This window comes from Pleurodeles waltl, chromosome 6 (assembly GCF_031143425.1).
Source record: "Pleurodeles waltl isolate 20211129_DDA chromosome 6, aPleWal1.hap1.20221129, whole genome shotgun sequence".
NCBI lineage: Eukaryota > Metazoa > Chordata > Amphibia > Caudata > Salamandridae > Pleurodeles > Pleurodeles waltl.
Window position 1 is genome coordinate 210,339,376 of NC_090445.1, and position 1,153,433 is coordinate 211,492,808.

The 1,153,433-nt window shown below is 45.7% G+C and overlaps 1 protein-coding gene across 9 annotated transcripts; it reads right to left on the reverse strand.

Annotated features, from left to right (window-relative positions):
• Positions 1-2,507: 2,507 nt before the first annotated feature.
• On the reverse strand, positions 2,508-964,874 carry HDAC5 (histone deacetylase 5). Of its 9 annotated transcripts, none has more exons than XM_069237853.1 (28): positions 964,711-964,874; positions 857,663-857,754; positions 761,116-761,311; positions 655,115-655,186; positions 562,129-562,388; positions 541,368-541,512; positions 539,836-539,950; positions 470,448-470,578; positions 444,495-444,626; positions 440,050-440,162; positions 377,266-377,400; positions 357,356-357,578; positions 325,413-325,630; positions 312,037-312,330; positions 277,285-277,453; positions 276,752-276,885; positions 182,260-182,380; positions 181,429-181,478; positions 181,239-181,346; positions 180,412-180,467; positions 166,258-166,345; positions 141,635-141,754; positions 110,687-110,784; positions 109,016-109,134; positions 94,225-94,358; positions 68,292-68,376; positions 67,465-67,618; positions 2,508-7,924 (listed from the first exon to the last, which is right to left on the reverse strand). In XM_069237853.1, exons 3-28 carry the CDS (start codon positions 761,135-761,137, stop codon positions 7,885-7,887), a joined length of 3,336 nt encoding a protein of 1,111 aa, XP_069093954.1. In that variant the 5' UTR covers positions 761,138-761,311; positions 857,663-857,754; positions 964,711-964,874; the 3' UTR covers positions 2,508-7,884. The 9 variants fall into 9 exon arrangements, with proteins under 9 accessions (XP_069093954.1, XP_069093956.1, XP_069093955.1 ...); XM_069237855.1 differs by having other exon boundaries at positions 541,368-541,506; positions 964,711-964,844; XM_069237854.1 differs by having other exon boundaries at positions 541,368-541,509; positions 964,711-964,844.
• Positions 964,875-1,153,433: the final 188,559 nt, after the last annotated feature.

The window sequence follows — 1,153,433 nt, forward strand, 5'->3', positions numbered from 1 at the left end:
GCTATAGTGAGTTAGATTTGAATCTGCTTGACTTCAGGCTGGAGCTAGACGTCAGTTGCCAGTCTCCCGTTTGGGTAGAAAATCTCTTTCTCGCAGTTGACTGGAGTCATCAACTTGCAGACCCCAGAAAGATGAAGCTGAGTTTGGGCCCTACCGCCTTGCCCATCCGGTGATGAATTTTGACTTTTATGCTTTGCAGGTATGTTATATTATAATCACCTATTTTGCTGTGTACATTGCAACTGAGAAGTACTTTGATATATCTTGCTTTCATTGCTGCGACTACTTTTAAACGTGTGCTTCCAATCTACTAATTTCGTCTCTCAAGAACTTGTGGGTGGGGAATTAATAACAATAAATGTCTTCTTTGAACTCAGAAGTGCATTCCAGAGAAGTTCTGTAAGCACAGGAGATAAGTGGGAAAGTAGAACAGACCATTACTATGTAAAAAATCTCAGATAGGACAACCCAGTGCAGTAACCAGATAAGCACACTACCATATGAAATACCTGCAGAGCTGTTCAAAGCTACCATTATGCTGAAAACCATAAATCTGTGTGTCTGACTATTACACTTCATCATTCAACACAATGCTTTGCACTGTGCCCCATAATACGTTAACTGCACTTCGGTGGTCATGACGTACAACATGGAAACACATTCTACATAGGATCAAAACAAATAAACTTCCTTCCAACCACACACATTATACATTATGCTGCCCATGTAGGCAACGGCCAAAAAAGGGGTGATAAGTGCTACAGTACAATACAACGACAGTAATCCCTACCACCATGCACACATATGCATAAAGAATTAACCTGAGGAGCTATCAGCTGATGTTTTGGAATGCTATTGTCTGAAAAGTGAACAGAGAACTATCTTATGGGTAAACATTTTTGAAGTTCAAACCAGGCGATCTACTATGGCAATATGTACTAGTAAGTATACTACAAACGAGTATGTCTGAGGGCAAGTCTTCTTTATGATTGCTGGATTACTTTTTAGAAACGCCCACCCCTTTACCTTTGGTTTCTGATAAACCTCTATATGTACATAAAGTCTCTAGACAGTTTTAACGAAGTTAATAAAGATTGTTATTGCAGACACTGTGTGCTAGAACACAGCTCATCAAGATACTTTATCTCACTCCACCATCACTCACCATGCAACACCCTGCCTATTTACACTTCTTTCGTTTGGCAACTCCAAACCACTGATTTATACTAAAAAAGAGTTAGTGCCGCCAAAAGGTGGGATTCCAGGACAGTGCTACACAAATGTACCCACATTATGATAGATTTATAGGATATTCTTCTTCATATGCAGATTACAAGCAAATGGTCTTCTTAGGTATTCTACCCCCTTTTAACTCTCATGGTCATCTCCATCTTGTGAAATCTGTGCTGTATCTGGAAAGTATTGAGGCTCAGTCTGCAGGATGTGGCATTCCTCTTGCCCTTATTCAGGTATTCCTGCAATGATGGAGCATATTTTTTTTATCTCTCTTTCGGTCTGAACTGAAAAGTTTTAACCTCTTAAGAGCTTAGACTTGGAAATATAACTGACGTGTACCTTGGTGTCTGTGATTTATGAGGTAGGAATGGAAATGTCTTACACCAGTCCTTAGATGATACCTTTTATTTTTGTAACCACTCTTCTGGTGCATGTGGAACAGATGTTCTTTGCATTGTTGTAGACAAAGGTACACAACATTGCTTCTATTTAGACCACCTTTTTCTCTTTCTTATGGTCAAAGGCATTTCCTGAAGCCTCTTCCACAGGGGACACGTTTCTTCAAAATGATTTCACTCTCAAACAGTGAGCCAGATGTATGGTTTGTGACATGAATGGAGTGTCCTCCTACGTAGTACTGTCCTCTTGGTCTTGAGTACTTTTAGGGTCCTTAGTAACTCATGTTTCTGTGCTTCAGATTCACAATTGATCTTCCAAATTCCCTGCCTCATTGACCTTTCTAGGATTCAGTGATGGTTACACGGCTTCACACCTTAGCGTGTATAACCCACCCACTTAGTCTTTTCATTTGTAATGTTTTATATAGAGATCACCCAGTGAAGATACGTGGCATTGTATTTTTATCAGTCAAAGGGAATCACCTATTGCACCGTAAGCGCCTTCCTGGGATCTGCCAATCAATCTGAAACCAAAAACCTTAACCTGTTAACGCTCTTATTAGGACCTGAATTGCAGACACCACTTGGATAAACCCTTTTTGTTTAATATAGTATTTTTAGTGATGGTGGAAAAAAACACAAGATATGGGTATGACAGGGATGTAGCAATGGTGATTCCCTTAACTCCATGTGGTCAATGCCCAAAATGTTAAACCTTTATAGGAACATGCACACAATATTGGCCTCAACCACTAGCTACAAGCTCAAGGCACAGTTGTGTTTACAAACAATTCAAGCTACATAAACGTTTCTTAGTTGGAGAAAACGTACATTATTCAACAATGCATTAGAGCAAATAAATCAGACCTTAGCTTGATGTACTCCCAGAAACAGGTTTATTTACACAAGGACAAACATTTGAACAAATTACAAAATACTCACTGAAAACCATATTCAGAGAGAGCGAGAAACACGCAGAAAGCAGAGAGGGGAAACAGACTAGAATTGGACATAACAGACCACATCTCACCCCATTGGTGGGCTGGGTAGGAAGGGTGGAGGAGAAGGACACAAATTAGCAAACACCTACAATGAATTAATACTGTTCAAAAATTGTCATCTTTAAATTAGAAAACAATATGGAAAAGCTACTGTGACGTCAATGAGCACATACACAGCAATGGCGGCAGTGGATGGGCCAATGACTTCGGGACAACAGAACTGAAAAAGACAGTTTTGGATCCCCCGAATCGACTTGACCACCCCAACCCACAAAAAATAGAAAATAAACAAAACAATTATTTAACATTCCCATTTTGAGAAATAATAAATATGTAAACAACCCTTGCGGATTGGTTTAAGACGGGAGTTTAGGGTGCTGGAGGCTTTCGTCTCCTCCCTGCTCTGATCCATCAGACTTCCCTCTATCCCTTCTGCAAGCTCTATAGGTGCCAGCGTTTGAAATGGAGTAATGTTGTGCAGACACTGTCTTCCCCATCTCAGAGTACCTGCTTTCTTTTGGAAAATTTCAATACCATTCATTAAAGTACTGCAGTCCTGATATGCCCCAAGTAAAAGTATTGCAGACCTGCTGAGAAGCGCTGGAACTGTCCAATCATGTAAGACAGGTCTGATTTGAAATGCTTGTAATGTCCCTATAATAAATGCAGGTCTGTTGAGGTCCCTGTGCTATGATTTAAAATAAATCCCTACACTTAAACATAATGCGTACGTACGCAGTGAAAGCACCAACAGATGCACACATTTTATATGCAGATAGTCAGTCATAGGACACACTATGTAGGCAGTGGGGCTCACAGACAAACCATCTCACAGATGGTTTAAATTCATGGCGAGGCGACCAGTGTTTTTGGTTCCAGGCATTTTATTAGGTTATGAGAACCCCAGCAGCTCAGAACCTACAAAACCACTGCCCATTTTAACATGAAGTGAGGTTTTAAATTGTTAAAGATCACTCCAATTCTTTTACGTTCAACCTGGAGCATCACGCTCCAGCTACCTTAAAAATAGGCAAGGAACCAAGGGAACAAAATGCTATGCTTCATCTAGAAAGTAACTATGTGAACAGCTACTTTTGTTTCGTGTTATCATATTCTGAAAATGGACAGGTTCTAATAGTAGGAACTGACAAGCTTAGTCCAAGAAAAACGGGTTGAACTTCTGCTCAAAGGCCACAAGGAACAAGACCATGTCTAAGAGAAGAGCCTTTCTTATGACACAGGTGTAGGTAATATGGAAAGATAAGTCATTCAAGAATACAACTCATATGAATGCAATGTTTACCCTGGTACTTTCTAATGGCATGCATGAACCACAGAAAGCGGCACATTGCTTTTTGCTTCCTTCAATCTTCACTGCCAAATAAGTGACCCAGGGACTGCACACTTTTGACAAAACCACTCAGACAAATAAGCACTGATACCACATACCTTTTGTTTTCGTGATACCCAACTCTTTCTGACCAACTGAGTCACTATTGCTACCACTTGAATCACCATCCGGAGCCCCTTCTCCGGCATCTTTGTGGGTCACCGGACCTAGATGTCTCCATTTGAGAATTACTTAGATGCCGCTGTAACCTGAACAGACTAATAAGGCAAGTTTTGCTTAAGGTAAACTGAGGTTACACCATAGGTACACTTACAATAAACTGTAATGTGCCATCACTAAGAACCAACAAGTGATTCATGGAGTTTAAGACGTGTGTGCAATTTTCAATTCTTAGCTTCAAAAAGAAGGTTTCCAATATGTGTTCTACCATGTGTTACGAAATGGTGACAAACTCCTCTAAGAAGCTTGTATTCACATGGCAAGGAGCACCCAGCCGGATAGAAACCAGAAGTGATGTACACTGGCAAAGGTATGGTGACTACCAGTACAGGGACAGCATGGGGCCACAAGTACTAGAAGAGCATTTCAAATCACAACTGAGGTGCATTTCATAAGCCAACAGGACAAAGTTCATGTCCAGATGGACGTTGAGCAATACAGAAGACTGGTGAAATAGGTGGCTCAAACCAAAAAAAGTATATTTATAAAGCGGTTATTACAGAATCAATAGTTAAGTGCCTGCTCACTCCTCGAGCAGCAGCACCAAGGCAGCAGTTTCCAGAAGGCTCCAGTCTGACAAGACAGGAGACTACTTTAAGGGAAAACATATGTATAAAGACTCTCTAGGTAGGGTATGAACAACAGGGTAGTGTTCTAGAAAGGGTGTTAGACTAACCTGTTTTACAGGATGCCCCTGCTGCTAATGTTCCTGAAAGGACATCTTAGGACCTGAGTTCAAAAGCTGAGTTGAGGCTGACCTCTGGGGGCACCCAGGACGTGACACACAAAAGGTGGAGTGTTTAACTGAGTTTGACAGGTCTGGTGACCTTTATCAATCCGAACGAAATACAAAAGAAATGATTTGTGCCTAGTTTGGCAGGATACATACAAAGTACCAAGTATTGTGTATGCAGGAAGCAAAGGTAAGCGACCTAACTAATGTAGTACACAGGCAATGATCTAGGCACCCTAAGAATCGACAGCTGCAGCACATACCCTTGCTTACGAGTCCAGAACTAAAGACAGAGCAAATGATTTGAAAGATTAATTTTGAAGAACCACGTAGCTGAGAGAAGAATGAAAAAAAAGTGAAGAGTCCAAGAAAGGGGAATGGATGTCGCGAATAGCAAACAAAAGACACATTTAACAGGCGGTAAAAGGATCCCTCGCAGCAGGCACTGTAGTTCTGACCTGCTGCGGGACCTAGGATGTGCAAAGTGTGCGACGGAATGTGTGCATAAGAGTGTACTCAAGTGATTGGGGAACAGGCAAGCTAATGTGTGTTCTTGGTCAGAACATGAGAAGTGCTATCGGAATATGGCCTCTGGGAGCCAAGGAAGGGGTGTATCCTTCTGCCTGCAGAGCACAGAAACAGGTAATTTCCCCTGCCACTGCAGACTCACAAAAATGTATATACACACACACACACATATATATATATATATATATATATTTTACACACAATAAAAGACAGTAAAATTGTCCTTATACATTTGTAAGAAAATACAACAACATTACATCTTTGAATCATGGTGGTTTTGTGCTCTCATGAGTATGCAAACAGGGATTCCACTTTGTAGGTGACCACTTTTTGGACAAAGAAACAAGCAACCACAGTCGTCACACGAACATAACCAAAGGCAGATCAAACAGCCCTCCTTAAGAGAAGAGCTGGATGAGATTTATGACGATCTTTCCATAACCATCTCCTCCCAATCCATGTCAATGACCTAGGAAGTAGTGCTTTGCTGGTATAAGCTGAAAAGAAACTAGAACTGAAGAATAATGATATTTTTCAGTAATCGCTGGAGTTGGACCATTATTGCTCGAAAGTAGTTTCCTTAAACGTGGTTACTTTCAGTCACACTATTTGTTCAGGCACATCTGAGGCCAGTAACCACATGAGATGCAGGCAGTTCTACCACATGTTCCAGCACATTTGCCATTCTCTTGGATTCTCCTCTGTGGAGTAAATACCACATATTGGACAGAGATATATAGAACCGACATCAAGTGAAGATCTAAACAACTGATACTTGCTGCTGTGCAGATGTAAAGGCAGCAGCTTCAGACTGGGACTGACAACTAGACTCTCTCGGTTCTATCTTCTGGAGGAAGGACTCTTTGCCTACCTGTGACTGCTTTGGATCATTGAGCTCTAATATGTTTGAAGCAGTCAGCAAGGTTAAAAAGTGGTCTTGTGCAGCAAAGATGAAAACATAACTTAACCTGAAACCTAGCTAACAGCATCTACAATGAAACAGATTATTAAAGGGATGCTAGAAAGTACAGTAGCTAGAAAGCGAAGAGTGAACCATAAAAGAAAGTAACTCTAGGCTGCCAGGTTGTGTGGTTATGAAGCAGAAAATGTGTACAGTTTCCTTTATTGCCAGATGGAATTCTTGCTGTACAAACACTCGACACCAGCTCCATAATTACTATATGGTTCTAAGCGGTAGGGCTGCTCTACAAGAGTTATAATACCCAAATGAACATCCAGAACATAAAAAAAGAACAAATTAAAAAAAAAAAGAACAAATTAAAAAAAAAAAAGAACAAAGATGCCCAACTGTTGTTCTTTTACAGCAACCTTGTACCTCAGGGGGGTTCAAAAAATGGAGGTCTAGAAAAAAACGAACTGACTGTACCATGTCAACATATACGGATGGCTGACATCATCGACACTGGTTAAGGGGACAGATGTATAAACAGCCAAAGGCACAGCGGAGGAAGGAAAGGTGGCTTGTGTCAGTGGCATAACAAAGGCCCCTGCAGCCCCCCGGAGGGAGAGGGGGTGTTGGGGGCTGGGGGTTGCCATCACCACAGTACTCTGTACTGAGAGTTCCTGCGTGAGTATGGGAGAAGGGGAGCTTCTTGTACTGTGCAGGGCCCCCCCCCCCCCTCAAGTTTCGTTTCGCCACTGCTGGGGGCAGAGATAAAGCAGCCCGGGTGTGCCTACGGAGGGTGATCTACAGTAGGGAAGCCAGTGTGGTCATGTGACTGGTCCCTGCGTTTCCTACAAAAACTTGTCTTTCTCCTTCCCGCCCACTCACCGAAACTGACGTACAGAAAACAGAAAACAAAGCATTAAAAATTGAACCTAAGAAAATAATGATTTAAAGGCACCAAATGTTGCTTTCTCTCCTGCTATCAAGGATCAACAATCGAAAATGCATTTACAACCAGTTAGAAAGTCACGACATTCATACATGGTAAGAGCCTTTGGGTGAAAAGGTGACCCAGGGAGTGTGATGGAAAACTCTTGAGAGGTGACAGTCACGGGGACAGATAGAAAGAGAGAGAGAACGAGCAAGCGAGAAGAGACAAAAGAGTGTTTGGAGTAGTTTTTCCTTTTTTATTTGGTGTCCGCTCTCAGTGTCTCGTGGAGTGCAAGGTGTCGGAACCAGTCCTTTCACGGCTGCTAGGATGTCTTTGGAGAGATGGAGAACACAGATCACAAAACGCAAGAAACACCAGGAGGGGATGCCATGGAGAGTGCAAACGACATGAAGATGCTGGTCGGATCAGGTGTTGGAGGGGCGAAGAACAGCAGCGCACTTCAAGTGGCACTTTTTTTGGTTTGAGATTTTTTTTGTTTGTTTGTTTTTTAATAGAAAAAATAAACAAATCACAATAACAAAAACCCCACGAGGTGACGGTTACTGGACATCTTGGCACTTTACAACACCGGTTCCTCCTCCATGGGTTCATCAGAAGGCCTGAAATAAATGACAAGAGAGAAAATAGGCCAAGTTTAGTTTGTGCTATTCAAACACTGTTTACGAGGTTCAAAAGTACACATTCAAGTACAGCAATTGCCAAGTGAGGGTGAAGCATGGAACTATAGTTTAAATATTAATCTACAGTAATATCGTAGCAATATAACAATGACCAAAATATCGACCAGTTAAATATATGTAGATGGCCATAGGGTTCCTAAACCTATGGACCTTGTCAATGTATACATCTGCAAAGTCGACTTTGTGTCCAGAACAGTAAACCTTTGGTTTAATCAATATATACTTTGCTCCACAATATTTTGGATGTGAACATTACGACATAGAAACCAAAGGAGAGAAAGACCTACTTTAATAGAAACAAAATGGTAAGGGTACACAATACCTCATTTGACAAATATGGTATGAGACTGTTCGTAACAAAAAAACATCGAAAGACCAAGTTTGTAAGCTACGGCGACTCTCCAAATAGTGCCAACACTGCTTGAATTACACCTCATGAGAAACAATGAAACTTTCACAGCAAAAAAAAAAAAAAGAGGACTATGCTCTGCTCTTCAATCTACATCAAATTCATGCTGCAAAATCCACATTTTCTTTTGTATTAAGAAATACCTCAATAAAAAAAAAATGTAAGTCCTAAGATAGTTTAGTATCTCAATCCCCGCTACTAGAAACCGCCTGTGTTAACTGTGTGGGCTTCCCACTGTCACTGGCGTTCTTTGGCATATATCTGCAGCCTTCGGCATAGGTCGCCACATATTCTCCACATATGGCTGCGAGACGAAATGAAACAGTGGCTCAAGTTATAATTGTGAGTGTCATATATTTTACTGGATGGAGAGGGTCCTTTACCTAAATGGTACAAAAAACAAATCTTTGAAGTAAACATTTGTTAGTAGACTCTCCTTTTTCAGTGACCTCAAAGTGTGAGTAACACCAGCACTAACTAGCACAGCAAACCAAAACCTAGGGTAGGGCTCACACCACACTACTGCTGTCACAGACCAATCAAACTGCCAACACATGATGCTTAGATTGAACACCCACTTCTACAAACGAACCACTACATTTAATTAACCAGGGATAGGGGTTCTTTCCTGGCTGATTTACTGCAACTTAATTTACCCTTGGATCCCTGAAGAAGATATTCAGTAATTTAAGAGATTGCAAAACAGCTGGAGTCCATCTGAATCTAAATAAATAAATGTCACTTCAACAATAAAACAACTGTACTCGCACCTCATGGAATATGATTAAGTTAAAAATGCTATATACGGTCTACAATGCCTTTGGGGGTAAAGGGATCAAGGGCCAGATGTAGGAAGCCTTTTGCGCCTCGCAAACTGCGATAAACGCAGTTTGCGAGGCGCAAAAGGCTTAACGCGATGCACAACCTCAAATTGCGAGTCGGTACCGACTCGCAATTTGAGGCTGCGACTCGCAAATAGGAAGGGGGGTTCCCTTCCTATTTGCGACCGCATCGCCATGCTGAGTTGGTTTGTGACCGCGAATGCGGTCGCAAACCAACTCGCAGTTACCATCCACTTGAAGTGGATGGTAACACATTCGCAAAAGGGAAGGGGTCCCCATGGGACCCCTTCCCCTTTGTGAATGCCACCAAAAATATTTTTTCAGAGCAGGCAGTGGTCCTATGGACCACTGCCTACTCTGAAAAAAACGAAACAAAATGGTTTCGGAATTTTTTCGTTTTGCAGCTCGTTTTCCTTTAAGGAAACGGGCTGCAAAAAGAAAAAAAACTGCTTTATTTAAAAGAAGTCACAGACATGGTGGTCTGCTGTCTCCAGCACGCCACCATCCCTTTTGGGGGCATGGACTCGCTATGGGGTCGCAAACTGCGACCCACCTCATTAATATTCATGAGGTGCGTCTTTGCGACCCCATAGCGAGTCGCAGAAGGTGTCTGAGACACCTTTCTGCATTTTGTATTGCGAGTTGCAATTTGATACCTACCTACATCTGGCCCCAAATGCCTGTGAAATTTTCCCATATGACCATATGCATCAAACGCAGGTCAAACAAGGCATTGCTCATTAGTCAAACCAGATTATCCCAAAAAAAGAGGACAGTAATAATCAGAGTAGTTTTGTCCCGACTACAGAACTCCTTAAACCAACACATCGGATGGTCAAGCTAACCCAATCATCACACTACAGCTCTTTAAGGATGTGTCTTTAGAGTGCTCATAATTCACATGCTCAGCCAATAACAGAATCATGCCTGCTTTCATCTTTGTAAAAACGGACTGGATCCCTACAATATAGTGTCTCACTTCACACACAAGAAAATAAGTTACTTACCTGTAACTGTGGTTCTCCAGTATTGGTATCTTTCACAGATTCACAGGTTCAAATGCTTGAATCATTCCCTGTCGTTGAAGTGGGAGTCCCACAGGACATAGAAAGCAGTAAATTAAAATTTTACATTGAAGTTAATGGAAAAATACATTCAGTTTAACAGCTTATCAGTGTTAATAGAAATGACCCAAAGTCCAGCCTATTGGCCAATCAGGCAACAGCACCCTTTAGAACCCTCACCACAGAGGCTCCAGTCTCTCAGATTTTCTAGTACAAGTAATGTATAAAAGAATAACACGTGAGGTGAGCCTCTATGGGGAGGAGGATGGTTCGCATATGAATCTATGAAAGATACCAATACTGTAGAACCACACTTACAGGTAAGTAACTTATTTTCTTCTCTAGTATTGGGGTATCTTTCATAGATTCACATGCTTGAATCAGAATAATTAGCAGTAAACATAATATATATCTATATATAAATATATAAATATCTGTTTGATTTATATGAAATGGTGATACAACCTTTGGAAGATATTTTGGGTTTGTTCTTAGTACAACTTTATACTTGTGTACATGGAAGAATGGTTCTTCAAGAGTAAAGGCTTGGATTTCACTTACTCTTCTTAAAGAAGTAATTGCCATTAGGAAGGCAACCTTCCATGTTAAGAATTGCATTTGGCAGGAGTGCATGGGCTCAAATGGTGGTCCCATAAGGCACGTAAGCACTATATTTAAATTCTAAGAAGGGACTGGTGGTGTCCTGGGTGGAATGATGAGTTTTAAAACTTCCATGAAAGCTTTAATGACAGGAACTCTAAATAAAGAGCTGTGCTGTACATTTTGTAAGTATGCTGAAATTGCAGTAAGATGAATTTTTATTGAAGAGAATGCTAAATTTTATTTTAGTAAATAGCACACAATGTCTTGTATTGATGCTGTAAGAGAGTCAATATGTTTAGATTGACAGTAATATACAAATATTTTCCATTTGTTTGCATAGCACTGTCTAGTAGTGTTTTTTTTTTGCTTGTTTAATAACTTCCATACATTCTGATGGCAGTTGTAAATATCCAAACTCTATGACCTCAAGAGCCAAATTGCTAGATTGAGTGATTTGGGTGCCTGATTTGGCCTCTGCTTTGTGTCAACAGATCTGGTCTGGCTGGGAGTTTGGAGTGCGGTACTGCTGACAGGTCTAGTAATGTTGTGTACCACGGTTGATGTGCCCATGTTGGTGCTATGAGTTTCATGTTGAGTGAAGTTTGTCGCAACTTGTTGACTAGAAACGGAAGGAGTGGGAGAATGGGAAAAGCATAAGCAAGTATCCCTGACCAACTGATCCACAGAGCATTGCCCTTGGATAGGGGATGTGGGTGTCTGGATGCGAAGTCTTGGCATTTTGTGCTTTCACTTGTGGCGAACAGATCTATGTTTGGCGTCCACCGCTGTTGAAAGTATTTTTGAAGTATATGAGGATGAATCTCCCATTTGTGTGTTTGTTGGTGATTTCTCTGAGGATATCCGCTAATTGATTGTCTATCCCTGGAATGTATTGTGCTAACAGGTGAATTTGGTTGTGGATTGCCCATTTCAAAATTTTCTGGGCTAGAAGGGAGAGTTGGGATAAATGTGTCCCTCCCTGTTTGTTTAGGTAATACATGGTTGTCATGTTGTCTGTTTTGATAAGGACATTCTTCTGTGTGAGAAGAGGTTGAAAAGCTTTGAGTGCTAGGAAGACAGCTAACAACTCCAAGTGATTTACAGGGAGTGCAGAATTATTAGGCAAGTTGTATTTTTGAGGATTAATTTTATTATTGAACAACAACCATGTTCTCAATGAACCCAAAAAACTCATTAATATCAAAGCTGAATATTTTTGGAAGTAGTTTTTAGTTTGTTTTTAGTTTTAGCTATGTTAGGGGGATATCTGTGTGTGCAGGTGACTATTACTGTGCATAATTATTAGGCAACTTAACAAAAATAAATATATACCCATTTCAATTATTTATCATTACCAGTGAAACCAATATAACATCTCAACATTCACAAATATACATTTCTGACATTCAAAAACAAAACAAAAACAAATCAGTGACCAATATAGCCACCTTTCTTTGCAAGGACACTCAAAAGCCTGCCATCCATGGATTCTGTCAGTGTTTTGATCTGTTCACCATCAACATTGCGTGCAGCAGCAACCACAGCCTCCCAGACACTGTTCAGAGAGGTGTACTGTTTTCCCTCCTTGTAAATCTCACATTTGATGATGGACCACAGGTTCTCAATGGGGTTCAGATCAGGTGAACAAGGAGGCCATGTCATTAGATTTCCTTCTTTTATACCCTTTCTTGCCAGCCACGCTGTGGAGTACTTGGACGCGTGTGATGGAGCATTGTCCTGCATGAAAATCATGTTTTTCTTGAAGGATGCAGACTTCTTCCTGTACCACTGCTTGAAGAAGGTGTCTTCCAGGAACTGGCAGTAGGACTGGGAGTTGAGCTTGACTCCATCCTCAACCCGAAAAGGCCCCACAAGCTCATCTTTGATGATACCAGCCCAAACCAGTACTCCACCTCCACCTTGCTGGCGTCTGAGTCGGACTGGAGCTCTCTGCCCTTTACCAATCCAGCCACGGGCCCATCCATCTGGCCCATCAAGACTCACTCTCATTTCATCAGTCCATAAAACCTTAGAAAAATCAGTCTTGAGATATTTCTTGGCCCAGTCTTGACGTTTCAGCTTGTGTGTCTTGTTCAGTGGTGGTCGTCTTTCAGCCTTTCTTACCTTGGCCATGTCTCTGAGTATTGCACACCTTGTGCTTTTGGGCAATCCAGTGATGTTGCAGCTCTGAAATATGGCCAAACTGGTGGCAAGTGGCATCGTGGCAGCTGCACGCTTGACTTTTCTCAGTTCATGGGCAGTTATTTTGCCCTGTTGACTATTTTGAATGAAACGCTTGATTGTTCGATGATCACGCTTCAGAAGCTTTGCAATTTTAAGAGTGCTGCATCCCTCTGCAAGATATCTCACTATTTTTTACTTTTCTGAGCCGGTCAAGTCCTTCTTTTGACCCATTTTGCCAAAGGAAAGGAAGTTGCCTAATAATTATGCACACCTGATATAGGGTGTTGATGTCATTAGACCACACCCCTTCTCATTACAGAGATGCACATCACCTAATATGCTTAATTGGTAGAAGGCTTTCGAGCCCATACAGCTTGGAGTAAGACAACATGCATAAAGAGGATGATGTGGTCAAAATACTCATTTGCCTAATAATTCTGCACTCCCTGTATATGTAGCTGTTTGTGTTTGGTATCCCATTGCACTTGAATGTTGTGATTGTTTAGGTGAGCTCCCCAACCAATCACTGATGCATCTGTTGTAATTATGGTCTGAGGCACAGGGTTTTGAAATGGCCGCCCTTTACTTAGATTTGTGGAATTCCACCACTGAACGGACATGCATGTTTGGCAGTCTATCAACACTAGATCCTGAAGTTGACCGTGTGCCTGTTACCATTGTTGTGCAAGGCACTGTTGTAAGGGCCGCATGTTTAGTCTTGCGTGTGGAACAACTGCAATACATGATGCCATCATCCCTAAAATCTTCATGACAAATCTGACAGTGTATCGCTGATTTTTTTGTATTTGTGTGATTACTTTTTGGAATGCTTGTATCCTTTGTGTATTTGGACATGCTTTTAGTATTGCACCCAAATACTGTTGTATTTGTGCAGGTTGTAGATGTGATTTTTGGTAGTTTGTTGAGAACCCTAGTGTGTGCAAGGTTTGTTTAAAATTATGCATATGATTTTGTCATTGCGTATGACTGTTTGATTTTATTAGCCAATCGTCTAGATATGGAAAGACATGTATATGTTGTCTTCTTAGGTAGGCTGCGACTACCGCTAAGCACTTGATGAATACCCTTGGAGCTGTTGTTATTCCGAAGGGCAACTCTTTGAACTGATTGTGCTTTCCTTGAATGACAAACCTGAGATATTTTCTGTGTGCACGATGGATGGGTATATGAAAATACGCATCTTTGAGGTCTAATGCTGTCATGAAATCGTGTTTTTGAAGTAGTGGGATAACATCCTGTAGAGTTACCATGTGAAAATGTTTTGACAGAATGTAAAGATTGAGGTTCCTAAAATCTAATATTGGCCTGAGGGTTCCATCTTTTTTGGGAATTAGGAAATATAGGGGGTCATTCCGACCCTGGCGGTCAAAGACCGCCAGAGCCGCGAATGGAGGAAGCACCGCCAACAGGCTGGCGGTGCTTCCCTGCCCATTCTGACCGCGGCGGTAAAGCCGCGGTCAGAAAACCGGGTCCGGCGGTTTCCTGCCGGATTTCCCCTGTCTGGGCAAATCCGCCAAGGCAACGCTGCAAGCAGCGCTGCCCAGGGGATTCTGACCCCCTTCCCGCCAGCCTGTTTCTGGCGGTTTACACCGCCAGGAAGAGGCTGGCAGGAACGGGTGTCCTGGGGCCCCTGGGGGCCCCTGCACTGCCCATGCCACTGCCATGGGCAGTGCAGGGGCCCCCTAACAGGGCCCCAGCCTGCTTTTCACTGTCTGCCTAGCAGACAGTGAAAAGCGCGACGGGTGCAACTGCACCCGTCGCACACCTGCAACACCGCCGGCTCCATTCGGAGCCGGCTTCAGTGTTGCAGGCCCCCTTCCCGCTGGGCCGGCGGGCGCTAACATTGTTAGCGCCCGCCGGCCCAGCGGGAAGGTCGGAATGGCACTAGCGGTCTTTTGACCGCGGTGCGGCCAAATGCCGGTTCCCGCCAGGCGGGCGGCAACCGCCGCCCGCCGGGGTCAGAATGACCCCCATAGTGAGTAAACTCCTGTCCCTATTTGAGATTGTGGTTCCAATTCTATTGCTTGTTTGAGTAGTAGAGATTGGACTTCTTGTAACAGATTGATGTGTTCTGGGGATAGTTTGTGTGACCTTGGTGGTATATTTGGAGGAGTTTGTATCAATTCTAGGCAATAGACATTGAGGATAATTGATTGTACCCAATTGTCTGTGGTAATGTTTTGCCAATTTGTGTGAAACTGTTGTATTCTACCCCCCATAGGAGAGGTGTGGAGTGGAAGGGAATTAGAAAAGTCACTGTTTTGGGTGCTGTGGAGGTTGCTTAGAGGTTTAAAATTTCCCTCATTTCTGGGGTACTGACCTCTATATGTGCCCCTAAAACCACCTCGTTGGTATTGTGGTTGGTAGGTTGGTTTTGCCTGTGATGTGGATGCCTCTGTTGTCTGTGGTCTGAACCCACCTTGAAACTGAGGTTTCCGAAAGGATCCCCTGTATGGTGTTGAATATAGTGCGCCCATTGCTTTTGCAGTGTCTGAATCCTTTCTTAATTTTTCTATGGCTGTGTCAACTTCTGGCCCAAAACGATGCATTTTATCAAATGGCATATTTAACACAGCCTGCTGTATTTCTGGTTAAAAACCAGAAGATCTGAGCCATGCATGCCTGCGTATTGTGACTGCAGTATTGACACTTCTAGCAGCGGTGTCTGCTGCATCTAGGGCAGATCAAATTTGATTGTTAGTAATGGCTTGCCCTTCTTCCACTACTTGTTGTGCCCTCTTTTGGTGTTCTTTGGGGAGATGTTGGATTATGTCTTGCATCTCGTCCCAATGGGCTGTTATAGCGAGCTAACAGTGCTTGGGAGTTGGCTATTCTCCACTGATTTGCTGCCTGGTATGCAACTCGTTTCCATGCAGCATCAAATTTCCTGCTCTCCTGATCAGGTGGGGGCGCATGTCCTGATGACTGACTGTTTGCTCTTTTTCTGGCACCGCTAACGACCACTGAATCTGGAGGTACCTGATGGGTGATGTAATCAGGATCAGAGGGTGGAGGATTATATATTTTTTTTATCCTGGGCGTTATTATACATGCCTTAACAGGTTCACTAAATATCTGATCTGCGTGTTTTAACATGCCTGGGAGCATGGGAAGGCATTGATATTTAGAGTGTGTTGAGGATAGGGTTTTAAACAAGAAATCCTCTTCTAGGGGTTCTGTATGCATGGTGACCCGATGGTGTGCTGCAGACCTAGCTATAACTTGATTGTAGACAGTACTATCCTCAGGTGGCGAAGGTTTAGAGGGATAGCTGTCTGGGTCATTACTAGGAATGGGATCTGGATCTTAAAGGTCCCATGGATCCACATTGTCCTGTTGTGAGTCAAAAGAGTAAGTGGGTGACTGCACTGGTGTAAGACTAGTAGGGGGAGAGGTAGGTAGGTGTGGAGATTGAGGAGGAGAATGAGGAGGAGAAGATTGAGGAGGTGGAGGTTTCTCCTTCTGCTTTGGCACTTTTGCTGGAGGCTGCATAGTGTCCAATTCCTCCTGAAAGCTTTCCTTTTGGTTTTAGAGGAGGTGCTGTCTGCATTCTGCCTGTTTCCTTCTGGATGTGGATCCTGGACTGCCTTTCATCCATAACCTCAAGTATTGGTTGTACTTGATACTCCTCTTCAGAGGTCTTGTGGCTTTCTTTAAGTCTTTTTGAAAGTCCATGTTCCTCTGTGTATGTGGGCCTTTTCGGCTCCGAAGCAGGCTTTTTCGGGATCGAAAAAGATGATGCTGTCGATGCTCTCGGCTCCAAAAGTGATTTTCTAATTTTCGACTCCAAAAAATGATGTTTGCTGGAGGCGGACGCGGAGCTCTTTGTTGCCTCCGATGTTTTGGGAGGAATGGCCTTTTTCGGTGCCGAACTGGTAAGTTGGTCACCAGCAGTCTTTTTTCGGGCCGAGCCATGGCCTTCCGGCAGTGGTGTACCCACGGCTTTAGGTTTTTGCTTTTGTGAGGGTACAGGGGCAGGCGAACTCACATGCTGTCCTGCTGTGACCGGTCTGTGTTCTTCTGATTTCTGTTCGGATTCAGAATCTCAAACCGAGACCGCTGTTTGCATAATTTCTTCCTCCTCCACGTAAAGATGTTCGCTGCTTCTCTACGCCATTTCGAGTCTTCGTGCCCTCCTGTCTCGAAGAGTCTTTTTTGATCGGAAGGTTCGACAGGCCTCACAATTTTCTTCCCAATGATCCGGGGAAAGGCAAAGATCGCAAAACAGATGCTGGTCTATATACGGGTATTTTGTGTGGCACAGAGGACAGAACCGGAATGGAGTCCGATCCATGAGGCTTCCACGTGGTCGGCCCGAATAGGCCGGAGTTGGGTGCACGCGCCCCGAAGGGCAAGTAAAGTTGTTTTCTCCGATGGTACCGCTGTTGAAATGGAAGATATAAACCCGATCAATACAATACCGACAAAAAGAACGTTTTTAAAAGTTTTCCCGAATCGAAATCTCAGAGTGAAAGGAAACACGTCCGAACCCGACGGCAGAAAGAAAACAATCTAACAATGGAGTCGATGCCCATACGCAATGGAACCGAAGAGGAAGAGTCACTCGATCTTGTGACTCGAAAACACTTCTTCGAAGAAAAACAACTTGTAACACTCCGAGCCCAACACTAAATGGCAGAATAATGCACAGCATGTGTGTCTGCAGCTACACATGCCATCGAACATATACATGGAAAATGTCACTTACCCAGTGTACATCTGTTTGTGGCATGTTTCCGCTGCAGATTCACACGCTATGCACAGGTCCTGCCATCTAGTGTTGGGCTAGGAGTGTTACAAGTTGTTTTTCTTTGAAGAAGTCTTTTCAAGTCACAGGAACGAGTGACTCCTCCTTTTCGGCTCCATTGCGCATGGCATCGACTCCATCTTAGATTGTTTTCCCGCAGAGGGTAAGGTAGGAGTGATAGAGTGTAAAGAAAGAGATGTCCATGCAATGGAGATGTATATACAGAGTTTGAATAAAGAGGTGTCCACGCAATGGAGTAGAAATGTATATACATATGTAAACATTTTAAATGTAACTTAAACGACTAAAGGCTCCCAGGGAGGAGGGAGGGCGCATGTGAATCTGCAGCGGAACATGCCACGAACAGATGTACACTGGGTAAGTGACATTTTCCGTTCAATGGCATGTGCAGCTGCAGATACACATGCTATGCATAGACTACAAACCAGTAATCCTCCCCTAAGTGGTGGTCAGCCTGTAGGAGTTGAAGTTGTCTGAAATAATGTTCTTAGTACAGCCTGTCCTACTGTGACCTGTTGTGTTGCTAACACATCTACACAGTAATGCTTGGTAAATGTATGAGGTGTAGACCACGTGGCTGTTTTACAAATTTATTTCATTGGTATGTTTCCTAGAAATGCCATTGTTGCTCCTTTTTTCCTAGTGGAATGTGCCTTTGGCGTAATTAGCAGTTGTCTTTTAGCCTTTAGGTAACAAGTTTGGATGCATTTCACTATCCACCTGGCTATGCCTTGTTTTGATATAGGATTACCAGTATGTGGTTTTTGGAATGCGACAAACAATTGTTTAGTTTTACGAAATTATTTTGTTCTGTCATGTAATACATTAGAGCTCTCTTAATATCTTATGTGTGTAGTGCTCTTTCTGCCACTGAGTCTGGCTGTGGGAAGAAGACTGGGAGTTCCACTGTTTGGTTTAAATGAAACGGTGAGATGACTTTAGGTAGAAATTTAGGGTTTGTGCGAAGTACAACCTTATGTTTGTGTACTTGTATACAGGGTTGTTCAATAGTGAATGTTTGTATTTCACTAACTCTTCGTAATGAAGTGATTGCCACTAGAAATGCTACTTTCCAAGTTAGGAATTGAATCTGACAAGAGTGCATGGGTTCAAACGGTGGACCCATGAGTTGTGTAAGTACAATGTTCAGATTCCATGAGGGTACTGGTGGCGTTCTTGGAGGTATGATTCGTTTTAGACCCTCCATGAAAGCTTTAATGACTGGCACTCTAAATAGAGATTTGGTTTGTTTATTTTGCAAATAAGTAGAAATTGCTGTGAGATGTATTTTGCTGGATGAAAAAGCTAAATTTGCTTTTTGTAGGTGAAGTAAATAACCTATTATGTCTTGTATGGATGCATCTAAGGGTGTTATGTGTTTTGCTTGACAGTAGAAAACAAATCTTTTCCATTTGAATAAGGGTATAAAAATAGGAGTATTGGAGATTGAAGGCCGTCATGTGATCCCCTTGATTAAGCAACTGTAATACATCCTGGAGAGTGACTATACGAAAAGATTGTTTTTTCAGGAATTTGTTCAGCTGTAGAAGATCTAAGATGGGGCGCCAGTCTCCTGTCTTTTTCTGAATGAGGAAGAAGCGAGAGTAGACGCTAGTTCCCCTCTGAGACTTTTGTCCGATCTCTATTGCTCCATTGTCCATCATTGTGTTCATTTGTAAAGGAGCTATTTCAAGTGGACAGGTGGGGGGTCCTTGCTGTGGTACATCTGGAGGAGTTTGTTGAAATTCCAGGGAATGCCCTCTGGTGATAATAATGAGAACCCATCCATCGGAGGTAATCTAGGACCACTGGTGGGAGAAGCTGGAAATTCTGCCACCTATCTGAGTATCGGAATAGGGGTTGGAGGCAGGCACCTAGTGGGGGTCAGTGTTTTCTGGATGTGTGCTGGCCCCTATAGGTAGACTTTCATCTGGTGGTATGTCTGTAGGCTGCAGATTGTGGCTGCCTTTAGGGTTGTAGGTGCTGTTGCTGTGTGGTGGCTGAACGAAACTGGCTCTGATAAGGTTGGTACTGTCTCCAATTTGGTGGAGGCCGCCTCTGTAGGAGTAAAGTCCTCTACCTCTTGCCCCTCGAGAGGGATGCCTTCTGAATTGTAGGGTACCCAAAGATCTAGTCATGTCCGTTTTTATCGATTGTAGTGCGTCATTGACATGCGTGCCAAACAGTAGTTTTCCATCATATGGCATGTCCAGAACTCTCATCTCAACCTCCGGGTGGAAGGAAGTGGCCATTAGTAATGCCAGACATCTTAGTACTGCAGCTCTGGATAGCTGGGGAAAGCCTGTGGACGACACACCTATTGCATAATCTATGATCTCAGCGGAGATCTTTTCTCCCTCCTGTAGGATCTTCCGCGCTTCAGCTCTAGCATCCCCGGGAAGGAGATCAATGTATTGGGAGATGTCGGACCACATCTGGCAGTCATATCATCCTAGGATCGCTAATAAGTTTACTGCCCTGACCGTTGTAGCCGCCATTGTGGAGAATTTCTTTCCTACTGGGTCCAAGCGCCATCCTTCCTTATCCGGGTGTGCAGAAAGCGGAGATGATGGGTTTTTGGACCTGCGTTGGGCTGCCTGAGTTATCACGGAGTCAGGTTGGGGTTGACCAATCAAACAAGCTGGTGAGCTTTCCAGCGCCTTGTACTTTTTGTCTAATCTGGGAAGTACCACTGGTATGGTGGATGGGGTCTGCATCACGGTTAGGCCCTCTTCCCAGATGAAATCGGGATTGCACAAACTGACTTTCTGATGTCTTCTTTAAAGTCATAAAGAAAGCAATCCGATTGTTTTGTGACAATGGGAAGCTGGAATCTCTTGGCTGCTCTTTCCATAATACTATGGAACCCTCCTATATCTTGTGGCGGAGAATCTACTGGTGGTGGAGTAGAGGGGGATGGTGTTTGCGTGTGGTAGTCATCCCATTCATTGGGGAGTGAGGCAGTGTCCTGGATTTCCCCTTCTTCTTGGTCCTCTTCCGAGGAAGGCAGATCATTTTCAGGAGGTGGAGATGGAGGTGGTAACAGTGTTGCAGGTACTTTAAACTCTGAGGATTGGTCTCTGGTAGAGGGACTTAACGGCAGTGCTCGATGCAGTAGTGTCGTTGTTGATCCCAATGGTGGGAATCTATTGTAGTAATCCTGCATCATATGCTGCAAATTGGCAATCAGTGACACTGGCATCTGCACTGTTGGCTCGTGTTGTTGTGCACATCTGCATTGTTGGTCACCAAACGATTCTTGAACATACAACTGTTCATACTGCTGGTCTTCATCATCATCTTCCTGGCATTTAGGTCTGAAGGACTACGAGCCACTCTAAACAAACTATCAAAATAATAATCTCTTTATTGTTCTTCATCCTCATCAAGAAGATGTTTTGGAGGTACAGGCGACACCTTGCTGGGTGACGTATGTGACGGTAGTAATGTCTCTTGAGCGGATGTACGTCTGACTGTTATTAACCTTAGGGGTAAAAAGGAAGGTTCTGCTGAATCAACTGCCGTCTACTTTGTAGGCATTGTCAGTGTGTCTGGAGGAAAGAAATGTGCCATCGGCGGTGTTGTCGTCATCGAGGTTGCAGTCGTTGACAGAGCTCGCATCGACGGAGCCGTCGCCGTCGGTATGCATGTTGATGCAGATGGAGCCGTCGACAGCATCAGCATCAATGATTTAGAAGCCTTTGTGGTAGCTGATTTCTTAACCAACGTCGATAGAGTCGATGTTGAGGAGTGAAACCTCTTCATCAATGGCTCTATAATGGATGATTTCTTCGACGCTTTCTTTAGCTGGGTGTTGTCGATGGTAAAGAAGGCCCATGCTTTATGCTCACCGATGTTATTGTTGTCGATGATAATGGCAACAACATTATTATCATGGGCGAAGGCAGTGCTGTAAACGTTGCCGTCGCTGTGGTAGCAGTGGGGATCAAAGATGTCGTTGACGATGTGCTCGTCAACAAGACTGACATTTTTTAAGTCGATGGTGGCAGAGAATTGGATGGCTTTTTAATTTTTATTGTACTGGCAGGTGGTGTGGAAGGTTCAGAATGACCCTTCTTGTGTTTCTTTGAAGTGGAAGGAACTTCCTGCATTGTCTCCCCTCACAGGATGCATTTTCTTGGCTGTCTTACTTTGTTTTGGAGAGAAAATCTCCACAGATCTTTTTCTCTTTCTCGATGCCACTGAGGTGTCGTTGTCATCAGCAGAGAGGGGGTATCCTTGGATTTAAGCTCTTGAAGCCAAAGCAGGAGCCTGGCCTCTCTGTCTCTCAAGGTCTTGTGAGAAAAGGTGCGACAAACTTTACAATCTTTCACCTTGTGTCTGGGTGAAAACAGTAAATGTAGTCCTTGTGAGGGTCCTCACAGTAAAGCCTTAGCTTTCCAAGGTCGAAATAAACCTTTCTTTGCTGTAGATATGATGTCACAGTTACAGAAGCAAAAAAACAGTATTCAGAAGACTTCCTGTCAGGAAAACGTAAACTGAGCAGAGCTTAGAGAGTCTCCCTTCACACGACGTGCGGTAGAAAATCTGAGAGACTGGAGCCTCTGTGGTGAGGGTCCTAAATGGAGCTTTGGGTCACTTCTAATAACACTGATAAGCTATTAAAGTGAATGTATTTTTTCATTAGCTTCAATGTAAAATTTTAATTTACTGCTTTCTATGTGCTGCGGGACTCCAACTTCGACGACAGGGAATGATTCAAGCATGTGAATCTATGAAAGATACCCCAATACTGGAGAACCATAGTTTTCCCATCCCATATAACACACCGCACATTAAGTATTTGGACAACTCATGTTCGTGACAGAGAAAACACAATGACCGCTGGAGATTTTAAATTGTGAGTTGTATGAAATTGGACTATTATTTGGAGGGGACAAGGGTTACTATCCACCTCAATCACAATCACAACATTTGTCAGGGTGAACCCTCAAAGTCACTAAATTAACCTGAATCAATACTCTGGTAGCTAGGGCACAGAAGAGGCAGGCATAACTTAGGGCAATGTGTACAGTATTTATCCAGTACCAAAACAGTAATAAATTGAAAAGGCAAACCAATACAAATCCCACAATGAATTAGGACATTAGAGTAAAATGTAAGAAACATAATGATACCAACAAGACACAAAACCAATAAGGGGAACTGGAGATAAGTTAAGTAGGAATAGCGCCAAGAAGCCCAAAGAGTGAATGATAGTCAAGCAATTTAAAGCTGAGGGCAATGGAGCGCGGGTAGGGTACACCAAACAGGTTCAACCTTATAGGTCTTGTCTTCTGACTTGGGGACTGATTTAGAAGTTGGTGGATGAGTTACTATGTCACAAAGGTGACGGATATCACGTCTGCCATAATCTACATCCCATTATAATCTGTGAGATTTGGATTTCAGGGGACAAAGTTCTAAATCATGCCACTGTTCTTTTAAGTCCCAATTCCACCCCAGGCGTGCACGTCTAAAGCCCTCAGGACATTGGGGGAGGCACTTCAAGACTTACAGGGGGTTAGGCAGAAGCATACAGCAGAGTCCAGAGCAGGGCTAGTTGCATGAATGACCTCTTGTTGTCTCCATGTAGCCACACAGGAGGTCAGCCAATTGACCCTTGGGATCCACTTCTTTATCCTGGGTGAAAGAATGAGATCTTCCAGACTTTCAGGGCTCCTCTCAGGTCACAGGCAGCAGGCCCAGTGCTCTTCAGTTCTTCCTCAAGTTCAGCAGTGTTCTGAAGTGGGGGCCTGGAGGTGACACATTTATGCCAGGCACAGGCAAGTGGGTGGGAAAGACTCCTGGGCAGATCTTACCATTGGGGTAAAAGTTCCTGGGGCTAACCCTACCCACTTTTGCATTTTTAAGATGGTGAAAGTCTTCAGCCACACTAAATGTGGGGTTAGAGGGCAGGAGGTGTGTGGGGAGTGTACTAGCGTAATCCTGATGTCCTACAACATCTGCCACTAAAATACCAATTTGGGCTGCCACTGTACCCACAATATACCAAGAGACAAACGTTTGGTAGAACAAAAGTAGGGGTTTTCAGCAACCAGACAGTGGATACACAATAACTGTGTTGGCATCCTCTGTATTTTTTTACTAGCATAGCCAGTATTTTAATGTCCTGGCCGGTATAAAATGTAGAAAAATCACCTAGACCAGACATTTTTTCCTCTTACCAATAAACACTTAAAATAGAAAATAATCATAAAGCACTTTAAAAACTGTTCTGGAGGCGCCTTAACAATCCAGGACCCATAGTTAAAGTAAAAAAATACAGCAACACCATGTTAAAAATGAATACGGACAATTTTATATTACATCCTATTTAAGTATCACTTCTAGGCCTGTCTTAATCTTACAACTTTGAACAAATGGCTGGTATTTTTCTCTGGGAAATGGGACAACCCAATCTCTCTATGCAAAAGTATTGGGAAACTGTTCACTTTTATTATTCATTAAAAAATTATAAAAAACATTTTAATAAAAAATATCAATGTAAAATAACTACGAACAAACGTCATATAAAATAATACACCACATTAACTCACTACATAGATGTATATGGAATAATTATTTTTAAAATAGTAATTTAATTTATGAATAATAAGAACTACTATGAATCTGCACTGGGCATGCTCGTGCACAGCTGGATCCATGGCCCACATGATGCATTGCATGCCTACATTGAGTGTGATATCTCACCCCTGCGCACATTGCCCCAGCAATTGTTCTCTCTCCTGAGGAGGCGTTACCGCATTCTAGATCCTTTGAACACAGCAACACATGCATGGCACAAACTCATGGCCCAGCACGCGCTTCCGTTATTTTGCTCCCCCCAGGTGAAAGTGGAGTGGTGTGTATGGTTCCCACTAAGCCAAGATAAGGGTGCGATTGCAGCATATGTTAGGCTTGGAATAAATGTTGTGGGTGATTTTTTTCATGTGGTAGAATGCACCCCTGGGTGGCTTACACTGCTCATACTAGTGCAAAGACATCACTGATGGAATATCAATATTACAGGGCCCGGCATACGTTATCCTTGATCTCCCTGAGCAGCTGGCCCTCTCATGGTTGATCCAAGAAACAGCGCAGGAGAAATTAGTGACTAGAATATATGCTTTTGCACAGGAGGCACGATGACCTGGGTTACTAAACGCCAGACTAGACTGGCAGAGGGACATGGGCACTACCTCGACTGATGACCAATGGAATACTGTTGCTCAAAGACATGATTTATATCCTTAAATGGGAGACACAGGTTGATCCACTTTAAATATCCTAATTGCGTTTATTTCACCTCTGCTAGGCTTCAGAGATACGGGCTTTGTGCCTCAGCCGATTGCCCGAGATGTGGGACGGAAGATGCTGATTTCCTTCTCCTGGCATGAACCTGTCCAGGTATACATGAGTTTTGGAAGTATTTGATGAGTTGGGGCAGATAATGGGTATTGTGTTGAAGGCCACACCATTGTTAACATTACTGAGATACAATAAAAATGCAGGGAAGGAGACTAGGAAGTTGGGGGCATGGGCCTGCTTTTGGAAAAGTGCTGAGTGGCGATGAGACAGGACCAGGGACCATTGCCTACATTAAGTGACTTGCACACCGGCACGATTTACTGCAACACCCAGACTGATGCATATAATGAGCTGACCCCTCCACAAATTCGTCCAAATAATTACTGGGGCCCATGTCAAACTTATTTGATTGGTAAGGAGACTGGGGAGGCAGAGGAAGAAGGTCCTGGATCGCAGGCGCTGGCAGCTACCCCTGTTATCACTGACGCATAATATGGAGGCCTGGGGGGAAGATGAAGGGTTGTGGATGTCGACTGCGATGCAGATTAAGGGGGGTGGGGGGGGGGGCATTGTGATTTGTGAAACAGAGGTTATGAATATGTCTTACTACATGTTGTTCCCAACTTCTATAATATTTGAATTCCTTGAATGTGACGCTTTGCCAAATGTATTGTAACCAATGTACCTAATACTGACACATAAGCCATATGTGGGAGGTTGCTTGTTGCACCTTCTGTTTGGAGGTTTAATGCTGGAAATAAAAAAAATATATAATAAAAAACTATTTTGAATAATACTTCTCAAAGAGTAATTTAAAAAAATCCATCCACTGTAACATTTTTGTTTTTAGTTAATATGTATTAAATTTGGAAAACGTTACATGATGAATTAAGTTAAATGATATATATATAATTTTACATTGACTTTATTATTACATTTTAACATTATTGTTTAATAATTATATAAAAACGTTCAAAAAGGCAAACTAATTTTATTTAACATCATTTCCCACTGGGAATTATTTTAAATCCCTTCCTTCATTCATTTCTATAGGAGTTTGCTGCAGTATCTGTGATAAACCATGTGTGGAGCTGGAGCTCAACTTGCTCTAACATTCACTACTGTGTTGTCATTGTTAGGGCTAAACTGACATCAGAAATGTAGTTTGTGAATAACAATGTGCTTATCCTTTCCTAGGTGGATATTTGTTGTAGTTTGCCCCCTTTACTTCCCCTACATTTCCCTAAATATCTCCCATTTTGTAGCATAGGTTCTGCTGGCTCTCTTCGGACAACCCTTTTGTGATCCTCACACACACTTAGATTCAATTTAACCAGTTTTCAATCACCTACGTTCAAGCATGGCATTCATCTCCCTCCTGCTCTCTACCAGTCTGCACACTGCACTGCCGGCCCTCAAGTACTCAACTTTGCCAGCTTTCACTTGCTGCTGTCTTCTGTGACTCGAACCTTCCTGCTCCTCAAGAGCCCATGCTCTCTTTAGTAGCCCTCATAAACCACTGGAAGCTTCTGTTAACTCTCAAAGATCAAAAACTCATACAATGGCTCTCCCCTCCTCAAAATTGTCTTCAGACTACCTTCTTTAGCATTCAGATTCCTTAGATTGGCACTAAGGCCCTCATTACAACCCTGGCGGTCAAAGACCTCCAGGGCTGTTTCGTCGGAAGCACCGCCAACAGGCTGGCGGTGCTTCCCATGGAATTACGACCGCAGTGGAAGCGCTGTAGTCGCACCGCCGGGACCGGCGGTTTCCGGCCACTTTGGTCCCAGCGGTTTCCCGCCACTTTGGTCCCGGTGGTTGTAATCCCCCAGGGCAGCGCTGCCCAGGGGATTACGAGTCCCCCTCCCGCCAGCCTTTTCATGGCGGTATGAACTGCCATGAAAAGGCTGGCGGAAAGGGGAGTCGCGGGGCCCCCTGCCACAGCCCTATGGAGCTTTTCACTGTCTGCTGAAAAGGGCGACAGGTGCAACTGCATCCGTCGCACCGCCGCAACATCGCAGGCTCCATTTGGGGCATTGGCGGCCGCACGTCGGATACAACTTGGCAGGTGGCGCTTGCCGCCCGCCAAAGTTGTAATGAGGGCCTAAGTGTCCATCTGTCAGTCCCTGAGACAACTTCTACATGCTCTCATCTGGCCTTCCGCTTTAGAAAGCCTATATCCATCTTACATTCATCTGTTAGCGAAGTGGTCCAAAGACTACACTACCAATATTTTGTTAACAACTCCTTTTCTGGTGTTCCAAACACATAATCTCCACACACACACACCTCCACCATCCCTTCACCTTATCTGCAGAGCTTCACAGACCACTCTTCTGATACTAAGTAAACCACTGCTGTCCTCTGTTCTCAGTGCCAAACCTGCTGGTAATCAAAAACCCTTGCAGGCCATCTGAACCCATCTATCTGTGGCTTCCCTGTCAGAACATTTTTCAGATCCTGAGCTGCCCCTTTGATAAGTCTCAATGACCCTTAATCACTGTTAGCAATTAGCCATTTTAGCTAACTTCAACCCTGTGAGTTACTCTACCCCTTTCTGCCACCCTTCACTGATCATCTCATTCTATCCACCTTTTGACCCTCTGCCAAGTTTCAGTTTCCCTGTCACGTATCTACACTTAGAAACAATTCCACCATCATGCTGTCCCTCAGTGCACCTTTGCTATTCCCCATCTACCCCATGCTGACCCTCAGAGCTTCTCTGTTGGCCCTTAGCACAGTTGCTAGGTGGCCCGTGTCATGTCTGACAGTCCTAGATTCTTAGTTAACAGCACTTGGCATACCATGATTTTTAGCCCTAATTTACTATCAGTATTTTAACTGCAATGAAAAGGACACTTAGCCTTAACTGTTTAGGTCGCAACAAAGGGAATCATTGAAGACATATGACTTACAAGCATAAAGGCTGACGTTGCCTCTTCCTCCACGTTTATAAAAAATAATTCCATCATAGTTGTTCTACTATACGAATAAGAGAAGTAGGAAGAGAAAAAAGAGAGCTGGGCCTCCCTGAGGTGCTACTCCCAGTCCTCCTGTTCAAGGTCGTTATGGTCCTCCTGGTCTGCCTCCTGTCCTGGTCCCTCTATTGATACCTAAAGTCCTGACTTTGGAACTCCTGGTTTTGCCCTTTCCTTGCTGGTTCTGGCCCTTCATGGGCCTCCTAGCCTTGCTCTTCTTTGCCCTAGTCATTCTGATCCTCCTCATCCGTGTTGTGCTAGTAAGCTAGGTCTTGGGCCTCCTTGGCTTAGCCTTCCTTAATCTGGGTCACCCTAAACCTCCTGTTCCTTTTCTTCTTGGTCCTCCTGGCACTGTGTCCACTGGTCCTGGTTCTTCTTTTTCTGGTCCTCTTAGTCAATTTGTTCCTGGTCCTAGACCCATAGTTTGACCACCCTCGCCCTGGCACCCTTTGACAAAGTCCTCCTTTTTATTTATCAAGCTGGTTCTCCTGGTCATGGTATGCCAAGCCTTGGGCCTCCCAGACTTTTGTGTTTGTATCTTCCTGGTGCCTTGGTCCTGGCCCCTCTCGTCACCAAATCCCAGTTCTTGCCCTTGTGGCTCTAATACACCTGACTCCTGGTCCCGATCCTCCCAGTTCCTCTGACTATGGTTTTGGTCCTCCTAATCCTCCTATTATTAGCCCTCACAGTCCTTGTTTTCTTTCTGTCTGTTTTGCCTAATGGACATGATCCTCTTACTTATGGCCCTTATGGAGTCATCCCATGCAAAGCACTCTTGGTCCTGATTCTTTAGGTCTTGGTCTTCCCAGTCTTCCTGGTACCACTAATTCTGTCCTCTTCTGATCCTGTTCCATTCCGGTCCCCTTGTTGTAGTCCTTCTGATGCTACTCACGCTGTTCCTTTTTGTCCCAATACCTCAGAACCTGGTCCTGCTGGTTCCCATGGTCCTGGTTCACCAGGCCTCTTTTGCATCCGTTAGGCTGGCCCGTCAAGATCATGTCTCCTGGTTTGGATTGTCCTGATCCTTCTGGCCCTTTTCTTTGTCTTCTAAATTCTCCTAGTAGTGTGCCCACTGAACATGGTTTATGTGGTCCTGGCTCTCCTTGCTTGAGTCCGCCTTACCCTCATCCTTATCTTCCAAGTCCTCCTCAATTTGGTCCTTATCTTCCTGGACTTTCTCCTTGTGGCTCTAAACCTACTGGTCTGCGTCTCATATCCAGGACCTGGCCATTCTGGTCCAGCTGCCCCAGCCTGGTTTTGGTTATACTGGTTCCCTTTGTCCTGGTTCTCATTCACCTCCTTACCCTGGTCCTCCAAATCATGGTACTACAGGATCTGATCCTCCAAGACATGGTCCCCAGTTGTGATCACCCTGGTCTTCCTTGATTTAATTCTCCTGGACCTTATCTTTCTCTTTGGGCTCTGGTTGCCTGGGCACATGTCCTAACCAGCTAGGTCCATTAGGCTTATGTCCGTCTGTTCTGTATTCTAACTCTTCTCACCTTGATTCTGGTACTTCTGACCCTGCATCTCTTTATCCTGGCCTTCATATTCCTTCTCTTCCTCCTGATTCTGAGCCCCCTGGACTTCGCACCCCAGTTTCTGGTCCCACTGGTACAGGTGCTTCTCATCCACCTAGTTCTCCTTGCTCTTGTCCTGGTCTTTCTGGTCTTGATCCTACTAGTGCCTTGGGTCCTGGTCTACATGTTTTGCTAGTCCTTATCCATGATGTTCTGTTACCCTGGTCCTACTGACACCTAGTCCACCCGCCAGGTTCTCTTTGATCTGGTGTGATGTTCCTGGTGCTGATCTTGTTCCTGGAGTACTCAGTTCTGTACCAGTCCAAATCCTAGGATTGACACTTGACCTGCCCTTAGGCCAGGCACAACTCTTCACAACGAGCAGATCCCCCATTCTGCCCTCGTGTCCCTGACCCCGCCTTTGCTGCCCTTGCCGCCTCATCCCTGATGCCAGTTGTAGGAGTATCTAGCGTGTTCTACAATTGTATTGTATTTCGTTTTTTTCAAATCAAATTTCATTCTCTGCTGTGTTTTTAACTGTATTTGTGCCCTTTTTCTGCCCCACTTTGTTTTTCCCGCTGTGTTTGCTGCCCAGTTCTCTTTCTGGCTCTTGCCGGTTTTCCCCGTCCCTGCAGCTGCGTCCCCTGCGGCCCGCCCCCCTCGCCTTCCCATTGGCCACCACCTCCCGCCTCCCAGCTGCTCCTCCCTCCCACCTCCCCTTCTTAATGGCGGCCGCTGCGCGGCTCGAAGAGTGACCCCCTAACCTGCCCTTAGGCCAGGCACGACTCTTCACGAGGAGCAGATTCCCCCATTCTGCCCTCGAGTCCCTGACCCCGCCTTTCCTGCCCTTGCCGCCTCATCCCTGGTGCCAGTGGTAGGAGTATCTAGCGTGTTCTACAATTGTATAGTATTTCGTTTTTTTTCATATCGAATTTCGTTCTCTGCTGTGTTTTTAAACTGTATTTGTGCCCTTTTTCTGCCCCACTTTGTTTTTGCCACTGTGTTTGCTGCCCAGTTCTCTTTCCGGCTCTTGGCGGTTTTCCCCATGCCTGCTGCTGCGTCCCCGCCCCCCTCGCGCCCCCATTGGCCACCAGCTCCCACCTCCCGCCTCCCGCCTCCCAGCTGCTCCTTCCTCCCACCTCCCCTTCTTAATGGCGGCCGCGCACAGCGGGCACGCCACAGGCAAGCCCGTCTGAGCCTGTCCGCGCCTGGACTGCGCCCAGCGCCCGTCCACCTGGTCCACGCCTCTCCGACCCCCCAAAGCAGCACTACTCCTCCACAGAACTCCATGCCCTCAACCCAGGCCAGCACCCCGCCTGCACACAGGCCAACCCCAAGCACACACACGGACCTTTCACATGCCACTCATGCCGTTTTTCCTGCACTCACACAAACACCAACAGCACCAACACGCACCACAACAATACTAATATGCACCACAACAACACCAACACACACCACAACTACAACAGCCCCCTCAACCACCTTAACTGCATACTCCTAAACACCCGCTCCATCCACAAACACTCCATCGAGCCCAGGGACTTGATCACAACACACTCCCCTGACATCGCCTTCCTCACGGAAACTTGGATGAACCCCTCATCAGAACCCAACATAGCCATAGCCGTCCCAGAAGGCTACAAAATCTCTCGCAGAGACCGCATAAACAAACCAGGAGGAGGCATCGCCATCATACACAAAAGCACCATCAAGATCATCACCAACACCCTCAACACCCTAGACAATGCAGAACACCTACACTTCCTAATTCACATAAACGCCAACACCACCCTCAGAGGAACCCTCATTTACCGGCCACCAGGCCCCCGCCCCCCCTTTCTGTGACGCCATCGATGATACCATCAGCTCCCACACCCTCACCTTCACAGACTATATTCTCCTTGGTGACCTCAACTTTCACCTGGAAAACACCCACGACAACAACTCCACAACCCTGCTAGACAACTTCACAAACCTAGGACTCAAACAACTGGTCACCGCACCCACTCACTCAGCAGGACACACGCTGGACGCAATCTTCACCTCCAGCAACCACATCACATTCACACACACCACCGAACTCCACTGGACCGACCACCACTGCGTCCACTTCTCCTTCATGAAACCCACCACTGACAACACACCACACCCTACCGAATGTGGGACAAGATCACCATGGAACACCTGAACGCCAAGCTCACACAAACTCCACCACCCTTCACCAACGACCCCAACATCGCTGCTCACAACCTCACGCACTGGCTAAATACCGGCACAGACTCCCTCGCCGCACTGAAAAGTAACAACAACACCCGCAACATCAAGACCGCCCCCTGGTTCACCACTGAACTCCAAACCTCCAAGCGTGAATGCCGCAAAACTGAGAAAGCATGGCACCAAGAGCCCTCCATGAACAACTTCTCCACCCTCAAAACTACCATACGCAAACACCACCAACTCATCCGGACCACCAAACAGACTTACTACAAAGAACGCATAGACAGAAACTCACCTAACAGCAAGGAACTCTTCACCATCATCAAAGAGCTCACCAAACCCAAATCCTGCGCCATCGACCTCCCCTCACACACAAAACCTCTGCAGCTCCCTCTCCAACTACTTCCACCTCAAAATCGTAGACATACACAACAGTTTCACACCACCCGCACCCACCATCACCACCACTGACACCACCGACATGACTAACAACACAACACCCCCCCACCCCAACCAACTTCACACCTGGACCCCTATCAACGACGAAGAAACCAAAAAACCCATGAACTCCATCCACTCAAGCTCCCCCACAGACCCTGCCCCCACCACATCTTCAATAAGGCCAGCCCAATCATAGCTCCCCAGCTCCACGCCGTAATCAACAGCTCCTTCGACGCCGCTACCTTCCTAGACACCTGGAAGCACACCAAAGTCACTCAACTCCTCAAAAAACCCAAAGCAGACCCGGAAGACCTCACCAACTACCGCCCAATCTCTCTTCTCCACTTCCCCGCCAAGGTCGCTGAGAAGATAGTGAACGCCCATCTGTCTCACTTCCTAGAGGAAAACAACGCACTCAACGCCTCCCAGTCTGGATTTCGCAAGAACCACAGCACTGAGACTGCCCTCATCGCCTGCACTGACGACATCAGGACCAGAGTCGACAAGGGCGAGACCGTCGCACTCATCCTCCTAGACCTCTCTGCAGCCTTCGACACTGTTTGCCACCAAACCCTCCATGCACACCTTTTCAACGCAGGAATCTGGCACAAGGCCCTAGACTGGCTCACCTCCTTCCTCGCCGAAAGAACCCAGAAAGTCCGCCTCCCTCCCTTCCAGTCCCCAGCAACCAAGATCATCTGTGGGGACCCCCAGAGGTCCTCCCTCAGCCCTACCCTGTTCAACATTTACATGGCCCGCTTGCCAACAGCCTCCACCCCCAAGGAATCACCGTCATCTCGTACGCAAAGGACACCCAGCTCGTCATCTCCCTCACCAGGAACCCTTCCACCACCAAGACAAACCTCCACGCCGGACTCCTCGACACCGTCAAATGAATGACTGCAAGCCACCTCAAACTCAACTCCAACAAAACAGAAATCATCATCTTCGACCCCAACAAGACAGTATGGGACAACTCCTGGTGGCCCATCGCCCTCGGACCACCCCCAACACCCTCCACCCAAGCACGCAACCTCGGCATCATCTTAGACTCATCCCTCTCTATGGCCCAGCAAATCAACACCATATCATCCTCCTGTTTCAACACCCTTTGCACGCTACGGAAGACCTTAAAATGGATTCCCATAGAAACCAGAAAAACTGTCACCCATGCACTCTTCAGCAGCAGATTAGACTACGGAAACGCCCTCTACGCTGGTACCACAGCCAAGCTTCAGCAGAAATTCCAGCACATCCAGAACGCAGCTGCACGCCTCATCAGCAACCTCCCTCAACCTCCCACGCCACAAGCACATCTCCGCTCACCTCAGAACCCTTCACTGGCTGCCCATCAGAAAAAGGATCGTCTTCAAAATCCTCATCCACGCCCACAAATCCCTCCACAACACTGGACCAGCCTACCTAAACGAACGAGTGAACTTCCACGCACCCACTCGACTCCTCCGCTCTGCTCACCTCGCTCTCGCCACAGTCCCCCGCATCCAACACACCACCTCCGGAGGCAGAACCATCTCCTACCTCACCCCCAAGACCTGGAACTCCCCCCCCCCCCCCCCCCCAACAACCTGCGCAAGACCCAGGACCTCCTGACTTTCAGAAAGCACCTAAAGACACGGCTTTTTGAGCAGTAAAACGGTATCCCCGCTCCCTCCCCCCTCACCCCCCCACAGTGCCTTGAGACCCTTCCGGGTGAGTAGCGCGCGTAATAAATTTTTTGATTGATTGATTGATAGTCCTCCTGGGACTGGCATCCTACTCCTCATTCTTGTAGCGATCCTGGTCTAATGCTCCAGCCTGACCTGCCTATCTCTGGTTATCCTGTAACTACTCCCAATGGCTCTGGTTATCTATTTCCTCCCAACTCTGCTTCTCCAGGTACTGGTCCTCCATATCTCGGTCCCCTTAATCACCCTATTCTTTCTTATAATGATCCTATTAAACCTTATGCTTCTGTCTCTTATTGTCGTGGTCCCTGTTCTGTTCTTCTGGTTCCCTCAGGTACTCTGTAAAAACTTTATGCGACCACAAGCAGCAACAAAGAATCTGTAGCCATTTGAAGTTCCCCAGTGTTCTAACACCTTGCAACAAACCGTGGTGTTCACAATCATGTTAATGAACAAATGCAATTTAACTGAGCAACAACAGGATTATTGAGATGATAAATGTTGGCAGAGTAAAGGTTTCTGGGATATGTCTTTCTAGCACAAATAAATATGGTATCTTATCCTTGGGGAGGAAAAGATAAGAAATAACGTTAACTTCTAAAACGTTCTGTGTGTAACAGGGTTTAAGCCACACTCCAGTGAGTTCTGATATTTCAAAAATTATGTGAAATCTTGTTATTGTATCAGAAGTCTCATCCGCTAAGATGTTTTACAAGTATATAGGGATGCCGCACCCTAAATGCCCAGCTAGTGGATGAAGCAGTTTCAGGGTGGCAATACATTTTTACACAGAGGTGCGGTTGGAGTTGAGAAAGATACTAATTTGAACAATCTGTGACCAAAGAAAGGGGGAGTACTTTATAAAAGAACAAAGAAGAAAATAAGTTACTTACCTGTAACTGTATATCTCCAGTACTGGCGTGTCTGTGAGTGGATGTGTAAGGGTCTGGCTGGGTGTGCGAGTGGGTGAAAGATTGAAAAAAAAAATTGCGAGCGAGAGAAAGAGTGAGATGGAGAGAGACAGAGTTTTTTAGACTTTGGTGAACAATATACTTAGAATGAGATATTTCTGGACAAATGTAAAAAAAAATGTATTTGTCAATTGAAAAGAATGAGATCACCTTTCATTGTGAGCCTTAAACTTAGAAGTTAAAAACAAACTAAAGTAGAGAAATGATCACAGACACGCCTGGAGTAGAACCCTCAACTCTCAGTGCGAGGGTCGGTGACCTTAACCTTTAGGCCATAGGTGACTCCTTACTATGATGCTTTCAGACATACCTATGACAGTCAACCCATGCATGTGATTGGAAAAAAACGTGAATGTTCCATCACTAGGAAGGTTTAACAGTCAAAACACCTGTAAATAAACAAACACACTGCTAAGCAATACTAGGATTTGAACCTTCAGCCTTCTGAGTGACAGCACAAGACCGTGACCATAAGGCTAGAAGTGACTGTTCCTCTCTGCATCCAAACGTAGCTATAACATTTATACCAAGCATCTTGCTAGTCTTACTCTTTGAAATCATTGCAATGACAATCTTTCTCTCTCTCTCTCTCTCTCTCTCTCCCATCCCATTGAGAGAGAGACAGTGTGTGTGTGTGTTTTTTTCCCCTGCCGGACTTAGCATTGCTCCCCCAAGCAAGAAGCTGCTTTAAATAGCAACTCCCTGCTTGTGGAAGCAATGTTTTCATCTGTCTTCCCCGCTCACATACTTACGTGCAGGTAAAACAGATAAAAAATCCCCTTTCTTACAGCAGGAGCTGTTTGACAGCTCCAGCTGTCAGAAAGCGGACTCTGTTTGCTTTTGCTTGGTGGGGGTTGCCAGCAGAAGCAAACAGCTATGTCTCGGAGGTGTGCACCCTGGGACATAGCAGGAGCCGGCTCTTGGGGTCATGGTCCCCTGGGCCATCTGTAGCCCCATGCACCATTCTATTAGCCCCAGGGAGGAGGCAGTCCCTGGGGCAGCGGGAGTGCTGCGTGGCCCCCCCACTTTGAACTTGGTTTAAGCCCCGGGGAAGTGGTCGTACCCAGGGCTGTATTCGCTGCAAATTGCGGCAAAAGTTTTAAAAAAAAATGCTTTTTAGCTCTGGAGATGTCCCTCTGGGACCCTATCACCAGAGCTAAAGGGTCAGGGTGACCCTACCCTTGTCTTTCTTTCTTTCTTTAAAGCTTTTTTTTCTGGGACTCAGCTGAAATCGAGTCCCAAGATGACTGCCAACACTTCCTTGTAGTGAATTCCTTTCAGTGAATTCTTATGTTTTCTAAAGCAAAGTAATACAGAATTAGGATGCATTAATGCAACCACCACCGCAGGGCCTTTGGCCAATCTCCCCTGCATGCACCCAATCCCACGCCCGCATAGCCAAAAGCCATGCACGTGTGAGTTTAGTGTGTGAGTGGGTGTGTTTTTTCAATTAAGCTTCAGATCTGCGGATCCTTTGTGAAGTTACATGGGGGCTGCACTGAGTGCCACGGAGGATCCGCGGATAAGCCCAAAAAAGAAATATTTATGCAATTTCTTGTCCTTGATGGGTCCCTCAGGGACCCCTCCATGTTTCCAATGGGGTCTGGATATCTGTATCCCGACCCCTTATATGTTTTCACGCTTTAATCTTTTCTCAGCCCCTGGTCAAGCGACAAAGAAAATGGCAGCTGCAACTTTCCTGTCAGGTTTTGGCCAGCCAATCAGGGCCGTGCTTTTCACGTGGTCCCCTGCAAGTGGATCCCTGGCAGATCTGCGTCCCTTGATAGCTATTTTTTTTTCCTCTAGTAACCCCCCCAACTACTGACCAAATCACAAAAAGCACGATATGCAGACCAAGATAAAGCTTCCTGCCAAATTTGGTGTAATTCCATTCAGGGGTTCGGGTTGTAGCCGTGTCTAAAGATTGCAAAATCCCCGTAGACATATAAGGGGGAAAAAGTGTTTTAGGACCCCCCTTTCTTGCCCTCCCCACCAATGAATCACCCAGAAACTTTCCAGACAGCAGCTGAACTAACTCGTGTTTTCAAAATTTCATGAAGATTCGTCAAACTTTGCCAAAGTTATTAGCAAAACAGGAAATTAATTTCGTAGAAGCTCTATGGATTGGCTCAAATGGCTACTTTATAAGTTGCATGATAACTTCCAGGAGTGAGGAGGAGGCCTGAATCGTGGAAAAACTCTGACCTTAATCAACCTAGAGGACCATTACGAAGGTGAAGAGTCTGACCATATATAAGATGCAATTGCCGCCAGGTGAACCTTTATGGAGGAATTTGCAAGCCCTGAGTGCGCTAAATGGAGCAAATAAGGCAAAATCTGTTCCGGTGATGAAGGAAGTGGATCAATTTATTGTTGATGACACCACAAACAAAATCTTTTCCACTTACATGAGTAAGTCTTGTTGGTGCTAATTGCTCTGGCTTTGGACAGTATATCTCTACACTCCTGTGGAATGTTTAGGTGTGCAAACTCAATGTGCTCAGAAGACATTCTGATAACTGCATTGATTGAGGATTCGGATGTAAGATTTGTTTGTTGTTCATTGTTAGCAGATGCAGAGATATTCTCAGTGAGATAGGAGGCTTCACTGACAGGAGAAGAAACTCCGTGAACCAATGTTGACGAGGCCAGTATGGGGCTATTAATATTAGCGTGCATGGATCCCTCTTCATCTTTGTTTGGACTCTCTGGATCAAGGGACTTGGTGGAAAAGAGTATGCAAAGATTTCTGACCATGCTATGGAAAACGCATTCCCCTATGACCCCCTCCGGTGATGCCAGCTTGCGTAGTATTGGCTTTTGGTGTCTGACCAGCTGGCAAAGAGGTCGAAGTTGGGTGATCCCCACTGAGAAAAAATGTGGTTGACCGTGGACTGGTCTAGTTCCCATTTGTGACATATTGATTTTTGCCTGCTGAGCGAGTCTGCTATCCTGTTCTGGTTGCCTGGAAGGTGAAATGCTGTGAGGAATATGCTATGTTGTACAGCCCAGATCCAAATCTCCTGAGCTTCCCTGGAGAGAGGAAGAGATCTTGTGCCTCCCTGTTTGTTGAGGTAATGCATTGTAGTGGTGTTGTCTGTCTTATTACCACTTCTGAATCGGCAATCTTTGGGAGGAAAGCCTGTAAAGCTAGGCGGACTGCTTTCAGCTCTAGCAGATTGATGTGCATTGTTTGCAACTTCGGTGGCTATTTGCCACTTATTTGTAGGGCTTGTAAACCCACTCCCCAAGCCTCCAGAGAGACATCTGTGGTGACTTTCCATGGGGCTGGGCGATGAAGAAAAGATAGACCGATAGAAAGATGATGTTCCTGAGAACACCACACCAGAGCCTTGGTGATTGCTGGAGTAATTGTTATCTTATCTTCGAAGCTTCATGAAACCTGGAGCCATTGCAGATTGATCTGCTCTTGCAGGGAGCGCATTTTCAGTCTGCAGAGAGGAACTAGAGGTATGCATGAAGACATCATCCCCAATAAGTACTTGTAAAGGTGTACTGTAATGTATTCTTTTCTTTGTATTGACTTTGACAGAGACAGTAGTTTCTGTTGTCTTTCTACAGTGGGGAAAACCATGGTGGATTGAGTGTCCAGGTTTGCCCCTAGGAAAGTGATTGTGCGTGATGGTTGAGGTTTGGGTTTCTTCCAGTTGATATTCAGGCCTAAGCTGTTGAGTAAGGCAATGCACTTTCTTGTTGACCTGCGTGCTGCCTAATAGGTGTTTCCTTGTATCAGCCAGTCATCTAAGTTTGGGAATAATTTATGTTTTCTTCTCCTGAGAAAGGCTGCAATAGGAGCTAGGCATGTCGGGAATATTCTGGGAGCTGATTTTAGACCGAATGGAAGGACTTGAAATTGAAAATGGCTTCTGGCTACCATGAATATCATGTACTGCCTGTAGGCTGGGTGAATTGGGATGTGGAAATACACATCCTTTAGGTCTAGGGTACACATAAAGTCTCCCTGGTTCAACCGAAGAAGGATGTGCATGCGGAACAACTGCTTTCTCAAGTAGGTGTTTAATTCTTTGAGATCTAGGATCGGTCTCCAGTCGTTCCACTTTTTGGGAATGAGGAAGAATCTGGAGTATAAACCTTTTTCTCACTGTGATGGAGGCACCCTTTCGATTGCGCCCTTGAGGAACATTTTGTTGATCTGTCTCTTGAGTTTTTCTGGATACTTTGGGGAAGTTCTGCAAGGAGGATTGGGAGGAGGCATTTGGACAAACCACTGTGTGTCCACACTTTATCAGCTGTAAGACCCACTTGTCTGATGTTATGGTTTTCTATTGCTGGAGAAAGGAAGATATTTTTCAGCCTAAAATTGGGGGCACATGGTTGGGAGTAGCCGGAGCCCTGGACACATCATGGTGGCTGTCTTTGGGTGTAATGTTGACAAAATCGCTGAGGGGAGGAAGCAAATGACAGATATCTGAATTTCTGGTAGCCTCCCCTATATGAAGGCATTCCACGCCCACTCGTGGCTCAAAAGGAAGGCTTCCGAAACTGGAGGGTACACAAAGATTTTGCTGTGTCTGTGTCGGATTTAATCGACTGCAATGCCTCATCAATATGCTTGCCAAACAGCGCTTGACCATCAAAAGGAAGATCTAGTATCTAATTCTGCAATTCCGGACAGAATGATATGGCCTTCAGCCAACCTTGTCTTCAGAGAACAGCAGCACATGCAAGCTGACGAAACACAGTAGTGGCTATGTCCATCGCACAATCTGTTATCTCAGCCGATGTGTGTTCTACCTCATGCAATGTATTTCTAGCCTCCGATTTAATGTCCTCCGGCAACTAATCAAGATATGGGGCAATGTCAGACCATTATTGCCTATAATATCTAACACTGCCAGGGAGATAGCCGCTCTTATAGTGAGACTAGACATTGATGATTTTTTTTTTACTGATGTTGTTAAATCGTTTCCCCTCTTTGTCTGGAGGTGCGTAAATTGGAGCAGAGGGATTTTTGGATCTTCTCTGGGCCGCTTGTGTTACCACCAAATCTGGATAGGGTGACCAGTCAAGCATGCTGGGGCATCTTCAGGTGCTTTGTACTTCTTAACCAAGCGAGGAAGTACTGCTGTGGCTGTATCAGGGTTTTGCATAACCTTCAGACCCTCCTCCCATATGTAACTGACCAGTGACATGGAGCGTACTGACTTCTGAAATGGTGCTTTAAATCATATAGAAAACAATCAGTTTGCTTGGATGGCACTGGAAGTGCAAAACGCTTAACTGCTCTTTCCATATGATTATGGAATCCTTCGATGTCAGCTGGAGGTAAATCTACTTTTGGATGTGAAGGAGAAGGAGGAGAAGCTGGAATAATATACTCATACCACTCCGAGTGGTTGTCGAGGAGCTCACCTTCCTCTTGTTCTCCCTCCGATATGTCACTCTCATCTGGTACGGTCATATCCAGTGTGGCCACATTCGACAGCGGTAGAGTGGCTGGCCTCTGACGTGGGGTGGCTACTCTTGAATCAGGTGATGGAGGTTGAGGTTGTACATGTCCTGTAGGAGGAAAGCGCCTACTGTAGTCGGCTAGCATCACTTTGAGTTTCAGATAATGAGCTTCGCATATATAAATCCTCCTGACATCAGTTGCGTAGTACTGTGGATCATAAGTTTCGCTGTACTCCTCATCGTCATCCTGATAATTTACATTCAACTGTGAGGGGTTGTGTGCAGTCCTAAATGGACCCTCATCATCTGAGTCGTCATCCCATCCAGAAGATGGACTGGAATTAGAGGGGTTATCTTACTAGGAGAAGTATGCTCCGGAGTAATTCTTGCTGTTTCCTGACTTCTGCAGATTTTTTCCCTCGTCAACGGAGTCGTAGACGTCTTTGTGGACGTGTAGTCTGAGCAGTCGTCGATGTTGTCAGCATGGAAATCTTAACCGTTGACGGCTTCGAGGTGGAAGCTACCGTCCACGGGGTCGTCGACGATGAAGACGGCAATAAGGGGACCGTGGTTACTGTCATAGACGATGACGACGTGTAGGTCTTCATCAACATAGACGTTGTCCTCGTCATTGATGATGTTGTCGTCGACGGTATTAATCTAGAAAGCATCGTTGACGGTGGAATGGCACTCATCGATGCCCTCGTCGATGAGGATGCCGTAGACGGTATAGTTTTGGCCAATGGCCTGTCAACTGTAGGAGCAGAGGAAGGCCTTTTAAATGGTTCAGCAGACTTAGATGGAGGCACAGATGATAATCTTCTAGGCCTTTCAGAACTGCTAACATGTCCTCTTTCCCCTTTTGTGGAGAATTTGTGAGGTGATGAAGAAGGGCTGCGGCCTTTGTAAGATCCTGAAGTGGTCTTTTTGTAGGCCTTTCATGGCTGCCATGAGGAAGACCTTGAATGAGATCTAGGTCTCTTAGATGACTTTCTGGAAGATGTGGAAGAATCATCGCTGTCTGAATCAGAGACTGGGTTGTCTCTAAATATTAGTTTCTGCAGCCATATTAATAATCTGCCCTCTCTATTTTTCAGGGTTTTAGAAGAGAAGGTGCAACATACCTTGCAGTCCTTGGCAGAGTAGTCTGAGTAAAGGCAGTATATGGAGTCCTGATGAGGGTCTTCATAGTGTAATTTATTTTTCCCACAGGTATTGCAGGATATGAACAAACCCTTCTTTTCCTTGTCAGGCATGTTGTAGGCTTTATCAGCAATCAGTCAGAATACGTTTTGAAGAGTATAACCTTGAAGTTATGTCAAAAGATGTGAAGAATAGAGCAGAGATCTGAAGAGACTCCCTAGCATGACGTGCGGTAGAAAATCTGAGGTTCTTGAGCTTCTCTCAGGAAGGTTCTAGAGGGTGAGGTCGCCTGATTGGTGGACCCAGAAGTTTGGTCCTTTTTCTTAAAATGACTCTGATAGAGTGCTAAACTGAGAGGCCTAAGGGCCTTTGGGTTTAAACCTATGTTAATACTACTTCATTAAATATACTGAGGGCTCCCATCTCAACGACGGGGAATGATTCAAGCATGGTAATCTGTGAAAGTTCCAATACTGGAGTAATAGCCGCTTTTGGGTGTAGAAAGTTTGAGACAATTTTAAGTATCTACCTTTGGCATATTATCAGCCCCAGTCACTTTTGATAGGATAACAACTGCTCTGAGCGAGTTTTATATCCCTATGGTATTCCTTTAGTGCATCCTTATAACTCATCGGAATGTGCAGCCTATTATCTTTAGCAGAGCATTAGAAGATTCCAAGGTACTCTCAGTAACATCATGGGTGACTGGCCATGATATACTTTGGACCAGTATGCTGAAAGGCTCTAAAAGCTGGAACTAACGTTTTGAACAGGATACGTTTTTGCAAAGGCAACCACTGCAGCTGCCTCAGGTGGCCAGCGATGGAATCCCTGCGGGGTAACTTAAGCATCAGTCTGACAACCACATTTTGCTTTACCAGTAGCTTATTAATACGTTTTTTAGGTAGAATTAAATAGAGACTGTTGCTGTAGTCCAGCCTTGAAGTGATCAGTGCATGGACCACTGTTTGTCTAGCCTCCAGGGGCAGAAAATCTAGAAACGTCTTCAATGATTTTATGAGAGAAACAAGTAACTGACACCGCCAGGATCTGAGGACGGAAAGACAGGTCAATGTCAAACTTGACACTCAAAATCCTCATCATAAAGGTAGGAGTTGGTTTTTTTAAAAATCCTTTCAGGTCACTAATCTGTAGTGGAAAAGGTATTATTTCTACTGAACAGCAGGATTCACGATTTATCTGTATTGCATTTTAATTACTTCCTATTTATCCAGTCAAAAACTATGGTAAGACATCAATTCAAGTTCATGTCTTACCCTAGCAGGTTTTTATCTAAGGATATTTATCTGTTGAGTATCAAACACATAAGAAATTGAATAAGATTCAATGAGGGAGACAAACGGAGTCATGTAGATATTGAAAAGGTTTGGGCTTAAAGATGAGCCCTGAGGGAGTCTGCATTTAGGTGAATTGTTTGACCGTGACTGTCTGTTTCCTGTGGGCAAGAAAGGATTGGAGCCATCTCAAAATACAACCACAAATTCCCAGATTGGCCAGGTGCTTAGCAGCAAAACATGCAACACAGTGTTGAATGCTGCCAACAAAATTAAGATGGCATTCAAACCCTTGTCTAAAGTTATTTTAATAAGCTCTGAAACTTCCAGAAAGGCAGACTCAGAGCAGTGTTGAGGTCTGAAACTCGACTTGGAGGAGAAATTTGAACTGATCAAGATATTTTGTAGGTTGTGTTTTCACCAAATTTTAAAGCATTTTAGCAAGGGCAGAAACAGAAAGGTGGGCCTAAACATGGGTAAGTTCTTAGAATTAGCTGAAGGTTTCATCAACAAAGGTTTGACTCTAGCCTGCTTCCATACTTCTGGAACCTAAGCAAGAGTCAGTGAAGTGTCAAAAACAGAGTTAAAAATAGGATTAAGTATATTAAGAGCTTTACCTAGAATTGCCAGAGGGCACGTATCCAAGAGGGACTCTGATTTACAGCTTCTGTTGATACGTTCCTGTTTCTTAGTGTAAAGTGATGTGAATGCAGTAATGAAAATGTCACTTACCCAGTGTACATCTGTTCGTGGCATCAGTCGCAGTAGATTCGCATGTTCTGCAATAGCTCGCCATCTGGTACGGGACCGAGTGACTCCTCCTTTTGTCTCCATTGCGCATGGGCGTCGACTCCATCTTCGATTGTTTTTCCCCGCAGAGGGTGAGGTAGGAGTTGAATTGTAGTAATAGTGCCCATGCAATGGAGTGACTAAGTATGCACCTATTTAAGGTTGAGATGATACATATATAAATAATTGAAGGTAACTTCCAAACTGCTACAGGCTCCCGGGGAGGCGGGTGGGCACATGCGAATCTACTGCGACTGATGCCACGAACAGATGTACACTGGGTAAGTGACATTTTCAGTTCGATGGCATCTGTCGCTGTAGATACGCATGTTCTGCATAGACTAGTAAGCAGTTATTTCCCCAAAAAGCGGTGGATCAGCGTGTAGGAGTGGAAGTAGTCTGAAATAATGTCCTTAATACGGCTTGACCTACTGTGGCTTGTTGTGCGGATAACACGTCTACACAGTAGTGCTTGGTGAATGTGTGAGGCGTAGACCATGTGGCTGCCTTACATATTTCTTGCATTGGGATGTTTCCTAGAAAGGCCATGGTAGCACCTTTCTTTCTGGTTGAGTGTGCCCTTGGTGTAATGGGCAGCTGTCGTTTAGCTTTAAGGTAGCAGATTTGGATGCATTTAACTATCCATCTGGCTATACCTTGTTTTGAAATTGGGTTTCCTGCGTGAGGTTTTTGAAAGGCAATAAAGAGTTGTTTAGTCTTTCTGATGTTTTTTGTTCTGTCAATGTAATACATCAATGCTCTTTTGACATCTAATGTATATAGTGCCCTTTCAGCTACGGTATCTGGCTGTGGAAAGAACACTGGAAGTTCCACTGTTTGATTTAGATGGAACGGTGAAATAACCTTTGGCAAAAATTTAGGATTGGTCCTTAGGACGACTTTATTTTTGTGTAGTTGTATAAAAGGTTCCTGTATTGTAAACGCCTGAATCTCGCTTACTCTTCTTAGGGAAGTAATGGCGATGAGAAATGCCACCTTCCAGGTTAGGAACTGTATTTCGCAGGAGTGCATGGGTTCAAAAGGTGGACCCATAAGTCTAGTTAGGACAACATTTAGGTTCCATGAAGGAACAGGTAGTGTTCTTGGTGGTATAATTCTCCTAAGGCCCTCCATGAATGCTTTAATGACTGGTATCTTATATAGGGAAGTTGAATAGGTAGTCTGCAGGTATGCAGATATTGCTGCAAGGTGAATCTTAATGGAAGAGAAAGCTAGGTTAGATTTTTGTAAGTGAAGCAAGTAACCCACTACATGTTCTGGAGTTGTGTGTAATGGTTGTATTTGATTAATATGGCAGTAGCAAACAAACCTCTTCCATTTACTTGCATAGCAGTGCCTGGTGGATGGCCTTCTGGCTTGTTTTATGACTTCCATACATTCTTGGGTAAGTTGTAAGTGCCCGAATTCTAGGATTTCAGGAGCCAGATTGCTAGATTCAGCGATGCTGGATCTGGGTGTCTGATCTTTTGGTTGTGCTGTGTCAACAGATCTGGCCTGTTGGGCAATTTGATGCAGGGTACCACTGATAGGTCTAGCAGCGTTGTGTACCAGGGTTGCCTTGCCCAAGTTGGTGCTATCAATATGAGTTTGAGTTTGCTTTGACTGAGTTTGTTTACCAGGTAAGGAAGGAGAGGGAGAGGAGGAAAAGCGTAAGCAAATATCCCTGACCAGTTCATCCATAGGGCATTGCCTTGGGATTGTTTGTGTGGGTATCTGGATGCGAAGTTTTGGCATTTTGCGTTCTCCCTTGTCGCAAACAAGTCTATCTGAGGTGTTCCCCAGAGTTTGAAATAAGTGTTCAGAATTTGGGGGTGAATTTCCCATTCGTGGACCTGTTGGTGATCTCGAGAGAGATTGTCTGCGAGTTGATTTTGGATCCCTGGTATAAACTGTGCAATTAGGCGAATTTGGTTGTGAATTGCCCAATGCCAAATTTTCTGTGCTAGCAGGCTTAACTGCGTGGAGTGCGTCCCTCCCTGCTTGTTTAGATAATACATTGTTGTCATGTTGTCTGTTTTGACGAGAATGTATTTGTGAACTATTATTGGTTGGAAAGCTTTTAGTGCTTGAAAAACTGCTAGAAGTTCTAGGTGATTGATATGCAGTTTTGTTTGATGTACGTTCCATTGTCCTTGTATGCTGTGTTGATCGAGGTGTGCTCCCCACCCTGTCATGGAAGCATCTGTTGTTATTACGTATTGTGGCACTGGGTCTTGGAAAGGCCGCCCCTTGTTTAAATTTATGTTGTTCCACCACAGAAGCGAGAGGTAAGTTTGGCGGTCTATTAACACCAGATCTAGAAGGTGACCCTGTGCTTGAGACCACTGTGATGCTAGGCATTGTTGTAAGGGCCTCATGTGCAGTCTTGCGTTTGGGACAATGGCTATGCATGATGACATCATGCCTAGGAGTTGCAATACCATCTTTGCCTGTATCTTTTGTGTTGGATACATGCGTTGTATGATGGTGTTGAAATTTAGAATTCTTTGTGGACTTGGAGTGGCAACTCCCTTTGATGTGTCTATTATGGCTCCTAGGTATTGTTGTACCTTGCGCGGCAGAATGTTGGATTTTGTAAAGTTGACGGTGAACCCGAGTTTGAAGAGGGTTTGTATGATCTGATTTGTGTGATTTGAGCACTGTATGAACGAATGGGCCTTGATTAGCCAGTCGTCCAAATATGGGAACACATGTATTTGCTGCCTTCTTATGTGTGCAGCGACTACCGCTAGACATTTGGTAAAGACTCTTGGTGCTGTTGTTAATCCGAAAGGCAGTACCTTGAATTGGTAATGTATTCCTTTGAATACAAACCTTAGGTATTTCCTGTGCGATGGGTGTATTGGTATATGGAAATAAGCATCCTTGAGGTCTAAAGTTGCCGTGTAGTTTTAGCAATGGCAACACTTCTTGTAGTGTGACCATGTGGAAGTGGTCTGATTTGATGAAAGTGTTCACTACTCTGAGGTCTAGGATTGGTCTCAGCGTTTTGTCCTTCTTTGGTATCAGAAAGTACAGTGAGTAAACTCCTGTGTTTATTTGTGTGTTTGGCACTAATTCGATTGCATTCTTTTGCAATAGTGCCTGCACTTCTATCTCCAGGAGATTGGAATGGTGTGTTGTTAAATTTTGTGCTTTTGGTGGTATGTTTGGAGGGAATTGTAGAAATTCTATGCAATAACCATGTTGGATAATTGCTAGAACCCAAGTGTCTGTAGTGATTTCCTCCCATGCTTTGTAATAATGACCTATTCTTCCCCCCACTGGTGTTGTGTGGAGGGGGTGAGTGACATGTGAGTCATTGTTTAGTAGTAGGGGTTTTGGGGCTTTGAAATCTCCCTCTATTTCTAGGGAATTGCCCTCCTCTATATTGTCCCCGAAAACCTCCTCTATACTGTCCCTGGTAAGTGGACGGTGTTGCTTGTGAGGTGCTGGCTTGTGTGCTTTGACCCCGAAACCCCCCTCGAAAGGGCGTTTTACGGAATGTGCTGTAATTCCCTCTGCTCTGCGGGGAGTAGAGTGCGCCCATGGCTTTGGCAGTGTCTGTATCTTTTTTGAGTTTCTCAATCGCTGTGTCCACTTCTGGACCGAACAGTTCTTTTTCATTAAAAGGCATATTGAGAACTGCTTGTTGAATCTCTGGTTTAAATCCAGACGTTCGGAGCCATGCATGCCTTCTGATAGTTACAGATGTATTAATTGTCCGTGCAGCTGTAGCGTCCATGGAGGAACGTATCTGGTTGTTGGAGATGGTCTGTCCCTCCTCAACCACTTGTTTTGCCCTATTTTGGAAGTCCTTGGGCAGATGTTCAATGAGATGTTGCATCTCGTCCCAGTGGGCTCTGTCATAGCGCGCAAGTAGTGCCTGGGAGTTCGCGATGCGCCACTGGTTTGCAGCTTGTGCTGCGACTCTTTTACCAGCTGCATCGAACTTGCGGCTTTATCTGGGGGTGGTGCATCTCCAGATGTGTGAGAGTTGGCCCTTTTCCTAGCTGCTCCTACAACAACAGAGTCTGGTGGCAGCTGTGTAGTGATGAAAACCGGGTCCGTAGGAGGCGGCTTATACTTTTTTTCCACCCTTGGTGTGATTGCCCTACTTTTGACCGGCTCCTTAAATATGTCTTTTGCGTGCCGGAGCATACCAGGGAGCATAGGCAGGCTTTGGTATGAGCTGTGGGTGGAGGAGAGTGTGTTGAACAAGAAATCATCCTCGACCTGTTCTGAGTGGAGGCTTACGTTGTGAAATTGTGCTGCTCTAGCCACCACCTGAGAGTACGCGGTGCTGTCTTCTGGTGGAGATGGCTTTGTAGGGTATGCCTCCGGGCTGTTATCTGACACTGGGGCGTCGTATAGGTCCCACGCGTCCTGATCTTGGTCACCCTGGCTCATGGTGGTGTGAGCTGGGGAGTGTGATGGAGTTTGTGCTGGTGAAACGTTAATCACGGGCGGAGGAGAGGGTGGTGGTGTAACTCTTTTCACCACTTTTGGTTGTGGTGCTTGTTCCGTCTGGAACTCCAACCTTCTCTTTCTCCTAATGGGGGGAAGGGTGCTTATTTTTCCTGTCCCCTGCTGAATGAAGATACGCTTTTGCGTATGGTCCACATCAGTTGCTTGTAGCTCTTCCTCAAACCTATGCTTTTGCATTTGGGAGGTTAGCGAGTGCTCTTCTGTATAAGAGCCTGAAGCTGGGTCGCTTGCAGTTTGTTTCGGCATCGAAACTTTGTCTGCGTGTTTTTTCGGCTCCGAGGTGACTTTTTTCCTTTTCGGGGCCGAAACCTCTCGGCGTCGATCTGTTTCGGTGCCGCTGTCTCGGCGTCGAGCCGTGTCCACACCGGCATCTCGGTGTCGAGGCTTATCTCCAGCACTTTCTCGGTCCCGAGAAGGCTGCGTGCCGGTGTCTCGACCGGAGTCTGACGATCTCGGCACTGTTTGGGCCTTTTTCGGTGCCGACGGTCGGTCACCGAATTTATGGGTCGAGCCATGGCCTGGTGGCAGTGGCGTCCCCTGGGCCTTGTAAATGTTTCTTTGTGTGGTTTTCGACGTCTTACTCACGGTTTGTGTATCGTCGAATCCTTCGGAGTCTGAGTCTTGGATCGAGAAGGTACCTTCTTCTTCCTGTTCCTCGAACTCCCGTTGGGCTGTCGGTGCGGACGCCATTTGAAGTCTTCTGGCTCGACGGTCTCGGAGTGTTTTTCGGGACCGGAACGCACGACAGGCCTCGCAGGTGTCTTCGCTGTGCTCAGGTGACAGGCACAGGTTGCAGACCAAGTGTTGGTCTGTGTAGGGGTATTTATTGTGGCATTTGGGGCAGAAACGGAACGGGGTCCGTTCCATCGGCGTTCTTCAGCACGCGGTCGGGCCGACCAGGCCCCGACGGAGGATCGAAAAACTACCCCGAAGGGCACCGGAGCTCTTCGATCTTCGATGCGGTGTGGAATCTAAGTACGCCGATCCCGAACGCAACAATACCGACGAAAATCTTCCGAAATTAGCTAATTTTCCGTTCCGAAACTCGGAGCGACAGGAACACGTCCGAACCCGATGGCGGAAAAAAAACAATCGAAGATGGAGTCGACGCCCATGCGCAATGGAGACAAAAGGAGGAGTCACTCGGTCCCATACCAGATGGCGAGCTATTGCAGAACATGCGTATCTACAGCGACAGATGCCATCGAACATGTGCTTTTGATTCTTAAGGAGGTTCGTACTGGCAGTACATTATTCTTTGACTCCTCCACCTTACTGATAGTAAGGGCTGCTTGAATAACTTCAATCTTCTGCTCAAAAAAGTTGAATGCAAAAACAACATATGATGGACGGAATGCAGAGCAAATCAAGCATTCACCCCAGTCACAGATCTGGGTTTAATCCATCAGTTTTTTTGCTTGCCATGCCATTCCAGTTTGGACCCAGCCATATGCAAATCAGTCTTGACCCTGTTCCCCAGGGGGACAGTCCAGCCCGAACTGCCAGGCCAGGTCTTTGCTGGACCAGAAACAAGCATCCTGGGACCGTTTCATGGTATCACCCTTCATCAGCCAGGCTAGCTTGAATCTGGTGGCATAGCAAGCACGAGACCTACGTCTGGGCATACCCTTCCCACTTGGGAGTGGGAACAGCATATCACACAACTCTTGTGAAGGTGTGGCCTCTATAGTACATGCTACGAGATGAAGAAACTCCTTTGCAGCTCAAAAAATAGTGCACGGGGCATGCTTTACCATGCCTATTTTAATAACTAAGAAATTCCTCTTGGCTTCTTTGATGGATTTATGATACTTCTTTATGACTGGTTTATAAATAGCCTTATCCTCAGGGAGATAGGGAGTTCACCATCTTTTTTACAGGTTAATTTCTTAGCAAACAACGCCGGAGAGAACCAGGGGGAAGAAACACCCTTGTGTTTGGAGCAGCCTGATTTCAGAGGGGCTAGTATGTCAACAGCAGTATTAAGCCACCTATTGACTTTCTCTACACCCCCGTCCAACTCCCCTGTAATTATCACCTTGGGTGCTGTGGAGGAGCTGGTTACGTCCTTGGCCACGGAGCTCCAGAGCCGAGGATGTAACCAGCTCGTTCTGCACTTGGCCCGCGGGGGGAGCACTAGCGCTCCCCCTGTGGGCCTCCCACCCCCGACGATGGATTCCTCCCACTCCCGAACCCCCCAAGTGACGTCTGATGACATCATTGCACGATCGCTCGCTGACCTCATCAGAGGTCGCCCCCATTGAGCTTCCAGTGCGATCGGAAGAGATATGCTTTCATTTCTCTTCCGATTGTTGGGTTGGGGGAGATCGGGAGGCATGAAAGGAAAGGCTTTTCCTTTCCTTTCATGGCTCTCTGTGCATTTCTGCAGCATGATCGCAAAGCGATCGTGCTGCAGAAATGCCCACTAGACTCCAGGGAGTTTTTTTTTTTTATCAATAAGGGGAGCGACCCCTTGGGCAAGGGTCGCTCCCCAGGGAGGCAATTATGTTTTAGGACATTTCTGCCCCCTTGGGGACAGATCGGCCTATTTTTTATTAAAATCTGCCATAGATGGAAAAAGTTATAGAAGAAAATGTGGACAGAAATGGCTCTTTTTATTTTATCTGTTACTTTCTGTAGGAAAACCTTGAAGGATCTACACAAATGACCACTTGCTGAATTCAGAATTTTGTCTACTTTTCAGAAATGTTTAGCTGTCCGGGATCCAGCACTGGCTTCACACCTATTTCTGTCAATAACTGGAAGGAGGCTGAAAGCACAAAAAATAGTAAAAATGGAGAATGTCCCAGGGAAATGCCAAAATTGTGTTGAAAAATGTGGTTTTCTGATTTAAGTCTGCCAGTTCCTGAAAGCTGGAAAGTTGGTGATTTTAGCACCGCAAACCCTTTGTTGATGCCATTTTCAGGGGGGAAAAAACATGCTTTCTTCTGCAGCCCTTTTTTCCCATTTGAAAAAAGCAAAAAAAAGTAAACCGAAATTTTAGCTGTATTTTGGCTAATTTCTTGATCTCCTCCAGTGGAACCCACAAACCCTGGGTACCTCTAGAATTTATAGGATGCTGGAAAAAAGGATGAAAATTGGCGTGTGTAGCTTATGTGGATAAAACGTTAGGAGGGCCTAAGCGCCAACTACCCCAAATAGTCAAAATAAAAAGGCTTGGCACCCGAGGGAAAAAGGCCTGGCCGCAAAGGGGTTAAGGAAATTGGCCAGGAATTCTATTATTATTCCTTTGACAAAACCCTTTTCCACCATTACTATCATGTCTATTTTCGATTTTGTTTAAGTACTCAGACAGCCTCATGGGAATGAAAATACGGTCACACCAGACCTGCTGTTCAGATTTATATGCATGATCATTAATAAAAAAATAAGGTCCAGAGTATGACCCACAGTGTTCGTGGGCTTGTAACCTGTTGGGGAAGATTGAGTATACAGAGGTTGTCAACCAAATTTTGGGCTGCCGAATTATTTTCTTCATCAACATGACAGCTGCAGTCACATATCACCGTGTAATTAGCAGATTGCATTCAGTAGGGAATGAGTGCCTCTCCTATTGAGTCAGTAAACTTTGCACTCGGTCCCGGCAAGCTCGGGAAACAGAGCATTGTTGTGAGATTTTCCAACAGAACCAGAGTCTATCAGCTCCCTCAAGGTTAACTATATTGTAGGTGGAGCACTGAAATATACTGTGATAGATAATCGCAAGACCTCCTCCAATTACGTCCGTTCTGTTTAGATGCTGCATCAAGTATTTTCTAGGAATTGCAGTGGCAATAAATGGCTTGGAATGTTCCTTTGAGCCACATTTCCGGCAATGAATATAAAATCCAACTCTTAGTCAATTAGTAAATTGTGGATTTCTATTGCATGCGTAGGGAGAAAATGTACATATGTACATTCACAAGGCCTCCCTGATATCTGATGGTTTTGTCCTTCTCTGGGTCCATTCTCAAAAGCAGTGATCTCCATCTCTTAAACTGAGGAAATGTTTGCATTTAATGGAAAATAGGAGACCAATAACTTTTTTATATTCGAATTTTGCATTACATTGAGATATCTCACCTAACTCACTTAGTGGTGTAGAGGAGTAGATTAAGGGTTGTGTAGGGGAAAGGTTGAAACCAGCAGCATGGCTGGCAACGGCCGCAGCATGGGTGCAGACAGGTTTTCTGTTAGTGCTCTTTTGGAACGCCTATTGCATGCACCCACTATGCATCCACAGGTCTGCTTAGATGCATCTTCCACCCCTTTGACCCTCCATTTCTGATCTATGTTGACAAGGATTTTTTTCGAAATTGATTTACCCCTATGTTAGACCTGACAGCCTTAGGGTGGTCACCCCTAACTTTTTGCCTGCCTCCCTCCACTTTTTGGGCACTGTTTTTGGTGGTTTTAAGACTCTGTGCACTTTACCACTGCTAACCAGTGCTAAAGTGCATATGCTCTCTCCCTTTAAACATGGTAACATTGGATCATACCCAATTGGACTGTTTAATTTACTTATAAGTCCCTAGTAGAGTGCACTATGTGTGCCCAGGGCCTGTAGATTAAATGCTACTAGGGGGCCTGCTGCACTGACTGTGCCACCCACTTCAGTAGCCCCTTAACCTTGTCTCAGGCCTGCCATTGCAAGGCATGTGTGTGCAGTTTCACTGCCAATACGACGTGGCAATTAAAAGGACTTGCCAAGCCTAAAACTCACCTTTTTCTACATATAAGACACCCCTATGGAATACTCTAGGTAACCCATGGGGCAGGGGCTGTATAGGCAATGTACCTGTGTAGTTTACATGTCCTGGTAGTGTAAAACTCCTAAATTAGGTTTTACACTGCTGTGAGGCCTGCTCCCTTCATAGGCTAACATTGGGGTCTGCCCTCATACATTGTTTGAGTGGTAGCTGCTGATCTGAAAGGAGTACGAAGGTCATATTTAGTATGGCCAGAATGATGACATTAAATCCTGCTGACTGGTGAATTTGGATTTAATATTACTATTTTAGAAATGCCACTTTTAGAAAGTAAGCATTTCTCTGCACTTCTTTCTGTGCACAATCTGTCTATGCCTTACAATCCACGTCTGGCTGGGTTTAGTTGACAGCTCCTTGTGCATTCACTCAGACACACCCCAAACACAGGATATTCAGCCTCACTTGCATACATCTGCATTTTGAATGGGTCTTCCTGGGCTGGGAGGGTGGAGGGCCTGCTCTCACACAAAGGACTGCCACACACCCTACTGGCAAACAGAATTGAACTGAAAGGGGACCTGGTGCACTTCTAAGCCACTCTTTGAAGTCTCCCCCACTTCAAAGGCACATTTGGGTATATAAACAGGGCCTCTGCCCCTACCAACTCAGACACTTCCTGGAGAAGAAACTTGTAAACAGAACCTGCATCCTGCCAAGAAGAACTGCCTGGCTGCCCAAAGGACTCACCTGACTGCTTTCTGTGAAGGACTGCTGCCTTGCTGTTGCCCTGCTGCCTTGCTGCTCTCTGGCTGAGGTGAAGAAGTGCTCTCGAGGGGACTGGAAAGAGCTTGCCTCCTGTTCCCTGAAGTATCAGGACCATAAAGACTTCATCCCTTCTAGAAGGACTCCTTGTATGGCGAAATTCGACACACAGCCTGCCAGAAACTACACACAGTCTGCACCGCGGTGAAAATCTCACCGCACGCCGAACCAGAACAACGCAGTCCGACTTGGCAACAAGAAGATCGATGCAGCGCCAGCGTAGCGATTCGAAATTCGCCGCACGGCCCACTGGATCGACGCATAGCTGAGTTGGAACGACGCAGCCCGACTTCCAGAGAGGAATCGACACAGCTCCTGCCGTGTGGTAGAAAATTTGACACAGCGCCCACTGGATTGACGCAGCTCCTGTGACTTCGTCCTGCCAGCACAGGAAATCCAGGCATCGTCCCGGGGCGTCTGAAAACCCGCAACCCGAAGAGGATCCACGACTGAGCGCCGCAAATTGACGCACAGTCGTCCCTGCGTGGAAACTAAATGACGCATCGCTGTGTGCTGTCCGAGAAATAGACGCACACCCCTTTGTTTCCACGCTCAACTCTTCTGCGGCCCCTTTGCGGTGATTTTTCACGCAAACCAGGTACTTTGTGCTTGAAAGAGACAGTTTGCTTTTAAAAGACTGAAGACACTTTAATATAACTTTTTGGTGATATCTCTACATTTACTTATTGCATCGTTGATCGTTTTGATCTGCATTTATCGAGATAAATATTATATATTTTTCTAAACACTGTTTGGTGTATTTTTGTGGTGCTATATGGTGGTATTGTATGACTTATTGCACAAATACTTTACAAATTGCCTTCTAAGTTAAGTCTGACTGCTCAGTGCCAAGCTACCAGAGGGTGGGCACAGGATAATTTGGATTGTGCGTGACTTACCCTGACTAGAGTGAGAGTCCTTGCTTGGACAGTGGGTAACCTGACTGCCAACCAAATACCCCATGTCTAACACCCTATTTTTTGAGCCAGAGTCTATAAACAATTGGTCTGTTTGATGGAAGTATTTGGTGTGATAAAGGTAGAATTTAATTTTAATCTCCAATAAGTGGAGCGTTTTCTCTGTGGCTGTAGTTAGATTAGGAAAACATGTTGGCACTGAAACCTTTTGATTTATATGAAATGAAGTAGATACTTTTGGAATAAACTGAGGGTTAGTCAAGGTGACCGTCTCTTGAAAAAAGTCGGAAAGGGCTTACAGTTAATTAACTAACTCTTTTTGTGTAAGACACTGCCAGCAGGTAAACAGTTTTCCATGAAAGATGTTTTATGTCAGACTTATGAATAGGTTAGAAAAGGGTGCACATCAATGCCGCTAACATGGTATTGAGCGCCCATTCTGGTGCCAATTTTGTCTTGAAACTCTGAAAATCCCATTCATGAACTCCCTAATTTTCCTCTTTTAATTAATTGAATCATTGTTTCGGGGAACTTAGAAATCAAGAGAAGTTTAGAAAGTTCAGAAAGTTGCCCTTGATAGAGGTAAATGCCAAACTTGATTTTGCCAGCTCTAATATGTATGGCAAAACGTGATGCTGTGACATATGTAAAGGGTTTAGGTTTTCTTTTTCTGCCCACAAAATTAATCTTTTCCAATTCAAACTGTATGTTTTGATGGTCAAAGTTGCTCTTGCTGCTCCTACTTTTTCAATCAGCAGTAATACTTAAATGTCCAATCTCTTTAGGAGCCAGGCTGTCATCTGTAGGGACTGGAGATCAAAGATGGAGTACTTTTCCATTGTTCCTTGTCAGCAAGTGAGATCCACTTTGAAATGAATTGGTGTTTGGATAGACATGTTCCAGAGCTCTGTGGACAGTGTTGCCATGCACAAGTTGGCGCCATTAGGATTAACTTGCAATTTTCCCTTTTGATTTTCTGCAAAACCCTGGTTTTTCAAAGGGAATGGAAGGAAGCTATAAAAATGACCTCTTGCGTTTCTTGTTTTCCTCTGTTGGGAGCATATCCCATACTGGGCACAAATGTTATCCCTTTTAGTTTTCTTACATAAAATATGATAGTGGAGTTGTCACATGTGTTTGAATCAACACATGTATTCCCGCCCTGCCTGGAGAAAAACTTTTAGCCTCACTGCTCTGACTTCTAGAGGGTTATTGTGCACTTACATTCTGTCTTTGAGCCAAACCTGTGGGAATTTAAAATCAGCATGTGAGCTCCCAATCCTGCGCACAAATGGTCTGTAGTCAGAAATTTTTGAGGCTTTGAAGGAACTACAGGTGACCTTTAAGAATATTCTTCTCCATTTGCAACCATTGAAGGGCTTGTTTTACCGACTGTGTGATTTGTATTACATTGTCCCACTCTCCCATTAATGGAAGCAACTAAGCATTCAACTGCTCTCGGATTACCTTCATCCTCAAGTGGTGCTGAGATACTGGTATGATACATGACAACGTGGTCCCTAAAACTCACTTGACCATGCATACCTATGCCCTGTGTCTTGATGCTAGTCTAGTTGCTTGCTGCACAAGCTCCTTTCTCCTCTCTTGAGATGGAAAAAACGTTTCCCTTGCATGTCTGGATTCTGGCACCTAAGAAAACAACCTCCACAAATGAATAGACTTGATTTTATGAGTTGATCACCAGACCCAGAGTTGATACTTTTGTTTCTTGGCAAGTCCAGAAAAATTGCATTCTTATTAGTCAATCATCTAAGTAGGGTTAGACTGTGCAGCTGTTCCTTCTTAGATATACCGCAATGAAGGCCATACTTTGACAAGGATACACTCTTAGTAGGCTCTGTGACTGGAGCTGTTATCAGGGAGTTGGGCGATTCAGTTGTGGATGAGGAATTGGTGGCTGTGGTATTGAAAGGGATTTTGACGAAGCATGTGGAAAGGACAGTGAAGTCAGTCACTGAATTATGTCCTTCACCGTGTCCTGTAAGGAGTTCAGCATATCTAGTGGTATTTCCACCACTGGAACCTGCGGCAAATGCCTAGATTTTGTTCTGTATCAGAGACTCACAGGCAGGTGTGTTCCAATGACAATACTCATCATCGCCTTCTCACAGTCTACATACTGGATATTCAAATTTCTTGGGTTTGTAGCATACAGTTAATCTGAATGCATTTCTTCTTCACTAAAAAGGCCTTGATCTGGATCTTCTTCTCCACATTCCTGGCCAGATGAAGCATATACAAGTATCTTCTTGGGGAGGTGCTGAAGAATAGGTGATACCACTGAAGAATGTAATGGTAAAACCATAAGCAAAGATGAGATTGCTGATGCCGAGGGAACCCCTGGTGTAGTCATTGATGTTGAATGTGTGGTAGATGTACAAGCAGATTGTTCTGAATGCATCAACAATGCTATAGTTATCGAGGGTGAAGGTCTTGACAACAGATGTATCCTCGATGAAGGCATAGTCGATGACAAGTATCAAGTTGATTCCTGGTGTGATGATTTTTATATTTTTATGGCGATGAGCTAGTCGATGGTTGTGCTAGTCAGTGATAAGCTTGAAGTTGTTGTTGGTTAGCTTGACTTCCGTTGTCGTTCCCTCGTCGACAACAATTTTGTCAATGGCGCAGTAGTCTTTGAAGGGGGCATAAACTGTGCCCTCCTTAAAGGGTGAAGGAGAAAGATTTCTGGGCTGTGTGTTTTGTCTTTAGATTTTCTGGGGGTTTTCAGGGGAGCATCTGAGGGTCTGTGACAGCTCGAGTTTGAGTCATTTATAACGAAGTGAACAGTATGCAAAACTGTTCGTAATTTTCACTGTTACTGAGTGTAAAGGTACACTGCTATGTTAACATTGTTCCAAGCCTGAAGTTAGAAAATAATTCAAGCACGTGAATCTCTGTTGGAGAACCTGTTGTTACTGGTCCTCCTGATTCTACTTACTCAGTTCCCTTGTCAAATGTGAAAAGTCCTGGCCTTGCTGGACTTCTTATTCCTAGTAAACCTAGCCTCTTGTGTCATGATCCTTGTAGATCTGGGCCATCCAGGAATCATCCAGGTCCTGGCAATGGTCCTTGCCATCCTGATACTACTGGTATTGTGCCAACTGGTCCTGGCCCTTTTGGCCATTGTTCTACTGGCATAGTCAAAATGTTATGTTACTCCTGGCCATCCTGATCTGGTCCCACTGATCCTCCTGGCTCTAGTTGTCTTGGTTCTCATCTTGTTCACTGTGCAACTCCACTTGGTACTCTTACCCCTTGGCCATCCTACATCAGTTCCAATCCCTCTAGTTCACTTAATCCTCACTGCTCTGGTCCTCGAGTTTGATCCCCTTTGTCCTAGGCCAACTGATCCTGCTAGTCCTCACCCTGCTCTGCTGGTCCAGGATTCCTGATTGTAGTGGTCCTCGTACATATTCCTAGTCCTTCTGGCCTCGAACCTCCTACGCTGCACATCCTAGTCATTCTTCCCTCTCCTTGCCCTTAGGGTTCTGCACCAACTGATCCTGGTCCTCAAAGGCTTGGTCATCCGGTTCCCCATCATCCTCCTGACCACCCAGGTCGTAGACCCTCGGGTCTGGTCCACCTTGTTCTGGTCCTCATTTACCAACTCATCCTGGTCCTTCATGTGCTAGTCCCTGGACTTCGTCCTTGGTGCCATGATAATCCTGGTCCCACTTGATGCTGGTGCTTGTTGTTAGGGTTCTTATGGAACCAGCTGTTCTATGTCTGGTTTTCCTAGTCCTGACATCCCTTGTCTCCATCCTACTCTGCTAATCATGCCTAATCTGGTCCCTACTCTTACTGACCTGGTCTTCCTAGTCCCAGTTTCTTGGCTCTGTTTGCCTACGCCTGCTTGTGCTTCACGCCTTAGTCATCCTAGTCTTAGGCACTGTCCTCCTTGTTCTGATCCTCACGTTCTCGGCCATTCCATTTCTATTCCTGCTGGACACGTTTTTAATCCTCCTCACCCTGCTTTTGTTCTAGCCTACTCCGTCCCACCTGTTTCTGGTCTGCCTAATACCTGACATTCTGATTCTGTCTTTTCTGGTCCTGATCCTCTTGTTCCTAGTGGTCCTCGGGGCTTTCTGGGTCTTGCTTCTCTGGACCTGGTCCTCCTAGCCTTGATTCTTTCATCCTAGTCCTCATGCTCCTACTCTTCCTTGTTCTTGTCACTGGGGCTGGTCACCCTGGTCCTGTTTGCCATCCTCATCCTGGTTGTCCTGTCCTGGTCACTCGAAGCATTACTTAAAATTAATACGTGAAACTACAAGTCTTGGGATGAATGACACACCTTGGCTGTGATGCAGCTGGGGGATATGCATCCCACTCTCCTCATGCAATCTTCTGTTGGGTGCACATCTCTGTGAGTCTGTCAACATTCCACAGAATGCCCAGCCTACTGCACTCACGGTGCAGTCAGGTGTATTATTGTGCACCTCCTGTCTGAAGCCACCACTGTCACCTGTTCAATTTTGAGCAGAAGGCTAGTTCAGGCTGCAATAAACCTCCAAATGGACCCATACTAATCACTCCCTTGCTCTCTTACCTCTACCCTGAGTCTTACTACCTCGCACCCCCAAAATGATACTTCTCCATGCCTCCAATATAAGTTGACTTTATTTAAGTCCTCCCTTCATATCGGGCCAGATTACCTCATGTGCTCTGTGCTCCCTATTTGCAGCTGCTAATCTGTTGCTCCTCTTTTGTCAGGCCTGAAACCCAAGCAGGCCTAATAAATCTTGAAAAGAAGTCCAGAACCACGACACATCCTAGCATAAGATGCTCAAAATGAACTCAAACCTCAACAATTAGGAAAAAGCTTTAAAGGAGGCCAATAAACATTAAAAGGAGTATGTTACTTACCTTGTAGGCATCTATTCATAGCATGCAGAGCTGCAGATTCACATGCTATGTACTCTCTTGCCAACTAGTGTTAGGCTTGGACTCTACAACTTGTTTTTTCTCGAATAAGTCTTTTATTACTGACGTGACATTGAGTCTTACTCTTTGAGAGGATGTGCATGTTTAACGGCTCCAAAGTTAAATTGTTCATTTTTTTCCTGCCACAATGGCGAGTGAGGTGGGATCTACTAAAGATACTATAAACAATGAATATATGTGTGATAAACTAACAGTATGTATATATTTGCATATATAATGTATAATACATCTGACACCAATGTATGCCTGCTGGGAAGGCGGAATGGAGCATGTGAATCTACAGCAGTATATGCTACAACTAGATGCTTACAAGGCAAGTAACATATTCCTTTCGCAGAAATGCTGGCTGCAGATACATATGCTATGCGAAGACTGTAAAGCAGTACTCCTCTTGTGGTAGCTCTAGGCATCAGGTGGTGCAGAGGTTTGAAATAGCATCTGTAGGACTGTTTGTCCCACAGTAGACTGCTCCCTTGCCTGGACATCCATGCATCAGTGGTTAGTGACAGTGTGTGGATTTGACCAGGTAGCTGCTTTACAAATACCAGATAAAGGGATGCTGCCTAAGTAAGAAAGTAAAGCACATTTCTTTTGGAAGAATGTGCATGTGGAGTTGTTGGTAAAGTTTGTTTGGCTTTTATGTAGCACATTTGAATACCTTTCACAATACACCGTCCAATACGTGCTTGAGAAATAGCGTTACCCTTACTTGGATTTGAGAAAGCCACAAAAAGCTGTTGTGTATTCCTAAAAGGTCCAGTCCTCTCAAAGTAGTACATTAATGCCCTTTTAATCTCAAATGTATGAAGTACACTCTTTGTCATGGTCTCAGGCATAGGAAAGAAAACAGGTCAATTTTGTTTAAATGGAATGAAGAAAAGGCCTTCTGAAAAACAATTGTGATTTTTCTTCAGATGTACTTTATCTTCAAAAACCTGAAAATAAGGTTCTTCTATGGTAAGAGCATGAATTTTGCAAACTCTTCTTAGGGAGGTGATGGAATTATTCTCTTAAATCCTTACCAAGCCTTAATGACTGATATTCTAAAAAAATGACTGATTCTTGTGGTTGTGCAGGTAAGCCGCAATTGCCACAAGGTGCAATCGTATGGACGTGTATGCTCAATGTGACTTTTGTAGGTGTAACAAATAGCATACTATCTATTGTGCAGTAGGCACACAAGGGTCTATGTGCTGGGCTAATAGTGTACAAAGCATTTCCTCTTAGCTGTGTAACAAGCTCTTGCGGTTGGACATCTTGCCTACCTCAGAATGGTCATACACTCTGGAGGTAATTGCAAATTGCAAGTATCCCAACTCTACAACTTCAGGAGCCAGACTGCTAAGTTGAGGTTTTGGGGTTTGGATGCTGACCTTGCAATGAGTGAGAAGGCTTGGCATGCTGGGAAGCTTCCTGTCAGGTACCAGGGACAACTCAAAGAGTATTGTAACCCAAGGTTGTCACGCCCAGGTGCGAGCTACTAGAACCACCTTGAGATATGTCTGTCTGAGTTTCCTGACAAGAAAGGGAACAAGTGGAAGAGACGGAAAAGCATATGCAAACATCCCTGACCAATTCATCTGGAGAGCATTGCCCATAGGCTGTGGAAGTGGTACCTGGAGGCAAGGTTTTGGTATTTTGCTATTTCTACAGTGGCGAACAGATCCACAGCAGGTGTCCCCTACTGCTGGAAGTAGTAGTGCAGGTCTCTAGGTGGAGTTTCCACTCATGGACCTGTTGCTGTATTCTGCTTAGCAGGCCAGCTACCAAATTGTCCACTCCCAGGAGATACTCTTACAAGAGGTGGATGTGTTGGCTGATAGCCTATTTCCAAATGTCCTGCTATACCTGAGAGAACTGTATCAAGTGTGTTCCTCCTTGTTTTTTTAATGCAACACATTGCCATCATGCTATCTGTTCGCAGAAGAACAGTCTTCCCAGTTATATTTGGGAGGAAGGCTGTTAGGGCCATCTGAACTGCTATGAGCTCCAGCAAACTGATGTGAAGCATTTGCTGATGAGCAAGTCCAAAAACCCTGAACCATCATGTCCTCCATATGCACACCCCACCCTAGGAGAGATACATCTGTGGTGATAGTCACTTGCAGAATTGGGTCCAAAAAAGATCTGACTTTGAGGAGACTCTCTGTGCCCAACAAGTGCCATGATTGATGGACCCTGGGCAGAACCAAAACTAGGAACTATTGTACACAGGAGGCCATCATGCCCAGAAGGCGCATTAATGTTCTGACTGCCAGGCAACGATGTAGCTGAAAAAGACCCAGTTGGCTCTTGAGATTAAGAACCCTCTGGGCATTGGCTTATGCTGTGGCTGAGGCCGAACTGAGGATTGCTCCCAGATAGGGCTGTATCTGTAGAGGCTGTAAATGTGATCTGGTGGCATTTATTGTGAACCCAAATTTTGTAACAGATTGATGGTGGCCTGTGTAGCCTGCAGGCACCTCAGTCTCATTTAACTCTTAATCAGCCAATCATCGAGGTACAGGAAGACATGAATGTTGTTTTTTTCTCAGATGGGCCGTCACCACTGCTAGGCATTTGGTAAACACTCTTGGCGATGTCGTCACCCCAGATGGCAGAACTTTGAATTAGTAATGATGTCCACTTACCACAAATCTGAAGTACCGACAGTGTGCAGGGTGAATCGCTATATGAAACTATGTGTCCTTCAGATCAAGCACCGCCATGAAGTCACCTTCTTGCAGCAGTGGTATTACAGCCTGCAGTGTCATAATGTGAAAGTGTTCTGATAGAATATAAGTATTTAGAGGGCTTTTATCCAGTATCGACCTGCACGTCCCATCTATAAGGGTATTAATAAGTATAGGAAGCATACTCCCTTGCCGTGATGCCTGTGTGGAACAGGCTCTATGGCACCTTTTAATAAGAGAGCTTTTACTTCCTCTTTAAAAAGTTGAACGGGCTGAGGGTCTGTCTGCGTGGAGCAATGTTCGGAGTGGTGGAGTGGTGGAGGTAAGTTCTACACAGTATCCGAGGGGTATGATGGATAGTACCCACTGGCCTGATGTTACCTCTAGCCAGAGTTGTGTGTCCAGGGGCAATGTGTGGTGAGTCACTGTTTGGGAAGTGGAGGTTCCCTTCCCGGCAGTTCCCCACCTCTGCCTTTCTGATCCCCCCCACACCCCCTCCACGAAGCCTCCTATGCAGTAACTTTTACCACCTTGCTGGTGATATGTTTGCTGCTGCTTTTGATAGGTCTGTATGTCAGAGGTGGTGGTGTTGGAGGCCCCGTTGGCCTGATATATCAACATCATGTCTGCTTTATAATATTACCCGTGTCCAAATACCTCTGCTGTTTCACTACTCGATTTTGGTATTGCCTTTCACTGTATGTTCCGATCGTTCATACCTTTTAACTGCCCCAAGATGGCCGCTGCCATAGTCCTTCTTTTATTTTATTTGGCTTTGTACGTGACCCGGATTTCCTGGTCCCGTCTATTCTATTTAAGATATCCACTACCTGGGCATCCGTCCGTTTTACTTTTTAAGACCGACACAATACTCGTGCTGGCCACGCTCATACCGTTACGGTCGCTCGGACTGTGTTATCCTACATTCTAGACATGTTCACCGTGGCTAATAGCTTCACCGGTAACATGGTTTCTTTCTTTTGTTCTTTTCCACTTTTGTTTTACTCTGTATCACGGCGATTTCACTCCATGCTTTGGAGCGTTCACAATTTAACTTTATACTGGATTCTTTGCACTCAGCTTTTTATCCACATATTCCTTGGTTATAGACTCACGTCTTTTGCACACAGTTTTATTTTACTTCGGTTTATATTCTCCCTTGATGGGGACACTTAATTTTATGACTCTTTGGCCGCCCTCATAATAATATTTCTCTGTGTTTCTATTCTTTTCGTTTCCCTGGTTCCAGGTGTGGACATTGGGCTTTTTTGTAGCCCTTTTCTTTTTTTTCCCTTTGAATACACTCATTACGTACTTTGTTTAGAGTATGGCCATTATATACTTTCCCCTTTCCTCCTCACCTTTGGTCCTTCTATATTTGTGCGTATTTTGACTTATGAGTGTCTTTTTTGCTAGGCACTAAAAACGTACTGTCAACCTCTGCCCTTGTGACTGACTGGATTCCATTACGGTATGCTTCACTTCATATGCACTATCTCTTACACTCATTTGGATTCTGGTTTCTTAACACACGAGGATCCTTTGTATTCACTTGTTTCTTGAAATATGGGAACATCTCTTTTTCTTCTCATTAATTTTTCTCCTTACAAGCTCATTTCTTTGACGACTGCATTTTCTTGGACTTTGTTTCATCACTTGGGGTTTTGTCCATATATGTACATTGCCCAAAGCCCGAGATTATATATATAATTGCATACTTTTAACATTTGTAACTTGTGCTTGTCTTGGGTGCATTTATGATATATGCATATTTTTATCCGGTCTCACTGTGCTTTGCATATGTGTTGGTACGCAGTATTCTCTTTAGTTGACTTTTTCATTCTGAATCATATTTTTTCTTTATGCAACTGGGCTCTTGTTATCTAGTGTATATTGTATATATTGTTTTCATGTTACTTTACAGCCCTGAAGAAGCCACGACAGTGGGCGAAACGCGTTGGCTGTCCATCCATTGTCTTACATACCTCATTTACGGAGTTTGAAAATACAAAGCACTGGACTTGTAAAGAAATATTAAAAAGAAAGAAATAATTTTCTGCATCATTGGTGCATTGGACTTTTCTTGCATTTTACACTATATGTGCATTTGTGTGGCGGTGCACCGCCTTTTTTGTTTTCTGATTAGGGCTAGTTTTAGTCTTTGAGGCTTCTCTTGCAGCAGGAGCCTTGGTTGATTTGCACGCCCATGCTGATGATAAATTAATATATATATACTTTGTCTTTGTGAATTATCAGGTACTTATAGGGACAGGTGTGTTGTCTATGAGCTTGTTGCAAACTGTCTTTGTGTTAGCGTAATTATCCATAATCTCTGTTATTTAGTAAGCAGTTGGATGGATAGTCGTGTTTTCAGCCATTTATCTGGCCATCGGTAAAGTATAAGAAACTGTAACCTATTTGGACGGCGGCTAGAGAAATAACAGAATTCTGTCACTACTTGACCGGTGGCTGGATAACTCTCATACCCCACTAAAAAGGTCTCTTCTGGTGAAAGTAAGATTTGTGTTATGATGAATGGTGCAAGTAGATATCCTAAACACACTTATGAAAGCATGTGTCCTGAAATACTCCTTTATTATAAGCCCTACCGTTATCAAAGATTATCTTGTGCATTTTATAGTCAGCAATGGAACCAAGTGCGGTTTTGCCTGCTAATGGCAGTTTCATAATTTTGTACTGAGCATGTCTTTAGTCTTGTGAGTCTGTGCCATGATGAGATACATCAACAGCACAGGAATACAGGTATGCCTGCCACCTCAATAGAGATAATTATTCATACTGGTTTGAAACAAGCATCCCCTCCTTAACAACCACCATGAAATCATGTTTCTTGTCTTGAAAGTATTTCACAAGTTTCTGTACCATCATTTGACAGAGAATAATCACAACTTCCCAACTTGGGTGAAGTCTTGGTTGCTTTTGTTGTTATGGCCTTAGTGCCACGGATCTTCCTGTCTGCTTTTTCAATCTCTTCCTGTACGATGACAACAATGTCAGGCAGGGCTTTACCCGGTGCCAAAATGTTCAGAAAACCGTGTCCTGAGTCTTACACAGAGAGACCTTGATATTTTTCTAGTTGTCAGTATTTTTCAGTCTAAGTGCCTTAGGTCACAGAGTCAATGACACTGGGTCTCTTGCAGATGTCATGTGTTGTACCACTTTAAAAAAAGCCTTTGAGAAACTTTAAATGGGATGCTTATTTTCAAAACACTTAAAATATCTCATCTAATATATGACATCTTTGAGGAAGATGTCTTTGGAGATATGGGCTTATCTGACCCCTGTGGCACCTTCAATTTGGTATCTTTTCTTGGCATCAAATATTATATTGAGAGTGTTTACGAACACAAGAATACCTGTGCACTAATTGCAAAAACAGGTTTCATGGAATAAGTCCACCTCTTTCCCTAGCCGATTAATGTAGGAACTGTAGGTGCACATGTTCTTCTTGGCCTCCCTCCCTACGAAGATGTTGAGTTCTACTCCACTGTTGGTAGCCACTACAAGTTAATGGCTCTTCTATTTAACACACAGAGGTAATCGAGAAAATCAACTTGATGTTGATATCCTTAATGATATGACATCATGTTATTCAATAATAATGATGGTCAGGAACCTGTGTGCTATGCCACTAAAGCTATTATCAGAATATGCCTCAACAACTAGGATCTTCAAAGGGGTGGATGGTATTCTATTGAATGATTCCATGATGACCTTGACGATGAACAGAAAGAGCAACTTTTTATTTTTCAATACTGACACCTTCAACATCAAGTCTGAGAATTTCAGTGTCAAATGGGGATGATGGAATCTATACTCCTTATGCTGGCAACTGGATCTCTACAGGGTAGGGTCCAAAAGGTCTCAGAAGGTACTGAGGTGATGGCAACATCATTTCTCAAAGCTTCTTTGTGTTGAGACTTCTAAAATGTTCCTTACATCTTTGCTGTGTCCCTTCCTGATCTGTCAGTGCCCCCAAAGGCTACATAAATCTTGCTTTCTTTTTAAAAAAATGTTCTTGCAACATGAAAGATATTTAAGAGGAGCTTAAAGTGCAGCTTTCCAGTTCAGCCAACTTCAAAGGCTGTTGCCCCATTTATTCAAATTACACGTTCTATAGGCTGTGTTAGAAATGTGGCTGCAGATAAGTACATAGCTATCAAAAATAAGTTCCTCAAAAATTAGTTCAGGTATCCCACATTTAGATGGAGGTATGGTCCCTTTTAAGAGACGTACGTCCATGCAACGATAGTTTGGTTAAATAGTAATATAGGTTATTTTATCTGTTAAGCTATCTTGCACATATTTTACTCAAATGAATGGGTGTAAGAGTACATTCATTAAGAAGCAGTGCCTAATTCACAGGGTCTTAAAAACATCTTGAATGCACTGTGGTCCCTTGGTAGAAGAAAAAGGTTAAAAAAAAAACCACTAAAATGGTCAGTTTATCTCTGGAGTAACTGATAAAATAACATGGATGTCGCCATAAAATATAGTAACGAATCTCCGCAGGTATTTTAATAACTGCTCAATCCTGCCCATGTCCCAAGATCTCATGACAACGCAACAATGTTGAAGATGTTTTTCAGTACAGCCCACAAAACAAACAAATTACACTAACAACTAGCACCTCATGTCTACTGTGAACATTCATCATTCAAATAAATTATAGACTAATGAACACAAATAGAAAAAGTATCATCATTGAAAGCACTGGGAATAAAAATTCAACATATATGCCCTATCTTACTTTGCATGTTCATGTTCATCCATGTCAGCTAATTCACTATTTCACCCTATTTCAAGAACCTAAAAAACTTATTGGTTAGTCTGAGATACAAAGATTATACCATATTTTACATGACAAGGTTCTTATTACCCAAGATAGATAAATAATTGGCCATACTGAATTACATGACTGGAGTCTAGCCTACAAATCTGTAGGCCTTTGCAGAAGCTTAGTATCAAAAATAATCTTAAATGTGCAAGGATCATTTTTTACTAGGGCGCAAAATGGTGCAAACAAAATAATAGAAAGCGTGGTGCACTTTACTCTGCCTTTGAGTCACAGCTATAATGAACAGATCAATTATGATTAACGCTACTCTGCAAATTAGTAATATAGCAGCTTATACAAGTAGAACCCAATCACCTTATTTGTAAAGCTCTCTTAGGTGACACTATTTACCTGGGAGTACATACTGTGCTTCCCTGCTCTGCATCCACCGACAGCAATGCCATGGCACTGACAGTCTCTGCTTCTTCGGCTTCTCCCTTCTGGGCTTCCAACAAGGAGTGGCTTACTATACAGGAGGAACGCTTCAGCATACTCCAGTGTTTGCCTGCGGACAACAAGATTACTTTCAAAGGGTAGCTTTGTGAAACAATGCATTATTATTTTTGTCCCTTACCTTCACAAGACATGATGGGTGAATTGTCAGTAAGCATCCACCAACACCGAAAGAGCAATTCTTGCCCCCAAAAGCTCACAGTAGTCTCCGTCATTGTACTTCATAAATTAAAGTTGTTCAGAAGTGCTCTTAGACTAGCAGGTCACTAGAATACCTGCATACTGCAATACATGCACATTGAGAAACCAACTGGCTGGTTTATCAAGTGCACCTCAGTCATTCTGTTGACACAGTCTACCTAATCGCCATACGGGCACTCCTGTTCATATAATCTACTGACATATGACACAGTTTAGCTCAGTAACTCTAGACCGAATCCTGCCAATACATGGATACCAAGGGGGCTAATTTATCTTGGTCACAGAGGTATATGTCTGTAAGGCATACCGAGGACACATGGACATGAATTCAGAGTAGCTTTAATCCAAGCAGCCTAGGGACTGCCTTTGTAAAGTTATCCTGCTGGAACAGTACATCAAGCCCAGCTATTGAACAGTGGCATGTGCCCCATCTCGCACCCCTTTAGAAACAACTGCGTACTTGAAGTAATGTAATTATTACATGTGTTATGCAAAAATCCATAAAGATTTGGCACACTACTTACTCTGGATCTCAATGACCTTCTCCAGTGTGGCCACAGCATTGACATTAGGCTTCTGGTGTAGGACTGTTGGATCAATAGGATCCAGCTGCAAATAGTAAAAAACCATTAGTGTTTTATGTTGGAGGCTGGATGAGGAAGTAAAACTAGTCACTTCAAACCTGTATAAACTGAAAGATGTTCAATAAATAAAATAAGTTAACAAAAAAGATGACAAAAGGCAAACATTGGCTACAAACGCCCAGCAACTACAGTGCCTGTATTAAGCTTTGCAGAAGAGGTGCTTGCAATACTGAAACTCTGGATGAAGCTGTATTCGATGATTGCGGGATCAGACTGTACTAAAACTTTAGTGCAGTCGTACAATATGGGTGTTCTGGTTGTCTGTATGCGGTGCTGTATTACTGTTGGAAGCACTTTTAGATACCATAGTCCTGGAGCAGCATTGTATCATACTGTAGCTCTGTGGAAGAGCCGTGGTGGAGATGAAAATAAGTTACTTACCTGTAACAGTAGTTCTCCAGTATTGGAATCTTTCATAGAGTCACATGCTTGAATCATTCCGTCGTTGGAGTGGAAGTCCCAAGTATCATAACAAGTAGTATACATTAAAATAATAGGCTTTTAAAGGAATGCAAAGCTTAACTTAACATCCTATCTATGTCCTTTCTCAAAAAGGGCAAACTTATCCATTGACCAATTAGGCAACAGCACCCTCTACAACCCTCACCACATAAGCTCCAGTTCCTCAGATCTTCGTGCACAAAGGTGAGTTATTACTGTATGCAAAATAAAGGGGAGCCTCTGTGGGGAGGAGGATGTGTCGCATGTGAATCTATGAAATATTCCAATACTGGAGAACTACAGTTACAGGTAAGTAACTTAGGGGGTCATTCTGACCCTGGCGGTCGGCGGTGAAGCGGCGGTAAGACCGCCAACAGGCTGGCGGTCTTTTTTCATGTATTCTGACCATGGCGGTTACCGCCATGGTCAGCCGCCGCTTCACCGTTCCGACCGCCACGGCGGTAACAACCGCCGGGCTGGAGACCTCGGTCTCCAGCCCGGCGGTCGTCACATACCGCCGGCGGTATTCCAACCCGCCTGACCCCGGCTTACCGCCATGGATTTCATGCGGTTGGGGACCGCCATGCAATCCATGGCGGTAAGCACTATCAGTGCCAGGGAATCCCTTCCCTGGCACTGATAGGGGTCTCCCCCACCCCCAACCCCCACCCAGACTCCCTCCCCTACCCCCCCACCACCCCTGCCACCCCCAAAAGGTTGCAGGACCCCCGTCCCCCACCCCGATCCCCAACATATACACACACATACAGGCACGCATTCATGCACATACACACACCCCCCCGCATTCATGCACATACACCCCCCCGCATTCATGCACATACACCCCCCCGCATTCATGCACATACACACACCCCCCGCATTCATGCACGCATTCATGCACATACACACACCCCCCCGCATTCATGCACATACACACACCCCCCGCATTCATGCACGCATTCATGCACATACACACACACCCCCGCATTCATGCACGCATTCACACGCCCCCTCAATATACACACACGCACACCCCCATGCACGCACACAACTCAACACCCCCCCACCCCCCTTCCCTAGCAGACGATCACCTTACCTGTTCCTGGTGATCCTCCGGGAGGGAACGGGCAGCTCCGCCGACACCGACACGCCAACAGAACACCGCCACAGCGAATCACAGGTCGTGATTCGCTGGGCGGTGTTCTGTTGGCGTGGCGGTGGAGCTACCTCCACTTCCCCGCCTGCCGCCAGTATGGCTGTTGGCGGCTCTTCGTCCGGAAACGGGCGGAGCGCTACCAACAGTCAGAATGGCCCATGCGGAAGACCGCCAGCACTGGCGGTCTTCCGTACGGCGGTCCCTCGGCGGTCTATTGAAAAGACCGCCAAGGTCGTAATGACCCCCTTAGTTTCTTCTCCAGTATTGGATCTTTCATAGATTCACATGCTTGAATCAGAATAGTCAGCAGTTTGTAATTACAAACAACATGCATATACAGAACAAGCGGATGGTGGACAGAGAAATTATAGTATGGCTCACCTTATTGGAATAGATTGCGTAAAACTGCTTGCCCCCACTGCTGCACCCGACTTATAAGCCTCATCCACGCAATAGTGCTGCATGAAGGTGTGTCTGCTGGACTGTGTTGCTGCTCTGCAGATCTGCTGGATAGATCCACCAGCATATAGAGCTGCTGATGTAGATACAGCTCTCGTAGAGTGAGCTTTTACTTTGTTCATCAATGGTTTCCCTGCCCTTGCATGGCACAATTGAATGTGGCTGATTGTGGCCTTGGATACTGGAAGAACAAGTTACTTATCTCTGGTAACACAGTATCTGTTAGAGACTATCTAGCTGCAGATTCCTTACCTTTGAATTCTCTGGCATCCGCTTCCAATCTGGAATCTTTTTGCTGAGCAATACCCTGCGTGTGCCGTCAGGTGGCATCGTTCGGATCTGCGTGCATCGTCTGGCTCAGTGTGACTTTTCCGGTGTTGTTCAGGCTGTCTGTGATGTCACGGTCGCCTATAAAGGCGCCACCCCGGTGAGAGTACGTCTGTTCTTTTATCCACAAAACATCCACGCCAGAAGCGCAGAGTCATGGATGGAAACAACATTTGTCTTTGCAAAACTAGGTCCCTGAAAAGTGTAAACCCTAACCCTACTAGACATATCCGCAGAGCAGGGGATGCATTGGTGGGTGTAAGGAATCTGCAGCTAGATAGTCTCTCTACCAGATAATGCATTACTGAAGGTAAGTAACTTGTTTATTTGATAAAGACTTCTAGCTGCAGATTGCTTACCTTTGAATAGATACCCAAGCCATAACCTCCTAGCAGTGGGCTGCGGATACTACTCCTTACACTAAGAAGTCCTGTAGGACTGGACGGACAAACTGCCCATCTCTGTACCGGACTGTCCAGGCAGTAATGTTTTGCAAAGGTGTGCAGAGATGCCCACGTTGCCGCCTGACAGATCTCCAGGACTGGCATGCCTCAACCTAGTGCAGCTTTGCCCCTGGCAGAATGAGCCCACAAGCCCTCAGGAGACTGCTTCCTGGCCAATGTGTAGCATATCTTGATGCAGAGAATGACCCAGCGCGAAATGGTTCGCTTCTGCACTGCCCGACCCTTCTTTGCTCGACCCGGAACTCATTTGTGCGGTGAAGGTAGAACGACAATGCTCTTTTGGGTCCAGTCGATTGAGTCGCTCCTCTTCTTTAGGGGGATGCAGTGGAGCAAAGAAGGTGAGCAGGGTGATGTTCTGACCCAGATGAAATGGGGTCACCGCCTTGGGGAGGAAAGAAGCACGAGTTCTGAGAACCACTTTATCTGGATGGATAGTGACACACAGTGGGTTTGATGACAGGGCTTGTATTTCACTCACTCTCCTGGCAAATGTTATTGCCACTACAAAGGCTGTCTTGATGGTGAGCAGCCCGAAGGGACAGTGCAAAGGCTTGAAAGAAGCACACATCTGAAATGTGAGGACAGGATTTAAGTCCCATTGAGGAATAATAAAGGGTGTAGAGGGACACATATGTAAAATCCCTTTGAGGAATGTATGTACAATGGGAGATTTGAACAGAGAAGGCTGATCAAGCAGCCAAAGAAATGCCGATAAGGCAGAAAGATGGCCCTTGAGAGCCCCCAAGGCAGAACCCTGCTGGGGTAGGGAAAGAATGAAGAGAAGAATATCAGAAAGAGAAGCAGAAAGAGGGTCAATAGACTTTTCTGTACAATAATCTACAAAGCGTTATCAACAGCAGGTGTATACCATTTTAGTGGAGGGACGCCTGGCTGCTAAAATAACTTTACAGACCTCAGGAGGAAGATCAAAAGCCATCAACTGCCGCTGTTCAATCTCCACGCATGAAGGCGCAGAGTTGACAGGAATGGGTAGAGAACCCTCCCCTGCTGCTGCGTCAGAAGATCCTCCCAACGGGGCAGCCCGATTGGAGGACTGATGCTCATTTTGAGAAGCTCGGGGTACCAGATTCTCCATGCCCAATCCAGAGCCACTAAGATGACTTGGGCTCGATCGTTCTTGATTTTCTTGAGAACTCTGGGCAGAAGTGGTATTGGCAGAAAAGCGTAGAGGAGGCCTGAACTCCACTCGCAACGAAAAGCATTGCCGAGAGATTGCAGCCTTGGAAACTCCAACGCGCAATACTGCTGACATTGTGTGCTCTCTGCAGAGGCGAACAGATCTAACCAAGGCTTTCCCTGCTGCTGAGAGTCCTTGCCCCATCCACGATGGAGATACCACTCACTAGGCATCGATGGCTGAGTTCGTCCGCCCTGGCGTTCAGTGAACCTGCCAGGTGGAGAACCACCAGGGTTATGCCCTGGTGTTCCAGCCATGTCAAGAGACAGAGTCTCTTGACAAAGGGTCCACGACCCCATACCACCCTGCTTGTTGCAGTACCACATTGCGGTGGTGTTGTCTATGAACACCTGCATTTCCCTTTCACGACAGGAAGAAATGCTTTTAATGCTAGCCGGATCACTCAGAGCTCCAACAAGTTGATGTGGAGCCCGGATTCTGCTGGAGACCAGAGGCTCCCCGTCTCCGCCTCTCCAAGATGGCCGCCCCATCCCAGAAGTGGTGCATCTGTCACTACTGTGAGATCTGGCTGGGGAAGGGAGAGGAGTATGCCTTCGTCCCAATCGCAGTTCACAAACCACCACTGCAGGTCTTTTGCAGTTCCCTCAGATCTGAACAGTGTCAGTAAGATTTCCCTGATGCTGTGCCACTGGAACTTCAGGTCCCATTGCAGAGCCCTCCTATGCCACCTGGCACATTTGACTAACAGGATGCAGGAAACCATGAGTCCCAACAGCCTCAGAGTCTGTCTCACCAAAATCCAGGATAGAGGCCAAAACATCGGTATCATAACATGAATATCCGGGACTCGCTGCTCAGGAGGATAAACCCGAAACTGCACTGTGTCCAGAAAAGCCCAGATGAAAGGGAGCTTCTGAGAGGGAGTCAGGTGTGACTTTGGCACATTTATAGTGAACCCCAGCGAATGCAGGAGGTCCGCTGTAGTCTGAAGGTGGGTGACGAGAGCCTGGGGTGTAGAAGCCAGTTGTTGAGGTAAGGGAAGACTGAAATCCCTAACCTGCGCAGATCAGCTGCCACCATCGCCATCACCTTAGTGAACATCCGAGGGGCACTGGTGAGACCAAAGGGGAGCACGGTAAACTGAAAGTGCTCGTGGCCCAGCTTGAACCGCAAGTAATGCCTGTGGGCGGACAGAATGGGGATGTGAGAATACGCATCCTGCAAGTCCAACGCTACCATATAGTCTCCTTGGTCTAGAGCAGACGAGACCTGAGCAAGAGTGAACATAGTGAATTTCTCCTTTTTGAGGAAAAGATTGACGTCCCTTAAATCCAAGATAGGGCGAAGACCCTTGTTCTGTTTTTGGGATCAGAAAGTAGTGGGAGTAACAACCACTGTCTACTTCTGACATCGGGTCCCTTTCTATGGCTCCCTTGGCCAAGAGAGCAGTAACTTCCTTGCGGAGCAAGATTAAATGATCCTCCATCAGCCGTTCTTTCACTGGAGGGATAGAGGGAGGGAAAGACAGGAAGGGGAGAGAATCAGCAAAAGCCATTTGTCTGATGTTATGGACCACCAGTAAGGGAGATGAAATCGAAGCCTCCCTCCAACTGGACGAGCATGGTCTTGCAGAACCATACTAGGAGGGCTTGGGTGCTGCGGAAGAGGGGGGGCTGGGTGGAGGCCGACCTTTGACTAGACCCTCTGGGTCTCAAGGTCCCACGACCTCATCCTCGCACTGCATGCTGTGAAGTTGGAGGACGGTGGCTAACCTGTGGTTGGCGTGGTACCCTGCCCCTCCCGTAGCCTTGAAATGGTCGATAGGCAGACTGCTTGCAACAGGCGCTGAGAGGCCCAAAGATCTTGACGTGGCTCAAGAGTCCTTGAACCTCTCAAGCGCCAAGTCTGCATTTTCACCAGAAAGGCATGAGCCATCGAAAGGCAAGTCCATCAGATTTGCCTGGACATCCCCCGAAAAGCCAGTGGTATGCAGCCAGGCATGGCGGAGGGCTACTGTCAAAGAAATTGCCCTGCCCGGCGAGTCGGTCGTGTCCAAGCCACACCGGATGGTAAACTTGGCTGCATCTCTACCATCCTTGACAGTTTGGGTGAGAGTGTCCCGTACACCCTCCGAGACCTGGGGCAGCACCTGTGCCACCGTATCCCATAAAGTATGGGAAAAACTGCCTAAAAGACAAGAGGTGTTTACGGACCTCAATGCCAGGCTGGAGGAAGAAAACTTCGTCCCAAGTTGGTCCAGCCTCTTGAATTACCTATCCGGGAGAGCGGTAGAAAAGGCACCACGGGAAGTGGAGGCTTGGACTACCAAGCTCTCCGGGGTCAGGTGTTGGGTGAGGAAACTAGGGTCGTTGGAGCTGGTCGATGGCAGTGGCCGATTGTACTATCCACAGGAGCCCCTGTGCTGGGTTTGGACCACGTCTCCATTAGGACATCTGTAAGGGCTTCATTGAAGGGTAACATCGGCTCCGATGTAACAAACCCTGGCTGAAGCACCTTTGTCAGGAGATTAGTCCTGACCGGCACTGTGGGCAATTCTAGGTTCAAGACTTCAGCTGCCCTTCGCACCACCATGGCATACGATACCCCTCCTCCGTAGCCACAGAAGGAGGTGAGAGCATACCAGCATCTGGAGAAGTATCCAGTCCACTGGCTTCCCCTAGATCCTCATACCAGTCCTGCTCCAAACCATGCTCTAAAGGGTCCTTAGACCCCTCCCACTCCTCACCTGTGCCTGGCTGATCAAAATAAGCCTCAGGCACTGATCTGGGCCTTGTCTGCGCCGTAGAAGTCGGAATCTGCGTTGTACGACGTTGTTCCGGATCATCAGGAATGAAGATGGCGCTACCACCACCAGTGGGAGCCGGTGGTGGGGTGAGTGTCAACGTCGGGACCTGGTACTGGAGGAGGCAGACTGTGAGAAACTGGCGCTAGTCCAGACCCCATATCGGATCCTGGGGTCACCAACAGCGACAAGGCTGAAGCCGCTGGCGTCGAACCCAATGGGGCCCCTGCTGACCCCACGGGGTCCGAAGACCCTCCCGTGGGGGCAGCCCACTCAAGAACATGGCACATGGCTTTGAAAAAGTCTCATTAGATAGGGGATCACTCCGGCTTCCGGATAAGGGGGGAGACGCAAAATCAGCCCTGGCAACGACTCTGAAGAACCATGCTTGGAACATTGATGTTCTCGAGACGCCTCGTCAGCCGATGGGCGTGGCAAAGTTGAAGTCCACTTGGACTTCTTCTTCTTCTTGTGCCACTTACCCGAGTGCCCTGAGGACGTCGAGTGGGACAAAGGCGACGTGGGGCTCCTGGAGAGGTCCAGTGACCTCCTCCTTGAACGGGACCGTGACCTCTTGGGCCATGGGCCGGCAGTCAGAGCACAACTTCGAGTCGTGGTCTCTGTCGAGGCATCAGAGACATACCTGGTGGGGGTCCATCACCGACATGGCGCAATGACAGGGGCCACACGGCTTGAACCCCGTCTTCCTAGATTGTCAACATCAGGACAGTGCGCGCTCTACGGGCGACTAAAATGCACACAAAAAAACAGTCTTTATGCAAAGGAATAATTCATGCATTATGTTTATATTCAGTTTGTTAACCTTTTGCATTGCAGAGTTTAACCTTGAAAACCACTATTAATGATGTTTGCAATAACTGTTCATTTGCAAGGTATTGCTGCAGGCTTACAGAGTGTGTCAGGGTGTGGTCCCTTTCTAGGACCTTCTAGAAGCTTTCCTTGCCCCATGACTGGGAGTGGTTTGTGGGCTGGGCTTGACTCTATATAAGGGAGTCAAGCCCAGCTCCACGTGGTCACTATTCAGAGGTCCTGGTGCAGAGCAGCAGCAAATTCCTAAGCTCCGGTCCCAGAGGTCTACAATGATATTTCCAGGCCTGCCCTCATTATATTGACGATCCTTTAGCAGGGCAGTAAGGCGGAGGTCGGGCTGGGCCCCGTTTTCAAAGACATTCAAGTTTTTGGGCCTAGTTGTGAAACTCCTTGTGTGCGTGATTGTGTTTTCAAGACATTTACATATTCTTGTTTGAATCGGCAAGGTGCACGATTCAATTTTGGCATATGATTCTTGACATTCAGATCGGCAACAGTGTGCGCGATCATTTCATGATATTTGCATTGTGTATTTCGAATCAGCAAGGCGCGCAATTCATTTCCTGGCATTTAACCTTGACATTTAGATCGGCAACAGTGTGCGTGATTCATTCCTGACATAAGAACTTTTAGCATTCAGATCAGCAGTGTGCGCGATCATTTCATGACATTACCATTGTGAAACTTCGAATCAGCAGCAAGGTGCGCAATTCTTTTCTGGCAGCAAACTCTTGATTTTCAGATCGGCTTTGCGCGCGATCTTTTCATGGCATTGAATACTTTGGTGTGCAGTGTTTGTTGAGATGCACACATTTATCCTGAGCTTTTGTTTTTTTCTAAACGCTTAATTCAAAGTGCGGCATTCTTTGTGCTAATTAAGCTCCTAGTACATTTCCTGTTGTTTTTTCATGGAATGTTCAGATAGCCTTTGTCCTCCTGTAAAAATGCAATGTTCATTCTGAAACTATTTTGAAGAAGGTTCTTGTATCCTAGACAGTATATGATATTTCCTGAAAAGCTCAAATGAAACATTGTATTAACCCATTCTTGATTTTTCCAGGTACCTAGATTTCTTGAGGCCTAGTTATAGTCATGTCTTAGGTTATCCATGATTACAGTATAAGAATTCTTAGAACCATAGTCTATTGAAAGTCAATGTGGTTATATCTTGACATTGTGTTGTTTAACCTCTTGCTTCCTACAGGTCTCCTTCCCAGCTGTTACCTATCTAATCCCCTTTTCCCCCACTTGGACTCTCTCAGGCTCTGTGATATATCTATTGGAGTTTTGGAGCTGTCTAGCGGTGGACATGTTGGGAACATGCGCAGGCCCCAAGGATCTGGTCTCCCTGACATAGATGACATCTTCCTTGCACAGACAAAAAGATTCTCTGACAAAATGTCGGAAAAAGGCTTGCCAAAAAAGGTAAAGGGTAGCGCGATCCCGGACCTGCGCTTAACCGTTGCAGAAGGAAAAGAAATGACGTACGCGTGCCGGGGTGGTGCCTTTATAGGCGACCGTGACATCACAGACGGCTCCAACGATGCTGACTAAGCTAAACGGAGCCGGATAACGCACACAGATCCGAACTATGCCATCCGACTGCGAGCGCAGGGTATTGCTCGGCAAAAAGATTCTGGATTCGAAGCTGACACCAGGGAATTCAAAGGTAAGGAATCAGCAGTTAGGAGTCTCTATCAGATAGCCTCTTTTGAAGTTACCATATGTGACAAATAACTGGTTTGACTTACAAAATTGTTGTGTTCAATGTAAACAGAACTTGATGCACCTTTTAACATGTAAGGTGTGAAGTGTCTATTCGGCTCTTGTCTTAGAATGATGGGTTCATTTAAATGAAAATTGTCGGAAGTTGGCTCTGTATATACTATCTCAAAGTGAGAGAGAGTGTGTCCAGAGTCCAAGGGTTCCCCTTAGAGGTTGATAGTGGCAAAATTAGATAATACTAATACTCTATTTTGTGGTAGTGTGGTCGAGCAGTAGGCTTATCAGAGGGTAGTGTTAAGCATTTGTTGTACACACACAGGCAATAAATGAGGAACACACACTCAAAGACTTGACTCCAGGCCAATAGTATATATATAGAAAAATATATTTTCTTAATTTATTTTAAAACCACAAGATTCAAGATTAGAGGTAAGTACATAAAATGCAAAGTACTTCACATAGGTAAGTATAGAACTTTGATTTAAAACAGTAGTTCACACAGTTTTGGTTAAAATGGCAATAAGCTATTTTAAAAGTGGACACAGTACAAAAATCAACAGTTCCTGGGGGAGGTAAGTTTGGTTAGGTTTCTCAGGTAAGTAAAGCACTTACACAGTCAGTCTCCAGGGCATAGGCAGCCCACCGTTGGGGGTTCAAGGCAACCCCAAAGCCACAGCACCCGCAACACAGGGCCGGTCAGGTGCAGAGGTCAAAGGAGGGCCCAAAACACATAGGCGCCTATGAAGAACAGGGGGGCTCCGGTCCTTGTATGCTTACAGGTAAGTACCTGTGTCCTCGGGGAGCAGACCAGGGGGGGGTTTTTAGAGCACTGGGGGGGTGGGGTGGACACACACAAGCCCACAAAACACACTCTCAGCGGCACAGGGGCGGCTGGGTGCCGTTGGACAAATTAGGCGTTGGGTTTGCTGTTGAAAGCAATGGAGGGACCCAGGGATCACTTAGGCGATGCAGGCAGGGCACAGGGGGGCTTCTCGGGCCAGCCACCGACTGGGCTAGGATGAGGGCCGCCTGCTGGTCACTCCTGCACTGGTAGGTGGTTCCTCTCGGTCCTGGGGGCTGCGGGTGCAGTGCTTGGTCCAGGCATCGGGTTCCTTTGTTACCAGGCAATCGCGGTCAGGGGGAGTGCCTCTGGATCCTCTCTGCAGGTGTCGCTGTGGTGGTGCGGGGGCGACTCAGGGTGTCCACATCATTGCAGTCGCCTGGGAGTCCTCTCTGCAGTGTTGGTTCTCCTGAACTCGAGCCAGAGACGTCGGGTGCAGAGTGTGAAGTTTCATGCTTCCGGCAGAAAGGGAGAGTTTCTTTGAAAGTTGTTTCTTTGTTGCAAAGCTGTTGCAGGTTCTGAACAGTGCCGCTGTTCTCAGGAGGTTCTTGGTCCTTTAGGTTCAGGGCAGTCCTCAGAGGTCGCTGGTCCCCATCGTATGCGTCGCTGTGCAGATTCTTGGAATATGGAGACATGCCGGTAGGGCTGGGGCCAAGTTAGTTGGTGTCTCTGTCGTCTCTGCAGGGCTTTCAGGTCGGCAGTCCTTCTTCTTTCTTCAGGTTGCAGGAATCTGATTTCCTGGGTTCAGGGTCGCCCCTAAATACTAAATTTAGGGGTGTGTTTAGGTCTTGGGGTGTAGGAAGGTAGCCTCTCTCTAGCCTTGTTACCCCCACTTTTGGCCTGTTTGTGAGTATATGTCAGGGTGTTTTTACTGTCTCACTGGGATCCTGATAGCCAGGACCCCAGTGCTCATAGTGAAAACCCTATTTGTCAGTGTGTTTTATATGTCTCACTGGGACCCTGCTAGCCAGGGCCCCAGTGCTCATAGGTTGTGGCCTAAATGTGTTCCATGTGTGGTGCCTAACTGTCACTGAGGCCCTGCTAACCAGAACTTCAGTGCTTATGCTCTCTCTGCCTTTAAAATTGTCACTGCAGGCTAGTGACCATTTTTAACAATTCTGATTGGCACAATGAACACCCTTATAAGTCCCTAGTATATGGTACCTAGGTACCCAGGGTATTGGGTTCCAGGAGATCCCTATGGGCTGCAGCATTTCTTTTGCCACCCATAGGGAGCTCAGACAATTCTTACACAGGACTGCCACTGCAGCCTGAGTGAAATAACGTCCACGTTATTTCACAACCATTTTACACTGCACTTAGGTAACTTATAAGTCACCTATATGTCTAAACCTCACTTAGTGAAGGTTAGGTGCAAAGTTCCTAAGTGTGAGGGCACCCTGGCACTAGCCAAGGTGCCCCCACATAGTTCAGGGCAATTTCCCCAAACTTTGTGAGTGCGGGGACACCATTACATGTGTGCACTACATATAGGTCAATACCTATATGTAGCTTCACAATGCTAACTCGAAGATGGGCATGTAACATGTCTAAGATTATGGCATTGTCCCCCCATGCCAAATCTGGTATTGGGGTGCCAATCCCATGCATCCCCGGGGCTCCAGCATGGACCACGGGTATTGCCAAACTAGCTCTCTGGGGTTTTCACTGCAGCTACCGCTGCTGCCAACCCACAGACAGGCTTCTGCCCTCCTGGGGTCTGGGCAGCCCAGTCCCAGGAAGGCAGAACAAAGAATTTCATCTGAGAGAGGGTGTTACACCCACTCCCTTTGGTAATAGGTGTTATGTGCTGGGGAGGAGTAGCCTCCCCCAGCCTCTGGAAATGCTTTGAAGGGCACAGATGGTGCCCTCCTTGCATATGCCAGTCTACACCGGTTCAGGGATCCCCCAGCCCCTGCTCTGGCGCGAAACTGGACAACGGAAAGGGGAGTGACCACTCCCCTGTCCATCACCACCCCAGGGGTGGTGCCCAGAGCTCCTCCAGTGTGTCCCAGACCTCTGCCATCTTGAATGCAGAGGTGTGAGGGCACAATGGAGGGCCTTTGAGTGGCCAGTGCCAGCAGGTGACGTCAGAGACCCCTCCTGATAGGTGCTTACCTGACTAGGTGGCCAATCCTCCTCTGAGGGCTATTTAGGGTCTCTCCTGTGGGCTTCTCTTCAGATAACGAATGCAAGAGCTCACCAGAGTTCCTCTGCATCTCCCTCTTCGACTTCTGCCAAGGATCGCCCACTGACTGCTCCAGGATGCCTGCAAAACTGCAACAAAGTTGCAAGAAGACTACCAGCAACATTGTAGCGCCTAATCCTGCTGACTTTCTCGACTGTTTCCTGGTGGTGCATGCTCTGAGGGCTGCCTGCCTTCACCCTGCACTGGAAGCCAAGAAGAAATCCCCAGTGGGTCGACAGAATCTTCCCCCTGCTACCACAGGCACCAAACCTCTGCTTCACCACTCCTCTGGGTCCCCGCTCATCTTGACGAGCGTGGTCCCCGGAACAGAGGAGCTGGATCCAAGTGACCCCGACAGTCCAGTGGTCCATCTGCCCAAATTTGGTGGAGGTAAGTCCTTGCATCCCCACTCCAGACAGTAATCCTGTGTACTGCGTGAACTGCAGCTGCTAGGGCTTCTGTGCCTTTTGCAAGGAATCCTTCGTGCACAGCACAGCCTAGGTCCCCAGCACTCCATCCTGCATTGCTCAACTTGCTGAGTTGACCACCAGCTTCGTGGGACCCTCCTTTGTAGTGTTGAGAGGACCGCCGTGCTCAGTTTTCTTGAGCCTGTGTTCAAGTTCTTCTGCGGGTGCTGGCTGCTTCTGCGTGGCTCTCTGTGCTGCTGAGTGCCCCCTCTGTCTCCTCCTCCAAGGGGCAAACTCCTGGTCCTTCCTGGGCCCGGGCAGCACCCATTTTCTTCAACCACGACCTTTGCAGCTCAGCTAGGAAGGCTTGTTTGCGGTCTTTCTGCGTGAAACAACTCTGCATCCTCCAGCACACCGTGGGACATCTTCTGTGCAAAGGAGAAGTTCCTGGCACCTTCCGTTGTTGCAGAATCTTCAGCTTCTTTCACCCGGAGGCGGCCATTTTGCACCTTCATCCGGGGTTTAGTGGGCTCCTGCCCCCCCTGGACACTTTTGTGACTCTTGGACTTGGTCCCCTTCCTTTACAGGTCCAGGAATCCGTCTTCAGTGCTTTGCAGTCTGTTGTGGTCTTTGCAGAATCTCCTATCACGACTTTAGTGTGTTTCTGGGGAAGTAGGGTAACTTTACTCCTACTTTTCAGGGTCTTGGGTTGGGGTATCTTGGACACCCTTAGTGTTTTCTTACTCTCCCAGCGACCCTCTACACACTACACTAGGCCTGAGGTACCCAAGTGGTTCGCATTCCACTTTCTTAGTATATGGTTTGTGTGGCCCCTAGGCCTATTGCATCCTATTGTATTCTACAGTGTTTGCACTACTTTTCTAACTGTTTACTTACCTGATTTTGGTTTGTGTGTATATTTTGTGTTTTTTTACTTACCTCCTAAGGGAGTATATCCTCGGATATTTTTGTCATATTGTCACTAAAATAAAGTACCTTTATTTTTAGTACCTCGGAGTATTGTGATTCTTATGATATAGTGCTATATGATATAAGTGGTATAGTAGGAGCTTTGCACGTCTCCTAGTTCAGCCTAAGCTGCTCTGCTATAGCTACCTCTATCAGCCTAAGCTGCTAGAACACTACTAATCTACTAATAAGGGATAACTGGACCTGGCACAAGGTGTAAGTACCATCAGGTACCCACTATAAGCCAGACCAGCCTCCTACATGGGGGCAGTAGTGAATAGCTACTGTCCTTGAGGGTGGCTACACCCTCTTTGTGCCTCCTCCCTCTGGGGGGAGGGGTTTGGGGGGGGGCACACATCCCTATTCCTATTGGGGGAATCCTCCAAACTCAAGATGGAGGATTTCTAAAGGCAGGGGTCACCTCAGCTCAGGGCACCTTAGGGGCTGTCCTGACTGGTGGGTGACTCCTCCTTGTTTTTCTCATTATCTCCTCTGGACTTGCCGCCAAACGTGGGGGCTGTGTCCAGTGGACGGGCATCTCCACTAGCAGGAGTGCCCTGGGGCATTGTAACATGAAGCCTGAGCCTTTGAGGCTCACTGCTAAGTGTTACAGTTCCTGCAGGGAGGAGGTGTTAAGCACCTCCACCCAGAGCAGGTTTTGTTTCTGGCTTCAGACAGCAAAAAGGCTCTCACCCCATGGGGTCAGAAACTTGTCTCATTGGCAGGCTGGCACAGACCAGTCAGTCGTGCACTGAAGGATTGGGTAAAATACAGGGGGTATCTCCAAGATGCCCTCTGATGCCAGTGATGGATTTATTAAAAAAATGCACACAGAGTGGGTTTATTATTCTGAGAAGTTTGATACGAAACTTCCCAGTATTCAGTGTAACCATTATGGAGCTGTGGAGTTCGTTTTGACAAACTCCCAGACCATACACTTAATATGGCCACCCTGTACTTACAATGTCTAAGAATTGATTTAGACACTGTAGGGGCATATTGCTCATGCAGCTATGCCCTCACCTGTGGTATAGTGCACCCTGCCTTAGCGCTGTAAGGCCTGCTAGAGGGGTGACTTACCTATGCCACAGGCAGTATTTTGTGTGCATAACATCCTGAAGGGGGTGCCATGTCGATTTTGCCTTTTTCTCCCCACCAACACACACAATCTGCAATGACAGTGTGCATGTGTAAGGTGAGGGGTCCCTTAGGGTTGCACAACACATGCTGTGGCCCTTAGGGACCTTCCCTGGTCACAGGGCCCTTGGTACCACTGGTGCCTTTTACAAGGGACTTATCTGTGGCCCAGGGGTGTGCCAATTGAGGAAACAATGGCACATGTTTAGTGAAAGAACACTGGTGCTGGGGCCTGGTTAGCAGGGTCCTAGCACCCTTCTTATTCATGTCAGCATTCAGCATCAATATCAGGCAAAATGTGGGGGGTAACTGCAACAGGGAGCCATTTTCCTACAAAAATCCAACTAAATGTTACGTACAAATTTAGAGTTTGCCCCAAGGCGAATACTGTCCTTTTTGAACTGCATGAAGGTTTTGTTTTATAGAAAAGGATTGTATCTCACCAAGCCTTCTAGCAGATGTAAGTGCTAGCAGCAGTGCAGTTTTCCCAGTAAGATATTTTAGGTCTGCCTTGTGTATAGGTTGAAATGGGGCTTTCATCAGCTGGCTTAAGACAATATTAAGATGTCACGTAAGAGGTGTTTTTCTTACTTGGGAAAAAATTTGGAAAACCCCTTTAATGAATTGTTGATAACTCTTGATGACCAGAGAGAAGGTGTTTTGTCTGCTCTCCTAAATCGGGATACCGCTGCCAAGTGAACCTTTATGGATGAATGTTTAAGTCCAGATTTTGCTAGCCGTAAAAGATATGGTAAAATCTGTTCAGGTTTCAAAGAAAACGGGTTCAAGTTCCTTTGCTGGCACCAAATACAAAAACATTTCGGGGGCGGAGCTAGCCTGCCAGCAAGGTGGCCGTCACTGCGTGAGGCTCTGCCGGACCTAGGGCTATTACTTTAAATTATCCTGATGGAGCGGCGTTAGAAGCGCTCCCCCCGGCTGGGAGAATTGCGGATTGGGACGGTGCTTTCGCCCACCCCAAAAATCCAGATGCCTGCCGTCTTGCAGGCCGGTGACGCGGAGGAGGGGCAGGCCGGCGCCGGGCTTGCTGGAGGAAGGCGCGCTCGGCTCGGGTGGGCCGCGCGCGCTGCTGTGGGCGCCTAGGAGAGGGCACCCTGTGCTCCCGCTGGAGCAATGTGAGAGGGTGCGCTGCTGGGGGGGCCGCGGCCCCCATGACTTTATGAGCCCGGGCCTCAGGCAGTCTGTGACCTCGCGGCGCGCAGCTGCCTGGCAGCGCGGCCTGCAGGAGTGAGGCCTGTCCCACCTTGGAGGTGGCGGGATCGGCTGCCGTTGGGAGTGCGGGGGCCCCCGGGAATTGGTGGCTGGGAGGCCCTCCTACATGGCGAGGGGCCTGACCTCGGGTCCTGTGGTCGGGTGGACTCACCCTGGGCCTCCTGGCGGCAGGCCCCTGCTGAGGGGGCCCAATGGTATTTGTCGCCGGCTGGGTCGGGCCGGGGGGAGCCTTTTGGGTCTTTAGGAGCAACTAGGCCCTTTTCGGACCGTTACTGCAACTTGTTGGTCTGCTGGAGGCGATAGAAGAAATGTTGGCGCTGGCGTAGGGCTGAGGGAGACTTTGGTTTTCCCTTTGCGTCTCTTGGGAGACGACTGACCGGCCCCTGCTGCTGTCTAGTACTTACCTGTGGGAGAGTGCGGTCGCCAGCTGGTGCGATTCGACCAGTGGCTGGGAATCCTTTTGGAAGCCGCCGCCTGGGTCCTATACTCTCTGAGTGGCCTGCCTGCCTTTTGCTGCTTGGTGGTGCGTCCACAGCTGAGACTATAGCGGAAGAAGCTATGGGCAAGGCAGAGCAGCAGCAGGCCAAGCTTTCCTTTGATGGCGGCAAACGGAATGGGGCACCCCGCGCTGCAGCCTGGAGAGGTGCAGATGGATGATGGGCCCTCTGATGTCTCCGTTAAGTCCATGTTTATGGATCTCAAGAGTAGCTTGGCCGGCATAGATGCCAAGCTGGACCATTTGACGGAGCAGATGGACCGCATCAGGGCCCGGGTGGATGAGCACGATGCTCGTTTTGAGCAGCTGGAGTCACGCACCTCGGAGATGGAGGATCAGCGGCGTGGTGAGAGCGTTTGCTGCAGATGGAGCGGGTGCTGGAGGTAATAAGGAATAAAAATGAAGATCTGGAGGCGCGGTCCCGGCGCAACAATGTTAGGATGATTGGTCTTCCCGAGTCCACGGACATGGGCAGGATGAAAGACTTCATGGAGAAAATGCTTGCCGACCTGTTTCCTGGTGAGCTTTCTCGAATGCTGGTGGTGTAGAGGGCTCATAGGTCGCTGGGCCTAGGCCTCCTCCCGGGACCCCGCCGCGACCTGTTCTTTTTCGCCTCTTGAATTATCGTGACCGCGATGCTGTGCTGCGACTGGCTCGAGAACGCCGTCCGGTGATCTACAGGAACACAGAGTTGCATTTTTTACCGGACTATACTCCGAGTGTGCAGGCAGCGCGCAGGGCTTCCCTGCCGATCAAGCGCTCTCGGAGTCTGACTGCGGCTCGTTTTTCGCTTGTATATCCGGCAAAGCTTTGGATACAGCATGGCGGCACATTGCATTTCTTTACGGATCCGAAGCTGGTGGCCAAATCTGTTAAGACACTTCCGCAGCGCTCCTTGGCTGAGCAATCGGGAGATCCTGGCTCAGAGTAGGTGAACCTCAGTGACACTGATTGACTGTCTTTGGAGTTGCGTTGCTGTTTGGCCCTGATTCCTGCCGGGCATTACTGTTGTTATGCCTTTGATTTCCTATATAAGCGCTGCTGTGTCGGTATACCTGTTTCCCTAGCCCTCTGTTCTTTCCAGCCGGTCTGCTTTGCGGATGGGCTGGATGGCTAGGCCTACGACCCCTGGATGAGTCCCTTTACTATGCTGTGGGTTTCAGATCTCCTCTGTTGGGGGATGGAGGGGGATTTCTGCTCTGACCCGTTTGGGTGGTCTGCGTGGGTGGGGGTGAGTCTGTGTTTTGGTTTGTTGTTTCTGTGATGTTTGGACTTCTTATTACTGTCCTTTTGTGACGAATGGGACTGGTAGGCGGCGGCGGGTGGCTCTGTGGCGGGACGAATGGAAGTGCTGTTGCGATGAGGCTGGGGATGATGACGGCGGTTAGCTGCCTTACCTGGAATGTGCGTGGCTTGAATGATCAGCGTAGGGTGCGACTCATGTCTGCTTATATCCAGCGCCATCACATAGATGTGTGTATGCTTCAGGAGACTCATTTGGAAGCGTCCATGTTGAATCGGCTGAAGGCTGGGTGGATTGGTGAGTGTCATGGAGCGGTGTTCTCGAGGTACGCTAGAGGGGTGGCGATCTTGTTGCATAAGGGGCTGCAATGGCAAACGCACTGTGTGATAGTGGATCCGAATGGGCGCTACGTGCTGTTGAGTGGGACACTGCTGGACAGGCCCTGTCGGCTGGTTTCGGTTTACGGCCCTAATGTTGATGATCCTGGGTTCTTTTGTGAGGTGTGGCGCCTGGTTGACTCAATGGGGAGTGGGGCGGTGATTTGGTGGGAGACTTCAATGTGGTTTTGGATCCGGAGAGGGACCAGGAGAGCACGACTAGGCCTCGACACTCTGCTGCTGCTTTAATGACTGTAATGAGCGATGGCGCCTTGGTTGACCTATGGAGGACAAAGCATGGAGATCAGAGAAAGGGCTCGTGCGTCAACTATGTTCATAATAGCTGGTCTCGCATAGACCAATGGCTGGGAACTAGGGACGTGGAGATGGGTACGCAATCGGTGGAGCATCTGGCCCGGACCCTCTCGGACCACTCCCTGGTTAAACTGCAGCTATCGATACATGGGACCCTGGGTGCCGCGTTTGCTTGGCATTTGCCGCAGGGAGCTCTTCGGGATGCGGTGTTTCGCTAGGAGATTCGGGAGGCCATCTTGCATTTCTTTGCTGAGAATCGCAGGTCGGTTGGTTAGGCCGGAACGCTCTGGGAGGCCTTCAAGGTGGTTATTCGAGGGGTGTGCCTCTCTAAGCAGCACGGTGTGCTTCGCTCCTTGCGTCGAGAGTTAACTGAGCTGGAGTCGGAGATAGTGGAGCTGGAGGCGAAATTGGTGGCGGGCTGGGCTGGTGACACGATGGCTGTTTCCGAGTTGTCATTGTTGGGGGACTGGTTTGTGAACGAGCGCTTGCTTTCACCGGAGGCGCTGAGTGCTGGGGCTGATAATGTGCTGCATAGGCTATATTTGTTGCGTGTATATGCGATGCTCCGTGCGCGATTTACTGGCCTCCCCATAATGCCTCAGACCTGTCAGGCGCTTGAGTTGCTGTGGCACGCGCAGTCGCCGCATAGGCTTATTACAAGACTGTACAGGTGTTTGCAGGAGCAGCGGAAGGCGGTGGTGGAGGCTGCTAGGGCTAAATAGGAGGTGGATGTTGGGGAAGATATTACTGAGGCTATGTGGAGAAGCTGCTGCGCACACATGAGAACACTGTCGCCTAACTACAGACTGCGGCTCATACACTTTACATTTTTACATCGCTTATCTTATACCCCTCGCGGTTTGTGCGCTAAGGGGTTGCATGATGATGCACGCTGCGAACGCTGCCATGAGCTGGACGCTGATTTTCTGCATCTGGCTTGGAATTGTGGAGAGGTGCGCGCTTTTTGGAGAGAGGTGATGCATTCAATGGCTGTAATGACTGGCTTGGATCTGCCTTTCTCCCCTGTGCTGGCGTTGCTTGGGCTGTTGGATGGGGTGCCGTCGGAGTGGAGACGGCTGGTGGGTATGTTGCTTGTGCTGGCAAAGAGAAGAGTGGCGATGTGCTGAGGGCGGGGCAGTGCTCCGCGGAGGTCTGATTGGTTATGTGAGGCTGCATTCTGCCAGGAGCAGCTGTCAATCTTTTGGGAGCTGGCCCCCGCGTGCTCTCGCCCTAGAGACATTTGGGCACCTCTCCGCTCTTTTTTGGAGTGTCATGGTTGAATTGAGAGGGCCTCGGCTACATATGAGCGGCCATGCATATGACTGACTGGATTGGATATTGTTCCCCCTAAGTGTGGAATATGCTGTTCGGTGGATGACCCTGCTACATGAGTCTGGTCTGACGCCTCCATTCTTATATTGTTGTGGCTGTTGTTGAGTTTATACTCTGGAGAGCTATAGCATTCAGATTTTCCCCTTGGGGTGTGCTTCATGTTGTTGCTCTTGCTCAGTGTATGGGATGTCGCTTGAACTTGTTGATCGGGACATGCTGGGAACCTTGGTTTCATTGGACTATGCTCTCGGTTGTCCCTAGCGATACTGTGTGCACACTTATGGACTCGTGCTGCATTCTTTGGCTCCTGGGGCTGTTGTTGTTGATTTTATGTAAAATTTGTATAAATAAATTAATTAAAAAAAATAAAAAAATACAAAAACATTTCCTTGTCAGTTTATACGATTTGTTGGTAGAATCTGTTCTGGCTAGAATTTCTCTACAATCCGATGTAATGTCTAGGTTTTCAAATTCATGGTGTTCAGGAGCCAAACCGCTAAAATGCAGATACGTTGGATTGGGATGTGAGATCTGGCCCCTGTTTATTGTTATCATTGCTCAACTAGGCATTAATTGTATGTGTGGTTTTTCTGAAAGCAGGAGAAGTTCTGTGAACCAGAATTGTCGGGCCGTTTGGGAGCTATAAGGATGGTTCTGCATGGTTCTCTCTTTATTTTGCAAAGTATCCGTAGGATTAGAGGAATCAGGGGAAAAGAGTAAGCAAATATTTTCGACCAGCTTATCAAAAATGCATCTCCATACGATCCTTTTTGATGACGCCAACTTGTGTGATACTGGCATTTGCGGTTGTTCTTGGTCACAAATCAGGTCCAGTTTCGGCATGCCCCAGCAGAGGAATATGTTCGGTATTATTTGATGGTCGAGTTCCCACTAGTGGTAAGTTGAAGTCAATCTGCTCAGTGTGTCTGCTAGCACATTTGATGCCCCTGGCAAATGTTCCGCTCTCAGAGATATTTTGTTTTGTATAGCCCACTTCCAAATATCCTGCGCTTGTTGTGACAGGGCTGCTGATCTCGTTCCTCCCTGTTTGATTGGGTAGTGCATGCACGTGGTGCTGTCCGTTCTGATGAGCACAGATGATTTCGCAATTCTGGGAAGGAACAAATGGAGTGCTAGGGCTACGGGCTTTTAGTTCCAAAAAACTGATGTACTTGTTCTTGTCAGAACTGCACCATTTTCCACTGATGGAGAGATCCTGCAGGTGAGGGACCCCATCCTTGTAGGGAAGCATTTGTCGTTATTACAAAATCCGTTACTGGGGATAGAAATGTTAGACCTTCTGCAGCGTTCTTCATCCGTGTTCACCACTGTATGGAAGATATCATCACATGAGTTATTTGAATGATGTCATTGAAGGAGCTCTGAGATTGCTTCCACTGCTTGCCTATCTCTTCTTGCAGTGGTCTCATGTGAAGTCTGCAGTTCGGAATTAGAGGAATGCAGGAAGATAGCATTCCTAGGAACGATTTGTGTATCCGAACTGAAACAGACTTTTTTTTTATAAGTTTGTGGGACAATTGCTGTATTTTTGTCTGTCTGTCCAATAAGGCGGTTGCTTTGTCTGTACTGGTGTTGATAACTGCACTGAGGAAGGTTATTTCTGTTTACGGAATGAGGGATGACTTTTAAAGATTCGTTGTGAGAGACAACTTCTTGAACAATGTGAGACATAAGTTTGTATGCTCTGTGACTGTTTGAACTGACAGTGCCTTGATCAACCAATCGCCCACGTATGGGAATACTTGAACTCCTTTTTGTCTTAGATGTGCCGCCATCGGGGCTAGCATTTTCGAGGGGCTGATTTTAACCAAAGGGGAGATCTTTGAACTGGAAGTGAGCGCTGGCTACTTGGAATTGCAAGTATGCAATGTGGAAATATGCATCCTTGAGATCGATGACGTAATATGGTCTCCATGGTTTAGAAAGTGCAAAATGTCTTGTAATGTGGCTATCCGGAATGACTGTTTTTTTTAGCTACTGTTCATGTTGCGAAGGACTAATATCAGACACCAACCTCTTGATTTTTTCCTGATCAGAAAAAACAGGAATAAAAGCCAATTCCCTTTTGAAGCTTCGGAACGCTTTTTATTACTCACTTCCTTATCATGAAAGAAATTTATTTCAGCATCTGTTTTAGAATCTGGGTGGGAGATTTGGTGGTTTGTTGATAAATTCAAGTTTGTGCCCTCGGGTTATGACATCTAGGAACCATTTGCCCGTTGTTATACCAGCCCATTGGAAAATTCAACCTCCTAAAATTTGTCTTGATTGGGAATGTAGGGTAGCCTGTGCTGGTGTAAGGTCATTGTTTTCTTGTAGTACCCCGACCATTGGTGGGTTGTTTCCCCCTAGTTGTTTCTTTGTAGGCTGCAGCAGGCAGTTGTCTGTACTGCTGGCTGTAGTGAGAATGGTATTGTCCTTGGTAGGGCTCATATTGCTGCATATAAGGCTTAAACCTTCCCCAGTAGAAAAAGGTGATCCTGCCTCTGGCTCCTCAAAAGGGCTGCCTCTTCGTTTGCAATGTACCCAGTTTCAGTATCAGTTTCAATGGCTTGCGAAGCATCATCAATATGTTTTCCAAATAATGACTCACCGTCATAGGGCATGTCCAAGATTTTGCTTTGTACCTCTGGTCTAAAGGTTGTGGCTTTCAGCTAGGCTTGTCTTCTGAGTACAACTGCTCCTGCCAACTGCCTAAATGCTGTCGAGAAGATGTCAATAGCACAGTCTATTACCTCTGCAAACGCTCTTTCCCCTTCTTGGAGAATTTTTCTGACCTCTTCTTTAGAATCATCCGGAAGGAGATTTATGTATTGTGATATATCTGACCACATCTGTCTGTCGAACCTTGCAAGAATTGCCAATGAATTAGCTGCCCGAACTGTAAGTCCTGCCATACTCAAGAATCGCTTCCCAATAGAATCAAGACAGCGCCTGTCCCTATCTGGTGGTGTCGTAATGGGCACTGATGGATTTTTGGTGCGCCTCTGGGCCACTTGACTAATAACAGTCTGGCATTGGATGGCCTATTAAACATTCTGGCGCATTGTCTGGCTTTTTATATTTTTTATCCAGTCTTGCCATGACTGCTGATATAGTGCCTGGATTTCTCATAGTAGGAATGCTCTATTATGCAATGAAAACCACCAATTTCAGCTGGTGGAGAGTCTACAGAAGGTGGTGGCAGTTGTGATTGTGGCTGTATGACATCTGAAGTCGTGGAGGCTTGGTCTCTTATTTCACCCTCTTCTTGTTCCTCTTCTGATGTATCACTGATAAAGATAGTTTAGTAAGGCGAGTGGGAGGCATTTGAGGAGGTGAGCACGCTGGAGTTTGAAACTGTGATAGAGATGTTGATTGCACAGGTTCAGGAAATCGTCTATAATAATCTTGGAGCATTGCTTGCAGATTAAATATTAAGTCCTGTGTATGACATGTAGACTTGTTTGGTCTTGCTGATCATGTGGTGAGCCAAGCTGGTAACTCTGTAGCACTTTTTGATACATGTAAGTATTGTCCTGATCAAACTGGTCATCATCTTAATCATCATCCTGTTATTTAATGTGTAATTCAGAGGGGCTATGAGCTACCCCAAACGGCCCTTCATTGTCCGAATCATCATCTAGCAGATGATGCGGTGGAAATGGGGTGACCTTACTTGGCGATGTGGGTTCCAGACGTAGTAGATCTTCTGCGGATAGTGTAGACAGTGACATGTCTGTCACAGGTATTAAGGGAGTCAGTGGCGTGCTGGTAGAAAGTTTAGATGATGAACTCTGTAGACGATATGACTGTCGTCGGTACCCTCATTGACGGTGATGTCGTCAACAGTACTCTCGTTGACTATGGCTACGCCGACGGTGGCTTCGGCGATGATGGGCTCGTCTACGGTATTCTCGCCGACGGTGGTGTCTTCTTAGTAACCATTGTCGACGGTACTGGCATCAACAGCAATAGTGTCTGCATTGTTATACTGCTGGTTGATGAGCCCGTCGACAATAGCGTTTTTTCCTCCATTGTTCTTTTCTTCATCAAAAGAGCCTTAGACACAATTCAGCAGGATACAATGATCGTCGACACCAAAGGAGAGTAAGATATTTTCATCGGCGATCCCGCCGTTGTGAATGTCGACGTTATGGTGGTAGATGTTGTTGATGATATTGTTGACGAGATTGTCGTCAATGGGGATTACATTTTTGTCAGAAATAACTTCTGATGTTGAAGGAATCAATTTTGACGCTTTTCTGACAAAAACTTCCTTTTTAGCTGGTCATGAAGGCTCAGAAGAGACCTCTGAGGAAGACTTCTTTTTATGTGGTACAATGTATTTTCCAAGAGATTTTTTAGGTGCTTTTCTTAGGGGCTCCGAAAGCTCCCCCTTTCAGAGATATTTCTCTCTTGTGGAATTTTACAGTCTGTGAAGAGTCATCACTCTGTTCCTCAGAGACTTGTTCTTTTGATTTCATTCTTTGTAACCACAGAGTGTCCCAGACTGTAATAAAATGAAATTCAAAGCTGACCTAAGAAGTATTCTGTTGAAATTGGTTGTTCTGAAGAGAAAACTGAGCAGAGCTCAGAGAGACTCCCATCACCTGAAGTGTGGTAGAAAATCTGAGGAATTGGAGCCTCTGTGAGAGGGTTCTAGAGGGTGCTGTCGCCTGATTGGTCAATAGATAACTTTGGTCCTCTTTGAGAAAGGGCATAGGTAAGCTGTTAAATTTTGCATTCCTTTAAAAGCCTATAATTTTAATGTATACTACTTATGATACCGGGGACTACCACTCCGACGATGGGGAATGATTCAAGCATGTGAATCTAGGAAAGATCCAATACTGGAGAACTTAGGGAGTAATGTTCATCACAGATCTCTGGAGGAAGTCGTGTGTCACAGTGGAAGACTGAAAGAACAACATTATAATACAGAGGTGCCTGCAATTCTCATATAGGAGCCTGTCTTTAATTTCCATAGTAGAGTCCAGTTATGATGCTTCTTGTCACATTTAATAACAAAATTATGTAACTATTCAACGGTAATACAATATTGCAGTTGAGTTGTGATATCATAACGCTTGATGACATCCACCAAGTTGAAATGCAGGTCACAGATCATAATCCAAGCTGCAGTTCAAATAATGAAAACACATACTGACTTTTCATTCTTCTTATCTTTTTTTCTAAAATGAACAATGGCCAGCAGAAAGGACATACTTATGCAAACATCTTTATTTGTTTTTCCACACTATTTGTCATTACAGGAGAGAAATCGTCTCTCTGCATGTTACTACATGTTCTAGACTACAGTAAGTTTTTAATATGAATTGAATTAAACTGATTACAAAATCTTTTTGCAACAAATTACCAACTGCTTTAAGGCAAGTTTAATTTCACACTGGAATCTGCACTCTTATTCTTCACGTCTGCAACCATACTATCTCTTTCACATGAACGACCAACTCTTAGTGTTTTCAGTGGTTTGTGAGAACAGCGATGGTGGGACAATATATCATAAAAAAATTAAATGCCCTCTGCGGTACTATGAAGCATATTGGAAGTCACTTTGGACTTCCTGTACCTTATTAAGGAACCTGACCTTCAACCTCATTCCTCTACATGGTCACGGAACTCCTCTGTGACTTGCAGTATCATTACAGTAGACATCAGGGGAAACCTTTTATCATACATAGTAGTGAGGCTCTGACTGAGGTGGGAGGGGTGGGTGTTGTGCATTGTTGGAGCTCAAGAGAAAAGAAAATGCTTCCTAGATGATGTCTGAAATGTGAGTGGCACATCTGAAGTGAAATGCATTACAAAGGCAATGGTAACAGTGGCAAATGTTGGTATGAGACTTCAATAAGAAGAGTAGAATATGTATTTTGCTTTTCACATTTGTACCTCAAGACCAAGTAGGGCAGATACACAGGCTTCAGATGCATCACAGATGGCTGTCAAATCGTGACCTCCCTCAAGTGCCAGCACCACACGGCCTCCAGCCAATTTCATAAGTTGCTTGGTAAGGTGACCAAAACCTAAGAAGAAAACCAGAGAAAATTCCATTGAAAGAAATTTCAGAGGACTCCAAAAGTTCGATAAAAGTTGTGTGTACGTAAAAGCTTGTCAGGCGAGAAATGGTTTGGTTTTAACATCATCTCCCAAAGGACACGTTTGTGCATGGAGCACCATTCAGGCAAAATACTAAGGGCCTGATTTAGAACTCAGTGGACATGTTACTGTGTCACAATGGTGATGGCTATTGCGGCTGCTGAAATCTAAATCCCACTGAAGATAATGGGATTTAGATTTCAGCAGACGGGATATCCGTAACCATTGTGATGGAGTAATCTGTCCATCGAGTTCTAAACCAGGACCTAAATCTGAACTGTTTCAAGGACTTAGGGTTTTTCAACAGACAAAGAGTTTCTGTTATAAACTAGTTGGGTTTCCTTAACCTGTGCCTCATCTTGCAGGCTCAATATTACATCATGCCAGACCAAATACACTGGCACTTGATACCAAGCTTTATTGAGGGCCTGGTGAGCCTTAGAAGTGTTCCAGGGAAATCAGGTCATAGTTTCAATGCTTATAAAAAGTGCTAGATAGGAAGCACTGAGATGGACATCCTACAAGCAGTGCACTCTTCGAATACTGACAGCTAGAGTGCATCAATCCTGCACAGGTATCCAGGCAGTCAGCATAGGCTGTTGGAGCAATTCTAACCATGAGATCTCCACAGTGTCTGTCAACAGACATCAGTGCAAGTCTATATGATGCATAAAGGTATCAGACATATTTACTATACTAAAAGGGCCTGCTAAACACACTCAGTAAAATATTTTTTTATTTACAGACTAATTTACAGTGCATGCAGTGACAGAACACAATACATCTTATGAAGAAGATCAGATGCCATACTGCTGACATTCAAAAAGGAGTATGGTGTGTTTTTTTCATCAGCGATGACAGCTCCTCAAAAGTGAAGTCACAATTGTATTTCATGATTCGCAGTACAGGTGGGGGCCCTTCCACTTACGTCAAGGAATACCAAGGGAGAAAGGATGACCACTGCCAAGAGTTGATTTTCAGCTAAGTAAAATGCAATGGGGAATAGAGAGGAAGTACTAAGGAACTATGATGAGTGACCCAGTATGTGTTCCTGTTGTCTGACATGTCCAGAGTTCCAGAGGACCTGTTGAAGTTTTTGGAACAAGGAGTTCACTCCAAAAGTAAATATCCTTTCTGTTTTGGCTATATCCTTCCTGATGATCAGATCAGGAACCCATGTCAGGGAATGCTGCCTACCGGCCATCCCTGACATATCTCCAAGGAGAGACTGACTTAAAATGTCAAATAGTTAAGAAACATGCATTGAAGCTGAGCATTGATAGCACCCAGACTTCGTTTTGAGATACTGTCTCTGCTTCGTGGAGGTGAACATGGTCACTCTTGCTGTAGTTGGCAAGAGTTGAGCGCCAAACATGGCAAGGCCATTTCAAGCCCCAGTTTGAGAGAGCACCCTGATGAGCTAAAGGCATCAAGTCACCATCAGGCTGCCCTGTCAAACTAAGAAGTAAACTGATCACACTTGGAGTTCCAATGGACTGCAAAAGCATCTAAAGAATGGAAAATCCCAAGTCTCTAGGATGAGGGTCAGAGGTTCCTGGGGAACTTGACAATCATGTAGCAACTGGACACAACTGGTCAGACTGCTTTACTCTGGTGTTATTACCCTGTACAATAAGGAAGAGCAGCAGGAATATGCCTTCCAGCAACAACCACTCTGACTGTCAGCTAGCACAACTTTAGGGAGTCTACAGACCCACTTCATGATGTTAAAAAGGCCTGTGGTGCAGTCACCAACATCTAGGATCTCAGCCCGGGTTAGGCAACTTTCTTTCTCCTATAGGTCATTGATAAAAGAAATTTCTGCTGCATGCCCACACTTTTACACTCAAGAGTTGAGATGATGTAGGTGGAAAGTGCTTCCTACCAATAAGTTGGAAGTCTGTGTCTACTACAAGAAGGTTCGGCCCATGGATGGATGGACTAGGGTGATCATTCAAAAGCTGGTCACAGTATACTAACAGATGAGTTGCAGATAACTGTGGACCTTGGCATTGAATTTCACTCCTATGCAGTTTTTGTCTGTAGATCCAGAAGCAGCAGGAACCACAGACTCAGTCTCATCGGCCCAAAATTGAGTATCTATCTGACTGTTGATACCATCTCCTTTTTCCACTTTGGTTAAACACAAAATGAAAATACAAGTACCAGAGTTATAAACCTACAGTAGGATTTTTATCATTTTATTTTTGGTAATTCTGAGCCACCTGCAACAGGACTACCTAAATTACTGATGACTGACTCTCACCTTACTCCAATGCACTCATGAATCATTGCCAAGACAAGGAATAGTTCGAATAGTACAGCAACAGTGGTAACCGTTTGCCCCACATAGGCAACAACAATCAAAATGTTGAGGGATTAGGTAGCCTACCCCATAATAAATCACTATCAAGCAGCATACATCTTAATATAAGCGTACCCTCACTCACCCTTCAAATGCCACTCATTGGTGGCAACTTATCGATCACCAGGAAACATAGGTACCTTCTTCGATGACTTTCTGAAATTGCCGTACCATCTCTCAACTCTTCATTTGTGGTGACCTTAACCTTAATCCAAACAATATTCAACAATATCCTACTTATCCAATTTCTCTTTGACCACTCAATTAAACATTATCTCTACACACTAACATGGAAACTCACTCGGTCTGATCATGATTTCTAAAACGTCCTTTATTTGTTCATGGCACCTATGTAAAAGTAAAAACAACAGATGATGGATGGAATGCAGAACAAATCAAACATTCACGCCCAGTCACAGATCTGGGTTTAATCCATCAGTTTATTGCCTGCCATGCCATTCCAGTTCAGACCCAGCCATATGCAAATCAGTATTGACCCTGTTCCCCATGGGAACAGTGGAGCCCGAACTGCCAGGCCAGGTCCTCCCTGGACCAGAAACAAGCATCCTGGGACTGGTTTCAGGGTGTCACCCTCCATCAGCCAGGCGGCTTGAATCTGGTGGCATAGCAAGCACGGGACCCATGTCTGGGCAAACCCTTCCCACTTGGGGCGACCTATGTAAAAGTAAGCATCCTGAAGACCTATTATGCACTGCTTGCATTTGGCAGCTGTCAACACTGGAGCCAGAGTCAGCCTTTAGAAACTGTGCAGGTGAGGGATTGCAACAGATCATAAAGGTCTAAGATACAGTAAGTCCCCTGTCTTGTTCCTAACAGAGAAGTAGAAGGATGAATATTCCACACTACCTTCACAAGAAGGAAGGTCAGCTCGCTTGCTATTAGAGAGAAATGCCTTTTTGCCTCCTTCAAAGGTCTTGGGATGCTAAGGACTGAGGCAGAGGCAGTCTGGATGGGCTAAGTGAGCTGTGGAGCACAGCTATTCTTAAGCCATGAAAATATCCAAGCATCTTTGGTTATTTGGGCCATTTATTGGTAATGGATGTAAAGCTTGGAGTGTCATGAAGCTCTTGAGATGCTATTGAGGATAACAACTTGTCTACTGGGATGCCACTTGGACTTCGTGACTCTGGTTGAGTCTGGGTGACCACCTTTGTCTTATGATCATTTATGCTGCCAGCTCCCTGAGGAAAAGGGTACTTGTAGGAAGCTGGACTGGTGTGTGGTTGGTACCTATGGCAGTTACACATTATACCAGGTCCAGGTATCCCCTCTTAGTGAAGTGTAGGCAGTTTCTAGAAGCCAGGCTCTTTGGAGGTAGCTGTGGATGAGCAGCCAAGGCTTATCTAGGAGACATGCAATACCACTGTAGTCACACAGCACTTACACAATTGAAAGAAAACCCTCAGTTGCACAGAAATAAAGGTACTTTATTTTGGAACAAGTCACCACAAAATACTAGACACAAAATACTAGACAGGTATCCTTAGGAGGTAAGTAATACACTAAATTAAATATATACACTAGCAATCAGAAATAGGCATTGAAAAGGTTAGAAAACAGTTCAAATGGTAATAACCGATAGTGACCCTAGAGGGAGCACAAACCATATACTAAAAAATGGAATGCGAACAAGGTACCCCCACCTATGTAAGTTAAATGTGTAGAGGGGAGCTGGGAGTACTAGAAAACCCCAGAAGTAAGTAAACGTACCCACCCGTGACCAGGAATACAGGATTAAAAAAATGGATTTTCCCCAAACCACTCAAAAGGAGGAAAAGAAGAAATAGAAGACACCCAGAGAAGACTGCAAGAAAACCAGTGGTGGATTCCTGAAGCAAGAAGTCTTGTGGAGAGAGGGAACCAAGTCCAAGAGTCACAGTGGAGTCCAGGAAGAGTAGGAGCTACTAACCACCCAACTGTGGATGTAGGAGTTGGTCGACGGTGACGAAGAACAGGTCAGCACTGCAGCCCTGTACCCAGTGAAGAGTTCCTAATGGATGCAGATGGAGTCCCACGTTGGAAGGAAGATTGCAGACGGGTGTCGGTGCAGGATTTCCACCAAAAAGCCTTGGCAAAGGCAAACTCGCGGTTAGTGGAAAAGAGGTGCTGCCGGGGGCCCGCAAGGCCCTGGAGGATTCAACCCAGGAGGGGGAGTCACAGGGGACCATCAGCGTCGCAGGGAGTCCACAGGAGCAGAGGCAGCACCCACAGGACTGGGACACAGGAGCCGCAGAAGAAGCCCACGCTGCACTACAAGAGAGGATCCCACGCCACAGGAGAACCACGCATGAGACTGTGCTTTGCAGGATGGAGTGCTGGGGGGCCGGAGCTACACATCGCCTGAAGATCCCTTGGAGGAGATGCAACATGCCTTGGCAGCTGCAAGTGATGCGGTGCACGGGGTACTGTCCTGCGTGGGAAGGCAAAGGCTTACCTCCACCAAAGTAGGGCAGCTGGCAGAGAGGACTACTCCGGACCACCACCTGTGATGCACGATCCACACAGCTCAGCAGGAGAGGGGATACAAGCAGCCGGTCATCGCTTGTTGTAGGTGCCTGCGGGTTGCAGCGGAGTGACTCCTGCACTCCAAGTGAGATTTCTTCTTTTTCTTGTGCAGGCTGAAGAGTTGCAGTATTCTGAGGATGCCTGGCCGGGGAAATGTTGCAAAGCTGGTAGGATACGTAGAAAAAATGTTGCAGAAGAGTCTTCTTCGATGTAGCAGCGTTGGTTGGTTCCTGGATGATCCAGTTGCGGTTCCAGTGGCCAGAAGTCGAAGTGGAGGTTGCAGAGGAATCCTGCTGGAACCTTGCAAGCCGAATCCGAGGACCCACCCCAGAGCGAGACCCTAAATAGCCCTGAAAGGGGGATTGGTCACCTAAACAGGTAAGCGCCTATCAGGAGGGGGATTTGACATCACCTGTCTGGCCACTCAGATGCTCCCAGAGTTCCATGCCAACCTTGGAAACAAGATGGCAGAACCCAGGGCCCCTCTGGAGGAGCTCTGTGCACCACCCATGGGGTGGTGATTGCCAGGGATTGGTCACTCCCCTTTCCATTGCCCAGTTTCGTGCCAGAGCAGGGACTGGGGTGGTGATTGCCAGGGATTGGTCACTCCCCTTTCCATTGCCCAGTTTCGCGCCAGAGCAGGGACTGGGGGTCCCTGACCCGGTGTGGACTGGTTTATGCACGGTGGTCACCAAATGTGCTCTTCAAAGCAAACCAGCAGCTTGGGGAGGCTACACCTTCCAAGCCAGTCACACCTATTTCCAAAGCGAGAGGGTGTTACCTCCCTCTCTCAAAGGAAATCCTTTGTTCTGCCTTCCTGGGCTTGATCAGATCAAGCAGCAGGAGGGCAGAAACCTGTGTGAAGGGTGGTAGCAGCTGGGCTGCCCGGAAAACCCTGTAAGACTGGTGGTAGCAATGCTGGGGGTCCTCAACAGCATTGGGGTATGATTCTGACATGTTTGATACCAAAAATGCCCAAGTTCGGAGTTACCATTATGTAGCTGGACATAGGCAGTGACCTATGTCCAGTACACGTGTAAAATGGGGTTGTGCACTTTCAAAGTCCTGGGAAAATGGATCGGGAGTTAGTGGGGGTACCTCTGCTAGTGCAGGGGTGCCCTCACACACAGGTACCTTCACCCTTCCCTCTGGGCTGAGAGGGCCTGCCATAGGGGTGACTTATAGTGATCCAGTGTAGTGACCTGTAGTGAAAACAGGTGTATGCACCCATTTCTTGCAGGGTGCAAATGCAGGCCTGTGGAACCCTCTGCATGGGCTCCCTATGGGTGGCAGAGTAACTGCTGCAGCCCATAGTGATCCCCTGAAACCCCAATGCCCTGGGTACCTAGGTACCATATACTAGGGACTTACATGGGGGAACCAGTATGGCAATTGTGGAAAGAAAAAGGTACAATTTAGAGGAGAGAGCAAAACTACTGTGGTCATGTTTAGCAGGAACCCAGTAGACACAGTCAAACATACTGACAACACGCAGAAAATGGAAGTAACCATGCCAAGAAAGATGGTACTTTCCTACAGTACTCTTAAAGCAAAAAGGCTTTCTAGCCTTCAAAAACTGGAAAACCTTCACCAACTTCAAAACACGAAAATCTGGGAAGTACTGCTTGGATGGCACTCACCGATTTGACTGTGACACTGCTCCTATTGCACTGTTGAAAGACCACATAATTTCAGTTTCATGCACCTAAATTGATGTCAACAACTTTCCTGGGTCTCCAGATTAAGGACTAAGCTTTGAGCCATGAATGCTAATGTAAGGACAGATCCCTGTTCATGGTGTTGGCTATTATGTAAATTAAGACATAGAATAACACCAGTTAGAGTGACTGTAGCTGACCATGTTAGTGTATGCTTGCAGCAGGAGACAACACAGCAGGAAGATCTTCCTGTGAGTCTCTAGACAAACAAGTTACCTATCCTTTGGTAATAATTTTTCTGGTGGATACCTGATCTAACTGCAGATTCCTCAACTTTAGTATATTTTCCAGGCATCAGACTGGATCAGGAAACATTTAAAACAGTACTCCTGTGGTAAGCGGTGTTGAGCAGCTCTGCAGACATCATTCCTCTCAGGAAGTGACAAGTGGAACTGCATATATGCACCACCAATGCTTTCTTAAGCTGTCCAGGTCTTCAAGCGCAGAGCCTATTGGCAGATTGTCATGTCCAGTATGAAGAGTTGTTAACTGGGGTTTTGCCAGACAGAAAAAGAGCCCAGTTCACAGATGGGAAGGTCAGTGAGGAATCTGAAGTTAGATAGGAATGTCCACTAGAAATAACATAGGTAAGTAACTTGTTCTTCTGATGAATACTTATAACCACAGATTCCTCACCTAGTGAGTAGATGCCACAGCAGTACCTCCCGAAGTGGGGGGTCTGTGAAATGGCTCAGACCAAAAAAGTCCTGCAGACTCAAGCAGGTGAAATGCCCCTCTTAATGGATCTGACTGTCGCAGCAGTAGTGCTTTGTGAACTTGTTTACAGAAGCATAAGAAGCCACCTGGTAAACGTGCAGGACAGACACTCAGCATGCCAACACAGTATTAGCAGTTTTGACCCTAGTGGAATGAGCCTGTAAGCCTTCAGAAGGCTGCCTCTTATCGCATGTGTGTGCGTGTAGCAGATCTTTATGCAGAGTCCAATCCATTGAAAGATGGTCTGTTTTTACTCAAGAAACCCTTACGAAATCCAATAAAAGCTTAGTGCCCTCTTTGGGTTCAAGCGATGGAGTCTCTCTTCCTCCTTTGAGGGATAAGGTGGAGAAAAGAATGCCAGAAGGGTGATAACCAGCCTGACATGAAATGGAGTCACCACTTTTGGTAGAAAGGAAGGTTGGGACCTCATACCAACTTATCTGGAAAGGATGTTGTACAAGGTGTGTTCACAGAAAGAGCCTGCAGCCCGCTCATGCATCTAGACGATGTTATGGCAATGAGAAAGACTGTCTCCAACATAAGAAGCCTCAATGGACAATTGTACAATGGCACAAACACGCTGCACATCAAAAAAGTGAGGACTATGTTCAAGTTTCACTGTGACATCACAAAGTATTTTGGCGGAAATAAATTCTGAAAACCTTTAAAAAAAAAATCTCAGCATAACAGGTAATTAAAAGGCAGAAATAGCTGATAAGTAGCTTTTAAAAGTGTTCAAGTAAGTTATTGCTGGGCCAGAGAGAGAACAAAACTTCAGACAACTTGGCTTGCAATGGGTCAATTTGTCAGGTGCTGCATCAATCAAAATATTTGCCCGAATGACTGGTTCACACTGATTTTCTGGAAGACAATGAAGTCAGAAAGGCCTTCAGTGCCAAGCAAATCGCCTTTAACTCTAACAAACTGATGTGAAGTTGAGACCAAAGGCCTCAGATTTCCACCCCACTAGGATGGCCTCCCAACTCTGTGGCGATGCATCTGTGAGCACAGTCAGCTCTGGGTGGGGTAAGGAGATGGATCTGCCACTGACTCAATCGCAATCGAGGCGCCACCACTTCATGTCTTTTGCAGTCTCCTCCGAAAACTGGATGCAATCCGACAATCTGCGCCCAATGGGATCAGACCAGATCATGTCTTTGTTTCGGCTTTTAAAACCATAAAAGAATGCACAGCATGAAATCGAGCAATATGTACTTACTATGACATAGCAGTTATAACCAAGGCTTGACAGCAAATACTTAAAAAAAAATAAAAAGACTTAAATAATTAAGACAATAATAAATATTTCACACAGAAGATTGGACCATAAAGTGACTCATCCATCTACATAACTTCACTACCCCAGCATCCCTAGTTGCCTGCTTAAGAGCAAGAATACAATTTCTATGCACCTACCAGCAGGTGCCATTGAACCACTTCTGGGTGGAAGACTCCCTATGGTTTTCACAAACATTAGCAGTTCAGTTACAGTATTATAAATCTCATTATACACCCCCAGGATACAAGAGGGGTCCATTTCAAATTCTAGGCATACCATCAACTGTTCCCCCTTTTTGGCTGCAAATTCAGGTAACAGGTGCTTGGAATCCACCATTATCTATTTGCGGAGGAAACCCTTATTAGGATAGGCCTCAACTGGTAGAATGGTATACGCAGCAGAAGATTGAACGTTGCCAACAGAGAGAAAGCCATAGGGTTGAGATCACTTAGGAAATTATCTAATATCGACAAGTTAGAGACCTTATGTCTATACTTCTCTGAAAAGACAATAAAATCAATTAAACTTACTTTGCCAGTAAACGTAATTTGTTTGCTGGTTGAGAGAACAGTGATATCTAAGGCAGGGGTTATGCTCAAAGTGGGAATAATCCTCGTGGTCACATTCCAGCACACCACAGGCAGAGGTTTTGGAAACTGGGCAAAGCCTACACTTAAAATCCTCCACTCCAGATTACCATAAAATCAGAATTAAACTACCCAGTCTAGAATAGGTGGCTGGCATTGATACTGAAACAAACCCATCCATATGTACCATCTTACATGCACATGTCTCTTTTAGACAGATCATTCCAATCAGTTTTGTTCAATTTGTTGGAAAGACCAGACATATTTCAAAATAGACAGTCAAAGTCTGGCACCAGTGCTATGTTCTGTGGGGTAACGTTTGCTGAAGTCCCAGCTTGTGTTGACAAGTCGACAGGTACAATAAAGTTAATTAATAGAGTCACTCATCTCCTTGATAATGGGGAAGGGGAGACCTGCATCATGATGAGGAGACAATGGTGGGGCTGCCTCCCTACCTGTCTGCCTAGGGAGTAGGTAAACCCTGCTTACAAGCAACTGCCCCTCATTTCCTAACTAAGACTGCTGTCACATAGCTTGATTTGGATTAGATCTTATACCCATCAAGAGCATTATACCATAGAATCAATCTACCTGCTCAAGAGGAGTAAAGTGATTGTGGGTCGGGATAGTGAACGGATTAGCCATAGAAGCTAGATACAAGATGGGTCTGGGGGGCACAATGTTAAGTGGCTTGTAAAAATAGCCCAGGAGGCCTGCCTTGATGTTACTGTGAGTAATGTTTCTCTAGGATAGCCTACTTAGAAGGGAATAAACCATCTGTGCATCCCTATAGTAGATTACCACACAGCCCCCAGCTTCCCTTCTGGGACTGCTTCCCACCCAACTGACTTTTTGCACATTGACAATGTTATTAAATAAAATATCGCAGCTGAAGGATGCCAATGTTCTGCCCAATCAGTTTACAGCTTTATTCTTCAATAGGATATCATCCTGAGCTTGATTATTATGTAGCATGGGGACATTCTTGAGCACCATCACAAGAGAAGTGGCTTCTGTTGGTAGCTTCAAAACCTTATTGTATGACCAGGGGACCCAGCACTCCCTAATATGAACAGCTGATCTTGTCCCTTTTCTGCCTGGTACACATGAACAGGGAACTGTCCCCAGATGTCAAGAGTGTACAGCGGAGCTCTGTATAGAAGGAGAATCACTGGAAGACAGGTTAACACCTGCAGATTTAGTAATTACATTTAGCAGTGGGCAATTGTTCCCCTTACTTGCGTAATTCCCAGCAGAGCTAAGCCCTGGTCTGGGCTTGTCAATATTACATAAGGTGCCCGGGGCTGCCAGGCCTCCGTACTCAGTCTTGTGAGTCCCTTGATCAATTAATAACTTTAGTGAGGAACCTATGTTCTTAAGTACATCAAGAACAGGATCAAGGATTTTGGCCTGGATTTCCTCAACCGCCTTGATGGGAACAGGTTGCGTTGATTCTTCATCATAGCTCAAATTTGTGACATTTGTTGCAAAAGCTTCTTCTCTACTACTCCTACATGGAAGGGCTACATTAGTGTTGGGTAAGGATGATACTTAAGAGGTTTCTGGTGGCTCTCTACTTTGTGAACTAACCAACCGGCTAGTGCTTTTTATGGGGGAGCGCAAATCGCTCTGTCCATTCTGTAATCTCTCTTTGGGCTTCAAACCACGCCATGTCACGTCAGTCACTTACATTGGTTCATGGGCTTGCCTTTTAAAATTAGCTTTCTTTCATTTGTGAAAGGCATGCATACGTCATGCCTTTTCTGGTGTTTTTCCCACCTACACAGCACCAGTAAACTACTAAAAACATACGAGGCTCGATGTTTTCAGACTCGGTTCCGGACTACTTTATCTGTTTATTTTCCACACAGCGCAATCGCGCTGCATTTTACATAGTGCGATCTCGCTGCGTTTTTATTTTTTTTTAAACGCTAATAGCTCTAACTCGAGCAAATGCGAGACCCGTTGCACTGAAAATGCTTGTTTTCTTAAGTGAGGGAGATTCCATAGTCTTGGTACTATCAATAAGAATGTTGCAAGTATTAATTGCAAAGTCCCCATTATAAACATATGGGTTAAAGAAGATCTCTCTTAGTGAGTCTTTGCTTAAGACATGACGTGGGGAGATAGGGCCCATAGTAGTACAAGTCTGGGCCCCTTTAATGTACTTTCCTAGTTATCCCTGGCCTTTCTTCCACACTTTCAATCTCTGTGTTAAGGGCACCCACAACATTTGCAAGAAATCTGGTTATAGTGGTGGTTAAAGGATGGTCCTCAGAAGATAGTGGAGTGTGTAACAGATTTCCTCTTTCCCATGGTGAGGTGGCCTTCCAATGCCAGACAGACTCAGCAAGAAAAGACATGAAAATGAGGGGCCAGTAGGGATGGCACAGACCATCCTAGATTAGCCACAGACAAGCGTAGAAGGACCCAGCTGCGCATGTGGGTGTCCCGTGTATGTACCGCATATGGGAGGCCGACACATGCTAAACAGAGCTTCCCCACCACCGTTCCTTCTATCGGGGGCAAGTAGTTATGGTTCTTGTGGACCTAGCAGTGAAATCAGGTCTAAAATGCGTCCTGCGTGTGGGAGGCTCATGCAAGCTAAATAGCGCTCTCCTTGAGGCCCCTCCTCTCTGGGCAAGGGGTTATAGTTCTTGTGGTCCCGGTAGGGAGATCAGGCCAAAAATGCATCCCCAGTGGGATTTGGGGTCCCACTGCAGAGTGCCACCTGATATGTTTAACCAACAGGATGTAGGAGGCCAATAATTCCAGGAGCCTCAGAGTCATCCACACTGAGATCCAGGGCTGAGGCTGAAGCATCAGGGTCATAGCCTGAATGTCCAGGCCTATTTGTTTCGTGGGAAAGGCACGAAACAGTATCATTTCTAGAGCAGCACTGAAGAATGTAAGAGTCTGCAAAGAAGATGGATTCAATCACTTGATGCAGTAGGCATGCATGGGCAGGAGGACAGATAATCACCATTTTAGCACAATGGTTACTTTAAGCCCGAGTCCTAGGCAAGCAGCTGGGCATTACAATAAAGTCTCTGGAATAAGCAACATTGCCCCCGGGGATCCTCTGCTTCTGGTCGTTTCACACCCTTTTCCTAGAAAATGGAAAGAGGGTGCAGCTGAAATAAGGCACCAGTTACTAGTGATGAACTTTGACCTTCCCGGGAATTACTGGCATCACACACATCATTCCAGTGAGTGTCTGAACTCCACATGGAAGGAGGATTGGTGAGGTCTTATCACTGGCAAAAATAGTACTTGGTAGAAATCTCAGAGATCTTGAACTTACCTCCCGACTTATTCACTCATTGATGAAACCTAACATTCCTTTTGGGATCTTCCTTTATATGAATGCCAGACTCTTTGTTTGGTGAACTCATACTGATGGTACCAAAGAGAGCAATAGACAACTGTTTCATAGCCATGCGATGCAGAGGTCATATAGGTCTGCTGCTCTAAACTGCCAGTGACCTGATTGGCTTGGTGTGGGAGAATCAGGTTCTAAACCGACAAGCAGAAGAAGGGGAAATGGTAAGTATATGCATGTATCCTAGGGACAGGTGTAGTACAGATGATGTACGCATGAGTATAAGTGGGACCTGTACACCAAAGGTTTATAGTAAACCGCTAAAAAAGTAGTATACAGTCTATTCTGTAGGTTCACAATGGGTAAGAGCCAGTGAGTAATAGTACAATGGTTATCCTGGAATAACATCAGCAGATGGTGTCATTTTTACATGTCCTGTTTGGTATTCACATAACACAAAATAAAAAAAGTTACTTAACAGTATACACATCATTCATCAATGTAATAATGCACTGCATGGCAAATAGACTTTTTTTCATCACTTTATGTATCTTTGCACAAGAGTCAACCTAACACAAACAAAATGTGATGTTGGCATTTGAATACTGGTATAACAGATTTAAAATGTGCTCCTCGTTATTTCAATCACAACTGCAGGCACTGCAAATCAGAGGCACCTGTACTCTCCAAAAACGCTAGTAGGGAATCACAATTATTCTAAGGGAAAAAACCTTATGATCCTCCAAACTTGTACTTGTTTTCTACGGTTGCCATTTTTATTATGTGTTTAGGATTCTTGGTCATGCTTCATCTGAGGTGTTTCAGGCAGAGAGAGTAATCATTCGGAGATCCAGAACTAGGCAGACGCATTCTTTTCAGACATTTTGAAAGAGTTAGACAGTGATCAATGGGTGATTAAAAGGGGATATTAATGGCATTGTTTTGGTATGAGAAAAGGCATATGTTGTCAATCCAGGCTGTCTTTCCTACACTACCAAGTTGTTAAGAAAAAGCTAAAAAGAGAACTCACATTCTTCAGGCTGTTAGGATGTGTAGGACAAACATATCGCAGCTTGTCATGGTCCTACGTGTGGAGCATAAAGTCAAAGTTTATTTTCATTTTCTCTAGTGGAAATGAGTAACAGTTGGGCATTGAACATTTTGGGTTCTAAAGAGACCGAAAGTGCAGGTAGTAAATAAAGTATTCACTTAATTTTGAAACCAATAAAGCACCTTCTAGACAACTTGATAGTGCAGGATTACAAGATGTTTTCTGCCCCTGCAGAGTTTGCACATAAGTTGCCCAAAAGGCCACATGCTAATAACGTGGACCATACTGAAGAGGACAATCTCCTGGGCACTTCTTTCTCGACAGACAATTGACAGAACTGACAGTAAATAGATCAATAACAAGGAGTAAATATATGCAGGGTAATAATCCTCTAAATGTGTCATCTTGTCTCTACCATTAGACTGGCTGTCCCATCTTGAGTGAGGCAAACCCTACTGCCAGGGGCAAGGTTTTAATAAAGAACTTGACAAAATAACTGAAGGAGCCAACCAACGGACCAGGGAAAAAAAAAAAAAACAGCAGAGCTATTAGTTTACAATATTAATAAGAGCCCTTCCTTTAGCAGGTTTTGCAGCTCCCTTAAAGAGAATAGTGAGGAGATAGAGAAGGCTCAGGGATTTAAATGCGATAAAATTGTCAGTTTTAGCCAGTCCAAGATTTTAGTTAACACTGCAAACTCAGACAAGCATCTCGATAAGTCTAAGGTCTCAAACTGCTGTTTATTGAAAATGTGATGCTAATGACTTGGGGGCCTATAGTTTAAGCACGTCTATGAGATTATATTCTTGGCTGCTAGGGCAGACAGCTGTTATAAATACTGTGTGGAATAAAGTATTCCCCAATCCTCCTAGTTAAGTAGAATAACTCACAAGCATATTAATGTGTGAATATTCTTATGCTGCAGATAAAACACTGAAACTGAACTGCGTAAACTCCAGTATTCTTCACAACTTTGCAACAGCGACAACTACTTCCACGAATCTAGAATGTGCACTTACATTTTGCTGTAACAGAATATCCACCCAGAGGAGACTGGTGACCTTCAACAGCATCAAATCCAGCAGAGACTAGCACAACATCTGGTGAGAACTCGTTGGCTATTGGAATCACCACAGTCCTGGAAAAGTAGATACAAGGAAGAAGGAGAGAAAGGAGGGAGACACTGATTTAATCATATACATTAAAATATAACACAGGTATTTACAACAGAAATACTTTGTGGGTTGTCTAACAAATAACATCATAGTGAAACATTTTATGAGGGAAACTATCATGCCTTTGCTACTTTATGGGCAAGAAAAGCAGTGGTACCCCCTCTAGCTCCCCTCATTGTCTCCCTGTCCAGAATCATTCAAGCACCCCAAAGTAAAATCTCATTCCTTCTAACACCCAGTGTGTGTTTGTCTTTCTGACACCTGGTGGGCTATTTCAAGTCCCCTTTCTACTTCCTCTCTTTGAAATGGAAAACAGATGCGCTTTTTCCTTGACTCAAAGGAGATCCAGCTTGCCTTTGCTGTATTGCTTCTCTGTGATGCTGCAGGCAGCATTGACACTTTGTCCAAATGCATACTGTCTCCTTATTCTTTTAAATGTTATGATAGATGCCCATTACTTTGGGTTGTCACCTTCTTTCCCCGTCACAAAAAATAACTTCACACAATACTACAATAGTTATCCAAAGTCCAAAGGAAACAAAGTCCAAAGGATCAAAAGTACAGCAATAGAAGAACATCAATTTAAAATAACTCCACCATGGAATATTGTGTCAGAAGAGACTGTACCTGGATCCTGATGTGTTATCAGTCTGATGTGTATACTTGACGTGCCAGCTGTGTCAGCGCATAATGTAGTGTGTGCTCATCCCCAACTGCACTAACTGAAAGTAGTGCTGCTGGGAACATAGCCACAAGATACCTTTCAGCCAATGGAACTGAACTATGGTTGAGACAAAACGTAGGTCCACTGCCACGTTTACCAAAAGTACGTTATTCTGAAAGACCATAAAACAGACTGTAACTGAATACATTCACAGTTCAGACCTAGCCCCTGGAAACTGTCCCAACTAAGTGTCTGTGCTTATATATCCAGGTGCACTAGCAGAAACAAGGTATACTGCATTAGTACTCAAGAATTACCCCTGTCCTGATTTACTACTTGAACAAACTATACTGTACCAGGTTTCCAAAACCCTAAGCATTCTGCATTGTTGTGTTCTCTTGCACACTAATGGAATTCAAATACTGTCCACGGGCACCATTTCAACCAGGCAACCTTCTAACAAGCACTTACTCACTGGCCGTTGTTTCATTACTGACAGCCAGATAAAAACCTCATTGATATACACAAAGGTGAGCACTACTAATACATCTAGAACGTTCCAGTTAGCGTAAACTAGGACTGAAGGTTACATCAACAAACTTCATCAAGGCTGATTGCTCTATCACAACAACTGAATAATTGGCCACAAGGCAGTATCACAGTATATTATGGGCTGATGTCTGCTGCAAGTTCTAAAGCCAGCATTCAAAGATACACACAAGTCACTCTTAAATATGCAACATTTAATTTTTTTTGAGTCTCAGGCAGTGTTGGGGTATAACCTAGGGGGAAAGAAATCCTGCCCACATTCCTTCTCCTCTATGCTACTTGTCCATTTGCCTTACACCTACCTGAATGCAGTCAGATATTCAACATCTCCAATCGGAGGGTCCACTCCACCGGTCCAGGCTACATTCACATTGTAACCTATTCCCATACCAGCACCAACCTGAAAATGAAAGGCACTTGGAGGTAAAGATTTTCTTGCACTTTATTGCAGTCCAGAACAAAATATGGTAACATTAACTATCCATGAAGTGATACTGCATAAAGGAATTTAAGGAAAAGAAAAGCCATGTTAGTTTTGCTAGATACTTGCAACTGATGCAGATTCCTCAACTTGTACTGTGTCTATTGGTCTGTGGACTGACTGTGAACTAAAACCAAAAAGAACTGTGAACTGACAATAAGAGAGAGGAGGCAAAATATCCCGGTCAACAGACCAGAGTATTAAGGCAGTACTGCTTTGTGAACATTTGTACTGGAGCCCACATAGCCCCCTGAAAAATGTCTAGGACAGGTACTCTGCATGCTAACACATTTTAGTTGCCTTTGCTCTAGTGGAACAAGCCTGCAAGCCAGTGCATAGTATATCTTTATGAAGAGATGGATCAATCAATCGGGAGATGGCCCACTTTTGAAACTGCCTTCCTCTTCTTTGCCCAGGAGAAACCCACGAAGAATTGATTGTCCACCCAATGGTCTTTTTTGCAATCAATATAAAAGTGTAGTTTTCTCTTGGGGTCCAAATGATTAAGTCTCTCTTTCTCTTTAGAGGGCTGAGGTGGGGCAAAGAATGCCAGGAGGGTGAAAGCTTGCCTGACATTAAATGTAGTGACCACTTTCAGCAGATAGGAAGCTTGTGTCCTCAACACCAACTTATCTGGGAAGAATGCAGTATGAGGTGGGTTGGAAGTGAGAGCCTGAAGCTCGCTCACATACCTCAACTATGTTAAAATAATGAGAAAGACCGTTTTAAACATCAGAAGTCTTAATGGACAACTGGCCAGTGGCTCAAAAGGGGTGAACATTTAAAAGGGAGAACTAAGTTTAAGTCACACTATGTCATCACAAAGGGTGTTGGTGGGAATAAGTGTTGCAAACCATTAAAAAATGTAATCACAACATCACTTAAATAAAAAAGGCTCATCAGGCAACTGAACAAAAAAAAATCAGAAAAAAATAAATCTGAAAGAGCTTTAAAATAGTTTTGACACAATGTCCAAGGCAAGTCCTTGTTGGGCCAAGGACAAAACAAACAACAAAACTTGGGACAACTTAACTTGTAGTAGGTGAATTTGTCGGGTGACGCGCCAGGTCACAAATCAAATTTATCCCAAAGACTGGTTTACATGAACTTCAATGGGGGGGGGGGGAACGCCTTGCCACTAAGATGACCGTAGGAAGAAATTCCGAAGAGGTCAACTGCCACCATTCAATCTCCAAGCATGGAGATGCAAACTGTAGCGGCCTGGGTGAAGTACTGTGCCCTGCGACTGCAACAGAAGATCCTCCTGAAGTGGCTACTTGATTGGAGGACAGATGTTCATGACCAGAGTTCCGGGAAGCACACTCTCTGGTCCCCAATCCAGTGCCACTAGTATGAATTGGGCCCAGGGCTGGGGACCCAGGACAGGAAGGTATCCAGGAGTCCTGAGTTCCATTCTACACTGAAGACGTCTCCGAGAGCAATTCCTTGAAAACTTCAATGTGCCAAAGTGCTGACACTGCACGTTCTTGATAGTGGCAACAAGTTTAAGCTGGGGGTCTGCCCATTGATGGAATATGCTCTGCACCATCCCCAGGTGCAACTGCCATTTGTGATCTGCTAAGCATTGGTGGCTGAGCTTGTCTACCCTGGTGTTTAAAGATCCTGTCAGGTGGTATAACATCAGAGAAGTTCAGTGAAACCGCCATTCGTGGCACACTAAGCATTGGCGACAGAGTTTGTCTTTATAAGGTCCCCTCAGGTGGTGTACCACCCATGAAATTCCTTGACAATCCAGACACTTACGGAGAGACAGACCCTTCTGACACAGGGCCCAAGAACCCACCCACCCTGCTTACTGCAATACCACATGGCAGTGGTGTTGTCCATGAGCACCTCCACAGATCTTCCTCTGATGGAAAGCAGGAAGGCATTCAGCACCAAGTTAACATCCCTCAGCTCCAACAAACTGATGTGGGTTGAGTCACCACCGAATAACAGAGTCTTCAGATCTCCACCTTTTCCAAACTGCCTCCCCAACCCAGAAGCAATGCATATTATGTCACCTCTGTCAAATTTAGGGGGCAGAGAGAAGAGTCTGCCACTCACCCAACTGTGGTCCAGTAGCCACCAATGCAGATCTTTCGCAGTTTCCCCTGACTTTGACAAGCTGATAGTGAATCTCAACTTTGTTAGGAGGTTTGTCTTTGTCCAGAGGTGGTTGACAAATGCCTGGGGAGAGCCCACCTTCAGCAGTCTTTTGTTGGGACAGTGGAAGACTGGTACCACTTGCTTCTGTGAAAAGGTGTGCTGCGACCACCGTCAGCACTTTCATTAACATTTAAGGGGCACTGGTGAGGCCAGAAAGGAGCACTGAAACGGTCCTGGTCCACTGTGAAATGCCACCATAGAGTTTCCTGCGTCACGGGAAGACAGGACCTAGACTAATATGTATGCTGAATTTGTCCTTCTGCAGGAAGGTTTTGAGAAAAGGGACAAAGATCTATAATAGGATGATGGCCTCAGTCATTCGTAGACACAAGGAAGTAACACCTAATTCTAAGGTCACAGTCCTCTTTATGGCCCTTTTGGTAAAAAAGGCCAGCACTTCCCGCTGCAAGACAGTTGGCTGGTCCTCTGTCAGCCGCCCCCAGTCGGAGAGGTGGTGGGATGGCAAAAATAGAAGGGTGTAGCCCTAATGTACAATTTGGAGAGCCCACTTGTCTGAAGTGATGGCTTCCAACTTCTGCAGGAATTATCAGATCCTTCCTGACAGGATGGCACAAATGGTTTTGCAGCTGCAGATGTCAGTAACAATTGGGCTCCCATGGCTCAGAGCATGCAAGCAGCTGCCTAGAAGATAGCTACTGTTTACCGAGTGCATAACAATGGTCATGGAGGAAAAATGTATTTGCCAAATGTTTCTATTCTCTTTGACTCATAATCAGGTGGAGGGTAGGAAAGGCGTCGGGATTAACTTTACTAGTGGATGCTAGTACCAACAAGCTCTCTGGTGTAGGATGTTGGGTAAGAAAGGCTGGGTCACCTAGTGATATGGAGCCTATTTACTGGGGGTGCTGAACACATTTTTGCATAAGTGTTCAAAAAGGGATCTGCGAGGGCCTCATTAAATGGCAACAGAGGTGCTGTAGGGGTTTCACCAGGTTGGGGTAACTTTTCCAGAAAATGAATCCTCACTTCCATAGTTGGAAGTCTAATACTTCTGCTGACCTTCGCATACAGTTGGCGAAGGAGGCACTTTCCTCAGTAGCAGAACCAGAAAGAGATAGAAGGCCAGCACCAGGATATGTAGCCAAGCTGCTGGCATCTTTAAGTTCTGCATACTAGTTTTACTCATCATACTGGGGAAATTAATCATTCCCTGAATCAAAACTGTCATTGTTTGAGTTAGTGTCGAAAAGGCTGTGCAAAGATTGGGCCCTACTGTGTGGTAAAAGCAAAGTGTCAGAATCAGAAGGACTGCCTGTTCTGGCCCTCCGGTGGGAGACGAACGCATCCGTTGCAGTGTAAGCACTGGCTTCTATACAAAGAGAAGAAGCGTAGAAGGTAGTGTCCTGGAACTGAAGCAGGCACCAGAGTCAGTACTGAACCCAAGGTGGGCTCAAGGGACAGCTAGGGAGTACCCACAGGCAGAAGACCAACTGGAGGCCCCTGTGGATCCTTGGGGCTCAAAGGCACGCCAGAGGGAACCAGTCAAGTGCCCAGCACAGCCTCCCTTTTAGGTCTGTAATTGCTGCAACACTGCAGACAGGCCAGGAAATTTGGGGTGCATCAGCACCAGACTCAGAATCTGCAGTGATGGAGATAAGGAGCCAGATGAGGTGTTATCTTGACACCATCTCTGGATTTTGAGAGTGGCAGTAAGGGGCAGATTCCCAACTGGAGTTTTTGTGCTTCTTCTTCGACTTGCTTGAAGACTGCAGCAGAAACAACCTTGGGAGCAGAAATGGACCTTCCTTTCAAACGATCACCGTTTGGAGTATTCAATGTTTAGCGAACTACAACTTTGCCTTGCGGTCCCATATAGCCTTCGGATTAATCTGAGCTCAATCATCGCAGGCCCTGGAATCATGCTCTGACCTCAGGCACCATAACCATACTGTAGGAAGCTGGCTCTTTATATGGTATATCAAAATGAGATCTCCCGTACAAAGAGTCTAGGGGTTCCCTTCCTAGTGAACAGGGGCTTTCTCTAGCAATCCCAAGGTGCTCTTTTAGGGAGTAATGTGGTCAAACTGCCTTAGCCTTATCAGAGAGGAGTGTGAGACATCTGCAAATAGACACACAGTCAATAAAGGAGACACACAACTCACTCAAGAGGGAGATCCACACCAGTTATAAAAAAATAACCAGTATATTTATGTAGGTTTTGGTACCAGAATCAATATGCTCAGGTAAGCACGTTTTTAAAGAGAAATCTTTACAGTTTTGAAAAGTCAACAGTGCAATTTTTGGAAGCTGCCACGTTATACTAGGGAAGAAAAAACAAATACAGCAAACAAGTACAGTACAGCGACTTACTGGACCAATCTCCTAAACTTAAGGTGAGTACCGGACAAGGGTCAGGACCACACAAACCGGTCACACCGGGCGGCACTGATGCGGCTGGGTGCAGAGGTGTCGTATGGCGTCGGGTGTCCAATGTTAGTCACACGGGATCGGTACGGTTGCAAAGGGGCTGAAGGTTTGGACAAAGAGTCCAGTTGAGGGGGAACCAACAGGTGTGTTTAAGTCTTGAGCTGCTTGGAGGCACCTTAGGTCCTCTTCTCCATAGGCCAGGGCGAAGGATGCAGAGGTGCTTTGAGGAGTTGGGTTTCCTCCACTGGAGCACTCGCGGTTGAGGGGGCCTTCGTGCAGAGGCTGCAAGCGGCACTGGTGAGTCCACAGTGGGCAAGTCCAAGGTGGGCTTTGACTGTGGGGGGCAGGGGGACCATTTGGCACCATTGGTCCACTTCAACTCAGGCTGGGGGCACAGGTGCAGTGGTGTTTTCAGGTGTTGGGTTTGCAGTGGTCCAGAGTGCTCTCAGTTCTTCTTGGGGTGCCTGCAAGATGCAGGGAAGAAACTCTGCTGCTCCATGGGAGTTCCTGGGTCTTTAATGAAGGCAGAAAGTCCTCGCAGGGTTTTTGCGGCACAGCAGCTTGCAGGACAGGTTGATTTTGGAGCAAATCAGCAGTAACAGCAGAGATGCTGGCAAGGCTGAGGCCAAGTCAGGTGCTTCTTCCTCAGTCTTTACGCTTGCTGCCCTTGAGAGACCTTCTTCATAGGTCAGCAGGAATCTGATTTCCTGGTGCCAGAGGCTCCCCTAAATCCTAAATTTAGGGGCATTTAAGGGAGCGTAGAGTAGTAGCCAATGTGTTACTTACCCCTAGGATCACTACACGCTCTATATGACCACTTCCTGTGGGAAGTGGCATAACCTTGTTCCAGAGTTCCTACTTCTGCCAAAACCAAGATGGAAGATTTCTAAATGTGGTGTCCACATCAGGCAGCTCACCTCAGATGTGGCACTGACCTGAGGGGTGGACACACCTCTCTAAATACTAAATTTTCCACCTGTCCCGGTGCCAATTGTACCCTGAGGTGTGAGGCATCTTGACTTTGAGTGAAGGCATCTCTGCATGCCAAGGGTGGTGGGCTTCTTTGAAGCCCCCCGCCTTGGAAGGCAAATTTGCAGGACATCCTTTTGGGTGGAGTGTGTAAACACCTTGCTCAGAGCAGGCTTTGTTTCTGGCCGCCCAAGAGCAAATCCTCTCACCCTAGAGGGCTAGAATCTTATCTAAAACCTGGTAAAAACTAGTTAGTCCCCACACTGGTAGTTGGTAGATTTTCAGGGGGCACCTCTAAGGTGCCCTCTGGGCGCATGTATTAAAACATCCATCAATGGTATCAGTGAGGGTTTATTAAGAGGAGATGTTTGATACCAAACATCCCTATTTTCAGTGAAAACATCATGTAGCTGGGGAACTTGTAATGACCAGTGTCCAACACATGTACTTAAAATGGCTTCCCTGTTTACTCACTATGTCTAAGAATCGACAAAGACAAGGCAAGGGCATAGCTGCTCTTGCAGATATGTCCTCACATGTAATATGATGCACCATATCTTAGCGCTGTAAATCCCTGCTGTAGGGTGACGTACATATATTGCATGCAGTGTTAGGGGACATGACACATAGGATGTGTGCCATGTAGTGTTTTCACTTTTAGCTGCAACAAGACACAGAGTCTGCATGTGGCAGTCTGCATGTGTTAGGTTAGGGGTCCCTGAGGGTGGTACAAGACATGCTGCAGCCCTTGGAAACCCTCTTTGGTACCCATGCAGTAGGTACCAATGATACCATTTACTAGATACTTACAGGGAGACCAAAGGTACTGGCAATTGGGGAACAACTGCACAGTTTAAGGGAAAGAGATCCAGCACTGGGGACCTGGTTAGCAGGAACCCAGTGCACTTTCAGTCAAAATCGCATCATGTACCAGGGATTACCATGTCAAAAGGGGCACTTTCCTACACAACCTGCCCCCCCAAGCCTCCTAAATGAAAGATAATGAGACAAACCTTTCCCAAGAGAGTCTTTGTTGTCTAAGTGGAGGAACCTGGAAAGGCCATCTGCACTAGCGTGGTCAGTCCCAGGTCAGTGTTCCACTGTATAGTCAATTCCCTGAAGAGAGATGGCCCACCTCAACAGTTTGGGGTTTTCACCTTCCATCTGCATCAGGCATCTGAGAGTTCCTGTGGTCAGTTTGAACAAGGAAGTGAAAACCAAACAGGTATGGTCTCAACTTCGTCGGGGACCATACCACAGCAAAGGCTTCCCTCTCAATGACACTCCAGCAATGCTCTCTGGGGAGTAAATTATTGTGAATGAAAGCAACAGGTTGGTCAAGGCCGCCATCATCACTGGTCTGGGATAGGACTGCGTCTATCCCATGTTCAGAGGGATCTGTCTGCACTATGAACTGCTGATAATAATCTGGAGCTTTTAGAGTGGGAGCTGACCACATTGCTTCCTTCAGAATGTCAAAAGCCTTCTGACAGCTTACTGACCAGTTTACTTTCTTTGGCATCATTTTACAGGGTAATTCTGTGAGGGGTGCCACAATGGTACAACACCCCTTTACAAACTTCCTGTGGTACCTAGTCAACCCAAGGAAGGCCCTGACTTGGGCCTGGGTGGCTGGTGCTTTCCAGTCCAGAATTGTATGGTTGTGGTGGTTGAACTTGGGCTCCACCTACCAGGTGCCCCTAGTATACAACCGTGCCCTGCTCTATTTGGCACTTGTTTGTCTTGAAAGTGAGGCCTACACTTTTCAGAGCATCAAGGACCTTGTCAAGGTGGACCAGGTGGTCCTGCCAAGGGGAGATAAAGACAGCAATATCATCAAGACATATCACACTAAAGGCTTCCAACCCAGCAAGGACTTTATTCACCAACCTTTGGAAGGTGGCAAGGGCCTTCCTTAGACCAAATGTCCTAACAGTGAACTGGTAATGTCCATCTGGGGTCGAGAATGCTGATCTTTCTTTTGCTCCAGCGGTCAGGCCAATCTGCCAGTACCCTGATGCCATTACTGAGAAACATTGCTGCTCCTAACCAATCAGTTCATCTGCTCTTGAAATAGGGTATGCATCTGTCTTAGTGACAGCATTAAGACCTCTATAGTCCACACAAAACCTCAGCTCTGGTATACTGCCCTATGATCAATGGGTTGGCCCAGGGACTATCAGAGGGCTCAATTACCCCCAAATCCAGTATCTTGCTGACTTCAGCTCTGATGCTATCCTTCATGTGGTCAGACTGTCTGTATATTTTGCTTTTGACAGGCATATGGTCCCCAGTGTCCACATCATGGGCACACCAGTTAGTCTAACCAGGGGTGAGGGAAAAGAGCTCAGCATACTGCTGTAGGGCGTGCCTGTAGTCTGCTTGCTGCTGGGCACTGAGAGTGTCTGAAAAGACCACTCCATCACCCGACCCATATTTGGGGCTGTGGGAGTGGAGGTCAGGGAGAGACTCACTTTCTTCTTCCTGATCCTCATCAGTGACCATCAGCATGGCCACATTGGCTCGGTCATAGAAGAGCTTTAGACGGTTCACTTGGATCACCCTGTGAGGGTTCTTCGGAGTGCCTAGGTCAACCAGATAGGTGACCTCACCCTTCTTTTCAAGGGTAGGGTAAGGGTGGTTTCATTTCTCCTGAAGTGCCATAGGAGCAACAGGCTCAAATACCCACGCCTTCTGGCCTGGTTGGAACTCCATCATGGCAGCCTTTTGGTCATACCAGTGCTTCTGGAGGTCTTGACTAGTCTCGAGGTTTTTGGATGCTTTTGCCATACACTCAACCATACTTGAATGTAGGCCAAGTACATAGTCCAAAATATCTTGTCTGGGGTATTTAAGAGGTCTTGCCCAGACTTCCCTCACTAGACACAGTGATCCCCTTACAGGATGACTAAACCGAAGTTCAAAGGCAGAAAAACCTACTCCCTTCGGTGACACTTCTCTGTAGGCGAAAAGCAGGCAAGGTAACAAGATATCCCATCTCTTTTTGAGTTTTTCAGAGAGATCTGCAATCATGTTTTCCATGGTTTTGTTGAACCTCTCAACTAAACCATTTCCTTGTGGGTGATATGGGATAGTGAACGTATAAGTCACTCCACATTCATTCCACATGGCCTTGAGGTATGCAGACATGAAGTTACTACCTCTGCCTGTTATCACCTCCTTAAGGAAGCCCACCCTAGTAAAGCTACTTAGTAGGGCCCTAGCAACTGCAGAAGCAGTGGTAGTCCTAAGGCGTATAGCTTCAGGATACCTGGTGGTATGATCCACTACCACCAATATAAACCTGTTCCCTGATGCTGTTGGGAGGTCTAGGGGGCCAACAACGTCAAACTCTACCCTTTCAAAAGGAACTCCAACCACCAGAACTGGAAACAAGGGGGCGTGAGGTACCAAACTACTCCAAGTTTTGGTCTGGCCAAGATGCCCATGAGCCAAAGTGGCTAGGAACTCTATACATCTGAGGCACGACCACTTTCCTAGTGCCACTGGGTTTGGGGTCTCTCCTGCATTAGTATACAGGAGTCCCTCCTCCCAATAGGTACTGTGGGAGCCACTGACAGCTCCCTTTTCCTGGTCAGCAGCTTGCTGTCTCAGGCTTCTAAGAATGGGTCAGGTCCTCTGTCCATGGCACAGCTCTTTCCTAGAGGGACCCCCCTGGGCCTAGGGGCTCTTCTGTGTAAGGCCCAAGTTCCTGGGGTTATGGTTCCCTCTAGGTCTGACAGATCTTCTCCCTAAGGAGAGGGGACCTGAGCTTGGGGCTGCTCTGAATCTGGCTTACCAGACTTCCTGCCTTTTCTCTTGGATGGCTGGGCCATTATTCCAGGCTCCAGCACCTCTTTTTCACCCTGTACTTTGCATTGTGCTCTGGTTACACACTCACCGCTTTAGGTATACCCAGCATAGCTGCATGGGTCATTCTTTTGGCCTCATGCAATGCTGAGGACTCCAGATCATTTCCTAGCAGGCAGGCTACAAAAACTGCAGAGAATACCACCCACCTTTTTCTGGCCAGTAACACTTCCTCACTCAAAGGACACCATTGCCATGGGATGAACCTTAGCTTGGTTGTCAGCACTGATGACTGTGAAAGTTTCACCAGTCAGACACTGCTCTGGGGATATCATATTTTCAATCATCATGGTGACACTTGCACCTGTATGCCTCAGTGCTTCAACTCTGATCCCATTAATACAAAGCTGTTGTCTGTACTACCCAAGATTACTACGCCAGACAGCAAGGGTAGCTAAATCCACTCCACCCTCTGAGACTAAATTTGCTTCTGTGAGCTCTCTGACATGATCAGAGCCCACCTGGGATCCCATCTGGAGATATACCACTGCAGAAAGAGCTGCAGGTGCACTAGGGGGATTATTTGTGGGACAAGCAGTGTCTCCAGTGTGGTGCTCATTGGCTCTGCAATTAATGCACCAAGCCTTTTTAGGGTCCCAGTTCTTACCCTAGGGCCCACCCTGGCCTGTGTTTTGTCTTCGGGCTTACCCTCCTCAACATGTTTTTGGGGGCCTTTAGAAGTCTATTTGTTTTTATCTTTAGACTGGTCACCATCTTTCCTTTTTTGGGGGGATAGAGGTTAGCAACCACTTTCTTTTGGTCACCCCCACCATGAGTTGTCCTTGATACCCGAGACTTGACTCACTGGTCTGCCTTCTTTTCCAATTCTTGAGGCGAAAATGGACCTAGGTCTAACAAGTACTGACACAGTTTTTCAGAAACACAATTATTTAACAGATGCTCTTTCATAATGAGATTATAAAGCCCATCATAGTCCTGCACCTGGTTCCCCTTCAACCACCCGCCAATTGAACATGGAAATAACAATTGATTCACGTTTTGAAACTAGCATGTGCCAAGCACTGTGTTCTTTATCATAGGCAATGACTGGTATCACAAAAATGCTACATAAACCTCAACTATAACAACCATGTACATATTACATATACCATTTTTTCGGCCGTGTTTTGAGTTTTGTTGGTTAACGGCATGCTTTTTGCTGTGAATAAATGGGCATAAAATTACTTTGCGAAGCAATAAATCAAGACTATAGTGATTTTTGCCCATGAGCAATATTTAAGAGAAATGCAAATAATACTTGCCTCAATGTAAAAAGTAAGCAACTTCGCATAGCACAAAAAATTCCAATGCTGCCATTGTCAGTCTAGTGTAATCCGGTGGGTTGACATGGAAGACATGTTTGGTGCACTCCAACAGACCAGAGAAGCTTTGATCTGGGTCTCAAATCCCAACTACAGTGGTCCTCTGTGTACAAGCATATAGCATATTTATTTATCCTATGTGTTGTGGCCAAACCAAAAAATGACAAAAAACACCAGACATTTAACAGGTGGGTAAATTCAAGAGAGGAGTGCCCATTGGCAAAACCACACATGGTAGCATCCCTTTCCAACTGATTCCAAAGAGATATGTGTAACATAAAAAGTAGCTCTGCTGTCTGCGCCTGTACACGCTCTTTAACAAGAGAGAGAGCTCAGAGTCCTTAGAACAGACTGCTGCCACAGCCTTCAACATTTGGCTAACCTATGCTATGGAAATCCTACATAAAGCTGTTTCAATATTAAATGTGAGTGACTCTGACGTCTAAGCCTCCACCATCTGAGTTGGTACGTAACATTCAGAATATAAAAAGATGAGTAAGAACAAGAGATTTGTGGAATTCATCCCACTACTTTATTTTCCACTGTTACGGACTGTCCAACTGCATGACACATCTGCTCTGCGTAAACAGCACTATAGTAGCTGTATTATAATATTTGCTCTATGCATTTTTAAATCCCCACTCTACAAACCAAATCAATCAATCATGAATAGCCTTAACATATTACTGTAACCAAGAGGCTTCCTCTGCTGTAATGCTGTAAACCAATTTCGTTCTCCTGTGCTTGTACATAAAGAAAAAACTTTTGTGAACATTTTTCGGACTCTCATTTGATATAATACCAATTAAACAAAACTCCTAATGTCATGACATTGTAGCCATTATTCTGTGTATTTATGTATTTGTCTGTCTACTAAGTCTGTCTTATTTCAAGCACTTAAGTTTAACTGGTCTGCCTGAGGGACTCCACAAATAATTGAGCATAAGCACCCCTAGAATCTTTAAATATGCTCTGGTTGGACAGGTTTAAGTAATACATGGGGCAAGTGAGAATACAGCAGACATCGAGGTGGTTGCGGTTTGAGAGTGGAGATGGATGCAAGTAAATACAATTAGCCAAGTCAAGCTTTGCAGCAATTCAATAGGTTGTTTCTATGTTCTGAGGTTTTCCTGCATTCAGAGCTTAATCCATATCTAGAGGTGGGTAGCATTTCTCTTGAAGGCCTGGAAGGTATGTATGACCCACGGCTGTGGACTGTGGAAAAAGATGTGAATCTGAGGACCTCCCTGAATCACTGCTGGAATCCAGGAACCCCCAAGCAATTTGTAAGAAATAAATTTCAAGCATGGGGGCATGGCTAAGCTGATGAGAAGCTGGCCACCAACTAAAGGAGCTCCAGGGCTCCAAAATGAATCATCCGGTCATTCGGAAAAATACGTCAGCCCTCCATGCTGCAAATAAAGGGAAGGGAACGTGGTGATCCGCTGAGTGCAGGGAGATATTAATCGATCGGACGGTGGTCGCGAGGGCTGCGGGCCGCCATCTTCAAGTAGAAGGCCGTGCACAGAGAATCAAACAGCCGGGCGGTCGACAGTGGAGTGGAGCTTCCGGTGAGATTGGTGGGGTCGGGCCACGACAAGAGACCCCTGCTGGATGAGCAGAGGTGAGAAGCAGGATCAGAGGGCTTGGGGCCCACGATGTGACCCAGCAGAAACAGATGAAGAGGACTGAGGGGAGCAGGCCGATCTATCCACCCAACCAGGAGTGAGAAGAGGTCGGCTACACCCATGGAAGGACTTGGGCGAGGGCTTGCCTGAGGCTGGGAGGCAGGCTGTCTTCTGCCCGCCCAGTCGGGCTCCTGCGGTGGCAGAGTAAAACCTCAGCTGAGATTGGTGCAGTCGGGGCGCAACAAGAGACCCCTGCTGGATGAGCCGGAGAGAGAAACGGAACCGGAGGGCCTGAGGCCCGCTACATGACCCGTCGGAAGCAGACGGAGCGGACTGAAGGGGGGGGGGGGGGGGAGGCTGACCGATTCCCCCGGCCGGGAGTGAGAGGAGGTGAAGAGACAGACTATGCCAGAGGGATGACTTGAGTGAGGGCTTACCTGAGGAGGCGGGGTAGTTGCCTTTTGCCCACTCGGGCGGGCTCAGAGGTGGAGGGGGCCCCCTGATGGGGTGGGGTGCCTCTCTCAGCTGCGCAGCCCTTGTCCTCGTGGCTGCGGGGGAGGGGGCCCGGACTTGCCTCTAGGACCTGGGAGACACAACCCTGCATAAGGCTCCACATCGAATTAAGGTGAGTGGAGTGGCCGGGTGGAACCTGAGAAGAGGGGCCCATTAGAGAGTGAGGTGGAGAGCCTTTAGGAACCACAGGGGAGCGCCGGCTACGAGCAGGGGAGGTTGCAGGGCCTCCTGTCCCCCTGCTAAGACCAAGACGTTCGCTTGTGTGTCAAGATGAAACCAAAAGGCCTGGCCCCAATGCAATCCAATAAAATGGACAAATATGCAGTACAAAAACAGCATTCTCCATCCAATGAGCCAGAAGCGGCTACGTCAGAGGTAGGGGAGGCTTCACAGAGCCCCATAATTGCAGAGATATCGAACTTGAAAAGTCCGCTAGAGCCTAAATTAGATTTCGTGACGGCAGATGTCTCCTTTCTGCGAGCGGACCTCCAAACAATGTCTGACAAGTTGACGATGGCAGAGACCGATATTCGGGCGCTGCAGGCCACCTCTTAAAAACTGGAAGAGCAAGTACAATACCTCATGAAGCAGAATGTGGTGATTGCTGCCAGACTGGAAAACCAAGAAGGTAGGGCGCGGAGAAATAATATCAGAGTAGTCAAGGTCCCAGAAGGGGCAGAGGGGCCTAGCGTGGATCTCTTTGTGGAGGACCTCATCGTCAACACCCTCCCTCCAAAGCGCATAGCAAAGCTTTTGTGTTCAGTAGAGAGGGCGCACAGGGCGCAGATTCCACCACCGAAGTCAGGGCCCCCCCCAGGAACCATTATAGCAAGAATTTTCAATCATAGAGATCGCAACGCTATACTACAAGCTGCCCAGGCACACGGGGATCTGCATCTGGACAATATAATTGTGCGGTTTTACTCTGACTTTAACCTCCCAAAACAGCGACATAGCTTTGATGAAGTTAAGAAAGCCCTAAAAGCAAAAGAACTGAAATATATGATGCTTTTTCCTGCAAAGCTTTGTGTACTGGTAGAGGGCAAATCCTGGTTCTTCTCATCGCCGGAAGAGGCCTCTGAATGGATAGAGGGCTGGCACCCAGTGGGACAGCGTGACAGGAAAGGAGAGGCAAGAGGGCGCTCAAAGGCGCAACAATGGGACAATCACCCTGAAAGTGACTGGGCCATTCTGTCAATAGTGCAAAGGACGTGAAGTGATCCTAGAAGGACCGGACTTGAATTTCAGGGTCGGGGACTTGTTCGTCCACTGACGATGGGTGTCATAAGACAGTGCAAAGGGATTAGAGGGACCAGAGAAAAAAAGGGGGACTTGAAGTGCCATGTATTATGCAAAATGGTGTGCAGAAACTGCACCCTCCCCTTGGGAAGGGCAGAGGTGATCGACTAACTTTATAAGTGTTAAGAACGAGTTACTTACCTTCGGTAACGACTTTTCTGGTGGATACATTAGCTACCTGTGGATTCCTCACCTAATGAATACTCCCATGGCGCCAGCATTCGACGGAAATCTTCTTACTAGTCTCTGCACGTCGACGAGGACGTCACTCTTGCCCACGCGACGCCGTCTGACGTCATAGAGGCAATAAGAGGTCCTCGCCGACGTGCCGATGACAGTACCAACATTTTTTACGTGCATGAGAATAATAATAACCCAATGTAATGAAAGAGCAAAGCAACATCTCTTAATATTGTAAATCACACAACATTGCAATAAAATAGCTGTAGATTTAATATAACCTTCTTTTTTTTTTTTTTTTTTAAACAAATAAATATATTTATACATACGAATCATGTATATACACAATATATATAGATTTATATATAAATATACACATATATACAAATATCATATATGCAAAATGTATTGCAACTTTGAAGACCAAAAGGAGCACACTCAAGGATTGCTTGGAGAGACCAAAAAGGCAACGGGGAGGCGGGTGGGACCGTGAGGAATCCACAGGTAGCTAATGTATCCACCAGAAAAGTCGTTACCGAAGGTAAGTAACTCGTTCTTCTGATGGATACAACTACCTGTGGATTCCTCACCTAATGAATAGAGTCCCAAAGCAGTACCACGCCCGGCGGTGGGTGCCTAAATGGTCAAACCAAGAAATCCTGCAGCACTGACCGTGCAAAATGACCGTCCCTTCTGACCTCAGAGTCCAAACAGTAATGTTTCACAAAAGTGTGAAGGGACGACCAAGTTGCGGCCTTGCAGATGTCGACCACAGGAACACCCCTGGCCAAGGCCGAAGAGGCCGACTTAGCTCTGGTGGAATGAGCTCTAATGCCCTCAGGCGGATCCTTCTTTGCCAAAGAGTAACAGATTTTAATGCAAAGAACAACCCACCTGGAGAGTGTTCTCTTGTGGACTGCCTTTCCTCTCCTCTTGCCCACGTATCCGACAAACAGCTGATCCTCCAGCCTGATATCCTTCATTCTGTCGATATAGAAGCTCAACGCCCTTTTTGGGTCCAGGCGATGTAGTCTTTCTTCCTCCTTTGAAGGATGAGGCGGAGGATAAAACGTGGACAAAGTGATTGTCTGAGCCAAATGGAAGGGTGAAACAACCTTCGGAAGGAAAGCAGCCTTGGTCCTCAACACCACCTTATCCCCATAAAACGTTATATAAGGGGGTTTAACCGATAAGGCCTGCAACTCACTCACTCTCCTTGCAGATGTTATAGCTACCAGGAATACTGTTTTAATAACCAAATACCTTAAAGGGCAAGAATGCATAGGCTCAAAAGGGGACCCCATAAGGAAAGTCAGGACCAAGGACAAATCCCATTGAGGCATAACGAATGGTTTTGGAGGATATTGATTCAGAAGACCTTTCAAGAATCTGAGAACAATAGGGGATTTAAATAACGACGGTTGGTCTGGAAGACAAATGAAGGCTGACAAGGCCGACAAATAACCCTTAATGGTAGCCACTGCACAACCTTTCTGCGCTAGAGACAGTGCAAAAGACAAAACATGTGACAGATGAGCATGTAAGGGATCAATCTGTCTCTCTCCACACCACATAACAAATTTAGACCACCTATTAGCGTAGATAGATTTAGTGGAGTGTCGCCTGGCCGCTAAGATAACATCCACTACATCAGGCGGGAGAGAGAAGGAACTCAGGTTGCCCCGTTCAATCTCCAAGCATGTAGGTGCAGACTCTGGAGGTTGGGGTGTAAAACCTGCCCCTGCGACTGCGAGAGGAGGTCTGCCCTGAGAGGGAGACGGAGCGGAGGGCACAGTGAGAGTTGGAGAAGGTCGGAGTACCATACCCTCCTTGGCCAATCCGGAGCTATTAAGATGACTTGGGCCCGGTCTTGGCGAATTTTCCTCAACACTCGAGGAATCAAGGGTATGGGGGGAAACGCGTAAAGCAACTGGTCGCACCAGGTTATCTGAAACGCGTCCCCCAACGCTCCCTGCATCGGATACTGGAGGCTGCAGAATAACGGGCAATGCGCGTTCTCCCGAGTGGCAAACAGATCTATCCGAGGAAACCCCCACATCTGGAAGATTAAACAGACTTGATCTGGATGGAGACGCCACTCGTGGTCTGTCGAGAATTGGCGACTGAGACTGTCCGCACGTACATTCAAGACCCCGGCCAGATGATTTGCCACCAAGCAAATCTGATGGTCCTTTGCCCAGGACCATAGCCGAAGAGCTTTCTCTGCAGAGAAGGTACGACCCTACTCCTCCCTGCCTGTTTATGTACCACATCGTGGTAGTATTGTCCGTCAGGACCTGTACCGACTGACCACGAAGGGATGGGAGGAAGGCCTTGAGAGCCAGACGTACAGCCCGTAACTCCAACAGATTGATATGAAACACCTGTTCCTCTGGAGACCAAAGCCCTTTGATCTCCAGATCCCCCAGATGAGCTCCCCATCCTAGGGTGGAAGCATCCGTTATTACCGTGGCCACTGGTGGCGACTGCGCGAACGGCTTTCCCTGTGAAAGATTGTTGCCCGCAATCCACCACTTCAATTCCACAGCAGCATCTCTGGAGATCTTGACAGTACCTTCTAAATCTCCCTTGTGTTGAGACCACTGCCTTCGGAGGCACCACTGAAGAGCCCTCATGTGCCAGCGAGCATGCGTGACCAACAGAATGCAGGAGGCGAACAGACCGAGCAGACGAAGGACCTTGAGGACTGGAACTACCGCTCCATTTCGAAACATTGGAACCAATTCCTGAATATCTTGAATCCGCTGAGGCGGAGGAAAGGCTCGACTCAATGTTGTATCCAGTACTGCCCCTATGAACAGGAGGCGCTGAGAGGGCTCCAGGTGAGATTTGGGCACGTTCACCGAAAAGCCCAGGTCGAACAACAACTGGGTTGTTGACTGCAGATGATGCAACACAAGCTCCGGGGACTTGGCTTTGATCAACCAGTCGTCCAAGTAAGGGAATACTGCTATCCCCTTCCTTCTGAGCTCCGCCGCAACCACTGACATCACCTTTGTGAAGACTCGAGGTGCTGAAGTAAGACCAAACGGGAGGACCGCAAACTGATAGTGCTGCGACCCTACCACAAACCGGAGATACTTCCTGTGCGACTTGAGTATCGGGATATGAAAGTAAGCATCCTGCAAGTCGACAGACACCATCCAATCTTCCTTGTTCAACGCCAAAAGCACCTGTGCTAGGGTCAACATCTTGAACTTTTCCTGTTTGAGGAACCAATTCAAGATCCTCAGATCCAGGATTGGTCTCAACTGACCATCCTTTTTGGGAATCAGGAAGTATCTTGAGTAACAACCTCGACCCTTTTCCTGCTCTGGGACCAACTCTACCGCGCCCTTTGAAAGGAGGACTTGAACCTCCTGTTCTAGCAACAGGAGGTGTTCTTCTGAACAATAAGATGGGCGGGGCGGGAACTCCCGAAAGGGAAGGGCGTAGCCTTTTCCCACAATGCCGAGAACCCAAGTGTCCGTTGTGATAGACTTCCACTTGTGGAGAAAATGCTGTAATCTTCCCCCTACAGGAGAGGAGTGAGTGGGAAACGGTGGAAGCCTAAGGCTGCTTCCCCTGCTGCACCCCTCCAGAGGACGAGGAAGAGGCAGAGTGCTGTTGAGAGGCTCCTCTGGTACGGACCCCACCCCTCCCCCTCCCTCTAAATGACCTATAGGGGAGGGAAGAGGCGGGTTGCTGGAACCTCCCCCGAAAGGAAGAGGAATAAGAGCCACGCCCAAATCCCCGAAACCTCCTGAAAAATCTAGAAGAGGCAGAGGAAGAAGGAGCTTGCAGTCCTAACGATTTGGCTGTGGCTCTGCTCTCCTTAAATCGTTCCAAGGCCGAATCTGCCTTGGCTCCAAACAGTCTGTCCCCATCAAACGGGAGGTCCAGCAGGGTCGACTGCACATCCGCAGAGAACCCTGAGTTTCGGAGCCAGGCCTGTCTTCTTGCCACCACAGCCGTGCCCATCGCCCTGGCCACCGAGTCGGTCGTGCCCAGCCCAGACTGGATAATCTGGGTCGCGGCAGCCTGGGCGTCCGAGACCACATCCAAGAGACCCTGGGGGAGCTCCGTAAATGAAGACGAAATATCATCCATCAGAGCATGGATGTACCTCCCCAGAATGCACGTTGCGTTGGTGGCCTTCAACGCCAAACTGCATGACGAAAATATTTTCTTGGACTACGCATCCAGTTTCTTGGAGTCTCTGTCTCCAGGCACCGTCGGGAAGGAACCAGGCGCTGACTTTGAGGAACAGGAGGCTTGCACCACCAAGCTCTCCGGCGTAGGGTGTCTAGAGAGAAAGCCAGGGTCAGATGGTGCAGCTCGATACCTCCTGGCCACAGCCCTATGAACGGCCGAGGAAGACACCGGCTTCTTCCACACCTCCAACACCGGATCCAGCAAAGCCTCATTAAATGGCAAGAGAGGCTCAGCTGCAGCAGAGGCCAGATGCAATACCTCTGTCAGCAAATTCTGCTTCGCCTCTGCCACCGGCAAAGGCAGGTCCAAAAAGCTCGCTGCCTTCCTCACCACAGCATGAAAGGAAGCAGCCTCCTCCGTATATTCCCCTGGAGATGAAAGGTCCCACTCAGGGGAAGTGTCCAGCCCACTGGCTGTATCCAGACCATGCAGTACGTCTCCAGAGTCCTCAATCTCTCCCTCCTCTAGGACTCGCTGGTACTCCTGATCTTCTAAAAGACGGAGAGCACGCCTCCTCGAATTAAGTCTCTCCTCGATACGCGGAGTCGACATGGCCTCCGCCGACGTCGAAGAACGGCGCCGATCTCCAGAAGCATCTGACGCCGCGTCCGGCGCCACAGGCAGCTTCGGCGCCGAGGCAGGAGCCGGAGGACGAGGTCTTGGAGCCGATGGACCAACCGGAGTCACAGGGCAAAATCCTGACTTCGACGGAAGGGCAACCTCCGGGGCCGAAACATCCGAAGCCACCGGAGCGGCCACCGACGCCGGCACCGGCGCCGAGCCCACATTCCCAAAAGGGAGAAAGGGCATAAAGGGTGCCGGCCGAAGAGGCGCAGGATCACCCAACGAAAAGGCCAAGGGCCCCGAAGGACCAGCCGGAGCAGCTCCTGGAGCCATCTGCTGAAAGATGGTATACATCGCATTAAGAAACGCGGTACTATCGGCTCCAGGAGTGGGAAAAGCCGGATACTGGGGTGCCTGGATCGAGGGCGACCCCGACGCCGGCCTCGACGTCTGCGACGCCGGAGAAAACACAAGAGGCTGCACCACCTCAATCACCGACGCCTGACCAGGCGAAGTCGGTGACGCCGGAGAGGGCAACGGCGTCGAAGGATGCGGCGTGACCGTGGGGCTGACCTCCCAAGTCTTCTGACGCCGAGCCGAAGGCGACCTCGTACGAGACTCCTTGCTGGAATGACGTTGTGAGTCTCTACGGCGCCGGGAGTCTCGATGACGCCGGTGAGACCTTGGCGAAGAAGACTTCTTATGATGTTTCTCCTTCTTCTTTGACTTTGCCATGAATAACTTGGCCTCACGCTCTTTGAGGGCCTTCGGATTCATGTGTTGACATGAATCGCAAGTCGAGACGTCGTGGTCGGAGCTCAAACACCATAGACAGTCGGAGTGAGGATCTGTAACTGACATCTTGCCCCCACACTCTCGACAGGGCTTGAAACCCGACTTCCTCTGAGACATTATTACCGCAGAGAAGACTACGCAGCAGACAATACACTGTAACCACGAAGGTAACAGTAGCTCCCTCGAAGATAACCGTTTCGAATGCACGGAAAAAAGGGAACTGTCATCGGCACGTCGGCGAGGACCTCTTATTGCCTGTATGACGTCAGACGGCATCGCGTGGGCAAGAGTGACGTCCTCGTCGACGTGCAGAGACTAGTAAGAAGATTTCCGTTGAATGCTGGCGCCATGGGAGTATTCATTAGGTGAGGAATCCACAGGTAGTTGTATCCATCAGAAGTAGGATGCTTTATGTACTACAATTTTAAGAAAGGCATGAATATATTCATGACATCATGTGACCCATCTGGTCAAAATGAGCCAGGCCGTACCGCATTTACTGTTACAGTTTAGGCGATGGGCACTCTGCAAGTTGGGAGTGGGCAGTTTTAGGCCTACTGCGCAGGGTAGCAGGGAGAGAGGGGTGTTGTTTGGGAGTTCAAGGGCATGTTGTTTGAGGCCCATTAATAAGCCTTTTAAGTTCTGCTTACGACACTTAACACAAAGAAAGGTAGGGAGGACCCCAGAGAGGATAGTGGAGAGGATGGATGGTACATGGGGTCGGGCACTTGCGGGCTCCACAGCATGAACAGGTCCATTATGATGATAGTTAGGCCCCAGTCCTTGAAGGTCATGACGTGGAACATCAATGGCCTGGGCAATAACATTAAATGGACACTGGCCTTACAATTCCTCCGCAGGCAAGCACCGGACGTGGCCCTCATACAAGAAACGCATTTACAGGGCAACCAATGCAGGGCATTAGATCGAATGGGCTATAGTCTGGTGGCACATGCTGGGTTCACCTCTAATTCCAGGGAAGTGTGTATCTTACTTAAAAAATCTGCACCTTTTGTTCCGGGTCTGGTAAAGGTGGACTCATTAGGCTGGTTTGTGACACAGACAGGCACCTGGAAAGGCCAGACTCTAAATCTCTGCTCCATTAATGTGCCTCTGAAGCTACATACAGATACTGTGTCGTCGCTTGGGGCATGCTGCTAGACTTACCCCCCTGGCACCTTTATACTTAGGGGAGACATGAATTATACTATGGACCTGGCTCTGGGCACGATGTCTAGCGCTAGAGAAGAGGGGGTTCTTGCAGTTTGAGGGCCTTTGCAGACTCGTCTGGCCTGATGGACCTATGGAGGGCACATGACCCACATGAGACAATTTAAATTCTTATCTGCGGCCCATAGGAGCTTCTCATGAATTGACTACATTTCACACATCACTCGGGGGCGGGCGCTTCAGGAGGTGACACATCTAGCGCAGGGCATATCAGATCATTCCCAGGTGGTAGCCACACTGCTTAGTACAGTTAGCGACGCAGGACTGCAACCCAGAATAGACCCCTGGTACTTAAAGGAGAAAGATTTTCCCGAAAAGATACGAGAGGGGGCTAAGCGGTACTTTGCTGACAACCTAGGAAGTGTGACCTCGGCAGGTCTACTCTGGGAGGCCTTTAAGAAAATCATTAGAGGACAAGCGCGGGCGTGGGCAGTGAAATGTGCGACAGGTGCTACTGCACCCGCTGCACATCAGCATTGCCGCCGGCTCTATTACGAGCCGGCAGCAATGTTGATGTGACTTTTCCGCCAGGATGGCCCACACATATGCAGACTGCATGGAACTCCTTGGAAACTTCCACTGGTGGAGCTCCATGCAGAGGACACAGAAGCGCTGGACCAGGACATAACAGTGGAGGAGGTACAAGGGGCAATCATGGAGACGCGGTCAGGGAAAGTGGTGGGCCCTAATGGTCTGCCGATAGAGCTTTACAAGTGCATGGCGAATATTGAACCGCTGCATATGTTGGCGATGTTTCGGGCAGCTAGAGTGGAGGGTACATTGCCAATGGATCATAGAACAGCAACCACTGTATTAAATAAGGATGCCAAGCCACGCACTGAATGTGGCTCATACCGACCCATATCACTGTTAAACCTTGAGATTAAGGTGTTAGCTAAAATACTGGTGAATAGGCTTCGGCCGGTAATGAGCTACTTGATCCATGGTGACCAAACAGGTTTCATGCCGGATATGAACACCAGACTGAATCTGAGGCACCTGTATGGGATCTTGCATATAACAGGTGCCCGGGGTCGGAGGAAGCGGCATTGCTAGCACTTCATGCGAAAATGGCCTTGGATAGTGTCGAATGGACATATCTTCGTGCTATTCTAACTAGATTGGGCTTTGGCCCTCAATTATGAGCATGAGTCCAACTGCTGTACAGCGGCCCACGAGGGTGTGTGAGGGTCAATGGGGTGACATCCTGCTCCTTTGCCTTACACAGGGGCACAAGACAGGGCTGTCCTCTGTCCCCGTGGTTGTTTGCCCTGGTGCTGGAGCCGTGGGCCGCCTGGGTGCGACAGGACCCTCTCGTGTGGGGTATTCCAGAAGGGGGATGGTGGAAGGCTAGAATATCCCTGTATGCCGACGATGTCCTCCTATACGTCACTAAACCCCATCGCTTAATAGATAGATTGCTGCACATCTTTCATCTCTTTGGAGCATACTAATGATATCAAATAAACTGGGAGAAATCCAGAGTTTACCCACTAACTGGAGGTAAATTGAGCATGCAGGAGTGATGCGTAGCTGCACTGGTGTTGAAGGGTTTTCCCTATTTGGGAATATATGTAACAAGAAATCCGGAGGAATTTCTCAGGCAGAACCTATATCCACAACTAGATCGCCTCCGCGAAGATGTGTCACACTGGCGGAGGCTACCACTTTCGCTGATGGGCCGAGTTGCCCTTTTTAAAATGATGTCCCTACCTCGACTTCTATATGTGCTCCAGAATACAAAGTTTGAAGTACAACTGACCTTCTTTGCTCATGTCAATAGAGAATTAAGTACTCTTCTGTGGGATGGGGGTAGCCCCCACATAGCTCTGGATAAGCTACAGAAAGGAGTGTTCGAGAGGTGGTCTAGCGGTGCCCAATATCCAAGCATACTACTGGGCACCTCAGCTGGTCCCGGTGAACTAATTGGTATTTGCTGACCGGGAGGAACCTACCTACAGTGTGGACCGAGCTGCCATGAGAGAAGGAGGGCACATCTCTGTACTTTATACCCCCCAAAAAAAGGGAAGGCCTGCTTCCGTGCCACACGCAGACAGTGTTGAGAGCATGGAGGGAGGCCACCAAATTCCTAGGATGGGAGGGTAGGTTAACAGGTGTGATCCCTCTCTGGACTAGCGACCAACACAGCAAACTCCGTAGTCTCAAGGGACTCCGCCAGTGGGGCATAATAGGCATTGACCATCTGGGGGACATTTGGACGAATCAGGCGCTAATTTCTCTTGAGGACCTGCAGAGGGACTACACAATGGGGATGTCTGTTGGTTTTCAATACCTTAAACTGGGACACGTGCTAAAGAAGCATATACAGCTAGGCGACCAGGTTCTGGAGTCATCTCCGCTGGAGGATCGTCTACTACTGAAGCCAATGTTGGAGAAGGCAATCTCCCTGACTGATGTAAAAAAGAAAAGAAAAAAGAAAAAAAAACGTATGAATAACTCCCCTGACCCTTGCCGTTCTCTGCGGGAGGTTTGGGAGGGCAACCTAGGAGCAACAAGGAATGACGACTGTCAGAAGGCCCTCCAGAGTCCGAGGGAGGTGTCAATCCAAGCTCGGTTTCACCTAACACAACTTGGAATTCTGCACAGATCATATTACTGGAGGTCTCTACTGCATACCATTGGCCACAGTGAGACTGCCTTGTGTAAGAGGGGATATGGCACGGTGGGCTCATTTTGTCATATCCTGTGGAGCTGCCTGGCCATACAGGAGTTCTGGCACAGAGTGGTCTGCATTAGATCCCGGCTGACGGGCCTTGCGGTTTCCCTGGAGGCCTGATGGCTAATACTTCACATAGCTGGGGAAGAACAGTGGCCGCGATATCAGAGGTTGTGGCTAAAGCAAGTGGCAGGGGTGGCCAGAGGAGATCTAGAGAGAGCATTGGAGGGCGGGGGGGGGCGAGCCTCAAGAGATTCAGGTCTGGGAAAATAACTTGGATGGTTGCCAGCGTGCAAAGCAGGTGATCTATTTGAGCAGTGGCTGCCCCCGGAAGTATACAAAAATCTGGTATAAATGGGAAGAGTATAGAAGCAGGTAATGGAATGGGGCTGAAGGGGAGGACTAAGTGGGCAGTAGAATGAACCTACCATTGTAGGAAAGTGCCCTCTTTCTTGGCATGGTTACCCCCATTTTCTGCCTGTTGTCAGTGTGCTTGACTGTGTTCACAGGGATCCTGCTAACCAGGACTCCAGTGATTATGCTCTCTCCTCTAAATTTGGTTGCTAGTGACCTTTTCTTCCCACAATTGGCATACTGGGCCCCCCATATAAGTCCCTAGTATACAGGGAGTGCAGAATTATTAGGCAAGTTGTATTTTTGAGGATTAATTTTATTATTGAACAACAACCATGTTCTCAATGAACCCAAAAAACTCATTAATATCAAAGCTGAATATTTTTTAAAGTAGTTTTTAGTTTGTTTTTAGTTTTAGCTATGTTAGGGGGATATCTGTGTGTGCAGGTGACTATTACTGTGCATAATTATTAGGCAACTTAACAAAAAAAAATATATACCCATTTCAATTATTTATTATTACCAGTGAAACCAATATAACATCTCAACATTCACAAATATACATTTCTGACATTCAAAAACAAAACAAAAACAAATCAGTGACCAATATAGCCACCTGTCTTTGCAAGGACACTCAAAAGCCTGCCATCCATGGATTCTGTCAGTGTTTTGATCTGTTCACCATCAACATTGCGTGCAGCAGCAACCACAGCCTCCCAGACACTGTTCAGAGAGGTGTACTGTTTTCCCTCCTTGTAAATCTCACATTTGATGATGGACCACAGGTTCTCAATGGGGTTCAGATCAGGTGAACAAGGAGGCCATGTCATTAGATTTCCTTCTTTTATACCCTTTCTTGCCAGCCACGCTGTGGAGTACTTGGACGCGTGTGATGGAGCATTGTCCTGCATGAAAATCATGTTTTTCTTGAAGGATGCAGACTTCTTCCTGTACCACTGCTTGAAGAAGGTGTCTTCCAGGAACTGGCAGTAGGACTGGGAGTTGAGCTTGACTCCATCCTCAACCCGAAAAGGCCCCACAAGCTCATCTTTGATGATACCAGCCCAAACCAGTACTCCACCTCCACCTTGCTGGCGTCTGAGTCGGATTGGAGCTCTCTGCCCTTTACCAATCCAGCCACGGGCCCATCCATCTGGCCCATCAAGACTCACTCTCATTTCATCAGTCCATAAAACCTTAGAAAAATCAGTCTTGAGATATTTCTTGGCCCAGTCTTGACGTTTCAGCTTGTGTGTCTTGTTCAGTGGTGGTCGTCTTTCAGCCTTTCTTACCTTGGCCATGTCTCTGAGTATTGCACACCTTGTGCTTTTGGGCACTCCAGTGATGTTGCAGCTCTGAAATATGGCCAAACTGGTGGCAAGTGGCATCGTGGCAGCTGCACGCTTGACTTTTCTCAGTTCATGGGCAGTTATTTTGCACCTTGGTTTTTCCACACGCTTCTTGCGACCCTGTTGACTATTTTGAATGAAACGCTTGATTGTTCGATGATCACGCTTCAGAAGCTTTGCAATTTTAAGAGTGCTGCATCCCTCTGCAAGATATCTCACTATTTTTGACTTTTCTGAGCCTGTCAAGTCCTTCTTTTGACCCATTTTGCCAAAGGAAAGGAAGTTGCCTAATAATTATGCACACCTGCTATAGGGTGTTGATGTCATTAGACCACACCCCTTCTCATTACAGAGATGCACATCACCTAATATGCTTAATTGGTAGTAGGCTTTCGAGCCTATACAGCTTGGAGTAAGACAACATGCATAAAGAGGATGATGTGGTCAAAATACTCATTTGCCTAATAATTCTGCACTCCCTGTATGGTACCTGGGTACCCAGGGCATTAGAGTTCCAGGGGATCCCTATGGGCTGCAGCACTTCAGAGGGAGCCCATGCAAAGGATTCTGCAGGCCTGCCATTGCAGTCTGCGTGAACCAGGTGCATGCACCCGATTTCACTACAGGTCACTGCACCAGGTCACTGTAAGTTACCCCTATGATAGGCCCTCTCAGCCCAGAGGGCAGGGTGCCGGTACCTGTGTGTGAGTGCACCCCTACTGTTGCAAGTATTGGAAGTATGATTCCATGCACTTTGGGGGGCTCCTTAAAGGACCCCCAGCATTGCTACCACCAGTCTTACAGGGTTTTACTTGCAGCCCAGATGCTGCCACCCCTCAGACAGGTTTCGGCCCTCCGGCTGTTTGTTCTGATCACGCACAGGAAGGCAGACCAAAGGATTTCCTCTGGGAGAGGGAGGTAACACCTTTGGAAATAGGTGTGACTGGCTTTGGAGGGGTAGCCTTACCAAGCCACAGGCTCCCTTTGAAGGGTGCATTTGGTGCCCTCCGTGCATAAACCAGTCCACACTGGTTCAGGGACACCCAGTCCCTGCTCTGGTGCGAAACTGGACAATGTAAAGGGGAGTGACCACTCCCCTGTGCATCACCACCCCAGGGGTGATACCCAGAGCTCCTCCTGCCACCCCAGGGGTGATACCCAAAGCTGCTCCTGCCATCTTGATTCCAAGGTTGGCAGGGAACTCTGGGAGCATCTGAGTGGCCAGGGCTGGCAGGTGGCGTCCGAGGTACCATCTGATAGGAAGTCACCTGGTTAGTTGACCAAGCCCCCTCTTTGGGCTATACAGGGTCTTCATCTGGGGTGGGTTCTCAGATTCGGCTTTCAAGATTCCAGCAGGACTCCTCTGCAACCTCTGCTTCCACTTCTGGCCTCTGGAACCATGACTGGACCCTCCAGGAACCTACAAGCTGCAGATCTACGAGAAGACTCTTCTGCAACATTGAATCCAGAATTCCTGCCAGCTTTGCAACATTTCCCCGGCCGTACATCCTCAGAAGACTGCAACTCTTCAGCCTGCACAAGAAGAAGAAGGAATCTTCCTTGGGGTGAAGGCATCAGTCCCCTGCATTCGCAGGTACCTGGCTGCAACGACAACTGGCTGCGCCGATCTCCCCTCATCCTGAGTGGTGTAGGTCCTGCATCACAAGTGGTGGTCCGAAGAGTTCCCCTTGGTCCTCTCTACCAGCTGTCGCACTTTGGTGGTGGTAAGTCCTTTCCACTCCACGCAAGACAGCACCCCGTGCACCATGCCCTTTGCAGCTGCCAAGGCTTGTTTGCTTCACCTCCAAGGGGAACTTCAGACAACCTGTAGCTCCAGCCCTCCCTCCTGCAACTCCTGGGCCTCTGCATGGTCCTCCAGCGACGTGGGAGCAACCTCTGTGGTGCTGCATGAGATGCTTCAGCAACTTCTGTGTCCCTGTCCTGTGGGACACCTGTGGGTGCTGCCTCTGCTCCTGTGGGCCTTATCCAACGTGGAGGTTCCCCTGTGACTCCCCCTCCTGGACCTTGCTGGTCCCCAGCAGCACCACTTTTCCTCCAATCGTGAATTTGCCTTTGCCAAGGCTTGTTGGTGGAAATCCTTCACAGACATTCATCTGCAATCCAACCTCCGGCTTGGGACAACTTTTTCATGCACCAGGAACTCTTCTACAGCTTCTGTGCTGCAGTGCTGACCTGTCTTCCTTCGTCATCGACCAACTCCAAAAGGTACCTCTGGAAGGGTAGTATCTCCTACTCTCCCTGGACTCCACAGACACTTCTGGACCTGGTTCCCTCTCTCCACGGGTCTCCATCTTCGGTAATCCATTGCTGCTTTCTTGCGGGCTGTTCTGGGTATCTTCCTTTTCTTCCTTTCATCCTTTGGGGTGGTTTTGGGGTCAGTGTTTTACTCCTGCATTCCTGGTGGCTGGGGGGTACTGCATTACTTACCTGTGTGGTTTACTCCCAGCTCCCCTCTACACGATTTACTTCCCTTAGTGGGGGCCCTGTGTTTGCATTCCACTTTCTTAGTATATGGCTTGGGCTCCCCCAAGGGCCACTATTGTTTATTGCCATTTTACACTGTTTTCTAACCTTTTTATGCCTCTTACTGTTTATTAGTGTTTGTGTGTGTGTATTCACTTACCTCCTATTGGAGGGTTGCTTCTCTAGTATTTCCTGATACTGTTTTCCAAAAATAAAGTACCTTTATTAGTGTACAACCAAGTGTTTTCTTCTTTGTGAGAAGTACTGTGTGACTGTAGTGGTATTGCATGAGCTTTTCATGTCTCCTAGATCCACAGCTACCTCTAGAAAGCCTGGCTTCTAGGCACTTCCTACACTTCACTAAGAGGGGATACCCGGAATATGGTGTAAGTACCATAGGTACCCACCACACACCAGGCCAGCTTCCTACAACCATCTTTAACTGCAATTGGGAGGTAATTAATGTTTTGTGCATTGTAGACTGGTGGGACTGACTACATCCCGATTGATGATCCTGTACTGATGATGCACTGATAATTGTTGTATGGATAAAAGGGCCAAGAATGATCCTCTGCAAAAAATGTGGCATTAATTGCTATGTGGTGAGCAACGGTTTATAACAATAAAAAGAAATAAAAAAAGAAAAAGAAACAAAAAAAAACATAAAAACAGTAATTCACAAAAAATACACAACTGAGTACACACCAGATACTCTAATGACTAAAGGTATAATTATTTTATATTGAAAAAATATGCAAAAATTGAAGCATTTTAATGGGAAGGTTGGTGCGCGTTCTTGGTGACTAACTTTTCAATGTTTGGTGTTATTTAGAAAATTTGAATACACAGGTCAGATTCTACATTTCCTAAGCGATTTCTGTTTTTATTTTCTAGGTACATAAGATCTGAGAAAGCTTTTACACATAAATATGTGGTGGGGAAAGGAAGTAAAACCATAAGGGCCTCTGATCTCTCCATAGCATTTCTGTCACACATAATTCATTTGTTTTAGAGCACCTCTCATACCAGTGTAGGGTGTCGTAACACTTTAAAAAGACCTACAAGGTGTAGGATTCAGATGTCATGTAGACTGGTAGGCATTTTTAAAGAATGTTTGGCTTGGAGAAGCAAAAACTCAGGATTCATAACACAACACAGTGGTTAGCGTTGACTTAAATAATAAGAATGTATTTCAACACAAGCAAACCTTCTTTAGCAGCAGAAGGAAAATGAAAGGCTGGGGTAAAAACAACTGTCTAATTTGAGCCATGCAGTTGGCATGCAGCTCTTTAATGGAAGTTCACAGCTCACTTTGCTAGATTACGATTATGAACTGCACAGTAACAAAAGAAACTGTGACAAAAGCAGTGATCCACTGTGCTATGCACATAAAATACTGTTCTTTGCATGATGCAGGTTCTTTTCAGCAGGCATATTAACCATATGTGCTACCTTTGAGTCAAAACTGCCACTAGACAAAACTCCCATCACACTCTCCAGCGGGTATATTAATCACGAGAGTTATCTCAACGCTTTTATTTTTGCTGGAAAACTGCTGGATGTACAAGGAACTTTGCAGGACCTTTTTAAACGGCTGCACAAAGGAAGTAATAAATATAATAAAAACATGCATGTTTGTCAGAGGCCCCACTTGAAGAAGTGCCTCCCTCCCGGCCCAGGCCTGCGGATCCCATGGGAATGTATCATGGGCACCTGGGGGTCCGCGAACCACAGGTTGGGAACCATTGGTTTAGGGGTAACAGGGTGGGGCAATAATTGGGGAAATGAATAAATTATAAGGTCCAGTAGCTTCCCATGAGAATGAGCGTGCTGCGTGTGCCTCTTAAGATTGTGAGTTGCCAGACAAGAACTAGGGTGTGTGTGGTGTGGGGGAGAGCCATGAAGTCATATCTACATTGAAGACACCAACAACAATGAAAGGGGAGAGAGTATAGCCTAGTATCATAGACTGCATCTAAGTGTTTAGAGGAGGTTTCAATGATGCTAGGGTATAATGACCCCAAGCCTGTCAAACACAACAAGTGTGTGTGTTTTCTGGGTCAGGGTGTACATGGATAGCAATCGTTCAGCGTGTAGTTTTCAGCTTGAAGTAGGTCAATGCACACAATTTATGGATTCAGAGAATGCGGAGGAGCACTACTCACTAAATAGCCAGATCACTTGTGCCATGAAAAAAAGGCCAATAATGACGGGAGGGTCCATATTTTCCAGTACATGTTCCAGCTGTTTTACATGGGGACTATTCACGCACGGCCAAGAAGACTAAAGCAGTCAAATAGCAGTGTAGTTAGTACACTGCTCTGCATCTGCAGGCTGCTCAGTGATTGTATTTGAACTGCATGGACCCCCATCCGAATCTGGGGTGGCCACCAGAAGGACCAGGTAAAGGAAGTAAAGGAGTGGATGGAGGGAACAATAGAGTGACTTCCTCCAGGAGATAATACACCACTCTGCAGTTCACGGGGATGCTGTAAGTTATTTGAGCAGTGAGCTGGAAAACTGCAGATATTCCTTGTCTATAGTGAGATGTCAGAATGGATACTGTGTTTGGCTACATAAAGTTTCCTTTTTCAAGTATAAACATATAAGAAGAATATCTAGAACCATTATGTGGGGCAATAATATATGCAGCATACCTGAAGACATGGATTTCAGAAAATCTGACAAAAGACAAGAATACCTCCAAGGATATCAATGAAAGAAATCATTTAAATTATGGAAATCCCTAGAAGTAGGACTCACCTCTTCTGGTGCTCCGCTGCCTGGGAAGAAGTTGCCATTGTCATAGCGATGTAGTGAGATGTACAGCACATTGGGATTGCTGTAAAAGGCTTGTTGGGTGCCATTACCATGATGAATGTCCTGTAGAGAAACAAGAGACAGATCTAATTACTGCGGCTGATGGGATATCCCCACCACAGAATACATTACAGAGCTTAACAGACTCCTTATACTAAAACAGATACATGTAGAATAGTGAAAAAGAGTAAGTCAAAAATATTCTGATGAAAACTGTTTGGAACATTGATTAAAAAAAAGATAACTGTTAGTCTATTTAGAATCGCTAGAAACCCTCAATGACTATAGAGGATACCAAAAAAAAAATGAAGTGTGAACTCATCTCATTGCACTGACAACATGTGGGAATGAGAAACGTCAAGGAAATACAGTTTGAATTACAGTTAGTACGTATGGTGTTCTGCATTCGCAGTTCATACTCAGAGGACTGCAATTTAAGGATCAAAAGCTTTTGTTTATTTTTAAAGCACAACCAATTACCTAAAATGCTCTAGAAAAGAAACCCAAAACAATCCTTTGATAACAATCTGTTCTGCCAATATGCTTAAACAACTGTTTTTGTAATCTACCATTACTTCTACCATTACTTAAGCAATAAATATGCAATAAATATGCAATCAACGTCTATGATAGTCCCCTTATATTTTAAGGAAGCTGATGTTATCACTCTGCTAGAAAAATACAAAAGACGAATATAACGACCATGGCAATTATAAGTGAATTACGAAATTGCGCTATTCTTCAAAACTCTTTTCTTGAAAGGCAACAATGGTAAACCTTTGTTGAGAAAAATAACATCTCAAGGGATTACCAGGCATGCGTTCTATCCTAATTACTGAATCAGTTATTATACTACTGCTGTGTGATCGTCCGCACTACTAGAGTCAGAGCCCTAATTTTGTTAGACTTTTCCCTCATAAGACTTAATTAAAAGGCTGTGGGAGTGTGGAGTTAACAACACTGCTCTAGTCTGGTCAGACTTGGTCGAAGACGATGATACAGTGCTTAAAAAAGGAAAGGCCTCAATACAGAAATAAAATAAATTCTGACTTTTCAAACTTCAGTTATACCAAATGGAGAGACAAAAGAAAAGTGAAAACAACTCGCAAGTTGATTACTTAAGGTAACTATGGGAGACAAATAGGCTCATTCTAGAGAACGGAAGGTACAGTAGCTGATTTTCCTTGTAAGTGGAAGAGATAAATTGGTGTGCCAGAAGAGCCTGTGGGTGGTAAATAAGGTGTGTTGCAGAAGGGTACAAGAGTAATTTTTGATGCAGACAGCTATATCAGAAGTGGGTGTTTTTAGAGAATATGAAGCCCGGGTCCTGTCTGATTACAGAGGGAAAACCATGGCATGTTTGGGGATAAAGTGTGAAAAGGATCGGTTAATGGTAGAAGTTGTGTTGCCTTTACTGTATTCAGTTATAGATGGGTGATGCTGACCAAGATTCTCCACCTACCTGACAGCATTAGTTTGTTTTTTTACATAATTGAGAACGTTCCGTTTCAGATCTTCATAACACAATGCAGGCAGATCTTTAAGTACAAGGAACGAGAAACGGGAGCCACTCGAGTTAAACAAGTGAGATATGGCCAAATGTTCCTGTATCTGTGACCAATCGGCAGCTGCATGAAAGACAGCTTTTAGTCTTGCCATCTGGATACTAGCGATGCAACTGAGGATGGATGTATCACATTCTAGTCTTGAGAATACTGGTGTTTGTACTTATATTATTCAAATCTGGTGTTGAATTTTTTATGTAGGTATCTAGGTGTAGAATTATTTAGTATAAAGCATAGGGACACGGCATTCCGTTTCATTTTGTAGAATAAACACACTTCTACTTGTCGATCAGAACACAGGACACTTACACAATGGAACTTCATCAGCTGAAGGGCCCCCAAAATTTACACCTCAAGACATTCATTTTCATAACTATGCTGATAAATTTAAACTCATCAGTAATATCCACTTCCATAAAGAGAACAGGACTTTTGCTGATCACCAAATGGAAATTGATTCCAGGATGTGTGTAGGAAATCTGCTTTTCTGTATGGTGACGCCTGATTTATCACCTTTCACTGGACCCCATGCTTTGGAACTCAGTGCACTTTAACCCTGTAAAATAGGGGTAAATTGCCTGTGCTACCCATTTTATCACGGGTGAATTGGCATATTCCTAACTTGTATATTTAAGTTACCTGTAAGTCCAAAGCATATGGTACAAAATGTACCCAAGTGCCTGTCAGTTATATATCACTAGTGGGCTGTTGTATCTACTGTGCCACCAACTACAGAGACAGTGTAAAACATGGCTTCAGGCCCACCAGTGTAGCAGGACTGTAGCACTGTAAAAACTTTGACCTATAAAAATAAAACCTTTTGACTGGTCATAACCTCCCTTTTAAATATTATTAAGTCATCTAATTGAAGGCCTTGCCACCCACAAGGCAGGGTGCATGGTATTTAAAAGTTGGACATGTAGAAATGTAATGTTAACATGTCCTTACATAGATTAGCTCCCCAAAGCTATTTTCTACTGTGGCAGGAGGGTTGTCCTATGCAGGAAACCAGTACAGATTAAAAATCCTATTACAGTATCTCAGGAATAGCATTAACTAGAGAAACAGCTATTTTTTTAATAGTTACTAAAAATCAAATCAATGGCGAAGTCAGATATTTAATAAACACTAAAGAACAGTACTTCTTAGAAAGTTACCTTTTTCCTGCCTGAAATTCCTGGAGGTTAAATTTGCATTTACCCTCCCACTTCTGTCATCCAGTAATTAGCCTTTGAATAGTTGTGAAAAATATGCGAAGTGCTTTCCAGGAGCAAACAATAGGCTGACCTGAATGGGCAAAGATGACTCATCTGAACCTAACAGAATAAGCAGAATGAGGATGTGAGCAACCTTTTTGATATTGCAGTGTCAAGTCCTTCTTGAATGTCAAATCCTGCGTGGCAGATCTGCTGTGTTTTACATATAACACTAGGAGCACACTTGAAAAGAAGGAAAACAGGAAGCTGAATTAATTCTTGTGCATCCACTGTCGTACTGCTGAAAACCCTACTTTTGTCCTGCCAGTCTTCTGTCTCTGGGTTTTACATATAACACTGGGGGAGTACTTGAAAGGAAGGGAATCCGGATATCAAAACAGTTCTTGTATATCTACTGTCTGCAGTTGAACAACTCGACTTTTGTTCTACCGGAGTGACCGCTGCAAACAGGATTTAAGTGCTAGATGTGGGGTGACACTTGGATTACCATTGATACATTCTTGACACACACACACACCCAACGCTCAAAGTCCAAGTTTAGAGTGTCTGGAGACTTTTGCCATCTTGAAAATGCCCAAAATGTTTAGGGTTGACTCCAGGAACTTCCTACCCCATTAGTTAGGGCATGCCCAGGAGTCGTTCACACCCAGTAACTCATGCCAGGCATAAATGTGGCACCTCTAGGTACCAACTTAAGAACACTCCTGCACCTGAGGAAAATCAAAAGTATTGAAGCTGCTGTCTGTGGCCTAAGAAGAGCACTGAAGGATTGGACCCCATTTTGCTTCTCTTGCACCAAGGACAAAGAAGAGGACTCCAAGGGTCATAGGGCTGACCTTCTGTCAAAGCTACAAGGATACAACAAGCTAAAGGAGTTATTTTCCAGTGACTGCACAGCAGTATAGTGGCTACTAACCCTGGACTGGACCATGCTGTCTGGCCACTGCCTGACACCCTGTGATTCTCCAGGTGCCTCTCTCAAGGTCCTGAAGGGCTTTAAAAGTGTACTCCTGTGGTGGATTGGGACTTAATGGATTGAAGTCAGAAGGTAAAATCTTTGACCTGGTGGGTTATCACACCTATGCTCTATCGAGGTCAGGGTCAAATTGTGCCTAGCTCACGGTCTACGGCGACCATTGACTATCATTGGCACTTTATGCTTTTTGGTGCTATTTCTTCTTTAAAAATTGATCTCTCCGGTTCCCCTTATTGGATTTTTTCCATTTTACTTTTTAAATTTTACTCTATTTTTCTAATTTGGCTTGGGATTTTTATTGTGTTGCATTTCAACTTCATATAGGCCTGGGAGAAATGTTAATTATGCAGAGTAATTTCAGTAATTACGCATTATTTTGTGATGCAAAATTAGGCAACTTCACCAGTTGAGTCATTCAGAGTAATTTGGGGCAAAACTCCTACCTCAGGAGCACAGGAACAATGAACTAAGAGAGACAGTGAGCAGCTGCTGGGTACTACTGGTCATGTCCTGTAGCATTCAGTGCTATTTTCTCAGCACAAAATGCATCGTCGGGCCCATTTTGGACATGAGTTTACATTTTGCATCACAAAAATAGTGCTAAATAATAGATTATGGTTCTCACAGAAATATGTATAATTTCAAGTAATTTTGTGGTAAATACGCCAGATATAATTATGCCAGTTACGTCCCCCTCTACTTTAACACTGTTTTGGTACTGCATTAATACTTTACACATTGCCCTTTATTAAGACGGTATGTTCTGTGCCATAGGTACCAGGAGGTTGAGCTCAGGTTAATTTAGTGACTTTGTGGGTTCACACTGACAAGGGTTGTGATTGTTCCTTGCATGGGTAGTCACCCACTCCAAAAAATAATTAAATTTCTTGCAATATGTATTAATCATTTGCAGCGTAATTTAAGCAAACGGATTATGTTGGAGTGGAACATCTTTAACAAAGCAATCTAAAGAATTCTAGCCTATAATCTTTGGTCTCAGAACACCACCAGCCTAACAAATAAGCATTTGGAAATTTAGACAGTGAACTCACAATGGAAGATCAGATAAATAATGTTGCAAGCATATGTTTCTACTAAAACTGATTAAGAAAAATCTTTTCCTGCCTCTCATACTTACAAATAGTGCACCCATATCTTGCAAAATGTTTGTACTTCATTCTAAAGAAGACTTTAAAAAAGAAGACAACTGCTTCAAAATGCAAAAGTGAGGACTTTAGTTCATATTAAACGGAAAGATCAAGTCACTACATCCATACATGCACCCTACTGGCTTTCTTTTGAGAAGCATTTTAATTGCGATGTATTATGCATAATTTATAATCATAAGCCCTATTTTATATTTCCGCTCCAGAAATGACGTGCAGAGCATATATAGGTGCCACTGATATCAGCTGCCTTTGAGCTGCCTGCGCCTCCAGGTGCAGAGCCCTCACAGCAAAATGACTGTGACCAGTGCGCAGATTCCTAGACTTCAGGTCTTATTAATGGATATAGTCCAATCACAGAACAGGGAGGATGAGAGGGTGAGTGAGTAAATCTGCAGTTAAGAGTCTCTATCATAAACAGCATTGTTAAAGGGAAGGAACTTGTTTTTTTCTTAGAGAGATATGTAACAGCAGACTCTTTACTTTTTGAATATGTACCAAAGCAGTATCTATTTGGTGGTGGGACTGTGAATGGACTAAAACTAGAAAGTCCTGCAGGACTGGACAGGGCAAATGCCACCCTTGGAGAACCTGACTGTCCAGATGATAGTGCTTGTGAACCTATTATGCGACACCCACGTAGCATTCACGCCAGTGCCCAGGACAGGGACTTCATATGCCAATACAGTGGTAGGAGCTTTGGCCCCAGTAGAAGCAGCATGCAGTCCTACCAGAGGCTGCTTCTTGGCAATTGCATAGCAGATCTTAATGTAAAGCACAATCTAGTGGGGGATGCTTCTCTGCTGCACAGCCTTTTTCACTCCAGAGAAGTCCACAAACAGCTGATTGGCAACCTGGTGTTCTTTGGGATGATCAATATAAAAGTAGGGAGTTCTCGAAGTCTAAAATGTGGGGTCCCTCCTCATCCATAGAGGGGTGAGCGGGAGCATAGAATGCCAGTAAGGTGATGTTTTGACCATCAACTTTGGTGGTGGTGTATGATGTGTTGACACAAAGCGTTTGGCGCTCACTCACATGCCGTGCCGCTGTTATGGTGTCAAGGGACATTGTCTTCATGGTGAGAAGCCGCAAGGAACAGATGCGAAGCAGCTCGAGGGGAAGGCATATCAGAAGCGTGAGGACCAAGTTAACATCCCACTGGTATGTATATATATCTATCTATATATATATATATATGGAAAATGTCACTTACCCAGTGTACATCTGTTTGTGGCATGAGACGCTGCAGATTCACATGCTGAGCATTATCCTGCCATCTAGTGTTGGGCTCGGAGTGTTACAAGTTGTTTTTCTTTGAAGAAGTCTTTTCGAGTCACGAGACCGAGTGACTCCTCCCTTTCGGCTCCATTGCGCATGGGCGTCGACTCCATCTTAGATTGTTTTCCCCGCAGAGGGTGAGGTAGGAGTTGTGAGTATACTAGATGTGCCCATGCAATGGAGTAGGTATGTAGGTACTTAATGTGTATCAAAAGAATATTTATTTCCAAATTTACAATTTTCATTCAACTAAGAACGGCTACAGGCTACCGGGGAGGTGGGAGGGCGCATTTGAATCTGCAGCGTCTCATGCCACGAACAGATGTACACTGATTAGTGACATTTTCCGTTCGGTGGCATGTGTAGTTGCAGATACACATGCTGTGCATAGACTAACAAGCAGTAATCTCCCCAAAAAGCGGTGGTTTAGCCTGTAGGAGTTGAAGTTGTCTGAAATAATGTTCTTAATACAGCCTGTCCTACTGTGGCTTGTTGCGTTGCTAACACATCTAGACAGTAATGCTTAGTGAATGTATGAGGCGTAGACCAGGTGGCTGCCTTACAAATTTCTGTCATAGGTATATTCCCAAGAAAAGCCATTGTGGCGCCTTTCTTCCTAGTGGAATGTGCTCTTGGTGTAATAGGTAAATCTCTTTTTGCTTTAATATAGCAAGTTTGAATACATTTAACTATCCATCTGGCGATGCCTTATTTGGATATAGGATTACCTGCATGAGGTTTTTGGAAGGCTACAAACAATTGTTTTGTTTTACGAAATTGTTTTGTTCTGTCAATGTATTACATTAGTGCTCTTTTTATGTCTAATGTATGTAAGGCTCTTTCGGCTACTGAGTCTGGTTGCGGAAAAAAGACTGGGAGTTCCAGTTTGGTTTAGGTGGAACGGTGATATGACCTTTGGTAAGAATTTCGGATTTGTACGGAGAACCACTTTATGTTTATGTATTTGTATAAAGGGTTCTTGAATAGTAAATGCTTGTATCTCACTTACTCTTCTAAGTGATGTGATAGCTATTAGAAAGGCTACTTTCCAAGTCAGATATTGCATTTCACAAGAATGCATGGGTTCGAATGGTGGGCCCATGAGTCGTGTTAATATAATATTAAGGTTCCACGAAGGTACTGGTGGTGTCCTTGGGGGTATGATTCTTTTTAGTCCCTCCATAAATGCTTTAATGACTGGGATTCTAAAAATTGATGTTGTATGTGTAATCTGCAGATAGGCAGATATTGCAGTGAGATGTATTTTAATGGAAGAGAATGCTAGATTAGACTTTTGTGAGTGTAATAAGTAGCTTACAATGTCCTTTGTGGAGGCTTGTAGTGGTTGAATCTGATTAGTGTGGCAGTAGCAAACAAATCTTTTCCATTTGTTTGCGTAACAATGTCTTGTTGTAGGTTTTCTAGCTTGTTTAATGACCTCCATAAACTCTTGTGTAAGATTTAAATGTCCGAATTCCAAGACTTCAGGAGCCAGATTGGTAGATTGAGCAATGCTGGATTCGGGTGTCTGATCTGTTGTTTGTGTTGTGTTAACAGATCTAGTATGTTTGGTAATTTGATGTGAGGTACTACTGATAAGTCCAACAGTGTTGTGTACCACGGTTGGCGAGCCCAGGTTGGTGCTATGAGTATTAGTTTGAGTTTGTTTTGACTTAGTTTGTTGACCAGATAAGGAATGAGTGGGAGAGGGGGAAAAGCGTAAGCAAATATCCCTGACCAACTGATCCACAGTGCATTGCCCTTGGATTGAGGGTGTGGGTACCTGGATGAGAAGTTTTGGCATTTTGCGTTTTCTTTTGTTGCGAATAGGTCTATGTTTGGTGTTCCCCAGCGGAGGAAGTGATCATGTAGGATCTGGGGATGAATTTCCCATTCGTGAGTTTGCTGGTGATCTCGACTGAGATTGTCGGCTAACTGATTCTGAATGCCTGGTATGTATTGTGCTATCAGGCGAATGTGATTGTGAATTGCCCAATGCCAAATCTTTTGTGCTAAGAGACACAGTTGTGACGAGTGTGTCCCCCTTGTTTGTTGCGATAATACATTGTTGTCATGTTGTCGGTTTTGACAAGAATGTGTTTGTGGGCTACCAGTGGCTGAAATGCTTTTAATGCTAGAAACACTGCCAGCAGTTCCAAATGATTTATGTGAAGTTGTTTTTGTTGATTGGCCCATTGACCCTTTATGCTGTGCTTGTTGAGGTGTGCTCCCCACCCCATCATGGAAGCATATGTTGTGATGACAGCTTGAGGCACTGGGTCTTGGAATGGCCGCCCTTTGTTTAATAGGGTTCCACCATTGAAGCGAGAAGTGAGTTTGGCGGTCTATCAACACTAGATCTTGAAGTTGACCCTGTGCTTGAGTCCATTGTTTTACTAGGCACTGTTGTAAGGGCCGCATGTGTAATCTTGCATTTGGGACAATGGCTATGCATGAAGACATCATGCCTAGAAGTTTCATTACAAACCTTACTGGGTAGTGTTGGTTTGACTGTATGCTTGATGTTACAGTTGGAACGTTTGGACCCTTTGTGGACTTGGAGTGGCAACTGCCCTTTGTGTGTTGAGTGTTGCTCCCAAGTATTGTTGTATTTGGGATGGTTGCAGATGTGATTTCTGATAATTTATAGAGAACCCTAGTTTGTGTAGAGTTTCTATGACGTATTGCGTGTGAAGCAGACACTGTTGTTGAGTGTTGGTTTTTATTAGCCAGTCGTCTAAATATGGGAATACGTGCATGTGCTGTCTCCTTATGTGAGCGGCTACTACTGCTAGGCATTTTGTGAATACCCTTTGGGCCGTTGTTATCCGAAACGATAGCACTTTGAATTGATAGTGTATGCCGTGCATTACAAACCTTAAGTATTTTCTGTGAGAAGGATGGATGGGTATGTAGAAATACGCATCCTTGAGATCCAATGTTGTCATGCATTCCTCCTTTTTTAGTAAGGGAACCACGTCTTGAAGTGTTGACATGTGGAAGTGGTCTGATTTGATGAAGAGAGGTCTTAACGTTTGGTCCTTTTTTGGAATTAGGAAATATAGTGAGTAGACGCCTGTTCCTTTCGGATGATTGGGTACGAGCTCTATTGCTTGTTTTTGTAGTAGTGCTTGGACCTCTATTTGTAATAGGTCTAAGTGTTGTTTGGACAGATTGCGTGTTTTTGGTGGCACATCTAGCGGGAATTTTGTGAATTCTATGCAATAACCATGTTGGATAATTGATAGTACCCATGCGTCTGTGGTAATATGTGTTCAGTTTTGATAATATGCGGTTAAACCTCACCCCCCACTGGTGAAAAGTGTTGGGGTTTTGTGACACTGAGGTCACTGTTTGGTCTGGCTTGGTTTGGTTGCTTGGAACTTTCCACTTCCTCTTGGGAATTGTCCTCTATAGGGACCACAAAAACCTCCCGTTTGATATTATGCCTGATAGGTGAGTCTAGTTTGAGAGGTGGAAGGCTCTGATGTTTGTTGCCAAAAACCTCTTCTGAATTGAGGTTTCCTAAAGGTGCCTCTGACTTGTGGAGAATAGAGCGCGCCCATGGCTTTGGCCGTGTACGTGTCTTTTTTTACCTTCTCAATTGCTGTGTCAACTTCCGGCCCAATCAACTGTTCCTGATTAAATGGCATATTCAACACCGCTTGTTGGATCTCTGGCTTGAATCCAGAACTTTTTAACCATGCATGCCTGCGAATGGCTACTGCCGTGTTGACCGTTCGTGCTGCTGTGTCTGCCGAGTGTAGTGCGGACCTTATCTGGTTGTTAGATATGGCCTGTCCTCCTTCCACAACCTGTTGAGCACGTTTCTGGTGTTCCTTGGGCAAGTGCTGTATGATGTGTTGCATCTCGTCCCAATGTGCCCTGTCGTAGCGAGAAAGTAGGGCTTGAGAATTTGCAATCCGCAATTGATTGGCTGCTTGTGCTGCTACTCGTTTGCCTGCTGCGTCAAACTTTCTGCTTTCTTTGTCAGGCGGTGGAGCGTCTCCTGACGATTGAGAGTTTGCTCTCTTTCTTGCTGCTCCTACAACCACCGAGTCCGGTGTAAGTTGTTGTGTTATGAACACAGGATCTGTTGGGGGAGGTTTGTACTTCTTCTCAACCCTAGGCGTGATAGCCCTTCCCTTAACCGGCTCCTGGAAGACCTGTTTCGCGTGTTTGAGCATGCCCAGGAGCATTGGCAGACTCTGATAGGAAGTGTGGGTGGATGCCAAGGTGTTAAACAGGAAATCATCCTCCACTGGCTCTGTGTGCATTGCTACGTTGTGGAACGTAGCTGCCCTGGATAGTACCTGCGTACATGCAGTACTGTCTTCTGGAGGCGACGGCTTTGTTGGAGAACAATCCGGACTGTTATCCGATACTGGTGCATTATATAAGTCCCATGCATCAGCATCATCCTGTGTCATCCCAGTATGTGTGGGTGACTGCATTGGAGGTGTTCCCACTGGCGACAGTTGTGGTGAGTGCGGTGGGGACGTTGTGGTGATACCCTTGGTGGTGGGGATTTCTCTCTAATCACCTTTGCCTTTGGCTGCATTTCTGTCTCCTGAAATGCAAGTTTCTTTTTAGATTTGATTGGAGGTAAAGTTTGTATTTTCCCAGTCTCTTTCTGGATATGTAACCTCCTTTGTGTATGGTCCAGTTCTTCCATACTTAATTCCTGCTCAAATCTAGGTCTTTCCTTCATTTGGCTGGAAAGTCCTTGCTCTTCTGTATAAGAGCTTCTTTTTGGCTCCGAAGCCGCTTTTTTCGGTACCGAGGTTTCAGATATAGTCTTTTTCGGTTCCGAAGATATTTTTCTCACTTTGGGTGACTCGAACTCTTGGTGTTGAGATCGTTCGGTGCCGGAATCGCGACCGGAGTCGGAAGTCTTCGGCAATTCGCTGGCCTTTTTCGGTGCCGATGTTTGGTCACCTTCTTTTCCGTGGGTTAAGCCATGGCCTGTTGGCGGTGGCGTCACCATGGCCTTAAATGTCTTTGTGTGAGTTTTGGACGGGGCAGGTTTACTCACTGTTGGCTGCACCGTCTAGGTTCGGTCACTTTCGGATTCGTCAGAGTCCGTCCCCTGGATGGAAATGCTTTCCTCCTCTCCGACGTCGAGTTGCTCTTTCGGTGTCGGCGCCATTTGCAGTCTTCTTGCTCGCTGATCTCTTAGGGTTTATTTTCGAGTGAAACGCTTGACAAGCCTCACAAGTCTCCTCCCTGTGTTCAGGTGATAAACACAGATTATAGACCCGGTGCTGGTCTGTATAAGGATACTTCGAATGACACTTAGGACAGAAGCAGAAGGGGGTCCAGTCCATAAGTCTGGGACGATGGGTATGGTCAGGCTGTCCAGGCCTCCGTGGAGAACGGAAGCCCCGAAGGGCCGCCTGAGCGCTCTTGATGTCGGTGCCGATACACTAACACTAACCCGGTACCGAACGATAACAATACCGTCGAATTTTTGATAATTTAGCTAACTTTCCCGATTCAAAATACGGAGCGAAGAGGAACACGTCCGAATCCGATGGCGGAAAGAAAACAATCTAAGATGGAGTCGACGCCCATGCGCAATGGAGCCAAAAGGGAGGAGTCACTAGGCCTTGTGGCTCGAAAAGACTTCTTCGAAGAAAAACAACTTGTAACACTCCGAGCCCAACACTAGATGGCAGGATAATGCACAGCATGTGTATCTGCAGCTACATATGCCACCCAACATATATATGGAAAATGTCACTTACCCAGTGTACATCTGTTCGTGGCATTAGTCGCTGCAGATTCACATGCTGTGCACATCCCGCCATCTGGTGTTGGGCTCGGAGTGTTACAAGTTGTTTTTCTTCGAAGAAGTCTTTTCGAGTCACGAGACCGAGGGACTCCTCCCATTTCGACTCCATTGCGCATGGGCGTCGACTCCATCTTAGATTGTTTTCCCCGCAGAGGGTGAGGTAGGAGTTGTGTATGCTAGTAATAGTGCCCATGCAATGGAGTGAATGCGTATGTACATAATGAAGTTTCAAGTAATATATTTACAAATGTACAAATGTGTAAGATCTACTTCTAAACGGCTACAGGCTCCCGGGGAGGCAGGTGGGCGCATGTGAATCTGCGACTAATGCCACGAACAGATGTACACTGGGTAAGTGACATTTTCCGTTCGATGGCATGTGTAGCTGCAGATACACATGCTGTGCATAGACTAATAAGCAGTTATCTCCCCAAAAAGCAGTGGTTCAGCCTGTAGGAGTTGAAGTAGTTTGAAATAATGTTCTTAGTACAGCTTGACCTACTGTTGCTTGTTGTGCAGTTAACACATCTACACAGTAGTGCTTGGTAAATGTATGAGGCGTAGACCATGTTGCTGCCTTACATATTTCGTTCATTGGAATATTTCCCAGAAAGGCCATGGTAGCACCTTTCTTTCTGGTTGAGTGTGCCTTTGGTGTAATAGGCAGTTCTCTTTCAGCTTTAAGATACCAGGTTTGAATGCACTTAACTATCCATCTAGCAATGCCTTGTTTTGAAATAGGATTTCCTGTATGAGGTTTTTGAAAGGCGATAAATAGTTGTTTTGTCTTTCGAATTAGTTTTGTTCTGTCAATGTAGTACATTAGTGCTCTTTTGATGTCTAATGTATGTAGTGCTCTTTCAGCTACAGAATCTGGCTGTGGGAAGAACACTGGTAATTCTACCGTTTGATTCAATATTACTTTTGGTAAAAATTTAGGATTGGTCCACAGAACAACTTTATTTTTGTGTATTTGAATAAATGGTTCTTGAATGGTAAATGCTTGAATCTCACTCACTCTTCTTAGAGATGTGATGGCAATTAAAAATGCAACTTTCCACGTTAAGTATTGCATTTCACAAGAGTGCATAGGCTCAAAAGGTGGACCCATGAGTCGTGTTAAGACAATGTTGAGGTTCCATGAAGGAACTGGTGGTGTTCTTGGTGGTATAATTCTCTTTAGGCCTTCCATAAACGCTTTTATGACTGGTATCCTAAATAATGAAGTTGAGTGCGTAATTTGCAGGTAAGCTGAAATTGCCGTAAGATGTATTTTAATGGAAGAGAAAGCTAGTTTAGATTTCTGCAAATGTAGTAAGTATCCTACTATCTCTTTTGCAGATGTGTGTAAAGGTTGAATTTGATTATTATGGCAGTAATAAACAAATCTTTTCCACCTATTTGCATAACAGTGTCTAGTGGTAGGTTTTCTAGCCTGTTTTATGACTTCCATACATTCCTGTGTGAGGTCTAAGTGCCCGAATTCTAGGATTTCAGGAGCCAAATTGCTAGATTCAGCGATGCTGGATTTGGATGTCTGATCTGTTGTTTGTGTTGTGTTAACAGATCTGGTCTGTTTGGCAGTTTGATATGAGGTACTACTGAAAGGTCTAGTAGTGTTGTGTACCAAGGTTGCCTTGCCCATGTTGGTGCTATTAGTATGAGTTTGAGTTTGTTTTGACTCAACTTGTTTACTAGATATGGAAGAAGTGGGAGAGGGGGAAAAGCGTACGCAAATATCCCTGACCAGTTCATCCATAGTGCATTGCCCTGAGACTGATGTTGTGGGTACCTGGATGCGAAGTTTTGGCATTTTGAGTTTTCTTTTGTTGCAAATAGATCTATTTGTGGCGTTCCCCACATTTTGAAGTAAGTGTTCAGTATTTGGGGGTGAATTTCCCATTTGTGGATCTGTTGGTGATCCCGAGAGAGATTGTCTGCTAACTGATTCTGAATCCCTGGAATAAATTGTGCTATTAGGCGAATGTGGTTGTGAATCGCCCAATGCCATATTTTTTGTGTTAGGAGACACAACTGTGTCGAGTGTGTTCCTCCCTGTTTGTTTAGGTAATACATTGTTGTCATGTTGTCTGTTTTGACAAGAGTGTATTTGTGGGTTATTATGGGTTGAAATGCTTTCAGAGCTAGAAACACCGCTAACAGTTCTAAGTGGTTTATATGAAACTGTTTTTGCTGAATGTCCAATTGTCCTTGGATGCTGTGCTGATTGAGGTGTGCTCCCCACCCTGTCATGGATGCATCTGTCGTTATTACGCATTGTGGCACTGGGTCTTGAAAAGGCCGCCCTTGGTTTAAATTTATACTGTTCCACCATTGAAGCGAGATGTATGTTTGGCTGTCTATCAACACCAGATCTAGAAGTTGACCCTGTGCTTGTAACCACTGTGATGCTAGGCACTGTTGTAAGGGCCGCATGTGCAACCTTGCGTTTGGGACAATGGCTATGCATGAGGACATCATGCCTAGGAGTTTCATTACTAATTTGACCTGTATCTTCTGGTTTGGATACATGGCTTGTATTACATTTTGGAATGTTTGGACTCTTTGTGGACTTGGAGTGGCAATCCCTTTTACTGTGTTGATTGTTGCTCCTAGGTATTGCTGTGTTTGACACGGCAGAAGGTGTGACTTTGAGTAATTGATTGAGAAACCTAGTTTGTGTAGGGTTTCTATGACGTAATTTGTGTGTCGTGAACACTGTTTTTGCGTGTTGGTTTTGATTAACCAATCGTCTAGGTACGGGAACACATGTATTTGCTGCCTTCTGATATGTGCAGCTACTACTCCTAGACATTTTGTAAAAACTCTTGGCGCAGTTGTTATTCCGATTGGCAACACTTTGAATTGGTAATGTATCCCTTGGAATACAAACCTTAGGTACTTTCTGTGTGAAGGATGTATTGGTATATGGAAATATGCATCCTTTAGATCCAGTGTTGTCATGTAGTCTTGTTGTTTGAGCAGTGGGATTACTTCTTGTAATGTAACCATGTGAAAGTGGTCTGATTTGATGTATGTATTTAATATTCTGAGATCTAGTATAGGTCTTAGAGTTTTGTCTTTTTTGGGTATTAGAAAGTACAGTGAGTAAACTCCTGTGTTTAGTTCTTGTTTTGGTACTAATTCTATTGCCTCTTTTTGGAGCAATGCTTGAACTTCTAATCCTAGAAGATTTATATGTTGTTTCGACATACTGTGTGTTTTCGGTGGGACTGTTGGAGGGAATTCTCGAAATTCTATGCAATAACCATACTGGATAATTGCTAGTACCCAAGTACCTGTTGTTATCTCCTCCCAATGTTTGTAAAATGGGCTTAATCTTCCCCCCACAGGTGTTATGTGATGGGGATGGGTGACTTGTGAGTCACTGCTTATTTTGAGGACTTTTGGGGCTTTGGAATTTTCCTCTACCTCTTTGGAATTGTCCCCCTCTATATTGCCCCCGAAAACTTCCCCGCTGATATTGGCTTTGGTAAGTGGGCCTTGTTTGTGATGTTGTGGTTTCTGTAGGTTGTCCTCGAAACCCTCCCCTAAAAGGTGTTTTGCGAAAGGTGCCTCTGCTCTGCGGGGAGTAGAGTGCGCCCATGGCTTTTGCCGTATCAGTGTCCTTCTTGAGTTTCTCAATAGCAGTGTCGACTTCGGGCCCAAACAACTGCTGTTCATTAAATGGCATATTTAGCACGGCTTGTTGAATTTCTGGCTTGAAACCTGATGTGCGGAGCCATGCGTGCCTTCTTATTGTTAGTGCAGTATTTACTGTCCTTGCAGCCGTATCTGCTGCATCCATTTAAGACCGTATCTGATTATTAGAGATACTCTGTCCTTCTTCCACCACTTGTTGTGCTCTTTTTTGGAACTCCTTGGGTAAGTGTTCTATCAAATGTTGCATCTCATCCCAGTGAGCTCTGTCATATCTTGCAAAAAGCGCTTGTGAATTGGCAATGCGCCATTGGTTTGCTGTTTGTGCTGCAACCCTTTTGCCCGCAGCATCAAATTTGCGACTCTCTTTGTTTGGAGGTGGTGTGTCTCCCGAGGTATGAGAGTTTGCTCTCTTACGAGCTGCCCCGACAACTACTGAGTCTGGAGTTAACTGCGTTGTAATATAAACAGGATCTGTTGGCGGTGGCTTGTATTTTTTCTCCACTCTTGGAGTTTATGGCTCGGCCTTTAACAGGATCTTGAAAGATTTGATTTGAATGTTTTAGCATTCCTGGGAGCATAGGTAGTCTTTGGTACTGGCTATGAGTGGAGGTTAGCGTGTTAAACAAGAAGTCATCCTCAATTGGTTCTGAATGCAAGGTGACGTTATGGAAAGCAGCTGCCCTTGCGATCACCTGTGTGTAAGATGTACTGTCCTCAGGAGGGGACGGCCTGGTAGGGTACGAGTCTGGGCTGTTGTCCGATATTGGAGCATCGTAAAGGTCCCATGCATCGGGATCATCTTGACTCATGGCAGTATGAGTCGGGGAGTGCATCAGTGGAGGAGTTGCTACTGGTGATGTGTGCACTGATGGTGGTGGAGAATGTGGTGGAGTTGTTTTCTTTGCCACCTTTGCCTGTGGCTCCTTGTCCTTTTCGTGAAAGGCAAGTTTTCTTTTTATTTTAATTGGAGGAAGAGTGGTTATCTTCCCTGTGTCTTGATGAATGTGGAGCCTCCTTTGAGTATAGTCTGGCTCTACAGCTTGAAGTTCCTCTCCAAATCTATGTTTTTTCATTTGGGAGGCCAATCCTTGTTCCTCTGTATAGGAACCTGTTTTCAGCTCCGAGGCTGGATGTTTCGGAACAGAAACTTTTTCGGAGGTCTTTTTAGGCTCCGAAGAAACCTTTGTAATTTTCGGCGTGGTGGTGTCTCGATGCCGAATTTGTTCGGTGCGCTGTGACGGTGCCGAAATTTCTCAGAGCCGATGTCTCAGGTCCGAGATTGCTGTGTGGCGGTATCTCGACCGGAGTCGGATGACTTCGACACCAGCGTGCCCTTTTTCGGTGCCTTGGCTCGGTCACCGCTTGTTTGGGTTAAGCCATGGCCTGTTGGCGGTGGCGTCCCCTGGGCTTTTGTTGACTTCTCGTGAGTCTTATGTTTCGACGTCTTACTCACGGTTTTCGGCGTTTCTTCGGCCTCGAGCTCTTCAGAGTCCGACTCTTGGATAGAGAAAGCTTCCTCTTCTTCCTCGAAACGCTCTTGTTCTGTGGGCGTCGACGCCATCTGCAGTCTTCTGGCTCTTCGGTCTCTTAACGTCTTTCTGGACCGAAACGCTCGACAGGCCTCACAAGTATCTTCCTTGTGCTCTGGGGACAAGCACAAGTTACAGACCAGATGCTGATCCGTATACGGATACTTATTATGGCATTTTGGACAGAAGCGTAATGGGGTCCGTTCCATCAGCCTTGAATTCACACGTGGCCGGGCCGACCAGGCCCCGACGGGGGATCGAAAAAACCCAGAAGGGCCACCGGAACTCTTCTAAATTCGGTGTCGATCTGTTGTAACTAACCCGATACCGAACGCAAACAATACCAACGTTTTTTTCCGAGATTCTAACTAACTTTCCGACCCGAAACACGGAGCGAAAAGGAACACGTCCGAACCCGATGGCGGAAAAAAAACAATCTAAGATGGAGTCGACGCCCATGCGCAATGGAGTCGAAATGGGAGGAGTCCCTCGGTCTCGTGACTCGAAAAGACTTCTTCGAAGAAAAACATCTTGTAACACTCCGAGCCCAACACCAGATGGCGGGATGTGCACAGCATGTGTATCTGCAGCTACACATGCCATCGAACATATAGATAGATAGATAGATATACATACATACATACCAAAGAGAGGAGGAGGAAATATATATTGTGCACCTCTCAAAAAGGGCATAACTACTGGAGACAAACAATGAGGGCGGATCCGGCAATTGCAAAAAAGCCAAAGTACGCTTTATCTGTGCCCAAAGTCTTGTCATACTTGGGTCAAAACAAACAAAACATTAGATACCTTTGTCTGCCTGCATAGTACCTCACCAACCCACAACACTGTCCCAACGACAGGCATAAGTTTCCATTGAGGGACGACTGGCTGGCAGGATTAAATAAGCCACCTCCAGAGGAAGTTTGATGGTGTTCAGCCGTCACCTCTCAATCTCCAAGCAAGAAGGTGGAGATTACAAAGGCCCGGGTGCGGAACCCTGCCCTGTTGCTGCCACAGTAGATCCTCCCAGAGAAGCAGCCTGATTGGAGGACAGATGCTCAAGTCCAGGACTGCTGTTCTTGTTCCCAATCTGGAGCCACAAGGATACTGGACAGGAGTGGTATTGGCTGGAAGGCATACTGGAGTCCTGACTTCCACTCAATGTGGAACGTGTCTCAGAATGAGAGACACCTTAGAAACTCCATTGCAGACTAGTGCTTCCAGTGCATGTTCTCTGCAGTGGTAAACAGATCGATTGAAGGTTCTGAGCACATCTGCCCTGGCACTCTGCAAATCCTGCCGTGCATTTCACCAGCAAGAAAATTCCCAGGTAATCCAGCTATCACGCCCGGTTTGCTGCAGTTCCATATGGCGGTGGTACTGTCCGTGAGCACCTGCACTATTCTCACCTTAATGGGCAGAAGAAGGAGGGCCTTTACGGCTACCTCCCACAGATGGCCACCACTGTCAACTTGGGGTAGGGAAGGGAGCGGGGTCTGTTGCTGACACAATCGCAGTCCAGCAACAACTTCTGCAGATATTTTGCAATCTTCTACAAAATCTGAAAAGTGGTTAGAGAGGTTCCTTTGGTGCTGGGCCCACTGAGACTTCAGTTCCTGCTGCAGAGCCCACATATGGCCTGCTTCAGAACCTGCTACCTGCTGTGCTTAATCAGTAGGATGCAGGAGGCCATCAGTCCCAGCAGCTTTAGGTCGACTTCAATGAAATCCAGGACTGAGGCTGAAAGCTCGGGATCATAGCCTGAATGTTCTGGACTACCTTTGCCAGGAAAAATACATGAAACAGAAGCGTGTCCAAAATGGCTCTGATGAAGAGGAGAATCTGAGAAGGATTCAGGTGCGATTTCAGCATGCTGATAGTGAGCCCCAAAGATGACAGTAGGTGTGTCATCTTCTGGAGGTGGTTGACAACTGCTTTGTGTGAGCCCGCCTTCAACTGCGGGCCATAGAGTTAGGTGAAGACTAGAACTCCTGACCTCCAATGTTGCGCTGCAACTTCTGGCACAGCAGCCTCTCAATATCCACTTCCTGCGGTAAGATGGACAGATGGCATTCCGTCAGTCGTTTTGGGGATGGTGGAAGGTGCGGCAGAGTGGAAATGCAGGGTAAGATGTACCCACCTTTCAGGCTAACTATAATACCTAGCTGTCTGATGTTATGGCCTGTCAGCAAGAATCGTCGGATCCTGTCTCCCACTGCGTAGGTAGAGTTGCTGGGCCTTAGTGGACTGGGTGGCCCATTGACCTTGATTGCGAGGGTGGTGTGTACCACAACCTGGAATGAAAATCTGCTGGGCACCTTGTTGAGGTTGGACTGGCAGGAGGTATGGGGCACCTCTGCCGAAGCTGAGAAAGTAGTGGTAGGGCTGATTGGGTTGGCGAGGTGTGGCCGATCAGCGCAGGAAGCATGCAGTGGCTGTACTCTCCTTGAACTGTTCGAGAGAAGTCTGCCTTGTTCCAACAGGCAAGTACTGTCAAAAGGCATGTCCATGAGCAACAACTGGACATCACCAGAAAAGCCAGAGGACTACTGGTGCTGCATAAAGAAAGGAACTAATGTCAGCAGCTCGTATACGCTCTGCAAGCCATTTTCAGAGTGGAACGGTGTCAATGCACAGATGTACTGCTAAAAAGTTTCTGGATTCAATCTGACGTCTGGGGAATATTCAAAATGTAAAGACTCTGTAGTTGTAAGTCTCTATCTGAAAATTCCTTGCTACTGTTCAGACCCAACCACAGCATGGAAAATACCCTCACCGCAGCCATTCGCAAGTCTCTGGACGGAGGAAACACTGCAACCCTCATCTTCCTGGACCTCTTCCCAGCATTAGACAATTGTCTCCCATCACATTGGCTCCTTCCTGACTAGAAGAACCTTGTCAGTCAGCCTGGCACAGTGCACCTCGTATGCCTGCGACCTCATGTGAGAGTTCAGCAAGGAAAACCCTTAAGCCTGACCCTCTTCAACACATACATGACTTAACTAGCCAGAATAATCTGCCCTCAAAACATCAACATCCTCTCCTATGTGGACGATATGCAACTCATTCTCTCCCTCCCAGACAAGATGCCCAGTACCCAGATCAATTTCAGCACCTGCATGACTGAAATCACCAACTGGACGAAGACCAACTGTCAGAAACTGAACACCGATAAGACCGAAATCATGATGTTCGGAAAGACGGCTAGTTTAATGTGAGTATGTTTGGAACTCTTAACTATTGAGACAGATCAGAAAGAAACAGATGTTACTTTCTGAACAAGTAGTGATTCATGTAGATGACTATTAAAACATTCAGAGAAGGCAATGATAAGCTTCACAGTGGTTTTATTTGACAATAATAATCATAAATCCTAATAATTCTAAAAAGGTACAGCTATTTTCAGGGATACTTGTTCCTTGAACCGGAAAATTGTGTCGCTATATATTCTAAAAGAGCTGAGCTTCTTAACTTAAAATTGTGTCAAAATTCTATTTAAAGAATGATAGCACACTCTATGCGTTTTGTGAGAGAATTAAAGTGGAATCTTCAGCCAATGGTGCCTTGCAGTGTGAATAGGCTTTATTTGAAATGAAAATAATATACTAAATATTCTGTTTCAGAAGAACAAGTTATTTATCTTCTCTAATGCGTTATCTGTAGAGACTATCTAGCTGAAGATTCCTTACTTTAGAATTTCCTGGCGTCAGCTTGGAATCTGGAATTTTTGCTGAGCAGTACCCTGAGCAAGCCATCAGGTGGTGCTGTTCGGATCTGAGTGGCGTCGTTGGAACTGTCTGTGACGTCACGGTTGCCTATAAAGGCGCGTAGGTCAGTTCTTTTTCCCACAAACGTCCACGCCCGAAACACAGAGCCATAGATAGAACAGTTCGCTCGTGCAAAAAAACTAGGGCCCTGAACAGGACAATTCTGACCCTAATAAATCAGTGGGGAGGCACGGGTTGGTGTAAAGAATCTGCAGCCTAACAGAGTCTGTATCAGATAATGCATTACTGAATGTAAGTGACTTGTTGATCCGATAGGGACTTCTAGCCGCAGATTCCTTACCTTAAAATAGATACCCAAGCCATGACCTCCTGGTGGTGGGTTGCTGATAGATCTTCTCAAATGAGAAAGTCCTATAGGACCGAACAGGCGCAGTGTCAGTCTCCCTGGTCCTAATTGTCCAGGCAATAGTGTTTTGCAAATGTGTGCAAGGACGCCCATTGTGCTGCCTGACAAATATCTAGGACTGGAACACCCCATGCTAATGCAGTGGTAGCAGTTTTGCCCCTCGGAGAATGAGCCCTCAAGCACTCAGGAGGCTGCTTCTTGGCCAGTGCATAGTAGATCTTAATGCAGAGGCCCAGGGCAAAATGGTTGGTTTTTGCACTGCCCGACCCTTCTTTGCTTCCATGCACCCCACAAAGAGTTGGCCATCCACCCAGAACTCTTTTGTGTGGTCAAGGTAGAACAACATCACTCTTTTTGGGTACAGTCGGTGAAGTCACTCCTCTTCCCTAGATGGATGCGCTGGAGCAAAGAAGGTGGGCATGGTGACAGTCTGACCCAGATGAAATGGGGTCACCACCTTGGGAAAGAAAGAGGCACGTGTTCTGAGAACACAGAGAGATACAGTGGCTTAGATGAAAGAGCTTGCATCTCACTCACCCTCCTGGCAGATATTATCACCACTAAGAAGGCCGTCTTGATGGTGAGCAGCCAGAAGGGACAGTTGTGTAAGGGCTTGAAAGGAGCAGACATGAGAAAAGTGAGGATCAGATTGAAGTCTCATAGAGGCATAACAAAGGGTGTAGGGTAGTGGTTCCCAACCTTTTGACTTCTGTGGAACCTCCACTTTATCATTACTGGACTACAGGGACCCCCACTGAATCATTATTGGAATCTGGGGACCGACCTTCCCCTTCCACCCATGAGTCATTACTGAAAGTTTGTTACCTAATCTGTTAATATTTTTTTATTTTCTAAGCAGTCGCGGACCCCCTGAGATGCTTCGCGGACCCCCAGGGGAACCTGGACCACAGGTTGGGAACCACTGGTGTAGGGAGAAACATATGTACAAGCTCTTTAAGAAATCTACGTGCAATAGGAGACTTGAAGGCTGATCAGACAGCCGAAGGAACGCCGATAAGGCTCTGAAAGGACCCAAGGCAGAACCCTACTGGGCAAGAGATAGGACAAAAAGAAGGATATCAGAAAGAGAAGCAGAAGGAGGATCAATAGATCTTTCTGCACAATAATGTACAAGGAGTTTCCAATGGCAGGCATATACCATATACCGTTTTATTGGATAGATGCCTGGTTGCCCAAATAACTTTACAGACTTTGGGAGGAAGGTCAAAGGCCGTCAACTGTTGCCACTCAATCTCCACACATTAAGGTGCAGAGTTGACAGGATCGGGTGGAGAACCTTCTCCCTGCTGTTGCGAAGAAGATCCTCCTGAAGGGGCGGCCTGATTGGAGGATCAATGCTAATTTTCGGAAGCTCGGACATCGTACTAGGACGACTTGGGGGCTGCAGTGGAGGGGGTGCTGTGTGGTGGACGACTTCTGGCCAGACCCTTTGGATCTGAAGGTACCACTACCTCGTCCTCGCACAGGATGTTGACCTGCTGGAGGACGGTGGCTGGTTTGTCGATGGCATTGTACCCTGCCCCTTCCGAAGCCTTGAAAGGGGCGAAAGGCAGACTGATAGCGAGGTGGCGCTGAAAGGCCAGAGGACCTGGCTGTAGCCGAAGAATCCTTGAAGCGCTCTAGCGCCGGATCTGCATTTTCACCAAATAGGTGCGAGCCATCGAAGATCAAGTCAATAAGGTTTGCCTGGACATCCCTGAAAAGCCAGATGTACGCAGCCAAGCGTGCCAACGATGGGCCACTGTCGATGAAATCGCCCTACCCAGCGAGTCCGTTGTGCCCAAACCACACCTTATTGTAAACTTTGCTGCATCTCTCCCATCTTTAACAGCTTGTGTGAGAGTGTCCCGCATGCCCTCGGGACCTGGGGCAGCACCTGTGCCACCGTATCCCATAAAAACGGCCCAATAGGCATTAGGTGTTTACAGACCTCAATGCCACATTTTCTTCCCAAGCTGCTCCAGCCTCTTGGATTTCCTATACGGTGGAGCAGAAGGAAAAGCACCATGGGAAGTGGAGGCCTGGACCACCAAGCTCTCTGGGGTGTTGGGCAAGGAAACTAGGATCATTTGGAGCTGGATGATGGCAGCGGCCAATTGTCTTATTTACAGGAGCCCCTGTGCTGGGTTTGGACCACATCCCTAGCAGGACATCAGTGAGGGCTTCTTTAAAGGGTAACACTGGTTCCGAAGTGGAAACTCCCGCCTGAACCACCGCAGTGAGGAGGTAAGTCCTGACTGGCACCGTAGCTCGAAGTCAGCCCTGGCATCGGTTCGCACCTGGAAATTCGATGTTCCCGAGTAGTCTTGTCGGACTTCTTCTTGTGCCTCTTCCCCGAGTGCCAGGAGAACCTTGAGTACGAAGAAGAGGACTTGGGGCTCCTGGAGCGGTCCTGCATCCTCCTGCTTGAGCAGGACCATGACTTCCTAGGAGTCGTGCCAACCGGCGTCAACTGCTGGGCAGCGATGAGCTTCAGGGACAGCTCTCTCAAAGCTTTCGGGGCCACTGCCGAGCAGTTGGAACACGACTTCGAGTCGTGGTCTCGGTTAAAACACCAGAGACATACCTAGTGGGGGTCCGTCACTGACACGGCGCAATGGCAGGTGCCAAACGGCTTAAACACCATCTTCACCAATGTCATCCTGCAAAAACTTCAAAAAGAGTTAACATAAAGGTAAAAAAAAGGCCTGTCAAAAAAAGACAGAGGGTAGTTCGATTCCAGATCTGACCTTAACTGGCATGGAAGGAAAAGAACTGGCGTACATGCGCTGGGGTAGTGCCTTTATAGGTGACCGTGAAGTCACAGATGGCCCCAATGACGCCAAGCGGATCCGAATGATGCCATCCAACGGTGCACAGGGTACTGCTCAGCAAAAATTCCGGATTCAAAGCGGACGCTAAGAAATTCTAAAGTAAGGAATTCACAGTTAGAAGTCTTTATCTGATATTAAAATACTATCTGTGGAAATGTTTTCCAGGATGCCGCATAAGGGTAGATATCCCTCCAATGTTCACAAACCTCAAAGGATATACGTTTCTCCATAAATCTGTTTTGTCTGCATTTCAAAGCATGTAAACTACATACATTTAGCTGCATGCCATTCAGCTCTCTGAAAACAAAGATCTTTTACCACTTCAGGTAAATGCCTACACTCATTTGAAAGCTAAATATTCCTGCATACAAAAATTGTCCACCCACTGGCATCTTCACAGATCTTACCCAATCAACAATGAGTATTTTGCTGACATTCAGCTTCTGCTGGAGGAGTTTGGCGGTGATTGCAACAGAGTTAAAGAAACAGAAGCCCCTGAAATAAGAAAAAAAAACTGTATTAGGCACTGAAGCAAAAAAGGTTGCAACTGCCCCTCTCCCATCCAAGGTAGCTCATCCAAGAAAGAGATACCTTTGGATTCTCTATCTTATGGCAAGTGTGCACATATCCCTCCTGTCGGAGGGTAAGAAAAATGTTTTCTTTCTTGCTTACTGTAGTTTGTGATATTTAGTCTTCACTAAAAAGGAAACTTTTACTTACCCTGTAAGCACTTGCCATCTATTGTTGGGCTTGGATGTGTACAACTTGTTTTTCTTTGAAGACGTCTTTAGAGTCACAAGTTATAGGGACTCCTCCTATGACTGGTTATGTGCTTGTGTAAAAAAAATAAAAAAAATAAGGCGCAACCTGATAAACCTGGAGATCTGGGTAATTAATCAAAAGCACACAACAATGATCCCCTTGGAGGGAGAAATAAACCTAACCTCCCTTGACCAACGATAACTGTACAATTAGATATTGGTCACATGCAAATATCCGATGAACAAATATTGTATCAATATGGCAAAGTTATGATCAACATTTCATATTGTAGGTGCTCTGAAAGACCAGCAACATAAGTGAATAAAGTGTGCATATTTACAACATCTACAATCTAGGGACTGATTTTTAGTACAACGTCAACAGCTGAACTCAAAGTTAGAGCACATTGTGTAGAATTATTTTATCAATATCAGTCCACTAGTAATAAGTTGATGCTTCAAACCCACAGTTGGTTATTTCGGGGTCATCATCAGGACCAACATAGTAGTAACCAACTCAGGTCAACTGCTGTATTCACCCAGATTCATGGGTGAAAAACAATAATGGGAAGAAATCCAAACTTGATGTAGTCACCACCATACAGAGATCGGTGGTGCAGGCCCAAACATATATAGAGCTGTGGCTGAGGCACTGATGAACGATTTAACAAATGCCTTGTGTGGTTCAGAGTAGGCGACAATTAACTGTTTACTTTTACAAAAGGATTTTGTCCTGTCAATGTATTTCAATAGGGCCCACTTTACATCTAGTGTGTGAAGTGCTCTTTCTGGTACTCAGTCTGGGCGTGGGAAGAAAAATGGGAGTTCAATAGTCTGGTTGTGGTGGAAAGTAGAGGTCACCTTGGGTAGAAACTTTGGGTTAGTTCTAAGAACTACCATGTGAACCTGAACCTTAAATAAAGGCTCTTCCAACATGAGAGCCTGGATATCGCTGCTGACACATGACTAGAAACACCACTTTCCCAGACAAAAATTGGAAAGGGCAAGAATAAAGGGGCTCGAAAAGGTGATCATATGAGCCTAGTGAGGACTGCATTGAGGCTCCAGGACGTGACCGGGGGTATCCTAGGAGGGATAACCCTCTTAACACCTTACATGAATGATTTAATGACAGGAACCCTGAACAGAGAAGGGTGTCCCCTGTTCTTCAAGTATGCTGTCATTGCCGTCAAATGTAAACAAATAGATGTGTAAAGCCAGGCCTGAGCATTGCAAGTGAAACTGGTAACAAACTATGTCCTGCACTGCTGGGTTTAGTGGGTCAATGTGTTTGAGTAGGCAGCAGTGGCTGAACCTCTTCCACCTTGCCATATAGCAGGCTTGAGCAGTGGGTCGGCAAGCATCTTTGAGAATGGATAAATGGCCCTCTGATGAGTTCAAAGGACAAATTGAGATAACCAAACTCTAGGATCTCCGGAACCAAATAGCCAGGTTGAGCTGCCGGGGATGTGAAGCCTAGGTATGCCGTGGTGTTAAGTGAGAAAGTCCAGCCTGTTGGGGAGCTTCTCATGAGGGACTACAGATAACTCGAGGGAGTTGTGAACCACAGTGTCTGGCCCATGTGGGAGCAACCAGGGCAAGGGTGAGGGAGATCTGCCAGTGTTTCCGTATGATGAATGGAAGGAGTGGGAGATGGAGGAAAACATAGGCCACTATCTTGACCAGTTCATCCATAGTGCATTGCCCTTGGACTGTGGGTATGGAAACCTGGAGACAAAGCATGGGCATTTGGAGTATTTGGCAGGTGCAAATAAATCTATGTCTGAAAACCCCAAGAGTTGGAAATAGGGGAGCAGGACTTTAGGGTGGAGTTCCCCCTGGTGTAGTTGTTGCTGCATCCTGGACCCTCTGGTCTGCAAAGTCGTTGCCCGTTCCGAGAAGGTATTCTGCTAGCAGGCGTACTTCGTAGGGGATTACCCAACACCATAAATCCGGCAGTAATGACAAAAGTCGGGAGTAGTGTGTGTGCCCCTCCTCTTTTTCCAGGTAGTACATGGCAGTCATTTTGGCTGTTTTGATCAGGACTGTCTTGTGGTGTGCTGTTGGACCTCTGGCTTGAAGCCAGAGAAATGGAGTCAAGCATGCCTGTGGATTAGGATGCTGGAATTTATGCCTCTGGTAGCGGTGGCAGGTACATTGAAAGCATACCTGATGTTGGTGTTGGAGATTGTTTGCCCTTCTCAGTGACCAGTGTTGGATTGGGTCCCCCATATTGTCCTACTGGGCACAGTCACAGCTCAACAACAATTCTAAGGAGTTGACAATACACCAATGAGTTGCAGATTGTGAGGCAACATTTTTCCCACCACAATATTTTTACTCCCTGTAGGAAAGTACCACCTTTTTGGCATGGTTACCCCCACTTTTTGCCTGCTGTCAGTGTGTTTTGACGGTGTTCACTGGTATCCTGCTAACCAGGACCCCAGTGACTGTGCTCTTGCCCCCTAAATGTGGTTGCTTAGGACTTAGCACATCCCACAATCGGCATACTGGTGCCCCCATGTAAGTTCCTAGTACATGGTACTTAGGCAGTGCTTAATTTGTAAATAAAAAGGTGCTGGTGCCCATAGCCCTGCTCTTAAACATGCGGCTGCTGCAATTAAATGTGTGAACACGGAATACTGAGGCGGCGTAATCCTGAAGCCATCTCGGGCCTCTTCAATCCACATCAAGCCACTCCCTGCCCCTTCAGGTTACTCTTGCAGCTTTCTACTTTCTCCCTTTATGACGCTTTTTGTGTCTTTCGCTCGCAGCACATGCTTCAGGCAGAAGAATAAGGCCCGGCCCAAAGAAATAAGTGCTGGTGCTCAGCACCGGAAACAACAAGCACAAATTAAGCACTGTACTTAGGTACCCAGGGCATTGGGGCACTTGGGTTCCCCATGGGCTGCAGCATGTACTGTGCCACCCATGGGAGCCCATGCAAAATGTGTCTGCAGGCCTGCCACTGCAGCCTGCGTGAAAAGGTGCATGCACCCTTTCATCATAGGTCACTGCACCAGGTCAATTTAAGTCACCCCTATGGTAGGCCCTCTCAGCCCAAAGGGCAGGGTGCAGGTAGCCGAGTGTGAGGGCAACCCTGCACTAGCAGAGGTTCCCCGACGAACTCCAGATCCATTTTCCTGGACTTTGTGAGTGTGGGGACACCATTTTACAGTCACAGATCACCACCTGTTTCCAGCTACATAATGGTAACTCTGAACCTAGGCATGTTTGGTATCAAACATGTCGGAATCAGACCCCAGTACTGTAGCCAAAATTGGCTGTATGATTTCAGGCACTCTGGGGGCTTCTTAGAGGACTCCCAGCACTGCTCCTACTAGTCTTCTGGGGTTTTCTGGGCAGCCCACGTTGCTGCCACCCCACAGACAGGTTTCTGCCCTCCTGCTGCTTAGCCAGCTCAAGCAGAGAAAGAATGAAAAAAAGGATTTCCTTTGGGAAAGGTAGGCAACACCCTCTCCCTCTGGAAATAGGTGTTACATGGCTTGGGAGGGGTAGCCTCCCCAAGCCACAGGTATACTTTGAAGGATGTGCCCTCCTTGCAAAAACCAGTTTGCACCAGTACAGGGACCCCGATCCCTGCTATGGCACGAAACTGGACAGTGGAAAGGGGAGTAACCACTCCCCTGTCCGTCACCACCCCAGGGGTGGTGCCCAGAGCTTCTCCAGGTGGCAACTTGATTCTGCCATCTTAAATCCAAGGTGGGCAGAGGCCTCTGGGAGCATCTGAGTGGCAAGGTCAGGCAGGTGACGTCACAGCCCCGTCCTGATAGCTGGTCACCCTTCTAGGTGCCCAATCCTCCTTCCTGGGCTATTTAGGGTCTCCCTACAGGGTGGGTCTTCAGATTCGACGTGCAAGAGTCCAGCATGACTCCTCTGCATCATTTACTTCATCTTCTGCACACCAGGACTGCAACTGGACTCCCAGGAACCGACAATCTGCAACTCCAGAAACGATTCCGCTCTGCAACACTGTTTCTCAGGCTCCTTCCAGCAACTGCAATATTTCCCTGGCTGTGCATCCTCTGAGAGCGACGAGTTTGCAGCCTGCACAAGAAGCAAGAAGTAATCTCCCTTGGAGTGAAGGAGTCACTCCCCAGCATCTGCAGGCACCAATTGCAACAACGATCGGCTGCATGGATCCTCTGTCCTACGAAACTGCGTGGATCCTGCCTCACAGGTGGTGGTCTGGAGTGGTCCCCTTGGTCCTCTCTACCAGCTGTCCAACTTGGGAGACGGTAAGCCGTTGACTCTCCTTGCAGGACAGTACCCCGGTGCACCGTGATTCTTGCAAGTACCAAGGCTTGTCTCTTCCTCCTCCAAGGGATCTTCAGGCTCCGTGTAGCGCCCCATCCTACAGCACTCTTCCCTGCAAACCACGGTCCCCTGACCGCTGCTCCAGCGACGTGGGATTCCTCTCCAGGTACGCTAAGTGTACCTCACTGCAACTTCTGTGCCTGCTGCCTTTGAGTTGCCTGTGGGTGCTGCATCCTCCTCTTCTGACTCACCTCATTGCTGAGGGTCACCTGGGACTCCCCTCCGCAGGTTGAGTTCCCCTGGACCTTGCTGGTCCCCGGCAGCTCTGAAACTCTTCATCTGCGACTCTTGCCTTTGCCAAGGCTTGTTGGTGGTATTCCAACACCAATGACTGACTGACACTCTTTTTCTGTCATAGGACATTGCCAGCATCACTTCTGGAACTCTTCGCCTGCTACAGTGCTGCACAGCTGACTCCCTGGCTCCACCGTCGACCTGCTCCTGCATCGCCAGAAGGGTGGGTAGTTGCTCCTGCCCCAAGTGAACACTCCACCTTGAACTGGACTTGGTCCCCTTCATTTGTAGGTCCTCTTCTGTAGGGATCCAGCTTTGGTTTCCTCCCGTCTTGCTTGGGTCTTGCACAGTCCTTTTCCAGAGTTTACCTGTGGGTTTGGGGAAGAACCTGGTACTTACCTCTTCTCTCCTGGTCGTTGGGGGGGCACCCTGGTACTTACCATTTGGGGTTCCTAGTTCCTCCAGCTCCCCTCTACAGATTCCACTTCCTTGGGTGGGGGGGCTGCCTTTCACATTCCACTTACTTAGTATATGGTTTGGTCTCACCCTAGGGCCTTCACTATGTTCTATGGTTTTTACTATTTGCTATTGCTTTCTATGCTAATCACGGATTTCTAATGTGTATATAATAGTGTGTTTACTCACCTCCTAGTGGAGTATTGTCTATTCAGTATTTAGTATTTGTGTTACCATAATAAAGCACCTTTATTTTTGTAACACTGTGTGGTTCTTTCATGTATGTAAGTGCTATTTGGCTGTAGTGGTATTGTATAAGCTTTGCATTATATCCTAGATAGGTCTTGGCTGCTCATCCACAGCTACCTATGACAGCCCTGGCTTCCTAGACACTGTCTACACTACACTAATAGGGGATACCTGGACCTGGTATAAGATGTACCACAAATGTGTCTGGTGGGAGCTGGGCTGTAGTGTAGGGTGGGTCAGATGGTGAGGGCTTGTACTTCATCAACCCTCGGGTGATAACTCTGGTCTTGAAGGGATCTTTGAATACCTCTTGCATAGCTTAGACATTCCCTTATGCATAGGCAAAAACTGGGTGTGGGCGAGCATTTCCCCCAGAAGTCCTCCTCTTCTGGAATTTTATGTAAGTCCACCTTGTGAAAGGTGACCACCCTGTGAACTACCCTGTGGTAAGAGGTGGTACTGCTGGGAGAGGAAAGTTACAGGTTGGGGTCTTTGTCACCTGGAGAGACAACCCCATAATCATCCCATGGGTCATCCTGGGTCAAATGGAGCATCTTAAGGATCTAAGGGCTCCACTTCCCGTAGGAAGACGGTGTAGACCTTACCCGGGAAGGAGGCTATGATCCCTGTGCTGGTGAAGGGGAAGGAGGAGGTAGTGGAAGAGAATTAGAAGGATGGGGAGAAGGAGGAGAATGATGAGGAAGAAGGTCAGGCCTTGGGGCAGTTGACTGGTATCCCTATCTTCATGCTTCTTCAGATTTGGAGCTGGAGGGAGTTCCATGCTGGCTGTGTACCTGACCGTGGGCTTGACGCCCGGCCACTAGAGGGGTGGTGAGTGGCTTGGTATGAACTAGTGCTCACAAAAGTCATCTTGTGACGCTGGCTCGGCATGGGATGCAGTGCTTGGATTTCAGAGTCCGAGGGGAAATCAGGTTCTGGGCTGAAGGACGCAATCTGTTCAACCTCTCCTTCCACTTCAACATCTACCATGAAGGTATCAGGAGCATTGTTGCCTCGGTGTTGCTCCATGGTGTGTCGAGCAAGTCAACGATCACAAAAGTTACGGATGGTCTTTTTGGAGAGGAAGGTGAGCCAAGCGGAGCAGAAGGCCTTGTTATTGTCCAGGAACAGGCAGAGGTTGCAAACTGAGTGTTGATCTGCCCACGAGTATTTGGGATTACACTGTGGACAGCAGAGAAAGAGCGTATTTCCCATTACAGTACTTGAATTCTCAAGCACGAGACTCGAGGAAAGAGGCCAAAGAGAAGTGAAGCCCAGAGTGGTGTGTCGACAAACTTTAACACACAGATCCGATGGAGGGACCACAACAAAACGGAAAAAACACTTGACACTGAATGACTGTTTGAAGGCTACCAGGAACGGGGAACTCAAGGGGCCCCAACGATAAGTCCCACGCAGCACACCCGACCCGACAGTGGTTGAAAACAATCCAATTATGGAGTTGATGCCCACGCACATTACCATTCATTTGAGTCACTATACCTTGTGACTCAAAAGACTTCTTTGAAGCAAAACAAGTTGTAGACATCCGAGCCCAACACAAGATGGCAGGAGCATGCAGAACTTATTTATTTGTATCGACAGCTACACATACCACGAACTTTAAGTTACATGCAGTTAAGTTTAAGTTAGATGCAAGTTGCAAACAATTAATCTTTCAATCATATTAAATAGCTTATCACAGTGTGACAATTCAGCTCCCAAACAAGTGTGCACTTTAATATGTTTCTTCGATTTCTTGGCACTCTGCTTACTCTGGCACAGACAGGTCTGCGTTCTGTAGTTTCATCAACAGTCTATGTGGGTTAGGTAGGGGTGTGTGTGCACTTCGGTTATCCTCCATTGTCCTAGCCCAGTTAATGTGAAGTGATATATGGAGTGAGGAATTTCCTTAATGCAGCGTTCAATAGGACGATGAAGACAGTGTTAACTATACCGTTGTTTTTGCTTTGAGAATTTTATAGTAGGGTTCCGTTTACCATACCTGAATCAACTGCAGCTTACAGGTGTATGCCTATCTTGCATTTCATGCTGCTTAGAAAGAATGGCTTGGTTTCAAGAGACACTACAGTGGTTATATAAACAGCAGCAGTGAACAGTGGTGCTGGAAAATATTAATGGTATGGTGCCTTAAACACCTGCTGCAATTCGTACCTGGTACTGCATACCAATGAAGCACTGAAAAAGAGGGCTAATGTATGACATATGATGTGGAACACTGATAAGTACTATACATGCTGAAACTTAACGTTTTGGAAAATTCATTACAATATGATGGAAAAAGAGCTTTGTGTAAACTTTAGAGCAATTATAACATTATTCAGTGCTCCCCCCCCTGACTGTGCACTGAGGGACTGGCCCATTGCCCGGAATCAGCAGACTTGGTGTTGTACAAGTGCACCTTTGGACAGAAGACAAACCTTGGCAGCACGTCTTGGCTTTAGGACTTAAAAAGTGGTTACGTTGAATGGTGTGCAAACTAGGAATTTGTATCTTTAGGTTAGCTAGTTCTTACATCAGGGTCAAATAAGTTCTACCTTGTTCATGCTATCCATCTTGCTATCCATGCTATCATGGATCACGCTTTTCATCTTTATGAATATTGTTTTCCCTCGAATGAGGGTGTAAAATGCTCTCGGTGCCAAATGGATTGCTGTCAACTGAAGGTAGTTGATAGCACAACCCTGCTGATCCTGCATTCAGGTACCCTGGATCATTGTGTGGTTGAAGTAAGCACCTAAAGCCATGAGAGAGTCTGTGGTAAAGGTTACCTGCGGTTGAGTGTTGCAAAATGATCTGCCCGGCAACAAGTTCTTCTGGTTCCATCTCATTAGACTGTGCTTAACACTGGGCTCCAACATCGGATCTTCGTCTTGAAACTCTGCTTGTGACCACTGCCTTGCTACATACTCCTGTAGTGGAAGCATGTGTAATTTTACATGAGGCACAACTGCTAGGCATGAAGCCATCATCCCCAACAGTTTCATTACCATCCCAACAGTCATGGGATGTGATGCCTGAAAAAGAGTCAGCAACCTATAAAATGCCATCTGTCTCTTCTTGGGTAGGCTTTCCCTGCCACACCATTTACCACCTTCCCTAGAAAGGGCTAGGTTTGGAGGGGGTGGAAATGGGACTTTTTCGAGTTGGCCTTGAACTGTAGTGTACACAACAGAGATGCTGCATGTTAAGTATGTGCCAGGCACTGCTGCTTCTCTTGATCAGCCAGTCACCCAGAAGTGGAAATACATGAATAATGTTGCAAATTAAGAGTGCAGCCACAACCCCCAAGCTCTTGGTGAATACTCTTGAAGATGCCATGATCACAAGTAGAAGAACTTATACCTGGCAGTGTTGTCCACTTACAACAAATTGCAGGTAGCAGTGATGGACTGATGGCTAAAGTACGCATCATTGCAGTTGAGAGTTTCCATGTAATCTCCCATAGAGCAGCGGTATGATGTCATGCAGTGTGGTCATCCTGAGTCGTTCTGACAGGATGTACTGGTTTAACAGTCTGAGGTCTAAGAGAGACCGCAGATATCCATTCTTTCACAGGACGTTAAAGGACAGGAAGTGGACTCCTTAGTCCCAAAGGCGCAGAGGGATCTCAGTGACACTTCTGGTGAGAAGCGCTTGTACTTTCTCCTGCAATAGACATAGGTGATCTTGACTCATTGTGTCATGGCAAGTTGGTATGTTTGGTGGTCTGGATGGCATTTGAGAGGCTGCCTTGGTGCTGGACCCACTGGAACTTCAAATCCCATAATGCAGAGCCAGCATAAGCAATTTGGCATAATCGATAACCAGGACCCTGGAGCTTAACAGGCCAAGTAATCTCAGAGCTACTCTCGCTGAGATCCAGGACTGAGGCGTAAATGCTGGGACAATAGCCCAAATACTCTGGGCTGGCAAAGGAGGGATGATTCTGAACTACACAGTGTCCAAAACAGCTCTTACAAAAAGAAGCCTTTGCAAAAGAGTCAGTGCGACTTCAGCTCGCTGATCAAAACCATAATGTCAGGAGGTTCTCCATTGTCTGGAAGTGGGCCCGACTGACTGTGTCAAGTCCTCCTTCAACAGTCAGTTGTCGAGGGAAGGGAAAACTGGCACCTCCAACCTCCGAAGATGGGCAGCAATCCCCAAAATCACTTTTGTGGAGACCGCGAGAGGCACTCATGAAGCCTTAGGAAAACACAGCAAACTGAAAATGCTCTTGGTCTACTTTGAATCTCAGTTAATATTTTTAGACTGCAGGACAAGTATACATGTCACGCTTCCATCCAGATGCTCTGATCCAGAGCAGACATAACCTGGGCCAGGGTGAGCATTTTGAAATTGTCCTTCCGTAGGGTAGTATTTAAAGAGTGAAGATTTAAGACAGACTGAAGCTCTCTGTCCTTCGGCATGAGACAATAGCAAGAGAAACTACCTATCCCTATTTTAGTCCTGAACCCTCTCAAAGGCTCCTTTGGGGAATAAAGAGCACAACTCTTGCCTTAGAATGAACAGGTGCTCCTCTGAGAGCCATTTCGATGAGGGAGGAAGGTGTGGTGGGGCAGAAGGAAAAGGTAGGGAATAGCAATACTGCAAGATTTGGAGGATTCATCTATCAAATGTGATGGAAAGTTATCCTGGAGAAAGTAATGGATCTTGCTTCCAACAAGGTGTTCGTACGCCATTAATGGCAAGCTACCACAGTTTCGAGGCAGTTACCGCAGGGAAGGGAGACTGGGAGAATTAATGCCTGTGGTGACCTGCATGTTGCCTGCCAGATCCATATTAGAAGCCTTGAAAAGACTGGAGTGACTACAGAGTGGGCTGGAGAAACTGGAATGGCTTGTACACCAGATGTGGTGAGGAAACTGTTTGGCAGGGGCCGGAGGTACCAGAGAGAATACTGTGGCACTACTCTGCCTAAAGTGTTCAAAGGCAGAATCAGCTTTTATGCTGAATAGACGTTAGGAAGCTGTAGGTCTCCAAACTAGAGCCAGCTGCTGTCCCCTGTCAATCGGTAGGCCCAATAAACAAAACACTGAATGCCCTCTTTGCTAAGCTAAGCTAAGCAAAACGAACATTCAATTTTTGAATGCCTCAATCCTCTTTGACTCCCTTTTCAGAGGGTGTGGGGGCATGGGAGTCTAATGAACTGGGGTTCACCTTGCTGGCAGAAGCCTGGACAACCAAACTCTCTGAAGTGAGATGGTGTGCAAGCAAATCAAGGATGCCATTACCCAGAATATGGGGTCTGGTCACCAAGTTACTTACTGGTGGGCAACATCAGGGCTTAGACCAAGTGCCCATTAAGGTATCAATATAGGCTTCATATAACGGAAGCAAGGGCTAAGATAAGGCTGGCCCTTATGTAAGAACATTTGTCTTGACTGCAACAGAAGGCAGTTATAGGTACAGGGCCTCAGCTGCTTGTTGAATTACCACAGAAAAGAAAGCTTTATCCTTCGTTGGAGGCCCAAGAGGCAAATTTAACCCTGTATCAAGAGATGTACCAAGCCTACTGGCCTCCTATAGATCCATGTAAAGACAGTCATCATCATAATGGGGAACGGGGTAAATGATCCCCATCCCAACTATCTTCATCTCTCGAGGGTGGCAAGCTCTGGTCAGATTCGGAGCCAAAAGACAATGGAGCATCAATGGGAGCATCTGAGGTAGTGGAAGCATAGGATCGAACTGTATGGTTGCATAGGGACGTTTGCTCTGTAGCAGATTTGGAACAGGACCTTGGTTGGGACTGAGTTGAAGCTGGTTCAAGGTCGATACCAGATTCTCCTCCAGTGTTGGCATAGATGAAGGAGGAACTGACATTGGTCTTGGAGCCAGGGTGAAGTCTGTATCGGAGTTGGTGCTGAACCCATAGCAGTGCTGATGAAATCCAACTGAGGGCCCAAAATCGCGCCAGGGGGAGGAGGAAGAGTGTTAATGATACGCGGTACGGTCTCTCTTAAAGGCCTCAACCTGCTGCAGTGTTGCTGATGGCCTGTGGTACTCTGGACACAGTGGGATCAACTATGGACTCAGATCCTCAATCAGTGATCTGGAGTCAGATGGATTGGCACCTTTATGCGCCCTCACAACTTCTCCTTTGAAGGAGAGCAGCGGGATGGGGTTGAGTCCCACTTTCTTATGTTTCCACTTGGACTTTGACTCACTGGAGGACTTGTCCTAGGAACAGCCTCGAAAACATGTCCACATCCTTGACTTGGCATAAGAGCGGGTGTTGCAGAAGCCTGTGACCTCTTCCTGAGTTTGGTGACATACAGCTTCACTGTCCTTGATCACTTTGGGTGCATGATGGATTACTCACTGCACGAAATGAGAGACGTGACCTGAGCACGAACAGTAAAGGTACACCTTGTGCGGGTCCATGACCAGCATCTATTCTGCAGTTATGCCATGGTTTGAAGCCTGTAGTTTTAGGAGGGAACATCATTTCTTTGCACACTGGATTTCATTTTGAGAGTAATTGAAAGACCAATTAAAGTGGAATTCCGGGTCTGTGTTTCAAGGCACGTAAAGAAAGAAACAGACGTCGATGCGCAGGGTGGCATTTATATGGAGGTCTGCTCTGTCACTCGCGGGGCAGAACGAAGCCCAAACAGAGTCGCACAGCATGACTTAATAGTGCACAGGAGCACTGCTATGAAAAGTTTCCAAATTCAGTCTGGTGGTTGGAGAATATTCCATAGGAAAAGAATCTGTAGTATCAATCAGAAATATATTTCAATTTCATAACGCTGACTATTCCTATTTCAATTTTTATTTTATTGCCACAGATGATAAAAGCATAAACCTAGTCCCAAATAGGAGCAGAGCCCTGAAGATCACACAACACTCGGATGTGGACTCAAGCACTAAAACTAAACCAATGCAGCACTTTCAAAGTAGGGGAGATGTTTCTGAACATTTTTTAGTTGTGATTATCTGTGGGTCACAATGGAGACTCTGAGATCACAGAGTAGTACATTGCAGCTGACAGGTTGTCACAGCTTTATTTTGCTCAATAATGTAAGCTAATACGATGCTTACTACTTGTAATGAACGAGGCTAGGTTGTGGAAGTATTTTCCAATTTTATTGTTAAGATCCTCGTACAAGATATAGAAGTGCACCCAGCCAGAACGGTCTCCACTCTGTACCAACTTCTCGTATATTCTATATTACATGGTTACGTTCCTATTACATAAGAAGATTCCAAATGATCCAACACCACACTATTTTATCCTTGACAAGGTCCTTGATGAGTGTGATCAGTAAGAAAGTCCAGGTATTAAGCAGAGGATCAAAAATGGTGAAGAAGATTAAACAAGCAGATTTATTCTGTCAGCCATGGCCTACCTCTAAATATGCACTGCACATACTTATGTTGTGCTGTACACAAGTTTATTTACCAAGTGGGTTGCATACGACTGTAACCACTCAAACTTGCAGAAAGTTTGCAAATGATGGTTACATGAAGCTTGAAAGGACCATTGTTTTTTTAGAAAACATACGCTAGTCTACCAGGGCTCCGTTAATAAAAGAAAATAAAACACCAAAAACCCTTTTTTCTGGAAAAGTGCAGGCCTGGACTGACGGGGAGGTGAGTTGGATACGTTTCTCTAAAATTCTCAGCCTGGGACTACTTGGACACAATACAGTGAAGACGTGTGTTCAACTGAATTTATATATTCCATTAAAACAATCTATTGACTGAACAAAAAGGACATTATGATTCTGACACATCACTCCAAAATGGAGTATTGCTGAGGATTGCAAGCACCTTAATGATCACCTTAGGTTAGATGATAAAGACCCTGAACAAAATGAAAAACCCAGATTATATTGTACATTACAACTGCAGATTCACTGAGCAAAGCCAATCTCAAAATTGCATACTACTAGCATCAGTGCCATTTTCTGTATAATGGACCTGGGGGGAGAGAGGAGAATAAAGATTCACCCTCCGGACTTCTGCTGAGTTCTTACCTACAGTCAGAACAGGAAATACAAGAGGAAGCAGAGATGGTACAGACAGTTACAGTGATGTATTATTTTTTTTAAATACCACAACTTTGAGAAGCAATGCACAGTTTACCTGCATAGTGAAGGCAGGATTTCAAAATGCGGAAACATGAGAAAACTGGATACAAGTCTTTGTTTGCTTTGCCAATGCCTCTGTGAATACTATCTGTATGTGCAAGTGGCAATAAATTGTGTGCAAGGATAAAAAGATGTTGTAAAGTCAGACATTTTTAAGGAGAGAGCTCTTTCAAGCATTCAAGATACACCACACAGTGTTAGAAACTCCCATCTTTACTAACAGCAGAAGGACCAGCCAGAGCACTGTCTGCTATGTCCTGGGCAGTGCTATAACTATCCCTATTATTCACTTTCCTTTTACTCTCCACTAGCTTTCAAATTCGTTTTTTGCTAGTCCACCTATTCCACCAAACCTGTCAGTGGACCAATGTGTAAACAAAAAGGAGAGAACTTTTGTACTCACATGGCTGAAGATTCCTCAGCGTGATGACCAGGTGGACGAATGACTGCAAAACCGTTCTGGGATGTTTTAGATTAAGGCAAAGGAAAAGAGAGAGAAAAGAGATAACCTGTTTGCATGTGTACTCTGCACTGCCAAATCAAAGTAGCAGAAAATAAAGGCCGACCTAGGAAGTTAAGGCAACTATGTGGGAGTGCGGAAAAGACAATCTCAGTCACTCAGACAATACAGCACTTTACTATAATGACATTGTGTCCTTAGAAATTATAATGCAAATGAACTTCTTGTCACAATGTCTATGGCAGAGTCAGTCAAATGAACCAGCCGTGGACCCAGGTGCCAACACTGTATTTGACAACACGAGTCAGTTTTTCCAACTGCTTCCCATCAAGAAAACTATCAACTAAAATGTTTTCTTTATTCTACATGAGAAAAACCATAAACCATATTAATTGATTCCTTTGAAAATATATTCAAACCTTTTCATTTGATTTGCTTATTCAGCCTTTTTTATTACTGGCAAATGCAGAACCAACGGAATGAGACTCGGGAGGCAAAGTAGAGACACAATGAGCAGTAAGGTAGCCTTCAGGTGAATGATGTCACACTAGAATTAAAAAGTGCAGCAGACACCATAGAAAAAAAAAATTTCTACAATGCATATAGTGTGATTGTCTGACAGAGATGCAGAACTGGGCGAAGAGAACCATTTTTCTCTGCATTGGATACCCCTTTATGGATACATTTATGGATTATCAATTCACATGAGCCAGGAGAAAGCTGTAGAAATACTATATTTAGGCTACAAAGGAGCGGAATAACAGCCTTACCTTGAGCTCGCCTGATGCCACCTTGAATGCCAACTCCACCAAGCAGCCAACAGCCATACGTACAGCACTGGAGGAATGCATTTCGTTCCAAACAGTGTCACTGTCAACCTGCCAAAAAATAAGCAACCGTTTAGACTAAGATCCATGCTTCATAGTGCACCTGTTATCCAAGCATGGTATTAAAACTCACCCCAAATCCACCGCATGGTAACACTGCATACATCTTCTGGGTCATGGGACCTGGAGAAAGCAAATCACCAATGGCTATAAGAGTGAGTGATAGCCAAGGTCCATAAAGAGATTTCTCAAATTGACAGAACACAGCTGCATCTACTGGGTAACAATATCTTATGTAGGATGGTTTATTATGGATTTTGGATATAGTCTTTTTCCACCCCGTATACCTTTACATAAATAGAAAAAAGGGACATGGGGGTGCTTTGAGAAGGTAAACAGAAGGGTCTCTCTGGCAATGCAGTTAAAGACATACTGTAAAACGTGATATATTTAAATTTTAATACACCAAACTATGAAAAAATCAAGACCATAACTGATTTAAATACATTTGAACTGCTTATGTTTTCACAATTCAATCTATCATATTTTCACCATAAAAACATAAATAGTTTTGTTCAGTAGGTCAATTAATTGGTATTCTGAAATCAGGAGCACTACAGGCACATTCCAGCATTTCTAGCTCCAGCATGTCCTCTTCTGCAAGGAAGTGAATCAGCTGCGGGAGTGAACGTAGGAGTGAGCTAAGCTGACATAACAGCATTAAAATGCAAGGTAAACAAACCCTGAATGGCAGTGGGGTTTGACAGCTCTGAATTAAAAGATTATTGTTTTTTTGGAGTGGGAAGCGTCACATCCCTTTCATATACATTATTCTTACAGCTGTGTTTTAAATCTAGATTCAACAAATAGAAGCTTACAAGTCAAAAATAATACAAAGAATCGAAAGGGGTGGGATGTGAATATCTTTCTTAGATGGATTACACGTGCCTTGGAAGGTACATACCCAGCAGTTTCTTGCTGTCAAGTTTCTGTCGGTTTAGAGGACTAGTTCCATATAGTAAGGCATGATGCTCTGAATGGACCATCTGAATTTCATCAAGTGTAGCTTTCCTACCTCTGATCCTCTGTAAATTAAAGGAGAGATGCTGAAATATTTGCATCAAACACTATCCTATAAATCTAAGGTTAGGCAGCAGGTATTCAGATACATTTGCAATTATTTGTCAGACTGGGCTAATTCACCAATGTGGTTCACTACTGAGACATTATATCAACATAGACTCCATCCAGACTTCTAGGAACCCTGATCAACAAATAAGGGGAGAGGAACAGGCCAAAACAGTATTAAATGAAAGAAAACCTGCCTCCCCTAGAAACAATCAAATGTAGCCTTCCTGTTGTTTTAAATATATAGCTTATTTCATATTACCCACATATTTAATTTGGAATCAGCTGTTCTTATAAAATCATTTTTATTAAATCAAATGTCATATCTTTCGGCAATGTGTAGTGCCCAAATCATTTATTATTTATCAATGTATTCATCGACAATTCCCCCTGCATTTCATACAGTCATCCCCCTAAGAAAACACACCTTCATTCATACTCCACCCATCTGTATTTTGCAGGTTTCTCCCAGCTTTTTGCCCCATTTTTTGACTACTAGCTGCTGGTTTTTGACTGGTGGAGTGCACTGTGGCATGCTGTCCAAACCTCAGTGACAGCGTCCTTTCCTCTTTCAAAATGTTATATTGAACTGTGTACCCCGAACTGGCATGTGCTGACTTACTTATAAGTCCCTAGTATAAGATACCCAGGTATCAAGGGTATGAAAGGATGGCTATTCACACAGGAGCTGCAGTGCTAGTTGTGCCACTGTGTGTGTGTGACAAAGTGAAAATATGACTTTCAGCTGCCATTGCAGACTGAAGAGGCTGTGCATGTGCTGCACACTTGACTTTGCCATTACCATTAATGTCAAAGTCTGCTAGTTCATTAACTATATATGTAAGTCTCCTCTCAGGCAGGCCTATGAAGCCCTATGGCACAGATCTGTATATTGTTAAGATAGAAATTTATTTCAGATATGTCTATACAGCAAATCCCTAAAGTTTTGGCGTTTGCTCAGGACAGTTAAGTAGCTTTATACAGTAATTGCACAGTTAACAGTTGGCACTCTCATGCATCTAACTTATGACAAAGGGTGACTTAACCCTGTCACATAAGGTATCAAATTAAAGGGAACATGAAATGCAACTCAATGTGTCGATATTTATGTCCAACTTAATGCTGGCCAATTGTGCCATAGGTGCGATACTTTGACCCAGCTAGTCCAGTGAATCTACAGAAGCGCAGGGACAGGGAGAATTCTGCCCACCTGGGAAGACGTGTGAACGACCACCAGGTTGAGAAGAAAGGTGCTGCGCTGGAGGATTGGCTGCAAAGGTTGTTAGCCCAAAAATAAAGCTTCAAAGGGTGATGCTGCCTTTGAGGCGTCGTCGTGACAACACTCCTGTGCAGAAAGCCCTTTGTTTCCCCTATACAGGGTTGAGCCTGGGCCAAGGAAGGGAAAACCAGTTTCAGAACACTAACAGCACTCCATCACCAGGTAAGCGGGATGGTAATATCTGAATCTAGAAGAGCTTCACTCTAGAAACTATTGTCATAGGTAGTAACTAGTTTTGTTTAGAGATTCTTCTTACATTTACATGCTGTGCACTTATTATCTAGTGGTAGTGTCCCTCTGTGGAGAAGGGGTTTAAGGCTGAGCAGTGCCAATTAAATGTCTTAATATAGCTGACATACTTAAGCATCCCTCTGTGACTGAATCTGTACAAACCTTTTTTGGGAAAGTATGTTTTGAAGACCTTGTAGCAGCTGTATCTAATGAATTAAGAGAAATGTTTCCAGTGATTGTCAGTGTTGCTGCTTCTTTTTTGTGAGTGGAGCGTGTGGAGTGAGCCCATGGTTTAGCGTCTATGGAGTAACTGGTTAATGAACAGCATGACTGAACAGTCACTTTGCTCTGGTTCTTTTAGTTACTGTGAAGGGTACGGCCTCTGGTGCATAGGGAACAAACACGGTTGGGATTTTCTTATTGTCTATATTTCCTGTATTTTGCACATAATTTCTCATAATGCATCTAATGTGTATAGAGCTCTCCATGCTGAGTTAGTTGGCTATGGAAGAAAGTGGTTAATTGCATGGTCTGATTAACAAGAAACTGAAAGTACATTAGGTATACAGTGAGGACTGCAACACTCCGTATTCTGTGTACAGTCAAGTGAGATTCCTGAATAAGTAGAGAACTGAACTGAGCTGTTTTTAAGGTTAAATTCTTTAATAGCAATATGCTTTGGCACAAAACAGTGCTTTCATGAGACCTGCTAGAACCAGCTTTAAACTCTACTTAGGTGATGAAACCATGTGTGAAGAATACAGTCTTTTCACCCATTCAAGAAACTATTTAATACAAATTTAAAAAAATCTTTGTGACTTAATCCCTTAGTATATGCTGTTTTAGCTCATAAGTGTAACCTAAATGTGCACAAAGGTAAATACACCAAGTATTGGACAATTGCTTTGTCTTCAGTATGAATGGCCTGGAATGTATGTTTTCAACAACTTGTAATGAACGCTGTCCTCTTGGCTGCATAACAGTCTAGCTGATGGTGTCCTTGCCTCATGTTACAACTGACACACTTTTTTGGGAAATTTTAAACTTTGAAAGTTTAAGAAAATGGGAGCCATGCCGCCATCGGTTTCTTGTTAGATCTGGTGGTAAGCTGGCCTCTTTCTTCTGCAGTTTTACTGTTCTTACTTTGGATAGCCTTGACTGGTGTGATGACCAAGTTTGCAGTAAAGATCTTTGTCATGTTGGACCATTGCAGCTGGTCAACACTAACAGAATAACTTGAGGGAAAAGCACATGCAAATATCCTGTACCAACTTATTGAAAGTGCAATGCCCAAAGCTTGTGGGTACTGATGCCTAGATACGAATTTTTCATTTATTTTTGTGGGAAACAGATCCTTGGTACACCCCACAGTTCCTACTTGTGTGACCTGCCTAGCTTAAGTAGCTTCCTTTAATGTTTTCTTCTCCTGGCATGTGATGCACTACAAGTGCAATATTTCTAAGTATTAACACCAGGGTCAAATGTCTTGCACTAACCGTGTTAGTGGGCACGATTGTGCTCCTCTGTTCGTTTAGTAAAAGATAGCCATTGTGGTATCTGTATTCATTTGTAACAAATAACCTACATTTGACTCTGAAATAACTAGAAAGTCAGTTTGTAATTCCAGAACACACTGATAGATTTTACTTCATTTTTTGGTGGCCCCTATCCTCTGAAGCCTAAATGTTCAAGGTACGCTCTCCAGTCTGATTTTTATTCATTGTGATTTTGATTGTGGGGACTGGAGGTCTGAACTGTATCCATGGAAATTCTGTTTGTATTTTGACTGCAACAATCAGTAGATTTGCTGAATCCCGATTGATTTGACTGTCAAATCACTCCTGTATAAGTTTCATATGAAGATGTGCTTACAGGATCAGAAAGATGCAGGATAAATCTTAATTTGTAATGACAGCATTCTCTTTGGGTTGGAACTGGAAATGCTAGTCAGTATTCAGGTTTGCTTCCAGAAAAATTACCTTTCTCGCTGGAATTGTGAATGATTTATTCACCTTGACACTAAAATTTAAAGGATACAAAAGAATCACAACCTTTTAAATGCTTCTCTAGCACTGTAAAGAGAAATTTCCCTGTATCAGTCTTATATCTAGGTGAGAGCTTCTGAGGCTAAGTGAATGATCTTGTGCTTTGGATACACTGTCACCACTGGCAGACATCATGTTTACATTGTTGGAGCAGATTTTATTACAAAAGGTAACCACAAACATTATTTGCTTTCTGTCCGCCAAATGTACCAGCATGTAGTGCTGTAGATTCACATGCTGTGCATAAGCTCGCCATCTAGTAGTGTTGGCTTCTGAGTAGTACAACTTGTTTTTTTGTTCGAAGAAAGTTTTTGAGTCACTGGATCGCGTGGCTCCTCCTCTCAGTAATACTGCACATGGGCATCGAGTCCTTTGTTAGATTGTTTCTCTGACAGGCGGGAGAGTGAAGTAGTGAAATATGTATAGAGTCGGATAGAAAAGATGTCCATGCAGTGTATGTACATATGTAAATGTGTGTGTGTGTGTGTATATATATATATATATATATATATATATACATACATATACATACATTCATATATTTATAAAATTGCAACATCTACACACTTACGGGGAGGAGGGAGGGCGCATGTGAATCTACAGCACTACATGCCACAAACAGATGTCTACTGGTAACTATCATTATCTGTTTGATAGCATGTGTAGCTGTAGATACACATGCTGTGCATGGACTGTAAAGCAGTCCCTCCGCGGTGGCTAGTGTGCAGGGGTTGCAATTGTTAGAAAAAGTGTTTTAAGTATAGCTTGTCCAACATTAACTTGTTGTCTCGCAAAGACGTCTACACAATAATGTTTTGTAAACATGTGTGGTGTAGACCATGTTGCTGCTTTACAAATGTCTGATATAGGTATGTTACCCAGAAATGCCACAGCTGCACCTTTTTCCTAGTGGAATGTGCTTCTGGTGGTACAGGTAATTGTCTCTTAGCTTTAGTAAAGCAAGTCTGAATGCATTTGACTAACCAGCTTGCTATAGTTGTTTTAGATATAGGATCTCCTTTGTGTAGTAAGGAGAAAGCCACAAAGAGTTGTTTTGTTTTCCTAAAATGTTTTGTTCTATCGATATATTACATAAGAGCTCTTTTAACATTTAGGGTATGTACTGATTCTGGTTTTGGGAAGAAAACTGGTAATTCTATTGTTTGATTAATATGAAATTGCAAAATTACTTTTGGAAGGGATTTTGGATTTGCTCTTAATACAACTTTTTCTTAATGAACTTGAAAGAAATGTACTTCTAAAGTTAATGCCTGAATCTCATGGACACACCTAAGGGAGGTGATAGCTATTAAAAAGGCTACTTTCCATGAAAAGAATTGTAGAGGGCAGGAGTGAAGTGGCTCAAATGGTGGAGCCATGAGCCTTGTGAGCACAATGTTAAGGTTCCCAGATGGAGCTGGAGGGATCCTTGGTGGAATTATTCTTTTTAGTCCTTCCATAAATGCTTTGAGAACTGGAATTTTAAACAAAGAAATATGCTTTCTGTTTTGACAATATGCAGCTATGGCAGCTAAATGTAAATGAATAGATGAGTAGGCTAAATTAGCTTTTTGTAAGTGCAATAAATATTGTGCAATGTCTTGTACTGTTGGTTTAAGAGGGTCAGCGTTTTTTGTTTGGGAGTAATAAAACATTTCAATTTTTCGACATAGGATTGTCTAGTGGTAGGTTTGCGTGCTTGTTTAAGAATATCCATACATTCTTGTGGTAAATGTAAATATCCAAATTCTATGACTTCAGCAGCCATATTGTTAGGTTGAGTGATTTGGGTGTCTTATCTGTCTCTGTGTTAGAAGATCTGGTCTGTTGGAAAGTTTTTGATGAGGAACAACAGAGTTCCAAAAGTGTTGTGTACCATGGCTGACGTGCCTATGTAGGGGGCCATTAAGATCATGTTCAAGGAAGATTGTTTTATCTTCCGGATTAGAACTGGTAAGAGTGGGAGGGGGGGAAAAGCGTAAGCAATTATCCCTGACCAACTCATCCATAGAGCATTGCCCTTGGACTGAGGGTGTGGGTACCTGGAATATACAGAAAATAGAGGGAGTAAACTCCTGTTCCTTGGTATTGTAATGGTACTGGTTCAATAGCTCCTTTTAGAAGGAGGGAGTGTACTTCCTCTTTGAGAAGAGTGAGCTGATGTGGTGAGAGTCTGTGAGTAAATGGGGATATATTAGGTGGAGTGGAAATGAGCTCCAGACAATAACCATTTTGGATAATTTGAAGTACCCATTGATCTGTAGTAATCTGAGACCATTGGGGGTAGAAAAGTTGTAACCTTCCCCCTACAGGAGTGGTGTGTGCAAGTATTAGATGTAGATGGTTTTCCTCTTCCCTTATTATTGTTTCGTCTATATGATCCTCTAAAGTAACCTCTGGTGTATAGAGAGGTGGGTTTAGTTTGATTTGTGGACTGTTCTTGAAATGATGATCTAAATCCCCTGGTAAACCGTGCACGATGAAAATGACCCCTATGTGTGCTGTTTGATTAAATTTTTCAAGTGTGGTATCCACTTGTGGACCAAATAAATTCTCTTTATCAAAAGGTATGTGTAGGAAGCTTGCTCTGTATATACTATATCAAAATGAGATATAGTGTGCACAGAGTCCAGGGGTTCCCCAAAAGGCTTGATAGAGGCAATAATAGATAATACTAATGCTCAATTAATGATAGTGTGGTCGAGCAGTTAGGCTTATCAGAGGGTAGTGTTAAGCATTTGCTGTAAACACACGAGCAATAAGTGAAAAACACACCCAATGACTTAACATCAGGCCAATAGGTTTTTATATAGAAATATATTCTTTTGTTAATTTATTTCTAGAACCACAAGATTCATTTAGCAGTTAAGTACATTAAATGAAAGATACTTCGCATAGTAATACTTAGGACTTTAAATAGAATCAATATTGTACACAGTTTTCTTTGAAATGGCAAAAAGCTATTTTAAAAGTGGACACTGTGCAATTTTCAACAGTTCAGTTCCTGGGGGAGGTAAGTAAGGAAAATGTCACTTACCCAGTGTACATCTGTTCGTGGCATTAGTCGCTGCAGATTCACATGCTGTGCATAGTCCGCCATCTGGTGTTGGGTCGGAGTGTTACAAGTTGTTTTTCTTCGAAGAAGTCTTTTCGAGTCACAAGACCGAGGGACTCCTCCTACTTTGGTTCCATTGCGCATGGGCGTCGACTCCATGTTAGATTGTTTTCCCCGCAGAGGGTGAGGTAGGAGTTGTGTATGTTAGTAATAGTGCCCATGCAATGGAATGAATAAGTATGTACAAAATGAAGGTTAAAGTAATATATTTACAAATGTACAAATGTTGAAGATTACTTCCAAACGGCTACAGGCTCCCGGGGAAGCGGGTGGGTGCATGTGAATCTGCAGCGAATAATTCCACGAACAGATGTACACTGGGTAAGTGACATTTTCCGTTCGGTGGCATGTGTAGCTGCAGATACACATGCTGTGCATAGACTAGTAAGCAGTTATCTCCCCAAAAGCGGTGGTTCAGCCTGTAGGAGTGGAAGTAGTTTGAAATAAAGTTCTTAGTACAGCTTGACCTACTGTGGCTTGTTGTGCAGATAACACGTCTACACAGTAGTGCTTAGTAAATGTGTGAGGCGTGGACCATGTTGCTGCCTTACATATTTCGTTCATTGGAATATTTCCTAGAAAGGCCATGGTAGCACCTTTCTTTCTGGTTGAGTGTGCCTTTGGTGTAATAGGCAGCTGTCTCTTTGCTTTAAGATAGCAGGTTTGGATGCACCTAACTATCCATCTAGCTATACCTTGTTTTGATATTGGATTTCCTGTATGAGGTTTTTGAAATGCAATAAATAGTTGTTTTGTTTTCCTAATTAGTTTTGTTCTGTCAATGTAGTACATTAGTGCTCTTTTGATGTCTAATGTATGTAGTGCTCTTTCAGCTATTGAGTCTGGCTGTGGAAAGAACACTGGCAATTCTACTGTTTGATTTAAGTGGAACGGTGAGATGACCTTTGGTAAGAATTTTGGGTTGGTTCTTAGAACTACTTTATTTTTGTGTATTGGAATAAATGGTTCTTGTATAGTAAATGCCTGAATTTCACTTACTCTTCTTAGAGATGTAATGGCAATGAGAAATGCAACTTTCCACGTTAGATATTGCATTTCGCAAGAATGCATGGGTTCGAAAGGTGGACCCATGAGTCTTGTTAAGACAATATTGAGGTTCCATGAAGGAACAGGTGGTGTCCTTGGTGGTATAATTCTTTTTAGGCCTTCCATGAATGCTTTAATGACAGGTATTCTAAATAGGGAAGTTGAATGAGTAATTTGCAGGTATGCAGATATTGCTGCGAGATGTATCTTTATGGAAGAGAAAGCTAGATTTGACTTTTGCAAATGTAGTAAATACCCTACAACATCTTTTGGAGATGCATGCAATGGTTGAACTTGATTATTATGGCAGTAGCAAACAAATCTTTTCCATTTACTTGCATAGCAGTGTCTAGTGGATGGCCTTCTAGCTTGTCTTATGACCTCCATACATTCCTGTGTGAGGTTTAAGTGTCCAAATTCTAGGATTTCAGGAGCCAAATTGCTAGATTCAGCGATGCTGGGTTTGGATGCCTGATTTGTTGCTTGTGATGTGTTAACAGATCTGGCCTGTTGGGTAGTTTGACATGAGGTACTACTGACAGGTCTAGTAGTGTTGTATACCAAGGTTGTCTTGCCCATGTTGGTGCTATTAGAATGAGTTTTGACTCAATCTGTTTACTAGATATGGAAGGAGAGGGAGAGGGGGGAAAAGCGTATGCAAATATCCCTGACCAATTCATCCATAGAGCATTGCCTTGAGATTGCCGGTGTGGGTACCTGGATGCGAAGTTTTGGCATTTTGCGTTTTCTTTTGTTGCAAATAGATCTATTTGAGGGTTTCCCAAATTTGGAAGTAAGTGTTCAGGATTTGGGTGTGAATCTCCCATTCGTGGACCTGTTGGTGATCCCGAGAGAGACTGTCTGCTAGCTGGTTCTGGATCCCTGGAATAAACTGTGCTATTAGGCGAATGTGGTTGTGAATTGCCCAATGCCATATTTTTTGTGTTAGGAGACACAACTGTGTTGAGTGTGTCCCCCCCTGTTTGTTTAAATAATACATTGTTGTCATGTTGTCTGTTTTGACCAGAATGTATTTGTGGGTTATTATGGGTTGGAATGCTTTCAAAGCTAGAAATACTGCTAACAATTCGAGGTGATTGATATGAAACTTTCTTTGATGTACGTCCCATTGTCCTTGTATGCTTCGTTGATTGAGGTGTGCCCCCCACCCTGTCATGGAAGCATCTGTTGTTATCACGTATTGTGGCACTGGGTCTTGGAAAGGCCGCCCTTTGTTTAAATTTGTACTGTTCCACCATAGAAGCGAGATATATGTTTGGCGGTCTATCAACACCAGATCTAGAAGTTGACCCTGTGCGTGTGACCATTGTGATGCTAGGCACTGTTGTAAAGGCCTCATGTGCAATCTTGCATTTGGGACAATGGCTATGCATGAGGACATCATGCCTAGGAGTTTTAATACCATCTTTGCATGTACTTTTTGTGTTGGATACATAGCTTGTATCACCTTGTGAAAATTGTGAACCCTTTGTGGACTTGGAGTGGCTATCCCCTTTGTTGTGTTGATTGTCGCTCCTAAGTATTGCTGTGTTTGACACGGCAGAATGTGTGACTTTGCATAGTTGATGGAAAAACCCAGTTTGCAAAGGGTTTGTATAACATAATCTGTGTGGTGTGAACACTTTGTTAGCGAGTTGGTTTTTATTAACCAATCGTCTAGGTACGGGAACACGTGTATTTGCTGCCTTCTGATATGTGCAGTGTAAGGAAATGCCTCCTTGGCATGGTTGCCCCCTGACTTTTTGCCTTTGCTGATGCTATGTTTACAATTGAAAGTGTGCTGAGGCCTGCTAACCAGGCCCCAGCACCAGTGTTCTTTCCCTAACCTGTACTTTTGTATCCACAATTGGCAGACCCTGGCATCCAGATAAGTCCCTTGTAACTGGTACTTCTAGTACCAAGGGCCCTGATGCCAAGGAAGGTCTCTAAGGGCTGCAGCATGTCTTATGCCACCCTGGAGACCTCTCACTCAGCACAGACACACTGCTTGCCAGCTTGTGTGTGCTAGTGAGAACAAAACGAGTAAGTCGACATGGCACTCCCCTCAGGGTGCCATGCCAGCCTCTCACTGCCTATGCAGTATAGGTAAGACACCCCTCTAGCAGGCCTTACAGCCCTAAGGCAGGGTGCACTATACCATAGGTGAGGGTACCAGTGCATGAGCATGGTACCCCTACAGTGTCTAAACAAAACCTTAGACATTGTAAGTGCAGGGTGGCCATAAGAGTATATGGTCTGGGAGTCTGTCAAACACGAACTCCCCAGCACCATAATGGCTACACTGAAAGCTGGGAAGTTTGGTATCAAACTTCTCAGCACAATAAATGCACACTGATGCCAGTGTACATTTTATTGTAAAATACACCACAGAGGGCACCTTAGAGGTGCCCCCTGAAACTTAACCGACTATCTGTGTAGGCTGACTAGTTTTAGCAGCCTGCCACAAACCGAGACATGTTGCTGGCCCCATGGGGAGAGTGCCTTTGTCACTCTGAGGCCAGTAACAAAGCCTGCACTGGGTGGAGATGCTAACACCTCCCCCAGGCAGGAATTGTCACACCTGGCGGTGAGCCTCAAAGGCTCACCTCCTTTGTGCCAACCCAGCAGGACACTCCAGCTAGTGGAGTTGCCCGCCCCCTCCGGCCAGGCCCCACTTTTTGGCGGCAAGGCCGGAGAAGATAATGAGAAAAACAAGGAGGAGTCACTGACCAGTCAGGACAGCCCCTAAGGTGTCCTGAGCTGAGGTGACTCTAACTTTTAGAAATCCTCCATCTTGCAGATGGAGGATTCCCCCAATAGGGTTAGGAATGTGACCCCCTCCCCTTGGGAGGAGGCACAAAGAGGGTGTACCCACCCTCAGGGCTAGTAGCCATTGGCTACTAACCCCCCAGACCTAAACACGCCCTTAAATTTAGTATTTAAGGGCTTCCCTGAACCTAAGAATTTAGATTCCTGCAACTACAAGAAGAAGGACTGCCCAGCTGAAAACCCCTGCAGCGGAAGACCAGAAGACGACAACTGCCTTGGCTCCAGAAACTCACCGGCCTGTCTCCTGCCTTCCAAAGATCCTGCTCCAGCGACGCCTTCCAAAGGGACCAGCGACCTCGACATCCTCTGAGGACTGCCCCTGCTTCGAAAAGACAAGAAACTCCCGAGGACAGCGGACCTGCTCCAAGAAAAGCTGCAACTTTGTTTCCAGCAGCTTTAAAGAACCCTGCAAGCTCCCCGCAAGAAGCGTGAGACTTGCCACACTGCACCCGGCGACCCCGACTCGGCTGGTGGCGATCCAACACCTCAGGAGGGACCCCAGGACTACTCTGATACTGTGAGTACCAAAACCTGTCCCCCCTGAGCCCCCACAGCGCCGCCTGCAGAGGGAATCCCGAGGCTTCCCCTGACCGCGACTCTTTGAACCTAAAGTCCCGACGCCTGGGAGAGACCCTGCACCCGCAGCCCCCAGGACCTGAAGGACCGGACTTTCACTGGAGGAGTGACCCCCAGGAGTCCCTCTCCCTCGCCCAAGTGGAGGTTTCCCCGAGGAATCCCCCCCTTGCCTGCCTGCAGCGCTGAAGAGATCCCGAGATCTCTCATAGACTAACATTGAAAACCCGACGCTTGTTTCTACACTGCACCCGGCCGCCCCCGCGCTGCTGAGGGTGAAATTTCTGTGTGGACTTGTGTCCCCCCCGGTGCCCTACAAAACCCCCCTGGTCTGCCCTCCGAAGACGCGGGTACTTACCTGCAAGCAGACCGGAACCGGGGCACCCCCTTCTCTCCATTCTAGCCTATGTGTTTTGGGCACCACTTTGAACTCTGCACCTGACCGGCCCTGAGCTGCTGGTGTGGTGACTTTGGGGTTGCTCTGAACCCCCAACGGTGGGCTACCTTGGACCAAGAACTGAACCCTGTAAGTGTCCTACTTACCTGGTAAAACTAACAAAAACTTACCTCCCCCAGGAACTGTGAAAATTGCACTAAGTGTCCACTTTTAAAACAGCTATTTGTCAATAACTTGAAAAGTATACATGCAATTTTGATGATTTGAAGTTCCTAAAGTACTTACCTGCAATACCTTTCGAATGAGATATTACATGTAGAATTTGAACCTGTGGTTCTTAAAATAAACTAAGAAAAGATATTTTTCTATATAAAAACCTATTGGCTGGATTTGTCTCTGAGTGTGTGTACCTCATTTATTGTCTTGTGTATGTACAACAAATGCTTAACACTACTCCTTGGATAAGCCTACTGCTCGACCACACTACCACAAAATAGAGCATTAGTATTATCTATTTTTACCACTATTTTACCTCTAAGGGGAACCCTTGGACTCTGTGCATGCTATTCCTTACTTTGAAATAGCACATACAGAGCCAACTTCCTACATTGGTGGATCAGCGGTGGGGTACAAGACTTTGCATTTGCTGGACTACTCAGCCAATACCTGATCACACGACAAATTCCAAAATTGTCATTAGAAATTGATTTTTGCAATTTGAAAAGTTTTCTAAATTCTTAAAAGACCTGCTAGGGCCTTGTGTTAGATCCTGTTTAGCATTTCTTTTAGAGTTTAAAAGTTTGTAAAAGTTTGAATTAGATTCTAGAACCAGTTGTAGATTCTTAAAAAGTATTCCAACTTTTAGAAGCAAAATGTCTAGCACAGATGTGACTGTGGTGGAACTCGACACCACACCTTACCTCCATCTTAAGATGAGGGAGCTAAGGTCACTCTGTAAAATAAAGAAAATAACAATGGGCCCCAAACCTACCAAAATACAGCTCCAGGAGCTTTTGGCAGAGTTTGAAAAGGCCAACCCCTCTGAGGGTGGCAACTCAGAGGAAGAGGATAGTGACTTGGAGGACAATTCCCCCCTACCAGTCCTATCTAGGGAGAACAGGGTCCCTCAAACCCTGACTCCAAAAATAATAGTCAGAGATGCTGGTTCCCTCACAGGAGAGACCAACACCTCTGAAATCACTGAGGATAACCCCAGTGAAGAGGACATCCAGTTAGCCAGGATGGCCAAAAGATTGGCTTTGGAAAGACAGATCCTAGCCATAGAGAGGGAAAGACAAGAGATGGGCCTAGGACCCATCAATGGTGGCAGCAACATAAATAGGGTCAGAGATTCTCCTGACATGTTGAAAATCCCTAAAGGGATTGTAACTAAATATGAAGATGGTGATGACATCACCAAATGGTTCACAGCTTTTGAGAGGGCTTGTGTAACCAGAAAAGTGAACAGATCTCACTGGGGTGCTCTCCTTTGGGAAATGTTCACAGGAAAGTGTAGGGATAGACTCCTCACACTCTCTGGACAAGATGCAGAATCTTATGACCTCATGAAGGGTACCCTGATTGAGGGCTTTGGATTCTCCACTGAGGAGTACAGGATTAGGTTCAGGGGGGCTCAAAAATCCTCGAGCCAGACCTGGGTTGACTTTGTTGACTACTCAGTGAAAACACTAGATGGTTGGATTCAAGGCAGTGGTGTAAGTAATTATGATGGGCTGTACAATTTATTTGTGAAAGAACACCTGTTAAGTAATTGTTTCAATGATAAACTGCATCAGCATCTGGTAGACCTAGGACCAATTTCTCCCCAAGAATTGGGAAAGAAGGCGGACCATTGGGTCAAGACAAGGGTGTCCAAGACTTCAACAGGGGGTGACCAAAAGAAAGGGGTCACAAAGACTCCCCAGGGGAAGGGTGATGAGACAACCAAAACTAAAAATAGTAAAGAGTCTTCTACAGGCCCCCAAAAACCTGCACAGGAGGGTGGGCCCAGAGCCTCTTCACAAAACAATGGGTACAAGGGTAAAAACTTTGATCCCAAAAAGGCCTGGTGTCATAGCTGTAAACAGCATGGACACCAAACTGGAGACAAGGCCTGTCCCAAGAAAGGTTCCACTCCAAACTCCCATCCAGGTAACACTGGTATGGCTAGTCTCCAAGTGGGATCAACAGTGTGCCCAGAGCAAATCAGGGTCCACACTGAAGCTATTCTAGTTTCTGAGGGTGGGGTGGATTTAGCCACACTAGCTGTCTGGCCGCCTAACATGCAAAAATACAGACAGCAACTCTTAATTAATGGGACTAGAATAGAGGGCCTGAGGGATACAGGTGCCAGTGTCACCATGGTGACAGAGAAACTGGTTTCCCCTGGCCAATACCTGACTGGAAAAACTTACACAGTCACCAACGCTGACAATCAGAGAAAAGTACATCCCATGGCAATGGTTACTTTAGAATGGGGAGGGGTCAATGGCCTGAAACAGGTGGTGGTCTCCTCAAATATCCCAGTGGACTGTCTGCTTGGAAATGACCTGGAGTCCTCAGCATGGGCTGAGGTAGAACTAAAAACCCATGCAGCAATGCTGGGTATCCCTGAACTGGTGTGTGTGAAAACAAGAGCACAATGCAAGGCACAGGGTGAAAAAGTAGAGCTGGAGTCTGGAAAAATGGCCCAGCCTACCAAGAGAACAGGAAAGTCAGTTGGGAAACCCACTGCAACACAGCAAAAGAAAGGGAACCTCTCTTCTCAGGAAGAAGTTCTGCCCTCTGAGGGAACTGAGCCTTTGGAGCTTGAACCTTATCAGGTTGAGCTCTTGGGCCCAGGGGGACCCTCAAGGGAGGAGCTGTGTAAGGGACAAGAAACCTGTCCCTCTCTTGAAGGCCTTAGGCAGCAAGCTGCTGAAGAGTCCAAAGGCAAGAAAAATGGAACACATAGGGTCTATTGGGAAGATGGACTCCTGTACACTGAGGCCAGAGACCCCAAACCTGGTGCCACTAGGAGAGTGGTAGTGCCTCAGCTGTTCAGGAAGTTCATCCTAACATTGGCCCATGACATTCCCCTTGCTGGACATTTGGGACAAACCAAGACGTGGGAGAGGTTAGTCAACCACTTCTACTGGCCCAATATGTCCAACATGGTTAAGGAGTTTTGCCTCTCCTGCCCCACCTGTCAAGCCAGTGGTAAGACAGGTGGGCATCCAAAGGCCCCCCTCATTCCACTTCCAGTGGTGGGGGTTCCCTTTGAAAGAGTGGGTGTGGACATAGTTGGTCCACTAGAACCTCCCACAGCCTCAGGAAATATGTATATCCTGGTAGTAGTGGATCATGCTACCAGGTATCCTGAAGCTATTCCCCTTAGGTCGACTACTGCCCCTGCAGTAGCCAAGGCCCTCATTGGTATCTTTACCAGAGTGGGTTTCCCTAAGGAGGTGGTGTCTGACAGAGGTACCAACTTCATGTCAGCATACCTAAAGCACATGTGGAATGAGTGTGGGGTGACTTATAAATTCACTACACCATACCATCCACAAACTAATGGCTTAGTTGAGAGATTCAACAAGACATTAAAGGGCATGATCATGGGGCTCCCAGAAAAACTCAAAAGGAGATGGGATGTCCTCTTGCCATGCCTGCTTTTCGCTTACAGAGAGGTGCCACAGAAGGGAGTAGGATTCTCACCCTTTGAACTTCTGTTTGGTCATCCTGTAAGAGGACCACTTGCCCTTGTTAAAGAAGGCTGGGAGAGACCTCTCCATGAGCCTAAACAGGACATAGTGGACTATGTACTTGGCCTTCGCTCTAGAATGGCAGAGTACATGGAAAAGGCAACCAAAAACCTTGAGGCCAGCCAACAGCTCCAGAAGTTTTGGTATGACCAAAAGGCTGCACTGGTTGAGTTCCAACCAGGGCAGAAAGTCTGGGTTCTGGAGCCTGTGGCTCCCAGGGCACTCCAGGACAAATGGAGTGGCCCTTACCCAGTACTAGAGAGGAAGAGTCAGGTCACCTACTTGGTGGACCTGGGCACAAGCAGGAGCCCCAAGAGGGTGATCCATGTAAACCGCCTTAAGCTCTTCCACGACAGGGCTGATGTCAATCTGTTGATGGTAACAGATGAGGATCAGGAGGCAGAGAGTGAACCTCTCCCTGATCTTCTGTCATCAGACCCAAAAGATGGCACAGTAGATGGAGTGATCTACTCAGACACCCTCTCTGGCCAACAGCAAGCTGATTGTAGGAGAGTCCTACAACAGTTTCCTGAACTCTTCTCCTTAACCCCTGGTCAGACACACCTGTGTACCCATGATGTGGACACAGGAGACAGCATGCCTGTCAAGAACAAAATCTTTAGACAGTCTGACCATGTTAAGGAAAGCATCAAGGTGGAAGTCCACAAGATGCTGGAATTGGGAGTAATTGAGCGCTCTGACAGCCCCTGGGCTAGCCCAGTGGTCTTAGTCCCCAAACCTCACACCAAAGATGGAAAGAAAGAGATGAGGTTTTGTGTGGACTACAGAGGGCTCAATTCTGTCACCAAGACAGATGCCCATCCAATTCCAAGAGCTGATGAGCTCATTGATAAATTAGGTGCTGCCAAATTTCTAAGTACCTTTGACTTGACAGCAGGGTACTGGCAAATAAAAATGGCACCTGGAGCAAAAGAAAAGACAGCATTCTCCACACCTGATGGGCATTATCAGTTTACTGTTATGCCCTTTGGTTTAAAGAATGCCCCTGCCACCTTCCAAAGGTTGGTGAATCAAGTCCTTGCTGGCTTGGAGTCCTTTAGCACAGCTTATCTTGATGATATTGCTGTCTTTAGCTCCACCTGGCAGGATCACCTGGTCCACCTGAGGAAGGTTTTGAAGGCTCTGCAATCTGCAGGCCTCTCTATCAAGGCATCCAAATGCCAGATAGGGCAGGGAACTGTGGTTTACTTGGGACACCTTGTAGGTGGAGGCCAAGTTCAGCCACTCCAACCCAAGATCCAGACTATTCTGGACTGGGTAGCTCCAAAAACCCAGACTCAAGTCAGGGCATTCCTTGGCTTGACTGGGTATTACAGGAGGTTTGTGAAGGGATATGGATCCATTGTGACAGCCCTCACTGAACTCACCTCCAAGAAAATGCCCAAGAAAGTAAACTGGACTGTGGAATGCCAACAGGCCTTTGACACCCTGAAACAGGCAATGTGCTCAGCACCAGTTCTCAAAGCTCCAGATTATTCTAAGCAGTTCATTGTGCAGACTGATGCCTCTGAACATGGGATAGGGGCAGTTTTGTCCCAAACAAATGATGATGGCCTTGACCAGCCTGTTGCTTTCATTAGCAGGAGGTTACTCCCCAGGGAGCAGCGTTGGAGTGCCATTGAGAGGGAGGCCTTTGCTGTGGTTTGGTCCCTGAAGAAGCTGAGACCATACCTCTTTGGGACTCACTTCCTAGTTCAAACTGACCACAGACCTCTCAAATGGCTGATGCAAATGAAAGGTGAAAATCCTAAACTGTTGAGGTGGTCCATCTCCCTACAGGGAATGGACTTTATAGTGGAACACAGACCTGGGACTGCCCATGCCAATGCAGATGGCCTTTCCAGGTTCTTCCACTTAGAAAATGAAGACTCTCTTGGGAAAGGTTAGTCTCATCCTCTTTCGTTTGGGGGGGGGTTGTGTAAGGAAATGCCTCCTTGGCATGGTTGCCCCCTGACTTTTTGCCTTTGCTGATGCTATGTTTACAATTGAAAGTGTGCTGAGGCCTGCTAACCAGGCCCCAGCACCAGTGTTCTTTCCCTAACCTGTACTTTTGTATCCACAATTGGCAGACCCTGGCATCCAGATAAGTCCCTTGTAACTGGTACTTCTAGTACCAAGGGCCCTGATGCCAAGGAAGGTCTCTAAGGGCTGCAGCATGTCTTATGCCACCCTGGAGACCTCTCACTCAGCACAGACACACTGCTTGCCAGCTTGTGTGTGCTAGTGAGAACAAAACGAGTAAGTCGACATGGCACTCCCCTCAGGGTGCCATGCCAGCCTCTCACTGCCTATGCAGTATAGGTAAGACACCCCTCTAGCAGGCCTTACAGCCCTAAGGCAGGGTGCACTATACCATAGGTGAGGGTACCAGTGCATGAGCATGGTACCCCTACAGTGTCTAAACAAAACCTTAGACATTGTAAGTGCAGGGTGGCCATAAGAGTATATGGTCTGGGAGTCTGTCAAACACGAACTCCCCAGCACCATAATGGCTACACTGAAAGCTGGGAAGTTTGGTATCAAACTTCTCAGCACAATAAATGCACACTGATGCCAGTGTACATTTTATTGTAAAATACACCACAGAGGGCACCTTAGAGGTGCCCCCTGAAACTTAACCGACTATCTGTGTAGGCTGACTAGTTTTAGCAGCCTGCCACAAACCGAGACATGTTGCTGGCCCCATGGGGAGAGTGCCTTTGTCACTCTGAGGCCAGTAACAAAGCCTGCACTGGGTGGAGATGCTAACACCTCCCCCAGGCAGGAATTGTCACACCTGGCGGTGAGCCTCAAAGGCTCACCTCCTTTGTGCCAACCCAGCAGGACACTCCAGCTAGTGGAGTTGCCCGCCCCCTCCGGCCAGGCCCCACTTTTTGGCGGCAAGGCCGGAGAAGATAATGAGAAAAACAAGGAGGAGTCACTGACCAGTCAGGACAGCCCCTAAGGTGTCCTGAGCTGAGGTGACTCTAACTTTTAGAAATCCTCCATCTTGCAGATGGAGGATTCCCCCAATAGGGTTAGGAATGTGACCCCCTCCCCTTGGGAGGAGGCACAAAGAGGGTGTACCCACCCTCAGGGCTAGTAGCCATTGGCTACTAACCCCCCAGACCTAAACACGCCCTTAAATTTAGTATTTAAGGGCTTCCCTGAACCTAAGAATTTAGATTCCTGCAACTACAAGAAGAAGGACTGCCCAGCTGAAAACCCCTGCAGCGGAAGACCAGAAGACGACAACTGCCTTGGCTCCAGAAACTCACCGGCCTGTCTCCTGCCTTCCAAAGATCCTGCTCCAGCGACGCCTTCCAAAGGGACCAGCGACCTCGACATCCTCTGAGGACTGCCCCTGCTTCGAAAAGACAAGAAACTCCCGAGGACAGCGGACCTGCTCCAAGAAAAGCTGCAACTTTGTTTCCAGCAGCTTTAAAGAACCCTGCAAGCTCCCCGCAAGAAGCGTGAGACTTGCCACACTGCACCCGGCGACCCCGACTCGGCTGGTGGCGATCCAACACCTCAGGAGGGACCCCAGGACTACTCTGATACTGTGAGTACCAAAACCTGTCCCCCCTGAGCCCCCACAGCGCCGCCTGCAGAGGGAATCCCGAGGCTTCCCCTGACCGCGACTCTTTGAACCTAAAGTCCCGACGCCTGGGAGAGACCCTGCACCCGCAGCCCCCAGGACCTGAAGGACCGGACTTTCACTGGAGGAGTGACCCCCAGGAGTCCCTCTCCCTCGCCCAAGTGGAGGTTTCCCCGAGGAATCCCCCCCTTGCCTGCCTGCAGCGCTGAAGAGATCCCGAGATCTCTCATAGACTAACATTGAAAACCCGACGCTTGTTTCTACACTGCACCCGGCCGCCCCCGCGCTGCTGAGGGTGAAATTTCTGTGTGGACTTGTGTCCCCCCCGGTGCCCTACAAAACCCCCCTGGTCTGCCCTCCGAAGACGCGGGTACTTACCTGCAAGCAGACCGGAACCGGGGCACCCCCTTCTCTCCATTCTAGCCTATGTGTTTTGGGCACCACTTTGAACTCTGCACCTGACCGGCCCTGAGCTGCTGGTGTGGTGACTTTGGGGTTGCTCTGAACCCCCAACGGTGGGCTACCTTGGACCAAGAACTGAACCCTGTAAGTGTCCTACTTACCTGGTAAAACTAACAAAAACTTACCTCCCCCAGGAACTGTGAAAATTGCACTAAGTGTCCACTTTTAAAACAGCTATTTGTCAATAACTTGAAAAGTATACATGCAATTTTGATGATTTGAAGTTCCTAAAGTACTTACCTGCAATACCTTTCGAATGAGATATTACATGTAGAATTTGAACCTGTGGTTCTTAAAATAAACTAAGAAAAGATATTTTTCTATATAAAAACCTATTGGCTGGATTTGTCTCTGAGTGTGTGTACCTCATTTATTGTCTTGTGTATGTACAACAAATGCTTAACACTACTCCTTGGATAAGCCTACTGCTCGACCACACTACCACAAAATAGAGCATTAGTATTATCTATTTTTACCACTATTTTACCTCTAAGGGGAACCCTTGGACTCTGTGCATGCTATTCCTTACTTTGAAATAGCACATACAGAGCCAACTTCCTACATGCAGCTACTACTGCTAGACATTTCGTAAAGACTCTTGGCGCGGTTGTTATTCCGAATGGCAACACTTTGAATTGGTAGTGTATTCCTTTGAATACGAACCGTAGGTATTTCCTGTGCGAGGGATGTATCGGTATATGGAAATACGCGTCTTTTAGATCTAAGGTTGTCATGTAGTCCTGCTGTTTCAGTAGTGGTATTACGTCTTGTAACGTGACCATGTGAAAGTGTTCTGATTTGATGAAGGTGTTTAATGTTCTGAGATCTAATATCGGTCTCAGAGTTTTGTCCTTTTTTGGTATTAGAAAGTACAGTGAGTAAACTCCTGTGTTCTTTTGTGGACCTGGTACTAATTCTATTGCGTCTTTTTGCAGTAATGCTTGAACTTCTAGTTGTAGAAGGTCTAAATGCTGTTTTGACATATTTTGTGTTTTCGGTGGGACGTTTGGAGGGAGTTGGAAAAATTCTATGCAATAACCATGTTGGATAATTGCTAAGACCCAAGTGTCTGTTGTTATCTCCTCCCAAGATTTGTAGAACTGGCTTAGTCTTCCCCCCCACTGGTGTTGTGTGAAGGGGTTGAGTGACTTGTGAGTCACTGCTTGTTTTGAGGGGTTTTGGGCCCTTGAAATTTTCCCCGGTTTCTTGGGAATTGGCCCCCTCTGTATTGGCCCCGAAAGCCTCCCCTTTGATACTGTCCCTGATAGGTAGACGGTGTTGTTTGTGAGGTGCTGGCTTGTGTGGCTTGACCTCGAAACCCTCCTCTGAAAGTAGTTTTCCGAAATGTGCCAAATGTGCCTCTGCCCTGCGGGGAATAGAGTGCGCCCATGGCTTTAGCTGTGTCAGTGTCTGTCTTTAATTTTTCAATTGCAGTGTCCACTTCTGGTCCAAACAATTGCTGTTCATTGAACGGCATATTGAGCACTGCCTGTTGTATCTCAGGTTTGAAGCCGGATGTGCGCAGCCATGCGTGCCTCCTTATCGTTACAGCAGTATTTATAGTTCTTGCAGCTGTATCTGCTGCATCCATAGAAGAACGGATTTGGTTGTTGGATATGTTTTGTCCCTCTTCAACCACTTGTTTTGCCCGTTTTTGGAATTCTTTGGGGAGGTGCTCGATGAGATGCTGCATCTCGTCCCAATGGGTTCTGTCATATCGCGCTAGGAGTGCCTGCGAGTTGGCGATGCGCCACTGATTTGCAGCTTGTACTGCAACCCTTTTCCCGGCTGCATCAAACTTTCGGCTCTCCTTGTCTGGAGGTGGTGCGTCGCCTGATGTGTGCGAGTTAGCTCTTTTACGAGCTGCTCCTACGACAACTGAATCTGGTGTCAGTTGTGATGTAATAAAAGCAGGGTCTGTGGGTGGTGCCTTGTATTTCTTTTCCACCCTTGGGGTTATTGCTCTGCTTTTAACTGGCTCCTTAAATATTTGTTTAGCGTGCCTTAGCATTCCCGGGAGCATAGGAAGGCTTTGATAATTGCTATGGGTGGAGGACAGGGTGTTAAAAAGGAAGTCATCCTCGATAGGCTCTGAATGTAGCGATACGTTATGAAACTCTGCTGCCCTAGCTACCACCTGAGCATACGCTGTACTGTCCTCAGGTGTGAGGGCTTAGTGGGGTACGACTCAGGGCTATTGTCCGATACTGGGGCGTCATAGAGATCCCATGCGTCCTGGTCATCTTGGCTCATGGTGGTATGAGCTGGTGATTGTGACGGAGTCTGTGCCGGTGATATATGAGTTGCCGGTGGTGGAGAGGGTGGTGGAGTTACCTTCTTTACCACTTTTGCTTGTGGTGTTTTTTCTTGTTGTTGGAAATCTAGTTTCCTTTTTCTTCTGATTGGGGGAAGGGTGCTGATCTTCCCTGTACCACTTTGTGTAAAGATCCGCTTTTGCGTGTGATCTACAGCTGTTGTTTGTAATTCCTCCTCAAATCTGTGTTTTTGAAGTTGGGAGGACAGTGATTGTTCCTCTGAGTAGGAACTGGCTTTCGGTTCGGTTGCTGGGCGTTTTGGCACTGAAACCGTGTCTTTTGTTGTTTTCGGCTCCGAAGAGATTTTCCTCTTTTTCGGTGTCGGACCTTCTTGGCGTCGACCATCTTCGGTGCCGCTATCTCTGTGCCGAGCAGCTTCGGTGCCGCTGTCTCGGTGTCGACCCTTTTCTGCGGCAGTTTCTCGGTCCCGAGATCGCTGCGTGCCTGTGTCTCGACCTGAGTCGGACGATCTCGGCATCAGCTCGCCCTTTTTCGGTGCCGATGGACGGTCACCTACTTTATGGGTTGAGCCATGGCCTGTCGGCAGTGGCGTCCCTTGGGCTTTGTCTGTTTTTTTGTGTGATGCTTGTTTCGACGTCTTACTCACGGTTTCTTCGACGTCGAATTCTTCGGAATCCGATTCGTGGATGGAGAATGTTTCTTCTTCTCCCTCTTCCTCGAACCGTTGTTGTCCTGTCGGCGTGGACGCCATCTGCAACCTTCTGGCTCTTCGGTCTCGGAGCGTTTTTCTCGACCGAAACGCTCGACAGGCCTCACACGTTTCTTCTTTGTGCTCGGGTGACAGGCACAAGTTACAGACCAAATGTTGGTCTGTATAGGGATATTTACTGTGGCATTTAGGACAGAATCGGAACGGGGTCCGTTCCATCAGTCTCGATGTTGCACGCGGTCGGGCCGACCAGGCCCCGACGGGGGATCGAAATTACCCCGAAGGGCTACCGGAGCTCTTCAAGATTCGGTGTCGATTCTAATCTAACCCGATACCGAACGAAACAATACCGACGAATTTTCCGTTGATTCTGACTAACTTTCCGACCCGAAACACGGAGCGAAAAGGAACACGTCCGAACCCGATGGCGGAAAAAAAACAATCTAACATGGAGTCGACGCCCATGCGCAATGGAACCAAAGTAGGAGGAGTCCCTCGGTCTCGTGACTCGAAAAGACTTCTTCGAAGAAAAACAACTTGTAACACTCCGACCCAACACCAGACGGCGGACTATGCACAGCATGTGTATCTGCAGCTACACATGCCACCGAACAGTACAGTTTCTGAGGTAAGTACCACACTTACGGGTTCAGTCTCCGGGGCATAGGTAGCCAACTGTTGGAGGTTCAAGGTAACCCCAAACACCCAGCACCATCAACACTGGGCCGGTGAGGTGCAGAGGTCAAACAGAAGCCAAAATCACGTGGGCCCCTATGGAGACAGGGGGTACTCCGGTAAGTACACAATCCAAAAAGGGAGCACCCTGTCTTACATTTTTGCTCTCCGCTGATGACGGGCGAAAGCCAGAAACACGTGTCCGGAGATACGGCATTCGGCGCACCAACTTATGGTGAAAAACTTTCTACAACATTACAGCACTTGCTGCACCCACTTATGGTGAAAGACTTTTTGAAGTATTATTGAAATTCATTCTAATGACTGCATTTATCATGATGCTTTGGGGCTATTCGATCTGAAATGTAAGACAGGGTGCTCCCTTTTTGGATTGTGTATTTAACGGCTCCCGTGAGCCTTTGAGCTGACGAGTTCTGGTGAAGCACCTGTGCGCCTACTGAGTGGTACAAAATCCTGAGAATACGTTTAGGTGGCATTTCAAGCAACCCCGTCTGCCACACTTTGCTCTCCGCTGATGACGGCCGAAAGCCAGAAACACGTGTCCGGAGATACAGCATTCGCCGAACCAACTTATGGTGAAAAACTTTCTACAACGCTACAGCACTTGCTGCACCCATTTATGGTGAAAGACTTTTTGAAATATTATTTGAATTCATTCCAATGACTGCATTTATCATGATGCTTTGGGGCCATTCGAGCTGAGATATAAGACAGGGTGCTCCCTTTTTGGATTGGGTACTCCGGTAAGTATCTGTGCTGTCGGAGGGCAGACCAGGGGGGTTTGGAGGAGTACTGGAGGGGCCCCAAGTAGGCACAAAAACCACACCCTCAGAGGCACGGAGCAGTTGGGTGCAGTGTGCAAACAGGGCTTCTGGTTCTCAATAGAACTCTATGGAGGGACCTGGGGGTCACTTATGTGCTGTAGGCAGGGAACAGGGGGGCCTCTTCGGCAAGCCACCGACTGGACAAGGGTGAAGGCTGCCTGCTAGTCGTTGCTGCACCGGTGGCCGGCTTCTCCCGGGCCTGGGCGCTGCGGGTGCAATGCTTCTTCAGGTGTCAGATATCTTCGTCCCGGGCAGTCGGGGTCAGGGGGGTCCTCGGGATTCCCATTGCAGGCTTTGTCATGGGGGTGCAGAGAGGTCAGCCCAGGGTAGACACATTGTCTGAGTCGCCTGGGGGGTCGTCTCTGGATAGTTGGTTTCTCTAGATATGAACCAGGGGCGTCGGGTGCAGAGTAGTTGGACTCACGCTTCTGGAGTGAGCTGAGAGTCCCTTTTAAGTTAGTTTCTTGGTCTTCTTTTTAGACAGGTCCACTGTCCACGGGGGTTTCTTGGTCCTCAGTGATGCAGACAGTCCCCTGGAGGCTTTTCATGGGTCGCTGGTACTGCAGGACGTGTTTCATCTTTTCTTGCTGCTTTTGGAATCACGAGACAGGCCGGTAGGGCTGTGGCCAAATCAGTTGTTGTCTCCTTCTCTTCTCTGTAGGGTTTTCATCTCAGCAGTCCTTCTTTCTTGAGGTTATCAGGAATCTGAAGAGCTTTGTTCAGGGTCACCCCTAAATACTATATTTAGGGGTGTGTTAGGGTCAGAGGGCAGTAGCCAAAGGCTACTGTCCCTGAGGGTGGCTGCACCCTATTGTGCCCACCCCCTCTGGGGAGGGGGGGCACATCCCTATCCCTTTTGATTCTAAATCTCCAAAGCAAGATGGGGGATTTCTCAAGGAGGGGGTCACTTCAGCTCTGGACACCTTAGGGGTGGTCCTGGCTGTGGGGGTGACTCCCTTGTTTTTCTCATTATCCCTCTCTAAGATGCCCTCTGTGTGCATTTTTCAATAAATCACACATTGGCATCAGTGTGGGTTTGTTGTGCTGAGAAGGCTGATACCAAACTTTCCAGTATTCAGTGTAGCCATTATGGTGCTGTGGAGTTCGTAATGACAGACTCCCAGACCCAGTATTGCTACCCTGCACTTACATTGTCTAAGAATTGACTTAGACACTGTAGGGGCATAGTGCTCATGCAGCTATGCCCTCACCTGTGGTATAGTGCACCCTGCCTTAGGGCTGTAAGGCCTGCTAGAGGGGTGACTTACCTATGCCACAGGCAGTGGTTTGTGGGCATGGCACTCTGAGGGGAGTGTCATGTCGACTGTTTTTTCTCCCCACTAGCACACACAAGCTGGTAAGCAGTATGCATGTACTGTGTGAGGGGTCCCTGAGGCTGGCATAAAACATGCTGCAGCCCTTAGGGACCTTCCCTGGCCACTGGGCCCTTGGTACCAGGGGTACATTTTACAAGGGACTTAACTGTGTGCCAAGGCTGTGCCAATTGTGGAAAAAAGGTACAGTTTTAGGGAAAGAACACTAGTGCTGTGGCATAGTTAGCAGGGTCCCAGCACACTTCCAATCAAAGCTGGCATCAATACTAGGTAAAAAGTGGGAGGTGACCATGCCAACAGTGGCATTGTCTAACAGCATGTTTAAAACTGCCTCCTGTACCTCTTGTTTAATCGCTAAGCATCTGAGCCAGGCATGGCACCTTATGATCACACTCTTGTCAATACTGCGTGCTGCTGTATCAGCAGCATCAATCGCACATCAAATAGAGTCATTGTAAATTGTTTGTCCTTCATTTACAATTTCTACACCTCTTTTACGATGTTGTTCTGGTAGGTATTGTAAAAGTTGTTCCATAGCATCCCAGTGAGCTCTGTCATATTGGATAGGAAAGCTTGAGCATTAGCAATTCTCCAGTGATTGGCTTCTTGAACTGCCACTCTTTTCCCTGCTGCATCTCATTTTTTACCTTCTTTATCAGGAGGAGGTGTGTCTCCTGCTGACTGGCTATTAACCCTTTTGCATGCAGTAGATGCAATAATAGAGTATGGAGGAATTTGTGTTTTTATATATAAAAGATCAGTGGGTGCAGCCTTGTACTTTTTATCAACTCTAGGAGTGATAAACCTTGCTCTAACAGGCTCTTTAAATATTTTTTCTGCATGTCTGAGCATACCTGGAAGCACTGAAAGGAATTGATTTTCCTTATGTGTTACACCAAGGGTGTCAAATAAAAAGTCGCCCTCTATTGGCTCATTGTACATGTGCACATTATGAAATGCTGCTGCTCTAGCTATAACCTGTTGGTATAATGTGGAATCCTCAGGTGGTGAAGGTCTAGCTGGGTAAAGATCTGGATCATTTGGTTTAATAGGATCTGGATCGTACTCATCCCATGGGCCCTGTTCGTCTAATGTATTCCCTTTATCTTGAGAGCCACCAGGTGGTGAACTAGGTGGTATGAACCCTGAATGAGGGGGAGATGTTGGGGGCGGGGGGTATGTTGTGGAGAAGTGGGTAAAGGTGGAGATGTAGGAGTATCAAAATAAGTCTTTTTTGGATGTGTAGAGGAATCAAGACTCTCTTGAAAAGTTAATTTCCTCTATAAAAGGTGGCGGTGGTGATGTCATAATCCTTCCTGTTCCTTGTTGAATTTGAAGTTGGCGCTGCCTAGCGTCCATAACTTCTAAAATTGGTTCCACCTGTAATGTAGGGGTCGTTATAGACTGTCCAGAGTCACTGAAGGTCTTTTGTGATGTTTTCGGTTGACACGGTTTTTTCAGATGGAAAATGTTCAGTGCCGAAATATTAACTGACTGTTGTGTCTTTTTCAGTGCCAAAGTGGTAGGCACTGACGCACCATGTAGTTTTTGTTTTGTCAGTGCTGAAATGGAGGTACTGGTGGTTGATGCCGAAGATCTGTATTTGCCGTTTTTCGGTGCCAAGCTGATGTGAGAGGCATCCAAATACGTTTCTTGGGTCCGACTATGGCTGGGATGGAGTGGCGGACCGGTGACCTCGTTTGTGGTTGTTTTTTCCAATGGCAAAGGGGACTTTTTACGTACAGTTTGTGCTGGTTGTAATGGTTGACACTCTATGTCAACTGCACATCAGGGTCTGAATCCTGAACGGAGAAGACCCTCTCTTGGTACAAGTCTTCTTGCAAGTGCTCGTAGCCGAAGAAGTCTGGTGTATCATCTGGGTGTCGAGACGCCATTTCCATTCGACGAGCTCTTCGATCTCTAAGTGTCTTCTTGGACCGAAAAGAATGGCATGCTTCGCAAGTCTGGTTGTTGTGGGCTGGTGAAAGACACAAATTACACACCTGATGATGGTCGGTGTGCGAAAACTTTGAATGGCATCGAGGGCAAAATCAAAATGGAGTACGTTCCATTAGGGCTGCATTCTTCGATACCATGTGGAAGAGATAGGCCCTCAGAGGGCCAGAGAGTGCCTTTCTGTTCTGGAAATTCGATTCAGAGTATGGAAAAAGAACTGAAATTTGAATGAATAAAGAATACGCATTCTGAAACAATACCGGCGATGAACGTAAAACTGAGAGAATACTGTTTTAGACTGTCTGGAACCGAGAACTCAGAGTTAGAGGAACACATGTCCGAACCCAATGGCGGAGAAAAACAACCTAACCAAGGACTCGATGCCCATGCGCAGTATTACCGAGAGGAGGAGTCACTCGATCCTGTGACTCGAAACCTTTCTTTGATCAAAAACAAGTTGTATTACTCCAAACCCAACACTAGATGGCGAGCTTATGCACAGCATGTGTATCTACAGCTACACATGCCATCGAACGTATATACATCCTGTAGCCAGAAAACCATTCTTTCTAAGTAATGGAATGTTCTCATGAAGACCTGTCATTTGGAATCTTCATCTTCATAAATTAGTTTAGGAATCACAAGTCTAATTTTGATCTTAGGAATAGTTCTTATTTCGGAATTAGAAAGTACACCGAATAATGAGGGACTCCACAAAAAATAAGTTTGTGAAAAAATAACTCGCTTAGAAGCAAGACACACTGGGAGAGGGGTAGGTGACTACCAAAATCAACCACTGGCAGGAGGGAATACGTATGAGGTTCCAGAACTACAGTGTGCAATGCAGGAGAAGGAACACAAACATTGATATAAGATCTTGATGTTACAATAATAAAAAAATAACCAGCCTGATTTGATTTTTGCGAACATATACGAATTTGAAAATGTGTATGCCAGTCTGATTTTTTGTTTTTATTGGCATTTTAGAACAAAAAACAGAAACAGCATTGCATGTGCAACCACGGGCGCTATCCGAAAGGATACATTCTTCATTTGTTACAGTAATTCTTCATCAACCTTGTGGCATTTATAACATTTATAAACCCATCTCTATCAATTGGCTATGCAATGCCCTACATCTGTGCCCTCAGGGAGGCCTGTTATTCTGGGGGGAAGCAAATGTTTTGCAAGCATCTCTCCCCACACCGCTAATACCAGTCTCTGTTTGAAGAAGATATTTTACTTCCTCTAATAGAAGCCTAATGTGATCCATCTTGTAATTCTGATTTGTTTTTTAAACAGATTTTTATTACCATTTTACATGATACCAACGCAAACTGGCTGGGAGCAATCACATACAGTACTGTAATAGCTGCCCAAGGTTGCAGTATGTTCCACAATTAAGAAAGTATCAACCGATATATACAGGTATTATGCTATTTGTATGATGCAAAAGACTCCAGTCTGATTTAAACATTAACTCCCTCCACCCCAGAGCCTGCCCACCCTCCCCGACCTCACCATTTATCATGTCAAAGATGCCAGTTGAGCTTCAGCCCCAACAGCAGTAATCCTACAAACACACTGTCCCTTCCCCATTGTGCATAGCAAGAGAATGTGTCTATACCCTTTCCTCAGATGGATCCACTGGCGGTGTACTAAGTGTCCCTATGCTCTAGTGCTAACAACTGTGCCATGGCCCCTTCCTAGATCCCTGTGTAAGACTGCATCCTCATATCCCACCCATCAAAGTAGTTCCTCCTTCCATTTCCTATGTCTAGGTCCCCCAGTGGCCTTCTAGTTCATGGTGATCTCATGTTTAGCTAGTACCAGTGCTAAATCTATAAACCGGGAAGGATAAATTGCTTACCTGTAATCCTAGTTCTCTTTCAGGGGAATACTCTACAAAGTCATAAGGAGTGAATGCCCATGCGTGGGGACCCTGAAGCACATATTATTTAAATATATAAATGCGTTGTATAAGTCAGCCATCTAGTGTTGAGCTTGGAGTGTTACAAGTTGTTTTTCTTCGAAAAAGGTTTTCGAGTCACAAGATCGAGTGACTCCTCCTCTTGGTGATACTGCACATGGGCATCAAGTCCTTTGTTAGATTGTTTTCCCACAGGAGTTTGAAGTAAAGAGTGTACAGGTGTATTTGTAGATATATAGTGAACAAAAGAGATGTACATGCAATGTATATACATATTTACAATATATAGTACTACAACGGCCACAGGATTCCGGGGAGGAGCGAGGGCGCATGTGAATCTGCAGCACTACATGCCATGAGCAGATGTCTACTGGGTAAGTAGCATTTTCCATTCGATGGATGCACTGCTTGTCCAACATTTGCTTGCTGGCGAGATAATACATCCACACAATAGTATTTAGTAAATGTGTGTGGTGTAGACCATGTGGCTGCTTTACATATGTCTGCTATTGCTATGTTTCCTAAGAATGCCAATGAAGCTCCTTTTTTCCTAGTGGAATCAGCTTTAGGAGTTACTGGCAATTGCCTTTTAGCTTTAAGATAGCAGGTTTGTATACACTTAACTATCCATCTTGCTAATCAGTTTTTTTGAAATGGGATTACCTTTGTGAGGTTGTTGAAATGTCACAAAAAGTTGCTTGGATTTTCTGAAGTCTTTTGTTCTGTCTATATAGTACATGAGAGCTCTTTTAACATCAAGGGTGTGAAGAGCTCTTTCAGCAACTGAATCTGGCTGCAGAAATAAGACAGGCAATTCCACTGACTGATTGATATGAAAAGGTGAAACCACTTTTGGTAGGAATTTTGGATTTGTCCTAAGAACTATTTTGTTTTTGTGAATTTGAAAGAAAGGTTCTTCTAAAGTGAATGCTTGAAGTTCACTAACTCTTCTTAAAGAAGTGATTGCTACTAAAAGAAAAAATGAAATCTTCCATGATAAAAACTGAAGAGGGCAAGAATGCATGGGTTCAAAAGGTGTCCCCATGAGTCTTGTGAGTACTATATTAAGATTCCACACAGGGTCTGGTGGAGCTCAAGGTGGAATAATCCTTTTAAGACCCTCCATAAAGTCTTTAATAACAGGAATCCTAAACAGGGAAGTATGTTGTCTGCTTTGGAGGTAAGCAGCTATTGCTGTTAAACAGATTCTCATAGAGGAACATACAAGGTTTGCTTTTTGTAAATTAGGCAAATAGCAAACAATATCTTGTATTGATGCCTTAAGTCTGGGGTGGGCTCTGTCGACATGGACTTGACGCGCCCTTCGGTCCCGAAGAGACATTTTGGATCTAAATGATCTACAAGCAGCAGTTTTCTTCTCCGTGTTCTAGAGGCAGGCAGAGATTACACACCAAGTTATAGTGGAGAAGTGTGGCTCAATGGTTAGAGCGGCAGACCCTGAAGCAGAGATCTGGCTCAAGACCAGGGTTCAAGTCCCGCTTCAGCAGGTCTTGGGCTCAATTCCCCTTGACCAGATAATTCTCGCCTCGGTGCCTAATCTAATTCATGGGTCCCACTCTGCAACTCTGGGCAATAGCTTGCTTAATCTCCACAACGGCCCCAACAGCGCTTGGATGCCTGGCTTCACCCTGGAGGTGCTCAGGAGTGGGTGCCTCACAGGGAAAAGCCAGGAGGGGTTCCATAGCGGTATGAGTACAGCGCCTTGAGACCCTAACGGGTGAGTAGTGCACTATACAAGTGCTAATTTACATTTTTATAGAAAGTTAGAGGAAAGTTCAGAAGATACCGGCCCGAGATGTACTGGAGCGAGAGGGAACACATCCGAACACGATGGCGGAAAGAAAACAGTCTAACAAAGGACTTAATGCCCATGTGTACTATCATCAAGAGGAGGAGTCACTCAATCTTGTGACTCAAACTTTCTTTAAAGAAAAACAACTTGTAACACCCTGAGCCCAACACTAGATGGCAGACTTATGCAAAGCACGTGTATCTACAGCTACACATGCCATCGAACATATATATATCTAAACACACACACACACAGCCTATAGAAATAGAGCCTAAAAATGCACAAATTAAATTGAGTTTGTCACTTAAAAAGTTCCACAACCATTCAAAATTTCTGCATTACAAAAAATGAAACTTTAAAATGTAAAATATAGCCATTAGTTGAAAGGAAAATCAAGGGAATGGAAGGCATTGTCAGTCAATAGGATGCATTGAAAGCCATAACAGAGAAAACTGGCATTGTGCCTTTAAGGCCTCCAGGACCTCCTGAATCCCATCATGCCCTACAGGTGACAGTTGGGTCAGGTCTTTTTATGATGACATGAACATTCAGAGGATAAACCATATAACAACTGCTTTCTTGTGAGGAGGACTTCATTGCTGCATTTAGAGGCTGGCCTTGCAACTACTGGTGAGCAAATAATCTCATCTCATGCTCAATGTTTTGAGAATATTGCGGCGCACTTCATAGCAGGTATTGACTATGGTGGTGGAAGAACTAAAGGGAAACATCACTGGTTCAACAAGGAATGTCAAGCTTCAAATAAACTCTCGATCCAGGCCATCAAATTCAAGGATGCAATTGCTATCCCTACAGCTAGGAAGTCCTATAAGTCCGCTATTTGTAAAGCCAAACACAAGCAAGACAATAAGTGGAGAGACTGCACTAAATGACGCTTCGCGTGAGAATAACTGTACTAAATTCTGGTCTTTGGTTGCGCTTGGCCCTGATAATAGTGTATTGAATGTTACAACGAACATTGCTGCACCTGAGTGGGTAGACCACTTTAGCTGAATGTATTCGGATGATCATCTCAGTATGCTATGTGACTCTGATAAGGTCTCAAGTACCACTACTGACCAAACTCCTAGCCCTTTACTGCTTAAATTGTTTACTCTTTCGGACGTAGTGCACTCACTAGGTACTTTAAAGCCCGGCAGGGCGTCTGGGCCCAGATGGTGTTCCAGCGGATTTGTTTCTAATTGATTTTGAAATCTGGTCAAGATACATTACTATCATATCCGATGCAATAGCGGCGGGGTCACCAATTCCTGAGTCGTGGAAGGGTGCTGCTGTAGTTCCTGTTTTCAAAAAGGGTGATAGAGCTACAGACCAATTAACCTACTGGACTGTGTCCAAAAAGTCTTCTGCCACTGCCTTCTGGGGAAGATTCATGACTGTATGTCAGAGCGTGATATACTTAGCCCATTGCAAGCTGGCTTTCACAAGAAAACTTCAACTATTGATCAAGCTTTTAGGTTTTTGCTTCTATATTGGAAAGCCTTTTTTTATTGGTAAGGGGAATCTGTATGTTGCCTTTGTTGATTTGAAATCCACGTTTGACTTAGTGCCTCGCAATAAGATGTGGGAAGTTCCCTCCAGGATGGCAATCCCCGCCCACATTCTTTCCTTGCTAGTACGGCTCCATGAGGGCAACTATGCACGTGTCAGTCAGGTGGGGCAATATGGGGCAGCTTACTGATAAAATTCCAATGTCAAGGGGCGTGCACCAACTCCTGTGTCCTTGCTCCAACTCTGTTCTCTTTATAAATTAATGACTTTGTTTCTTCTTTACTCAAGGTGGAGGCAGATGCACTATTCTTAGGGACACAAAGTTCTGGTCTTGCTATTTGCAGATGACACCCTTTTGTTATCAAAGCCCTCGAGTGGTTTACGGAAACTTCTTATGTGCTGTGAGGAATTCTGTTCTGCTCGGGGATTGGAAATCAACACCTCTAAAACCAAAATCATGACGTTCAATCCCCATAGATTTTTTAAAGGGAAGGTTACACTTGGAGGTACTCCAATTGAGAAGGTGAAATTGTTTAGCTTTCTTGGCCTAATGCTATCGGAGAACATGTCTTGGAAGCCACACACTGCTAAGCAGGTGATGAAGCAAAAGCTAATTTTGGGGGTTCTAATCAAGGATTTTGGCTTTTCTTATACTACGCCAATACATCCAGTACTTCAGATCTATGAAGCCAAGGCTATGAGCTCTGATCTCTATGGTGCAGAACTATGGGGCCATGCCAAATCCCAAGAAATATCAACTGTTGAGAATACCTTCCTAAGAAAGCTTGTCTCTCTCTTCCTTTGAGCACTCCATTGCTTCCTCTTTTCAAGGACTTGGGCATTAATAGCATAGGTTATAAGGCCCGCTTACGCCCTCTTTTGTACTGGAGGCGGCTTTGGACTACACCAGAGCTTGCCCTCTACACTGTAGCCCTGCAGGCCGTAATGGTAGCTGATCGCTCCCTTGGCATTCTTTGGCTCAGATATATTAAACAGTCACTATACAGGCTTAGGCTTTGGGATTTTACAAGTATTGCTCCCTTTCCGTCGAAACTTGATCTTAAAAAACAGTACTGGAGGGCGGTAGACTCTGAGGAGCTGGGGGCAGCACTCCACTCCAAATTATCACAAGACTTTATTGATCTGAAAGATATGTGTAAATATGAGGCTTTTAGGGAAGCAATTTTGGTTCCCAAAGACAGGAAGTTGTACTTCCAGTTTAGTGTAGGAGCCTTACCATTAAGATCATTTACTAGTCATTGGTCTATTGAGGGGTGACCACTTGTCCAGCTTGCAATGCTCCTATCGAAAATCTGCCTCATGTTTTATTTGTTTGCCCTGCTTATACAACCCCTGGCAGGAAATGGCTTGCTCCTGTCTATAGGTTGTTGGGAGTTTGTAGGTCCCCTGTTGCTCTTTGACTCCTTAGATCAGATACTCATTTGGCTTTGGTTACTACCAAGTTTCTTGGAGCAATGTGGATTCTTAAGGCAAACATTTTATCTACACTAACATGATGCATTTGTATAGATAATTATGTACTGAAGAATGCTTATGAGGGGTATTCAGGTCTTCTGTTTTTTTCCTCTTTTTAAAAATGTATTGTAAAAATGTTATTCTTAAATATATTTATTTTTTGTATTGTTATGCGCTTACGTGGCCCTTGTGGCCGAAATGAACAAGTTACTTACCTTCGGTAACGCTTTTTCTGGTGGATACACTAACTACCTGTGGATTCCTCACCTTATGAATTCGATCTTTGCGCCAGCATCCGACGGAAAGTCTTCTTTCTAGCTGTCTACGTCGACGAGGACATCATAATGGCACAGCTCTACGTGACTATCTGACGTCAACGTGCCAATAATAGGTCCTCGTCGGCGTACTGACGTCAGTTTCACCTCATTTTTTTCGTGCCTTTACGGCTAGCAGGTGTAAACCGACCATGAAAATTGTTATGTATAAATATATACGAACACAAAAATCTTGTCAATTGAAACCATATATTTACATTATCACCTTAATACATGAATATACAAAAATATATAGATATATCTATACAAATATATAAATATAATAAGAAATATTAATCCAAAAACTGCAAGATAAGAGTGTAACCAGGCAGGCAACGGGGAGGCGGGAGGGACCGTGAGGAATCCACAGGTAGTTAGTGTATCCACCAGAAAAAGCGTTACCGAAGGTAAGTAACTTGTTCTTCTGATAGATAAAACTACCTGTGGATTCCTCACCTTATGAATAGAGTCCCAAGCAGTACCGCACTCGGTGGTGGGTGCCCGCCTGATTACACTAAGAAATCTTGCAATACTGAGCGAGCAAAATGACCACCCCTCCTCATCTCAGAGTCTAAACAATAATGTTTCACGAAAGTATGGAGGGACGCCCAAGTTGCCGCTTTACATATGTCTAGTAACGGAACTCCTCTCGCTAGGGCAGAGGATGCAGACTTAGCCCTAGTAGAGTGGGCCCTGATACCTTCAGGAGGGACTTTTTTCACCAGAGAGTAACAAATCTTAATACACAAGATGACCCACCTGGAGAGTGTTCTTTTCTGGACCGCTCTGCCCTTTCGCTGTCCAGCATACCCAACAAACAGTTGATCATCTAAGCGAAAGTCCTTAGTCCTCTCTAGGTAAAAACTCAGGGCCCTCTTAGGGTCCAACCTATGGAGCCTCTCTTCCTCTTTAGACGGGTTGGGAGGAGGGTAAAACGCAGGTAGAGTGATAGTTTGCCCTATATGAAAAGGGGTGACAACTTTCGGCAGAAAAGCAGCCCTGGTTTTTAGAACCACTTTATCGGGGAAAAACATGGTAAAAGGAGGCTTAACAGAAAGTGCCTGAAGGTCTCCAATCCTCCTCGCAGAAGTGATAGCTATTAAGAAAACGGTCTTAAAGGCAAAAAATCTCAAAGGACATGAATGCATGGGCTCGAAAGGCGAACCCATTAAGAATGTCAAAACAAGATTTAAGTCCCACTGAGGCATGTGAAAGGGAGTAGGAGGAAATCTATTCATCAAACCCTTAAGGAACCTGTTTACAACTGGAGACTTAAATAAAGATGGCTGGTCCGGAAGGCAAAGAAACGCCGACAGAGCCGCCAAATAACCCTTAACTGTAGCTATTGCACAGCCTTTCTTAGCTAGACTAAGAGCAAACAAAAGTACATCTGAAAGGTGGGCTTTTAAGGGATCTTTTTGGTTCTCTCCACACCAAAGCACAAATTTTTCCCATCTACCGGCATAAATCGATTTAGTGGAGTGTTACCTGGACGATAGTATAACATCCACTACATCCGGTGGGAGAGAAAAGGAACTCAGGTTGCTCCGTTCAATCTCCAGGCATGAAGGTGCAGGCTCTGGAGGTGGGGGTGTAGAACCCGCCCCTGCGTCTGCAAGAGGAGGTCTGCCCTGAGCGGGAGACGGAGCGGAGGGCACTGAGAGAGTTGAAGCAAGTCTGTATACCATACCCTTCTCGGCCAGTCCGGAGCCACCAAGATGACTTGGGCCCAGTCTTGACGAACCTTCCTCAAAACCCGAGGAATCAAGGGTATGGGGGGAAACGCGTAAAGCAACTGGCTGCTCCAGGACATCTGAAATGCGTCCCCCAACGCCCCTTGCATCGGATACTGAAGGCTGCAGAATAACAGGCAAAGCGCGTTCTCCCGAGTGGCGAATAAATCCACCTGAGGAGTACTCCACATCCCGAAGATGTGGAGGACTAGATCCGGATGGAGACGCCACTCGTGATCTACTGAGAAGTGACGACTGAGGCCGTCCACTCGTACATTCAGCACCCCGGCCAAATAACCAAGCAAATCTGATGATCCTGAGCCCAGTACCAGAGTCGCAGAGCTTCTCTGCAGAGAAAGAACGACCCTACTCCTCCCTGCTTGTTTATATACCACATCGCGGTAGTGTTGTCTGTTAAGATCTGAACGGACCGACCGCGAAGGGAAGGGAGGAAGGCCTTGAGCGCCAAACGTACCGCGCGCAATTCCAACAGATTAATATGCAACATGTGTACCGCTGGAGACCAATGACCCTTGATCTCCAGGTCCCCCAGATGAGCTCCCCACCCTAGAGTGGAAGCATCCGAAATCACTGTGGTCACTGGAGGAGGCAGTGAAAACGGTTTCCCTTGGGAAAGGTTGCCGTCCTCTGCCCACCAAAGAAGATCCGCTACAGCGTCCTTGGAGATCTTTATTGAATCCCTGAGATCCCCCTTGTGCTGGAACCACTGCCTGCGGAGGCACCACTGAAGAGCCCTCATATGCCAGCGAGCATGAGTGACCAACAGAATGCAAGAAGCAAACAGACCTAGCAGGCGTAAGACCTTGAGGACTGGAACTGCCGCTCCAATTTGAAACAACGGAATCAGCGCCTGAATGTTCTGAACCCGCTGAGGCGGGGTGTAGGCCCGAAACTTTGTTGTGTCCAGTACTGTCCCTATGAACAGGAGGCGTTGAGAGGGCTCTAGGTGAGATTTGGGCACATTTACAGAAAAACCCAGATCGAACAACAACTGGGTTGTCATTCGCAGATGAGACAACACAAGCTCTGGAGACTTGGCTTTGATCAATCAATCGTCCAGGTAGGGAAAAACTGCTACCTCCCTCCTTCTGAGATGTGCTGCAACAACTGACATCACCTTCGTGAAAACCCAAGGTGCTGAAGTAAGTCCAAAAGGAAGGACAGCAAACTGGTAGTGTTGCGATCTGACCACAAAACGGAGATACTTCCTGTGCGACTTGATTATGGGAACATGAAAGTACGCGTCCTGCAAGACGACAGACACCATCCAGTCTCCTTCGTTCAACGCCAATAGCACCTGCGCTAGGGACAGCATTTTGAATTTTTCCTGCTTGAGGGACAAATTCAAAATCCTCAAGTCTAGGATCGGCCGCAAACGACCGTCCACTTTGGGAATCCGGAAATATCTTGAATAACACCCCTGACCCCTTTCCTGCAACGGCACCAACTCTATAGCGCCCTTTGCCAACATGGTTACAACCTCCTGTTGCAACAACAGAAGTTGGTCTTCTGAACAAAAGGAGGGACGGGGGGAAAGGGAGGAGGGAACTCCTGGAAGGGAAGAGCATAGCCCTTTTCTACAATTCCTAGCACCCACGAGTCCGTTGTAATTGACCTCCATTTCTGCAGAAAAAGACTCAATCTTCCCCCTACAGGAGAAGTATGGACGATAAAGTGGGGAAAACTAGGGCTGCTTCTGCTGTTGTCCACCAGAGGAGGATGAAGAAGAAGAGAGCTGTTGGGCTGGACCTCTAGCCCAACCCCGCCCTCTAAAGGCACGATAGGGCGGATTGGCAGGTTGCTGGGCATAAGACTGTGACCTTCAAAAGGCAGAACCTCGAATGAACCCTCAAAACCTACGAAAAGGTCTATAAAGGCGTTGTAGTAGAGGCCTGTAACCCCAGGGACTTAGCTGTAGCCCGACAGACCTTAAACCGTTCAAGGGCAGAGTCTGCCTTGTCCCCAAACAGCTTTTCCCCGTCAAAAGGGAGGTCCATCAAGGTGGATTGTACATCTGATGAGAAACCAGAGGATCTTAACCAGGCATGCCTCCTTGTAGCCACCGATGTTCCCATGGCCCTGGCAATGGAATCTGAGGTATCCAGACCAGATTGTATAATCTGCTGTGCAGCAGCTTGAGCATCCAAGAAAAGGGACACAAACGAATTCTGCATCTCCTGAGGCAGATCCCTCGCCATTTCCTTTGCAGAGTCCATGAGGGCATGGATGTATCTGCCTAGCACACAGGTGGAATTAGTCGCTTTAAGGGCCATGCTGCAAGAAGAAAAAATCTTCTTTGAAGATTGTTCCATTCTCTTGGATTCCCTATCAGTCGGAACTCCAGGGAATGTTCCAGGGGCAGTCTTTGCAGAACATGACACCTGAACTACCAAGCTCTCCGGAGTCTGGTGACGAGATAGAAAAAACGGATCTCCTGGGGTACTTCTATGTCTCCTCGCCACTGCTCTATTTACAGCAGGAGATGACCCTGGCCTTTTCCACAAGTCCAAAATAGGCTTAGTCAAAGCCTCATTGAAGGGCAGCAAAGGGTCAGCACTGGACGAAGAGGGATGAAGTACCTCTGTGAGCAGGTTAGTTTTTACTTCTGCCACGGACAAAGGCAAATCCAGATACTCAGCTGCCTTTCTCACCACTGCATGGAAGGAAGCAGCCTCTCCAGTAAACTCCCCCGGAGACGCAATGTCCCACTCCGCGGAAGTATCCAAACCACTTGCAGTGGCAAGACCCTGGAAGTCATCAGAAGGCTCGATCTCGCCTTCCTCAAGCTGCCTGTATTGCTCCTCCTCCAGAAGTCTCAATGCCTTCCTCCGAGATCTAAGATGGGTTTCCAAGGCCGGCGTCGACATAGAATCCATCGACGCCGACGATCTCGAACCCTGAACAGGGCCAGGAAGGCTCCTAGGTTCCACCGGCGCCGGTGCTGGCGCCGACACGAAGTCGGCTGATGACCTTCTCGAAGTCGAATGGCCGGAAGGTGATGGAGCCGGTCTGGATGGAGACAACAACGACGCCGGATGGCGCGGAGAAGGAGTCGGTTGACGTGCAGGCGGATCCACAGTCACAGGTGGAGGACTCCTGCCAGGGGAGACCCTAGGCGCCGAACCGCCAGTCTCTGTAGGGCAGAAGGGCATGAATGGAGCAGCCCTGTACGACGCCGGTGAGCCCAAACCGAATGCCAATGGCCCCGTGGGACCCGCCGGTGCACCAGCAGGGGCCATGGACTGAAAGACAGAATACATCGCATTCAAAAATGCGGCCGGATCCGTCCCTGGCGTCGGGAGACCCGGGTACTGTTGTGCAGAAGTCTGCTGAACATCAGGATCCCTCGGCGCCGGCGAAAAGTGAGGGCTACATTGAGTGACCTCAAAAACTGAAGGCGCCGGTGACAACTCCGGACTCTCCTGCTGAGGCGTGACAGTAGGACTCATCTCCCATGTCTTCTGGCGTCGTGAAGAACGAGACCTCGACCTCGATCCGCTCCAAACGGCACAGAGAGTCATGACAGCGCCGAGAATCATGATGACGCCGCTTCTTATGCTTTTTGGGAGAAGCATGGGAGGAATCCTTTTTATGGCCCTTCTTCTTTGCTTTAGCTAAGAAGAGCTTCGCCTCGCGCTCCTTCAGATCTTTTGGATTCATGCTCTGACACGAAGAGCAACCTTCTACATCATGTTCTGAACTAAGGCACCAAATACAGTCCGAGTGGGGGTCGGTCACTGACATCCGACCCCAGCATTCTCTACACGGCTTGAAACCGGACTTCTTCGGAGGCGACATTGTAACCTTCAAAAATCGTTACAGTTATCAACGAGCCAGGAAGAAAAACCGTTGGCGTCGAAGGCATGGAAAAAGGAAAAACTGACGTCAGTACGCCGACGAGGACCTCTTATTGGCACGTTGACGTCAGACGGAGTCACGTGGAGCTGTGCCATTATGACGTCGACGTAGACAGCTAGGAAGAAGACTTTCCGTTGGATGCTGGCACAAGGATCGAATTCATAAGGTGAGGAATCCACAGGTAGTTGTATCCATCAGAAAAAGTCTTTTGAGGACGATGATGCTTTCTTAAATATTTGTCGGGGGCGATTGGGGTTGGGGGGTGAGTCTACTTATGATTTTGATGAGTATTCTCCTGGAAGGGAACTAGGACTGCAGGTAAGCAATCTTTCTCTTCCAGGGGACACTCAACAATAGTCATAAGCACTGAATAGAATAACTAGCCCATCCCACACCCCTGCAGACGAATAGAACCATTGAATAGCAGCTTAAAACATATTATCTAAAGAGATTTCTTAAAGGAGCCTGCCCTACTTGAGCATCTGCCTGAGCATCTGAGTTAAGACACTAATGCTTAGTAAGGAAAATGTCACTTACCCAGTGTACATCTGTTCCTGGCATGTTCCGCTGCAGATTCACATGCTATGCATAGTCTACCATCTAGTGTTGGGCTTGGAGTTTTACAAGTTGTTTTTCTTCGAAGAAGTGTTTTTGAGTCACGGGATCGAGTGACTCTTCCTCTTCGGCTCCAATGCGCATGGGCATCGACCATGTTAGATTGTTTTCCGCAGAGGGTAAGGTAGGAGTGATAGAGTATAAAGAAAAGAGATGTCCATGCAAATGGAATATATATATATATATATATATATATATATATATATATATATATATATATATATATGGAAAATGTCACTTACCCAGTGTACATCTATTTGTGGCATGAGACGCTGCAGATTCACATGCTGTGCACATCCCGCCATCTAGTGTTGGGCTCGGAGTGTTACAAGTTGTTCTTCTTCGAAGAAGTCTTTTTCGAGTCACGAGATCGAGGGACTCCTCCCCTTTCGGCTCCATTGCGCATGGGCGTCGACTCCATCTTAGACTGTTTTCCCCGCAGAGGGTGAGGTAGGAGTTGTGTATATAGTAATAGTGCCCATGCAATGGAGTAAGTATGTATGTACATAATGTGTTTAAAAGTGATATATTTACAAATTTACAAGTCTAATTTTTCTCAACTTAAAACGGTTACAGGCTCCCGGGGAGGTGGGAGGGCGCATGTGAATCTGCAGCGTCTCATGCCACGAACAGATGTACACTGGGTAAGTGACATTTTGCGTTCGATGGCATGTGTAGCTGCAGATACACATGCTGTGCATAGACTAGTAAGCAGTTATCTCCCCTAAAAGCGGTGGTTCAGCCTGTAGGAGTTGAAGTTGTTTGAAATAAAGTCCGTAATACTGCTTGTCCTACTGTGGCTTGCTGTGTTGTTAACACATCCACGCAGTAATGCTTGGTAAATGTATGAGGCGTAGACCATGTGGCTGCCTTACATATTTCAATCATTGGTATGTTTCCTAGAAAGGCCATGGTAGCACCTTTCTTTCTAGTTGAGTGTGCCTTTGGTGTAATAGGCAGTTCTCTTTTTGCTTTTATATAACAGGTTTGAATACACTTAACTATCCATCTGGCAATGCCCTGTTTGGATATTGGATTCCCTGTATGAGGTTTTTGGAATGCAACAAACAATTGTTTTGTTTTGCGAATTTGTTTCGTTCTATCTATGTAGTACATTAGTGCCCTTTTAATAGGCGCAACCATGGCCTTTCTAGGAAATATACCAATGACAGGAATCTGTAAGGCAGCCACATGGTCTACGCCTCATACATTCACTAAACATTACTGTGTGGATGGGTTAACAACACAACAACAACAGTAGGACAGGCAGTATTACGAACATTATTCAAACAACTTCAACTCCTACAGGCTAAACCACCGCTTTTGTGGAGATAACTGCTTACTAGTCTATGCACAGCATGTGTATCTGCAGCTACACATGCCATCGAACGGAAAATGTCACTTACACAGTGTACATCTGTTCGTGGCATGAGACGCTGCAGATTCACATGCGCCCTCCCACCTCCCCGGGAGCCTGTAGCCGTTATAAGTTGATAAAAATAAAACTTGTACATTTGTAAATTTGTAAATAGATCCCTTTTAGTCACATTATGTACATACATACTTACTCCATTTCATGGGCACTATTACTATATACAGAACTCCTACCTCACCCTCTGCGCGGAAAACAATCTAAGATGGAGTCGACGCCCATGCGCAATGGAGCCGAAAGGGGAGGAGTCCCTCGATCTCGTGACTCGAAAAGACTTCTTCGAAGAAAAACAACTTGTAACACTCCGAGCCCAACACTATATGGCGGGATATGCACAGCATGTGAATCTGCAGCGTCTCATGCCACGAACAGATGTACACTGGGTAAGTGACATTTTCCATATATATATATATATGTATATATATATATATTTAATCTCATTAATATACGTAGTACTCCAAAAACATATGGATATATATACTTGCAGAGTATAGGAATAGAGGATAAAAATGCCCGAATTACATTGCGTTTTTCATTTAAAATGCACCACAATCATTCAGCATTTCTGCAATACAGAAAATGAAACTTTAAAATGTAAAACAACCTTTATTTGAAAGGAAAACGCATGGGAATGGAAGGCATTGTTAGCCAGTAGGCTGCATTGAAAACTATGACACAGGAAACTGGCACCGTGCCTTTAGGACCCCCGGGACCTCCTGAATCCCATCATGCCCCACAGGTAACGGGTCAGTTTTTTTCCGACTCCTTCTGTGAGGATCCTGAAGCATTGAACACTACAGTTTTGTTTATGTTTTTTTGGTCAGAAAGTTACCTTCAAAAACAGAAGATTCTGTATTCACACAATGGTTTTAAGTACCTTTTGTACTTTCAACTACTTTTCTGACTCAAAAATATTTTTTCTCAGTCACAAAATGCTTTCTCTTTTCAACAAGTGCCCTTCATGTGCCAAAAAGATGACACAATCTGACCCACACTGTGTCTGCCTTGTGTGTTTGCTTTCTTCTCATTGTCTAGAGACATGCTATCACTGTCAAAAGTTATCTAAGAGGACTTTGATACATAGGGAGAAGATCTGACTACATGCCGTTCAAGAGAGAGGAAAGGTATGACCTTCAAGTGACCTTAGGGAGGCCTCAAGCCTCCTTCAGGGAGCCCTCCTCTCAAGAAAAATCGGCACACAGAGGAAGAGCAGAAAAACCTCATGAAAAACGCTGTTCACCATCAGTCAGCAGGTAAGAGAGCAACATTAAGGGAAATACCTGTCTTCTTGCTGTCTGCATTAGAATCAAGTGCCCACGAAGCATCCATTGACAAAGAGGCTGACATCGGAAGAATCGCTGTCGAGGCGCTCTTCGAGAGTCCCATTGATTCATAGAAAGTCAGCGTTGAGGCACCATACATCAACTTCAAGGCATTCGCAATTGAGCCAAACGGTGTCATACACAAGATACATGTCAAAGCAGGCCTCGAGATCCAAGGCTCTCTCTCGCTATCGCACCACCAGTCGACATGCCCACCGGCACCAGGGACCTCTATTCCACCATCAAGGTAAGTTCGGCGTCCATTGATGTTGAGACAATTATCGATGTCGAGAAATGTGCAACATACCACGGAGAGGTCTAGATCGACGTCGAAGGCAAGAAGATTAATGTCAAGAAGCCGGCCTCTCTGTTCAGAAGTTGGGATTTAGCTTTTATGGGATACTGTGTCACTAGTTGCAGAAATGTTTCCAGCTGGCCCACCTATCAATCTGTCACCGTGTTGGCTTCAAGGCCTTAGTAAATGGCTGTGACCCTCATCAGAGCGCAGGGTCCCATTATTCTCAGACCTGCTTGCCATCCAATGTCTCTGAACGTACACCCATGGTAAAATGTACTCTCATACATTTTCTCATGAAGCTCAAGCCTCAATTCCTCAAGTACAAAGATGACCTCCCCGAAGATCTAAGAGTCTGCAGAGACGAAGATCACCGTCCAGGGCCCCACGGAGGCAGAAATCAAGATCTAGGACACCATATAGAGGTACACCATGTAGACCTCGACGATCTCACTGATCTAGATCTCGCCAAGACAGGCACAGGACTCCTTCCTGGTCCGCGACCTCTCGCTCATCGGTGAGAGATTACTCACCAACATTATCAAACTCACCCCCGACAAAGGTCTCTCTGGTGGATGCTGTCACCACTTTCAATTACATACTCATCAGGGGGACCCCAAATTTGAATATTGGCATTTCCACACCTGTCACATCAGTCATATTGAACCCTATCCATCATAGAACGGCTTCCAGATTACTTCTACCTCTGGTTCCAGGTCTATTGGAATCTGCTATGCAAATTGTTTTTACTCCGTCATCTCTGTAGTCTGCACCATCATGTATACTTAAATATAAGGCTCCCGACCAAGACCCACTTTTCCTGCGATCTGATCCTCCTCCAGATTCGGTGATCGTAGGTGCTGCAAGAAAAACGCATACTGCTGTGACATCATCTACAGTGCCTCGGAATAAGGGCAGCAAACAAATAGATTCTGTAGGCAAAAAGATGTGCAGCATCTCCTCATCTTTTATGAAGGTTGCCAGCGCCTCTGCATTACTGGTAAGATTTGACAGATCACCCTAGGACTCGCTGTCCAGATTTATGGAAAAGTTGCCAAAAGAGAATAGACAAGACTTTCAGGATATTCTTCAAGATGGAGGCCTGGTTGCAAATCAGGTCGTCAGTGCTGCTTCTCACCTTGCAGCTCGTGGATATTCTCACAGGATTTGTGCAAGAAGCTCCTGGCTCTGCCTTACAGGCCTGAATCCTGAGGCCCAGCAAAGTATACTAAGTCTACCTTTCACAGAAAATTCTTTGTTTGAAACACACATGGATGATGAAATGGTGAAAATTAAATAAAAACTAGATACGCTCAAGGCAGTGGGCCTCTTGAAACGTAAAGAAATCCGCTGCAGGTTCCGACCCTTGGTGACCTTACCAACAGAGGGTACAAACGTCTCACTGGGTACTGCAGCAACATCATCAAGCCTGATCACACTACCGTTCGCGACAACAGAACGTGGAAAAGGAGCCCCTAGTCTGTCAGCATCCTCTTCCAATGGATCTTGAATATTGTTTTAAATAGTTACTTTCTCAGGTTCAAGTCCCCAACTCCTTCTATACCACAGAGGATTACATCCTGTCATCAACAAGTCTTATTACAAAACAAAGTAAATATGCTGCTCCAAAGAGAAGCCATAGAAGAGGTTCCTTTCTCTCAAACAGGACTGGGAATCTACTTGCGCTACTTTCTGGTCCAGAAAAAAGGCCTGAAACAAGAGTACAGGCCAATTCTAGACTTAAGGCTTCTGAACAAGATAATTTGTAATGAGAAATTCAGGATGCTTGCCCTTCACCAGATCTACACCCAGCTCCATCATGTGTGCCATCGCTCTTCTGGGAGGACAAAGTAGTCTGTTATTAAGGTGTTAGACAGTCACTTGTGGTAGATGAAGAGTCAACAACATGGATGCTTCTCTCTGGGGTTGGGCTGTCTATAAACTCAAGGCTTGTGGTTGTACAAGGAGTAGCTGTATCACTTCAACATGCTGGAGCTGAGGGCAGTCCATTTCGCCCTGAAGTCCTTTTAGCCATCCATAAATACAGACTCTCTCCAGATACAAACAGACAGCATGACCACACTGCATTATTTGAACAAGCAAGAAGGAATTTGCCCTCATCCTCTATCGCTGGAAGCACAAGCCTTCTGGAAGTGGCTTTTGCCAGGGGCCTGACAGTCTCCGCCATTCACCTGCCACGGCACTAAACACCCAAGCAGACTCTTTCTGTTGCAACTTCGCAGAAGCTCATGACTGGATTCTAATTGAAGACGTTGCTCAAAACATCTTTTGGGAATCGTGGCAACCACCTATCAACCTGTTTGTGTATGAAAACCACAAAAAATGCCAAGACTATGCATCCAGGTTCTCCCGACCAGGATCGAAGGGGAATGCCCTTTTGGTAAACTGGTCCAGATTTTTCTATGCGCTTCCTCCCTGTTCCTTTGATTTCTGCAGTAATCAACAAACTCTACAGGTCCTAGACCAGAATGATTCTTATAGTACCGGAATGGTCTCACCAGTGGTGGTTCCCGGACCTGCTACACCTATCAGAAAGGCCACACAGGAGGTTGTCATGCAGACAGGATCTCCTTCACAAGTTTGGGGGCAGATTTTCCATCCCAATCTGCCTTTTCTGAGATTGTCCAGCATGGCTCCTGAATTTCTCCAGTATGGACACTTGGGACTCTCACAGGACGGTATAGACAATTTGAAAGAGTCGAAGTGGCCCTCAACCGGAAAATTCTATGCATTTAAATGGAAACTTTTCTACTTCTTGTGTGCTCAAAATGGTCATCATCCAATTTTGGGCCAAGAAAGTGTAACCTTACCTCATCTACTGTATTTAGCGAGGTCTGGTCTGCACTTTTCATCCATAAAGGTACACCTTGCAACTATTACTGCATATAGAAAATCTCCCACAAGGATTTCTTTCTTTGAAATGCCTGTGGTCAAAGATTTTCTAGAGTGTCTAAAGAAGGTATACTCCTCGGTAACGTCAACTTTTCATCCGTGGGAACTCAGTGTGGTGCTGTCAAAACTAATGGGCTCCCCATTCAAACCGATACACAATGCCTCCTTGCAGCACCTTGTTTGGAAAACATCTTATTCAGCACTTAGAGTCAGTGAAATCCAGACTTTATGTGCTAAAGAACCCTATCTGTTATTTCAGGCGAACAGAGTGGTCATGAGGACACATCTGAGTTTTCTTCCAAAGGTGATTTCTGATTTCCACATTAATCAAACCATTTCTCTTCCAACGTTCTTCCCTAACCCTTTCACGCTGACGGAAAGGGCTTTACACTCATTAGATCTTAAGTGAGTCCGTAGGTTCTACCTAGACAAAACAAAAGATATCAGACAATCTGATCATCTATTTGTTAACTATGGTCCAATGAGAACTGGTATAGCTTCTTCCCAGCAAACCGTTTCTAGGTGGCATGTCTCCTGTATAGTGCTTGCATACCAGTTAGCCAACAGGCACTTACCTTCTAGACCAGTGGTTCCCTAACTTTTTTGACTAGCGACTCCCTTGACCTATTGGCCATTGGCCATGGCTCCCCATTATGTTACTTTTTTGGGTAGGTGGAGGGATGTAAGCGTTACTAGGTGGTGGTAAGGACTCACTTTAACAGTAAATCTTTTCAAGCATCCAATTGCAGGTTGTAGAAGTGTTAATAAAAGGAGACTACGGAAATCCATTCAAGATTTATTGTTGGGTGCTCAATAGTTTCAAATGAAGGTCCACAGAACTGTATCACAACATAAAGCAAAAGCTCAGCCAACACGTGTTTTGCCCCTCATGGCGTGTATGCCAAGGCTTTTTCAAGGCTGTGAAGAAGAATCGAGAGAGAGATAAATATTGAGCTCATTGGCGCGAGATAAGGAAAAAAGGATCACCGAAAAAGTGAAGACCTCAAATAAGTGAGAAAGAACAATGCACCAAATGCAGTTGGCTTAGTTGCCAAGGAAGGCATAATATCAGATAAATGGTGATATTAGTAATATCCAAAGGTGCAAAAAAGATCCGTACAATTTTAGTGCTTCGTATTTAAGAAAAAGTTCACTAAAAATTAAATGAACTGTGAGTAAATTTTAGACAATCTACTCCATGCTTAAGAAAACATAGACCTACCGTTGTATGAGGTTGCTATTGAGTCGAGAAAGTAAGTAATGGTATATTCAAAAGAGAAAAAGAGAAGAAGAGAAATTATGAGTAAAATGCGTGAATTGTTAAGTTAGCGGTGCCGGCGCTGGATGACAGAATTTACGTGCGAAGAATATAAGGTACGTTAGTTAGAATTGTGCTGGAAGATAAGTAACTGTTTGTGAAGAGATAGGTCACAGTCGTGGCAGATTAGTACTACATACCATGTTATTTCAGATAAACTTCCTGAGGCAAATTGCCGTGATTTGAGCAGAAAATCTGTATATAGAATAGGGATAATACATTATGTGTAAAACAAATTAGTACCGTTTCAGACAGACAACATGAAAAAAGTGGTAAATATCCAACTCTTATTCAAGTTGATGGTAAATAAACATATTATATATTACTACACAGATATATAGCATCTTATAAAGTTGTCTTAGAATAATGCCATAGAGAAAATGGTTAAGTAAAAATCCCTACGGGAGAGTCTAGGCAAAGTGATAATATAAGTGAGCCTTGGGAAACAAATGGTGTTCAAAGAGGCCCGTACTATTGTCGTGCAAGTAAACAGAACACTTCTCTAAGTGCACTAATAGCTGACCGTAATCAAGGACTGGCTGGGTTCTCACCTAAAGTACGAGAGTCAGTAAGGTTGGGCTGTGTTCAACGTCCGCCGCCTCTATTTTGGGGGGGCGCGCTGAGTTTAGCGAAGGTCTTTTATCCTCCTCAGTCTCCTCCTCACTCTCCTCACTTGCTTATCTCTCCCCCTACTACTCCCACACCTGTGCAGTCTCCTGTACATTAATTTGATTCACAGCAAGACAATGTGGATCCATGGGATCTGTATGATCCAGATCCTATTCCAGATAACAACCCAGACTGCTATCCCTCTAAGCCATCGCCACCAGAGGACAGTACAGGCTATACTCAGGTCATAGCTAGGACGGCATCTTATCACAATGTCGCCATGCACACTGAGCCCTTAGAAGATTACTTCCTTTTTAACACACTCTCCTCTACACATACCACTTATCAGTCGCTTCCCATGCTCCCAGGCATGTTAAAGTATGCACACCAAATATTCCAAGACCCAGTGAAGGCTAGGATAATTACTCCTAGGGTGGAGAAGAAGTATAAGCCACCTCCCTCTGATCCTGCCTTTATAACACAACAATTGCCTCCCGACTCTGTAGTCGCAATCGCAGCCAGAAAAAGAGCAAACATGCAGTCATCAGGGGATGCCCTCCCCCCCCACTAGACAAGGAGAGCAGAAAGTCTGATGCTGTGGGTAAAAGGGTGGCATTGCAGGCAGCCAACCAGTGGAGGATAGCCAACTCCCAAGCATTGTTGGCTAGATATGATAGGGCCCACTGGGACGAGATGAAGGATATATTACAACATCTCCCCAAAGACCAACAGAAAAGGGCGTAACAAATAGTTGAGGAAGGGCAGGCTATTACAAACAACCAAATCAGGTCAGCCCTAGACTCTGCAGACACAGCAGCTAGAACAATCAACACTGCTGTCACCATACGAAGACACGCATGGCTTAGGTCTTCAGGATTTAAGCCCGAAATTCAACAGGCGGTCCTTAATATGCCGTTTAACCAAAAACAGCTTTTTGGCTCGAGGTAGGCACGGCTATTGAGATAATGAAAAAAGATTCGGACACCGCTAAATCCATGGGTGCTATGTATACAACGCAATACAGGGGATCCTTTTGTAAGCCCCAGTACAGAGGTGGATTTAGAACCCAAACACCTGAGGCATCCACCTCACAAACAAAGTCAACCTACCAACCTCAATATCAAAGAGGTGGGTTCAAAAGCACTTACAGAGGCCAGTACCTCAGAGGCAGAGTGAAATATCAATCAACCAAACAAGCCTCACAACAGCCAAAGCAGTGACTTAATCCATCCTGTTGGAAAATGGGTTATTGGTAGGGCAGGTAGGTACCTACACCTAGCAACAAGCCACAAACCTCCACAAAAGTACAGTTAGGTCTCAGTAAATTAATCCCAGCTCTACCCTTGGTAGCTTGGCATCGAGCGTCAAGGCTTAACTTAGGAGACAAAGTGTAAAGCATTCAAATATCACACAACAGTAATTAAATAAAACACAGGAAACAGTTTAAAAATCCAAAACCAATTTATAAAAATAGCTTATATTTTTATCTTTAAAATGACACAAAAACGATTAAAATCGGTTCAGGGGAACCGGAGATATGAATTTTTAAAGTATTATTATTTTCTAGCGCATAGAAACAAAAAGCGCCAATCGGGTCATCTGGTTGCACCAGGACCGGGACAAAGTCAAACTTTCAGGCCGACCGCGATGGAGCCCTGCTCGGCTACAGGTCGCGGGAGGCCTCGGTTAAAAAGTTACCTTCCGACTTAGTCTTTATTTTGAAGTTTTTCTTCACCGGGACGAACCTGCCAGTTGGATCCGACCTCCTGGAGCCCTTGTCCGGATACGCGAAGTCGGTTTCCTCGGTGGTGATTTCTACCTTCGGACTTAGTCGTTTTTTTCGAGATGAAAATCCTTCGACCGGGGTAAACCTGGATCTTGATCCGACGTCCGTGGAGCCCTTCTCGGATACGATGGCTGGAAGGTCCCGGTCAACTTTTTACGTTCGGACTTAGTCTTTTTTTCAGATGTTTTTCTTGACCGGGACGAACCACGAAGTCAGGCCGGGTCGCGGTTGAGGCAAGCCGGCTAGAATTTCCGCGTCGAGTCGGTCACTTTATGGAGCTTTTTTCTAAAATTTCTCCAATCTTTTCCAAACTTCTGGGGCTTCACCCAGATGTTTTTTTAAGGTTCTTTTGGGGTCCACAGCTCACCCCAAGGGTCCAGTAGTTCTGTGATGGTCCTTGGGAAGTGCGGACTTCAACTCCCAGAGTGCACCTGGCGCAAACTCCTTTTTGGCCACTGGGCAGTGGTCAGCTGGTCACTTTTTCAGGAGTTGGTGCAGGGGACTCTGGTTAGCAATTTTTCACCTGTAGCAAACAGGGAGTCCCTCCTTGAACCAGTGGAAGCCAGGCAAAGTCCTTCTTGTGGTGAAGCCCAAGTGTGCAGCTGGTGCAGTCTTTCTGAGTGCAGGGTCCAGGTGCAGGCCAGGGGTCCAGCAGGGCAGTCCTTCTTCTCCTTGTAGTTCTTTCTTCTTGAAATTTGGTGGGGATCTGAGGCGTGGGTGCAGGTCTGCCAGTTTTATCCTTGCTCCTGGGTGAAAAGCAGGGGGGCCCTGGTCCTCCAATCAGGGACAGGGTCGTCCCCCTGTGATGACCACTTCCTGGGAAGTGTGGCAAAAATCCATCCCAGAAGGCAACAGTCTCTAAAAATCCAAAATGGATGAATCTGATTTTTAGAGGAGAGATCTGGCTGAGCCCACCCACTGGTGTGGCTAAAAATCATAAACACACCCCTCTCCTGCCCTCTCCTAATCTAATCAAGGGGGCACCTAGCTGTCTGGGGTTGCAGGATGTGGGGGTGTTGCTGGGTGCTCCAGATGTCCTTCTCTGCCTTTGAAGACCAGTTTGGCAGCCCTCCCCCTTCCTGCTTCCCCATCTGCTGAGGGGAGATTCTCTCCCCCAAGCACATTCCTTTGTGTGAAGTCAGGCCACTTCACACCTCATTAAAGTAGCCTGGCAGAAGCTGCTGCAGGCTGGCCAATCAGAGCACAGCAGCAAAAACAATGCAGAGCTGAAATTGGCAACTTTTTAGGTAAAGTCTAAACTTTTTACCTGCACTAGTTATATTAAATCCAACAACTGGAAGTTGTGGGATTTATTATAACAATCAATTTGATACCAAATTCTTGGTATGTAACACTTAAGGAGACTTTAAAATTTTAAATAAAGTCTGCCCATTCTAGCCTATGAAGGCCATTTACTTCAATGAGGGAAAAACGAATTTGGCTGTTTTTACCTCACCAGGGCTTATAAATCTATTTTTATAAAGTCCCTGCTTATAGTTACATGGCACCCAGCCCTAGGGGCACATAGGGCACACCTTAGGGGTGACTTATATGTAAAAATAAGGTAGTTTAAGACTTTGGAAGTACCTTTAATTCCAAAGTCGAATTTGCATATAACTTTAATTTAAAAGCAGCCAGCAAGGCAGGCTTGCTTTTAAAATGACACTGGGCACCTCAGCAATGCACCTAGGTGTGCACCACCTATGCTGTGGTCCCTAAACCTACATGCCCTACCATATACTAGGGACTTATAGGTAGGTTTACTTAGCCAATTATAATTAGCCTAATTTGCATATCCATTTTACACAGAGCACAGGCCCTGGGACTGGTTAGCAGTACCCAGGGCACCATCAGAGTCAGGAAAACACCAGCATAAAGTGGAAAATGGGGGCAAAAAGTTATGGGGCCTCTGCAATCAGCCACAGTTTCTCACACAACCCCCCCCCAGCCCACACGCCCAGGAGACTCAGCCCAACCCTGGGAGAGTCTTCCTGGCTTGTTAGGCGAGGAAGACAGTGAAGAAAACTGGCTGTCCCTTTTGCAGGGCCTACTCTGCCTTATATCCCCCTGTCAGGGTCACTCCCTCTGGGTAGTGAAGCCATCCCAACAGTAAAAGGACCCAACTCAAACTGAAACTTCCCTCTAGGGGGGTCTTCCTCCTCTCTCTCTGCCAACTTGGGTAGTGAGGTGCCCACCTCCCCTACTCCTAACTTTGCTAGGGCAAGACCTAGCTTACCCAAAGAGGTCACCCAACACTTGAGCAACCCCACCATGACCAACAGGGTCAGGGGGCCTACTTTGCTATTGGCCTTGGGGTCTGCCTCCCAGGCCAAGTACAGTGCTGCCAGGAAGGCTAGCACCCAGCAGAGGCTACTGACAGCTGTCAGTACCCAGAACCACACCCTAAGCTCTCCACTGACAGGTGGCTGAGCTGCTTTAGGGGCATCTTTGGGGTCCTGGCACCCCTCTTGCTGTCTAGAGTGGGGGGCTACCACCTCCTGTGGCAGACACCCTCCTTCCACTCTCCCTTCTGTCAGTGCAGGGGCCACACCCTGCATCTGGACAGCTGCCTGACTACTCAGGACTTCCTTGGGGTCAGGTGAGGCCTCACCAGTGCCAACTCTGGGCTCCCCCCCTACTGGGGCAGAAGGCCTTTGGCTCCCTGGAACTCTCTTTAAGAGTGGCCTACCCTTCCTTTTCTTCTTTCCTTTTCTTGGGGACCCCTGTCTCCTAACTGTAGGGACTGACTCCCCAGGACTTTGGGTTGGGGGGGCGCCCTGGGCGACCACCCCATCTGTGACCAGACTCACCTCTGGGAGGTCATTGCCCAGGATACAATCTAGGGGAAGGTCAGCACTGACTACCACCCTAATCCAGTCAAGGATACCCTCCCTCTCTAGGGGCACTATGGCTACAGGTTTGGAGGTGACCTCCCCTGTGGCTATCCTGACTTTCTTTGTCTTTCCTGGGACATACATGTCTGGGGTCACTAACCGGTCACTCACTACAGTGTGACTGGCACAGGTGTCTCTCAGGCCAGTGGTAGGGATCCCATTCACTTGAATGTGGTGGAAGTGCCTACTCCCACCCTCAGGGATCACCAGCTTACCATCTGGTCCTGTCTCCCAGCACAATGCTAGGAGGACTTCATCATCTGAGGAATCCTCCTCTATGGCTACACTGGACAGCCCAGTGCTAACCACCTTCTTTGGACAGGCTGCATCTCCTCTGAAGTGACCTGTCTGCTGACAGTCAAAGCAAGCCCTACTGTCCAAGAGCTTTTTTAACCCTGGGTCTCCCTGTCTCTGCATGTCAGAGTGGGAGTGGGATTTACTCTCCTCCTTCTTAGGGTTCTGGGGTACAGAGGGAGTCTCTGTGGTGGGCTTACCACCTCCCTCCTTAGGTTTTTGGGGACCTGTCCCCCCCTTCTTGGAGTCTCCCCCCTGGGACTTGACAACCACCCTGGTTCTCAACCACTCATCAGCTGCCTCCCCTAGCTCTCTAGGGTTGGTCAGCTTAGAGTCCACTAGATGCTGGCGTAACCTTTCTTGGATACAATTGGTCAAGATGTGCTCTCTCATGATCAGATTGTATAACCCCTCATAAGTATTTACTTTGTTGCCAATAATCCAGCCCTCTAGTGCCTTTAGTGAGGTGTCCACAAAGTCAACCCAAGACTGGGTACTGACCTTCTGGGTGTCCCTGAACTTCATTCTATATTGCTCTGGGGTCAGACCAAACTTCTTGACTAAGCACCTCTTCATACTAGGGTATGAATCTGCCTCCTCCCCCCTTAAGGTCAGAAGCCTATCCCTCCCTGAGTTGGGGACCAACTCCCACAAAAGGGAACCCCAGTATTGAGGCTTAACCCTTCTCATTTGGAGTGCCCTCTCAAAGGCCCCTAGCCACTTATCTATGTCATCCCCCTCTATATAAGCAGGAACTACCCCCTTGGGTAATCTGGGGCAAACTCCCCCACCCATGGACACCTCAGCTTCTTTATCGCTGCTTCCATCTCTTTTTTCTTTGTATGCCCACTTTTTCTTCTCTAGGGCCAGCTTCTCTGCTTCCAAAGCTATGTAGGCTAGCTGGGCTTCCAGCTCTCTTTCCCTGATGGATGGGTTCTCTCCTCCTGAAAGGACCCTCTTCCTACCACTAGCTTTGGGTCTGCCCCTAGTGACTGTGTCCAGTGAGGACCGTTCCTCCTCTTCCTCACTTGGGGTCTGATGCCTTTCCTCCCCTGAGTGGTTAGAGTTAGCATCATCCTCTTTTGGTTCCTCCTCTGGAGCTTCCTCTGTCTCTACCTCTTGGGCCTCAGCCCATGCTGTCAGGGATTTAATCAGGATTTCCTTCCTGAGATTAGCGGTTGCAGGCAACCCCCTCTCAATACAAAACCCCCTAAGCTGGACTACTGTCAGTGTGGGTAGGCTAGCCAGATCAAGCTCCATGGTTCCCTAGTTTTGTGTCAACAAAAACTTTTTGCAAAAATTGGAAACAAGAATTTAGAAAAATTACAAAAATTCAATAATTGAAATTAATCCAAATTAATTACAACAAAAAAAAAAAATTAAAATTAAAAATTAATAACAATTTTTGCACTAGGACAATTTAAAGGATTTTTAATTTGTTTTATCTAAAACTGTAACGTGATATTGAACACAAGTACAGGATCCCGTCGCTGCTTCCAATTATGTTGGAAAATGGGTTATTGGTAGGGCAGGTAGGTACCTACACCTAGCAACAAGCCACAAACCTCCACAAAAGTACAGTTAGGTCTCAGTAAATTAATCCCAGCTCTACCCTTGGTAGCTTGGCATCGAGCGTCAAGGCTTAACTTAGGAGACAAAGTGTAAAGCATTCAAATATCACACAACAGTAATTAAATAAAACACAGGAAACAGTTTAAAAATCCAAAACCAATTTATAAAAATAGCTTATATTTTTATCTTTAAAATGACACAAAAACGATTAAAATCGGTTCAGGGGAACCGGAGATATGAATTTTTAAAGTATTATTATTTTCTAGCGCATAGAAACAAAAAGCGCCAATCGGGTCATCTGGTTGCACCAGGACCGGGACAAAGTCAAACTTTCAGGCCGACCGCGATGGAGCCCTGCTCGGCTACAGGTCGCGGGAGGCCTCGGTTAAAAAGTTACCTTCCGACTTAGTCTTTATTTTGAAGTTTTTCTTCACCGGGACGAACCTGCCAGTTGGATCCGACCTCCTGGAGCCCTTGTCCGGATACGCGAAGTCGGTTTCCTCGGTGGTGATTTCTACCTTCGGACTTAGTCGTTTTTTTCGAGATGAAAATCCTTCGACCGGGGTAAACCTGGATCTTGATCCGACGTCCGTGGAGCCCTTCTCGGATACGATGGCTGGAAGGTCCCGGTCAACTTTTTACGTTCGGACTTAGTCTTTTTTTCAGATGTTTTTCTTGACCGGGACGAACCACGAAGTCAGGCCGGGTCGCGGTTGAGGCAAGCCGGCTAGAATTTCCGCGTCGAGTCGGTCACTTTATGGAGCTTTTTTCTAAAATTTCTCCAATCTTTTCCAAACTTCTGGGGCTTCACCCAGATGTTTTTTTAAGGTTCTTTTGGGGTCCACAGCTCACCCCAAGGGTCCAGTAGTTCTGTGATGGTCCTTGGTAAGTGCGGACTTCAACTCCCAGAGTGCACCTGGCGCAAACTCCTTTTTGGCCACTGGGCAGTGGTCAGCTGGTCACTTTTTCAGGAGTTGGTGCAGGGGACTCTGGTTAGCAATTTTTCACCTGTAGCAAACAGGGAGTCCCTCCTTGAACCAGTGGAAGCCAGGCAAAGTCCTTCTTGTGGTGAAGCCCAAGTGTGCAGCTGGTGCAGTCTTTCTGAGTGCAGGGTCCAGGTGCAGGCCAGGGGTCCAGCAGGGCAGTCCTTCTTCTCCTTGTAGTTCTTTCTTCTTGAAATTTGGTGGGGATCTGAGGCGTGGGTGCAGGTCTGCCAGTTTTATCCTTGCTCCTGGGTGAAAAGCAGGGGGGCCCTGGTCCTCCAATCAGGGACAGGGTCGTCCCCCTGTGATGACCACTTCCTGGGAAGTGTGGCAAAAATCCATCCCAGAAGGCAACAGTCTCTAAAAATCCAAAATGGATGAATCTGATTTTTAGAGGAGAGATCTGGCTGAGCCCACCCACTGGTGTGGCTAAAAATCATAAACACACCCCTCTCCTGCCCTCTCCTAATCTAATCAAGGGGGCACCTAGCTGTCTGGGGTTGCAGGATGTGGGGGTGTTGCTGGGTGCTCCAGATGTCCTTCTCTGCCTTTGAAGACCAGTTTGGCAGCCCTCCCCCTTCCTGCTTCCCCATCTGCTGAGGGGAGATTCTCTCCCCCAAGCACATTCCTTTGTGTGAAGTCAGGCCACTTCACACCTCATTAAAGTAGCCTGGCAGAAGCTGCTGCAGGCTGGCCAATCAGAGCACAGCAGCAAAAACAATGCAGAGCTGAAATTGGCAACTTTTTAGGTAAAGTCTAAACTTTTTACCTGCACTAGTTATATTAAATCCAACAACTGGAAGTTGTGGGATTTATTATAACAATCAATTTGATACCAAATTCTTGGTATGTAACACTTAAGGAGACTTTAAAATTTTAAATAAAGTCTGCCCATTCTAGCCTATGAAGGCCATTTACTTCAATGAGGGAAAAACAAATTTGGCTGTTTTTACCTCACCAGGGCTTATAAATCTATTTTTATAAAGTCCCTGCTTATAGTTACATGGCACCCAGCCCTAGGGGCACATAGGGCACACCTTAGGGGTGACTTATATGTAAAAATAAGGTAGTTTAAGACTTTGGAAGTACCTTTAATTCCAAAGTCGAATTTGCATATAACTTTAATTTAAAAGCAGCCAGCAAGGCAGGCTTGCTTTTAAAATGACACTGGGCACCTCATCAATGCACCTAGGTGTGCACCACCTATGCTGTGGTCCCTAAACCTACATGCCCTACCATATACTAGGGACTTATAGGTAGGTTTACTTAGCCAATTATAATTAGCCTAATTTGCATATCCATTTTACACAGAGCACAGGCCCTGGGACTGGTTAGCAGTACCCAGGGCACCATCAGAGTCAGGAAAACACCAGCATAAAGTGGAAAATGGGGGCAAAAAGTTATGGGGCCTCTGCAATCAGCCCCAGTTTCTCACACATCCCTTCCGAACTCACACCTCACCTGTGGGGGGAAGACTGCAAAGGTTCCACACCAATTGGCTACCCATTACAACAGACAACTGGGTATTATCTATAATCCGCAATGGCTATTGCATAGAATTGGCACAAATTCCCCCAAATATTCCACCAAAACCACACAACCTCTCCACACAACATATCCCCATGTTGCAAGAGGAAGTAAAATCTCTATTACTCAAACAAGCACTAGAGCTAGTGCCATAAGATCAGATAGGAACAGGAGTTTACTCACTGTATTTCCTCATCCCCAAAAGAACGGAACCTTAAGGCCAATATTAGATCCCAGAACCCTCAATCTTTACATCCTGTCAGAACACTTTCACATGGTAGAACTACAGGATGTGGTTCCACTGCTTCCGCAGCACGATTTCATGGCAACATTAGACCTCAAGGATGCGTATTTTCACATACCCATCCATCCAGCGCACAGAAAATATCTCAGGTTTGTAATTCAGGGAAAACATTATCAGTTCAAAGTGTTACCCTTTGGAATAACAACAGCTCTGAGTATTCACAAAATGCCTGGCGGTAGTGACAGCCTACCTAAGAAGGCAACACATTCACTTCTTCCCATATCTCGACGATTGGCAAATAAAATCCAACAGTCATACATAGTGTCAGTAACATACGCATTATGTAATACAAAACCTACACACCCTAGGGTTCTCCATAAACTACCAAAAATCGCACCTACAACCTGCGCAAATTCAGCAGTATTTAGGAGCCACACTAAATACACAAACAGCTCAAGTCCACAAAGAATAAAAGCATTTAGCAATATATTGACACAAATACAGCAAGCACAACAGCACACTGTCAAATTTGTCATGAAACTGTTGGGCATGATGGCATCCTGTATGGTCATTGTCCCACATGCAAGACTAAACATGCTGCCTTTACAACAGTGCCTTGCACAGCAATGGTCACAGGCACAGGGTCAACTTTACGATCTAGTGTTGATAGACCGCCAAACATGCATATCATTTCAGTGGTGAATTTCCACAAACCTAAACAAAGGGTTGCGTTTTCAAGACCCTGTTTTCAAGACCCTGTGCCTCAGACCATATTTACAACAGATGCATCAGTGATTGGCTGGGGGGGGCACCTCAACAATCACAACATTCAAGGACAATGGGACGCCAAACACAAACAGTTACACATAAATCACCTAGAATTGCTAGCTGTATCCCTAGCACTCAAAGCTTTTCAGCTTCTTCTCACTCACAAGAACATCCTTATCAAAACATACAACATGACAACAATGTATTACCTAAACAAACAAGGAGGAACCCATTCATCCCAACTCTCACTCCTAGCCCAAAACATTTGGCAATGGGCAATCCAAAACAACATTCACCTGGTAGCACAGTACATTCTGGGGATACTCAACCAATTGGCAGATGTTCTCAGCCAAGATCATCAACAAACACACGAGTGGTAGATTCATCCCCAAGTGCTTCAACTATACTTTCACCACTGGGCAACACCAGACATAGATCTATTTGCCACTAGCGAAAACGCTAAATGCCAAAACTTTGTATCCAGATACCCACATCCTCTATCCAAGGGCAATGCTCTATGGATGAATTGGTCAGGGATATTTGCTTACGCTTCTCCCCCTCTCCCGCTCATTCCATTTCTAGTCAACAAACTGCATCAAAACAAACTCAAACTCATACTCATAGCGCCAACAGGGGCACGTCAACCCTGGTACACAACACTATTAGACCTGTCAGTAGTACCACATATCAAACTCCCAAACAGACCAGATCTGTTAACACGAAACAAACAACTGATCAGGCATCCAAATCCCAACATACTCAATCTGGCGATTTGGCTCCTGAAGTCATAGAGTTTGGGTATCTACAACTACCAACTGAATATATGGAAGTAATTAAACAAGCAAGAAAACCCACTACCAGGCAGTGCTATGCAAACAAATGGAAAAGATGTTGGTATTACTGTCAATCTAAACAAATTACCCCTCTTTCAGCATCAATACAAGACATTGTATGTTATTTGCTTCATTTGCAAAAAGCAAACTTAGCTTTTTCACCCATAAAAATACATCTCACTGCAATCTCTGCGTACTTGCAAAAATGGACAACACAGCTCTTTATTTAGAGTTCCTGTTATCAAAGCCTTCATGGAAGGATTAAAAAGCATCATTCCACCTAGAACACCTCCAGTACTTTCGTGAAATCTAAACATAGTGCTCACACGAATTATGGGTCCACCATTTGAACCTATGCACTCATGCCATATTCGATACTTAATATGGAAAGTTGCCTTCCTAGTCGCAATTACTTCACTAAGAAGAGTTAGTGAAATCCAAGCTTTCACAATTCAAGAACCGTTCATACAAGTACTCAAACATAAAGTTGTACTTCGAACAGACCCAAAATTTCTCCCCAAAGTTATATCACCTTTGCATATCAATCAAATAGTGGAACTACCAGTCTTCTTCCCACAGCCAGACTCTGTAGCAGAAAGAGCACTGCATACACTAGATATTAAAAGAGCCTTAATGTATTACATAGATAGGACAAAATCATTTACAGTTTTACAGTTTATTTAGGAAAACCAAACAGTTATTTGTGGCGTTCCAAAAACCACATACTGGTAACCCTATTTCAAAACAAGGGTTAGCCATGTGGATAGTAAAATAGCAACGTGGATAGTAAAATGCATCCAAACATGTTACCTTAAAGCTAAAAGGCAGCTCTTACTTACACCTAAGGCACATTCCACACAGAAAAAAGGGGCTACAATGGCTTTCTTAGGAAACATACCAATGGCCGAAATTTGTAAAGCAGCCACTTGGTCAACACTGCATACATTTACCAAGCATTACTGTGTAGATGTATTAGCAACACAGCAAGCCACAGTAGGACAAGCTGTACTGAGAACACTATATCAAACAACTTCAACTCCTACAGGCTATCCACCACTTTTATGGGAGGTAAAACTGCTTTGTAGTCTATGTATAGCATGTGTATCTGTAGCTACACATGCCATTGAATGGAAAATGTCACTTACCCAGTGTACATCTGTTCGTGGCATGTTCTGCTGCAGATTCACATGCACCCTCCCACCTCCCCGGGAGCCTTAAGCTGTTTAAGTTCAACATTCACGTGTACATATGTATATGGCATGTGTAGCTGCAGATACACATGCTGTGAACATCCCGCCATCTAGTGTTGGGCTCAGAGTGTTACTAGTTGTTTTTCTTCGAAGAAGTCTTTTTCGAGTCACGAGATCGAGGGACTCCTCCCCTTTCGGCTCCATTGCGCATGGGCGTCGACTCCATCTTAGATTGTTTTCTTTCCGCCATCGGGTTCGGACGTGTTCCTTTTCGCTCCGCTTTTCGGTTCGGAAAGTTAGTGAAATTCTCGGAAAATTCGACGTTATTGTTTGCGTTCGGTATCGGGTTAGTTACAACAGATCAACACCGAATTTTTAAGAGCTCCGGTGGCCCTTCGGGGTTTTCGATTCCCCGGCGGGGCCTGGTCGGCCCGACCACGTGCGTCTTCAAGGTTAATGAAACGGACCCCATTCCGCTTCTGCCCCGAATGTCACAACAAGTATCCTTATACAGATCAGCATCTGGTCTGTAATTTGTGTTTGTCTCCAGAACACAAAGAGGATACCTGTGAGGCCTGTCGAGCATTTCGTTCGAGGAAGACTTTAAGAGACCGAAGAGCAAGAAGACTATAAATGGCGTCGGCGCCGACAGGACAACAACACTTGGAGGAAGAGGAAGAAACCTTCTCCATTTCGGACTCGGACGAGGTCGATCCCGAACAGACGCCGAAAACAGTGAGTAAGACGTCACAACACAAAACTCACGGAAAAAACGTTAAAGCCCAGGGGACGCCACCACCAGCAGGCCATGGCTTAACCCGAAAAATAGGTGACCGAGCATCAGCACCGAAAAAGGGCATGCATGTGTCGAAGTCATCCGACTCCGGTCGAGATACCGGCACAGAGCAGTCTCGACCCCGAGACACCGGGTCGGAGCAATCTCGACACCGAGAGGGCGGCACCGAAATGAGTCGGCATCGAGAGATCAGTACGCCGAAAATTAAAAAAGTGTCTTCAGAGCCGAAAAAGACTGCCAAAAAAGTTTCCATACCGAAACATCCGGCCTCGGAACCGAAATAGAGTTCCTACACCGAAGAACAGGGCCTGTCCTCACAGATGCAAGGACACAAATTCGGACAAGAACTGGAGGCAGGGGAGCCAGATTACACCCAAAGAAGGCTCCACATTCAAAAGGACACAGGGAAGATCAGTACTCTCCCTCCAATAAGAATGAAAAGAAAACCTGCCTTCCAAGAGAAAGACAAGCAGCCTCAGGCAAAGGTGGCAAGACAAGTGACTCCGCCACCATCTCCACAACGTTCACTACAACTATCACCAGTAGCCACTCCACCAATGATGCAGTCCCCAACTCACACAGGGATGAGTCAGGATGATCCCGACGCTTGGGATCTTTATGATGCGCCTGTATCAGATAACAGTCCCGACTAGTATCCAGCGACACCGTCCCCACCTGAGGACAGCACTGCCTACACACAGGTGGTGGCAGGAGCAGCAGCGTTTCATAATGTCACCCTGCACGCAGAACCTATAGAGGATGACTTTCTCATTAATACACTGTCGTCCACACATAGCCAGTACCAGAGTCTCCCTATGTTACCAGGAATGCTCAAACACTCCAAACAAGTGTTTCAGGAGCCTGTGAAGGGCAGGGCCATAACTCCAAGGGTGGAAAAGAAGTACAAAGCACCACCAACAGACCCTGTGTACATCATGCAGCAATTAACACCAGACTCAGTGGTAGTAGGGGCAGCTCGTAAAAGGGCGAACTCGCACACCTCAGGAGACGCCCCACCTCCCGACAAAGAAAGTTCAACGCTGCGGGGAAAAGGGTTGCAGCACAGGCAGCCAACCAATGGCGCATTGCCAACTCACAGGCATTGCTGGCGAGATATGATAGGGCTCATTGGGACGAAATGCAACATTTCATTGAACATCTGCCCAAAGAGTTCCAAAAAAGACCACAACAAGTGGTGGAGGAAGGCCAGAGTATCTCGAACAATCAGATACGCTCAGCAATGGATGCAGCCGACACAGCTGCTAGGACTGTAAATACAGCAGTGACCATACAGAGGCACGCATGGCTAAGAACCTCAGGATTCAAGCCTGAAATACAACAAGCGGTCCTGAATATGCCATTTAACGGACAGCAGTTGTTTGGGCCGGAGGTGGACACTGCCATAGAAAAACTTAAAAAAGACACAGATACGGCCAAAGCCATGGGCGCACTCTACTCCCCACAGAGCAGAGGCACATTTCGAAAATCACAGTTTATAGGGGGGTTTCGGGGACAGAGCACAGAGCCCTCACAAACAAGACCCACTTATCAAAGCCAATATCAGCGGGGAAGTTTTCGGGGACAATACAGAGGAGGACAGTTCCCAAAGAGTAGAGGGAAGTTCCAGAGCCCCAAAACTCCACAAAATAAACAGTCTCTTCAACGTCACAAATCCCCAACACGACACCAGTGGGGGGGAGACTAACCGATTTCTACAACAACTGGGAACAAATAACAACACACGTGGGTCCTAGCCATTATCCAGCATGGTTATTGCATAGAGTTTCTTCAATTCCCTCCAAATGTCCCACCGAAAACACACAACATATCCAAACAACACATGGATCTCTTACAACTAGAGGTCCAAGCGTTGTTGCAAAAAGATGCAATAGAGCTAGTACCAATTCATCAGAAGGGAACAGGAGTTTACTCCCTGTACTTTCTCATACCCAAAAAAGACAAAACTCTAAGACCTATACTAGATCTCAGAACATTAAACATATACATCAAATCAGATCACTTTCACATGGTGACACTGCAAGACGTGATCCCATTGCTCAAACAACAAGACTACATGACAACACTAGACCTCAAGGATGCATATTTCCATATACCCATACATCCTTCCCACAGAAAGTACTTAAGGTTTGTAATCCAAGGGGTACATTACCAGTTCAAAGTGTTGCCATTCGGGATAACAACAGCGCCAAGAGTTTTTACAAAATGCATGGCAGTAGTAGCAGCTCATATCAGAAGGCAGCAAATACATGTCTTCCCGTACCTAGACGATTGGTTAATCAAGACCAATACGCAAGAACGGTGTTCACAACACACGAAGTATGTCATAGAAACCCTTCACAAGCTAGGTTTCTCACTCAACTACAACAAATCACACCTACAGCCGTATCAAATACAACAATACTTAGGAGCGACAATCAGACACACAACAGAAGGGATTGCCACTCCAAGTCCACAAAGGGTACAGGCATTTCAAAACGTAATACAAGCCATGCACCCAAGCCAAAAGTTACAGGTAAAATTAGTGATGAAACTACTAGGCATGATGTTCTCATGCATAGCCATTGTCCCAAACGCAAGACTGCACATGCGGCCCTTACAACAGTGCCTAGCATTACAATGGTCACAGGCACAGGGTCAACTTCAAGATCTACCCCATCATGGAAGCATCTGTTGTGATCACGTCTTGAGGCACTGGGTCTTGGAATGGCCACCCTTGGTTTAAATTTATAGGGTTCCACCATTGAAGCGAGAAGTGTGTCTGGCGGTCTACCAACACTAAATCTTGGAGTTGACCCTGTGCTTGTGTCCATTGTTTTGCTAGGCACTGTTGTAAGGGCTGCATGTGTAATCTTGCGTTTGGGACAATGGCTATGCATGAAGACATCATGCCTAGAAGTTTCATTACAAACCTTACTTGGTAGTGTTGGTTTGGCTGTATGTTTAATGTTATATTCTGGAACGCTTTGTGGACTTGGAGTGGCAATCGCTTTTTGTGTGTTGAGTGTTGCTCCCAAGTATTTTTGTATTTGGGATGGTTGCAGATGTGGTTTTTGGTCATTTATAGAAAACCCTAGTTTGTGTAGAGTTTCTATAACGTATTGCGTGTGAAAAAGGCACTGTTGTTGAGTTCTGGTTTTTATTAACCAGTCGTCTAAGTATGGGAATACGTGCATGTGCTGTCTCCTTATGTGAGCGGCTACTACTGCAAGGCATTTTGTGAATACCCTTGGGGCTGTTGTTATCCCGATAGGTAACACTTTGAATTGATAGTGCACGCCGTGTATTACAAACCTTAAGTATTTTCTGTGAGAAGGATGTATGGGTATGTGAAAGTATGCATCTTTGAGATCTAACGTTGACATGTAGTCCTCTTTTTTTAGTAAGGGAACCACGTCTTGAAGTGTTACCATGTGGAAGTGATACGACTTGATGAAGAGATTCAGCGTTCTGAGGTCTAATATGGGTCTTAACGTTTTGTCTTTCTTTGGAATTAGGAAATATAGTGAGTAGACACCTGTTCCTTTCTGATGGTTGGGTACAAACTCTATTGCTTGTTTTTGTAACAATGCTTGGACTTTTAGTTGTAACAGGTCTAAGTGTTGTTTGGACATATTGTGTGCCCTTGGGGGCACATCTGGCGGGAAATTTATGAATTCTATGCAATAACCATGTTGGATAATGGCTAGGACCCATGCGTCCGTAGTTATGTGTGTCCAGTTTTGGTAGTATGCAGTAAGTCTCCCCCCCACTGGTGTTAAGTGTTGGGGTGTTGTGACATTGAAGTCACTGTTTGGTTTGACTTGTCTTAGGTGTTTGGAATTTTCCCCTTGCTCTTGGGAATGGTCCGCCCCTATAAAAGCCTCGAAACCCTCCTCTCTGGTATTGTCCCTGATATGTGGGTCTGGTTTGCGAGGTGGAAGGCTCTGGTGTTTGCATACGAAACCCCCCTCTAAATTGTGGCTTTCTAAATGTCCCTCTGCTTTGTGGGGAGTAGAGCACGCTCATGTCTTTTGGCCGTGTCCTTCTTTAATTTTTCAATTGCTGTGTCCACCTCCGGCCCAAACAATTGTTCTTGGTTAAAAGGCATGTTTAACACAGCTTGTTGGATTTCTGGCTTGAATACTGAGCTTCGTAACCATGCATGCCTACGAATGATTACCGCAGTGTTGACTGTTCGTGCTGCTGTGTCTGCCGAGTCTAATGCGGACCTTATTTGGTAGTTGGATATTGCTTGTCCTTCTTCCACAACCTGTTGGGCACGTTTCTGGTGTTCTTTGGGCAAGTGCTGTATAATATGTTGCATCTCGTCCCAGTGTGCCCTGTCGTATCGAGCCAGTAGTGCTTGCGAGTTTGCGATCCGCCATTGATTGGCTGCCTGTGCTGCCACTCGTTTGCCCGCTGCATCACACTTCCTACTCTCTTTGTCAGGCGGTGGAGCGTCTCCTGATGATTGAGAGTTTGCCCTCTTTCTTGCTGCTCCAACAACCACTGAGTCTACTGTAAGTTGCTGTGTTATCAACACAGGGTCCGTTGAGGGAGGCTTGTATTTTGTCTCCACCCTAGGCGTGATAGCCCTTCCTTTCACTGGCCTTTAGGAATACCTGTTTTGCGTGCTTGAGCATGCCCGGGAGCATTGGCAGACTCTGGCAGGCAGTGTGGGTGGGTGCCAAGGTGTTGAACAGGAAATTATCGTCTATTGGCTCTGAATGCATTGCCACATTGTGGAACGTTGCTGCCCTTGATAGTACCTGCGTATATGCAGTACTGTCCTCTGGAGGTGACGGCCTTGTTGGGTAACAATCTGGCCTGTTGTCTGATACTGGAGCATCATATAAGTCCCATGCATCCTGATCATCCTGTGTCATCCCTGTATGCGTAGGTGACTGCTGTGTTGAGTGTAGTGGGGAAGGTTGTGGCGAAAACCTCGGTGGTGGGGTTTTATCTCTGGCCACTTTCGCCTTTGGCTGCATTTCTGACTCTTAAAATGCCAGCTTTCTTTTGGTTTTGATTGGAGGAAGAGTTTGTATTTTTCAAGTCTCTTTCTGGCTATGCAACCTCCTTTGCGTATGGTCTGGTTCCCCCATACTTATTTCCTGCTCAAATCTGTGTTTTTGCATTTGGCTGGAAAGTCCTTGCTCTTCTGTGTAAGAGCTTCTTTTTGGCTCCAAAGCCGCTTTATTCGGTACCGATTCTTTCGAGAAAGTCTTTTTCGGTTCGACCTTACTTTTCTCACCTTGGGGGAGTCGAACTCTCGGTGCCTAGATCGTTTGGTGCCTGAATCTCGACCGGAGTCGGATGTCTTCGGCAATTCTTTGGCCTTTTTCGGTGCCGATGTTTGGTCACCTTCTTTTCGATAGGTTAAGCCATGGCCTGCTGGCGGTGGCATCCCCTTGGCCTTTACGATCTTTGTGTGAATTTTGGACGGGGCAGTTTTACTCACTGTTTTCTGCACCGTCGTGGGTCGTTCGCTTTCAGATTCGTCAGAGTCCGTCCCCTGGATGGAAATTCTTTCTTCCTCTTCGACATCGAGTTGTTCTTTCGGTGTCTACGCCATTTGAAGTCTTCTCGCTCTTCGATCACGTAGGGTCTTTTTTGATCGAAACGCCCGACAGGCCTCACAAGTATCCTCCCTGTGTTCTGGTGATAAACACAGATTACAGACCAAGTGTTGGTCTGTATAGGGGTACTTCGAGTGGCACTTCGGACAGAAGCGAAAGGGGGTCTGGTCCATTAGTTTCGTCGATGGATGCGGTCGGGCCGACCAGGCCCCGCTGAAGAGCGGAAGCCCCGAAGGGCCGCCGGAGCGCTTCTACTGTCGGTGTCGATACGCTAACACTAAACCGGTACCGAGTGCGAACAATACCGTCAAATTTTCGATATTTATCTAACTTTCCCGATTCGAAATACGGAGCGAAGAGGATCACGTCCGAAACCGATGGCGGAAAGAAAACAATCTAAGATGGAGTCGACACCCATGCGCAATGGAGCCGAAAGGGAGGAGTCCCTCAGTCTTGTGACTCGAAAAGACTTCTTCGAAGAAAAACAACTTGCAACACTCCGAGCCTAACACTAGATGGCACGATAATGCACAGTATGTGTATCTGCAGCTACACATGCCACCGAACATATATATATATATATATATATATATATATGGAAAATGTCACTTACCAAGTGTACATCTGTTCGTGGCATTAGTCGTTGCAGATTCACATGCTGTGCACATCCCGCCATCTGGTGTTGGGCTCCCAGTGTTACAAGTTGTTTTTCTTCGAAAAAGTCTTTTCGAGTCACGAGACCGAGGGACTCCTCCCATTTCGACTCCATTGCGCATGGGCGACGACTCCATCTTAGATTGTTTTCCCCGCAGAGGGTGAGGTAGGAGTTGTGTATGCTAGTAATAGTGCCCATGCAATGGAGTGAATGCGTATGTACATAATGAAGTTTCAAGTAATATATTTACAAATGTACAAATGTTTAAGATCTACTTCTAAACGGCTACAGGCTCCCGGGGAGGCAGGTGGGCGCATGTGAATCTGCAGCGACTAATGCCACGAACAGATGTACACTGGGTAAGTGACATTTTCCGTTCGATGGCATGTGTAGCTGCAGATACACATGCTGTGCATAGACTAATAAGCAGTTATCTCCCCAAAAAGCGGTGGTTCAGCCTGTAGGAGTTGAAGTAGTTTGAAATAATGTTCTTAGTACAGCTTGACCTACTGTTGCTTGTTGTGCAGTTAACACATCTACACAGTAGTGCTTGGTAAATGTATGAGGCGTAGACCATGTTGCAGCCTTACATATTTTGTTCATTGGAATATTTGCCAGAAAGGCCATTGTAGCACCTTTCTTTCTGGTTGAGTGTGCCTTTGGTGTAATAGGCAGTTCTCTTTTAGCTTTAAGATAGCAGGTTTGAATGCACTTAACTATCCATCTAGCAATGCCTTGTTTTGAAATAGGATTTCCTGTATGAGGTTTTTGAAAGGCGATAAATAGTTGTTTTGTCTTTCGAATTAGTTTTGTTCTGTCAATGTAGTACATTAGTGCTCTTTTGATGTCTAATGTATGTAGTGTTCTTTCAGCTACAGAATCTGGCTGTGGGAAGAACACTGGTAATTCTACTGTTTGATTCAAGTGGAACGGTGAGATTACTTTTGGTAAAAATTTAGGATTGGTCCGTAGAACAACTTTATTTTTGTGTATTTGAATAAATGGTTCTTGAATGGTAAATGCTTGAATCTCACTCACTCTTCTTAGAGATGTGATGGCAATTAAAAATGCAACTTTCCACGTTAAGTATTGCATTTCACAAGAGTGCATGGGCTCAAAAGGTGGACCCATGAGTCGTGTTAAGACAATGTTGAGGTTCCATGAAGGAACTGGTGGTGTTCTTGGTGGTATAATTCTCTTTAGGCCTTCCATAAACGCTTTTATGACTGGTATCCTAAATAATGAAGTTGAGTGCGTAATTTGCAGGTAAGCTGAAATTGCCGTAAGATGTATTTTAATGGAAGAGAAAGCTAGTTTAGATTTCTGCAAATGTAGTAAGTATACTACTATCTCTTTTGCAGATGTGTGTAAAGGTTGAATTTGATTATTATGGCAGTAATAAACAAATCTTTTCCACCTATTTGCATAACAGTGTCTAGTGGTAGGTTTTCTAGCCTGTTTTATGACTTCCATACATTCCTGTGTGAGGTCTAAGTGCCCGAATTCTAGGATTTCAGGAGCCAAATTGCTAGATTCAGCGATGCTGGATTTGGATGTCTGATCTGTTGTTTGTGTTGTGTTAACAGATCTGGTCTGTTTGGCAGTTTGATATGAGGTACTACTGAAAGGTCTAGTAGTGTTGTGTACCAAGGTTGCCTTGCCCATGTTGGTGCTATTAGTATGAGTTTGAGTTTGTTTTGACTCAACTTGTTTACTAGATATGGAAGAAGTGGGAGAGGGGGAAAAGCGTACGCGAATATCCCTGACCAGTTCATCCATAGTGCATTGCCCTGAGACTGATGTTGTGGGTACCTGGATGCAAAGTTTTGGCATTTTGAGTTTTCTTTTGTTGCAAATAGATCTATTTGTGGCGTTCCCCACATTTTGAAGTAAGTGTTCAGTATTTGGGGGTGAATTTCCCATTCGTGGATCTGTTGGTGATCCCGAGAGAGATTGTCTGCTAACTGATTCTGAATCCCTGGAATAAATTGTGCTATTAGGCGAATGTGGTTGTGAATCGCCCAATGCCATATTTTTTGTGTTAGGAGACACAACTGTGTCGAGTGTGTTCCTCCCTGTTTGTTTAGGTAATACATTGTTGTCATGTTGTCTGTTTTGACAAGAGTGTATTTGTGGGTTATTATGGGTTGAAATGCTTTCAGAGCTAGAAACACCGCTAACAGTTCTAAGTGGTTTATATGAAACTGTTTTTGCTGAATGTCCCATTGTCCTTGGATGCTGTGCTGATTGAGGTGTGCTCCCCACCCTGTCATGGATGCATCTGTCGTTATTACGCATTGTGGCACTGGGTCTTGAAAAGGCCGCCCTTGGTTGAAATTTATACTGTTCCACCATTGAAGCGAGATGTATGTTTGGCTGTCTATCAACACCAGATCTAGAAGTTGACCCTGTGCTTGTGACCACTGTGATGCTAGGCACTGTTGTAAGGGCCGCATGTGCAACCTTGCGTTTGGGACAATGGCTATGCATGAGGACATCATGCCTAGGAGTTTCATTACTAATTTGACCTGTATCTTCTGGTTTGGATACATGGCTTGTATTACATTTTGGACTTGGAGTGGCAATCCCTTTTACTGTGTTGATTGTTGCTCCTAGGTATTGCTGTGTTTGACACGGCAGAAGGTGTGACTTTGAGTAATTGATTGAGAAACCTAGTTTGTGTAGGGTTTCTATGACGTAATTTGTGTGTCGTGAACACTGTTTTTGCGTGTTGGTTTTGATTAACCAATCGTCTAGGTACGGGAACACATGTATTTGCTGCCTTCTGATATGTGCAGCTACTACTGCTAAACATTTTGTAAAAACTCTTGGCGCAGTTGTTATTCCGAATGGCAACACTTTGAATTGGTAATGTATCCCTTGGAATACAAACCTTAGGTACTTTCTGTGTGAAGGATGTATTGGTATATGGAAATATGCATCCTTTAGATCCAGTGTTGTCATGTAGTCTTGTTGTTTGAGCAGTGGGATTACTTCTTGCCATGTGAAAGTGGTCTGATTTGATGTATGTATTTAATATTCTGAGATCTAGTATAGGTCTTAGAGTTTTGTCTTTTTGGGGTATTAGAAAGTACAGTGAGTAAACTCCTGTGTTTAGTTCTTGTTTTGGTACTAATTCTATTGCCTCTTTTTGGAGCAATGCTTGAACTTCTAATCCTAGAAGATTTATATGTTGTTTCGACATACTGTGTGTTTTCGGTGGGACTGTTGGAGGGAATTCTCGAAATTCTATGCAATAACCATACTGGATAATTGCTAGTACCCAAGTATCTGTTGTTATCTCCTCCCAATGTTTGTAAAATTGGCTTAATCTTCCCCCCACAGGTGTTATGTGATGGGGATGGGTGACTTGTGAGTCACTGCTTATTTTGAGGACTTTTGGGGCTTTGGAATTTTCCTCTACCTCTTTGGAATTGTCCCCCTCTATATTGCCCCCGAAAACTTCCCCGCTGATATTGGCTTTGGTAAATGGGCCTTGTTTGTGATGTTGTGGTTTCTGTAGGTTGTCCTCGAAACCCTCCCCTAAAAGGTGTTTTGCGAAAGGTGCCTCTGCTCTGCGGGGAGTAGAGTGCGCCCATGGCTTTTGCCGTATCAGCGTCCTTCTTGAGTTTCTCAATAGCAGTGTCGACTTCCGTCCCAAACAACTGCTGTTCATTAAATGGCATATTTAGCAAGGCTTGTTGAATTTCTGGTTTGAAACCTGACGTGCGGAGCCATGCGTGCCTTCTTATTGTTATTGCAGTATTTACTGTCCTTGCAGCCGTATCTGCTGCATCCATTGAAGACCGTATCTGATTATTAGAGATACTTTGTCCTTCTTCCACCACTTGTTGTGCTCTTTTTTGGAACTCCTTGGGTAAGTGTTCTATCAAATGTTGCATCTCATCCCAGTGAGCTCTGTCATATCTTGCCAAAAGCGCTTGTGAATTGGCAATGCGCCATTGGTTTGCTGCTTGTGCTGCAACCCTTTTGCCCGCAGCATCAAATTTGCGACTCTCTTTGTCTGGAGGTGGTGCGTCTCCCGAGGTATGAGAGTTTGCTCTCTTACGAGCTGCCCCGACAACTACTGAGTCTGGAGTTAACTGCGTTGTAATATAAACAGGATCTGTTGGCGGTGGCTTGTATTTTTTTTCCACTCTTGGAGTTATGGCTCGGCCTTTAACAGGATCTTGAAAGATTTGTTTTGAATGTTTTAGCATTCCTGGGAGCATAGGTAGTCTTTGGTACTGGCTATGAGTGGAGGTTAGCGTGTTAAACAAGAAGTCATCCTCAATTGGTTCTGAATGCAAGGTGACGTTATGGAAAGCAGCTGCCCTTGCGATCACCTGTGTGTAAGATGTACTGTCCTCAGGAGGGGACGGCCTGGTAGGGTACGAGTCTGGGTTGTTGTCCGATACTGGAGCATCGTAAAGGTCCCATGCATCGGGATCATCTTGACTCATGGCAGTATGAGTCGGGGAGTGCATCAGTGGAGGAGTTGCTACTGGTGATGTGTGCACTGATGGTGGTGGAGAAGGTGGTGGAGTTGTTTTCTTTGCCACCTTTGCCTGTGGCTCCTTGTCCTTTTCGTGAAAGGCAAGTTTTCTTTTTATTTTAATTGGAGGAAGAGTGGTTATCTTCCCTGTGTCTTGATGAATGTGGAGCCTCCTTTGAGTATAGTCTGGCTCTACAGCTTGAAGTTCCTCTCCAAATCTATGTTTTTTCATTTGGGAGGCCAATCCTTGTTCCTCTGTATAGGAACCTGTTTTCGGCTCCGAGGCTGGATGTTTCGGAACCGAAACTTTTTCGGAGGTCTTTTTAGGCTCCGAAGAAACCTTTGTAATTTTCGGCGTGGTGGTGTCTCGATGCCGAATTTGTTCGGTGCCGCTGTGACGGTGCCGAAATTTCTCAGAGCCGATGTCTCGGGTCCGAGATTGCTGTGTGGCGGTATCTCGACCGGAGTCGGATGACTTCGACACCAGCGTGCCCTTTTTCGGTGTCTTGGCTTGGTCACCGCTTGTTTGGGTTAAGCCATGGCCTGTTGGCGGTGGCGTCCCCTGGGCTTTTGTTGACTTCTCGTGAGTCTTATGTTTCGACGTCTTACTCACGGTTTTCGGCGTTTCTTCAGCCTCAAGCTCTTCCGAGTCCGACTCTTGGATAGAGAAAGCTTCCTCTTCTTCCTCGAAACGCTCTTGTTCTGTCGGCGTCGACACCATCTGCAGTCTTCTGGCTCTTCGGTCTCTTAACGTCTTTCTGGACCGAAACGCTCGACAGGCCTCACAAGTATCTTCCTTGTGCTCTGGGGACAAGCACAAGTTACAGACCAGATGCTGATCCGTATACGGATACTTGTTATGGGATTTTGGACAGAAGCGGAATGGGGTCCGTTCCATCAGCCTTGAATTCACACGTGGCCGGGCCGACCAGGCTCCGATGGGGGATCGAAAAAACCCCGAAGGGCCACCGGAACTCTTCTAAATTCTGTGTCGATCTGTTGTAACTAACCCAATACCGAACGCAAACAATACCGACTTTTTTTTCCGAGATTCTAACTAACTTTCCGACCCGAAACACGGAGCGAAAAGGAACACGTCCGAACCCGATGGCGGGAAAAAAAACAATCTAAGATGGAGTCGACGCCCATGTGCAATGGAGTCGAAATGGGAGGAGTCCCTCGGTCTCGTGACTCGAAAAGACTTCTTCGAAGAAAAACAACTTCTAACACTCCGAGCCCAACACCAGATGGCGGGATGTGCACAGCATGTGTATCTGCAGCTACACATGCCATCGAACATATAAATATATCATATTTAGTATGTGCGCCAGTCTCCATGCGTGGGCGGGACTATTCTATGCTTATGACTATTTGATGAGTATATCCTGGAAGAGAAGTAATCTTATGGCTAGCAGGTCTAGGGTATCCTCCCAGTAAGCATGTCAGGGGTGCACACGGAATCATTCTCTGGGTCACCTCATTAATATTATTCACCACCCCTCTCCAGTAATTTGTCAAGACTGGGCAAGACCACACCATATGCAACATTTCTACTCCCTGGGTTCAGCAGCAGGGGGCAGGCCGCACTGGCCACATGAAAGAAACAATTGGTTTTGCCAGGCGTGACGTATGCTCTAAGTAAGAAATAAAAACAAATTAGCTTAAATCTGGTGTTCCTGGAAACAGTGTATGTGTATGCAAGTATCTTGTCCCATTCCTCGTCTGTAACACCACTAGTGAGGTCTGTTTGCCATTTGTCACACAGTCCTATCAATGGAGTGGCGATATCCTTTTGTAATGCCTGGTATATGCATGTTACGGCTTAAAGTAAACCTGATGTTGTGCACAGGACTTGACAGCCCTCATGCCATGGAGGTTCTGCTGAGCCTGCACACCAGTGGGTTCGCACCATGGCTATTATCAGCTGTTGGCGTAAAAACTGACCTCTCAGAATATCAAATGCAGTAGAGAGGTAATCAAATGTTAAAAGTTCCCCATCTCTATACAGGTACCCGACCCTCGTCACTCCATAGGCATGCCACTCATCCAGCCTCCTCAGACCTTCCCCTGTAGCCACTTGCTCTAGTCAACGCAGTGGAGTATCTGGTGAATATATTATACTCTCATGTATGCATTGGAGTGCACAACGACAACAGTACAGAATAACCTGTATGTCCTTAGAGCCTCCTTGAAGAGGGTGCATGGGGTTCACGAGCTTCTAACAGACTACCTAACAACTAGGACATGTCCCTACTGGCGCCTACCCTGGTTGCCCCCAAGCGTACAACCACTGGGGAAACCACTGGAGCTGCGCCACCTTGTAACAGGCCTCAAAACACAGGTCCCCCAGTCCCCCCCTTTAGCAGTGGAGCGCTGCAGTTTAGTCAGTGCTACTCTGCACCTGCCTGTTCCCCATGAGCTCAGTGTAGGAAAGTACCCTCTTTCTTGGCATGGTTACCCCCATTTTCTGCCTGTTGTCAGTATGTTTGACTGTGTTCACTGGGATCCTGCTAACCAGGACCACAGTGATTATGCTCTCGCCCTTCTAACTTTGTAACTTGCACCATTTTCACCCCACATTTGGCATACTGGTACTCCCATGTAAGTCCCTAGTATATGGTACATAGGTACCCAGGGCACTGAGGTACCAGAAGATCCCCATGGGCTGCAGCATGTATTATGCCATCCATGGGGTGCCCCCACAGACTCCAGTGCCATTTTCGTGGACTTTGTGAGTACGGGGACACCATTTTATGGGTGTACTGGACATAGGTCACTACCTATGTCCAGCTACATATTGGTAATTCTGAAACTAGGGATGTTTGGTATCCAACATGTCAGAATCATACCCCAATACTGTTGCCAGTATTGGAAGTATGATTCTATGCACTCTGGGGGCTCTTAGAGAATCCCTAGCATGGCTCCAAACAGTCTTCCAGGATTTTCCAGGCAGCCCCAGCTGCTGTCACCACTAAGACAGGTTTCTGCCTTCCTGCTACTTGAACAGCTCAAGACCAGAAAGGCAGAACAAATGATTTTCTTTGGAAGAGAAACAGGTCTCTTTTTGGAAACAGGTGTTTCATGGCTTGGGAGGGGTAGCCTCCCCAAGCCACTGGTATGCTGTGAAGGGCACATTTGGTACCCTCCGTGCATAAACCAGTCTACACTGGTGCACAGACCTCCAGTCCTTGCTCTGGCATGAATCTGGACAATGGAAAACGGAATGACCACTCCCCTGTCCATCACCACCTCAGGGATGGTGCTCAGAGCTCATCCAGAGGGTCCCGGGGTTCTGCCATCTTGAATCCAAGGTTGGCAGGGACCTCTGAGAGCACCTGAGAGGCCAGGCCAGGCAGGTGATGTCAGAGACCCTCCTGGTAGGTGGTCGCCTGAATAGGTGACCAATCCCCCTTTCACGGCTATGTAGGGTCTTGGGTGGGTCCTCAGATTCGGCTTGCAAGATTCCAACAGAACTCCTCTGCAACCTCCACTTCGACTTCTAGCCACTGGAACTGTGACTGGACCCTCCATGAACCGACAATCTGCATCCATGAAGATGACTCTTCTTGGAACATTGTTTCCACTGCTCCTTCCAGCTTCTACAACATTTCTCCGGCTGTGCATCCTCTGAGGGTGGCAAGTCTTCAGTCTGCACGAGACGTAATCTCCTTTGGAGTGAAAGAGTCACTCCCCTGCATCTGCAGGCACATGCTGCAACGACGACCGGCTGCGTGGATCTCCTTTCATCCTGAGCTGCGTGGATCCTGCATCACGGGTGGTGGTCCAGAGTAGTTCTCTTGGTCCACTCTGCCAGCTGTCCAACTTTGGTAGAGGTAAGCCCTTGCCTTCTCATGCAGGACAGTACCCCCGTGCACCACATCTCGAGCAGCTGCCAAGGCTTGTTTGCATCACCTCCAAGGGATATTCAGGCTACGTGTAGCTCCAGTTCCCAAGCACTCCTTCCTACGACGCACAGCCCTCTGCGTATTTCTCCTGCGCCGTAGGACCCTTCTTCAGTCGTGCTGCGTGGGCTCTTCTGCAATTCCTGTGTCCCCTTCCTGTGGGACTCTGGTGGTGCTGCTTCTGCTCTTGTGGGCTCTCTGTGTCACTGAGGGTCCCCTCTGACTCCCCCTCCTGGGCTGAGTCCTCCTGGGCCAGTCTGCAATCTTCCTTCCAGCGTGGTACATCTTCTGCATCCCTCAGGAACTCTTCTCCAGCTCCAGGGCTGCAGTGCCGACCTTCTCTTCATCACCACTGACCAACTCCTGCAAATATAGCTGGGTGGGTAGCAGCTCCTACTCCTCCTGGACTCCACTGTGACTTTTGGACTTGGTTCCCTCTCTCTACAGGTCTTCCTCTCCAGGAATACACTGCTGGTTTCTTGCAGTCTTGTCTGGGTCTCTTCTTTTCCTTCCTTTTGGGTGGTTTGGGGGAAATTCCAGTGATTTACCCCTGCTTTCCTGGTTGCTGGGGGGTACTGTGTTACTTACCTCTGTGGTTTTCTAGTACTGCCAGCTACTTTCTAAACATTCCACTTACCTAGGTGGGGGTCCTGTGTTCACATTCCATTTTTTTTGTATATGGTTTGGGCTCCCCCTAGGGTCACTATTGTCTAACTGCATTTGCACTGATTTCTAACCTTTTCTATTCCTATTGCTGTTTACTAGTGTATATAATTAGTGTATTACTTACCTCCTATTGGAGGTTTGCCCTTCTAGTATCTTGTGGTATTATGTGACCAAAAAATAAAGTACCTTTATTTTTGTACAACAGAGTGTTATCTTTCATGTGTGTAAGTGCTGTATGACTACAGTGGTTTTGCACGAGCTTTGCATGTCTCCTAGATAAGCCTTGGCTGCTCATCCACACCTTCATCTAGTGAGCCTGGCTTCTAGAGACTGCCTACACTTAAGTAATAGGGGATACCTGGACCTGGTATAAGGTGTAAGTACCTTAGGCACGCACCACACACCAGGCCAGCTTTCTACACTTAATAATTAGTCCAGTTCTTGGAAGATTAGTCAGGGAATGATAATGGGCAACGTAGAGAAAAAATACAACAGAAGAGGAAGTGCCACCAACTTTGCCACTGCTATTCTGCCGGCGACCGACAGCAGCAGGGTTTTCCAGAACACAACACTGGCACGGAAACTTTGAACCGCTGACCCCACATTCCCCTCTAGGAGGTCATTTGAATCATGATAGACCCAAACTCTAAGGTACGTGAACAATTCCCTTCCAGAGGCTGGGGCGCAGTCCTGCTCAGTGGGAATAAATGGGATGTTTGACAGTTAATATGCAGGCTAGAGACCCTTCCAAAGCGCTCCAGAAAGGAAATTGCCCGTGGTAGGTTCTTATCTTTATTTCTCAGAAACAGCAACATATCGTCAACGTACAAAGCAGAACAGTGCAAGGTTCCCTGTATCTCTATTCGATAGCTTGCGCCACAGAGTGCTCCACTAGCCAGCAGTTCAGCTGCTAGGACAAATAGCAAAAGGGAGAGAGTGCATCCCTGTCAAGTTCCCGGACCTACCTACCTACCTATAGTAGTTTAGTTCACTGAACAAATCCACAGCCCAGGCCCATTTTTGTCGAAACCTGATAAAAGAAATCCCATCTCAGGTTGTCAAAAGCCTTTTCTATGTCTATGGCTACAACTGCTGCATCATCTCCACTATTTCCACATGATCGCAAGAAGCCTGTGGATATTCTGCGAGGTATTATGCTCTGGAATAAATCCAGCTTGATCTGCATGTATCAAGGTAGGCATCAAGGGTAGAAGGCGTGTTGCTACTATCCTACTGAAGATTTTGTAATCCATGTTAAGGATGGATAGTGGGAAGGATGCCCGCACGTGCTGTGGAGTCGGCACAGCCTTAATAGCAGGATCACCAGAGCCTCACTGATTGACACGGACAGTCATCCCACTTCTCAGAATGCAACATAAAATGCAACCAGTTGTGCCAGTTCTTCAATATAGGTGGCATAATATTCTACCAGCAGCCCACCCGTCCTGCATGTCTTGCCCCATGCCATGTGTTTAATTGCTGCCTGCAATTCTGGAAGTGTAATTTTTGGAAAATCCGGGAAAATCATGACTTTTTGGTTCTCTACCAAGATATCGCCTTTCAGATGGGCTTGATTTAAGATGTGATCTTGGTCACAATAATACAACAGTTTGGCTACCACTGGCCTGGGAGCTGCCCCTGGTAGAGGCGGACACGCCTGCGCTCATTGAAGGGCATAGAACTGGTGTAGGCCCTCCAGGGCCACCTCATCTCGCAACCAGCTTTCTAAGAAGTTGACCATGTTCCTCCCAGGGTCCTCGATCTGCTCCAGCAGGCCGATGATTCACAGGTTGTTTCTCTGTGCCCTATTTTCTGAGTCTTCAGCTCTGTGCTCCAGCGTCTTGACCCTGTCTCCCATTTGAGTCATCCTTTCCCCCATGGAGTTCATCTCTGGGGCAACAGTGGCTAACGAACGGTCTGTGGTTGTTACTCACTGAGCCAGGTGACTGTGATTGTCTTTCAGTAGCCCTATGTCCACAGTTACTGTATCAATTTTTAGCTCAAGTGCCTTCAGAGAGGCAGATAGCTTGTAAAACTATGTTGAGTGTGCCTCCGTGATGCTCTTGTGGTGTGGGTCCCCTGCCCATTGTTACACCACCGTCAGCAGCTGGGTCCTGCAAGTCCCTCTTCTTGGTGCATTTGCCCATTGCCAACAAGTCGTGGGACCAGCAGCTAAGGTGAGTGTGGGTACAGTTGGGAAGCTACACAGTACGGAGATGGTGGAGTATCCCAGTACCAAATACCTCTAAAGAGACCCAAATCACGCCAGCTCACCTAGACAATGATATGCTGTGTGTCCCCCCCGACACATCCACTGGTGCAAGATCAAGTGTGCTCTTCCTGTCCTGCAATGTAGATCCCCCAGATACACAGGCAGATCTATCCTGCGACTTAATCACTCAGCAGCGCGGGACTCTACTTGCCCATGATTGTGTCTCATGTATTGTAGGGCACTGATCCAGTCAATAAATTGCCGCTCTTCTGCGTTCCACAAGTGCTCTATACCTCCTCTTGTTGGTAGCCCACTTCAGGCTCCAGACACAAGAGCAGTTCCAATTGTGGCCACACCCCGTCCACAATCCAGGTGCTATGTAGGCTTTCTTGATATTTCACCCACGTCAGGTGCCTCCCAGCTTGTAGCTCCCCCTAGAACCCACCTCACTTGTGCAGAAATCGAGGCAGTGTCCCAGGCAGCTGTCCTTCTGTCCAGCGCAGGTCCCACAGTCACAAGTGCTCAGGCACCACTGAGGCCACTGAGGCCACAGAAATCTAATATGTGTCAGGACCACACCGGTGAGCCCCAACCAGCAGCCACAGGCCTGGTTGGGGCCCGAAACACCAGTCCCGGGTAAAGACAATGGCAGGGGGAGGGGGAGGAGCAATCAGTAGGGTCTCCCGAACAAGAGGTCGGGTGCCCCGGCCTTACCTTTACTCCAGATCTTCCTGGTGACGGGATCCAGCACTCCCAGTCTCCATGTGGATCTCTGTTGGCAGTCACAGTTCTCTTCAGCCTCAGCGCTCACCACGGTTGCTCAATTCATCTTCCTGCTCTTCCCCACTCCAAAGGCCACCAGCTCGGTGCCCTCGTCTAATCTGGGTGCTGTGTGTCTTGGGAACTGCACCAGGCGTTCTGCTTCTCCAGTAAAGTCAGAACGTATGGACTGAGCTCAAAGACCCCTTTGCTCCTGGCATACAGCTCCGTTCTGGTGGCATCTCTGTCAGAAGGCACGCAGGCCCGGTCTCCGAGACACTGTCAGCAAGAGGAGCCACCTCAATCTATCATCTCTGTCAGTTGCACCTATGTTGCGGGATCAATATCTCCAGGTTTCTGTGCAAATTCAGGAAAATTATTTGTTAGATGCCTCTGGAGAGTGGAGTTCGGCCAGGAGCACCGCAACTCCCATCTTAATCCGTCACCGCTTTGCCATGCCACCTTGCAAATTTTGAATCTTAGATCTAGTTGATGGAGAAGTATTAATTAACTTGATGCAGTAACGGTACTTATGTTATACCTGTCTAATGTAACAAACTACAAGTTTATCCTTCCACTACAGTGGTTTGGATTAGTGGCAGCAGATACAGAATTCATTCGCGAGGAATTGTGGGAAAGTGGAGACTTGCATTGTGTCCTCTTTCTCTACCCCTACTACAAACTTAGTGCTTAGGTGCAGTAGACTGTTGACACTGTCCTGAATACTGAAAGAGGGTGTGGTGTATAATGCTGACAACCTTGATCTCTTTTTCTACTGAGTTTGCCCCTTTCAAATTGTCCTCTTGATTGAAAAGCTCCCGTAGCTCTGGTTGTTTCATCTGTCCTCTAGATTGTTTCTTGATTATCATCAACATAGTCTCCAACCAGATAGTGTCCTGTAACAGGCATGTCAATTATATTGGATTTTACCACTGGTTTGAATGTCTACTTAAATCCACACCAATGGATAACTTTCTCCTGGCTGTATCTACTGAATCTAGTGATGTATTTATACAATTGTGGACTACAGTCTTAATATCTTGTATAACAGCTATTGCTTAAGGTGTTGTGATAAATCTTTAACTTCATCCTGGTGTAGATGGGCTCATCTATTTACCATGAATTAGCTATGTGCTACCACCCTTTCCATTTTTATTACCACTATTTCCGGTCATTTGCTATCTCTGTCACAAGATAGTCCTCTGCAAAAGTTTATTTGATCTTGTCCTGGATGCAACCATGTCATGAGGTTATTTTAGCATTTACACAGGAACATTATTTAACTCTGGAACTGAGGCCTGTGCCCTCTCACCTAGTTCGCTTTTATTCCTTTTATTATTTTAGCAAAAGCTTCATTCTAGTGGAAATGTTTTTATTCTTTCATCAGTAGTCCTTACATGCAGACTCTGTTAATAGTTTCTTTGCATGACATTTTCATCCTGTGCTCAACCCGAGGCTGTACATATTATTTACAGGGTATTGCGGGTCCACAGGGAAGATTTTCTACCCTACACAGAAAAATATGTGTTGCCACATCAGGTCAGTTCTTGGAACAACAGTAAAACATCACACTGCCCACATCTTCTTAGAGGAGACATTGCAGCCAGCTTGCCATCTCATGCTGCATGTAGTCACAATTTCTGCTGAAATCCTGTGGTTCCTCTTCATCTAAGTGGGAGGACGTCCAGCAGACTAACAGACCTCTTTCTTTACCACTGAATATTGGTATGGAGGTTGGGCTTCCTTCTTGGGACCAGAAGGGCTGATTAGGGCTACCACTGCTATTTGCTCTCATGTAGAAACTTAATAGTGTAAGTATGGATGTTAGACACGCTACTGTGACAACATGGTGGGATTCTTCCTATGTTTCACTTTCCTGATCACTGCTGTAATAACACTGTGTTTTATTATCCTCATAATCGCAATTCATGCCTTTTACATAAAACCCAGTTGCTTCAATAAATGTATTGAACCAAACCCTGCTTCTGTTTGCCTTTGCATGTATGAGATGTAAGTAACTGAGGAAAAGGGGTAAGATCTGTTCCACCATGTCTTCCCTAAACAGTCTGAGTGTCATGCGATTGGCTGCCAGAAGAACGAGTTACTTACCTTCGGTAACGACTTTTCTGGTGGATACATTAGCTACCTGTGGATTCCTCACCTCATGAATACTCCCATGGCGCCAGCATTCTACGGAAATCTTCTTACTAGTCTCTGCACGTCGACGAGGACGTCACTGTCTCGCACGCGACGCCGTCTGACGTCATACAGGCAATAAGAGGTCCTCGACGACGTGCGGACGTCAGTACCAATCATTTTTTACGTGCATGAGAACAACCAGGCAATGCAATGAAAGAACAAAGGAACATCCATTATATTGTAAAAATACACCACATTGTATGAATAACTGTAAATCTTTTTTATGTACATATATATATATATATATATATATATAAAACTCTTTCTTTTAAAAATATATACACACACCAAGTATATACATAAAGATATATACACATATACCCATATATATATATATAAATATATTATATATATACATCTATTGCACCCTCAAAGATCAAGAGGAGCGCACTCAAGGATTACTTGGCAAGACCATAAAGGCAACGGGAGGCAGGTGGGACCGTGAGGAATCCACAGGTAGCTAATGTATCCACCAGAAAAGTCGTTACCGAAGGTAAGTAACTCGTTCTTCTGATGGATACAACTACCTGTGGATTCCTCACCTCATGAATAGAGTCCCAAAGCAGTACCACGCCCGGCGGTGGGTGCCTAAATGGTCAAACCAAGAAATCCTGCAGCACTGACCGTGCAAAATGGCCGTCCCTTCTAACCTCAGAATCTAAACAGTAATGTTTTGCAAAAGTGTGAAGGGACGACCAAGTTGCGGCCTTGCAGATGTCGACCACAGGAACACCTCTGGCTAAGGCCGAAGTGGCCGACTTAGCTCTGGTGGAATGAGCTCTAATGCCCTCAGGAGGATCCTTCTTTGCCAAAGAGTAACATATTTTAATGCAAAGAACAACCCACCTGGATAGTGTTCTCTTGTGGACTGCCTTTCCTCTCCTCTTGCCCACGTATCCAATAAACAGCTGATCCTCCAGCCTGAAATCCTTTGTTCTATTGATAAAGAAGCTCAACGCTCTCTTTGGATCCAGACGGTGCAGTCTTTCTTCCTCTTTGGAAGGATGAGGCGGAGGATAGAACGTGGACAAAGTAATTGCCTGAGCCAAATGGAAGGGTGAAACAACCTTCGGGAGGAAAGCAGCCTTGGTCCTCAACACCACCTTATCCCCATAAAAAGTTGTATAAGGGGGTTTTACTGATAAGGCCTGCAACTCACTCACTCTCCTTGCTGATGTTATAGCTATCAGGAAGACTGTTTTTAAAAACAAATACCTTAAGGGGCAAGAATGCATAGGTTCAAAAGGGGACCCCATAAGGAAAGTCAGGACTAAGGACAAATCCCATTGCGGCATAACGAATGGCTTTGGAGGATATTGATTTAGAAGACCTTTCAAGAATCTGATAACAATAGGGGATTTAAATAAAGATGGTTGGTCTGGAAGACATATGAAGGCTGACAAGGCCGATAAATAACCTTTAATGGTAGCCACTGCACAACCTTTCTGCGCCAGAGATAGAGCAAAAGACAAAACGTCCGATAGATGAGCTTGTAAAGGATCAATCTGCCTCTCTACACACCACGCAACAAATTTAGACCACCTATTAGCGTAGATAGATTTAGTGGAGTGTCGCCTGGCCGCTAATATAACATCCACTACCTCAGGCGGGAGAGAGAAGGAACTCAGGTTGCCCCGTTCAATCTCCAGGCATGTAGGTGCAGACTCTGGAGGTTGGGGTGTAGAACCTGCCCCTGCGACTGCGAGAGGAGGTCTGCCCTGAAAGGGAGACGGAGCGGCGGGCACGTTGAGAGTTGGAGAAGGTCGGAGTACCACACCCTCCTTGGCCAATCCGGAGCTATTACGATTACTAGAGCCCGGTCTTGGCGAATCTTCCTCAATACTCGAGGAATCAAGGGTATGGGAGGAAACGCGTAAAGCAACTGGCCGCACCAGGTCATTTGAAACGCGTCCCCCAATGCTTCCTGCATCGGATACTGAAGGCTGCAGAACAACGGACAATGCGCGTTCTCTCGAGTGGCGAACAGATCTACCCGAGGAAACCCCCACTTCTGGAAGATTAAACGGACTTGATCTGGATGGAGACGCCACTCGTGGTCTGCCGAGAAGTGGCGACTGAGACTGTCCGCACGCACGTTCAAGACTCCGGCCAGATGGTTTGCTATCAAGCAAATCCGATGGTCCTTTGCCCAGGACCATAGTCGAAGAGCTTCTCTGCAGAGAAGGTACGACCCCACTCCTCCCTGCTTGTTTATGTACCACATCGTGGTAGTATTGTCCGTTAGGACCTGTACCGACTGACCACGAAGGGAAGGGAGGAAGGCCTTGAGAGCCAGACGTACAGCCCGTAACTCTAACAGATTGATGTGAAAAATCTGTTCCTCTGGAGACCAAAGACCTTTTATCTCCAGATCCCCCAGATGAGCTCCCCACCCTAGAGTGGAAGCATCCGTTATGACTGTGGCCACTGGTGGCGACTGCTGGAACGGTTTTCCTTGTGAAAGATTGTTGCTTGCAATCCACCACTTCAAATCCACAGCAGCATCTCTGGAGATCTTGACAGTACCCTCTAGATCCCCTCTGTGTTGAGACCACTGCCTTCGGAGGCACCACTGAAGAGCCCTCATGTGCCAGCGAGCATGCGTGACCAACAGAATGCAGGAGACAAAAAGACCGAGCAGACGAAGGACCTTGAGGACTGGAACTACCGCTCCGTTTCGAAACATTGGAACCAAATCCTGAATATCTTGAATCCGCTGAGGCGGAGGAAAGGCCCGACCCAATGTCGTATCCAGTACTGCCCCTATGAACAGGAGGCGCTGAGAGGGCTCCAGGTGAGATTTGGGCTCGTTCACCGAAAAGCCCAGGTCGAACAACAACTGGGTTGTTGACTGCAGATGACGCAACACAAGCTCCGGGGACTTGGCTTTGATCAACCAATCGTCCAAGTAAGGGAATACTGCTATCCCCTTCCTTCTGAGCTCTGCCGCAACCACCGACATCACCTTCGTGAAGACTCGAGGTGCTGAAGTAAGACCAAACGGAAGGACCGCAAACTGGTAGTGTTGCGATCCCACCACAAACCGGAGATACTTCCTGTGTGACTTGAGTATCGGGATATGAAAGTAAGCATCCTGCAAGTCGACAGACACCATCCAGTCTTCCATGTTCAACGCCAAAAGCACCTGTGCTAGGGTCAGCATCTTGAACTTTTCCTGCTTGAGGAACCAATTCAAGATCCTCAGGTCCAGAATTGGTCTCAAACGACCATCCTTCTTGGGAATCAGGAAATACCTTGAGTAAACTCCTTGACCCCTTTCCTGCTCCGGGACCAACTCCACCGCGCCCTTTAAAAGGAGGACTTCCACCTCCTGTTCTAGCAACAGGAGGTGTTCTTGTGAACAATACGAAGGGCGGGGCGGGATGAGGGGCGGAAACTCCCGAAATGGAAGGGTGTAGCCTTTTCCCACAACACTGAGAACCCAAGTGTCCGACGTAACAGTCTCCCATTTGGTGAGAAAATGCTGTAATCTTCCCCCTACAGGAGAGGAGTGAGTGGGAAATGGTGGAAGCCTAAGGCTGCTTCCCCTGCTGCACCCCGCCAGAGGATGAGGAAGAGGCAGAGTGCTGCTGAGAGGCTCCCCTGGTGCGGACCCTACCCCTCCCCCTAAAAGATCTATAGGGGTGGGAAGAGGCAGGTTGCTGATATCTTCCCCGAAAGGAAGAGGAGGAAGAGCCACGCCCAAATCCACGAAACCTCCTGAAGAATCTGGAAGAGGCCGTGGAAGAAGGAGCTTGGAGTCCCAACGACTTAGCCGTGGCCCTGCTCTCCTTAAAACGTTCCAAGGCCGAATCAGCCTTAGCCCCAAACAGTTTGTCCCCATCAAACGGGAGATCCAACAATGTGGACTGTACATCTGCCGAAAAGCCCGAGTTACGTAGCCAGGCCTGTCTCCTTTCCACCACAGTTGTGCCCATTGCTCTGGCTACCGAGTCGGTGGTATCCAGTCCCGTCTGGATAATTTGGGTCGCAGCAGCCTGGGCATCAGAGACAAGATCCAAAAGACCCTGGGGAAGCTCTGTAAACGAAGAGGAGATGTCATCCATCAGAGCATGAATATACCTCCCCAGGATACAGGTCGCATTAGTGGCTTTTAACGCCAGACTGCAGGACGAAAAAATCTTCTTCGACTGCGCCTCTAGCTTTTTTGAGTCTCTGTCCCCAGGCACCGTCGGGAAAGAACCAGGCGCTGATTTGGACGAACAGGAGGCCTGCACAACCAAGCTCTCCGGCGTAGGGTGCCTAGATAGGAAACCAGGATCAGTTGGAGCCGTCCGATACCTCCTGGCCACGGCTCTGTGAACTGCTGGGGAAGATGCCGGCTTCTTCCACACCTCTAAAACCGGATCCAGCAGAGCGTCATTAAAAGGTAATAGAGGCTCCGCCGCGGCTGAGGCCGGATGCAACACCTCTGTCAAAAGGTTTTGTTTCGCCTCCACCACCGGCAAAGGCAGGTCCAAAAAACTAGCTGCCTTCCGTACCACTGTATGAAAGGAAGCAGCTTCCTCGGTATATTCCCCCGGGGACGAAAGGTCCCACTCAGGGGAAGTGTCCAGCCCACTGGCCGACTCCAGTCCACGCAGCCCATCACCCGAGTCCTCTAGCTCTCCTTCCTCTAGGGCTCGTTGGTACTCCTGCTCCTCTAGTACCCGGAGAGCACGCCTCCTTGAATGCAGTCGTTGCTCAATCCGCGGAGTCGACAACACCTCCGCCGAAGTCGGAGATCGGCGCCGATCTTCCGAAGCCACCGACGCCGCATCCGGCGCCACAGGTAACTTCGGCGCCGACTGAAGAGCAGATGAAACGGATGGACCCACCGGAGTCACAGGCCGAAATCTCGACGTCGACGGGATGGAAATCCCTGGGGCCAATCCCTCCGAAGTCATCGGAGCGGCCACCGGCGCCGACACTGGCGCCGAGCCCACGTTCCCAAACGGGAGAAAGGGCATAAAGGGTGCCGGCCGAAGAGGCGCAGGATCACCCAAAGAAAAGGCCAAAGGCCCAGCCGGAGCACCCCCTGGAGCCATCTGTTGGAAGATGGCATACATCGCATTCAAGAATGCGGAACTATCGGCTCCAGGGGTGGGAAAAGCCGGATACTGGGGTGCCTGACTCGGAGGCGACCCCGACGCCGGCCTCGGCGTCTGCGCCGGAGAAAACACCTGAGGCTCCAATACCTCAATCACCGACGCCTGTCCAGGCGAAGTTGGAGACGTCTGAGAGAGCAACGGCGTCGAAGGATGCGGCGTCACCGTGGGGCTGACCTCCCATGTCCTCCGGCGCCGATCCGGAGACCTGGAACGAGCCTCCCTTGAATGACGCCGAGATTCTCTACGGCGCCGGGAGTCTCGATGACGCCGATGTCTTGGAGAAGACTTTTTCTTGTGATGCTTCTCCTTTGACTTGGCCATAAACAGCTTCGCCTCGCGTTCTTTAATGGCCTTCGGATTCATGTGCTGACACGAATCACAAGTCGAGACGTCGTGGTCGGAGCTCAAACACCAAAGGCAATCGGAATGAGGATCCGTCACCGACATCTTGCCTCCACACTCACGACAAGGCTTAAATCCAGACTTTCTCTGCGACATTATTTCCACAGAGAAAGAGTACGCAGCAAGATATACACTGTAACCGCAAGAGTAACAGTTGCTCCCTCGAAGATAACCGTTTCGAATGCACGGAAAAAAGGGAACTGACGTCCGCACGTCGTCGAGGACCTCTTATTGCCTGTATGACGTCAGACGGCGTCGCGTGCGAGACAGTGACGTCCTCGTCGACGTGCAGAGACTAGTAAGAAGATTTCCGTAGAATGCTGGCGCCATGGGAGTATTCATGAGGTGAGGAATCCACAGGTAGTTGTATCCATCAGAAATCACTTTTATCTCTGGTACCTGTGAGGTGCTGCTAGCTAGCTAGCTGGAAAGGGTAAGGCCGACAGCTGTCACACGATGTGGGATCCTACTCAGTCCCCCACGCTCAGTGGTGCTGCTACCCAAAATCCACCAGTCTCGTTACCACAACGGGAGTCTACGGCAACCACAATCAAGAAGCCTGCGTCCATGTGCCATTTAATGTAAAATGGGTCTAGTGGGATGGCTTGCATTTCCATTTTATATGTGGGCATGCAGCTTTTGCTGTAATTGGTTTTATGAATACCTCTCTGCTTCGATGAAGAATTGGATATTAATTGTATAACTCTCAAATTCTTTCAAATGTGGATAATCACCATCCACAATAGCTGGTACCTCTATATCTCCACCTTCAGCAAAAGTGTAAACCTCTTTTGCTTCATGGTCATTTTGAAATGGAGGAATACAATCAGTTTTTGTCTTTTTGCCTACGTCTTCTCTAGAATTGTTTGTTCTATAGGTTTAAAACAAGAGCTTTACAATTCTATGGTATATTATCTTTTGGCAAACCCAGGAGATATACCTGAGAGTTGTCATTTGATGCAAACTAGTGATAGCAGTTAGGAAAGAAACGTTTTTCTCTTGCTCAAAGATCAGACAAAAAAACCTGGCTTGTTGATCAGAAGTCAGATGTCATTCCCTTGACTTACTATTCTAAATGTTCCATGCCACAGCTTAATTCTCTGAAAATCTTGTTGGCTCATTCTTTTGATTCTGAGCACAGGAGTGGAAAAACAGAAGCTAAAATGGTAGTCATGTATTCAGCATTGTGGGATTATGTTCAGTGTCACAGCAAGTCATTATGACACAGACTACTATTGATGTCCAAAGTTAAAACTCAAGGCAATTTAGATATAATTCCAGATCTAACCACTAGTTGGTGGGATACTGAACAGCAAGCTAAGCCAAAATAGGTAAACGCAGCAATGCTGCAGAACTGTCCAACATTGCAGCATGTTTATTTCTCCATATTGGAGTTCTGTGTCCATCCAAGCCATTTGCAGTATTAGTTTTCAATAGCAGGAAACAAGTGCAACTGGTACAGTACATGCATTCCAAGGCATTCATTCAAATATTATGTAATCACCAATTGTTCAAACATAAAATGCAAAACAAGGTACTGAGGACATATAGATTAGCACCAATGTAACCATAGGGCATTTACCTAGACAGTATTGCAATAGTCCTAAAGTTATACAGTCTATTAATCACAACTACAGATCCAACTATATCAGGAGGAGCTGTAGAGTAATATGGCCCTAAATGAGAAAACCAACACTGTCATTCAAAACACACATGAATCCATGTAGATTTGATGTTAACCTATGCTTCTAGCTATCTGACATTCACTCACATGGAATGTTGACCCTGAAGACTGCAATGATCCAACATGTACTGTATGCATGGACAGGTATTTATATAGTGTGCACTTAACTATACAGCAACAGGGAGATGTGCATAACATGACTGGTTAGGAGAGAATCTACACAATCATGTACATCTAGGGGGGCAATAATACAAATACTTTTTACATACATTACATTTCACATTTTAGGTACAAGGAGATTACAGCATTTGCCCACAATCACACAATTTTAAGTGAAGAGCCGAGGCCAGAATTTGGACACACATCAAGATTCCAATAGGCGGCAGCTCTAGCAGCTAGAACACATTGCCACAGTTCTTTAATGCAGTCTGAATGCTGGTGTGAGAGAGGATGATGACCTATCCTAACCATAGGGCTTTCATTAAAGTATATCAGCACATATTTATAAGTCATGTAGGCCTGCCCTAGGACTTTGCCCTTATTACCTGTCATAAGGAACTAATAGATGTGGGCTGGTAGGGAGTGTTGAGGCCGGAAAACTGAACTGCATCCAGAGTTGATTAATTAAGTTACAAAAAAAGAAGCAGCTCAGTTAATATATTTTATGTTGGATGGCACCCAAGAGTAATCCAGTTTCAGTTTAGTAATGTAATGGGCCTTTATTTACCTCTATGAAAAAACGTAAAAGAATCCTTTATTTGACTTCCTCTTGTAGCAGCTAAAAAGTGTCATGTGGCAGAGTTGTTTCTTCAAGGCTGCAAATAATTAATCCAAAAAGCGGAATAAAAATAGAAGTACATTGTGTTTGAAAGAAAGAGAAACTAATTCCAACAGAAAATTAGTCAATTTTATTCAATATAAATTATAGATGGAGCATCACAAACAGATTTCTTTAAGTCGCTGTCCCTGCACCAATCAATTGTACCTAATGTAGCTTAGTACACTGACTTCTTCACATAGAGGATGTACTTCTCTGCCAATACCATACAGGGAAGGAAACCTGCCTTAGAAACATACATAAAAATGAAGGGGGGCTGTTAGACCATCCATAGGAAGGTCTTAACCTAGACTTTTTGCCATTTACCTTTTGTTTTGTTGCTGTATCTTTTGGTTGGCCTTAGGATTCTGAGCACTTTTCCACTGCTAACCAGTGTATATGCTTCTCCCCTAAACATGGTAACATTGGTGTATCCACAATTGGCGTATTTAATTCATGTTTAAGTCCCTTGTAAAGTGGTATTCCATATACCCAGGGCCTGTAAATTAAATGCTACTCATCGGCCTGCAGCACTGATTGTGCCACCCACTTACGTAGCCCTGTAAACATGCCTCAGGCCTGCCACTGCAGAGCCTGTGAGTGCAGTCTCACTGCCACTTCGACTTGCATTCAAAACTTCTTCCAAGTTTTAACCTTCCCTTTTCTTGCATTAAGTCATCCCTAAGGTAGGCCCTAGGTAGCACATAGGGCAGGGTGCATGCATGTAAAAGGCAGAACAGGTACTTTTTAGTTTGACATGTTCTGGTAATGAAAAACTCCCAAAGTCGTTTTTCATTACTGTGAGACCTGCTCTCAGCCCAGCATTGGGAATTCCTTAAAATACTTTTGAGCTGTAATTCCTGATCAGAGAGGAATAGTTACATCATATTTAGTATAATTGGAATGGTAATGATAAATCCACTTTACTGGTAAAGCCGGATGTATTATTACTATTTTAGAAATGCCATTTTTAGAAAGTGGGTATTTCTCTGCCCTCACTACCCTGTGTGCTGATAGCCTGTCTCCAATACACCGTTGGACTGGGATAGGTGACAGCTACACTTGTGCATTCCATTCAGACACCTACAACACAGGATACTCACATTAATCTGTATACTGATCGGTCTTCCTAAAATGAATGTTGGAAAGGGCTACCACTTACACTGCAAAGGGTAGTGGCCAGAGCTCACACAAAGGGGTTGATTACCCCCCCACTGATAGTATGGAGCAGGTGCTGAGTTTAAAGGGGTACCTGTGCACGTCACAGAAACCTTTTGAAGTCATCCCCCACTCCAAAGGCACTTTTTAGTATAGGTACTGGGGGTCTGACCCACTAAAATCAGTACACTTCTGGACTCAAGGAAACATTGCTGGAGTGGACACTGCTGCGTGCCAGGTTTGCCACCCTGCCATGATAGACTGTTTGTAGGAACTGCTGCTCTGCCTTGTTGTGCTGCCGTGTTGCCCTGATGCCTGCTGATTTCTGCCTTGCAACCCAAGAACCACCAACCATATCTGGTGACTCCAAGGGCTTGCAGACTAGCCTTCGGTTCTACTGCTGGTCTCTGGGATTTCAAAGTCCTTGCTCCATCAGACATCATAAAGCGAGCTCTGTGCCTGGTGTTTGTGAGCCACTGTGTCAGTCAACTGCTGTGGGACGGACCACTCTCCACTGCAAGCCTGGTAGACAGAGTGCTCTGTGGCCAGGGGCGGCCCACACGGTAATCGAAGCGCCGGCAGTCTGGGATTCCGAGAGCACTCCCGGGACTCCTGCTTGACTAGCGCTGCAGTGCAGTGTACCCGGACACAGTCTCCCACCAAAGAGAGGACTCCCTGGACGCAAGCTAAAGCACCCCGCTGTGTGCCAGCACAAAGAATGTCTCAACAGATACAGTGGGCTCGGAGTCGAGCTGCTTCAGAGGGAATTACAGTTGTCGCGACTGCAGCCCCCCACACCCTGCACAGACCCTCTCTGCATACTCTGCAACGCTTTACTGACACTTACTGTTCCTCCTGCAGCCCCAGCGGCATCTACCTTGCCGCGTCGGGACCTTCTCCGAACTGCAGTCTCATCCGCTCTACAGAGAGGAGCGCGACCAGTGTGATTACCATACTTTCTCTAGGAGAAACACATTTACATCACAGGGGTTCTTCACATCGTGTTGAGTCACATATTTTGCTAACAGCGTTGCTGTAATATCTTTAATACGTGAATATCTCATAGTTTATTGATTGGATTTTTATCGTATTGGTCTTGATTTATACAGATAAACAAGCTTTATATATATATATATTTATATATATATATATACAGGGAGTGCAGAATTATTAGGCAAATGAGTATTTTGACCACATCATCCTCTTTATGCATGTTGTCTTACTCCAAGCTGTATAGGCTCGAAAGCCTACTACCAATTAAGCATATTAGGTGATGTGCATCTCTGTAATGAGAAGGGGTGTGGTCTAATGACATCAACACCCTATATCAGGTGTGCATAATTATTAGCCAACTTCCTTTCCTTTGTCAAAATGGGTCAAAAGAAGGACTTGACAGGCTCAGAAAAGTCAAAAATAGTGAGATATCTTGCAGAGGGATGCAGCACTCTTAAAATTGCAAAGCTTCTGAAGCGTGATCATCGAACAATCAAGCGTTTCATTCAAAATAGTCAACAGGGTCGCAAGAAGCGTGTGGAAAAACCAAGGCGCAAAATAACTGCCCATGAACTGAGAAAAGTCAAGCGTGCAGCTGCCACGATGCCACTTGCCACCAGTTTGGCCATATTTCAGAGCTGCAACATCACTGGAGTGCCCAAAAGCACAAGGTGTGCAATACTCAGAGACATGGCCAAGGTAAGAAAGGCTGAAAGACGACCACCACTGAACAAGACACACAAGCTGAAACGTCAAGACTGGGCCAAGAAATATCTCAAGACTGATTTTTCTAAGGTTTTATGGACTGATGAAATGAGAGTGAGTCTTGATGGGCCAGATGGATGGGCCCGTGGCTGGATTGGTAAAGGGCAGAGAGCTCCAGTCCGACTCAGACGCCAGCAAGGTGGAGGTGGAGGTGGAGTACTGGTTTGGGCTGGTATCATCAAAGATGAGCTTGTGGGGCCTTTTCGGGTTGAGGATGGAGTCAAGCTCAACTCCCAGTCCTACTGCCAGTTCCTGGAAGACACCTTCTTCAAGCAGTGGTACAGGAAGAAGTCTGCATCCTTCAAGAAAAACATGATTTTCATGCAGGACAATGCTCCATCACACGCGTCCAAGTACTCCACAGCGTGGCTGGCAAGAAAGGGTATAAAAGAAGGAAATCTAATGACATGGCCTCCTTGTTCACCTGATCTGAACCCCATTGAGAACCTGTGGTCCATCATCAAATGTGAGATTTACAAGGAGGGAAAACAGTACACCTCTCTGAACAGTGTCTGGGAGGCTGTGGTTGCTGCTGCACGCAATGTTGATGGTGAACAGATCAAAACACTGACAGAATCCATGGATGGCAGGCTTTTGAGTGTCCTTGCAAAGAAAGGTGGCTATATTGGTCACTGATTTGTTTTTGTTTTGTTTTTGAATGTCAGAAATGTATATTTGTGAATGTTGAGATGTTATATTGGTTTCACTGGTAATGATAAATAATTGAAATGGGTATATATTTTTTTTTGTTAAGTTGCCTAATAATTATGCACAGTGATAGTCACCTGCACACACAGATATCCTCCTAACATAGCTAAGACTAAAAACAAACTAAAAACTACTTCCAAAAATATTCAGTTTTGATATTAATGAGTTTTTTGGGTTCATTGAGAACATGGTTGTTGTTCAATAATAAAATTAATCCTCAAAAATACAACTTGCCTAATAATTCTGCACTCCCTGTATATATATATATATATATATATATATATATATATATATATATATATATATATATATATATATATATATATATATGTATATATTTTTTGTTACACCTGTGTGGAGTCTTTTCGTGGTGTACCCATTGTGATTACTGTGTTTTGCATAAATTCTTTACAAATTGCCTTATAAGTTAAGCCTTCCTGCTCTGCATCAAGCTACCAGAGGGTGAGCAAAGGTTAATTTAGACAGTGTATCTGACTACTTGGACAGGGTGTATACCTCTGCCAATTTCTAGAGTTGTGACAGAATGATCTGCTAATCCTGACACAACTGTTACTCTCTTCCAACCAAAACCTCATGCATACTTAGTGAGGATACTATATACACAACCTGGATGTTTCAAGGGATCTTACAATCTATTTGGAGAGGAAAGGGACTAGGATTATGCGAGAAGGACTCCTCATGAAGCCAATTCTTCTATTTTTTTCGATGTTTGTGTTTCACATGGATACAGTTGGTCATATTCTCTGACTCGGCTGTAAATGCCCTTGCATTTACTTTTGCAGTTTACATTTGTTTTTCACAAGTACTCACCTTTTTTTTCCAAAAAACTATCCGACCTCCTGTCGATCACTTTACCTCAGAAAAGCATTTTGTACAGGTATTACTTTCCAAAATTTCACATCTACTTTCACTACTCATATGTGTATTATGCATAAATGATGGCTGATACATGCAGTGCTCGGAAACATACTTTGTGTGGGTGCAAGCAAACTACTCATTCTGAAAACATTTTGTACCAGCCCTGGCTACCACTTGCTCACCTCACACTTGCTTAGCAAGCCAGTTTCTTGTAGCCTTGACCAGATACTCTGGATTCTCCCAGCATGCTCTGGATGATTGTTAGTGTTTCCACATGTGCACTGGTGCTTTAACATGAAGGTGTCATACACCACACCTGGGATTGAAAACGGGTGAGAGAAAAGAGATGGAAAAGTGAGGTGACGATAAGACATTTGAAAACAGTCACTGCCTTTCTCATACGCTAGATGGCACATTTACCCCGTTTTTCCCTCTGACCACTGTATATTCTTTGGCGAGATGTAAATACACATAACTAGCTATAACGCCCGGGAAGAGAAAAAATATTTTAAAAAACCCTTATGAAATAGGTAGTGAAGTGACTGCCCACTACATGTAGGGGTTAAATAACTATGTTGCTTGCATTGCCACTCTTATTTAGCTTGGTCTTACTACTTGGAGTAATGTAAACAATAAGCACTGGAAAGTCATAAAGGCCACAGGACCAACTCTCCTGCGACTTTAGATTGAAGATTGGGGCTTGACTGTGTCTTACCGGTAGTGAAAAGGTGCTTGACTGGGGCTTCAGGGACAGGACTCTTGGAGATGGCAGCAGCAGCAGGAGACGACTGTGTCCGACTCAGTGTTTGATGTGGTATTGTACTCATGCTTAGTGAGGATTGGTACACCTGGAGATGTTGAAGCGTCTGGGAGTCTGGAAACAACTGTGAGATAGTCAAGAAAGAAGACAGTACAAATTGGTAGCAGACAGGGTAATTAATGCAGAGCAGACATTGCAGGAGAGACAGGAAACAATAACAGAGTTCTCAATCACTATGGTGCCCAAGAAAACTGAGCCAGTGATAAAAGAGGGTAGGGAACACAAATACTATGAATGGGAAAAGAAGCTCTGAAATTCTTCATGAAGCAGGGACTAGGGAGTGTCAATAAATCTTTGACTAAAGAAAACCCAAGTGACACTGATCATTTTTCAGTGACGGTCCTTATTTATATGTTAAGACTAGTACTCAGACTTCTGTATCGTTAACACTTGAGGTTATGTATTTGTACCCATCTGAAGGCTTTTTAATTAAAAAAACAAAAAAAACAACTGTTTTTGAGTTTTGCAATACGAAACAATCAATGCATATCCTGCATATGACACAATCATCTCATAAGGCACACAGTGCACAATCCCCTCAATAGAGTAGACCTGCAACAGGGTAGTATATTTTGTTTGGCAATTCTCCTACCCGCATAAGTCACATCCTCCATTGAGGCCAGTCAGGTGGACCAGTCCGCCCCTCCACAATTACATGCAAAAATCAATCCATGAATTAGTACCTCTCAATCCTCCTATTTTAGGCCATGGTGTTCTCTCCATCTGTCCCACACTCTATCAAACCTCTTGTGGCGTCCTCTTAAGAGTATAGACCACTTTTTCTGCATCTATGCACATGTCCATGCCCAGAAGCCACTGGTATTTAGTTGGCAGCCATGACCCACCCCACAGCTTACCACTGTCCCTCTTTGCCAGCATAAATCTCAAATTCCAGTACAAGTGGCGGGCTTGTGTTAGATCTACATCACAAGGGACTCCCAATAGGATTATCTGTGGTGTTTTAGGAATCATTATCTCCAGGACAGACCTCAGTTCTGCAACAATGGTGGCTCAGTACCTGGTAATAGGAGGGCAAGAGTACGGAGCAATGTACCCTCAGACACCCCACACGGCAGATGCTAGGGGTCCAGGCCTCTGCCAATTTTATACAATCAACTTCTGTTATAATAAATCCTGTGTAAGATTTTCAGTTGTATTGATCTCAGCTTGGCCTGAACAGCCACTTTTCGAGGTGCATTAAGGCCGCTTCCCAGCCCACATCCTCCATGGAGCCTATGTGATCCTCCTAAGCTGCCCTAACTTTTAAAGGTGAGTAGGGTTTATTGTTAATGATGGTGCAGTATGTTGGGGAAACTATCCTACTGACCATCTCTTCATCAAGTATCCTGTGTTCCGGGGGGATACAGTAGTGCATCGTCTTCCAGTCAATTTTTTCTGCTTGCAGGACCTGATGTAACTGTAGGTACCTATATTTCTGCGTAGGACTCAGATCATATTCTTGCTGTTCCAGGGGGATACAGTAGTGCATCGTCTTCCAGTCAATTTTCTCTGCTTGTTGGACCTGATGTAACTGTAGGTACCTATATTTTTGTGTGGGATTCAGATCATATTCTTGCTGCAGGGTTTCAAACAATTTAGTCACACACATCTCTAATACGACTCCTACTGTGGAGATGCTTATAGCAACCCACTGACAAAACCCAATCATCTGTTCATACTCCTTCCATATGTGTCCCTGCAACATCTTTGTTTGCTTGGTCACTTTTCCCCACCAACCCAAGTGTCTGTTGGCCTTATCCCAAACATCTAATATTACTTGTGTGGTGTGCAACAAATGCAGCCTACTCTTTGTGCTGTATAAATAATGCATGTATCTGGCCTTTTCAGTCCCATCCTTTCCAATTTCGCAGCTGGGTCAGGTCTCAGGGCAAACCCCCATTCATTTATGTTGTTACTGATCAGCCACCATTACGCCCCGACAGTGCAATGCCTCCGCTATAGGCTGGCTGGTGGTGGGATCTGAGGTCTATCTGGGGCATACCCCATCCCACAGAAGGCTATGTATAATTCTGTCTACTATACCGGCTGGCTGCTGGGATAGCCATCCCTGAATTGGATAAATACAGCAGGATGTCATCTGCATAAAGCGAGACTGTCTCCCTTTGCCCCATTACATCTAGAAAGCTGGTTATACATGCCCGAACACACACACAATATGCCAATGGTTCTATGTAGGGGGCAAAGAAAAAGGGTGATAAGGGACATCCCTGCTTAGCACCCCGCCCCAAAGCGAACAGGGCAGATATCACCTCATTAACACTGATTGCTACTCTGGGTGCATCATTGAGCAGTGCCACCCATTTACAGAACTGGGCGGCCAAATCCAAAGGAATGGATTGTCAGATGATGGTGTGTCGAATCAATAGAATCAAATGGTTTTTCAGCATCTAAAGATACAGGCAGTAGCAAAGCCAGTAGGTCTCACCTATGCAATAGCTATTGGCTTTCCCAATGTGCATTAGCCATTTTGCACAACAGCATGGCTGCAAGTTAGTGTAGAGGAGAGTGGCATGGAGTGGAGTGTTGTGTCGTAGAGTGGAGAAGCATGATGTGGAGTGTCATGGAATGGCGTAGATTGTCGTAGAGTGGCAGCAAGTGTCGTGGAGCGGCACTGAGCGTCGTGGAGCGGCACAGAGCATCATGGAGTGGCACAGAGCATCATGGAGTGGCACAGAGCATCATGGAGCTGCATGGCATAGAGGGGAGCAGAGTGGAGCATTGTGGAATGTCATGGTGTGGCATAGTGTTGTGGAGTATGGCGGTGTGGTGGGGAGTAAAGTAGAGTGGAGTGGCCTAGAATAGAGTTGTGTTGAGTGTCGTGGACAGGTAGAGTGATGGAGCATAAAGTGGAGTAGAATGTTGTACAGTGGAGTTGCCCAGTTTCGGAGACCGGAGTGAAATATTTGGTGCAGAATGGAGTAAAGTGGAGTGGAGTGGCATAGAGGGACTTGGTTACAGTGCAGTAAGTGTTGTGACGTAGAGCGGAGTAGACTGTATGAGTAGAGTGGCAGACAGAGTAGATTGTCAAAGAATGGAGTGGCATAGAGTGTCGTGGAGTGGAGTGCAGTGTCATGGAGTGGCACAGAGTGAGTTGCATACAGTGGAGTAGAATGTTGTGGCGTAGAGTGTCAGCGTGAAGTGATGTAGAGTGTAGTAGACTGGAGTGGCATAAAGTAGAATGTCTTGGAGTGGAGTTGAATGCCTTAGCGAGTGGAGTAAAGAGTCAGAGTGGTGTACAGCGTCAAGGCGCAGAGTGTCAGGGGCACAGAGTGAAGAAGAGTGGCAAAATGTTGAGTACGTGTGGTGTAGTAGCGCACTGTCATTACAGACAACACATTTTAAATTGAAATGAGCATTACATTTGCAGAATACAGTTTTACTGATGAAAGTATACAGCACACAAACAATATGTGGAAATGTCATCACCTATTGTAGTCATTTGTTTTGATCGTATTTAAATATTTGTTTTCACCACACTTCAGAATTACCAAAAAATGTGTTTCATTTGTTATTTCTTAATTCTGATATATTTTGTAAGATTATCACACAAATTTGCACATTTTGAAGTCAAAGAAAGAAGTTCCTTCGGAAGAAAAAGTCTGACATTTGACCTCTGTCTATGAATGCACAGCAAATGTGACAAGATAAGCACAAGATTTAAAGGCCTATTTACAGAAAGCAAGCACTTGTGTAAAAATACAGCAAAAAGGCTATGTTCCAAAGGGAGGGGCAAACTGAAGCTGGACTGCCTAAAACATAGCAAATAGAAAGCAAGCAAGAAAATGTGAGTTACAAAACACAAAGCCAATGGTAGGCAATGGGTGGAATGCATTCCTAGGGATGCCTTCAGAGTATAACCCCCAAGAAGTCATTAGCAAACCAGATAGCTATGCTTTGACATAAAAATGGCAAGTGGATCATTTGTATAACACGCTACATCCAACCCATCAGGTTCTGCTGAGTTGCCCTTCTTAGCATGAAGCCTGTTTGGTTGAGATGCACCAGGGAGGTGATTACCTTTGCGAGGTGTTTGGCCAAAATTCTGACCAGTGGCTTTACCTTTATATTTAGGAGAGAAATGTATCTATATAAGCCACAGTTGGTACTTGACTTCCCGGGTTTTGTCATCACCACTATAATAGCAACTCAGATCTGCAGGCAGTGTTGCCTCTCTGCATGCCCGTTTGAGCTTATTAAGCATATGTGGACCAATAATTGGGGAAAGCCTTTTGTACATTTCAATGGAAAAGCTGTTAGACCCAGATGTCTTTTCTGTTTTGGATATCTGCTAAAGTGTCTGTGAGCTCTAGAAGGGAGAGCTCTTCTTCCAGGGCTAACCTGTCCGGCAAATGTAACTCACTTAGAAATCAGCTATGGTCAGCGGGGTCTGTGTCTGTCACTTACAATAAAGCGTCTGGTGGTACCTAGCAAACTCGTGTTATCCTGCGATTGGATCCGATCCCTGTCCATTCTCCAGCATGATTTCTCCCACGCATCTAGACTTTCTCCCTCCTACTCGTTCATGGCAACAAGTGACCTGAATTGTCTTCCGTACAGTAGTATTCTCTAGTGAGGTAGAGGTTTTTTGCAGCTTGGGTAGTGATTTGTTTTTTAATTCTTCCCTCCGGACCTCTAAGCCTCTCAGGTCTGCCTTTGTGGTTGTGGTTACAGGGCTTCCCATTCAAACTGTTCTTGTTCCACTGTTCTTGCTTCCACTCTCTGGGTCCTCCCCTGAGCCACTAGGTTTTGGGCACTGTCTCTAACCCTTCTGAAGTCTTAAATACCAGTCATGCTTTCTGAGTGCTTTCTACCAGGCCTTCTTAGTGTCCAACTTTCCCATCATACAAAGACGTGCACTGCATCAGTGGTTCTGCCAAGCCGAAGCATTTAATGCCAGTATGAGGAGCCAGTACCAGCTACTGTTGATGCCCTGCCTTCAGAACTCTCTTCCACATGACCTCTAAATAGATTCAGTCCTACTGAAGATCAGAAGACTGGCCTGTCCCTCTATAGTTATGGATTACATTAGCATATAGGACCCTTATTGATATCCTTGATGCTCTAATCCCTAGCTCCTCTCTATCCTGGAGCACACTGTTGCTGTTTCAAGGCAGTGTGTGCTCAGCAAATGAATGTAAACGAGATGAGTTATGTCAGTGGCACAATGCACATGTACAAAGTAGTTAAGACTCACAATTTGAATAGTTCAAGGAGATTTCCACTTGAGGTTCAATCACCTCCGTTATTTTTATGAATTCATATGGAGCTGGAGCAGATGTAATTCCAATATCATGTGTGTCTAAAGTGTGGAGGATCTTAGAAAATATTTCATTGCATTGGAAGAGGTGTATATCTGTCCGAGTATTCAAAATGACTTTTTGATAAGCTTTCCTGGAACAGTGAGGGGGGTCTTATTTAAGTCACTATTATTCTCACATTTCTGTTTGATTTCTTAAGCTTTCTAAGGGTAGTAGTGGTAAGGATGCCGCACCTCCGTACCGTAACAATTCTTATTTCAGCAACAAAGTGAGTCAGATGAGAAAAAGGTGCCACTCGGTCGGGTGCCCCACTACCCTAGTGGGCACAGAGATTTGTGTACCGAGGTACACAATGACAATAAATGCAGGTAGACCAAGGCACACAGAGAGGTAAGAGTCCATCAACGTTTCTGGGACGAAAGTATAGCCCAAGTATTATGAGTCCAGAGGCGAAGAGAAAAGCGATGATTCCGGGTTGGTGTTTTGAAAGAGTCTTTATTCACAGGTGTAGGTTTGTATCGTCTTACAGGAAACAGCCAACACGTGTTTCGTCACACAAGTGACTTTATCAAGGCTGGCCCGTCCGGCCAGAGGAAGAGGAAAACAGCAAGTTAAAGTAAAGGGAAGATAGAGACGGTGGTCAGTCCTGGGTAAGACCAAGGTAAGTATTCGATAATCCAGTGGTCGAGAAAAGGGTAGTGTGAGGGCCCTGATAAGCCCGAATTCGTGACCCTTAATGTTGATCCGGGAGCACCTAGTGCATCTAGCGAAGCGAGTCTATGTACTCACTTGTGTGACGAAACACGTGTTGGCTGTTTCCTGTAAGACGATACAAACCTACACCTGTGAATAAAGACTCTTTCAAAACACCAACCCGGAATCATCGCTTTTCTCTTCGCCTCTGGACTCATAATACTTGGGCTATACTTTCGTCCCAGAAACGTTGATGGACTCTTACCTCTCTGTGTGCCTTGGTCTACCTGCATTTCTTAAGCTTTCTCTTCAACTGCCATTTCTGGTGTGATGGGCTAGATTTGAAACAATTGCACTGAGTTTGAGCTAGTGGATCCACAATGCCTGCAAGAGCAGGAATGAGGTAAGATGCTAACACAGCCAAGGCTGGGCCGACTTTCCAACACTGAACTCTAAAGCATACTTGCAGCTGTTTTGATGACAGAAAATCAGCATACAACTTGCATGTCATTGATTTTCTGACAGATCTCTGTGAAGTTTAACACTGTTTATACACTCTCTCTTTCTAGATGTCTTAGAAACGAAAGCAATGTTTTAAAGTTTGCCTTGGGTGCTCAGACCAGAGCCACAAAGTGGTTCACAGTCGCCTTTTTAGTTATTCGATGTTCAGGATAAGTGCTCAGAACCTCTAAAACACATTTGTTCAGCACTGTTGGATTTTGGACAACCCTTCAATATGCAGAAAGAATTTCTGTGCATGCCGTGGTTACATTCAGCCAGTGTCATTAGGAGTCTGAAGACAGACACATAAGAGCCTAAGCCTGGAAAGCTGTTTTCACACTTTTGGAAAATACTCCAAATGCAACCAATACTTGGAAGTATGCTGAGCAAGCAGGCCCACATAATCTTCATGCTGCAAACCATTCACAAACTGCTAGTGCTTGTTCTCTTGGTAGGGCTTGCATAATAAACCACATGTGAAGTTGGTGCTCATCTCTTACTGTTCAGTGGGATGAGATCTTTGCACATGACTACTGCTTGCTGCTTTGAAAGGATCGGGCTGAAATTCTGAAATCTGTCAATGGTCACTCAACACTACACATTGATAGATACCATTCAAATCCCAGTGCTTGTTACTGTTGTATGGTGTGGATAATAATCCTTGCACACCATTAGAGTCCCCATCCCCAGCCCCCAAATGGCCTAATGTAGTTAAAACTCTTGCATAAGATAGGTGCTAGCAGTGACTGCTCTCATCCTTTAGGGTGTGGGGAATAATCTTCAAAGACTATTCGTTTTTATTGCCCTCTCTTGCGTGTGGCAAGTAAGCCCTGCATACTATTGGCACTAGATTCCTTTTGTAGGATCTGGCAGGGAACACTTGAATACTCTTATTTGTGTTTCTCTTTTTTGCAGATGCTCCACACTTCCTCGTTGACAATTCTTGGATACTGTTCATATTTGCTCCTTTCAGCAAGCTGTGGCTGAAACTGATTTTCCCTATGCACATGACTGCTGACTTGGGTGATGCAAGTGTTTGCTCCCTGTTCCTGTAAATGTTCTCCCATCAAACATTCGTAAAAGTGGAGCTACCCAGTTTAGATAACGGTTGAAATTCTTACTAGTGACTTACTGGTGTGTCAATTCTTACTCCCCTCTCGTAGACTCCGACCATATAAGGACTTTACAGTGGCTCAGTTAATGCATGCTCTACAGTCTGCAGTTGATACTTAGCATTTGGCCACTCATTCGCCGGCTTTTGCCTCTTTTCAGAGTGGTTGTGAACACAGGAGCAATACCAGTTATACATTATAATTTTAGATCAGTGAATGGCTTTGTACATATTACTTCTTCAGTGAAGAGCCAGCAAGCTGTGCTTCATGTTGTCGAAGTCGAGAACTTTGTAAGTGGCCAACCGTTATGTATGGCTCTCACCGTAAATGGTTCACGCTTTACTCAACAGATCTCCACACTTTACATTCAATTTTCAGTTAGTGCATGCGAGGCATCTGCTGTTTGTCCTCCTTCCCAGCGCTCCAACACCACCAGCCTCTTGTTCTCTGATTTCATGTTTTGCCAACTTGTACACCTTTTCATTGGACTGCCCTCTATACAACAATCACCTTCCTTGTTCTGTCTCCTTTTCAGAAGATGTCTGTGTTCCAGTTGGTTTTGAGAGCAAGCAGTATCTACGGCAGACGACTCAATGAGCAGGTCAGAGCAATGTTGATGGACGGAGACATTTAATGACTCACAGTTTGAGATCAGGAGCCGGCAGCATTGGGGAGGAGACATGGGAGGGAATGTGACCGCAGCTATGAGTCACTCCTGTTTCTGACTCACTGTTCTCTCATCACCCATCAATGAACAGACACAGCTTGAATTGCTAAAAAGGATTTGTAGTCAAGGTCGATTAGATGTACATGAAAAATGCTTTCCTTGCTATTTGGTCTGTTAATCCAATCTATATAAAGCTTTTGGATTATATAACACGACCTGATGCTAGGCAGGAGAGCTGTAGAGCTTCTTTAAACCTGTGTCCAATGCATGTTTTTGGTACAACACGCCTGATATTTGTATCTTATTTACAGCATATCAAACAAAAAAATGTCAAAGCACTCACTGATGATCTCACAGGGTGCTTGCTAACACCCCTGTCACGGACTGAGGCGCCATCAGCAAGTGAGCTCCTCAAGCTATGCACCTAGTATTTAAAACCACATGACTGAATCTAACAGGACCAACCCAACCATGCTCGAATTTAGGAAACCACTAAAGACACACCTCTTTAAAGAGCACTACAGCATAACAGTTGCCGTCTGCTTTCACTCTCAGAACCCAGCTATCCCTTAAATCAACTGTTGACTGTATATTTGCCTTTAATTCTGTAAACCTCTCCACTGAGTACATGCATATAACTCTCTTTGTGAAGTAACTAGGGAGAAAAGTAGAGAAGAAAACCAGGATCTGTTCTAAAACCAGTGACTGAGAAAATACAATTCACATCTGAACATATTAAGGACGCACACCAGGCTTTATGAACTCTACTTCTCTCCCACCACCATTAGTACTGAAGAAGTCCTCTGCACATAGGGAACATAATCTAAGACAACAAGCCCTGGATGTCATACTGGTGTGAAGAATATGTTGGACCAACGAATATAAGATGCTTTAAAGTTTTGCTTGTATACTGCATTTACAAATCTTGGCGCACCTTTGAATAATGAAGGTTATTGAAGTGCAAGGGTCCCAAGCATAGACAACAAGCGTGGGGACTAAAGGTTCCAGATTATTTATCCAACAAGCATTGACATACAACAAGCTTGCACCTGAAGTGTCAGGTCAGGCTTACTTTACTCCTCATAATATTTGCGCCTTTATTGAGGAAAGCTCTTGTGAATCACAATTCAACCAGTATGCTATTCTGCAGGGCAATGTACATTCAAATACATATGTATCTTGGAGTACTTTACTTAGCAGATGCAGTAAAATAAGTGCCTCATTACGAGTGCTCAGTGATTCCTCATGGGTTGAGATTTCGACTGCTGAAATCAGCAGATAACCCCTTGAGAAACTGCAGCACAGGATGAGGAATTAGCAGGGGGGCAGTTGGAAGCGGACCCAGAATTACTGATCTCTGCATTTTTTATTCCTCAGGCAATTTTCAGGATTCAACCTATATTCCTTGTTAATTATGCACTGCCAAGTGTTAAGAGTACCCATGGTATCAGCAATTTCTGGGGGGTGGAATTAACACTCCACGCACTAGGGTATTTGTAGTGACCTTTTCACTAAAATGCCAGTGTAAAAACAAATGATTCACAATAAGACAAAATGAAGCATTGCCCTATTTTCTGGAGTGACCTGATAAGATGAAGCAAGTGCACACAACTGGCTTTTTATTACAAATACTGGTTCACCAGAAGCAATCACAACTCTTACCAGACCATATTCTAATAGGAACAAACATGAAATGAATTCTCTCTATTGACTCTTAAATGTGACTAGCACACAGTCACTAGCTGTTTAAAAAACATATCTCTAATAAGGTTTCTTGTCTTCTTCAGCCCGGGTTTCTCACAGGAGGGTTCAGAAAAACTCTCTGGAAAGGTCAAACTGGATAGTGCAAGGCTTCCTGATTAGTTTCAGGTGAGGCCAGTGGATAAGGGTTACTGGAAGTGTTTGGGGCTCTTTAGTTTCTGTGCATAGCCTGGGAAAGGAACATAGCACATTTGATGCCAGCTAAAATGCTACTTCTATTCACAGAAGACAATGAGAAGCAGAGATGCTCGTCCGGTCAGTCGGGAACTGCAACAGAAAGGCAGGTCTGTATGAGGGAAGAAAATAAGTTACTTACCTGTAACTGCAGATCTCCAGTATTGGTATCTTTCATAGATTCACATGCTTGAATCATTCCCTGTCGTCGAGTTGGGAGTCCCCGGCAACTTAATAAAGCAGTATATATATCTATCACTATCATAGGCTATAATGGCAATGAAAAGGTCAATTTAATAGCCTATCCATGTCCTTTTTCAAAGAAGGACCAAACTTGAACTATAAACAATCAGGCGACAGCACCCTCTAGAACACTTCTAACAGAGGCGGAGTCCCTCAGATTTTCAAGCACAAGTGGGAATAGATAACCCCGAGCTATAAGGGGAGCCTCTCTGAGGAGGCGGGTGGGTCGCATGTGAATCTATGAAAGATACCAATGCTGGAGAACTGTAGTTACAGGTAACTAACTTATTTTTTTCTCCAGTATTGGATCTTTCAAAGATTCACATGCTTGAATCAGAATAGCAAGCAGTTACTGTATTTGTATATCTTATAGTATTAGCGCAAACAGTGGATGGTGGGTAGAAAATATATACATAACATTCAGCAAGGTTTACATATATTCCTCCCCTATCTCCTGAAGCGGTGTTTATACTATTGACCACCCTTAAATCATGGTCTCCCCAGGATCCGGCCCGCCTTCGGTCTTAGGACAAGGGGCTTCAATAATAGTCCCTGTGGTAACTGAACTGTTGAACATGTCACTATCAGTCGGCACCGTTCCTCCACAATGGAAACATGCAATTGTGAAGCCGTTGCTTAAGAAGCCCAGCTTGGATCCACTCATCCTTGGCAACTATAGAGCAATCTCTATGCTGCCAGCCCTTGCCAAAGTACTTGAAAAACATGTAAATACTCATCTTTCGAGTTTTTTTGAAGGAAAACAACATTCTCCATCCGTCTCAGATGGGCTTTAGACCATTACATAGTACGGAATCTGCATTAATCGCAGTCACTGAAGAAGTTAGGAAACGTGTAGATCAGGGCTTGGTCTGGGCAATCGTGCTTCTCGATCTTAGTGCCGCCTTTGACATGGTGGAGCACAATATTTTACTCCAGAGAATGAGGGAAAGTGGAGTCTCAGGCAATGCCCTGAGTTGGTTTGCCTCATTCTTGGAAGCAAGATCATTTCAAGTTTTGGACCATTCCTTTTATTCAAGCTATTTTAAGAGTAAGTGAGGGGTGCCTCAGGGCTCTTCTTTGAGCCCTACATTATGTAATATCTGTATGGCCCCTCTGGCAAAAGTAGTGGAGCCCTATGGACTCTCTGTAGTGTCATATGCAGATGACACCCAGCTTGTGGTATCCTTTTCTACCAATTCTCGGCTCATTCCTTGTCTACAGGCAGTCTCCAAATAGATGTCCAGCTGTAGACTTAAGCTGAACGGAGACAAGACAGAGATTATGTTTCTGGGTCCCCACGCAAAACCAAACTTAGGCCCTCATTATGACAGTGGCGGTAAGTGGCGATTACCGCCATGCTGACTGCCGCCAACATACCGCGACGGTATACCGCTACGTGTATTATGACCCACACATAGAAATCCGCCACTATACAGACACACACACAAGTCCGGCAGCCCAAAGGTCAGTGAGAAACTGGCGGTACCAAAACCCACACCGTTAGGCCAACTGAAATACGCCCACAGCATTATGACCCACGAATCACCACGGCGGACATTCAACCGCGGTAAACCATTGGCGGTATATACCACCACACTCAAAATACACACACACTAACAAAACACCACCACATTGGACAATTCAAATGACACACACCTGACACACATACACACACCACACCCGCAAACCACTATAAAACACACACACACATTACCCACAACCCTTAACCACTACAAACAATTTACAACAGAGAGAGAGAGACACGCCAAGAGCATTCACAGAACCAGAGCCACAAAACACCATCACCCATACACCATCCACGCACCTCACAGCACACACCCCAACACATCACCCCACACACCCTCACACACCACTCATACTACACCCATGGCACCACAAAGACACCCCAGGTTCTCAGAGGAGGAGATAAGGGTCATGGTGGAGGAAATCATCAGGGTAGAGCCACAGCTATTTGGAGCACAGGTGCAGCAGACATCCATTGCTAGGAAGATGGAGCTATGGTGGACAGTCGTGGACAGGGTCAACGCCATGGGACAGCACCCCAGAACAAGGGATGACATCAGGAAGAGGTGGAACGTCCTATGTGGGAAGGTGCGTTACGTGGTTGCAAGACACCAGATAGCTGTACAGAGGACTGGCGGTAGACCCCCACCTCCTCCCCCACAACTAACAACATGGGAGGAGCAAGTCTTGGCAATCATGCATCCTGAGGGCCTGGCAGGAGTAGCAGGAGGACTGGACTCTGGTAAGTCAAATCTTTACTACTTTCACCTCCCCTACCTGCATGCCATCACATACCCTCACCCCTATCCTCATCCCCATCACATATACCCCACCATCACAACCCACCCATCCCAGTAACCAGCACTGCATGGACACCCATCACCACAACATGCAAACTAGTGACAATCACTTAGACAACCAAATCACAACTCACAGATGCCAAAGCTGCCTTGGTAATAACAACAATATGGGGAAACATACCCATGCACAAGATGTCACACGCAGTAACAACAACACTGCTTTCACATACCCACAGGACCCCCACAAAACGTCACCGGAGAGGAGGTGCCAGCAACATCCAGTCCACCCCTCCCCACCCAGAAGAGGGCCACAGTGATGACAGCAGCTATCCACGTCTGGATCTGGATGACCAAACTGGCCCATTAGGGACCTCTGGACAGTCGGTGACCCAGGCACAGTCCCGTACCACCACAGAGCCTCCCCCTCGGAAAAAACACCACCACAGCACCCACCCAGCAGGCCCATCCCTCTGTCCCCAGGACACATCAATCAGCAGTGTGTCCACCACTACAGGGACCCCAGGCAACCCCACAAACACAGGACGATCAGGGACCTGGGGTCAGTGGCAGTGTGCACACGGTTCAGGTGACAGAGGCACAGGACAACAGGGAAGCTGGGAGGACTGCTGTGCGACAGGGGAAGGACAGGCCCAGGGAATTGACTCTCCACGAGGCACTCACCAACATCCTGGGAGCATACCACCATTCCCAGGAGACCATGGGCCAGATACTGGCCAAGTTGCAGGAGACCCAGCGGCTGCAGGGGGGACAGTAACTGGGGATCAGGGAGGACCTGAGGGACATCCACACCACCCTGGTCACCATTGCAGGGGTGCTGGCAGACATGGCCAACACCATGAGGGAGGCAGTGGCACACCAACGGGCCCCTGACACTAGCCACACCGATGAACAGCCCTCCACCTCTGCTGACGCTAGTGGACAGGAAGCCCTGCCACTGGAACAACAGGCCACCAGCACCCCTTCCCCTGCAAAAGGAGAACCACCCCGCAAAATGTCCCTGCGATCCAGGCAGAAGCCAGAGGACACTGCCAAGACCCCCGCCAGGAAATAAGACTCCCCTGAATGTCACCCTTGTGTCCCACTATGTCACCCTGTCCACCATGAACTGCCATTGCTCCACTTCCTATGCCCCCTTGGACAATGCACCTATGATACCAATAGACTGGACTTTAAACTGGACTTTCCTCCATCAGCAACCCAGCCCATTGCAATACCCCCTCCACTTATTAGCACATAAATACACACCCTTGGAACAAATAAAAGTATGGAGTCTGTCAATTGATTGAAATATGTATTCGTTTAACAAGCAAGCTGTAAACATTGTAATTCAACTGTACAGTTATGTATACATAGGTATGACCTGTAGTAGGTAGCAGTAAACACACCAGGAGCCAGAGTGGGGCACAGATATCTGAAAATAGAGATGCCAAAGGGTACACTAAGTGGCCATAGAATTTGGAAAATCAGGCTACCATGTACAATGTCCAACACAAAACTGCAATGGAAGGTGAAGTTACAGTGTCTCACCTGTGTGTCACTGGAAGTACTGTTGAATTATAGTTCTTTTGCCCACATCCTCTTCCTCCTCTTCATCACTGTCCACAGGCTCTACCGCTGCCACACGACCATCTCCAGCCTCATCCTCCTACAGAAAAGGCACCTTGCGACTCAAGGCCGGGTTGTGCAACATGCAACATGCAACTATGATCTGGCACACCTTCTTGGGTGAGTAGTACAGGGATCCACCTGTCAGATGGAGGCATCAGAATCTGGCCTTTCGGAGGCCAAAGGTGCGCGCAATGATCCTTATTGTCGCCCATGTGCCTCATTGTAACCTCTGCCCTTGTCCTGGCATTCCTCAATGGGGTCAGCAGCCATGAGAGGTTGGGGTAACCAGAGTCACCTGTAAATATCGAAGGATACCTGTTAGCCAGACACTTACCCTTAGGGCCAACCCCACACCCATATACCAACAGACACTGGGTGGGGACCATGGGCTCACCTATTAGCCACACCCTGTGCCTCTGGAGTTGAGACATCACATACGGAATGCTGCTATTCCTCAGGATAAAGGAATCATGCACAGAACCAGGATACTTTGCATTGACATGGGAGATGTACTGGTCCGCCAGGCACACTATCTGCACATTCAGAGAGTGAAAGCTCTTTCGATTTCTAAACACCTGTTCATTTCCCGGGGGAGGGGTGGGAGTTCGACAAAGGCAGTATGTGTACCATCAGTAGCACCAATGATGTTGGGAATATGTCCCAGTGCATAGAAGTCAGCCTTCACTGTGGCCAAATCCTCCATCTGGGGGAATACGATGTAGCTGAGCATGTGTTTCATCAGGGCTGACAACACTCTGGTCAGCACATTTGAGAACATAGGCTGTGACATCGCTGCTGCTATGGCCACTGTCACTTGAAAGGGCCCACTTGCCAAGAAATGGAGCACTGACAGGACTAGCACAAGAGGGGGGATACCAGTGGGGTGGCGGATAGCTGAGATCAGGTCTGGCTCCAATTGGGCACACAGCTCTTGGATTGTGGCCCTATCAAGTCTGTAGGTAAGGATAATGTGCCTGTCCTCCATTGTCGCCAGGTCCACCAGGGGTCTGTACACGGGGGTATGTCTCCATCTCCTATTCATCCTCAGCGGTTGAACTCTAGGGTGAAAAACGGTGAGCAGATGGTCATATTCAAAGATATCCTCAGAGTAAAATGCCTTGCATTTTGTTACAGAAACAGTATGTGAACGTGTAGGTCCGTTGATGTGCCTATGTCTGCTGTGACGCAGTTAGGTGCCATGGCCTGTTCCCCCTTGAAATGGCAGCTGCCTGACCTGTGAGGAGGGACAAGTGGAAATGAGGTAATTCCGCTGACGTTGTGCGCTGTTGCAGGAGACTGCCATGCAACACCTCATTGATTATCATTGGGGCCTACGGGTTCCAGGAGCCAATGGTGATGCATCACCGCCACGGACGTGACCGCCATTTTCTATCTGTTCACTCACTTGCTACCTGACCTTCAACAGGAGAGGACCTACACTGCAAGTGCTGCTGTGACCTGTGTCTGGAAGCGACCATGGCTCGAGTGTCTGGGGAAAGGGCCCCTGCCTTCACTTTCAAGGAGTTGGAGAGACTAGTGGATGGGGTCCTACCCCAGTAACGTTTACTTTATGGTCCTTCAGACCAACAGGTGAGTACACTGTGAGCACGATGCATGGGGCATGAATGTATGGAGTGCTGTGTGTGTAAGTCTTGTGTGTGTGGGGGGGGGGGGGGTGGCTGGGGGTCCTGGGCAGAGTGCTACATGTATTGTGGGCAATGTCTGTGCGTAACCGGATGGGGGGGATGTGGTGGGCCACGAGTGTAACAGGCCGGACGGTCTGACTAATACCTTTTCTTATGTATCTTTTTCTGCAGTTCAGCACCCATCAGAAAAAGGGTATTTGGAGTGTCATCGACAAGGAGGTGCGGACCCAGGGGGTTTTTGACAGGCAGAGCACCCACTGTCGCAAATGGTGGGAGGACCTGCGCTGCTGGGCAAGTAAGTCGGCAGAGGCCCAGCTGGGGATGGCCTCCCACTGAGGAAGGGGTGCCCATCGTACCCTGACCCCCCTGATGTTCCGCATCCTGGTGGCGGCCTATCTGGAGTTGAATGGGCACTAGAAGGCATCACAGCAGCCTCAAAGTGGTGAGTACAGTTTCACAATCATGAAATTGCGTGTGTTGAGGTGTTATCTGGGTGGGGGATGTGGGTCTGTGGGTGCCCCTAGGCCAGGACGAACATGGCAGGGAAGGTTCCATGATGGGCAGGCTCAGATGCACTCCAACCCCACAAATGCTAGTGGGCATCTACTACTGGGCAGGGTCCTGTGGGTTTCAGCTGAGCTGCTATTGGCGTTAGGCATTGTACACCACAGCCTGGTGACTAGCATTATAACTGGTAGTGCATGGCCTAGTACATAGAGCTGCTCCCTGTGTGTTGTGTACGCCAACAGTGGTGTTGTTGCTGGCATTGACCAAGTGTATCTTCTGTCGCTTCCCCCCTTTTTGTTTTGTCACCCTGTCCTTGTGTGCATTACCATCATCTGGCGGAGGAGAAGAGGCACGGGCAACGGAGGGAGCTGCATCCCACATTGCCCATGAGGCCGAATTCACCGACGGGGAGGGCACCAGTGGGATGGAGGGCGAGGGGAGCACCACGGCGGAGACTGGAGGGGACAGTTCGGACAGCGACACCTCATCTGATGGAAGCTCCCTGGTGGTGGCGGACACCTCTGTGCCCACCCCAACTACAGGTACAGCCGCCACCCCCATACCAGCACCGCCCTCCCAGCAGCCCCTCAGCGTGTTTCCTGTGCCCGCTCACCCAGGAGGGTGGGCATCTCCTTTGCCCCAGGCACCTCAGGCCCGGCCCCAGTCAGCCCTGCTGCCCTCAGTGAAGAAGCTATTGACCTCCTGAGATCCATCTCTGTTGTGCTGTCAACCATAATGAATGCCACCCAGGGGCTGGCAGGGCATTTGCAACAAACAAATGTATTCCTGGAGGGCATTCACTCTGGCGTGGCGGCCCAACAGAGATCATTCCAGGCTCTGGCCAACTCTCTGATGGCAGCCATTGTCCCTGTCTCTAGACTCCCCTCTCCAACTTCCTCTACCCAGTCCCAATCCCCTCAACCCCAGCCTATACCTAGCACACCTTCAGACCAGCATGCACCCAAATCAGCACACAGAAGTAGCTCAGGCAAACACAAGCACCACACTTCATCCCACAGGCACTCACACAAGCACCATCCAGATGCAGACACACCAACATCTACTGCCTACACTGTGTCCCCCTCCTCCTCCACCTCCCTCCCAGTAGCGTCTCCACTCACACCTGCATGCACTACATCCTCATCCACTACCTCCATCACCATCACGCCTATCACTACATGCCCCTCACTGGCAGTCACCACCCCCACATCCATGCACACGTCCCCTGTGTCCTTTCCCACTGTGTCTGTGCCCCCTCCTCCCAAAGTACACAAACGCAAGCACTCATACACACAACAGCCATCCACCTCACAACAGCATCCAGCCCATGCACCTGCACCCAAACACAGCAGACAGACACCTCCTACAACCACTCCCTCTTCCTCCACTCCCAAACCTTCACCCTCTTCCAGCCCCTGTGTCCCTAAAAGGCTTTTCCTCCCCACCCTTGACCTATTCCCTGCCCCCCCCCATCCTTCACTTCAGGCCAGAGTGGGCAGACCCAGGCCAGAACCTCAGCCTGTAGTTTCTGCAGCTACCGCATTTGTGAGAGGCTCCAAGGAGACACCTGTCAGCACTGCCAGTCTGCCTGCACCAGCTGCCAAGGGCAAGAAGGGTCCACCAGTTAACAAGGGCAAGGAGGCACCATCAGCTAGCAAGGGCAAGGAGGCACCAGCTAGCATGGGCAAGAAGGCACCACCAGCTAGCAAAGGCAAAAAGGGACCACCAGCTACCAAGGGCAGGAAGGGAACACCAGCTGCCAACGGCAAGGAAAAAGGCAGGATGGATCTGGTGCAGGAGCAGCATCTGGGCAAACAACACCAGCCATGGCACTTCAGCCATCCGAGGCTGCGGGGGAAGGGCTGGAGCCTCCCCCCACCACTGACAGCACCGCCACCTGCACCACTGCCAGTAGCAGCAGCCCCAATGGGCAGCCGTCCGAGGCTGCAGGGGAAGGGCTGGAGCCCCCCCCCCACCACTGACAGCACCACCACCTGCACCGCCGCCAGCACCGCCACCTGCACCGCCAGCAGCACCACTGCTAGCAGCAGCAGCCCCAGTAGGCAGCCGTCTGAGGCTGCAGGGGAAGGGCTGGAGCCTCCCCCCACCACTGACAGCACCACCACCTGCACTGCCAGCAGCAGCAGTCCAAGTGGGCAGCCGTCCGAGGCTGCAAGGGAAGGGCTGGAGCCTCCCCCCACCACTGACAACACCGCTACCTGCACCACCGCCAGCCCCGCAACTGCCACCACTGGGCAGCCGTCACCGCCGGCGGGCAGTGTGTAGTTGTGCCTACATGGGCTGTAGTACGTCCTGGCCCCTGCAACAACTGTAGGTGTGACACCCAGGTGAGAGACACTGACCTTGCACCATCCAGGATCTGCATCGCTGGGCACAAAGCCCCCTCCAGAACCAGTGGAAGAAGGCATCCACTCCCCCTCTCTCCTTGCCAGGATGAAGCACACTGGGCACAAAGCTCCCTCCAGAACCAGTGGAAGAAGGCATCCACTCCCCCTCTCCTTGCCAGGATGAAGCACACTGGGCACAAAGCCCCCTCCAGAACCAGTGAAAGAAGGCATCCTTTCCCCCCCGCCAGGATGAAGCACACTGGACACAAAGCCCCCTTCAGAACCAGTGGAAGAAGGCATCCACTCCCCCCTCCTTGCCAGGCTGAAGCACACTGGGCACAAGGCCCTCTCCAGAACCAGTGGAAGAAGGCATCCACTCACCCTCTCCTTGCCAGGATGAAGCACACCTAGCACAAGGCCCCCTCCAGAACCAGTGGAGAAGCCATCCACTTGAGAGACTGTGGCTTTGCACTCCCCAGGACCAATCAGTGGGCAAACCACCCACTAGAGAGACTGTGGCTTTGAACTCCCCAGGACCAAGCAATGGGCAAACCACCCACTAGAGAGACTGTGGCTTTGCACTCCCCAGGACATCGCAGAGGGAATGTAGCCCCCCTCCAGGAGCAGTGGTGTTTTACCACCTTCCGGCTGAGGTGCCCCCCCTTCCCCTTCCTCCTGAGGTGCCTGTGTATCTTCGACCTGATGCCCCAGCAGTGTTCTCTCCGTATTGAGGCAGGAGTCAAGTGTGGCCTTGGCCTATGTGTTATGGCCCTGTGAGCCACAGACATTTTGGACTGGGCATTGTCCCTCCATTTGTATATATTGTAGATACTGTTTTGTGCTTTGAGGATGTATTTCTCAAAATTTATATTATTACACTGGCTTTACTCACTTCCTTTTGTCCTTGCATTATTCCTGAGGGGTACGGGGTGGATATGTAATGTTGTTGCATCTGTTTGTGTGTATGGTGTTGGTGGTGGGGGTGTTGCGTGTTGAGTGTGTGTGTCACTCTCTTCCCCCCCCCCCCTCCCTTGTGTGCTAGGTGCGGTACTCACTGTGGTCGTCTTCGCCGGCGTTCGTGTTACTGGTGTAGGAGGAGGTATACCAGCATGGGGAAGATCTGCAGTTCGGGCTCCATGGCGTTGTGGTTCTTCCTTGAGTGACGAGAGCTGAGTCGTTTCCCTTCTGTGTACTGTTTCCGCTGTGCTTTTGATGGCGCTGGTACCGCCCCGGAAAAGGTGGAGAATTGGTGTCTCGTAATACAGTGGGCGCTACATTGTCTTCCGCATGGCTGTGGGCGGTTACCGACCCGGTGCTTGTTGCTACCGCCGTGGCGGTCGGTGTGTTAAAGTGGCTGTCTGTGTTGGCGGTTTCCGCTGTGGTCAAAACTCCATTTTTTTTTTACCCCCGGCATGTTGGCGGTATTACCGTCTCTTTATCACCGACCGCCAAGGTTGTAATGAGGACCTTAATCTCCCCAGGCTTACAACCATTAGAAGATCTTCCATTGCCCAAAGAAAGCATTCAGAGTCTGGGAGTATGGTTTGATCCATGGTTGACCATGGATCATCAAGCGAAAAAAAATATTCTCCTCCTGTTTTGGTATACTCAGACTTCTTAGAAAGATTTTCAAAATACTTCCGCTCATTGCAAAGAGGCTCATCATACAGTACTTAATAATCTCAAGGCTGACTTATAGGAACGCCCTGTTTCTTGGTGCACCAAAATATGTTATGAAGAAATTGCAGGTGGTGCAGAACACTGCTGCCCGCCTTCTCTTCAATCTACCAAGGCATATATCGGCCTGATCAGCTTTATCAACGCTGCAGTGGCTTCTTTTGGAGCAACGGGTACAATTTAAATCTTTACGTTACATTCATAGAGCGCTATATGACAAAGGCCCACCAATATTGCAAACCCTGGCTTCTTTTTACAAACCTACCAGACATCTTAGATCAACCTCAATGGCCCTAGCTAAAGAGGCCAAATGGGGAGGAAGATCAATATTGTATCTTGGAGCTAGACTGTGGAATTCATTACCACTGAATCTACGTCAAACCAGCCATGAACTGTCGTTCCGACGGCTATTAAAAACTTGGTTATTTTAGTTTGTGTCCCAAAGCCGTATATTCAAAGGTTTTTCTGTATAGAGCTGGGAGGCCTTCGGGTAGCTATGCGCTCTATAAATTTTCATACCATAACATATACAATATAATACATTTTTATATATATATATATATATATATATATATATATATATATGGAAAATGTCACTTACCCAGTGTACATCTGTTCGTGGCATGAGACGCTGCAGATTCACATGCTGTGCATTAACCTGCCATCTAGTGTTGGGCTCGGTGTGTTACAAGTTGTTTTTCTTCGAAGAAGTCTTTGAGTCAAGAGACCTAGGGACTCCTCCCTTTCGGCTCCATTGCGCATGGGCGTCGACTCCATCTTAGATTGTTTTCCCCGCAGAGGGTGAGGTAGGAGTTGTGTATTTAGTAAAAGTGTCCATGCAATGGAGTGAGTATGTATGTACATAATGTGTATAAAAATAGTATATATTTACAAATGTACAAGTTTCATCAACTTAGAACGGCTACAGGCTCCCGGGGAGGCGGGAGGGCGCATGTGAATCTGCAGCGTCTCATGCCACGAACAGATGTACAATGGGTAAGTGACATTTTCCGTTCGATGGCATGTGTAGCTGCAGATACACATGCTGTGCATAGACTAGTAAGCAGTTATCTCCCCAAAAGCGGTGGCTTAGCCTGTAGGAGTTGAAGTTGTCTGAAATAATGTTCGTAATACAGCCTGTCCTACTGTGGCTTGTTGTGTTGTTAACACATCTACACAGTAATGTTTTGTGAATGTATGAGGCGTAGACCATGTGGCTGCCTTACAGATTTCTGTCCTAGGTATATTTCCTAGAAAGGCCATTGTGGCGCCTTTCTTCCTAGTGGAGTGCGCCTTTGGCGTAATAGGCAGATCTCTTTTTGCTTTAATATAGCAGGTCTGAATACATTTCACTATCCAACTGGCAATGCCTTGTTTGGATATTGGATTTCCTGCATGAGGTTTTTGGAAGGCTACAAACAATTGTTTTGTCTTGCGAAATTGTTTTGTTCTATCAATGTAATATATTAGTGCTCTTTTGATGTCTAACGTATGTAAGGCTCTTTCAGCTACTGAGTCTGGTTGTGGAAAAAAGACTGGGAGTTCCACTGTTTGGTTTAGGTGGAACGGTGATATAACTTTTGGTAAGAACTTTGGATTTGTACGGAGAACCACTTTATGTTTATGTATTTGTATAAAGGGTTCTTGTATAGTGAATGCTTGTATTTCACTTACTCTTGTAAGAGATGTGCTAGCTATTAGGAAGGCTACTTTCCAGGTTAAGTATTGCATCTCACAAGAGTGCATGGGTTCAAATGGTGGACCCATGAGTCGTGTTAATACAATATTGAGGTTCCACGAGGGAACTGGTGGTGTTCTTGGGGGTATGATTCTTTTTAAACCCTCCATAAATGCTTTGATGCCTGGGATTCTAAAGAGTGACGTTGAATGTGTAATCTGCAGATAGGCAGATATTGCTGTGAGATGTATTTTGATAGAAGAAAATGCTAGTTTTGATTTTTGTAAGTGTAATAAATAGCTTACAATGTTTTTTGCAGAAGCATGTAGTGGTTGAATTTGATTATTATGGCAGTAATAAACAAATCTTTTCCATTTGTTTGAGTAACAATGTCTTGTAGTAGGTTCCATAGCTTGCTTAGTATTTTATTTTTTTTTAAATATATTTTATTAAATTTTTAATGCAAGTCTTTACATCATGAATATGCATATGCAATTACATTGAAAGGATTTTGTGGATTTGTTATCATTGTGTTTCCACTTGTGATGTCATGAAAGAAAAGAGGAGCACAACAGGATCGAGAAAAAGAAGAAAGTAAAGGACATACATATGCAATGCACAAAACAAACAGACAACCCCACTCTGAACTTAGGTCTTATTATTATTTACAGAATACATATTTAACTGCTGTGCAAGATTGACATCAGGCCCCTGAGTAATGCTGTGTCTTAAATAACACTTATTTAGTTGTACTGGGAGGGAGGGGGGAGCGCTTGCGCTTATTTCTGATTATTCAATGTGGCGTGATGGAGTGCGTTGTGCACCTGCTGCTTATATGCTCTACCCTACGTGCTGGTTATGAGTGTCACTGAGCTCTGGGAAGCAGGTGTGGGCTCACAGCGCTTTCGCAGGTTGTTCTTTGGGTGTTATTTGGTTATGCTGCCGCTGAGTGAGTACTGGTCGGGTCGGCGCCCGGACCATGACGCTATTTGGTTCAGGGCGGCCTCTCGTCATTTTTTGCCTCTAGGCGGGCAGCCAGTGTTTCCCAGGTTTCCAATCCCTTGTGTTGTCGTCCCGCCCGTGCTAGTGTGCTCAGAACTTGGGATTCTGTCCGAGTCCAGCACAGTGTGAGGGAGTGCCAGGCTTTCAGGTCGGGTGCCCTGGGCGCCTTCCAGTTCATCGCTATCAACCTTTTATACATCACGAATGCTAGGTCTACAAACTTATGCAAATATCTGTGCTTCTTTTCTCTGGGTCTCAGCCCTAGCAGGCAGGATCTGGGGTCTACTGCAAGTGTCAATCCTGTTAGTTCGGCTACTTCTTCTACCACTCCGCTCCATTCCCTATATATGTGTGCACACTCCCATACCATATGGTAGAAGTGTGCTTCTAAAGCATCACATCGCGGGCAGGCCTACATCGAGCCAGGGAACATACGGTGAATCCTGGCTGGGGACAGGTATGCTTGGTGTGTGTAATTGAATTGCGTGAAGCGGAACCTAGGGTTTCTGGATACCCCCCGAGTGTGATAGAGGGCTTTTGGCCATTACGTTTGCGTTATCTGGTCAGTGAGTACTGTGTTCCACCTTTCTCTCGTTCTATCCAGAATGGGCTCAGGGGGTTTGTTCAGGGTTTTGTATAAGTGTGTCACTATTTTTGTTTGATCGTCAAATTGCAGCATATGGTGCAGCGTGGGAGAACACAGTGGCTCCCCGTCCCCAGCCGACCACGTCTTTTTAATTAGGTGGCTTATGGCATAGTAGGACAGGAAGTACCCGGGGCTCACCGCCGTAAGGGCCTGAATGGACTCAAATGACATCAGTTTCCCTTCCTCAAAGCAGCCCCCAACCACTGTTATTCCAGCCTCGGTCCACGGCTTAAGTGAGTGTGGTCCAGCTGCGTCAACCCAGCCCGGGATCGATTCCAGTGGGAGGAGCGGCGAGTATGGAATTGCTTTGTGGCCCTTTTGTATGTACCTTTGCCAGCACATGTGAGCTACTGCCATCAGCAGGTTGCCGAGTCCCCCTCTAGGAATTTTGTTCATTAACCACGTGATCAGTGGTGTCCCGTTTAACCGCCCCCGGATCCACATGGACTCCGCCTGTGTTGGCCTATGCAACCAATTCAGTATCCACTGTAGCTGTGCAGCCGCATAGTAAAGTTCGAAGTTGGGAGCCCATAGCCCTCCCGCAGCGAGCGGGTATTGCAGTGTGCTGAGTGCGACCCTCGTCCTGCCTCCGCCCCAGATGAGCTGCAGCAATACTGCATTCAGATCTCTGAAAAAGCTCCTGGGGACCCAAAGTGGCAGTGCCGCGAAGTAATATAGTAGCCTTGGCAGCAATAGCATATTTGCCACTGCCACTCTGCCCAGGGGCGAAAGTGGGAGTTTGGTCCAGAACCGCAGGGATCCCTTCATAGAGGCCAGAGCTCTCCCTCGGTTCCCATCTCTAAGGTCCTCATTTTTATGGTATATGTGCACCCCCAGATATTTGAATGTTTCGAAGCACCATTTTAAGCGGCCAGTCGGGGCGTTCTCTTTTCTTACTGGTGACCATCTAGTTAGCAGAAATATACACGATTTATCCCAGTTCACTACCAGTCCAGATAAGTCCCCATACTCGGTCAGGAGTGACATTACTAAGGATATTATCTCGGTCCCGTTCCGCAAGTATACTAGTGCATCATCTGTGTCCAGTGATATACTGTGGTGTAGCCCGCTCCTGACCACTCCCCAGCTCTCTTGCATAGCACGTATTCGGGTAGCCAGCGGCTCCATCGTCATGGCAAACAACAGGGGGGACAGGGGACAACCCTGTCTAGTGCCTCTTGTGATCGAGAAACTCTCGGATATAACCCCGCCTGTTTTTACCCTGGCTTGTGGTCTGGCGTACAGCGTCTGTACCCATTGTATATAAATAGGCCCTATTCCCATGCCCTGCATAGTGGCGAACAGGAAGTCCCACTCCAGAGTGTCGAACGCCTTCTCGATATCCAACGACAGTACCATCTCTTCATGTTCCTCCGGGGGGGTGTCGCCCAGTACCCCCAGGAGCCTGCGGATGTTTAGGGAGGTGTTGCGTTTTGGAATGAAGCCATTTTGTTCTTCATGTATCACCATATGAATTAGGGGTGCCAACCTGTTAGCCAAGATTTTGCCTAATATTTTACAGTCTAGGTTCAGGAGGGATAGTGGCCTGTACGATTTAACATCGGAGGGATCGCCCCCCTGTTTAGGGAGGACCACCACCATTGCCTCATTTAATGTTGGAGGTAGAGTTTTGTTCGACCATGCCTCCTCAAACACTTTTAGCAAGTGCTGCTTCAAGTGTGTAGAATATGTGGAGTAATATTCTATTGGAAGTCCATCTGTTCCCGGGGCTTTATTCCTGGGCATCTGCGACACTGCTCTATCTAACTCTTCCAGTGTCAATGGAGCCTCTAGGGTCTGCCTGTCTATCAGTGATAATTGCGCCATTGGGAAGCCCGCTAGGAAATTCTGTAGTTGTAGAGGTGTGCATGTTGTGCGTTTGGTGTATAAGTTTGTGTAATATTCCCTGAACGCCCCGTTAATCTCTTTCTGTGTGGTGAGCATTTTGCCTGCAGATCCCTTTATAGTCCCTATGGGGGATCGCTGCCGGTTTTCTCGGAGGAGCCACGCCAGCAATCTGCCAGACCTATCGCCCTCTGAATGTAGGTGCATTAAACGGTATTTATGGTACGTCTGCTTCGTTATATTTTGTTCGTGTCTCTTTTAGCGCTGTGTATGGAGTCATATTATTTGCTACCGCTTTTTCTATTTCCCCCCAGTTCCTTTTCTAGCTTATTTATTTCCGCATGTAGCGTGCGCCTAACTCCCCAGCTGGTTGAAATGCAATACCCCCTGACTACGACCTTGTGTGCCTCCCATTCTGACGCTCTGGAGCTGGTGGATTCCTCGTTGATCTCCCAATACTGCCTTACTGCTGCATTTAATCCTTCCCTAAACGCCTGGTCCTGGAGGGCCTCACCCTGCATTCGCCAAGTGGGGATCTGCGAGCATCCGCTGCCCCAGTTCAGAGTTATTTTAAGTGGAGAGTGATCGGATAATGTTTTGGCCAGATATTCTGACTTGTTCATCAGGTTGCAGATATCCAGGGTCCCCCATACTATGTCTATCCTTGTGTGTACCTTGTGAGGTATTGAGTAAAATGAGTATTCCCTCTGCTGGGGGTGTTTTGTGCGCCATATGTCAAATATTCTCATGTCTGCCGCCCAATTAAGTAAGGGGCTTCTAGCTGTTCTATTTGGTATTGCTTTCAGGGTAGAGGTTGACCTGTCTAATCCTGTGTTCGGAATGCTATTAAAGTCGCCCCCCCAGATAGCTGGGGCGTCAGGGTGTGCTAATAATGCTGGGGTGAGTGTGCCCAGAAATTCAACTATCGCGCTGTTGGGAGCATAAATGCCAATTATTGACAGTTGCTTCCCGTCTAGGTGCCCCTCTATTACCACATATCTGCCCCCTTGTCTGTGAGGTTTGGACAAAGGGAACCCCGCTTGCTATCCAAATCCGCACTCCCCTGGCGAATGCCGAGTACGTTGTGCCCACCACTTGTCTGCCCCATCTTTCTCGTAGTTCCCGCAAGTCAGGTTCCAGGCAGTGTGTCTCCTGTAGTATAGCTATATGTGCGCCCTGGCGTCTGAGGCGATCATATACACGGGTTCTTTTGCTTGGGGCGCCCAGGCCTCTCACGTTCCACGTAATAATATCATATTTATGCAGAGAGAGATTAGCGTTTAACGCCATTTCGCGTTATGTGTAGCGCCTGTCCGTATCCCCCAGCTATTGTCTGTGTGCTCTTGTGTTCCCTCCAGCCCGATTAGGTGTGTACTCAAATGTGACATCGCTAGCAGTATTACCAGTGTTATATGTTGACCTTTAATATTCGACTTAACTATTAATCCCCATATACTCCCCCTACTGACACTCAACCCCAACTTATTAACTGAGTTCAAGCTACCAAACACATTAATACATAACAAACTTTGCGTCCATATGGATACCTGAGGGGCAGCCATGTTAGCGACCAGTTGCGGCTCACGTGTGGGGCCCACAACTTTCCGCCGCCATAGACTGCATGTACATCTGGGCGCTCCTGGGTCGGCCCCCTCACCCACGACAGGACGGCCACCGCCATTAAACCTACTCTTCAGTAGAAGCAGCTGAATAGTCAGAGGATTCTCAAAGGCCTTAGTAGAGTTCTTCAGCGTGCAGGCACGCGTAAAGTTTATCTGTACCTCCTTGCAGGTTCGTCGCTCCCCTCCGCCGGGGGGGGGGGAAGCAAGAGAAGAGGGGGGCATAGGGGGGCACCCGGCGTCCCACGGCTACAGTTCGTCTGCTGTTCGAGGCGTGAGCTTCGGTCCCGCAGGTGACTCTGTGAGCGTGGAGGCCGAGCAGGTCGAATCGGAATCTGGGCTGTCCGTCGAGGCCTCCTGCAGTGCCCCAAAGGTGTTTTGCGTGTGCAGAGGAGTTTCTTTCAAGGCCTTTGCCCTTTCCTCAGCTGCCTGTTGTTCAGTGGGCTGGCACTTGTTTTTTTTCTTGGCGCGCATCCGCGCTGGGGCGGGTAGCCATTCCTCTCCTTCATCTATTCCGGATTTGGTTTGCGCCAAGCCCTTGGCGTGCAGCCACGTCCAAGCATCTTCGGGAGAGTTGAATACGTGGGTGCGCTCGTCTGATATTACTCTCAGCTTTGCGGGGAACAGCAGGGCGTATTTAATGTTGTGCTCACGGAGGCGTTGTTTGATTTTTACAAATGAACTGCGCTGTCTCTGCACCTCCTGAGTGAAGTCTGGATAAGCGTTGATTTCTGAGGCCTCGTATCGAAATGGGCCTTTGCTACGGAATTGCTGTAGAATTAAGTTGCGGTCTCTGTAATTTAAAAGTCTCGCAATCAGAGGTCTGGGTGGTTGACCCGGGGTCTCCCTGGTACCCTGTGTGCCCTTTCCACAGAGAAAAACCTCGACGGAGTCCCACTTAATACCTCCTCTGTCAGCCATTGCTCCAAAATTATTTCTATATTCTGCTCTGTTGGCTTTTCGGGGAATCCCGGGAAGCGGACGTTGTTGCGCCGGGATCTGCTTTCCGCCTCTTCGGCGCGGCGCCATAGTATTTTTACCTCTGCATCCAGCCGTTGTAGTTGTTTTTGGTTAGCCAAGACCGAGGGGTTCAATTCTTTTAGCTCCGATTCCGTTGACTTCACTCTCTCTGCCAAGTTACGATGGTCCACTCTAAGCAAATTTAGGTCTTGTGATACTGAGTCTATCCTGCTCTCCAGAGAGGTTTTAGTGTCCATTATTGCTTGTAATACTTTTTCAAATTGGGTTTAGTGGGCCTGTAGTGTGGTTTCCAGTGCTTGTAGAGTCGGTGCCAGCTGCTGGTCACTTGTGGAATGACCCAATGTGAGTCGGTCTTGGTTTTTTGCAGATTTAGTTCTTCCAGCCATTGTGTGCACTTAGAAGGCTGCTCGCAATCAGCGGAGCAGCGTGGTTGCGCGCCGTGGCCCTCAGCTGAGATCCCCGCGTATCAGAACCAGCCCGGCCTACAGTACTCACTGCGCTCGAAACAGAGGGGGGGGGTGGCGGGGATAATTTTTCAGCACAATCTTCCAGCTCCCTCTGCCTGCAGCACCTCGGGTCTCGCAGTCCTTTATGATCACACAGGGGCACTCGACCACCTTAGTTCTCCGTATGGGGTGCTGCTGTGTGGTGTGTTGCGTTCTCTGTGAGAAAGGTGCCCTGCTCTGCTGCTTCTGGTATTGCCAGCCTGCTGGTAGGTGTGCCCACGGTCTTCACCTCAACCTTTGGCAGCTGACAACTGCAGTCGCTGAGGTCTGCACAGGGGTCTTGACCCTATCCCCTATTGTCCGTGCCGCCGTTTTTATTTTTTTTTCCTTATTTTTCAAATTTATTTGTTTATTTTTGTCCCCACTTCCCCCTCCGTGTGTGCAGGAGAGGGGGGGGGCCCAACGCAATCCGCCCTACAGCCAAAGTCGGGGGGGGGAGGGCGGAGAGGGAAGCCCCCCTCCTCCGAAGCCTGCCCCACCTCACGCAGGGGGCTCCGCGGCAGTTGCCGACAGTCAATCCCCGGGTCGGGCAGTGTTTCCTGATGCCGCTCCTCCCGTTGTGGAGCGGCAGCCGGCAAGGCTCTCTGCCGGCAGTTTAAACGCAAGGGGGGAGAGGGGGAGCAGCGCGCCAACCCCCTCTCCACAGCAGGCTCCGCGATCCGGTGGGGGGGCCCTCCCCCGGACTGAATCGCCGACCCGGGTTGGGATCCTCCGGGGCCGGCTCCGAGTCAGCCCCGCCTTACTTGGTGTGCTGCATCGGCACGGCCACCAGCTCCTCCGCGGCCCGCTCCTTCGCCCGGTTCCCACGGCGACGCGGACGACCGCAGATCACTCCTGGGGGCTGCTGGGTGCCTGCACCGCCCCCCCCCCCCCCGCTCGGCCGCCTGGGAGCGCACGGCAGGATATTTTCTAGTAGGCTCGGGTCAGAGCTCTGACTCAAGCTTCCGTCCCGGCTGCCATTTTGGCCACTCCCCGTACATGTTTAGTATTACATTTTGGAAGGCTTGTACCCTTTGTGGACTTGGAGTGGCAATCCCCTTTTGTGTGTTGATTGTTGCTCCTAAGTATTGTTGTATTTGGCATGGTTGTAGATGTGATTTTTGGTAGTTTATAGAGAACCCTAATTTGTGAAGGGTTTCTATGACGTATTTTATGTGTAGAAGACACTGTTGCGTAGTGCTGGTTTTTATTAACCAATCGTCTAAGTAAGGGAATACGTGCATGTGCTGTCTCCTGATGTGAGCGGCTACTACTGCAAGGCATTTTGTGAATACCCTTGGGGCTGTTGTTATGCCGAATGGTAACACTTTGAATTGGTAATGCACCCCTTGGATTACAAACCTCAAGTATTTCCTGTGGGAAGGATGTATGGGTATGTGGAAATAAGCATCCTTGAGATCTAATGTTGACATGTAGTCCTGTTGTTTGAGCAAGGGAATCACGTCTTGAAGTGTCACCATGTGAAAGTGATCTGATTTGATGTAAAGATTCAGTGTTCTGAGGTCTAATATGGGTCTCAGTGTTTTGTTCTTTTTTGGAATTAGGAAATACAGGGAGTAAACACCTGTTCCTTTTAGATGGTTTGGTACTAGTTCTATTGCTTCTTTTTGTTTGTTTGTCTCTTTCAGGACTAAGTGTTGTTTGGACATATTGTGTGCTCTTGGAGGCACATCTGGTGGCAAATGCAGGAATTCTATGCAATAACCATGTTAGATAAGGGCTAGGACCCACGCTTCCGTAGTTATATGTTCCCAGTTGTGGTAATAATCTTTAAGTCTCCCCCCCACTGGTGTTGTGTGGTGGGGATTTGTGACATTGAAGTCACTGTTTGGTTTGTGGGGTTTTTGGGCTCTGGAATTTCCCTCTTGTTTTAGGGAACTGTCCACCCCGATATTGTCCTTGAAAACCTCCTCTCTGATACTGGCCCTGATATGTGGGTCTGACTTGTGAGGTGCAAGGCTCTGTGGTTTGGGCCCGAAAACCCCCTCTAAAGTGCAGCTTCCTAAAAGTGCCTCTGCTCTGTGGGGAGTAGAGCGCGCCCATGGCTTTGGCCGTGTACGTGTCTTTTTTCAGTTTTTTTATCGCCGTATCCACCTCCGGCCCAAACAATTGTTGTTCGTTGAAGGGCATATTCAGCATAGCCTGCTGGATTTCTGGCTTAAATCCGGAGGTTCGTAACCATGCGTGTCTACGACTGGTTACTGCTGTGTTCACTGTCCTCGCCGCCGTGTCTGCTGAGTCCATAGCCGACCTTATTTGGTTGTTCGAGATAGCTTGGCCCTCCTCAACGTGTTGGGCACATTTATGGAACTCTTTGGGAAGGTGCTGAATGAGATGTTGCATTTCATCCCAATGTGCCCTGTCGTATCGTGCCAACAGAGCTTGAGAATTGGCAATTCGCCACTGATTGGCTGCCTGTGCTGCCACCCTCTTGCCTGCTGCATCGAATTTCCGACTTTCTTTGTCGGGCGGTGGTGCCTCTCCAGAAGTCTGTGGGTTTGCCCTTTTCCGGGCTGCTCCTACTACCACAGAATCAGGAGTTAACTGTTGTGTGATATATACAGGGTCGCTAGGGGGAGGTTTATATTTCCTCTCCAGCCTAGGCGTGATGGCTCTGCCTTTGACAGGGTCCTGAAACACCTGTTTGGCATGTTTTAACATGGCTGGCAGCATTGGCAAGCTTTGGTATTGGCTGTGCGTAGATGGCAGGGTGTTGAACAAAAAGTCGTCCTCTATAGGCTCTGCATGCAATGCTACATTATGAAATGTAGCTGCCCTTGAAACCACCTGAATGTATGTGGTACTGTCCTCAGGTGGTGACGGCCTTGCCGGGTAGCAATCAGGACTATTGTCTGAGACCAATGCATCATACAAATCCCATGCATCCGGGTCATCTTGGCTCATCCCTGTGTGTGTTGGTGACTGCAACATTGGGGGTGTTGCTACCGGGGACAGATGTGGCGACTGTGTTGGCGATTGCTGTGGCGAGAACCGTGGTGGTGCATTTCCGCCTCTTGGAATGCGAGCTTGCGCTTCATCTTTATTGGAGGAAGAGTTCTGATTCTCCCTGTGTCTTTTTGTATATGCAGCCTCCTCTGGGTATGGCCTGGCTCTAGCATGCCCAGTTCTTGTTCAAATCGGTGACCTTGTAATTGTTTTGAAAGGCCTTGTTTCTCTGCATAGGAGCCTTGTTTCGGCTCCGAGGCCGCATGTTTCGGCACCAAAATCTTTTTGATAGTCTTTTTTGGCTCCGAGGAAACTTTTTTGACTTTCGGGGTGCCGAACTCTCGGTGCAGAGTCTGGTCAGAGGCGGTATCTCGACCGGAGTCGGATGTCTTCGGCTGCTGGGAGGCCTTTTTCGGTGCCGATGTTTGGTCACCGTGTTTTCGGGTTAAGCCATGGCCTGTTGGCAGTGGCGTCCCCTTGGCCTTCATTATTTTGGTGTGAGTTTTTACCGGGGCTGGTTTACTCACGGTTTGTTACGTCTTCGGCTGCTCGCTCTCTGACTCGTCCGAGTCCGAATCTCGAATGGAGAATCTCTCCTCTTACTTCGATGTCGGTGTGCCTGGCCGGTGTCGACGCCATCTGGAATCTTCGAGCTCTTCGATCCCGCAGTGTTTTCTTGGATTGAAATGCCCGACAGGCCTCGCAAGTATCCTCTTTGTGTTCGGGGGACAAACACAGATTACAGACCAAGTGTTTGTCTGTATAAGGATATTTTGCGTGGCAGTTGGGGCAGAAGTGGAAGGGGTCCGGTCCATGAGGTTTGAAGATGGACGAGGTCGGGCCGACCAGGCCCCGCCGAGGAGTGGAAGCCCCGAAGGGCCGCCGGAGCTCTTCTTTCTTCGGTGTCTATGTTCTAGCACTAACCTGGTACCGAGCGCAAACAATACCGTAGAATTTTCCGATGGATAACTATCTTTTCCGAACCGAAATACGGAGCGAAGAGGAACACGTCCGAACCCGATGGTGGAAAGAAAACAATCTAAGATGGAGTCGACGCCCATGCGCAATGGAGCCGAAAGGGAGGAGTCCCTCGGTCTTGTGACTCGAAAAGACTTCTTCGAAGAAAAACAACTTGTAACACTCCGAGCCCAACACTAGATGGCAGGATAATGCACAGCATGTGTATCTGCAGCTACACATGCCATCAAACACATATATATATATATATATATATATATATATATGGAAAATGTCACTTACCCAGTGTACATCTGTTCGTGGCATTAGTCGCTGCAGATTCACATGCTGTGCACATCCCGCCATCTGGTGTTGGGCTCGGAGTGTTACAAGTTGTTTTTCTTCGAAGAAGTCTTTTCGAGTCACGAGATCGAGGGACTCCTCCCATTTCGGCTCCATTGCGCATGGGCGTCGACTCCATCTTAGATTGTTTTCCCTGCAGAGGGTGAGGTAGGAGTTGTATATGCTAGTAATAGTGCCCATGCAATGGAGTGAATACGTATGTACATAATGTAGTTTAAAGTAATATATTTACAAATATACAGATGTTCAAGATCAACTTCTAAACGGCTACAGGCTCCCGGGGAGGCGGGTGGGCGCATGTGAATCTGCAGCGACTAATGCCACGAACAGATGTACACTGGGCAAGTGACATTTTCCGTTCGATGGCATGTGTAGCTGCAGATACACATGCTGTGCATAGACTAGTAAGCAGTTATCCCCCCAAAAGCGGTGGTTCAGCCTGTAGGAGTTGAAGTTGTTTGAAACAATGTTCGTAGTACTGCTTGGCCTACTGTGGCTTGTTGTGCCGTTAGCACATCTACACAGTAGTGTTTGGTAAATGTATGAGGCGTAGACCATGTAGCTGCCTTACATATTTCGGTCATTGGAATATTTCCTAGAAAGGCCATGGTAGCACCTTTCTTTCTAGTTGAGTGTGCCTTTGGTGTAATAGGCAGTTCTCTGTTTGCTTTAAGATAACAGGTTTGAATGCACTTAACTATCCATCTAGCAATGCCTTGTTTAGAAATTGGATTTCCTGTATGAGGTTTTTGGAAAGCAATAAATAATTGTTTTGCTTTTCGAATTAGTTTTGTTCTGTCAATGTAGTATGGTTGGCACAGAAAGCAGAATGACTCTTGATACTCTTGATATGAACACTGATGTGACTACCTTGTTTCAAGACAGTTGAGGCAGTGAGAAGCATCTAATACGTGAAGAGTACTGGCCCCTTCCCAGAGAGCAACAACTAAAAGTAAAACAGACAAAACTGGGACACGTGCACCAAACTCGTCATGAAGACTGAGAATGTAAGCATAACACACAATGTTGCACACATGCTACCATATCCCTTAACAACCACTATAACTATGTAGCATACAAGATCAGTTACTCCTTTAGCAAAACAAAATCATACAAGTGAGTTACTCAAGACTAACAATTTTGCTTGGCTATACAAATGATCCTAAGAGCAAAGCAGAGTGAAATTATGATCGTCAGCTCACGAGATGGCTACAACTGTCGCTTGCAAAAGACATTGGGGTCTCAAAGAAGGCTGTATTGCAGGGACAGAACATGGTAATTATCATGTAGGACTACATATGTATGCAGTTGATGCAAGTATGCCTAATGTTAGAAGCATTTGGCAAGCTGATGGGCAATCATGTATGAAGAAAGGGATGGAGCTAACCTGTGTTTGTGGTGCAAAAGGAACGCATTTAGGGGGAAATTATGGTTATCTACACACCTTTCATTCAAAAACAAGTGCTAAAAAGCCTTCCTCTGCATGTGATATGCTTTCCTTAAAGATAAACAGAGCAATGTATTTAAATCACCGGACAATTACCCTCTTGAAGTTAGGGTTCAGGTCTTCCCGCTCTAGGGGTTCTGAGTTTTCACTATCTTCAGCTCTTTCTTCAGTGTCGTCTTTTAAATGAATGCAGTCCTCGTCTTCCTCTTCCTCTTCCAAGTCATCCTGTGTACTCTCACTCTCCGTGCCACCATCCACCAGGAAGACACCCTGCCCAAGGCTGAGGGGCCCCTTGTCACCCAATAGTTCCTGCTGCTCTGTGAGTTCCTCTTCTGTCTCCTCGGGGTATGTGGTGGGCTGCCGCGTCAACTCGCCAGTCTTCGTAAGAATCTGAAGGACCAAAGAAGCACTGAATATAAGTGTAGTGAAGAACATAAATAAATTGACCTGTGAAAACAACTCAATGAGGCAAAGAGTACAATTTACACTGATCCTTTTGAATCTAAAATGGTTTCCATCCTTAAATTTTACATTCTAATATTTTTTTAAATATTAAAGTTCATCACAAACAGATAAAAAGTTAAAAATAAAAAAGATACAATCTCCCCCAGGGTGTTTTTGCCCATCCTGATTGCGAACCCAAAGATGACCCCAATTTCAACAAAAGGGGAGGGGGGAACGGGTGCAACTGCAATCAAAAGTTACCCCAAGGGAAGCAAGAAACTATCAAAAACATGGCCATTAGCAGATACTGCATCAAGTTTGTGGACTTAGGAGCTCTGGTCATATGATTTGCTGTAATTTATGAACAAATCTAAAACTGCCGCAAAAGTGACAAAAGAAGGAGATAATGTTGCCCTAGATAACCATCTCATGTGGTCCATGAAGCCTATTTTAAACAGGGTGTACGTGAGTTAAAATGAAAGCAGTACTAAGGAGTATCTATTGGTACTTGATAGCACAAATATTAATGTGACTAGGTCTGGGAATCATAACAGTATAACAGAAACCAAAGGAACTTTTCCTCAAGTGGTATCTGCCATATGATCAATTCTCAAGTTGCGGAAAGAGGTTTGGTAAGTCTTCTTCAAGATTCTCAGAGAAGGGGCAAATCTCAGGTGAAGCAAATTCCAGTGGAGGAAATATGGTGTGATGAGCTTTGAAACAGTAAGGCACTGTTGGCAAATGTACAGGGCAAGAAAGAGGGAAGATAGTATGTGAAAAAAGTGAGGCCATCTCATTCCATCCCACTCCTCTTTTACATTAGGAATACACCTGCCTGATGTCCGTATAGTAGGTGATTAGTGAGGTGATGCTGGAAATTAATTTCTCCAGTTGCAGCAAGAAGCTGAAAAGATGGTAGTGAAAAAAGGGATAGAACTTCTCACTTCACTGTCAAAATTAGCTCAGATATGTCAGGAGCAAAAATAATGCAGTGTGATGGGGCAGAAAGGGGCAACTGAACAATTTGGAGTGTAATGCAGAACATAAATGTAGTTTGGCAGAATGGAGTATAAATCAGCACATGGCCTTCCAGTACATGATGGCAGAGTGCAAACTTGTTACATCTGCCTGGACTGAGGAAGTTAGGGGAAAGGCAAGCAAGATATGAGTGTCTTCTTAAAACACTGCCAGAAAAAGTGAAATGAGGAGGTGTTACTAATGAAAAAGTTACTTACCTTCGATAACAAATGATCTGGTAGAGAAATATTCTAGTTGCCAGTTCCCTACCTTAGAATTTCCCCTGGCGTCAGACTGGATCCGGAGATTTTTCTTCAAGCAGTACCCTTGCTTGCTGTCAGGTGGTGTAGGTCGGACTCTGCGTCCATTATTGGTGTTGTTGTCGCCGTGATGATGTTGCGGTGCCACTCTGGTGTGCTGACGTCAGTTTCTTTTCACGACTTTCCACGCCAGTAGCGCGGAGCCATGAAGAACACTGAGAATGGTGCGCCAGAACTAGGGCCCTGGAAATCAGTTCTCAATGCGGGGAGGATCAGTAAGGAATATGCAACTAGAATTTGTCTCTACCAGATAACCTGTTACCGAAAGTAAGTAACTTGTTCATTTGATAGAGACTTCTAGTTGCAGATTCCCTACCTTAGAATAGAAAACAAAGCAATACCATCCACAGCGGTGGGCTGCGAACCAATATCATACTAGAAACTCCAGCAGTACTGAACGGCTAAAGTAGCTGTCTCTTCGAACCTGACTGTCCAGGCAGTAATGTTTTGTGAACGTGTGCAGAGATGCCCATGTTGCTGCCTGGCAGATGTACAGGACAGGAACTCCGTGTGCTAATGCTGTTGTGGCAGTAGTTGCTCTGGTGCAGTGAGCACACAAGCCCTCAGGGGGTTGCTTCTTTGTCAACGCGTCGCACATCTTGATGCAGAGCATCACCCATCAAGAGATGGTCTACTTCTGCACTGCCCGTCCTTTCTTCACACCTACTTATCCTACAAAGAGTTTATCATCCACCTGGAAATCTTTGGTACGATTGAGGTAGAACAGCAACGCTTTTTTTGGATCCAGACGGTGGAGTCTCTCCTCTTCATGAGAAGGATGTGGAGGATCATAAAAAGTAGGCAAAGTGATGGGTTGGAATACATGAAAAGGTGTAACCACCTTAGGAAGGAAGGAGGCCCTGGTACAAAACACCACTTTGTCAAGATGGGCAGAAAAAAATGATGGCTTCGAAGAAAGAGCTTGAAGCTCACTCACTCAGCAAGCAGAGGTAATGGCAATGAGGAAAGCAGTTTTTAGTGAGGAGCCGCAAAGGACAATTATTTAGTGGCTCAAAAGAGGCACACATTAGATAGGTAAGGACCAGGGTCAAATCCCACTGGGGCATTATGAAGAGGGTAGGTGGGAACAAATGGGTGAGTCCCTTCAGGAACCTCCCAACAATTGGAGACTTGCGTAGGAAAGTACCTTCTTTTTGGCATGGTTACCCCCACTTTTTGCCTGCTGTCAGTGTGCTTTTGACAGTGACTGTGCTCTCTCCCTCTAAATTTGGTTGTCCCGGTCTTTCTGCACCACACAATTGGCATACTGGTGCCCCCATGTAAGTCCATAGTATATGGTACCTAGGTACCCAGGGCATTGGGGCACCAGGGGTTCCCCACGGGCTGCAGCATGTACTCTGCCACCCATGGGAGTCCACTCAAAAAGTGCCATTGTAGCCTACGTGAAAATGTGAATGCACCCTTTCACTACAGGTCACTGCAACAGGTCACTATAAGTCACCCCTATGGCAGGCCCTCCTAGCCCAGAGGGTAGGGTGCAAGTACATGTGTGTGAGGGCACCCCTGCATGAGCAGAGATGCCCCCCACGATCCCCAGCTCCATTTTCTTGGACTTTGTGAGTGCAGGGAAGCTATTTTACCAGGGAAGCTATTTACCCGTGTTCTGGGCATAGGTCACTACGTATGTCCAGCTACATAATGGTAACTCCGAACCTTGGCATGTTTGGTGTCAAACATGTCGGAACCATACCCCAATACTGTTGCCAGTATTGGTTGTTTGATTCCATGCACTCTCTGGACTCCTTAAAGGACTCCCAGCTTTTCTCCTTCCAGTTTGCAGGGTTTTCCCGGGCAGCCCGCGCTGCTGCGATCCTACAGACAGATTTCTGCCCTCCTGCTGCTTGAACAGCTCAAGCACAGGAAGGCAGAACAAAGGATTTCCTTTAGGAGAGGGAGGCAACACCCTCTTCCTTTGGAAATACGTGTTACAAGGCTAGGAAGGGGTAGCCTCCCCAAACTACTGGTATGCTTTGAAGGGCACCTTTGGTGCCCTCTTTGCATAAACCAGTTTGCACCAGTCCAGGGACCCGCTCTGGCACGAAACTGGACAATGGAAAGGGGAGGTACCACTCCCTTGTCCATCACCACCCCACGGGTGGTGCCAAGAGCTCCTCCAGGTGGCCACTGATTCTGCCATCTTGAATCCAAGGTGGGCAGAAGCCCCTGGGAGCATCTGAGTGGCCAGGTCAGGCAGGTGATGTCACAGCCCCCTCCTGATAGGTGACCAATCTCCCCTTTTGGGCTAGATAGGGTCTAACTTTTGGGAGGGTCCTTAGATTCGACATGCAAGATTGCAGCAGGATTCCTCTGCAACGTTTACTTTGACTTTTGGCTACTGGAAACACAAGTGGACTTCACAGGAACCTACAATCTGCAGCTCCAGTGACAACTTCACCCTGCAACATTCTTTCTTCGGCTCCCTCCAGCAACTGCAACATTTCCCCAGCTCTGCATCCTCTGAGGGCAGCAAGTCTTTAGTCTTCAGTCTGCACCAAGAAGCAAGAAGGAATCTCCCTTGGAGTGAAGGATTCACTCCCCTGAATCCACAGGCACCAACTGAAACGACGACCAGCAATGTGGATCCTCTCTCCTGCAACTCTGAGTGGATCGTGCAACACAGGTGGTGGTCTTGAGTGGTTACCTCGGTCCCTTCATCCAGCTGTCCAACTTTGGAGGTGGTGAGTCTTTGCCTCTCCTTGCAGGACAGTACCTCTGTGCACCGCGACTCTCGCAGCTACCAAGGCTTGTTGGCTCTTCTTCCAAGTGATCTTCATGTAGCCCCAGCTTCCAGCACTCTTCTCTGCAAGTCTCCTGCCTGCTGCTCCAGCGACATGGGACTCCTTTCCAGGTGTGCTGAGTGGGCCTTATTGTGACTCCTGTGCCTGTTTCCTGTGAGTTGCATGTGGGGGATGCATCCTCGACTTCTGGATCTCCTTATTGCTGAGGGTCGCCTGGGACTCCCTTGCTTGGGTTGAGTCCCCTCGGACCTTCCTGGTCCCCAGCAGCTCTGCAACTCTTCTTCTGCAACACTTGCCTTTGCCAAGGCTTGTTGGTGTTTTTCCACACCACAGGCAGACTGCAGCTCTTCTTCCGAAGTGGGACATCGACTGCATCACTTCTGGAACTCTTCTGCTGCTCCTGTGCTGCATAGCTGACTCCTGGTCTTCACCGTCGACCTGGTCCTGCATCTCCAGAAGGGTGGGTAGTGGCTCCTGCTTCAACCGGGCACTCCAACTGGAACTGGACTTGGTCCCCTTCATTTGTAGGTCCTCTTCTGTCTGGATCCATCTTCTGTTATTTTCTGTCTTGCTTGGTTCTTGCAGCATAGTCCTTTTAAAAAGTTTCTCCATGGGTTTGGGAAAAACCAGGTACTTACCTCCTCTCTCCTGGTCGCTGGGGGGCACTCTGGTACTAACCTTTTGGGGTTCCTAGTTCCTCCGGCTCCCCTCTACAGATTCCATTTACCTGGGAGGGGGTCTGACTTCCGCATTCCATTTTTTTTGTATATGGTTTGGTCTCCCCAAGGTCTCTATTGTCTACTGTTATTTCACTGTTTTCTATTGCTTTCTATCCCCATTCCTGATTACTAAGGTATACATAATAGTGTTTACTCGCCTGCTAGTCCATTGCCTATATAGTATTTCAGTATTTGTGTCACTAAAATAAAGTACCTTTTATTTTGTAACACTGTGTGGTTCTTTCATGTGTGTAAGTGCTGTGTGACTACAGTGGTATTGCATGAGCTTTGCATGTCTCCTAGATAAGCCGTAGCTGCTCATCCACAGCTACCTCTTGAGAGCCTGGCTTCTAGACACTGCCTATACTACACTAATAGGGGATACCTGGACCTGGTATAAGGTGTAAGCACTTAGGTACCCACCACACACCAGGCCAGCTTCCTACACTCTTTTCTTGTGCTTCTCTGGGAGATGTTGGAGGAGCTCCTCTATTTCGTCCGAATTGGCACAGTCATACCTAGAGAGTACCCCAATGGAAGTGGCAATCCACCAATGCTTGGCCAAATGTGCAACTACCCTCTTCCCTGCAGCATCTATTCAATTACTCTATCTGGTGGAGGGGCATCAGTCATCTGACAGGTAGCCCTCTTATAATTGGTAGTGACTACTAGATAGTCAGGTGGAAGCTGGCCACAAATGTACAGAGGGTCAGGAGGGGAAGCATTGTATTTTTGTGTTGTCCTCTCTAGGTGTAATGACTGGCATGAATGGGGTCATAAAAGATGTTTGGAGAATGAAGGAGCATGCCTTCAAGCATGGAGAGGTACTGAGCGGAGCAGTGGGTGGAGGAAAAGGTCTTGAAATGGAATTCCCCTTCTAAAGGCTCAGTGGAGATTCACCTGAAGGAATGAGGCAGCCCTACCAATAAGTTCATGGTAAGGCATGGAGTTGTCGGAGGGGAGGGACAGGCAGGGTACAGTTCGGGATCTGTGTCCCTTGGTATATCAACATCATAGGTTTCCCATGAGGGATTGACCTGCGGAGGAGTGTCAAAGGTATCCCCTCCTCCCTGCAGCCCCAAATCTGAATGAGGTGACCCCTGAGGTGTAAAAGCAACAGGATCGCTTGGAGAAGTGTGTGGAGAGGGTGAATGCTATTGAGTATGATGAGATTGTGGTAGAAGAATGACAGGCAAAGGGCTTGTAGCCTTGTCCACTTTCTTGTGCTGCATGGGTGGAGATGGCATATCGAAGGCCTCCTCAAAATGCAACTGCTGTTTGGGCGGCTGGGCAGCAGATCCCGGAGTGTGGGTGAAAATTCGGCCTGTGTGGGGATGTATCATTAGGTGTTTCTGCTGGGTATCAATGTCCTCCTGAAGTTTATGGCGAATGGGCTGCATGGTCCCCGAACCATGTCTGGTCTTGCTGCTCAGCACTGAGGGTCTCGGCTACGACATTGATTTCAATGCCAAAGCTATCTGGTACGAAGGTCGGCTCGGCTCCAAGGTAGGCGGTACCGAAGCAGTCGGCCACAATGGTTTCTTCGGTGCCAAACTGGGGCTGGGCTCTGCGTCTGAAGATGGTCGTGCCGAACATGGGCCGAAGACACTGCCGGCCCAGCAGTCTGTCTCTGGTGCTCCAGAGTGGCTAGATTAGACTGCGGAAGGGGCTGCTCAGGTTGGGATCTGTGTATACTCACGGCTGGCGGCACTGGTGGAAGATCCTCAATCTCCAAATCAGAGCTGGAGCTGTCACAGATGGAGAAAGCCTCCTCGTCTGCAACCGACAGTTTTGGATGGTGTTCCCCCTCGATGTCTTTGAAGACAAAAAGGTTCGAGGAGTTGCCTCTACTCCCATATGACATCTTGAGATGTCGGGCCCGATGGTCATGCAGGGTTTTCTTAGACCAAAAGGATACCCGACTGAGATAGGTGCAAGGATATTTCATGTGGCAGCGAGGACAGTAGCAAAAAGGCATCTATTCCATCACTGTGAGGACATGGTGGGGAGGAGGCCCCAAAAATATGAAGGCCCATGTGATCTCAAGGTTGACTGAGAGTCACCTGGGTGAAGCAGAAATTGTCAACCCAAAACAAATGGAAAAGAGAAATGTGACTGAAACAATACCGATTGAGGGAAGAAACCTGTGTAAAACAACAGAGCACCTTGACGGTGTTGAACTGGAGCACATGTCTGAACCAAATGGTGGAAAGAAAATAATCTAATAGTGGAGTTGATGACCATGTGCATTACCAGCAAAAGGAAGAGTCACAGTACCTTGTGCCTCAAAGGATTTTCTGTTAGCTGCTTCTTCATACAGCAGCACAGATTTCTGTCACCAAAGACCCACCAGCAGGAGTAGTAAGAAAGCTATAACACCTGCAGGAGACCCCTGGGTCATCTGCATGTGCAGTTTACAAAATGAATGAAGTTTATTGTAGGGTCATCTCTCTGGGAGTTTGTGTTTATTTGAAAGCCAGTACAAGGACATACAGGCCTTGATTTTGACCATGCATATGGATAGGTCTCTGTTTTTTAAGGCAGTTTGTGGACTACATTCTTGACAGATATTTGCAACATTACACAGATCACTGCTGAACGGCCCTTCCTTTTCTAGCACTGAAAAAGCCAACAAAAAGCTGATCATCCACCAAAAAATCCTTAGTCCATTCCATGAAGGGCTCTTTTGGGAGGATGTGACAGGGACCACAGTGGGAAAACTGATAGACTATGTCAGGGGAAATGGGGACACCACATTTAGCAAATAAAGCACCAATTTGTCAGAAAAAAGGATGGTATACATATGTTGCACTGACAACACCTGCATCTCACTGACACAGTGCACAAAGTTAAAGGCAAATGAAGAAAACAGTCTTTTTAAAAAACATTTGAAAATTCTTTTTATTGGTTATCACTTCTTCAAAGAAATGCAAACAAACAACTAAGCATCGGACACCAGAGCAAACACATATTAACAGCAAAACTTGCAATAATTAATAAATCAGCACAGCAAATTCTTGGGACAAAATAGAGAACAGGAACTTCAATTCACTCTCACCCATTTCTCCACCCTCTCTCCCTCGAGGGCAGCACACGTTGTCCTGCATCGTCTGGTACTTCCCATTCCCAGGTAGGTCAATCATTAGTCAATCCCATCCAAAACTGTTCATCTTAACAGGGCCTCATTTCCCACGTGCCCCATATCTTCTCAAATTTCATCATCTTGCCCCTCCCTTTATATATTTCTATCTCCAACATTTTACAGCATTCCATACCGGTTTCCCATGTGTCAAATTTGAGGACGTGTTTATTTCCGCAATTTTGCAATATGTCCCGTTTAGATATCATACATCCTATGTTGATCAGTGTCTGTTGGCTCTTCGTGAAATTCATGGGTGATAGGTCCAAGGGGCCTCCTAGAGCCTCCTCCAGGGATTTGTGAATCTTCCCCATAAAATAGATTCAATTTAGGACAGTCCCACAGTGTGTGCAATAGAGTACCATACACCGCACACCCCTTAAGGCAGTGTGGACTGTGTGCTCTACCTATTTTATACATTAGTACCCGTGTATAGTATGCCCTATGAAGTATTTTGAGGTGTATCAAGAAGCAGCTTGTTTTTATTGCGACCACCCCTGGGAACCCCAGAGCTGTCGTCCACTACTCTTCATCCATGGTCCCCACATCCTGTCCCCACCTTTCCTGTAGATGTGCTAGTGGGTTCTGGATATTTTTCATAAGGGAGCCATATGTAAGTGAGACTAGATTTTCTTTAATTTACCATCCAGCAGCCTACTCTAAAGAGGGGAGTCTTTCTGAGTTTCTTTGTTATGTGGTATGCGTTTCTGCAGGGCGTGTTTTAGTTGTCTGTACCTCAGCCACTGTGTGTTATGCATTTGATATTCTCGCTGTTAATGTTCAAATGGTACAAATCCGCTTGCATCTCACACGTCTGCCAATGTGGACAGCCCTGCTGGGTCCCATCCCCGAAAATGTATTTGCATGCTGTCTAGTTGTAGCTTGTTTCTCTCCCACAGCGGGCCCTAGGTGTTAGCCTGTTCTCCCAGCGCATTTCTTTATTTAGTTTTTGCCATGTGTCGACCACAGTTCTTGATGCCGGACCCACTGATGTGCCCATTGTCCCTCTGCAGAGTGGATGTAAGTAGTTCCTGGGGCCCATCCCCTCTCCATCCAGCCTGTAAGCTGGGCCTGCCTGGTCTTATGTGCCCAATCGTTAACCACTCCCACCTGTGCTGCTTCGTAGTACTTCTGGATGTTTGGTAAGGCGGTTCCTCCCTCAGGAGGAACCATACCAAATGTTTTCAGGAAACGCATTACACCTAAAGTTTTAAACTAAGGTTGGCCAGGCAAACACAGAAAGGCTAACCTCAATTCGAAGTGGCCCAATGCTCCTGCACTTGGATTCCGGGTGCTGGAACACCAGATTCAATTTACAAGCTGGAAAATCTTATAACTGGACGGAGCAGAATCCCTCTAAGGAATACCGTGCAATCCAACTTCTAATCAGGGCCTAAACAAACTTCCATGATTTTTAATGCTGTTAACAACAGCCTATTTCCATGGGTGTTGTGCTAGTATAAATAGTGTGTATAACCTGGTTGCACCTTGTTTAGTTAGCTATTGTTTTGTTTGTTTGCATTTGCACTATTTTCCCACTTATTTGTGTATGGAAAGCCTTCAGTGCTAGAAGCATTGTCTTCAGTTCTAAAGTGTGTGTGTTGTCTAGCAGTTTCTGTTGTCCTGTGACCCTTTATTTGTAGGTCTTTAAGGTGAACTCAATTTCAAGCGTGTTATGAGTCTGTCATTACAGTCACCAGAGGGAGAGGTGTCAACCAGTTTGTTTTTGCCATGTTAATTCTTGTCCATCATTTTCGTTTCCACTCTGTTGTGCTTTTAACAAATGCTAGATCTTCCCACTTACCCTTGCTCCATTACCACTGTCTCATTATACACTTCAGTGGTGGTCAAGTATGGGGCCTTGCATATAGTATAACAGGAATACCTGAAGATATGATCTCCAACCATTTCATCACTGTCAGATACTCTGGTAAATAGCAGAGACAAATTTGTTCCTGTACTGGCAGAATTTGCAAAAACCTCCACCATTCCTCAATAAAGATGTTTAAGAAATTAGTATTCATTATGAAGAATACGTCTGTATCGAGCTGCCATGAAGTGTGTCCAACATCTCCTCCTTACCAAATAATTCCAACTGCAAATGTACACAATCAACATTTTAAAAACAGTGGAGTCCTAATCACATAACAAGAGAGATAGTTAGATAATACATTATAAGATATATAAAATAAACCATTAAAATACGACATCACTTCTACTCTTAATAACACAAAATAAGTAATATGTTGAACAATATTATATTAACTGTACAATTCCTGAAACTTGCAATAATAACAAAAACATGGAAAATCATATAAGATAAAGAAACAATTTCAAAATCACCGAACAAAAGTATTTCCTTGAAAGAACGGAAAAAATGAAATAATAAAGGGAAAAATGTGAATGAAAGAAAGGAAAATAAAGTAAAATAAATACTAACAATTATTATTTAACTTTCAGTACTAAATATTTTTGGAGACAGCCCTTGCAAATAATGTCTGGGTTACTTGCCTGACTAGTGTGGGTGTTGAATGTTATCAATTTTTACTTTGTTGCTAACAGAAAATAGAAAGCTACCCTCATGCTCTTCCTTGATGACTCTCAGCATTCCAAAAGTTTCGTCCATTTACTTTAATAGCATGTCCACAAACTCTGTCAACTATTACAGTCTCACCAAACTTCTCCTCTCCTTTTCTTACATGACTAGCTTTCACAATACTAAAAACATCCCCCACATCTAGAACAATGCCACAAACACACTTCCTTTTTTCAAAAGATGTCTTTTGTTTGACCAGTGCTTTGGTAGCATTTTCTCTCACAGAGGTGTCAAGCTTATCTAAAGACACTCCTTGCTCCAGTCAGGACAAACCTTTGTACTCGGTTTGCACCATCTTAATTAAAAAGGCAAAACTCAACACACTTGTTGGAGAGACCACTGAATGTGAATGCATTCAACCAAGACATGGTTCATGCATTTGATGATACTATTAGTCTGTGGGTGGTAAAAGGACCTCTTATTGCAGCCATCAAATGGGAGTTATAACCTCCACAAACCATTGATTAAGTCAGTCAGGAAATTAGTATTGATTGTGAAAAAAACATCTGTATGTAGGTTGGATGATGCACACAGGTGCCCTACACCTCCTCAAAACTAACTGATTCAATTATCAAATGTTCACAGTTCAACATTACAAAGAACAGTGATGAGTCATAATCACATAACAAGACAGGTAGGTAGAAATTGCATTATAAGATAAAGCTACAGAATACTAAATAACTTTTGGATCTTTGGGTACTGCTATTGTTGGATTTGAATCAAATTGCGTTTAAAGAAATCTTTTCTGTTGAGCCTGCAATGAGGTTGATTGTTTAATATTTATTTTGAGCTCCAATTGGTACAGTAATTGATACTCTGACATTGTTTGTGAGAGTAACTAGTCAATCATGTAGAGAGGGCTATAAATGAATTGACTGCCTTCTCGTGTGCAGCCACTACCACTGAGTATTTCATGAACACTAGTGGCACTGACTTAATCCCATTCTGCAACATTATGAATTGATAATGTGTACCCCGTCCCTTCACAACAATAGATACCAGTGCTGATGTTGATTCAAAGGTATGTGCAAGCAGGCATCTGTCAAGTCAATTGCTGCTAGGTAATCATCTTCTTACAGCTGAAAAACAACAAACATACAAAGTAATTAACTTGAACTTTTGTGTCGTGACAAATGTGTTGAAGAATCTTAAGTCCAGTTTTGGCCTCAGAGTTAGGTCCTGCTTTGGTATCAGGAAGAAAATCAAGTACACTTCGTCTTTTGTGTCTTTTTGTGGAAAAAAACACAGGCTTTGTAGTTCTCTTTGTTTGCCGTTGTAGCTGTCTTTTGGACATGTACTGTGCAGGTGTGCCATACATTACTATGCTCCATCTATGCATCCATGTTTTGCAATGTTTAATGCCAACTTGTCTGATGTAATTTCACTCTACTTTGGGATGATGCCTTGACTTGCCCAGACAGATGTTAGATTGCATGAGGACTGGATGATACAGTCAATTTGTTTGCGCTTCTCCCCTGGAAGTTTGAGACCTTTACGAAAGTCTTATATGAAAAAGATTAATGTGATTGTGAGTTTTGGCGCTGTTGTGATTTAATAGGTGAAGCACTCTGGCCTTGGGCCAATTAATTAAGGGTTTGTAAAATCGAAATGTTTTGCACTCCCATTTCCCATTCCTGCAGTGTGTGTACCTCTGTGAAAGCTTTCTTTTCCCAATTGCACTAGCAGTTTCTGTAACCCGTTTTCATTTTGTCCATGGAGTCACCAACATTACTACTAAGTAGCTCCTGGCCACTTAATGGAGTGTTAACTACGTTGCACACTGCATAATGCCATTAAAATGCAACCTAAAGATAGAGGCATCAAATAGGAGCATTGTGGATTTATGCTTGATGACATAGACTCCGCCTATGGTTGATGTCCAAAGGAAAAAAATATTTAGGCACAATAATTCTGTGGCAAACCACTGGATGCCATGAGGATTACTTCCCCTTATCTCTTAAATTATGTCTGTTTTTCCTACCACTTTGCACACACTAGTGCTCTCACTTAAGCACCTCACTGAGTCTCTGTATCTCCTGCACATACAGTTATGGTCCTGCACCTAGTAATCATTTCCCTGCTCTGGACCTGGAAGTATGGATCTACACTGAAGAGATTCTTAATATTCATCTGCTCAGTCCCCAAAAAACATCAGTCTCTGCTTTTCTGATCCTTGGTATTCTTTCCATCACACTCTTGCATCCCTAAAGGTCTCATTCCTGTCTGGTTTATGACGTCATTTTCTGTTCTCTTTATATTCTCAGTCAGAAATTAGTCCCATGTATTTTCTTGCGCCTTAACATTCTCTTTATCACTTGCACCAGGACTTTCTTTTGCCACTACTCCCTCCTCTATTTCCACCTGAAATATCCTAGCTGTAACCTTAAGAACCCTTAGACCTTGTCGAGTAAATTAGTGCCTCATTTTGTGGTTTGCCTGCATCACTCTTGTGCCTCTTCACCAATTTCAATCACTTACCTTGCCTAGCTGTATTTGCTGTTGGTACTGCTTCTGCTTCTCCAGGAATTGCTGGTGCTGCTGTTGCATAACTAGCTGCTGAAGAGCCTGTGGACTTTGGGGAAGTGGGGAGGACTGTGTGCGGCTGAGTGGCCGATGACGTGGCAGCTTGTTCACTGTCCGCATGTTGGTTGAGAGCCTTTCTCCAGTTACCAATGGTGACTGACCATGAAGGGGAACTAGAAAGAACAAAGATAACAATTACATTCAACAGTTTCTTAAATAATATTGTGTAGCACACACGCCCAAAGGTAAGCAGTTATATGGTTTATGCTTTACATGACCATGCAGCTCTTACTTAAGGTGTAAGGTTCATGCTGGCCATTCTTGTTGACTATTTGTTCCCAATACACCTGGGAAGCCTAAGGCACTAACAAAGACCCCTTGTTCTCTTGCTACTGCTCTATGATCCTCTACAAGCAATCAAATAAATTTGCTCCATTATCCATCAACTGGGTTAATGCCAGACAACCGATAAATACAGCAGGGCTGATATAAAGTAGCGCACAACTTAATTACCAACCTCAAAGGGCTAATGAAAGATGACCAACCAACCAAACCACCTTGTTTGAGGTGAACTAATCCTGGCTTGATATGAACTAATGCTTCAGCCCAACCAACACAGCATGCACAATGTAAACCAACAAGAAACAGAATGGCAATGAACAACATATCGAGTAGCACAGTATTCTGCATTCTCCATACCAATTACTGAACCATTCTTTATTCTATATCCCAGTCTATTGGATTATCGCTAATAGCATTCATCCATAGCCAATGCCAACTTGTCAAACATACCTGACATCAATTCCAGGAACATGAATGACCAAGACATATCCACTGCTCCTTTATATGTGATGCAAACTTATTCACCGTACAAACTTGTCTAATGCAAACTAGCACCTTCAAACACCCAAGGACCAATCCCTTGGAGGGCATCAGTAATTGGAAAGGGGAGAGAGAATTTTTAAGAATACAGGATACGGTCTTCCTAGCCAACATCAATTACAACACCTTATGACAACCAGTCTTAAATAACTCCTAGACAACTATCCTTGTTGTTTTTGGAGACCTTCGCACATCTATTAGTGGCATGCTTCATCATCACACCTCATCCCAATTCCTAAAGATCAGGATGGGCTCAACCATATTCCAGGAAGATATTCTCCTTCCTTTGACTTAATCTAAGTAAAAAAATACTTAGAGTATACACAAGTATCCCTTTAATAGTGGGTGTCCATGGTATAAATAAAAACAATGTGTGGGTGTTGATACAATATAATGTCCTCAGACCCTCATTGGTGTTGTCATGTTTCAGTCTCTTATGTGGCCTCAAAGGGTCACAGGCTTTCAGCAGGACAAAACTGAGTGCCCTGTGATATAGGTCTATTTGCCCTCATCTAGGTCCTTCCCTATTCAGTCCAGACATACTACAAATCACATAGGGGCTACTCGCCCAAATATTTTTTTGTATTAATCATTGTTCCTGTAAACAGAAAAATACCAGGACAGGGTAATATGGTTATAATGTCAGCTTACAAAAAGTGACATTGAACTCATAGCACCACTGCACAATGCAGCACACTATGATGCACCAACCCACTGCAGAGCCCACTCGGGATATATGGAAAATGTCACTTACCCAGTGTACATCTGTTCGTGGCATGAGTAGCTGCAGATTCACATGCTTTGCACATCCCGCCATCTAGTGTTGGGCTCGGAGTGTTACAAGTTGTTTTTCTTCAAAGAAGTATTTCGAGTCACGAGATCGAAGGACTCCTCCCCTTTCGGCTCCATTGCACATGGGCGTCGACTCCATCTTAGATTGTTTTCCCCGCAGAGGGTGAGGTAGGAGTTGTGTATTATAGTAATAGTGCCCATGCAATAGAGAAACATGTATGTACATAATGTAGTTTAAAGTGATATATTTACAAATTTACAAATGTTTAAGATCAATTTCGAAACAGCTACAGGCTCCCGGGGAGGCGGGTGGGCGCATGTGAATCTGCAGCGACTCATGCCACGAACAGATGTACACTGGGTAAGTGACATTTTCCGTTCGATGGCATGTGTAGCTGCAGATACACATGCTTTGCATAGACTAGTAAGCAGTTATCTCCCCAAAAGCGGTGGTTCAGCCTGTAGGAGTTGAAGTTGTTTGAAACAAAGTTCGTAGTACTGCTTGTCCTACTGTGGCTTGTTGTGCTATTAACACATCCACGCAGTAGTGCTTGGTAAACGTATGAGGCGTAGACCATGTGGCTGCCTTACATATTTCAGTCATTGGAATGTTTCCTAGAAAGGCCATGGCAGCACCTTTCTTTCTAGTTGAGTGTGCCCTCGGTGTAATAGGCAGTTCTCTTTTTGCTTTGAGATAACAGGTTTGAATGCATTTAACTATCCATCTAGCAATGCCTTGTTTTGAAATTGGATTACCTGTATGAGGTTTTTAGAAAGCAACAAATAATTGTTTTGTTTTCCGAATTTGTTTTGTTCTGAAAATGTAGTACATTAACGCTCTTTTGATGTCTAATGTATGTAGTGCTCTCTCAGCCACAGAATCTGGCTGTGGGAAGAACACTGGTAGTTCTACTGTTTGATTCAAGTGGAACGGTGATATGACTTTTGGTAAAAGTTTTGGATTTTTCCGTAGAACTACTTTATGTTTGTGTATTTGAATAAATGGTTCTTGAATGGTAAATGCTTGGATTTCACGGACTCTTCTTAAAGATGTGATGGCAATTAGAAATGCAACTTTCCATGTTAAATATTGCATTTCACATGAGTGCATGGGTTCAAATGGTGGCCCCATGAGTTGTGTTAAGACAATGTTGAGGTTCCATGAAGGAACTGGTGGAGTCCTTGGTGGTATAATTCTTTTTAGTCCTTCCATAAAGGCTTTTATGACTGGGATCCTAAACAGTGAAGTTGAGTGGGTAATTTGCAGGTAAGCTGAAATTGCGGTAAGATGTATCTTAATGGATGAAAAAGCTAGTTTTGACTTTTGCAAATGTAGCAAATAGCTTACGATGTCTGTAGCAGATGCGTGTAAGGGTTGAATTTGATTATTATGGCAATAATAAACAAACCTTTTCCACTTATTTGCATAGCAATGTCTAGTGGTCGGTTTTCTAGCTTGTTTTATGACTTCCATACATTCCTGTGTAAGTTTTAAGTGTCCGAACTCTAAGACTTCAGGAGCCAAATTGCTAGATTCAGCGATGCTGGATTGGGGTGTCTGATCTGTTGATTGTGTTGAGTTAACAGATCTGGTCTGTTTGGTAGTTTGATATTAGGCACTACTGAGATGTCTAGTAGTGTTGTGTACCAAGGTTGTCTTGCCCAAGTTGGTGCTATGAGTATGAGTTTGTTTTGACTCAACTTGTTTACTAGACATGGAAGGAGTGGGAGAGGGGGAAAAGCGTATGCAAATATCCCTGACCAACTCATCCATAAGGCATTGCCCAGAGACTGATGTTGTGGGTACCTGGATGCGAAGTTTTGGCATTTTGCGTTTTCTTTTGTTGCAAACAGGTCTATTTGTGGTGTTCCCCAATTTTGGAAGTAAGTGTGTAGTACTTGGGGGTGAATCTCCCATTCGTGGATCTGTTGATGATCCCGAGAGAGATTGTCTGCTAATTGATTCTGTATCCTTGGAATTAACTGTGCTATTAGGCGAATGTGGTTGTGTATCGCCCAATGCCATATTTTCTCTGTCAGGAGACACAACTGTGTTGAGTGTGTTCCTCCTTGTTTGTTTAGGTAATACATTGTTGTCATGTTGTCTGTTTTGACAAGAATGTGTTTGTGGCTTATTATTGGTTGAAATGCTTTTAACGCTAGAAATACTGCCAATAGTTCTAAGTGATTTATATGAAACTGTTTTTGCCGAGAGTCCCATTGTCCCTGAATGCTGTGTTGATTGAGGTGTGCTCCCCACCCTATCATGGAGGCATCTGTAGTTATTACGTATTGAGGCACTGGGTCTTGAAAAGGCCGCCCTAGGTTTAAATTTATATTGTTCCACCATTGAACCGAGGTGTATGTTTGGCGGTCTATCAACACTAGATCTAGAAGTTGACCATGTGCCTGTGACCATTGTGATGCTAGGCACTGCTGTAAGGGCCGCATGTGCAATCTGGCGTTTGGGACAATGGCTATGCATGAGGACATCATGCCTAGTAGTTTCATTACTATTTTGACTTGTATACTTTGGTTTGGATACATGACCTGTATAACATTGTGAAATGCTTGCACTCTTTGTGGACTTGGAGTGGCAATCGCTTTTGCTGTGTCGATTGTTGCCCCTAAGTATTGCTGTGTCTGACACGGCTGAAGATGTGACTTTGTGTAGTTGATTGAGAAACCTAGTTTGTGTCGGGTTTCTATGATGTACTTTGTGTTTTGTAAGGAAAATGTCACTTACCCAGTGTACAGCTGTTCGTGGCATTAGTCGCTGCAGATTCACATGCTGTGCATAGTCCGCCGTCTGGTGTTGGGTCGGAGTGTTACAAGTTGTTTTTCTTCGAGGAAGTCTTTTCGAGTCACGAGACCGAGGGACTCCTCCTACTTTGGTTCCATTGCGCATGGGCGTCGACTCCATGTTAGATTGTTTTCCCCGCAGAGGGTGAGGTAGGAGTTGTGTATGTTAGTAATAGTGCCCATGGAATGGAATGACTAAGTATGTACAAAATGAAGGTTAAAGTAATATATTTACAAATGTACAAATGTTGAAGATTACTTCCAAACGGTTACAGGCTCCCGGGGAGGCGGGTGGGCGCATGTGAATCTGCAGCGACTAATGCCACGAACAGATGTACACTGGGTAAGTGACATTTTCCGTTCGGTGGCATGTGTAGCTGCAGATACACATGCTGTGCATAGACTAGTAAGCAGTTATCTCCCCAAAAGCGGTGGTTCAGCCTGTAGGAGTGGAAGTAGTTTACAATAAAGTTCTTAGTACAGCTTGACCTACTGTGGCTTGTTGTGCAGATAACACGTCTACACAGTAGTGCTTAGTAAATGTGTGAGGCGTAGACCATGTTGCTGCCTTACATATTTTGTTCATTGGAATATTTCCTAGAAAGGCCATGGTAGCACCTTTCTTTCTGGTTGAGTGTGCCTTTGGTGTAATAGGCAGCTGTCTCTTTGCTTTAAGATAGCAGGTTTGGATGCACCTAACTATCCATCTAGCTATACCTTGTTTTGATATTGGATTTCCTGTATGAGGTTTTTGAAATGCAATAAATAGTTGTTTTGTTTTCCTAATTAGTTTTGTTCTGTCAATGTAGTACATTAGTGCTCTTTTGATGTCTAATGTATGTAGTGCTCTTTCAGCTATTGAGTCTGGCTGTGGAAAGAACACTGGCAATTCTACTGTTTGATTTAAGTGGAACGGTGAGATGACCTTTGGTAAGAATTTTGGGTTGGTTTTTAGAACTACCTTATTTTTGTGTATTTGAATAAATGGTTCTTGTATAGTAAATGCCTGAATTTCACTTACTCTTCTTAGAGATGCAATGGCAATGAGAAATGCAACTTTCCACGTTAAGTATTGCATTTCACAAGAATGCATGGGTTCGAAAGGTGGACCCATGAGCCTTGTCAAGACAATGTTGAGGTTCCATGAAGGAACAGGTGGTGTCCTTGGTTGTATTATTCTCTTTAGGCCCTCCATAAACGCTTTAATGACCGGTATTCTAAATAGGGAAGTTGAATGAGTAATCTGCAGGTAAGCAGATATTGCTGCGAGATGTATTTTTATGGAATTAAAAGCTAGATTTGATTTTTGTAGATGTAGTAAATATCCTACTACATCTTTTGGAGATGCATGCAATGGTTGGACTTGATTATTATGGCAGTAACAAACAAATCTTTTCCATTTACTTGCATAGCAGTGTCTAGTGGATGGCCTTCTAGCTTGTTTTATGACCTCCATACATTCTTGTGTGAGGTTCAAGTGTCCAAATTCTAGGATTTCAGGAGCCAAATTGCTAGATTCAGCGATGCTGGGTTTGGATGCCTGATCTGTTGTTTGTGTTGTGTTAACAGATCTGGCCTGTTGGGTAGTTTGACATGAGGTACTACTGACAGGTCTAGTAGTGTGGTATACCAAGGTTGTCTTGCCCATGTTGGTGCTATTAGTATGAGTTTGAGTTTGTTTTGACTCAATCTGTTTACTAGATATGGAAGGAGAGGGGGAAAAGCGTACGCAAATATCCCTGACCAATTCATCCATGGAGCATTGCCTTGAGATTGCCGGTGTGGGTACCTGGATGCGAAGTTTTGGCATTTTGCGTTTTCTTTTGTTGCAAATAGATCTATTTGAGGTGTTCCCCAAATTTGGAAGTAAGTGTTCAGGATTTGGGGGTGAATTTCCCATTCGTGGACCTGTTGGTGATCCCGAGAGAGGTTGTCTGCTAGCTGGTTCTGGATCCCTGGAATAAACTGTGCTATTAGGCGAATGTGGTTGTGAATTGCCCAATGCCATATTTTTTGTGTGAGGAGACACAACTGTGTAGAGTGTGTTCCCCCCTGTTTGTTTAAATAATACATTGTCGTCATGTTGTCTGTTTTGACAAGAATGTATTTGTGGGTTATCATTGGTTGGAATGCTTTCAACGCTAGAAATACTGCTAACAATTCTAGGTGATTTAAATGAAACTTTCTTTGATGTACGTCCCATTGTCCTTGGATGCTGTGTTGATTGAGGTGTGTTCCCCACCCTGTCATGGAAGCATCTGTTGTTATCACGTATTGTGGCACTGGGTCTTGGAAAGGCCGCCCTTTGTTTAAATTTGTACTGTTCCACCATAGAAGCAAGATGTATGTTTGGCGGTCTATCAACACCAGATCTAGAAGGTGACCCTGTGCATGTGACCATTGTGATGCTAGGCACTGTTGTAAGGGCCGCATGTGCAATCTTGCGTTTGGGACAATGGCTATGCATGAGGACATCATGCCTAGGAGTTTTAAGACCATCTTTGCGTGTATCTTTTGTGTTGGATACATAGCTTGTATCACCTTGTGAAAATTTTGAACCCTTTGTGGACTTGGAGTGGCTATCCCTTTTGTTGTGTTGATTGTCGCTCCTAAGTATTGCTGTGTTTGACACGGCAAAAGGTGTGACTTTGCATAGTTGATGGAGAAACCCAGTTTGAAAAGGGTTTGTATAACATAATCTGTGTGGTGTAAACACTTTGTTAGCGAGTTGGTTTTGATTAACCAATCGTCTAGGTACGGGAACACGTGTATTTGCTGCCTCCTGATATGTGCAGCTACTACTGCTAGACATTTTGTAAAGACTCTTGGTGCTGTCGTTATTCCGAATGGCAACACTTTGAATTGGTAATGTATTCCTTCGAATACGAACCTTAGGTATTTCCTGTGCGAGGGATGTATCGGTATATGGAAATACGCGTCTTTTAGATCTAACGTTGTCATGTAGTCTTGCTGTTTCAGTAGTGGTATTACGTCTTGTAACGTGACCATGTGAAAGTGGTCTGATTTGATGTAGGTGTTAAGTGTTCTGAGATCCAATATTGATCTCAGACTTTTGTCCTTTTTCGGTATTAGAAAGTACAGTGAGTAAACTCCTGTGTTCTTTTGTGTTTTTGGTACTAATTCTATTGCGTCTTTTTGCAGTAATGCTTGAACTTCTAGTCCTAGAAGGTCTATATGCTGTTTGGACATCTTGTGTTTTTTCGGTGGGACGTTTGGAGGGAGTTGGAGAAATTCTATGCAATAACCATGTTGGATAATTGCTAACACCCAAGTGTCTGTTGTTATCTCCTCCCAAGATTTGTAGAACTGGCTTAGTCTTCCCCCCACTGGTGTTGTGTGAAGGGGTTGAGTGACTTGTGAGTCACTGCTTGTTTTGAGGGGTTTTGGGCCCTTGAAATTTTCCCCGGTTTCTTGGGAATTGGCCCCCTCTGTATTGGCCCCGAAAGCCTCCCCTTTGATACTGTCCCTGGTAGGTAGACGGTGTTGTTTGTGAGGTGCTGGCTTGTGTGGCTTGACCTCGAAACCCTCCTCTGAAAGTAGTTTTGCGAAATGTGCCAAATGTGCCTCTGCCCTGCGGGGAATAGTGTGCGCCCATGGCTTTAGCTGTGTCAGTGTCTTTCTTTAATTTTTCAATTGCAGTGTCCACTTCTGGTCCAAACAATTGTTGTTCATTGAACGGCATATTGAGCACTGCCTGTTGTATCTCAGGTTTGAAGCCGGATGTGCGCAGCCATGCGTGCCTCCTTATCGTTACAGCAGTATTTATAGTTCTTGCAGCTGTATCTGCTGCATCCATAGAAGAACGGATTTGGTTGTTGGATATGTTTTGTCCCTCTTCAACCACTTGTTTTGCCCGTTTTTGGAATTCTTTGGGGAGGTGCTCGATGAGATGCTGCATCTCGTCCCAATGGGCTCTGTCATATCGCGCTAGGAGTGCCTGCGAGTTGGCGATGCGCCACTGATTTGCAGCTTGTACTGCAACCCTTTTCCCGGCTGCATCAAACTTTCGGCTCTCCTTGTCTGGAGGTGGTGCGTCGCCTGATGTGTGCGAGTTGGCTCTTTTACGAGCTGCTCCTACGACAACTGAATCTGGTGTCAGTTGTGATGTAATAAAAGCAGGGTCTGTGGGTGGTGCCTTGTATTTCTTCTCCACCCTTGGGGTTATTGCTCTGCTTTTAACTGGCTCCTTAAAGATTTGTTTAGCGTGCCTTGGCATTCCAGGGAGCATAGGAAGGCTTTGATAATTGCTATGGGTGGAGGACAGGGTGTTAAAAAGGAAGTCATCCTCGATAGGCTCTGAATGTAGCGATACGTTATGAAACTCTGCTGCCCTAGCTACCACCTGAGCATACGCTGTACTGTCCTCAGGTGGTGAGGGCTTAGTGGGGTACGACTCAGGGCTATTGTCCGATACTGGGGCGTCATAGAGATCCCATGCGTCCTGGTCATCTTGGCTCATGGTGGTATGAGCTGGTGATTGTGACGGAGTCTGTGCCGGTGAAATAGGAGTTGCCGGTGGTGGAGAGGGTGGTGGAGTTACCTTCTTCACCACTTTTGCTTGTGGTGTTTTTTCTTGTTGTTGGAAATCTAGTTTCCTTTTTCTTCTGATTGGGGGAAGGGTGCTGATCTTCCCTGTACCACTTTGTATAAAGATCCGCTTTTGCGTGTGATCTACAGCTGTTGTTTGTAATTCCTCCTCAAACCTGTGTTTTTGAAGTTGGGAGGACAGTGATTGTTCCTCTGAGTAGGAACTGGCTTTCGGTTCGGTTGCTGGGCGTTTTGGCACCGAAACCGTGTCTTTTGTTGTTTTCGGCTCCGAAGAGATTTTCCTCTTTTTCGGTGTCGTACCTTCTTGGCGTCGACCATCTTCGGTGCCGCTATCCCTGTGCCGAGCAGCTTCAGTGCCGCTGTCTCGGTGTCGACCCTTTTCTGCGGCAGTATCTCGGTCCCGAGATTGCTGCGTGCCTGTGTCTCGACCTGAGTCGGACGATCTCGCCCTTTTTCGGTGCCGATGGGCGGTCACCTACTTTATGGGTTGAGCCATGGCCTGTCGGCAGTGGCGTCCCCTGGGCTTTGTCTGTTTTTCTGTGTGATGCTTGTTTCGACGTCTTACTCACGGTTTCTTCGACGTCGAATTCTTCGGAATCGGATTCGTGGATGGAGAATGTTTCTTCTTCTCCCTCTTCCTCGAACCATTGTTGTCCTGTCGGCGTGAACGCCATCTGCAACCTTCTGGCTCTTCGGTCTCAGAGCGTTTTTCTCGACCGAAACGCTCGACAGGCCTCACACGTTTCTTCTTTGTGCTCGGGTGACAGGCACAAGTTACAGACCAAATGTTGGTCTGTATAGGGATATTTACTGTGGCATTTAGGACAGAATCGGAACGGGGTCCGTTCCATCAGTCTCGATGTTGCACGCGGTCGGGCCGACCAGGCCCCGACGGGGGATCGAAATTACCCTGAAGGGCTACCGGAGCTCTTCAAGATTCGGTGTCGATTCCAATATAACCCAATACCGAACGAAACAATACTGACAAATTTTCCGTTGATTCTGACTAACTTTCCGACCCGAAACACGGAGCGAAAAGGAACACGTCCGAACCCGATGGCGGAAAAAAAACAATCTAACATGGAGTCGACGCCCATGCGCAATGGAACCAAAGTAGGAGGAGTCCCTCGGTCTCGTGACTCGAAAAGACTTCTTCGAAGAAAAACAACTTGTAACACTCCGGCCCAACACCAGACGGCGGACTATGCACAGCATGTGTATCTGCAGCTACACATGCCACCGAACACACTGTTCTAGTGTGTTGGTTTTGATTAACCAATCGTCTAGGTACGGGAACACATGTATTTGCTGCCTTCTGATATGCGCAGCTACTACTGCCAGGCATTTTGTAAAAACTCTTGGCGCAGTTGTTATTCCGAATGGCAACACCTTGAATTGGTAATGTACCCCTTGGAATACAAATCTTAGGTACTTTCTGTGTGAAGGATGTATCGGTATATGGAAATATGCATCCTTTAGGTCTAGTGTTGTCATGTAGTCTTGTTGTTTGAGCAGTGGGATTACGTCTTGTAATGTCACCATGTGAAAGTGGTCTGATTTGATGTAGGTATTTAAAGTTCTGAGATCTAATATAGGTCTCAGTGTTTTGTCCTTTTTGGGTATGAGAAAGTACAGAGAGTAAACTCCTGTTCCTTTTTGTTGCATTGGTACTAATTCTATTGCTCCTTTTTGTAGCAATGCCTGGACCTCTAGTCCTAGAAGATCCATGTGTTGTTTTGACATATGGTGTGTTTTCGGTGGAACGTTTGGAGGGAATCTGAGAAATTCTATGCAATAACCATGCTTGATAATTGCCAGTACCCAAGTGTCTGTCGTTATCTCCTCCCAATGTTTGTAAAAATTGCTTAGTCTCCCCCCCACAGGTGTTATGTGTTGGGGATTTGTGACTTGGAAGTCACTGCTTGCTTTGAGGAGTTTTGGGGCTTTGGAACTTTCCTCTATTTTTGGGGAATTGTCCCCCTCTATATTGTCCCCGAAAACTTCCCCGCTGATATTGACTTTGATAAGTGGGCCTTGTTTGTGAGGTTGTGGGTTCTGTAGCTTGTCCTCGAAACCCCCCTCTAAACTCTGTTTTGCGAAATGTGCCTCTGCTCTGTGGGGAGTAGAGTGCGCCCATGGCTTTGGCCGTATCCGTGTCTTTTTAAAGTTTTTCTATAGCAGTGTCCACCTCCGGCCCAAACAACTGCTGTCCATTAAAGGGCATATTCAGCACGGCTTGTTGTATTTCCGGCTTGAATCCTGATGTACGCAACCATGCGTGTCTCCTTATTGTTACTGCAGTATTTACTGTCCTTGCAGCTGTATCTGCTGCATCCATTGCTGACCGTATCTGATTATTTGAGATACTTTGTCCTTCCTCCACCACTTGTTGTGCCCTTTTCTGGAACTCCTTGGGTAAGTGTTCTATGAAATGCTGCATTTCGTCCCAATGAGCCCTATCATATCTTGCCAGAAGTGCTTGTGAGTTGGCAATGCGCCATTGGTTTGCTGCTTGTGCTGCAACCCTTTTTCCTGCAGCGTCAAATTTGAGACTCTCCTTGTCTGGAGGTGGTGCGTCTCCCGAGGTGTGAGAGTTTGCTCTCTTGCGAGCTGCCCCTACTACCACAGAGTCTGGTGTTAATTGCTGCGTGATATACACAGGATCTGTAGGCGGTGGCTTGTACTTTTTCTCCACCCTTGGAGTTATGGCCCTGCCCTTCACAGGCTCCTGAAACACCTGTTTGGAGTGTTTTAGCATTCCCGGTAGCATAGGTATTGGCTATGAGTGGAGGATAGTGTATTAAACAAAAAATCATCCTCAATCGGTTCTGCACGCAAGGTGACATTATGAAAAGCCGCTGCCCTTGAGACCACCTGCGTGTAGGATGTACTGTCCTCCGGTGGGGAAGGTCTCGCTGGGTAACAGTCTGGGCTGTTATCCGATACTGGCGCATCATAAAGGTCCTATGCGTCGGGATCGTCTTGAATTATTGCAGTATGCGTTGGGGATTGCATCAGTGGTGGAGTGTCCACCGGTGATGTGTGCATTAATGGTGGTGGAGATGGTGGCGGAGTTGTCTGTCTTGCCACTTTTGCCTGTGGCTGTGGCTGCTTGTCCTTTTCCTGAAAGGCAAGTCTTCTTTTCATTTTAATTGGGGGAAGAGTGCTTATCTTCCCTGTGTCCTTTTGAATGTGGAGCCTCCTTTGAGAGTAGTCTGGCTCCATCGATTCTAGTTCTTGTCCGAACTTATGTCCTTGCATTTGGGAGGACAATCCCTGTTCCTCTGTGTAGGAACCTGATTTCGGTTCCGAGGCTGGATGTTTCAGAATGGAAACCTTTTCGGTAGCCTTTTTCGGCTCTGAGGACACTTTCTTTATTTTCGGCGTCGTGATCTCTCGGTGCCGACCCATTTCGGTGCCGCTGTCTCGGTGTCGAACTTGCTCGGAGCTGCTGTCTCGGGCTCGAGATTGCTGTGTGCCGGTATCTCGACCGGAGTTGGATGACTTTGACACAAGCGTGCCCTTTTTCGGTGCCGATGGTCGGTCACCTATTTTACGGGTTAAGCCATGGCCTGTTGGCGGTGGCGTCCCCTGGGCTTCTGTGGTCTTCTCGTGAGTTTTATGTTTCGACGTCTTACTCACGGTTTTAGGCGTTTCTTCGGGATCGAGCTCGTCCGAGTCCGACTCCTGGATGGAGAAGCTTTCCTCTTCCTCCTCCAAATGCCTTTGTCCTGTGGGCGCCGACGCCATTTGCAGTCTTCTCGCTCTTCGGTCTCTTAATGTCTTCCTCGACCGAAACGCTCGACAGGCTTCACACGTATCTTCTTTGTGTTCTGGAGACAAACACAAGTTACAGACCAGGTGCTGATCTGTATACGGATACTTGTTGTGACATTTTGGGCAGAAGCGGAATAGGGTCCGTTCCATCAGCCTTGAAGATACACTTGGCCGGGCCGACAAGGCCCCGACGGGGGATCGGAAAAACCCCAAAGGGCCACCGGAGCTCTTCAACAATCGGTGTCGATCTGTAGTAACTAACCCGATACCGAACGCAAACAATACCGTCGATTTTTCCGAGATTCTAACTATTTTTCCGAACCGAAACACGGAGCGAAAAAGAACACGTCTGAACCCGATGGCGGAAAAAAAACAATCTAAGATGGAGTCGACGCCCATGCGCAATGGAGCCAAAAGGGGAGGAGTCCCTCGATCTCGTGACTCGAAAGACTTCTTCGAAGAAAAACAACTTGTAACACTCCGAGCCCAACACTAGATGGCGGGATGTGCAAAGCATGTGAATCTGCAGCTACACATGCCATCGAACATCTTTCTATATGTGACATCATATACCCACAGGGATGAATTGTTTGTAGACAGAATCAAACATGGCAAAAATCAATTGATATATATCATCACTAACACAAATGCCTAGTCTAAAGAGATTAAAGCACTGGTATATCCTGATCGGGAACAGACTGAATTTTGAGAGACTATTATTCTCCTTCAGATGAAATATCAGTCTGAGAGATGTATTGGTGAGTAGAGGACCAAGGACTAAGGATGCTAGCATTCAAGGAACTCTGTGGAAAGCTTCCAGTGTCACGTCATAATCCATGCAGAGAATTCTATGTGTGCCCCTCATAACCCAAACCAAAAGCATAAATCTGGGCATGTGAGAACAATGGGAACAAAGAAAACATACAAAAAGTAACTCTACCAATGTTATCAACTTCATTGAATGCCCATGTAAACTGATATATATAGAGATTACTTTGAGAAAGTTTAAGACCAGGACTTGCAAGCACCGGAGTAATATCAGGTGTGGGTGAAACATCACCCAAATGACTGCTCACTTCTGTAATTAAAACCACACGGAGAACAACATGTACTGGACAGTAACAGAGAAACTAGCCACAACCAAAATATGGCAGAAATCTTACTAGATCGTGAGCACCGCTGGGTGTACAGAGTAAAAACGCACATGAAAGGATTTAATGATTACATTACATTCAAAGGAATCAAATTAATTCCATGAAAAGATCAATTTTGCCTCCATGGGTTACATTATAGCTTAAGCAGAACGTACAATCTGGTGGGTTCAAAGTTATATAGACTGTTCGGTAGACTCCATTGCTAGAAATACTCATGCCACAGGAATATCTCTCAATGTATACTTAAAATATGACACCTCCAGGATGCCACTATACGTGGTAAATTAGGTAATCAGAAAAAGAAGACACAGCCTAGCCGATAGCACCTCCAATATGTCATATTAGTCACGAGTATTATCACCATGAGGAGCACTGCTTTATAAACATTTGTATAAATGAAAACAATGAGACAGGCTTTGAAGAAATAATGCCGGTAGTCCCACATGGCCACGGCTCTAGGTTCACACATATGAGTGGACTTAGGCATTCCTCTTGAGTTGGGACCCACAATTCCCATAAGGCCTTGATGCCAGAGTGGATGGATGAAATGTTGCACATACCACCTGCTGCATCAATTGAAACACCAAACACCATGACAGAGGGATCAAATACCCCCGGCTCTTACAACCACTCATGATCAAGAGCAGCTTGGGGCAGACTTAGACAATGCACCCTTGACGATGTGAGTATTGATAGGGACACAATTGTGAGCTCAGAGGAAAGAAGTGAGAGTGAACACGTCCAAACATTTGATGACAAGTTCTTAACCATTACTGTTCCTTTCTCCTCAGTGTGTGACTACAGGGGCATGTCGCCCTCTCTTCTTTTGTCACACAGATAATTCCCACAATAGGATGAGATATTTTGTGTGTGAGTTTGTTTAATTACTGATCACACATTGGCAGTGCATTGTGTAGATTCACTAAAGTGAATGTTTAACCACAAAATGTTCTGTTGATTGTATGCATGTGTCATCACACATGGAATACAGACATATCCTGAGTGGGCTTTACTGTGCATGTTGGTGTGAAGTGTTGTGCAATGTCACTTTTTGTCAACTGACATTAGTACCACATTTCCCTGTCCCCTGCCTCTGGTTTTTCTCTTTACAGGAACACTGTTAAAAAATATATTTGGGTGAGTAGTCCCAATTTATAGTATTTGTTGTACGTTTTAAGTCCAGACCGAACAGGGAAAGGACAAAGCCTGACTTCGATTAAGTCCAATAGACATAAATCCCATGGCACTCTCTTTTGTTCTAGCAAAAGCCTGGGACCCTTGGAGGTCAAATAAGAGGTTGAAACATGTTGACACCGAAGAGAGTGCAAGGACGTTATAGCCTATTAACACCTAACACATTGTTTTTATTTATACCAGAGGCACCGGTATTAAAGGGTTAAGGTGTAGGATACGGATTGTGTTGTAATTGATTTTGGCTAGGGAAACAGTATCCTATATTCTTAAAAGTCTCTTTCCCATTCATAACTACACATACCCTCCAAGGAATTGGTACTTGACTGTTTTAATGTAAACTATCCCCACACCTCAGCAGCACCAATGCCAAACAAATCCAGAAAACGTAAATGAGTAACAAAACAAAACTTGTTCTATTCAACTTTCCCTGCTGGCAAGCATAAACGATTCACCTTAATCTTTGCCCCCAAAATGCCAGTTTTTATTTTATCTAAAACCCTATAAACATTTTTCTATGCAACATCAAAACCTTGGTTGACCTGTGGGAGAAACATTTTTGTATAAGCAAAAAAGAAATGCTGTAATCTCAGCTTCTGAGCAGTGAGATGAATCTGAAGAGGGGTCACACAGGAAGGGAAAGAGAGAAAGGAAACAACTGGATGAAGAATCATTTTTGAAGGCTTGAGAGAGACAGGACAAGAAAATGTGTTACCTATTACTAAAGTTCCCCAGGATTAGCAATTTACACAGGTTTACAAGTTTACATTATTCCCCGAAATAAGGCTGGGAACCCTCGGGGGAAACATCCTTTATGCCGACTTTTTTATAACGAAGTCCTGGTTAACGAAAGCGGAACAACGCTTTCTTTAACCACGACTTTGTTATTTTGTGCCTTAACCACGCATGTCCTGAACAACGAACATGCATGGTTAAGGTACAAACAAGGGAATTGGCTGAGGAGGACGACGCAGATGACGAGGCGACGACTCAGGTAAGTGGGGTTTTTAGTTTTTGGGGAGGGGGCGGGGGGTCGGGGGTTTTAGGTTTTGGGGTGGGGTTGGAGGGGTGGGGCGTTTTTGGTTTTGGGGAGGGGGTGGGGGGCCGGGGTTTTAGGTTTTGGGGTGGGGTTGGGGGGGTGGGGCGTTTTAGGTTTTGGGGAGGGGGTGGGGGGTCGGGGTTTTAGGTTTTGGGGTGGGGTGGGGGGGTGGGGCGTTTTTGGTTTTGGGGAGGGGGTTGGGGGTCGGGGTTTTAGGTTTTGGGGTGGGGTTGGGGGGGTGGGGCGTTTTTGGTTTTGGGGAGGGGGTGGGGGGGTCGGGGTTTTAGGTTTTGGGGTGGGGTTGGGGGGGTGGGGCGTTTTTGGTTTTGGGGAGGGGGTGGGGGGGTCGGGGTTTTAGGTTTTGGGGTGGGGTTGGGGGGTGGGGCGTTTTTGGTTTTGGGGAAGGGGTGGGGGGTCGGGGGTTTTAGGTTTTGGGGTGGGGTTGGGGGGGTCGGGGTTTTAGGTTTTGGGGTGGGGTTGGGGGGGTGGGGTGGGGCGTTTTTGGTTTTGGGGTGGGGTTGGGTGAGGCATGCAGGATCAATGGGTGCCTGTTACTAATGACTTTACCAGGAATGCCTTTACAACGAAATATCGTTGTTAAGGCATTCATGGTAAAGGTATTAGTAGTAACAACGAGGTCGGTGTTCCGACCTCGTTGTTTAGGCACCCGTTGTTTTGTCAGTCGGCATTCCGTCGTACAACCAACCCTTGGTAATCTACAAACACTTAAACACCTCATTTTATGACCCAAACTTCAGCCAATCCGATGGGAAGACACTCCACTCCCTTTCAGAGGCTTAGCTGCTCAGATTGCCTAAGGAAATAACAGTAATGGGAGTCTCAAAGGGGAGGAAGAAGGGTTGCATGAGAATCTATGGCAGATGCCAATGATAGAGAAGGAAAATGTTACCTACACTGTAAACATCTGTTCATAGAGTTTAGTGCTGTAGATTAACATGCTATGTATACTAATGCCACTTAGTGTAGGGCTCGGACATTTACAGGTTATAAGTCTTGAGTCATGAGATGTGCTACGCCTCCCCCCTTAGCAGATAATGTGCATGGGCACTCGCTCCATGTCAGGTTGTTTTTCGCAAACCGGGTGGGAGTATGTATGGAGTGGCGAGTGACCGTAGCATTGTGGGCCAAGTATATTGTGCAGTGTCAACCAGGTAATAACAGGAAAGAGCTGAAACAAACACACACTTCCAGGGAGGAGAGTGGGTGAAGGTGAATCTACAGTGCTAGACTCTACAAACAGATGCCTACAGAGTAATATTTCCATTTGTAACATGTGGCTGTAGTTATGAAAGCTCTGCATACACTGTAAAGCAGTAGCCTTCTAAGTGATGTGGATGATGTAGATGTCTGAAACACCAGGCCAACCACTGCCTGCTGGCAGGCTAAAATTTCCACACAATAGTGTTTGGTAAAAGTGTGTGCTGTTGACCAGGTTGCTGCTTTGTATATGTCAGCTAGTGGGAAGTTACCCAAGGAAGTTGTGGTTGCACCTTTTATATGGGCAGAGTGCACCCTGGAGGAACAGTTACAGCTCTTTTAGTTTGTGATAGTACTTGACTGGCTATAACAACGTTGAAGATTGGGTGGTCTCTTTGTAGTTTTACAAAGGCTACAAACAGCTGGTCAGACAGGCAGAAGGGCTTGGTTCCGTCAACCTAATACATCATAGGCTGTTTAACGGCTAAAGTGTGAAGGGCTCTTTCTACTTCTGAGATGCAGAAAGAAAACTGGAAGTTCTTTAGTCTGACTGAGGTGGAAAGGTAATACCAACTTGAGGGCAAACTTAGGGACAGTTCTGAGAAGAACCCTATCCTTGTGAACCTGAAGGAATGGTTCTTGCAGGGTAAGTGCTTGCAGTTCACAGATGATTCTGAAAGAAGTTATGGCTAGTAAGAAAGCCACTTTCCATGAAAGGAATTATAAAGAGCAAGAATGTGAGCGTTCAAAGGGCGGACTCATGCATCCGGAGAGGACGGCACTGAGGTTCCACACTGTAGAAGTAGGTATTCTGGGAGGAATGAGCTTTTTGAGACCTTCATGAGTGCTTTGACTACTGGAATCCTAAGCAAGGAAGAATGTTCCCTGTTTTGAATGCAGGCCACAATGGTGGCTAGGTGAAACCGCATCAAAATGGAAATGAGGCCTCATTTCTGCAGCTGCATGAGGTAGAAGATGATGTCCTGGGCATTTGGTTTAAAGAACCCAGGTTTTAGAAATGCAATAGTAGACAAATGAAGGAAGCTGGCCTGGTGTGTGGTGGGTACCTAAGGCACTTACACCTTATACCAGGTCCAGGTAACCCCAATTAGTGTAGTGTAGGCAGTGTCTAGAAGCCAGGCTCTCTAGAGGTAGCTGTAGATGAGCAGCCAAGGCTTATCTAGGAGATGTGCAAAGCTCATGCAATACCACTGTAGCCACACAGCACTTATACACATGAAAGAGAACACTCAATGTTACAGAAATAAAGGGTCTTTATTACAGTAACAGTACCAAAACACTAGATAGGCAACCCTCCAATAGCAGGTAAGTAAACACTAAATATGTACATTAGTTATATGAAATAGGCGTAAGAAAGTGTTAGGACACAGTGCAAATGCAAATAGACAATAGTGACCCTACAGGGAGCCCAAACCATATACTAAAAAAATTGAATGCGAATGCAGGACCCCCACCTAGGTAAGTGGAATGTGTAGAGGGGAGCTGGGGTACTAGGAAACCCCAAAGGTAAGCACCAAAGTGCCCCCTAGCGACCAGGAGGAAAGGAGTAAATTACTAGATTTTCCCCAAACCACACAAAAGGAAGAAAATGAAGAAAATGCAACACCCAGACAAGACTGCAAGAAACCAGTGGTGGATTCCTGAAGAAGATGACCTGTGGAAGAAGGGGACCAAGTCCAGAAGTCACAGAAGAGTCTAGGAGGGGTAGGAGCTACTACCCACCCAGCTGTAGGTGCAGGAGTTGGTTGACGGTAGGACAAAGATGGTCAGGAATGCAGTCCTGGAACAGGTGAAGAGATCCTGGAGGATGCAGTCAATGTCCCACGTCGGATGGATGATTGCAGTCGGTCAGTAGCATGAAAAAGCTGCCAACAAGCCTTGGCAAAAGCAGAAGTCGCATTGAAGCCCAAGTGGAGTTGTCAGGGAACAGCAAGGTCCAGGAGGACTCAACCCACAGGGGGAGTTCTAGTGGGACCCTCAGCAAGGCCGAGAGTCCAAAGAAGGAGAGGCAGCCCCCACAGGAGACCCACTGGATGAGGAACCAGGAGTCACAGAGGAGAAGGGTTCCACGCCGCAGGAGAAGCAAATAGAGAGCTGTGCATCGCAGGAAAGAGTGCTGTGGCTACACAGAGCCTGAAGATCCTTTGGTGCAGATGCAAACAAGCCTTGGTAGCTCCAAGATATGCAGTGCATGATGGTGCTGTCCTGCATGGGAAGGCAAGGGCTTGCCGCAACCAAAGTTGGACAGCTGGCAGAGAGGACTAAGATGACTACTCCAGGCCACCACCCGTGAAACAGGATCCACGCAGCTAGTCGTCGTTGCAGTTAGTACCTGTGGATGCAGGGGAGTGACTCCTTCACTCCCAGGGAGATTCCTTCTCCCTTCTTGTGCAGACTGAAGATTTGTCGCCCTCAGAGGATGCACAGCAGAGGAAATGTTGCAGAAGCTGGAATGAGCCGTGGAAACAATGTTGCAAGCAGTCTCTTCCTAGTGGATGCAGATTATCGGTTGCCAGAGGGTCCAGTTGTGGTTCCAGTGGCTAGAAGTTGAAATATAGGTTGCAGAGGAGTCCTGCTGGAATCTTGCAAGGTGAATCTGAGGTCCCACCCAAGAGAGAGACCCTAAATAGCCCTGAAAGGGGGATTGGATACCTAGCCAGGTGAGCACCTATCTGGAGGGGGCTCTGATTTCACCTGCCTGACCTGACCACTCAGATGCTCCCAGAAGTCCCTGTCAACCTTAGATTCAAGATGGCAGAACCCAGAGACCCTCTGGAGGAGCTCTGGGCACCATCTCTCCATTGTCCAGTTTCACGCTAGAGCAGGGACTGGGAGTCTCCAAACTGGTGTAGACTGGTTTATGCACAGAGGCCCTTCAAAGCTTACCAGTGGCTTGGGGAGGCTACCTCTCCCACGCCATGTAACACTTATTTCCAAAGGGAGAGGGTGTTACCTCCCTCTCCCAAAGGTAATCCTTTGTTCTGCCTTCCTGGGCTTGAGCTGTTCAAGCAACAGGAGAGCAGAAACCTGTCTGAGGGGAGGCAGCAGCTTGGGCTGCCTGGAAAACCCCAGAAGACTGGTAGGAGCAATGCTGGGGGTCCTCTAAGGAGTCCCCAGAGTGCATGGAATCATACTTCCAATGCTGGCAAAAGTATTGGGGTATGATTCCGACATGTTTGATACCAAACATGCCTAGGTTCGGAGTTACCATTAAGTAGCTGGACATAGGTAGTGATCTATGTCCAGTACACGCATAAAATGGCGTCCCCGCAGTCATGAAGTCCAGGAAAATGGAACTGGTGTTTGTGGGGGCACCTCTGCTAGTGCAGGGGTGCCCTCACACACAGGTACTTGCACCCTGCTATCTGGGCTAGGAGGGCCTGCCATACGGGTGACTTACAGTGACCTGGTGCAGTGATCTGTAGTGAAAAAGGGTGCATGCACCCTTTCACGAAGGTTGCAATGGCAGGCCTGCAGAACACTATGCATGGGCTCCTCATGGGTGGCATAATACATGCTGCAGCCAATTGGGATCCCCTGGTGCCCCAATGGCCTGGGTACATGGATACCATATACAAGGGACTTACATGGAGGCACCAGTATGCCAAATGTGGAGTGAAAATGGCTCAAGTAACCATGTTTGAAGAGAGACCATAATCACTGGGATCCTGGTTAGCAGGATCCCAGTGAGCATAGTCAAACACACTCACAACAGGCAGAAAATGGGGGTGACCATGCCAAGAAAGAGGGTACTTTCCTACAACAAACTATTCCACTTTTCATAGGCGTGTGTCCTGCATGGAGGATAGTCATTCATTCCTGTGGAAAATCAATGAAGTCCAACTCTAAAACCTCAGGTGACAGACTGATGGGTTGGGCTGTCTGAGTCTGGGTGTCTGATCTGGACTTGGCTCTGCAAGAGAAGGTACAGCCTAACCTAGAGCTTCTTGTAGGTGCTGATGGACAGCTCCAGGAGCATTGAGTACGAAGAGTGTCTGGCTCTAGTGGGGGTCACCAAGATTAATATGACGGATGTTTGCTTTAAGCTCATTACAATATACGGGAGGAGTGTGACAGGAGGAAATTAATAGGCAAATATCCCTGAACAATTCATTCACAGTACATTGTCTATGGACTGTTTGTGTAGTACCTGGAGGTGATGTTTGGGCTTTTTGTATTTTCAGGGATGGGAAACAGGTGTAACTGTGGGGTGCTCTAGCACTAGCAGCACCTGTGTAGGGCTTGTGGGTGCATTTCCCACTTGTGGACATGTTGATTTGTCCTGCTGAGTAGGTCCACAAAGTTGTTGTCCACCCCCGAAAGGTGTTGTAGCAGAAGGTGTACATTGCAGCAGATGGTCCTGTGCTATATTGTCTGTGCTAGTGTGGAAGGAGTGTGTGCAGCCCTATTTCTGAATGTAAAACATGGCAGTCATGATGTTTGTTTTGATAAGAACTACCTTGACCTGAAAGAAGGCTTGGAGAGGTAAACGTATGGCCAGCAGCTCAAGGTAGTTGATGTGGTACCCTAGTGTTGAGACGGACACACTTCCTAAAGAGTCATATTATCAAAATGTGATTTCCAACCTGCAAGAGAGCCAACTGCAGTAATGGTGACAGGTGGGACGGGGTCAGAGGACGGCCTGCCTAGCCGTAGATTGTTGCTGTTCTGCCACTGCAGAGAGTGATGAGCACTGGCCTTTACCAAAACTAGACCTTCCCACTGACCTGTGGCTTGTGACCATTGCAGTGGAAGGCATTATCATAATGGGCCACATGTGGAGTTGGCATAGGGTAATTTGCTAATGCAGGAAGCTATTATTCCATGGAGGTGCATTACGGTCCTGGCTTTAGGTTGATGATTAGGATGGAAAATAGGCTGCAGCTGCTGAAATGTCAACACTCTGTTGTAGGGGTCAGGTTTTCCCCTGTGACTGCATTTGGACAGATCGTAGGAAGGGCTAACGGGCTAAAACTATATGAGTTGAAGATGGGACTTAGTGGAATTTATGGTGAACCCCAGACTGTGTAGCTTGAGTGTGGGGTAGGCATTGCTGCCTGTCTGTGCTCTTGATTATCCAATTATTGAAGCAGAAGAAGACGTGCGTGCCATCCATTCATAAATGAGTGGCCACCACTGCTAGGCATTTTGTGAGCAGCCTTAAAGCCTTGTTTTGAATTGGTAGTGCTGTCCATTTACCACACAAAGAAGGTACAGTCGATGGGCTGGGTGGATGGGTATATGAAAATAGGTATCGTTGAGGTCAAACTTCATGATGTACTGGCCTTGTTGGAGCAAAGGAATGACCTCCTGCAGGGTTGTCATGTAAAAATGCTTTGACAGAATGAATTTGTTCAGAAGCCTGAGATCCAGAATAGACCTAAGGGAGCCCTTCTTTTTGCAAATGACGAAGTAATGAGAGCAGATGCCTTTCCCTATTGTTGTGGAGGCACTTGCTCTATTGCCTCTTTGTGAGGAAGTGCATGCACCTTTTCCTCTAGGAGGTTACGATGTTCCCTGCTGAGGATGTGGGTGTGGGATGGGATGTTGGGAGGGGTTGTGAGAAGCGTTAGGCACAAGCCGTGACAAATCACATGTGGGCTCCTCCCCTTGTAATCTCCCCCATCAGTTAATGTGTGATAGATGTGGAGGCAGAGCAAGTTGCTTCTCAGAAGTGGGCGCCCATTTATCAGAGACACCTCTACTTTTGTCCTTGTTATCAGTTGTTAGAACATATGGTGTAACTCCTCCCTGCTTGCTTTTGGAAGGACTGCTGCTGCCTTTGGCAGGACTGCGGCTGAATGGAGAAAGTGGGGTTGGCTTCTTCCTTAGGCTGTTGTGTCCCCTAGCAGCTGGAGTTTGTAGGGCACCCAAACAGGAGTTCCATGTTAAATAGATTGTTGAGAAGATGCTACTGGGCCTCCGTTTTCAACCCAGAGATGAGGATCAATGTCCTTTTTCTCCTTACGTTTGGAAGAATTCAAGGAAACTAACTCTAGACTAGGTGTGGCTTGGGCTGCAGGAATTCTGGAGGACCTGGTTTCATCCTGTTTGTCAGCATCAAGGGGTCCTGTTGAAGTTATCAGGTGTCTCACAGGACGATGGTTGGTGCATTCTATTATGTTATGCAGATTTGTACAGCGCACTATCACCAGGGAGGGTATCCTGTCACTGAGCAGGTGTGAGCCTTCAAGAAGTGAGGATGGGGAGGCTCTTATGTGTAGCGATGCACACAATGTCTTGGAGAGGAAGGTAAAGGGTATCCATTCCATCAACCCCCTTGCAATCCGCATTCTCTAGTGTTAAAGCTTGATGGTGGCCCAGTCTTTGAAGGGGAAATGGTGTCAATGCACATGGTCTACCAACAGAGGCCTAACATAACATCCTATGATTTGAAAGACTTCTTCAAAGAAAAACAACCAGCAAGCATCCAAGCCCAACATTAGATGGCAGTTGAATACAGAGCATATGTATCTACAGTCACACATGCTAAGAACCTGTAATTGACCTTTTCGTGCTTCAGCATTGGCTCTTTGATAGAGCTACCATAGCAACGATCAATAATTAAGATGATGGCAGAAAGAGACCCACCATAGTGAAAGACTGCAACAGCTGCCTTTCATCTAGAGCAGATATTGAAGAAATAGTGCTTTGTAAAGGTGTGCATAGATGCCCACATTGCAGTTCTACATTTGCCTATGAATAGGACACCAGCAAAGAATGGCTGTCATGCCTCTTGTCGAGAGAACTGTAGTTTTGTGTTGTAAAGGACTACCAGCTTTGGAATGACAGATTGTGGGATGAAGCAAGAAAGCCAGCAAGAGATAACTCTTTAAAATAAAAGACCCTTTATTCCTATTGGACACAAAATTGATTTGACCAGGAACTGTCTAATATCCAGAGTATGCAAAGCCCTTTTTCTGGTGAGAAGGGCTGAGTGAAAAGAGTTTGCAAATGCTGCACAAAGATATGGTCCTCAAACATCCACCATGACAGTACTTTCTTTATGAGTAGAGAAATCTCACAGACTTATCCTAATGACTGCTGACTTGTTGCCAATGGAGGTCCAACTGTTCTTATTTGGGGCTATCGGAAGAAAACAATAAGGCACCAAGTGAATGTACAATGATATCATGTCCATAAGCATTCTGCATTTTCAAACTGCTAGATAGTTTCTTGAATGTCTCTGGCCATAGGCTAGAAGGTTCTGACCCGGCTCTTGTGAAGGAAACCATTTCATAGTTTCTAAGCATATGTTTGTACCAAGGAATAATAGCAGGAGATAAATTTCATTTTACAACACTTAATGTCAACCCCAGCTGGTGGGACAGGTTGAAGGCAATTTTTAGTGGCGTTGTTCAGTTCCTGCTCCATGCGTGTCTACCTCTTCAGTACAGCAAGTAAAAGGAATTTAACTGTTGCCGCTCCATCTCCACAGTTGGAGCTGTAGACTGCACCAATTCGGGTTACTCAGACAGTAGGTTGACCCAAAGGGGAAGCCTGGTTGCAGGAAAATGCTCAGGTGCTAGGAGTACAATTTCGACACCTAGTCCAGGGCTATTAGATGATGTGGGCCTAAGGTGTCATGACTTTATTTAGAACTGTGGGCCAAACAGGTAGCAACAAGAATGAGTACAGGAGAGCCATGTTCCATCCTAGATGGAATGCCTCTCTCAGTGATCTTTTTACAGGAAGCTCCAGTGCACAGAAGCTTGAACAAAGTGAGTTTTCCACAGTGGCAAAAAAATCTAATCTGAACTTGGGTATGCTCCTCTAAAATAAAATGTCCTAAGCAACATCATGTTGGAGACACCACTTTTGGTGCACCAGGCAACATCTGCTCAACTCAACCACTCTGGCATTTAGGCCACAGCCAAAGATGCAGTGCCTCCTGGCATGACATCTAGGTTGCCACCCTTACCTGCTTGTTGCAGTACACATGGTGGTCATGTTGTCTCTTAGGAGATGCACCAGCTCCCCTTTATGGCCAGTAAGAAGGATTTCAGGACCAATCATAGCGCCTGAAGTTCTAAACCGCTGCTGTGGTGCTGGCTCCACAACCAGGACCAGAAGCCTCTGATCTCTACCTCCCATGGGTGACTCCTCCACCGCAGCAGTGATGCGTCAGTCACAACTGTGAAGTCTGGGTGAGGGAAAAGCTGTCTTCCATCTTCTGGGAGATGTAGACAGCTTGGGAGAGGCAAGTACTAGCTAGGCCCACTGCAACCTTATGTTCCATTGCAGAGCTCGAGTGCACCACCTGGCGAGTTGGAGGAGGATGCCTTAAGTCAACACAAGAAACCTCAGAACCATCCTTGCAAAATGCCCCACTACTGAGCCAGAAATGTCAGGATTATATCCTGAATGCCCCAGGCTTGCTTCAATGTTGAGAGGTCTTGAACGCTACCATATCCAGGATAGCCACTATGAGGGGAATCTTTTGCTTAAGGATGAAGTGGACTTTGGCACGTTAACGGAAACCCCCAACACTAACCAGTCCTCTTGAGCCACAGCTAACAGGATCGGAGCCAAAGGGAGCATTTTGAATCTTTCTTCTAATGAAAGCCATTCAATTGCAGGATGTCTAGTATAGGCCTGTCACTGCTGGTGTGAAAAGCCACGGCTAACATCACACCGTCTGCCCCTCTGACTCACTGGAGCACCACATAAGCATTTGTTTTCAAATAGTCTATAGTCATTGAAGGGCATGTCCAGAGGGGGCACTTTGTTATACCTTGAAAATCCAGTTGATCGCATTCAGGCATGATGCCTAAGTGCTGCACTTGTGCAATATGCAGACAGCGGTGTTTATGCCTGCCTGTAACACATAATTTGTTCTGTACTGTTTGTCTTGTCTTTGATCATTTGGGGTCAGTGTGCTACTGAGGTCCTGAAAAGATACCATTACATTCATAGACTAAAATTCTAGGGTAGCAGAAGAAAACGTTTCTTGCTAAAGTAATTTTTAAACTCAGTATTTGTATGGGGCCTGGGGAGGGGTTTGTCGTGGGGTTTTTGGGGTTCACCAGAAAATCATTTGGATTGACCTTACTTGAGGATGTGTGTACCATAACAATTTCAGGCGTTGGATACTTCATCAGACAAACAAGGTCTCAAAGGCCTGCCTTGTGTAGTCTGGCCACAGGCTGATGACTAGAGGAGCTAAGCATGTCTAAGCCAAGTGGCCATGAAAGTGCCCGTAAGGGCGTCGTAGCATGGCAATAACTTTTCAGATGAAGCTGTACCTAGCTGAAGAATGTTCAACAAACTGGCTTTAGTTTCCAGACTAGGCAATTGCAACTCTAGCACTTCTGCTGCTCTTCACAAAACTACAGCAAAAGCCGCTTTCTTCTGCTATTGGATCGAGTGGAAAATCCAGTTCTTTCTCTGGTGAAGTATTTCGCCCACTAGCATGATGAAAGTTAAAGAACAGTCCTTCATCAATGTATCTGAATGGGGGTAGAGAGAAGAGGAGGGGAATAGTCTGCTTCCTCATCATCATCCTCATTGAGGACGTTAGGAATGCCCTGGACCACATTTCGGAGCAGAAGAGAACCTGTAGTTTCTGGTAATACTGGTGTCCAGGAACAGTACCGGGCTGGAGACCTGATAGTATAAGCACAGGCTACCCCTTTGTTGTAGCATGACAAAACACTTGGTACAGACCGATGTCTGTTTGAGGTCAGAGACCAGCATATCCCTTGGATACTGTGCTGGTGGAGTCAGTATTGGCACCAGCAAATAAAACGAGCATTTGCAATGCAAACGGTTTCGCGTTTGTTTGAGCTCGAGCAATTAGCATTGTAAACTCCTAACCGCCCTTTTCTTGCCACATAAATTGAAAATGAAAATAGAACAGATTCACATAACTAACTGGACTTTTCTTGCCACATAAACTGAAAAGTAAAAGTTTCACATAAGCGAGCTGACAGCCGCCATCAGTGCAAAGCAGACACACAAACGGAAATAACAGTTCACTAGTGGTGAAACCTATCAGCAAAAGTGCAATTATCTACATAACCGGCAAAAGTGCAATTAACTATGTAACAGGGTCCATGTCAAGCAAAGCGCTCAACTTCTGCCAAGCGAGATTGCGCTGCGAAAAAAGAGAAAAAGTAGTCCACAAACTGGACGGAAAACAGTGAGCCCCGTATGTTTTCAGTACTTGCCCGCTGCGCTCGAGGAGGGCTAACCACCGGAAAAGGCATGGCGTATGTCTGCCTTCCCCTAATGAACGCAAGCAGATTTTAAAAGACAAGCCCACAAACCAATGAAAGACACTGACGTGACACGAGCGTGGTTTGAAGCCCAAAGAGAGATAACAGCACGCAACTGAGCTCTTCGTGCTCGCCCGTAAAAATGGCATGGATCCTTGCATTGAAGTCTGGATCAGCTTTGGTAAAGGTCCAGGAACAGGGGCCAAAGGGCGAGTCAGTGAAGGAATTTTAATTGGAGGCCCCTTTGGCTCTGTGGTGTACAGAGGTGCACCAGAGGGAGCTAATAGCATCTGGAAACGTTTCAGCATGGTCTGCTTTAAGGCTGCTATTTAATGCAGGGTCAATGACAGCCCATAAAATTAGGGGGGTTCTGGTACTACATGTAGCACTGGCTTGCAGTCAGAAGAAGCTGATCCTTTAGAGTGTTGCCTTTGCGACTTCTCTCCAGGCTTCGAGTGACTGGACGGGGACAAGTCACCATGAGTTTGACTACGACTTACTGGAAGACATTGAGGAGGAATGGGAGGTGGGTCCCATGCCTTGGAGTAAGACCTCTGTTCCAAACACTATCTCTCCTTGTGCTTAGGGACAAAAAAGCTTTGACTCTAGCTCCCAGACTCATCTGATTTTTTTCTTGATGTGGAAGAACTGGAATAACATCCTTGATTGTACTGGTCATTTGGAACATAAGTCACTGCATTTTGGAGGATGAGCTTCAGTATTTCTTTTTGGAGTGCTATCCTATAAAGATGATTTTCCATCTTTGGAGCACATGAAGGTAGTCTTGAATAAACTCTTGACTGCCTATACCAAATAATATACATCACCCAGTGGTGTGAGATGATGTTGAGCCAGGCTGAAAAAATTGCCATATCTCTTAATGGAGCCGAAAGATCCCAGGGACACAGCAGAACAGGGACTGCTTATTTATTATCAGCCTGTGTTCTATGAAGCACTCAGTCCCTTGTGCTAACAAGCGCTTGGTGGGACTGATCTTTAGAGATTTGCTGGAATGAAAGCAACTAATTCTTAAAGCACCCCAGGTTTGAATAAGTTATGCCACAAATTACTAGCATGCTATGCAAAGACTGTGCATCATGCCATACTCAGCCTGAACTTGGTATAGGACTATATAAAAGCTTATCTCCTTGCATGAGTGAAGGGTAGTGCTTTTTTAATCTTGCATATTGCCATATCGCGCCTTGTGAATCAATGTACGGATCTTGAAATGTACCCTCTTCTCGAAAGGCACCAGTGTGGGGAGCATCTCAAGTGCATCTATTTGTAAGATCTACCACTGCTGAGTTTTAAATGGCCTTACGTTATGCTGTATTCTGCAACTTACCTTAGCCTAAAGTATTTCTTTGCCGCCCTTGCTCTTTCAGAATCAGCTAGAAAAGGGAAGACTCTACAAAGTAGTGTAAGATGATAATTGAAGACACTGATGTGATTGAGAGTACGACTTGCTGATTTTTTTATGTATATGAATGATCGTGCGTTTCAAAACTTTTTCTGTATTTAGGTTTAAGTTTCAAGCATCCATTGTTGGATAGAAATTAAGATCAAATTAACTCAATGTTGCCAAAACGCCAGGTTTCCTCATAGTGGGACTATACTCTGCGTACTGTCATCTTAACTGAGAAAAATAATGCCAGATTAAGAGAGCTGCTTGTGAAGAGGTCATCTGTGTACGTATGTAGAGCGTGCCCATGTGAGCAGAAGAGAGAGACATTTCCCCTGGGGGACACATCTTCTCTAACTTCACCTGAGCATTTTCAGTCAAGAGGAAAGAGGCAATAAATCTACATGGGGCATTAACCTTTCCTTTGACTCTGTGGTTGGTACCTTAGAGCACACAAGATGGTTTCAATCTGTGAGTTGAAAACTTTAATCAGCCGATGTTCAAATCTAGAACGTACATCAGTAATACATTTGTATAATCACAGACACATCATTATGCAACACCTCCACCATTCCCCTTTGTTCTCTTCACTGTAACTATCCTAAACTTCCCAGAACTGCAAAGAGCAATACTGGAATGGATTTTTCATCAAGCTATGTTTCTACAATGAAGAGTGAGTCAAATCCTCCTCGACAGTAACGTAACGGATAGTAATTATGGGCATTAACTAATTTGCAGATTTCATTGCCATTTCATTTATATGTTTGTATTCATGTCTATTTACCAAATCCTGGAGGGTTTGGTCATGAAGCGCTACTGTGAAAAAACTGGGTATACTTGTCATTTGAAAACAAAGGACTGGAGACTAAAATATATACCGAGACAGCCCATGAACACTGTAGTGAATAAATGGGCTAAAAAAAGGATCAAAAGTGCCTTAAAGGACAAAGAGAAGTGACATCTCAACTCCTCTTACATGTAGAAAGTGTGATCCTTGACCTGTTCGCCTACAAATTCAGTGAACAACACTAACCTTCTTGAGCTCTGCAATCAAATCCCTAAATAAGACTTTCCTTCTGAACTCTGCAATATGTCCAGGGTCTTACCTCACCACATACCCTGCACTACGTTTGTGAACTCCAACATCAAATTATACAAAGACATTGTTCTGCTATTGAAGATGTTCAGGATGTCTTCATCAGGGGCTTGATGATTGGAAAGGCCGATGGTACTCTAGGTACCTTCAGTACTTCGGCAACTAAATAATGGACCCTTTGCTCTTTTGAGCTCTGCCATCTTTGAGCCTCTTGGAGATCTTTTTTGCCTGTCATTTAATTCATCACCTTCCTCTCTTTGTCAGTTGGCAAGGGATGCAGAACAGGCACCAGCAGTGAGCCAGGGCAGCGGACACCGTCCTCAAGGACTGGAGCATCTCTGTTTACGCCCTTCCTCGATTCAGTATGATCCTGCGAACTAAGTTTCACCTCCGCCATTGCTCATGTTGTCTAGTGCAGAGCACTCCCTTTAGTCCCCCCACCCCAAGCCTGATTTCCAGCCCTCTGGACTGTGCAACAGATGTCCCTCAAGTTCTTGCCAAATACTTGAGTATTCTTCCAGGTCTCTTAGGGAACTCTCATCCTTTAACCTTCAGGACCACCCATTCCTTCTGGCCTGGTAGGTTTTGGGGTCCGAAAAAAGCAGCTTCCCTTCACACAAATTTGGCCTCAAGCCACTCCAACCACCTCCAGCCTCATTCCAAATAGAACAGCCCTATAGTTTGTAGATTGGAAGGAATTCATGTCATTCACCCCCACTGTTCTAACTATACCTTTAACTGGACTGTTAACGTTGGCCTTCCTCTCCTATCCTGTTGGCCTGCTAACTCAGACGTTTCTTTGAAAGAACTCTCAACCAAACTGGCCACACACCTTTGTTTGGTCTGGATTAAGAGGACTTCAGCTATTCAAGGCCATGGCCATTAACAACCAGTCCTTCTCTCCAGAAGATGTCTTCCACATTTCTGAAAGAATGAAAGCCAAATGTTTCGCATCCTCTACCTTTACTTTCCCCCTCTTGCTCTAATTTAGGTGTCGCTAACTGACAGAAAGAATACCTGAGGCATTCTGCTTCGTTCGTTCCTGGCTCTTTCTCTCAAACCAACTCTTTTAGAAAAACTCACCTGCTCATTGCCACCCCTACATTTGCCTGCAGGTTTTGCTAGACAATGGCAGAGGCAGTGGTAGATGTGGTGGTGGTGAAATATCCTGAGAATCCCTCCCAGAGCTCCTCTTTAGCATTTCTTGGACCTAATCTCCATTGCAGGCAGTATTTCCTTCATCCAAGATCTCTATTTACATTGATAATGAGAAAGGGAAGTGTGCTGCAGCTCTCACACATCTCAACTGAGCGAGGGCCCAAAGAACAGAGTTAATATGCATCACTTTCTTCCCATACACTCCTCCTGAACCGTGCCCCAAAGCACTGGGATACTTTAAAAGTCATGATGATGCTCTGCCCCTGGCAATTACTTACAGAGCCCTACCTTTATTTACTGAGACAGGTGACTGCTGACTTTTCTGCTAAACAAATTTGTAGTGACTCCAGCTCCAGCACATTGGGGTATTACATTGGTGATTCACGTTTCTTATCCTAGACACATCACCTGAATTCTGACCTTATGTGCTACATTAGGCTACTGATGATTAAAGCATTGCTGTGTCCTACCCTGCATGAATTGACTGTTCACTTGTCTCCAACTCAATGAGACTTCTTTTGTCAGTGGATCATCTCCCCCAGACCACAGAAACTCTTTCCTCCCCATCCTGTGTACTCACCAGCAATAAGAGTGTTTTGCTGCCTGGCCTGCTCCAATAATAGTACATGCTGTAAGAGAGATGGATGTCCATGGTTGTTCACCTCCCCTTCCAGGGCCACTGCAGGAACACAGCCAGGAAGTGACGACGTGCTCATGAACTTGCCAGTCAACGCTCCCCCCTGTCGCAGGGACTGGATAGCTTGTCTCTCTGCCTCCTGCTGTGATGATACCTTAGAAGAAGCCTGTAGGAGAGAGGGGGCATAGGATAAGGAAGTGAGAATAAACAAAAGAGGCCAGAAAAAGTTTAACAAAGGAGGCCACCCAATCGCCAGTCCTTAGAGAAATAGGACAAGGAGAATGCTGTGAGGTTGTTAATTCTCTCCTTCCTTTAAGTACACTAAAGGTGGGCAATGTAAAGTTAGGAAAAAACAGTGAAAACATTGCTCTTTTACAAAGAGTCAAACTGCGTGCCTCATAAATCTCACTTTAACTGGCACTTAATCTCGGGGAAACATTCAAAACAGGTGCCACATATGTTTTTACATCACCAACTCTTACCCATATCAATCCTCAAATGCTAATGTTGCAACCACTGACTACTGCAAGCAGAAAATATTCTAATGATTAGTGCCTCAAGTATTGTAATTGAAGAGCCTAGGGAGCAACCATTCGTAGTTTGGGATGAACAGTTCCTATTAGAGCAGGCTCAAAGCTGACTTACACATGTTGGGTCTAATCTAAGGTGGAATGGTGGGCAAAAAATACAATGGACTGGAATATGGTCCCAAGTAATTAGCAGTGGCTGGCATTACTATAAGCATTCCACTCATCACTTTTTTGTTGACTCAAGTATTATAAAAGTGTATCAGTCCATAAAAAACTGTAAAGGCAGAAATAATAGGGGCAGGCTTCTTCAAGGAAGTAGCAGTAGGCCTTATTATTTAGACTGGTTGTAGTCTTTGATAACATATTTGGAGTTATCCATGTCTCTCTCTAAAATCTGGACAGCATATATTGTAACTCCAGGGCCTTCCACCAGGCCCATAATTACTTTTCAACTCCCTCTCTATGATTGTTTAGCTATTATTTGTGATAGAGAGAAAGTTATATTTATGGAAGACTTAGAACCTTTATTACAGCATCACTTAAATATAAGTTGCTATCGGCATGACACCCTTTACTTAAATGCCTTAATTAGTAGATGCCAAAACAAGATTATATTTTTTTTTGTTGTGATCCCAGTTGTCTTATTATCTGTCACGCCGTCTTTCACAACTACTTTGAAGAACATCCCACAGCACAGGGTGAACCAGAAGAATAATGATTTGGTAAATCTCTTAAAGCAATGCTGATTCAAAAGCCGTCTCTTTAGCTTTTTTTGTGCAAAGCTGGCAATAAAGAAAGGGCTTGTTCACTGTGCAGGAATATTGTTCCATTTTCTTAGTACTGCAATGGAAAAGGCTCAGTCAACAAAGAAACTGATACTGTTCAGGGAACTGGAAACAGAAACTTATCAGAAGAGGGGAGGCAACATTTATGGTAATGTAAGTGAAACTCTGCTGTGATAAATGATGGGAAGATGAATGGACAACACAGTGTACAGTTATTAAAAATTAAACACATATCCTTTTCCTAACAAGTAACCAGTGCGGGTGCCTTAGAATGGAGTGATGCGCTATGGTCTCATTGAGTTGCAAAGCAGCATCAGGATTCAGCATTAGCTGAAGAAGATGGAATTTAGTAGATAGGGCAAGAGCAATGGAGTTTTAATAATCTGTTCAAGTCTTTTTAAGTCTCATCACTACTGTGGCATGATGAACAGAGGTAATGCAAGGAAGACTCATCCACAAACATCTTATCTGCCAGAAGCACAAACTTTCTTAAGATGAGAATCTATATACATACTGAGGTTGCATATAACCAATAATGACTTTGACCTTGTGGAATGACCATGAAACCTCTGAGATGCCAGAACTCCTCTACTTTCATACAACTTTACTACACAGGAGATTTTGTTGGCTAGGGTAAGACCACTATAGGTGATAAGTAATCTGATATCAGAAAAAGATCAACACTTTACAGTTAGAATCTAAACGGTCAAACTTCAAAATTGAAAAGATTACTCAGTAGAAAAAGCGAGCTAACTCTGCAAAAAAAAAAAAGATAACAAAATGTGTTAATATGAACGGTATCTCAGTAGCTCTTTTTAAATAAATAAAGAAACAGTTCAATGAAGCATCTTGTTACTGCTGGAACACATGTAAAGTGTTTTCGAGAATGGAGAAGCTTGCTGACTAGGACCTTGAAGAGTCCCAGTCTAAAGACAAAGTGAACTTTCTATTTAGTTAATTTAAGACAGCTATTCTTCATATTAATTAGACTTTAATTTCTTCAAACTTCAACATGAAAAATGCTATTTCCTTGCATCTCTCGTCCCAAACCCTACAAAACAGCACAGCAGGCAAACTGACTCTCTGCAGACTTGAGAATCTAGACAGTACTGCATGGTGAAGTTGTTGTCCAATTTCCTTGGAGCATCCTCACAGATGTCCAACACCAAAATAAACTTTGCCAAGGCCATGCTGGTGGTCTTGGCTCTGGTGGAATGAGCCCAGACGCCCTCAGGAGGCTCTCTCTTAGCATAACACATTTTTATTCACAGGACGATTCATCTGGACAATTCTAAAATGCTCTTCTTTTTTCAGAAACAACAAATCTAACAAAAAGCTGGTCCGCCACTCAGTAAGCCTTAGTTCGGTCAATATAGGGTCCTCCTGGAATCAAACCACTGAAGTCTCTCTTCCTCCTTAGAGGGTAAGGCAGAGAAAAAAAAGGAGAAGAGTGATGAACTGACCCACACAATTGAGTAACACCACTTTCCCAAACAATCATCACAAGTCTGATGCAAAAATTCACAAGTTTGTTAGAAAAGAAGGTGCCATATGGAGGTTGCGCTGACAATGCCTGTAGCACACTGGCACAGTGTGCAGAAGCAATGGCAATTTGGAAAACAGTCTTAACGGACAACACCCTCAGAGAAGAGCCATACATAGGCTCATAACGTGAGCACAACAGAAACGCAAGGACCAAGTTAGGGTCACACTGTGGCATAAAAGCATATTGAACATCTCAGGAGGAAACATGTGAGCCCTTTCAGGAAAAGCATAACTACCTGACATATATACACAATGAAGGTTGGCCAATTAAATATAGAAAAGCTGAAAGGTAAGACAAATCACGTCTAACAAAAAAGTCACTCTCTTTTGATAGACAGCACCAGTGGAGAGTCCAATTCTGTCTCACAGGAAGTATCCAGGCCACTAGCATTTTGTAAGTCTACATACAGCCCATCAGCAGTACAATGAGGGGGGAGTAAATTGCCCACCTCCTTATTGTCGTCATCATCAGCAGCAACATCAGCATTGCTGGGACATTCTGAAGGCCCTGGACAGTATCCTAACCCAAATCAAATAGGGCCACAAAAGCCTTCGGTGATACTGGTGCCGAGGTAGTGGCACTGCCTGGACCAGAGCAGAGGCTGTACTTTTTGTGGTCTCGTAACAGCACATCAGCCAGCATTGGGGCGAAAGAGGTACTGGATCTGAAACTTGCTTTATGAAAGGATCTGGAATTGGCTCCTCTTAAGCTGAGCACAGCATGGCCTTTAGTGCTGGTGTTGAGTTACTTGCCACCCCGGAGCTGGGCAGGAACCCAACGAGATTAGTCAGTGCTGCGCCCTGCAGAGATGAAGTCCTACTGGAGGGTCTGGTTTAGCTATCCATTCATGGGGGCAGAAGACACTCTAAAGGGACCTGGAATCATCCAAAACAGCTGCAACATTTCCTCTTCTAGGCCCTCTAACTGCTGCAGGGTCAACAAAGGCTCAGGAGACTCGGGCTAGATGGCTCCAGATTAGTAATGGGCTCGAAGCTGGACAACTGGGGGCAGAGACAGGTTTTTTTGAGTGCTGACTATCTAAGTTTTCCTCAGAGTGGGAGTGACAGAAGGGAGACTAATCCCATTCAGACTTCAGAGATCTATGACAAGACTGGTCTTTCAACTTTGTCTTCTAGCTAAGGGCACAAAGACTTAGGCCCAGTTGTGCTTCAAGTCCCATCTCCGATCCAAGATTTAGAACATGATCTACCTTGCTTCTTGTGCTCGGTGAAGTACAGCTTTACCTCATGCTCTCTGCTGACCTTCGTATTATAAAGGAACATTTGTTGCAAGACTGAGTCATGACGGGAACTGAGACACCACAGACAAATGTTCTCTAGATCTGTTACCAACATCAATTTCTTGAAATTGCAGCACAGTGTGGTTCCTTTAGTCTTCACAGGTGGCATGTCCATAGTGCACTACTATATAAACAGTGAGTCAGTTAAACACTGGCAAAAGTTTGGGAGAGAGTCCAAGTCGAAGAGAGATAAAATAAGGGAACTGATGTCAGCACGATTGAGTGGTGCCTAGAGAGGGCTCAATGCCAACCACTTCTGGAGGCAGTGCAAGACCACCGCTGTGTCCGATGTGCCATCTAGCAGAATGAAGGAAGCAAGTGGTGAGAAAGTCTTGATTCAGCCTGGGGGAATTGAAAACATGAGGAATCTTCAGTTAGAAGATGAAGTGCTAATTGTCTCTTTTGATATCTTTTCAAATCTCTCTCAGTGGTAATCGATTAGACAGAGAAACTTTAACCATAGAGGAGAAAGAAAAACATGTTGCAAACATCCGAGCCCAACACCAGATGGCAGGAGTCACACAAGCAAGACATATATTTTCTTCGAAGAAGGTTTTCAAGTCACGGGATCGAGTGACTCTTCCTCTCGGCAATACTGCGCATGGGCATCAAGTCCTTTGTTAGATCATTTTCCCACAGGAGGGTGAAGTAAAGAGTGTATGAATGTATATGTAGATATAAAGTAAAGAAATGAGATGTCCATGCAATGTACATACATATTTACAATATATTGTACTACAACAGCTACAGGCTCCTGGGGAGGAGGGATTGTGCATGTGAATCTGCAGCACTACATGCCACAAACAGATGTCTACTGGGTAAGTAGTATATTCCGTTCAGTGGCATGTAGAGCTGTAGATACACATGCTCTGCATAGACTGTAAAGCAGTCCCATCCCAAAATAAGCGGTGGTTAGCCTGTAGGAGTTGGAGTAGTTTGAAATGGTGTTCTAAGTACTGCCTGTCCAACATTTGCTTGTTGGCGTGATAACACATCCACACAGTAGTGTTTAGTAAATGTGTGTGCTGTAGACCATGTGGCAGCTTTACATATTTCCACCATTGGTATATTCCCTAAGAATGCCATTGAAGCTCCTTTTTCCTACTGGAATGTGCTTTAAGAGTTATTGGTAACTGTCTTTTAGCTTCAGGATAGCAAGTCTGAATACACTTCACTATCCATCTGGTTAATCAATGTTTTGAAATATGATTACCTTTGTGAGTTCTGAAAATACCACAAAGAGTTGTTTGGGTTTTCTGATTTTTTTTGTTCTGTCTATACAGTACATGAGAGCTCTTTTAACATCAAGGGTGTGAAGCACTCTTTCAGCAACTCAATCTGGCTGTGGATTGATATGAAAAGGTGAAACTACCTTTGGTAAGAATTTTGGATTCGTTCTAAGAACTAATTTGTATTTATGGATTTGAAAGAAAGGTTCTTCTAAAGTCAATGCTTGAATTTTGCTAACTCTTCTTAAAGAAGTGATTGCTACTAAAAAGCAACCTTCCATGACAGAAACTGAAGAGTACAAGAATGCATAGGTTCAAATGGTGGACCCATAAGTCTTGTGAGTACAATATTAAGATTCCATACAGGGGCTGGGGGAACTATAGGCAGAATAACTCTTTTAAAACCTTCCATAAAGGTCTTTATAACAGGAATCCTGAACAAGAAAATATGTTGTAAGCAGCTATAGCATTTAAATGAATCCTAATAGATGATTATGCCAGATTTGCTTTTTGTAAGTGTAGCAAATAGCAAACGATATCTTGTACCGAAGCTTTACAAAGATCAATATTTTTGGGTTGACAATAGTAGACAAAATGTTTCCATTCAGTAACATTGTATAGTTGTGAGTTTGTGTGCTTCTTTTAAAATCTCCATACATTCAGATGGAAGTTGTAAATAGCCAAACTCTATGACTTCAGGAGCCAAATCGCCAGGTTGAGTGTACTGAGATTTGGTTGTCTGATTTGGCCTCTCCTTTGAGTCAACAAATCTGGTCTATTTGGCAGCTTGTGATGTGGTACTACAGACGGGTCAAATAGTGTTGTGTACCAATGTTGATGTGCTCATGTGGGAGCTATGAGTATCATAATGAGTGAGGTTTGTTTCATCTTTATTATCAGTGATGGAATTAGTGGGACAGGTGGAAAAGCATAAGCAAATATCCCTGACCAATTCGTCCACAGAGCATTGCCCTTGGATTGAGGGTGTGGATACCTGGATGCGAAGCTTTGGCATTTTCCGCTTTCTTTTGTGGCAAAAAGGTCTATGTCTGGGGTTCCCCACATTTGGAAGTATTGTTGAATCACTTGTGGGTGAATTTCCCATTTGTGGGCTTGTTGCTGCGTCCTGCTTAAGAGGTCCGCTAATTGATTGTGTATCCCTGGAAGATACTCTGCCACTGACTGAACGTGATTATGAATCACCCACGTCCAAATTTTCTGAGCTAGAAGGGACAATTGAGAAGAGTGTCCTCCCCTGTTTTTGCAGATAATAGATTGTGGTCATATTGTCTGTCCGTATTACCACTATCTTGTGAATGATTTGTGTCTGAAAAGCTTTGAGAGCTAGGAATACTGCTAGTAATTCCAAGTATTTTATATGATAAGTCTGTTGGATTGAGTCCCATTCCCCTTGTATAGTGAGGTTGTTGAGATGAGCTCCCCAACCTATCAGGGATGCATTTGTTGTGACTGTGGACTGAAGCATAGGGTCCTGAAAGGGCTGGCCCTTTGATAGGCTGGGGTAATTCCACTACTGCAGAGAGTGGCGAGTCTGGTGGTCCAACAACACTAGATCTTGAATTTGACCCTGGGACCGAGATCATTGCTGAGAAAGGCACTGGGGTAGGGGCTGCATGTGCAGTCTTGCATTGGGGACTGTGGATATACATGAAGCCATCATTCCCAATAGTTTCATCAGTAGCTTTACTGTGTAATTGTGGTTGTATTGAAGTTGAGATACAAAATTGTGAAATGCTTAAATCCTTACTGGGTTTGGATATGGTAATCCTGACTGAGTGTTCAGAATTGCTCCCAGATACGGTTGTATCTGTGATGGTTCCAGGTGAGATTTGTGGTAATTGATTGTGAATCCTAGATTGTGTAGGATATCTATGGTATATTGAGTATGGGGTTGGCAAACTTGAATTGTACTGGCCTTTATGAGTCAGTCGTCTAGATATGGGAAGACATTTATTTGTTGTCTTCTAAGAAATGCTGTGACCACCGCTAAACATTTGGTGAACACCATTAGTGCTGTTACTCCAAATGGCAGCACTTTGAATTGGTAGTGCTTTCCGCTATGACGAATCTTAGATATTTTCGATGAGTTGAATGTATGGGAATGTGGAAATAAGCATGCTTGAGGTCTAATGCTGCCAGGTAATCCTGTTTTTGTAGTAGGGGAATGACGTCTTGTAGAGTGACCATACGAAAATGTTTTGAAAGGATGTATAGTTTGAGGGGTCTGAGATCTAAAATTGGTCTTAGAGTACCGTCTTTCTTTGGTATGATGAAGTATAGTGAATATACTCCAGACACCTGTTGGTATATAGGTACTATCTCTATGGCTCAAGTAGTAGTGATTGTACCTCCTGTTTCAATAGAGTGAGATGCTCCTGAGTAAGCCTGTGTGACAAGGGGGAACGTTTGATGGAGTGGAAATGAGTTCTAGACAATAACCATGTTAGATAATGGACAGAACCAACTGGTCTGTAGTGATGTTGTGCCATTGTGGATAGTGATTTAACAGTCTTCCTCCCAGAGATGTGTGATCTGTGGGAAAGGTGAGAAAGGCACTGTTTATTTGAGGTGGAGGAATCTCTGCAGATCTAATAGCATTGTTAGATATTGTTTGCCCTTCTGTTACTATTTGTTCTCCCCTTTTTTGGTGCTCTCGTGGAAGGCATTACAACAGTTGTTTTACTTTTTATCCTACCTAGCTAATAGAGCATGTGAGCTGGCTATCCTCCAGTGATTTGTAGCTTGTGAAGCAACCCTTTTACCTGCTGCATCTACTTTCTTGCTTTCTTTGTCTGGAGGAGGAGTGTCTCTTGTGGGTTGACTATTGTCCCTTTTCCTTGCTGTGCTAACCACAATTGAGTCAGGTGGTAACTGAGTTGTAATAAATACTGTGTCTGAGGGTGCAGGTTTATATTTTTTAGCCACTCTTGGAGTGATAAGTCTGGCCTTCACTGGTTCTTTGAAAATGTCAGAAGAATGTCTGAGCATTCCAGGAAGCATTGGGAGACATTGATATTCTTTGTGTGTAGATGCTAACATGTCAAAGAGGAATATTGTTCTATGTGATCTGTATGCACCTGCACATTATGAGAGACAGTAGCTCCGGCTATAACTTGGTTATATGCAGTAGTGTCTTCTGGTGGGGAAGGTCTAGCAGGACACAAGTCTGGATTGTTTGGAAGAATTGGATAAGGATCATATATATCCCATGGATCTATAACCTGTTGGTCATCACTAAAGTCATCCCTGTGTGGTGAGAGTGAGTATGTGTGTGGTGACAAGTGTGTTTCATATGTGGGTGATGGTGGAGGTGTAGAAGGAAGAACAGGAGAATGTGGTGATGAAGGCTGTTTTTGCCTTGTAGCCTCATTGTTCTTTATCTTTGGAGACCTTTTTTGGTGGAGGTGCATCCTTTAAGGTGTCTTGAAAAGATAATGACCTCTTAAAGGAGATTGGAGGAGAAGCAGTTCTTCTTCATTTGACCTTCTGAATGTGTAATTTTTGCCGTTTAGCGTCCATCACCTCTAAAATAGGTTGTATGTCCAAAGATTCTTGGGTAGAAGTAGAATGCTTGCTACTCGTGGCTTTCGACTCTGAAGGTTAAGGTATGGAGTGCTTAACTCAAACCAAAAATGTCAGCTCCGAAGCTGTTGTAAATTTTTTCGGCTCCGAAGACGTCCCTTCTAATTTTCATCTCAATACCAAGACAACTGTAACAGCCTGTTTGGTCGATGCCAAATGCACTTAAGTCTTTGTTCTCGGTGCCGAACCCGAAGGTTGGTCACCCGGATTTGATTTTCGGATCCGACCATGGCCCGAAGCCAGTGGAGGACCGATGACTAGTGCTGAAGACTTTTTTAGTGTCTTTGTGTGGTGTGATGGGGCAGTTGTACTCACATACTGCAACAGAGGTATGTCATGGCAATCATCATCGGAGTGTTGATCAGAGTCCGAATCTTGGATGGAAAATACCGCCCCTTGTCGAACTTCTTCTTGTGCATGTTCTTCACCGAAGATATCAGGTGTATCTTCTGTGGACTTGGGACACCATTTCGAGCCGATGAGCTCTACGGTCCCGGAGGGACTTTTTAGATCGAAATGATCTGCAGATGTCACAAGTCTCTTCTCAATGATTGGTAGATAGACAAGGATTACACATGGAATGTTGGTCGATGTATGTAAATTTAGCGTGACACCGAGGACAGAATCAAAACGGACCTCGTTTCATCAGCCTGACATCGAAGTAGGCCCAAAAAGGGCAAAGCCCTTTTTAAGGGCAAGAATTTGATCCCAACGGTCTAAATCGGATTGAGTATAGATGGGAAATGCGATCGAAACAATATCAATGGTTTTATAGAAAGGTAGAAAAAAAGTTCAGAAATACCAAACAGAGATCCACCGAAGCGAGAGGAAACAAGTCCGAACCAGACGGCGGAGAGAAAACAGTCTAACTAAGTGCTAGATGCCCATGCGCAGTATTACCGAAAGGAGGATTCACTCAATCCTGTGACTCAAAGCAAAAAAGGACTCATCCATGTTTATCCATTTCTCTTCACAATTTTTAGATCTGCCATCTTAAAGCATGCAAAGTACATAAAAGAGCTGTATTTTCTCACATTGTCACGACATTCAAGCACATAAGCAAGCACATAAATATTAAATACATTATAAAATTTGTGGCATTGAATAACCAATATCCCGACTTTCAATATTGGTAATAAGCACAATTTGTTACCCAGAATCACGTGTGTTACGGTCACGCCCGAGCTATCAATCCACTATCTCTTTGTACATGTAATTGCTGTCACTCCGATTAATTGTGACCCATGAATTACAGCCCAAATGTATCTGAATGTCATTACAGCATACCACCATTGTGTAAATGTTGGAAAGTGGATTATTGGTAAGGGCAGGTAGGTACCTACACTTAGCAATAGGCCACTAACCCCCACTAAGTCCAGTTGGGTCTCAATAAATTAACCTAGCTCAACCCTTGGCAACAAGCGAGAAGGCTTAATTTAGGAGACAAAGGGGGTCATTCCGACCCCGGCCGGCGGCGGTAGCCGCCGGCCTGGCTGGGACCGCCAGAAGACCGTCCCGCGGTCAAAAGACCGCGGCGGTCATTCTGGGTTTCCCACTGGGCTGGCGGGCGACCGCCAAAAGGCCGCCCGCCAGCCCAGTGGGAAACACCCTTCCACGAGGAAGCCGGCTCCGAATGGAGTGGAAGGTGTGCAACGGGTGCAGTAGCACCCGTCGCGAATTTCAATGTCTGCTAAGCAGACACTGAAATTCAAAGTGGGGCCCTCTTACGGGGGCCCCTGCAGTGCCCATGCCATTGGCCACACGACTGTTCCTGGCGGTAGGATGGCGGTGAGGGGGTCGGAATCCATGGGGGATTCCTCAGGGCAGCGGAAAACCGGCGGGACACCGCCGGTTTTCCGGTTCTGACCGCGGCCATACCGCCGCGGTCAGAATGCCCTCAGGAGCACCGCCAGCCTGTTGGCGGTGCTCCTGCCGACCCCGGCCACAGCGGTCAAGGACCGCCGGGGTCGGAATGACCCCCAAAGTGTGTAAAGCATTGAAGTATCGCAAAACAGTAAATAAATAAAACACAGGAAACAGTTTAAAAATCCAAAACCAATTTATGAAGAAAGAAAATAATGTTATCTTTAATTTGACACCAAAACTATTAAAATTGAATAAGGGGAATCGGAGATAGGATTTTTAAAATAATAAATATTTTTGGGCGCCTAGAAAATAAAAGCGCCAATCTGGACATTGGGTCGCACTCGGCAAAGTTAAAATTTGAGGTTGACCGCTATGGCGCCCTGCTCGGCTACAGCAAGCGGGAGGCTCTCATTACAACCTTGGCGGGTGTGGCAAAGGTTTTACCGCCGAGCGGCCGCCTATGCTACCGCAATCCCGCGGCCGTATTATGAGATCCCCACTGGGCCGGTGGGCGGAAGCATGGCGCCAGATTGTACCGCGAGCCTGTTGGCGGTACAATCGCAGAAACAGCCCTGGCGGTCTATGACCGCCAGGGTTGTAATGAGGCCCTTAGTCTTTTTCTTGAAGATTTTCTTCACCGGGACGAAGTCGCAGATTGGATCCGACCTTCCTGGAGCTCTCGTAGGATTCACGTCACAGGAGACCTCGGTGAAGAATTCTACCATCGGACTTAGTCGATTTTTCAGGCCGAAAATCTTCATCATGGCTGAACTTGAAATTGGATCCGACATCCCTGGGGCCCTCCACGGATATGCTGAGCAGGAAGTCTCAGTCAACTTTTTACATTTGGAAATTGTCACTTTTTTGGAGCCTTTCCAGGAGCTCCTGGTGAAATCATGGAAGTCTGGGGCGTCAAAGCTTTTCACCAGGACGAACCTGCAAGTCAGGCTGGGTCGCGGATGAAGTAAGCTGGCTTGACTCAAAATGTTGGGTCTGTACCTTTATGGAGCTTTTTTCCAAAAGTTCTCCAATCTTCTTCAAACTTCTGGCTCTTCTTCCAGAAGGTCTTTGATGGTCCTTTAGGAGTTCAGAACTCACCCCAAGGTTCCAGAAGCTCTGAGTTGCTCCTTGAGGATTAGAACTCCAACTCCCAGAATGCAACTGGCTCAAACTCAAAAAGCACCGCTGGACATTGGTGAGCTGGTCAGTTTCTTCAGGCTTTAATGCCGGGTTACTTTCTACCTGTAGCAAACAGGTAGTCCCTACTAGGGAAAGTTGAGATGAATGTGTCCCGCCCGGTTTGTTGAGGTAATACATTGTTGTCATGTTGTCTGTTTTTATGAGAACATTCTTCTGTTTGAGAAGAGGTTGAAACGCTTTTAAGGCAAGAAATACAGATAATAATTCTAAGTGGTTTATGTGTAGCTGTTTCGGTTTGGCATCCCATTGCCCTTGAATGGTCTGACTGTTGAGGTGAGCTCCCCAACCGATCATTGATGTGTTTGCTGTGATTATGGTTTGAGGCACAGGGTCTTCATTAGATTGCTGCGATTCCACCAATGAAGGTACATATGTGTTTGGCGGTCCATCAACACTAGATCTTGAAGCTGACTGTGTGCCTGGGACCATTGTTGTGAGAGGCACTGTTGTAAGGGCCTTGTTTAGTCTTGCATGTGGAACTATAGCTATGCAAGATGCCATCATTCCTAGAATCTTCATGATAAATCTTACAGTATATTGTTGATTTGCCTGTATGAGTGGTATGAGATTTTGGAAAGCTTGTATCCTTTGTATTTTTGAATAAGCTAGGGCTTTTTGAGTATTTTATTTAGGATAGCACCTAGGTAAGGTTGTAGGTGTGATTTTTGGTAATTGAGAGTGAACCCTGGCGTGTGCAACGTTTTTATCACATAATGAGGGTGTTGTTGCCATTGTGTAAAACTGCTTGATTTTATTAGCCAATAGTCTAGATATGGAAAGACGTGAATGTGTTGCCTTCTTAAGTAGGCTGCTACTACTGCTAGACACTTTGTGAACACTCTTGGAGCTGTTGTAATGCCGAATGGCAACACCTTGAACTGGTAGTGTTTTCCTGCTATGACAAACCTGAGGTATTTTCAGTGAGTTGGATGGATGGGTATGTGGAAATACGTATCTTTGAGGTCTAAAACAGTCATGTAATCTTGTTTTTGTAGTAGTGGGATGACATCTTGCAAAGTCACCATGTGAAAACGTCCTGACAGGATATATAGATTGTCCGAAGATGGGCCTGAGAGTGCAGTCTTTTTGGGGAATGAGGAAGTATAGTGAGTATACTCCTGTTCCTTGTTGAGAATGTGGAACCAATTCTATTGCTTGCTTTAATAGTAGAGATTGTACCACTTGTTGTAACAGAACCTTGTGTTCTGAGGACAACTTGTGGTATTACGGTGGAATTTTTGGAGGGGTGGAGATTAATTCTAGGCAATAGCCATTGCAGATAATTGATAATACCCAATTTTCTGTGGTGATATTTTGCCAATGAGAGTGGAATTGCTGTAGTCTTCCCCGCACAGGAGAAGTGTGGAGTGGAAGGGTGAGAAGGAAGTCACTGTTTAGATTGTGTTTTGTTTTGAGGTTTGGAATTTACCCCCGTTTCTGAAATATTGTCCTCTGTAGGACCCTCTAAACCCTTCTCTTTGATATTGGGTTTGTTGTCCCTGCTTTGACCCAAGGCCTTCAAATTTGTGTTCTTTAGGGGTGTAGGGGCAGACGTACTCTCATGCTGGCAAGCTGTGATGGGTCTATCGTCCTCTGACTCTTGTTCGGAATCAGCGTTTCGGATGGAGACTGCAGTCTGCACCTGCTCTTCCTCCATGATGTCGAGATGTTCAGTGTTTTTCAACGCCACTTCAAGCCTTTAGACTCTGCGATCTCTGAGGGTCTTCTTTGATCAAAACGATCGACAGGCCTCGCAATCTTCCACCCGATGGTCTGGAGAAAGGCATAAATTACAAACCAGGTGTTGATCTGTATAGGGGTACTTCGCGTGTCACCGAGGGCAGAATCAGAATGGAGTCCGATCCATCAGGCTTTCCACGCGGTAGGCCCGAACAGGCCTGAGTTGGGTGCGCGCAAGCCCCGAAGGGCGACATGAAGCTTTCAACGGTGCTACGGGTTCAATGCTAGATGGGAAACTCGATCGAAACAATACCGATGAATAAGTAGGTTTTCTGAGGTTTTCCAAATCGAAATCTCAGAGTGAGAGGAAACACATCCGAACCCGACTGCTGAAAGAAAACAATCTAACAATGGAGTCGATGCCCATGCGCACTGTAACCGAGAGGAGGAGTCACTCGATCCCGTGACTCCGAAAAGACTTCTTCAAAGAAAAACAACTTGTAACACTCTGTAGTGTGGTCAGTTTTATGTATCTTTTGCACGTTAGCTTCAGGCGTTAGGCCTTTGTGCACTTTGCCCTGGATGTATTTTATTCCTTTGCTCGCAGCTTAGAGCCTCTGTGCACTTTGCTCTAAATGCTTTTTATTCAGCTCCGTATTGTTATTTTTCAAATAACCAGTTCTACGGTCTTGTTTTATTTTTTATATCACACTGTTTAGCCTACTTCAGCACTGGAGTTCTCAATAACACATTCTTGTTCACTCTGTGCTTCAGTCAAGGATACAGTCTGGTACATTGCCGATAGACGTTGTAGGAGTTTAGTCTTTGGCACTCTTGCGTAGGGACATTTTGTGATCACACTGACATGTTGGTTATAAAAACACTTCCTTGTCTTAATACACGCAAGAGGGAGATTCCGACCAGGGTACCACAACTAGACGCTGACTGCCTCGTTGCAGATGCTGAACCAGATCACAGGTCTTTGCTCAGGTATGAGGGTTGATGGCTTCCCAGGGAATCTGAAAGGCAAGTTAGAAGCTTAACATGCTGTGCTCGAAATAGAACTAGCTGAGAGAGAGTAGAAATCATTAACACCATGATAGCGTTATTCTTATGTTTCACTCTCCTCGTGACTATTTCAATCCTACTGTGTTGTATGGTTCTGGTTATTGCGGCCCCCACCTTAATATCTAAAATGCAGTTGTTTTATTAAAACAATCTATAAAACTCAAACTGCCTTTGTCATTTGTATATGAGATCATACTGTAAATGAGAGAGCTGGTTTGGATCTGAGTGACCACGACTTCCCTGAGAAGTTCCAAAGATGTCATGCGCTCGGCTGCCCAATCATCTCTTCCCCTTGGGAGAGATGAGGCACTGCTAGTTAGCCGGAGCAAAACCGGATTTGGGGTGACAGTGGTCCTTCCGAGTGGGTAAGACTTAGTCCCCCACACCAGGAACAACCCTGCTACCTGGAAATGCAGTAGTCTCATTTAGGATAATGAGAGCCCACGCGACAACTCCGAGCCTAACACTAGATGTCGGAAGAGCTACGCATAGCATGTGTATCTGCAGCTACACATGCTATATATATATCTCAGGGAAATGCTAGCTATATTTTAATCCCAGCTCCATGTTGACCACTGACTTGATTTTGTGCTTAGCTTATTTTCAAACACCGTCATATTGGTAGTGCAGGTTTTTTTCTGTGCACAACATATGAAACATGTTTTTCGTTCCTCTTGCTCTCTATCTCACCAAGGCAGGGACATAACATGGAGGATTGAGGGAGAGATAAGGATGTACCAGAGAATGTTTATGGTACAGCAGGGAACAGTTAGCTCTTGGAAGCGCACCTTAGGATGTGGCCAATCTCTAAACATGCTCTTTCAACACGGACATGGTACAGCCAGCGTTAAAAAAATTACTGTATGGGAGGGGGGAGTTTCTAGAATTCTCCTCTCCAGCTTGTTTAAAGTATTAAGAGGGAAGCTTGAAGACCGGGGTTAGACAGAACTCATTTCTGGGAGGGGACGCCTTGCTCGGATCTAATTGTGGGCAGTTCTCTCTTTTCGTAGTCGTTTGGTTTCACGGCTTTCAGCTGGCAAAGAGATGATGTATATGTCACACCCCATGGTGATGCACTTTTAATACATATTTTTATCCTTGCATTGTGCATGGATATATAATCACTATATATAGATATATTATCCATGGTTGAAGTAGTGTATTGTTTTTGTTTGTTTCTATGATCATTATTATTCTACCGCTGCGATTATTTTCAGAAGTGTACTTGTGTTGCTGCCTTTGACAAAGGCTTTCTCTATACGAACCTTGAGAAGTGCCTTAATGAATTCATTACTCAGACTAAGAGTGCTGCATTGTTGTCATTCCTTTCATTTTGTCTTGTCTCAGTCTGAAGTACAGCAAAACACTCAGGGATACTCAAACTAAGGCCCGGGGGCCGCATGCGGCCCTCTTGACCTTTACATGCGGCCCCTGGTCAACAGCAGCACTGGACTCGACTCAGCACAAACATCAAAAGAATGTTACATAAACAGTCAAGTGTTTGTTTAAAGGATAACTGAAGTTAAAGAAAGGAAGTAACTAGGGTGTCCTGAGCTTAATTTTAAGAACACCTTCAATTTTAAAGACATCTTGCAGCAAAACTCTAAACGTATGATAAAGTATCTTTAGAATTCAAAAAGTGTATCACAAAAACACCCAAAACCATTTCACCTTAGTACATAAGATTATTAGTGTAAAGAGAAATATATATGTATTTTTTTTTTAATAGTGATAGTTTTCAAATATAGATTTAGAAACATTCATTCATCTCCCTCCCCCCAAATGACAACAGTGCCAATAATAAACTAAAAGGCAAGTGAGTTGTGCACTCTTTGGGTGGCCTGTGTTACTCTTACACATGACAAACATAGTTTAACAAATCAAACACAGGATAAGGTTTTTACAGCACACAGTCTGTAGTCAAATATTTCAAGGTCCACTTATAAGTGATAATGAAGAAAAGAGAGGGAAAGTGAAATAAAACAATTGGCTAGGATCACACAATTTAGTTAAGTGGGGAAGCTTGGATTAATCCCAGTTTTTCTGGTTTCACAGTGTGTAATTTAGCCACTAGATGAATATTTGTAGCTTCCCTTACACCCACATGACTGGCACCCCCGACCGTCACCGTGCTGGCATCAATGCGGCCCTTGGTCACAACACAGACCAAATGTTTTGGCCCCTAGGAAAATGTTTGTGAGATTTAACCCACACACAGGGGTGACCTTCTAGAAAATTGCAGGTACGTCCAGTTTTTGGTTTGAATGATTCATGTGATCAATGAATAATGTAAAACTGGAAATGTAGTTAAACTTTAAGTGTGACTACAAGACAAAGGTGAATATCTCTCCGAGAGGTTCAAAACTCTGTCATACTGTTGAAGACTAACAAGTTGCTATCAATAAACTAACTCAATATTATGGGACAACAGTAAATGGGGGCAAAAGAACCATAGTGTGAGATAAAAAGAGTTTCCCAGGAAGGCATCTACAAGCTGAAAAAAAAAAAATCCCCCAGAAGGCTGCTCAAGTCGGTCAAACTAAAAAGAGTTACAACTTACATACTAACAACCAAATGAGTCAGCGTCACATGTAAACTATGTATAAGCCACCAGTGTACCAGAAAAACTAGTGACGGAGATCATCCAACTGTCCAAGAGCAATAAACATACAACCATGACTCACCCACCTTTTAGGATAAAAAAATCCCCATACTATTCCTTTATTCAACACAACAAATATGTGTAGTTTCTCTTGGTTTAATATTGGCTCAGTCACCCTTTCTCCTACAACTCCTGCCTCTTAAAACTCGATTCAGTCCACCTTCATTTTGCTCCTTCTATTTTCAATTTATTTATAACAATTCCTATGCATCTGTCATTAAAGCCAATGATGTGAAAACATTCATAATAATAAAGCAAAGACTAGAACTTAACTTATTCCTGCTCGTTTAACATCTAATCAAGAACAAATACCCTATGGTGAGCAGAAAGTTTGTTGGCGCACACTGCTAATACTTAAAACACCAGGGTTTAACATACACAGGAACAGACACAAAAATATACTCAATGGTGGAGAAATAGTCAAAGTAAATCTTCCCACAATGAAAGACTGCACACATCTGACCTTAACAATGACACACAACTGTCACCCAAGATTGACACGAGTATGAAACAGTAGCTGGACATGACGCTATACCCAGTCACACAATACCGGTTCCACCAAACTATGACCACTCCGTACGATACTGTGGGTGCATCTCCAAGTACATCATAGATGAAACCTAGCTAATCTATGTTTAGTAACTAAAATAACCTTGTGTCTGCTTTAGTAAGACGTTTTGCATACTTTATTCATTTAACATTTGTTTGTAGGTAAGATGTCATCAGACAGCAACTATCCTGCAGTATCAGTTTTTGCAGAGAAGATCGAATACCATTTTAATGACACTTTGTGTAAATATACTGTGGGTTTAAAGGGGATGAAAGTTGGTATTTGCTCATCCTACTACTTGGGTCAATTGACACAAGACGTTGAGAGCAGGGGACAGGGATGCAGGACAAACAAGCAAACACATGCACTCTGCGAGAGATGAAAGGGGGGAAAATGTCCTCTTAAGTAGGCAATAGAAGGACACAATTCATCCAATCAGAACACTTGACACTGAAACGCTCCTGGGAGGAAAAAACTGAAGAATAGAGAGGAAAGCCATTGACTCAGGAGCAGAGACTGGAGACCAATATCAAAAGCACTCAAACATGAGTACTGGAGAAACTCAAAGCCCATTACAAGTGTAGGTCATTTAGCGGAAACAACAGGACAAAAACAAAAGTCCAATTAAGATGAAACAGTTGGGTAAGTCCAACAACAAACTCAGATGATGAGAAGTTAGGGCAAGTGAGATCACAACTTTCCAATGAAATTCTATTTAAATGAAAATACAAGGAGGGCAAAAGCAAATCATTCACTAATCCATGCATCAACAACTGGATTCCATTCTGAAAGGTACTCTGTGTTACATGCACAGTCACTCACCAGTGTACAGCAGCATATACCATTAGAATCACATACACAACCATTCTGCAAGGACCACAATGTCCACTATGCTCCCAGGTTATTACGAAATCCATGATGAGGAATGCTGCTTTATTTGTTCAGCACACTAAATTCAGATGGTCACTTGTTTAAACCACACTAACTCAAACCATGTGTTAATCTGAATCAGAATAATCCGTGCATCATTTCACAAGGCAAGATACAATCAACGCCATGTTGTGTGGGTGGAGATGTTTCAATATTACTTGTGCGTGATCACACTATACTGGAGATGTTATGGTCACTCTATACTTCTATTATAGTAGGCATTACAATAATACATTTTGATATACTGAACTACACAACAATGAAAGTTCATTATTGAGTCCTGAGCATCAATATCTTAGATCACACCCCAGATCAAGCGTGCAACTGAAGAATGCACATCATGTTTGCAATTAGAATGGCTTATCACAAGACTAAACAAGCAACATTGTAGTATCCTATGCATCACTACACCATAATACTTGCTGATTCACACATGTACTGCTATTATGCACACTAAGTGCTAAAGTGCCTCAAACCCTTCCTTGCTGCAACACGTGAGCTGAAATGCCCATCCAGTCTTTGTCACCTAGTCAAATATGCATCAACTCAAGTGGTATGTAACCACACAAATCAAATTCTATGGGCACTCAATTCAGGCACAGCATATGTTTATTTTATTTCATTTAAGCTGTTCAGATCTCTATAATGATTTGGAGTTCTTGTTTTAATATTTTGTTCATTCATGTTGGTGCAGGACAAACATACATGGGGGTATTTACATATTATGGCCTAAGGAAATAGTCCTCATGCATTGTAAAAGACATACTGATTAGCTTAGAGCATGCAGTCCCCTGTGCATCATATTGCGATCTAACATAGCAGGGAATCAGAAAAGGGGAAGTGGGACAAGAGAACGTTAGAAGGGGATGTAACGTGTGTTGAGCGTGCATATCTCTTTACTCACGTTGAGGTGCGAATTTGTCACGGTTACAGTAGCCTGCAGTCCCAAAGAGATGTTGGGCAATGAGGGGGATGTATACAGGCCCAGCTGGCTGGATGACCCATCCAAGTTTAATGATCTGTGTTGTGGGTGCATCTGCTACAGAGGGGAAAAGGAAGGGGGAGAAAGAGACAAGGTAAAACACTCAGCATCACAACGTTGTGCCCTCCAGACACAAAGTAATCCACTTTCTACAACTGAAAAGACAATGCCAGCCGGCCACTTAACTCATTATGTATTATCTGTAGTGTCTATGGAAACAAAATGAATTTTGTTCCTGTTGCTAGTGGCTTCATGAGCTGGATGGTGTGAACTTGGCCAGTGTGACATTAGAGAGCTAATTCTGTGGTGGAGCACACAAGAGAGCAAAGCATGCCAAGTTTACAGTGATGTCAATGAAAGCAATCTCAAAGGAGAATGGCATTACTTTTCAACTGTCATCCATGCACAAGAAAGCAGAGGGTGCTGCATTCCTTGTGTAACATACATATGGTCCGAGCAATTACAAAGATCTGAAAATGGGGAAGGACAATGCACGCACCCATGAAGCTTATTATCAATCCCCGTCCACTCATAATATTATCAAATCGCTGACCGGGCACATAGGAGGTCATTTTGACCTCGGTGGTCTTTTGACAAGACCGCCGTAAGACCGCAGTGCTGAAGACCGCCAGTGGTGGCGGTTTTCCACTCTGCGTATTATGACTGCTGGCAGCCCTCCATCCTTTTCTGGACGGAGAGCCGCCAGCAGCCATACTGGCGGGCGGCGGGGAAGTGGAGGTTGCTCCACCTCCATGTCAACAGAACACCGCCCACCGAATCACGTTCTGTGATTCGGCGTGGCGGTGTTCTGTTGACGGTGTGGTGGCGGCAGAGCAGCCCCCATGGATCCCGTCCCCTCCCGGAGGATCAACAGACCAGGTAAGTTGATCGTCCGTTAGGGGAGGGGGGCGGGTGGTGTTGTGTGTTGTGTGCATGCATGGGGGTGTGCGTGTGTGTATGTAGAGGGGGGCGTGTGAGTGCGTGTATGCATGCGGGGTGTTGTGTGTATGGAAATGAGTGCATGTCTGTCTGTCTGTATGTATGTATGTCTGTATGCGTGTATGTCTGAATGTGGGTGTGTGCATATGACTGTGTGTGTGGCTGTTGGCATGTATGTTGGTGTGTGTGCGGGTATGTGTGTTGGTGGTGCCTGCATGCGTGTCGGGTGTGAATGTGTAATGTAATGTTGGGGGTAGGGGTGGGGAGGGGGGCCCTGCCACCTTTGGGGGTGGCAGGGGTGGTGGGGGGTGTAGGGGAAGGACTCTGGATGGGGGTCGGGGAGACCCCTATCAGTGCCAGGGAAGGAATTCCCTGGCACTGATAGTGCTCACCGCCATGGATTTCATGGCGGTTCCAAACCCCATGAAATCCATGGCGGTCAGCCGGGTCATGATACCGCCGGCAGTATTGTGATGACTGCCGGGCTGGAGACCCAGGTCTCCAGCCCAGCGGTCGTCTCCGCCCTGGCGGTCGGATCGGAGAAGTGGCGGATGACCATGGCAGTAACCGCCATGGTCATAATTCCAAAACTTTTACCGCCAGCCTGTTGGCGGTAAGACCGCCGCTTCTCTGCCGACCGCCAGGGTTGTAATGAGGGCCCTAGTATTATGAGTGATGCTGGTTCCGTCTCCATTAAAACAAATGCAGACCTTAACAGTTGTAAAAAAGAAAACAAAAACAAAAAATAAGAGTGGAAACGTAGGCCTGTCTCAATCACATTTTGCACAATTCTGAACCTTGTGAAAGTAACCATGTTTCATTACTTTCTGAACAATCCTAAAGCTTCACTAAAATCTCTTTACTGGTTATCCAGAGTGACATCTGTTTTGTACTCCTAAGGGACCAAGGGTACTTCATTCTAACACCTTACAAACAGTGCATGAGAAGTATTCTCATTCTAAATGTCTTAAAAACCTGGCTTTTTAGAATGGCGTGCAATTATCAGACCAAGCTGTGTGAATGAAACCTGTGTTGGGCACCTATTATCCATCAGGAATGTAGAATAAATCAATGGACCCCTTGATAAAGTTACTCAATGAATCATTTCAACAGGGCATGGTGCCTAAACCTCTTAAAATTTTTTAACTTAATTCCATTACTGAAGAAACAAGGGGATGATCCAATGGCATTGAAAAACTACCAACCAATTTTGTTGCTTCCATTTCCAGCGACATTACTAGATGCTCACTGTTGCCCAAGAATTATGTAGACATCTACAGAGCACAGCTTTTCTTCATCCCACTCAAGCAGGATTTAGACCTTTTCACAGCATTGAGTCGGTGATTACATCCATTGTGGATGAATTAAGAAGGAAGGAGGACCAAGGTAGGGATTTGCCTGGTTTTGTTAGAGTTGATTGTAGCTGTTGATACGGTCAATCATAAGTTTCTAATCAACTGGGTAACTGAGGCAGGGACGCGGGGCAATTCCTTAAACTGGATCAAATCCTTCTTAAAGAATCAAATGCAGTCAGCAAAATTAGGCAATTTCTCAGCTGAGGTGAGAGGACTGAAATGTGCAGTTCCTCAAGGCTCATCGCGGTCACCACACTTATTTAATCTGTACATTAAGCCACTGATAATGACAGTGACAGACGCAGACTGCAGTGTATGTAGATATGCAAGTGACACTCGGCTGCTTTTTCGTGTGGATAATACCCCATCGTCCTACTTAAAGTTTCAAAACATCATTAGGTTTATTGTCAGATGGGTGGTAACTAATCAGTTAAATGCAGACAACACTGAAATAGTCCTGCTGAAAAACAGAACAAGTATCTGGAACAATCTTTATTGACCAAGTGAACTTAGTCTGTCACCAACTCCAACCTCATCTGCAAGTGACTGATGGTAATCTCTTGTGATATCCACAGGTCGCGTCAGTAGTGTCTAAATGTTCATTTTTACTGAGCATGCTGAGAAAAACTGCACCTCTACTATGTGTCAAAACTAAGAAATTAATAGTGACAGCAGTAATTATGTTGAGATTTGATTACTTCAATTCTATGTATGCAGGACTTCCAAAGGTTGCCTGGTATAACTTCAAGGCATTCAAAATGACGCTGAAAGTCTGAATTTCTTCTCTGTTAACATACTCATGCCACATACTTATCGAGAAAATTGCATTTTCGCTCCCCCCATCTGCCACGCAGCCCCCTGTGGGTTGAACCTCTGTTGCCGCTTTTGCCGCCTGACTACTCGCTCCCTTTTTTCTGTACCCCTGCGCTTGGCTTCTGTGCCACTTCGTTTTTTTCATTCTGTGCCCCTGTGTTTTGCTTTCTGTACACCTGTGCTCTGTTGTCCCTCTCCCGCCGTCTTTTCCCACCGTTTTTTCCCCGGGTTTTCCCCTGGGTTTTTCCCTTGCTGCTGAGCCCCTGCTGCCCCGCCCCCTTCACTCCCAGTGGCCGCCCCGCTCCCACCTCCCAGCTGCTCCTCCCTCCCTCTGCCCTCATATGGAGGCAGCGAAGCCTAAGGCAAGCCCGTCTGCACCCATCCGTGCCTGGACCGCACCCAGCACCAGAACCCCTGGAACCCGCACCCCCCGACTGCACTGTGACGCAAGCACCCTCCACGCACTCAACACCAGACGAGACCACCCCTGCTACCGGGCCACCCCGAAACGCACCCAGGGGCCTTTCACCTGCCGGAACTGCAGATTCACCAGCATCCAACCCTCCACACCACCAGCCAGAGAACCCAACCACCTCCTCTGCATCCTCCTCAACACCCGCTCCGCTCGCAAGCACGCCATCGAACTTTGGGACCTCCTAGACTCCACTGCCCCCGACGTCGCCTTCCTGACGGAGACCTGGCTGAACGCCACCTCAGCACCAGACATCACCATAGCCATCCCACAGGGCTACAAGATCTCCCGCAGAGACCGCACCAACGGAGTGGGAGGAGGAATCGCCATCATCCACAAAGACTCCATCAAAATCTCAACGAACACCGATGACACCCTCACCACCGCCGAGCACATGCACTTCCAGATCCACACCGAACCCAACACCACCCTCAGAGGAACTCTCATCTACAGACCTCCCGGACCCTGCCCACAGTTCAGTGACACCATCGCCGACCTCATCAGCACCCACGCCCTCGCTTCCACGGACTACATCCTCCTCTGGGACCTGAACTTCCACCTCGAGAACAACAACAACGCCAACTTCACCGCCCTGATCGACAACCTCGCCAACCTCGGACTCAAACAGCTCGTAACGACACCCACTCACGCCGCTGGACACACGCTCGACCCCCATCTTCTCCGCAAGCCCCCACGTCTCCTTCAACCACACCACCGAACCACACTGGACCGACCACAGATGCGTCCACTTCACCTTCAGAAAAGCCACCACACACCACCACACCCAACAACTACCATGCCGCTGCTGGGGCAAGGTCACCAAGGACCAACTGACTACCGCCCTCGCCCTGAGACAACCCACCGACCCAGACACTGCCGCAACCAACCTCACACAGTGAATCAACGACTGCGCCAACACCCTCGCCCCTCTCAAGACCTTTACAACCAACCACACCAACAAGAAAGCCGCCTGGTTCACCCAGGACCTCCGGATCTCCAAGCACACCTGTCGGAAGCTGGAGAAGAAATGGCTCCACAACCGAACACCAGACAACCACACAGCCCTCAAGAGCGCCACCCGCAGACATCACCAACTCATCAGGACCGCCAAGAAGACCGCCTTCAAGGACCGCCTAGTCAACAACGCACACAACACCAAAGAGCTCTTCAGCATCGTGAAAGAACTCTCCAACCCCAGCTCCATCACCAACGACATCCCGCCATCTCAAGACCTGTGCGACTCCCTGGCCACCTTCTTCCACCGCAAGATCACCGACATCCACAACAGCTTCAACCCCGACCCCCGCGCACCCACCACCGAGTCCACCACCCCTGCGACTACCACTTGCACCAGTCGCCTGACCGTCTGGTCCAGCGTCAGCGACGAAGACACCATCAAAACCATGAACTCCATCCACTCCAGATCCCCATCGGACCCCTGCCCTCACCACGTCTTCAACAAAGCCAGCGCAGCCATCGCGCCCCACCTCCGGAAAACAATCAACCGTTCCTTCGAGACAGCAACCTTCCCAGAAAGCTGGAAGCACGCCGAGATCATCGCCCTTCTGAAGAAGCCCAAGGCGGACCTCAAGAACTTCCGTCCCATCTCCCTGCTCCCTTTCCCGGCAAAAGTGACCGAGAAGATTGTCAACAAACAGCTGACCCGCTACCTCGAAGTCAACAACATCCTGGACCCGTCCCAATCTGGTTTTCGCAGTAACCACAGCACCGAGACCGCCCTCATCGCCGCCACTGACGACATCCGGACCCTGATGGACAAAGGAGAAACAGCCGCCCTCATCCTTCTGGACCTATCAGCAGCCTTTGACACGGTCTGCCACCGCACCCTATCAGCACGCCTCCATGACGCAGGTATCCAAGAGAAGGCCCTGGCCTGGACCACATCCTTCCTCTCCGGCAGAACCCAGAGCGTCCGCCTCCCACCCTTCCGCTCCAAAACCACTGAGATCATCTGCGGCGTCCCACAGGGATCCTCCCTCAGCCCGACACTGTTCAATATCTACATGGCCCCCCTCGCCCACGTCGCACGACAACACAACCTCAACATCATCTCCTATGCCGACGACACCCAGCTGATCATATCCCTCACCGAAGATCCCCACACCGCCAAAGCTAACCTCCACCGAGGAATGAAGGCTGTAGCCGACTGGATGAAGGACAGCAGACTGAAGCTGAACTCAGACAAGACGGAGGTCCTCATTCTCGGACCCACCCCATCAGCCTGGGACGACTCTTGGTGGCCCACATCACTAGGCACAGCCCCGGAACCCAAGGACCACGCACGCAACCTGGGGGTCATCCTCGACTCCACTCTCTCCATGACCAGGCAAGTCAACGCCGTCTCCGCGTCCTGCTTCAACACCCTCCGTATGCTCCGCAGGATCTTCAAATGGATTCCCCTCAACACGAGAAAAAACGTTACCCAGGCCCTCATCACCAACAGACTCGACTACGGGAACGCCCTCTACTCAGGAACTACAAACAAGCTCCTGAGACGACTCCAATGCATCCAGAACACCTAGGCCTGACTCATCCTCGATGTTCCCCGCCGCAGCCACATCACACTCCACCTGAGAGGCCTGCACTGGCTCCCCGTCAACAAAAGGATCACCTTCAAGCTTCTGATCCACGCACACAAAGCACTGCACAAAACCGGACCCACCTACCTCAACAACCGACTCAGCTTCCACACCCCCACCCGAAGCCTCCGCTCAGCCAACCTCGCCCTCGCCACAGTCCCCCGCATCCGAAAAACCACCGCCGGCGGCAGATCCTTCTCCTACCTCGCCGCCAAGACCTGGAACACTCTCCCCACCATCCTACGACAGACCCAGGACCTGCTGGCCTTCAGAAGACTCCTCAAGACCTGGCTCTTCGACCAGTAGCACCCCCCCTCCTCAGCGCCTTGAGACCCTTGCGGGTATGTAGCGCGCTTTACAAATGCAGTGATCGATTGATTGATTGATTGTCATCCTATAAAGGGACATTCAGTTTAAGTAATGTTGCATGGTATTTGAACCCATGAACAGAACACCACCCAAATCTGTAGCCAAAAGAATTAAGAAATAGATACTTATACGAAATATGAGATCATGAAAGACAAATTGCCTGGTGGTTCCAAACTTCTGTAAAGATAAGATCAAGGGGTCAGAGTTTCTGACTTGTGGCTCCCAGTACTTGGAATGCCCTACCAGTTATAATAAGGAACGAAAAAGGACTATGGGACATTTCACAAATTGTTAGAAACTCAGCTTGTTAAAAACTCAGCTTTTTAAACAGGCCTATATGACAAACTAACTTTTGAATCTCTCGCAAGGAAGTATTGCTGTAAGCGCCAAGAAACTACTGGTGAACGTGCATTCTACAAAAACCAATAACATTATGTGCTCCCAACACAATGATAACAAAAAAAGGCTTAATGCTCTAAAATCTACTGGTCTAAAATCTACTGACGAAATGAAGGAAACATCACAGATGTTATTCTTTTCTGGAAAGGAAGATAATTGATCTGGCTCTCGTAGTTCAGGGTAGAGGTCATTGCAAATGTGGGATAGTTGTGCTCAAAAGGCTCTTCCTCCTCCGAAAGGATTCTTATGGAAATCTCTTGACTGCAGAAAATTCCAGTAGCTCACCTCAGAATACAGACCTGAACTGTAATTATAAAGCAACTTATTCAGAAAGGCGGGTCAGCACTGAAGCAAGATTAGTGCACGATACTCTGAGCTTGTAACAGTGACCTATCCTCAAGTCAGTGAAGTCTGACTCAAATTTAAGACATAGGATCTCTCATGGGAGCTTCAGTATCAGTAATGTAGCTGCATTGAAAAAGCATTTGAAGGTGATCAAAAAAGATTTCGGGGATCCCCAGACTAATATAATTGCAGCAGTCCAGGCCGGATAGTATCTTGGATCCTACAAAATATAACAACGATGGTATGATCCAACAGAGTATATAAAATTCTAATGGAAGTCTTTGGCCAATTTCGTTTTTTTTTTTTTTTTTTAAGGCGAGACAGAAAGATTGTCATTAATCAATAAAGCAGGATTCTTACCAACTGGGAAGATTGTGGACTATGACCCAGGGCATAAGTCCATAAATCAGTATCCCAGCATCCCTTGTTAAAACACACACAAATTTTGGTTTTACTGACATTTAATCTAAGGAAATTGCAGGGTACCAACTGTGTACTGCTTCTATGTAAGAGTTCAGGGTTTCAGTCCTGTACCACATGTGCTCGGGCCTTTTAGTGCACCAGGGTTTTTTCTTTTGACTACTCAGTTTTTGGATCTTTGATGTGGGTGTGTCTCACTACCTGAATCTCACTTGCGATAAATTTGTGGACTGTCATTTCAGATAAGGCTTCTGTGGCGCAAGTAGGGTAAAGGGCACTGGGCTGCTTATACAGGGAGTGCAGAATTATTAGGCAAGTAGTATTTTTGAGGATTAATTTTATTATTGAACAACAACCATGTTCTCAATGAACCCAAAAAACTCATTAATATCAAAGCTGAATATTTTTGGAAGTAGTTTTTAGTTTGTTTTTAGTTTTAGCTATGTTAGGGGGATATCTGTGTGTGCAGGTGACTATTACTGTGCATAATTATTAGGCAACTTAACAAAAAAAAATATATACCCATTTCAATTATTTATTATTACCAGTGAAACCAATATAACATCTCAACATTCACAAATATACATTACTGACATTCAAAAACAAAACAAAAACAAATCAGTGACCAATATAGCCACCTTTCTTTGCAAGGACACTCAAAAGCCTGCCATCCATGGATTCTGTCAGTGTTTTGATCTGTTCACCATCAACATTGCGTGCAGCAGCAACCACAGCCTCCCAGACACTGTTCAGAGAGGTGTACTGTTTTCCCTCCTTGTAAATCTCACATTTGATGATGGACCACAGGTTCTCAATGGGGTTCAGATCAGGTGAACAAGGAGGCCATGTCATTAGATTTCCTTCTTTTGTACCCTTTCTTGCCAGCCACGCTGTGGAGTACTTGGACGCGTGTGATGGAGCATTGTCCTGCATGAAAATCATGTTTTTCTTGAAGGATGCAGACTTCTTCCTGTACCACTGCTTGAAGAAGGTGTCTTCCAGGAACTGGCAGTAGGACTGGGAGTTGAGCTTGACTCCATCCTCAACCCGAAAAGGCCCCACAAGCTCATCTTTGATGATACCAGCCCAAACCAGTACTCCACCTCCACCTTGCTGGCGTCTGAGTCGGACTGGAGCTCTCTGCCCTTTACCAATCCAGCCACGGGCCCATCCATCTGGCCCATCAAGACTCACTCTCATTTCATCAGTCCATAAAACCTTAGAAAAATCAGTCTTGAGATATTTCTTGGCCCAGTCTTGACGTTTCAGCTTGTGTGTCTTGTTCAGTGGTGGTCGTCTTTCAGCCTTTCTTACCTTGGTCATGTCTCTGAGTATTGCACACCTTGTGCTTTTGGGCACTCCAGTGATGTTGCAGCTCTGAAATATGGCCAAACTGGTGGCAAGTGGCATCGTGGCAGCTGCACGCTTGACTTTTCCCAGTTCATGGGCAGTTATTTTGCGCCTTGGTTTTTCCACACGCTTCTTGCGACCCTGTTGACTATTTTGAATGAAACGCTTGATTGTTCGATGATCACGCTTCAGAAGCTTTGCAATTTTAAGAGTGCTTCATCCCTCTGCAAGATATCTCACTATTTTTGACTTTTCTGAGCCTGTCAAGTCCTTCTTTTGACCCATTTTGCCAAAGGAAAGGAAGTTGCCTAATAATTATGCACACCTGATATAGGGTGTTGATGTCATTAGACCACACCCCTTCTCATTACAGAGATGCACATCACGTAATATGCTTAATTGGTAGTAGGCTTTCGAGCCTATACAGCTTGGAGTAAGACAACATGCATTAAGAGGATGATGTGGTCAAAATACTCATTTGCCTAATAATTCTGCACTCCCTGTACATGAACATGTGTGCACAAGTGTGTGTGGGATGAACATGTGAGACTACCGTTGTGTACAGCCTGGTAACTGTGCACAGGTAGAAACTCACGTGCAACGTGAGAGGCATGGGTTCATACGTCAAGCAGTACTACGGTTACTTGAGGAGGCATCTAGCACACTGTGCATGTCTACAGGAGAAACACCTCACGGAGAGGTAACTTGCAAAACTGAGCAGGAGATGGCAGGGTGGAGTCTTTGGCACGAACTACTCGGGCTATGCCAGGGGAGTGCTGGTGTGGGTGTCCCCTGGTGTCTCGTTTACAGTCTCTTACACTGACTTGAGGGCCACTTTGTGGTTATGAGGGGCATGCTGGATGGGTTACAACTGTCACTGGTGGCGGTCTGTGCTCCGAACGCAGGACAGGCGGCATTCTTTCCAATCCTGACAACCACCCTGGTGGCCGTTCCGGCAACACCCACGCCCTGCTGTGGGACATTTAATGGGGTCATGGATCTCATGTTGGACAGGTCCACGCCCTCCCACTACCATGGGCACAATCAGGTGCAGTTCCCAAAAGTAACCAACATGGGTACTTAATATACAAGTAGGGGAGATAGTGAGGCTGCTACATCCAGATAATAGGGAATACTCCCATTATTCGGCAATACATGCACTACACTCCAGACTAGACATGGCATGGCATGGCATTTGGCTCACATGACTTGGCCCAGCAGTGCACACAGGTGGAATGCCTTGGATGCACCATTTTGGATCACAACCACTTGCTGCTATCACTCATGTGGTGGAGGCCTAGGCAGAAGATTCCCACTTGGCAATCGGCCACATCCGCCCTCAGCGACACAGGGTTCCCTGCACAGATAGATGAAGCCCTAGAGCAATACTTTCAGGAGAATGAGAGCTCCACCTCAGACACCCTGATGTGACGGGATGTGTTCAAGGTGGTTTTGAGAGGGGTGTCCTTGAAAACAAAGTAAGGTGTGTGAAAGGGCCTGGCTGCAGATGTGCTCACCACGGAAGACTGCATCGGGGCACTTGAGAAAGAATGTGACAGACCTTGACTGTCATATTGAGATGGTGTAATTACAATAGGAACATGAGGGACTGTTATGCAGGTTGTCGAATTTTGACTATACTAACTATCTTCAGCAACAACACAAGTTGGGAGACAAGGCTGGTCGATTGATGGCTTGGCTGGTCGGAATCTGCCTCCGGTCCGGGCGGGTGGTGAACTTGCAGCTTCACATCAATTAATTTGAAGAATACTATAAAGGGTTATATGAGGAAACCTCGGGCGTGACAGTGGACACGGTCTCTGCATATCTGACAAAGATGTGAATCTCTACAACCGGTCTCTGTATTGGACGACCTATTAACCATAAAGAAAATAATAAGGGTGATAACACAAATTGCACGTGGGAGGGTACTGGCACGGATGGATTTACAATAGAGTTCTATGCCTCCTACCAGAGCCAGTTGGCACATCGGCTGTTGAAGGTCTACGAGATGGTAGTGTCTTGTGGGTCTCCCCTGGGCTCTATGAGAGAGACAGTGATAGTACTGCTCCCAAAGCCCAGCTGTGACCCACTGAACACGACATCCTAACACCTTTTGTCCCTTCTAAATCTAGATTATAAGGTGTTTGACAAGGTCCTGTCTAATCGCCTGGTGGAGTTGGTTGGCACGCAGGTTGATTTCAACCAGAATGGTTTTATACCAGGGCATAATACATTTCTTAACCTGCGACGGCTGTTTCACACTATGCAATGGGCGAGTCGCACAGGGACAGCTGGCTGGGTAGCGTTCTACACCTTGGGGTGGCCCTACCTCATGGATGGTCATGAGACAAATGAGTATTGGGCCATCCTTTCTTAGATGGGTGTTGTTGCTATATACCAGGCCAGTCGCCTGGGTGCGTACTTAGGGAGTAATCTCAGATCCATTCCCAATTGCCAGAAGGACAAGACATGGATATCCCCTGTTCCCTCTGTTTGTCCTGGCGGTGGAACCGTTGGCATGCCTATTATGGGATCAAGCACCGCAGCGGGGCATTAATGTACTGGGGCAGCCACAGGTCACATCATTATATGTGGATGATGCTCTTGAGTACCTGAGAGCGGACTCTGATGTACTACCATAAGTGGTGATGTTGCTAGACGACTGGGAAAATGTCGAGGCTTTACTGCGCACTGGTTTGAATTGGCAGTTCGATACCATTAAACAACTGGCAGTACAGGTGTATCATATGGAGGCAGCCTTGATGGAGGGCCACCAATGGGCAAGATCGCCATTTCCAAAATGTTGGTGCTACCCAGGCTGTTGTACTTTTTTGCTGCCATTCCGATGATCATAGGGAGAGCATTCTTCAGAGAACTGCAGGGCTCACTGATGACCCTAATATGGGGTGACAGGAGTCAGCGAGTGGCCCTTAACAAGCTCTACCCCCCACTTGAACAAGGGCAAACTGGTTACCCATAACTAGGAGCTATATTAGGCGGCAGCTTAGCTGCCATGGCCGATGCAGTGGTTAGTTCGAACCCCACAAATAGAATACTTGGGGTGGTGCTCGAACTAGGAAGACGACCTCTCTTATACAGGCTGCTGGACACCACCCCACCCAGGGCTTCCGACAGTGTCCTGTTATGAGTGGCCTTATACACACAGAGATGGTATGCTTGCGGATATGCAAAATACACGCATTATGCCCCTAGCCTCCCTCTATGGGGAATGCCTGAGTATGCGGTCTTGAAGGCGATTTAGGGGACTAGAGACTGGGAGGAGGTCAGGATCCAGTCCTGGGCTGATGTAATGTCCAACAAGGACTGCATTCCTGTGGCGGCACTCCGCAAAGGGACTTGACATACTGTGAGACTGGTGGAAGGGCCGCGCTATCTGTTGTTATACCAGATAGATTGTGGACCCGCTGCCTTCAGCTGGTTTGACAGATGAAATACAATCCTAGGTTCCGACTCATCTAATTTCACTACCTTCACCACACATATCTGACCTTGAAGAGGATCGAGAAGATGTACCCAGGGGTGAGAAGCAGTTGCCCTAGGTGTGGGACTAATGAAGCAGACTTTGTACATATGGTGTGGTTATATCCCTTTTTGGCTGCAAGCGACTCAGACTATGGCAGGAATCATGGCCAGCTTTAGGGCGTTGTGAGCTGTGCGGCTGCACCGGGTGCTGAACTTGATTGGGAGCCGCTGACCTCAGGGGGGTGCTGTGTTTAGTTAGAAATTATGCAACTTATGATTTAAAAGCACCTTCTGAAAAGTTCCTTGTGCGTCCAGCCTTCAGCAAGCAATTAAAATGCCAAGATACCTCCAGTGATTAATGTTCCTGCTAGGTAGAGAGATGGGAGTTTAGTCTAGGGGCAGCTTTGACTCGCCATAAGGTAGCGTAGATGGTTAATGTACCTGCTGCAAAGAACAGAACTATATTTTCTGTGAATAGCTGAGTGGATTAGTAAAGCCAGCATATACAAGCGCTTTGAAACAAATAAAATGTATGTGAAAAGTTGGGGGGGGGGAGCATTTCTAAGAAAACAAAGGAACTGCTGTGCTTTCAGAACCTGGCCTTGATCCTTACCACGTGATGCATCGCCATGGCGTTGAAATCAGTCGCAGCCCCTCCTTTCAACCTTTGGCGGGCTGATAAGCATAAATGGGTTATAGCTGAGCTGGTGGTACATTGACTGTTATGCACAAGGGAAAGTGGTGAGGACACTCTAACCCGTTGGGATACATACCTAGATGTAAACTCAGACAACTGTCCCCTATGAAGGCACCTACACCTCAACTGGAGAAACGGTTTAGAATGGGGAGGCAAACTTGTTACCTGACCATTTGCTCTACAGAGGTGCCCTGGGGACCGGGTGGCATGGGAGATGCATGTCTGTCAATAAAGTGTCAGTGCCACTCGCTAGGAGGGAGTCCTGGCAGGGAATCGAGATATGGACAGGGTATTGGGCGACACGGGGGTCCAGGTTAGATAAACACACACATGGATTAGTTTGTTGTAACTTTTTTTTTCTCTCTCTGACATTGTTTAAGATGAAACGTAAATATGTTTGTTGCTGCTTCCCATGCTAATGATTTTTCTTGTATGCCTAACATATGTGCTTTATGATATGCTTGTTCAGGGCTTTTTCTTTTTGCTCCTCCATGGAGGACAGTATCTATGTAAGTGGAGCGAAAGACCTGTTTATGTTATGATAGCTAATGTTATGATCGAACACGAGCTACGTGTCCCTGACTTCTCTTCTTTGACCAAGGATGTTGGTAATGTAAGTGAATTGTAGATTTTCTATTAGTGCAAAATATAATAACCACATTTAAAAAGAAAAGTGTGCACAGGTAGTCTGGCACAGAAGAGACTCTACAAGGACTGATGCTAACGTGGGGCAGGACATAATATTAGTGAGCATTCACAGATAGGTCAGTAGGGTTTATTGAAAAATCTGTAGTGCTTTCCCTGTATTAGCCATACAGGCAGTTGCACTACACTTAAACCTACACAGTCCAACAAGGTGTCCTTTCCACAGAAACCTTGACAGCACTATGTTAGATTGGCCCAGAATGCTGTGCAGGAGGACTGAGAGAAGGGTGGAGGGATGATGTGGCATCCTGGGATTGATCAGGGGTGCTTGGCATCTATAACTTTTCACCTCCACTTAAAAACCTCTGCACAAGAGAGAGACAGTGGAGAAGACGCTGGACCTGGGAGGCGACAACACACGAAGGATAAACAGCTGGAAAAAAAAAGTCATATGACGCCCTCCCCAGATGGACTAAGAACTGTTTCATACGCTGACTCCAGTACTAGGATGGCCAATGGCACTGGCCCCCTTAGCCACCCTGAGGACCAGTTGGGGAAAGAAACTCCACTGCTCCACCCCACCCCCCACTTTTCTAGGCGCTCTGGGGCTTGGAGAGTACAGGCAGGAAGATTCTCTTTTGGCTGGTTAAGGGGCTGCACAAGATACCCACCAGCAGGAGAGGAGCACCAGGAGCCAGGCAGAAAAGAAAACTGGGACAGGGAGGCAGAAAATCCAGCCAGCCACATCGTGAGATGCTAGGGCATCTTTATTTGTTTGGGGAGAGGGGTCCCCCTCCTAAGCCATCTTTTGGCCTAGGTGGTCCCATCCCCCAAGGCATGGCAGAATGTCCCAGTGATTCTATCCCTTGTGACAGTGGCCAGAAGAGGAGATGGGGCAACGCCTCCCTACTCTCAGTGTCTGCAACTGGTGCGAAGGAGGGGGGTTCCAGGGACAGCACTAGAAAATAGTTGCTGGCTCTCGCACAGCACAGGAACTGCACGCGGGGAACTGGCTGAGTCACAGGGGGGCCAGTCCCCCCTGCCCCTCCCCCCCCCCCAAGAGTACCCCCCACGAACATTAAACAAAGAAAGCAGAAGACCTGATGTTAAAATATTCACTACTTCCCAGCCTGGAGTGCCCCATAATGCCCCGCGAGCAAACTATTTGCATATTTGTCTTTGTGGTGCCCCAAAGAGCAACAGAGGCACCACCAACATTGACAATAGGGCATGGAGTTGTGGCAGCTCCTAAGAATGCTCATAAAGAAGTAACCCTACTTCTGCTAGGGGATTACATCCTTGACCACCAGAAAGGATTGATTATAAACATTCAAGAGTTACAGCTTTTGCTCTTAGGCTCTGCACTATCGAGACACCTAATCTCTGGCTACATTATGTGGCTTGAAGGCAGTGAAGAGAGAATGATTGAATGATTTTATTGCCAGTGGTGAGAGAGTCTCACACATGTTTATAATTACTTTGAATTACAATGCTTTATTTGAAGATCCTTTATTGACAATCCTAACGATGAACACTGCATTGCCCATGCTTATTATGAATACATACAAACATAGTTTTTGTTCCCATTGGTTTTAATAGTGAATTATGGCATGTGGCTATCTGAATAATGCCCTATATCTATTAATGTGGTGGTACCTCGCCAAAGCCAGTAGGCCTTCCTTATAAATAATGTAAATCTGTTGAGTAGGTGGCATGATACGCTGCAGATTCACATGCTTTGCACATCCCGCCATCTAGTGTTGGGCTCGGAGTGTTACAAGTTGTTTTTCTTAGAAGAAGTCTTTTCGAGTCACGAGATCGAGGGACTCCTCCCCTTTCGGCTCCATTGCGCATGGACGTCGACTCCATCTTAGATTGTTTTCCCCGCAGAGGGTGAGGTAGGAGTTGTTTATTATAGTAATAGTGCCCATGCAATGGAGTAAAAATGTATGTACATAATGTGGTTTAAAGCGATATATTTACAAATTTACACATTTTCAAGATCAACTTCAAACGGCTACAGGCTCCCGGGGAGGCGGGTGGGCGCATGTGAATCTGCAGCGTATCATGCCACGAACAGATGTACACTGGGTAAGTGACATTTTCCGTTCAATGGCATGTGTAGCTGCAGATACACATGCTTTGCATAGACTAGTAAGCAGTTATCTCCCCAAAAGCGGTGGCTCAGCCTGTAGGAGTTGGAGTTGTTTGAAATAAAGTTTGTAGTACTGCTTGTCCTACTGTGGCTTGTTGTGTTGTTAACACATCCACACAGTAATGCTTGGTGAACGTATGAGGCATAGACCATGTGGCAGCCTTACATATTTCAGTCATTGGAATGTTTCCTAGAAAGGCCATGGTAGCACCTTTCTTTCTAGTTGAGTGTGCCTTTGGTGTGATAGGCAGTTCTCTTTTTGCTTTGAGATAACAGGTTTGAATGCATTTAACTATCCATCTGGCAATGCCTTGTTTGGATATTGGATTCCATGTATGAGGTTTTTGGAAAGCAACGAATAGTTGTTTTGTTTTTCGAATATGTTTTGTTCTGTCAATGTAGTACATTAATGCTCTTTTGATGTCTAATGTATGTAGTGCTCTTTCAGCTACAGAATCTGGTTCTGGAAAGAACACTGGTAGTTCTACTGTTTGATTTAAGTGGAACGGTGATATGACTTTTAGTAAGAACTTAGGATTTGTTTGTAAGACTACTTTATTCTTGTGTATCTGAATAAAGGGTTCTTGTATGGTAAATGCCTGTATTTCACTTACTCTTCTTAGAGATGTGAAGGCAATTAGAAATGCTACTTTCCATGTTAAATATTGTATCTCACATGAGTGCATGGGTTCAAACGGTGGACCCATGAGCCGTGTTAAGACAATGTTGAGGTTCCACAAAGAAACTGGTGGTGTTCTTTATGGGTTAATTCTTTTCAGGCCCTCCATAAAAGCTTTTATGACAGGGATCCTAAATAGTGATGCTGAGTGCGTAATTTGCAGATAAGCTGAAATTGCTGTGAGATGTATTTTAATGGATGAGAAAGCTAGCTTTGACTTTTGTAAGTGCAGTAGGTAGCTGACGATGTCTTTAGCAGATGCGTGTAAGGGTTGAATTTGTCTATTATGGCAGTAATAAACAAATCTTTTCCACTTATTTGCATAGCAATGTCTTGTGGTTGGTTTTCTAGCTTGTTTTATGACCTCCATACATTCCTGTGTAAGGTCTAGATGTCCGAATTCTAAGACTTCAGGAGCCAAATTGCTAGATTCAGCAATGCTGGATTTGGGTGTCTGATCTGTTGTTTGTGTTGAGTTAACAGATCTGGTCTGTTCGGTAGTTTGATGTGAGGCACTACTGAAAGGTCTAGTAGTGTTGTGTACCAAGGTTGTCTTGCCCAAGTTGGTGCTATTAGTATGAGTTTGAGTTTGTTTTGACTCAATTTATTTACTAGATATGGAAGGAGTGGGAGAGGGGGAAAAGCGTATGCAAATATCCCTGACCAACTCATCCATAACGCATTGCCCTGAGACTGATCCTGTGGGTACCTGGATGCGAAGTTTTGGCATTTTGCGTTTTCTTTTGTTGCAAATAGATCTATTTGTGGTGTTCCCCATTTTTGGAAGTAAGTGTTTAGTATTTGGGGTTGAGTCTCCCATTCGTGGATCTGTTGGTGATCCCGAGAGAGATTGTCTGCTAGCTGGTTCTGAATTCCTGGAATCAACTGCGCTATTAGGCGAATGTGGTTGTGAATCGCCCAATGCCATATTTTCTGTGCCAGGAGACACAACTGTGTTGAGTGTGTTCCTCCCTGTTTGTTCAGATAATACATTGTTGTCATGTTGTCTGTTTTGACAAGAATGTGTTTGTGGATTATTATAGGTTGAAATGCTTTCAACGCTAGAAATACTGCCAGTAATTCTAAGTGATTTATGTGAAACTGTCTCTGTTGAGTGTCCCATTGTCCTTGGATGCTGTGTTGGTTGAGGTGTGCTCCCCACCCTATCATGGAGGCATCCGTTGTTATTATGTATTGAGGCACTGGGTCTTGAAAAGGCTGCCCTTTGTTAAAATTTATAGTGTTCCACCATTGAAGCGAGGTGTATGTTTGGCGGTCTAGCAACACTAGATCTTGAAGTTGAGCCTGTGCCTGTGACCAGTGTGATGCTAGGCACTGTTGTAAGGGCCGCATGTGCAATCTTGGGTTTGGGACAATGGCTATGCATGAGGACATCATGCCTAGGAGTTTCATCACTATCTTGACTTGTATCTTTTGTTTTGGGTGCATGGCCTGTATTACATTGTGAAATGCCTGTACCCTTTGCGGACTTGGAGTGGCAATCCCTTTTGATGTGTTGATTGTCGCTCCTAAGTATTGTTGTATTTGACACGGCTGAAGGTGTGACTTGTTGTAGTTGAGTGAGAAACCTAGTTTGTGACGGGTTTCTATGACATACTTTGTGTGTTGTGAGCACCGTTCCTGCGTGTTGGTTTTTATTAACCAATCGTCTAGGTACGGGAACACATGTATTTGCTGTCTTCTGATATGAGCAGCCACTACTGCCAGGCATTTTGTAAAAACTCTTGGCGCAGTTGTTTTCCGAATGGTAACACTTTGAATTGGTAATGTACCCCTTGGAATACAAACCTTAAGTACTTTCTGTGTGAAGGATGTATTGGTATATGGAAGTACGCATCCTTTAGGTCTAGTGTTGTCATGTAGTCTTGTTTGAGCAATGGGATTACGCCCTGCAGTGTCACCATGTGAAAGTGATCTGATTTGATGTAGATATTTAATGATCTGAGATCTAATATAGGTCTTAGAGTTTTGTCTTTTTGGGGTATGAGAAAGTACAGTGAGTAAACTCCTCTTCCTCTCTGATGAATTGGTACCAACTCTATTGCATCTTTTTGCAACAACGCTTGGGCTTCTAGTTGTAGAAGATCTATGTGTTGTTTTGACATGTTGTGTGTTTTCGGTGGGACATTTGGAGGGAATTCTAGAAATTCTATGCAATAACCATGCTGGATAATGGCTAGGACCCACATGTCTGTTGTTATTTCCTCCCAGTTTTTGTAGAACTTGGTTAGTCTCCCCCCCCACTGGTGTTATGTGTTGGGGATTTGTGACATCGAAGTCACTGTTTATTTTGTGGAGTTTTGGGACTTTGGAACTTCCATCTACTCTTTGGGAACTGTCCCCTTCTATATTGTCCCCGAAAAGTACCCCGCTGGTATTGGCTCTGATAAGTGGGCCTTGTTTGTGAGGTTGTGGGTTCAGTGCTTTGTCCTCGAAACCCCCCTCGAAACTGTGATTTTCGAAATGTGCCTCTGCTCTGTGGGGAGTAGAGTGCGCCCATGGCTTTGGCCGTATCAGTGTCTTTTTTACGTTTTTCGATAGCAGTGTCCACCTCCGGCTCAAACAACTGCTGTTAGTTAAATGGCATATTCAGCACGGCTTGTTGTATTTCCGGCTTGAATCCAGATGTACGCAGCCATGCATGTCTCCGTATTGTTACTGCTGTATTTACAGTCCTAGCAGCTGTATCTGCTGCATCCATTGCTGACCGTATCTGATTGTTCGAAATACTCTGTCCTTCCTCCACCACTTGTTGTGCTCTTTTTTGGAACTCCTTGGGCAAATGTTCTATAAAATGTTGCATTTCGTCCCAATGAGCCCTATCATATCTTGCCAACAAGGCCTGTGAGTTGGCAATGCGCCATTGGTTGGCTGCTTGTGCCGCCACTCTTTTCCCAGCCGCGTCAAAATTACGACTCTCTTTGTCTGGAGGTGGTGCATCTCCTGAGGTGTGTGAGTTCGCCCTCTTGCGTGCTGCACCTACTACCACTGAGTCTGGTGTTAACTGTTGTGTGATGTACACAGGGTCTGTTGGTGGCGGTTTATATTTTTTCTCCACCTTTAGGAGTTATGGCCCTTCCTTTGACAGGCTCTTCAAACACTTGTTTGGAGTGTTTTAGCATTCCAGGTAGCATGGGGAGGCTCTGGTACTGGCTATGCGTGGACGACAGTGTGTTAAATAGAAAGTCGTCTTCAACTGCTTCTGCATGCAGGCTGACATTATGAAACGCCGCTGCTCTTGACACCACCTGTGTGTAGGCGGTAGAGTCCTCAGGTGGTGACGGTCTAGCTGGATAACACTCTGGACTGTTATCTGACACTGGTGCATCATAAAGATCCCACGCGTCTGGATCATCCTGACTCATCCCTGTATGAGTTGGGGACTGCATCATTGGTGGAGTGGCTACCGGTGATGGTTGTGGTGAGCGTTGTGGAGTTGGTGGTGGGGTTACTTGTCTTGCCACCTTTGCCTGTGGCTGCTTGTCTTTCTCTTGGAAGGCAAGTTTCTGTTTCATTCGTATTGGAGGGAGAGTACTGATCTTCCCTGTCTCCTTTTGAATGTGGAGCCTTCTTTGTGTGTAATCTGGCTCCATTGTCTCTAGCTCCTGTCCAAATCTATGTGTTTGCATTTGTGAGGACAGGCCTTGTTCCTCTGTGTAGGAACTTGTTTTCAGTTCCGAGGCCGGATGTTTCGGTACTGAAACCTTTTTGGCTGCTTTTTTCGGTTCCGACGACACTTTTTTGCTCTTCGGCGTAGTGACCTCTCGGTGCTGACTTGTTTCGGTGCCGAGATTGCTCTGACCCAGTGTCGAGTCTGCTCTGTGCCGGTATCTCGACCGGAGTCGGATGACTTCGACACATGCATGCCCTTTTTCGGTGCCGATGCTCAGTCACCTATTTTTCAGGTTAAGCCATGGCCTGCCGGCGGTGGCGCCCCCTTGTGGTCTTTGCGTGAGTTTTGTGTATCGACGTCTTACTCACGGTTTTCGCGTCTGTTCAGGATCGACCTCTTCCGAGTCCGAATCCTCAATGGAGAAGGCTTCCTCTTCTTCCTCCATGTGTTTTTGTCCTGTCGGCACTGACGCCATCTGTAGTCTTCTTGCTCTTCGGTCCCATAAGGTCTTCCTGGACCGAAACGCTCGACAGGCCTCACAAGTATCCTCCTTGTGTTCTGGAGACAAACACAAATTACAGACCAGATGCTGATCTGTATAAGGATACTTGTTGTGACATTCGGGACAGAAGCGGAATGGGGTCCGTTCCATTAGCCTTGAAGACGCACGTGGTCGGGCCGACCAGGCCCCGCCGGGGAATCGAAAACCCCGAAGGGCCGCCGGAGCTCTTCAAAATTCGGTCTCGATCTGTTGTAACTAACCCGATACCGAACGTAAACAATACCGTCGAATTTTCCGAGATTTTCACTAACTTTCCGAACCGAATCGCAGAGCAAAAAGGAACGCGTCCGAACCTGATGGTGGAAAGAAAACAATCTAAGATGGAGTCGACGCCCATGTGCAATGGAGCCGAAAGGGGAGGAGACCCTCGATCTCGTGACTCGAAAAGACTTCTTCGAAGAAAAACAACTTGTAACACTCCGAGCCCAACACTAGATGGCGGGATGTGCAAAGCATGTGTATCTGCAGCTACACATGCCATCGAACATATATATATATATAAATAACTCTGCGAACCCTCATGATTTCCCGATCTTGTGCTGAGATATGAATGGCTGGCAACACTTAAGAGCTGGCAACCATGTTGTGTTTCATTTTTTTAAATGCCTGAAGTGAATGATTTTCTAGAATGTCTGGAAAAAGTTTTTCCACCTGTGCTTTTCCCCCTCTCCTCCGTGGTAACTTAGAGCCAGATGTATCATTCTATGCAATAGCGATTACCTAATTGCGATTTATTGCAAATCGCAATTAAGTAATCGCTATTGGAATGTATGAAACTCGCAAGAGCTCGCAAATGGACCTATCCCATCAATATTCATGAGGTAGGTCTCAATTCGCGAGCCATTGCGAATGGGTACAATCACAGGGATGGTAGCCTGCTGGGCTCAGCAGACCACCATGTCTGTGATTGCTTTTTAATAAAGCAATCTTTTTTCTTTTTTTTTAAATGCAGCCCGTTTTCCTTATAGGAAAACGGGATGCGTTTAAAAACGAAAAATGAAAAGTTTTATTTTTATTTTTTAAGAGTAGGACCACTGCCTGCTCTTAAAAAATGTTTTCGCAAGCATTCACAAGGGGGAAGGGGTCCCTCGGACCCCTTCCCCTTTGAGAATGGGTTACCACCTACTTGAAGTAGGTGGTAACAGTGATTGTTTTGCGACCGCATTCACGGTCACAAAACAATCATACATACCTCTGCGATTCGGTATTTGGAAGGGACGCCCCTTCCTAATACCGAATTGGTATGTAGTCGCAAATCCAATTTGCAATTCGGTAAACAAGTTACTGAATCGCAAATTGGACTTGTTACATACCAAAATGCATTTTTGTGATCGCAAACAGTGATCACAAAAATATTCGATATATCTGGCCCTTAATGTAGTCCTCTCGAAACTGATGAATCTGCATTTTGAACTGATATATAATGCATCTTTAAAACACCTCGCATGGAAAACTGCTTTTCTAGTGGCAATTACTTCAGCACGTAGAGTCAGCGAGATCCCAGCTCTATAACCTTATACTGTTTTTCATGCTAACAGAGTAGTCATGAGAACCCATCCACGTTTCCTTCCTAAGGTGGATTCCGACTTTCACATTAACCAGCCTATTTCTCTTCATACATTCTTCCCCAATCCTCAAGTGGAAAGAGCGTTACACTCATTAGATCTCAAACAAGTCTTCGCATTTGAATTAGATAAGACCAAAGACATCAGACAATCTGACCATCTATTTGTCAATTATGATCCACTGAGAGAAGTATGGCATCTTCCAAACAGACTATCTCTAGATGTATAGCACTTTCCTACCAGCTATCCAACAAACATTTACCTGTTAGACCTAAGGCTCACTCTACGAGAGTTAAGACGGAAGCAGCAGCTCTCCTGGGAAATGTCTACCTTGCCAAAAGTTGCAAAGCCGCAACATGAAGATCGGTACAGACCTTCTCCAGACATTACTGCCTAGACTCAGACTCAGACAAATACTCAAGTACAGCAGGTGTAGGAAGTTGGCTCTGTGAGAGATAGTGGGCACAGAGTCCAAGGGATCCCATTAGAGGTTGATAGTGGCAAAATTAGATAATTCTAATGCTCTATTTTGTGGCAGTGTGGTCGAGCTGTAGGCTTATCAGAGGGTAGTGTTAAGCATTTGTTGTACACACACAGTCAATAAATGAGGAACACACACTCAAAGACTTAACTCCAGGCCAACAGTTTTTTATATAGAAAAATATATTTTCTTAATTTATTTTAGAACCACAAGGTTCAAGATTTGAGGTAAGTACATAAAATACAAGGTACTTCACACTGGTAAGTAAAGAACTTTGATTTAAAACAGTAGTACACATAGTTTAGGTTAAAATGGCAATAAGCTATTTTAAAAAAGTGGATACAGTGCAAAAATCAACAGTTCCTGGGGGAGGTAAGTTTGGTTAGGTTTCTCAGGTAAGTAAAGCACTTACACAGTCAGTCTCCTGGGCATAGGCAGCCCACCATTGGGGGTTCAAGGCAACCCCAAAGCCACCGCACCAGCAATACAGGGCCGGTCAGGTGCAGAGGTCAAAAAGGTGCCCAAAACACACAGGCGCCTATGAAGAACAGGGGTGCTCCTGTTCCAGTGTGCAAGCAGGTAAGTACCTGCGTCCTCAGGGAGCAGACAAGGGGGGTTTTGTAGAGCACTGGGGTTGGGGGGTGAGGGGGGGGGACACAAACAGGCACACAAAACACACCCTCAGCAGCACAGGGGCAGCCGGGTGCAGTAGGCAAAGTAGGTGTCGGGTTTGCTATTGAAAGCAATGGAGGGACCCCGGGGTCACTTAGGCGATGCAGGCAGGGCACAGGGGGGCTTCTCGGGCCAGTAACCGACTGGGCTAGGATGAGGGCCACCTGCTGGTCACTCCTGCACTGGTAGGTGGTTCCTCTCGGTCCTGGGGGCTGGGGGTGCAGTGCTTGGCCCAGGCGTCGGGTTCCTTGTTACCAGACAGTCGTTTCTGCCAGCCTGCCACACACCAGACATGTTGCTGGCCACATGGGGAGAGTGCCTTTGTCACTCTGTGGCCACGAACAAAGCCTGTATTGGGTGGAGGTGCTTCTCACCTCCCCCTGCAGGAACTGTAACACCTGGCAGTGAGCCTCAAAGGCTCCCCCCTTTTGTTACAGTGCCCCAGGGCATCCCAGCTAGTGGAGATGCCCGCCCCTCCGGCCACTTCCCCCACTTTTGGTGGCAAGGCTGGAGGAGATAATGAGAAAAACAAGGAGTCACCCACCCACTAAGGTGTCCTGAGATGAGGTGACCCCTGCCTTGAGAAATCCTCCTTCTTGAGTTTAGAGGATTCCCCCAATAGGTTTAGGGATGTGCCCCCCTCCCCACAGAGAGGAGGCACAAAGAGGGTGTAGCCACCCTCAAGGACAGTAGCTATTGGCTACTGCCCTCCCAGACCTAAACACACCCCTAAATTCAGTATTTAGGGGCTCCCCAGATCCCAGGAAATCAGATTCCTGCAACCTGAAGAAAGAAGGAGGACTGCTGACCCTCAAGCCTGCAGAGAAGGAGGAAGACGACAACTGCTTTGGCCCCAGCCCTACCGGCCTGTTTCCAACTTCGAAAACCTGCTCCAGCGACGCATCCGACAGGGACCAGCAACCTCTGAAACCTCAGAGGACTGCCCTGGACTACAGGACCAAGAAACTCCTGTGAACAGCAGCCCTGTTCAAAACCAGCTACTTCTTTGCAACAAAGAAGCAACTTCCAAAGACTTCCCGGTTCCCGCCGGAAGCGTGAGACTCTACACTCTGCATCCAACGCCCTCGGAACGACCTGCAGAAAACCAACACCTCAGGGAGGACTCCCCAGCGACTCCGAGCCTGTGAGTAACTAGAGACGACCCCCCTGAGACCACACAGCGACTCCTGCAGAGAAAATCCAGTGGCTCCCCCAGACCACGACTGCCTGTAACAAGGGACCCGACGCCTGGAACCAACACTGCACCCGCAGCCCCCAGGACCTGAAGGAACCGAACTTCGATGCAGGAGTAACCCCCAGGCGACCCTCTACCTTGCCCAGGTGGTGGCTGTCCCGAGAAGCCCTCCCCATGCCTGCCTGCACCGCTAGAGTGACCCCCGGGTCCCTCCATTATTTCCTACCTGAAACCCGAAGCCTGCTTTGCACACTGCACCCTGCCGCCCCTGTGCCGCTGAAGGTGTGTTTTGTGTGCCTACTTGTGTCCCTCCCAGTGCTCTACAAAACCCCCCCTGGTCCGCCCCCCGAGGATGCAGGTACTTACCTGCTGGCAGACTGGAACCTGAGCACCCCTGTTCTTGTAAGTGTTTTACTTACCTCCTAATCTAACCTTTACTTACCTCCCCCAGGAACTGTTGATTTTTGCAGTGTCCACTTTGAAAATAGCTTATTGCCATTTTTACAAAGACTGTACATGATATTGTTTTCACTCAAAGTTCCTAAAGTATCTAAGTGAAGTACCTTACATTTAAAGTGTTTGATGTAAATCTTGAACCTGTGGTTCTTAAAATAAACTAAGAAAAGATATTTTTCAATATAAAAACCTATTGGCCTGGAGTAAGTCTCTGAGTGTGTGTTCCTCATTTATTGCCTGTGTGTGTGTATACAACAAATGCTTAACACTACCCTCTGATAAGCCTACTGTTCGACCACACTACCACAAAATAGAGCATTAGAATGATCTACTTTTGCCACTATCTTACCCCTAAGGGGAACCCTTGGACTCTGTCCACACTATTTCTTACTGTGAAATAGTATATAGAGAGCCAACTTCCTACATTGGTGGATCGGCGGACGGGTCTAAGACTTTGCATTTGCTGGACTACTCAGCCAATACCTGATCACACGACTAAATTCCAAAAATTGTCAATAGAAACTGAGTTTTGCAATTTGAGCTATTTTTCTAAATTTTTAGAGTCCTGCTAGGGCCTTGTGTAAGTCCCTATTAGCATTTATTTTAGAGTTTAAAAGTTTTGTAAAAGTTTGGATTAAGTTCTAGAAATAGTTTTAGATTCTTAAAAAGTATCCCAACTTTTAGAAAAATAATGTCTATCACAGAAGAGATGGTGGTGAAACTCAACCTCACCCCTTACCTTCCTACAGGCATGATAAATGAAGTGGGAGGAAATAAATGGGCGAGTCCTCTTAGGAATGTGCTCACAATAGGAGATTTAAAGAGTGAGGGCTGATCAGGTAGCTTAAGAAAGGCCGAAATGGCAGATAAATACCCTTTAATGGTACCCAAAGAAGAGCCCTGCTGGGCCAAAGAAAGAATGAACAGTAGGACCTCGGATAGAGGGGCAGAAAGGGGATCAACAGATTTGTTGGTACACCATGCCACAAATTTATTCCAACGACAGGCGTAAACAGTTTTGGCTGATGGACGCCTGGTTGCCAAGATAACATTGCAGACTTCGGATGAAGTGCAAAAGCTGTCAACTGTCGCCGCTCAATCTCCATGCATGAAGGCGGAGGCTGGACAGGTTCGGGTGAAGAACCCGTCCCCTGTTGCTGCGACAGAAGATCCACCGAAGAGGCAGTCTGAGTGGAGGATCGATGGACATGTTCAATAGCTCTCGATACCATACTCTCCGTGCCCAGTCCGGAGCCACCAAGATAACTTGGGCCAGGTCTTTCCTGATTTTCTTGAGAACTCCGGGCAGACGAGGTATAGGCAGAAAGGCGTTAAGGAGGCCAGAGTTCCACTTGAGACGAAAAGCGGCTGCGAGCGAGTGCCGCCTTGAAAACTCCAACACGCAAAGCAGCTGACATTGCACATTCTCTGCGGAGGCAAACAGATCTAACCAAGGCTCTCCCCACTGCTGAAAAAGACCTTGCGCCACCTCCGGATGGAGACGCCATTCGTGATCGGCTGTGCATCGACGGCTGAGTTCGTCCGCTCTGGCGTTGAGGGAACCCGCCAGATGTTGAACCATCAGGGTAATGCCCTGATGTTCCAGCCATGTCCAGAGGCGTAGTGCCTCCTGACAAAGGGTCCAGGATCCTACTCTGCCCTTTTTTATTGCAGTACCACATGGCAGTAGTATTGTACGTGAACACCTGCACCACTTTCCCTTTGAGAGAGGGAAAGAATGCTTTCAACGAAAGCCTGATTGCCCGGAGCTCCAGAAGATTGATATAGAGCCCAGACGCCGCCAGAGACCAGAGTCCTCTGATCTCCGCCTCTCCCATGTGGCCGCCCCAACCCAGAAGTGATGCATCTGTCACTATACAGAGATCTGGCTGGGGAACGGAGAGGGATCCGTCATGGACCCAATGCGGATTCGAAAGCCACCACTGCAGGTCTTTCGCAGTCCCCTCTGAGATCTGGACCATGTCGGAGAGATTCCCTTGATGCGGCGCCCACTGGAACTTCAGGTCTCACTGCAGAGCCCGCATTTGCCATCTGGCATGTGTTACTAGCAAGATGCAGGAGGCCATGAGGCCCAGCAGCCTCAGAGTCAGTCTCACCGGAACCCAAGACCGAGGCTGAAAGATCGGAATCATAGCCTGAATGTCTTCGAATCGCTTTTCGGGAGGATAAGCATGAAACTGAACTGTGTCCAGAACACCTCAGATGAAAGGGAGCGTCTGAGAGAGAGTCAGGTGTGACTTCGGCACGTTTATAGTGAACACCAGCGTGTGCAGGAGGTTCGCCGTAGTCTGAAGGTATGAGACGACTTTCTGGGGCGAGTCTGCCTTCAACAGCCAGTCGTCGAGGTAGGGGAAGACTGAGACCCCTAACATGCGCAGATGTCCTGCAACCACCACCATCACTTTTGTGAACACCCGAGGGGTGCTGGTAAGGCCGAAGGGGAGCACAGTAAACTGAAATTGCGCGTGACCTACCACGAATCGTAGGAAACGTCTGTGGGGAGGCAGGATGTGGATGTGGAAATAAGCATCCTGCAAGTCCAACGCTACCATCCAGTATCCTGGGTCCAAGGCAGACAGAACCTGAGCCAGGGTGTACTTTTTGAATTTCTCTTTCTTGAGGAAGTAGTTTAGGTCCCAAAGGTCTAGGAAGGGACGTAAGCCCTTGTCGTTTTTTGGTATCACAAAGTAGCGGGAACAACAACCACAACCTATTTCTGGGATAGGGACCTTTTCTATAGCTCCCTTGGCGGAGAAGCGCCAAATGATGCTCTGTAAAGTGACTGAAGGATGGAGGCATGGTTGGTGGAGCAGATTTGAAAGGGAGGGAGTAGCCCTTTCGAACTATCTGCAAAACCCACCTCTCCGTGGTGATGTTTTCCCAGTGGGGCAGGTGATGGCGAATCCTGCCACCAACTGGACGGGAGTGAGGCGAAGGACTAGGAGGGTTTGGAGGCTGCAGTGGGTGCAGAGGTGGACTGGGCAGACCTCTGGTTCCCTGTCCTACAGCCACGTGGGATTCCGCGTCCCAGGCCACGCAGAGGCTGAACAGCATGGGTGGCACGATGGCTGGGAGATTGACACGACAGGGAGCCCCTTCCGTGGCCACGAAAGGGGCAAAAAGCGGACTGTGGCAGGTGAGGGGCAGAGGAAAGACCGAAGTGCTGAGTCGTAGCTCAGGAATCCTTGAATCTCTCCAAGGCCAAGTCCGCTTTGTCTCCGAAGAGACGTGAGCCATCAAAGGGCATGTCCATGAGTGACTGTTGGACATCCCCAGAAAATCCAGAAGTACGCAACCAGGCGTGGACTCGTAAGGCCACCGTCGTAGCAACCGATCTGCCCAGAGAGTCGGTCGTGTCCAGTCCACAACAGATTGTGAAATTTACTGCATCTCTCCCATCGTTCACAGCTTGGGAGACGATAGCACGGGCCTCCTCTGGTATCTGAGGCAGGACTTGCGCAACCGTATCCCACAAAGAGTGGGTATAGCGCCACAAAAGGCATGCAGTGTTCACAAACCGCAGCGCAAGACCGGAGGAAGAAAATAACTTTCGCCAAACTGTTCCAGCCTTTTGGATTCCCTGTCCGGGGGTGAGGAAGGGAATGCGCCTGAAGAAGAGGAAGCTTGGATAACAAGACTCTCATGCGTGGGGTGTTGGGACAGGAATTTAGGGTCGTTTGGAGCGGGCCGATGGCGGCGTGCGATAGTCCTATTCACAGGAGCCCCTGTGTTGGGTTTGGACCAGGTACCCAAAAGGACATCGGTGAGGGCATCATTAAATGGCAAAAGGGGTTCTGAAGTAGAAGCCCAGGCTGAAGCACCTCCATCAGGAGATTAGACCTGACCACAACAGTGGGAAGCTCAAGACCAAGGCCCTCAGCTGCCCTACTGACCCCCATACCATAAGTTGCTCCCTCCGCCATAGCCACGGTAGGAGGAGACAGCATGCCAGCGTCAGAAGTATCCAGACCACTGGCTTCGCCCAATTCCTGAGCCCATTCCAGAGATGGGTCATCCTGGTATTCATAAGGGTCCAGGGAACCCTCCAATCCCTCCCCATATTGGTACCCATAATAAAAAGGGTCTGAATCCGACCTGGGGCGAATAGGCCCCATCGAAGTCGAAGGCGGCGTCGGCTGACGCCGCTCCGAGTTGTCGGGGATAAGAATTGGGTCGACGTCGATAGTGGGTACTACCGACGTCGGGAGCGTCGACAATTGATCCGGCGCTGGGGAAGGTCTCAAGGGTGCGACCGGCGCCGGTGCGGATCTGGAGGTGACCGCGGAACTGAAGCCACCGACGCAGAACCCGAAGGCCCCTCGGCCGAACCCCTTGGGCCTGAAGGCGCCGTACCAGGGTCGGACCCCCCAAAGATGAGGCGCATGGCCTCATAAAACTCTTTAAGATGGGCGGGGGTAGCTCCGGCTCCGGGAAGCTCAGGGAAGCGCAGAGCCGACCCAGACGCAGCTTCTGTGGACAGAGGCCTTGTGCGAGAACACTCCTCCAGAGTCACGTCGGCCGAGCGACAGGGCAAATTCGGAGAGCGATGGGACATCTTTGATGGCTTCTTACCTGGACCGAAGGATTTGGAAGAAGACAAGTGGTGATGTCTTCGCGATCGGTCTTGAGAGCTTCCTCTCGAGCTAGACTGGGACCTACGCGGAGTCGAGTGCCGGGCCGACAGGAGCTTTAGGGACCGCTCCCTCAAAGCCTTCGTGTGCATGGCCCGGCACTAGGAGCACGACTTCGGGTTGTGGTCGCGCTCGAGACACCACAGACAAACCCGATGAGGATCTGTCACCGACATTGTACGATGACAGACCTCACACGGCTTGAAACCGGTCTTCGGGGACATCCTTGATGCACGAAATTTCACACAAAATCTCAACAAAACAGTTGAATTCGGTCAAAAATAGACCAGGGTAGCTCTTCTCCAGCTCAGCGCATGGCACGTAAAGAAAAGAACTGACGTCACTGCATGAGGGCGGCATCTATATACTACTTCAGACATCACAGCGACTACGATGCCAAAGACGCCCGCGGAGTCGACCGATGCCACCTACCGACGCGCAAGGGTATTGCTCGAAGAAAAATCTCCAGATCCAGTATGACGCCTGGGGAAAATTCTAAGGTAAGGAATCTGCGACTAGAAGTCTCTATCAGATCACGTTATTATATAATAAACAGCAAGCACATTTCAGCATCCAAAATGAAATTCCAGTCATGGATTACAGCTCCTCATTCAGTTTTTATTCAACATTACAGCTTCTCTAAACTCATAGGTAAAAAACTATACTGATTATCCAAAGTACCAATACTTTAGTATATAGACAGCATGCTATAGGTCATATTTGTCCAGTAGTCATCTGGCCTTCCACATAGATCAATGGAATCAACAAATTGTTACAGAGTAAGTATTCGTTAGAGGGACCCCATATGCCCTTTGGTTACAAGATTATTAGATGCATAACGGCATATGTTTTTACAGGATCTTTACAAATCACCAGGTCGTAAAGTCACCAAGTAATTGTTGGGACCCTACTCCTTCCCTGTTCAAGGCTACTCGGGGCTTGGCCAAGAGGAACAACAATGCTGTTAGGCACTGCATTCCTTGTGTGGAATTCTTTACATAGCCTTAAAAAATTGTTTGTGGGTCAATCGCTATTTGATGAGCTGTCATGTCCTCTACAACTTTACAGTTTTCGCCCAGTATTTATATAGAGGTGGATAGGCTATGAGAGATTAATAAATCCAGTAGAGTCCTGTCCACAGCGGAGGGACTTATGTGGGGTAGTACAACTCTTGATCATGTGTCTCAAATCCTCCATTATCATAGGAGAACACCATAAGCTCCAGGAGATCACAGTAGACAACGCCAAAATAATGTTTTTCCAGATTACACTATAATGGTGCAGAGGAGACACAGCTCCTTTCTCGAAGTCAAATGACTGCGAACTCGACATCAGATATGCCCTCCTCTTTCTGGCAAGATTGAGTGTGACATCGGAGGGGAAGACGCTCTTCTTCAACTTCCAAGAAGATGCTTGGGATTGGCTGGAGGCCTCGGGGCATGTAATGTGGATCGCTCGGTGCGGACAGGAGCCGAAACTCATGGTGGCTCGGTTCTGCGTCGGCGGGGTGGGAGACCCGGGTCACGACGCTTTCCTTGATTGAAAACTGTGCCCAACTTGTATCATAAGAGAGAAGGGACAAGCCCTACAAAATGCTGCAGTGTTAAGTGAAAATCTCTGGGACTCAGACCTAGAAGAGGACTTGAGCAAGTTAATGAGTGATGACGGTTCGTCGACCACCTGTCATTCTCTTGCAGACTCAACAGTGATTCCCAAAATTACACCACTAACATTTGATAATATTATCTAACACTTGAAACAGAGAAACACTATTGCTTGTCATCGCCCCTGTGAACCTAGAGTCACCAGCTGTGCTATCCGTATCTGTAATGTGTAAGGATAATTTACTTACCCGTAAATCCGAGAGCACAAACACACATGTATATACCTTAAATGTTTATGTAAGAGTAAAATTTGTGTCTAGACTTTTAGTACATATATATCATATAAATGTGTAAGCAATCATGCAGTGTATGTTGACTCTTAAATTAGAGTTAACATCTTTCTGCAATCCAAGAAAAGAGCCTAGAAAGTATTAGCAATCTCATATAGAGAGAAAAACTGCAGTGAAAATACAAAGGCATTTTTAGCCAATAGGCTGCATCCCAATTAACATAGCAGTACCAAAAATCTGGCACCGTGCCTTTAAGGCACTGAGAACCGCCAGAATCCCACCATGCCTCAGAGGTGAGAGTGAGGTGACAGCTGGGCCACAGTTAGGTCCGTACTTTTTTCAGTGATGAAAAGAGTAAGCTAGAAGAGTAAGCTGCTGAACCTCTAGAATTACGTTCGGGGAGGCGGCGGGTTGCTTATGACTTTGATGACGATTCCACTGAAAGAAAACTAGGATTTACAGGTAAGTAACTTATCCTTCTCGTCCAGGGGATCCTCATCAATAGTCAAACACTGAATAGATTAGCAAGCCCAACCCACATCCCTGTGGACGGAGAGGTGGCAGCGCAAGCAGCTTACTTGTTCTAATTAAACACATTTTTAATAAAGCCTGACCCACTCGAGTGTCTGTCTTAGCATCTGAATCTATATAGTAATGCCTTGTAAAAGGATGTACCGACCTCCATGTTGCGGCTTTCCAGATTTCAGAGATGGGTACATTCTTCAGAAGGGCTGCCGTTGCCGCCTTGCCCCTTGTGGAATGGGCATTAGGTCTGACAGTCAATTGTTTGTTAGCCAATTGGTAAGCACATACAATACACGAGGCTATCCACCTGGAACTAGTTTGCTTTGAGGCAGCTATGCCCGTTCTCATGGAGCCATAGTTTGTGAATAATTGATCAGATTGTCTGATATCTTCAGTCTTATCAAGATAAAACTTTAACACTCTTTTTAGATCTAGGGAGTGCAAAGTTCTCTCTGCTGGCGTAGAAGGTTTGGGAAAGAATGGTGGAAGAGATATAGTCTGATTATTTTGAAAATCAGATTCTACTTTAGGTAGGAACCCAGGATGGGTTCTCATAACCACCTTGATTACATGAAACACCATGTAGGGTTCTTTTGAACAGAGAGCATAAATTTCGCTGACTCTTCTGGCTGAAGTAATAGCAACAAGAAAAGCTGTCTTCCATGTGAGATGTTGTAAAGAGGCTTTGAGTATAGGTTCAAAGGGTGGACCCATGAGTTTAGACAAGACCACGTTCAATTCACACAGAGGGGAAGGTGTACGAACTGGTGGAAAAACATTTTTCAAGCTCGCTAGAAAATCTTTAACCACTGGCATTGTAAAGAATGACGCTTGAGAGGCCGATTTACTGCAAGCAGTAATGGCTGACAAATGTACCTTAATTGATGAGAACTGCAACCCTTAATTCACCTGGTGAAGGAGGTAGGGTAAAATAACCTCCTCTTGAGCAAAAATTGGACTGTAGCCATTCTGGATATACCACATGTAGAATCTTTTCCACTTGAATGAATAAGAGCGCCATGTTGAGGGTCTTTTGGACTCCTTTAGAATATTCTTGCATTCCTGTGAGAGGCCTATATGGCCATACTGCAGGAATTCAGGAGCCATGCTGTCAAGCTCAGCGAGGGAAGATTGGGATGAAATACCTTCCCCTCTAATTTGTGGAGAAGATCCAGTCTGCACGGAAGCCTCCTGTGAGGCTTTTCTAATAGATGGAGGAGATGCGTGTACCACCACTGACGGGGCCATTTCGGGGCTATTAGTATCCTCCTAGTTTTGGCCCTGTAGAATTTGTTGATCACTGTGGGAATTAGGGGAATGGGAGGAAAAGTGTAGAGAAATGTCTCTGACCTGTCTATCAACAGGGCATTCCCCCTTTGTCCCTGGTCGGTAAAACCTGGATGCGAAGACTCTGCATTTTTTGTTATCTTCGTCGGCAAACAGGTCTATTTGCGGATACCCCCATTGTTGAAAATGCCTCTTATGACGTCGTTGTGAAGCACCCAGTCATACGAGTCTCAAAAGCTTTGGCTGAGAGAGTCCACTTGCATGTTCTGGGCTCCTGGGAGGTGAACCGCTGTGATCAACAGCCTCCTTGTTATTAGCCAGTGCCAGATGGTCTGTGACTCTCGAGGTAGAGGGTGAGATCGAGTGCCCCCGTTTGTTAGTACATTGTGGTTGTGTTGTCTGTTTGGACTAAGATGGAGTTGTCCTTGATGAATGGGTAAAAGGACTTGAGGGCTAGATGAACCACCCTCAACTCTAGCAAGTTGATGTGGTATTGCTGCTCCTTGTCCGACCACAGTCCTTGGGCTTGGAGCAAGCCAGTGTGAGCCCCCAGCCCTGAAGCAATGCATCCATTACCAGTGTTTGAGTAGGAGTGCTCTGATGAAAAGGAACTCCTACTAACAGATGTTGTTGGTGAGTCCACCATCGTAGTGAGTTTTTTGCCGCTGGTGAGAGAATTAGTCTGTCGTCCCATTTGTCTGCAAATTGGCTCCACTCATCCTCCAGATTTTCTTGAAGAGGTCTCATGTGAAACCTGGCATTCGGAACAATGAAAATGCAAGAGGCCATGGAACCTAGGAGTGATGCTATTTGCTTGCCCGTTGGTCGTAGAGTGTGAAGGATGCTGTGACACTTGTGTGTTACTGATAATAGTCTCTTCTCCGAAGGATACACTTTTTCGAGGTTTGTATCCAGTGTTGCTCCCAAGTAGTGGGGCCTCTGGGTTGGAGTACATATGGACTTTTGTAGATTTACTTGAAGACCGAGGGTTTTTAAGGTATTCAAAGTGATAAATGAGATGTTGCACGGTCTGCACTGAAGTGCTGCCTTTCAGTAGCCAATCATCGAGGTATGGGTAAATAAAAACCTTTTTCTTTCTTGAGTGTGTTGCTACTATTGCTACTCATTTGAAAAATGTGCGCTGGGCTGATTTTAGACCAAAGGGTAGTATCCTGCATTGGTATTGGTGGGATAGAACTACAAAGCGAAGGAATTTGCAGTGTTTCACTGCCACTGGGATGTGAAAATATGCATCCTGTAGATCTATTGAACACATTCAGTCCCCTTGATGGAGTTGGGGAAAGATTTGATGAAGGGCAAGCATCCTGACTTTTTCTTTCCGAATGTACTTGTTGAGATGTCTCAGATCTAAAATGGGTCTGAAGGCTCTGTCTGGGCCTTTTTTTCTGTACCAGGAAATAGTGGGAGTACACTACTTTTCCTCTCTGCGAAGGCGGAAATTCTTCTATAGTTCTTTTTTTGTAGCAGAGTGAGAACCTCTATTTGCAGGACAGGTTGTTGATGACAAGCTGTTTTTGTTGGTTGCACTGGAGGTAGAGGTGATTTGAAAAGTAGAAAATACCCATTTTCGACAATATTTAGAACCCATTTGTCTCTTTTTTTAGAGCGCCACTCGCTTATATAGTTCGTAATACTTCCCCCCCCACTGGAGAGGGTGACAGGATCAGGGGAAGCAAGTCCTCATTGTGTCCCTAATGTTTTGTTTGCAGACTGACTTTGTCTGTTCGTACCACGTTCCCTTGTTTGTTTTCTGGACTGGTAGAAAGGTCATCACTGCCTTTGCTGTTGCCTTTGAGCCCAGTGAGGGGTTTGAACCCTCTGCTGGTATGGACGTCTATCTGCGGTATTCATTGCGTCATTGTGTTTTTCTAGACCCATGGCCTTGAGTGTGTCCAATTCAGACTTCATTTTGGCCATTTCGTCGTCTGTGTGGGACAAAAACAGAGAATTTCCGGTGAATGGAAGATTCATGATGCAATGCTGTGCCTCTGGCTTGAGGCCTGTTAGGCAGAGCCAAGATGACTGTCTTGCACATATACCATGCGCATATCCATGAGCAGCTAGATCCGAGTCATCTGCAGCCGCAATTATTACTTGATGAACTATACAAGACCTATGTGACCCAAGTAGCTCCTTACTTACTGACGATGTCTGAAGAGGCCTTGTCCATTGGTAGCCTTCCTGTCTCTCAAAGGAAGGCAATGGTCATTTCCTTGCCAAATCCCAATAGGGACCCACTCCTTGTTGTTTCCTATAGACCATTAGCATTGCTCAACACCATTATTAAATTCTGGCGAAAATACTCATGGACCAGCTGGACCCCATGGTTCAGGCATTATTGCACCCAGATCAGAATGGGATCGTCCCCACACGTAATACCTCCCTAAATCAGTGGCGCTTCTTCAGTTATGAATTATGCCCGACATCCATGGCCTTGTGCTGAATGCCTGGTCCTGGACCTTGAAAAGGCCTTAGATTCTTTGGAATTGGGGTACTTCTTTGCCACACTATCCCAGTATGGCTTTGGCCACCATTTTCTTCGCTTAGTACAATTGCTATACACCAGCTCCCTAATAAGAGTCAAGAAGGGACCGCGGTTTCGGATGCCATCAATATACACAGGGCAACACGACAGGGCTGTACCCTATCACCACTATTATTCTCACTCACGAATGAACTATGATATGTTGCTTCATAGAAAGGACACGCACAACATTCATGACACAATCGCATCCACCCAAACCCAGTTTACAACTTTGTCTGGGTTGGGCGCAAATTGGGCAAAATCCCGACTGCTTCCCTTTCAACCAGATGTTCCTGATCCCTGCTTTACTCTGGATGGTACAAGATTAGATTGACAGCAACACACATTTAGATACTTGGGAGTGCAGGTTTATCCTGCTATGTCTGACCTTTTTGGGGGCAACGTTACTAAGGCGGTAATAGCTATAAGAGCACAGATGGCCTTTTGGAATACATTGCCACGGGGGGGGGTGGGTACAGCGGCGCTGCTGAAAATCATGGTTTTACCCCACCTTTTGTATTACTTCAGAAATCGGCCAGTGTACATCCCTGGTGTATTCTTTACTACGTTTACCAAACAGATCTGAGAATTATGTTGAGATGCAGGTTATCAATAGTGAAACTTTGAGCACTCACAGATAAAGGGGGTTTGGCCACTCCACATTTTGAACAGTACTATCTTGCCGTCCAGATTCAGCGAATAGCCAAGTGGATGGCAGGACTGCAAGTATCAGACATAGCTACATCCTCCCCCTAGCGGGATGCTACCAGCCATTTTACACTTGTTTCATCTGTGTACAAGAGCGCGTGCCCCTGCTTCTTTATTGCAGTGGGCTGCACTTAGTTTCTTTCACAGATGCCTACGCATCGCTAAACACATGATCCCTTATGCACTGGGACTAGTATTGTTGGGTATGCCAAGGCCTGGGGGACCCATGGCTAGAAATGAACTGTCAACATGGCATACAAGCAGGTGGATACCCACACGCTAGGGGACCTATATAGAGATGGGGCAGTGGCACCTTAGCAAACACTAATGGAGGAGGATGGCCTACCTCCTGGACAATTTTTGCTCCATACCTCATTACTTGCCACATTGGGACGTCACTGAGGGGACATGAACACGGAATCACCTATATATCTTATGATACAATACCTTCATGTGTTAGGTGGGGGCAGATGGTTCGCATTCACTCCGTTCCCACACTACCCCAAAGCTCCTTCCTTTACAACAATGTTGGGAAGTGGATTTATTACAGCTGAAACTGAGAAGGAATGGGCTGCTCTACTAGAAGGCCTGTGACATGTATCGGGTAACGCCCACTTCAGGAGTATTCAGCTGTAAATACCACAACAGGCTTATCTCACACTAGCGAACATAAACAGATTATATCATATAGTAGACGTGGCTTGCCTGCGTTTCTCTTATGTGGATGCTGACTTAATTCACATGCTCTAATCCTGCTACCGCTTACACACATATTGGACCAACATCACTTCCAGATTATTCGTTTGATCTGACCATCCAGGCATACAGAAGTGGGAAAGAACGGTTTCTTACCTGTAACTCCATTTCTCTCATAGGGGGATTTCCATTATAAGTCACTGTAGGAAAGTCACTCTTTTTGCCATGGTTACCCCCCACTATTTGCCTTTTTATCAGTGTGTTTAGACTGTTTTCACTAGGATCCTGCTAACCGGGACCCCAGTGATTGTGCTCTCTCCTCTAAATGTGGTTGCTTTGGTACCCTCCACACCCCACAATTGACAACAGACTGGTGTACCCCTGTGAGTTCCTAGTATATGGTACTTAGGTAACCAGAACATTGGTACACCAGGTGTCATCCATGGGCTGCAGCATGTATTATGCCACCCACGGGAGCCCATGCAAACTATGTCTGCAGGTCTGCCATTGTGGCCTGCGTGAAAAGGTGCATGTACACTTTCACTGCTGGTCACTGCACCAGGTCACCGTAAGTCACTCCTATGGTAGGCCCTTCTAGCCCAGAGGGTTGGGTGCAGGTGCCTCTGTGTGAGGGCATCCTTGCATGAGCAGAGGTGCCCTTACGAACTCCAGTTCCAATGCACTGGACTTCATACGTGAAGGGAAGCCATTTCACCTGTGTACTGGCCACAGGTCACTACTACCTGTGTCCAGCTACATAATGGTAACTCTGAACCTAGGCATGTTTGGTATCAAACATGTCAGAATCATTCCTCAATATTAATGGCAGTATTGGTGGCATGATTTTATGCACTCTTGGAGCTCCTCAATGGACCGCCCAGTATTGCTCCTACCAGTCATCCATGGTTTGCCGGCACCCCACACTGCTGCAACCCCTCAGACGGGTTTCTGCCCTCCTGCTGCTTGACCAGCTAAAGCAGGGGGAGGAAGAACAAAGGATTTCCTGTGGGAGAGAGAGGCAACAACTTCTACCTTGGAAATAAGTGCTACAAAGCTGGGGAGGGCTAGCCCCCCTGACCCCTTACCGCCACCGGCTTGCTTTGAAGAGGACATTTGGTGCCCTCCTTACATATTCCAGTTTGCAGTAGTCCAGGGACCCTGGTCTCTGCTATGGTGAGAAAGCACATAACGGAAAGGGGAGTGACCACTCCCCTGTCCATCACCACCCCAGGAGTGGTGCCCAGAGCTCCTCCAGGTGGCCACTTGATTCTGTCATCTTGAAAATAAGATGTGCAGAGGCCCCCTAGGAGCATCTGGTTGGTCAGGACAAGTGACTGACGTCAGTGACCTCCTCTGAAAGGTAGTTACCCTGCAAAGACACCAAGCCCCCTGTTAGGGCTATCTAGGGACTCCCTTGCGGGTAGGTCCCCAGATTCGGTGTGCAAGACTCCACCAGGACATGTCTGCATCGGCTTCTTCTGCTCCTGGCCACCGGAACCCGCTGTTGGCCTTCACAAGAAACAAACAAGCCTGACACTCCTGAGACAACCTCACCTTGCAAAAAAAAAATCTACGGCTCCTTCCAGTAATTGCAACATTTCCACGGCTCTGCATCCTTTGGGGTCGGCAAGACTTCAGCTGCACCAAGGAAGCAAGAAGGAAGATCTCTTGGAGTGAAGGAGTCACTCCCCTGCATCCGCAGGCACCCAAGGCAACAACGTCCAGCTGCTGCGATCCGCTCTTCACAGGAACTGCGTGGATCCTCCAACATAAGTGGTGGTCCTGAGTGGTCCTCTTGCCCCTCTCTGCACTCTCTCCATCTTGGGAGATGGTGAGCCCTTGCCTCTCCTTGCAGGACAGTACCCCGCATTTTCAGGCTCCAAGTAGCCCCGGCCTCCAGCACTTAATCCTTGCAAAGACAGTCTCTCCTCTGCAGCTCCAGCGACGTGGGACTCCTCTCCAGGTGTGCTGACTGGGCCTCTCTGCAACTTACCGTGCTTGCTGTCAAAGGGTTGCCTGTGGGGGCTGCGACTGCTTCTGCTGGCTCTTCCAATTGCTGAGGGTCAGCCCGGACACCCCTCCAAGGATCGAGTCTCCTGGACCTTGCTGGTCCTCTTCTCTGGAAAACCTCTTCTGCCCAGATTTGCATTTGCACTTGTTGGTGGTCCTCCAGACTAACCATCTGCGACCCGGAGACCGGCTTGGGACATCAACTGCATGACTCCAAGGACCTCCCTCCAGCTCCTGGGCTCCACAGCTTTTCTTTGTCTTTCCTTGTCGAACTGGATCTTTATCCACCGAAGGGGGGATAGTGGCTCCTGCCCTACCTGGGCATTCCTGCGTGGACTGGACTCTGTCCACTTCTTTTGCAGATCCTCTTCGTCTGGAATCCACTGTTGGGTTCCACTGGACTGGTTCTGGTCTTGCAATCTCCCTATTCCAAGTCCCCTTGTTAGTCTTTGGGAAGACCATGTAACTTACATCTGCTCTCCTGGTCGCTGGGGGTCACCTGATACTCACCTCTTGGGGTCTCAAGTTCTCCCAGCTCCCTTCTAACTACTCCAGATCCTTGGGTGGGGGACCTAACTTTGTATTCCACTATTTTAGTATATGGTTTGGCCCCCATAGGGTCCTAGCTATTTTCTGCTATTATTCGCCAATGCTTGTTGTCCCTATATGCTAATTCCTAATATCCACTGAATATATATATATATATATATATATATATATATATATATATATATATATATATATATATACACATATATATATATATATATATATATAGAAAATGTCACTTACCCAGTGTACATCTGTTCGTGGCATTAGTCGCTGCAGATTCACATGTTGTGCACATTCCGCCATCTGGTGTTGGGCTCGGAGTGTTACAAGTTGTTTTTCTTCGAAGATGTCTTTTTTCGAGTCACGAGACCGAGGGACTCCTCCCATTTCGACTCCATTGCGCATGGGCGTCGACTCCATCTTAGATTGTTTTACCCGCAGAGGGTGCAGTAGAAGTTGTGTATGCTAGTAATAGTGCCCATGCAATGGAGTGAATACGTATGTACATAATGAAGTTTAAAGTAATATATTTACAAATTTACAAATGTTCAAGATCAACTTCTAAACGGCTACAGGCTCCCGGGGAGGCGGGTGGGCGCATGTGAATCTGCAGCGACTAATGCCACGAACAGATGTACACTGGGTAAGTGACATTTTCCGTTCAATGGCATGTGTAGCTGCAGATACACATGCTGTGCATAGACTTGTAAGCAGTTATCTCCCCAAAAGCGGTGGTTCAGCCTGTAGGAGTTGAAGTTGTTTGAAATAATGTTCGTAGTACTGCTTGGCCTACTGTGGCTTGCTGTGTTGTTAGCACATCTACACAGTAGTGTTTGGTAAATGTATGAGGCGTAGACCATGTTGCTGCTTTACATATTTCGTTCATTGGAATATTTCCTAGAAAGGCCATGGTAGCACCTTTTTTTCTGGTTGAGTGTGCCTTTTGTGTAATAGGCAGCTCTCTCTTTGCTTTAAGATAGCAGGTTTGAATACACTTAACTATCCATCTAGCAATGCCCTGTTTAGAAATTGGATTCCCTGTATGAGGTTTTTGGAAAGCAATAAATCATTGTTTTGTTTTGCGAATTAGTTTTGTTCTGTCAATGTAGTACATTAACGCTCTTTTGATGTCTAATGTATGCAGTGCTCTTTCAGCTAAGAATCTGGCTGTGGGAAGAACACTGGTAATTCTACTGTTTGATTTAAGTGGAACGGTGATATGACTTTTGGTAAAAATTTTGGATTTGTTCGTAGAACTACTTTATGCTTGTGTATTTGAATAAATGGTTCTTGTATGGTAAATGCTTGAATTTCACTCACTCTTCTTAAAGATGTGATGGCAATAAAAAATTCAACTTTCCATGTTAAGTATTGCATTTCACACAAGTGCATGGGCTCAAAAGGTGGACCCATGAGTCGTGTTAAGACAATGTTGAGGTTCCATGAAGGAACTGGTGGTGTTCTTGGTGGTATAATTCTCTTTAGACCTTCCATAAATGCTTTTATGACTGGTATTCTAAATAGAGAAGTTGAGTGCGTAATTTGCAGGTAAGCTGAAATTGCTGTAAGATGTATTTTAATGGAAGAAAACGCTAGCTTTGATTTTTGCAAATGTAGTAAGTATCCTACGATGTCTTTGGCAGATGCGTGTAAGGGTTGAATTTGATTATTATGGCAGTAATAAACAAATCTTTTCCACTTATTTGCATAGCAATGTCTAGTGGTAGGTTTCCTAGCTTGTTTTATGACCTCCATACATTCATGTGTAAGGTCTAAGTGTCCGAACTCTAGGACTTCAGGAGCCAGATTGCTAGATTCAGCAATGCTGGATTTGGGTGTCTGATCTGTTGTTTGTGTTGCGTTAACAGATCTGGTATGTTTGGTAGTTTGACATGAGGCACTACTGAGAGGTCTAGTAGTGTTGTGTACCAAGGTTGCCTTGCCCATGTTGGTGCTATTAGTATGAGTTTGAGTTTGTTTTGACTCAGCTTGTTTACTAGATAAGGAAGGAGTGGGAGAGGGGGAAAAACGTAAGCAAATATCCTTGACCAACTCATCCATAACGCATTGCCCTGAGACTGATCTTGTGGGTACCTGGATGCGAAGTTTTGGCATTTTGCGTTTTCCTTTGTTGCAAATAGATCTATTTGTGGTGTTCCCCAACTCTGGAAGTAAGTATTCAGTATTTGGGGGTGAATCTCCCATTCGTGGATCTGTTGGTGATCCCGAGAGAGATTGTTTGCTAACTGATTCTGAATTCCTGGAATAAATTGTGCTATTAGGCGAATGTGGTTGTGAATCGCCCAATGCCATATTCTCTGTGCCACGAGACACAACTGTGTTGAGTGTGTGCCTCCCTGTTTGTTTAGGTAATACATCGTTGTCATGTTGTCTGTTTTGACAAGAATGTGTTTGTAGCTTATTATGGGTTGAAATGCTTTCAGCGCTAGAAATACTGCCAATAGTTCTAAGTGATTTATGTGAAACTGTTTTTGGTGAGTATCCCATTGTCCTTGGATGCTGTATTGATTGAGGTGTGCTCCCCACCCTATCATGGAGGCATCTGTCGTTATTACATATTGTGGCACTGGGTCTTGGAAAGGCCGCCCTTGGTTTAAATTTATACTGTTCCACCATTGAAGCGAGGTGTATGTTTGGCGGTCTACCAACACCAGATCTAGAATTTGACCCTGTGCCTGTGACCACTGTGATGCTAGGCACTGTTGTAAGGGCCGCATGTGCAACCTTGCGTTTGGGACAATGGCTATGCATGAGGACATCATGCCTAAGAGTTTCATCACCATTTTGACTTGTTTTTTTTTTATTTGGATACATGGCCTGTATTACATTGTGAAATGCCTGAACTCTTTGTGGACTTGGAGTGGCAATCCCTTTTGCTGTGTTGATTGTCGCCCCTAAGTATTGCTGTGTTTGACACGGCAGAAGGTGTGACTTTGTGTAGTTGATTGTGAAACCTAGTTTGTGGAGGGTTTCTATGACATACTCTGTGTGTTGTGAACACCTTTCTAGCGTGTTGGTTTTGATTAACCAATCGTCTAGGTACGGGAACACATGTATTTGCTGCCTTCTGATATGTGCAGCTACGACTGCTAGGCACTTTGTAAAAACTCTTGGCGCAGTTGTTATTCCAAATGGCAACACCTTGAATTGGTAATGTATCCCTTGGAATACAAACCTTAAGTACTTTCTGTGTGAAGGATGTATCAGTATATGGAAATATGCATCCTTTAGGTCTAGTGTTGTCATGTAGTCTTGTTGTTTGAGTAGTGGGATTACGTCTTGTAATGTCACCATGTGAAAGTGATCTGATTTGATGTAGGTATTTAATGTTCGGAGATCTAATATAGGTCTCAGAGTCTTGTCTTTTTTGGGTATGAGAAAGTACAGAGAGTAAACTCCTGTTCCTTTCTGGTGTTCTGGTACTAATTCTATTGCTTCTTTTAGTAGTAATGCCTGAACTTCTAGTCCTAGAAGATTTATATGTTGTTTTGACATATTGTGTGTTTTCGGTGGTACGTTTGGAGGGAATTTGAGAAATTCTATGCAATAACCATGCTGGATAATTGCCAGTACCCAAGTGTCTGTTGTTATCTCCTCCCAATGTTTGTAAAATTGGCTTAGTCTCCCCCCCCACAGGTGTTGTGTTGGGGATGTGTGACTTGGAAGTCACTGCTTGTTTTGAGGGGTTTTGGGGCTTTGGAACTTCCCTCTATTTTTTTGGAATTGTGCCCCTCTATATTGCCCCCGAAAACTCCCCGCTGATATTGGCTTTGATAAGTGGGCCTTGCTTGTGAGGTTGTGGCCTCTGTAGGTTGACCTCGAAACCCTCCCCTAAATGGTGTTTTGCGAAATGTGCCTCTGCTTTGTGGGGAGTAGAGTGCGCCCATGGCTTTTGCGGTATCAGTATCTTTTTTGAGTTTTTCAATAGCAGTGTCGACTTTCGGCCCAAACAACTGCTGTTCATTAAAGGGCATATTCAGCACAGCTTATTGTATTTCCGGCTTGAATCCTGACGTACGCAACCATGCGTGTCTCCTTATCGTTATTGCAGTATTTACTGTCCTTGCAGCTGTATCTGCTGCGTCCATTGATGACCGTATCTGATTATTGGAGATACTTTGTCCTTCATCTACCACTTGTTGTGCCCTTTTCTGGAACTCTTTGGGTAAGTGTTCTATGAAATGCTGCATTTTGTCCCAATGAGCTCTATCGTATCTTGCCAAAAATGCTTGTGAATTGGCAATACGCCATTGGTTTGCTGCTTGTGCTGCAACTCTTTTACCCGCAGCATCGAATTTGCGACTCTCCTTGTCTGGAGGTGGTGCATCTCCCGAGGTATGAGAGTTTGCTCTCTTGCGAGCTGCCCCAACAACCACAGAATCTGGTGTTAATTGCTGCGTAATATAAACAGGGTCTGTTGGTGGTGGCTTGTACTTTTTTTCCACCATTGGAGTTATGCCTCTGCCTTTAACAGGATCCTGAAATATTTGTTTTGAATGTTTTAGCATTCCCGGGAGCATAGGTAAGCTTTGGTATTGGCTATGAGTGGAGGAGAGTGTATTAAACAAAAAGTCATCCTCAATTGGTTCTGAATGCAAGGTGACGTTATGAAACGCAGCTGCCCTTGAGACCACCTGTGTGTAGGATGTACTGTCTTCAGGTGGCGACGGCCTCGTAGGGTAACAGTCTGGGCTGTTATCTGATACAGGAGCATCATAAAGGTCCCATGCATCAGGATCATCTTGACTCATTGCAGTATGAGTCGGGGATTGCATCAGTGGTGGAGTGGCTACCGGTGATGTGTGCATTGATGGTGGTGGAGATGGTGGTGGAGTTGTTTGTCTTACCACCTTTGCCTGTGGCTGCTTGTCTTTTTCTTGAAAGGCAAGTCTTCTTTTCATCTTAATTGGGGGAAGAGTGCTTATCTTCCCTGTGTCTTTTTGAATGTGGAGCCTTCTTTGAGTGTAGTCTGGCTCAACAGATTCAAGTTCCTCTCTGAACTTATGTCCTTGCATCTGGGAGGACAATCCCTGTTCCTCTGTGTAGGAACCTGTTTTCGGTTCTGAGGCTGGATGTTTCGGAATCGAAATCTTTTCGGTCGCCTTTTTGGGCTCCGAGGCAACCTTCTTTATTTTCGGCGTCGTGGTGTCTCGGTGCCGAACCATTTCGGTGCCACTGTCTCGGTGCCGAATCTGTTCGGAGCCGCTGTCTCGGGCCCGAGATTGCTGTGTGGCGGTATCTCGACCGGAGTCGGATGACTTCGCCACATGCATGCCCTTTTTCGGTGCCGATGATCGGTCACCTATTTTTCGGGTTAAGCCATGGCCTGTTGGCGGTGGCGTCCCCTGGGCTTTTGTTGTCTTCTCGTGAGTTTTATGTTTCGATGCCTTACTCACGGTTTTCGCGTTTCTTCGGGATCGAGCTCGTCCGAGTCCGATTCATGGATGGAGAAGGTTTCTTCTTCCTCCTCGAAACGCCCTTGTCCTGTCGGCGCCAAAGCCATCTGCAGTCTTCTTGCTCTTCGGTCTCTTAATGTCTTCCTCGACCGAAATGCTCGACAGGCTTCACAGGTATCCTCCTTGTGCTCTGGAGACAGACACAATTTACAGACCAGATGCTGATCTGTATATGGATACTTGTTATGACATTTTGGGCAGAAGCGGAATGGGGTCCGTTCCATCAGCCTTGAAGAAACACGTGGCCGGGCCGACCAGGCCCCGACGGGGGGATCGAAAAAACCCCGAAGGGCCACCGGATCTCTTCAAAATTCGGTGTCGATCTGTTATAACTAACCCGATACCGAACACAAACAATACCGACGATTTTTCCGAGATTCTAACTAACTTTCCGACCCGAAACCCGGAGCGAAAAGGAACACGTCCGAACCCGATGGCGGAAAAAAAAACAATCTAAGATGGAGTCGACGCCCATGCGCAATGGAGCCGAAATGGGAGAAGTCCCTCGATCTCGTGACTCAAAAAGACTTCTTCGAAGAAAAACAACTTGTAACACTCCGAGCCCAACACCAGATGGCGGGATGTGCACAGCATGTGTATCTGGAGCTACACATGCCATTGAACGTATGGGTATATGGAAGTACGCATCCTTGAGATCTAAAGTTGACATGTAGTCTTGTTGTTTGAGCAAGGGGATTACGTCTTGAAGTGTCACCATGTGAAAGTGATCTGATTTGATGTAAAGATTTAGGCGGTCATTCCAACCGCGGCGGGTGGCGGTAGCCGCCCGCCTGGCGGGAACCGCCGAATGACCGCACCGCGGTCAAAAGACCGTGGCGGCCATTCTGGCTTTCCCGCTGGGCCGGCGGGTGACCACCAAAAGGCCGCCCGCCGGCCCAGCGGGAAAGACCCAGCAACGATGGAGCCGGCGGAGTTGCTGGGGTGCGACGGGTGCAGTGGCACCCATCGCGATTTTCAGTGTCTGCAAAGCAGACACTGAAAATCATTATGGGGCCCTGTTAGGGGGCCCCTGCACTGCCCATGCCAATGGCATGGGCAGTGCAGGGGCCCCCAGGGGCCCCACGACACCCGTTCCCGCCATCCTGTTCCTGGCGGTAAAAACCGCCAGGAACGGGATGGCGGGAAGGGGGTCTGAATCCCCATGGCGGCGCTGAGATTCCCTGGGCCAGGGGAAAGCCGGCGGGAAACCGCCGGTTCCCCTTTTCTGACCGCGGCTTTACCGCCGCGGTCAGAATGGCCCAGGAAGCACCGCCAGCCTGTTGGTGACCGCCAGGGTCAGAATGACCCCCATAGTGTTCTGAGATCTAAGATGGGTCTCAGAGTTTTGTCTTTTTTGGGTATTAGAAAATACAGGGAATAAACACCTGTTCCTTTTTGATGGTTGGGTACAAGTTCTATTGCGTCTTTTTGTAACAACGCTTGAACTTCTATTTGTAATAGATCTAAGTGCTGTTTGGACATGTTGTGTGTTCTTGGAGGCACATTTGGTGGTAATTGTAGGAATTCTATGCAATAACCATGTTGGATAATGGCTAGGACCCACGAGTCTGTTGTTATTTCCTCCCAATTCTGGGAATAATCTGTGAGTCTCCCCCCCACTGGTGTTATGTGTTGGGGATTTGTGACAGTGAAGTCACTGTTTAGTTTGAGGGGTCTTTGGAACTTTCCCCTAGTTTTAGGGAATTGTCCGCCTCTGTATTGTCCCCGAAAGCCTCCTCTTTGATACTGGCCCTGGTATGTGGGTCTGGTTTGTGAGATTGAGGGTTCTGTGCTTTGGGCCCGAAACCTCCCTCTAAATTGTGTCTTCTAAATGTGCCTCTGCTCTGTGGGGAGTAGAGCGCGCCCATGGCCTTGGCCGTATCCGTGTCCTTCTTCAGCTTCTCTATAGCTGTGTCCACCTCCGGCCCAAACAACTGCTGTCCATTAAAAGGCATATTAAGCACAGCCTGTTGGATCTCTGGTTTAAACCCGGAGGTGCGTAGCCATGCGTGTCTCCGAATAGTGACCGCTGTATTCACAGTTCTTTCAGGTGTGTCCGCTGCATCCATTGCCGATCGTATCTGGTTGTTTGAGATACTTTGGCCCTCTTCCACCACTTGTTGTGCACGCTTTTGGAACTCCTTGGGCAGATGTTCTATGAAGTGCTGCATTTCATCCCAATGAGCTCTGTCATATCTTGACAATAAAGCTTGTGAATTGGCAATGCGCCATTGGTTTGCTGCAACTCTTTTACCCGCAGCATCGAATTTGCGACTCTCCTTGTCTGGAGGTGGTGCATCTCCCGAGGTATGAGAGTTTGCTCTCTTGCGAGCTGCCCCAACAACCACAGAATCTGGTGTTAATTGCTGTGTAATATAAACAGGGTCTGTTGGTGGTGGCTTGTACTTCTTCTCCACCCTTGGAGTTATGGCTCTGCCTTTTACAGGATCCTGAAATATTTGTTTGGAATGTTTTAGCATTCCCGGGAGCATAGGTAAGCTTTGGTATTGGCTATGAGTGGAGGAGAGTGTATTAAACAAAAGGTCATCCTCAATTGGTTCTGAATGCAAGGTGACGTTATGAAACGCAGCTGCCCTTGAGACCACCTGCGTGTAGGATGTACTGTCTTCAGGTGGCGACGGCCTCGCAGGGTAACAGTCTGGGCTGTTATCTGATACAGGAGCATCATAAAGGTCCCATGCATCGGGATCATCTTGACTCATTGCAGTATGAATCGGGGATTGCATCAGTGGTGGAGTGGCTACCAGTGATGTGTGCATTGATGGTGGTGGAGTTGTTTGTCTTGCCACCTTTGCCTGTGGCTGCTTGTCCTTTTCTTGAAAGGCAAGTGCTGCAATTCTCTTTCCCGCTGCATCAAACTTTCGACTTTCTTTGTCGGTGGTGGTGCATCTCCAGAGGTGTGTGAATTAGCCCTTTTTCGTGCTGCGCCCACTGCTACTGAGTCAGGTGTCAGTTGTTGTGTGATGTACACAGGGTCTGTAGGGGGAGGCTTGTACTTTTTCTCCACCCTAGGTGTGATGGCTCTGCCTTTGACGGGTTCTTGAAATACTTGTTTTGCGTGTTTCAGAATCCCTGGTAACATCGGGAGACTTTGATACTGACTGTGTGTCGACGACAAAGTATTAAATAAAAAGTCATCCTCAATGGGTTCAGCGTGCAGTGCCACATTGTGAAAAGCCGCTGCTCTGGACACCACCTGCGTGTAGGCAGTACTCTCTTCAGGTGGTGATGGCCTTGCTAGGTAGCCGTCAGGACTATTGTCTGATACAGGCGCATCATAGAGATCCCATGCATCTGGGTCATCCTGGCTCATCCCTGTGTGCGTTGGAGATTGCATCATAGGGGGTGTTGCAATTGGTGACAGTTGCGGCGAGTGGTGTGGTGATGGTTGTGGCGAAGAGTGAGGTGGAGTTACTGCTTTTGCCGCTGTTGCTTGTGATTGTTTTTCTTTGTCTTGGAAAGCAAGTTTCCTTTTCATCCTTATAGGAGGGAAAGTTCTTATTTTCCCTGTATCCTTTTGAATATGGAGCCTTCTTTTTGTATAATCTGGCTCCCCTGCTTCTAGCTCTTGTCCAAATTTATGGCCATGAAGTTGTGCTGAAAGGCCTTGTTCCTCGGTGTAGGAACTTGTTTTCGGCTCCGAAGCTGGATGTTTTGGTACCGAAACCTTTTCTACAGTCTTTTTCGGCTCCGAAGCCACTTTTTTCGGTTTCGGTGTTCCGATCTCTCGGTGCCGACTTATCTCGGTGCCGGTATCTCGATGTCGAGTTTGGTCGGAACCAGGGTCTCGGTGTCGAGTATGTTTTGTGCCGGTATCTCGACCGGAGTCGGATGACTCCGACACGTGTGTGCCCTTTTTCGGTGCCGATGGACGGTCACTGATTTTACGGGTTAAGCCATGGCCTGCCGGCGGTGGCGTCCCCTGGGCCTTCATGATTTTTGCGTGAGTTTTGGCCAGGGCTGTTTTACTCACGGTTTTTGGCGTCTGCTCTGTTTCGGGCTCGTCCGAGTCTGAGTCAGCAATGGAGAAAGTCTCTTCCTCCTCGATGTCGTGGTGTCCTGACGGCGCCGACACCATTTGAAGCCTTCGTGCTCGCCGGTCCCGTAGCGTTTTCTTGACCGAAATGCCCGACAGGCCTCGCAAGTATCCTCTTTGTGTTCGGGGGACAAACACAAATTACAGACCAGATGTTGATCTGTGTATGGATACTTGTTATGGCATTCGGGGCAGAGGCGGAATGGGGTCCGTTCCATGAGCCTTGAAGATGCACGCGGTCGGGCCGACCAGGCCCCGCCGGGGGGTAGAAGCCCCAAAGGGCTACCGGAATTCTTGAATTCGGTGTCGATCTGCGTTAACTAACCCGATACCGAAACAATACCGTCAAATTTTCTGAGATTTAACTATCTTTCCGAACCGAAACACGGAGCGAAGAGGAACACGTCTGAACCCGATGGCGGAAAGAAAACAATCTAGGATGGAGTCGACGCCCATACGCAATGGAGCAGAAATGGGAGGAGTCCCTCGATCTCGTAACTCGAAAAGACATCTTCGAAGAAAAACAACTCGTAACACTCCGAGGATGTTTGGATGCATCTTACTATCCATCTTGCTAATCCTTGTTTTGAAATGGAGTTACCAGTATGAGGTTTTTGAAAGGCTACAAACAGCTGGTTAGTTTTTCTGAATGGTTCTGTTCTATCTATATAGTACATTAGTGCTATTTTAATGTCTAATGTATGTAGAGCTCTTTCTGCCACAGAAACTGGCTGGGGGAAGAAGACTGGTAGTTCCACTGTTTGATTAATATGAAAAGGTGATACCACTTTTAGAAGAAATTTAGGGTTAGTTCGTAGTACAACTTTATGTTTGTGTACTTGTATGAATGGTTCTTCAATACTGATAGCTTGAATTTCACTGACTCTATGCAATTATGTATTTGCAACTAGGAAGGCAACCTTCCATGTTAAGAATTGCATTTGACATGAGTGCATAGGTTCAAATGGTAGGTCCATAAGTCACGTAAGCACTATGTTTAAATTCCAAGAAGGAACTGGAGGTGTCCTGGGTGGAATGATGTGTTTTAAGCCTTCCATGAAGGCTTTGATAACAGGAACTCTAAATAAAGAGCTGTGCTGTACATTTTGCTAATACACGGAAATTGCAGTAAGATGTATTTTTATGGAAGAGAATGCTAAATTTGATTTTGTAAATTAAGTAAATAGCCTACAATATCTTGTATTGATGCTGTAAGAGGGGCAATCTGTTTAGATTGACAGTAATATACAAATCTTTTCCATTTGTTAGCATAACACTGTCTATTAGTGGGTTTTATTGCTTGCTTAATCACTTCCATACATTCTGATGGTAGTTGTAGCTACCCAAATTCTATGACCTCAGGAGCAGAATCGCCAGACTGAGTATGTTGGGATTTGGGTGCCTGATCTGCCCTTTGTTTTGTGTCAACAGGTTTGGTCTGTTTGGGAGCTTGGAGTGTGGTACTACTGACAGGTCTAACAATGTTGTGTACCACGGTTGACGTGCCCACGTTGGTGCTATGAGTATCATATTGAGTGTGTTTTGACACAATTTGTTGACTAGAAATGGAATGAGTGGGAGAGGGGGAAAAGCGTAAGCAAATATCCCTGACCAATTGATCCATAGAGCATTGACCTTGGATAGGGGATGTGGGTGTCTGGATGCGAAGTTTAAGCATTTTGAGTTTTCGCTTGTGGCAAACAGATCTATGTTTGGTGATCCCCACTGTTGAAAGTATTTTTGAAGTACTTGAGGGTGAATCTCCCACTCGTGTGTTTGTTGATGATTTCTGCTGAGAACATCTGCCAATTGTTTGTGTATCCCTGGAATGTATTGTGCTACCAGGTGAATGTGGTTGTGTATTGCCCATTTCCCAATTTTTTTAGCTAGGAGGGAGAGTAGGGATGAATGTGTCCCTCCCTGCTTGTTTAGGTAATACACAGTGGTCATGGTGTCTGTTTTGATCAGGACATTCTTGTGAGTGAGAAGAGGCTGAAAAGCTTTGAGTGCTAGGAACACAGCTAACAACTCTAAGTGATTTATGTGTAGCTTTTTGTGTTGGGCATCCCATTGTCCTTGGATGTTGTGATTGTTGAGGTGAGCTCCCCAGCCAATCATTGATGCATCTGTTGTAATTATGGTCTGAGGCACAGGGTCTTGAAATGGCCGCCCTTTGTTTAGATTTGTGGGATTCCACCACTGAACGGACATGTATGTTTGGCGGTTTATCAACACTAGATCTTGAAGTTGCCCCTGTGCCTGTGATCATTGTTGTGCAGGCACTGTTGTAAGGGCCGCATGTTTAGTTTTGCATGTGGAACAATTGCAATACATGATGCCATTATTCCTAACATTTTCATGACAAATCTGACAGTGTACTGTTGACCTGTCTGTATCTGTGCAATTATATTTTGGAATGCTTGTATTCTTTGCGTATTTGGACTTGCTAGCGCTTTTTGAGTATTTAGTATTGCCCCTAAATACTGTTGTATTTGCGCAGGTTGTAGTTGCGACTTTTGGTAATTTATTGAGAACCCTAGTGTGTGCAGGGTTTGTATTACATAATGCGCATGGTTTTGACACTGCGTCTCACTGTTTGATTTTATCAGCCAATCGTCTAGATATGGAAAGACATGTATATGCGGTCTTCTTAGGTAGGCTGCGACTACCCCTAGGCACTTTGTGAATACCCTTGGAGCTGCTGTTATTCCAAAGGGTAACTGTAAGGAAATGCCTCCTTGGCATGGTTACCCCCTGACTTTTTGCCTTTGCTGATGCCAAGTTATGATTTGAAAGTGTGCGGAGGCCTGCTAACCAGGCCCCAGCACCAGTGTTCTTTCCCTAAAACTGTAAATTTGTCTCCACAACTGGCACACCCTGGCATCCAGGTAAGTCCCTTGTAACTGGTACCCCTGGTGCCAAGGGCCCTGATGTCAGGGAAGGTCTCGAAGGGCTGCAGCATGTCTTATGCAACCCTGGGGGGCCCTCACTCAGCATAGACACACTGCTTGCCAGCTTGTGTGTGCTGGTGGAGAGAAAATGACTAAGTCGACATGGTACTCCCCTCAGGGTGCCATGCCAACCTCACACTGCCCATGGCATAGATAAGTCACCCCTCTAGCAGGCCTTCCAGCCATAAGGAAGGGTGCACTATACCATAGGTGACGGCATAGGTGCATGAGCACTATGCCCCTACAGTGTCTAAGCAAAACCTTAGACGTTGTAAGTGCAGGGTAGCCATAAGAGTATATGGTCTGGGAGTCTGTCATGCACGAACTCCACAGCACCATAATGGCTACACTGAAAACTGGAAAGTTTGGTATCAAACTTCTCAGCACAATAAATGCACACTGTTGGCAGTGTACATTTTATTGCGAAATACACCCCAGAGGGCATCTTAGAGATGCCCCCCGAAAACATACCCGACTTCCAGTGTGGGCTGACTAGTTTTGCCAGCCTGCCACACACCAGACATGTTGCTGGCCACATGGGGAGAGTGCCTCTGTCACTGTGTGACCAGGAACAAAGCCTGTACTGGGTGGAGGTGCTTCTCACCTCCCCCTGCAGGAACTGTAACACCTGGCGGTGCCCCTTTGTTACAGCGCCACAGGGCATCCCAGCTAGTGGAGATGCCCGCCCCCTTCAGCCACGGCCCCACTTTTGGCGGCAAGGCCAGAGGAGATAATGAGAAAAACAAGGAGGAGTCACTGGCCAGTCAGGACAACCCCTAAGGTGTCCTGAGCTGAGGTGACTCTGACTTTTAGAAATCCTCCATCTTGCAGATGGAGGATTCCCCCAATAGGATTAGGGATGTGCCCCCCTCCCCTCAAGGAGGAGGCACAAAGAAGGAGTAGCCACCCTCAGGGCTTGTAGCCATTGGCTACTAACCCCCCAGGCCTAAACACACCCATAAATTGAGTATTTAGGGGCCCCCCAGAACCCAGCAAGATAGATTCCTGCAACCTGAAGACGAAGAAGGACTGCTGACCTGAAGCCCTGCAGAGAAGACGGAGACACCAACTGCTTTGGCCCCAGCCCTACCGGCCTGTCTCCCCATTCCGAGAAAAACTGCAACAGCGACGCGTCCCCCAGGGTCCAGCGACCTCTGAAGCCTCAGAGCACTACCCTGCATCTAAAAGGACCAAGAAGTCCAGAGGACAGCAGTCCTGTTCCACAAAGACTGCAACTTTGCAACAAAGAAGCAACTTTTAAAGACCACACGTTTCCCGCCGGAAGTGTGAGACTTTCCACTCTGCACCAGACGCCCCCGGCTCGACCTGCGGAGAATCAACACTACAGGGAGGACTCCCCGGTGACTGCGACCCTGTGAGTAGCCAGAGTTGACCCCCCTGAGCCCCCACAGCGACGCCTGCAAAGGGAATCCAGAGGCTCCCCCTGACCGCGACTGCCTGCTTCAAAGAACCTGACGCCTGGTGAAGACACTGCACCCGCAGCCCCCATGACCTGAAGGATCCGACCTCCAGTGCAAAAGCGACCCCCAGGTGGCCCTCTCCCTTGCCCAGGTGGTGGCTACCCCAAGAAGCCCCCCCCCCTTGCCTGCCTGCATCGCTGAAGAGACCCCTGGGTCTCCCATTGAAACCTATTGCGAACCTGACACCTGTTTGCACACTGCACCCGGCCGCCCCGTGCCGCTGAGGGTGTACTTTCTTTGCTTACTTGTGTCCCCCCCGGTGCCCTACAAAACCCCCCTGGTCTGCCCTCCGAAGTCGCGGGTACTTATCTGCTGGCAGACTGGAACCAGGGAACCCCCTTCTCCATCGAAGTCTATGCGTTTTGGGCACCACTTTGACCTCTGCACCTGACCGGCCCTGAGCTGCTGGTGTGGTAACTTTGGGGTTGCCCTGAACCCCCAACGGTGGGCTACTTTGGACCCAACTTTGAGCCCTGTAGGTGTTTTACTTACCTGCAAAACTAACCAATACTTACTTCCCCCAGGAACTGTTGAAAATTGCAATGTGTCTAGTTTTAAAATAGCTTATTGTCATTTTTGCTAAAACTGTACATGATATTGTGTTGATTCAAAGTTCCTATGATACCTGAGTGAAATACCTTTCATTTGAAGTATTACTTGTAAATCTTGAACCTGTGGTTCTTAAAATAAACTAAGAAAATATATTTTTCTATATAAAAACCTATTGGCCTGGAATTGTCTTTTGAGTGTGTGTTCCTCATTTATTGCCTGTGTGTGTACAACAAATGCTTAACACTACCCTCTGATAAGCCTACTGCTCGACCACACTAACACAAAATAGAGCATTAGAATTATCTCTTTTTGCCACTATCTTACCTCTAAAGGGAACCCTTGGACTCTGTGCATGCTATTTCTTACTTTGAAATACTTCAAATAGCCAACTTCCTACAGTAACACTTTGAACTGCTAGTGCTTTCCTTGAATGACAACCTGAGATATTTTCTGTGCGCCGGATGGATGGGTATATGAAAATACGCATCCTTGAGGTCGAATATTGCCATGAAAAGGTGTTTTTGAAGTAGTGGGATAACATCCTGGAGAGTTACCATGTGAAAGTGTTCTGACAGGATGTAAAGATTGAGGGTCCTGAGATCTAATATTGGCCTGAGGGTGCCATCCTTTTTGGGAATGACGAAATACAGTGAGTAAACTCCCATCCCTACTTGATTTTGTGGCAAGGGTTCTATTGCTTGTTTGAGTAATAGAGATTTGACTTCTTCCTGTTACAGACTGATGTGTTCTGTGGATAGTTTGAGTGGTTTTGGTGGAGTTTGTATCAATTCTAGGCAATAGCCATTGCGGATAATTGATAATACACAATTGTCTGTGGTAATGTTTTGCCAATTAGTGTGAAACTTTTGCAGTCTCCCTCCCACAGGGGAGGTGTGGAGTGGAAGGGAATGTAACAAGTCACTGTTTACTGTGTTGTGAGGCTTCTTTAGGTGTTTGATATTTCCCTCTACCTCTGGGCTACTGGCCTCTATATGTGCTCTTAAAACCACCTTGTTGGTATTGAGGTTGTAGGCCAGTTTTGGCTGCGATGTCCTTCCTCCCCCACAGCTGACTCCACCACCACCAGCAACTTCCCCTGCGAGAACCAGATCTCATTCTCCTTCAAGGCGCCATTCTAGACATCACTTCAGACACAATCAACATACGCAACACTCACCTACAGCTCCAAGATGCTCACACCATCGACACCATTATAGGTCTCGTCCCAGGCATAGCACTGATTCTTCCTCCACAAGCACAGGGAGATATTCCCCAACTCTCCCCGACTCTCCACCTCAACGCATCTCATCGGTGGATGATACTTCTACATTTCACAAAGTATTAGTCAGAGGTCCAAACAAATTAAACATACCAATGTCAACATCAACACCGACGACATCTGTCATCTATGAAACTTTATAACATAGGTCAGTCTCACAACCTTTGTTACCCCTGGTTCCAGGTCACTTAGAACCTGCAGTGGATCTATTCTTGACCCCGTCATCGATCAAGCCTGCACCATCAAGACTTCAGGAAAAAGTTTCGACCTCCCAACCAAGATTCGGCCTTCCTACGCACAGACCCAACTCCAGACTCGGTTGTGGTCATGAGAAAACAACATGCCACAGCTCTGACTTCCACAGTGCCGGATAGAACAATAGATGGGAATAGTGGCAGGCAGAAAAGCAGTGGGGTCTGTTGAGATGTTCTGTTGGGGTTTTATTAATGGAAGTTTATCAGAATGTATAATTCTGTTTCCAATGTCAACTATACTCTCCATCACGACCTGCCTTTCCTTACTTGTTGCTAAATGGGTTGCCATATACACATCCCATTCGCAATGGGAATATATGCAATGTGAACATATGTTCCAATTTCGGAATTAGGCACTAGTACTATGCAATACATAATATCCTGCTGATTACTACGTACCATAGACAAATCGCCTTTTTTATTGTTGCTAAATGACAATTGTACTAAATTGTCAATATCACGTCATCACTATGTCAATTGCACACTGCGTTATTCAACATTTAACATGTCATTCTATTGTCAAAATTAGAAAACCTTAATAAAAAGATTAAAAGAAAAAACATCATGGGTGAGCATCATCCTATTAAAAGGCAATCTATGCTGGGCCATCTATCCATATCAATTTAACCTATAACGTGGCAGGATCATACAAAATTGCTTATTTAAAGATATGGGAATATTTCTAAAGAAATACAAGAGTTTCAGAATGATAATCATTTTATTTAAAGCGATCCTGCCTGCCAGTGACAATGGGAGTATATGCCAGGTATCTACTCACTGCAATAGTTTATCCATTAAGGGACCATAACTCAACTAGACAACTCTTTTGGAGTCCTATGTACAATTACTCCCAAATACCTAATAGAAACGCTGGTCCTCTTCTTGGGGGTATTCTAGCTCACAGCTCATTGTACTGTCTTTATGGGAAATAGTTCTGACTTGTTCCAGTTTATGGAAATTCCTGAATATCTTCCAAACAAATATTTTTTCTTATCAAGGGTTGCACATTAACTTTTCAACAACATATCGTCTGCATACATGCACAATAATAGTTGCCCACTACGCAAATATAGTCCACTGTGCAAGTGTTTCTCTTGTAGTCATCTAGCCAATGGGTCTATTCTATGTCAAACATAAACAGTATAGAGGACATAGGAGCATCCCTGTGTTGTTCCTCCATCTATTTGAAAGGGGTGAGAAGTCACACTGTTAGCATAAACCCCAGCTATAGGTCAGACCTAGAGCAACCGTATCAAGCCTAAGAAGGCAGGCTGTATATAGATAGCATTGCATAAAATGTTCCATCGAAAATGGCCTTTCTAAGGAACCAAACACTTTTTCGGCGTGAAGAAGGGTAACCACAGTTCTGGTTATGTCATTTATCTGATTAATTACAGCTAACACCCTGCATAGTAGGACTTCCAAGTGCATGAGGGATACCATACCCTTCAGCAACAGAGATAGCTTAGTTGCAATAACCTTGGCCAGCATGCTCTCATAATCATGCAGGGCCTCAGCATAGACTTCCAGAAGGTATAGGGGATAGGATGTGCTTGTATGCCTTGTAGGAATCAATCTTTATACCGTTAGAGCCCAGGACTAACACCCACCAACCCCTGCTATTGAGCCTATTTTTTCCGTTATATCCTCCATTACAATCGGGTGACTCAAAAACTGTTGATGATAGTACTTGAGCTACACTAGTACTATTTTGTGGAAATATTCAGCTATGTTCCCTTGAGACTCTGACCGGTGTGAGGCGTACAGGCATATTGTAAGGAAATGCCTCCTTGGCATGGTTACCCCCTAACCTTTTGCCTTTGCTGATGCTTAGTTTTGATTGAAAGTGTACTGGGACCCTGATAACCAGGCCCCAGCACCAGTGTTCTTTCCCTAAACTGTACATTCGCTTCCACAATTGGCAGAGCCCTTGCACTCAGATAAGTCCCTTGTAAGTGGTACCCCTGGTACGAAGGGCACTGATACCAGGGAAGGTCCCTAAGGGCTGCAGCATGTCTTATGCCACCCTGGGAACCCCTTACTCAGCAAGTCCACACTGCCTCACAGCTTGTGTGTGCTGGTGGGGAGAAAATGACTAAGTTGACTTGGCACTCCCCTCAGAGAGCCATGCCAACCTCATACTGCCTGTGGCATAGGTAAGTCACCTCTCTAGCAGGCCTTACAGCCTTAAGGCAGGGTGCACTATACCACAGGTGAGGACATGTGTGCATGAGCACTATGCCCCTACAGTGTCTAAGCAAAACCTTAGACATTGTAAGTGCAGGGTAGCCATAAGAGTATATGGTCTGGGAGTTTGTCAAACACGAACTTCACAATTCCATAATGGCTACACTGAAATCTGGGAAGTTTGGTATCAAACTTCTCAGCACAATAAATGCACAGTGACGCTAGTGTGCAATTTATTGTAACATGCACCCAGAGGCACCCCTGAATACCAATCCGACTTCTAGTGTGGGGCTGACCAGTTTCTGCCAGCCTGCCACAACCAGACAAGTTGCTTGCCGCATGGGGAGAGTGCCTTTGTCACTCTGTGGCCAGGAACAAAGCCTGCACTGGGTGGAGGTGCTTCACATCTCCCCCTTGCAGGAACTGTAACACCTGGCAGTGAGACTCAAAGTCTCACCCCTTTTGTAACAGCACCCCAGGGCATCCCAACTAGTGGAGATGACCGCCCCACCGGCCACTGCCCCCACTTTTGGAGGCAAGGCCGGAGTAATAATGAGAAAAACAAGGAGGAGTAACCCACCAGTCAGGACAGCCCCTAAGGTGCCATGAGCTGAGGTGACCCCTGCCTTTAACAATCCTCCATCTTAGTTTTGGAGGATTCCCCCAATAGGATTAGGGATGTGCCCCCTCCCCTCAGGGAGGAGGCACAAAGAGGGTGTAGCCACCCTCCAGGACAGTAGCCATTGGCTACTGCCCTCCCAGACCTAAACACACCCCTAGATCTAGTATTTAGGCACACCCCAGAACCCAGGAAATCAGATTCCTCAACCTGAACTACAAAGAAGGACTGCTGACCTACAAGCCTGCAGAGACGACGGACGACGACAACTGGTCTGGCCCCAGCCCTACCGGCCTGTCTCCAGAGTCGAAAACCTGCAACCAGCGACGCATCCAACAGGGACCAGCGACCTCTGAAGCCTCAGAGGACGGCCCTGACCCCCAGGACCAAGAAACTCCCGTGAGCAGCGGCTCTGCTCAAAAACACCAACATCTTTGCAACAAAGAAGCAACTTTCAAAGAACTCACCCTTCCCACCGGAAGCGTGAGACTTCACACTCTGCACCCAACGCCCCCGGCTCGAGATCCAGAGAACCAACACCACAGGGAGGACCCCCCAGCGACTGCGACCCCGTGAGAAACCCGAGACGACCCCCTGGACCTCCACAGCGACGCCTGCAGAGAGAATCCAGAGGCTCCCCCTGACCGTGACTGCCTGTAACAAGGGACCGACGCCTGGACCAAGCACTGCACCCGCAGCCCCCAGGACCTGAAGGAACAGAACCTCAGTGCAAGAGTGACCCCCAGGCGACCCTCTGCCTAGCCCAGGTGGTGGCTGTCCAGAGAAGCCCCCCACCCCCACGTGCCTGCCTGCACCGCTAGAGTGACCCCCGGGTCCCTCCATTGTTTCCTATCTAAAACCTGACGCCTGCTTTGCACACTGCACCCGGCCGCCCCTGTGCCGCTTAGGGTGTGTTTTGGGTGCCTACTTGTGTCCCCCCCCCGTGCTCTACAAAATCCCCCTTGTCTGCTCCTGAGGACGCGGGTACTTACCTGCTGGCAGACTGGAACCGGAGCACCCCTGTTCTCCATAGGCGCCTATGTGTTTTGGGCACCTCTTTGACCTCTGCACCTGACTGGCCTTGAGCTGCTGGTGTGGTAACTTTGGGGTTGCCTTGAACCCCCAACGGTGGGCTGCCTATGCCCAGGAACTGAGACTTGTAAGTGTCTTGCTTACCTCACAATCTAACCATTACTTACCTCCCCCAGGATTTTTGCACTGTGTCTACTTTTAAAATAGCTTATTGCCATTTTAACAAAAACTGTATATGTTATTGCTCTAATTCAAAGTTCCTAACTTACCTGTGTGGAGTACCTTGCATTTTATGTATTTACTTCGAATCTTGAACTTGTGGTTCTAAAAATAAATTAAGAAAATATATTTTTCTATATAAAAACCTATTGGCCTGAGTAAGTCTTTGAGTGCGTGTTCCTCATTTATTGCCTGTGTGTGTACAACAATGCTTAACACTACCCTCTGATAAGCCTACTGCTCGACCACACTACCACAAAATATAGCATTAGAATTATCTAATTTTGCCACTATCTTACCTCCAAAGGGAAACCTTGGACTCTGTGCACACTATTTCTTACTTTGAAACAGTATATACAGAGCCAACTTCCTACACATATATGTAATATTGTACAAATTCATTTATTATCTCCTTGTTATCTGTATATACATTTCCTCAACCCCCTTCTATTTGGCTACTACTTGACCTATACCTGTCCCTCCAAAGCAATCATGCTAGTGTCCTGCCTAGTCTCTCCCCTTCCCTGTACTGCCTGGCACAATCCACAGATGATTAACCTTCCTTTTGGCTGGGTCTTTGTAGCGTTTTAACAACTGGTTTTGTTCATGCAAATGAATCTGCAGGAGAACACTTGTAATCTTAATCTCCGAATCTGATAAATGATAAAAGAGTGCAATATGGGTCCCACTCAATGGTAATAGTAGCTCTGTGGGAGCCTGACCGGGTGGCAAAACATTCGTCAGTACATTTATTTTCACCTCCATGGCTGGTAGTCGTAAATACAAAACTTCAGCCGCTTGTCGTATAACCACAGTGAAAGAAGTGATTTCCTTTGTGGTAGACACAAGGCCACTAACATGTGAAGTGTCCAGCCCACTGACATTCTGAAGCACGTCATACCAATCTTCCTTGTCATACTGCGGAACATGGGGACAGATGTACAAGCCTGTTTGCATTTCTTAATGGTCAGGTTCAGTATTTCAGGTCGTTAAGAAATGCAAACTGGGCTTTTCTAATGCTCAAAGTCTTTTAAGAAATCGCAATTTGTGATTCCCAGAATAGGAAGCAAGAATAGGGATTTCCTATTTGCATTTCCTATTCTGATGTACCATGCATTTCCAATATGTGATTTGGGCATTTTGGAGATGCAATTACCACCGACATGAAGTTGGTGGCAACCAGGTGCAATTTAAAAAAGTTTCCCAAGGTGCTTTTTTTTTTTTTTTGCAGTAGAGCACACACATGCCCCTTAAGAATATGTGTGCTTCCCAAGGGCACCTCTATTTTTTGGGTGCACCAAGGGGGGCCTTTTTCCCCAATGTCATCCCTGTTTTTGCATTTCTTGAATAGCGATTTCTTTTTTAAAAAAAAAGTTGCTATTTAGGAAATGCAAAACCGGCCCATTGACTCAAATGCAATGGGATTTCTTAAAACCGATTTCCTAGGAATTAGGAAGTCGGTATCTTTGTACATACCATTTTGCATTTCTTAAATGGCGATTTTGATGAGGTCAGTATTTAAGAAATGCAAAATTGCAATTTCGTACATCTGGCCCATAGTGTGTTACAGTGTAGCCCTACCATGTGGTAAGGGCAAAGCATCAGAGTCTCAAGAGTTGCAGAGTGACTGCTCACCGGTCAGCGCTTGGCGTCACTTTAGTCAAGGTTGTGGTAGATTCAGTTCAGAGTCAGATAGCACAATGGGCTGTGCATCCTCACCCCGCATCAATGGACTAAGCAATGATTTGACAAAAAACAGCTTAGGGGATGGGATCGGAGCCTGCACCAAACCCGGTGCTGAACTCGGGGCACAGACAGTGCCAAGGATGGACCTGTCTTACTGGAGATCCCTGCTGATCCTTGGTGCCTGAAGGTGTGCCAGAGGGAGCCAGTAAAGTCCCAAACAGATGCAGCATAGCCTCTCTGAAGGTCTCTGCATGCTGCAACATCGCAGATGGGACTGGAAATTCAGATTGTGTTGGGACCAAACTCAGATGGAGATTAAGGGCGAAATTGGTAGGCGCGTTGGCGTCCCCGTGCCCTCTCTGGAGATAGAGACCGGCAGGAAGATGCAAATCCCCGCTTACTTTTCTTGTGCTTTTTCTTTCACTTACCTGAAGACTTTGACCGTAATGATGCCCTGACACAGGAACCACTTGGGGAACTGAGATGGGCTCTGATGTTACCTGTTCTTCCAAACCTCATGGTGGAAACAGCCAGAATTACACTTACATTGTGAGGTATAATAGATTTCATAAGGATGTCACAGTGGGTCATTCAATATATCTCCATTGTTGAGAACTCTTTGTTCAAAAGTACAAAATAATTATTTTGAGCCCCATTAGTGGATGGCCGAATTATGCAAAGAATGTGATTATAAAATGGATTCATGAAACAACAAGACTACACAGGGGTCTAGAGTGGAAGGAGACAATCTTACCTCGCTGTGAATGTTGGGGACTGAGCCAGTGAAGCCATTTTCCGCAATGGTGCAGTTGGAACTGTTTGGCGAGCTGGGGCCAGATCCAGGAGCACTATTACATACCGACGACACTAAAAAACACATCCAGACAATGAAGCCTAAGTGAATCACATTCCCCAAGCTACTCAGAGTAAAAATAGTTGAGACAAAGACCCAAAAGCTTGACTGGTTGCTCCAAATACATAATTTTGCTCCTCCTGTATACAGTTAAAAACAACCTTTTTGTCTCCTTTGCCATCTCACGCCCCTTTGTTGTTTGAGGCTCTGGTCATAATTTGGAGGAACTAAGACACTCCTATGCTTCATCAACCTGCATTAAGCTGTATCCCCAGAACGCCAATTTGTTTCCCTCTACTACACCTTTCCTAAGATCTATGAAGACACATTCCAATCTGCTCCTAAGATGACACTTTCTTGATAATTTTTCTCATGAGAGGACTAGACAGGCAATGGTAATATTCACTGTGACTCCAATCAACTGTATTAAACTAAGAAAATTATTGGAAAACGTAGACTAACCGTTCTTGGACACCATACTTGGATTCCTTAACCTCTGACATTGTCCATAAACAAGCCAAACCTTAAAGCAATGGCTTTATAACCACAGGTGGCAGTTTCAGTCAAATACACAGAGAAGCGCACCATCAAAGGCAAAGTTAAAGTAATGAGTGACTGGAGAGAAATTTGGGTTCTAACAGTTGAGGTGACTGTTACTTCACTATGAAATAGTGCTGTTTAAAGAGGTCTGTCATCAGGGTAACAAGGGTTGTTCCAATCCTGGTTTATTATACTGAGAAGGCCTAATGCCTGTTTCCTTCATGGCCATCTTTGTCTCCAGTCTGATGGTGTTTTGGCTGCGGGTGTGCTGCTAGGCACAAAAGTTGATGAGATTGCCAGCCCACTCAGTGGGGATGACAGTTGTGATGGTTCTGTAGACACTAAAGCTAGCATTTGAAGATGGTTCAGGCTAGCAGGGAATCAGGGTAGGGTGAGGTGGTCATATCCCATTAGGTCCTCTGATGGGGCATACAAGAGTACGAGCAGTTCTGAGGTACATTTGTGGGAAGAATAGTTTAACTTTCTGCAGGAAAGTCCTGATTTTCTAGGCAATGGGCTCCTGGAGTGGTAGGCTGGTGACCAAGGATAATACAAGTGAATTGCCACTGGAAGAAAAGTTGAGTTTCAAATTCATCTAGGTCATGAGGCAGATTTGGTTTAGATGTTACTTTTTTTCTTTATGGCAAACAGTAGGAATTCTGTCTTAGTAACAATGAACTTCTGGTTGATACTAGATGTCCAGGTCTGGATGAGGTGCAGATGGTGTAGGAGTCATTTGATGTCTGAAGTGGAGGATACTATCAAGCAGAGTTGCCTGTCATTAATGTACTGATGACGGTTGATGCTGTTCTTGGTAAGTACATTTCTAAGCGGCTCCACGTACATTTTAAAGGTGACTGGAGACAACATGGTTCATGTGAATAAACATGTGTGGGTTGGATAGGTAGGATAACCAGCACTGGGCATTCCCAGTGAACACCATTTGAGACTTCAGGATGTGTAAGAGGGTGAGATGATCAACGATGTTGAAGGTGGCTAAGACGTTTAGCAAAACCAGAGACAAGGGTCATCTTTATCTGTGGTCAGGAGAGCATTGTCTATGATGTGTTATGCAGCAATATCTGTGCAGCAGCTTTGCATTAAGGCCGGTTGATAGGCAGAAGATGGTTGGCACTGCTTTGATCTTGTAGTGCAGAGACAGTTTTTTCAATTACCTTACTCTCAGAAAAGCCATATGATCTTGGAAGATGGACCAGTAGTAAGCAGGATCATTCGTGTTTAGTGTGGGTTTCTGTAGAAGTGGCAAGAACTGGCCTGTATTGACAGCTTCTAGGAAATGCCCTGAATGAGGGAAGCATTTATGGCAAGTAGACTGACGAAATAACTTCTCTGGAGAGGGCTTTAATGAAGGGCAAGTGAAAGACATCTTCAAAGGAGTTGGCTTTGAGGGAGTTTAGTATGTAGGTGAGATCTGTGAGAAACAACGTTCTGAAGGAGGACTGTTACAGGATGCAGCATGGAGGGGTGGGTGTCAGAAGGAGACCTTCTGTCTGTGTGCAGTTGGATCTTTTGCAATTTTTCACAGAACAGATTGAAGACACTACACTTGTATGTGCAATGGGAGACTGGGGGAAAAGCAGGTGGTTGGTGCAGTGCTTGATTGCCTGGAAGAGTATTCTCTTTCTATTGGCATCTCCCTTTAATAGCTAATAAAGGAATTAGTTTAGGCAAATGAGTTGAGTAGTTTGCACGTTGCCTGGCAGGACTTGAGAAGCATGAGGTCATGTTTTTATTCCATCCTGCTTCTGTCTGAGCATGGACCATTTGTTATTGAAAGGGTCTTTGAATTACCATGGCATTCTTACATGTTTTAGATAGCATGTGGGTGCTGACACAGAAGTCCAGAAATTCATTATCGTTAGTTAGAAGAGTGTTATTGCCGGATGTGGGTGTGGTAGGATGAGAGATGAGTCTGAGCTTTAGGTTGTCGATGGAAATGTCTTTGCAGTACTTGAAGGTTTGCTGTTCTATTTTTACTTGATCTTGGTGTATTTGTTGGATGCTGACCAAGGAGGCCAGATTTGTTTCAATTCGATGGTTGATGATAATGAGAAGGTGAGGAGTCGGACTTTGAAGTTTGAAGGTTGAGTGACCTGAAGTATAAGGTTGCGTGTGTTAATGAGGTTGAAGTCAGTGCCACTTATATTTTTATGCTTGAGTTCTGAGTCATCGAAGATGATGGTGTAGATGTGCCAAATGGATGAGGTGGTGAGGAAACCTGAGAATTTGTCCATGAAGTCCTTTCTCTGTCCAGAAGACCTGCATATGAGGAGGGAAGTAGTGGATTGCATTGCGGAGAGAGTGAAGTGGCATGTGAGGAACGCCATAGTGTTTATTTTTGATCTGTTAACAGTGGGCAGGCAAGGGGAGAGGCTTGTGAGTAGAAGAAGGAATTCTAAAGAATTGTTTTCGTAAAAAGAAACTATGTATAAAGATTGCAATCTCTTTTCATTCCGCTGTGTACCCACCATCCATAAGGCTTGCTAAAAGCTGGGAAAACGGTGGCTGAGCAATCCCCTAACTAGCATATACTCACAGGGAAGCCAAATGCTGACAGAACTGCATGGTATTTCAGGAACAGCAAGACCCATATAGTGTTTCCATTTCTGTCTTGCCCACAAGGCTGCTGTAACATTTGCACTCATAGTATTATTATTTCCCCTATATTCCAAAAACCTTTCAAATCTGTTGCTGACTGCCAGGTAAATTCTGTTTAAATTATGTATTAATATCACTTTTGTGAACTCATTCTCTTCAGTAGCTGCCTTCCTGCCAAGTCTCCTTTGTTTCCTTGCTCTGGAATCACATTACCACTGAAATATGTGTGCATTTTCAGTACATGTATTGCATGCCACCCCTTTCATCCTCACATACAGCTTATACAGAGAACCATTCACAATATCTAATGCAATACACGAAACAGAAATAAAATACATGTAAACATCTAGGTGAACAAGGTAAAAAAGCAGTTGATGCACAGAGGCAGTTGTAAAAGGTGTGGGGAGAGAAGTGAGCAATTTTTGACTGGAGGCTAATGCAAGTCCTGACTGCCCCCTCCCCTTCCTAATTACACCCACTCCCCACCTCCTGGTTCCCATCTATTATAGCCATTTTCATTATAGAGCTTGAAGTTTCCTCAACCTGGTACTATCAACAGGACTTAAGGGGATCTCCCACCAAGGATGATGGCAGGCAGGAGTGCACTTTCATGTGGTGGGGATGGTGAAGGAGAGAGATTTTCCACAGCAAGGTTACGTTAAGGAAAAGAGAGTCTGGAATTCCACCAGCAAAGGGTTCAAACAGGAAGAGATTCTACAAGTGAGCAGGCGGTAGTGAATGTAGGAGGGAGATGGGTGTTGAATTGCTTCAGATGGGTCAGGCAAGAAGAGAGCTATACGTAAGAGAACATGTCAACAACTGATTTAACGAACAGTAAATTCTCCATTTGGGTGCTGAAAATAGAACTGACCAGTTAAGGATATGCAAGTGGGAGGTTGACTATTACTAGCTTTCCTCAGAAAGATATGTACGTGGAAGGCGACAATCAGGGCGATCTGACACACACAGAATGACAGAAAGGGAAGATTAATAGGCAGAGACATTATTTTTCTTATGTTTCTTTCGAAAATCTATTCATAATGATGTATACAAAACCATTTGAGCTAAAAAGACTTATTTCATAGGTATCAAGTAGAGCTCCAGTCTTTCCTACATTCCCCCCTGTATTATGTGCCGGTCTTGTGCTGTTTCACCATCCTAAATAACTAATAGGAGTGGGATGTTACCTGAGATCTCAATTGCTCTCTTTTTGAAAGTGCTAATGACAGTCCCATCCTTCCGCCGCAGCAGGGGACTGCTTCTTCTCTCTGCCACCTTCTGTTTTAACCGTGAGCGAACTTTCAAATTGGGTTCCGAAGCTGAAAAATAAAAACAATGTATTAATGAAAATCATAGTCCTATATCTGAAAGTATGTGTTTGTGCGCTGAGAAAAGGGAGGTGTGTACTGCAGTGAGTGTGTGGTTGGGGAAGGGAGATCAGTGTTTGAATGGCTGAGTTGCCTGTACGCCTCTGAGTCTGCACTTGGATTGGCGGGGCATGTGTGCATGCAAAAAAGAAAGAGAAACCCTCAAATGACAGTGTTTCACTATCAACAAATCTGTGACAATTTGACTGTGTGCACATGCGCACATGTGGAGAGTAGTTTCCCTTCTCTACTCCGCACGGTAAGCAATAGTACCCGGATGTCAGGCAGATGCCGATTTACAACTCAGAAATTACAGTATATGATTTTAGGAGTCACATTTCAGTACTAGCCCTATCATACTCAAAACAAGACATACGTCAGCCTCCTTCAAGAAATACTTGAACAATCCACTTATTTATACCTACCTTCTAATTCAGGTGACTTTGTATGTACATCCCTTGCCTTTCTGAGACTCTTCCTCCTTTCGTTATTTTTTTATGTAAAGTATACTAGCCTAATGGCGTACCTTACCTTAACAAAGGAAAACTGTAAACCTGATTTGTGACTGTAGAGGGTAAAAGAACTGGAATTGGCAGAATGTCCATTGCAGAACACCTACTGCTTAAAGATGTACAAGGATCTGGTGATAGTCAATTCACCTCTATGAATATCACCTCCTAGTCCTGCATCAAATTTAGATACCAAAACAAAATGAATTCATGGACCAGATGTATATGTTACCAGTTCCTGGAGACTTCCTGACAGAAAGGGCATTGTTCCAGCAGACACCTCCACTAGCACAATCTATACTGACATAGCAAAGGGGCTAGACTTGGACCAAACGTAACTTCCCAGTACTTTGAGCACTGGCTCAATTGGTCTTCAGTCCCCACTCCATAGTTTTATAGTGAGTTGAGTGTATAGGGCTATGAAAATGTAATATGTCATAAGGACTGAAAAGAATGTGGAGCATGACTGAGTGATATTTTAGTTGAAGGGAATTAAACCTCTTCAGGATAGAATCAAGTCCCTCCTCTAAAGGGAGCGCATTTTATTCTTGTGTGTCTAGTTTTGCTCCCAGTATTATACTGCCTGCACTGGAATGATGTGGGCTGAATGGTGTTTATCTGGAGCCTCTTTCCTTACACTAGTCTAGATGATTTTCATGTTGAGTATTTTGATAAAATGATGCCTTTATTTGCCTGATGTTGAAGTATTGATAAATGAGCATCCTCTTTCTTTCACCAGCCGTCGCGTACACACGTGGAAGGGGCATTAGATAATACTCCCCATTCAGACAGATTGTTTGACATTACACGTGAAGATATTCTGCAGTGGTTTATATGCAGCGATTGGGCAAAAGATCTTTGAGTATTTTTGGAATACTAGATATTGGAACTTGTTGCTAAAGCCCTGATGAAGTCATTTGCGACAATTATCGCACAAGGAAACACGTGTTGGCTGTTGACTCTTGGATTTCTATGTGTGCTTCATCTTATAATAAACAACAAGAAGATTTGATCCAAACTGTTGGCTGTGGACATGTTATGTATTGTTTTTTTCTTGTGATAAGAAGACGATTGGCTTTACTACTATCGAACATTCACATATAGACTCAAATGAGTGCCTCGGGTACTTTGAACAGAGCATCCTCTTTCTACCTAGCTGTACAAATACCATCATCACAAGCTTGAAGAGGACATGTGATGTGGAATTTAGGGTAAAATGTAATACTCTTTATTGGTAGTGCTTCTTTGTCTACTAGGAAATCCCAAAACTTCTGGCAGTTAATAATAGGGATGTGGGCAAATATGTCCATGAGGATTAATTCACATATCCGATGTTCCTATTGGAGTATATCAGATTGCCTTTACTGAGCAATGGAGCGGGCTTCCATTCCTCGCTTCTGAAACAGGATCTGAAATTCTTAGCAGCACCGCCATTAAAAACAGGACATAAATGCAGCTTAAGGAGATTTCAACTATTCAGTACAGTGTTTACAATTCTTGGGTCTTGGCTTCCCGAACAATCTTGATTCTGCCTTAAGATTATCAAGGGAATCAGCTATAATTTAGAAACAAAGACGTTAAACCTTCATCTTCAGAGGTGCTTTCTGTAACCACCCAGGTTAATAGAACCTCTCCCCGTTTCCCCCTTTAACAAAAGGTCCGGACACAAAGCTCCTTAAAGTTCATCCAGCCTTTGACTCCTAAGAAGACTGATTGTCTCCATCTTCTATTCGTGCAGTCTCTGTTGTTAAACTAGTTCATCCTGTTCTGCTATACTTTCTATATTGGAGAGTTTGCTACCTTTACTATTCCCATAAGGTTCTGAAGTGGCATTATGTCAGAGACACATATAAGTGTTTAAATAAAGAAATGATCACTTATCTTGTACTATTTTCCTCCAGTCTTATGAAGGAACTGAAATTCTCAGTTTTGCTTGGATTTCTCCACAAAGATAGAAAGATATTTTTGTGGGCGGGTGGCGGGCAGGGAGGCGTGATTTCCAAAGTTGTACAAACAAAAGAGTAGAAGCTTCTTCTTGCTGACTTCCACAATTGCTTTCACTGACTACGGCTGCCAACAAGGGGTTGACCCCTTTACTAGTAATACGATAATTCAATAGACTTGCAAAACTATCTTATTTTCTCCAGGGTTGTCAGCTACCTCTACTTTCATAGGCTGCATTTTATACCAACTATTTGCTCTTGGAGAAAAGCATGCTTTTATAGCTTTTCATGAGTGTTTATACTGAGGCCCATGAATTTGAGCCACAAAAGGCTACTACCGGACAAACTGCATATTTGTGACCTAGCAGGTTTAACAAGTGAGTGAGGGGCTGCAATGTTTATCAGACAGAAAACTAGAAGGCTCCTGTTTGCCTGGTTTATCCAGGAATGTCTTCCATAAGTTATCTGCAAATATTTCTATTGCCCTAGCCTCCCAGGATTGAAGTGAAGTGCTGATAGTGTATTTTCCACCGTATTAAGCCTCTGATTATCCCTCTTTAGAGGTATCGATTATTATGGCCTAGGCAGACAAATTGTGCTCGATTCTGTAGCAGAAACAAGAGCTCCTGTTCTGAAGGTTTTTAATTTTACTTTTCAGAAAGTGAGGAACAGCTGCTCTGGTGGTGGCTGGTGTAAAGAAGAATCTTCTCTTCTGATTCAAACAACGCTGGGGCTAGTGGTAAAATCAGATTTAGTGTGTGACATGGCAAGTTCTAAAAAAAAAAATTTTTTTAAAACCTGTGCCACTGCTGTAGGAATATTGACCTTTGTTGCTCCTCTGGCAGAATATTGTGTAATTTCAAGTCGTTGTCATGGGAGGTTCTTCAGATGTTTGGGAGTACAAAGCTCACTCAAACTAACATGATGAGTGCATGTACGATGTGTCTGTTGATATTCGGGCATCTTGCAGCAGTACTTTCTTTCGAAGTACACCATGCAATAAGGGATGGCCTGCAGCATGAAACCTGTATGGCAGAAAGCATCTCTTAGTTCAGTGACCCACTTTTTCTTGGGTCGACCTCTCGACGTTTTAAGCTGGGAAATTGTGACTTTTATAAAGGTGGTGGCCTCAATAGTGGGCATATGGTTATTTCAGAACTTGCTCCTCTAGGGTTAGAGCCTCCCGGTGTTAATCATTCTACTGCCAGAGTCTGGTAAAATAACATTTGTCTGTGGGAGAAAAAGGATGTTTGTTGACCCTGTTGAATCAGCAGACTTATTGGATGGAGCAGCTCTGAATGAAAATGAGGGATGCCATAATGCAGAACAGCATTTTAACAATTCCTCTTTCACAAACCCCAAAATATTTTTCAAGAAAAATGAATTTGAGACAATAGTCTTTACATGAAGGAAATCTTCAGTGGTGAGCAGTTTATTGATCAATAACCAAGTCTTCAAAATTGAAGAATGAGACACAGTAAGCAGGTGGCTGGTGATGCTATCCTCCTATCCTCACTCTCCAACACCTTGATGCAAATGGTTATGGTATAACTTCCAGATACCAGGTTTTACAGTGTTCCCCATTAGGGCCAGTAATTGGGGCAGCACGAGAGGGAACACCTCCCCCACGCATTAAGAGACACCAGTAAACCTCGGAAACCAAAAATCTCTTGTCATCCTTTAGTTGTCCATGCTATTGGACAGCCTTGCAGTCTTTCAGGGTTCTCCTGGATATATTTTGACAAAAATAACGTCATTGGCATATAGTATGAACATTACATGAAGTGTGTGAGGGCCATGATCAGTTTGCATGGGGTGAATGCAAACTGCCACAGTCTCCATGCAATGAAGGAAAGTTGAGGAGAGTAAAAATGTGACAAGACTACATAAAAAGTCTTCATGATGGACAAACTCAATGATAAAAAGCAGATAATCAAAAATGTTGAAGGAAAACAAAATATCTGTTAATTATCTTAATGTCCCAACAGTTTCTGCTCATAAGGGGCAAATAATAAACTGAGGTTTCAATTGCTAGTTTTGTGAATTGCGCACACAGTGGTTGCCATGCCCATCTTACAGATGTTCTGTGAAGAATATACCAGCTATCTGTAAGTTGCACTTTCATCTCCCTTGCGTATACCAACACACCACCTGCACAGTGTATCGATGCCTTACAGCTAGATTCAGGCTTCGTAAATAAGTTACATACATCATAGAAATATGTATATTTACGTATGGAAAATGTCACTTACCCAATGTACATCTATCTGTTCGTGGCATGTAGTGCTGCAGATTCACATGCTATGCATAGCTCTTCCGACATCTAGTGTTGGGCTCGGAGTGTTACAAGTTGTTTTTCTTTGAAGAAGTCTTTTCGGAGTCATGGGATTGAGTGTCGGCTACAGTGCGCATGGGCATCGACTCCATTGTTAGATTGTTTTCCCGCAAAGGGAGAAGGAAGGAGTGATAGAGTATAAGAATATAAATAGATGTCCATGCAAATGTAAATGTATCTACATATGTACAAATGATAAACTTTCAACGACTACAGGCTTCCAGGGAGGAGGGAGGGTTCATGTAAATCTGCAGCACTACGTGCCACGAAGAGATGTACACTGGGTAAGTGACATTTTCCGTTCAATGGCATGTGTATGTGCAGATACACATACTATGCATAGACTACATAGCAATTAATCCTCCCAAAAATAGCAGTGGCTAGCCTGTAGGAGTTGAAGTTGTTTGAAATAGTGTTCTTAAGACAGCTTGGCCAACATTGGCTTGTTGTTTTGAAAATACATCTACACAATAATGTTTTGTAAATGTATGAGGAGTAGACCATGAGGCAGCTTTACATATATCAGCCATTGGTATGTTTCCTAAAAAGCCATAGACGCACCTTTCTTTCTTGTAGAACGTGCTCTAGGTGTGATCAAAAGTTGTCTTTTTGGCTTAATGTAACATGTTTGTATGCATCTAACAATCAATTTTGCTAACCCTTGCTTAAAGATAGGATTGCCTTTATGTGGTTGCTGAAATGCAACGAAAGGTTGTTTTGTTTTCCTAAAATCTTTAGTTCTATCTATATAGTACATAAAGAGTTCTTTTGAGATCAAGTGCATAAAGGGCTCTTTCTACAACCGAGTCTGGCTGTGGAAAGAAGACTGGCAATTGTACTGATTGGTTGATGTGAAAAGTAGATACTACTTTTGGTAGGAATTTGGGATTTGTCCTAAGTACAACTGTCTGTTTGTGCACTTGGAAAAAAGTTCTTCAAGAGTGAATGCTTGTATTTCACTAGCTCTTCGTAATGGAAGTAATAGCTACTAGGAAGGCAAATTTCCATGTAAAAAATTGAATTTGACAAGAGTGCATGGGTTCAAAAGGTGGGCCCATCAGTCTGGTAAGTACGATATTTAGATTCCAAGTAGGAACAGGTGGTGTTCTACGCGGAATAATGCGTTTTAATCCTTCCATGAAGGCTTTTATAACTGGAACTCTGAATAGAGAGGTGTGTTGAATAGTCTGTAAGTATGCTGATATTGCAGTAAGATGAACTTTAATGGATGAGAAAGCTAAATTAGATTTTTGCAAAAGAAGTAGGTAGCATACAATATCTTGTATTGATGCTGTAAGTGGATCAGTGTTTTTAGATTGACAGTAGCAAACAAATCTTTTCCATTTGTTACCATAACATTGTCTAGTAGTAGGTTTACGTGCCTGCTTAAGCACTTACATACATTCTAATGGAAGTTTTAGCTATCCAAATTCTATGACTTCAGGAGCCAAATCGCTAAATTGAGAGCACTGGGATTTGGATGCCTGATTTGACCTTTGTTTTGTGTTAATAAATCGGGTCTGTTTGGTAGTTTGGAATGAGGTACTACCGACAGGTCTAGGAGTGTGGTGTACCAATGTTGACGTGCCTATGTTGGGGCTATGAGAATCATGGTCAGAGATGTCTGACGTAGTTTGTTGACCAGGAAGGGAAGGAGTGGGAGAGGGGGAAAAGCGTAAGCAAATATTCCTGACCAATTGATCCATAGATCATTGCCCTTTGATAGGGGATGTGGGCGCCTGGATGTGAAGTTTTGGCATTTTGCGTTTTCACTTGTTGCGAATAAGTCTATTTCTGGTGTTCCTCACTTTTAAAAGTACTTCTGAAGTACCTGAAAGTGAATCTCCCATTCGTGTGTCTGTTGGTGGTTCCTGCTTAGGAGATCGCCAGCTATTCCTGGAATGTATTCTGCTAATAGATGAAAGTGATTGTGAATTGCCCATTTCCATATAGTCTGGACTAGAAGGGATAGTTGAGATAAATGTGTCTCGCCTTGTTTTTAGGTAATACATGGTCGTCATATTGTCTGTTTTTATCAGAACAGTCTTGTGTTTGAGAAGGGGTTGAAATGCTTTTAGGGCAAGGAACACAGCTAATAATTCTAAATGGTTTATGTGAAATTCTTTTTGTTTAGAATCCCATTCCCCTTGAATGGTGAGGTTGTCTAGATGAGCTCCCCAACCTATCATTGATGCGTCCGTTGTTATTGTGGTCTGAGGCACAGGGTCTTGAAATGACCGCCCCTTCATTAGATTGCTGAGATTCCACCATTGAAGGGACATGTGCGTTTGGCGGCCCATTAACACTAGATCTTGCAATTGACCTTGTGCCTGAGACCATTGTTGTGAGAGGCATTGTTGTAAATGTGGAGTCTTGCATGTGGTACTATCGCTATGCAAGATGCCATCATTCCTAGAATCTTCATGATAAATCTTATAGTGTATTATTGGTTTGGCTGTGTGTGGTATGAGATTTTGGAAAGCCTGTATCCTTTGTGTATTTGGATATGCTAGGGCTTTTTGAGTATTTAGAATAGCACCTAGGTAAGGTTGTACTTGTGCTGGCTGAAGGTGAGATTTCTGGTAATTTAGAGTAAACCCTAGTGTATGTAGGGTTTCTATTACGTACTGAGTGTGTTGTTGGCATTGTGTAAAATTGCTTGATTTTATTAGCCAATCGTCTAGATATGGAAAGACATGAATGTGTTGCCTTCTTAAATAGGCTGCTACTACTGCTAGACATTTTGTGAACACTCTTGGAGCTGTTGTTATGCCGAATGGCAGAACTCTGAACTGATAATGTTTTCCTACTTTGACAAACCTGAGGTCTTTTCTGTGAGCTGGATGGATGGGTATATGGAAATACGCATCTTTGAGGTCTAAAGCAGTCATTTAATCTTGTTTCTGTAATAGTGGAATGACATCCTGCAGAGTTACCATGTGAAAGTGTTCTGACAGGATGTATAGATTGAGAGACCTGAGGTCTAGGATAGGCCTTCGAGTGCCATCTTTTTTGGGAATGAGGAAGTATAGTGGGTATACTCCTGTTCATTGTTGAGAATGTGGGAATAATTCTATTGCTTGTTGTAGCAGTAGCGATTATACCTCCTGTTGTAATAGAACGTTGTGTTCTGGGGACAATTTGTGGTATCGTGGTGGAATGTTTGGAGGGGTAGAGATCAATTCTAGGAAATAGCCATTGCGGATAATTGAGAACACCCAATTGTCTGTGGTGATATTTTACCAATGAGAGTGGAATTGATGTAGTCTTCCCCCCACAGGAGATGTGTGGGGTGGAGGGGTGTGAAATAAGTCACTGTTTGGATGGTGTTGTGGCTTGTTTTGAGGCTTGGAACTTGCCTCTGTTTCTAAAATATTGGCCTCTATGGGACCCTCTAAATCCCCCTCTCTGATAATGTTGCTGCTGTTGTCCCTGCTTTGCCTGGGAGGTAGAAGCTTCAGAGGATTGTGGTTTGAATCCTCCCCTAAATTGTGGCCTGCAAAAGGAGCCTCTATACAGTGATGTGCATAATGCTCCCATTGCTTAGGCAGTGTCTGAGTCTTTCCTCAGCTTTTCTATGGTCGTATCAACCTTAGGCCCAAATAGGTGTTTCTTGTCAAAAGGCATGTTGAGTGCTGCCTGTTGGATTTCTGGTTTAAAACCAGAAGAGCGTAGCCATGCATGCCTTCTTATAGTAATGGCAGTGTTGACACTTCTGGATGCTGTATCCGCAGCTTCGAGGGCAGACCTTATCTGATTGTTACTTATGGCCTGTCCCTTCTCTACAATCTTCTGTGCCCTCTTTTGATGTTACTTTGAGAGGTGCTGTAGGAGTTCTTGCGTCTCATCTCATTGGGCTCTATCGTATCTGACGAGAAGTGCTTGCAAATTTGCAATTCGACATTGGTTGGCAGCTTGTGGTGGCCACTCTCTTGCCAGCAGCATCAAATTTCCTGCTCTCCTTACCAGATGGAGGAGCATCCCCTGAGGTTTGGCTATTAGCCCTTTTTCTAGAAGCACTCACTACCAGTGAATCTGGAGGAACTTGGTGTGTGATGTAGTCTGGGTCTGTACGAGCAGGTTAGTACTTTTTGTCAATACACAGAGTAATTACTCTAGCTTTGACTGGCTCACTAAAAATTTAGTCTGCATGTTTGACCATTCCAGGCAACATGGGAAGGCACTGATTTCTAGAGTGAGTAGAGGACAGAGTGTTGAACAAGAAATCCTCCTTTAGGGGCTCAGTATGCATAAGCACCCCATGATAAGCAGCTGCCCTGGAAACAACCTGCGTGTATGCAGTAGTGTCCTCTGGTGGAGAAGGCTTGGAGGGTTATAAATCAGGATCATTATCTGGAATAGGATCTGGGTCATATAAATCCCAAGGATCCAGTGTATCCCCATGAGAGTACTGTGAGTGCATTGGTGAAGGTAACGGTGGTGGACTAGTGTGTGGAGGAGAAAAAGAAAGCTGTGGTGAATGAGGAGGAGAAGTAGGGGCAGGTACTGGTTTCGCCTTTTGTTTGTAAATTTTTGCTGGTGGTTGAACAGTGTCTAATTCTTCCTGAAAAGCCAGCTTTCTTTTAGTTTTCAAAGGAGGAGCTGTAACAATTCTGCATTCTCTTTGTGTATGTGGATTCTAGATTCTCTCATCCATAACCTCCAGTATAGGCTGAATCGCAGTGTTCTCATCAGAAGGTCTGTAAGATTCCTGCATTGACTTCGAACTTAGTTTGAGGCGGCTCGAAAGTCCTTGTTCCTCTGTATAAGAACCTTTCTTGGGTTCTGAAGTTTGGATCTTTTTTGGTCCCGAAAATGGAGTCTGTTGTTTTGGCTCCGACACTTACTGGAGTCCGAGGCAGAACTCTACCGATTTACTCGACTCCGAAGTGGACGGAGGAGTGGCCTTTTTCAGCGCCAAACCCGAAGGTCGGTCGACGACAGTCTGTTTTTCGGGTTGAACCATGGCCTTCTGGCAGTGGTCTACCAAAGCCTTCGTTGTTCTATGTATGTGGGTGTAGGGGCAGACGTACTCACATGCTGGCCAGGAGTGATAGGCCTATCTTCCTCCGATTCTTGTTCGGAGTCGGTGTCTCAGATGGAGACTACTGTCTGCGCCTGTTCTTCTTCCATGACGTTGAGATGCTCTGTACTTTTCGATGCCATCTCTAACCTTCTGGCTCTCTGATCACGCAAGATTTTCTTGGATCAAAACAATCGACAGGCCTCACAAACCTTTTCTCGGTGGTTCCTCACCTTATGAATAGAGTCCCAAAGCAGTACCGCACTTGGAGGTGGATGCCTGACCAGTCACACCAAGAAATCCTGCAACACAGAATGTGCAAAATGGCCGTCCCTCCTAACTTCCGTTCATTTAAAAAAAAAAAAACACACACACACACACACTTTCAGCTTGGAGGTCCCAGGAGGGTCGGGACTGCTGCCTTCCCAATGAGGGAAGGCAGCAGTCCCAATTTCATCACAGAGTGGAATGGGGTCAGTGAGACTGCTGACACCACCCCACTCTGTGATGAGGCGTCACTGATTGACACTCGCCCTGGGCGCTTCAGGGCTTAAACCTGAAGCGCCCAGGTCGACGTCAATGGGTGACGCTTCCCTTGTCACCGAAGGGAAAGGCCTCGAGGCACCTTTGTTGAGCTGAGGAGGTCACGCCCATAAGAGCTGTGACCTCTTCAGCCCAGCAAAGTTCAGCTCAGGCAGCCAGGAGTCTGCGCAAAATGCGCATGTCTTACTCCTGGCTGCCTGAGCTGAACATGAAGAGTGTCTGTCAGTCTGACCTCTGCTCAGCCTGACAGGCACTCTTCACGAGGGGCAAAACGTGGGGAGGCGTGGTCCCTCCATCCTAAAGGACGGGCCACAGCTGCTTACAAATATCCACCACTGGTACACATCTAGCCAATGCCAAAGTGGCAGACTTAGCCCTGGTGGAATGACCTTTATGGATCAAATCTGTATATTGGTTTTCAATTATAAAACATCGCATATAAACCACATCTCAGTGTGCCAATAGGCTCATAGTTAGCTTACTTCATGTGAAACAATAAAAAAAAAAGAAAAAATGAAATATTAAATACAAAATACAACTATATTTCCCCACGACTGGCTATTAGTGCAAAAATCAGACAATCTCAGGCTCCTTTACAATATAATCCTGGTCCTATGTGAACCTCCCCTTAAAAGTTCGCTCTCTACACTCAAGTCAAATTCAGAACCCTCAAACAGGTTGGGCATGTCAATTCAGAAAACTCCCCGGATAGAATACGCAAGTATGGTTGCCAGAGTTCTTTAAAGTCCCGCTCCGATGCTGCGAAGTCAGTGTGAGCTTTTCCATAGCTAGGATAAACCAGAGCTTATGTAGCCATGAAATCGTTGTCGGATCTGTTTAGACCCCCACACGGATAGCAACAATTGTATTGCGGCATTTAAAGCTAAAGCCATCTGCCGTCCCTTCAATGATCTCAGGGGAAATGTAATAGGGTTGGGAAGGCCCAGCAAGATGTATGCAGGGAAATGGGGGATCTGAGTGTCAAAAGCCATGTCAACAGTGTCCATTATGTACTTCCAGTACCGGTGTAGCTTGGGACAGTGCCATAATAAATGCACAAGCGACCCTCCCCCCCACACCAACAAAGACTAGATTTAGCGTGATCCCAAGCATGGATCCTTTTTGGGGTGTAATACCAGGAGGTGGCCACTTTATAAGCTGTCTCTGTACCTGCAGCGTTATAAGCTGTGTGGTGCGCCCTATAGAAAACACTCTCCGACTCATCCTCCGATAACTCTCTCCCCAGCTCCTTCTCCCATCGCAATTGACCCTTAGTCTTGGGCAGGCAGGCCTTCCCTCGCAAGAGGGCATAGAGTTCAGAAACCACTCGCTTATCACCCTTTTTCATGACAATCCATTTTTCAAACGGTGTTAACGGCCTGTCAATTAATGCTCTATTGGCTGGTAGCAGGGCCCAATGTCGAATTTGATAGTACATCATCCTATCCACCTCGGTTAGACCATATGTCTCCCTAAGCTGGTCAAAGGGGATAACCCCCTGCTTGTTGAATAAGTATCCCACCCTTTTACAGCCTCCCTCATACCATCGACGCAATGCTTCAGGCTGCAGTCCCGGACCAAAATCAGGATTCGCACCCAAGGGGGTCATTGGCGACGGGAAGGTTGTCAAGCCCCCTCTGCCGGCCACCCGGTCCCATACCCTCATTGAAACCTCTGTGACCAGGGATATGTACAGCCCCGTGCTCTGTGACGACGCCTAAGCCAGGGTTCCTTCCATATGTGAGAGCCGGCCACTGCCTGATCCATGAAACACCAATGCTTCTCAGAAGACGGACAGCTCCATTCCAGGAGGAAACGCAATTGTGAAGCTTGGAAGTACCGAAGGAGACAAGGGTCCGCCAACCCCACCCTGTCGCTTAGGATGGTACAGCAGCTGTCGCGGTAATCGCGCCGACTTCCCCTCCCATATGAATCTTAGAACCGCCGATTGGAGGGTCGCTAACGTTCACGACGAAGGCTCCAGCGGAAGCGCTTGAAACGAATACAATATACGTGGTAAGATGGTCATCTTGACTGCCGACACCCTGCCCAGCCAGGACAATTTAAGCCTCCCCATGTCTCTAAGTCGCGCTGCACCTCCCGGGTCAATTTTGCATAGTTCAACGATGCCGTACGGGCAGCTGTAGAACCCAGCTCTATCCCCAGGTATGGAACCCCCCGAGGAAGACCAAATGAAATGGAATCGGGCCCTCAGGTCCCGTTCATGCTCAGCATTGATAAACTTGCCCATAGCTTGCGATCTTAGCATGTTCATTCTGAACCCCAAGACCTGCCCAAATTCCTCTAAGACATCCATTAGCGCCGGCAATGAGGTCATAGGCTCTGCCAAGGTAAGGATGACGTCGTCCGCGTATAACGATATTAGATGCTCGTCCCCCCAAACCTCACACCCATAATCTGAGGGACGTCCCGGAGCCTCTGAGCCATAGGCTCCATATAAAGCGCGAACAAGAGGGGCAAAAGCGGACAGCCCTGCCTAGTCCTCCTCTGGACCGCAAAGGGTAAAGAGAGCGTCCCATTAACTCGCACCGCCGCCCGGGGCGCCTGATAGATGCAGCGAATCCATGCCATAAAGCCCGGACCCAGTCCAAAGCGCTCAAGCACCTTGAACAGGTACGGCCAGTAAACCCTATCGAATGCCTTTTCAGCATCGATAGACAGGAAGAGCGCTTTCCTACGAGAGCGTTCTGTTTTATCCAATAGATGGAGCAGTCTCTTGGTATTGTCGCTACACTGCCTATGCGGTATAAACCCCGCCTGGTCAGGATCCACCAGGCCCGGCATATAATAATTGAGACCGTGTGCCAAGATGCCAGTAAATAGTTTGGCATCAATATTCAGGAGAGAGATCGGCCTGTACGAGACGCACTCCTCTGGGTCCTTCCCCGGTTTCGGGATAACCACAATAGTGGCATCCAACATGCTAGGCGTGAGGGTGCCCGTTTGACGAAAGGAATTAAAAAGTCGCACTAGGACGGGTGCAAGTTCCACACAGAAGGTTTTATAAAAAAGCGCAGAAAAAACGTCAGGGCCGGGTGACTTCCCAGTCTGTAGTCTTGCAATTGCAGATATAACCTCCTCTGCCCTTATAGGTTGGTCTAACGAGGTTGCCTCTTTTACAGTCAAGGGAGTAATAGCTATACCCTCGAAGAAGGATTCTGGAGTTGAGGCGCCAGGCTCCTCAGCCCTATATAGGCCTCGATAAAATTCTGCAAAAGCCTCCGCTATTTGGTCGCTCGTATGAGCTTCTGCTCCCGAGGGGGAACGGACCATTTTTATCATTGACGCTGCCCGCTGCGCTCTCAACCTATGCGCAAGTAGCCTCCCGCACCTGTTACTTCCTAAATAATACTTTTGTTTAAGGCGGACTACCGCATACTCTGCCCTGTCCAGCCTCCTCACATGTTTCCTCAGTTTCTCGAGCTCTCGCCATATTCCAGGAGCGCCAGTGTGCTTCTGTGAACGCTCCAATACCCTCACTCGCTGCTCTAGATTCTCCTTAAGTCGTCTCCTTGCCTTATTGTCCCTAGAAGAAAGTGACATCACCTCGCCCCTCAAGACAGCCTTCAGTGCCTCCCACAATGTTGCAATACTTATGGTCCCATCATCGTTAAACCTAAGGTAATCAATTATTGCCCATCGGATCGCCTCTAATGTTGCACCGTTCTGGAGCATCAAGTCCCTGAATCGCCACCCCGGTGTGCCCACCCGCTCCATGTCCATGTGAATCTCAACTCAAACTGGGGCATGATCCAACAGGGCCCGTGGCTCAATCGCTGAGTTTCTAACCCGGGGGAGAAGCTCCTGAGTTGCCAGAAAAAGGTCCAACCTAGCATATGTTTTGGTTGCTGATGAGTAAAAGGAATAGTCCCTCAACAAGGGGTGCGGACTCCTCCACACATCCAGCAGGCCACACTCACTCAGCCACTGCCGACCAGCATCCAACAAAGACCCCGTCTGCCCATACCGATGGCCTGAACGGTCCAGATCCCCGTCCATCACCAGATTAAAGTCGCCCCCCAGCAATACGGCTCCATCCGGGTATTGGAGCAGCAGAGTCAAAGCCTGTCGTAGGAAGGTTTCCTGTTGGGAGTTAGGCGCATATAGGGAAGCGATCGTAAAAGAAAAAACGCCCAATCTAAGCCTCATGGCTAAAAGCCTCCCCGGAACCTCATGCAATTGTGATACCACTTCCCCAGGGAATGAGCGTGAGAGAAGTATCGCCACCCCTGCATACTTTGATGGTAGCGAAGACCAGAACTGCCTAGGGAACCACTTAGACGGCATACAGTAGGTGTCTTTGAGGACAAGATGCGTCTCCTGCAGGAGACATACATGACTCCCGGATCTCTCTAAGGCAGACAGGATGGCTAGCCTCTTGGTGGGGTTATTGACCCCCCTAACATTTAAGCTTATACACTTAATGGTCATAACCTATGTGGAGGGGAGCAAGCAAAAGAGCAGAATCACACCAGGGGACCTCCCCCGCATAGAGCTCTAGACCACTTAAAACACCCAGGTCCAGGAGTGCCTCTGCAGACAGCCAATATCGCAGGGAAACCCACAACAAACAACTAACAAGCACAACAGGTGCCTAGAACACAGTAGTCCTCGGTCATCAAACTTCGCGAGGTAGAGTCTCCACGGGGCAATATATCCAACCATGCCAAGTAACCAAGTCCATCGCTCCCGCCGCCCGACCCTCTTCGACGATCAGCATGCTGTTAGCAGCAGGGCCAAAAGCAAACCCGGACACCCCAAGCATCCTCCTAGGCTGAAGTTCCGGCGGCCACATTGTTCAAAGCGGATTCTCTGTCCGATCTCAGCTCAGAGGCCGTCGGGCGCTGCAGCTTCCTTCTCTTTTCTCCGCCAACGAGGAGGCCCCCCCGACAGAAGGGCAGCCCCCTCACAAGCCTCTCGGCCTATATCCTCCAGGCCCAGGACACGGCTGGCCTCCAGGATGGATTTCACCTGCCGAAGCTGCTCCTCCCAGCGGAAGACCAAGAGGAACGTCCCAGGAATACGACACGTTGTGCACTCTCAAATAATCTGTGATCGGTCTGAATTCTCTCCGCCTCTGCAGGGTCCACACTGATAGGTCGTGGAAGAGCTGTAGATCATGCCCTCGAAAGGCTACGTGCTGAAGATTGCGGGTCCGCTGCAGAATCGTTTCTTTAAGAACAAAGTTATGGAGACAAGCTAGGATGTCTGGGGGGCAGTCTCCGGAGCCCCCAGCACTCCCAACCCGATGGACCCGATCCAGGACCACCTCCTGTGACTCTTCCGGGCCCAGCAAGGAGCAGAACAAGTCCACCACGTAGTCTCCAATGTCCTTTTCCGCGCCAACCGGGGCCCCTCTAATAAGAATATTTTGTCGCCTCGAGCGGTTTTCCAAGTCCTCAACTGCCATCTGGAGGAGGTCCTGCTGCTCACGGAGATGGACTACCTCCAGCTGCAGTCCCGCCACCTCTTCGCCACGAGGGATCTCACTATCTTCTAGCTGCGATACACGTTCACCCAGGGAGGAAACCTCACCCGCAGCTCCCTCACCTCCTGTGAGATGTCCCTACGCAGCTCTTGAATATCGCCCCGGAGCGAATCAAACAAGGAGGTCAAAAAGCCCTTCGTAACAGGAGAGCTCTCCTCTGAGTCCATCTCCGCCCGGCTCTCCAGGGCCCTCGTCCCTGGCACATCCTCCGACACAGTCCCCGATGTCAGGCGCGTTCCCGCAAGCATGTCCCTCACTGAGCGCTCACGTTTTGATTTTGCCATCGCCATATCGCACAGACCTGGTCAAAACTCGCCAGCTCAGTCCCACAGGGCCACCAGAGTCTCCGTCCGATGCTGCTCAGCAACTGCCTCCCCGCCAGGGACCGCACCTGGGTCCAGCAGCTAGGAGCCACCACTCACAAAAATCCACCACTGATGTTGCTTCCACCGTGGGTGCGGACCCGTACTTGTGCAAGAGTCAACTGGTAGCATGCGGTAATATAGGGCCAGCCACGGGGCCCCCAGCCTCCATTGGGCCCGCGCTCTGCTACGCCCCTATCAGCTACTCCACGGCGAAGAACACCGGCTTGGGGCCCTCAGACCAAAGGCACAGGTTGGGGCGCCCCTCTCCTCCAGGGCACCCAGGCGTCTAGGGGCCAATGCCCACGGCTTATCCAGCCGTTCAGGGGCCCAAGGAGTGCCCCTGTGCCCCCTGCTCTCCCTGCACCAAACTCCGGAGGGCCGCCGGGGGAGAGCCCGTCTCGCGGCCCAGGCCGCCTCTCAGGTCGCACCGCGACCACGCCCCAGCTCCAGGGCCGAGCTCCGCTCTCCCGCGGGAGCTGCAAAACCCCGATCCAAGCCGCCGCCAAGCGGAGAGAATCCCTCGAGGGTGCTCCGCAACTCGGGGGAGCCTCCAGGCTTCCCCCAGGTGGGCCGCGAGGCGCTTTGGTGGGTCGAGGCGGCGGAGCGCTAACGGATCCGTCCTAGCGCTCCGCCATCTTGGAGTGACCTTTAATACCCTCAGGAGGAACCTTCTTTGCCAGTGAATAACAGATCTTTATGCAAAGAATGACCCACCTGGATATGGTTCTCTTCTGGACAGCTTTGCCCTTTATCTTGCCCACATAGCCAACGAAGAGTTGGTCATCAACACAAAGGCCCTCATTCTGACCCTGGCGGTCTTTGACCGCCAGGGCGGAGGACCGCGGGAGCACCGCCGACAAGCCGGCGGTGCTTCAATGGGGATTCCGACCGCGGCGGTAAAGCCGCGGTCGGACCGGCACCACTGGCGGGGTCCCGCCAGTGTACCGCGGCCCCATTGAATCCTCCGCGGCGGCGCAGCTTGCTGCACCGCCGCGGGGATTCTGACCCCCCCTACCGCCATCCAGATCCCGGCGGTCGGACCGCCGAGATCCGGATGGCGGTAGGGGGGGTCGCGGGGCCCCTGGGGGCCCCTGCAGTGCCCATGCCACTGGCATGGGCATTGCAGGGGCCCCCGTAAGAGGGCCCCTAAATTTATTTCACTGTCTGCTGCGCAGACAGTGAAATACGCGACGGGTGCAACTGCACCCGTCGCACAGCTTCCACTCCGCCGGCTCGATTCCGAGCCGGCTTCATCGTGGAAGCCTCTTTCCCGCTGGGCTGGCTGGCGGTCTGAAGGAGACCGCCCGCCAGCCCAGCGGGAAAGTCAGAATTACCGCCGCGGTCTTTCGACCGCGGAACGGTAACCTGACGGCGGGACTTTGGCGGGCGGCCTCCGCCGCCCGCCAAGGTCAGAATGAGGGCCAAAGTCTTTTGTACTTTCAATATAAAAACTCAATATAAAAACTCACCTTATGAATTCACCCATGCGCTAGCATCCGATGGAAAATCTTCTTCCCAGCTCTCCACGTCAACAAGGACGTCACAATTGCACGGCTCCATGTGGTTTCATCTGACGTCACCGTGCCAATAAGAGGTCCTCGCTGACGTCAGTTTCACCCATTTTTTACGTGTCTTTGAGGCGAACAGGTGAGAACCGACCACACAATAACTCCAATAAATATATATATATATAAAACTACCATGATGCAATATAATCAAAACCATCATTTATATATACAGGAAAAGACATAAATAAATACATACACCTATAGAACCACATAACTTAATGTAACCAGACAGGCAACGGGGAGGCGGGTGGGACTGTGAGGAATCCCCAGGTAGCTATTGTATCCACCAGAAAAAGCGTTACCATAGGTAAATAACTTGTTCTTCTGATGGATACAACTACCTGTGGATTCCTCACCTTCTGAATAGAGTCCCAAAGCAGTACCGCACTTGGAGGTGGGAGCCTGATAGGTTACACCAAAAAGTCAATACAGAACGTGCAAAATGGCAGTCCCTCCTAACCTCCGAGTCCAAGCAGTAATGCTTTGCGGTGGTGTGGAGGGACGCCCAGGTTGCTGCTTTGCAAATGTCCACCACTGGAACCCCTCTTGCCAGGGCCGAAGTAGCGGACTTAGCCCTGTTGGAATGGGCTCCGATAACCTCAGGGGGAACTTTCTTTGCCAACGAGTAGCAAATCTTGATACAAAGAATGACCCACCTGGAGATTGTTCTTTTATGGACTGCTCTGCCCTTCCTCTGTCCAATATACCCCACGAACAGCTGGTCCTCCAGGCGAAAGTCTTTCGTCCTTTCAATATAAACACTAAGCGCCCTTTTAGAGTCCAAATGGTGAAGCCTTTCTTCCTCATTCGAGGGGTGAGGAGGAGGGTAGAAAGATGGAAGGGTAATGGTCTGCCCTATATAAAAATTAGTGACAAATTTTGGCAGGAAAACCGCCCTGGTTTTCAACACCATTTTATCCGGGAAAAACAAGGTAAAGGGGGGTTTAACAGAAAGAGCTCGAAGCTCACTAACCCACCTAGCCAAGGTTATAGCAACGAGAAAAACTGTTTCAAGCACCAGAAACCTTAACGGGCAAGAGCGCATGGGTTCAAAAGTTTACCCCATTAAAAAGGTTAAAACAAGACTTAGGTCCCAATGAGGCACATGAAAAGGAGTGGGAAGAAACCTATTAACTAAACCCTCCAAAAACCTAATCACAATAGGCGATTTAAACAATGAGGGTGGATCCGGGAGGCAAAGAAAGGCTGACAGAGCAGCCAAATAACCCTTAACAGTAGCCACTGCACAACCCTTCTTTGCTAAATCTAAAGCAAATAATAAATTATCGGAGAGGTGGGCCCTCAAAGGATCAATTTGCTTTTCTCCACACCAAGCCACAAATTTTGCCCACCTGCCGGACTAAACGGTCTTAGTGGAGTGTCGCCTGGCCGATAAAATAACATCCACTACATCTGGTGGGAGAGAAAAGGAACTCAGGTTGCCCCATTCAATCTCCAGGCATGAATGTGCAGGCTCTGGAGGTGTAGAACCTGCCCCTGCGACTGTAAGAGGAGGTCTGCCCTGAGAGGGAGACGGAGCGGAGGGCAGAGTAATAGTTAGAGAGGGTCCGTGTACCACGCCCTTCTTGACTATTAAAATGACCTGAGCCTGATCTTGGCGAATCTTCTTCAGAACCCGAGGAATCAAGGGTATGGTGGGAAATGCGTAAAGCAACTAGTTGCACCAAGAGATCTGAAACGCATCCCCCAAAGGTCCTTGCACCGGATACTGGAGGCTGCAGAATGACGGGCAGTGCGTGTTCTCCCGAGTGGCAAACAGATCTATCCCTGGAGAACCCCACATCTGAAAGATGTGCATGGCCAAATCCGGATGGAGACGCCACTTGTGATCTGCCGAAAAATGTCGACAGAGTGTCTGCACGTACGTTCAGCACCCCGGCCAGATGATTTGCTATCAAGCAAATCCGATGGTCCTAAAGCCAGGACCAGAGACGCAGAGCTTCTCTGCAGAGAAGATACGACCCTACTCCTCCCTGCTTGTTTATATACCACATCGTGGTAGTGTTGTCCATCAAGACCTGAACTGACTGACCGCGAAGGGACAGGAGGAAGGCCTTGAAAGGCAAACGTATTGCCTGCAATTCTAACAGATTTATATGAAAAGTCTGTTCCACTGGAGACCAACAACCCTTGATCTCCAGGTCCCCAAGATGAGCTCCCCACCCTAGAGTGGAAGCATCCGTCATGACTGTGGCCACCGAAGGAGTCAGTGAAAACGGCCTTCCTTGAGAAAGGTTGCCGTCCACAGCCCACCATTGTAAATCCGCTGCAGCGTCTCTGGAGATCGTTATCGACTCCTAGAGATCCCCTTTGTGTTGAAACCACTGCCTGTGGAGGCACCAATGGAGACCCCTCATGTGCCAACGTGCATGAGTGACTAACAGAATGCAAGAAGCGAACAGACCGAGCAGGCGTAAGACCTTGAGGACTGGAACAACTGCTCTATTTTGGAACATTGGAATCAACGCCTGACTGTCCTGAATCCGCTGAGGCGGAGGATAGGCCCAATTCAATGTAGCATCCAGTACTGCCCCTATGAACATGAGGCGTTGAGAGGGCTCCAGGTGAGACTTGGGTACATTTATCGTAAAACCCAGAATGAACAACAACTGAGTTATCATCTGCAAGTGACGCAACACAAGCTCTGGAGACTTGGCTTTGATCAACCAATCGTCCAGGTAAGAGAATACTGATACCCCCTTCCTTCTGAGACTTGCTGCTACCACTGCCATCACCTTCGTGAAGACTCGAGGCCAAAACGGAAGGACCGCAAACTGGTAGTGTTGCGACCCCACCACAAACCGGAAATACTTCCTGTGCGACTTGAGTATAGGGATATGAAAGTAAGCATCCTGCAAGTCAACAGACACCATCCAATCTTCTTTGTTCAATGCCAGAAGTACCTGTGCCAGAGTCAGCATCTTGAATTTTTCCTGTTTGAGGAACAAATTCAGAATCCTCAGGACTAGGATTGGTGTCAAACCACCGTCCTTCTTGGGGATCAGGAAGTATCTTCAATAACAACCGTGACCCCTTTCCTGCTCTGGAACCAACTCCACCGCACCTTTTGACAATAGGATCTGAACCTCCTGCTGCAACAACAGGAGATGGTCTTCTGAGCAAAACGAGGGACGGGGAGGGATGGGAGGAGGAAACTCCTGAAAAGGGAGAGCATACCCTTTTCTCACAATTTTCAGAACCCACCAGTCTGATGTAACTAACTCCCACTCGTGGAGAAAAAGACGTAATCTTCCCCCTACAGGAGAAGTGTGGTCAAAAATGGGGCGAAACCTAGGGCTGCTTCCCTTGCTGCTGTCCTCCAGAGGAAGAGGATGATGCAGGGTGCTGCTGGGTGGCCCCTCTTGCCCGAACCCTCCCTCGCCCTCTAAAGGATCTATATGGGAGGTTGGCAGGCTGTTGGATAGTGGATTGGGGTCTACCACGGTAGACGGCTCCACGCCCAAACCCCCTGAACCTCCGAAAGGACCTGAAAGGGGTAGCAGAAGAGGCTTGCAGAACCAAGAACTTAGCCGTGGCTCGACTGTCTTTAAAGCGCTCTAGGGCACAGACGTAATCTTCCCCCTACAGGAGAAGTGTGGTCAAAAATGGGGCGAAACCTAGGGCTGCTTCCCTTGCTGCTGTCCTCCAGAGGAAGAGGATGATGCAGGGTGCTGCTGGGTGGCCCCTCTTGCCCGAACCCTCCCTCGCCCTCTAAAGGATCTATATGGGAGGTTGGCAGGCTGTTGGATAGTGGATTGGGGTCTACCACGGTAGACGGCTCCACGCCCAAACCCCCTGAACCTCCGAAAGGACCTGAAAGGGGTAGCAGAAGAGGCTTGCAGAACCAAGAACTTAGCCGTGGCTCGACTGTCTTTAAAGCGCTCTAGGGCACAGTCCGCTTTATCACCAAACAGTTTCTCTCCATCAAATGGCAAATCCAATAAAGTAGTCTGTACATCAGAAGAAAACCCAGAGGACTTCAACCAAGCATGCCTCCTGGTAGCAACAGATGTACCCATTGCCCTGGCCACCGAGTCTGTGGAATCCAGACCAGACTGAATTATTTGTTTTGCTGCAGCCTGAGCATCAGATATAAGTTCACCAAATTGTCTTCGGCAGGTCAGGAACCATAGCCCTAGCAGAGTCCATCAGGGCGTGGACGTATCTACCAAGAACACAGGTAGCATTTGCAGCATTAAGAGCCATACTGCAAGAAGAGAAGGTTTTCTTTGCGGACTGCTCCATCCTTTTGGACTCCCTGTCTGATGGAATCAAAGGGAAGGAGCATGGAGCAGACTGTGTAGAGCAAGAGGCCTGAACAACCAGACTCTCCGGGGTATGATGTTTCGATAAGAACTCCGGATCTCCAGGCGCCACTCTATACCTTCTTGCCACAGATCTATTAACAGCAGTTGACGACACAGGCTTTCTCCAAAGCTCTAATATGGGCTCCGTAAGAGCATCACTTAATGGAAGCAAAGGATCCGCAGAAGCTGAAGAAAGGTGCAGGACCTCCGTCAAAATGTTTGTCTTAACCTCTGCAGCAGGCAATGGAAGATCTAAAAAGTTTGCCGCCTTTCTAATCACAGTGTGGAAGGAGGCCGCCTCCTCCGTGATGTCCCCCGGAGAAGAAAGGTCCCATTCCGGGGAATAGTCAAGCCCACTGGCCGAATCCAGCCCTTGATATTCTCCCAAGGGCTCCACAATCTTCCCCTCCTCCAACAACTGCCTTTGGTGCTCTTCCTCTTCTAAGAGTCTCAAGGCCTTTCTACGTGACCTCAGTCTGGCCTCTAACCTCGGCGTCGACACAGAATTGGCCGATGTCGATGACACTGGCTTCAACACTTGAAGACGCGGAACAGGAGAGGAAGGTTGGCTTCGGTCGAATCCATCATTCGGATCCGGCGCCGGAGTGAATCCCAACGGTGCCGAGGACACTTGCAGCTCCACTATTGGCGTCGACTGACGGGGTGATGAAATCGGCGCCATAGGTCTGGAAGGCGACGTCATCAGAACCACAGGACCTCGAGGCAACGTCATCGGTGCTGGACCGGCATCCTCAGCCGGATAGAGGGGCATAAACTGCGCCGCCTTGTTTGGAGCAGGGGAGCCCAACGAAAATGGCAACGGACCCATGGGACCAGCCGGTGCACCAGCAGGGGCCATAGCATTAAACATTGAGAACTTGGCATTTAAAAATGCCACCGGATCCGCTCCCGGAGCTGGGAAGGCAAGATACCCCTGGTCTCCATGTTGCACCTGTGCTTGCTGAACATCGGAATCATGAGCAGCAGGTAAAAATAGAGGACTCTCCATAGGAGCCAATATCTTGAAGACTGACGGCGCCGGAGAAGACTGAGGGTTCTGAGGTTGTGGAGTCACCATCGGACTCACCTCCCACGTCGCCGTCGAGATGGAGACCTTGATCTTGACCGGCTCCGAGCTGAACGACGCTGAGTCATGATGACGCTGTTTCTTATGTCTCTTCGAAGAAGAATGGGAAGGAGATCTACGATGACTCTTATGCCCCTTCTTCACCTTGGCCTCTCTTTCTTTCAGAGCCTTAGGATTCATGCTCTGGCAGAAAACACACTCCTCAACGTAATGCTCAGAGCTCAGACACCAAAGGCAATCGTCATGAGGGTCAGTAACCGACATGCGACCCCCACACTCTCGACATGGCTTGAATCCCGACTTCCTAGGAGGAGACATTGTAAATAGAAACCGGATAGAAACTAGCAACAAGATGGAACACCTCCAACAGTAGCGAGAGCTAGGAGAAAACCGTTAGCGAAGGCACGGAAAAAAGGAACTGACGTCAGCACGCTGGCAAGGACCTCTTATTGGCACAGTGACGTCAGACAGAGTCGCGTGGAGCCGTGCAACTGTGACGTCCTCGTCGACGTGGACAGCTGGGAAGAAGATTTTCCGTCGGATGCTGGCGCATGGGTGAATTCATAAGGAATCCACAGATAGTTGTATCCATCAAAAAGTCTTCTTGGCTGCTTGCTCCATCCTCTTGGGACTCCCTGTCCGATGGAGTAGCTGGAAAGGAATCAGGTGCAGTACAAACCCTCCTCCCCTGCCCCCTAGACACAGAAGCTCCCTCCTCCGTAAACTCGCCCGGGGATGAAAGATCCCACTCAAGGGAGGTAGCCGGTCTACTAGCTGAGTCCACACCCTGAAACTCTCCCAAAGGTTCCGAAATCTCTCCTTCCTCTAGTAAATGTCACTGGTATTCTTGCTCTTCCAAGAGCCCCAATGCTCTCCTCCTTGAGCTGAGCCTGGCCTCCGATCTCGGCATCGACAGAGAGTTAGCCAATGTCGACGACGCCGGCTTCAAGACAGATGGAAGTGGCATAGAAGATGATGGAGATACACTCCGTCCTGACCGGGACCCATCCGGTGCCGGTATGGATGCCATCGGCATCATTTGAGGTGACGCAATTGTCACCGAACCAGCACCCTCAACCTGATAGAAAGGCACAAACGGAACCGACTTGTATGGAGCCGGCGAACCCAAGGAAAACGCTAATGGACCCGTGGGACCAGCCGGTGCACCAGCAGGGGCCATAGCTTTACTAAAAATGCTAAACATAGCATTTAGAAAAGCCGCCGGATCCACACCCAGAGTTGGGAAAGCAGGAAACCTCTGTTAGTCTTGCGGCACTTGGGTCAGACCCGAAACCTGTGCCACCTGCTCCTGAGCCAGCACAGCTGAAAAGTGAGTTTGAGGACTCACCGGGGACTCGACTACCTTGATCAGTGAAGGTCGCCGGAGAAGCTTGAGGACTCTGAGGTTGGGGAGTAACAGTGGGACTGACCTCCCAAGCCATACGGCATCGTCTCGAAGGAGACCGAGATCGAGAATCATACTGGCCCGCTTCCTGTGGGAGCTCGAAGACTTATGAGATAAAGAGTCTCTTGGCTTGGACCTCCGATGACTCTTGTGTCCTCTCTTCGCTCTTGCTAAGAAAAGCTTAGCCTCTCTTTGTTTTAGAGCCTTTGGATTCATCCTTTGGCAAGGCACGCACCCTTCCACGTCGTGGTCCGAACTCAAACACAACAAACAGCCTTCATGAGGGTCCGTGACTGACATACGGCAAGGCTTAAAACCTGATTTCTTAGGCAGCAACATTGTAACAAGTTACAATAAGATGCATTCGAAACAGTATCTGTTCGAGAGCTAGGAAAAAAACTTTAGCGTTGAAGGCACAGAAAAAAGGGAACTGATGTCAGTACGCCGGCGAGGACCTCTTATTGCCACAATGACGTCAGACGGAGTCGCTTGGGAGCCGTTCAATTGTGACGTCCTCATCGACGTGAATTCATAAGGTGAGGAATACACAGGTAGTTGTATCCACGTATTGGAGCTACTGGTTTCCTTCTCCTGTTTTTCACAGTATTGCTCTATTGCTCTTCTGGTCCCAGTTCCTTGCATTTACTGCCTTTTCCCTTTTAACAGCATTAGGGGCTAAATCAAGAATATCTAGTACACAAGTGGAGATATTTAATGAAGCTCTCATGGTGGAGAATTCATTATATCAGCTCTTTCTACAACTTTACCAGACTATAGGTCTAATTTAGATTTTGGCAGATGGGTTACTCCGTCATATAGATTTCGGTGGACAGGTTTTTCGTGTCCATTGTGACGGAGTAATCAGTCTGCCAAAGTTTAAATCAGGCCCTATGTTACTCTGTCCTACCCTGCTACTTTGCTCTATTATCATTATCAAATTGTTTGGTTTGCTGTAACACACTACATTGTTTTTGTGTCTAGTAATTCAGTAAAGATGTATTTGTAGACAGAACAATAAATAAATACCCCACTAGTGAAACCCGAAGAAGAGGCTCTCAGTTTTCCAGTAGAAAGCACACCTGTGCTGAGAAGCAAATTCAAAGTGCAATAAGAGCAATCTCTTGTAGCAGGCTGACATTACTCATTCCTTCCCTTCACCTGTTTTGCGCAGAGGAAAATCATCACGACTGTCGTATGTGCCAAGCACTGGCAGTTTGTAGGATGGCGGTGTTCCTGGGGATCCTGCTTGAGGAGGGGAACTCTGGTCCAATGAGGTATGGTGGACTCCCCTGCAAAATAAAAAAAAAACACAATGGAAAAAAACTATAAATGCTTCTAAACCTTATGTTATCGGTATCTGTAAGGCACACTTCTAAGATCTGTAAGATGGCACTTCCGGTACTCTCATTCTCACTGAAGACATAGCAATCCGTGATCTATTGTCATTATGTTTGGTTAAAGAAAAAGAGCCTTTCCAATGTACTGATAATTAACAGTTCGTCTTTGATAAGGTTATGAGATCTTATAGTGCATTATGTGAATGGCAAAGGACTTTATAACTTATTTAATATGACTAGAGTGCACAAGTGTCAACTGCTTGACCTGAGAAGACGGTTTTATTAATTAAAATAAGAATATGAATTAAGAGACATCATTAGATCATTATAAAACTTAAGATAACAGTGGGGGGGGGGGGAGGGTGGATGTGGTATGCTTAAGCTAATTTGTTCGGAGTGGTTTTGAGCTTCAGGTTTGTGAGATGATTTCCAGTAATAGGTTTAGTGGAAGAAGGAGCAGCCACTGTGGTAAAACGCAGGGCGGTGGAAAGTCTTCAAATTGCATTCAAGGTAAAGCGTTAAAATGAAAGGGAAATATTACTTACCCTGTAAGCATCTGTTTGTGACATGTAGTGCTGTAAATTGATATGCTATGCACACTCCTGCCATCTAGTGTTGGGCCCAGACGTGTGCAAGTTATTTTTCTTTGAAGAAGTCTTCTTTAGTCACAAGGTATGGTGACTCCATCTATTGCTGGTAATGAGCAAGGTTATTGGCTCTACTGTTAGATTGTTTTTCAAATCAGTGGGTGAGGACAGAAATGAAGTGTGGGGCGCAGCGATACAGAAAGAGAGATGACCATGCAGAAGTAAAGGAAGGAAGATCTGCAACAATGAAAGGCTTTTGGAGAGGAGGGTGGGCACATGTGAATCTACAGCACTACATGGCACGAACAGAAGATTACAGGGTAAGTAACTTTTTCTGTTCCGTGTGGGTGTAGACAGACTGTAACCCAGTCCTCCCCTAAGTGGTGGCTGACCTGAGGAAGTGGTGGCTAACCTGAGGATGTTGCATAGGACTGAAAACGTGTACGGAGTACAGCCTGGCCAACATCGGCTTGTTGGTGTGCCAATATATCCACACAATAGTGTTTTGTGAAAGTGTGTGGTATGGACTAGCTAGCTGCTTTACAGATGCCATCTATGCCATCTATGGGAATGTTCCCTAAGACGGTCATAGAGGCCTCTTTTTATGGGTAGATTTGGTTCTGGCAGGAAGAAGGATAGGCAAAGGGCTTGTCTTTTGCATAACAAGTTTGAATACATTTCATGCCTGATTTGAAAACAGCCCACCCCTTGTGTGGTTTTGAGAAGGCAAAAAATAGTTGTTTTATTCTATCTATATTACTATTGGGGATCGCTTAACATCCAGAGTATGGAGAGTCTGCTCTACAAATGAGTCAGGTTGGGGAACAAAAACTCGAAGCTCTATGGATTGGTTATGGTGGAAGGGAAAAACCACCTTAGGAAGGAACTTAAGATGAGAACAGAGGACAACCCTATTTCTGTGGCACTGAAAGAAAGGTTCCTCCAACGTTAAGGCCTGGAGCTCAATGACCGGTTTATGAGGTGACAGTGACAAGAATGGCCAGCTTCCTGGAGAGGTATTAAAGGGGGCACAAATAGAGGGGCTTAAAGAGAGGACCCATAAGTTTACTGAGTACGATGTTGAGATTCCACACAGGGCCCGGGGGGACCCAAGGAAGAATGAATCTTTTCAAACCCTGCTTAAAAGCTTTTTATAACAGAGATCTTGAAGAGGGATATCAGTTCTCTATTTTGAACGTAGGCAGCCACTCCGGCTAAGTGGAGCCGGACAGAAGGGTATGCTAGTCCACAGGTCTAAGTTTAGGAGATAGCAGACAACGTCCTGGACACTGGCTGCTACAGGGTCAATGTGTCACGAGAGGCAGTAGTGAGCAAATCATTTCCACTCTGCAGCATGCACTCCGGAGGAAGATTAAGATAACAAAACTCTAAAACATCAGGAGCCAAATGGAAAGGTTGAGCATACTTGGGTCGGGGTGTTGGATTGCTCCATGGTTCTGGGTGGGAGGGTCCAGGCTGAGAGTGATCTGTTTGGCTCCCAATCAACACTAGATTTTCCCAGTGACCCTCTGCTTGAGGCCATTGTTGCACTAAGCATTCTTGCAAAAGGAGCATATGTAACTATGGAAATGCAGGAGGCCATCATGCCAAGGAGGCACATGACTTTTCTTGCTGTGACCTTTTGATGTGGCTGAATATGAGAGAGCAATGCTTGGAAGGGCTGCACTCTTGCAGGGCTGGTATAGGCCTAGCCCACCACTGAGTTGAGGACCGCCCCCTTGATAGGACTGGATCTGAAGGGGCTGGAGGTGGGCCATGGTGGCGTTGATGGTGAACCGCTGGTCATGTAAGAGGTTTACGGTGGCTTGAGTGTGTGCGAGACACTGCTGCTGGGTCACACTCTTGATCAGCCAATCGTCCAAATAAGGGAACACATGGATGCCCTGTTGCCGTAGGTGTGTGGCTAACACAGCTAAACACTTTGTTACATCCTGGTGGCAGTGGTAACACCAAACAGTAGCGCTTTGAACTGATAGTGAAAGTAAGTGTCTTTGAGATCAAGAACAGTCATTACGTCACCTTGAAGAAGTAGCGGAAAGACATCCTGTAAAGTGACCATGTAAAGTGACCATGTCGAAATGTTCTGACAGGATGTATTTGTTGAGGGGCCTGAGGTCCACAATAGGCCTAAGGGATCCATCGTTCCTGGGAATGAGGAAGTAAAGATACTACACCCCTGTGCATTACAGGTGTAGTGACAGTGGCTCTATGGTGCCCTTGAGGAGGAGAATGTCTACCTCTTCCTGGAGTAGGCGTGGGTGTTTTGGGGAGAGGCAATGTCTGTGGGTTGTAATGCTGGAAAGAGTGGAAGTGAGCTCCTAACAGTACCTGTGTTGCATGTTGTCTAATACCCACTGGTCTGAGGTGACCTGTTGCAAGTCGTGTACCCTTTAAGTCATACCCCGACAGGTGTTGTGTGATCAGCCAGAATGAGAGGCAAGTTACTGCTTTGTCAGGACAGTTCCTTTGGGAGAACCGCCTTTACCTCTACCTTTAGAGCTGTTGCCCGGTATGTGCCATGGAAATAACCTCTACCGGAGGTTTGCTGAGACTGCTAGCGCTGTAACGAGGTGGAAGGCTCAGGTTATGATGCCTTGGAGCGGCCTCTGTAGGCTGATCGACAAAACAACACACAAGGCGTAGGCGTTTGGAGGGCGCACATGGCCTTGGTGGTCTTCATATCCTTTTTGATCTTCTCAAGCAACTCATCAACCTGCAGGCCGAATAGGTGCTCTGTGTCCAAGGGCAGGTTGAGGAGATGCTGTTGAACATCTGGCTTGAATCCAGAGACACAGAGTCAGGCATGTCTGCGGATGAGCCTGCTAAAACTGGTTTTGTGAGCAGTAGTGTCAGCAGCATCAGGGGCGCATTTGATGGTGGTATTGGAAATAAGCTTCCAATTGCCTTCAGAGACTAGATCATGGCCCCTGACATAACATGAAAGCAAACAGAAATAATTAGCAATGTGCCAGTGGTTGGCAGATTACACAACAATGTATTTGCTAGCTGGATCAATTTGTTTGCTTTTCTCATTCAGCGGGGTTTGATCACCGGTGCCTTACTCATTGTCTCGTTTGGACAGTGTGAACTACCAATGAGTTGGGAAGGAGTTGACCCTTGAGTTAGACCGGGTCAAAGGGGCGAGACATATATTTCTTGTCCAACCTGGGGGTGACTACCCAGGCTTTAACTGACTCGCTAAAAATATCTGAGTTTGGTTCAAGCATCCCCTCCAACATTGATAAGCTCTACATGGAGTGCTGGGAGGAACAAAGTTTTCAATAGGAAATTATCCTTAATGGAATCCCTGTGCACCTCCACCTTATGGGACGAGGCCGCTCCCCCTGCCCGGGATCTCATGGTAGGAGATAGTGTCATCTGGTGTGGAGCGAAGGGAGAGATAGAGGTCAAGGTCCACATCCCCTGGAGGATCTGCGTCGTAAATAACCCATGGGCCATCCTGTGGGATGAAGTCATGAGTCCCCTGGGTCCTTTGGGCTGTGCACCCGGAAACTAGTGAGGTGACCCATATGGAGTGAAAGAAAGGTGGTCAGCAGGCGGGGGTAGGAAAGGAGTGGTAACAGGCAAAGGGGGGAGGTAGGTTGGCAAGGCAGTGGCAGAGGGCTAGTGGCCTTATGTCTCTTCAGGTGCTTGGGCGGTGGCGGAAGATGGGAGGGGGGGTTCCCTCGAAGCTGTGCTTCCGTTTCGATCTATCTGTGACCAGTGCTGGTGACTATGCGAGAAATCAGCCAGTGCAGTAGTGAATCAAGATGTGACACTGGCAGGTGGCAAGTCTTTGCCTCTGAAGAACAGGTTCAACTGAGCCAACATAAGATGACGATTTTGAAGTAGAGAATTGCGGTGCCGGTGCGTAGGCTTTTGGCATGGATCGGGTCTTTGAGGTCAAAGGTTTTGGCTCCGAAAGGCGTTAAGGTGCAGTGCTGAGTGGAGGCTGGTCAAGGTATGTGAAGTGGGTTTTCATGCCGACCATAGCTGGATGGCAGTGGCAGACCAGAAGCCTGTTGCTGGGCTTGGAGGCTGGATGCCTGGTCCCTGGGCAGGGGCTGCTCAGAGTGTGAGCAGTGTCTAGGGGGGCAGGGGATGAGGGTTTGTACTTCACTGTCTGTTGAGTGGGTGGCAAGTATTCGATATCCAGGTCTGAAATAGTGCTAGACTCAGGTGAAAAGGCCTCATCCTCGGATGTCGATGGTTCCAGCTGGTGTTCACCCTCATGGTCTGGGGTCTCATCACCATATTGCCACAACACCTACAGATGCTGAGCCCAACAGTATTGAAGAGTTTTCTTTGAGCATCGTCGTGCTCAGGAGAGAGTCAGAGGCTGCAGACCTGGTGGAGATCAGCTCAGGGGTATTTGGCACAACACTGAGGACAGTACTGAATGCCATCCCTTCAATCGTAGGTGAGACATGCTTGCCATGGAAAAAGCAAACAATGGAAGGGCCCAAAGTCCAAGCCCACAACGGGAGCATTCATGCTGTCCAGACAATTCATGCATTCATGCTGTTCTGACCCAGACAAAGCAATGCATGTCTTGTCAATGTGGGAAACTGGACCACAATCGCAAACAACACCGACGGAAGGGAGAGGAAGAGAGAAGGCCCAGAGAGATCCCCACAACGTTGTCGATCCGGAGCTCGTTCACACAGTCTGAACCCAATGGCAAAGAAAACAATCTAACAATGGAGCCAATGTCCATGCGCATTACCAGCAATAGGTGGAGTCACTGTACCTCATGACTCGAGAAGACTTCTTCAAAGAAAAAAAACTTGCACACATCCAAGCTCAACACCAGATGGTAGGAGTATGCACAGTATGTGTATCTACAGCAGGGGTCTTCAAACTGGGAAGCCCTCGAATGATCCCAGGGGAGCCAGGCTGTGGCCGAAAGAAGCATTGGGCTGATAAGAGGGCTTTGTTTTAAGCTGAAAAAAATGATTTGCACCAAATCGCTCTGTAATGGGCCATCAATAACCTATTTTGTCATTTATATCGAAGCTGGGCACATGTGTCAAATACTCTTAAAAATCCCCACCCTTACCCTCAATAATCACACTGTGGATACTTTTACACTTAGAAAGTCCTTCCTTACCAGAATAATATGTTTGCCACTCTGTATTTTATTGCATTTTCAAAACAGTAATAGAACTTAACTGCAATGTTTAAATACGTCTATACATATTTAAACATTGGCAATTTAATAGAATAATTGGGAATAATTTGTAGGGGGGCCTGTTTTTGTTTTTCCCACTGGGCACATGGTGGAGGGGGGGGGTGGGGGAGGACACATTAAAACATCTGAAGACCACTGATGTACAGCCACACATGCCTTGAACATTTACTTGTAAATCGAGCTCTCGCATGAGGATTCTTTCTGAATGTATAACAAATTCAATAGTGCTGTGTTTTGCCATGATCTCAGATCGCATTTTGTACAAAGTATATGTTTAAATTGAAAGTACTTCAAAAAATGCTTCCAGGAGACATTTAGGTTTTTTTAAATAAAAAAAGCCCTGCAAGTCATCCACACACTTTGTTTTTGAAGAAACAAAAGGAAATTATTTAATAAGGTTCTGATTTCAAGTATGAGCCAGAAACATAATTGTGGTCTTCACTTTTTTGAATTTATAGAAAAATCCATGATGGAAAAAGGATTGCAAACATGCTACACTGCCTTATCTCTCATGTAGTCTCTCATAAAAGAACAGATACCTTGACACAACTTCAAATGGTGTATTGTGGATCACTGAAAGAATCCTTATTCAGATCAAGGGTGTACCCCACTAAGGTATCTGCTGTGGAGTTGAAGCAATAATGCTTTAATGCTTAGCAAAACTAAAGGTGGTTCTGCAAATGTCTCGAATGGGTAAAGTCCTAATCAGAGCAGCAGTGGTTACTTGAGTGAACTGAAGCATTGTCCTATATGGTAAGGGCCTCCTGAAAATATATGGACAGGGATGAACTGTGAGATCTAAAGAGCCATTATTGAATCTTTGTCCTCCTTGGAGGCTAGAGGCCTTATTTTTCAAGAGAGAACTGAAGTTTAAAGAAACTCCAAAAGTGGATAAACAATATTAAGGGCAAAGGCATTCAATACAAGTGATTGTGATAGCAGTGTGTTGTCACAATTGCCAATATCAAAAAAACTAAACAGCACAATTGAACTATCTAGCTACCAGAGGAGGCATTGGAGCAGTTAGGTTTAGAGTTCATTTGTCCTGTGCAGTTTATCAGCCAACATGAAATATGTAGCAGTTTTGTCAACTACAAAAGTAGACGGTTAGACCTGAGATTCAAGCAGACATTACTACCAAAGTAACAACTGAATTTTTCAAGGGCATTTTTGCAAGCGAAACAGGACCAACAGATCTTGCTATAGTCAATGGAGTAAAATTTAACTTGTAGCTGCCTTATAAAACGTACAATACAAATGGCAATCACCAAACAAATAAATGAGGCTCATAGAACAAAAGTAAGTAACACAATGGGTGTAGGCCGTCCAAACTCATAAGGTGTCACAAAATAAATCATAATCTGAATCCCATGTAAATTAAAAAAGAATCTGTAATCTATAATCTAAACAAATTCAGGACACCCAAATATGAAAGTCAGGGACTGCACCTCCATTGGAAGAACGGCTAAGATTTATGGACAAAAATGGAAAGTTTAAGGAGCACATCTACAAGCCTGGCAATGCATACACAAGTACTGAAAAATCTGAAGGTGTTGGCAGGAGAACTTTCTTTGGCATTACAAATGACTAAATAAAGACTTCTTAGTTTCTAATTAAATGAAGTTCCATGATGGCTTTGGGAAAGTCAAGAGTCTCCTCACTGTAGCATGTCAGTCAGAGCAAGTTGACCCACGGCCTGGCAGCTGCGTATTCAGCCTTACCCGCTCTCACTGGAGGGGAGGTTTGGAGTGCCTTGGATGCTACAGTAGAGGCACTCCTACACAGTAAGTCTGAATTTGGTGACAGGTCTTTGAACCTCCTAAATTGTTGGGTAGTTAAATCCTAGCTCTTCTTCTGCGGGTAATGGCTTGCTTCTCCTACACAACTGCACACTGCTACAGGACAACGACCCTTTCACTGTCCCCCCGGCAAACGGGATCTGTAACAGCATACACAGGGATACAGCCCCCTTCACGTCACAGTGTTGCACAGGGCATATTTATTACAGATGTATATGGCCCATGTCTTACTTTTAATTAGGGCCAAACCCATGTGTGGTTGGTTATGTGCCCTAAGACAGTTTGATTATTTCTTAAGTGGAATACCGTATGGGTACCATGTTTTTAACAGTGCATATTTTTTTTTAAAAAAACAGTTGCGTTTTCTATGCAGTTACAGTGAACATGAATTTCATTTTTTTTAATTGTGTTTTATATGTTTTTCATCAGATGTGAAGAAGCCCCATCGTCTTCGGTTCGAAACACATTGGCTGTGTTTATCACTCACATTGTGGCTGTGATTGACATCTATATTAAAAGAAAGAAAGAAAGTATATCACTTTGACTATGAATGAGTACCTGTCTATTTGGAGTACTGATTAATTGGCTTGGACTTTACATTAGCTTCTTCTTGGACAATTTAAGAGTTGTGCTATCATTTAAGGAGTGACTCTCCCTTATTTTTGTATGTTACTCCTGTGATATTTGGGTTTTTCTGACCGTTAAATCGGAGCACCTGTGTTGTGAAATGAGTTGGAGTGCAGGTATATATTCGATATCTGTTATCAGCTTTTGAGATTTTAATTTAGCCTCGTTTTTGCTCTGCTGGGCAACGGGTGGTCTTGTTTTTTGCCTTCTCATTCTTACCTACTACAGCGATGCTGCAAAGTTTGCAATGTACTACATGATAACACAATAAAAGAGGGTAACTTTGTCGTTATGATGCTCTTAGCTCTGGGAGAATTATGTTATTCAGAGTTATGTTATGTATGAAATGAAAGATCATGTGTGCTTACGTAGGGTTGACTCCTTCAGTTACAGTGACTAGGTGAGCCCACAGATCAGTGTTACTATAAACAAGTAGGCGAAGTAGACCATGTCCAGTGCACCATTTTGGCAATGTAACATTTCTAAGATATGCAAAATTCTTATAAGTGAGCATAGTCTAGTGTATATCCTGATTACTGGCCACAGATTGTGGTGTCTCTCATTCTTCCTATGTCTCTCCATGTGGGTAGTTTTTCTATGCAAACTAGCAATATTTCCTTTTGAAAGCCAATATCTTCTTAAAAGTGCTAGCTGGGACTGACAATGCATGTGCCTTTTTCTTGTGAGTTACCTTTGTCACCATTTTCTTCTCATTTTTGGATACAAGGTGGCTTATACTTATTTTAATGTGGAACTGATACCTTTTACTTTGAAATTTATGGTCCATTTTTTGTATGGGTGTTCTGGTTGTACTGACGTCAGGCACAGCTGTCAGGATGCACTGGTGAATGTGAGGTTGGCTTAAAGTTATGCTATCTATAAGAACATGAAAGATATCTGCTACTAAATGTAAAGGAGAACTTTTGGGCAGCAGCTTGTAATTTGTGAAAAGATAAATGCATAGCCCCAAACTTTTTCTTAGGGTCCCATTAATGAATGGCAATGTTGCAAAACCCTTTTCCTTTTAGTACTCTACAGTTAGTTATTCTCACAGGTTCTTTTTTTAATCCCCTTTTCTGCCTTCATCGTTGCTTTCGCATCTCTCTTTCTCCTTTCTTCCCTTTTTGTCTTTCTATCTTCCTTTGGGTTGTGGTCTGTTGGTGAAAAATGAACCTCAATCTCTTAAAATGATTGCATGCACCCACCACAGACACACCAAGTGGTTGGTAGGACCAAGTAAGCATACTATGCATAGCAGAGTGGTCTCACATCTTGAGAGCACAGGCAGCCAAAGCAATCACATCTACATGGAAATATGCTGCATATGAATACTATGCAAGGTGGGGTAGGCTGGCGGTGGAGTTAGTTTGTCCATTCCTTGGGTAAAGGAAGCTTTACACTGGCAAAAGGCAACGCTGTTTTACTTGTAGCTTACAAAAGCGTGGGTCTTACACTTAAATCAGGAGTGTTTGCATGTGTATTTGTAATGCGCTCAAATGCACTCATTATAGACCTGCTAAACATATGTGTGAGATCTTAAGAGCGGATGTAGCTTTTTGTGATGGCACTTCCTGTTGAGTCCTTGATTGTGATGTCACGTCTGGTGGTGCCACTTGCGATGTCATGCACCGTGATGTCACTTGCATTCTGCCTAACTTGCTTAGTCCCCCCACTTCTTTTTTTTTTTTTTTTAGGTCTTGTGCCCTGACGTGGTGCCAGTGTTATCTAAGGTTTTGTGTGTGTATGTGAGGAATCTGAAGAATGCTTGTTTTGTGGATTGCACATACAGGAATGTGGAATGACATTATCTGTGTATTACTTACTATTTACGCATAATTCAGAACACCTGCTAATTTGTAACTCCTGTCATCTTGAGTGTGACAGCAGTCTTACATTGATCAAGCTTCAGAAGTTTTGCCACTTGAGGGGGAGTACAAATTATGAAGATAATTTATGATGACAGCAAAAAAAGTAAAAAAAAAAAAAAATAAGGAAACCAATCTTGGATGACGAATAGATGCAAAAAAAGGTGAAAAAAATGTTTTTGTCAAGAAACCTTGAGACGTTTGAAGCATTCACACTGCTAAAAAAAAAAAGGAAAAAAAGAAAGGAAAAACAACTTCCTTTTTAACACCTTAGCATGATGAGATACTAAAACCTCCAGAGTTCCTAAAATAACAGGATCAGTCTTCAACTGCTTTTCATTCTACCACTGATGCATCATTGACTGCCTTCTTTTAAAATTTCAGTTCTACTTTGAAGTGTAAATAGAGGAGTACCCAAAATAATGTGAGACATATGAAATATGACAGTCAGGTGGAGTATTTAGACAACACTATTTAGTCTTCAGGGTTTCAAAATTAAAGGTGGAATGTATGGAGAATGAAGGGGAGATTAAACAGGTGAAATCTGACTAAACTGGACAGCTGTTGCTTGACAGAACGAAAGAGCAGGTGTATCAGCAGGGAGGCTTTAAAGTTGAATGACTTAGACAAATGCAACAGGAATTGTCAAGGAAATATGATTTTAAATTAGGTTAGATTAAATGGTTTCCTTTTAGGGTACTGCGGGAAGTGATTGTTTTAATTTTAATCTTATGAGATGATAAAGTGCAAGCAGCTTTGATATTTGTGATCCACAGATACAGAAAGGATTGAACTTGGGATAATGTGGGATGAAATCAAAGGGTCCGATTTGTTTAACAAGGGTTAAATAGTTTACATTTGAACTGATGCAATACAGGATAGTTTTCATTGAGTTCTATATCATGTGTTAATAAGTGGTTAACTATGTTTAGGATGGTGTAAAATACAAAAAAGGCTACAGTTTGGGGTGTTGTGGGCTGGAAGATGTTGATAGGAGTCCAAGGGTACCATTTGTGGGATTACAGGGTTGAATGGCCTACTTTAGAAATGATTAAGCAAGGAATGGTTTCAAGCACTTTACCTATATTGTACTAAGTTGGACAGAAAGGCGTTAATCCTAAAGTAAATGGCATGGAATGGTTTAATCCATCTGTGGTACCTTGATATGGAATATTTTTCCAAGAGTTATAACAATCCTGTCAATTTAACATAGGTAATTTTTCAGCAGCCTGAGATGTTGTGAGATGGAATGAATGATGCAGATCTATTATTTAAGGGGCATTGGATGAAATTGTTTCCAAGCATTTGAGGGAGATGACAAACAATATACATATGTTTTGGTGTTAAAGGTCAGTAACAGCATTGTGACATGCATAACCCAACCTCAATTTTATGCTGTCTACCTGGCTTGGAACCTTTCCTGTCCAGTGGACCAAGTTCTTCGAACCACCAATGCCCCAATTAAAAGTTATATGAAGCGGAATTCTCATATGGATTAAGCGCCAGTGCTCCCTTACTTAGATTTCTTGGGTGTGGGAACAATGGACCCGATGTTACCATCCAGAAACCTATGATGATAAAATTGCTATGGGAAAGGGTTGCAAACATTTGCTTCCTGCTCAGAGCAAGGTATACATTTCTCAGTTAAACCCAATGAGCAGCGACTTTTGAGCAGAATACTAGGTTTGCTTATTTAATCCCCATTCCGTGTGGTACTTTTGCAGAATGCTATGCGGAGATCCCATTCAGTATCTGCAATTTTGTGTGCACAGAATCTTTGCATGGAATTACGCTATTTTTTGTATTAGAGGTGTCACTGCTCCTATAGAAGAGTGCTGGACTCCTATTAAACTGAAACTGTATTCTCAACCAGTCGAGGGTGGATACTGCTTTCACCACTTCAGTGGAGACAGTTGGAGGCAACTTGTAATCTACTGCGATGCTACTGGTTTTCAAGGCAAAATCTGAATAATTCTGTGAGAAATGGCACACGTCTCCTTCATCTGAGAGTGATGTGGTCTTTTTCACATTAACAGTAAGACTAGTGTTCCTTTAGAAGGTAAGTGAAGGCTATTACAGTTTTTTTCCCCTTAAACATCTCTCCACAGTGACTGTGTATTCACTTTTAGAGACCTTGTTTTATATCCTAGAATGTGTATTTGGGCTTCTAATAAGCATATTTCAAAACCTGTTATCAACAGAGCAGCCTGGACCTTGAGCTAGGCTAAGTAAAAGTGTACCCATCCCTACCCCACCCACCACCTCCAATAGTAGAGCAGTTCAGCAAGAAGACAGCAGACAAACTGCACTCTCCCTTGCCCACTTCCTGTGAAGGAAAGCACAGGAAAGTGATCTTTGAATGGACTGGACTGCCACATGAATTTCAAAGTTAACTAAAACTTTACTAGACCCTGTTTTTCTTTCCAGTGGTCACATCATTCAATACAAAATGGTACCCTGAGCCAGTACCTTAGCTCTCCTTTGACTTCAGGAGAATCTCTCTTCTGGAACAAAAGACCAGATGTAAAACTCCAAGGCCATCATTGTGAATTTAGTGCATCTTTTTTTCTAAGGGGCTCCCCGAAGATTGGAATTTCCCACTTCTGGACAGTATTCCTGCACAAACATCTGCTGACTTAAATTAAAGAAAATGTTATTTACCCTGTAAGCACCTGTTTGTGGCACGTAGTGCTGTACATTCATATACTGTGCTTACTCCTCCCATGTAGTATAGGGCTTGGATGTAACTTGTTTTCATTCAAAGAAGTCTTTTAAACTCATGAGCGGGAGTGACACTGCCTATTGCAGACAATGTGCATGGCATTGCCTCCACAGTTAGATTGTCTTTCTTCCTCCCGGAGGGCAAAAAAGTAGATACAGCATATAGATTCAGAATAGATGGCCATGCCAAATAGAGAATGACCTCAGGCAGCTGTGGAAGAAGGTGTGCACATGTGAATCTATAGCATTACATTTCAGGAACAGAAGCTTACACAGTAAACAACACTTTCCGCTTGTGGCATGTGCAATGGTAGATACTTGTGCTGTGCAAAGACTGTAATACACACAAAAAGAGCAGTGGCCCATAAGGGATAGATTATATAATCTACGTACTCAACAATGGTTTTCTAATTACTATTAAAATCCAAACAAAACTTGACATGTAACTTCAAAAGCTACTCAAGATAGCTGTGGATCTGGTTTCTGTTTGCATTTTATTTTTCTGAAAAAAAATAGAGTAGCCCTCTAACACATCCCTCAAATATTCAACTATTACATGCTTCATCACATTCGGATAAATGTATACACTTTTTTGTCATATGTTTATTGAATTACACTACCAGCTCATGTCTCTTTTGTGTAGCCTGGGTCCGTTTTACAGGTAGTCCACATATACATATAATTACCACCCAATTAGATGTCCCAAACCTATTTGCTGATACACTTAGATTGGTGTTTTTTCTGATTATTCCTTATAGTTTCTCCTTTTAAAAGCAAGTCAACATGTTTTGGCCTGTAAAGTTTCTGGCCTCCTCAGGATTATATAAGGCGAGTATAATCTTCAAAAAGGACATCAAATAAACAAATATCATCTGTCATTGTATTTATCACTAATAATATGCATGATAGCGTAATTAATTCTCGATTGTGAGAATATATAAAGGTGCCAAAAAATCCAATTTAATATTCATTAAAATGATCATGTTATTGTATACTTTAAAACAGAAATTGCCAGCCAACCCTTTTATGCACTCCAAGCAAAAAAGTCTGCGTCATACACTTCTTATGGCTCAGATTAAACACAAACCATTTCCGGACGTGGTATGCCTTTCGTGCATCCGCGAGGTGAATGGATAGCAGTTCCTTAAGGTGACTACAGTGATTGAAAAGAGCTAACCATTAACCACATGCCTCCCCTGCAATGTGCCGCAAAAAGTTGTTAGTAGGTGATTACATCTCACAAAAGCCGGGTGGCCTCTCAACTTTCTCATGCTCCTACCTGTACGGTCTTATTACTGCTGCCCTTCGCCGAGCATAGTTCACTCTGTGCTCACTGGGAAAACAAATCACCGCTAACGCAACTTCTGTATGTATGTACAGTATGCATTCGTATGTATTTAGTATTTATAAAGCGCATTCCGGCCGAGGCATCGAAGCGCTTGCAGAAAGGTAAAGACACGTTCGCCAGGAGGGAGAGAAGGTAAAAAAACAGCAGTTAGCAAGGAAATAGCCAAGTTTTGACTGACTTCCTAAAACTCAAGAAAGGGTGTTCCTTCCTGATTGTCATGGGAAGCGAGTTCCAACTTTTAGCTGCGGCTGCCGTAAAGGCTTTATCTCCCCGTTTTGCTTTGTGAGTGCGAGGGGCCTGAATTCTACAGGCTCCTGATGAACGAAGAGACCGTTTGAGAGTGTACCAGCAAAGTTTAGAAACCAGACAATTGGAACCGATTCCGTTAACTGCTTTATGAGTCAGGCAAAGAGTTTTGAAAATAATGCGCTGGCCCACTGGAAACCAGTGTAGTTGATTCAAACTATCAAAGGCCAAAGCTGAGCGAGGGAGGTTTAGGATAGCTCTAGCTGCCATATTCTGGATCAGCTGTAGCTTGTTAAGAGAGGATTTGTCCATGTGAAGCAACAGTGCATTGCAGTAATCCATTTTGGACATCACCAGTGCCAGCGTTACTGTAATTTTCCATTCCTCTTGAAGGTAGGGGGAGATTTTCTTTAACATTTTTAGGGTCCAGAAGCACGTTTTCACAATATGGTTTACATGTGGTTTAAAAGAGAGACAATTGTCAAAGATGACCCCTAAATTCCTTGTGGCGGTAATAGGGACTGGGATAGAACCGCAATCAGACGGCCACCAGTGAGAGTTCCACCGTTCACTTCCTAATCCAAAGCAAAGTATTCGGGTTTTGTCACCGTTCAATTTGATCCAGTTTGATTTCATCCAACTATTAACTGCCTGCATGCATTTATTGAAACGATCCGCCACTCCCTCCCGGTTTTTATTGACTGGGATGATCAATTGGGTGTCATCTGCATAGGACGTAGGTCTGAAACCAAATGAACGATTCAAGTTGGCTAACGGGGCCACATACAAGTTAAACAGAGTGGGACTAAGTGATGAGCCCTGAGGGACACCGCAGGGTAACAGGTAGGCTGGGGACCTAAAGTCTCCACAGCTAACTGTGGTACACCTATTTGTCAAGAAAGATTCCAGTAACTTAAGGGCCTGCTCTCTAATGCCTGCTTGATATAGGCGGGCTAGCATAATTTGCGGAGAAATGGTGTTGAAGGCTGCGGACAAGTCTAATAGGATCAAAATAGCCCCTTGCCCTTCGTCCATCATTCTCTGAATCGAGTCTGAGGAAGTAATGAGGGCTGACTCTGTGCTATGTGCCCTTCTGAAACCGTGTTGAGAGGCATCTAGTCCCCCAGATTCTAATAGGAAGTTTACTAATCCCCTGTTAATGTGTTTTTCAAAAATCTTCGCCAGAAAGGGAAGAAGGGCAATGGGATGGAAGTTGTTGAGGTCCTGACTATTTCCAGTTTGCTTCTTTTTCAGAGGGATAACTGTTTCTCCTTCCAAGATGCTGGACAGACCTCAGAAGTAAGGACCCCCTAAAAAATTGGAGCTAGAACTGAGGAAACAAGATTGGGGGGCCAACTGAAAAACAGAAGGGGGACAGGGATCCAAGGGAGAGCCTGATTTGATTTGAAAAAAATCAGCTTATTAATTCTGTCCAGGAGGAGAGGTTGGAAATTGGATAGAATGGGGTGGCTGGCACTGGAGTTTGTGTGAACAATAACAGGATGGTCCACTTTTTCCTCGCTGGGGATAAAGTTAGCATAAAGTTGCAAGATTTTGCTTTCAAAATGCATAGCTACTTTGTTGCAGAATTCCTGTGAATTCTCCAGTTCAGTCGATATAAGAGGGGAAGTCAGTGCATTAATCACCTTGAAAAGTTCTCTAGGGGCATTAGAGGCCTCTTTAATTTTTAAGGTAAAACAATTCCGATTTGGCTTTGGTACTTGCTTCTTTATAGTTTTTGAGGGCAGTGTTTAATGTGTCTTTCTCTATTATGGATGGATTCAATTTCCAGCGTCGCTCTTGTTGGTGGTACTTTCTTTGGAGGAGCCTGAGGTCTTTAGTGAACCAAGGTTGACTAGGCCTTTTGATGTAGCGTGAATCATAGATATTAAGTAGGGGCCAACTGATTTATGGCCATGGTGATTCCCTGATTGTGTTATATCCTTTGGGCAAAGAAACAATACTGTCAACCCATGCACCCGTAATTATTGGTGGTAAAATCTTGTGGGAATTAATTATACCCCGAAGGGTGGAATTCCAATAGGCCGATGCCCAAGACATATTGTTTGGGGTCAAGGGAAACCACTTTTCATATTTATTTTGTCCTTGGGACAAGAAGGCCCCACCTCCTGCAGCACAAACCCTTTGACTGCCAGTTTTCTGTACCACATTATGGATCAGGGAAGGGCATTGTCTACAGTAAAGGTAACATTTGTGTCCATATGTTAATGCTGTTCGAATTTGTATTTATGGTTCATTAATGCAAAGCCTTTATTATTAGGGTGAGCGCGCTAACAAAATGTAGTAATCTCAGACAGCACTTCTGATAGTAGTTCCAGTATAAAAATCAGTAGTGGCTCACGGTGCTAAACAGGATAGGGCGGTGCATGGGTGGGTGGTGGTGTGAAATTAATTAAAAAAATAATAATAATAAACTTACCTTCATCGTCACCACCGTCAGAGCCGCGCTGCTCCTCAAATGCAGACTGCAGGCACAGGCTCCAGCCTGCCCTGCGGCCGATCCTGATCCTACTCAGAGCAGCGTTAGGATTGGCTGGGAGCGCCCAGCCAGGGCACTCCCAGGCAGACTGGGAGCCTGTGCATACTCACTCCAGCCCGGCAACTGTGCTGCTGGGCTTTAGAGAGCCTATTGCACATGTGTGTTTGGCCGGCCTGAGACAGCAGGCCAAACATACTTGCGCAGTGAGGGCGAGTGCTGTGCACACCCCCTCAGTGCTCGCCAAGCTTATGGCCCGCCCCTTTTACCCCAAAACAATATTAAACATAGTTTATTGTTGTTTTTTGATAAAAGGTTTTGCAGCAGCTGCTGCTGGCGTGGGGCGATGCTACTCCGCCCTAACGGAGGAGCTGCGCCTGATAAAAATGTGTACACATGTTTGCAACGTTGAACGATACGAGGCTATGTACAATGCTCCCAGAATGTCATCTGATTAGATGCAAATATTTGTAGAAGCTTGAAAGCAACACTGAGGATTCTTTGATTTCAAAATCAAAACGTTCATTACAAAATGCAATCAGGCAAAACAATTTTTGCTAAGCTGCTGTGAAATTTTAGGTAGCATTTCTTTGAAGCATCATTTAGTAGAATGTGTTGATGCATGATAGTATTTCTAAAAATATATCCATAATGGAAATATCAGTGTAACCAGTTTCTACAAGATTATGGGAAACATGAATATAAACAAGCAATGTCAAAGTCAGTTGGTTCGACATTGGTTGTCAGCCTTTAGGTTTTGTCAATGCGTGTCTTGTTTTGACATGGATATTGTAACCCTTTATTGCTGTGGGAGCTGCCGGGCACTCACTATTATAACAAACATTTTCAAAAGCAAAAATATTTTTAGGTCTCAAAAAGCATACATTGCCACTGTAGTTCCTGGTATTGAACAAAACTACTTTGCATGCCGATATGCTCCTTGTAAAAGAGCACAATGCAGTCACTCATAGTGAAGCCAGCCAATAGACAGAGAGACAGAATTGTAATAAAAACAAAAGGTCTTTGTCACATCAGACCTAATTAGGGGCCAAATTCTTAAAGAAAGTCACAGAAGTGCACCCATGGTATATGTCCTTGCATTAGTACAGATTTACAACTCGTGAGTTACCAAGAATTTACAGAAGTAGGCCAGGAAATGGAATTCCTAGAAAATATTTGTGAACTACATTTTAGCTCAAGCAAATATGTACGCCTAGAATTGCTCATGCAAAAATCTGTTGAGCATTTACAAGTTCACTTTCCCTCCAATTACGTTTTTCCCCAGCTGTCAGGAGTAAATGTCAATGCTTTCTCAGTATGGAAAACAATTAGAAAAGAGCTGATAAAACCCCTAAAACATACAAGATCGTAGGTTTGCATAGCCTCAAAAGGGCATTCCAAACCTGGAAGTATTGCTTACTGCTAACTACAACCTCCGTATGAATATCTGTGGAAAGGTGGCAAAATAAGGGACGTGCTTGTATTCAACCCCTACTATAGTATGAGCCCTGGCATAATCAGAGAGGCTATTATAAGAGCCCTTATATAATGAGATTGCTGCCATGGTTTGTTGCTGCACTACATGGCACCAAAGGGACAAGGGGATTCTGTTGCAGGACAAGTAGATTTATGAAGCAACCTGTCCCCGTGGACAAGTAAATATTTTATTTAATTCCACACTACTTTATACCTCTACATGCGACAATCCAAATGAAAGGTCCTGTCTTAAAAATGCCCGGGTTACAAATTACACAGCCGTAGTCCATATTTGTAAATTCCTTTTTTACCAAGACAGCTCCCTCCTATTGATTGTTTCTCACGTTAGTATAAGTGCATCCCCCAACGGCCGACAGAGATTAGGTGCTTACTAGTTAAGTGAAGAACACTCTATCTCTCTGATGCGCTTCTGGTGTGGCCGAAGGTGTGTGCGTACCTACTTCTTCCGAACTCAATACAACCCAAAAGTGACTGACTACGCCTTCAATCACGTAAGCAACCAACAATTCTATGAATGGTTAAACGGTAGGTCGGCTGACGGTACATTTACTATGAAACACAATAAAGAGAGATTTAATTTTTGGATATGTGGATTGTTGTAGAAGACGATAAAGTTCTAGTCAATCAATACACGAAACCCACAGACAAAAACACTTTATTGTATTTTGAGAGCAGTCATTCATTCAAAAACAATCAAAGAGAATTTGCCATATTGGCAATTCTTAAGAATCCAAAGGAAGGAAAAGGAGATAAGATTACTTCTTGAACGGCGAAATGCTATGCAAAAATGTATGCACAGGGGATACCCTAGAAAACTTGTAAAAAAAACAAACTCTCTGAAATGGGCATGGTTCATGTCCCGAGAGAGTCTACTCACTCCTAAAGAGAGACAGGAAACCACACCACTGACATGTGTGCTTACATCTTCTCCAATGGCTAACGAAATGAAGAAAATTGTAAATTCAGACTTGAAGTTACTAAATTCTTTTAATACCCAGAAACCTTTGCTTGCATTCAAGAAAGATAAAAATCTCCGACAACATCTGGTTAAGGCAGTGAGACCGATCCTTATCACGGATGCTAGGACTTCCGCCGGCAATGGGAAATTATAAGTGCAGTAATTGCATGGCATGTATATTCACTAAAATCAGCAAGTGTATAATGATTAACGGCAAAACATGGGATCAGAAAGCACTGTCCAATTGTAACAATAAAAATGTTTCACTAGATCACGTGCCCTTGCCAAAAGACATATATTGGCCAAACTACTCAGGTCAGAAAAAATAGAATTTTACAACATCCATCTAGAATAAAATGCAAAACACAGGAAGCCCCACTGGTCTCACATTACGTGACAGCAGGACACACTGAAAATTATATAGAATGGTCAGTACTCTATGTAACACCCAAAACATTTAAAGGGGAAGCTATTGAGAATCTTCTTCTTAGAATAGAAGCCCACCTAACTGAAAGATTCCACACTGCTATACAAAGATTAAATTAACATGATGAAATTTGGCTTTGATCAATGTAGGATGTTGTATTAGAGGACGATAACGCATTAATGACACACCGATGTAAAATGCAATCAGTGGTTCTTGGGAATTTTGGTTTATGTGATGGAAGTGAAAGAATAGGAGGATCATTTTATACGAGGAAAAAGTCTTTATGTGACATATATAGGCACTGACCTGTTGAATGTGACAATGCACTCATGATGTTTTGTGATACCTGGGTATCACAGAATGATGTCTGATGTTATGTATGAAAATACAACCTGCTTACGCTGATATGTATATATGTACAGGAATTACACAGTGAGAAGGTTTGTTGTAAATAGATATGAAAACCCTGAAAGTATATCTCTCTTTATAGCTTATGGGTATTGTTAGGAAACACCTAATTGCCAGCCATGTGCCCTTTCTCTGGTACACGGGTATGGAGGTTGTACCTTTTGTAAGTATGCATTCAGTTTGGACCACAGTTCACAGGAGGAGCTACCACTGTAGTTAGTGTTGTGTATTATACTGTCCGAACTTCTGATAAAGCAGACCCAAGCCCACCATGTGTGATAGGATATATTATTGTAGGATTTCCAGTTGGATGAGATTGTCTTAATTCCCACTGCCATGAGTAGGTCTAAGAGCATCTTATGCCAAAATTATAAGATGTTGAGGAGGTCTATGATTGATTCTGCATGAATACCTAGTGAGATCAGGGTACGGTTCAGGGTAATCTTGACTTTAAAGATTTCCCTTAATGTGTTTTCGATGTCTTTCCAGGATGAGGAGACGTGTTTACTATTCATTCCATGTATTTTGTATGGCATCAAGGTCTAGTTTGGAGCTTTTTTTAAGGTCTTGTATATAACAGAACCTGCATGGGGCTTGGAGGATAAGTTCTGGAGAAAAGTCATACAGTGTGCTCTGTGTGGTTTCTTAATGCAACTTTTAATGTTATGAAGCTATTGAAGTCTATTGGTTGAAGCATCAATTTTTCAGAGAGATTTGAGAAGAGTGTAGGTTGTTCGGAGATAATATCATTGATAAAAAAGTATTCCTGCTGATACCCATATTCCCAGACGTTAAGGGATAGGTCCTATTCGATTAGCTTATTGAACCATAATGTTGCATATTCTGAGCCTTTTTATTTATTTGTAAAGCATTTATCTAGGATTTTGAGACTCAGGATCGAGTCTTTAATATTACTATAATAGTGAGTTACTTTAATTTGTTTAGTGGTAAAAACGTCAGTGAGTTAAAGAGGGAAACCAGTTCTTTTTCAATGTCAAACCCTGGCGGGTGGGGGAGACAGCCTTGGGTGAACAGACCCACCAGATCACTTGTCTAGCCCAAAAAGCTGTTTCGTAGTGGATGAAGTTTGGTAGGTTCACACCCTATCAGGTTTTGCTTTTTGGAGCGTGTAAAGGATATTCTTGCTTTTTGTTCCTTTCCATATGAAGTTTGATAAAATAGCATTAAGCGTCTGTGAAAAGTTACCGAAAGGTTGGCAGGGAGCATGCTGAGAAAGAAATTGATTTGTGAAGTTAGTAGCATTTTAACTGCTTTGATCCTCCCCCACCATGTAATACATTTTGGGGGCCAGGATTCTGTTACTTTTTTTTGCTTCGTTAATTGAGATGGTTTTGATGTGTCTTCTGGTTTCTTCTAATGAGTTTGGAAATTCAATCCCTAGGTATTTTAATCTCAGAGGTTGCTAATTTAAGTTATAAGGGATAATCATATGTGGGAAGGCAGAGAACATTAAGAGGTAAAATGTCGTTTTTTTCTTTATTTAGGGTGTAACCTGAGATTATTTTGAAGGAGGTTATGGACTAGAAAATTCCTGGTATTGCCCGTTCAGCCGTTGTGGAGAAAATTAGTTTGTCATCCGCGTATGCCACCAGTTTCTTTGGGCCTTCTCTAAAAGGGATGCCCGTGATATTTTCATTGGTCCTAATAGAGTGGAGAAGTGACTCAACTGGATAACAGGAACAGAAGGGAGGTCAGAGGGCAGCCTTGCCTGGTACCTTGATGAAGCTAAATATTATTGATTTTCATGTGAGCTGTCAGTTTTTGATAGATGGCCATGGCCATGCGTATAAAGTGGGGGCCCAATTAGAACTGTTCTAGTGTTGCTTTTAAAAAGGGACATGGATCCTTATCAAATGTGTTTTCTGCATTTAAGGCCATGGCCATTAGTGGGGAGGAGATTAGTTTTGCTTTTTCTATATGACAGAAAGTTCTGGTATTATCAGCAGCTAGACGGCCCTTCACAAATCATGTTTCTGAGGCATGAATCAGTGACGGGAGGACCTTCTCTAATCTCAGGGCTAGAATTTTAGTACAAATTTTATAATCTGTGTTAAGGAGTGAAATCTGGTAAACGTTTTTAATTTCTGAAAGGTCTTTGCTCTCCTTAGATAGGACGACCATGTGGGTCTCGCTAGTGCTGCTTGATATTACACCATTGCTATCAAATGTATTGAAGAGTGATAAGAGATGGGAAGTTAGGCAGTTCTTATATTGTCGGTAGAAGGAGGATAAGAAGCCATCTGGGCCAGGGGCTTTCTGTGGTTTCAGGGATTTGATGACAATAAGGATTTCCTCTTGTGTAAAAGGTTTATTAAGCATTTCCAAGTCGTCTTTGGAGGAAGTAGTCAGGTCGAGGGGATCCAGTAAATCTTTGCATGCTATATCATTTATTGGGTCAGATGATGGTGCTGGTTTGTAGAGCTCTAAGTAGAATTGTTTATATACCGCTAAATGTTTTTCAGGCTTTGTTTGAAGACTGTTATGGAGATCTCTGACTGCAGTAACATAAGCCTGCTTTTTTATTGTCTTTAAGAGACATTGCTAACAGCCTCCCAGCTTTGTTTTTCAGTATGAGATTACTAGCTTTAATTTTCATGAGCCAGATATGAGCCTGTTCACTCTGGATTTTGTTGTATTCTTAATTAAGGTTCTTAATTTTAGTTGTTATTGCTGAGTCAAGGTTTGTGGGCCTAGATTTTTCAAGCTTATTTATTTCTGTCTCCAATAAATTTAATTTCTCATTGCAGGACTTGTTTTTGTCAGACATTATTGCAATCATGACACCACATATGGTGGCCTTGATGGTGTCCCATGTGTTTATCATGTAAGTTTCTGAGTTGTTAATCTCAGCAAAGAAGTTATACTAAGCTAACAAAAGTTGTTTGTTAGAGTCTGCGTCCTGTAGCACTTCATCATTCATTCTCCAAGAGCTTGTTTTGTTGCTCGTGGAGTTAGTAGTAAGGTTTAAGATGATGCATGGGTGATCTGATATTAAGACTGGTTCTATAGTCGTCTGTGTGGTTGCATACACTACGCTTTTACTTACGAAGAAGTAGTCTATCCTGGTTAAGGAGTTATGTGTATGAGAGTAGAATGTGTAATCACCACCTGTCGGATTATGCAGTCGCCATATATCCAGTAGGTCACTGTCTTTTACTAATTTAGGAAGTTGTGCATGTGTGATCTGTTTAGTTTATATCTGAATTGGGAAAGTCTGTCTAAGGAAGTGTCAAAGGATAGGTTAATGTCTCCTGCTATAATCAGTTTATTATCTAGAGGAAGATCCTCTAGCTTTTGATTTAGTGTGGACCAGAAGGAGGGGTTGTCGGCCGTGGGCATTGATATTGAGGATGAAGAATGTATTGTTGTTTTTACTAAATTTTGCTAGTACCCCTCTACCTTCATTGTCATTGAGCTTTAGTTCAATAGAGCAGTCTGCTTTTTTTGCAACCAGAGTGAAGACCCCATTATGTTTCCTAATTTCCGGGGAGCAAGAACTTTCAGCAATCCAGGATTGATGCATACTGTGGGCATCGGTGTCCCCTGCTCTTGTTTCTTGCAATAGGATAATATCAGCATTCAGTTTATGGCAGTAGTCTAGTGTTTTTTTTTTGTTTTTGTTTTGTACAACTGATTGGGTGGTTTAGACCCTTTGTATTTAAAAGAACAATTTTAAGGGGTAATCGGGTGTAGGAAGCTGGTCCAGTGTGTGGTGAACTCCTATGGTGTTACACCTTATACTGGGTCCAGGCAAACTCCAATTAGATAGTGTTATAGTCTAAAGTCAGCCAGGACTCTCTTGGGTAGCTGTGGTGAGTAGCCAAGACTTCCCTAGAAGGCATGTGAAGCACTTAAAATACCACAGTAGTCACACAGTAATTTATCACACATGAAAGGAACCACCCAGTGTTGCAAAAATAAAGCTACTTTATTATAGGCACACCAAACTAGACTAACATTGGTACACCTTCCTTTGAAGGTATGAACATACACAATATGCATAGGTAAGTACTTAACTTAGGAAAAGCATAAATTAGCAAGCGCCCTAAAGGGGGGGCCAAAGCATATACTAAAAAAATAGACATACAAGCGCAGAGGGAGAGTGAAACCCAAAAGGTAAGTACCTAGAAGATCCCCAGCTGCTGGGTGCAGAGAGGTAAATGCCCAGTTTTCCCATAAGCTAAAATGGGGATGTCGCAGTTGGAGAATGCATAAACAGGACCGGACCAGCGGAACCCAAGGGCAGATTCCAGGTGAAGAGGACCTGCAAAAGAAGGGGACAGAGTTCAGTCCGTTCAGGAGTGTCCAGGTGGGGCAGGAGCCAATGTCCACCTTTCTGTAGCTGAAGATGCGGGACGAAGGTGATGGATGAAGTCCAGCTGCGGGGTCCAGGAGCTGCAGAGGAGTCCCTGAAGTCGCCTACGAGCTTTCCTTCGACGGTCGCCAGAGAGCAAATGCAAGAGGAGCTGTTGGACGTTTTGCAGAGCTGTGGAGGACCAGCAAGGTCCTGGGAACTCGGCCCCTGGAGGGGAATCCGGGCTGACCCTCAGAAGACAGGAGAGCCAGCAGAAACAATCAGAGCCCCCACAAGCAACCCACTGACTGCAGGCACAGTAAGCTGCAGTGAGACCCCGTTGCCACACCTGAAGAGGAGTCCCATCAATGGAACAGCAGAGAGGAGACTATCCCTGCAGAGGTAGAGTACTTGGGGTCAGGCTACTTGGAGCCTGAAGATCTCTCGGAGCAAGAGTCAACAAGTCTTGGTTGGTGCCACAGTCATGGTGCACAGGGATTCTGGTCTAGTGTGAGAGGCAAGGGCTTACCATCTCCCACACTGGATAGAAGGTAGAGAGGACTCAGGGAATCCCTCAAAAACACCACCTGTTTTGGAGAATCTTCGCAGATCTGGAGAACAGAAGATGCCACCAGCTGGACGTCGTTGCCCTAGGTGCCTGCGGATGCAGGGGAGTGATTCCTTCACTCCAAGGGAGATTCCTTCTTGCTTCTTGGTGCAGCTGAAGTCTTGCAGACCCCAAAAGATGCACAGCCGTGGAAATGCTGCAGAATGCTCACAGGTGCTGTGGAAATAATGTTGCAAGGAAAAGTCTTCTCAGACGTTGCAATCTTGTTCGGTACCTGTGTTGCTCAGCATCGGTTCTGGAGGCCAGGAGCAGAAGATGACTGTAGAGAGGTCCTGGTGGAGTCTTGCACGATGAATCTGGGGACCCACCCTCAAGGGAGTCCCTAAATAACCTCAAAAGGGGGTTTTGGTCACTCTCTGGCATGACCATCTATCAGGAGGATTCTATGACGTCACCTACGTGGCATACCCAGTCGGATGCTTCCGAAAGCCTCTGCTCATCTTGGTTTTCAAGTGGCTACGTGGAAGAGCTCTGGGCACCACCCTGGGGGTGGAGTTGGACAGGGGAGTGGATACTCCCCTTTCCTTTGTGTGTTTCATGCCAAAGCAGGGACCAGTGGTCCCTGGACTGGTGCAAACCGGATTATGCAAGGAGGGCACCGAATGTGCCCTTCAAAGCAGCCCGGTGGCTTGGGGACGCTGCCCCTCCCCAGCCCAGTAACACCTATTTCCAAAGGACAGGAGGTTGCACCCCTCCTACAGGAAATCCTTTATTCTGCTGTCTCTTGCTTGAGCAGGTCAAACAGCAGGAGGGCAGAATCACGTCTGGGGGGCTGCAGCAGCACGGGCTGCCTGCATCCTACCCTTTGGGCTCAGAGGGCCTACCGTAGGAGTGATTTACAGTGGCCTGGTGTAGTGACCAGCAGTGAACAGGTACATGCACATTTTCACGCAGGCTGCAAATGGCAGGCCTGCAGACACAGTTTTTGCATGGGCTCCCATGGGTGGCATAATACATGCGAAGCCCATGGGAGATCACTGGTGTAGCAATGTCCTGGGTACCTAAGTCCCATCTACCAGGAACTTGCAGGGGTACACCAATATGCCAGTTGTAGGGTGCAAGAGGTAATAAGACCACCAAAGACAACTAAATTTGGAGGAGAGAGCACAATCACTGGGGTCCTGATTAGCAGGATCCCAGCGAAAACAGTCTAAGCACTCTGACATCAGGCATAAAGTGGGGGTAACCTTGCCAGAAAGAAGGGACTTCCCTACATCGAGACATAATGCTGAGGAGTAGAGCCGAGTGCTATGCTGATTGTTTTAGGAACAGCCCTAAAGTGTATGGGAAGGTTGGTGAGGGGAGGAGGTGGGTGGGTGGGGAAGGGAAGAAACACTGCAAGGGAGCTTCCACATAGATCTAGAACATGTGCATGTACTGTACCAACTCGTACAATTAACAATCCCAAACAAATCCAAAAACAAGCCCAATAAACCCTCAAACGCCCTTCCTACATTAATCCTGGGGGCCATGAAGGCCTCGAAAGGAGGGTGCGGTACCCATGGCAAAGAACCAACCCAGATTCATAAGCACAAAGTCCAACTCGGAAACAACATAGATGGCTGTCTAAGGAACCAAGCAAGGAGAAACGGTAGCATGCATAAATTATAAAGATCCTACACTTGTAGTGAATCCTAGCTTGTGTTATTGGGATAACAGGAGTTAGCTTAGCCTTCGGCTTGCAGACTCGTGCCCCCATCACCTAGTGAATTTTAACCTACTTAGCTTGCTCTGTCTTAGCCCATTTAATTATTTATTTCTTCTAAGATGGCTACCTTGTTTATAGTTAGGCCACTTGTTATGCTTTGCATTATCAGTGCCACTGCGTTAAGGCGTCAAGATCAAGTGACAAAGACAAACAAACAGTAGGTGTTCACACTTAGGGACTTTCTCTCTATACTTTCGAGGGAATTGTTTATATAAATTGCCGCCCCAAGCATGTCTGTTATCTATTGTTTGGGAACACACCTATGTCAGGGGTCCAAGTAGATCTGTATAAATACATCACACTTTAGACAGATAATCAGAGGGATTCCGACCAGAGGGCATTGCCACCATCGCTGACATCGATGCTGCAAGCGACCCAAGGAGACTGACCCAGTCTTCGTGTCCCTGCGGAGTCTGAGATAGAGACCACATTCCAAGGTAACGAGGGTTGGGGCTCCTCTCATGGACATGGCATTGGCAGATTAGGTTTAACAAACCCAGCTCTCCTTTAGGTAGGAGGTTAGGCCTATCATATTAGGTTATTAGGACATATTACACACCTTATGTCTTTTCATGCTATTGCAAGATGGTGGGGGTCTTTGTAATAATGACTCTTGTCTTTACAATTCTGTTTCCTGCACTGTTCATTATCCTAATCATTGCAGCCCATGCAACAGATTGCAGTTGTGTTAAATAAAAACTATTGAAACTTTACTGCATCTTCGTTATTGCCTATGTTTGGATGAGACATTATGTATCTGTGAGAAAGGGGTCACGATATGTCACCAGAGTCTGAAAGATCATCTGGATGCAACAGCAACCAGCGATTTTATTGCAGTTGAGACAGCGGACAGCTGCGTTCTCCCACACAACAGGGTTTATGCATCTGTGTTATACCGCAATCATGTAGGTTGGGACAAGGAGTCTCGTCATGTTAATTCTATTAGGTCTACACCCCAACCGCAGCCACAATATTGTGTTAAACATGAAGCAAAAGTCCGGTGAGGGAGATCCTCACCTAGCTCGAGTACCAGGGAGTAATTTAGCCCTGAACATTTGTAATGAATAACCCATTATTCCCGGTTGCAAAGCCAGACCATTCATACAGAATAGTCATTGGATTACAGACATTTAAATAGTCATACATGTACATACGCTATTGAAAACTCACATAGCACAGCACTAATAAACAAATATAAAAAATATAAAACAACATTGGATATTTCTAATGGATTTTTCTGCCAGAATTTAGGACATTAAAGTCGGGACCTGAGTGCATTCTCATTTGGCTCACAGAAACATTTCTGTTGTTTACCCCAAGGCTATGAAAACAGCCCAGGGCTGTTTTCAACCTGTGTAACATCAATATTACATGATGTTGATCCCGAGGCGTTATCCTACGTGGATGACATATATCTCACAGATGACGACCAAAACATTCATCTTGTAAAGGTTGATCGGATCATTTTGGGATTTGCAGACCTCGGTTACAAATTCACCTTTAAGAAAAGTAAGATTGCCTTTCTCAGTGTATTGTTCCTGGGATATGAGCTATCGAACGAGGGGAAGAGCCTGGCCCCGCACTTTCTAGAGAAATGTGCACAATTGCACCCTCCTAACACTCTTAAGAAACTACAGTCTTTAATAGGTTTCTTCAATTTCGGCAAAACGTATATTTCAGACTATGCACAACGTATCAAGACACTTTATGACTTGGTGCAGCCCAATTTTTCTAGCAGACACTGGACAGTTGAACACACATGCATCCATAGGGAATTGCAACAGGACATGCTAGAAGCTAAACACTTGCACACACGTGACAATAAAACAAATTTGGTCATCAGAATAATTGCTGGTGCCATTAGATTTACTTATGTCACCTTCAATGAAGGCGACAGCACCCACAGCATATAAATCACATTTATACTCAAACACAGAACAACATTTTGCATGGCAGTTCAGATGGCTGTCATAAAAGAGAGGCCACTTGCCCAGGGGAAACGCATTATTGTCGTTACCCCGGTGCCGGCCTTAGAGGCTGTCACCAAAGCAAGCGTTCCCAACGCAAAAGCATTACATCCACGATGGATACAGAGGGCAACGTCTCTGACCGCCACTGATGTTGATTACATCTTTGATCCAAAACTTCAGACACAAGAGCTTCTCCAGTACGAACAGGAGTACCCAGCTCCTCCAAATATCTTGCCACTGGACAGATACCATACTGTCATATACACTGATGGTTCAGCACAACCAGCCGTAGGTACTAAACATCAATACTCAGCCGCTTGCGCAGCCGTGAGTGGAGTGATGGAGGATGGAGTTTTTCACCCTCACAACACCTACACACAGACCCTAGGGGACTGCACAGCTCAGTTGCCTGAACTTAAAGCTCTTATATTAGTGCTAGAACACACAGAGCCAGAATGCCTGACTTTGATAGTCTGTGATTCATACTACTGCGTTCAGTCATACAATGATTATCTTAATCATTGGAAGCTGAATGGGTTTAGGGATTCTAAAGGTAACACCATTAAGCACAAGACATTGTGGGGGAGGGTGGCTGATCTTAAGGATAAGCTACCATGTGTCCATGTAGTACATACATTGGGCCATCAACATGTAGGAGTACACGTTACCGGCAATACTTTGGCTGATGAAGCCACCAAATCTGCAGTAGCTAGAGCTTCTGTGGCTGCAGTGACTCGTTCACAGACCAGATTGGATAATGAAATACTGACTGCTGTGAAAGCTTCGGCTGCAGGCAAGTCCCTCCCGAAAGAATACCCTACAAATTATTCTTACTGTATCAGTGCACAGAATGTTGCCTATGCAACGATTCCTGGGGTTGGAGATAGAGTGATCCCCAACGAAGACCAGAGATTAGATCTAATAAAAACAGCGCATGAGGATGTCGTTTCTGCACATGCTGGTATTTCGGCCACGATAACACTCTGACAGAAACGCTTCTGGTGGCCTGGTCTATGCAGACGGACAAAGAAGGACATCCTTTGTTGTGACATTTGCCAGCAAATAAAGGGCTCCAATATGCCCACCACAGACATCCCTCTTAGTATCCAGCAGGCCACTACAATGTGTGTACCTGGACCACTGCGGTCCGCTCCAACCTGATGGTGCATACAAATACATCTTAGTCGCTGTAGATTCTTGTTCTTGATTCCAGTGGGTATAGCCTCAGCGGTCGGCTGATGCTCAAACTGTTATAAAAGACTTGCTGATCTTTATCGGTACATATGCGGTTGCAGCATTCCATTCGGACCAGGGCCCTGCATTTGCCTCAAAGGCATTCAGGGACACCATGGGGACAATAGGTGTTGAACTCCATTACTCCTCACTACACCATACCGAAGGAAATTCGGTCGTGGAAAGGCTGAACTGTGATCTAAAGCAGCCCTTAACAGCTTCAGTTTTAGGTTCAGGCCGCAGTTGGCTTCATCACCTATATGGGGTCCAGAGAGCACTGAATAATCTGCCAAGACGGTCCTTGGAGGTACGCACTCCTTATGAGGTTCTCTTTGGGATACCTATGTATGTCCCAGATCTTGATGTCTCTGGTTTGGTGGCAGGAGAAACACCATTTGACATAAATTAACATCTCACTGTCTTACAGGAGCTTCAGCAATTTCGTGATGATAAATCATCTACCAGTGCTGCCACTTTAGGAATAAGGGATTTAGCGAAGACTTTGACTGGCTGGATTCCTAAAGTTGGGGATCTGGTTCGTGAGAAGTTTGCTGTGAAGAAGGAATACGGTCCATCATGCAGAGCACCTGTACCGGTCTTGGGAATTCAAGGTACCAGGACTGTCATCTTACCACCACTGCCTGGTTCACGAACGAACAAATTAATTTCCATTGATGACATCAAACTACACCATGTGGCCAATCCTTCATAGTAGACCAAGAGGTCCCTTGGGTGGTTCCCGATCCTCTCTCACTATCCAACAGGACATACCTCTACATAGTAGAATGAACAACACTACTACGGACTATGCAACAATGTCCAATGCTGTTACAGATACCTCCTCGACCATGGGGAGGGTGGAAAACGAACTCTTGCTAGTTCCAGTTACCACTTCAATGACAACACCTGTCCAAGATTTGGCTGTTTTTTGCACAAACACTTCACAGACTGATGACACTGTCTACGAAGAGCCTCCATGTGAAGTGGACCAATGTACAAGTAATGCACCGCCTCCAGTATTTGCAGAGACTGCCTCTGGTTATTTCGTAGACATTGATGACATTTCCTCAGACTCATCCACTATTGTGACTGTCAATGTTCCAAAAATACAAAAGCTGTATCAATGGCTTAAAAAGAACTATTTAAACTACCCATTGAACTATTTATGGTTCTGTTTGACATTCTCAGCATTATTTTTTTGGATTGGCTTTGTGACTGTTCTCTTTTTGCTCATAAATGGTCACTATATTCCTGAACGCTCCTCTGTTGAGCCTGTGGATGAGGTCTTAACTCCATATCATTCCTCACATAAGGTCCGAAGAAACTTGTCCCTTGTGAATATTACAGCAATACAGATTTCTGATGGGATTATGTGGGACAGTGTTCCCTTTGATATATAAGGGCCTACTGAGGTTATTCAAATACCATATGTGTTCAAAATATCTATGACAGATGTGATTACACCTGATGTTATATCTGATGATTGGGATGTCCAAACAGTTGATTCCATGCTAGCTGAAATGAAGGACTATTCAGTATTCGAAAGTGATGATGTATATGAACATACAATGAATTATGGGGAAATGTTCTGTTACAACAATTGGGGACATTACTACCTACACTGTGCCACTAGACACAGGACAGTATTGAACTATACTCAGTGGGAACACTGTTCAACACCTCCGGTGCGAGCCCAAAACACCATACAGATAAATTTACATATTTTTCTGAGCATGACACGACAAAATGCGGAGTCATATTATTTTAAATTACCTCAGTCACAGATTAGGAAAATTTTGCTAACTAATACAAAACTGATCTATTCACATCCCTTTGTTTCCCGGCTTGCAGTTGAAGGTTACGAATACTGGAAGAGCACTATTGACTTAAAAAGTGTATGGGGAACACAAGATTGTCAGATAAAGGGCAAGGAGGCTTTATTTTGAGCATGCCTGATTCCTGTGCAAATGATTTTTTTAAATGACACCATTCAACAGACATCCTGTCTGGGGTTAGCAAAAATTAAAGACATGAACATGCCCAGTATCCCCACACCGGCAAAGTTTAATGATTGGCAATATTTCCTTAATATCACAGGGGAAACGCTAGATGCAAAGGTTAAGGCTGGTACCTATAATTCTTCGCTTTTCAGTCCCGGCGGGTGGTTAATATGACCAACTGACACCATTAGGTGGCCCCACACAGATACTATTAATGTAAATTACGACAAGCTGGGCAGGCTAAAAGCACTATTGTTTGAAAAACAGGTCGCGTTGACATCCGCTAGAGCATGGATACTCGCAAACATTTTCCCAGGGGCCAAAAAGTTTGGTCTGTGGCGTGCTTGGGGGCCGCATTGATGCCAGGGCTGTGGCGGTCAAGTGGGGTGGCTGGGGGAATTGGGGGCAAGGTAGGTGTAGGAGAAGCAAATGATATACATCTAGTGGCTGAAATAAACAATGGAAAACCAGAAAACCAGGAATGAATCCCGGCTTACCCACTTTTCCAAACTGTGTGATCCTAGGCAACTGTTTAGTCTCACTTCACTCCTTTTTCTGCATTATCACATTTAAGATGACCTCGAAATACATGATTCATGGTGTGCGCTGTACATAACCTGCTTCTATGTTTGATTTAATAAACTATAATGTTGTTAATGTATGATAGGAACACAGGCCACCCATAGAGTGCACATACCAAGTGACTGGCCTCTTCAATTTACTATTGGTTGTGTTCTCAGGATAAGGGAAATAATTAATATTTACAAATTTATGTTTCCAAATGTATGTTTGAAAACTATCACTTTTAAAGGAATACATCTCAGTGCACTGATAAAATAAATTGTACTAAGGCAAAAAGGTTCTGCATGTTAACTAAATACACTTTTTTTTTATTTTAAAGAGACTGTCTTAGTTTTACACTTGTGCTGCACGATGTCTTTAAAAAAGAAGACGTTTCTAAAGTTAAGTGCAGGAGTCCCTAGTTACTTCCTTTCTTTAACACCAACTAAGTTTGAAATAAATGATTGAGTGTGTATTTAATATTTTTGTTGTTAGTGCAGAATCGTGCAAACAGCTGCCAGTGCTCTTGTTGCCCAAGGGGCCGCATGTAAAGGTCAGAGGGGCCACATGAGGCCCGCGGGCCGTACTTTGAGTATCCATGCGCTAGAGAGACGTATGCTCTCCAGATAGCGAGATCATCAGCCGAGATACAATCCCTATTAAATACAAACTTCCCCAAGCACTTTGGAAAACTGGTATCAAGAATATTCAATGCTTCCAGCACTACTGGGATTGTCCATTTCTATAAGGCTGTCGGGTCTGGTTTCGTGTCCATCTTCAAGACTGTTTTCGGAGTCGTCCCATCAGCCATCCATTCACTCTTTTCAAGCGGTTTTGGTGGTTTTCTGATTATTTTGGCATAGATTGGCGGACTACTACTGCTATTACTTCTGATTCGCAGTGGTTGTTTCTTTCCAGCTACGCAGAGCAATGGAGCCGCTCCCACCAACTCAACTGTGCCGTGAACGCCTGGTTTGGATCTTCGGTACCCCCTTGCTGGTGGAATTGGAGCATGATTGGTCAGTGTCATTTCGGCCACTTCTCTGGTGCCTACAACCAATTTTACGCTGCGTGTGGTGCCTCTTCGAACACCTGCCTATGGTATGTCTTGCTGTTGCACCGGCATCTCCTGTGGATCCCGAACTGCTGATGTCCCCGATGAGGGTTTATACACGGTCATGCCCCTTGAGACTAAGTTTGCTCCGCAAGGGACGATGGTACTGCTGCAGATGGCTTTACACTTGAGACTGACACGCACTACTGCTCTGTGGATCGTTTGCCCGCCCAGCGATCGATTTAACATCTGATGATATGGACTCATTTTTCAGGTCCTTGGTTGGTGATTTCAATGACACTCTTCGAGATCATGACTATAGCAAATAATTTGATGAATTGGCTTGCCATTCCCGAATAAAAGTATGCATTCAAATTGACTGTGCTTTGGCCTGCTGTGCTTGTCATGGTTGACATTAAAGTCTTTGTACGTATTTTAGCTAAATATTTTTTACTATTTTTTAAAAATATATTTTACAAGTTTTTTAGCTAGTTTTATGCTTTTGGCTTTTTAGTTCAGATCAATTTTAGCGTTTGGGTTCCTGTACCTTCGTCATAACTGTTACGGCAATGGGGAGGGTGTAGTGAATCCTAGTTTGTTTTAATGGGATAGCAGGAGTTAGCTTAGCCTTCGGCTTGCAGACTCGTGCCCCCGTCACCTAGTGACTTTTAACCTACTCGGCTTGCTCTGTCTTAGCCCATTTAATTATTTATTTCTTCTAAGATGGCTGCCTTGTTTATAGTTAGGCCACTTGTTATGCTTTGCATTATCAGTGCCACTGCATTAAGGCGTCAAGATCAAGTGACAAAGACAAACAAACAGTAGGTGTTCTATAGTTTCAAGGGAATTGTTTATATTAATTGCCGCCCCAAGCATGTCTGTTATCTATTGTTTGGGAACACACCTACGTCAGGGGTCCAAGTAGATCTGTATAAATACATCACACTTTAGACAGATAATCAGAGAGATTCCGACCAGAGGGCATCGCTGACATCGATGCTGCAAGCGACCCAAGGAGACTGACCCAGTCTTCGTGTCCCTGCGGAGTCTGAGATAGAGACCTCATTCCAAGGTAACAAGGGTTGGGGGCTCCACTCATGGACATGGCATTGGCAGATTAGGTTTAACAAACCCAGCTCTCCTTTAGGTAGGAGGTTAGGCCTATCATATTAGGGTATTAGGACATATTACACACCTTATGTCTTTTCATACTATTGCAAGATGGTGGGGGTCTTTGTAATAATGACTCTTGTCTTTACAATTCTGTTTCTTGCACTGTTTATTATCCTAATAATTGCAGCACATGCAACATATCGCAGACTGCAGTTGTGTTAAATAAAAACTATTGAAACTTTACTGCATCTTCGTTATTGCCTATGTTTGGATGAGACATGATGTATCTGTGAGAAAGGGGTAGTCTCTGTTTAACCACAACACTCCCTGAGATGTCTTCCTCTCGAGCCCATGCGTAAAGGCTGCCACAAGTCACCTTTTACTATTTGGGCTTTTGGTGAGGTGCTGCTAGTGAGCCAGAAGGGTTGGGACGACAGCTGTGGCTTGTTGTAGAATAGGCATAGTCCCCTACAAACATAAGTACTGTCATCCTTAAACCAGCAGCCTTGCCTAGAGCAAGAGTCCAAACTATGACACACTATATTAGATAGCAACCTGTTACCAGGTTTTCTCTGTATAGGATATTTTTGGCTTTTGCCATTATTGAAGATGATGAGCAAATTATTTTTATTGTTGGCTATGGTGTATTGCTATAGCTGCTGGATTAGTACAGGGTTAATAAGGGAGACATGCACTTGTATCCATTATCAGGTGTATACAAGTCATGCTAAAGAACCTTCTTTAGTCTTTTTAGACCCTGATGTTAAGTAAGCCCTATCTGATAGGCAAGAAGAGGAAGAAAACATGTGATCAACTTCAGGAATTGGAAACATAAGAAAGAAGAACAACCATAGCTATAGTGAACTATCTTGTGTTTTGGGCATAGGTATAAAGTAACTTAATCTTGTGTAGTTGCATTTATCAATATAACAGAGACAGCACGTTAGAACATATGATCAATACCAGAGTACTGGAGGGCAAGTGTTCTCTCTGGGACGACAATCAACTGAACTTGTCAATGTATCATGTGGGAGCCAGATATTTGCTGCAACAGATTCCAGATCTTTGGGTTTGTCAGAGAGTATTGTTTTACCCTCACAAGAGATCTTCATTTTTGCGGGGCCTACAAATGAGGAGACGATGATTAGAGACTTGAGCATTGGGAGGAGAGCCAGGAGTTGTTTCCGGCGTGTATCAGTAGGCTTTGCAAAGTCTTGTGATATTCCAATCTTGTGACCGTTCGATGATAGGTTCCTTGTCTGCTACATTCTTTCCAGAATCAGTTCCATGTGCAAGTACCAGAGTGGAGATAAGATGATAGCTCTGGGGTGAATAGGCTACTTGGTCATCACTTGAGATGGGACCCTGTGGGCTCTTTCAATTTCAAACTTGAGATCAAAAGTTATTTCTAGCATTTGGGGAATCCATGTATCAAGAAAGGCTACCAGGGCTTATCTTTGGCTTCTAAGTTCTCTGGTAGGCTGAAAATTCTCAGATTTCCTCTTCTGTTTCTATCCTCCAGAGCAGTCAGGTCCCTTTCCAACACTGTAACTTTGCATCTTGGGAAATCAGCATTTTTGGCTGTTGAGTTTAGTTTGTCTTCCAGTACGCTGATTCTAGACTCCGCTTCGTGCAGTCGGTTGGCACGGGCTTGACATCTTGACGGAGGCCATCCAGTTCAATCTGAAGATTTTCTGTGTTGGCTTTGGTCAATTAAGAAAGTTTGTAAGTTGCTACGTTTGAATAATATTGTTTCAAGACTCCTGGCTAGGTCTTGTTTGCCTTTAATAGGTGAGTCTGTTGTCAGGGGTCTTGCTTTGTTCGCTTCTGTGCTGGCTTTTGTTCTCTGTTACTTAGCACTTCTGGGTTCATCCTTTCCGTGTTTTTCTTTATTATCTACCATGTTGGGGATGCTTATCATATATTTATTAGACTATCTAGTCATATATCTAATACCTGTTAAGATATTCTGATCACGTCTTGAATAATTAGGGTGGCTGCTTCCTTGTCTGTTTTAGATAGTATGTCTTGGAACATCCCCAAATTTGGAGCTATGTGCATTGTGTGTGATGGTGTTAATTACATATCAACTCATAGTGCTGCTGAGACGTGGGTATGGGCATAGTACATACAGATTTTACCACCCAGAGTTGACCACGGACATTTCACTTGATGGTGGATGGTGATAAGATGGTGGGATTTAGCAGGCCAGCTTGATGATTACCGTGTGGTGGTTGCTCTTGATCTACTTGTGATCTTCCCACTAGTTTAAAACTCCGCTGGGTGTAGGCTTAAAACTACTTTGGGAGCAAGTAGCTGTCTGAGTTATGAGAAGATGGCGCCGTTATCACAAAAACCTATGAGGTTAGAATATTGGTACTGTATGATAGCGGTATGTGTTAAGTCTTTTAGGCCTCGTGGTTTGGAACTTAGAATTTAGAACTTCTTACATTGGTCAAGTTGGTTTAGTGAGCGATGTCGCAGCAATTCCTGTCCTATAGTTCTGTAGCGTTGCTAGCAAGTTAAATAGAACATTGAGGCCTCGCTGAGTTTTTCCATGACGACAGCCATCTTAACAGTGTTTTTACATACTTATATTGTCTGCCAATTGATTGATTTGGTGTAATGAACACAGCGGTATTTAACCCTGTGGTAGTGGTGTCTATCCCAAGGATCAATGGAGCAGCGGTAATCCTATCAGTTGAAGGAAGAGTTAGTTAAAGCAACTGACACCCACAGGGTTTTGCCCGATGTCCGCCATCTTAGCTGTGATCTCTGGTGTTTGTTCCTGTTGGTGGTGAGCGTGGTGTGATAAGCATTGTATTTATGGCATTGATGGTGGTCGCTCCTACATTAAGAGAGTATGGAGCTGTGCGTATCAGAGATAGATAGTGTTTTCTGTGCCTCATTTCGGCTTGGTGTGGTGTCCTGGTAGGCCTTTACACGTCAAGCATCATATTATGTTCCCCTTCCGAAAACTGCAACCTCCCGGTGCTGGCTAACTATGCTGTCGCCCATTTTGCGAGATATGGTGGATTCCAGGTATGCCATGGGTTTCAGGAAGTCGATAATTAGCTTTTTGTGACTTCTAGCAAGGCATGTTGGCATGCATTATGTACAATAAGGGCCGCCTTCACCCGGAGCTCTGCATCCATGTTGCATTCTAGAACGGGGCAAGCCACGCCCCCTACACGTTTATAAACTATTTACCGACAACCAAGATTTGGTTTTCCGCCACCTCTGGCAGCGATAACCCCCTGATGGGTTTTAAGCAAGTTTCTGGACTGCTCTTTCTTGCTCACATCATGTGATTGAAGGCGTAGGTAGTCACTTCCGAGTAGTACTGAGTTCTTAAACAAGCTGTCTTGGAAAAAAGAGGAATTCACCAATATGGACCAGTGACCGAACACAGATATACCACAAAAGTTTAGTTAGCAGTGATTGGTTTTCTCGCTAAGCACAGACTGAAGTACGCTCGGCGAACTGCAGTAGTAATAAGACCATACATGTAGGAGCACAAGTCAATTGAGAGGCCGTCCGACTTTTGTGAGATGTAATCACTAACAACTTTCTGCGGCATAATGCAGGTGAGGAATGTGGTTAATGAGTCGCTCTTTTCGATCAATGTAGTCACTTTAAAGAATGGATATCCATTCACCTCACGGATGCACGAAAGGCATGGGGTTGTCAGAAACGTAGCTGAGCCATTAAGGAATATTATCACACTGTCTTTTATGTTTGGAGTGCGTAATAGGTCGGCTGGCAATTTCTATTTTAAAATCTACAATAGAACGATAATTTTAATGAATATTGAAAAAGAAAAAATGGATTGTTTTTTTTGGGCATCTATATATAGTCTCACAATCAAGAATCAATTGTGACGTGATATACAAATCATTAGTGATATATAAGGACAGAAGATATCTGTTTATTTGATGTCATTTTTTAAGGTTACACTCACCTTATATAGTCCTGAGGTTTCCAGAAACTTTACAGGCGGAAACGTGTCAACTTTCTTTTAAAAGGAGTTCACAAGAAATGAAAAGGAATAATCACAGAAACATCAATCTATGTGTGGCAATTGTATAACAATGTGGACAACCTGTAAAACAGCCCCAGACTACTCAAACAAATGGGGGCCATTAGTGCAATTCACTAAATATATGAGGAAAGAGTGTAGAAAGTTCTGAAATAGTTAAACATTTTGTGTATATTGGAATGTGATTAATCATGTAATAGTTGAATGTTAGAGCGATGTGTTAGAGGTAGACTATTTTTTAACAAAAAATAAAATGCAAACAGAAACCATATCTGCAGCTATCTTGAGTAGTTTTTGATATAAACGTTTTAAGTTACAGGTAAAGTTTTGTTTGGATTTCAATAATAATTAAGGAACTATTGTTGAGTACATAGGATATATAATCTACCACTTGTGGGCAACTGCTGTTTTTGTGTATATTAGTATACCCAAGGCCTAAAGGGTTACTTGGATACCCTCTTGTTGCATTTAGTGCACAGACTGTAAAGCAGTCCCCACCAAAAAGTGAGGATGTTGCAGACGATTGGGTGTGTGTAAGACAGCCTGGCTAGCTCTAGCTTGTTGTTTAGCAAGGGCGTCCACACAGTAATGTTTAGTATAAGTGTGAGGAGTGGCCCAAGTAGCTGGTTAACAGAGGTCAGCAAATGGTATATAACCCATGGAAAGCTACTGAAACTCCTTTTTTGCGAGTGGAATGGGGTCTTTGAGAAATAGGTTTGGGCTCTTTTGGCTTTGGCATAACAAGTTTGTATACATTGGACAAGCCAATGAGCAATTCCTGCATTGGAAATGGCCTGCCCTTTGTGTGGCTCACACTTTCCCATGAAAAGTTGTTTTGTTTTAGGAAACAGTATTTTGTCTATCCGTCTATCCGTCTATCCACATAACACAGTAATGTCCTTTTTTTTTTTTTACATCTATGTTATGCAAGGTGCATTCCGCTACAGACCATGGATGCGGGGGGAAAAATGGCAATTCAATGGTTTGATTAAGACGAAAAGTGGAAACCACCTTAGTAAGAAATTTGGAGTTGCTTCCGAGAATCAACTTATTTGGATGAACCTGGATAAAAGGCTCTTCTAATGTGAAAGTGAGCATTTCACAGACTCGCCTAAGGGAAGTAATAGTTACAAGGAAGGCTAACGTCGGTGAGAGAAAATGTAGTGGGCAACAGTGAATAGGCTTGAAAGGAGGGTCCATGCGCCTAGTTAGGACGATGTTGCAAAAAGGCCTTGATGACTGGTACCCTGAAGGTGGAAGTGTGCTGCCTATTTTGTAGGTAAGCAGCCACAGCAGCCAAATGAAGGTGCAGGCAAGGCTTGACTGTTGAAGATGAAGGAGGTACGACAGCGTCTTGCTCGGATGGTGATAGAGGATTGATATGTTATGGAAGGCAATAATGCACATAATGCTTCCATGTAGCAGCGTAGCAGGCCCTGGTAGTAGGTTTTCGTGCTTCAAGAAGAATGGACATACATTCTTTTGACAGTTTGATATAACCAAACTCTATGACCTCAGGAGCCAGATTCTGGGATTGAGCTGCTGAGGATTGGGGTACTGGAGAGCCTTGTGAATTTGTGTGAGTAGGTCTGGCCTGTCGGGAAGCTTCTCGTGAGGAAACAGGGAGAGTTCTAGCAGAGTGGAGTTCCAAGGCTGGTGCACCCAGGTTGGGGCTACTAGAATGAGTGTGAGGGATGTCTGCCTCAGCTTGTGAAATACGAATGGTAGGAGCGGGAAAGGCAGAAACGTGTACGCAAATATTCAATTTCAATCAATTCAATCTCAATTTGTAGAGCGCACTACTCACCCGTAAGGGTCTCAAGGTGCTGGGGGGAGGGTGGTCCTCTGTGCTTCAGTCAAAGAGCCAGGTCCTAAAGTCCTTCCTGAATTGAGGTAACAATGGTGACTGCGTGAGGTGAAGAGGCAAGGTGTTCCAACTCTTTGCAGCGAGGTATGCAAAGGATCTTCATCCAGCTGAGGTCTTCCGTATGTGGGGTACGGTGGTTAGAGGCTGTTGTACGGAGCGGAGAGGTCTAGCGTGGGAGCAGAAGGTGCTGCTGTGGTTGAGGTAGGTGGGACCTAGGTCCTAGCTGTGTATGCGTGGACGAGGAGTTTGACTTTGATCCTCTTCTCGACAGGGAGACAGTGGAGGTCTCAGGTGTCTTATGATTGGTTTGCGGTGGGGGACATCCAGGACGAGTCCGGCTGAGGCGTTTTGCATGTGCTGTAGTTTCTTCAGGTTCTTCTGGGTGATGCCATAGTTGAGTCTGCTGGTGACCACGGTGTGGGTTACCATCTTGCGGGAGTCGTTTGGGATCCTTTTGAAAATCTTCCGGAGAAGTCTGAGTGTGTAGAAACAGGAGGATGCGACAGAGGTGACTTGGCGAGTCATGGTGAACAATGAATCCAGGATGAAGCAGAGGTTGCGTGCGTGGTTTGTTGGGGTGGGGAGGTGCTGAGAGTAGCAGGCCACCAGGAGTTGTCCCATGTTGAAGTGAAGGGTCCCAGGATGAGGATCTCGGTCTTGTCAGAGTTGAGCTTGAGGCAGCTCTCCTTCATCCAGGCGGCGACGGATTCTATCCGGTTGTGGAAATTCTTCTTGGCAGTTGTAGAGTTTTAGGTCAGGGTGTCATCGACATAGAAGACTATGTTCAATCCGTGGTTCCAGACGATGGGCGCAAGCTGGCCATGTAAATGTTGAAAAGTGTTGAGCTCAGGGTTGAGCCTTGGGGTACTCCACAGCTGATCTCCATAGGTTCTGATAAGTATGGCGGGAGTCTGACTCTGTGTTCTGCCGGTCAGGAAGGAGCGTAACCACTTTTCTGCGGGTGCCAGCTGCGTGGACTCAGGAGCAGAGGGTGTGATGGGAGACCATGTCAAAGGCGGCCCATTGGTCCAGTAGGATGAGGGCTGCTGTTTCGTCATGGTTGAGGAGCGAGTGGATGCCATCTGTAGTGGCGAGGAGGGCGGTCTCGGTGCTGTGGTTGCTCCTGAAGCCTGATTGGAAGCTGTCCAGGGTGTTGATATCCTCGATGTGTTTGAGGAGCTGTGCGTTGATGGCCTTTTCAATGGGAAAGGCAGCAGAGAGATGGGGCAGTAGTTCTTGAGGTCCAAGGGGTTGGCTGTGGGTTTGTTGAGGAGTAGGTGGATATCGGTGTCATTCCGGCCCTTGGGGAAGGTAGCCATCACCATGGAGCAGTTAAGAGTGTGGTGGAGCTCGGGTGCGATGGAGGTGTTGGCTTTGTTGAAAATGTGGTGAGGACAAAGATCAATAGGGGCTACGGAGTGGATGCTGCTCATGATGGAACGGGTCTCGTCTGTGGTGAGGGTGGTCCAGCAGTGCAGGATCTGTGAAGGTTCGGAGGATCCGAGCTGGAGGGTTGTTGGCGACAAGTACATCCACAGAGCATTGCCCATGGATCGCGAATGTGGGAATATGGTGGCGTTTGGGCATTGAGCATTTTCAACTGTGCCAAACAGGTCTCACCACAGGAAGTAAATGTGTACAGTGGAGGTGGTGTTCCCACTCGCAGATGTGTTGATACATCCTGGTAAGCAGGTTGTCAATTTGCTGTCCAGACCCAGAATGTATTATATGACCAACTCCACCTTGTGATGAATTGACCACTTCCAGATGCTCTGGGCTACGGCAGACAGCAGGGGAAGTGCGTGGCCCCTTGCCTTTTTAGGGAAAACAAATCTGTGGTATTGTCTATTCAGACTACAACTACCTTATTGTGGAAGAAATGATTGAAGAGCAAATTGAATAGCCAACAATTCTATTCGGTTGATGTGGAGGACCTGCTGTGTAAGGGGTCCACAAGCTCTGGATTGTGTGATCTTGGAGACACGCTCCCAATTCAGAGAACGAGGTGTCCATGATGATAGTCTCTTATGCAACTGGGTCTAGAAAGTGCCTTCCTTGTATCAAGTTGTTGGCAATTCACCACTGCAGAGAGTGATGTGTACAACCCGAAATCAACTCTAGATCTGCCAATAGACCCTCCGCCTGAGACCACTGTGCTGCTAGGCACTGCTGTAAGGGACGCATGCATAACTTTGCATGTGGGGCTATGGCAATGCAGGACGCCATCATGCCTACTAAACACATTATTGTCCTTATTGTTACCTGCCGATCAGGCTGAAAAAGAGGTAGCAGATTTTGGAAAGCACTGACCCTTGCTAGGCTTGAGTAAGCCTTCCCCACCCTTTAGTATAAAGTAGCCCATAGTAAATGTTGTAACCTGGAGGGGCTAAAAGTGAGTTCTGGCTATACTTAACATAAAGCCCAGCTTGCGAAGGAGGTCTATAGTTGTTTGCCTGTGTGCCAAACATTGTTGCTGTGTGGTGCTCCTAATCAGCCACTCGTTGAGGTAAGGGAATAAGTGGATGCCACGCCTGTGGCAAGCGGTTACCATCTCTAAACTTTTGGTGAGGTCCCTGGGGGAGGTTGTGATCCCAAAAGGCAGCACCTTGAACTGATATTGTTGTCTACTCACCACAAACCGCAGAAATGTTAGATGGGTGTGGTGGATGTGGAAACTGGAAGTAGGCGTCCTTCAGGTTGAAGGTGGTCGTAAAGTCGCCTTGTCGCAACAGAGGGGCAACTTCCTCAAGCGTGACCATGAGGGAATGTTCAGACAGGATGTACCTGTTGAGGAGCCAGCAGTTGAGGACAGGCCTGAGGGAGTCATCTTTTTTGGGAATGAGAAGGTATATGTAGTACACCCCTTTGAGGTGATGCTGTGGCAGCACTGACTCTACCAGCCCCTTTGGCAAGTAGTGCGAGTACCTCTTCTTGGAGCAGACAATGGTGCTCTGTCGATAATCTGTTCCTGCGTGATGGTGTTTGGGTAAGTTCTAAGCAATACCTCTCCCACCGGTCTAAAGTAGCTGCCTCCTATAGGGGCAGCAACCCCTTTAGTCTAATGTCAAGTGTTGTCTGGTCGGGGAGAGGAAGAGAGGATCACTTTTTGGGGGCAGTAGCTCCTTTAGGAGGTGCTGCTCTACCTCTGCCACTGTTTCCTTTAGGCCCACTCCTGTAGAAACCCCGTGAAGGGGTTTTTCAGTTGTTGCCTGGTGCAGGAGGTGGAAGCCACAGCTTCTTTTCCTGTGCCACAGTGCAAGGGGCAGTGAAAGGTGCCTCGGATGCTAGGTGTCTGTAGTGTGCCCATATCTTCAGCACTGTCAGTATCCTTTATTTCAAGCATCTCACCGAACTGAGTCGAAAGTATGCTTGTCATCCAAGAGTACATTAAGAAGGTGGTGTTGATACTCCATTTTAAAACCAGAGACACATACCCAATCATGTCGCCAAAGTAGGAGGCTAGAATTAAAGCCACGCACAGCTGTGTCTGCAGCATTCAGAGCGCAGTGAATATTGGGGTTAAAGATTAACTTCCCCTCCACGGCCAAAACCTTTCCCACCCCTTGCAGTTTTGTTCTGGGAGATGTTGTATAAGATCTTTCATTTGATCCCAGTGGGTTTGATCATACCTAGAGAACAAACCAATGGAAATAGCCATGTGACACTGACTGGCAGATGGAGCTGCAACACGCTTACCAGCCGCATCTATTTTCTTGCTCTCCCGGAAGGGGGGAGGGGCATCCCCTGTGACTTGGTTCTCATCCTGGCTGTGTGAACTATCAGTGAATCGGGGGTAATTGACCTGTGATGTGGGGGCAGGGTGGGTCTGAGGGAGAAGCTTGAAACTTCTCATCAACCCAAACGTGAGGACTCTGGCTTTCACAGGCTCCTTAAAGATTTCCCTGGCAGGTTTTAGCAGGTCCTTCAAAATGGGTAGTTATCAGAGGGACCTTGGAATGGAGGAGAGAGTTTCTAGAAGGATATCACGATGTTCAGGTTGAACAAGCAGGTCAAACTTATGGAAAGCTGCAGCTCTGGGTGGTACCTCATGATGAGATTGTGCCATCAAGGGGAGATGGTTGGGCCAGGTACAAATATGGGTCAGTGTCACCTGGAAGCCTTCCTATGGATCAGGAGAATGGGGATCATATGGTGAGTATTATGGGTCATAGGGCAATCCTGGGCTGTCCTCATCCCCTGAGTAATGAAATCTCTGTGGGGAATGTGGGTCCAAAGGTCGTAAAGGGGAGGTAGAAATAGGAGGGGATAGAGAAGGAGGAGTAGTAAGTGGGGAAGGAGGCTTAGAAGGGCCAGGCACTGATGGAGAGGTGCGTTTGTTGTGGTGCCAAGGCCTTTTGGGCATCGGCGCCAAAGGAGGAATGAGGGCCTCCTTGAACGTAAGTCTCCTCTTGTGAGGGACGGAGTCCTTGGGTGACTGGACAGGCTTAGCTATGATCCGGCCTGTGCTTGGTTATATGTGAATCATCTGCTGCCCGGCATTAAGGCCAAATCAGAAGACAGCGCCAAAGCAGGTCGCACCCAGAATGTCCTGAGATGGATCTGGTCTCCATAGATTTCTACTCAGAGTGCGGTGTAGAGGGAGTCTTCGGATCTAATGTCGAAAGGGCAGTCGATGTTGAGGGACAAGGCTTCGAAGCAGCACTTGCACCAAAGGTATTGAGGGTGTCAGTTCTGTGCCGGCCATGATTCTGAGTCTGTGGCAGCCAGGAGCCATGAGATGAGGCATGTGAGCTCGAGGCTAGTACCTCTGAGGGATGGGAGATTGTTCTACCCACTGTGGTCCTCAAACAGGCATTGCCACGGCGGGGACCCTTCAGTCTCAACATCAGACTCCAAGTCGGCATCCTACGACAAAAACGCCTTGACGATTTCGTGCTCTTCGGTTTTGAAGCGTCTTTCTGTTGTAGAATGCCAGATATGCCACACAGAATTCAGTTTAAAGCATCTTTTTGTTGTGGAACGCCAGATATGCCACACACAATTCTTCTCTGCTAATCCCTGTGAGGCACATGGTACAGAGTCTGTACAAATCTGTCTTTGGGAATTTCGCCTTGTATGTTGGGCAGCACCGCAAAGGAGTGTGTTCCATCATGTGTATATTCTTAGGCTGCTGAAGTGATAGGAGTCGTGATGGCTGAGCCCTGAAGTAGTTATTGTGTCGAATGTAAGACGGAGCGGAAACAACAGGGGGAGCGATGAACAGCAGGATTGTTTGGATCAATGAGGGACAGTGCCGAAGGCCCGCAAGAACGTGTGGCATCAAACCAGAGTTCCCGTAGACATGTTTGAACCTGAAGGCAGAGAAAAACAATATAATTATGGAGCAGATGCCCATGCACATTGTCTGCAATTGGTGGAGTCACTACACCTCGTGACTCGAAAAGACTTCTTTGAACAAAAGCCAGATGCACACGTACGAGCCCAACACTGGATGGCAGGAGTATGCACAGCATGTTTATCGACAGCTAACACTTGCCACAAACAGTTTTCTCCATTGAATGGGAAAAAACACCACACACCTAGAGAAACTGGGTCCTTTAATATGCATTATTCTCCAATTCTGGGGTGAAAACCTCTGACATTTTCTGCCTGCTTTGAGCAGGCACAAAGAGTCAACGTGAGAGCCAGTGGGTGATCAGGGAAGACTTGTGCCTGTTTGAGGGAACAACTGTATGCTGCTCTTGTGTTGCTGAAGGAGTCAGATGGGGCCGGGGCTGTAACTGCAGTTTAAAGACCCAAGAACTCCAGGCACAGCGGCTCTTGCAACTGCATGTGGCAAAATGACACTTGGAGATATAGTTTCGAGTCAAACTTAATCACTTGTAAAGAGGGACTACGTTTCTGTAATTTCAAGACTAGACCTAGACTTTCAAAGATTGCCAAGCTGATGCACCATGTGAGAAAGAAAGTAAGGTGAACTACCCTAATTGAAGGGGAGCTGTCCCTGACTTCACACACCAAATTGGAGGTTGAGCAACCCTCGAAAAAGAGCAACAAGGCTTATGACAGAAGCCTCAAAAAGGCCTTTGCAAAAAATATCTACTTTTAGAGCCATCACTTCCAGTGCTTGTGCGTGTAGTCCAGTATTGCATAAGTTGAAATTTTCTTAGAGGTGCATCAGTGTTTTTTTTTTTTTTTTTTTAGAGTAGAGGATGTACTGCTGTGCTGCATCAAGACTTCTCTGATGGTAGAGTCAGGTTTCCAGTTAAATGCTAACACCTGAGCCTACAAGAGTGCTCTCAAAGTTGTGGAACGGTTCATGCTGGATTTGCGGCAATTGGGTGCGCCTCTCAAGTTCTTGCAGTACACAAGATATTGCAGTTACACATTACAGAGTTCAGGCCTGCCTTCCCACAAAACAATTCCCCATCTAGTTCAGTCACTCCAAGCAGCACAATGACTGCAAGACTTGGGACAAAATTATTAAACCAGCCCATTTTCCGATACAAGTCACCAAGGTTTCTATACATTGGAAAATGACTAAGGTTTGATTTAGAGTGAAGTACACAGTTAGATCAATTTCCCAATCACACCTCTGGTGGCTTAATTGCCCAAATCAGAATTCGAAGATGGTGGATACTGGGTCTGTGAAAACTGTTATGATTAAATCACTGTTGCCTGGTCTTGCTTGACTCATCAATGACTATGTCCAGAGGACTTACCTCGAGAAAGAGTACCAGATTTCTAGTTAAGCATTCCAAAACCCCAACAAGCTTGAACAATCCACCCAGCATGTTGAAGAGTTCCCACCAGAGGATCCCATATCTAAGGGATCTATGTAACTACTGAAACAGTCGCTTTAGACAATAAATCTTCACAGTGTTGGGGGATAATGTAACAGTTTCCTTTGATATTTCAGGAGATAAGAACAATAAGCCCTATTAGCAGACTATCCAACTCAAGACTGTTTTTCTCTCGAGGCCTTAAGCAGTCATAAAAGGAAGCAGGTGAAATAATTTCTTTAGATGGCTGTGGGTGAGAAATAGGGTGTTCAAAAAATATTAAGCCATGCAGTTTTTACAATAGTTGCTAAATTAATCTGTATGATTTTGGCTGGAAAGTTGCACAAAAGTGCACGTTACTACCCTTTGGCAATGCTCTTTCTGGTGTTTACTCTAACTATAGATTCCTCACCTTCAGAACATCAACAGGTGCCAAAATGGATCCAGAGAGGTTCCTAAGAAGTACTCCTGCACATCAGTAGGTGGTGTCATACAGTTCTGTGGTGCCTCTGTATTGCCCCGCAAAAGGCAGAGTGGTGCTGCTTACAAGTGCCACCACTGTGTGCCAACATCACCTGTCTCACTGCACACCTCAAGGTGTGGAACATTGTGGAATTTCTTGGCAACAGTGTGCAGATCACTAACTTAGGACCATTTTGACATATGAAAGTGGTCACTTCACAGAAAAGGGAGGGCAATGAGGATTCTGCTGTCAACAGCAAGAAAAAACCGTTGGCGTCGAAGCACCGAAAAAGGAAAAACTGACGTCAGTACGCAGACGAGGACCTCTTATTGGCACGTTGGCGTCAGACAGAGTCACGCGGAGCCGTGCCATTATGACGTCCTCGTCGACGTAGACAGCTAGGAAGAAGACTTTCCGTCGGGTGCTGGCGCAAGGATCGAATTCATAAGGTGAGGAATCCACAGGTAGTTGTATCCATCAGAATGAGAGTTACCGAAAATAAGTAACTTATTCTTCGGAAAGATACTTCTAACCGTAGATTCTTCACCTTTAGAATAGATACCAGAGCAGTACCTTCCAATGGTGGAGGATTGGGGAGTGACCCAAAAAAGTCCTGCATAACTGCGGGGGAGATGCAAATGCAGGACCCTGCTTCGTTTATGAAATAGTAGGTCCCGAAGTTTTAGACTCATCATACAGCAAATGCTGAGGCTTAGATGCTTTGGGTACAACACTCTACAGCCCAGTCTGAATGTTCCTGGTCTGCTCTCATCTTCAGAACCCCAGGCAAAAAAGGTAGTGAAGGAAATGGGTACAGAAGCTGCTCGTTCCATTCCAGTGGGAATGAGTCTTTCAAAGAATGCTCCAAAGGAAGCCCCAGCACACAAACCTGCTGACATGCTGCATTCTCAACTGTGGAAAACAGATTTAGTTGGGTGTTCCTCACTGACCGAAGAGACTATGTGCCACATTGGGGTGGTGATACCACGTATCAGCCAGACAACACTGACTCAACGACATTCAGGCACTCATCTAGATGATTGGTGACCAGTAAGATCCTACGTGTCCAACCACCTCCACAGGCATAGGGTCTCCTGGAATAAGAACCAGAATTAGACTCTGCTTACTGCAGTGCCATGTGGCAGTATTGTTCTGCACCAACTACTCTATGATGGATGGAAAGAACATTTTGAGGGCTAGAAGGATTGCACAAAGCTCAAGCATGTTGATACGGAGCTGACACTCAGCTGGAAATTAGAAGCTCCTGATCTCCACCTTTCCCAGGTGCCCTCTCCCCAACCCAGCAGTGATTAATCTGTCGCAACTGTGAATTTAGGATGGGAGAGGGAGAGTATTGTGTTGCATATCAGGTTGGTGTCCAACAACCATCACTGAAGATCCTAAGCCATCTCCTACAAGACTTTAATGGAGTCAGAGTGGCAGCCCTGACGCTGAGGCCACTGAGATCCAAGGATCACTGCAGGGCCTGTATGTGTCAGCTGGCACTCCAAATGAGGCGAATACATACGGCAAGGTGACCATGAAGCCTCAGAGTCATCCTCACAAACACCGTGACCGATAACGAAATATCAGCACCATATTCCAAATGTCCCAGACTAATATATGTGCAGGGAAGTCATTGAACATCTGTGTCTAGGATTGTTGCAATTAACAGGATCCTTTTTGTGGAGACTTCAGTTCACGGACAGCGAATTCCAACATTGTCAGGAGTTGTGCCGTTTTTAGGAGGTAATCTATGACCGACTGCATTTTCGTGCCTTCACTATCCAGTTGACGAGATACGGTAAAATATGTACTCTGGGGCCTCTGAAGATAGACAACAACCACTGTCATCATGTTTGTGAACACCTGACGTAAGGCCGAAGGAAAGCATGGCAAATTGAAAGTGGCCTTGGCCTTTTGAAAATACATGTCATGTTATGTTACGTTATGGAGATTTGCAGAGCCCACTATCACTCAGGAGGATATCCTAACAATCAAGAGACACCATCCAGGCTCCTGGGTCCAGAGAGGATCTGAGGTAGTGTGAACATTTTGAATTTGTCCTTCTGCAGAAAGGCATTCAACAGGGAGAAGTCCATCTTTGGAATGAGTAAGGAGCACACACAGCTTCTTCCTTCATTCTCAGAGTCTAACACTCATTCAAAGGCACCCTTGGAGAGTAAAAGATTGACCTTCTGCATCAGGATTACACATTGTTTCTCCAAAATGTGCTCTGGTGTGGGAGGTAAGTGGGGCAGGGAGGAAAAGAAGGGTAGGGTGCACCCCTTTTGAGCCCTTGTCTGATGTGATGAATCTGCAGCTAGGGAGGAAATGTTGGATCTTGCCTTCTACCAGCCAGGAAAGAGTCACTGCAGGCAAACAACCACAGCATAATAGCCCCTGCAGCAAGGGAGGATGAACACCTGCACGAATCATGCCAGTGCCACATCCATGCCCTCAAAAAAACTAGGCTGACAGCTGTGCAACAAATTGGGCACTCTGGAGCATCTTCTAAATTTCCTGAACAGGTGGGGAAAAAGCTTTGCTAGTGTCAATAACCCCACAGATTGTGATGTTGAGCCACAGTCTTTGGATCGTTCTAGTGCCAAAAAAGCATTTTCTTTAAAGTGCCCAAACACGTCAAAAGGAATATCCATTAGAGATGCTTGCAGGTGACGAGAAAACCTAGTTGACCTTATACAGGTGTCCCTTCTGAGTACAACACTGGTTCCAATAGCTCTGCCAATTAAGTCAGTAGTGTCCAGGTCGGTATGGAGTATATATTTTGCTTCATCCTGGCCCGAATGTATTGTCTGGCCAACAAGGCCTTAGATCGCCTAATGCTGACGGCAAGATTTCACTGGCCATGTCCCATAATGTCTAATCAGCAAAGCACAATGATGGTTCTAAGAGCCAGGCTAACCGATGAAAACATAATTTCATTATTTTTCTGAAAGCATCAGTTAATCTGGAATCCCTAACCAAAGGATTGGCAGGAAAATAACTTGGACTGACATAATTTGCTGAGGTCTGAACAATCAGGCTTTCCAGTACATAGCATTTAGTTAAAAGGTTTGTATCACAGACAGCTGGTCTATGTCTGCGAGTCACAAATTGAGTGACTGGTGGACATCAACATGGACTGAACCATGTAGCCTAAGGGCTTCATTAAGGTCTTTATTAAATGGCGGTGATGGCTCCGATTAAATAAGCCCAATTTTCACCCAAATGGTGGTCAACTGCAGTGCTAGTGTCTCAGAGCTGCTTTCCAAACCACCACTGCAAACAAGATACTTTTTCTCCTGAAATTCCATGTGGTGAGTCAAGCACGGTTTCAGCTGATGTTTCTACCCCACTGGAAAGTTGCAATTCTACATAAAGTGTCCCATCAGCGTAATGAGAAGGGGAACAATCTATCTCCATCATCATCAGTGCCCTGAGGAGCTATATTTGCCTCCTATACTCTGTAAGAATCAGAACTAGAACCAGAATGGTAGTGGCGCTGAGGCAGAGATCCCAGATTACAGTCAGGCTGCATGACAACTGGTTGACCTTTTGTAAGTTTGTAGCCTGCCATCGGTCTAGCTCAAGGTACGAGATCAACATCAGGTCTGTCAGCGCCGGCAGAGTCTGTCTCGGTGCAGCAGGAAATGATGTGGACCTTGGCACTTGTGTAGAGGTATTTTTCTGACATTAGTACAGGTCTAATAAAGGGTTTCCAAGAGGCAGCCAGTATTCGGGGGGAGTGGGTGTTGTGGGAAACCTACAGACGGTATTTTGCCTGAAAGCCCTGTAGCTTCTTTGGGCCCGAAGGCATGGCAGAGGGAGTCAGAACTGCACCACAAATATGCAACCTAGGCTGCTATCTGCTGAAGAGTTCTCAACAACCTCAGATACTAAGAGAGTACTGGGACAACTAAGCAATCAGTCCAATTCTCGGGTCATCAAAAGGGTGTCATTTTTATCTTGACAACCTCACAACGTCTTGTGGAATTTCATGTGGGAGCAAGGAGTTGAGCCTTGCTTAATCTTTTTATGCTAGTTCTTGGAATTCGATTTTGAGACTTTGAAGACTTTTTCGGGAAGCAAACCTTTTGCAGGAGCAGCCACATTGTAGGGACTGAGACCGGGTTGGCAAAATGAAGCTGAGTCTATACTAGGAATGCAACCTCTTTCTGTGTTCACCACTGTAGAGAGTTTTGCCTGCCGGTTTCAGATCACCTTCAGGTGCATGAGGGCACATTTGTAGTACAATGGAGTTGTGACCAGAGCCCAGGCACCAAAGCCATAACTTGTACGGTCCGTGACCGACATCTGCTTCTTGTAGTCTCTATAGGGCTAGAAGCCAGTCGTCTTCATCAGAAGACAAAGTTGGTAGGACAGCTCCAGATCCCCTTTAGAATGTACATGACATCAGTGTGAAGGTGCGTGGCTTATATGGTATTCCACTCCACCACTTTTGGGGACTTAAGAAGCTGCATGACCCACCTAGGGGTGCGCAGGAGCACTGTTAAGAAGAAATCTCCAGACCCAGTCTGATGCCAGGGGATATTCTAAAGGTGAGCAATCTGCAGTTAGAAGTGCTGAAGCAGATGTCTTAATTAGAAATTATTATTGAAATTTTTACGTATTTTGAATAATGACTTATGTAGAAAAATGAATAACGTAGAAAAATAATGTGCACGTTTGAAAATGTGACCTCGAAGAATGGCCATCAGTGTTAATGTAATGTACTAAAATATAATTAATCCATAAGAAATATTGAAAATGTATTAGATTAATGTAGTAATATGCCATATTAAGGGTTATGAATTATGTTCTTGTTTATTAATTGTAGGCCTTAACTTAGCAAGTGTCTTGGTCTAGTTTTGCCAGGCCTCATGCAGAAGCTGTATTTCTTAGCGTTCAATGAATAAATGCTCACAGCGTGAACTAACAGTGAAATGGTCATTGTTTTAATAAAATGCTTAGCAGAAACTTTCTATGGGAACTGACGGACAGGAGATGATGTCTCTAGTAAAGTAACAAAATGTGTGTAAAATGTGCAAGAGGTTCTTTCCTAGGACGCGCACAATGAAGACACTGACTGGAGATGAAGATGCAACAACAGTGATACCTGACGAGCCGGATGATGAGAACATCGTAAAGCAGAACAATCAATGACATGTGAACCGTGAAATATTCGAATTCATAGATTTGGTATATTGACATCATTAGACAGAGTAATATCGTACAATTAATTGATCAATTGGAAATTGGGGGATAGTTTGGGTGACTTTGAAATAACAATTTGACAAAGGGAAAAGAGCCCAGATCTTATCCAGTTATGAGATGAAATAAACTTACTAAAAACTTATAATTAAAGATGTGGTTATTCATGGCTGAAGACGCATGGTGTGTGAAATTTACTGACTCCATTGATTAAAGATTTGACTAATGGTTATTGATTATTGTGTGTTGATTATTGATTCTGTACTGAAACTATAGCAAGAACACCTTAAACAAATCAAAAGGTTCTTCGACCTGTATGCGTCCCCTTGTAAGTTTACTTATTAAGGACCAACGCACTAACAGTTATGGTAGTAGACTGATGGTTAGTTTCTTTAGGGGCTTGCCATAGGTGCTTGGTATAGAGTGATAGGTGTTCACAGTTATAGTGGGGAGTCTGATGGATAGTCTCCCTAAGAGCTTGCTATAGGTGTACAGAACAGAGTGACGGGTATTACTAGTTCCGTTCGAGAATTCAGTGTTATTGAAATTTGGATTCTGTTTTTCAAAATGGCATTTGTAGAGAAAATGATGTTCCCTTAAGACTAGAAATGGCTTTCCCAGATCCTGGATCCTGCTAGTAGTGTTGGGTATGTTCCCGGCGTTCCAGTGATAGAGTGAGAGAGATAGGTTGCACTTGCACAGCTTATGCAAATCGCAGGTGAATTGTGACGTATGGGAGTATTTAGGGTGGTCTGCGTACTCCAGATGAAGTTTTAGTAGGAGTGTGCATACTCCACAGTATGAGAGTAGGGAAGTCGTCGAACTTCATATGTGTGTGGTGCTTTGTGCTCAAAAATTGTCCACGTGGTTGTAGATGTACGGACCCTGCGTGGTCTAAGACTTCGGAGTATATTGAAAAGTGTATGAGACACTTGGTTATATGTTGTAATCTGTCTGATTTAGTAGGCTGATCGAGTCAGTGTGTGTGTTAAGTGGGCAAGACTAAAGTTTCGGCTGAGATTTGGCGAGTTCTATGTGCACCCGGACAGACCCACTGATCAAATCAAATCAAATCATTAACATTTATAAAGCGCGCTACTCACCCGTGCGGGTCTCAAGGCGCTAGGGGGGAAAGGGGGGGTTATCTCTGCTCGAACAGCCAAGTCTTTAGGAGTCTCCGGAAAGCGGAGTGGTCCTGGGTGGTCCTGAGGCTGGTGGGGAGGGAGTTCCAGGTCTTGGCCGCCAGGAAGGAGAAAGATCTCCCACCCGCCGTGGAGCGGCGGGTGCGAGGGACGGCAGCAAGTGCGAGGCCAGCGGAGCGGAGGGGGCGGGTGGGGACGTAGAAGCTGAGGCGTCTGTTGAGGTATTCCGGTCCCTTGTTGTGGAGGGCTTTGTGTGCGTGGGTGAGAAGACGGAAGGTGATCCTTTTGCTGACTGGGAGCCAATGCAGGTGTCTCAGGTGTGCGGAGATGTGGCTGTTGCGGGGTACGTCGAGGATGAGGCGGGCCGAGGCGTTTTGGATGCGTTGCAGGCGGTTTTGGAGTTTGGCGGTGGTCCCGGCGTAGAGGGTGTTGCCGTAGTCCAGGCGACTCGTGACAAGGGCGTGGGTCACGGTTTTTCTGGTGTCGGCGGGGATCCAGCGGAAGATCTTGCGGAGCATGCGGAGAGTGAGGAAGCAGGCGGAGGACACGGCGTTGACTTGCTTGGTCATGGTGAGAAGAGGGTCCAAGATGAAGCCGAGGTTGCGGGCGTGGTCTGCGGGGGTCGGTGCGGTGCCGAGGGCCGTGGGCCACCAGGAGTCGTCCCAGGCGGACGGGGTGTTGCAGAGGATGAGGACTTCCGTTTTTTCAGAGTTCAGCTTTAGGCGGCTGAGCCTCATCCAATCTGCGACGTCCTTCATACCCTCTTGTAGGTTGGTCTTGGCGCTGGCGGGGTCCTTGGTGAGGGAGAGTACAAGTTGGGTGTCGTCGGCGTAGGAGGTGATGATGATGTCGTGCTTGCGTACGATGTCGGCGAGGGGGCTCATGTAGACATTGAAGAGTGTCGGGCTGAGCGATGAGCCTTGAGGTACGCCGCAGATGATCTTGGTGGGTTCTGAGCGAAACGGAGGGAGGTAAACTCTTTGGGAGCGGTTAGCGAGGAAGGAGGCGATCCAGTCCAGGGCCTGGCCTTGGATCCCGGTGGAGCGTAGGCGGGTGATTAGGGTGCGGTGACAGACGGTGTCAAAGGCAGCCGAGAGGTCGAGGAGAATGAGGGCGACTGTTTCACCGTTGTCCATCAGGGTTCTGATGTCGTCTGTGACTGAGATGAGGGCGGTTTCCGTGCTGTGGTTGGTTCGGAATCCGGTTTGTGAAGGGTCGAGCAGGTTGTTGTCTTCCAGGAAGGTGGTCAGCTGTTTGTTGACGGTCTTTTCTATTACCTTGGCTGGGAAAGGTAGAAGAGAGATGGGGCAGAAGTTTTTCAGGTCGCTTGGGTCAGCCGTAGGTTTCTTTAGTAGGGCGTTGACTTCAGCGTGCTCCCAGCATTCGGGGAAGGTAGCAGAAGAAAAAGAAGAGTTGATGACGGTCTGGAGGTGCGGGGCGATGATGTCGTCGGCTTTGTTAAAGATGAAGTGCGGGCAGGGGTCCGAAGGGGCGCCGGAGTGGATAGAGTTCATGATGGATTTGGTTTCTTCCGTGTTGATGTGGGTCCAGTTGTTGAGGGTGATGTCCGGGGAAGCGGGTTCAGTGGTGTATGGTTGGGTCTGGTGTCCGAAGCTGTCGTGGAGGTCGCTGATCTTGCAATGGAAGAAAGTGGCGAGGGATTCGCACAAATCCTGTGAGGGCGTGACGGCGTTGGTGCTGGCGCTGGGGTTGGAGAACTCTTTGACGATGCTGAAGAGTTCTCTGCTGTTGTGGCTGTTTTTGTCTAGTCTGTCGGTGAAAAAGTTCCTTTTGGCAGTGCGGATCAGGTGGTGGTGTTCGCGTGTAGCGTTCTTGAGGGCGGTCATGTTGTCAGCGGTGTGGTCCTTGCGCCAGGCCTTCTCAAGGGCACGACAAGTTTTCTTTGATTCTTTGAGGGTGTCAGAGAACCAGAGAGGTTTTTTGGTGTTGGTCTGTCGATGCGTGCGTTTGAGGGGAGCAAGGTTGTCAGCGCAGTTGGAGATCCAGTTTGTGAGGTTGAGAGCTGCGTCGTTGGGGTCGGTGGTGAGGGTGGGTTGGTTGGCGGCGAGAGCGGAGAAGAGTTGCTCTTCAGGGATCTTGTTCCACTGTCGACGAGGGATGGGTTGAGTGCGGAGGTGGGAGGTCTCGCGTCGGAATGTGAAGTGGACGCAGCTGTGGTCGGTCCAGTGTAGGGCAGAGGTGTGGCTGAAGAAGACGTGTTTGCTGGCGGAGAAGATAGGGTCGAGCGTGTGTCCGGCGATGTGGGTGGCGGTGTTCACCAGTTGTTTGAGGCCGAGGTTGGCGAGGTTGTCGAGCAGGGTGGTGGTGTTGGGGTCGTTGTTTTGTTCCAGATGGAAGTTGAGGTCGCCTAGGAGGATGTAGTCCGGTGAGGCGAGGGCGTGCGGGGAGATGAAGTCGGCGATGGCGTCGCTGAAAGAGGCGCGAGGTCCGGGAGGACGGTAGACGAGGGATCCTCTGAGGGTGGTCCTTGGGTCGGTGCGAATCTGAAAATGCAGGTGTTCAGCGGCGAGGGGGGGTCTTCGGTGGAGGTGGTGACGCTGATGGAGTCTTTGAAGATGATGGCGACACCTCCTCCTACTTGGTTGGTGCGGTCTTTTCTGGAGATCTTGTAGCCTTCGGGGATGGCGGTAGCGATGTCTGGAGCAGAGGAGGCGTTCATCCATGTCTCCGTGATGAAGGCGACGTCCGGGGCTGTGGAGTCCAGGAGGTCCCAAAGTTCAACGGCGTGCTTGTGGACGGAACGAGCGTTGATCAGGATGCACTTGAGGTGGTTGATGGCGCGTGGGCTTGTGGTCGTGGTAGTTGCGTGGTGGAAGATGCGTTTGCAGGAGTTGCAGGCGAAGGGTCCATGGGTGCGTTTGGGGTGAGCTAGGAAGCAGGTTTTGGAGCGCCCTGGGTTGAGGGCGTGGAGGGTGGTGGGGTCGTAGCGGATCAGCGGGGTTTGGGGGAGCTGGGGACCAGGGGTCGTGGCGCTGGGCGCGGGCCAGGCGCGGACGGGCGCCATAAGAGGTAGGAGGGGGGGGGGAGGGGTCAGCTGGGGGCGAATGGGAGCTGGGGGCCGGGGGCGTGCAGGAGGTCGCGGCGGGAAAGCGCGAGGGAGGGGGGGGGACAGGTAGAGTGAGAGGAGCTGGGGGAGGGGGTTTAGGGTGGAGGAGGGTGAGTGTTAGGAGGTTTGGAGATTAGGGAGAGAGATAGGAGTAGGGTTGTGAAGATAGGGGAGGGGGGGTTGTAGAGGTGGGTGAGGGAGAGAGGTAGAGTGAGAGGATAGGGAGATAGGTAGTAGAGGGGGTGGCGGGAGGGGGGGAGAGATAGAGAAATAGATAGAGAAAATAGATAGAGAAGTCGATAGATAGGGAAATAGATAGATAGACAGATAGGTAGGTAGGAGGAGGTGGAGAGTGGGGGAGTTAGATAGTGAGATAGGGAGCTAGAGAGATAGGAAGATAGGAGGAGTGAGGGAGGTAGATAGCGAACGGGTTAGCTAGGGGTGAGAGAGGGGGAGGCGAGTGAGGGAGGGGGATGAGGAAGGAGCAGGAGGGCAGGCTCGGGGGAAGAAGACGGAGGAGGTAGAAGAGCCGAAGACAGGAGAACAGAAGACAGAAGAACAGAAGACAGAAGAACAGAAGACCGGAAGAGCAGAAGACAGAAGAACAGAAGACAGAAGCACAGAAGATCGGAAGAGCAGAAGAACAGAGAAGAACAGAGAAGAACAGAGAAGAACAGAGAAGAACACAGAAGAACACAGAAGAACACAGAAGAACCGAGAAGAAGAACACAGAAGCACAGAGAAGAACAGAGAAGAAGAACACAGAAGACCGGAAGAACACAGAAGAACAGAAGGGAAGAACAGAAGGGAAGAACAGAAGAACACAGAAGAAGATTGCAGAGGGGGAGCGAGGAGGAAGAGACAGAGAGGAGGAAAAGAAGCAGGAGAGAAGGTGAGTGGCGCGGGGCAGGGCGAGGGGCTGGGAGGAGGGGGGTACTTACAGTTAGGTGGGTCTCAGGAACACAGGAACTCGGGAACTTGGAGGAGCTGCAGCGGCAGGGGGAGCGACCTACCCTTGGGTCAAGGGTCGCTACCACTGTCGCGCAGCGGCCGCCATAAGAGGTAGGAGGGGGGGGAGGGGTCAGCTGGGGGCGAATGGGAGCTGGGGGGCGGGGGCGTGCAGGAGGTCGCGGCGGGAAAGCGCGAGGGGGGGGGGGACAGGTAGAGTGAGAGGAGCTGGGGGAGGGGGTTTAGGGTGGAGGAGGGTGAGTGTTAGGAGGTTTGGAGATCAGGGAGAGAGATAGGAGTAGGGTTGTGAAGATAGGGGAGGGGGGGTTGTAGAGGTGGGTGAGGGAGAGAGGTAGAGTGAGAGGATAGGGAGATAGGTAGTAGAGGGGGTGGCGGGAGGGGGGGAGAGATAGAGAAATAGATAGAGAAAATAGATAGAGAAGTCGATAGATAGGGAAATAGATAGATAGACAGATAGGTAGGTAGGAGGAGGTGGAGAGTGGGGGAGTTAGATAGTGAGATAGGGAGCTAGAGAGATAGGAAGATAGGAGGAGTGAGCGAGGTAGATAGCGAACGGGTTAGCTAGGGGTGAGAGAGGGGGAGGCGAGTGAGGGAGGGGGATGAGGAAGGAGCAGGAGGGCAGGCTCGGGGGAAGAAGACGGAGGAGGTAGAAGAGCCGAAGACAGGAGAACAGAAGACAGAAGAACAGAAGACAGAAGAACAGAAGACCGGAAGAGCAGAAGACAGAAGAACAGAAGAACAGAAGACAGAAGCACAGAAGATCGGAAGAGCAGAAGAACAGAGAAGAACACAGAAGAACAGAGAAGAACAGAGAAGAACACAGAAGAACACAGAAGAACACAGAAGAACCGAGAAGAAGAACACAGAAGCACAGAGAAGAACAGAGAAGAAGAACACAGAAGACCGGAAGAACACAGAAGAACAGAAAGGAAGAACAGAAGAACAGAAGGGAAGAACAGAAGAACACAGAAGAAGATTGCAGAGGGGGAGCGAGGAGGAAGAGACAGAGAGGAGGAAAAGAAGCAGGAGCAGGAGAGAAGGTGAGTGGCGCGGGGCAGGGCGAGGGGCTGGGAGGAGGGGGGGTACTTACAGTTAGGTGGGTCTCAGGAACACAGGAACTCGGGAACTTGGAGGAGCTGCAGCGGCAGGGGGAGCGACCTACCCTTGGGCCAAGGGTCGCTACCACTGTCGCGCAGCAGCCGCCATAAGAGGTAGGAGGGGGGGGAGGGGTCAGCTGGGGGCGAATGGGAGCTGGGGGGCGGGGCGTGCAGGAGGTCGCGGCGGGAAAGCGCGAGGGGGGGGGACAGGTAGAGTGAGAGGAGCTGGGGGAGGGGGTTTAGGGTGGAGGAGGGTGAGTGTTAGGAGGTTTGGAGATTAGGGAGAGAGATAGGAGTAGGGTTGTGAAGATAGGGGAGGGGGGGTTGTAGAGGTGGGTGAGGGAGAGAGGTAGAGTGAGAGGATAGGGAGATAGGTAGTAGAGGGGGTGGCGGGAGGGGGGGAGAGATAGAGAAATAGATAGAGAAAATAGATAGAGAAGTCGATAGATAGGGAAATAGATAGATAGACAGATAGGTAGGTAGGTAGGAGGAGGTGGAGAGTGGGGGAGTTAGATAGTGAGATAGGGAGCTAGAGAGATAGGAAGATAGGAGGAGTGAGGGAGGTAGATAGCGAACGGGTTAGCTAGGGGTGAGAGAGGGGGAGGCGAGTGAGGGAGGGGGATGAGGAAGGAGCAGGAGGGCAGGCTCGGGGGAAGAAGACGGAGGAGGTAGAAGAGCCGAAGACAGGAGAACAGAAGACAGAAGAACAGAAGACCGGAAGAGCAGAAGACAGAAGAACAGAAGAACAGAAGACAGAAGCACAGAAGATCGGAAGAGCAGAAGAACAGAGAAGAACACAGAAGAACAGAGAAGAACACAGAAGAACACAGAAGAACACAGAAGAACCGAGAAGAAGAACACAGAAGCACAGAGAAGAACAGAGAAGAAGAACACAGAAGACCGGAAGAACACAGAAGAACAGAAGGGAAGAACAGAAGAACAGAAGGGAAGAACAGAAGAACACAGAAGAAGATTGCAGAGGGGGAGCGAGGAGGAAGAGACAGAGAGGAGGAAAAGAAGCAGGAGCAGGAGAGAAGGTGAGTGGCGCGGGGCAGGGCGAGGGGCTGGGAGGAGGGGGGGTACTTACAGTTAGGTGGGTCTCAGGAACACAGGAACTCGGGAACTTGGAGGAGCTGCAGCGGCAGGGGGAGCGACCTACCCTTGGATCAGTTGAAAGTAAAATTTGTGGGTCAAATTTTGCTTGCAAATCTAGGAAACCGAGAAAGGGGAATAGCTGTATGAGCGAAAAGGGCCATCAGTGAAAATCTGTAAGGTTTCTGAAGCGACTGTGTTACCTTCCTGTAGCAAACCAACAGATTTGGGTTTTTTTTGGTTATTGGTTTCTGATTAGTGCTTGCAATATTTTGCATTAGTTGTGTGAATTGAAGTTTAGGAGGACGAGCCGCAAGACTTTGTCAGCAGCAATGTGTGACGTCATTGGAGCTGCGCTGGGATTGGTTGGTTAGTGAGAAGGGTCACGCACAAATTGGCAGCCATCCGCGAGAGGCAACTGGTTGAGAACGCAGGTGAAAGGAATTTTTGGAGTAAAAGTAATTTCCTGATCTGATTTTGAATAAATAAAAAGTAGAAAAGATGAAGTTTTTCAAGGTGTTGAAAAGTGCCCTAAAGTGAGATACTTACAACAGAGCAAATGTAGGAGAGCCTACACCGCCAGAGAATACACTGGCTTACATTGTAATGGAGGAGCGAGGTGACGCGCCATGTCTTTGGTTAAAGCAGTGGTGCAAGTTGACAGAGAAAAATGGGAGCTTAGCGTTTCCTGAGAGTGGGACGTTCAATTTGAGAATTTTAGAGCAATTGCGGATGGCGCTATATGAATCAAAGCCCCTTCTGAGACCAGCACAGTTTGAGGCCTTAGCAGTCTGGGAGCTGGGAGCTAGGCAGCAACAGCAAATGAAATTAGAAAGAAGAGTAAGAAAAGTAGAAAAGTCATTAGCAGAGGCAAGATGGAATTGGGAACAGAAGAAATGGAGATCAGCGACATTGCAGGATGTTAAGCTATTTCCGGCAATTACAGAGAAAGACAAAACGGAAGGAAAGAAAGCAACAAGAAAGTCTAATAAGGGTTAGTCTGAAAGTAAGGAAGCAAGAAAGTCTTCCATAGTAGAGGAGGACTCTGATGCTGAGGATCTTGTTAAACTGATATTGAGAGATCTACCACCAACGTATGCGGTGCATGACGATGGTCCAAGTACTAGTGCTGATCCAACAGCCCCGGCACAAGCAATGGGAACATTGAGTTTGATACAGGTTAATACTAGCCAGACACAGGGTGTGGTGCAAGGACCTAAAGTGTTGACTACTCCAGTAGCTCAGGCACAGATGCATCTGCCACCCATACAAAGAATCTATCCTGATGTGCCTGTCTTAGAGACGACTTCAAACTTAGTGGTGCCTATGGAGCAAGTGGTTACAAGACCACTGTTGGTTCAGACTGAATCGACTGACTTTGTTACCCCAGGTGTAGCCGCAAGTGATGCTGAGATTCACGCCAATGACAGGGACACAGTCAGACTTGACTCCGATAATGAATCAGAGCATGGGAATTACTCCCCCACAATGTTCGGGGGCTAGAGCAGCCTCAGATGCAATATCGCTACCGATTACTGTTGGTCCAGCGGTACCATTATTTGCGCAGAAGAAACCAGGTGTGAAGGACCAAGGAGAGATGTTCCAGAGTCTAGTGAAGAGGGGACCAAATGAGCAAGTTCAGGTAGTCTCTTCTATGAGCCAGACCTTTGATGGGTCAATATCATTGTTAGATCTCAGTCCACTCGTTGCACTTCCAGATGCTGTGAATGGACCTAGTGCAGGTCAGAGCCTGAAATTATTGACACAGCAGACATCAAATGCAGTGGTACAATAGGTGCCACCGATGAACGCGAGTAACATTTGGTTACAGGGATTGAAAGCTCAGCAGATGACTGAATGGTTGGACAAGCTGAATACTCCACAGAATGCTGCTAAGGGAGAAGAGCAGATCAATTGTGTCAGACTAAGCATGGAAGCAGGTGAACTGGTTGAGGGATAGATGGGGGTGAATAGATTAGAGTCTTACACAGAGGCAGAGTTGAGATACTTGTGCCTGAGAATCACAAGGAAAGTGAGCAAGGTACATAAGAGATTGGCAGATTTGGCGGAGAAGCATGGCATAGTAATTGAGAAAATGAAGCATCTGAAGAGAAGTTACAGATTGGATTTTGAGGGAAAGGATTTTGAACACATGAGGTCAGCCTGAAAAAAGCACATCTTAAAAAATTGTTGCAGAGTGCTCAGGTTTGGAGAGCAGTGGGAAGGTAAATGGGCACAGAAAAGAGATAAAAAGAAACGAGATTCTCTAGAGGTGCCTGAGAATATACAACAGGGCAAGGATCCAGAAAGATTTTACCAATTAGAGAAACCCCAGGGGGGCAGATTGTTCATGTCCCTTGGCATATGAGTGATATTCTGTCATTCACTAATGACTATCCAAAGCTGAAGGAAAAGCTGGTAGAGTGGTATCAGCAGACGGAGAGATTTGTGAAGCTCTCAAAGTGCTTGTGGGAAGACTTGAGCACCTTACTGGAGATAGTGGTTCCGGCGGATTTGTGGGTTGAATGTAAAAGAGCTGTAGACTGGCAGACAAGTGAGCCAGAGAAGGATAAGAGTACAGGTGCACCATCTCCTGAGGTAATGAAACATTATTACAAGGTGACTGAGTTCCTAAAGACGAGGATTCTGCCCAAAAACATTGATTGGCAGAGAATTGACAGGACAGTGCAGGAGGTGAATGAATCGATACATGCGTATTATGAGAGATTGTTGAAGGCGTTCAAGGAGTATAGTGGCAAGGAAGCAATTGAGCTGAAAGACATGTTGCATTTTGTGTTCAGGTTTGCAGAAGGGTTGAGACCTGAAATAGGTCAGATGATTAAGGGTCATTTGATTTGCTGGCAAGAGAAGCCAATTGATGAGGTGTTGCTGTATGCAAAATACTGTAGTGATGAGATGGAGTTGAAGCAGAAGAAGTTGAAAGAGAAGGCAATGGTGATGCAGATTAAGGCAGCTCCCACAGGAGTTCAGGGGACATTTGTGCAACAGATGCCGAAACAGCAGGGAATTGTCATGTTTCAGCCTCAAATGAGAGGCAGAGGTCGTGGAGGCAATATGACTCATGGGCCGGATTTGAATACTGTAGTGGTTCATAGTGATGTGCAGGGAATGAAGAAGTTATTGCCGTGCCACATTTGCGGAGCCGTGGGACACTGGAAGCGGGAGTGTCCGATGATGGTGCAAGAGGGTGTTGTTCAGCAAAATAACAACGTCAATACATTTCAAAATGTGAGAGGACCAAGAATGAGAGTTCCAAATCCAAATTTTCAGAATAATGTGAATCAATTGCAGTATTTTCAGCCTATGCAACAGGTGCAAATGCCCCATGCACAAGTCTCACAGTTGGAGCCAATGCAGCAGCAGGTTCCCATGGTAACTAGACAGAAAATGCAGATACCTCAAGCCCCAATGGAGCAGCAACAGATGATGCTTTCTCAACAGGTTACAGGTCAGAGACAAGAAAGAAGTAGTAATGCAGTGCACCAATTCCCGTTACACAGTGAGAATGAAATAAATAGTTAATGGATGGATGATAGTTCGGATGAGGAACCATGTGTGCTTGCGACTTCTTTAGAAGTGGATCAGAGGGGTCCCTATGTCAGAGGCAAAGTTATGGGTCACAGAGTCTCATTTCTGGTATGGACCCTTCCAACGAGGTTCCAAGCACGTCTTGCGAACATGTTTTCGGACAACAACCCAGTCGCCAGCTCTCAGGTTGTGTCCTGGATCTTGGATCGGTGGCAGTGTGGTGCCCTCCGCCTTCTGAGAGAAAGAGCAGACTACATCAGCCAGACCCTTGCAGTAATCCAACACCATATCATCTGTAATGTTGACAAGTGCATTTGCTGGAACTGCTAGCAACCTCATTGCTCTGCCCATGAGGATCTCATGGGGGGACAATCCTGTCTTCCTGTCAGGTATGTTTCTAATTGACATCAACACCAAAGGCAATGCATCAGGCCATTTCAGATTAGTAGCTGCACACATTTTTGCAATTCGGGACTTCAAGGTACCATTCATCTGTGTCCCAGCACACTTCAAATATAATTAATCCATATGAAATATTGAAAGTGTGCTGGGATCCCGAACTGGATTCACGCGAGTCACACGAAGAAAGTGGCATGTCCACTAGAACATGAAGAAGGGTTGTTGAGAGTACCAACAACTGTGAGACAAATTATAGCACCAGAACAGGAAAAGGAGTCAGGAAGAACAGAAGCTGAACCTGAGCTCATTTAAGATGGTTCTATCACCCCTGTGAGAAACCAAGGAGAAGATCTCCAGAAGGGTGCTGAGGAACCTATTGCAACTGAACCGGCAGGAGAGCCGAGTACTGAGGGGGCCCTCCCAGAAGCAGACGATTCCGAGAGACAAACAGAGCAAGTGCCAGACCAAGAAGGGGGAGGAGTTGAGCTGGATCAAAATCAAAGTGATCTGACTCCTCCTGAACCTATTTGCAGGTTCGTCAAGAGAAAACACCACAGAGAAAGAAAAGATTCAAGTTAAATCCTGAAGAGAATATTAACAGAGGGTACATAAAAGGGAGATAAGTGGCCGAATTCGCAAGTGGAGAAAAGGAAAGAGGTGATATTTGAACCAACAATAGAGGAAGAAATAGATACTACGAGAAAGGAGGAATTAAGTGAAGGAGAGTTGAATGGTGATCGAAAGTTGAAAAGAAAGAGAATAGCAAGTCGAAGATGCGCAGGTCTTGAATGGGCATATGCAACTACAAACAAATGGCAACAAGAGTTTATGTCTTTTTGTTTTGACAGGGAAGTCCAGAGTCAGTATTTTGAAGTGACCTGAAGAAGATTGATGAACTGAACTGCTGAAACAATCTGAGACAATGTTTGAGAAAGAGACTGATGAAAATAACCGGAGAAGACAGTAATAACCTGATTTGACTTTTTAAACCTGATTTTGACAAAGCTGCTAACCGATTTTGACAAGGAGAAGGGTTCCTGGAAGTGAAACTGATCTGCTTGAAAGAATGGTCTATTTTTGATGCACATTTTCTAAGTTACTTCTGCTTTCTGATTCTTTACAGATCATGGCTGATGTAGATAAGCAAATTAGGGATGTTAGACAATGTAAAAATATGATTGGTTTGGCAATTATGTGTGAGATTTTATTTATAGTGTTGATTGTAGGTACGTCTGTTCTTGATGAGAAAGGAGCCAACCATACTTCTGCTTTTGAGACTACTACATTAACGACCTTAGAAAGATTCAAGTTAGACTAAACGTATTTGCATAACTTTACTAATATTCAAGGAGAACTTTCTTCAAATGTTTTCTATCGCTTGTTCAGTGAGTATGTTGAGACGATGGATGCAAAAGACTGTCTTGTGTGTACGCAGATTCCTTCATCAGGTGGGGAGGGAGTCACCTACCATAGTCTTCCACTAACATATGGGATAAGTTGAAGTCTGTTATTAACAAGATTCTATAATCAGGAGTACATCCAGTATTTCTACTCCAATCATGACCTTGTGTTTTAGTTTGTTCCTATTATTAGATACTTGAGTAGAGTAGCTAAGGATAATGACATAGAATTAGTTAGAGGATTCTTTGAACCTACACTAACGTTTGGGACAGCTTATTCTCACAAAAATTATCTTACATGCTTGCTCACACCGTTAGAGAAAAGCTTCTTAGATCATACTGATGATAGGAGAAATGCATTGAAAGAGAAATTAGAAAAATGCTTAGAGAAAAGGACCTACAAAAATGATTATGCATACACTGCAAAGGAAATTAGCTTTAGAAGCATTACACGTAGGGAAGCTTTGAATATATAGGCCAAAATCATACACTGACACTTTATTTGTGAGTACGAGTGAACAGTAGGCATGTGTTTTTGTTTCCGAGTAAATGGACATTTATGTTGAATGGGCAGGACCATGCTATTCCGGGGATCTATTATATTTGTGGACTTAATGCTTATTACCGTCTTCCAAGAGCATTGTATGGGACATGTTATTTGGGGATAGTTTTCCCAAAAATTTACCAGATGGAGGATTTGAAAAAGTTTCAGAAATTGACAGAATGACATCATAAGAGACAGAGGAGGGAAACCTCTTCTGCGATAGTGGGAGATATATTTGGTGCGGTGATTCCTTCAGTGGGAGTCATCCTAAATTCAATCAAGATTTGAAAGTTGTCTACTATTGTGGATAACATGCTGACAAATTTTTCAGGGGCTATACTCCTGATAGATACTGAATTAGCTGCGGACAGAACTATGACTCTTCAAAATCGTCTTGCTTTAGACATTCTTTTAGCAAAAAAATGGCGGAGTCTGTAAAATGATCAACTCTAGGCATTGCTGCTCTTACATTCCTAACAATAGTAAAGAGATAAGGGACTTACTTACTAAGTTGACTAACGCAAGTAGTGATTTGAAAGAGTTGAAAGAACCAGGTGTTTGGGAAAAGGTTCGTAAGGGGTTTGCTTCAGTGGGAAACTGGCTTAGGAGTATTTGGAATGGGGTATTATTTAAAATTATACAAGGAATATCAATTGTTATAGGTTGCCTATTAGGAATATGGGGATTATGTAAATTATGTAAAATAATTAAATTGAAAAGGACTAAAAACAATCAGAGGAGGGAAGAAAAGAAAAGGGAAAGAATTCATAGGGAAAATTCATGGAAAAGACAAAATGTTGAAGAAATTGAACTGTAAAATTGTGGGTGGTAAATTTGGTGTGATGACATATTTAGTCATCAGAGGAGGGATTGCTGAAGCAGATGTCTTAATTAGAAATTATTAATGAAATGTTTACATATTTTGAATAATGACATGTGGAAAAATGAATAATGTAGAAAATGTGCACATTTGAAAATGTAACCTCGAAGAATGGCCACCAGTGTTAACCAAATGTACCCAAATATAATTAATCCATATGAAATATTGAAAATGTATTAGATTAATGTAGTAATATGTCATGTTAAGGGTTATGAATTATGTTCTTGCTTATTAATGGTAGGCCTTAACTTAGCGAGTGTCTTTGTCTAGTGTTGCCAGGCCTCATGCAGAAGCTGTGTTTCTTAGCGTTCAGCTGACAGCGTGAACTAACTGTGAAATGCTCATTGTTTTAATAACATGCTTAGCAGAAACTTTCTATGGGATCCGACCGAAAGGAGATGATGTCTCTAGTAAAGTAACAAAAAGTGTGTAAAATGTGCAAGAGGTTCTTTCCCAGGACGCAAACAATGAAGTCACTGACTGGAGACGAAGATGCAACAAAATTGATACCTGATGAGCCGGATGATGAGAACATCGTAAAGCAGACCAATCAATGACATGTGAACCGTGAAATATTAGAATTCGTAGATTTGGTATATGGACATCATTGGCAGAGTAATACTGTACGATTAATTGACCAATTGGAAATTGGGGGAAAGTTTGGTGACTTTGATATAACAATGTGACAAAGGGAAAAGAGCCCAGATCTTACCCAGTTATGAGATGCGATATTGACTTAGAAGAGATTTGAGATTCTGTCATTGGGCTCATATTCTCCTAGAGCCTGATATTTTGCTGATCGATTGATGACATGAGAACGAAGACTGATTCTGCTTTCTGACCCATACCGTGGATAGGTAGATAAGACAATATGACTGCATTGCATTTTTATGCCTTTTCCTTCTAGGTACCAACTGTACTCTATAAATACATTCTTTAGGTAGATGTTTTTCCAAATTTGTATTCTAAATTGTTTAGCATCAGCATGTGGGGCTTCATGCAAATCTGTGTTAGCTGAGGTTACTCACATGATGACTGACGGATTGTAGAGACAAATGGTTGACGGACTATTTTGCTGAACTTTATGGACATCGTAGCTTTGCTGAAATGGGTTTTACTAATGTTTTGTGTTGATGCCTTAGAATGTCTTTTGATTAAAGTTTTGATAAGATCATGTTTTCTGCGATTTGCTAATTAACCAGCATTATTAAAATGGTTTGCATTAAAGTTGATAATTAAGATTCCTGACTTAGTATTGTTAACGTAAGGGAAATAAACTTACTAAACGTATAATTAAAGGTGTGGTTATTCATCGCTGAAGAGCCATGGTGTGTGAAATTTACTGACTCCATTGGTTATTGATTTGACTAATGGTTATTGGTTATTGTGTGTTGATTATTGATTCTGTACTGAAACTATGGCAAGAACACCTTAAACGAATCAAAAGGTTCATTGACCGTTACGCGTCCGACGTGTTAACAGAATTATCCAATCAGAAACTGTGATTTCCTTTATGAAGCCACAACAAGTAAGCAACCCAATCTCTATGTCACAAAGACTTGCATAGATTTGTGCAACTTCCTCCAGTCTGACAACAAATAGCAGGCGATAGGGCTCAATGTTACACGTCAGCTAGCACAATAATAATCCACAGTGTACACACATACCTATGTACTATCACAACTATCAATCTGGCGAGACACAGACAATTAATGAGTGTTCCTTGAGTATGTTGTGCTTTATACGAGTTCATACCTATCTATGTCAATCTTTGACTGTTCAATGTAACTTCCGAAGACAGCTGCACCTCAAATTGGAGCCTCTGACACGGTCCTTTACAGTGGTGGTAAATAACAGGTAATCATTAAGTCCTTCCAAGTATTTGCTGATGGCTAGGACCAGGAAAAAATGTCTGTCACTGTGTTCCAGAATGTGAGCTGCTAAGAAAGGGAATGATGAATGTATCTTACCAGCATTTGGGGTGCTGAGGGATGGAATGGTTTAGGCTGCTCCCAGTTGTCTCCTTTGATTTACTGAGCAGAAACTCCTGAAGTTTTAACTTCACCTCTGTACTGGCGATTGCACCTGTATGCACCACAAAAATACACAAAAGAATAAAACTGCAGAATACAATCAGAGGAATGGTAAAAGAAAGACAATTATGTATGTCTGCACTGGTACTTATACAGCGAAAGCTAGTTACAAAGCAACGGAGAGCTGTACATTATATATGGTTTGGGAGATGATGTACAAGATTGTGTACATTAAGTGGGGATTACAAAAATACATTTAACACATTTAGACAGAAGATCACAGTAGTTGGCAAGAATCACACAATGTTAAACCAAGTGCCAAGGCTGGTATTCGAACCTGGGTGCCCAGATTCCAAAGTCGTTAGCTCCAGCCACTAATTCATACCTCCTCCCTATATATTTCAAATACAGCACTATTACATAATAAGCAACAGGGTTCATACGGTCAAATGTAAGCAGCTATACCCAGAATCCTGTCTAAAGAAAGATATGTCGACTAAAACGTCAAAGAGTAAGACAATCGGACCCAAAGCACTTTTTAATACAAAGCAAAGTACCGCAAAGTGCAGCCCCATACAACTAGATAAACATCAAACTTTTCACCCAAGGGAACAAGTAGATCTGAGGCAAAATGCCAGCGATACTGCAGCACATCTTTACCCCTCAGTAAGAGGCAGAAATGAGAGAGGTAGACTATGGAATGCAATGCTATTCACACTGATTTTCCTCTATCCCACTAGTGAACTCTAGTTGTCGTGCTAAGGCAGATTAACAGGGAGGTGTGCAGTCTGCATAACAAATAACGGCGTCTGCACCAAAATTGGTAGGAATTTAATAGTGGCATTGAAGTTCCCTGCATCCCATTTGGGCAAGTTATTTCTACTTTTCCCAATCACATCATCTAGATTCTCCCAAAAACGTTAAATGCAAGGCCCCCTAAGAGGAAAGATTCCACAGCACACCCAGCTCCAATCCCAATATCCAAGCATATGTACACTAAAAAGAGATGTACAATCCCCCACTTTACAAGCGAGTCTCGCTCCACACACACCTTTGCTCCTACCTAATGCAGAAATCCTTTCAGAGCCAGTGCCCATTATTGTGAGGTCTATAGGTCCCATTATAAATAATACAGAAAAAAGAGCCTCCCAGAGACAAATTTTGATTGTGCTATTGGCAGAGGTGTTAACCCCCTGAGAGCCTATGAAAGGCTCTCAGAGTAGGACTATATCTACCAAGGATGTTATCAGGTTTTTCTACACACTCTGCTTGCCGTGGTCCAATTTCATATTCTAGAACAAATCTTCCTGTAAGTGGCCTTATGAGTAAAGGATTCAGCCATATATTACCAACCTGTACCATAATCATACATCCTACAACCAGATTTTACAGACCAACAATTTCTCAAAGGTGTGAGATTCAGCTCTACTACGCCTCTTTAACCTTTCACTCTCCAATACAGTTCTTACTTTCTTTGCTCTTCTCCTTGTTCCGCAATATGAGAAGCTGCTGCTCAAGCCGCTGTTTCTCCAGCTCCTCCTGACGTTGCTGTTCCCGCTTTCGCTGCTGCTCCAGTTCCTGTTGCCTCTTTGCCGCTAGGATCTCTTGCTGCTGCTGCCATAGAGACAGTATCACTTTAGTACAGCCAGGGATATTGGGTCATGCTCTCCCCTCCCACCCACCCTTTGGCTAACCACTGGAGCACAAATAAAAGCTGGGCACAGCTGAAGGTTGTCACAGAAATGTGCTAGTCACAAGACTCTCCAGATCTTTAGCAGACACAATGCAGTTACACAATTATATTGTAACATGTGTAAGTCATGCACTACAGCTAATACTTTGATATGATCGCAAGTATTCCCCACGACAATCTCACACAATGCAGCCAGCTAACACCCCGTTTTTAGGGTGTGTAATCTATCAGGTAAATTAATTTATGTAGTAGTTCTTTGAATGAGAAAATTCTTCTCTGGGATCTAGACAGTTTATTTAGAATATAGTGATAGAAATGATTGTGCTGAGAAAATGTAGTCAATACCGTGGTTCTGTGTGGAAAGTACTCACTACATCACCTTGTCCGAGGAAGCTTAGTCACGCGGAGGATAAGGGAAAACAGGTTCAAAAAAGGTGATTCTGCCGATGTGGAACCTGAGCACAATGTAATGATACGAAAAGGGTAATGAACGAAAAAAAAGGTTCTAGAGCAGAGCATGAAGACAAAGTGCAATGTTTTTGATGTGGCAGTATGAGGCCTTTGGCAACTTCTTAGAACTGTCTGCCTATCAAAGCCTGGTGTTATAAATGTAAGAAGGTAAGCCAATATCAAGAGCTTGTACTATAACAAGCTTAGAAGAGAGAAAGGGGACGTTACAGTGCAAGCAGAGGAAAACTGTAGCACTAAAGATAGTGTGTGATGAGTCATAAGGATGAGGTGAACCGTGTGCAGAGCTTTTTTTTTTATCGCCCACTGATTGTAATATCATGGGTAATAAACATGGGAAGATTTGTGTTCTGCTGTCGTAATATTAAATGATGTAGACACATACAATAGATTTAATGGGATGGAGATGAAACAGATTGATGTTAAACTAGAAGAATACTGAGGGGTGAGACTACAGACTGTCAGTTGTTTTATTAATATTTTTTGCTAAATTGGATTACAAAGGTAGAAGACCCTAGAAGTGTGTATGTGAGCAAAAAGAGCAAAATGTTACTGGGCTGGACAGAACGACATGGGTTGGGAATCATACCCGATTCCAACTTTCCTGAACAGGTGCTAATGATAACAGGGACTGATAAGAATAAATGGAGGAAAAGGTTTCTAGAAATATTCAGAAATTGTTAATTTTCAGCACAACAGTATGCTGAGAGGACATGATTGAAAATAGCATATTATTAAGTAGGAAGATGACTATATTAAGTAGGAAGTCAGAAACACTTTGGAAACCATTCTGACTGTTGGCATCAAGAAATGCAGGTGATACTGTGGAAAAAGTGATTATTTGGAGCATATAGTGTCAGGGAAGGGTATCAAGCCCAAGCTGACATAGGTGGAGGCTACAGAGAACGCACCTAGTCCTACTAACAAAGATCAGTAGCTATCATTTCTTGGAATGGCACAAGATTGTGCCAAATCTGTGCACAATTTTGCGATGAGGTACAAAAGCTGTGAGCTTTGCCTGCCCGAACAAGGGGACTGATTCTCATCCAACCCCACCAGCCTGGCTCAAGGCTACTGGAGGCTGATGTGAGAAGAAGCCTCCAGGAGCCACTTGTGAGAACTGCGCAAAACCTTTTTTCGTTAGGCCACGCACATGAGGAATGGAACTGTCACTTTAACATCATATAACTTTCCAGTGACTGATCCAATGCGTGTCGTTTTAGTCTCATTTTCATCATAAAATATTTTTTTTTAGTTTGATTAAATTGGTTGCTGAACTTTGACTGCTTTCTTAATCCAAGTGTTGTACTGGTATTGTTAAACCTTAACACACAATGGATGAGGTTTCCTTTCGTATTGAACGTGCGGTATTAAGCTGATGAGGCAGATTAGAGAAAGAGTGTTTGCCCAACTAGGAGGTAATTATACGCGGCGGAGGGATAATTTGGGTAACCTGTCTTGCTACATAGTGCAAATGGGATTGGTGCTCGCGCGAGGCATATGAAGGATGAGCATGTAAGACTTCTAGCTGATAATTTTCAGGTTGTTGCCGATCCGCACCTTTGAAGAAAGGTTGATAATGGAACCCTTACTGGATTCGGGAATATTTTCAAGCTGTAAGGCACAGTTAAACCCCCCATCAATCTTTTTGCCCAAAAGGTGGGGTTGGTTTTATACAGTGCCTGTGGAATGCCGTCTGGGTCAGGTGCTGTGTCACATCTGCTCTACTGGGTGGTTTTGTCTACTTGTTCATTACAAAAGCTGAGCGCAGTATCACCTTTGGGTAGACTTATTTGGTTTGTTACATCTGAGCGGGCTGACACGATCTTGGCATTTGTGTTTTCTGCTGAGGCCTGTGATGGGTCAGCCATAGAGGTAGCAGTGCGGTTCACACTAAACCCATCTTCACACTGTGTCACCTCAGTGTTGATAAATAATCCTCTTTATGTCAAAGGTTTTTTCGAGGTGGTCTGATTGCAAGTCTTATAGCGACCTCCGGTGGTTTAGTTGAAATGCTTAATTAGCAACTGAGTCCGTCTTGATTTAGTGATGTTTGAATGGTTTATGCCGTTTGGGACTTAGTTTAGGCTATTCACCATTTTCCAGAAGTCTCTTGAATTTTTGTACCTGCAGAGGTACATGGCCTTTGCCTGTCGTGACAGCAGTCTTGCCTCTCATAACATCTTTCTATGAGCCTTTTCTGTGCTTTTCAACTTTGTCTGAAACACCGGATTATTTGCGTGCTCGATCGCAACCCTTTAAGTTTCCTATTTACGTTTTGACATGAGGCTGGACATACGTTCTTTCTTGTGCCTTGAAAACACGAACACTTTGCCTTGGCTAGAATGCGGAACCGCACACTTGGTGGCTATGTTGTAGAGAAGTGAAGGACATTATACACTTAGCCTGCAACTGCCCTAACCCCCCGAGCGAAGAAGGGCTTTTCTGGGAGCGCCTTTTAATCAACGAGGCATTCGATCTTGCAGCCAGGCCGTTACTGTCTGTTTTAACCCAAAGGATATCATTTTGAATAGTTTTACCACATTTTTAAAACAAGCTGAACAAAAACGGAAGGACAGTGAGCATTCTCAATTTTCCACTAACACGTTATGATAAAATCTAATCTTTTAAGCTTTTAATATAAACTCATGCTATTGACTGCTGCACTTTTTAATGTTTATATTGTTTGCCGTATGCTACGCATTTTTTTTTAACTATGCATAATTAATTACTTATAGCATTTGCATATAGAACGTTCAAGGGAGAGGACGGTAATTATTAAATCATCAAGAATGTGCCATGGGCATTTCGGTAGGAAATTCGGCATCTTCTGTATATATGGAGAACTGCATTTGAATTATGTATTGCGTGTTGATCACTAAATAAAGGGGGCAAAATAAGCATATCTTAGCATAGAAAAAATAGATTTACTGGTTAGAGGAGTATATTACTTTTAGAAGCTATGTTCTTGAATATAAAACTGTAATGGCTGACACTCCAGGTTACCTGCAGAAAATAATGAAGCAGGAGAGGCGGAGGAATGGATGGTAGTTAACGTGGGTGAGCTGTGCGCTTCGGGCAACGTCGCAGGATTTTTGGAAAGCTAGTGTAGAGGGGAAAGGTGATATGTGCAGGGCGAAGGCATGGATGTCTAAAGGGTCACTCAAATATGTGGGAAAAGGGAGAACTGTAGTTAACTACAATTTGGTGTTGTCAGTTATCAGCTTATAATGGAACTGTACTGAGGGCAGAGAAACTAGCGGGTCCGAATAGCAGAAAAGTGAAGGAGCTGTTGCATCAAGGAACAAAAAAGGTCATCAATGAAAAGGAAGGCAAAGGCCAACTTTGAGTGGTCTGGCATGGACAGGGAAAATGAGAGGCTCAGGAGTTGCATTTGTGGTGCTGGCAGTAATACATTGAAATCACGGAAAACAACAAGCGTACTCAGTATTCCAAAGGGTGTGATTATGGATACTAGCGGTACACATGATGGTCCAGCAAAAGAAGGTAAATATGCCATAACAATAGTGGATTATTTTCATAATGGCCAAAGCTGAAGTTCATGAAGGAAATGAAGTTGAAAAAAGTAACTGGGATTTGTAAAGAAGTGTTTAGTAGGGAAAGTTGTCTGTAATTGATAACTGCATATAATGTTCTTCAGTTTCTTCGGAGGAACTGGAGACTAAAAAAACATGGGGTAGCCCATCATAAAACAGAATTACCTGAGAGAGAACGTCTTAGTTGAGAGAATTAACGGGGTGGTGAATGAGTGTGTGCAGTGATTAGCATGAAGTAATTTCCTGTGGAAAGTCAAAGTAAAGAAGATGTGGAGTTACAGGATCACACCTCACTCTGTTAGCTTTCTATTTGTTAAAAGAAACAATGTTTGCAGCTACGGTGTGTTCAGCATGGATGGTTAGGTGTCATGGTACCAGATTATGGAGCATACAGAACAAAAGCAGTAACATTTTTGACATGCAAGATTTGAGGCAGGCTGCAGACAATTTACGATAGGGGAGGTGGCACGTGTGAAATAAATAAATATGAAAGGGATGTCAATTTTCTGAAAGCAGACCAGTTATGGAAGTCAACAAGATGGTTGTAGAAGAGGGAAGAGAAATCTGGAATAAGAGCAGCGTCGCTCCTCCTAATGTTAGAGAAGATTTGTCTGAGTTATGTGATGGTCACGAGATTGCAGGATTGGGAGCTACCAAACAAACTGTCAGAGCGAGAAAAATTCCAAGGAGGTTTAAGTATTTTGAGTGCATCCTACATCACAATTTTCTTTTCATACATTTTTAGCCTGTTGTCCTCATACTATGATTGCAGGGGATATTTTACGCTTCATAAAAAGTGTTATCTTATTACTGTTAAATTAATTGTGTAAAATTAGCACTTGTATAGCGCACTACTCACCCGTTAGGGTCTCAAGGCGCTGTACTCATACCGCTATGGAACCCCTCCTGGCTTTTCCCTGTGAGGTACCCACTCCTGAGCACCCCCAGGGTGAAGCCAGGCATCCAAGCGCTGTTGGGGCCGTTGTGGAGATTAAGCAAGCTATTGCCCAGAGTTGCAGAGTGGGACCCATGAATTAGATTAGGCACCGAGGCGAGAATTATCTGGTCAAGGGGAATTGAGCCCAAGACCTGCCGAAGCGGGACTTGAACCCTGGTCTTGAGCCAGATCTCTGCTTCAGGGTGTGCCGCTCTAACCATTGAGCCACACTTCTCTTGTGAGTTAGGCTTCCGAGGTATGTTAAATAACTTTTCTGTGGGAAGGGGATGTGTTATGTTCTGTTATGTAGTAGCTGTTTAGATGTAATGTAAAATCACTGTTTGGAATTAAGAATGTTTCTTTAGAAAGCAGAGGGGGAAATACCTGGGAGATCAGAGAAGTTATAGTCACCGCCATCGTTTTGGGTGGAAACATTCTTACTTCTGCTAAAAATCATCATAAACAACGACTTTCTTTCAGTGTACATCCCAGAATCAAGATACGCATTAAGTTTTTAGCTTTAGCAAAAGCTTAGAACCGTGCCGCAATCTAAAGACAAGCCTCCTAAAACAGGTCTGACAGACGAAGGTAGATACCACACAAGGATGAGCAAAAATCACAAGTGAGATTCCACCTATATGTGATTCTTCGGTGTAAAGCAGCTGACATTTCTAACGTATTAGTGTTTGTGTATGATTTAAAACAAAGAAATCAATGATATGGCAAGTACCTCCATTGTAATGAGCAATAAGAAACCTAGATGTTCTCTGAAATTGTACTTGCAATCAATGAAACTAAAGAGTGATTGATCAACTCTCATATGAACAAGTTACATAGAATACCTGCTCTACACTATGGAATCCTCAGTAAATTCACAATCACTGAATATTGCCATCTATGTGTAGGATTCCTTAAAAAATTTACAAAGCGAAAAATTAATTTTAAACATTTACCTATTTAAAGGCTAATTTTTAAAGATAACCAGTTAAATTAAAAAAAACGTAGACTTTAGGAGGAGACGTGGCCATCCTTTGTGCCAAATGCCTCTGTGTATACTGTATGAAACCACTGGGACCTCAGCAACAGACTTAATATGTTAAGCAGCATGTCATGTCCCATGGCAACATAAGGAATTAATCTGAAAGCTCCCAGATGATGGCTGACCACTGTAAATGACAAATGAGCTGAAAAACTGAATGCTTTAGAAGAAGACAGCACAAAAGAGCTTACTGCCATACATGTCTACATGTCGTAATGGGCGGAAAACAGAACGCCCCACAGGCAGAGACTAAAGGTAGGTTCACGTGGTCCAACAGGATGTCTATCATAAAAGAAGATATGCTGGTTAGCCTTAAGATTATTTAACTAGGAATTGCAGAGAACTGCAGATATAAGTTTGCAAGCTCTTGCTCATATATGAATTCTAAAAGTGCAGACCTTCATCATGGGCCTGCTCCTTGTCGGACGGGGGCTGCGATGCCGACGGGCCCTTCTGGGGGGGCTCTTTGCCAGAGATCTTTTGATAAGTACCGTAGTCAGCAGTAGGAGTAGACTCAAACCTACAAAGGGAATTGAAGGGCTGGAGGACCTCCTTTAGACAAATTATGTAAAAGGTCTCTGTGGAGAATATCTGTTACAGATGGACGCATCCTTTTTAACAAATATTTACATATAGAGACGTGTTTCATCACCTTTCAGACAGACTGAAAGCAGCAAAAATACTTGGCCTAGTGCTCAAGGATGAACTAAGCGAGGGTTCTGGAGAATAAGCAAGGGTACCCCAGGGACTGAGAGCTCAGAGGCCAGTGGATGACAGAATCAAACTGCACAGAGGTTGAAGCAACTGCAAAGATATAATGGGGCATGCTGAAGATCACTAGCATGAAGAATGTTGGAGCAGCTCATTCACTGGTCCTGTGGGAAGCTGGCACTCTGAGTGGATGGAGATTTTTGAAACCTTCATAGAACCTGTGGGTACATAAAGCCACCTCAATCTTATCTATAGGACTATAAGCTGATGCTGCATCCTGTGACAGTGAGGTGCTGCTTTCACTAAGTTTGAGGCAGCTCATGTGCATTACAATATTTCTGGTGAGATGCATTGGGGCATGTGGTTATGCATCTGTTATTAGGAGTGGAGACTGGGAGGGGTACCTTGCTTGTGCTAAGCAAGGTAACCCTCCCAACACAGATCAAACATGGGCTGGAGGCCTGGATGGGAGGAGAAACAAAACTGTGAGGTCTGATTATGGTGGGTTTGTTGACTTTATATTGGATGTTTTACATTCAGATTTGGTGGAATAGGTTATACAAACAGGTGGTAGAGGAAGATCTAGGTAACACAATCAGACAGTTTAGGTGCAATCTACAGCTGAAAGATGTAGAGACCTTGTGGAATGTATGAATTGTGGCACCTTGGGCTGGAGATCGATAGTTGAGGGGTGTGTGTGACGGGGTATAATCCTGGACAAAGATAAAGGTGGTGTATTTAATTATGAATAGGCTTAACATCTGGGTGAAGAGAGCACCTGCTCTGGAGGGCTTTACTGTGTAGCATCCAGATGTTGTGTGCATGCAGGAGACAGTTACAGCAGTGAAAGCACACTGGTATAATGCATAAGGCCAACTATGTATTAGCCCACTCTAAACACACGGGTTCACCATTTCCTATGAAGGGCTCTTCATTTCATGTTGACTGGTAGCAGTGGTGACCCATTACCCTCGTAAATATGGGTGCTAAGTTGTATATTGAGATAGTGGCATCTAGACTGAAGTGATGCTATCAGATCTGAGTCATGCAGGTCTCAGTGGCAGTCACATGACAATATCATATGCATAGACACTTTGGGGGAGCAAACTCCAAAAGAAGCAGATGCCAGACTTAATTGTATCTTTAAACATAAAATGGCTTTTACCCGGGTGGGCTGAAACTCCTGTCTGGAGCTCTGGGATGTGTCTAGATATTGATTTCCACTAAGACTGCTACAGTGAATGAAAATTAAGGGGGGTCTTGCCTGACTTCTATCTCTATTATGCAACAGTATAACCACTGATGGTAAGAGACTAGTCCCGAGTGGAAGCGGATAAGATTTGGGTTGGGATGGACCAAGCTACAGGCCACGCTGGGACTTTTATTTGGCTGGATAAAAACCGGCAGAGGCCATCAAATGGGTATTCAAATACCCATGTGGCCATATCTTTAAAGATCTGGAATAAAATAGTGCTGAAGGTGGGATTTCATTTCCCTCACAATTTACCTCAACACACTTGAACAGTAAATTCTCCCTAGCAATGAGAAGGGGTCCAATTTGAGTCCTGGAGAGAGAGGAGGATGCATGGTGGTAGCAGTTGTGTCATTCAGACACTGTAAACTACAGTTTCATGTGGGCGAGACCGAAAAATTGCTTTATGCATAACTATGCCAGTGGGTTCTTCAGCCTCAACTAAGGGACGAGGATGTCTGGGAGAAATTTCCTTTTGAGTTTCTAATTCCTATCTTAATTGGTTCTGAAGCTGTTATCTTCAGACTTCATGCTTTAATGGACTCTTTTCCTAGTCCACTGTGGTTACATGTGGCTGACTGGGAGAAAATCCTGGAATAATGCATGGGAGGTCTTGAGAAGGGATAATCCTAGAAGCTCCTTCTTCCTAAGAAACTGCAAGATACACTACTAGCTCCTGTACCGCTGTCATTATAACTCAGTACAGGTGCATCATGTGTGTTCCATGGTGGTACAGGATTGCAGGAGAGAATGTATGTGGGAGCAGAGTACACATTATGCCTATAATGGGTCACAATCACAGCATTCTGGGGAGAGACAGGGAGAGATCTGGTGGTGATATTAGAATACCCCATCCAGGTGATCCAGTTGTCATGTTGCTTGGTGCGAAATCTACCTTCCCTAGGATTATGTTGACACTGGCACCTGGTGTAAAGTGTGGGGGTGACAAAGGTTGCAATCATGTCTTAATGGGAGGATCCACCACCTATGACACAATGGCACCACTGACTTGTCATTCCTAGCAATGGAACACGTGATTAGTAATGTAGAAGGGGAATACTTGCAATGTGAAGCGATATGGAAAGCCCTGTGTGAGCACCTGTCTCGAGGCCCCCTGAATATGATATGCACACCTGGGTGGCAAGTAATGGCGTTGCTTACTTGAGGAATTACAGCGCGGTGGAGTAGGACATAGGAAAGGAGTGGGCATAGTGGGATGAAGTTAAATCCAACAGGTACCTTCTATAATCATGTAACTATTCCTTTAGCTCAGATTATGATGCAGTGTCTCAGTGTTTTTCACTATGTTTAAACCTCAGTACAAATACATTTAAAGGTAACAACTTCTGGAAAGAAGGAAGACAAAAATAATGAAAATAACACTAACAACTTCAGAGACTAAAACTACCCTGACACTGAGAACCAGCCAGACTTGACTGATAAGAGGCAGTCTATTCTGAAGTTTAAAAAGTGCAGCTGGGTCAGTAAAGTAAGTGCAGTACGATCTTTAAAACTAACCACATAGCCTGCTGTCATGGATTCCCCCAAAGAACATTCTGAAAAATTATTAATCACATTGGTTCTGAAGGAATCATGCTGTAGATGGTGATGGCCATTACCTGGCTATTATGGAAGTGAGTCTGAAAGTAAATTGTAGGTTTGGTTTTGAAAAAACAACAGTGAAGCAATATAGTTCCTTCATGGAATACCAAGGCAATTGATAAACTTCTCAAAACAGCAGATGGGGAACCTCTCCTTCATCGATTTGTTTGAGATTTTGGTGGAAGCATGTAACCATTCTTTCAAAATGTCCTCACAGCTTGTTTGCAAATTCAAATGGGCATATCCGATGAATTCTGTAGACAGGCTGCTAAAAATCCAGGGTACCAATCCTAAAAGCAGCAATGGTGTGGAATCATAAGCATTATATTAATATTTTCTAATCTTGATGAAGATGTTTAATTACAAAGAAACCAATGATTTTACACGTCTGTTAAATCAGACAAGCCTCTGATACTTATTAATTGGAAATACTAAACAATAGCCATGAGTTAATTATAAGACTATACTATTAAGCATGTGTTGCCATTTATAATGAAACTAAAATTAATCCATTACTTTGCAATGAAACTTCCTATCATGGAGCACTTATCTCCTTATTTTGCATACATTTGACTTCACAGATATCTACACATTAAATGTGGATGATTCCGAGTACAACTCAATACGTACAGGAAAACACACTGCAAGTATTTACTTGGCACTGGCTGCATTCACAACATCTCACAGCATCATTCAGTGATTAGAAGTTGTGGTCTATTATCTTGCCTTGTGTGATCTGGATCGGCCAGAGTAGTAAACTGTGCAACACCACTGGCAATGCCTCTGCAAAGGAAGTTCCCCATCATATCATTTAAAGAGCATTCTCCCGGTACCTATATCAGAACTTTTGATAATCTGGATTTTAGACAATTACAGGAAGACAGAATTACTGCACGTCCTAGTGACAGAAGACTTCCCTATGAACCTCATTGTAAATAACCCATTTGTGACTTTCTGATATGAAGGGATGTGGAATTCCTATAGCCCGACACCCAGGACATACTGTTTGGGGTCAAGAGCAACAAGTTTTCATGTTTATTTTGTCCTTAGGGCAAGTAGGCCCTAACCACCTACAGCACAAACCCTTTGGGTGATAGTTTTCAGGGAAGAAAACTGTCTGCAGTTGAGGTAATGTGTGTCTGTATGTTAATTCTGTTCGAACTTGTATTCATGGTTCATAAATGAAAAGCCGTTATTAGGGTGAGCACTCTAAATAAACGTTTTGAGGTTTCACTGCACCACTGACAGTGGTTTCCAGTAACAAAAAAAAAAAAGTGTACACACATTTGAAAAGTTTAACAATACAAGACCAAGTATAATGCTCCCAGAACTCTGATTAGATACAAATGTTTGCACAAGTTTGTAAGCAGGGGTGATGAATCTTTGCTTTCAAAATAAAATGTTCAGAAAAAAATGCAAGTAGGAAAAAGCCTTTGATAATGTGAAATTTTAGGTAATATTTCTTTGAAGCATCATTTAATAAAATATTTTGACGCATGCTAGTGTTTATAAAAAATATTCATATTGGAAAATCAATGTAACCATTTGACAAGATTATGGGAAACATGAAAATAAACCAGCACTGGCAGAGCCAACCGTTCCGACGTTTGTTGCGAGTCTTTTGGTTTCGTTAATGAATGTCTTGTTTTGACATGGCTTTTGTAACACTCTATTGTTGTGGGAGCCACCAGGCCCTCACCATTGTAACATACACTGGCAAAAAGCAAAAAATGTTTTTGGTCACAAAAAGCACTCATTGCCACCAGTGACATAACGCAAGCTCCTGCAGCCCCTGAGGTGCTGGAGGGCCCCAGAGCTTCAGGGGCCACTCAGCACAGCACCTGGCCTGAATGAGTCAAGAGAGGGGCCTCCTCCATGTTCTTTGCCGGGGGCACCTTCCAGTTTTGTTATGCCACTGATTACCACAGTTGTTCCTGGCACTGAACAAAACTACTTTGTGTGCCAATATACTCCTCCTTGTGGAAGAGCAGAATGCTATCACTCACATTAAAGCCAGCCGACAGAGAGAGAAATGGAAGTTTAATGAAAACAAAATGTTTTGGTTTATGCCAGACCTAATTTGGGACCCAATTCTTAAAGAAAGTCACAAAAGTGCAACCATGGTATTTGTCTTCGAATTAGTGGCTTTCATGAATTCACAAGAGTTTACAGAAGTAGACCAGTACATCATACTCCTAGATATATTTCTGAACTGTATTTTAGCATGAGCAAATATGCATGTGTAGATTTCCTCATGCCAAAATCTATTGAGCTTTCACAAGTTCACTTTCTCTCTAAACACTTTTTTGCCCAATCCTAGAAGAACTTCTCCTTCTGCCCTCGCCAGAAGTACATTTCCAAGCTTTTTTAGTATTGGAAACGTTCAGATTAGAGCTGGTGAAACTCCTTAAAACGTGCAAGGTAGATGGTTTGCACAGACGAAGGCATTCCAGCCCTGGAACGATTGCTTACTGCTTCCTCCAGCCCGAGTAAGTAGATCTGATGAAAGGTGGCAAAAAAAGGAAATTGGTATAATAGGGTTTGAAATTGCTAGTATTTAAGCCCTACTATAGTATTAGCCCTGACATAATTTCAGAGGCTATTATCAGAGCTCTTACAGAATGAGATTGCTGCCATAATTTGTCACTGCACTACATGGCACCAAAGGGACAAGGAGATTGTTTTACAGGACAGGTAAATTTAGGAAGCAACCTGTCCCATGGACAAGTAGATATTTTCTTAAATTCCACACCCCTGGATATGACTGAGTAAGGTGTCTGTTTACAACTCCTGGCAGATAAATGGTAAGAGACACTTACCTGTAAACCTGGCTAAATATGGTTTTGGAACTTGAATCTATTTGAGATTCACATACTGTGCACTATTCCACCAGCCTTAGTAACCTTTTTTTTTTTTTAAACATTGAATGTTGATTTAGGTGGAGTCAGTCAGTGCGACTTACTGTGAATTTGACCATTAGCCCCAATGTATTTTTGCCACTGGGTTCGGAGATGTGTGTGTAGCTCTACAAGAAAAGTAAAGCTGAGTGGTAAATTGAGAGTTTGACGAAATTGAGGGACATCTGCTGGAGGCTGACCATTACTGCAACCTGAAGACAGATCTTTTCCTGAAGATCTTCAACTGGGTTGGACGTAGCATATAGGAAAGGCTTGTTATCTCTAATTTCCTCAACGCCATTTCATATGATGAGCACAATATTTAAGTTCTGTCCGAACTGCAACTGTGTATGTCTTCCAAAAGATCATAAGTCAGAGGACTGTAAAGCCTGCTAGTTTTTTAAATCAAAAACTATTTCTCATGGAAAAGATCGTATCGGCACACTGGACACAACAGGGCGGAGAGAAATAGGGAAAGAGGAATTAGACATGGCAGGGCGGAAAAAAATAGGGAAAGAGGAAAATAAATTCCATCTTTGCAATGAGTTTTTTTAGAATTTTCAAAAGTATGTATAAGAGAGTCATGGAGAATACCATCTGAATTCGGTCCTCAAAGTAGTTTCTTAGAATTTTTTGTGGCACAGGGATCATTTCCTAAAGAAATCATCACTAAAAACTCCAAAAGCCCTATGTCTTCAGCATTACTGTAAAAAAAATATTCATGGGCTATACAAAGAAAGACAGTTGAAGCCGACAAATTAAAAGTCGATACTAATGAAGGAGAAAACAGTCGCTCAAGGAAAAACCTTTGATATCAAAATAAAATTCCATAATAGAGTCTGGTCGCAAAACACATCAATCCAAATTGTGGTTTAAACTTAATGTAAGGGAAATACAAATTAAATGACAAATGCAACCCTTCTAGTTACAAACAAAAGGCCAAGGAGTTTTCGAAATCTAGCAACCCGACAGAGGACAGAGGTAAAAAAGGCAAAGAAGGCATGTAACTCAACTTCAGATCATGACTGATTTCATAAATTCAAATATAATACGTAGGATAAACTACCAAGCATGATCAAGTTTGAGAAGCTAAAACAAAGCTTCAGATTAAACTTTATTTAGAGCATGATCGAGTAACAAACAAAAGAAAAATCGTCATTATGGACAGACCTTGCAACCCCATAAACACAAGAGGTTCTGGATGCAAGAAAGATTAAAAGAGCAATCAACTGTAAAATTAAATGGAAATGAAACAGAGTGCTGAGGAGGCCTTAAGTGTTCATAAAACTCCTAAACCATTAAAATGAAAACACCTAGTTAAGGCAATGAAATTTTCAAACCGAAAAAACTATTACACCGCTGTGGCATTTCAATTTCAGCAGGAAGAAGATGCTTGAAGGAGAGCACCACCACTAGAGGCCTAAAATAAAATTAAGAAAAAAAAGTCACTATGAAAAATTCCCAACCCAACCACCAGATGGCGGAATGATGCACGTCATGGGAATTCAGAAGACATTTTTAAATTACAAAATCTTGCTACCGGAAGCTCTCAAGCAATCATCCAATGGCAGAAACTTCGAGGTGCCTTTTAGAGCAGAGGTCTTCAAACTGGGGGCCTCAAGCGATCACAGGGGTCGGGGCGCCAGACTCTGGCCAAAAGAAGCATTACACAGATAACAGGCCTTTGTTTTAAGCAGAAGCATGTTATTGCATCTTTAAAAAGGTAACAGTACTTAACTGCAATGTTTAAATAGGTGTAGACATATTTAAACATTGCCATCTTTATACAATAATTGTGAAAAATTCTGAGAAGGGGGCCCAATGATTTTTATTTTTCAGCTGGGGGGCGCGGCATTAAAAAGTTTGGAGACCTCTGTTCTAGAGGGTCCTCTGAAATGCATCCCCCTGTTTCTTCAGGTAAAACATTGTTAATGTGTTTTTGTCTAGTTTCCAGCCGCACTGAAGATGAAGCTCGTTTTTATTCAAAGCTAAATGAACTGCTCTTAACTTCAACTTGCTTATAAAACCCAATGATTCTACCCGAGACTGCATGCCACTTTTTCCCTAAGTTAACCGTAGTGGGGAGGCATTTTTAAACAAACAGAGAATGGAGTAGATCTTGGAACTGCTGACATCATATTCTCGTACTCTTCTCACTACTGGAATTACTGATAAACTACCTTATATATTCAATATTTCCTCTCAAGCACGGACTAGACTTACCTTCTCTTTATTTCTACAGGGGTCTCGCATGAGCCTTTTCATGACGTTGATGCGACATACCACTGAGGACAAGTGAAATTCAACAAGCAAAGGCACAAGGTTTTAACTGAAAAAACCAACACTGATGATGGAGCGATCGCCTACGTTCAAGTGCTGACCTAACCTTGGCATGATTGTAGGGATGATTCGGTTTGCATCTTGCAGCACTTTGTTGTAAGAAAGTACCTACAATCAGTGTCCCAGATAAAAGCTAGTAAAGATTCCTTTCCTTCTGAAATAAGAAGCCACCACTCCCATGCACTTTGAGAGGTTACTGTGGTCTGATTTTAGGAAAAACAGTAAAACTGGCTTGAACTGCAATTGCTTGTTTTCCCAAAAACTCATTTGTACTATTGGACATTGAGATGTGGAAATATGTATCTTGTACGTTGATGCAAAAATCCAATCAGCTTCCTGGATTCGCATAAAAACCTGGTCACGTGCAAACGTTAATTCGTCTTTTGTACCTATTTTGTGCAGTTTGTTTTCAAGCCCAAAAAGAGCCTATCTTCTGTCATCAGACCTTCCTGGTCACTTGTCTAGCGAGTACCTGCTTCTCTTACGAAAAACAAGCATGCAAAATAGTATGGACCTCATGGGTGGGGTGTTTGCAAATTGTCATGAAACCTCCGTGTTTAGCCAACTCTAACAATAATTTAATACTCTTTTGTTGTTTTTTAGTTTTTACTCTTCCAGCTGATTGCAATGTTGCTTGCACTAGAGTGGGAAACACTTGCTTGGTTGAAGTCGGGGGGCTTCCCAACCAAGACACAAGGCTACTGGTTTCAAATTCCTCTCAAGGCAGACAAATCCATGACAGCTACCACAGTGCTGCTAATCTGCTAGGACTCCTAAATGCCTGTTTTTTTAACCATGTTCAGGAAGCTTTGTCTTTCACCTCACAGAACATCATCTTTGCACCCCAGTACAATACTAAACAGCATCATTTATACCTCTATAGGAATGTGGTGGAATACGTACTGTGGAGGAAGATTTTCTGGACATCTTATATTACAGCTCTCTTTTCACACCAAGCCCCTAAGGTTTGACAATTTTTATGTAGCCCCGGACTCAATCTTGAATAATGGAGGTCGCCATATTCTCAATCTTAGACAAAGGAAGTCACTATCATTCCCGATATATGCAGAATCATTGTCATATCTGACATTTGATGCAGATGTCACCTAACCTTATCATTCAAAGAACTGTGAAAGTGTCACATCAATTGACTATTGGTACAGATGCAACACCTGATGGGACATTCATTTGGGTGAAATGTCTACTTTTCACCATGTCAAAGAACACATACAGACATGTTGCAGAAATAGTGTAGTTGAATTGACATCCTTTTACCTTATATGTGTTCAGAAGGAAATGTCTGGGATGCACACCTTGATGCACATACTCTATGTCACACATTCCTAAACTTACATCATAAATTCCAGTTTCTGATAAGATTTTGTACATATGGGCTGTCACTTCACCACGGGTCAGTAGAGGTCCTTTGCCCGGATTTTCAAACCAGATTCCGGCAGACAGTCTCACCTACTGCCAGCACACTTCTCAGATGCTAGATCGCAACTCAAGCCTGAAGCGGATAAAGCAGAGAGGAGGAAGACTGCAACTGCTGAGTGTTTGCTCTTCGCGGGGAACACTGTCTTCACACCTCTCCTAATAAAGACAACCTTTGCTGTCAATAAGGTATGCAGTGAGTCTCTTCGCTGTAAGAAACTCTAGACTGCAAGATACTCTGAGTTTCATGCTCTCTTAGTATAGTGCAGAGAAGTAGGCATTAGGGTGTTAGGTTTTAGATGATATTTTAACCATGTTAGTAAAGTACATTTTATTCTTTGTTTCTCATAACATGCCTTTTTTTAAATAATATTCTGTGTAATTATTTTAAATGTACTGAGAAAGAAGGTATTTTTTTGTGCTAATAAACAATTCTTACTTAAAAGTGCTCATTCTTCTTAGTGCAGTGGGTGTGTAATAATGTGAATTTTGAAATAGGTAATTTACTGCTACTACAGTGCCCCTAATCCCTTCCCATTGGTATTTTTAGTAACCTAAACAGGATACCTCTATTTTAATAAAACATTGAGTAGTGTTCTGCTGGACTACAATAACCTGTCTTTCACTTTCATCGTTGGTGCATTGAACTGAGTCCACAAGTGTCACCCATGGGTGGGAAAGCACACCTTGTAGAGCTACACCAGTTGTAGCTTACACAACACTGTCTGGTGTGTTAAAAGTTTATGCAGACAAAATGTACTTCTTTCTTGCCACAGACATGATTACTGAGTCTGATAAGGAAACCCATCCTGAAACACCCAAGATATTGCTACTGGGACAAGTTGGCAATGTTGTTATGACTGGAGAAAAATGTTCATCATATGCTCTATCAAGTGTGGTTCTAATGGCATCAGTGGCCAAGACTGAGCTCTTTGCAGTACTGTTCTCGAATGGATCTAGCATGAGAAATATCAAAGAAAATGTTTAATTTTATGGCTCCCATCACAGGTCTTGCTTAAAAGCAGCGGTATTATTCATTAGTGAGCTTCCAGATAGAGGTCAAGTCAGGGAACATGACCTCAGTGATGATCCTCAGATTTATGGCACTTGTAGGACTGTACTTCAGGATGGCCTAAGGTGTCTGAGCGCTTGGGGTGTTCTTAAAACAATCAGTCTCTCTCTGATGTTAATGCAAGCATTTTCCTTTGTGACTTGTAAGCATGGGGAGAAGAACTTTCTTGTTGAATGCTACTAGTATGTAGACTTTAGAAGATCTTCTATTTCCAGTACCTGCCATCTGGGTGCGAGCAAATACAAATCGACTTTAAGGAGAAACACGTTGTTCTTGGTAGCAGATTCTTTTCTGTTGAAGGTCTCAACAGACTGTGTCTCCATGACACTATGCCCGTGACAGAGTGCCTTGACATTAATCACACTGGCGTCAAGCTGTTTCATCCTCAAGTGTTTTGGCGCCGAGTGCTTCAATGTCAGTCTTAACGTCATTATTGACATTCGAAATGGACATCGACACATAGGTCTCACTGCGCCTCTGTTTTTTTTTTTTTTTTTTAACCCTTTCTGTGCTGTGAGAAAAGGGAAAAACGAGTCTCAAAATGTAGAGCAGGTGTAGAGGATGTGGGAGAAACTTCGCTAGGCCTATTAATATGTTGAGACATACGAGGCAGATTTTGTGGAGGCTCTACAGACCGCAGGCCAAATTCATATCAAGTCTTTCAACATTTGTCAAATATGGCTTTCTTAGACATTATGAATGTCAAAAGAGGAGCACATTTAACAGGCAGGGTCACAAATGAAAAAATACACAAAACAAGAGGGACACGTGTGAAAAGGATAATGAAATTAAACCTCGACACAAGTAAAATGATAAAAGAGAAAATCAATAAAATGAAGATTTGGGCAAAAAAGGAGAAGGCATGCGGGATCTCCTCTTTCGAAAAATAATAAAAGGAAGCTGAAATTAATACATAAAATGAGAAAACGGGCTGTGTTCATGGATCCAAACTACCCAGCAGAAAAATAACTGCCTGTCATCAGCCATGACAGAGCGAGAGAGTCAATACAGAGTCAGAGAGATGGAGTCAATACAGTTTTGCACTCTAGGAAGGTACGCTGTTCAAAGAAGCTACGCTCTTTTAATTTAACCTTTTTCCTTTTTAAAAGGAGGCCAAATAATTATTCTTTAACTACATTTTTAACAAGCATTTGCCATGCCATTCGGTACTGCTTTATTGTGCACCACCCTGCGCTCACATATGCACACTGCTCCCATTACACAATAACTCCACAATAGTTTGTGGACAATTAAAACCTATGAACTGCAATGAAATGTTATATTAAGTGGATGCACACAACTAGAGTACAATCAAATACTTAAGGAGAAGGAAATCAACATGTGAGTGGGTCCAAAGTACCCTCTTTTCAATACTGCTCCCTTTCTGGTGGTCACATGAGCTCTGGCCCACAGTTGTGCTGTCGGGGCACCAAAATTAAAGTGCCCCCATTAGTGAAGTAAATATAAAAAAAAAGTGTCCTGTATTTGCAAATTGGGGCAGTTTTTAAATTATAAAGGCACGTTGTATAAGTGTTTTGCGAGGTATGGAACACCACCTGGATTTGAGCCTGCTGCAGGTGTGTAGTTTGCTTTAATATCAGAAAAATCAAAAGTAAAAGTGGTACAGCAGACCATAAAACTGGCCCAAAAATGGCCAGAAAAACAACCTATGCACTGACCTGTCAGGCCAGCCCAACAGGCACTGCCCAATTGCCTTATAGGCCAGTCCGACCCTGGGAACATCTAAATAAAAATTAACTCCTGTTATAAAGTATTCATGAACTCCACACAAAGGTAGTCTGAGAATACCCTATCATGAAGAGCCTGCGTATGGTTTCCTATCCTATTGTATTGCCCGTTATGCTGGCTGACTTGTAGGGCAGCAATGAAGGACTGAAATGTTGAATACAAAGACCCAATGAGACAACAAGCCTCTCTGAGTTTACTAAGGTAATTACAATCCATGCTGCATTTGTTAGAAAATTAACTTAAAATTAAACAGAATTAAACTGGGGGCACTCTCCCAAGGGACTTCCTGAGATCAGTAGCATGGCTGCATATGAACCTTCAATGACAGGCTGAAATGTTCAAATAGCAGGGAAAGCAAAAATCTTACAAACTCTAAATGAGAGAGGACCAATATACTGATGAAAAGTGCATTTTGCTTACGATAACTAACTTCACCAAGTCAAATAACTAGTGCATACTATCACAATAAAATTATCATATTCTACATTCCCTTGCCCTCCTTCTCTCCACATGAACACCTTCTCCTCGCTTCCATGATTTGCTAGTGCTCACAACTCACAATCTAATGCTGATTATCATAAAAAGCTTAATATTACAACCTGGCCTGTTACTAAGTCTTCCCAATTTTTGAAGATGAGGCAACAAAGGCAGAATGAGTAGGAGAATACATCCCAATATCCTATAGTTTTGATAATGAGGTGAAGCAGGGGTAAGAACTAAGTAAAAGTCAGCAATTTACAGACTATGGAAACATACAATTGTGTGTATGCAAATAATCTGCTAGAGGAGAAACTGATCCAAATAGTTGCAGAGGAATATATTCTCAAATAATAAAACGCAACAGCATGGGGTCACACTAGCAATGAAGTAGACAGGGAGATGGATAAGACTGGGTAAACATTTAACATCTCAGTCATACATCAGTGCAGGAAGGAAATCACTGTGACAAATAAGGGGAGAGGGATTAAGTAAGAGTGAGGAAAGCAGGCTGATGTGTGGAATGATGGGAAGGGTTATAAAAATGAGAAGGGTGATAAATGACATATAGTACGAGACAGTGAAAGGCAGGTGGGTTGCCTTCAAATGTACAGTCAGGTAGATCATTATTGGAAAGATGTATGGCATGAAGGATTAAGAGGAGAGGTGTATAGATGTGACCCAGGCATTACTGAATTAAGGGCGACTGAACGCAATGGTGGGCAAGCGGTTGGTAAGAGTGTGGGTGTACTACTTACTACTTGAAAAAATCAGGTGTGAAATCACCAAATGAGCACCACGTGCCCCAAGGTTTCTTACCACTAGTTTACTTTCACTATTTGAAAAACACCTTTGACCAGTTTTCCTCAATGTGCTTTCATGAACAGAAAGAGTTTAATAAATTCATAGGGGTCCTATTAAACCACATCTCTTCAAAGGAGCTTTTTTCATGTCACTCCCTCTCGCACTGCCATAAGCCGTGGGAGTCAAAGAGAGTCCTACCTTGAGGTGCTTCTGCAGCTGGACCTCATGCTGCCTCGTAAGGTGCTCATGCTGCTTCTGAAACTCTGCAAACAGAAGCTGTTTTTGGAGCTGCTGCTGCTGCTTGAGGAGAAGCAGCTCGTGCTGCAACTGCTGCTCCCGCACCATGGGGTCTACCCCAGGCACTGCCCCCCGAAGGTCTGTCCGTAGATCCACTGGGCTGGTGCTGCTGCTGGAAGTGGTCGGCATGGTCACACCCAGCACGGGCTTCACATCAATGGCTGCGGAGCAAACAGACAAGTTAAGTTAAACTCACTCCAAAGTAAGGGAAAGATATGCAATATATTTAACATTTGTTGTTCAGCCTGGGTATACTTCTCCGGCTCACATGCTTTACATTTACCAAGCATGCAAGGAGGATCTTCTTGATGAGCAGAATTGTTACGGGCTGCGAATTTGATAATGACAGATAAGTAAATGCAAAACAATCAGTTGAGCAACTCTCACAGTACTAACACTCAATAGCAAGAGGATGCTGGGTGCTACTCACTCCTGAAAATAAGCAACTTATTTTGATTAGCAGAATGTAAAAGTCAAGCAATCCCAATACCATTGGCCATATATTATTAGCTGATTTCTACTGGTATGTCTGGTGCAATTCATTTCTGTACTTTTTCCTCTGCTATTAGCATGGGGCTTGTAGTGCTAAATGAGTACAGCTACATTGCAACCTTAGTTTTGAGTATTCTAGCGCAGATCAGAGGTTGACTTGTTTTGTGGAATGTATTATCAGTGGTTTGTGGTGTTTGTGGTTCTGATACTGTTTCCAGTATGTGTGTGTTTATCAAATATATATCAGTGGGATATATTGTTAGAAATGTTTAGCCAAAATCAACTGGTGCCGTTTGGGTTATCTGGCATGTTCATTGCACAGCATGTTCTTATGTGAGTGAAATAACAGAGTTATAGATGCTGTTAGGGAACCTTGGCCATCTACTGAATTGAGCGAGAGGAGGATTAATGTGTTCTGTTGCAGACTGGCCTACAGCTTTTATACGTCGAAGGCTGATAAAGGTACAGTAACCCAACTATACTGCATGTCTGTGCTGGGTGGAATTAATATACAGTGGTCTACTGTCTTGTAGAATGTATTTATTATGTGTTGTTTCATACTGGTTACTGAGATGTAAGCATGTTGATAGCCATTACATGGCAGTATCTATGCTATGTTAGATGCTTGGTAGGGTGTGCGGTCAACTTTGTTTTCATAGTAAACAGTGTTCAAATTATACTGCTTACCTAGTACTAATGGATGTTGATTGCAAACTTAGGTGCATTAGGAGTGCTATCAAGCGTGTGGTTATTATTAGATTAATAAACTAGTACAATAGATATATATTCTTTACAGAAATAGCAACTCATTCTACGAAATATATTACAAGTGAAACTTGCACTGCTTCTACAAAACGTTCCGATGGGGTAGCTTGAGGAAAAACTGAAGAAAGTGTGTTACTGTTTGAGTTTAAGCATGTATACGGGTTTCCTATTCAAGTACATCCAAGGATATTCTCAACTCATGGGAGGGATATAACAAAAGAGTTGTATCTCTGAGTGGAAGGTAACAAACTTTTAACACTTTAATTTAACACATGGTTAAATAATGGTAACTTATTTCATTTGGAGATACTTTGACCCACAAATATACAAAGGCACCGTTGGGACTATGAGCCACCACATTGACATGGATTTGATTTCATCCAAAGGCCGTTCTTGGTCCATGGTTCTAGTGCCTCTCCTGTCAAGATCTCAGAAAATCAGCTCTAGAATACCAGATGGCTCCTGGCTGCTCACTCACCAGCTTCCCTGACCAACACAGATGGAGTTAATTTCATTCACACATGATTGAGTAAACATGGATAAGGATGGAAAGCAACTGGATGAGGCACATCTTAGACTATGGTTGTGGTGGCAAGGGGCACAGGAGTGGAGGTCTTCTGCCTTTAAGCCCACAGGACTAGGTAAGGTTCTTACCCCACTCTCACAAATAACGATCTTTCAATATAATGTGGGGTTCCCACGATGTCTGGCTACTGAAATGCAGGTCTTTCCACAGCCTGATGAGCTGGCCTGTCCTCACCAAAAACAGTTTGAAAGCACCCACAAATGCACTTGTGTATTATATCTGTGGCTCATTAACCTTTTGATTCAGTAGACCCCGCTCAATCATTACTGGAACCCAGAGACTCCCAATGAATCATTATTGGAATCCAGGGACCCTTACTGAGCCATTCCTGGAAGCCAGGGACCCCGATCTAAATATTATCGATCATTTGAACTGAAAAACAATGCACAAAAAAATAAATAAACAAGCATTCATCAAACAAATATACAAATTATTAAATATTTTAATTCACAAATAAAAAATCTATATTTTTATTTTAATAGGAAAGTTGGACCTATGCTCCATTCAATTGAAGTCACTCCTCACCTGCACTATATTCCCTCTGAAGCACTTACAATTTCCCACCAATCAATCTGAGGATAATATTTTAGCCTCCACTTTCAAATTCCTTCACATTTACAGAATATTTCAGATATTTCAGCTGTACATTTTGCTTGTTTATTTATATACTGTTTGTTAATATGTTAATATTATTTCAATTTCTAAGCAGTCACGGACTCCCAGGTTCTCCAAACCGCAGGTTAAGAAGCACTGGACTATATATCAAGACCTAGGCAACTGCATCGACTTGCAGTTACCAGAGGTCCAGTTTCAACTTGTGCAAAATACGGCTATGAAGGTGAAGGTGGGCATTTAAACTTACATTTGCAGTTACTTTACTAATAGCTCAATTAAGAGAAGGCTGCATTGTAAACTTGTTGTATATCCTCAGAAAAGTCAAGCTTCTACCCCTGTTTCAGTGGGACAGAGTCACCATATTTTATGTCCTGGAAGAGTTTGTCCAATTAAGATTAAACCTGGAGCAGCCTTTGCATTTCAGTGCTGGAGGATCTCCTAGCAAATACAAGATGGATTGGTAAAAAGTTACAAAGAGTTGCCCCGATTCATACTTAAATCCAAAATCACTTTCAGCTACAAGGAAAAATTGATTCTAACCATTATTATGAAAAGGTACATATTATTCTTTGGAAGAGAAAGATCACAATCGGTCGTCCTTGCTGTAGCAATCACTGTGAAGAATGTGATCTTGCATGTTAAGTAGAGGAGCCCACCAAACTTTCACTGATAACAAATTACTGCAGTGGAAAACAGACTAAAACCTGAAAAATACCAAATATCACCACTAGATCTGTATGGTTCCACCTTGACACCTAACTTAGCCTCACAACAGCCAAAGGACAAAAGATGTTACTTAGGAGTCAAATGACAGCAACTAAGTTGCCCTCTCTCCTATAATGCCGACTGTACATTTCGTGCCTGATTCAATGATCTGAATATTAAGCTAGCACACACACTTATTATGGCAAAAGGAAAAAAATAGCTTCATAGTGACTCTGGTACTCAGTTCGTATTCAGGGTTAATCAGAACTGTATGGGATTACCTATGCCGCAATGTCACTTCAAGAACTTTGGAGCAACTGTTTAAGAGCATCCCTCCTCACTTGTGAGCTTCACCCTTTTGTAAGTTTATCAGAAACCACCACTCCCAGTTCATACAAGCGTTTCCAACATAATCACAGCATATGCTGAGGAGATGATGCTCTGCATGTTGTGAAGGAGCAAGATCAAGAACACAAAGTACTGGATTCACCATGTTAATGTATTTTTACTTTGTTCCTCCTTACCATCTGTCCCAACTGATTTCACATATTTAAACAGCTGGTGCTCCTCTGAAGGATGAAGAATGGATGTTCGCACTAATGGCACCTAGAGTGTCAACCATTTCTGATAGATACAGTTGATTCCGTTCAAATACATCTATCAACTATAACAAAATCCAGAAAGACTCTGGTGGTTTTATAAGGGCCCCAGACCGGACTGTCTCATATGCTGGGCAGAAGTCAGAGACTTTATTCATGCAGCTAGGTCAAGTCCTCCAATGAATCCTCTTGCGAGGGAATAGCCTGAACTTCCCAACACATTTTTAACCACCCCCTTGATTTGGCACCTAAACCAGCATTATTACATAAAGTTGCTGTTGAATGATTTACACGGACAAGACTCTTGAGATCAGGTTTCATATTAGGGAAGCACAACATTGTCCAGTATTGGAGGAAACATCTACCACCGTTTTTTGCCCAGTGGAGTCCCGGCATGGACAGATGCAGCATCCTAGAAATCCCCATTTATGAGTTCTAAGGATGGTCCCGCAAACATAGGAATGTCTGTGAGAGTTGGGAGAAATACCAAGTTGATGAGGGTCCATATAAGGGAATAGCATGTCTGGCAACCAACCGAGGTTGAGAGGTCAACTGCTATATTTAAAATTACTATACCTAAAGAGGATGTGGATGGGAATATTGGAGGGACCAATTTTTGTATATTTTGTGGCCTGAAATGAACAGTGAACTTTCTGATGCCTTCAGCTCAAAATAACTTTGAGTGTTATGCTTGGTTAGTAAAACCAAAATGCTAATAAAGAAATTTCTAAGAAAAAATAAGCAGGAAAAGTGATTCTGGGGTGCTGATACAACATACACCCAAGCAAATTGCACAATTTTCTTGGAATATGCATTAAGGGAATAACCTAGCTAACAGCATATACAGTAGATATTGCGGCACTACAAATTTCTGCAACATGAACATGACTTTGGAAGACCTATGATGCGCCCTTTCCTTTGCTTGAAAGGGCATGAAGTCTCTTTGGAATTTGAAGCTCCCTAATGAGATGTTGTATCAACCTGGGAATAGTGTCTTTAGCCGTGCTGCAGAGCAGAGTAGGCTCAAAGTTCAGGAAGTCAGAAGGTGTGTTTTTTTTAATGCGAAGGTAAAACTCAAGAGCTTTTGACACAGGATGTACGAAGTTTTTCTGCCAAAGAAGTATTACATCTTGGCTGAAAGAACGGGAGGAGATCCAGTGGCGTAAGGAAACTTGAGGGGGGACCCTCCAAAGTACATGGAGGGCCCAATGAACGTGATTTAGTGCTCGCCCTTTGCGAACCCTGCCCACTGCCTTCGCGACCCCTGGCCTCAGAGGTGGAAAATTCAGTGCCAGAAACATAGTGGCAGCTCGTCCTCATGAACGTCAGTTGAGGATCCACTTTCTTTGTTTTCTGTAAAATTTTTATGACACTAATGCATAATAGCATATTATTCACTATCAGTGTAATAAAAACGCAGTACAATTAGCTAGAATATGCCTTTACTTGCCAGTTGAAGTAAGGAAAAAAAACGCTTTTAAAAAGGATGCTGCATGTGTGTATGCGGGTGAGAGTGTGCTTGTGTGAGAGAGAGATTGCATGAGTGTGCATTTGTGACTATATGTAAGTATGTGTAAGTGTGTGTGTGAGTGAAAGTTAAGGTCAAAGGGCATGTGATGTCACTTCCGCTACCCCTGGCATTTCGGTGAATTGACGTCCATGAGGGACCCCCTCCGAACTCACTCAGGAGCTCTCAGATCAGGGTACTGAAATGAGATCTCCCCTGCAGCTCGGGTGCCCAACTGCACTGCAGGGGCAGTGGGGACCTTTGTTACGCCACTGAGGATATCTTTAACTGACACTCAATTATTTAAAAAAGATGCCATCCGATAAATTATCTTGTTCTTGTAGAAGACAATAAGACTCTTGAAAAGAAAAACTGAAGCTTGCTGTCTCTCCTGACAAACATGATTGATATCAGAAAGGCTATCTTCCCAGATAGAAATTCCAAGTCCAAGAGGTCACAGGCTCAAAGTGCCAAAAAATTGACAGAATTATTAACTGGAGAATTAATTTGGGATGGGCCATCGAAAAGGATGTTAAACAATTTGATTTGTTGTGAAAGGTTTCGAAAAGGCAATATCTGACAACTACTGCTTACAGTAAATCCCCCTGACGCCCTTAACTACTAAAAAGCATAAAATAGTGTACAAAGATACCTTGGGCCCTCCTTACAAGTGGCTTTTAAATTCCGATGGCTGATTCCGATCAATAACAGCAGGTATCCACCCCAACGGAACTATGAAATCCGCGGTGTTCCCACAGATCTGGTTATTTCTACACAGAGATTTTGGCAACTGAAATCTCAGTGGGAAAATCCAGGGAAAATATGGAATTAAGGGGGAGGGGACCCGAGCCAGAATTTGTGATTCCTTCAGTAATTCTTCATTTCTAAGAGGACCCTCAGGGTCCAACATGTAACGGCCCAGATTTTTCCTACACTCAGTTTCCAATACCTCTGGTATAGGTAAACTCCAGGATGTAGGAAATCCAATCCATTTTCAGGGCCACTCGTAATGACGGCCCTTGAGAGGATTAAGATGCATGGCCCAGTAACAAATTCTGAGCCACTTTACTCTGTTGCTTCCTTATGAAATAGTTTCTAGCCACCCACATTAGCATTATTTTCTTTCAACAGACTTAAATGTGAAAAGACTACCTTTTCATGATCAAGGAACTCAATTGCAGCAATAGAACAGATAGGTGAATACCCAGCTCAAGCAGCAGGTCTTTAATCTGGGGAACCTACAGTATTTTGTTTTTCGAAAGGAGAGGGAATACTGAGAACTATGTTTGTCAGTGCCAAAAATGGCAATTAGAATTCATCTAGAGTTCAGAATCTCGCTCTTCAGAAAAATCAAGTGAAGCAGGGAATATAGAGGATAGTTTTGGATTGCAAGTTGAGGAGACGGGTCCAGGTTAGATATTGCATGATTCTCATCTGAACCCAAGTCAATTACACCACATGAATGCTGGAGAACAATAGGTCCACTTGGTATGCAATTAATACTGGAGTTTGAAAAGTCAGTCTCACACAACAGTCCATCATGCTCCTATAAGCCCAAGAGTTGAAAGAAAGCGAAAATGTTTCTGCTTGATTCAAAACTTAACACACCCTAGGACTATCTATTCAGCTAGATAGTATGTAGCATTCATAACAAAAGCATTACCCATTTTGTCTGCTTCTTTAATGATAATGTTATTATTGTTACGCAGGAACCATGCCTGTACATCTCAAGACCTGTATGTCCAGCGCCAACCTCAACTCAACCAAGACAGAATTTGTGTTACTTACCGAGAACAACAAAGGAGAAACAGTACAAACCCAGCTAAATCACAAGAACCTTGATGGCTTTGAATCCCAACTTTCATTGAATGCCAAGTCACTTGGATTCATCCTAGACACCAATGTTACCGACAAAGAGCACAATGCCTAAAAACATTAATACGGCCTGGTATCAGCACTCTGCCACAATATATGAATAAAGAGTTGAAAAGGCGCCTCTTAAAATAACACTACTCAATACACTGATACTCTACAAACCAGCTACTTCTCTTTGACCCTGTACAGAGCTGCTCCACATTTTGACTAGGTTTGCACTATAAAAGAAATGCACACATACAAAAGTGTAAGCAGATACAAGAGATTTGCTCCAAAATAGTCTCAGCAATTTGCAATGAGTGCACATATGCGCAAGCATGCGAAAATGAAACATAGGCAACTGACTCTCCCATGTTTGTGCAGCCCAATAACCCTACGGCAAGACTAACATCTGCAAAAATACTACCAAACGGTGCAACTCGACATCCACAAGATGAGTTTGTGACCCAAAACAGAGTAAGGGCAACTTAAGTTAAAGTACACACATGACAGATAGTGAAGATAGTTTGGTTTTCCTGAACAGCACCAAAATGTAGCTTCTTTTGGCTACATCAGAATGCTGCGATACTCGAAGGACAGCCATTGAGGCACTTTTGTCAGATGGTAATCAAGGACAGAAGTAAAAATTGGGAGGATATGGCGGAACACGGTACTGATGAAAGGACAGAGAAAATATTTGTTTTCTGTATTTCACATAGTGTAGTCATACTGCCACTGAACCCAGCCATACAAAGTAGACATGGAATTGACAAAACAGTTACAGCAGACACCCTGTCAATCTCACAATTAAACTGTCTATAGCATTTCCTTCTAAACCCGATAAACTTGTGCTGCTGTCAGAGTAGAAAGAACTCATCTGACATTGTCAAATGTATTCCCTCAAACACTGGGACACTCGCTCTGTCAAAGCAGATGGTCAGATCTCCCACTGAACTTGCCTGAGTCGCTTTCTCTAAACCAATCAACAGGAGTTGCTAGTCAGAGCAGATACATCTGTCTCAACAGTAAAAGAAGACCAGTAGCACTCAAGCAGAGTCACCGTAGCCTATCCTGGCCAAATATTTACCCTTGAAAATACTGTCTCGGTCTGTAACAATTTTAGGTCTCAAACTCAGGCAACTAGCTATACAGTCAGCTAGCTAGCTAGCTAGCTAACTAGTTATCTGTTGTCGAAACGTGTACAATGCCAACACTTTCAGTGGGGTTTGGGTCACCTCCAGCGCTTAACTTGTACAACTTGTGAGTGATAGAGCACTAAGTATTTCTCAGGAGGCCAGTGCAGCTTGTACATGAGCCTTCGTTGCATCCCATTTATTATGATATTGCTGTGCATGGACAATAATATTATGTTTCTTTTTGCAGATGCTACAAGCTTTTGAAAAGTAAAAAATGCAGCGAACACCTTTCAAAAGTGAGACTTATGACTTTGCCAAACCTGGTTTAAGAAACTGAATCTCGGCATGAAGAATAGGTTGACACATCACATATCATTCCGTTGCCGAAAGAGTACACTTTACTGTCTACTGCTTAAAGTAAGGCAAAGCTATTCTGCTACCCACAAAAGAGACCTTGAACAAAATTAGCAGAGTAGAAGCCACAAAGGAATACCTAGTGTTAATAGCTATTGGTAATTTCGGTGCTGCAGCACCTGCTTTCAGTCAGTGGGAAGGCTCCAAAGACCATCGAGGGCGCAGACCGAGCCAAAGGCCATCGAGGGCGCACTCCGCACTCCGAGCCAAAGGCCATCGAGGGCGCACTCCGCACTCCGAGCCAAAGGCCATCGAGGGCGCACTCCGCACTCCGAGCCAAAGGCCAACGTGGGCGCACGCCGAGCCACAGGCCACGTGGGCGCACACCGAGCCACAGGCCCACGTGGGCGCACGCCGAGCCACAGGCCCAAGTGGGCGCACGCCGAGCCACATGCCCACGAGGGCTCACTCGGCGCCCAGGCCCACGAGGGCTCACTCGGAGCCCAGTACCACGAGGGAGCAGGTCGCACACAAGACCACGAGGGCTCAAGACAGCGAGGGCGCTGTCCGAGCCCAGGCGCACGAGGACGCAGTCCGAGCCCAGGGCCGAGGAGGGCGCAGTCCGAGCCCAGGGCCGAGGAGGGCGCAGGCCGCGCCCAGGGCCGACCAGGGGGCAGGCCGCGCCCAGGGCCGACCAGGGGGCAGGCCGCGCCCAGGGCCGACCAGGGGGCAGGCCGCGCCCAGGGCCGACCAGGGGGCAGGCCGCGCCCAGGGCCGAGCAGGGGGCAGGCCGAGCCCAGGGCCGAGCAGGGGGCAGGCCGAGCCCAGGGCCGAGCAGGGGGCAGGCCGAGCCCAGGGCCGAGCAGGGGGCAGGGGGCAGGCCGAGCCCAGGGCCGGCCAGGGGGCAGGCCGAGCCCAGGGCCGGCCAGGGGGCAGGCCGAGCCCAGGGCCGGCCAGGGGGCAGGCCGAGCCCAGGGCCGGCCAGGGGGCAGGCCGAGCCCAGGGCCGGCCAGGGGGCAGGCCGAGCCCAGGGCCGGCCAGGGGGCATTCCGAGCCCAGAGCCATGAGGGCACAGGCCAAGCACAGGACCACAAGGGCTCAAGACAGCGAGGGTGCAGTCCGAGCCCAGGGCCACAAGGGTGCAGTCCGAGCCCAGGGCCGACCAGGGGGCAGGCCGAGCCCAGGGCCGACCAGGGGGCAGGCCCAGCCCAGGGCCGACCAGGGGGCAGGCCCAGCCCAGGGCCGACCAGGGGGCAGGCCCAGCCCAGGGCCGACCAGGGGGCAGGCCCAGCCCAGGGCCGACCAGGGGGCAGGCCCAGCCCAGGGCCGACCAGGGGGCAGGCCCAGCCCAGGACCGACCAGGGGGCAGGCCCAGCCCAGGGCCGACGAGGGGGCAGGCCCAGCCCAGGGCCGACGAGGGGGCAGGCCCAGCCCAGGGCCGACGAGGGGGCAGGCCGAGCCCAGGGCCGACGAGGGGGCAGGCCCAGCCCAGGGCCGACGAGGGGGCAGGCCGAGCCCAGGGCCGACGAGGGGGCAGGCCGAGCCCAGGGCCGACGAGGGGGCAGGCCGAGCCCAGGCCGACAAGGGGGCAGGCCGAGCCCAGAGCCATGAGGGCACAGGCCAAGCACAGGACCACAAGGGCTCAAGACAGTGAGGGTGCAGTCCGAGCCCAGGGCCACAAGGGTGCAGTCCGATCCCAGGGCCGAGGAGGGTGCAGTCCGAGCCCAGGGCCGAGGAGGGTGCAGGCCGAGTCCAGGGCCGAGGAGGGTGCAGGCCGAGCCCAGGGCCGAGGAGGGTGCAGGCCGAGCCCAGGGCCGAGGAGGGTGCAGGCCGAGCCCAGGGCCGAGGAGGGGGCAGGCCGAGCCCAGGGCCGAGGAGGGGGCAGGCCGAGCCCAGGGCCGAGGAGGGGGCAGGCCGAGCCCAGGGCCGACCAGGGGGCAGGCCGAGCCCAGGGCCGACCAGGGGGCAGGCCGAGACCAGGGCCAACCACGTGAGCAGGCCGAGACCAGGGCCAACCACGTGAGCAGGCCGAGCCCAGGGCCAACCGAGGGTGCAGTCCGAGCCCAGGGCCAAGAGGGTGCAGTCCGAGCCCAGGGCCAAGAGGGTGCAGTCCGAGCCCAGGGCCAAGAGGGTGCAGTCCGAGCCCAGGGCCAAGAGGGTGCAGTCCGAGCCCAGGGCCAAGAGGGTGCAATCTGAGCCCAGGCCAACCAGAAGGCAATCTGAGCACAGGGTATTGAGGACGCAGTCCGAGCCCATGCTCATGAGGGCACAGGCCGAGTGCAGGACCACAACGGCTTAAGACAGCAAGGGTGCAGTCTGAGCCCAGGGCCAAGAGGGTGCTGTCCGAGCCCAGGGCCAAGAGGGTGCTGTCCGAGCCCAGGGCCAAGAGGGTGCTGTCCGAGCCCAGGGCCAAGAGGGTGCTGTCCGAGCCCAGGGCCAAGAGGGTGCTGTCCGAGCCCAGGGCCAAGAGGGTGCTGTCCGAGCCCAGGGCAATGAGGACGCAATCTGAGGCCAGGGCAACGAGAAGGCAGTCTGTGAGCAAAGGGCACTGAGGATGCAGTCTGAGCCCAGGGCAACAGGGGCACAGTCTGAGCCCAGGGCAACAGGGGCACAGCCTGAGCCCAGGGCAACTGGGGCACAGCCTGAGCCCAGGGCAACTGGGGCACAGCCTGAGCCCAGGGCAACTGGGGCACAGCCTGAGCCCAGGGCAACTGGGGCACAGCCTGAGCCCAGGGCAACTGGGGCACAGTCTGAGCCCAGGGCAATGAGGGTGTAGTTCGAGCCCAGGGCAACAAAGGTTCAAGACAGTGAGGGTGCAGGTCGAGGCCAAGGCAACGAGGGAGCAGGCAGAGGCCACAGCAACATGGGAGCAAATCGAGGCCAATGTGTCGAGCTCTCTGCAATAAGGGCTTCAAAGCAACCAGGGAGCAGCCCGAATCCAAGGCAACAAGGAAGTCGGCAGTGCACAGGGCTACAAGCTATCAAACACTAAACGTCACTATAGGCCACACAACTGCGGTGTAAGGGACAGGTATGACTCGTCATTTACAGTAGGCAAGTGTAGGACTAGGCTTGACTTTCACACGACAAACGCATCACAATGTTGCCGCCACCCAAAAGGCAATAGGGGGCCTAGGACTAGGGCATGAACTGCAGAGGACCAGGGATCCCTGCAGGGCGCGTGGCAGCTTACCTTTACCATTAGCACCACTCAACATGTATTGTCATTGTACTGAGACATCAATGCTAAAAATAGACAGTTGAACAGCAGCTGTTAGAGGAAGACTAAAGCGAACAAACAAGGTTAAATGGAGAAAGCAAACAAAGATAAGAGACAGAAAGGAGGGGACAGGTGAAAAGGGGGGAGATAGGCAGACAGAGTTAAAAGGGGCACATGGAAAGTGCTGCAGAAAGGAAGAAAAGAAAAAGACGTAGAAACAAATGAAAGGAATACAGATGAGAAAGGGATTCCAAGGGAGGGCTTTGAGGGTGAAGAGATGGAGTTTAACTTAACGATTTGTGTTGATAAGAGGAGCAACCACGGCTGAAAAGGTAACAATGTAGAGGGAGAGACAGGCTAACTTGTAAGGGTTGAGAGTGAGAAAAGTGTAATAAAGTATTGAAGGTCAAGTGACAAAGTAACGAGAGGCAGACCACCCACAGTTAGAAGGTCAACAAGTGCCAACAGAGAGACTGAAGGCAGAAATTAAGAATGCAGTCACACCGACGAGAACAGAGACTGTCTTAGAATATAATAACATTCATGACATGTATGAGAGTGCAAAGACTATAGTCAATCGAGGACAATGACGAAAGAAAGCTTGGTATTCTACCGTTCCAGCGCTGAGGCGGGTCACCATGAGCACACCTCTCAACCTGCCAAAGTTGCAATCATATTGAATGCCTAGCCTCCTACATTTCGACATGTGTGTGATCTTGATAGTCAAAACAAAGACCATCAGCGCACCTACAACAAAAGTGCAATCTGTGTTTGGCCTATTAAATGAGGCTCTTAAGAGCTGTGATGTCCTGTCCAACTGTTAAATGGTACTTTTTTCTACTGCTATGAGTTCAGATGTAACCTATATTTGACACATGGCTGTACTATAAACTACCATTACGAAAACCCTTTTCACATCCTAACTTTAAGTGTATTCCTTTACCTGCAAAAACGTTTGCTCCAAATGTGATGAAATAACAGCAATTGTTCAATAGCTAGCCATATACTCAATTGCAAATCTAGTCTTCACTTTATAAATAGGCTATACAACTCTAACCTACAGGGATAATCTTCCAGGGCCCAGGAACAGCTACCTCTCCCCTGCAGCTGATGCGATGCCAGACTGTCTGCTTCCAGCTGTCATGCTGCCGTCTCCTGCCATGCGGGGGCACACACCTGCTTTCCAAAGGATGCGACGCCAGGCGCCAGCTACACACGCAAGGTCTCACTGTACAAATGAGCGGCATTTAGCACAGCCCCTCTTGCTTTGTTTACAAAAGCATGTGCTTGCAAGCTTCCACTCCTCCAGCCACGGCTGCTCTGTGGTTCTGCCCACAGTGACATATCAAATATTCACTTGTTGGCAACAAAGATTCGTGTAGCCAAAGGGTTCCAAAACATGATAGCTGTTAGAGACAGAGCGCCCCCAGGGCGGGAGGAATCCAAAGGCAGAAAGGATCCCACTTGGAAATCTTTTCACAAGAGAAGGAGTGAACGAGTGAAGAGACCCTCCTGGAGATCGTTTTAGACCACAGAGCCAACCTACATAAAGAATATGGAGACACATTTGGACGCACGCTAGGGGAACACAAGATGTGTGCCGAGCTCCACTTGTGTCTCTCCAACCCTGCCAGCCTACCAGCTCCTAAGCTACAGAATTAGCTGCTAGACAGTCCACAAGGTCTATCTGTTAGCATGGGACTGTGAACCGTCACAATTTCAGAAAAGGGTACAAGATGAAGACTAACAGATTCCCCCCATCACCCTCCCAATACCCCATACCCACAGGAACAAGGGTGTTCTGCCATATCAAAATGAGAAACAAGCAAATGCACAATATTCACTTTAAACTCCGCGTCACCACACCTTTTTCAAATGCCCTGATCTACTGTACACTGGGTGGAAGGGCTAATTTCAGTGCTATGCTAGCAGACTTCTTGGCACCTTACATTCTTAAAGCCTCCAATTTCACCAATATAGGTTGTTTCAATTTCATTTAGATGATTTGGCATTATATAATTCTTTGGTCCTTACTGAATCTCTGGGAGCCTTAGTCATGTCTCAATTATTTAATCTGCCACTCATGAAGGACGGCATCCATTCGATCCTACATTCACCAATCTCAACGTCAAGGCTTTTAATCCCATCCTACTCATAAGAGCAGATCACTACACAGTACCCTTTATCCTGCTGCATCTCAAAAAGAGCAAGAAAACAGCTCCCAGCACTAAGGCCTGGTTTAGATATTGGCGGCAACAGTGATGGATATCCTGTCTGCTGAAATATAAATCCCATAGTATATAACTGGATTTAGATTTCGGCAGACGTGATATCCGTCACCATTGTGACAGAGTAACTCATTCGCCAATATCTAAATCAGGTCCTAAATCTTCAATCTTTAGGTCTTGGGCCAGACTCAGTAGTTCTAATACCAGCAAAAGGCTCTCAGATATCCATACGGATATCTTCCTAGCGGACATCAAATTCAGTGCTTTGGACACCACTGTTCGTCTAAAAGCTTCATGCTCACGTTTTATCACTCCCTCAGTGCCCTGGTATGTAGACCAACTTTGCAAGGAAAAGAAGTGTAAACCACTAAAAAGGCACTTGTGGAAATCCTACCAGTATCTTATTAGGGCAGCATGCATTTCGCAATTCGCCACTAAAACTGAATCATCTCATGCAACATACGTTCTATTGGAAAAAGCCTCATGAATCACCTCTTGCAGTAATTCTATTCTACGTTCATTTGAACTATGCTCCCATCTATCATCCTTTTATGAGAAATGTTAGATACTGACTGAATTCAGCTTTTTTTTTTACTCTAAATAGTGCTCTCCAAGCAGTACTACTCTATCTGAATTTTTAAAGCACTCTATGTGTGAAGTACAGTTTTTTTCTTTACTATCAAACCAGGGGTCACACCTCACCCATGCCCACTTCACATTTGTGGATTAGCTCCGGAAATTCTTGACTCAATTTTAGCAGAGCTTTGTAATTAATCTCGCCGCTCTGTCACCCTTTCAGAAAGCTAGAAACAGGCTCAGAGTATCCCTCTTCTTTAAAAGAAAACCACAATAGATCCTAACATACGGAGCAACTCCTTCTCCTTATTCCTTTGAAAGTTTTGAAAAAGGTGGCAAACATACAGATACCTTCATTTTTGGAATATAATTTCTTGCAGGACCAAGCTCAATCTGGTTTCCGCCTATTGCACACCACTGAAACGGCTTTAGTATCCATCACTGACAAACTCAGGATGATCCTAGATCAAGGTAGCCCAGCTGCCTTGATATTCTTTGACACAGTAGCCTGCTATTTTCTTATTATCAGCTAATTCAAATGTGGTGTCAGTAAAAACAGGGCCTCAAGTCCTTTTGTTTATTTTTATTACACAAGACTCAATCTGCCTCTCTTCAACCCTATCATTCAGAGACCAGTTCTCTCTCATGTGGGGTTCTACATGGAACCTCTTTCAGCCCACACTGCCCAATGTTTATATCACTCTACTGTCAACTCTTGTTTGAACTTCTGGGTTTGATATTATGTCCCATGCGGATGATGTATCTTTTTCTCCTTGCTAATCCTTCACCCATCCAAGTCCAAATCAGCTGTCACATATCATCTGCGGCCACCTGGATGAAGGTCAAGTTAAATGAGGGCAAAATTGAGGTTCTCATTTATGGGAAACATACAATTCACTGATCACCAGTCTGGTGGATGGCAGAGTTTGGTCCAACTGAGATCCCTGTAGAATCTGATAGAAACATGGGGTTTATCTTCGACCAGAAACTATCACATATTAAGCAGATTTGTTTGATATCAAGCACCTGCTTTCCTTTACCAGTTAGAAAAGCAGAGGACAATCATTCTTCCCCTTTCCTTGGCTTCTCACAAGACAGTAACTCACACTCTGATTACATTCAAACTGGAATATGAAAAGTCCCTATACCTGGGTACACCTGATAACCTCATTCATTGCTTACAAACTGTACAAAATACTGCTGCTCGTTTAATCCTAAATCTGCATTTAAGTCTTCGCAGTTCGTTCACTCTCAATTCTGGACTGGTCTTTCTTGGGTGTACATTCTTACCCTACTGCCATACCCGCGTCCTTCATCCTTCAGAAAACAAAAACATAAAATGTGGCAAAACATTCTAGGCACACTCAGCTCAGGCCATCTACCCTTGTTTTTCCTTCCCTCGATCAATTCTTCTCTACCTCTCGAATATATATGGCACATCATCAACGTACGTTTTGAAAAACAGACTGGGTGCCAGAAAGGTATGATGATTCTCGCATAGTTTTCTACCGAGGTCCTTGGAATTCAACCTCTGACGACGGAAAGACAACGAGGAGCAAAGAAATGTCTGGGAGTTCCTCTTTATTAAAGCTGGCCCAAGCAGTCGACGCTCCCACAATGGCCCGGAGTGCAGTTCAAAGAAAAGCATAACTCCAGTTCAGTGAAACTCAACTTGCCTGAAAGGAGACGACCAGATAGTGTCTGGACTCTGGATGAGCGGGACAGAGTTTCTCCCACACAGGCAGGAAAAGTAGTCCAAGAAAAACGGCTATTTTGAAAACAGCGTTGACTGCCCAAATGCAAACTGTTGCCACGTATTTTATCAGATGTAAGAGCCCTTGATATCAAATCCATATTTCAGTGCAATGCATGCACATGGAATGAGAGGGAGGCCTTACAGTTCACGCGGGAATCAACAGATACCAAAGCCTGCCACACAGATGGATGAACAGCAGACAGTTTACAAGCGGAAGAAGACTACTATGGGGGGCTGCAACAACAGAACCCTGCTCTTGGTTAAGTAAATCCAGTCAATCATTATTGTTGTTTAAGCAAATCAAGTCACGCCACCTATTTGCAACAGTGGTGGTGATGCTGAAAAGTAGGGGACGCGCCGGAAAGACTGGGCAATTGATATGCAACACAGGAGGCTGTTGCTTTCAAATGAACATGCTCAAATTCAGACCAGCCAAATAAAGAGACTAGGATGCAATGTGGAATACAAATAATGTTGTGGACTACGTTTCAGCTACAAAGGGGACAAGAAATACATTCGTTAACTTTCAGTGTACCACAAAAGGAAGAGATAACCCAAACAGTAAAGTATTGCTGCTGCTGTAACAGAAGATGCAGGGAATACCACCAATAAAGTAGCTATCGTTCTACTACCAACAGAGAAGGAAAAGGTGAGTAGCAGTGTCTCAACCATTCCATTACAGAGGAGCTAGGGACCTCCTCTGTGACAAGGAACACAGATAATATAGTCAGCATCATTCTGTCCCCATAGACAGGGAATGCAAGTAACCTTCCTTATGGGGAATGCTACCAGTCTAGAGAGAGAAGGGTCTCGCGAGGAAAACATAAGCTTTGCTATTCTACCATAAAAGGCACAGAGGCAAACATAAGTGCTGCCAACAGTCAACCACTAAATGAAGCAGATAGTACAGAAAACAGAGTTTCTACCAATCAACCACAAGAGAGCGCAAGGAAAGAACAAAACTACAATTCACCCACAACAAGCACTCCAGAATGCACATAACTAGTGTCAATGTCACATTGTCATGCTTATGTTGTGCGTAAGAGCCTTGTATATTACCCTTGAATTGGAAGAATAACTAACCTGTGATGTTACGGCAGGAAGGATGATGGCTGGTTCTAAGGGATACACAGAGGATAGGTTGTGCCTGCATACAAGTACAGTTTATGTTCATAAATTAAGAGACTAAACGTTTGTGTGGAGTACCTAAATGCAGGTGCCTTCTTCGAAAACAATATGAAAGATACCATTCCACTGTCCATCGCAGGAAGGGAATACAGGTAAAAGGCAACATATGAAAACTGGGCACCTGCACCTCTAATACAAGAGGAGGCACGGAAGTCAAACACAAGTGTCACCACACTTCTAGCAACCAATCCAGGATGCAGAAGTGCATTTATGTGTCTGTGTAGGAAAATGTCACTGTTGGCATGGTTACCCCTAACTTTTTGCCTTTTGTTGATGCCAGCTTTGATTGAAAGTGTGCTGTAACCCCGCTAACCAGGCCCCAGCACCAGTGTTCTTTCCCTAAAACTGTACCTTTGTTTCCACAATTGGCACAGCCCTGGCACACAGATAAGTCCCCTGTAAAAGGTACCCCTGGTACCAAGGGCCCTGTGGCCACGGAAGGTCTCTAAGGGCTGCAGCATGTATTATGCCACCCGGAGGACCGCTCATTCAGCACATGCACACTGCTTCACAGCTTGTGTGTGCTGGTGGGGAGAAAAAGACTAAGTCGACATGGCACTCCCCTCAGAGTGCCATACCCACAACCCACTGCCTGTGGCATAGGTACGTCACCCCTCTAGCAGGCCTAAGGTAGGGTGGATTATATCATAGGTGAGGGCATAGCTGCATGAACACTATGCCCCTACAGTGTCTAAGTCAATTCTTAGACACTGTAAGTGCAGGGTAGCCATAAAGAGTATATGGTCTGGGAGTTTGTCAAACACAAACTCCACAGTTCCATAATGGCTACATACTGGGAAGTTTGGTATCAAACATCTCAGCACAATAAATCCACACCGATGCCAGTGTGGGATTTATTGAGAAATGTACACAGAGGGCATCCTAGAGATGCCCCCTGCATGCCAGCCCAACTGCTAGTGCTAGGCTGACTGGTCTCTGCCAGCCTGCCACTTCCAGACTCGTTTCTGGCCACATGGAGTGAGTGCCTTTGTGCACTCTGGGACCAGGAACAAAGCCTGTTCTGGGTGGAGGTGCTTCACACCTCCCCCTGCAGGAACTGTAACACCTGGTAATGAGCCTCAAAGACTCAAGCCTGGTATTACAACACCCCAGAGCACTCCAGCTAGTGTCTGGAAATGCCTAAATGCAGGTGCCTTCTTCGAAAACAATATGAAAGATACCATTCCACTGTCCATCGCAGGAAGGGAATACAGGTAAAAGGCAACATATGAAAACTGGGCACCTGCACCTCTAATACAAGAGGAGGCACGGAAGTCAAACACAAGTGTCACCACACTTCTAGCAACCAATCCAGGATGCAGAAGTGCATTTATGTGTCTGTGTAGGAAAATGTCACTGTTGGCATGGTTACCCCTAACTTTTTGCCTTTTGTTGATGCCAGCTTTGATTGAAAGTGTGCTGTAACCCTGCTAACCAGGCCCCAGCACCAGTGTTCTTTCCCTAAAACTGTACCTTTGTTTCCACAATTGGCACAGCCCTGGCACACAGATAAGTCCCCTGTAAAAGGTACCCCTGGTACCAAGGGCCCTGTGGCCACGGAAGGTCTCTAAGGGCTGCAGCATGTATTATGCCACCCGGAGGACCGCTCATTCAGCACATGCACACTGCTTCACAGCTTGTGTGTGCTGGTGGGGAGAAAAAGACTAAGTCGACATGGCACTCCCCTCAGAGTGCCATACCCACAACCCACTGCCTGTGGCATAGGTACGTCACCCCTCTAGCAGGCCTAAGGTAGGGTGGATTATATAATAGGTGAGGGCATAGCTGCATGAACACTATGCCCCTACAGTGTCTAAGTCAATTCTTAGACACTGTAAGTGCAGGGTAGCCATAAAGAGTATATGGTCTGGGAGTTTGTCAAACACAAACTCCACAGTTCCATAATGGCTACATACTGGGAAGTTTGGTATCAAACTTCTCAGCACAATAAATCCACACTGATGCCAGTGTGGGATTTATTGAGAAATGTACACAGAGGGCATCCTAGAGATGCCCCCTGCATGCCAGCCCAACTGCTAGTGCTAGGCTGACTGGTCTCTGCCAGCCTGCCACTTCCAGACTAGTTTCTGGCCACATGGAGTGAGTGCCTTTGTGCACTCTGGGACCAGGAACAAAGCCTGTTCTGGGTGGAGGTGCTTCACACCTCCCCCTGCAGGAACTGTAACACCTGGTAATGAGCCTCAAAGACTGAAGCCTGGTATTACAACACCCCAGAGCACTCCAGCTAGTGGAGATGCCCGCCCCCCGGACACAGCCCCCACATTTGGTGGCAAGTCCAGGGAGATATTGAGAAAAACAAGGAGGAGTCACCCCCTCAGCCAGGTCCACCCCTAAGGTGACTAGGGCTGATGTGACCCCCTCCTTACAAAATCCTCCATCTTGCTTTGGAGGACTTAGCCCAATAGGATTAGGGATGTGGCCCCCTCCCCAAAGGGAGGAGGCACAAGGAGGTTGGAGCCACCCTCAGGGACAGTAGCCACTGGCTACTGCCCTCCAGCCCTAAACACACCCCTAAATCTAGAATTTAGGGGTGACCCTGAACCTAGGAAATCAGATTCCCGACGACCTAAAAGAAGGACTGCTGACCTGAAAACCCTGCAGAGAAGAAGGAGACAACAACTGCTTTGGCTCCAGCCCTACCGGCCTGTCTCCTGATTCAAAGAACCTGCAACCGCGACGCATCCTGCGGGCCCAGCGGCCTCTGCTGACTCAGGACTGCCCTGCAACTCCAAAGGACCAAGAAACTCCTGTGGACAGCGGCCCGGTCTAACGCAACAAGAAGAAACCATCTTTAAAAGGACTCCCGTCTCACTCCAGAAGCGTGAGTCCCCACCACTCTGCACCTGACAGCCCTGGCCCATGTCCAGAGAAACCAACGCCGCAGAGAGGACCCCCGGGCGACTGTGACAATGTTTCCATCCTGAGCCAACCTCTCTGCATCACCATGACGACGCCAGCAGAGGGAATCCGGGAGACCCCCCTTACCGCGACTGCCCGGTAAAGAAACCTGACGCCTGGAAGAAGCACTGCACCCACAGCCCCCATGCCCGTAAAGAACCAACCACCAGTGCAACAGAGACCAGCAGGCGGCCCTTCCCCTTGCCCAGTCAGTGGCTGCCCCGAGATGCCCCCCCCCCTGTGCTCTGCCTGCAACGTCGGAGTGACCCCCGGGTCCCTCCACTGATTTCTATACAAAACTCAACACCTTGTTTGCACACTGCACCCGGACACCCCTGTGCCGCTGAGGGTGTATTTTGTGTGCCTGCTTGGGACTCCCCCAGTGCTCTACTAAACCCCCCTGGTCTACTCCCCGAGGACGCAGGTACTTACCTGCTAGCAGACTGGAACCGGAGCCCCCTTAGTCCCTTCAGGCGCCAATGTTATTTGAGCCACTCTTTGACTCTCTGCAACTGACTGGCCCTGTGTTGCTGGTGCTGGGTGTTTGGGGTTGACTTGAACCCCCAACGGTGAGCTGCCTCTGCCCCAGAGACTGAACCTGTAAGTGCTTTACTTACCTGACAAACTAACCGTTACTTACCTCCCCCAGGAACTGTTGAATTGTGTAGTGTCCATTTTTAAAATAGCTTATTGCCATTTTATGCCAAACAGTGTAAATTACTGTTTTGATTCAAAGTTCTATCTATACCTATGCAAAGTACCTTACATTTAAGGTACTTACCTGCAATTTGAATCTTATGGTTCTAAAATAGATTAAGAAAAGAATATTTTTCTATATAAAAACATATTGGCCTAGAGTTAAGTCATTGAGTGTGTGTTCTCATTGATTGCCTGTGTGTGTACAACAAATGCTTAACACTACCCTATGATAAGCCTAACTGTTCGACCAGACTACCACAAATAGAGCAATAGTACTATCTATTATTGCCACTATCAAACTCTAAGGGGAATCCCTGGACTCTGTGCACACTATCTCTCAATTAGAGATAGTATATACAGAGCCAGCTTCCTACAGTCTGCCTATCACCAGAAGTGAAAAGAAATAAAATACACCAGTGTCACTGTGCGTCTTCCATTAGATGATGAATGGGTAGCAACCAGTGTTCCTGTCAATCTGTCAATATGGGCGGTGTAATACAAACAGTGGCAGAGTTCGCACTGGTGGCACTGTCCTACCAGGGTGGTTGGGTGGTCTCGGATGAGGCATGACAAGATTAAGTGTGTGACCACATTTTCCAGAAGGAATTCCCTGCAAAAATATCAACACAACAAAGACGAGATCATGGGCAGTAATAGGATCATAATAAAAGAGGTTGTGACCATATCGATTGATATAATTTCCTCCACATCTTTTGTGTGTATTGCTTTGACATTGGGAAGGACATGTGGAGGATTCACTTCACATCTCTCTTTTTGTGTAAGATAAATTTCAGCTAACAGGTTCCAGAAAGATGCTTGGTGCCCTTGGAAATAAGTTCCTGAGCTGTACTCTAGGGAATAGCGCCTGGTAAAAGGTGAACTTAACAGCTCTACAAATCTCATCGAAAAGCGACATTTATAGCAAGTTATTTTATTAATGCCATTCGGATAGCAAGTTATTAGGATATAATCCAGCAGGTATGGACTGCTTGAATGCATGTTCCCAAAGCTGTATCCAGGGGACCATACACAAAAAACCAAATGCTCAGACTATCTAATGTCCTTTTAAGGAGTGGCTTGACAGCTTAGCTGTCTGACAGATCTATTACTACCAATTTTAATTAAATAGAGTGGTTTTTGGCTCCACACAGAGGAATATTTTTCTCGCACCTGATGCTATTGGCTAATTGGTGTTATTAATCCACCTCATCCAGAGTGCTTGCATGGCAGTGCATGAAAGACTGTTTTACAGATCAAAAGTACACTGAATCATCACATCCTAATTTTATTATCTCAGAGATGTAATAATTATAGAAAGCAATCTTTTGTTTTTGCACTGTAGCAGGCTTTTTAAAATACTTTAGTCTTGACTAAAAATGCACGTCCAATGTAAAAGCTTTGCCAATGCTTGTTTATCTGGATAATACTAGATATCTCTTTTCAACCCCTGGTGTAATGGGGAGTTTCTTGCTAGCACATAATAGTACTGACTGACTTCACTTCAACACCACATATAACACCTCCTCCAATAAAATGTGTATGGTTTTCTGATGAAGGTTTTGTGGCTTTTGAAGAATATCCATAAAGTCTTAAGGAAAATTCAAATGTATTTTGGAGTTAATTCAGGAGCTGGGCTGTCAATGTAACAGTTGCACAGGACTTTCTGAGCACTCAGTTAAAGAAAAGGCCTGGTCTGCATAGCCCTCTCTTAGGTAGCTGATCAGTTAAGTAACGCAGATCTGTCAACCACCAAATGTGAGGCCATTCTGGATCAAGGGTAGGAGTGGAAAAAGGATAAATAAATATTGATGAATAGCTCGAACGAAAGCACAAATGCCTTGTCCAGACTCCGGATGCCTAGATGTTAAGTAAATGATTATGCTGTCATGAAGAGGTCACAAACAGGTTGAAGGTTTAACCCACTGATTAAAGATTTGACTAAGAACTCTGTGGCAGACAGTCCATAACTGGCTCTGTTAAGTCTCTCCCTATAATGCTGCCTAGTTAGTTTTCTTTTACTGATGGGCGGAACACCATAATGGAGCAACCCCAAGCAAATTGCCAGTGCCAGACAGCTTGTGCTTGCTTTGAGAGTCCTCAATCATGGGACTCCCTGCCTCCCAAGATAGTGAATTAGTATTGTGTTATACCTTTTTGATTAACAAAGATTAGTCTTTTAATTTTGGCCAAAGGATTTTAAGGCGAGTTGCTCAGCAGTGATTTGATAAAATAGCTGAGATGGAATATGTTGCTGCTATTGAATCTCTCAATTATTCTTTCATTCGCCATTTTAATGATTACCAAGCTGCAATCTATATACCATTAATTTAGCCTCCCAGTGTCCAAGTACAAACTCCACAGGAATATATATACAGCTGTATTTCTCATAGCAAGTTGTGCATTTGGGTCTGTGCAAATGTCATTAAGCCCCCAAAACTACCCTGGATGATATCCCCATCAAAGGCTCAAAGATATACATACATCTGCTTGATGGTATAGCCCTTGATGGGGAAACCTCTGATGTAGTGTTTTCACCGAACAGGAGGGGGGGGCACGTCTTCCAGGGCAGATATCTCTCTGATGAATGATTAATCAGAAAACAGTTGGGAGAGTCAAAGCTTCTTCAAAGCCAAACCCAACAGCCAGTAGTAAAGGCAGAAAAGTCATGATTCAAATTCTTGCTCGTACTTTTTTTAATATACCTGAACTGTGGTTAAAAGTGGTTTTAGAAAGTGGTAAGATGGAGGACGTTTCTCCCCTATGGTTTTATGTTGACTGAAAGGCCTTCAGGAATGATCATACTTTTGGACCCAGATTTCTTCACTGACCTTCTACATCCCATGAGATACTGTACGACATATTTAATTAACCTTCTTCCAAAGTCTGACGGTGCGCACGGATATGGAGGTTATGTGTCTTGCCACTTGAAGGCAAAATCACAAACTGTGAAGGCAGGCGACCGTTTGTGAAGAAAAGTACAGAAAAATTACGTTTTCTCAGAAAAAAAAATCTGAATGAAAGCTCATCGCTAAGTGTGTCTTATGATGTGGACAGAAAAGAAAATTAAAATTAACTCAAAATAATTTAAATATGTGTAGAGTCCCGAGAGCAGAGAAAGTAAAAAAATGAAACGGCTGTCGACAATGAATCTTTGTACTGGGGGGCAACCTGGCTGGCTTAAGTGCAACGTAGCTTCCTCAACGTAAAGACTTTGCTGCCTTAACTACATGTTCTCTTCGTTTCACTACCTGAAAAGTTCACGCTAATGGTTAATAGGGGCATTTAATTAAGTTAATAAAAAAAATAAAAGGGTCACTGTGCAATTCAGTTAGTACTTGTCAGTTAATATCTCTTAAAAAGCAACTAATACGGTCTCCTTCTCCATAGCGGTGGGTTACAAGTCTAACGCCAGAGAATACACAGAATAGATCCACAACGTAGCGGTAGAAGACCGAACTACCGTTCTAAGCCGGTACAAACAGTGGAAAGGCAGCTCTGTCAACAGAGGATGCAAGGGGAATGCAGCTGTCGTTTCACCACAAGAGGGAGAACCAACTACATGCCTGTCACTCACTCTACCTCCACCGAGGGCAGTAATGTCAGCTATGCTGTACAAAAACATCTCACTACCGGAAGAGGAAGGAGATAACAGTGTAAATCTGTCACCAGAATTGACAGAGACTTTAAACTGCTAAATCACGACACTTCCATTCCCAAAGACGAAGAAAAGATAAATCGCCATGTTATGACCAGTCCGTCCATCACAACACAATATAGGGACCTCGGGAAACATTGCCACTACAGTTCCACCAGAGGAAAGAGGTCGGGAAAACTAACGATACTGTCTTAACACGGGGGCGAGCAAGGAATAAAAATAAGGCACCCTGGAAACTGAACCTCCTATTCATTGCAGTAAACAGTGTCTGGGGGCTGAGTGGGCTAATGTATCCCCTCCACAAACTCGTGTTAAACTCATGGACACAGGTTCAAATCCCAGCGGGACGTCTCGGCCTTTCATCCTTCCAAGGTGGTCAAATGAGTTCCACTGAGTTGAGTAGCAACTTACATCTGTTATTAGGCGAAGGGTGAATCGTGCGCTTCACAAATACATATGTATTCTTACTACGACTTGAGATAGGCAAGTCACAGCGATAGCCCCAGTGGCACTGGAAAAAAATCGCAAAAGCAACAAAGGGTACAAGCAAGCCAATGCAAACAAACAAACAAATGTACTATCGCTTGGAGTGGTGGAAAAGCAATAGCAACAACCATCTATTTCCGTTTTGTGTGTTATCATCAATCGATCACTCTCGATGTAAAATAATACAGATGCTTCACCCTATCAAACCGTCAACTCCATGCCTAGCAGAAAAAAACAGGGTTTGGGAGAGCGACACGATCTCACCACACTCGCCTGCTCTAGGCTCTATAACGTCATTGTTGAAAAGATTTATCTAGCCAGGTACGGAGTTCCAGGTTGTATTTACTGCTTCAGAAAACAAGACTGCGCATGTTACCAGCAGGAGCCTTTCCTACTGTGCCGCAGGCAAGAGAGAATGGGGTTACCTAACACAAGGCGGGGCTACATATAGCAAGGAAGCTTCTTACATCATGCCCTTGAGAGACTCAATGCAATTTAACAACCTCCCATAAGTCCCACGGGAGGCGCTTTGCGCAAGCAGGCACCCCCACAAACAGGATCCCGTGGCTTTAATTGCTGTCACGGGAGCCCTGATGCACCGCACGGATCTCAGATTGTTAGCTAGGCCACACCTCAGACCTTTCCTCTCACATCCCTGGCTAATTAACAGGCAGGTACCCTGTATAATAACGGAGCACGTACACAACCATCTCCGTACACCAGATATGAGCTTATAGATAACTATAAGAACCCCAAGGTAACAGAAGTGTTGTAAAACAGCACAAATCAAAGATGAGAGGACAAAAGAGTTCAAGGTAAAAACTGAGAGAAGAAATTGGCAAATAAGGGTAACGAAATTAAATAAAAAAGTGGGGAAACGAGATCCAAACCAGGAAAGGACATATAAAAACCAAACGTGTAAGATGGAGTGGGGACACCAGATCCCCAAATAGGAAAGGAGGAACAAAATCAAACAAGGAAGATGTGGAAACCAGGCCCACACCAAGTCTAGAGGGGCAGAATCAAACCAACAACAAAGGAGATACACAAGGAACTTCCACTCAAGAATGGAAGCCGTCGCCACATGGGTGAGAGAAAGCTGCCTCAAGCTCAACTCTGACAAGACTGAGCTCATCATCTTCATGTGCATCATCTTCAGAAACACCACCTCAGCTTGGGATGACTCCTGGGGGCCCACATACCTCAGTGCCCCTCCTCCCACCCCAACTGATCACACCTGCAACCTAGGAATCATTCTCGACTCTTCCCTATCCATGACCCGACCAGGTAAACTCAGTCGTCTCCTCTTGCTGGCACACATACCACAAACTTCAGAAGATCTTCAGATGGATCCCAGCAGACTGTCGCAGGACAGTCACCCACACCTTAGTCACTAGCAAGCTCGACTACGGCAATGTCCGATAACACCGGCACCTCATCTAGAAACATCACTATAACTCATCCAGAATGCCGCTGCCAGACTCATTCTGGACCTCTCTCACCAATAATACATCTCCCAACATCTGAGGACCCTCCACTGGCTACTGGTCGAGAAGCGAATCACCTTCAAGCTACTCACCCACACCTACAAGGCCATACACAACGCAGGACCAGCCTACCTTACCCACTGTGTTCTCCTTCCACAACCTGCCAGATCCCTCCGCTCCACCCAGATGGCCCTGCACACCATCCCTCGCAACCGCAAAACCACAGCGGGAGGTCAATCCTTCACCTATATTGCAGCAAAGAGCTGGAACAACCTCCCCCTGCACCTCAGACAAAGCCCGTTGGTCACCATCTTTAGAAAGAAGCTCAGGACATGGCTCTTCGGTTGAGGCCCCTCCCAACCCCCACCCCAAATCCCCACAGCGCCTTGAGACCTCCCCCCCGGGTGAGTAGCTGCACTCTACAAAACTGATGGATTGATTGAGACTAAAACCAAGAAGGACAGGCATTTACAATGTAACCAGGCTTTTCTTGCCACATAAATTGAAAGTAATACAGTTTCACATAAGCAAGCCGATTCAAAGCACCACGCCACAAGCGTAAAGGAGACAAACAGAAGGAAAAATAAGTTAGCTCGCAGCCAAACGTATTGGCAAAAGTGCAATTAGATATGTAACAGGGTTCATGAAGGCGGTAACAAAACCACCCCAAGGAAGGACAAAAAAAACATTTACCAGAGGTAACAAAGGGTTTTTGAAGTGCAAGCCCGTGAACAGGCGATAGTGATGGGCGTGAGGTGGGAGTGGTTAAAAGCCCAAATAAGTGACAACACGTTGGAAAAGCAGCGCAAGCTCTGCTATGCTTGACTAAAAAAACAACATCAAAATAGCAATCAAACCAGAGTATGACAGACATGCTTGAAAAAAGCAAAGCAGGAGATTATCAGGAGGATCATAACTAAACCAGAAATGGATGAAAAAATCACGATGGCAAGAGTAGAGAGAACTACACCCCAAAAGCTGGCAAGGGGAAAGGGAAACAAACCAACAAAACAGGTACAATATGGCCTCAATCAGCAGACGCGTAATCCATTAAGGAAAAAACAAAGAAAGATGAAATACAACTAAGGCAAGAAGTCAGGCGGAAGGCTTAGATATCAGGGACAGGCAAAGCATACAGAAAGAGGAAACGAAAAAGACAACAATATCTAAACCATGCTCGTTTGTTTTATCAAGTGCATCCATCACCCTACTGGGGTATGATGGCGCTTAAAGTAGGTCATAAACAAATTTGTAGCTGCTATTTGGATTTTCTTCAATCAGGCCTAGGGAAATGCCTAAGTTTCAGATGGCTTAACTCTTTTTTAAGGGCATTAAGGAGCACATTCGACTTTTGAGCTGCAATTACTAAAAAGACTCTGATCCTCATTTCGACTTTGGTGGTCTTTTGCAAAGACCTCCGTCAAAGCGGGTGCCCAAAGACCGCCAGTGTTGGTGGTCCGAAGACCGCCATATTACGAGTTACCCATGGATTTCCGCCCATAAACAGGCTGAAATCCAACACCGTCAGCCTGACAGATGGTGGGTGAGAGGCGATTCCACCACCACCGCGCCGGAAGGACTCCGCCTGCCATATTACGAGCAGTAATATAGCATGATGGACCTTGCCAGCGGTGTGGCATTGAAACGGCCGACATCCCCCCACTCCTGAATGACTACCTTGACATGGGCTGCTGTGCTGCCCAGACCCATAGGTAGGCCGATCGGCGAGGGGGGGAGGGTCAGGGGGATGCATGTGTGTGGTGTGTGCATGTATGTGTGCGAGCATGTGTGTGTGTGTGTCAGAACGGGTGTGAGTGTGTCTGTATGCATGTGTGGTGGTGGAGGTGTCAATGTCTGAGGAGGGTGGGGGTGTGTGAGACAGTATGCATGCATGGTTGTGTGTGTGTATGTATGGGGATGGGTGTGTGTATGTATATAGGGGTGGGTGTGTATGTAGGTGAAGGGTGGGCGTGTATGTATGCGGAGGGTGGGTGTGTATGTATGATTGCGGGGGAGGGGTGCGTATGCTTGCGAGCAATTGGGGGTGTGTGTCTGATTGTGTGCAAGAGAGTGGAGGGGTGTGTCTGATTATGTGCGAGCGAGTGGGGGTCTGATTGTGTGCGAGCGAGTGGGGGTGCGTGTCTGTGCAGTTGGGTGGGTGGGTGTGTTTGTATATATGCGTGCGGTCGAGTGGGGGTGTGTATCTGCAAGTGTGTGGACGTGTGGGGGAGCATGTGCCGGTGACAGGAATGGGGATTCCTGTCGTCGGGTGCGTTATAGCCAGAGTTTTCATGGCGAGGCGACCACCGTAAAAAGCCTGGCGGTTTGCTGCCTCGTAATACGGCCGGTGGTCTTAGGCATGCCGCACCGGCGGGACTGGCGGCATTGCGGCGCCGAACTCGTAAGGCAGTCTTTACCGCTGCGACCACGGCGGTAACACCGCCACACTCGTAATGAGGGCCTCTGTCTACGACTGTCTTATTATTAATTCTGGGGACTGTCTGCTTCATCTTCGAGGCTGATCTCACCATATACGTGGGACAGTATAGTTTAAAGCAGGATCTGCGGGAGGAAGACATTGTTGATGTATAGCTTACGGAAAGGCAAGTACAAAAGTGGCAAGGCGGAAGGAAGGCATATTCCAACCAGGAAAAGGGCAAGGCCGATGCCAGACAGACAAAGAGCAAGAATGATGCCAGACAGGAAAAGGTGAAGGCCCTTGCCAGACAGGCAAAGGGTAAGGCCCTTGCCAGACAGGCAAAGGGTAAGGCCCTTGCCAGACAGGCAAAGGGTAAGGCCCTTGCCAGACAGGCAAAGGGTAAGGCCGTTACCAGTCAGGCAAAGGGTGTGGTTGTTGCCCAGGCAGGCAAAGGGCAAGGCCGATGCTAGCCAGGAAAAGGGCAAGGCCGATGCCAGCCACAGGCAAAGGGAAATGCTGATGCTCATCAGGCAAAGCAGGTAAACTCGAAACTGAGAAAAACAGGGAGAGCCAATACCAATCAGGCAAAGTGGAAAAAGCCGATGTCAAGTGGGAAACCTGATGGCAAACCAGAAGCAGGCAAACCCAATGCTAAACAGAAAATGGGTAAACGAGAACAAGGGTGGCAAGAGTGGAACCAGAACCAGCCTGGGGGTGGAGGGGACAGTGAACCAATAATGGAAAACAAGAATGCGAATCAAACTAGGACGAGAAGAAAACAAGAGAGAAAACAGTGAAATGTTGACAAGCGCTGTAAACCTTCTTGTGGGAGCGCATTTAAGCCAATAAAAGAGGAAAACCATATTTAGACAAGAAAACAGGGAGAACATGAACCAAACCAAACTAAAATAAGGAGACAAGAGAAGGATGGTTTGGATATCCATGAACTGTGTACGTGTGTGGCATACATCTATCTAACATTAACACAAAGACGCAAGAAGGACATGATTGGGGAGGGTTGTCAATGCACAAAATAACACTGCTCCAGGGGAAGGGTAGATGTTTGAGTAGTGGAAGGTTGGGGAGGGGGCAGTGGGCTATGGATGATTCGGGTGGGAGAAGGATGCTCTAATTGGTGAAACTATATGAGATGAATAGAGGTGCTTTCCATGAAGACCTTAATTAGTAATAAATGTTTCTCCCAATTATGAGCTGGGACTCATCAGTGATGTGAGTGGTACTTCTGCTGTCAAACCAGTACTACTGCCTTGAGAAAGGGAAATGCTGCCAGTGCCTAGGGCCGAGCTACTGAATAATGACTGAGTAGGCTAGTGCCCACCCATTCTCCCCCCATTAGGCATTCAGCACTCCTTCTGCCAGAGCGGAGATTTTCAAACCCAGGCATGCTGCAATCTTGCTGTTCCCCAGTTGTGCAAATCATTACTTGACTACTTCATAGCTGGCGGCGAGCTTGAGCAGTCTGCAAGTTTCCAAATGTCTGACAGTACATTGGAAAGTAATAACTAATTCAGCATATGGTGTTCATCCCTTGTATATCACTGATGATCCATGGGTACATTAACCATCTGTGGAACCCCTATGGCCATCCCTAATATATGGTGAGAGTTTCAAAGTACAAGATGTCAGTGACAACATCTCAGCTCAAATCAATGTTTGTTTACTCAACTATCCACAAATCCGGATCACATCTTCTCAGACTAAACCCTACCTGGTGTCTCTGATAAAGCCATGTCCACCGTTCCAGAGTTTAGAACATTTCCCATTCCAATACTCTAACTTACACTGACTCCAACAAACTATCCTAGATCCTCACAGTTGAGCTACTGCTGTTTCAGAGCTATCCTCACTCCTCAAGTCAATCAGAACACATGCCATGTATATTGACACCAAGCATTTGATCGAACGAGGTACCAGAACAACAACACAAAGTGCCTAACTGGTCCTCTTGGAGGTAACTTTCTCTCAACAAGGCACCAAGTTATTACCAGGTGACCATTCCACTGTAGAATTCACAAACAACATACAGACAAAAACATGCCCCAAAGAAATCATAGTGTGACCGCCTACTGGTGGAATAGTTGTATGATAACCATCTTCTACACACTTCAGACCCCCCCCTTTTTACATCACCCTCTATCTCCACAACCCCCTCTCCAATGCCTATTCCTTTGCCCAACCCTTCACCCAAATGTATTGCTACTACCCTGCGAGAAAGTCGACAAACAGGAAGAGCATTCCATGATGGCTGCTATGCTGAGCTGCGGCGGAAGAAGGAGCAGAGTAATAGTGGTTGAACCACAGTATAGTGACAAAGTGCCATAACGTGAAGCTGGGAGCGCAGCAAAAGGTCGGGAGCCAAAGGCGAGCTAAAGGAGAGTCAAGTCGTGTCGAAGGTGGGAGTGGAGGAACTACAGGAGCCAATGGCAGTCAAAATAGCAGGGCGAGGAGAAACCAAACATGAAGACATTGCAAAAGGAGGAGATCCAGAAAGGTGCCTGGAATCCAAAGATTCCCAGGACCTCGAGCAAAATGCTGACAGACCCAGAAGCCGTGGGAGTGGAGGTGCTGCGGTCCCCGATAACACAACCCAGGAGAAAGGTCATGGCTACAGGTGAGTGTCATTCCTATAACTTCTAAACCTATTAAGGGGGTGGCACATAGTGGTGGGGAGGGTCGGATACAAGCACAGAAAGCTTGCGAAAAAGGGTCAAAGGAAGGTGTAGACCAGAGCAGAGGAGAACAAAGTGATGGTAGCACAGGTGAAGTAAAGTTTTCATGTGCACTGAGATAAGAAATACTCATTGCATATTGGTACGGTTTATTCTGAGGAACTCCTGGCTTCCTGGCAGCCAGGCTGGTGCAAGAGAACAGAGTAAAAGAAAGAAGGAGAGACATCAACACTAACGGAAGCAAGTATACCCATTCACGAAGGACAGAACTCTATGAGGAACCAATTAAAGTCCTAAAAATATATCTCTGCGTACTTGTGCTGCTTCCCCATCAACTCACACTCTCCTCTCACCTATTTACCTCTGATCTACAACCTAATTACCAAACCCCTGTCTCCTCTTTTGCATTCCCTAAGCCACCCGTATATCTGACCGACTTCCCACTAAAGCAGCTGCATCTCCACATAATCTCCTATTTACTTCCATACAACCACTTATATCCCTCACTTCACTCACCCTCAGCTTCTCCCCTGTCCCAATTCATTACTTCTACACACTGTGGATATTCACTCTGTTCTCACCTCAAAATCCTATGTTCTTTAATGTACACGCCCTCCTTCATCTTCCTTTCACAGACATCCCTGCAACATCCAAACTCTGTATGAAACTTTTTTCACATCCTTGTATTCCAGTCTTTCAACCGCCCCCTCATTATTTTTGTAGGTTGTTGATCTTTATCTGACCCCTCCGATTCTTACTTTCCTTCAAACGCCCACACTCCTAATCCACCCTTCACCTCCTCACGTTACCCTTCTTCTTCTACATAATCCTGCAATGTCATTCTTTTGTCCACCGGAATCAGAAAATGACTCTACCCCCATTAATCCAAGTTCATTACCTACTAAAAACTGACCTCACCCATCAAAGAGGACTCATCAACTCTCCAGTGTCATTAGAAGCGCAGATCTTTGAACAAAACCTTGCCAAAGTCCATAATCTCCTGTCAGACTTGGATACTAGCCTGTTTTTTGTTACAGAAACTTGGTGAGCGATGATTTAAGACCAATCCATCTTGAACCAATACCTGGTGGCTGTAAACTCCTCAAGAGAAATCACAATATTAAGCCCGTAGGGTCGGCAAGCCATTACGTAAAGGAGATTAATACAAAATCCATCCTTAACTACACATCTTCAGAATGTGAACTACGATTTGGCCTATGTTTCCTCTTACCCTGCTTCACTTAATTTCCCCTCATCTATAGACCTCCTTTTTACCATCTCACATTCCTGGAGCTTTTCATATACTTGGATATAATTCTAAAAACATCCCAATATGTGAATACTGCAGGGCTTTAATATTCAGTTTGACAAATTTTGACAAACCTGATTTACTAATTTCCACATGCACTCTAACAAGAAACTGTTAGAGCTGTGGACACTACGTAGAGCAATTCTTGCCCTACAGGACCTTATTTCAGTTACAGCAAATATCACTTAATTTGAACTGATCATGTCATAACTATCCAACCCTCACCATCAGACAAATCTAGAGTAATAACTGCTAAAACAACAACCATCCCATGGAAGAGACTTGACCATTCCACCTTGTACGCTCCACACATCTCTAGCTAACATCAGTCCTTGACATCATCAATAGGCCACTAACTATCACCAACAGTATGGGTGACTCCAGAGCGGACATCCATCAATCCGAACAACATATCTATGAAATGACGGGGGAAAAAACAACTACAGGACAAACTAGTGCTGAATACAACACAAAAACTTCCATAGTTCAGAGTTGAAAAGTCTCAATCACTCCAGTCAGATTTATGCAGCAACAATTCCGATCAAAGTTACCTCTGAAATTCTGAATCCAGAATAGGAAACTTCAAAAACCACTCACAGACAATAACTATGAGATTCCCTACCTTGCTACTTTATCTCTAAAGCCTAAGGTTTTGAAAGATACTTTGATGACAAAACCAAAAAGGATCTTCAGCCCAACCCACACATCACCTCAATCCTTCAATCCAGGCATTAACAAATATACTATAATTGAACTCCCTATGTAGTGATGATTTTATTAATCTTACTAAAGACTGTGGTACATTACAAATCACAGGCCCATATATTCACAGACATCATCATCAACATCTCAGTTGCCATCTCGGCCACCACCACCATCAACCATTAGCTGGAGTCCACCATATTCCTGGAAACTTAAAAGCTGTTTCAATCAACACCACGATACCAAAAAAATAGACACCACCCAAAACTCCCACCTAATTATTACCCAATCTGGCACAGGCCTTTCATAGGAACGCTAACTTAAAGAGTTGCCTACATTCAGTTATCATCCTAGATGAAAGACAATGATCTTTTCTCTAGCACACAAAAAAAAAAGAGAAAATAGCTTGTGGTAAACGAGACACCTACCATCTTTCCACATAACTAAATGCACTTGTCCCAGCCATTATTCCAATACCATAAATAAATAATCCAATTGTGACTATGGATATGAACCTCTTCTTAGCACCTTAAGTGATCCAAGTTGTAAATGGACACTTTTATATTATGAGATGCATATGTCAAACTCACCCTTAATTAGGACTGCATGACAAGGTAAAAAGTCAATTAGACTATGTAAATGGCATTCACCCTGGAGCATTCCACACACTGATTAGGAAGCTACTGCAAATCTAGAATACAACTATGACACTACTTATTAACATCAACATCAGATACAGTAGTTACCATGCAAGCCAATCACTGCAATGGCCACCTACAGCTAAAAGCATCACCTGCAAAGCAATGTGCATAGCTTATCATGCCATTCAAAGTGCAGAAACCTGCTTCTATAGTCAAAATGCCCTACTAGCAAAAGATTTGATAGCACTTTGTTCCATGCTGCCTCCTCTCCTTTCAGTCCCTTTCTTCAAAACATCCATACCAGAGGAAACTCCCTGTACAGAATAATTTCTCTGTAATAATGATAATAATCCACAACTATGTTGAATTCCAGAGAACACTAAAAACTAGGCTCTTCCCACATTTATAACTGCCCTATCATAAGTACCATCAGGTGGGTAAAGTTCTGCATGTGCCAATGAGTCTATATCATACTACTATCCAGCATCCAACAACGATACTGCACCATGTTTAGAGCCATCTCCAAACCTCAGACACCCCACCTAACACCTCCCATATGCATCAACACCTTTTTTTTTTTTTTTTTTTTTTTTTTTTTTTTAACTGTGCACTCCAAACAGGCCGCACAGAATCCTGATACAATCGAAGTCCTTCGCAACCCTGCCAGGAGCATAAAGTGCTATACAAATGATACAATACAAAACTGAAAAGCTAGTATTCTGAAACAAAACAGTGTATGTGTGAAATTTACAAGCTTTCGTTTGGGGACAAATTGGTTTGATTACCAAAAAAAAGATAGCTCCAATTGAAAACCTGCCATTTTCAGAAAACGGTAAGCTGTTATTTGTAATGAAAGGCAAGAATAAGAGTAATAAAGCGCGAGAAGAAAATAGTAGTAACCATGCAAGATTATCTTCCGATGAAATGAGAGACAGTTCAGAAGTAAACTTACCACCCACAACTATTCAGAATATATTGTATCGTCTCCATTGCCAGGTGGCAGGTAGCCATCACCAGCCTCTTCCAGGCATCCACAGATCCCAGCCAGCCCCATATAGAACAGAAGTCTGAAGGCTTCAGCAAGAGGATAAATAAAACCATTTTGATAAACACAACAAACATAGCTATTTATAGACCATCCCTGAAGACAATTTATCTAGCAACAAGCGAGCCTACTTGCATAACCTGACAGGGAGATGAAGCTACAGATCCTGCACGGAGAAAGCTCGAGAATCCATTAAGTGTTATTAAGCTCCGAGAACAGGCTGCGAGTACGGCAATTTTACCAAGGAATAAAGCAGCCCCCTTCCCCTCCGTATTTTACTATATACGGACGACCAGTTAATCAAAATAAATGTATAGAATTCGTTTCTACCATCCACGGCGTTAACAAAACAAGCAAGTGACAGCAACGATTTTACACATATAATTCTGAGAAACATAAAAAAGAGTACAGATAGACTCACAAAACAAGATGATAATATCTTTATTAAAAAAAGAGGAGAACTAAGAATATCCTATACAAATGAGAATTAATGAACAAAGCAACTATAGACAAGACAATAGAAAAGCCCATTGTACAGAAAACCAATGGAAAGCAAGGCCATACCTCGCAAAACAGACAGCTGTACATCTCACAGGCTGCCTACATTGCAATACCCATTACAGAATCGGCTTCAATGTCCAAACAAGAAACTAGGGCATGTGCTTCTTCAGGGAGGGTTCTCCACAACCCCAACCTTTAACTCAAGCCAGGCCACAAAAGGAATATACTTAAGCTACTTAAATCCCCACAAGACACATCTATAGGAATTGATCCTTTGCAATCACACAAAATTCTCCAACGTCAATATCACCAAGTCCTTGCTGAACACAAACTCTCAGCCTCACACAGTACGCCCTTTGTTAAAGAAAGAAAAAAACACAAGTGGACTCCATGTCTATGCCTATTAATCAAATGTTTCTCATCGTACAGGTAATACCAGCACACACAGATAGGACTTCATTGCACTCCTAGTGTCGGGCGGCATGCAAGTGGCAGCTTCATCAGCATCATATGTGTGCAATTTAGGTGCGGGCATCACGTTCTGTGAGACAGTCAGAGTAATCTCGGTTACGTTAAGGTGCCTTCTCTCCCACTCTTCCGTCAGATCACCCTCTGCAGCAGGGGTGTGAATAGAAAAGCATTACTAGGATTATGTTCTTACAGTGCAAGGAGCTAGTCAAGAGGTGGATAAGTAACAAGGGTAACACTTAGTTGATGTAAATGAAATAAAATAAAAAAAACAAGAACATAAAACAAATCTGGAAAAACAAAAGAAAAAACACAAAACTGATAAATCGCAAAGCAAGCATTACCCAAATAACATCAGAACGAGAAAAGGGTAACAGAAAAATTACCTCACAGCGATTGCAGCACTATTAGTCATAGTCAAAACAGTGATATTAATATGAAGTGGCAGCAATGGAATTTCACGTCGCACATACTAAATAGTTCTAATAGTAATGCATAACTGTTGTGGAACACAGCCGCCAAGAGGTACTATTGAACAATACATTAGAAAAATCTTTCAGGAAGAAACACTCAAAACGTGACAGTTCAAGGTAAGCTAATATAATTGGGTAAACTGTTAGAAAAGTGTATAGCTCCAATTCAACTTCTTAGTTCAAAGAGTTCGCAAGTGATGCCAAAACCAATCTTCTGCCATTGATATAATACTTAACTAAGTACATACATTATTTAAAAATTGGAGTTAGTCCAGAAACCATTTTTATTCCTAAACAGAACTTCAACTGAGCTTACTTTTTCTTCAACAATCATATTTGATTTTCTTATTATGGTTGGCATGATACAGTCTTGTAGCCCTTGCTTCATCTCTTAAATTTGATTCTTCAAGGTAAATGCCACCAGTGACTCCGACATTCACATCTCTTGGAAAGGGGACAGAGTATTGTCTGATTTTGAGATTTCTCTACTCAAAACAAGTTTGGTTGGACTGAGCCAACAAGCAAGCCTGTGAGGAGCTTTTAAAAAAGCGAAGTCACTTTAAGAAATTTTTGGGCCATCTATCTACTGTGTCCTTCCTTTTGTGATCTCTCCTTTTGCTAGTGACTCACTAAGAGCCACATCCAGGTCATACAGGTTTTTGCCAGCATGTTATGCTCCAGTACAATACTCACAAATAAGGCAATGGCTAGGTGGGTGCTGTGTAGGAGGGAGGGTAAGAGATGAGCATAGTCAACTCACTAACATGATTTTTTTTTTTTTAGGTTGAGCGCACAAGCGCCCTGGCCTGTTGTAATTTATCTGTGGGCTTTTAACCACACCCACCGTACGCCCATCAGTATCACTCATTCATGGGCTTGCCTTCCAAAAATCCTTTGTTATCATTGGTAAATATTTTAAGGTTTGTCCCTCCTTGGGACGTTTTTGTTACCGCCTTGGCCATCGACCCTGTTACATACATAACTGCACTTTTGCCAATACGTTTCACTGCGAGCAAGCTTTGTTTTTCTTTTATGTCTCTCTTTCACACTCATAGTGAGCATGGCGCTTTGAATCGTCTCGCTTATGTCAACTGTTCTACTTTTCATTTTCAATTTATGTGGCAAGAAAAATCCAGTTAGTAATTTACAACGCTAGTAGCTCCAACTCGAGCAAACATGAGACCCATTGCATTTTAAATGCTTGTTTTACTCTATTATCTTGCATGGGGAGCGGATTTCTCAACTCAAAGCTGGGGACTGGGCAGCATTATGCCTGACCAAGCTTCAAACAAATATGCTACAGAGATCATCATGGCTAAAGGTTTATATTTCCTAGAGGATGTTTGCAGAGAGTAATACCAACAGGAGTCTGTATGGGGAACATACATTTATAAGACCACTGATTACGCCATTCTTCTGGTGAAATGTGCATGAACCAATCAGTGAATCTAATGGCTTCTAATTTTAAAATACTTTAAAATGCCAGAGACTAGTCACCTGGCAGTAGAGGTCACAGCCTCTTAAGTTGACCAGAGAAAGACTATCATCAGACCAACAGATGCTCAGAAACTCTAAATGGTTTAGTCCTGCACAGGTATTATTCAGAATTTTAGGCATCTCAATAGTTTTTAAATGTAATTTCTTTAATTTTAGACATTTGGAACGAAGCAAAAAAGTATCCTAAGGAAGATTATGTTCCTGCAGAAAGCAATGTGAGTCCATTTGGATCGAAGAGCTTGAAGCATATCAATCCTACTAATACACATTACGGCTACCAAGAAGACTATATTCCAAGCATTTAAGTCATTGTTAAAGGAAGCAACAGGTTGAAATGGTTTGTGTATGTACCAGTGCAAACCTACATCCCAGTCCCACGGAGAAGTAGAATCTTTAATATTAAGATAAAAGACAAGGAAGACAGGTGAACTGATAACTCTCCACTTAAATAAAAAGGCTTTCAGATGATATATTCAGGTAAACCCCGACGGCTGACAAATGAATGATTATCGTTGAATGAAACCTTCAGGTTTATAATTCTCTCACAAGGTCCACTGACTTACTTTTATACTGCTTCCCAGTTAATCCCTCTTACCTGTATACATGCTGGATAGGTTTTGTTCAGAGATACCTTAATATATGTATAAGCTATCTGTTGCAGAACCAGGCCCTTGAGTTTAGGAAGGATGAAGAAGTCAGCCACCCCTGCTGGATTAGATCAGGAACCTTAAGAAACAACAGTTGTTTTATAGTAGGGTTAGGAAGTCTGTGAAACATCACTTGGCAAGGTGAACTAGGAGCTATTACAATCTAGTTGAGGTTTAATAATGTTTTGAACTTCATAAGAGTGACATTAATTACAGGATGGTAAACCCAGGTTTCCCAGACAAATCCATGAGAAGAGCATCTGCTTGACCATAAGATGGAGAACCTGAAGAAGAAACAGGAGTTCTTTTATAATAGGGAAACATGGCCAGCATTGAGGAACAAGGCCCTGAATTGGATAGGAACACGCTTGGGTCCTGGGATGGTGGGGGTCCTTTTTGATGAAATAAAAATGGCCAGAAGAGTCAAGTGGATAGGAAATAGGGAGAAAGCAGTGGAAGGAGACTGTGTGGTCTTTCATTCAAGACCCCTGATCTGGTGCACAGCATTATCCATAAACTAGGCGTCAGGCAAGCCATCTGTCAAGGAATTTCCCTACTACCCCTGGGGTTCTTTTACTCAAGATCTTATGGGGGCGTTCCAAGGAACTTGCAATCCGTAAACAATCACGGATTAAATGCCCCAGACCCTATTCCCCTTAGTAACAGATTTCAACCATTTAACACACTAGAAGATTTGGATTGACTAACTAGGACTAAGAGAGATTCCCCAAACGAGGAGGTTCTGATTGCAAAAATAGAAAAGCCTACCAAGAATAGGGGAGATGTACTCCATGATATGGAACCTGACAGGAATTCCACAGACATTTATTCGAATCTGGGAAACCTTTCCCCTCCAATAACCCACACTCTAGATGAAGGATCATCCACATCAAGTATAGAGAAGGAGTGCCCCCAACCCCTCCAACACGGGAAAACAGCCATACTTTACTGGAATGTGGCAGGCTTAACCAATAAGATTATCAACGAGCTCTGGGTGAATTTTATTGAGGAGTTTCCCTGTATATGTCTCCAGGAGACCTGGACATTAAATCCTGCCCATATAAATGGTTATAAGACATTTCATACATCTGCTGTGCAGACCAACCATGGCAGGCCAAAAGGAGACTTGTGTACATATATTTCTAATAAGGCGTGGTTACGCAACCCAAAAATGCAAATCACGAAACCCTGTTATCAACTGATAGAGTCTAACTTCGATCAGAATACACACTTGGTACTCATTAACTTTTATAACAATGCATTGCCAAGGGAAGCTTCCAAAATTTTAGCAGAGATGAGCGAGGACCTAGAGAGAATCTGTGTGAGCAATAGACGTGAGACTCTTATCATATGGGGGGGTGATTTTAATGTACACCTTTGCAAGGAATTTACGGGAAGGGTGTGTGGCTGGGATACCGAAGACATTGGCATAGGGCCGCACTTCTCACATACCACTCAAGGAGACGCAATGAACCTAGTGGCCCAAAAATACAACCTGTCTCTTGTAAATGATTTACTTTCAAAAGTGTCACAGTTTAAACCAACATTCAATGGAAGGGGTGCTAATACAGTGATTGATTATATTTTAATGTCAACCCATTTTGCACATTATTTTATTAATTATACAATTCACGATATTGCAATAAGTGACAATTTCCCCCAAAGTTTGGAACTGCTACTAACTCCTGCCCCAGAGGCTAAAGTTGGAAAGGTCATGATGGGAAATGATATTGAACTAACTCCGGGTAGTGGCTATACTTTGAGATGGTCTCGGATTGATTCACAGGTATTATTGAAACATATATTAAGTGAACATAACCAAGCGTTCACTGACTGCCTCGGTGAAGATACGGCCCCGGGAAAACGCATAAGTGCTTTCCTACAGATAACTCAAGCCGTGAAAGAAACTCTTTTGATCAGGACGGGGGGGGCAGGGGGGAAAAAAAAGAAGACTGGCTGGTTTGATCATGACTGCACAAAAGCCCACACTAGACTCAAAAAAGCCCTAAGTGCCCCTATAAGATGCTCGACTGAAATACGTACCTGTAGACAGGCATATAAAATAGCCTTAAAAAAGAGGAAACTTGCTTTGAGAGGGGAGTTATGGGATAACCTACATAGAGCTAGTCTTATGAAAGACAATGTCCTCTTTTGGAAAATAATAAATACACCTGCTCTAGGTAACAGTGATACTCCTAGGATGGAAATTGCAATCTCAGAGGAGGACTGGATTACGTACTTTTCAAAGATATACTGCCAATCTAATGATAGAGCTCCGGATCCTTTAATGGTTCCAGACTCCCAGGGAGTCTTACACCCAGAAGTATCACCTCAGTTTACCTTACAGGAGGTAGCGGAAGCCTTAAGAGTAAGCAAAGCTGGGAAAGCGCCGGGGCCTGATGGTGTCCCAATCGACTTATACAAAGCTAACATTCATTTATGGGGCCCTTTATTGACGCAGGTATTGAGGGCTTTCTGTTCACAAGGCCTTCCATCGACCTGGCGTGATTCCATCATTCTACCTATATACAAAAAAGGCGATCGCCTTAACCCAGCCTGTTACAGGCCTATTTCTCTCCTTGATACATCAGCTAAATTAGCGGGGAGAATAATCTTAAATAGACTCCAAACATGGGCAGAAGAGAATAACATTTTATCCCCAGTACAGTATGGTTTCCGTATAGGACTAGGCACTGTCGAACAGGATCTGAATGCAACCATCTTAGTGGGGAAGTATACGAACATCAGGGAGGGTAATTTGTACCTGGCCTTTATAGATCTATCGTCAGCATTTGACTGCGTCCTGCATGAGAAGTTATGGGACATTCTAACAAGAATGGGGGTCGAACCAACAATAGTCCATTTTATAAGGGATTTGTATACAGGTTGTAGAGCAAGAGTAAGGTACGGGATGAGAGGGGAATGTACCAGGTCCTTCGGAATATACAGAGGGGTGCGCCAAGGTTGTGTTCTTGCTCCACTTTTATTCTCATTATACATAAATAACTTAGAAAGAGAACTGATAGGCAAATGCAAAGACCTTCCTCAAATAGGTAATCGCCCGTCCCTACACTTCTTTACGCAGATGATGCAGTACTTATGGCCAGGAAACCGCTAGCCCTCCAGAAACTTTTAACTACTTGTATAAACTATATGACAGACCTGGGACTCACAGTTAATCGCTCAAAAACTTTTATAATGAACTGTGGCAGGAAACAGAGTAAGCCCTATAATTTTATTATTCACGAGGATAAGGTGAAGATAGCTCCTACCTTCTCATATCTGGGCATAATGTTTGACAAGCAGGCCACTTGGGCACATTGTGTGAAGTTAAAAAAAGATCAGCTTATTAAAACAACGGCGGCCTTGAAAATCTTTTCCAAAAAGATAGGGGGGATCACCCCGACAAATATGGTGAAGATCTACAAGGCCAAGTGCATCCCAGCGGCCACTTACGGAGCATGTATTTGGGGGTATACTAACTGTAATGCGATTCAGACAGTGGAAAATGACTTCCTCAGACATTTGCTAATGATACCAAACAGCACATCATCATACATTAGCCATGCAGAACTTGGGGTCCACTATGTGATCGATTTGATAAAAATCCAGCCATTATTATTATGGCACAAGGTGTGGACCACTGAATATACTGGACTAAACAAGGCTATTCTATCTGACTGTACAAGGCTAACATACTCGCTCAGAGTCCCCTGGTTGAACTATATCATGACTTTTTTTTAGGAAAATGGGTTGCAAAGATTATTACTTAAATCCACAATCATTGGAAAAAATAACCAGGAGAGAACTGAGGGCCTTGTCATTGAAGCATTTAGAAGAACAGAGATGGGAAGAGGAATCAAAAAAATCCACTGTAATGTTTAACCAACTAATTTTGTCCACAGATGCCATTCAGCCTTACCTAGTAAGTGTGGCAAACCCCCGACATCGATTTGTTCTTACAAGACTCCGCTTAGACATCTTTCATCGGTTAGTGACTTTCCTGACCATGAATGACTGGAGTACATTTTTAAGAGTTTGTCCCTGTGATGCGAAGGCTTCCCAATCCACAATGCATGTGGTCCTTTTCTGTAAATTTTATAATTTACAAAGAAAACGGCTTTTATTGCCTTTTTTAAGGTCGATTAATTTGCGTCGGTGCCGCGATGCGTATTTTAGCTTACAGCTTTTATCCTCAATTGAAATGTGCGGAATTTTAGCAAACTATTTATGCTCTGTATTGACCGCAAGGAAGTCTATGGGAGTTTTGGACTAATTTCATTGAATTATTTGGAATTTTTCTCCTTATGGAAAACACAAAAGGGAAAAACAAAAACTGTAAGGATATTTGACTTGGTATTGATGTGTATTTATTAGGGGATTATATAACAGTACTGAATGCACCTAGAATGTGCTTGTACTTCCCCTTTTTTTTATTATTTATCTCTTTAATATATATTTATTTATTACTAAATGTGTGATTATTTGATACTTTTATGGCTGGTTGAATCCGAATAAAGTCTGTTTTGATGATGATGAATAGGGATAAGAAGTATGTGAACCACTTTGGACATACTTAAAATGAGCTCTGACAAACAATTTGATGTTAATGATATCTTGAACTTCAGCAGAATCAGTTAGGATAATCTGCATCCAAGGTTAGTCAACCAATCCACGTAAAAAGCCTCTCCTAATGGCTTGACAATACACACACACACACTAATGAAGTGCTTCACAAAAAAGAAAAATGTAGTGCTTGAAAAGTAAGCAGTAGAAGCTCTAATACCAGCCCATCAAAGAGATTGTAAAGATGCAATGTTCCAAAAGCTTTGGAACCACTGATCTATGATATTCAGAACATGTCTGTAGGTAACCACCAGCACGATTACATCAATCTCGCTCTTAAAGCAGTCTACCTGCTGCCAGTGGAGGCCAATCAAATTTAAGGTTCGCTACACCCTTCCTAAAATGTATTCAGACAAAGACCATATTACCTCCACAAACAGGCCCCTCGATATTCTACAACCATAAATTTCAGATCAAAGGTTGCCTATCTAAATTGGCCACGCTCACTCAGAAGGGTCCCTCACAAGTAGTAGGGGTGCAGGGCCCTAGACACTGAAATATGTTCAGTCTATCTGTTAGAGTTAAATTTACAATCAAATGATTCGCAGTTGAAGAATATCAGACGCAGTCACCCATCTATCTGACCGGACTCCAACCACTAACCTGGTATAATGGCAATGTTCGTAAGTAACTGAAAGATGACACACATCAATTTACATAAACAATAACCACAGATCACATAAAAGAAGTGAAAGGATAAACGATAACAAATAGATTGTTACAGCTTCCCAAATTTTAATAACAGAGAACCCATGATAATCACCAAAACAAATGCAGAGTTTAGCAGACAAAGCGTGAGCTACAAGACAAAATGAATGTTGAGGAAAATCCAGAGACAAATACACCTACAAGCCAAGCTTGCAACCCCGTTATTAAAAAAGGCCTAATAAGGGCCTCTATTATTACCAATTACCTGCCAAAGGAAAAGGGGGTGGCAAGAAAAATTGGGCAGATGTAGGTAAAACATAAAGAGATAAGCTGTGGTGAGTCGGGAAGTTTCCTCAAACCTCTCCAAGATGGGATAAGAGATGAGACTTACATCACAACTTTCTTGTTGGAAAAATAAGTCAAGTTTCCATAGACACCCGCGTATAGGACTGTCAGCACAGCTATCTTTCAGCAACCTGAGTTCACCATATAGACACATGGAGGACTTTAGGCTTCACATCCTCACTCTGCCCCTTAAGGGACTTTAAATTGAACGTAGCCAGGGGCTTTAAACACAATGTGTGTGCTAAATGTTGTATTGTACACCTTTCAGACTTTTCAACATGATGTCACACCAAGCTGGAAAGTGCTACCTAAAAACAAACTGTGTATAAACCACTCCTCAAATCTTCCCATCTGCACATGCCACTCATCGGCCACAATTCGGCTGGGAAGGTACCATGCATAACACAGAAGCTGCTTCACTCATGTCTCGACTAGTAAATTAATTGCTGTCTTTTCTCGATGCAAATATGATTAAGACTTTCGTTATTGCTGCAAACATTTTCAAATTGGTTTACATCTCTCAGACATACTCAAATTTGGGAGGTGCTGCACAATGAAATAAAATAAAAAAATGCACCCTCCTGTATCCAATGGCACCATTTGCTAAAACACAAAACACATGCTGTGCATAAAGCTGATAAGTTGCCTGTAACAATAGTTTTGCAGTGCAGAAGAGTCACACACGTATTCTGCCTCTAGTAGTGGGTTCTGAAAATCCTGAATTACTACAAACTCCTTTTTCTTTTGGGCGTCAACCATAGGCGGACTCTAGGACGCCAAATATAAGTCCACAATACCCCAGTGATTGGCATCCATTTTTAGATTATTTATTATGCTACACTAAATGCTACACCTTTTTCTTTTTTGCGCAGGGAAGTGTTCCCTGAAAGGTCTGCCTCATCCTGTTCTCCCTTGTCCACCATTCTAGCTCTCTTTAAACCTGCTTCATGACAACCACTAGAACATCCTACTTCCCCTTGTTTTGTGACCCTTGTCTCATTAGCCTCTCCTGCAGAGGTCTCATTTGTAGTCTGGACTGTGGAATATTTGGAATACATGAAGCCATCTTGCTCAATAGTCTCCTAAATCTTGTGTGGTAAATACAAACCTGTTCCTGCAATGCAATAAGTCCTCTTTTTATGGGGACTGCTAGTGCCGCTCGGAAATCGATGCAGACCCCGAGAAGACTTTCTCTCAGGGGGTGGGTTCGTAAAGGACCGTGCTGTTGCTCGTCTCACATTGCAAGAAAGATTTCCCTTTTCTACCCAATCATCCATGTATGGACAAAGGAGTATTTACTGTCTTCTGACAAAAGCTGCTACTACTGCATGACATTTTCTGAACACCTTTGGAGCCGACTTTATCACAAGAGCAGTACCCTGAGTTGGTAATGATTTAAACAAAACCATGAGGTATTTTCAATGGTTTTAGCTCATTGGTACAACAAAAAAGGCATTTCAAGCCTATCGCTGCAGGGTACTCGCCATTCTTAAAAATGGAAATGTCTTCCTGTAGTGTTGTCACCTTCAACTTCTGTATTTTGACGAATCTGTTTACGAACCTTAAGTCTAGGAAGAGTCTCAAGAGTAAGGTCTTGCTTCTCTATGAGGAAGTATACAGTGAACCCCCTGTGTTTCTGTGTGACTGTGCCACTGTTGCTATAATATTCTTTTCTAAAAGTTCTTGTACTTCTTTTACCAGTGCTTCTCTTTTTTGTCTGTTGTAATTCTGACTCTTTGGCATGCACATTTTCTATTGGCCTTCCGTTCAACAGCCATGTTTGATAATATTCAACACCCATTTGTCTTTTGTGATTTCTCTCCGTTCTTCACTAAAATCTTGGATTCTGCCTTGTACTGGTGTTAGGTGATCTGGGAGCAGCTTGATGCTGTCATGCTGTGTACCTTTTCTGTAGGACTGACCTCTTTCTCTCGCTGTACTCCAAAAGACGGGGCATGCAGGTGAACTTTGTTGCACTGAAAGTAGCATGGGGTGTTCTCTGGCTCTGCACGGATTGTGTCTTTGTCTTAGTGAAGAAGGGGTTATTTCACAATCATTTTTCCTTCTGGGGGCATGAGTTCCTCAGATGAAAACACCCCTAGATTGCAAGGTTCCCCACAAGCCTGAGCTCTGTCAATTTCTAGGGCTTGGGCGACATTGCAGTCCATTTAACGGGTTGCTGATGACTAATGTCTGTAGCTCTGATTTGAAGTCATGCATGAGCCATTCATGCCCATACACTATTGTATAATGGTTGTATCCGACGAATGCAGGCATTATTTGAGGCATACACTGGAGATGGCCTTAACCTCTGAAATGATGCTCTTCGCCCTCCTTTGAAACTGTACCGGGAGATATTACATGAGCTCGTATATGTCGTGCCTTTGCTAGTGTCCGTACCTTGAGAGGAGAGCAATGGAGTTTGCTATGCCCCACTGTGTTTAGTCTCTTACTGCTCCTGTCTGGTGGTGGTCTAGTTCAGGATTTATCGCCTCTGTTCCTGAATGCAGCAATGAGATGCAGGTTCTACGTGCAATTAGTGGGGTCTGGTGAGGACAGTCTATATTTTACCTCCAATCTTAGTTTGACTGGCATGTACGAGGCCAGGGCATCAAAAACCTCTTTGCCTTGTTATAATTCATTAAGCATCATCGGGATGTACTGATCCTTTCTCTGCAAAGGGCTTGTCTGACGTTTATAGGTGGAAGCAGGATTCCCCCTCTTGCTCCTGTAGTTGCATCCCATACGAAACTGCAGCTTTTTTTCATCACTGTGTGACATACTGAGAGATCATCTGGCTGAGATGGTCTAGTAGGATATTAACCTCTGTCCTGTGGAGAGTCTGCCGCTATTGGATATCATTTGTCGCTGTTTGAGACCTGTGTATCCTCTTGGAGTATGTGCTGAATTACCTCTATGTGTATTTGAGGGTCTACTTCCGGTGTGAGTAAAGACTATTTCTCCTTTCTCTACGTCGGTCTTTTTTCGTTCCACTTTACATGGGATCTTGTATTAGCTCACTGATTCACAGAATTCCTTCTTTTATTGATCGATATATGCCATTTCAACATGAGTCTGTGTTTCAGTCTTTCTACATCATCTGCTCCCTCTTCGATGCGGAGCATTTTATGGATCTTGTGCGTGTCCTCATATCAGAATCATGGATATGTTCTCCAAGAGCTGCCTCAGCACCTTCTAGGGTGCACGACCCCCACCTAACTGTGTAATCTTGTTCTGTCGAGCTCTGCCCTTTGTCTGCGCTGCAGCATAGTGTGCCCACCTATGTTTCTAACCTGAGTCTTTGTTTGAAAATAGATGCAGGCCTCGTGGGACCATCCTACATTTAATGTTTTCTCTATAAAAACCTGTTCTCATTCATTCTATATTTAGTGTCATTTCCATTGTGGATGCATACTATCTCAGTTGCTGGTGTTCGTCTTCAATATATGTTTGAATGTCAAGTTTCAACCTGGTTCGCTCAGCAATCTTCCTAACTTTCGAGCCCAACTGTGTGCTTACGCTTGACGTAATACACCCCACCCATGGTCAATCTCCACAAGCAACGTTGCACTAAGTCAGGATTACCACTAGATGGCGGGATAACGTAAAGCATGTGAATCCTGAACGGGTTCATCCTGCATAAAAATATTTGTGTTAACAAAGTCATACAGGATAAGAAAGCACATGGATAACAAAATACAAAATTAATTTATATTTTCCATTTCTTTTTCATTCTACTTACTGCTAAATCATTGAAAGAGAACCACAAATATTTTTGACTAAACGTTATGCCTCCAGAAGTCCACCAATGAAACCGAAACAAAACAAAAAGTGAGTGATGTTTGTAAGAGATCTGGTGCACTGAAAAGTGGGTGCGGAGGTCCTGGGAATACAAGTATCCTCCCACCAGCAGCTAGTTAATTTTTTTTGAGTTCTGGAAAGCAATGAAAAGCCTGAAAAAGCCAAAAGCCTCTAGGCCTAGGCAAGCTGGTACTATGATTATTCATTTATTTGAAAAAAAACGATTGGAAGGATACTCCACAAACATGACGCTACTTAATACTTGCAATGAAAATGTTACATTAAAAATACTGTTGCATGCAATTTCAAAATAGAAATGTGTTATTACAGGGAGTGCAGAATTATTAGGCAAATGAGTATTTTGACCACATCATCCTCTGTATGCATGTTGTCTTACTCCAAGCTGTATAGGCTCGAAAGCCTACTACCAATTAAGCATATTAGGTGATGTGCATCTCTGTAATGAGAAGGGGTGTGGTCTAATGACATCAACACCCTATATCAGGTGTGCATAATTATTAGGCAACTTCCTTTCCTTTGGCAAAATGGGTCAAAAGAAGGACTTGACAGGCTCAGAAAAGTAAAAAATAGTGAGATATCTTGCAGAGGGATGCAGCACTCTTAAAATTGCAAAGCTTCTGAAGCGTGATCATCGAACAATCAAGCGTTTCATTCAAAATAGTCAACAGGGTCGCAAGAAGCGTGTGGAAAAACCAAGGCACAAAATAACTGCCCATGAACTGAGAAAAGTCAAGCGTGCAGCTGCCACGATGCCACTTGCCACCAGTTTGGCCATATTTCAGAGCTGCAACATCACTGGAGTGCCCAAAAGCACAAGGTGTGCACTACTCAGAGACATGGCCAAGGTAAGAAAGGCTGAAAGACGACCACCACTGAACAAGACACACAAGCTGAAACGTCAAGACTGGGCCAAGAAATATCTCAAGACTGATTTTTCTAAGGTTTTATGGACTGATGAAATGAGAGTGAGTCTTGATGGGCCAGATGGATGGGCCCGTGGCTGGATTGGTAAAGGGCAGAGAGCTCCAGTCCGACTCAGACGCCAGCAAGGTGGAGGTGGAGTACTGGTTTGGGCTGGTATCATCAAAGATGAGCTTGTGGGGCCTTTTCGGGTTGAGGATGGAGTCAAGCTCAACTCCCAGTCCTACTGCCAGTTCCTGGAAGACACCTTCTTCAAGCAGTGGTACAGGAAGAAGTCTGCATCCTTCAAGAAAAACATGATTTTCATGCAGGACAATGCTCCATCACACGCGTCCAAGTACTCCACAGCGTGGCTGGCAAGAAAGGGTATAAAAGAAGGAAATCTAATGACATGGCCTCCTTGTTCACCTGATCTGAACCCCATTGAGAACCTGTGGTCCATCATCAAATGTGCGATTTACAAGGAGGGAAAACAGTACACCTCTCTGAACAGTGTCTGGGAGGCTGTGGTTGCTGCTGCACGCAATGTTGATGGTGAACAGATCAAAACACTGACAGAATCCATGGATGGCAGGCTTTTGAGTGTCCTTGCAAAGAAAGGTGGCTATATTGGTCACTGATTTGTTTTTGTTTTGTTTTTGAATGTCAGGAATGTATATTTGTGAATGTTGAGATGTTATATTGGTTTCACTGGTAATAATAAATAATTGAAATGGGTATATATTTTTTTTTGTTAAGTTGCCTAATAATTATGCACAGTGATAGTCACCTGCACACACAGATATCCCCCTAACATAGCTAAAACTAAAAACAAACTAAAAACTACTTCCAAAAATATTCAGCTTTGATATTAATGAGTTTTTTGGGTTCATTGAGAACATGGTTGTTGTTCAATAATAAAATTAATCCTCAAAAATACAACTTGCCTAATAATTCTGCACTCCCTGTAGAAGAGTTTCTCACTGACACAAAAAGGTACTACAGAATCTGAATTATTGTAACCTGAAGATACAGTTGAAGCACAAAGTTGACAAAAAAAGTATAAAAGAAAGAGAATGGAGAGAGAAAAAGTATACCACCAGCACTTAACCGCACGTCTTTTTAGGCAGATTTCAACATATGATCAGGCAAAATGTGGTCGCTCAGTGCAAAGGTGCCCAATCGGTGAAGTAGGCTGACATACTCCGGTGGGGTCGGTAGACGCAAATGTGACTGACGTTATATTCGATAAATGGATACAAATGGCTGCCCAAAGGCCGATATATGTAGGTATGTATGAATGCATTTTTTATTGGCAATTATTTTTTTATTACATGAGGATGGGGAGAGGTCCGACCAATATGTATAAAAAATGACCTTGCACTTACTTCTGACTGGTGAAGTGGAATGGAGGACCATTAGTACTTAATAAGCTCTTAAGTCCAACTGCATTCAGGGTGGGTCGGAAGACACATCTTGAGAACAGAGGAGTCTGCACAGCTGCTATGCGCAAATCACCAAACTCCCTCTACATATTTACATTAAAAGCTGTCTAGAACTGAATATAGGCATCTAAAGATGAGAGATGTACAATGTTAAAAAAAAGTTAAACACTTTTGTTTTGAAGAACAGGCTTATGTTATGTATGTTGTGATATGGCCGTAAATTAATTAGATGGGGATGCTTCAAAGTCAGGGCCTGGCAAAGGAGAAGCATATGGATTATCTTTCAAAGGAGATGTGCTGCATTACCAGTGTTATGTAGCAGTGGGCACTGCGCCATATTTAGCCCTCAGCCAAGAAGCGCCAACCTCCGTACCAGTTTACTGAAAGGACAAGAGTGTGGTTAAAGAAGTATGTATGAGAACCCTGGGACCCATACTGGGATATATCTGCTAAGTCTGGTTTGCATGTATGAGTCCCTTGAAAGAAGTATATACAATACCTCTACTATTGAGCCTTCTGTACGGTACAGCCTACAGATGTTCTTACACCAGCCATCATCCACAGATCCGTAAGCTCCTTACTCCAGCCAATTAAAAACAAAATATGAGAGCCATCCTCATCTTCAGATTATTAACAGTCCTCCAAGCGTCGTAAGAGGAAACAAGACAAAAGAACTTTCCTGTTCAAGCTGAAATGAGACAACTGAGCACAGGAAAAAGGCGAAGTCTAAGAGTGTTTATAATCTTTGCAGCGTTAAAGAGGTCTATTCACATTTCATGTACGATCAAAGTGCCAAAACTGCCTGGAAAAATAAATCCAGGAGATGTCCATCCATCGATGTAACAAATTTGTCAATGGTCGTGCTGAAAATAAATCGCACGCAACTCATAACTGAATGAAATGGTCAGGCCCCAGAAACTGCAATCAATACTTACAAGGCATGGATTGACACTAACAGGATCTTCAGAATCCGCCTATCTTAAAGTCAGTAACTCATAGCTTGAGCAACAGAACCAAGCAAGGACACTAGGGTACAGTATGGAAAATTATGTTAAAGGTTTCTCAAAAAAAAAAAGCATGTAGGGGAGGAATTTGTTTTTGCTAATTTGTACCCAAACTCCTCTGAAAGAGGGCATGCAATAGGTAGTAGTGCCTGGCCAAACGTGCTCCAGGTCACCCCCCTTCAGGAGGGGTCTAGGGATGCAGGTATATAGGCATTTTAATGTTCAACTCCATAGTGAAACAGTGAAGCAACAGTGGGCCGTCCATACAGGTTGAGGGGCCATGCCCCCCACCTTTTTCATGACTTGAGGAGTGTCTGTTAGGCTGAACTAAAGTCAGCCTGACAGACACTCTTCTAATTCAGGTCAGGCACCTAGCAGCTGGACATGTGCTAAATCGGCAGACTCCTTGCTGCCTGAGACGATCTTTGCTTGGCTGAAGAAGTTACAGCTCCTGTGGGCGTGACCTCCTTTAGTCTGGCAAAGATGTCTCAAGGCCCTCCTCCTCATGATGAGGGGAAGCGTCACCGATTACTTCGAACTTGGGCGCTTCAGGTAAGCCCTGAAGTGCCCAGAGCTAAGTGTCAATTAGGGACACCTAGTCACAGAGTGGGGTGTGGTCATCAGTCTCACTGACCACATCCCACTCTGTGACAAGATTGGGACTGCTGCATTCCCTCACTGGTTGACCTTAAGTCAGCCAATGAGGGAAGACAGCAGTCCCAACCCTCCTGGGATCTCAGAGGCTTCCCTGTCGGAGTTGCTGCTCTTGAAGTAAGTTTGATGTCTTTTATGTATGGTGTGTGCGTGTATGAATGTATGTGTATTTGTTAGTGAGTACTGTGAGTGCACGTGTGAAGGAATGGGTGTGAGTGGGTTTATTTGTAACCCCCCCCTTCCCTGGTAACATCACTGGCCGCTACTGCAGTGAAGTTCTTTTGTGAAGTTCTTTTGCAGTTACTTTTGTGAAATACCAACTAACAACATCTCAATTCAGTTATGTAGAGAAGAATTTTCAAGTTCATGGAGGAGAAAAATAAAAGCTACAATTAAGTTATAATCCAAATTCACAAACATTGATAAAACCACTCCATCCACAAGAAATTACTGAAAAATCATGTTAGCACAAGTGTCATCTGTGCCATTTCTGATCAGATCTTCGGGCACTCCCACATCACCGCCTAGGAGCTCTATTGTGTGGTTTCAATGGTAAAGAGGGTTGCCATCATACAGCAACCTCATGTCCACTCTTATAACAGAGATAAACTAGGTGTTTCTTCCGCCTTGGTGGAATAACTACTCGTCTGTATCCATTACAAAAAGACATTATTCTAATAAGAGGCTTTAACTTCGGCATAAAAATGCATGCTTCGGCAGCACAGCACAACCACCGTGCCCTGCTGAAATTTATTTGCTGAAGCACTGGCAAACTGTGGTTTGGTCGTTCCCTCCTGCTACATAGTAAATCCTGCAAGGGAGAAAAAGGCTTGCTTGCCCTCAGCAAGCTGCAAGTGGCAAAAGAGAGAGCCAACTGCACAAGTTCTCAGCTCGGGCACTGTGACGAAACAAAGGGTTCAAGTCATTCTTAGGTGTGGCTTAACAGTACAGCTGTGGCCAAACCATTTGTCTATCAACAGAAAGAGTTTTGAGAAACCAAGAGGGCTTTGGGTACATTCACATGTTGATCTTCCTACCTATTCGATCAAATTGAGTCAAAGTTGTGTTCTTCCACCGGAAAAAAGTGCTTATGTTACACAGATCATGCTCAACACTCAAGTTCTCAGAGTAGAAATTGTACACACTTGGTTCACTGGGATAGGTGCCAAAGGTTTGATATGTTTATTATGAAAAGTTATGCTAAAGGCAAGTAGCCTGAATTAAATACTATGAAAGGCGTATGTTAAAGCAATAACCCTTCATGGGTAAATTGTTTTTACATTGTGTTAAAACCTGCAGACAAGTATTTTTTAACAGATTCTCACAGATTACCTTAGTAGGTTAGGGTTTTGATTAACCAAACACCAATATGCCCTACCTCCCCCTCCCCCCACCAAGTCGTGTGTGACAAAAGATTTTTTGTCTTCTCAGTATTGATTTTAGGCCTGCTTAGCTTTGGGGGCTTATGTGATCACTAGAAAAAGAGGAAAAAGAATCAGTACTAATAAATGAGTTGTGGCTCCTCTCACATGCAGATCTTCTCTACAAGAACGTGACTGAAAAATAATTGTGTTAGTTTGCCTGAAGTAGTTCCATTGCTCGTAACTGAAAGGGCCACTGTTAACGCAGACCCAAGGTTAAATAAAATAAGAACGGGCTTTGCATGGTGTAACCCCACTACCAATACAGTAAGAAAACTGCGAACCCTCTGACAAATGAAGGGGTCTTAGGCTGTCAACTTTCTGACACATACAGAAGAAAGGAGCTTTATAATGTCAATGTGATGAAAAAATCCACATTAAGAGGCTTTACATTTTGAAGCATTCAATAAATACAACAGGAATTAGTTTCTCTCTTTATCATCTCTCTGGCAAATACAACGGGAATGGGTTAGTATCCCTTTTTTAGTATCCCTTTTATAGGTCTTATCACAGAAAATGTTTGATGTATCCAGAAGGGGAGTTAATGTTCATGTCAATTGATACTTCGGGTAGGCCTAAACTGTTTGATGAAACTCCCCAGGCAGAGACAACATGCTACTATTTATGTTCAAATTAAAACCAACAGGTTTGATTTATTAATTATTAAACGTGACAACAAAAGCAAGAGTTTGTTTATTTCACAAAATGGACAACTTGACAAAGATTGCAGACTTAACCTTTCTGACTGTGAAAAGCCTTACTTTTTACAAAAGGCCAGTATAGGGGCATTGCTGTTTTTTTAGGACTAAAGTCTGCTGGTGTGCAAATTGCCACATGGTACTTCACACAGACAACAGGAGGAGACTACATTTACAGGGTTAGTTGTTTCCAGTGAAGTTTGTTTAGGGTATGTGATCTGCACACTGGTTAATGTGCAAGGGCGCTATAGGCGGGGTTGCAATGTGTAATTGCAACTGGAATCGTTTGAATATTTGGAACTTTGAGTAAAGTATTTAGTCATGTGTACATTAAAATATTTTTCCTTTTAAAGAAAAAGTTCTAGTTGGACACTGATTTATTGTGTGTTGTTTTTGGAAGTTAATCAGTGTCAAGCCCACAACACCTCACTGATTCAATGTGCCCTATTACCCTAAGACTCGGAGCTTACACTGCTATTTTCAACAATGCCACTGCAAAAAATGTTTATGAATTCTGACAAATGCAAGAGGAATGGGCTTTAAGTTGAGGACTCTGTAACAACTAAAATAAGAAGAAATTCCTGTTGTGAACTCCTTGAGTAACATCGCAAGAAAGGGCCTATAAACTGTTGAACATCAAGAGACCTTATGACACAGCTCTCTTACTCACATGGTGCTAGAGGTCTTGTTTATGTACAAATGTAGTTTTATGTTTAGTATTTTAATGTATGCGAATTAAAGTACTTTTCCTTTTTATGAGTAAAAACAATGTATAGTGATTTATTAAGAATTATTATGTACTTTGTGGAGTTCTTTAACCTTTTCAAGCCCCGAAGGTACTTTATTATTTCAGCTTTACTTTTTGAACTACACTGTTGACATTTAATTTCTGATACAACAAAGTACCTTTGACATTCCTTATAAACTACGGGAATATCTAGCTTCAGATGCCGGTTTAATGATAAATAATCTCTTGAAGTTTAGAGACAAACTTAAAGCGTTGGTCCTAGGGAATCATCCTTAAAATAGGGAATCCATTTGGCAGTCACGGGCTCTCAAGCTATTCCAAGCCCCACTTACTAAAACCAAAAATGTTGGGGTTACTATCAATGCTGATCTTATCTTCTGCCCACAAGTCAATAAGATCTCTGGTATGTTACTCCCTTTTGAGAATATAAGGAAAACTCTTCATTGCCTCGGAGTTAAAGGGAGACGGTTGATGATAAAGGCAGCTGTGTTATTCTGTTTTAAGTATTAGAAAGCAGATGTGCTTAGCCTACCTAATTATCACTGCCAATCGGCGTGCTTCTGTTAAATGCCAATTCCTCCACAGGTAACCAAATGGATCCTGTTTAAGACATGAAGCATGGTGCACAAGGTACTTGCTGAAACATGTACCATCTGAGCTCTATGCTTCAGTCTTATGTGCCCTGTCACATTCTTCATCCCTCTTCTCATGCACTCTTGGTGCGGCCCATGTTCCATCACATCACTATAGACAAATGTTTGTTTTCCTTGTTTCTCACTCCTACTCCCTGTCTAGCAAAAGTAAAACAAACTTTATCCAAGTGCAGGGTGGGCGGTGTGCCTGTGAGAGGTCCAGTCCAGCACATTTAAGCCTGATCTATTGGCATTCCAAATGCTCATTTCTGATACATCCTAGCTGGTTCAAATATTCCTATCTTTAAGTTACATTTTATATGTTGCATTAGAGCCCCAAAGAGTCTTATTAAGGCAAAGGAACAACAGATTCTCCTTGCTGGCTTTAGAAACAGCTGTACCCCAGAATCAAGACGTTCTAAACTATAGCTCTGAATGCTATTACACAAAGGCAATGCCACCTTAAACATAACTGTCAGTCCAATATAGGCACCGCCCACATGGATGTTTAACAATTGTAGGGTTCACGCTATATACTGTCATCAGTATGAGGTCACTTACATGCTTTGAAAAACGTTGAACAGAAGTAGGTGAGAACAATACAGCTAAGTCATATGTAGAGAAATAAAGACCAACCACCAATCGGAAAAAAGAGTCAAAATCTGCAACGATGGGAAACTGACATGCACGTATTATAAAGAAACAAGTCAGTGAAGACTGTAACCACTGTTACTAGCATTTTCTCAAAGTTAAGTAAAGACCCCAGGAATATATTTTGTTAATACTATTAACTTTAAAAAGTGAATCAACACATGGCGGCCGGTGAACTTAGATACTGTTGTAGTGCAAACAATGTACCCCAAGAGGTGTTTGTAGGGAGGAGCTCTCTGTAAGGAAAAAAAAAAAAATTGATTCTCTCAGGGGTGCTGCTAGAGATTCACCCGACTCCTCCTTTCTCAGACCTCTCAAACCTCGGTAAAACCGAGGGGAAAACAGTTCATTTTACAGTCCAATTTCCCCAATTGGCTAAAAAAAAAAAACAAAGGTGTTGCTGGTAGTTCAGACAATCCGAGGAAGCAATCTGGCGTGAGTCCCTATCCATATAAAAAATGCATACAGACTGTCACATTCTGTAATTTTCCCAAACTGCTGATTGACTGAGAATTTACTTGTAAGGGACAGAGAGAAAATGGAATTTACACGAGTCTATTATCTGTCTTCAGAAAATAAACTGATCGCAAATGCTCAGACCCTCGAGCTGCATCTCAGGTTACAAGGGCCTTACCGCTTCAGTCAGTGTTAGTTATGAGGTCATACAATGTTTTATCAAAATGGATGATAACTTCCTTAACGTGAGAGAAAAGAGTGTCCTAAGGCTCAAAAGCAATACAGCAACTGGAGTCCCAAATGCAGCATGGATGTAGTTCAAATGTAAGCACTGTCTTATGGAAAGGCAATAATCTTATGCACAAACATTTGCTTGATATACACAGATTTTTTTCCCAAATTGCAGCTTTTCACATGAGCAAATACATTCCATTCCCTTAAAACATAATTTGTATTTGTTTTAAGTAACTATTTTCCCACCAAATCCCAGTCTTTCTTTAGGTAAAGATGACTGACTCCAAATGTTCCAAGGATACGTGTGATGCACTCGTGTGCACAACTCAAGCATCTAGTAAATATGTAATGTCCATCTCAAGTAGGCGGCAGCAAACAATGTTTTGGAAAAGCCATTATGCCAAGATGTTCATCATGAGGAATGGTATGTAGGTTACCATATGCCAGGATTAGCATAATGTGTCAAAAAATTATGAAGGCCGCAATAATTTCCGGACACCATAAGGGTTAAAATGTCCACATGATTCATACTTCTGATGCCACAAAATACTACAGCCACGAAAGTATTGGCTTTCATCATATAAACCAGGGAGGAAAGCAGTCAGTTTTACTGCGTATCAGTTCATGACATGGCAATCTTTGAAGATCTGAGTTTGGTGTTCAAATGCTCTACAGTTTTATTGACTCCTGCCTGGGTAGGAGCTGGGGGTGCCATTTCCAATAAGACACAGACTAAAGCAGAGAGGTCGACTAGGCACTTTTCAAGCTTTAAAAAAAATATATATTTCCGGGGATCAGCTGTTTAGAGGAAATACCAACTTTGCATCATAGGAAATCTGAATTGCAGTAAAAAAAAAAAAAAAAAAAGTCAAGAAAACTCGTCTCTTAGGGTCGAGCCTGCGCTAGTATGTGCTTGGGCATGCATATCGCTTGCGAGACACTGTAGTAGTTAGAAAAGGGCTCAGAGCCCCGTCCATGTCACGTCAGTGTCTTTCATTGGTTCGTGGGCTTGTCTTAAAATCTGCTTGCTTTCATTAGTGGAAGGTATGCATACGTCATGCCTTTTCCGGTGGTTAGCCCTCCTCGAGCGCAGCGACCAAGTACTGAAAACATACGAGGCTCGCTGTTTTCCATCCGGTTTGTGGACTACTTTTTCTCTTTTTTAGCAGCGCGATCTCGCTAGGCAGAAGTCCAGGGCTTTGCATGACATCGACCCTGTTACATAGTTAATTGCACTTTTGCCGGTTACGTAGATAATTGCACTTTTGCCGATAGGTTTCACTACGAGTGAACTGTACCAGCGCGATAGTGGTCTTTTTTTCCATTTAATGAGGCAAGAAAAGTCCAGTTGGGAGTTTACAACTGCTAACTCAGGAGAAATGCGAGACCCGTTGCATTGCAAATGCTTGTTTAGGTTTGGATTGACAGACCAGCTGTTCGGTATGTGATCAACAGAAAAAAGAGCTTTCAGGGGTAATACAGGTGGACTGCGGCTGCACACATGTTGACTGCCCTGACAACAGATTTTGACTGTACAAATGCTATGTGCTTCCGCTGAAAAACAGTGCTTGTATTGCAGTTTATGCCTTGAGGGAAAATTATGCTCAACACAGCAGGACTGAGTTAGTTACAGTGACAACCCATTGATCAAAGTTATAGGCATAATCGGTCTTTTAAGAAAAGTTATGACAAAACATACCAAGAAGGCCTTAACGATGATATCCCATGGACATACCTCAATAATGCTTAGGAGTCTCTTCACTTGGAGGTACGGATCACTATATAACTGATTTAAGTTACTAAATACACAGGCCAAAGTGCACAGCCTTATATAAAAAACTGAAATAAAAATCCATATCTTGGGGTATCGTATGCAATGAGTCATAAGGTAACTAGACATTGATGTTGATCACCTTTCACGATATATACCTCGTTTGAAAATCCCACAAAAAATACAAAGCTATTGACATACAATGAGAGAATAATGAAAGATCCTATTTAGGATACTCAACAATTATAGCCAATTGAATTAGGTCCCCCAAAACATAAAGGCAGACACATCATGCCCTATGACAATATGGGAAACTTTACAAGAGGGACTCCCCCCCTCCCCTCCCCACCCCCACCTAAATTTAAACCACATTCCCTTCTAGTCAGGATATCTCATCACAAAGAAAGATCATAGCATAACTGGAGTAGACAACACCACCAGCAAAATAAACATTGCTCACAACAGAAAATATGCTTTCAATATGCTTCAGGACAGACACTACCTCCCACAATCGAACAATAAAGTTATAACTGGGTTAATATATTTTTTACAGAAGCGGAGTCCTGACAAGGTCACTAGGATCTATCAGCAATACAGTATACTCCACTATGTACACAGAAAGAAGTTGATACATGACAGTATTAAGGACATGGTGCAATCTCTCGGCAAATGGCTGCACAGGATACGTCAGATCCATTCATGTGGCATGCCTCACTAATGGCAAAAATCAACATGTGTGATGCACTCATGAATCACAACCCCCCTAAATGGAGGTACACACCTTTCTCAACAACGTTCAGGAGAGAGGAATGATATAGGATTGCCATCAGCCGCTCCCTTTTACCATATAAGTACTACCAGACGTTACCTTGATATTGGACATACTCTTTTGTTAAAATAGAATGGGACTACATGAACAGCTTTTTTCCCCGCCAGAGGGGGCATTAAGAAGCCTGCCTCGTCTAAGTATGTCGAGAATCAGGTGGTGTCGACATACATGTACGTCTATTTTTTTGTGTTATTGTCTTGTGTGTCAACCTTTGCACAGCACCAAGGGTTTGCAATGACATCACCTAGTTTTTTTTTGCCAAAAACTGTTTTTATCTGCCCAGGGTGCATTAAAGACTGCTCTCTGAACATGTACAGAATGATATAAATGCGTCTCATTATCTTCTCCCTGCCACTAAACCTCTCTCTCTCAAGTAGTGCGTGCACACTTGTGTGTCTTTTTATCCCCGGAATGAACTAACGCTAAGCTCGTAATTATGAATTATTATGAATATTTTGGCCCTGATGAAGACCAGATGACCTTTAAGGCACAAACATATCCAACATATACGTCACAAAGCTGAAGTAAAAAAAATTTTTAAAAAATCACCTATGCATGTTTCTTCACGTTTTAACTTACTAGGGGAACTCACAAATTAAAGTATCATGAAGAGATATCTCACTAGGTAATTTTAATGATAGACAACTATATAAGACCCCTTTTATATAAATATCAACAGTTCACTCACAGAGGTTGAGCCCATCTAGGTTGTCATTCTTGATGAGGACTACATGATCAAGTTTGATAAAGGCACCCAGTGGGTAATGATCCTTTTTTAAAGCCCCATAATTGCTATCACCAGGGATTCAGTGGCCAGGTCGGGAGGGATCCTTACAGATGTGATCACATTAGTTTCAACAGGAAGGCCTTATCTCTCTTAGTTAGGAATATGTGACAACCAACACGCCTTAAGTTTGTATTGTTATTGCACTGTTCTAAAGTCTGTAGAAAGGTATTGAATTACATGGTTTCTCACAAATCACTGTAGTCGACAAGAGTTCTGGTGTTGGTTTTCCCTTCTAGTTGCCCTCTCTGAAAAACCCTGCAGGTAAAAGATTTCAGCTTTGAATATTGTTTTGCCATTTGTAATACCGTGTAGACAAGTTGTTTTTAACCTGTGATCTGAGGGCTCATGAGGGCCACAAACTTACTCAGGAGGGCTGTGTTACACATTTAAATAAAAGCACTAGACACCAGGGGATTTTTGTGTGTGTACATTGATAAGGGGAGCGACCCCTTAGGCAAGGGTCACACCCCTGGGGGGCAAATGTATTTTACACCATTTCTGCCCACCTTGGGGGCAGATCGGCCTATTTTTCTTAGGCCAATCTGCCCCCAAAATAGGGTAGAAACCCCTAGACACCAGGGATTCTTTTTGCACCAATTTCACAAAAGGGTAGCAACCCCTTTGGCAAGGGTCGCTCCCCTGGAGGGTAAATTTATTTTAGTCAATTTCTGGCCCCCTTGGGGGCAGATCAGCCTATTTTTGTAAGGCTCATCTGTCCCCAGGGGAGCAGAAATCCCACCAGACACCAGAGAATATATATATATTTTTTTAAAAGAGGGTGGGGGTATGGCCATACCCACCACTCCAAAAAAATGGGAACAAAGTTGTGGGGCAATTACCCCCAATCCACTCCTCAGGGCGTCAGAAAGCCTACTAGATGCCAGGGAACTAAAAAGAAATAAAAAATAGTGGGGTGGTGGCTACCAACCAGTATGGGCATGGTAATGCCCCACCCCAACTGAAGGGGGTAACAGTCTTTCAGCTCCACCCCGCACACTAAAAGATCTTATCCCAAAGGCAAGCAGGAGGACATTTGATTATTTTGGGTTTTGGTTTTACATTTGGGCCGTGAGAGCTTGTCTAACTCTCAAAATCGTCCCACTTGGAATGGTGAGGGCTGCACTTTTTGGACTTTGGGATGCTGCCATGTAGAAAAATCTACCAGACCTAGACAAATCTGAAAACTAAACATCTGGGTGAGCAGCACTGTCGCATCTATACAGATAAAAATTCTGCCCCACTTATCGGCCTATAATTTTTTTTTTCCAAACTGCCCTTTTGGACCAGCTTTGGCTCCCCCTCATTTTCAACATGTTTTCAGCTCTTCCCTGTCGCAGGCACTTGGCCCACCTACACAAGTGAGGTATCATTTTTATCGGGAGACCGAGGAGAACGCTGGGTGGTAGGACATTTGTGCTGGTGCGGTGATCCAACACATAAATGAGAAAAATTTGATTTTTAAAGCTAAATTTGAGGTTTTCTGGGGAAGAAAACACTGGGGGATCCACGCCAGTCACACCTCCATGGACTCCCTTGGGTGTCTAGTTGTTAGAAATGTCTGGGTTTCGTAGGTTTCCCTAGATGGCTGCTGAGCCCAGGAACAAAAACGCAGGTGATTCTCCCCCCCACCCCCACCCCCCACACACACCCACACACAAAACAGGTAGTTTTGTATTTGATCATTTTTATGTGTCCACGTAGTGTTTTGGGGGCATTTCCTGTTGCAGGCAACTAGGCATACCCACACAAGTGAGGTACCATTTTTATCGGGAGACGTGGGGGAATCCTGGGTGGAAAGAAATTTGTGACTCTTTTCAGATTCCAGAACTTTCTATCACTGAAATGTGAGGAAAAAGTGTTTTTTTTGGCCAAATTTTGAGGTTTGCTAAGGATTATGGGTAAGAGAACCTGGTGAGTGCTCCATAAGTCACCCCTTCTTGGATTCCCCTAGGTGTCTATTTTTCAAAAATGCACAGGTTTGGTAGGTTTCCCTAGGTGCCGGCTGAGCTAGAGGCCAAAATCCACAGCTAGGCACTTTGCAAAAAAAGGTGTGTTTTCTTCGGGAAAATGTTATGTGTCCATGTTGTGTTTTGGGCCATTTCTTGTCGCGGGCACTAGGCTTACCCACACAAGTGAGGTACCATTTTTATCAGGAGACTTAGGGGAATACAGAATAGAAGAACAAGTGTTATTGTCCCTTGTCTTTCGCTACATTTTGTCCTTCCAAATGTAAGACAAGGTGTAAAAAAGACGTCTATTTGAGAAATGCCCTGTAATTCACATGCTAGTATGGGGACCCCAGAATTCAGAGATGTACAAATAACACCTGCGTCTCAACACGTTATCTTGTGCCTATTTTGGAAATACAAAGGTTTCCTTGATACCTATTTTTCACTCTTTATATTTCAGCAAATGAATTGCTGTATACCCAGTATACAATGAAAACCCATTGCAAGGTGCAGCTCCTTTATTGGCTCTGGGTAACTAGAGTTCTTGATGAACCTACAAGCCCTATATAGCTACGCAACCATAATAGTCCAACAGATGTAACGATATATTGCTTTCGAAAATCTGACATCACAGGAAAAAGTTACAGAGTAAAACGAGGAGAAAAATGGCTGTTTTTTAACCGCAATTTCAATATTTTTTTTAATTTCAGCTGTTATTTTCTGGAGGAAAACTTTGTAGAATCTACACAAATAACCCCTTGCTGAATTCAGAATGTTGTCTACTTTTCCGAAATGTTTAGCTGTCCGGGATCCAGCACTGGCTTCACACCCATTTCTGTCACTAACCGGAAGGAGGCTAAAAGCACAAAGAATAGTAAACATGGTGTAGGTCCCAGTAAAATTACAAAATCGTGCTGAAAAATGTGGTTTTGTGATTCAAGTCTGCATGTACCTGGGGAGATGGTGATTTTAGCACCGCAAACCCGTTGTTGATGCCATTTTCGGGGGGAAAAAACAAAGCCTTCTTCTGCAGCCCTTTTTTCAATTTTGTATTTAAAAAAAACGAACTTTTTGTTGAATCTTGGCTAATTTTTGGGTCTCCTCCAGAGGAACCTACAAACTCTGGGTACCTCTAGAATCCGTAGGATGTTGATAAAAAAGGACGCAAAATTGGCGTGGACAAAAAGCTATGAGGGCCTAAGCATGAACTGCCCCAAATAGCCCAAAAAAGCCCTGGCACCTGAGGGGGGGAAAAGGCATGGCAGCAAAGGGGTTAAAGGTGAACTGTCATTACACTGTGCAGGCAACAACATAAAGATGGAGACTAGTATCTTGTTGCATGTACGTTCACAGATTAATTTAGCAACCAACAGTTTTGATGTTGGTTACCTCTTCGAGTAGAAGATTAGTACTGTAGAAATCCTAGTTAGAGCTCAAGTGGGGATGGAGGGATATATATATATATATATATATATATATATATATATATATATATATATATACACACACACACATATATATATATTTACACACACACACGTGCACATGCTCGCAAACACACCCACGTACACACACACACGTTTGGTCACAACCTCTTCTGTTCAAGTGTCATTGTCATTCTGCTTCTCCCTATGACCCCGTACTTTAGGTGGCAAGTGGGTAGTCCATTTCTACCAATGGCTCGATTGTCCTGTGAGCAATGGCATTCAGACTGGTAACGTGCACATCACCCTGAAAATGAGTGTGCCTCATGGTCTGTGCTGGTGACCAGTCTTAATTTTTCATGTCTTCCTTTCATGGATCCTGGTTAATTTCCTTTATTTGCCACTTTTTCCGAGTGTCCGACGGTTTCCCAAACATTCCTACCAGGGTGCTTGCTTTCCCCTCATTTCACCTGTTGTTTCTTGCATCCTGTACTGCCACTATTTCTAAACTGGACTGCCATCTTGGGAAGGTATCATGTATGGGGTATCACTCTTTTACTGTTCCAAGATGGCCACCATGTTTAGAGGCGTTGTGTTGGCCACCTTGGCTTAGGACACCAGTGATGCAATATACATTTTCTTATTCAAAGTTGGTTGCCCAGCACAGCAACCTTAGAGTGGAATTATACATAGCATATCCTTGTTTTGCCACTCCAAGAAGGTCAGCACATTACTTGTGAATGTGGCAGCTACACTCTAATTTTAAAACAATGATACACTATTCAAAATACCACTGCAAGATGCATACCCACCACTATGTTGAATTGTCTTTTTTGCATTTACAAGCAGATGCTTGCCAAATTTAGGTGACAACTTGTTTTCTTTTTTTCTACTTTTATTCTTAGACTTTATTTTCAATATGATTGAAGAAGTTTGAATGTAAGTTTCATTGCGGATGGGCAAGTTGATAAACACAAAAATGAGTCAGTGGATGAACAAATGGATGGATGTGTGAGTGCAAGAATAAGCAACAGAGTACATGCATGATAAATTACCAAGTGCCTAAACTCATCAGTGACTGAAGAGACACTTAGCTATAAGCCAGACCTACTGGCAAAGCCAATGTCCTCTTTCCAAGGGAATTCGACTTAGACTCAAGGCCCTGCTGCCACAAGTATTGTGTGTTCTCATTTGGAAACGTTGACTTGTTTTGAAAACCAGAAACTTCTCAGTAGACATTGGTTGTGGGGCACATTACCTGAAGGCATGGGCTACAGAAGGCCAATAGCCACGAGACACTGTTTTAATTGTATTAACACGACTCTTAGGTAAAACACGTATTAGCAATGCCAATAGGCCTGGCACTACGAAAGAATGATGCATGATAACTTGAAGTATTACAAAGAAATAGCATGGGGACGAATATGTATTTGTGTACAAGCAAAGACCTGTATAATAATATTGGTGAAGGCTAAAAGGGCAGGTGTTATTATACTGTCAAGCCAGCCGTAAAAATCATGTAGGGTAATTACTGCCCTCCTCCATAAATGGCGCTGCCAGAGAAATATAACATAAATCATCTAGTTATCAAAGAGACCCTAATAGCATTTGCCTTGTTGCGTGTGCCCCTCAAAGTTCAAATTCAGGCAGCTGGATTAAAAAAAAAAAAAATCACAGATGTGTGGAGGGCACGTACTTGTTTTCTGGAAGTACCCAACTTCTGCCCAATCAAAACATGTACTCCTGACTCCAAATGTGGGTGGTACCGCAGATCCTTTCTAGTAATGCTCAAGTAATTGTCTGCACTGTCAAGCCAGACCCTAATATAAATAAGCATTGGCAAGGCCAATAGGTCTGGCTTTAAAGGAATGCTATATGGTAATGTGATGCATTACAAGTAGATAACATGGGAAGGGGTATTTTTGTGGAAGCAAAGCACGGAACTGCAAAATAATGTCAGTGGTCTTCAACCTGTGGGGTGCGCCTCCCTGGGGGTACGTGGCTGTGGCCCAAGGGGACGCAAATGCCTCTGCAAATACTTTTAAATAGAGATAGTCTGGAAGCTGGACCATGTCAATTTGTTGTTTCCAAGATGCCTTCATTTCCAAGCACCCCTTTTAACTGCATAAAAAGTCATAAAAAGATCCGGAGTGCCCTGGGGTCATTCTGTAACTATTTAATTTTTTTTACCATGAAGGTAAGTAAATATAAAATAATGCTCACCTTAAAGAAAAACTAAAAGGAAAATTAAGCTAATCAGTGGGAAATGTACTATTTTGCGTCATGAAATCTCAACTGGCTAATGTAATTACTGTGTGTGATGAGTGAGTTACAAAACTAAATCCTGGTCTTTCTGGTAGCAGGCTCTCTGGCGAGAAGGGCTATTTTGTCTTTAGCTTCCTGTCCTTTCCTTGGTTTCACTGCACAGGTGGCCTTCCCCCCTCTCTCTGCTCTAGACTTTCAGCCACAGATGCCTCTACTGCTCCGTTTTAACAAAATGTTTGGGCATATCAGTGCCACACATTCTGCCTAATTTTGCCTCTGATTACATACATATTTTCCTTGTTAGAATGAAGGCCTAAAATCTCTTTGCAGGGCTGCAGGTCTCATTAATGTAGCAGGTGTCATGGCACTAGGGGCAACCGATGTGAAGTGCCAACTAAACAGCAAATATGGCTATTTTACCATCTTTCCTTGTTTGTATTGGGGTCCACGCACTCCTGCAGAGCCAGTGTTGCTTTGGGCCTTTCAACAATCTTTCAAGGGAAGGGAAAATTAAAGCAGAGGGGACATCTTTCTGTGGGCCGCAGAGAGATGGCAGGGAGGGTGGGTGGTATAAAATGGGGATGTTTTAACAAAGAGCAAAGGAGATAGACTGCTCGCAAGGCAGTAGCTATAATTTGTGAGGCAGGTACATTGATCTTGGGTTGTGGAGGACCCACTGCATCAAAACCATGACTGCTTTAATTTACAAAAAAAAGGTATGGGGGGGCATTTTACTTGCAAGAGGGCACACTTCTGCAAAGAAGGGCCAACAGTTAGAAGCTAATTTTTTCCTGGAATGAACAGAGAACCTGTTTCAAGATTGACATGATGGTTTGGCATGGTAGAGAAGGAATAGTTTCTTACCTGTAACTCCAGTTCTCTCGTAAGGGTATTTCCATGATAGTCATAAGTGTAGAATAGTTCCGCCTGCCTGTGGGGACCCCGGAGCACTTTTTCCAATATATCTTCTTAAGTGTTGATGTTCGCCTTACTTCAGGAAGGCTAGCAAAGCCACATAAGAATGTCAATATGCAACCTAAAGGAAAGGGTACAGTGTCTATAATTCTTCATCTTGTTTACTTTAAAAAGGATATATAGCTAGGACACATGCGTTCAAATGCATGAATAAGGTGAAAAATGAGCAGAAAAAATCCTTCACAAACCTTGTTGTAATGCAAAATAAGGATGAATGAGTGCAGGGCAGTGTAACCCATAGCCTGCCATTATAAATGACAAAAAAGGAGACTGTCTTTAAGAACAGTTGGTCCTCCAGTATCCCATCATGCCTAGAAAGAGCCAGTTACCTCAGTTCTTTTTTAAGGCAGTCGTAGCTGAGATAATGATATACCTGAAATATTATTTTGTCTACTCTACCGGGGAGGAGGGAGGGTTGCTTAAGACTATCATGGAAATACCCCTACGAGAGAAATGGAGTTACAGGTAAGAAACTATTCCTTCTGTCGTAGGGGATTTCCATGTAAAGTCCTAAGCATAGACTAGCAAGTCCATCCCAAAGACAGCGGGGGAGTAAACAGAACAACAATGAAATGCGTTATCAAGCAAAGAGGGTCTTGAGAGAAGCCTATCCCACTTGAGCATCTGCCCTCGAATCAGTGTCAAGACAGTAATGCTTAGTGAACGTGTGGACAGACCTCCAGGTAGCAGCTCTGCAGATATCTGCTAAGGGAAAATTCCTCATCAAGGCAGTCGTGGTATACTTGCCTCTGGTAGAGTGTGCTCTTGGTCTGCCAGCTAGGGTTTTCTTAGCTAGCTGGTAGCAAAATAGAATACAGGAGACAATCCACCTAGAGATTGATTGCTTGGAGGTGGCCAGACCGCTGCAAACCGTCCCATTATTAACAAACAATTGTTGAGATTTTCGAATAGATTTTATTTTATCTAAGTAGAGTTTTGAAACTCTCTTTACGTCTAGAGTGGAAAGCCTTCTCAGCAGGTGTACTTGGGTTTTGAAAGAAAGTTGGCAAGGAAATTGACTGGTTGACATGAAAGTCAGAGATAACCTTGGGGAGGAATTTAAGATGTGTTCACGTCACTATTCTGGAGGAGTGGAATACTGTGTAAGGTTCATGAGCACAGAGAGGCTGAATCTCGCTAACCCTGCATGTTGATTTAATTGCCACAAGGAAAGCAGTTTTCCAAGTGAAGTGCTGGCGAGATGCCTTGTCTATGGACTCAAATGGATATTGCATGAGGCGAGAAAGGACCACATTAAGTTCCCTTGGTGGGGAAGGGCGCCTAACTGGAGGAAAAACCTTCTTTAACCCCTCTAGGAAATCTTTTATGACTGGTATCCTAAAGAAAGAGGCTTGCAAAGGACCTTTTGTGTGTGCAGTCAGAGCTGCCATATGAACTTTAATAGAAGAGAATTGCAGACCAGATTTGGCCAGGTGTAACAAATATGGTAGAATGACATCTTCAAGGCAAGATGTAGGGTTTATCATTTTGGAGGAACATCAGATGCAGAATCTCCTCCATTTGAAGGCAATGCAGCTCAGGTGGATAACCGTTTGCCTCTTTTAGGATCCCCATACAATCCTGTGGAAGATGTAAGTGCCCATACTGTACTAGCTCATGAGCAACGCTGCCAAACTCAAGGAGGAGAGGTTGGGGTGTCTTATCTGTCCTCTGAATTTCGTCAGGAGGTCTGGCCTGCATTGAAGCATGAGATGTGGTCAGAGCGACCAGTGAAGAAGGTCCTGGAACCAACATTGCCTCGGCCACTCTGATGCAATGAGGATAATTCTGGCTGATGTTGTTGAGAGTTTGATTAGGACTGCTTGGATCAGGGGAACTGGTGGAAAGGCGTACAGAAATTTGTTGGACCAGTCCATCCACAGGGCATTCCCCAACGATTCCGGATGGTAAAATCTGGTGGTGAAGCCATGGCATTTTCTGTTTTTCTGCTGTGGCGACCAGGTCGATAGAAGGTGTGCCCCACAAACAGAAGATATCTTAAACCACATCTTCGTTCAGTACCCACTGGTGGTTCTCATCAAGAACCCTGCTGAGGGCAATTCGCTTGGACATTCTGAATGCCTAGAAGGTGAGTTGCTATTATCTTCCAATTCCTGGCAAGGAGCCAGTGCCATATCATCTGGGCCTCTTGAGACAAGACTCTGGATTTGGTTCCCCCCCCTGCTTGTTCAGGTAGTACATGGTGGTTGTATTGTCTTGTCTGGACAAGCAGGGTGTCGGTGTTGAACGATGGGAGAAACGCCTTGTGAGCTAGATGAACCTCACTGAGCTTGAGGAGATTGATGTGGTATGACATCTCCCTCGGAGACCAGAGGCCTTGTATTTGTAGGTGATCCATATGAGCTCCCCATCCGAGGAGAGAGGCATCCATCACGATGATCAGCGATGGAGCCTGTAGATATAATGGTATCCCTTGTAAGAGATTGGTTGGAGAGCACCTCCAACTGAGGGGTCTGATTGGTGGGTGAATAGAATGTTCCAGTCTTCCCAGTTTCAAGACAGTTGAGTCCATTGGTCCTCCAGGCACTCCTGGAAAGGCCGCATGTGGAAGCGAACGTTGGGAGTCAGGAAGATGCAGGCCATGGAGCCTAGAAGTTAGGAGACTGTGCGGACTGTTGGGCGATGCAAAGTTTTGAGTGCCCGCCACTTCTGGAGAATAGATAAGCGTTGTTCCTCCAAAGGACACACTTTTCCCTGCAGTGTGTCTATGGTAGCTCCTAAGTAATGCAACTTCTGGACTGGTGTTGTGGACTAGAGGAAGTTGACATGAAGCCCTAGCCGATAACGGAGATCGCATGTCCATTTAAAGTGCAGCTGGGCTTCTAGAAAGGTGGATGCCTTAATTAGCCAGTATTCTAGAAATGGGCAGAAAAAGATCCAATGCCTCCGAAGATGTGCTGCCACCACAGCCATCCACTTGGAGAAAGTTCTGGGTGCTGACTTGAGGACGGTGTAGTGTTGCTGTCCTACAACAAATGTCAGGAACTTCCAATGCTTTTTCGCGATGGGGATATGAAAGTAGGCAGTGTGAGGGTGAACTGAGCAAAGCCAGTCCCCCCCTGGTGAATCTGGGGTATATTTAGTGTAAGGCCAGCACTTGAACTTTCCTTTCTGAGCCATTTGTTGGTAACCTTTAGGTCTAGAATGGGTCTGAACTTTTTTTTCTTCCTTTTTTGGGACGAGGAAGTACCTTCAGTAAATATCTTTTCCCTGCTGGTTGAGGGGAACAGGTTCTACCGCTTTCTTTTCCAGCAAGATGGTGACTTACGCCTTTAGAAGATCGAGATGAGATGTGGTTGACCTTGGCAGAATACTTGGTGGTGGGGTGGAATGGAATATCTGAGACAATACTTATTCTGCACAATGTTCAAGACCCAAACGTCTTTTGCAATTTGTTGCCACTCTGCCAGGTAATTGGTGACACTTCACACCCCCCCCCCCCCCCCCCCCCCCACCGGAGTGGTTAACAGACGCGGGGGAAGAATGTTTTCAGGGTTTTGAGGATCGAGGTTGTCATCTACCCTGAATGGGCTGGTATGCCGCCCGTCCTCTTTGCAGCTTCCAATGAGTCTGGTAGGATCTTTGGAATTGCTGCCTAGTGCTTTCAGGCAGCCACTGAGGGGTCTGAACCCTCTGTGAAGTAAAGTGACGCTGGAAAAGATGGAAGGCTCTTCGTTGCACTTTGGATTTTTCAAGGCCTACTGCCTTCAATGCGTCTACTTCAGCTTTCATTCTTGCCATTTCATCGTAGGCATGAGAGCCGAACAGAGTGGATCCTGAAAATGGCAAGTTGTGAATGCGTTGCTGAGCGTCCAGTTTCAGGGACGTTAGACATAACCAGGCATGGCTCTTTAATATTTGCCCCATGGCAGTATGCGTGTGCAGAGAGTAAAGATGAGTCCACCGCTGCACTAAATAATCTGGTTAAAGACCATGGCACCTTCTTGGATGATCTCCAAAAAATCCTCCTTCCGATCCCTCAGGGAGGTGGTTTGCAAAATGGAGTAGGTAGTCCCACAGAGCCCTATTGTATCTGCTCAAGAGGCTTTTGTGCTTGCTACCTTCATGGATATTGCCGCCAAACTACAGACTTTGCGGCCTGTCAAATCCACCTTTCTACTCTCTTTGTCAGGAGGAGAGGTAGCAGACAGAGATGTGGCGTGAGATTTGCAGGCAGCCAGGATAACAACCGAAACAGGTAAAGGATTGGAACGCAGAAACAAAGGGTCTTTTTCCAGAGGACTATACTTTTTTAGTAGCCTGGAAGGTGCAGACTTAGTCGTAGCCGGCGTAAGGAAGACTTCCATGGAGGGTTCCAGAAGACCCAGCACTAGTGCTAGCAAAGGTCTGGGGCTGTGCACTGCTGGAGTGTCTTGAATATAACTAAAGTAGATGGAGTTGGAAAGCCATCTGAATGTTTCGTTTTGCTGCACCTTGAACTAGAACTTCCTGAAAGGTGTTGATATCGTCCACCTGTGAGGTATGAGGTTGAGGCAAGTCCGATATTGTGGGTGAATAACCTCTTCGTGGTAGCATGGATAGAAACGCGATCTTGATCTTTGTTGTGATCTGTGATGGGACTGTCTTGACCTTGTAGATGAACGGACAGATGTATGATGGCCATGACTGGAATGGTGACACATTCTTGAGAAAGGTCTGGGAGCTGGAGAGGTGCTGGGCACTTGCAGTACCGGAGTAGATGGCGGTACAGGTGCCGGGAGAACCGGAGACGCCAGCAGCACCATAGACCGACCTTGAAGTGGAGGCTGAGGAGGAAGCGTTGCAGCCAGTGGAGGAGAGGTGGTGAGAGGCGGAGAAGGCAACAAAAGGAGGAGCACCAGCGAAGAAGAAACATCTCTGGAATGCTGCAATAGATCCTTCTTTGTTTTGTCTCTCTCCAATGTCTAGGTATCTACTTTGAGCGGGACCTCGATGTTGAACTGTAATGTTGGCGCTTCCTTCGCCACGACGGCTAGTCTAGCGACGTCAATATACTCCTCGACATTGTGCGCCGAGTAGCAGAAGTCCTTGGCATCATAACGTCGAGCTGAGACGTTTGTGCAACATCAAGCCAGTCTTCGATAGTGAATATGTCGACAAATCAAGAAGGAAAGTCAAAAGACCATTGAGTGAACAGTTGTCACTGAGATTTTCACTCAATTTTTTAAGAAAAAAACTAAAAAGGTCGAGCTCAATGCACAGGGTCCTGTCAGCATGAGGCAGAAAAAATAAATGAGGTAATTGATTCTCTCTAGGCATGGTGGGGTACTGGAGGACCAGCTGTTCTTAAAGGCGCAGTCTCCTTTTTCTTAATTTATAATAGCCTATGGGCTACACTGCCCTGCACTTCTTCATCCTTATTTTGCATTACAAAAACGTTTGAGAAGGATTTTTCTGCTAAATTTTCAACTTATTCATGCATTTGAATGCATGTGCCTTAGCTATTTGTCCTTTTTAAAGCAAGCAAGATGAAGAATTTTGGTCACTGTAGCCTTTTCTTTAGGCTGACATTCTTAAGTGACTTTGCAGGGCATCCTGAAGTAAGGTGAATATCAACACTTTTGAGAATATATTGTAAAAAGTGCTCTGGGGTGCCCGCAGGTGGGTGGAACTATTCTACTCTTATAACTATCATGGAAATTCCCTACGCGAGAAGGGGTGAAAGAGACAAACGAGAAAGCCTTTTTCTCAGGGCCACAACTATCATTAGTGAATGAGGCGCACTGCACTGGGGCGTTGGAGAGTGAGGGCCTCACAGCACCTAAATTAAGGGGAGCAATGTTTCTGATCAATTTCAGTTTTTGTCTGATATATAAATCTCACATTTACTATGGATTATGAACTATAGAAAAAGTATCCCTGAAATTATATCATAAACCAGTGCCCTGCGCGTACCACTGACCCACTTCCTCCCCCAATTCTTGCCATAAAGATCTGAAGGTGGCCAGACTTCAAAATATTTTGTTGAGGGGGACTCAGAACAAAAACTTTTGAAGACCTCTAGTGTAGGTTAGATGGTCAGGTAACAGTTGTACTGTCAAGCCAGACTAAAAGAACCATGTAGGTTAATGACTGCCCTCCTCCCATCAGTGTTGCTGACAGATTAAAAAAACATAAATTATCTAGTTATCTAAAACATTTTATTAGCATTCGATTGTCATGTGCGTGAAAGTTCAAGCTCAGGAAGCTGCATAAATAAATAAAATTATCACAGCTGTGTGGAAGACAAGCACTTTTCTGCCAAATCAAAAATGTACTCCTGGTACCCAACATGTGGGTGGAACCAAAGTCACTCTCTAGTGATGCTCACATTATTGTCTGGCGAGAGTTATGCAGTCAAGCAGGAACATAAATGAGACTCCCTGCACAATAAAGAGCAGAGTTTTTTTTACTGAAAGCAGCAACACCTGGAGCGTGCACAGCCACTTTAACTGTCTCTTGGCACGCCAGAGCTACATTGGCAGCATTAGGAGGAATGAAACCTTGCTTTCATATTTAGATTCCCTTCTCTCTACTTAAAGGTCAAGAAGCCCACGTGCCTTCGCAAATAGGCCTGCTCAGTGACATGAGTACACACGCGCGTTAAGACGCTCCAGCATAAACACTTTAAATTTAATCTTGCTGCGGTTAAACCATAACGCAGGCCTACTCAAGACAGAAAGGAATTAACAATGGGCCGGAAACGGAGCCTCACATAAAGAGGTGTCCTTAGTGATATGCGATGCCTGTCTTCTGACTTGTACACCACCACACTTCTCTGACGCAGCTCAACCAGTAGCACACAATAAAGAGGTTTTCACACAAAGGGCTTACTACAAGCATGTGCAGCCCTTAAGGGACAGGGGTGTCTACTCTTCAACCACCTAAAGCCCTGCCAAAGGACTATGACTATCTGTAAGATATGGAAGCCTCAAGTCTCCCACCACATAGTGCAAGGGGGGCGTCATTTTGTGTTACACCACTGTTTCCAATCTTTAGGGCTGTCCCATGGCCTGTTCTTTGAAGCACCCCAAATAGGAAGAAAGACACCCCCAGTATGCATCAACCAAATCTATCTGCTGTCTGGGGAACCTAGACATACAAACAAAATGGCCTTCCATTACCTGCTCCCATAGAGCACCATAATAGAAGAGACTCACCAAGTCTGAAGTCCATTCTCTACTTACTTTCTGGGTCACCTGTGGAAGAGGCAACCCCCCAACCCCCAAAAAAGAGCCATGGGAGGGACTACTTCATCTCTGATGCACAACGAATAGGACAGAACAAACGTACACTTCATTGCTCTGCCAGCTTCTCCTGCGATTTCTGAAGCATCATACACAAACGAGCACAATGGGTGTGCACTGCTATCCTCCACTAAATTCTCCTCTTTAGAAACAAAGCGTTACAAGGTGCCAGCATCTGTCCACAGTGAGTTTACTACTACCCTTAAGGATTAGAACATGCAGGGTGTGGGTTTTTCTCCTTACACTCTTTACAGCTACAGCCTAGGTGCTACTGAGACACAGGAATTCCCCTCACTCAGAGCCAATATGTGATTTCGATGTCTGTTCCGTCATCTATATTGAGGTGCAACATCCTGGGCCATTCTGTTCTAACTGTGGTCTGACAATACTCCACACTAGGCTGTTTACATCACTATCTAGTGTTCTGAAGTGTCTGCGGCATGTCAGATTTGTACAGAATGTCATAATTGAATAAATACATTTGCCATCAACAAGTATCCACCCGTTTTCAAGACCACTTTTCTGCACCTTATCCCAGCCCCACTGATCAAGCTGGATCAGAGAACTCACATAATGTACTCTGCTTAGCATAACATAGCATGACAATGGTGTCAGTGTGCTGCTGGAGATCCTGACGTGACTTGCGGAAAAAAGACGTTTTTGTTTCTCATTACCATTCAAACAATCTATTTAACTTTAATGAACAAAATCAACATTGAAGAATTTATATAAAAGCTCCGAGAGAAGGAGCCATTACTGGTGAAACAAAAAAAATCATGCAGTTCGCAAGTCAATATTGAGCATGATCTTCAACTAAATATTTTCAACTCACTCATCCCCTAATCAAAGGCGGGGATGAATTACAGAGGCCATAAAAGGGAAAAAGGAAAGAACACGAAATATATCCATGCAGAGTTTCTTAATACGTGACCTAGATTCCTTTTAGTAGACCAAGTTCGGGAGCATTGTAACCATGCTACGCCCATTATCAAAATATTTAAGTTGGCTTCGGATACAATAGGGCGATTTGGCTCCTCCATGCACTCCATGGCAATTTCTTGTCACGCTTAACTTGCTACTATCGGGTTAAAGAATTCTTGGACCTATATAATCTTTCCTGTATTTACACACTATAAAGGTCCCACTAGAAGGGATTTCAGATGAACCCATCCAAAACATTTTAAAGAAGGTTTCTCAGGAAAGCTGCCACAGGTGCAAGGCATGACCTACCATAGCATCAGTGTAGATTCATCGAAGAGAGTCAGAAGTGAAGCTAGCCATGAGAATACAAACGGAGCATTTAAATACAATCATAAGCAAAACCAATAGGTCTGGTTTAGCCACTGATCCTCTGGCTTTGCCAATGATTATTTTGTTTGTGAATGTTTTTCATATGAATTCGCAACAAGCATGGTCTAAAAGCCAAAATGTATACTTTTTTGAATGCCCTGATGCTGCGACGGCATATCCTTCCAAAGCAGTATCTCGATTGGAGGACATATGCTCATGCCCAATAGTTTTGGGTACCACACTCACTTGGCCCAACTTGGCACTACTAGAATGACTTGGTTAAGTTATTCGTGATCTTCTTGAGAACATGTGCAGGAGAGGAAGTGGCTGAAAGGCACACATGCGTCCAAAGCTTCACTCTAGGTAGAAAGTGTCTCTAACATCAAGTTTTCTCAGGAGCATCAACACACAACATTTTTTACTTTGCATGTTTTCGGCAGTGGCTAAAAGATTGACTCTGGGTTCTCCTCAAGAATGGAAGATGTCCTGCACCTCCTTCAGCCGTAACTACTATTCCTTGGTCTGCTAAGCATCGGTGGTCGAATTTGTATGCCCTGCTGTTTAGAGATCCGAGCAGGTGGTTTCCCACCAGAGAATCCCCCTGGAGGTCAAGCCACTTCCAGATGCATAGAGCCTTCTGGCACAGGGCCCAAGACCCCACCATGTCCTACTTGTTGCAGTAACACATAGCAGTGGTGTTTTCTGTGAGCACATGCACCACCTTTCCTCTGAAGGCAGGCAGGAAGCGATTGCAACAGTTCTAGCAATCTCAGAATCATCTGTACTAAGGTCCAGGGCAAAGCTGAAGCATCAGGATCATGGCCCAAATGTCATGGACTCTCCACTCCTGGGGAAGGCACCAAAAGCATGCTGTATGAAGAATTACTCTTATTAAAGGGACAGTGTGCAAAATAGTCAGTTGGGGCTTCACTTTGTTACTGAAAAATATAGAACCCCCAACAATATGGGAAGCTTCACCAACGTCTGGAGATGGTTGACAACTGCTTGGGGTAATCCCTCCTTCAACAGCCATTCGTTAAGGTAGAAGACTGGTTCCCCCAACCTCTGAAGGGGGGCAGCAACCACTGCCATGACATTTGTGAACATCCAATAAGCATTCTCTGGGTCCAATGTAACCATCAAGTCTCCGGAGTCTAAACCACACAGGACCTGGGCTACGAAATATAGGATCCTGCCTCTTGATAGGTTGCTGTGTGCTGAAAGGACACACCAAAGCGGTTTTGCAGTTGCTGGTGATTGAGGATCTGAACTGCACATTGCCCCTGATGTCCTGCACATTGTCTTTGCAACCTGTGATCTCTGCCACAAAAGGACTGGAAGACCTGTTGATCTGGTGTGGGATCTGATGTTGGCGGTACTGGAAACACCAAGTTCCAGAGACCGCACGATTTCCCAAACAAATGTATTTACTGGCAGGACAACCTCTCCCTGCCTATGCCATTTCACAGAGTGTGTTTCAGAACTGGTCATACATGCCTTGAAGTGACTTGACGAATTCTGTTTAGAAAGCAAGGCTCCGACAATCCTGCTCAGTGCTGCCAAGTTGAAGTTAAACTCAGAAATTGTAAGGAGGAGTTGTTATTAGACTAAAAGCTGCAGCAGCAACTATAGTGAACTCTTGCAGCTTCCAAATTCCATGCACATTGCCAGGACAAATTCAAAAAGCAAATCATAGTCCACGGGTGGTCAACTGTGAAAGTGATAGCCAAATTCAGTCACCTGTAGATGGATACTAAGGCAATGGTTGTTAAGCAGAAGAGGCTGATCTCATTATTGTTCAACTACAGTGGAATCCTCATCTCTTCAAAGACTCTCACTTGCCACATAATTAGCGTGCTATATCCTAATCATGTCTGTAGTACAAGTGACACTGCATGCCCTAAACACCCTTACATCTATCTCATAACTTTCGACTGACAATTGTACATTTTAACTAAATAATCTATAATGAAAACATAAGGAAGCCGCGTGTTAATGCACAGAAATTGCAAACAGGTACAAGTCAACAACTTCCGAAATCTATGAAAAGTAAAGGTATACTGCTATATTGTGGTTTGGTGTCCGAGTCAGCGATTATGCTGCTAGTTGTACAGCCTGGGTTGAGTGAGTGTTCCGCGCGATTACCGTATGCAGAAAGTGGTGACTAAAGAGAGGATGTCAGTTTCTGGTGGGACGGTAGTAAAGAAATTATTTTCATACTCCTGCCTTATAGAAGTCACTTAGTGACAGTGATGAGATCATACTCGTGTGACATCAGACACACTTTTCTTCATATACTTCTAAATACGAAACACAGCCCAATACAATGCCAAAAGAACAATGACATAAATCAACATGTACCCCAGAACTGCAAGAGGCGCCATGATTCCCAAAGCGCTACAGTACTATACAAATGGTAGTAAGAGGAATACAAATAGACTCAATGTAACAGCTGCTAGTGTAGCGAGAAGAAACCAGTGTGAGGCTAAAGAACAAGAGGGAAATCGTTATAGTGAGGTCTTGTAGGAACCTGGGCATGAAGGCCTTCTGAGAGTCACAAGAAACTCGCCAACCTGAAAAAGCCCTTTTGAGTTTGAGTTGGGGAGATTCTAGGCTCTAGTAAGATGTCTACGGAGGGGTTGGGGCGCAGGGGAGTAAAACTGCTGCTGGAGGTGAAAAACCAGACTGATCAGAATAAGATGTGGTTGATTCTAAAAGAAGTCTGTTAGAGACAAGCAGCCGCCTGCTCAAGTGCATGAGAAGCTATCAGGAGGCTAAAAGAAGCCTGACAACGAAGCTGCTGATCAGTGTTTAGCTTTGTAAAATAATGAGTGCCGGTGCCCAAATCAGAGCCCTTAATCCACCTCAGTCCTCTTTCATCCTTGGCCAGACAAACTTTGTCCATTTATCTCACTCTTGCGGGCTCCTGCTTATTCTCTTGATGACTGTTTTTCCATCTTTCTCTTCCTCCTTCTTTCCCTTTTGTGTGTTTTACCTCTCTTGCCAGGAAATAACTGATGAGAAAAAATAAGTGTTGGTCCCTAAAAACGAGTGTCGCTGTCCAGCACCGGCTCCCATCAGCTCAAATTATGCATCGCTGCTGAAGAACCTGATGAAACGAGATTTCAAGGTCAGTGTGGCAGTAATAATAACTAGAGACGTTCCTGCTAGTCAGTTTGTAAATAGGTATGATTAGTGACAAAAATGCAAAGAACAGCAGCACAGGGTTACATGTCTTACACAAACCTGAGGGGATTTTTCTTGTGTTATGGACAGATGTACCCATGACTGTGTGCCTGGAAGGCACATTGCCTTCCACATGCTCCCAGCGTGAGGGGAGGCATTCAACATGAAAGGACTACGCATATGCCCTCTGATTCACAAATGCCATCTCCCATGTAGCCTGGATACAAGATGCATCCTGCTCCGACGCCTGTCTCAAACAGCTCTAGGTTCTGAAAAAGTCTGATGTAATTAAGGTGCAGTAGGTGTTGTGTGCTAATCTGAAAGCTGCCTGCCTCATCAGGGTCTGTGAAGAGAAATTGAATCCTCAAAATGTAATGTTGGCAGTGGTTCTACTTTTCTTTGCTGTGGTTTAGATCGGGTATGGTTAAGCTCGTGAACTCACTATGAACGAAGCAATCCATCTCAATTGATAAAGGTCTTATTTCAGAACTATGGTCACTCAGATGGACTGGTGAGAAGGGTGTTTGGTGTTGATTATTCTCCTCTGAGCGACTGCATGGAATGTAAGTCTGTCTTACCTGTTTTAATCTAAGGTATTTTTGCTCCCGTATTCTGTGAAGTTGTACTGTAAGAGGTGTTGTGAGAACAAGCATGAAGCACCTTGCTCAATGCTCTCCTTGAACAGTCAGCGATTGAGTGTACGCGGAAGAGGGGCGAGGAGGACTTTGCACCTAGATGGATCTCGGAAATGTCCTGCATCTGCTGGTATGTCACCTTTCAGAGGGCTAGTGGGTACTAACTTAGAACCTATAATTATAAAAAAAAGATGCTCATTCACTTTGTTGCAAACAGCTCAGATTAAATCCATCACACAAGATGAAAAGAGAATTGTAGGGATGAGCAGCTACTTTCTCCAGTAACTCTTAACAACGCCCCTCCTGGCAATGTTTCACTTCAGTGAGGAAGCTCTTAATGAGCACAAAGAACAAGAGTAAAAGTTGGAAAGCTTTTCCCCATGTGAAAGGAACCCCACATATTTTGCCAACACTGTTGAAAGATGGGCACGAAAAAGGCAAACCACTTTGTAAGTGGAACAAAAATATTTCTTTAAAGAAACATTTGCATCTGGCAAAGGAGTTGTGAAACCATGCATTCATGGATGTCTCTCCTGTGGCATCAGTGTTATAAAGCGCTTGTCTACACTACATAGCTTTCCAGTTGGCTACCCCTTCTGATGCTGCGAAGGAAATGGAGGCTAAACTAGAAATAAACAAAACAAGCATCTGCAATGCAATACGTCTCGCAATTTCTTGAGTTAGAGCTATTGGCATTGTAAATTTATAACTGGACTTTTCTTACTACATAAATTGGTCAACCCTGCCTCATACTTTTGTCTTTTCCTGCCATATAATTCCAGTGGCCCAGCATTTAATTAAAACACTTCCATTTATCTTCTTCCTCCATCTAAAAACATATACAATTATCATATAAACCTTTATCAGAAATACATTTTTTGCATTAGAGTGTAATGATCAAAACACTATAACAAAAATATCATTTGGGATGGATTGAAGGGCGAAAGGAAAGAGAGAGTCAGGAGTAAAGATGGAGAGGACAAGTGGCGTGGTAACAGTGTCATGGGCCCTGGAGTAAGAAAGGAAAATGGTTGACTGGACTTTCGGCAGGAAAATACAGCAGTAATTAGAGTTGAGTGAGGTCTGCAAGTCTCCTGTTGCTCCACAGATAACGAGGCCTCAGAAGTGAAAGCGGATGGGGCAGAAAAAGAGAAGGGAAAGGAACAGACAAAATGAAGAAAGAGAAGGGGTGGCAAAGAAATAAAAGAAAGAAGGGAAAGAAAGAACAAGAAAATGAAAACACAACTAAGAAGAAATAGAGCAAACATGTGAGACAAGGAAGGTAGCTAATCAACAAAAGATAAACAGGATAAAATAATGGAAGAAGTAGGAAGAGAAAGAGAAAAACAAGCATTTTCAATGCAACGGGTCTCACATTAGCTCAAGTTAGAGCTATCTGCACTAAAGCGGTAAAGAAAAACAAATGCAGCGCAATCGCACCATGTAAAATGCAGCACGATGCTTCTGCATGGAAAATAAACAGATAAAGCAGTCCGGACACTATGCTGAAAAGTGCGAGCCTCGTATGTTTTTAGTCGTTTACCGGTGCTGTGTAGGTGGGCTAAACACCAGAAAAGGCATGACTTATGCATGCCTTTCACAAATGAAAGCAAGCGGATTTTAAAAGGCAAGCCCACGAACCAATGTAAGTGACTGACGTGACATGGGCGTGGTTTGAAGCCCAAAGAGACATTACAGAATGGGACTGAGCGCTTTGTGCTTGCCCATGATGAACATTAGAGCAAAAAAAGATGGTAAGAGAAACAAGCAGCGAAAGAACCATGGCATGTATGTACTCACACATTTCCCATAGACAGACACAGAAAGGAAAAACCACTTTGACACATCGGTTCCGAAAAGAAACTTGTAGCTTTCACATACAGACGGGAAAAGAGGGATTTATAGTAAAACGTGAATTGACAGATAAAGATCAGAAAAACACCAGAGAAAGAAAGGAAGAAAAATCTAAAAAAATGTATATATATATATTAAAAAAAAGAGAGAAAGGCTGCATACCGAGTCATAAGCAGAGTTGTATGTGAACCCCAATACAGCAATACTGTGGCGCTTCAGATCAGGATTGGGGGTATAGACAGCTGTGTCTTGGCCCAGTGCTGGAATAACAACAGAAAGGCAGCTGTGAGGAATGAGAAACGGAGCACAGTGTAATTCCTGTTATTGGAATAATGGGGCGCTGCAGGTTATGGTTGAGGTGCACTGACAGAGTTGTATGTGGGCTACAGTACTGGAATAGTAACGGGTACACAAGGTCAGAAGTGAGATATGTTAAAGAAGCTATGTGGAAGTAAGAACTGAGGTGCTCTGGCAGACTGCGTGTGTGGGGTTCTGGCACTAGAATGGCTGAGGTGCTTGGAGTGTGTGAACTGAGGTGCACTGATGAAGCTGCGTCCGAGGTCCTAGTACTGGAGCAGCAGTGTGTACTGACTGCAAGAACTCAGGTGTTCTGGCAGACAAAGCGTGTGGTGTTCCTGGCACTGGCACGGCTGGCAGCAGAGTGTACTGAGTGGAAGAACTGAGGTGCTCTGGCAGACAGCGCATGTGGGGTTCCTGGCATGGCTGAGGGCTTGCCGTGTGTGAACTGAGGTGCACTCATGGAGCTGCGCCCGAGGTCCCAGTACTGGAACAGCAGAGTGTACTGGCTGCAAGAACTGAAGTGCTCTGGCAGACAGCGCATGTGGCGTTCTTGGCACTGGCAGGGCTGAGGGCTTGGAGTGTGTGAACGGAGGTGCACTGATGGAGCGGCGCCCGAAGTCTCGGTACTGGAGCAATAGAGTGCACTGACTGCAAGATCAGAGGTGCCCTGGCAGACAGTGCATGTGGGGTTCCAGGCACAGCTGAGGGCTTGGAATGTGTGAACTGAGGTGCAGTGATGGAGCTGCACCCTAGGTCCAAGTACTGAAGCAGCAGAGTGTACGGACTGGAAGAACTGAGGTGCTCTGGCAGACAGAGTGTGTGGGGTACCTGGCACGTCTGAGGGCTCGGAGTGTGTGAACTGAGGTGCACTGATGAAGCTGCGCCCAAGATCCCAGTACTGGAGCAGCAGAGTGCAGTGAGTGGAAGAACTGAGGTGCTTTGGCAGACAGCGGTTGTGGGGTTCCTGGAACTGGCCCGGCTGAGGGTTCAGAGTGTGTGAACTGAGGTACACTGATGGAGCTGCGCCCGAGGTCCCAGTACTAGAGCAACAGAGTGAAAAGACTGGAAGTACTGATGTGCTCTGGCAGTGCATGTGGGGTTCCTGGCTCTGGCATGGCTGAGGGCTTGGAGTGTGTGAACTGAGGTGCACTGATGGAGGTGCGAATTGGACCCCAGTATGGAGCAGAAGTGGGCACTGTCGCTACGGATTGTGGAACCCTGGTAGAGCTAGGTGCCTAGGCTATAAGCAACAGGCAGGCACACTTGGTATAGAAAATCCAAGCCAAGGAAGGGTGTGAGCCAGGCAGCTGAGGGAGGGTGCAGTGAACTCACAAAGACCAAATGTGACCAAGATAACAGCCTGATATATAGCCTTGTTTACAGCTAAGCTCAGAGCAAGAATGCTCTGCAAATGAAAAGGGAAGCTTGCCTCGAAAGGAGCAGGAAACACAGTTAAAAAAAGTCCCCTACAGACCAGGTAAACAGGACAAAGCGTACTTATACAGTTGTTGGTCCCTGCTCCCACACAGATGAAGGAGGGACAAAGTGGCATGACTAACCACTAGCAAGCAAGGCTTTTTAAATTACATTGAAACTAACAAATTAAATAGCTGGAAGCCCACAGAAAAAAGTATACTTAAAGTATACAAGAGGTTGTACGATTACGCTCGACCTAAAAAGCAACGTGAAACTCATATATAAAAAAAGAAGGCAAGTTTCAATAAGGAAGGGGCTTACTTCACATCTGTGGCCATAAACCGCATGTGGAGCAGTGATCCTGCGCTATACTTCTGCTAAGTTAAAGACCCCACTGGCTCCATCAAACCTTCAAGTAACCTCTCCTAAGGCCTCTTGAGTGACCCACCGCCTTAAACTGCCCTTTGCTTGAGTTAATTAGTGATGGACCCTCGTGGCAAGGCCTTTGCTGCAGCACCAGGATTATTAGCGCACCCCAGCACTCCAGGGAATCTCTTACTCACAAGCGAGCTCAAGCCGCTAAATAAGGTCATCTGAGTCAATGATCCAGTTCCACATAAAAACACGTGTACTGCTGTTATGGGCCATCAGGCACAGCATAAGGGTTATGGAGTTATGCTCTTATTCTTTGTGCACCTTACCTTCCCCTCCTACACCCGCCACATTCTCTAGTGACAGCACACCAAAGTCTGTGGTGGATGAAACAGCAGAGAATTTTCAACATGTACAGTCGTACAAGAGTGGTAGGTGGGGTGAAAAAAGGAGATTAGCAAAGTTTAGCATATGAGACTTGCAAACCATGGTCTTCAATCACAAGTAATAACCTCGGGTACTCCAAGTCCGTAAGAACCTCCTTTCTTTGTCTTGAGAAACCTATGCCACTTTGTAGTACTTGGAGGCTGAGGCTGCCAAACTGGCCTTAATATCAAAGCAGATTTTTGGGAGGATGGACCATTTCAGAGTATTTTAGGGGCAGTCACCTGTGAATGGTCTAGAATGCTAACACCAGGCACAGCACCTTGTCTTTTTACAAAGAGCCCATTTCTATTCAGCCCAAGATCAGTGACTTCTTTTCCTTACAGACTACATTAAAGTCAGGAATCAGAGCGTGATCGTGCAGCTACAGGTAGCTTCAATCTACTAGTACAGTGTGTAGTTCAAGCATCACTGACAACCACTGAATAATGGAATTGCCAGTACTGTAGCTACTATTCTGCAGCCAGGTATCCTGTGTGGCAGACTTGTCGACGCACGGTTAGTCTCTTGTCCCTGTTGCAGAAAAAATCTTGCATTTTACCTGCTGGTAATTGAAGCACTTAGTCAACCACTGCCTCTGAAATCATTAGTCTAAACTTTGCTAGCCACAGAAATGCCCTGTATGTAGCTGATGAGGTCTTGCCCCTCATGCACAGGATCCACACTTGGGGGCAGAGGCGGAGGAATGCGCCAGCAGCCACATTTGGGGCCATGTTCATGGAGATGATCGGTGATACGCATCTGCATTGAATCACTCATATTCAAGCAGTGACCCACGCCAGGTTTTCAAGAGTAATGGCAATCTTACGCCTACCATCTACCTAATGGCATTGCTCAAGAAAATACTAATCAGCAGTTTTTTGCGAACAGTTATTCGTTGAAGTTCTAAGGGTAGTCCTGTTGCCATCACCCCTCACTTCATTATCTGTGTCTCCATCTAAAAGGAATATAGGAAATACACTTTTATTGTCTGAGGAACGCTGATGTCATCGTCCATCTTGTGCATTGTTAAAACCAACTGCACTTCAAATGAATGCCACTGGCCCCAGTAGTCAGACTCATACAACAGACAGAGTCCACTACCATACATGTGCTACACACTCACTACACATGGAATGCCAGCATAAGCTTCTGAGTTTTACACAACAGTTGCAATTTACACAGGGGGACCTAGTAGGCTGCATCTTCTCAACACAGAGAAACGCTACAGAGTTAAATAACACAGTGCACCGTCACAAGCATTTTATGTGATGCAACTATGGCATAGACAGTAGTCCATTGCCCACTACAAGGGAATGCTTTGTGCATCCCTCCAGGTGACAGAACAGGCTCGGGAACTCACATTACCAGGGAGAGACCTAGGTCTCTGGGCAGATGTTAGATTAGCAAGTCACCAGGTGCAAAATAAAAGTCAGGATACCAGTTTTGCATTTAGTCGAACACTCAGGGCAGAGGTACAGACTTGTTCATCATGCAGGGAACATTCGACTCACAACACCATCTATTCACATACAGAATGCCACAGTAATGGGGGAGAATATATTAACAATACAAACAGCGCAGTGAGAAATGAATTTAAGCAAAAAGTGCTATGTACCAGTGATTCAAAACACTACAAATTATGATGAACCTGTGGGTGGACACAAAAGAATGCTTATACAAGGACTTACTGGGCCAGCTGATAAGGAGATCCTAGTATAATGATGCCAGATGTAAAAGAATGCCTACAATATACACTTTGTAGTCAAATCAACGTTTTCAAATTAAAAATAAAATTGTACGATAGTATAACAAAATCAACAATAAAAGCCATTCCTGAGCTTGGAGGGCTCCGAGTGTTGCAATGCACTTTGTCGACCACCACCATAAAGCCACATAAATGCCGTGTATGTAGAGCTTCCTGCTAGAGGACTAAGGTAGCTGCCAAAAGGTCAAGATAGGCCAATTCACGTCAGCTCTGACAGCCATGCTCGGACATCTGACCCATAACCTACTCCATTTGCGCGGCCAGAACATCCACAGACTGGAGTTTTTAGAAACTCTGGTCCCTGAAGCATACTAGAATGCTTCAGTGTGCATCTCTTCACTAATTCAGCTCTTTCATTGCTTCCTTGGCCAGGTCACGGATGGTGCTGGCTGTTACATGAAACATATATTCAACATTTCTCTGCAAAATGTCTGTAATAGACTCACACATCACCCACATTAAAATATAGTGAAAAAACAGTATTTAAAACTAACTGTTTAAGAATTAATCAAGGGCATCAGGACAAGACTCCTTGCAGAACAAAGCTGGCTCTAACATGGGCCCCCTGAAGACTGGGGCCCTGGGTCAAAGCCCACTTTGTCCATACCATAAAACGTCTCTGGTTAGCGACCCACTGAAAGCTCGAGGCAGGAGCCCAACTTTGGCTCACCTCAAGTTCTTCTTGGAACCTCTAGGCCAAGTCGCCTGTAATGTGACTACAACTGCACGGCATGCATCATTTGGAATAAGGGTTGAATCCAGGCCTCAGCTCAGCATCCTGCGAATCCCGACATAGGGAGATTCTATGCTGGGGAAAAAACGTGTTAAGTAGTCTGTGTATTTTTTGGAGCGCTGCTAAGTATTTGGGAAAGGTTCACTCTCTGTAAAACTGTCACCCGCGGTTTGATATTATCCTCCAAAAATTAAGGCCAAAGCATTAACCTTCGATGTCAGAAAGAAGATATCCATCTAGTGGCTGAACTGCATAGTGTGAAGTCAGGAAACCTGAGATTAATCCCTGATTTTCTGCTTGGCTAGTCTCTGTGATCGTATGCAAAGGCATTATTTCATCAAGCATTCTTTTTATTCATGGTCATACATGAAAGTGCCTTCAAATACATTAGTTCTGGATGTGCACTGTTTGATTTAATATCGTATAACGTTGCTCCATCTATAATAAAAATCTAGGCCACATATAGGATACACATGGCAACTGGCTTGCCTCCATGTTCACTAACAGGTTAAGCCATGAGAATGGGACAGCAATGTTTCTTAGTGTATGTTTTAAAAAACTCTTGTTTTTACTAAATACTTCTCAATTCAGGGATATAACCTGATGTATGCGTGTTAAAGAAATATATCTTTTAAAGACACCTTATATTATTTATAACATGGTGTATGTTGCACTATTTATATGCCGAGTATTTTACAGGATCGTCTCGGGCACGAGCTTAGTGCCAGAGCGGACCCTTGGCTCTCTCTTTTAATTTGATGGCCTCTATACAACATGACCATTACCAATGTACCCACAGCATCTCCCAAGGCAACTTCCAACCATTACAATAACAACAAAGAACGCTGACGCACATCCAGTCAGGACATCATAACATCACACAATAGCATTACAATGCAATAAATACATTGTGTCCGCTTAATCGAGGAATGTCTGCAAGTCTCCAGCACCGCATCTCAAATAGGATCCGCAGAAACCCTACTGGGCCACACCTGACACTACCAAGATTAACCCCACCTTCCCACAGTCCTTTCGGTTCTCATCCTTCATCGCCTATAGGGGCTCTGATCTCAGTGCATCTCCAGAAGTACAGCGCACTGGCTTTCCAGGAACAGACTGGGCTCACTTAGACGTGTGAGGAGTGAAAAGAAAGGGCGCAAGAAGGGCTGGGTTAGGGCTGAAGGGGCATGGAGCAACGGAGGGGAAGGAGGGAGGGAGGGGAAGGACGGTAAGTGCAAACCGGGGGGCAGAAGCAGGGGAGCAGGAGAAGAGAGACTGGAGTGGATAAAACAATTAGAGACGCACAGAGGAGGAAGGAGAGAGATGGGGGAGTGGGAAGGACAGGGAAGAGGTGGAGGGCTGAAGCAGCATAGTGGAGGATAAAGTACTTGAGGGTGGTGAAAGGGAAGGGAAGGATGGTGAAAAGGGGACTGAGGACGTGAGGGATGGTGAGAGTGGAGATCGATGGGAACCGAAGAGAAAAGGAGGCAACAAAGAAAAAGATGGTAAGCACAAAGCAGTTGAAACCTGGATAAATGACAACAGACTAATACAGTTCACTCAAGTGGGATTTTGTGCAGGTTTTCCAACTTTAGTTACCATTGTGGTTTTAATAATACTCCCTACAAAGGCAACTAGTAAGAACTCTACTCTTTATGCCTGCCTCATCGATTACAGCTCTGTTTTGATAGGATCAATCAACAACAGCTTTCGCACAAATTAATAAACCGGGGAATAGATCCATCTTTACTTCATGTTATAATAGAGTTACACAACGATACCTGGGTCAGAATCAAATTAACTTTCAATACATTTTCAACAAAATGCAAAAATTTAATGGCTTAACACAAGATTGTGTCTGGTACCTTTAGTATTCTCCTTAATCATCTCCAATTTGCCATTTTGTCTGAAGGGTTCAGGAGGTTTGCCACCGAAGATCAAAAACGAGTGTATTACTCACTCACTAGGCCTCTGCCAAAGGCATCGTGATTTTTCACTAACCCACAAAGTGCCTGAAAAATCAGCTCTCCAAACAAACTTCAATTTAATTACTCAAAAAGTAAAATGACCACATTTGGGAAGAAACTAAAACCTATAACATTGACTTCTGGGAATACAACAGTAGAGCAGCTTGACATACATGTGTATCTAGGTGTGACTGACAACGCAAAACTTTCATGGTTAGAGCACACATTCTCCAGGAATAAAAAAAAACAACCATCACTAAAGTAATTTGCAGATTTGTCGAAATCTTTTGAGGAAGAGATATTACTCAATCGGTCACAGAATTAATGGCCAAACTTATTCCGTTGCTACTTTATGCTTCGCCATCTTTAATCCCAAAACACTAACCAAACTGGAAAAAACGTACATGTCCCCTATCAAACAACTCCTTAACCTAAGAGTAGCTATTCCACATAGCAATCCTAGGGTAGAACTAAATCTGAGTCCGCTGGTCAGTTTTCATAACGCCTCAATAATAGACTATATAGGTAAAAGTAGAAAATGTAGCAAAAAGGGACACCACAAGCTAAATCCATTCAAATATTTAAAACGAAGTTAATCCAAAAACGGCATTAGTGCAATACACTCAGTATATATTTCCAAAAGGTATCCTTTATTTCTTTACACAACGAGATGAGAAATGCAGCCAACGAGTTTCATACTGAAGAAACAAAGGGACTTCTTCAGGGTAAAATCCATCTGTTGCCATAATCTCACAAATTCTAAATAATATGTTCACAGGTTAACAAACTCTACCTCATTTATGGATCACTCTATATCCACAATTACACTGAAAGTTGACGCATCAGCATCTTTTGATGCCCAACATCCAAATACACGAGTCCTCCAAATACACTAGTCCTTGAGTAACAGTCCAACCAGCATCTGTCTTCCTCAACATGGCGTGTCTCAAAAAAGCTGTTATTAGTGCTTTAATTAAATTCTGAGGCTTTGCTTAAGTAGCCTGATGTATTTCTCTTGAACTATTTTATGTGCTTCTTGTTTTTAATGATCAATTGTTTATAATATGTATCAAAAGTGATTAATTTATGGGTATTTAATCTCTTATTTTAGAAACTATAGCATATATTGTAATGCTAATACATACAGTAAACTCACCTACCTACGAGTGGGAAGAGGAAAGCCTGAGAAAGATGGTGGGAGGGGGGGAACAAATGGAAGGTCTGAGCAATAAATAGAAGGGGTGGAGGTGATGTAAAACACGTGGTAGAGTTAACTCCAGTTTGTTTGTAATGAAATGCTGGGGATGAAGGGAGATTGGTGCGCTGCGGGACAGACTGCGGTAGTGTTTTGCAAGATCCTGTTACTACCCAGGTGACAATATTAAAGTGTTTTGAGCAGCCACTTCCAAAAATAGTCGGGCAGTATTCTTAGTCACTGGCACCCGGAAGAGGCGCCCGCCAATTTCATGCCAACAGAGCTGAATTAAGCGAAAGGCCGAGCCGGGACTCGGGTACCGAAATAGCCGCGGAGACGATATTAATACGGACAGCGCGCACGTCTGGAAAGCCTGCTGCTACCGTCTGGGGCCAGAGGGCGCGGCGCATCCAGACTCTGAAGAGGAGAGCTGGAGTGGGGGAGGAGGCGAATAAAGATGGGTGGGGAGGGGGGGTCGAGGAGGGGGCTCTTCGGCCAGTAGGGGTCGTGGGGTATTACACAACCGCACCTGGGCTTCAGTCTAAACACGCCTGTGCGCCTCACCACGGCACAGAGCAGAACAGGGCACCTCAACAGGCCGGAAAGAGGCCACATTCTGAAACGCAAACATGCTCCAGAATCCCCGACACTGTGGTGTGCACCAGAATTCTCACACGACGAACAACGAATGAATATTCGGCTTTAAATTCTGAAATGCAGTACCATCTGCAGAAAAGGAAGCCTTTGGCTCTCCTCCCACTTGACGCACTGTGGTATTAACGCGACAGTCGCTTCTCTTCATGCCCACCAATAACAGTTATGTTAGGAGCGAGCTGGGAGTTTTACGAGCGAGCTGGGTCTTTCATGCGCGTGCTATACAAGTGAGCATGGACAGAAAGATCTATCATCGATTACAGTGAGACAACTTGCGACAGAGCGCCAGGAAGCGTCATACATACACGTAGACGCAGGAAGAAACAAAATAACGCCCCCGGTGTTCAGAGGGTGCAGCCAAACCGGTGTACGATAACTTCTGAGACGTCACTTTCACGCATGACCTATGAATACAGGAGCTCGCCCTCTTCAGGCCTTTGGGCAACCTCTCTCAGTCCGGCAAAGTCAACGAGTAGTTAGGAGTTAAATAAGCCAATCTGATGCATCAAGAGGAAGACCATTAGCAAGTAATCTGCCAACTTTGGCACCAGAGGGAAAGGTTCTAATCCTGGCTCCGCTGCACTGAAAATCTTGTGATCCTGGTCAAATTACATGGGTCTTTATGACGAGCTGCCTGGTAAATGTTGTGAAATCTATCACACCTGATAAAATCCGACTCGGCAGAGTCAGAATTCATTTGCTGTGAAAAACAGCACCCGTTACTAGTTTTATGGGAGGAATAACATGCAAACTGCGGTGCTAATTAAAACAAAATCCTCATGTTCCGGTACAAATCAAGACATTGCACCCCCCATATCAGTAGGTTTGAACCTGTCTATATTTATCGCAAAACTCATAATTGAGAAATGTGAGGTAACAACAGTTACCCGGGCTCCTGATGTAAAGAGGGCCTTAATCTCTCTCTGCCTAAAACTGTAGATATGTTTAAATCCTAACAATTTGTAAATAGCTTAACACATGTATACGTCTAAATCGATGTACATGAATGCAGTAAGCCATGACTGCCCAGCTAGGTTTCCACTAAACGAATTCCAATGCACAGATTCATGTATAAATGCACACCACAAGCCCAGAGACGACAGCCATTCACTGAATACTAACCACACCGAGGCTGACCTTCGAACTTGCACATCCGAAGTGCCCCAATAAACGTGAACTGTGCAATCTGCAAATTCTCACTAAGGCACTGGCTAGATGCAACTGACTGACACGAATGGCAGGGTCAACTACCAAGCAAAATATTTTAATAATAGAAGTCACAACACGTGGTCAAGGCCCACTTTCGAAGATACTACACTACCAGTATTTCAATGGACTACTGGCGCAAAAGAACAATGCAAAGCAGTATTGAAAAAATAGTGACACACTGCAGTGGAAGCAGCTGCCAGTAAAACCAGACATGGCCTGCTGTATGTGCTAAGGGCATCAGTAAGGGAACAGCTGGAGATTTTGCAGGTCATGACTATGATTTAAGTATAGCTGTGTCCTGGCTCCTACAATGGAATCCAAGGGAACTTTAGGTCCAGATCGTGTCCTACTGGCCAAGAGAGTACACAACAGTGGAAGCCAAGGGAGATTCTGGTCAAGACTGTGTCCTACAGAGGAAGACAAGGGAGCTTCTGGCCAAAACTGTGTCCTACTGTGGAAGGCAAAGGAGCTTCTGGGCAGGAATTAGTCTTCCAACTGCCTCAATCCTGGATCTGAAGCTCCGCTGGCAGATCCTTTGAGGACTCCGTTCTATTAGAAGCTCGTTTGGATGTGATGGGTAGAGCCTCTCAAATACATGGAGCGGGCCAGAAGGATTGGACTGTGACCAACATGTGGAGTTTCAGCACCAGCAAAACAGAGCAGTGTATAAGAAAATTAGGGTTGAGAGAGAAAAAGAGAAACACATAAGAACCTTGTATATCAAACTGAGATGCACAAGGAGAGCTGGGTATTCAAAGTTCAATGAGTGGGGAATTACTGGTCTGACTTCCAGTGCACTGAGAGTCATGTTGGTGTCAGTGCTGGAACTGCAGGACAGAAAAAGGAACACCAGAAATCTAAGTCATTGGAATAGTATTATTAGGTGATACTCCTGAAATAGCAAGGGAGGCGCAGGTTTGAGCTGCAATATCTAAGCTATGTATTATTTTAGCAGTAGACAAAGTAAGTGATGAGTAGGCAAGTAACATACGTCAGGCTTAAGGTGTAGTGCAGATGTGTGCGAACACCTCACAAAAAGCTAGACAACTGCCATTCCTACAGGCACTATCTTCCGATTACTGACTGTGAGCAATAACAACCATATACCAAAGTATGGCAAAGAGTGCTTTCTTACCTGTCACTGGCAGGGTGTGAACCTGAGACCGCGATAACAGTTCCAGCTGCTGCTCCCGTCCCGAAACCCCATCTGAGGAGAAATAGGATTCACTCTCGTAAATAGTCTGAAGCATTTCGGCCAGCCCCGTTGCCTTGGGCATTAACAGCATGCCAAATGGGTTCCCAATTGCCACTGAAGAGTGGGCAGCAGGCCTGTCCACCTTTTCTACCCAGTCAGTCTCACTTCACATCCAGGTACTCAGACCCAGCACCTCAAAGCTTCAGTGCTTCTCATGTAAATGGCAGACAGATCAAACCATGGAGAAGGGCCTATCAGGCAAGGCAGCCCATGGTCCAGCAAGAAGTATCACCTAGGTTGGGTAGGCCCCGGTCCAGGAAAAACGCAATCAGCTACAAACTGAGAACGCACACACACACACAATGGGCATCCAGTGTTATGGACTGAGAGGTGAACAAATCAAAACTCTAACTTCCTGACCAGGAACGAAACGAATCGATTTCAGGAAGAACACTGGGGTCCCCAACATCTGGAAAGGCTGGAAGGCAAGAAAGGTCCATGGCGTATGCGAGCAAGGGGGGACATGACTGAGCTGCTCTGGCGAGTAGTCCAACTATATGCAGACAGAGAGCCACGGCAGGATCCTGCGACACCGTGGGTGGATCTACATGGGCACCGTCCCTCCCACCGGCGAGGGCCTGGGATGTGTGTGTGGCATGATTGGGGGGGGGGGGGCGGGTGACAGAGAGCACTCCTCAAGCGCCACTGCGAGGGCCCCCACCGAGGGACTTCACCACCAGACACAAGCGCGTACAGCCCGGCATCCAGGGCTCTCCCTGTCACTGCCAAACAACCAGCCTGCAAGGCCCAGCAAGACTGAAATAGAACCGGGGGAGGAGCCCGCTATAAATAGACGGAGCATGCTCGGGGAATAAGGATTGTTCATGCAAACACAGGCAGCCAATAGACAGCTCCCTCGTGACCACTGGGCCAGGGAGGCCGCCTCAGTCAGAGGTAGCGAGAGAGAGAGACAGAGAAAGAGAGAGAAAGAGAGAGAGAGAGAGAGACGCGCAGGCGAGAACTGGAGAGACAAGGGTGGTAGGGAAAGCGACGGCGAGACCGGGAGAAGAGAAAGCATCCTTCCAGAAGGTGGATGGAGAGGTTCCGACCAGGGAAGATGGGAAAGGTTCTGGGTAAAGTGCGATACAAAAATAAAGGGCCAACAGGAGAAGAGCAGGAGAGGGGAGATGTGCTGGAGAATAGAAAGACGGACCTAGAGGGAAAAGACGGACCAGTCAAAAAGAAAAGAATCAGATAGAGCAGGAAAATGGTTCAACTTCAAAACTAAGAGAAATAGGGAAGCGAAAGCAGGGAAAGAAAAACGGAAAAAACAAGGGCACAAGAAAAGTAGAACTAAAAACTCAATTGCAAGGCAAGTAAAGGGATTGAGTCGGAGGGGCTCAGTAGGAAAGAAGATGGCGGGAGAAAGGGCATGACATGATGAAGGGTGAACAGAATAAGATGAACGTTTTACTAGGAGAGTGAAATGAAAGTTCAGATGGGAACGAGTAAGAAGACAGAAATAGGGGAAATAGAAGGGCAAAAGTGTGAATGAATACAAGGGAGGGAACGTACTGTGCAGGCAAACGCTAAAAATAAGTTGGGGAGAAAATATAGGTAGAATGAAACTGAAGGCGGTATGAGAGGAAGGAAGACAGGAAGAGAATGGCAGCAAAATACGATCTGTTGGAGAGAAAGACAGGCACGACTGAGTGAGAAGAGGTCTGGGGCCAGCCCTTGTTAACGGACATGGAATGAAGGAGAGTGAATAGGGCGCAAACCAGCACCCACCTCTGCTAGTGTAGAGAGAAATCATGTGTCCAGAGATGAGGTGAGCAAGAGAAGCAAGCTGGGCACGTGGTTGGGAATTAATGTAGCAGAGGGACCGCTTCGTCCAGGGAAAGGCAGATCAGAGAGATCGAGCTAGCCATGCACCTAGTCAAGCTATGAAGAGGAGGGTAGAGGGTTGTAAAAGCAGCAGGCCATGTAGATAGGGAGGTTTAAGCCGTATCTTGGTGGTGTGGGAAGGGGGGGAAATAAGATACATGACCTGTGGTTGGAGGAAGCAGACCATGCACATCCATCTTCGAGGAGACAGCAGGTAATGCAGCTGGGGAGCAGTAGTCCTTCGCCCATTTCACCAGAGGTGAGAAGCCGTGCTCTAGCAGCACAGGAGAAGATGGCGTTATCATGGACCCTTGGGGGAGAAGGGGTGGAGGAGCAGGCCACTGACCTGGGGGGAAGGAGCAAAGCAAATACCTAGGAAAGGAGTGGCAATGCCCATGTAAATGACGTGGACTGTCTGTTCAAGGCAGAACAGATAACGTAAGTAAAAGGGTCATCATTTAGGTAGGAAGAAAAGGCCAGTGAAAATTATGCAACTCCTAGAAACAACGTTCATATCACAGCTGTAATCTTTCAGCATAATGTCTGTCTCAAACTGCTAAACCAGATTCATTCCAGAATTGTTGTTGTCAGCTTACCCGGCCACAACAAATTCACAATTACAAGTAAAAAAGCATCACTTCATAATACATTAAAAGTTGCATGTTAAAATATAAACTTGTCAATTAAAACTATAATTAATGATCAGTTCATTCATATATGCCATCACACAGAGCTAAGAACGCCTAAAATAGTCATGTGTATGTTTTGCAACAATGGCTAACTGATCACACACTGACTATCACATAATGTACTAGTCGGCTCAATACAAGTATAATAAGGCTTAAATTAGATGTAATTGTCCTAGAACTGATCATGTAGGACCGTTTGATTAGAAAGCCCAAAATTAACATTACAGTTATTAGGATGCTGAGAACTTTAAATGAAATGATGATCTTAATTTCCATGCATCCAAGATATATGCTGAAACAGTCATCACAATGTCTTTTTCATCCGAGCACATGCACAGCGCTTCAGCTTCCTTACATTTCCTAACACAATGTTTTTTAAAAAGTGGTCCTAGATACAGTTTTCAAAGTTGGATCGTAAAATGACATAATAAAAGAAACTGAACTAATGTTTCTTAACCACCGAAGGGGGAGGGGTCAGATCTCCCTGATGGAGCTGGATGCCACTTTTTGATCACTGAGATCACCGGTAACGTGCCCATACAAAACGTAAGATAAAGAGATCTGTTTTCTTCAAGATAGATACTTTCCAAGAAGGTAGCTGGTTTAAGTTCTTGGTTGAGTAAAAAGTAGCGCTTTGACAAGGGACTAGATGAATTACAAATCCTCAGAATCTTATGATCCCAATATGCCTTTATGACTGCAGCAAGGCTAAGTTTTGTGATTTTTTTCTGGGTGGAACCATAGTTCTTCTAGGCCTATAGCGGCCAAAGTAGTTGAAAAGTGATAGAACCAAGACAACTTTTGATGCTTTTGTAAGTTCATGATGTCTATCATTGCAGCTTAGTACGATTCAATTCCTCCTTGGACCAAATACTAATCCAGTGTCTTACTGGAGCCAATGCCATATAATCTTCGATTTTTTCCATTTGCAAATCTGTTCTTATTGCATCCATAGGTGTACCACGACCTAGACAGACCAGTCGTCATATACATTTGTTTTCAATTATTTGTGTTGCTGGTATCTTTTTAAATCCTAAGATCTCCGCAACATACAATGCAGCAACCCTTGCTTTCATTTTGTACACAAACAGTGCGGATCTCACAGAATGGTTCCCCGTGGATTTTACAAATCTAAGTACTGCACTGGCTTTTTGGGCCAAGGAGATATTGCTTTTGTATACCTGTGGGTTTCAAGCCAATGTATCATCCACCCTGCATCCCAAGTAGCATTAGGTCGCTGCTTGGTCAAAAGACATTTTAGTAGCCTGAAAGTAGCTTGCAACTTCTGTTTTTGGTTGAGAATCATAAATTTTGTTTTACTTGCATTGATCGTCAAATTCCTTGATTCACAAAAAGACTCAAAGCCCTTTAATAGACGATGCATCGATATCTCTGTTCTTGCCAGTAATACGGCATCATCTGCGAAGAGCAAAATAGGTATACGTTCATTAGCTAATTACAGCGCATCGAGGTTTAATTTCTTTAGTTTTTGACCCACTTCATTTATATAACAGTTAAATAGAATTGGAGCTAGAACACACCCTTGTTTAACACCTCACTGGACTGGAATCTCTGCTGTGTAGTCATTTCTCGTGCTGTATCTGATCCTTGTGGTGTTTCCTGAGTGTAGTAAAATTAAAAACCTTAGAGTATTTCCTGTGATACCCATTTCCGTCAGAAGTTGCCATAATATTTAGTGATCCACACGGTCAAATGCTGTTTGAAGATCGACAAATACCAAATACAGCGGGGAATTTTTTAAGAAGACATATTTGGAACAGATCATTTTCAGAGAGTTGACCTATTGTGCTTTGGCCCCTCCTAAAACCAGATTGATTTGGCGATAGAAAATCTCCTTCTTCTATCCACCGATCTAGCCAAGATTGTATCAATTTGGCAAAATATTTCCGACACTGTCAAGCAGTGAAATTGGCATATAGTTGCACACCATCTCTGTGGCTCCTTTTTATGTATTGTAACAATTATTGATTTTCTCCATGAGGGCAAGATTTCTTCTAAGGACCAAACGCTATTATATAAGCGAGTTAAAACTAGTAGCCATAGGGCTAAATGATTACTATAGACATCCGAACAAATTCTATCTGGGCCTGCAGCCATGTGCGTTTTTTGTGAGAGAATGGCTTGCACAATTTCTTTCTCATGAAATTCTTGCACTAACATCTTACCACAGGGTGTAACATAGACGTTTGTTCGGATTTAATCAGAGCAGTGCTATTGGTAACTGATTGAGCCGTTGTTTCATTTTCAGGCAACTTGGGCCACTGGGTCATTACCACACAGTTCTCAAGTAGCAGCATTATCTCGCTTGAGTTGTGGTAACTACCTTCTAACAGTTGCTTGTGACCTTTTAGATCATTAATACTTTCAGGTGTAATCTTATCCTCTTCTCGGTACAGAGCGGAGAAATGATCTACCCAAAGTTGAAGGTTGATGTTAAATACCAAATTTTTTTGGGGTCCTTCACATCCCCACCTAATTACTTCCCAAACGTTTTTTAATTTACTGCCGAAATTGCATCAAGGAGGTCTCCCCAGAGAGATTATGTGGAAAAGTCTTCTTTTTGTAACTTAATAAATTCTTGTATTGTTGCCTACAAACTAAGAATTGTTGCTCATTGATATTGCTCGAGTGCCAATTCTTTAATGCTTGTGATAGTGCCTTTTTAGGGGGGAGCACAAAGCGCTCTGTCCCTGCAGTAATCTCTCTTTGGGCTTCCAACCATGCCCATGTCACGTCACTCACTTTCATTGGTTCGTGGGCTTGCCTTTTAAAATCCGCTTGCTTTCATTTGTGAAAGGCATGCATTGGTCATGCCTTTTCCGGTGTTTAGCCCACCTACACAGCATCGTTAAACTACTAAAAACATACGAGGCTTGATGTTTTCAACATGGTTTTCGGACTACTTTATCTGTTTATTTTCCACGCAGCGCGATCGCGCTGTGGTTTACATAGCGCAATCGCACTTGGTTTTTCCGTTTTCAGTTTCAGCAGGATCGCGCTGTATTTCACATAGTGCGATCGCGCTGTGTTTTTTTTCTTTTAATTTGTGTGGCAAGAAAATTCTGGTTAGGAGTTTACAACGCTAATAGCTATAACCCAAGCAAATGCGAGACCCGTTGCATTGAAAATGCTTGTTTAATTTTAGGCACTCATCTTCAAACCACCCTTGAGTGGCCGTTGGAATGTTTTTGACATTCTTAGCTCTTTCCTTCGATGTTTGTACTAGAAGATTGTAAAATATTTGCAGGAAGAGGGTTAAACCTCATTGCCAGACAGGTCTAAAATCGTGGAGAATGATGACATCTAGATTTCACTAGGGATGCCAATGTAAGGTTCGCACTAGGCTGCCATTGCAATATTTTTCTAATTTGGTCTCAAGGCTATTGTTGGGCAATTTCATTTATATGAAGGAGTAACTTTCCATGAGCCCGTGTTAGGATGGACCATCTCCATTAACAGTGGATCATGATCACTTTCGATCCTATCCACTACTTCATTATCTATGATATAATACCAAGCTTCAATGTTTATTGCCATGTAGTCAATGATACTTAGCCTTTTTCCAACTTGGAAGGTAGATTTTGATACTTTATCTGATTTAGTTCTTCCATTTAATTTACCAATCCCACCTTCAATTAGGGCTTCAAAAATTAGTTCTCCTTTGTTTGAACCTCAGCATCGTTCAATGGGGGAGATCGGAATATTCCAGACGTTATCTTCTTCTAATAGTAATTCTTTCCCTACGATAGGATGCGGATTGGTGTTGAAATTGCCAAATATTAGTAGAAAGGTATTACAAAACTCGAAAAGGCAGCCATCCACGGATCCAATTGTAGATTTCCACTGATCTCCAGTTCTTCTCTTCTGGATATGCTCCTTGAGCAACCGAACTCCTGGCTTAACTTGAACCCAGCTAATAGGTGGAAAATACACATTCACTATTTCAAGTGACCAAGTCTAATATTTTACTGCTAAACTGTTAGTCTCACCTCAGGTTCTCTAAGGCTGGTCCTTGAGAGATTCCTCAAACAGATTTCCAAGGTAGCCTTCACCTGATTTCAAACCTGCTGTACCTTACTAAGGCCTTAGAGCAAGTGGCCCTGTAACAAACTCAAAACATGACTATCAATTTCTTAAATACAGGCTGGGCCTAGACATGCAGAAAATTCAAGTCGTTTTTTCTTTTGCTTGAAAATTATGTTATGAGGGGTTAAATATGGCAAAAAAATAAAATAAAAAAATCCACCAAATTTGGGATGTAATGGTACTTCCAGCATAGGGGCAATGATGTCATGACGTCCAATGTCGTTCCATAGTATGTGGTGACATACGACCTGTGGAGTACAGGGCATTTTCTACACAGTCCTAAGACTCATTATACAGCCTGTGTGGGTGCTCAAAATATTCACCAAAACGACCTCATCTGGTTTAGAAGACCATGATCAAAAACGTAAAGGGACAGCTACCAGTATGTTCAGCACTATGATGTTTGTAAAGTCTTATTATGTGGCATTGTTAAGTCTTATTGTGTGGCAAATCTAGACACAACAACCTCATTCTTTCAATATGGCAAAGGCTCCAGATCATGCTGTTTGAGAAATCACAGACTACTCAACTTACAGCTCTGAAATGGAGGAGGGGCACACATATATAGCACATTTATAGAAATCTGAAATAAACGCAGTGAAACCTGCATCTTACAGCTCCAAGGTCGTAAACACTCAACTATGTGCACCATCCACAAACCAAAGATAAAGTATACTCACATGCAGTCTTGTGCACAATCAATGTGCACCATCCACAACCTAACACTAAGAGACAGCAAACCAACGACAGCGTAGAAGTAAAAGTGGAGAAATAACTCATGAAATAGTTATCCTTGCTCGCTATCTGTAGACCTCAAGGTTGCAGCACAACATATTCCCTGAGAGAAGTACTGTGTGGGACAGAGCAAACGTAGTGTAGGGGAATCATTTTCCCTTACCCCACGGTCATGCTCTCCCTCCATCTCAACTAGTTTGGAATCCAATATCACAACCGAAAATGATGGCTGGGCTAGATAGTATATGGGACAGAGCTATGTGACAAAATGCTGAGTAGAAATTTCAGGCCAAAAAAAAGGCGTAATGTTTGAAAGAAGCTGTGTGCTATATAAATACTGCATAGATACATCTAAATAGTAATTTTTACAGAAATGGGCAAAAGTGGCCCAAGTATAGTATTTCAAAATGTAGGAGACTGTCTCTCGGGCAACAGTTGTTTTCGTGCTGGTGGACCTCACTCATGTCATGATCAGAGCCTTGATAGCATTATTGGAAACAAAGAGTGAACATTGTTTCCCTAGCCGAGCATTCAATGGGTATATGTTGAAATACAAGCAAATCTATTCTATACCGATAAACCTTCGTCAATAGTTTGGACTAAAAGACAAGTGCATTCAGTACATTGCCTTAAGCCTGCCAATGTCTCAGGCAGAGGTGATCAGCACTATAAGGTCATCTCCAAAATTAACAAACTAGTAAAAAAAAAAATAGGATGAAATTACCTATACGTCGGAAAGGCTTGAACAACAAAGTTGCACCGTGTGTGGAGCTTTTTCTAGAATAGGAGGATGTAACTGGAGGTAGGCATCAAAATGCCTTTTCGCTGCTTTTTGCCACTTCACTCTTCTATGCAAACCTACCACCCAGTCTATTGAGATGGACTGCCATGGCTGAAATGAAAGGGAGTGCTTATAAAAATTCCATTGTAAGCCAAAAGAGTAATGAATGAAAATACAGCCTTTAGAAATACCTTCAATTGAGTTTGCAATCTCATGAACTTAGTAGCAAAAGCCGAGCCATGCTCTTTTTTCTTGCAGAATCCTTTTCAGAAGCATGGATAATAGCAACATTGTTATCAGAGAAGTACACCAATTAGTACTTCAGGAGCCAGGCTCCAAAGTCTGGTTATGGGGGGGAAAGGGAAGAAGAAACTGTTCCCTCGCTTCGCTCTTCCCCCTCTAGTAACAGATCTGAAACCAGAGGAAGCATCAGAAAACACGAGATAGGCAGGTAATCCAAAACACCAAGGGCCAGATGTAGCAAGGCTTTTGCGCCTCGCAAACGGGGAAAAAACGCCGTTTGCGAGGCGCAAAAGCCCTCACGCTATGCAGAAACGCATTTTGCGAGTCAGAACCGACTCGCAAAATGCGTTTCCGACTCGCAAATAGGAAGGGGTGTCCCCTTCCTATTTGCGACTCGCAACGCGATGTAAGTCGCAGTTACCATCCACTTGAAGTGGATGGTAACTCATTCGCAAACGGGAAGGGGTCCCCATGAGACCCCTTCCCCTTTGTGAATGCTCACAAAAATATTTTTCCAGAGCAGGCACCACTGCCTGCTCTGAAAAAAAACGAAACAAAAGGTTTCGGTATTTTTTTTCTAAGTGCAGCTCGTTTTCCTTTAAGGAAAACGGGCTGCAGATAGAAAAAAAAACTGCTTTATTTAAAAGCAGTCACGGACATGGTGGTCTGCTGTCTCCAGGAGGCCACCATCCCCGTGATTGCCCAGACTCGCAATGGGGTCGCAAACTGCGACCCACCTCATTAATATTAATGAGGTGGGTCTTTGCGACCCCATTGCGAGTCGCAGAAGGTGTCTGAGACACCTTTCTGCATAGCAAATTGCGAGTTGCAATTTTCGAGTCGGAAGGACTCGCAAATTGCAACTCGCAATTTGCCACCTACCTACATCTGGCCCCAAGTCTGGCAAAATAAAAGTCAGGTATCAACAGCATGGTGTTTTTAGAATCGCTGGACCTCTTTAATGTCCAAGGGGTTCAGGTTATGGGGAATGAGACGGAATAGATATGGCAACTTCTCCACCTCATCTAATCGGAAGCTTACCCCAGACACCAGGCAGACTCATGAGTCACAACGCAGTGAGATGGCCTGTCTAGCAAATAAGTCTTTCTGAGGAAAACTCGAGGTCTATTAAACTGTCAAAATGACTTTGTTAAAAAATTGTGGGGGAATGAAAGAGCATGAAAAGAGTATCTGGTTCTCTTTACTCTTGAGGCGCAAAGCAGTAAAATAATGATCTTCTGGGGAGAAAGGTCTTACAACTGGTTTGTAAAATAACACAGTGATTAAGTAACTATTTGTTTTGTAAAAAAAAAAAACCTCAGCAGTGTTGAGTATTGGGATCTCAAAAACATTAAGGGGGTCATTCCAACATTGGCGGGCGCCGCCCGCCAAGCGGGAACCGCCACTTGGCCACTCCGCGGTCAAAAGACCGCGGAGGCCATTCAGACTTTCCCACTGGGCTGGCGGGCGCCCGCCAAGGGAGCGCCCGCCGGCCCAGCGGGAAAGGCCCTGCAACATTGAAGCCGGCTCCGAATGGAGCCGGCGGTGTTGCAGGGGTGCGACGGGTGCAGTTGCACCCGTCGCGATTTTCACTGTCTGCTATGCAGACAGTGAAAATCATGCTGGGGCCCTGTTAGGGGGCCCCCTGCACTGCCCATGCCAGTGGCATGGGCAGTGCAGGGGCCCCACGACACCCGTTCCCGACATCCTGTTTCTGGCGGTGAAAACCGCCAGAAACAGGCTGGCGGGAAGGGGGTCGGAATCCCCATGGCGGCACTGCTTGCAGCCATGGAGGATTCCCCCAGCCGGGGGTAATCCGGCGGGAAACCGCCGGACCCGGCTGGGCGACCGCGGCTTTACGGCCGCGGTCGGAATGCCATATGAAGCACGGCCAGCCTGTTGGCGGTGCTTCCGGCGACCTCCACCCTGGCGGTCATAGACCGCCAGGGTTGGAATGAGGGCCTAAATCTGAATACATGGAAGAATCGGTGTGAGGTTAAGAATATTGGTCTTCAGCTCAAAATGATTGCTATAAACACAATTTCCTGAGTTGATGAAAAATCTGTGTGAGAAGTTCCACATCCACACTGTGACTAATCGGGTAGCTGCTCATATAACGGGTCAGAAAGGAACTTTTGAAAAAGATCTTCTACTCAGTCCACCACTGAAGGAATGTTCATACCTCAACTTCTGGCAAAAGGAGCTCTAAAACCCTTTGCAGGGGACAGAGAGATACAGAAAGAGTGGTCCATCGACAAGTTATCAGTTCAGATGTAATTCTGATGAAAACTCTGCAGATGCTTGACTGAGACTTGTCTCAGTCAGTTGTTCAAGTCAAGATAAAGATGCAAACCCTTGCAGTCGAAGATGAACGATCGCTACCTCATAAGCACTTTCAAAACAGATTCAATCTGTATACTAGCAATTGGTAACAACCGTGCTGACCACTATGAGAAACTTCAACTATTGTCAATGTTCCCACATTAGTGAAGATATAAAAGCGTACATCCCCACAGTCCCCCAAGTGCACCACTTCCATTTTCAACACCTAATGTACTTGTGGGAGGAAGGTCAACTTGCATTAAAAGGAATAAAGTATTCAATTTTTTCCCTCTCCCTTCCCAATTCATATCCCTCCTTCCCCAATACTGAGGATGTCTGCTCCTAAAATGAGCATTTTCCAAACTGACTTCTGGATGTAGTCTCATGTGGTTGTAGAATTTCAAGCAGAGATTGATTGTTTCCTTTTGAAGTCTGTCTAGCTTCAAAAGCTCTGAACGAATAAGAAACAAGATCCCTGTTCAACAGTGGAAGAGATAATTAAGGTTTTTGCAGTGAATTCACCTTGCTTAGATTTTATCAGCATTTCCTCAATGAAGTGTGAGAACAGAGTTTTCTATATATCAGACTTGTTCTGGATCCCCTTATATTACAGTAAGAAATACATATCCAAAAATGTGTATGCATGCAAACTAAGCCTAACACAGCCCTAGCAGCGGTGTACATCCCATATTAATCTGCGACTGCTGAACAGGAGGTTCCTTTACTTCAGGAAGTCAAACAAGTATTTCCTCTGCTCCCTAGGGAAAGTAATTTGCAACCTGAAAATGTGATCCCTGTCCTCAAGGTTGTACCTGGTTGTACCTGGAAAACATCCTCCATTAATTAGCTGCAAGGATAGAGAAGAAATCCTGTGCAATATGTTGCCTGGTGTCTCCAAAGTACTTTATCCAAGTTAGTAAAGAGAAGAGCAACAGGACCATTTCCTTTGTCTAATGCAGCAATAACCACCAGTTGACTGGGCTGGAATGTTACAATTTACAATAAAACGTTTGTAGGAGTCTCATATTTTGTATCTTAAGGCTTAGATACAAACAGTCCTGAGTGAGGTGTTTTCTGTGTCAAAATGCTTCTCTACAATTGAAGATTCCACACCCAACAATGATGTGGTAACTGCTGAGTCAGTCTTAAGAAAAGTCCAAAAGGACAAACTGCCTGATGGGAGTCAAGTCGTATGGCCGCAGTGCCATAGGCAGATTTTTAGTTCTTGGGGATAGAACCTATTACTATTTCAAGAAGAAGGAGGGTAAGATTGATGTGCATACTGCATATCCTGCATCCTAGCACACAAGATAGCCTGTCAAGGTCTATGTGGGATTAAGAAGTTGGGTGAAATAATTAAGTAGTAATCAAGGGTTCCTGGAGGGGGAAGTCGAGCAGAAGGATATGCACTGGCAACACAGCCATAACTGTGGAGCCGCTTGCCTAGGTAAGGGGGGGGGGTTAATTTCATCAGGTGCACCACAACTGGGGATCTGGGACAAGCTTTGAACTTACAGGAGAATAAGACCCATTACATTAGTTCCAGCCCAGGAAGGTATATGAGAAAAAGAACCACTACATTTGTTCCTCAATTGATTCAGTGTGGCAATCCTGGTCTGACTACAGGATCGGAGTGCGCTCTCCATCCAGCTTTTGCTACCACAGCATAGTGCTTCTCTGGCCTATGAGAAGAAAGGGCTTAGAAACCAACTAAAAACTAGGACTGGGAGGAAGAGAAAGGTGAACAAAGTGAGTTAGCTCTGATGTCCTCTCTGGAAGCATTGCACCAGAAAGTGTTCTGAGTGAGCAGTCAATGATGGATGTGAAGATGAAGCTGGAGGAGCAGGGCAGTTGAGTGGTTGAAGAGGAGGGGAAAATTAAAGGTCTTGTAAATGCAGCAGGGTGACTTTAAAAATCTGGTCTGCTTTTGCATACTAACAAAATACATTTGGAGAATTACCACACTGTGCCCATCGTACAATTTACAACACTGAGGAATTTAAAGGTGACAATCTTAGTGTCAGTGAACCCGACCACAACCACAAAAAAGCATTATAGTTCAGTCTGATACTAATGGCCTAGCTACTAAAATGGTTTCATGTAGAAAGGAAAGTATCACTAAACATTTAGTGATTGTGTTTGCTGTGACTGTATGTCTAAATACACCCCTCCGCCCACCACAGTGAGGTTACATTGCTGAATTCACACGTTAGAAAATCATGTGATGTAAATTTAACATTTGCATCTAAGTCAGGGACTCACAGGGGTCTTCCGTCTGATTGAAACATGTATATTTGGTTTTCCTAAAGATCAAATTATAAAAGAGTTTACACAAAAGAAAATCCCAAAAGGCAATGTGTCCTTTATTGGGTGCATGGACTAAAGATGTTGTGCCCTCATTAGGTTCTACTACCAGCTTGTGCTGTGGTTTTCATTCAAAGCCATTCACAGAGACTGTGGACATTACTCAGTGCTTTCATCCAACCACACATACCTAGGAAGCAATTGCTCCTTTGTTTTGATTTCCATCTTTGACAAAATGTATTTGACAAAGCGTTTACCAAACCTCTAGTGTGATTAACATTAAAAATATATTTGCCACTAATCATTGTTAGGGTTGATGCTGCAGCAGGAGCAATGCATTGATGCACGCACTTTCAATGCCAAAAGATCACGTGGCACTCTCTGAGAGGCACTTGTACAATGATGTGAAATAGAAATTATACTTTCTCAAGATTCGATGGTTTACCTAAAATGTGAAATGCCAACTGAAGCCGATGTCTGCATCTTCTCAAAAAGTGTAAAAACAAGAACTGTGCTGGGACAACTGGTAATAATGGATAGAAAGACAGTTAGGCATGATGTCACACTAGGGGACAGCAAACGCGTTTTAGGTCAAGGCTTTTAAAAAAAAAAAAAACAAGAAACAATTTAGTTCTGCCGGGGGTTGCAGACAATGCCAAGACAGATGGGGAGAATGAAAGACAGTTCTTCTGAGCACATCAGGTGCATCATCTGCTGAAGAGCGATGGAGCACACATGTACGCACTCCAGATCACACCAGGTGCATTATCCATCAGACAGAGGTGGAGTACCCATGTAGGCAGTCCTGAGCACAACAGGGGCATCATCTAGACAGAGGTGGTACACACACATGCATTCCAGAGCACAGTGGCTGCATCACCTTCTGGACTGAGGTGAAGCACACATATGTATATTCCTGAGCAGACCAGGTGCATTAACTACTGGACACATGTAATCTCTTCTAAGCACACCAGGTGCATCGTCTAGTGGACGGATGTGGAGCATACACGTATGCATTCCTGAGCTCGCTGGCATGCACTTTTGGGCAAACGTGTAAAATCCATAGCCCCCCCCCCTTCAAACACACCCATATAAAGTCCAGAGTTCACTCATTGAGTAAAAACTACAGCTAATGGGATTCCACAGGCAGTCCTAAGATCCCTTAAACTACCAGGTGTTCTTAAGATAAAGATATCTGATAACGGGGCTTTCTGGGCTTCATCAAAAACCATACACTTTGTTTAGCAACAGTATATGTTAAGTAAATTATGCCTATTGCTGTGACTGCATGAACAAGGCCATACTTACATGAAAATCCCTCTTGAATAACATTAGCTACTGCGTTCCTTCCTTGGTGATATTACTAAAATGTGTCTTTAGTGGCATGTGGATCGACAATCAGAGCAGTGCAATATGCACTCCAAGAGTCGGGTCTTTCGGTTATGCATAAGACAAGCCTTTTACTAGAGCACTGTTTGGAGCATGCTAAGCCTCTCTCCATCCGTAGGGTGTCATATGCAAGCGGTTCCTCAACTCGCTGCTTCACGCACTGTCATGTGTATGCAGAGCACCCAAGTACACAGCAGTATGTAGACCTAGCCTCTCGCAAAGTAGAAGAAACATATTTTTGCACTGTAATGTGTAACTCAAAATGTTCACAAACCACTTTTAATGTGTATGCCAATGTTATGATAGTATACTATAAACTAAATATTACTCTCTTATGCTACAAACAGGTAGGCAAGCTGCCTTCATGTTAACCCCTTCGCTGCCAAACCTTTTTTCGCTATTTGGGGCTGTTCGCTCTTAGGCCATCATAACTTTTTGTTCACATAAGCTACCCATGCAAAATGTGCGTCTTTTCCAACATCATAGGGACTCTAGAGGTACCCAGACTTTGTGGGTTCCTCTGGAGGAGAAAAGAAATTAGCCAAAATACAGTGAACATTTTTTTTTTTTTTTAAATAGGGAAAAAGGGCTGCAGAAGGCGGCTTGTGTTTTTTCCCTGAAAATGGCACCAACCAAGCCTTCGCGGTGCTAAAACAACTATCTCCCCAACTTTCAGGAACAGGCAGACTTGAATCAGACAACCACATTTTTTCAACACAATTTTGGCATTTTACTGGAACATACGCCATTTTTAAAATTTTTTGTGTGATTAGCCTCCTTCTAGTTAGTGACAGAAATGGGTGTGAAACCAATGCTGGATCCCGGAAAGCTAAACATTTCTTAAAAGTAGACCAAATTCTGTATTCATCAAGGGGTCATTTGTATAGATCCTGCAAGGTTTTCCTACAGAAAATAACAGTTGAAATAAAACAATATTGAAATTGAGGTGGAAAAAAAGCAATTTTTCTCCACGTTTTACTATGCAACTTTTTCCTGCGATGTCATATTTTCAAAAGTAATGTACCGTTACATCTGCTGGACTCTTCTGGTTGCGGGGATATATATGGCTAGTAGGTTCATCAAGAACCCTAGGTTCTTTGAACCAATAAAGGAGTTGCACCTTGCAATGGGTTTTCCTTGTATACCTGGTATTCAGCAATTAATTTGGTCAAATATAAAGAGTGAAAAATAGGTATCAAGGAAACCTTTGTATTTCCAAAATGGGCAAAAGATATGGTGTTGAGAAGCAGTGGCTATTTACACATCTCTGAATTCCTGGGTGCCCATACTAGCATGTGAATTACAGGGCATTTCTCAAATAGACGTGTTTTTTACACACAAACTACATTTTTTCCTTCCAAATGTAAGACAAAGACAAAGGGCAATAACACTTGTTCTGCTATTCAGTGTTCCCTCAAGTCTCCCGATAAAAATGGTACCTCATTTGCGTGGGTAGTCCTAATGCCTGCGTCAGGAAACGCAACATGGACACATCACATTTCTACATTGAAAACTGACATGTTTTTTAGAAAGTGCCTAGTTGTAGATTTTAATCGCTAGCTCAGCCGGCACCTAGCGAAACCTACCAAACCTGTGAATTTTTTAAAACTAGACACTTAGGGGAATCCAAGATGGGGTGACTTGTGGGGCTCTCACCAAGTTCTGTTACCCAGAATTCTTTGCAAACCTCAAAATCTGGCCAAAAAAACACTTTCCTCACATTTCGGTGACAGAAAGTTCTGGAATCTGAGAGGAGCCACAAATTTCCTTCCACCCAGCGTTCCCCCAAGTCGCCCGATAAAAATGGTACCTCACTTGTGTGGGTAGGCCTAGTGACCGCAACAGGAAGTGCCCCAAAATACAATGCGGACACATCACATTTTCCTAAAGAAAACTGAGCTGTTTTTTGCAAAGTGCCTAGCTGTGGATTTTGGTCCCAAGCTGAGGCGGCACCTAGGGAAACCTGCTAAACCTGTGCATTTTGAAAACTATACACCTAGGGGAATCCAAGATGGGGTGACTTGTCGGGCTCACACCAGGCTCTGTACCCAGAATCCTTTGCAAACCTCAACATTTGGCACCAAAAAAAAACACTTTTTCCTCACATTTCGGTGACAGAAAGTTCTGGAATCTGAGAGGAGCCACAAATTTCCTTCCACCCAGCGCTCCCCCAAGTCTCCTGGTAAAAATGATCGCTCACTTGTGTAGGTGGGCCAAGTGCCAATGACAGGGAAAAGCCAAAAACATGTTGAAATTGAGGGGGAACCAAAGCGTGTCCAAAAGGGCAGTTTGGAAAAAAAATTGTATTGGTATAGATGCAACAATGCTGGGTGGTAGGAATTTTGTGCATTCCAGAAGGTCCACACCAAAATTTGGGGAAAATGTGTGATTTCCAGCAAAGTTAGAGGTTTGCAGGGCATTATGGGTAAGATAATGGTGTGGCATGCATGTGAAGAACACCACCCTGGACTCACCCAGATGTTTAGTTTTCAGATGTGTCTAGGTCTCGTGGATTTTTCTACATGGCAGCGTTTCAAAGTCCAAGAAGTGCAGCCCTCACCATTCCAAGTGGGACGATTTTGAGAGTTAGACAAGCTCTCATGGCCCAAATGTAAAACCCAAAATAATCAAATGTCCTCTTCCTTGCAGTGGGATAAGATGTTTTAGTGTGCGGGTGGAGAGCTGAAAGACTGTTACACTTTTCAGTTGGATGGGGGCATAACCATGCCCATACTGGTTGGTAGCCACCGCCCCACTATTTTTTTATTTTTGTTTTAATTCCCTGGCACCTAGTAGGCTTTTCTGCCCTACTACCCCCCAATCCTGGTCCCACCCCAACCCACCCTCCCGGGGACTGGATCGGGGGTAATTGCCCCATCTGCCCATCGGTGGACATGACAACTTTGGCCACATTTATTTGGGGTATGGCCATACCGCCACTTTTTTTTTTTTTTTTAAATCTTCCCTGGTCTCTGGTGGGCCTTTAAAAAATAGGCCGATCTGCCCCCAAGGAGAGGCAGATAAGGCCAACAGTAATGTGCCCCCATCGGAAGCGACCCTTGCCCAAGGGCCTGCCCCTGCCAAACAAAACACAAACATACACACACACACCATTCCCTGGTGCCTAAGTGGTTTCTGTCCCCCACCTGGGGGCAGATCTACCTAATAGAAATAGGCAGATCTGAAATGGCCTAAAATAAATTTGCCCCCAGGGGAACAACCCTTGCCTAAGGGGTCGCTCCCCTTGCGTGGAATTGACGCAAAAAGTAAAAATCCCTGGTGTCTAGTGGTGTCTGCTCCCCTTGGGGACAGATTGGCCTAATAAAAATAGGCCGACTGGCAGAAGTGTCCTAAAAATATCCTCCCCCCCCCCCAGGGTAGCGACCCTGGCCTAAGGGGTTGCTCCCCTCCTGCAAAATGTTTTTTTTTTTTTAAATTAAACAATCCCTGGCATCTAATGGCCTTAAAAAGCTTGCCCCCCCTAGGGAGCAACACCTGCCTTTGATCCCTCTCGCGCCCCACCTCCCGATCGGAAGAGAAATGCTTTTGTACAGCTTCCAGCACAATCGGAGGTGACCTCAAATGAGGTCAGCGCACGATTTGCGCGCTGACATCATCAGACGTCACGGGGGGGGGAGGGTTGGTGGTGGAAGGGGAAGCGATTCCCCTTCCATCCCTGCCCTGGATGGGTGGGAGGCTCATGGGGGGAGCGCTCCCCCTGTGAGCCGAGTGCAGGAAGAGCTGGTCTCGTCCTCGGCAACCGTGGCCAAGGGTGAGACCAGCTCGTCCAGGGCACCCAGGGTGTTAAACCAGATGATCCAGAGTCCTCTTTGTGACGGTACAGATATACGAAAAGGGCAAGTTATATACCTTCAGTAAGACTTTTTCTGATGGATGCTCTAACCACAAATACCTCACCTTGAGAATACTCCCCAGGCATCAGACTGGATCTGGAAACTTTTCAGCAGTATCTCTGTGCACTGGTAGGTGGAATCATGTGGCTCCACCAATGCTGTTCCACTCTGAAAGTAACATGCAGAGCCGTATACAAGTGCCACCTATATGCGCTGAAGTCAGAGTTTTCTATGCTGTCCAAGCCCCTAGACAAAGAGCCCAGCTGGAGATTGGTTGGACCAGTGTGCAGATCTCCATACTTGGGACCCTTTTTAGATCGAAAAAAAACCCAGTTCACAGAACAGGGAGGTGGGAGGGTCATTGAGGAACCTACGGGTAGAAACACTATCTACTACTGTTACTGTAGGTAAGAACCTTGTTCTTCTAATGGCTACTTCTATTAGCAGATTACTCACCTTGTAAATAGATACCAAAACAGTGCATGCCAAGTTATGGGTCTGTAAGGTGGCTCAGACCAAAAGGTCCTGCAGGACCATGCGGACAAAGTGCGTGTTTCAAAGGACCTGGTTGTCCAGACGATAGTGATTCGTGAATGTATGAACTGAAGGCCACATAGCCACCTGGCAATTGTCCAGGACAGGCATTCCATGTGTCAATGCAGTGGTAGCAGCTTAAGCGCCGGTGGAGTGAGCCCAGTAGCCCTTTGGGACAGCTTCTTGCCAGTGTGCAGCATATGTTAATACAGAGAATATTCCAATACAGAGAATAATCCAGCACAAGAAGGTCCTTTTCTGCACTGCCTTGCCCTTCTTCACCCCAGTGAATCCAATAAAGAGCTGATTATCGACACAATGTCCCTTTGTGCGATCAATGGAGAAACTTAGGGCTCTTTTGGAATCAGTCAGTGCCGTATCTTTTCCTTTGGAGAACCGCGAGGGGTAGCAAAGGATGCTAGGAGGGTGATCGTTTGGCCAATATGAAAAGTAGTGACCACGTTTGATAGAAAAGAAGCTTGTGTTCTTAACACCAGTTTGTCTGGAAAGATTGTCGTGCGCAGCAAAAGTGCTTGTTGCACACTCACACATCACGTCGGTGTTATGGCAATGAGGAAAACCATCTTCAGAGTGAGGAGCTGCAAAGGACTGCCGTGTAGCAACTCAAAGGAAGTACACATTAGGAATGCAAAGACTAAACTCAAGTCCCACTGAGGCATGATGAAAGCTGTAGGTGGAAACCAATGCTGCAAACCATCCAAAAAGGCAACACAATGGGTGATTTAAATAAGGAAGGCAACCGCAAACAAGCCAACAGAGCAGATAAGTAGCCCTTAACTGCCAAAAACCATTGCTTGCTGGGCAAAAGCTTAACACAAAAAGCAATACTTTAGATAGTTTGGCTTGCAGTAGGTTGATCTGCTCCATTCTAGGCAGAATGAGTTTCCGAGAGACAGCAGTCTTCGGAACTCCAGGACACAACATTGCTGACATTGCATGTTCCTGGAGATGGCAAAGAGACTAAGCCGGGATTCCCTATGGAAAACATCCCATACCACCTTCAAGTGTAACTGCCATTCGTGATCCATTAGGCGTCAGCCCCAGCGTTTAATGGTGGTGTGCCACCGTGGAAATCCCGATCAACCCACTTCCAGAAGCGTAACTTCTCCTGATACAGGGCCCATTACCCTACCCTGCCCTGCTTGTAGCAGTAACTCTTAGCGGTGGTGTTTAAGCACCTGTACCACTCTCCTTCTGTTCACGGGCAGGAAGGCGCTCAATACCAAGTGAATGGCCTGCAACTCCCATAAGGTTGATGCGGAGCCGAGCCTCTGCCAGAGACCAGATTCCACTGATCTGCACCTCTTTCAGATGGCCTCTCCAACCCAAACGTGATGCACCTATGTTCACCACTGGCCACTGTATGTGAGGTAAGGAGAGGGGGGCTGTATCAACATTGCATTCATCACTACAGATCTTTTGCAGTCCTCTCAGAAATCTGGACGTTAGCAGAGACATTCCCCTCATGCTGTGCCCACTGGAACTTCAGAGAACACTGCAGTGTCTGCATATGCCATTTGGCATGCTTCACAGGCAGGATACAGGAGGTGAATAGTTCCAACAGCCTCAACGAGATCCAGGACAAAGGCTTAAACATCGATATCGTAGCCTGCATGTACTGGACTTGCGGCCCTGGGAGAAGGCACAAACTCGTATTGCATCCAGAATGGCTTTGAATAAGGGAGTTTCTGCGGAGGAGTCAGGTATGATTTTGGATGATTAATTGTGGACCCCAACAATATGAGGTTAGCTAGCATCTGGAGGTGGGTGATGACTACCTCGGATGAGCCTGCCTAGGACAGTCATTCATCAAGGTAGGAGAAGACTGGGTGCCACCAAACTCTGAAGGTGTTCTGTGACCAGCAGCATCACTTTTGTAAACAGCTGAGCGGCAGCGGTGAGGTAGTAACGGATCACTAGAAACTGAAAACACTCCTGGCCTACAGTGAACTACAAGTAGCACCTGTGGACCTGCAGGATGGGGTGTCCTGCAGTTACAACACCATCACACAGTCTCCAGTACTGGGGGGCACGACCTGGGTTAGAGTCAGCATTTTCAGTTTGTCCTTCTGCAGGAAGGCGTTGAGAGGGTGAAAATATAAAATGGGAGGAGGGTCTCAGTCCTTCTTCGTACAAGGAAATGGCAGGAGTAATGCCCAGTTCCTCATTCTGACATTGGAACTCTCTCTGTAGACTCCTTGGCCAAAACAACCTGCACTTCCCACAGTGTAATGGAAAGATGGTCCTCCATCAGCAGACCTGAGCGCAGTGGATGGTGCAGCGGAAAGAAATGTAAATATGTAGCCCTGAAGGACAATATGCAGGGTCATCTTGTTCGAAGTGAGTGCTTATCCCTCTGGGAGAAAATCCTGGATCTTGCCTCCAACAGGGTGGCTGTGTGTCTGGAAGTACACACTCAAGCGGTTTTGCAGCCGCAGCAGTCAAAGGGGCTGAAAACTGGGCTGCCTGCGCCCCCTGTTTGTCCAAGTGATATGTGGGAGGCCATTGCCTGAAATGGCTGAGAAGCTTCCAGGACTGTATGTGTAAGTTAGTGTTGAAGATATTGGCCACTGTTGCTATGGGGTGGTAATGTGGGTGCCAAAATGCTGGGGAAACTCCAAAGGGCAAACAGACTCTGGGAGTGTGGTGTGCCCAGCTATCCTTAAATTGCTCAAGGGATGAAAGTCACTGAAGGGCATATCCAATGGGCATTCCCGGAGAAGCTGGCAGACCTCCAGTCATGCCATCTGAGTGCCTATCGTCCGACCTAGCAATCAGTTGTATCCAGCCTACAGCATATCAAAAAACATGTGCCACATTGTCGCAGTCTTGGACAGAAAGAATGAGAGTGAGAATGAGAGGGCAAGAGGCCCTCTGTTATAGCAGGCAAAGTAGCAGGGAAGGCATTCAAGTTAATCCTAATAATAGATGCCTGCACTTCTAAACTTTCAGGGGCTCGTGTGCTTGAAAGGCAGATGAGGCTCTGTGTGTGTTTGTCCTGGTTGAAGGACCTCAATCAGTACATTTGTCTTCATCTCCATGCTTGGTAGATGGACATCAAGTACCTCAGCATTACCACAGTGAAGGAAGCATTGTTCTCTGTAGCAGAACCTGGGGGGAGAGACCAACTGAGAGTCCAGAGAAGTGCCCAGGTCACTGGCTTCTTGCAATTTCTCATACCAACTGTCATCAGTGTACTGTGGTACCAACTCATCCCGGTCATCATACTGGTCATTATCTCAGCCTGTCCTAAAAAGGCTATGAAGAACTTGAGGAGTCCTAGGAGGTAAGGGCAATGTGTCAAAGTCTGATGAATTGCGGAAGGGTGGAACCTGGTGCGATCAGGCAGAGGCCTCTGTCGAGGTTGGTCTTGAGTTAGAGAGCATGAAAAGTTGCACCTCTTCATTCAACATCAATGCTCAACAGTTTAACCCAGGCTGTTGCACTGGAACCAAAGGCAGCACCAAAGGCAGCGCGGAGTCCACAGCTGGGTCAGAGGGTCCAGCTCACGCCACAGGTGGACCCTTTGGCGGTACTCACAGTTCCTTGAGACGCAGACGCTCACCAGAGGGAGCTGTTAGGTTGCCAAAAAGATGCAGCATGGGTTCATGGATTTTTTTCTATCTGCTGCAATGTCGCTAATGGGCCTATGGATTTAGGTCGCTTCAGGAGTTGGAATCGTCTCCAAAGGTGATCAATTTTGGAAGCCAGACAGAGTGTCACATTGATGCTCTCACACTTTTTCTAAAGTTCAAGAGTGGCTGGAAGGGGCCAGCACCTACTTGGACTTGTTGTGCTTCATTTTTGACTTGCATAAGGACTTTGACCAGGACGATGATCTGCTGTGGGAACAACTTCGAAAGCGACAACAGGACCTTCCTTTCAACCTTGGCTGGTAATGGTGTGGGGTCTTTCGATGCTTGGTTAAGTAATATTTCAGCTCACAGTCCTGTATGGCCTTCGGGTTCAACTGGGCATAATCAGTACAGGCCTTGAAGTCATGACCTCATCCCAAACACGAACGACCTACCTGATGGGGATCTGTCACAGTCCCTACGAGGCTTAAAACCCAGTAGTCTTAGGAAGCGACACTGCCTTTACACATTGATACATTTTTTATTTTTTAGAGAAAACTGTGTAGTCAGAGACAAGAGGGTAGTTCTGGAACCACATCTTGGGGAGCATAAAAAAAGGAACCGAAGCCCACAGGCATAGGTGACGCATACATTCAGCTCTGCACGTCACTTCCACAGTTTAGCGTTGTCGATGCAGAACCACACGACTCCACCTACCGGCATGCAGTAGTACTACAGAAAAGTTTTTGCATCCAGGATATCCTGGGGAATTTTGGCGAGGTGAGGAATCTGGGTTAGAAGTGTCCATCAGAAAATGTACTTCATGCCCAAGAGTTTGCAAGTTGACAGCCTTTGGATGTTCGCTACAGATTTGGTTTCTCGGTCGATGACATGCTTCCAACTTCTGCACTACACTTCAGGCATATGCAGTATATATTGCCGACAAGTCCTATATAAGGTTAGGTTTAGTGCATTTGTATGGTTCATTCCTACCATTTCTATGGTTCCAACGTGCTTTGGAATCTGAGTACCATTTACAGCTCTGGAAAAACTTGACCAGTTTCAAAGTAATCTGTATTTGGGAGTATTTCCCATGTGAACTAGACCCATATGCTTCTTCCTGCCTTTGCACGCTCTGGGCTTAGCAAGCTGCCCAAGACTTTGCACTAAACTCTCACTGATCTTCAGTATCGCCCCCTTCAGACTTGCAAGTTGGCAACAAGTCATGGGTAGGAGCCGGGTTGGTAAAAGCAAGCTCATAGCTGCTGGGAAGTCTCTCTTCTCTCTGAACCCTGAAAAAGGTTAAGTGAGTTTTTTGTATACTTTAATCTTACAAGTAGCAGCAGGTGCATACCTAATTTGACCTCTACAGGACACATGCAAACTTTCAAGATTAAAGAATGATGTTCAACAATTAGATCTCTAGGAAGGACTTTTGCGAGTGGCTATTCTCGATAAGGGGTTGCAGGCAGAAAGCAAAATAGATGGCATTTCTCAAATGGCATCAAAAAAGTTCTAGATACTGAACAGAAAGCCTCTAACTGGGAAAATAGCATACAAAACGGAATGGATGTCGGCTGTTCGTTATCAGAGCACTATATGAGAAACCTCTCTCCCACAAGTCTATATACGTTGACGGAGACCCCCTAAAAGTTCTAAGAGATGTGTGACGAAAATCACTGAAGAGGACGCGGTCAAATGAAGACAGAGCAATTGGCATAGCAATATATTCAGAACGTCGCATATAAACACTGTTAATCTAGTCAGAACCCCTCGGAGTAGGCAGAACCACTCTAGGAGCACTGTAATGTATTTGGGAAGAGTTGCCCCTCTCGCTTCACGGTCATACGTATACTAAGAATCACTCAATAGGTGTGTGGTAAGCCTACCACCTTGTCTCTAGTAGTAACATATATTCTAATAAGTATCTTGTAAAAGCACTGTAATGCGTACAGGCAATGCCTCTCTCTGGATTATTGGTCTGTGTGTGAAACCTTCTTGCAGTCCCTCTAGGCAATGCAAGTCTGAGCCCAGACTTTATACCCTCAGAATAAAAGTAGAACACAGGGAGCAAGAACAGCTTATTCTTGCTTGCAAGGACAAGTAGAAAAGGAAAAGAAAAGTTACTCTCTAAAGACTGACGCACAGGCAAAGCTACTCAGTTTCTCAGAGCCCTGTAACTGCCCTGGACATTAATCCATATCAGTGATGCCAAAAATAAATTACAGGTTGTAAAGAGAGGGCGTGGGTAACCTGACTGAAGAAACTTAGCCTGGTGTAAGGCCTGCTGGTAAACGGCACGCAGCCTAGGATCTTCAGTTCGTAGAGGACCCCATCACCCTGGTAACACTCAGCAGTTGGCAGAAACAGCAGGTTTACTTGTTAAGTTCTTTGCTAACACACACCCATGCTGCCAGATGGAATTCAGCCATTTTGCAGCAGCATGAATACAGTGTGAGATCAAGGTGAGACGCTCCCTCAGAATGCAGCACAGTGAAGCCGGCGTTTATTCGAACAGTAAATGTAATTGCAATTACATGGTGCTTACTACCCCTGAGGAAGAGTTTAAGCTCTTTATAGCAAGCAGCACGCTGCTCGAGAACCAGCGGCTAATGCTTTGTCCAGTATTATTGATTACTGTTGGCCAGGATCAATCTTGGGTGCCCAAGCACACCATTCCATGAATAATACCATTTCTCCAATCCATTACTTGTAGTGGATGAAGTTAATAGGAGCAAGTTGTGATCACTGTTTGGGGGTGCGCACTGGGAACGTCATCTCATGCACATGGTTGACGGGATTAATGGATTTGTTACAGGAGATCAGGTGTTGGTAGGCTGCAGGGGTAGGACTTTCGGAGGAAGAAGGAGAAAGGTGTGGCCAATTTGCAGGAAAGCAATAATAGAGATTAAGGCAAACATACATGTGACAGAGTAGGTTGTGGGTGGGGTGGGGGAGACGACCAACGCGAGAGAGGGGTGGGTGGGGGAGACGACCAACGCGAGAGAGGGGTGGGTGGGGGAGACGACCAACGCGAGAGAGGGGCGGGTGGGTGGGTGGGGGGGGACCAACACGAGAGAGGGGTGGGGGAGCAACACGAGAGAGGAGTGGGTGGGTGTGGGTGGGGGGGACCAACACGAGAGAGGGGTGGGTGGGTGTGGGCGGGGGGGACCAACACGAGAGAGGGGCGGGTGGGTGTGGGTGGGACCAACACGCGAGAGGGGCGGGTGGGTGGGTGGGTGTGAGGGACCAACACGAGAGAGGGGGCGGGTGGGTGGGAGGGACCAACACGAGAGAGGGGCGGGTGGGTGGGAGGGACCAACACGAGAGACGGGTGGGTGGGAGGGACCAACACGAGAGAGGGGCGGGTGGGTGGGGGGGACCAACACGAGAGAGGGGCGGGTGGGTGGGGGGACCAACACGAGAGAGGGGCGGGTGGGTGGGGGGACCAACACGAGAGAGGGGCGGGTGGGTGGGTGGGGGGACCAACACGAGAGAGGGGCGGGTGGGTGGGTGGGGGGGATCAACACGAGAGAGGGGCGGGTGGTGGGTGGGGGGGGATCAACACGAGAGAGGGGCGGGTGGGTGGTGGGGGGATCAACACGAGAGAGGGGCGGGTGGGTGGGGGGGGATCAACACGAGAGAGGGGCGGGTGGGTGGGGGGGATCAACACGAGAGAGGGGCGGGTGGGTGGGGGGGGGGATCAACACGAGAGAGGGGCGGGTGGGTGGGGGGGGATCAACACGAGAGAGGGGCGGGTGGGTGGGGGGGGGACCAATATGAGAGAGGGGGCGGGTGGGTGGGGGGAGGACCAACACGAGAGAGGGGCGGGTGGGTGGGGGGAGGACCAACACGAGAGAGGGGCGGGTGGGTGGGGGGAGGACCAACACGAGAGAGGGGCGGGTGGGTGGGGGGAGGACCAACACGCGAGAGGGGTGGGTGGGGGAGGACCTACACGAGAGAGGGGTGGGTGGGTGGGGGGGGACCTACACAAGAGAGGGGCGGGTGGGTGGGTGGGGGGGGACCAACACAAGAGAGGGGGCGGGTGGGTGGGTGGGGGGGACCAACACAAGAGAGGGGCGGGGTGGGTGGGTGGGGGGGACCAACACGAGAGAGGGGGCGGGTGGGTGGGGGGGGACCAACCACGAGAGAGGGGCGGGTGGGTGGGTGGGTGGGGGGGGACCAACACGAGAGAGGGGCGTGGGGGACCAACACGAGGGAGGGGCGGGTGCGTGGCCTACACAAGAGAGGGGTGGGTGGGTGGGGGGGCCTACACAAGAGAGGGGTGGGTGGGTGGGGGGGCCTACACGAGAGAGGGGTGGGTGGGTGGGGGGGGACCACCCCGAGAGAGGGGTGTGGGGACCAACACGAGGGAGGGGCGGGTGGGTGGGGGGGACCAACACGAGGGAGGGGCGGGTGGGTGGGGGGCGGACCAACACGAGGGAGGGGGCGGGTGGGTGGGGGGGGGACCAACACGAGGGAGGGGCGGGTGGGTGGGGGGGGGACCAACACGAGGGAGGGGCGGGTGGGTGGGGGGGGGACCAACACGAGGGAGGGGGCGGGTGGGTGGGGGGGGACCAACACGAGGGAGGGGCGGGTGGGGTGGGGGGGGGACCAACACGAGGGAGGGGTGGGTGGGTGGGGGGGGGGACCAACACGAGGGAGGGGTGGGTGGGTGGGGGGGGGACCAACACGAGGGAGGGGTGGGTGGGTGGGGGGGGGACCAACACGAGGGAGGGGGTGGGTGGGGTGGGGGGGGGGACCAACACGAGGGAGGGGTGGGTGGGTGGGGGGGGGGACCAACACGAGGGAGGGGTGGGGTGGGTGGTGGGGGGGGGACCAACACGAGGGAGGGGTGGGTGGGTGGGGGGGGGGGGACCAACACGAGGGAGGGGTGGGTGGGTGGGGGGACCAACACGAGGGAGGGGTGGGTGGGTGGGGGGGGACCAACACGAGGGGTGGGTGGGTGGGTGGGGGGGGGACCAACACGAGGGGTGGGTGGGTGGGGTGGGGGGGGGGACCAACACGAGGGGGTGGTGGGTGGGGGTGGGGGGGGGGGGACCAACACGAGGGATGGGTGGGTGGGTGGGGGGGGGGACCAACACGAGGGATGGGTGGGTGGGTGGGGGGGGGGGACCAACACGAGGGATGGGTGGGTGGGTGGGGGGGGGGGGACCAACACGAGGGATGGGTGGGTGGGGTGGGGGGGGGGGGACCAACACGAGGGATGGGTGGGTGGGTGGGGGGGGGGGGGACCAACACGAGGGATGGGTGGGTGGGTGGGGGGGGACCAACACGAGGGATGGGTGGGTGGGTGGGGGGGGACCAACATGAGGGAGGGGCGGGTGGGTGGGTGGGGGGGGGGAGGACCAACACGAGAGAGGGGGCGGGTGGGTGGGTGGGGGGAGGACCAACACGAGAGAGGGGCGGGTGGGTGGGTGGGGGGGGGACCAACATGAGGGATGGGTGGGTGGGTGGGGGGGGGACCAACATGAGGGATGGGTGGGTGGTTGGGGGGGGACCAACATGAGGGAGGGGCGGGTGGGTGGGTGGGGGGGGGGGGGGACCAACACGAGGGAGGGGCGGGTGGGTGGGGGGGGGGGGGACCAACACGAGGGAGGGGCGGGTGGGTGGGTGGGGGGGGACCAACACGAGGGAGGGGCGGGTGGGTGGGGGGGGACCAACACGAGGGAGGGGCGGGTGGGTGGGTGGGGGGGACCAACACGAGGGAGGGGCGGGTGGGTGGGTGGGGGGGACCAACACGAGAGAGGGGCGGGCGGGTGGTTGGGGGGGGACCAACACGAGAGAGGGGCGGGCGGGTGGTTGGGGGGAGGACCAACACGAGAGAGGGGCGGGCGGGTGGGTGGGGGGAGGACCAACACGAGAGAGGGGCGGGTGGTGGGTGGGGGGAGGACCAACACGAGAGAGGGGCGGGTGGGTGGGTGGGGGGAGGACCAACACGAGAGAGGGGCGGGTCGGGTGGGTGGGGTGGAGGACCAACACGAGAGAGGGGGGCGGGGTGGGTGGGTGGGGGGAGGACCAACACGAGAGAGGGGCGGGTGGGTGGGTGGGGGGGAGGACCAACACGAGAGAGGGGCGGGTGGGTGGGGGGAGGACCAACACGAGAGAGGGGTGGGTGGGTGGGTGGAGGGGAGGACCAACTCGAGAGAAGGGTGGGTGGCCTACACGAGAGAGAGGTGGGTGGGTGGGGGAGACCAACCCGAGAGAGGGGCGGGTGGGTGGGTGGGGGGGAACCAACACGAGGGAGGGGGACCAACACGAGAGAGGGGCGGGCGGGTGGGTGGGGCGACCAACACGAGAGAGGGGCTGGCGGGTGGTTGGGGGGGAGGACCAACACGAGAGAGGGGCGGGTGGGTGGGTGGGGGGAGGACCAACACGAGAGAGGGGTGGGTGGGTGGAGGGAGGACCAACACGAGAGAAGGGTGGGTTGCCTACACGAGAGAGAGGTGGGTGGGTGGGGGGTGGGTGGCGGAGACCAACCCGAGAGAGGGGCGGGTGGGTGGGGTGGGGGGGAACCAACACGAGGGAGAGGCGGGTGGGGGGGACCAACACGAGGGAGGGGCAGGTGGGTGGGGGGGGGACCAACACGAGGGAGGGGCGGGTGGGTGGGTGGGGGGGTTTACCAACACGAGGGAGGGGGCGGGTGGGTGGGTGGGGGGGACCAACCCGAGAGAGGGGCGTGGGGCCCAACACGAGGGAGGGGCGGGTGGGGTGGGGGGGGGGGGGGCCAACACGAGGGAGGGGCGGGTGGGGGGGGGGGAGCCCAACACGAGGGGATGGGTGGGGGGGACCAACATGAGGGATGGGTGGGGTGGGTGGGGGGGGACCAACATGAGGGATGGGTGGGTGGGTGGGGGGGGACCAACACGAGGGATGGGTGGGTGGGTGGGGGGGACCAACACGAGGGAGGGGCGGGTGGGTGGGGGGGGACCAACACGAGGGAGGGGCGGGTGGGGTGGTGGGGGACCAACACGAGGGAGGGGCGGGCGGGTGGGGGGGGGGACCAACACGAGGGAGGGGCAGGCGGGTGGGGGGGGGGGACCAACACGAGGGAGGGGCGGGCGTGTGGGTGGCGGGGGACCAACACGAGGGAGGGGCGGGCGTGTGGGTGGCGGGGGACCAACACGAGGGAGGGGCGGGCGTGTGGGTGGCGGGGGACCAACACGAGGGAGGGGGCGGGCGTGTGGGTGGCGGGGGACCAACACGAGGGAGGGGCGGGTGGGTGGGTGGGGGGGGACCAACACGAGGGAGGGGCGGGTGGGTGGGTGGGGGGGGACCAACACGAGGGAGGGGTGGGTGGGTGGGGGGGACCAACACGAGGGAGGGGTGGGTGGGTGGGGGGGACCAACACGAGGGAGGGGCGGGTGGGTGGGTGGGCGGGGGGGGGGAAGGGAGGGGCGGGTGGGTGGGTGGGGGGGACCAACACGAGGGAGGGGCGGGTGGGTGGGTGGGGGGGACCAACACGAGGGAGGGAGGGGGGGGGTGGGTGGGGGGGACCAACACGAGGGAGGGGCGGGTGGGTGGTTGGGGGGAGGACCAACACGAGAGAGGGGTGGGTGGGTGGTTGGGGGGAGGACCAACACGAGAGAGGGGTGGGTGGGTGGGTGGGGGGAGGACCAACACGAGAGAGGGGTGGGTGGGTGGGTGGGGGGAGGACCAACACGAGAGAGGGGTGGGTGGGTGGGTGGGGGGAGGACCAACACGAGAGAGGGGTGGGTGGGTGGGTGGGGGGAGGACCAACACGAGAGAGGGGTGGGTGGCCTACACGAGGGAGGGAGGGGTGGGTGGGGGGACCAACACGAGGGAGGGAGGGAGGGGTGGGTGGGTGGGGGGACCAACACGAGGGAGGGAGGGGTGGGTGGGTGGGGGGAGGACCAACACGAGAGAGGGGTGGGTGGCCTACACGAGGGAGGGAGGGGTGGGTGGGGGGACCAACACGAGGGAGGGAGGGAGGGGTGGGTGGGTGGGGGGGACCAACACGAGGGAGGGAGGGAGGGGTGGGTGGGTGGGGGGACCAACACGAGGGAGGGAGGGGTGGGTGGAGGGGTGGGGGGACCAACACGAGGGAGGGAGGGGTGGAGGGGTGGGGGGACCAACACGAGGGAGGGGTGGGTGGGGGGACCAACACGAGGGAGGGGTGGGTGGGTGGGTGGGGGGACCAACACGAGGGAGGGGTGGGTGGGTGGGTGGGGGGACCAACACGAGGGAGGGGTGGGTGGGTGGGTGGGGGGACCAACACGAGGGAGGGGTGGGTGGGTGGGTGGGGGGACCAACACGAGGGAGGGGTGGGTGGGTGGGGGGGGGGGACCAACACGAGGGGTGGGTGGGGGGGGGGGACCAACACGAGGGAGGGAGGTGTGGGTGGGTGGGGGGGGGGGGGGGACCAACACGAGGGAGGGAGGGGTGGGTGGGGGGGGGGACCAACACGAGGGAGGGAGGGGTGGGTGGGTGGGGGGGGGGGGACCAACACGAGGGAGGGAGAGGTGGGTGGGTGGGGGGGACCAACACGAGGGATGGAGGGGTGGGTGGGTGGGGGGACCAACACGAGGGAGGGAGGGAGGGGTGGGTGGGGGGACCAACACGAGGGAGGGAGGGAGGGAGGGGTGGGTGGGTGGGGGGACCAACACGAGGGAGGGAGGGAGGGAGGGGTGGGTGGGTGGGGGGACCAACACGAGGGAGGGAGGGGTGGGTGGGTGGGGGGACCAACACGAGGGAGGGAGGGGTGGGTGGGGGGACCAACACGAGGGAGGGAGGGGTGGGTGGGTGGGGGGGACGGGTGGGTGGGGGGGACCAACACGAGGGAGGGAGGGGTGGGTGGGTGGGGGGACCAACACGAGGGAGGGAGGGGTGGGTGGGTGGGGGGGGGACCAACACGAGGGAGGGAGGGGTGGGTGGGTGGGGGGGGGACCAACACGAGGGAGGGAGGGGTGGGTGGGTGGGGGGGGGGACCAACACGAGGGAGGGAGGGGTGGGGGGGTGGGGGGGGACCAACACGAGGGAGGGAGGGGTGGATGGGTGGGTGGGTGGGGGGACCAACACGAGGGAGGGAGGGGTGGGTGGGTGGTTGGGGGGACCAACACGAGGGAGGGAGGGGTGGGTGGGTGGGGGGACCAACACGAGGGAGGGAGGGGTGGGTGGGTGGGTGGGGGGACCAACACGAGGGAGGGAGGGGTGGGTGGGTGGGTGGGGGGACCAACACGAGGGAGGGAGGGGTGGGTGGGTGGGTGGGGGGACCAACACGAGGGAGGGAGGGGTGGGTGGGTGGGTGGGGGGACCAACACGAGGGAGGGGTGGGTGGGTGGGTGGGGGGACCAACACGAGGGAGGGAGGGGTGGGTGGGTGGGTGGGGGGACCAACACGAGGGAGGGAGGGGTGGGTGGGTGGGTGGGGGGACCAACACGAGGGAGGGAGGGAGGGAGGGAGGGGTGGGTGGGTGGGTGGGTGGGGGGACCAACACGAGGGAGGGAGGGGTGGGTGGGTGGGTGGGGGGACCAACACGAGGGAGGGAGGGGTGGGTGGGTGGGGGGACCAACACGAGGGAGGGAGGGGTGGGTGGGTGGGGGGACCAACACGAGGGAGGGGCGGGTGGGTGGGGTGGGGGGACCAACACGAGGGAGGGAGGGGTGGGGGGACCAACACGAGGGAGGGAGGGAGGGGTGGGTGGGTTTCCAACACGAGGGAGGTTGGGGGGGACCAACACGAGGGAGGGAGGGGTGGGTGGGTGGGGGGGGACCAACACGAGGGAGGGAGGGGTGGGTGGGTGGGGGGAGGACCAACACGAGGGAGGGAGGGGTGGGTGGGGGGGGGGACCAACACGAGGGAGGGAGGGGTGGGTGGGTGGGGGGGGGGGACCAACACGAGGGAGGGAGGGGTGGGTGGGTGGGGGGGGGACCAACACGAGGGAGGGAGGGGTGGGTGGGTGGGGGGGGGGACCAACACGAGGGAGGGAGGGGTGGGTGGGTGGGGGGGGACCAACACGAGGGAGGGAGGGAGGGGTGGGTGGGGGGGGGGACCAACACGAGGGAGGGAGGGAGGGGTGGGTGGGGGGGGGGGACCAACACGAGGGAGGGAGGGGTGGGGGGGTGGGGGGGGACCAACACGAGGGAGGGAGGGGTGGGGGGGTGGGGGGGGACCAACACGAGGGAGGGAGGGAGGGGTGGGTGGGGGGGGACCAACACAAGGGAGGGAGGGGTGGGTCGGTGGGGGGGGACCAACACGAGGGAGGGAGGGGTGGGTGGGTGGGGGGGGACCAACACGAGGGAGGGAGGGGTGGGTGGGTGGGGGGGGACCAACACGAGGGAGGGAGGGGTGGGTGGGTGGGGGGGGACCAACACGAGGGAGGGAGGGGTGGGTGGGTGGGGGGGGACCAACACGAGGGAGGGAGGGAGGGGTGGGTGGGTGGGGGGGGACCAACACGAGGGAGGGAGGGAGGGGTGGGTGGGTGGGGGGGGACCAACACGAGGGAGGGAGGGAGGGGTGGGTGGGTGGGGGGGGGGGGGGGACCAACACGAGGGAGGGAGGGAGGGGTGGGTGGGGGGGGACCAACACGAGGGAGGGAGGGGTGGGTGGGTGGGGACCAACACGAGGGAGGGAGGGGTGGGTGGGTGGGGACCAACACGAGGGAGGGAGGGGTGGGTGGGTGGGGACCAACACGAGGGAGGGAGGGAGGGGTGGGTGGGGGGGGACCAACACGAGGGAGGGAGGGAGGGGGTGGGTGGGTGGGGGGGGGGGACCAACACGAGGGAGGGAGGGAGGGGTGGGTGGGTGGGGGGGGACCAACACTAGGGAGGGAGGGGTGGGTGGGGGGGGGACCAACACTAGGGAGGGAGGGGTGGGTGGGGGGGGACCAACACGAGGGAGGGAGGGAGGGGTGGGTGGGTGGGGGGGACCAACACGAGGGAGGGAGGGGTGGGTGGGGGGGGGGACCAACACGAGGGAGGGAGGGGTGGGTGAGGGGGGGGGACCAACACGAGGGAGGGAGGGGGGGGTGGGTGGGGGGGGGGGGACCAACACGAGGGAGGGAGGGAGGGGTGGGGGACCAACACGAGGGAGGGAGGGGTGGGTGGGGTGGGGGACCAACACGAGGGAGGGAGGGGTGGGTGGGGTGGGGGACCAACACGAGGGAGGGAGGGGTGGGTGGGGTGGGGGACCAACACGAGGGAGGGAGGGGTGGATTTCCAACACGAGGGAGGGAGGGGTGGGTGGGTGGGTGGGGGGACCAACACGAGGGAGGGAGGGGTGGGTGGGTGGGTGGGGGGACCAACACGAGGGAGGGAGTGGTGGGTGGGTGGGTGGGGGGACCAACACGAGGGAGGGAGGGGTGGGTGGGTGGGGGGACCAACACGAGGGAGGGAGGGGTGGGTGGGTGGGGGGACCAACACGAGGGAGGGAGGGGTGGGTGGGTGGGGGGACCAACACGAGGGAGGGAGGGAGGGAGGGGTGGGTGGGGGGACCAACACGAGGGAGGGAGGGGTGGGTGGGGGGGGGACCAACACGAGGGAGGGAGGGGTGGGTGGGGGGGGGACCAACACGAGGGAGGGAGGGGTGGGTGGGGGGGGACCAACACGAGGGAGGGAGGGGTGGGGGGGGGGGACCACCAACACGAGGGAGGGAGGGAGGGGTGGGTGGGGGGGGGGGACCACCAACACGAGGGAGGGAGGGAGGGGTGGGTGGGGGGGGGGGGGGGACCAACACGAGGGAGGGAGGGGTGGGTGGGGGGGGGGGGAGACCAACGCGAGATGGGGGGGGGGGGACCAACACGAGGGGTGGGTGGGTGGGGGGGGGGGGGGGGGGACCAACACGAGGGGTGGGGAGACCAACACGAGGGAGGGAGGGGTGGGTGGGTGGGGGAGACCAACACGAGGGAGGGAGGGAGGGAGGGAGGGGTGGGTGGGGGGGGGGGGGGGGGGACCAACACGAGGGGAGGGGTGGGTGGGGGGGACCAACACGAGGGGAGGGGCGGGTGGGTGTGTGGGGGAGGGGGGACCCCTAACACGAGAGGGGGTTTAACCAACAGGCAATTTGCTACTCTCCGAGTAATGACTCAGAGCAGCAAAGAACTTGGGGCCATATGTACGAACACATTTTCCCATAGACACAGAATGGGCAAAACTGCTTGCTACATCTGGCCCTTGGAGAGCGATTTTAGCGGATATTGGTTTCTTATAGTAAATGAAGGGAAAACTCCACACACCATGTTCAAGTCGAGCACCACAGCCACAAAGACTGCACCGACAGGAGGAACACTGCAGAGAAAGAACTGTCACTGTGGAGGGCACAACAACAGCACTCAGAGGTCAGTGACCGGGTGTACAACTCGCCATGCAACAGAATGCGATCAAACTTAGAGCGGCATACTTAACTAATAGTGACTGCTATTGATATAATTCAGTGATATTCATGGTACGGCCCTCCTAACCTTTACATGCGCCTCCCTGGTCAACGCTGCTGTTTACACAACTCTGCACTAACATTAACAATATGGAAAATAAACGGGCAAGCATTTATTTAAAGGCTACATGCAGATAAAGAAATGGAAGTAACTAGGGTGTCCTGCACTTCTGAAGATTAGGAACATCTTCATTTATAAAAAAAACATCTTGTAGCAAATGTTTAAAAATATGATAAAGTATCTTCAAAATTCAAAAACGGTATTAACAGGCAAACCCGTTTCTTTTAAATAACACAGATTATATTAGTACATTGAAAATACTTTTTTTTTTTAAGTGATTGTTTTCAAACATGAATTTAGAAACACTTATGCTCCCCCACACGCTGTGAACTATGCCAATAGTGAACTAAGAGGCATGTCAGTAGTTGTGCCCCCTCTGGTCATAGACCACATTATAGTTTATGAAATCAAACACAGGAGACGTTTTGGTACAGGACACATTCCGAACTCCAGAATTTCGGGGTCCTCCTATGTGATAATGGTGGAAAAGGGGGTTAAATAAAACTATTGCTCAGGATCACACAATTTATTCAAGTGGGAAAGCTGACATAGATCTTAGGTCTGGTTGAACATTGTGCAATTCAGTTCAGCCATTAGCTGTATATGCTTCACTTCCCCTACACCCATCTTAGCTCACCACACTGTTCCACACCCCTGCCCCCGCGACCACCCTACTGGCATCAGTGCGGCCCTCAGTCACACCACCCACCAAGCATTTTGGCCCCTTGGAAAATGTTTGCGACTACCCATAATATAACCTATCACAAAGTAACTGGAATGAATGTATGCCATTTTTATGTTACAGCGCATGACTAATGGCAATAACAAACATTAACCACTAGATTACTATCCCTGGGTTCCGCAGTTGCATGCAACTCGCCATAAAGGGCTTCAATGCCTCGTCAGGGGTAGTAAACGCTATATAAATGCCATTACAATTATAGATGAGACTCTATGGTAGCAGTGTGTATATCAGTTCTATTACTTTTCTTGCGTATTGTATCCACTGCACACACTGACTCTTCTCACCAAAGCAGCTAACATATCCCCCTGCTTCTTTCTCCAAATGGCATTCTGGTGCCTTACGGAGAGCGGTCATGGCCGCAAATGAAGCCAAGCATTCAGGTCAGAGAGGAAGACCTGTGGGACTCTGCCACACTGCCACGAGAGAGAGGAGGAGGGGGCGGGGCCCAAGATGATGACGCCTTCGGATAAACAACGGAGTGCTGCAGCTTTTAATTTCCTTGTAAGTAAAAGGGATACAATTTACCAGTCTGTTAATCTGATCCCCGGCCTTTTACTAGGCGAGTTATTCCTGGGCGGCGTGCCTCCCTCCTTGGACGTGCTGTGCTGATGTCACAGCAGCTATATCTGAAGGTTGTAATAGGCAGTAGGCCATAAGAGCTTTATTTTTTATGCCTGACCTCTTTGTGCTTGTCAAGGTCCTGTGTCACCGAGCTCAAACAAAACCACAGTCCTCTAAAAGCAGGGTAAACAACCCCTTCCCACAGCCTCCTTATTAATCAGGACATATCATAACCCTCTCACTGCATGCATGGGTAACGTGCATTTCCTCTGCAAGAGTCAATTCTCCCGCTCCAAAATGCTCACCGCCAAAACGGGACAGAATATACTCATCCTACGTGCCTTCAAATACACAAGCTTGGGTCATGTGTGCTTTCTATACCAGTTAAGGCACTATGGGCCAGATGTAGGAAAGGAGTTGCAACTCGCAAACGGCAAAAACTGCCGTTTGCGAGTTGCAAATCGCATTTCCCTATGCAGAAATGCATTATGCGAGTCGGACCTACTCGCAAAATGCATTTCAGAATCGCAAATAGGAAGGGGTGTTCCCTTCCTATTTGCGATTCCTAGTGGTATGCAATACCATTTGCGACCGCATATGCGGTCGCAAATGGTGTCGCAGTTACCATCCACTTCAAGTGGATGGTAACCCACTCGCAAATTGGAAGGGGTCCCCATGGGACCCCTTCCAGTTTGTGACTGGACCCAAAAACATTTTTTCAGGGCAGGGAGTGGTCCAAGGGACCACTCCCTGCCCTGAAAAAATACCGAAACTAAAGGTTTCGGTTTTTTTTTTAAGTGCAGCTCGTTTTCCTTTAAGGAAAACGAGCTACACTTAAAAAAAAAAAAACTGCTTTATTTAAAGCAGTCACGAACACGGAGGTCTGCTGACTACAGCAGGCCTCCATGTTTGCGAGTGCCCATAGTCGGTATGGGGCCGCAATTTGCAACCCACCTCATGAACATTCATGAGGTGGGTCATTGCGACCCCATACCGACTCGCAGACGGTGTCTGAGACACCGTTCTGCATAACATTTTGCGAGTTGCAAATAGCGAGTCGCTATGACTCGCTATTTACAACTCGCAAAATGTTTCTTTGCTACATCTGGCCCTATGTTCTTCAGACGTTCAACAGCATAACATCTGTAAGAAAACTGATTATTATTTGGGGTGGGTGACTACCAACTTAAAGGAATAATCACAACTCTTGTCAGGGTGAACCACTAAAGTTACTAAATTAACCTGAGCTCAAACCCCCCCCCCAGGGGGATGTTTAAAGTATTTATGTAGTACCAAAATGAAGTTGAAATGCAAAACAACAAAAAATCCCAAAACGAGTCAGAAAACTAGAGTAAAATGTAATAAACAAAATGACATCAAAAGGACAAAAATCAATAAAAGGAACTGCAGGTATGAATTTTTAGAGTTCTAGGTAGGAATAATACCAAAAAACAAAGTGCTATGACAGACAATGGTTGCAGTAGACGAGGATCTAGGTGCAATTTGATGCTCACCGCAATAGAGCACAGGTTAGATTCACCAACCAGGTTCACTATATTACCTTTTGACTTTAGACCTTTATGTTTCAATCAACCACAGTGGTACACTCCTAAAGCCCCTCCTAGGGCCCAAGGAGAGACACTTAGAGGCTCACAGCGTGTCAGCAGAGGCCAAACAGAAGGGTTCAGTCAAGGTCCAGATGCCACTCATCAGATGGACATTTAAAGGAAAAGGCTCCTTGAAAGCTTGTGGTTTACCTGTAGCTTTAACATGCCGTATGACCCTTTGAGTCCACTTCATTGTGCTGAGTAAAAGAAATAGAAAGGAGATACAATCTTCTAGATTCTTCCCAGGTCTCAGACAGCAGGTTCAGTACTCTTCTGACCTTCCACATTACCAGAAGTGTTCTTCTGATCTTCTGCAGCTCCAAGAAGCATCATGAAGTGGATGAGTGAAGAGGCTACATTTATGCCTGGAACGAGCTAATGTTTGAGAATGTCTCTTAGGCACTCCCTAACAAATGTAGTAAACTTTTTGGGAGCCCAACCATACCAACTTTGGGCATTTTTAAAATAGAGGAAGTCCCAGGGCTTTGAGTTGAGCATTCCAGGACTTGTGTGTCACATTCTACAAGCCACACATGAACCAGCCTATAGGAAGAGACTAGGAAAGAATTAATTTGCATTGTGGAAAAGCAGCTCTCTGTGCCCTCTAGTATAAGGAGATTTGAGGATTTCAACCGGGGGGGTACAATTAAAGAGTTTACCCACAGTGCATCTAGCCTTCATGGTAACAGCACTATACTGCCTCTCTACCTACTCCCTTTGGAGTCGAATGTTCCCCATGGCATTCTGAACTGTACAATTCTACCTCTGTGTGTTCTGTTTAACCTAGTATCATTATTGCCAACCAGACTCTCACTTCAAGCCATCTGTGAAATACTCAAAGTTTTCACAGATTGCTCTCTTTAACAGAGACTATAGCTTGAGTAGGCCCAACACATACCTTCACCAGGATTCGGGAATACCAACGGTTGAAAGGGGCAATCAGGTGCAGGGAAGCAGACCTATTTCCCTGCGTCAGTAAGTGAGGAGCCCACTGGCCCATCAGAAAGTACTAGCATTCTTAAAAGAAGACTGATGTTCCTTCTAGAAGGACACAGCTGGATTGAAAACAGCAGTCCCACTGGAGTGAATGAAAGCATCCATTGTTTCTCTTCCTCTAGGCTATATTCCTGCTCTGGTGATGTGTGTAGCTATAGCTTCAGTTAACTTATGTTCTGCCCTCCATTTGTTTTTGATGTCTATCTTGGGGATCCTAATAAACAGGACCATCCATAAACAATGTGCCTGGATCCCTAAGCAGGAGCGAAGGCACTTTTCCTCCTTCCTGTGGCTGTGAGCAGGGCCTGGAAGATCTCCCCAACACCGAGGCAAGGATCATCTGGTGGGTCTTTGCCCACGTTTTCCTTCCAAAGACCAAATACACCTTCGACGTCTGAAGGGGCCTCTTCATTTCAAGAAGAAGACACAGATCAGCTGCATTGTTACTGTAACCCTTAAGGCTGGGACTAGACATATGATTTTGGAATTGCCCAAACTGTTATCCCACCGGGTAAGAGATGCACTTACTGCCCGGATTGGCTGACAGTGACTTGCTGTCAGGACACATTTAAGAAGAAGAATCCTATTCAAGATCAGGGTCACAAAGAAGAAGCAATAACAGAAATAATTCAGAAGAGAGGCATGAAGAGATGTTGCACGGAATGATGCATGCTAGATGAGCCACTACTCCCCAAAAATGTTTATCTAACACAGCAATGGAAAGGTTCACAAGATAAAGGGCACGTCCAGGTTGAACAGCAAGAACAGGAGAAGGATAAATGAGTCAAAGGGGTGCATTTTCACATTACTGGTAAAAAAGACATGGAATCCTCCAATCTCATGTAAAAGCCGATTTATAAAGTCCGAGTTGTGATATCTCTAGTCACCTCTAATAAGAAAATGACAGCTTCTGAATTGTAATAAAATATTAACGTCGACTTGTGATGTTCTAAAGACTGCTGCCAGGGGTAGGAGCCAAGGTGACACAGTAGTCGGAGCATACCATTACAGCTGCACTTTAAATATCAAAAACAAGAACTGACTTTTCTTTCTTCTGATTGTTTTTTTCCACAAATGAACAGTTACCAGCAGAAAGAAGACATTTATAGCAAAAAGGTTTATTTATTACACACTAAATGCCATTACAGGAAATACAGAATCGCTGCGTGTTTCTAAGCATTTTGAGCTACCGCATTGTTTTTCAATCTGACCGCTTCTAATATTGTTTTTGCAACAAATTACTAAATTATTTTGGTGCATTGAATTTTGCACTTTGGATTCTGCTTTGATCCTTCATGTCTGCAACAATTCTCTTTCTTTACTATAAAAGCGTATGACATCTATGATTTATGCAGTTTATGGGAAGGGTGATGGTTTGACCATGTTTTATAGGGAATAAAAACAATCCTGTGCTGTGCATTGAACTAATATTTCAAGACAATGCAGAGTTCAGTGACCTAATAAAGGAACTCAACCTCACCTCCATTCCTCTGTATTGTCACAGAACTTATTAGTGACTTGCAAAAGCCTTATAATGTATGGCGGGGGTACTTTAGCCCATATACTGCCAAGAAAGTCTAATTTCCTTTGAGATACTCAATCATGCATCCCTTAGCAACCATTTCTTTCTTAGATATTGGATTCCTCCATTTCAAAATCTGCCTACCCATAAACTATAAGTGGTCCAGAGGTTAAGCTACTGCCTGCGAAAGAAGCATTCAAATCCCGAGTTCTTCATTTCAACTCATCTGTGCAAATGCAGAGAACTTCTTCAGAAGTCACGTTTGAACTAAATATATGCTAATGGGTGCTTATAAATATCCAAATTTGTGGGCACTGGATAGAAATCTAGTGTCTATTGTATGCTACCCAAAATGAAATTCCATGTCTGTACATTAGATTGAAGGGGCGTCTTCCCAGGTTTTCATCACGGAAACTAGGAAAGGGACAGGGGAAGAGTGAGGACAGAAAGTCTGGGATGCGTACTTGCGCTAGCATCTTTTATTTAGCGCCATAAAGCCCAGAGGGGTCAACATGCACTTTACAAATGCACGTTATGTATGTCAGGTAACTGTCCTTTTTTCGGGTTCCTTTTGTTGGGCAGATTTGGAATGCTTAAAAACGACATTGTTATGTAGTACAGTTACATAAATGTTATTCTTCATCCATCAAGACAACTAAAAGGCCCACTTTCTCGATTTACTGTCCCTGCACCTCATCTCTAGTGGTCTAGTGGCCATCACAAGTAAGTATTTTACTTTTCTTTGTCGCTCTTTCACTCTTGTATTTTCTGCTTTTCTCTTCTGTCAATTGCCTTTTCTTTTCTGTCGCTCTTTCACTTTTGAATTTTCGGCCTTTTTCTTCTATCACCCCTCGTTTTTCACTAGTGCTTTTTCCTTTATCCCCTCTTTCACCGCCCTTCCTCCCCCCGCGAAGCAGCCTTCCTGCCCGCCCACCTGACTGCTCCCTCCACCCCCTCCCCTTCTTAATGGCGGCCGCAGGGCTGTGAGAGGGCAGCTGCACTGACCTCCTGGTCGGTGTCTGCTGCCATCCCCAGCAACTCTGGCTGCTACTGCCTCTCCCTCTTGCCTGGGACGAACTGAGAGTCTCCTGAGTGAGTCTCTCCTAACTCTCAGTTCGAGGCCCTCTTCCACCTGCAGGCTCGTCCCTGCGCCTCATCCCTGGTGGTCTAGTGGCCATCAGAAGTAAGTGTTTTCCTTTTCGTTTCTTCTGTCTGAAGTCAGTGACAGCTCCTCCGTAGGGCGGAGGAGCGTGACCCCACCCCCTGCCTCGCCCCCCACCCAGCAGCTGCAAAACATTTTAAAGAAAACGATAATAAACTGTGCGATTATTATCATTTTCTTTGAAAGGTGCAGGGCCCCGGGGGTGACGTGCACTAAAGGGGAGTGCTCAGTACTCCCCCTTCACAACGCATGTGTGTTTGGCCGGCTGTCTCAGGCCGGCCAAACACACATGCGCTGTAGGCTCTCTCCAGCCCAGCAACACATTTGCTGGGCTGGAGAGAGCCTGCACAGGCTCCCAGTCTGCCTGGGGGCGCCCTGGCTGGGCGGTCCCAGACAATCCTGACGCTGCTCAGAGCAGTGTCAGGATTGACACAAGGCAGGCTGGAAGCCTGCGCCTACAGCGAGGAGCGCTGAGGGCCGGATGAACGGCAGAGGAGGTAAGTGATTAAAAAAAAAAAAAAAAATGTTCCCCCTGCGCCTCACCGCCCCTTCCGCGGCTTGCGAGACGCTACTGTATGTTGTTCTTTCACTCTTGCATTTTCTGCTTTTCTTTTCTATCATTTTCCTTTTCTTCTCTCTGTCGCTCTTTCACTTTTGCATTTTCTGCCTTTTTCTTGTATCACCCCTCGTTTTTACCTAGTGCTTTTTCCTTTTTTCCCTCTTCCTCTGCCCCCCTCCCTCCCCGCAAAGCACCTTTCCCACCTTCACGCCTCCCAGCTGACTGCTCCCCCTTACCCTTCTTAATAGCAGCCGCGCCACTGGTGCGCCAAAGGCTAGCTCGTCTGCACCCAACCGCACCCAGTGCCAGGAACCCTGGTGCCTTCAGATGAGGTCCCTCTCCCCCCTCCCTCCAACGCCTTGAGACCCTCACAGTGAGTAGCCGCACTTTATATGCATTGATTGATTGACAGATTGTATGGCCTGTGACTGTATGTAAACATGTGCGTGTGTCTCTATGATGTATCTGGGGTGTATTGTTCGCAGGGTGTGTTCAAGTGTATGCTTGAATGTTTCTTTGTGGTATGCGCCTGTGTGTGAGTGTGCATGTGTGTCCCTGTGATGTACATGTGTGCATGTATGTGCTATGTGTCAAAGTTTGGTGAGGGCGTGTTTGCGGCTGTGCGTGTGATTCCAACACGGATCTGATACAAGGAAGGTACTGAACTGAAGCCACTCTGTCCTAAACATGTATAAATCGCCTGAACAGTAAACTACAGAATGACAAACACACCTCTGGCTGGACAGCTTATACCTGCGAACTCCATTTAAATTCAAGGGTTACCTTCAAGGTCCACCTCCCACGAGTCCACAGCAGCTATGGGGCAGATAAATCCAAGTCCACTTGATCTTATCAGCTTTTCCGAGTAAGTCAGCTCCAGTGACTTCAGGAGGGAGCAGGAGTGATCTGCTTAGCACTTTGAACGAAGGGCCGCAAAACTCTTCAGAAGTGCTAAAGAAATGGACTTTGCTGACCAACCACAAAAACAAATACACAAAAAGAATACAAGGGGCCTGTGCCCTGGCTGACTTTTAAGCACATTCATTTGTAGAAAACAAAATATTCATGCCAGAGCCCTAAAAAAGCACTATGACATAGTAGAGAGCGGGATGGACGGGTGGTGTAGAGAGGTCCTACAAACACACACACTCTTATGCAGTGCAAAAATAAAAATAAAAAAAAGGTATCTCTTCAAGCATGTGGCTAGTGGAAGGACACTGGTTCCAGACAGGAAGCTGTACTTGGCCCATGCTCAACTGAACCAGGAGGCGCTAACCAATGAGAAGCAAGTAACAAAGTGACATCTAAGCCAACCAATGATAAGTAAGGGGCAGGCTCTAAGCCTGTTTTAAGCTTTTTTGTTGTTGTTTATAAGAGATTTCGTAAGGGCTGTGCAGGAAAAACCTGAGAAGTAGAGAAGGGAAGAGAGAGAGAGAGGGGGTCAGGCAGATTGAGAGGTATGAATATGATGCGAGCAGAGAGAGACAGATTTGTAATGAGGCAGAGAGGTAGAGAGATACATGGGAGATAGGCAGATGGAATGATAATAATAGTAGGGCATATATTGTGGCAGGTGCACAGTGTGCTCCCAGAGCCGCAAGCAGTGGAGGCCGCAGATGAAAGGAGACATGCATACAAGGAGGGGAAGGCTTCCACCACTGTGGATGCTTTGCTGGATGGCAGGATGCTCTTTCCTTCCAAGACTGGCATTGAGCACCGTGCCACCAAGAACCCGGGGGCAATAGTGTCCTACCCTCCCTCTGCGGGGATGGAGCTTGCGCTGCATGCTGATCATCAGCACAAAGCAAAGAAGGGTACGTGCTGCAAGGACCAAGTTACAGCTTGGGAGATACCACTCTGTGCCGAGGGACAAACCTCACAGAGGATAACCGAAGTATAATTTACAGGTGCAGAACACATAATAGCAACTCAGGCTGGGCAACTTCAACATACAGCGCCTCTGCCTTTCTTATAATATTAACTGTTAATTATCAAAGGTAATTGATTGCCCCAACAATACAATGAAATTCGACTTGGCAGAGGAGGAAGCCTCAGGGGCTACTCGAGCACTGCAAAGAGAACTATATATATGAATATGCAAAACAAAAAAGAGAACGCTGGGTAGTTTCCAACTTTAGGTGTAGAGCAACTCCAATAAGGAGAACCCAGCAACACCCTGTTGTTTTGAGATATATATATATATATATATATATATAGCAAAACAAAACCCTTTTAGGGTTAGAGTGACGAATAAATTATGCAGAACAGAAGAGACAACTCTGGGTAGTTCCCACGTTTAGGTGGGAAGCAGCTCCAGTAAGGAGCATGCTGCAACACCAGCGACACTCTAGATTTGCTAGTAACGTTTTTAAGCATAGGATTGGTGCATTGCCATCCATGATGGGCTAGAAAGCGACAAAGTCTTTTGCCATTTGTACAGACAAATCTATTAGCATACGACCATACGATTGACCCAGTGCCATCCTTGCCAAGCTGTAAAATGTCAAAACTACCCAGAGTTCTCTCTTCTGTTTTGTATATATATATATATATATGGAAAATGTCACTTACCCAGTGTACATCTGTTCGTGGCATGTGGTGCTACAGATTCACATGCTGTGCATAGTCTGCCATCTAGTGTTGGGCTCAGAGTGTTAGAAGTTGTTTTTCTTCAAAGAAGTCTTTTCTCGAGTCACGGGATCGAGTGACTCCTCCTCTCGGTCATACTGCGCATGGGCATCAACTCCATTGTTAGATTGTTTTCCCGCAAAACGGTGTAGGAAGGAGTGATAGAGTGAAAGAATGGAAATGTACAACTAAATGAAATAAGTAAATAAGATGTCCATGCAAATGTAAATATATATACATATGTACAAATAAGTACTGCATCAACTACAGGCTTCCGGGGAGGAGGGAGGGCGCATGTGAATCTGCAGCACCACATGCCACGAACAGATGTACACTGGGTAAGTGACATTTTCCGTTCAATGGCATGTGTAGCTGCAGATACACATGCTGTGCATAGACTAAAAAGCAGTCCTTCTCCCAACAAAGCGGTGGCTAGCCTGTAGGGGTTGAAGTGGTTTGAAATTGTGTTTTTAAGTACTGCTTGACCAACACTTGTTGCTTTGATAATACATCCACACAGTAATGTTTTGTGAATGTACGTAGTGTGGACCATGTGGCAGTTTTGCATATGTCTGCCATTGGTATGTTTCCTAAAAATGCAGTAGAAACACTTTTTTTCCTAGTGGAATGTGCTTTAGGTGTTATTAGAAGTTGCCTTTTTGCTTTAATGTAACATGTTTGAATACATCTCACAATCCATCTAGCTAATCCTTGTTTTGAGATATGATTACCTTTATGTGGTTGTTGTAAAGCAATAAAAAGCTGTTTTGTTTTCCTAAACTCTTTTGTTCTGTCAACATAGTACGTTAGAGCTCTTTTAAGGTCAAGAGTGTGAAGAGCTCTTTTAAGGTCAAGAGTGTGAAGAGCTCTTTCAGCAGTTGAGTCTGGCTGTGGAAAGAAGACTGGCAATTCCGCTGATTGATTAATGTGAAAAGGAGAAACTAGTTTTGGCAAACATTTGGGATTTGTCCTAAGTACAACTTTATGTTTGTGTACTTGGAAAAATGGTTCTTCTAGAGTGAATGCTTGTATTTCATTCACTCTTCTCAATTAAGTAATTGCTACTAAGAAAGCAACTTTCCAGGTGAGAATTGAATTTCACATGAATGCATGGGCTCGAGTGTTGGTCCCATTAATCTTGTGAGTACAATATTGAGATTCCATGCAGGAACTGGTGGAGTTCTTGGTGGAATAATATATTTAATTCCTTCCATGAAGGCTTTTATGACAGGGACTCTGAAGAGAGAGGTATGTTGTATGGTTCGTAAGTATGCTGATATAGCTGTGAGGTGAATCCTAATAAAGGAAAAAGCTAAATTTGCTTTTTGTTAATAAAGCAGATAACATACAATATTTTGTATTGATGCTTTGAGTGGATCTGTATTTTTGGGTTGGCAGTATTAAACAAACCGTTTCCACTTGTTTGCATAGCATTGCCTAGTTGTTGGTTTGTGTGCTTGTTTTAGAACTTCCATACATTCTAATGGAAGTTGTAAATATCCAAACTCTAAGACTTCAGGAGCGAAATCGCTAAGTTGAGTACACTGGGATGCCTGATTTGATCATTGTTCTATGTTAACAGATCTGGTCTGTTTGGAAGTTTGTGATGGGGTACTACTGACAGATCCAGAAGTGTTGTATACCAATCTTGGTGTGCCCACATGGGAGCTATGAGTATCATAGTGTGAGAGGTGTGGTGCAGTTTGTTGACCAGAAATGGAATTAATGGGAGAGGGGGAAAAGCGTAAATATCCCTGACCAGTTGATCCATAGTGCATTGCCCTTGGGCATTTCGCGTTTTCGCTTGTTGCGAAAAGGTTTCTGTCTGGTGTTCCCCACATTTGAAAGTACTGTTGAAGTACTTGTGAGTGAATTTCCCATTTGCGTATTTGTTGCTGCGTCCTGCTTAGTAGGTCTGCTTAGTGGTTGTGTATCCCTGGGATATATTCCGCTAGCAAGTAAATCTGATTGTGAACTGCCCATTTCCATATTGTTTGGGCTAGAAGGGACAATTGGGAAGAGTGTGTTCCCCCCCGTTTCTTCAGATAATACTTTGTTGTCATATTGTCTGTTTTTATTAGGACTGTTTTGTGTCTGATCTGAGGTTGAAAAGCTTTTAGGGCCAGGAACACAGCTAACAATTCTAAATGGTTTATGTGATAAGGTAATTGTGTTGCTTTCCATTCCCCTTGTATGGTTAGGTTGTTGAGATGAGCTCCCCAACCTGTCATTGACGCATCTGTTGTTATTACTCTCTGAGGCACAGGGTCCTGAAATGATCGTCCTTTTATTAAGTTGTTGTGATTCCACCATTGCAGAGATGTGTAAGCTTGGCGGTATAACAACACTAGATCCTGTAATTGACCCTGTGCTTGAGACCATTGTTGTGAGAGAGACTGTTGCAGTGGTCTCATGTTTAGTCTTGCAAGCGGTACTATTGCTATGCATGATGCTATCATTCCCAAAGATTTAATGATAAATCTAACTGTGTAATTCTGATTGGGCTGTATTTGTGATATGAGGATTTGAAAAGCTTGTATCCTTTGTGGATTTGGGTAGGCTAATGCTTTTTGAGTATTGAGAATTGCACCTAGGTAAGGCTGAACCTGTGCTGGTTGAAGATGAGATATTTGGTAATTGATTGTGAACCCTAATGTGTGTAGGGTATCTATTGTGTATTGAGTGTATTGTTGGCACTGTAGAATATTGCTTGATTTTATTAGCCAATCGTCTGGATAAGGGAATACATGTATGAATTTTCTTCTGAGGTGAGCTGCTACTACAGCTAGACATTTTGTGAAAACCCTTAGAGCTGTTATGCAGAAGGGAAGTACTTTGAATTGGTAGTGTTTGCCCGCTATTACAAATCTTAGGTATTTGCGGTGAGCTGGATGCATGGGAATATGGAAGTAAGCATCTTTGAGATCCAAAGCAGTCATGTAATTGTGTTTTTGTAGTAGGGGAATTACATCCTGTAGAGTAACCATGTGAAAGTGTACTGACAGGATGTATAGATTTAGAGGTCAGAGATCTAGGATGGGTCTGAGAGTACCATCCTTTTTTGGTATAAGGAAATATAGTGAGAATACTCCTGTTCCCTGTTGTGATATTGGAACCTTTTCAATTGCTCTGTTTAGTAATAGAGATTGCATCTCTTGTTTTAGCAAAACATTGTGTTCTGGAGAGTGTGTGAGAATGAGGGGGAATGTTTGGTGGAGTAGAAATGAGTTCTAGGCAGTAACCATTGCGGATAATTGAAAGTACCCACTGATCTGTGGTGATGTTTTGCCAGTGAGAGTGGAATTGTTGTAGTCTTCCTCTCACAGGCGATGTGTGGGATTGTGGGATGTTGAGGAAGTCATTGTTTTGGGAGAGTGGTGACACTCTTTGAGGTATTAAACTTTCCTCTGGCTCTAAAGTGTTGGCCTCTGTAAAACCCTCTAAATGACCCTCTTGGATAATATTGCAGCATTTGTTTAGGATGGGAGGTGAAAACCTCTGTAGTTTGGGGTTTGAAGCCTCCCCTAAACTGTTGTTTGCAAAAGGTACCCCAAAAAGTTGGTGTGTATAGGGCTCCCATGGCCTTTGCAGTGTCAGAATCCTTTCTGAGTTTTTCGATAGTTGTATCTACTTCAGGTCCGAATAAATGCTCTTTATCAAAAGGCATGTTAAGCACTGCCTGCTGGATTTCGGGTTTAAACCCAGAGGATGTGTCAAGGGCAGATCTAATTTGATTATTAGTGATTGATTGTCCCTCTTCAACAATTTGTTGTGCTCTCTTCTGATGCTCTTTGGGTAAGAATTGCAAGAACTCTTGCATTTCATCCCAGTGTGCCCTGTCATACCTTGCAAACAAGGCTTGGGAATTGGCAATACGCCATTGGTTAGCTGCTTGTGTAGCTACCCTTTTACCCGCAGCATCAAACTTCCTACCTTCTTTGGCAGGGGAGGAGTATCCCCTGAAGACCGGCTATTAGCCCTTTTCCTTGCAGCACTAACTACAATAGAGTTTGGTGGTACCTGTTGGGAAATGTAAACTGGGGCGGTCGGCGCAGGTTTATATTTTCTATCTATTCTTGGGATTAAAACCCTAGCCTTGACTGGTTCCTTAAATATATCTTCAACATGTCTAAGCATAGCAGGCAGCATTGGTAAACACTGGTAGCATGAGTGGGTGGAGGATAGTGTATTAAAAAGAAAATCATCCTCCAATGGTTCTGCGTGCATCTGTACACCATGGTATGCAGCTGCCCTAGAAATGACCTGAGTGTAAACTGTACTAAGGTTTGGTAGGATAGAGATCTGGGTCATGAGACTGTATATGATCTGGGTCATACAAGTCCCAGGGGTCCACTGCATCTTCCTGTGAGTAGGTGTGGGAGTGTGATGGTGAGGGCAGTGGTGGTGGGGTAGTAGGTGGTGGAGGAAAAGAAAGCTGTGGCCAATGTGGTGGAGAGAGCTGTAGAGGTGATGTCTCCTTTCTCTTAAATATTTTTGCTGGTGGTGGAGCAGTGTCAAGAGTCTCTTGAAATGCCAGCTTTCTTTTGGTCTGTGAAGGAGGTGAAACAATCATTTTTCCTGTCTCCTTATGTATATGTCTACTGTCCATAACCTCCAAGATTGGCTGGATAGCAGAGTCCTCAAATTGATATTCAGATGGTTTATGCCTTAGAGGATTTTTCAGCAGTTGTCTTAAATATGTGCTTTAGACGGCTTGAAAGTCCTGTCTCTTATGTGTAGAAGGATTTTTTTTCCGGCTCTGAAATGGTTCCTAATTTTTTCGGTCCCGAGGATACCAGCTGAGATTTCGTCTCCGAAGCCGGATGTTGTATTTTCGACTCCAAAGAGTGTGGACGTCGGCTCGGAGGTGGAGCCTTTTATCTGTTTGGTCGACTCCGGCACCAAAACAGGCGTGGTCTGTTGATGGGGTGACATGGCTTTTTTGTGGTGCCGAAGCCCAAGGATCGGTCGCCGACAAATTTCTTTCGGGTGGAACCATGGCTTTCTGGCAGTTAGTAGGTTTCTTGCTAGTGGGTGTAGGGGGAGGGGTAATCACGTGCTGAGCTGCTGTGATATGTTGGCAGGCCTCTTCTGAATCTGCTTCAGAGTCACTGGTTTATGGGCTTGCCCTTCAAAAATCCTTTATCATTTGTGACTTGAGCAAAAGCGAGACATATTGCATTGCAAATGCTTGTTATAGTCTGGCTTGACAGCACTGCTGTCATCAGACAATTATGTGACCACGCTAATTCAAACTTGCAGCCTGTAAAAATGTTTCCAGTAAGGTGCTGACATAGTTTCACTTGACAGAACACCCCTTTCCACCACCATCGCTAATGCGGCACACCATCGTCTAGGAACTCTGTGGTGTGTTTTATTGTTGTAGCATCTCCCCACAGTGATGCTAATGCTCTGCAATCTTTCTAACCAATAAAGAAGGGGGAGAGAGTGATACACAACTAATCGCAATTCAGTCATTGTAGAGATTATCAGCCCTCCTTCTCTTCAGTGACATATCTGTACTTCCCACTTTGCAAATGAACTTCCCACTTTGCAAAACGGAAAACAGAAATTACTGTGGAAGGGTGCAGTCCAAACACAAAGCATGGGAACGGTCATACACACACTTTAGTCACAACTTTCTTAGTAAGGACTTTGTTTGGTCTTTCATCCCTTTCCCAAAGAGGGATGGTAATCCTACACAAAGAGAAAAGGGTTAATGGACTAACTGTACAGAATTCCTTACAACAAATAACTTCTGCTATGTGTTCCAAGGCACAAAGCACCTTGAGAAACCGATCAAAACCCAGTTATGCTTGAACAGCACTTACCCTCTACCATCATTGTAAACATTCTAAGCACCAGACCTATTTTGTGTGAGTTGTTATGATAGTTTGTGAGGTAAGGTTGGAATAGGAAGTAACTGGAGTGGAGATTACACCCATACTCAACTTGTTAGGGCCCCACTAATGGATACTGGTCACAGTGCCATACTAAGGATGTTGTTGAGTCTGCCTTATGCTAAACCGGGGATGAATGAGAAGGGGACAATCAATGATTTCAAGCTGAAGAAAGTGTACATCATTTTCACATGTCTGGCGAATTTATACATCCACGCCTGTGAACAAGACAACCCTTATAGAGACAACACAGTGAATTGGAAGGGATATCAATAACATTTGGAAAACAGATAGGTGAATCAGTAATGAAAAGTCGTTAGGTGGCGGAGTCAAAAAGATCCCATCTTGATTTTCTTTGAACCCCAGTGACACAGAAATTCCTTTTTTTAATCTAGTGATCTATGCATAGGCTGTAGATACAAAAGTAACCTATCAAATTTCCTTTCTGCAGTACAATATGTAGGACCCTAAATCGTTACAGAATAATATACTGTATTGGCAGTACACTCACAATGGAAATAATTGCTCTGTATTTATTATCAATCAGGGTCATAGCTACATCTCTAATTCAAAGATGGTTAGACAAGTGATACCACAACATTAAAAAGCCGTCAAATCAAATCAAATCAAATCATTAACATTTATAAAGCGCGCTACTCACCCGTGCGGGTCTCAAGGCGCTAGGGGAAAAGAAAGGGGGGGTTAACGCTGCTCGAACAGCCAGGTCTTTAGGAGTCTCCGGAAAGCGGAGTGGTCCTGGGTGGTCCTGAGGCTGGTGGGGAGGGAGTTCCAGGTCTTGGCCACCAGGAAGGAGAAAGATCTCCCACCCACCGTGGAGCGGCGGATGCGAGGGACAGCAGCGAGTGCGAGGCCAGAGGAGCGCAGGTGGCGGGTGGGGACGTAGAAGCTGAGGCGTCTGTTGAGGTATTCCGGTCCCTTGTCGTGGAGGGCTTTGTGTGCGTGGGTGACAAGTCGGAAGGTAATCCTTTTGCTAACTGGAAGCCAATGCAGGTGTCTCAGGTGTGCGGAGATGTGGCTGTTGCGGGGTACGTCTAGGATGAGACGGGCCGAGGCGTTTTGAATGCGTTGCAGGCGATTTTGGAGTTTGGCTGTGGTCCCGGCGTAGAGGGTGTTGCCGTAGTCCAGGCGGCTCGTGACGAGGGCGTGGGTCACGGTTTTTCTGGTGTCGGCGGGGATCCAGCAGAAGATCTTACGGAGCATGGTGAGGGTGAGGAAGCAGGCAGAGGACACGGCGTTGACTTGCTTAGTCATGGTGAGAAGAGGGTCCAAGATGAAGCCGAGGTTGCGGGCGTGGTCTGTGGGGGTCGGTGCGGTGCCGAGGGCCGTGGGCCACCAGGAGTCGTCCCAGGCGGACGGGGTGTTGCCGAGGATGAGGACTTCCGTTTTTTCAGAGTTCAGCTTTAGGCGGCTGAGCCTCATCCAATCTGCGACGTCCTTCATACCCTCTTGTAGGTTGGTCTTGGCGCTGGCGGGGTCCTTGGTGAGGGAGAGTATAAGTTGGGTGTCGTCGGCGTAGGAGGTGATGATGATGTCGTGCTTGCGTACGATGTTGGCGAGGGGGCTCATGTAAACATTGAAGAGTGTCGGGCTGAGTGATGAGCCTTGAGGTACGCCGCAGATGATCTCGGTGGGTTCTGAGCGAAACGGAGGGAGGTAAACTCTTTGTGAACGGTTTGCGAGGATGGAGGCGATCCAGTCCAGGGCCTGGCCTTGGATCCCGGTGGAGCGGAGGCGGGTGATTAGGTTGCGGTGACAGACGGTGTCAAAATGTCAAAGAATAACATGGAGATCTTGCTGCAGGTAAAAGACAAATAAAATACTTTTGCTACTACATGTAAACCAGTAGCAAACCAAATAAAGTATAAAACATTCTCTGGAGAATACTAAACCTAGCTGAGAAAACTATTACAGTCTTTGTTTGTCTCCAAACCGTCTAACATTTAAGAGATATATTAGTGAGCACCAGCCCAGCCATACAATCTCTGAGTGGCAGACAGCAAGGCCATTTCCGGTGAGGAAAACGTAGAGGATTTAATAATACTGCAAACTTGTAAGAAAGTCTATATCCAACTAAGCACTCCCAAGCAACAAAGATGCTTCACGAAGTCTAAGGTATGTCACATCATTTATATAATTATGTGCACTTGTGGCTTGCCCTTTACAGTAATGATTGCCAAGAAATAACTACATAACACAAATGCAGTGTGTCTTGTGTAAGGCTACCAGTCTAGTTGGTAACTGAATTTGGGGAATGTTATGATGCAGGAAGTCTCAAATGAAGCATTACACAAAATACCACTTCAAAGTACTAGGTTTTATGCTGTTTCACTGGTGCCTGAACCAAACAATTAACACTAACAGTTCAACACTATCATTTATCATAGACTTCATTGCTATCAATGATCTTTTCTTCGGATATCTTTTGACAAGTGTTAGACCAAAACCAGCAAAGCACTAGCTAATTAAATTAAGTACCAACAACACCACATGACTAATTCCAGAAGTAAAACGGGGTACTATACGTATCAATGTTTCAAAGGCCCGTTTCTCATAATTCACGACTTTGCCTGGATAGCATAACACATAAAATTGTTCCTGAATGTGCTAACATACAAATACAGAACTCGACAAATGTATTGGTGCCTACATGAGTGAATAATCCATTTCAGATCTTCACTATGCTCACACGCCAATGTCTCCTCGCATTACCACACCAGAAGGTCAAGTCAAGTAGAAGACAGAATGCAGTCCTTACTGCAGAGGACAAGTGGACACCGGTAGTGCCCTGTCCCTGTGATCCATGCACGGGCATTACCAAAGCAGAGCACTGACAGATGTGAACATTCAGAAACTTAAACAACCAGGCTCAATCTCAGGACATGTAAAGACGTTCTGCACTAGTGAAATGCAGAAAAAAATGTAAATTCAGTTTTTAATAAAGAAGATCAGCACTGGGATGTGTGTTGGTTTCATTACGTACACTCGTGAGGGGATGGTCAACTGATCATTAGTTCTGCGTCTTTGCCTATATCGCTGCATTTACAGCTCTCCCTGAAGTCAAAGGCTGAGCATTAATGCACACCAGAGTGTCCTCACACTGACTAGTAATTAGCATGGCGTACATATATATTTCAACGGTCCTGAAAAATGTGCTAGAGTTATTTATCTAATATATGCTCAGAAAGATGCAAACTGCTGATGAAAGTGAGCATCCCTTCTCGTAGGTATCTGTTAATGCTTAACCTCATGCTAAAAAGAAACATGAACGACGAGTTTTAAACATAATGTTAAGTAACACCACATCATAATGTAGAAATCCCTTACTGCAGTAACTCAAAGTATGCTCGGTTGCAGGTGGCTCTCGAGTCAGGGGGTAATTTCACAAACACTTTAAATATGCCTTTCAGCACAGGAGATCTGATTTTAGACGGGCCCTAATTATTAACCAACTCTGTTTGTTACGTTTGATCCTATAATGAAAAAAAAAATGGAGGACTGAAACACGAATTTATTTGGACCCCAACAAAACTTCTACATTCAGTGGGTGAGGATCACACCACAGCTATGCCGACTCACTTACTGAACACTAACAAGTAGGATCGATCGAATTAGCCTCTCAAAGATGGGAGAAATTCAGTGGCTGATATCAGGGTTGTAATGGCATAGTGGGTAGAGTTCATGTGTGGTCTGGTTATCTCAGGGAGTGTGACTTGGGTAGGATATCAATGAGCTCTTATCTCTCTCGGTTATTTAGAGTATAATGTGGAATAGCTAAAATCCCCTTATTGGATGAATTCAGGAGCAAGGCCGCTATGCTCAGTGGCTGAGGGTTATGGTACAGGCTTCTTCTTTGGACTCCGGATAGTAAATGCAGCTGGCCACGTTACCTGTACGGCGACAGAGGGGGCAGCATCTTAGTGCTGCTCCCCTGCTAAACAGGATGGGTAGTGTGTCCCAAAAGGGTTAACATAAGTACAGTGCTCTACTGCCTGTCCTCATTGTCACAAAACTTCATGAGTGAGCCGGGTGAGACCATAAGTTGTTACCTTAAGGACCAACTCAGATTTAGGGGAAAGGACTCTAAAAAAGGCCTGTTCTCATGGGAGAAATGTATCCAGACATTCTGAGGGCACAGGTGTTGCCACACTGCATGTCAAAGGAGATGTGCCTGGGAGATGGGCTATCATGAAATAGTGAGGTGACCATGTGACCAATTCAAGAGGTTTGTTTGATCCTGAATCTCGAAGGACCGTTGCTATTCCATCCTCTGGGGAAATTGGGGGCAATGCTCTTGTTGCCGAACATGTATTTTGATTCCAAGGACGCCTGCTGACTCTCCAAAGCTTTGAGTGTAGTAATTAAAACAGTGTATGCTCAAACCTGAATCCTAAAGACGAGCCATCATTCCATCCTATGCTAGCGATCAGATGATGACAATGTGGCTGGAGTATATTTAATTCCCATTTTACTTTTAAGGGTTCATCAAGGTAATCCGCATAATGTAAGTGCAGCAAAAATAAACAGAAGGAACACATTGTGACAGTGGCAATCATAGAACTCTAGGAGTTATGGTGTGGAAAATGTGTTGCATTGATTTACAAAAGAAGATATAGGATCATATTACATGTTTTTACACAACTTCGCAACGAGAATGGCCATCGCATCCTGTAGCAGGAATCGTGCTGGAATTGTACTTAGTTTCCGTCCACAGTCACTGAATCGCCAAAGGACTGAGTTCAAGTTTGAATCTCCAAAGGATTTTTTGCAAGGTTAGTTGCAGTGCATTACAAGGAATTTCTGAATTCATGCTATCTTGTTCAGACCAGAATACCCAAGGAAGGCTACCATTGCATCCGCTGGTAGAAAACGGGCAACGTCAGTAATAGTGGAATTATAGGTTACAAAAGTGCTGTCTGCACTGCCGGGCTTTTATTTTGTAGCAGCAATAGTACTGAATACCTGGAAGTTATGGTCTGCCATGTTTTATGAAAGAAAATCATTAAGAAGTAACAAAATCCTTTTATACATTTTCTGTTCAAACCCAGGGGGCTGCCATCGCAAACTTTCGAGGGTCACAGCCTTGTGGTGGTGGAATTGTATTTTGTTTACCACAGTGATACTCAAAGTGCGACCCTCCTGACCTTTACATGGGGTCCTCTGTCAAAACTTGCAGTCCCCTGTCAACAGTAGCACTCGGCGGCTGTATATTACACTCAGTACTAACATTTAAAAAATGGTAAATAAATGGGCAAGCATTTATTTAAAGGTTAACTAAAGGTAAAGAAAGGAACTAGCTGGGTGTCCTGCACCGCTTTACTTCTGAAACACCTTCATTGAGAATCCAAAAAAGTGTATTTAATTAACATGTAGGGCTGTTTTTACTTTAATACATTAGATTATATCAGTGCATTGAGAAGTGTTTTTTTAAGAATTGAAAGTTTTCAAACATGAATTTTGAAACATTCACGCCTCTCAACTTGACAACAAAGCCAATATTAAATTAGAGTAGTCAGCTGACTTTTTTTATTTAATGAATCAGCTATAAGCCTTACAATAGTATAAAACGATATGTGTAAAGCAATAAAAAACGTAATTTACACATAAAAACAAATAAGAATTAACCAAGAAAGCAAAACAGCAGCAAAGCAGCTCCACACAGGCAGTTCACTAATCATAGAACCATCTTATATGTATCTGTGCAAATGCAGTACCACCATTTACAATTATAAAAAGAACAACCCCCTCCCTATCTATGCCAAAAGATTTGCGAAGGTGACTAAGAGAAAAGTGCTTATGCGTATAGCAATTAATAGTGACATACAACAGTTTTGTTGCAGCAAGACATTAAATAAGGCTACTGAAGCCAGCCCCATTTATACAGGTGGAAGCAGGCAGTTATATCTCACAAAGGCATCAAGCTGGGACTTTATAAAATCTTACAGTTCAGTCAACCCCAGATTACTGTTAACTCCCTCAAGCAGGGCCAGGCAGCCCATATATATGAAGCTACCAAATTAAGTGCACTGATATTACCCGGCCTTGCACAAAGTGCTAGTGCAGTTTTGGTGCAATTCCCCCCGCTAGATTTAAAAAGCATTTGCAATGTAATGGGTCTCGCGTTTGCTCGAGTTAGAGCTATTAGAGTTGTAAATTCCTAAATGGATTTTTCTTGTCACACAAACTGAAAATAAAAAGTAAAACACTTGACATAAGCAAGCCAATTCAAAGCGCCGCCGTGAGCAAAAAGGAGAGAGACAAAAAGAAAAAGAAGTTTGCTTGCAGTCAAAGTTATCGACAAAAGTGCAACTATCCATGTAACAGGGTCGATGGCCAGGGCAGTAACAAAACCGCCCCAAGGAGGGACAAATGTAAAGCAGTTACCAACGAAAACAAAGGATTGTTGAAAGGCAAGCCCATGAACGAGTGATAGTAATGGGCATGAGGTGGGCGTGGTTAAAAGCCCAGATACATACCAACACGTCAGAAAAGGAGCGCGCATGCGCACTGCTATGCTCAACCTAAAAGGGGGTAAAGCCACGGACACAGAGCAGCATCAAATTTCCTGCAGAACAGGGTGAAATGGGCAACACTGTCTACCTCCCCAGAGGTACAGTCGCAGAACTCCAGTCCAGCCGTCAGCCTACGGGTACATACTAGATAGCCTCTTAGTGGTAGCACACCCAATATTTTATATACAGAGAGTGCTTCGGTTCGGGGTACAACAGATCCAGATAATCTGAAGGGGCAGGGTCATAAACATTGTTAAAGTAATAGCTTGTAACTGATTCGGGCCTAAGTTCCTGGCGTACCCTTGTCTTATTGAATTCTTGGTACCAGTCGTTTACCTAACCCGGAGTGTCCTGTCTGACTCTGCCAGGATCCGTCCACAGAGCCTCTAAATGGAGATTTCCTAGAGTCTTTTTAACAAACGCTCCCCAGATCAACCACTCGAGGTGACCTCTTCAAGAGTTTCCAAATACACTGCTGCCTTGGAATTGAGTACTAACCTTACCCAATATAATACTGGCCTTAGGGCTGCTAGTTCTAATATTGGCACCAGGCTAAGCTCTGGGAAGAGGGCCTTCAAAGGGGTTCCTGGCTCTAACCCCAATAAAGTTCTCAGGAAATTATTTGCAGCTACTTGCAGCATACTAGTGTTTGCGTATCCCCAAAGCTCTGCCCAGTCGAGTGCTGCAGCCACTGCCTTTTGGGAATATATTTTCAGGATGGTACTAATACTTCTAGCTCCATCCTTATGCTTAAACTTTAGTATTGCCTCCGCTGCTTGCTTAAGGATTATATAGCTGCCTTCATTACATGGTTGTCCCAATTTAGGTGAACCAAAAACCGCACGCACAGGAAATCAAATTGCTTAATGGCATCAACTGGTAATTGCTACTTTTTGCCAAAGGCTAGTAGATGGCCGCAATATTTTGCACAGCGACTAAGCAGCCTATGGGCTGCATTTTCTGTGCGTGCCTTAAGTACTGCACTGTCTGTGAATAATAATATTAGGACCCTCATACCGGCTACAACAGCAACATTAACTGTTCTTCTAGGAGGTAGTGAACCACGTCATTCAGGAAGAGGCTGGAAAGTAGAGGGGTCCGGAAACAGCCTTGACGGACATCCTTTTGTACATGGTAAGGATATGTACACACCCGTCCACCCTGTATCTCACTCTGGCTGTGTTTTCTGAGTGCAGTCCCGCTATAGCTTTCATTCAGGAAGGATCAACCCCTAGGCCCAACAATGACTTCCATAATTTGCCCGTCCACTGAGTCAAAGAGAGCTTTAAGGACTATGAAGACCAAGAACAGTGAGGACCTCCTGGTTACTGTGAATTTATATGAAATCATGTCGGATGACCTGGTCAATAGTTCCCACCCGAGACTGGAAGCCAGTTTGAATTTCTGTCATCATATCCTGGGCATCTGCCCACTCCTGCCGGCAATTAAGCAAGGCTTTCCCTAGAACGTTCCCAGTTCCATCAGGGAGGGACATCGGCTGATAGTTAGCAGTGCAGCCTTGATCGCCCTTCTTGTAGATCAGGACAATAATGGCAGAGCGCCAGAACTGGGGTACTACTTCCCCCCCCCCAAGGGCAGAGTTAAACACCTTAGTGAGGAGTCTAGCCCAGTAATGAGATACCTCACAGTAAAGGTCCACTGGCACCAGATTAGGGCCAGCAGCCTTATGCCTCTTCATAGCTCCCAATGCTGTGATTGCTTCCAGGGTTAGTATTTCTATTGCATTGGGAGAGGTGGACAGGATATCTCGCGGCTGCTTGGTATCCAAAGAACCAATTGAAACAGTACTATATAGAGTACTAAAATGGTGTGCCCAAACTGTTGGACCTTGACAAGTTTCTATAGCATTCTCTGGCCCCATCCCCACTCTGGCTCCCAATTCCCATAATGTCTTAAGAGTTATTCTCAGCTGCGGCCTCTCTCAGTTTTGTCCATAAAGTATTTTGATGCAGCTGTTTCTTGATAGTCAGAAGGCACTTATAATCTCTTCTACACTCTCTGAATTTCTCTTCACTATTGCAGCTACAATGGTGCCGTATTAAGGCATGTGAAACACCTCTCTTTGCCCTCAGACACTCCTTATCAAACCAACCTTTACACCCAGACCACCCCCGCTAATACTACCAACTAGCTTAGATGCTGCAGGGCTTTCATGTGATATGTAGGTGGGACCGAGGGGCTATCGGTGGCAAAAGCCTCTATAACAGATTGTCCATAGTTAGCCATTACATATTCAAGTTGCAGGAGTTCTTGCAGGTAATTCTCACCATCCCACCTTATTCTCCTTCTACAATTAGAAAGAACAATCTTGCACTCATAGAATCCTGGGGCCCGCCTTCTCACGTTTTATAGCTCCATAACACTAATCCTCATACTGAGGACAAGTGGGTTGTGGTCACTCTCCACTCTGCTGATCACAGCCATATCAAGGATGGACTACCACGCTTCTGCACTGACAATTACATAATAACGGAGGAGCATCTTTCATTGTCGAAGATTGCCTTGGCATTACCGTCCGGCTTGGTACACCCATTGGCAAAGCGAAGATGGTTATTTAACAAAAGATCAGTCCATGCCTCAGCCTTTTTTTGTGGACTTAAAGCTGCTTATAGCTGTCTCAGGGATTCCTAAACTGCGATTTTCCATCAAAATGTCACTATTATTGATGGCATCGCAGGATAGTGTGTTGAAATCTCCACAGATCAGCATCAAATTCCTGCCTCCTTCATTCCCCATCATTAGTTTATCATCTATCGTATTCTACCTACCTTTTCCAATATATGCAGAGCAATCTTTCCAGAGCGCCTGGACCTATGGGGTCCATTCTGGCGGGATGTATACATTCAGGACTTCAACCGCCCCCCCTCAGCTCACCCCCAGACCTGACTCTCACATGCTGAATATTAGCAGAAAATCACAAGGGTAGTAATTCTACTTGCTCTACTTTTCGATTTAACTTACACTAAACACCTATTGAGAGTACACCAGATGGCTGCCCCTTCCTAGAGCCAAGAACCCATTTGCACATATTTCATCTAGAGCCCAGGTTTCTTGTGAGCAGCAAATATCATATAAGCTAACCAATTCTAAACTATCATTATCTTCATTGTTTCTAACAAGGCCTGCTATGTTCCATGACAAAATTTGTAAACAGCCCCCCTTTAAGTTATTACAAGGGGGAATGTGTGGTGGGGGAGTGGCAGAATAGAGGCGGAGTTCCTTCTTTACTCAGTCAAATCTCACTCTGGGAGGGGCTCCTGATTCTCCAGCCAGTACTGCCGCTACCCATGACCTGTCCTCGCAATTGTTTCCTTTTTTCTTCTCGTCATGATTGGGGATCCTGATTTGCCTGCTATTCTTATGGGTAGGGATGGTCAGGGTTTCACACACACGTTTGCCATTGGCTGAAGACCCCCTTGTATTTCTCCATCTGGCAGATCCATACCCATACGGGTTACCAACCCTCGACATGTCTGTATTACTCCAGCACTGCTCATCCAAGCCAATTTCCTTTTGATTGATATCAGGACATGGCAACACATCAACCCCCATTATATGGAAACAGTCTTTGTGGTTGAGGATATGTCTAGCTATACCCGGTAGGGCAAATTCAACTAAAGCTGAGGGACAGGAGAAGACAGGTCCACCTTGAAGGGCAGCAGGGTAGGCGCGCCAACTACCACGGTCAAACCGCTGTTACTTGCTCCCCAGCTTCACTAGTTTCAAATTGCTAGAAGAAAGAACTCTCAGCTCTTGAACAGCGTAAAAAAGAGCTAGCAGCTGTGATCTGTTTAGTGGTTGATTTAACCCAACATCAGGTATGAGATTGACAAACCCCAGGCAACACCCACTGTTCCTTCTTTCAGGCATGATGCCAACAGAAGCAGCAGCTGTGTCATGATGCAGATCACAATCTTCTAGACTGTCTCTATCTCTAATTACTGGGGGTGCAGTAAATGGTAGGGCGTCCAGGTTCAGGCTGGAAGACACCCTCAGTTCATTAGGAATACATGCATCTTCCTACCTGATTTGGGCTACTGTTGTCTCCTTAGTGCGTGGCGAAGGGCTACAAGCATTAGCTGCTCTTCTTGAGCCATTCCTCACAACCGTTCTCTTCCTAGAGCCTTTTTTTCCCCTAGGCATCCTTGTCCTTGAGGGGTATTCTGGACAGACTACTTCTTCAGTTGAACCTATCCCACTTCGATTGTCCTCGCAATAGGGGATTTGAGTGTTTCTGGAGGCCCCTACTTCATCCTAACTCCTTCCATCCTGCCATCCTGCCATGAGGCGTTAGGCAAATCCTTAAAGCTGGTAACTGGAATTACCCCATTGCCTGCATGGCTCTTGGAGTTGGAGAACCACCATTTTAAAGAATAAACTGGAAATGGTGTAACCCCTTTCCCCTTTTTTGCAGCATTTCCCTATTTTCTTGGTACCCCTACTTGGCTTATCATTTGCTTTGCCTGGGGCTTTTCCCTGTGGCCCCAAGTTTCTTACTGTGGACTCTACAGTACCGACCAATAACTGCTTAGATCTAGTAACTGTGGCTTTTCTGGGGAGACTAGCCTGATGCTCATCTGTGGGCTGGCTGCCCTCCCTGCAGTAATAGCCACATCACCCTCTCCTCAACCGTAGTCGCCATCACTGCAGGGGTTGGCCATAGTCGTGCCGGTTTGTAATTGACTCTGTACAGTGTTCCTTTCAAGTATTGTAAGTTTAGTCCAGTTATGGCCAACTCCCTGGTGGATTAGGGGGGTGGGTAATCCTGGTTCCTTTCGTCCGTCCTTCTACCTGGAACTAGGGCCTGTAGTATCATAGTTAATAGTGACTCAATGTGGTTGGTTCCCTCAGGAAATGTCTACAGTAATGCAAGGATTGATGCTAAAACATTGTTAAATGCAGTTATAGCCTCAGAAATTACAAAACCTTGCCTGGACTTTGCAGATATAGGGTTAGGCCCAGAGTACTGGCTAGCAGAGATGCTCTGGAATATAGAGTCATCCAAGCAGAGCCCCCCCACTTGGGGTAGAGTTGTTATTCGTGGATTTGGTCCAAGCGCAGGCTCCTCCCAGGCCACAGAGCCATCATCTGATGTCAACGGAGCATCAGGCGATTCACAAGATCAAACTGTTCTTGCACTTGCCTTGTTCCTAGTATCTACCGGGCTACAGGGTACATCAGGGAGTATGTAGTCCAGAAACATGAGGGGAACTCTCATTGAGGTAGTCATTTTCCCCCTTCGCTTGCCATCTCCCAGATCATCATTTGGAACCATTAGTTCTCTGTAAGAGCAACTATGGAGCAGGAACTCGTGCTCCTTCCGTCTCTGGGGCAGAGCTGTAGGTTCGCTCTCCTCCATTAGGTTATCCATCACACTTTGTTGGTTCTTTGGTGTGGCATGTAGCTTCTTGCAGGTTTTCTCACACATAGGTGTGGACATTGAAGGTCCCCAGAAAACAGTTTTGGCTTCCCCATCAACTCTTGTCTCACTGGCTCCCTCTGTACTTCTGCAGCAGGATTATCTCCTGTTATCCTCCTCCGAAGCATATCCCTGCATCACTACTTCCTCCTCTAGTCCTGTGTTCTCAGCAATCTGCAGCAGGGGGGCACCTTATCCACCTTCTGGTAGAATCTAGTTATTAGCCTCATAGTGGGTCTAGGAGTGGCCGTATTCACCGTGGCCTCACCACAACTACGGTTTTCATCCAGTGAAAGTGCAGGGAAGGAAAAATCAGGCCCTATAGAGTCACGATCATGGGGGGCATCAGCAACCTCTGTCACAGTCCTGGGCTCCTTCCACCCAAATTCTTTTGCCTTGGGATGTGTCATAATCAGCCTACTGAACACTCTCATTGAGTGCCTCTGGACCATATGTCTTGCACTAGTACTAAGTCTGTTTTGAACCAAATTTTTCTGTTTTTCTGCAGCGTCGTGCACATTGATCAGGCTTCAGTTAGTGGCCAATTGTCTTAATGACCAACAGCTGTATACATTATTGTGCTGGTGTCATGCCATGTCAGCAATAGCACTGTAATTGTGAGAGTTGCTACAGTATCTACTGCACGGATCAGGGTGGGGGGGGAGCACGCAGTGTGGAGCAAGCTGCACTGAGACCTAGCCCGGCCGCTTCCGCACCTCTCTGGCTCTAACCTAGGCCCCTGGATTTAACACCACAGCTGCGCACACCACGCCCATCTTAGAGTGCTGGCCCTGAGTCTTATAATGTGCTCTGCATGTCCTTGCAGCACAAGTCTTCGTTCGGGCCAGCCAGCCAATCAATGGGGACCTTCTTTTAATGGTCCTGCAGCCCCTTTACAACCTTATACATCCTTGTAGCGTTGAATCATTAATTAGTAACCTTCTCTTTTTCCCCCTCTGCTCTCAATCCGCAGGTTGCCAAAGCACTGGGAATGCAGGGTTAATGTAGGATCAAGTATGGCGTCACACACAGCAAGAGCAAAGCAAAAACGGGAGCTGCAGATTAAGAGGAGAAGTGGGGGGGCTGAGAGGTGGTAACAGGAAGAGTGCTAGTAGAGAACAGAGGTGGAATACTGCACAAAATCCAGCAAGAGTGTGGCGATAACATCATCCACCCTCACCTCACCTCCACCTTTCACAACCAACCACCACTGGGGACTGGGTGTGGAAGGGATAGGGATGGATGGAATCGATTTTGAAATTTGCCCGGTTTCAGGCTGGGCTGATTCAGGCTAGTTTCAGGATTGTGGAAAAACCTGAGGGGTTTCTAGGGTGTTCCGCTGCTTACCCCCTAACCGCATCGGCCGTCTCTCCATCTTGCCGCCTCTCTGCCCTCCATGGCTCGTTCCCCGCGCTCGCTGCTTGCCACAAGCTGCTTGCTGCGGCTTCGCTACCCCGGAAGTGCTCCTTGTATTCCGGAAACGGTCCTGTCATCAGTTCCTCAGCTCACATCAGTTGTCATGTGCACCTTCTGTGTGGCCTGGGTTGTTATTATACCTGGACAACAGTATTAAGTAAAACGAAAAAAAACGAGAAGGTTGTATACAGCATACATCCCAAACCTGTGTGTTTCAAGGTGCTCTTATATGTAATAATGAAGAAAAAGGAGGCAAAGTGAAATAAAACAATTGCCTTTTATCACAAAAACTTGTCTAGTGGGGAAATTGGGATTGATCTCAGGTTTTCTGGTTTCATGGTGTGAAGTTCAGCCACTAGATGTACACTATTTGCTTCCCCTACACCTTTCCGCCCCCATTTCCCCTACCCCAACTGCCAACCTGCTGGCATCAATGCAGCCTCAGTCACACCACCGACCAAGCTTTTGGTCCCCTGGAAAATGTTTGTGAGTACTTATGGTTTACCGTATCGGTTAATGAATCTAATGCGAACGTTACTATGGACAAGATTAGGTTGCGGAGAATTACAGATAACATACCATTTGTTGGATTCAGGTATAAATTAGGCTGAGACCTCCATTTAAACACTATGGGGTTGCCATCACCTCCTCTGATGGGAAGGAATATCCCTTGTTGCTGAATCAAAGTTGCCAGCGGTTATTGATGGCTTTGGATAAACCAGACATACTTTTAGGTCAATCTACTCTTATCAGCTGTGGTGGGCCACTGTGGTAGACGCTGGTCAGAAATCCCATCATTCTCTGTAAAGAGAGTGTGGGGCTAGGTCAACCACTGCTATTAAACTGTTCATAGGGGTAACTAAACTCAATATGCAAAGACTTATGGAGCAATCTGTTTCAGCTTCAATGTGCACAGTTTCCGGAGAAGAAATCTGAGTGTGGGCTCCTGCACCAGATCAAGTGCATTTGCCCGTTGCTGGGGCGGACAGTTTCTGGCTTAATATTCAGAAAGCCTGGGAGGGTTTGTATGTACCTATTACGAAAGGAAGGAGTTAGCACAGGTAGGGAAGGGGGACTTTGTGATTTGCGAGGTGCCTTCCCCAAAGCTTGGCGGAGTTACAGGGCGATCCTAAAGCTTTATAAAACTACAAAGGTCTCCAGATAGTAGATCTTGGAGCCAAAAGGGAATTATTCTGATCACTGGGAGCCATTACAGCAGTGCCTGGGATGATGCAACTGAGCTCCTTTATCCCTCAAGGAACAGCTGGAATTCTGAGGAACTGTGGAGACTGACCTTTGTCTAGCTCTGACTTGTCAAGAGCATGATGCAAAAAAGAAAGGGTGAAAATCCATGTGAAGTAAATGAGCTGTAAAGAACTTAAGAGCATTGGTGCTGATACCACAAACAACAAAGCTCCAGCTTTTACAGAAGAGGTCTTGTCCTGCTTCAGTTGTATCAGTGCCTTTGGGTTCAGACGCTGTCAGGCCAATAAATCAGGCCTGCCAAACTCAGGGGCATTTAGGCAATCATTGGAACAAGTTTTGCACCCATTTCTGAATACAGAAAACAGACACTAACGCAAGGGTCACTGAAAAGCCAAATGTCTTCTTTAACGCTTTAACAAGGATGAGTGGGAACAAAAAAATCAAGGCTTACTCTTGCCAGGGTGCTATGTGTGAAGAACGTCTATTTCAGACAACTTAAGTATCATGCAAAATAAATGGACTCTCCAGTGTTTTTTTTTTTTAAATACTTCAGTAGTAGTAAGTACATATGCAGCAAGTTAGTTGTAGAACTCGCAAGTAGTACAATCCAACCACCATCTATGGTAAGCGGGACGAGGGAGGGAAAAACAGGGAATCCGTTACAATTATGCAAATTTAAGCAAGAGCTCTGCCTGTTTTATATTTGGCACTAGTGAGGGTGCAAACGTTACCATCTGGAATTCCCGGTGAGAGTTAAGGGTCCCAAGCTGGCTCATGGTTTCAGTGTTATTCAAGTCTGTTTGGTCTGGAGGGCCAGAAGAAAAAATCGTCAGCACACTGTCTTCAAAGGTGGAAGGTAGAGTGGAACAGACTCATTCGGTCATCAGAGGGTGCCCGTCCGCAGATACAGTTTCAGGTCAGGTTTCACCTACTGATCTGCTAATATAACGAGCTACCACAGTGGTTGCCACGCTCTGCCTCCTACACAGCCTCTGTTCTGTGGGGGCAAAGCAGGTGCCCACAAAGGTAATGAGCCACCCCATGGGGTGCCTCTCACAGTCACACATCGTGTTACGATGCAAAGCTCTGCAGCATACATCTTCACAACAGTCCTAAGGAACTGATCCTAACACCTTAAAGGAAGACAGCCATTGATTACCTCACTGGTCAGGTCCTTTCCCTACATAGGTGTAACTAACACTAAACAGGCAAGAAGAGATCACTTTTATTCAGTCTTAGCGTCAGTTGACATCTCCAAGTATCCAATCAAATTCAAAATTAGCCCCAAACATTTGGCAGGAATCAATCCATGCAGAGTGCAATTTTCTTTAACGTAGAGATGCATTTACGTGAATTATTCGGGGGTGAAACCACCACCTTTAAACTTGTGTAGTCCACAGCAACAGTGTCTTTGTCTTAGTTTGGCTCTTTCAGTTCACACTTTAACCTGCTGTAACTGGTTAAAAGTTTCAGACAAAGAACAAAAAGTCCTTCCTGAGAATGCGTACTAAGCACAAGTTAAGCCTATACCAAAAGGACAGAGCTAAACGAACAGCACAGGGGCGCATGCAGGAAAAGGGGGAGGCAGAAACTCCTGCCCACTACTAATCTAATGAAGCACACAACAACCTTGCATATATAAATGAGGCCAAGCTGGGTAGCATAGCCACCACACAACATGTTCACACATACTCATGTGCACAAGCAACATATACTTTGAAGGGAGCGAGGGCGTTCACTTAATACCAACTACACCATCGGGACCCAGTAGCCAATCCACCCAGTGAGGGCCAGGTTAAAAGGCTAGCTCCTGCCACCAACTATTAAGAGCCTTATAGTCATGGCATGGTAGTCATCCATGCTACAAGAAGAACCACTTTGGATGCTTCCCATAAACCCTAAATCTGTCAGTGATAAACATGTCATAATCACACAGACCACTGGTCAAGGGACCTGTGGCACTGGGTGCCAGAAAACATACTAGTCTGTCTGAATGGTTAAAATGAGGAGCAGGTCATCATGCAATCACTGACCCAGGGTCTTTCAATTCTGTTACAGAGACAAGCACCGGATGGACAAGTACATAGAAAAACAAGTGATCCTTTCTTCAAAATGAACACAATGAATTTATCCATTAGCACACTGAGCAGGGAGAAAAATACATTTAAATTCTTTATTAGGCACTAGAAGTCAAGACAGGAAATGGTATTCCAAACGTTAAAGGCATGTGGGAGCCTGAATTAAGTGCCACACTATCAGATATAAAAGTGTCAAGCCTAGTGAGCACATACGACCAGTGTCACAAAATAGTAGACTTTAGTTAATACCTAGCAAGCGTCTGTTTAGAGCTTATATTCCTCCAGTGTTGGTGTATAGCATGTATCCTGACAGGATAGTGCTGTGCATTAGATGTGGAAAGGTCTCTGCCGCCTTCTGCCATCTGTGTTGGGAGTATATCACAATAGCCTCCTCCTGGGTCTAGGTAACATCTCAGCTATCTAGTTTTTAGCTAGAACTTGCGGAGATCTTCAAAACTATGCTTACTCTGGGGGCTTGGCAAGGCGCCCGCAAAGAGGGGGCGCCACAGCTGCCAAACTAAAATCCCTGCCATCCACCCTTATCTACGGTCCTACCTGACACTGTAAGGATGGCAGTGAGTGCTGGAGTTAACTGCGGTCCTGCTGCGGTGCTGCCACCTGCTCAATGACCCCTACGGCCGTGTTGTGGACAGCGAGGCTCACAAGGCAAAGAGCCCAGCAGGCTAGGGGCCAGGTGGAGGCTCCTGGGAGCAGCGGTGGGGGCTATTGTTGCTACCATCTTAGGGCCCCAGTGAGCGGTGAAATTGCAGGAGGGCACGGATGAGACCCGTTTAAGAGCTGCTGGGCCAGGAGCACCCGGGCTCCCCTGGAAGGGGCCCTTGACGAGGTGGCTGAGGGCTGCAGAGTGTGTGCTTGACAGAATGCTAGCAAGGAGCATGGAATCGAGACCGCTGCAGAGGCCCGAGGTGATGGAGGAGCAGCGCTGATGGAAGCTGTGAGACGGTGCCTAGAGGACAAGAGATTGTGTGACCGTGTGGTCGGGGCCTGCAGCACCCCAAGAGCAGTGAGGACCTGGCCAAGGGGGCCTGGCACTGTCTGGGCCGCTGCTGGTCAACTGCATCCACTTGCGGTGCCCTCCCTCCCCCAGGCATCGCTGGGAAGGACTGCGGTTGTTGGAGCCCCTGACAACTGCTACTGTCGGTCCCCTCTGGGGGTGTGGCCTGCCTGTGCCTGCTAGTGAGGTTGCCTGATGAGACTGCCAGGGGGGCAGGGGGAGCACCTGGACACGGATTCCCTTGTGAAGTGTCCCTTTAGTGACCAGTGAGTGACCCTGCTGCCTGGGGGTGTGGTAGATCCCCCTGTGACCCTGGGAGGTTGGGTAACAGATGCTCCTAACCCAGTTGAATAGAGATGGCAGATGTGACTGGTGGGCCGGGAGCTGAATCTCACTTGGTGGGTGAACACCCGCTGAGTGCGATTATGGCAGCTATACAGGACCTCAAGGGCACAACTGATTCCAAGCAGGACGCTGTAACAGTATATGGTAACAGATCTCAGAGAAGGTAACAGCAGCTGAATCTTATAACAGTTTGCTTTAGTCAACGACCAAGAGACTAGAGAATAAAGTACATCTTACTAGACAGCCAAGCTTGAGGATCAAGAGGGGAGGGCACAGAGAAATAACATCAGTGTTTTGTGGGGTCCGTCAGTGGGCGGACGGCCCCCACGCTGATCTATTCCTAGAAGTTCTCACTGTCAACACCTTGCGCCCAAAGCACCTCTCAAACTTCTTCTCAATCAAAAGAGCAAATAGGGTGCCAATACATCTGCCAAGGCCTGGTGCTCACCCAAGGCCAATTTTTGCCCCAGTGTTCATCTATTAATATAGAACACAATCCTGCAAGAGGCTCGATCACATGGTGACCTATTGGTGCGAGAACACCACAACACGCTTCTTCCCAGACTTTACATTACAAGTGCAATGGCAAAGATGCAGCTTTGAGGAGGTCAAAAAAGTGCTAAAGGTGAACTACCTCACGTCCACCAGTTGGAACTCTTTGAGAAGGCTTACGAAGGGGAGCTGGTGACTTGTCCTAGCATTGGTGACAACCACTCCATCACCCCTACATGGGGGCTTTGGCGGTAGAGGGGGTGAATGGGGGGGATCTGGTAGCAATGAATCATTACACAAAGTTATGGATTTATGATAATGTAAAAGGGATAAAATGCTTAGTTCACATTTTTCTCGGCAGGTCGAGGCTGTGATGACCAATCCACTGTTATATATGACACTGTTGAGGTGACAGGCACTCTGCATGTTGGGGGTGGGTAGTTCTAAGCCTGCATTGCATCGAAGGAGGGAGAGGAGAGTTTGCGTGTTGAGTACAACTGTTTTGGTTTATCATGTTGTGTTTTGCTTTTACCATGCTCAGACTCGATGACACTAGGCAGGCATAGATAGTGGTACGGGGCACAGCAGGGCAGGGGACAGTAGGTGGACACTGCGAGTGCATGGGCAGACCATGCTCACTTTACAAGCAGATGGGGGTACCGACGTGGAACGTAAATTGACTTGGCAGCAGAATCAAATGCAAGATACTGCTGCCCCATATCTTAGTCTGATGAATCTTCAAGACCGTCATCTGGTACTTACTGGCTTTGTAGACATTCATCTAGTGTGATCAATTATTCTTTTTCTATTAAAAAAAAAAAATTATCACCATGCCCGTTGAGAATGCACAAATTAGGCAGAATGGACACTGAATTGATATTGGCTTTGTAGACAATTAATTTCAATGAACTTCTGTGTTTCTGTAGTGAAAATAGGTAGGTTTGGCCACCGACTTTGTGTTTCACCACTGTGCATATTAGTTGTTCAATGTTTCACTAGTTGCAGATTACATTTTCTATTCAGTTTAGCTACCTATTGGCTTTATCGTGGCATGAGACGTTTCAGATGAGCTGTGTTTTTCCACATGGTAAACTAAGCTTGTGTTTTTCGTATTATTTCTTACCAAACACAATAGCATGATAAGAAAGCACATATTTTGTTGTTTTCTTCAGTGCAGGGGAACAGGTTGGCCTTGGAAGGGGAGCCTTGAAAAGTTGGCCGATTGTCAACGTTTTTCTTCCAACTCTGACCTACAGTAGCCAGCATGTTTTGAATATTTCTATCTGAGAGGGGAGGGCCTTTCAGATGGCTTTTTCCATGATTGTTTAAGCTATAAAAGAAGTGGCCCTGCTCTGTAGCGAGGGGAATTTCTGAGACCTCGGTCAGGATTGGACGTCAAATGCCTGACACAGACACTTGTCCAGTGAGGGTGGATATCTCTTTCTCGCAGTTGAACAGGGGTCATCAACTTGTTGGCATGAGAAAGATGAAGAGCTTGGCAGGCCCTACAGTGATGAATTTTGACTTTATCCTTTGTTTTGCAATTATGCTATAATATAATTACATATATTTGCTGTGTACATTGCAGTTGAGAATCACTTTGATATATTTTCCTTTCATTGCCGTGACTATTTGTAAACGTGTGCCTTCGACCTACTAATCTCCTTCATTTTTTTAGGAACCTATTGGTGGAATAATAATAAATGTCTTCTTTAAACTAAGAAGTGTATTCCAGAGATTTTTTTCAGCTCGGTCATTTGTGAAAGCAAAACATTTTGGCATAGTGGGCAGGATAAAAAAAAAAAAGTAGATGGAGATTGGAAGTGCACGATTTAAAAGTGTCAATATTTTTTTGTTTTTTGTTCAGAGAATCAAAGGAGGCACCACAAACCATGTTTGAGAATGCATGTGAAATTAAACTGCCTTATGGTGTTGTGACAAACATGTTTTCTTGTTTATTCGGACTTTCTATGTTTTGGGATATGTGCTTGGATAAAACTAAAGTGTTTTCATATTTAGAAAAGGTGCTTTTTGAAAGGAATGATGTCCCTTTTGTTCTTGACAGGAGGGTTTGGATACTTTTGTCTGTTTATAGAAAAATACTTGAGAGATGTAAACAGTTAGAACATGAAAACAAGAATTTACGTGAGCAAATTAGCCAGAACAAATTATTGCAAGATAAAGCTGAAATCGACCAAGCTGTTACAGGAGAATCTGACTAGGCTAAAAAAGGTGGGGCCAGTGTGAGCCTCATGAGCAGAGCATAGTTCTCCGTGTGCAGAGCAGCCCACAGTTTGTGGCAGGAGTTGAAGTGCATTCCTTAAAAGATTACACTGAGCAAGAAGTTGACGATGTTACCGGTATATTCAGACCACTTTTGCAGAGTACGATGCGTAAAATTAATTCAGACAAAGCACAGGTACTGTCGCAAAAGAACGAGTTACTTACCTTCGGTAACGACTTTTCTGGTGGATACATTAGCTACCTGTGGATTCCTCACCTAATGAATACTCCCATTGCGCCAGCATTCGACGGAAATCTTCTTCCTAGCTTCTGCACGTCGACGAGGACGTCACAATTGCCCACGCGACTCCGTCTGACGTCATACAGGCAATAAGAGGTCCTCGCCGACGTCAGTACCAACATTTTTTACGTGCCTGAGAATAATAGGCCATTGAGATGAAAGAACAAATTGCAAAATTTAATGACATTCCAAATAATTACATAATTCTAATAACTCAATCCTCCTCCTTTTTTTTTTTTTTTTTTTTTTTTTTTAAAACAATAAATATCAATATAAATATATATACAGAATATATACAAGTCCTCAAAACCAAGAGGAGCACACTCAAGAATTACTTGGCTAGACCAGACAGGCAACGGGGAGGCGGGTGGGACCGTGAGGAATCCACAGGTAGCTAATGTATCCACCAGAAAAGTCGTTACCGAAGGTAAGTAACACGTTCTTCTGATGGATACAACTACCTGTGGATTCCTCACCTAATGAATAGAGTCCCAAAGCAGTACCGCAATCAGTGGAGGGTGCCTGAATGGTCAAACCAAGAAATACTGCAGCACCGACCGTGCAAAATGGCGGTCCCTTCTGACCTCAGAGTCCAAACAGTAATGCTTCGCAAAAGTGTGAAGGGACGACCAAGTTGCGGCCTTGCAGATGTCAACCACAGGAACACCCCTAGCCAAGGCCGAAGAGGCCGATTTAGCTCTGGTGGAATGAGCTCTTATACCATCAGGGGGTTCTTTCTTTGCTAAAGAGTAACACATCTTAATGCAAAGAACAACCCACCTGGAGAGTGTTCTCTTGTGGACTGCCTTTCCTCTCCTCTGTCCCACGTACCCAATGAAGAGCTGATCCTCCAGCCTGAAATCCTTCATTCTGTCTATATAAAAGCTTAGCGCCCTCCTTGGATCTAAGCGATGAAGTCTCTCTTCTTCCTTTGAAGGATGAGGTGGAGGATAAAATGTGGAAAGAGTAATCGTCTGGGACATATGAAAGGGTGAAACAACCTTCGGAAGGAAAGCAGCCTTGGTCCTCAACACCACCTTATCCCCATAAAAAGATGTATAAGGGGGTTTTACAGATAGAGCTTGCAACTCACTCACTCTCCTTGCAGAAGTAATTGCAACCAGAAAGACCGTCTTTAGGACCAATAATCTCATGGGGCAAGAGTGCATAGGCTCAAAGGGGGACCCCATAAGGAAAGTTAGAACCAAGTTCAAATCCCACTGAGGCATAACGAAAGGAGTAGGAGGGAATTTATTCATAAGACCCTTCAAGAACCTAAGTACTATAGGGGATTTAAACAAAGAAGGCTGGTCTGGAAGACAAATAAAGGCTGAAAGAGCAGAAAAGTGTCCCTTAACCATAGCCACTGCACAACCCCTCTGTGCTAGAGACAATGCAAAAGATAAAACATCCAACAAATGAGCACGTAAGGGATCAATCTGCCTCTCTCCACACCAAACCACAAATTTAGACCACCTATTAGCGTAGATAGATTTAGTGGAGTGTCGCCTGGCCGCTAAGATAACATCCACTACATCAGGCGGGAGAGAGAAAGAACTCAGGTTGTCCCGTTCAATCTCCAGGCATGAAGGTGCAGGCTCTGGAGGTGGGGGTGTAAAACCTGCCCCTGCGACTGCGAGAGGAGGTCTGCCCCGAGAGGGAGACGGAGCGGAGGGCACAGTGAGAGTCGGAGAAGGTCCGTGTACCATACCCTCCTTGGCCAATCCAGAGATATTAAGATGACTTGGGCCCGGTCTTGGCGTATTTTCCTCAATACTCGAGGAATCAAGCGTATGGGGGGAAAAGCGTAAAGCAACTGGTCGCACCAGGTCCTCTGAAACGCATCCCCCAATGCTCCTTGTACCGGATATTGGAGGCTGCAGAATAACGGGCAGTGCGAGTTCTCCCGGGTGGCAAACAGATCTATCCGAGGAAACCCCCACATCTGGAAGATTAGACGGACTTGATCTGGATGGAGACGCCACTCGTGATCGGCCGAGAAATGTCGACAGACTGTCCGCACGTACGTTCAAAACTCCGGCCAGATGATTTGCTACCAAGCAAATCTGATGGTCCTTTGCCCAGGACCATAGCCGAAGAGCTTCTCTGCAGAGAAGGTACGACCCTACCCCTCCCTGTTTGTTTATATACCACATCGCGGTAGTATTGTCCGTCAGGACCTGAACCGACTGACTGCGAAGGGATGGGAGGAAGGCCTTGAGAGCCAGACGTACAGCCCGTAACTCCAACAGATTGATATGAAACATCTGTTCTACTGGAGACCAAAGACCTTTGATTTCCAGGTCCCCCAGATGAGCTCCCCACCCTAGAGTGGAAGCATCCGTTATTACTGTGGCCACAGGTGGAGCTTGCGAGAACGGCCTTCCTCGGGAAAGATTGCCGTCCGCAATCCTCCATTTCAATTCCGTGGCAGCATCTCTGGAGATCCTCACCAAGCCTTCGAGATCTCCTTTGTGTTGAGACCACTGCCTTCGGAGACACAACTGAAGAGCCCTCATGTGCCAGGGAGCAAACAGACCGAGCAAATGTAGGACCTTGAGGACTGGAATGACTGCTCCACTTTGAAACATTGGAACCAACACCTGAATGTCCTGAATCCGCTGAGGCGGAGGAAAGGCTCGATTCAATGTTGTATCCAGTACTGCCCCTATGAACAGGAGGCGCTGAGAGGGCTCTAGGTGAGATTTGGGCACGTTTACCGAAAAACCCAGGTCGAACAACAACTGGGTTGTCGACTGCAGGTGATGCAACACGAGCTCCGGAGACTTGGCTTTGATCAACCAGTCGTCCAGATAAGGAAATACTGCTATCCCCTTCCTTCTGAGCTCCGCTGCAACCACCGACATCACCTTCGTGAAGACTCGAGGTGCTGAAGTAAGACAAAACGGGAGGACCGCAAACTGATAGTGCTGCGACCCCACCACAAACCAGAGATACTTCCTGTGCGACTTGAGTATCAGGATATGAAAGTAAGCATCCTGCAAGTCGACAGACACCATCCAATCTCCATTGTTCAACGCCAAAAGCACCTGAGCTAGGGTGAGCATCTTGAACTTTTCCTGTTTGAGAAACCAATTCAAGATCCTTAGGTCCAGGATTGGTCTCAACCGCCCATCCTTCTTGGGAATCAGGAAGTACCTCGAGTAACAACCTTGATCCCTTTCCTGCTCTGGGACCAACTCCACCGTGCCCTTTGAAAGGAGGACTTGAACCTCCTGTTCTAACAAAAGGAGGTGTTCTTCTGAACAATAAGATGGGCGGGGCGGGATGGGGGGGCGGAAACTCCCGAAAGGGAAGGGTATAGCCGTTTCTCACAATGCTGGTAATCCAGGAGTCTGATGTTATGACCTCCCACTTATGGAGAAAATTCAGTAACCTCCCCCCTACAGGAGTGGAGTGAGTGGGAATTGGTGGAAGCCTAAGGCTGCTTCCCCTGCTGCACCCCTCCAGAGGAAGAGGAAGAGGCAGAGTGCTGCTGAATGGCTTCCCTGGTACGGACCCTACCCCTCCCTCTGAAAGATCTATAGGAGAGAGCAGAGTGGGTTGCTGGAATTTCCCTCGAAAGGAAGAGGAGGAGGAACCACGACCAAATCCTCGAAACCTCCTAAAAAATCTGGAGGAAGTAGAAGAAGTGGCTTGCAAGCCCAGCGACTTGGCCGAGGCCCTGCTCTCTTTGAACCTTTCTAAGGCCGAATCCGCCTTGGCACCAAAGAGTTTGTCACCATCAAAAGGAAGGTCCAGTAGGGTTGACTGCACATCAGAGGAAAATCCTGAGTTACGAAGTCAGGCCTGCCTCCTCGTAACTACAGCAGTGCCCATTGCCCTAACAACTGAGTCAGTTGTATCCAACCCAGATTGGATAACCTGAGTTGCAGCTGCCTGAGCGTCAGATACCAGGCTTAACAAATCCTGAGGAACCTCTGTGTGCGTTGATTTAATCTCGTCCATCAGGGCATAAATGTATCTTCCTAAAATGCATGTAGCATTGGTGGACTTCAATGCCATGCTACATGACGAGAACACCTTTTTGGATGACATGTCCATCTTCTTGGAGTCTCTATCCGAGGGTACAGCTGGAAAAGACCCAGGAGCAGACCTTGCCGAGCAGGAAGCCTGGACCACCAAGCTTTCAGGTGTTGGATGCCTGGTAAGAAAACCTGGGTCAGCCGGTGCAACCAGATACCTCCTAGCCACAGATCTATTGACAGCTGAAGAAGACACCGGCTTTTTCCAGACTTCCATTATGGGGTCCAGCAACGCTTCATTGAATGGCAAAAGCGGCTCTGCTGATGTAGAGGCAGGGTGCAACACTTCTGTCAATAAATTCTGCTTGGCTTCAGTCACTGGCAAAGGGAGGTCCAGGAAGCCACCTGCCTTCCTGATAACAGAATGAAAAGTGGCCGCCTCCTCTGTGTACTCCCCAGGTGATGACAAGTCCCATTCTGGGGAGGTATCCAGGCCACTAGCAGTGTCAAGTCCATGGAGACCCTCACGAGAATCCTCGATCTCCCCTTCCTTCAAGGCTTGCCTCTGGTATTCCTGTTCTTCAAGGAGGCGGAGAGCAAGCCTCCTTGAGTGTAGCCTCTTCTCTATCCTCGGTGTCGACATGGCGTCAGCAGACATCGAAGAATGACGCCGATCGTCGGGCCCGTCAGTCGCCGGGTCTACAGGCGCCATAGTTGTCTTCGGCGCCGAACGAGGAACTGGAAGGTGAGAAGACTGTGTCGGAGTCAGAGGAGGTCTAGACGGCGTCACTGGCTGAAAAATCGAAGCCGCAGGAGCCGAAGCCGTAGGAGCCGAAGCCTCAGGAGCCAAGGCCACCGGAGCCGATACCGGCGCCGAGCCCACGTTCCCCAGGGGGAGAAAGGGCATAAAGGGTGCCGGTCGAAGTGGAGCCGGAGCACCCATGTTGAAGGCCAAAGGGCCCGAAGGACCAGCCGGTCCACCACCTGGAGCCATCTGTTGGAAGACGGAAAACATTGCATTCAGGAATGCGGTACTGTCAGCTCCAGGGGCTGGGAAAGCTGGGTACTGGGGTGCCTGGTTGGAAGGCGACACCGACGCCGGCCTCGACGTCTGCAAGGACGGAGAAAACATCTGAGGCTGCGGAACCTCGAACACTGAAGGAGGATGGCCCGAGGACATTGATGAAGTCGGTGAAGCCGGAGATGGTAACGGCGTCGTCGGCTGGGGAGTGACAGTGGGACTGACTTCCCAAGTCTTCCGACGTCGAGCTGATGGAGACCTCGACCGAGACCTCTCCCTACTCGACCGGTGCCGTGAATCTTGACGACGCCGGGAGTCCCGATGACGCCGATGAGACTTCGGTGACGACGACTTTCGATGATGCTTCCTCTCCTTCTTTTTCGACTTCGCAAGAAAAAGCTTGGCCTCACGCTCTTTCAAGGCCTTAGGATTCATATGTTGACAAGAATCACACTTGTCAACATCATGGTCGGAACTAAGACACCACAAGCAGTCAGAATGTGGGTCCGTTACCGACATTTTGCCACCACACTCACGGCAGGGCTTGAATCCTGACTTCCTTTGCGACATTGTAATCTCGCAAAGTAAAAATCGCCAAAAAACAAACTGTAACTGTCGATACAGCAACAGTAGCTCCCTCGAAGATAACCGTTTCGAATGGCACGGAAAAAAGGGAACTGACGTCGGCGAGGACCTCTTATTGCCTGTATGACGTCAGACGGCGTCGCGTGGGCAATTGTGACGTCCTCGTCAACGTGCAGAAGCTAGGAAGAAGATTTCCATTGAATGCTGGCGCAATGGGAGTATTCATTAGGTGAGGAATCCACAGGTAGTTGTATCCATCAGAATGTGCAGTTTCTGGGAATTCAGTGGAATCCAGAACATAGACAGATGTTGTTACAGGTAAAACAAAAGGCTTTGGAGTTTGCTACTATTTGCACTAAACAAGAGACACAGAGTTTCAGGAGATTGCTTGCTTTTTGGAAACAGTATGGCCCTCATCTGAGCAAAATCTTAACACTTTGGTAAAAAGTAACTAGGAAAAAACATGAGTTGAATGGAGTGAAGAGCTGCTGTGTGCTTTTGATTTGGCAAATGAAATAATTCAACAGACTTTAGACTTGTGTGCAGTGCAAGAGGGAAACACTGGTTTACATGCAAATCAGGGACAATATGCAAACTGGAGTATGTGGCAGAAACAGGGGAAGACAAGGGTGCCACTGGGGCTTTGGACTAGAAAACTACTTGACTTTGTGGAGCACTATACTCCTTTTGAAAAACAGCTTTTGACTTGTTATTGGGCTCTAGTGAATACTGAGCAAATCACACTAAATTATATTGTGATTCTGAAACCTGAAATATCAATCATGCAGTGGGTGATGAGTTCACCTAAATCTTACCGTATAGGACATGCACAAGAGGCTAGAATCATATACTGGATCTGGTACATACAAGACAGGGCTCGAGTAGGACTGGCAGACACTGCAGCCCTACATGAACAGGTGTAACAAGCCCCTGTACAGGATGAGGAGAGGGTGCAGGGAGTACCACATGTAAAAGAGTCACCAGTGAAATGGAGTGCACCATTTGAATTCTTGCCCCCTGAGGATAGAAAGCATGTTTGGTTCACTAATGATTCATTGAAATACGTGGGTACTAAAAGACAATGGAAAGCAGTGTTATACAATCCAGTTACTGAAAAGTCGTTGTCTATCACAGGAGAAGGAAAAAGTAGCCAATATGCAGAGTTGTACACTGTGTGTCAGACTCTAAAGCAAGAGCTGCCTCGAACGTGTCATTTGTACACTGATTCTTGCTTCATTGCCAATGGATTAGCCATTTGGCTTTCCACATGGCTTGCACATAACGAGTTCATTCATTCAAAGGAGATGTGGAGCAAAGAGTTGTGACAGGAAATTTAGGAAATGTTAAAACAGAGTAAAGTCATACATGATCATTGTCCCACTGACTCATTAGAACGCTGGTTCAATTCCCTTGCAGACGTCAAAGACAAAAGTTCAGAGGCAGAAGTGTCAACCCAGAATTCTGACTTGGTGGGGATGGCTAAGTGGGCGCACCAGAAATGTGGACACCTGGGAGAGAAAGACACTTTCAGGTGGGCAGAGATCAGAGAGATGCACATTCCCCTAGATTTGATAAAAAATGTGATTTTGCAATGTCCTATTTGTCAGCACCCACAACAGAGATCTGTCCCACAAACAATTAAAGGTCAATTGGCATTTAGGCCGCCCATTCCTCTAAAGTGGGGCTAAACGAAGTACACCACTTCTGTAGTAGAAAAGATCTAGCAACTGCCATAGCGATATATATCAATCTTATAAGATTTAGAGTCCCACCTTCCCAGAGGGTCAGAGCCAAATGCTGGCAGCCAAATACTTGGTACAGTTTTTATCTGTAGAGCTATTTCAACATACTTAACCACCTTATCCCAAAATTCTTGACCTACGACATGTGCCCAATTTGCAACGAAAGCCGCTTTACATTGAAAGTAGAGCCCGGCTGATTAGGATTAACCTGCGCTAAAAATTGTGGGGTCTTCGAGAGCAACCATTTACTAAAATATAGCATTCTGTGCCAACCGACTTCTCTCAATACATTAAAATTCAGCCGATTAATTTCCACCCACATTTTCTCTGTTAATTCCAACACTTCATACTGCTCCCATTTTCTGATTGCTTTTAAGCTGGGATCCTAGCCCTTCATTTCCATGTGAAGCTTCATCCATAGACCCCCCCCCTCCTGCTTGTAGCCCGAAGGTTCAACCAGCTCTTTGACTATCTTTTGGTTGCCCCACATCTGGCTACTATCAAGGCCACTGAAAGTATTAAGCATTGTTCGGTAGGACCCTACAAGCAGTGAATCTCCCTGCACACTTATCCCCAAAGTCACCAACTTTCTGAAATCTGGCACGCTCCCACTTTCTTATTATGTCAGGATCTAACCGGGTGCCAGATTCAGTTATCAATTCTGATAAGAGGGTGGAGGTATTAATGTAAGGTACTGAATACCTGCAATAAAGATCAGCCCTCTTCTTAAAAAACACCTGAGGATCTTATAACATACTTTCTTTGGGGATTTGGATAATTTACCCACATTGCGTACACCATGATCTTGACAAATCAATTCCACAAAAAACTGCTAGAAAAACACAACCTATTGTGGCTTTCCATTAAATCTAGCCACATATGGCGCAAAGTATGCAAAATAATAGTCATTAATATTAGGGAGTGCCAGGACCCCAGTCTCCTGTTCCACGTATGAAGTGCTCAGTGCAATTCGGGAAGTTATGTTTTGCCAAATAAAAGAGGTGAACATAAATTCTACTTTTCTAATGTATGGGGTAGTTAAGACGCATGGGATAGCTGAGAATAAGAAGATAAATAATGGCAGTATTGACATTATAACCAGACCAACCCTCCCTAAATTAGTCAGCGGGATCAAACCCCAACGTGATAGCATGGTCTGGACATTGGTGAGTAAAGGGGCAAAACTGAGATCATATAAATCTCAGATTTTTGAGAAAAATCTAACCCCCAGGCATCTCTTTGGTCAGGAACTCAAGCAGGAAACCAATTCAGGCAATAGTGTGTCAGAGCTACACCCACATAGAATAATATATGTTTTCCCCATGTTGATCTTATATCCCCCTCCCCCTTGCTCAAACTGCAAGAAGATCTCAAAGGCTTTTTCCTGTGAACTTCTATTTTTATAGATGAATAAGATAATATCATCAGCATACAGTTTAATCTTCTCCATCTGTTTAACAAGGGGGGCAGATCGCAGCATTCTGTCTAATTGAGATAGCTAGTGGCTCAATAAAAAAGGCAAACAGTATTGCCGAGAGGGGACACCCTTGCCGAGTTCCCCAACAGACTTGTAGTTTACCCACATCAACAAAATGTATTATAATATTGGCTTCAGCATTCGGATACATCTTTAGGAGCAGACCTTGGAGGGAACCCCAAATTTAGCTAGGATGTCAAATAACGTTTCTCAGACCACCAGGTTAAATAGCTTTCTATGTATCCAATAAAAGGATGACAACTGAAATACTATCAACAGAGAAATAATCTGAAGCCTCAGCTAGAAAATGTGTGTTTGCTGCCAATTGACGCCCACCAACAAACCCATTTAGATCATGATGGATCAATTTGGCAGAGATCGAATTAAGGCGATAAGCCAACAGCTTCATGATGATCTTATATTCACAAATCAAAAGTGTGATCGGACGGCATGAGTTTGGATCTTCACTGTCTTTGTCTTTTTTTTATTTTTTTTTAAACAAACTATATTTCCTGCACAAAATGATATAGGTATAGCGCCCCCTTCTAGCATAGAATTGGCCACCAGAAAAAAAATAATCTGCCAGAACGTCAATAAAGGTTTTAAAAGTTCAGCTGGAAGTCCATCCGGGTAGCATACCTTTCCATTAGGGAGGTTTTTAACCAACTCGACCAGCTCAGCCTTAATGAACAGACAAGAGATACTTTCCCTTTATTCCTTGGAGAGATTGGGGATAGTGAACCCAGCTAACAATTTCCCTAGTTCTTCACTATTCACCGCTTGATCTGACTATATTTCCGCCTATAATGTTCTAAAATTATTTAAACCCAGCTTGCTATGTTCCATATGTCTAAACCCGGAGATCGGACATTTCAGTGCCAAGATCTTATTACAGGCAGCCTGCTCACACGCTTGCCATGACAACAATTTGACCCATAAAATTACTTTCCTCAAACTTTTTGCCTATGAACCTGATGTGTTGTTTCACCTCTACTAAAGAACTGATCTCTGAAAGCCTGCTTGGCCTGATCTAACAATAACTAATTAGTTCTGGAGGGGTGTTTTCAAAACTTTTCCAGACACTTCTGCACCTTCTCTTCTAGGGACCGCAAAAGTTGTCTAATGCTAGGCCCATTAGGTGCGTCCCTTGCAATCACAATCCCTCTTATATATGCTTTCAATGAGTCCCATACAGTGCTTGGGGTGCCGTTCCATGATTCCTGCAAATAAATTCTCTAATCTCCTCTCTGCAAATCTGAACCCAGCCCTGCTCTTGAAGATGCTGCTTATTTAAAAAAAAAAAAACTTCTGGGTCGGGGTGCATCTCGCTTCAGTACAGCTTCCAAAACAAGAACTGCATGGTTTGAGAAACCATTGGGAAGCGTCAACTGACCCTTAAAAGCTAAGGTTTTTGTCAGCAGGAAGAAGTCAATCCGAAATGAGCTATGAAATCAACTGGAGAAGCATGTATATTCTACCTTAGATGGAAAAGCCTCCCTCCAGGGATCAGTAAGTGTCAACATGCTTGATTAAGTCTGAAAAGCTTGTGCAACTTTGATTTTCAACTGCTTTTTCTCTTTTACTGAGGAATCTAAACCCATATCTTGAAGAAAATTAAAATACCCACCAATAACAATCTCCCTAGGTACTTGTATCAAAGACTGAAAGAGTTTCTTGTAAGGCCCGGTGTTGTCTTCCATCGCAGCATAGAAGCTCACAAATGTAAGTCTCTTGGGGTGTACAGAACATTACACCCAGCACCCCTTTTTGTCACTAACTAAATCTAGCACATGAGCCCCTGATCTTGTGGCCCAAAAAACTGCCACCCTCTGCGTACGGCCTGCGCAGTGGAGAAACTTCTATAATCTGCCCAGGTTTTTAAATTCCGGGAGCGTCTTAGCTGGAATATGGGTCTCTTGCAGCAGCACCACAGAGGGATTCCCTGCTTTAGCCCAAGCCTCTGATGCACTCCTCTTCTTCCGATTATTCAGGTCATTAGCATTCAGTGAGGCAACCTTTAACTCAGCCATTCACCCAGTCCAATAAATAAGCACTGAAACGTTGTTCTAACTTGTCGGCTTTTGCTGTACCTAGAAGGGCAACCTTAAATGGAGGAATCAGAGTGTTTATATAGCTACAGTGCAAGGATATACATAAAGTGCCTATGGCGCAAGATTACAAACAAGTGCAAATCATCTGTGTGTCATAGCACATAGACATTTAATCTACCGCCTGCACAATACACTATTTGTGTCCACCCATTTGCCTTTAAAGTGTCTATAGTGCACATATGCATTTAATATTTCAGGGGTATCCAGCTATTACTAAGCTTGACATCCCTCCTGCCCACACCCCCATCCTCCCACACCAATCCTTCTCATCGCTGCGCACTCCGCACAGCTCTGTAGGTCTGCTGCCCTGCATTGAAAGACGCATACTGAGATGTGTACGCTCTGCGGCTTTTGCCAATGTGCCACACGCACCAAACATCACCTGACAGATCACTAATAAATCAACTCTTGGATCTTGTTTTTCTTTTCTCCCACCATAAATTCAACCCCGTACCTATTCCCTGACCCCCCTCACTCTGCACCCACATTCCCTCGTCCACCTCCCTGAGCGAACCTGGTCCAAAAAATTTGATTCAGAGTATTGGAAAAAGGAACCAAGAGTTGAATTTTAAAGAAAACGTGTTCTGAAACAATACAGACGACGATATAAACACAGAAAGAATCCCGTTATAGACTGTTTGGAGCTGAGAACTCTGAGCGAGAGGAACACACATCCGAACACGATGGAGGAGAAAAACAATCTAACAAAGGACTTGATGCCCATGTGCAGTATTACCGAGAGGAGGAATCACTCGATCCCATGACTCAAAAACTTTCTTAAACAAAAAAAACAAGTTGTACTACTCCGAACCCAACACTAGATGGTGAGATTATGCACAGCATGTGACTCTACAGCTACACATGCCATTGAACACTATATACCCAACAGCCTCCCTACTTAGCCTAGGTTACTCATTCTATTACCCTGCCCCCTCACTGGACTTCTGTAAAGAGAGCAGGAGGGCTTTAGCAGCTTCAAGAGTGTACAGTATATTTGCATGCCCCTTAAAAAGGACTTCGAGTTTTGATTGCTGCACAAGGCCCGCAGGGGCCACAACTTTTTAGCAATCAGGTATCAATACTTTGAATTCGCACATCTCCGTACCGCAAGCACTGACATGTCTGAATTGTTTTTAAAAAGTGTAGTCCCCGGGGACTAACTGCAAGTGAAAGAAAACGTTCTTTGATGCAATAGTCCCCAAAGTTCACCACTATCGTCTCCGGATAGATTCTGTAAACACATGCTGGTTTATAAGATCAGAGATTTATTTGATCACTATCAACCCATTCTCTTGACCTTCTGGCACCCCAGTGAACCTTAAGTTGCAGTGGCGCGATCAATTTTTCGGCAGCATCCATCCGTATCTGTAGGTCGGCCAATTCTGATTGATATTTGGCAACAGAGACTTCCAGGTGGGCCCCACCATCTTCCAGATCCGACACCTGTTGCTCTACCTTCTTAATATGGGTATTGCATATTATTGCTTATAAGTTTTAAATGAGCTTCAGCTTTTCGAATTTGCCTCTTCTTGTGACACTTTCAAAGTTTTAAGTTTGCCAAGAATTTGAATAAGCTAGCTTTCTGTTGGTGTGGCACATTCCTCCTCCTTCTCATCCCCACACCCCCTCCCCTTCGGCTTTTGGATAGTTAACTCGGGCAGCCTGGGTCTTTACGCAAAGATGTGCCCATATTTTCAGCCATATTATCAGTCCCTTGCCGCTCCACCCCATTTCCAGTCCTGGTTAAGCCAGAAGTAAGCGTGTTTATTGTTGTGCCAGAAGAAATATAAGGGTCTCAGCAGCACTGAATATTGGGTAGAAAAGATTGTACAATGGGCACTGAGTTAAGTCAGGCCTTCTAACCCTCGGATGAGTGATCAATCAATTGCATTGACTTGAGGGGATCCTTAAGCTACTTGGACCCAACTGCAGCGAATAGCAGGTAAGTCTGAAAACTCATTCCTGTACTTTGACTGTGGGCTTCGTTCAGAAGGATGCGAGCTGGTGGCATCATCAGAAATGTGGGACTCACCCCGCTAGGCTAACCTTTGCTAACTCACTGCACTCAGTCATATTCCGTAGTCAAACCTGCTGCTTTAACAGTGGGGGTAGAGGCTGACAAGGAAGAGGGGGTGGGAAGCAAAGCCATCTGAAGACCTGGTTCTAAGCCTGGAGCTTTGTCTGGTATTGATGGGAGTTTGGGGGGCAGGGGAGGGGGAGTGCCTAAGTTGAAATCTTGGTGTTGTGGGTGCAGTGCCTCACCCACCCATCCCTTTTAATATGTCAATGTTACTTGCTCCAAAAAGATGAGAAACTCCCCAGGACAGTGGTCATACTTTACTCTCATGATGTTCACTCACCAGAAGCAGGCAGGCAGGTGTTGCCTTCACACTGACCCTGCCGTCCAGGAAGTCTACAGCGGCTCCAGCTCACCAAACAAAGATCTTGTTGCTGCTTTGCACATGCAGCATGATGAAGATTCCAGGCCAGGGCCCGCTGGCTTTCCAGAATGGGGTCAGACGCTCTCTCTTATCCAAAACCAGATGCTGAGCTGTGCTATCCAGGCGTTCACAAGCAGAATCACCTCGGGGCCCAACAGTCACCGGGATTAGCTACGCTTCATTTGCACAGCCTCGCGCTACCGCAGTGCTACGCAATGCGTTCGGGTCTCCAGGGAAGTGAACCATGCTCACAACGCATCCTCACCATGCCGCTGACGATCAGCCACAAAGTATGACGGGAGCTCCCTCAACAGCATCAGTTGAGGGATCTTGCTAAGTACACAGTTTGTGAAGTCACCGATAGAGTCGTAGGTAAAAATGAATGGAGAAGTTGCTTGAATGAAGATAAATTTTTAAAGGAAGTAAGAGTTGGTTAGGGAAGGATGGAACTCAAAGAAAGGAGTAAGTGGAGAAGGTTTGAAGTTTTGATGGTGAAAGGCAAATTGTCTGAAAGCAATTAGTTACTTTGGAGAGGTACTAAATGAATACCTCCAGGTCAAATCAGAGAGAAGCTTATACAGTGATGTCACCGTGGCCATTTATCGCAAAAACCAAAGAGAGGATCAGGTTACATTTTGATGGCCAGGGAAGGACATTCAAGTCAAGAGATGCGTCAGAGTGTGCTTGGAGTGTTGTCAAAGTGATAAGAGTTGTAAAACCAGAGTGCAACCCATAATAAGGGACACCCTAGTGAAGGCATGGCGAGAAGTAGCTCTAGACATTTTAGGGCCAGTAACAAGCAAGACTAGTCAGTATTGTGTGTTAGTTCTTATAGATATGTTTTTGTGGTGGCCAGCAATTTGCATTACGTAAGGTGTGGAAACTTGCAAGGTGGTTGCATTTCTTAAGGATATTTTCAGCAAGGAAGGGCTTTCAGACTGTATTCTGACAAGCAATGGTGTCCAATTGGTATCCAAACACACAGAGGAGTTTCTAGCCTCAAGAGGAATAAAATATAAAAGATGTCTATCATCCCAAGACTAACGGGATGGTGGAGAGTTTAATAGTATTAAAGGAACCCATTCAAATCAGCAAAACACAGAATAAAGACTGGAAGGAAGATTTATTAGAGAGTAAAAGTTTATTATCTTACACCACACACTATGACAGGTAGGGTGCCTTTTGAGTTGTTTCGAGGTAGGAGACCCAACCCCATAGTGAACGTATTGTGGAAGAAAGTAACAAGTTTGAGGAAAGAGAAAGTGAAAACGGTGGAGCTAAGGATAGTAATTGGCAAGAATCTCAACAAATTAAAGTGTGGAGGATGAAGCAGAAGTTTGATGCACGGAAAGCTGTTAGTGAGACAAAGATGTGTATGGGGGATGTAGTGAAGGTGAAACTACAAAATTCTCCACACCCTTTCAGGTGGTGAGTGCATTTCCAAATTCAGTTAAGCTGAGTGACAATCGGCATCGGAATCTAAATACGATTGTAGTTATACGTACCAAATCGGGAAAAGAAAGATCACAAGGTTTGGACAGTTCACCTGAACGTGGTATAGGTGGTGAACTAAAGCATAGTGGACATAAAGTAGTCCCTCCTAAGTACATAAAAGATTATGTCAACATTTTATTATTGTCTTGATGCTTATACTATGTAAAGCTACACTGTACTCCCTCTATGTAGAGGTATAACCATATAATTTTTCTTTTTTTTTTCATTTATTTTGATTATCTTAATTTTGCAAAAGAGAGAAGGTGGTGTAGTATTTCATGATATTATATTGCAGTATGTGTATTTCTTTAATATATTGTGTATGTGTTGTTTATTTACACTGTAGGAACCAAGGCTTAATGTGTAGAGTGTATGGAGAGAATTTGGAATGTAGAGTGTGGATGGGTGATAAAATAAAAAACACCAGTTGATCTCCAGCACTTGAAGTGGCTGGGACATTTCTAGGTTTGTATAAACTGATTTAATTAAAGGAGCTGTTTAAGATCCTTGAGTGGACAGCATTTGATTAACACATGCATCTCACTACTTAGAGACCGACTGTGTGTCATAAAGCACTACCACATAGCGGCGCGGGCTTGCAAAGACAAGTGCCATATCTATGCCCATGCTATTACTGTGTTCATACTTGGTAAGTGGATGAATAGTAGTGCCCAAGTGCTTCCCTTTGCAGCAACGGTGAAGTCTGCAACACAGAAGTGATCTTCTCATTGCAGGACACAGGTGCAAGTAGTTTTCAGTTACCTAGCATACAGCTCTACCTACTAGCCACAAGTGGAAATACAAGTCTTGAGCTAAAAAGGTTCAGCATGCTTTTACAGTGGAGTTCATATTTTCCAGAGGACAGTTAGTTACATGACTTGGTGCTGGCAGCAATTGGCACGCTTACATTATTAAAGTTATATTGTGTAACTTTGCTGACAGTGATCAGCATGCTAAACTCACTATGGTCATAGTGTTTAATTGTGCTGACAGCGATTAGTATGCTTTCATTCCCACATAACATAGCTGGTTTCAACATCTTTAGTAGCTGATTTTAAATACGCTAACAGTGATTAGCATGCTATTTTTGTTAGAACAGTGACTATGTACATGGTATTACAATTCATTTTCATTGATACTAATACAGATCTAAATAACAGCATAGTGGATATAACTTGCAGTAAGTTGTAATCAGCTTAAATAAGTGATATATTGTTGTGTGTGTATAAGTTATATCAACATGATGCAAACTGTTACACCTCAAGCACGTTTTCTCCAAGAATCTGATGGTCAAAAATTCAAACCTGACAGAAAAAGTACTTATTGCACTACTTAGGTGTTGAGGAGTACAATATATTTGACCATTTACCCGGGTTCAGTCCCAAAGATGATGAAGTACTAGGTAAATTCGAGAGTGCCATCAAGCAATTAGAAATTCACTTTGAGAGCTAGGTTAACATAGTCATGCCCAGGCACAAATTTTTCACTAGAGTGCAAGCCCCTTCTGAATCGATTGATACGTAGAACACTACCCTAGAAGTGTTGACTTATATTGTGATTTGGAGAATTTCACATTGCAACCGATAAGTGATCAACTAGTGGCAAGGTGCAGTTCTAGAAAAATCCAAGAGAGATTGTTAGCCTGTAAAAACCCAACACTAGACGAAGCTATTGATATAGCCGAGAGCATTGCGTCTTCAAAGGAAGAATCAAAATGATTGGAAACAGTCTGCACCAGGTCGCTATAGTGAACCATGGTACCAACAGAAGTTAGAAGTCAAGTCTTCAGCAGCAGGCCATACTCAAAGGGCAGGGAAACACTAAACCTCAATGTTTTAGGTGCTGTTCCCCTTATGTCTCTAGCTTTAAAAATTGCCCTGCAATTTTTCAAGATTGTTGGAAATGTAACAAAGTACAGCATTTTAGCAAGGTATGCAGGGGTGGCAGATATCAAGGGGGTAGCAGAGGAACAACTAGAGTTATATCTGTTCGTGCTGTTCCAAAGTCATGATACCACTGAAAACATACAATATTTAGAGAAAAAGGTAGAGGAATTGGTGCTAGCAGTAGATGTCATAGATGCCAGGGGTGATTTTAATACAAAATGTTATAGTGATCTGTGGAATTTGTGGCTAATGGATGTATCTTATCCCTCTTGGTTGACTCAGGATCACTGTCGTTGATATCACCAAGTTCTGTTTGATGCACCTGCACTACTACAACACAAATACATCTGAGGATACTAATTTAAGTTTTAGCCTCCAATTTCAAATTCCTTGACATTTACTGTATGTTTTAAAATGTTCAATTGTATGTTTAGCCTCTTTATTTATATACACTTTTTTAATCTGTTCCTATTATTTTTCTAAGCAGTCACAGACCACCTGAGGAGATTTTGCAGGCCTCCGGGGTCCCAGGACCACAGGTTGTGAACCACTGCCCTAGAGAGCATAACCACAAAAAAAAACAGAATGGCAGAAAGTAATGCTGTGTAACCACATATTTAGCCCCTGGAGGCCATAGGGCGTTACACATTTTCATGCAAAGCAGGCCTACTGTAATAATATCGCAAACAAGGCCGTTAAAACACAACTACTCCCAGTGTAAAACAAAAGTCTCAGCCATGAGAGAACTTAAAAAGACACTGAATGGTGGGAGGGGTTATTATTTTGGTGTTCCCCCAAAACTAGGGTGGGGACCAAGAGATTAGCTAGACAGAAAGAATGCATCGTGCTGAACATTTTGATGGTGGTCCCATTGTCCTCGGACCACCACACGGTGAGTATTGGGCAAAAATGTTTAGTAAAAGGAACGCCCTGCAAAGCATTATGGGGCGAGTTTCTAAGTGCAGCAAATATGTAGTATCTTGACTGTAATGCTCAGGAGAGCCCCTAGAAAGTACCACAATAAAAATAGCATTTGTAAGAAACATGGTCATGTAATCGTATAGTCAGCACCTAGAGAGAGCATAACCCCCTGAAAAGAGAATGGCAGAATGTAATGCAATGTACCCATATATTTAGCCCCTAGAGGGCGTAGTGCATTTTTAGCCCTACGAGAATAAAATTACAAATAAGGCCCTTAAAACACAAACTACTCCCAGATGTAAAACAAACTTTCCAGCCATGAGAGAGCTTAAAAAGACACTGAATAGTGGGAGGGGATATTATTTTGGGCACCCCGCCCTCGGGTTGGGACCCAGAGATGACCTAGACAGAAAGAGTGTGTTGTGCTGAATGTTTTGATGGTGCTCCCATTGTCCTAGGAGCACCACAGGGTGAGTTGTGGGCAAAAATGTTTTGTGAAAGGAATGTCCCGCAAAGCATTATGGGGGAGTTTCCATAGTGCAGTGAATATTGCATTAGCGGCTCTCCCGCTAGGCCGAGAGAGCCGCGTTTAGGATTTCTGTGTTTTTTCTGTTTAAATGTACCAGTTTGTATATTTTTCAACTGCTGAACCTGTACGCAAGTTGTACTCATGTAAATCGCTCTTCTGATCAGGTTTCCACTATATGAAACTTCACAGGGTCAGTCTCCAAGGAGATAAAGCAGCCTCAAGGCGGAACAAACGTAAAGCATTTACCTACGAAATCAAGGGAATTTTGAAGGGCAAGCCAAGGAACAAATGAAAGTGATGGGCATGGTGAAAGCCTACAGAAGTAGATTACATCATGTTGAATACAGCGCATGTGCACTGCCTAGGCTCAACCTAGACTACTAAACACTATTAGTTTCACCCACGTGCAAAATCACTGACGAATAAACACTAAATAAGCATATTAATCACTTTGTTTCCCAGAGTAGCCTGCTACTCGCAGAAAAAAATGCCTTTCAAACACTCCCTTAGGGAAAGTATGCACTATATGTTACAGTAAACCGAGAAGGCACCTGCTCTAAGGCCTCTTGGCTTCACTGCCCAGAGTCTGGTTATGCTCCTCTGGCTCCTTTTCAAGCACTGCAAAGCATGTATCCAGTTATGCTCTTGTAGCTTGCCTACAGGTGCTGCAATGAGAAGTACTTCCTTACCTGGTGGTACTCCTCTCCCGCTAATTTGGCAGCAATAATTGGCTGTGCTGCTATTTTACCTTGTGATACTGTGCATTAGATTAAAAGTACAAGATGTGCTCCAGCAGCCTCTTTAAACTTGCTTCAGTGTATTTCAGCTTTTCATGACAGAGACTGACAAGGGTTCAAGCTAAGTCGTGTCCAATAGTGGTTTAATGGTACATCATTAGTAGCCATGCACCTGTCTGCTGTTCAGCCTCAAACATCTGGAAGCACTGTGGAGCCTATGTCTCCTTGATTTTAGGAGACAGTTCAACCTAAGTGAATGATGACGTCAGAGTTCGGTGGCTAGGAAAGAACCCTTTAAGTGTCCAACTCTGCTGGAATCCCTCCCGACTTAAGCACTGACCTTCATGTACTTATTTATTACTCTATTGATAACTACAAAGTTACTAACTAAGATGGCATCAGCAAGTTCCTCAAACATCAGAGAAAAACAATAAACAAAGACAGAAACAGAGTCTAAATCAGCCTCTTCACACTAAATCAGTTATATGCCACAAATCTATGACAGAGAGGTGATAGTATTGGTGGGCTCCTTCGCTAAAATGCAACTTTGTGAGCTGCTAGCAAACTGCAATAATGCTGTCAACTGCTTAGTGGTGATGTTGCAAACGGCCTCTTGTGGGCTCCTTGACCGGCAAATTAAAGGTTCTCTGAACTGATCTCTATGTGGCTCAATAGTTTAATTCTGCACTGTCAACTTCCTAATCTACGAAAGCTAGGTGTGCTGGCAGCCTGAGGTCACAATGACAGATCATAAGGATACCCACTACATGGCTTGATAGTGGTGTAGGGAGGACAGCACTAAAGACTGCTGAAGACTGAATTTTGGGTCATAAGATTATTTATTCTTCCAGAGGAAGGCATTAGAATGATGATATAAGCTACTACTGAGTAACCCCTTTGCCATAGGCAATCCTATCAACTAACAACTGCCATTCCTCATCCTGCCACCATGTTAAATTACAAAGGAATGTAACTTGCAGTGGAAGAGCCCAGAACGCCTCAATCCCATGGTTGTAGGAGGGGGAACCCCTTTGACAATATATATCCCTTATCTCTAGTTAAATAAGTAATCTGTGAACTTGAAAGGCAAAACCCTTCAATCATTGACTATCTTACCATCCTTTCGCTTCTGAAACAAAGGAATATATTTACCATACACAACATTTCGAATGAAGAGCATAACCCAATGACAGACAATCCCTCTGCATCTTAAAGGGGAGAAGCCATAGTCCTGCATGGTTTTAATGTAGGAGAAAAGCTATTTAATTCCAGGTAATAATTCCGTACACAGCCCATCGAATTTGAGAATCCACTGATGTGCTGTCAAGTTGATTTTGGATAGCGCTAGTGCAGCACATTTGTTTAATGATGTTTACTGAAACAGTAGAGCTAAGCAAACTAGTTAAGATATTTTTTTTAGAGGAAACCATTTTCCAAATTTCGAGCTAATCAGTGTCCCACAATTATTTTGAAGGAAACTGGACAAAACCGTTCTAGTGTAAGCCTGGCCCTGCAGGATGTACTGTATGTAGACTTCATCTGCATGGTGGAGTGGGGAGAGCCTGCAAGCAGACACTAATAGTGTTGATCCTGTGTAGAATGTGCTGGTAGGAGTTGATTCAATGATCCACCACCAGGCACAGAGGGCCTGGAGGCGCTAATGGGTCTCTAAAGCAATGCTTACTGAGAAATCAGTCAAGGGCAGTCAAGTCCTATTTGAAATTAGCAAGTAATCCCGCATTTTCTGCTGCTGAGGAAAGGCAGAGCAGCGATTGGGACATATTTTGAGTAGACAAAGAAGGATTTCCTAGGGTGTTGTAGAGAGACACATTTTTAACAACCATTTTCAAGGGATTTATTGGCTGCAAGTATTTCTCTAAGTAGTTCCTTGAGCATCTGGGTAGTGAGTATACTGGGGATTAACTACCAACTCATCTCAGGAAACAGGGCCACCCACAGTGTTACTCCCAGTACTGGCTCTCAATGAAGGGAATCTTTGTGTTACCGCTTCCACTGTACCGCTAGAGGAGGAGAATATGTGGCTACATTATCCCAAAGAGCTATCAAGCAGGGGTTAGCAGAACGGGAAAGGTTTCATGGACCTCAAATCAGAATGCTGAATCTGGAGGTTGTATGTGTTAATTATCCCTATTGAGTGGGAATGTAGCTTCAGAGTTTGCAATGGTTGTCAGAAAAAAAATATCACTTGTGTATTTATGGTACAGGTGGTTGAGGTCTTTATGTTAATAAATTTGTGAGACCTTGTTTTTAGCAAGATTGCCTTGTTACCCCTTGGAACATGGTCAGCAAGGTGGTAAGATCTTTTATTTGTGTGTGTACTATGGTAAGACGCTTGGGAGACGACGGCACAGCCTCAGCATCTCGGAATGAGAGCAGTCTCAGAAAAATTTGAGGATCCCTACAAATATCAAGGCCATCCAATTCCTGTAGGGAGGAGGACAGCAAATGGAATCTGGATTCAAAATAGATTTTGAGTGTTCTAGAAGGTGGACAGAGAAAGTTCTGCATCAAGTCCTAACCTTTATAAACTGGAATTTTTTTAAAGTATGTCAGAGTAGCACATGAGGAAGAAAGCAAAAAAATGGATTATTCAAACTGACCGGTCAGGAATAAAACTATCTATTCACGAAAGGCCCTATGGGTAAAGCATGAATGTATGTAACAAATCCTTTTATCAATCTGCAGTATTGTAGATGAGAAAAGATTAAAGTCTTGGACAGGGAGGCTCAAAGGCCAGAATACTGGGAAGGCAAAGCTTAGCCATCACCCTCTAAGCATTAGAGCATATATTGTTTCATAAGGAAGTTTGATGAGCACAGGAGGGGATGCAAAATATAACGTTCAAATGGATTGCTTAGGAATGACATGCCAGCATTGTAAACACAGTATTGCATATAGATATGAACAGGTCCTTTACTTTTTAACCAATGTAATTCAGCAGAGAGATATGCTGTCTTTTGTTAGCTCCGATCGCAAACTAGGAAGCTAAATTTTGGATCTGCTGAAGATATGAAAGCAGATATCCATGAAGTCCCAAACAGAGGCCACTACCCTAGTTTTATTCCAAAGAAAATAAGGGAGAGAACTAATGAGACCTAAAATAAAAGCAGAATCATGTCAAGTACTTTTAGAAGAAATCTAAGTTCCAAGTATTTCGGGTAAGGCCATGATGTGAGAAATGAAGAATAGATAATCATCCTTTTAAGAAGTCAAGATCACTAACAAGAGAAATAAGATCACTAACTAGCGGGACAAGGTAAAGGCAATGGGACCCAACTAAATCTCAAGGGTAGAGGGAGGTTTGTTTTCTGCAAAAATCAGAACCATGCTTATTAGTTTCATAACATGTTTAATATCACCCTCCCTTAACAGCAGAAGAGAAGCCACTGATCACTAGTTATATAAAGTCCCTCCATCATTCACTAGTATAAGGAAAGATGATAAGAGAATCTTTCAAACCTACTTTGTAACATGGAGAAATCTGTCCAACAAAGACAATGCATGATCTCCAGTCTTCAACCATGGATGTCCATTGATTATAAGCAACCACTTCATTTGTCACTTGCAAAGGTAGAGAATATCAGTCAAGATCTCACCTGTAGAAGTGGGAAGCCAATAGTCATATACAGTGTCTTCTTTACTACCGGGTACAGCTAGAGAACCTATTATTAATGAAGACGGTCCATTTGCTCTCACCTGTAGGAGCATAAGACAAAGGAAAGAGGTAGATGAGGTACTCTGTCACAACACCAATGAACCACAAATGGCCTTCGATTAGTTTCTGACAAGCAGCATCTCGAGCCACCATTCGTTCTATTAGCAAAATTGAACGGTGAGGCAGGCGTATGTAATTTATACATTTTTGAGCTTGCAAACTAAAAGTAGCAAGACCGGAGAAACAAGAAGGTGTCTGATATGCTAAGAAAAACATATAAAGTCTAGAACTATTCCTAATAAAACAGACAGGCATTAGCTAATTTTTGAAAAAATGAATCCAAACACAAACGTGACTGCAATACTTGCAAAAGGGGGGCATGCAAATGCTGCAGAGGGGTCAGCCTAAGCAATAACTCGGGGGGAGGGCAGGGGCAAGTCCTATGTCATTGGGAAGGGGGTGATGTCCTAGAGGAAACTGCAACGCATGCTGACTGCCCCCTCACTTCCCTCCCCCATACTGTAGTGCTGTAGAGCCTCTCCGAGCTGTGACTAGAGTATCTGCAAGTGAGCTGTTGCCATGGAAACTGTTCTCCTCACGTACATTTCGGGGTTTTGTTTGGAGCATTTCTTTTCATACTTTTCAATAAAGCCGATTATGTGTATTCGAGTGAAGCTCTTGAGCTGTGAACTGTGTCCGCCAGAGTGGGATTAACTCAGAGCTCCTGCTATTGGGCGGAGGGGCTGCAATGTGCCCCCTCACAAAAAGGACAGAACTCAGGAGCCTGGAAAAGCATCACAAATTACAATACATTTTTCATACAATGAAAGAAAAGAAACTAATTGGATAATGGTCTACAAGTTGAATAGGTGATTTTAAGACACATGAACTTATGGATAAATAACTTGTAATATTAGTACCATCAATAAATATATATAAACAATAGGACACATTCAATCTGCCAGCACTATGCAGAGTCCTGGACCACTTTTTAGAAGGAGAAATCTCTTGATTGAGAGTACTAAGTTCTCCATCTTTTATCAGTTATAACTACGTCAGCCTTAAAAACAATTAAGCTGAATCCATCTTCTATTCCAGTTTCAACATTGGCAATACCAATAAGTTTGGCTTTAAAGGAATGCTGCATGGAAATGTGAAGCATTACAAGCAAATAGCATGAGAATAGATTTGTATTTGTGTGGAAGCAAAGAACTGTAGAGTAATATAGGTGTGGGCTAAAAGGTCAATTTACAGTTGCACTGTCAAGCCAGGCCTAAAAATCTATGTAGGTTAATGAGTGCCTTCCTCTCATTTGTGCTGCTACCAGAGAAACAACAAATTATCTAGTTATCTAAGATATTTTAATAGTATTCCAGTGACATAAGTGTGCCCTCTGAAAGTTCAAGTTTAGGAAGCTACATAAATAAACAAAATGATCACAGCTGTGTCAAGGGCAAGCACTTTTTTCTGGAAGCACACAAAGTTGGTCAAATCCTTACATATACTCCTGCCTCCCAAAATGTGAGTAGAGCCAAATCCCTTTTCCAGTGATGCTGATATAATTGTTCGAAGACAACTGTGTTATCAAGCCAAATGAGTTTAGTAGCCACCAAGCTTGGCAGCCTGATCAAGGGCCTCGCAATGAACTTCAGTCACAGTCCATAGTACATTTTGCTATGTGGGTGAGCAAGAATCTTAATCATGGTTTGTATGCCCACTGTCTTGGCTTTACAGGAAGGTTTGTTGGTTGCTCATGATTTTAATAAAGTACCCCTTTGATTAAGAAGAAACAGCTACTTATGAATATTCCTAGTTGTCCTCTGCCTGGAGTAAAGGAATCTACATCACCCAAGCGGTAAATTGTCCCCGTTCATGTGCACGATCTTGCAGCCATTTAAAAAAAAAAAAAAAAAAAAAAAAAAAGTTGGCAAAACACTATTCCCTTTTAAAAGTCATTTTTTACTACTTTTGACAGGATAAAAAGGCTATACTGGACAAAAAGGTAAGTAGTTATTCCTTCTCCTCCAGTAAATCTTCATTTATAGTCAAAAGCACTGAATAGAGCAGCAATTCCTTCCCCAAAAAGGAGCAGCAAAAAGGTAGAAAGAAAAAACAGCACTACACCTGCCAAAAAGATTTTGCAGAGAGGCCTGGCCAACTTAGGCAAACACTGCAAATGTGCATTGAGGCAATAATGTTTTAAAAAAGAATGTCCAGGCATCTAGTTAGACTCTTCACATATGTCAGCAACAGATATATTCTTTAAAATACCGTCAGTAGCAACTTTGCCTCTTAGTGAATGAATGGATAGAAAGTTTTTTTTTAGCACTGCTGTAGCAGAGTGAGATACAGGTTACAATCCACATAGAAATGTACCGTTTTGTAGTTGCTAATCCCACACAAACAGAACCACAACGTACAAGTAGGTTGCCAGGCTTGGTTTCATCCAGATAAAAAAAAAAAAAAAAACTTTAAAATCCTTCACTGTCCAGAGATGTAAAAAAGCCCTTTATGCAGGGTCGGAAGGGTTCTGGAAGAAGGTTGTAAGAGAAAATGAAACTCTGAAAAACTTTAGGGAGAAAACTTGGATGGGTTACTAATCACAACTATCTTGCTGGAATACTGTACATGGTTCTGGACTGTACAGAGCCTGGATTTCACTAACCCTAAAGGCTGAAGCGATAGCTTGAAGAAAAGCTGCTGTCCAAGGGTTTAATGGACACAATTTAAAAAGGACCATTACAATATCGTAAGGAGAAGGTCTCTTTAAGGGAGGGAAATCTTTCTTAATCACTTGCATTGTGTCTTTTAGAATTGACACTCTGGAAAAAAATACAGGTTTTTAAGGACCATTTCTATTAGCAAGAATGGCGGCTAGATGTATTTTTATTGAAGAAAACTGCAGCTCAGCTTTTGCCAAATTTAGAAAGTATGGAAGAACAGATTTCTCTTGAAATCAGGTTAGATCAAAGTATTTATGGATACACTAGATGCAGAAATATTTCCATTTCAAAGACTAGGGCATGTAGGTGGATGGAGAGGTTGTCTCTTAAAACAATCATGCAATGTTGAGAAAGGTTTAAACATCCATTTTGTAAGCATTCAAGAGCCAAGCTACCAAGTTTAATGATGGGAGACTGGGATGCAGGATCTGTCTCATTCACATCAACAGGAGTTAAAGTCTGCACAGCTAACTTTTACCTTGACCAGTGGTTTTAACATTTGGACTTCTGCGGACTCTCAATTAAGCATTACTAGAACCCGGGGACTCCCACTGAATTATCACTGGAATCTGAGGACTCATACTGAGCTATTACTGAAAGAAGGGACCCTGGTCTACGTATTTTCAATTATTTAAACCACCAAACAATACACAAAATACACTGAAACAAGCAAATATACAAATTGATGAAACAAAATAATGAAACAATTATATTTAATTTGCAAACAAATATACAAAATAAAATAACAATTTTTATAGGACGATTGGAGCTTTTCTAAATTCAATCGAGGCCACTCATCGTCCATACTATATTCTGTTTGATGCACTTGCACTACTCACCAATCAATATGAGGATACCCATATCAATTATAGACTCCAATTTCAAATGTATTCATATTTACAGAACGTTTTTAAAATGCTCAGCTGTACATTTTGATCCTTTACTTAAATACAATTTACTAACCTGTTAATATTATTTAATTTTTAAAGCAGCCTTAGATCACTTGTGCAGGTTTTGTGGGTCTCCAGGGGTCCCCAGGTGACAGGCTAAAAACCACTGACCTCGATGTTCTAATCTAGGCAATAAGTTTGCAAACCACCACTGACATAGCCACTACTGATTGATGAGGATCATTCCAACAGTGGAATCAGCATGATCTGAGGTAATACGTACACAAACTTCTTCAATCTGCCTGTCAAAATAGCATGTCCCTTGCTGGTAATACCTTGAGGCGTTAAGGGAGAGTATATTGTTTTCTGCGAACAGATCTATTAGTATACAATCCCATTCACAAAAGACTATGTGCAGCACTGCGTTGTTTATAACTCACTTCTGATTCTCTTGACTTACCATACAGAGACAGTTCTCTTCAGCACTGTAATGGACTATTGGATATGCACATTCCTGGCAATCAGCCATTGCCAGATTGTGTGCACTTCTAGATACAGGGCTCTGGATCTTGTACCCGCTACTTGTTAATGTAATGCATTGTTATTGTGTTGTCTGTTTGAAAATCACAGATGATGTTTTAAAGTTTGGTAGGAAATACTTGAGGGCCAGATAGACTGCCCTTAACTCCAAAAAGTTGATGTGATAAGTCTTCTCTTTCTCTGACCATGCTTCCTGCACTTAAAGATGATTTGTGTGATCTGCTGAATCAAGCAAGAAAGCATCCATCAGGATGGTTTGGGACACAGTGTCTTGACAAAATGGAAAACCTTGTAGAAAAACGAACTGCTACTGAATTTCGTGGCTCTTCCTATGTCATGTTAATATAACATGGCATAGTCTGTAAGCTTTATACTTTATGGCTTTATTATAAGAATGTCTTAAACTCCGTTGGTTCTCAGTATAGTTGACACCAGTTCAAAATGGCCGACATATTTATGCGATATGAAGAGTAATTTTATCTTACAATAGTCGCTATAGCAACTTATATGCATCTTGGGTCCTGTTTAGTATAGAGTATCAGTTTATTTTTACTTTTTAGGGCTTTATCAAAACTCCTGTTAAGCCCGTATAATGCTAGATGGATTCTATACATCTGTTTATAGAATGGATGACACCATTCAAAAATGGCCGATCTGTTTACCTAAGATGGCGACTATTCTTTTTCCAGAACGGTCGCCATAGCAATCAGTATGCCACCTGTGTCAAATAATCTTGTTATCTAGATTGCCCAGGGTTTAAAAGCGGATGTCAAGCTGGGCTCAGTTTACTTTCTTTGCCGACCGGGACGGACATGGCTGATCCCTTATGTTATGGGGTAAGCGGTTACTAATTGATTGCAATTTCACGTGCTTCACGGACCCTTAAGGCAGTATTATCGATGACCAGGCATTTAAATTTAAATATATCGCAAATGCCTTTTCTTTGTAAATGTTATCCTGTGGAACACTGTTTTGTAGTATGCCCATTAATTTCCTCTCCCATTGGGATTGTTTTGTAGTAATAACACAAATTAATAGCATATTAGTACGTGTGGTGTTAGAATTTATAAATATATGTTTTTGTCTAAGCACTTGTAGGTTTGTGGGGTTATGGTTTATGAGCTGTGGTTTTTTTGTAAAATAGAAATAGCTATATTTATATATTTATTCTTAAAAGCTTTGGTTATTATCTTTAGAGTGCAATTTTGTGTTTTTTTAAAATTTATTTCTTATTATATTATGGGCTCTTTTTGGTGGTCTTTCTTTGTGGCATTTTTGGCCATTTATGTAGGGCTCTTTGTTTATGGAGTTTGTTTACCTCTTTTTAAATTCTCCATCTTTTGAAAATATTAAATTTTTGTGTGGGTATTCGATAATTTTGGTTGTTACTCGTTTCTCAATCCGTGGGATATTACATAGTGTTGTCATTCTTTTTAGTAATAATAGGTTGGACATTTAATTCCAATAATATGGAAAGACAATCAATTTAAAGACCATGCAAATATAAGGTATGATGTGTTTGATATCATATTTATTTTTCTATATATAAAAAATTTATTATTTTTTCTTTTCAATAAATGTATTGTTAAAAATTACAGAATGATGGCGATATCATAAAAATCTTTAGAACTATGTAGATTATATTCTTTTTAAAAAAAACTGGTGTTTATATTTTGTTTTTTGTATTTTGTCTTTGTAAATATTAGTAATATGTGTCATATGATATTTTAATATATATGTCTTCATCGACTATATGTGTGAATAACATTCCTGGTAGCATGTGTCCTTTGTCTCTTATGATTATGAGTTCTTTATGACCATAAGTATGTGTATTAGAGGTGATTTTTTGTATATTTTGTTTGTATTTTTTTGTACATTTTCTTTTTGTTGTTAAATTATTTTTTTATTTATTGTGTCTTTTCTGTCCTGGTGTGATATATACATTCTTTTTGTGTTACATTTCAGCCCTGAAGAAGTCCTTTTGTGTAGGACGAAACGCGTTGCCGGATTGCTCGTTTGTTCAAGAAAAAGCAATAATAAAAAATGAAGATTTTTAAAAGACAACGTTGTGTTACTGGACTTTACTGACTTTGTGCAGTGGTGCACTATCCATATATTTTTACCTTGTAGAAAAATGATCGACACGACCAAGGGGGAGAAGTGATTGCAGCCTGAGAAGGTCAATTGGTCTTCCCAACCGCCCGACCTGGCACTATTGATCCTATAGGCATTGCTACTATAATGTTGTCTGTAATGTAGCATTTGGTACCAGAAATAAGCAGAATACCACTGAAAACATTAGCATTGACACCAGCATGAGGAGCGATCTGGGGCTACATCCTTCCTATCACTCGAGAACCTCTTATCACAGAGTGTCAGACACCCTGTCAACATGGGCCGGACCTTTGGTGATTTTTGATTTTACTGCAATTTATATTGTGTGGGATTGTCTTATGACCTTCTCATATAGGAATCATGCAAGACTGTTTCAAGATCACACTGACATTTACAGAGGAAAACTAGGTAGTTATAGCTTATAGTTAGGACCCAGTTTCTATAGAAAATGTTTTTTTTTGTTTTGCTAATAACTGTGGCACCGTTTGTGGAATCTTCACAAAAGTTTCTGAGAAAATACAACACTCACTTTAGTCTGGAAAGTTTTGGGGTAATCTATCAAGCAGGGGCTGAGGAAAAACTTGGGTTCCAAATGCTTTTTTCCTATTAATTTTTCCATAGGGATTTTTTTAACAGCGATAGCACCCAAACAACTGCACCAAATTTGGGAGACATATAGCTCTTGGTCCAGAAAGCGACCTTTTTGTTATTTGGTGTAAATCTGTTCAGTAGTTTTTAGAGAAATTAAAGAAAATCCGAATATGTATATATAGGGACGTGAAAGCGTCGCAAACCCTCCTGATCTCATGCTGAGATCTGATCGGCTGCCAACACTTCAACAAGGAAGTGTTGGCAGCCATGTTGGGACTCAGCTTCAGCAGAGTCCCTGGAAAAGATGTTAAAAATAAGAAAAGGGGCCAGGGTACGGACACAGTGACCCTTAGCTCTGGTGGTGGGGTCCTAGAGGGACACCCCCCACCCAGAGTGCTAAAAAGCAATTTTTTAAAATATTTTGCTGCAATTCGCAGCAGATCCGGCAAAAAAATTAAAATAATAAAAACCTTTTTTTAAAACACCAAATGCAGGTTCCCACACTTTGTTATTGCTAAACATCCCGGGTGGGCCACATTCCAGGTACATTGTTGATTTAGGTATAGGGGTGCTCCTCCCCAGTAGCCTGGGGGACCACCAAAGGCCGTGCGGAGCAGCAGTTGGATTAACCTATAGCAATAAAAATTACTTTACTTTAAAAAAAAACATAGAAATTCACAGGGACGTAACAGTTAGGAAATAGAATTTTAAAAAAAAACATAGAAATTCACTTAAAAAAAACAAAGATTACAGGAACGTTATAGTTAGGCTCACGTTTTAAACGTACAAAACCACAGAAATTCACCAGTTATAGTCAGAGTTATCTAAAGTAACAATAACACGTGCCCTAGGGTAACTATGCACTGCTGAGTACCCTACAAATTACATCTTTTATAACATTATTGACAATATCAATGTAGTATCTGCAGTAAAGTTTTTGACGAAATAACTGTGCAAGGCGGGGGCGCACGTTATTGTTACTTGAGATAATGCTAACTATAATTGGTGAATTTCTATGGTTTTGTACGTTTAAAATGTGAACCTAACTATGAATATTATTGAGATAATGTACATGTATCTTTTCATGATAGCTGTCATAACAGTTACTGGGTGTAAATCTTTCAAAATGTTTTCACGAGAGTCTTAATACAAGCAAGCCTCGTGGGTCAATATTTTTGGCATATTCCGTTACAGGCAGGCTGATACTGTTAGGTAACTACATAATGGATGCATCACTGTGCATAAAAAGTATTACAAGAATGAATCTCAATAAACAGCGTTGCCAAATTGGAAACATCCTAACAAATATGCAATGATGCGTAAGAACCCCATTTGGTTGCTCTCTTCAAATAAGGTGTATTTTTCAGTTCACAGGATAATATGAAAAATCTTAATATGCTTAGGATCACATCCTAGTTGGATGTAACCTTCAAGTACACAGATATGAGCTTTAACTATTGAGGGTTTGTGGTATACTAAAGGTCAACCTGAGCCCAAAAAGATACACCTACAGTAGCACGAAGGTGTTTTACTACCAGAATATTGGCAATTTACCTCATTAAGTTAGCTTTTCAATTTATCTACGTTTTAGCACGCTTGCACACGAGCATGAACGTCTCTGTGGGGTAATGTCTCAGCAATGAATATATTTTTTGTTCTCGCCCTTTGCTGAAAGGCTTATTGTGTACAACACCAATACTTATGTTTAGCTTTGGGGCAGCCCCTTGCTTATCATTATTGTAGTTTGGGCTTCATGTCAATCTTATTTGTTTGCTTCTAACTGAATGGTTTTCCTTCCCCTTCTTGTATTTGTAGGTCCTCTGGAGCATAGTTTCTTTACCATACTTTTGATTGTTGTATACTTTCACTGCTCATATTTGCCAAGCTACTCTTACTTCGCTTTCAGCATTTAGAGAGGCCACGCGTTTTTTTGCTCTCTCTCCACTGTACTGTTTCCCTCAAATCCCAAAAGAGTTGTTTCTATCCTCCACACTCTTCTCATCCTTTCCCTCACTTGCCCCTCGTCCTACAGATTCTTCCCATTTTCTCCTAATTTCTTTCCCCCAGCTCCTCTGCTTCTCTACAACCACTCTCTGCCCACTGTATCTTTAAAATGTCATTCAGTGATTTGCATTTGCTTTGTCATCGACCAGTTCTTTAATCATAATGTTTTTGAGAACATTTTATGTTTTAATTTACTGCTCCAAGATGGGCATCAGTCACCAGGGAACAGTAAATGGCGGGCCCAACCAAAAGGTAAAAAGGAAAAAATGGCTGCATCAGCTTCATGATGCACACATACACTGCGAAACATGTAAGCACCATATGCACGCATAACGGGTTGCCTATATCCATTTTGCTTTTTTTTTGCTAGCTTTGCGAAACAGAATCACCAATAAGCATTGGAAAAGCAAAAGGTCAAATACTGCCTTTTAAATGAAAGAGAAAGAGATTCAAGTTGTGTACGTCTTTGAATGCATGCAATGACAGCAACAAACCCCTATGGGTTGGCATATGCTAGGCACAAGCATTACTGCATACAAGCCATTAAGGGTATGAATCTCTCAGTTAATGTCCCCTAGTAGGATGCACCCTCTGCAAAAATTAAATGCATACATTTAAGACCGGAAAATGTTGTAATGTCGCCAAACTACGTACACGTTTGCATAGATCTATGGAAAGGCATATGCAGGTTGGATATGTCTTTGTGTCTATTCAATGATGGAATTAAACCTCGCTGGGTTACCGTTTCAAAGTCTGGTTCATTACTGCTTGAATTTGTGTGAATGAACCTCGTGAACTAAGTGTCTACAAGTTGAGCATGTTTTCAACAGATCATGACGGGATTGAATCTTCTTTCAGACTAACAGAAAATGTGATTCCCAGTGCTCAAACTGTAATAAAGGATGCAAGTGAGGATAAGGTTGCTTAAGTAAAATCCCTGAACAGCAATTATTATGGGCGTCGCAAGTGAGTCCCATGGAATGGAAAGACAGATCTGTGCATGGAGATGTAAAATAATATTAGTACTGAACATTAGAAGTGAGGTGCATTAGCATGTAGGTAGTTAATTTAATGAATTAGAGGGAAAACTGTGCACATGGCTTGAAATTAAAAAGCTATACACAGACTCCTAATTGCAGCAATGGTAGAAGGACATCAACAGAGCTGTGAGAGGTTAACAAACCAGAATAAACGAAAGATGCCACAGCATAGAATAAATGAAATGGCAAAGCTATATGTGGGGTGCAGGTAGCACAGAAAGTTGAAGAAGGTAATCACTGAAATGACTTTACAGAATGTAAGAAAGTCAAGATTTGAATTTTTTACTGAAGTTTGACAACACCATAGATGAACGCACCTTTCAGGATTATGTGTACTACAAGAGGGGTACCAGGGAAGCTAAACAGCTAAAAAAAGCTGGTGTGTAAGGCTTGCACCTTAAAGGTCTTGCTAAGGATTAGTTCACACATCTTACAGACATGGGGCTTACACACCAGCGCTGTCCCTCAAATGCACATTTGTCTGAGGTATACGCGAACTCTATCAGGTTATGCATATCTTGGGAGTTTAAAAGATCTGGTTACCTTGGCAGAGCTGTTCCTCAGATTTGCATACCTTATAAGAAATAGAGAGTAGATGTAGCCCTCAAGTGCATGCATCACCTTCTAACCAAAAGGCTTTGCTGACGAGCTACAGCTTAGATTCCCATACATTATATGGCTAAGAAAACACAACACCCATCCAGTTTACACCTAGATGACAGAGAAGGCCCCCAGAAGTACACTTTATACATAACTTAAGTGCTCTAAATAAATAATAGCCATTCTGGTTTACAGTTTATGATGTATGAGCACCATACAGATCACAATATATGACACCCAGAGTATTGGCAGCAGAGATATCACACTCACAGTTTAGAACCTCTGCTTTTCATAAGCAGTAATCCTCCAGACGAAGCTGAAAACAGACCTATTCTTTAGGGCATAAATATAATAGTGTTACAGATTACAAAGTGTTATCCAACACATAAGCACCAGATGTCTCAGAGGGCAGACAACAATCCTATGCCTTATGCTCGCACAATATGATGCTGGAGCTTAGAATTCCACAAATGGGTTACACATTAGATAGATTATTTCCTTACACAGAGATATCCCTCCTATTCACACCTATCTCTGAGCACAGGAAGTGGAGCTACACAAAGTTTACACATTGTGACTTCAGTGCTCAGAGCAAACCAGCAGTTGCATACTTTAATGGGTGCTTGTTTTAGACAGCAGGTGTTTTCACAAGGTTCTACTGGCTTTGATGGTGGTGAATGTAGATTGGAAAGATGGTAGCGCCCTCAAAATACATCTGCTTCACTGTACTCCCCATAACACAGTACATGTAAATAGCAATGAACATATCCCACTTTACCCCCCTGCACACATACAAAGCTCTAACTAAGAGGACCTCCACATCATGTTACAATAAAGAAATCCTAAAGATGCCCTGCCTCCCTGTGTACCACACTGCAAATGCACACAGCCTAGAAGAGACATTTGAGCGATTGAAAAAGTGTTGGGGGCGGTGTAAGCGGAATTTAGTCTGTGTTGGTAAATTTACTGTTCCCCTGGTGCGGGCCCCTCCATTCGGATTACAAGGGTCCTCTGGTTTTGATTCCTATACAGAACAGAGGAGGAAACGTCTTTCCATAATGCCATGAAGAGGACACTACCTCCCTTTTATGTCACCATTTACACATCCAAAGCTCTACCAACACACAAGGTTCAGTATTCTATACAAGCTATGCGAGCATTAATCATAAAACATGCAATTTTACTATTCTTACCTGACTCGTTTGGAGAGCTCATCCCGCTGCTCCGGTAGCTGCACCTCTGGAAAGAGATGGCAGGAGGGCAAGTAGCCCGTCCAGAAGCCCTCTATTTAGAATCAGTGCTTCAGGTGCCAGTAAAAGGTGGGGAAAGTAGCACTAACACCAATTCTAGGTTCTGGTCATCCCTTGCCGTGAGAAGGTCACAGGACCCCTGCAGAAAAGAAAAACATAAGTGCGGTAAGTGCAACAAGTTGCTCAGTTACATTGGTACTGATTGACGTGGAAGGCATGAGTGTGTGTACATACAAACACACACACACACACACATTCAAAACAGTATGTTAACAATAACAGATGATCTGATAATCATCAAACTTCTTCAAAATAAACATCAGAATTTCTTTTTGGAGGTGCTGTAGCCATCAAGTGGGACCTAGTCACAAAAGTAAATTTATATGCGAGTAAATCTATACATGTAGATTTACTCATACGCTTTGTAGAAAATTTTACTGCAGCCAAAAATGGCCCTGGAGAAGGTCCAGCACCATAAATGGCCAACCGCTGGCACTGTAGCATCCTCCTACAGAAAATTATGGAGCCAGGGACTTATAATATAACCTAAAGCAAACAACCTCAGAGCAAATAATGTTAAAACAAAATAATGTATTTGGACTATTTTGAAATCTATATACATTTAAGTTAATGGTAAACATTTTATAATCAATGAAAGATAATTTTACGATACTGTATTTCAATAGCTTTTTAAAATAAAAAAATAAATCTAACTCATTTTTTAAATTAATTTAAATGAACATTATGCATACCTTTTTAGTTATTTTAAATACATAAGTAAATAAACATTTTACTTTAGGTGTTTAAAAAAAAATCAGTAAAAATTAATTTTTATTTAATATATTGAGATTAATTAAGTATATAATTCAAAATGAACTTTTACATGCCTTGGCAGTGAAACACTCCCAAAAGTAGTTTTTCACTACAGCAAGGCCTATCTCTCCGTTAGGATACCATTGGAATTACCTTATCACATCTTATAAGAGTAATTCATAATCTGGAAGAGATAGACTTTTTAAATTGTGATTCCAGAGACACCAAACTCAAAATCACAACATATGGTGCAGTCGGATTTTAAATTGTAATTCTGAAAATGCCACTTTTAGAAAGTTGACATTTTCTGATTTTAGCCATTTGGTGCCTGCTGCCCGTTTCTGCTCACTTGTCTGGTGTGGGTGACAGCTGGGCTTTGTGTATTCTCTCTAGAGAGCTACACACAAAGGGAGGTTAGGTGTGACTTGATGGACCATCCTGGAAGCATGGGCCAGAGAGCTGGACCCAGCCTCACTTACACCTGAATAGGCAGTGTCCTGTCCCTACAAAAAGGGCTGAATAAGGTCTGGAGCCAGGGCAGGAAGGGTAGGACCTCTAAGCACTTCAATATCCTGTCTCTGAAGTCTCCTCCACTCCAAAGGACCAAATGAGCATAAGAACTGGACCTCTGACACAACCAACTCAGTACACGTATAGACCGGTGAATACTCTTCAAGGAAGCAGGACTGCTGAAGGACTGCCACTCTGCAAGACTACTGCTTTGCTGCACTCTTGCCTTGTTGCTCTGCCCTGCTGCCTGCTGTTTCCCTGCTGCCTGGGTGAGAAGTACTGGACCTGAATCACTTGAACCCAGAGTGACTCCAAAGGCTAGTTGTCTGGCCTCCTGATTTGAAGTATCAGGGACATTAAAGAATCCCAACGACCCTGCTCCTGCACCTGGACTCTGACATCTGTGAGCATGACCTGCTAAATGTTGCCACCCCGGACTTGGACCCCTGGAAGTGGGCATAAGGTGTTTGCTCCAGCACAACATATGCATCCTCTGCTGCGGGAGCAGAATCGATGCATTGTTGCTGTTGCGTAAAACAGAACTGGCACATCACCTTCGGAACCACTACTGCAAAGCTTTTCCTGGAACATGGTCCTCACACCCCCATGGACAGAAGCCTCGACAACGACAAATCTCCACACTGCAGCCTCTGCACTCATCAGAACAGATTCATCCTCTGAACTGCACAAGGTATCCTGGACACCGGTCTCTGCACTGCAAGCCCGGGCGCCTGGATAGTCGACGCAGAAGGAACTCTAATCCTAAATCTGCTGCATCTCCGGAACCGACGCATTGTCGCTGCTGCATTGAGAAAATCGACACTTCACCTCTACCGTGAGGCTCGTAACCAAACCAACTAAACGCTCTGCAACCAGGATTTCAGGTACATTGGTTCAGTGGACCCAGCTGGGTCCCTGTAGCTGGCTCGGCCTAAACTTTTTTTATCCCCAGTTGGTGCTTTTTGCTTCTAAGCGCTATTTTACAGTTTAATCTTTAAAACCTCATAACTCATGTTCTACTTATTAAACTTTTGTTGTTTTGGTCTTGTTTTAGTTTTTAAATGCAGATCTATGTTTCTACCTGGTGTGGAATCTTTGTGTGTGGTATTTTACTGTTTAAAGTGTTGCACAAATTCTTTACACATTGCCTCTAGGTTAAGCCTGACTTTCTCTGTGCCAAGATACCAGAGGGTGAGCACAGGTTAATTTAGGGTTTGCTTGACACTTACCCTCACTAGAATTATGGTTGCTCTACACCTTTCAAAACTTCCCGTTCGTGGTTTAGAGCCCTTGAAAGCACCACAGGGTTGTTTCTCTGGAGGGGTGCTAGACACAGAGTGGTGACCCAACACAGCCAAAAAGGGGTATACGATGGAGGCCTTGGCGCCTCAGACCCCTACCTTACTATCTACCCTCCCAACTAATCGTGATACACGACTGGTTTAACAGGGGATGGAGAGACCCAGCTTACCGGGTGGAGTTGGAACTCCTTGGTTTCCCTCGCCTTCTAGATATAATGTATGGAAGTCCCCTACCCAGAGGAATGGGGGAGGTCCCCAAGGTGATTTTTCTGGCATGGCGTGCTGCCCTACGATACACCCACTGGAACGCCATTGTTACCCACCAGACACCATTGTGGAGAGGGAAATGGCTAAGTGCAACTGCGGCTCTGGAGGGTTTTGTGGAGTGGGACTTGGTGGGAGACGTGTGGTCAGGGGATTCTATGAAATCTTTCCAAGACTTAAGGGAGGACTTTCAGCTAGCCCAAACACAATTTTTCCGGTATCTCCAACTTAGACATGCGTTAAGAACCCACATATCGACAACAGGCTCTCTGCCAGAGTTTAACCCGCTAGAAGCCAAATTACTCATGGGGAACTTAGGGGGGGAAGGGTGTCTCCCAAATCTACAAAACACTGATCAACAATGCTCCCGGGGATCTGAACCTCATTAGATCTAGATGGGAGGTTTGGGTGGGCACCCTAGAAGACACAGAATGGAAAGAAGCCATGATGGCACCCAGGTCATTAGCGGTGTCGGCTAGGCTCCGTACAGTGCAATTCCACTACCTACACAGTGCATACTTATCTCCTGCTAGGCTACACTGTGCAGGCCTTTGACCCTCTGCCCAATGCCCACGATGCCTGATCGAGCCTGCCGATTTTTTCCACATGTTTTGGTCCTGTCGAATTATTCAGCCCTACTGGGACTCGGTGCTCCACAAGATCTGCCAAACTGGTCCTACTAGGAGAGATGGAGGACATGAGAGGAACACGAGCTCGTCTGGCTCTGGTGGCCACAGCCCTGTTGATAGCCAAGAGAGATATAGCAGCAACCTGGATCTCCCCCGAGGGCCCATCATTCCGAAAATGGAGAGTAGGGGTAGATTGGTGCGCAACCCAGGAGAAAGTGGTCTACGACTCTAGGGGTAGCCCCCGAAAATGTGAAAAGATATAGGGAAAATGGATAGACTTGCTGCCATAAGAAGTGATAAGAGGCTGGCCAAGATGGCCGTACTGGAAATAGGACCGCGACCCTCCTCCACCGGTCTAAATTTCCATCCCCACATGGTGACTGTTTGGAATTTACTACTGTCCTTGATATCTACTGCAATGTCATATGGAACTGTAATTGCTCTCTGCTCGTTATACTTCTGTTCTTTGTCCTTAACTTTAATTTTATATTCCTTTTGTTATATCTTCTTAAAAAACAATAAAATGTTTATCAAAAAAAGAATTATGGTTGCTGTTTGACTAAGGTTTACACCCCAATCAACCAACAACCCGATTTCTAATAACCCTCAACTTGGCTGGGTCGCTAGGTTTCATAAATATCCAAGGTTCTTCTGGCTCTCCGGTTGCCGGCTGACAGAGTCCAAATAGTGCAGCCATTCACCATTGCAAGTGACAGGAAATTGAAATGGATCCTCTCCCTGCCAGCCAATATGTCAAGCTACACCCCCTTGCTTGGCACAGTGATGGGATACTGTTAGAATTGGGGTCCTTGGTTTTGCAGTCAGGTTACCGCCTGTCCAAGCAAGTACCCTCACTCTAGTCAGGGTAAAGGAGAATCACCCTCAGTTAACCCCCAGCTCACCCCCTTGGTAGCTTGGCACAAGCAGGTAGGCCTAACTTCAGAAGCAATGTGTAAAGTATTTGTACCAACACATACAGTAACTCAGTGAAAACACTACTAAATGACACAACACAAGTTTAGAAAAAGAGGGAATATTTATCTAAACCAAACAAGGCCAAAATGACAAAAATCCAACATACACATGTCAAGATATGAATTTTTATTAAAAGAATAAGAGTCTTAATCCTTGGAAAACAGTGAGAATGCTGTTGTTACGCAAAGTAACTGGTTAGCGTAAAAAATGAAGCCACAGGGCGAGCGTGCTTAGGAAAAAGTCAGTGATGCGTCGATTCCTTACTCGCAAGTGAGGCCATACGTTGTTTTCTTCTCCAATGTGGTCGGTGATGCGTTGTTTCTTCTCTCCCGGAAGACAGCGATGCATCGATCTGGACAGGCACTTCGGGTCCGGGGAGGTTTTGTGTGGATTTTCTGCACCCAGCGCTGCTGCGTTGAAATCCGGTCGCAGGGTGTCAAGAAACCGCGCTGCGGGGGGCTTGCATCAACAGCAGCCGTTGAAGGTTTGCGTGTTGTTTCTCCAGCCGCATGGCATCGATCTTCCAGCCGCGATGCAGGTGGAGCGTCGAATTTAGCCACGAGGCCGGCGGTGGTTGTTAATTAGTCGCGAGGCAGGTGGTGCTTCGAAAGTTTCCCCGCATGGATGTCTGTGTGTGGACTTACGTCCTTTGCCACCAGATGCACCTTTCAAGGGCCCAGAGATTGGATAGGGCACCAACTGGCAGGCAGGAGTCTCCGCAGAAAGCCCAAGTGCTGGCAGAGAGAAGATTTTGCTGTCCCTGAGACTTCAACAACAGGAGGCAAGCTCAGTCCAAGCCCTTGGAGATTCTTCTCAAGCAGGAACACACAACTAAGTCCAGTCTTTGTCCCCTTTCACACACAGAATTAGCAACTGCAGGATAGCCCAACAAAGCACAATCACAGGCAGGGGCAGCACTTCCCCTCAGCTCTTCAGCTCTTCTCCTTGACAGAGGTTCCTCTTGATTCCAGAAGTGATCTGATTTTCAGGAGTTTGGGGTGCTCTTCTTATACCCCTTTCTGCCTTTGAAGTAGGTCTACTTCAAAGAGAAGTCTCTGTTGTTTTCAAGATCCTGCCTTGCTCAGGCCAGGGTTCAGAGACACACCAGAGGGTTGGAGACTGCATTGTGCGAGGACAGGCACAGCCCTTTCAGGTGTGAGTGACCACTCCTCCCTTTCCTCCCACCACAGATGGCTCATCAGGATATGCAGGTTGCACCTCAGGTCCCTTTGTGTCACTGTCTAGAGAGGTGCAAACAGCTCAACTGTCAAACTGACCCAAACAGGGAATCCACAACCAGGCAGAGTCACAGAATGGTTTAAGCAAGAAAATGTCTTCTTTCTAAAGAACGAGTTACTTACCTTCGGTAACGACTTTTCTGGTGGATACATTAGCTACCTGTGGATTCCTCACCTAATGAATACTCCCATGGCGCCAGCATTCGACGGAAATCTTCTTCCTAGTCTCTGCACGTCGACGAGGACGTCACCCTAGCCCACGCGACGCCGTCTGACGTCATACAGGCAATAAGAGGTCCTCGACGACGTGTCGACGTCAGTACCAACATTTTTTACGTGCATGAGAACAACAACCCAATGCAATGAAAGAGCAAGGCAACATCCCAGAAACCTTGTAAAATACACAATATTGCAATGAATAGCTGTAAATTTAATATAATGAACAAATATATGCAAATCATGTATGTACACAAAGATATATACATATATATATATATATATATATATATATATACAGATAAATATACACAAGTATCCATATATACAACATCTATTGCAACCTTGAAGACCAAGAGGAGCGCACTCAAGGATTACTTGGTAAAACCAGAAAGGCAACGGGGAGGCGGGTGGGACTGTGAGGAATCCACAGGTAGCTAATGTATCCACCAGAAAAGTCGTTACCGAAGGTAAGTTACTCGTTCTTCTGATGGATACAACTACCTGTGGATTCCTCACCTAATGAATAGAGTCCCAAAGCAGTACCACGCCCGGTGGCGGGTGCCTAAATGGTCAAACCAAGAAATCCTGCAGCACTGACCGTGCAAAATGGCCGTCCCTTCTGACCTCAGAGTCCAAACAGTAATGTTTCGCAAAAGTGTGAAGGGACGACCAAGTTGCGGCCTTGCAGATGTCAACCACAGGAACACCTCTGGCCAAGGCCGAAGTGGCTGACTTAGCTCTGGTGGAATGAGCTCTAATGCCCTCAGGAGGGTCCTTCTTTGCCAAAGAGTAACAGATTTTAATGCAAAGAACCACCCACCTGGAGAGTGTTCTCTTGTGGACTGCCTTTCCTCTCCTCTTGCCCACGTACCCGATGAACAGCTGATCCTCCAGCCTGAAATCCTTTGTTCTATCAATAAAGAAGCTCAACGCCCTCTTTGGGTCCAGACGGTGCAGTCTTTCTTCCTCTTTAGAAGGATGAGGCGGAGGATAGAACGTGGACAAAGTAATTGTCTGAGCCAAATGGAAGGGTGAAACAACCTTCGGGAGGAAAGCAGCCTTGGTCCTCAACACCACCTTATCCCCATAAAAAGTTGTATAAGGGGGCTTTACCGATAAGGCCTGCAACTCACTCACTCTCCTTGCAGATGTTATAGCTACCAGAAAAACTGTTTTTATAACCAAATACCTTAAGGGGCAAGAATGCATAGGCTCGAAAGGGGACCCCATAAGGAAAGTCAGGACCAAGGACAAATCCCAATGCGGCATAACAAATGGTTTTGGAGGATATTTATTTAGAAGACCTTTCAAGAATCTGATAACAATAGGGGATTTAAATAACGATGGTTGGTCTGGAAGAAAAATGAAGGCTGACAAGGCCGACAAATAACCCTTAATGGTAGCCACTGCACAACCTTTCTGCGCTAGAGACAGAGCAAAAGACAAAACGTCCGATAGATGAGCATGTAAGGGATCAATCTGCCTCTCTCCACCCCACGCAACAAATTTAGACCACCTATTAGCGTAGATAGATTTAGTGGAGTGTCGCCTGGCCGCTAATATAACATCCACTACATCAGGCGGGAGAGAGAAGGAACTCAGGTTGCCCCGTTCAATCTCCAGGCATGTAGGTGCAGACTCTGGAGGTTGGGGTGTAAAACCTGCCCCTGCGACTGCGAGAGGAGGTCCGCCCTGAAAGGGAGACGGAGCGGAGGGCACATTGAGAGTTGGAGAAGGTCGGAATACCACACCCTCCTTGGCCAATCCGGAGCTATTAAGATGACTAGCGCCCGGTCTTGGCGAATCTTCCTCAATACTCGAGGAATCAAGGGTATGGGAGGAAACGCGTAAAGCAACTGGCCGCACCAGGTTATTTGAAACACGTCCCCCAACACTCCCTGCATCGGATACTGGAGGCTGCAGAATAACGGACAATGCGCGTTCTCCAGAGTGGCAAACAGATCTACCCGAGGAAACCCCCACCTTTGGAAGATCAAACTGGCTTGATCTGGATGGAGACGCCACTCGTGGTCTGCCGAGAATTGGCGACAGACTGTCCGCACGTACATTCAAGACCCCGGCCAGATGATTTGCTACCAAGCAAATCTGATGGTCCTTTGCCCAGGACCATAGTCGAAGAGCTTCTCTGCAGAGAAGGTACGACCCTACTCCTCCCTGTTTGTTTATGTACCACATCGTGGTAGTATTGTCCGTCAGGACCTGTACCGACTGACCACGAAGGGAAGGGAGGAAGGCCTTGAGAGCCAGACGTACAGCACGTAACTCCAACAGATTGATATGAAACATCTGCTCCTCTGCAGAACAAAGGCCTTTGATCTCCAGATCCCCCAGATGAGCTCCCCACCCTAGAGTGGAAGCATCCGTTATGACCGTGGCCACTGGTGGCGACTGCGCGAACGGCTTTCCTTGTGAAAGATTGTTGCTCGCAATCCCCCACTTCAAGTCCACAGCAGCATCTCTGGAGATCTTGACAGCACCTTCTAGATCTCCTTTGTGTTGAGACCACTGCCTTCGGAGGCACCACTGAAGAGCCCTCATGTGCCAGCGAGCATGCGTGACCAACAGAATGCAGGAGGCAAACAGACCGAGCAGACGAAGGACCTTGAGGACTGGAACTACCGCTCCATTTCGAAACATTGGAACCAATTCCTGAATATCTTGAATCTGCTGAGGCGGAGGAAAGGCTCGACTCAATGTTGTATCCAGTACTGCCCCTATGAACAGGAGGCGCTGAGAGGGCTCCAGGTGAGATTTGGGCTCGTTCACCGAAAAACCCAGGTCGAACAACAACTGAGTCGTTGACTGCAGATGATGCGACACAAGCTCCGGCGACTTGGCTTTGATCAACCAGTCGTCCAAGTAAAAGAATACTGCTATCCCCTTCCTTCTGAGCTCTGCCGCAACCACCGACATCACCTTCGTGAAGACTCGAGGTGCTGAAGTAAGACCAAACGGAAGGACCGCAAACTGATAGTGCTGCGATCCCACCATAAACCGGAGATACTTCCTGGGTGACTTGAGTATCGGGATATGAAAGTAAGCATCCTGCAAGCCGACAGACACCATCCAATCTTCCTTGTTCAACGCCAAAAGCACCTGAGCTAGGGTCAGCATCTTGAACTTTTCCTGTTTGAGGAACCAATTCAAGATCCTCAGGTCCAGGATTGGTCTCAACCGACCATCCTTCTTGGGAATCAGGAAATACCTTGAGTAAGAACCTCGACCCCTTTCCTGCTCTGGGACCAACTGTACCGCGCCCTTTGAAAGGAGGACTTGTACCTCCTGTTCTAGCAACAGGAGGTGTTCTTCTGAACAATAAGATGGGCGGGGCGGGAACTCCCGAAAGGGAAGGGTGTAGCCTTTTCCCACAATACTGAGAACCCAAGTGTCCGTTGTAATAGTCTTCCACTTGCGGAGAAAATGCTGTAATCTTCCCCCTACAGGAGAGGAGTGAGTGGGAAATGGTGGAAGCCTAAGGCTGCTTTCCCTGCTGCACCCCTCCAGAGGACGAGGAAGAGGCAGAGTGCTGCTGAGAGGCTCCTCTGGTGCGGGCCCCTCCCTCTCCCTCTAAAAGATCTATAGGGATGGGAAGAGGCAGGTTGCTGGAATCTCCCCCGAAAGGAAGAGGAGGAAGAGCCACGCCCAAATCCCCGAAACCTCCTGAAAATCCTGGAAGAGGCAGAGGAAGAAGGAGCTTGGAGTCCTAACGATTTGGCTGTGGCCCTGCTCTCCTTAAAACGTTCCAAGGCCGAATCTGCCTTGGCGCCAAACAGCTTGTCCCCATCAAAAGGGAGATCCAATAGGGTTGACTGCACATCCGCAGAAAACCCCGAATTACGGAGCCAGGCCTGTCTCCTTGCCACCACAGTCGTGCCCATTGCTCTGGCCGCCGAGTCGGTGTTATCTAGCCCAGACTGAATAATCTGGGTCGCGGCAGCCTGGGCATCTGAAACAACATCCAAAAGACCCTGGGGAAGCTCCGTAAATGATGAGGAAATGTCATCCATAAGAGCATTAATATATCTCCCCAAGATACAAGTTGCGTTGGTGGCCTTCAACGCCAGACTGCAGGACGAAAAGATTTTCTTGGACTGCGCATCCAGTTTCTTCGAGTCCCTGTCCCCAGGCACCGTCGGGAAAGAACCAGGCGCTGATTTGGATGAACAGGAGGCCTGCACCACCAAGCTCTCCGGTGTAGGGTGTCTAGAAAGAAAACCAGGGTCAGTTGGTGCAGCTCGATACCTCCTGGCTACGGCTCTATGAACCGCTGGGGAAGATACTGGTCTCTTCCACACCTCTAGCACCGGATCCAGCAAAGCGTCATTAAACGGCAATAGAGGCTCTGCCGCAGCTGAGGCCGGATGAAGCACCTCTGTCAGAAGGTTCTGTTTTGTCTCTGCCACCGGCAAAGGCAGGTCCAGAAAACTAGCTGCCTTCCATACCACTGCGTGAAAGGAAGCAGCCTCCTCCGTGTATTCCCCTGGAGACGAAAGATCCCACTCAGGGGAAGTGTCCAGCCCACTGGCTGTATCTAGACCATGCAGTCCATCACCCGAGTCCTCTAGTTCTCCTTCTTCCAGGACTCGTTGGTACTCCTGCTCCTCTAATAAACGGAGAGCACGTCTCCTCGAATGAAGCCTCTGCTCGATACGCGGAGTCGACAATGCCTCCGCCGAAGCCGAAGATCGGCGCCGATCTTCAGAAGCCACCGACGCCGCGTCCGGCGCCACAGGTAACTTCGGCGCCGATGAAAGAGCACTCGGAGCGGATGGACCCACTGGAGTCACAGGACGAAATCCCGACGACGGAATGGAAACCAATCCCTCCGAAGTCACCGGAGTGGCCACCGGCGGCGAGACTGGCGCCGAGCCCACGTTCCCAAAAGGGAGAAAGGGCATAAAGGGTGCCGGCCGTACAGGCGCAGGATCACCCAATGAAAAGGCCAAAGGGCCAGCCGGAGCACCCCCTGGAGCCATCTGTTGGAAGATGGTATACATCGCATTTAGGAATGCGGTACCATCAGCTCCAGGGGTGGGAAAAGCCGGATACTGGGGTGCCTGTATCGAAGGCGACCCCGACGCCGGCCTCGACGTCTGCGACGCCGGAGACAACACCAGAGGCTGCACCACTTCAATCACCGACGCCTGTCCAGGTGAAGTCGGTGACGCCGGAGAGGGCAACGGCGTCGATGGATGCGGCGTGACCGTGGGACTGACCTCCCAAGTCCTCAGGCGCCGATCCGAAGACCTGGAACGAGTCTCCTTGCTTGAATGGCGCCGTGATTCTCTACGGCGCCGGGAGTCTCGATGACGCCGATGCCTTGGCGAAGAAGACTTCTTATGATGTTTTTCTTTCTTCGACTTCGCCATAAACAACTTCGCCTCACGTTCCTTGAGGGCCTTTGGATTCATTTGCTGGCATGAATCGCAAGTCGAGACGTCGTAGTCGGAGCTTAAACACCAAAGGCAGTCGGTGTGAGGATCCGTAACTGACATCTTGCCCCCACACTCACGACAAGGCTCAAAACCCGACTTTCTCTGCGACATTATTACTGCAGCGAAGGACTACGCAGCAAAAAATACACTGTAACCACGAAAGTAACAGTTGCTCCCTCGAAGATAACCGTTTCGAATGCACGGAAAAAAGGGAACTGACGTCGGCACGTCGTCGAGGACCTCTTATTGCCTGTATGACGTCAGACGGCGTTGCGTGGGCTAGGGTGACGTCCTCGTCGACGTGCAGAGACTAGGAAGAAGATTTCCGTCGAATGCTGGCGCCATGGGAGTATTCATTAGGTGAGGAATCCACAGGTAGTTGTATCCATCAGAAAGTGGCATTTTCAAACACATAGGGGGTCATTCCTACCCTGGCGGTCCGAGACCGCCAGGGTAGGGGACGGAGGAAGCACCGCCAACAGGCTGGTGGTGCTTCTGGGGCTATTCTGACCGCGGCGGTAAAGCCGCGGTCAGAAAAGGGAAGCCGGCGATTTCCCACCGGTTTCCCGCTGCCCCTGTGAATCCTCCACGGCGGCGCTGCAAGCAGCGCCGCCATGGGGATTCCGACCCCCTTCCCGCCAGCCTGGTTTGGCGGTTTTCACAGCCAGAACCAGGCTGGCGGGAATGGGTGTCGTGGGGCCCCTGGGGGCCCCTGCAGTGCCCATGCCACTGGCATGGGCACTGCAGGGGCCCCCCTAACAGGGCCCCACATTGATTTTCAGTGTCTGCTTGGCAGACACTGAAAATCGCGACGGGTGCAACTGCACCCGTCGCACACCAGCAACTCCGCCGGCTCTATTCGGAGCCGGCTTCCTCGTTGCTGGTGCTTTCCCGCTGGGCGGGCGGGCGGCCTTTTGGCAGTCGCCCGCCAGCCCAGCGGGAAAGTCAGAATGACCGCCGCGGTCTTTTGACCGCGGTACGGTCTTCTGGCGGGGGAACTTTGGCAGGCAGCCTCCGCCGCCCGCCGAAGTTGGAATGACCCCCATAATCTAAAAACCAACTTCACTAAAATATGTATTTTTAAATTGTGAGCTCAGAGACCCTGAACTCCATATTTCTATCTGCTCCCAAAGGGAATCTGCACTTGAACAATATTTGAAGGCAGCCCCCATGTTAACCTAGGAGATAAATGGGCCTTGCAACAGTGAAAACCGAATTTGGCAGTATTTCACTGTTAGGACATCTAAAACACATATGTACATGTCCCACTTTTTACATACACTGCACCAACCCATAGGGCTACCTAGGACCTACCTTAGAGGCGCCTTACATGTATTGAAAGGGAAGGTTTAGGCTTGGCAAGTGGGTACACTTGCCAAGTCGAATTAGCAGTTTAAAACTGCACACACAGACACTGAAGTGGCAGGTCTGGGCCATGTTTACAGGGCTACTCATGTGGGTAGCACAACCAGTGCTGCAGGCCCACTAGTAGAAGTTGATTTACAGGCCCTGGAGCACTTGCACTTTAGCACTAGATAGCAGTGGTAAAGTGCAGAGAGTATCACAAACAGCAAAAACAGAGTCTAGCAAGCATCAACAACCTGGGAAACAGAAGCATAAAGTCAGGGAAGACCACACCAAGGATGCCAAGTCTAACAGATACTCTAGGCTCCAACGGTCAGAAAGACTTTTGGGGCTTTACGGCTAGGGGTGTGGCCTGGTATCAGGACGGGTCTCCAACCACCCTACTGTATTTTTTTATATATCCCTGATATCTACTTGGCTCTCTGGATCCCTTTAGTCCCCCGCCCCCCAAAAATAAAATCCCAAACCACTCCCCAGGGCAGATATGATGGAATCCCTCCAATCTTCCTACAAGGAACAGAAAATCTGTTGGGACTTCATAGATGAGGATATGGCAGGATGAGGCCTGGACTCGCCCCATTCTTTAAATTAAAAAAATGGAAAAAAGGGAGTAGAGGACAAAAGTTAATCCAATACCCCTTTTTTCATGAATCATTTGTTCCTGGTCTCTTGAGTAGGTTGGGGGTGGGGGGGATTGAAGGTAAATTCTTAATCTGCCTCTGGCAAGCGGGAGGTGCAGAAAAACATAAATCTACAAAGGAGAGTTACCTTTTTCCAGCAGTATCTCTCCCGCTTGAATTGTGCTTGAAGCAATAAGTTTTGCCCTGAGTGCTAATCAAACTAAAACAAGTCAGCAATAACGGTGTAGACTAATTTCACTTTCAATCAGTGTGACATCAGCACACTACATGCATTGAAAATCACAGTGAATGAAAATGGAAATGTTGAGACACAAGGGAAGCTGTTCCCTGCATCCCAACATTATTTTAAAAAAATGAAATCCTTTGTCTATGGCTGTTCGAAAATCACTGTGCCTTACCCTACAACCGAGAAGCTTCTATGTTGCTAATTGCTAAATATTTGCTCACCCTTTGAGCACCTGCACCCCCATCATTGTTTTGCCCGACACCACCAATCTGGAGTTCATGTTGTGTGTGGGGGGGATTAACATTGAAAAGATCATTGAAGCTTGTTGATGTGTCGGTACTGCTGTTCTTTTCTTGATAAACACAAAATATCTTTGAACAACAATAAAATCATTTTGGTGCTAGCGTTCTCTCTTTAAATGTGGAGACAAGACATTCATATCCTCTGCATTCCAAGGTAATGAGGAGGACATGATCTCATCTGCAGCGTTCAAGTTAAAATAAGCTATGGCCAAGCAAACAGATCTGACTTGCATTTTCAGTTCTAAGCAAGACTTACTGACTTTGCCAAAGCTGCCAGGCATACTGAATGTGTGGTATAGTAATGTCCCAGTGGCAGGAGAAGGGGACATGTACTGTATCATTTGAGAAATACCACCTATGGTGTAGCAAGAAAGTGATTTGCTGTAAAGTGAACCAATGTGTCTTGTGTAAAATTGTGTACTAATGACAGCTTAAGTACAATCTGAAGATTGCAAGGAAGACTTGAGGATTGCAAGAGACCAACAACGACAAAGGAGAGACAGTTCCAAAGACCTAGGTACACCGGGCTCTTTTAGACAATTTTGCTCTGTCTCTGCATAAACTGCTTACGGGGGTTGCGGCCCACCAAGAAGCTCTGCAGGGGCCAATCAATTTTGCAGTGAATGAATCTTTGATGAGCAACTGAGCACCAGTGGGTGCCGAGGCCAAAACAAGGTGTGAGGTGTCCATGCAGTCAATCCCATAGTCAGTCTGTACTGAAGGGCAGAGAGGATTTCCACAGAAATGTTAACTATGTATCAGTGAGCTGACAACGCTGCTCTCAGACACATTATGCAGGAAGGTAGAGGCGTGGGCAGGAGGGTAAAGAGATGCTTTGAGTGACAGCACATTTCCCATGCTTTGCATTCCAAATGGCTGCTAGATGAAAAAGTAGCAATTAATTAATTAGTGCCAAGGAATCAGAAAAATGACCAAGAGTGAAATTAAATATTTTTTTCAATCTATGACCAAGGAAAAAATTACATCACTAGCGGATGAACCAGGTGACAATACCATGCAAGAAGAGATTTGAGGTCACATGGAGATGTTATTTGCTGTGGACATCAATTGGAGGAAGTTAATCAGTGGGGACAGGGATACAATAGGTGAAGTGTGCAAGAAACTGCCAGTCTTAAGAGTATTCTCCACAATATGGTGCCCAGTGAGATAGAAGGTGGCGTATGGTGTTAGGCTATATGTCTTCATATAGCTGTGGCTCAGTGTTTTATGGCTTGAAAAATCACTCATGAGTCACAGTACGTTGATGTTGACTTTCGATGCTTCGTATTTGTTCGCTATGATGGTGCTGTCTTGACAGCCACTCTTGAACTGTATAAGTGAAACATGGATAGCAAGAATTTTGGGGTCTTCCTCATGTAAGAACAAGCATTGGCAAAGCAACAGGTCTGGATTTCATGAACTAATGCAGGCAGCATCGGCACATTATGGGACACTCAAGAGGGAACCACCAGAAGTGGACAACGAGGGCAATAGTCAAAATAGTCCCTCATGCAGTTTACTGAAAGCACTGGAGTTGAGGCAGCAGGAAAGACTCAAACAGCCAATAGCATTAGGTGAGAGGGGAATGCTCCACTGGGCTGAGCCAAAACAGGACTGACAAAGTCTCAAGCTGATGGCTAACAGAGGCTAGTCGAAGAAATCCAAAAGCTGAGAGGCAGAGCCAAAGACTGTGCATATTGTTGGCAATATGTCTGTTTGACAGCTACATCATCAAAACACAGACTTAAAAAGGGACGCCCGTACAACGACTATGTGGGTTCAAAATCCTCAAAGCTCTCCCATAGAGACCTATTTGCTTCTACTTCTCTCATTTTCATGTTAACATTCCTTTTTCGTTCTGAATGTGACACTCAAAGTTCTACATTAATGTGGATGTAAAAACATATAACTGGTGATTCTAAAGGTATACAGTGTTTCGGAGTTGGGGTGTGGGACTCGCTTATCCGGAGCCTTGTTTCGCTGGGAGCCCTGATGTGCTGTTTAAATGGTTGTTCGGTGAGGCTAATTCTGCCTGTATTTACAATGTGCAATTAAGAAAGGTGAAAACAAAGGTTTAATAACATCCAAGTACAGGCAAGCAAGTGGTGATGGAAAATGTTAGCAGGGACTCAGGCTAAGCATTTTCGATGATTTAAACCAAGAAACGATACACAAAAAATACAGAAGCAATCATTCATTAAACAATACACAACTAATTAAGCATTTTGTTTAATTCACACACAATTATAATATATATATATTTTTTTCATTTTAATGGAAAGGATGGAGCTTTTCTAAATTCAATTGTGGTCACTCACTATCCATAATATGTCCTGTTTGATGCATCTGTACTGCTCCCACAAATCAATTTGTGGATAGTAACTTAATTTTTAGCCTTCGATTTCAAATTCCTTCACATTTACAATGCATTTCAATTTTTACATGATGCTTCTTTATTTAGACACACTTTGCTAATATGTTCATGTAATTTAATTTTCTAAGCATCACAGAGTCCCTGACAAGGCTTTACGGAACCCTAGGTGTCCCCGGACCACAGGTTAAGAGCCACTGTTTTATGTAAAATAAACTATTTGTTTGGACAACAAGACACTCAACCTCGCCTTTTTAAAACATTACATACACTATGGTTGAGTGGCAATTAATGGATATCCATTATCAGCAAGCTCACAGGATTAAGGTGAGGGCACTCACCTGTTTGTTCAAGTCCCACTATCCACTGGAAAGATAGAAGGTAGCAGAGACTACAGCACTGCTACGACCTCCAGGGACAACAGGGAGTGAGTTTCAAAGGACTCCAAAGGGACCCTTTATCTGTACTCCCAGAGCTTACTGGTCGTTTTTAAGCACAAATTTTCCGAGACACTGGTGAACTTGTGGGACGAATATTTAATGTGTGAGGTACTACTGGAATCGCCCACTTTTTTTAAGGATGTTGGTTCTGATTTCACTCACACCTTCTCCTCTGTATGCAACTTAATACCTTCAGCCATACACTAAATATTTTCACATTTTTCTTGGGATTTCCGATTACTTTGTCTATAATAAGTGGCATTTTGCTGTTGCTACTTTTTCTGCGCAATGGCTGTCCCTTCACAGCAGGGAGGGCTGAAAGCGATTCCGCCAGTGCAACTATATCGTGAACACATGATGCAGTATTTCGGAGCACCACTCCTGGAACAACTGGAGTGAGACTGGTCTGTCATTCTGACCGGTTTTGGATTGTGTGCAGCCCGTGTTTCGATGCCTCTGGTGCCGCTTTCAATGTGCACTGAAAGTCAGTCTTACTTTCATTGGATGCTGATCTGTTGATGTTCTCGAAGAGGACTAAATATCAGACATGCGCGTTAAGGGTGCGTTTGCAAAGGGAAGCCGTCTAAGAGTTGCCCTTTCTGGATACTACGACTCTTAACTCAATGGTAGGCACAACAGAGTGCTCTGTGGTTTTCTTTGGTCATGACCTGGATACTTTACCACCTACCAAAGTGGAATGTCTCCTTGCTTCCATTGTCCCGGATGTAATTGGAGATTTCCAAAATGACACTGACTACTGAAATTGGTCTTTATGCGCCACTTGTGGTTTCTCAAACTATCCTTTCCTGCTCCGTGTCTCTTATCTTCTCACTATTGACTATAGACACATTTGTTTATGTGCTTTTATTGTTATGGTTTTTATTAGACTTATTTTGAATGGAGCTTTGAGCCACCTTTGACCGTCAAGGGGAGGGTGTTGTATAGCTATTTTAGCCATACTTTATATGTTATTTTAGCTAACTAAGCCTGCAGCTGTGCACTTTAACTTAGACAGATTTTATTCAGCATTGCTTTATTTTTCTAGAAATAGCCACATTTGCGGTGCTGTTTTATTTTCTCTATATCATTGTCCTTTTGCCTAGGAAGGCGTTACGTGCTTAGTAGGACATTTATTTCACTCTGTGATTTCTCGTTTCCGACAAACTTCGTATGCTGTGTCTCCAACATTCACCGAAAAACACACACTCATACGTGGGGACCATTTCTTAGAATGTCAGCTGTTTTATTATAAAAACACCCCTTTGTCCCAAACACATTAGAGGGATTTTCCAGCCAGATGACCACAATTGTATGCTGATTGCAGATTGCTTTGCTACAACTACTTGCGTAGACGGTCGAACCCCTGATCCACATGTGGATGGTGTATCTCTAGACTACAGGCTTCTTTCTCCAGGTATGAGGGACAATGTTCTCCCAGGGGGAAACCTGAAGGGCGGATTAGATTTATTATGCTGTGCTCACACATCGTGTAGGCAGGAGGATTATAGATCACTCCTATTTGACAGTATGGTAGGACTGTTTTTGTGTTTTACTCTTCGTCACATGCTTGCTCTGATTGTGTTTTATCATCCTAGTTATTACAATCCATGCTACTTTATATACAAGATGCAGTTCTTTCAATAAATCCTTTTTCAACTATTTTCTGCCTCTGTTGTCTTTGCCTATGTGAGACATTGGTAACTGAGAGAAAGGGATGAGATCTGATTGACCACGATTCCCCTGAGGAGTCTTTCTTGTCATGTGCCCGGTTGCCACAATCTTCTCGGGCAGGAATGAGGCGCTGCTAGTTAGCCGGAGAACCTGGATTAGGTCGACTGGTGTCATATGGTTTGGAATCATACTCATTACCCACAATCCATGTAATTCTGCTGCCTCATTAGGATAATGAGAACCTATGCGACAGGGTGGGCCAGTTCCACTGTAGTGGCATCTTCAGCACAGATGCTGGGGCTGCAGTGGGCCGGGGTGGGGGTGGGAGGCCGCTGGCCCGGGTTGAATGCCAGGATGGTGTAATGATATGTGTGTTTTGACCACTGACTTTGTGTTGCACCAATTTGCACCTGGCTTAGCTGTCCAGTGGTCACCAGTTACAGACTCCATTTTGTATTCAGCTTAGCCTTAGCTTCACTGCCACATTAGAAACTGCTAGTGATTTTCCACGTTGTATAATGTGCATTCTGTCTTGTTTTCGTACTTTTTCCCAACATGGCTTTGGCTGATAAGCATGTACTCAGATGGCAGGGAACGGCCTTGTTTTGGCTTGGCACCTTGGGATTGTAGCCAAATCCAGACGTGTTATTTTCAAAGCTTAGCTACACTAGCCAGCATGTTTGAATACTTCTTGCGCAGCACAAGGGGTTTATCCACTTTCGTGTGCTGGTGTCAAGCTGGGGGGGGGGGGGGGGGGGGGTTCTCCACATCTGGTGGGGGCCCTCAGTGCCATCAGCTTGAAGAAGATGGTCCTGCTGTCTCCCCGCGCCTCCGCAGCTGCATCAGAACCGTCTTCGTTACTCCATGCAGCCTACTGCTCTGGAGGACGCCATGGTGTATCAACGCAGCCGAGCAGGTGTGTCCTCCAAAATCTTGCTGATTCCAGCCCCCCAAGCAAGGGGGGTCAGTCATGGGAGGGGCACTCTGTCCAGGGACATATTGGGGGGGGGATAGTGGTATCATTGGGGCTACAACGCCTTTAGGATGGCCAACAATCGCCAGGCAGGAGGAGCCAGCCGAGTTGTGCCTGACCACACTGGCCGGTAGCCCTGCCCTGTGGCAGCTCCCCAAATATCTCCTTCTGTTTGGTTCAAATGGTACCATCTATAGCTCTATAGATTGTCTATTCTGCTTTCTGACATCAATCCAAATTCCTGGCTCTGTCTGTCACAGTTGGCAGATTCGGAGAGCCCTAAAAGCAAAAGAGTATATTTAGATAGTTTTTGTTCCCCCTCCCTCCCTGCCTTCCAATGCCCAGGGTCATCAGTGCTGGTGGGAAATGTATATCCTCTCCTGCAGCCGCCTCCATTTCCCACTGCATCCTGGACCCAAAGGGTCGGATGCTTTGGAAGTCCTATAACATATGTAGAAGGGTTCCCGGGATACTGCAGTCTCTCAGACACATGGTCATGTTTATTTTGCTCATGTGTAGCAGTCTTATCCTGATGTAGGGTGTCTGGTGGACTTGTTTTTGTTGCACTAGTCTAAACTTTGCCTATATTGCCACCTCCGTGGGGTATCAACACACCCCCTCCCAATCTGCGTCATCTAGGACTCCCAAGTTTTGCTCTCAACAGTCTTGGAGAGGCGTGATGGGGGGCACCCCATGTGCTAACAGTGTTATATAGATTTGTGAGACAGCATGAGTAGTGAGGATGTGAGTATCCGGTATTCTAGTGGGGTTTCCTCTTTGACCTTCTCCAGTTTCGCCCTTATTTGGTGAAAGCATGTCTCACTTGTAGGCATCTGAGTATCTGCTAGACCACATTCTGCCTAGAGTGTAGCAAAGGAAACCATGTTGTCATCCCCCATATGTCCAGCTTGGAAATACCATTGATGTCCCATTGCCTACAGCAGTAGAAAAGCTACAATCCGCCAATAACTGTGAGTGCCCTAAGGGGGTTTCCAGAGTCAGTTTAATGCCTCAACCTAGTTTTTGGTTAACTTTCCTCCATATCCCCAGGACCGTTTTCCTGTGGGTCTGGTGGGGTCCTTGGTTCTGTCTGTCATAAATCAGTTGCAGTTACTGTTGGGCTGAGAATGCCCATTTAGTTACTGTAATCCGCTGGGCTGCCCTATAGTAGAACTGTAGACTGGGCAGGGCAATAACGCCTTTATAAGGCTCCCTAGCGAGAGGCTGAAGTGCTATCCTCTGAGGCCCAGTTCCAACAAAGCAGTCTAATCACCCCATCAACTACTGAGAAGAATCTATCAGGTACCACGTGTAGCTTGTTCTATAACATGTAGAGGAATTTAGGCAGGGATTCATTTGGAATAATGTGGGCCTACCCAGCAACGATAAAAGGAGACTTCACCAACGGGCTGCATATCTTTTGTACTCATCTAGAATCCGCCCCCATGTTGTAGCTGTGGAACCTTGTTGGATACGTAGTAAATTGAAATTCCAAATATTTGAAAGTATGTTATATGTATTTATAAATTTAACATGTCTGTGAGGAGTTTAGTAAGTCTGAAAAGTTCCAGTTTCCTAAATCATCAAGTACTGGGAAAGACATTCCACAGTCTAGGGCCCTGCGCTCACATAAATGTGACTATATTGCAGCCACGTAATGATTGTTAATGGATCAGATAGACAGAAAATGACAGGTTTCTGGTTGAGGTGTAATGTGAAGCCAGTTTCTGCAACTATTCTGAGCCCTTGCCCCAGCAGGCTTTTTATACAATGCAGAGAACGTTGAATCTGATCATGGCTTCAAATGGAAGTACCTGATATGGTTGTATTTAGAGACATTGTTACACAGTCTAGCTGTCTGGCACTGTAGTTTTTTGTAGTCTAGGGATACACGTCTTGGAAGATCAGAGTAGAGGCAGTTGAAGTGGACTAGTCATGTAATAACAGGGACTCTAGGCATCTACATCTGATGGTGGCTTTGAAGAAGTGGAATCATTTCTATTCAGTAGAGACTGACACTTTTGTCCACTGAATTGACGTAGGGGAAAAGCAAAAGTTCAGAGTCAAACAGTATTCCCAAGTTCCTGGCTTTCTGGGAGGTTGAAGAAGGGATTCCTGGACCTTAAAAGTAGGCATGACACTATAGTGCTGATAGGTTACACCCGTTTTGAAAGTGTTTGGAAGCCATTACCAAGTAAACATATTTTGAAATATTTTTCTGCTTGTTTGATTCTTTCAGCATCTTCTCTTTCTGAATATGCCTGTTCTATAATAATGTCATATATTAAAGTGAACATAAATAATGTTATTTGTCAATGGATGGGGACCCCAATGTGAAATAATTAAAATCCATTTCTTCACTGATTTTGCTCAAGTGATATTCCATGGCCGCCAAGCTCGAATGTGATGACTGGCATAATTTACCCACACTATATGTGGTGACTGTTATGGGAGTGTATATGTCATACATGGAATCTAACCAGGAGTTCTTGAAATAAATCTGTTCATGCACACATTCATATGCATACAGCAAGCAAACTCTCCGTGAAGACTGACATATTGAGTACAGGGACAGAGTGAGCGCTGAGGAAACATTCTACCAATTGTACATGCCCATCTGAGTCACCAATGTAAACTCAGGGTAGCTAATTGAAAAACGGTGTGCTGGAGAGATTTGTGGAGCACTGTATCTCCCCAATACTTTTTACACTGGCCTTAAAACCCACACAATATACTGCCTCAAAATGTGAAAGTATGCACAGTGTTAAAGCAAGATGACATTTGAACACAAGAGAAACTGGGACCGTTCAGCCAAGCCAGAAGCAGGTGCTGTGCAGGCCCAGGGTTCTGAGGGTGAAACTATATCTATACTCCTCAAACTAAAGTCTGGACTCACAGCAATAGGCAGGAAGTTGGACGTTATGTCTGCTTGCCTTCATAAACCCTCAGAAGAATGGAAACACACAATGTGAACCTAAATGTCACTGCACCCCGGATATCGAATCTAGAGGATGACAGTGTGGGACAGGCAATCAATCTGCAAACTATGGTCAAAACTTTGAAGGCAGATACCAGCAAGAATGAAGGTGTAGAAACATGGTCCAACAGCATTAGAATGTTGGGTCCGGCAACATACTTGCACATGGCCAAAGTGCAATTCTTTGTTTATATATATATTAGTATGTTAATAGAGTGTTTCCAGGTGCCTCCCTGCACCCAATTACTGCCCACTTACTTACCTACAGCAACTGGGAAACCAACCTAAGACTGGTTAGAGAACAAGGTGCATTACAATATCAGGGCTCTGACATTGTCATATATCTCGATTTTACAACTGCAGTTCAGGAAGCTAGGAGGACATTTGCGGACACTAAGAAAATGCTGCTTAATAATGGGGTTAAGTATATGATGCAATAGCCAGTTAAACTTCAAGTTGATCCTAGGGGAAAAGTACTTTGCTGATCATGGTGATTCACACCGACACAACCCTCGCCAATCCCCCCCCCCCCCACCGCACACATACACCCACCCTCACCCAAACACACCCTTTGGAACACTGGAACTTTGCTAAGCAGTGTTGGGGACCAGATGCACAGACGTCTTTGAGAGATTCTCCACAATTGTGGGGGGTCTCAGTGATGTTGAATAATTGCAATCCATTTAGCTAAACTGGGCACCACATACAAATCCTCTCTGAAAATATCATGTCGATTTTTTGTTACATGCATGGGGTGGTATTCACTGAAATCTACATGTTCCAGCTTGTATCGCATCTGGCGACACTTGCAATAAAATAACTGTGATGGGTATGCATCCACATTTGCTCTTATTGGTGTCCCTCATACCTTGGAATATTCGTAGCTTGAGCAGTCCTAAAAAAATATAGATGGTCCAAACGTATCTGAACAGACATGAGATATTCTTAGCTCTTCTACAAGAAGCACACGTGCGACACAGCAACACAGAGTATAGTGACTGGGAAATGGGGAAATCATTGTCACCTGGCATCCTATTGCTCCTGCTCTTGTGGAGTGACTATATGTGATTTGAAAAACCATAGATTATAAACATGAAGTAGTGCACAGGGTCATAGAAGGAAGGTATGTTACTAGTTTGGGGACATTGCTAGACCAAACCATCAACACTGTAAATGTATACAGCCCAAACACACACCTAAATGAAGTATCCTCTTGGAGAGAAACCCTTATTTTAGGGTGATTCAGGAATCATGCACGTAAATCAGGGAGGCACTCCCCTGTAGTCAAATATTTGTAACGGTGACAGTACTTACTTCCAAACCTAGATCATCCATTGCATACCTGCCGCCGGTTCACCCTAAAATAAGGGGTTCTCTCCATGAAGATATTTCTTTGAGGTGAGAGCCTAAGGCCGACTTTTTATGCATGGTATGAATGAGTAGTTAGGTAGAGATGCTAGCAGCCCTGACAAAGGCCTTAGACCTGAAGGGGCATTAAAAGAAGGCCAAAACATGTTGGCATTTTCACAAGGGTGGCTGAGTCATTGTCACTCAAACACCCTTGATAGTTTGTAATCATGTCTATGGTACTCAAACAATAAAAAGGAAATTTCCTTTGGTATACCTTAAGACATTTTTATTTTTCTGGATGCCTGCTCCAAATCCATTAGTGATGTATCTAAGAACTCCCACCATGGTTGAGTATGCCATGGTGGTAGTCACCTACCATGGTGTGGATAGACACCTCTGATGAAGCAAGCCAAGATAATTAGTGGATGAGGTGTCTATTCCAATGTTATTTTTTTATTTTGTTCATGGGAATAACCATAAAAATGAAACCTGGTTGACTGTGTGTGTTTAGTGTCTAACTTGGAGAGGACGCGACCAGGCTTTCCTATCCTCTCACCCTTGTTTCACATCTACTGATATATCCCTCAGGCACTGATCCCACACCTGGTTGTAGAAACAAAAGCTGTAAATTCGGGTAAACTTCACACCTGTCTTTTTAGGAACCTAAGATACCCAGAGCCGCTATAGATACAGTGCCACTCAAAATTCTGGGCACTGACTGTGCAACAACTTGGGTTACTAACTGCTATACTCACCAATGTTACTGTGTTGTACAATTCCACGTTATTTGCAATCATTTAAAAAGTTGCAAAGGTATGGCTTAACATACACAATATCACTGAAGCAGCACACATGTACGGGGGGTACACTACTGACTGTTGGACAATTTAGTGAGAGAGGCCCGACAACACTAGATATCTTTACATAGCACAAATTCTGCCACACACTGAGGAATTACTATACATAGTTTCCCTAGAAGCCTCAATAATTTGCTCCCCTCACAAACCTTCTTAACCTCGAGTATTCTAGAGGTTGGGTTTTGCAAATATGTAGCTTGACAAATGCTGACAGACAATATTCTAGATATAAAATTAGGGGAGAAGGATATGGGTAATCTCTGGGATATTTGGAAGTGGCCCTATGGTTGTGCCCAGATGGAAAAAATCTCCATGATTTATAAACACAAACTACTACGCTTCAAACTTTTACAAAGACTGCGCTATCCCTGTGCCAAAATACACAAATTTGTCAAACCAGTCTTCATACATTTCTACGATGTCACCAACTGCAGGCTGACTTCCTCCACTTGGCATGGGAGTGGCAATACATAGTTAGGTAGTGCTAGTTATAATTTCCTGTATTAATAAGATGGAGGTCCCGGCCTTGCCCTGTGTAGCATTCTTGGCATATGTTGCTAAAGCACCGAAGACTATGAGGTGTTTGCTGGAAATACCTTTACTAATGGTCAAAAGAGAGAGAGCCCTCGGCTGGATGAAAGGCCCACTCCCCACACAAAAGTGATGGATTAAAAATGTTTTCATAAACAATTTCTGAGCCAAACATTTTACAACTATGCAGCCCACTGCATCCAGACCCAGAGATATATGAGCTACTTTGAGACTATACCGTGCATAACTACAGCACCATAAGGATGACACCCAATCTGTTGCCTCCCCATATGGTTATGTTTGATATAGTTGTTAAACTGATGATATTATGCATGTGCTAGTCTCATTATGGCAGGTTCTGCTTGTTGGAACGCCAGATGTCTGGATGGGGTCCTTTAATGTAAGGTGTAGCCATGCAAATAAGTAAATTGTTGTTAAAGTGTTATTGAGGTGCTCCGGTAGCAGCCCATACTGTTACCTTGCTCAATGACTAAGTTGTTGTTACATGTTGTGATTGTATGTATATAAAAAATCTATTAAAAACGCAATTTTTTGTGTCTATGGACCACAGGGATGATCCATTTGAGTTAAATGTAGTCAAGTTATAAGCCTCATTCTAAATCATGATGTTTAACTCGATATCTGTAATGTTGTTTTTCTATTGCCAACCTGAAAACTGGGTCGAATTAGCTTTTGGAGTAGATAGGATTTTAAAGTCTTTTGTGAAAGAAATCCCCGTGTAGGTTGCCTGCTTAACTATTTGCTGAAAAAACATTGTTTCCCTGTGTTTAATGGTACCTTTAATTTGCCAACACCTTTTTCAGTAATGTTTACTTCCCAATACTCATAACCTCTGACAGCAAGTGTGTATAATAGTTGTGCAAAATATATAAACCTATGATCAGAAATCATACTCTTCTGGAGTTGTTTTGGCTTTGAGAATGATTAAAAACAGATGGGTCTGACATGTGATCCTTATTAAAATAAGAAAACCTTTTCTGAAAGTTTTTCGGACTATTTATGGGCAGGGTCCTACAATGCTCCCACTGTGTATAGCTATACGTGTCCTGGGGACTACTAGTTCTATATATGTAATGATAAACATAGGCCGTCATTAGGAGTATGGCGGTCCATGGACCGTGAGACTCACAGTGGCGGGGGGACCGCTGCGTAAATGGCGGGCCGCCTGCCATATTATGATCGTGACGGAGCCACTGCGGAAGTGGTGGTCCGCCTGCCATCGACACAGTCGAAACGCCGCTACCGCAACCAGACAAGTCTGGCGGTCTCAGACGGTGCAGTGCAGTGCTGCCCTGGAGATATGAGTCCCATTCCGCCAGCAAAGGCTGGCGGAATGGGGGAATAGGAGATTCCTGCACTGCCCATGCACTTGGAATGGGCAGTGCAGGGGTCTCCATGCACAGCTCCATCGCGCATTTCATTGCCCGAATTACAGGCAGTGAAATGCGCGACGGGTGCTGCTGCACCTGCCACACCGCCACATTGGCGCCGGCTCCATTACGAGCCAGCGTCAATGTAAAGGCCCGGTTTCCAGCCGGGCAAGCGGGTGAAAACACTGTTTCCGCGCGCCGGCCCAGCGGGAAGCTCAAAATAGGGCCGGCAGGGACTTGACTGTGCTGACGGTCAAGTGGTGGCAATGAGTTCGTCAGGCGGCGTTGCTGCCCGCTAAACTCATAATGATGAAAAACAAAACGATTCTTGATGTTTTTCAGCACATAAGGATCTTTATGATCCAGCGCAGCACAGGAAGACCAATGTTTGATAGCATCTACGTTCCAAGGGTCTGAAACAGGAGCATAAGTTATAACACCATCTAAAGACACTTTCAATACATATGCTATGCGAATCATCTCTGTAGGATCCATATCCTATTAGGGAGCCATTTCCCACACCATCTTGCACAGGACGTGCAGTGATGGTCACAGCTTGATAATCAGATGTAATTTGTGAGAAGAATAATGCAGATGCAAATGTTGAACCGCTGTAGACAGCAGTCTTATCAGGAATAAGTTCCTATCTATCACAAATAGGAACACAGTTAACCCCATAATCTACATTGAAAGAAAAAACACTGCAGTAGCAATCCAAACATAGCATACAGATATCTGTCAGGAAATCACAAACAATTGTAATCCATCTGCAATGTCAATTAAGTGTAGCAAGGTTTGTTGTGTCTCTTTAAAATCTGCATCAGAATCAAACAATGTCTTGTAAGGCTATAATTTAATCTGATATTAGGTCAGTCGGCTCAGTTGGTGGTCTATAATAAACCACAGCAGCCACTTAAAATGCATGAATTTTTTAAATTGCAGAATCCTCCATGGAAACTGGTACTTGGTTTAAAGATGGAGAAACAGAAAGCTCTGAAGTCCCCGGAGAGGACTCAGGATTTCAGCATGGCTGTACTCTTCTTGAGATACCCCTTGCGGAGCAGGGAAGGTATATGCTGCTCTAATGGAGGGGGGTCTGCTGAACAGAACGGGTCACATGGTGCATTTTAATATGATCGTTTGACACCTTCCTCTTTTCCTTTGAAAGGGGGTAGGATTACAGTTCCAGTGACTACTATTCAGTGGTCTGTAGGATGGCCCAGATTCTTGTTTATGAGGATTTTTTTCTTTGACTAAATCTCCAACCTTGGGGAGCCCTCTGTCAGCAGCTTTGAGTATGTTACCCTAAGCAGTGGCAAACTCACAGTGCTTCACATTAGAAAGCCAAGGAGAGTCAACATGCATGCTGCTTAATCATAATGCTATTTCTTTCAAGAATTTTAATGTCAATTTTGATGTTATTAATTTCAAGAATTAAAGTTGACAGTTTTTTAATACGGTTTAAATATTTTGTTCATCTTGTAACCAGTAGACACAGTGTTTGTTGTTTCATGTAATGATTTTAAGTGACTGATCATGAATAAACTCATTAATTCTTAGCAATTCATTCTTCACATTAGAAAGTTAATTTCCGACTTATTGAATATTCTGCAACAAATTCAAAAGCAACAATATCTCAAGAGGGTTTGATGCTGCCACTTTTCAAAGGACATGCTCTGGTATGCCAAAAGAACCTAAAAGGGGGTGGTGGGTATTAACATCTAATACTCATCCAGGCAAAGTAATTATTGCTCTCTGGATCCCACACAGATTATGCAGGAAACTAATTCCTGTATACAATAACCTAATGGTCATGGCGTATTTAAGCAGATCATTGTGGTGTTCTATAATTCTGTTACTTTTCAGATAGATGAGTGGGCATTTAACAGCCGTGGTCCCAGTGCAGACATAGCATCTAGCAGCGAAAGCAGGACTGCTGTCTGAATGCAAGGTCTCAAAAGCTCCTCTGGCTAACAGGTACTGCAGGTTTAAAGGCCACTTGAGCAGTGGCAGTCGTTTGTGGCCGAACCCACAAAAATCGAAAGCATGAATCGACAGCAGCAAATATATATTTATCAGAGTATACACTTGAGCTTTGCCTCATGTGGCTGAGGAAAATTACTCCATTGGGTCAGCCTGAGGTAGTTAAATGGCTCTGTATTGGTATTGAGAATCATGGTATTGTTACAACAGAGTGCATTCTCTACTGGCAAACAGTACAATGCTGCATATATTTCTACATTTATTTTGGTAAATATGTACACCAGTATTGTTGCTGTAGCACTGATACAGTAACACAACAATAGTATGTGCAGACACTATCCCTTCATGATCTGCTCAGATTAAATGTAATATAGCTCACTCATAAGGTATATGTCTATCTCCAATTACAGGTAATGTAACCACCAGACCAATATCTTCAGTGAGCGTGTAGGAGTGTTTAGGGAAAAAGCCATTTCAAGGCATCTCTTTTAAACATGGATTGTATTGCTGCCAAATGTCTGTGTCGATTATAGATTGGTATTGGGTTACACCTTCTACGTTAGAGGACTACAACGCTGTTTTTGCAGCTAAATCTGCTGCACAGCTCCCTTCAGCATGAATTCCATCACTTCTATGGGCCATGGTATGCTGTACATTGACCAAAGGAAGCTTGTCCTGGAGGATAGTCACCTTTCCCCAAAGCTTCTTATTCTTTATTGACTTATCATTTGAATTCACAGCATTCATTCAGCTGGTAGTGCAGAAAATCTACACTGTACCCTTGCACAGAAAACGTTAGTAGGTGTATGTAGCGGCCTGACGTTGCCATCTCCAAATGTCCCCTGCCCTGCAGCGCAAGCCGCAAGAATACATCTGTTTAGTGTTGATAGTGGGCTGTACAGAGCTGTCTGTGTAGAACATGTTCTCGTATTCATGCATAGGTAAAAAGTTTAGAGTTTCTCGGACATTTTGAGTACATTGTTAAGAACTCTTGAGTGCAGGGCTTTATTAAAATTTGACACCAACTACATTTAAAGATAAAGCCTGCTTCACCCAGTGCAGGTGTAGAGCACGACCATACAGAATAATCGCTTTTGTTGTCGCACTAGTGTAGGTATAGGAGAAACTGCAATTATTTATTTACCCTGCGCTAAAGAGCATTCTTTCAACATGGCTGTATGCATCACAGTAAGAATTTCTTCTCTTGGTGGGCATCTCCTTTGCATAAGAGTACAAACTTGATCTGTAAGCTATGCGAGTTGTCTGACCTGAAGCACTGAGAACAACTGTAACTACTAGGTTTGTTTTATAGCTCCTAGGTCAGTGAATATTTAGGCCCTCATTACAACATTGGCGGTAACTACCGCCTACTGCCACGGCGACAGCCGCCAACATTCTGCCGCCGTGGCTATCAGTCGTCTACGTGTATCATGACCGCCGAGGGTATACCGCCAGAATGCTGGCAGAACACCGCCGGCGGTCATGGAGGCGGACGGCGGCGCTGCTGACAGCAGCACCGCCACACCAGCAAAACACCGTTGACCGTATCATGACCAATGATACGGCCTGGTGTTGTTTTGCTGGAGGACGCTGCTGCTGAAAGCAGCGCCGCATACCATCTCCAGCCGGAGGTCCCCCTGCAAGAAGGTAAGTCGGGCTCTCCGACTGGAGAGGGGGGTCAGGGTGCTGTGTTTGTGTGTGTGTGTGTATGTTTTGGAATGCATGCATGCGGGTGTGAGTCGCGCTGAATGCATACGTGAATGAGTAATTGTGAGTGATGTGTGTTGTAAATGCAAGCGTGTGACAAGGTATGTTGGTGTGTGTTGCGGTGTGTGTTGCTGTGTGTGGGTATGCATGTGTGTATATGGGTGCGCGTGCGAGTGTGTATATGTGCGGGGGCAGGAGAGGGAGGGTGGGGGAGGACTCTGGGGAAGAGTGCGGGGGAGACCCCTATCAGTGCCTACCACCATGGTTTTCGTGGCGTTAAGTTTGGCATGAAAACCATGGCAGTAGGCCAGGTCGTAATACCGAGGGTGGGATTGCGACGGCCGCCGGGCTGGAGACCACCCTGGTGGTCGGTGTGTTAAAGTGGCGGTCTTTGATGGCCGTTACCGCCAATGACATAATCCCATTTTATTTACCGTCGGCCTGTTGAAGGTATTAACACCGCTTTAGCACCGATTGCCAGGGTTGTAATGAGGGCCTTATTCTCTAACATGTCAGCTTAGAGTTCATGAAGTGAATTCTTCTGTTTTTCAGAAAACGTGGGCGAAATGAACTCATACAAGGGCTTTACTCACTCAGCATAATGTGGCATGTAAGCTTTCCCAAAGTTAAGAAATCCCATCAGGGTATTTCATTTTCAATACACATTCAAAGGAAATAAACGTAGCACAGCACTCATCTGTAGGAAGTCAGGTGCTGAACTTTTACCCTCACTAGATAACCCGTATCCAAGAAAAATCAATTAATATTGTACCCTTACCTGGGTCAACAATGTCACTATCCTGTCCGCCCAAGCCAGGCTTTTTTTTAAAAGTCCTTCCACTGCCCTCTGACCTTTTACTATCACTGTCCTGAAAAAACAGGATGAAAGGCTATCAGGATACTGATATCAATCTTGCTTTTTTAATTTTATTGCGGTCCCTCCAACTGTATTCACCCCTGCTGGACTCCTGTGCTGAAGGAAATCCAGTCCTTGTTTTGTGCTTTGCCTTTTGTTTCTTTTTAGTCTCCGCTCAGGTTTTCTCCTAGCATGAAACCTCAATCTCATCTTTTGCTTTGAGATGTGATCTAAGGACTCGTGAACCAAAGGTATCATGGACCCATAGAGGTGTAAACTTCTAAAATAATGTTTTGCAATTCCCTTTTATGGTCCTAAATTAGGATGGTTCTTAAACTCTGGTGCACGGCTAAGAAGGCAGCTTCTCTCCAGATGTCACTCAGATCTTGATCGGTTTCAACATCCTCAGTAGTACCACTAATGGGGGTGTGCCATGGGTAGTAATGAAAATAATAGAAACTTCCCTTCTCTAGGTGTTGCAATCATCTACTGGCAACAACAGCTCAAGAGGAATTCAGAATTCTATGCTTATCTTGGGGTGTAGTGCGAGGACAGACTGCTCACAACTGGTTGTATTTCGACCAATCTACAATGAAATCTCATCCTGGATTTGTGGGTGCTTTGCCCACTTTAGCATTTTCAGTCCGTAGACTGATTGCCTGTACTGTGGCATGTGCATGTGGTGCAAATCAGAGAGGAACTGTTACAGGTGTCTGCGTAAGTTATTTATGAACACTCACTAATTGATTAAGCAATAATTTTATTTCTACAGGAATTGGCATATATGTATCTGGCTAATACAGTATTAGGGGTGTTCTTGGTATTGTAAAGAGACGTCCAGGTCACAGTAAGGTAGATAATTTGCTGGTACCTGTACATGTCTGTATGCATGAAAGTCCAGTTAGGATCTACAGAATCAACGCCACCCATTATTAGAAAAATATATGCCACCAACAGTTCTAGCTTTTCCACAAGTACTGTGTGGACAATAGCTTTATATGCAACAGAGAGGTTGAGGAGTACCATGGCTTTTTTCTTAATTTAGTCCATAAAAAGCAGGGTGCTGTCTGTTACTGGGAGAGCAAATTCAGTGTCCCGGACAGTTTAACTCCAGAGTAATGGCTATGGTGATGATGTTTTAATTCAACATACTCTAGGAGTGGTCTTTTTAACGTCATTGTTTCACAATAGCTTAGAGTCTTACTGTTTTTTAGTTTTTTAAAAGGTAGTTGATGATGGCCTGTTTCAACAAGCTGGACATACTTCATGAATGAAGAGTCATTCATCACATTTTTAGTCTCTGTTAAAAGAGATGAGAAACATTTCTTCAAGCAAAAGGCTAAGATTCTTGGCAATGATGGGGTGCTAGGTGATCTCCAGAGATTTCAATCAGAAGAGAAATTGTAGCAGGGATGGTGAAAATAGTAGGAAGAGAAACTATTCCACTGGTTTGAAAATGTTTTTGTGAAAAACAGAAGTGGGTCTTCTTAGTGTTGTTCAAATACACTTAGTTTGGCATTCAGTTTGTAATGCAGCCTGCAAAAACTGAGACGGAACAAAAGAGCAATCCAAACATATCTGTGGTATTTCCATTAGGAATAGTGTTTCAAGGCTGAATGTGAACATGAGGCTGAGTGTATGTATCTATGTGCTCAGACAATAACCACTTGTAGGGCATATGGCCTATAAATTCTCCAAAGGTCCTCAGTGTGTTTTCAAGCCAGGTTTGTTGACATATGCTCAGGTTCTGCATGATCAATGTTTTGTTAGATTTAGTTTCGGTTGGAGCATTATTTTGAGAAATTCCTGCAGGAAGTTGGCGTATGTGGGAGGGAATGTTTGTTTAAGAAATTAAAGATGTTTTGTGATTACAGAATGGTCACATGGAGTAAGATGCAACTGTGCATTCAAAAAGAGTATGATGTATCAGGGATATCAGTGCAGGTTAACACCCTAACCTAGGATAAAGCTACCTCCTCCCCTATCATTCCCTCTCTATTCTTTAGCATCATTGGGGGACTCAGGATAAAAGTTAATCAAGAACAATCAAGGAGACAGCCCCAAACACTGCTTAAATGAATCCAACTATAATATTAATTTAATTTGCAAAGGAGGTCATGGAAGTCCAGAGAGCACTAAAATACTAAATGGATGGCTGTTCATGAGTTTGAATTATATGAAACAGAAAGATGGATCCAGTGGGTTGAATTACCAAAAATGTTGGGAACAGATGACTTCAACTTTCATATTTGGTGCTAGGACCCTCACTTTACAGTTCAAGGGTGGAAGGTCATGGGGTGAGGTTGAGCTTGTATCTTTTACATTATTATTTGCTTTGCGACAATGTGCCTTAGAGTGGTGCTGAATAGTAATCTTAAAGGGAAAGGTTGAATAAATTCTCACTTTACCAGATGTTTACTATAGGAAAATCAGGGCTGGCTGAGAATTCAGTGCCCTTAAACAAGCTTACGTGTGACTGGAAATAAAAGCTTAAGAGGGCTCATTGCAAACAAACAATTTAACAAATTAAATGGATTTAAGGGATCATTAAATGGGTCACACACTGACACGACAAAGCTAACCAACTATTGCTCATTGTGGGTATGGCTGTGGAAGAGAAAAAAAAAAGGCAACAGTAGGAAAAAAAAGTAAAGTGACATAAAAAGTATGACTAGTAAGTAAACTCTCAATATTTTTTGCTCTTCTGACCTAGTGTTAAAGCTTGTAGGACAAAAGCGAGGGTGGCAATATGCAATGAAAATGGCGGGACCAGAGGCCAGAACCCAGCGCTAGATGAGCAGGTGAAAAACTAAGTGAAAGTAGCTTACAGACAAAAGCACAAGACATTGTTGGGGTAGCAAGACTGGAACTCACAGTTTTGAATCTAGTTGTAAGTCTGCTTGACCACATCTCACAAATAAGTTCACCTTAAATCAAACAAGGACCATATGTTATGCTTCCATGCCATCCTGTCCGCTGTCACTGATGATTTTCTTATACCTGACATGGAATTTGTATTGTTCATAGGCACATAACACTTCATGAATACATTACTACTTTCTTTTGAACTAAGAAAAATAATTGCATTCTCAAATTAGAATACAAAAAAATATAGAAATAGTTTTTGCACTACGTTTCCTTGGTGGGGCAGGAAAGCAAGGTGTTTCACCATTTTGAAAGAAGATTGGAGAGCAATATTATTATTATTTGTTTTCACAGATGAGGAAGGGATATTTGTTTTCCACAGATAAGACTAAAGGCTGCCAGCTGAAACCAGATATTGTTTGATGACTGGATGAAGGGAAATAACACGGGCCACATGTATCCCATACACCACTTTGAAAAAATCCTGTATCTTTCTACTGTCATCTCATCTTCCTCCCAAATTGATCAATGGAGATGAAAGTACATGGAAGAAGGCTCTGCAAGCTCGAATCAGAGGCATGATGAGCAACATGTTAATGTGGAACAGACTGCTTGCAACTGCAACTCTCAAAGAGATCACTGCATCCAGCCCATCAGGCACTGGATTCATGCATCAGAGCATAGGTGGCCCGGTCATGCATGCATGCTGAGCTAGGCATCGCACAATAGGCTTAAGCACACAAACGTGCCCTAGGCTGTTTTAATCTCTTCTCTGTGTCCAGAAATTATGTATTTCTGTCAAGGATCATATATAAGAGTTCGCCCAAAGAGAGCGTCTTCACTGCAGAGTATAAGACTCAGTCTGACATTGATTCTATGATCTTTCTATACTTTCTCTTTTACGACTTGCCCATCTAACCTTAGATCAGCAAAACACACCTTCCATCCATTTCCCTGCTTTCTGGAGTTACAGCTTCACCTCCCACATCATTTGGTAAAACTGTGATAGTTGGCCTCTCGCTCCTTGGCGAGACTGCTGGTTTAGGGATGACAGTATGTTTGTAGGCGACTAGGCCAATCCTACAAGTTGAAACTTTTGGCCCAACCCTCCTGGCTCACAAGCAGTACCTCACCATATAATCAAACAGTAAAAGGTGATTTCTGTCCGCCTTTATGCACGGACTCTAGTTTTACACATCTCAGGGGAGTCGTGGTGGAACGGAGATTACCCTTTTCTCACATGAACAATATGTCCCACTCACACTCAGGCAATGAAGGAGATGCAGAAAAGCTTTCAATAGGTTTATTAAGAAGATTGCAATCTACTGTAAAATGCATGAGTTGCAATGATTAGGATAATGAACAATGCAAGAAGCTGAATGGTAAAGAGGAGAGCCGTGAATACAACGACCCCCATCATATTGCAACATGAAATGTAAAATATACCTAAAACCCTAGCATGAAGAACCTAATCTCTAACCTAAAGAGAGCTAGGTGTGATAAACCTAATCTGTTAGTACAACGCCCCCAACCCTTGTTACCTTGGAATGAGGTTTCTAGAGCAGCATAGATGGCATCAATAGCATCTGGTAGGAATCCCTCTGAAAACCTTGTCTGCATGAGACTTATTTATACAGATGTTGTAGGACCCCCGACGCAAACAATAGATAGGCAGGCATGCTTGAGGCGGCAATTATATAAACAATTCCCTTCAAAAGTACATTATGTTCCTGTCACATGTAAGTGGGAAAGGGGACATGATATGAATACCTGCGTATCTCACTTAACTTTGACACTGATAGTGACGCATTTACAGAGTGGCACTGATAACGTCAAATCAAAACATTTCACTAACTATAAACATAGCAGCCATTTTGAAAGAAATAATTTAATAAATAGGCTAAGACAGAGCAAGCTAAGTGGGTTAAGGGTTACTAGGTGACAGGGGCACAGGCCTGCAAGCCAGAAGGCTAAGCTAAACTTCTGATTCCCATTAAAAGTAAAAAGGATACACCCTCCCTATTGCCAGAACAAGGATGACGCCACACTGAAGACATCAGAGAAGATGTACGAGTCCAAGCTGAAAACAATTTAAAATCTTATTAAAAACTAGGTAAAACAGCTAAAAAACATACAAAGAGATAAAAATGTCGACCGTGATAAGCACAGCAGACCAAAGCCAATCTTATCAATAAGGCAATTTGATATAATACTTTAGAAACTTCAGAATAAAGCCAATAATCAAATCAGTTAACAATAGTCATGTTCTTGAAGAATGTCTATGAAGTCATGGGCAAGAAGTGCATCCAGGAATGACTCCATATCGTCAGATGTAAGATTGATGACAGGATTGGCAGATGGGTCCACGGAGCAGAAGTGTGCAGCAGCCTCAAGCATAGGATCACCCACAAAGGCAGTATCATCCAAAGTGCCTGAAGGTGCCAAATAGTTAACAAGGCTTTGCTCATAGATGGCCTCGCGAATCAGCCTAACTTCTCATGGGGCACGACTGTAAATTAACCCTCATTGGGAACACCACCAGCTCAAAAAGGCACCAGGTGGATTGGAAGACAGGTTGCACGCACCATAGGATTGTTTGGAATGAAAATGACCAATCATGCTCTAATTCATCCAGCAACAGAGCACCAAAGAACTCCACCATGCGATCATAGCACAGCTGGGCTGGTGGTAGCAGCTCCATCACTCTGCTTAGCTGACACAGCACAACCACTGCATATCAGGAACAGCAGCAGCAGTATACCGCAAATCAATGCCAAAGTCACTGGAAAGTCGCCAAACACACTTGAAAAGAGTGAATGAATTGTCGATGGAATGACTCCGCAGACAGTCTTGAAGACAAACAAATCCAGACCCAACAGCCTCAAAGAAGTACACAATCCATGTAGTGAACAACGTGTTAAATAATCTGGAAACCAGCTCTCCAAAGTGATTGGTGAAGTTGGTATTTAAGAGGGATTGTATCTCAGCTGATGATCTTGCTATCTGGAGAGCAAATGTCTCTTTAGCCGATGTCAATGCAACTTGTTTCTGGAACAGTAGCTCCTTTAGTCTGCTCAGCTTGTCACAATTTACATTTGAAGTATGAATGTGAACCGACATTTCTGCTACTCACCTCTTGTGTTTGGGGGTGGAGGGGGCGGAACGGGGGTGATAAAACATGTCCACAACAAGTTACAATCTTAGAGATTGAATTGCATAGACAATTCCTGGTCTCATACCGCAACAGCCCTGTTCGATCAGGACCACATAATTTCCATTCAAAAGCAGATGAAATGCTAGACGAATCAAAGGGACAGGAGTAACCTCTAGAAAACAGGCCATGTTTGCAACCCCGTGTTGCAAAGGCCATGAAGGGACACCTGTTTGCAAATCATAGAATGACTAACAGTACTCTCACATACGCTTCTGCTGAGAAAGACCTCTATTTAGCCGTTCAGACATTTGTATTCAAAGGACAACTCCCACTCTTCTTTAATATAGCTATCTCCTAGCCACTCATATCTGCCCACAGCAAGATGTTTCAAGCATTTTGTAAAATAAAAGGTGGAAATGGGCAAATTTATAATGCCATTTACGAACCATGCTATTGATGGACTTTCTGCAAACATGAAAGGCAGCTTTTCTAACTTTTCAATGTGAAGCAAGGTGAAACTCACCTCCCTTTTAGCCATTATGTGTTGTTCCCTGGATAAATTAAAAGCAGTAAACAGGTCATTACTGTTAATGTATTTCCATGGAACGTGGCCCTCTTTCAGAATCTGTAGCATCCAACCTAACTGCATGATGGAATGCAGCTGATTTTGTCCATGATGGGGAAGGGACATGTCATTCTGAATGACACTACGTTATTAAGGGTGTATATTCTGTTGGGTATTCAGGCCATTATCGACAGCAGCTGAAGCCGTTTCCAAATTTTCCTTATCTGTCTGCCTTAAACATGCAGCTACATCTATGTGTGAAAGCTTCCAGATCACACTGTATATGGCGAACAAGAATCTCTTAGAGTGGGGCTTTCTGGGACCTACCAAGAAATCCTGAAAGTCCATTTCCTCTAAAAAGAGATGAAGATTTTCCTTAACTGCTCCTAAGGTGTTTGTCTTTAATCACTGTTGGCACAGTTTACCCACACTGTATGTGGTAACTATACCCAAGTGCTGACCCGAGACAAATCAAGGGCCCGGCAGGCTAATCTTGAAACCCCTTGAGAGATTAACACAACTCGCCTGACACCCATTTGTGTTCATTGGCCACAAAAAAACATACACAGGGGACTGAAAAGTGAAAAATTATTTGTACCAGCTTGAACCTTTGCATCTAATTGCCAATAGATGAATTTGGCGGTGGGGATACTGGGCACATGTATTGCCTCCATTTTTGCTAACCCTAGGCATGTGTTATTTAAAAATATCATCTGAACACTAATAAGCCATGCTCTAAACAAAGCCTCCCTACCCTGAATCTGCCAATCTTGTGTTTCCCATACACGTTTTACATCAATAGTGTTCTTCCAGTATTTGTTTCCCGACTTGCAGGTGAAGGATACGAAGAACTCTGAATAGATCAATTTAGTGTTTGTTTGCAATTTTACAAGGTGGTAACTTGAAGTAGTATGACTCTGCATTTGTAATGTCATGCCCAGAAAAGTATGCAAATTTAACTAAGTAATTCTTTGGGTTTCCCTCAGGTGGCGTTGAACAGTTTTCCCATTATGTGTAATTAAATACGGATCTCTGTCTTGTTGCTCGGTGTGGGTAGTAATGTCCCCAATTATTATAACAGCACATGTCCCAATAGTTCTTTGTGTTAGTGTACACATCATCACTTTCAAATACAGTGTAGTCCTGCAGCTCAGCAAGCAATGAACCAACTGTTTGAACATCCCGGTCATCCGAAACAACGCCAGGTGTAATTACATCAGTCATGAAATTTTTAAAACATATGGAATTTGTATAACCTCAGTAGGCCCATACATATCAAAGGGAACTTTATCCCACACAATCCCATCTGGAATTGGTACTGCTGAAGTGTCCACAAGGAACAAGTCTCTTCGGACCTTATGTGAGTAAAGATAATGAGTTAGAACTAAATCCACAGGCTCAACAAAAGAGCATTGAGGAAGATAATGACCATTTATCAAGAGAAAGAAAGTAGTCACAAAACCAATCCATAACAAAAAGGCAATCAGTGTCAGAAATATCGGCAGATAATTCCATGGATAAAATAAATAGTTACTTTTAAGCCATATGTACAGCTTACGTGTCTTTGAAACAGTTTCACTTGCAGGTGAGGATGAAGTTGAAGAAAAGTCAGCAAGGTCAATGAAATAACCAAAAGCTGTCTCTGAAAACACAGGAGGCAGTGCATCACTGGTGGATAGATTTACTTAGTGTGGAGGTTCCCAACAGGCGGTCTTGTCTGTTTCTGTTGAGCTAGAGAAAAAGACAGAAATCATGGGCAGTTGTTGTCGGGGAAGTGGTAACAGGAATCAGCAAAAGCTCATTTTCCGCCCTCCCTATGCCCCGAGGAGGTATTTGTAGCATCATTGTACATGCTGGTGTACTCAGAAAAGTTGTTGTTTCTTCTTTGAAGGGGTATGCCCTGTTGGGTACTGAGAGGGGACCGGGAACTACCCAAGGGACTTCTGGGTCTACTGTGCAAGATCGGCCACATGGTGCAATCTGATGTTGTTGATGGAGACAAATCTGTTGCCTTTGGAACCTGGCAGTGGTGGTAAGATGATAGTTCTGGTGCCTTGTATTCCCAGTGCTCTGTAGGATGGACTGAATTCCTTCTTCACAGTAATCTTCTCACAAATCCAGCCTGTAGAAGTTGTTTGCAAATCCCTTATTCCTAAAATGGAAAACCGGGTGGATGAATTATCACGAAATTGCTGAAGCTCTTGTAAAACAGGGAGACGTTCATTTATGTCAAAAGGTGTGTCTGCTGCCCCCATGCCATGGCCATCTAGATCTGAGACATACATAGGTATCCCAAAAAGGATCTTGTAAGGAGTGCATCCTCCCAAGGACCATCTTGGCAGATTATTTAATGCTCTCTCTAGGTTATGAAGCCAACTGCGGCCTGAATCTAATACTCTAGCTGTTAAGGACTGCTTTAGATCTTGATTTGTCTTCTCTACGACCAAATTACTCTCAGGATGGTAGGGTGAGGATTGATGGAGTTCACCACCCATCGTCCTCATGGTGTCCCTGAATGCCTTAGAGGCAAAGGCAGGGTCCTGGTCTGAATGGAATGCCTCAACCACATATGTACCGATAAAGACAAGCAAGTCTTTTATAACAGTTAGAGCATCAGCCGATCAAGGTGGCCATACAAAAAGGAATCTAGAACAAGAATCCACAGTGACTAAGATCTATTTGTAAGCACCATCAGGTTGTAAGGGACCACAATGGGCCAGGTGCACACATTGCAGTGGTCTATTGGACACTAAGAGGGATGTCTGCGGTAGGCACTTGGTGACTGTGCCCTTTATTTGCTGGCAAATGTCACAGCAAAGAACATGTTGCTTGGTCTGTTTGTATAGACCCAAAGCGTTTCTGTAAGACTGTTATTGTTGCCGCAACACCGGCATGAGCTGATGCAACACCCTCATTCGCTGCTTAGATGAGATCTAATCTCTGGTCTTGGTTGGGGATCACTCGATCTCCAACCCCAGGAACTGTCGTAAAAGCAGCATTATGTGCACTGATGTGGTAAGAATATTTAGTAGGGTACGCTTTTTGGAGAGGCTTGCCTTCAGCTGAGGTTTCACGGCAGCCAGAATTTAATTATCCAATCTCATCTGAGAACTAGTCATTGCAGCAACAGAAGCAGTAGCTACTGCAGATTTGGCTGTTTTATCAGCCAAGGTGTTTCCAATAACGTGTACTCCTACACATTGGTATCAGGTAGTTTATCCTTAAGATGAGCCACCCTCTCCCACAGAGTTCTATGTTTAATGGTGTTCCCCTCTGAGTCTCTGAACTCATTCAACCGTCAATGATTGAGATAATCATTGTAAGATTGGACACAGTACACTATTGATGTAAGGTGTTTTGGATCCATATGTTCCAATGCCAAGATGAGGGCTTTGAGTTCAGCCAATTGTGCAGTGCAGTCCCCTAGGGTATGCATGAAGGTATTGTGAGGGTGGAATATACCATCATTCATTACTCTGCTCACAGCTGCGCAAGCGGCTGAGTATTGATGTTTGGACCTACAGCTGGCTGTGCTGAAACATCAGTGTAAATGACAGTGTTGTATCTTTCAAGTGGCAATATGTTAAGGGGTGCAGGGTACTCCTGTTCCCATTGGAGAAATTCTTGTTTGAAGTTTTAGATCAAAAATATAATCAACATCGGTTGCAGTCAGGGATGTTGCCCATTGGATCCAACGTGGATGGAATGTTTTAGAGTTAGAGGCTGTCACCAAAGCATGCGGTCCTAAGGCTGGCACTGAGGCAATGACAATAATACGATTCCTTGGGTAAGTGGCCTCTCCTTGATGTAACCATCAGTACAGCAGTCAGAATTCTTTCTGTGGGGGCAAAGCATTGTTCTGCATTGGAATATAAATGTGATTTATATTCTATTGGCACTATGTCGCCTTGGTTAATGGTGACATAAGTGAATTTAATGGCACCAGCAATTATTCTGGTAATCAAATTTGTTTTATCACGGACTGAAGTTTCTTGATAGTATTTGGTGGCTGAAGTTGAGCACATTTTTCTAGAAAGTGCGGGCCAGGCTCTTGCCCTTATTTGATAGCTCATATCCCAGGAACAATACACTGAGAAAGGCTATTTTAGTTTTCCTAAAATTTAATTTGTAGCCAAGTGCTGCGAATCCTAGAACGATCCGATCGACCCTGGCAAGATGAATGTTGAGGTCCTCATCTGTAAGATAGATATCATTCACACAGGACAACGTCTCGGGATCAATATCATACAATACTGATGTTACACTGGCTGAGAACAACCCTGGGCTCTTCTTGTGGCCTTGGGGGAAACAACAGAAGCGCTTTTGTGAGCCAAATGAGAATGCACTCAGGTTCTGACTTTCATGTGCTAAGTTCTGGCACAAGAAACAGTTGGAAATATCCAAGGTTGTTTTGTATTTTCTACGCACTGTGTTGTTAATTAGTGAGGTGCTGTGTGAATTTTGTATTGGATATGTGCGTGTGCAACTGTTTAAGTGTCTGTAATCTAAGACTAATCTATATGAATGATCGGGTTTTGCAATAGGGAATAACAGGTTATTCATAGCAGAGACATAGGGCTCTATTACTCCCTGGTACTCAAGCTGAGTGAGGATCTCCCTTACTGGTGCTTTAGCCTTGTGTTTAACAGGATATATTGGGGCTGAGGCTGGGGTGTAGACCTGATAAGTATTACATGGTAGGGGGAATCTCTATCCCCCCCCACGTGGTTGCAGCATAGCACAGGTGCCTGCACCAAAGCCCAATTCACAGTGTAGACAGCTGGTTCACCACCGACCTGCAGGCCTCCAAACAGGAACGTCGAAGAATGGAGAAGACCTGGTGCCTTGCACCCACCGAACCCAACCACTCCGCCCTCAGACTGCCATCCGCAAACATCACCAGCTGATCCGCACTACCAAAAGAATCTACTACAAAAGTCGAATAGACACCAACAGCCACATCAACAAAGAGCTCTTCGGCATCATCAAAGAACTCTCCAACCCCAGGACCTGCTCCCACGAACCCTCGCCATCACAGGAACTCTGCAACTTCCTCGCCACTCACTTCCGTCGTAAGATCTAAGACATCCACAACAGCTTCAAACCCCAGACCCATCAGCCAACCACAGACAACCACAAACCCAATGCTTCAAACAACACCAACCCTCTATGCTCCTGGACCCATGTCAACAATAAAGACACCATCAACACCATGGCCTCCATCCACTCAGGCTCCCCCTCGGACCCTGCCCGCACCAGATCTTCAACAAAGCCAGCAACATCATCGCACCCCACCTCTGCGCCATCATCAACAGCTCCTTTGAGACAGCCACCTTCCCGGAGAGATGGAAACACGCCGACGTCAACGCCCTGTTGAAGAAACCCAAAGCAGATCCAGATAACCCCAAAAACTACCGGCCCATCTCCCTCCTCCCCTTCCCAGCGAAGGTCATTGAAAAAAATCAGGAACAGCCAACTATCCCGCTACCTGGAAGATAGCAAAGCGCTCAATACCTCCCAATACGGATTTCACAAGAACCACAGCACGGAGACCGCACTCATTGCTGCCACAGATGACATCAGGACCATGCTCGACAAACGCGAAACCGCAGCGCTCATCCTCCTGGACCTTTCCACAGCTTTCGACACCGTCTGTCACCACACCCTTCTAACACGCCTTCACAACACCGGAATCCGCGGCAAGGCCCTCGACTGGATCTCCTCTTTTCTCTCCGGCAGAACCCAGAGAGTCCACCTTCCGCCCTACCTGTCCGAATCCTCCAAAACCATCTGTGGCGTCCCACAGAGATCCTCCCACAGCCCAACACTTTTCAACGTTTACATGGCTTCCCTCGCCAACATCGCACAATCCCACCACATCAACATAGTATGCTATGCAGACGACACCCAGTTGATCATCTCCCTCACGAAAGGCCCCACAACAGCACGAAACAACCTCCACAAGGGACTTCACGCCATCGCCAACTGAATGGAGTCAAGCCGTCTCAAGCTAAACACAGACAAAACAGAGGTCCTCATCCTCGGCAGCAACCCCTCCACCTGGAACGACTCCTGGTGGCCTACCTCCCTGGGAGCCGCACCCATCCCTACCACCAAAGTACGGAACCTGGGCATCATCCTCGACTCAGCTCTCAGCATGACTCAGCAGGTCAATGCAGTCTCCTCTTCCTGTTACAACACCCTCCGCAAGATCTTCAAGTGGATTCCTGTCGAAACCAGAAAAACAGTCACCCACGCCCTAGTCAGCAGCCGACTGGACTTCGGCAACGCACTCTATGCAGGAACCACAGCCAAACTACAAAAGAAAATGCAACGTATCCAAAACGCCTTCGCCAGACTCATCCTTGACGTCCCACGCCGCAACAACATCTCTCCCCACCTCAGAGAACTACACTGGCTACCCGTATCGAAGAAGATTACCTTCAAACTACTAACCCACGCACACAAAGCCCTCCACAACACAGGTCCGGCCTACCTCAACGACAGACTCACCTTCCACACCCCGTCTGCCAGGTCCGCTCCGCCAGCCTCGCCCTTGCCTCCGTCCCCCGCATTCACTGCACCACCACCGAAGGAAGATCCTTCTCTCATCTCGCCGCCAAGACATGGAACTCCCTACCGCTCCAACTACGCCAGACCGAAGACCTTCTGACCTTCAGAAAACACCTCAAGACATGGCTATTCGACCAGTAGCTCCCACCACCCCCCCAGCGCCTTGAGACCCTGACGGGTGAGTAGCGCGCTTTATAAATTGATTGATTGATTTTAAAGCCACTGGAACACAATCAGAGAAAGACAGCAAAATGACATATTCCCCTTGAGGGAGCTTACTGATGTGCTCGGGTGGCCTGTCTTAATTCGGCCAGTAGGATGTCACAACTAATTTCATCCCAGAATATTACACTAATGGTGCGCTCTATGACTCCCTCAATTTGGATATTTAAGTCATAAACCCTGTCGGGTGGGAGAACACACCAGTCCACAGTCTTGACTGCAATAAAGTTGTTACTGTTGCATCCAGATGATCTTTCAGACTCTGGTGACATATCGTAACTTTTGCCGCACTGTCCAACATGGTCACTGCCCACGTCTTGTTCTTCAGCAATGTTCTCAAGTTTGCTGGCATGTTTAGTTGAAATTGCTGTCACTTTTTTCTTTTTAAATTGTGGCTTTTGTTGTGGGGACTTGCCTTCTTCCTTGAATGAAGACCGCAGTAAGTCTTTCTTCTGTTTCACGTAGTCAGGACATTGAGCTGACCACCCACTCTCTACGTCTATCCAGTGCGCCCTGAATGGAACGAGAGGGAAGTGAAACAGTTTATCTGTCAGGAGCGTTTATATTTTCTCTATTTCTGAGATTGTATCTCCTTTCGGAGTTCTCCGGGTGTGGAGAGTCTGCTCTCTGACTTCACCTGCCTTTATTTAGTTTTTGTTTATCCCATTACTTTTGAGAACCTTTCTCTGCTTCTTTGGTGCCTTCCCTAGGGGTGGTACTCTGAATTTCAGGCTTGGCTCCCAAACTATCCAGTCCTATCCTAGTATAGGTATTGGAAATAATTTTCAGTAGCCGTTTCTCCTGTTCCAGGTGTGGAATCTCCCAGAGCCGATTGCTTATGGCCAACGCTTCTGCTTCCCCTTTAATGTTCCTTAGTATTATTGAGGAGACTGTTGAAGTTACGCATCAATTTCATCCTCAAGTCCAGGGCTGGTGCAGCCCCATGTTCGTTCTGAATTTGTTTTAACACTTCCAGTAAATTGGCAAGTGTTGGGGTACCATGTGTGGTAGTGTATATTGTAGCAAAAACTGTACCGCATGTGGTGCAGTTGTCCACTGAGGAAAACCATTCCCAATGGCAAGCACACTGTGAGAATTCTGTTTTATTGTTGCCCCGTAAAGGGAAACACAGCTTCCAGCTTATTAGTTTTCTGGGCTATCCAGAACGGTATTTTCTCTTGTTCCGTGGGCACCTTACCCATGATAGAATGTACTGTTTGTGGGTTAATCACAGTAACAACCAATTGGTATCAAGCGTGTGCTGGTAGTGCTGGACGCGCTGTCGTTGTGTTCAAAGTTCGCATTACGAACTGAACAAGTTGTCTAGATAATGTTACTAGCTCATTGTAAAGATTACACAGATCAACCGCCTGTATGTTTTGTACACTGGGGTGTGGTATATATGTGGCAAACATTAGCTACATTGGTCCGTCATTACCTACGGGACCTAATCGAGGCCTCGAAAAATCATTAAAATGTTACTAGGCCTGCAGGTCGAGTAGCCTGAATAACCTACTCGACCCAACTGTAATGTACTTGACCCAGAAACAGGCCTCAAATTGTGTGATCCTAGGCAAATATTGCATTTTACAGTCGATTTTTCTACATGCTTACATACGAGTACACCTTCAAATATGCGAGTTCAGCAATTTTGCTGTAAAAAAAAAAAAACCTCTTTTATTTGATTAGATACACTAAATGTTTGCTCCATGTATAATAAATCTAGCCCACGTATAGGGTATACATGATCCACGCATGACTTGCCTTTTAGTTTACTAACAGCTTCAACAAAAGGGCAGAGTGTTTCTCAGTTCATGTTTAAACACTCACTTTTAACAAATATATCACTAAAGCATGATGTGGTAGCGCAGTGTAATTTACAGACAGCAAATTTCCAAGCAATGTTCAAAAACCTTCCCACTAACTTACAGCTCTACTGATAAAACTATATAGTGTATTAACAATAATATGTGAAAATTGGGTTTCAGAAAACATGTATCATTTGCACATCACCAAGTAAAGTGTTCTGACTTTTTTTTTCATCCTATTAAAATATTTTTTTCATCACACCGTACAAAAAAATGGTATTTCACAACTACTGAAATATATTTTGAAATGTCTGTAAAGTTGACTTAGTTATATAAATGTTGTGTGTTAGGATAAACCTAATACCAAAAGCCTTTCATTTCACATGGGTCAGACAGTTCACCTTAAAAAATCCTGGAACTCTGTAGTCACAAGGAAAAGTAGTTGCATTTCAAGAAGACAAACTTTTGACCTCTGTCTCTGAACACAGAGCAAATGTGAGAAGAATAAGATTTAAAGGCATCTTTATTGCTAATTCAGTTTCTGACTAAACAGAACACCTGTTCTTTGTCCACTCACCAGAAGGGTCGAGTGGAATCTAAAAATAGCTCGACCTCATAATATAAAACTCTCCATAGCAAGTGGTTGAGTAGATTTTTCGAGCCCTGCCTAAGCTCATAGGTTATATTACATGTGGTAGGGTGCTATTAAACCAGTTCTGATGTTCTTGATAAGTAATTGGTATTTTCAGGATAAAGGTATGCTTGATACCTTTGTGGTACATTTGCATTTCTTTGTGTGTTGAATGTGTATGTAGTCTCATCTTCTTTAGGAAAGTTAACCCAGGAATAGAATGTTTCTGTTTGGTAAACTTCAATGAATGCGACATCCCCGCCCTCGTCTGTTCAGCCATGCCCTACTATTAGATGTAGCATGTCTGACATTCTCGGGAATGTCTATGGCGGTAGCCTAATTGCAAAATAGGTACAGAGATGCAACACCAAATGGGGAGAAAAGTCCTTTTAAGAGTTGAAGCTCAAACAACCTACAGCCTAGTTAGGTGTGCCCTGTTCAACTGAGGAGGATTATCCCCAAGACCACAGAAGTCTCTGTATAATGGTACTTAACGTACATGTTATGTGGGAGACAGACACACTCAGGGCATCCATAAATTAGTGCCAAAACACCATCTTTGGCGGCGCTATGTCATAGTTGTACTAGGGATGACAGCACTTTTTGTCTGTAGACGACTAGGCCATCCCTACAACAAGTCGCAACTGTTGCCCCAACCCCAAGTCGCAACTGTCGCCCCAACCCTACTGGCTCACAAGCAGTACCTCACCTTATACGTAAACAGTAAAAGGTGATTTCTGGCAGCCTTTACGCATGGACTCTAGAGAGCGACATCTCAGTTGAGTCATGGTGGAACAGAGATTACCCTTTTCTCACATGAAAAATAATTCTCAGTCACACAAAGGCAGTCAAGGAGATGCAGTAACTTTTTCAAAAGTTTATTAAGAAGACTGCACTCTACTGTAAAATGCACGAGTTGCAAAGATTAGGATAATGAACAATGCAAGAAGCAGATGAGAGACATGAATACTAAGACCCCCACCATATTGCAACATGAAATGTAAAATATCCCTAAAACCCTAGCATAGAGAACCTAATCTCAAACCTAAGGAGAGCTATGTGTGATAAACCTAATCAGTCAGTACTGTGTCCATGAGAAGCGCTCCCAACCCTTGTTACCTTGGAATGAGGTCTCTAGATCAGACTCCGTGGTGACACGAAGGCTGGGTCTTCATCAAGGCGACGTGCAGCACAGATGGTGCCAATAGCATCAGGTAGGAATCCCTTTGATAACCTTGTCTGAGTGAAATGTATTTATATAGATCTTGTAGGACCCACCCGACGCAGGTATATTCCCAAACAATAGATATGGAGGCATGCTTGGGGCAACAATTATATAAACAATTCCCTCCAAAAGTACATTATGTCACACGTAAGTGGGAAAGGAACACGATGTGAATATGTACGTATCTTACTTAACTTTGATGCCAATCGGGACGCCTTTACAGAGTGGCACTGATAATGTAAAATCAAAACATTTCACTAACTATAAACATAGCAGCCATTTTGAAGGAAATAAATGAATAGGCTAAGACAGAGCAAGCCAAGTGGGTTAAAAGTCACTAGGTGACGGGGAAACAGGCCTGCAAGACAGAAGGCTAAGCTAAAATCCTGATTCCCATCAAAACTAAATAGGATCCACAACAACACCTCTTTGAAACTAGCCAGCCACAAATTAAATAATATAAACTGGTGGCACCATGTCACAACCTGTTTGGGGAGGGTGTGGGGAAGAAGAGGTGCAAACAGGGGCTACTGGGCCACTCGGCACTGGTGTTCCGAGGTCCATCCTCTATGGCACTGCAAAATGAGCCATGGACACCTCGTCCACACTTGAGTTTCAGGGCAGTGAAGGCGAATAGTCCAAGGTGCTGCAGGTCGGTATTGGGGGAAATTCAGGAAATCAAAACATAGGTCCAATAGGGGAATGTTCAGCCTAGTGCTATTCTTTATCAGAAACGAAAGGTATATTATGTACCAATACATAATACAACTTGTTGCAAAAAGGTAATACTACCGGAATGCACACTACAGGGTCTGTGGGTTTCACTGCACAGAGACACAGAAAGTCTTAGAATCAAGCAGAAGTGAAGATTCACTATGGTGAAGTGCAGCAGCTTTAAAGTATACTGTGGCTCATAGATCAGTCCAAAATATTTGACTATGCACTTCTTGTATGAGGTTGCACTTATTTTTTTTAAAGTGCTGCTCATATCTGTAGCAGAAACAAACCTTAAAGTCAATATCTCTTAGGCGTTGGTTTTTAGATGATGTTGAGGGCACATAGGCCCTCCAGGTGTGAATGAGCAGCCTGTTTCTATAGGGCGTCACTGAAGCTTATTCAGCTGTCTTCGCTTCATTTTCTCTACATCAGGTCGGTAAAGACTGTAGTGGTTCGGGCAAAGGCAATCCGGACATGTCTTAAATACCTGCAGGTGGTGGTGGGAGGTGGGGTGGTGGGAGGTGGTGGTGGGAGGTGGGGTGGTGGGAGGTGGAGGGGTGGATGTGGGGGTGGAGGGAAGGATGGTGGCTAGGGTTAGGGATCTTTTTCTCAGCTCCATGGTGCAGGAGAGTGATCCTTGGAGTGCAGTGAAGACCGAGTCAGCACTGTTCTTCTGTTCTCCTCTGTCGCAGTCACTAGAGCAGATGATCTGATGGCTCATCAGCCATACCAACTTTGTTTTTGATTGGGACAGGGAGGCTTGGGTTCATTTAGGTCAGCGCTGGGGACATGGCTTTATCAATCAGCTTTTCCTGAACTGCTCCTCTCTCTGGACTCGGCCGCTGGGCATTTCCTCCTCAAGCAGGCGGTTCTTGCAGAACAAGGTGCTCCTCTCTCAGAAGGCAGGGAAGATTTGAGGCCTCAAGCAGGCCCACATCTTCTACAACAAGATATGCAGACTACAGGACAGACTGGTCATCAGAAATAGATCATAGCAGCTCTTTGATTACTCTCAGGAGTACCCCTGTCCTATGTCAATGATGGCAGCTTCGGACTGGAACAAAGTGGAAAGGTTTGGGTCCCAGTTCAATACACGATTTCCAGACAGGAGATATGAATTTACTGTTTACAGTTCAGGAACAAGTTTGGCGTGATTCCTTTTCAGAAATTCATCTTCTTTCTTCACTGCAGACAAATTCTTTGTGCAATGTGATGGCTCTCACAGCAGGCAGTGACTATGCTTTCTCCAGGCAGGAGTGCCCACACCACAAGCACAGTAAGTGTGCTGCTCTGCACAATGATGTCATAGGCCTTCCTGTGTGGGCTACCATCAGGATAGACAAAATGCCGAGGCTCATGCCCGAAAGTCACAAATGGCAGTCTTTAATTTTATGTCAACTAGAGACTGCATGCTTTGGTGTCCCTCTTTGATGCTCGAGACAGGTTCTGGGTCTTATGATCAAGTTCAGAGATTGAGTGTGTTAGGTCATAGTACACACTCAGAGTTTCATGTGTGGTGGGCCAAAAGAAATTTAAAATACCAGATTTACTTGCAGCTTGGTGACTCAGGACAAGGATGCATGTTCACTTACCATGCTAGGTACATTCTCATCCTACTACTGCATCTGACCGTGCGCCTTTCAATGATGGCCCGCGGCTCTATGCACAATCTTGAAGGCCAACCACTCCAACAACCCTGATGATACCAGCTACTCTCCAGGTAAGGAAACCTATAACAAAACAATGGGGTGTTTTCTTGTTTGACATCTTTATCCAGTATGACTTCTCCATCAAGTTGAGACAGTTTCCGCACTCAAGACCTGTGGGAGTAACTTGACTGCCTCTTCTACAGCCACCTCTTATCCTCCAGATCTCTCCCACTCTAACTGCCATACTTAATTGATGTGTGGTCAGTCACATCTTCAGGAATGTGCAAGCCTGACCTACGTCAAGCCTTCTATTGTTACTTAGTCACCCTTCACCACCCCACATACTGGGGTAAAATGTGCCCTAAATGAGGATTCCTTGTCACCGCAATTTTTTTAAAAAAACGTTTGATATTCAAACTAATTGGTTCACATTGGCTACTTTGACGTGGGGAAAGGAGGTCACTCAAATGCTACATGGTCATAATACATAGAGACAGAGATGCATAGTTACTGTGGCACCAATGTTTATAAGTAAACCCCTGAATATTGGATCAAATGAGAAACGACAAATTTGCCGTAAGTAGGAAGTAGTCTTCATATCAAAGTGCCCTGTCACAGTTCCTGCTGGCTGGAGAAGGCAGGTGATCTCACTAATATAATTTCAGTAAAGTTCATAAAAGCTCTAGTACAGAAGTTAGTCAAGAGACAAAGAATGGTGGTCTAGACCTAACAGTTCAGGTGACAACTTTAATGGTGTGCTAATTAAAATACAGAACAAAGTTTAAGATCAAATCTTGGATAGATAAATATGGGCGCCTCATCATTCAAGATATTTTGCTCATGTTTATGGTATTCTTTGATTCAGGACTACCGGAACAATAATTTGTATTCAGACTATCCTGCGCATTTTTGTTACTCTTAGTAAGGAGATAGGAGTTAGTCTGAAACTCAATGCTGCGAGTATTGTGTGTGATGGACTGTTCTTCGCTGTTATTAGGGTCATCTTAGGGCCAACAGAAATCCTACTTCTAAGAGTACGGTGCAAGAATAGTGAGCAGGCTCTCTTCAACAACCACATGGGGGTGGGAAGGCATCCTCAGGCATTTGTAAAAGGACAATGAGACCTAGCAGACCACTGTTATTTTCTAAAGGTCCAAGTATTTCTGTGGCTGCTAGTGGGAAGTCCATGCATAATTCTATAAAGAGAAGATGAAATAGGAGAGGTTTAATGCATGAACTGGAAAGGTGGCACAGAGTGGGTATCACTGTTGGTGAGCAGCATAAGCGACTACGCATTCTTTATGTGACATAGCATAGTATGAAAGATAGCTTTTTCTATAGTTAGGAAGAATGAGGGGAAAAAGCATTTTTCTGAGAAAGGGCCACCAAACTAGAACAAAAAAAAACAAGGTGTTTTACTATGCTAAGAAGGGCAAGGGAGGCCCGGTGTTTTTGATGAAGGGGCAGGTAAGATTTGGGGCCAGATGTATCAAGCAGTTTTGCCCATTCTGTGTCTATGGGAAAATGTGTTCATACATATGACCCTTAGTATTTTCCTTAACAGCAGGTAGCCAGAGCAAACTTACCTTGCGGGTGGAGAGAACAGAAGTCAATGGATTGTGTACACACTGGAACTAACATATCCTGGTTTATGTCATGATTAAGGTGAGGGAACCAGCTATTCTCTAGGGCGAGAGCAGGGCCTTTTTCTGTAGTGAACTGGGAATGAAAAAGTGCATTGGGAGGTTTCACTGGTTGCTGAACCACACATGCTTGATTTGTATACCTCTCTAGTTGCAATGGAATGGAGAGATTAAGTCGATTTCTATGCTGTTGATTAACTTTAGCACATATCTGTTTGTGATAAGAACAGGACATACAACCATGACTATTTCTATGGCAGCTGGAAATCAGGCATTTTTCATGCCCCAAGTTAAGATTCAATTTAGTTGGCAAGGACAGATTAAGTGGGTGTTTAATAAGGTTGCATGGGGTAGAGTATATATTTCTGCGGTGAGAAGAGCATGGGATGCAGCATTTATTTGTACTATATGTGAGACAATAATGCACTTCCATATTCTGGCATAGAAAGAACTAACATGCGTGTTGGAAATGGCCCTTTTTGCAGGGTTATCCCCAAACTTTTTGCCTTCTTCCTCCTATTTGGTCAGGTCTGTTTTTCGCCATTTCTAACAATGCTCATGTGAACAGATGCAGTTTCTCATTAAGGAGAAGCCAGTTCTTAGCTCTCCAATTTTTGAAATATGACTCCCAATCCGAACGCGATGCACAAGCAGCAGGTAAATATGCCAATTTGGCTCAAAATAGGTGTCTCAAAAATAATACCCATTATGTTTAAACTTTACACAGTATTTTCGGGACCGGTTCAGTTAGAAGAAAGTACCCTAACATGAACATGGGGTGTTGCAGAAGCTGGCTGTACTAATCTCACTTTATTTTTCGTAAAGTAACTTTGAGGTTGCAGACTGCGAACCCATTAAATAAGATCTGCATTGGAGATCATGAGTGTATTGTCAACCTCTCACAATACAAACAGATGCCATCTGTAGGCTGCTTTAGAGAAAGGAGAGCAATAGGAAAACATCAACCATTGCTATCTGACATCAAAGAAACCCCAGTGGAGGCAACGCAATCTATCTGTTATACCTTCTGCAGTAGAACTAGACGACCCGCGTTCTAATCATTTAATCTCTTTGTGGATCATTGACCCCAAGAACTAGGTCAAACCCCTCTCCCATCCCATCCCATCTGACAAAAATATGTACATGTTTATTGAAGACAAGTGCAATAGTGCAGCAAATTAACCGTCTCCTTCTCCCGTTAATTCCCTCTCAGAATCCACCCAAAAATATACTCCAATTCTCTGCCATAAAAAATGTCAACATTTGCCAGTTCTGGATGCCCCTAATGAGCTACAGTGTATACGTTTTCTCTCATGTACTAACAAAGTAGTGCGACACCAACACTAACGCACACATCTGACCCAGAATATTTAAAATATTGCTGTGTGTAAATGTGAATATTTTCTTTTCATGGTGAGCCTGACTTTCATGACACGCCCATTTTTAAGTTTCACCAGATGGACAGCTTTGAGTGGTTGTAGGCAAAGACGTCTTGTGCAGTGGGTTTCGAACCCGCCCACTGCTTACCACTAGTAGGCTTTTTTGTCATTCTAATTTTCTTACTTCTTATTCAATGGCTTTCTTTCCTCTTGTGAATGTCTTCCTCTGGAGCATAGTGCCTTTACCATCCTTTTGGCTGGATGACTAGTATCCACCCACTGCCCACATTTGGAGAACTACTTTTTTTCCTTTTTAGGTCTTGCTCAAAACAGAAAATGTGCTATTATTTTGTTTGCTTACAGTGAAGTCAACCAATGATAAGCAGCTGGGAGGCTCTATCATCACGTATTTCTTTGCTCCTCTCTGGTCACCACGTGCTGGCCTCACTTCCTCTTGGTGAGTCTGTCCCACCCCTGGAGCATGGCCCAAGAACTTGTGACCTTCTACTCATGACTTTTGAGACATTTGTTTCTTCTTTTATTTGAAGTACTCTATAAGAGTACATGTATTTCCTGGTCCTCTCCCTCGTGTGCTTCTACCCAGGTACCTCTCTGTTGCTGCTTGCCCTTTCCCACCCTACCATTATCTGGGTTTTTGCTTGTTCCTTCTCACCAATCTCCATTTTGTTGCTTGTCCCCTCCTCCCACTTTAATCACAGTGGCTCAAAGTTAACAAAAGATCAACAAAACAATGGCTTAGCAGAGCATAGCTACACTCAGACCCTCCCAGGTCTGAGTATTAGGGTGTGGAAGCATGGCAAATTGAAAACTGTGAAAAAAGGGTGAGAAGGGCTAGAAACGGAGTTTAGTCAAGAAGAGGAAGTGAAGAATTATAATTCAGACAGGCAAACTAGAACAAGTTTCAGAGTACTTAACTAGGTAGGTCAAGTTTAAGTTATGTTACGTATTTTTAACATATATGTGTATATGTCTGTATCTATGTATGCTGCACCTGTATAAAGTACACTATACAGCTGAGCACTATAAAGCAACAAAGGGAAGTATATAATCAACGAGAGACAGACAAGGTAGCTGGTTTCTGGGAGCAGAAGTGGACTGTTACTACTTTGTGATTTAGTGTTCGTTAAAGAGGCAAGTCTTCAACTCTTTCCTAAATTAAAGCAGCATTGGGGCGGTCCTGAAAGATACACGGATAATTCTGGATGCATAGATGGAAAAGGACTGCTGCCTTGCGTTTTTGTTTTCTTTTTTATACTTCTTACTCTCCAGTCTGATGTGAATGTGCCAAGAACCACCAGAGCTGGTGAGTCTGCGATGTGCTGGTCGTTGATAGCATTTTGAATGATTCAGCGTGTTTTGAAGATTGTGTGGGCCAGCAAGGGTAACTGTATGCCTTCAGGCCCTGGATGAAACATGCTAAGTTATGTACAATCCCATTGAGAGGGGTCAATATGGAGTCTAGAAGGCTGTGGGACAAACGAACAAGTTACTTACCTTCGGTAATGCCTTTTCTGGTGGATACACTAGCTACCTGTGGATTCCTCACATAATGAATTGTTCCCATGTGCCAGCATCCGAAGGAAATTTTCTTCTAGCTCTGCACGTCGACGAGGACGTCACAATTGCCCGACTCCCACGTGACGCCATCTGACGTCATCCAGGCAATAAGAGGTCCTCGCCGGCGTGCTGACGTCAGTTTTGACAATTTTTTTACGTGCCTTTGAGGCAAACAGGTGACTACCAACAATTCCTATTTGAAATGAACTCCATAATACTATATACAAAACTAATATATATATATATATATATATATATATATATATATATATATATATATATATATATGGAAAATGTCACTTACCCAGTGTACATCTGTTCATGGCATGAGACGCTGCAGATTCACATGCTGTGCACATCCCGCCATCTAGTGTTGGCCTTGGAGTGTTACAAGTTGTTTTTCTTCGAAGAAGTCTTTTCGAGTCACGAGATCCAGGAACTCCTCCCCTTTCGGCTCCATTGCGCATGGGCGTCGACTCCATCTTAGATTGTTTTCCCCGCAGAGGGTGAGGTAGGAGTTGTGTATATAGTAATAGTACCCATGCAATGGAGTAAATATGTATGTACATAATATGGTTAAAAGTGATATATTTACAAATTTACAAATGTTCAAGACCTTTTCTCAACTTAAAACGGCTACAGGCTCCCGGGGAAGTGGGAGGGCGCATGTGAATCTGCAGCGTCTCATGCCACGAACAGATGTACACTGGGTAAGTGACATTTTCCGTTCGATGGCATGTGTAGCTGCAGATACACATGCTGTGCATAGACTAGTAAGCAGTTATCTCCCCAAAAGCGGTGGTTCAGCCTGTAGGAGCTGAAGTTGTTTGAAATAAAGTCCGTAATACTGCTTGTCCTACTGTGGCTTGCTGTGTTGTTAACACATCCACACAGTAATGCTTGGTAAATGTATGAGGCGTAGACCATGTGGCTGCTTTACAGATTTCCATCATTGGTATGTTTCCTAGAAAGGCCATGGTAGCACCTTTCTTTCTAGTTGAGTGTGCCTTTGGTGTAATAGGCAGTTCTCTTTTTGCTTTTATATAACAGGTTTGAATACATTTAACTATCCATCTGGCAATGCCTTGTTTGGATATTGGATTCCCTGTATGAGGTTTTTGGAAAGCAACAAACAATTGTTTTGTTTTGCGAATTTGTTTTGTTCTATCAATGTAGTACATTAGTGCCCTTTTGATGTCCAATGTATGTAATGCTCTCTCAGCTATCGAATCTGGTTCTGGAAAGAACACTGGGAGTTTCCACTGTTTGATTTAAGTGGAACTGTGATATGACCTTAGGTAATAATTTTGGATTTGTTCGTAGAACTACTTTATGCTTGTGTATTTGAATAAAGGGTTCTTGTATGGTAAAGGCTTGTATTTCACTTACTCTTCTGAGAGATGTGATAGCTATTAGAAATGCTACTTTCCATGTTAAGTATTGTATCTCACATGAGTGCATGGGTTCAAAAGGTGGACCCATGAGTCGTGTTAATACAATGTTGAGGTTCCACGAAGGAACTGGTGGTGTTCTTGGTGGGATAATTCTTTTCAGACCCTCCATAAATGCTTTTATGACTGGGATTCTGAATAATGAAGTTGAGTGCGTAATTTGCAGATAAGCTGAAATTGCTGGAGATGTATTCTAATGGATGAAAAAGCTAACTTTGACTTTTGTAAGTGTAGTAGGTAGCTTACGATATTTTTAGCAGTTGCGTGTAATGGTTGAATTTGATTATTATGGCAGTAATTAACAAATCTTTTCCACTTATTTGTGTAACAGTGTCTTGTGGTTGGTTTTCTAGCTTGTTTTATGACCTCCATACATTCTTGTGTAAGGTCTAGGTGTCCGAATTCTAAGATTTCAGGAGCCAAATTGCTAGATTCAGCGATGCTGGATTTGGGTGTCTGATCTGTTGTTTGTGTTGAGTTAACAGATCTGGTCTGTTTGGCAGTTTGATATGAGGCACTACTGAGAGGTCTAGTAGTGTTGTGTACCAAGGTTGTCGTGCCCAAGTTGGTGCTATTAGTATGAGTTTGAGTTTGTTTTGACTCAATTTGTTTACTAGATATGGAAGGAGTGGGAGAGGGGGAAAAGCGTATGCAAATATCCCTGACCAACTCATCCATAACACATTGCCTTGAGAGTGAGCCTGTGGGTACCTGGATGCAAAGTTTTGGCATTTTGCGTTTTCTTTTGTTGCAAATAGGTCTATTTGCGGTGTTCCCCATCTTTGGAAGTAAGTCTTTAGTATTTGGGGATGAATTTCCCATTCGTGGATCTGTTGGTGATCCCGAGAGAGATTGTCGGCTAACTGGTTTTGAATTCCTGGTATGAACTGCGCTATTAGGCGAATGTGGTTGTGAATCGCCCAATGCCATATCTTTTGCGCTAAGAGACACAATTGTGTCGAGTGTATACCTCCCAGTTTGTTCAGATAATACATTGTTGTCATGTTGTCTGTTTTGACAAGAATGTGTTTGTGGGTTATTATAGGTTGAAATGCTTTCAACGCTAGAAATACTGCTAGTAGTTCTAAGTGATTTATATGAAGCTGTCTCTGCTGAGTGTCCCATTGTCCTTGGATGCTGTGCTGGTTGAGGTGTGCTCCCCACCCTATCATGGAAGCATCTGTTGTGATTACGTATTGAGGCACTGGGTCTTGAAAAGGCCGCCCTCTGTTGAAGTTTATAGTGTTCCACCATTGAAGCGAGGTGTATGTTTGGCGGTCTATCAACACTAGATCTTGAAGTTGACCCTGTGCTTGTGACCATTGTGATGCTAGGCACTGCTGTAAGGGCCGCATGTGTAATCTTGCGTGTGGGACAATGGCTATGCATGAGGACATCATGCCTAGTAGCTTCATCACTAATTTTACCTGGAACTTTTGTTTTGGGTGCACGGCTTGTATTACATTTTGGAATGCCTGTACCCTTTGTGGACTTGGAGTGGCAATCCTTTTTGTTGTGTTGATTGTTGCTCCTAAGTACTGTTGTATCTGACACGGCTGTAGGTGTGATTTGTTGTAGTTGAGTGAGAAACCTAGCTTGAGAAGGGTTTCTATGACATACTTTGTGTGTTGTGAACACCGTTCTTGCGTATTGGTTTTGATTAACCAATCGTCTAGGTACGGGAACACATGTATTTGCTGCCTTCTGATATGGGCTGCCACTACGGCCAGGCATTTTGTAAAAACTCTTGGCGCTGTTGTTATTCCGAATGGCAGCACTTTGAACTGGTAATGTACCCCTTGGATTACAAACCTTAAGTACTTTCTGTGAGAAGGATGTATAGGTATATGGAAATACGCATCCTTGAGGTCTAGTGTTGTCATGTAGTCTTGTTTGAGCAATGGGATCACGTCTTGCAGTGTCACCATGTGAAAGTGATCTGATTTGATGTGGATGTTTAATGTTCTGAGATCTAGGATGGGTCTTAGAGTTTTATCTTTTTTGGGTATGAGAAAGTACAGGGAGTAAACTCCTGTTCCTTTCTGATGAATTGGTACTAGCTCTATTGCATCTTTTTGCAACAACGCTTGGACCTCTAGTTGTAATAGATCCATGTGTTGTTTGGACATGGTGTGTGTTTTCGGTGGGACATTTGGAGGGAATTGTAGAAATTCTATGCAATAACCATGTTGGATGCTGGCTAGGACCCACGTGTCTGTTGTTATTTCCTCCCAGTTTTTGTAAAAATTGGTTAGTCTCCCCCCACTGGTGTTATGTGTTGGGGATTTGTGACGCTGAAGTCACTGTTTATTTTGCGGTGTTTTGGGACTCTGGAACTTCCCTCTATTTTTTGGGAATTGTCCTCCTCTGTATTGCCCCCGAAAACTTCCCCTCTGATATTGACTCTGGTAAGTGGGTCTTGTTTGTGAGGTTCAGGGTTCTGTGCTCTGTCCCCGAAACCCCCCTCTAAACTGTGATTTACGAAATGTGCCTCTGCTCTGTGGGGAGTAGAGTGCGCCCATGGCTTTGGCCGTATCTGTGTCCTTTTTAAGTTTTTCGATAGCAGTGTCCCCCTACGGCCCAAACAACTGCTGTCCGTTAAAAGGCATATTCAGCAGCGCTTGTTGAATTTCCAGCTTGAATCCCGAGGTGCGCAGCCATGCGTGTCTCCGTATGGTGACTGCTGTATTTACAGTCCTAGCAGCTGTATCTGCTGCATCCCATTGCTGACCGTATCTGATTGTTAGATATACTCTGGCCTTCTTCCACCACTTGTTGTGCTCTCTTTTGGAACTCTTTGGGTAGGTGTTCTATGAAATGTTGCATTTCGTCCCAATGAGCCCTATCATATCTAGCCAGCAAGGCCTGTGAGTTGGCAATGCACCATTGGTTGGCTGCCTGTGCCACGACCCTTTTCGCCGCTGCGTCGAACTTGCGACTTTCCTTGTCTGGTGGTGGTGCATCTCCCGAGGTGTGTGAGTTCGCCCTTTTGCGAGCTGCCCCTACAACCACTGAGTCTGGTGTTAATTGCTGCGTGATGTACACAGGGTCTGTTGGTGGCGGTTTGTACTTTTTCTCCATCCTTGAAGTAATGGCCCTGCCTTTCACAGACTCCTGAAACACTTGTTTTGAGTGTTTGAGCATTCCCGGTAACATAGGGAGACTCTGGTACTGGCTATGTGTGCTCGACAGTGTATTAAACAGAAAATCATCCTCTATTGGTTCTGCGTGCAGGGTGACATTGTGAAACGCAGCTGCTCTTGACACCACCTGTGTGTAGGCAGTACTGTCCTCAGGTGGTGACGGTCTCGCTGGATAACAGTTGGGACTGTTATCCGATACAGGCGCATCATAAAGATCCCATGCATCGGGGGGGGCGTGGCCACGGGCGTCAAGATGGCGGTCGCACTCTAAGAGTGCTCCGGACCCCTCCGTCATCCGCCTAAATCCACTGCCATAATCGATCCTGTTTGTCCCAACCGGGACTCGAGGGGTGTGTTGGTGGCCCCCTGATCCCCAGTGCCTCAAAAATCCGGGGCGCGGGAGTGCCTGCTGCCGCTGGTGGGCGGCGCCGATTGGAGGGCCGGACCGCGCCGAGGTGAGATTCGCCCTACGGCCGAGATAGCCGGGTGAACAGCGTACGGGCCCCGACCGGAGGAGGCCGACCGGGGCTGCCGGAGCAGCGCCGAGGGCGACACACCACCCATCACGCCTGAAGAGGGACCATCCGGGGGACTGCAGGCGCGACTAGCGGCACCGGGGATGGATGGCTCCGGGGCGGGCCGGCGTCATGGATCGGCGGGCCGGGGGCCGCAGGCCCGAGCGCCGATGCACTGATTCGGGCAAAGCGACTCCAGGTAGGAAGCATAGAGGGGCGCATGCAGGGATTCCGCGCCCTCTGGGCCCCAAGAGACACTAACGCACACCAATAAGAGGGAGTCGACTGGGCCTGTAACCCGGAGCCTGAGATTGCTGGTCATTGGCGACAAATCGGGGGGGCACCCTCCCCCGCCACAGAAGATCATCCGCTGCCCCCCCCCCCCCCCCCCCCAAAAATGTGAAGCACCGAAGCGCACCTCCTCTGGAACGGGAACGAGAGCGGGGGAGCGACTGGAGGCAAGGGCCCTGAGGATCCTGGAGCCTGCACCCGAGGGGACACCAAAAGGGCAAGAAAGACGGGCGTGAGCCCGGGAATGGCCCAGGGTCGACGCTGTCCCGCGCCTGCGGGGACACCAGGTCCCATGGACTCATCATGAGTGCGCCACAATAACGATAACTGGACAAGCTTCAATCCCTGGGACATACCGCGGGGGGACAGATGATCCCACCCCCGCCTGCGGATCCAGTGAAGACCTGCGGAGTGGCCGCCCCGAACCGGACCCCCGACCCGTATCGTGGATACACACCGCTCCCACCAGACCGCGCTGGCGCTTCCTTGGCCCATCGGACAACATGGGTAAAGATAGAGCCGCCAAACAGACGGGATCGACCAATTTACCACGCCAACGGTCCCCAGAACCGGAGGCGATGCACCGCTCAATGAACAGACTGCAGACGGGGTCAGTGCTATCCTTCTCACAATACAAACATCGCAACGTCCAGTAGAAACCAAGATTGGTGAGGTGAGGGAAGAGATGGGCCTCGTAAGACAAGATCTTAGAAATGCGGTGGGCCGAATTACGGAGGTGGAGAACCGTGTCTCTCAGACAGAGGATGACTTGGCTGACCTTAGAACCAAGGTAGCTCAGCTGCAGACTAGGACCGGCGAACTCCACCGCAGAGCGGAAGACGCAGAGAACCGCTCCAGACGCAACAACTTACACTTCGTGGGTGTCCCGGAGGGGGCGGAAGATGGCAAAGCTACAGAGTTTCTAGAAAACTGGATTAAATCCTGGATGCCGGAGAACACTCTTTCACCTTGGTTAGCGATTGAGAGAGCGCATAGAGCCCTGGCCCCGCGGCCCCCCCCGGGTGGCCCCCGAAGGCCCATGATAGCGCGCTTCCTTAACTTTAAAGACCGTGATGCGATCCTCAGGGAAGCCAGGCGCTCCCCTGACCTCCTCTGGGACAACCAGAAAATCTTGGTCTTTCCGGACTACACTCGAGAAGTTCAAACCAAACGCCGATCGTATGAACAGGTGAAACAAAAACTGAGAGCGATGCAGCTCTCTTATATGCTCCTCTTCCCAGCTCGCCTGAAAGTAATCCTTGCCGGCAAAGCACACTTCTTCGAGTCACCTGAGGAGGCATGGGACTGGTTGACGGAAGAAGGTATCGGAAACCAAAGGGGTCCAACTAACCCGTCTGGAAGCCTCCGGACGACACGTCCAAGCATGCAGGAGATCGAGCGGAAAGGTCGAAAGCGAACTAGATCCAGAGGAGGAAGGCTGAAGAACTTTAATACCCAAACAGTCGAGAATAATGATCCGATCCTGACCCCCACACCGGGGGAGGGACCAGCGGCTCAACCTGGAGACCAGACCTCGAGGGAGGAGCAGCGAGTGGACCGTTTGAGACAGTCTCCCGAACTTGATTGACTCTAATCTTCGTGCGCTGAGCTTCTTCTGCATTGGTCAACACTAACAGAACTAGATGGTGTCCACGTGATTGGTGCGCTGCACGCCCGCGGCGGTACTATGCCAAGCACCCCAACAACTTTATTACGGACAGGGACTTTTCATTAATCAACGGCAATTGATCCGACACACAGGAGGGGTCCACCACTCCACTCGATGGCAGTCTGCACGGCTGCGTTGGCCCCGTTGGGCAGTAGGGCGACAGATGCTTCAAGGGTAGAAGTATGGGGTGGGGGGGAGTTGGGAAGTTTAAAGCTCACGTTAGGGCTTAGTGAATGGTTTGTGATAAGTTACTATAGCAATACATACACCCACCGCATAGATCCCTTCCACTCAAGGTGCCTATCTCTGGCCCTCTGGTCAGGTCTCCGAATCCCTGTAACGCAACTATGGCACACATGGTCCCCGCACTGACACAGATTCTCTCATGGAATGTTAATGGCCTCTTAGATAAAATCAAAAGATCTGCAGTGTTCAACACCCTGCGCAGGTATGCCCCTTCAGTGGTCCTCTTGCAGGAAACCCACCTATTGGGAACTAAATGCCCTATCCTAGCACGGGGAGGGTTTGACAAAGCTTTCCATGCAGGTTTCTCAAGAGGTTCCAGAGGGGTGGCCATCTTATTCCATCGTTCATTACCCATAGTGATTACAGCCACACAGTCAGACCCCCAGGGTAGATTTGTAACAGTAACCGGTATACTACATGGGTCACCAATAAATTTCATATGTGTGTACGCTCCCCCAACTGGCTTTGACATATTCCTATCAACTCTCCGCCGGACGATTGTAGGTCTCCCACAGGGGCTCACACTTATTGGAGGGGACTTTAATTCGGTCCTAGATCCTAAGATAGACGTATCCGGACCAAGTTCTTCCACCCGAGTAGGGAGAGCAGCCAAATTAAAAGGTTGGGCAACGAGTCTAGCCCTGTGCGACGTTTGGAGGACATGGCACCCCAAAACACGACAATACACACACACTTCAGCGGCTCACCAATCTCAGGCAAGAATTGATCTGGTGCTCATGCCCGCCCTGGATGTTCCTAGAGTCACTGGCGCTGAGGTATTATCTCGGGGAGTCTCGGATCACTCTCCAGTCAGAATCCGAATAGGGGACATAGCCCCAAATCAGCGTCCCATGTGGCGCATGAACGCATGGTACTTGCAGAATAACGAATTCATTCTTGAAATAAGAGACCACCTCACTCAGTACTTTGCGCAAAATCTGGGGTCTGTACAATCCCCAGGCATAGTTTGGGTGGCTTGTAAAGCCACACTCAGAGGCTATGCCAAGTACCGTGTGCGCGCTCGCGAACGAGCTCGAGAATTACAAGTGACAACCCTTGAAGCCAAAGCCCTGGCCCTGGAGCAGTCAGGGACTACAGTGGCATCAGCATCTGCCTTGAGGCGTTTAACAATGGTTAGAGAAGAAATAAGACAACTGGTGTTCGAAGCCGCGAAACACACATGGAGGGCGTCGGCGGCTCGTGTGTATGGATGGGGCGATAAAAATGGCAAACTCCTGCACTGGCTGGCCTCACGGCCGCTAGCCGACAGAGTTATCCCAGAGGTCGCGGATGGGGCGGGCTCAATTGCGAGGACCCCCTGGGAAATCGCTAAGAGCTTTGCCTCATACTACGCCCAGCTATACGCTGAGCGCCCCCGCCCGCAAATTGAAAGGGAGTCTCCCCTACTAGACGACATAATCCTCCCTAAAATCCCGCAGACAGTCAAGGAGGTCCTGGAGGAACCCATAACTCTGGCCGAAATAACAACGGCCATGTCCAGGCTAGCATCGGGCAAAACTCCTGGGCCGGATGGCTTTCCAGCCGAGCTCTACAGCAAATGTGGGGACATTTTAGGTCCTCATCTGCTTAACACGTTTATCGAAGCAACAGAAAAAGGACGCTTCCCCGCAGAAATAGACCAGGCCACAATAGAGGTGATTCCGAAGACGAGCCCACCGGCGCCCGACCGATCAGCCTATAGGCCCATCTCCCTGATAAATGCGGAAATTAAAGTGCTCTCAACATTACTGGCCAATAGGATAAGGGAAGTGCTCCCCTCGCTAGTACATCCAGACCAGTGCGGCTTCATGCCCTCACGCAGCACTAGACATTGCATTAGAAGGTTGCACAATGCCCTAGCTCGACGTGACACCTTGACCAGGTCCCCCCTTGTGGTCCTGCTAATAGATTTTGAGAAAGCCTTTGACACTGTGGACTGGACGTACCTAGAACACGTCTTAAAGAAAAACGGTTTTGGACCTAAGTTCCGAAACCTAGTAAAACTACTTTACTCCGACCCGACTGCTCGTATTCAGGTGAACGGGGTGTCATCCGATCCATTCCCCATCCGTCTCAGGGTTGCCCCCTATCACCGTTACTCTTCGCCCTGGCAATTGAGCCCCTGGCAAAATTGCTGAGAGAAGACCCACTGATAACAGGCTGGGTATGGCCTACGGGTCCAGAGGACAGAGTGGCATTGTATGCTGATGACCTCCTCCTTTACCTCTCCAACCCGACAATGAGCGGCCCGCGGGTCCTAGAACTCCTAGAGCTCTTCTCACAAGCCTCGGGGCTTACCCTGAACGCTAACAAATCCCTACTGATCCCACTACACCCCTCGAGAGACTGTGTTAGCTGGCAGGACAACATCCCAATCCGCCGCAATAGTTTTAAATATCTGGGCGTCCACATAGCCCTGCTCCCAGAGCTAGCCTGGGAACTGAACATCACACCGCTTCTTAAAAACTCTAGGAAGGACCTCCAACGCTGGCGGAATCTACCACTCAACACGTTGGGGAGAATAGCTCTATACAAAATGATGGTACTCCCCAGATTCCTATACCAACTACAAAACTTCCCGCACCTAATCCCTCGGAAATGGTTCAACGAGGTCGAGGCTATTGCACGCCAATTTTTGTGGCATGGCTCGCGCCCCAAACTAGCTCTAGCCACGTGTCAAAGAAACGTCTATGACGGGGGATTGGGAATGTCTAACATTTATTTCTACTATCTAGCTATGCGTCTACTAGTGATTAACGACTGGCTAGCCGGGGGTTGGACCGATCCTGCATACAGACTGGAACTTCATGAGATGGGTTACAACGGGGTTTTCAACGCCCTGTATGGAGGCGCGATTCCGAAATCCACTCCAGAGGTGACCAAGCTGGTCCTCACGGGATGGCGCACAGCACAGAAGGCCACGACGGGGTGGTGGGGCCGCCTAACTCTCCAGACGCCTCTTTGGCAGGGGAAATGGCTAAAGGAGGTCTCCACCCTGGAGGGCTTTCGAAATTGGGACAATATTGGAATAACTACGATCGGCGACATCTGGGGCAACTCGTACATTCGATCATATGAAGAACTCAACACCCAGTTTCACAAATATCTACAGCTCAGGCATGCTCTAAGGGTACACGTACGACCAGGAGACATCATCCCAGAGTATAGCCCGCTTGAGGCTATGATTATGATGGGACATCTAAATAAAGGGGGAACCTCCCAAATATACCGCTCCATCCTCACTAATACATCCCCTCCCCTTGGGGAACTGCGCCGGAAATGGGAGGAATGGGTGGGTCCCATGGAGGATTTAGATTGGAGAGAGGCTCTAATGGCTCCCCGAACACTGGCCATATCCACACGGTTTCAATTGTTACAGTCCCTTTATTTACACGCAGCTTACCTTACGCCTAAGAGGCTCCACCGGGCGAATCTTCGAACCACAGACGAATGCCCCCGGTGCTCTCAGCCAGGAGCTGATTTCTTCCACATGGTCTGGGCCTGCCCAATTATAGAGTCATACTGGAGGGCGGTTATAAAAGAAGTTTCCGAGGTAATGCAGTCTACGATGGAGGTATCCCCAACACCACTTTTACTGGGGGCACTGGGCGAGACAGGGCTAAATAGATCGAGCCGTACGTTTCTGGGAGTGGCCTGCTTAGTGGCAAAAAGGGACATTATGTCGACATGGAAGGCCGTAAAAGCGCCGTCCCTTAATAAGTGGAGAAGAGGAGTGGATTGGTGTGCAGGTTGCGAAAAACTGGTGTATGAAGCGAGAGGGTGTCCTGAAAAATATAATAGAATATGGGGGAGATGGGTGGGTTTGTTGACTGACTGATTAAACTATGACGACAAGAAGCTCCATACACACCCGAATAAAAGTCACCCAGGGTCCATGGGGCAGATATGGCTGAAGTCCTTGCTCTGTGTGTGGGGTGACCGAACACTGGCCATAAAAGGGGAGAGCATACCGACCCCCTTGGAGTAGTTTCAGGGAGAGACGGTCACTTACTCTAAAGTCATAAAGACAGGACCATAATCTCTGGAATCCCGCAAACCTTAAAAACCTAAATTTAACAGGTCCCCGGACTCCACAGGAAGATTGAGACAAAGGTGGCAGATGTTACATCATGATAAGAGTGCTATGGTATTGAAATCGGTGTTTCTCAGGTATTGCTATAGTGTATGTTCGTTGTGTATTTTCTATTTGTACTTCAAAATAATAAAAATATCTTTATAAAAAAAAAGATCCCATGCATCAGGATCATCCGGACTCATCCTGTATGAGTTGGAGACTGCATTATTGGTGGAGTGGATACCGGTGATGGTTGTGGTGAGCGTTGTGGTGATGGTGGCGGAGTTATTTGTTTTGCCACCTTTGCTTGTGGTTGCTTGTCTTTCTCTTGGAAGGCAAGTTTCCTTTTAATTCGGATTGGAGGGATAGTACTGATCTTTCCTGTGTCCTTCTGAATGTGGATCCTCCTTTGTGTGTAATCTGGCTCCCCTGCCTCTAGCTCCTGTCCGAATCTGTGTCTTTGCATCTGTGAGGACAGGCCCTGTTCCTCGGTGTAGGAACTTGGTTTCGGCTCCGAGGCCGGATGTTTAGGTATCGAAACCTTTTCGACCGTCTTTTTCGGCTACGAAGACACTTTTTTGCCTTTCGGTGTTCCGATCTCTCGGTGCCGACTCATTTCGGTGCCGCCCTCTCGGTGTCGAGATTGCTCTGACCCAGTGTCTCGAGGTCGAGTCTGTTCTGTGCCGGTATCTCGACCGGAGTCGGATGACTTCGACACATGCGTGCCCTTTTTTGGTGCCGATGGTCGGTCACCTAATTTTCGGGTTAAGCCATGGCCTGTTGGCGGTGGCGTCCCCTGGGCTTTAGTGAATTTTCCGTGAGTTTTGGGCAGTGACATCTTACTCACGGTTCTCGGCGTCTGTTCGGGATCGACCGAGTCCGAATCCGCGATGGAGAAGGTTTCTTCTTCTTCCAAGTGTTGTTGTTGTTGTCCTGCCGGCGCCGATGCCATTTGTAGTCTTCTTGCTCTTCGGTCTCGACAGGCCTCGCAGGTATCCTCTTTGTGTTCGGGAGACAAACACAAATTACAGACCAGATGCTGATCTGTGTAAGGATACTTGTTGTGACATTCGGGGCAGAAGCGGAATGGGGTCCGTTCCATTAGCCTTGAAGACGCACGAGGTTGGGCCGACCAGGCCCCCGCCGGGGAATCGAAAACCCCGAAGGGCCACCGGAGCTGTTCAAAATTCGGTGTCAATCTGTTGTAACTAACCCGATACCGAACGCAAACAATACCGTCGTATTTTCCGAGATTTAACTAACTTTCCGAACCGAAACAAGGAGCGAAGAGGAACACGTCCGAACCGTACCTGGCGCCGGGAACTCCTGCGGCGCCGGTGCTTGAGGTGGAACTGGCGTCGGCTCGGGCACCTCCGATTACGCTGGTGAGAAGGCCGGACTCTGATGAGGTTCGACCTCATAAACAGATCGCGACAGAGAAGCAGGAGGTGTCGACAGTTGAGGTGTCAAAGTCAGGCTAACTTCCCAACTCGTACGGCCCCGACCCGACGGCGACTTCAAGCGGGACCGGTCCTTACTCGACCGATGTCGTGAACCATGCTGGCGCCGTGAGTCATGACGACGCCTCTTATGAAACTTCGAAGACTTAGAAAAAGATCTTCGATGATGATGTTTCTCCTCCTTCTTCTTCGACTTTGCCAAGAATAACTTAGCTTCCCTCTCTTTGAGTGCTTTGGGGTTCATCAGTTGACATGAACCACATTCCTCGACATCATGATCGCAGCTGAGACACCACAAGCAATCATTATGTGGATCCGTAACCGACATACGGCCACCACACTCCCTGCAGGGTTTAAACCCAGATTTTCGTGGCTGAGACATTATTAACTAAGTATCACTACACAGAGATACAGTTGCTCCCTGGAGCATCGAAGAAATAACTGTTACTCGAAGGCACGGAAAAAAGGGAACTGAGGTCAGCATGCCGGCGAGGACCTCTTATTGCCTGGATGACGTCAGACAGCATCGCGTGGAAGTCGGGCGTTTGTGACGTCCTCAGAGCTACAAGAAAATTTACGTTGGATGCTGGTGCATGGGGAAAATTCATTATGTGAGGAATCCACAGATAGTCGTATCCATCAGAAGTTACCACCTCACAAATGTGATAGCATGAAGGCTTGAAGAACAGTAGAGTTTGCAGGCCAAGACACTTAAATGCAGAAAAGGGCATGGAAACAGGAGACTTCATGGAAAGTATATCGAGGCGAGGAGCAAAAATACACACTTTAGTCAGAGGCACAGTAATGTGCACAACTAAAGGGCTTACCCCTATAGCACAGGCACAGCTAGGAAGAGATGAACAAAGGACGCACCTGCAACAAGCACATGAGAGGGCATATTTAGGTCAAAGACAGTTATTCCAAGAAGTGAAGCAAAACGCTGATCAGAGGAGCAATTAGGTCCACCTAGCTTGAGAAGCAAAGGGTCATACACAACTCACAGGCCCAGTTACGTATAGATGTACAAGTAGGGTTGAGCCATATTAAGGTGCAGAAGTTACTCTTTAGTCAGAGGCACAGTTCCTACAACACAAGTGGTTTTCTAACATTCTTTTCCAGTGCATCAGAAATATCAATCCCAGAAACCACTAGAGGAGCTAAGCTTTTCATTTTCCTAGTCACTGTGGCTAGAGGTAATATCCATTCATGAGCAACAATTAAACCAGAGTAGCCACACTACTTTAACAACAGTCTTATTTTCGTGAACACACTAAAAAGTAAAAAAACTGCTTTGAGTGCTTCAGAAAGAGGAGGTCTTTCTTGTGTGACTACATCGCTATGCCTTCCAAATGAATATTAAACACACTATTGCTGCATGCTGGTACTAAACAAAAATCTAACCAGCAAATAGTAGTGCTCGACTGGTACACTTTTAGGCAAAATAAAGCCAGTGCCAGTCAAGCATGTTATTGGTGGAGAGCATGCCTGTCTTGCATGAAGTTGGTAAATCTGATGCTTTCCACACAGGTCATCAAACCTCTGAGAGGTGTGCTCTCAAGACTAACATGGCAACTGTGGTGAGACTTAGATTCAAACTCTCCCTCTTGACTTAAATGGGAGATCTTGGAGAAATCACAAATCCAATATTCAACACACTTAGAACTTCTAAATAGGCTAAACACCTATATACAGTACAACAAAGAAATGACAATTTAACTAATATTGCTTTGTGTTTCAAATACAGCGTTTCACAGCATTAATTTTGTTGTACATCTGATGTGCAAATACTGCTCATACTTCTTACGTGAGGAGGATGTGACGTTCACAACCTATGCACCAACTCTGCAAGGCTGCTGGGAACTGGTAGGTTTTGCAGTCTGAATCTGGTTGAGGTCTCTCCCTGGGCATTTACAAACAGGACAGACATTTTTGGAAAGCAGAGTCTTCCTTTTATAAAAAGTGCCTCTCCCTAAAGGATTACGGCTTGGGGGTATGCAGGAGTCAGACCTCAATTACCCCCCTTCAGGGCTTGGGGATAAGTTACATTAAAAAAAAAAAAAAAAAAAAAAAAATAAGAGAGATTGAGTGGGTGGGAGGGGTGAGAAGAAACCGGGACAGGAGGGAGAGGAGAAGCAACTGGAAAGGGGTGGAGATAAGTTTAAAAAAAAAAAAAGGGAGCTATGACGCGGTAAACTAGACCACGTCATAGCTCACAAATAGTACCTGAATTCAAACGTGAGCAGTAGATGGCCACCAGAGGGACATTATCCAAAGCGAATTAATCTGCAGTTGGTCTGTGCGCCATGTAAGAAAAGGAAGTGATGCATGGCAAGCGCTGCCCAATGAGATGGCAGCAAAGAAGAGCGACAATTATGTCGACAAATGGTAAGCTATAGGTGGGTTCCAAGCACATAACTGACTACAAGAGTCCCGCAAGCAAGGGCACAAGCTCTTGCAGGTTCGACCTAAACCTAGTGTCATTTATGCATGTTTCTTATGAGGTTTAAAGTATCTGCCAATGAGTACGTTACACCCTTCATCCATCTCATACTTCTCCAGATTAAAATGATATGCAAAGGGTCCCATACTGCACTCATGTGTAGTCAATGTTGACTTCACTTATAGTGTGGCAAAAGTATTTGGGTCTAGGTCAGGCCCTTTGAAAAATTAGACAATGGGGAAGTCCAGGGTGGTGTAGCATCTCACTACATTTTCTTGTCCATAATGCCTACCCATTATCAAAACTATGTCAAATAAACACCATTTGCACTCTGTTTCCAGAGAGGAGTGTTGCATTGTATTAGGGTCTCAGCTTGGAAGGCTACTAGGGCCTCACATGAACACCACGTGTTTAAAATAAAAACTAGAAACCCAGAGGACTCCATAGTGGTGTACCTTGCATAGATCAATGCACATTTTTTCACCTACAATGTCCTACAAATAAAAGTATGGGTGAAAACAATCAAATCTCATATTTCTGTGGCAGCAAAAACTCTGGAAAAAACAGCAAACTGAAAAAAAAATTCTAGATGAAGAGAGAACCCACATGTGCAGGTGGAATTACAGACTTCGACACAAACAGGTGAAACCTGTGACACTGTAAAGACCAGTCCCTCTACACTTGACTTCATACGGACAAAGTTACAATTTTTTCTGTCCTGTATGACAGACTTACCCACACAAGTAGGGAACTGTTTTACTCAGAGGAAATATTGATCCCTGTTATATAGCTTTCCCCACACAGAAATGTGAGAAAAGAACGAGTTACTTACCTTCGGTAACGACTTTTCTGGTGGATACATTAGCTACCTGTGGATTCCTCACCTCATGAATACTCCCATGGCGCCAGCATTCGACGGAAATCTTCTTACTAGTCTCTGCACGTCGACGAGGACGTCACTGTCTCGCACGCGACGCCGTCTGACGTCATACAGGCAATAAGAGGTCCTCGACGACGTGCAGACGTCAGTACCAATCATTTTTTACGTGCATGAGAACAACCAGGCAATGCAATGAAAGAGCAAGGCAACATCCATTATATTGTAAAAATACACCACATTGTACGAATAACTGTAAATCTTTTTATGTACATATATATATATATATAAAACTCTCTCTTTTCAAAATATATACACACACCAAGTATATACATAAAAATATATACACATATACATATATATATATATAAATATATTATATATACATCTATTGCACCCTCAAAGACCAAGAGGAGCGCACTCAAGGATTACTTGGCAAGACCATAAAGGCAACGGGGAGGCGGGTGGGACCGTGAGGAATCCACAGGTAGCTAATGTATCCACCAGAAAAGTCGTTACCGAAGGTAAGTAACTCGTTCTTCTGATGGATACAACTACCTGTGGATTCCTCACCTCATGAATAGAGTCCCAAAGCAGTACCACGCCCGGCGGTGGGTGCCTAAATGGTCAAACCAAGAAATCCTGCAGCACTGACCGTGCAAAATGACCGTCCCTTCTAACCTCAGAATCTAAACAGTAATGTTTTGCAAAAGTGTGAAGGGACGACCAAGTTGCGGCCTTGCAGATGTCGACCACAGGAACACCTCTGGCTAAGGCCGAAGTGGCCGACTTAGCTCTGGTGGAATGAGCTCTAATGCCCTCAGGAGGATCCTTCTTTGCCAAAGAGTAACATATTTTAATGCAAAGAACAACCCACCTGGATAGTGTTCTCTTGTGGACTGCCTTTCCTCTCCTCTTGCCCACGTATCCAATAAACAGCTGATCCTCCAGCCTGAAATCCCTTGTTCTATCGATAAAGAAGCTCAACGCTCTCTTTGGGTCCAGGCGGTGCAGTCTTTCTTCCTCTTTGGAAGGATGAGGCGGAGGATAGAACGTGGACAAAGTAATTGCCTGAGCCAAATGGAAGGGTGAAACAACCTTCGGGAGGAAAGCAGCCTTGGTCCTCAACACCACCTTATCCCCATAAAAAGTTGTATAAGGGGGTTTTACTGATAAGGCCTGCAACTCACTCACTCTCCTTGCTGATGTTATAGCTATCAGGAAGACTGTTTTTAAAACCAAATACCTCAAGGGGCAAGAATGCATAGGTTCAAAAGGGGACCCCATAAGGAAAGTCAGGACTAAGGACAAATCCCATTGCGGCATAACGAATGGCTTTGGAGGATATTGATTTAGAAGACCTTTCAAGAATCTGATAACAATAGGGGATTTAAATAAAGATGGTTGGTCTGGAAGACATATGAAGGCTGACAAGGCCGATAAATAACCTTTAATGGTAGCCACTGCACAACCTTTCTGCGCCAGAGATAGAGCAAAAGACAAAACGTCCGATAGATGAGCATGTAAAGGATCAATCTGCCTCTCTCCACACCACGCAACAAATTTAGACCACCTATTAGCGTAGATAGATTTAGTGGAGTGTCGCCTGGCCGCTAATATAACATCCACTACCTCAGGCGGGAGAGAGAAGGAACTCAGGTTGCCCCGTTCAATCTCCAGGCATGTAGGTGCAGACTCTGGAGGTTCCGGAGACCTGGAACGAGCCTCCCTTGAATGACGCCGAGATTCTCTACGGCGCCGGGAGTCTCGATGACGCCGATGTCTTGGAGAAGACTTTTTCTTGTGATGCTTCTCCTTTGACTTGGCCATAAACAGCTTCGCCTCGCGTTCTTTAAGGGCCTTCGGATTCATGTGCTGACATGAATCACAAGTCGAGACGTCGTGGTCGGAGCTCAAACACCAAAGGCAATCGGAATGAGGATCCGTCACCGACATCTTGCCTCCACACTCACGACAAGGCTTAAATCCAGACTTTCTCTGCGACATTATTTCCACAGAGAAAGAGTACGCAGCAAGATATACACTGTAACCGCAAGAGTAACAGTTGCTCCCTCGAAGATAACCGTTTCGAATGCACGGAAAAAAGGGAACTGACGTCTGCACGTCGTCGAGGACCTCTTATTGCCTGTATGACGTCAGACGGCGTCGCGTGCGAGACAGTGACGTCCTCGTCGACGTGCAGAGACTAGTAAGAAGATTTCCGTCGAATGCTGGCGCCATGGGAGTATTCATGAGGTGAGGAATCCACAGGTAGTTGTATCCATCAGAATCTGCAATTTTAGTCAAGTTTGACACTCAGAAGGCACTATGGAAAAAACAATGCAGTGACATCATCATAAGCTACACCACTATAGGTTCTCTCAGGTGCCTACTATTGAGCAATGTCTTGGGTTGGAAGGTCTCCAAGAGACAACTCCAGACCCAAATACTCCAGCCATATTAATTGAAAAACAAACAAAATGTTTTTTTTACTTCCATGTTTAATTTTGGGGCCTCTTCTGTTGCAGGCAATGGGCCCACCCACACCAATGAGGTACTGTTTTTATCAACAGAAATGTCTGCACAGCTGGGTGGTAAGAGTTTAACAATTCCTGCAGAGTCCATATCTTTCTCTCACAGAAATATGAGAAAAATTAGTGATTGTAGGCTAACTTTGATATTTGCAGTATTCTAGGTAAGAAAAACTACTGCCATTGATGCAAATCACATTATCCTATGCTCTCCAGGTGTCTAATTTTCAAAACTGGCCAGGGCTTTTAGATTACTGAGTGTCGGCCAACCCTTGTGCCCAAATATCGCATCATCACAAGAATCATAATTCAATTATGAAATCAGGGTACCTTTGCCCTTTTTCTATCCACTGCAAGATGCCCACTCACATATAGGAGTACCATTTGTATCAGGAGAAGTGCGAATGTGGGAACACAGAATAGTAGAACATATGTGATTACTGAATTTCTCTGCATTTCGGCTTACAAAAAAAGAACAAGTGTTGAAAAACGCCCCCCAAAAAATGGGTAATCTCAAATTCTAAGTGGTACCAATAAAACCTTAGTCCTCCTGGACAAAAATGCATACCTTTTTCTCGCACACATTTTTCATTCATTACATTTCACATATGAACTGATGCATGGCTGAAACTCAATGAAAAATTATTAGACCCACAGCTTGATTGATAGCTCTGGCTATTGCGTGCTTGAGATCCGAGAAACATTCTTTACGACTGATCCCTACAACTGCAAGATTCTGATAGACATTAATAGTATATTACTTTTGTGAACAGACCAACACAAAAAAACAAATTATAGTTGAAAGTACTGCCACCTACTTCTATTTGTTTTCTCACTAACTCTCATTATGGGGGTTATTCTAACTTTGGAGGAGTGTTAATCCGTTCCAAAAGTGACGGTAAAGTGACGGATATACCACCAGCCGTATTACGATTTCCATAGGATATAATGGACTCGTAATACGGCTGGTGGTAAATCTGTCACTTTTCCGTCACTTTTGGGACGGATTAACACCTCCTCCAAAGTTAGAATAACCCCCTATGTTTTTTAGCTCAACAATTAGTTTATTTGACAACCATGAGCGATCTACACAAATGACCCTTTGCAGAATTTAGAATCTGTTTATCATTTATAAAGTTCTCATTCACCTAACTGCAAGCAGATTGAAACCGCAAAGAACGAGTTACTTACCTTCGGTAACGACTTTTCTGGTGGATACATAAGCTACCTGTGGTTTCCTCACCTAATGAATACTCCCATTGCGCCAGCATTCGATGGAAATCTTCTTCCTAGCTTCTGCACGTCACAACTGCCCACGCGACGCCGTCTGACGTCATACAGGCAATAAGAGGTCCTCGCCGACGTGAGTACCAACATTTTTTACATGCCTGAGAATAATAGGCCATTGAGATGAAAGAACAAAATTGCAAAATTTAATGATATTCTAAATAATGACATCATTCTAACCACTCAATTCTTCTTTTCTCTCTTTTTTTTTTTTTAAAACAAGTAAATAAATATATGAGCAATATATATACATATGAACATATATACAGAATATATACAAGTCCTCAAAACCAAGAGGAGCACACTCAAGAATTACTTGGTTAGACTAGACAGGCAACGGGGAGGTGGGTGGGACCGTGAGGAATCCACAGGTAGCTAATGTATCCACCAGAAAAGTCGTTACCGAAGGTAAGTAACTCGTTCTTCTGATGGATACAACTACCTGTGGATTCCTCACTTAATGAATAGAGTCCCAAAGCAGTACCGCACTCGGTGGAGGGTGCCTGAATGGTCAAACCAAGAAATCCTGCAGCACCGACCGTGCAAAATGGCCGTCCCTTCTGACCTCAGAGTCCAAACAGTAATGCTTCGCAAAAGTGTGGAGGGACGACCAAGTTGCGGCCTTGCAGATGTCAACCACAGGAACACCCCTAGCCAAGGCCGAAGAGGCCGATTTAGCTCTGGTGGAATTAGCTCTTATACCATCAGAGGGTTCTTTCTTTGCTAAAGAGTAACACAATTTAATGCAAAGAACAACCCACCTGGAGAGTGTTCTCTTGTGGACTGCCTTTCCTCTCCTCTGTCCCACGTACCCGATGAAGAGCGGATCCTCCAGCCTGAAATCCTTCGTCTTGTCTATATAAAAGCTTAGCGCCCTCTTTGGGTCCAAGCGATGAAGTCTCTCTTCTTCCTTTGAAGGATGAGGCGGAGGGTAAAACGTGGAAAGAGTAATCGTCTGGGACATATGAAAGGGTGAAACAACCTTCGGAAGGAAAGCAGCCTTGGTCCTCAACACCACCATATCCGCATAAAAAGATGTATAAAGGGGTTTTACAGAAAGAGTTCGCAACTCACTCACTCTCCTTGCAGAAGTAATTGCAATCAGAAAGACCGTCTTTAGGACCAATAATCTCATGGGGCAAGAGTGCATAGGCTCAAAAGGGGAACCCATAAGAAAAGTTAGAACCAAGTTCAAATCCCACTGAGGCATAACGAAAGGAGTGGGAGGGAATTTATTCATAAGACCCTTCAAGAACCTAAGTACTATAGGGGATTTAAACAAAGAAGGCTGGTCTGGAAGACAAATAAAGGCTGAAAGAGCAGACAAGTATCCCTTAACTGTAGCCACTGCACAGCCCCTCTGTGCTAGAGACAATGCAAAAGATAAAGTGAGCACGTAAGGGATCAATCTGCCTCTCTCCACACCAAACCACAAATTTAGACCACCTATTAGCGTGGATAGATTTAGTGGAGTGTCGCCTGGCCGCTAAGATAACATCCACTACATCAGGCGGGAGAGAGAAAGAACTCAGGTTGTCCCGTTCAATCTCCAGGCATGAAGGTGCAGGCTCTGGAGGTGGGGGTGTAAAACCTGCCCCTGCGACTGCGAGAGGAGGTCTGCCCTGAGAGGGAGACGGAGCGGAGGGCACAGTGAGAGTTGGAGAAGGTCCGTGTACCATACCCTCCTTGGCCAATCCGGAGCTATTAAGATGACTTGGGCCCGGTCTTGGCGTATTTTCCTCAATACTTGAGGAATCAACGGTATGGGGGGAAACGCGTAAAGCAACTGGTCGCACCAGGTCATCTGAAACGCATCCCCCAACGCTCCTTGTACCGGATGCTGCAGAATAACGGGCAGTGCGAGTTCTCCCGGGTGGCAAACAGATCTATCCGAGGAAACCCCCACATCTAGAGGATTAGACGGACTTGATCTGGATGGAGCCGCCACTCGTGATTGGCCGAGAAATGGCGACTGAGATTGTCCGCACGTACGTTCAAGACTCCGGCCAGATGATTTGCTACCAAGCAAATCTGATGGTCCTTTGCCCAGGACCATAGTCGAAGAGCTTCTCTGCAGAGAAGGTACGACCCTACCCCTCCCTGTTTGTTTATATACCACATCGCAGTAGTATTGTCCGTCAGGACCTGAACCGATTGACCGCGAAGGGATGGGAGGAAGGCCTTGAGAGCCAGACGTACAGCCCGTAACTCCAACAGATTGATATGAAACATCTGTTCTACTGGAGACCAAAGACCTTTGATTTCCAGGTCCCCCAGATGAGCTCCCCACCCTAGAGTGGAAGCATCCGTTATTACTGTGGCCACTGGAGGAGCTTGCGAGAACGGCCTTCCTCGGGAAAGATTGCTGTGCGCAATCCACCACTTCAAATCCGTGGCAGCATCTCTGGAGATCCTCACCAAGCCTTCGAGATCTCCTTTGTGTTGAGACCACTGCCTTCGGAGGCACCACTGAAGAGCCCTCATGTACCAGCGAGCATGCGTGACCAACAGTATGCAGGAGGCAAACAGACCGAGTAGACGTAGGACCTTGAGGACTGGAATGACCGCTCCACTTTTAAACATTGGAACCAACGCCTGAATGTCCTGAATCCGCTGAGGCGGAGGAAAGGCTCGATTCAATGTTGTATCCAGTACTGCCCCTATGAACAGGAGGCGCTGAGAGGGCTCTAGGTGAGATTTGGGCACGTTCACCGAAAAGCCCAGGTCGAACAACAACTGGGTTGTCGACTGCAGGTGATGCAACACGAGCTCCGGAGACCTGGCTTTGATCAACCAGTTGTCCAGATAAGGAAATACTGCTATCCCCTTCCTTCTGAGCTCTGCCGCAGCCACCGACATCACCTTCGTGAAGACTCGAGGTGCTGACGTAAGACCAAATGGAAGGACCGCAAACTGATAGTGCTGCGACCCCACCAAAAACCGGAGATACTTCCTGTGCGACTTGAGTATCGGGATATGAAAGTAAGCATCCTGCAAGTCGACAGACACCATCCAATCTCCATTGTTCAATGCCAATAGCACCTGAGCTAGGGTCAGCATCTTGAACTGTTTGAGGAACCAATTCAAGATCCTTAGGTCCAGGATTCGTCTCAACCGACCATGCTTCTTGGGAATCAGGAAGTACCTCGAGTAACAACCTTGACCCCTTTCCTGCTCTGGGACCAACTCCACCGCGCCCTTTGAAAGGAGGACTTGAACCTCCTGTTCTAACAACAGGAGGTGTTCTTCTGAACAATAAGATGGGCGGGGCGGGATGGGGGGCGGAAACTCCCGAAAGGGAAGGGTATAGCCCTTTCTCACAATGCTGGTAATCCAGGAGTCTGATGTTATAACCTCCCACTTGTGGAGAAAATTCAGTAACCTCCCCCCTACAGGAGTGGAGTGAGTGGGAATTGGTGGAAGCCTAAGGCTGCTTCCCCTGCTGCACCCCTCCAGAGGAAGAGGAAGAGGCAGAGTGCTGCTGAGTTGCTCCCCTGGTACGGACCCTACCCCTGCCTCTGAAAGATCTATAGGAGAGAGCAGAGGTGGGTTGCTGGAATTTCCCTCGAAAGGAGGAGGAGGAGGAACCACGACCAAATCCTCGAAACCTCCTAAAAAAAATCTGGAGGAAGTAGAAGAAGTGGCTTGCAAGCCCAGCGACTTGGCCGTGGCCCTACTCTCTTTGAACCTTTCTAAGACCAAACAGCTTGTCACCATCAAAAGAAAGGTCCAGTAGGGTCGACTGCACATCAGAGGAAAATCCTGAGTTACGAAACCAGGCCTGCCTCCTCGTAACTACAGCAGTGCCCATTGCCCTTGCAACCGAGTCAGTTGTATCCAACCCAGATTGGATAACCTGAGTTGCAGCTGCCTGAGCGTCAGATACCAGGCTTAATAACTCCTGAGGAACCTCTGTGTTCGTTGATTTAATCTCGTCCATCAGGGCATAAATGTATCTTCCTAAAATGCATATAGCATTGGTGGACTTCAATGCCATGCTACATGATGAGAACACCTTTTTGGATGACATGTCCATCTTCTTGGAGTCTCTATCCGAGGGTACAGCTGGAAAAGACCCAGGAGCAGACCTTGCTGAGCAGGAAGCCGGGACCACCAAGCTTTCAGGTGTTGGATGCTTGGAAAGAAAACCTGGGTCAGCCGGTGCAACCCGATACCTCCTAGCCACAGATCTATTGACGGCTGAAGAAGACACCGGCTTCTTCCAGACTTCCATTATGGGGTCCAGTAGCGCTTCATTGAATGGCAAAAGTGGCTCTGCTGATGTAGAGGCAGGGTGCAACACTTCCGTCAATATGTTCTGCTTGGCTTCAGTCACTGGCAAAGGGAGGTCCAGGAAGCTAGCTGCCTTTCTGATAACAGAATGAAAAGTGGCCGCCTCCTCTGTGTACTCCCCAGGTGATGACAAGTCCCATTCAGAGGAGGTATCTAGGCCACTAGCAGTGTCAAGTCCAAGGAGACCCTCACGAGAGTCCTCGATCTCCCCTTCCTCCAAGGCTTGCCTCTGGTATTCCTGTTCTTCAAGGAGGCGGAGAGCAAGCCTCCTCGAGTGCAGCCTCTTCTCTATTCTCGGCGTCGACATGGCGTCAGCAGCCACCGAAGAATGACGCCGATTGTTGGATCCGTCAGACGCTGGGTCTACAGACACCATAGTTGTCTTCGGCGCTGAACGAGGAGCCGAAAGGTGTGAAGACTGTCCTGGAGTCGGAGGAGGTCTAGATGGCGTCACTGGCTGAAAAATCGAAGCCGTAGGAGCCGAAGCCTCAGGAGCCGAAGCTACCGGAGCCGATCCCGGCGCCGAGCCCACGTTCCCTAGGGGGAGAAAGGGCATAAAGGGTACCGGTCGAAGTGGAGCCGGAGCACCCATGTTGAAGGCCAAAGGGCCCGAAGGACCAGCCGGTCCACCACCTGGAGCCATCTGCTGGAAGATGGAAAACATTGCATTCAGGAATGCGGTACTGTCAGCTCCAGGGGCCAGAAAAGCCGGGTACTGGGGTGCCTGGTTCAAAGGCGACACCGACGCCGGTCTTGACGTCTGCAAGGACGGAGAAAACATCTGAGGCTGCGGAACCTCGAACACAGAAGGAGGATGGCCCGATGACATGGGTGAAGTCGGTGAAGCCGGAGATGGTAACGGTGTCGTCGGCTGGGGAGTGACAGTGGGACTGACTTCCCAAGTCTTCCGACGTCGAGCCGATGGAGACCTCGACTGAGACCTCTCCCTACTCGACCGGCGCCGTGAATCTCGACAACGCCGGGAGTCCCGATGACGCCGATGAGACTTCGGTGACGACGACTTTCGATGATGTCTCTTCTCCTTCTTTTTCGACTTCGCAAGAAAAAGCTTGGCCTCACGCTCTTTCAGGGCCTTAGGATTCATATGTTGACAAGAATCGCACTTATCAACATCATGGTCGGAACTAAGACACCACAAACAGTCAGAATGTGGGTCCGTTACCGACATTTTGCCACCACACTCACGGCAGGGCTTGAATCCTGACTTCCTTTGCAACATTGTAATCTCGCAAAGTAAAAAATCGCCAAAAAACAAACTGTAACTGTCGATACAGCAACAGTAGCTCCCTCGAAGATAACCGTTTCGAATGCCACGGAAAAAAGGGAACTGACGTCGGCACGTCAGCGAGGACCTCTTACTGCCTGTATGACGTCAGACGGCGTCGCGTGGGCAGTTGTGACGTCCTCGTCAACGTGCAGAAGCTAGGAAGAAGATTTACGTCGAATGCTGGCACAATGGGAGTATTCATTAGGTGAGGAATCCACAGGTAGTTGTATCCATCAGAAAATAGGAAATACTGACTACCACTTAGAAGACTGCAAAAACTAAGCTTGAAAAAAGGTTTTTTTTTTGTTTTTTTTAAATAACTCTGCTTGTTTCTGAAAGCTGAAAAGTGGGCTATTGTAGCACAATAAATCTGCAGATGACACCTTTAGGAGTTGCTCTCTTCCCACACGTGGGCAGACAATGCATCTATGCCCGATTATGAACTCACAAATTATGTTAAACGAGAGCCTACTAATTCCTGCACAGACGCCTGAGTAATCAAATTCTCCACCAGCTATCCATTCTGAGCAACTGTTTTTGTATTTATCATTTATTGATACCACACACTGAAGTCCAATCCAAATCAATTACAAGTTTCAGTTGAAACCATACAAGATCTAAGATAGAACCTGGATTTTAGGATGACGTGTTCTGAGTTTCTCGTTTTGAGCACAGGGGCTTTTTGGTTTTCATTTCAAACATCTTTGGTCCCGAGGATGGACTCCTGGATGAAAACGTTATGAGACCAAAACGTTGATGCATCACCCATCATTCAATAAGAATATTTTGGAACATTATTGTGTTTTTTGCTCAAAAGATGACATACCTGAAGTATGTTGGTAGTTGTCAGTAAAAATGGACTACGACTTGAATAGACATTGTCAATGCACTAGAGAGCTTATTGTTTGACAACCCCCATCATTCATCTGAATACTATTCCGTTTCATCTAATTCATTGTTTGATGTCGCAATTTTTTCCTGAAAATAGTTGCTTTAAGAAACAGTCCCTCAGTCACGATTTGTTCTTTTTTGGTGAGCCATAATAATGATTTTTAACCTGAATTCAGGCACCAGTAACATGCAGCACTAAATAATTAAAAATCTTAGAATAATGTCCCTTGCTGCCATTCATACCCGTTTGTATACCAACCCAGAAAAAGCACTTTCTGCAGGGTGAGTCCTGTTGTCATAAGGCAAAGCACCCACAGCGCTTTCTGATACCACCAACCTTGATGTGGCACGTTCTGCTGCCACCAACCAGGACTCAAGACTGAGTTACAGAAATTACGATTAGCACTTTTAAAAAAACACATATTGGCATAACAAATGTTGATCCATTCATCAGCACTGCAAATTATAAAACTACACAGGAACTCTCAGGCTTGCCTACCCCTAGCAGAGTCAACGTTCATACATCTACCTATTTTCACAGTCACATTAGAATACTTTCTGCAGACCCCTCTTCATTTTCTGCCCACCCAGTCCAGGCTTGCTGACATCTGTCTGGCCCTGGAAATTCATCCCATCGCAGTCATTTTCTGAAGCTACTCTGCTTCAGAGCATGCATGTAATGTCTCACTGTGCCACTTCAAACCACCCGTGGCATCCATCCAAGCAGGGGAGTTGGTGGCAAAAACAGATTAAAAGAGTTTGCTACCATACTGCACAATCTGAAGGATGGCAGCCCAAGCAGCACCTTAAAAATATGAATAAATAAAGCAGGGATCAGTACATAGGACAAGAAGGTGGGAGAACAATCAAGAAAGAAGAAAATACAATTTAGAGGAAGCCCAAAAACACACCATACGGACACCAATCTAATACAGTTTCTGAACAATCATCATGACCTCCACAAAACACTTCCTGCTGCCATTTCATGGTATGTGTTATAACCAAAAACCCAGAGGTCTCATTAACCAGCAGAAACCACTTTATGCAGCCAGTAACAGAGGCAGAACACTTCCTGTATCCAACAATCCCCATACAGCAGCGCTTCACCAACTTTTTAGAACCAGGGCCCAATTTTGAGAACAACAAACTTTTGCAATCCATCTAGCTTTAGTGGACATGAGGCGGCAATTTTTTACTGCAACTAAAGCATCATGTCTTGGCGTACTGTCATTCACAGACAGCACATTTTCCATTGAAATGGACACATAAAATGCACAGATATACATTTTTACTGATACAAATATATAAAATATGTTGTACACAAATAATAATGGCTGAAAATAGTGTTTCAGTGAATATTTAGCATTTGCACATCACCAAGTAAAAGTGACTTGATCAGATTAAAAGGATTATGTTGCTTACCCTGTAGGCATCTGTTTGCGGCATGTAGTGCTGTAGATTCACATGCTTTGCATACTTCTGCCACCTAGTGTTGGGTCTGGAGTGGTGCAAGTTGTTTTTCTTCGAAAAAGTGTTCCGAGTCACGAGATCGAGTGACTGTGACTCCGCTCTGCGATACTGTGCATGGGCATCGACTCCTTTGTTAGATTATTTTGACACAGGGTGAGGAAGCAGTGTAGGGAAGTATAAAAAAAGAAGATATCCATGCACAAAAGTAAATACATACATACAAATATAATGCAACTGCAATGGCCATGGATGTCCAAGGGCGCATGTGAATCTACAGCACTACATGACACAAACAGATGCTTACAAGGTAAGTAACAATCTGTTTGTTGTCATGTGTGGTTGTAGATACACATACTCTGCATGGACTGTAAAGAAGTCCCTCCAAACAAAAGTGGTGGCAAGCCTGTAGAAGTTGCAGTTGACTGAAAAAGGGTACGCAGCACAGCCTAATCTACACTGGCTTGTTGGTGTGCGAACACATCCACACAGTAGTGTTTTATGAATGTGTGTGGGGTGGGCGATGAAGCTGCCTTACAAATTTCAGCTATAGGAATGTTTCCAAGGAAGGCCGTGGTAGCACCCTTTTTTTCTAGGCGAGTGTAACATAAAAAGGTCTCTTGGCCTTAACATTACAAGCCTGTATACATTTAACTATCCATCTGGCTATGCCTGATTTGGATACTGGGTTGCCTTTATGAGATGGCGAGGGCCACAAACATTTGCTTGGTCAATATAGAACATGAGAGCTCTTTTTAAGGGCTATTTCCACAACAGAGTCTCATTGTGGGAAATGACTGGTAGTTCAATGGACTGGTTAATGTGAAACTGGGAAACCACTTTAGGGAGAAATTTTGGGTTAGTGTAGAAGACTACTTTATTCCTATGAATTTGGAAGAAGCGTACCAACCGTCTTAGGTTAGTGTCTGGAGCTCGCCAACACGCCTGAGTGATGTGATGGCAACTAAGAAAGCCACTATCCATGACCGCAACTGAAGTGGATATGAATGGAGTGGTCTAAATGGGGGACCCGTGAGTGTGGTGAGCACAATGTTAAGGTTCCACAATGGTGCAAGAGACACAGTAGGTGTAATTACACATTTAAGACCTTCCATTAAAGTCTTAATGACTGGCAATCTTAACACGGAAACATGTTGTTTGTTCTGTGGAGATGCAGTCACAGCTGCGAGATGTAGTTGAATGGAAAAGTGTAGTCTAGATTTGCTTTTTGTAAGTGGAGCAAATAACAGACGGTCTCTTGTACTGTAACTTTCGTGGGGTCAATACTTTGGAGTTGGCAGTAGCAAACAAATGGTTTCCATTTTGTAGCGTAACGAACGAGTTACTTACCTTCGGTAACGACTTTTCTGGTGGATACATTAGCTACCTGTGGATTCCTCACCTCATGAATACTCCCATGGCGCCAGCATTCGACGGAAATCTTCTTACTAGTCTCTGCACGTCGACGAGGACGTCACTGTCTCGCACGCGACGCCATCTGACGTCATACAGGCAATAAGAGGTCCTCGACGACGTGCAGACGTCAGTACCAATCATTTTTTACGTGCATGAGAACAACCAGGCAATGCAATGAAAGAGCAAGGCAACATCCATTATATTGTAAAAATACACCACATTGTACGAATAACTGTAAATCTTTTTATGTACATATATATATATATATATAAAACTCTCTCTTTTCAAAATATATACACACACCAAGTATATACATAAAAATATATACACATATACATATATATATATATAAATATATTATATATACATCTATTGCACCCTCAAAGACCAAGAGGAGCGCACTCAAGGATTACTTGGCAAGACCATAAAGGCAACGGGGAGGCGGGTGGGACCGTGAGGAATCCACAGGTAGCTAATGTATCCACCAGAAAAGTCGTTACCGAAGGTAAGTAACTCGTTCTTCTGATGGATACAACTACCTGTGGATTCCTCACCTCATGAATAGAGTCCCAAAGCAGTACCACGCCCGGCGGTGGGTGCCTAAATGGTCAAACCAAGAAATCCTGCAGCACTGACCGTGCAAAATGGCCGTCCCTTCTAACCTCAGAATCCAAACAGTAATGTTTTGCAAAAGTGTGAAGGGACGACCAAGTTGCGGCCTTGCAGATGTCGACCACAGGAACACCTCTGGCCAAGGCCGAAGTGGCCGACTTAGCTCTGGTGGAATGAGCTCTAATGCCCTCAGGAGGATCCTTCTTTGCCAAAGAGTAACATATTTTAATGCAAAGAACAACCCACCTGGATAGTGTTCTCTTGTGGACTGCCTTTCCTCTCCTCTTGCCCACGTATCCAATAAACAGCTGATCCTCCAGCCTGAAATCCCTTGTTCTATCGATAAAGAAGCTCAACGCTCTCTTTGGGTCCAGACGGTGCAGTCTTTCTTCCTCTTTGGAAGGATGAGGCGGAGGATAGAACGTGGACAAAGTAATTGCCTGAGCCAAATGGAAGGGTGAAACAACCTTCGGGAGGAAAGCAGCCTTGGTCCTCAACACCACCTTATCCCCATAAAAAGTTGTATAAGGGGGTTTTACTGATAAGGCCTGCAACTCACTCACTCTCCTTGCTGATGTTATAGCTATCAGGAAGACTGTTTTTAAAACCAAATACCTCAAGGGGCAAGAATGCATAGGTTCAAAAGGGGACCCCATAAGGAAAGTCAGGACTAAGGACAAATCCCATTGCGGCATAACGAATGGCTTTGGAGGATATTGATTTAGAAGACCTTTCAAGAATCTGATAACAATAGGGGATTTAAATAAAGATGGTTGGTCTGGAAGACATATGAAGGCTGACAAGGCCGATAAATAACCTTTAATGGTAGCCACTGCACAACCTTTCTGCGCCAGAGATAGAGCAAAAGACAAAACGTCCGATAGATGAGCATGTAAAGGATCAATCTGCCTCTCTCCACACCACGCAACTAATTTAGACCACCTATTAGCGTAGATAGATTTAGTGGAGTGTCGCCTGGCCGCTAATATAACATCCACTACCTCAGGCGGGAGAGAGAAGGAACTCAGGTTGCCCCGTTCAATCTCCAGGCATGTAGGTGCAGACTCTGGAGGTTGGGGTGTAGAACCTGCCCCTGCGACTGTGAGAGGAGGTCTGCCCTGAAAGGGAGACGGAGCGGCGGGCACGTTGAGAGTTGGAGAAGGTCGGAGTACCACACCCTCCTTGGCCAATCCGGAGCTATTAAGATTACTAGAGCCCGGTCTTGGCGAATCTTCCTCAATACTCGAGGAATCAAGGGTATGGGAGGAAACGCGTAAAGCAACTGGCCGCACCAGGTCATTTGAAACGCGTCCCCCAACGCTTCCTGCATCGGATACTGAAGGCTGCAGAACAACGGACAATGCGCGTTCTCTCGAGTGGCGAACAGATCTACCCGAGGAAACCCCCACTTCTGGAAGATTAAACGGACTTGATCTGGATGGAGACGCCACTCGTGGTCTGCCGAGAAGTGGCGACTGAGACTGTCCGCACGCACGTTCAAAACTCCGGCCAGATGGTTTGCTATCAAGCAAATCCGATGGTCCTTTGCCCAGGACCATAGTCGAAGAGCTTCTCTGCAGAGAAGGTACGACCCCACTCCTCCCTGCTTGTTTATGTACCACATCGTGGTAGTATTGTCCGTTAAGGACCTGTACCGACTGACCACGAAGGGAAGGGAGGAAGGCCTTGAGAGCCAGACGTACAGCCCGTAACTCTAACAGATTGATGTGAAAAATCTGTTCCTCTGGAGACCAAAGACCTTTGATCTCCAGATCCCCCAGATGAGCTCCCCACCCTAGAGTGGAAGCATCCGTTATGACTGTGGCCACTGGTGGCGACTGCTGGAACGGCTTTCCTTGTGAAAGATTGTTGCTTGCAATCCACCACTTCAAATCCACAGCAGCATCTCTGGAGATCTTGACAGTACCCTCTAGATCCCCTCTGTGTTGAGACCACTGCCTTCGGAGGCACCACTGAAGAGCCCTCATGTGCCAGCGAGCATGCGTGACCAACAGAATGCAGGAGGCAAAAAGACCGAGCAGACGAAGGACCTTGAGGACTGGAACTACCGCTCCATTTCGAAACATTGGAACCAAATCCTGAATATCTTGAATCCGCTGAGGCGGAGGAAAGGCCCGACCCAATGTTGTATCCAGTACTGCCCCTATGAACAGGAGGCGCTGAGAGGGCTCTAGGTGAGATTTGGGCTCGTTCACCGAAAAGCCCAGGTCGAACAACAACTGGGTTGTTGACTGCAGATGACGCAACACTAGCTCCGGGGACTTGGCTTTGATCAACCAATCGTCCAAGTAAGGGAATACTGCTATCCCCTTCCTTCTGAGCTCTGCCGCAACCACCGACATCACCTTCGTGAAGACTCGAGGTGCTGAAGTAAGACCAAACGGAAGGACCGCAAACTGGTAGTGTTGCGATCCCACCACAAACCGGAGATACTTCCTGTGTGACTTGAGTATCGGGATATGAAAGTAAGCATCCTGCAAGTCGACAGACACCATCCAGTCTTCCATGTTCAACGCCAAAAGCACCTGTGCTAGGGTCAGCATCTTGAACTTTTCCTGCTTGAGGAACCAATTCAAGATCCTCAGGTCCAGAATTGGTCTCAAACGACCATCCTTCTTGGGAATCAGGAAATACCTTGAGTAAACTCCTTGACCCCTTTCCTGCTCCGGGACCAACTCCACCGCGCCCTTTAAAAGGAGGACTTCTACCTCCTGTTCTAGCAACAGGAGATGTTCTTGTGAACAATACGAAGGGCGGGGCGGGATGAGGGGCGGAAACTCCCGAAAGGGAAGGGTGTAGCCTTTTCCCACAACACTGAGAACCCAAGTGTCCGACGTAACAGTCTCCCATTTGGTGAGAAAATGCTGTAATCTTCCCCCTACAGGAGAGGAGTGAGTGGGAAATGGTGGAAGCCTAAGGCTGCTTCCCCTGCTGCACCCCGCCAGAGGATGAGGAAGAGGCAGAGTGCTGCTGAGAAGCTCCCCTGGTGCGGACCCTACCCCTCCCCCTAAAAGATCTATAGGGATGGGAAGAGGCAGGTTGCTGTTATCTTCCCCGAAAGGAAGAGGAGGAAGAGCCACGCCCAAATCCACGAAACCTCCTGAAGAATCTGGAAGAGGCCGTGGAAGAAGGAGCTTGGAGTCCCAACGACTTAGCCGTGGCCCTGCTCTCCTTAAACCGTTCCAAGGCCGAATCAGCCTTAGCCCCAAACAGTTTGTCCCCATCAAACGGAAGATCCAACAATGTGGACTGTACATCTGCCGAAAAGCCCGAGTTACGGAGCCAGGCCTGTCTCCTTTCCACCACAGTTGTGCCCATTGCTCTGGCTACCGAGTCGGTGGTATCCAGTCCCGTCTGGATAATTTGGGTCGCAGCAGCCTGGGCATCAGAGACAAGATCCAAAAGACCCTGGGGAAGCTCTGTAAACGAAGAGGAGATGTCATCCATCAGAGCATGAATATACCTCCCCAGGATACAGGTTGCATTGGTGGCTTTTAATGCCAGACTGCAGGACGAAAAAATCTTCTTCGACTGCGCCTCCAGCTTTTTTGAATCTCTGTCCCCAGGCACCGTCGGAAAAGAACCAGGCGCTGACTTGGACGAACAGGAGGCCTGCACAACCAAGCTCTCCGGCGTAGGGTGCCTAGATAGGAAACCAGGATCAGTTGGAGCCGTCCGATACCTCCTGGCCACGGCTCTGTGAACTGCTGGGGAAGATGCCGGCTTCTTCCACACCTCTAAAACCGGATCCAGCAGAGCGTCATTAAAAGGTAATAGAGGCTCCGCCGCGGCTGAGGCCGGATGCAACACCTCTGTCAAAAGGTTTTGTTTCGCCTCCACCACCGGCAAAGGCAGGTCCAAAAAACTAGCTGCCTTCCGTACCACTGTATGAAAGGAAGCAGCTTCCTCGGTATATTCCCCCGGGGACGAAAGGTCCCACTCAGGGGAAGTGTCCAGCCCACTGGCCGACTCCAGTCCACGCAGCCCATCACCCGAGTCCTCTAGCTCTCCTTCCTCTAGGGCTCGTTGGTACTCCTGCTCTTCTAGTACCCGGAGAGCACGCCTCCTTGAATGCAGTCGTTGCTCAATCCGCTGAGTCGACAATACCTCCGCCGAAGTCGGAGATCGGCGCCGATCTTCCGAAGCCACCGACGCCGCATCCGGCGCCACAGGTAACTTCGGCGCCGACTGAAGAGCAGTTGAAACGGATGGACCCACCGGAGTCACAGGCCGAAATCTCGACGTCGACGGGATGGAAATCCCTGGGGCCAATCCTTCCGAAGCCACCGGAGCGGCCACCGGCGCCGACACTGGCGCCGAGCCCACGTTCCCAAACGGGAGAAAGGGCATAAAGGGTGCTGGCCGAAGAGGCGCAGGATCACCCAAAGAAAAGGCCAAAGGCCCAGCCGGAGCACCCCCTGGAGCCATCTGTTGGAAGATGGCATACATCGCATTCAAGAATGCGGAACTATCGGCTCCAGGGGTGGGAAAAGCCGGATACTGGGGTGCCTGACTCGGAGGCGACCCCGACGCCGGCCTCGGCGTCTGCGTCGGAGAAAACACTTGAGGCTCCAATACCTCAATCACCGACGCCTGTCCAGGCGAAGTTGGAGACGCCGGAGAGGGCAACGGCGTCGAAGGATGCGGCGTCACCGTGGGGCTGACCTCCCATGTCCTTCGGCGCCGATCCGGAGACCTGGAACGAGCCTCCCTTGAATGACGCCGAGATTCTCTACGGCGCCGGGAGTCTCGATGACGCCGATGTCTTGGAGAAGACTTTTTCTTGTGATGCTTCTCCTTTGACTTGGCCATAAACAGCTTCGCCTCGCGTTCTTTAAGGGCCTTCGGATTCATGTGCTGACATGAATCACAAGTCGAGACGTCGTGGTCGGAGCTCAAACACCAAAGGCAATCGGAATGAGGATCCGTCACCGACATCTTGCCTCCACACTCACGACAAGGCTTAAATCCAGACTTTCTCTGCGACATTATTTCCACAGAGAAAGAGTACGCAGCAAGATATACACTGTAACCGCAAGAGTAACAGTTGCTCCCTCGAAGATAACCATTTCGAATGCACGGAAAAAAGGGAACTGACGTCTGCACGTCGTCGAGGACCTCTTATTGCTTGTATGACGTCAGACGGCGTCGCGTGCGAGACAGTGACGTCCTCGTCGACGTGCAGAGACTAGTAAGAAGATTTCCGTCGAATGCTGGCGCCATGGGAGTATTCATGAGGTGAGGAATCCACAGGTAGTTGTATCCATCAGAAAGGCTCTAGTAGTAGGTCTACGGGGATCCTTGAGAATGTCCATACACTCTGCAGGTAAGCCTAGGTAGCCAAAATGTATGACCTCAGGAGCCATATGGCAAGGTTGAGTGACTTGAGGTCTGGAAGTCTGATTTGTCCCTGATTTTGAGTGAGAAGGTCCGGCCTGTTGGTGAGCTTCTCATGCGGGACCACTGACAGATCCAGGAAGGTGGTGAACCAAGGCTGGCATGCCAAAGTGAGAGCCACAAGGATCACGGTGAGAGAAGTTTGCCTAATCCTCTGAACCAGAAATGGAATGAGAGGGAGAGGTGGAAAGAGGAGGCTATTATCCTGACCAGTCTATCCATAAAGCGTTGCCCTTGGATAGTAGGTGTGGGTATCTGGGGGTGAAGCTTGTGCGTTTTGCGTTATATGCTGTGGTGAAAAGGTGAGGAGTTCCCCACTTTGCAAAGTACGACTGAAGGACTTGTGGATGGAGTTCCCACTTGTGGACCTGTTGCTGCATCCTGTTGTTTGTTCCAGGGAGATACTCTGCCACCAGATGAATGTGGTGGTGAATGGACCCTTTCCTTTCACCGCCCACCCTCACCCCCGGTTTCTTTAAGCAATACATGGCTGTCATGTTGTCTGTGCAGACTAGAACAACCTTGTGAGAAAGGGATGCTCTTGGGGCTAGGAATACTGCTTGAAGCCTCAGGTAATTGATGTGGAGAGACTGGAGATTCACATCCCAGAGGCCCTGTACTGTCAGGTCTTGAAGGTGAGCATCCCAACCTATGAGTGATGAGTCTGTGGTCAGTGTGACTTGAGGCACAGGGTCTAGAAAGGGCTGGCCCTTCAAGGAGTTGTTGGTGTTCGACCATTGCAGAGACCGGTGAGTCTGGCGGTCTAATAACAGTAGATCTTCAAGGTGACCCTGTGACTGAGACTACAGGCGAGAAACACTGTTGGAGGGGATGCATGTGTAGTCTGGCATGTGGAATGATGGCAATGTAGGAGGCCATCATCCCTAACAGTCACATAATGGTCCTGCCTCTGTAAGTACAGTTCTCCTGACATTGAGAGAGAAGCATCTGAAAATTCTGGACGTGAGCCATGTTTGGATATGCCAAACCTAGCTCCATATTCAAGATGGCCCCTAAGTAAGGTTGTATCTGTAGGGGCTGGAGGTGCGATTTGGGAATGTTGAGAGTGAAGCCCAGGTTGTGAAGGAGGTCCACTGTCAACTGAGTGTGTTATTGACAATAGTGTACTGTGCTGGCCTTGATGAGCCAGTCCTCAAGGTAGGGGAACACATGAGTGTTTTGTCTCCTCAGGTGTGCAGCGACTACTGCTAAGCATTTTGTGAAACTCCTGGGAGCAGTTGTGACTCTGAATGAAAGGACCTTGAACTGGTAGTGTTTACCTGCAATAACAAATCTTCCAATGTGCAGGATTAATTGGAATGTGAAATTAGGCATCTTTTAGATCCATGATCATAAAGTCACCTTGCTGTAGGAGCGGAAAAATATCCTGAAGGGTGACAATGTGGAAGTGTTCTAAAAGGATGTATTTATTTAGAGGCCTTAGACTGAGCATTGGCCTGAGAGAGCCGTCCTTTTTAGGAAGCAGCAAATATAGGGAGTACAATCCTGTCCCTATGGCTCTATGGACCCCTAGAGAAGAAGGCTTGGACCTCTTGTTTGAGAAGGGTTAAGTGTTCCTGAGATAGTCTTTGATTGCAAGGGGGGCTATTGGGAGGAGTGGTGGGGAGCTCCAGACAATAACTATGTTGGATAATGGTGATCCTTGGTAATGGTGTCCATGTTCAATAGAAATGTTGAACTTCCTCAGACAAGTGATGGATGGTCAGAGATGACCCCCCCTCCCTTTGTTGTTGGTACCTCAATAAGTGCCTCAGTAGAAATCTATTATGTGGGTGGATTGAGCCTGTCTAGGGTGGGCGGTAGAGGTATCAGAGGTGGAGGATTTGTGTGAACCTCTGAACCCAGGGTGATGAAAAGTGGCTCTTTGTGTAGTGGACTGAAGGGCACCCATGGCCGTAGCAGTGTCTGTGTCTTTTTTTTACTTTTTCTGGGGTGGTATCCACCTGGGGCCCACATAAGTGTTCCTTTATCAAAGAGCATATTAAGTACTGCCTGCTGGACTTCAGGTTTAAAACCGAAGCAATGCAACCAAGCATGCCTCATAAAAATCACACTGGTGTTAATGCCGCAAGCCGGTGTGTCTGCGGCATCCAGGGTGCACCTGATGGAATTATTAGAAATTACCTGCCCCTCTGCGATTATCTGTTGCCCCCTTTTACAATGCACATCAGGTAAGAGCTCCTCCATTTCATCCCACTGAGCCCTGTCATACCGGGCTAGTAAGGTTTGGGAGTTGGCTGTATGAGGTTTGCGGCCTGTGCAGCCACTTTCCCGCCTGCTGCATCTATTTTCTTACTCTCTCAGGGGGAGGAAGAGTCCCCAGCAGCCTGACTGTATGCCCGCTTACGAGCTGTTGTTGTCACAATAGAGTAGGGTGGAACCTGTGACCTGATGTATAGTGGTTCAGAGGATGCTACCATGTACTTTTTGTCCACCTTTGGTGTGATTACCCTAAAGTGGACAGTTTCTTTGAAAATATCCTCTGCATGGCAAAGCATGCTGGGGAGCATGGGGAGATATTGAATGTCCCCATGAGTGGATGTTAGTGTATCAAACAGGAAGCCCTGTTCAATGGGGTCTTTATCCAGCTCCACGTTGTGGAATGCAGCTGCCCTAGCTACCACTTGTTAAAAAGAGGTGGTGTACTCAGGTTGTGAGGGGTGTGTGGGGTAAAGGTCAAGGTCATTGAAGGGAATAGGGTCAGCATCATATGCGTCCAAGGATCTGTGTTGTTCTGCGGCACCAAGTGGGAGACAAAGGAGAACCCGGAGGTCTGTAATTCCCTGGTACGGGTGAAGTGGGGAGTGTGGAGAGGAAGGTGATGGAGGTGAAGATGGTGGAGGTGTTGGAGGGGGAGGAGGATGTATAGATGGCCCAAGTGGTAGCTTTGTCTTTGGTCCTCCTTTTTGCGGAGATAGGAATGTTCAAAGCCTCCTGAAAAGAGAATTTCCTCTTAAGGAGCACAGGAGAGAAAAGAGTGGCAATAATGCGACGAGTACCCTCCTGTATTTAGAGTCAGCATTGAAGAGCAGCCGCAGTTTCCAAATTGGCTGAACTGTTGAAGGGGTGGTGGTAGACTGGTCTGTGTCTGGGAGGATTCTGGTAGAGAAGGTTTCGACCGGTGTTTAGTCTGCACCGAAGTGGAGTCTGAAGGATGCCGAGGCTCGGATCAAAACCAAAACGATCTCATAGTCCAAGGAAAGGGAGGTCGATGCTGAGGATGTGTCCTTGGCTTTAATGGGGGGTTCTGGTGCCAAGCCGGAAGCTGCGGCATCCGAAGCAGTGTTTCAGAACTGACAATGGCCTGGTGGCAGTGGCAGACGGGCAACCTCAAGGAGGGGCTGGAAAGTCTTTTTGAAAGTCTTATGGTGTGCAGGAGGGGCCACAATACTCACGCACTGGGCAGGAGTAATTTTGTGGCTTTGAACGTCAGACTGGACATCAAAGTCTGAGATGTCCTGAATAGAGAGGGCCTCCTCCTCCTGTACAGGTTCATCCTGAGCATGCTCCTCTCGGAAAATGTTTGTGGAGTCATCCAGTGCCATCCGGACCATCTCCAGCCGATGCAATCTTATGTCCCGTAGAGCTTTCTTGGAGTCGGAAGGACTTGAAGACTTTGCAGTCAGCCTCACAATGATTCGGGAAGAGGCAGAGATGCTAGGCAATGTGTGGAAACTTGGCGTGGCACCGAGGACAGAATGAAGTCTGTTCATTCAGGGAAACATTTCTGTTGGTGCTGTATGGAAAGGTAGGCCGTAAACAGGCGTTGACACCCCGAAGGGCAGTTGGTGTCATAACTATGTCAGTTATGTGAACTGACATAACGCGGACAGCGCCAAGGTAAAGAAAACCGATCGAATGCAATAATGAAGAAAAACAGTAAGGTGAGGAAAAAAAACAAAGCGAGTCGAAAACGGAGTGAAGATACACATGTCCGAACCGGACGGCAGAGAGAAAACAATCTAAAAAAGGAGTCGATGTCCATGCGCAAAATTAGAGAGAGGAGTCACTTGTTCTTGTGACTGAGAACACTTCTTCGAAGAAAAACAACTTGCGCCACTCCGGACCCAACACTAAATGGCAGGAGTATAGCAGAGCATGTGTATATACAGCCACACATGCCATCGAACATTTTGTTTCCATCCCACTTCAGAATTACTAAAACATTTGCTTCATTGCTGCTTTCCTAACTGCTGAATGTGTACAGTTCATTTACAGGTGTTTACATATTGTTGTGTGATACAACATGACATCCTACAGCCTTTCCTTTCACACTCACTGTACCCTAGTAAGATTGTCACATAATTCACTTTACTTTTCTGTCTCTGACAGCAGAGGTGGAGGAGTTTGTAAACACCAATATGCATGTTAGAAAAGCAGGCATTTATCAGAAGACATAGCCTGACATTTCATGTCTTTGATGATTAGCAATGTGACAAGATAAATACAGTATTTAAAGGCATCTTGGACTTTCGCAACCTCAAAAATCCCGATCCACAGTTTAGGAAATAATGCAATAGAGTATTTCTATTACTACCCACCCTTAAGGAGGACTTCCAGCTTTCACCAACTTCGATAGGTGCTTGCTATCAACAGTAAGTGTTGACCAGCTTGTGTGTTACTAACTCAATGAGGGTACGTTTTGCTGCCACCAAACGAATCTGTGCTTTGGTGTTACTGATCTGGACTGCTTTGCCAGCAGCTAACAAAGCCTATATTTTGCAACCACATCAAGCTTTTTTTGTTGTCACCAATATCAAAAGTGCTCCACTTTGCTGCCATAACTACAGGGAGAGCCATTTGTGCTATCTACAAAGGTGGAGCAACTGCTCAGTTTGCTTATATAAGAGACCGCACCACAACAGGCCGAACAAAAAAGTGTTCTGAAAAGGATTGCTCACAAAATACGCACTTTTCTAGCATTTACTTTCGTATGTCAGCAGTTGGCTATCAATCAGCGGAGAGCATTTTTTACCCATATAGTTCAATTTCTGATTCTGAAGCAAGAGATCCACAGCTTGGAGAGTCAGGCATCATTACTGATGGAGAGGGTGATTTCTTCTTTTTTTTTTAGCTTGCGAGGGTGACGCTGCAAGTCTCAGTGGGGTTACACAACTCTAGATGGGGAGAAGGGTAGGCCTGTCTGATCTCAAGAGCCCCGAAACAGCTCAGGGTGACAGGTCTGTCAAAGCCCTGGTAAGGATCACAGAAAAAACATTCAGCACAACACAATGCAGAAGTTTGCTACAAGAATTTATATATACAACAGGCTCGTTCCTACCACTGATGGACCACCAAGTGTGGGTTTGGAGCCACCCATTCCCTTTATGTTACAGAAATAGCATACATGGGAGATTATATGTGACAATTTGTGAGCTGAGAAGAATCCTGACAACAGGGTAAGAGGTGGGGCAATGGTCAGAAAGACACTATGTTCATTCCCGATATAAGAGATTGTGCTACAGAACACACACAACGAGATGAAAAAATGTTTTTCCAAAAATTGATATTGGTGCTCTGGCAATGTGATGTGGCATAGGATGAGGAGTGGCATGAGTGTGTGAAGCAGGAGCAGGTTATCATCAGACTGTTCCAGTGACCACGAGAAAACAGTGGTTATTCCATCTACGTCATCACTGGTAGCTGGTGGAAAACACTTTGTCCTGCTGAGCCACCCACTCAAACCTTTTGTTTAGTCTTGTGCAAAATAATTAGACGCAAAAACAAAACACCTTGTGAAAAAGAGGGAGGGTGCATGAACTCATTACAAGCCAATGTAGAGGGCAGGCAGCACAGGCTGCACTTTCTACTCTTTTCTAGTCACTAACTTACAGTGGATCTAGGTCACTACAGATATTAGATATTTTTTTGTGCTCCAACAGTGTTCTTGCCTAAAAATAACAACAAAATCGTGCAAGACAAGGGCAAACAAGAACATGGAACTAATACAGGTGCAACTTTGTGAATTTTCAAGATTGTGATTGTACAGCCTATCTTCACCCAGGAGGAAACAGAGGCAAACATACTAATACAACATTACTTACTTCTAATCATAGTTCTCCATAATGGGGATCTTCACTCCAAAGACAGGAACCAGAGACCTCGGCCCATATGTGCTGTCTAAGAAATGTATTGTCTAAAAAAAAAAGAAAATACACAAATACATGTGAAACTACAGGTTTGCGCTTGTATATTACACAAAAGCAGTGGTTTCTAAATTTATTTCACATGGATGATATCCTCTATTGGGAATTAGTTTCCATAATTTGAGAAAATTGTGTAATTCTTTCAATTACAAATTTTAACCAATCGTGGCATGGTCTCATTCAGTCTGTTTTCACACTATCTACTTAGTGTCAAAAAAGGACAGTGCACTTAGATAACAAAAGCCTCAAAATCTATTGCCAAGCTTAAATATTGCCACTTATTCTATCTGCATTGTTTCCAGGACAAAAATAGAAAAAACGCTCCAAAAAGAATCAGGGCCCGTATTAAGCTGAAATAAGGAGAAAGAAGTCTCAGAATGTTACTTCTACAAAGCTTCTAAAATATATTCACAAACATCCACATCTCTTGTGTAATAATCAAACATTCTACTATTTATTTTTATGACCAACTGAACACTGCAATTCAGTATATAAATTACTGTTTTCATTAATTAAATATTATCCTTCATTTTTTCTCGCAGCACCAAAATAAGGATGTAATATAGAAATTACAAACAGCGTTACATATTACGGGCCAGCAGAGCCATCTTGAGTACTAGTGATACAAACCATAGGGTCATGGGCCTCCTGGTTCATTATGCCACTGGACCACAATGTTTATTTATCTACTTTGTATCTTCCAAATATATGTGCTGCACTCACCAACCCATTCTCTAGAGCATTCAGGGCTTTTACCATGTGCATTGGGACAAAGAGGACAGGCCACTTCGGACAGGAACTGTGCCCAACACTCATGGTGTCACTTCTGACATTCTATCCAGAGGACCTGGTCTTAAGCTGTTGTAAGCATGGAACATTTCTGTCACAATTACTGCCATTTCCATGAACTCTAGGCAGACTACGAGCAGGATTTGGCTACATGTCATTCACTACATGTCATTCACTATACGTAGGAAGACTGGATGTGCTGAAGTGCTGGCCATGCCTACGGGTTGGGAGCAGTGGAACTGAAGCAGAATATGCACTAGAAATAGTCTATGCACCTGGAACTCTCAAGGCATTGCTAAAGCCGATGCCTGTTAGACTCTGTGTGCAGGACATGGCCAAAGACCAAAACCTTCATTTTGCATCCAGAGCCTGCTGGCATATGCTTCAGCAGTGCATAGCCCTAGCTTTGGGTACGTCCAATGGGCTTTGGGTGTAGGATATGGTTAAAGACCATACACTGCGTCCATAGTCTAGGGAACTGGGGGTATGGTGTGCGCAAAGACCACATTCTGTGACCTAATGCCAGTGTAAAAAAATATATAAATATATAGATGAAAGTCTACTGCACTTACCCATTAGCAACACCAACCCTCAAAGACATTAATCGTAGTTAAAAGGCTGCACTTCAATATTCAATTCACATGTCCTCACGTGTTACATACAGAAACAAGATGTGCATCTGCATTTGTAGCAAGCATATGGAGAAGTGCAATTGCTCACATTATCAGTAATGGCACTGATTAAATCAGTGGTGAACTGATGCCATCAGTGATGTCAGAAGGCAACACATGCATTACAGAATGGGAAGCTATGGTTGCATAGTAATCCGTAGTAGGTCACTGCACTGGTTTTAACATTTATGCTTTAATGGGAATTAATGACTTTATAATATTAGCTTGTGATGCGAGTTAGGCATTACTTTCCTTTTTCCAAAGCGTTTCCAATGAATATCACGATTTTTTTTTGTTATGGTATCCATTGTTCGATAAATAAAAAATAACAGCGCCCACCAGCTCTAGTCACAGATACAAATCCTCGCACCAAGCGGTCAGTATCCCGGGTTCCTGTCACACTCTGAACTTCAACAAACAAAGAGGCTGCCGGACATGGCCAAAGCAGAGGGTAGGCAAGAACTGTGGAATAATAATGCCAGCAAGCTCTGGATCCACACTGAGTTCCATCTTTGGTCATGCGTACAAAGTACAACAAGTACAGGCTTCAGCAATGCCTAGCAGACTTCAGGAGCGCGCCCTGTTTCAGATGCATACCTCGGTTCCCTGCTCACAGGACATGGTAAGCAATCTTCTACAACCAGTCGTACTGCTTGCAGTGAACGGCCTTTGGCCACATTCTGTGTGTAGTCGCATTTCCCCTAGGGTAGTTAGCTGCACCCTACTCCCAAACCGAAGAGCCCCAGGCAAAAAGGACTGTCATTGGTTGTTCCCAGGAGGCTTTGGGCAAAGCCTTTAGACATGTTCTGTATTTGACACCTCATCGCAGGATGGAGGAGTAATAGCCTAAAGCAAGGCTAAATATCTACTGGGCACCAGGTGTTGCCTTTTGCCACATCCTGCACCCAAACCTCCACACTCAACAGTATCCACACAACTCTTTACCTCCTTCAGTACTCCATCCTTAAAGCCCGCTGGGACATTTAAATTCTTCTCAGTGGGCGCAAGGTAGGGTGCAAGCATTCCAGCAGCTCCAGAATGAACCTGACATGGCCCTTAGGCACGTTTTGCATTCTCACTACTCACTAATTGTACATAGAAATTTCAAGGGAAAAGACAATTTTCTGCCATCTCCCTCCTAAGTTTCTCCACTTTGGCCAATCTGCACACTACTTTCAAATATCAAACTGAACTACACAATTGTATTGTTTTGGAAGGTTTTGAGCATATTTGTTGTAGAAGGCCAAAGTTGCATGCACCACAAAAAAGATTTTTTCTATGGCTGCATTTAATACCATTATTCCTCTTAAAGAGCACGAACCCTCTGAACATTTCATAATGGTACCAATACAGGATTAGTGCTAGAACTACAGAGTTACACTACTGACACCTCATCTACAGTTTATTTTGAAGGGTGAAATGTGCACATTGCCCCTGGTCTAATCAAATTTGTCAGGAAAACACTGGTGAAGGGACAGCGAAGGGTCCCCTCTCAAAGGTTGGGTATGCTATTTCATCCAACTTCCCAGCTGCCTCAAGGAAAGTTTGATTCAGAACGATGTTTGTGGAAGTCACAGCGGCTCATGGACACAAGAGATCAAGAACTGGCGATTCCAATAGCAATCTGTGCCACATTAAATCGGCTAGTTTCGTTGAGAAATATTTTTAAAAAAGAAAGAAAGAAAGAAAGAAGCAACCATGGCAAAAGGCCATGTTTCCCTTACTCTCTAGTACTCGGTAGTCCTGAGTTTGGACTCAAATCTTTTAAGATCATGTCATCACTGAAGACTTTCATAAGCATTTGAAACATGAGAATACTTATATGCTGAACAGCAATTTGCACAGTCTATGTTTGAAGGCCCAGGTTGTGAACAGCAAGGTACTGATCTACAAACACCCAAGAATGTTTAAGTAGGGCTCTGTCACAAAGGTTTTTTAAAATGTATCTTTAGGATGCTAGCCATCCTACCTTGCTACGGCAGCACAGTGTGCCATTTGTGTTCTCATTAACTCAAAGGAAGAACCAGTTAGCAATGCTATGTGAGTCATTCTTAGAAGCAAAGTGATCATCCACAAAAAGTCCAAAATGTGGCAACCAAACAGCAGTCTTGGTTTTGTAATTCTAATAGTCTTTCTGTAATAAAGATGCAGATCCTTGTAGTTTTGTTGGTTCCTTTAATTGAGAAATAACCCATCCACCAGTACAGCTTTCCAGCATCTCACAACTGCCCTCAGACTCAGGAAACATTCTAGAGTCTCTAAAACACTTAACATTCTACCTTCTCTCTGCCATGATATCAGTATACTAAACCACTATGAACTAAACTAAAGGTATTTAACAAGATACCATACCCCTTCCTATTTTACAACACAAAATATTTCAATGACACTTGGATACATCAATATCACAATAGTGTTACATTGAAAAAAAAACAAATAACAAAACAACCTACATTCCTACAATTCTATCATTGAAACTCACAACCCTATTAAGATTCCAAAAGCGGAAAAGTTTAATAACTTTCAGTGGACCCAGGAACTCAGATTCATTCTTGGACAACACTGTTTTTTAGTTTTTTTGTTCTCAAAACCAAATCACCGCCATTAACATTCACACTCTTTGCACCCTTGCGAGAATCATAATATTGTTTTCTCTTCTCAACACTTTTCTTCTCCTTCTCGTTACCCCCCTTCATTGTTTTCCATGACACTTCTTCACTCTTGCCCCAGTGTAACCAACCAGGAGACAGAGTTGAGTTAGGTTTCCTCCCTCTGAATATTTCAAATGGAACCTCCCCAATAGTTATATGCGGAGAAAACCTATAGGCCTTTAGAAACTTTTTAAAACGTTCCTTCCAATACCTCCCTGCACTTAACATCCAATTGGATACATTCCTTGACACTCTTGTTAAACCTTTCAATAGTGTCAATTCCCTCAGGGTGGTACAGTGAATATTTTTTGTCAACAATTCCATGCATACTCAGGAAATTCTCCTTCCCTGATGAGACAAACTGGGGACCATTATCTGTCAGAATTGTTTTGGGTAGGCCCTCCCGATTAAACACTTCACTTACAAACTCCGGTATCGTTACCAATACGGAAACACCTGGAAAACTGATCAATCAATGTTAACAGAAAATTAGTACCCCCTTTGAAATGCACTGGTCCAACTACATCAATAGTAACCACATCCCAAGGGCTGGAAGGAAAATCTCTAACAGCCATAGGTGGAGTCCTCACGTTATGTATTTTGTCGCTATGACAGCAATCTGCAGAAACTTTGATTAATCTCTCTACCATCAAATCCATATCAGGCCACCAATAACTGAGTCGAATTCTTGCCTTAGTTTTGCACATTCCTTGATGTCCTTCGTGATCTAGGTTCATAACCCTGTCCCTCAACTCTGCAGGCACAATAAGTCTTGTACCTCGTAATAGAATCCCATTATCATTCGAGATTTCATCTCTGACTTTCCAATAACTTGTCAAATGCTGATTTCTCTTCATTTCATATTTCCATCCATACTGTACAGCTTCAATCACCTGTTGCAAAACAGAATCCTTTGCAACAGCTCTAACACATTCGTCATGAGAAATACAACCTTCTGTAATGCTGCAGACCTTCAAATCATCTTCATCTAGATTCACTTCTACTACGGAACCAAGTCTTGACAGGCAATCTGCAACATTATTACGCGGTCCTGGAACATAATGAACATTAAAAAAAATCCTGCAACCCTACTATCCACTTGCAAATGTGCATAGAAATCACATCAAGACCTTTCTTAGTGAAAACCGTAAACTAAAGGTTTGTGATCAGTGTAAACAATAAACTCTTTACCACACAAGAAGTTCTTAAGCTTTTTGACAGCCCAAAAAATACTCAACGTTTCTCTCTCAATAGTAGAATACTTCTCTTCGGCTCCACGTAAAGCTCTTGACATATACACAACAGGTCTAAGATGAGAATTCTTTTAATCTTTCTGCAATCGCACAGCACCCAACCCTTTAGTACTTATGTCTGTCATCACAAAACAATCTTTGTTTCAGAGATTCAACACTCTTCAATTATTGCTTAACACTTGTGAATTCAAGAGCACACTCTTTGTTACACACAAATCCAGCCTTTTTTATTTTATTTTTATTTTTAGTAGTTTCCTCATTTCAAGAGTTTTGGCAGCTAAATTAGGTAAGAATTTTGAGTGAAATTCCACCATTCCCAAGAATGAAAGTAAATCATTCTTTCAATTCTGGTGTGTGCAACTCTAATATACTCTCAATTAATTACTTTTTTGGAAATTTTCCATCACCATTTATTCTATGACCCAAATATTCAATTTCACTCTGACCAAAAGAGCATTTGCTGAGTTTCAGAGTTAATCCACTATCCCTAAGTTTACTTAAGACTTCTCGGACTCTACCATCATGAGTCTGCTTAGTATCACCATAAATTAAGGTATCATCCTGGAAGCATTTGACTCCAGACATGCTTCCAAGCATCTTATACATGACACGTTGGAAAATGGCAGCTGCAGATACTAGACCAAACTGCATCTGCACATAACAATAGGTACCATAAGGAGTCACAAACGTTGTATAGATTTTTAGAGTCAGGATGCAACCTGATCTGGTGATAAGCAGCAGTTAAACCTAGGGTGGTGAAACACTTGGCGCCACGCAATAAGGTAACCATTTATGAAATATTAGGCAGAGGAAAATGGTCACTTATCAGACATTTTTGAGAACTCTCAGATCAACACACAGACAAATCTCGCCTAGTTGTTTACGCGTGACTACAATCGTGCCACCTACTCTGAACATTTCACAGGTTCAATAACTCCCATCTCACATAACTTCTTAATCTCAGTCTCAAGAGACTCTGTCACCGATAAAGGAACGGGTGAACTTTTGCTACCACTGGTATTGCTCCATGTCTCAAATTAATTTGATGTACATAACCCTTCAGGCACCCCATCTTTCCACTTAATACCTCAGTAAACACTTTGCATAATTTTGATTAGTCATGTTGTAGATTTAGAATTTTACGTTCCTGTACACCATTTAATTCTTTCACATACTCCTCTTTGAGCATTACGGGTGAAGGTGCATTGGGATCAAGAATGATTCCTAGCTCTTATTGATGAGGCCAACTTATTACACTATCTCCCTTCACAGGGACATAAACCTTACCACAAAAGACTTATTCTTGAATAACAATTATGATTCAAAGTAACCCTTTAAATCCATTGCTTGTCCACCGTAGGCCATAGGAATAACATCAGGATCCTTCAACTCTAACTAGTGACTAAAATCGTTGTCACACACTTCATTTGATATCAGGGTGATACCAAGCTCCTGACATCTCAACTTCTACGTCATCCACTGTAACTTGTTCTTCAGGATGACTCTTAGATTCACATCTAGAAACAACTGACATAATGCAATCATCTAGTGATTTAACCAGATCTTGCTTGGAATTCATTGATTTACAACACTTCGCAAAGTTCCACTTCTTGTTGCAGACTTTACAAGTCACATTTAAAGCAGGACAGTACTTGAATGATGCAAAATATCCCAAATTTCCACACCTATAACACACACCATTCCTTGTCGTAACAGGTTGATTCTGGGTGCTTTTGTTTTTACCACTATCTTTACTTTTATTTTCTTCTATTTTTGCACCCACCTTACTCACAGATACACTTTTTATTTCATTCCAACTCTTCTACACATGCTAGAGTGTGCTCTACACTTTTTGCAATAGAGAGTACTTCATGTAGAGGCAGATTGTCTTTTGGTCCACAACTCATGTCTAATTTTGTCACTACCACATTTTTGCATAAACTGATCCCTAGTCCGTTCTTCTATAGCAGGACCAAAATTACGGGTAGAAGCTAATTTCCTTAATGACGTAACATATTCTTCCACACCCTCTTCTGGTTTTTGTTCCCTCATCCCAAAGTGATACCGCTACAAGTATAGTGTTGACTTTAGGAAGGTAGTGCAAATCCAACTTTTTTAAACATATGTCAAATTCATTTAGATCTGTAGCATCATCTCCAACATCTGGAAGATTTTCAAAAACTTCCTGACCTTCACTACCAAGACAATGCAATAATAGTGAATATTTCCTCTCACTAGAAAGATTTGTGCCACAAACTCTTGCATAATGTAAAAATGTTTTTTTCCATTTTCCCCACCTAATTGGAGGATCACCAGGAGTGGTGAGGAAAAAAGAGGTGGTGTAACATTCTACATATCCAGTAGTGGAGACGTTTCCTTGCTTTCGGAAAATAAACTAAATAACACTGTACAGTGTATTGGTTGCAAATGCCTGTTGCAAACTAGTTGAGAAAGTATTATCCACTAAATTGTACGTATATACACAAGCGTGTGTATCGCAGAAGAAAACAAGGATGGATTAATCAAACGTTGTGGTTGCTGAGCAACTGAGACGTAGTGTAAGCTCACACAGAGAAATTTATACTTAGCATTACAGTTGCCAAGCAACTGTGACCGAGCATGCGTATCGCTGTTTCAACAGGATAAACACAGGTGTGCTTATTGTCGAAGAAAACGAAGACAGATTTGCCAAACGCTGTGGTTGCTGAGCACTGAGGCATCATGCAAGCTTGCACACCTAAATGTACACTTAGCGTTGCAGTTGCCGAGCAACTGTGACATTGAGCGTCTCCTTACGGCGCAACACTCATTGTTGTGATCCTTGTTCCCAAGCAACAACGCTGCAATTCTGTGTAGTCGAGTGACGCGTTTGATAAAAAAAGAAGTCTTGAGCGTGTCTCCCGCTTAACAGTAAGCCTTTAAAGACGATTTGTCTTTAATTCATGTTTTTAAAAGACATGAGAAAATGTAATTTTATCGACACCAGCTTACTTGATTGATGAAGTAAGTAGAAGAAAATCTGCTCCAATCTTCAAATTGTCATTTGTTGAGATAAACGGAAATAACGTTGATTTCAACCAATCGATATACTGACGAGAAGATGGCGATGTTGATTTCCCCTCGCCGTCAGTGTAATAAAGAGGCAGATCCTTGTAGTCTTGTAGGTTCCTTCATTGGAGAAACAACCCACCCACCATTACAGCTTTCCAGAATCTCACAACTGCCCTCAGACTCAGGAAACATTCTAGAGTCTCTAAAACACTTAACATTCTACCTTCTCTCTCCCGTGACATAAGTATACTAAACCACTATGAACTAAACTAAAGGTATTTACAAGATACCATACTTTCCTATTACTAATGGTTCAAAGTTTCGATCCACATCATGTTTAAACAGTAAGCAGACATCGACTTGTTACTCCGAATATTTTATAGTTGTTACATACATGTACCCCGTGGAATTAAAACACTTATAATTCAGAGTATTAGTTCTACTGAAGTGTGTCCGGATACTGCCACATTCTGCCATGCAAATGTTTCATGGCACTAGCAGCCACATAAAGGCTTTGCCTCAAAGTGCAAAGTTGATAGCATAGATTTATAAGAAGAAAAATTAATCACTTAAAACATTATTGAGAAAGACAAATTAGATGGCGAATTTCGATGGCTGGATAATACAAAATTAAAAGGGCTTTCTAACAGGATCATATGGCTTATAAGGGCAACAGAAATACTTAAATGGGTAAAACTGTAGATGGGAAGACAATGCACATATTTCTAAGGTCTATCGGTCTGTAAAAACATTCCTAACATCGCACAATATGGTGGCTGTATGACTGTTAAGGCTTTTTATGCATGTGTGATGATTGACGTTTGCCTGTCTGGGCCCACTAGATTGTTTTAGTTCGAAATTCTGCATCTTAAAAAGCACATTAAATGCATCAATATCACACTCTCTAGCACACCACCACCACCCCTAATAATGTCAAAAGCTTGCTGTTCACATAACAAAAATAGCAAACAAACGGAGCCCACTGAAACACACATATGTACTAGAAAGAGAAAGGTTCTTGGGGGAGAAGTGACCTTCAACAGGTCCCTTCAACACAAGTCTTTATTTATTTAATTTGCTTGATTTGAGCCAAACAAGGCGCACAGACATTGCAATTACTTTCACATAAAATAAAACAGGACCATACCCCATAGTCAATATGGCATTCCCATCCCTGAACTACAATAAAGTGCCCATTGCTTCCCTTAGTATAAAGTGACCTTGTGTGTACATTATAAACAGTATAAATAGATTAATATAATACCATTTACCTTAATTAGAATAGTGATAACATTAGTAAACCTAATCACACCAATATTACATTTTTTTTAAATCCTGTTGTACTTTACATTTTTAATCACATATTCTATTTTTATGGACACAGGCACTAACCATTGATATAATGAAAATTCACCTTCTTTGCTCAGCTTATTGTTTACCATCTCTAAAAATGAAACTATCCTACAGCATAATTTGATATTGCTACATTCCAGTAATAGAAATAAGAAACCTATGGACTGTCGTATCTGAAGCTCTCTAAAAACTAGTAATAACATTTTCATTCTTTCACATTAAAAAACCCTATAAAAGATTAAAATATGACATATGGTTAAAGTGCACTTTAAGGACAAAGAACCTCTATTTGGTACTCCTCGCTAGAGATCACAGTGCTGTATTTTCACTTTATAAATGACAACACTTGACCATTTCTCAACTTCAACATCCAACGTCGAGCATTTTTTTTGCTTTTATATCTTTTACATACTGTTGTAGCTTGCCATTATAATCTGTGTGTAGTAAATAGACAACCTGTGGTCTCTTTCTGTAATCCTTAATATCTGCTTGCAGAGCGTGATTTTTACATTTTTTATCTTATTTTTACTAACACTCAACTGCAGTTCATTACAGGTAAACACGGAGGTCAAATTCAAAGCCTGCAGGACTTTACATATGTTCACAGTCCAACAGGTTGAGTCCCTCACTTTTATTCTCAACAGACTAATGCCAAAGAACAGAGTCAAATTTATTTAAAGACAAGGCGACAGCTTTCCCCCTTTGCTCCTGGGAGGCCATCCGAGCCTTAAAATTAAGATAGTCTTTATAAAGTATATCCTAATATTAATATTCCTTTACGACCTCTAATTCATTGGATCTGATCCACCATTTTAACTGATCGCACTTTTTTCTAGCTTTGGAACAATTAAGTTTTTGCAATATTAATTTTTAAATCATTAGCTAGGTAATATGATGTAAAGGCATCCAGCTGCTTTTGAAGGCCTATAGGCGTAAGCTCCAATAAGATAGTATCGTCCGCCTACAATTTTACTGGAATTGGTTCCCCTCCCTGTTTTAGTGGAAAAGTGCAACTTAGACATAGATTCACCAGGATATCTGATAAGTAGAAGGAGAAACGCAATGGTGCCAATATACAACCTTGGTGCAACCCATTCAGAGTGTGAATTTTTCTTGTTAATGTTCTGTTGCTTCCCCGTTCTACCTGGGTCCTAGAAACACCATGTAATTGTACAATTAAGTTCAGTAAACCCTGGGGTATACTTCAATTCATAGGACATTCTGGTGAAGGAGCTACATGAGGCAGCCCGGGATATGGCACTTTTAGCGCATCAGCCCTGATGGGCTCCCGGTGGAATACTATCAGATGTACTCAGAACTTCTTCTCCCCCACCCGCTGGAAACTCTTCAGGAGGTGGGCGATGTGGAATGCTACCGCTAACTATGCAAGAAGCCCAGATAGTCAAGCTCCCCAAGCAAGATAAAGATCTCTTGGACCCAGGCTCATATAGGCCCCTATGTATGCTGGGTGTGGACGTTAAAATACTTGCAAAGGCTCTTGCGACTAGGCTGGGTGGTGTTGTCACCCTCTTGGTGCACAGAGATCAGTGCTGCTTCATGCCTGGTATTGAGACCCAGGTGACCCTGTGGAAGCAATCCCATGTGCTGCATTTGGTTGCGGACGGGGAACTGGAGGCATCGCTGATCACATTAGATAGCGAGAAAGCCTCTAGTACAATCAATTGAGAGTACCTTTGGGAGGTTCCCCAAATGGGGCTAGGACAGATCTTTATTTCTTGGGTGTGACGGCTTTATGCTGGTCTGGGCACACATATACACAATGGCTGTGTGGTGTCAGAATGCCTCACTGTTGAGAGAGGCATGCGACCGGGATGCCCCCATCACCGCTCCTATTAACCTTAGCGATGGAGCCACTGGCGATTCATCTCCGTCGCAACATGCTTGAGTGGGGTATTGAGGTGGGTGGCGTCACTCCCTTTTTTATGCAGATGACATGCTTATCTACATCACACATCCAGAGTTATTGGTTGGCCTGCTCTTACTGATCATGACAGAATTCAGTGCCACGTCTGGCCTGTGGTTTAACAAACATAAAAACGTTTTGCTCCCATGGCTGTGCTGGCGCATGGACAACCTGCCAAACTCTCAGCAACTGAGTTTAGGTGGAAGAGGGACCACTTTCACTATCTGTGAATACAGGTGTAGCATACACGTGGGACCTGCTACCAGCTCTGTATGGGTACAGTCACTGAGGGTCTAGCAAAGTTGATTTGCTTCTGAGTAAGCCTTCCTCTATCGGTGATGGGCAGAGATGAACCATGTAAAATGGTTCTCCTGCCCGCTGTTTATTTGCCCTACAGAACAGCTTGAACAATGTTCTGAAATTGGTCTTTAGCAGATTAAACAGCTTACTGGTGTCCCTCATGTGTGCTAGCAAGAGAAGCAGAGTTAAATTAGATATTCTAAAATTAGATACGGAGTTGGGGGTCCTTGTGTTGCAGAAGCTTAAGTTATTACTTTGTGGGTCTCCTACAGAATGCGGCACACTGGTGTGCAGATGGCCCAAACAAGGGGAAACACCTTCTGGGAGAGTGAGAAGAGCATACGGATGTCCCACACTGCCTTATGGTGAGGGTGGAGATTCTGAATGACTGTCTTTTTATTGTTAGACAGGTGGCAGAAGCCTGGGAGCGCAGTGATATGGGTGTTACGTTGGGCACCCTATGCTAAAATGCTGCCCCTCCAATGGCTAAGACTGGTCCAAGAAATTCAGTCCTTGAGGGATATGAGGCAATGGTTTGAAGGAGGCTCCACCACAGAAGGAGATCTTTCACTCAATGGCACGTTCCTTACGGTGCAAGAGGTACAGGATATGTTCAGCCTACATCAAGGCCAGTTTCTGCAACAATGCTAAAGTATCAAGCACATTCCGCAAGATCTGGATTGACTTCCCCACTGTGCCTGCAAAATCCCAGACACTGCAGGTACTAATGGACTCGGGATCAACTCAGGGATTGATCTCCCTCATTTACAAGGCTCAAAGAAGACCTTTGCATTGACACAATGGGAATTCAGAACAGGTGGACGGCAGACCTGCCTGTGCCACTCTCAGAGTGAATGGAAGAGGCTGTTCTCTCAAGTCCGGGAGGTGGCTAGCAGTGCAAGGTTTAAACTCATCCAGTTCAATTTCCTGCACCAAACCTATATGACCCCACAATGTTTACCTAGAATCAGTGAAGTTCTGACGAATACATGTCTTCGGTACGGTTTTGCTCCAGCATCCTTTCTCCATATGACATGGGATTGTGGCAAACTAAAGGGGTTCCGGAGGGAGATCCTATGAGTCGTATGGAAGGTCACAAGTGTGCCTGTGGACCCCTCTGTTAATCACTGCCTACTTGGGGGTGCTACAGATGCCTAAGCGAGGCACCAGGATGCACCACCAGTTCGCTCTCCTGGGGCTGGGTGCTCGCTAAGCGGCAAGTGTCCCTGGATGCAGCTGGCCACACCACCCATTCAAAAATGGATGGAAAATATGCATGAATTGGGCATGGTGGAGGAGAGAGAGCTCTGCGTAGCATGCACAGATGATAACACTGAACTCTATGAGAGGACATGCTACATAGTCTGGGGGGGGGTGGACCTGCTGACAGTGGACTCCGTGCCTACCACCCAGAAGTAAGGCCAGAGACCTCCCCTGCAGAGAATTAAAGGGTGCTAGATTAAGGGCTGACTCCGGATGGATGAACGATCCCAGGTGGGTCACTCAGTGGTGCTAATGGCGCACTGGAATTTCCATGACTGTCCCGCTTCCCCATTCCCTCTTTCCCCTCCCGCCTGGTCCGCTTTGCCACAACCATGTCCTCCATTACCCCCTCACCCTGTTCCGCCCCGCTGCTGAGAAATGTTGATATATTTACTTGCTGTTGCTCACTGTTGTGGTTTCTTTGGTTATGGAAACCGTTTCCTATACACTACTTGCTTCATGTAGCTGGGGAAGTTTTGCAGTTATTGCGGAGTTTCTAGAGTGGGAGCAGACACTGCTCCGCTTTTTTGCAATCAAATGTACTGTCACATTGTGCACCCATTTACGTAGCAATTACAATAATAACAGTTCACAAAATATTTCAATTCATAGGTTTTTTCGGTTTAACTCTATTGATCATATCGAAAGTGGCCCGAGTCGAAACTAAATCAACCAATTTGCTCAAAAACTATTCTGTTACCCAGGTATGTTTGCTTTCCAGACTAAGCAAGTAATTTCAAGTTTACTGAAATTCTTTATAACACGTATTTTGTTACACCGACTTAAAAAAAACACCACCACATGGGCCCAAAGCAATATAATGAGCAGGAATAACACAACACTTTATTATAAACATATTCTGAAATAGTATCTCCACATAGGTGTAGCGGTGAAAAGTAAAGTGGAGTCTGAAATGCAACAAGTGCCCCATATGGTGTCATAGGATTATTTTCTTTGCACTTTACAAAAAAAATGTCCTTTTAGGTAGCATCCTTTTTTGCTTAAATATGTGTTCTTGGGGAGCAATATTGATGTGGTTGACACATTTCAAATGTGGCCATTGCCAGGACAATGGGATGGACCTAGAAAGGGCAGGATTGGGAATTCATAATTCCAGTTTAGTTATCTTGTTTTAAATGAAAAATATTATTACTAAACTATTGTTTTATTGTGGTTTTAAACACTACTATATACAATGAGCATGGCTAAACACTCGCAAAACAAATGAAACAAGTTATGCGCCAATATAACCATAGTTAAGTCTCTAATCTTGCCGCACTTGAACAACCTGAATATGAGCACTCCATGTCCACATATTTCAACACAAAAGAACCCACTAGAAACGCCAACACTACTCTCTCATGGCAGTGAGTAGCTCTCCAACAACAAATGTTAAATTTAAAAGGACACACCAACACCATATATGCAAGCAACCAACTTGACACTACTGCCATACAGATGGCTACATACCCCTCGCCAACAGTAGTGAACATGCACAAAATTTCTCAAAACTTAGCACATTAGTATGCACCTGACACAGCCAAAAATAAAGACAATCCGAACTGAAACACATCCAATCTAGAGCTCAACATAACCAGATAGATGAACGAACATTACAGTCTCACTGCAACTCAAGGTAAAGATCTACAATGCACCAGTGAAACCGCATTTTAACACTCAACTGTGCTATGACTTGACTACTCCAATCCTACAGCTAAAAGCAAACATGGCTAATACAACAGAACACACTCATGTAAACAACACTGTGCCAAAAGCCAAACAGGTGGAAACAGGTCACTCTAAAACATGAGATGCAGCCAGATGCGCTTCACTTGCCAAAGGAATCCACACATCAGAAGACTGCATGAGCCACTAAAACATGTTGCATGTAGCTCCTCAACATCTACTGATATGCTCATACTGTATCCCTTCTGTACTACATTACATTTTACTTGTAACCAGCACCGAGCCAAATGCCAAACCTCGGACATGTTGCTCTCAACACAACTCACTACACTCCTGTCTGAGCCACACATGTGCCTTGCCTCATCCAACAAAACGTTCCAGTATGCATACAACAACCACAATTTCAAAGATATATCCATTAGCAAAAGGCCACTGGTACCATTACACTTGCACATCTTCATATCCTAGACATGCCCCTCTCATGCAATTTACTCTCTGGTCAATACCATGTTCTACATAATATGCTCACATAATGGCATGTTCTGCTCATCATTTCCATATGCACACAGGACCTAAGCGATGCCATTTCTTGTAGAATGGTACAAGAATACACACTCACAGATCTGACAAAACACCTAGTTAAGAGACGACAGAAAACGTGATTATCCACCAGCAACCACGTACATTTAGAGGCAACACCACAGGCAGACATAATTATACAAACAGAGGTAGGGCAGAGCTGGCACATTCTTTACACAAGACAAGGTATCCATTACTGTCCCTCCTCAGTTTTCAATGCTAGTTGGTAGAACACTCTCCTCCCACGCAATAACAAGCATAGTTGGTCTAGTATCATTGTCACGTTTTACAACATGGTGTATAATGGGTAAGTGACATGAACCAAGCGGTCCTGCTCTGTTGTTAAAATACTCCATGTTTCCGCCACTTCCCTCTCTAGGTTTTCAACCATTTTTTTGTGTTCTCATTTTGACTTCAAGCAAATATTCTCATTGTTCGACAAACACTAAAAAGAGACTTCCTCAATTAAATTTATGTCTGTTGCTTTCTTTTTGCTTCCAATGAAAAATAGAACCGCTCTAGTTCAGTCATCAGCAGAGGCGAAATAGAATTCTGAGAAATATTTTAAGAACACATCTGTTGGGCACATATAGGAGGTACTCTTAGTCAAAAGGTGAAACAACACATATGACATAAATGGTGGCACAGGTCTCAATGTTTAGTGAGTGAAACAGTCAAGTGAAGCAAAGCTTCCTGAAGGATATTAAAACGAATGTGAAAAATAGAAAGAACAAGGAGGAACAAACATCAGAAGGCAAACATTTCCACAATTTAGAATCCAACAGGGAACACTATAGGAAGCAGGACACTGCATAATGCAGACCTACTGCTGGGAATGGCCCTTTCTGCAGGGTCATCCCCAAACATTTTTCCTTTCTCCTCCTATTTGTCTGACCCTCTTTTGTTGGGTATAGGACTCTGGCCACTTGACCACTGCTAATCAGTACTAAAGTGCATGTGCTCTCTCCCCTAAAACTTGGAATGATTGGCTTACACCTGTTTGGTATATTTCATTTGCCTGTAATTTCCTTGTAAAGTGTTATACCATATGCCCAGGGCCGGTAAATTAAATGCTACTAGTAGCCCCAGCAGGCACAGAAGTAGCCTTTTAAACTGGCCTCAGGCCTGCCACTGGAGTGCCTGTGTGCACAGTTTACTGTCACATTGACTTGGCAATTCAAACTACTTGCCAAGGCCTAAACTCCCTTTAACTACACCAACGTCACCCCTAAGGTAGGCCCTAGATAGCTCTATGGGCAGGGTGCTGTGTATGTAAAAGGTAGGACATATACTTTTATGTGTTACATGTCCTATTAGTGACAAACAGTGTATTTTGTTTTCCACTACTGTGAGGGCTGTTCCTCTCATATGTTTGCATTGGGAATTCCCTTACATATGTGGTGATTTCTGATGTGTGAGGAGTAGCGTGGGCATGTTTGGTGTGTATGGAATGGTTAGTGAGAAATCCTGCTTTGTGGTTTAGATGGATTTTACATTACTCTTTTAGAAAAGCAACTTTCAGAAAGTGGGCATTTCTCTGTGCCTATAACTCTACTGTTTGCAGTCTGACTCCAATCCACGTCTAGGACAGAGTGACAGTTACCCTTGATGCATACTTTCCAGACAGCCACAACACAGGAGGGGCTGGGTGTGACAGAAGAGGCATCTGTATACTGATAGTCCTCCTGGGCTGGGGAGAGGGAGGATCGTTCACACCTTACATGTCAATATGTTGTGTCGTGCCTTGACACAATGGGCTGAATTATCCCCCCAACTGATGTCTGGAGCCAGGGCTGGGTTGAAACGGGGTTGCGTTACACTTGAAAGGGATCCTTTGAAGTCACCTCTTGAACAAAGAAATTTTTTAGTACAAGTACAGGGGATCTGACCCCATGATTTTAGAGCACTTTTAGAACTCTGACTGAACCTGTCAGTAGGACTGCTGTGCTTCCCCAAAAGACTCAACTGTTGTCCTGCTGCCTACTATCTGTTGGGTGGCCTAAAGGACTCACTGGACTGTTTTTCTGTTGCTGCCCTGCTGCCAGCTACCGCCCACACCTTGCTAGAGGACTACTGTGCTACCAATAGAAAACACCATCCCTATTAACTGCATTATTGTGTTGGCCTACTGCCTGCTGGGCTGAAGGAGGAGCTGCCACTTTGCAAATTAGGCTGATGAGCTGACCTGCTGCCTGCAAACTGTCTAGTCCCAAGTGTTCTCCAGGGGCATAATGGCTTGCCCCTGTTCCCTCGGTGACCTTGGTCCTAAGAATCCCGGTACCAGCAGGATTGCTGTGGGGCCTCGAGTCCGGCAATTAACATCACTACCTAAAGCCAACTGCTGCTCACCCTACAAGCGCAGCACCTCATGTTGCTGGATTGCCAGTGTGATTTCAGGTTCTCTGAGGAACGGTTGTGGCGCAAAGTCCCTTGCCTCCCGTTACAACAGACCGGAATTCAGGAGGCACCTTCTCTTGAGTGGGGTGAGCGTTTCTCCCTTCATCCAAACTGTGTGAGCTACTGAGCACTCTGGGAAACAGTATTGTGTACGACTGAGCAGCATTTTTGCACTGCAACAAGATGCCTGGTTTGCTTGCCGCCTGTCTACTGTGACCCGAATGGCCGTGGTGCAGCTGCCCCCCAAGCATTGCCACAGGAGGCCGCTGTACTCCAGGAAGGCGATCCCATTCTCGCAGAGACAGAGCAGTGTGGTCCTCGCCACTCACTCCTGACATTGTGGCGAACTCCATCCAGCACCGGATCATCACCACGGGGCGAGCAGCCCCAAGCTCGAGAACCTACCCAATCAACCGCCCCCTCCTGTGGCCAGTACGGAATCCTTTTGCCGGGGCCGGTTCCAGATAGCCTGCACATATAGCATCTGTGCTGCACACTCGCGGGAAGCTCCTTCCTTGGCAAATCTGCCCACAGGATCGCACCCAGATGGTATCCCTGCTATATTTTGCTGTGTGCATGCCCCTCAGACTCCCTTACCTTGTGGCAGGACCCAGGGACATTGTTGGCTGGGGTAAATCCATCCTAGCGCATCCAGGGGGGGAGGCCTAGGATTGCCCTGTGTGACATCACAGGATCTACTGTATAATGTATAGTTAGGCATGCAGAGTTTTATGCGCCCCAGGTTATGTATTAAATGCAATCCATCGGAAGTGATCTCAAATTACTGTATCACACCTAATATGAGTGCAGTTGTGCTGCAACCTATGATATGGTCAAGGATACTTTGTGACCCATGCATGTTGCTGTGATCTGCGAGGAGTCAGGTGTTTTCTCGCTGCATTCCATGCTCTGATGTTATCACCTATGTCGTTTTGCCTTGCATTATCACGATAACCAGTAATATGCCAGTTACCACGTGATATGCATAGCATTTGTGTTTTATGTTGCTTATGAACTCTGTTTATGTACAATATATGCTATATATGTATATTTTATATAACCCTGTGTGGAGTCTCTTTTGTGATGTATTTACTGTATCACTTGTGTGAGTGTGTGGCACCAACGCTTTACGCATGATCTCTGGGGATAAGCCTAAATGCTCTGTGCCAAGCTAACAGGGGTTAAGCCCTGGTTATCTTTGGTGTGTAACTTATTTGCCCTGACTAGAGTGGTGGGTTCTGTCTGGCTTAGGTGCAAACCCTAATCCAACCAGAAACCCCATTTCTAACACCTACCAACTCACAGTGTGACAAGCAATATCAACTAACAGAGTGGCAGGGAAAACGAGCTGAAAACCACAGTAAACAGTAAATTTCCAGCTCGTTTTCGGAGGCTTCAAACTGCTGAATTCAATTAATGGTTACTAAAAACACCCCAGGACATCAGCACCAGCAAGCTTTTTTTCTGTTTTTAGGAGAAGTGAGTTTGGGGGCAGGCTGGCTGGCAAAAGTGCCTCTCAGGTACTTCTCAGCATGAGGCCCCACCCAATCCAAGGCCTCTGAATCCTCCAATGGTGAAGTATTTGTTTAGTTGGCACGCCTGACAATGTGAGGTCAGGTGGATGTTGCACCAAGCATACTTTAACTACAGAATGCAGGGTGTGAGTAGAAGCGTAAGGCTAGATGATAAACAGATGGAGAAAACTGATGGATGTATTTAAATAGCAGGCAGGAAGTGAAAGCATAGGCTAAGTGGAAGCACTTTCAGAAGGTAAGATCTGCACAGCTGGGGATATGAAGATTGCACAGTAACTGAGAGGGATACATGGATTGGGGAGGGTGGGGTTATTATTCAGTGATCAATAACATTTCAAACTTAAAGACCGACTTAGTCAATGCACGTGAATATATGGGAACAGCAGTAGCGAGAGAAAAACGATATCCCATGTGAAAAAAGACTAAAATGATTATTTTAATCTTTACGTAGCAGAAAAGCTGAATACATTTGAAAGGAGCAGGTACAACAGAACAGAAAGCTGTGGTGGAAAAAGGAAACATTACAGTCAAATGTAAAGCATAAGGAGACAAGGCAAGGTATGTAGGTGGAAAAAAAGATGGAGGATGGAACAAAAACTGCCACGCCGTCAAGAAAGGAAAGATATTCAGGAGTTGATGGCGGGCAGGCAATTAGAACAGTTTTTCGTTAAGAGATAAAGTGGAAACATTTTAAATTAGAAATTGTGAATTATCAGCATAGTAGCTGAACAAAAAAGCAATAGCTAAGAGAAGAGACGCATAATTTGGGAAGAAAGATGCGCCTAGGACCAATCTCTGTGGGATACCATAAATAAGGAGTAGAGACAGAGGGCAGTGCACGGTTATATATGAACAGAATCAAATCAAGTAGAGTAGCATAAAGACCAAGTAAGTAGAAATGGAAAGAGAAACAGGACGGTCCATTGGTTCAAACGCTGAAGTAAAATCAAGTGAGATAATTACAGAGGGAAGTTTACATACCCAAAAGACTTAAGATGGTTAGATTTAGCCAGGATATATTTGCTGGCTACAATCCATATTGCAGAAGTGGGAGAAGAGAGCGGAATTACAGAAAAGTGAAAAAAGAGGACTATTAATTTGTCTCATGGGTATATACAGGTGAGAAAGGAACAACAAAAACTAGATTCTAAGTAAGACTGAAAAATGCTATGGAGACAAGTTTAAGTATTTGGGAAGACCGATACCTGGCCATCAAGACTTAAGAAGACTTCTTTCCCAATTTACAGAGATTCTGTAATTTTCAACTTTGCCACAGCATCAAACAACTAGACTACAGCAGTATATTTTTCAATCATATGCCACAATAAAAGTAGAGGGAATCATACAGAAGGGTGAGAAAGGTTACTAATATATGTTGTAAAGCAGTAACTGTAACATATCATGTTCTAATAATTAAAGTTACTATTCTCATAAAAATTGAATACTTCCTGAAATGCACTTTGTTCAGTATCGAAACCCCGCTTTTCAGTTAATCATACGACAAACTATTTTGTAGAAGCAATGCCTGATCACAGTCACAAACATGAAATTACTTCCTATTAAAAACTGTTCATGGAAAATCTCTACAGTATCTGTAATCTACCAACAATGTGGGAAAAAAATACAAAGTTTTACTCTTATATAAAATGAAAATTAAAACACCTTTTTAATTGTCAAAACCGTTAAAAGAAAATCATTAATACAGCAAGGTGCCTGAATGAGTCACCAATGTGACCAATAAGCTTCTTTCTGGCACATTCTTGCATCTTCTACCTGCTCTCTAACACACTACTCACATTTAATGAATGCTCTGCTAAGTGCAGTAGGCACTACCAACAAACACTGGCAAAGTCAATAGGTCATGCTTCTTCAACCCATTAGCTTTAGCAACGTTTTTTGCTGATGCTCTGCAGTAATACAGAGCACAGGGATGGTTTGGGTATTTCTGGAGGAACCAGTGCGTGCGACAGAGCAAGAGAATATATGCACTCCCACTGAGTGCTGAAAGGATAAAATAAGTTGTTACCAGAATATGAACACTAAAGAAAACAAGTCATCTAATCTAAAGCACGGTAAAGAACTAATGCTCCAAATGAGGGTAAAAGGCAAAAAAATAGAAAGAAAGCCATTGAATATAAACAAGCAAATGAGATTAACAATCAAGCCAATCAATGGTAAGCAATGAGCTGTCCCAAAGTCGATTTTGGTATTGTCCACAACAGGGGTTTTCGCAATGAGCTCTACACAGGGAGACAAAGAGATTTGCCAACTATCATACATTTGGTCAAGTGAGGAATATGGAGTTAAGCTTCAGATCTTGAGACTAAAATTTTCAATTTAGTCATTAGATCAAATCTCCCTGAGGACCCTTCATGGTCAAATTATTTTACATGGTTATATGAAGAGAAGAAACACGTTATCAGGTGCTTGTATGATAGAAAGTGACATTAGACATAATCCATTTGGCAGGCAATTCTGAGGGCACTCTCGCTCCAACTGCAGTGCTGCGTTCACAAATGTTCATTAATGGAATCTATGTACCATTTTGTGTCATTAAAATCTCAGGTTTGGTCACATAAATGGTTATCACACATGTGATAGTGTTGAAATACAAAACGATCCTTGACACCATGTGGGATCAAGATTTACCTTCTAAAAAATAGTGTAACCTTATGGCTGGCATCCTTTTAATTTCCCTGACAAGCAGATCACAATGTTGTGCTGGTGCTCCCAACCAAAACCCAAGGGGTTAATCATATGTGGCTGCTACTGTGAATAAACCCTAATGTACCCTGTAGGTAGGAAAATGGCTCTTGTTGCAGTTACACCCCCCACTTTTTGCCTGATATTGATGCTGACTTGACTCAGAGTGTGCTGGGACCCTGCTAACCAGGCCCCAGCACCAGTGTTCTTTCACTAGAAATGTACCATTGTTTCTACAATTGGCACACCCCTGGCACACAGATAAGTCCCTGTAAAAGGTACCAGTGGTACCAAGAGCACTGTGACCAGGGAAGGTCCCTATCGGCTGCAAGATGTGGTGTGCCACCCTAAGGGACTCCTCACCTAACACATGCACACTGCCATTGCACATTGTGTGTGTTGGTGGGGAGAAAAAGGCAAAGTCGACATGGCATCCCCCTCAGGGTGCCATACACACAAAACACTGCCTGTGGCATAGGTAAGTCGCCCCTCTAGCACGCCTTACAGCCCTAAAGCAGGGTGCACTATACCACAGGTGAGGGCATAGCTGCAAGAGCAATATGCCCCTACAGTGTCTAAGTCGATTCTTAGACATTGTAAGTGCAGTGTGGCCATATTAAGTATATGGTCTGGGAGTTTGTCAGAACAAACTCCACAGTTCCATAATGGCTACACTAAATACTGGGAAGTTTGGTATCAAACTTCTCAGAATAATAAACCCACACGGATGCCAGTGTTGGATTTATTAAAAAACGCACACAGAGGGCATCTTAGAGATGTACTCTGTATTTTACCCAATCCTTCAGTGCAGGAATGACTGGTCTGTTCTAGCCTGCCATTGAGAGATGAGTTTCTGATCCCCTGGGTTGAGAGCCTTTGTGCTCCATCGGGCCAGAAACAAAGCCTGCACTGGGTGGAGGTGCTTCACACCTAGCGGTGAGCCTCAAAGTCTCAGGCTTAGAGTTACAATGCTCCAGGGCACTCCAGCTAGTGGAGATGCCTGCCCCAGACAAAGCCCCACTTTTAGCAGCAAGTCCAGAGGGATAATTAGGAAAAACAAGGAGGATTCACCATCTTAGCCAGGACCACCCCTAAGGTGTCCAGATCTGAAGTGACCCCACCTGCTTGCAGAATCCTCCATCTTGGTTTGGAGGACAGGGACCAATCAGGATAGGAATGTGGCCCCCTCCCCAAAGGGAGTGGGCACAGGAAGGGTGTAGCCACTCTCAAGGACAGGACCCTAAAAACAAATCAAATCAAATCAAATCATTAGCATTTATAAAGCGCGCTACTCACCCGTGCGGGTCTCAAGGCGCTAGGGACAAAGGGGGTGGTTATCGCTGCTCGAACAGCCAGGTCTTTAGGAGTCTCTGGAAAGCGGAGTGGTCCTGGGTGGTCCTGAGGCTGGTGGGGAGGGAGTTCCAGGTCTTGGCCGCCAGGAAGGAGAAAGATCTCCCACCCGCCGTGGAGCGTCGGATGCGAGGGACGGGGGCGAGTGCGAGGCCAGAGGAGCGGAGGGGGCGGGTGGGGACGTAGAAGTTGAGGCGTCTGTTGAGGTATTCCGGTCCCTTGTCGTGGAGGGCTTTGTGTGCGTGGGTGAGAAGTCGGAAGGTGATCCTTTTGCTGACTGGGAGCCAATGCAGGTGTCTCAGGTGTGCGGAGATGTGGCTGTTGCGGGGTACGTCGAGGATGAGGCGGGCTGAGGCGTTTTGAATGCGTTGCAGGCGATTTTGGAGTTTGGCGGTGGTCCCAGCGTAGAGGGTGTTGCCGTAGTCCAGGCGGCTCGTGACGAGGGCGCGGGTCACGGTTTTTCTGGTGTCGGCGGGGATCCAGCGGAAGATCTTGCGGAGCATGCGGAGGGTGAGGAAGCAGGCGGAGGACACGGCGTTGACTTGCTTGGTCATGGTGAGAAGGGGGTCCAAGATGAAGCCGAGGTTGCGGGCGTGGTCTGCGGGGGTCGGTGCGGTGCCGAGGGCCGTGGGCCACCAGGAGTCGTCCCAGGCGGACGGGGTGTTGCCGAGGATGAGGACTTCAGTTTTTTCAGAGTTCAGCTTTAGGCGGCTGAGCCTCATCCAATCTGCGACGTCCTTCATACCCTCTTGTAGGTTGGTCTTGGCGCTGGCGGGGTCCTTGGTGAGGGAGAGTATAAGTTGGGTGTCGTCGGCGTAGGAGGTGATGATGATGTCGTGCTTGCGTACGATGTTAGCGAAGGGGCTCATGTAGACATTGAAGAGTGTCGGGCTGAGTGATGAGCCTTGAGGTACGCCGCAGATGATCTCAGTGGGTTCTGAGCGAAATGGAGGGAGGTAGACTCTTTGGGAGCGGTTTACGAGGAAGGAGGCGATCCAGTCCAGGGCCTGGTCTTGGATCCCGGTGGAGCGGAGGCGGGTGATTAGGGTGCGGTGACAGACGGTGTCAAAGGCAGCCGAGAGGTCGAGAAGAATGAGGGCGACTGTTTCACCGTTGTCCATCAGGGTTCTGATGTCGTCTGTGACTGAGATGAGGGCGGTTTCAGTGCTGTGGTTGGTTCGGAATCCGGTCTGTGAGGGGTCGAGCAGGTTGTTGTCTTCCAGGAAGGTGGTCAGCTGTTTGTTGACGGTCTTCTCTATTACTTTGGCTGGGAAAGGCAGAAGGGAGATGGGGCGGAAGTTTTTCAGGTCGCTCAGGTCAGCCGTAGGTTTCTTTAGTAGGGCGTTGACTTCGGCGTGTTTCCAGCATTCGGGGAAGGTAGCAGAAGAAAAAGAAGAGTTGATGACGGTCTGGAGGTGCGGGGCGATGATGTTGTCGGCTTTGTTAAAGATGAAGTGCGGGCAGGGGTCCGAAGGGGCGCCGGAGTGGATAGAGTTCATGATGGATTTGGTTTCTTCCGTGCTGATGTGGGTCCAGTTGTTGAGGGTGATGGTCGGGGATGTGGGTTCGGTGGTGTTAGGTTGGGTCTGGTGTCCGAAGCTGTCGTGGAGGTCGCTGATCTTGCGATGGAAGAAAGTGGCGAGGGATTCGCATAGATCCTGTGAGGGCGTGACGGCGTTGGCGCTGGGGTTGGAGAACTCCTTGACGATGCTGAAGAGTTCTCTGCTGTTGTGGCTGTTTTTGTCCAGTCTGTCGGTGAAAAAATTCCTTTTGGCAGTGCGGATCAGGTGGTGGTGTTTGCGGGTAGCGTTCTTGAGGGCGGTCATGTTGTCAGCGGTGCGGTCCTTGCGCCAGGCTTTCTCAAGTGCGCGACAAGTTTTCTTTGATTCTTTGAGGGTGTCAGAGAACCAGAGGGGTTTCTTGGTGTTGTTCTGTCGCTGCGAGCGTTTGAGGGGAGCAAGGTTGTCTGCGCAGTTGGAGATCCAGTTTGTGAGGTTGAGGGCTGCGACGTTGGGGTCGGTGGTGAGGGTGGGTTGGTTGGCGGCGAGTGCGGCGAAGAGTTGCTCTTCAGGGATCTTGTTCCACTGTCGGCGAGGGATGGGTTGAGTGCGGAGGTGGCGGGTCTCGCGTCGGAATGTGAAGTGGACGCAGCTGTGGTCGGTCCAATGAAGGGCGGAGGCGTGGCTGAAGAAGACGTGTTTGCTGGCGGAGAAGATAGGGTTGAGTGTGTGTCCGGCGATGTGGGTGGCAGTGTTCACCAGTTGTTTGAGGCCGAGGTTGGCGAGGTTGTCGAGCAGGGTGGTGGTGTTGGGGTCGTTGTTTTGTTCCAGATGGAAGTTGAGGTCGCCTAGGAGGATGTAGTCCGGTGAGGCGAGGGCGTGCAGGGAGATGAAGTCGGCGATGGTGTCGCTGAAAGGGGCGCGAGGTCCGGGAGGACGGTAGACGAGGGATCCTCTGAGGGTGGTCCTCGGGTCGGTGCGAATCTGAAAATGCAGGTGTTCAGCGGCAAGAGGGGAATCTTCAGTGGAGGTGGTGACGCTGATGGAGTCTTTGAAGACGATGGCGATACCTCCTCCTACTTGGTTGGTGCGGTCTTTCCTGGAGATCTTGTAGCCTTCGGGGATGGCGGTGGCGATGTCTGGAGCAGAGGAGGCGTTCATCCAGGTCTCCGTGATGAAGGCGACGTCCGGTGCTGTGGAGTCTAGGAGGTCCCAGAGTTCAACGGCGTGTTTGTGAACGGAGCGAGCGTTGACTAGGATGCACTTGAGGTGGTTGATGGCGCGTGGGCTTGTGGTCGTAGTTGTTGCGTGGTGGAAGATGCGTTTGCAGGAGTTGCAGGCGAAGGGTCCATGGGTGCGTTTGGGGTGAGCTTGGAAGCAGGTGTTGGAGCGTCCTGGGTTGAGGGCATGGAGGGTGGTGGGGTCATAGCGGATCATCGGGGCTTGGGAGCGCTGGGGACCAGGGGTCATGGCGCTGGGCACGGGCCAGGCGCGGACGGGCGCAGACGGGCTTGCCTCTGGCGCGCCTCGCGCCGCCATATGAGGTAGGAGGGGGGGGGGGTCAGCTGGGGGCGAATGGGAGCTGGGGGGCGGGGGCGTGCAGGAGGTCGTGGCGGGAAAGCGCGAGGGAGGGGGGGGGCAGGTAGAGTGAGAAGAGCTGGGGGAGGGGGGTTTAAGGGTGGAAGGGGGAGAGTGTTAGGAGGTTTAGGAGATTAGGGAGAAAGATAGGTGTAGGGTTGTGAAGATAGGGGAGGGGGGGTTGTAGAGGTGGGTGAGGGTGAGAGGTAGAGTGAGGGGATAGGAAGATAGGTAATAGAGGGGGTGGCGGGAGGGGGGAGAGATAGAGAAATAGGTAGAGAGAAAAGGTAGATAGAGAAATCGATAGATAGGGAAAAAGATAGGAAGATAGGAGGAGGTGGAGAGTGAGGGAGTTGGATAGTGAGATGGAGAGATAGGTAGATAGGATGAGTGAGGGAGGTAGAAAGTGAACGGGTTAGATAGGGGAGATAGGGGGGGGATGCGAGTGGGGGAGGGGGATGAGGCAGGAGGGCAGGCGCGGGGAGAAGAGGACGGAGGAGGCAGAAGAGCCGAAGGCAGAAGACAAGAAGAAAAGAAGAACAGAAGAAAAGAAGAACAGAAGAAAAGAAGAACAGAAGACCGGAAGGACTGAAGACCGGAAGGACTGAAGACCGGAAGAGCAGAAGACACACAGAAGAACACAGAAGAACACAGAAGAACAGAGAGGAGTACAGAAGAACAGAGAAGAATACAGAAGAACACCGAGGAAGACAGAAGAAGACAGAGGAAGACAGAAGAACAGAGAAGAATACAGAAGAACACAGAGGGAGACAGAAGAACACCGAGGAAGACAGAAAAACACAGAGGAAGACAGAGGAAGACAGAAGAAGACAGAGGAAGACAGAGGAAGACAGAGGAACACAGAGGAACACAGAAGAACACGGAGGGAGATACAAAAAAACGAAGAAACAGAGTGCAGAATACCACAGCAGAAGATGAGGAAGAAGAGAAGAGGAGAGAAGACGGGGAGAAGAGGAGTACAGAAGAAGAATACAGACGAGGAGCGAGGAGGAAGAACAGAGAAGAAGGAAAGAGGAAAAAAAGCAGGAGCAGGAGAGAGGGTGAGTAGCGCGGGGCAGAACGAGGGGCTGGGAGGTGGGGGGTACTTACTGTGGGGTGGGTCTCAGGAACTCAGGAACCTGGAGGAGCTGCAGCGGCAGGGGGAGCGACCTACCCTTGGGTACCCTAAATGTAGTATTTAAGGGCACCCTGAAACAAGCTAGTGAGATTCCTGATGACCTCCCAAGAAGAAGAAGGACTTCTTAGTGGAAACCCCAGCAGAGAAGAAAAGGAGACAACAACTGACTTGGCCCCAGCCCTACCGGCCTGTCTCCTGCTTCAAATAACCTGCAGAAGAAAAGAGATGCGTCCTGCAGGTCCAGCATCCTCAGAATAACCTCCAGAGGACTGCCTGCATCACAGAGGATCAATCCATCAATCAATCAGGGAATTTGTAAAGCGCACTACTCACCCACGAGGGTCTCAAGGAGTTTGGCCTTGGTTCCTGCGTAGAGGGCATTGTCGTAGTCCAGTTTGCTGCTTACGAGGGCTTGGGTGACTGTTCTTCTGGTTTCAGTTGGGATCCATTTGTAGATCTTACGAAGCATGCAGAGGGTGTTGAAGCAGAAGGAGGAGATGGTGTTGACTTGCTGGGTCATAGATATTGAAGAGTCCAGGAGGAATCCCAGGTTGTGTGCGTGGTCAGTGGGTGTCGGTGCGATTCCCAGTGTGGCAGGCCACCAGGAGTAGCCCCATGCGGAGGAGGTGGAGCCGAAGACGAGGACCGCAGTCTTGTGGGAATTCAGTTTCAGGCAGCTGTTCTTCATCCATTCGGTGATGGCCTTCATTCCTTCGTGGAGGTTGGTCTTGGCGGTGTCCTTGGTGAGGGAGAGGATCAGCTGGGTGTCATTGGCATATGAGATGATGTTGTGTTGATCAAGAACTCCCGTGGACAGCGGCCCTGTCCAAAGAAGAACAGAAGAAGAAACCTCTTCTGAAGGACTCCCATCTCACTCCAGAAGCGTGAATCCTAACCACTCTGCACCCGACACCCACAGCCTGAGTCCAGGTGGCCTAATCGACCAGCGAGGACCCCCCAAGTGACGGCGACCAAGTGCCCACCCTGGGTTGACCGCTCCACGACGACACCTGCAGAGGGAATCCCAAGGACCCCCCTGACCACGACTGGCCTGGACGAAGATAACCAATGCCAAAGGACCCACTGCACCTACAGCCCCCAGGCCTTGGAGAAATCAACACCCAGTGCAGCGACCATCAACAGGCAAGCCTCTTCCCTGTCCGACTGGTGATGTGCCCGAGACACCCACCTCCCCCCCGGAGCTCACCTGATCTGCCCTCCGAGCCACGGATACTTACCTGCTAACAGACTGAATTTCGAGTATCCCCTCTCTCCATAGTAGCCCAAGTCAAAATTGCTCAACTTTGACCTCTGCACCCAGCCGTCCCTGTGTTGCTGGTGGTGGGTATTTGGGGTTGAATTGAACCCCCAACGGTAGACTACCTATAACCCGGAGACTGGAACTGTAAGTCTCGCACTTACCTCTAAAACTGTACTTTATGTTCTTCCTCAGGAACTGTTCTGAAAAGGCACTGTGTCCACTTTTACAATAGATATTCTCTGTTTTCTTAAAAATTGTTTATTTGACTAAAGTGAAACAAAGTTACATTGATGTCTTTGCTAAGTACTTACCTGCAACAGTATTTACTTCTGAACTGAGTCTTGTGGTTCTAGTAATAAAGAAACAACAACAACAAAATTCTATATAAAAATCCTATTGGTCTGGAGTAAAGTCATTGAGTGTGTGTTTCCTCTATTGCTTGTTTGTGTACAACAAATGCTTAACACTACCCTCTGATAAGCCTAACTGCTCGACCACACTACCACAAATAGAGCATTAGAATTATCTATTACTGCCTCTGTCAGGCCTCTTGGGGAACCCCTGGACTCGGTGCACACTATATCTCATTTTGATATAGTATATACAGAACCAGCTTCCTCTATACCCTCTGGTGCCTCAGCCACAATTCAAGTGCTTAATTCCAAATAATATCAACCCACCCTTCAATTCATCTGAAATAGGTTCAAACACATTATTGTAATGGGTACAGGTAGCAAAAGGATATAAAAGTGCGATATAGCAAAAAAAGATACAGTCAAAAATGAAAAAGTAAATGTTGGCTCTCTCAGCAGCACACCTACTTATAAAATGGGGGTTCCAGTGTCCATGGATGTTGGTGTCAGGCCCAGATCTGTTCCATTCGGGGGTGGAAGGAGTGAAACGATATCAAGTAAAGAACATTGTGTTTGGGAGATATGTTAGGTATGGGGCTCTGATAGTTGGGGAGTACAGCATGATGCCAGGTTTGGAGCTATGGTATTTGGGAATTTGGCAGAATTACACTTGAACGAAATTTCCCAACTGATGAACCAGATAAGGGATAGTTTGGTGGTGTGACGTTTTATCACAAACTGGGAGGGACATTTAGTGGTTGGGTGATAGGACATACAGCTACTGGACAGTGTTTGGGGTGGGTGTGGTCGCACAACTGGGTATATAACAGTTTAGGGGATGGGGCACAGGCATGATTTTGGATAAAAGGGCTCTGGTCTTTAGGAGAGTGGAACCTGACATGGAGGTTTTGCTGTGGTGGGAAATAGGCGGCAGGACACTAGGCACTCGCTTCTGTGAAGAGCATGGGGAAAGGGTCTAGGCTGCTTAGGTGTGCAAGAACAAGAACTACTTCTTTTGTGTTCAGAATAACATGTTTTTTAACGTAAACAAAGCAGGATGCATAACAAAACAAGTGACCCTTTACTTTCAACACTACTATTTAAAACATGTATTCTATGTACATATTATTTTTAATCGCATACTTAGTTTGTATATTTTAAAACTGCAAATAATAAATGAGCTTTAAAACAAGTGCCATCAAAAAGCTGAAAGAATGCAAAACTACAAATTTGCTAATTCATGCTAGAATAGTCTGAGAAATAACCTGAGTTTCTACAGAGCCTTTAAGAGGTGCGGGAATTAAGAAAGCAGGCCATTTGTTAAGGTGACCAAAGTGATCCGAGCTTCAAGGGGCTGTAAAGGAGACTGCGGTGTACTTGAGAGACTGTAGCTTAAAGCGTCATCGAACAGTGCAGGGGGTTCTCTAAAGGCACATTACACAGCGGAACTGCCAAACCGCTTCAGCTCCCGCCGAGGAAGAAAAAGTAAGCAAAGATTTCAAAAGAACCGAATGCAACTAATTTCCCTCATACAACCTCGTGGGTATTACTGGGTGGTTAAAATTAGTGTACAACCATGCAGGATTAAACTCGATACTAACAGTAACGGGGTCTTTAGTGATGCCTTTCCAGATCATTCAACACTACATACAGCATGCGCTCTAAAAGAGACTGCGGGAGAACAACAGTGGGAGGTCTCATTGCCATACTGTCCTTCTAAAGGACAGCACAGCCCAACATGTATGTTCGTCAGGAAAGCGACGACTAACATGTGGCTATCACGGAGTGGGAGCTTGTGGAAGTTCATCTGCGACAACGTGACACTGAACAGAATGTATGACCTAGATAACTGATAAAATACAAATCAATGAAATAGCGAAGCAGCTTTAAATACACAAGTTAGGTCCGAGTAATAAAGGGGTTCCGTCTGCCCAATCAAACCCACAAGAGACAGGAGAGGGGCAGCGGGCCTCCCTCCACGCAACAGGAAAATATAGGCAATAAATGGAATAAGAGCGACAGCGAATACTTAACGAATACACAAAAAGTCAAAAACACCAAGCCTCTATGAGTAACGGAAGACGGCTGTGGCAAGATGGAGCACAGTGGCAGCAAACAGGAGCCGAGGATGGAAGGAAGAGAAGAGAGCGCTGCATCTGGCGCGTGCCGCGCTTTGTGAATGGGCGCGACTGAAGCGAAAGGATGAATGGAGCGAGGTGACGGCGCGATGACGGGCTTCTCTGCCCACACATACACACAGACCTCTCAAGCTGCCGCATCCGCAGCGTCGAAGCGGGTGCCCCAGACGTGCTGCCCCGCAGAGCACCACAGTCCAGACCTTGCCCTCGGAGGCCGGGTACTCGGGGGCGAATAAGTGACGCGTCTGCTCCACAGGGCACCTCCAGGACTGCGAGGGCTACCGGTCTCCCCTGCCTAAATGTGCAGATAGTTTCATCTGCCTCTGCATCATATGGGCAGAGAGAAAAAAAAAAAAATTCGTAAAATTCAGAGCACGTAAATGTCTGCTTAATTTTCAACACCCCCAAGCTACAGCTAAAAGGGCCAGAGCGCCTACTGTATTGTCACATTAGAAAAGGAGACATCGTATAACCCGCAGCAAGGCCGGGAACTGGATGGCGGCGATCACGCCATCACCCAGGGGCTGTCAGGGGCTGCGGGGGAGTCACGGTTGCCAAGGTTAAGCAACATATGAAACGGGTGCAGTACCTGCAATCACAGTACGTTCCAAACGATGCGTGGGTGTTTCGGAGTTAGTCCTGCGTTGGTAGTTCTAAGCACCACCACCATGCAAATAATGTAGTATGGAGGAGATCGAGCTAGAGTCACAGAGTAAAGGTCCAGGACACGGCTCTGGGGCAGTGTTTTCTTGCGTAGTATTATTTAGTACAACGAATTATCAGCGCCCAATCGGCAGAGGAGTCTAACAGACCCAAACTCTGGAAGCAGGTGTAAGAGTTCGGCACAGATATGACGCAAGCCAGAGTCTTGTGACTTTGGGGCATGGTTAATTTATAGAACTCGAAAGTATTCTGAAGCAGTCTCATTCTGGTTCAGCAGATACTGGACCAGCCAAAGAAACCAATATGTAATCCCTTCCACAATGCAAAAAAATTGTCATATAATGGTGGAGGTTATTCAGTGGGTAACACAAAATTATGAGGACCACATGCAGAAAGTGACTAGTCTCCCATATCTCACAGATGTTCATTCACTGACCTTGGGACGAATGGGATCAGAGGCCTTGTATTTACTTGCACCACGGCTGAATTACGATTCCCACATCAATAACTATTTTATCTGGTTGAATACTTTGGAAAAATGCCCGCTTTCCCTGCATCAACATGACAATATCTTGTCTGTTCGATAAGCAGCCGGATACGCCGCATTTATCATCAATCTGTTATGTTTTAATTTACAAGTTTTAAGCGTGCCTTGGCACCTGAAGCAGGTGGTACAACACTGCATCACTAATTTATCTCCATTCTTGGTACTGCAAGAGGTACATGGATAAACGAAAGAAATGTGCAAAAAACTCAGGAAACAGCTAGCTAAAGGATGCTCATGGGTGGCCGTGGCGTGGGCTAATAAAAGTTTGTAAGCGAAGACGGCCATTTTGAGCCAAAAATCGGGTTGTTCCTACTCACACCCCTAGCCAGAAAGCCACAAAGTTCTCATCAGCCAGATACGAAGGGAGCTCGCTCTTAAACTGAACTCTACATTAATTAGCAACTGAGCCTCACCACAGTAGAGACCCTCAAACCAATGAGCAACCACAACGTGATCGCCCTTCTACCGCAAACGCCATCCGCTGAAATCTCTTTACATTACAGCAAAGTAGCAGTCCACCTGGGCTCTCAGACCTAAGATACCCGTCTAAATAGTCGCATGCTTTACACATATCAGACACTGAGACATATACATGTACATGCAAGGGCATTAGATCCGGAGCATTTACGAGGGACACGCCTTTAGTCTGAGGAGTAAATCATCAACTGACATACTGTCTGGAAGATCTTGAAGGGCAGGCAGCAGAAAAAAAGGAATAACGATCCGGTATCATGTAATTCTGATAATTCATGGGAAGCACACCCTAAGGAATCAGAGACAAGTAAGCAAACCAACGCATGAACTGCAAACCAGAACTCCAATCCTACTTAGTCCAGTTCATAATGCTATATCATGGTGAACAAGTTGACAAGGAAGTTTCATCAGCTACACACTGAGGGCATCTGCACCAACAGGAGGAAGCCATAAACTCATATTCAACCCAAGAAGTTCTCTCAGTCCATAGCAGACCAACAGTATCCTCGTTAGTGTACAACTTTTGACTAGCAAGGGCTGACTCGATCTTGCATCGAAAGGACAACAGCCTGTGGCACAAAGAACAGCAAACAGCAGATCAAGCCCAGAAAGGTGAGCACATAGTGAATCAGGTCCGCACCATCTACTGAAAATACATGCCAGAGAGATTTGCAGAATATATTACTTGTTCATGGCCTTGCCTTTCAAAAATCCTTTGTTATCATTGGTAAATACTTTACGTTTGTCCCTCCTTGGGGCAGCTACAACCTTGGCCATCGACCCTGTTACATGGATCAATTCACTTCTGCAGATCCGTTGGACTGCGAGCTAACTTCTTTTTCCTTTTGTGTCTCTCCTTCACGCTCATGGCAGCCGTGGCGATTTGAATCGGCTCACTTATGTCAACTGTTTTTACTCTTCATTTTCAATTTATGTTGCAAGAAAAGTCCTGTTAGGAATTTACAACGCTAATAGCTCTAACTCGAGCAAACATGAGACCCATTGCATTGCAAACGCATGTTTAAATTTTATTTAAACAGATAGAAAACCTCATCTGCTTCAAAGCAAAATGAAGGCTGACGTAAAATGCAAACTTACTTCAACCTTCAGTGTTCAGTTCAAGGCTACAAGGCTAACCTGGTCCCTTAAGGAACCCCCCTTCGTGGGGGGGCTTTTGGGGGCGGGAGAATGAATGCATGATTTAGCAGCATATAGCCCCTTTTAACTGTGGCCCGCAAAGGCCATAACATTAATACTAAACAACCTAAACTGAAGGAAAAACAAGCACTGGCAAGGACAACAGGCAGCATATGAGACCTATTGGCAATTAATTTTAGCCATGCCCTAAAGAGCAAAGCAGCAATATAATACGTTTTTCTTCCATTAATTTATTTATTCATGATGTCTGCAAGAATTCAACAAATGGAGCACAAAATATCAGTTTCCACAATAACATGTAAAACATTAGTATATAAACAATATATTAACCTCTTAGCTGCTGGGCCTTCCTCCCCACCCCCCAGTGCTGATCCCTTTTTTGGCTATTTGGGATAGTTCGCGCTTAGGCCTTCATAACTTTTTGTCCACATAAGCTATCCACACTAAATTTGCGTCCTTTTTTCCAACATTCTAGGGATTCTAATGGTACCCAGAGTTTGTAGTTTCCCCTGGAGGAGACCAAGAAATTAGCCACAATACAGTGAAAATTTCGTTTTTTTTTTTAAAATGGGGAAAAAGGGCTGCCGAAGAAGGCTTGTGTTTTTTTTCCCCTGAAAATGGCATCAACAAAGGGTTTCTGGTGCTAAAATCACTATCTTTCAGGAACGGGCAGACTTGAATCAGAAAACCACATTTTTCAACACAATTTTGGCATTTTACTGGGACATACCCCATTTTTACTATTTTTGATGCTTTCAGCCTCCTTCCAGTTAGTGACAGGAATGGGTGTGAAACCAATGCTGGATCCCGGAAAGCTAAACATTTCTGAAAAGTAGACAAAATTCTGAATTCAGCAAGGAGTAATTTGTGTAGATCCTACAAGGTTTTCCTACAGAAAATAACAGCTGGAATAAAAAAATATTGAAAGAGCTGAAAAAAACAGCCATTTTTCTCCACGTTTTACTCTGTAACTTTTTCCTGCAATGTCAGATTTTTTAAAGCAATATACCGTTATGTGTGCTGGACTCTTCCGGTTGCGAGGATATATAGGGCTTGTAGGTTCATCAAGATGCCTAGGTACCCAGAGCCAATAAATGAGGTGCACCTTGCAATGGGTTTTCATTCTATACCGGGTATACAGCAATTCATTTGCTGAAATATAAAGAGTGAAAAATAGGTATCAAGAAAACCTTTGTATTTCCAAAATGGGCATAAGATAAGGTGTTGAGAAGCAGTGGTTATTTGCACATCTCTGAATTCCGGGGTGCCCATACTAGCATGTGAATTACAGGCCATTTCTCAACTAGACGTCTTTTTTACAGACTGTCTTACATTTGGAAGGAAAAAATGTAGAGAAAGACAAGGGGCAATAACACTTGTCTTGCTATTCTGTGTTCCCCCAAGTCTCCCGATAAAAATGGTACCTCACTTGCGTGGGTAGGCCTAATGCTCGCAACAGGAAACGCAACATGGACACATCACATTTTTGCATTGAAATCTGACGTGTCTTTTTGCAAAGTGCCTAGCTATAGATTTTGGCCTCTAGCTAAGCCGGCACCTGGGGGAAACCTAGCAAACCTGCGCATTTTTCAAAACTAGACACCGAGGGGGAATCCAAGATGGGGTGGCTTGTGGGGCTCTGACCAGGTTCTGTTACCCAGAATCTTTTGCAAACCTCAAAATTTGGCTGAAAAAACAAATTTTCCTCACATTTCGGTGACAGAAAGTTCTGGAATCTGAGAGGAGCCACAAATTTCCTTCCACCCAGCGTTCCCCCAAGTCTCCCGATAAAATTGATACCTCACTTGTGTGAGTAGGCCTAGCACCTGCAACAGGAAATGCCCCAAAACACAACATGGACACATCACATTTTTTGCCAGAAAACAGGGTTGTTTTTTGCAGAGTGCCTACCTGTAGATTTTGGCCTCTAGCTCAGCCGGCTCCTAGGGAAACCTACCAAATCTGTGCATTTTTGAAAACTAGAGACCTAGGGGAATCCAAGATGGGGTGACTTGTGGGGCTCTGACCAGGTTCTGTTACCCAGAATCCTTTGCAAACCTCAAAATGTGGCTAAAAAAACACGTTTTCGTCACATTTCGGTGACAGAATGTTCTGGAATCTGAGAGGAGCCACAAATTTCCTTCCACCCAGCGTTCCCCCAAGTCTCCCGATAAAAATGGTACCTCACTTATGTGGGTAGGCCTGGTGCCCGCGACAGGAATAGATCACACAACGGTCAATGTTGGTCCTTACATGAGGCAGCTGTTGACCCTGGGATGATTCATTCCTGACGCAGGCACTAGGTGTAGGCACTCAAGTGGGGTAGAGTTTTTATCAGGACAGGTGAGGAATCACTGGGTGATAGGAATGTTGTGGATCCCAGCATATTTCTGTAGTTTGTGTGACAGAAATGCGAGAAAAATAGAGTTTTTATTCAACATTTCAGCTTTGCAGGGTATTCTGGGTAAGAAAACTTTGGGGAATCCACACAAGTCACACCTCTGTGGACTCCCCGAATGTCTAGTTTCCAGAAATGTTTGGGTTTAGTGTGTTTCTCTATATGGCCGCCAAACCCAGGACCAAAAACACAGGTGCCTGCCTTACAAAACCAGTTTGTTTTGCGATAGATAATTTTGATGTCTCCACAATACGATTTGGGCGGTGGAATTTGGGGCTGAACTAAATTGGGGAGCTCCCAAGAGAGCACTCTCTCTATCTGCTTGCCGCCGCATTCACCTGCTCTCTGGGTTGGGCTAACCCACTACTACCCCGTTGCACAGACTGTGCTTGCGAAGGGACAGCAGGACTGTCCTCATCACCTCCCTCATAATTTAGTGGAAGAGGAGTTATCGAATGGGACCCCTCCGACTGAAAAATCACTCCCAGAGTCTGCGCCATTGTCCTATCCCTCAGATGCTGTCTCAGTATCTGATGTCTCAGTCTCTCATCCTATGTCAGCGCTGTCCTCTATAACCTGAGTGACGGCAGCAGTCATCCATCAAGTTGCCATCTCTGCTATTGGCTAAACTGTTGCTCTAAAACACTAGCCTACGTAGACAGTCACAAAATCAATGGTGTGTGTGAGATACGTGCAACAGTAGAGGCCACCTTACCTGCGCTTCTTCCCTCAATCAGCACGTTCTTTCAACACACTAAAAAAACACCTTGTCACATACCATTCGTCACAGTCTTTAGCGCCTCCTGCGCCCAGTCCAACAATCATTATTGGTGCTCCCACTCCCTCCTCCTCGGATTCCCTCATTACCATCCAGCAAAAGTGCCCTTCATCTCTCCATAGCCGCCCTCCACCCCGCACATACATTTCATTTGTATTATAGCGCAGGTAATGGCTGACCTTACTAATGTACTCAGCTATTTACATAAAATACAGATTTGCTCTTTGCAGTAGGCATATAAACCTTCAGCGCTTCTTTATGGCACTAAAACTGCCACTAGACAAGTCTGACCCTTTTGTAGCAGAAACATAATCACAATACTTACTTGACTTTTTTTATTGCTGCCTAAAAGCTACAGTTGAAATGCGTCAGTTGAAGTATGTGCATTGCTTTGAAGACGCAAGCTGCAAGACAACTAGTGGCAAATATATATATATATATTTATATATCACTTTTATATGTGGGTCTGGTTTTCCTGGGGGCCACAAATTTCCTCCCCCCTTTTTCCGAGGGGGCCGACCCCCCCCAAGTGAAATCCCTGGTGTCTAGTGGTGTTTCCTGGCCCCCGATCGCAGCTTTCAGGAAGGCCTCATAAGAAAGGAGAGTGCGACGCACCCGAGGATTTATTAACCCCCTCCCTGGTGTCGGCCACTGGTCGTGACCCGCACCAGGGAGGTAGTGCGGGCGTCAGCCAGTGGCCAACGCCCGAACCCAAGGGGTTAATATAATCAACAACTAATAAATACAATAAAAAAAGCAATACCAAATACATGGAAACATTTACATCAGTGAAGTAAGTGCTTCACTTGTTGTCCTAACATTATAGTTAAATAAAAAAAATGGATATAAAATTTCCCCCCATAGATAAAAAAAGGACAGATGAACAAAAAATGCTTAAAGTCGTGAATACCGACTAACATCTCAAGGGAATAACCAGTTCCCACCAGAAACATAACACTTCTCAGTTTCTGCTCGTGTAGTTTTTTTTTTTACTCTATAGCTGGCCCTGAATATCTGGCCTTTTTTATAAACTCCATAATTGGAGTAGAATAAGTGGCAAGATGAAGGTCCAACTCCAAAGCAACATCATCATCAATAATGGTGGAATTTTTCTCAGTCTTATTACCAGTAAATAAATCAGAGAGATATTTTATTCAAACTTTCTTTGTGATGTTTCTTTTGATATCACCAAGTTAAAAGTGTTTGCTCCTACATTCGTGGCTGTTGTACACCAATAATTCTTATCATGTGTTGTTTTTTTAGCTGCTGTTTGGAGTTTGTGCTAAGCCAGGCATGATCTGAATAATTTACAATGTGTTATAGAACTACGGAGTTTCTATTCAATAACTACAATTGAACTATAAGGAAGGTGAAAAGCTCTTGTACTCCTTGCAAATCTGCTTATCACTACAATGAAAATTTGCTTCACTTTATTCTTTTGCACAACAAATACTCTATCACTGGACTCTACATCCTTTTTAAATCAGTGTCCAAAAAGTATTCATATATTCAAAAATATGTATTTACTAAAAGACAAACGAAGTCATGTAACTCCTCAATATTCTGGGAAGACCAATGGACACTGCCTTGTGACGATTCTACATCCACCTCTTTTACAACTAGTTTCCTCGCATCTAATCCAACTGTTAATATAATACATTATGATTAGTTAAATCGTTTACTAGTGCTTACATATCTTAATATGAAGAAGCACATAATTGCCACACAGAGTAATAATGAAGTCAATTATCATATTACTCATCAGGCCCTTTCTCGTGGGACTAGCATGTTTGTCACCATCAAAGCGGCCATTAGCTTTTCGATATTACACATCCCTTGTGCCAGTTTTCCCAATAACGCTCCTTTTTTTTTTCCACACTGCACTTCTTAGGAAACAACAATTCAGAAACATCCCATGATGACTATAGATCTTTAGTCCTAAAATATTTGTGGCACGAAATTTAAATTTATAGTTCCTTTCATAAGGGCCAATTAATTATTTTGTAGTGGATTACAGCAATATAACAAAAACACAACAAGGTTTTATCTGAAAATTACACCTATCTGTTCAGTGATAACAATTTTCATGCAACCAAATCAATAAATACGTCTCTCTGCCCAAAAAATAATTCCAGAGTTTTTATCAATATATGAAAAAATGCAATGCTCAAAGACACTGTTGGACCTGGCCCCTTTTGCAGGGTCGTCCCCAAACTTTTTGATTTCTTCCTCCTATTTTTCTGACCTCTTTTTGTTAGCTCAAAGACTCTGGGCAATTTATCACTACTGATTAGTGCTAAAGTGCATGTGCTCTCCCTTCTAAATTTAGAATGATCAGTTTACACCTCTTTGGCTATTTAATTTACCTGTAAGTCCCTTGCAAAGTGGTATACCATGTGCCCAGGGCCTGTAAACTAAATGCTACTAGTGAGCCTGAAGTGCAGCTTGCACCACCCACAGAAGCTGCCTTTCAAATCTGTCTGAGGACTGCCACCACAGGGCCTGCATGCGCAGTTCACTGCTGTACTGACTTGGCAAGTCAGGCTACTTGCTAAGGCCTAAACTGTCTTTTTACTACACCTAAGTCACCCATAAGGTAAGCCCTAGATAGCCCTATGGGCAGGGTGCTGTGTATATAAAAGGTAGGACGTGTCTTTATGTACCTCATGTTTTAGTAGTGAAAAATAGCCTATTAAGTGTCTCACTACTGTGAGCGCTCCTCCTCTCGAAGAATTGGATTGAAAATGTCCTGACATACGTTTAAGTGTATCCTGTGATCTATGCGAAATACCCTAGGCATGTTTAGTATGTTTGGAATGGTTGTGAGAAATGCTGCATAATGGTGTAGGTGGATTTGTTTTAATTATCAATATAGAAATGCCACTTTTAGAAAGTGAGCATTTCTCTGTGCTTATGACTCTGGTGTTTTGTAGCATGAGTCCAATCCACGTCTGGGGCGGAGTGACAGCTGGGCTTTATGCATACTTCTCAGACAGACAGTACACAAGGAGGGTGGAGGTGTAACAGGATTGCATCTGTATACTGAATGGTCTTTCTGGGCTGGGAGAGGTACATGCATCTGTAAAGGCTGTGCCCCGGCCTCATACAAAGGGATTGTTTACCCACTACTGATGCCTGGAGCCAGTGCTGGAGGAGAAAGGGGACATTCCTGGAACCGGTTAGTGCTGGTTGGAAGCCCCTCTCCCCCTTTGTAAAAACTTTGCAAAATTAGTGTAAGTACAGGGGGTTGCCACCCCCCCCCCACATTTGTTGACACTGTATGGACATAGAATCAAATGCTGCTGGACAGAGCAGTTATGCTACATGGAACTGCCATTAGGACTGACTGACCGGTTGCATTGACCTGTGGCCTGCTGGGTTATAAGAAGGACTGCCACTGTATCTCCAGGACCCTAATGTGCTGGCCTGTTGCTTGCCCTCTGATCTGTGTCCCCCATCCGTTTTCCAGGGGTTTGCTGAGGGACCCTTGCCCCTTCAGAGCTCTGCTACACTGCTCTTAGGTTCTGGGGGTGAGCATAGTAACTTTTCTCCTGCCCCAGGTGGACACTTTTTGGACTCAGCCTACCTCCATCTATATCGCATGGAGGAGCCCCTCATCCTTTTTTTTATGATGTCCCCAGGTGCAGGGAGAGCACCTGTTGCTCCTGTTACTGGTGCAGCACGTGAAGAGCACTGCAATTGACCTGAAAAGCACGCACTGTGGAGCAACTCATCCCCGTATGCCTGAGGCGTGGGGAGTCGTTGTCAGTGCAACCAAGGCACACCCTGCCTGGCGCCCCCGGGGGACAAGCGGCCCCTCACTCTGGAAGCCAGAGGTTCACCTGGTTCTGCTTTGTCCTGACAGAGTACAGGGCTGGTCACCGCAAACCCTTTACCAGGAATCCGGTCACTCAGAGGAGTGGTGAGCTAGATTTACCCCATATACCCTGGAGGAGGGCGGCCACTCCCGCTGGAGAGAAGTGGAGAGACTCCCATGACCGGGCATGGTGGGCACGGCTCGACACCCACAGGAAGACGAGGCCTGCTGGGGGCGAGTCCCTCGGTGTTCCCAGGTTGCATAAGACACCTGAGCACTCCTCAGCCAACCCCAAGCATAAGCAGCTGCACCGCTCGGGCAGCTGCGGTGCCAGTTCAAACGCGGGGACCGATCACGATCTCCCACGAGGAAAGGAAGGAAGAGAGGAACTTCCTTGCTTGGCGATCACAGACCTCCTGAGGTGCCCCCCCCGCCCCTTTACTGTGCGAGATACAGGATGGGGCGGCGAACTTCGACGGAGGTCCCCGATCCTGCTACGATCTATTGAGAAATACCATTCGTGGTTTAAGCAGAGCGCAGGGGCTCCTATGTAACCGGTTTTATTCAGCCTCTCGCATATTAGAGGTGCTGATGCCCCAAGTCTATGAAGATTGCAGGTGACTCATAAAACCAACCAGTGTGGATGGTGGGGGATTCATTATCTGCTGCATTTTGTTTTGGGTGCTCCAAGACTGATGTACAAAAGACTGTTTTACAAGACAGCATGAAATGAGTAATAATATCCCGTCTATAATGTTTTGTTGACGGCATGGGACATATGGAAATGTTTATTTTTTGGGCTTCCTGATGATGTTTGGCCTTCATGGTTATTCATGAACAATAATTAATACATTTATCAGCCAATGACTCCCTCTGAGTCGATGTTGTTACCCTCAAAAGATGTATGGGGTCATAATCAGGACTTTATAGTCCCAGCACGAGGGCTGAGAAAAAGTGTGCAAGCTTGTTATACAAATGCGAAACTAGAATAATTACTGGCCGGGGATCCTCACTGACCGCTACAGCATATAACGGATTAGCCCCAAACAGAAAATAGACTTAACCCAAACGGGGTGATGGTCATCAGAGAGGCAAATAGAAGGCTTCTAGAGAAATCAAGCAATTATGCACTGGGGAGTGACATTAACACAAGCACATGTTAACAGAACATGGTAGTATGATAGTATGCACTGCAGTTAAATAAGAGCACCTAGGGACAGAGAAGTCCAACAGGTGAACACATATCTGAAACTGTGTGTGGATCTAAATTAAGGCATTACTGCCTACTACTTTGTCATGGGCAGCTCCTGTGTGAAATGTATAAATTAAATGGTAACAATGAAATTCTCTTTTCAAAGAAAGAATTCTGAATTTAATCTCTACATAATATTAGTGGGCATTCGCAGTATATCTTTAATGCTTTCTCTCCACTATACAGATAAGGGAAATGTGCCCTAAAGTACAGTTTCACACCACTTGGCCCTACTAGATCCACAAACTTATCAAACTGAGGAAAAAACTGCATGTAGAGTTTAAATGTGCACGTCCCAACACTTTACATCCAAATCTTAGGGGACTTCAGGAATTGTCATATTTCTCTGGCTCAGCTCATAATCAGATTCCAGGCCAAGTAAATTACTCCGCTTCCCAGAAGAGGGGACAAAGAGCTCCCCACACAAAAGGAACAATTATCACAGATTGACCCAGTTCCTGGGAGAGTAAAGGGGATTGGGAAAATTGGCACCTGATAATTACCTTATGCACCTGGGTTGGGACAGCCCAGCCCCAATAGAACAAAGGGGTAGGGCCAGAGCTCTGGAATACACACAGAGGCTTGCCCTTGGAGTATTGGTGGGAAGGGAGGAGGCAGTGATCTCACCTAGCGGCAAAGCGGAGGCTCTCAGAAATGTCCTTTCTAGTGATAACTTGAATTTGCAATGTGGATTACCCCAGAATGCTGTGCAGCAGGGTTGGACAGGGGTGGGAGGATGATGTGACATGCAAGGATTGGCAACTAGAACTTTTCACCCCCACTTAAAAATCCAGGCACAAGGAAAAGAGTTGAGAAGACCCAGGACCCGGGAGGCGACAACAGTGGAAAGGAGTAGTGAACTGATACCCTGCAAGGATTTACTAAGGACTTTGACTCAAGCTCACCACCAGGACTAAGATGGGTCTCTCCAGGGGTAGGGGTGCTAGGCTCCTTATGTCCCATGAGGACCAGTTGGAGGAAAGATCTGGTCCTCACTGACCCATACAGGGACTCTGCCTACCCTCACCCCCATAGTCTGATGTTACATTTAGGATAGGCGGGGGTATGTAATGATTATGGGGTTCAAGACCCACTAGGGGTGAAATGTGATTTGAGGGTGCACCAAAGGCATTTTCATCTACCTGATGTATATTTGTAATTTAATGAAGTGGTTCTGAAACTTTTGACTTCAGTGGACCCCCACTGATTCAGTAGTAGAAGTTGGGGACCCCTGCCTAAAGACTTTCCAGGATGTGAACCTCAAAACAATACACAACTACAGAAACACGTTTTCGTTAAACAAATACACAAATTATGAAATTTTTCTTTAATTCACAAACAAAAATTGAAATTATAATTTTTATGGGATAGTTGGAACTTTTCAGAATTTTGATTTATGTCTAAAAAAGCTATATGCTATGCCTCACCGTATTGCTTTCCTATTTTTTGCAATTAGTGCATCCTCTATTTTGCCAGAGCATGCTAGTGCTTCAATTAAAGCCACTAATCATCCATACTACTTTTTGAAGTACTTGTGCCATTTCTGCGAGTCAACATAAGGATATCAACTTAATTTTTAGCCTGCAGTTTCAAATGTATTCACATTTACACAGCATTTTACATTTTGCAGTTTAGCTTTGTTATGTGCATAACCACGTAATCAATCCAGGGACAGGTTTAGCGCTGATGGCATCTGTGCATGGCAATATTTGTTGACACTCCCACAGTGACCTTTGTTTCCATGGATTTCCTCACTAACGACCACCAACGGTGCCCTTCATTTCCTCAAGGTAGGAGACAGTGAGCATACTCGCTGCAGGATCTTAGCACGGATGGCGTGCCAACTGCTTGGTGAGTTAAAGCGGCTGCCTAAAAGGGGTGTCGATGAATGAAGAAATTCACCGGAACAGCAGCAGTTGGGCCACGGCCCCTAATATATTTTTGACACCTTTGTTTTACAGAAACAGTGGTCTCATGTTGAAGGAGCTGGGCATACTCATCCCTAATTACTGACACAGGTCGAGTGCTGCCTTATACTTGGAAAGGACTTAGGAATCTGACAGATTGTTTGGATACTGTGGTGTGCATGTGACGAATACTTGGTCATGAGGTAGGAGCCTCATATTTAGGCTTGATACATAGGAGGTGTCAGTAACTGAATTGGGGACTAAAGTGTTCTTTTGGTCTTAAAGAGACACATGCATGACAACAGGTATTTGTTGCACTACTTTGGTGTCTTGGATTTGGGGGATTAAGCAGGGCCTTGCTTTAGCATGGACACGTGCGATATTGTATTTTGTTTTTATTTTAGATACATGCCTGATTATACAAGATATTGTGTTTGTTACCACTGTTACAAATTGGGTTTAATTATGACCACATAGAGGCTTTTAATGAGATGAAGGGGCAACTGGAATGTGGCACAAAGAGCTATGCGTGCACATTTATGTGAATATTACTGTGATTGTATATATGTATGGTGTGATCACACTTGTCAACAGTGATTGCGACATATTGGTGACTCATTATATATGGAACAGTGTTGTTAATTGTGACCTGTAGTCACTTATACAACTAATAATATATAGTTTTTTCCAATTTGTATATCAGAATTGTATTTTGAAACTCATGGGTGCAGGATTTCCACTAGATTAGGACTATGATTTTGGCAGGAGATAAGTACATATTATGTCACAGGGTGACTGTTGTTAACACTGAGAACTTGAGTTTGGCCTATGTAAAATGAGGTATTTTTTCTGTTATAGCCCTGAGGAAGTCAAGGGAGCAAGATCCCCATTTGAAGAAACATGTGTTGGCATAGGGTGAAGGACCAATAAAGATTTGATTCTTGATAATAATGGACTTTGATATTTGGTGAATAATTTTACAATTTAGTGGAAGTCTGCCTGTGCTTAAGGCTTTGTTGTTAAGTGACATTTAATACTGGGCAACCTCAATATTGAGCATCACTCACTAAAGGTTATCAGATAAGAATTATAGGCATTTCAACTTTACTGATTACCATTTCATCTTTTCTTCTAGAGGGGGACATTGGGAGTCTCAATTTCCCAAAATGTTATTTTTCCTTGAACGTTTTCCAATTATCCATCTTACTTCGTTCTACCTTTCTCACTCATTTTATTCCTATTTTTACTTTCCCGCATTTTATGGACTGTATTCTACAATAGGATAATGCTCAAACAACTTGCATAGTGAATAAACTGTATCCTCTGATTAATGACATCGGCAATTTTTTTCCAGATTTATGTTACTTTTTTATTAAAAAAAAAAGTCTGAAATACAGCTTCACAGTTTTCCTCTTTAATGACATGGGAGCTCTGACTAAGTCTACAAAGGACTTCTTGTGGTCAACACAGATAATCTGTCTGCATTAACAAAGGAGGTTCCCCAAGAGTAGCGTCATCACAAGATTTAACCACAACACCCATGGTTGATGTAAGAGTACTCAAAATAAGATAAATTGCCCACTGATTTTAGATTACCTGTAGTGTAGAGGAAAGTACTCCATACAAAGCACGTCATGCCTCAGAGACAGGAACATAATTCCGCAAACTGACAGATACTTAATAGATGCTTCTTTCCAAAAGTATATATGTGTTTCAGAATGTTCTATGTATAGAGAACCCACGGGAGTACAAATTATAGGATCTTCATTTACACAATTCCTAGGCACTAATTTGAGTTCTCCAGTTCATTGTAGCGGCAAGAACATTTGTATAGATGTAGACCATGCTACAATTAGAATTAATACTGGACTCAGCCAGCCAGCTATAGTGGGCGTTTCATCTGCAACTACGTTCCCTCAGACGGTTCTGGGTTTATAAACTGCCACATAGGTAAGATGAAACTGCCACACTGGAAGCTGGACAAACAGTAAGGGCCTGGGAATTGCAAATAGACTACAGAGGTAAAGGACTACAAGAGAGCCTGATTCATTAAATGTCTTAGAAAAAAGCTGGTACTGGTGGAATGCCCTCCTGTGAATCAAAGGCCTTTAGCCACCTTTTATGCAAATAGGTCCTGTTTACATTGCAAAACTTTTCACAACAATTGTCCTAGACTGGAATTTCTTAATGGTCATGTTAAACAGTGAAATAACTAACTACACACAAAATTTACATAAATATTAAGCCATGTGCCAACCAATTTAGCCTTCTAAATCCTGGTACCTACAAAGAAAAGAGTCCTAATCAATCTGCGACATTTTGCATCAGCTTGCATCTTGATAACAAAGCTGACAGACAAAATTTGGTTGTGGAAGGGACGGATACCAATCTAAGTGGACAGCAGGACAACCGAGCAACAATACGCTCAGAAACCAACCTTATCGCAACATGCCAGGCAGCTCAAGTTTCCAGAAATGTGTTGTGTACAAAGTTCTGTTTGAAATTCCTCGAGCCCTCGGCTAACAATGTGGATTGTGTGTGTCAAATCAAGGGGTCAGTCCAGGTGTTGGTGGTAGTCAGCTTGAGCCAAGAGTGTTGCATAGGATGTAATTACAAGGCAGGCTGAACCTGCACTATTGTTCTTCATAATGTCAAACTCAAGGGCATCCTTGGGTATACTATCCTGCAGTTCACTGCTGATATTGAGGTTTTAATAGTGTTATTTTGGTACTTACAATAATTATACTCTCGTATACTATGGTTTCCGTAAGTGGTGACTGTGGTGCAGCAGTGTACAATGGAGATGTTGTTCCATGTTACGGGATGTAGAGAAGGAGTGACATAGTTATAAAAGTATGATCGATCACCAAGTTTTGAGCCCCCAGGGGTCAAGCTCAGTTTCTTAGAATCATCAGTGTTTGTAAAGGAGGAACACTTGTGGGCTTTAGCATTAGCTTTGAGAATCCTTAAGTAGTAGTAGAATTTTTTTAAAGCTCCAGGTCAATGTCTTGGGTCCTAAATTCATAGTTATTAAATACCCTAAACATTATGAGGGAATTAAATGAAGCTCATATTCTGAACATGAGCGATTTATTTAGCGCATTAAACAATTATTTGACAACACTGCAGCCTGCAGTGTCCCTCATGTGAAATTCAACAGAACTGAATTATCTGTCAGGAGTCTGCAACAAGTAAAACTCATAGATCAGTGACTTTTTTTGTGCTTTGTTAGATTATTTGGGAAACTGTGACTCTGGGAAGCCTGGTCTGTCCTTTCACCTTAGTTTTGTATGTGTTATGTAATAACTGCCTAAGAGTTAACATATGCTGAGGCGAGTTCCATATGTTGTGTATCTATAACGTAACCGTGAAACACTAGCAAGTGGTACAACTGCTAGAGAAGGGCTTCAAGGAAAGTTTTAGGATCACATATGACAATCAATAATCAACAGATCCGGAAAGATTTAATCATTCAAACATATCACATTAATATTCTTTACTCCTGAGCAAAGGTGACTAAATGTCCTAAATGAGCAGAGGCTGACAAATACGTTATTGTGATATATATTTAAAACTGAATGAAACATTAAAAGGACCACATTTTGAAGACCTATGAACGTACAATAATATATTTTGAAGATTTTAGTTAAATTATATGCAGATCCATGAGGATTTTTGGGAACAGTGTAAGGTATGTGACAGTTGCAGGACTTTCATGAATATTTTCTCAAACCCTTTCTTACCAACAACGAGATCCAATACAAATCCAAGAAGATGAGATAATGTTTAACGGAAAGTGGGTTTTCACATACAAAAGTGTACTACATACCATAGTAAATCAAATGGAATGGTAGAAGGATGTAATAACTCTAAATGAAAGTATAAAGAAAGCCAGTTTTTTTATTTATTTAATTTTTTTAGGAAAAATGTGTAGGAGGCACACAACAAGGATGTAGTATAAAGAATGACACCAAATGCTTTTACAAGGAAAATTACTTTTGAGTTGTTTAGAGGGAAGAAGCTTAACATAAATACATGCTCAGGTTGAGGGAAATGGCTTAAGGGTGTAGAGTGAGTACGTTATGGTGAGGAGAGGGTAATAAACAGATTCCATATGCAGCACAAGAGGGATAATGTATAATTTGCAAAAAAGTAGTGTCTACTTATATTAGGATGGGAAATATGGCAATGATCAAAATTCCTGTGGGTAGGAATAAGTGAGGCAAGTGTTTCAAGACCTTAAATTAAGTCAATCCTTTTAACAATGTATTTACTACAGATGGTGGATGCATTTTAAATTTGAAGAGACATCAAAATAGTTAAGATCAATGCAGTGCTTTAAGTGGAACTACAGGGTTGCCAGTATTTTAGAGTACCTGCTGGCTCCTGAGAAGTGCAGGTACTCTCCCATTAAATGTATTGCAACAGAGCTGAGAAGTGTATGCACGGTCACTTTCAAATTAAAGAAGTGCGGTTACTCGGTACCCAAGAGTATACCCGAGAGTACCTTCCCATTTAAAGCTTTGTGTCAATGGCAGATGGCAAAAAGAATAATGGTACGCATACCAGTGTATCTAGAAGACTATGAATTACATTCAAATTTGGCAGAGAACGCATTATGATTACACTTGAGTAACGTACGTGCGTAGCAGTGCATTAACCCTGTGCATTTCCCACTAGTCACTTTTCAATCGTACCCTATGTTGGCAACACAAACGCAACCTAACACGATTCCCTGCACAATGTCCAAAAGTTGGAACATGGTGAGTTGGTGGACTTCTGGGCAGGGCAGCACAGAAAATAACAAAACCATATGGTTCTGGTACTGTGGCAAGGCCAATGACCTTATACTTGTTTTGGTATGGATACGTTCACACACCCGAAACACACAGCTACCTGCTAGCAGCTAGTGGATTATACTCATTGCGACAGAAATGAAAGCGAGAATAGGCCTCTTAAAATCATATTAAGTATTTTCCTGACACTGAGTTGGGGACCTCACGGTATAAAAGAGGCTCATTACACAGTGCCAAGAGCAGTGATTCTTGTTCTGATACAAAAGCAACATACAGAAAGTGCAGTAGCTCAAATTATTAAGCACACCCAGTTTCAGGCAAGATTCATTTTCATTGCAAGTCATGCAAAGGGAAACGTCTGTGATTGGTAATTCTCACAGAAAAGAACTGTCATATTTTTTATTTTTTTTGCATGAACTCGAGAAAATAAAGATGATGTATGCTGTTATATTTTATCATTCCTCCAAACACTCCATCGTATATACACATAACTGTGACAGACAGCCAATAAAGATGCTGTATTTTGATCGAATTGAATGGGTTGGCAAAACAGCACAAGGAGAAGGCCAGGCACGCTATCAATTTCTGCATTAGATGCTCAAATAAAAGGGAACATAAAGGGAAATATTGACAGTAGTGGCTGCCTCTGAACAGGGGCAGCGGGACAGGGCACGAAGGGCCGGGTGGGGGGGAAAGGGGCGTTCGATGTTAACAAATAAATACATTTTTAAAAGATATGACAAAAAAACACCTTCGAGGGGAGGTGCGTTCGTCTCCCCTCCATCCTCTGCCTCTTCCTGGCTGCACAGGCTCCTAGGAAATCACAACGCTGCTAAAAGCATCGTCGTGATTGGTCTGAGCGGCATGTTCGCCGCTTAGGCTGGCAATGGAAACTTGTGCATATTCTCTATCCAGCTGTGCTACACAGCCGGCAAGAGAACATGCAAAGTGCGCATGTCTTTGTGTGCACATAACCCTCCTGAGGCCTCCTCCCTCCAGCCCAGGCCCCGCCCCACAAGGAAAAATAAAATGATAATAACGTAATGTACTTTATAATCATTTTATTTTTCCTTTTTCGGAAAACCAGTGGGGGCGACACTCCTCAGCCTTAGCAGAGGAGCTGCACCTGAATACTGAAGGAAAATCAGTTCTATACACCCTCTCAAGACGCAAAGTTAACTAGACCAGTGAGTAACAATAGTTATAAAACGCAACATACACTACGCATCACAATGATCATCATACAGGCACAAATTGCCTGGCAGGGCACTCTAAATAGATACATTTCAGACTTCTTAGATCACAAATATAGACCGTTTGCACAGTAACTTGCGCTGTATAAAATACCATCACAGTGGGTGTAGCATGCACCACTCATTAGTCTTAGCCAGGGTGTCACTGCATTTTTTTCTTCTTAGAAATCGGGATGGGGATCTTCTTTAAGCAAAGTATCTCCCTTTCCAAAAGGGCAAATTCCTTTGTGTCCTTTCTGCTAAAAGGAAACCTAAAGTCCAGAAGCCCCTTCGTTTTTGCTGTTCAGGGCTATCAAAGTAAACAAAACAATGATTTCAACCTGAATCCTCACCCCCTCCCACACTGCTTCGGTTTAAGAAGGAACACTGTTGCATAAAGTATGTACAGTAAACTATTGCTTGAGGAGGTTAAGAGAAACACAGTGGTTGATGATGAGAAGCACTGGGCACCTTATCAGATTTTAAAAACTATAGCCAGGACTGCTACTGTGGGTGTGCAGTGGGTGTGGTTAAAAGCCCACAATTCTTACAACAGGTCAAATCGCTTGCCCTCTCGACCTAAAAAAGGGCTGAGCACTCGGGTGGAAAACCCCCAGCAGTTACGAAGTTAAGAAAGAAGCATTGCTGGTTTAGTAGGCTGTTAAATTGTGAAGGTTGTGGCTAGGGATGACCTATAGACTGTTTAAATGTGACTGTCTTTCTGGGAGGCAGAAGACGGTCAGCATTGTCCCTCCTCTGGGTAGCCACCGTTTTACACCTGGCCACATTACTTATGTTAAATCATGGGTCTTTTGCAGGTAGTCGGGTTGCTTCATAAAACAGGTTGGTGTAGAAACAGGAACAGCTATGCTTTCAGTCTTGTGTTCCTACAAATATTAATATCTTTGTAGGTCGAGCATAACAGCATGCAAGTGCTGCTTTTCTGATGTTTTTCTGATGTTTTGGTATATATATGGGCTTTTAATCACACCCACCTCACACCCATCAAGTTCACTCGTTCGTGGGTTTGCCTTTCAAAGATCATTTGATGACATTAGTAAATGCTTTACGTTTGTCCCTCCTTTGGGCAGTTTTGTTACCTCCTTGGCCATCGACCCTGTTACATGGATAATTGCACGTTTACCGATATGTTTGACTGTGAGCTATTGTATCCACCAGAAAAAGCGTTACCGAAGGTAAGTAACTTGTTCTTCTGATGGATACAACTACCTGTGGATTCCTCACCTTATGAAAATAGTCCCAAAGCAGTACTGCACTCGGAGGTGGGTGCCTGTCTGATTACATCAAGAAATCCTGTAACACAGATCATGCAAAATGGCCATCCCTCCGAACCTCAGAGTCCAAGCAATAATGCTTTGCGAAGGTGTGGAGGGGTGCCCAAGTTGCCGCCTTGCAACTATCTACCACCGGAACCCCCCTTGCCAGGGCCGAAGTAGCAGACTTAGCCCTGGTGGAGTGGGCCTTGATACCCTCAGGGCGAACCTTTTTCGCTAGCGAGTAGCAGATTTTGATACAAAGGATAACCCACCTGGAGATTGTTCTTTTATGGACTGCTCTGCCCTTCCTCTGTCCAATATACCCGACGAACAGCTGATCTTCCAGGCGAAAGTCCTTCGTCCTTTCAATGTAAAAACTAAGCGCCCTTTTATGGTCCAAGCGGTGAAACCTTTCTTCCTCCTTCGAGGGGTGAGGAGGAGGATAGAAAGATGGAGGGGTAATGGTCTGCCCTACATGAAAAGGAGTGACATCTTTTGGCAGGAAAGCCGCCCTGGTTTTCAACACCACTTTATCTGGGAAAAACAAAGTAAAGAGGGTTTTAACAGAAAGAGCTTGAAGCTCACTAACGCGTCTAGCCGAGGTTATGGCAACAAGAAAAACTGTTTTAAGCACTAAAAACCTTAACGGGCATGAGTGCACAGGCTCAAAAGGGGACCCCATTTAAAAGCTTAAAACAAGATTTAGGTCCCACTGAGGCACTTGAAAAGGAGTGGGAGGAAACTTATTAAGTAAACCCTTAAGAAACCTAACCACAATAGGTGATCCAGGAGACAAAGAAAGGTTGACAGAGCAGCAAAATAACCCTTAACCGTAGCCACTGCACAACCCTTCTTTGCTAAGTCGAAAGCAAATAATAAAATATCAGAAAGGTGGGCCTTCAAAGGATCAATTTGCTTTTCTCCACACCAAGCCACGAATTTTGCCCACCTGGAGGCATAAACTGTCTTAGTGGAGTGTCGCTTGGCCGATAAATTAACATCCACTACATCTGGTGGGAGAGAAAAGGAACTCAGGTTGCCCGGTTCAATCTCCAGGCATGAAGGTGCAGGCTCTGGAGGTGGGGGTGTAGAACCTGCCCCTGCGAATGCGAGAGGAGGTCTGCCCTGAGAGTGAAACAGAGCGAGGGCACAGCGAGAGTTGGAGAAGGTCTGTGTACCATACCCTTCTTGGCCAATCTGGGGCTATTAAAATGACCGGACCCGATATTGGCGAATCTTCTTCAGAACCAGAGGAATAAAGGGTATGGGGGGGGGGAAATGCGTAAAGCAACTGGTTGCACCAAAAGATCTGAAACGCATCCCCCAAAGCTCCTTGCACCAGATACTGGCGGCTGCAGAATGACAAGCAGTGCGTGTTCTCCCGAGTGACAAACAGATCTATCACTGGAGAACCCCACATCTGAAAGATGCCCACAGACAGTCCGCACGCACGTTGAGAACCCCGGCCAGATGATTTGCTATCAAGCAAATCCGATTGTCCTGATGCCAGGACCAGAGATGCAGAGCTTCTCTGCAGAGAAGGTACGACCCAAGTCCTCCCTGCTTGTTTATATACCACATCGCGGTAATGTTGTCCGTCAGGACCTGAACTGACTGACCGCGAAGGGACAGGAGGAAGGCCTTGAGAGCCAAACGTATTGCCCGCAATTCTAACAGATTTATATGAAAAGTCTGTTCCACCAGAGACCAATGACCCTTGACCCTTGACCTCCAGGTCCCCCAGATGAGCTCCCCACCCTAGAGTGGAAGCATCAGTTATGACTGTGGCCACCGGAGGCACCAGTGAAAACGGCCTTTCCTGAGAAAGGTTGCCATCCACAACCCACCATCGTGAATCCGCAGCAGCGTCTCTGGAGATCGTTATCGACTCCTCGAGATCCCCTTTGTGCTGAAACCACTGCCTGCGGAGGCACCATTGAAGAGCCCTCATGTGCCAATGTGCATGACTGACCAAAAGAATGCAAGAAGCGAACACACCAAGCAGACGTAAGACCTTGAGGACTGGAACAACAGCTCCATTTTGAAACATTGGCATCAACGCCTGAATGTCCTGAATCCTCTGAGGTGGAAAATAGGCCCGATTCAATGTTGTACCGCCCCTATGAACAGGAGGCGTTGAGAGGGCTCCAGGTGAGATTTGAGTACATTTATCGAAAAACCCAGCCTGAACAACAACTGAGTTGTCATCTGCAAGTGACGCAACACAAGCTCTGGAGACTTGGCTTTGATCAACCAATCGTCCAGGTAAGGGAATACTGATATCCCCTTCCTTCTGAGACTTGCTGCTCCACTGCCATCACCTTTGTGAAGACTCGAGGTACTGAAGTAAGTCCAAATGGAAGGACCGCAAACTGGTAGTGTTGCGATCCCACCACAAACCGGAGATACTTCCTGTGCGACTTGAGAATAGGGATATGAAAGAACGCATCCTGCAAGTTGATTGACACCATCCAATCCTCTTTGTTCAACGCCAGAAGTAACTGTGCCAGAGTCAGCATCTTTAATTTTTCCTGTTTGAGGAACCAATTCAAAATCCTCAGGTCTAGGATTGGTCTCAAACGACCGTCCTTCTTGGGGATCAGGAAGTATCTTGAATAACAACCCTGGCCCCTTTCCTGCTCTGGAACCAACTCCACTGCACCTTTTGACAATAGGGTCTGAACCTCCTGCTGCAACAACAGGAGATGGTCTTCTGAACAAAACGAGGGACAGGGAGGGATGGGAGGAGGAAACTCCTGAAAAGGGAGAGCATATCCTTTTCTCACAATGTTTAGAACCCATGAGCCTGATGTAACTTACTCCCACTTGTGGAAAAAAAGACGTAATCTTCCCCCTACAGGAGAAGTGTGGTCGATAAAGGGGAGAAACCTAAGGCTGCTTCCCTTGCTGTTGTCCTCCAGAGGAAGAGGATGATGTAGGGTGCTGCTGGGTGGCCCCTCATGTCCTAACCCTCCCCCGCCTAAAGGATCGATATGGGAGGCTGGTAGGCTGCTAGACCAAGGACTGGGGTCTCCCTTGATAATCAGCTCCACGCCCAAACCCCCTGAACCTCCGAAAGGACCTAAAAGGGGTAGCAGAGGAAGCTTGCAATCCCAAGGACTTCGTCGTGGCACAGCAATCTTTAAAGCGCTCTAGGGCAGAGTCCGCTTTATCTCCAAACAGCTTTTCCCCATCAAAGGCCAAATCCAACAAAGTGGTCTGTACATCTGAAGAAAACCCAGAGGACCTCAAGCAAGCATGCCTCCTGATAGCAATAGATGTACCCATTGCCCTGGCCACCGAGTCCGTTGAGTCCAGACCAGACTGGATTATTTGTTTTGCTGCAGCATGCGCATTAGATAGGAGTTCACCAAAAGGTCTCTGTACATCCTGTGGCAGGTCAGGAACCAAGGCCTTCGCGGAATCCATGAGGGCATGGACATATCTACCCAGCACAAAGGTAGCGTTTGCAGCCTTGAGAGCCATGCTGCAAGAGGAGAAAGTCTTCTTTGCGGATTGTTCCATCTGCTTGGATTCCCTGTCTGATGGAATCACAGGGAAGGAGCCTGGGGCACACAGTGTAGAGCAAGAGGCCTGAACCACCAAACTCTCTGGGGTAGGATGTCTTGATAAAAACCCTGGATCACCAGGCGCCACTCTGTAGCTTCGTGCTACAGTTCTATTCATGGCAGACAATGATACAGGCTTCCTCCAAAGTTCTAATATGGGCTCCGTAAGAGCCTCATTGAATGGAAGCAAAGGATCCGCAGAAGCTGAGGAAGGATGAAGGACCTCTGTTAAAATATTCGTCTTAACTTCCGCAGCAGGCAATTAAAGTTCTAAAAAGTCTGCTGCCTTCCTGATCACTGAGTAAAAAGAAGCTGCCTCCTCCGTGAACTCCCCTGGTGGAGCAGGGGGGCTCAACGAAAATGCCAATGGACCCGTGGGACCAGCCGGTGCACCAGCAGGGGCCATCGCATTAAACATAGAGAACATGGCATTCAAAAATGCTGCCGGATCCGCTCCCGCAGCTGGGAAGGCAGGTTACCCCTGGTCTCCCTGTTGCACCTGTGCTTGATGAACATCGGACTCCTGAGCAGTAGGTGAAAATCGAGGACTGTCTGGAGGTGCCACAACCTCAAAGACAGACGATGCCGGAGAAGCCTCAGAGGAGTCACCGTCGGACTCACCTCCCACGTTGCACGGCACTGACGAGATGGAGACCTCGATCTTAATCGGCTGCGAGCCGAACGACGCAGAGAGTCATGACGGCACCGTTTCTTATGCTTCTTCGAAGAAGCATGGGAAGAGGATCTACAATGGCTCCTATGACCCTTCTTCACCTTGGCCAAAACGAGTTTGGCCTCCCTTTTCTTAACCGCCTCTGGATCCATGCTCTGGCAAGACGCCCACTCCTGAAAGTCATGCTCAGAGCTAAGGCACCAAAGACAATCGTCATGAGGGTCAGTGACCGACATGCGACCCCGCACTCTCTGCATGGCTTGAAACCGGACTTCCTAGGGGGAGACACTGTAACTTCAAAGATCAACAAGATGAAACCTCCAACAGAAGCAAGAGCTAGGAGTAAACCGTTAGCGTCGAAGGCACGGAAAAAAGGGAACTAACGGAGTTGCGTGGAGCCGTGCAATTGTGATGTCCTCGTCGACATAGAGAGCTGGGAAGAAGATTTTCCGTTACATGCTGGCGCAAGGCTGAATTCAAAAGGTGAGGAATCCAAAGTAGTTGTATCCATCAGAACCCAAGATACCCAGAGCCAACAAATGAGCTGCCTTGTACCATGGGTTTTCATTGTGTATGGAGTATAGACCAATTCTTATGGTGAAGTATGTAGAGTGACATGGAGTTTAGGAGCAGTGGTTAGAGGATATTTTCACAACGTCTTCCTACTCACTTCTTCTTACACACTGGCTTAGATTGAGAAGGCACAAATGCAGCAAAATCCAATTGGTAATGACACATGTTCTACTATTCTATGCTACCATGGATACCTATAAAAATAGTACCTCACTAGTGTAGGTAGGCCTAGAGCCTGAAACAGGATACGGTGTAACACACAACATGGATGCACTTTGGAGAAATAGGTATCAGTTTTGAGTTGAACAGTGGGTAGTTGTGGATTTTGGGCCTTAGCTCAGCCAGCACGTAGGAAAACCTAGCACATTGTTTAAAACTAGACACTTGGGGGAATCCAGGGTGGAGTGACAGTATGGCTCTCATCAGATTTCTTTTACCCAGAATCCCATGCAAACCTCAAACATTAGTAAATAAATAAAAATACACATTTTCCTTACATTTCTGTGACAGAAAGTTCTGGAATCTGCAGGTGCCACATATTTCCTACCACTCCGAGTTCTCACTTGTCCCCTGATAAGAACAGTACCCCACTTGTGTTGGTGGGCAGCGAGACCACAACACAAAAAGGCCCTAAAGTGCACCATTGAGAGATAAGCAATCAGTGTAGCTGTGGTATTTGGGCCGTTTTGTGGTGCTATCCATGCAGACCTACAAACCACAGACATTTTAGAAAACTAGACAATCAGGGAATTCCAGAGTGGTGTACCTTGCGTGGATCCCATGAAGTTCTCTTACCCACAATGCCCTGCAAACCTCAAACTATACCCGAAATCACACAGTTTTCTTACATTTCTGTGATGGAAATTTCCAGAATCCCAATGAATTCCCTAAAATCCTACCACCCAGTGTTATCCCACTTGTGGCGATAAAAATGCTACACCACGTGTGCGGCGGGGATTAGTGCCAGTCACAGGAACAGATCAAACCAGGGTCAATAGGGGTCTCCTCGCCGGGGCAATCTTCCCAATTGGGACAAACCCCCTAACTGCCCTGGGGGGGTTGGGGGGGGGGGGGAGGGGGAGGAGAAGAAAGACCCTACTGCCCCTTCTGGGGTGAGAGTATGGCTCAATGTGAGGTAGACTGTACCTTCCTTTTGTTTGTTTTGGCTCCTCTTTGAAATGCCTGGTATTTAGCGGTCAGTGGGCTTACTGCCCTCATGAGGCAGAGTGGGGGGGGGGGGGAACACCCAAGCCATCTTCTATTGGACTGTGAGACAGGGGAGAGCATGGGCCCATGCCCATGGGTGCTGCCCTGGGGGTGGTGCGGGGGGGCTGGAAAGGGCAGATGGGGGAATTGCCCCAATCCACCCTGAGGGGGCAGAAAGACTGTCTGGCTTCATGTTGGGGGTGGGTCAATGGCCAATAGCCCCATCCCTATAATAAAAAAAAAATCTCTAATATCTAGTGGGCTTTCTGCAGCCTCCACCTCCCTCCCTCAGACTGTCATTGTAGTTTTGGGGTAGTGGAAGCATGGTAATGCCCATAGTGGGCAGCCCCCATCCCTATATATATTTTTTTTTTTAAAGACCCTTGTGTCCAGTGGGCTACCCCATCCCCCCAACGGGCCAAAAAGACTATCGTTGGGGTGGTGGCATAGTGATGCTTATGGTAGGAAGCCCGCCCCTAAATTAAAAAAAACTAAAATCCATGATGTCTAGAGGCCTTTCTGCCCCCCACCCATGGGGCAGATTGGAAGTAATAACCGCCACCTCGCCTCCAGGGGACAGAAAGACTGTCACTTTAGTTTGGGGCAGGGGGCATGGCCATGCCCAAAGTGGGCAGCCCCTACCCCTATATTTATGTTAAAAATAGACCCTGGTATCTAGTAGGCTTTCTAGTTACCCCCATCTATCTGACCCTGCGGGGGCAGAAAGACTCTCTCTCTCTCTCTCTCTCTCTTGGTGGGGGCATGGCTATGCTGATAGACTGCAGGCTCTACCCTATATTTAAAAAAAAAAAAAAAAACCTTCTCAGTTGCCTAGTGGCCCCACTGCAGAGTGTATAATAGAAATATAGCCAACAACAAAGGGTCTGCACATCTGAACACGTGATAACACTCAGGGCGATTGCTCTACCTCAGCCACTATATGTCAGTGTAAATTAATCCCTTTTGTGTGCCTTGTCAGTTTACAAGTTACCAATTGAGGCAGACTTGCCATAGTTTAGAGAAAGAAAGTGAGGTAAGAAAATAATACTCTCTGAAATCCTTCAATCCTGAGTCATGGAATTCACCACAAGAAGACAAGTAAGAAGGAAAATAAGTGTGATGTAACACAAGGTTTCATCCACCAGCTGCTCCAACTGTCAGCTCCCTAGCTCAAGTTTATAATCTTATATTTGTATTCCACAACAAAACTCACAAGTAATTCCAAGTAAACCGAAGACTAGGCTGGTGAAACAGAAACCAAATGTCTCTGTTATTTTCATACAACCAGCGGAAAGAAAACACCACAGTAGCACATAAAGAAAAAAAAAAGATAAAAGAGAAATAAGAAGTGGAAACAGAAAGGGATAGGAACAACATTAACTAGATAAACTGAACACAATTTCATTTCGTAATTGCTGTGATGCAATTTGACCCAAAAGACAAAGAGAACACAAGGATGACTGTCTCAACAGACAGTCTTTAAGCTATTTTGGACTCATGTTGTTTCCTCAAGGAATGCTTCCCTTAAGGGATTTGTACTCTTTCTTCCTTGGTCTCCTGGGTGAAATCAGTAGTGCAATCATTTGAAGTCATTTCTACTGACAATTGCTAGACGATTAAGGTTCTAAATCGGACTGTCTTAAAACTGCACAACTCTTTTCAATAATTTTATAGCTTTCTAGGGTTTACTGAATTTAGAATCAGGGTTTCTCAACCATCATCCTATTGCACAGTTTTACAGTGGTTTTATATGCAGACTTACAAGCATAAACGTTCACCTTTCTCCTCACTTTCACTCTTAACTCCTTTTCTCTAAAGTCCACCAACATTTCACTAACATTTCTCACTACTATTCTCCTTCTAAACCATGTTGGACACATCTTCAGACACACTCATTTCCCTCTAAAGATTTCAAAAGGAAATGTGTTAGTAGTGACATGAGACAAAAACCTGCATGCCTCCAACCATTACGTAATTCTGCACACCCACCTCCACCTCACCTCACGTCAAGTCCTCCCCACGCCTCTTGCAAGTTACATCCTCTGTTTTACAGTTCAGAAGGACCTATTAACCATACATTTAGTTTAGGAGTGATATAACGAGCAGCTTCTGTGTGAAACCTCTTTCCTCCTCAAAAAATCCTCCATTTCTATTGAGGACAACTGAAAGCCTTTATCTGTCAATATACCACTGGGCCTACCTTTGCACTGTATCCCCTCTTCCAAGAATTTAATGACCTACTGTGTGTTACTTTTACTCACTTATGCAGCCTCTGTGAAGCACGAGTACATGGCCATTAATACAAGAACATACTGAAACTCTTTATCACTATGTGTAGGAACCAAAATGTTTAAAGTTATCTCACTCCTTGAGCCTAAAGGAATATCCTTATACACCAAGGGAAAATGTCATTCTCCCTCACTTTATCACTCTGGAGACATAAATTAAGACAGTGGTAAGAGTATATTGAATATGTTTATACCTGGGTACAACTAGTCACAGTGTTTCCTTTGTCCGGCAGACAGCGAGATCACCAAAACACAACAAATCAATCAAGTGCGTCCCAATTTCTTTTGGTGTGACTAATCGCAAACCACAAAACAGCAAAGCATCTTGTACCAACAATTTTTTCCTGAGAAACCAAAACAAATGGTGGTTATCCTTCAGAACGCTCTACTTCTTATGACTCCCTATAAACAATCACAAACCTTCAAGAGCTCTGAGTCTTTGTTTATCTCTTCCAATCATTCAGTTTCAGACACAGAGCCATCGGTCACCAAACACACACAAGCTTGATCAGTGTTAAGATACTCCCCCAGCATAACATAACACAGTGGTCCTCAAACCTTTTAATGCTCCCCGAAAAATAAAGTTGCTACAATTAATATATTAAATTAACAATGTTTATATACGTCTAAACATATTTAAACATTGCAGTTAAGTTCAGTTACCCATTTTAAAAATGCAATAAAATATATGATTGCCAAACATAATTTTCAGGTCAAAGCACTTATCAGCATTATGCTTTTCTTGACCATAGCCTGGCGCCATCCCCACCTTACATCCCTACCCCAGGATTAATTAAGGCCCCTCAGGGGGCCTCCCCCCCAATTAGTAGACCTCTTACATAACATAACATAATTGAACCACAGGATGTCTGCCTGTTCTACCACTGTCATCCAATCTACAAACCTACGAAGACTGTGTGCAGCCTTATTGTACTTACCAGCTGTATATTCGACCTCAAAAAAGTTCTGTAATGCTACAAAACGTCTAGAGATAAATGACAGAATCCAACCTTGTTTAGTAAATCTCTTCCATAAACGTTTGTGATCCACATACACATCAGAAATGTAACTCCACAAAAATATCTTTAATCGTCTAAATTATTGCTAAAATTTCTATCTGAATAGCAAACTACTCCTTTTGAGGCCTTCTCAATGTACAAGAAGCAAAATAAATCAAATTTTCACCTGCACCAATTTTTCAGTCTTAACACAACTTACTACGTTTTATCATTGTTACCTATTTTGTGCTCCAGAAACAAAAAAAACAAAAAAAACTTTGGAGACTGGATGGTTCTTTAAGGCATGCTCGGTCTTAAAAACTCACTATATTGCATCCATTCAAATTCTACCCCCTCTCTTAGAAGATGCAAAATGTATACTATTTTACTGGCAATTTCTTTCAACAAATTTAGAATGGTACTCCTCCATTCAAAGGAATGTAAATACTTTCTCTGTAATCTCTGATGAGAACACAGATGCTGCTGAACATAGGCCAAACAGCATTCCAGGGAAATGGCATACATGGAACACAGTTTAATTCATAAAGACTGCTTGCAATCTATTCTAATGGTAAGCAGACATTACATCTAATGTGGAAAAAATGTAAATCCGTTTATATGCATTCCATCTTCAAGATGTTTGGGATCGAAAAATTGTCCAAGGCACAACTGTACAACTCACAGAAATCAACAAAGAGTCTGATGTTCCTATTACATTTGCAGGCTACCAACACAGAAGTCCCCCATTCAATTGCTTCTATGGTTTCAAGAATCCCTTGCTTACACATGATGACCAACTCACTCCTCAGTGAATCTAACACTGAAAGGCATTTCCTTAATCTGTCTTACTACTAGAATAATGCCTTCCTTCAGAACAATCCCTTGAAAATAAGCTGCAAGTCTTTCTAACTCTCTGAAAAACATTGGGAAATTCCTGAGCTTGTTGTGCTGATTTTTAGTCTAATAACCATCTTGAAACAGGTTGCGATTCATTTAAGCTTTATTTAACTTTCTCATTTTGAGGTCGAGCCTAGGCAGCGTGCATGCACTGTATCTCGACATGCTGTAATCTCTCTGTGGGCTTTGACCACGCCCATCTCGACATGCTGTAATCTCTCTGTGGGCTTTGACCACGTCCATCGCTTATCATTGGCTCAAGATTCTGCCTTTCGAAATTCCTGTTGTTTCCTTAATGATTAGCTTACATTTGTCCCACCTTTTGACTGTTTTGTTCCACCTTGGAGACTGCCACTGCTACATGGATCCATTCACTATTGTTTCACGTTTCTTTATATAACTTCATTCACTTTACCCCTATTTCATTTGAAACAGGTTGCTGTAAGCCCTATACTCTGCTCTCACATTTGACACCTCAAAGCTGAGAGCTTGGGAGGCAGTGGGTTGAGAAGCGAGTAAGTACAGAGAGATCATGCCGCAGCACCGCCCCTCCACCCTCCCGTCCCGCTGGCTCTCACGCATGCACACCTTCATCCATAATTGATGTCTGCTTTGGGTAGATGGTTTGGGCCAGGGACTAGAGCATCTGCTAAGTTTATGGAGAAGAGAGGCAGTAGTATGGTGTAGCAGGTATTTCACTTTCTTTTCCGCTTGTTAGTCCTGTGTCATAACGAGATCAATGGCTACAGCAGCCACCTCAGCTGCCAGTACTAGTTTTAGTTTTCAGACCGTTTTCTTCAACCTTGCCCTTCTTCACTCTCATTTGTTTTTAAACCCACCACATCTCAACTATTAAAATCCTCGTTTTCGAGTGCGAAAGAGGGAGATGCATTTCTTGGCATTCTCCCTAGGGTTGGCACTCATCTCCACATAACACCCAGATGACAATATTATCACCTTAAATTTCCCCCATCAAGCATAGGGCATTAACTAATTGGCTGCATAGGTGTGAGGTATATGTCGCCCTCCAAGAGACTTATTTGCTTGTGATGATATCAAGCGCCTGCGCTCCTACTGGTATCCAACAAAACACCATTCTTCATCCACCTCTAAAACTCGGGGAGTGGCGATATTACTCAGCAGACTCCTTCTATTTAAGCTAGACTGCACATATTGAGATAGTGAGGGTCAAGTGGTGGGCGTCAGAGGAACCCTGAGCTTCTCACCAAAAACTATTTGCTCTGTCTCTAGACCTAATACTGACGGTGACAATTTTAGCACATACCTCTTTACAAAAATCTCCTTTGCAAGGGGCGACATACTCTTAGGTGGGGATATTAACACAGTCCTTGACCCTAGCACTGATTGCTCCCACTATAGACAAGGAGACCCCCCATCCCCTTTTGCCCTCGGCCAAGGCATTTCCAATCTTTCATTGATGGACACCTGACAGCATCTACACCCCCATGAACGGGATTACACGTTCTATTCCAATGTTCATAAAATACACCCGTGCATCAATTACTTACTGATTTCTCCTACAATACTTCCTCACCTGTTAGACTCTGCAATCATGGTTAAGGTTCTGCCTGACCATGCTCCTGTGAGTCTAGAGGTGGGCCTGACACACCTCAAACTCCATTCCCAAAACCATGGGTATTAAATGAGGCAGCCTTTCGTGACCCAACTCTCTGCATAAAAGATACTCTAGAAAACAATTTTGCGAACAACACCGATGATATGTCCCCAATGACTTTATGGGACGCTGCGCAGGCAGTCCTCAGAGGGGAACTGATATCACACAGAATGAAGTTTGAGAGAGCAGCCAAGCTCTGTAGACAGGAGCTCGAAACCCAACTCTCACAAGCAGAATCCTGTCACAAAGAAAGGGGCGCACAGCAGACTCTGAGAGACCTACACCGCATACAGGTGGGAACTAGAACATCTCTTGATGAAAGAGGCAGCCAAAAAACTCCTTTATGTAGGCCAACCTTACTACAAACGGGGGACAAGGCTGACAGATTACTGGCCCATAAATTATGTCTGCACTCTATGCACAATCACATTCACGAAATCCATGACGACGAGGGATAAACTTTTATCACGTCACACATACCATCGGTCTTTCATGACCATTACTTTGCTCTTTATAGTGCACAAGCCCTAGACGAACAACTCCAAGATGAATATCTGGAAGGCTATGCTTCCCCAGACCATAGAGAAGAGCTGTTTCAGCTTGAGTCGGACATTAGACCAGACGAGGCTAGAACAATCATTAACAATCTGCCTATACGTAAATCGTAGGGACCAGACGGGTTTCCTGCTGTCTTTTACAAAGCATTTTTCCATTTATTATCCGAACCCCTAGCATGGGTCTTCAATCATTTTTCAACTACAGGCTGTTACCAACACGGTTTTAGAATCTCGCATAACATTACTCCTCAAACTTCACAAACCCTTGACCAATTGTTCTTCATACCGCCCTATTGCACTCCTAAATTGCGATGCTAAAATCTTCAAATCTATCCTTGTGACGCATGCATAGCATGTTTTGCCAACAATCATAGCGTGCCAACAATCGGGCTTTCTCTTTAACAGGCAGGCTAATTATAACACCTGCCTGGCTGCAGCCCTCATGGAAGTAGCAAATGCAACTACCAACCCCTGGTCCTCCTCTCCCAGGACACTGAAAAAGCATTTGACAGGGCAGATTGGAAATCCCTATCCAAGATCATGAACAAAATCCACATGGGCCCCATGATAATGACTTATATACACGCTTTCAGAAACCTGTACCAAACTGAAAATCAATGGAACTCTTTCCCCCCCTACTATCATCCTTTCGAGGGTGACCCATCAGGGATGCCCCCATCTCCTTCAATTTTTGCATTATTCATCAAGCTCCATGGATCCTTTGGTCGCAAAAATTCAAAGTAACACGGAAATAGTGGGAATACACATCAGCGGGAAAAAGCACAAATTATCTCTCTTCGCAGACGATATACTGTTTCCTCACTAACCCAGATACTTCCATCCCAGCCCTGATGAGAGAATTAGACTTATTTTCCAGAACCTCAGACTTGAAAGTGAACTTTACCAAATCTGGGGGCATGTGGGTGGCTGACCCGTGCAATAGCGTGGAGGCACCTGTTCGGAGGGCCAGGTTCCAATCGTCCAATTCCAAAATCACTTATTTGGGCATTCACCTCACATCACACACAAAAGACGTATATCAAGGAAACAATCCCCCGCTGCTTACTGCTCTATTCAAAGACCTCTATCCCTGGGTTAGGCTAGAAATCTCTTGGCTGGGCCGGCTCAATTACCTCAAGATGAACTTCATGCTGTCTATATTACATGCCCTCCAGACTCTCCCATTATTGATACCTAAATCAATGCAGATACATATTCGCACCAAAATGCTCAATTTTGTCTGGTGGATGCTTCACCAAGAGTCAAGGGTAAAGGCCCCAGATTGCAGGCTTGCTATGATGAGGGAGAATTGCATACTAATGGATCAATAAGGGAACACTTTGCCCTACCCCAACCTACAGCATACCAAATAAGGCAAGCCTAACACTGGGCTGGGCTTCTGAAGGCCCGCTTGGCAATGGAAAGAGATGAAACAGCCATCAAATTATCATCCCTCTCAAACGTTAACAAAAAGGCATCTCATGGCTCTACCATTACATACTTAACCTCACTGCCTCAAAGAAATGGTTCTTTGGGAAAAGAAATTAGGAACAGAAAATCACCAGGTACACGTGGAGGACAATTTGGCAATGGGCATTCAAATCTTCAGTTTGCCTTCACCATAAATAAAACGCCTATTAACTTCTTACACAATGGTATTTGACTCCAGTACGACTACACAAAATGTTTGGGAGCCCAGACTCCTGCTGGAAGGGGTGTGGGGAGCAGAGCACGTTATTACATAGCTGGTGGACCTGCCCAAAGATACAATCCTTTTGGGAGGAGGTCTTACTTTACACAGGCAGTATAACCAACGTTACACTTCCCTGAGATCCATTGCTGGTCCTTCTGGGTGATCCGGGCGAAGAGAGGGCTCTCCCCATGACGTCTCCATAGGGATGGTTTCTATCTCATCTCCTCCTCGCAGCGCGATTATGCATAGCACAAATGTGAAAACAACCCCACACTCCCACTCTTAATCTGTGGTGGGATAAACTATGGAATTTATAGGCATTAAAAAGCTTACTGCAATCATAAAGGATAGAGTGGCTAAGTTTGAGGCCATATAGCGCTCCTTTGTTACACATAGTCAACGTCAAAATAGAGCAAGGGGCACACATCTTACTCTCTCCAAGATGTTAAAAGCTTCAAACATATGGGTCTTCTCCTCCTCAGACTCTGCAGAGGACTCTTCTTGACTTGTCTACGCTTACACTGCAACTCATTTATGCTGTCAAATCGTCAGGGGTAGTAAGACATCCATGATGGATATGATTGTCGTTGTTGCTACAGGGGTCCACTTATGCTTTTGGTCGGAGGTGGAAGGAAACGAAGGCCTTGCAGGGGATTTCTGGACTTCTGTGAAGACTTTCTTCGAAGTAATGCTATTTTAGCACTTGGGGGAGCTGTGGGGCGATTTCCCCTACCCTGTCCTCTTGGCTTGAATGATGTGTATTTTATGAGGTTGCTAAGTGTGTCTTGTTCTCATTTGAAATGCTAAATAAAGCCGTTTAAAAACAATCCTTGTTTTCGGGCTGCTTTCTTCATCCCCGCCCTCCTCCTACTATTCAGTTGTTTTTACCCCCCTCTGCCCTTTCATCCCCCACTGCGAACTGCCATTACAATGCTTAGAGAGCCTCCTTCCCTCTCTCACCCTCTCGCTCCCCTCAGCTATCAGAATGTGGGCGCTCAGATTTGCAAAGAATACATCATGACCCAGTGCCAGTCCCTTTATCAGCATCAGGGACCCCCCACCCCATTAATCACACACAGCAGCGCTTCGACCACTGCCTGCCTGCCATCTTTGCGTATGAATGCACTTTTAGATAGGTGAGATATGTGAGTTCAAAACACCACTTGTACAAAAATAGCGCGAACAGTAGATGCTGGAGCACCCAGATAATGTGCTGCAAGCATACAAGGTACCAAAGGCAAGACCTATTGGCTATGCCAATGCTGGTTATTTTAAATATTATGTTCCCAGTATTTCTTTCAGGCAGGTGAGCCTCCCTTAAAGTTCGGAGCGGCTAGACTCCAGTTTCATATTACATTTATCCACCCTGTTTTGGTGATTATGATGAAAACGTGTTCTCTTCCTAGTCATGCCCATTTCATGATGGGCTACAAGTACAGTACAGGAGCATGACTATGCTAGGCACTGCCTAAGATAGAACTGGTTCTCCTTGGAGACTCTGTTACTTGCACCTTCGACCTTACCTTGTGGGTGAGGCTTTCTTTACCTTGTGCATCTTTCAGGGGAGGTGCCTGGCTCCTAACAAAGCAGTCAACATCTTAAAACACGTTTCTGTTGATTTATGTTGTATACAGCTTTTTCATTTTTAGTCCAATTATTGTAACATTTTCAGATTTCTTTTGAGAAGCAGAGACTCCCTAAACATTGTTAGTAGTTGGCCTCCAGTTCCTTGTTTTGTTGCATCCCCCCTGTTTTTGTGATTATGACACAATCAAGTCCTCTCCCTAGCTGCACCCATTTCATGATGGGCTACAAGTACAGTGCAGTAGCACATCTGCACAGTAGGCTGTCTTCTGATGTACCAAGGGCAACCAGTCTGTGCCCATCCACACACTGGACCAGAACCCCTGGCCCTTTTCAGCCCCAGCCTTCACAGATGAGGCTAAAATAAACCTCAGAAAGACTGAAATCACCTAATCCCTTGAAGAACAATTCTCAATCTCATGTTTATTTTTAACATCCCTGTGTAGATTGCATTACTGTTAATGTTATTTTCAGTAGCACTATTTCATGTACTAAAAAACGTATTTCAGCTGTCAGTTCTCCTGTTGTCTGCTTGGCACCTACCTTTGACTGCCGGACCACATTTCCACTTAAACAACAAATATGATCTTATGCTTTCCTATGCATTTCAGGTTTATGCTGAAGCACAGCATAGAGATTTTTAATGTTTTAGATGTGCACAAACTGCATGTGGTATTTGTAAGGGAAACAGGCTTGGCCCAGCAATGGGTCCGGACACAGCAGCTGCGCTTCCTCTTAATTACTCCATCATGCATCAGGCTCAGCAATTCAATTCAGTCTCACATGATTCTATTTCACTACAGTACCTTTTCATCCTAGTAATCTCGCCAAAAGGAATGGCCGATTACTGAGTCTTAGGATGGGAACTGTTTGCGTGCAATAATGCATTGCATGCAGTAGGTTTGCAGTATACTTTTGTTTGAACTGTATTTCCTTTAGTGAATAATTCCAAATCCCAAAAATGTATACGATCTTTGCTATATTCATACGTCATCTGTATGTTGAAATCATTTGTGTTGATATAATTACAAAATTCCAACAGTAATGGCTCTGATCCCATCCAAATTAACAATATTTCATTGATATATCTCCCCCCCCCAAAAAGATATGCTCAGTCAAACGTGGGGGGCCTTCTTGCCAGATATGTGTCCCTTCAAATAAGCCCATGTATAAGTTTGCATATGATGGTGAAAATGGTAAGCCCATAGCTACTCCCTGGGCTTGACAAAACCATTCTCCCTCATGAATTAAAACATTGTTCTCCAATGTGAGGTCAATCATTTGTAACAACATATCCGTGTGTTCCAGATGTGAAGCTGATTGATTAGAGAGAAAGTGAAGCACTGCTTCCAAACCCTTGATTTTAGGTACACATGTATAAAGTGAGGTGACATCCATTGTTACCCAAATCGTCTCTGGCGCCCATGCTATATCTTCTAATTTCGGAAGGACATCCTTCGTATCCTGCAAATATGAGGGTAAGTTTTTGACAATTGGTTGTAAGTAGCTGTCAATATACTCAGAAAGCCTTTCAGTGGGTGCAACAATCCCTGGTATAATAGGTCTCTAGGAGGTGATGTGTTGTTCTTATGCATCTTAGGTAATGTATATAAACATGGTGCTTTGGGGTATGTATTCAGTATATACCTACATTTTAGATCAGAAATTAAATATTGTTACTGCCACATTTGTAGAAGGGTGCCCAGTTTTTGAACAATTTGGTTCATTGGATTATCTTTCAATTTTATATAAGATATTGTATCTGCCAATTGCCGACTTATTTCATTAACATAGTCAGATCTATTTAGAATGACTATGTTGCCCCCGTTATCCATCTCCTTCACGACCAACATCTGATTATCACACAAGTCTTTATAGAAAACTATAAGGTTGGTTTATGTGCAATTTGTGGGCACTCACTCTGTGACACAGATAGCTTGGAATATGTGGGTTTTTGATGACTTTCCGACTTTTCTTTAGTGTTGTGTTCCCTTGGAATTGAGATACATTAGTGAACAGAAAAAAGATACATCTAGAATTTTTACTGCATGGGATATTATGGTTGTATCACAATTCTATCTCTCACTCCTGTACGCTAATAAAGAATGCTTTATGGGATATGTGATCACTAGGTCTCTTCTCTAATTCTTTGTCTATATTTTTTAAGTGGACTTATGGGTTGGAGTACTTTTCTGTAGATGTCTTTTTTATATGTGTTTGGTATTGTGATATTGGGACACACGGTATTATAGGATAACGGATTTTAAGATGATGTTTACATTTGGGAATCTAAACATTAAAGGTCTTAGTAACAATCTGTGAGTTAGTAGGTATATGTCACAGGTTGGGTTATACTATTCTCTTTTTATGTTGATACCCAATCAGCCTTGAGAAAGTCCTGGAATGGGACGAAACATGTGTCGGCTGAAGTTTATATTAATTGGCTGAGAATTCATAAAGATTGAATATCTGAGATCTACTGTTGAATGAAATTCTATACGAACGGATACTTACTTTCACAATTGTGAAAAATCATGTAAATGTATGAGATTCTATCAATTATGGATGTGAAAATGTATATAATGTTTTTTGCAAAAAGTATCATCAAAGATAATAACAACTAAAAAATGTATACATACACCCATTTGTCTTTGCACTGACTCTTTTATTAATCCTCTTATTTAATATTCTTACTCAATGTAACTACTCAGGTGGTTATAACTACTATTATAGCTTGATAAAAGAATGGAGTTATGGTGTGCTCCACTAATTTTTGTGTTATTAACTGTTTTTGGTTTTGATTCCAGTTTACACATGGTGGCAACGGATGTGTTATAGTGATTGAGCACCACAAATAGGTAAACTTTTATTTGAAGAAACTGCAGCGAGGTGCAGCTAAATGAAGTCACTGTTGCCTTTTGAAATCTAAAGCAGGGGTCTCCAACCGGTCGTTCGCAAACTACCGGTAGCTCGCAGACACCCTCTGAGTAGCGTTTGACCCTGTATCTCTTTTTTATTCTTGCATAGCCAATCTTTATTATTATTTTGCTTAATTTCAGGTCTCAGCTTTTGCCTTTTCTTAAACAAACTGCATGATTGGCTCAACGGAGGTTAGCTGGGGTGGTGCTGACAGAAGCACTTGGGCATAACAGCAGCCCTGACACTGAAGCTTTATTATAAGGCTTGCATACTGTGCAGGTGGTGAGGTATACAGCACACAAGCGCAATCAGGGAAAGGCTTGAGGCCACTATAATTTCCAACTTTGAGGGGCGCTTTTGTAAAAATTAAAGGTAATTTATTTTTCAAAAATGCAAAACAGTGAATTAATGTAATCATTGTTACCAGACCCAGTTGAAAAACACTATTACGCTCCATTGAATAGGCTGACTTTTCTCTTGTTTCAGCTTTTCCTTTTTCACACTGGAAGTGTAAATGGGTATGTGCTTCCTTCTCCTTTGTGTAATTTTTCGGTCATATAAACAGAGAGGAGTGAGTTTGCAATACAATTACTGCCGTTTTGAACTCAATGGAAGCTGATGAGATGGAAACGTTTTTATTCATTGAAATCCCACATGAAACTTCGTTCTGATCCGCTGTGCATGTTTACGCGTGAACTCCCTGTTCAACTTCAGAAGTTATTAATATTTGTTCTTTCTTGATTCAACTTTTTTCCACCTGGAAGTGTAAGCGGAATCAAGAAAGAAAAGTCAGCCCATTGAAGGCAACGTTGATGCAACCGTGAATTACACAATCATAAATAAGCACTGAAGTGGAACAGGGAGTTCCCTCTTAACCCCCTGGGTGCCTGGGGCGAGCTGGTCTCGTCCTGGCACATTGTTCCTGTGTGCCTAGGACAAAATCAGCTCGTCCGGCACCTGGCCCACACCCCCCAGTCAGGGATGGAAGGGGAATCGCTTACCCTATCCACCCCTGACCCCCTCCCAGCGCCCCCCTGGTGACATCTGATGACATCAGTGGCCAAATCGTACGCTGACCTCATCAGACGTCACCTTGGATCGCGCTGGAAGCATGCGGAAGAGAAATGCTTTTGCATTTCTCTTCCAACCGGGAGGTGGGGCAGGAGAGACATGAAAGGAAAGACCTTTTCTTTCCTTTCATGTCTCTTGAAGCACTTCTGCTGCCCGATCGCGATCGGGCAGCAGAAATGCCCACTAGAAAACCAGGAATTATTTTTTTGTATATTTCAATAAGGAGAGCGGCCCCTTGGGCAAAGGCTGCTTCCCAGGGGGACGAATCATTTTTAGGCCATTTCTGCCCACCATGGGGGCAGATCGACCTAATATAATTAGGCTGATATGCCCCCATGGTGGGCAGAAAACCCTCAGACACCAGGGATAATTATTTATTTTATTTTTTTATCATACTTACGCATAAAGGGAGCCCCTTGGGCAAGGGTCGCTCCCCGGGGGCCAAACTATTTTTAGGCCATTTCTGCCCCCCCTGGGGTGCAGAAACCACTAGACATCAGGGATTTTTTTTTTTTATACTTACGCAAAAGGGGAGCCCCTTGGGCAAGGGCTGCTCCCCAGGGGGCCAAATTATTTTTAGGCCATTCCCCCTCCCCCCCTATCACTGCAAATCCTTTGTTGATGCCATTTTCAGGGGGAAAAAACAAAAGCCTTCTTCTGCATCCTCTTTTTTCCCTTTTTAAAAAAAAACAAAAAAAACATTTTTGCTGTATTTTGGCTAATTTTTTGGTCTCCTTCAGGGGAACCCACAAACTCTGGGTACCTCTAGAATCCCTAGGATGTCGGAAAAAAGGACGCACATTTGGCATGGGTAGCTTATGTGGACAAATTTTATGAGGGCCTAAGAGCGAACTGCCCCAAATAGCCAAAAAAAGGCCTGGCACATGAGGGGAAAAAGCCCTGGCAGCGAAGGGGTTAAACATGTGCAGCAGAGAAGAACTAAGATTCATGTGGGCATTTCAAGAAATAAAAACTTTTCCATCTCATCAGCTTCAACTGACTTAAAAACAGTACTACTTTTATTTCAAACTCACTCCTCTCTCTCCATACTGTAAAATATGGAGACACAAATCCAAGGGCACTCTATGTATTTTGTTCAAACCACAGCATTGGCCCTGCAGAATTTAACCTTGACCCCTTGCATACAGCACACTGGGCATGTGGGGAGGACAGCACCCGACCATAGGGGAAGCGCTGGCGCTCCCTCTGTGGGTCGCCCACTCACCCCCCAAGACAGACATGGCAGGGGAAGTGGTTCCGCTACCACTTCTACCCCCCCCCTGCAATCCAGTGACTTTGGTGCGCACCCTGACATCATCAAAAGGTAGGTCTTGTCTGCTGCGGGGGGTGGAGTGTGGAGTTGGGGTGTGCATAGAGGCATCGGGGGAGAGGAAAGATTTTTTCCGATGTCTACTTGCAGGGCATTCCTGCTGCACAATCGATCATGGGGGTCGCAAACTTGCAGTAGGAATGCAATCACTACTGCCAGGGATTATTTATTGTTTAGTAGAGAGGCTCCTTGCGCATGTGTTGGCCAACTGTCTTAACCGTTTTCTGCCCCCGCCCCCACCCCACCTCTGGGGGGCAGATTGGCTGTATTTTGAGGTTCATCAGCCCTGGGGGGCAGGGAACAGCAGAAAGCCACCAGCAACAGGCAGTTATTTATTTGTTTGGGAGTGGCCCCTTGGGCAAGGATCACTCCCTTTGAGGGGGCAAATATTTTAAATTACTTTTGGCCATTTTCAGCCCACCCCCTGGGGGCAGACCGGTTGTACTTTGAGGCCCATTTGTCCCGAAAGGGGTGCAGAAAACTACTAGATACCAGGGAAGGAAGGTGAGAAAGAAGGTGGGAAAGGGTGTGTGTGTGTGTGTGTGTGTGTGTGTGTGATGAACTGGTGTCCAGCTGACGGGCTGCATGTGCTGGAGTTTAGCATGCTGTGTGTGTACTGGCATTTGGCTGGCAGTGTGTGTGGACTGGTGTTTGGCTTGGCGGTGTGTGTGGACTGGCACTTGGGTGGTGACAGTGCTCTATAATGTTAACTGTTTTATTTCTTGTCATTATTTACATTTTTGATTGCAATGTTTTATTTCTCCTTTTTATTCTAGTGCATTCTAGTTCTATAGATCTGCATGTTGTGTAATTGCATGTGTTTGGTAAGAAACCACAGACCGCCAATGAACTATGAAGGCTTGAGCTGTTGCCATTATCGTCTACAGGTCTCCAACTCAGCGTTACTGCATGAGGTGCCTGGGGGAACCCCTCCCAGCTGCACTGTGCCCCAGACTGATATACTGATTTCTATCTGCCGTCATGTAGGTTCTTAACCAGCTCTACAATTGTACATCACTATCTACGTGCGAGATTCTTGTATTCCTAGCATGATGCTGGGAACTACTATGAAGCTTGGGTCTGGGCCTCTGGTAATTTAATATGTTTGCATTGCAGATATATAGTTTGGCGCATGGACTATGGCACCCCACTAGTGTAAGCCTTGCTATCTATCAATACAGTTTTGTTATATTTGGTTCACTGGTCGAGCACAGTTTTCAGTGCTGGACCATGTATTGGGTAAGTGTATTGTTCAATGTTGTTACGCTTCTGTCATCACTGGAACAAGGGTAGGGCGCATTAGTACCTTAGAGGCGGCACTGCCAGACATCCTCTGCACTAATCGTAATGGCCACAATCAATAAATCATACAATATAATCACCTGGAATGTTAGGGGACTAGGGTCAATCTATAAAACGACACAGGGTACTAGCACAATTGCACAGACGTCGCGCTCATCCAGCCTTCCTACAGGAAACCCACCTTACTACACCAGAAGCCTTAAAATTGCAACGCAAATGGAGGGGGCAATTGTTTCATAACTCCTTCTCGACATACACCCGGGCAGCAGCCATATGGATACGAGCGGGAATTCCGTTCCTAGTGCAAGATACAAAAATTTATGCACATGGCCAATATGTGCTACTCAGGGGACTCCTGGATGGTGAACAAATAGTGTTGGGATGTTTTTGTGCACCGAACCAAGAACAAGATGGGTTTTTTTCGCGCCTCTCTATGGTGTTATTGGATTGGGCCCACCTTCCATGGGTTCTGGGTGGGAACTTTAATGCAGTGCTCGATGTTCTCCTTGAGTGCTCACACCCACTCCTCTCAAATACTGCACCGGTTCGCCAAGCCAGGGCATTGCGACAATGGGTCGAGGGTTGGGATCTGGTAGATGTATGGCAGAGTGGTAACGTGGACGCAAAGGAATATTCCTTTTAGTCCACATGCTTCATTCCCGCCTCAACCAATTCCTGTGCACTTACCATTTGCAGTCCCATATAGCCCATGCCACATACTTAGATAAAACATTGTCTGACCATAATCTGTTTGAAATCCAGCTAGCATGAGGACGGGTGCCCACTCCGATACCAACGTGGCACCTACAACCCACGCTATTAGAAGACACAGTATATCGGGAAACACTAGCAACTACTATAGACACATTCTTGTCAGAAAACACAAACACTGCCACCTCCCCACTGACCGCGTGGGAGACCCTTAAGATGGTAATACGGGGATACTCCATTTCTACACTGATAGGGGCACGGGCAAAAATACTAAAAGATCTCATGCACTTAGAAAATAACCTGGGTGCTACGGAACAAGTGACAATACTAGATGACACAAAAACTGCACAATTACAAATGGCACAGATCTGTCATTCGGAACTACTTGAACGCCTGAGGGTCATAGATTACAGATCTTACACTCCAAGGGCACCTACGGAGGGGGATAAACCTGGCACCCTCCTTGCCAACCTGATCAGTCCATAATAATCTCCTACACTTATACTAATGGCACACTCTCCACATCTGGGAATAGTAGATACTCAAACTGGCATCAATTACGCCTTTCGTCAATATTGCACTGAACTTTATGCCGCACCTCCACTTGTTGACCCAGATACCATACACACGTTTCTGCACCAATATGCACTCCCACAGGTGACGGCAGCGGAGAGGGTGACGCTGAGGGCTCCTATTGTGACTACCGAGATTCGTGAGGCGATCAGGGAGATGGCCCTTAATAAGACCCCCCGCATCTGATGGATTGCCCCTGGAATTTTATTCCATATTCGCCAACTGCCTACTCTCCCCCCGAGAAATCATATAAAAGGTCGCTAGAAGAGGGACTACTTCCTGCCACAACGTTGGAGGCAATAGTAACTTCGCTTCTTAAACCAGACAAGTTTAGAACCTTCGATCCGATTTGGATTCATGACCATTGCACTAGCACTTGTGTCCTTTTGTTATCTCGGTATCCGGGTATACCGTGACCAAATAGATTTACTAGAGGGAAATTTAAACCAGACGATTACAGCACTCCGGTCACAAGTAGATTTTTGCATCACTCTGCCCCTCTTTGTGGCAGGGAGGGTGGCACTGGCAAAAATGGTGATGTTACCCCATGTCTTATATTATTTTGTGAACCTGCCGCTCATGGTACTGCCTCGTATATTTTGGACACTGAACTCCTTGCTGACTGATTTGATACGGGGTAAGGGTCGCCGCCAAGTCAGTCTGGCAAAACTACAGTTACCTTCTGACATGGGTGGCCTGGGAGCCCCAGACTTCAAGGCCTACTGTATTACGGGCCAAATTCAATGGTTATCCTACTGGCTAGCCAGCCATAATATGGAAGAAATAAATTGTACAGTTGCTATGTTGAGGAAGGCCTTCGCGCATCGCTTGCTATGTCCTGGGCCCCCTAAACTACCCGCCAATGCTACCCTGCTGATGCGTACGGCGTTAGCTTACTGGAAACTGGCTACGCGATACACAGCCTCATCAATCCCATATGCATCCAATATCCCACTGTGCAAACTTCCTACCCCCCTCAGGAACTATCAAGGGGGCTGTGCTCCGAGTTTGGGAACAGCAAGGACCCCTTACGCTCGGAGACCTATTTGAGGATGGCATGCTAATACTGCACTCAGACTTTGTGCATGCACATGGCCTGCCTGAAACTCTCTTTTTGACTCATGCTCAAATATTGTCCTATGTACGCAACAATTGGGCACCAGATGGTACTGAACCGCTAACATACAAAGCCCTTCAGGGCTCTTTATATGATGCGACAAGGTACGCATCTTATCAGATGGCTACACAGAGGGCTCAGTGCACATCTCAACACGTCTCTAGATACGCTCAAAACTAAATGGGCAGCTGATACAGGAAGAGACATTGCACCTAAGGAATGTATCCTCGTACTCCAATATGCTAACAAAGTGTCCCGTAGCTCGACCTCTTTCAACGTGCATACCTCACTCCACATAGACTTAATGTGATATACCCCCATGACAATGGCTCAATATCCTCGATGTCACACTATTGATGCTGAGCTTCTCCATTTGCTCTGGACGTGTTCATCTTTTTCACGGTACTGGTCTGCAATAGGAACATCACTAACAGAAACCACAGGGGTGCCTGTGGACCAGACACCCACTTATTTTCTCTTGGGACTATGTCCTAGACCACAAGGCTCTATAGTGACTTCATGCACGTGGAAGTCACCCAATGCCCCATCCATTCTCTCATGGAGTGAAGAGGTACTGCGCTGGAGCCAAGCCAAAAGTTTGGCACTCCGGCGCGAAGAATATAGAGGGCTGAGACGGCAACCGATATCTCTGGAGTGGGATGCACTGGTGGAAACGTTTAAGACACAGAATGAGACATAGGAGTTAATACACTGGGATTAGCAGCGTCCCTACAGAAAAGTCTTGGGCTAGAGAGAAGTTGGAATCCTTGATCTTAGACACTTTCAGACCTGTGAAGCTTTTATCCTCACCTTTCCCCCCATTGTCACCAAGGAAACCACACACGCAGGGCCCCACTTTATAGGTGAACATTTTCCGAAAGATCAAATGGTGCTTGTAACCCATATGGTTTTAGTCAAATAACTAATGACAGAAGCAGGTTGGGAGGGCAGGGGGATGGTGGATGGTTTTGCTTGTTTTTAACACTGTGACATAACACAAGATTGGTTTGACATATCTAACCAGTCAGATGCTTGTGCCGCTCGTCTCTATGTCGATGTGCCAGATGTATACAATGTGTATCGTACCTTGCTAAATTAAAACAAACAATAAAGTTTATTTTAAAAAAGTGTTTGGTAAGAAAAAAAAATTTGTACTGTTTTCTCTAAATGAGTATCATTTCCCTGCATGAATGTGTTTTTTGTGAATGGTGTAATTATAGCAGCATACTTAGCTTCTGTTTTATTGTATGTGAAATTCTCCTTGGATTTGTGCATGATGTGTATTGTGCTGTCTTGTGTGTGATTTTCTTGTGTTTTTACTTTCTAGTGGGATATCACTGGTGATTGCTGTGTCTGTGCAGAGTAGGTTCTGGCGAGTCTAGCTGTCTCTGGCAAGTGAGTGGTATATTTTGAGTATATAGTTCACTGTGATAAAACCACACTTTGTTTATTTCTTATTTCATACAGTGTTGGTTATTGTGGACTTACTTGTCAAGTTACTTTTATTAGTAAGGAATTATGACTAGCCGCAGGATTACCGCTCAGCTGGTTGTTGGTATGCTTTATGAACAGTCCTCGTACCATGATTTTGAGACTGACTCTGCATCTGAGGCAGAGGAGGAAGTGCAAGATTCTGGCAGTGAATTTTCTGTCCAAGAGGAATAATCTGATGATTAAGCCACTGTGCTTGTGGCACAATCCGCTCTAACCTTAAAGGTTGCCCAAAAGAGCTTTTTTGTGAAAAAAAGTGAGCGGTGATAGTGTAGTGCCTTGCAATAGTGATGAATTTCTAGCTGTGAAATTTGCAGACAGGAGAGATGTCTGCATGTAGACTACCATCCATGATGAAATTACTTCACCTGTGGCTGTTTGGGGTCAGGTTATTAAAGTGCACAAACCTGTGTGCATTTAAGACTACAAAAAGTACATGGATGGTGTAGATAGAGTAGAACAGAGGTTGGACCCTTACAAAGCTGTTGGTAACGCTTACATTTGGTATAAGACGATAGCTATCCATTTATTCCATTTAGCAACCTTTAATGCTTTTGTTGCATTCAAGGATGGCTCTCCAGAGTCAAAGATGAAATTTGTTTAGTTTCAGCAGTCTGCGAGAGACAACCTTGTTGTATCGGAACAGCCAAGTGTTCCTGGAGTTGGAGTGGTGGAGGATGTAGCTAGACTGACAGATTGCCACTTTCCGGATCACACGCCTTTCATGCCCAAAAAACGACTTCCTCAGTAGGAGATGTAGAGTCTGTATCCAAACAGTTGTGTGGAAGGAGAGTCCTATGGACTGCCCAGACTGTCCTTCTAAACCTGGGCTGTGTGTGCGCACGTTTTAAATTGTACCAGACGCAACAGATTTATTGGGAGCAACCCGTGAGTATAAAAGTAAACTGACTGGTCTGTATCCTTTTATAGTTTTTATTTAAATTTCATTGTTGGCATTAGTTACGATGACAAAAATGCAAGAAACTGTGTTTTTCTGGCAAAGTTTGAGCTTTTTAGGGATTCTGGGTTAAAAACAACCTGGTAAGATCCACGCAAGTCGCCCCACCCTGGACTCCACCAGGGGTCTAGTTTAAAAAAATGTGCTAGTTTAGTAGATTTCCATAAGTGCTGGCTGAGCTGGAGCCCAAAATCTACAGCTACTCACATTGCAAAAACCACATTGTTTTTCTGAGCAAAAACATGATGCGTCCATGTTGTGTTTTGGGCCGTTTCCTATTGCGGGCAAAAGGCCAAACCACAAAAGTGAAGTACCATTTTTTATCGGGAGACTTGGGGAAATGCGGGGTGGACATAAGATTGTGGCATTTTGCAGATTCAGAACTTTATAGTCTTTTTGAGAAATGCCCTCTAATTCACATGCTCGTATGGGTACCCACAAATTCAGAGATGTTCAAATAACCACTGCTTCTAAACTCCGTATCTTGTGCCCATTTCGGAAATACATAGTTTTCCTTGAGACCCATTTTTCAACTCTGTGTTTTACCAAACGAATTGCTGTATGTCCGGTACACAATGAAAAAAAACACTGCAAGGTGTAGCTCAGTTACTGGCTCTGGGTACCTCGGGTTCTTGCTGAACCTATAAACCCTAAATATCCCCACAACCAGAAGGGTCTAGGGGACGTAATAGTATATTGCTTTAAAAAAAAAAAAGATCAGCCATAGTTAGAAGTTACAGATGAAAACGTGGACAGAAATGGCTGTTTTTTCCGACTCAATTTCAATACTTTTAATTTCAACTGTTACTTTCTACAGGAAAACACCTTGAAGGATCAACACAAATGACACCTTACTGAATTCAGAACTTTGTCTACTTTTTAGAAAGTATTTCCTGTTCTTTCCACCATTGGTTTCACACCCATTTCTACCACTAATTGGAAGGAGACTGAAAGTACAAAAAATTGGAAAAATGGGCTGTGTCCCAGCAAAATGCCAAAACTATGTTGAAAATTTTGGTTTTCTGAATCAAGTCTTCCTGTGCCTCAAAGCTGGTTAGATGATTATTTAGCACAGCAAATCCTTCATTGACGCCATTTGCACAAAAAAAGACGCTTCCTTCTCTAGCACCTTTTACCTCAGACACAGAATGTAAATTATCTAGGGGAACGCACAAGTCATCCTAGTAGGTCTGGGCATGGGTAAATCCAACAAAAAATAGCAGGTCGTATCAGGAAAAGATAATCTATGATAGTTCAGCTCAGTGAAAACCTAAATTAATCACTGCAGAGCCCAATATATGGCAAAACAATGTTTTATTTCTTGAGACAGTATAAAAGTAAGTGTTCTTAGTTTGCTCACAGTCCCTGGGTTTATCGATTCATGAACACTCACAAAAACACAACAAACGTAAGACAAAATAATATACACACAGGTTACAACGTAAGAAATTGTCTGACAATATCTCCTTTCCTTAATTCAATCATTCATGGCTGTACTACTAATTTATATGCCAGTCCATTAAAGGAGATAATCATAAGATGGCAACTTATCTTGAGGCGCTGTGCCTCTAACTATCACTCAAAGTGTCTATCACATAAATCTTGATATTGCCAATAACCTGAATTCTCCAAAGTATAGGTGTTGATGCGTTTCGGCATCTCCCTCTTATAATACCTCCTTGGGACATTAAGGAAAGTTGAAATAACCTTCAAGAGTGGGCTTAATTGGTGCAGCTCTAAAGGAATTATTTTCACTAAACCGTTCACCTACTCGGGTTTTAGTCCGATATGGATCAAACTCCATCTCTCAACTACCCATGTATAGGTAAGTATCTCCATACTCACTTCAACGTGTGTGTGGCAAAGGAGGCAGGACCAAAACGTGTCGACTTTGGAGGATTCCGATTATTGAAAATATTAACTATCTCTGATGGACACATTAAAGATAATTAGATGCACAGCGCCTCATAATACGTTGAGATTTTATGATTATTTTCTTATAATGGATTGGCATATAAATTGGAGAAGCAATAATACACAGAATATCCATGAAAGATATCATGAAAGATAAGATGTACTGGAGCTGAAGCCTCACAATACCTATCGAGAGGTATTAGTCATAAGATTGGTCGCCGTGAGGGTAATTCTCCAAACCTTTGCCAAGGAATAGACCGTGATGAGGGAAAATATAGGTTTAATATAAGACAATGCTTCATCCACTAGCTGCCCGCTTCCAACTAACCACTAGCATCAGTATACCAGTTCTTATTGCAGAAAGAACCCACAAGTAATTCCAAGAAAATTAAAGGTCAGGCTGGTGGAAAACAGATACCTTTGGGTTAAGCTGTGTGATGACTGCATAGTTTTTGAAAGGCAGAGTTTAGATCCTTTCAACCTCTCTTTCAGCACCTGAAGGTCATCTGGATTTCAACTGTATGTGCTAAAGCAGGGACGCCCTCATGATCACAGACTGGCTATTTCTCCTTCCCAGGGTTCTCCAGCATCCATTACCCCTATCTCTCCCCCGCCTCCTACCACCTTCATGTCTCATTTGATTAGGCCTGCCTGCTTCCTGCAACTTCCCTTTCTGGGCCTCGCACATTTCAGTAACTACTGTGTTAATTCTAAGCAATCACTTGTAACATACCAAATTATCTCACAGGATTATCAGCACCTCCCTACAAATGGCAAACTGATAAACACATGTACATAAAATGGAGTAGTGGGCATCCTACTAGGATTACCTGTCGATTCACTATAAAGCAGAAAACAAGGGTGGAAGCTATTAATCCCTTACCAAGAGGTAGAAATGAGCTTGAGATGAAAACATTAGTGTCTATCAACTGCCAAACCATGGTCTCGTGGAATTCAGGAAGATCAGTCATAAACTGCATTTTCTGGCATCAAATAACTCATTACGTTATTCTTTGGTAAGGATATAAGGCAAAACACTGAAGTATGAAGTTCAAGGTTTGCATCATCAGAGGGAGGTTGATCTGACAGACGAACAATGAATGACCAGAATGACTCATCTAATAGTTCGGATTCACAGCCTATTCTTCAATTCCTAACTATTAAGCCTGTCTTGACGTCATGCTCAAGTCTTCGTTGATGCTCTAGCAGGCATGTTCTTCATTGTGGGGCCTCAATGTCCATATTGGGTTTATGAAAGTGGCTAATGAGTTGATTCTAAAAGATATCATCTAGGAGCCTTGTTGGCTTCAAATAACAGGAAATACTTGGAAGATACTTACTTGTAAATGGGAAGTCTTAAAGGCTAAATTTCGAGAAAGCTTAAAGGCTATGAGTAGAGGGGAACTGATGGCGCTGGGTGAAGCTAGTTAAAGTGTGAGAGTGCTACAGGCAGAGGTGTTAACGGCAGGCTTCCGGACAGAGGGAAAGCTAGTTTGGGAAGTAGTAGGTAAACAGGGATTTCAATGGACCAAAACTAGTGCAGCTGAGATGAGAATGAAGGCTACTCTCATTTACAATGTGGTGTTCTTTAATGATACAAGAGATCAGTTTATTTTTAACAGGACTTCATTTACCAATTTGTTTCATAGATGGGGCCAGGAGAGGTGCTCTCTCTTAGCACATCCACTCATCTTTGTGATAGTGCCGCTAGACTGAACCAAAAGGGGGAATATATGAATTTGCAAAATTAAATGGGAGTAAGCACAATTTAACCTTCTTATTTGCTGGCAAGATTTGATACAACCTACATATCCAGAGTCCAGGTCTGGGGCAAGCTCCAAATTGCATAAATAGGGAATGCTACAGAAATGAAGGCCAACAATTCAAACTTATTTGATTTTCTCTTCACCATAACAGACAAATTAGATAATGAAAAGTTAAGTGTTGTACAGAAAGTCCATGATTATGAAAAAGATTAAATATTTAACTGCATGGATGCAAATGAACATGTCCTAGTATATGCTTTAAAATTTGAATTTTTTCTCAAAACTTCCAAGAACTATCTGAAGAGGTAGGACAGATTTTCTACTTTGTGGCTGGGTCACGCATTATAAATGAAGGCAAGATTAAAAACAAACTGGAAGCACTAGAAGAATTAACTGGGTTTCTGCATCTAGATTGTTAACATGCTTCATCTGGTATCAAATTTTGGAATTTCTTCAGCATCACTAGGATCCCGCTAGGGCTGTCCGTAGGTTGGTGAGCTATTACCAACAGGCAATTGGTGCTTAGTATACCCTGCTGTCACTGTAGATTAAAGAACATGCTTTTAGAATATCTAGGGGTTACCTCAAAGAGTGGGGTTGAGCCCACCTGGTGTTAAGAGATACGCCAGGTGCAGACGAGATGATGAAGCATGCCACATAACTAGTGTCTGGGTGAGGGTTAAAAAAACACAAAGAAGAATTTTGTCCTGACTAATATGTTCGGCAGTAGGGATAACAGGTTGTTGTTTCTCTAGGAACAGATTCACTGCTTTCTTGGAAACACAGGTGCCCCAAAATCTTTGGAAGGATTTTACTGAGCATTGTTCTTTACAAGGGAAATGGAAGACATGCTTTTTTAAAGGTCCTGCATTTTGCTTTGACAAAAAGAGTTCAGAAGCCTTAGACACTACTATTTACTAAACAGACGTTGTAACGGACAAGAGAGTGACTGGTTTTATTTACACTTAAAAAGCAAGACATGCCCTGAAAGACAGAGGCCTAACAGTCTTGAGTCATGTAATACAATCCATAAACTGCAGTTTGTTTTGGTAGATCAACATGTCCTTTGCTTAGGAATAAACATTTAGAAAAATGAAGCTAACTAAATGGACAGAGATATTAGTCCAACAAGCTTAAAATAAAATAATAAAATCTCAGGTAGTACAAGTTTCTGTACAATGCAAAACCGGACCTCATGTTTTCAAATCCAGCTCAATACTGTTCTGGGTTGGCCTTCACAAGGGAGTGAGAAACTATTTCAAAGTCTTTGTGAACCCAAATTAAAATAAAAACAAGCTACCTTAGACATACCCTGCACTGCAGAGCCACTTACCTTCCCTATTCTGATGTGAAATACTGCTGAAGAGATGGCACACTGCAATGAATAAGTTACTGCAGCAGCGATGAGGGATGCAAGGCATTCTGAATGCTTTACGCACAAGCTCTGTAAACAATCTGGAGACTCAAACATGTAGTAGTACCTAGGCATTAGCTACACATTTATACAATGCCCCCTAACAACACCACTCTTTAGAAATCACCAGAGGCAACCATGTGTCTCAGATGCTAGACACAACTTTTACGACATGCTTTCAGATCACTGCCTCTGTCCCTAGTTTGAAGAAGTGTTTAGTTTTGTAAAATTGCTCGTTCATTTTCACATTAATTTCAGTCTCTTTTCCTATATACGCATATGTATTCAGCAGGTATTAGGATATGGCTTAGTAAAACTTTTGCTCTATCACCTAGCGTAATGCACGTACAACAAGCATTGTAGGAGTATTTATCCCCCATTAGTCCACTGCATGCTAGGGACACTGACCCAACATAACTAACTGCATTGTAAGGATATCAATCCACCATCATACTAATCCACAATATTTGTTGGTGAAGAACTGTACACATTTCAAAGCCTGCAACAAGAATATCCCATTCCAACAGGGCAATTCATACTACTTAATGCATTAATCAAAGCAATTGGGACCTGCTGGTCATACCAGGAAGGACCCTACTCCACTCTTACAGTTCTAGAAACAATATTGGAATAAGGTACAGCCCATAAATCCAAGATGGGCGATACACATGGCAAACAAGATGACGGACCAAAAATGGGGAAAAAATTAATTATACAAAAATATTATCAAGGATTTTCAGATTCAAACTAATTCAGCACGTTATCTTAAATCACACTTATTTAACCTCTAGAAAATATTCAAGGAGTGCCTCAGATGTTGGGTGAACCAAGCTGACATGATCCACAAGTTCTGGTTCTGCAGCAAAATCAGTCCATTTTTGGAGCATGTCATACAAACAACTCAAAATATACTTAACATTAGGACAGAAAGTGATCCTTTACCGAACAAGGTAAACAACAAAATAAACCAACAACAGTTTGAACACTATGTTAAAGGAAATGTAATAAGACAATGACAACATTATTTAACACCTGCAATAGAAAAATATATAAATAAAACATCTAAATTATAGACAAAAGAAAAAAAAAATCGAAACATCTAACTCATAGACCTACCTTTAAACCATACAACCCATTATATTTACCAAACAAACCTTGTAGGATACATTAGAGTCTATCAGACACTAGTTTATTCTACGAGTCTGTGCCTTTTGGGTGGAAGAGATTTATAGGACAATGATTATCTGTATTTATTAAATCATTGTATATAATGGTAGGTGGGAAACAGAGGCAGCAAATTAAAAACCTTACATGTTGCTTATGTACATGCAACGTAGAATGTAGGGATCACCACCCTTTATATGGTTTTTATAAGAAACTGGATTATTATTTGGGGTTAACGACTACCCACCTCAAGGAATATTCGCAACCCTTGTCAGGTAAACCCTCAGAGTCACTAAATTAACCTGAGCTCTACCCCCTGGTAACTATGACACAAACCAGACAGCCTTAAGTTAGGGCAATGTGTAAAGTATTTATGCAATACTAAAACAATACAAATGCCAAATTGAATTTGAAAAGTACTGTAAAAAGTAACAAACAAAATGATAAAAATCCAATAAGGAGAACTGGAGATATGAATTTTTAAAGTTTTAAGTAGAACCAGCATCAAGAAGCATAAAGTGCCATTGAAAGTCAATGGTCTCAGTAGACTAGGACCTAGGTGCACTTTTAGGCTGACCACGATGGAGCTCGAGTCTGATACACCAACCATGGTCGTAATGGTCAAAGATTTTACCTACCTAGTCCATTCAGCTCTAATCCACCACAGGAGTACACCTGTAACGCCCCCCTAATACCTCAGGGAAAGCACTACCTCGTAAGGTGTCAGAGAGAGGCCAAGAGCAGGGTCCAGCCCAGTTCCAGCTGCTACTGGTCAGCTGGCCAGTTGCAGGAAAGGCTTCTTGTAGCTTGTTGTCTCACTATAGCCACATACCCAATTGACCCTTCAAGACCTATTATTTTTCCCGAGTACCAGGGGGAGCAGGCCCTGTCCTTCTAGGCTTCTCTGAGGTCACATGTCTGAGGCAGGTCTAGTCGCCTGTTCTTTCTCAAGTCTTGCAGTATTCTGAAGTGGGTGGCTGGAGAGGTCACATATATGCTGGGCACAAAGTTACTGGTTGTGAATGACACCTGAGCAGGTCCTAACCAGAGGGGTAAACGTTCAAGATCAACCCCATCCACTTTGGGAATTTTCAAGGTGGTGGAAAGTCTTCACTCACACTTAACCCAGGCTGTGATGGTTGGGTGTGTGTGGGGAGGGGGGTACTTTATGTCAATTCTAGTGTCCCTCCACATATAACACCAAAATCCACCACTGAATTATGTTTTTAATAACTAATAAAAATAGTTGTTCAATTATTTTCCTAGCTAGTTCCATTCCTGAGATACACTATTACGATTTCAATCTTTACTCTGGTTTTCAAATAGGACAACTAGGTCTGCCACAGGGAAAACTTGCTGGGGGTAGGAGGGTTAACCACTGTAAGGACATATGAACATTATATTTCTAGATGTCCTACTTTTAAATAGTTTGCGCCTTGCCTTGTGGACTTCAAAGCCTACATATCAGTGACTTATTTAAAATAGAGGTTTTGACCCGTCAAAGGATTTATTTTGGCAAGTTGAATTGCAATGTTTAATCTGCCATAGTCCTCTACAATGATAGGCCTGCAGTCAGTAATGACATTTAACTTACAGGCCCAGGGTACATTTTATACCATATACTAGGTAGTTTTATTCAAGATAAATATACAAATTAGGAATATGTCAATTCAACCATGTTTAAAGGGGGAGCACAGACACTTTTCCACTGGCTAGCAGGGTTTAAGTGCACAAAGTTCAAACACAAGCAAAAATATAGAGTGCAAAAAAGGTGAATAATCTGGGGTGACCAGACAGAAAAGACAGATTTCCTACAGTAATTGTTAGACCTGGCATCCTTAGGGTGGTTTTACCCCCAGACTTTTTGCCTTTGACTCATGTTTTGGTGCTGTATCTTTTTGTTGGCCTTAGGGCTCTGAGCACGTTACTACTGCTAACCAGTGCTAAAGTGCATGTGCTTTTTCCCTTAAAAACATGGTAACATTGGTGTATCCACAATTGGCATATTTAATTTACCTGTAAGTCCCTTGTAGAGTGGTATGTTATAAGTCCAGGACCTGAAAATTTAAATACACCTAGTGGGCCTGCAGCACTGATTGTGCCACCCACGTAAGTAGCCCTGTAAACATGGCTCAGTCCTGCCACTGCAGAGCCTGTGTATGCAACTCCACTGCCACCCCGCCCTGGCATTATTTAAAACCTCTTGCCAAGCCCTATATTTCCCCTTTATTACATCTAAGTCACCCCTCAAGCAGGCCCTGGAGAGCCCATTGAGCAGGGTGCCATGTAAGTAAAAAGGCAGGACATATACTTTCCAGTTTCCATGCCATGGTAATGAAAACCCCCTCAAGTGGTTTTTCATCACTGTGAGGCCTATCCCTCTCATAGGACCGCATTAGGAGTCCCTTATAAAAAACCTTTACGTTGTTATTCCTGATCTGAGAGAAATGGCTGAGTCATGTTTAGTTGGACTGGAATGGTAATAATAAATCCTCTTTACTAGTAAGGTCAGATTTATTACTACTGATTTAGAAATACCACTTTTAGAAAGTGGACATTTCTCTGCACTCACTGTCCTGTGAGCCTACAGCCCCCCTCCATTACACGTCTGGTTCACAGTTGGGTGACGGTTTCACTTGTGCATTCCCTTCAGGCACCCACAACACAGGAAATCAGCCATATCTGTATTACTTTGCATGCTGATGGGTCACCCTGGGGAAAGGAGTGGGAAGTCAGAGACTTACATCTCAAAGGGCAAGAGCTGGGGTCGACACAAACGGGCTGATTACCTCCCACTGGCTGTCTGGAGCTGGGAATGACTTGAGAGAGGAACCAGTGCACTTCACAAGAATTGTTTTGTAGATATCCCCAACATGAAAGGCACTTTTCTGTATAAGTAGTGGATCTCCTTGCCCACCCAGCAGATTACTTCTGGACTCTGCAGAAACTCTGCCTGGGGTAAAGACTGCTGCGCCAAGAGGATTGCCACTGCGCTGTGCTGATTGTTCCTAGGCACTGCTGCCCTGTTTGATGAGTTGTCTTGTTGCCTGCTGACCTCTATCTGGTATATTTGACTATTAGCGCAACACCAGATTGTCTCCAGGGCCTAGCTGGCATGCCCTGCCTTCCCAAGAACTGTAACCGGCGAACTTTGACCACCTGACATTGGGGACCGTTGAGATTTGCCCCTCGATTGGCACACTTGGCCCATTTGTTGCTGTTTCACTGCCCCACTGCACTCGGTGGAAACCCCTTTTTGCATTGTGGCCCTCCCCTGCGGACAAGGTTGCTGTATGCGTTCTGCGCCCCCCTCCCCTCCCAAAGGACTGAACACCACTGTGCCAGGTGCCTGCTCCCAGGAGACTTCAGGGACAACAACATGGGTCCTGTAGTGGCTTCCGGAGAAGTAGCCATGCCCCAGAGCCTGCCAGCGCCACACAGCAAACCAACTCCGCCTACATCAGGGAAGCTGCCCAGTTCTCATTGGCGGCTAACCCTTCAGTGGGAACCCCCCTCTTTGCCCACAGCTCACCTAACCCGGCGAGCCTGGGGGCCAGATTCCACCAAAGGAGCCCTTCTTCGATCCCTGTCTCTCCGCATCCTCGCCCGCACCAGTATTTCTTCCGGCGGTGCAGGGTAGGGAACCGAGCTTCATCTCGGACACCATTCCCGGCCACTTAAGTGAGGAGAGCACGACCCGGGTACTACTGTATTAACCTGACGCAACGCGCCTCCACATATCTCAAATCATGTGAGTGTGCCGAAGCATGAAGATAAACAAACACTGGCAAAGCCAACTGATCCAACGTTTTTTGAGTCTATTTGTTTGGTCACTGTGTGTCTTGTTTTGACAAGGTTTTTATAACACTTTATTGTTGTGGGAGCTGCTAGACCCTCGCCATTGTAGCAAACACTGGCAAAGAGAAAAAAATGTTTTTGGTCTCAGAAAGCTCACATTGCCACCAGTGGCGTAACAAACGCCCAACAGCCCCCCTCCAGGGGCGGCCCTTCAACACAACACTTGCCCAGAGTCTGGGGGGGGAGGCCTCCATGTTCTTTGCAGGGGGCCACCCCCCAGTTTCATTACACCACTGATTGCCACAGTAGTTCCTGGCACTTTGTGTGCCAAAATGCTCCTTGTGGAAGAGCAGAATGCGATCACTCACAGTAAAGCCAGCCAATAGAAAATAGAAGTTTAATGAAAACGAAATGTCTTTGTTAACACCAGACCTAATTAGGGACCTAATTCCTAAAGAAAGTCACAAAAGTTCACCCATGGTATATGTCTTTGAATTCACAAGCACTTGTAGAAGTAGACCAGAAAATCGTACTCCTAGAAAATATTTGTGAGCTGTATTTTAGCACAAGCAAACATGCATGTGTAGATTTGCTCATGTGAAAATCTATTTGGCGTTTAGAAGTTCACTTTCCCTCCAACCACTTTTTTCCCCAACTCTGAAATAACTTCTACTTCTGCCACTGTCAGGAGTAAATTTCCAACCTTTTTCATTATGGGAAAAGATTAGAGGAGAGCTGTTGAAAATCCTTAAAACATGCAAGTTAGTAGGTGTGCAGACTCAAAGGCATTCCAGCCCTGGAACTATTGCTTAATGCTTCCTCCAGCCCCAGTATGTAGATATGCGGAAAGGTGGCAAAATAAGGAAATTGCTATAGTAGGGATTGAAATTGCAAGTATGCCCTACTATAGTAGTAGCCCTCGCATAATCAGAGATGCTATTATCAGAGCTCTTACATAATGAGGCTGCTGCCATAATTTGTTGTTGCACTACGTGGCACCAAAGGAGCAAGTAGATTTGTGTACAGGACAAGTAGATTTAAGAAGCAACCTGTCCCGTGGACAAGTAGATATTTTATTAAATTCCACACCCATGAATGTATAAATTATGTCATGTGATAGATTGTTCCGGGTCATGCAGTGCGAAACTGGCCGCGGGCGGGCTGCCTTGGCCTAGGTTTGGAGAAAGCCTTTGACTCCCTGGAGTGGCCTTACCTATTCAGAGTGCTGCGTCAGTTTGGTATGGGACCGTCCTTTATTCGCCTGGTTAAACTGTTACACACCAAACCGCAGGTCTGAGGGTGAAGATGGGGCCGGTGATATCGGAGCCGATCTGTGTGTGCAGAGGCACGAGGCAGGGCTGTCCTCTTTCGCCTTTATGGTTTTCACTCGCCATGGAGCCCCTGGCGGTGACCCTCCGCAGAAAGGGGACTGACTGGGTTATCCCTCTTGGGGACGGTCTGCACATAGTGTTGCTGTATGCCGACGATCTCCTTCTATACTTTAGCGGCGTCACGCGGATCCCGCCGGAAGTTGGGCTGCTCCTGCAGCGCTTTGCGACGATATCCGGCCTCAGGGTCAACTGGTCTAAATCGTGCCTCTTTCCCTTCGACCCCGTGATTAGTCTGGCCAGGATCCCTGTTCCATGGCAGCCATTCACGTTTCGGTATCTGGGCATTCGAGTCTACCATCGTGGGGAGGATTTACTTGAGGGCAACCTCACAAAGGCGGTGTCTTCGGTCAGGTCACAAATGCTGTTTTGGAGGACGCTACCACTATCGGTAGCGGGAAGAATAGCACTCCTGAAGATGGTGGTCCTGCTGCGCCTCTTGTATTTCTTCTCCAACCTCCCACACTATGTTCCCCCTGGGTTCTTTAGGGCCCTGTAGATGGGGCGGAGAGACTGTATCTGGAACGGTTGCCGATGTAGAGTTGCCTTAAAGAAGATGTACCTGCCGCCAGACAGGGGTGGCCTGGCAGTCCCTAATCTGGAACCCTACTACTTGGCGACCCAGCTTCAGTGGATATCCAGGTGGCTGGCGGATACCCAACTTGCTGACACAGCATCGGAGGGAGCACCCAGGTCACTACAGCAGATTCAACATCTGTTCCACCCGCTTACGCGTGCGCCGACTCCACGACAGTTGTTCCTAAGGGTGGCCCATAGATGCTTCCGCAGATCCCTCCGACTCACGGGACCGGCGGTCGCATTCGCACCGGCCTTGGCATTGTCTGGCACACCATGGGGTCCCAGGGTCACGTCAGACTCGGAACTGCGTGCGTGGCACGAAGTGGAACTGTACACGTTGGGCGGTCTTTATGAAGAAGGTCAGCTGCTCCCGTTCGCTAGGCTTCAAGAACTGGGGCTGCCACCCGGCCAGTTCCTACTATACAACTCCTTGTTGCAGGCCTTGAAGGTTGGGTGGGGGGACATCTCAATAGCTCCTCCCACCAAATTATTGATTCAATATTTGCAGGTGATGGGCCAGGGACGCCGCTTGATTAGTTGGTTTGCGGATGCGTTGCCAACTCACACTGCTCTGGAGTGCGGGGCGCTGCGCGCAGTGTGGGAGGTGGACGTGGGCGGGCCAATGGCGGAAGCGCAGTGGAGGTCAGCCCTCTCCGGCCACCTCAACATACCCCATAATTCCAGATTTCGCCTACTACAGTACTACTTGGTGCACAGGGCCTACCTTATGCCAGCCTGAGTGAATAAATACTTTGCCCGCCGGGACGCGGCTTGTCCACGATGTCGTGAGATTGGCGCGGACTTGTTGCATATGGAATGGTCCTGTCCTAGCTTGTGCGCCTACTGGAGGGCGGTTATTGATAGCCTATTTGATTGCACGGATCGACAGATCCCCTTTACTTGGGAGGCGTGCATACTGGGGCTATTCCCTAGAAGTAAGCGGCACAGAGCGGAGGTGCGCTTCACGGACCTGGGACTCATCGTGGTGAAGCGGCTGGTGACTCGTAGGTGGAAGTCGCCGGACCCCCTGCCGGCACGGGCCTGGAGACACTCCCTCGAGGTGTGGGCGGGAGCAGAGCTGAGGAGGGAGGAGATACTGGGACTACGCCAATTTCCGTTATCAACCGGCTGGGATGAGCTGTTGACACGTTTACGGAGCGTGGGAGGGGACCTAGAAGTAGGAAGCTTGGATCAGTCCGATTGAGTGTCTGTTAAAGGAATGATGTGCTGCGTTGGGAGATTAAGTGTGGGAATTGGCGAGTTCTGATACACTGCTAGAAGACAAAAAGGCATAATCTAACGAACCTGGCGCCCGTCCCAAACCCTCTGCTGACATGTTGAATTGACGCAAATTGCCCCTCAGCCTGATCGGGAAACAAATGTGTGGGAAATAATAGTATAGATGACCGCAACCAGCAGTTGTTACTAGCTTACTTGTTTGGTTCATATAGAGTTAATAACATCTACTTTCTTAACAACGACACTTGAACCATAACTCTAAGATGGGAATAACGGTATACTAATGAGTGTTGCCCAATAATGTGCTCACCAATCGATGATATGCAGATTACCATCTACCAAAGCCACAGAGGCAAATGAAGATAATATTAGTAGAGTATTTTGAACGGGTGAACATTACTGAACGCAATGTATAGATGGTTCAGAAGTAGAGCTAACTCTATGAACGTTTTGTAGGTTACATCGTAAACTGCAATGCAATATTGTGTTATATTTCCGTTGAATAGTGGTCAGCGCTAATGATGCTATACAACGCACTGTGTCAAAATGTTGATAATTCATGTGTATGATATAATGTTACAAAACTTTAATAAACAGATTTATTTAAAAAAATGATGTCATGTGATACAACTGCATGTAATTTGAGTCTACTCGGGTACATAATGAGCTGAAGGAAAAACAAGAAGTTCAATATTTATAGTTGGGGGGGAGAAATCAATAAAAACATTTTTTTTAAAGGAAACTTATTCAGCACAATGCACTGCATACCTGGGACACTTTCCTGGTATATAGCTGGCCTCTGAAAAACTTGGTCCAAAATGCTGAACCCTAAGGACAATCGCACTGCATCATACAACTACTAACAACACACTGGGATGAAGGGATAATAACCAGATACATGTCACTAGCACATCCACCTGCATCCTTATGACTGTAGTTCATCACTTTGAACTGCATATTGCAGCTACACATTAGGGACATTGACCAAATGCATTGTACTACACTGCTAGAAGCACACATTCACCATACTGTCGCTAACTCATCATGCTATACTACATCATAGAGACTTTCTGCACCACTTGCTAAATATACTAAGCACCACACACTGCAGTCTACATTATAAACCCACTACACTGCACCATAAGAGACACCATACAAAATGCATCTGAGAAGTGGGACGGACAGATGGAGAGAAGGGCCGGGGTATGATAGACAAAAGTGAGAGGGATTTAGAGTATCCTAACTGAAATGTGTCCCTCTTCTAAGTAGCAACATATTGTAGATGGAACAGAAACAGAGACTGGAGGAAGAACCTACTAAGAAAACACTCATAGTTGCGGGTCTTCATAAAATGTGACAATAATCAAGGAATGGAATTAGAAAAGCGAAGGCTTCTCTCCAGACCTATCCTTCTATTCAAGACATGCACTTTAAATGATAGTATTTAAAAGATCAGTCATTTGTTTAAAAAAAAGTCTAATGTTCCCTAAATACATTTTCGCCTTTTATAATTTATATTTCTGCATGTATATTTTAAATATATTGGTTTTTCAATAAAACATACAAACTTTAAGTACTTCCTTCTTTCCATACCTAATTTCCAACCAAAACAGGATCTATTAGATTTTTTAAGGGTAGTTTTTTCTTTTGTCACCTTGTATGTTAAGGTATATTGTCTACCTGTATTAAAAGAGTCTGAGTTGACATTTATTTCATACTTGCAGGGCTTGAAGGCAGTTGGGCTGCAGAATTCTGAACTCCTCCGAAAACTTAACAATGTAAATTTGAGGAGAAATGTAGACACAGTAAACCCATGTGAAACAATACTCGGTGCCCATGAACAGGTAAACATTTTGACGCGTGATGTGCAGTAGAATTAACACATTTTCATTAAAAGGGCTCCCTAGGAGAAAAGGAGATCCAACAATCCTGGAGCCAAATGTTATGGAAGGTATCATCTATTCATTTTAAAATGAGACATTTGCAACATGCAGCAACATCAAAACCCAAAGGCACACACAAAATTAGCAAAGACTATCAGTATTTCTGAAATGGAGGCACATTAGACATAAAACTCGAAGATAGAGAAAGTTAGCCAACAAGCCGAGGACAAGAACGATACATTCTTCACCCTAGCCTATTCCATAAACCTAAACGTAGGGTGGTTAAGCGAGCTAATCACTCTCCCAAAATAATCAGTAATCTGTAGTTTACTAGTTAAAATCATGGCAAACACTAACTAAGCCTTCTATCCTTCCGGTTTTGGTAAATTGAGTATTATTGACCTGAGTAATAATGATAATTGCTATTTATGGCACTTAGAAAAAGAAGCGCTACATGCAATGCTAAACTAAAAGCAATTTATTATGATTAAAACCCTGTCTCGTTCGGCACAGAAGTCTTGTATCTTTATGGAGGCACAGTTCACATTTCAAAAATAACAAACTAGTACTACAGATTGCACAATGGGCCATGTTCAAAACTTTAGACATGGGTGTAGTCATGACCACAGGGTAAATGCATGAATTAAAGCAAAGTGGAAGCCACTTAATCCTCCTACCAAAGAAAATCAAGTTAGCTAGCAGCCGAAAGTTAAACAATTTGATGTTTCTTCAACACATATGAAACCAAATTCAGGCAGACGGGAGTTAAGATAGTTCAAAGAGGCTCCTGTTATGAAGTAACTATATCACCGTCTCCGGGGAGTTACGCAACTGACTATACCGCAAAGAATCTAAAGCATATAATAATAATAATAAACAGTGGCTACAGCATTTACCTGGTGTATGAGGAACGTGATGAGAATAATTTTGAAGTCCAGATTTTACACCTATGAAACATGGACCAGAAAGACACTTGTAGTGACTAAATGCACATTCCTAGATGCTGCCTCTGGAAGGAGCAGGCCGTTAACAACCCTTAAACAGAAATAGCACAGAGATTTGTGTTCTTCGATACTAATTAGGTTTTAGTCTGCAGGAGACATTTCTTCTGCGAGATGACTTTGAGAGGCTGGACAGCAGCCAGTTATTGACTACAGCCAGTCAGCCGATAGACTGAGGACGTAGTAGGGGACTCACTGACATCCAAACAGAGTGTGCTGGTGGCATAGATTATACCAAGATCTGTGAACAGGAGGTTCACTAAAGGCTCAACAGTGCATAGCCTGCTATCTGGGTACTGGAAGCACTATAGCAAAAGACTACAACACCCACCTCACGGTTAATCTATGCGTTTGGAAGAGTACAGTCAGACACACTCACTGTGCCAACTCCAGTATCTGGACGTGCATCACAATTAGCTGCTGGCTGCAGCTTCTTGGAAGAGAAGTTCCCCTCAAGGTCACTGTGCAAACATCAGCCCTTGCTTTCACTCCTGAAACACAGACCTTATACGACATCGGTATCATCGAAGGATGAGCAAACTCCATGCCCATCTCAAGCACAAGTGCACCTTTTCCCCCCAAAATCAACATTTTCAGAGTTGCTTAACAACTCTTCGTGGTAATAAAACACAAAGCACATACAGAAAACACAAAATTAACTGGCAACTCGATTCACACCGTTCTAGGTAGAGGACTCTCAATAAGACAACTAAATATACAATTTGTAGACAATTACATGTTCTAATTCTACCCTCATAAGAAACTTATTGTCCTCAATGAAACAGTAGAAGTATCTAAGTATAGAATGGGATCCCCTGTCATCTTTCCATAAAGGTCGCCACACCATGAGGAAAGAAAATGCAAACCTACGTTTACAGACAGTGTCATACTTGAATAAAGTTATGACATGGTATAGTTATGTAATAATTACGAAATGCAGTACGCTAACTACAGCTCTCTAAAATGGACAGTTTAGTAGGACTGATAGCAAGTGATGCGCTGTCACACCATTTACCATGCAAGGAAACAAGAAACTGAAATAACCAAGCTTTGGCCCCCACACCTGCTGGCTCTACCTAAACCCTTCCCATAGAGTTTGAGTCTCCTTCTACACCTTACAAGCACAGCTTTATTTTGGGTATCTTTCCTTTGCCACTCACAAAGACTGAAGCATGAGCAAAGGCAGGCGTTCGCTAATATCACCCCATGGAAATTGGGTCTATGCCTGTTATGACCACACTATCAGCGTCAAACGAGAACCTGTTATGTTTCAGGGGTCACTATTTGCTATTCTTGTTTTGTTGACTAAATTAAACTCCACATTTCTTTGTTTTACTAGGTTGTGATGAATTTCATGTACATTGCTACAACACTTGGGTTTCCAAAACCACTAAACGCGGCTGCTTTCACTTATTCTTCTCACACAGCGCACATTTTGCTCAATTCAAAAGATCAGGTTCTATTCTAAACTATCCCATGTCCATAGTTGCTTCTGCCACCCAACTCTATTTTTGCTCACTTTTCACCTCCCCACTCAATTATTTTACAAGCCCATCCCTCCTGAATGCTCCCTGCCATTCTACATCACAGCATATTTCGCTAGTCACCTATCTGCTGAATTCCCAACTCAACCCCCCAAATTAGTTACAAACACCATGGTGTTCTACTATGACCTACTTATGCACTCCTAACGAATCTTCATACGTCAAAATTACACTTCTGTTTACACATCTCTTTGTCTAGAATTAGATCGCCTGAGACACTGCGTATGAACGGATATTATTCATATTAGTGTCTTTCTATTGTGACCAGTAGACACCCATATTTGAACACCAAGACACGGAGAGATCGCTGAAGTGCTCCGTTATGAAACAAGAAGGAAATCCCAAAGGAACCTCAAAAGGTATCACCCTTATCTCTACAAAAAGTCAACATAGAATTTTCCCAAAACCACAACAAAAGGCGCAAGTTCTTCCAACTCCCAAGAACACTGGCCCAGTTAACACTATAAGGAACTACTATAATTGTAGTAATACCAACATTGATTCGCCTTTTGTGCTGTTGACTTCACCCTTTCTTGACCAGCAGCAGGAGGAACAGGGAGCGCATAGGCCGTGAATAACCCATGTAGGGTTTTGTGACATCCAGCAGCCTAGAACATCCTTACCATCATTAGACACAAAAGTCTGCATCTTGGAGTCTAATGCATCGCAAAGAGAATTAACATCAGCAGGGAATACAACCTTTAATGAGGGTTTTGGAATCAGGCAGCCCACGGCAAAGAAACTGGAGCATTGTCCCTCTCCAACGATAACTTCAATCACATCCTGGGATTGGAAAATAGTAGACCTGAGCCCCAAAATTCCATCATGGACTTTATTGTGAAGGCGTGTGTTGAAAAGTTCTCTACCATGCTGACTTCAGGCCAAGCCATAACCAACGACCCAGTTGCTGTCCGAAATATAGCAGACAATAAATTGGAGCACTCAGCATGCAAACATTGCAGTCAGGGTCATCTTCCGCTCCCTCAGCTGGAAAGGATTGTTATATACTGGACGCACAGGGCTTGGACTCACTCAGTCTAGGGCTCTCTTCACTAGGCAACTTCAGCATCAATAGGACTCACCCTCAAATGAATAGTATAACATCAGATGATTTACATTTTTTTGGACGACAATCACCAAAATTATGCAAAAGGTGAGCTGGGGAACCAAGGTAAGGGCCAACTCATGGACCGGGTCCTAAATGAGAATGATTATCCTCTAGATCAACCTATACTTAGCATCATGAAGGTTATGAATACAACACTGGATTCAATCGCAAATGTGCTCATGTTGCAATCCTCAAAAATTGATAGCCAACTATAATTTGCAATGCAATTCATACCCTTGATAATGACAATAGACCATAGGATGGTCCTGGTGGAGGGAGCAGTAAAGGAAAACCTAAGGCAGCAATTTATCCAAGAACCAAAAGTAAGCCAATGTTGTGCACCCTTTTTGGAGAAATTGTTGGAAGTCCCAAGGGTCATCAATGATATCATTTAAAACTGTAGGTCTAATCTTAAAAATCTGACAAGACCGGAACCTATCATTAGAGAACCCTCAGTCACCATCAGTTGGGCAAAAACCAGAGGCCCACACAGACGCTGCGGCTTGCACTGGAGATACGATAGAGGAGTTAAGCCTGTCCCATGCTGATACACGTTCTCCTCATGGAAGGAAGGCATTAAAAAAAGAGGATCAATATTAAAGGAAACATTAAAGTCAGTGGGAAAAAACTAAAAGCAAAGTAGGCACTGTTAAAAAAAATCTAAACATTCATCATTGCAGTCAAATGTAATAGAGCAATCTCAATCCATGTCGCAAACTGTTGTGGATCCAGAGACTCAAGTTTTACAAGCTGTCCTGAATGGTAGCTTAGTAAAAAGTTACCAGATAAATGGCAATGACCTTGTTGAATGTTTACTTTCCGTCGGGTGGGGGAGCTCAAGTTAAATCAGATATCCTACTCTTTAAAGAGCAACTTTTGAGTAAAAGATTGGAAGTAGGGCCAAAGCCATCAACTGACATTGCGCTGAGAGAATCTTTTCAGTCTTGCAAGAACTGTGTGTTGATTTGTGGTGACTTCAGCGCCAAGCCACATCCCATAATGTGGAAGGAATCAATAATTGATTAAGATAGCACTTGGAATATACCATCACCCCCCCCCCGTTAGAGCGCTTGGTAGTACTAAGAAAGGAAAATTGATCTTCAAAGCCTTAAACGAAGGTGGAATGCGCACACTGAACTGGAGAACCAAATCAGACAATGTTTTTAAATCAACATTCTGAGTCAATGGCAGGCAAAGCATAATAGACCATTTGGCGATAAATATTGAAGCATGGCATCTAATCATGAACATGAAAGTGCTTCATAGGATTATTTTCGTGATCATGATCCACTTCTTCTGGTATTGGTGCACTCAAATTCAGGCCCTTTCTACTAAACTCCACCCAAACAGTAAGCCGCCCTACAATTGCTTTAAGACCAAATGGGAAAAATATTGCAATGGCTGATGATAAGTTTGACTCATACATTTACACCTCTAGTCTCAAATGGATGGCATTACATACCATGGCCTTAGTATTATGAAGTGACACAATAGCTTCAGCTGCAAAGGTTTAAAGAGCTGGTAGTACAAACTACTTTAGAAAGGAAGAACAGACTCTGCACTGTCCCTAAAAACGTAATATCTGAGGACCAAGGCTGGTTAGATGAGGAATGTCTAAAGTTGAAAAAAGCTTTGTCACTGGCCCGAAAGAATCGACATCTGAGCAAAACTAATGAACAACTGTTCCTCAATAGCAGGAAACAATATAAATGTTTGTGGAGGTATAAAAAGAAGCTCCACACCTGCAATCTTTGGGAAAACCTCTTGGAAGCAATAGATTCAAGAAATTCAAAACAATTCTGGGAACTCATTAGAAGGGGCTGTGAAGGCCCTCCAAAAATCTGGAGATGATTATTAATCCATAACTCTTGGTAGACAATTTCACTACCTTGTACCAGGGCAGTGGTGATATTTTATGGCAAGTATCTGACACCCCATTAGAACAACATCAGGCGATAGGTGGTGGCAATTCCTACTTAAATGAGACAGTCCAGTCAGTAAAAGACTTTTTGGACCCAAAGAATAAAAAGATTGAGCACAAAACTTCCAACCTGCATATTCCAGGCCTAGACACGACAATGATAGCTCCTGCAATTTGTGACAAATTTTGGGCTGCGAATCAACTGCAAGAAATTAGTGAAAAGGAAGTTGCTGAAGCTATTTTGGTACAATAACCCCATAAGGAAGCGGGACCAGGCAAAATCCCCAGACATGTCTACAGTAATCACCAAGCTTTATGGTTACCAATCCTAACCCATTCTTACAATAACATCTGGTTCTTAGAAGAAATTCCCTCATCATGGAGAAAGTAAATTATTGTGCCTGTCCAATTATCGGACGATGTCATTGCTTGATGGTATGAGTAAAATATTCAGTAAATTGTTGCTATCCCGTCTGAATCAGTGGCTAGAAGAGACCTAATATCACCATTGCAAGCAGGCTTCGTGGGGCATGGGGGGGCAGAGTACAGTTGATCAAGTTTTTAGGCTAAACATAATCCGTTCAAAATATGTTTGCTTAAAAAAATCTCTGCTGTACCTGATATATGTCGATCTTCAAACAGCCTTTGAAAGCGCTGACTCTCCCATATTGTGGCAAACTCTGAAGGAGATGAGAGACCCAGAAAAGATCTTGAAGTTATTAGTTGCATGGCATTCTGGCAACACCACTAGGGTTAGATATAGTATCAGGGGTGAATAAACAACTGAGATTCTGATCCAACGAGGTGTTAAACAAGGCTGTGTCCTTGCACCAACTCTCTTTAATTGCTACATAAATGATGACAAAACCCTGAAGGATCTTAACCTTGATGAGCCTAAACTAAACACTGAAATTATACTAATATCACTGTTTGTCAATGATGCAGTGCTGCTGGCCAGAACAGAGTTATCGATGCACTGTTTGCTGAAAGGGTTGGAGTCCGTTTCTGCCACGAGAAAAGTGACTATCAACGCTGGGAAAGCCAAATACATGATCCTCAATCAAAAACAGAAGTTGCAAGCTACTTTCAAGGTCTACAACAAACACTTGGATCAGGTATCAACATATGATTATCAGGGCATTCACATGGATAGAAAGCTTTTGTGGATCCGACAGATATTCAAAAGCAATATTTCCCTTGCCCAGCAAGCTGGAGCAGTGTTAAGATTTTCAAAATCTACTGGCAATCACTCTGTGAGTACGGCACTACTGGCCTATAAAATGAAAGCAAGAGAAGCAAGTAGATATGGTGCGATGGTCTAAAAGGTACAAGAAGACCGCAGTAATACAAATCACAGAAGTTATTTTTTTAAGACAGCTGTTGCATCTGGGCCCTGGAACGCCAACGGATGCCACGAGAATAGAGCCACACATAGGAAAAATTTAAGATTACATTGCATTGGCACCAATAAAATACTGGTTCTGCATTTGGTCCAAGGAGGAACTTGCCTTATATGGAGCAACATTAATAGGCATTATGAAGTTACAAGATCACCTTAATGCCCTGGTCAACATTGATCTAGAGGAGTTCTGCCAAAAAAAAAAAAACACAAAGGTCAGTTTAGATGTGGTTAGAAAAGGCATACTGGGACTTAAGAAATGTTATGATCTATAATCAGCCAGACCCCATGCTAAAACACAGTAATTTAACAAAGAGCACGACCTTGTCATTTTTTACTGATGATATCTGCCCAGTGGAAAAAATATGTCTCCAGTTAAAATTATGTCTGGAGTACTGCGAGTAGCCACAGTAACCAAGAGTTGGTCCCCAAATCAAACATTTGTGGTGGAGATAGGTCGCTGTCCTTGTGTCCTAGGTGGTCGAGAAACATTATCCCACTTCCTTTTGTTATGTCATTTTACACTCATCCTCGTAAGCAGTTACGTCCACTGTTCCAAAGGTATAAAATTAGGAAGTGTAAGCAGGCCTGAGCCCTGTGGATGCGATCTGATGAAAGAGATATTGTGATGGTGGTTTCAACTTATATTTTTATTGCATCGAAACAAAGATCAGAAGTACATAAAGCATTGTACGCAGACACATAATGTTCATCTTTTGATTATAGTAGCAGTTCTCCAATGCCATGCAAGTGACATTACAAAACTTTCTTAATATATTTTATAGGAACAGAAAAATAGATCAATGTTGCCAGTGCTTGAAATGGAAAAATTAAAGTGCAGGTACTCTGTGCCAGAGTACCGGCTTGTTTCTGAGAAGTGCTGGTACTCTCCAATTAAAAGTATTACGTTTTTCTTGAGATGTGCCGGTACTCTCCCTCTCAAAATAAAAAAGTGCCGGTACTCAGTAACTGCCCATTTAAAGCACTGAATGTTGTACATGGTTAAGCAACACTAGCAGGTTTCTTCGTGGATGTGTTTCTATGACCTTTTATATGCACTGGGAATGCATTTGGGGCGAATTGCGGTTTGCTTGTCGAAAGTATTTTGTACTTGCTGTGTTCCTACTATTAAGGTATGGTTAACAACGTGAACTTTGCTGGTTGTTGCTGGGCTCACGGCTAGTGAGTGAGCGGATCCTTGGAATGTTTACGATTATTATACCGCGATAATTGTTGCTGGCCTGGCACAGGTTGAGGGGAGTGTACTAGTATTCTAAGGCTTGTAGCATTTTGGAATATTTTTTGATACACTTCCCCTCATCTGTTTTAGCACGTATACTGCGGACACACTAAAGCCATATAGTAGCAACAGAGATGGCAGTAATGTGCTTAATGAGCTCATTCATTCAAGTCTGATAGAGACGTTTTCTTTTCTCTGTCACTCCTTGTGCCTGCCAACACTGTCTGAAAATCATATTTACTCTATTCACACATATCTTTACACCTCGCATTACATCAAATTTTACTCACGTTATTTACTATTTCCAGGGCCACTGGAATTATTCCATTTTGTGGCTGCTGCTTTTTCCATAAATTATGGATTTCCCCTATATGTCACATAATCCAACAGCTGCTTAATCTGCATATTTTAACAAAAAACTTGTTTCTAGCTCAAACAGTTCAAAAGCTACTAAAATGCAGCAACATGAATTGCTGCACTGTGGAAGGCCCTTCAAAAAGTTTGATACTGGTCATCTGTCTGTTGCTTACTGCTGTATTTGGGTGTCACATTGGTTTTCATGGTGTGAAACATTTGTCCAGATAGCGTTAACATGTACAAATTATAAGATAGTGAATTAATGCTATCACAATATGTGCTGCATAATTTGCCTTTTTCTTGCCACATAATTTAGTAAACTCTGCTGCAATAACTTGGTCCTCCACTGTCGCACAATTCCAGTGGCCTTGGCTATTTCCTATATACCCAAATCAGTTTTCTATAGCCAATCGTAATTTTATACACTCAATACCCACCATTTTTTGGGTCCTTACAGTACAATCTCCTTCCTGAGTCCCAACAAAAGACCCACCCTTTTCGTACAGGTAAAGAACACATTTTCTATTCCAACCACACACAGCACACCCACCACTGCACCTGCTTACCACGCAACTTTTTCTTTATTCCCCGTATGTAATTTTTTGTATGGCACACATTTTTCAGCACACATAGGTAGCACTTTCAGTCACAAGTAATTCCCCCACTTTCATTCGTCTCATGCTTTTCTTTCACTCCATCAATGTTCGTGCTTCATCCTATTTTCACTTCTATTTTTAGGTCTCACCTACACAGCACATGTGCTGTGCTGAGAGACGTATTGTTTACTATTCAGCGGACGTACAATACGCCCACAGCACAGTATTGGTTGTTTCCATCGTCACATTCATTTAAAATCTTTCGACTGCTTAACTCCAGTAGGTTTTTCTTCCTTTCTTATGTTAGCTCCTCACTGGAGCATGAACCAAGTACATTTTTTTCCTCGTCTTTTTGCAACGCATTACATTTTTTCTATAAGCCTTTCGATATTATTTCTGGACGTGAGATGTGCTTTCCTTCTATTAACACTGGCATACTACCTATTTATATTGCTTTCAGCCCCTTTAGTTACTTACACCTACAACTGTACTACTCTACACCACTCCATTTCACTCTATGCCAGTCCACTCTACTCCACACGAATCGTACTACTCTGAGCCACTCTCCTTTACACTACGCCATTAACATTTAGCTATGCTGAACAGTAGCCACGCTGCTGTACAACATGGCGAAAAGGCATTGGCAAAGTCAATAGTTCTAACATAGATGAGACCTATTGGCTTTGCCAATGCTCTTTAAACCTGTAAAGGTCTGCATCCAGCTGGTATTTTAGCTTACTGCTCCAACACTCAGATTTCGCTTTTTTTTCTATTCCAATCCCAATGTCTTTGACTCGTGCTCTAGTCTACTGCTGCTCTTCAGCACAATTCCCTCGCATCTAGTTCTGCTTCTCCATCGCCATTTACTAGGTAGGATATTTTAATTTCAATCGTAATAAAGAAAACATTTAACTGTTTTACCAGCATATCGAGGCCTGACCGGTGGATTTGCGAAAGCTTATTCAGTCAATCTTTTCAATTATACTTTTCCCGTTCCTATTCATAACTTCCCTCAGCTTTATGTGAAGACTCCACCTCTCCATTCACTGTTCACTCTACTGTAAGTCCACACGGTATCCTCCATTGCAACTTTCAACTCTTGCCCATGGCCATTCTCAGTGTTACTCACTTCTGGGCCTCATAGGTCTGCTCTTGGACCCAACAGATCCAACACTGAATGCATCAACTGGTCCCCAAATCAGCCTGCCCTTAGTCCAATACACTATTTATTTCATAACCTTTAAGTAGCTTTGAGTTGCCAAACTGAACTAAACTATCGACAGACAACGATCTATTGAAACCACATTTATTGTCTGTGGTATGTTTTACGTTTAAAAAAAAAGGAAAGTGGCAAGAAGAATAAAACAAAAACACAGTATGAAATGCGAAAGAATGCCTCGTATGCATTTACGATTTTCAACCACCGAGTTTACCTAGCCTGCTTACTCTTCCACTCCATCGCCATGCTTCTCCCAACCTCATTTAACACAGCCTTCCAAAGCATGGTAACCTTAGGTCTTTCTCACCTTAATACTTTCCCCACTGAGGAGATAAATGCTCTCATTCCGACTATTGAGCGGTGAAAATGCCCTAAAGTAGTTCCATTACTGTATCTTCCACTCACCCTCCAGCCAAAGTACTGCACCATTCTGAATGCAGAAGTAGATTGACCACATCCTAAATATATTTTCCATCATTCTGAAATGTCCCCCTTTTGCAAACCACCCCCCTTACACACACAAATTCTTCAATGCACTACCTGAAATAATTTGTCTAAGCAATTAACATACAAAGTGTAACGCGGATTCAGATTGAAGAAACACTATCAGCGCCAGAGTCTACAATTACCTCGGTAATCAGAATGAGTCCCTAAGCATCCCCATTGTACCTGGATAAAAAATATTATAAGGTAAAAGCAATCGAGAAAGATAATACTACTGTACAGCGATAGAATTTGGGAAATGCCATGTAATTTTGAATGTAACTAATAGTAAAGAAAACGCTATCCTCCTTCCCGACATAGTTTTCACAAGGAAAATCTTCCAATTAATACCTGCAGGATTTCAAGCAGAGAAAAAATCGCCAGGACCACGCGCAATGTGTAACCAAATTGGAATCTGAAATGCGACACAAATGCCATTTCTTCCGGATCTGAATTTAACAAGAGACTCCAAATGAACCCTATGACCAAAAGTCCATACGTTTTTTTTCCATTTTCTTCTTAACTTTCTATCCTTCTCCACCCCCAGGTACCTTCCCAGGATCTGTCCTATTTCTCCTTGCTCAATGGTTCTTTCTTTACCGTATACACCCCATTGTCATGCTACTCTTATCGTCATCAACCGTGCATTCTCCTCTCACAGGCCCTTTCTCATCAGTTCTCACTCATTTTCCATCACTATTTGTGTTCGTCACTTAAAAGTTCTTTTTATGGGAGCCTTTTCCGAAACCTGGACTTAAATTAAGTTCGCAGTGTTGCACCATATAAAAGGTGTATGCAAATATCCCAGAGCACCTAAAAACAGAAACAATAAACACGAGAAGCCAGCAGAGAAACTCTGAAAGCAGGAAATGACCTATAATAGACACACTTTGCCAGTAAGTATAGGAACCGAGTGAAATGGGTTACGCTTGCAGAAAGACTGTGAGAGAATCTTTAAGAACTCTTTTTACGATCGGCTAATAAAGAAACAAAGAGGCAAGTTGTTCAATTTGTAGCGCATGCTCTTCTGATATACTGTGCAAAACTATATATGCTTTAAAACTAACGGCGTATTGATCTGTCTAAATAGTAGAAGACATAATAACCCTTTACAAGGCAGAAATGTTTTGTTCACTATTATTATTATTAACTATATTGATACAGTGATTAGCTATTGAGGAGATTAAGTATTTGGGAAGGAGGGGCCTGCCGAACATAAACTCAGTGCGTATTCCTTCATGCATCTGTCCTCTACATGGCCTTTGCCATTCCCGATTGAATAAGTTCTAAACGATAAGAGTTCCTCTTTCCCTCTCTACTTTCCTCACCATTCACAGCCCCTGCAACATGTCGGACCCTCTCTCGTCATATGTCCTGTCACTCTCTTCAGATGCCACTCGTCTAGGGCTTTCCCTACTTACTGCCAGCCCTCGAGTCTCTTCCTATCATAACTGTTACCTTGTTGTCCTCTCTCTGGTCCAAGTCACAGTTCTTACCTGTTCTCTCGTGTCACTGACTCTCTTCCAGATATCTGCCCCACCGTTTGTCAGCCACTCCTCATGCACCCATATTGCTTTCTGCTCTTCCCCCGTCTCACACTGTTCTCTTCATATTCACTGACAAAAGTAATCCCGCCACACTCTGCCCGACACAGTGCAAGTCTGCTCCATTGCCACTCTCCCCATAAGCTTCCTTGTTCCCCCTTTCTAGCTGTGCTTGCACACTGTCACTACCCACCAGCTCCCCATCGTCCCACCTGGTCCATGCCTATGTCCTTAACAGCCTTCACTTCTACCTCACCCCACCACACTGCCCTCTCCCCGTCACTTCGACCAGTCACTCTCCTCTTCCAGCAGTTTTTTATCTCTTCCTCCTCTACCCCAGATGGAGAACGGCAGGCCTTCCCTATACCCCACTACCTTTCCATCTTCCAGGCTCGGGATTCCTTCCCTACTGTATCGTAACTGCCATACCCTTCCAACATCCTCTCAAGGCGGGTTGCTGTACCTCCCTTACCTGCTGTAGCGCGCTCCGGGCCCGTTCTCCTGGCCGTGCCTCCCTGTTCTCAGCGCCGCTCCCTCCCGGGCCACCTCCGCTCCTCCTCCATCCCCGTAACTCCCACTGCACCCCCCGCACCCCGTACCGACAACAACATTCGGTGACGTCACTCGCCGTCACGTGACCGGCCCAGCTTGCCAAAAATAGAATGCCCCCGCCTCCTCTCACAATGGGGCGTGGCCACCGGCGAGAAACAGTGTGTGAGAGAGAGCGAGAGTGCAAGCCGTTTGGAAAAAAAGAGAAGGAAAAGGATAGCGCACCCACAGGTGAGGAAAAGAAAGAAAGACTATCGCGAATAAGCCTGTTCTAGGAGGCCATCTTGAATAGGGGCACGTAGTTTAATTGCAGTTGATGCTAATTGTGAAATTTGTCACATCCAAATCATATCTTAAAAATTATATGTGTAGAAAGGATATATATATCAGAGCCGGCCTTTGCAAGGATAGCGGCCTGGTGGACAGAAATATTGAGCAGGCGTGTCCACCTTTAATTTTTTGTGAATATATTTGGACCACATCTGGGGCCTCCCAAAATCTATCCGCGTGCAAAACCATTTCTTCTTAAACAGGGTGTTCAGGCAATAACATGAAATCATTATTATGCATTTGCTGCTGAATAGTACAAAACAGACACAGAGGGGTCCTTGGACATCCGTGTAAAATATTTCCGATTATATTCAGGGCACCAGTCCTAAAAAAGAAGTGGGGGGACTAAGCAAGTTATGCAGTATGCAAGTACAACACGTGTGTGGCATCACAAAAAAATGTTCTAGCTACACGTCAAGAATTTTCATTTCTATTAAGGACGCAGAGGTGAGGATTATGCTTCTTCTTTGCGGTTTAATATTGTACAAACACAACAGCTAATAAAATTAACTTTTTTCAAAACTACATTACCCGAAAACAATGACATCACAAGTCTTAATCACAGTACATCTCATCATATATATCCGATAACATCCATAACTGTTCCTCTTTCTTTGCACTGAAGATAAAAGTCTTGTAACATAAATGAAAAAGTCTTAACACGAAATTCATGGACCGGGTCCAATGAGGAGGCTACAGAGTCCAATGAACTGCCAGGCTAACACGCCAGAAGAGGACACAAATTCCACGTCTTGTCCATCATACAGACTTCTGATCGGAAACTGGAAAACAATTAGAGAATAATATTGTAACATGCAGTTGGAAAATAGTTTTGGATTGCACAGCTGAACACAAGCAGTCATAAGTGAAAATAAGCACATCAATGAAAGTATACAAACTTGAGAAAATACGAGACACACTTCAAAACCCACTTTATTGAACATCAGATCGTTCATATGTATAATTGACAATTTCTTGGGTGGGCAACCGTTATAGCGCATGTGTGGGATAATCCTCGCCTCCATGTCCTTAATAGAATTGAAAATTCTTGATGCTTAAGCTAGAAATTTGTTTATTCTATGTCATGACCAGAAGCTTTGAATTTTGCTCGTTCAAAGCTGCTGTAAGACAATAGAGGCTACATCTAAAATCAGTTTATAATAAAATGTTTTAAATGTAGAGTTGGATGACAAGCCTGCTGCTCTCATTATGTCTTGTAACTGGGATCCTAGAGAGAAAGTCTTTGATGCCATGGCACCTCGTACAGACTGAAGTATCAACTCCTCCTTCCGTCAGAATCCATCTCACCCAGCGAGCTAGAGTACCTGAAGACACTGGGTGGAAAGGCTTCCGAAGCGAAATCGGGCGTTAACCTCCAGGAGACTGACAAAATTCTCTGGCGTGAGCCTCATATTCTCTTAAACATTGTACAACACACAGTTTAAGTTCTTCAGGAAAACTAGGATATGTTACTTGCCTGGAAAACTTCTGGTGATAGAAAAAGTAACCCCATTTGGGGAGTGGACTCGGCCAGAAATGTCTAGAGATCGCACATCTGACTTCCTTCTATATGATATTAAACACAGTAGTATGGTCAACTTAGCTGAAAGTTGTTTCCTAGACAGGTCAGCATTGCAAGACCCATGCCGTAAGAAAGTTAGGATAATATTAACATCCCATAAATGCGCATACTTAGGTTGCAGCGGGTTGGTCAAACGGATCCACCTCATCACCCTACTTACCAAAGGGTGTTCTATTGGTTTCCCTTAATTAATACGTGACCTGCTGAAATGGCTGATCTGTAATTATTGACTGAGAAGTATCCTAAACCTTCAGATGTCATCTCTGCTAATAAATTGACTACAGAAGCAACAGGGGCCCCCAAGGGATCCAGACTCCGTGAGTTGCACCAACCCACCCATCTACACCAGGCCAAAGCATAGCGTTTATGAGTGGAATTCGACCAGGATGCTGATATGAAAGAGACAGATTGCTCCGAAAGGTCTGGCAGATACCAACGTTGACGGAAATGCGCTGAACCATGAGCTGCAGTTTGTTCTGATCGAGGAGGGGATGAGACAGACCTGCTAAGTCTAACAAGAGCTCTGGGATCAAGGGAATCTGAACTGGAAGATCCCTTGGCATTTCCAGAAGAACTAGAAACCAAGGTTGCGCTCTCCAAAGGGGAGTGATCAGGATCAGCTCTGCTTTCTGATGTAAGGGGTGAGTTGTCACCCTGGGTATCATTATGAAGGTGGGAAAGACATACAGTAGAGGACCCATCCACTGTTGAAGAAAGGCATCCATGTCCATTGCCGTGGGATCCGATCTCCAAAAGTAGAACCGGTGCAGCTGATGGGAGAGGTGAGACGCATAAAGATCTATGTGACATTGGCCCCCTATCTCCTTTGAAGTGCTTGGAACATCGATTGATGTAGTTGCCACTCGCTTGGGTCCCTATGAAATCTGGAATTCCAGTCCGCTATCGTATTGAGCTTGCCTGGAAGGTATTCCGCTGTCACTGTAATCTGATTCTGAAAGCAGTAGTGCCAAAAAGCTCGTGCTATCTCTGCTAGAATTCAAGATCATGTCCCGTCTAGCTTGTTGACATAACGGACCGCTGAAATGGTGTCCATGCGCAAAAGTCTGCAACAGTTGGAACAAGGTGCCAGAGTTTTTATTGCAAAGGAGCCTGCTAACAGCTCCAAGCAGTTTATGTGAAGGTAAAATTCTTAGTGAGACCAGCGGCCTCCTGTGGAAATGGAATTTCACCTGGCTCCCCAGCCCCACTTGCTAGCATCTGATTCTAGAATAATATCCAGTCAAGAGTCAAAAATGGCTCTGCTGTTCCATGCTGACATGTGATCTAGCCACCACTGAAGTTCCCTGCGAGTCTCCAGGGTGAGATCTATGAGCTCTGCAAAAGAGAGGCCCTTCTGGAGATGGTAGATTTTCAGGCGTTGTAGCGCTCTGTAATGCAAAGGCGCTGGAAAGATGGCTTGTAAGGAAGACGCTAGCAAGCCTACTATCCTGGCAAGTATTCTGAGAGAGATCTTGTCTTTGCGTAGAATGAACCGGATCTCCTTCTGGATTGAGTACAATTTCTGGTCTGGAAGGGAAAGGAGAGAAGAAGAAGAGTTGATCTGAAACCCCAGAAACTCCATCTGCCGAGCTGGGGTCAGAACAGATTTCTTCTCACTGATCAGAAACCCCAGATATTGGAGCAACTGAATGGTCCACTCTAAATGTTGCGTGAGTGACTGGACGTCTTGGGCCATAAGTAGAATGTCGTCTAAGTAGATGATCATGCGAACTCCCTTTGAACGGAGATTCTCTACTACTGGTTGCATAACCTTGGTGAAGCACCAAGAAGCAGATGAGAGGCCAAAAGGGAGGACCTTGAGGTGAAACCACTGACCTTCGCATCTGAATTGTAGGAACTTCCTATGAGGGGGAAAAATTGGAATTGTGAGATAGGCATCTTTCCCGTCCAATCGTACCATCCAGTCGCCTTCTCTGAGAATGTCTCTGAGAAGATGGATCCCTTCCATCTTGAAGTGGCGGTACAGGATCCAACTGTTGAACTCTTTCAAGTTTATTACTAGACGTGATCCCCCTCCTTTCTTGTTTACTGTAAAGATATTGCTGCAAAACCCAAGGGGACCGGTTGGCACGGGGCAATTGTGTCTTTGATTAGCAGTTGATGTATCGCTTGCCAAAAAAAGGCTTGATCTAGTTGGGAAGAATGGATTGGTTTTGGCAGGGCCGTCTGCTGAAGGTTGCCAAAAAACTCTAGATGGAAACCTGACACTTTCTCTAGTACCCATTGATCCGATGTCAGTAATGACCAGTTGTGCAGAAAAAATCTGGTTCTGCCCCCCAGTTTCACTAGAGAGGGAAATATCAAGCTTACCTTGAGGATAGGAGCCTGAATTGTAGTTGCTCCAGGAAGCACCTCGGCTGAAGCGGACACAACCTGCTCCTGCTCTGGCGGGGTAGAAAGTGTCTCTGGGTTGAGACACGTATCCTCTGCCTGGGTGAGGGCTGCGTGTGGTGGAGCGGCCAGACAGATGCCCTCTACCTCTGCCGGCCCTGGCAAAAATGCGGTTCTGAAATACTTTATTCAGCGATGTCTGGGCCTTGTCATGGGCTGTAAACATATGGACAAACTTGCCCAAGTCCTTAACAAATTTACTTCCAAACAGAAGTCCATCAGCCAGTGGCCCCAGCTCTGCGTTAGCTAGATCCGCCAGTTTGGGGTCTATGCGCAGCAGGATAGATCGTCTCCTTTCCATGGAGATGGCACAATTTGTGTTGCCCAGGATGCATAAGGCACGCCGAACCCATCCAGCTAGGGTGTCAGGATCAATCCTAGAGCCGGATTCTTTAGTAGAAACTGCTAGGTCTAGGATTTTGCACAGTGGGCCTGTAAGATCTGGGACTTTGTCCTGGCAGGACTTCCAAGATCCATCTATGCCCTTCTTCGGGTCTTTTGTGGAGCATTGGCTAAAAGTCGCCAGATTCGGGTCCAGTTCAGGGGTCAAGGCTACTTTGTCAGGGATATCCAGTCCAGTCGATGACATTCGGACCGGAGGCGATGCCTAACGTCCTTGTCTAGGGCTTTCCGTAGCCTTGCGTGGGCGTAGTCTGTCACTGCAGGTAGGGGAGTCCAGTCTGAGGACCTAGGGTGGACAATCGCATCTGGGTCAAAGTTGAGGGAAGGCGCAGGATCAATACCGTCGGAGGATGGAGGAGGGCCCTGATGTTCGTCACAGGAGTGACGTTGTTGTTCTGGTTCTGCCATTCGCTCATTGTAGCTTTTGTAAGAGGGACTGGATAGGGGGTCTGCTCACTGATTAATATACAGGGGGTTTCCCAGTAGTTAAGGGCCGTAAAGGATGCAAAAACACCAGACAAGAAGCTCTTGCTTCTAAAAGTCTTTTGAATTTATCACCCCCTCCGGAAAAATCATGTTATGGCTTTAATACAGCCCTGGCACACAGGCGTGAGGGGAACGCTCTGCTCAACCGTTCTACAATCACATGGGAGCCGACTCTAGCCTGCTGAGTGTGATGGCGTGAGCTCACTGTCCAAAATTCAATTCCGGAAACAGACCCGCGAAGGGCGCGTGTGCGGGCAGTGTGCTAGAAAGAGGACTGCGGTCCCCTCGTCAAGTGCTTGTTCCCCTTGCCTCCTCGCACCCCTGCCAGGTGCAATAAATGTTAATTGGCCTGCTGCTCGCCGTCGGAGAGAAAAGCTGCTAGTGGCTCAAATGAAACCGCTTTTATCACTCTGGCAGCAGCGGATCAATGAAGCATTTTTCCCCGAGGGCGCGCACAGACAAAATACAACTTATATACCGTTCAAGGGTAGATGCACGTTTCTCTAAGATATATGTGCTGTCGCAAGAAGACCAAAGCGATACAACATCGAACTGGTTATCGCATGCACAAGAACAACAGAGTATGGGCCAGATGTATGAAATATTTTTGCACTCGCAAACGGTGCGAATCGGTAAATTCGGCCGTTTGCGAGTGCAAAAACGTGGTCTGCGATGCATGAAAGGCATTCGCAGACCAAAAATAAGAAATCGCAAAATTTGCGAATTTTTGCGGTGCAACCTGGTTTTGCGAGTCGCATTTTGCGATACGGTATTTCCAGTAGGAAATTGCGAGGTGCAAAATGCGAATCGCAAAATCCAAATCGCAAATAGATGCATTAAAAAATCGCAAATAGCGATTTTTCGCAGAATGGCATTTTGCACATGCAAAATACCACTAAGTGAAAGCAGGTTGTAACCAGGTGCAACCTATATAAAGAGGCCCAGAATGCCTCAGACTCTGTTCCACAATGGCTGCACTCTACGTCATGGCGAGGAGGATGAGGATCCTGGCAGGTTTGAGGAGAGGGAGGAGGAGACAGGAGCGCATTTTCAGAGTGCGCATTACACTTTTTGACCTGACAGAGGAGGAAATATATGAGAGGTATAGGTTGAACTCAGCCATGATACTTGATCTGATAGCTGAGCTACAACCTCTACTGCAGCTAAGGACACATCGGGGGTCATTCTGACCCTGGCGGCCGGTGACCGCCAGGGTCACCGACCACGGGAGCACCGCCAACAGGCTGGCGGTGCTCCCAAGGGCATTCTGACCGCGGCGGTTCAGCCGCGGTCAGAAAGGGTAAACCGGCGGTCTCCCGCCGGTTTACCGCTGCCCCATTGAATCCTCCATGGCGGCGGAGCGCGCTCCACCGCCATGGGGATTCAGAAACCCCCTACCGCCATCCTGTTCATGGCGGGAAACCCGCCATGAACAGGATGGCGGTAGGGGGTGCCGCGGGGCCCCTGGGGGCCCCTGCAGTGCCCATGCCAATGGCATGGGCACTGCAGGGGCCCCCGTAAGAGGGCCCCACAAAGTATTTCAGTGTCTGCTTTGCAGACACTGAAATACGCGACGGGTGCAACTGCACCCGTCGCACCCCTGCAACTACGCCGGCTCAATTCTGAGCCGGCGTCCACGTTGCAGGGGCATTTCCGCTGGGCCGGCGGGCACTCTTTTGGAGAGCGCCCGCCGGCCCAGCGGAAATGTTTGAATGGCCGCCGCGGTCTTTTGACCGCGGTGCGGTCATTTGTCGGCGGTACCTTGGCGGACGGCCTCCGCCGTCCGCCAAGGTCTGAATGACCCCCATAGTATCCCCACCCATGTGCAGGTATTATGCTCCTTACACCTACTCGCCTCAGGGAGCTATCAAGGGGTCATAGCAGCGGCTGGGGGGGTGTTACAGAGCACCCTCTCCAGATTTTTTAATGCATTTATCAACGCCATGCTAAGCAAACTCCAACAGTACATCAGATTCCCCCACACCCCACAGGAAATACAGCAGACAAAAATTGAGTTTTATCAGATAGCACAGTTCCCCCACGTCCTAGGTGCCATAGATGGCACACATGTGGCAATCTGTCCACCATCAGTCACAGAGTATGTGTACCGCAACCGTAAATACCAACATTCCATGAATATACAGGTGATATGCAATGCCTCCTATATCATAACTGATTTCATGGCCAGGTACCCAGGGAGCACACATGATTCATACATCTTTCGTCACAGTGGGATTCACACAAGACTGCTAGCTGGGGAGTTTGGTGAAGGATATCTACTAGGTACTGTCACTCTTTACACTGGCGCATAGATAACAAACCCGTGTCAGATGGCTGAGTTACTCATCACACCTTCTGTCCCTTCCAGGAGACAGTGCCTACGCAGTGCGCACCTACATGATGACGCCCTACCTCAATCCCACAACACCACCAGAACGGAGATACAATGCAGCACACAGGGCAACCCGCAACGTGGTGGAGCGCACATTTGGCCTCCTGAAGAGTTGATTCCGTTGCCTCCACAAGAGTGGAGGGGCACTACAGTACAGTCCAGACCCCACATGTAGAATAGTGGCTACTTGTGCAATCTTGCACAATATAGCTACAACCAGGGGCATACCTATAGAGATCAGTGACACTGAATCAGATGAGGATGACGATCCCATACCACCTCTACAGCCAGCAGACAGGACCAGTGCAGCAGAGGGAAGGCAAAGGCGTGCTGACATCACACACAACCATTTCAGACGTGAGTATGAATGACAAAACTCCACTGACAACTGTACCTGCAGTGATAGAAATGTATTACCTTACGTCAGGTAATGAATGGTGAAAAATGAAGTCAACAGGTGATGGCAAAAACTAACATAAACAAATTAACTGAGTCCCGCACTATTACATCATAGTGGGAACACCAGTGTCAATGTGGCAAGAGTCACTTCCTCCTCCCACGCACACCACTCGAGTGCCCAGTTGACTCACTGGCACCCTGAATGTCACCCTCAGTGGCAGTGCTGCGCCTGGCACTGCGGCGTCTGGTGTCTGATGCAGGTACTGCCACACTACTAAGGCTCGAACTGTCCTCAGTGTCCCCCAAGGCTACCTCACTGGGAGTGGCAGATCTCTGTCCCATGACTAGTTCAATCACATTAGTGATTTGTACAAGGCCCTGGACCACATCCCTGCTGGTGTGTGCAGCCTCCACTTGGGCCGCCACAGCGCGACGGGCGATGAGTGCTGTGGAGTTTGCCATCCTGTTTGAGGACCTGCAGTAGTTTGCAAACATTGTCCTGAAGCAGTGTTCATGTCTGCGTCGGCTCACCCTTTCGTGGCGCAGCTCCTCACAGAGGTCACGCACTGCAGTAGTAAGCTCCCTAGTGTCCTCAGAGGCCTGCTCCTGTCCCTCACGCAGCTGGGTGATGTTGCTGTTCAGTGTGTCAAGTTGCCGATGCAGGCCCATCATATGTCTATTGTGGACTCTCAGGTTCCGGTCCAAACTCAATATTCTCCTGTTTTGCAGGCGCTGTTGCTGCAACACAGCAGCCTCAAGTCCCCCGAACAAGGATGGACCCTCATGCGGTTGCTGCTGGGACACTGTGGCACTCCTACATTGTGCTGAATGACCCCCTGTCCTCCGGTATCTGGCTGCGCCTGTCTGGTGCAGACGGTGTGCTTGGCCCCTCCTGCTGCACATCCGAGTCGCCACTGAGGTCTGGCAGTGGTAGTGGCCTGGGCCTGCGGCGCACAGTGGAGATGTTGAGGGACCCACTGGTGTTGGTGTCAGAGGGCTGCTGGGTGTCCGTCTCCCCTACACAAGGACTGTGTGTGGCTGCTGGGCCAGGCCCACCTGCAACAACAATATGCAGCATGTCAGTTCTGTATGTTACATTATCTGTCCGAAAATGGCAATAAAGGTACAGGTACTGCTCTACATGGTGTTGTGTGTGTTGTGTTACCTTGGGTGTCACTATGCTTCCTTACATTGTCATGGTACTGTCTGTACTAGTTTGTGGACAGCAACTCCCATAATGCATTGTTGTGCTGCTTCTCAGATGTGGACTGGACTACTTCACACACTACTTCACATTACATGCTAATTCCTAAGGGGCTTTTATGCATGCACATATTGGGTTCACACAACAACATTGCACTTACCTTGGCTGGTACTTGGTTGAGCGGAGGTGTCGATATCTGTGACCCCTGTCACAGCTTCAGGGAGGAGTGTGGATTCCACCAGGTCCTCCAGTGGTGTGGCAGGTGGTTCGGTTGGGGGTCCGCCACCTGTGCCCCTGGCCTCTGCAAGTCTCCTTGCCACCCTCTCCTTTGCCCAGGACCACAGGTCGTACCGCCTTTTCTTAATCTCCTCAATGGAGCGCTGTGCCACTCCAATGGCGCAGATTTTACCCTGGATGTCAAGCCATAGCTTTCTTTTCTCGCTCTCAGGAACCTGGAGTGATGATTTACCAAACAGGCGGTCATGGCTCCTCACAACCTCTTCTGTCAGTACCTCCAGCTCCTGTTCACTGAACTTGAGTTTGCGCTTCCTCTCCTGCTTCTCCTGTGATGTACCTTGGGGCTCCATTCTGGCTCAGGTGTTGCTGCTCCTTCAGAGTGCTGCTCTATGTGGCTGGGCTGCTCTCACTCAGGATGCTGGTTTGGGTGTGGCACCTGACACTGCCTGGGATGACTCATTTCCTGCTGGTGATGTCATCAGGCTCCTCCAGGTGTGCATTCTCGAACTTTCTCACATTTTGCGAATTTTTTACCGAATCGCAAAAAAATCGCAAATTGCGAGAATGCAAATTGCGATTCGGTAAATGCGCATCGCAAAGCACAAATAGCGATTTTTAAGAAATCGCTAATTCCAAATCACAATTTTGTTACATAGCCAATTGCGACTCGGAAATAGCGATTTCTTAATAATCGCATTTTGCGATTCGCAGACCCCAGTTTTTATACATATGGCCCTATGTTACTTATCTTCCTATCGAAGCAGCAAATAAAGAGGAACATTTATGGATGTTATCGGATTTATATGATAAGATGTACTGTGATTGGTTCTGAGAATGTGATGTCATTGTTTATGGGTAATGTAGTTTTGAATTTTTTTTTTTTTATTGACTGCTGTGTTTGTATGATAATAAACAGCAAAGAAGGAGAAGCATAATCCGAAGCCTCCGGTCCTGACATAGAATACGCGTGACATCGCATGTTGTATCACAGGAAGTGACATCAGAGGAAGTGGCATCACAAGCCATAACTTTACAGGAAATTACACCACAAGAAGTGACATCAGAAAGCAAGGAGGGAAAGCAAGTGTGCCTGCCTCAAGAAGACTGTGTATATTATTCCTACAAAAAATACATGGGTGGATATAAGGGAACACCCATGCACCACCCATGTAATGCCTACCAAATGCTCGGTATTGCAAGGCAGTATATGTAAATATGGGGTGTGCCCATGTAACCCCACTAAACCTGGGCCAAAAATGTAAAAGCAAAAACTATGTGTAGTGAGGACAGATTGTCAAAAATGTACTTCTGTCCAGAGCACACTAATTACTCCAGGTCAAACAAAGAACATTAAATCAGTACTTTTCATAAGTTTACAAAGTAAAAGAAGCCTCAGTGTCGAGTGCCGTTCACAATAATTTATATAAAAAAAACACTATTTTGTGAACACATTTCAACATTATGGGCCTGATTACAACTTTGGAGGACGGTGTTAATCCGTCCCAAATGTGACGGATATACCACCTACCGTATTACGAGTTCCATAGGATATAATGGACTTGTAATACAGTAGGTGGTATATCCGTCACATTTGGGACGGATTAACACTGTCCTCCAAAGTTGTAATCAGGCCCTATATTCTCAACAATTGAATAACGTTGTCATCCACTGATCAATTATTATAAGCTGCATTCTTATTACAAAACATTCCCTTTGTGAAGTAGTTCTATAGAGCTTAGGACAAATCAATGCCCTCTCATAATTCCCTTGACCAATGTTCTAACTCCAAATCAAGATTCAATAGACTCCTCTAATAGCGTATGTCGACGCATTTCAGCCCTGCAAATTTCAGGCCTCTTCAGGACACAGGGAAGACAGCTCAATCTATGAAAGCAATAAATGACAGTTTTAAAACACCTAACCACAAACCACACATTAATAAACTACCAAAGTTAAAAAAGAGCTGCCAAACCCATGTTTCCTGTGTTGTGATTCATTACTCTGCCGGTGAGCAACAAATTTGGACTGAAACCACTATCAATAAATCATGCAGTGCAAATCACCTTGTATCTCAGTGTATATATTATTACATCCTATAAGAACCAAAAGAATGCACAGTTCCAAGAAATGGAGTTCTTTACTACCAACTTGAGAAGGAGTCATTAGGTCTCTACGAGCACTATGTACTAGTAACAAGGGCCCTCACTCACCATCTGGTGACATGCTTCACCATTGGGCCACGCTCCTCGTCAGACTGGCACTGCAATGCCTGACCAGCCCCTCAGGGGGGGCTCTTTGCTGGGAATCTTTTCAATATGTTTGCTGGAGATGAGTGCAAGAATGTGGGATTGGAACCAAAGAAAGTGTTAAAATTCACTAGGGGAGTCCAAAGTATGGACCTTTATTGTAACATGGTACACCTGTCAAGATTAAAAACAGAAGAAAAAGATGAGGGAAGCTGGATATAATGATCTAGTTCCCCTCCAACTCGGTCTAATTTGCGTATTGTACCTCGATTATAGGTATCTGCAAGAAGAAAGGTCATGTGTGGCTAATTCCTACACTACCTACCCTAAAAGACTTGCAACATGTTTCTCACTCTAATAGTTTGAAGATCTGGTGGCGATTCGTCAGGACCTAAAAAAAAATCCTAATCCTCCGTAAGAGAGTAACAGTACTCACTGTCAAGTAGACACATACCACAGTCTTTACTATTGTATATGCAACACAAGCAGGAACCTTTTGAAAAAAGGCAAGCAGATCTCATTACCAATACTTTGAATTCTTTTGGGTCTTATATAATAAGGGAGACTGATGCACAGGACCATATAAATCTCCCCTATTGTTGGCCCCCTTATTTCCTTTTCTTTTGGTATTATTACATCTTATATATCAACCGCTGTTATGTTGCGCCAATAATTCATGTAACATGCAACTTAGTAATGTGCGCTCATTCCACTCATCTGTGGTACAGTGTGTACCACACTTAAAAATCGAGACGAGGTTACCTAGGGTTCCAAGGGCCAGCTTTATGTGGAGAAAACCACTGCACTGATGCCTACCATGCGTCTGCCTGCCCGTTCGGGGTTACATCAATCCTGCATAAACCCAAAAAATACTGAGTTACCTCCGCTGAACACCAAGAGAAGCCCCGACCGTAAGTCATGGCCACAAGTATACAGAGGTCCCAAAGTGAAGGCTTTCACTCCGCTCCGCCATAACGCGAAATCAGTGCGTCCCCACCCGGGAGCCACGCGTGATCAAGTGTTGCTGAAAGTGAGGCAGCCATCTTAAAATGGTTAGGCTTAAGATGTGCCACCCATGGGTTGATGTAAAATTGAACAGCTAAATATATAATTAAACTTGTGATAGTCATAAAAAAAGGTTGTTCTAGTCCTAAATAACCCCACTGAGTGTCTATTGATCATCGGCAGAGCAATGAAGGAAACTGCTTTACGTAAAACACAATAACTGAAAATACAAGAAATGTACAATAAAATGCAACCCCTTTCACCATAAAACACTCTTCCAAAAAAATGAACAAAATATATGCTCAAGATTAGTATACAAAAGAAACAGACAATGTGAATCGATCTCACAAGCATATTGACAATATGTGTACTCCAGATTGTTATACAAAAGAAACTGAGGGGCGTGGCCAGTGGAGGAAGAAGCCTCTCCGTGAGGCTCCTTCCAGTGATTCTGCCCCCACCCCGACATCCTGACTCCCAAAGTGCTCCCTGACTCCCCAGAGAGGCAGCTGAGGCATCTCACACGCCCATGCAAGGAAGGAGCTGCTCCAGCCTGGCAATGCAGCAGCCCTAATATTGGAACCTATAAACGTGGCGGAGGCCGCGCTACGAGCTAGATGGTGCCAGCGGGCTTTTGGGAGACGGAGGCTGCCCCAGGAAGCGCACAGTGAGGAGGTGGCACTGGCGATCAGAGGATCACGGTCGCCGGCCACACTCCTCCCCTGACATCGCAGGGCTACCCACCGAGGGATGCTCCGACGACTGCGCGGCCTCTGCGGTGAGACCTCCTGGAAGAGGGGCGCGCGGCGAGGAGGGGCCTGCCGGGGCTCACTCTATCACAGCCCCTAGCTGCCACGGAGGTGAGCAGCGACAGCCCCTCTCACCTACCAGCCTGAAGCAAATCTGCTGGGACATAGTGGCGCCTGGGGAAGACCGTCTGCAAGCGGTAAAGAGTAAGTGAGTAGAGGCGTCCCTGATGGCTTGGAGCTGGCACTGTGATCTGGGCAGAAGCGGTGAGGCACCTGGTCGAAGGGGCTTTGCGGTGATGCTCTGCTGCAAACCAGGCTGCTGAGGGCTCTGGAAGCACTGACTGGACATAGACCTAGCAGCACGTGCACAGTGGCCCTGGACAGCACACAGAACTGAACACGTTGCGGGCTCAAACAAAACAATAGAGTAAACGAGCACAAAGAGAGGCCCCCTGGTTTTTTTTTGCTAGAGGCGCTGGCACAACTACACACCAGTCGCTTCCAGAGAGGAGACCCACAGACTATACTATATCATTGGCCTATCGTGTTAGGTGCATGAACTCCGGCTGTAAGAACCTAGTACAGTCTGGGACAACCATTGCCATCCTGACAGGAGCTGGACATGAGGAAAACAGGACGCAAGAGAGACCCAGAGATGAGGGAGGATGCAGCTGCGTGTTCCTTGACACCATGCCTGGAGGCTAAACGCACCCACTCTATGGAGGGTTGGGAGGTCCCTACCCTCCAGGACATACTGCAGGCAATTACGGCCTCTTGTGAAGCCCTGGAGGGAAAGATTGATGCGCTGGCGACAGACCTCACCATATTGCGTGATGATCACCGCCGCCTGGCGGAAAGAGTATCTACGTCGGAGAAGCAAATCAAAGCGGTCCTACCAGTTGTAAATGATTCAACTGCCAAACTACACAAGTTGGAAAGGCAAATTCATGATCTGGAATTGAGGGCGGAGGATGCCGAAAACAGTTCAAGGCGATATAATATCTGCGTAATTGGCTTACCTGAGTGCATAGAGAGGAATAATATGGTGGATTTCCTGGAGCGCTGGCTTCAGGAGTCCGTAGCAGGAGACGGACTTTCACCTTTTTCGCCCTGGAGAGGGCAGATATGGTCCACACGCTCCCTCCCCACTAGGGGCTCCGCCACAGCCAGTCGTAGTGAGACTGTTACATTATAGGGACAGAGAATATCTTCTGGGGCAGGCGAGAAAGAAAGGTGATTACACAGTGGAAAACAGTACAGTCCGCCTTTTCCTGGATTTTTTGCAAGAAGTGCAAAAATGGAGAGCTACCTTTCGAGAGGCGAAACAAAAATTAAGACAGATGGGCATACGATATGGTATGATGTTTCCAGCCCGCCTGCGTGTTGTAATGAAAGAGGGGGCGCAATTCTTTAATTCTCTGGAAGATGTCTGGCAATGGATAGACACCAACTCGTTGACTGGGACGGACACCGAAACAGGTGGCAGCTCACAACAGCAACAAAGACACCCTCAACATAAGCCTCAGCACAGACTATCTGCCCCTTCTAAAATAGAGGTCCAACAGGAACGCCAAAAAGTGATGGAGGCAGTGGCCTCTCTGAGTGGTCATGATCAGAGCCCAACCCCAACGCTCGTGAAGAGATAGACCAATCGGGCTCTGACCGAAACTCAGTCATCACACGACTATCCGAGGAGACCAGACCAGAGGTGACACCAGGAATGTCAGACTGCATAATATGTCTCTCTGTCCTTTGAAATTGATGAAAACCGAATCACCACAGAGGTCTTGCTGTGTGCTTGTTCAGCAATCCCCCAAGAGAAAGGGGAGATTGATAGAGGAGATCCGGGCCGGGGCTGCCGAGGGAAGTTGATATCATAGAGAGAGTAAGACTGGGGTGGGGGATGCCAGCGGTGATGTAGCACTCTTTAAACAACTTGAATAGCCGACCTCCAATTTTGTGAGAACAGTTGATCATTTTATCATTTGGATGAACAACAGTTGTCTTTTTGTCCTGGGGAAGGGGAGTTGGGAAACTGTTTGTTGGTTTGTTTCTAAAGGGAATCATGAGTCACATACAGCTGAGGGAAAGCAAATAGGCTGGGGGTGGATCAATGCTCATATGATGGAACTGGGGTGGGGGGGAGGTGCAGTGGAACATGGGGTTAAGGCAGAATTATGGCTACACCTTAAAAATATAAATTTATATCATGGAACGTCCGGGGAATGCGTACAATGTCAAAAAGGTGTAAGGTCTTCCATTTACAGAGACATGGCACTCATGTGACAATGCTCCAAGAAACACATATGACACTAACTGAGGGGAGGGCTATACAAAAACGTTGGAGGGGACAGGTATGTTACACCACTTATTCAACTTTTGCCAGAGGTACTCTAAACTGGATGGGGGCTGGGGTACTGTTTCAGCCCATGGGTAGTTTCATCAATCCCGAAGGGCGCTTTGTGGCTGTGAGGGGGAAATTAGCAGGCTGGGACTTAGTTCTGGTCAGTGTCTATGCACCTAATACAGATCAAGGTTCATTTATTGCAAAACTCACTGACAGATTGGCTCCACATCTCATACAGTCAACCCCATTTCATACAGCCAATAGTGCTGAGAGGAGACTTTAACTGCGCGGCAGACCCTGGCATGGACAACTGGATCCCCAGCAGAAAGTATAAGAGCTGAAAGAGATAGTAGGAGGCCACATGGAGTGACTTCGCTGCTTTGATTTCAAGAACTACATATTGCGGGCCCATGTGAAGAGAGATAAGGTGGGTAGAATGCTTGCATGGTTAGCATCACTGATCAAGAGGGGGTCCATCATTATGGAAGTACACACAGGCACGGGGGACAGACTTTACAAACAGGAGCAGATTAATACCCATTTCCTGCAATATTATGAGAGGCTATATAGAAGCACCCTCCACTATGATATGGAGGCCACCCATGCCTATTTGGACCAGGTGCCACTCACTGCACTCAAATGGGAAACAGCTGAACAGCTGGGGGGGGGGCATCACATTGCAAGAGGTTAGGGGTGCCATTAAGGACTTAGCTAGGGGTAAGACACCAGGAACAGATGGCTTCCCAGTTGAGTTCTATGCCACGTATTCTGACATATTGGCCCCCCAGCTGGTCACCCTTTATAAAGCTGCAAGGGAGGAAGGAATCTTGCTAGCTACGATGAGGGAGGCACTGGTTGTGCCTGTTAAAACCCGTCAAAGCCCGACTGACTGTGGTGCGTATAGGCCACTGTCCATGCTGAATTTGGACTATAAGATCCTTAGCAAAATCCTGGCAATGCGGCTCCTCCGTCAAGTGGCGCAGGTCGAAACATGGCTGGTAACATCTGTCGACTGGTGGCTGTCATGATGGACCCTTTCTATGACAAGACGGAAATAGGGGTATTGTCAGTAGATATCGAAAAAGCATTTGACAGTCTTGAATGGAGCTTCCTTTATGCTATGATGGCAAAGATGGGATTGGGTGAACAATATGTAGCATGGGTAAAGTTGTTATATACTGCCCCGATGGCTACGGTCCGCACTGCCCGAACAATTTTCGACAGCTATGCAGTTGAACGGGGCACCAGGCAGGGTTGCCCCTTATCCCCGCTGTTGTTTGCGATCGCTATGGAACCATTGGCAGCCCTGGCTCGCAGGGAAGGTGGGAGTCAGGGGTTACGTGCAGGGGGTGCATGGCACCGCATTGACTTATATGCGGATGACTTGATCAATTTCCTCTGAAATATGAGGAGAGTTCTGCTGGATGCTCGGTTCTTGTTGTCCAGATTTAGTGCCCTATGGGGACTGGGAGTGCTGCATGTGGGTAACTGGGAAGGATTTAATATCTGGAAAACAGCGGGGGTGTTAGCAATTGGTAGTGTTTTTAGATCCCCTTTGAAGATCTTAGAGCTGAGTTTGATCTAGCGAGAGGGCATTTTCTGTTGCATGGCTTGGTTACAGCAGTCATTCAACACCATTGGAGTGCCAGCTTAGCTGAGCCTAACACACAGGCTACCATTACCTATCTGGCGGTTTCGTCAGGCACATTGAAGGCAGTCACAAACGGATGCAATAGAATACGAACAGATACGACCCTTCCCCTGGAACCATTGAAGCTTCAATGGGAAGAGGATTTGGGAACTCACATACCAGATAACACCTTGAAAACCATATTGGAAAGAACCCCCAAGGTTTTGAGAAATGCTAGATTTAAAATAGTGAACTGTTTCATATTACATAGAGCATACTTGACACCGGGGCAGATTAACTGACATTTTAATACAACAGGGGCAAAGTGCCCGAGATGTGGAATATTAGGGGTGGAATTCAAACACGTTCTGGGATTGCCCACAGCTGGGGACATACTGGGAATAAGGAAGTCCCTTGCATGCTGGGCCATTGTTTGCTGGAATGGTTTCTGCATACACCTAAAACAAAGGCAACTAGCAGATTCCAGGACCTGACTTACATTCTGGCCAAGAGGGAAATTATCATGAACTGGAAAAACACACATGGCCCGAAGGTAACTAGGTGGTACAGGGAACTAGAGAAGTGGGCAACATGTGAAGGGGACTTTGTTCTCCGAGAGGCAAAGAGAGGGCTGAGACCACTAGATATGGCAAGGGCATGGGAGACCTTGATGAATTGTATGAAAGAATTGGCCCAGGGCACCTCTGGTCCTTCCCTGGAGAGTTCTCAGAACTAATGCCTTCCTCGTGATATTTCTGCTCAGGCGTGAGCAAGGTATTTCCCTTCCCCACCTGCAGAAATACTAGCCTCAGATGGTCCACTAATACACCACATCCCATGCATATTGGTCCTAACTCATAAGAGGAGGAGGAGGAGGGGGGTTTGTTAGATAATAACTGTTTATGGCGTTGCTTTTACTGGGGGGCATCATTGAAAATGTGCGGACTAACAGTTGTGTACTGAAATATTACTGTAAATTGAATATGAGTCAAGTTTGCTAATAAAACTTAAAAAAAAAAAAAAGAAACTGACAAAATCCATCAATAGCACAAGCAAATTTCTAGATATCCATAGATACAGACCTATGATAAACACTTTCCCTGTAATGCTGACGCCTTGTAAAAAGGCCTAAGCCAAAAGTGTTAATTTCCATCTACCACTCTTGTCTACTTAAACTACACTTTAAACACAACCCTCACTCGATAAGAGCCCATACTTCATCTGCTTCATTTAATCCATTATTGGCTGTACCAAATTTCTCAATCACTTCCAACATTTTTAAGGATTTGGTGACATGTGTCGATAGTGGCCTTTTTTAACAGTGCATATAACTGACCATTGAATCTAATTTTCTGTATGATTGACTCTCTTATAATGGTCCGCCATTGGTGCACTCCATCAAATCTTTGACAGGTGTTGAAGTATACAAGCTTTACAGTCTGCATAGTCTGTCCTATGTATGCTAAACCACATGGACATTGTATACAATAGATGGTGTTTTTTGTATTGCAGTTAGAAAAATCTTTTTCATACTGTACTTTGTCTTTAATAGTAATTGCTTGAGAATTCTCTGTAAATTAACAGGCTGCACAGTTTCCATATCTGTAGTGTCCTGTCACTGGAGGTAAACTTAACATATCTCTCAAGTTTCTCTTTTTCAGCTCTCTGCTGGCTGCCTTAACCTAGGGCCTCATTACAACTTTGCCGCTCCTTTCACAGGACCGCCGAAGGCGCTGCAGTCAAAAGATTGCCAGTAATGGGGGTCTTTTGCCCGACCTATTAGGAGTTTTCCGCTGGGCCAGAGGGCAAAAACAGCGTTTCCGGCCGCTGGCCCAGCGGAAAACTCAGCACAACATTGGTTGCGCAATGTTGTGGTGCGCTGGGTGCAACAGCACCCGTTGTGCATTTCACTGCCCGTAATTCGGCAGTGAATTGTGCGACGGGGCTGTCCATGGGGGCCCCTGCACTGTCCATGCCAAATACATGGGCAGTGTAGGGGCCCCCATGGGGCCCCTGATGCCCCCTTTCCGCCAGCCTTTGCATGGCGGTGAGACTACCATGCAAATGCTGGTGGAAAGGGGACTCAAGCAGCGCTGCCCTAGCGGATTGCGACCGCTGAGACCGCCAGGCTGTCGACAGGTGGCAACCTGGCAGTGCCGGCAGTCCACAGTCATAATAGGGGGGTCAGGCCACCCTGTCTGCGGTAGTCCGACCGCCATCACGAGTGTGGCGGTCTTGAGACTGCCAAACTCGTGATGAGGGCCTAAGTGTTCTCTTGAATTCCGAGCCTTACGAAAGAAGAACATTAGTTTGGGGATCTGTAATGATGCCAATATCTTCCAGTTTCTTTCAATAGTGTTCTTAACTTTAGTCGCTTTAGGATTGCATGTAATGACACATGTCAGGGGGACTTCTTTCTGCCTAATCTTGGAAGTAAGTACATTTTCTCTAGGTGTAAACCATGCCCATTTGGACGCTGACTTGACCAACTTCTTAGGGTACCTTCTATCTATCAAGTTTTGTGTCAGAATGTTAGCATTTTAAAAATAATCTTCCTTCTCCAGACAGTTCCCCCAAACTCGGAGAAACTGTCCTTAGGTAAGTTCTCCTTCCAAATATGAGGGTGCCCACTAGAAAAATGAAGTAGTGTATTCTTGTCTGTGGGTTTAGTATATAGGCTGACCAGTAATTTGTCTTCCTTTTCCTTAATCCAGAGGTCTAAAAAATTAATCTTCTTGTGACTACTGGACGTTGTGAAATTCAAGTCCTCTGTTCTATGCTTGAGCCATTCAACAAAACTAGTGAGGTTGTCTATATCGCCTCTCCATTTCATAAAGATATTATCAATGAATCTAAACCATTGTCTGATGTTCTGGTTGTAGGGTTGTGTGTTGCTGTAAATCCACCGTTCTTTGAACTAGTCCATCACTAGGTTTGATACCTCTGGGGCGAAGCTACAACCAATAACTACCCCCTTCATTTGGAGATATAGTTCGCCCTTAAATTAAAAAAATATATTTTTGAGATACATTGTAGCTAAAGTCACCAAGAATTCTGCTGGAATCTTGTGTGGTCTTAGTCTTTTCCCAAGTACCGAATGGATTACACATAAGGCCTCATCTTGAGGAATGTTGATATACAAGGACTCAATGTCTAATGTTACCAAAAGTTCGTTATTTTTGTCAATGCAAGACTTTCAAACTTATTGATAGCATCCACAGAGTCCCTGTGTCTCACACACAAAAGGTTTCAGGAAGGTAACTTCTTATTGAACTAGAGTTTCCAAGAGCGAACCACAGGCAGATATAATTGGTCTCCCACACAATGCGCTGCCTTGCATTAGTTTTTTGTGTGCAAAGCCACATAAATAGTATCCTAAGGGGGTTTATTCTTTGTTTGTATGTGTGCTGCAGAATGCAGCATACATGGGGGGTCATTCTGACCTCGGCGGTAAAAGCCGCTTACCGCCGGTCAGAAGGCCGCCACAATACCGCCGCGGCCGCGGTCAGCCGCCACGGACATTCTGACCCACAACTGCAAAACCTCTGAAAATCCGCCCTCCACTGCAGTCCGCCACATCAGCGGCCAGCGGTAAACTGGAGAAGACCAAACCTCCACCGCCATGCCAACAGAAATACGCCCATCCCATTATGACCGGCAAATCGACGCGGCGGTCATTCGACCGCGGTATTCCATTGGCGGTAGACACCGCCGCGGTCAAAATACACACACCTTTACAAACCCCTACCACATTGGACAATTTGAAAGGCACACACCTGAAACACATACACACACCACTCCCACACATCCAATACCATATAAAACACACACCCACATCACCCACAAACCCCTACCAACAAAAACCAGAGACGAAGGAGAGAGAGACACATCAGAGAATAGATAGCCAGACACACAGAGGCACACCGCAACATCACACACACCACATAGAAGCACAAAGCATCACACACCAACACACACATCATCACATACACCACCCCACACCTCATACACACCACCCCATGGCACCACAAAGGCACCCACGCTTTTCGGACCAAGAACTCCGGGTCATGGTGGAGGAGATCATAAGAGTGGAACCCCAGCTCTTCGGCTCACAGGTCCAGCACACCACCATAGCAAGGAAGGCGGAGCTCTGGCAGCGGATCGTGGACAGGGTCAACGCGGTGGGACAGCATCCCAGAAATAGAGAGGACATCCGCAAACGATGGAACGACCTACGGGGGAAGGTGCGCTCGATGGTCTCGCGACACACCATCGCAGTGCAGAAGACTGACGGGGGACCCCCACCCACTCCACCCGAATTCACAACATGGGAGCAAGAGGTACTCAACATCCTGCATCCTGATGGCCTCGCTGGAGTACACGGAGGAATGGACTCTGGTAAGTACAAGGCCAACCACTTCACCCCCCCCAGCATGCTAACCCCCACCCTCACCCCCAACCCCCCAGCACACATCCTCCCTGAGAATGTCTCCCCAGCACAACCCACCCAACACCAACCCCAGCATGCCACCCCCAAACTATGGACACCCATCACCTAAGCATGACCACTGCACATACCCATCACCCCCCCCCCACAAAACACCCTCACAACACCTCCCCCAAGGGAATGCCAGCACTGGGGGACAAGGGCACCCATAAAACGCAAGCTAATGCACACACAGAAACAATAACCATACCCTCTTACCCCATGCAGGACCCGAACGACAACACACCGGTCAGGAGGGACCAGAAATGTCCATCCCACCCCCGGAACAGGCCACTAGTGATGACAGCAGCTCTGTCGACCTGGAACCTGACGACCAGCCCGGACCATCGGGGACCTCTGGGCAGTCGGTTCCCCTCACCCAGACACAGGCCACTGCAGACCCAACCCCCTCTGGGAACAACCGCACAGCTCCCACCCAGCGGGCCCATGCCTCTGTCTCTAGGACAGGTCAAGCAGCGGTGTGTCTACCACTACAGGGCCCCCAGGGTAACCCACCAACCCAACAACAACAGGGACCTGGGGGCAGTGGGAGTGGGCACACCGTCCAGGGGACAGAGGCCCAGGGAAACAGGGCAACTCGGAGGGCTGCTGTGCGACAGGGGGGGGAGGAGAGGCCCAGGGAACCCACTCTCCAAGAGGCCCTCACCACCATCATGGCTGCCTACCACCACTCACAAGAGACGATGGCGACGGTACTGGCCAGGTTCCAGGAGATCCAGGCACAGCAGGAGCAACGCTACATGGGGTTCAGCGACCAACTCAGCAACATCTCAACCGCTATGGGGAGCATAGTCCAGGCCCTGAACCGCATAGAGGACACGTTTCGGGGCCATGTGGCATCACACAGGGCCCCTGTCACTAGCCAGGAACAGGAACAGCCTACCACCTCCGCCGGCGCTAGTGGACAGGAGGCCCCACCACAACGACAGCCCACCAGAACCCCACCTCCTGCTGAACAACAACCGCCCCGCAAAAGGAGCCTGAGATAAAAAAAAACGACAGAGTAGGATGTCAAGTCCCCCGCCAGCATCACATACCCCCTGAAGTCCTCCCACTGTCCCACATTGCCACCCTGTCAAACCTTGAACTGCCCCTGCTCCATCCTGCCACAGGCATATGGACAATGCACCTGTGAGACTGAGAACTGGACTCCGCCATGGACATTACTCCACCCCCACCCATCACTGTTTCACTATCATGTACCAATATCTATGCACTAATAATAAATCACACATTGCACTGAAATCAATCAGGACTCAGCCTGTCTTATTTACAAATGTATGACACATTACATATCAATTACGTATTGTGAACATTGTGAATTACACATACCGAGGTAACTTAGCATTAGTCCATGGGCCAACCAAGCCGAGGTCACGCAGTGGCTCATACAGCACAGAAAAGGGAAGGGAAAATCAAACATCATGTTCATAGGTCTGGGGGGAAACCGACAAAGTTGAGATGCAGGAGGCTTTCAGGAAATGTAAAATGGCATGGGTGATTATTACCTGTGTGCTACTGGAAATACTGTGCTATTACTCTGTCCCTGTTGTCTGTGTCGTCCTCTGAGTCTTCCTCCTCTTCACTCTCCGCAGGCTCCACAGCTACTTCAACACCACCATCTGCACCATCCTCCTGCAGGAAAGGAACCTGACGTCGCAATGCCAGATTGTGAAGCATACAGCAGGCCACGATGATGTGGCACACCTTCTTTGGTGAGTACATCAGGGATCCCCCAGTCATATGCAGGCACCTAAACCTGGCCTTCAGGAGGCCAAAGGTCCTTTCGATGATCCTCCTAGTTCGCCCATGGGCCTCATTGTACCGTTCCTCTGCCCTGGTCCGGGGATTCCTTACTGGGGTCAGTAGCCAAGGCAGGTTGGGGTAACCAGAGTCACCTATTAGCCACACACGTTGTCTCTGTAGCTGCTCCATCACATAGGGGATGCTGCTATTTCGCATCACATACGCGTCATGCATTGACCCTGGGAACTTGGCATTTACATGGGAGATGTACTGGTCAGCCAAACAGACCACCTGGACATTCATCGAATGATAACTTTTTCTGTTTCGGTACACCTGCTCATCGTCTTTTGGGGGTACCAAAGCCACATGGGTCCCATCAGTGGCACCAATGATGTTGGGGATATGTCCAAGGGCATAGAAATCACCCTTCACTGTAGGCAAGTCACCCTCCTCTGGGAAAATGATGTAGCTCCGCATGAGTTTCATCAGGGCAGACAACACTCTACTCAAAATCTTTGAAAACATCGGCTGAGACATTCCAGATGACATGGCCACTGTGGTCTGGAATGACCCACTTGCCAAAAAATGGAGGACTGACAAAACCTGCACCAGAGGGGGAATCCCTGTGGGTTGGCGGATGGGGGACATCAGGGCTGGCTCCAGCTGGGCACACAGTTCATGGATAGTGGCACGGTCAAGTCTGTATCGAAGTATTATATGGCGTTCTTCCATTGTCGACAGGTCCACCAGCGATCGGTACACGCGAGGATTCCTCCTTCTCATCCCAAGTCCCAGCGGACGGTGCCTAGAAAGGACAACATGGAGCACAGAGTCAGCCAAACCACAGGTACGTACAGACAGCTTGCACAGTTAAAGAATGGCAATGGGTTGAAAGGCGTGTAAGTGTGGCAATGCAAGGCCTAGGCCTGTGTGTCGCAGTCAAAATTAAGCCATGTAGGCCCTTGAAATGGCGGCTGCCTGACCTGTAAAGTGGGACAATGGGATGTGAGGTCAATGCGCTGGCGGGGCACACCGTGGCGGTAGGCGGTCGAAGACCGCGGCGCAAAGCCGCATTGGTTAACATTGAAGCCTATGGGTTTCAGGAGCCAATGACGAAGTGCGCCGGCGGTCGCGGTACGCACCGCCGCGGTACGCACCGCCGCGGGCGTGACCGCCATTTTCTATCTGCTTAATCACTCGAGACCTGATCATCCACAGGAGAGGACCTATACTGCAAGTGCTGCTGTGACCTCGGTCTGGAAGATACAATGGCTGCTGCGACTGGGGAAAGGGCCCCTGCCTTCACGTCTGAAGAGTTGGAGAAGCTCGTGGATGGGGTCCTCCCCCAGTATGCGCTACTCTACGGTCCTCCAGACCAACAAGTGAGTACACCGGGTGCACATGGAATGGGCTATGCCTGTGTGGATTGGGGTGGATGTAAGTTGGTGGGGTGGGGGGCGAATGAGGAGTGCAACGCCCGACAGATGAGAGCATGTGCCATATGGCAAAGTTGGTGGGGGGGGCCAATCACATCTAACATGCAGGTCATTGATGATTTCCTCCTTTCCACCCTGTACATGTCAAATAGGTCAGCGCCCATCAGAAGATCGAGATTTGGCGTGCTATCGCCAAGGAAGTCCGGAACTTGGGGGTCCACAACAGACGGGGCACCCACTGCCGCAAGAGGTGGGAGGACATCCGCCGCGGAACAAGGAAGACCGCAGAAACACTGCTGGGGATGGCCTCCCAACCTAGGAGGGGTGCCAGTCGCACCATGACCCCCCTGATGTCCCGGATCCTGGCGGTGGCCTACCCAGAATTGGATGGGCGCTTTAAGACATCACAGCAGACACAAGGGGGTGAGTATCAGCACATTCTCCTATCTTTCTGCGCAGTGGAGGCGTCTGGGTGGGGGAGGAGGGCTGTGGGTGACATTAGGCCAGGGCGCTTTCTGTAGTGTAGTCCTCTCCCTTAGGCATGGCCCTGTGCCCCCGGCCCCCACCTCGGTAGGGTGACAAGTACAGCCATTGAAGGTCCAGCATCTCCCATGTGCGCGTTTGACGTCTCTTGGCCTGTTGTCCTAGTCAGTAGTACTGAGTAGTGTACCCCGAATGCGCGGCTTAGTGCATTAGGCTCCTGTGTCTGTCCTCTCCGCCAACGGTGTTGACATTGCATGCACTCAACCTGGTCTTCTTTTTTCTCCCCCCACCCTTTCTCTTCATCTTCTTGTGCATGTGTGCATTAGCATCATCAGGCGGAGGAGATTTGGCATCGGAGCACGAGGGAGCTGCAGGACACAAGGCCCCGGTGGGCCCAGGAACAGACACCGAGGGCACCAGTGATCCGGAGGGCGAGGGGAGCACCACGACGGGGACCGCTGGTGAGAGCAGCGAAAGCGACACGTCCTCGGATGGGAGCTCCCTAGCGGTGGCGGCAACATCCGTGCCCCCCGCCTCTACAGGTACAGCCGCCACCCAGCGCACCAGCCCCGCCCTCCCAGCAGCCCCTCAGTCTTCGCTCCGTGCCCGTTCGCCCAGGAAGGCGCGCGTCTCCTTCGCCCCAGGCACCTCAGCCCCTGCCCCTGTTGCCCCTGCTGCCCTCAGTGCGGAGCTCATTGACCTGGTAAGGACGCTCATTGTTGGGCAGACGACCCTTTTGAATGCCATCCAGGGTGTGCAAAGGGAGGTGCAACAGAGCAATGCGTACCTGGAGGGCATTCATTCGGGTCAGGCTGCCCATCAACGAGCGTTCACTGCTCTGGCCTCAGCACTGACGGCAGCCATTGTCCCTGTTTCCAGCCTCCCTCTTCTTACTGCCTCCAGCCTTTCTCTGTCTCCTGTTCCTCAGCCTATCCCATCCACACCATCAGACCAGCCTGCACACACCTCAACACCCAAGAGCAGCTCATCCAAACACAAGCACCACAGATCCCACAAACACTCACCCAAGCAACACCCAGATGCAGACATGCCAACAGCCACTGCCACCCCTGTGTCCCCCTCCTCCTCGTCTCCCTCCTCCCTCCCTGTGACGTCTACACTCACACCTGCATGCACCCCAACATCAGCCAGTGCTTCCATCACCACCTCACCCTCCAGTACAGTCCACACTCGTGCAGTCACCACCCCCACTGCCATTTACACGTCCCCTGTGTCCTCTCCCACTGTGTCTGTCACCCCCTCTTCCAAGACACACAAACGCAGGCAGCCACCCACCCAACAGCCATCCACCTCACGACAGCCTACAGCACCAGCACCTTCACCCAATGACAGCACACCTGACTCTCCTACAACCACCTCCTCTACCTCCACTTCCATCTCCACTTCTCCTACCCTTTACCTTGGCCCTAAAAAACTTTTCATGGCTAACCTTGACCTCTTTCCCCCCGATGAGCTCCCCCATCCATCTTCAAAGAGTCCCAAGAGCACCGCAGCCACCACCAGCCCAGCTTCGGGTGTCACTGTTGTGCATGGGTTCTGGAGCCCACCCTTTGCCAGCAGTGACACATCGATCAGCAGCAAGGACACATTGAGATACATTGTAGCTAAAGTCACCAAGAATTCTGCTGGAATCTTGTGTGGTCTTAGTCTTTTCCCAAGTACCGAATGGATTACACATAAGGCCTCATCTTGAGGAATGTTGATATACAAGGACTCAATGTCTAATGTTACCAAAAGTTCGTTATTTTTGTCAATGCAAGACTTTCAAACTTATTGATAGCATCCACAGAGTCCCTGTGTCTCACACACAAAAGGTTTCAGGAAGGTAACTTCTTATTGAACTAGAGTTTCCAAGAGCGAACCACAGGCAGATATAATTGGTCTCCCACACAATGCGCTGCCTTGCATTCGTTTTTTTGTGCAAAGCCACATAAATAGTATCCTAAGGGGGTTTATTCTTTGTTTGTATGTGTGCTGCAGAATGCAGCATACATGGGGGGTCATTCTGACCTCGGCGGTAAAAGCCGCTTACCGCCGGTCAGAAGGCCGCCACAATACCGCCGCGGCCGCGGTCAGCCACCACGGACATTCTGACCCACAACTGCAAAACCTCCGAAAATCCGCCCTCCACTGCAGTCCGCCACATCAGCGGCCAGCGGTAAACTGGAGAAGACCAAACCTCCACCGCCATGCCAACAGAAATACGCCCATCCCATTATGACCGGCAAATCGACGCGGCGGTCATTCGACCGCGGTATTCCATTGGCGGTAGACACCGCCGCGGTCAAAATACACACACCTTTACAAACCCCTACCACATTGGACAATTTGAAAGGCACACACCTGAAACACATACACACACCACTCCCACACATCCAATACCATATAAAACACACACCCACATCACCCACAAACCCCTACCAACAAAAACCAGAGACGAAGGAGAGAGAGACACATCAGAGAATAGATAGCCAGACACACAGAGGCACACCGCAACATCACACACACCACATAGAAGCACAAAGCATCACACACCAACACACACATCATCACATACACCACCCCACACCTCATACACACCACCCCATGGCACCACAAAGGCACCCACGCTTTTCGGACCAAGAACTCCGGGTCATGGTGGAGGAGATCATAAGAGTGGAACCCCAGCTCTTCGGCTCACAGGTCCAGCACACCACCATAGCAAGGAAGGCGGAGCTCTGGCAGCGGATCGTGGACAGGGTCAACGCGGTGGGACAGCATCCCAGAAATAGAGAGGACATCCGCAAACGATGGAACGACCTACGGGGGAAGGTGCGCTCGATGGTCTCGCGACACACCATCGCAGTGCAGAAGACTGGCGGGGGACCCCCACCCACTCCACCCGAATTCACAACATGGGAGCAAGAGGTACTCAACATCCTGCATCCTGATGGCCTCGCTGGAGTACACAGAGGAATGGACTCTGGTAAGTACAAGGCCAACCACTTCACCCCCCCCCCAGCATGCTAACCCCCGGAGGGCGAGGGGAGCACCACGACGGGGACCGCTGGTGAGAGCAGCGAAAGCGACACGTCCTCGGATGGGAGCTCCCTAGCGGTGGCGGCAACATCCGTGCCCCCCGCCTCTACAGGTACAGCCGCCACCCAGCGCACCAGCCCCGCCCTCCCAGCAGCCCCTCAGTCTTCGCTCCGTGCCCGTTCGCCCAGGAAGGCGCGCGTCTCCTTCGCCCCAGGCACCTCAGCCCCTGCCCCTGTTGCCCCTGCTGCCCTCAGTGCGGAGCTCATTGACCTGGTAAGGACGCTCATTGTTGGGCAGACGACCCTTTTGAATGCCATCCAGGGTGTGCAAAGGGAGGTGCAACAGAGCAATGCGTACCTGGAGGGCATTCATTCGGGTCAGGCTGCCCATCAACGAGCGTTCACTGCTCTGGCCTCAGCAGTGACGGCAGCCATTGTCCCTGTTTCCAGCCTCCCTCTTCTTACTGCCTCCAGCCTTTCTCTGTCTCCTGTTCCTCAGCCTATCCCATCCACACCATCAGACCAGCCTGCACACACCTCAACACCCAAGAGCAGCTCATCCAAACACAAGCACCACAGATCCCACAAACACTCACCCAAGCAACACCCAGATGCAGACATGCCAACAGCCACTGCCACCCCTGTGTCCCCCTCCTCCTCGTCTCCCTCCTCCCTCCCTGTGACGTCTACACTCACACCTGCATGCACCCCAACATCAGCCAGTGCTTCCATCACCACCTCACCCTCCAGTACAGTCCACACTCGTGCAGTCACCACCCCCACTGCCATTTACACGTCCCCTGTGTCCTCTCCCACTGTGTCTGTCACCCCCTCTTCCAAGACACACAAACGCAGGCAGCCACCCACCCAACAGCCATCCACCTCACGACAGCCTACAGCACCAGCACCTTCACCCAATGACAGCACACCTGACTCTCCTACAACCACCTCCTCTACCTCCACTTCCATCTCCACTTCTCCTACCCTTTACCTTGGCCCTAAAAAACTTTTCATGGCTAACCTTGACCTCTTTCCCCCCGATGAGCTCCCCCATCCATCTTCAAAGAGTCCCAAGAGCACCGCAGCCACCACCAGCCCAGCTTCGGGTGTCACTGTTGTGCATGGGTTCTGGAGCCCACCCTTTGCCAGCAGTGACACATCGATCAGCAGCAAGGACACGTCCAGCCCCCCCCCCGGCAAGAGGACCCGCAAAAACAAGGGCCGCCGTGCGAGGACCGACAGGGCTGCCCCCAAGGAGCAATGTGCGGCCACTTCACCACCCACGCCATCTAGGGGAGGCAAGGGCCCGAGAGCCCCATCAAAGGAGCGGAAGGGCAGCAGGAGCGCGGAGAAGGTGGACCCCACATGCCACATCCCAGCTGGGAAGGAGGACACTAAGGAGGCCAGGAGTCCGTCCCCGAAGGGTCCAGAAACGTCACGGTCCGAGGGCGACTGAGCAGGGAGTCCAGGCCAGGTCTGGCTCCCTTGACCTGCTGGTTGAGCACCGCTGAACAGGGCCCGCGGGGCCGAAGAGCCCCGCTGAACAGGGCCCGCCGTGGAGAAGAGCACCGCTGAACAGGGCCCGCCGTGGAGAAGAGCACCGCTGAACAGGGCCCGCCGTGGAGAAGAGCACCGCTGAACAGGGCCCGCCGTGGAGAAGAGCACCGCTGAACAGGGCCCGCCGTGGAGAAGAGCACCGCTGAACAGGGCCCGCCGTGGAGAAGAGCACCGCTGAACAGGGCCCGCCGTGAAGATAGGCAGCGCTGAACAGGGCCCGCGGTGCAGAAGAGCACCGCTGAACAGGGCCCCGCCGTCTCAAGCACCGCTCCGCTGGGCACCGCTGTCTCTCCCCCTCTCCGCTGGGCCCTTCCTGTCAAGCACCGCTCCGCTGGGCCCTTCCTGTCAAGCACCGCTCCACTGGGCCCTTCTTCTCAAGCACCGCTCCGCTGGGCACCGTCGTCTCAAACACCGCTCCGCTGGGCCCTTCATCTCAAGCACCGCTCCGCTGGGCACCGCTGTCTCTCCACCTCTCCGCTGGGCCCTTCCTGTCAAGCACCGCTCCGCTGGGCCCTTCTTCTCAAGCACCGCTCCGCTGGGCACCGCCGTCTCAAACACCGCTCCGCGGGGCCCTTCATCTCAAGCACCGCTCCGCTGGGCACCGCTGTCTCTCCACCTCTCCGCTGGGCCCTTCCTGTCAAGCACCGCTCCGCTGGGCCCTTCCTGTCAAGCACCGCTCCGCTGGGCACCGCCGTCTCAAACACCGCTCCGCTGGGCCCTTCATCTCAAGCACCGCTCCGCTGGGCACTGCTGTCTCTCCACCTCTCCGCTGGGCCCTTCCTGTCAAGCACCGCTCCGCTGGGCCCTTCCTGTCAAGCACCGCTCCGCTGGGCCCTTCTTCTCAAGCACCGCTCCGCTGGGTACCGCCGTCTCAAACACCGCTCCGCTGGGCCCTTCATCTCAAGCACCGCTCCGCTGGGCACCGCTGTCTCTCCACCTCTCCGCTGGGCCCTTCCTGTCAAGCACCGCTCCGCTGGGCCCTTCCTGTCAAGCACCGCTCCGCTGGGCCCTTCCTGTCAAGCACCGCTCCGCTGGGCCCTTCTTCTCAAGCACCGCTCCGCTGGGCACCGCCGTCTCAAACACCTCTCCGCTGGGCCCTTCCTGTCAAGCACCGCTCCGCTGGGCACCACCGTCTCAATCACTGTTTATGGTTCACTGTGCCCACCATGCCTCCTCCTTGACCAGTGGAGACTGTCATCCACCTGATGGACTGTGGCTTTGCACTCCCCAGGATGGTACAGTGGGCAGCCCACCCACTGTAGAGACATTGAGAGACTGTGGCTTTGCACTCCCCAGGATGGTACAGTGGGCAGCCCACCCACTGTAGAGACATTGAGAGACTGTGGCTTTGCACTCCCCAGGATGGTACAGTGGGCAGCCCACCCACTGTAGAGACATTGAGAGACTGTGGCTTTGCACTCCGGGCATGGTGGCTCCTCGTGGATCTGGCGTCGTGGACTCATGTGGCTGTGGTGCCCCCCCCTTCCCTTCCCCCTGAGGTGCCTGTAGTTTTTACATCTGATGCCCCTGCAGTGTTCTCTCCAAAGGACTCAGGTCTCCTGTGTGGGCTTTGCCCTTGTTTCTCAAAACTTTGGCCCACGGACATGATGAATTCGTAGGATGTGCAGGACTTGTTACTTCAGTTATACACTGATGTGTATGTCATTAGTTTTGTTGTGAATAATATAATTTTCAGGAGCTTTTTGGTACATAAATATTTATTCCAAATTTGATTATGTCCTAGCATTTTTCTGGGGTGTTTGGGTGGTGTCACTGTGACTTGTTGCTCTGCATTGGTGTGTACATAGTTGGGGGGGGGCGCATATGTGTGTGCCCGTAACCTTTCGTCCTCCCCCTCCCGTGTGTCGTAGGTGCAGTACTCACCGTTGTCATCTGCGCCGGACTTCGCAGGTAGGATGTTTAATTCGGGTTCCATGCTGTCCTCCTTCCTCCTGGAGTGCGTAGTGGTGAGCGTTTTCCCGTCCGTAGTCTGTTTCCGCCGTGTTTTTATCGGCGGTGCTCCCGCCCCGGAAAAGGTGGCGGATTGGTGAGTTGTGATAGTGTGGGCGGTACATTGTCTGCCGCCTGGCTGTTGGCGGTGACCGCCGCGCTGTTTGTTTGTACCGCCGTGGCGGTCGGAGTGTTAAAGTGGCTGTCTGTGTTGGCGGTTCCCACCAGGGTCAGAATCCCATATTTTTTACCGCCAGCCTGTTGGCGGGTTGGCCGCCGCTTTAACACCGACCGCCAGGGTTAGAATCACCCCCATAGTGCTTTAAATGGGCAGGTACAGTCCGTTATTGAGGACCTGCACTTTTTTAATATGAAAGGGCAAGTACCTGTGCTTCTCACCACTGCTGCAATATATTTAATTGGAGAGTACCAGCACTTCTCAAGAGCAAACAGGTACTCTAGATGGTGAGTACCTGTACTTCTATATTTTCATTTAAAGCAATACGCATATATGCAAAGAGGAAATAAGTTGTTATGCCAGCCTTGGGTAGACTCACCAGTTTGCTGCAAACCTATGTTTGCAAGTCTTCATAAATATGGGTGCGTGTCACAAGACATGGGTGGATGCACAGGGAATGCCCAAGCACAACGTCTACCTGACATCAGGTAACTCAAGGCAAGGCAATTTGCTGCCATGTGTTAGTTTTTTTAATTAAGAAAGCCACACAAAGGCGATTTGTGGAACACTGTAGATCCCAAAATATATTTTGCGTCAGGGTTGTGCCAGAAAATGACACAGGTCCAACACAAAATCTGGGCCTCAACTTATACATGTATGTTTTAAAAACTCTGTCACAAAGAAATTGGCAACAAAGAGAAACATGGCAGTGAATCTGTTCTGCTTGATTGGTTGCAAAGTCTGAATTTTAAAATACCTTAAGGCACCTGCTGCAGAGATTTTTGTGAGCCCAGTAAACCTGAGTAAATAATAATAATAGTGAGATAACGCTGACAGTTAACACATTTACTGGAAAGATCTTTGTTTTGTATAGTCCTAGTTTTGACTCCAAGTAGCAGGCAGGGTTAATGCGTCTCCTGCAAAGCACATCATAGAGCATGCAGCTTATTTTATGTAGAAAGGTATGTGGGTTACTGCTTTTAACACTGATTCTTTTGTTACTTGCAGTTGCATTTTAATCCTTCTATATATCACAGTGAGCTATGAAGGATTTTTTACTCTTACATCTTGTAACCCTCACTTTCTTATGTAACATATTCTGTACATTGATTAACAAACGTATATGATTTATCGTCAATATAATCTGTATGTATTGTGTAAAGCACTCTGATAACCTGTATTGGGATAAGTAGCGCTATAAAAGATGTAAAATATTGTGGTATTTATTTTGTTATTGTATGTACATACTGGGGCAGAGCAACATATCTGACATTCTTACAGTGCATGCTTAGCTCTTATATGCAGGGTCAGAACAAAGTAAAATTATGCCATTTTTAATCACCTGTGAAGTGCTTACAAGCTGAGTGCTTTTGTTTCTCTTCCACTGCTTTTACATCAGGTGTTAAGCTCCAGACAGCTCCCATCCAGGATACTCGCGCAAAAGGAGGCTAAATGGCTGCTTAAATGCGGCCTTTTTTTATGGGCCCAGCTGGAGCCTAAAATAAGAAAGGCACCCTGCTGCCTGCATGCTGCTTCTCGGATAGAAAGCAGACAACGTGCAGGTGCTGCTGAATGTGTCCCAGTGTTTGGAAATTACACCAGGACAAACTCATATTTTATATAGGGACCCAACATTTTGTAAGGGTGGACGGCATCTATCCTGTGAAAATAGTGGGTGGACACCAACCACAAGCGTGTATCCCTGACTTGTACCCTGATTGTATTCCTTTATCTTGTTTGTTGAGTGCATGGCCCTCTTGATACAATAGTAATCCTGGCTTACAGCACTAGTCTGGCAACCATTGTCCCCTTTGCTTGGATAGACTTTCTATTTATTCACTGGTACTTTTATATTGCTGTATATGCTGAGTACGATGTGTCAACACACTTCGCAAGTTGAGAAGCATGGGTAAAAAATAACATGGTACATATGATACAGTTTAGCAAATAGGTCATGATCAGTAAACAAATGAGGTATGGGTGATTGCAGCCTATGCACAGGTTCCACATGATGTGAGAAGATATTTAAAACATATTTAGTAATATTCATTGAAAGTGCTGGAGGCAGGGGGTTAGTCTTACTTGTGAGACGGTGAATACAATACACTGCACTGTTCTGTTGTCCGCTGAATGGTTGAAGAGGTGACTTTTCAGTATCTGCATAAATGTTAGCAGTTAGATGGTCCACTGAGTGCAAGATGACGGAAGAAAGAGGACGAAATAGGTTCACAAGAGCAAGGGGGAGTCTGACTCTAAGAGACATATGCTGCACACACAAACGCATCCTCCTCTGCCCGTATACTCGTCACTACTCAGCTGATGTCAAAGCATTCCTTCAGTGGCAGACCTTCTGCGCTCAGCAACACAATATTGACAGAATAACTTGCTAACAGCATGAATCTCTGAAAGCGTTTATCCCAAATGAAAGCTAGGAAGCCTTCAAAAAGCAAACACTTTGTGGGTAACAGGTTTAGAAAATGTTGAAAACAAGAAAAAAATCAGTCAAATGTTTTCTATAGGTCTTACACCTTGACAGGGGGGGGCAAATGATGGAGTCCTAGTGCTGAAGGCTAAAGGTTCCAAGGAGACAGACAGTTATTCAGCTGTGCCAGGTGTTCCACCGCAGTGGTGTGTCCTCTATTCATATAATAAAGAAAAATATAGGACCTGAGCAGTTGGTAAAGCAAAGAGATGAAGATCCAGATTGGAAGTGGAGGAAGTCAAGCCCAGAAAACATAGTAGGGGTAATGTTAATATATACACTCTTCTCAAATGTAATAGCAACTCTGGGGAGTGTTAAAAGGATGGCCAAAGTACCTGGAAGGAGTCTGCTTGGCAGTGGAAGAGACTTTTAAAGGCGTGATCATGTTACATTATTGGTTGTTTCTCCAGTGATTGGATTGGTAGTGAGTAGGAACAGGAGCTCTTGAAGCAGAGAGAGCTTGCCTATAGATTATTGTGTCACTACAGAGTTAATGCTAATTCAGTGTTCAGGTTGCTACTCTGTCATATGGAAGAGGGGGTTATCATCAAGTTATTCCTCTCAACACATGCTGTGAAGCAGCCTTCAGAAGGAATGAGGGCACTTTTAATACATTTTGAATTCACACTGTAAAACGTTCCCTCCACCCTACCCTTTCTCTGTTCATTCAATTCTGTTGTAAATTTTTAACTGTTATTGTATGAACATAATAGTCACAGCAGTTTGAGTAGACTTCATGGTGATAAAAGCAGATAAAGAATCATGTGTTGAATTGCTGACTTCAGAGACTGATGAGTTACACGGAGTCATAGACTGTTTCCCGACCTGTACTCTACAGTCATCATTTAGAGTCCCTCAGAAGGTCTAAAACGTATGCAAAGTATACAGAAAGTGGGTTTTCTATGCATTTAACTCGATTTTTAGGTTGCAGCCTACCAGAGAGCACAGCTGGATGTTCTGTTAAAGACATCTTGGGGACTTTCAGAAAGTTGACCTGTGAATGCATTCCCCCCATTTATTATCATTGGCTTTGAGGTTTGTTACTCACATTTTCTGCTTTTCTATTTGCTGGCTTTATTTGCTTTAGTCTGTGCAGCTTGCGTTTGTCCCTCCTGTTGCCTAAACCATGTTTACTGTATGCTTCCACGAGCTCGCTTTCTGTACACAGGCCTTTAAGACTTGTCCTTATCTTGTCACATCTGCTTTACATTCATACACAGAGTTCAAATGCTAACACCAGGAGAACACCAAGCTTCCAAGGGAGCTAAATGTTTACTTTGCTTTCAGCCGACTTCAAAGTGAGAGAGTTTAGAGGAAAGAGGAATGCAGATTACTCTTCCCATGGAGCCTGCTCATGCCCCTCCTATGCTCCATTCACAAAGATGTAACATAACCTTTAACCCCTTCGCTGCTAGGCATTTTCCCCTCCTGTGCCGAGCCTTTTTTTGGCTATTTGGGGCAGTTCCCGCTTAGGCCCTCATAACTTGTCCACATAAGCTATCCACGCCAAATTTGCGTCCTTTTTTTCCAACATCTTAGGGCTTCTAAGGGTACCCAGAGTGTGTGGGTTCCCCTGGAGGAGACCAAGAAATTAGCCAACATACAGCAAAATTATTATTATTTTTAAAAAAATGAGAATAAAGGGCTGCAGAAAAAGGTGTGTGTTTTTTTCCCTGGAAATGGCATCAACAAAGGGTTTGTGGTGCTAAAATCACAATCTTCCCAGCTTTCAGGAACCGGCAGACTTGAATCACAAAAACACATTTTTCAACACAATTTTGGCATTTTACTGGGACATACCCAACTTTTTAAACTATTTTTTTGTGTTTTCAGCCTCCTTCCAGTTAGTGACAGAAATGTGCGTGAAACCAATGCGGGATCCCTAAAGCTGAACATTTTTGAAAAATAAACAAAATTCTGAATTCAGCAAGGGGTCATTTGTGTAGATCCTACAAGGTTTTCCTACAGAAAATAAAAGCTAAAAGAAAAACATTTGAAATTGAGGTGAAAAAAACTGCAATTTTTCTCCACGTTTTACTCTGTAACTTTTTCCTGCAATGTCAGATTTTTTAAAGCAATATACCGTTACGTCTGCTGGACTCTTCTGGTTGCGGGGATATGTAGGTTCATCAAGAACCCTAGGTACCCAGAGCCAATAAAGGAGCTGCACCTTGCAATGGGTTTTCATTCTGTACCTGGTATACAGCAATCCATTTCCTGAAATATAAAGAGTGAAAAATAGCTATCAAGAAAACCTTTGTATTTCTAAAATGGGCACAAGATAAGTTGTTGAGAAGCAGTGGTTATTTGCACATCTCTGAATTCCGGGGTGCCCATACTAGCTTGTGAATTACAGGGCATTTCTCAAACAGACGTCTTTTTTACACACTGTCTTACATTTGGAAGGAAAACATGTAGAGAAAGACAAGGGGCAATAAAACTTGTTTTGCTATTCTGTGTTCCCCCAAGTCTCTCGATAAAAATGGTACCTCACTTGGTGGGTAGGCCTAATGCTTGCGACAGGAAACCCAACATGGACACATCACTCTTTTACATAGAAATCTGACGTGTTTCTTGCAAAGTGCCTAGCTGTAGATTTTGGTCTCTAGCTCAGTCTGCACCTAGGAAAACCTACCAAACCTACACATTTTTAAACACTAGACACCTAGGTGAATCCAAGATGACGTGACTTGTGGGGCTCTCACCAGGTTCTGTTACCCAGAATCCTTTGCAAACCTCAAAATTTGGCCAAAAAACAATTTTCCTCCCATTTCAGTGAGAGAAAGTTCTGGAATCTAAGAGGAGCCACAAATTTCCTGCCACCCAGCGTTCCCCCAAGTCTCCCAATAAAAATGGTGCCTCACTTGTGTGGGTAGGCCTAGCGCCCGTGACAGGTAATGCCCCAAAACACAACATGGACACATCACATTTTCCCAAAGAAAACAGAGCTATTGTTTGCAAAGTGCCTACCTGTGGATTTTGGCCTTTAGCTCAGCCGGCACCTGGGGAAACCTACCAAACCTCTGCATTTTTTTAAACTAAACACCTAGGGGAACCAAGATGGGGTGACTTATGGCGCTCTCACCAGGTTCTGTTACCCAGAATCCTTTGCAAACCCCAAAATGTGGCCAAGAAAACACTTTTTCCTCACATTTTGGTGACAAAAAGTACTGGAATCTGAGAGGAGCCACAAATTTCCTGCCACCCAGCGTTCCCCCAAGTCTCCCGATAAAAATGGTACCTCACTTGTGTGGGTAGGCCTAGCGCCTGCGACAGGAAATGCCCCAATACACAACGCAGACACATCACATTTTCCCAAAGAAAACAGAGCTGTTTTTTGCAAAGTGCCTAGCTGTGGATTTTGGCCTCTAGCTCAGCCGGTACCTAGGGAAACCTACCAAACCTGCACATTTATTAAAACTAGACACCTAGGGAAATCCAAGATGGGGTGACTTGTGAGGCTCTCACCAGGTTCTTATAACCCAGAATCCTTTGCAAACCTCAAAATTTGGCCAAAAAAACACTTTTTACTCATATTTTGGTGACAGAAAGTTCTGGAATCTGAGAGGAGCCACAAATGTTCTGCCACCCAGCGTTCCCCCAAGCCTCCCAATAAAAATGGTACCTCACTTGTGTGGGTAGGCCTAGCGCCCGTGACAGGATATGCCCCAAAACACAACGTGGACACATCACATTTTCCCAAAGAAAACAGACCAGTTTTTTGCAAAGTGCCTAGCTGTGGATTTTGGCCTCTAGCTCAGCTGGCACCTAGGAAAACCTACCAAACCTGTGCGATTTTTAAAACTAGACACCTAGGAGAATCCAAGATGGGGTGACTTGTGGGGCTCTCCCCAAGTTCTGTTACCCAGAATCCTTTGCAAACCTCAAAAGTTGGCCAAACAAACACTTTTCCCTCACATTTCTGTGACAGAAAGTTCTGGAATCTGAGGGGAGCCACAAATTTCCTTCCACCCAGCGTTCCCCCAAGTCTCCCGATACAAATGGTACCTTACTTGTGTAGGTGGGCCAAGTCCTTTTGAAAGGGAAGAGCCAGAAACATGTCAAAATTGAGGGGGAACCAAAGCTGGTCCAAAAGGGCAGTTTGGAAAAAAAACATTTTTAGGCTGACAAGTGCAGCAGAATTTTTATCAGTATAGATGAGACAATGCTGGGTGGTAGGAATTTTGTGGACTCCTGCAGATTCCGGAAGGCTTCATCACAAAAATGTGGGAAAAATGTGTGATTTCCAGCAAAGTTGGAGGTTTGCAGGGCATTGTGGGTAAGAAAATGGTGCGGGGTGCCTGTGAAGCACACCACCCTGGAATCACCCAGATGTTTAGTTTTCTGATGTGTCTAGGTCTCGTGGATTTTTCTACATGGCAGAGTCCCAAAGTCCATAAAGTGCAGCCCTCACCATTCCAATTGGGACAATTTTGATAGTTAGCCAAGCTCTCATGGCCCAATTGTAAAACGAAAACCCAAAATAATCAAATGTCCTCTTGCTTGCCGTGGGATAAGATGTTTTAGTGTGCGGGGGAGAGCTGAATCACTGTTACACCCTTCAGTTGGGGTGGGGGCATAACCAGGCCCATACTGATTGGTAGCCATCATCCCACTATTTTATTTTATTTTTTTATTCCCTGGCATCTAGTAGACTTTCTGCCCCCCCAGGGTGTGGATCGGGGTAATTGTCCCATCTGCCCACTGATGGGCAGAACAACTTTGTCCCCATTTATTTGGGGTGGGGGTATGGCCATACCACCACCCTTTTATTTTGAAAAAAAATCTTCCCTGGTCTCTGGTGGGCTTTCTGCCCCCCTTGGGGGCAGATGGGCCTTCCAAAAATAAGCCAATCTGCAGATATGGCCAGCAGTAATGTGCCCCCATGGGGAGTGACCCTTGCCCAAGGGGCTTCCCCCCCATACAAAACACACACATACACTAAGGGGTTTCTGCCCCCCCCCCCGGGGGCAGATCGGCCTAATAGAAATAGGCTGATCAGCCCCCCAAGGGGAGGAGAAATGGCATAAAATAAATCCCCACCCCACCCCAGGGGAGCGACCCTTGCCTAAGAGGGCACTCCACTTGCGTGAAATTGGTGCAAATAAAAAAATCCCAGGTGGCTAGTGGTTTCTGCCACCCTTGGGGACAGATCGGCCTAATAAAAATAGGCTGATCTACCCCCAAGGAGGGCAGAAATGGCCTAAAATAAATTTGCCCCCCTCCAGGGGAACGACCCTTGCCTACTTCATACAATTTTACATGTTAGGTCAGGTCCTCTAAGTAATGACGGTCCTACCTGGCCTTTATTGGCCACATATACACCCCACCCCGATGCAGCAACCTTGACGGTAGCAGAAGTCCACCGCTTATATGCTGAGCTGACGGAAATATACAGACGATTAGTATAGTTTGTAATGCAAACTTTAAATACAAACCCAGCATGTGCTGCTCCGGTGCAACCACATGCAGTAACGTCAGGTATTAATCCGGTATTAATCCGGTGACTGTAAATTAGATCATGGGTAAATTACCCGCCAAATGAGAAGAAATTCCGTTTTGGTTAGCTCAAAAAATAAACACAGTGGAAGCAGTATTTCCCCATATGGGACCTCAGGAAAAGCATAGAATATTAACTATGTGCTTGCCATTTGGGATGGTTCCCACTATAGAAAACTGCAATACATGGAGCACGGTATTTGCCACGCTCTATACTACCGCACACGTTACACCGACACTTGCCAAGTAAGTGTTGAAACAAATTCAAGAGGAATACGGGGTTGCCCCGGCCCTGAACTTGGGGATGCAACTAATGGGCAATTTTGCCACAGTATCTATCCTCAATTATATTAAGCAACCTTAAAGGGGAAGCAGTTGCACTAGTCTTGCGCATGCGGCTCTGGGATGTTCCTCCACAGGATCAAGAACGTGAGCTGCCAAAGATTATCGCGGAGACCTAGCATTGGTCGAGATAGTCTGGGGGCCAGACCCACAAAATCACAACTTCAGGGTAAAGCTAGATTCTACCAAGCAAGCTCCTGAGTGTACTAAGACAAGCTGGGATAAAAAACAACCAACACCTAAAAAGGAAAGGGGAGAATCTCCGCATACGGAGACCCCACAGAATAGATATAATCTCATAAATAGAGATAATATAAAAACACCTGACAGATATCAATTATACTGATACACGCCAATCTTTCAGGATTCACTGAAAAAACGCAGTGAGACAGGTGGGCAGTCAGAGTGAAGAACTGAGTATGTGAAACCAAGACAGGAATCACAACGCTCAACAAAAGTTTCTGTTTTCCAATTCAAAACGAAAAAGTGGCAGCAGTTGCAGTTCGACATGCCACTCAAGAAGAGGGCTCTATTGAAGAACAAGAAGTGGGCATTAGCACTATTAGACAGCGCGGCAGAGGTCACAATAGTTCGACGGAATCTTCTAGAGCATATGGAGGTGAAAGCAACTGATGATTTCTTACAAGCTGAAACTGCGGACATGCATGTCTCCATGCCTGATAGGGTGTACAAAGTAACATTACAATTAGAATGAGACATTGAGCGCACAATCAACGCAATCTTTTGGGACCGCGTCGTAAATATATAGGATATTCTACTGCCCGAAAGGGATTGGCCACCTGAATTTGTCTGTACTTGCCCATTTGGGGAAGATCTTATCAAACCTTCTTTCTCACCACTTGTTCCCGATGAGCTCGCAGAATCCTACGCCATTGATTGGGCATTGGCGCAGGCACCCGCATTATATCGCAACCACATAGGATGGGATAAAGATTCCCCCTATCATGTAATTCCTATAAAAAACAACCCCAACCACAACCCCAGTATCCAATAAAACATGATGCTAAAGCACCCGTAAGGGAAATCCTCACACAACTAGAGTACCAGGGCGTAATCGAAACCTGTGTCTCACCAATGAATAATCCTTTAGTCCCAGTAACTAAACCGGACCATTCGTACAGAATAGTCTTAGACTTCAGACATCTAAACAGTCATACACGCACATATGCTATGCAAAACTCACAGAGCACAGCACTCATGAACAACATAGTGCGCAAAAAATACAAAACAACACTAGACATTTCCAGTGGTTTTGTGTGACAAAATATAGCACCTGAGAGTACAGACTTAACAAGTTTCAGCGCACTAGGCTCCCAGAAAAAAATCTGTCATTTACCCCAGGGGTACAAGAACCCTGGGGTTACTGTTTTTGGGCTATGAGCTATCAAGTGAAGGAAAGAGCCTACTGCCACAATTCTTGGAAAAATGTTCATAGTTACAACCTCCAAATATCATTCAAAAACTCCAATCCCTATTGGGTTTTCTACATTTTGGCAGAAGTTACATTCCAGATTATGCATCACGCATAAAACCTTTATATGACTTAATACCTCCAGACTTTTCCAGTAAATTTTGGTCAGTCAAACACACACGCATTCTCAGAGTTTTGCAAACAGACATTCTTGCAGCACAACACTTACACACAAGGGACAACAAAAAACATCTGGTCATCAGAGTAATTGCTGGTGCTATTGGTTTCACCTATGTACCAATTAATGAAGGTGAGATGGTCCTGATTGCATACAAATCACATTTGTATTCAGCAGCAGAATAACACTTTGCTCCCACTGAGAAAATTCTCACTGCTGTTCAGATTGCTGTCATCAAAGAAAGACCACTTGCCCAGGGGAAATGCATTATTGCCGTATCTCCAATTCCAGCCCTTGAGGCTGTTACCAAAGCCAGCATTCCAAACACTAAAGCATTACATCCATGTTGGATTGAATGGGCAACATCTTTGACAGCCACTGATGTTGACTACATTTTTGACCCAAAATTACAAACTCAAGAATTTTGCAATATGAACTAGAATACCCAGTTCCCGCGAATACACTGCCTATTGATCAATATCAGAGTCATGTGCACGGATGGCTCAGTACAACCTGCAATAGGCACAAAACATCAATACTTTGCTGCTTGCGCAGTCGTAAGTGGCTACATGGAGGGTAATAAATTCTCTCCCCAGCATATATTCACGCAAACCCTAGGGGATTGCACAGCACAACTAGCAGAGCTAAAGGCTCTGGTAATGGCATTGGAACACACGGATCCTGCACAGCTAACACTGATTGTGATTCGTACTATTGTGTCCAGTCCTTCAATGAATACCTGCATTACTGGCTCCAGAATGGGTTCTGAGATTCTAAAGGCAACACCATCAAACACAGAATCTGTGGGGGAAAGTAGCAGATCCGAAGGAAACGCTACCAAACGACCATGTTGTACATACACTTGGACACCAGCACGTTGGATAACATGTTGCTGGGAATACACTGGCTGATGAAGCAGCCAAATCAGCAGTAGCTATGGCTGCTCTTGCTGCAGTAACTCGTTCTGGAACGAAACCCGGACGATGACATATGGGCTGCCATGAAAGCTACGGCTGAAGGCACGCCCTATTCAAAGGCATTTCCTGCTAAATGTTCCTACAGAATGAGAGGCTTCCTTGATGCGGAAGTAAAAATACCAGGTGTGGGGGTTCAAGTAATTACCAACAAATACATGAGACCAAAGTTGATTAAAGCAGCGGATGAGAAGGTTGCATCGGCCCATGTTGGTGTGGTGGCTACATTATCATTATTGCAAGCACATTATTGGTGGCCAGGTCTATACAAACAGACCAAGCAGTAAGTCCTTTGTTGTGACATCTGCCTACAGATTAAGGGCTCCACCGTCAAACACGCACCGCAGACACCCCTCCTAACTTCCAACAAACCTTTACAATATGTACACTTGGACCATTGTGGTCCCCTAACACTGGACAGTGTATATAAATACAACTTAGTCGCTGTTGACTCTTGCTCCAGATTTCTATGGGTGTGGCCACAACACTCGGCTGACGCTAGGACTGTCATTAAAAATTTGCAACTCTTTATCAGTACATATGCAGTTGTGGCTTTCTACTCGGACCAGGGCCCTGCTTTTTACTCAAGGGCATTCAGGGACGCCAAGACTTCGTTAGGGGTCCAACTCCATTACTTGTCTCGATTTCATCCAGAGGGAAATAGTGTTGTGGAGCGACGAAACCGTGATTTAAAGCAATCCTTAACGGCCAGAGTATTAGGTACGGGTCGTAGTTGGCTTAATCACCTCTATGGAGTCCAGAGAGAACTTAACAATCTGCCTAGAAGGTCCTCGGAGGGTCGTACTTCATACGAGTGCCTGTTTGGAACTCAAATGTATGTTCCTGATCTTGATGGTCCTGGCGTGGAAGTGGCAGAAACAACTTTTGACATAAATGAACGTGTCACAGTCTTGCAAGAATTACAACATTTCAGTCACAACAGCGCTTCTGCCAGTGCTGCATCTACTGGAATTAAGGATGTACCAATAACATCCACAGGCTGGATTCCAAAAGTTGGGGATCTAGTAGGTGAAAAAGTGGCTGTGAAAAAGAGTTTGGTCCTTCTGATCGTGCACCAGTCCCAATCTTGGGAATACACGGTACCAGACTGTCATTCTACCACCGTTGGCTGGTGCTAAAGAAAACCGCTTTGTGTCTATTGGCAATGTCAAGTTACACCATGTGGCCAATCCTGCACAGCAGACCAAGAGGAGCAGCCAGTAGTTCCCGAATCCCTCTCACTACTGGTCAAGATGTCCCTCTACAAGTTTTGAGCAGCACCACTGACACCTCTCCAAGCTTGGGGAGGGTGGAAAATGATCTTGCATTAGTTCCACTAACATCTGTTACAACAAACAACATAGAAATTACTGATTGATTTGACACAACTTCAACACAGACGGATGGCATCATTTACTGTGAACCACGCGGGAGACCCCTACCAGTTCTCCTCCTACAAATAAGGCTCAAGTTTTTACACAAACCGCATCTGGATACTTTGCCGACATCAACAACACTTTCTCTGACTCATTTGTCTCTTCTACATCTGAACTACAAAAAACACGTAAGCTGATAAACTGGCTTAATACAAATTACTTTATTTTCCCATGGAACTATCTGTGGCTTTTTTTGACTGTATCAGCTTTCCTCCTTTGGATTGGCTTTGTCATAACAGTCTTTCTATTAATACATGGTCATTTTCTTCCTGAAAGATCAACAGTTGAACTGGTGGATGAGGTCCTAAAACCCCATTTTTCTTCACACAAGGTCCGCAGAGACTTGTCTTTAGTGAACATTTCTGCCATACCAATTCCTGATGGAATTGTTTGGGATAAAGTCACATTTGATATATACGGCCCCACGGAAGTCATTCAAATACCATATGTGTTTAAACTTTCAATGAACAATGTAATAATACCCGAAGTTGTTTCTGATGACTGGGATGTACAAACAGTTGATTCTGTGATGACTGAATTGCAGTATTGCACTGTATTTGAAAGTGAAGATGTTTATCAACCTAAAGAGAATTATGGTGATATGTTTTGCTATAATTATTATGGGCACCATTTAATTCACAGAGCTAGTACCCCAAAGACTATTTTCAATTACACACAATGAGAACATTGTCCAACTCCACCACAAGGGAGTTCTAAAACATATTCTGAAAAACTTGCATATTTTACTGGGCACAATCTTAAAAATGCTGAGTCATATTATTTCAAATTGCCATTGTTGGAAAATGTACATATATATCATTGACGGATACGAAATTCATTTATTCGGATTCCTTTGTTTCCCCGGTTGGCTATAGAAGGCTATGAATATTGTTTGAAGTTGATTTACTTAAAAAGTGTGTGGGGAACAAGAAATTGGCAAATACGGGGGAAGGAAGCGTTATACCTGCTCAAATGATATTTTTAAATGAAACTGTACAACAAACAAGTTGTTTAGGCTTAGCAAAGATTAAGGAATAGAATGCGCCCATTATTCCTACCCCTGCAAAATTTTACAAATGGCAAAAGTATATAAATGCAACTGAAGATCAGCTCGATGAATGGGTCCAGAATGGCACGTTTAATGCTTCACTGTCACGTCCTGGCGGGTGGTTATTGTGGCCAATAGATACCAACGAGTGTCATAAACGTTTTATAAACTCCACTGGGGTTTTAGAACAAGTAGGCCGGATCCTTGCTGTGTGTCATCCGAACATGCGGGTATAGTAACAACATACATAGGGGAACTATGCCAGCAATGGTTGAAGAGTTCCTCACTAGATGCTGTTAGAGAACACCTCAGTCTCCTGTCTAATAACACTGACTTACAGGATTTCCTGTTAGGCCCCAGAAAACAATGTGCTTCTTATACACAGCCTATAATAACATGTGGAAGCTTTCCCAACAAGAAGCTGCTGCCCGGTTAAGGCAAATAGATCAGGATGTCATGTTAAATATTGAAAAGTTAGAAAAGTTGCCTTTTACTGTGGGCGAAATACCATCTGCTGAGTGTTTAATACACTAGGTCATTAATCTGCCTATTTCAACACTTCAAATCACGTCCTGCTTAAAACACATTCCAGTAGGCCGATATGAAAGGCTAGGAGATAGTTAGATCCATGAGGTGTGGGAGCTACCCATCTCGTACAAATGTCTTAGTGGCATGAAAGAGGTCTTTCTTAGCGGTAGTGAATGCCAGACTTCTGTCAGCCATTCAATGGTTTGTAAAGAGCTGTCCTTGCACGGGTGTGTAGCGCTTCGGCAGCGAACTTGGCTTGTTATCTGAAGGGAGTTCCAATCCCCTTGATTAGACCTGTGTTCCAGGTGCTCTTTAATGGCAGCTGTGTCCTCCTCAATAACAAAACCTGTTGTGGGATGCGAGCTGGAATAGTTTATGTTGTTTTGTCCTCTAAGATTGTTACATGCTGAGGGAACATACTTTTTTCTCCTACACGACAGAGGGAAGTAGCTGAGATTTGGCCCCATATCGCAACTTCAAATCAGAATTTTGACAAGTTGAGCAGACTCAGGGCTTTGTTGTTCCAAAAACATATGGTGCTCACATCTGCACGCGAGCCCTATGCGCTTTAGGTGGCAAGGTCATCAGCAGAGAATCAGTCCCTTTTAAGTACTAACCTTCCGAAACACTTTGGTGAACTTGTGGGATGAATATTTAATGCGTCCAGTACTACTGGAATCGCAAATTTCTTTAAGGCTGTTGGTTCTGGTTTTGTACACACCTTCTAGATATTTGCTTTAGTACCATCAGCCATCCACTCAATATTCTCCAGTATTTTAAGGGGATTTCTGATAACTTTGGCTATAATAGGTGGCATCTGAAAGCACTCCCACCAGTGCAGCTGTGTTGTGAACGCATGATGCAGTACTTTAGAGCAACACTCCTGGAGCAACTGGAGTGTGACTGGTCTCTGTCATTCAGACCAGTTTTGCATTGTGTGCAGCCCGTGTTTCGGTGCCTCTGGTGCTTGTTCGAACATGCATTGAAAGTTTGTCGTTCTATGCAGTGCTTGCTTTCATTGGACGCTGATCTGTTGATGTTCTCGCTGAGGGCTCATTACCAGACATGAGCATTGAGGGTGCGTTTGCTACTGGAAGCTGCTTATGAGTTGCCCTTATTCAGCTTCATTTACTATTTTAACAGTAGCCACATTTGCTGTCTTGTTTTATTTTCTCTATCTAGCTGTTCTTTGCCTAGGCCAGCACTGCGTTCTTAAACAAGACATTTCTTTCACTCTGTGCTTTTCTCAAGGCTGCAGTAAGATAGGTTGCCAGTAAATGTGGTAACGCTTTGTCTCTAGTGTTCATAGAAACATACACATCCTTACGTAGGGACATTTTCTCAGAACATCAGCTGTTTTATTATAAAAACACTTCTCTGTCCCATACACGTCAGAGGGAGATTCCAGCCAGATGACCACAACTGTATGCTGACTGCTGACTGTTGAACACTTCGCTACAGCTGCTTATGTAGACTACAGGCCTCTTGCTCAGGTATGAGGGATGATGTCTTCCCAGGGGAACCTGAAGGGCAGCAATAGAGCTTAACATGCTGTTTTCTAACATAGCCAAGGTAGGAATTATTTCAACGATTTTAGTGACAATATGGTAGCGTTATTTTTATTCTTCACTCTCCTTGTCACAATTTTAATCCTGTCATGCTTTATCGTCCTAGTTATTGCAGTACATGCTTTATTATCTAAGATGCAGTTGCCTCATTAAAACCTTATTGAAACATATACTGCCTCTGATTGTCCTTGTATATGTGAGACTAATGAAAATGAGAGAAACCAATGCGATCTGAGTGACCACGATTTTCCTGAGGAGTCAATTGTGTCATGCTCTCGGCTGCCCAATCATCCCTGCTCTTGGTAGAGATGAGGCACTGCTAGTTAGCCAGAGCAAAACTCAGATTAGGCAGACAGGTGTCACCTGTAGTGGGTTAGACTCAGTCCCCCACAGTGCAAGTGATTCTGCCACCCAAATCCAGTAGTCTCATTAGAATAATGAGAGCCTACGCGACAACACCACTGCACTCTACAACACGACACTGAACTCTGCCACTCTACTCTGCTCCTCTGCACTCTATGCCACCGCACTCAATGCTACTGGACCACTCTATTCTGTGGCACTCTATGCTACTGCATTCTACGCCACTCTGATCTACTGTGCACCAATGTATTGTAAGGCACTTTACACCTCTGAACTCTGCACCAATGTACTCTAAGCCAATTTACTATACTTTACTATGCACCACTGCACTGTTCGCCATTGCACTCTACACTACTCCAGCCTAGGCCACTCCACTGTACTCTGCACCACTTTACTCAGCCCATGCACTCTACGCCACTACTGTATGCCACTCCACTGTACCCTGCTGCACTTTACTCTACTCTGAAACAATATATCCTACACCACTGCACTCTGTGCCTCTCTACTCTATGCTGCACCATTCTACACCACTCTACTGCATGCCACTGCACTCTATGCCAATCTACTCTGAACCACAGCACTCTACCCAATGTACTCTTAACCACCTTACTAAAACAATGCACTGTACGCCACTGCACTCTAAGCCACCTAATCTGCACCACTGCACTCTACGCCACTGTACTCTATTCTGCAACACTGCGCCACTGTAAACTACGCCATTCTACACAATTGCGCTCTACGTCACTTCACTCTATGCCACTCTGTTCTGCTCTGCACCATTCTACTGTATGCCACTGCTCTCCACAGCACTCTACTCTGCACCACTCACCTCTATGACAATGTACTCTACGCCACTACACTCTACACTGTAATTTACTCTGAACCACTGTATTCCATGCCACTGCACTCTACACTACACCTCTGCACTCTATCCTGCACCACTCCACTTTACCCTGCACAACTTCACTCTACTCTGAAACAATCTATGCCACTACACTCTATGCCACTGCACTCTATGCCACTGCACTCTGCGCCACGCCACTCCACCCTGAGCCACTCCCCTCTACGCCATTGTACTCTATGCCACTCCACTCTGAACCACTATTTACCCCACGCTACTTACTCAACCATCTGCACTCTACGTCAATGCACTTTACACCACTGTACTTAAAACTAATGCAGTCTAAGCCACTACACTGTATGTCAATCTACTCTGCACCACTGTTCTTTACGGTAACTCACTCTAGGCCACTCTACTCTACTCTACTCTACAACACTCCATTCTATGACTCTCTACTCCATTAAACTCTACTCCACTCTATGCCACTCCACTCTATGCCACTCCACTGTACTCCACTCTATGCCACTCTTTAACACTAATCCACTGTACGAATCTCTACGCAACTCCCTCTAGGCCACCCCATGCCACTTTACTTGACTATATTCTATGACACACTACTTCACTCCACCCCACCCCACTCCTCCACTCTACTACACTCCAGTACTCCACTCTACACCACTAAACACTGTATGATACTCCACTCTGACATTCTATGGCACTCCACTCTATGACACTCTACTTCACTCTACACTATGCTATGCCATACCAGTCTACTACACTACTCAACTCTGTGCCACTCCACTCCCTACTCAGCTCTATACCACTCAACACTCTGACACTCCATACTACTCCACTCTGACACTCTACCCCACTCTGCACCACTCAACTGTACAACACTGTAGGCCCTTCCATTCTACAACACTTTACTCCCTGTACGCTGCCCCACAACACTTTGCCATTCTACTCTGTGCCACTCCATGCCACTCCCCTCCATGCTTCTTAACTCTACTCTACACCACTCCACGCCTCTCTACGCCACCCCATCCCACCCCACTCTACTCCATGACACTGCACTTTACACCACTTTTAAACCATGCTGAACACCTTCCAAACTGGTATACAACATGGCTAAAACATATTGGCAAAGCCAATAGCTCTTGCATAGGCGACACCTGTTGGCTTTGCTAATGAGTGTTGTATTTAGAAATAAGTGGTTTTACTGCAACAAAATGTGGTGCCACTTGGCTGCTTGATAAATCCATGTCTGTTAGCAAAGAGCTTGTGCTAATTTCACACCAATACATGCAAAAAGGTGCAGAATTACCATTTGAAAATATCATTCCTAAAATATTTATACTTTTCTACAGCGGTCCAGCAGCCCACCCATGCATGTACATTTTGCAAGCTGATCCTAGGGTGAGATTCCCTGGTCTGTTCAAAAAGCATATGTTTGAACACAGTAAATAAAGGGTGTTACTACACATGTGTGTACAACTGCACATAGAATCCTAGTTCCAAACCCGGCCTGTTATATCTACATGCAGGAACAAGCATTGGCAAAGCCAGTAGGTCTTGCATAAGCAAGAGATATTGGCTTTACCAATGTGTTCTAGCCATGTTGCCCACCAGCCAGACTGCTGTTCAGCATGGTTAAAAGGTGTGTGGCGTAGAGGAGGGGCGTGGAGTATGGTGGAGTAGCACAGAGTGGCATAAGGTGGCATAGAGTGTCACAGAATGGAGTGTCACAGCGCCATAGAATGCAGTGGCATAGATAAGAGTGGAGCAGAGTAGACTAGAGTGGCCTAAAGTGCATTGGCCTAGAGTGCAGTGGTGCAGAGTAGAGTGGAATAGAGTGCAGTGGTGTAGAGTGCTGTAGTGCAGAGTAGGGTGCAGTGGTGCAGAGTAGAGTGTTGTAGGGTGCAGTATTGTGGAGCGCAGTGTCTTACAGTGCAGTATCGTAGAGTGCAGTGTTGTAGAGTAGACCGGCACAGCGTAGAGTGCATAGGGTGGAGTACTGCAGAGTGCAGTGGCATAGAGAGGTGCAGAGTAGAGTGACTTATAGTGTAATGGTGTGGAGTGCATTGGCGCAAAGTACAGTAGAGTGGCATAGAGTAGAGTGGTGCAGAGTAGGGTGCAGTGACATAGAATGCACCGGCCTAGAGTAAAGTAGCTTAGAGTGCATTGGTGTAGAGTGCAGTGGTGCAGAATGGAGCACAGTAGCATAGACTGGTTCAGTGTAGTAGAGTGCACTGACAGACAGAGTGCATTGACGTAGAGTAGAGTGGTGTGATGTAGAGTGTAGTGGCAGATAACAGAGTGGTGCAGAGTAGAGTGCAGTGGCACAGAGTGGAGTGCTGAAGAGTGCATTGGCATAGGGTGATGCACAGTAGAGTGGTGTTGAGTGTAGTGGCGTAGAGTGCATTCGTTTTGAGTAGAGTGGTGTGGAGTGTATTTGTATAGTCAGGGGTGTAGAGTAGAGTGGCTTAGAGTGCAGTGGGTAGAGTGGAGTGACACAGCATAGAGTGCAATGCAGCAAAGTGGAGTAGAGTGGCCTAGAGTGCAATGGCATAGAGTGGACTGTTGCAGAGTAGAGTGAAGTGGCGTGAAGTGGTACAGACTAGGGTGGAGTGGTGCAGGGTACAGTGCAGTGATGTAGAGTGGTGTAGAGTGCTGTGGTGCACACTAGTTTAAAGGGGTGGAGAGTGTACAGATGTAGAGTGCAGTGGCATAGAGTGGAGTGGTACAGAAAAGAGCACATTGGCAGAGAGTGCAGAGGCACAGAGTTCAATTTTGCAGCGTAGTGTGGCGTGGAGTGGCTTAGAGTATTGCAGAGTATAGTGGAGTGGCATAGAGTGGAGTACTGCAGCGTAGAGTGCTGTGGCAAAGAGTGCAGTGATGTGGACTGTGGTGGCATGGAGTGCAGTAACATAAAGTAGACTGATGTACCGTAGAATAGAGAGAGGTAGAGTGAAATGGTGCAGAGTAGTGTGCAGTGACAGAGTGGAGTGGCTTAGGGCCGAGTGGTGCAGAGTAGAGTGCAGTGCTATGGAGTGCTGCAGAGTAGAGTGGATTGGTGTAAAGTGGCATATGCATGGTGTGGTAGAGCACTGTCATTGCAGACAACATATTTTCAATTAAAATGGCCATTGCATTTGCACAGACTTTCAGTTTTACTTGCACAAATTATAATGTGTAGAAAATGTCATAACCTAGTTTGTTGATTTCTTTGATTGCATAAAATATTTGTTTCCACCACACTTCAGAATTACAAAAAATGAGCTGTATTTGTACTTTCCTAATTCTGGTATATAAATGTCTGCATAGTTCATTACAGACATTTAAACTTTGTTGTGTGTTAGAAGAAAGCCTTTCACGCCAAGAGTATCACATAAATCCTCTCACTCTGAAGTCAGAGAAAGAAAAGTAAACACTAAGCCTGACATTTAACCCCATCTTTGAATACACAGCAAATGTGACAAGATAAGAACAAGATTTAAAGGCCTGTTTACAGAAAGAAACACTAGGAAGGATACATAAAATAAGGACTCCTCTTCGCAATGGACAAACTCATGCTGGACAGCCTAAAACAAAAAAAGCCAGCAAATTAAATCATGCAAATATGAGTTACAAACAACAAAGCCAGGGGAGCACAGACATATTTAGCAAACCAAGTAGGCTTCCACCTTAAAAGGCTGCTGAGAGGCTAGGACTACCAATGCCATCCAAAGGGAGGTCAGGAGTGAGTGACACTAGTGGAGTGTTTGTACCTGTGTTGAACATCAGGGCGTTTTGTCCACTGAGGATTGTACATCTTTCCCCTGATGTGGATTTAAAACACATTTTATTTTATCCTCCCTAATGGGTAAGGTGTTTCTCACGGACTGTGAATACCAGAATACTGACAAGTGGCCTGTACTATATCTGTTACTTTTATTTGGTCATCCATGGTAGATTTGTGGGTTAATTTTTTTTAACCCTACAGCTCCTGTACGTACTTTAGATTTAACAGTTCTTTTCCATCGCCTGCAATCAGTCTTTCATTTTTGCTGCTAAGTAGTTTCTACAATGACAGAAAAAAAGGTGTTTGAACTAGCCATTTTTCGCTATTGGGCTATAGATAACCTAAGATGTGTTATTCCTTAAATTACGGTAATGTTCTCTCAAAGTCAGAACAAAGTACTGTCCACAAAACAACTTAGCAGCATCAAGTCACCTTACTTTACATGTTAAGCAAGATGGCTAGTTCATGGTGCACTTGTAATGTCAAGACCAGTACAGTTAATTCTATTCAATCTTCCTGCTGAGGCAACAAAGAGCATCAGTGTTACAAACAATACTGCACAGATGCATCATGGATCACGAAATATAGCGCTCCCTCCCGTCTCCTCCTTTCTTATTGATACAACTCTCATTATTTCTCCTTTTCCCTAATTTCATGGTGGAAATTAGATTGCAGGCAACATGGTGGAATCTACATTGTGTAAGCTGTTGGGTACCTGTTGCAGGGTACATATCACAAGACGTAATTGGGCTATTGATGGTGCAAGTAACACAGTGTAACTTATATTGTGCAAGTTATTGGGTATCTCAATCTATAAAGCTGTGGAAACAACACCCTCATGATAAAACAAATTGCACAACATGCATACCTTATTCTGCATGCTCGTTCGTGTTGTGGGTAAGTTGCAAGTCCTGCTCCCATTCCCTAACCAAGACTTGTACATGAGACTGTACTATTGAATCTGCTTAAAATGTTGAAAAGTATGTAACAGATAAAGGTTTTTAGGAGGTTTTAACTAAAGATCAAATTACCCCAGTGATAAATTCGATGAGAAAAGTAGCGCGCCAGGATCGGATTGATCTACAAAGGGTAGTGATTTAAGTGGCTCCTAACTTGTGACCTAAGCTCTATGGTCCTTTAATTCAAATTCATTGCTCAGACAGCTGTTCCCTCTCTTTCATCGATGGTTTATTAAATAAATAATAATAAACTTGCTCCTGGATGTAGGGTCTAAGATTTTTGCTAAGCATATGTTGCTACAATCAGGAAAATAAAAACAAAGGATTCTGAGCACAAGTATGTATACTGCACCATGCTTCTGCCTTGTAGAACCTGGTTTGGAAGTTGACAAGCATGTGAATGATAGGTTTTACGCATTCTCTGTTGATTTCTGGGCAGCATTTGATTCTGTGGACAGGGCACACCTGTGGTATAAACTTACAGCTTTGGGGATTTCATCAAGGTTGTTATTTTTGATTATACGTTGTATAACTCAACCTGGCCGAGAGTGCAGATGTGTATTTCAGACAAAATCTGTTCATGCATACCCATCAAGAATGACCTTAAGCAATAAGCCTCCTAATTCAGAGTCCCTCAGCAACACTTGTAGGATTTTTCATTGCTATGAAACATTAGGTTGCCTAAATATGTACTATCAAATGACCTGGACTAAGTATTGTTTTTGACACTTGCTGCTGTTTGCTGTGTGTTCTAAAACTCCACCCCGCCCTTCTCTATTCTTCCATTCATTCCCTGAAGCATTACATGGTTACAGATGTCAAATCTTGTCAAAGGTATTATGGAAATATTACTTCTTCCAATACGTTTGATGGCATATACTAAAGTATTTCAACATTTCTGAAAAAAATGCTAGTGTGAATCAGGTCTGCAATACTTTTTTTTTTTTTTAAATAGCCTAATAAAAAAGCTGGAAACTGAAACTGGGAGATTCCAGACTAGTCCATTGGAACTGATAATCGAAAAGGAAGCACAAATGTAGGTTTTCCTAACATTGCACAAAGTAAAATGTTTATATAAATATAGCATAATGGTAAGTATTATGCCTCATTTCTAGTAAGCAACAATCTATTTTCTAGTGATTGAGGGTCTTGGATTGGGTAGAAAGCGTGCGCACCCCTGAGGTCATGTGTTTTAAATTTAAGGCACACAATGTCAAAAAGCAGGCTACAAGTACATATACAGATTTATTTACACTCCAGTTTATCCACAGTGAGAGTACGTAAGGCTTATGTATTTCTATATTTCTGTGAATTTATAAGATGGCATCCTATCTACAAAGCTACAAAGTGTTTTACTGTTAGGGAGTGGGCTTCAGTGCTGGAAGTACTGGGTAATAGGCAGTAGTTGAAGGCATATAGGGGGGAGTAAAGAGGGCTGGGGCCAGAGGGCCTTGAGTGTAGAGTGGGGATATACAAGACATGATCCATCTTTGGTTAACCCAAGAGATTTTGGCCCTCATTATGCCTTTTGGCGTTTTTTTTTCAAAGACCTCCGAAGCCACTGCAGCCAGTAGACCGCCATATTAAGAGTCACTGGAGGACTTCTGCTCATCTATGGGTGGAAGTCAGACTCAGAAGAGGCGGTTGCATTGCCAGCACCACACAGCAGCAATACTCCACCCGCCACAAATCTTGCTGGTGTGGTGGTGCTGGCGGTGCAAAACCCGCCAGCACCACCCAGATGACCAACTCGCCGGAAAAGGTACATGTGTGTGGTGAGTGCGTGCATGTGTGCGAATGGGGGTGTATGATTGCATGTTTGTGAGTGAGTAAGTGGTGGTGTCTGCATGCAAGTGTGCTGATGAGAGAGGGTGCGTATGTGTGAGTGTGGGTATGTGAATGGATGTGTACGGTGGTGGGTGTTTGTAGGGGAATGTATGCAGTGCAGGAGGTGTCTGTGTGTGCGTGTCTGAGTGCATGAGTGCAAGTATACGGAGGGTGGTGTAGTATGAGTGAGAGTAAGCGGAGGGGAGGGTGGTATAGTATGAGTGTGAGTTTGCGGAGGGGTGTAGTATGAGTGCGAGTATTCAGAGGGAGGAGAGCGGTTGTGAATGCGTGCGTGTATGCGACTGAACGTGAATGTGTGCACGTGTGCACGTGAGTGGGGGTGTTCATGTGTGTGTTTGCATGGGTATGCCTGAGTGCGTCAGTGCGTGAATGCGTATTTCAGTGTGTGTGTTTGAGTGTGTCTCTGAGTGAATGGGGGTGTATGTAGCGTGTGCATGGGTGAGTGGGGTGCGTGTTTGTAAGAGTGTGGACATGTGTGGGTGCATGTGTGTGGATTCGTGTGCCGGCAACAGGAATGGGGATTTCCTGCCGCCGGGTGCGTTTCAGCCAGGGTTTTTGTGGTGGGGTGACGGTCACAGAAAGCCTGGCGGTTTGCAGGCTTGTAATCCGGCTGGCAGGCTGAGGCCTGCCGCCAGGTTGGAGGTGCTCACCGCCGCCACGTCGGTGCGACCACACCGGCGGGCCAGGGGGCATTGTGGAGGTTTGAATTCTACCAAACCCCACAACTTGTGATGTGGTGGTCTTTACTCCCAGGTCCGCGGCGGTAAGACCACCATGGCGAGGCTGGCGGTCTGATGACCACCAGCCTCGTAATGAGGGCTTTTGTGTCTCTGGAGACATGGATCCAAAATTGGCCTTAAATCCTTTTGAAGAGACATTCCTAAATGTGATGATGTTGGTGATGCGATTGATTTGGACTCGACAAACTTCATTTTAAGATAGGTGATTGCTTAACTTCCTGGTTAGGATGAGGGTGAGGCATTTCTTGAATGTTAAATATCCTTGATTGCCAAGATTTTCAGACACAGTTGTGTGCTGTTAGCATAATTGTGGATTTTGATTCCGTGCCTGGCAAAGAAAGATCAGAGGGATCCATGAAGAGTTTCAACATGATGGGAAGAGGATGGATTCTTGAGTGCGTAATGTGTTTTGGCTATGGTGAGAATGTTTCTGTTGCAAGGCACCAAGATCTCATTTACTGTCAGTGTGTTCTTGGGTATCCCCGGGTACCTGCGTGTTTAGTTTGTAAAACGGAGTCTCATTGAGGCATGTATATCTTTTTTGCATTTCAGGATGATGTAATAAAAAGTTCAGGGATGTGCTGTTGCTTGCCAAATTGTTTTGCTTGATTCAGTCATCTTCCAAGATTTGAATGGTGAAGTCTTTGAAGGGGTGGAATTGTTTTTGCTAGCGTGTAATAGAGAAAAAGTGGGACAGTGGCGTAGTCTGTCCGGTGTCACTAATTGCCAGTTTAGTGATGGCATGAAGTAGAAAATAGACTGGGGGATTGCCTTTGATAAGGGTTGGTTGAGTGGTGTTATGTTAACTCTTCAGATTTTTTAGGACATTAAAGAGCACTTCTAAAATGTTATAGAGGATGAATCTGCGGTCCTCAATGAAAATGATGTTGGACAGAGGATTGGATGCTGTGACAATGCTGCTGACGTTATTGCTATGACCAACTGGTCTTTAGATGAGATGGAGTATCAGATGTAACTTTTTGATGAACAGTATATAACAATCAGCATTCCGCCTTGGGGGATCATGTTTTTGCTTCTTTGTTTTTGCTGGTGGCCCCCCTTTTTTACGATGTTTCTTGGTCATCCTGAATATAATTGGTTTTCATTGAGAGTTGTTTCATGTAAGGTAAAAGTATATTGTGTTTATGGAAAAATCTGTGTTAGTGATCTCTGAACTATGTTGAAAATTCCCACTTGGGCTTTATAAAGTACATTTATTAACTAGTTGATATGTTGTTCGAAACATGTGGTAATTTGGCATTACCATAATTTGACATTATTCAAATTATTCAATCATGTCTTGCAACACCCTTTATTTATTTATGTATTTTGGATGAGCTCTTGGAGCCAATAAGAAACATGTTCAAGGGGATGTATATCAAGGATAATGATATGTGTTAATCGTTTACACGTTGAATGTTTATGTGGAACATACATCAAAATACTATGGGCCTGACTACGAGTCTGGTGGTCACTAGACTGCCAAACTCGCGGTCAGGACCACTGCTGATGTGGCGGTCCAACCGCCACATTACGAATCTGGCGGTCAGACTGCCAGGGTACCGCCATCTCTGCCGGGATTGGTGATCCCAGAGGTCGGACACAGGTGAAGATCACAATCAGCCAGGGTGGCGCTGCATGCATTACGACCTGGGTCTCTGCCAGCCATTTTATGGTGGTTTTACCACCATGAAAATGCTGGCAGAGAACACGTGCAGAGGCCTACGGGGGGACCCCTGCACTGCCCATGCACTTGATCCCCCTTCCTAGCACCCTTGCAGCTCCTTACTACTCCATAGCACTACCCATCCTGGAACCCCAAAAACTGAACCTTAAAAAGCCCTTCCTGCAGTTATCCCTATCCATCTCTGAACCTTAAAAACCTCTTACTACCCCTAAACCCAACCCATCCATGACCCTAAAATGTACTTACTACTTCTAAATACTACCCCATGAATCCTAAAAAGCACCTTACTTATCCGTTAGGACTACTTTTCCCTGGACCCTAGAACCCTTCTTACTTTAAACCCCTAGATAATGTGCTGCCAATGAAACACTTTGAAACGTACCTTGTCATAACTTCTGACATTGTAAATATAGATGTGTTGTAAAAAAAAAAAAAATGCATTGTGTCAGGCGTTGTTTGATGCCTTCAAAAGGTGCGTTACTATTGTGATGTTCAATTGGTTGCTGTGTAATATAGTATACCTGGACGGAGTGAGGATGACTAGGATATGTTTCAACATAGGGGTGAGGCCTGTTTGTGAGTTGAAAAGAGTATCAGGGTTGTGTGTTGTGATGGTATTAGAGATGTCTGTATTGTACATTATGGGTGGTGATGGACTCCCTAAATAAATTGGCTAATTGTGTACCACTCAAGAAAAACTCCTTTTGGCAACAGAATTATTCTCTATTGTTCTGTAGTAAATGGTGAGACCTTATGGATTCCCAGATGTAACAGTAATAGGCGGAAGGGCACAAATTAGTTCACATTTTTGGAAAGGCCTTCTAAATAGTTACTAGAAATGGTAAACCATAAATCCACAAGCCATCATCTGCAGATGGGCAGACATACAATAATTAAGATGTGTTTTGATGAATGTACCACAGGATTGGGTAGGGTGGAGTCCTAAGAGGGAATTTGCCTAAAGAAACACACTTCATACATCGACAGGATCATCAACTTTCTCTTCCACCTTTGAATGTTTTCTCAAATTTTGGTCCAGAGAATTTTGTAACTCAAAGGCTCCCTTGCAAAATTATTTAGTTAAGAAATTAGGAACCATTCACAACAAATTAGAAATTCTGACACAAGCCAAATTGAATTATAATGCATAATGTAATAATAGATATTATTATAATAGTTCATAGGAGATACCAGAATACCAAACAAGTGACTGCACGTTCCTATATCTGTGGCCATACCTGGTTCACATCCCAACTTGCATCCAAATTTCTGGGTTCATTTTCAATGAAGAGAAGAGTAGGTAAAGGGACCGTTGAGTTAGAAGAAGAACTTGAAGAATCATCTGATGGTACATATCTATAGCATTATGCAGGGTAGTCCTCTTCAACTGTGTTAGTTGATAGATCTTAAAGTGGAAGAGATCTCCCTCTTTCTCCTGGTGCCACTCAGAGCCAACTCCCATACCTTTGGCATTTTCAGCCGTCATGAGAAAAGTACATTGCCCTGGTTCGAAACTATGCAAATTAGAGGCCTTTTCCAACCTAGTCTTTAGATCTTTGAATTCTTTTTCACAGGAGTGATCAAAAACAAATTCAGTTCTTTTCATCAACAGCTTCCTCCTACTTTCACCCTTGCTGGCACAACTGGAAATACATTTGCTATAATACTCAGCCATACCCACTCAAGTATGAAGTTCATCTTTGTTCAAGGGTCTAGGCATATCTTTCATCATATTTACTAAATCCTCTTTGGGGTGCATACCTTCAGAGATGATCTTATGAGCTAGATACTTGATTTCAGATACATTAAATACATTTGCACTTCGCTGGTTTGCAAATGAGACAATTTGTTCTACATTGCTTGAGTTCTTCACGTAATCTTACTTCATGCTCTGCCACACTCCTTCTATATGCCAAAACATCACCCCGATATATTTTCACATCTGAGACATCATTTATTATTACTTCCATTGCCCTTTGAAATACAGATCAAGCTGAAATTAGCAGCGAAGGCATTCATACACACTTACAAATGCCCAAAGGGGTGATAAAAGGTATTATTATTTTTGACTGGGGAAGTGATCATAGTTGATTGTAAGCCAATGTTAATTCAAAGAGGAAAACTACTTAGCTTCACCTGAAGTGTACACCATTTCAGTTATATCTGGAAGAGGGTAATGATCAACAACAACCGCTGTGTTTAATTCTCTTATATCAAGGCACAATTATACTTCACCAGTCGACTTGCGAGCCACAACATCAGGGGCCAACAATACTGTAGTCTTGATTTCCTCAATAATGAATATTGCTCTTTAACATCTTCCAAATCACAGGCCATATCTTCTAACGCTTCTCACCTTGTTTCCTACCTTCAGCTGGATACCAGTTTTAAGTTTTATAAGGTGAAGATAATTCTTGAGACATTCCAATTCCTTTCTGAAGACATTATGAAAATCCTTGTCATAACAGGAGGTATTACTTGCTACATTAACTACTTTCACACTTTCATTTAACATAACGGAAGGAGTTTTATTCGTATCCAGATATAACATCAAATTCTTTTGCTGGAACTAGCTTATTATCAAGTCACCTTTTAAGGAAACATATATTTTCCATACCACCTACTTTCCTCCAAATTCAATATCACCATTAGTATAACCAAATCATTTGATGGGTTCTCATACATAACCTTTTGGCTTTATATCAGGTCTTTACAATTTCATTAAATAAATCTTAAAAGTATCAAAGTAAATTTAGCCCCTGAATCAAATAACATTTTCATAAGTACCACTTCTACATGTGCTTCTTCAAACTGTCTTTTTATGACAATTTTATTTATGTGGAATAACCCATTCACACTCATCTTCAAATACATAGGCCCTAATTACGAGTCTGGCGGTCCTGGGACCACCAGTCCCGCAGTGGTGGTCTAACCACTGCCAAAGCAGCAGTCACACCACCACATTATGACCGTGGCAGTTTGGCCACACTCAGATCACCAGCACCGCCACTTTTAGGCCGCCCAACGGCCTGGCGGTGCTGGCAGTCCCAATCCGCCAGGGCAGCGCTGCATGCAGCACTGTCCTGGAGATTATGACCCCTCTCTCCACCAGCCTTTATATGGCGGTTTCACCATGTAAAGGCTGGTGGAGACGGGGTGCCCCCCGCACTGCCCATGCATTTGACATGGGCAGTGCCGGGGCTCCCCTGGCCAGACCCGTTGTGCAAAGATTTGCGCAACGAGTGCTGGTGCACCTGACGCACAACAGCATTGCGCCGGTCGTATTATGAGCCATTGTCAGTTGTTGTGCGTTTCCCCCTGGGCCAGTGGATGGAAAGGGCCAGTGGGAAGGAGACCGGACTGGTGGTCTCCTGAACGTGGGAGTTTGGCAGGCAGCCTTTTCTACCTGCCAAACTCATAATGAGGCCCATAGTCTACCTCCCAGACAGTTTGTTTTTCCCCGATCTGATCTGCAACAGTTGGTAAATTGACCCTTTCTTCCACATTTCTTACAAACCGCCCTCCAGCAAGGTCATTCTTTAAAGTTGGCTAATGGTTCACACTACCACATCTAAAACATTTTGGTTGGGAATTTTCTATTCCTTTAGATTCCTAATTTCTAATTGTTTTAATTTTAACTACATTAAATTTGTCACCATCACCTTTCTCATTTTCAACATTAAATATTTTGCAAAATGGCAAAATACAAGTGGGTTTAAAAATAACTAAATAAATAAAATAGAGAAACCATCAATATCCAATATGATATCTGAAAAGTATCTAATGAAAAAAATATTCAGTTTCCTAATAAGTCTTTAGGATTCTTGATGAAGGTAAGTTTCAGTGTTGAAGTTACAAAACATGATGACCCATATGAATAACTGAGGAAAATGTTGGAGCTAAGTATTTTCATGTTCTAGTAAATGAATATCCAAGTAATCAGATATAAGCTATGATGATTCACCATCACATTTGTAAAGCACCAAAGGAAAGATGGTTGCCATTTGGTTTAAAGTTTCTTTTGGAAAAAACAATTCCATAAAACTTGATTTTCAATCAAATATATGAATGTCATTTTCAATCAACCTTAAATCTCTATTTGCAATACTCCATTATAAAACAATCCTCAAATCACAATAAAAAGTTAAAACAATTCTATATCTAATGAGTGACTAATCAGAAGAATAATTCTTTTTGGATTTACAATATAACCATGTATAAAAAAAACTTCCCATTTCCATCTGCTCTGCCATTTGGTAATATACAATGTTATCAGATATTTTTACATCAGATGACACAATTGCACCCCTCAAAACGAACATCTAAGAGGGATTAAAGGCAATTAAATATCTTAAACAGTCATGGTCTTAAACTACAGAATATCTCTAATATGGGCAAGATAATCTAGACGAAGTCTTAGGCTCTTTGCTTTTCTTTTTAACCCCACTGAGAAAAAATAGTTAGTTATAGTGAAAACAGTGTGAATGGATGTGTCATCCTTCAATAACCTTAAAGACTCCATTTGCCTCCAGATACCAAGAGATTTACACAGAGGACATATCTATTTCTGTCTAGGCTTTTTATAAGCTGGGGAAATGAACAGCACATGAAGTAGGCTTTCAGTGGCTGACAAGGAACACCCAGTGCAGTCAGGTGAGGGAGCATCATTCCTCCTAGCTTCCCATGATATCATATATGTCCCAATGTCAAGTGTATGGTAACGGAATTTTAAATATAGGGTTTTTGCCATTTGCTGCAATGGGATGTCTAGAAATGGTTCATAGGAGAGACTATCCTCGGTTAACCTGAATTGGTTTGTCAATCTTCCGAAAGTGGGGTTACAATATAGGATGGCCTGTATGTACTCCCAGTAAGGAGTTTTTAACTTAGTTTTTGAGGATGCCACCAGTGATTCGGGATTTATCCAAAATGAACCGAGACCCAGCTTGTCCAACCAAGATTGGATGTATTTGAACCACAAGAAGGTATGGTGAGTATCAAGGGTCAAAAGTTCCTTTAGCGCATTCCGATATGTCCGGAGGTCCACAGTGGTCAAAATCCTCACCCAATATGCTAGGGGCCTTAGTCTAGTGAGTTCCCCCACTTTTTTAGAGCAATGGCAAGAAACATTGGTGTTAATGGAGTGCTCTTAGGGAGATGGAGGGGTGAGCAGAGGAACTTATTTTCGCTTAAAGTCAGTGGATCTATATTGGCATAGCCCCAGATTTCAGCCCTATGTAGGGCAGCTGATTAGGCCTTTAATTTGTATAATTCTAGGGTTGGGAGTAAGGCTCTGGAGGATATTCCCTGACATTTCTTGTAAATCACTGAGGCTTGATACTGGAGCACAACCCTTCTCTTCTGCATGTGGGGAGACCATGATAACCTACTATTGAGCATTATACTCAAATACTCGCACCTAAAGCTACTCTCCAGACTTTCTTGACCCCAGGACAGTGCTTGTTTAAATGATTTATGGGGTCTGACTGCCATTAATTTAATTTTTGAGATATTAATCTCCAGGCCCTTGGTGCAGCAAAAAGTACTAAAATTCACCACAAACTGCTGCCGTCCCATGGGAGTCTGTGAGATTAGGAGGGTATCATCAGCAAACACTAATGCAGGCAACTTATACCCATCCAAAATTTGGTGCATCTGTATTCCCCTGCAAAAGGGTCTTCACTGCATCATTAACATGAAAGGAGAAGAAGGTAGGGACTGATACACACCCCTGACTCACCCCTCAGCATATTGGGATTTTATCAGTTATCTGCCCCTGGGAACCCCATTGAACTTGAGCATAGTTGTTATGATGGAGACGTTTGAGTTGAACAAGGATGGCTTCCGGGACCCCTTGCTCCTTTAGAGAGTCCCAAAACAGCCTTCTAGGAACCAAATCAAAGGCTGCCTTGAGGTCAACAAAGGCAATGTAGATGTGACCCTCGTAAGTCTAGTGTATTTCCAAATAATAAGCAACAGTCTTAAGGCTTGGACAGTGGTGCTGATTTTGCCCCTGAACCTTGCTTGGTATGGAGTCATAATTCCTGTTTCCTCAATCCAGTCATTTAATATATTAAGCAGCTGGCTTGCATAAACTTTCTGAAAGGAATCCAGAAGGCTAATTGGCCTGTAATTAGCAGGGTTCCCCTGATCACCTTTTTTAAAAATGGGAATAATTTCTGCCCCTTTCCATGTAACGGGGATTGGGGCTCTTGAAGCAATTGCTTTGGTCAGACAGTTAACTTAGGGCACCCATACAGAGTAATCATGGCACAGTAGATCTCCAGGCATTTTGTCTGGCCCAGGGACCTTGCCCAGTTTGATAGAGGCAATTGCTACTCGATTATCCTCAAGTGAAGAACGGGGGGGTTGTTCTGAAGGGAGCGAGGAACTGCTAATTCTATGGGGGCTTGTTCATATAATTCCATGAAATTATCTACCCAGACCGCTGGATTCAGGTGGCAATCAGGCTGTGGACTTGAAGACCTACTCCCATGGGCAAATATTTTCCAGAACAGCATATTGTCCCCCTTCTTTGCAGCCATTACTGAGTCACCGCAACAGACATCCTCCCATGCATGCCGTGCAGATCTTATTTTCTTTTATATGTTTCCCTTAATACATGAACCTCTTGCATATTTTTACTTTTGAGTGTATCAACTAGGGATTTTTGTTTTAGCTTCGCAACAGATTGCTTTCCTCACTGTAGGTCTTGAACAAAGATTTTGCTGTTAAGGATTTAGTCAAGATCGATTTCAAGGATTCTGCCAGCTCAATGTGTATATCTGTTGTAAGAATTGTAGAATTAACTGGAACAGGTGCTTCTGATATCGCCTTCACAAAAGAATTATATATCTCAGTTAGAGTCTCCAGATTCCTAAATTTGAAGGTACTAGAGGACAGGAAACGCTAGTCCAAGAGTTCAAGATTTTAGCATGAAGGGGATAGTGGTCGCTTTCGTCCCTATGTTCCATCTTGAAATCTGCCAGCATATCCCACATTGAGGCTTTGATACGAATGTAGTCCAGTTTAGATGATTGCAGGCCTTTTCTAAATGTAGAAGTTGCCTGCCTATCGGACATATATCTACCATTACATGCTCTCAGCCCATTAGATGACGTGAAGTGAAGAACCTGCATGGCAGCCACTGAGCTCGGGACAAAATGTTTGGAGGCGAAAGAGGGTATACCCCAACACTTGTCCTCCTCATTGAGGATCATATCATAGCCATTTATTAGTTCAAAGTTTATACTGAAATCTCCCCCCATGATGATTAAGTCTTTGGGATTAAATAAGCATACAGAGTGTTGTAGAGCAGCCAGTGTGTTGTGTGGGCTCTCATTATCCTAATGAGGCTGCTGGATTCGGGTGGCAGCATCACCTGAATTGGGGGCAACTGAGTCCAATCCCACACGATGTGACGACTGTCAACCTAATCCGTTTCCAGCCAGCTAGCAGCACCTCATCTCCGCCTAAGAGCAGGGATGATTTGTGGCAACTGGTGCATGACAATTACTTCTCAGGAAAATCGTGGTGGATCAGGTCTCATCCTTTTCTCTCAGTTACAGTAGTCTTACACACGCAAAGACAGAGGAAGAAAATGGTTCAATAAGATTTATTAAATCAGCTGCATCTTAGATAAAATTGCATGAAATGCAATAATGAGAATGATGAAACATGCTATAAGCAAAATGGGGACAAGGAGAGTGAAACACAGAAAAGGTCCCACCATACTATCACTATGCACACTATATGCAATTCGTACCTAAGCTATGTTAGAGCACATCAAGATAAGCCCTAAACCTCCCTTCAGGATTCCCCTCTGAGAAGACATCTTCCCCCATACCTGAATGTGACAGTAGCAAGGAAGCCTGTTTTCTAGAGACACCATCCCCAGGTAGGCCAGGGAATCAATAGTCTCAGCAAGCATCTGTAACAAAGTCAATCAACATGCGATTGTGGTCATCTGGCTGGAGTCTCCCTCTAACGTGTATGGGACAGGGATAATGTTTTATAATAAAACAACTGATGTTCTGAGAAATGTCCACACATAAGGATACATGTGTTTCTGTGAACATTAAAGTTGCAGTGTACCACTTGTGCTGACAATCCTATCTTGCTGCAGCCTTGAGGAAAGCATAGAGTGAAAATAATATTGTGCTAAGAAATGTAATGCTTTCCTAAGCGAAAAAAACACTAGATAAAGAAAATAAAACACCAACACTAATGTGGCCGATTCTGGAATAATAAAATCAAGCAAAATAAAAGGTTACCAGGCTAAAGCGCACAAGAAGCAGGCCTAGGTGCTAAAATAAGGTGCCCATAGACAGCCCTAAAGTGGCTATACAACAAGTGTAGGTTATTCTGCACTCCTGCTTCTAGGGCTACAATAGACTTTATACAAATACATGCATGACCATTCTGGTGAATGAGCCAAGATCTAGAGTGATAATATGCAAGTTTAGGTCTATTCTTACCCAAAAGTCCCCCTGATGGGTCTACCATGAACAGATGGTAGAGCATTTATAAGATATGTAGAATAGCCCAATTTATCCAAAGGTTCCATAGCCCATGTCTCTTGGCACAAACACACATCAAATTGGTCAATATATTCCATGCCATTTAAATAAAGTTCATCCCAGGAGTTAAATGCAAGTCAAGCTTATTAAGACCCTAAAGCAAGATGGCCGCCAGAAGACATCAGCCTGAAAATTAGAACAAGTTCTCAAGAAATGAGCCTGAAGAAATATGGCTGCTAAGCGATCTGCAGTCAGAAGGGAACCCATTGCGTCACACAGACTCTATTGTGCATGTGTAGGAAGTTAAGCATTGCTCACGATAAATAGAGTGAAACAACTCTCGTTAGGTGACATTTGCAAACTTGCCGTAACCATTATATAAATGGTTTCGCGGGAGACAAGCAACAATCTGTAGTAAAAGGGAATTGAAAAAACTATTTGTTTGTCTGACCTGTCAAATTGCCAAGGGGTGAGAATAACGTAGAGCAGTCGTGACTTCAGATGAAGTTGAGTATGCTGTCTCTCACTGAATCTCATGAGACTGCAAGGACCATATTATGAAGGGTGTTGATTTCCTGGTTCAATAAACACTTGTTGCCAGTGTAGAAAGAATTGATGGTCGAAATGCAGTATTAAGGAACAAGGTAGGGTTTATTACAGTATCTCCAAAATGACCTCAGCCACCAGACAACCAGTTTGTTTTCCCTTCGGTCTAGGTTCCTTCTCCCACCAATCTAGAACCCTAAAACATTTAGCAATACACATTGTAAGAATACAGAATACAAAATACCACACCTCCCTTAAGATCTGAAGGCCATCCATGCTTACTCTGCTTTCAGAAAATAATGTAAAACCTTCCTTTACACACAATAATTGCCCTTTTCTTGGTTCATCAAAGCTTTTGTGAGAAGCAATCTGCAGTCGCACAATGAGCTGTATAAAATATTCTCATAACATAGTCCCCCTCACGACACCTTCATTTTTTTCCCTTGTTGGACAGAGGTCTTAAAGTATTATTAGTTTGCATGGGTTCTACAGAGTTTCCCTCTGTCTTTTCTTTAAAAAAAAAAAAAAAAAGGGCTTTACATATGTTCTTGGTGGGTACCATCTATTTTATTGCACGCCATGTCTTTAAATGAGCATCAATCTGCAGGACTACATCTATGAGAACTACTGTGGTAGTAGGCCAGTTTACCGTTATGGACAATGGATCTTTCAGATCTTTTTTCAGTCTATGATAAAAGTTAACATCCTCCTCCATCCATGCAGCATCAGAGTTCAGTTGCTGGAAACAGGTTATGTACCTCACCAAATCTAGGAATCCTTGTTTGATGGTTCAAAGCCCATGTTCGAAGATTGGGTAACCAGATGCCTTTCAAACACAGTGGCAAATGTATCTATGAAATGGTCATACTGACTTAATAAAGGATTATTGTCGTGTATTAATCATGGTAGCCCACTCAAGTGCCTTTTTACAATAAAGTAAAAGTGACTTTAGATCAATCAATACAGAATTGCTCAGGCAATGCAAGGCACTGTCTTTGTCTATGTGTTTTTAGCCATGCGCACGCCAACCCCAACAGTGAAAGGAGGTAGGGTGGGTGGAGGCAAGCAGATGTACAAGGGAGGAACATGGAGGGAGGAGAAGCACAAGAAGGAGCCAGCTGAAAACACTAAGAAAAAAAACATCTAAATGAATGAGCAGTGGAATGACACAAGTAATGCATCCATACTCCAGGCAAGGGACAAACACATGAAGAAGAATAACAATAAAGAATAAAAGCCGTTGTTCATTGAAGAGAAGGCATAAAGAGAAGGCATTAGCACCACTCTTATCTTTTGGTGTGTTTCACAGTACAAATTTTCTTTCCTATCCCCACAGACAGATAAAGGAATTGTCCTCTCGGGGATCAATAAAATGGCAAAAAAGGTTTGCATATTTTGTTATTCTTTAATTAGAGGTAAACAATTTGGCATCATGATGAGAAATTGTGGCACTCCAAGAATATTAAAAAGTATTAACTGAAAAGAAGGTTATCTTACCTTTATGTGTATAGCCCATGCTGTCTTATTTTGTACCTAAACAAAGTAAATCATTCCAGCAAGTTTCTCCACAAAATCCTGATTCAGGCTTCGAATTAGGGTAGTTGTAAGGTATAATATATTTTTTTTTATAACCTTCAGGACAGTACTTCATCTTCCCATAGGGGAAGAAAAAGAGCACCTATCAGAAAGGACCCTCCGATTTATCGAACCTCGATGGATCTACTAGAGGGTTATTTATGAAGAGCGATGACCTCACTTAAGCCACAGATTCAGTTCTGGATAACACTACCAATATCCATTGCGGGCAGACTAGCGCTGGCCAAGATGGTGATGCTACCCCGCATTTTATATTACTTTATGAATCTACCGGTGAAAGTGCCAGAGGTATATTTTAAAGCTCTCCATTCTATGTTACTCAAGCTTATTTGGAGGGGGGGAAGGCGCTGAATTGGACTGTCTAAGCTACAAATGCCGGTGAATCAGGTGGGCATGAGCGCACCTGATTTTAAGGCCTATTGTGTGACGAGCCAACTGCAATGGCTTGCATATTGGCTGGCCGGGAGAAACTTGCAGGAAATAGAATACACCCAAATAATGCTAGCTAAGGGCAATATACACTCTTTGCTGTATCCAGGATCCCGATTCCCTGAAGGAACGCCACTTTTACTACGAGTGGCCTTGCAATATTGGAAACTTGCACTTAAATATACAGCCATTACAATTCCTTATGCCCCTAATATCCCACTGTTGGGATTACCAGTAAATGCTGGAACACTAACCCAAAGCCGAATACAACAATGGATACAGGGAGGAGTAGACACAATGGGGTTGCTGTTCAGGGATCATCACTTACTCACACATAGTGATTTTATACATGAATATAACTTGTCCTCCTCACTGTTTTTGCTGCACATGAATATAACACACTATGTAAAGAGACACTGGGCCCCAGATGGCATAGAGACCCCCACACATGATCTTATACAAACTATACATACCGTAGGGCATGGGAAACACTTAATAAAATGGCTTTACCGGGGACTCAGAGCTCACCTAACGCAGCCCCTGACGGTGCTAAAAACGAAGTGGGAGTTAGACATTGGCAAAGAATTAGCTGACAAAGAATGGGTGGTAATTCTAGAATACCCTAGTAAGGTATCCCGTAATACAAGATTTTACTTTATACAATATGCTATACTACATAGAGCATATTTCACACCGCGCAAATTGCATTTGCTGTACCCGGCGGTGCAGTCAAATTGGCCCAGATGTGGGGTTGAGGAGGCAGAATTATTACACATGCTGTGGAGTTGTCCTAATATCTCCCAATACTGGAATGGGGTGAGCACCATATTAGAGAAGGTAATAGGAAACACTATATGGGGAACAGCGGAGGTGTGTTTGCTTGGACTGCTTCCTCACGCAAGAAAAGGAAAAATTGACCACACAACTTGCAAACTTAGCACTCTTACTGGCAAAACGTCTACTGACCAGGCGCTGGAAGGCCACACTAGCTCCCTCTATGGCATAATGGGGTATGGAAGTGTTGGAATGGGGAAGGGCAGAGAGTGCCGCCCTCAGGAGAGAGGAGAGCAGAGAACTAAGAAGACTACCAATAGCTTTAGACTGGGATGAGATATTGGACATTTTTAAAGCAGCATGTGAAGAGGAAGAGGTCTGCATACAAGTATAAAATGGCCCTTGATAAATTACTAGAGTTGATTTAACCTAGCTGCCACTACTAGTGTTTTATTAAGAGTAGAAATGGGGTGCTGGGATGATGCCGCTGGATACAGTTGGTGGTTAAGAACTCCCCAAAACTACATGCTGACCAGTGTAAATGTGTTAAAGACAGGAGATTAAAACTGTACTGCACCATTGCTATGGTCCCCCTACAAGAACGAAATGTCAAGTTAGAGCGTGAAGGAAGGAGAATAAGGTTTAAATGTTATGAGTTATACCAGATCAAACTATGCAAACTTATACATAAAGCACTGTAATGTACTAGAAAACTGAACATACAAATGGTAAGTAATGGAATACAGCGCTACCAAGACAATAATGCTATACTATGGAAAGTATTACTCTGTAATATCCAGTGAATAACAATATATGGCATATACCGGAAACAATAAAAAATGTGTTAAAAAAATAAAATAAAAAAACAGAAATGACGCTCCGGCTCCCCTGGTACCATCTTCCCACAACGTTTTTTGATGTTCCCTATTCCCATTTCTGCCCTGGTGAGTTTACTAGTGATTCACCTACAGGAAGAAGAAAGAGAGCGCCCATGAGAAATTGCCCTCCTGTTCCAGTGGGTCTCCATGGAATGCTCTCTTTCTTCAATTTTTGTACCCTTGTCTGGGATATAGTCCCTCCCACTCATAGAATTTCCTGACAGGGATAGGTTGGCTTATTCAGTAAATTTCCCTCTTTAATTTCTTATAGAGCAAATTTTCACCTGAGCGGGCCCAGGCCCCATTCCCATTAAAAAGAGCCTCTTACATTTTTCGAACTTTCGTAACTTTGGTGTCTTGACTGCACCAGGGCCTTCGTGGATGTCCTCCCGACCGAATCGACCTCTTGATGCAGAGGTCACCTACAAGTTGGCGTTTTCGCTCAGGCGATTTCCATTTTGTGGTAGTGTAAACCACACGACGAGCTGCCTGCAGACTAAGCTGTGTGTCTCTCCTCGGGCCTCACATCTCAAGAAAGTGTGCTGGCACTAGTGTTGAGTTCCAAGCTATGAGGGCACACAATATAAGTCTCACTTCCCACTTTAACATCGGTTCATGCTTCCCAGGGCACAAAACAATTTGAAGTTCACTGCAAAAGGAACATGCAGATGCAGCAAGAAATGTGGCTGTTACTTTATTTTGTATTTTGCTTCTAGAGCAGATATGGGTTAGGGCAGGGTCAGACTCTATTAAAGAATACTTCAAAACTGTGAAATAGAAAACATTTTCCATTTACTCTTAATATTAAATCAAAAATATGCACTGAACAGATTTTTTTTAGGTCGGGTGTCCTGGATGCATTTCTGTTATTCCTGTTATTGTAATTGTTGGCTTGAATTTTTGCTTTATTTTTGTTTTTATACTTTGTACTCCCGATGACAATGTAGCCACAGTAATATAGCCAATTTCACATAAAGATCAGTGTGGCAAAACTACTTCAGAGATATTCTTAAAGTATATTTACACTATATTTTTGTAAATGAAGATATTGCAACGTCTACACATGGAACAATCAAAATATAATCATTTAAATATTATAATTATTAAAATTAACAATAATCTTCTACAGTTTTTGCTATTTACCTTTATAACTATGTTGATAAGGGAGGTATAAACCAGCGCACAGGTCTTTACCAGCTGATTTCCCCGACTGTGCCAAAATTTGTAAAGATGAATAAACAAATACCTCAGTCTCTCAATTAGTCATTGATACGTCAAACACAGAGTTAATTTTGCAAGCTTGTGCTTTTTTATTATTGATACAATAGTTAAAACATAACACAACCCAGACCAGAACACTATCTGAGCAGTTGTTTGTTACTATAATACTCCCCATTCTATGTGTAGTGCCCACTGACAAACACTTTGAAACATCTAAGCATACGCATGAATTGTAGAGCGCACATATTTTACAGAAACTGAACAACTACTTTTTTGTAACTGCTTTGATAAAAACAATTACTGTAATTGTAATTGTGTTGAATAAAGTCTCCAATGAGGGTGGCCAGGGCAAGGACACTTCCTAAAGATTCAGTGCATCAGTGTATTAACCTGGGATGTTCCTCACATACAAGGATTACTCTCGTTTGTTGCTTTGCGCTCCTCATAACATGCTATCCAGTTCTTTCGACCTCTCCAGGTAAAATCCACTTAGTGAATGTCTTCTTCAGGGCAGTGATCAGGGAACTTATCAGATCAACTATTTATCCATTCCTTCACTTCCTGGCAAGATAAACACAATGCATCACTACAATTCCCTCAGTCCCCTTGGAAACCAATCACCTTTGAATGCACCCAGTATGAGTGGAACAAAAATTGGGTGATATACACAAAGCACAATAATAAGAATTATGCTGCAGAAGTTCCACAAAAACGCACGCAAGGACGCCCAAGAAAGTCAGACACTAACCATCAGCATAGGTGCTGCAAAAGTCGGCACTTACCCACCAAGGGCAGAATATGCAGCAAGAGAAAGGTAAAGTGAGCACTGCAAGTTGCCTCCACCCAGATGGGGATTTAATCATTGGAGAGAATCCTCAGAAAAACTGTCAGTCCCACGCCTGTATTGATAAAGATGAAGGTAAGCCTAAGGGCTTTCCAATGGACTGTTAAACTGATCATTTCACTTGCAGAACAAAAACGTAACCTTTTATCAGAACGTTTTAAGAACTACGCCTTCTTTTTTTAATCACATGGTTGATCTGGGCTCCACATCACTTGCTAATTCCACTCAGTTCTAAAGCAATTCCTTTATTTCTATTCTAATTTACAGATAAAAAAAGAAGAAAAAAAATGAAATCGATATGTAGCCCATTTTCAACTCAATAAGCATACATGCTTTCATGTTAAAATACAAGCAAACACTTGTCATAACTTATTTAAATGTACTATTAGGGCCCATCAGCCACGTCTCAAACCATGTCTGGGCACAGTAGATTGGGAATTGGGAAGAGGTGGCACACAGAATAGAGGAAGATACGCACTTGTACCCAAAACACTACATTTCCAAGACTTGCATGCACAGCCCCAACTACTAGAGGACCAGCACAATTAGGCACAACTTTCGGTCAGTAGTGGTGTTAGACCTGGCATCCTTGGTGTGGTTTCCGCAGTCTTTTTGCTTCTGCTTCCTGTATTTTGGACAGTGCCCTGGACTCCATTTTTGCTGTTTTTTGGTACTCTAGGCCACTGCTAAAGTGCAAGTGCTCCCTGTATAAATTGTAATTATGATTAGTGACCCCAGATTGGCATATTTGATTTACTATTAAGTCCCTAGCAGAGTGCACTATAGGTGTCCAGGGCCTGTAAATCACATGCTACTATTGGGCCTGCAGCACTGATTGTCCCACCCACGAGTAGTCCTGTAAACATGTCTCATAGCAGCCACTGCAGTGTCTGTGTGTGCAGTCTTGTACTGCCAATTCGACCTGGCAAGTGTACCCACTTCTCTTTTACTACATGTAAGTCAACCCTGACGTAGGCACTAGGTAGCCACATGGGCAGGGTGCAGTGTATTTAAAAGGTAGTACATGTACTGGTGTGTTTTACATGTCCAAATACTGAAATACTGCTAATTTTGTTTTTCACTATTGCAAGACCTATCTCTCCCATAGGTTAACATGAGGATTGCCTATACATACCTTGGAGTTTACTATAGGGAGAAGATGGTGATCTGGAGTTTGGTGTCTCTGAACACACAATTTTAAAATACATCTTTGGATAGAGTTGTTATTTAGATTGTCTGTTTGAAAGTGCCACTTTTAGAAAGTGGGCATTTTCTTGCTTAGCCATTCTGTGCCGCTGCCTACCAGTGGAATCCATGCCTGTCCTCACTCAATGCAGTCGCCAACCCCCTGGAGTGTGTTGGGGCCAGGCCTGGGCAAGGCAGGGTCTTGTGAACAACAGGGACTTTTCTTTGAAGTTTGCCTACTTCAAAGGCAGAAACAAGTATAAGAAGGGGCCCCAAAAACCCAGATTTTTAGAGCACTTCTGGATCAAGAGGAACCTCTGCCAAGGAGAAGAGCTGGAGAGCAGGAGGAGTACTGCCTCTTTGCCATGTGTGCTTTGCTGGGTTGGCCTGCAGTTGCTGCTTCTGCCTTAAAGAGGACAAAGACTGTACTTTGCTGTGTATCCTGCTTGTGAAGTTTCTCCAAGGGTTGGACTGAGCGGATCTCCTGTGAAGAAGTCTCAGGGACATCAATACTTCATCTGCCAGCACCTGGGATCTCTTGCTGAGACCCACGTGCCTTGTCAGGTGGTGCCACATCCAGTCACTGAGCCCCTGGATAGAGAAGCTGGCAGAACCAGAATGAAAATCCACGTACTGGAGCTGAGCAGCAGAAATATTGACATATCGCTTGCACAGCACCTTAAAAATCGAACCAGCGCCGGTGAAATCGACACATCGTCAGTTCAGCAGGTGGGAGTTCATAGCTGCCGTGCATCTGGATTTTCCACGCATTGTCCCTGGGCGTCAAAATCTTCAACGTGACTTGTCCAGAAATCGACGCATCCCTTTCCTGCAGAGACAGAATCGATGCATCGCTTACCCGGCGTAGAAAGAATCTATGCACGGCCTCACTTGCGAGTAAGGAGTCAAAGCATTGCTTGCTTTTCTGACTCACGCTTGCCCGGCTTTATTTTTGACACATACCAGATAGTTTGTGTTAAAACAACGCATCCATTGATTTCTATTGATTAAGACTCTTTTTACTTTAAAAAATTAATATCTTTGCTTCTGTATATTGATTTTTGTTGTTTTGGTCTTGTTTGATTTAGATAAATATTGGCTATTTTCCTAAACTGGTGTGGACTCCTTTTGTGATGTTTTCACTGTGTTACTGTGTGTGTCTGTGCAAATGCTTTACACATTGCCTCTGAGATAAGCCTGACTGCTTGTACCAAGCTACCAGGGGGGTGAGCAGGAGTTATGTGAGCTATGTATCTCCCTTACCCTGACTAGAGTGAGGGCCCTTACTTGGACAGGGTGTAAACGGACTGCCAACTAGAGACCCCATTTCTAACAAGTGACACAGGGGTTGTTGTGACTCATCGCTATTCAGTTCAGTTCGCACTCTGTTTGTTTCATCCCTTCACCTTTGTTGTTTTCTACCTTGTTCAGTTTCCTTCAGTCCTCTAGATCACCGACCTGCTGTTTCTGGTCACCTGCTTTTTTTTACAGTCTTGTCAGTTTGTCTCCTTTTCATAATATATCCTCTTTCTCTGAGTGCAGCGTGGGCATATCACCTTTGGCTCCTGTGGGGAAGTGTGGTACGCTGGAGCCTAGTTACAGAATCCCCTCTAACCAATATGGCAGTATACATATATAGTTTATCAGTGCTATGGAGCTCACAGACATATATTTTGTGCCAACAGCTGGACACAAGGATTTTGTATAGGAATGTGTACATGCATGCTTATACCAACAGGCTCTCCTTGCCAGATCCTATGCATCTGCGCGTGCATGCGCGCGCACACGCACGCACGCACACACAGTTATCTTCTAGATTTTTGACACACACACACACAGTTATCTTCTAGATTTTTGATTGCACTAGCCTTTTACACAGATCGTCACCACATAGCACAATTGTTACCAAAAGTGCACACATCGGTTCCCTCATACAGGATGTCACCAAATCAGTGAGAATACTGTTTGCTCATGCTGATGTGTACCAATACCCTAAGCTAGAGGGGAAAACCACTAATGGAGGTATGAGAGTAGTAGGGTTTAAGGAGAGTGAATTGTTTGAGCACAGCCAAGGAGGGGCTTCATTTCTGTTTATTAATCATGAAGGTATTTCCCCACATTTCTTAATAGCCACTGTATCTTTTGTCATGAAAGGACAGCTGACATCAGCTCCTGGTTGGTTTTGAAGTCCAAGGGACCACTGTGCCTTCTTTGTGAGATAGGAACTAGCCCAGCCCCCTCCCTCCAGCTCAAGACCCATTCTTGGAGGAATAGCTGAGAATGTACTAACAATGTCCATCTTTGATGATATGCACTTTGAATATCAAAACCAAGAATCGGGACATTTCCTCAGTGAAGTAAACTTTACTGACAGAGATAAGGCTTGGTCAGCACACAATGGCAATGAATCACAAAATGTCAAAACATACAGCAGTGATCAGGAAAAATAAACCTTTTTATGGACTTACAACATTCGAAGAACACTATCTACAATGACAACTACTCCGAACAATGAAGAGTTTCAAAACTTAATAAATGTATGTTTTTATTTATGTAGCTGTACTTGTATAGTGAAACCCTAATTTGGAACCAAGAGAGCACTGTACGCTGGGGAAGGCCCCAGGCTACTATTGAAGGCAGTTTACAAACGGGAAGAATAGTGTAGGTTGCTTATGGTGTTTGGTAGTAGTGCTCCCTGAAGAAAGGGAAACAGCCCTTACCACGCATCCATTACCACAAAGGTATTTAAAAATAAAAAGGGTTTAGGCAGGGGTGTAGAATTTAATAAAATATCTACATGTCCATGGGACAGGTTGCTTCTTAAATCTACTTATCCTGTAAAACAATCTACTTGCCCCTTTGGTGCCATATAGTGCAGCGACCAATTATGTCAGCAATCTCATTATATAAGAGTTCTGATAATAGCCTCTCTGATTATGCCAGGGCTAATTATTATAGTAGGGTTTGAATACTAGCAGTTTCAAGCCCTACTATAGCAATTTCCTTTTTTTGCCATATTTCCGCAGATCTACATACCGGGGCTGGAGAAAGCAGTAAGCAATCATTCCAAGGCTGGAATGCCTTTGAGTCTGTGCAAACCTACTAACTTGCATGTTTTAAGGAGTACACCAGCTCTTCTCTAATCTTTTCACGTACTGAGAAAGGTTGGAAATGTACTACTGGCAAGAGCAGAAGTAGAAATTGTAACAGGGTTGGGGGGGAAAAAAGTGGTTAGAGAGAAAGTGAACTTGTAAACGCTCAACAGATTTTGGCATAAGCAAATCTACATTTGCATATTTGCTCATGCTAAAATACAGTTCACAAATCTTTTCTAGGAGTAAGATGTCCTGGTTTACGCCTGTAAACTCTTGTGAATTCATGAAAGCCAGTAACTCAAAGACATATGCGATTACTTTCTTTAAGAATTGGGTCCCTAATTAGGTCTGACATTAACCAAAACATTTTGTTTTCATTGATCTTCTATTTCTGTCCCTATTGTCTGGCTTGACTGTGAGTGATAGTATTTTGCTCTTCCACAAGAAGTATATTGGCACACAAACTAGTTTTGTTCAGTGCCAGGAACTAGTGTGGTAATCATTGGTGTAACAAAACTGGAGGGAAGGGGGTAAAGAACATGAAGGAGGCCCCCTCTGGACTCACTCGGGCCAGGTGCTGTGCTGAGGAGGGCCCCTGGAGCTCTGGGCCCCCTGCACCTAAGGGGCAGTGGGGGCCTGTGTTAAACCACTGGTGGCAATGTGTGCTTTTTGATACCAAGATCTTTTTTTGCTTTTTGCCAGTGTTTGTTACAATGGTGAGGGCCTGGGGGCTCCCACAACGATAAAGTGTTACAAAAGCCTTGTCAAAACTAGACATGCATTGACAAACCCAAAAGACTCATAACAAACGTTGGATCAGTTGGCTTTGCCAGTGCTTGTTTATTTTCATGTTTCTCATAGTCTTGTTGAAAATGATCACACAGATTTTCCATTATGAATATTTTAGGAAATACTAGCATGCATCACAACATTTTACTAAATGATGCTTCAAAGAAATAGAACCTAAAATTTCACAGCAGCAAAAGGTTTTTTACCCACTTGCATTTTTCTGAACATTTTATTTTGAAAGCAAAGAATCATCACTCTTGCTTACAATCCTCTGCAGACATCTGTATCTAATCAGAGAGCATTATACTTATCCTCATAGTGTTAAACTTTTCAAACATGTCTACACTTTTTTTTTTTTGTGGAACCACTGTCAGTAGTGCAGTGCAACCTTAAAACGTTTATTTAAAGCGCTCACCCTAATAATAAAGGCTTTTCATTAATTAACCATAAATACAAGTTCAAACAACATTAAAAACTATCAGTCAAAGGGTTTGTGCTGCAGGGGGGTTGGCCTCTGTGTCCCAAGGACAAAATAAACATGAAAACAAGTTGCCCTTGACCCCAAACAATATGTCCTGGGTATCGGGCTATAGGAATTCCACATCCCTGTTTAGGAGAAGGTAGCGGTAAAGCGAAGAAGGGATGGTTTTAAGATTTAGGGGTGGGTAAAGGGATGTAGGGATGATTTTAGGGTTTGTGAGAGGAAGTAAACGGAGGTAAGGGTAATTTGGGGTTCATGGATGGGTATAGGGAAAGAGCAGTAAGTATAAATAATGTTTTAAATTACATTTAAAAAACAAGTTTTACAAATATTCGGCATTTTAAAATCGAATTATATATATATATTTTATGTTCCAATGAGAAAAACACAAATTAAAAAACTTTATTTACAACCACAAACATTTTCAAATTAATATAGTTATTTTAATTAAAAAAATTAATGAACACAAATATTAAGACACAAAACTATCGAAAATATACACAGTGTATTACAAACTTTAATAAAATATTAAACACATTTTTATTTTTTCATTGAATATCAAAATGTGAATTATGTATATCTGAAAATCATACCATTTAAAAAAATAATGAACATAAAATTTCAGAAAATTAATGAATTTTAATTAAAAAAGCAACATTAGACATTACAAACTTAGAAAATTAAAACTTAATTTACTTCCCATCCTGTTCTCCTGTAAGCTTAATATCCTGCTCCTAGAATTATTATACAAAAAATACAAACATTTAAAATCACATAAAGTATTAGTGCAAAACATACCCAAAATAACTTTAAAAATGGTATACATTACCAATATATAACATACAGCAATATTTTTACCAACTATTTACAAATATTAAAAAAAACTATAATATTATCTGAAATATTCTGACCCACAATATTTTTGACATCACAATGTTTAAAACACAATATTTGTGTCTTACAATATTCTTTCTTTCTACAATATTTTGTTGCAACACTGAGCAAAACATCCACCAACAAGCAATCCTGAGACTTCATCAGAGTCACATCTTAAGAAATCAAAAACAGATCAGAAAACCATCCTATCAGTGGTGCTACTTGTTTGTAAGGATCACACTCCATATGCGACAGATGAGCAAACTATTCTCTAACATTGCAAACCTTGAAGAATCAAAGACTGATTAGGAAAGCATCCACTGATACACAATCTCAGAGAACATGTTAGGGTAACAGCCTAATAAACTGGAAACTGACAATCAAATCTCCTGTTGATGATAGAGAGGGTTTAATGTTTTCCTTAAAGGTCTGTAATAGTGAAAGGAGATGAGGGCCCACTGAGTAACGTTTCTTCACGTATTTATTTGAAAAGGGTTCGAGTATCAATGGTTTAAACAAAAGTATAAGCTGGTAGTATCGCCAGGCTTGGGTTTTCAGGTCACTCTTGGCCTTGGTCTTTCCGTTCTCTCACTATAGGCTCTTCTCCCAAGCGTCCTGGGCTGTAGAGTGACATGATTTCCCTCAAAAGGAAATCCAAACAGCAAAGAAAGGATCAGCTAAGTTCTTGCTTCATGTCACCATACACCGTTGCTACCACCACCAAAAGGCGAGTTTCTTCCCCTCTATGTGAACTTAAGGAACACCATTCACCCTAGTGCAACCACAAGCTTTCTTGTGCTGTTTAGGCTGTTTGCATGCCCCACCAAAACAAATGAGTGGCCTCTAGCAATTGCCTCTGGCCACTACCTGTCTCGTGAGCCGTGGGGTTTGGACCCGGGGCATTCATGGCACTTCCCTGGCCACAGGGCATATTAGCAGTATACTGATGAACCAGATCTTCTGGACTCTCCTCCCTGCCGACCTCGCGTTGGAAACAAACTGCTTCCCCCAGTCCATCATGTCCCGCGGCGTCCTCTGTTTGTTTGGCAAGGCTGACTGCCTTGCAGTCCCTCCATGTCATTGCCTCCTGTGTGGCGGTTCTTCCTCCCACGAGGCCGACCACTGCTGCTTCTTCCTGCGTATTTACGTATTTAAAGCAGTCTCACTACCAAATGTAGGAACTATATCCTAAAGGCTCTCCATGTGCATCATCCATGCACCAGCAGTTGGTGTGTTTGTCCATCTCAACCAAGGAGACTTAATGAAGAGTCCTTTAGGGAATAGTACGCAAATTATACTTTTTCATTTGCTCTTTTCTGCTAAATTGCTAATCTTTCCACCGTCCCATTTGCTGTGCCTGTTATCAAGGACAATTATCAAAGAGTGCACACACTGTACATTATATATACTTAGGACATCTACTGAAGTGACATTATTCTGCTGATGTGCATCCCCTTCTCCAGCTTTACTTGCTGTGTATTAGCTTTTTAAGTAGCATTAAGATTATCAAAGAGCTTACATACTAGCATATTTGAATGAATCAGGACATTTACTGAAGAGACCCCATGTTACCACGTATTTATATAGCAAATCTTTTGAGGTGATGTTAACCTGTCAAAACGTGACCATTTCAACGGTTTTACCCACTGTGCATTAACTTTGTAAGTAGTACCAGGGTTAAATATGAAAGAGTTTATGCACCAACATGACTACCTTGTGTATACTTGAATTATCAGGATATTTTCTAAGTGACCTTATTCTGGCAAAATGCGACACTTACATCAGTTTTATTTGCTGTGCATTAGCTTTTAAGTAGCAGCAAGGTCAATTATCAAAGAAATTGCGCAATAGCATTTTATTTTGCGCACACTTGAATTAACTAGGACATTGATCGAAGTGACCTCAGTTTTAGCATGTGTCTTTTTCCTTTTCTCTCTTTTATCTGATGGTGTATTCGCTAACACTGTGTTTTTTACATCATGTAAAGATTTTAATTAACTAAATCATGATTAATAAACTTCACTAATACTTGTTTTCCAATTCTTTGGAAAGGCAGCGCTATCAAAGCCAAGTGGTCTCATCTGTGCAAAGAGACAGATTTGATGCAGGTCATGTATGTTTGCTAATTTGTTTTTCTGCAAAATTATTAGAAACCCCGTCTTAAATAGCATAGCTATTTTAAATTTGACAGGATTTTAAAAAATGGTTACAGATCTGTAAATTTCCTAGGAATCCAATGAAAGATTTGTCACAGCGTTCACCAATCATAAAATAATTAACATGTTGTAAAAACATCTAAAATTAAGAGGTTGCATTCTCTGTAGGACAAAACTGAAATTGACTGTTTGCTAATCCATAACCTGAAAAAACAGGACCTGGAAAACAATGTAAATGACTGACTCTGTCCAATCTGTAATGTCCTCTCAATAGCACCAGTAATACGTCCTGTAAAGGAATCTCTTCCGGTCTGTGACATGAAAATGGCATGACGTTGATCTTTCCTCGCTGCCTACAGCCCAATGTGTAGGTGCCTTGAATGTTATCTACAGGAGGGCAGGACAGCAAAGTACATTTAAATGACCATATTTTTTGTAGAGCTTATCATCAATGTTTCGCATTTTCTTAAGCGCCCTTATTTTTAGCGGGAAAAAAACACCTTGCGACACAGGAAGCTAAAAGTTGCATATGCAGAATCACACCAATTTGCACAAGTGGGAAAGCTGGTATTCTCTGTTTCCAGTCAATTAAGGCAGTCGGCAACAACGCAAGGACTCTAGATTTAGAACTTTCTTGCTTACCAGGGCTCACCAGGATGCCTGATGAATTCCCAGAGCACAGGCCCGTTCTTGGTCTCTGTAGATGAGCTGCAGAGGCCCTGTGAGGTGAAAGCACTGGCAGAAAAGAGCTGTGAATTTATTCAGAGGGATGCACGTGACACCGCAAGCGCCAGATCACAGCTACTGCTTCAAACAGCCTCTCTCCCATAAAAGCAGAAGTGCACAACGGCCCATTGCTGGGATATGGTGTCGGGCTGGAGAGCTAGGGAATGTGCCTAGAGATGGCGGTGTCCACTTTCTGGAAAGGAGTACAAAGAGTGCTACAGTGCATGTGAAAATCCTACTGATTCAGGAGAAAGACTATCGTGTTTTCAGCCAAACTACAGTCTCTGAGTCATCCTACTGCTTTTGGAAAAGATGCAGATTGAAACAAGCATTGCCAAAGCCATTAAGTCTCGCCTATGCAACACCTATTGGCTTTGCCAATGTGTTTTGGCCATGTTGTATACCAGGTTACTGATGTTCTTAGAGAATAGTGGCGTGGATTGGAGTGTTGTAGAATAGAGTGTGGTAGAGTGGAGTAGAGTGGTGTAGAGCAGAGTGGCATAAAATGTGGAGTGTTGAAGAGTGGAGTGGACAGTTGTGTAGTGTCCTGAAATAGAGTCGCGCAGAGTTGGGTACAGTTGCTTGAAGTGGGTTTATCGAGTGGAGGGGCATAGAGTATTATGTAGTGGGGTGGAATAAGGTGGTGTATAGTGGAGTGGTAGAGAGGGGAGTAGTGTCTCAGAGTAGAGCATAAGGAAGTGGTGCAGTGGAGTAAAGTGACATGGAGTGGCACAGAGTTGCGCAGGATGGTTTAGGATGTCAGAGCGCAGCAGCATCGAGTGGAGTACAGTATGGTAGAGTGGAGTAGATTGGCACAGAGTGGAGTGGCATAGAGTGGAGTGTCATAGAATGGACTGTCAGAGTAGTGTTGTGGAGTAGAGTGTCATAGAGTGGAGTGAAGTGCCATGGAGTGGAGGGTCATAGTGTAGAGTGGTATGGAGAGGAGGGTTTAAGGGTGGCATAGAGTGGAGTAGAGTAGAGTGGTGTAAACTGGAGTGGAATAGAGTAAAGTCCTGTAGAGTGCAGTAGAATGGCACAGAGTCACGTAGAGTGTTGTGGAATGTCAGAGTGGAGCATCATGGAGAGGAGAAGTGTAGAGTGGAGGGATGTAGAGTGTAGTGAAGTAAAGTGTAGAGTGGTGGGGCATGTAGAGTGTCATGCAGTAGAGTGGAGTGACGTAGAGTGTCGGAGTGGTGTAAAGATAGGGTCATAGAGTGAAAGGGCGTAGAGTGGAAGGATGTAGAGTGAAGTAAAGTGTCAGAGTGGAGTGGAGTGGCATAGTGTAGAGTGGAGTAAAGTGTTGCAGATTTGAGTAGAGTGTAGAGGGGAGTAAAGTTGCCTTGAGTGGCACAGAGTATTGTAGAGTGGAGTAGCGTAGAGTGGAGTGGCATAGAGTAGAGTTATAGATTGGAACGGTGTAGAATGGAATGGAGTAGAGTGGCAAAGATTGGAGTGGGGTGTTGTAGAGTGGAGTGGCATAGAGGGGAGTAGAATGTCAGAGCGGTGTGACAAACTGGAGGAGCATAGAGTGGAGTGGGAAAGAGTGGCATAGCGCAGAGTGCAGCAAAGTGTTGTGGAGTGGAGTAAAGTGTGGAATGGAGTGGAGTAGAGTGCTTTTGTATAGCATAAAGTGGACTACAATGTCAGGACTTAGTAGCATACAGTGGCGGCTGCCGCAAATCTCAAAGGGGGGTTTTAGGAGGTAATGAAAATTTAAAAAATAAAAAATAAAATAATTATAATAAAATAAACTTACTTTTACCACGATGCCGCCGTCCCCTGCTGCCTTGCTCCTCTTCCCTCGATATGGAGTCCCAGCATTCACTGGGACACCAGCACAGGTTCTCCAGCAATCCTAGTGCTGCTTACATGCTAAACCTAGAATGAAAGAAGCTTCAGGATAGGTCTAAGCAGCTTGGACTGTCACTTAGACACAATCTTGTGGTTAGTGCAGTTTCTCCAGCCCGACTGTTCAACATAGCCAGGCTGGAGAAACCTAAGTGCGCATGTGTGTTTGGCCATCTTAAGATGCCTGGCCAAACACACATGCGCACTTAGGTGCACTCTCTCCTCCCAGCCTGCCCCTCCTTTCACATGCTGGCTGAGCCAGCAGCAGATAAATACAATGATTTATTTTTCTACTGCTGGCTCAGACGGAAGGTGGTGGGGGGAGAAAATTGGAGGGCGACGCACCTTCGTCATTGTAAAGAAGCTGCCCCTGGTGGCATATCATGGAGTGGAGTATAGTGGCGTAGAGAGTAGTAAAGTGGATTGGCAAAGAGTGGAGTAAATTGTAAAGTGGAGTAGAATGGCATAGATTGGAGTGTTGTAGAGTGTTGCAGAGGGGCTTTATAGAGTGGAGGGTTGTACAGTGGAATAGACTGTCAAAGTGGAGTGGCGTAGGGTGGAGTACAGCGCAGTACAGTGTCGAAGACTGCATAGAGTAGAGTGGCATGGCATAGCGTAGAGTGGAGTAAAGTGTCATAGAATGGAGAGGAGTGGCGTAGAGTGGAGTAAAGTTGCATCGAGTGGTACAGAGTATCGTAGAGTGGAGTGGCGTAGAGTACAGTGGAGTAGAGTCATACATTAGAATGGTGTAGAGTGGCAACAAGGGAAGTGGAGTGTAGTAGAGTGGAATGGCATAGAGGGGAGTAGAGTCATAGAATGATGTGACGTAAAGTGGAAGAGCTTAGAGTGTAGTGGCAAAGAGTGCAATAGCACAGAGTGCAGCAAAGTGTTGTGGAGTGGAGTAAAGTGTAGAATGGAGTGCAATGGCATAACGTGGAGTGGAGTAGAGTGCTTTGGTGTAACATGGAGTGGAGTAAAATGTCTGAGTGGGGTGGCATGGAGTGGAGTAAAGTGGAGTGCACAGAGTGGAGTAAAGTATCATAGAGCAGAGTGGAGTAGAGTGACATAGATTAGAGTGTTGTACAGTGTCGTAGAGGGGCTTACAATGGAGAGACGTAGAGTGGAGTAAGGTGTTACAGAGTGGAGGGGTGTAGAGTGTCAGAGTGGAGTGGCATAGGGAGGAGTAGAGCGAAGTAGAGTGTCAAAGACTGTATATTGTGGAGTGGAGTGTTGTATGGTGGAATAGAATACAGTGGAGTAAAGTGTCTTAGAGTGGAGTAGAGTAGAGTGGAACAGAGTAGAGTAGAGTGGAACAGAGTGAAGTAGAGTGGAACAGAGTGGTGTAGAGTAGAGTGCCATAGAGTGGAGTGAACAAGAGTGCCCTAAAGTGGAGTAGAGTAGCGTGGAATTGAGTAGTGTGCTGTGGGGTGTAATAGAAAGGCGTATAGTAGAGCGGTGTAGAGTGGAGTTGAGTAATGTTTTGTAGAGTGGTGGGGCGCAGAATAAAGTGGTGTAGGGTGAAGTAGAGTGGAGTACAGTGTCAAAGAGTGGAGCATCATGGAGTGTTGTGGAGTGTCAGAGTGGAGTGGCATAGAGTGGAATGGGATACAGCATAGTGGGATAGACGTGTGTCATGGACTGTCGTAGAGTGGAGTGGCAGAGTAAAGTGGCAGAGTGGCGTAGAGTACAGTGGAGTTGGGTAGAGTGGATTGGAATGGCATAGCATAAAGTGGAATAAAGTGTCAGAGTGGAGTAAAGTGGATTAAAGTGGCATAAAGTGGAGTGGAGTAGAGTGGCAGAGAGTCACTTACAGTGTTATGGAGTGTTGTGAGGGTCGTAAAATGGAGGGGCGTTGAATGAAAGAGTGTGGAATGGAGAGGAAAAATATGTCAGAGTGGAGAGACAGAGCATCATGGAGAGGAATAGAGTGTCATAGAATGGAGGGACGCAGAGTGGAGGGGGGTAGAGTAGATGGTTGTACAGTGGACGTGCATAGAGTGGAGTAAAGAGCCATAAAGTAGAATTGAGTGGCATAGCATAGAGTGGAGTAAAATTGTGTAGATTAGAGGGGCATAGAGTGCCGTAGAATGAAGTAGAGTGGGGTAGATAGGAGTGTTCTAGAGTGGCGTAGAGTGGAGTAGAGTAAAGTGGAATAAGGGGAATGAAGGGGGATAAAGTGGCATAGAGTGGAATAGAATGTCAGAGTGGAGTATTGTAGAGTGTTGTTGAGTGGAGAAGCTTAGAGTGGCAGGCGTAGAGTGGAGGGTCGTAGAGTGTGTTTAGTGGAGTGTCATAGACCATAGGGTCTTAGAATGGAGGGGCATAGAGTAGAGTGTCCAAGAGTGGAGTATTATAGTGTTGTTGCATTGAGTGAAGTGTTGAAGAGTTGAGTGTTGTAGAGTGGAGTGGGATAGACTGGTGTGTCATGAAGTGTCATAGAGTGGAGTGACAGAGAAGAGTGGGGTGGTGTAGAGTAGAGTAAAGTGGAGTAAAGTGTTGTAATGTGGAGTAAGTGGTCATAGGAGTAGAGTGGCATAGAGTGGAGTAGAGTGAAGTGGTGTAGAGTGGATTGGAGTAGAGTGGAGGAGAGTGCCATAGAGTGGAGTAGAGTGGCATAGAGTGTTGTAGAGTGGAGGGGATTGGAGTGGAAGGGGCACAGATTGCCATAGAGTGTTGTAGATTGTTATAGAGTGGAGAAGAGTGTCATAGAGTTGAGTGGCATGGGGTAGAGTATGGTAGAGTAGAGTGGAGTGGGATAGCGTTAAGTGTCGTGGAGTGTCATAGATTGGACTGGTGTGGCGTGGAGTAGAGTAAAGTGAAGGAGAATGGAGTGGCTTAGCGTAGAGTGGCGTGGACTAAAGTGTCAGAGTGGAGTAAAGAGTTGTAGAGTAGAGTGGCATAGAGTGTCAGAGTGCCCCAGAGTGTTATAGTGTGCTGTAGAATGGAGGTATGGAGAGTGAAGGGGCATATAGTAGAGTGGAGTAAAGTGTTGTACAGTGGAGTGGCATAAAGCGGCGTATAGTGCAATAGAGTGTTGTAAAGTGTCAGAGTGAAGGGGCGCAGATTGGTGTAGCATGGCTTGGAGGGAGGTAGCATGGAGGGACAGAGTGGAGAGTCGTAGAGTGTAGGGTCGTACAGTGGAGGGGTGTAGAGTGGAGTAAAGTGGCATAAGGTGTCAGAGTGGAATGTCGTAGGGGGGTGTATCATAGAGTGGAGTAGAGTCCTAGAGTTAAGTGGCATAGCATAGAGTGGGATAAAGTGGAGTAGAGTTGCCTGGAGTTAAGCGGCATACAGTGGAATAGAGTGTTGTAGCATGGAATAGGGTTTCCTAGTGTGGAGTTGCAGAGTGGAGGGGCGCAGAGTGGAGTGTCAGAGTGGAGCAAAGTGCCATTTAGTGGAGTAAAATATCAAAGAATGGTGTAGAGTGCCGTGGAGTGGAGTGGAGCAAAGTGTCAGATTTGAGTGGTGGAGTGTTGAAGTGTGGAATAAAGCAGCATGGAGTCTAGTAGATTGGAGTGGTATAGAGTAGCACAGAGTTGCATAAAGTTTTATAGATCAGATTGACGTAGGGTGGCGTAGAGTGCAGTGGCATAGAGTGTCATAGAATGCAATGTTGTAGTGTGGCATAGAGTGGAATGACAGTGTTGTAGTGTGGATTGCTGTAGAGTGGCAGAGTGTTATAGATTGGAGTGTCATGGAGTGGCAAAGAGTGGAGTGAGAGTGTCGTAGAGTGGAGTGGCATAGAGACTCAGAGTGGAGTATTGTAGAGTGAAGTACCATAGAGCAGAGTGGGCTAGAGTGGTATATAGTAAAGTGATGTAGAGTGTTGTAAAGTAGAGTGGCGTGGAGTTGAGTGTTGTAGAATGGAGTGGCATGGAGTAGAGCAGAGTGTCATGGAATGTTGTGGAGTGGAGTAGAGTAAAGTGGTAAAGAGTGGAGTGTTATACAGTGGGGTGTTTTAGAGTGGAATAAAGTGGCCTAGTGTGGTGTAGAGTGAAGTGGCATAGAGTGGAGTAGAGTGGCATACAATGGAGTAAAATTGAGTGTCTAGAGTGCTGTAGAGTGTCAGAGTGGAGTAGAGTAGTGTGTCGTGGAGTGGCATAGAGTAGAGGGAAATAGAATGGAGTGGAGTAAAGTAAAGTGGTGTACAGTGGAGTATAGAGGTGTAGAGTGGAGTAGAGTAGAGTGGCAAAGAGTGGAGTAGAGTGGTGTAGAGTAGAATGAAATATAGTGGCATAGAGTGGAGTGGGGAAGAGTGTTCTAGAGTAGAGGGGCATTGAGTATCAGAGTGGAGAAGCATGTCAGAGTGGAGTAGTGTAGAGTGGAGAATGCATGGTGTGGTAGTGCACTGCCATTACAGACAAGACAATTTCAGTGAAATTACCATTACACTTGCATAGTTACAGTTATACTGATAAAACTATACAGTGCACAAATGATAATGTGTGGAAATGGCGTAACCTAATCTGTTGATTTTTTGTGTGCATTAAAATATTTGTTTCCAGCACACTTCAGAATCACAATAAATGTGCTTCATTTGCGGTTTCCTAATTCTGATACATTCGGAAATATTTGTGCAGTTTTTTTACAGTTAAATTGTGTTGTGTGCTAGAAAACGCACACTCCCAGATTGTCAGATAAATCCTCTCATTTTACAGTCAGGGAAAGAAAAGCAAAAACCAAGGACCCTCGGAAGACAGAACCTGACATTTGACTTCTGTCTTTGAATGCACAGCAAATGTGGCACGATAAGAAGAACATTGAAAGGTTGTTTACAGAAAAGAAGCACTTATGGAAGAATACAGTAAACAGGCTATGCTCCGCAAGAGGGACAAACACATGCTGGACAGCTTGAAACAAATAAAGCCAGCAAATAGAAAGCAAGCAAAATGAGTTACAAACCACAAAACCAATGATGAGTGATGGGAGGAATGCATTCTTAGGTCAACTCTCACAATGTCCCCAAGAAGTGTTTAGAAACCAGGCATCCTCACTGTCTGGTAGGACAGGCAGATTTGCTGTCTGTTAGGCTTTGAGCTAATAAGTAAAACTTCCTAAGCAGGAATGGAATTTATAACAAGTCTCTGAAAGACGTGTAACACTCAAATTCACCTTGAACACCAACCTCACATTCAAGGAACACACTGCCAAAAAACAAAGATGGCCTGATACCAGCTCTCTCTTTTAGAGGAAGTGAAATTGTTTAGTTGAGAAAGTGATTTCAGAACTGCTGGTCAAGTCCTTGTACACTTACATGTGGATGGTGTTAATAGCCTGCCAGAGCTTCTTTTACTTCACACTGGCACCCCTTAAGGGCTTCCTCCACAGTCCAGCATGTCTCATCCTCATTCTTCAAAAAGAGCTGCATTATTTACAGAGCCATCACAACCAGCAACCCTGCTTATGTTGCAGACAAGCTCACGCACTCTAGAGACTGTAGACTAAAATGTGCAACAAAGAAAAAAACAAGTCAGCAGGCCTTTTCGATCTATGCACCCAGGATCTGTAACAACACTTCATCTATCAGAACCATCTCAACACTACTCCAATTAAAAAAACACAACATTACAGCACAATAATCATCCACAACCCAGTTATCACTAGTTTACTTTATGCTTGTCTTTGATCCTGGGTAGTGGTAGCATTCCAATGCCTTTTGTCTAGATTTGTGCTATAGAAATACCATCTACATACATACATTCATACGTATATTAAATAGACCCCGAAGACATCAGAGCACTATTAATGAATGAACAAATATGTGAAGGATTTGTGATCTATTAATGCAAGGTAACATAGAAATAGACAAAATGCAAAGTTCAGAATTGGTTATTAGAACAATAGTGACTTCAGACCAAGGCTATCCTCCAAAATACTCCAGAAAAGAAACTTCTAACAAAATAATATACAGTGACAAATGAGGCACACAGAAGAAAACCAGAAGTCTCTAAATATACCTGTGCAGATGTGATATTAAACAAGTAAGGTAAATCTACAAGCCTTAGGATACAATTGGCCAGAGCCTGTAATATAGGGCCATGTTGGTCAATGGGAGTTCAGTAGTGCAGCAAACGCAATGGATGTTCCAATGGTTACAGTAGCAGATTGGGCATAGTCTAGGCACTCAGACAATATGTGATTTCACGTTGTACTTCTACATTAGCAGGGGAGGGGCAGGGCAAATTGGTGCTATGGAACAGCCATCAAACAAGCTGGCCACGTTATGGAACATCTTTTGAGAGGCATGTTCCTTAATGATGCTCTGTGTAGGATGGCACAAGAAATCAAGTGACCATTATTGCTTTGGCAATATACAGCTCTGGCTTGTGAATGGTACATGGAGTGATCACCTGAGAAGGTGGGCAATTTCTACAAACAGTAGTCGGAAGTGACGTGACAATAAAGGTTGCTGCTGGTCGGAAAGGGGATACCATGACTTATTGAAGTCTCTGTTGAAACCGTCTAGCTCGTCAGTGCAGCTCTAATATGAAGATTCATAATATTGGTTAGAAACTAGACAGTAGAAACGATGAGAATCTTTAGCTGGACAGAGTTCTCAAGCAATGGGTAGCTTAACCAGTTTACCCAAGATATTCAGAAATAGGTCTCATGGATCAGGATCAGGATCAGGATCAGGTTGGCTTCCTCAATATTTGCCCCATAACACGTTTGGAAACAAAACACTAGAGATGCATGGATGCATACTGTCAGCTTGCCAGTGTTGTGGCGCTCAGTTTCAGAATGTAGTTTCAGAGTGCACTACAAACAGTTTTGATGCTTCTTATAACTGGGGCACCAGCCTTTGCCAATGAATGAAAAGTGCAATGCAGGTGACACATTGTTTGCCAGTAATTCTGTAATCCTGGTTGTCGTTCAGATGTGATATGTGGCATTATATGAACATTACCTCCCCTTTTGCAAGAAACCCATAACCATAAATGTTGTTAAGTGGTGGACCAGAGGTAACTAAATAAGAATGTAGGTGAGAATAATGAATAAAAGAAACTGTAGTGACAAACATGCTCAAATGGAGTCACTGTGCACACAACTTTTCACAAGTTAACATCCAACAGAACACATTAGAAAGACCACTGAGTGCACACATAGAACACAACACTGACATTCCATACAGTTGGGAATCCATGAGCTCATATCAGTGCCAACTACAAGGATAAAGAACTGCAACATGCAACGGTTCTATTTCTCAGACACACGCCATTGAACATAGTCCAGAACCACCAAATAGTTAGGCTACGCCAATCTCACTACATTACTGAATTTTTCATAAGATAGCACACTTCCATAAGACAATACACATTGCACTACACCAACATATCATCGCTAGGTTGAGTTCAAGGGATACTCTGGACCCTTACAAGACATCATAGTCTCAGCTACCTCCTAACCATACCTCAAGCCGGGCAGTGCACATACCAATATATTCGATGGCACATACTTGAGTTGGCAAAGATCTGAGGCCACAGGCACCATATAACTCTAACACACTTAAAACAACATGTTTTCAGTAAAGTTTCCTGGGGAGAAATAATTGTACCTTACTATACCATGAATACTGCATCGTCTGACAACTTATTATACAAATTACCAATAAGATCTTTCTTCTTTTAAATTTTTTTTTGGCCTACCACTACGCATTTTCTCTGAAATAACATCTTTGTCATATGTGCTGGCCCCTTCTTCCTTTGGTAATGCATGATTAACACCAGTTCCTACAAGTGCCACCATGAACTCATTCCACTCCTTCCTTCTCTGTCTTCTCATCTATACATCTGTACATTCTGGGTAACAAGTCAGCAACTGTATTCTTAGCTTTAGGAACAGAACATCCCCTTTGCCAGATTACTCTTGTAAGCCCATAGGCAATCGCTATATACTAGCCAAAAAGCCAAAAGATGTCAACATTCCTCCCCTTGTAAGTAATGTTGTTAGAGATTTATGTCCTCACTGCAGTGTAAATTCTACACCCTACAAAACTGGCCAGAAATGCTCAATGTCCCAAGTGCACGCTAGAAGTTCTTGCTCAGTCTGTTAAGAGTTTTTCTTCTGCTGGTGTCAAAGACCTAGAAGCAAAAGCAATTTCAGCTTATTTTTATTTGTTACTTTGTAATAGAACTTCAAAGAAATGTTTTTCATTTACATGTGCAGTAATTACTTTCCACATTCTGATTTAAGTCCCTTCTAGAATGTGCAGTACAAATAGCTTCTTTTATATCAGCAAAAACAGCCATACATTAATTCGTCAATTCCCATTTGAACTTACCTAGCATTCTTCAACAGTATTTAATTGGTAGAGCTTTGTCCGAAGAAAATACATCCATATTTGGAATAAAATTTGTTAAGATCAGAAATTGAGAAAATGAATGTAGCTCATCATTATTCTGTGAAGCCTCACTGTTTGCTTCTGTGAGTTTCTATCAGGGTTATTATCCCCTCTTTACCTATCTGGTGACCAAAATAAGTATAATTGGATACTGCACATTTATATTTGGCAAACCCTACTGCAAGCCTCTTGATCTCTAAAATTCTCAATTCTTTCTGTAATCCGTTATCATGTTCCTCATTTCTCATTGGTGGCTCCTATTGCAAGAATGTCATCCAGGAAGCATAATACCTCGCTCATATGCACATGCATCAAGTTCTAAAAGACAATCTGGCTGATCCTATTCCTAAAGGCATCCATTTGAGCTGGAAACAACCTACCTTCTCCTACTATCTTCTAACTTTGGTAGTGTTTTTTAACCAGTTCATTATTTTCTATTGCTGTAACAGCTGTGCCAAAACACCAGGAGTACTCTGCCTTTCAGACTGACAACATTGTGCCCTGTAACAATGACTGCCCATTCATCCATAACCTTTCATGGCCTCCTGCATTACTGGTTTGCGTGATGATCTGATCCCCGACACAGTTCATCATTCACTCTACTACATCTGCATGTTAAGGACATACTTTTAGAGCAAGACAGTGAGTCATCTACCGGTTAACCTTTCAGTTGTTTCTTGTTTAAAAGTGTGGCACTGTTCCTTACAATACACTTTGAGGGCACAATATTCATCCACACCAGTGCTGGCATTCAGGTTTATTAATAAAGTGCACAGTGTATTCATGAACACTACACTCTCTCCTGCCCACAGTTGCACGTTTGCCATTTTTCTTTACACTGTATGTCACACTGGTCATAAGGTGTGTAGTAAAACCCTTTTTTCTTTAATTATGTCACTTTTTCATCCTCAAACGTCGCTAAATAATTCAAGAAATATTATTTCCATTCATTTCATGAGATATTGGGCTCCCTAAGTGTAGGAAGGAATAGTTGTAGAGAAATAAGAGCTGTATTTTGGGAAAAGACAATAATAAAACCTGTAATTGTATCCTCTGTAGTAGCTTCGCAGGTGCTTCATTACCCTGTTTCAGAATGTTTCAGAGATTTTACTTCACCACCCTAAACTAATCCAGTGTGTCCAAGATACGTCCTGTGTAACGTGCAACGTCATCTTTGAAGCACAAAGCCTGTGTTACCTACCCATGGTACTTGCCTTGCTGCGTATGCATGGGTGTAGGTGGTACATCCATTCTGATTGTAGTTGCTGTGCTCCTAGCCAGTGGCTTGCTTGTCATGTGGGACCTGCTGCAGCATCACTGATCCTCAGTCTCTTGACAGCAGATCCTTCCGACACGTAGAACTGCTGTGGCTCTGTGTCCTCGACTTGGAGCAACAAACATTTGAGTGCTGTATACCCTGAAATGCTGTGCTCAGGTCACATGTAAAACTTGTAGGCATGTGTATTCACTATTCACTTCTCACTAGCTTTAGCTAAAACGCCAATACTTCAGTCCAGTCCTCTTGTGCTAAAACTCCTCCTGTCTGGTTCCATAAGCCTACTCAGCTCTAGTGTCATAGTAAGTCAAACTTTGTCATATGCTTGACAAGATGGATTCATAGGAGGCAGCCTCGAAAGTTCGTAGCAAAGTATGATAAACAAATGGAATGAACAGGACGCATCCATCAAGGTGAATAAGACAAATGCAAATGAAGGTGGACCTACACAATATGAAACTTATTTTAAGTTAGCTGCCATGCCTGAATATTTCAAACACAATGGAGCAATACCACCAAAAAGCTGCCTGACATAGGAAAATGTAGCTGCTGAGAAGAAGAGAGATGACAGCCCACCCACACCAGCAACGTTGACTCTCTCCTGAGAAGCTCCTTTAAGCCACAGTGAAAGGCTATCACCTTCATGCCTCGAGATGGTGAGCATATTCTGTGTTGTGATCAAGGGGGCAACCCCACATCAGAGGTCACGACTTATTGCTTTTACCACTATCAGCCACAAATCGAAGACTGTATTACATGGGCTGAGTGCAGTTTTTACTGTGTAACTCACTTTTGAAATTCCATACTAATTATACAGATTGCGATCTGTTAATTGTGAGCTGTGGTTACTCTGAGTGGAATTCACTTTTAAACATTTTAAGCCAGTGCTACTGAAGTGTGCAACTTCAATGCCCAGCATGGAAGGGGCCAGAATGTTCTACTGAGCCAGAATACAAACATCTCAGTTGGGTGGAGGATCGTTGCTCTCTACGAGAACACTTACCTCACAGCTGTTGGTGCGATAAAAGGAGAGAAGCTGGGAGGGTTGCTTGTGGCCACACTGAAGCTTGTGGTGCTTCGGTGTAGCCACACCCTCTCAGTAGCAATGTCAGCCCAGAGGCCTATCTAGTGTGCACTAGATAGGCCGACCAACCACGCCTTTTCTGTAGTGGCAGAGTCAACACTAGTGGAAGAGTGCTGCTGAATTCAAAGTCCATGCAGGAGTACTACATGCATGTTACACCAACTGCTCCTACGAGTTGATTTTAGGAGAAAAAGTTTTACTTAACCATAGGGAAGGTTTCCTTTAAACTATAAAAGTTGTCAGCATATTGTTTGTGATAACTCCAATTTTCGATCCCCTCAAGTTGTGCTTTAGTGGAGGAGTGCTTTTGCTATCAGCTTTGCTCTGATTTATTAGAGCCACCTGTGTACCAGCATTTATGTTTTGTTCTGACATTTTTCTACTATGGAGAGCTTGTAAGCTTCATGTTTTTTGTCAGACTTATGATGATTCACCATATGGTACATGAAGAAATTGGAATTATTGGAGTAGAACCAGGGCAGTGGTGTCAATGTTGTGGAATAAGGGGTGTTGGTAGTAAGATCAAAAGGAACAATGCCGTTGTGAAAAAAAATAGTTTGAAAACCGGGCACGTTTGTGAGCATGTACCATGGGGAGTCCAGCTGTTCCGGAACAGCATAGGGACAACTGCATTGGCCTGAAGTGCGAAACGGAGCTGCCCTGTGGGTCGAGGGCCAGTGAGGTGGGAGTTGCCTGTCCACAACTCAGTGGAGCAAGAAGGGGTGGGGCCTCCCGGGGAGTGGAAGAAGTCTGGCCGGAGTGCCTGGTCTATATCCAAATCCCAGGACGAGATGGCAGAGGGCATGCCGATGAGCAGGTCGGTCCCACAAGACTTTCCCAACAGGAGAATCAAGCCAGGGCCCTGGGGCCGCTCCACACAGGGTCCCCCACCGGAGGAACAGAGCTGGGAAGCATACCTGGTGTGGACCATGAGGTGAAGACTGGGCATGCTGTGCGCCAGAGCTGCAATAAGCAGTGGCAGAGGGACAGCTACAAGTGTGAACCCAAGGGCAGACACAAGATGGTGGCGAGGATTGCTTACCCCCACACCTGCGGCTGTGGCAGGCCTGTAGCAACGGCACTGCTGCAACAAAAGCAATCTGTTCCTCAGGGCAGAGAGACGCAGCTTCACGGCAGGACGGCTCTCCAGACCTAGCACTACAAGATACCGCAAAATAGCCCCCTGCAGCCTACCAGAGCATCGGGGGTGCACAGAATTGGGAGTGGTGCGACCACAGGCCATAAAAAGAACACCAGTTGACTCCATCCCAGCCCAGGGCAGTGATGTTGGCCAGACATTGTGGGGCATATTTATACTCCGTTTGCGCCGAATTAGCGTCGTTTTTTTCGACGCAAATTCGGCGCAAAACTAACGCCTTATTTATACTTTGGTGCTAGACGCGTCTAGCGCCAAAGTATGAGGAAAGAGCGTCATTTTTTAGCGTGAACGCCTTCCTTGCGTTAATGAGATGCAAGGTAGGCGTTCCCGTCCAAAAAAATGACTGCGCCGCAAATGCGTCGTATTTATACTCCCGGGCAAAAATCACGCCCGGGAGTTGGCGGGGCAGAAAACCCCGCATTTGCGCCACTTTTTAACGCCTGGGTCAGGGCAGGCGTTAAGGGACCTGTGGGCTCAAAATGAGCCAACAGCTGCCCTCCCATGCCCCCAGGTACCCCCCCTGCCACCCTTGCCCACCCCAGGAGGACACCCAAGGATGGAGGGACCCACCCCAGGGACATTCAGGTAAGTTCAGGTAAGTATACATTTTTTTTAATTTTTTTTTGGCATAGGGGGGCCTGATTTGTGCCCCCCTACATGCCACAATGCCCAATGACAGAAGTCCCCTGGGCATGGCCATTGGGCAAGGGGGCATGACTCCTGTCTTTACTAAGACAGGAGTCATGTAAATGGCGTCTGGGCGTCGTTTAAAATGGCGCAAATCGGGTTAAGACGATTTTTTAGCGTCAACCTGACTTGCGCCATTTTTAAGACGCCCTAACGCCATTTTTCCCCACGCCGGCGCTGCCTGGTGTACGTGGTTTTTTTCCCACGCACACCAGGCAGCGCCGGTCTGCTTGCGCCGGCTAACGCCATTCAATAAATACGGCGCCCGCATGGCGCTTCAGAATGGCGTTAGCCGGCGCAAAAATTTTTGACGCTAAACTGCGTTAGCGCAGTTTAGCGTCAAAAAGTATAAATACGGGCCTGTATCCGGTAAAGGGCGCAAAGAACCAACCATTCAGACATCCAATCCAAACCTTACACATGTCTACCCTTAATGCCCTCATCCATGGAACGCCACGGCTCCACACATCGGCAGCAAGACGCAGCTGAAGCTCCCCTGATGAGATCATTTAAGGAGGAACTAGTTAGAGACCTAAAAGAGGACTTCTCATATCTCAAAGAGGAACTCAGATCTGAAATACAGGCCATAAAACATGAACTGAAAGAGGCTGGGGGCAGCGTAGACACATTGGAGGGGCAGCAATATGTCCATAAGGAAGAAAAGGGTTTTTTTTTTAAAGAACTGCTCACCTTCAAAGAACTAGTAGAGAACCTCCAGTCACTTTTGGAAGATGGAAAAACCGCCCCTAAAGACAAAACATTAGAATTAAAGGAGCGGCCCTGCAAGCAGAAGGGGACCATATTGAGGCGTACGCCAGGTGTCTTTCACCAGACACTGCCTACACTACATGAGGGCGCCATCGTCCTGGATCGCCCCATCGCGTGCCTCTTCGTAATACCAGAATGAATCAAACTCTGGACATCTTGGCATGCCTTCACTATTTCCATCCAAAGGATACTCTCACGGAGGTGGCCAGGAATAAGGGGAAAATAGAATTTGAGGATCACACTCTGGAGCCCTATCAGGAAATGTCCATGTTCACCCTGCAATAGAGACTGGAACTGTCTCTCTGTGATGGTACATTTGAAGGCCCACAACACTCGCTACTGAGTGGGGTCACCCATTCTGCTTGATTTTCATGTGGGGAGGCACTCTGCACAAGCACAGATCCATGCAGGAGGCATATCGTGTGCTGGGGCTGGACAAGTCCTGGGACAGGGGGCAGCCTATGGACAGGGAAGGCGCAGCCACCCAGACACATACACCAAGACTCAGCTGCTGGAGAAAGGTACAATTGAAAAAGAGAATTTCTAAACCCCCGGGTGAACTGCAATAAGATTGGTGGTACTTGCCACAATAACCAAAACGGGTGACTAGCAGGCGGGCAAATGGAGAAAAGAAAAGAAATGGGGTCTGCAGACACCGAGGCAGAGGAAGCAGTTAGAACAGGACGACCTGCAGGATTTGGAGATGGAGGATCATGCCCCACAAAGGGGAAATCAGGAATTTGGCCCATGGGCCCTCTGGACACGTAGAACTGTTAAGGGCATTTCTATCTTTGGTTTCCAGGGGGAAGGTTAACAAGGGGGAGGGGGAAGCAGTGTCCCTGTCCCATTGGAAATTCAGTAGCCTGGCCACACATTTGGGAATTGGTGGGGGATGCAGGACAAACCTGGTGCATCCATGCTTCCCATGCAGGCGTGGGCTCCAACACCACTCCTATGCTTGATCTCAAAATACTAAACTTGAATTGTCAGGGTCTTAACTCTCCAGAGAACACAACCCAAGAACACTTCCTGTGCTGGACATACAAATACCAGATAGTGACATAGTAGTCAGCAGGGATATCAATCTTGCAATGAATAATGAACTAGACAGATCCACACAGAGGGTATGACAGGTGAGTGAGTGGTCCTGGAAAGGACGGGCATGGTTGAGGCAAGTAGGACTGACTGATAAGTGCTGTCACCTTCACCTCCCAGAACAAGACTACACCCACTACTAAGTAGTCCATAAAATATATGCCAGACTGGATAACCTTTTGGGGATAACTTAACCAAAACCGAGATCGGGGTGATGACCCTGTCAGACCACTCTCTGACTTAGGCCATTTTACACGTCCCACTTGCACGAAAACACAGAGCAGCTGGGTGATGCCTGAGGGATTCCCTTCTCTATATTGCGCACAATAAACGGTCCACACAGCAGTCTATACTGCATTTCATACAGGACAATGACAGAGAGGGGATGGACTTCTGCAGGGTTTAGCAGGCTCTAAAAGCCACCTTAAGAGGCTCCCTCATAGTATAGGGACCTCCAACAACAGGGATTGGGCTACATCTAGAAGATGAGGGGTCTGATTCACAAAGTGCCTCCGAAGTCACGGCAGTCGTGACGGGGGTCCCAACACCTGTAGCGGGACTTCCGTATTGCAGTTTCCCATTGCGGAGGTCCTGCCACGAATGTGAATCAAGCCCTCAGTGCGTAGCTTGGAGTGGACAACAAAGGTATGACGGATATTACAAGCGCCTTGGGCGCAATTAAAAGCACTGGACACGGGCAGAGCCGAATATGCTGTATTACACGTCAAGCAGAGATATTAACAAGGAGGGAAATCTGTGAGCTAGAGTGGCACATAGTGATATAATATCCAACCGCACGGATTTGTGAGGGATGTGCATTATGGCAACGGGCATTGAACGAACATTTAACTCATTTTACACCACACTTTACTTGGTAGATGAGCAGAAAGTGTCAAATCTGGGGACCTACTTAGACACTGTAGACCTGCGACGGCTCTTGTATGCACGCTCGCTGAGAAAACCTGCAGTGGTAGAGGAGGTCATATCCGCGATCTCACCCTTAAATTGCTAAAATCTCCTGGGCCTGATGGCTTTACAGTAACATTTATAAGAATTTCTGCAGAGAGCTAGTGCCATTACTGGCGAAACTGTTGAATATCATAGGAATTACGGAGGAAGCAACTTCCACAGTACAAGAAGCTGTTTTTACACTCCTTCCAAAGTCAGGGAAAGATCCCCAAATTCGCTCCTCCTACCGTCCAATTTCTCTACTTTGTATGGATGCTACGCCCATCTGGGATACTGGCACAGCACAGGAGGAGGGGGGGGGGCACATTCAATACTTTGTGGAACAGTATGGGATGTACAGAACATAAATTACGCCTATATGCCAACGATTATCTACTAACTCTGTGTAACAGGCTGGCAAAACAGACATGACGCAACCAGCTTGAAGATGCTAGGATTTATTAAGTCTATGGAAATATGAGAATGTGGACAAGGAAGGGGTTGAAAAGAAAAATGGGAAGTATATGTCTGTTCAGTCAAAGATAGATATGGGTTTTGGCTTTCGTTGATGTTCATGTATCCCTTGGTTTCCCTTCTTGGTTTCGCTCTCTTAACAGTTTCCCCCTCTTGGTGTTGCGGCCCTCAGGAAAACAAAAGAGCCCGTTAGCATTTAGTCTGTTTGGTTTCTCCCACTACCAGGCACCGGCGACCAATTACCTACACAATGTCCTGTTACATGTGTGTGTACACCGCTTCAGTGTATTGTATAACATAATCTGCACAAAGTGAGCTCTCACGTAGCCCCTCTGCAAGCACCAAAATACCCCAGCACCATGATACCATTTACTTACTGTTTCTAATGCGTTACTTGCCATATGCCATGGCCCATTCCTGAAGCTGCAGCGTTATCGGCCACAGTGTCCTCTCACTCGGGGTCACCAAGCAAATGTAGGGAAATAGGCGCGTCTTCCCACTTGTCCTGCTGCTCCCTTTCCTCTCCAGTCTCCACTCTTCTGTTCCTTCTGGTTGTGGTGGGTGGTTCTTCTCTGTTCCTCTTGCCTTCTGACCTCGCCGCATCTCCTTTCCTCTCCCCTCCGTCCATGTGAGACCCCACCTTACAGTTTTCTGCTGAATATAACAGCCATGGGAACACAGTCGCACGACTGAACACAGGTGTGATAGTGCTGACAGCTAGACCTACACCCTCCTCTTCAGGATGTAGAATCATGGTGGCCATCTTGGATTCCTCACGACCAATCTTCCTTCCACAGCATCCTCCCTCAAACGATGGCGATCGGGTGAGGCAGAACAGACAGTACAGGAAAGGGAATTCTTCAGTAACTCTCTAAGAGGGTGGACCAATTCATAAATCTGGGGTATAAACCTCCTGTAATATTTGACCACACCCAAGAAAGCTCGAATTTCTTGTTTAGTGATGGGTCTAGGCAAGTATTTAATAGCCTTCAGTTTATCAACTTGAGGTCGGATCTTGGCATCCTGAATCTGGTTCCCCAGATACCAAATAGAATCTGTGACCAAGATGGATCTTTACGCGTGAACCTCCAGACCAGCCTCCCTCAAGGCCAAGAAGCTGAGGTCTAAATGAAGCAAATGTGTCTCCCAATCTGGACTAAAGATCACTATATCAACTATATAAACTGCCGCAAATTCTCGATGAGGATGAAGGCTATTATCCATCATCCTCTGAAAGATAGTGTGTGCCCCCTGGAGACAGAAAGGTAAAACTTTGAATTGATACAGATCAGAGGGAGTAGTGAATGCTGTTTTTCTTTAGCGGTTTTGGCCAGGGGTGTTTGCCAGTAACCCTTTGTTAGGTCCAGCATAGAGTGAAATTTGGCTTTCCCTAGTTGTTCTACCAATTCATCTACCCTCTGAATGAGGTGAGTATCACATTTTTAAAATGTTCAATTCATTGAAGTCAATTAAAAATCTGAGGGATCCGTTCAGTCTGGGCACAAAGACAATTGGAGAGCACCACTCACTATTGGAGGGTTCTGTGATATCGTCCTGCAACATCGAGTTTACCTCTTTCTCAACAGCTGACCTCTGAGCTCCAGGTATATGATAGGGGCATATCTGTACTTTCTGTGTCCCCTCTACCACCATATCATGACTAACCAACAATGTTCTTCTGGGTTTCCTTGAGAAAAGTCCCTTAAGCTTTCTCAAAGCTGCCTGTAACTCTTCTTTTTGTTTTGGGGTAACAATAGACCCTGTCTTCATTTTAGAGTTATTTGTGGATGTTTCCCTAAAAGGAAAAAGAATGTCTAAGGACTGTGTGTTGGTAACTAGTAGGGCACTAGCCTCTGGGGCAGGTGGATCCTCCCATTTCTTAAAAAGGTTATTATGGAAAATCTGTTCACTCTGTCTCCATGTAGGTATCTCTAGTCTATATGTGACTGGTGTAATCTGTCTAAGCACCTTATAAGGTCCTTGCTACCTTGCCAACAGCTTGTTGCCTGAGGAAGCCAGCAGGAGGAGTACCTTGCCTCCAGTTTTAATCTCTCGTGCTTAGTGGTACAGTCATAACACTCCTTCTGTCCCTTTTGGGCCTCAATAAAGTTAACCTGCAATTTTTCCCAGAGTTCAGCTACATCAGTTTTCAATTGAGCAGCATACTCTAGAAGGGATTTTCCCTCGTCCTCCTCCTCTTCCTACTGTTCAGCTGTCATGTTCAACAATGTACAAGGCTGTCTTCCAAAGACAAGTTCGAAGGGGGAATATCTAATGGAGGATTGTGCATGACATCTGATGGTGAATCTTTTTATACCAGTCTCATCCTGTATCATTCACAATTTTTTTTAACATGGTCTTGATGGTACGGTTATACCTTTCCACCAGACCATCGGTCAAGGGGTGGTAAACTGAGCTACATATCTGTGTAATGCCTAGAATTTGCATATTTGAGCCATCAATTGGGACATAAAGGGTGTACCCTGATCAGTTAGTAGTTCTTCAGAGAAACCTAATCTCAAAAAGAAAATCACTGTAGTATTCATACTAGTGAGGGGTATGGCTTCCGGCTATCTCGTGGTGTTGTCCACCAATGCCAGTGTGTACTGGTAATCTTTGGTGGATGTAATTAGGGGCCCACTAGAGCAACTCTACCCTTTTAAAGGAGACGTCAATGACAGAGAGAGGTCAAAGGGGTACATTCTGGTCCTTGGAAGGGTTTACAAGCTGGCACCGGGGACAGGATGCACAATATCTGCATATGTCAGCATAAACACCTGGCCAATAAAATCTCTTCAGGAGATACTCCTCCATTTTTTCTCTTCCCAAGTGACCACTCCCTACTGGGCCAGGGTCAAAACTTGCTCTCAAAATGCTAATGATACCACCAGTTGTGTTTTCTTACTGGTGTATGTGTTTATCCCTTTAAACAACAGCCCATTTTTATAAAAAAAAATATAGATTTACCTGATCCTGTTCTTCCAGAGCCACTTTTTTCCACGTCTGAGCTAGATTCGTATCCTCACGTTGAGCAATTCAAAAGTTATGTGGGTTGGCCTGGAAACTGTCTATGAGTGAAAATAAAAAGGTCTTATTATGACTGTCTCGTAACCAGCATTATCCTCTTTCACTACACTTTTATGTTCTTGTTTTCTTAGGTGTAGCCCTACCTCCTCCCAACTCTACTTCTCTAAAAGGGGCTTTGTCCAACCAGTTACTCATAGTTTTGTCTTAAAGGTCTCTTCCTATCAATTAGAGAAAACAGGGTAGGTCAATACCAATAATGGTCTCTTCAGGTAAAATAGGGATAATCCCTACCTCTAACGTTTCTCTTTGATCATCCCAATGTTTTGCTAAGGGTTTTGTTGGGTATATCTTTCATTCTACATGTACACAGGTGATTGCTACCTTTTTGGGCACTGGTTTAGAACTTGGTTTAACCCATTTATGATGTATAACAGAGTGGTGACACCCTAAGTCAATCAATGCTTGCACTTGTTGTCCGTTTATCAGGACATCTTGCATAAAATACATGGGTTTACCCCTTGCATACAACACTTCTCCATTGGTTACAATGTGGTTCCCTTTTGGGGACAGTTTCTTGCAATGTGTCCCCATTCCGAACACTGGGAACACTGCGGTCCGGCTCCTACATCTTTGACTGGTGGTTTTGGGGGCCCTCTGTTCTCACAGGAAAAGTGTGAATTCTGTCTGCTCAAAGGTCGCCATGGAGGATTTATGGGGGAGGTATTTTTAGATATGCCAGGTCTAAACTCAGGGGACCTATGGAAAGCTCAGGCCAAATCAATGGCCCCTTCCACTGAGATGCTAGGATGTTGTTTGATCCAGACCCAGGTGGAGTTTGGTAGGACACCTATGTATTGTTCCAGATATACTTTCTCAACAATTTCAGTAATGGTGGAGGTGTTGGGTCATAACCAATAGTTTCCTAAGTCTTGTATCCTATAGTATAGGGCATGTGGATTGTCATTGATGCTTCATTTCTCTTTCCGGAACCTAGCCTGATAATGTTCACTATCATGCCCCAACCTTTCCAATATGATTTTTCTTATTTCCCCATAGGGTGCTGTCCCAGCAGTGTTAGCTGTTTGATATGCAGTTTGGAGTTCTCCTGATAAAAGGGAGGGTACATTTTGACCCCATTTCTTTGGTGGGCATGAAGCACTAGTCGCTACTCTTTTAAAGTTTGTAAATAAATAGTCTGGATCCTCGTCAGGACGGAACTGTGCATGTTAGGGTGTACCTCTGAACTTACTAGTGCATCAGTCAGTTTAAAAAATGAGGTGTCTAATGCTGGTTGTTTTTCTATGGCAGAGAGGTCTTGCCTATTCATGCAATGTTAAGGTTGTCCATGTCCTGTTGTGCAGCTTCTTCTTGCCTCTCTACTACTAGCTGTACATGGCGCTGACACTCCACTAGTTGTTGCATCATCTGTTCAACAGTGATTGGTTGTGTCATTTTGCCAGCTGTTATGGATTGTGGTTAAAATCCCACTTCTGACACCACTTGTAACAGGCTGGCAAAAACAGACACAATGCAATCAATTTGAAGATGCCAGTATTTATTAAATCTATGGAAGTATGAGAATGTGGTCAAAGGAGGGGTTGAAAGGAAAAATGTTGTGGCCCTTGGGAAAACAAAAGAGACCTTTAGCACTTAGTCTATTTGGTTTCTCCCAGCACCAGGCATTAGTGACCAATTACCAACACAATGTCCCGTTACAAGTGTGTGTACATCGCTTCAGTGTATTGTATAAAACAATCTGCACAAAGTGGGCTCTCACCTAGCCCTTCAATAAGCACCAAAATACCCCAGCACCGTGATACAGTTTACCATTCCACATGCAGGTAATGTGATACTTGCCTTGTGCTACAGCCCTTTCCTCGAGCAACAGCATTATCGGCCTCAGTGTCCTCTCCCTCAGTGGCCACCAGGTGAACGCTGGGAAATAAGTGGCACCTGCCTTTCTAGCTCTGTCCAGTCTTTCAACTTGTCCTGCTTCTCGTTTTCCTCTCCGGTCTCCACTCTCCTCTTTCTTCGGGTGCTGTTGGGTGGTTCTTTCTTGTTCCTCTTGCTTCCTGACCTCGTCGGGTCCCCTCTCCTCTCCGTCCATGTGAGAACCCATCTTCCAATTTCCTGCTGGATATAAAAACCCTCAGAAGACAGACGTATGATCCAACACAGGTGAGAGTTTGCTGACAGCTAGACCTACACCCTCTTTCTCAGGATGTAGAATTGAGGCAGCCATCTTGGATTCCTCGTGCTACCCCTGAAACAACATTACCCAAGGCCCTTGCGCAGCTCCGCCGCTTTGGAGATGTCTTGAGTTTCAAAGTAAACTTGCATAAGACTCAAGTGCTGGGTGTTGCTCTCCCGGAAGAAGTTCAAAGGCTGTTACAATTGCAACTTTCACTTCCATGGGCGAAAGATAGTGTGCCATACCTGGGTCTCCACATCACTTCAGCAGCTTGCGCCACTGTGAAGGTAAACTATACTAGACTCATACAGCACTTATCTCAAAAACGAATTTCAGGCATGGCATGATGTGGGCCTCTCATGGCTAGGTCGCATTGCTGCAGCCAAAATGACAGCTCTCCCATGTCACTCCTGAACCCCAAAGGTCACCCTCTCTCAAAAAGAGCATCTGTACAACAATTATATCTGCGCCAGGAAGTGACCCAGAATGGCAGTGAAATCAGCACATCAGCCAGTCAGCAATGGCAGGCTGGGGACCCCCCCATATAGCCAACTATTAATATGCTTTCCAACTGATGTTCTAGTGGCATGTCATAGGTGAGATAGTGCCAAGCACTGGCTCTTTACAGATCTGTCTATTGTGGGAATACATTTATGAAAGACACTCTGGCTCCCGAGAAAATATTGCAGATGGGGTCTTGAATCTTCCTCGATCACACGTGCAACAGTGATGTTCTGGGACAGGGCACTGGTAAGGAAAGGGCTGGTCATGGTGCCATCTCCTTTTACATCAGTATTCAGCAATCCTGAGTTTGTTCTGGGCCTTTTGGATGGAGTTCACTGCTTGGGAAGCAGGGTGCAAGAGAATAAGCAACTTGTTTGACCCAGAAGAAGTCACCCCCTTTGAATAGTTAAAAAGAGACTATGGACTTCCAGAAGGGTAAGGATACCAATACTGGCAGATCAGGCACTGTATCTTTAACCTAGAGGTCAAGTAGGCGACTAGTCGCCCGCTCCTGCCACTGGAAAGGTGGCTGCTAACTAAATCAGGGACAGAGAAACTCTTTTGGAGCTATACTAATTCCTGACACATGGGACTCCAGCGGGGAGGACTGAGATGGGAGAGTGAGCTGTGAAGGACCCTGGGGGAGAGGGAATGGAAGGCGGTCGTGCAACACATGACATCAACAACACATAGTGGCCCACACAAAGAGACACTTATTGAGATAGCTTCATACTTGTATTATTATCCTGAAACAACTACATGCTTAGAATGCCACCAAAGTAGGCACATGCTGTTGGGGCTGTGGACAACCAGGGTCACTGCTAAACTTGTCATGGCTCTGCCCCAGCTTTACTAAGTACTGGAAGGAGATCTTAAACAACATAGATAACATATGTAAAACAAATATATTGAGATACCCTGCCCATACAATATTAGGGGTGGATGACAAATTCATCTACACCTTGCACTCTTGCATAGGCAAACTAATGACACTCCCGTTGGATGGCATTAAATAAGTGATACTGAGTGCACCGGTTCACGGACAACTGGTTTACAAGATATGGGAACTTTTGGGATGGAGAAAATATCCATGCTTCTTGATCAAAAAGGAAATGAGTTTGTGGAGTGATGGCGACCTTGCTTAGATTTCCTCACGTCTGAATTTAGAGAACTTGCCTGTTCCTGTTACCTTGGAGTTCGTAGATTAATTGACAAACTGAGAGAGGGGAATGAGGGCAGATTGTCAGGAACCAGTGATTGACAAGGGGGTTATGTCAGGTGAGGCACTGCTTGATCGCTGGTGGTGGGATGGAGACGCTGCACTGGGATTTGGAGGAGGAGGAGAGAGGGAGGCTCTTCTGGGTCTTGTTTACATGTTTTTTTTTTTTGATAAAGACTTTTTTTATTTTGCAAAGAGAAAAGAAAAGGGTAAATACAGTGGTACATACATGGAACAAGATGCCAACGTGCATCTAACAACAGCCGAGCACATACTCCCAGACAGTACAATATGATTGTTGGCTATACTTTGTTTAATCTAAGGACCTGCGACAGCCTCCCACTCCCCCATATCTTATCATATTTCTTTGGACAGCCTCTGGCCTCATATACAAGTTTTTTACATTCTGCGCACACCAGTCTACCCCTCTTCTCCATTTAGTCAGTGTTGGGGCACCTATAGCCTTCCAGCCCGCCACAATATCCCTCTTGGCTACCAGGCACGCCACCCCAAGGAAAGCTCGGTCCGGTCTCCTCAACCCAGTGTCGCCCATGATCCCCAGTAGAAGGGGCAGAGGTTTCCTCTCTATGTCTTCCTGTAGGACCTCGGAGATTTCCTGCAAAACAGCCTCCCAGTATGTCACTATGACTGGGCAGGTCCATACCATGTGGAAAAAGTCGGCTGTGGGGTTTCTGCAGCGAGGGCATTCCGCTGTGGGGCGTAAGCCCGCTCTGTGTAGTTTGATGGGTGTGAGATAGGCTGTGTGAAGGTAATATGTTTGTATCAATCGAAGGCGTGTGGCCATCGCTAGGGCGCGTGGGGCCATCAATGCTTCGTCCCAGTCCATCTCTTCCATGGGGCCCGTCCATCCCTCCCACCTTCGGCGGAGCCCCCCCAGAGAACCCGGGGTGCCGGCGACCAGGGCACGGTATATCTGGGAAACACCTCCCTTACCCAGGTCCCCCATCAGCACCCTGGCCTCCATGGGACTGTGCTCGGGTATGTCTTCTCCCATTCGGACATGTGCTAGCAGGGCGTGTCGGAGCTGGAGATATCTGTGGAACTGTGTCCTATTCAGGGAGAATTTTTTTTGGAGATCCTCAAAGGATCGCATATACGACCCTCTCCAGACGTCCCCCAGAGTAGAGAAACCTATATTGTCCCAGTTTCGAAAACCCTCCAAGCCCTCCACCTGCGCCAAGTGTCTCCCATGCCATAGCGGAGTTTGTTGGGTGAGACGCCCCTGCCACCCCGTCAACCTCTGAGCAGTCCGCCATCCCTGTAAAATGACCTTAGTTACGTCCGGGACGTCTTGAGAGATTGGACCTCCGTAGAGGGTGCCCAAGATCCGAGGATAGCCCATGGACTGAAGTTCCAACCGGTATGCCGGGTCTGACCACCCACCCCCCCACCCAGTCGTTAATTACAAGCAGCTGCGTCGCAAGATAGTAAAAGTGGACATTGGACATGCCTAAGCCCCCCTCGTATACATTCCTTTGGCAAGTTTTGAGCGCCAGTCGTGAGCGAGCTCCGCTCCATATAAATTGGCACGCCAGTGAGTCCATTTCCCTGAACCATTTAATGGGTACAGGGAACGGAAAATTTTGCAATAAGTAGAGGAGCCTAGGGAGGATCATCATCTTGTAAAGCGCTATTTTGCCGAGCAAATTAAGGGGGAGGGTCTTCCAGCGCAGAAGATCAATCTTGATTTTCCTAGTTAACGGCGTAATATTGAGTTCCCATGTCAATTCGGTGAGGAGTGAGATGTGTATTCCCAAATATTTAAAACTGTTTCTTCGTACTGGAATGTTTCGCTGCCAGTCCACAAAGTCCCTAGAGCGGTGCAGGGGGACCAATAGGGACTTGGTGGGATTTAGGATCAATCCCGAGGCCTCCGCAAAGAGGCCTAGGATTTCCAGCACACGGGGGCCGCTTTTGGCCGGGTTGGAAATATATAGGAGGACATCATCTGCGTATAACGCCACGCGATCCTCTAAGCAGGTGGGCCAGGACCAGCCCTCGATCAATGGGTCTCCTCGGAGTATTATCGCTAAGGGTTCTATTATCAATGCGAAGAGCAGGGGAGATAGTGGGCATCCCTGTCGGGTTCCACTGCCAATGGGGAATGGATCGGAAACCACTCCGTTCACCTGGACACGGGCTGTCGGCCTGGAATATAGGGGTCTCACTAGGTTTCGAAATTTGGGGCCGAGCCCGTTTCTTTGCAGAACCTGTTCGAGGTAAGACCAATCCACCGTATCAAAGGCTTTCTCAAAATCGAGTAGGAGTAGTGCCAAGGGTTTGTGCGACAGGGTCTTGTGGTGGGCCAGGGCCAGATGTAGCCGCCTAATGCAGTGTCTGGTGCTGCGGGTGGGCATAAAGCCACATTGGTCAGGATGCACCAGAGTGGGCATTACTTTTTTCAATCTAGAGGCAAGGACCGAAGAGAGCACCTTGACCTCAGTGTTTAAGAGTGAGATGGGCCGGTACGCCGAACAATGTCGTGATGGGGGTTGGGTTTTGGGGATCACTACAATCGTGGCTTGATCAATCCCAACGGGGAAGCGGCCCAGTCTCTCAGCCTCCTCGTACATGTTAAGAAGGTGTGGACCCAGAATGTCACTGCATTTCCTGTATAACTCTGCTGGGAACCCGTCAGGACCAGGGGTCTTACCCGATGCCAGGCTGGAGATCGCGTTGGTGATTTCTTCGAGGCTAATAGTTTCATCTAGCCTGTCTCTTGTCTCCGAGGGGACCCTAGGAAGGGTAATGTCGTTTAGAAGGGGAGCTTCTCTCTCAATGGTCGGGCGGGGGTGCCTCGCATATAGGCTGGCATAATACGAGGCGAAACTCTGCGCAATATCAATAGGTGTTTTGGTGAGGGTGCCCGAGGCATCTAAAATCTCTGGGATAACTCTGTTGGGCAGAGGACGGGTGGCCAACCAATGCAAGAGCTTCCCATTTTTGTCTCCCCAGCCATATATTCGGGCAGTGGAAGCTCTCCAGATATGTTTAGCCGATTCTAGCATTATGTGTTTGATTTCGCCTCTGACTAAGGTCAGCTGCCTCGTGGTAGAGGCAGACGGCGAGGTCGCTTGTTGGCGCTCCATCCTTAAGGCCTTGGCCTCCAGCCTGGAGACCTGAGAATTTCGATCCCTTTCGCGGGAACGGAGGAGGTATTTAGCTTGCCCTCTAAGGGTGGCCTTACATGCTGCCCATAGTGTTCCTGGAGACTGGACTGATCCCGTATTCAGGTCGAAGTATTGGGTAAGGTGAGTCGTGACCTCGTGGGTATAGTCTTCGTCCTGCAAATACCAGGCGTTCAGTCGCCACACCGGGCGCCTGGAGGGGTCTGTTCCGCCCAAACGAACACGTACTGGAGCATGATCTGAGACTCCACGAGGGAGTATCTCTGCCCCCGTAACACTCGGGAGGTCCGTGGCGGGCATGAATATAAAATCTGTTCTGGATTGCGTTTGGTGGGCGGCTGATGTGTGCGTGTATTGCCGCTCCCTGGGGTGCCAGGTTCTCCATACGTCACATAGGCCTAGGCTCTCGGTCCAGCTGTTGAGGGCCGAAGCCCTATTGAATCTACTGGCAGTGGCCCCGCCAGACACATCCAGGTTGGGGTCGAGAACGGCATTGAAGTCTCCTCCCAACAGGGTGGCCCCCTGGGGGAGCTCCGCCGTCACGCGTCGGAGCGAGAGTAGGAAGGGGTCCAGTCCCGCCGGAGGGGCGTACACACAAACAAGGTTTATTGCCGACCCGTGAAGCGTCCTTGTGGCTACTACGAATCTGCCCTGTGGATCGGATTGTGTGCCTGTAATCACCATGGGTAGGGAGCGGTGGAGTAGGATGGCCACACCCCTGGAGCCTCTAGAGAAGCCCGCGTGGTATATTCTATCATAACCTCCTCGCATAAGCATGGGGCACCTAGTCCCGAGGAGGTGAGTTTCTTGCAAAAAAAACACTGAGGGAGAATATCTGCGAAGAGTGCTAAATACTGCTGACCTTTTGATCTTGTCTAGCAGGCCATTTACGTTCCAGGAGAGGACCTGAGTCAGTGTATGCCAAGCGTGGGTTGCATAAGTATTGTACCAAGTTGAGTGTCTGGTTGTGGATCTAGGGACGGCTGTTTTGAACTTAACAGTGAGATATTGAAATAACAAACGAGGTTAAGCGACTCGCTACGCTTTAAACTGGTTTCATACCCCCACCCCCAAACTGCCCCCCTCCCCATACTCCCACCCCGGAAGCATCTGTCGCCCACATACCCAACCAGAACCAGATAGCCAGAATGACTATCGTTGGGGTGGAGTGGTGGACCCCTCCATTTAACCGGATCAACTGCAATTAGCGGCCGTGTGCTGAGGTCAGGTGCCGTGCATCAGAGGGGCACAGTGTGACCAATGACGGCCCCCAAGGGGCCCGCATCCTAAAAGTTGAACAACCCAGGTCCCCCCCGGGGGTCCCCCAGCAGGGGTCAAGTATGTTTCATTGTCAGTATTAATCAAGTGCCGGGACTGGCTCAAGCGTCCGTCGTCCATCGCCTGGGCCGAGGCCCGAGGCTCGGGAGGGTCCGCACTTCCATCGGTCTGTGAGTCTAAGTTCCGGGCCGTCTCATTGTCCACCAGAGTGTCTGGATCTTTTCCTTCCCCCCCCCCCTCCGGGACCTGGTACGTCTCCGGCTCCTCCGGGGCCCCTCCGGGAGGGGGGGTCCCATCCGGGAGATCTTTTCAGTAGGACCCACCCGGGGGGCCCCTCCGGGCTCCGACACCCTCCTCTGTCAGCCAGTCCCATGCCTCTTCAGGTGTTTCAAAAAAATGAGCTTTCCCGGCCAAGAGGACTTTGAGTCTTGCGGGGAAGAGGAGCATGTAGGAGAGCTGCATTGCTCTAAGTTTTTGTTTAACCTGCTCATATGAGCGACGGCGAGTCTGGACCTCACGGGTGTAGTCCGGGAAGATTAGGATCCTGTGGTTTTCCCAGTGGAGATCTTCCAGACGCCTAGCCTCCTTGAGGATGTTATCTCTGTCTTTAAAGTTGAGGAAGCGAGCAATCATCGGCGTTTTGGGCCGCCCGGAGGGGGGCGAGGGGCAAGTGCCCTGTGGGCTCGCTCAACCACAAACCAGGGCGAGAGGGACTGATCCGGCATCCAGGTTTTGATCCAATTCTCTAGGAATTCGGAGGCTCCGCCGTCCTCTATGCCCTCTGGAAAACCAATGAAGAGCAGGTTGTTACGTCTTGACCGGTTCTCCGCGTCCTCTGCGCGGCGGTGCAACTCTCCGGATCGAGTCATCAGCTGGGCTACCTTGGCTTTAAGGTCGGATAGGTCGCTTTCAGTCTGGGAGATTCTGGCCTCGACCTCAGTGATCCGGTTCACTGCGTTTCTGAGGTCCTGCCTAACAAGGCCCACATCCTCCCGTACTTCCCCGATTTTGGTCTCTACAGCGGATTGCGAAGTTTGGATTGCCTGGAGGATGGCGCTCACTCCGTCCGGCGCTGGGCCTCCACTAGCCGTGTCCCCCTCTCCCCGCTGTCCTGTCGGCGTTGTGAACTGGTCGATCTTTTGCTGAGAGGGTGGAGGTTGTTTGTTCGCCTTGTCTCTCCCCATCGTGGCGCAGGGGGGGGGAGTCGGACAGGTTAAATCTTGCCGAGTTTTGATTTAAATCTTGGGCCTAGGTTCACTTGTTATGATTGGGAATCCACGGGGGTGGCTCACATCGGCGGGGACCCGCCACCACGGGCAGGCATGGATGTTCTCAGTATTGTATGCATGAATGCCTGGAAGGCGGGTTCAAAGTCTCTTCTAGGTGCGTTTGCGATTCCGTAAGTTCCGCGGGGAGACCCTCCTCGCCGATTCCACCCGGGGGTCCGGCTCGTTGGTCTCCCCTCGGCAGTTTTCCCGCGACACCTTTTGCGTAGGGAGGGATGAGAGAGAAGGGCCCTCGACCCAGGATCCAGTCTCCCTGGATGTCGCAGTGTCCCAAGGTCGGTTCACGGCCTGTTTTTAATTGCGTTGGTGGTCGGGCCATTCAGGTCAGCGGCCCTGTTGGGGAGGGTGAGATTGGCCCGCCGGCCCGTTTGTCGATAGCTGCTTGAAGAATTGATGGGGTCACCTCTGATCCCCCGCACGACTCAGGCATACCACAGGCCCCCGGCCTCCACCCCAAGTCAATCAAGGCACCGGGGTGGGGGGAGGGAATGGGAGCCGCGGGTGGGCATCCTCCTTACCACTGTCACGCTGTTCCTCCTCGTGCCAACAGAGTCTCGCCTCCCTTCAGCGGTGTTTCGTGGGTCCTCTCCACCGACAATTCAGATGGGCGCCCGGAGGTAGTCCCGTTGGCGCAGGGCCCCTCTTCTTGGGCAGGGCGGCGTTGCCTCCTCCAATCCCTGGGACTTCGCAGCCCCAGCGCTCTCCAGGGCTCCCGGTGCGTCCCCCGTCCGGCGGGGCACCGCGGAGCCTCCTCGTCGATCGTCTCTGTGTGGGCACCCCGGGGCCGCCCTCTCGGTGCAGGGCCCCTCCCCCGAGTCCCCTCAGTCCACGGGGTTCCGCGCGTGGAGCGCGGTCCCAATGCTCTCCCGGACTCCCGGTGTACTTCCGGTCCGGCGGGGCCCCGCGGGTCCCTCACTCCGGTGTCTCCGCATGGGCACCCAGGGGCGGCCCCGCTAACGCAGGGCCTTTTTCTCGGGCCGGGACAGGGCCCTCTCTTCCGTCCACGGGGCTCCACACGCGGAGCACGACCCAGCGCCCTCCAGGGCCCGCGAAGCGCCCCCAGCCCGGTGCCGCGGCGTCAGGAAGGGCAACAGCGTCGGAGCCGGATCAGCCGCGGAGACCCCGTCCCAGCCGCCATTTTATTTTTCTTTCCCCTCGGAGCCGGTCGGGCCGCGGCGGCAGATCGGAGCCTGCCTTTCGCCACCGCTCACCTCCACCGGCCCCTTGGGATCCATGGATCACGAGGAGAGTCGAAGCGGCATCCCTCACTCGGCAAAACTGCGTTAGCTGTGGGCCGATGACGGAGGGGTCCAGAGCACTCTCAGAGTGCGACCGCCATCTTGACGCCCGAAGCCCTGTTTACATGTTTAATGGATACAACTGCACTTTTGCTCTTCCATCTCATTCTGTCAGGTTCACTGGCCTCTGGGATGTGGGCGGTGTATGTTGTATCCATGCTTCACTCAGAAACCCAATAAAATAGATTTGATTAAAAGGTAGGGGAATACATTAGATGGTTTATGTGGCAGGGAATGGTCCCATCAATCTTGCAGTGGGTTCCTCAAAAGGACTTGCGCTTCATTATTGATCCAAGAGCTCCAGATCAAATCCTGATTGTGGAAGACAGAGATCTCTGAAGATTCCTTTATGAATCTGAAATTGTGTTTAATGAAACAGTAGGTTTACTAAAAGAGTATGATTATAGCTTTTTTTTTAAAGAAGTTGAGCAGATGACAAAAGTGCCACTTTTGTGAAGTTGGAGGTTGGAAGATATAGTCCATGAGGGTGTGATAGTGCCTGTAAAGGCTTCTGAATGGCTCTCCCTGTTGTAATTACACTACCAAAATGTGGCAGAAGGTTGCAGTTATGTATGAGTTCCATGATTTTAATCAGAATATCAAGATAGTTTCTTCTTGAATCTGTCACTCCGCATCAAATATATATAAACTTCTCCAACAATCGAAGAACTCTCTTGTGAAGCATTTAAAGACTAAATGGGATCCTTATATTCCTTTCTCTCGCCTTGAGAACTTCATGGATACTATTTGGTAAGCAATTTGGCTTTCCCCTTTTAACGTGAAAATTATTTTGGCTCTGGCACTGTCTTGTTTTTGTTCCATCCATAAGACATACTGGACACCAGCAACACTTCATAAACCTGAACTTGCCAGCTCTGGGGTTGCTGGAAATGCGGTAAAGTTGAAGGTTAGACAGACCATATTTTCTACTCATGTGTGTTGGTTTGACCCTTCTAGAGCAGATTACAGGTGCGTATTAGGAACATTCTTGAGATGTCCTTTGACACTGGCTTCCCAACAGTCACGTCGGGTGTATTTGCACATCTGCTCTCCTCCACCTTACCTTCCTCTGACATACTACTCCTTGATCTGTCACTATCCCTGAGGGTTAAGGTTATGCTTTTGGAATTGAAATCCATGTCTTTGGTTGCTTTTACGAAATGGTTATCTTTGCTCTGTTGTACTAGGAGTTCAGATAATATATTCTACTCTAGGTTCCAATCAGGTCATTGACCACAACAACTTTGGGACAGTTTTGATGTATTCTTGCTGAAGATTAAATCTCCCTGAACGTTACTTTCATACTGACTGAGGTGACACCTGATGTACCCCATGCATTCCGCTCTTCACACTTGCCTGTAATGCTATACCTGACTGAGGTGTATGATAGTCATCCATGATTGAAGGGAACGAAGCAGATGTGATTAACCTCAACATTCATCCAGGTCATAAAGCAGTGCCGAGCTATTTGTGTTATCTTACAGTCTTTAATCTTCTCCCGCCCCTCTCTCCCTCTTCCTTTTCTGTCAGTTTTTATGCTAGTTCAGGATGCTAGTTCATTGTGGTAATACTTGATGTGATTTTTGCGTTCCCTTCTTTATGCTGGGACTGTCTTTCATGCAGACCCTTGACTGGGAGCCCTTTAACAACAGATTCGTCTGCCATGTTTCCTATAGCCAATGGTACCTTTATATCTTGATATCCCTCCTTCATTTCCGGTGCAAGATGCACAATTGATTTTTTTCTACCTTTTGTACCCCTTCAGGGTGCATAGCCCAACATTCGCTTATATTGTTGTTGGTTGAGGTAATGTTTTTATTTCTTGTCATAATTGTTTGCTCTTTTTTTGTTAAAATAGAGTTTCTTCTTATCAAATATCAATGTAATAGGCTTTTTTGTTCAAAGGAGCTAGGTATTTTTCAAAACTGTTTTTAAAAAGCACACACCATGAGATCAAATTATATATTGAGCCTAATGCTGTAATAGCATTTATCGCCTGGGAGGGAGAGGGATGATGGGGGGCGGGGGCCTTTTTTCCAATTTACAGATTGCCCTTTGGTCTTGCTTTCATAGCAAATGTTTTCTAATCCATGTCGATCACATTTAACGACCAGTCACAAATTTTAGTTTTCCACTATGATATAACTATTTCTAGTTATATAGTGACGAAACAAAATCAGGGGCGCAAGGCATATTGTCTAAAGCTGGTCTTACGTTATGGAAAGAAAAATGCTATTTTCTTGATTGAATATCTAAGATATACTATCTCAGTGGGTGTGGTGAGAACAATAGAGGATCTGGTAAGTTCAGCAATTCCCGAAAATAAAGATTAGTTAAAATCTTTCCTGGGCTTATTTGAGTACTATGAAAAATTTGTCAACATTTGTGCTGACAACACAATGTGGCTTACTTGTTGTTTGGTGGACTGTACTTCATTCTGACAAGGAAATAGAGGAATGTACTTCGCTGCCATGGAGTAGTACAGACCACCATATTAAAAGATCACTGTGCCTTTTGCAGAGTTGTCGCCTCACTGGCTCTAGATCCCTGGAGGACTTAGGGTGCTGGGAGGGATGAGGGTTCGCCGATAGCTCACGGCACATGGATTAGAGGTCTGAGAGGCGTGAGGGCTCAGCATTGTGGGACAGCTTAGGGTTAGTATGGTTGAGCTGCTGTTTAATTATAGGCTGTGCATAGGGCAATTTGTTCAAAGGGTCAAGTTTTGTGTGAATTTTGGTTTATGTGGCCTGGCTTTTGCTTGGTATAGGCCTTTTTTTAGCTTTTTATATTTTTAGGCGGTTGTATATGGTGTGCACCAGGTATTTGTGAGTAGATTTGGCTTTTGTTTCTGTTTTAGGGGGATATATAGGATGGGCTGACATGCAAAGGTTTGTGTTTTAATGTTTGGAAAGGTTTGTTTTGCAAAGCTTCCAAACCAGCAACCCAGGGATTCGCTACACCTGGTGCATGGCTGTAACTAACGAAGGGCCACCTGAACTGACGGCCCCATGACCTACATTTTCAGGGGCCCTTGCTGCTACTGTAAAATGTTTTCATATAACACAAAAGCAGACTGTGTTTTCTGGTTCGCACCAATCATGTGTGCTCAATCCAGTGGAAAAGCAATACTCTTTTCCATCTCTCACCACTTTCAACAGATAACATATAAACAGGGATATGAAGGCCAGTGGTAGAAGAGGGAAAGTGATAAGAGGGAAAATGGAGACATAGGACTCCACCACTCTGCCTCACCACTTTTTTTTGGCCCAGGAGGTCTGCAGGATGGCTCTTCTCAAGGCAAATAGATATCTTAAGTAGTTTAACTTACCTCATTAAGACTAAAAGTACTAATTGTAACTTTAATTGTGAGTTGATATACCTTATTATTATCTGTGTAATTTAATATGAACTGGTAATTGCTGTAGGCTAACGAAAAGCAAGTATACATGTACACTAGCATTTCTCACTATGTTTTCAATAACTACAAACGTTTTCACTATACACTCTTTTGTAGAAGATAAGTTATAGTTTATACTTGACTTCTGTAGAACTACAAAACTGCCACAGTTAATCTCCTGTTGCTTCCTACTGTTAGCAGTTTTATGTGCTTAACAGAGATCTAACACCTTGTGCATGGCATTCATATACAATATCGTCCACTCTCGGAACTCACCATGTTTTTTCATAGGAGGATCCTTATTAGAAATCAGATATATGTACGAGAAAATACTAAAGAGTCTATTTTCATCTACAACATGACTTTCCGGGTACTTCTACTTCCCATCATTCCCAATATTCATTAAAACAATCCTTTAGGAAGCAAAGTTTGTGACAAACTGGCAGTTAAGAAGGAAGAATGGATTACTGAGTAAGGTAAGGATTTTGTCTTGCATTATTCATGGTACCTGCCAAAACAGAACAGCTCAGTTTTGTAATAAGACCCTGCTGTGAGGTTCAACCAAAACTTTCTGTGGAAAATGGTTTGATTTTAGGAGGTGACAGGATTATTCCCCAAATTGTGTTGCGTAATATGATTTTTGAAATGTGTTATTGTCAAGCATTCACCTGGAGGTTCCCGCCCGAGTGAGCTCAAGATGATGCAGCTAGATCCTGACTCCTCCACTAAGCATCAATCACCAGGCAATCTCACGCCTGGAGGATCTCAGTTCGCGGGGGGCAAAGGGAATGGAGGGATGAAAAGGGAAAACTCTGTTCTGGCTCAGAATGTCTTAGGGCCAACAGCAAGATATGCACTCCTGCCTCCTGTAGACAAAATAGTTTGTGTTTAGCCCTATGTGTGAAATGTGTGCCTCCTATTGTCTGTGTGATAAGGTTACTACCTGCTGACTCCCTCTTTCCCCTCTAAACATAGAATCTTAAGAACTGTTCCTTAGGAGAACTTCTGGAATTGGCAAACCTCAATTTAAAAAGAATCCGCATAAGTAATCAAGGTGATGAACATCAGTTAATACAACATTTGATATGTGCAACAACGACTCATGATAGCCTTTGTGCAGGCTGTCGTTATTTGAGAGTCTAGTTCCTCACCATCGAACTTATGATTCCAAAACTAATATTGCACGTATGAATAAAAAAAAAAAACAACAAAAATATAGTGGCTTTTATCTGAATTACCCTCACTCACTAACCACAGTTCGAGCACCTACAAGCGCTGGTCATATCGTTAATACATAAATACGCACTCAATAAATATACTTTTTGCATAGAAACTAATCTCCCATAATTCACAATTTGTTTTTAGTTTGTTTGCAGGATAGTTTATTGAAGCCCAAAATATACAGCAGAACTGGACCTATATGCAAGAAAAGCTAAGCTTTATGCTAAGGTGAGCACATGCGCTGTTACCACCTGAAAAATATTCGTAAGATCTTCTCTTCTTTGTTACAGGTTATTTTTGACGAATTGCCTGCAGGACTGAAGGGCAGCCATGGAACAGACTCGGTGAGCCCCTTCGAGCGCCGGAATTCCAGGACACTCCTCCTGAAGGAAAAAATGCTCCTGCACCATCAGAGACACCAAGCATCCAAACAGCATGTCCAAATGCACATGAGGGCTGAAACTTTAGAATGCCAAGCATGTGTGTTCGACCTTCTGACAAAACATGGCCGTCACATTCCCACTGCACTCAGGACCCATGAGTGCAGCACGTCAGTGTACACAGCAACCCCACCACTCTTTCCTTCATCCCTGGCAAGGCAGGCCCGACAGTTATGGAGGCCATGTTGGAGTGATAAGGACAGAGGATCTGATTTAGATGTCAGTGGATGGAATACGTTGGCACAAATGTTTGACGGATCCGCCATCTGCCGTATTACGATCCCCATAGGATAGATTGGGATCATAATATGGCAGACGGGATATCCGTTATATATGTGACAGAGTATTCCCCTATGCCCAGATCTAAATCAGGGCCAGAGTCTGTGGTAAATAAGTTATTCTTGTAGACTGGTGTAGATTTAGCTTTGGAAATGTTCGTCATGGCATGTTTCAGTTGTTCTTGTGCTGGCAAATCTTTACGTACCTTAAGACTCCCAGTGAGTGAATGTCTTATTGCAAAACAACCTTGGGAATCGGTAGCAATTGATTTTGTAGGACCTACGGGTGAGTTACAGGGGTATGGTATTTTACTAATGGATCTTTTTTCAAGATGGCCTGTGATGGACGTTGTTCTTAAGATGGATACTGATTCTGTTCTAAGGTTTATTAAAAGGATTATGCATCCTGGTGACCATTTGAAGTGATAATGGGGTACAATTTTTATCTAATGCATCTAAGAACTACTTTGAGAAGGTTGGCGCTAGACACAGAACCACATTGGGAAACATCCTTAATAACAAAGGCTAAACAATGTGATGCCTTTACAACGAATGCTTTACAACGAACATGCCTTTACAACAAAAGTCTTTTTCAACGAATTGTTTTACAATGGATATGCCTTTACCAGGGATTACTTTTACCACGAAAATCATGGTAAATGTAGGTATTTTGCATTTTGCAGGTAAGTCAAAAGCTTTTCAATATATATATATATATATATTTATATATATATATATATATGTATATGGGGAGTATATATCTTCAGAACGCCATACCAGCATGCTCCCAATCGTTAGCGGTGCTGTACTGTGCTCGCCAGTGCATTACAAAAACACACTTCTCCGTCCTGGTTCACAGAATGAAGATCGGCACTCTCACATTGTTTTCACCTTATTTTTATTCTCCCAGCAGTATAAACAACCCCGGACGTATTTTGGTTCAGCAGAGACGTGATCACCGTATCGCAATGTTTCTGTTTACTGCTCCACCATTTTTATACACCACATTTTTCCATGAATTTGATTAACATAGTAAACAGACTATCATTATTACATGAGAGCAGTCGCCATCTTGAAGGTACTTATAACCTTAATAGCAAATCTTAAAACTAATAGTGCATATTCATGTATGTTTTCAAAATGTGGTGTTACATATGCTCCCTAATTTCAACACCTCATCAATAGGTGTTATCTATTACTTCAAGTGTGGTAAATGCCCCAAGTGGGTAAAACAACACCACAATACATCTATCATAAATTCCTACTAGTACTTTCACACGTATGATTTGCCAGTCTCTTCCTATCCCCCAGTGGGTAAACTGTCTGCCTTCCTTGTCTGCCACTTCTAAAAAATAATAATAAAAATAAAAAACATTTTTGTTGATTAAAGCAAAACAAAACTCAGGGAAAGACAAAATATATTCATTTCATTGGTACAAGCTATAAAAATCAGTGTCAGGACAGGAAACCGAAAAAGACTATATCAGCTATACATATATATATATACATACATACATACACTCCACATTTGGTGGAATAACTACAGGAGGATAGAATCATTATTCCCACACAATCACATTTTACTATTTTTTATTTTCACACTCCACATACCCATACATTTCACAGGAAACTATATAGCTCCTCATCGACATTTAAACCCAGCAGTTCTGTAAATGTCCATCTCCAATATGAGGGTAGCCTCCTGTCTCCTCAACTGTTACTCTCTGTCCCTCCCCCCTCCAATTTCTGGATATATGGATTAGACCACTATACCTCAACTTTAACATATCTTTCTGATGTTTTTTGAGAAAATGTCTGGCCACCGCATATGAGTCATCCCTATTCTTAATGGCCCTAAGATGTTGTAGGATCCTTTTGTCTAATGGTAGTGTAGTACTGCCGACACAGACCTTCGGACATGTGCATTCTAATATATATGCAACAAATGGTGTCAATTTAAGTTTACCCTTATGGCAACTCCTTTCCTACACTTTGTATCATACTCTGCTCTGTGGTACCCATATATACAAGCCTTGCATTTTGCACACTTCTTAAAACCTCTCATGGGTTTCAACCAATTCGCATCCGCTTTGATTTGTTTCACTTCACTTTTAACCAAGTGATCCCTCAAAGATGCCGACCTTCTAAAACTCACACTTGGTCTCTTATCCACCATTTCCCCTTTCACGGCATCCCTCATTATCAAGTGCCAATGTTTATTCATAGCTTTTCTTACTAGTGCATGTTGTTTGTTATGTGTTGTGATAAACCTGTACTTTTGTCCTGCTTTTGCCTTTTTATTCTCCGCAAACAAAGCCTCTTCCCTCTTGATGTTTCTCGCTCTTTCCTCCATAAACCTCAGACAACCTTTAGTATATCCCCTCTGCTCAACTCTTTCACACATTTCTTTCTCAATCCTCATGTATTCATTCTCAGTACTACATAATCTTCTGGCTCTATACAATTCACCTGATCATAAACCTAGGCTGAAAGCAATGAGTATGAAGGATTGAGTTGCCTGCTGGAGTCTTCCAGTGTAATATGGTGATCAACCTCTGTTCCTTGACTCTTAATTGCACATCCAAGAATTCAATTTCATTATTACTTATTTTATGTAAGAACTTCACATTCAAATCATTGACATTTATCTTTCTCAGAGACTCCTCTGCTAACTCTGAGTTTCTCTTTCACATTATAAATATATCATCAATGAACCTCAACCACAGCGTGATGTAATGTGCCCACCTCTCATACTTTAGGTGACTGAACACCTGCTGCTCCCACCAATCCATATGCAGTTTTACATAGCTGGGGGTGATGGGAACCATCGAAATTTAGCACTTGTGCCTTCGACGTGCACAGCTAATTACTTCCCATATTATATCATTGATGACATATTCTGTGCCACCTTTCATACTCTCACTGCAACATTTGCAATAACCTTATTGATGAGACCACTGTGCATGGTGAGGGCCCGAGTTATGGTTACCTTCGGGCACGAGTTTTAGTTACTTGAAAGAACTTTAACTATAAATGCTGAATTTCAATGTTTTTTTTTTTTAAACATGTGTTTATTAGTATTTTCAATACATAAAAAACATTACATCTTGCATCAGAAATAGGATAACAAACTCTTGTAGGAACACAAGTCTGCACACATATCATGACAAAGATTATGTGCTAGACAGCCAGGAAACAGATTTTCAATCAACACATCTAGCCTCTTTGCACACAGATTTCACATGACTTGAGATAGTATACAGTTCAATGCTAACAAGAGGATTCATATCATAGGGGTCAAGATCCCGTAGCCGCCCTAAGGGAAGGCCAACATTTAATTATCTCTTCAAACTACGCCGGAGCATCAGTGTGCCAATACAACGGATCGCTGGCAGATACATAGGCCCTCATTCTGACCCTGGCGGTCGGTGATAATGCGGCGGCCAAGCCGCCAACAGGCCGGCGGTCCAAAATATGCAATTCTGACCCTGGCAGGAACCGCCAACACAGGCCGCCGCATTAACACTCCGCCCGCCACGGCGGAACAAACAAACAGCGCGGCGGTCCCCGCCAACAGCCAGGCGGCAGACAATGTACCGCCCACCCTATCACGACCCACCAATCCGCCACCTTTTCCGGGGCGGGAGCACCGCCGATAAAAACACGGCGGAAACAGACTACGAACGGGAAAACGCTCACCTCTACGCACTCCACGCGAGATTCCGGCAGTATGGAACCCGAGTTGCAGGTCATCCCCGCACTCCTATACCTGCTCATATACCAGGAGCACGCCCGGCGGCGCGGAAGACATCGGTGAGTACTGCACCTACGACACAGGGGAGGGAAAAGATTACCGGCACACACCCACCCACCCATACCCACTACAACACACACATCAATGCATTCCCACAGATCACTGTCACAACCCACAAACCCCCCCCTCCGAAATAATGCAAAGACCAAAAGAAGAGATCATAAACGGGCAGATATATTGAAATATGGACACCAGTAATCCCAATAAATAAATAAACTATGTACAAAATATATACAGCTACTAAATGTAGTCCAACCACTGTCCGTGGACCACATGGGTCCTGTGCAAAGGGGCAAGGCCCAGTCTCACGACAAGAACTCCACGGAGAGAACACTGCAGGGGCATCAGAAAGAAAATAGGACAGGCACCTCAGGGGGAAGGGAAGGGGGGGCACCTCAGCCACTTGAGTACACGACGCCAGATCCACGAGGGGACTCCATGACCACTGGGCCATCCTGGGGAGTGCAAAGCCACAGTCCATACAGTCCATACAGTGGGTGGCCTGCCCACTGGGCCATCCTGGGGAGTGCAAAGCCACAGTCCATACAGTCCATACAGTGGGTGGCCTGCCCACTGGGCCATCCTGGGGAGTGCAAAGCCACAGTCCATACAGTCCATACAGTGGGTGGCCTGCCCACTGGGCCATCCTGGGGAGTGCAAAGCCACAGTCCATACAGTCCATACAGTGGGTGGCCTGCCCACTGGGCCATCCTGGGGAGTGCAAAGCCACAGACCAAACAGTCCATAACAGACCCCACTGCCACTGGAGGAGGCATGTTGGCTAGAGGACATCCTGCAGCCCTGCCCGAGATAGATCCTGCCCTGCCACGTCTGCCAAAGGGCCAGCGGTTCTTGCCTGGAAGGGCCCAGTTCAGCGCCTCTTGCCTTGAAGGGCCCAGTTCAGCGGGTCTTGCCTTGAAGGGCCCAGTTCAGCGGTTCTTGAGACGGCGGGGCCCAGCGGAGCGGTGCTTGAGACGGCGGGGCCCAGCGGAGCGGTGCTTGAGACGGCGGGGCCCAGTTCAGCGGTTCTTGAGACGGCGGGGCCCAGTTCAGCGGTTCTTGATACGGCGGGGCCCAGCGGAGCGGTGCTTGAGACGGCGGGGCCCAGCGGAGCGGTGCTTGAGACGGCGGGGCCCAGCGGAGCGGTGCTTGAGACGGCGGGGCCCAGTTCAGCGGTTCTTGAGACGGCGGGGCCCAGCGGAGCGGTGCTTGAGACGGCGGGGCCCAGTTCAGCGGTTCTTGAGACGGCGGGGCCCAGTTCAGCGGTTCTTGAGACGGCGGGGCCCAGTTCAGCGGTTCTTGAGACGGCGGGGCCCAGCGGAGCGGTGCTTGAGACGGCGGGGCCCAGTTCAGCGGTTCTTGAGACGGCGGGGCCCAGCGGAGCGGTGCTTGAGACGGCGGGCCCAGTTCAGCGGTTCTTGAGACGGCGGGGCCCAGTTCAGCGGTTCTTGAGACGGCGGGGCCCAGCGGAGCGGTTCTTGAGACGGCGGGGCCCAGTTCAGCGGTTCTTGAGACGGCGGGGCCCAGCGGAGCGGTGCTTGAGACGGCGGGGCCCAGTTCAGCGGTTCTTGAGACGGCGGGGCCCAGCGGAGCGGTACTTGAGACGGCGGGGCCCAGTTCAGCGGTTCTTGAGACGGCGGGGCCCAGCGGAGCGGTGCTTGAGACGGCGGGGCCCAGTTCAGCGGTTCTTGAGACGGCGGGGCCCAGTTCAGCGGTTCTTGAGACGGCGGGGCCCAGCGGAGCGGTTCTTGAGACGGCGGGGCCCAGTTCAGCGGTTCTTGAGACGGCGGGGCCCAGCGGAGCGGTGCTTGAGACGGCGGGGCCCAGTTCAGCGGTTCTTGAGAAGGCGGGGCCCAGCGGAGCGGTGCTTGAGAAGGCGGGGCCCAGTTCAGCGGTTCTTGAGACGGCGGGGCCCAGCGGAGCGGTGCTTGAGACGGCGGGGCCAAGTTCAGCGGTTCGTGAGACGGCGGGGCCCAGTTCAGCGGTTCTTGAGACGGCGGGGCCCAGTTCAGCGGTTCTTGAGACGGCGGGGCCCAGTTCAGCGGTTCTTGAGACGGCGGGGCCCAGCGGAACGGTGCTTGAGACGGCGGGGCCCAGTTCAGCGGTTCTTGAGACGGCGGCCGGTCTATGGCCAACTGCTCATTGCCTGGTGGTGCCCTCCTGGGCAGCGGGGATGGTGCTCCTTCAATGCCCACCTGGGCTGTGGGTGGTGGGGCCCTCCTGGCCAGCTGGGCTGGGTCCTCCCTGGGCAGCGGCTATGGGGGTGGTGGGCTCCTCCTGGGCAGCAGGCCTGCTGCCTGACCTCTCCGACTTGCTGCCCTTGCCCTCCTTAGTCAGGAGTCTGTGGCCCTTTCCTCCCTTTGGAGCTGTGGCTGGTGACTGTCTCTGGGTGGTGTCCGGGGGGGATGTAGAAGCCGGGCTCCTGCGGCGCCCCTTCCGCCTTCTGCTCCTCTTCCCAGGGGGTGGGCTGGCTGTCCCCTTGCTGCTGGGCGAAGATCCAGACATGCGGGCTGGTGGGCTCCAATACCCCTGCACCCTTGTCAAGGGGGCTGCAGGGCTGGTGGTGGCTGAGGTGCTCTTCTTACCCCGACGAGAAGGAGGGGGGGGCTCAGGGTCAGGAAAGAAGTTAGCAGTGGCGAGGAAGAGTTTCTTGGGACAATGGAGAGTGGTAGGTACAGTGGGAATGGGAGTGGAGGGAGAGGTTGTAGGTGAGTCACGTTTGCTGTCTTTGGGTGCAGGTGCAGGAGGGATAGGCTGTCGTGAGGTGGATGGCTGTTGGGTGGGTGGGTGGCTGCGTTTGTGTGGTGTGGAAGAGGGGGTGACAGACACAGTGGGAGAGGACACAGGGGACGTGTAAATGGCAGTGGGGGTGGTGACTGCACGTGTGCGGACTGGAGTGGAGGGTGTGCTGGTGATGGAAACACTGGCTGATGGTGAGGTGAATGGAGGTGTGAGTGTAGACGTCACAGGGAGGGAGGAGGGAGACGAGGAGGTGGGGGTCACAGAGGTGGTAGTGACTGTTGGCATGTCTGCATCGGAATGTTGCGTGTGTGAATGTCTGCGTGATCTGTGGTGCTTATGTTTGGATGAGCTTCTCTTGGGTGTTGAGGTGTGTGCAGGCTGGTCTGATGGTGTGGGTGGGACAGGCAGAGGAACAGGAGACTGGGAGGAGGGAGTTAGTAGAGGGAGGCAGGAGACAGGGACAATGGCTGCCGTCAGTGCTGAGGCCAGAGCCTGGAACGATCGCTGATGGGCAGCCTGACCCAAATGAATGCCCTCCAGGTACGCATTGCTGCGATGAACCTCCCTCTCCACCCCCTGGATGGCATTCAAAAGGGTAGTCTGCCCAACAATGAGCGTTCGGAGGAGGTCAATGACCTCCTCACTGAGGGCAGCGGGGGTAACAGGGGCAGGGCCTGAGGTGCCTGGGGTGAAGGAGATGCCCGGCTTCCTGGCAGAGCGGGCACGGGGCGAACGCTGAGGGGCTGCTGGGAGGGCGGAGATGGTGCGCTGGGTGGCGGCTGTACCTGTAATGGCGGGGGGCACGGATGGTGCCACCCCCGCAAGGGAGCTCCCTTCCGAGGACGTGTCCGTGTCGCTGCAGGGTCCAGTCGTCCCCGTCGTGGAGCTCCCCTCGCCCTCCGTCTCACTGGTCCAGTCTGACTCTGTGGCATGGCCCTCCTGGGCCATGTGAGATGCAGCTCCCTCCTGCCCCGATGCCACTTCTCCTCCGCCTGATGATGCTGATGCACACAAGCACAGAAAGACAAACAAAAAGGGGGGGGGAGAGAGAAATAAAGGGATATTGAGTACATGGATCTCCGGTACAGTTAGCGGACATGACAGACACAGATGCCCCCTGCACTAAGTTGCGCACTTGGGGTCCGCTACGCATTCCGTGGAACATGCCCTACACGCCTAGAGTTGACAACTGCACCCATGGATGACACGGCCCAGGGATGGCTGTACTGACAAACTACTGAGGGTGGTGGCTGGGGACACAGGGACTTACGGGGGTGCCCAGCCTACAGATATCGCCCTGGCCTAGGGGGACCCACAGCCCTCCTCCCCCACCCAGACACCTCCACTGCGCGACAACAGAGTAGATAATGCTTGTACTCACCCCCTTGTGTCTGCTGTGCTGCCCTCACGCGCCCATCCAAATCAGGGTAGGCCACCGCCAGGATCCGGAACATCAGGGGGGTCAGTTGACGGCAGGCACCCCGCCTACGTTGGGAGGCCATCCCCAGCAGAGACTCGGCGGTCTTCTTGGTCCCGCGGCGGATGTCCTCCCACCTCTTGCGGCAGTGGGTGCCCCGTCGATGGTGGACCCCCAGGGTCCGGACTTCCTTGGCGATGGCACGCCAAATCCCGATCTTCTCATGGGCGCGGACCTATGTGACACGTACAGGGAGGGAGAAATACCACGTTCAAGTTTGTCTGCATTTTCCTTGCCAGTGGCCCAACGCCCCCCATCCCCGCCAGGCCCCCCGCCATGCCCCCGCCATGCCCCCCGCCAGGCCCAACATGCCCCCCATCCCCGCCAGGCCCCCCGCCATGCCCCCCGCCAGCCCCAACATGCCCCCCCATCCCCGCCAGGCCCCCCGCCAGCCCCAACATGCCCCCCCATCCCCGCCAGGCCCCCCGCCATGCCCCCCGCCATGCCCCCCGCCAGGCCCAACATGCCCCCCATCCCCGCCAGGCCCCCCGCCAGCCCCAACATGCCCCCCCATCCCCGCCATGCTCCCCGCCATGCCCCCCGCCATGCCCCCCGCCAGGCCCAACATGCCCCCCATCCCCGCCAGGCCCCCCGCCAGGCCCAACATGCCCCCCATCCCCGCCAGGCCCCCCGCCAGGCCCCCCGCCAGCCCCAACATGCCCCCCCATCCCCGCCAGGCCCCCCGCCAGCCCCAACATGCCCCCCCCATCCCCGCCAGGCCCCCCGCCAGCCCCAACATGCCCCCCCATCCCCGCCATGCTCCCCGCCATGCCCCCCGCCAGGCCCAACATGCCCCCCATCCCCGCCAGGCCCCCCGCCAGGCCCAACATGCCCCCAATCCCCGCCAGGCCCCCCGCCAGCCCCAACATGCCCCCCCATCCCCGCCAGGCCCCCCGCCAGCCCCAACATGCCCCCCCATCCCCGCCAGGCCCCCCGCCAGCCCCAACATGCCCCCCCATCCCCGCCATGCTCCCCGCCATGCCCCCCGCCATGCCCCCCGCCAGGCCCAACATGCCCCCCCATCCCCGCCAGGCCCCCCGCCAGCCCCAACATGCCCCCCCATCCCCGCCATGCCCCCCGCCATGCCCCCCGCCAGGCCCAACATGCCCCCCATCCCCGCCAGGCCCCCAAGCCAGCCAGTGGCCCCAAATCCAGATTGAATTAAACTCACTTGTTGGTCTGGAGGACCGTAGAGTAGCGCATACTGGGGGAGGACCCCATCCACAAGTTTCTCCAACTCCTCTCCAGTGAAGGCAGGGGCCCTTTCCCCAGGCGCCGCAGCCATTGTCCCTTCCAGACCGAGGTCACAGCAACACTTGCAGTATAGGTCCTCTCCTGTGAAAGTTCAAGTCGCAAGTGGATAAGTAGATAGAAAATGGCGGTCACGTCCGCGGCGGTGCGTACCGCGGCGGTGCGTCCCGCCACCGCCGGCGCCCTTCGCCATTGGCTCCTGAAACCCATAGGCTTCAATGTTAACCAATGCGGCTTCGCGCCGCGGTCTTCGCCCGCCGCCCGCCGCGGTGTGCCACGCCAGCGCATTGACCTCACATCCCATTGTCACACTTCACAGGTCAGGCAGCCGCCATTTCCAGGGCCCACATGGCTCAATTTCAACTGCGTCACACAGGCCTAGGCCTTGCATAGCCACTCAGACACGCCATTCACTGCATAGAGAATCGTTTACTGTGCTAGCTGTGAGTACGTACCTGTGGGTTGCTTGACTGTGTGCTCCATGTTGTCCTTCCTAGGCACCGTCCGCTGGGTTTGGCGAGGAGACGGATGAATCCTCCCGTGTACCGACCGCTGGTGGACCTGTCGACAATGGAAGAACGCCACATTATCCTGACCTACCGTCTTAACCGTGCCACTATACATGAACTGTGTGCCCAGCTGGAGCCCGACCTGATGTCCCCCATCCGCCAACCCACAGGGATTCCCCCTCTGGTGCAGGTCATGTCAGTACTCCATTTCTTGGCAAGTGGTTCATTTCAGACAACAGTGGGAATTGCTTCTGGGATGTCTCAGCCCATGTTTTCGAAGGTGTTATCCAGAGTGTTGTCTGCCCTGATGAAATACGTGAGGAGCTACATCATTTTCCCTGAGGTGGGCGAATTGGCTACAGTGAAGGGTGATTTCTATGCCCTTGGACATATTCCCAACGTCATTGGTGCCATTGATGGGACCCATGTGGCTTTGGTTCCCCCAAGAGACAGGGAGCAGGTGTACAGGAACAGAAAAAGTTACCATTCAATGAACATCCAGGTGGTGTGTTTGGCTGACCAGTACATCTCGCATGTAAATGCCAAATTCCCTGGGTCAGTGCATGACGCCTACATCCTGAGGAATAGCAGCATCCCTTACGTGATGGAACAGCTAGAGAGACACCGTGTATGGCTAGTGGGGGACTCTGGGTACCCCAACCTGTCGTGGCTACTGACCCCAGTAAGGAATCCCCGGACCAGGGCAGAGGAACGGTACAATGAGGCCCATGGGCGTACTAGGAGGGTGATCGAACGCACCTTTGGCCTCCTAAAGGACAGGTTTCGGTGCCTGCATATGACAGGTGGATCCCTAATGTACTCACCTAAGAAGGTGTGTCACATCATCGTGGCCTGCTGCATGCTTCACAACCTGGCTTTGCGCCGCCAGGTGCCTTTCCTGCAGGAGGATGGTCGAGACGGTGGTGTTGTGGCAGCGGTGGAACCTGAGGAGAGTGACGAGGAGGAAGACGACGGGGCTGAAACAGACAACAGGGACAGAATCATTGAACAGTACTTCCAATAGGACACAGGTAACAATTCAAAGATAATTTAGTAAATGTGAACTACTCTCCTGCATCTCTGCTGCCTGTCTATTTGCCCCAGTGTATGATGACTGAGTTGTGGCTTTTCCCTCCCTATTTCAGATCTGGGGTCCCCACTACGAGTCCTGTGCTTCGTTTCCCCATGGACTACAGCTTTGTGGCAGCTGTTTGTTGACTTCACCATGTACAAGGACATATTTGCACTGTCATGTCAATTACAATATATTGAAATCACAGCCAGACTCCAGATAGTTTTGTGCAAAATAGGTGTTTATTTAAGTGCTCAAAATGGGATGGGTGGTTTCAAGTGGGTGGGGGCTATGGTGAAGGAATGTCCATGGCAGAGTCCAGAGTAACAGTCACACAGGTGCATTGTCCAGAGGCCTGTGGAGAGATGGAGCATGGGCAGTTCAAGGATGGACAGGGTGACAATGTGGGACAGTGGGATGACATCAGGTGGTATCCATTGCTGGCGGGGGTCTTGACATCCTACTCTGTCTTCTTGCGAGATCTCAGGGCCCTCTTGCGGGGTGGTTCTTCTCCTGCAGGAGGTGGGGGTCTGGTGGGCTGCTGCTGTGCGGGGCCTCCTGTCCACTAGCGCCGGCGGAGGTGGTTGGCTGTTCTTGGTCCAGGCTAGTGGCAGGGGCCCTTGGGTGTTGTTGAGTGTCCGTCCTGGTGTTGACGAGGTCCTGCAGCAGCCCTACCATGGTAACCAGGGTGGAGGTGAGGGCTCTGATGTCCTCCCTGTACCCCTGATAGTGTTCCTCCTGCAGTACCTGGATCTCCTGGAACCGGGCCAGTACCGTCGCCATCGTCTCCTGGGAGCGGTTGTATGCTCCCATGATGGTGGTGAGGGCCTCGTGGAGAGTGGGTTCCCTGGGCCCGTCCCCCCCCTGTCGCACAGCTGCCCTCCGAGTTGCCCTGTTTCCCTGGGCCTCTGCCCCCTGGCCGGTGTGCCCACTACCACTGCCCCCAGGTCCCTGTTGTTGTTGGGGTGGTGGGTTATCCTGGGTGCCCTGTAGTGGTAGACACACCGCAGATTGACGCGCCCTGGAGACAGAGGCATGGGCCCGCTGGGTGGGAGCTGTGCTGGTGTTCCCAGAGGGGTTTGGGTCTGTAGTGGCCTGGGCCTGTGTGAGGGGAACCGACTGTCCAGAGGTCCCCGATGGTCCGGGCTGGTCATCGGTGTCCAGGTCGACAGAGCTGCTGTCATCGCTGACGGCCTCTTGGGTGGGGGGTGTGGAGAATTCTGGGCCCTCCGCGGCGGTGTGTTGACGGTCGGGTCCTGCAGGGGTATAGAGGTATGGTTATAGTTTCAATGTGTGGCATATGGGTGTATCTGTGGGTTCCCGTGTCCCCAAGTGCTGGCATTCGTGTGTGGGGGCTTTGGTGAGGGTGGCTTGTTGGGGGGATGTGTATATGCATTGGGCATGCTTTGGTGATGGGTGTCCATGCTTAGTGGACGCATGCAGGCCTAGGTTTTGGGATGTGTGGGTTGTGATGGTGAGACATTGGCAGGGAATAGGTGTGCTGGGGGTGGGGGTGAGGATGGTGGTGGGGGTGAGGATGGTGGTGGGGGTGAGGGTGGGGATGAGGATGGGGGTGGGGGTGAGGGTGGGGTTCGAGGATGGGGGTGAGGGTTGGGGTATGATTTGGCATGCAGGTGGGAGGGAAGCAGTAGTGAAGCTTCAACTTACCAGTATCCATTCCTCCGCCGACTCCTGCGAGGCCGTCAGGATGCAGGATGTTCAAGACTTCCTCCTCCCATGATGTAAATTGTGGGGGTTGAGGTGGGGGTCCTCCGCCAGTCTTCTGCACGGCGATGTTGTGCCTGGATACCATGGAACGCACCTTCCCCCGTAGGTCGTTCCATCGCTTCCTGATGTCTTCCCGATTTCTGGGGTGCTGTCCCACAGCGTTGACCCTGTCGACAATCCTCTGCCATAGCTCCGTCCTCCGGGCAATGCTGGTGTATTGTATCTGTGTGCCGAACAGCTGGGGCTCTACCCGAACGATTTCCTCCACCATGACCCTGAGTTCTTCGTCTGAGAAGCGGGGGTGTCTTTGGGGTGCCATGGGGTGGTGTGTATGATGTGTGGGGTGGAGTATGTGTAGTTAAGTGTGTTGAGTGTGGTGGTGTGTGTTGTTTTGTGTGTGGATAGTGTGTGGGTGATGGTGTGGAGTGGCTGTGGCTGCTAGTTTGTGGATGGTGGTGTCTCGCTCTGGCCTTCTTTCAGAATTTTTTGGCGTAGGGGTTTGTGGGTGATGTGGGTGTGTGTTTTATATTGTATTGTGTGTGTGGGAGTGGTGTGTGTATGTGTATCAGGTGTGTGGGATTCAAATCGTCCAATGTGGCTGAGTTTTGTTCGTTTGTGTGTATTCTGACCGCGGCGGTGTGTCCCGCCAATGGAATACCGCGTTTGAATGACCGCCGCGTGGATTCGTGGGTCGTAATGGCATGGGCGTATTTCTGTTGGCGTTCACCTCCACTTTTCCGCCGACCGCTGGTCTGGCGGTCTGTTGTGGCTGTCGGATTTTCTGAGGTTTGCCTTCTGCGGGTCAGAATGACCGTGGCGGGTTTCCGCGACCGCGGCGGGATTATGGAGGATTTCTGACCGGCGGTAGGCGCCTTTTACCACCGAGGTCAGAATGACCACCATAGTGTGAGCTCTCCACAGACAACAATAAACCAAAACATGAACAAGAACAGCCGCTGGAGTATTACATGTAAAGTGTAATTCAAGCATGCCACTCGGAGTACGGGATTCACTGCGTATTACTCTTCCATACCATTGTAAGATGGGCTCGCGCGCAGGACACAACTGTCTGCCACCTTGCGATTATGCAACACTCTGCACTACACCAAGGCCAGCCAAGTCCCACAAACACTCACCCTCCCCCACCCTCACTCCCAGCCCAGAAACCATCTGCCTCTGCAGCTAGCCAGATTCATACACACTCAAGCCCAGACTCCCAGCCCGCAGGCAGACAGGCCTCTAGTTCTCCCCACCTGTCTGATAACGGATACAGCTGTAACCCCAACGCGTCTTCCCATTTCCACGCTACACCCTCCGCTGCTGCCCACACCCCAAAAGATTGTCTCCAAGCCTGCACGGCAGGCAGGTCAACTGATTTCCATCTACGTGTTATCAACCGCTTAGCCGTTATCAAGCCTAGGTCCAGGAATCGCACCTCCGCCCTATGGCGCTTACCCCTGAGGAATAGGCCCAGCACACAGACCTGCCAACTGAACGGAACCGGACAGGCCGTGCATTCCGAGAGGCAGTCGACCACTGCCTTCCAATAATGGTGCAGGGATCCATAGGACCATATCATGTGCAGCAAGTCCGCATCCACATAAGAGCAGCGGGGGCATGCCACATCCTGTCAAGCAAAATACCTGTTCACACGAGCCGGGGTAAGATAAGCCCTGTGAATGATATAGAACTGGATCAGGCGAAACCTGGAATTCCGAGGGACATTAACATGCCCAGAAAGGGCTAACCTCCACTGCGTGTCCGCAAATGAGGCAGAAGCATCCCGGTCCCAGGCCGCGCGCAGGGTATCACATTCTAAGGCCGTGTGTGTGCGCATTGCATCAGTGAACCACCTGATCAGATGCCTTCCCTGTCCCATCACCTGTATGTACTGCACCAGCAAATGTGTGGGGGGGGAGGCTACCGACATGTCACCCCACCTGGACGCCAAAGACCTTAACAGTGAATTGTACAATAGAAACTACCCTGCTGGCAACCCCCGACTCTTGAACCACTGTAGGGAACGGAATCAGGTCGCCACCCTCATAGAGATCACCCAGCGTGTATAACTCAGCTTCGTGCTACAAGCGCAGCTCAGAACCTGAAGTAATCGTAGGGCCACAAGGAGTTCCCAGCAACACTAGAGCCGGAGCAAAGGGAACCACCCCCCTAGTAAGACGCAAGGATCTACGATAGCAGCTACAAGCCACCTTGAGGAATATCTGTCCCAGTGACAACCTGCGCGTAAGCGGGTGAAATAAATGGGACGCCTGCACAAGGGACCAAGAGCCCTCTGTAGTCGCTGTGTCTGCGAGATGAAGGGCCGCCAGCCATTTAGACACCCACTGAAGCTGGGAGGCCAGGTAGTAGTGCTCCAGGTTAGGGACCACCAGGCCACCTCTCTCTAATGGAAAATACAACTTTTTCAGTGCAACCCGGCATCGACCCCCATTCCAGATGAAGTCCCTCAAGGTAGATTCCAGTCTTCGACAAAAGCTAGGAGGGATATAGTGCGAGAGATTAGAGAAGTAATAGAGCAAGCGTGGTAGAATTATCATTTTGAGCAGCGCTATCCTGTCTGCCACTGACATCAGCAGTGTCTGCCAAAATGTCATCTGGGACTTGATCGAGGATACCACCCTCTTAAGATTGCCATTCATTAGGTCTTCCTCTCCATGGTAAATATGGATGCCTAGGTACCTGAATGTATGAGGCTGCCAGGGAACCACATTCCCTGCAAGGCAAAGCTCCGGATCCAGTAGCACAGGATCAAAAGGGAAGAGGCATGACTTGGACCAATTAACTTTTAAGCCAGACAGCGAGGCAAATTGCTGCAACAGGGTCCCAACCTCTGGGGGGATACTTGTCACATCCCGAAAATACAGCAGGAGGTCATCGGCATCTACGTGTTATCAACCGCTTAGCCGTTATCAAGCCTAGGTCCAGGAATCGCACCTCCGCCCTATGGCGCTTACCCCTGAGGAATAGGCCAAGCACACAGACCTGCCAACTGAACGGAACCGGACAGGCCGTGCATTCCGAGAGGCAGTCGACCACTGCCTTCCAATAATGGTGCAGGGATCCATAGGACCATATCATGTGCAGCAAGTCCGCATCCACATAAGAGCAGCGGGGGCATGCCACATCCTGTCAAGCAAAATACCTGTTCACACGAGCCGGGGTAAGATAAGCCCTGTGAATGATATAGAACTGGATCAGGCGAAACCTGGAATTCCGAGGGACATTAACATGCCCAGAAAGGGCTAACCTCCACTGCGTGTCCGCAAATGAGGCAGAAGCATCCCGGTCCCAGGCCGCGCGCAGGGTATCACATTCTAAGGCCGTGTGTGTGCGCATTGCATCAGTGAACCACCTGATCAGATGCCTTCCCTGTCCCATCACCTGTATGTACTGCACCACCAAATGTGTGGGGGGGGAGGCTACCGACATGTCACCCCACCTGGACGCCAAAGACCTTAACAGTGAATTGTACAATAGAAACTACCCTGCTGGCAACCCCGACACTTGAACCACTGTAGGGAACGGAATCAGGTCGCCACCCTCATAGAGATCACCCAGCGTGTATAACTCAGCTTCGTGCCACAAGCGCAGCTCAGAACCTGAAGTAATCGTAGGGCCACAAGGAGTTCCCAGCAACACTAGAGCCGGAGCAAAGGGAACCACCCCCCTAGTAAGACGCAAGGATCTACGATAGCAGCTACAAGCCACCTTGAGGAATATCTGTCCCAGTGACAACCTGCGCGTAAGCGGGTGAAATAAATGGGACGCCTGCACAAGGGACCAAGAGCCCTCTGTAGTCGCTGTGTCTGCGAGATGAAGGCCCGCCAGCCATTTAGACACCCACTGAAGCTGGGAGGCCAGGTAGTAGTGCTTCAGGTTAGGGACCACCAGGCCACCTCTCTCTAATGGAAAATACAACTTTTTCAGTGCAACCCGGCATCGACCCCCATTCCAGATGAAGTCCCTCAAGGTAGATTCCAGTCTTCGACAAAAGCTAGGAGGGATATAGTGCGAGAGATTAGAGAAGTAATAGAGCAAGCGTGGTAGAATTATCATTTTGAGCAGCGCTATCCTGTCTGCCACTGACATCAGCAGTGTCTGCCAAAATGTCATCTGGGATTTGATCGAGGATACCACCCTCTTAAGATTGCCATTCATTAGGTCTTCCTCTCCATGGTAAATATGGATGCCTAGGTACCTGAATGTATGAGGCTGCCAGGGAACCACATTCCCTGCAAGGCAAAGCTCCGGATCCAGTAGCACAGGATCAAAAGGGAAGAGGCATGACTTGGACCAATTAACTTTTAAGCCAGACAGCGAGGCAAATTGCTGCAACAGGGTCCCAACCTCTGGGGGGATACTTGTCACATCCCGAAAATACAGCAGGAGGTCATCGGCATACAGTGACACCACGTGCAGACCATCCCCAAGAGTAATACCCCAGTCAGTGCCCTCCTTCCGCAAAACTGCCGCCAGTGGCTCCATGGCAAGGGAAAAAAGCAATGGGGAGAGGGGGAAACCCTGCTGCATACCTCTACACACCTTAATGGGCTCTGATATAATGCCCCCCACCCAGACCCGAACCTGAGGATTAGTATATAGTAACTTAACCATTCGAATAAAGTGAGGCCCGATACCAAACCGCTGCAGTACTCTGAAAAGGTACGGCCACTCCAGAGAATCAAAGGCTTTCTCCAGGTCAAGAACAAGGCAGCCCGCTCGCGGCCATTCCCGCCTAGCATAGTGCATGACACAGAACAGTCACCTGATATTATGTGATGTATCTCTCGCCAGCACAAATCCGTTTTGATACGGGTGCACCAGACCCGGCGTTATAGGCGCAAGTCGCATTGCCAGAGTTTTGGCCAGAATTTTGTAATCCGTAATAAGCATTGCTAGCGGCTGATACAACCCCATCTCTACCAGGTCTTTGCCAGGCTTGGGAAGGGACACAAGCAGCGCCTCCCCCTGCGATAATGAGAAGCAGCCTTTTCGCTCTGCCTCTTCATAAACACGGAGCAACTTGGGTGCCAGTATTAAGCTAAATGCTTTGTAAAAGTCGGCCGGCAGACTATCCGGCCCCGGCGTCCTACCAGACGCCAGCTCCCGAATACTGGCATGTATCTCAGCGAGATTAAAAGGCTCCTCCAGGGAGATCCCCTGGTCCTCCGTCAGCCGTGGGAGCTCCACACCGGCCAGGAACTCCGCACAAGATTGTCCAGAAGGGCTCATCCTTTAGGCATACAAGGCTTGGTAATGTCGCATTACCGCAGTGTGTATCTCCTTTGGCGTATACAACAGCCTCCCGGAGTCCGAGCGGATCTCCATAATCAGGCCATGTTCTCGGTCCCCCCTGACCAGCCAGGCCAGCAGTTTACCTGACTTATCCACTGAAGCATGCGATCTCGCTGCGTGTGCAGCGTAATTCAGGCATTGCAGCCGTTCAAGCAGCGCCAGGTGTTCAGCTCAAACCCCAGCCAACCAGGTCTCATCTGGGAGGTTTCGTGCAGCCTCTCTCTGCAGGTGCAACTGGTCTCGTTCTATGTGGGCTAGGTCATGTTCAATCGAACGACGCAAGTTCCACTGAGTCCCCATACAGTGGCCTCGGATAAATACCTTGAACGCGTCCTACCCTGTTAGGCCCGAAGAGGCCGTACCATCGTTATGCTAAAAAAAATCAGGGATCGCTGTTTCCAGGGATGCCTTAAAGGCCACATCTTCTAAGAGCTCAGGACGAAGCTTCCAGGTAGGAACAGCCGGGCAGGGGAGATCCCAGCTCAACCGTAAAATCTGTGGGTTCTGCTCTGAATGCTTGCGCCCTAAGTAATCCACGCCCCCAACAGCCGAGGCCAGGTCCCGTGTGCAGAGCATTCTATCCAACCTGATATGGAGGGAGTGCAGGGCAGAGTAGTACAAATAAACTCTATCCACGGCATTCCGCTGTCTCCAAATATCTATCATATGCCACTGTTGTGTCCAATCTAGCAACCCACGCGCTGCAACCACCACAGAGGACGTAGGTAAAGGGGGTAAGGAACGATCTAAGTCAACATCAAGCACACTGTTAAAGTCCCCTCCCAGTAACCAGGGATATTCGCTCCAGCTCGCTAAATGGCAGGACAGACTACATAGAAAAGGAGTCTGGTCCGCATTCGGTGCATATATAGAGCCCAATACTATGGCTCGACCCGCCAGTCGGCCACGAACCAGAGCAAACATCCCCTGCGGGTCTATGATCTGCTCCTCAGCTACAAAGGGGACACCCGCTTTAATCCAAATCAGGGCACCTCTAGCATCAGTGAAGTGCCCCGTAGCATACAGCTGCCCCCTCCAGCACTGCTGCAAACGAGGGAGCTCCGAATGCACCAAGTGGGTCTCCTGCAAAAAAGCGAGGTGGACCGAGTGCCTTTTAAAATATGAGTAGATGTAGTATCGGTGCTTAGGTGTACGTATACTGCGCACATTCCAAGTGATTGCAAAGTAGGAATTCATGGTAGCTTCAATTCAGAACACTCCACCACCACTCCTTCCTGCAGGCTTGCCATCGCGCGTGCAGTAACAAGCTCCCAGCACCCGGGCAAGCACCATACACATAGTCTCCAGTGGAACCAAACAAAATCAATACCATCAGAGCAGACAAACAACCGGTCTCCACCCAAACCAGCAACTTAACCATCCAACAAAATAACCACACATTCTAAAACTCTGTTAGTAGGAGATTGGGGCAGGCCAATGCGCTCGACAGCAGAAGCACTTACTACATCAGGTAACCTGGCCAAAGCAAATAACAGGGGGGGGGGCTGGCAGCTATCCCCAGTCTTTGTAAGCAAAAGTCAGCGACAGCTGTAACACCTTTGCCCATCCATAGAGCCGGTTCATGTGAATTCCTCTTGCCCCCCCAGCTGCAGCTGTCACTAGCATGTAGTGAAAACTATATGAACTCTGCTGCTTAGGGGGCACAGGAGCCCCAACTAGAGGGGGCCACAGCACCATTGAGTCCACCAAACAGGGCTCCACCGGGCCTAGAAGAGTTGGCATTCCTGAAGGCCCAACTCTGAGAGTCGGTCTGGCGTGGTCAGCCTTTCACTAGCAGGCTGCGAATTCTCAGCTTCTGATTCCGAAGCAGCCGGCCAGGCACTTATAGCCGCGGCCGATTGGATCGCCTCGCGCCGTTCCTGTATGAGTTGTTCCAGGTCCGGCGCATGTGCCACTGCCTCCACGTTCGCCCCCGCTTCCCTTACAGCTTCGTCTTGCCCGACCACGCCTGTTCCTCGATGCGGGCGGGTTCCTCTCTCTCCCGGCCCGAGACTCGCCCCGTCAACTCCAACCATTCCCAAGCTGCTTCTGGCGTGGTGAAGAAATGAGCCTTGCCCTCAGCCGCAATACGGAGTTTGGCGGGAAACAAGAGGGAGTAGTCCAGATTCAAAGCGCGGGGTCTGCGCTTCAGGGGCATATAGGAAGCCCGGAACAGCATTATTTGTACATTGTCCACTCTGGGCGGCGAGGACGATCTCACAGTCTTGAGTATAATGTCACGATCCACGTAGTGGAGTAAACGAATTATGAAGGGGCAGGGACCACTCCCCGGTGGTCTGGACCGCGTGGGGATGCGATGAGCACGTTCCACCGAGAAGAAAGGAGTCAGTGCGCCAGCCGGCACCAGTCTTCGGAGCCAGCCCTCCGAATAGGCCACCGCATCCCGGCCTTCCACTTCCTCCGGCAGACCAACCACGCGTATATTGTTCCTTCTGGTGTGGCCCTCTGCATCTTCCACACGACACTCGAGTTCCACCACTTGCGCTAAAACCTCCCCCATCGTGGACTCCAAACGCAACGTCACTGGCGTCAGCTCTTCCACATGTGCTTCGATCGCACCTGTTTTGTCAACCAGGTTACGGTGGTCAGCATGCAGGAGTACCAGGTCGCTAACTACTTTATCAATCTATGCCTCCAAAGATGTGCGAGCTCGCTCCAGCGAGTCTCCAATTCGCTCCACCGCAGCCAGCACTGCATCCAACTTCTGGCTATCCTGCGCTGCAGCTTCTTGGGGCCTCCCAGCCCCAGTACCAGACCGAAGGCGGCCCATCCCGCCATATCCAGGGCAAGCCCAGGCTCCGACCAGCTCCACTCCACTCACCGGCTTCCTCACCACCAGTTCCAATAGTCCAAAGCCCGTCAGTGCACACCACCTGCTTCAGGAGACCAGGCCCAGGGGTTGCCGCCTGCAATGCGGCGCTCTCTCAGCAGGCTGGGCCCTCCAATGCGACCCCCAACCTCGCACTGCTCTCTACCTCGCTTTCCCAGGGCCTCCCCGCCAGGCTCTAAAGGGGGCCCCCTCTCCGGCGCATTCACCTCCTTAGCTGGCAATAACGGCGCTCCCCTGCCACCTCCAACTGTGTACAGTAGATCTTCTCTCCAGGCCTGCTCCCAGGGCCGGGCCCGCTTGCCTGCACCTCCAATTTTGAACTGCAGCAGCACGAGCAGCCCGGCCCCTCGTCGTTTCTCCACTGCCCTGCCATTGCAGGCCCTCAGGCCTCCTCTCCGTTCATTTGGGCCGTTGCTATGGCCCCTACAATTCAGCTCCAACTGGGAGAGACTGTCAGCCCAGCCACGTGGTCAGCCGGCCCGTCTCTCCCCTTCTGCTTCAGGCGCCGTCAGCAGGGAGCTTTTTCCCCCGTCTCCGCAGGGCTCTCAGTCTCCCCCCTCTCCCCTCCAGCCCCTGCCAGGGCAACTGCTCACCTGGGGAGGGGGAGTGCCACAATCCAGTTCTCGAGGCCCTCCCGCGCCATACCGCACTCAAGCGGCACCGGTAGGCCGTGACCACTACCCCTGCAGGCCCGTGGGCCGCGCCCCCACAGGCCCGGCTCTGCGCCGCTGTCACTTCCCACCGGAGGGGGCCAGCACCGGGCTCCACCACCGCTTGAGCCTCACCGCTGCCCAGGGCCATCAACTGCAGGCGCCGCCGGCCTCCTCTCCCCCGTACGGCTTCGGATCAGCCGGGCGGGACGCGGAGCTCCTCTAGCTCGCGTCCGCCATGTTCGGCACCGTAGCCACGCCCCCCTGAATTTCAATGGTTTTATACGAGTAAATTCAGAACCTAACTATAAAGTCCCTCTAACCTTTGTTTTTTTCAGTGTGAAATTTTAGGTGGCAGGGGAAATTTTAGGATTTAGGGCTGGGATGGGTTTGTGGGTAGCAAGGTAATTTTTAAGGTTTAGGGTAGGTATGGGCTTTTGGTCGTGAGGGATTTTTTAGGGTTTAGTGTGGCTATGGGTTTTGAATGATAAGGGAATATTCAAGGTGTAAGGTGAGTATGGGTTTTTGGGTGGTAAGTAATTTTTTTAGGGTTTCGTGTGGGTATGGGCTTTTGGGTGGTAAGGGAATTTTTATATTTAAAGTGGGTATGGGGTTTTGGGTGGTAAGGGAATGTTTAGGGTTTAGGGTGGGTAATGGTTAATTATATTACCCTATTAACCCACAACCCCTGAACCCTAAAACAAATCTGTATATATATATATATATACACACATATATGTGTATATATATATATATATATACATATATATATATATACACACACTCAAACACACACAAGGTTTATACTTACTTGTTAAATACTTACATTTTCAGGGTAAAGGCATCCGTGGTAAAGGCATAATCGTTGTAAAACAAATCATTGTTAAAGTCTTTTGTTGTAAAGGCACTTTTGTTATAAAGTTTCCATTGCAAAGCCATTTATTACTCTGACATACATCCACATGCATCCAACCACTTCCCTTTCTAACCCAAGTGGTGAACATACAGTTGAGTGATTTAACGGTGTGATTAGAAGGGGTTTGTTATTTAGCAGTTGCCAGTAACATTGATGATTGTGAAGCACAATTTATGAAAGCTGTGTGTGCTTATAGAGTTGCGAACAACAAAGCAACAGGGCTGTCGCCTTTTTAAGTTATGAGAGGAAGGAATCCTAGAACTAAGTATAGCTGGTTGGTTATGAGCCCCCAATGCTGAACAGTGGTCACATTAATTGGTTTGAAAAAGACTCATGGAGGTACAAAGGAAAAGCAGGCCATACTATGATGCAAAGCACCGAGTGAAACCTGTTTGTGTTAAGGTCCGCGATTGGATTTGTGTTAAGGAGCCGACGTCCCAAACGGTGAAAGCCAATTTTTCGAACCAGAGGAAATGGTGAAAGTGTTACAAAATGCTGTCAAAGTAAGGAGTACGAAAGTGTAGAACCTTATCAGAGTAGCTCTGGGTTCAAAGGAATTATGGAAAGATTCCAAACATGATGTGGAATATGATATCCAATATTTAGGTGAAGGTATAGATGTTTTAGCAAATGTGATTGATTCTGCGCAGGATGTACATTTAGGAGAAGCACTTTGCAATTCTGGTGTTAAGCCTGATGTGCGGGTGGAAGAGGAAAGAAGGGATATCGTGAGTGTATGTGAATACGTTGTTTCCAATGAAGGGGGTTTGGGGACAAATAGTTCAAAGGGTGGTGGTGAATGTGTTGAAGATGTAAGTGATGTTATGAGAGACAAGTGTGAGAGAAGACCTTTTGCTGTGGGTGACACAAGAGAGAAGAAACCATTGAAATGGTTGAAAGATTACATTCATGAGGAAAGTTTGTCATGAATCAAGTTATTTCTTTGTATTCTATTTTACACTTTGTTTTACCTAATTTTCACTGTGTTACTATAGGGGTAACTCTTTTGCATATTTATGTTATTATAAGATGGGGAGTGTTATGGGCTTGTTATGGTGAATTCCAATCTAGTATAGAATCTCCTATGATGCATGGAGTGCTCGGTAAGAGCACAGAAGACTACAGGCTGAAGAACTGTGACGACCTGCCTTCCGTGACTGCTGCACTTAATCGTTTAAAATAAAGATGGAGATCACAATTTGTGTGGAGTGACATATACATAACAGTTTCTATAGCAATATTTTTATTGTGAAGGAAGCCCTCTTGCTACAGGAAGATCAGAAGTGCCCCCACAGCAGCTTAGTGACTATGGGACAGATGTAGCAAAATCAGTTTTTGCGACTTGCAAATTGCGAGTCTGAGCGACTCGCAATTTGCAAGTCGCAAAAACGGATGCAAAGACACCTTCTGAGACTCGCTATGGGGTCGCAAAGACCCACCTCATCAATATTCATGAGGTGGGTCGCATTTTGCGACCCCATAGCGAGTCCCTGCACTCACAGGGATGGTGGCCTGCTGTAGTCAGCAGACCTCCATGTCTGTGACTGCTTTTTAAATAAAGCATTTTTTTTTTTCATTTTGCAGCCCGTTTTCCTTAAAGGAAAACGAGTTGCAAAATGAAAAAAAATCTGAAACCATTTGGTTTTGGTTTTTTCAGAGTAGGCAGTGGTCCATAAGACCACTGCCTGCTCTGAAAAAATATTTATGTTGACATTCAGAAAGGGGAAGGGGTCCCATGGGGACCCCTTCCCTTTTGCGAATGTGTTACCACCAGTGTGACACTGGTGGTAACTGCGAGTTGGTTTGCGACTGCATTCGCGGTCACAAAGCAACTCTGAATTGCGATGCGAGTCGCAAATAGGAAGGGAACACCCCTTCCTATTTGCAAGTCGCATTCCCAAATTGCGAGTCGGTACCAACTCGCAATTTGGGAATGAGCATTGTGTGAGGCCGTTTGCATGGCACAAACTGCGTTTTTCGCAGTTTGCACCATGCAAACGGCGTCCTACTTCTGGCCCTTAGACCCCACAAAAGCATCTGACTGGTCTTCCCTGGGATGTGAAGCTCCAACCCCATCAACACATGCAGGGACGGCTTTAGCGCTCGCTGGTGACGCCCTCCGCAACAGTCTTTTATGCATCATTTACAGTCTTTTTTGTCACCCCCCACCTCATGACCACCTCCTCGGATTCACTCACTACCACCGGGCAAATGTGTCCCTCATCTCTCCATAGCCCCCCTTTCACATACATTCATTTGTTCTAAAGTGCTTGTAAAGGCTGGCTATACTAATCCACTCAGCTATCCACATAAACCATAGTTCTGTTCTTTGCAGTAGGCATATTAACCCTCTCTGCTACTTCATGGTGAGTCAAAACTGCCGCTAGACAACATTTCTGACTCTCTCCCTAGCAGGAACATTAATTACAAGAGGTATCTTGACATTTTGATTGTTTCCTGAAGGCTGGGCACACAATGAACTTTTCAGCAGGTGCTTTTAAATCGCAAGTTTCGAAAGTCAGGACCCCCCTGAGGTTAGCGCCCTCCACAAACCACAAAAGGAGAAGTGTAGCACAATGGTTAGAGCGGTAGACCCTGATGCAGAGATCTGGCCCAGGACCAGGGTTCAATTCCCACTTCGGCGGGTCTTAGGCTCCATTCCCTTGGACCAGATAATTCTCGCCTTGGTGCCTAATCTAATTAATGGGCCCCACTCTGTAACTCTGGGCAATAGCTTGCTTAATCTCCACAACGGCCCTCACAGCGCTTGGATGACTGGCTTCACCCTGGGGCTGTCCAGGAGTGGGCGCCTCACAGGGAAAAGCCAGGAGGAGTTCCACAGCGGTAGCACCTTGAGACCCTAAAGGGTGAGTAGTGCGCTATACAAGTGCGAAGTTTACAGTTTCACAAACCAGGTCAGCACCCAGTGCGGCTGCACCGCTCACACTACCCTAAAGCTGACCCTGAACACAGGCAATAAACAATGGCATCCATCACTTACAAACGCAGTTAACGAACTGACTTTGTAATGCCATCTAGCACCAATGTTATACCACCCTGTGCAGAAAAGTGAACTTCCTCTGCATCGTTGCAGTCACAAACATTGCGGATCTGAGGAACTGATTGGTGAGTGACTTACTGACCTACAATAAATACGCACTAATAAGTATCAGTGCGTCCCTATGTCTCTGTGCGTATCCTTTTCAGGCAGCCAGCATTAGCGGTTGATGTCAGGAAAAAGTTGTGGGATGGGGGGTGTGGTGGTAGGGGGCTTGGTGGTCGGGGTAGGTTGGGCAGTTGGAGGGTTTGCAACATTAGCAATATAAATCAAAACAAAAAACGTACCTGCCTCACGATGCATCACTACTCTTCTGCTCCTCTGGCTCCACTGTAGCACAGGCTCCCAGACTGCTCTACGGCCAATCCAGATGCTGCTCTCATGCTGCTGGATGCATGGTAGAAGCAATGGGATTGGCCTGAGCACCCTCGATTTGCGCTCCCACAGGGACTGGGAGCATATGCCTTCTGTGTCCAACCCAGCAACACAGCTCGGGTTGGCGGCAGCTCAGGGCGCATGTTTGTTTGACCGTCCTGAGACACTGTCCCAACCCACATTCGCACTGACAGCAGTGCCACCACTCCTCCACCATGCCTGTCATCGCGATGATGACCCCGCCCAAGGCTCGGCCAGTGAAGAAAAATAAAATGATAATAAACCTCATTTATTATTTTATTTTTCAGGTTTTGCCTCTGCTGGCCGGGGTGGGGTGTTCCTCTGCCTTAATGGAAGAGCCGCCCTTGTACACAGTACCGAGTGTACCCGAGTTACTTCCGCAGGCGCGCACACACGCACAACCACAATCGTCGCTAGAGACTGCTGGAGGGAGCTGTTGGATGCAGAACTGTGAGAACATGAAAAATGACTAGTGCGTCATTTCCAGTTCTCTCGGAACCACGTTTCAGCACGCCACCATTAACAGCTTTGTGCCTCGCTGTTTCGCTCTTTCGCCCTTGTTTGTTTGATAAGACCTCATTTTCTAAACGCACCTCAGGTCAAACTTCCATCCAACAGTAATTTTCGCCCCCCCAAAACTTGAGCCAGTTCTTGGTCCTCCCTTCACCGCGTCTCTCTTTCCCACCAGGCTCTCGACGATTTCCTGGCCCAGAAGTGTGTGAACGGGAGTCAGTTTCCATGGCAACGCGGTGTATATTATTTATTATTATTATTATTATTATCATCATCTCTTTGCTTCAGCACTTGTTCAGGAAACACATAATAGAAAGTCTTTGGGTGCGATTACAAGGAAGGCAGCCCTGTTGCTTTTAGCGCTGACCCTTCGGCTGATGCTCAGCGCCGGCCTTTCGTGACTCAACCTCTGCTTCCTGCAGATGTAAATCAGTGCTTCTCCGCCGAGCTCCTCTTCTTCGGTTATTATGCATTTTCAAGGCCAGCGGTAAATGCTTGGGTACTTCCACTTCCAGCCTTTAATGCTAAATCTTCAACCTGCTTCTTTAGCGTTATGAGATGGATGGACACAGAGACAAACGCACTGACAGACGAGAGTTGGGGGTGGGCGGCGCTCTAGACCAGAAGTTTGATTGACAGACGGATGGCTAGACAGAACAAGCAGACTAACAAGTACACTGACAGACGGATCTCCTCCGTTAGCGTATGGGTCGCTACATCTTCTCTCCCTCTTCTGCCTTCATATCAGTGCATGGGTAATTGTATTGCAGTATTTTTTTTCATCAAATTCAGGGCTTAATTTGTGCCGGTGTTTGCCCGTGCACGGCACCGACACTTATTTCGTAGCACCTGTTTATGCGTGTGCTGTCAGTCTGTGAAGCGTTTAACAATTAAATATACAATACAACAATAATAATACCAAGAAGCTCATTACGAGTATTCCTCTATCAAAGGGAACCTTCTGGTAAAACAAAATGTGCTACCACCGGAATTTGGAAAGTCGTTCTCTAAATCTGAGTTATTTTCCTGCGATGAAATCTGCTAGTTTTCACCTGGGACCTGGATAAGAGCGCGTGCCGGCTCACTACAAGTTTTAACTCACCTGTCACTTACAACTCCTGATTCGGTCACAAACTTCTGTTATCGAACGGACCTGGAATACCAGGCCACACAGGAGTCTCCCTTTTAGAGGTATGTGGAATTTATATTTTTGCACTAGTGGGGAGCAGCCTTATTCCTCAATAAGAAGAGACACCCCAAATCCTCTTGAGGTGTCGCAGCTTGTAGTCTGGTTGTCGGGTGACTTGAGGCATGCTGCTTCTCCTCTTTGCTGCACTGGGTACTGAAGGCCAGCCGACGTTCACTTTTTCCTAAAGAAACAGTGAAAAGGCTTCCATTATACATAATTTACCTTAATAAAGATGTAAACTGCTCAACATTCATGAGAAAATGACAAATATGACTTATCATTATCTCTACGTGGAGGTGCGGGAAGTCACCTACCAATAAGGAGGCGATTCTGTACCTTAAACCCTGACCGGAAAATAGGGAAAGGCACCTTGGAGAGGGACCACAGCCCCAACCACGGAAAAACACACACCCTCTAGTGAGGGAGAAAAGTAGGGGTTCTCTTTTTGGGGGGACCGCAGACGAAGACTCCAAATACGGTCTGACTAGCCAAAAAGGCAGGCATGGCCTACCAGTGCATCGACCATACCCAGATCTTTGAGAAGGACACCCCAGATGTAAAAACTAGAATGAAGGACTGTGTTATCCAGCATGGGTTAAATAGACAGAGCTAAAGATATGGCATTAGCCTACACATCTGAACATTGTCCTCTCACAGTGTATTACCTCACCAATACAAAATACGCAGGCCAGGGATTGACAGTCACTGTGACCAATCACAAGACGAGTCACCTCAGGAATTCTTAGATTCACCAGCCCTTTAGGGAGCAGGGGCTGGTATACCAGCAGTTAATCCGCGTGCTTCCATCAGCCAAGATATAGTTGAGATAACCTTCTTTCCCTGCCCTGAGAGGCAGTACGCATAGCCACCCAGCAGGCACAATTTTGTGGCCAAGTAGTCACTGCAGAAACTACTAGATTTTATAGATATTTTCCCTTTGGCAACTTCACAAAACCTGCATTTACAGAGAAAAGTGTGACAATTCCTCACTATTTGGTGACTCTGACTAAAAAATGTCCCATTGTGGATTAATATACTTTTCGTTTATCATAACTGCCAGTATGGGGTGATTATGAATGGACAGATATGAGCAACGGGGAAGCCAGGCTCTTGTAAGCGAACAATACAACATTCTTTGACGTGTGAAGGGAACCAAACTGGACAGCACTGTGAAACCAGACTAAAGGCAATACAGAGTTACACAAATCTCTGTTAACAAAACGTAACAATTGGAAAATCATATTTATAATGCAACAAGCACAAAAGTACACCTTGGATGCACCTGCACCATTTTCAGAACTACCACAGCCTCAAAGGCCGCACAGATGGTAAGGACACTGCATACAACTACAGTCTACACTAACACAATACACCTTCGATGCATCTAACCTGTGTTTTTTTTAAATCACAACCACCACAGCAAGAAAGGGTGTACATATTGTAACTTTTCTTTTCCCAATAGACAAATTGCACATCACCAAAATAAGAACAGGCTGCAAGCATACGACAAAGCAATAGATAACCCGTCAAGTCAACCATAGAAAAACAATAGAACATGCTCTCCAGAATAACACATAATATTAACTAATATAATAATCAGACTCTGGTCAATCTTCATTCGATTCCACGTGTGCAGACAGCGACAAACCAATCCAAAGCACTACCAGGCCTGTAACAGGACACATGTGCGGTTGTATGTCAGAATACTGTTAACAAAAATATTCTCCTACAGAAATATTGTCTCTTGATTGTTGTTTACAAAAACAATGCCCCATTGTGTGTGAATTTTCAATTATTAATTCTATCGGGGCAATGTTTTTGTAATCCATGCTTAATATTTATTTGAGACAGTATTTGGTTATAATATTCTGGTACCATCACACATGCGTGATAGAGGGACAATTTAACATACTAGGAAAGATATATTCCCCATGAAATTATACCTTTACATGGAATTTCACCACATAAGGAGGGCAACGGTTTATTTTTACTGCTGGCTTGCACAAATTCAAAGGGGAAGGCCCACATTTTAGCATAAATGAATCATGGCACAAACCCATGATTTTAGTGCTATTACGCTTTTATTTTACTCCCTGCGTCCAATACTATAATCTTAATTTCAGCCGTGGGTCAAAAAAAAAAGAGCAATTATTGACAAATTGATGTATTCCTGCGGGCGCAAATTGTACTTTGCGCTCTCTAATGTTGTGTCAATTTCATGTTTTGATCAAGTCTTGTTTTCTGTACCGTGGACTCCACACACCATTCTCCTTTGTATTCAGAACCTCATGTTTAAGAAGCATCCGATGTAATAGAGCTCTGCCAAGTGATGCGCTGCTCCCTGTAGCTACGTCTGCACTGCATCAAATACCCTGATGAAAGTGCATGCACGTAGAACAGGCACCACTCAATTACTTCGATCCCCTCCAGGAATTTCTCCACAAACTCTGAATTCAATAGAGAGTGACGTGCAACCAATTTATTTTTACATTGACTACAAATGTCACCTATTTATAAGTAAATAAATCCTTATATTGATTTGGCAAGAACTGGAGAGAAAAATGCACGAGCGAGAAGGCGAGATGGCAAATAGAGTGATGGTTAAACTGCGAAGGATTGTAGATCACGTATGCTAATAGAACCTTTAAAGTAATTTAATAAATACAATAAATGCATCTGCTTCTGTGGCAATCAACAGATAACAGAGTATATATTTTAACTACCTGTGTGCAAAGAGTGCGGGAGCTGATCTTGTTTTCATCTAGACATTAGAGGTGGCCAACATGGCTTGGGCCATGGCAGATTTTCAGAATAAAATTGATAATTCCAATTTAAACTAATCATATGGTTACTGAACTCAACCAGATATCCTACAAATCGGACATGGCCCCAGTCCTTGTGGGGAAATGCTGGTCACCCTTAATTTAGTGTATGCTTGTAGTGAATTTCCCCTCACTCCCCTACCAAGTGCTGAAAACTGCCACAGAACCTATTAAATGCTAGTCATTCATTATACCACCAAGTTCTATCCCAAGGAACTCGGACCACTATAGATTCAACACTATAGAGCAAATCAGATCACTAGATATAAAAGACCCTACCACCACCCTATTGTGCCAAACTACTATCTCTGGGCCTTATGTTTATGTATAAGGTATTTCTATAGCACAAACCTAGCCAAAAAACAGCAGAGCTCTGTACATGGCAAAAGGAAGCATAAAGTCAAAAAGTAATAGAGGAAGCTGGGCCATGGATGGTGAATGTATTGTGATGTAGTGCTCTTCAAAGAGGTGAGTCTTCAACTCGTTCCTAAAATGGAACAGCGTTGGGCGGTCCTGATAGATACGGGGATGTTGTTCCAGACCATCGGTTATATATGTATATGGTAACCCTCAGAACTAAGGAATGGCTCCACACAACATTGATGGCTGTAACCCATGTGTCTACGGTCTGCACAAATGTCTACGTTTACAAAATTATGCCCTCGTTGTCTTCCGTCTATTCCCTTTCTAAATAGAACTCAAGAGAACACAGGTCAGGATAGCTGGTGCCATGCATGAGATTCAGTACAGCCAATGACTATGTAAATGAATCACATTTAGATTCAGTGTAGCCAATTCACATAAGCGTTTTAAGAACGCAGGAAGTAATGCAACTGGAGTACTCTTTTACATACTCCTACATGCTTTTGAGAATTAGCTCGGAAATTTTAGTAAGAATGCAAAGTAGGCACAGTCCTTTTTATTTGTATTAACTGTATATGAATATTTCAGGAATGTTTCCATTTTAGATGTTTTGTGGCCCAATCACGTAAAAAGTGATACATAAGTATTCTTTGTGTACTCCAAAATGCCTTTGTGAATAGGCCCCAGGGTATATAAACATATATATTCTGTGACTAGTCTGAATATCTGCCAGGGCTGTGGTCTGTGTACAAGAACCAGAGAACGAACTACATAAAAGAATGCAGGAGTTGTTCTTGAAAGAGTAGTGTCGAGCCTGGCGGAAGTAACTCTTCTCTGTTCTTGAACTTGAAGGCTTCATGACTGGTACAAGCCAAGAAGGAAGAACATCGACTAGACATCCAGCTTTATTTAAATAGAAGCAGATCCTGATCCTGTCTTTACCACCAGGGGCACTTCCTGTGCATTCACAACTCTCACCATAAAGCAATATTTTATAATGTGACTCATCACTGACACTGACTTCCGTCCTGTTGAAGCCAATTTATCTCAAATGACCATAATTGGAAATATAAGGGTCTGAGTTGCACCTACCAGGGCTCAAAACTGTGACCTGAAGGTTACAAATTTTTTGACTTGGTGGCCAACGCGCGGAACATTTAGAATTTCAGATGTGAGCTGTACTGGTGCACGCACGCATGTGTGGTGGTGGTAGCTAGTCTGGTGATTGTGGCAGTGGTAAGTCCATATTTGTTCTGTACATAGATGTGTGCATATAGATATTCACAGGTGGTTGTAGGTGTCTGTATGTCTCAATTTAGTTCTTATGTTTGTCAGTATGAGGAGTGCTCTGCATACCTTGGCAGATGTTTATCTGTGTAGGTGTTTGTTTGCCTTAATAGATGTGAATTTGTGCCCATTTTCTCTTGGAGAACGCTCACATAATGCAGACCGTGCTCAGAGGAAGCGTATCACAGTGAACCCTTTCAAAAATAAAGATGCATTTTAAAATAGAGATGTAGCAGCATTTCCCCTCCCACCCCCTAAGTCATGATATTCGCAGTACCCACGGCCTCGTGCCTCAGATCAAAATCAATGTAGACCCCACACGCACCAGAAACCACCTTTCAGGACACTGGCGCCCCCTGATCATTGTGATCTTCACCTGCCTCCTGGATCAATGTAACCAAGATGCAGTCACTACTGTAGCCAGAGGTTGAAGTGCATAAAAAAGTATTGGAACTATGATAAGTACATTTTGGGACAAGGCAACAAGAAGTATAGGAACTGTTAATGTACAATTAAAATAAAGATTGGCAACGTCATTCCAAATAGATCCTGCTCACTTCAACCAAAGGCTGTAGCACCAAGAAGTAAACAAGTTATGCCTTACTTACTTACGAGTAAATGAAGAAATAAATAGTATGGGGTCTTTTTATCAACTAATATCCCTACCGCACAGATTCACGTTTGGAGCGGCACACAACAGTTAGCCACGCTGATATGGAAATGGTTTCACTGCTGGACCTCATTCACTAACTCTTTTGCATACATACATTGAGTCTAATAGTGCAACAAAAGTCAGGAAGTGGAGGATATTGTGGAATCCTGATTCAGAAAAGGAGGATCCGAGTTGATTTGTTTCCAGACAGCAGTGGGCTCTCTAGACAGGGCCTGAGCCCCAGATCTTTTTGTGTCCCCTATTGTTCCCACTACCACCATAGCTGCTAAATGTGCCAGAAAGATGAGAAAAATATTTGCTGCAGTCATTACAGGACCTGAGGACTGTCATTTGAGATGTCATCAATGATGTCATAGAACATGTCATGAGTAATGTAATATGTGAGGTAATAAGCAGTGCATGGCGGGGCACTAGTTATAGTTGCCCTGCTAACTATAACTGGTGAAATTGTGTGTTTTTTAAGTTCAAAACGTTAATGTTGTCACAAACATATTGGCTAACTATAACGTCACATCAACCTTTGCTTTCAGTGAATTTCTAAGGTTTTTTAAACAAAAACAGGTCTTTTTTTATCAGACCTAGCTATAACATTACTTTAACCTTTATTTTTTTTCAGTGGAGATATATATATATGTATATGTATATGTATATATATATATATATATCTTTGCTTACAAAAACAAAGGTTACAGGGACTTTATAGCTAGGCTCACATTTTAAACATACAAAACCATAGAAATCTAGCAGTTATAGAGTTATTTCAAGTAACTATAATTCGTGCTCTAGCAATACACAGTGGTCTCATCAACAATTTCACTGCAAATGATACAGTGATATTATCAAAGATGTCATAGAAAATGTCATGAGTGATGTAATAGCTGGGGTAATTAGCAGTGCATGGCGAGAGTGCGAGTTCTAGTTACCTCTAACTATAACTGCAGAATTTCTACGGCTTTTATGTTTAATATGTAAGCCTAACTGTAACGACTCTGTGACCTTTCTTTTTTTAAGTGAATTTCTATGCTTTTTAAAATTCTATTTACTAACTATAACGTCCCAGTAACCTTTGGCTTTTTCAGTGAATTTCTCTGTTTTTTATTAACATAAAGTAATATTAATTACTTTACGTTAACCCAACCACTGCGGCGCACAGGCTTTGGCCATGTGAGGCATGGTTGACTGCAGGGCCTGGCCCCCCTATAACCACCCAACACCACGCCAGGCATGGCCTTCTATGCAAGTCTACATACTTGTTATTTTTAAATTTTAGAACACAATCGCTGGTCTCAGCAGCAGATGGCAAGAAAGAACACACTTGTCACAGACACTACATGTGATATTGCACTTGAAAAAATTAAGGTTGCAAACACTTCCATGAATGATTACAGATAACTGTTCACTGTGGAAATGCAGAGAAAACACCCTTGCTTTGCCTTGGCCATGTGGACAAAGTTAAGATGATTAGGGGAGCGCTGGGGGAGCCTCAAGGCCCCCGCGGTCCCAGCCGGCTCCCTGCTTCCTGCAGGGGCCAGCATTGCTCCTGCATGCATAAAGCTGCTGCAAATGCAGCTCGCTTTGTGCAGGAGCAATACTTTCATCTCTTTCTTTGCCCACATGTCTGCAGGCAGAAATAGAGATGAAAACGCCGCTCCCAACAAATGGGAGCAGTTTTAACGCTCTCACTTTCTGCGAGCAGAGTTATGCTTGCTTGGTGGGAGCTGTCACAAGGGTGGCGGTCCCCCGGGCCATGTATGGCTCCAGGACGGGGCTGCACAGCCCCCTCCTCTTTTCTGCATGGGCCAGCCCTGGGGAGGTGGTGGTCCCCGAGGTCATATATGGCCCAGGAGGCGGGTCACGCAGCACCTCTCCATGATTTTAATAATGTTTATGGCCCCGGGGAGGTAGTGGTCCCCGAGGCTGGAGGGCCCACGTGGGCTCCCCCTTTAAAGTTTAATGCGGTCCTAAGGGCCTGGGGGGTCTGCACAGCCCCCCAGAAATATATAATATGTAGCCCTGGTGAGGTGGTGGTCACCGGGCCTCAGTGGCCTGTGAAGCCCCCTTGTTTATTTGTAAAGTTTTGCCGGGAGGTGGTGCTCCCCGGGGGGTGTTTGCATGGCCCCCCTGCATCCTTTTCTTAATGTAGTCCCAGGGAGGTTGTGGTCCTGGGGCCCCGGGGAGGGGTCTGCACCCCCCACATCAATTACATGTTGTAGCCCCAGGGAGGTGGGGGATCCCGGGGACCATGGGGGGATCCGCACAGCCTCCCGATACATTATATTGCTGTAGCCCTGGGGAGGTGGTTCCTTGGGCATTAAAAAACACTTGGTGGGGGGCCTGTGTGCCCCCTCCAGTTTTACTAAATATCCTCTATGCCCCCGGGAGCTGGCCCACCCGAGGGCTATTAAGTGCTTTTTAAAAAAACAAAATCAGAAAGATTTTGATCCACCTGCAGATATTTGCAAAAAAATTAAATAATACTTTTTAGCCATGGTGGGGTTCCAGGGGACCCTAGGACCGAGGCAAGGGGTGTGTGTGTGTGGAGGGGGGTATTCCTACCTTGTCCCCTTTTCTTCCCTTTTCTGTTTTTTTCACATTTTTTCTTTGGGACTTGGCTGAAGTCCAGTCCCAAAATGTCTGCCAACACTTGGTTGAAGTGTAGGCAGACAATCAGAGATCAGCATGGGGACTGTTGGATCTGCGGAGTATCCGATCCCCTAGATAGCTATATATTTTAACCTTTAATATTTCTAAAACTACTGAACAGATTAACACCAAATTACAAAAAGCACAATCTGAGCACCAAGATCTAGCTTTCTGCCAAATTTGGTGTAATTCCGTTTAGCGGTTCAGGATGTAGTCGTGTGTAAAGACCCTATGGGAATTAACAAGGGAAACACACTTTTTTCCCCAACTTTTTCTTTGGCCCCCGCTTGAAGGATCATCCCAAAACTTTCAATGCCCAACACGACTGTCTAGAACACTTAAAATAAAAATTGTGAAGATTCGTCAAACTGTGCCAAAGATATAGGCAAGTCAAAAGATGCTTTTCCTTGTAGTGTGTAGTGCTGTACATTCACATGCTGTGTGCACGCTCGCCATCTAGTGCCCAGGCAAATGCAAATTGTATTTCTTTGAAGACGTTTGAGTCACAAGACCTGTTGTGACTCTACCCTTAGTCAACAATGCACTGGCCATTGTCCAACAAAGATGGCCACGTTTTAATATAGCTCCCATCTCTCATTCAGCATCCCCATAAAAATTTGCCACAATATCCGCCCCTGCGATTGGCTGTCGGGAACAGGCCTCAACGATGCCAGTAGCCCTGACTGGGCGAGGGACATTAACCCTGGATGAACCCGCCAGCGGGGATATGAGCCAGTCCCGGGAGTCGCTGGGCCTTCAGGGACCACAAGGGAAATGCTGTGACAGCCAGATAGGGAGAGCAAGCTCCCTGGGGACAATTCCAGGCAGACAAGCAGAATAGTCACGGCAGCTGCATAGAGAGCAGCCTGCCTTCAGAAACAGGGCCTCCATTGCTCAACGGCAACAGGAGCACAGTTGAGCATCCCTATCCCGAGCTACTGGGTTGAAGTCAGACCTGGATCTGACGTGACCAGCAAGGCCAGGCCTGCTAGATCAACCCCCGCAGTGCTGTGACGGCCCGCGCAGAGATAGTGCGGGCTGTGAAGAATCCCAGAACTTCGGCCTGTACATATCCATCGCCTCAGAGGTCTTCCAAGTGGAGAGACACTAGTAGATCTTGGACCTTGAGGGGAGAGTGTAGAAATCCCCGCCTTTCGCCGATAGTTTCTGAATTGCTCTTCTGCTGGGACTGGAGTGACCCCTTCCATTTATGGGTAGGGAAGAGTGACTATTTGGGCAAAAATATACAGCCTGAAGGGAAAAGAGAGTAGTTGGAGGCACTTAACTGGGCCCACTGAACAATATTGTGAGCCTAAGCCAGGAATAAAGGTAAAGCTACCAACTGCCAGAATGATTAATCTTGCTAAATGGCAAATCTAATCAAGCACCCCAGCTGTGATTTGTACCCTCTATGCCACATGAATGCAATACTAACCAATAGCTAATCGCGGGATGCAACAGCCCTTGATGTTGCTCCTGACTTATGGCATTTGCTGGGGGTAAGGAGGCAAAGCGGCAAGAAACTCAACAGGCTGCTGGGGAATCAACTACTATCCCCAGGCAGGCCGGGGTGAGTACTGTGGTAGTGCAACCTTCTCCCCCTCAACACTTTGCCAGTTTAAAACTGCTGGGGGTGATTGGGCAAGAGCTAGCAGATAAATGATGAATGGAGGCAAGGGAGCACAAAACGCGCACCGGACAAAGCTGGACAAATTTGCCCTACACAAAGAGCTGGTGACAACAGTGGAGACACCAGGCCAAGGTGCTCCTGCCACCCTGCAACCTCAAGAGGGTGACGCACCAACGCTTCATGATATAATGGAAGCAATAAAGGGGTACGCCTGACCCTGGAGACCTGGATCGACGCTGTAGTAATGGAGGTCATGCTGGTACGTGCTGATCTGAACAAAAATGGGCTTCTGGGTGAAAGAGGACTCAACTGCACTACTTCAGGTGGACATTGGGAAGTTGAAGGCTCAAGTCAGTGAGCTGCAAAACATTACCAAGACACTGAAAGCTTGATTAGAGGACTACGAAGGCTGATGAAGGCGTAATAATATTCACATTATCGGAATACAGGAGCACTCTGAGGGACCAGCAGTTGAGTTGTTTGTTGAAGACCTCATCCTTAAAAAACTGCAGCCACGTGGTCTTTCCAACTGCTACTTCCAACTACTGTCACGTCCAGGAGCACCACCTCATCCAATAATAGCAAGAATCTTCAATTACAGTGATCAATACGTTGTTCTACAAACAGCTCGTAGTGCCCCACCGCTCATGTACGAAAATGCAACGATCACCTTCTTCCCCAACTTGATGCCTAATGTTCAAAGACAACGGCGCAGTTTCCTTGGGGTCAAGAGAGCACTGCGAGAGCGTGAAATTAAGTACTCCATGCTTTTCCCAGCAAAGTTGAGATTTGCAGCCGAAGGTAAAACATGGTACTTTATAGCACCCCAGGAGGCCTAGGATTGGCTGGGGGGATGTAGGGTAACTGGGAGGATCCAAACTTTAGACACGACCCAGAGAAAGGAAACAAGAAATTGATGTGGCAAGGCAGAATGGTGATACCGGTAGTCGTGGGGAACAAGAGAACTCCCCACAAATGGATGCCATAGCGGAACCCATCAGCTGAAGGACGTTCACTCCTGCTGGCCGAAGTGCATCAAGGTTAGTTTCTCAATTATGTACACCAGTTGCCATTATCACCCACCCTTCACTGGCAGAATGATGACTCTACCTATGAAAAGCGACCAATGAGTGCGACGAAACTTGACCTGAATGTGTAGCAGCATGGACTTGGTAAAACGTTTCCTTTTACTATGAGGGGTTAGATGAGAGATTCTTTGGTTTTCGCTATAGCCACCACTAGCTGAGTATGTTGTATTGGGGTGACAGGCACTTTGCAGAGTTAGGGGGGTGGGTAGTTTTAGATCCGCCATGCAGGGCAGCATGGAGCGGGGGTTAATGGGAATTTGTTCTGTTTGGTGTTTTTTGTTCTTGGTTCAGAATTCATAGTGTGGCACAATATCATATTCACACTCCACTCACCCCAGGCAGCTTACTATCAGTGAAAACCAACCCCGCCTGAAGGAACATATTGCCCGGCGCTTTCGCACAATCATATAAATACCTGGAATGACCACCTGATATTAAAATACTGTTGTGGAATGTCAACAGTGTACGGGACAAATTCAAAAGAGGGGTAGTATTACAAAACCTTAAGAGACACACCCCAGACATAGGCCGACATCATGACCCTGGCAGTCCGAAGACTGCCAGGGCGGCTGTGGCGGTGTCACCGCTGATGGGCCGGGGGTGAATACTGCCAAATTAGGAGTTTGTCAGTTTGGCTGAAGCCAAACCACCAAGCCTCCATCCGTCCCGCCACACTACTGCATTCGGCCGGGCTGGTGGTGAGCACCTCCAGCACGGTGGATGGCGTGATACTGCTAGTGGTATCACAAGACGAGAGACCACCAGCATTTTTTCTGGCGGTTGCACTGGCAGAAAAAGCTGGCAGTCTTGCACCCTGGTGACAGGAATAAGCATTCTGTCACCAGGATAAACTTGCACACACGTCCACATACCCGCACACATGCACTCACACACTTCTACGCACAAACAAATACACCCCCACTCACCCACGCAAACGTGACATACCCACCCATTCACACTGACAAACACTGCCTACACGCACTCATTCACTCCCCCTCCCCTATGCGCATAGATACATTCACACCCCCTTCCTCCTGTACCACATACATACATTAACACCCCCTCCCCCAGCACATACATACATTCACACCCCCTCCCCCCTGCACCGCATACATATATTCACACTCCCCTCCCCCAGTGCATACATACATTCACACCCCCCTCCCTCCTGCACCATATACATACATTCACACCCCAACCTCCCTGCACCACATACAAACATTCACCCCCCTCCCCAAGGCACATACATACATTCACCCTCCTTCCCCCTGCACCACATACATACATTTACACAACCCTCCCCAGCGCATACATACATTCACACACCCCTCCCCCTTATACATACATTTACACCCCCTCCCCCGTGCACCGCATACACGCACTCACCCACTCTCCCCGTTCACTCACAGAAACACTCACCCCCTCCCCATCCACTTACACAAACACTCACCCCCTCCCTGTCCACTTACATACACATGCACACGCATACACGCACTCACCCCTTCCATCCGCTCAATCGCACTCACGCACTCAATAACTCACACCCGCACACACACACTCACGAACTCACGAACTCACCCCCTCCCCATCCACAAACACTCACTCCCCATACCCCCTTCCCCCAGCGCATGCATACATTCACACACCTCTCCCCCGTCCACATACAATCACTCACACACGCAGACACGCACCCACAAGCACTCCCCCACACCCCGCATTCACGACATACACACACACACTCACACCTTCCCCTGTTGGATGATCCACTTATCTCATCCATCAAGGAGGTCGTCCAGGAGGGGACAGGTCCTAGCGCTTCCACTACCAGCAGCGCCTCACCATCTGGACACTGCCTCACCGTATTACGGGTTGTAATACGGTGTGCGGTCTCTTTTTGGCATGGCGGTATTGGTGGCGGTTACGCCTCTGCACCGCAGACCGCCAGCACGACTGGTCTCGGAATTCTACCTAATTTCGGGTGGAATTCAGAGATCAGTCGTATTAGGGCGGTATTTCAGCACCTGGGGCTTCGGTGGTCTTTCGAAAAGATGAAGTCCATAGTCCTTTCACAGAAGACCCATCTGCAGGGCAACACCTACAGAGAATTAGATAGATGGGGATACAGAATGATAGTTCATGCGGGTTACACCACAGGATCAAGGGTGTAGGCATCTTCAGGCGTAACTCCCTACCATTTATGGTACAGAACACATGGGTAGATCAATACGGTAGATATGCAGCACTTACAGGGCTATGGCAGGGTACCATGTTCAATATCACAACTGTATACATTCCCAGGAAGCAGTGGTCACTGACCTAAGTGCCCTTTTGATGCAACTTCCAGAGGGCGCATTGCTACTGGGTGGCGATTTCAGTGCAATCCTTTGCAAGACTACCGATAGATGGCCGCCTAGGCAGATAGGAGAGAGTCGCTGCCCACTACCTGATTTATTAATGGCCTTCAGACTCGTTGACACGTGGCGCACTCTTAATCCAGAGGAGCTCCAATATACATTTCACTTCATTGCCCATGGTAGTCTGTCGAGGATAGACTATATCCTCACACTGCCCCACATGATCCCTCACTTTCGGAGATTCGACAACTTGCAAGGGGCATATCTGATCACGCTTCGATTTGGGCAGTTTATGGATTACCTGACCGGATAGGGCACATGCAGATAGTACTTAATCCCTGGTATATTATGATACCTCACATTAGGATGGAACTCCTACTTTAATAGGATAATTACTTTAGAGAAAATGAGGGATCAGTGGACTTGGCACAAATGCTGTGGAAGGCCTATAAGGCTGTTATAAAAGGTCAGGGACTCTCATTTATATCAGGGCATAAAAAACTTAAAAAGTAGTGTGTAGAGACATTGGAGAGAGATATTTATAACTTGGAATCTGGACTCCTAGGCCCAGACTCAGAAACCATATGACATCGCCTAACTTTAAAACAAAAGGATTATAGGGATGTTGCAATGGAGACAGCAAAAGCTCATTAATTTGCTACCCAACGTCATCTTTATGAGGCGGAGGATAGAGCGGTGAAGCTCCTAGTGTGGCTTGATGGCAAACAGAAAGTTAGGAGATGGGTAATTGAAATATTAACTGCCACAGGAGAGCAGAAAAGAGATAGGCAAGGCATAGCAGATGCCTTCACGACATATTTCAAGCAAATATACGCACCGACACACACAACCACTGGTGATGAATCTTGAGAGCTGCTAGCCGATATTCGGCTCCCCAGTCTTGCACACCCTGACAGACTGCTACTGGAGCAGGAGATTATGGAGGACAAGATACTACAGGTAATCAAAGACCTTAATTCTGGAAAAATTATGGGGCCCAAGGCCTCCCAATTGGGCTATACAAAACATTGGCACCAATGATAGCCCAGTATCTACTCAAAATGTTTCTTGAAAGTGGCAAGGTCGGCTTATTACCCAGGGATCAGAAGTTAGCCACTATTGTTGTAATACACAAGGAAGGTACCCGCCAGAAGACTGCACCTCATAGAGACCTATTTAATTGCTCAATACGGAGGTTAAAATCCTGGCGCAGTGTCTGGCCTGTCAGCTGGTCCGAGTGATCACAACGTTAATCCACCCTGATCAGTCTGGCTTTATGCCACGGGGCAATACTGCATTTAATCTGAGACATTTACATGGAGTTCTGGGTCATGTGGTGAGGATCCAGGAAGATCCCTGGTGCTGTCCCTAGATCCGCACGTGGCCTTTGATACTGTGGAGTGGCCATTTATGTTTGAGGTGCATGAATACATCTCTATACTGACCAACTAGGTCAGATTACTGTAAATGGAGGCACATCCTCGGTGTTCAAGCTTCAGTCAGGCACCCGTCAGGGCTGCCTCTTTCCCCCTTGATATTTGCCTCATCCTAGAGCCACTCGTGGCTTGGATTCGGTGAGACCCTCTGATCAGAGGACTTCATTGGAAGGCAGACTGAGAGCACAAGATTTCCCTCTATGCCGACAACATCTTACTTTATGTTGCTGACCTGGATCCCACCCTGGACAGGATCATGCCTATCCTTACGCTTTTCCATTAATACTCTAGTTACACCATCAATTGGAATAAATCCCTGATCTATCTTCTCCACAGGCGGACACTACGAATGCCAAGAGACTGAGCCGCTCAGGTGGTCACAGAAGGGTTTAGTTATTTGGGGATCTATATCACCAGTGATCCACATGCCATTTACACCCAAAACCTCGAACCCCTAATAACTGGCCTGCCGGGAGACGTTCAACACTGGAGGGTCCGCCTCTGTTAATTCTGGGGAAAGCTGCCTTATTTAAAATGATAGCACTTCCTTATTTTCTCTATGCACTACAAAATATGCCCAACACAATCCCGCCAACATATTTCCAAGCCATGAGTGGGAGGTTCATATATTACTGTGGGATGGAGGACCTGCGAGAATAGCTGCCAAAAAATTGATGAGGAGCTGGTATGACGGCAAAATAGCCTTATCAGAAATACAGAAATACTATTGGGTGACACAACTTGTAGTCATTAACCCATGGGCACCATCTCCCTGATACTTAACTGGCTTATCGGTTGGACAGATTAGCTATGAGACTTGGGGTGTGGGGGTTACCTCAGGGCCATTTATGAAAAGCGTGCCCCTCGACATTCAAGGGACCGATGGCAGTTACCCTCGCACTGTGGCATAAAGGACTACACACCTTGGGATGGCGGGATAAGATCACACAGGCCACACACCTCTGGGACATCGCAAAACTAGCCATCTTAGGGGCACATTTGGGATTCCACAAATGGAACCTCATCTGCATTGCAAGGGAGGGGGATCTATGGACACAGAGTGGAGTTATTCAGTTTGCAGATCTGCAAGCCGAATACCAACTGGCATCCACAGAGGCCTATTGCTACCTGCAAATCAGCCATGCACTGCAGAAGGCATTGCTGAAAGGGGAGGGACTCCAAGAGGTATCCTCACTTGAAGACAGACTACTAACTGATCATATGTCCCAAAAGACAGTGTCCATTACATACCATAAACTAATCAACAAATCACCTGATACCCTTACCCACTTACAGGAACCCTGGGGGCAGGATCCTGGGGGTCTAGAAGATAATGAGTAGCTTGAGGTTTTAGCATCCCCAAGAGAAGTGGCCATATGACCTAGATTTTGTTTAGTGCAGTTACAAATACTACATAGGTCCTACTATGCATGCACTCAAATGAGCAACTTCTTCCACATGGTATTGAGCTGCAGGGATATTGGGAATCAGTGGTGACCTGTCAAAATTATGTGTATGAAAGTGCTACTGAGACCTCCCTGAAGTGGTGCCTGTTAAATATATGGGAGGAAACTGACCTTACCCGCATGGACTGCACTCTGATGACTCTAGGGTTAATGGTAGCTAAACGTAATATTTCACATGCTTGGAGAGAGGAACAGCCCCCACAGTTATGCCATTAGAAACTGGATATGAACTGGTGCATACTGGCAGAGGGTGGTTTATGAAAATTGAGGCTGTCCACGTAAGTGGACTAAAGTATTGGGGAAATGGAATGACTACAGTGGTGGGTTGTGCTTCCCTCTTAGATCTTTGGGAAACAATACTGGGCATCAGATGCCACCAGAGACTGCTATTGTACAGTAACCTGCTATGGTGTGGGTGGTGGGTGGGAGGGGGATAAAGGGGGAAGGGAATCGATTTTGCCTTGGTTTGTGACTTGCAGCTACACTGTATTATGTTTTCCGGTGGATTTATTTGCAGTAAAAAGATTTTTTAAAAACAATGCACCAGCATACTGGCTTCACCTCTATTTGTTTTCAGCACAGCAGTTGAGTAGTGTACATGGAGAAAGGTTTTGAAGACAGAGGCCCTCATTACAACCCCAGCGGATGGCGGTAAAATGTAGAAATATACTGCCAACAGGCTGCCGGTACATTTCCCCATATTACGACATTGGCAGTTTGGCTCAAGCCAAACTGCCAATGTACCACTCCGTCCGCCACGGTGGTAATAGTCGAAGCCGCCGGGCTGGAGACTTCAGTCTCCAGCCAGGTGGCCGTCACTAGCTCGCCCGCGGGATTATGACCCTGCCTAACGCCATGGTTTTCGTGGCTTCCTTACCGCCATGAAAACCATGGCGGTAGGCACTATCAGTGAAAGGGAATTCCTTCCCTGTCACTGATAGGGGTCTTCCCCGTCCCCTCCCCAGTTCCCCTCCACCCCCCTCCCACCCCAGACCCCCAACATACACAAACCTTCACGCACCATCGAACACACACATATACACACTAATACCCACATTCATCCACGCATGCATACATCCATTCACACACACATCCACACACACACTTACATACATACATGCACACATGCATTCACACAACAAAACATACACGCACACACACATCCATACATGCACACTCGAATCCACACACACACAAGCATACACACACACCCCCACACACAACACCCCCACCCCCCTCCCCTGTCGAAGCACGCGAGTTACCTGATTTCAGGGGGTCCTCCGGCAGGAGACGGGACGGGGTGCTGCTGCCAGCAGAACACGGCCAGGCCGTATCATCTGTCATGATACGGTCTGTGGCAGTCCACTGGCGTGGCGCTGCTGCTGGCAGCAGCGCCACCTTACTGCCATCTGCTGGCATCCTTCTGGCAGAATTCCGGCTACGGTCATAATTTGGTGGACGGTATAGCGGCCGTCGCCACGGCGGTAGGAGGCTTTTACCGTCAATGTTATAATGAGGGCCAGAGTTTGTTGGCCATAGTGAAAAGAATTAAAAGACATAAAAAATATCTATAATCATCGCTTGCTTCTGGGGAGGAGGGTGGGTGCACGTGAATCTACAACACTACATGCCACGAATAGTTGTTACAGGGTAACATTTTTCGTTTGTAACATTTGTGGCTGTAGATACACATGCTTTGCATAGACTATCAAACAGTGCTTCTCCAAAGCAGTGGCTACCCAGCAGATGATACAGATGTTTGAAAATGTGTTCTCAAGACCACTTAGCCAACTAAAGCCCATGATGTGGCAAAACATCCACACAGTAATGCTTGGCAAAAGTGTGCAGCTTTGACCAAGTAGCAGCTTTGCAGATGTCCGTTAAAGGGATATTACCTAGAAAGGCTAGAGTTGCACCTTTTTTACATGTAGTGCGGGCTCTAGGGGACTCAGGAAGTGTGTGTTTGGATTTGGCATAGCAAGTTTGAATACACTTAACTATTCATCTTGCATTGCCAGATTTAGAAATGGCACAGCCCCTGTGGGGTTTGGCGAGGCCACAAAAAGTTGGGTAGACTATCTAAAGGGCTTAGTTTTGTCACTGCAGTACATAAGCATTTGCTTGACATCCAGCATGCGAAAGGCTCTTTCTGCTATAGACTCTGGTGGTGGAAAGAAGACAGCGAGCTCAATGGTCTGGTTCATGTGGAATTGCAAAACATCAATAGGCAGAAATTTGAGGTGAAGACCTACCCTACCTTTATAAATCTGAATAAATGGCTCTTGAGCGGTAAGAGTTTGGAGTTCACTAATGCATCTGAGGGAGGTGATTGAGATAAACAAAGCCACCTTCCAAGATAGGAACTGTAGTTTACATGAGTGTAGGGGTTCCTAAGGATGACCCATGTGCTGTGTGAAACCACATTGAATTTCCAGAGAGCTGCCTGAGAGGTGTCTTTAGTGGTATTATCCTCTTTACACTCTCCATGAAGACCTTAATAACTTGTGTTTTAAACAAGGAAGAATGTTGTCTGTTTTGAAGGTATGCTGCAACAGCTGTTAAGTGTAAGTGTATAGAAGTGCAGGAAAGGCCTGCCTTGTGTATGTGTGCTAAGAACCACTTCTCTGCACAGACACCTTAAAAGGGTCTAACTGTTTAAAGATACAGTAATGCATGGACCTCTTCCACTTAGCAGCATTTGGGGCTTGACTAGTAGACTCTCTCACTTCCTGCAAGATAACCATACTTTCCTCTGGGAGATTGAGGTAACCAAACTGTAGGAACTCAGGTGTCATCTGTTTAGGATCTGGGTGTCTGTGCTGACCCTGATACTAAGTGAGCCGGTCTAATGTGTGTGGGAGCTGGTCTAATGTGTGCGGGAGCTTCTTATGATAGTGGACTGACATCTCTAGGAGCATTGAATAGCAGTGGTGTCTTGCCCAGCTTGGTGCCACTAGGATGAGGGTCATGGGCACCTGGATCATCTTCCTCACCACATATTGTTTCCTTCTTAAGAAAAGGCAGATTTGGGGCTGGGAGTCTGAAGAGCGCCCATAGATTTGACTATATTGGTGTCCTTTTGCATCTTTTCAAGCATCTGGTCAACCTGAGGGCCGAACACATATTCACCATCAAAAGGAACATTTAAGAAGTGATGTTGCATCTCAGCCAAAAAAACTTAAACCCTAATCCAGGGATGCTAACGGAGGGCAAAACCAGTGTTGATTTTCCTAAAGCCTGTGTCTGCTGTGTCAAAAGCACACGTAATATTAGCACTGATAATGGTCTTGCCCTCAGCAACTAGCTCCTGTCCTTTTTTTAATGGGCTTCTGGTAGGTGCTTGACTAGCTCCTCCAACTCCTACCAGTGGTAGTAATTGTATTTGGAGAGGGGCTCACCAAGTTAGCAATGCACCAATGTGTGGCTGCCCCAAGCACTACCTGGCTCCAGAGGAGTATGGATAGTAACAGTTTCACTGCACTTCTGCCAGCCCATGCAAGACCGCTTCCGGTGGCTAGAGTCATGATTTTTTTCCCAGGTCCCCCTGCACTATTGATGTTGGCGGGTTCCTCATACACACCAGATCCTCTTGACTGGCCATAGTCATGATTTATTCCAGCTTTCACCAGGCATCACTGACAGTGAGGGTTCTCTGCGCTGTTGTTAACACTCACCAGACAACCCATTACCTCTCTTACATTCATCTATTCATTCTTTTACACATACGGTAATCCCTTATTGTTTCTTCTCAGGTCTTAACTATCATATAATCCTGAAGAGAATTCTACATCTCATAAAAGAGTTTGAAACATCGGCAACAGCCTAATATACTAATTGATTTGCAACGATTTATTGATTTGCTGCTACAGAAATGACTCAAATGTGTGTTTTGGAGATACATGTCTGAATGTTGGATGTCAATTATTGATGTAATCGTTTCACTTCGATGTCATTTCCCCTAACTGGAACACTATGCGGTTTTCATATCATTTTGTTGTGTAATATGTTTTACACTTTTTCGTGTACTTGTATATTGTCACTTGTTCAGGCATTTCATATGCTGTCAGGAAAAAGTCTTACACTAAATGTTAGTCAAAGTGTTTTTTTTGTTGCATATTTTGAGTGCATTGAATACAACTTTGCTAATTCATAAATGCATGAGCTATGTTACATCAGGTGAACCGTTGTGTTTTGTCGACATTGATTGGCTAGGTTTTTTGTGGTTTAAGGGCTGCCCTTGTTTCTTGTACCTGCTTTCCAGCAGCATTGATTTTGTTGGTCTCCTTGTCAGGTGGAAGAGCATCTCCTGTGGCTTGTGCAGAGGCCCTTCACCGCAGCGTGCACTACCAAGGAGTGTGGAATAGTTTGGCCCTGAATAAAAGATGGGTTGTTTGGGGTAGGCTTATATTGTTGAGAGTGACAACTCGGGCCTTCATTGTGGCTCTCTGAAATAGACATAGGCTGACTTTAGAAGCCCCTTAAGCATCGGTAGATACTGTACAGTGTATTTTTTTTTGGACAGGGTTTTGACAAGAATGTATTCCCCATCCTCCACAGTAGTTTTACCTGGCAGGGACATCTTTGCAGGGTATGGTTACAGGAAATGTAGAATATATACACGAAAATATAATGCAACAACAGACATTGTCAGAAAGCGCTACGCAGGTGTATGAAATAAAAGAACACTGCAGGCCCAAATCCAATGCTGACTGGAATAAGGTGAAAGGTTCACTTGAGGACACTAAAATGAGTAACTTAGAAGGGTCACAGTTAAAAGCTCACTTGTGTTTAGTAAACATGTAGGTATTTACAATTTTAGGCATACAAGCTCACTGGCACCTACTTCGTATTTCCAAATAGATTGTGAACCTGAATAGACAATAAGTACAGGAAATCTAATCAGATCTGACTACACGGAGATCTTAGGGTTAAAATGATACGAACACATGGTATTAAAATTGTGTTTGCCGCAGAAATGTATGTATTCAAGGGTGAAGAATGGTTAATTTGTCGAGCATTGTTAAAGCCACAGGTGAAGAATATGTAGAAGATTAGTTTGGAGTTAAGGGTTAGCAGGTCACAGGTGTTAAAATGTTTTTTTTGTTTCAATCTACAAGTGACCAGTCAATCATTAGTTACTGTCTTGTAATAAAGAAACGTGTGATTTTATATAAGAAGCTGTTTTTGCCACAGCAACTTGAGATCGGCTGCCTATCTGTGTGAGGAGGTTTGATCTCCCAGTTGCAAAACTAAAGGGTTCTCTTTTCGTTGCCAAAGACGAATTTGTCTTTTTTTTTAATTTTTTAATTTTTTATTTACCCTGCAACAGTTGGTGAGCCAGTTCGGAGGTCTCATTTTTGTTTTCACCTGACTGCTGACATTGGAGGAGCGCCTACCTCCCCTGCATGGATTATTATGCATCTTTGACTGGGTAAGCAGGCGCTGTGGTTTCTGAAGGTCTGGCTTTGCATGGGGGCTGGAAAGGATTCCAGGGACTGCCGTCTTTTAAAAGTTAGGGCAAATGTGGACTAATGTTCCATGCTCTTTATTTACTATATGGCTTCTTTTCTTTGGCAACGGTAATCATAAATGTAGACATATGAGGTTATAAGAGATATAAGGGTATCACATGCACGATTGTGTGCATATGTTGCACAATATCAGGAAAGGCGCTAAATAACTGGTTCACTTGTTGTTCCTAGCGACAAGCTAGAAGTGACCAATGTGGGTAATTTGAAATTCAGTGGGAGCCGAATACGTGTTTCTTGTTGACACAGAGGGACAGCTGAAAAGCTGATATTGCTAACATTTACCTCCAGATAAGACTTAAACACTCAAATTACTGTCCTGGACCTAATGTCTAGAAGTCATTCTGTGGTCTGAGTGATGCATGGTTTGAAAAGGTTATCTTCTCTGAGCGCGGAGAAAAGGGACCAGGGGTGAAGAGTTGCACTTACCATTTAGAGTAGAATATTGTTGATTAATTGGGCACTACATAAGCGGTTAACTTGTTATTCCTAACAATGAGTTAGACATAGACAATTTGGATAATTCGAAATGAGGGTTGCCAATGCATGTCTAATTACTTGACATAGAGGGACAGAGGGAAGGCTGATATTGTTAAAATTTACCTCTAAGTACTATCTGGACACTCCAATTACTACCCAGGATCTATGGTCTGAGAGACGCATAGTTTGAAAAGGTTATCCTCTGTAGGTGCAGAGGGAAGTGACTAGGGGTTGGCGGTTGTATTTACCGTTTAGATTTAGATAAAATGGCGAATCATACTAAGGGAATAGTTGAAGTGTTCATATTTTCTTTATGCTGATGGTGAGTGTGTGTGTGTATGAGTGAAGTGGTCACTGTGTGATGTTGTGTAATGTTGCATAATGTTCTTTTAATATGTATTATATAAATGACAAAGACAAAATTGTTAGATTTTCCTGCTTTTAAAAATATTTGTGTACATTTTAAAAGAGAAGTTATATTTGGCTAGATAGATAAAAATGTTAAAAATATTGAGAAGAAGAGTAATTATGGAGGCTCCTTTAGCACATATGCAGGTTTTTACCCATAATCAGAGACAATTACAACAATATTGTTTAGAATGATCAAAAGCCACCCAACAACATATGCATCCCTGTCCAAAAGAAGGGACATTTGATGGTAAAATAATTGAGCATATTGTTACATACCTCAGGAGTTAGTATGAGGGAACCAAATTACAAAAAAAGCAAAACTACTTTAACCCTGTGGCAAGTATTTTGTGAAAAATCTAAGGACCCCTTAAAAAACAACACTCCATTACTTCATCTGTATCCCCACCTTCATACAATTCTATGAGTACCTCTCCCAAGGTACCCAGTATTTACAAACTAGTGCAGCTACCAGAAGCCGCAGTGGGATTTGAGAACTCCAAAATGTTGACCCTTTCATCATCCTCAAAACTACCCCTAATACCAAAGCTAAAATATGTGAGCACACCTAGGTGGCAAGCAAAGATAAACAAATCTCTGTTTACAGGACAATTAGAAGCACAGTTTACCCTACGTTTAGACCCAGACTTTCCCGAGGAGGACAGTAGTGAAGAACAAAGTTCAGGGGATAGTAATGACCAGCCACATAATTCATCAGCAATATCGCATTGTTTGCAGAGGAGAGACACAACAGGAAGGTCAGCAAAGAAATGCAGATGATGATAGATGGAGTGACTATGTGGACCAAACTGCTAGTAGGGCACGATAGCCAGCATCCCAAGAAAAAGATAGGACTAAAGGTAGTTTCTTCTTGATAGAAGGAGAAGGGGAACGTAATATTTTCACCAGAAAGTGTTCAAGAGTGGTTATCGCAGAGTGAGAGTAGGGCAGATTCTGGGAAAGTAATAAATAAGATAGAGTCTACACATAAGCGTGTGGATAGTATGGGTGAGCTGCTTCGACTCCCAAGACTTAGGCACTCTATCTATGATACTGATATTCAAAAAAGACCCCTAATTGAGCTGGGTCATACAAAAGTGCAAGGAGATTATTTGATCATTTTGGTATTAGAGATGGGGAACAGGAGACGTTTTCCAGAGTTAGGAAAGCTCAAGCGACAGAGATTTCAGGGAACGCATGGCCAACCAGACCCAGGGATGGGATCTTGTGAAGGAAGCTATGAGAGGACTGACACTACAGGACAAAGCAGTGCAGCAATTTAGTCATTTTTGCGCAGTACAGATCTCACCCCTAGTGAGATAGTTGCAAAAAGAGAGTATAGCTGGCACAGTGTTGTGCCAAAGGTAGAAAATTTTGTGGATTTGACTGAATGACTAGCATCACAGATGACTCCATGAACACAAGAAGGATCTTTTGATCCACATGATATGGCGAATGCAGAAGACTGCATTCTTTATAGGGAGGGAGATCAAGCCTGGGATTATCCCAACATGCGGAAGTGTTTGCGTGCATTTCCTAGACATCATAAATCCCGGCATTCTACCACTCCCTGACATCAGATGCCCCTGATATGTAAGGGACCTGGGGCACCAAATTATGTTCCATGGCAACAAATGAATAAAGAAAATCTTAGAAAATTGTTGCTGCTGCGCACAGAGGGAGCAGGGAAGTGGATTAGGGCTTTTGAAAAACAAACTGCAGGTATAACCTTAGCAGTAGGGGACATAAAAAGTCTGCTTAGTTCTCTTATAGGAGATGAAAGAGACATTATTTTTCAAAAGGCCGAAGTGAGAATTGTTACCCTCACTAAAACTAGATATGATGGGTCTCCAATTAATTTAGTAAGAACAGCGATTTGGGATCAGTTGAGGAAGATGTATCCTGATAGGCCAGACATTGGATCTGTTATGACTCAGTCAAAGCAGCTAAATGAGGATTCTGCTCAGTTCCTTAATAGAATGAAAAAGAAATAGATTCAAGAAGTAGGACAAGAAAGGAGCAGTGGAAGGAACTGTAGCGGCAGCTGCCACTGAGATGACTGCAATATCTGTGGGATCGGTCCCAGGGACCACTCAACAACTATACCCACAGCAGCAGGACAATGTAAAGATACAGGGAAGTAGTAGAAGAGTCTGATGAGGAATAGGAAGAGTTAGAATGGGTCCTCAAAGATTGGATCAGGTATGTCATTATTGTCAGAGGTGTGGACATTGTATTAGAGATTGTAGAATTAAGAGATGGGATGAGCAAAATGGAAGAGTACGAGTTTATAATGAGCCAGGGAATTCAGCGGTACAGTCACAACCTAATACGCAAATCGTATATGTACTTCAGGCGTCACCACAAAATATGCCACCACCAGTAATGCCGCAAGTAAAACAGGTGCTGCCTCAGCAAAATTATCAGACACCCCCAACGGTGATTCCACCTCAAAGTGGACTGCTAGGAGTAGTTGTGAGAGAAGGGAATCCTTTTGAGATGAATTCTGTGGGAGGGTATGCATATGAAGGTACCTGCAGAGCATTTTTATGTGTCCGGTATTATCAGTGACACAAGGGCCAGATGAGGAACCCACTGTGACGGTAGCTATCAATGACAAAAGGTATGCATTCCTCATAGATACAGGAGCAACTAGATCCTGTACTGAAGACGGGGGCTACCGATTTCAAATAGATCAATGGACACACAGGGGTTCTCTAGGGAAATAATGAGGGTTTCTTTCACTAAACTGTTGGAGATGGAAGTAGGAGGGAGGTACACTGATGGCTGTTTATTATTTTCTCTAGCTGCTCCAGCTAACTTATTGGGAAGAGATCTTATGGCTAAATTAAATATGACAATTCATTTTAAATCTGATGGTACCTTGATCTGTTCAACGCCTGGAGTTTCACCTTCCAGGGTGATGGCAGTAACAGTAGATTCCTCCACTGGAGACCAAATCAGAGAACTACCTGTTGATATGGAGGAATTTACAATAGCAAACATTGGGGGTTATTACAACTTTGGAGGAGGTGTTAATCCGTCCCAAAAGTGACGGTAAAGTGACGGATATACCACCAGCCGTATTACGAGTCCATTATATCCTATGGAACTCGTAATACGGCTGGTGGTATATCCGTCATATTTGGGACGGATTAACACCTCCTCCAAAGTTGTAATAACCATCATAGTGTTGTTCACATCATAGAGCTAGAAGAGGAAAGCAGGTAGACTCAAGAAGAAATTTAGAACTTAGGGCCAGATGTACGTACCTTTTTTCTTGTTGCAGAATCGGGCTGTTTGCGACAAGGAAAAAGCATTTTGGTATGTACAGACCCTATTTTACGATTCGGTAATCTATTTACCGAATCGCAAAATAGGTTTGCCAGTCGCAATTAGGAAGTGGAGTTCCCTTCCTAATTGCGAGTCACAGTACGATGTAGGATTGTTTTGTGACCATGAATGCGGTCACAAAACAATTGCAGTTAGCACCAATTTCAAATTGGTGCTCAATTAATCAGAGCATTTGTAAAGTTCACTACTCACTCGTGAGGGTTTCAAGGTGCTGAGGGGGGGGGGCTTTGCCTTTGTGAATGGTAGCAAAAATATTTTTTCAGAGCAGGCAGTGGTCCCACGGACTACTGCCTGCTCTGAAAAAATGAAAAGAAAACTTTTCATTTTTACTTTTGAAATGCATCCTGTTTTCCTTTAAGGATAATTGGCTGCATTTAAAAAAACTGCTTTATTTAAATGCAGTCACAGACATGATGGTCTGCTGTCCCCAGCAGGCCACCATCCCTGTGAGGGCGGCCATTCCCAAAGGGGTTGCAAATTGCGACCTACCTCAAGAATATTTATGAGGTAGGTCATTTGCGACCCCATTGGGAATCTCAAACAGTGTCATTGACACTATTGTACATCAGGTTTTGCGACTCGCAAATTGCGAGTCGCAAAACTTGGTGGGGGTAGGGGGAGTTTGTGCTTCCTAGGGGGGTGGCAGAGTCGTCTACCGGTGACAGGGAAGAAATTCCCTGTCACCAGTAGCCTTTCCGCCAGGGTTTTCGTGGCGGTGCTACCGCAGCAGAAACCCTGGTGGAAAGGCGTCTCCTAATACTGCCGGCGGTCTTCTGTGGATCACCGGGTCAGAGATGCTCATCTCTGGCCGGCCCAGTGGTTTTGACTGCCCTGGTGGTATGAGTGGAGATGTGGCGGGTTGGCAGAGGCCAACTTGCCACACTCATAATGTGGCGGTCTTCACCGCCAGCTTGTTGGTGGTGAAACCGCCACTTTTGCCCTGGCGGTCATGAGACCGCCAGTGTCGTAATAACCACCTATGTGGATAATTCACAAGAGTAACTTCAGAGGAGAAGGGGTACACATGGAAGTCTACAATTTGCATAGTTATCTATTTCTATTTATTTTTGAAGAGGCATTAGTTCATTAACAAAAATGCTGTAATATATTTTTTTATCGTTTTAAGCATAAGTGCTGTACATAGGATCCAGTGGTACATAACATACATGCAGTTGCAGTTGGTAACATGAAGATAGTTTGGTGATATTTGGCTTCCAGAGACGGCTTACAGAGATGGTTCCATGCGTTCCTGAAAGAAATATGTAAGAAGCAAACCTGATGGTATTCTTCTAAGGTACCTGGTTCAGCTAAAATTTCACTAAACCTAGTTGGTGAAGCCAAAAACCAATTTCTCCTTTTGCACCATTCCCTGGCACTTCCCAACTTTTCTCGCATTGCCTACATACCAATTCAGTAGTCCTTCCTCTGTCCCTCCTTCTCCCTCATGTTGTCCTGATTTTTATTTGTTTTCGTTCCCTTTAACTGCTGTTTGTGCTTCTTCTAAACCTACTCCTTGTGTCCTTAGATTTATTTAATATCCTCTCCCCCATCCTCCTTTATCAATGTTTGTATTTTAAGCATTGTACTCCTGTGGCATAGACATGCAAAAGGCCAAGATGGGGGCTTACTGTGGAGCTCTGTCAGGTGTACAGAATCCTAGCATGCGGGGTGCTGCTCTGTGCCCTGCTCCCCCCTCTGGCAACAGGAGATGAGGGTTAGATCTTTTTAGTGCCCTGGGGGCTCATTGCCACCACGCTGGGTCCCACCCACTGACTTGTTGCAGGTGCATCCTCCTCAGTAGTGCCGGCCTCGGAGGCCTCCCATCAACCACCCGCTGTACTGGGTGGGCTCACGCCACCATGGTGAAGAGTGGCCGCACCTACATCTATCCTGTAGACATGGGTGGCCCTGTGTGGAGACATTGGGGATTCAGTCAAGCTGCAAGGACCCGAGAGCTGCATTGTGAACCTGTGGCCCATGTGGTGTCCCTTGAGGGACCAGTCGTGAGGTCACCAAACTCCGCCCAGTCCTTGGGGTGTGTGCACCCCACTGGGGCAGATTGCCAGTGGTGAGTGGAACATAGGGGGTTTGGCCCACAAAGTCCTGCAAGATGCGACCCTTCTCCGCTGTGATGGAGTGAGACCTTCACCTCTGGAGCCCTCCTTAGAGTGGTCCATCTTCTGCTTCTTTATGGGGTGACTTGACCCTGCCTGATACACCTGATAATGCCAAATATGCAGCAACTATCACTCGCGCCACACCTGCAGAAAGATTCTGCAATTAACGCCCCAGGTCTGCTGCATCGCATAGATGCCTCCATCACCGAGGTGGATCCCTCGCAAGACGTGGTGGGTGATGCTCTCCCGGGCACCACAACAGCCATCCTGCTGCGCCTGCAATCAACTGACACCAAGATTGATTTCATGACCACTGTTCTCAACCGCGTCATGGAAAGCATAGACAGGCAAGCTGAGTGGATGGGCGGAGTGGTGCAGCGAATCTCGGAGCTGGAGGATTATGGTACTAACACCATAACAAAGGTTGCTGAACTCAAGAAGCAGGTCCTGGCCATTGCCATGAACAGTGAAGATCTGCAGGGGTGCTCCAGGTGCAATAATATCCATATGATGGGCATTGCAGAGTCTACCAACACCGGTCATATGGTGACTTATGTGAAGACTATTGTGGTTGTGCTCTTTGATGATCAAGATTTTTCTGGGGCATCAAGATTTTTCTGGGGCGTTCCTTATGCAGGGAGTATGTAGGTTGTTTGGCCCCAACCTCCACCATGTGCTCCCCCAAGGCCCATCGTTGCTAGACTTCTTAATTTTTGAGACTGTGAAAGAGCCCTCAGGCTGGCCCGGGAGAAGGGTTTGGTTCATTATCAGGGCTCAGCGATCTACATCTTCCCAGACGCCGATGGTGTGATCCAGAATGCTTGGCACAAGTTCACTGAGGTCCAGCGCATACTTCAGAAGCATGGCATCAGATACTCCATGCTCTACCCTGCAAAACTGAAGGTGGAACTTGATGGCAAGGTTTGTATTTTCCAGTAGGCTCTGGAGGCCATTAGATTTGGCAAGTCGCTGCCTATCAACAGATTCATGTTTGCATCCCCAATGAACCCTGCCAGAAGCAGGTGCTCCACTGATTGTCCTGTGTGCCACTCCAGAGGGCTGAACGGTCAGAGCCCTGATTTCTCCCCTCGTATTTCCACATATACACCTGGGGTACATCCGGGCTGCTTCCATGTCCCTTCATGAACTTGAAGGTGACCTCCTGATCACCTGCCACCCCCAATTCCCTGCAGCACACACCAATACTTATTTGGGGTACCTTTACACTTACTACACCTAGGAGTGTTTTCACACACCATGGTCTATATCACCTGTTGTATGCTTCTTTTTTTGGTATGAGAATCTCAATTTTGGGAATCAGCACTGATGGTTGGGGTTTTCAGTGTGAAGGGGCACTAGGGGTTTGAATGCATTGTTTCTGTGGCAGGAGATCACTGCCTGTTTTATAGAACAGCCAAATCCCATTCCAACCTCTGGTTACATATTATGCCCCCCAAAACGTATGACTACCCATAAACACACACTCACTTTCATCAGCTGAAATGTTTGCGGACTTAATGAACACCACAAAACTAGCAGGGTGTTGGCGTACCTGGACCGACAAGGGGAGACATAGCCTTTGTACAGGAGACTCACATTTCTACCACGTTAATTCATTAACATGAAGGCGACCTGTGATCACCTGCCACCCCACTCACCTTTCTGTGACTGTTAATGTACAAGAGGGGTGGGTGGGGAGGGGTCTCCTGCAGCACGTCCATTCATGAACTTGAAGGTGAACTCCAGATCACCTGCCACCCCAACTCCTCGGTTTGTGACTGCCAATGTACATGACGGGTGTGTGGAGAGGGGTGCCATTGCAGCATGCACCAATACCTATTTATGTTACCTTTACACTTACCACACCTAGGAGTGTTGTCACGCCCCTTGATGTGTATCACCGTTGTATGCTTCTTTTTTTAGGGGAATATAAATTTGTGGAATGAGCACTGATGGTTGGGGTCTTCAGTGTGAGGGATTTGAATGCATTGTTTGTTTCTGGTCATGGATATTGGTGGGAATTCACTGCCTGTGTTATAGAACAGCCAGATCCAATACCCACCGCTGGTTACATGTTAACCCCACCAGAATGTATAACTACCCGTAAGCACACACTCACTTTCATCGGCTGAAACGTTTGCAAACATAATGTATGCCCCAAATCGAGCAGGGTGCTGGCATACCTCAAGGGTACACGAGGGTGAATAAGCCTTTGTACAGAGATTCACACTGCTACCACATGTCCAAGTACCTTTGCCCCTAAATGGTCCTCACATGCTATTTTCCTTCCTACAGTACATGCTTCAGGGGAGTGTGTATCCTTATGCACTTGCATGTCCATTTTAAGGCACAAAATGCATGTCCATTTTAAGGTACAATGTCAACACACAGACTTGGATGTATCATACACAAGGGCACCCTTAATAGTATTCTACTTACACTGAGTAACACCTACGCACAGAACATCAATCAATCAATCAATCAATATATTTATAAAGTGCTCTACTTACCCGTGAGGGTTTCAAGGCACCGGGGGGGAGGGGTGCTGCTACTGCTCAAAGAGCTAGGTCTTGAGATGTTTTCTGAAGGTGAGCAGGTACTGGATCTGTCTTAGGTCTGACAGGAGGGTGTTCCAGGTCTTGGCGGCGAGGTAAGAAAAAGATCTGCCGCCGGAGGATCTGCGCTGGATGTGGGGGATGGAGGCAAGTGGGAGGTTGGTGGAGCGGAGTTTCCGGGTGGGGGTGTAGAAGCTGAGTCTGCTGTTCAGGTAGGATGGTCCGGTGTTGTGATGTGCTTTGTGTGCGTGGGTGAGGAGCTTGAAGGTGATCCTCTTGTCGACGGGGAGCCAGTGTAGGTCTCTTAGGTGGGGGGTGATGTGGCTGTGGCGAGGGATGTTGAGGATGAGTCGGGCAGAGGTGTTTTGGATGCGTTGGAGGCGTTGCAGGTGTTTGGCCGGGATGCCTGCGTAGAGTGCATTGCCGTAGTTGAGCCTGCTGCTGACGAGGGCCTGAGTTACTGTTTTCCTTGTTTTGGTTGGGATCCATTTGTAGATTCTGTAGAGCATGCGGAGAGTGTTGTAACAGGAAGAGGAGATGGCGTTGACCTGTTTTGACATGGAGAGAGATGAGTCGAGGATGAAGCTGAGGTTTTGTGCATGGTCGGTTGGTGTCGGTGGGGTGCCCAGCCTTGCTGGCCACCACGAGTCGTCCCAAGCGGAGGGGGTGGGCCCAAGGATGAGCACCTCTGTTTTGTCCGAGTTCAGTTTCAGTCGGCTGCTTCTCATCCAGTCGGCAACGGCCTTCAAGCCCTCGTGGAGGTTGGTTTTGGCGGTGTGTGGGTCCTTGGTGAGGGAGAGGATGAGTTGGGTGTCGTCGGCGTAGGAGATGATGTTGAGGTTGTGTTGACAGGCCACTTGTGCGAGGGGGGCCATGTAGATGTTGAACAGCGTCGGGCTGAGGGATGAGCCCTGGGGTACGCCGCAGATGATATTGGTGGCTTTGGATTGGAATGGGGGGAGGCGGACTCTCTGGCTTCTTCCAGAGAGGAAGGATTTGGTCCAGTCGAGGGCCTGATCTTGGATCCCTGCTTCGTGGAGGCGGATTTTCAGAGTGTGGTGGCAGTCAGTGTCGAAGGCAGCCGACAGGTCTAGGAGGATGAGGGCTGATGTTTCTCCATTGTCGAGATGGCTTCTGATGTCGTCTGTGGCGGCGAGGAGGGCGGTCTCGGTGCTGTGGTTTCATCTGAAGCCGGACTGGGAGGGGTCGAGGATGTTGTTGTCTTCGAGGTACCGGGTGAGTTGTGTGTTGATGATTTTCTCAATGTCCTTCGCCGGGAAAGGAAGCAGGGAGATGGGGCCGGAAGTTCTTCAGGTCTTTGGGGTCTGCCTTTGGTTTTTTGAGTAGAGCGTTGATTTCGGCGTGTTTCCAGCTTTCCGGGAATCTTGCTGTTTCGAAGGAGATGTTGATGACCTTCCGTAGGTGTGGTGCGATGGCTGCGTCTGCTTTGTTGAAAATGTGGTGTGGGTAGGGGTCTGATGGTGATCCGGAGTGGATGGAATTCATGGTCCTGCGAGTTTCATCGTCGTTGATGCTGGTCCAGGAGGTCAGGCGATTGGAGCGGGTGGAGTTCGTGGAGGGCGGGGTAGGTGTGTCCGCGGTGTGAGGGGTGTTGAAGCTGTCGTGGATGTCTGCAATCTTTTGGTGGAAGGCGGTGGCTAGGGTGTCGCATAGTTCTTGGGACGGGGTGATGTCATTGACGGTGGCGCTGGGGGTGGAGAGCTCCTTTACGATGTTGAAGAGTTCTTTGCAGTCGTGAGCGTTGTTTTCTAGGCGAGTTTTGAAGGAGGATCTTTTTGCTAGTCTGATGAGTTGGTGATGGCTGTGTGTGGCATCCTTGAGAGGTGTGGTTGTTAGGTGTGCGTTCGAGGAGCCATTTTTGCTTGAGTTTACGGCAGTTACGTTTGGAGGCTTGGAGGTCGTTGGTGAACCAGGTGGCTTTTTTGTTGATTTGGTTGTTGGAGGGTTTCTTGAGTGGTGCGAGGCGGTTGGCGCAGTGGTTGATCCAAAGCTTGAGGTTGTGGTCAGGGTCGGTGGGGTTGGTGAATCAACCATAGATGACATGACATAGATCAACCCCATTTTTTTTTGGATATTTCTGCAAAGCTGTGCACTTCACTGTCAGATACTGTTATTTTTAGGGGGTGATCTAGTACTGGACAACACAGTGGATTCCTTGAGACCATGCTGTGTCCACCACACACAAGCAACAAGGGTCCTTCATGATCTTATTGACTTGTTTGGATTATCAGACCTGTGGAGGAGAGCCTATGCAACCACCAAAGAATTCATGTTTCATTCTGCACCCATAATTCATTCTCCAGATTAGATTACTGGTTTGAATCCACAGATCTTGCCCCCTCTGTTACAGAGATGAGACAGCTAACTTGTTTACTTTTTAACCACTCACTGGTCCTCTTCATCTTGTCCCTATCCATTTCCCTATTCTGTAGAACATATTGGTGCTTTCCAACCTTCTCACTGCTGGATCTGTTTTTCGAAGACGAGCTCTGGACAGTGATAATTCAATACTTTCAGATTAATACTGGCTCAGTATCTAAGTATGCCACACTTTAGGAGGCCTTTAAAGCATGTATTACAGATACAGATTACATCAAAGCATGCAGGAGTGCTAAGAGACATTAAAGGGCGAATTGACTGTTCGGAAGCAGCGCTATGGGTCCCTGAGATCCAATTAGAACACATGCTCGGCACTGTCCTGCTGTGGGAGAAAAATCAACTCCGGCAGCAATGCCTGGACTTCGCTGATAGGAAAGGCCTGCACCTTGGGAAATATTAGATGGCTAGACAATACGGTGAAGGCGAAACACCGGTCAGAACGTTGGCCTAAATTCTCAGGTGTGAGAGAGCCAAAACACACGTCTCTGAACTGGAAAACCATGAGTGACCTATCTTAACAGTAGACGACTAAATCCTTCTTCTGATTACCCTGATGAAGTAGCATTGGCATGGTTATATGGTTTACACCACCAGTTCCTTTGCCAGCTTATCTATCTTAAGCACCTCATAGCTGCTATAGAATCTCTGGCTGGCCTAGAAGCTCTGGGCACAGACAGGCTTACAGCCGAGTTTAAAGCCTATAAACATGTGCTGGCCCCACACATTATTGTAGGCTATGTGAAGGCTTTGCAAGAAGGATAACTACTGAACTAATTGAGCAAAGCCCTTATCACTCTTCTTCCAAAACTCAGCAAAGATCCCACAAAATGTGCTTTGTATCAACCTCTGTTGTTGATTAACGGATATAATAAATTTCTAGCCAAAATTCTTGCCAGCAGACTCTCTCAGCCTCTTGAATACATGATTGCCCCATGTAGGAGGCATGCTCAGTATATGGTGTACACCAATAGGTGATGCACCCTGTACTGAGTCCATACAACCCTTAGTGATAGTGTAGGAGGTGAAGAACAGCTAAGGCTTATCTAGGAGGATGTAAAGCAGATGCAAATACCACATAGGTTAGTCAGTGTTGTACACAGAGGAAAGAACTACACCAATGTTAGAAAAGTATTCTATATTTATTGCAACACACACACTAGAACTAACTTTGGTATATCTCCTAATTGGAGATATGATCATACAAAAATATACTTAGAAAAATGTATGTACAGGCATATAATAACATGTGCCCCTATGGGGGGGGTCAAACCATATACTAAGTAAATGGAATGTGAGAATCACTCCTCAACTACCACCCAAGGACCCTTAGGACTGTGGAAGCACCGGATTCCCACAGTGCCTGTGTGCAGAGGTGTAACCCTGGGTTAGGTGCCCTTAGGATAACGTGGGAAAGTCATGGTTGGAGTTTCGTGGATTTAGGACCCTTCGCAGAGGACCCTGAGGATGCCCACTGAGGCAAAGGAGGTTGCATAGTGCCCCCACCTGTGAATACCCAGAATAGTGGAGTACTTACACTAGGGAGCCAGGTGCATAGGTGTGAATCTGTGTCAGAACCTCCTGTTGAAGTCAATCAGTTGTCCAGCTGCTGTTGTGACCCCAGGACCAGGTTGGTGGAGCCCAGGCATGGATTCCTGAAGAAGTGGACCTAAGGAAAAAGGGGACAGGGTCCAGACTACTCGGAGGTGCCCAGGCGGTGCAGGAGAACAATACCCACCCTTCCAGAAGATGCTTTCCTCTTAGACGGTGGAAAAATAATTGTAGCTGTGGAGTCCAGGTGATGCAGGAAGACCCCTGGAGTCATCTATGAGCTGTCCCACGCTGGTTGTTGGATTGCAGAGGGGTCAGTGGAGCCACCAACAAGCCTTGGCAAATGCAGAGAAGTGTTGCACGAAAATTGTAGTCCAGGTGACCCAGGTAGGTCAGGAACAGCCCTCAGGAGCAGGTGAGCCAGTAGGAATTGGTGTAGCCCCCAGCAGGACCCTCTGGCAGCAGGCACAGGGAGTCGCAGGGAGGCCTCAACAGCACAGCAAAGAGGGATGTCCACGTCGCAGGAATTGCAGAGAGGATGTTGTTCTTGGACCTGGAGAGTGCTGGGGGATGGGGCTTCTTAAAGCCAGGAGGTCTTCAGACTGAAGAGCCAACAAGCCTTGGCAATGACAAACAGATGTGGTAGACAATGGTTCCAGCTAAGCAGCTCCATCGAGGGACCACAGACTTCTCAGATGCAAAGAAGACAGGTCAGACCTCTGGAGAGCCACAGAACCCCCACCTGTGTTGAAGAGCCTTGAAAAGTCCATGGGACAGCAGGACCACAAACCAGTAGTTGGCGTTGAGGTGCCTGCAGATGCAGGGGAGTGACTCTTTCACTCCAAGGGAGATTCCTTCTTGCTTTCCTAAGTGCAGGCAGAGTCCTTGTGACTCTGGAGGATGCACGGCCATGGAGGTTACAGAAATTTTGCAGAACTTGGAAACAAAGTTGCAGTAGGAGCCCTCCTACTAGTTAAAATCTTGCTCTCAGTCCCAGCAAAGAAGAGCAGCGGGTCCGGTATCCAGGTTGCAGAAGTGTCTTGCAGAGGAGACTTGCAGATGGATTTTGAAGTCCCGCAGATGTATCAAGGGTGCCGCCCTCAGGGGAGCCCTTAAGTAACCCAGGAAGTGGGTTGGACACTTGCTGCAGTGACCCATCTATCAAGGATGGCCAGGGACCTCTGCTTATCTTATTTCCAAGATGGTAGAATCAAGTGGCCACCTGGCAGAGCTCTGTGCACCTTTCTAGAGGGGGGAAGTTGACAGGGGGGTGGTCACGCCCCCTGTCCTTTGTGTGGTGTTGCGCCAGAGCAGGAGCTGCAGCCTCCTGTACTGCAGTAAACTAGTTTAGGCATGGAGGGCACCAAATGTGTCCTTCAAATCCGTCTGGTGGCGCTCAGAGGCACCCTCCCCCAGCCCTGTAACACCTATTTCTAAGGGAGAGGTGGTCACACATCTCCTCTACAGGAAATCTTTTGTTCTGCCTTCCCCTGCCTGAGTTAGCGTTAGCAGCAGGAGGGCAGAGCAGTGTCTGGGGTCGGCAGTAGCACGGGCTGGCATGCAGACTCTGCAAGGTTGTACAGGCAGACATGGGGATTCCCCTATGGATCCCCCAGCGTACATGGTATCATGAAACTAGCACTGGAATCTGTGTAGCTGCATGATTCCAACATGTTTAATACCAAACATGCGTAGGTTTGGTGAAGCCATTATGTAGTTGGACATTTCGTGTTGACCATTGTCCACTACATAACTTAAGATGGCTTGCCCTGCACTTACAAAGCCCAGAAAATGGACTCTGGGGTTTGTAGGGGCACTTCTGCTCATGTAGGCGTGCCCTCACTCTAAGAATCAAGCACCCTGCTCTTGGGCTGTGGGGCCTACCTTAGGGGTGACTTATAGGTCAGAGTGCAGTGACCATGATATAAGGCAAACCTTATATCTCGGGTGAAAGGTGACCCCCCTGGTGTATCAATGCCCTGGGTACCTAAGTACTATATACTAGGAACTTTCATGGATGCACCAGTATGCCAATTGTGGGGTGTAAAAGTTTTTTACCATCTAAATTTAGGAGAGAGAACACTGACACTGAGGTCCTTGTTAGTAGGGTCCCAGTGTACTACAGTCTAAACATACTGACACCAGGCACCAAGTGGGGGTAACTATGTCAGAAAGGTGCTACTTTCCTATACCCCAATACATTCTGGATATGTACCTCACAGATCCATGGCAATGAAGTAATGTATGCTTTTTGCAGCTCTCAGTCAGATCAATCCAGTTCGCTTCTTGACACCGAGTTTATTCTTTAGAGTGGCCTTTCCTCCTAGAGACCCTCGGATGGTATGGCATGCCTAACAATATTTTAACCCTTATCTGGCTTCTCTACACTCCCCTAGCCGTCCACATCTTCATTAACAGTCCTACGTCAGACCCCTTCTCTGTAGCTCAGGGGACACAATAATGAGTCCTATATTTCCCCTATTGTTTATAATGGCTTTAGACCCTCTGGCCAGACAGCTGCAGGGAAAACATATACCCAGAAGTCTTGCGCTGTAACATGGACGTCTGCTATCCATGTATACATATGATATGTTACTGTCCAACAAGGAGCTGAGGACCAATCTAGTCTAGCTAATCCGAGAGAATATTTGGTTTGGCACCTGTTCATGGGTCTGTATATACTGGGCAAAATCAGACCTTTTCTAAAACACCAACTGCACCAACCCGGTCTCCCTGGAGTTACAGATCACCTGGGTTACTCACCTTGTGAAATACCTCAGCATGTTCCTCCATAGGGAGCTAGAGCAGGTGATCAGGGTAAATTATGGTGTGGTGATGAGTCTATTATGACGTATAGATGCATGGCTTCGGCTTCCACTATCCCTGGCTGGTAGGACGCCCCTAATTAAAATGGTGGTACTCCCTAAGTTGCTATACCTTTTCATGAATATTCCCATATCCCTGAATAATCAATTCTTTATCATGCATAACACTCATTTGATAAGGTTACTAGGGGCTAGTAAACCGTCAAAAGACTGTATGGGACCTGCTGGTATTGCCTTAGGACCCTGGAGATTTTGAGATTCCGGACATCGTACTTTACTACTTGGTTACCTGGAAGCACAATTTATTTTTGCCATGTTTTGGTATTATCCCGGTGCACGCATTCCTTATCTTTTACTGAAGAGGTCTCAGGTTGAAGGGATTCTATTGTCCTCACTACTACCTATGAGTCCTCCCAAGCCACAGAGAGAGGTCCACACTGTTGCCACCACTTGCTGGGCCTGGAGATCTCTATGTAGCCAATCTGGCATGTCCTGTTTACACTCCCCAGCCATCACATTGGAACCCAGGCCTTTCTTCTGCTCACACTTGAGCTCACTGTGGAAATGAGGCAGCGTTACGCTAATGGCACCTTTATAGCTCTGGACCAATTCTGCTTGCCCAATGCTGCCTTAGACGTCTTAATATATCCTTTCTGTGTGACACAGTGAAGAAGACCTGGCTGGAATTCAGGCAAGAATCTGCTGAATTTCCTTCCCTAACACTATCATATCTTCTGACACTACTACATGGATCTTTAAACTATACAGTCTGGAGATCCAGCTAAGGACGGTCAGAACTGAACAAGCTAGAGAGACTTGGGAGTGAGAGCTGAGGACATCTATCCCCCCGGCCCACTGGAAATACTATTGTGCCCAAACTGGTACCCAGTCCATAAACTACAGGCAAATGTTACTACACTATGAATTTCTGCACCAGGACTTCATGACCCTACAAAAGCAAAGTAGAATTGACCACTCTTTCCCCCACAGCTATCGTCGGTGCGGATAAGACGATGCTGGGTTCCTCCATCTGGCCTGGGACTGTCCTTCTGTCCTCAACTACTGGCATTAGATCCTCAGGATAGTAGTGGACATAACACAACATACTTTATAACCAGACTCGTTGTGAATGCTACTTGGTTATGTCAAGGAGGTCCCATCCGAGGTACATGGCTCTAGCCTTGTTATTAGCCAAACGATGGGTGGCGATGACCTGGGGGTGGATAGGATTTCCTGTGATCACTGACTGGCTACCAACCTGTAATGACAGTGTTGAAACCTACACTCTCCTCCAACCACCTACATCCCGGCCACAAGATATTATGGGGTACATACAGGGCCTATTTCTTTCACGACACCCCTGACAACATACTGCCCCTTACGCAGGAAGATTCTGATTGAGGCACTCATACACTGTATATCTATGAGGCGAGGTCTACTCGGGTCTGACATGCTGCAACGCTCTCCTGAACTGCTATGTAGGCTGTTTCTTATTTCAACAATGTACAGAATGTTCATGTGGTGGACATTTCTGATGGACGCCCTCATGCTAAATCTGATATCAATGTGTGGACATATTAATGTTGCGTTAGGGACTATATAGGACTATGTTTGTTATTGTGTTTGTTCTAAACTACAAATGCTGATAAAACAAGACATTTCCATCAAAAATGCACCATATTTCTTCAATATGCTTCAGTTTAGTTTCTTGCGCCACTGTGCCACGCCCCACCCACTCGTCCGTAACCTTTGTACGTGTGTACAGATGCGTGTGTCAGTGTAAGACTATTTAGGTCTATATCGACCTGTATATGAATGTTCTCGTCAGCGCGTGCAGGTGAGTCTTTCAGTGTGTTTTGATGTAGATGTATTTATGTAGATACCTACTAGATGCAACTCTATGTTTTTTATGGTATATATTGAGTAGATTTTGTAGACTTCGACGTGTGTCTATATATCCGAGTTGATACATGTGCAGTTGTGTGTCTTAATAGGTGGATATCCACAAGTGCATATGTGTTTTCTGGGTGTCTTTGCTGATGCTTTTACGCCGCACAACCCAGTTTGTGTGGATCTGTACCGCTGACTGAATTCTGCGAACGCTGCCTCCATCACAGCTCCTTAGGAGAGAGCGCTTTCAGCACACACTGTTATCCTACTTCAGAGCAGGCGCCGCTAAGAACACATAGGCCATAGGCAACAGCTCCTCGTCGCTCCTTCTGCGGAGGGGGCTGTTTCCCGCTTGAACAGAAATGCAGCGAGAGGGAGTGAGCCAGACACTGCAGCCCCACTTTTCCTTCAGCGTCGCCTGACCCCTGCCGGATCCAGGGCGCCCAATCCCCAGCAGACGGTGATTCACTCTGGTAGCAGGTGAGTCATACCAGACTCGATACTGAGGATGGCTGCTGAAAATATCACCCCCCGCCCTTCCACCTCACTCCTGTCTTCCCCTCCGGCCAGGAAGAAGAGACAGGAAGCGTTTCCCACGCAATGCGGAAGATCTTGCCGTCATGGGTAGAATCAGATCTCAGGCAGCTGCCGGCGGCACCGGGCCCTGGCATCGAGTCTGCTAGGCATGAGCTATGCCATCGGTGCCAACTGGGCAGGGGATCCAAGAATGAGCATGCCTACCTCCGCCCACCCTGGAAATGCAGTCGAATGGAGTTGTAGACGTATTTAGAAATGTTGTATATGCCACCCAACTCTTCCTCTTGGCCAGGAGTGAGTCCAGACTCGTCGTTACCTGAGCATCTCCACAATCTCTCTCCCTGCTGGAGCACCCACACAACTACTCAGTCTACTTGTAATGTGTCCTTCCGACTTGTCTATAACTTTACTCCCACAAACCCCCCCACCGCCCCAGTCCATTGCATTCATGGCCAACACGGTGCCTGAAGTAGCTCTAACATGTTTTTTAAAGTGTGCCCTGGCCTCTCTTAATCTGTTCCAGCCTTTCCTCTCAGTCCAACAAAAGGTGATGGGAGGAATGCTTGCAACAAGTCTAACCACTGAAAATCACTCTGGGTAGAATTACAACCCATCTTTCTTTTTCCTACTATGCCACATCGGGTCTTGAAAAATCATAAAAATTTTACTAGACTTGCAGGTCGAGTAACTTAAGTAATCTACTCAACCTAATTGTAATGTACTTGACCCGTAAACGGGTCTCAAATTGTGTGATCCTAGGCAAACAGTTTACAGTCACCCTTTTCTTCATTCTCACATATTATTGCACCTTCAAATATGCGAGCTCAGCATTTCTGCAGTACAAAAATACCTCTTTTGTTTGATTAAGTAGACTAAAGTTTTCTGCATGTATCACAAGAATATAGCCTACATAGAGGGGATGCATGACCCATGACTTACATTTAGTTTACTAATAGCATTGCCATCAGGACAGGAGTGTTTCTCAGTTTATGTTTAAACACTTGCTTTTAATAAATATATTACTAAAGCATGATGTGGTAGAATATTGTCATCAACACAGAGTACATTTCCAAGAACTGTCCAAAAACCTTTCCGATAACTTGCAGTTTTACAGATAAAACTACATAGTGTATTAACAATCTGTGAAAATTGAGTTTCAGAAAACGTATCCTTTGCTCATCAAAACATAAAGTATTCTGATTTGTTTTCATCCTATTAAGATATTTTTTTCATCACACAGAAATACTAAAAATGGGCTTTCACAACTACTGAAATATATTTTGAAATGTTTGTACAGCTGTCTTAGTCATTTAAGTGTTGTGTGTTAGAAAAAAAAATGACACCGTATATCCTTTTATTTTACACTCTAAATGTCAGGTCACACAGTTCACCTTACAAAGTCCTGGAACTCTGCATTCAGAAGGAAAATTAATTCTAAGACAAACTGACTTTGAACCTCTGTCTGTGAACACACAGCAAATGTGACATAAGAACAAGATTTAAAGGCATCTTTTATTGCCCCTCCACTTTCTGACTGAAAAGAACACCTGTTCTTTGTCAACTTACCAGAATGGGAGAGTAAGTCCTAAAAATAGCTCGACCTGATCAATTATGACTCACCATAGCGAGTGGCCCATTAGAATTTTCGAGCCCTGCACATCAGATTAGGCAAAGCCATACAGTGGCGTAGCATAAGCCCCTGCAGCCCTCGCATTGCGGGGTGCCTCCAGCTCCTGGGGGCCCCCTCAGCAAAAGGAGTAAATAGTGGGGTGGGGAGGATGCCCCCTCCGTGTACCTATGCAGGGGACCCCCTCAAGTTTTGTTATGCCACTGCAGCCACATGCAAACCAGTCTTGGTCATTCATACTCCAATAGGAATAGTCCAGCCCGAACTGCCAAGCCAGATCCTCTGTGTAGGGAACAAAAGCAAACCAGGGCCAGGTCCACCCTGATTGGGCCTCATTTGTCGGTTGTGTAGCTTGTTTCCAGTGGCACAGTGATCAAGGTACCCATGTCTTGGCATACTCTTGGCCGCTTAGGGCATTACATCAAACAAAAGGTGATGGGGGATGCTTGCAATAAGTCTAACCATTGTCAATTGCTCAGACTGGCATACCAACCCATTGTTCTTTTGCCCATCATGCCACGTTCGATTAAACTCAACAATATGCAAATTGGTCTTGGCCCTGCTCCAGTAGTAACAGTCTAGCCCAAACTGCCAGGCCAGGTCCTCCCTGAACCAGAACATAAGCAACCCAAGACCCATTTTGGCCTGATTGGGCCTTTTTAATCAGGTGTAGTTTGGTTCCTCTGGCACAGGGTGCAAGGGACCGACAAATGGACATACCCTTCCCTACTTACAGTGTTATATCAAACACACAAAAAACTGCTTCATTCAAGGTATTTACATGTCCTATCAAACCAACTAAATTGTTCATTATGATGTACCAGTGATTTAGCAACTTCTTATGCACCTTCTTCCTATTGTAGCCCATTATTTTCCATAGAACAAGTCTGCTGTTGTGACTGCTGCTATGAGTGTTCCCATCACTGTTTGATCTTTATTTACTTACCATTCACTTACCGTTATTGTCTTCTGCAGCCTCTAGCCTATGGTCTTTTTGTAAAATGTCCTGTCCCCCCACTGTAGTTGGC

Excerpts from the sequence above, each read along its gene's own strand:
- HDAC5 (XM_069237850.1), bottom strand. The coding sequence starts at position 655,265 with ATGCTGTTAATGCCCAAGGCAACGGGGCTGGCCGAAATGCTTCAGACT. Across the intron at positions 276,886-277,284 it reads CAAGCACCTTTTCACTACCG|GTGTGGTGTATGACACCTTC; the intron begins GTAAGACACAGT and ends TTTCAATCCCAG. Across the intron at positions 67,619-68,291 it reads GAAGGTCATTGAGATCCAGA|GCAAACACTGGAGTATGCTG; the intron begins GTAAGTAGTGTG and ends TGTTGTCCGCAG.